Source organism: Bubalus kerabau, chromosome 19 (genome assembly GCF_029407905.1).
Source record: "Bubalus kerabau isolate K-KA32 ecotype Philippines breed swamp buffalo chromosome 19, PCC_UOA_SB_1v2, whole genome shotgun sequence".
NCBI classification, from domain to species: Eukaryota; Metazoa; Chordata; class Mammalia; order Artiodactyla; family Bovidae; genus Bubalus; species Bubalus kerabau.
The window spans coordinates 42819034-43957500 of NC_073642.1; the positions used below are offsets into that span (position 1 = coordinate 42819034).

Genomic DNA, 1138467 nt, shown 5'->3' on the forward strand with positions numbered 1-1138467 from the left:
TGGACTGCAGCCCACCAGGCTCCTCCATCCATGGGATTTTCCAGGCAAGAGTACTGGAGTGGGATGCCATCGTCTTCTCCGCTACCGGAGATAAGGAGCCATTAAATGGAGCTGTCAGGTCTGCTGGCATGCTAGCTCGCAGTCTTCTCTCCATTCTCCCACACTCAGTGTCCTGCTTCAGGGTGCATGTGCAGACAGCCCAACAAGCACCTCAACCTCAAAACCTTTCTCAGTTTTCACATTCTCTGCCCCCACTCCTCCGACTTTGTTCTCGTTCTGTCTGCTCTGCATCTGAAATCTGAAACTCCCCTAATGTGAGTTTAGTTGTTTACCATTCTTCCTGTTCCCACACTCTGTTACCTTTAGTGAACTTTGCAGGACTTCTAATGGTTTGATGTCCCTTCACCCAGTCCTTCCCCTCTCTCCAGATTTATCTTTTGTATTAGTCAGGGTTCCCCAGAAAAGCAGAAGTAATAGGATAGCAACCAATATATAGGATAATTGAATAGCAACATTCTCTCTCTTGATATGTAGAGAGAGGGGTTTTGAGGCATTGGCTCAAGTGATGGTGGAGCTTGGCAAGTGCAAAATCTGCAGGGTGGGCTAGTAGGCTGGAGACACATGGAAAACTGATGCTGCAGTTCAGAGGCTGTCTGTTGGCAGAATTCCTTCTTGCTTGGGGGAAGTCAGTCTTTTGTGCTATTAAGGCCTTCAGTTGATTGAATAAGGTCCACCCACCCACGTTATGGAGGGCAATCTGCTTTACTCAAAGTTTACTGATTTAAATGTTAGTCTCATCTGAAAACACCCTCACCAAAACATGCAGAATAATGTTTGACCAAATATTTGGGCATCAAGGCTCAGCCAAGGTGAAACAGAAACATCATCACATCTTCCTTTCTTCTCCAATCTAGACTCACACAGTAAACGGCTCATTTGCTTCTCCCTCACTCCCTTATTTTGTATAACCACTATATGCTACTTTGTTCTTGCCAGAGCTCTTATGACTTCTGCTGTTGGCTTTCTCTCCTCCTGAAACTGCTCAGCAACACTGTAGAAAACCACACACTCAAGTGTAAGACTGCTACAACAAACATGTGGTTTCCAGCTTTAATGGGGTCCTCGGGCTCCTGGGTGCTGCTTGTATGTCCCTGGTCAACACCCTTTCCATTCCCATCGAGGCTATTTCAGATGTCTGCAGTTCCGGGGGGTCTCTTACTCATTCTAGTCTCTCTTCCTCATTAGAGGAGCTTACCTGTTACAATGCAGTGGAATCGTGTTTTGAGCATGAACCACCTCAACTTGCTGCTCTGCTCCCTGTCTGAATCATTTGAACGATCTTGGCTTTCCCACATTAAGAGATTACTGAGAGCAGACAAAAAGCCTAGCAGGCATTCACACTTTGCCTTCAAAATTCATCCAGAGCAACTCTGTCTTTTCTCACTTTTGACTTTCCTGGCACCTTGATTCCTTGCCCCTACCTCCATTCTCTAACTCCCATTTTCCAGTTTGTCTCTTGGTTCTTGTTCAGTCGCTCAGTCGTGTCCAACTCTTTGCAACCCTATAGACTGCAGTATTCCAGGCTTCCCTGTCCTCTATCTGCCCAAGTTTACTCAAACTCATGTCCATTGAGTCAGTGATGCCATCCAACCATCTCATCCTCAGTCGTCCGTTTCTCCTGCCCTCAATCTTTCCCAGCATCAGGGTCTTTTCCAGTGAATCGTCTCTTTGCATCAGGTGGCCAAAGTATTGGAGCTTCAGCTTCAGCATCCATCCTTCCAATGAATATTCAGGGTTGATTTCCGTTAGGATTGACTTATTTGATTAACAAGTAGCTTAGTTTGAATTCAACTTGCCGGCTTTGACCTTCATGCTTCTCAAGGCCACATGCTCTGGGGACTGCTCTACTCAGGGAGGAGAGAAGTGGCAGTGGCGAGAGAGACCCACATTCAGTTCCTGTATCTGTGGCTCAGCCAGAAAACATGTTACTCGAAGCTGCAGAGTCCCTCCGGATTTTGATGGCTGCACATGCAACATGACACCCTGTAGTTCTCACTACGAGTCTCTCTGCAGCCAGCCAATGCTTGCTGCAGTTATCAATACCCAAGGGGACTTCCTGACATCTTCTGGTTTATCAGTATACCAAGAAGCTGTTGGAAAAAAAGCATTTCAGTAAGTTCTGGTCTTTATGGAGAGGACATCTAGTTTGGCTGCCCTTCAGACTCACATATCCCACCCATATAGGCCAGAAATAGCTCACTACCTTGGACTCTTTGAAGGACAGAGATCGTTGCCACCTCCTCCTGACTTCCCTTGCCTCCTCCATGGTGGTCCACTCCATTTTTCAACTTGCTTTGCCTGCTAAATATCCACCTCCTGCATCTGATCTAGTAACTCAGGGTGGTAAATCAAATGGAATTTAGAAATGGTAGGACATGGTGTCTGGATGTGGTTGGACAGATGGTACCAGTAGAAATGAGGAGCAGGGTGTTTTAGGAGGAGGATGATGACTGGCTTTGACCATGTTAAATTTCAGATGCCGATGGAACGTGTGATCATTGTGACATCTTGACAGGTTTTTATTAGGCCTTGATCATACAGCCTGACTTACACCCTTCCCTTGAGGCCATGTGAGTTCACATTTCATCTTATAGTTGCTAAAACAAAAGAAACAATACTGATCACCTAGTCCCCATCATTTAATCAAGGAGGGGTTTATTATGTGTAATTGAAAAGACCATGTTAAAACAGGAATTACATACACACAGCAGAGACAGGTCCCGGCTTGTGGCAGTGCCAGCCACCCCTCAGTCTCTGTCCTAGTCTCTCATCATCTTTGCCCAGCTGTTGGTGGTCTGAGCTTCATCCCTGAGGAAAAGATTCAGATGCTAGTGAGCCAGTAGTGAAGTACTGGAATGCATGTTTTTAAAAAAGTATTAATTGGAACATGATTGCCGTACAACGTTGTGTTAGTTTCTTCTGCACAGCAGTGTCAATCAGCTATATGTATATACATATCCCCTCCCTCACGAGCCTCCCTCCCATCCCCCTACCCCACCTGCCCGGAATATGCCTTTATAGTTACTGACCGTTCATTTTATTCTTTGGGTCAAGTGCAGAGTTTCTGCAGAACTATTAAGTAAGGTTTCTCAAAAGACCTCTGTTTCTTCATCAGTTAACCTGAGCAAGTAATAAAATTGCTCCTTCAGATGCTGGCCAGCAAAGTGGAGAACAGCAGTGGGGCAGCGCCTGATCCTGCAGGCATCTGGAAGGATCAGAATTGTCATCTGCTATTTGCAGTATTGGTTGGCATCAGAAACAGGCATGGAAGAAAACGTGCTGGTACGTCTCCCGAGTCTATCTCTAGACCGGGAAACTGGCTCATTTCCCATATAAAGGCCTCCTGTTGAAAGGCCACTTATGAATCCATGATGAAGTGCCGTGTGTGTGTGTGTGTGTGTGTGTGTGTGTGGACCTTGCAGACCTCTTTTACCGTTAGAATGATGGTGACAGGAAGGCAGCTCTGTGTCCAACCTGGAGCTCAGAAAGGTGGCTGGGCTTCAGATAGATTTGGGAGTCATTACACGCTGGTGGAGGTTGGAGCTTTTTTTTTTTTTTTTTCAGGTAACTTTTTTATTCTTCAACTCCCAAATTCCTTAATTTCAATATTAGAAATTTATATTCTCCTTAACTGTGCAGAGATTCAGTAGGCATGTGACACTTTAAAATAAGGAGTATTGAGGTATTTTTTCCATTATTACAGTTGTGAATAACCGCTGCTGTAAGGTATGTGTGTGTTAATCATTCGGTTGTGTCAGACTCTTTGCAGCCCCATGGACTGTAGCCCACCAAGCTCCTCTGTCCGTGGAATCCTGTAGGCAAGGATACTGGAGTGGGTTGCCATCATTCCCTTCTCCAGAGGATCTTCCCAACCTAGGGATCAAACCCAGATCTCTTGCATTGAGGAGGATTCTTTACCATCTGAGCTACTACAGAGCAATAGGGTATAAATAAGTATAAATAACCTTTTTAAGTGGAAAAATAAATGGATGGAACACTGAAATTTTTGGAGAAATTTTTAAAACTATTTGTTAATTTCAGAAAGATTAGCGAGGTTTCTGAATGTTTTACAACAAGGAAATCCTTGAAGAGTTTGTAGTCACCAAAAACAGAGTCAATAGAATACATAGAAAAATGGACAAGTCCATTGTCCTACATTTTAAGTACGAAAGTAGATCTAAAGGTGCAACCAAGGACAGAATTACAGAGAATGAACAAATGGATGGAGAAAGTATGAATCAGTATCACCTTAAGGGTAAGTTAAACTCTTTGGGGTGCTCCTTATCTTTCTCAGCCTACTTAGATATGAATGGATGATGATGCTTTAGTGCCCCAGACTCTTTCATTACTTCTAATCCCAAAGTAAAATATGATAGTTCCAATATGACTATTAATTCCTCAGTTAACTTGCATTATTTTGTCAAGTGCCACCAAGGAATTGCTGTCAGTCCCCCAGTTTTCTTTTTTCCTTTCCTCTGATGTACAGAGCTGCCCTAGGTAATATATGCTTCTCATCAGATTATACTGATCTGCAAAAGAACTGGTGTCCTGGGGCCAGGAGACCAGAATTTTCAAGGTTGGTGGCAGTGGATCTTACATTGGTAAAACCAAATGTGTTTTGCTGGAATATTGATAAAACCATTCATTTTTACTGGGGGCTATTCACATTGATAGATGGTCAAGTACAAGAAGCAAAATAAATATGGATGATCCTGGCATTACTGCCTCTGACACTTTTTTTTATTACTTTAATATTTTTCTATATAGTCTGTAGGTGTGGATAGATGCCAGGCTGACAATTTTCCTATGCCTCCCAGAATTACATTTATTAGTTTTATGTATTAATTCTTAAAGGAAAAGATATTTTTCGGTATGAAGATGTGGTGCTTCAACTTGATGATGTGACTGCTGCTTTCTATATACAGTAGTTTAGCATATGCAGATGATACCACTCTAGTGGCAGAAAGCAAAGAGGACCTAAAGAACTTCTTAATGAGAGTGAAAGAGGAAAGTGGAAAAGCTGGCTTAAAACTCAGCATTCGAAAAACTAAGATCATGGCATCCGGTCCCATTACTTCATGGCAAACAGAAGAGGAAAAAATGGAAACAGTGACAGATTTTATTTTCTTGGACTCCAAAATCACTGCAGACGGCAGCTGCAGCCACGGAATTAAAAGGCTCTTACTTCTTGGAAGGAAAGCCATGACAAATCTAGACAGCATATTAAAAAGCAGAGACATCACTTTGCCAACATAGGTCTGTATAATCAAAGGTATGGTTTTTCCAGTAGTCATGTATGGTTGTGAAAGTTGGACCATAAAGAAGATTGAGCCCTGAAGAACTGATGTTTTCAAATTGTGGTGCTGGAGAAAACTCTTGAGAATCCCTTGGACAGCAAGGGGATCAAACCAATCAATCTTAAAGGAAATCAACCCTGAATATTCACTGGAACGACTGATTCTGAAGCTGAAGCTCCAATAGTTTGGCCAACTAATGAGAACAGCTGACTCATTAGAAAAGACCCTGATGCTGGAAAAGATTGAGGGCAGGAGGCAACGGGGCAACAGAAGATGAGATGATTGTATGGCATCCCCGACTCAATGGACATGAGTTTGAGCAAACTCCAGAGATAGTGATAGGGCCTCCCTGGTGGCTCAGAGGATAAAGCTTCTGCCTGCAATGTCGGAGACCCAGGTTCGATCCCTGGGTTGGGAAAATCCCCTGGAGAAGGAAATGGCAACCCACTCCAGTATTCTTGCCTGGAGAATCCCATGGAGAGAGGAGCCTGGCAGGCTACAGTCCACGGGGTCGCAAAGAGTCAGACACGACTGAGCAACTTCACTCACTCACTCCAGAGATAGTGAAGGACAGAGAAGCCTAGTGTGCTGTAGTCCATAGGGTTGCAAAGAGTTGGACATGACTTAGAAACTGAAAAAGAAAGCAAAATATGCAGATAAATTGAAATTTGCAATTATTGAAATCTTCCTAAAACAAAATTTGTATAATTCTCTGCCTTAATAAACTATATTCAGTATAGCCCTTTTATCTTCTATATTTTATCTTGCTTCAGGACATAAAGGATCATTTATACTTCTATTATAGAGCTATACATATGTATATATACATACATGGAGGGAGAAAGTCATTTACGTCTCTATCTTCAGGTTCTAGCCCCAGAAATGCGTTTGAAACAGTAGCTAAAATCCTTTTTTGTCCAGTGTTTTCTTCTGGTTGTCTCTTAATCCAAGGGCTCACTGAGCACTGCCCCAAATTCAGTTTCACTGGGAATTTAGTTATTTGAGGTTTTAAAATTGATGTTGATCCTTTTTTTCCAATTTCAACTGGAAATCATACATTTTAATAAGATATGTTTATGTTGCTGACTAAGCCAAGCAAATAACTATCTCCTGAGTTCTACAAAGCAAGCATTTTTAAGCAAAATCCTAAATTAGATTATTTGAGATTGAATTTATCTGCCGGTTGAATGCTATGATCATCTCCATCTTTCTCCTAAGTCTTCATTCATTGTTCAGGCAATGATTATTTATTGAGTGTCTACAACCTGTCAGACAGCATGTGAGATGCTGGGGAACACATGGATAACCATCCACAATCTTGCTTTCAGTGTACTTATAATGCTAGTGGGATTTCAGGCAGGGATTCTCCTTCAGCATCATTAGCTGATAAAATCAAGACTGGGTTTCAAGTTCATTGTTCTCTCAGTCAATTAAAAAAAAGCAAAATTTTAGCAGCCTTCCTGAAAAATTCAAGCTCTCTGGCTGTGAAAGTTTGTAGGAGACTTTAACAATTGATGGTATGAGATGAGTAGTTTTCAAATTTTAGCATGCCTAGAATTATTGGTTCAGTTCAGTTCAGTTCAGTCGCTCAGTCATGTCTGACTCTTTGCAACCCCATGAACTGCAGCATGCCAGGCCTCCCTGTCCATCACCAACTTCCGGAGTCCACCCAAACCCATGTCCATTGAGTTGGTGGTGCTTGCTGGGCCCACCCCCAAGATTCTGATGCAGTAGGTCTGGAGTTGGAGGGAGTGGGTTGGTTTGCATTTCTAAGAAGTTCCCAGGTGATGCAGATGATGCTGGTTTGGGGGCTACACTTTGAGAACCACTGGTCTAAAGTATTTTCTTCCTTAACAGGCTGTCCTTCTGGTGATAATAATGACATTAATAGTAATAAACATAGAATAGCTCACACCTAGTGAGTTCTTGTCGATTATCAGGTATTCTGCCCTTTACATCTATCATTACATTCATTCCTCACACAACTTAATGAAATAGTTGTGATTACTATGCTCATTCTGTAGGTGAGGAAACAAACATTTGGAAAGGTTAATTAATTTGCCCAGAGTTAGTAAGTGACCAAGGCCAGGATCTGAACTTAGTCTCTCTGACACATATCTGTGCCCCAGCCACCACACTATTCTGCCTTCCTATGATGGCCAGCACACCTGGGCAGTGACAGTACAATCATGATCTCCTTGGGGGACACCAAAGAGATATCTGTTGGGCCTGTCTTCACATGTGCCTGCACCTAGGGGTGTTCCGAGTAGATAGCCCTGTGGCCATTAATCAGTTCAGTCAGTTCGGGATCTCAGTCGTGTCCGACTCTGCAACCCCACGGACTGCATGCAGCACGCCAGGCTTCCCTGTCCATCACCAGCTCCCAGAGCTTGCTCAAACTCCTGTCCATTGAGTCAGTGATGCCATTCAATCATCTCATCCTCTGTCGTCCCCTTCTCCTCCTGCCTTCAATCTTTCCCAGCATCAGGGTCTTTTCCTGATGTGAGTCAGTTCCAAAGTATTGGAGTTTCAGCTTCAGCATCAGTCCTTCCAATGATATTCAAGACTGATTTCATTCAGGATGGACTCGTTGGATCTCCTTGCAGTCCAAGGGACTCTCAAGAGTCTTCTCCAACACCATAGTTCAAAAGCATCAATTCTTCAGCGCTCAGCTTTCTTTATAGTTCAACTCTCACATTCATGGGAAAAAGCAGAACTTCCTTTAGTCATTTATTCTAGTGACTAAAAAGCTTTTTGCAATGGAAAATTTTCTTTTTAATTGGATGAAATGCCTCCATTTTACATATTTTAAAAGCCTTTAAATCACCAAGAATTAGATAACCATAGCACAGCACACCCAGTTGAATTGACCACAGCTCTAGATGGAACAAGATTTGACAGTGAGGGCTAGAACAAGGTTTGCTTTTTCCCAAAGGTCTGCAGGGGAATTCCTTCCACCTCCTAACCTGGCATCTGGCTCTTCTCCCGCCTACCAATTGTAGAGAGCCCTTTTAGGTGGACTATTATTATAATAATATGACTTTATTATTATAATAATATGACTTTATTATTATAGAACACAGATGCAGAAAACAACATAGAGCGATAGCATGATTTAATTATTCTGAGGTGAGCGTACTTTTCAAGTCAATAAATAGAACTTTGTCACCCACTATGATGGCTAATTGTATGTGTCAGCTTGACTGGGCAAAGGAATGTCCTTATGTTAATGCTGCCCTAATCTTCTAGGTTGTTCAAAAGTCATGCTCAGGAAAGGGTCCTAGGAATAGGATTTACATGACTGGTAAAGCATGCTGTATTTCTGAGTGTGTCTATGTGGATTCCTCTGAAAGAAATTAGTTTTTGAATCAGTAGACTGAGTGAAGAAGATTGCCCTTAGCTTATTTAAAAATTTTGATGTGTCTTTAAGTCTCTTTTAACTTAAAGATTCCCTTTCTTTTCCTTAAAATTTATGTAGAAGACTCCGGGCCATTTGACCTTTAGAGCTACCCCAAATCTGGCATCATCCCTTCCAGTCAGAGCCTGAACAGAACAGGAAGGCAGAGGGAGTCTGGCTTTGCTCTATGCTTAAGCTGAGACAACCATCTTCTCCTGCCCTTGAGTGCTGGCACTCCTGATTCTCAGGCTTTGGAACTCAGACCAGGACATATACCATTGGTCCCCTGATTCTCAGGCCTTCAGACTTGGGCTGGATCGCACCTCCCGCTTTGCTGTTCTCTAGCTTGCACGTGGTATATCGTGGTACTTCTCGGCCTCCACAATCACGTGAGTCCATTCCTGTAATAAATCTATATGTGTGTGTTTTTATGTATCTATAAATATCCTGTTAATTCTGTTTCTCTGAAGAACGCCAACTAATACACCCACTTGAAGTCCCACCTTCCCCACAAAAGTAACCATATCCTGACTTGACTGTAATCATTTAGCTGCATTTTTTTTATTGTTCTGTATATGTGCCTCCCTTAGCACTGTGGTTTAGTTCTTGCTCATTTAAAAAATTTGAGGTGTCTTTAAGTCTCTTTTAACTTACAGATTCCCTCTCTTTTCCTTAAAATCTATATAGAGGAGTCCAGGCCACTGGACCTTTAGCATTTCCCCGAATCTGGATTGTGCTGATTGCAGTCTCTTGGTGCAGTACAGCATGTTCCCCTGGCCTCTGCATTTCCTGAAAATTGGCAACTAGGTCCAGACACTGGATCAGACTCACTTTGGCAAAATTGTAGGTGGTATTTGGCAAGATCATAGGAGGTACGTGTTATCTGATTGTCTCTCTTTTAGTGATAGGAACAACTTTGATGCTTTAATGTGTACATCTTTTAACTCATTAGAGTTGCACAGTGATGCTATCTTAATTCTATCCTTTCTTTCTATGAGTTAGAATACATTTATAGAGAGATTCTTCATTACTATTGATTAATCAGTGGTATAGTTTACATAGGGAAAGAAGGATAAATGCTTGATTCTTGCCTTTTATTTACTAATTCTCATGAATTAGTACCCTGTCATACCTCAAAGGTGACCAGTTCCTTTTTTGAAAGATTATTTAAACATATTTAATAGGTTTAAAAACGTTGCATGTATTATCATTATTGAACTCAAATTATCACATCTATATAAAATTACCACATTGCACCTGAAATCTTCCATTATTCTAATGAGCCCCAGGTTCTTTTCAAGATAAATTAAATTTTAAAGCCATATCTAGTGCTGCTGGATCAGTCTGTTTCTAGGCCTTTTCAGTGGACACAGCTAGGAAAGATATGTATCTGTAGATACATGTATCAGATCAGATCAGAGTTCAGATCAGTCGCTCAGTTGTGTCCGACTCTTTGCGACCACATGAATTGCAGCACGCCAGGCCTCCCTGTCCATCACCAACTCCCGGAGTTCACTGAGACTCACGTCCATCGAGTCAGTGATGCCATCCAGCCATCTCATCCTCTGTCGTCCCCTTCTCCTCTTGCCCCCAATCCCTCCCAGCATCAGAGTCTTTTCCAATGAGTCAACTCTTCGCATGAGGTGGCCAAAGTACTGGAGTTTCAGCTTTAGCATCATTCCTTCCAAAGAAATCCCAGGGCTGATCTCCTGCAGAATGGACTGGTTGGATCTCCTTGCAGTCCAAGGGACTCTCAAGAGTCTTCTCCAACACCACAGTTCAAAATCATCAATTCTTCGGCGCTCAGCCTTCTTCACAGTCCAACTCTCACATCCATACATGACCACTGGAAAAACCACAGCCTTGACTAGACGAAACTTTGTTGGCAAAGGAATGTCTCTGCTTTTGAATATGCTATCTAGGTTGGTCATAACCTTCCTTCCAAGGAGTAAGCGTCTTTTAATTTCATGGCTGCAGTCACCATCTGCAGTGATTTTGGAGCCCCCAAAAATAAAGTCTGACACTGTTTCCACTGTTTCCCCATCTATTTCCCATGAAGTGGTGGGACCGGATGCCATGATCTTCGTTTTCTGAATGTTGAGCTTTAAGCCCACTCTTTCACTCTCCTCTTTCACTTTCATCAAGAGGCTTTTGAGTTCCTCTTCACTTTCTGCCATCAGGGTGGTGTCATCTGCATATCTGAGGTTATTGATATTTCTCCCGGCAATCTTGATTCCAGCTTGTGTTTCTTCCAGTCCAGCGTTTCTCATGATGTACTCTGCATATAAGTTAAATAAACAGGGTGACAATATACAGCCTTGACGTACTCCTTTTCCTATTTGGAACCAGTCTGTTGTTCCATGTCCAGTTCTAACTGTTGCTTCCTGACTTGCATACAAATTTCTCAAGAGGCAGGTCAGGTGGTCTGGTATTCCCATCTCTTTCAGAATTTTCCACAGTTTATTGTGATCCACACAGTCAAAGGCTTTGGCATAGTCAATAAAGCAGAAATAGATGTTTTTCTGGAACTCTCTTGCTTTTTCCATGATCCAGCTGATGTTGGCAATTTGATCTCTGGTTCCTCTGCCTTTTCTAAAACCAGCTTGAACATTAGGAAGTTCACGGTTCACATATTGCTGAAGCCTGGCTTGGAGAATTTTGAGCATTACTTTACTAGCATGTGAGATGAGTGCAATTGTGCGGTAGTTTGAACATTCTTTGGCATTGCCTTTCATTGGGATTGGAATGAAAACTGACCTTTTCCAGTCCTGTGGCCACTGCTGAGTTTTCCAAATTTGCTGGCATATTGAGTGCAGCACTTTCACAGCATCATCTTTCAGGATTTGAAATAGCTCAACTGGAATTCCATCACCTCCACAACTTGTTCGTAGTGATGCTTTCTGAGGCCCACTTGACTTCACATTCCAGGATGTCTGGCTCTACGTCAGTGATCACACCATTGTGATTATCTGGGTCATGAAGATCTTTTTTGTACAGTTCTTTTGTGTATTCTTGCCATCTCTTCTTAATATCTTCTGCTTCTGTTAAGTCCATACCATTTCTGTCCTTTATCGAGCCCATCTTTGCATGAAATGTTCCTTTGGTATCTCTGATTTTCTTGAAGAGATCTCTAGTGTTTCCCATTCTGTTGTTTTCCTCTATTTCTTTGCATTGATTGCTGAAGAAGGCTTTCTTATCTCTTCTTGCTATTCTTTGGAATCTGCATCCAGATGTTTATATCTTTCCTTTTCTCCTTTGCTTTTCGCTTCTCTTCTTTTCACAGCTATTTGTAAGGCCTCCCCAGACAGCCGTTTTGCTTTTTTGCATTTCTTTTCCATGGGGATGGTCTTGATCCCTGTCTCCTGTACAATGTCACGAACCTCAGTCCGTAGTTCATCAGTCACTCTATCAGATCTAGGCCCTTAAATCTATTTCTCACTTCCACTGTATAATCATAAGGGATTTGATTTAGGTCATACCTGAATGGTCTAGTGGTTTTCCCTACTTTCTTCCATTTAAGTCTGAATTTGGCAATAAGGAGTTCATGGTCTGAGCCACAGTCAGTTCCTGGTCTTGTTTTTGCTGACTATATAGAGCTTCTCTATCTTTGGCTGCAAAGAATATAATTAATCTGATTTCGGTGTTGACCATCTGGTGATGTCCATGTATGGAGTCTTCTCTTGTGTTGTTGGAAGAGGGTGTTTGTTATGACCAGTGCATTTTGTTGGCAAAACTCTATTAGTCTTTGCCCTGCTTCATTCCGTATTCCAAGGCCAAATTTGCCCGTTATTCCAGGTGTTTCTTGACTTCCTACTTTTGCATTCCGGTCCCCTATAATGAAAAGGACATCTTTTTGGGGTGTTAGTTCTAAAAGGTCTTGTAGGTCTTCATGGAACCGTTCAACTTCAGCTTCTTCAGCATTACTGGTTGGGGCATAGACTTGGATTACTGTGATATTGAACGGTTTACCTTGGAAACGAACAGAGATCATTCTGTTGTTTTTGAGATTGCATCCAAGTACTGCATTTCGGACTCTTTTGTTGACCATGATGGCCACTCCATTTCTTCTGAGGGATTCCTGCCCACAGTAGTAGATATAACGGTCATCTGAGTTAAATTCACCCATTCCAGTCCATTTCAGTTCGCTGATTCCTAGAATGTCGACGTTCACTCTTGCCATCTCTTGTTTGACCACTTCCAATTTGCCTTGATTCATGGACCTGACATTCCAGGTTCCTATGCAATATTGCTCTTTACAGCATCGGACCTTGCTTCTATCACCAGTCATATCCACAGCTGGGTAATCTTTTTGCTTTGGCTCCATCCCTTCATTCTTTCTGGAGTTATTTCTCCACTGATCTCCAGTAGCATATTGGGCACCTACTGACCTGGGGAGTTTCTCTTTCAGTATCCTATCATTTTGCCTTTTCATACTGTTCATGGCATTCACATCTGGTCTTTCCCCTATTTTTTACTAGTTGCACTTTGTCTACAGTGTTTCTTAGCCCTCCCATAGTCTCCATTCCACATGTGAAATATACCATGTGTAACGTCCACCATCAGTCCTTATGTCAATGTCACCCTAGCCATCTCGGTTGTCTGAAGCCCATTCTCAGGAAAGGGTCTTAGGAATGGTATTGCCTAAGTCCTTGCATGTTGCAGAGTTTGTCTGTGCCCTTTATACTTGAAAATAACTTCTTCTGGATATTACATCCTTGATTCATACTTTCTTTCTTCGACTATCTTAAATATGTTACCCCATTTCCTTCTAATAAAAAGCATTGCTGTGGGAAAAACCAAGTGGCAATTTCATTTTCTTTCTCTTATAATTCATCTGTTCTTTTTTCTGGGTCCCTTCCTGTCTCTTCCTTTCCTTTCCAGATATAGCCTCATATTGGTCATTTGGGGTTGATATTCTCAGGTACATACTGTGTTTGTTTTCAATATGTATTTCAAATATATGTGTATATGTATATCAGTTCAGTTCATTTCAGTCGCTCAGTAGTGCCCAACTCTTTGGGACCCCATGAATCGCAGCACGCCAGCCCTCCCTGTCCATCACCAACTCCCAGAGTTCACTCAGACTCACGTCCATTGAGTCAGTGATGCCATCCAGCCATCTCATCCTCTGTCGTCCCCCTTTCCTCCTGCCTCCAATCCCTCCCAGCATCAGGGTCTTTTCCATTGAGTCAACTCTTCACATGAGGTGGCCAAAGTACTGGAGTTTCAGCTTTAGCATCATTCCTTCCAAAGAACACCCAGAACTGATCTCCTTTAGAATGGACTGGTTGGATCTCCCTGCAGTCCAAGGGGCTCTCAAGAGTCTTCTCCAACAACACAGTTCTATATTTAAATTTTTATTTAATTTGTCTGTGCTGTGCAGCATGTGGGACTTTAGTTCCTTAAGTAGGAATCAAACCTGCACCTCCTGCATTGAAGCATGGAGTCTTAACACTGGACCTCCAGGGAAGTCACTATATTTTTCACTGTAGAAGATTTTTTCTTGAGTTACAGTTTTTAGTATTTGTTCTTTCACTTTGACTTTTCTGCAGGGACTCTTCCCTATACATTCAAGCTCCCTTGTGTATCTTTAATATTCCTAATTTTCTCTTGATCTCTTTTTAATTCTTTTCTTCATTTCTTTTTGGTTTTTAAAATGTTTCTCTTTTTCATATTTTATTTCTCTTGGGACATTATTGTGTATATTTACTCTATATTCCTTCTAGTTTACTTTTCATTTCTGAAATGATTTTCTTTTATTTCTAATTTGTATGAGTTCTGTCACCTCATTTCTGAGCTCTTCTAATTCTGATTGTTTTTTTCAAGTCTTCTATTGTTTCCTTAATGCCTTTGAACTCATTTTAAAGTAATTAGGTTACAGTTTTGTACTGTATCGTGTATTTCTGGCTTGCTTTCCTTGTCTATGGGATGCTTCTGAGTTCCCTATTTTCCTTTTTCTTATCGTTATCTGTATGGTATGTACCTTGATATTTTCCTATCACTCATTCTTAGTGAAATTAGTTTTTCTCAACTTTAGAATGAGGAGGGGGTTAAACAAAGTGTTTCTTCCTCACAAAGCACCTCTCTTGTTGATTTTGTGCCCACGTTCAAACATACAGTAGCCTGCTCGCTCAGCTTTCTCGGCTCTGTTTCCCGCCTGTCCTTTGGCCTGAGCTTCCTCTTTCCTTCCTCTCTGTTGTCCCTGTTCTGCTCATCTCTGACTGCACTCCCAGCAGCTCCTCCCTGGTGTGGGCCCCGTTCTAGGAGGGAGCCCCGATCCCACAGGGGCCCCTATGTCCTGCTCACCTCAGGCCCCTTGCACTCACTTTGTATTGGTGAGGGTAAAACCTCCTGGTTTTAGCTTCTGTCCTCAAATTGGCCTTCCCTATTTTCCAGTGAAAGCCATAGGCTGTGCTGTGGTTTTCCTGTTCCTGGGTCCATAAGTCAGAGCCCCGTGGCTTCCCTCTTCTTCCTCCTGCACAGATGGGCTACCATGCAGGTCTTGTGAGTGTTGGTTTGTCTCCACTCATTTATATTTTGGGGTGCATGGGGACACCTTGTTGTCCAGTTTTGTTTTAAATGTTGTCCATAGCTTTCTGCTTCTGCAGTTTTCCAGAATCCTGCTGTACAAAGGAGCTCTTGATCGACGTTTGCCCAGTTTCCTTCTCCTTGGGAGCAGGGAGAAGCATTTTAACCTCCCTGCTGAAGACATTGAAAAGTGCTTCTGATGGAGGACTCTCTCTTCTCCTCAGCCTGCTTAAGCCTTTTTTCCTCTCCCTAGGCAGATTTTAGCAGGATGGAAGGGAAAGCAGGTATGCATTAGAGCCTCGCAGTGTGGCAGAACCCTTGGAACGTTTCTCCTGTCTTGCTCTCCACGGGACCAAACTGAAAGGTGACTGAGCAAGCAGAATGTTTCAGAGATGAAAGTTGATTCTGTTCCAGATGAAGCTTGAGTGACTCATTCTTAATAGGCGAGACTCACTTAAAATACAGTTTTTCTAGGGCTGATACTATGCTTCCAGGCAGCACCAGACACCACTAGGGGAAACCAACACTGTGACCAGAGAAGCATTTTTAACGCTTGTATTCACATGGTGAAAATTGGAGAGGTTTACAATTTTAACCCTATTCTAAAGGCCAGTTTCCTGAGTATAAAATCGCAGCAACCCACCCAAGGTGGCTTTCCTCACTCTTGCTTCTGAAAGAAGGCAGTGGCATGGCTATGTCAGCTCTCCTTCCTCCCTGCCTGGCAGGTCATACGCCCTCCCTGGGTCAGTGAAGGACCGTCTACTCGCCAGGCTCTGCAGTTTTTCTGTGCAGGTGCTGGACATCCTTGGAAATCCAAGTGCTATCCTGCTTGGGGCCATTGCTGACAGCTGGGGCTCCTTGTGAGTTTCAGACCAGGCTGAGGCCCCCTGTGACTGGCATTTCTTTTATTAGCCAGGAGCCTACAAACAATCAGCCCTTCTACCACAAGCCAGCATTCGGTGTTTGGCTGGAAAGTGTCTCTTGGTGACCTTTATTTGCATTGGCCTGCAGATAATAAGTTTCCTTAGTGAGCAGGAGGTGGGAGGAGGTAAAGGGCATATGTGAAGCCTAAGTATTAGCTGTGAGGACTTAAGTATAGGATGTGCGGCCCGCGCTGGCAACCTCAGTTCCGCTGCCCTTTAGGAAGGGGACGGTGACTGTATCATTAGCCACCCTGGCCAAGCACCACCCCGGGGGTCCTTGTAAGTTGAAAGAATTTAGCGATTGTACAGCCAGTGTCCTTCAAAGGTCCCTAAAGCAGGAGACCACACCTGGTAACCATGAAAGAGATGAAGCTTTGCCATATTGTAGGCAGCCAGTTGGCAGCCCGCAGATGAATTTTGTTTGGACTTCAGAAAATTTTTTAAAAATTTTAAATTCCCTGTCATCATTGAAATATCAAGAGACTTCATGTTTTTTGTTTTGTTTTTTTTTTAAATATCAATCTCTGGCTTCTCTTAGAGAAACCATAGATGTGGCAACAATCAGCTGGCATTGAGTGGCAGCTGCCTCCTAACCTAGGGGCCTGTGAGTGTCCTGTTGCCATAGTCCCCCCTCTCCTGCCATTGTTTTTGCTCTTTCTTATGGATTATTCTCATCAGCATACAAACCTAATGTTATCTCTCTGTTAAAAGCACTCAACCTTTTCTTGACTCCACATCCCCTGCCAGTGCTCCTTCACATTTCTTTTCCCCTCTTTGTAGCAAAAACTCCTCAAAATGTGCTCACATTCACACTGTCCATCCGCCTGCTCCCAGCCTCTCTGACATGCTCCACGGTCAAGCCCTGGTCTCCCCGTCTCCACCACAACACAGCAGAGTCACCGAGGATGCTGTGTCGCAGGTTTCCTCCAAGTCAGCCCAAGAGCTGCCTGTGATGCTGGCCCTCGGTGCTTCTCACGCTCCATTGCTCAGTCTTTGCTCAGCTGCCCTCCAAGTTCTACAGCTCTTAAGCTTTCCTTTCTCTCAGGTCTCTGCTAGGAAAGACTTAGGTCTCTGCCGTTGATCCTCATCTCTCTCCATACCCACCTCATCATTGCCTTCAGTCTCATGGCTTTAAAAAGCATCTATGTGCTGGGTCCTCAGTGTGTGTATCCAGCTCAGGCCTGAACAGCAGTCATAAGTGCCCTGCCTCCCTGACTTCTCCTCTTGATGTCTCACATTGGCACATCCACACTAAGCTCTGGTCTTTCTTCCTTTGCCAGCTATCTTCCATGTATCTTGCCACATTCACTCTTCACCTTCCCCCACGCTCCTGCTCTCTGCCCTGCAAGAGTGACTTGGCATGGCTACTCCATTCTAGTTGGTTCTACCAAGGCAAGCACAGCAGGAGATCAAGGGAAAGAGTTGAGTGATGTCAAGGTGTTTATTCCTCAGGGTTCTTCCCTGTAGAGTCACCTAAGGCTGGCTGCATCCCTCTATCACAAGCAAGTCAGCACACTAATTCCAAGAGATACATGCACTGCGTATCATTGCATCATTATTTACAACCAAGATACAGAAGCAACCAAGATGCCCATAGACAGATGAATGGATAAAAAAGGTGTTATACATAAAATGGAATGCTACTCAGCCATAAAAAAATAATGAAATCTTGCTATTTGTGACAAGATGAATGGTCCTGGAGGTTATTATGCTTAGTGTAATAAGTCAGACAGAGAAAGACATGTGTTCACTGTATGTGGAATCTAAAAAACAAAACAAATGAAAAAAATATAACAAAACACAAACAGACTCACAGGTGAGTAGTAGTTAGCAGAGGAGAGGGTTGGAGGGAGGACAAAACAAGTGAAGGGATTAACAGATACAAACTACCAGTTACAAAATCATTGTCACAGAGCTGTAATGTACAACACAGGAAATACAGTTAGTATTTTATAATAACTTGGTATGGTGTGGAATCTACAAAAATACTGAATCAATGTTTATATTCCTGCAACTAATATAATATTCTATTATAATGTTGTACATTAACTATTTTGTTGTTTAGTCTCTCAGTTGCACCTAACTCTTTTGTGACTTTTTGGACTGTAGCCTGCCAGGCTCCTCTGTCCATGGGATTTCCCAGGCAAGAATACTGAAGTGGGTTGCCATTTCCTTCTCCAGAGGGTCTTCCCAACCCAGGGATCAAACCCGCATCTCCTGCTTGGCAAAGTGGATTCTTTACTGCTGAGCCACCAGGGAAGCCCAAGTTAACTATAATTCAATTTTTTTTAAAGTAAGTCAGCACAGACATTTCCGCGTGATTCTGTGCTTTTTGTGTCCGGTAACTAACCCCTTCAAGCCTAGGGCCGCTCACTGCCCTGCTGCTTACTAGACTTAGAGTGCCACCCAGTCACCTGTTTTCCCTACACCTTGCCCACACCTTTGTAAATAGTCCCTCCATTAAGCCATCCGTGAATTACCCTAATTTGAGTATGACATGTTTCCTGCTGGGATCTTGATTGTACCTCCTATTGTTGCCCTTTTTGTTTGAAGAGGCTGTTATTGAGAGTGACCATCCTTTGTGTGAAGACAGAAAGGCAGATCTGTGTCCATTGTTTTAATGTTATGCTTTGATATAGCCTGAGGGAAAAAGCAGAGCGACACTGTTATTCTAATAAATATCTGTAGCTAGACCTTCAGGATGGTAGGTAACAATTCAGAAGTAAATGCAAATAAGGTAAAGGCACATTGATCTCAGATGATGACTCTGCTGCGTACTCCAAGCCAGTTGCAGACTTACGTGGTCCCCTCCAGCTGCGGGAATAGAAAACTGTGATTCAAGGAAGCCTTCCAGGGAGGCTGCAACCTGCATTCCTACACATATCCAAGCATTTTGTCAAGATACCATGTTGTGTAGAAATACTGCATCTCCTTGACCTGAAGAATGGGCATTGATTTAGCTGCTGGAGACAGAGGTAGCTAGAATCATTATTGATTTATCTACAGACGCTGACCAAAGCCATTCAATAAACAGGAGTCCCATGCAAGGATTATGTTTCATTGGTACCATTGTTGACTCTTCTTGTCAGTGCCATCTGTATACTCAGCTAAAACCCAGTTAAGCAAGATCCTAGCTTGTTAACACTTCATGTTCTTTTTGCATCTGTTTACGTATAAAAGGAAGAACTTCAGTAGCTCATCTTCTGGTGATGCTTGGGACAACAGGAAAAGAGGAGACTTTCTCTGATGTGGAATTCTGAGGTGGGGCGTGGTCTTGTCTCTAATCTCACGTCCACCGTCTGTCCCTTTCCTCCTCACAGAACTCCTTTTGCTTCTAACTCACAGTGTAGATATCACCCTGTGGGCTTCCCTGGTGGCTCAGATGGTAAAGTGTCTACCTACAATGCGGGAGACCCGGGTTCAGTCCCTGGGTCGGGAAGATCTCCTGGAGAAGGCGATGGCACCCCACTCCAGTACTCTTGCCTGGAAAATCCCATGGACGGAGGAGCCTGGTAGGCTGCAGTCCATGGGGTTGCAAAGAGTCGGACACGACTGAGCAACTTCCCTTTCACTTTTCACTTTCATGCATTGGAGAAAGAAATGGCAACCCACTCCAGTATTGTTGCCTGGAGAATCCCAGGGATGGAGGAGCCTGGTAGCTACAGTCTGTGGGGTCACAAAGAGTTGGACACGACTGAGTGACCTCACTTTCACTTTGTGTTTTCTTTCTGCAAATAAAACAATTTAATAAATATATTAATGTGAGATATTCAGAGAAAAGATCTGTGAACTTTTCCAAGCACCTTTTTGTTTTTAAAACTATAGGAAAAAGATAATAAATAGCAAAGGTAAAACATAGTTCAAGATGAAATAAGTATCAGTTATTGTATCATTTGTGGGAACAAAAACTATTTTTAAGGGCCTGGGTAAAGGAAAGTGAGAGCAGAAAGGGCAAATAATCAGAAAGGCAAAGATATACATACAAAAGGTTGATTCTCCAATTATTTATTCTGGTGGAAACAACAAAAATGTGTTACAGTAAAGAATGTTTGAAGTGTGATATATCCATAATAGTTAAATAAGCTGTTACATGCCAATAAGCACCCATCAAATATCATCTTTTCAAAGTATATTTGAATACTAAGAAACTATTTAAGATGAAATGTTAGGTGAAAAAAGAAACTGTATGTTTAGTATTGTTCCTGATTGGATTATACGTGTGTGTATTTTACATGGGTATATATGGGATTCCCTGGTGGCTCAGTGGTAAAAAGTCTGCCTGCCAATTCAGGCAGTATTCTTGCCTGGGAAATCCCATGGTCAGAGGAGCCTGGTGGGCTATATATAGTTCATGGGGTCGCAAAAGAGTCAGACACAATTTCGCAACTAAATAACAAAAAAACCCAATATGTGTGTTGTGTGTGTAAATATATATATATATATACACACAACACACATTCCTATATTAATAGAAGGATTAGGGCATATGCCAAAATGCTTGCAATGGTTATCTCAGATGATAGGATTATAGATTATTAATATTTAGTTCTTTATAAGTTCTATATTTTATAGATTTTTTGCAATAAACATATAAACATGTTCATCATATAATTAGAAGTGGGAAAGTTACTCTTTAAAGGAGAGGATGTTGATTTCTAGAAAGGAATGGTGGAATTTCAGACAGCAAGGAATGGGCATTTTAGTGTGTGTGAGAGACTTCTGTTACATCACACTTAACAGACAACAGTAATTAACAACAAATTTCACAGAATAATAATGATGAGTTTTTATTGTGTATTTACCATTTTCCAAGCATTCTGCATTAGCATACTTTATATTCATTGCTTCTCTTTTAATCCTCTTAACAGCACTATGAAGGTAGGTACTAGAATTATCCTAAAGAGATACGTGAGGCTTAGCAAGGTTAAGTATATTGGTTAGAGTAAATCAAACTGCTGTAACATAAACCTGAAACCTCATTGGATTAACAAAAAGGAAATGGATCCTTTAATCATGTAAAGGCTATTTCTGGATCATGTAAAATCTCACTGTCAGCATCAGTTGAGGGTGGGCTGGTTTCCACTCCATCTGTGGCTCCCAAGCCTGCCCTGGAAATTCATATGAGGCCAGCAGCCAGGATGACTGAGGTCATGAAGGACTCTGCAGTTTCTGTGGGCCAGAATCTCCACCTACATTTCAGTGGCCAGAACTCAATCGTGTGGTCACCCCGTCCTGCAGGGGAGGCTAGGAAATTGAGTCTACCTATATTCCCAGGAGGAAAGGGACAGTTTTGTGGAGAATGGCTCACTAATTTCTGCCATGTTATGTGTATGACTGGAGATCTCATGCCAAGTAAGTGCCAGAGCAGGATTTGAATACAGTCAGTCTTATTCCAAAGCTGACATCTCAACCACAGAGCCAGACATTCACACTGCAGAGGACTTGAATTTTAAAAGCAGACTCCCCATAGGCATTGGCTTCATAGAGCAGTAGAATGAGATATTCAACTTTATTTTTTTACTTACTTTAGGAGATTTTATTCTGTTTTTTAAAAGTTAGACTCAAAATGAAAAGAGAGGTTGAGGTATAGCCAGTGCTAAATACCCAGGAGTGGGACAAACATTCAAAAATTGTAGATACAATGACCTGAGATATTTGAAAATATTTTCAATGGCACTAAGGTAGATTTTAAATGAGTGTAATGCAAGGAGAACAGATTGTTATAAACTGATGACAAAGGAAATGAAAATTTGCTTAATGCATATTCTATCAAGAACAGTCTTTATGTAAGAAAGAGCAGGACAAACATAATTAAGAGGGAATTGGGACTGATATACAAAACAGCAATGACCATGCAGTTTGTTCTATAAAATAAGTTCCAAGACATCTGTTTCATGGAGATGAACAAGGTGCAGACATTCGCCTTCCATTACTCCCAAGACCAACCAAAATGAAAGCATAGAAATACCAAAAGAATAAACCCACAGCAGGGAAGGGAATGGAACTGGGGTTCACAACAGAATGAGAAACTTGAACACATTTCTGGAAGGTTGAGAGTGAGCTGACGGATGAGAGGTAGGGAAAGATAACAGACAGCCTAGCACCAGTTGCAGGGGCCAAGGAAGCTGTGACCTAGCAGAGGAGGCCTTGCGTTGAGAGTCAACAGGGGCTTTGGAAGCAGCGGTGAGCAGCTGGGGGTTGGGGAAGAGGAGGTGGTCTATCAATTGAAGGCTTATTTTTTGAAGAATCTAGTCATGTAAAGTTAAAAATATACCTGACACAAGGTAAAATGTGGAAGGGAATAGGGAATTCAAGACAAGATATAAAGTTTTACGTAAAAAGAAACAGAAGTATGAATATTATTTAATGTTACAGTGATTATTGTTAAACTGAAAAAAATTTGAAACATTGAAAAGAGAGGCGAAAAATGGTTTAGTATAAAAATCCTTATCTTTGTATCATAGTAAAATTGTTTTAGTTGAGAAATTAAGAAATAGAAATAATTCTTAATTTTATCCAACATATTAACCAGAAGAGATAAGTAACTTCCAAAAGAAAAAATATTAAGAAAGTTTGCTCTTTGGGTAGTGCCACTGGAAGGCAGAGGAGGGGACAGTAGGTTTTGAGGTCTTCTGCATTATTTGACTTATTCACGTATTATCTTCATGGAAAGTAAAAATCAGTTCAACTTTCTAAATTCCCTTGCTTTCTCATACATAATACTTCCCCAGAGAGCCTATTAGAATGTGGATTTCTGCTCTGTTTCCAGATATTCTCATTTAACAGAGGGGTTCTGATACAGGAAGTCCATGAGTCGTAGATTAGGAGCTGTGGCTCTAGGCTGTAAGAAATTATGTCCAGTGTTTGTGCCAACATCACAGGTATGAGAGCTGAGCCAGCATTCTCTGCTCTCCCTTTCCCCACACATCTTATGAAATGTGGTGTTTACACCTAGCTGCTCACTTCCTGGAGATGAAAGTGTTTTCAGGGAGCGGTCTGCTAATCTGCGCCCACAGACGAGGCTGAGAAGATGGCACCACTTCCATGACTTCCCTTTGACCCATGCCAGTGCTAAGTCCATAAACACTTGCCTGTGCCCCCCAGAGAGTCATGCCACTGCACATGACCACAGAGACACGTTAGTCATTTACAATGAGAAGGTGACTGCCCCTCAGGCTAGATATCAAGACACTTCTCTTACGGAAAAACCATCTACAGAACTAGAGTAAATCTTGAAAGTGGCTTGGTAGATGCAGAATCAGAGTTTATGGGATAAGAATACAATTCTCATGGCTCATCCTCCTTCTCCACAGCATGGCCCACCTAGTAGACTGGTACTTCCCAACCCTAGCTGCACATTACATTCATGGCAGGAACTTTCCAGAAGCACCAACACAGGCTCCACCATAGATGAGTGAGTCAGAATCTCTGAAGGTGGGGCCCAGGCACTGATGCTTTTGTGAAGCTCCACAGGAGGCCGTAACTACTGCCAAGAGTTGAGAATCACGGGCACTAGAGTCGCAGAGCGTTCCTGCCAAGTTGCCTGAGAACTCCCTTCCCCTAGTCCACAGGGGAAACATGAATGTGTCCCAGGGAAACGCTTAGATGCCTGGAGCTCCACTTTGGTGTTTTCCCTTTAGTCCATGACTAGCACCTTAGTATAAAATGTCCAGAAACTCAATGCTGTCTGCAATGCAAGTAAAACCTTGCTTTATGCATATTAATTCATGTGATCATTGCAGCAACCCTCTAAGGTAGCTTCTGTTATCTGCATTTCACAGATGTGAAGTCTGAGAAAACAGAGGTGAAGTTACTTGCCTAAGGTTATAACATTGTTAGATGGGAGAGCTGGGATGTGAACCCTGGTGGCCTGGCCCACAGTCTAGATTCAGTGATTCTGTTATGTATGTGTGGGAAAACCAAAGCAATCGGAAAAGGCCTTCCACTTGCTTCCATGCCCACATTTGCCAGCCAACTGCATACGTGACTAGCAGCTCCATCTGTGCACTAGGTCCCATCATCTCCTGTTGCCAACTCAAGGACTTGGTTCCAGCACTTAAGCCGCTGTCTATTCATTATCAGTTATTTCCTCAGTTTGATCTTCCTCACTGGCTGTACACATATTAGCTGTTCCCATGTACTATTACATCTTTCATTGGAAAAAAATACCTTCCTTGGTCACATAGTTCCCTCCAGCTGCCACCCTATTTTTCTCCTCTCATTTATAGCACAGTCTTTCAGAAGGGTGATCTGTATTTGTCTTCACTTCCTCTGTTCTGCTCCAGTTAGACTTTAGGGCTTTCCCTAACCCCAACATACACACACACTCATAAGAATAGTGCTTATCTTGTGTTTTCTACACGGCCAACTCCGTTGCTCCATGCTGGGTCTCATCCTTCTCTGCTTATCAGCAGTATATGTCAGCATTAATAGCCTCACTTAGAAACTTTCAGGCCCCCACCTTGTCTCGGTTAGGTCTCCTCCACGTTACTGACCATCTACTCTTTTTCAGTCTCTTTTGCTGATTCTCCTCATCCCTTGTTTTCTAAAGCATTAATATGCCCCAGGCATGTGTGTGAGATTTCTCCTCTTCCTATAATCACTCCATAGGTAACTTTATTCAGTACATTGATGATCCTCAAATTTATATTCTTTTTTAAAAAAATTATTTATTTTAATTGGAAGATAATTTACAATATTGTGATGATTTTTGCCATACATCAACATGAATTGGTATAGGTATACATGTGTCCCCCTTCCTGCCCTCTCCCACCTCTCTCCCCACCCTATCCTTCCGGGTTGTCCCAGAGCACTGGCTCTGGGTACCCTGCTTCATGCATCAAACTTGCACTGCTCATCTGTTTTACATATGGTAATGTATATGTTTCAATGCTGTTCTCTTAAATCATCCCACCCTTGCCTTCTCCCACTGAGTCCAAAAGTCTGTTCTTTATATCTGGGTCTCCTTTGCTGACCTGCATTTAGGATCGTCAGTTCCATCTTTCTAAATTTCATATACATGTGTTAATATATAGCATTTGTCTTTCTCTTTCTGACTTACTTCACTCTGTATGATAGGCTCCAGATTCATCCACCTCATTAGAACTGACTCAAATGCATTCCTTTTTATAGCTGAGTTAATATTCCATTTTGTTTATGTACTACAACTTCTTCTGGAGAAGGGCATGGCAACCCACTCCAGTATTCTTGCCTGGAGAATCCCCATGGACAGAGGAGCCTGGTGGGCTACAGTCAATGGGGTCACAAAGAGTCAGACATGACTGAGTGACTAAGCACCACAACTTCCTAATCTTTTCATCTGCCGATGGACATCTAGGTTACTTCCATGTCCTAGCTATTGTAAATAGTGCTGCAATGAAGATTGGGGTACATGTGTCTCTTTCAGTTCTGGTTTCCTCAGGGTGTATGCCCAGCAGTGGGATTGCTGGGTTGTATGGCAGTTCTATTTCCAGTTTTTTAAGGAATCTCCATACTATTTTCCATAGCGGCTGTACCAGTTTGCATTCCCACCAACAGTGTAAGAGGGTTCCCTTTTCTCCACACTGTCTCCAGCATTTATTGCTTGTAGACTTTCAAATTTATATTTCTAAGCATCTTCATAACCATGGAGTATGGAAAAATTCTTAAACAGAACATAAAATGTGCCAGCCAAAACAGAAAAGTGGATAAGTCAAACTGTATTAAAATTTAGACTGTAAACCAAAAGACTATTCAGAGAGGGAAAAAGTAAGCTACAGAGTGGGAGATAGTTATAATGCATGTATCTGACAAAGGCCCTGTATCTATATTATGCAAATAACTACTACAAATAATAACAAAAAGGTAGACAAAGCAATAGAAAAATGAACAAAGGCTTGAGCAGCCAAGATGTCTCCCCTGAACTCCAGGCTTGAAAATACAACTGCATATTCATGATATCTGTTGACCGGGCATCTTAAATTTAACACATCCAAAACACTTCTGCTTCCTCCTCTCCCTCTCAACCGAGTAGTATGTGCATGCTCGGCTGTGTCCGACTCTTTGCGACCCCATGGACTATAACCCAGCAGGCTCCTCTGTCCATGGGATTTTCCAGGCAAGAATACTGGAGTGGGTTGCCATTTCCTCCTCCAGGGGATCTTCCCAGCCCAAGGATCAAAACTGCGTCTTCTGTAGCTCCTACCTTGCAGGTGGATTCTTTACCAATGAGCTACTGGGAAAACCCCAAAACCCTTGGAGTCATCCTCAATTATTCTCTCTTTTCCTTCCCATCTCCAATCTGTATTAGTTCTGTATTGCTTTGCAACAAGTTATACCTAATTTCTGCTTGCTGGGAAACTGGACACACCTTAGCTGGGTCTCCAGGATCAAAGTCTCTTATGAAGCTATAGTCATGGTGCTGGCCAGGACTGAAGTTATCTCAAGGCTTGACTATGGAAGACCACTTCCAAATTCACTCATCTGGCTGTTGGCAAGCCTCAGGTCCCCACTGGCTGTTAGCTAGAGATGACAGTTTCTTGACATATGGGCCTCTCCAAGGGAAGATTGCAACATAGTATCTGGTTTTCCCCACAGTTAGCCAGAGAAAGAGTGAGAGAGGGCAGCTAGACTGAAGTCACCTTTACTAAGCTAGTCTTGAAACTGACATACCATCACCTTTGCCATATTCTTTTCATTGAAAGTGAGTCACTAAGTCCAGCCCACACTCAAAGAGAAGGAGGGATCACTGGGGGCCATTATAGAGGCTGCCAACTACACAATCCAGTTCTCCCATTCTTTTACCAAACGTGCAGAATCCAAATATTTCTCACCACCTCCATTGCTAGCACCCTGGTCCGCCTGGCTTATTGTAGTAGCTTCTTATATGGTATCTTTCCTTTCTAAGGCCTGCTATGCACAAACTATTTGACACTCAGAAGTGAGAGTGACTCAGTACAGTCAGTAAAAGCAAGACCTGGAGCTGACTGTGACTCAGATCCTGAGCCTTCTTAAATGAACAATGTAAAGAAACCAAGGAAAACAATAGAATGGGGAAAAACTAGAAATCTCTTCAAGAAAATTGAAGATAGCAAGGGAACATTTCATGCAAGGATAGGCACAATAAAGGACAGAAACATTAAGGACCTAACAGAAGCAGAAAAGATTAAGAAGAGGTGGCAAGAATACACAGAACTATACAAGAAAGATCTTAAGGACCTGAATAACCATGATGGTGTAATCACTCACTTAGAGCCAGACACCATGGAGTGTGAAGTCAGGTGGGCCTTAGGAAGTATTACTACAAACAAAACTAGTGGAGATAACAGAATTCCAGCTAAGCTATTTAAAATCCTAAAAGACGACGCTTAAAAGTGCTGCACTCAATATGTCAGCAAATTTGGAACACTCAGTAGTGACCACAGGACTAGAAAAGGTCAACTTTCATTCCAATCCCAAAAAAGGACAATTCCAAGGAATGTTCAAACTACCATACAATTACAGTTATTTCACATGCTAGCAAGGTTATGCTCAAAATCCTTCAAGATAGGCTTCAGCAGTATGTGAACCAAGAACTTCCAGATGTACAAGCTGGGTTTCCAAGAGGCAGAGGAACCAGAGATCAAATTGCCAACATTAGTTGGATCATAGAGAAAGCAAGGGAATTCCAGAAAAAACATCCACTTCTGCTTCATTGACTATGCTGAAGCCTTTAACTGTGTGGATCACAACAAATTGTGGAAAATTCTTAAAGAGCTGGGAGTACCAGACCACCCTCTCTGTCTCCCGAGAAACCTGTATGTGGATCAAGAAGCAGCAGTTAGAACCATGAGTGGTTCAAAACTGGGAAAGGAATATGACAAGGCTGCATATTATCATTCTGCTTATTTAACTTCTATGCAGAGTACATCATAGGAAATGCCAGGCTGGATGAAAGACAAGCTGAAATCAAGATTGCCAGGAGAAATATCAACAACCTCAGATATGCAAATAATGCCACCCTAATGGCAGAAAGCAAATAGAAACTACTTTAGTTCTTTAGCCTCTTGAGGGTGAAAGAGGAGAGTGAAAAAGCTGGCTTAAAACTCAGTATTCTAAAAACTAAGATCATGGCATCCAGTCCCATCACTTCATGGCAAATAGAATGGGAAAAAGTGGAAGCAGTGAGAGATTTTATTTTCTTGGACTCCAAAGCACTGTGGACAGTGACTGCAGCCATGAAATTAAGACACTTGCTCCTTGGAAGGAAAGCTATGACAAACCTAGACAACATATTAAAAAAACAGAGACATCACTTTGCCGACAAAGGTCTGTGTAGTCAAAATTATGGTTTTTCCAGTAGTCAAGTACAGATGTGAGAGTTCGACCATAAAGAAGGCTGAGCACCGAAGAATTTATGCTTTCAAATTGTGGTGCTGGAGAAGACTCTTGAGAGCCCTTGGACTGCAGGGAGATCCAACCAGCCAATCCTGAAGGAAATCAGCCCTGAATACTCAAGGACAGATGCTGACGCTCCAATATTTTGGCCACGTGATGTGAAGAACCAATGCATTGGAAAAGACCCTGATGCTGGGAAAGATTGAAGACAACAGGAGAAGGGGGTGGATGAGGATGAGATGGTTGGATAGCCTTGCTGGCTCAATGGACATGAACTTAAGCAAACCCTGAAAGACAGTGGAGGACAGAGGAGCCTGGCATGCTACAATCCATGAGGTCGCTAAGAGTTGGACATGATTGAGTGACTGAACAACAACAGTGAGCGTGAGCCCTTGAAATATGAGTGAGATCATGTTAATCCTCTGCTTAAAAACAAAAAAACTCTGATGTTCTGTAAGCACTCTCTGTTCCTGCCCCAACCTTTTCTTCTACTATTCCCTGTTTTGTTCCCTCTGCTCCAGCCACTCAGGTCTCCTTCATGTTCCTTGAACGCATGTACCCCCTTAGATCCTTTGCATGTATGTATATTTCCAAGACTGTGTAAGGATGTCATCTTTCAGTGAGTCCTTCCCCAAATGCCCTGTATAAAATAGCAATACACATACATCTTCACTCCTTTACTGCCTGTACCCCTTAACCAACTTTTATTCTATTCCATAGCACTTACCATTAGCCTTGTTTTATTTCGTTATTTTCTGTCTCTCCAGTGAAACTTATTGGTGTACTAGGAACTCAAAAAATATTAAATACCTACATATTTAATCATACATGCCTACCTTTGGTCAGGTTATACCAAGTTCTTGCTCTTCCTATGGCTGTGAACAAGTTTGAACAATTTTGTGTGTGTGGCACCATTTGATCATTGACATCATTGGAGTTGTGTTGAATTCATCAATTAACTCTATTACAAGTGGAAGGGGTGAGTAGGGATGGGTAGGAGGGTAGGTGGAGAGATTGCCTGCTACAGTCTTAGCCGTCCACACTGCATCCCTGACCAGCCAACTGATTCTTCATCCTTCTATCAAAATCTTTCTCTCCTGAGCCTCATGGTACCTTCTTGCTGTCATTTCCAGATCCTGAGTCCATCCAAGATCTTAGCCCAGCATCTTCCAACCAGAACCATGGCTCTTGCTGTGCCTTTGAAATCCTAAACTCTGAAATACCAATGTTTGACCCCAACCTCTACCCTTTCAGTTTAGCCTCCTTCTATTTGTCCTGGAAACACATGGAGACCTCCACGCTATGCTCCTCCAATTTCAGCCAAACAACTGTCCCCTTTTGGCCTTATGTCTTCTATCTAGCCTGAACATTTGATTCATCACCATATTCTGTACAAAGAAGATGGGGTGTAGTGGTGGAAAGCACAGGCTCTGGAGATACAAATACAGGTTCAAAGCCTGGCTTCACCACTTGCTAAATCTTGTGATGTTGGGCAAATTAATTAGTATCTCTAAAACTTACTTTCCTTAAATGAGAATAATGGCTTCCTTATAGGGAGGTTGTGAGGATCATAAGAGTTTTAAAGAAATGCTTTGCTCACAGGACAATAAATGGAAACAGTGACTATAGATGGTCATTTTAAAATGAGTTAATATTTAGAGATCTTTAAAAGAGTGCCTGGTACACTGTAATTAACTAATGTTTGTTAAATAAATTAATATTAATTTATTTCTGTTTCTTTCCAATATCATTCCTTACCTTTTCCTCATGCTCAAAACCTAGTTTCTGTTGCTCCAGTGTGAGTCCTGTTCAGTCCCATCACACCTGGCAAACTGAAGGCAGAGGAGCGTCCTGGGCTCCAGCCTCAGCCGCAGCTCAGGGCAGCTCTTCAGTCCTTTTACTGTCCGTCAACAGCGCCCTCTCTCCTTTGCTTAGCAGTTACCTTGGCTCTTCTCACTCAGATCTAGGGCTCTCCCTCACCACGTGGTTATGCGTGCAATCCTGTTCACAAAATCCTCAGCTGTGGATCCCAGTGCTGCTGCTGTGACCCTGGACAGGTTACTTAAGCTCACCCGTGTTCAGTTGCTTCCTCTGGGAAGCACAGAGATTAATGTGCCTCTCACATGGGGTGGTTAAAAGGATTGTGTGAATTAACACATGTGAAACACTTAGAGCAGCGCTTGGCATATAGCAGCTTCACAGTAATTGTATGCTATTCTAAGTCATTCCAATCTTAAAAAGCACATGAAACTCTCGTATTTATGTCTTCCCCTAGCAACTGTCTATTTCTTTCTGCTCTCATATTGAAGTTTCTTGGAAAAAAAAAATAGCCTTTGATACTTTCTCCCTTGTTCTAGTGCTTGCTTCTCCCCCCCTATTAAAATGCATTGCCCCTCTCTCCCGTTAAAACACTTTTGCTTAGGCTTTCCAAAAGACTCTATGTGTGTCTGCACGTGCACAAGAGTGTGTATATGTGTGTGCGTGTGCATGTGTGTGTGTATGTGTGTGTGTGTGTGTATGCATGCGCTCTGGGACATCTGATACTGCACTACTCTCTTCTTCACGTCTCTCTCTTGGCCCTCCAAGACACCATTTTCTTTGTGTTCTCTTTTCTCTCTGGTCCCATCTGGTCCCATTTTCCATCTTACCTTATAAATGGTTGTCGTCCCTGGTTCTCTATCATCAGCCCTACCCCCTTTTCAGGTTATACATTCTCTTCAATCCTTCTACCCCAGTCTTTAGCATTCACTTACATGGAAGGACTCCCAAACTGAACTCTGAATTACAAACTCATCTATCCCAAGGCCTGCTTATAATTTTACTTAGTTGTCTATGGGCTTCTTCAGTGTATCATATCCAAACTTGAACTCTTCATCTTCCCCACCAAACACACTCCCCTCTCCTTATTCCTTATCCTAATAAATGGCAGCATCATCCACCCATTGGCAAAGCCAGAAAATGGAGTGTCACCCTCAACAACACCTTCCTAATCACATCCACCCTATAACCTAGATGATCTTACAGTCTTAGAAATTCTGCTTCCTATTCACTTCTAAAATCTGTCCCCACCATTGCGCTCCAACTGCCTCTTAGCTGTTCTCTCAATGTTCAATATTTCTTGCCAGGATGATTGCAGTTCCCTCCTGCTGAAGTCTCTCCACTTTCCTCTCTAGTTGTGCCAGTCTACACTTCACAATTCTGCAAGGATGTCTTTTTAACATTTAATTCTGCTTATATTATTCCTTTGCTTACAATTTCCAATAACTTCCCATGAATAAAACTCAGACTGCTTAGCCTCCCAAGAGGCTGTCATGAATGTGCCTCTGCCTGCCCTTCTGTCTTTACCTCCTAGCTTTCCCCTGTGTGAATCCTATGCGGTTCTCTGGACACATCATTCTCTCTCTTACTTACCTTCCCAGCTTTGCCTGGAATGTCTTTTCTGGTTCTCCATTTGACTAAATTATACTCAGCCTTTAAGAGTCATCCAAGCTTTATCTTCTCCTGGCAGCCTTCCCTGACCACCTCCAGCCTACCTTAATTTCTTTGATTCAATTAGGAATTAGTTGTAGCTAATGCGACCGAACTGAACTGAACTGAACAATCTATTCAGCTAGCTTTAAAAAAGAGAGAAAGGAGGAACAGGTGCTCATAAAGTTATCATAGGGTTGAAGGAGCAGGTTCTAAGCTGAGTTTCCAGGGGTGACTCTGAAATTATCACTGCAGAACTGACCAACCAAGGGTTCACTGCCTCTGCCAAGAGCCATGTCAGCTGGAGACTGGCACCCCCGGGAAGCTGGGGGCTGCCCCTTAAAAAAGCCTCCACACCCTTGTTTGTTAGGATAAATGATGCCAGCAGTCACAGGTAACCACTACATCATGGCATCTATACTTATGTTCCAAGTCTTTCAGTCTTTGCTTTTGGTTGGCAGATACTAAGTCCATGTGGGGAAACAGAGTTGCAAGGTAAAGTAGTCCTTAGCTTTCCATTCCCTGATGCACAGTAGGTGTGATGGAAGGAGAGTGGAATAGAGTAGAAGGGGCCAGCATGTGTGTCTGTCTCTCACCCCTTTATGCTCTCATACCCTCATGTACACTTTCTGTAGACTCACTTATCACTCATGCTCTGCTTAACTGCCTACCTGTCTGTCTCACCTGAATAGGCTTCCGTTTTCTTTTCTAAAAAAATTTTAATTAATTAATTTATTAATTGGCTGTTCTGGGTCTTCATTGCTGCACCCAGGCTTTCTCTAGTTGCGGCGAGTGGGGGCAACTCTAGTTGCAGTGTGTGGGCTTCTCTTGTGGAGCACAGCTCTCGGGCACACGGGCTTCCGTAGTTGGGGCACATAGGTTCAGTTGCTCCACAGCATGTGGGATCTTCCTGGACCAGGGATCGAACTGGTATCACTTGTGCTGCAAGGCAGATTCTTTTTTTTTTTTTTTTCCCCAAGGTGGATGCTTAACTACCGGACCACCAGGGAAGCCCCAGGCTGTCACTTTCTTGAAGGCAGAAACTATTTTGTTCATCTCTGAATTGTGCCCAGCACATAGTAGGTTCTCAATGAGTGCTTGTTAACTGAATTAATGAATAAGAAGTTTTAGCATTATCTTGGAATTCTCCTTTAATCAACCAGCCAACAACTTGTACCAATTTCGTCTCCAAAATGTCCTTCCAACAAGCGCTCATCTCACCACTGCAACAACCTCAGTATTAATTTCCACCACTTTGTTCCATTCTGTGGTGTAAACTCCTTATCACCACTGAACTTAACCTTTATGAAACACAGATCTTCTCATGTCACTCCCCAGTCTAAAAGCTTCCAATGGCTTTTCCTTTAGGAAAAGTACAGATTCCTCAGCTTAGCATTCAAAGCCTTCCTCCCTCTGTCCAGCCTGCTTTTTGACTTTGGTTCAGGACACTCCCTCACACACTCTCCGTGCTAATCACTCCCTCAGCGCAGCCAGAATGCCGAGCGAGCTTCCTTTGCTCAACTCTGTTCAGCCATCACTGTCTGGCTCAGATGCTACTTATTCTAGGGATGTTTCCCATTACTTGCTCTTTATACCTTCACCTTCCAGCACTCCACATCTGATCAGATTGCCTTCTTTTAAGTTCTAGAGCTGTGGTGTTTACACTGTGCTGCACAGGGCCCTGGGACTCTATGGGGTGGGGGTGTTTCTAGGGCCTCTGAAGGGAACAGAGGGAATCTGAGCCCCCATCTTACTCCACCCAGAGCAGCTCTGCTCAGTCAACCTATGTACTGTGTTCCGTATAGACTTTGTTGAAAAAAGGTTTACATTGTTATGGATAAAAACTTTAAAAGGCACTTTCTAAAGGACTTTATGGGTATAGCAGTCATCCTAATGAATTGTTTAATCACGTGTGCCTGGCACTGCATCTTGCTCGTTGAATCCTCTGTGTTCTTAGCCTGATAGAGGCAGCCAGTCGGACTAAAGGGATAAGGCCTAGAGAAGACATTATGGTGAACACAGACTCCATGCAGAGCTGGAAGGAAGACGAGGGCTAGTTTTACGCTACTTCCTCAGAAAAACAAAAAGGGAAAAACAAAGGGAGTATTAAACGGGTGGAAGTTTTAGATCGGTATGAGCAATTTGCCAGGGCTTCCTCAGTGGCGCTAGTGGTAAAGAACCCACCTGCCAATACAGGAAACAACAGAACCATGGGTTTGATTCCTGGGTTGGCAAGATCCCCTGGTGGGGGACATGGCAACCCACTCCAGGATTCTTGTCTGGAGAATCCCATGGACAGAGGAGCCTAGAGGACTAGAGTCTATACGGTCACACAGAGTCAGACACAACTGAAGTGATTTAGCACACATGCATAAGCCATTGCCCGTTTGACCTGAGCAGCCATGGGCCACCCTGCAAAAGCCCCTCTGCCAGGAGTGGCATAGAGGTGATCTCAGTGTGAGGCCAGCCACCCCACCAGAAGGCCTCCCAGGCCCCCTGGACTTCTGTGCCTCTACCCTCTTCTGTTTTGAGTTCCCACTGTGAATCCAGATGGTTCAGTGTCTGGATTTTTTGAGACTGTAACATCAGCAGTACTTTTTTTTTTTTTAGCTGTAAATGGATTGATTTGACACTTTTATATTATCAAATTGATTGCTGTCTGTTTCTGACTAAAGAAAGGCCCCCAAAAAGGCAGGCCCAGAACTGAAGTGGGGGAGTCGGTCGATGGGGGAGCCTACACTGTGGCTGAAGCCATGCTGTTGGCATCTTCTGATCACAGATTTGCTGGGGAAGCACATTTAGAGGGAAATTTATAGCCTCTGCTCCTTAGTAGTAAATGGGAATTTACTTGACTGAGGTAATGGATTGTGGGAGATTCTGTAATTGACTCTGTGGGTGGTCAGCAGCCTGTTTGTTAGCCACACTAGAAGTCAAGGATTTACTTTGCTGCCTACTTAACGTTATACTTCTATGGCAGTTTGATTGAGTTTCCCCACTTGGAGCTTGGGTAATGGTACATTTTATTCCCAGAACAACTAACTTTTTACTAGAAAATAAGATGGTTACTTATTATTTCCATGCCTTGAGATCTTTTGTGTGGTGTGTTTAGGAACATGTTGGGAAGCAAGATGAACAAAGACCCCAGGACTGCCTCTGTTCTCAGGGAATTTTAACACAGTATACTTAGAAATGTTGAATTTGTTTGCTTACTTAACTGGACCAAGTACCTGTCTTTTCTTGGAGTTTTTTATAAGATGGAAAAGTGCTAGATGTAGCTTGATAATTCTGTTTCATTAATATTATTCTAATTAATTCTTGAAGCCCTGGCTAATATCCTTGGGGAAGAATAGTTAGCACAATTAATTAATTGTGCTTCTTTTTACTTTTCTGTTTCCAGAGATGCTTGTTTAATTACAGCCTTATGGTGTAATATTTTTCTTTAAGAAGGAGAAACATTTGATTTCATAAATCTCATAAGGAAAAACTCAACAAATAAGCTTTGAAGAACACATCTTCATATCAAGACAGGATATCCTCCTTGATCAGTTATTCTTGTGAACAAGAGATTAAACAGAAGTAAAATTTGTAAATTATGTTATAGATATCAGCTGACATTGATATTAATATTAAACAAGGGCTGGCTTACAGCGCAGTACAATTTGTGATCATCACATTTCTTCTATAGCTTAATTGATCCTATATCCTTTAGCCTCTTGCACGTATATGCACACATTCCATACCTGCTTCCTGATTCTGTTGTCATTAGGTTACCTCCAGTGGATAATGGGACAAAGGAGAAATGACAGTATTTGAAATGCTAGCTGCTGGCATGCATGTTCTTTCATATCAAACCATTGTCCTATAGCTAAAGATTCCTTTGAAATTCTGGCAAATTCATAAGGTGTTCTGTTTTCTTAAACCTGATGCTACATTAGCTAGATAGTTTAGCTATTTGTTATTTTCAACATGGTAAATAAGAAGGGGATTTATATAATTGTCCATGACCGAAACTAACAGGATTAAAAATCCAGATAGTTAAGTGTTACAAGCATAGGGCCTATTTTTATGACTAATCACTTGAGATATGTAAATAGTGTCACCATAGAAGCAGTAGAAGGAAATATAAAAATATGTGATATAATTTTGTTTCGGAGGAGGAATAACCAATTATATTACATAGGATCTGCGCTATAAAAGAACCAAGAAATTTCTTGTGTATGGCTTAGGATCAAACAGTGCTTTACTTTATGGGCTGGGACATAAGAAACCAAAGTCCAGGATTAAAAGGACTGTCATAAGAGATGCAAAATGCTTAGCACAGACAATCTTTGATGCAAATGTCAGTTGTAAGAATCGCCTGGTAGTGCTGGCAGCCCTTGAAATTTGGTTCGTACGTCAAGCTTGTCAATACATTACCCATTCTGCCAGAGGCTTAAAATTGGTTCTTTTCTTGGTTCACTTGGGGTAGGGGGAGGAAATGCAAAATTTGTTGCTCATTCATTATACATACAAGGCAACATCTGTTCCCTGCTCCTTCTTCAACTGCATTTCTGCCTACAGAGTATATTAAATAACCATAGAAATGAACTTTGTGGTTAGAACTTGCTGGCCCAAAGGTGAAAATAGATAGGTAGGCATGTTACCCAACAAGTATTCAGCTGGAATGCACCAGCTGTTAAAACACTAAACCCTCCAGTATTGGTTGGTCAATAGCTACAGTCCTGACACCCCCTCCCACCAACTGCTTTCTGCCCTGGCTGCCACAACCCCTCCTCTGAAACTTTCTAGGCTTTTCCACAATCCAGCAACTAAAGGGATAATGCCTGGTTCAGCAGGACCCTGCTAGAGCACCATGTTAAATGTTTGAATAGTGTCTCTGCACATTACCTAACAATAACAAATATTACTTAACTCTTTGAAAAGCAGATTTTCAATACGAGACTAGAATGTTATCTCCCCCTGCCCATATTGAGTGGTATATCATTAGAGTCCATTGTCCAGTGAACAAGAAGAAGATGGCACACCAAATTAAAACAATTTGTTTAGAGTTTACTTATAAGGGAGTTATCTGCAGAGATGTGGGTGTGTGTTGGAGCAGGGCACAGAGGTCAAGCAGGAACCCAGGACTAAGAGCAGGAAAACTGCCCTCACCCTGGCCCCTGATGGATGGCAGAGGGGTGGCCGTAATATAGAGAAAGCAGTGACCGTAGGTCAAGGACACAGTAAACCTGAAAGGGGTCCTGAAGACATAACTTTTTTTCTTTTTAAAGGATTCTTAGTTTTGGCTTTTTTGTTTGTTTGTTTTTAATTTCTGGCCACACTAGGTCTTCGTTGCAGCACTCGGGCTTCCTCCAGTTTCCCCAAGCGGGGGCCACTCTAGTTACGGAGCACAGGCTTCTCATTGCGGTGCATGGCCTCTTGAGCGCGGGCTCAGTCCTCATGGCATGTAGAATCTTCCCGGACCAGGGGTCAAACCTGTGTCCCCTACATTGGCAGGAGGATTCTTAACCGCTGGACAACCAGGGAAGTTCCAAGACAGAAATTCTGATTTGCCAGTGACAGTTCGAACAGTGGCCCTACCTCCTGTGAGTTCCCCATTGGCAGAAGCTGACAGGAAGCCAGGAAGCACAAGAGCCTGTTGACATGGTCTACAGGCTGTACTTTCTGGAGCAGCACTCAAGAGAGGGTGGTGAATGGATGTGGAGGGACCAAGGGAAGACAACCCAGCCCACTGTCAATCACTGTTCTTCTGTGGAATTTTTCAAAATAGTTCCCATCCACAGAAAGTGCTCTTTACATGGAGAAGATGTGAAAGATTTAGCTTGTTTCTTTAAATTTATTATACCAGGAAATGTATCTCTTTTTGTTGTTTACTGACTTCACGCTCCAGTTATGCTTGGTGTCACACCAAAGCCACATCTCTCTGGTAGCTCTTTCACAATCAGGTTTATATAAAATTTTATATTAGAATGATAAAAAAGCAAATAGGTGTGCAGTTGTTCAGCAGAGATGCCTGAGAATAAAGGGACAGAAACTCTAACAGATGTAGTTGCTCCTGAGGGAGGGCCATGGAATTGTTTATTCTTGGTAAGATTCAGTTGAGTCCCTGTGACGTCTGCACATGTGCAAATGCAACTCTCTTAGCCGCTCTGTGAGGGAAGTCTGTCTTAGGTCACAGTTAATCTCTGACCAAACTAACTCATGTTCTTTCACCATGTAAAAACAGATGCATATTATTGTATTATCAGTTCAGTTCAGTCGCTCAGTCGTGTCCGACTCTTTGCAACCCCATGAATTACAGCACGCCAGGCCTTCCTGTCCATCACCAACTCCCAGAGTTCATTCAGACTCACGTCCATAGAGTTGGTGATGCCATCCAGCCATCTCGTCCTCTGTCGTCCCCTTCTCCTCCTGCCCCCAATCCCTCCCAGCATCAGAGTCTTTTCCAATGAGTCAACTCTTTGCATGAGGTGGCCAAAGTACTGGAGTTTCGGCTTTAGTATCATTCCTTCCAAAGAACACCCAGGACTGATCTTCAGAATGGACTGGTTGGATCTCCTTGCAGTCCAAGGGACTCTCAAGAGTCTTCTCCAACACCACAGTTCAAAAGCATCAATTCTTCGGCGCTCAGCTTTCTTCACAGTCCAACTCTCACATCCATACATGACCACTGGAAAAACCATAGCCTTGACTAGATGGGCCTTTGTTGGCAAAGTAATGTCTGCTTTTTAATATGCTATCTAGGTTGGTCATCAAAAGATAGATTATAGTACAAAGAGAGGCTGTACTTCTTTTTTTTTGGCTTTTGTTCCTTTCCAGTTTCACCTCCAAAATGTTAACTACACTGTGGTCTTGGTAAGAGTTGGATTTGCACTGCCTGAGGTCCAGGGTCTCAGTTATTGCCACATCTACCTGCTTGGTACTTGCAGACCTGAGGGAGCATTGAGGTGGTGGAGCACATGAATGATTAGCCAGTGGTGGCAGAAGTAGCTGTCAAAGGGTAAGATAGCCAAAATCCTACTGCCCTGATGGAGTAGTCAACCAGGAAGTGTTCCCACTGCCTCTTCTGTGTGGGACCCCTGGCCACACTGGGATGCCTGGACCAGTTACTCCCAGGAATAACATCCTGATCCCCACAATTGGTGACACAGAATAGCTGAGTTCTAGATTCCCAGTAGGGAAATTGCTTACCCTCTTGCATGATGGGGATCATGTATGACTTTAGGGGATGTTTGTGTAGACCGTTCAGCACCGTAGTGGTCTGCCCTGGCCGGAAGAACCACTTTTCTTCCAGTCAACATCCTAAACAGCCATTTCTGTTCCTTGTGGTTCTATTTCCAAAGCCATAAGGTAGAGCATCGGAGGTTGTTTATAGCTTAGTAACTAGCACGATGGCCATTCCCAGAGTAAAGCCCAGTGCATGACAAGAAAGAAGGCAGACATCCTAGAAGCTAAAGATTTCCTAAAACTTTAGCAGGTCATCAGTCACCTTTCAGTCTTATTTTCATAGTTACCAGTGAGTCCTATTTGCTGTCTTTGTGACTTAATTCACATTTTACCTTAATGTCTTAGGACTTTGCTTTTAATCTGACACCTTCCACCCCACGTCTATTATCCTGCATACCATGGGACCTGAGGGAGAATGTTGGAGTCAGAAGGTGGGCAGTGCTGTCTTGGGCCTTCAGCCTCATGCCCATCTTCTCAGGCATCTTAGATCATCTGAAGCAATCATGCTTCCTTTAGTCCCTTCACTAATGTCTCTGTAAGTACTTTGTTTAGGGCCTTTTGAGATTCCCTGGTGGCTCAGACAGTAAAGAATCTGCCTGCAATGCAGAAGATTGGGTTGGGAAGCTCCCCTAGAGAAGGGAATGGCCATCTACTCCAGAATCCTTGCCTGGAAATTCCATGGACAGAGGGGCCTGGCAGGCTACAGTCCGTGGGGTCACAAAGAGTTGGACACGACTAAGCAACTAACACTTTCACTTCACTTTCATACTCATTTATAGAATTGGAATCAGGAGTCCTGATCACATGGATTATGAGCATTGATTTTGTACTGCTGGCGTTTTTCTCCAATGGATTTCTGTGTGTCAGTCCTGCCTCACCCACTAGATGACAGTCTTCTCGAGGGCAGATCTGTGTGTCAGGTGCCCCTGGATTGGAGTCAACTGACTTAAGTGCAAATCCCAGCTCTGACACTTATTAAGTCATTGAAGCAAGTGACTTCATCTGTCCCAGCTTTAGCTGCCTCACCTTCAACATAGACGAGAGTATCTATTCTTACGGGCTTGTGATGGTGAAACAAAATGATACCATCACACAGACTCTGGTACTTGATAAATGTTTAATAACTTTTAATAACTTAGTTCATTTCTCCACCCTTTATTTCATAACCTCTTAGCATATCTCATTATGCTGGAATGCAGTAACATCAGTGACCTGACTTACCAAAATACAGAGATTGTGGAATCCTTTCAAGGAGAGAATCTGAAATATTTTTATACAATTCCCCTCCTCACCAGGCATCTAGAACATTGAGTATCCCAGTAACAATTAAAAATATATATAATGGCTGGAAGTTATTTCTAGAGAGGAAGGTCATCTTCAGTGTGTGTGGATGTGAGCAGCCGGATACAGTGTCAAGAACAATAGCTATTCATTGTTCAGTTTCAAAGCTGGCACTGGCAAGCTAGTATTCTAGTGTTATTCCCACACAAATAAATCTTGAGCAAAATTTCCATGACCCAATGGATTGGTATAAACAGCTCGTTGCAAGAGCTTTTTACCTGCATCCCATGTCACTCATTTACACACTCAATGCTTTTCAGGGAGTCTTGTAAGGGCAACTTATAAATCAATGGTTGGTTGTTTTTTTTTTTAAACAAATGTTCATCAACCCCTACCCTCAAGATTGTTTTGTTGCCAAGTACACATGGCAAACAATTCGGTTCCTTCCACCAGAGCTGTTGATGGGAGATTCAGTCATCAGATAACCCAGCTGAAGGAAAAGTCCTTTAAAGATTCTGGAGCGATAACAGGCTGGTGGAGCCCCGCGGGCGGCCAGAGGTCCTGACTCCTGGGCCAAAGAATAATGATAAGCTTTTTATTTTTAAGTATTGGTTAGTGTTTAATAGCACTTATTATTTGCAGTGACCTTTACAGCTATTGTTATTAGTTATTCCATCTGCAGCTCTGCGCTAAATGACAAAACTATTTTTACTCAAATCCACCAACCCCCTCTCTTCCCACTCCAGTCGCAAGGCGCAGGCAGTTCTCAGCACATTGTACAGACTTTCATTTAGGTATCAGCTCTGTTTCCTCAGGCGCAGCCATCTCAGTGGTAAAGAACATTTTAAAGTCAAAACAACATAAAATGCGGTGCATCTTAATGTACTCATGTAAGTTGGATCATGTCAGTGCTCTGCTTTCAGTCCCACCGCAGTTCCTCATCTCACCTAGAATTAAAGCCAAAGTCTTGACAATGGCCTGGAAGACCCGTCACCCCTGCCCTGCTCTTTGGGCCTCCCCTCTTCCCCTTTGCTGTCGCCCTAACCCTGCTCAGTCCCAAGGGGCCCTTTTGCTGTTCCTCCAACCAGGCAGGCTCTTTGCATTGGTTATATCCTCTGCTTCTAACGTTTCTCCTTCAGAGACCTACGTGACTGACTCTCTTACCTCCTTCAAGTTGTTGCTTAGATGTCAAAGAGGTCTTCCCTGCCAGCCTAATTTAAAACTACAACTGTGATCAAGTACTTAAAGCCTTCTAATATACTATATAATTTGCTCAGCTATAATGTTTACTGTTTATTTTCCCTCTCCCAACAAGACTGTAAAATCCACAAAGCAGGGACCTTTGACAGTTTAGTTCATTGCTATATACCAAGCACCTAGAACCATACCAAAGTCGTATAATAAATATATGTTGAATGAACAAATACCATGCCCCTGAAGGCTGTTGTAATGCAATTTGACCTACAGACTTAGAATGCATCTCAACATGTGGTTTATCTTTTTATTCCTTAGCAGTAGTTCCTATGCTTATTTTCCACTCATAACAAACAATTCATTTTGATAGCAGTTCTGTAGGGATAAATGAAACACACAGACCTTAAGGTTGAAAGGAAGTGTAAACTCACTGTTGTAGCCTAAGAAAGGACTTTATGAGTATTCTAGCCCAAACATGTGTCTGATCTAATGCCATCAGCTCTGGTGCCACTCTGTATGCACTCTCCTTCCATCTTTATAAAGATACAGTGGTTAAAAGTGGTTAAAAGGATAATCTCTGTGATTGGGGCTCTCTGTCATCTAACTCTTATTCCATCATTGTCTTCTGTGTGACTGTGAACAAGGTATTTTAGCCTCCCCCACCCTCAGTTTCCTCATCTGTAAATGGTGATAAAAAGTAATGTCCATCTTATGGGGTTTTGTGAGGATTAATGAGCTAAGGCATGTAAAGATTTTGGTGTATATTAAGCACTAAATAAATATTAGCTATTATTATTATTATTATTATTAGAAAGTCCTTAACATTGAGCTTAATCAAGTCTTGTTAAACAGATACAACTGAGTTAACCTATTTTGCTGCTGCTGCTGCTAAGTCGCTTCAGTCGTGTCCGACTCTGCGACCCCATGGACGGCAGCACACCAGGCTCCTCAGTCCCCGGGATTCTCCAGGAAAGAACACTGGAGTGGGTTGCCATTTCCTTCTCCAATGCATGAAAGTGAAAAGTGAAAGTGAAGCCGCTCAGTCATGTCCAACTCTTAGCAACCCCATGGACTGCAGCCTACCAGGCTCCTCCATCCATGGGATTTTCCAGGCAAGAGTACTGAAGTGGGGTGCCATTGCCTTCTCTGGACCACTTAATGACTCTTCCCTGAACCGGGAAAATCTGTGTCTACTTTGGCAGAAAAGTAACTGATGTTACCTAGCCAACAAATTTCAAGTTGCACCCTACCAAACCTAGACAGCATATTAAAAAGCAGAGACATTACTTCGCCAACAAAGATCTATCTAGTCAAAGCTATGGTTTTTCCAGTACTCATGTATGGATGTGAGAGTTGGACCATAAAGAAAGCTGAGTGCCAAAGAATTAATGCTTTTGAACTGTGGTGTTGGAAAAGACTCTTGAGAGTCCCTTGGATTGCAAGGAGATCCAGCCAATCAGTCCTAAAGGAAATCAACCCTAAATATCCATTGGAAGGACTGATGCTGAAGTTGAAACTCTAATACTTTGGCCACCTGATGCGAAGAACTGACTCATTGGAAAAGACCCTGATGCTGGGAAAGATTGATGGCAGGAGGAGAAGGGGACGACAGAGGATGAGATGGTTCGATGGCATCACTGACTTGATGGACATGAGTTTGAGTAAGCTCTGGGAGTTGATGATGGACAGGGAAGCCTGGCGTGCTGCAGTCCTTGGGGTCACAAAGAGCTGGACACGACTGAACGACTGAACTGAGCTGAACTGAAACACCCTGTTACGCTTATGTTCAGTGGCTCTGGTTCTACTTCTTAAAGTCAGTACAAGCCTCCCCATCCTTCTCTATCCACAGACTTTACCTCCTAGAAAGTAACTAGGATTCTTTACTTCTCCACTGGTTCCCCAACTCACAGGGTGATTTTAAGCATGCTTTCTTAACAATGCTAAAATAGTGTGCAAAGTGCTCTGATGTATTAAATAATTCAACCTCCAAACAGTCCCTTGAGATAGGTGTCATACCCCCTCTTTTGTAGATGAGGAAATTGAGACTTAGGAAGGCTGAGTAGCATGCCCAAGGTCACAGAGCTGCTTAGGATTTGAACCTAGGCTTTCTGACTCCAGAGTCCATAAGGATGCCAATGCTGTTTCCTTAACTCAATTTCATAGAACTGTCGTTCTACAAAACAAAGGTAATACTTATCTCAGATATCATGGTAACGATCAGATGTAATAAAGTGTGAAAAAATGTTTAGTGCAGTGGCTCCATTATTGCTCAAAAAATGTTCATTTGCCACCTTTTTCCTCTGGTCAAATTGAGCATCTCATACTGTAACTACTTCACTGTAACTACTTCAAGTGCCTGACACAGAGTGGGTCCTCAGGGGCATTCACTGCTCCTTATTACCATGTGTGTGGTTTGAAGCCCTCTCCCTATCCTGATGGTTCTCCTCCAGCTCATTTAGATCTTAGAATGTGGCGCCCAGAACATTCACCAGGTGGGCTTGGATAAAGCAGAGTGCAAGGGGCAGTCACCACCCACAGAGAGTGAGCTCCCAATCAGGCAGTCCCTAAATTATGTCCTGTTACCTGCCGTGATGACTTTTTTGGTTAGTCATTTACGCTGTCAACAGGTATTGAAATTGCTGTCAGTCAAATCCTCAAGGTCTCTTTGCTTAGGCAGTTACTGACCCACACCTCACGTGGCCTGTCCCTGAATAATTGATTTTTTCTTTTCCAAAAATGTCCTCTTTTTTTTTCTGATATTTTAAATACTACATGTTTGTTGGGAAAAATGCAGAAAATCACAAAGTAGAAAATTAAAATCACCATGAATAGCATGATCCAGAGATAACCACTCTTCTTTCCTGTATATACATCTTCCCAGCATATATGCATGTGTGTATTTCTTTTTTTTATAAAATTAGGGTCATACTATTCAAAATGTATTCTGAGTCTGCCGTTTCTCACCATTTCCTCCCAGCTTAAGCCATCATCATCTTTTTCTTAAAATACTGCAGAACTGTGAAATTACTATTGCCCAAAATATGTTTCCCTACTTCCTTTCTTACTCCCCTATAGCCTGTGCTCCAAAAAGTAGCCAGTGCGATCCTTTAAAATCTTAACTCTCTCCTGCTTACAATCTCCTGTGGATTCCCATGTCACAGAAAATAAAACCCTAGAGCTTCCCTGGCTGGAGGGATCCTGCCTGGCGAGGCCTCTCCAACCCCATTTCCGTCTCCTCTACACCTGGCACACAGCACTCCAGTCTTGTGTGCTTCCTTCAAATCCAGGCCCTTTCCTGCATTAGGGCCTCTGCTGTTCCCAGCACTGCGCAGCTCGACTCACTTCAGTCCCTGGTCATGACCATCCTTCAGAGACCATCTTCCCCAAAGAGCACCTCTGCCTCCATCACCACCTCTTTCTAACCCTGACCCATTTTCTTCATTGCTTTAATTCTTCTTCTGTAACATGATGTTAGTGGCTGTCAAATTCCATCATACATGTGTACTATCAACCCCATATTGTTAAACTTGTAGGCTGTTTCCCTTATTTGGCATTAGAATTTATTATAAGTATTTTATAGCTTTCCTTTTATAAGATTCCATAATTTCAGCCAGACAAGATGGTTTGGGCTCTCAATAACTTCTCTAATCAGGTACTTTTCTGAATGCTTTAATACACAGTGATGGAAACTACGTCATCTAGCGAGGTCGAAGCAATTATTCTTCCCATTTTCCAGAGGGAGGAAATGGAGTCAGAGTCTAAGGAACTCTGTCAACATCACACGGCTATCATGGGGTGGAGCTCGGATCCAGACACAGGCTCTCGGCTTCCTCAGCTGCTCTCTGAACCCCTCCTGCACCCCACCCACTGCCTCCTGATCTTTCTCCCAGCAGATGTCAGCATACCTCCTTCATTCTACAAGCCAGACCCCTGTCTGTATGTGTCCAGAGGCACTGGAAGCCAAGTAGTGTGCCATTAAAATCCCTTTACAGATGGATTCTAGCCTATTTTCTCTAGTCCTCTTTGGGGATTATAGTTGAGCTACGCTGAGTTCTCTTACTTGTACTATCAAGGAGTCTCTACTTTTCTTCCTGGTTCACAAAGAGATTGTGCAGCCTTGTTTGTTACCATTTCCAAACAAGGATGTCTGTGGAACAAACTAACATTTGAGGAACCCTCTGAGAGGGATGAAGTTGGTGTAAATTTTGCTAACAGTCTCTGCTACTAAAATTGAAGCATTTGCCCCCCTGCAAGTCTCTGGAAATTCTTCCATGCTTCATAAATGTATACGTTATCATAGTGCCATTTTTCATATATTGTAATGATGAATTCATGTTCTTTGAGGGTCCTGGGGCTGTTTGTCTTGCACCTCTGTTGCAGCGAGTATTTGGGAGCCCTTACAGATGCTGCCAAGATGGAATTCATCGGAGCCCGGAGACTTAAACGCAGCAGCAGGTGCCCTCCTCTTCTCCCCTCACTATCTCAGACTTTAATTTCCTCTCGGCCATGTTTTTGTTCTCCTTTCTGGCTCACAGATCATTCTTCTTGATAGGGAAGATGGAAACAAACTCGGAATTGAGTAAATTCTGTGTACACTATATCATGCCAAAGTTAACAGTGTCATCTGCCCCAAGCAGTAGGCCAACAACCTCTCTTGTTCTTTTTCTTGTTCTAAGTGTAACTGTTCTGTTTGCATGTATCCCAGGCCCCAGCCTTCCACTTCCCTGGCTTGATTCTTTCACTTTATGCCCTTCTTTTGTGTCTGCTCTTGGCTGCAGGTTCCTCCTTCCTGCCTTTGTGTCTTTGTAAATACAAACTCATTGGAGACATAGTGATTTCTTGGGATAACTCCCTTGCTCCTTCCTTTCTGGAATTAGGTATGAATAGATCATCAGAATTATATTATGTGGAATCTGCAGTCTTTCTAGAATCAAGCTCTATATGATTACAATCTCTGACCATGGGATCAAAGAGCACCTAGCCTAGCGCTTCACACTTCAGAAGCCTACAAGACTGGGAAGAGCAACAGTAACAGCCAGCCTTTGAGTGTTTACCATGATTCAGGAACTATGCTGTATGTACCTTATCTCATTTAATTCCCACAATCGACATACAAGGTAGGTCTTATTCTTCACAGTTATAGTGAGAAACCTGCGCTCTGGGGAGGTGACATTTGCACAGCTGTGAGGGCGGAGCTGCAGGCCTGACTCAGGTCTGTACAGCTTCCTGCGTGTGCACTTTAACCTCCACATTATGCTGCCCTCCGAGTTTAAGTCCATTGAACCACACCTTATTTTTGCTGGACTTATGTAGTTCCTCTTTCCTACAGTCTCAGGAACATTAGCTGCTCATGTTCCTTCTTTGCTCTTATAAATCATATGATGGCAAGTCCCCTTTGTCTCCAAGGGCCAGTCAGCTCCATCCTGCCATCCATCTAGTTCTACCCCACTGGCCAAAAATAGGTCCAAGCAGCAGCTCTCGTCACCGTAACCTTGTCTTTCTGTGACGTGAGATTGTCAGCAAAGCAAGGCTCAAGTGAGCTAAGCGCTCGACTTCTGGCAGAGTGGGGCTCCTCACAGACCTCTGGGTGGTTCTTCCATCACTCCTCAGCCTGGAGAGAGCAGGACTGACTAGGGAATGACAGGTGTGCCTGGCCAGGTGGGCCTAAGGGGAACCGACCCAGCATCTTGCCGCCTCCTCTTCATGCTCTGGGAATATTACATTGCTTTGATGGGTTTTCTTCAACTATGATTTACACGCTACCTACTCTGAAAAAAGAAAGTGAAGTGGTATACAATAAAACATGTCTGAAACAGGAGAGCTAAAACACATTTTTAAAAATAGAGGCAGTCAGAGAGAGGTCAGAAATCACTTGGTCTGAATCCCTGACAAGAAGTTTTATGGCACATGAATATATTTGATTAATTCCCATCACAACTGTCTGGGTGTCTGGAGGGGTGGGGTGAGAAAAGAACTCTGCAGATGGGGAAAGCTAGAACCTCAAAGGCCTGTTCTGTACACAGAGTTGAAATTGCACGGCGTTATGCCTAGTGACATCCATGGAAATACTAAGTAATACCACCTCGTCTGGGAAGCCTTGGGGGAAGGCAGCAGGGGAGCAATTGCCTGGGTTAATCCTAAATTTAGAGTAGCTGATCTGCCCAGGGGTCATAAGCAGGATAATTTATCATTGTCATCGACCGAGGACCACAATAAATTTGTCTTTAAATTTTAACACCTAATTCACACGTTATACAGATAGAACTCACAGTATCAATGTATCTCTCTGTTGTTATTTAAAGCACAGAATTGGTGTGAAACACGATGGAACCTTTTACAATTGCCACACTTCTTCAAGGGAAGCTTATGCTATGGCTTAACCACTGAACCAGGTTTCTAGTAAGGAATGGATGATAGAGGAATGAATGAATAAATGAATGAATGAGTGCCCACATGGTCCCACAACACCATGAATCAGTCTCATACCGGCTATGCCACAAAGAGTTCATTCTTTAAGGCTGGGTGTGTGTCCTGGCAGCGCTTCCCATCAGAACAGAGGCTGGCACTAGGAGAGTTTGTGAGGCAAACTGGTGGCCATCAGCACGACCCAGGACATCTCGGGGCAGGGCTTGGAGCACAAGTACCTTGCTACCCCATCCAGACACATACCTTCAACCACCTTGATAATTTTACTGTGACCAAGATTATTCTACAACCAGAGGAAAACACAGAGAAAGATCATTGGCAGAGGAGGGTAGGCTCCTGAATTTCTATGCTATTAGAGGTGAAATGGCACTCAAAGTGACCAAATCAACCTGAGGTCCCTGGTGGGTCTTTTCCTGATCGCCTACAATTCTTTGGGGGCATTTCTAAACTTTACCAAATGGAATCAGTATGCTAAGGCAACCTTTGCGGCCAAAGATGGAGAAGCTCTATACAGTCAGCATAAACAAGACTGGGAACTGACTGTGATTCAGATCATGAACTCCTTATTGCCAAGTTCAGACTTAAATTAAAGAAAGTAGAAAAAACCACTAGACCATTCAGGGAATATTTCATGCAAAGATGGTCTCAATAAAGGACAGAAATGGTATGGACCTAAAGAAGCAGAAGATATTAAGAAGAGGTGGCAAGAATACACAGAAGAACTGTACAAAAAAAGATCTTCATGATGTGGATAATCACGATGGTGTGATCACTCACCTAGAGCCAGATACCCTGGAATGTGAAGTCAAGTGGGCCTTAGGAAGCATCACTATGAACAAAGCTAGTGGAGGTGATGGAATTCCAGTTGAGCTATTTCAAATCCTAAAAGATGATGCTGTGAATAAATGATGCTCTACTGAGTGCAACAAATCTGGAAAACTCAGCAGTGGCCACAGGACTGGAAAAGGTCAGTTTTCATTCCAATCCCAAAGAAAGACAATGCCAAAGAATGCTCAAACTACCTCACAATTGCACTCATCTCAAATGGCAACCCACTCCAGTGTTCTTGCCTGGAGAATCCCAGGGACAGGGGAGCCTTCTGGGCTGCTGTCTTATGGGGTCGCACAGAGTCGGACACGACTGAAGCAACTTAGCAGCAGCAGCAGCCCCACATGCTAGTAAAGTAATGCTCAAAATTTTCCAAGCCAGGTTTCAACAATACATGAACCATGAACTTCCAGATGTTCAAGCTGGTTTTAGAAAAGGCAGAGGAACCAGAGATCAAATTGCCAACATCTGCTGGATCATCAAAAAAACAAGAGAGTTCCAGAAAAACATCTACTTCTGCTTTATTGACTATGCCAAAGCCTTTGACTGTGTGGATCACAATAAACTGTGGAAAATACTGAAAGAGATGGGAATACCAGACCACCTGACCTGCCTCTTGAGAAACGTATATGCAGGTCAGGAAGCAACAGTTAGAACTGAACATGGAACAACAGACTGGTTCCAAATAGGAAAAGGAGTCCGTCAAGGCTGTATATTGTCACCCTGCTTATTTAACTTATATGCAGAGTACATCATGAGAAACGCTGGGCTGGAGGAAGCACAAGCTGGAATCAAGATTGCCGGGAGAAATATCAATAACCTCAGATATGCAGATGACACCACCCTTTTGGCAGAAAGTGAAGAAGAACTAAAGAGCCTCTTGATGAAAGTGAAAGAGGAGAGTGAAAAAGTTGGCTTAAAGGTCAACATTCAGAAAACTAAGATCATGGCATCGGGTCCCATTACTTCATGGCAAATAGATGGAGAAACAGTGGAAACAGTGTCAGACTTTATTTTGGGGGGGCTTCAGAATCACTGCAGATGGTGACTGCAGTCATGATATGAAAAGACGTTTGTTCCTTGGAAGAAAAGTTATGACCAACCTAGAGAGCATATTAAAAAACAGAGACATTATTTTGCCAACAAAGGTCTGTCTAGTCAAGGCTATGGTTTTTCCAGTAGTCATGTATGGATGTGAGAGTTGGACTATAAAGAAAGCTGAGCGCCAAAGAGTTGATGCTTTTGAACTGTGGTGTTGGAGAAGACTCTTGAGCATCCCTGGGGCTGCAAGGAGATCTGACCAGTCCATCCTAAAGGAAATCAGTCCTGAATGTTGTTTAGAAGGACTGATGTTGAAGCTGAAACTCCAATCCTTTGGCCACCTGATGCGAAGAGCTGACACAATTGAAAAGACCCTGATGCTGGGAAAGATTGAAGGCGGGAGGAGAAGGGGACAACAGGGTGTGAGCTGGTTGGATGGCATCACCGACTCAGTGGACATGAGTTTGAGTAAATTTCGGGAGTTGCTGATGGACAGGGAGGCCTGGAGTGCTGCAGTCCATGGGGTCTCAAAGAGTCAGACACGCCTGAGCGACTGAACTAAACTGAACTGAAGACAACCTAGAAACTAAGTACTGGCCAGGTTTGGTTAAAAAGAAACAAAAACAGGCTGAACAAAGAAATATCAGGCAACAGATCTAACTAAAACTATTCTTTTAGTTCTTTCTGTTTCCCTAATGTAAAGGAACTAAGTACACAGTTATTTACAGGAGAGGCAGTAGTTATTTGTTGTAGGCAAATACTAATATTCCCTCGAGTATAGCAAGGGACAGGGGAAATGGTATTGATAAGTCTGGGTGTGGCTATTTCTTGTCAGCTTGATGGAATTTGGTGAGTAATAATTTTTAAAAACATCTTGTAAGGCTGGATGAAAATATATAATGTAAAAACCTTTCGAGTATTGCAGCAAAAACAATCTCCACAAGTAATTGTGTCAATTTATTTAATTTGCCTAGAGTTGGTTGCCTACCTAGTTGTTCATCCACTCATCCATCTATCCTTCCACCGTTCACTCTTTCAGCACTTACTGAGCAATGTGATGGATTGATTTGTGCCCTCCTAAATTTATTGGGGTTTTTCTGGTGGCTCAAACAGTAAAAGAATCTGCCTGCAATGCAGGAGACTCAGGTTCAATCCCTGGGTCAGGAAGATCCACTGGAGGAGGGAATGACTACCCACTCCAGTATTCTTACCTGGAGAATCCTATGGATAGAGTAGCCTGGTGGGCTGCAGTCCATAGAGTCGCAAAGAGTCAGGCAAGACTGAGCATCTGAGCACAGCAACCTTAAACTTATATGTTGAAGACCTAACTTCCAGTATCTCAGAATGTGACTGTATTTGGAGATATGGTCTTTAAGAGGTAATTAAGTTAAAACGAGATTATTATAGTGGACTCCAGTCCAATATGACCAGTGTCCTTTTAAAAAGAGGAAATTTGAACAGTGATGTATAAAGAGAAGATCATGTGAAAACACAAGGAGAAGATGTTCCTCTGCAGGCAAAAGGAAAGAGGCCTCAGGAGAAACCAGTTCTGCCAAAGACACCTTGATCTCAGGACTTCTGACCTCCAAAATTGAGGAAACACATCCCTGCTGTTCAAATCACGGATTTCAGTTGTTTAAGTACCAGTTTGCTGTACTCGGTGGTGGTGGTGATGGTGGCCCTAGCAAACCATAGGGCATAGTTTGGCCTTTCGTAGATAATAATACAAGCATCTGTAAAATACCAGGGCCCTGTGCCCAGTAGGAACAAGATGCGTTCTCTGCCTTCAAAGAGCTCCCAGCCTGCTAGGTGCAAAATTCTGCCAACTGTTGGGGAAGCTATAAGGTTACAGAAGTGAATCAAATACCTAGTTTTGTGAGATGTTAATATTCTATAAACCAAAGCTCTTGCCCCCATTGGTCTGATTATTGAGGTCATTAATGGCATATGCCCTCATTTTATTTTGAATTCTGACCAAAAAAATTTCAGGGTGAGGGGGTCATTTGGGAGTTAAGTGAGATTTTTATCACCCACAGTAGCTAAATACTTGCAGAAGCCTGGGAGGTTGTGTGATTTTTTTTTTGTTTCCCTAATTCATGTGAGATCATTTAGACATAAATGTCTTCAGAGCATTTTTGCTTCTTTAAACACATCAGAAAACTCATTTTCACGGCAAAATCATGTCTTCATAGCAGATCCATTTACTCCCAGCTCACACAGCTTTAGCTGATCTCCACAGTAAGCAGAGGGTACGGCAGTGACAGCTGGCACCCTGGTTCACTCAGATTCTGTTTGTGCAATCACTGTTTATATGGAGACTCTAGCTCAGGGAACAAATCGTGACTTGAACCAACATGGAGGTCATAGAGCAGGGCCCTGTGCCTTTTGAAATAGAACACAATCACACATGAACCAAACTGTAGAAACAGCATGAACCAAACTGTAGAAACATGGAGGTTTTACAGCTCTAAGGGCTTTGGATGCTGTTCAGTCTTTAAAAAAAAATAAATCCCTCGTTTTGTAGAGTTGGAGGGAGAAATACATGTTAAGTGACTTACCTATGGTGAAAAAAAAAAAAAAAAAACTGGCCAGTAGCAAAAATAGGAAGAAGACCCCTGTCTCTTGCTCTAAGCACAGGCGTCTTTTCTGCTACTGTAGGCTGCTGCTGCTAAGTCGCTTCAGTCGTGTCCGACTCTGTGCGACCCCATAGACGGCAGCCCATAGGCTCCGCCGTCCCTGGGATTCTCCAAGCAAGAACGCTGGAGTGGGTTGCCATTGCCTTCTCCAATGCGTGAAAGTTAAGGCTTGGGAAATTATGCTCCAGAGCGAATCCCCTCACAGACACTGTGTCTGCGCTTCAGGTGCACTGTCGCCAAACAGAAAGTGTTAGTTGCTCCGTGGTGTCCGACTCTTTGTGACCTGATGGACTGTAGCCCGCCAGGCTCCTCTGTCCATGGGATTCTCCAGGCAAGAACACTGGAGTGGGTAGTCATTCCCTTCTTCAGGGGATCTTCCTGACTAGGGATTGAACCCAGGTCTCCTGCATTGCCAGCAGATTTTTTTTTTTACCATCTGAGCCACCAAGTGCCAGAGAGGGCTATCTATTCCTTGGTTTTGATCTGAGCAGCTCGAGTCCTATTGGTTGGTGTGGGAAATGACGTCAGGCAAGGATCACCGTCTTTTCCATTCAAAAATAGAGCTGCTTATTAATGTAACAAGTGTGGAAGAAACGGAAGAAGAAACAAATGCTTATCAGGCACCAACTGTGTGGCCACACTTTACAGCAACACCGGAGTCAGGTATAGTTATTCACATACCAGTGGACAGGTTTGTCCTATTCCACAGCCTGTGATTCTCCCACTATTCTACATTGCTTTCCTCAGCATGATGAATAAATGTTATATTATAAGGCTGGGGCTTCCCTGGTGGCTTAGATGGTAAAGAATCTACCTGCAATGCAGGAGACCCAGGTTCAAGCCCTGGGTCAGGAAGATCCCCTGGAGAAGGGAATGGCTACTTATTCCAGTATTCTTGCCTGGAGATTTCCACGGACAGAGGATCCTGGTGGGCTATTGTCTTTGCGGTTGCAAAAAGTCAGACATGACTGAGCTATTAACACTTCTTCTTTTCATTATAAGGCTAAACTAAAGTATATTAAGATGTAAAGACACACAAACATAGAATAATATCTTAATTGCTAAACTTCAGCTTTTTTCAGTTAGTCACTCTGCAGCACTGCTTTCAACTCTAGGCTAAAATAGAACACTGCTGAAGCTCGTTTTGAAACTCCTTTGGCCAGATGTTTGCCTAGAGTTATATAACTTTGGGGCAGTTTTGCATCAAGAGCCATTTCAGGAAGCCTTCACTTAACCCTTGTAAGGGAGGAGATTCACGTCTCTCTGGGGCCTCTTCTCTTGCTTATCAGGTCTGGCTTCTTTCTCAGTTGAGATGCAAATCCCTTCTATGAACATGATTTCTTAACCCAAAAACGTTCTTGAGTACCATGTCCAGCTCCACAGTCAGAAATCTGAGTGCTTAGGTCTCCTGCATTTTATTTTATTTTTGCATAGACTGATGGGAGAAAGGCCACAGTGATATCTGGTGAGTGTGTCTGTCTGGCTCACTGAGATTCTATTTGTGTAGAGAATGCTATGGCACCCCACTCCAGTACTCTCGCCTGGAAAATCCCATGGATGGAGGAGCCTTGTAGGCTGCAGACCATGGGGTCGCTAACAGTCGGAAGCGACTGAGCAACTTCACTTTCACTTTTCACTTTCATGCATTGGAGAAGGAAATGGCAACCCACTCCAGTGTTCTTGCCTGGAGAATCCCAGGGACGGGGGAGCCTGGTGGGCTGCTGTGTATGGGGTCGCACAGAGTCGGACACGACTGAAGCAACTTAGCAGCAGCAGCAGCAGCAGAGAATTCTGACTTCTCAGGAACCATGTGGTGTCCCAGGCACCGTAATAAGTCTTCTCTATAGATGGTTTCCCTTAAGACTCAGATAACCTTATGTTGCACTGACCTATTTTGCAGAGGTGTAAACTCACTTAGGAAGATCAAACAACCCAGCCAGGTTCACACGGCCATCAAGAAGCAGAGCTGAGCTTCAGACCCAAGCTGGCTGAGCAAAACCCTGAACTTTCCAACCACTCACTGTGCCTGCTACGTCCTGACTCTCTTGTTTCTTTGTACATTTCTCTAGCCAGGAGATTTTCTCCACCTGACCGTTTATTTTCCATAATTCTTGCTCTTGTAACAGATAATTTTCAAGGTCCTTTTGAGTATTGAAATTCCATGACTGATTAAATTTTATAATTTATGCAGTTTGATTCATTTGCACTAACGCCTGAGTTCATTTATTGCATTAATTCCTTTGCTGAAGGTTCCAACAGCTTTTCAGTTTACTTAGGATCTCCTGATGCTGTAGATCTCATGCTGCTTTTCCCAGAATAACGTTTAAACCCTGAATTTTAAAAATGTAAGGTTTAAAAGCATATCTGAAAGGATTTTATCATGCACGTAACATATCAATTTTCCACATGGACCAAAATAGTCATTTTAAGCCCTGCTCTCTTGGTTGTCTTTCCCTAGTCTCACAGATGCAGTGCTAATTGCTTGCAGCTTTGTGCTGTCTTTAACATGAGGTAACAATTTGAACGTCTTGGGCTTGAGTGCTGCATTTGTTAGAACATGCCAGGCCTGGAATGGCTCCTCAGGATGCTGAATCTGCAGAGATCAACTTCCCTGAACGCTGAGAAGCTTCCTGGAGAACCTTCTGTTGCACTCCTCTTGGACAGCCTATGGTGTCACTGGTTCTGTAACCAGTGCCTCTCTTATTTGGACCTGGCACCATTGGGTGATGGCCCTTTTGACCAGCTTGGGATCTGAGTCCTTCTAGTGAAGCTGTGCTGGTAGAAGGATGCTTCTGGAAGGGGGCGTTTATTCACAGACCTACTGGCTTGACTTGCTCCAGTGTCTGAGTGGCTCTTTGTAGGCAAAGGCACACCCCACTTGAGACCCATCTAAAATATATTCTGACTGGATCAGGAAGGCAAGGAAGATGCAAAAGAAAGGAAGTGACAGGATTCTGTAATCACATCTGTAATTAGGGGGCTTTGGGGCATAACTGGGGCATAATTTGGGAGAATTTTTCTATGTTGTCTTGCTTGCATCTTATCTCTAGTTCCGGTCATTGGAATCAGAGAAGCCCAGGTTCCAACAAGTTCTTCTTTTGATGGCTGTGCGATAATGAGGACATCATTTGACTCCCAAACCTCAGTTTTCTCATCTGTTAATTGGGATGAGGGTCCCTCCCTCATGGGTGTGAGGTGAGGACAACAGGTGATGATGCTGCTGAAGCCCCAGGTACCCTGTGCTCGACTCTGCAGCCAGTGCACGGGCAGGAGCCACATGACACTGTTCTTACTCCCCTGCTTGCCCTGCTCTACACAGGACACATGCTAGAAAAATAAGGTTTATGCCAACTAGCATTTTAGGAGCACTTGTAGGTCTTCCCTGATGACTGAGACGGTAAAGAATCTGCCGGCAGTGCAGGAGACTTGGGTTCAATCCCTGGGTCGGGAAGATCCCCTGGAGAAGCGAATGGCTACCCACTCCAGTATTCCTGTCTGGAGTACCCATGGACAGAAGAGCTATAGGGCTACATCCATGGGGTCCCAAAGAGTCAGACTTGACTAAGCAACTTTCACTTTCCTACAGGTATGTGCTATGCAGTGCACATGTATTTGATAAGGTTTCATATTTTCAATATACTTGAGGAATTACAGAAAGTGACCTCAGAGCAGGCTGCTTTCAGTTCGGTTCAATTCAGTCACTCAGTCGTGTCCAACTCTTTGCAACCCCACGGACTGCAGCACACCAGGCTTCCCTGTCCATCACCCACTCCTGGAGCTTGCTCAAACTCGTGTCCATCGAGTCGGTGATGCCATCAAACCGTCTCATCCTCTGTTGTCCCCTTCTCCTCCCGCCTTCAATCTTTCCCAGCATCAGGGTCTTTTCCAATGAGTCAGTTCTTCTCATCAGGTGGCCAAAGTATTGGAGCTTCAGCATCAGTCCTTCCAATGGATATTCAGGATTGATTTCCTTTAGGATTGACTGGTTTGTTCTCCTTGCAGTCCAAGGGACTCTTTAAGAGTCTTCTCTAACACCACAGTTCAAAACCATCAATTCTTCGGCACTCAGCTTTCTTTATGATCCAGCTCTCACATCCATACATGACCACTGGAAAAACTGTAGCTGACTAGATGGACCTTTGTCAGCAAAGTAATGTCTCTGCTTTTTAATATGCTGTCTAGGTTAGTCATAGCTTTTCTTCCAAGGAATAAGCATCTTTTAATTTCATGGCTGCAGTCACCATTGGCAGTAATTTTGGAGCCCAAGAAAATTAAGTCTGTCAGTGTTTCCCCGTCTATTTGCCATGAAGTGATGGGACCAGATGCCATTATCTTTGTTTTTTGAATGTTGAGTTTTAAACCAACTTTTTCACTCTCCTATTTCACTTTCATCAAGAGGCTCCTAGTTCCTCTTCACTTTCTGCCATAAGGGTGGTGTCATCTGCATATCTGAGATTATTGATATTTCTCCCGGCAATCTTGATTCCAGCTTGTGCTTCATCCAGCTTGGCATTTTGCATGATGTATTCTGCATATAAGTTAAATAAGCAGGGTGACAGTGTACAGCCTTGATGTACTCCTTTCCTGATTTGGAACCAGTCTGTTGTTCCATGTCCAGTTCTAACTGTTGCTTCTTGACCTGCATACAGATTTCTCAGGAGGCAGGTCAGGTGGTCTTGTATTCCCATCTCTTGAAGAATTTTCCATAGTTTGTTGTGATCTACATAGGCTGCTTTAGACAGACAATAATAACTTTATGAATTAACTTATGCTTTTTACATATCATATTTTCACCAAATTAGACCTCCACCCCCCACACCTTACAGCTCCCTAGAGGAACAAAAGCAATAAGCAAAAACAGTGCTTGCCTCCTGGAGACTCACAGTCCCTTCTGGAGTTTTCTTCTAAAGAACACCCCACTGAATCCAGCCGTCAAGGGCTTACTGCTCTATCCTTGTGGTGAGGAGAAGTAGGCCCAGGTCCTAGGCTGGCTGAGACTTGAACGAGAATGTTGAAGAGTCAAGACTTGTCTGTTCTGGGACTTCCCTGGTGGTCCAGTGGCTAAGATGCTGCGCCTCTGCAGGGAACATGGGTTCCATCCCAGGTTGGGGAACCAAAACCCCACATGCTGCATGAGATGGCAAACTGTTTTAAAAAATTTTTTTAAAAGAGACATGTGTATGTTGGAGGCTTAGCAGAGGGCAAGGGACTGTCCTGCAGAGAGCTGGCTGAGGCCACCTGACCAAGGATGGTTCTTGCCTATCCCCACAGACCCACATGAAGCATTAGAACTGTAACCGGCACAAAGTGATATTTATTAACACCATTATTATCGCTGGTATCATTACCACAGCACTTGCTGGGAGACTCTCTGGGATTGGGCTTTGGTTGTCTTTCCAAAATGATCTTCTGTCATAACAGAATCTAGGGGTGGATTTTGAAACCAATAATTCCACAGTGAAGGAACAATTTGACAACCTTGGGATTGATTGTACAAATCATCTGAGGCCCTCTTCCTTATTCTCTCTGAATAGGCAGGACAAGCTGAGCCCTGGCTAGATTATCCCGATTTATCTGTACTATTGCTGTCTCCCGAGCCAGTGGGAAGCGATGAGTACCTCACTGTGCATTCACCCGATGGGCTGGTGGAAATGGGATGCAGTCAGACTGCTAAGTCCACACTGTCATGCAGTTAGGCCTCAGAAATCTGATTCCAAGAATGTATATCTTGCATCACAATCTGAATTTCCAGAGGAAAGTTTTGGACAAAATAACCCAGACCCAGGTCTGGGTAATTTAAAGCCTGGTGAAATGGGGCAGAAAGAGCCCAGAATACACAGGTCTGAATCTTGGCTGGAGAGATGTGGAAGATTTGAGGCGCCAGACGGTTGGCTTCTCTCCAAATGTTTACCACCCCAGTGCCATGAGGTAGTGGACGGCCCACGTGCTCATTCTCCTCCCTTCTCTCTCTCCCTTTCTCTCCCCTTCTTCTCGGATTTTCCATAGTCTGGAGAAATTCAGGAACCTGCTGACCAAGAGGGAGAGTGATGAGAAAAATGAAATGGCAGATTCAGACCAACCCTGCCCTGGCTGAGGACACCATGAAGTGTGAGTGCTGGCCCTGGACTTGGAACCCCAGCTCTCACCCACATCTGCCTGGGTGTGACCTTTGTCCCTGGAAGCCTTGGTTCTCTGGAGAGAGGATGACATGAGGCCTGGGGCCACATCTCCAGGAAATAGGAAGGCGGTGGTGGCTGCTGATGCAGAGTCCAGGAGAGCAAGGGCTGCTGTTTCTTCCTGCCCGGTGCCTCCCCGCCCCCGCCCCGCTCCACCCTGTGGCACCCAGGCTGCCTGTACTGCTTGAATGCCACAGACCTTGCTGGGGGCCTCCAAAGAGACCTCAGAGGTTTGCAGCTGGCAAGGCCTTTAGTTAGCATGTCTCTGAGTTCACCTCCCAAAGAAGAAAGCATATGCTGCTGCGGCCAGTGACACTCCTCACTGATGTGCCCGCTGCCCAGGCAGGAACTGTTCAGTCTGGCATTGCTTTCTCTTCTTCCTAAAGCCTAATATCACAAGGAGTCCTGAGCCCTGAACCCAGTCCAGCCTCTGGGACAGAAGAAGCTGTGCTTTTATAAACCCACACTACTGCAGGTGCTATACAGGCAAGTGTTTCTCCAATTCCTCCCCTTCCCCAGCAACTGTGTATCAAACCAGAGGACTGATCTCACTGGTAAAGGTGTTTTGCAACTGTCATTGCTCCACTTCAGCCTGTGGATGCGGGGGCACCAGAGGCCAGAAAGGTGGTGAGCTACAGCCATGGACACTGATCACATGTGTGTGTTAATCACTCAGTTGTGTCCGACTCTTAGCGATCCCATGGACTATAGCTCACCAGGCTCCTCTGTCCATGGAATTCTCCGGGTAAGAATACTGAAGTGGATTGCCACTCCCTTCTCCAGGGGATCTTCCCTTACCCAGGGATTGAACTCAGGTCTCCCACATTGCAGGCAGATTCTTTACCATCTGAGCCACCAGGGAAGAGGGGGATGGGAAAGTGCTGGCTGGCACTGCCTGGGCACACCCTCAGAACCCTGATTTCTCTCCTGTGTCCCCCAACCCACCTCAGCAGTCTGGTGCCAGGCTCTCCATTGCTGGCTGACCCCTATTGCCCAGCTGCCCCTGGCCACATTTATAAAGGACGTCTCTCCAGGGGTCCCCTCGGAGAGGGGGCACATAGCAAAGGGAGGCCTTTCATCCAGAATTCTCACACTCACCAAAGGCTTCAAATTTGGATTTTAAAACTTTTATCTTCAAAGATATGCTAATAGGGCTAAAAGAAGGAAGCAATCATCGGCTTTAAATTTCTGCCAGACTTTGGTACCATGCCTGTAAATTTCAAAAATAAATCCTTCTATTATATTGTGAATAGATGATCACACTGTTTTGTGTTTTAAATTTTACATGTGGCACAAGCCTTCATTTATTAAATTTTTAAAATATGTCACAATTTTTGAAACCCTATTTGGACATGCCTTTGTTTTCACATCACATCTACTTCTGCTTTATTGACTACGCCAAAGCCTTTGACTATGTGGATCACAACAAACTATGGAAAATTCTTCAAGGGATGGGAATACAAGACCACCTTACCTGCCTCCTGAGAAATCTGTATACAGGTCAAGAAGCAACAGTTAGAATCAGACATGGAACAACAGACTGGTTCCAAATTGGGAAAGAGTATGTCAAGGCTGTATATTATCACTCTGCTTATTTAACTTATATGCAGAGTACATCATGAGAAATGCTGGGCTGGATGAAGCACAAGCTGGAATGAAGATTGCCAGGAGAGATATCAATAATCTCAGATATGCAGATGACACCACCCTTATGGCAGAAAGTGGAGAGGAACTAGACTAAAGAGTTATGAAGACTCTTTAGAGCCTCTTGATGAGACTGAAGGAGGAGAAAAAGCTGGCTTAAAACTCAACATTCAAAAAACAAAGATTATAGTATCCGGTCCTATCACTTCTTAGCAAATAGATGGGGAAACATTGGAAACAGTGATAGACTTCATTTTCTTGGGCCCCAAAATCACCATAGGTGGTGACTGCAGCCATGATAAAAAGACGCCTGTTCCTTGGAAGAAAAGCTATGAGAAACGTAGACAGCATATTAAAAAGCAGAGGCATTACTTTGCCAACAAAGGTCCATTTAGTCAAAGCTATGGTTTTTCCAGTAGTCATGTATGGATGTGAGAGTTGGACCAAAAAGAAAGCTGAGTGTCAAAGACTTGATGCTTTGGAACTGTGGTTTTGGAGAAGACTCTTGAGAGTCCCTTGGGCTGCAAGGAGATCCAATCAGTCCATCCTAAAGGAAATCAGTCCTGGATACTCATTGGAAGGACTGATGCTGAAACTGAAACTCCAATACTTTGGCCACCTGATGAGAAGAACTGACTCATTTGAAAAGACCCTGATGCTGGGAAAGATTGAAGGTGGGAGGAGAAGGGGACGACAGAGGATGAGATGGTTGGATGGTGTCACTGACTCGGTGGACATGAGTTTGAGCAAGCTCCGGGAATTGGTGATGGACAGGGAAGCCTGGTGTGCTGTAGTCCATGGGGTCGCAAAGAGTAAGACATGACTGAGCGACTGAACTGAACTGAACTTGTTTTCACATGCCCAGAGCCTCAGAGGATGAAAGTGGCCCAGGCCTCTCTTGACCATCAGCTGCTTTCCTCTTGGTGGACGGTAGGAAAAGCTGTTCCCCTTCCACATTGCTATTTCAACCTTAGAAAATCTAAGGTGTATCTCCCCGTTTCGTTACCGCACTGACCTATGATGGAAGAGGCCTTCAAGGTTTAGGGATGCACAGTTCTGGATAGTGCCTGATCCCTTGCGTTTCTAACAAGTTCCCAGGTGAAGTGATGTTGGTGGTTCAAGGGCCACATTTTGAGAACCGCTGTCCCATGGACAGAGGAGCCTGGTAGGCTGCAGTCCATGGGGTCGCTAAGAGTCGGACACGACTGAGCGACTTCACTTTCACTTTTCACTTTCATGCATTGGAGGAGGAAATGGCAACCCACTCCAGTGTTCTTGCCTGGAGAATCCCAGGGACGGGGGAGCCTGGTGGGCTGCCGTCTGTGGGGTGGCACAGAGTCGGACACGACTGAAGTGACTTAGCAGTAGCAGCAGCAGTCCCAGGGAGATGGGCTGGGAGGGAAATGTGAGTGAATACTCAAAGATCTAGTTCTTTCTTTTTATAATTTTTTAATTGGAGGAAAATTACAATGTTGCATTGATTTCTGCCTTACAACAATGCGAATCAGCCCTAATTATACATATATCTCCTCCCTTTTGAGCTTCCCTGCCCTCTCCCCATCTGACCCCTCTAGGTCATCACAGAGCACCAGGCTGGGCTCCTGTGTTATATAGCAACTTGTTCCCTAATAGCTCAGTTAGTAAAGAATCCACCTGCAATGCAGGAGACCCCGGTTCAATTCCTGGGTCGAGAAGACTGACTGGAGAAGGGATAGGCTACCCACTCCAGTATTCTTGAGCTTCCTTTGTGACTCGGCTGGTAAAGAATCGGAGACCTGGGTTCGATCCCTGGGTTGGGAAGATCCCCTGGAGAAGAGAAAGGCTACCCACTCCAGTATTCTGGCCTAGAGAATTCCATGGACTGTATAGTTCATAAGGTCACAGAGAATCAGACACGACTGAGCAACTTTCACTTTCTTACCAGCTATCTGGTTTATACACAATAGTGTATATATGTCGATACTACTTTCTCCATTTGTCTAGTTCTTTCTTATTCTCAAACTTGGCTGTTGGCTTCAGAGGCGGGGAACCCTAAGCACCATAACTGCGGCTGCACAGAAAACCCAGGTGGGGTTGATCTGAGTCCGGAAAGCCAGAGTCTCAGGCATGGACCTACAGCAGAGGAGCTAGAGGTCTGATCAGCTATGTCCAATGAGAATATAATGCAAGCAACAAATGCAAATCATATATATTATTTCATGTTTTCTATATATATTAAAAATTAAAGATTAATTTTAACCATATATATATTTAACCTAATTATCCAAAATGTTATCTTTTTGATATGTCATCGACATAATTATTAATGAGACGTTTTACATACTTTTTTTCACACCAAGTCTTGGAACCTGTTCTGTGTTTTCCAGGAGCATGTGTGGACAGTACACGTCTACATTCACCAAGTACTGGGGTCACCTGCCTCTGAAGAAGAAGGCCTAAGGCACGGAGGTCAGCAGGCAGGTCCCTCCTTCCTGTCCTTCCTAGAGCCTCTAGAATCTGTTCTCCACATCTGAGAATCTTTCCTGTGTTCCTCGTCATCGCTGCTTCTGGAGAGCACGAGCAGGCAAGTGGGCCAGATCAGCTCTGCAGGGCTCGTTTCCTCGCATCTGTGTGTCTGAGGTCAGAATCCAGGAGAATCACGCCTCCTCGCCACTTTCCAGATTTAACCATTGACACGCATGAGCAGAGCCCCTGGGTGTTGATGGGGAGAAGGTGAAGCTTTGGTTGGGGAGAAATGGGTATCTGAAATTGATTGAGAAAGAGAGCAAAGGGAGAGCTGTGGTTGGCCTGAACAGTCTTGAGTGTCGTTCAAATGTTGCCAGCGGGTGTGAGCTGACACTTCTAGGAATTCCACTGGCCAAGGAGCCCAGAGCACTGTGGGTATTTTTTGTTTTGTTTTGTTTACAGCATTGAGTCCACGGCCATTGTGCTCTGCCCATGGCATGGTGCCTTTTCTCCAGTTGCAGTCATGAAACAGGCAGGTATTGAGTGCCCACTGCATGTGCCAGTATACCGGGGAGGCAGTTGATTATAATTATTTGGATCACGTGTTTTAGAGCCAGTCAGGCCTGAGTGCAGATCTCCACTTTTGCAGTGTGATCTTAGGAAGTGTTTTAATCTCTAAGCCATGGTTTCTTTATTTGCAAAATGGGGATAATAACACCTATACCACAGAAGTCCTGTGAGAATGAAGTGAGGTGATATATGTCACTTCTGACCTCAGAGCCTGGCTCACAGGCATTCAGTGAACGGCAGCAGCTGGGACCAGATGAGGTGAGCGAGGTGTACCATGTGGAACTCTCACCACCATCGCCATTGTTGCTCTTAAGTTATTATGCCATAGTAGGTGCCCTGGGAATTACCAAGCTGCATGAGGCACGATCCCTTCTCTCCAGGAGCAGGGAGTCCCTGAGGGGAGAGAAGATGTACACACAAGTGAGCCAGGGATGAGCTAGGTGTGATGATTGAGAGAGGAAGGAGAGATCGCTTCCATCCAGGGATTCAGAGACTGTGTACATGAGGAGTGGACGAGAGGGCTGCTGGCAGAGATTGAGGGGAAGGACAGTTTCTGGAGAGAAAGGCTTGATCAAGGCCACAGAGGTGAAGAACTGTGCTCAGGGAGAATTGAATGGCTGTGATCCTGGCACTTGGAGACAGCTCAGTGAGACTGGTGAGAGGCTGGTGGCAGCCCATTTGTACAGGTCTTACATACCAAGCAATGGCGTCCAGACTGTGTTTGGTAAAAAACAGAAAACCACAGACAGCATCCCAGGAGGGAATGACAAGAGTAATGATAAATACTTTTTTTTCCTTTTGAAACAGGGGAGTTTTGAGAGTCAGAATTTACTGACATTGCCTGGTCAAAACTGAACACAAATCTTCATGCCTTGAGATGCAGGTAACTTGTAAATCATCTGTTACCACCCCTTTGCAGTCCTACTCCCCCAAAGGAACCCTGTTACCAGTGGGGTAGGCAACCTCCCAGACGTTCCTCTGTACAAAGACACCACACAGAGAGGAAAGAGGCTTTAACCAAAACTGGAGCATACCAAACTCACTGTTCTGTCATTTACCTTTTTATTGTAACTGACTCCCCAGTCCCCCTCCTCCAGCCTTTAGTAACCACCACTCTACTTCCTATTTTTATGACCTTAACTAATCCAGGAACCTAGTATAGATGGGATCATTAGGCATTTGTCCTTTTGTGATTGGCTTATCTCATTTAGCATAATGTCTTCTAGGTTTAACTATGTTACAGAATGTCAGAATTTCCTTCCTTTTTAAGGCTGAATAATATCCCATTCTTATATATATTACTTTTTTTTTTTTTTTTGGCCCATCATCCCCTGATGAACACTTGCTTTCATCGTTTGACTCTTATTTGTTATGTACTTTAAACTTATATTGTGGGCATGTTTCCATGTGAGTTCCTATAGAACCAGCTCATTCTTCTTCATACTGCCTAATGTTCCATTGTATGGAAGTGACCAACTGAGAATCCCACAACCAGCTAGTGGTATGATGAGGATTTGAACCCAGTTCTTTCTGGCTCCAAAGGCTGAGTGCTTTTCTCTGCTCCAGGAGACGTGAGGGATGTGTACATTTTGAGCCACTATGTGGCCAGAATGGTGTTAGGCATGTATAAAATAATGGGATACAACTTGACTGGGTTCTGAAAGGATTTTGAAAAATTAAGTGATGGGAGTGTGTTGAGGCCAGATCTAGTCCTGATTTAGGAATCTTCCCACGACCCAGTGATGGCCAGTGACACTCAGATTGATTTTTCCATTGCTGAAAGGAAGTAGAAGTGATCAGAGAACATAAATAACCTAGTAAAGCCAGGCAAGACTATGTCTTCCCATGACACAGTTATGGCCAATTCTTGGTCAACACTGACCTGTGCCCCTCTCAGTATGGCTCTGCTGCTCCTGCTAAGTCACTTCAGTCGTGTCCGACTCTGTGCGACCCCATAGACGGCAGCCCACCAGGCTCCTCCGTCCCTGGGATTCTCCAGGCAAGAACACTGGAGTGGGTTGCCATTTTCTTCTCCATTGCATGAAAGTGAAAAGTGAAAGTGAAGTCACTCAGTCGTATCTGACCCTCAGCGACCCCATGGACTGCAGCCTACCAGGCTCTTCCATCCATGGGGTTTTCCAAGCAAGAGTACTGGAGTGGGGTGCCATTGCCTTCTCCACAGTATGGCTCTAGAACAGGAATAAACAGTAGCATCTTTAGGCCTTGTCGCTCATCTGGCCCAACCCTTTGTTTTAGGCGAGGAGGGAACTGGAGCCTGAGAGAAGGACCCCATTCTCTGCTGGCACCTCGAGGGTATGGCTGCTGGCTACTTAAGGTGTTAAGGTACTCCATATTGTTTCCCATCCCAGTTTTACTGACTCGTAGTCACTCTGTTGACGGTGGAAACTTGCGCATTATTTTTGTTCTTCATTTTTCCTGGACACATACATTCTTTTAGCCACCTGCCTGGCTTTATGAAAAGTTATTTATGGCCTCTGATTACCTCTACTTCCTTCTTTTTCTTCCAGCAATGGAAAATCAATCTGAGTGTCATTAAGAGGATATCCCCTGAAGATGGCTGGAAACGGTGGATTCGTCACCCAACTTTCTTCCCTTCACTGAGCAGTTGGAATTCCTTCCATGGGCCTGAGCCCCAGTGTTATCTCACTGTCTGAATCCAGGCAGGCCTTGCACTGACTTGCCAAGTTTCCATCCCTTTGTCTCACTGTCATTGGCTGATCTGATCTCTGCACTGATTAATTAGTTTCAAATCCCTTCCTATTGATCTAGTAAAATTGACTTCTTGAATTCGTGATGGGAAATTCTGAGAGTGTTTCATTTAGACTCTGAGGGGCATCTTTTTTTAATGTCCTGTCAGAGACTTCCCCTGGGATCGAGTCGTTGTCCACTGTGCAGTCTCCTGAACCACACAGGACAAATGCGGAACTGGCGGAGGACCTCTCCCTGCTGCTGAGTCCGGGTGCTTTTACAGCAAGCACTTCTGCCTATTCATGAGGCAGGTTTCTGTATCCTCTCACCAAAGGCACCTTGGACCACTGTCTTTCTACCTCTCGAGATTCTCTGAGCTGCTTCTAAGCATCACAACTTAGTCTTTCAGGGTGGGGTCTGCTTGCCATCCACCCATGTCATCTGGGGCCAGAACAGAGCCGCCTCCCCCGCCCCAGTGGTACGCTGCTTGATTTATACGTATCTTCTTTTTCTTTCTACTGGCTGTGATCCCCTCATCTCCCTGCAGGAAGGGTTGGAGTAAAAGTCCCAAAGTTAAATATTCTCTGTTCTGTCACAACGAGAAATGAGCAGAAACACATGGCCTTAAAGGTTAGGAGAGAATTCCGTTGAGAGCCAGTCCCATCCTGGATGCAGGACTGATTCATGGCACTCAGCAAGATGCCTTTCGGGGTGTGGTCACTCACTGGCTGGAATTAAATCCTAATACCTGCTTTCCCAGTCAGCAGCCACCACGATGCAGGGAGCTTGTTTATTTAATGTGATCACACCACTGTGTCCAGCTAATCTCCACTTGCCTATCTCCTCTAAGATTGCTTTCCCCAAAAAATGCATAAACACATTCTTTGAATCTTCTTAGAAGTCCCTTAAAGCCCCCTGCGAGGCCTGCCCCCACTGGGCAGTCAGTGGTGAGTCACCCCGAGGTGGGAGGGTTCTCATACATCTCCGTCAGGCACGGCAAGAGCAGCAGCCCAGCGAGGAATGAGCTTCCCCCTCCCAGCAGCCTCCCTGCAAGGCAGGGCCCTGGAGAGCCGCTGTGCAAGCTGCAGCATTTGGCTCATTCATTTGTCTTCATTAACGTTGCTTATAGCGAGCCCTTTGTCACATATATGATTATGGGAGATTCAATTCTCCTGAATGTGTAAACACAGAGCTCCAGTGTGAGGCTCCAAGCAGGCAGCAGCCTGAAGAGGAGCTTTTCTGCTGTTGGGGGGATGACATATACTTTCAGCCCATGGGGATGGGGCTGCACTGGGGGGACTGGGTCTTAAATGTTGGAGACTGGTTCTTGCTTCTCAGTCCTTGCCCCCGGGGCTGAGTCCTTGCCCACCAGTCACCTCACATGACTTCATGTCCTTGTCCGTTCCTCCCTCCCCTCAGCTCCACAGTCACCAAGTCCACTCATACTCAGCATTCCTGCCTTAACCTCGCTTAACTACATCCCTTCCTCATTCCTCCTCCAGGGCCCTGTCCTCATCTAAGGCCACCATCATCTCATGGCTGGATTCTTGGACAGCCTCTTCATCATACTCCCTACCTCCAATCTTGTCCCACTCTCCTCCATTCTCACCCTGCTGCTATCTTCATCTTTCTGAAATCCCTATCAGTCTGGGCCACCCTCCTTCTCTAGGAAAAGGCTGAACTGCTTCACTTGGTCTGCAAGGCTCTTCAGAACTAGGTCCCTGGAACTTCTAGGCTTTGGCCCCATCAGCATGATCATTTCCTTCCTGCATCCCCTTTTTGGGTTATACTTTGTCACAGCGTTCCAGGACAATTCTATCTTGTGCCTAATATCTTAGGGCTTTTAAAAAGATGGGCTTCCCTGATAATTCAGTTGGTAAAGAATCCACCTGCAATGCAGGAGACCTCAGTTCAATTACTAGGCCGGGAAGATCTGCTGGAGAAGGGATAGGCTACCCACTCCAGTATTCTAGGGCTTCCCTTATGGCTCAGCTGGTAAAGAATCCACCTGCCATGCAGAAGACCTGGATTTGATCCCTGGGTTGGGAAGATCCCCTGGAGAAGAGAAAGGCTACCCACTCTAGTATTCTGGCCTAGAGAAGTCCATGGACTGTATAGTCCATGGGGTGGCAAAGAGTCACACACAACTGAGCGACTTTCACTTTCACTGTCCTTAAAAAGCTAAAGCAATCTTTTAATTACTTAAAAATATATTTTTATTGAGGTATAATTGACATATAACATTATATTAATTTCAGATTGTGTGCAAGCTCAGTTGTTCAGTCATGTCCAACTCTTTGTGACCCCATGGACTGTAGTCTGCCAGGGATTATGCATGGGATTTCCCAGGCAAGAAGGGTTGCCATTTCCTTCTCCAATTTCAGGTGTACAAGCTAACAAATCAATATTTGTATACACTGTGCAATAATCACCACAGTGAGTCAGTTACCATCTGTCACCATACAAAGTTGCAAAACATTTTTTCTTGTGGTGAGAACTTTGAAGATTTACTCTTAGCAAGCTTCAAACATGCAATACAATATTATTGACTATAATCACCATTCTGTATATTACCTCACTATGAATTCCTTTTTTAGTTTCTAATTTGCTTACTCTGCTATTTCTCATATTAGCCCAGAACATGGGGAGCTGGACTAAATAAAATACCCATGTCACTGCTTTCCTTAGTATCATTCTTCTCCAGGGGCTGATGTTTCTATTCTGAGCTGTCATACTCAGGCCACTTCAGGTGCAAGAAGGAGAACAATCAAGTTACCAGAGGGAAAACGTGGGTATTTATTAAAGAATATGCATGAGGGAGGGCTTCTCTGGTGGCTCAGTGGTAAAGAATCTGCCTGCAATGCAGGAGCCACAGGAGACACAAATTCAGTCCCTGTGTTTGGAAGATCCCCTGGTGGAGGAAATGGCAACCCACTCCAGTATTCTTGCCTGGAGAGGATTCCCATGGACAGAGGAGCCTGATGGGCTGCAGCCCATGGGGTCACAACTGAATCAAGTTAGCAAGCATATACACGTGCTTGAGGGACCACAACAAAATCTGGCTCAGGAAGGGCAGAAACAAGACAGCCACTGGGCCCGGCCAGTCTCTCTTTCTCTCTGTGACTTTCTGTCTTTCAGTCTCCCTCATTTGCTTCTCTTCTCTCCATTCTCTTAACTCCTTCTTGGCCAGCTTCCCCTCTTCGTTGTTATTTTTCAGTTGCTCAGTCATGTCAGGCTCTTTGCAACCCCATGGACGGCAGCCCATCAAGCTTTCCTGTCCTTCACTATCTCCTGGAGTTTGCCCAAACTCATTCCTCTCCTTATTCATCTTATATACCACCCAGAATGGCAGCCATAGTCCAGGGCCTACATGGGCTTCCAACTTTAGCACCCACCACTCACTACAGCTTCCTGTCACTGGAGAGAGGTTGGGCGGGTGCTGAGTCCTCTCTCTGAAACTGGCTGCAGAAGTCCTGCATCCTGGTAAGTCTTGGGTCTGCTTGCCCTTCACTCAGAACTCTTTCCCACATTCTTCCCCATGGCTTTGATCCAAGAGGGGCAGGTTACAAGGGTATCCTGTTTTCTCTGTCAGAGGCTGGGAGCAGAAGCAGCTTATCAATGGGAGGTCATATTAACTTATTACATTAACTGTATTAGTAACAAAGTACCATAAGAAAGTAACAAAGGAGGCTGTATTAGTAACCAAGTACCACAAGCTAGGTGGCTTAAACAATAGAAATCTGTTGTCTCAGTATTGGAGGCTAGAAATCTGAGATCAGGGAGTTGGTTGTGTAGATTTCCTTCTGAGGGCCATGAGGCAAGGATGTGTTCCATGCCATTCTCCTAGTTTCTGGTAGCCTCGAGCATCCCTGGCTTGTATGTGACATTCTCCCTGTGTCTTTGCATCATCTGCCTTCTGTATGTGTCTGTCTCTGTATCTGTTTTCCCTTTTATAAGGACTCCAGTCATATTGGATTGGACCCCACTCTAATAACCTCGTCTTATTTTGATCTTTCTACAAAGACCCCATTTCCAAATAAGATCACGTTCACAGGTACTGGGGATTAGGACTTCACCATCTTTTGGGGTGTGCAGTTCGATCCATGACAGAGGCTAAGGACAGGGCTGAAGATATCTCTGCAGTTCCTCTCCTTAGCCCCCTTAGGAGCTTCATTGTGAGCCCACTTTGGCAGTCCTCCAGACATGACTAGACACTGGAGTAGAGAGAGACCATTAGGTGTAATTGAGGCCCCCACTGCAGACAGGAAAAACCTTGCAAACCTCAAATAAATACCTTCTACAGGTAAACAATGCCCCACTGCACCCTGTCCAGGAATGTAGCCTTGTGGCTTTGTAAGACCTGTAGGGAAAAGTTATTTATAACATGGATAGGTTGGTAGCTCTGATGACAACTATTAATGTGGTTAATAATAACTACACCAGTAATGCTAATACTGCAAAAGGGCAGTTTTCATTCCAATGCCAAAGAAAGGCAATGCCGAAGAGTGTTCAAACTACCACACAATTGCACTCATTTCACATGCTAGCAAAGTAAGGCTCAAAATTCTCCAAGCCAGGCTTCAACAGTACGTGAACTGTGAACTTCCAGATGTTCAAGCTGGATTTAGAAAAGGCAGAGGAATCAGAGATTAAATTGCCAACATCCATTGGATCATTAAAAAAGCAAGAGAGTTCCAGAAAAACATCTACTTCTGCTTTATTGACTACGCCAAAGCCTTTGACTGTGTGGATCACAGTAAACTGTGGGAAATTTTGAAAGAGATGGGAATACGAGACTACCTGACCTGCCTCCTGAGAAATCTGTATGCAGGTCAAGAAGCAACAGTTAAAACTGAACATGGAACAACAGACTGGTCCCAAATTGGAAAAGGAGTACGTCAAGACTGTATATTGTCACCATGCTTATTTAACTTATATGCAGGGTACATCATGCAAAATCCCAGACTGGATGAAGCACAAGCTGGAATCAAGATTGCCAGGAGAAATATCAATAACCTTAGATATGTAGATAACACCACCCTTATGGCAGAAACTGAAGAGGAACTAAAAAGCCTCTTGATGAAAGTGAAAGAGGAGAGTGAAAAAGTTGGCTTAAAGGTCAACATTCAGAAAACTAAGATCATGGCATCTGGTCCCATCACTTCATGGCAAATAGATGGGGAAACAGTGGAAACAGTGACAGCCTTTATTTTCTTGGGCTCCAAAATCACTACAGATGGTGACTGCAGCCATGAAATTAAAAGACACTTGCTCCTTTTAAGAAAAGCTATGACCAACTTAGATAGTCTATTAAAAAGCAGAGGGATTACTTTGCCAACAAGGGTCCATCTAGTCAAAGCTATGGTTTTCTAGTAGTCACGTATGGATGTGAGAGTTGGAGCATAAAGAAAGCTGAGTGCCAAAGAATTTATGCTTTTGAACTGTTTGGAGAAGACTCTTGAGAGTCCCTTGGACAGTAAGGAGATCCAACCAGTCCATCCTAAAGGAAATCAGTTCTGACTATTCATTGGAAGGACTGATGCTGAAGCTGAAACTGCAATACTTTGGCCACCTGATGTGAAGAACTGACTCATTTGAAAAGACCCTGATGCTGGGAAAGATTGAAGGCGGGAGGCGAAGGGGACAACAGAGGATGAGATGGTTGGATATTGTCAGTGACTTGATGGACATGAGTTTGAGCAAGCTCTGGGCATTGGGGATGGACAGGGAAGCCTGGTGTGCTGTAGTCCATGGGGCCACAAAGAGTCAGAGATGACTGAGCGACTGAACTGAATTGATACCACATGTGGTGCCTTAAAATTGTCTTCATATCCATTATTTTATTTGATCCTCATGACAACTATGAGAAGTAGGAAAAGATTTTATTTTGTTTCATTTTGTTTTACTTTTTTACTGAGGAATAATTGACATAGAGTAGTATATTAGTTTCAGGTGTACAACATGATTTGCTCTTTGTATATATTGCGAAATGATCACCATAATGGGTCAGTCTTATCACCATGCTGCTGTGCTGTGGCTAGTCACTCAGTCGTGTCTGACTCTTTGGGACCCCATGGACTGCAGCCCACCAGGCTCCTCTGTCCATGGGATTCTCCAGGCAAGAACACTGGAGTGGGTTGCCATGCCCTTCTCCAGGGGAATCTTCCCAACCCAGGGATTGAACCCAGGTCTTCCACATTGCAGGTGGATTCTTTACTGTCTGAGCCACCCGGGAAGCCCACTTATCACCATACTTAGTTACAAAACTTTTTTTCTTGTTTTGACAACCTGTAAGATCTATTCTCTTAGCAACTTTCAGATAGGCAATACAGTATTATTAACTATAGTCTCCATGCTGTACATCTCATCCCCATGAATTATTTATTATTTAACCATAAATTTGTACCTTTTGACTCCCTTCATGGATATTTCCCCAACACCCGCCCTGTGCCTCTGGCAACCATCCATCTATTCTCTGTATCTGTGAGCTTCTTTTTTTCTTGCAGAACATATGGTATTTATGTTTCTCTGAATTCTTTAACATAGCACACTGCCCCCAAAGTTCATCCATGTTGTTGCAAATGGCAAGATTTCGTTCTTTTTATGACTGAATAATATGCCATTGTGTGTGTATCACATTGTATCTATCCGCTCATCCATCACTGGACACTTAGGTTGTTCCCACATCCTGGCTATTGTAAACAATGCTTCATTGAACATGAGAGTGTGTGTAGCTTTTTGAGTCGATGTTTTCATTCTCTTCAGGTAAATACCCAGAAGTAGAATTGCTGGATCATATGGTGGTTCAATTTTTCATTTTTTGAGGAACCCCCATACTGTTTCCCATAGTGGCAGTGCCAGTTTACATTCCCACCACGAGTGCACAAGAGTTCCCTTTCCTCCACATCCTTGCCAGCGCTTGTTACCTCTTGTCTTTGTGGTGATAGCCATTCTGACAGGTGTGAGGTAATCGCTTGTCGTGGTTGTGATCAGCATTTTCTTGATGATCAGTGACAGTATCTTTTCTGTGTACCTGTGCAGATTTTTGTCATATTACTCCTTTGTTCCTCAGTTTCCTCATCTGGGAAATGAAGATAGAAGTAGCTGCTCAAAGGGTTGTTGTATGAGTTAAATACATTAATAAATTTTAGCTCTGATACCCTGTAAGCATGATGAAATGAATGCTGTTTTCATTCACTGTCATTTATATTACAGATAGAGAACAGAGACTGGGAGGTTAAGAGTCTCAGCCAAGACTCTCAAACCCACTGCCAAGCGGGGGCCCTCACAGTTCAGGGGCAAGAGGATCAAAGGGTGTCTCTGTAAATCCAGAGAGAAGATGACACTCCATCCCCATCACCTCTTCCTGTCATATCTTAGAGTTATTAATACTTTGCTCGAGGCTCATAATGTCTTTTCTTTAAACTGTGTTTTCATTTATTTCCTGTCAAAGCTGTTTTCTTGTTCCCCAAATTAAGAATATATAAAGAAAATATATTTTAGGATGAAATAACATGCAACTCTTTAGTTATGCCTGTTATCTCTGAAGGGGATGTAATACAGTTGTTTGCCAGAGAGAGAAAAGGAAAATCATACACCACATGTACACACACATATTAGAAGACATATGGGACCTGGAAGAGGGCACACAATTTTTCTTTCGTTTCAGTCTACAAACCATCTAGCCCATTCTGTCAAGCCCTTCTCTCTCATCTCCCTCCACATCTCTGATTCCCACCTGTTGGAGACTTGTTTGTTTTTTTTTTTTCTCTCTCTCCCCTCTCTGCATCCTCTTGGCTTCATTCTAGGATGTCATAGGTGGGGCTCCTCAGAGGCTGCTGCTAAGATAAGGGGTCATGTGAAAGTGACGTAATAGGAAGCATTTCCAGGAAAAACAGGAAGGGAGGTCTAGGAAAGCATCAGGCAAAGTCCCATGGAGTTGCTCTTGGAGACAGAGGAGTTCAGCCTTCAGAGTTGTCCTCATCAGGATGGGATGGACAAGGAGCTGGAGGAGTTCCCACCTGTGATCAAGGTCTGTCCTGCCCAACTCCCTCACCAGGACAGAAATGCCCCCGTCACTTCCAGCTGTCTGAGTGCAGGCCTGAGAAGTGGGAAGCAGGTGCTGGCTTTGAAAATGAAGGCACAGCTGGAGCTGGTGTGTATGAAGATAGTAGATCTGAGGAGAAAGACTCCATCCTGTAAGAGGCCACGTGAAGCCCTTGCTGAGCAGGGCTAAGGAGGCCTTAAATTCTTCTGAGTGGAAAGTCTGCAAAACAAACACACCTTTCTGTTGTTCGTGTGCATGGTCTCTGGACAAAGGTTTGACATGTCATGCTACTCAGGGTCTGTTTTTTCATTTGTTTTACTAAATTCAGAGAAGGGAAAGAAATGACATGGATGAAGTGCGGAGAAACCCTCACCAGTTCACAAACATATTTTAGTTTCATGTTATTGGTTTTTAAACAAAATTCAGAGACACCATGGGGTCTCGGTGGACCTTTGAAGGATTCTTGATTCAGTGTCAGGTGCCCCTATAATCTCAGGCTCATCCTACATCTTTATTTTTTACTTCGTCTGCCTTACTCTTCCCCTTTCTGTCCAAAATTGGCCTTGGTTTATTTCCTTCTCCTTTTTTCTCCTTTGAATGCTATGGCTTCAACAGTAAGGGGAAGATGCTGAGAAAGGTGGGTTGAATACCCAGTCTGGATCCTTTTGGAGATCAGTGCTCTATTTGAGGTGATAAGAGAGTTGGGGGCTAGCCCCCAGTGGCAGGAATGAAAGGGGCACAGGGAGGGATGGAGAGAGCATGCTTTCTGGACTCTACATGTCAGAAGGTGATTTCAGAAACAACATTCTTCCTAATGAGGGAAGATGGGTTTCTGGCCTGCAGGTGGAGGGGGCAGTGCTTGGTGGGGGCAGGGTGCTGGCAGCTTGCACCTGTGGCAGGGAACTGGGCCACTCACCTTCACTGTCTCTTGGCAGAAAGGCAAGGTGCTTCCTAATGGAGACTGATGAAGCCGGAATGCAGATAATGAACTGCAACAGGATTCCTCACTGAAATGAAAGTCAAGGCTGGCGATAATGAACACAGTTGTCTCTATTGAGCCCAGAAGCTCCACTCTATGTGGAACTTTGTGAAATGAGGTCTTCCTTGTAAAACAACAGATTGTGAGGAGTGGAATCTATGTTTAAATTGCTGTTAAACTGAGCTAAGCAAAGTGAAGAAATAGCCTTCCAACTTAGGAGATTAATCCTGCAAGCAAGGTGCTCAAAAATGTCCAAGAGGCTTGAAGTCCTTCTTGAATCTTCCGGCAACCTTTGAAAGGAAACTGTTGTAAAATTTCTCCTGCCAAGAAGGAGCTTAAGCATCTCAAGGGCAACCTGAAGCTATTGTCCAAGGTTGTTTCCCTGAACGGACAGTCTCAAGTCAGGAACTTGTGATATTGTGAGTGAATGAAAGAAGATAAGAATACTCAGGTTCAAGCATTTTGAAACTCTGGAGAAATGTTTCCCTGGGCTGGGGAGTATCACCAAAATATCCCAGAGTTTGGGACACAGTAAAGAAGGAACTGAAGGAATGTTTATTCCATAATAAGGTCGGATAATAAGTTTACTGATCCTGTACTCCCAGTATGAATCTCAACATCGATAGCTTTTCTGCTGTGCTGGATGAAAAGAGTGGGGTCTGGATCGAAGAGATGTGCTCTTTGAGGTAGGATACTTTATTGATTTTCAAACTGCTGGTTATCTGTATAGCATTTGATATTTGCGTTGTTGTTCACCAAAGTTTTAACTCATGTGCTCCATGATTGCCAATGGTATAGAGTCTGTACTTCAGGAAATTTTGTGTAGGTTGGATTTTTTAAATCAGCATAACTTTTATGATTGAAGGCAGTAATAACACCAGTCATCTATAAATCACTTCCACAGTTTACAGAGCATTTTAGTATTACAGGCTTAGTCACTCAGTGAGTGTCTCTTTGTGACCCCATGGACTGTAGCCTGCCAGGTTCCTCAGTCCATGAAATCTTCCAGGCAAGAATACTGGAGTGGGTTACCATGCCCTCCTCCAGGGGACCTTGCCAACCCAGGTACTGAACCCACGTCTCTTGTGTCTCTGGCATTGGCAGGTAGAGTCTTTACCACTGCGCTACCTGGTAAATTGCCACAACATCTTTTGAGGAAGTATTGTCATCTCCATTTTCCAGACACAGGAACTGGGACTCAAGAGGGTTCAGGGGCACACTCAACCTTCCACTGCTTCTTGGCTTGTGTTCATAAGTCAGTTCTCCCTACTGCAAATCATATTCTTTTTTAAAATTCAGCACTCACTAATTAAATCAATTCCCCTGTAGAATTAACCTGGCTTATTATGTCATGGTTATTAATTTTTCTTTTTAATGTGTATGGTGTCAACAAACATTTCTTTATATTTATCAAATTACTATAAAGTGGGATATACCTGCAGTGGGTCAACATTGAATGAGTGTCCACTAAGAAAGAAGGATTATTTTCCCCATGTTGTGGGTAAGGAAATGAAACAACAATAAGGTTAAGTGAATTTCCTAAAGTCTTGGTGAAATGGTAGTATCAGTGCTGAGTATTTTAAGCTTCCTGGTTAGCCCATAAAACACCCCTCTATTTTCTATTCTTGCTTTGATAGACCAGCTATTGGCAATACCCATAAGAACACTTCCAGTAGAAGCAAATTGTGTGACCTTACACAAGACCCAAGACAGATCCATAGGTCTGTGCTTTGAAGTGTGCATGGTTTGGCAGTACAGTTTTAAGAAAAAGAATACAAAATTAGTAAGAGGCTCTAAAGATTAAGCTTCATGAACTTCATAGTAAATCCACCTCTGCCAATAGCTGGCAGGAATGCTCCAGACTCTCACCGCACTTCAGGTCCCAGAGTTACACTGGATTTTTGCCTTCCTTCGTTAGTGAGCACGCAGCCTGGAAAGGTGAAGTAAAGCCCAAGTTGAGGACAAAGATATTGAGAGAAGCTGGGCATGTGAAAAGCATTCAGGTCTCCAAGGGCTTCCCAGGTGGCACTCGTGGTAAAGAACCCATCTGCTAATGCAGGAGATTTAAGAGACATAGGTTTGATCCCTGGATCAGAAAGATCCCCTGGAGAAAGAGACAGCAACCCACTCCAGTATTCTTGCCTGGAGAATCCCCATGGACAGAGGAGCCTGGCAGAATAAAGTCCATGGCGTCACACAGAGTTGGACACGACTGAAGTGACTTAGCACTGCAGCACAGGTCTCCAAGGCCAGATAAATTACTTTCCAGGGAACCAAAATAATTGCAGGTAGGATCGAGAAACAACTTTTTAATAGTTTCTGCACAAGTTATGAAGAAATGACTAGCCACAAGTCAGAGGGGCAAACTGGTACCCCAAATTTCAGAGGTGGACTCTGCAAACTACAGGCTGGTAATCTCAACGTTGGCCACCAGCAAATTTCTCGAATGGGTTATCTAACAAATAGTTTGTTAAAATATAGAAAGGGGAGACATGGTTACCAGGTTCTAAGATGGATTCAGTAAAAAGAAATAACAAATCAAGTTCATTTCCACTTTTTTTTTTAAGTGAAATGTTAAGCCTAAAGATCAGGGGAATATGTTTGGATTTCAGAAGGCTACTTGATGGGCTCTTTCATGAAACCTTTTCAAGCAAGTTGGAGAAATGTGGCTCGAACCATGGAATAGTTAAATAGTTTGGTTTGGTTGACTGATAGAGTGAGATGAATTAGTGCCGAAGTGAAAGAATTGTCCATTTCTTTTCAGCTCTTGTTCAGTAAGGATACAAAGATGAATAAGACAGGGCTCCTGCCTTCAAGACTTCAGCAGAGAAAAATGATATGTAAGGAACTAGCTATGATCATTCTGGAGAGGGCTGTACCAGGGTTACAGCCAGGAAATGGAATGACTGAGTAGAATCACTGGGGTGGGGTGTTGGGAAAGAGAACTTGATTGCATTTAGCAATGTCAGCTGATACAGAGGCCGTCTTACAAAGTAGTGAGGATTTCAACTAGAGAGGAGATAACTTGGGGAAGGACACTGAACCAAATAAGTTTCGGGTTCCCTTCAAAGGCTAAGGTTCCGAGTTTGTTCATGGTTAAATCACAACGGCTGGTTTCAACACAGCCAAGCTTGGCTACTGCTCTGAGCCTGCATCTTCACAGCCAGACCATGGGGCGGGGAAAGCAGAACTGCTGAGAAGGGTACCAGAGTCAGCCTGGAAACCACAACCACGCTAGGCGCACAAGACGGGGAAGGAACGCTTGTTAGCTTGTTCAAATTACTGGGAACCTCATGAATGAGAATGTCTTTGGCTATTTAAAAAAACCTACAAGCTAAAGGGTGAGGGAATTAAAGGAGCCTTGTGGTCTAGCAAATGAAAGCTGGCGATTTGGGTGTGAGACCCTCTACTCAGAGAGATTGAATTTATGTCTCAGGAGTGCTGAGAACCTCCACATTCTCCTCATTTCAAAGCTTTTTCATGTCATTAAAAAGACTGATTCTGCTTTTCTAGAGAATAATGTGGGTTGTTTATTAATGTTCATAGGAAATATTTCTACAATGCCACCTCAGGGTCTGAAACCAACCTGACTGGATGAGGCACATCTAAAGTCTAAAAATCCTAATAATGTCAGCCGTGTTTCCTGTGCAGAGCACACTTTAAAATGAAATATTAAGTCACTGAGTCATCTAAGTACCTGGAAACGATTCACATCAGGCTGGGAAGGATTTATTAGAAAAACACATCACAATTCCCCAGCACAAGAGCCCACCGCTCGCCGTACACAGCTGTCGGCAGCAAAGTTCTCTTAGGTTCTCTCGCAGGCAGGTGTCCTGCCCTATATCTAAATTCTGACCGGGAATCTCCTCCGTAACTCAAACTCACTGTAACAAGATAGCCACCCCGCCTCAAAATCCTTTATACTGTCTCTCCCGTGGGGCTCACCCTTTCTCAGATTGGCACCCGCCTCCGAGGACAAAAACTGGGCATGTGGTGTGAACGGAGCCCTTTTCACCAGGCGGCCCCTAATTACGCACGGCCTTTCTCCAGCGCGCTCAGCGGCAAAGACCAGCCAGACAATGAACCCATGTTCAAGGCTCCGGATAATGCCGGCCATTTAATGTGGTTGAATATCGCAGCCAGGGCCTTCCTGTTTCCAAACCAGTCAATAGAGGTGTGGGGCCCTGACTGTGTTTCCCAGCCTTTTGCCATCCCGTGGAAGACAAAGAGGAGTTTGATGTCTGTGCCCTGAATACTTAGCATGAGAGGCTGAGGTCCAGCCATCGCCCTGCAAGGTAGTAGAAGGCTGTGGTGCTTGGACAGACTGGGGAGAGTCCAGTTTTCTACGCAGCACTGCACGCTATGTTCACAGGTCCACAGAGAGAAGGGTCTCAGTGTGACTGGAAGGGTCTTCTGTCACAAAATAGTACCTATTTTCCCGCATAAGTACACAAACATCCTACTTGCTTTCTTTCAGGATCAAAACTACTAGTTGAATATAACCATCCATTTTCGTACCCTGGCACTCCGTGTTTTATTTGTCAAACCACTTGTGCTCTTTGAAAATTTAATGAAGCAATATTAAATAAATAATCCAGAAGTAGCATAATCAAATGCCAGTACATCCAGGCTGGGACCCTGTTCTGAGAAATTGGCAATGTGTAAATCTCACCTTTTCCTGTTCAAGGAACTACCCTGCTAGTCTGAACATGTGAAAATCTAGCTGGGATGGACCTTCACCCTTTGACTCTCAGCAATAGAAAGAGAATGCAGATCTGTACATAGCAGTCTCTTCATTTTATCCATAATAGCTTCACAGTCAGATTATTCCTACATTTTGGATGAAAAAGGAATGCTATGAATAGCAATAAACTGTGGGGAACCAGTGGGCTGGAGTATTATGTAAGAGAGAGGGATCCTTCCCTCTCCCATCCGCCTTCCTCCCCACCCTCCATTTGTAAGAAATACTATCCCAAACATCTCAGGCAGCTAAGAATGAAAAGCTACAGAGATGCTCCTCCCCAGACCATATCTGGCAAGCACACAGGAAATGTGTGTTCTTGGCTAAGAATATATAGATGGATGGATAGATCAATAGATACAGACAGATAATTATATTATCATTTAATCACTAGTGATGGCATAGAGGCTGTTCAAGTAAATAGAGAAAACCCATTTCTAGAAACAATCAGGCTACATTAAACCTTTCAGTTCTTTTAAAATTCTTCTTTCATTATTCTTTCATATTCTTCTCTCATTCTCCCTAGCACCCATAACCAGCTAACTCAAGGTCTTATTTTAAGAAACACCAACCCTGGGGAGCATTCCATGGTCTCCCGAGACTGGGTTGGTTGCCCTCATTCTGTACCCCTGTAGCATACTCTTTGTTCTCTATCAGAGCATCATCATGCCAGCCTGTGTGGTAACTGTGCATTTAACTATGCTTCCTTGTCGTCTATTAATTCCCCATCTTTCTTACCCTGTAGTCTCCAGTGATCATGACACTGCGGTCATGAAACATAGTAGGTATTCAGTAGGCATTTGTCAAATGAATGGCCTCACTATAATTCAAGGTCACCCTACTTTGTAGAGCCAGCCAGTTTGAATTGGGACCCTTTTATGTGTGAACACCATGCTCTGTCCTGGTTCTCCTGAGGTCATTGAAGGATATGAGCAGTGGCCCTGCTCCCAGATCCCTTGCAGACAAGCTAGACAAATGAGACAATCAGAAACTCATCAAGAGCCATGTCGAGCTGCTGATTTCAGCTGAAACTCCGAAGAATGAGAGAGCACGGAGGCCAAGGAAGTCCTGTAAGGCAAGGAGTGAAGGGGACTGCAGCTGGGCTGGAAGGAGGGGGAGAGTTTGATTAGGTGGGGAGGGTGAGGAGGGTGTGGAAAGGAGGAATAAGAGCTGCAGGTAGGGATGAGCCTGGCCTGAACAGGGAACAGGGAGGCAGCGGCTTAACTGGAGCAGAAAGTCCAGATTCTCCACGAGCTGGAGAAGCTAGAGCTGGGTTATGAGGATCTAGAAGGCTAGGGGGAGGGGTCTGGGCTCCAGACACTGCGTGATAGGATAACAGTGTAAAACTAGGAGTAAGGGAATTTCATGATTTAAAAAAAAAAAAAGTCATTAAAGAATAAAGTCCTAAAATAAGAAAGTCTTATGGTCATGGCAAGGAAGACCTGAGAGCTGGGTTGAGAAGGCTGCATTGTAGCCATTGCAGTTATCCAAGAATGAGATGACATGGCCTGGATTAAGGTGATACAGGAATGAAGAGGGGGAAAAGAACTGGGAAAACATTTTGGAGAAAGAAACAGCAGGCTGGCCTTAGCTGGAGACACTGATGCTTTTCAAAAGCCTGAGGTCTTATTTTTCTGAAGGTACAAGTGGGCCCCAGTGGCCAGGGACCAGATGGCCAGCGAGGAGGAAGGAGATGGCTTTGGAGTCTTCATGCTGTCCTGATGCCCCTTGTATAGATTGCAGGTCAACCTTCCCTTCCCCAGGGTGTCCCCCTGTGTAACTTTTGCTCACTCCTCCTGCCAAATTCTGCAGGGTAACCTCCTCCTGTTGGCACCATGGTTCTGTCTTCCAGGTGGTTCCAGGGCAGCTGCCTTGTGGGGCTTCATTCCCTCCCCAGTGAAGCACCCAGGCCGTGCTGGGGCCTCAGCTGAGGGCAGGACCATACCAGGGGTGGCTGGGAAAAAGTTTGGTTTTTAAACTATTCCAGCCTTTGACTGCCTTCTCGTAAGTCCCTAGGGTTCTGCATTCATACTTTCCTCTAATGGCTTTCATCATGGTCTTGACAGCCATCTTGTGAACATTTTACTTGAAAAGAAACGGTGCTGTGTTTCCAGAGTGTGCTCAGGAGGAACAGCCGGGAGCCTTGTACCCCCACTGCCGGCAACTCTCCTGGTCTGGAGAGAACTCAAGGCCTGGTGGCCATGATTTATCATTCTAGTGTCTTTCCCAGACAGCCTGCCTGCTCCCCTGGTTCAGCTTTTCATCATCGTTTCGGGGCTGTTTGCTCAGCCTTCACTACAGTTGTTTCAATTGTGTTTTGGACCTGACCTCCTGGCGAGCCGTGGGCTTGGCTGAGGGAGCTGGCAGAGGCTGAGCCCAGGGGAGGAGAGCGCCTGGGCTCCTGAGGGCAGGAGGAGGCTGAGACACAGGCGTGCATGTTCTGAGCCAAGAAGCGGATTCATTGAGCAGCCAGCTTCGGTGCCCTTGGGGAGCGTTCCCCAGTGACCGGGGTCCTGGCTGTGCCATGGCTTCCTGCTCTGTCTCTCCTTAATTCCCACCTCCCCTTCAGACTGTCATGCTCTGTCACCTCCCAAAAAAGGGTGATGAGAATTCTCTCCAAACGGTCCACGGTTTGAAATGAACTCAAACGCAGCCCTGAGGGCAGGGTGCAGCTGCGTGCTTTTGTTTAGGAACCAGGGCCCTGGGGGCCAGTCCACCCAGCCTTCTCCCTGACCCTAGCCTGCAGGCCAGTGAGACAGCAAGAGATGGAGAAGAGGAAGGGGCTTTGGCCTGGACGTCTGGACATCCAGGAGTCCAGAATTGTCTCTAAGCGACTTCTTCCATGTTGCCTACTTTATAAGAACAAAGCCACCAGCCTCTGTCTTGACCTAGGAGGGATGGATTTAGCTTTATTGATCATGTATTGTGTGTCAAGCTATTTATATACCCTGTGAATCCTCAGGACAGCCCTTAAGAAGTAAATGTTGTTGCTGTTCAGTCTCTAAGTTGTGTCTGACTCTGCAACCTCAAGGACTGCAGCACACCAGGCTGCCCTGTCCTTCACTGTCTCTTGGGGTTTGCTCAAATTCATGTCCATTGAGTCAGTGATGCTATCTAACCATTTCATCCTCTGCCTCCCCCTTCTCTTCCTGCCCTCAGTCTTTACCAGCATCAGGATCTTTTCAGATGGCCAAAGTATTGGAGTTTCAGCATCAGTCCTTCCAGTGAATATTGAGGGTTGATTTCCTTTAGGACTGAATTGTACCCTAAATTTACAGTTGTTCAGAGAGTGAAAGTAACCACCCAAGGCTGCACAGCTAGTAAGTGCTAAAGCTGAAATTGAAATCTTCCTAACTTTTCTTTTTCCACACTGCTTCTGAGAATGGGTGGGCCAGCCCATATACTGGCTCTTCTGATCTGTAGTCAAACATGTATATTAGAAAGATGTTACTGACATAAAGATATGTTTATTGAGTTCCTTCAGTGTAAAGCAGGAAAATACTTCTAGCTTCTCAGAGGAAAAGTGCCATAGAAAAACTCAAATTCAGTTCATAGCGGTTCCTGACCACTTCTCTTCAGGGCTGTTGTGATGAGGGCATCATGGTTTCCACTGTCAGCCCAGACAAGTCTTGAATAAGAAGAGCGTGAAGGCTGATCCCAGCTGTCTCCTGTGTGTCAGAGAACTCGTCATGCAGTCTGTCTGGGTTCCCGTTCCTCCACCTCAAAAAAGAAACTGAAATCCCATGCCCTTACAGAACTTGGCTGAAGATAGATGCAGACATTTCAGGCTTACAAAGGAGCTACTGACAAGCAAAAAGCTATACTCGGGTCATTTTGTGTTATCCCCTTCTGGGAAGACAAGAGAAGAGAAATTTTTCCTTTATCAGTTTCCCTTCACTTTTTTTTTTCATCTAACATTGTATTGATTTTTTAAAACGTTTGTTTATTTGGCAGCACTGGGTCTTAGCTGAGGCATGCAGGATCTAGTTCCCTGATCAGGGATCGAACCCCGGGACCCCTGAACTGGAAGGTTGGAGTCAGCCACTGGACCACCAGGGAAGTCCCTTCCCTTCACTTGTGAAACGAATCTGTCCTTCCTTGTCCTCCTGTCACCCCTAACATGGGGGCAGAAGCAGTTTGCTCCATCAAATTGTACACCACCAGCATTTTCTGCACAGGCAGCAGATTTTGGGGTTCAAGCAGCTTATAGCTCAAGCATGTCTTCCAGGCAGACTCAGTTATTCTGCACCTGGCCCTGGCACAGAATTAACGCTGTTTCCTTCCTCTTTCAGTGAACTGCCTGCTTTTCTGGACTCAGGCTTTGGGGTAACAGACTTTGCCAGGTGACCCGACTTGTTAGCTTAGCCCCTTGGGGCTCTTGGAAAACTAGGCCATTTTCTGTCTTTGTCTCAGATCTAGCCCCAGGGCGTTCCTTGAGTTAGGCTGAGACTTCTGCCTATGAAGCCCACAACCTCCGTAGAAGGCTTGAGCCAGACCACAGATCTCAGCCGTCTGTTGGGGCTCCTCCCAGTCCCCCTTCTTGTCTTCCTTAGATGACCTCACACTCTTTCACCACCCTGTCCTTCCTACACTCCAGCTCAGCCGTGACTAATGGCTTATATTAGGTCTATCAACACCAACCACCCAGTAATGACCGCATGAAATACAGTGTTGACAAGGATTCTGAAGTTAAGCCTCAGTTTGGTGGGAAAGAATAGCCTAAACTTGATTAGTGGTGTTTGTCATGGGCTTGGGAGGAAGGGGGTAGACACACATGTGTGGTACTCGCTGTCTCTGCACCAGCATTTTAAGAGCTTGTTTCCCTGGCCTTACATCAATTGTTTGGTTTTGTTTTTTAAATCTTCATTCAGCTCACATATTTTCCTCTTGGATGTGCAGTGTCATTTTTCCCCCTGATAAGAGTAGCACATTTAAAAGCACACATTTATATTTTATCATAATTGCCCTCCTCAATGCAGTGAGTCTTGGAGAAGGGGTACTCTTTTTGCCATTGAGTTCTGTGGAAAGTTCTGCTTCTTTGTATTTCCCTCCTATTTCCTTGAGAAGTTGGAAAAAAAAAAATGAAAGCATATATTTTATGGAGTCAGGTACTAGAAATTCACTTACTCACTAAATAGGTCTGTATTGAGTGGTTGTTATGTGCCAGAACTTCTAGGCACTGGGATACAAAAATGAAAATGACACCAACTGTCTGCGAGAAGCTCACATTCTTAGAAAAGCCACGTTAACAGTTGTCTGTAAACGTGACACAGAGCCTCGCCACCTCTTCTAAGGGAAGCCGCCATGATGTTCCCGGAACTGGAGCTTTGTCCTCACCAACTTTCATTTTCAAAATAGGCTAAGCTGTTGAAGGAAGAACTGACCACCTCCAGATTGTTATCTGCCAGTGAGTCTCAGTTCCCAGTGTCAGAGTTCCCATGGTACCTTTAAAATGCTCTCAGGCAAGAACTGCTGCTGCACTGGGCTAAGAAATCTGACTGAGAGTAGCAACAAGCTATTTGGCAATAGTCCTCAGAACTACCTTGTTCAGCCTGCACAGACTCCTGTGTTCAGGAGTTGGCTGCCCACCCTGGATCCTGAATCAGCTCTGCCTTGGGCTTCAGATCTTTGGGCTATCTCCACTTCTCCCAGCGTAATCTCAAACCCCGGGGCTTCAGATTCCAGGCTTCATCCTAAAGTAGGTCTTGGTGCTTCTGCATGTGAAGTCGCTTGGCTGACACCACTGCCCATCTTCAGTGCTGCCTTTTCAGACTAAGCCCAACCCCCCATCACTGACCTAGCATGCCCCATTTCCGCTAACAGTCATTGCACCAGAATGGGTGGCCTCCGTTGCTGCTAAATGGTGCTAGAGCATGGGGAAAGGCCTGTGTTAGTTTGGCGATGTCCAGGTATTTCACATTTGCTCTCATTGTGATTCTGGGCTGAATTTCAGTGCTCATCAGCATGTTTGGCAATCCAGAGACTCAGCCTTGGCCTGGAGAAGGCTAAAGCCATCTGTTCTTTTAAGTGATAGAAAGGATGAGGCTGGATTAGTTAGAACCAGGATAACACAGGGGATGCTTTCTGAAGAATGTGACCTGGGTGGACATTTTGCTTTGTGTGCTTAAGCAGAAATCCATAAAACTGTGGGATGCAATTGTCAGAAAACTGTTGTCACAGACAGAAACTGAGTCAGTAGTTGCCAGGGGGTGAGGGATAGAGGCTAGGGAAGAATGGTTAATGGATACAGAGTTTTGGAGAGAGGTAGTGAAAAATGTTCTCAAATTAGGTTGTGGTAATAGTTGTAGAACTCTGTGAATACACTAAAACTCATTGAGTTGTATACTTTAAAGCAGCAAGTTTCGTGGTTTGTGAAGTGTATCTCAATAAAACTGTTATTAAAAGAAATCTATGACCTATAGCTGGAGAAGGCAATGGCACCCCACTCCAGTACTCTTGCCTGGAAAACCTCATGGGTGGAGGAGCCCGGTAGGCTGCAGTCCATGGGGTTACAAAGGGTTGGACACGACTGAGCGAATTCACTTTCACTTTTCACTTTCATGCATTGGAGAAGGAAATGGCAACCCACTCCAGTGTTCTTGCCTGGAGAATCCCAGGGATGGAGGAACCTGGTGGGCTGCTGTCTATGGGGTCGCACAGAGTCGGACACAGCTGAAGTGACTTAGCAGCAGCAGCAGCATGACCTATAGCAAAAACAACAACAACTTGGTATACGCTTAACAAACACTTGTTTACTATCTACTATATGCATCAAGCTTTATCTGAAGCGTGAGAGGCATTTGCAAATGTGACAAACAAGGGGTTTGTAGCTATAAGCATCCCATAGGTGCAACTGGAACTCCTCCTTGCCCACATCCAGGACTCACCTGGATACTGTCGGCTTAGAGCCAGGTGTAAACACCCACCCAGCCATAGTGGCCACCTTTGAACTTTCTACCAAGGAAAGACTACTTGTCTTGGCAACCCTGAAGCCCTTTCATCTCCAGGGAGTGTTTCACTGATGAGCCAGCTTATCTCACTCGTTTGTTAGTAATCACAGGAACAGAACAGTTTGTAATGAATCTTTATCTTCCCCTATGCTTGTGAGAGTCATCCAGGCCTTTCTATCAGGCTCTATAATCAGGCTCCCCAGAGCTAATACAGGAAAGAGAATGCTAATACAAGACACCCTTCTAACTGGGTGCACCCCTGCAAGGTGGGGTTGCCTGGCAGCTTCCTTAGTAGGCCATCATACCCAATTTTCATCCTCAGTTGGAGAGGTTAAGTCCGTGGTGTGGCAGTCGTGCTCCTGGACACAGATGAGACCTGTAGCTCTACTTCCTCTCTGGGAGACTGTCTCTGCCTTGGCAGGAGTAGTATGTCATGTATGTGATATCATTCTCGGCCATGTACCCAAGCTCACCTCCATCTACGATCAAAATAAGCTTGGGAGCAGTCTTCCTATCCTTCCCAGCTTATATTTTCTAACTTCCAGGGGGGCCCAGCATTTGGCCCTCAACCTTACCTCCAAACCACAGCAGGGCCAGGCCTTGACTGTCTCCCACCATAAATACAACTCACCATCTGACACCCCCCTCTCTCCTGTGGAGCAAACCCAACTGTAATGAGATGAGAATCTCCATTTGTGCCGAATGAGTCCCCAGACAGGAGAGGAAAGGGACGACACTCATTCAGTATGGAGACAGGCAGGAGTTCACATCCTGGGAGCCACTGTCTGTGAGCTGAGCCTAGACTCCCGCTCTGAGGTACATGTGCTCATCCCTTGGGGAGGGAAAGCGGCGCAGACAAGCACAGCCCGAGTAGTGTATTTAGAAACTCTAGGAGCAGTGAAGAGGGGGCCTGTGAGAGAACAGAAGGACTCAGGGTGTCTAGAAACTAGACACTTCCAGTTTAGAGGCTGTCTAGGGAGTTGGGTGGGGCTTACAACTTCTGTAAGGACCTGGGCTACGCAGGGAAGCTTCCTTGGTAGAGGCAATAGAAACAGAACAATTCATTTTTACTCTTGATGAAGTGAAACCTCAGCTTAAAAAAATTCTGTTGCGACCAGAGCCCTTCTCAGAGATAAACACAGAAAAGCAATATTGGCTCTTGCCATCTCCCCTCAGAAATTGTGCCTTCAAAACATGCCAAGTCGCAGTTGGAAGGTCATGAACAGGTCCCGTCCAGCTGTCTCATAGGAGAAGAAAATAGGAGACCAGAAGGGGAAGAGTTTAAAATAACAAGGGGGCTCTTTAAATAGAGCTGTAAAACTGGGTGGCAAACCTAGTCCAAGGGTTAGAAACAAGCTTTTCCTCCCAAGTTTCTATGGCAACTAGATAAAATCTACAGCAAGAGTGTAGCTAATGAAATATTTCTTCTAGACCAACATGTAGTGATAACTAATGAAGGCCCACTTTGTGCAGGGATCCAACACAGGTTACATTTTTAGCTCCTTCTGTGTTTTTCCTACAAGAATTGGGCATGGAGTTTGGTGTGACGCCGTTTACTATACGTCCTGATCTTTCTTTTCATAGCACGGAGTCTAGAAAGCGGGGGCAGATTTGCTGGTATGGTTCCAAATCCCTTGGACTGGAGAGAAGCCTTCTCCCTTCCTCCTTCCCCACCCCCACCAACAGTTTTGGCTTCGTTCGACACACATTCCCAGTGTTAATTTGGACATTTAGCGTAAATGCTCGTGACTGACTAATTTTATCTGTACACAAAGAATAAACACAAGCTGGTGAGGTTAGCTGGGGGCTACTTGTATGTACATGACTAAGAAGCGAGGAGAATGCTTGGACTTGGAGGCCTTGAAATGCTATTTTAACCTGGTCACTTATAAGCAGTGGAGCTTTGGGCAAAGTATTTACCCTGTGTCTCAGTCTCCCCAAAAATGGACCTGAAGAAAGTGACCACCCAAAACCGGGTTTGAGCCTTAAAAGAGATTAAAATGTATAGATGTGCCTAGCTGCTGCTGCTGCTAAGTCACTTCAGTCGTGTCCGACTCTTAGCGACCCCATGGACTGCAGCCTACCAGGCTCCTCCGTCTACGGGATTTTCCAGGCAAGAGTACTGGAGTGGGGTGCCATTGCCTTCTCCTGTAGCAGTAACTGCTATAGAGTAGGTTTTCAATAAGAGCTTATTGAATCTAATTAAATTGCTTCGACTACAAATCACTTTCAGGTTCCAGAGGAGCTCCGCTCTTCTTACCAAGAAGAGTGAGTCCAAAGCCTTTCTATTAAGATGGCTTTTCAGAGAATAATTTTAAGATAAAAGATTATTCTAAACATGGAACACATAATTGGATAAAAATACAAGTGGCTAACACTACTGTCACTTGTTTTGTGTCAGGCATGGTTCAAAGCATCATATGTACATTTGCTTGTAATCGTCACAGAATTCTTACGTGGTGCATGCATGCTGAGTTGCTTCAGTCGTGTCTGACTCTTTGCAGGCCACCAGGCTCCTCTGCCCGTGGCAATTCTCCAGGCAAGAATACTAGAGTGGGTTGCCGTGCCCTCCTCTAGAGGATCTTCCCGACCCAGGGATTGAACCCAGGGCTCTTATGTCTCCTGCATTGGCAGATGGATTCTTTACCACTAGCGCCACTTGGGAAGCCCTCTTATGTGGTAGCCAATAGTATTATCTGCTTAATAGATGAGGCAATTGAGGCACAGAGAAGTTAAAATTCTAGATACAGTTCTGGATTAAGTTACCACCATTACCACCATCATGAGTCTGCCATTGTGCTAAACGTTTCATTACATCCTCATAACTTGATGTGAGGATGAGGACAATAAGCCTTGTTATAGTAAGTGATTAGCCCAAGATCACAAAGCTATTAAGAGTATGTGGTGTAATCAACATTCAACATAAGCAATCATGCCATCCGTAAATAAAGACAGCTTAATTTTTTTCTTTACACATCTTTATTCTTTCCATTTCTTTTTCTTGCTTTATCACACTGCTTATGCCATCTTTGTCCAATGATGACTAGAAATGGTAGAAGTGGAGGCTTTACCTTGTTTCCATCTTAGGGGGAAAGCAGCCAATACTTAACTGCTAAGTATCTTTACTGTAGGTTTTTATAGATGCTTTTTATCATACTCTGGAAAATTCCCTTCTAGTTCTCATATATTGAGAATTTTACCACAAATGAATGTGGAATTTTAAATGCTTTTACTACTCTTTTAAGATGGTGATATGGCTTTTCTCTTTTATTCTGTTAAAATGATGAATTTCTATGATTGATTTTCAAGTATTGTACTAACTTTCAATCTGGAATAAACCCCATGTGGTCATGATATATAATCCTTTTTATATTGCTGAACTTGATTTGCTAGCATTTTTATTACGAACTTTTGTGTCTATAATTTATGATCTATATTAGTCTGCAATTTTCTTTTCCTGTATGTTATTGTCAAGTATTGGTATCAAGATTCTTCTAGCCTCAAAGAAGAGTTGAAGACATATCTGTTAGGGTTCAACTGTATACATATACATGTGTATATATATATATATACACATACATATATACATATATGTATGTGTATATACATATCTATGTATGTGTGTATGTGAAGATAGAAAAAAAAGAAAGGAAGAAAGATGGCTATATTGCAAGTATTTGTAGGACAGGTCATCAAGGAGGACAGGTTGGAAACATTTGGGCAGGAGTTGAAGTTTCAGTAGAATTTTTTTTCTTCAGGGAAACCACAAGTTCTGCTCTTCAGGTCTTTTTATGTGATTGGATCAGGCCCACTCCTGTTGGTGAGGATAATCTCTTTAAAATCAGCTAATTGTGGATGTTAATCACATCTAGAAAATGCCTTCATAGCAACACCTAGACTAGTATTTGCATAACTGGGGACTATTGCCTAGTAAAGCTGGCATAAAACAGACCATCACAGCCTATCTTTTATCGATTTGACACTCATATACATTTTCTTAAACTATTCTTAACTTTCAAATAAAGGCAGCAACAAAGCCTATTAATAAAGCCCTACTTTTACTTAACATGGTGCAACTATCGTGTATACAATCAGAAATGCACTGACACCTTCCCCAAAAGAGGATGCAGAAGTCTTGGGTGAGGTTCACTCTTCTCCCTGATATCCTATAACTTAAATATTCTTATATAAAGTTAACTATTAATATATCTTATGTTAGATGATATGGGGATAAGAGAGGGAAAAAACAAACATATATATATATATATAAACTTGTTTAACAAAATAAGCAAGAAATACTCATAACAATTAAAGTCTTCATTTCTATAACATGGTCATATGGTCATAGCTGGTATTTATATCTACCTTCTTACACTACCATTTCCATATTCCTTTAGTTTGCAGCAGGAAGCTTAGCTGATTTTGGTTCTTTGCCTTGTAGTGTGATCCAAACTTTTATCCCTGAAGGGTCTGTCTGGACCATTAGCAGTCCTACTTGAATTGGGTTGTTCTCGTTTTCCAGTGCTGTCAGTCATATGGCGGTAGTACTAAGAGACACCCTAAGCGATTCCTACATTCCAGACATACTCTTCCATATATCCATTGTGTAGTACCAGCCCAGTTTCCCCTTAATAAGCAGGATCAATAAGTCTGGCCAGTAAAGTAACCCTCTTATTTGCCTGTTGACTCAGATGGCATAGTAACTTGGTGGCCCCTAGTAAGACCAGTGTGATATCTTCTGGAAGGGAAGGGTGATCAAGGTACTGTAGACTAAATTATGACACAGGACTGGAGAGTTACTCTATCCTTGAGGCAGACCAGTGAAGGTGTATTGCTGGCTTTGCCAGCTGAAAGCAAACTGCTTCTGGTGGTCTTTATTAATAGGCTTTGAGAAATGGGTATTTCCAGAGCAATAGCTACATATCAGGTGGCAGGGGAAATGTTATGTTTGCTCAAACAATGAAACTGCTTTCGAAACAGCAGCCGCATTTGAAGTCAGCATTTAGTTAAGTTTACGATAGTCAACTGTCATTCTCTAAGATCCATCGGCTTTCTGCACAGGCCAGACAGATAAGTTCAGTGTAGATGTGGTGGGAATCACCACCTCTGTATCTTTCAAGTCCTTGATGGTGGTAATACTCTTCCATAAGTGTTTAAGAGAATTTATTATAAAAACTGTCTGGGCCTGGGGTTTTCTTTGTGGGGAAGGTTTTAATTATGAGTTTAATTATTTTGATAGACATAGAGCTAGTCAGATTTTCTCCTCTTGTTTTTGTTTTGGCAGTTTGAGTTTTTCAAGGAATTTTTCCAGTACTTCTAAATTGTGAAATCTGTTAGCATGAATATTTCATAATATTGCCTTATTATCCTTTTAATGTCTGTAGGATGTCTATAGTAGCATCCTCTTTTTCATTCTTGGTGTGAGTAATTTGTACTGTCTCTTTTTTCTTGATCAATTAGGCTAGAGTATTATAAATGAAAATAGAGTATTTCTTTGATTATGCTTTTTTGTGTCTTTGTTTCAACTGGCTTTGGGGTTAATTTGCTCTTCTTTTTCTAGCTTTATAAGGTGAGAATGGGATCTTTGAATTCAGATCATTCTTCTTTTCTAGTATAAGCATTTAAAGCTATAAATTTCTTGGGACTTCCCTGGTAGTCCAGTCATTAAGATGCTGAGCTTCCACTACAAGGGCATGGGTTCAGTTCCTGTTTGGGGAACTCCTGCAGAGTACATGAGGTGTGGCCAAAAAAATAAAAAAACTTTCTGAGTTTCTAAGATATTCTTCCTTAAAAGAAAATAAATTTTTAAAAAAACTATAAATTTCCTTCCAAGCAGACTGCTTTAGCTGCATCACATGAGATTTGATATGTTGATATGATTATCACTTAGTTTGGAAATTTTCCAGTTCTCCTTGTGCTTTCTTCTACACATTGGTTATTTAGGCTATGTTGTTCCATCTAAAAATATTTGGATTTTTCCTGATATCCTTATTTTATAGATTTCTAATTTAAATGTACTATAGTCACAGATCATGTTGTATAATATTTCAACATGATGGACATATTTCATTATGTAAATATATTCCATAAAGAAACTGGATTCTTGGTTGTATGGTGTTTTCTAAATGGCAACTTGATCCAGTTGATAATTTTGTTTAAAATCTTCCTTGTCTACTCTGATTGTCTAATTGTTCTATCAGTTGCTGAGAGAAGGGTGTTAAAATCTCCAGCTATGATTTCTATTTCTCCCTTTAGTTCTGCCAGTTCTTTCTCACATATTTTGAAGCTCTGTAATTAGATAAGTATATGTTTTGAATTTTTATATCTTGCTGATTTCTCCTTAAGAAATATCATTTTTTATCTGTGATAATACTCTTTACTTTGTCTGATATTAATAAATCACAGCAGTTTTTTAGGTTTACTGTGTGCATATATTTTTATATCCTTTCACTTTAAGTTATCTTTGTATTTATATTTTAATTGGCTCTCTTTTAGACAGTATTTAGTTGGGTCTCACTCTTTAATCTCTCCTTTTTAAATGGAATATTTAGTCCATTTATAAGTAGGATGATTATTAGTTTTAAGTCTGTCATCTCTTTTTTTTTCTAGTTGCCGTATGTTTTTCTTCCTCCTTTCCTGATTTCTTTTGGGTTAATGGATTGCTTTTTAAAAATTTTATTTATTTTTAATTGGAGAATAGTTGCTTTATAATATCGTGTAGGTTTCTGCCATATATCAACATGAATCAGCCATAGGTATACGTATGCCCCCTCCCTTTTGAACCTCCCTCCCACCTCCCGCCCCTCTAGGTTGTCACAGAGCACCAGATTTGAGTCCCTTGTGTCATACAGCAAACTTGTGCTGGTTATCTAATTTTACATATGGTGATGTATATGTTTTAGTGCTACTGTCTCAATTCGTCCCACCATCTCCTTCCCCTCCTGTGGCCACAAGTCTGTTCTCTGTGTCTATATGGTCATTGCTGCCCTACAGATAGGTTCATCAGTACTATCTTTCTAGATTCCATATATGTGTTAATAAATGATATTTGTCTTTCTCTTCCTGACTTACTTTCCTCTGTATAGTAGGCTATAGGTTCATCCACCCCATTAGAACTGAGTCAAATGTGTTCCTTTTTATGGCTGACTAATATTCCATTGTGTATTTGTACCACAACTTCTTTATCCATTCATCTGTCAATGGACATCTAAGTTGCTTCCATGTCCTAGCTATTGTGAATAGTGCTGCAATGAACATTGGGGTACATGTGTCTTTTTCAATTATGGTTTCCTCAGTGTATATGCCAAGAAGTGGTGTTGCTGGGTTATACGGTAGTTTTTTAAGGAATTCCTAGTTTTTTAAGGAATCTCCATAGTTCTCCACAGTGGCTATATCAATTTGCATTCCCATCAACAATGCAAGAAGGTTCCCTTTTCTCCAAACCCTTTATAGTGTTTATTGTTTGTAGATTTCTTGATGATGGCCGTTCTAACCAGTGTGAGGTGATAGCTCATTGTAGTTTTGATTTGCATTTCTCTAATAATGAGCAATGTTGAGCATCTTTTTGTTTGTTTACTAGCCACTGTATGTCTTCTTTGGAGAAATGGCTGTTTAGATCTTCTGCCCACTTTTTGATTGGATTGTTTGCTTTTTTGGTATTGAGCTGAATGAACTTCTTGTATGTTTTGGAAATTAATCCTTTGTCAGTTGTTTCATTTGCTGTTATTTTCTACCATCCCGAGTGTTGTCTTTTCACCTTGTTTATAGTTTCCTTCACCGTGCAAAAGCTTTTCAGTTTAATTAGGTCCTATTTTTATTTTTATTTCCATTACTCTGCAAGGTGGGTCATTGAGGATCTTGCTGTGATTTATGTCAAAGAGTGTTCTGCCTATGTTTTCCTCTAAGAATATGATAGTTTCTGGTCTTCCCTTTAGGTCTTTAATCCATTTTGAGTTTATCTTTGTGTATGGTGTTAGGAAGTGCTCTAATTTCATTGTTTTAAACATAGCTGTCCAGTTTTACCAGAACCATTTACTAAAGAGACTATCTTTTCTCCACTGTATATTCTTGCCTCCTTTGTCAACGATAAGGTGCCCATAGGTACATAGGTTATCTTTAGGCTTTCTGTCTTGTTCCATTGGTCTGATTTCTGTTTTTGTGCCAGTACATACTGTCTTGAGGACTGTAGCTTTGTAGTATAGTCTGAAGTCAAGGAGTCTGATTCCTCCAGCTCCACTCTTCTCTCCCAAGAATGCTTTGCCTGTTGGGGGTCTTTTGTGTTTCCATACAAATTGTGAACTTTTTTGTTCTAGTTCTTTGAAAAATATTATTGGTAATTTGATAGGGATTGCATTGAATCTGTAGATTGCTTTGGGTAGTATAGTCATTTTCACAATATTGATTCTTCTAATCCAGAAGCATGATATATCTTTCCATCTGTTTATGTCATCTTTGATTTCTTTCATCACTGAATTATAGTTTTCTGCAAACAGGTTTTTTGTCTCTCTAGGTAGGTTTATTCCTAGGTATTTTATTCCTTCTGTTTCAGTGGTGAGTGGGATTGTTTCCTTAATTTCTCTTTCTGATTTTTCATTGTTAGTGTATAAGAATACAAGAGATTTCTGTGTATTAATTTTATGACTTTATTATATGCATTGATCAGCTCTAGAGAAGGCAGTGGCACCCCACTCCAGTACTCTTGCCTGGAAAATCCCATGGACAGAGGAGCCTGGTGGGCTGCAGTCCATGGGATCGCTAAAGAGTCAGACACGACTGAGTGACTTCACTTTCACTTTTCACTTTCATGCAATGGAGAAGGCAATGGCAACCCACTCCAGTGTTCTTGCCCGGGGAATCCCAGGGACGGGGGAGCCTGGTGGGCTGCCGTCTATGGGGTCGCACAGAGTCGGACACGACTGAAGCGACTTAGCAGCAGCAGTAGTGGCACCTTTAAGGTTTTCTATGTATAGTATCACGTAATCTGCAAACAGTGAGAGTTTTACTTCTTCTTTTCCAATCTGCATTCCTCTTACTTCTTTTTTCTTCTGATTTCTGTGGCTAGGACTTCCAAAACTGTTGAGTAATAGTGTTGAGGGTGGGCAGTCTTGCCTTATTCCTGATCTTAAAGGAAATGCTTTCACTTTTTCACCATTGAGAAAAATGTTTGCTGTGGGTTTGTCATATATGACTTTTATTATGTTGAAGTATTTCCTTCTATGCCTACTTTCTGGAGAGCTTTTATCATAAATGGATGTTAAATTTTGTCAAAAGTTTTCTCTGTATCTATTGAGATGATCATCTGATTTTTATCTTTCAGTTTGTTAATATGGTGTTTGACATTGATTGATTTTACATTGAAGAATCCCTGCATCTCTGGGATAAAGCCCACTTGATCATGATATATGATCCTTTTAATGTGTTGTTGGATTCTGTTTGCTAGAATTTTGTTGAGGATTTTTGTATCTGTGTTCATAAGTGATACTGGCCTGCAATTTTCTTTTTTGTGGCATCTTTGTCTGACTTTGGTATCAGGGTGATGGTGGCCTTGTAGAATGAGTTGGAGTTTTCTTTCCTCTGCAATTTTCTGTAAGAGTTTGTGCAGGAAAGGTGTTAGCTCTTCTCTAAATTTTTGGTAGAATTCTCCTGTCAAGCCATCTGGTCCTGGACTGTTGTTTGTTAGAAGATTTTTTTATTACAGTTTGATTTCCATGCTTGTAATTGATCTGTTCTTTTTTTCTGTTTCTTCCTGGTTCAGTTTTAGAAGGTTATACTTTTCTAAGAATTTGTCTGTTTCTTCCAGGTTGTCCATTTCATTGGCATATGGTTGCTTGTAGAAATCTCTTATGATCCGTTGTATTTCTGTGTTGTCATAACTTCTCCTTTTTCATTTCTAATTTTATTGATATGCGTCTTCTCTTTTTCTTGATGAGTCTGGCTAATGTTTGTTTATCTTCTCAAAGAACCAGTTAGTTTTACTGATCTTTGCTATTGTCTCTTTCATTTCTTTTTCAGTTATTTCTGCTCTGATTTTTATGATTTCTTTCCTTCTACTAACTTTGGGGGTTTTTTGTTTGTTTGTTTGTTTTTTGCTCTTCTTTTTCTAGTTGCTTTAGGTGTAAGGTTAGATTGTTTATTCAATGTTTTTCTTGATTCTTGAGGTAGGCTTGTATTGCTATAAACTTCCCTCTTAACACTGCCTTTACTGCATCCCATAGATTTTGAGTTGTTGTGTTTTCATTGTCATTTGTTTCTAGGTATATTTTGATTTCCTTTTTGATTTCTTCAGTGATCTGTTGGTTATTCAGAAGCATATTGTTTAGCCTCCATGTATTTGTGTTTTTTGTAGTTTTGTTTTGTTTTTTCCTGTACTTGATATCTAATCTTACAGTGTTGTTGTGGAAAAGATGCTTGAAGTGATTTCAGTTTTTTCAAATTTACCAAGGCTTGATTTGTGGTAGAAGATGTGATCTCTTTTGGAGAAAGTTCCACGTGCACTTGAGAAAAAAGTGAAATCCACTGCTTTTGGATGAAATGCCCTGTAGATATGGATTAAGTCCAACTGGTCCAGTGTATCATTTAAACTTTATGTTTCCTTATTAATTTTTTGCCTGGATGATCTGTCTGTTGGTGTGAGCAGGCAATTTAAAAAGTCTCCCACTATTATCATGTTACTATTGATTTGCCCTTTAATAGTTGTTAGCATTTGCCTTATGTATTGAGGTGCTCCTATGTTGGATGCATATATATTTATAATTATTGTATCTTCTTTTTGGATTGATCCCTTGACCATTATGTAGTGCCCTCCCTTGTCTCTTGTAGTGTTTGTCATTCAGTCATGTCTGACTCTTTGCAACCCCATGGACTGCAGCCCACCAGGTTCCTCTGTCCATGGGATTCTCCAGGCAAGAATACTGGAATGGGTTGCCATTTCCTCTTCCAGGGGATCTTCCTGACCCAGAGATTGAATCCAGGTCTTCTGTATTGCAGGCAGATTGTCCACACTCTGAACCACCAGGGAAGCCCTGTCTCTTGTAATGGTCTTTATTTTAAAGTTTATTTTATCTGACATGAGTATTGCTACTCCAAAAGTATTGCTTTCTTTTGATTTCTGTTTGCATGGAGTATCTTTTTTCTAGCCCCTCACTTTCAGTCTGTGTGTGTCCCTAGGTCTGAGGTGGGTCTCTTGAAGACAGCATATATAGGGGTCTGTCTCTCTTAATCAACTGCCGGCACTGGCGTGTGGGGAGAGAGAGGCACTACGGTGATGGCCCCACCCCCTGTGCATGACTCAGCAGCATCACCCTGTCTCCATTGCTGCCTGGCTTTCCTCCAAGGGCATTCCCTGCTATGATCTCCCCACTCGGTCCTCTCGGGCCATCTCCCCACAGTCAACAGCAGTCCTCACCCTGGGATTACTCTCCAATCCCTATGTCCCTGCTCCTAGCCACTACACTTACTAGAGGACCTGTGTCCCTGTTTGGGGTACATAGGGCTGTAGTACAGATTGTGTGGTTCTCACTCTATTCAGACCATCACAGGTCAGCTGCTTCACTCTCCAACAGCGTCAAATGCCTACCCTTTGTCCCAAACTATTGCTTTACTGTGGGGATCTCACCCCTGCTTCAGTTCCTCCACCCCCAGGTGCAGGTCCAGTTCCACTCACTCTCCTCTTTTTCCATTCCTTGCTTCAACCTAACGAGTTTTGCATGGATCTATATATTCCTTTCCAGTAGTCAGGGACTCCTGGCCACTCTCAGGTGGTGCTTTGTGAGATTCTCTTCATCTGAAGATGTGTTTCTGATGCATCCCTGGAGAGAGAAGTACTCCAGGTCCATCTACTCCTCTGCCATCTTGTTGTCACACTGGAATACTTTTTATTATGTTAAACCACATGATTGTCCCATAGATCACTCAAGTTGTTCATTTTTTTTTAACCTATCTCTTATCTCCAGAATGGATAATATCTATCTTTCTTCAACTTTAGTAATAATTTTCATTTTATACATTGTACTTTACAGGTTTAGAATTTCCATTTTATTCTTTTCTATAGTTTCCTTTTCTCTGCTGAGATTTCTCATCTCTGCACTCATTTTGACCATATTTTAAGTCCTTTAACATATGTGTAGCAGCTCTCTTTAAGTATTTGTTTAATAATTTCAACATCTGGAACGTCTTTTTTTTTTTTTTCCTTGTTTTTTATTTCTTTATATCATTTTGTCTTTTTATTTGTATGCTTGGTAAATTTTTGTTGTAGCCTGGACATTATGAATGATACATTATAGAGACTCTGGATTATGTGTTGAGTGTAAAGAGTGTTGAATTGTTCTTATGGCTGGTTAAGTCACTGGTGGATCCTTTTTGGCTCTATCAAACTCAGTTTTGTTTTGTTTTGTTTTGTTTTAGGGGAAGTCTGTTTTGGTTTTGAATTAGTCCTTAGTCTATGATATGGTCCTTACTCTTAAAGTTCTTACTTCTCAAGTCCTAAAACAGTCTTTCTGAGGTTTCAACTGAATTCTAGACTAGAACTCCAGTACCTGCCAGTGCTATACAACCTTTGGCGTTACCACTGGTATTGCCATGCAACTGTCAGCCCTACAGAAGTTGATCCCTGCTGAACCCAAGAGTCTCACCTGGTGATGTGCAGCCCTGTCTGTGCCAAGGATCCATGGTGAATCTCCACAGACTTTTGGGACCTCTTTTTGCATAGATTCTTCTCTAGCATCTGATCTACAAATTTTAACTGTTTCAGCAGCTAGGAACTATAATCTCTGACTTATCTTCTCACTCTACTTTGTCTCCATCTCCCTATATTATGGCAGAACTATGCCCAGAGCAGAAAACTGGGCTAATTGTGGGGTTAATGTCATGCTTCCCTTCTCTCATGAACTGCAGAGTTACAAATACCACAGTCCTATGCTGCCTGTTGTTCTTTGCCTAAAAACAGTTACCTCATGTATTTTGTTCATCATTAAAGTTTATTGCAGTAGGAAGACAAGCCAGGTATCAGTTACTCTGTCATTGTGGGACACTGAAGTCTCTGAGTACATCATCTTAAAACCATTTTGAAGAAACATAGACCACTTGTAAGTGATGTTTGCCAATGGGAAGATCACACTTCTATGAAGAAAAATATGGCTATCTTCTATGAAGAAAAATATGGCTATCTTCTATGAAGAAAAATATGGCTATCTTCTATGAAGAAAAGTATGGCTATCTTCTGTCTTTTTAAAATGAGTATTTAAAAGCTATTGCAATTGAAAATGTCATACCATTAATTCTCTTATCAAATGGCTAAGAGATATTTATATTTTTTACTTGCTATATACCAAAAGAGAATAAAGTTGGTTTGACCAAATTTTTTGATAACCCACATACAAGGCCCTGAGAGGTAGAAAGAAAAAAAAATTTTTTAAAAGAGCCCTAATGTCGAGAAACTTACTGTACTAGGAAAGACAAGTTAAATGTGAAGACAAGGCTGAACACAATGATATACTAACACTTGTCAGAACAAACAGGCTAGACAAGCCTGACTTCACTTCCCTTCTAGTTGCAGGAGCACCTCTGCATCATATGTGATCCCTCACCAGAACTCACGTCACAGGAGCTAGACCAGGATTGGGCACCTGACCCAAATGGTATCAGTCTAGAGATAGGGCTTTGCCGGTGATATTTCCCTCTAAGGATTTGAATTAAGAGACCCAGAGGCTGCAGTCAGATGGTGCTCTGTGAAGCTCTGTGAAATAAGGGTTATTTTCAGTCCATCCTGGCTGATCCTTACGTGTTTGTTTTGTGCCTCTAAGCTGTAGAATCATCTAGCATAGCACTAGCACTCAATGAGAGAACACTAGGTTTTAATCCCAGCTTAGCTAATTCCCTTGTGGCCTCCCAGCTCCTTGCCTTGCTCTCCTGTCCATAAACAGCACGTGCACTGAAGGCCTGGGTCCTTGTTTCTTATCAGAATATCATTCTAAGAATTAATGAGATCATGTCCATAAGAGGATTTAATATCTTTAGTGTGGTAAACTCTCACAGACTGCAAACCTACCCAGCAATCGTTGCCATAATTATTATAATAAGCAATAGAGAATCTTAACAGAAAAATGATTTTCTACATTTTTCTGTAGTTATGAGAAAGAGTGGGAAGTGAGTAGGAGGGGGTAGAGAAATAAAAGCTAACCTCACTTTGGCTTAGATGGCATCTGACTCTCCATTGGAGGTATAGACATAAGAAGAGTCTCAGAAGGACTAATTTCCTTATCCTTTACTCTGCCTCCCCACAGCCTTCTCACTGTCCTCTTTGAGAGAGCACCAGTGAAAACAGCTCTGTCCTTAACTAAAGCTTTCCTATTTGTTGGGATGAATGGTGACATTTGGTGTAATGGTAGTGCCGGTCAGGTTGAATAATTGCTTTGCTGTAAAGGCAGAGCTGTAAGAAACACAAGACAGGAACAGTATTAAATTTGCAATGGCCAACGAAATGAGGTTTCATTTTGCATGTTTTGGATGATTCGTGTTAATGTACAGGCAGCATTCTGACATGCATTGGCAGAAGTATCAGGCAAGCCTGCATGAGCGATAACGTTCCCCATGAAGGAAAAACTAGGGCCAGAAGGCAACCAACTATCATAAAAATAATTAATTGTTTTACTTTATAATGGCCTGGCAAGATTGCCATTAAAAAAAATGAATCATGCAAATGGGACCATGATGTCAGACAGGCTGTCCATTGAGACATAAGAGACTAGTTCCTGCTATAAATTATGATAATGAATTAGTTTTAAGCATATTTTATGAGATTAAGAAGTGCAATGTCAAATTATTTTTCTTCAACATCTCATTGCTTTGAATGCCTTTCAGAATACAGAGGGTAACACTTCCTTTCAAAAATTCCTTCCGAGTTTACTGGCTGTTGCTTCACCAATCAGGTCTTTCTCCTAGGATGGTTTTAGTGCATGATTTTCATGACTCAGCTTAAACTGAACAAGACCCCATTGTTGGCTTTCTTGTTTTTGCACAAGCATTATTGACAAGATCTGCATAACTCTTGGGAAAAGGTCTGTTGTCTAACCAAGCTACTATGGAAACCTGATCCAGGCCATTAGAAGCCTAATGCCTTTTCCTCTTGAATTTGTGAAGAATTTTGAGACTGGTCAAACTTCACTCAGAAAAGATTCATCAGGGCAGAGGGGTACAGCTTGTTCATTACACTTTGCTTTTCATCTTAAATCAGCTTTGCAAATAGACTCACTGGCCCAGAGTGAGGAGCAGGCAGCGCTGCCCAATGGGTAAAAAAGTGTGTAGCTTTCACTTACTTTACTCCTTACATTCTGCCTGGGCAGGAGCAGAGAGAAGCAAGGGCTTGGCTTTTTTTTTTTTTTTCCTTAAGGCACACCTATAAAATTGATAGGTGAAAAAAAAAAAATGTAGGTGCCTATTTTATAGCAATAAATAGTTGTATGTGTAAGAAAAAAAGTTAAAACTTTACATCTCCAGGTTCTAAAGAGGAACCCAGAAGTATAGTATATTGTGCTCTCTTAGGAGCACTTTCCTCTTCCCACCCCCTTTCTCTAGATAACAACCTGAAAAGTGAAAGAACACGCGGGAAGCCTACGCCAGGAGTGCCCCAGCTCTGGCTGGTCAAGGACTTCCCTCAATAAATTCTTCAGGCAGTTTTCCTTTCCCTGTTTATTGCTGAGTATCCTGAGGCATTAAAAGGGTGGAGGAAGGATTTACTTTCAGTATCTTTAGGTATAAATCTCATCTCTGTGAAACAAGCCTTGCAAAATTTATACTGTGGTTATTCGTCATTATTTATGATTCATATACACTTAAACTTTATGACGGTCCTGACCACAGTCATCTCTGCTGGAACATTGGCCAGAGGGAGAGGGCTGTGAGGATGTTTCCTGTGAACACTGGTAGGATTCCTTACGACGTGACAGCCGGGAACCAGATGTCTATAAGCAACAGTCTCCTTTTTGGGATGAGAGATGCTGGATGTGCCCGTGCTGTGCTGGGCAGGGCACAGAACAGGGTACAGTGTACAGAGGAGAAGGGAACCGTTTCATATTTTCCTTTCATCCTCCTCAGAGGTGTTGGTATAATCGCACCATTATCTGAGATAATTGGGATAACTCAATACACAGATTCTACCCCTAATTTTTGCCAAAGTTTAAGCTCTTTTTCCTGCCAGATCTTTTATACAGGCTAGAAATTCAGTGCTATTGAGGTTTGTGTCTTCCTCACCCTTTTGCTGAAGTTCTGCAGATCTTGCCAAAAATGCTGGTGCAAAAACAAAGCAAGGGAAAGGAAAAAAAACAGGAATTTGAATAGTCCAGTGCTGGATGATCTGCCTTCAGTAAGGTCATTCCTGACCCAGGGGGTACAGCTGGAGTTGGGGTGTAGTTTGGGCCTCCGCAGACTCCCCTGGGGAGAGTTTCTCTAGGTTTCCTTTATAGAATCTAAAATACTGGCACGGAGGCTTCCAGGGGGTGGTCAGCTTCCTGGCAGATCCAGTGAGAGGTAAATTCTGAGATGGGGGAAAGACTATTGGATTATAAAACACTAGATTAATTGGTTCAATCAACAAATTTTATTGAGAACCTACTATAGGCTGGCTACTGTTCCAGATCCTTGGGATGCTTTGCTGGACAAAGAACCCTCAGAATTCTGCCCTTGTGGAGCTTACATTCTAGTGGAAATAAAGCCAGTAAAAATAGATGGGCTCACTAAATCCTTAATGGTAAAGCTAAGGGGGATTGGGAATGCTGAAGGGTGCAGATCTGGTTTTAAACAGAATTAATTCATCAGAGTGGCCAGGATAGAGCTCACTGAGAAGTGACATTTGAGGAGATTTGAAGGCAGCAAAGGAGTACTCCATGGGGCTGTCAGAAGGAAGAGCATTCAGACAGAAGCGACAGATGGGAGGATGGCCCTCAGGCAGGAACCGGTTGGTGCCTTTGGGACAGCAAATGCCTTGCAACTGGAACAGAGTAGGCAAGAAGGGAGAAGAGGAGAGGCAGTCAAGAGCAATGTGTGGAACAGAGCAAGCCGTGATTTTTAAGCCATTGGAAGGACTTTAGCTTTTACTCTGCATGGGACAAGCAGCCTGGACAGTTTGAGCAGAGGAGTGACATAATCTGACCTTGTGCAAGGGTTACCCTCATTACTGTACTAAGAACAGGCTATAGGAGAACAAAGGAGGAAACAGACACTGTTGAAATCACCGAGGTGAGAGATGATGGGTGGCTCAGCCCAGAACTCTAGGAATGGCAGAGGAAAGAGAGAGAGAAAAGGGGAGGGTTCTGGATATATTTGCCTGTAAAGGTAAAGCCCAAAAGATCTCCTAATGGTAGAGAGTGAATGAGTGGCTTCTAATTCCAGGAATAAGTACTCTGATAAACCTGAGCAGAAGAGAAATCTCAGTGCCCAGTGAGAGCCCCCTGCCCAGGCTTGGTTGACCCCAGCAGCAGGGGCAGGAATAGCAACAGCTAGGTAGGAATAGCAACAGCTCAGTTGGTCTGGCTTTGCTCGGTCCTGACCCCTCTTGGACTTTTGGCTTGTCTTTTCCATTTCTTTCATTGGCTACTTGGCCCCAGACACCTCTGGGGTAATATGCCAAATTAATATTAAATGTCCACTCTGCTGTTTATTCATGCATTTATCCTGCAATACATATTTGTCACCTGTTCTGTGCCAATCACCATGCTGGATGCTGAGGATAAGAGACTTGCAGTCATCCCTTGGTTTACTCAGTGGAGCTGGGCTCTCTGCTCATCCACTTCCTCCAGAAGACCACTGGGGATAGGACTGTTTTTGTCTCTATTTTACAGATGAGGAAAGTGGAGCTTAAAAAGTTTAGGTAACTTTTTAAGGCCACAAAGCTAGTTAGTGGTGAGCTATGATTTGACATAGTTATGTCTGACTTAGATGGTTACTTTTAACTTCCATGTTCTAAAACAGAATTTGGAAAATTGATTCTGTAAAGGGCCAGAAAACAAATATTTTAGGCTTTGTGTCTTTGTCACAACTGCTCTGCCCTTGTAGTGGGAAAGCAGCCATAGGCAATATGTAAACAACTGAACATGGCTGTGTTCGATAAAGCTTTTACTCAGGGACACTGAAATCTGAATTTCATATTGTTTTCATATCATGAAATATTCTTCTTCTGTTGATGCTTTTCACCATTTAAAAATGTAAACCCCATCCTTAGTTCACAGGTTATTAAAAAAAAAAAAAAAGGCAGGCAGCAAGCCCCATGGGCCAGAGTTGTCAGCTCCTACTCTGAAAAATAAAGTCTCTTTCCTGATCATTTAAACTGGAGGATTTTTCACATGCAGTGTGTCCATTCAATTTTGATCCTCATAATTCTAAGGTTCAGAGCTGAAGAAACTGAGGGTGACTGCCCCTGGGTCCGCTGAATGCATTCGGTGGCTTCTGTAAGGGTCACCAGCCCGTTGCTTATGGCTGCCTGCTTTCTGTAGAACGCTGACGGCAGCAGTCTCCCTGGAACATCATCAGGGTCCATGCAGGCCTCAGTTTACTTAACTGAGGGTTCTCAATAGTAAAATCTTGAGACCAGAAAGTAACACAAATCCCGGGTTTGACAAGAGACTTAAAGAGTACGTAGGAGAGATTAATCACACACCTTTCAAGAGCTTAGCCTCTAGCATCTGGGCCAAACAAAATAATTGTGTCCTGCCAGTCCCTTATTGGAGAAGGAAATGGCAACCCACTCCAGCGTTCTTGCCTGGAGAATCCCAGGGACGGGGGAGCCTGGTGGGCTGCCATCTATGGGGTCGCACAGAGTCGGGCACGACTGAAGCGACTTAGCAGCAGCAGCAGCCAGTCCCTTTGCTGTAAATTTAGCTGTCTCAGAATGCTCCCTCTCCCCAAATCTCCTAACTCATGAGAAGAAGCCCCAGTAGATGTGGCATTTCTGGTCAACTGTGTCTATGAGAACATTCTCTGCCCAGGAATGATGTGGGACTGCCACACCTTCTGACCTTTTTAGATCTAGAATCTGCCATGATGCCCATGACCAAAAAAATGCTTGTATGACTTTTGATTCCACATGAACTGTAAAGTCTTTAAACTAACACATGTCATGATATTTAAGACATCTGGGGGACAAAAGCAACTGATTAAAAGTCTATAAGCAAACAAAAAAGGTGCAGTGAACTCCCTACTGCCTTTAAAGGGGAATGTAGGACATCAAGGGGCTTTCCTGGTGGCTCAGCAGTAAAGAACCCAACCTGTCAATGTAGGAAACGTAAGAGATGCAGGCTTGATCCCTGGGTTGGGAAGATCCCCTGGAGAAGGGAATGGCAACCCACTCCAGTACTCTTGCCTGGAAATCCCATGGACAGGGGACCTTGGTGGGCTATAGTCCATAGGGTCGCGAAGAGTCAGACACGACTGAGCAACTGAGTGCAGTGTGAGCACAGGAGATAAAAGAGAATTCTTGGAGGAGGAGGAGGAGGAGGATAGTATTTGGGAGATCAATATCCTGATCCTTCTAGAAGTTGCCCCTCGGGCGATTTCTACTGAATAGGGATCAGATCACCTGATACTGCTTCACATCATAGGTGAGTGGTTCCGGGGAGGACACTGGCTTAACCAGTTGAGAAGTCAGCAACTTAGGCACTGTTGACCTGGGTTGAAAAGGTGACCTGAGGTCATCAGACTCCTCCATGGAAAGATTGTGACTGAGAGAGCTGATGGAGTGGGGCAGTAAATGCACAGCCAGAGCTATCACGTGGGATGGTACCAGCTGAAGTGAGAAGGAAATCAGTAGTCTCCAGGGAAAGGAGAAGTGCCGTGCGGTCACGATGGAGTGCCGGAGTTAATCTTTTCAACCCTCCCACTGAGGTCCGGCCACTTTTTCCAATTCCGTCCTCCAGGACACCCATCCCAACCCCACCAAGGAACCTATCATCATTGCTATCCTTGGGTTTCTGGAAGATTCCTTCCTTTTAAGGCAAATCCCCTTTACTTGATATTGCTTGAGTGAGTATCCGTTCCTATCAACCTGAGGAATGATAATCAAAACACATGTTTATCCATTTGCTCACTCAATCAGTATTTATTTTTAAGCTCTGGGGATCCAGCAATGAACAAGGCAAAGCTGATGCTCCTATGGGCTTGTGTTCTAGTCAGGGGGAGTAGATAAAGAGGCTAAACAGATGAACAAGTGAATATATATTATATCAGATGCTGGTAAGTACAATGGAAGAATGTGGAGAAAAGGACAGAAGTCCTCACTGATAAGATGTCATTTGAGTAGAGACCTTAGGAGGTGGGAGAGCCGGTCACACAAATAAATGTGAGAAGCTGTCCAGGTCAGTAGGACAGTGAATGCAAAGGAGGTTTGTGTTCGGTGTGTCTGAGTCTCTGCCAGGGGACCAAGTGGCCGGGCTGAGTGAGGGTGAAGGCAGCAGATGCATCAGAAAGACCGCAAGAGTTTCTAACTATTATTATTTATTCAATAATCTTCAGAACTTTACTATGTGCCAGGTCTCTTAAAAGTTCTGGAATCAGGAGTTAGGATACAAATGTCTTCTGTCTTCAGAGGCTCCAAGTTTCACTCCGACCATCTGACACTAAAATAATCTGCAGCTTGTATTTTCCGTACTCAAAAATGAAACAAATATCATAAAGCAGTGAGTAGTCTGCTTACTTAGTGGGGCCAGTATATCACATGGAAAAAGATATGGAACGGCAGGACTGGAACAAGGCTTTAAGGGTTTATTCATCTCCTTCTAGCTTCTGCCTTCATAGTGGAAGGGTGCTTTCCGAGTTGCCCCAGAAATGTAGCTACCCTCTCCTGAGCTCTGAGGACTGTCTTTGGAAATGCCTTCTACAAACCCAACACTGAAGTCGTGCAATGCTGCATGAAGACATAAAAGCTTTCCCCACAATGTACTGCTACTACTAAAACTGTCACCGGGTGACCTGATTCCTTCATTCAAATGTTATTTTTAGTGAATGTCACATAAAGGAAGAGTATCATGATGAAGTCGAGAACAAATCCCCTGTGCATGCCCCTCTTTTCATCTGTGCCACCCATCAAGGACGAGAGTGACACCTGGCCAGCTTCTCTCTCTTTCAAGATGGGATCTAAGAAGATCCCAAAACAGTCATGCTTCAGCCGAAAGATGAGTCTGCCTTTGCTCTTCCAAAAAAAAATCAAAACTGTCTCCCATTTCAGTTCCTAAATGCATAATAACTCTACTAAGTAATAGACTTGAATGTAATTTATCATTCTCCCAGAGACAGAAATAACATTAATAACTATCATTTGGATACATCTGCTCCTCACATTGACAGTCAGTCTAAGAGATTGTTTATTTGTTTCTATGTCTTCTATGACTTGTGCTCCCTTAAAGAAAATGCATGAAAATGAAGTATTGCTAAATCTCCCATCGGGCTCTCATTATGGACAAATAGTTATTACTCTTGTCTCTGCTGTTCTGCTGGTGGTAGCTCTGTGTGTATGTGTGCATGTACGTATGTATTTTGTGTGCATTTGTGTGTCTTTGTGTTGGGGTATGTGCATGTGTGTGTGTGGATGTGTGATGGTGTATGTTGTAGAGTTTGGAGAATCTACATTAGAAATCTGCCTCTCTTTGTCCCAGTGAATTTCCATTTTCTATTCCCTTCTTCTTGTAAGCCAAGAAAGGCAAAAAAGAAAGTTTGTTCAATTGTCAGAAACACAGATTCTTGCCATCTGTTTAATAGGGTACAAAAAAAAAAGAAATTGCTCGAGATAACACTTAGGATTTGATGAGGGCAATTGGTTTCTTTGGATAAAGTGCAGTGCTAATGTGACCAGGGCACAGGGTCAGTCCCTTATGGGTCACCTCAAGTCACACACAGATGAGACCTGGCTTTACAGTCTGTGTTTCTAAAAGCTGAACCTCGACCAGCTGTCCTTTCGGCGTTCAATCTTGGCCGCAAATAGGAAATCACACGCAGTGAGTATGGTTCTGTGAAAATTACTACAGAGGAAACAGTTCAGAGATCTGGCCGTGCCAATGGGAAATACCATCTATATGACATAATGACTAAATGACAGAATCTTGCCAACACGGGGTGCTGTGTAAATATAAAGAACTCCACATCTGTACACTAATGTCTGTTTTTTCAGTATGATTAGTTTCTTTATGTACCCAGTAGAGCCAATGGTTAGGATCTTGAGCTCCAGAGAATATTTTCTCTTGCAGTTTTTAAAATTTAGTTTTTATTTTATATTGGAGTATAGTTGATTTACAATGTTGTGTTGGTTTCAGGTGTACAGTGGAATGATTCAGTTATCCATTTATCCATTCTTTTTCAGATTCTTTTCCCATATAGGTTAGTACAGAATATTGAGTCGAGTTCCCTGTGCTACACAGGAGGTCTTTGTTGATTATCTATTTTATACGTAGTAGTGTGTATATGCTAATCCCAAACTCCTAATTTTTCCCTCCCCGCAAGCTTTCCCCGCTGGTAACCATAAGTTTGTTTTTGAAGTCTGTGAGTAAGTTTCTGTTTTGTAAATAAGTTTATTTACACCATTTTTTAAAATTTCACATATAAGTGATATCTGTATACTTATCTTTGTCAGACTTCACTTAGTATGATAATCTCTAGGTCCATCCATGTTGCTGCACATGGCATTTTTAATTCAAAATCCCCCTTAGCTTCTTACTAGCTGTGTCATCTTCGACAAATTAATGAACCTTTCTAAGCCTCAATTTCCTATCTGTTAAATAGAGGCTTAATAGTACCCAACTCATGATTAAAAGGATTATATGAGATGATGCATGTAACGCGTTTGGCCTCCTTTCCCCCACAATCAGCATTCAGTAACATTTTGCTTTATTGTTCAGTCACTAAGTCCTGTCTGACTCTTTGCAACCCCATGGACTGCAACACGCTGGGCTTCCCTATCCTTCACTATCTCTCGGAGTTTATTCAAACTCATGTCCATTGAGTCAGTGATGTCATCCAACCATCTCACCTCTTTTGCCCTCTTGTCTTCCTGCCCTTAAACTTTCCCAGTATCAGGGTCTTTTCCAATGAGTTGGCTCTTCGCATAAGGTGGCCAAATTATTGGAGATTCAGCATCAGTTCTTCCAATGAATATTCAGGACTGATGTCCTTTAGGATTGACTGGTTTGATCTCCTTGCTGCCCGAGGGACTCTTGAGAGTCTTCTCCAACACCACAGTTCTAAAGCATCAATTCTTCAGCGCTCAGCCTTCTTTATGGTCCAACTCTCACATCCATACATGACTATTGGAAAAACCTTATCTTTAACTATATGGACCTTTGTCAGCAAAGTAATGACTCTGCTTTTTAATACACTGTCTGGGTTTGTGACAGTTTTACTTCCAAGGAGCAAACGTCTTTTTATTTCACGGCTGCAGTCACTGTCCACAGTGATTTTGGAGCCCAAGAAAATAAAATCTGCCACTGTTTCCATTTTTTTCCCCAACTGTTTGCTATGAAATGATGGGACCAGATGCCCTGATTTTAGTTTATTGAATGTTGAGTTTTAAGCCAGCTTTTTCGCTCTCCTCTTTCACTTTCATCAAGAAGCTTTTTAGTTCTTCTTTGCTTTCTGCCAGTCTAGTGTCATCTGCATATCTGATATTGTTGATATTCCTCCTGGCAATCTTGATTCCAGTTTGTGATTCACCCAGCCCAGTATTTTGCATGATGTACTCTGCATATAAGTTAAATAAGCAGAGTGACAACATACAGCTTCAGTAACTCTTATTGTTATTCAGTATTATTTGCTTCTACAGATAATAATAGTGCCTACTTCATCAAGCTGTTGCAAGCATTAAATGAGATAATCCAGATAAAGAGCTTAGCACAATGCTTAACTCATAGTAAGGACTCAATAAATTCTGGCCTCCCTAATGGTGATGATGATGACAATGACCAGAGAGGTGAAGTAGCTATCTCCAGTTTACACAGCTGGCTAGTGGGTGGGTGGGAAATAGAAAATGAGTGCAGTGTCACTTCTGTACTCTGCCTCTATATTAAAATATGAGCTAAGAACTGGTAATGAGATCTTTTCTTTCCAAGTTTTAATTTCTGTCTCTTCAGTAAGGTAAGGTAAGGTGAAGTTGCTCAGCCGTGTCCGACTCTTTGCGACCCCACACACTGTAGCTTAACCAGGCTCCTCCATCCATGGGATTTTCCAGGCAAGAGTACTGGAGTGGATTGCCATTTCCTTCTCCAGGGGATCTTCCCAACCCAGGGTTCGAACCCAGGTCTCCCGCATTGTAGGCAGACTCTTTATCGTCTGAGCCACCAGGGAAGTCCCAGTATACAATTTCTTAATATTTGAAAAGGTTGTTTCTCTTTACTTTGGGGAATCCATGTTTTCCTAGAACCACATTTCAAGCATAAGTCTATTTCTTGTCCCATCTTTTACATCATAAATTAACCACTTTTTCAATTTTCAAGAAATTTCAGTGGCCATTTTTTCGTAGAGAAAGAGAATCCCTTCTGGAGAGCAGTAGAGAACAACAAATGAGGCTAAGTGAGACGCAAAATGACAAATTCCTATGTATCATAGAAATCCAGAGGCAGTTACATATAGCAGACTTGCAGAGTATAAATGTGCCATGTGGAACCCTCAGATGCCAAGGGTCTACCCTCCTGGTTCGTTCCCCAGGATATTGTTCTAAGAAAACTCCTTGGAGGATTTGGAGAAAAGCCTAAAATAATTTCAAAGAACATTAACCTCAAACTGTCTCTTGGTATGCAAGTTTCCTGCAAGTTCAGAATTAATCACACTCATTTTTTAAAATTTAAATAAAGAGATATGATAAAGAACACCTACTATCATAGTCAGTAGTAGAGAAAGAGTTACTGTTTTAATCTCACTAATCCATCATGATGGTTGAGATGGTTGGAGATGGGGAAGGCACGTTTCTTCAGTGGCCTGAAAGATTTTTTTTTTCTTCAACAAATCTCATTTGAAATTTAAGATTGCATCATAATTTCTTATACTTAATTATTTATTATTAGTTTAAAGTGGAAGTGTAAAGGAAAGTGAAAGTCACTTAGTCGTGTCCAACTATTTGCAACCCCACGGACTATATAGTCCAGGGAATTCTCTAGGCCAGAATACTGGAATGGGTAGCCTTTCCCTTCTCCAGTGGATCTTCCCAACCCAGGGATCAAACCAGGGTCTCCTGCATTGTAGGCGGATTCTGTATCAGCTGAGCTACCAGGGAAGCCTATTCAGATTCACACCAATTAATTATTACTTCAGATTCAAGATTACAAGCATTTTTCAAATGCTGTTCTACCTATATACTAAGCTGAACCTTATAGGAAGGCAAGAATAGATTTCATGGGTGGTAATCCTCATGGGAATAAACGTATTTCTCATTTTGTTCTCAGCAGAAACTTTCTATTTCATGATAGTGAAAATGTTTTAAGGCATTATAAAAAATGGGAGAGGAGGATAATGGGAAGGATTGAATGCAAAAACAAGGACTTGAGTGGTATCAGATACAATGAAGTTCGTAGCCCAGTGGTCATGTCTTACCATGATTAGATGTCACGGGAGACCAAAATGAGTCCCATCCCCCTTGGGTGGGCTGCACCCCACACTAAGCAAGCTTGCCTGGGATTTGAGTAGAGGAGAAGCAACAACCCCTGCTGTTGATTCCCGCTTCCAGTGGAGTAGTTTCTAGGTCCTCTGAGCATCATTGTGGATATTCCTTACTCCTGTGGTACTTTCCTATACAGAAAATTCAGCACCTTTCACTGCTTAGCACAAAGCAAGTAAAACAACAAAAAGTCTTCACTTGAAACCTTTGTGTGTATAGCAGTTTTACATAAAATAAACATGGGGAGATGAGGGATTTTATAACTCTGAAGCATAGCTTAAATTTGAATTTAATACACTGCTGAACTTAAATATCTCTGAGCCTACCTCCTGAAATGTTCTGTTCTCTCTTTCCCTGTCTCTTCCCTCTTAAGAGGGAATTTCTTCCATTTTCTTATGTATAACCATTTAGCTTTTCCTTTGTTCTGGCCCTTCCAGATGCTGTATTTAGTCTGTCTAAATGGCCCATTAAAGTTTTTTATGCATTCATTTTTTCCAATAAATTTTTATCGCGCTCCTATTTTGTGCCCCTCACTGAGCTTGGCACTGGGTATTCAAAGAGGAGAAAGGAGATATAGTCCTTATCCTTATGGAACTTAGCAGTCAGTTCTCTTCACAAAAGGAATTCTGGTAGCAACAGTTCTGATAGCAATTCTTTTTAAATCTCACTACATGATAAATTGGCATCTGAACTTCCTAATTTATCATGGCATCCAATAGTCTGTCATCGTGATAATAATTTTCAAATGTGCTAAACCTTCATGGGACTATGGCACTGAGCTATTCATGTCCTAAAGTCAGTTGTTTTTCTTGAAAGTCAACAAAAGAAGGACCAGGTCCGGAGAGATGCTGAATCCAGGGGAGATTATGCCTGGACACAGTCATGGCTGACCTCAGAGCCATCATGAAAAAGAAGAGGAGAGAGAGCCGTGTCATCAGTGCCTGCCTTCTTTGGGGAAAAAAAAAAAAAAAAATACAAGGGAAGTACCCAGCATGTTCCTAGGAGTATGGATCAAAATAAACAGTGCATTGTGGACGCATGAAAACAGCATTCTTCCAACATGTTTAGGCCTCAAATTAGAGATCCCAGGGACAGACAAGAGTGGAACAAGTGTGAGGGCCAGGAGTTTGAATTAGCTCAAAGGGAGCTCTTTTTCTTTGCTCACAAGTGCCACGCAGGTGCGACTGAAAGCATTCAATGGGGGACAGCTAGAGACATGCAAAATCAGAGTCTAAGCCAGGAGACTCTGGTACTCAGGGCTGGAAAGGAGGGCAGCAGTCAATGGGCAAATTGTGCTGCCTTCTTATCAGGCCTCACAAGCTAAATAGTGCAAGACTTGTCCAATATGCAGATGGGGAAAGAGCAGATTCTTGTTTTCTACTAATGGCCTCGTAACTACCGTCCAGTGAGAAGCAGTCATAATGGGCAGACAGTGGGGATTTATTTACAGCAAGAGGGGTGGAATGGCTCATTTGGGCCCAGGCATCACGCAACAAGTCCACACAGCAGCGTGCCTGGGGCAGCCCTGTCCAACAGAAGCCAGCTGCAGGCCAGCCTCAGGACACTGGCGTGGTGGGTAGTTCTGTTAGATACAGCAGGATGGGTTTTTCAGATGTTTCTGCTCAGGGATCCCACCTGCCAGAGTGTGGACATGCAATCCCTGGAAGCCTGGGATTTAGTAGAACACTCATGGAAGTTGGAAGAGTTGGTTTCACTCTCCTCTTTTAGGTTAAAATATATATTTGAATATTATGCTATTCCTAATATGTTGCTTTTTAAACATAAAACTATTTAAATTACTAGTTTAGTTGCTTTACATGTCCCAACCCCCAAATCTTTCATGCAAAATTTGTATTCTAGGAAGATGGGTTTGTTAATCCCTGGGCTACCAGTGCCCAGCACATGGCTACATATTCCTTGGGAGGAGGAAGCTGAATATTCTGGTTTGAGAAACAAAGCATAGGGGAAATGAGTAGCATTGCTGCAGATGCTGGCAGAGGGGTGAACTGCTACATAAGTCATCATTCCGCTCTGCCACCACCGCCCCTGTTCCTCCTTCCCATCCCATGCCCTCATGTTGGTGTCATTTGAATGTCAGTTCCTGCCCATTCTCAGTTGTTTAAGTATGATAAACAACCCCACAGCCACCGCCTTGATAGACTGAAAAGCTATGAATTATTTAAACCCACTTGTCTCAGTCTTCCCAGGCAGAATCAACACAGCCTCTGTCCTCTCTGGATAGAACTATAAGAAATGATCTGAGACAGAGACAATCGAACATGTTTGGACATTAACTTCTTCCTTTTTTACCTGAAGTGGAAATAATGGGCATAAAAGAAGTTGTGCAGTTTCCATCTTTACTAAAACTGGATAGAAACTGAGATGGAAGTAAAGTCAAATCAGATCCCTTTTCAACTTCGTAATGCAGCTGCTTTGGCACAGGAAATCCACATTGAGAGCATTGAGAGATTCCAGTTCTACCTAAAAATCCAGGTCTCCAAAGTAGAACAGAAAGTGAAGATAGGTATGCAGGTCAAATTCTAGCCTGTTCCTAAATTAACCGAGATTCAGACACAAGATTTGGCCTAAACAGCCGATAGCAATTCAGACAGTGAGAGCTTGCCCCAAAACAAAATGTGAATACAGCTGCTTGAGACATACCAAGGCCAGAAGAGTAAGTAGCCAATTCCTTGAAAACCTTGGTTGCAGAAGAAAAGAATCATGACTGTGTTTCCCATTCCATTCCTCTTCGCCTCTCTAGTTGGAAATGTCACTTGATCCACCCAGCGAATTCTGGGAGGCATTCCACCAGGAGAGAGAGAGTACATTTTCATGTGGTAAACGTCCCCAGAAAGTCAGAATATCTGCTTAAGCTGACAAAAAAATGGTTGTTCTTTCACCTAGGGATTTGTTTGCAGCTGAGTGCTAGGCTCTTTTGCTTTTTTAAAAACGAAGCAAGAGATCTCATGGCTCAAGATGGGATGATTTCAGTTTGAAATGTGTCCCACCAAAGGGTGGGGCTAGCAGATGAGAATAGTGTCACAAACAGCTGGCTTGCCAAAATCCACAGAAAATGAGAACTGGGCAATCAAAAACTTGAAATCGCTTCTGAAATTCCAGCCTTCAAATCCAGAAGAGAAAGTTCATACCCTGTGTTTTGGAATTTGCCAGTGGGACACCGTATTGTCAGGAGTTGGGGAATAAAGGAAGCTCTAGCTCACGCAGCCTACTTGGGACAGCGTGGGTGGGGGACCTGGTAACACTTAACTCTGCAAAGGCAACTCCACCAACCTCACCCAAAATGGAGCTGGGCAGGTATCAACTTCCCTTTTTCCCTTTTAAAACCAAGGTTTTACTTTCAGAGAATTTCCAAGGTAACCAAAGAGATTCTATTCACCTGATTTGACATTATATCCAGGAAATCCCTGGGCTGAAAACCTTTGGCTACAGATCAAGATGGTGAGGGGTCCATTCTGAGAGCAGTGCTGTTCTATGTGTGCAAGAGGTGTGCCAGCTCAGCAGGCCAGTGATGCAAGACTAGTTATGGAGTCTTAAAAACCATTGGCAAATGCTGAATGATGTTGCTCATATGTGGAATCTTTTTTTAAAAAGATACAAGTGAACGTATACAAAACAGAAATAGACCTACAGACATAGAAAAAAAACTTAGGGTTCCCAAGGAGGGAAGGGGAGGGTGTTCTTTCCCCAGATTAGGAGTTTGGGATTAACATATACACATTGCACATGTGAAATAAATAACCAGCAAGGACAGGTGTGTAGCACTGGAAACTTTACTCAATATTTTGTAATAACTCATAAGGGAAAAGAATCCGAAAAAGAATATAAATATATATATATATATATGTATAATTGAATCACTTTGCTATACATCTGAAACTAATACAACATTGTAAATCAACTATGTGTGTGTGTTAGTTGCTCAGTGACTCTGCAACCCCATGGACCATAGCCCACCAGGCTCCTCTGTCCATGGAGTTCTCCAGGCAAGAACACTGGAGTGAATAGCCATTCCCTTCTCCAGGGGATCTTCCTGACCCAGGGAGCAAACCCAGGTCTCGCACATTACAGGCAGATTCTTTACCATTTGAGCCATTGAGCCAACAGGGAAGCCCCGTAAATCAACTGTACTTCAGTTAAAACAAACAAACCAAAAACAAAACCAACTCTGGCTGGACCAAGAAGAGAAGACTTGCCTGCTCTGTCCCTGTACACAGCACCAGCTCTCATCCTCTTGGACAGGGCTTGAGCAGCATTGTGAATGAAGAACTCCCACTGCCCTGGAGCCCCACTTCCAGAGGGAGTCACATGATGAACAGATTCCCACCAATTTGCTTATAATTCAGTGTGTGATTTGTTGTCTTCTCCCAGGAGACAAAGACAAGGAATCTCTAATGATAGAATCTCACAGATGCTCTTGAGTTGGGAGGGTGTGCTGGCTGGGTAGGTGGCCTTTTGCTCTCTCCTCAGTCCCCACCCCCTTCTCTGACCAGGAGAAGCTCAGCCCACACTCTCAGCTCCAACCTTCTGTTCTGACACAGGGCTGGCTGTCCACTTGCCTGACCCTAGGGGAAACCAGTCTTGCCTGCTGGGTGTCTGTCCCATATGATAGAAGAAGGAATGTAGTTTCTTTTCTGTAGCCATCTGCACATCCTGGGAGATTAGGAAGGCTTTGCAAAGGTAAACAGTTACATAAGGAAAGACAGACTTACTTTAGTCCTAGATCTTATTGAGTGGAGCCTGCAGGACCACGTGGGGTATTAAAAAATAATGTGGGGATTCGCACCGTCTCTTCCCTGTTTGTTCTTCTGAGTCATGCTCTAGTTTAAGCAGCAAGAGAAATGATGACCTTTTCTCTTCACTCTAACTTAAAGAGCAGCTGATGCCTAATGGAAAATTTTGAGAAAGTTGTCATTATGAACCAATTCAATGGCCAGAGCATTTCCTGCAAGGCTTTTTTTTTTTTTTTTTTTTGATAAAGAGAATTTCAGGATGAGATGCCTGGTATGGTGGGAAGATATATCAGGCTATTGAGGGAAGTGTTAGAACCACAGGGAGACCAACAACAAGTCCTCCTCTGTGGCTATGGCTTTCAGAAATTCTTTGGGATTTTTCTGGACTTTTATCTTGAAGACATGAAGGATACTTTGGACTGTGGGCAGGGAAAGAAAATTCAAGTGCAGACACTGGAGGTTTTTCCTGGCTGTACTGAAAACCTGCTGGGGAAAGGCACATTCCAGTTTCTTCCCTCACATGGAGGTGATAATTCATACTCTATATGAATTTCATAAAAATATTTGGAAGAGCATGTGGTTAATTAATCTTTGGGTGATAATCCAGGCTAAATACTAAGGAAATGTACAGATAATTCTCAATCTGAAATTGTTTTATTGTGATCCTTTTGCCTGTGGCAGGTTTGTGATGCTGTGCACGAGGATGTGTTAGGAAAAGTTAGCAGAAGTAGGTCTCATTATCTATTTAGTGATTGTTCAAAGCCTTCCTGGGTAGGAGAGGGTGGAGATGGCTAATGAATAATCTAAGAGTAAAGAGTATCACGGAGAAAGCAGTGGCAATCCGCTCCAGTACTCTTGCCTGGAAAATCCCATGGACAGAGAAGCCTGGTAGGCTGCAGTCCATGGGGTCGCTAAGAGTTGGATGCGACTGAGCGACTTCACTTTCACTTTCATGCATTGGAGAAGGAAATGGCAACCCACTTCCAGTGTTGTTGCCTGGAGAATCCCAGAGACAGGGGAGCCTGGTGGGCTGCAGTCTCTGGGGTCTCACAGAGTCGGACACAACTGAAGCGACTTAGCAGCAGCAGCAGCAGCAAAGAGTATCAAGGAACATACTGTACAGAACATAGGGGCTAATTAATCTCTGTTGATGCTGGATAGAGAGGAAAAAGGAAACTTGTATTAAAGCAAGAGAGATATAGATTAGACATAATGAAGAACTTGCTGCTAATGAGCATTTTAAGTTGCTGAGCAGGGCAAGTAAAACTATCATCTTGACCTTGGCCAGCACAGAAAGCAATGAGGGGAGTTCCTTGGTGGTCCAGTGGTTAGGACTCAGCGCTTTCACTGCCAAGGGCTGGGGTTCAGTCCCTGATTGGGGAACCAAGATTCCATAAGCCTCAAAGCACAGCCAAAAAAGAGAAAGGCAGTGAAGCAGGCTAGATTTCCTGCAAGGAAAGAGTTCCGGTCACCTAAACAAGTTAGGTCTGCTTTCTGGTATAGCAGGCTTCATTTCCCCACAAGCAGCACTCCAACCTGTGAGCTTGGCAATTTTTTAGGGTCTCTCAGTAGAAAGGTGCCTTTTGGAAACAAGAGCCTGTCTCATCACTGTGAAAGTGAACTTACAGTTTTAGGAAGATGATAGATTTCTTAACTGGGAGAGTCTTTTTCCACCCTCCCTCCCTCTCTTTCTTGCTATTTAAAACCTTTTTATTCAGTCTGTTATACCACCACAGACACAGATTCTTCCCCGGGGGCTATTTCTGCCTCCCACTTAGGGAAACTACCAGGTCGTAGCACTTGTTTTCCATTAACTCTCAGAAGCTTTTTTCCAATTTTCCAATAGCTCTCAGAAGCTGCTATTAGGCCATTAACTGCTTTACTCAATGCCGGCTCTCCTGTCTTCCTCCTCTTTCCTCCAGTCTGGCTACTTCACTGCTCTTCCATCCTCTCGCATTCTCCACTGCTCTCCCTGCTTCCCTACATCTTCCTTTTGTACCTTTCTCTTTTCTCCAGAGAGCTCCTCCCTCCTTCCTTCCTTCTCCTCTTTCTTTGGCTTTCTTCCTCTCCTTCTTTCCCCTTCTGAACCATGCTTGCTGTACGTTCCCCAGAGCCATGAATGGAAAAAATAGATTGCTTCTTGACTCTACAATAGGAAGCGTGGCTGAAAAGCCTGTGAAGTGCAGGAAAGCCACAACATGCATTCACATTTGTTTATTCATTCAACAGATATTTGTTGAGTAGCTACTATGGTGCCCTGTCCCTGAGATTAAAGCTCTTGTCAATCTTTAAACTGAGAGAGAGGTAGTCTTGCTCATCTGACACATAGGCTTAAATCAAAGATTAGAAGCTGGACTAAAAGACTTTGTGTTATTCTCCAGCTCTGTGTTCATAATCAGTGATTATTGCTACAGAAAAGTACAGCCAGAGCCTTTTACAAATGTTGCAAACATCCCAATGGCTATACTAGTTTGCCTTGGAATGTCACTAGGATTATGTGTCGTAATTAGTTTCCTTTTTCCCAGCCAAAGACGTCTTCAGCATGGCAGTATCTGGCCCTTTCAAATTCTTTGAGCACCCGGTTTCTAGACCATTGTAATCAATTGTTTCCTATGGGCAAACCCTTCTAGATAATGAGTTCATCCACCTATCAGGGGAAAATACAGCAGCACGATTAATATTTAGGGATGAAAATGGATTACTGTTTTCTGAGTAATGAGCCCTGAGTCATGGTTCAGAGCTGAATATACAGTGCAAGAACAAAATTTAATTCTTTTCATGAGAACCGACAGACTTTACTTCAAACCAACTACACTTCATTAAAAGTCTGGTAAGAGTCTGCAAAGCAGCCTAGAAATCTTGCAGCTGCGGGTTCTCGGAGAGAAGCAAAGAATCCTTATATTGTTCAAGTATGACACAATGAGTTTGCAATGGAGTCACCCCATCCCAGATATGTTCAGAGTTCAGAGTCAATGCATTAATTCTCCTCGCCTGCCACCCGGGTTCCCTTAATGGTGAAAGGGAGGCAGCATCAATTCTCTTACTTGCTTTAGACTGTGAGGGATTCAACAGCCAAGCTGGGGAGCAGGGGAGGTGCAGAAGCCCAAGAAGGATCAACTTCCTCTGAATCCGAGTCTGGTACCAGGAACAGTGGTTTGAGCCAGTCACATCCAGTCAAGATATGGAGGAAGGAAAAGTGAGTAGAGACTGGACAGGCTCCTACTGCATTAGTGAGCCTGCCTCTGGCCTAGGGCTTGGAGGGGTCTGAGGATCCTCAGAGAACGTCTCCTCCAGGAAGCCTTCTGTAATTCCTCAGGCTAAGTTAGGTGACTTCTCTGTGCTCCCCAGGTATTTTGTACATATTCCTTTATAGTTCTTACCATCTTCTACTGAAATTGTCTACTTGCTCATGGTGGTTGCACCCATGGACTTTGGGGAAAAGCTGTTTGGCTCTTTCATGAATAAGCTGTGTGATATTGGGCAAATCACTTAACCTCTCTGATGCCTGACTTCTACATGAATAAAGAAAGATTAGAGGTAGTAACAGGGACTTCCCCTGTGGCTCAGCAGGTAAAGAATCCACCTGGAATGCAGGAGATGTTGGAGCTGGGGGTTTGATCCCTGGAGAAGGAAATGGCAACCCACTCCAGTATTCTTGCCTGAAAAATTCCAGGGACAGAGGAGCCTGGCGGGCTACAGTCCATGGGGTTGAAAAGAGTTGGATGACTGAGCATGCAAGCACAGCACAGAGGTAATAACACTTCATAGGGTTGATGTAGTAAGTTAGGGAAGGACCTGGCGTATACTATCTATTATCACCATTATCATTATAATATAAACTTTCTCACTTTATGATAAGTTTCGTGTTCAGGGTTTCTATACTAAGAGCTTAGCACAGAGGACATTTCCAGTAAAAATCTGTTCAATGAATTTCATAGCAAACTACCATGAGAGGCTAGATGAACCTCTCATGGGATGACCTGGGTCAACGGTGACACCCAGGGGGTCACCTACTCTTCTACATCTTTGCAGTGGTCAATGAGAAGTGACAGGAATGGCCTTTGCAGTGAGGGTTAGGATAGGAAGGATTTCGTGCTGAGGAGGTAGTATGCTGTTAATAAATCCAGAGAATCTTGCACCAGATACAAACTCCCTGTAATACCTCAGGTGTGTCTATTTATTTATTTATTTTTAAGCTGTTTTCTTTAAATTGAAGTGTAATTGCTTTATAATGTTAGTTTCTGCTGTGCAACAAAGTAAATCAGCTATGCTGCTACTGCTAAGTAACTTCTGTTGTGTCTGATTCTGTGCGACCCCATAGACTGCAGCCCACCAGGCTCCCCCGTCCCTGGGATTCTCCAGGCAAGAACACTGGAGTGGGTTGCCATTTCCTTCTCCAATGCATGAAAGTGAAAAGTGAAAGTGAAGTCGCTCAGTCGTGTCTGACCTCAGCGACCCCATGGACTGCAGCCTACCAGGCTCCTCCATCCATGGGATTTTCCAGGCAAGAGTACTCCCTTCCCTTAGAAGAGGGTGACTGCTGGGGCATGTCTCCCAGGGAAAGCTCCCTGATGAAGAGCCCAGCTTTGCGTGTGTAGGAAATGGAGCTGTGAGTAACTCTGTCCCCCTCTGCACCTGCACCGCCTTTTAGGGGCCTCCAGCAGCAGTGGGAGGTCCCCTGGTCCCGTGTTGCCCACACTGTACCCGTGTGTGGCATGTACTCATACATGGTTTGCTCTTAGTGAGAATTATTAGAAACTGAGGGGCACTTCCAAGGGAGGAGTCCTCTGCACAAACAGTCAGATTTTCTTACATCTAGGATGTACAGGCATGGCCGTGTCTAAGGGGGACACATTGAATAACTTCTCCGGCTGTTTTGCAACCCTTTGAGTACAGGAAATAATCAGTGTGTGTGTAAGGGAGAGAAAGAGAAATAAACACACAGGGAGATAAGAGAGTACAAGGCAGAGAAGAGAAAATCATAGCATTTCTAACTAAATTGTTTCTCCCGTGTTTCCTCTCTTAAAGTTAGCATAGCCACTGAAATAAGGAGGTACTGCTGACTTTGAGATATTTCAGACAGCAGCGTTTCCACCAATTGATCAGAGATGTCATTAAGAAAGATAAGGACTAAAATCTGGGGGTGTAATTGCTACTTTCAGCAGCCTTTCTCCAAGAGTGGGACTGGCTCACCTCTGAAACAGGGAACTTCAAAATTGAAGGGGAAATGTTTGCATGCCATGGTCCCAAAAGTACAGCTGAGGAGAAGGCGTCATAACTGAGCAGGGACTAGAGGGAGCAAACGTCTAGTGTGAGTTAGGACATCTGAGTCCTAGTCCAGAATCTGCTCCAAACTAAGGCATGACCTTGGAGTTACCACATTTCCTCAGACTTCGGTTTTTACACCTGGTGGTTCTCCTCCGGCTCTAACATTCTGACTTCTTACAGCACAAGAGTGTGTACATAGGAAGTAGCAGACAAGACAGAGCTCTCCTCTTTATATATTCTTTCACATTGGGATTCTGATGCTACATTGATCCATGTTTATCGATGTCTAGACACATATTCAAATGGGTTATATATTGATTCTTTTTCAAAGTTTCTTAAAGTGAGAACTGCTCTATCATAAAAAAAAAAAATGTAGAGCTCACCAGCTCATGGCATTTATTTCAAGTAATTCTTTCTACATGTAATTCTTTCATCCAGTTATTTAATAAGCATTTTTAACACCAACTGTGTGCCTGATGCTGTCCAATGGAAGATGCCAACAAGATTCCTGCACTCAAGAAGCCACCACGAAATGACAGCCCAGTAAAACAGTAGCAGCATCTTGGAATATGCCTCAGGATCTGCCGTGCACACACATGAGTATTTCAGCTGAAAGCAGTTAGTCCAGGGTGTGCCTACCTGCAGCACAGTACTGCATCTGCCAGGTTTGAATTGACTGACTTGAATCGTGGCTGGCATACAATGCCACTTCCTTTGTCCAAGCAACAATGGAAACAGAAAGGGGAAGTTCCCACCCAAAGTCTGAGAAGACAGGGTCAGGAGTCCTGATCACTTCCCAGGGTACGCTGGGCTTTCCCTCATGTTGGGATCACCCATTGAGTTCCAGCTCCTGAGATGTGGTGATGACTGGGGTCCTGGCATGGAGGGTGTCCGCTGCACGTTTTCCTGGCAGCATTTCTCTGCTTCTCTGAGGCTATCATCAAGCCTCACTGTCTCTGTATATGGAAAAAGCTCTAAGATTTTAACTCAAGGGGTACCAAAACCAAGAAGGAAGTGACCATCAAAGGGAGTATAATGGGAGAGATGCTCTGTAGGTACCAGCTTTGTAAACATTTAAGAGGAGGCTTTGTTATGACTTCCGAATTATATTTTAAATCACTAACCTGATAGCGTGTGTGTGTATGAGAAATGTTTTCTCTGTTTTCCTTTCCTAAGCATTTGAGAACCCTTAAGGATGAAGAAGGCAATGGCACCCCACTCCAGTACTCTTGCCTGGAAAATCCCATGGACAGAGGAGCCTGGTAGGCTGCAGTCTGTGGGGTTGCTAGGAGTTGGACATGACTGAGCGACTTCACTCTCACTTTTCATTTTCATGCATTGGAGAAGGAAATGGCAACCCACTCCAGTGTTCTTGCCTGGAGAATCCCAGGGACGGGGGAGCCTGGTGGGCTGCCGTCTATGGGGCCGCACAGAGTCGGACACGACTGACGCGACTTAGCAGCAGCAGCAGCAGCAGCAGCAGCAGGGATGGGCCAGAGCTGAGAGTCAGATATGACTAGTGGGAGGACCTGGGCAAACAGCACCTCCCAGCCCTCAGTTGTCCTGGTTTACAAGAATCTTCAGGAACCTCCTAGACAAAGAATTTGAACTGAGTCCTCTAGCAAACTAGAGGAAAGGGATTTGGAAGAAAAAGATGTATCAAATACTAAATTGTAAGAGCTGTACAGTCCCTGGGAGAAAACTTATCCTTAGGGGAAAAAAATTCTGGGACAGCAAGCCGGACTTAGCAAAAGGATTTAAGGATCAAAAGGAGTCATGAGTCTCAGTTTAGCACAGAGTCTCTGTTATTTGAAGACACCCTGGTCCAATTATCTCAGTGTCGTACTCCAGCGCTGGAGAGAAGAATGAATAAAACTGGAAAAGCGGTGTCACCAAAGTGTAACACCACGGAGCCCAGACAACTCTGCTGCAGGATGAGGCATCTCTTGCCACAGGCCATGACACAGCAGGAATACCTTCTCCTTTCAGTGTGGCCAAGGCACTTGGCAAAGTTCTGCCTCCCGAGTAGAACAGCAGCATTGGCAGGGCCTGCAGGGGCAGTCTGGTTGCTGGCAAAGTTGGAACAGGATCATGGCGCTGAGCACAGGCCCGGATGGAGTCTCAGACACGTTTGACACATTCCTCGGATTCCCAAGAACACCTTCGGGGTAAGGGGTGGTGAAGAGAGAATAAGGCAGATGGAGTCCAAAGCCGGGAAACTCCATATTAACAATGAAATTGCTTAGTTAATTCCTATAGCCTGGAGACACAGTTCTTTGGAAATGTGCCTTGAGGAGTGCAAACATGTATGTTCTACTTCAGTTATTCTCAGCCTCATCTGCTTGTTCCAGCTGCTTCAGAAGTGGGCAGCTCCGCATGGACGTCAGTGGGCTTCATACAGGTGCTTCACACGGGGTTCTTAGACAGTGCCACCCGAGACTGCCTCAGGACCACGCTGCAAGCCCTTCACCTTCCTGGTGCTTCCCTACTGACACAGAGGCATGGGACCACCCCCACCTTCAGATGCCCAGGTGTGAGCACCAGCCTAGAAATGCAAGAGAGTTACTGGTCCCAGTTTAAACCTTTGACTAGAGGGAAATGGGAGTTCTCCACCAATCGTAGAGAAATTCTTCTTTTTCTCCCATCCCAGTACAGCACGCCATCTTTGAGATGCAGTTTATGCACTTTCTTGGAGGATGCTCCCATCAGATGGAGCAAGAAGGTCTGGAGAAGAGAACACAGTTTGGGCATAAAGTGTGCAGATGTTTGTGTTTCACATCAGTGATCACCAAAGAGCATCCAGCGCAGGGAGGATTTCAGCAACCAGTGGGACAGATGATTGATCCTGTGGGTACAAGCCAGTGTCTCTCCTCAGCTCCCCAGTGCTTGTCCTGTGATCCCATCAACAGTGTGGCCAAAGTAGTAAGGAGCCTATGCGTGGGTCCAAAGTATGGGCCCACCTTTGAGGGCCTACCTATGAACCTCCTTACCAAGGCTGCTCAAGGCTTCTTGGCAGAACCAGAGACCCGTGTTGATTCCTTGATATGACACCATTCTTCAGTGACGCATCTGGCTACTTCATAGCAGGGCTGTGATATTGGTCCCTTCTACCCTGATGGGCTGGAGAAGGCAATGGCACCCCACTCCAGTACTCTTGCCTGGAAAATCCCATGGACGGAGGAGCCTGGTAGGCTGCAGTCCATGGGGTTGCTAGGAGTCGGACACGACTGAGCGACTTCACTTTGACTTTTCACTTTCATGCATTGGAGAAGGAAATGGCAACCCACTCCAGTGTTCTTGCCTGGAGAATCCCAGGGACGGGGGAGCCTGGTGGGCTGCCATCTATGGGGTCGCACAGAGTTGGACACGACTGAAGTGACTTAGCAGCAGCAGCAGCAACCCTGATGGGCAGCCTTCATCTTTACTGGAGTTGATACCTACTCTGCATATGAGTTTGTTTTGCCTCCAAGTAATGCCTCCACCTATATAACCACCAAAGTTCTTTCAGAACACCTGGTATATTGATGTAGTCACCCTTACAATGATATGTAAGACCAAGAGACCCATTTTATAGTACTGGCAGAAGAGATGTGACAATAGGCACATAACTGCAGGATGTACCATGCACCTTGTCATCCAGAAGCAGCCAGTCTAATATCAATCAGTTCAGTTCAGTCCCTAAATCATGTTCAACTCTCTGTGACCCCATGGACCGCAGCACACCAAGCTTCCCTGTCCTTCACCATCTCCTGGAGTTCGCTCAAACTCATGTCCATTGAATCAGTGATGCCATCCAACCATCTCATCCTCTAATGTCCTCTTCTGCTCCTGCCTTCAATCTTTCCCAGCATCAGAGTCTTTTCCAATGAGTCGATTCTTTGCACCAGGTGGCCAAAGCATGTCAACAGAGTGGTGGAAGAGGCTACTAAAGACTCAACTAAGTTGTCACCTTGGGGAAACACCTTGCAGAGTTGGAGCAATCTTCTGTGGGCTTGCAATATATATGTTGGATGGTCAGCCAATGCGGGCTTCCCTGGTGGCTCAGTGGTAAAGAATCCACCTGCCAATGCAGGAGACACAGGTTCACTCCCTGGGTCAGGAAGATCCCTTTGAAAAGGAAATGCAACACACTCCAATATTCTTTCCTGGGAAATGCCATGGACAGAGGAGCCTGGCAGGCTACAGTCCATGGGGTCACAGAGAGTCAGACACGACTGGGTGACCAAACAACAACAATCAGCCAATATACGATGGTGGCTCAGACAGTAAAGCGTCTGCCTGCAATGCAGGAGACCCAGGTTCAATTCCTGGGTCGGGAAGATCCCCTAGAGAAGGATATGGTAATCCACTCCAGCACTCTTGCCTGGAAAATCCCATGGACAGAGAAGCCTGATAGGCTACAGTCCATGGGGTCACAAAGAGTCGGACATGACTGAGCGACTTCACTTCACTTCATGTTCCCACTAGTTAGAACACATGGGTCTGGGAAGGAGACATGGCCTGTCTTATCATCAGTTCCAGAAACCTTCTCAGGGAAGGTTTTACATTCCTACAAACAGAATTTTCCAAGTTTAGAGGCCCTGATATTCAGAGGTCCAAAGGTTTCCTTTGAACTGGAATTGTATCCACCTCCTGCTCATTTTGGGCTTCTTATACTGGAGGATCAGCAAGCAAAGAAAGAGGAGCTATGGTGGTTCTGCACAATGTGAGCAGGGAAGAGTACTTCTGAAATCTACAGGATTCACAAAGATGTATATATTTTGTTGCATCCAGGGAAAGTGGGTAATTATAGAAATCACAGCCCAAGGGCAAAGCAGTAAAGACCTCACATCCCTTGGGAGTGTAGATCTTGATTATACTACTAAGCTAGCACTGCAGATCAGTGGCAAAGTGCTGGCCAAGGTGATAGAAATCTGAAACAGGAGGTGGAAGAGGGGGAGGGTGAATGTCAATTAAAGCCTTAGAACCAGCTGGCACTACATCTTATTTCATTAACCCTCTTGCTCTGAAATTTTTTTGGAAACTTCAAACTGCCACCACCTTGAGGGAAATTCTGTGACTGATTAGACTTAGACCTCCCCTTCAGGGAAAAAGTAAGCACACCCTCCTCTTAGGAAAATCGAGATTCTAGAGTAAACCAAGTGAGCCAGATAACAGAGGGCACAGCAGGCTGATTGGTAGAGGGTGGGATGTATCAGCTGCTGCTTATCCACCACTTGAGATCTCCTTTTCCACTTGTCTCTTGCTCCAGCTGACCAGCAGCTTCACAAAGGCACAGCCTGACAGCTCTTTGCCTCACACCCATGCTGTGCACAACTTGCCTGTTACTCTGGGATTTCTTCTATTCCAAGACATTGACGTAGATATTCACAGCAACCCTCGCAGGTGTACACCTGGGTGTCCAGTGGGGGTTTACTCTATAGAGTGAAACTTGTGACCAGTGGGCTCTGGAAGCAGAGAATACATTCTTCCCCTGTCTTCCCCTACAGGGGCATTGCTGAGACATTGTTTACATGGCTCCATGGAAAATGGTCCTTTGATATCAGTCAGTCAGTTGTGCTCAGTGGTAGCCAGCACAATATACTTCCTTATCTGGTTTCTATCTCCTGCCTCTCTTCCCTTGTCCTTCACTCCTGATCCTTGGTGTACCCTTCCTAATAAAATAACAGTACCTGAACCCTTGCCTCGGGCTCTAGAAACCAGGCTAAGAAAGGGTACCTAATGATAGAAAAAGCAGATAAATATACAAAGATGAAATTATTCTCCTTCACAGAGGAAAGGTAAGTCAAAATTTCAACCTAATCGTAGATGAACAGTCTCTTGTACCAAGTGTCCTCAGTGGAGCTGATATTTGAGTTTGAGTCCTTGGTAGCAAGTAGCAAGAGCTATAGAAGGGACGTTTATAAGCCTTTTTAGATTGCCACAGGAGACTTCCATTGGAGTTTCAGAAATTTTTAGTTTCATGTTTTTATATAGAATTCAAGAACATCAAACATTTATACAGATTTGAGTTGGCCCAGGGTTACCTTGTAAGAGAGTGAAGTTGTTGTTACATCTTTATATCTGATCTGTAGATATATTTTCAGCATCTTGCACTCATCCTCTAAAATCTTCAGTACTTCTGTTTTCTTTTCTGTCTCCTTTATCTCAACATCTTTAGCTACATATTATTTGGAAGTGGACAGTTAAGGTTCGCAGTTAAGTGTTGATAACTAATAGAGTTTAATTTGGTACTCCTCCAAGGACCCCAGGAGGTTTTTATAGAATAACCCCTAAATTCAGAAGACCATGTTTCTAATTGTAGAACTTCTGGCATCTACAATTGGCTGGTAAAGACAGATTTGAGGTTTTGTTTTAAAAAAATAACATACACAATTTTTATTTTTCAGTATGTCTAGCAGTTAATCCTGGAGAAGGAAATGGCAACCCACTCCAGTGTTCTTGCCTGGAGAATCCCAGGGACAGCAGAGCCTGGTGGGCTGCCGTCTATTGGGTTGCACAGAGTCGGACACGACTGAAGCGACTTAGCAGCAGCAGTAGCAGCAGCAGCAGCACTTAATCCAAGCTATTTTCTTTCTGTGTCCTTTCAGATACTGATCTTTAACTATTAGAAGAAAGGGCAAGAAAATTTAAAAAGCAAAACAAAACCCTGACTCAGTTTACCATCATATTATTATAAACTGTTTAGTAATTAAGTTGAAAGTTAAAAAATTTTTACATGAGTATGCTTAATATTATACTTAAGCATTATTAATTAATTAATACTATACTTACATTATGATGTATCTACATATCCATCCCTCTATCCAACCCAGTAGTCCAGTTTGCTTTTTGATGCATTTCAAAATAAATTGCAGCCACTTTCCCCCCTAAATACTTCTCTGGCTTGATTTCCTTCTTAAATAGTCTGCATGTCAGGACAAAGCAAAGAATTCAGCAACTGCTGCTTAAATCTCATTCATTGCTTTGGGAATCCAGGCAAAGTGATATACATGGATGGAATGAATTCAGTTTCTCCTCCTATTGTCTCTCTAGCAAGGAGGTGACTAAAGCCGTGAATGTTCATTTCCTGGAAACTGAAGTCCTGACTTGTAAGAAAGAGCTACCTTTGTAGTAAGACAGAACCATCAAACAGTTCTTACATAGCCTCATGCCACAGTAAAACCAGCTCTCAACTGTTTACTTTAAAGACTCAAATCATTTTGCAGTGTCTTTGTGTTTATAGGTAAAAGTGTTTGAAGCTATAAATCAGACCTTGAACTAAGTACAAAGTTTGAGTCAGACCAACATAAGTTGTCTGATTGCATTCCTGACCCACACAGATGCCCTCTGTGGATAAAAGAAGTTGCCCCATCTCAGTCCTTTCTAAATTCATCATTTTCCTGACATGGCACCAGCCACTGGGCTGGCGGCTTCTCCACAAAGTGAGCCTTGACAGCTTCAGCCCCAGGGCTCTCCCTTGCCCACCTGGCACGGCTCTACTTATTACCACAGAGTTGAGCACTTAACTGTTTAACCATCTTATGTAGAATGATCGTGCCTTCCTTCCTGTGTCTAAGTTCTTGGAAATAAGAAACCTGTCTTCTGAATCTTCTACATACCTAGGGGGCTTGGCATAGTGCTAGGCACACACCTGAGACTACAGATCTTAAAACCTTCACTTGTGTGTGTATGTGTGTGTGCATATATGTTTTCTCATTTAAAGCTCATTGTGTAATAGACTGCTTGGCCTACTTGCTTTTAAAAACCTGATTCTGGGTACTTTTAAAGCGTTTCTTTGCGGATACGTGATCGTGGCAGTTAATATCAGCCAGAATACTTTTCAACAAGTCCTCAGGCAGTCGTCATGAGCAGGGACTTAGAGACAGGGTTTTTCTGTGTCGGAGCCAGAATTCAGAAATGCTCTGCTTTTCTTGGTTAAAAGAGACCCAGGGTTTTTCTTTTCAACACCCATTTGCACTGACCTCTTTTTCTGGCTTCTCAGTAAAAGGATTAAGGACTCAGGAAGCACTGGGGGAAAATGGCTTGTTTAGCTGGAGAAGGGACTTAGGCACGTCTGACAGTGTGGAGTGGAAAAGCCATGAAGCTTCCTCTTCGGGCAGCTCTACAAATCCAGGTCCCTGTCCAGCTCTTGGTCATCCCCCAGTGATGTGCATGGCAGTATCTGTTTGTGTGTGTGTGTGGGTGTGGGTGTGTGTGTTTAGTCACTCAGTCATGTGAAATTCTCCAGGCAAGAATACTGGAGTGGGTACGTTGCATGAAACTATTCCCTCAGGTCAGCACATCCTGGGAGTTAGCAGGATAGCACAGGGTGCTAAGCACTGGGGCTATTCATTAACCCACACCTAAACGACCATTTATGTTGTCTTCCAGAGGGTTCAGTCTCTTCTGAGAATGTAATCCAATGCAACGTGTTGATCCTTACTGGAACATCCTGTGGGTTTAGCTAAAACATAAATACCCTGATATGCTTAAAAAGTGAAAACAGATTCAAGCAATAGATGAATGTGCCTTTCTTCCTTCCAAATTTCCCCAGAGAAACTGCCTTCTCATTCTGACTTTTATGTGACAGAAAAATCACCTACAAATGCACTGGAAATATTGAAAATAATTTCACTGAGGCCTTGTAGTAGGTCACAGCAACTGGGTCTTATGGCTTGCTCCTAACCTGAGCTGGATTTAATTCCAGAACCCAGGTGGGCTATAAAGCAACACCCTCTTTTCATTATCCTTTTTTTTTTTTACTGTGATTTTACAGTAGTTTCAGCAATAAACAGGCTGAAATAAATCCTTGGAGGCTTATCATCAAAGTTGGATATAGAAAAAGAGATATAAGGCACCCAGCAAGAAACTGTCTAGACAAGAGTCCCAGAGCTTCTACTTTTGTATTTCTTCCTTCCTCTGTCATTCAACAACATCATTGTCTTCAGTGTTTTTCATAATGGTCTACCCTGGAGTGGTCTGGAAAGCAAAGAGTAGAGAATAAACTTTGCCAGAAGAAACATAACTGCACTGAGGGAGTGGAGGTAGGGCAGTTTTATAGTAATCTTGGCAAAAAAGCACCATGTGAAATTCAGAGGTCACTCAGTTCTGCTCTTCACATCATGCATGTAGTGGCCTTGGATTACCATCAGAGCCTAGAGATTGCAGAGACCCCCTATGCCACCTCAGACACAGCCTGTGCGTTGCCAGATTGGAACCCCTGCAACTTACTGGCTTCCCTGGTAGCTCAGCTGGTAAAGAATCCGCCTGTAATGCAGGAGACCCCGATTCGGTTCCTGGGTGGGGAAGATCTGCTCGAGAAGGGATAGGCTACCCTCTCTAGTATTCTTGGACTTCCCTGGTGGCTCAAATGGTAAAGTATCCACCTGCATTGTGGGAGACCTGGGTTTGACCCCTGGGTTGGAAAGATCCCCTGGAGAAGAGAACAGCTGCTTACTCCAGTATTCTGGCCTGGAGAATTCCACGGACTGTATATGACTTTATGCAGTGGCCAGCCCTGCAGGAACCAGAGGGGTCTGCCTATTTTATAGCTAGATCTTGCTCAGATGAAGGAGGGTGAAGGATTAATAACTCCCGCTCCCCATTAAACCCTAGTTCCCTCACAGGAGGCTGTTATCAAACCCACAGCCTATTTAAGAGAGTTCCCAGAGAGGATTAAAGGAAGTCAGCCTCAGACTGTTCGGAGGGAACATCCTAAAAGGTTTCCCCCAGAGGAGGAAACAATATGTGGTGAACAAAGCCAAAAGTACAGCTGGAGGCAGAGATGATAGGGATTAAACCCTGGATTAATATTGAGTGTTAGATGGAATTGTTCAGTAGATAGTAACAGAAAATCCACTATTAGAATGTCTATTGTTTACTTAAGAAAACCTTGAGTTAAGCAGTCCCAGGTTTGTGTCAGCATCTTCAGAACTCAAGGGTTCTCAGTCAAAAGTCTTTGCAATTTTCTTCCCCCATGATGACACAATGGTTGCCATAACTCCAGGCATTGTGACCTCACAGAGCCATTTTCAAAGGCAGCTAGCAGAAATGTTCTTTGTGTGTCCTCTATCTTTCATTAATTATAATCATAACTAACATTTTTGAACATTTGCTAATCTTTCAGGGACTATCCTAAGTACTTTACATGTGTTAACTCCTTTAATTCTACAGCAGATAGGAAAAATCAAAGCACAGAGAGTGCAGTTGCCTTGATCAGGGTCACACAGACAAGATGTTGTAAAGCTGGACTCAAGCTTTTGGCAGTTCAGCTCTAGAGCCCTTATAGTGTTAAACCACCTCTCCATTAGGGAAGAAGAGATTTGCCAGAAGACCCTTGGCAACTTCACCTTATGCTTCATTGTTTAGACCTGGGTCACATGACCACCCTGGCTGCAAAGGAGGCTGGGAATACAAATATCTGCCTATTTCAACCTATAGGAAGATGGAGGCTGTGATGGTCAGTTAAATAGCCAACCAAAAGGGTCTGCCATGGTTGTAAAAGAAACAATGGCTCTTGTCATAACTGAAAGGTCCTAGTGCTCTAAGGGTTTAGGTGAAAGTCTCAGGTCACAGGGCTATTTGGCTTACTGGGGAAGAAAAACAAGCTTCTGCTCAAGACCAGCCAGGAATAACAAAAATGCCAGCAGCCTGGTAGTCATATCTTTCAACCAGTCACTGGAGTGTCTGTGCATGAGCAGCTCTTATTAAATTATTCATCCTGATTTAATGGGGAGGAAATCAAATGCAACAGGTGTGGTTCTTCCTGCTTGTTGAATGGCTTTAAAACAAGCTTTCAGATACAGGTTGCCTTGGGGCAAAGCAGCAGGAGGACAAAGCAGCTGTATTTTAAGCTAATTACCAAAATGCTACACTAGTACCTATCAAAGACATTTGTTCCTGTGTCCGTGGTCATAGGATAAAAATATGGAAAGAAAAAGAGAATATTACATAAGCAATTTGCTTACATGTACTTCAAAAAAAGCCTCTTGAATACAGAATACGGTCACATCTCAAGTGCTATTGTACCTGCTTGTAAACTTGAGTAGAATCTCATTTTAATAAGCTTGACGAGACTTCCGAATTGCTACATTAGATCCAAATCTCATTAAACTTGAAGCCTATTGCTATAATATACTAAATATACTCTATTGTTTCCTGGGCTTAAAATTCACTTGCACAAAGCCAGCATTAGGTATGCATTTTCAAAGATGTCGGGGGGTAGGAAGAGATAGGCACTAAAGGACAAGCTTGCCTTGTGCCAACCCATCAGGGCCAGAGAAGGTAAATGATGCTACATCTTTGCACTGACTGTAACTGAACACAACACAATATCTTAATGAAATGCAACATGTTTTTCAAATCTTAGGTGGTTTTGTTTCATGGTTTTATAAATTATGTGGTTGTTTGGTTTTACCCCTATTTTTCTTTCTTTTTTTTGGTCATGAGCTCATTGTATTAGTACTAACAGCTAAAATAGGGTATAAAATGAGCAGGGTTTTGAATTGCCATTATCTATTCAGAAAATTGGAGAAGGCAATGGAACCCCACTCCAGTACTTTTGCCTGAAAATCCCATGGATGGAGGAGCCTGGTGGGCTACAGTCCATGGGGTCACTAAGAGTGGGACATGACTGAGCAACTTCACGTTCACTTTTCACTTTCATGCATTGGAGAAGGAAATGGCAACCCACTCCAGTGTTCTTGCCTGGAGAATCCCAGAGACGGGGGAGCCTGGTGGGCTGCCGTCTATGGGGTCGCACAGAATCGGACATGGCTGAAGCGACTTAGCAGCAGCAGCAGCAGCAGCAGCAGCGTTCAGAAAGTAATCAAAGGTTCACTAAAGACAATCTGTAACTGGAAAATGCTGAGCGCTCACAAAGCAAACCTACCCAGATCCACTCTTTTTCCTCCCTGACCCTACAGATAACCATCACCTCCACTGTCCCTCATCTCCCTAAGCCTCAGTTTTCTCATCTGCAAAATAGGGAACTGGATTCCATGATTTCTTGGGCTTTGAAGGCCTGAGACTCTGAAGTTCTGTGATTCTGTACACCCTAGGTCCATATTTAACAGAGACGCCAAATTCAATAAATATCGTTAAGCCACAACTGACATGCTTTTGCACATTCTGCTAAAAATATTTAACAGAGTGATAAGGGATATAGTCAACCATATTGTAATGATTTTGTATGGTGAGAGATGGTTACTGGACCTGTGGCAGTGATGATTTTGTAATGTATTTGATTGTCAGATCACAATGCTATACACCTGGAACTAACATAATGTTGTATATCAACTATACTTCAATAAAAAGAATATTTAATAATGCAAACAAAACTCTATATGAAAAGGAAATATCTTCATTCAGAAAGCAGATGATTAAGAGGGTAAATATTTCTAAATGCTTTGTTGCACTGGGATTTTTGTTCCCCAATACTATTTCCTGTGTGCACCCTGACAAATAATGTTAAGATGTAAAGCACTCTTAAGGGCATGGAAATAGCCTTGTTCAGTTGGATGTTAAAATGACATTCTACTTACATTATGCTTTATGAATGGAAGGTTAATGGAATTGTGCATGTTTCAGTTTTCACTCTGCAGGTTATTTTATAATAAGGATGAGACTGTCCTACCTTTAATCTGGTGTTTTATTAAATTAAATGCATTGCAAAGAAGGGCCATTTTATTCTGTTGTTCTATCTTATATTCACAAGCAAGAGGGCCTGCCAAATGCTTCTCTTGTTGATTCTTTTAGGAGTCTCCTATTTCCAGTGAATGTGATATAAGCCCATACTTAGTACATGGAAGAAAAATATTATTAATTTCTTTAAATCAAAGGTCTTTAAACAAAGGCAGGAACTTCCTTTTGGGTTTTTATGATTTGCTATTATCTCACCTAAAAAAACAAAGACTTAAGCATGTGAGTGGTTCTCAACTAAGGGCTTACCATATCCCTTAACTCAGTAGTTCTTACCCGGGGGGTTATTGGCATTGGTAGAATGATATTCAATATTTGGTTTGCATGACTGACCATGCATTGCAAAGTATTTGGCATTCCTGTCTCCCACCCACTAAACACCAGAAGCATGCTCTGACCATTGTGACAACCATACTTCCTCTATACACGTTACCAAATGCCAGCGCCTCTGAAAGAGTCCTCTGCAGAAAGGAGGTCTGGTCATAAGAGATTAGTTTTCAAAAACCCAAAGAGGGTCTGTGTCCACATGTGGAGAATGTGACATTTCATCGTTCCAGTCCTCATCTCCAGTGGATGTACCTTGGTGACTTCATTGCTCCCTGGATGATGACACATTAAGAGGAGAAACCATATACTTTCTCCTAGATCTTGAATAAGCAATCAAAGCTTGCAGCATGTAACTTTATAGAAAACATACACTTGTTTCTTTTTTGTACTTTATGAAATAGACTACATGTGTCCATGGTAAAATAACTCTTGAGAAGTAAAGATCTTGTGTAAGGAGAAACACAACAAGAGAATGAGTGGATTTTATTTCCTTGTTCCAGATTCTTCTGTGGTGCCAGGGTTTTGAATTCCAATGAAGTTCAACATTTTTGAGTGTTGGGTGCTAAATAAGACAGATGCTCTCTTGGGCCCGTGAAAGATGAATCAGACATGTTCTCCGCTTTTGAGGCTCACAGCTGTGCCTGGGAGGCTGACTGCTGGAAAACCAGAGTGTAAAGTAATAAATACCACCATGGAGGTATGTTTACATGCGATGGGAATCAGGGAAAGGGGTAGCTGATTTCACCCAGGCATCAGGGAGTGGTGGTGGTGGGAGGAGGCAGAGCTGGCAGATCCAGGGAAGGCTTCAAAGAAAAGGGATCAGATGAGTGGGCCTTAAAGAATAGTACATGGGCCTTTGCCAGGTGGTAATGGGATAGGGAAGATAATTCTAGTAGCAGCATATACATGGTCACAAAGGTGTGAAAAAGAATGGAGAAAATCCGGTGCAGTGAGGCATTAGTGGAAGGGCGCTGGAGCTGGTGGTAAAAGATAAGTCAGGGTAGCAGTGTTTAGAGGTCCTGATATACCAGGCTAAGAATTTGGAACTTAATTCATAGGTAGAAAGGAAGCAATTTGGATTTTAAGCAGGAAAGTAAAATAATCAGATTTACATAGGGACAGAACTCTGATGGCAATATAGAAGATGGATAAATGTAGACAATTTCAACCAGGGATACCAGGTAAGTGAATTAACTGAATATTTCACTTTTAAGCATTCCATCTTAAGACTTGAGAAACCAGGTTAATTCATAGCAAATTAAAGGCAGGAAATAAATTTGAACTAAAGAGCCTCTTGATAAAGGTGAAAGAGGAGAGTGAAAAAGCTGGTTTAATCTGGGCCCATCACTTCATGGCAAGTAGATGGGGGAAAATGAAGACAGTGGCAGATTTTATTTTCTCTGTCTTCAAAATCACTACAGACAGTGACTGCAGCCCCAAAATTAAAAGACGTTTGCTTCTTGGAAGAAAAGCTGTGACAAACCTAGACAGCGTATTGAAAATCAGAGACATCACTTTGTATAGTCTGTATAGTCAAAGCTATGGTTTTTCCATAGTCATGTACGGATGTGAGAGTTGAACCATAAAGAAGGCTGAGTGCCAAAGAACTGATACTTTTGAATTGTGGTGCTGGAGAATACTCTTGAGAGTCCCTTGGACAGCACGGAAATCAAACCAGTCAGTCTTAAAGGAAATCAACCCCGAATATTCATTGGAAGGTCTGATGCTGAAGCTGAAGCTCTAATACTTTGGCCACCTGATGTGAAGAGCCTACTCACTGGAAAAGACCCTGATGCTGGGAAAGATTGAGGGCAGGAGAAAGAGGCGACAGTGGATGAGATGGTTGAATGGCATCATCAACTCAGTGGACAAAAGTTTGAGCAAACTCCGGGAGGTAGTGAAGGACACAGAAGCCTGGCGTGCTGCAGTCCATGGGGTCACAAAGACTCAGACATGACTGAGTGAACAACAACATCTGAGGGGCAGAACTGGGATCTGGATTCAGGTCCTAGGCTCTAGAACTGGCATTCTTTTTTAAGATTTTTTTTTTTTTTTTTAATGTGGACCATTTTTAAAGTCTTATAGAGTTTGCTCCAGTATCACTTCTGTTTTATGTTTTGTTTTTTGGCCACAAGGTATGTGGGATCTTAGCTCCCCGACTAAGGATCAAACCTGTACCCCCTGCATTGGAAGGTGAAGTCTTAACCATTGAAATACCAGGGAAGTCCCTAGAACTGGCATTCTTGACAATTGTACCTTTGTAGCAGAGACGGTGGGCTGCTTTCCCCAGTTTATACTTCACCACTGCATTTACCAGCCTCCTTGTTCTAGGGGGAGCCACGTGACTAGTTCTTGCCAGTGGTATATAAACTTTGGTATTGAGTGTCAGCTGTGGGCAGAGAGCCTTCTCCATACTCTCGTCTTCTGCCAGCTGAATACAGATGATGAGAATGAGGCTCCAGGGAACAAGAAGACCACGGTGTGGAAGAGCCCATGTCCCTAAGGCATAACATGGAAGAAAACTGCTGAACCAAAACCCTTGTATCATTACATAAGCAGGAAATAAACTGAGATTTGGGGGGGTCTGTCCACAGTGTAAGACAGTGGTGCTGCCTCCCTTTCTTGCCTTAGGGTCAAGAGCAGAACAGTAAGCTTAAAGCTTGAACCTCTGGTGCCCTAGTAGGTTACCCAACATTGCTAAAGGATCGTGGTAATGACCTCAGATTGCATGGTTTTCCCCCACCAAGAGTGGCTCCCTCTTTTCATTCAGCATAAGAGAACAACCAGAAGGTGTTAAAAACACAGAGTATGTTTGTAAACACATTGTTCTCGTGTCTTCTCAAAATCCTTGAAAACTCAGGAAAAGGAAAACAACAGAGCTTTGAGCCTAGTAGCACCTCTCATCTGTGAGAGACCTCCATTCTAGTCCAACTTATATTTAGATGTCACTCCCTGTTTTACACCCCTGCCTGCTGGATCGTAGCCACCTTTGGTGTGAAACCTGGCACATGTTTAATGGGCTCACAAGAGACGATATAGCTGCTTCCAATAGTAAGCAAAAGAGTAACACACCTGGGGAAAGGCACGTGAGTGGAAAGCAGGAAAGCTAGCAATGTGGAGAGTTCACATACATTCCTACCCAGCTGTGAACTATGTCACTGCTGTGGGCGCCTGGGGTCCATCCCAGAGGGACCCTCAAGGGAGACATACAGACTGCACCTCAGCGTTATCTGCCTGGAAGTAGAAAGGGAAAGCATTTACCCATGAGAGACCATCCCCCATTGGTCAAAGGTTGCCCAGTGGGGTGTTAAGCCCTGAACCCCCCAGGTTGCACATTCCTAGGGGCCAATTCCAACAGGTACTCAACACTCAGATGTCAAAGAGGCCCCCCTTAGAGAAGAGAGGCTGTGAGGTGGAGCACCAGCGGTGTCTGATACATGCCTCAATGTTAGACAATGCAGGTGGGATTTGAATCCAATACCTTCTAATCCCAGAGAACAATGTCATGGCTCACACACTGGGGAGAGAACAACAGGCTTGGAACTTGGAATTTTTGCTTCTAGTTCTGGAATTGCTAGTTCTTTCTACTTGATTTAGGCAAATTCTTTAATAGCTGGATCTCAGTTGCCTTACCTCTAAATAGGGATACTGAACTAATTCCTTATTCCCCAAAGTGTGTTCAGTTTTACAATAGTGTTGCAAAATATTGATTAGCAGGTATAGTTGAGAAGAGGGAGTTTTATGGCTAAGTAATACTGGTAAATGCAGCAGTTATGCAGATTTCTTCACTGAAGAAATAAAAATTATGCAGATTTCTTCACTGAAGGATATCTCAGAGTCTTTTTTTATTCTTTTTTTTTTTTCATTTGTTTATTTGATTGCACTGAGTCTTAGTCACTACATCAAGTCGCAAGGTCTTGTTTATTTGTAGCATGTGCAATCTAGTTCCCTGACTGGAAATCGAACCCTGAGCTCCCCCATTGGGAGCACAGAGTCTTAGCCACTGGACCAGGAAGCCCCATATCTCAGAGTCTTTATAATATGTATTACGCAAACTACTTTATTCAAAAAACATTTCGAAGAACTAATTTGGTTGATATTTATTGAGCACTTACTATTTGCCAGGAATCATGTCAAGATCTTCTCTTACATTGTCTCAGTCATTCATTTCTTCAGAACAATATTTGTCAAGCTTCCTGCTATGTGACCACACTGTTCCTGGCACTGGAGATACCTCTGGGTACAAGATAAAGTCCCTAGTTTTTACCTGGGAGTGAGGTAAGGACGGACAAGAAATAGGTAAGCATGAACAAAGAAATTAGCATGCCTCATCTCACTGTATTCTCAATTACGGTGACAAGGACTATCTTTATCACGCCTATTTTATAAATACTGAGACTAAGGACTAGAGCGGGTAACATTTGAAATCACAGAGGTGGACGTGCTAGAACTAGGACTGTGTGTGCATTAAAGTCTAATTTTAAAATGTTGTTGGCATCAGGTGAACAGCATTGGGTTCATCAGTATCCTGGGTCCAGCACATACCTTGTCATCAATCCACATACAGCTCATGCCCATGGCTATTAAGGTGACCACCACTCTGCTCTGTTGTCTTGTCCACCATTCTGAAGGTCAGTGTTCTGCAAAACACCGGTTTGAGAAACAATGCAGATAGTCTAGGAGGAGGACCTCTGGCCATAATGAGACAAGCAGCAGCAAAAGATTTTGCTTATACGCAAGTGGAGATTTGGAACTCAAATGAATGAGAGGTGACAGTTTTGCAAAGTATTGCATAGTGTCTCATTAGTTATGCCTCTCAACAATTCTGAATAGAGTTAAACTATTTTTCTCTTCTTACTGTAACACACATTTTTTCTCTATAAAAAGTAAATGGTGGTGTGGAAGTTTTTGCACCTTTAATAATCTAAGGAGTGACTTGTCAGTGATAAGCTGATTTTTACAGCATATACTTTTCCTTGACACATTCCTTTGAAGAAAATTAAAAATCCAGGACCTGATTTTAATGATCCTTTGGTCTGTGATATTACTCTCAGAAAAAATAAAGTAGGGAAAAGAGAATTGTATTTTCTGTATATGACCTACTGAAATAATCAGGATTGTTGCATGTTAGTTATAATGAACTATCCTTTGAAGATATAGGCTATTTGTATATAGATAACACTTCCTTAAATGCTTTGCTATTTTTACCATTGAGAGACCCCTCATAAAGCTCAATCTAGATCTAATCTGACTTTAAAATTCCCAGATGAAAGGAGCTTGAAGGAGTTACAATTTGTAAAATCCCCACAGTTAATCACTCACATACACTATTGTGTTTAAATAATTATGTGACCACATTTGAAAAATGAAAAAAAAAAAGAAATACTGTTCTTTGTGGAGATTTGCATAAGTAAAGAGTCACAAATAATAACAACAACACAGGATAGTTTGAGGATGATGAGACCTCAGTCATTTGAGGCCTTTAGGACCACATCCCCCATTGAAACTGGAATCTCTAGCCATATAGTTCCCTCTGCTTCTGCTGGTTGACATGCAGCTGGGCCACGTTCTTCCAGTGTGCATTAGGGAAAAGAACAGGAACTGGAAAATGTATGAGAGAGTAAATGTAGTGCCATTCACCATAGACCATGTGGTTTTTTAAATATATATATATCATTTTGCTTAACAGGACTAAGGCAGAGATCACAGAGCTGACACAGTCAAGGTGAGTTGGAATGTGTTAGAGGCTGCTCCAGGAGAATGTCCAAGGCCTCAGCACTTTTATGACTTGCCACTAACCATAAGCCAAGCCTCAAAACCTCATTCTGTGCTTTTCTATGAGAAAATATGATCCACCGTGTCCAACCTTTTTAGAATAACCCAGGTTTCACAAAATGTGAAGTATAATTAAATAATATTTAACTAGATGGTCAAAGGAAGTGCATCCGCTATTCTAAACAGGTCGTGGCGGAAAACTAATTACAGATGACTGTGGAGAGAAAAGGGCACAGTGTGTAGATAGTGAGATGGAAAAACACATTACAAAGCAAAGGCCGTCTCACTTGATCTTTGAAATTATTGATTCAGGATTCCTGAGTCTTGGTTAAGAGGAAGTAAATGTTAAAGCTGTAACTCTCATCTTACACAGAGGAATGTAAGAACTCTCTACAAGAACTCTTTGGATACTCATGCAAAAGCAGAAAGAAGAGGACAACGCTTGCAAAGGAAATGTTTGCCTATCTTGCTAGAATAAAATCAGAAATAGAACCGCTTTCCAGAATGGCTGAGATAGCAAAGTTCTCTGCTTTAAAGGGGATTTAGTCCAAATAGTCCCCCTGTGCTTTGATCTTTTCTACATCATTGTTCCCAGGCTTAGACCTCCTGTGGGTCAGAAACCTACCTCTGGCCTGACACAGCCTACATTTTTATGAGGATAACACAAACAAAACACTACCTACTTGAAAAGTCCAAAAGAGGTGACTAAAGGAAATACACATGATAGGTATGGATGGCTAATTTTTTTCCCTTCAATAATTCATCAGACACATACTGAGCAATTTCTATGTCTCTACCAGATCTTGGAAACACCAGAGTGAATGACATCTTGTTTTTGGAGAGCTTTCTGTTTTTCCTTTTGTGTAATAAAAAGGATAGATAAGTCATAGGAAGCCACGCTGTGGTAGCTAACAGGGTAGATACATGGTCTGGGAGCACAGAGAAGAGATGTTTAAGAAAATCTTGGAAATCAGTGAAACCTACAAGTTGCCAAACAATAACCATGAAAAGGAGATTTGGAACACTGAATTTCCTTATGCATGATCTTTCCTTTATTCATGATCTCCTCTTGGTATCCAAGAACACAGAAGCTATCATTTTTTTTATTTTATTGTGATTGATTTGCAGTGTTGTGTTTAATTTCTACTGTATAGCACAGGGTCTCCATTATACGTACATATATTCTTTTCCATGATGGTTCATCACAGAATACTGAATATCGTTGTCTGTCTGTACTGTCATACCTTGTTTATCCATCCTATGGATACTAGTTTATATCTGCTAATCCCAACCTCCCAATCCTGCCCTTCTCTTCCCTGCCCCTGACAACCATGAGTCTGTTCTCTATATTTGTGAGCCTGTTTTTGTTTCATATTTTCACTTACGTCATATTCTAGATTCCACATATAAGTGATGTGATATGGTATTTGTCTTTTTTCTTTCTGACTTACTTCACTTAGTATGATAAGTTCTAGGTCCATCCATGTTGCTGCAAATGGCATTATTTCTTTCTTATGAAATAATGGCATTTTTCATTATTTCATATGGCTGTATATATGTACCACATCTTCTTTATTCATTCATCTATCAAGGGACATTCAGGTTGATATCATGTCTTGGCTGTTGTAAATAGCACTGCTTTGAACATAGGGGTGCATTTATCTTTTCAAATTATAGTCTTGTCTGGGTATATGTCCGGAAGTGGTTTGCTAGATAATATGGTAACTCTATTTTTAGTTTTTTGATGAACTTCCATACTGTTTTCCATAGTGACTGCACCAATTTACATTCCCACCAAGAGTGTAAGAGGGTTCAATTTTCTCCACAGCCTCTCCAGCATTTATTATTTGTAGGCCTTTTAATCATGGCCATTCTGACTGATGTGCGGTAGTATCTCATTGTTTTGATTTGCATTTTTCTATTAGTGATCATGAGCATGTTTTCATGTGCCTCTTGACCATCTGTATGACTTCTTTAGAGAAATATCTATTTAGGTTTTCTGCCATTTTTTGATTGGGTTGCTTGTTTTTTAATTATTGAATTGTAGGAGCTGTTTGTATATTTTGGAAAATAAGCCCTTGTCATTTGCATCATTTGCAAATGTTTTCTCCCAGTTCATAGGTTGTCTTTCCATTTTGTTTATAGTTTCCTTTGCTGTGAAAAAGCTTATAAGTTTGATTTGGTCCCATTTATTTTTGCTTTTATTTTATTGCCTTGGGAGATGAAACCCCTTTCAGAAGTCTACTCTATTTCTTTTCCCTGAATACTGTCACCCTATGCTGTGGTGAGTGGAAGAGCTCTGCCTCTGAGGACCTATTCACAGTCTGCTAATAGAATGAATGTTTGTGTTCCCTCAGAATTTATATGTTGAAGCTGTAGCCCATATTGTGATGGTCCTGGGAGATGGGATCTTTGGAAGGTGATTAAGATTAGATGAGGTCCTATGGATGGAGCCTTCATGAATGAGATTAATGTGCTTAGAAGAATCACAGGAGAGATTGCTTTGTCTGCTCTCTGCCATGCAGGATACCATGAGAAAGCAGCTATCTGCAACAAGGGGGAGAAACCTCACAAGAACCTGAGCATGCCTACACCCTGATCCTAGACTTGCAGTTTCCAGAGCAGTGAGAAGTAAATTTCTGTTGTGTATAAGCCCCCACCACTCTATGTTATTTTGTTATAGCAGTCTGAGCTGACTATGACACGGCCCCTTGCTTACCTTCACTTAGTCTTACGGGTCACATTGGTCTCATGCTGTCTGAATCCTTAACCAGACTTGGTACAAAGGCAGTGCTGGGCACAGGTCCAGTTGAAGAGCTTGGCCTTCATCATTGTCTTTTAACCAAAGCACAATGTCAGCTTTGTCTCTTTTATTATGCTGATAGCCTGCACTAATCAAATTTCACATTTCTGTCCTTCTATTCATTTTTTATAGCTATCATTCCTTTAATATTTTATTACCTACTTTTTTAGAGGAAATGGTTTTTTGTCCAATGTGGCGAGGGTATGGTAGAGAAGAAGATGATTGCAAAGGATTTATCTAAATAGGGATTCACATAAAATCAGTTACTATCAGTTCAGTAAAAAATCGTGTCTATTATGGGCCAAGTGTAGGCAACTTAAATTTGGGGTATGTAACTTGATGTACTGGAGAAGGCAATGGCAACCCACTCCAGTACTCTTGCCCGGAAAATCCCATGGACAGAGAAGCCTGGTAGGCTGCAGTCCGTGGGGTCACTAAGAGTCAGACATGACTTCACTTTCCTTTTTCACTTTCATGCATTGGAGAAGGAAATGGCAACCCACTTCAGTGTTCTTGCCTGGAGAACCCCAGGGACGGGGGAGCCTGGTGGGCTGCCGTCTCTGGGGTCGCACAGAGTCGAACACAACTGAAGCGACTTAGCAGCAGCAGCAGCAACTTGATCTACATGCAAATAAACAGGTAGATGGATGGATGGATAGATGGATGGAGGTGTCTGGAAGAATAGTCAAACAGATAAGGCAGGTGTCTCTGTCCTCCGTAACGTCACCAAAAGGAAAACAGTTCACATTCCTAGTGGGTTATATGCCATAACTACAGTTGCCATGTTGTCTAAACCAAGACTGCCAAGTACTGGCATCCTTGTGTAGATAAGCTGACAGAATATTTGAAACTGAGATTGCCGAAGAGCTAGACTTAAGTTCACTCTACCTGTAACACAAGACAAAAATAAAACATTAAAAGAAAAAATCAGTTCTGAACAGGAAAAGAGGGATGTTTACACGAAGGAGTTGATACGTGGGTTGGTTGTGAGGGGCAAGCAGGCTCATTCCATTAGGCAACCAGGAAGGGCAGAGCATCGAGGTGGAGAACACACTGTGTCAAGGGCACAGGGCTGGGTTAGCTGCTACCCAGCGGGCCAGGAGGATTGGGGTTCTACCCTGAGGTGCTGGGAGATGCTTGAGAGATGGACTAGGGTTGCTGGTGAAGAAGTTTTTTGCTCCATAAGAAATGAGGAGACGGAGATGAAGTGTTTCGTTTAAACCTGAAATGAGGAGGACCAGGGAGACTGACAACCCAGCTTGAGCTCCAGAAGGGCACAAACCATGTCTCCTAGTTCAACAGAATTCCACCAGTAAACATTAGAGCTTAAAAGAAGATTAGAAGAGCTCTACTTCCTAGTCTCCCAGTCCTCATCTCCAAATGGGAAAACCCAATGACTTAAATGACTCACTGCCTGCTCAAATGACTCAGTTATTACTTGATGATAAAATCAAATTTATGCTTTGCCACTTACTATCTCTGACTTCAGGCAAATTGCTTAACTTTCCTCACCCATAAATTCATGGTTGGTGTGATGATTCAGTGATAATATATGTAAAGTGCTTTGTAACATGCCTGATATGTAGGAAGAACATAAATTAACATAAATTAAACTAAACATAAATTTATGTTAAATTAACATAAATTTTATGATCAACAATAATAGTAACTATAATGTTATTGAAGTTCCTTGATTTTGTCCAATGCTATTTTATATATATCAGTAGGGTCCAATTCTGGCTGATCCTCTTAATCACCTGGGATGTTTTAGACAGTTACAAATTTCCTGGCCTACCCCAAGCCTACTGAATATGAATCTTGAGATGGTTAGGGAACCTGAGCTTTCAAAAATTTCTGCCAGTACGAACTAGGATTAGAAACAACTGTCCATATTTACTGCTGTTCAAACTTTATTTTTTTAGTCTTTGGTTAAGAAATAGGAATTAGGTATAGGATCAGGTGGTTGGGAAAAGGGTATTGCACATAATACTGTGTCCCCAGCAGGTTAGAAACACACAACTGTGCTCCCAAGAAAGGCGGGATTGGGCCACCAGATTGGAAATGGGATATTTCTCACTGGTGGAAATGATTAATTATGACCAGTTTTGCACATACATTTGCATGCCTCCTAATATCACATATGCAAACACAACTTTAATAGCATGACTTGTTTGCCAATGTTGAATGCTAACTGTAAATAATTTCTATTTTTTGTAGTGTTTAGGAAACTTCAATATGGTACTTGCTGGCAGGCAGTTGCTGTCTCCTGGATTTAGCAACATATTAAGTAATCACTACAGAAACATTTTTTCACTTACTGCTAACAAAAGAAGTCTAGACGACAATTTGTGGTTGTCTATGGAAACAGAAGATAGGTAAAGCAGAAATAATTTAAATTTAAGAAAACAAATTTAAATATGGCCTATAGTTTCCTTTTTTTCTTACTAAGATTTTACTAATACAGAAAAAAATAGGTGATTAGAAGTTTCACCCCTTCTTTTAGGATCCTAGTTAGCCTCTCTGATGTCATCAACAACCAACATAAGGTGGGCAATAGAATAAAGGAGAGAAAATAAGCAGGCACCCTGATAAGCCAGTAGCTGGAAATATTAATCCCTGAATAACTACCTGTTAATGTCCTCCTCTCCCTGCCTTTCTTCCACCCCACCTCACCCCTACCATCCCCCAACACCCAGTCCATTGTTCTTAGTCTATATAGGAATCAAATAAACTTTTGTTTGACCTGCAGATTCCTGGGACTCCACTTTCAGAGTTTTTGATACAGTATGTCTAGGGGGTGGGAAATCTGCAATAAGAACAGTACCCTCCCTCCCTAACCAACCAACCCTGTGGTTTTGATGTAGATGGTCATCAGGACATACTTTGATAAACACTGCCTTGGGTAATGTAGAGCCTTCAGATTCAGTGGTTTCTGGTCCAGTTGCATCAACATCACCTGAGTTCATCAGACATGCAGAATGTCTGGATCCAATCCAGGTCTGTTCCAACAGAATCTGTATTTTAACAAGATCCCGAGCGTGATTCCTAGGCATTCAGGTTTAAAAAGCTTTGGTATTTCACAGACCAAAGAGAATAAGTACCTTCTCCCCTTTTTGCATGTATGAACATATTTGGGTTTTTTGTTCTGTTTTTCTGACAGTCTTCCTCTCCTCAGTTACCTGGGATTGCTGAATTCCTAAGGTCGGTCCCCAGACCGCCTGAGTCAGAAACTCTGTGTCTTGGATTCTTTTTCTCTGCCTTTCTCCCTGTCTCTCTGTCTCTTCCTCTGTCTGTATCTCTTCATCACATTCTATGTCCTTCTGTCTCTGACCCTCCCCACCTTCCCATCTCAATCCCTTTAATGAAAAAAATTGAGCACACCTCCCAGGGGATTGTGGGAGGTGGAGGGGACTTCAATATGGGCAACAGTAAAGAGACTGCCAATAGGTTTTTGTTGGTACTGTTGATTACTTTTCTGACGTTGGAGAGCTGCATTTTATCCTGCTATCTCTGCTCCCCCCCCCCTTTTTTTGAATTTGCAAGTGTTTGCTATAGATTATTATCATGCTATTTCTCCATGAGACTTGAATACTAGTTTATCAAAATGTCAGCATAAAGACCAAAAGTCAAGCAAATTTGCTGCAATAAGAAGAGGCTGTAAATTTGCTGTCAGTTAAGAAATCCTCTCAATTCAAAGTGCAAATCTAACCAAAAGCAGTTTTTAATAATTGAGACTGAATAAGTATGAGGTTAACCCAGTGTACATGCACTTTGATCTTGTGCCTTGTTGAATTTCTCAATTTTAATAATAGGGGCTATTATTTATGCTGTAATTCTAGGAGCTATGCTATCAGAGAATGCCTAAAATATAAAATCAGGTTCCTTTTGCTAATTTCATTTGTTGAAACTCATATCTACTCCTCTTTTATTCTTTTTGAATGTTAATAATGATATATCCAGGAATAACTTTCTTCTTCAAGTCTTAATTACAGTTTGGGTGAAATACTGAACCATTTTAACATTGCAAATATTTGGCAAATAAGCCTGATAAGAGAAATTTTTATAAAGGTTTTCATTGTGTCTTGGATAAAAGCACAAAGAAATGAAACATGTGGAGAAAGACCTTTACCTCCTTGGAATTTTAAGTCTTTCTGCAATAAACACAACAGTGGAGTCATAGAAGACCAAAAAAAAAAAAAAAAGACTTCCTCAAATCTAATTATCAAAAAGCAATTCATCTTGCTTGAGTATTTCAATCAACACATCCCTGAAGCCACTTTCTCAATTTGCCCTCCTGTCTGATGTATGGAATTGTGTGTGTGTGTGTGTGTGTGTGTGTGTGTGTGTGTTATCATTTGGAGAAACCTCTTAGCATATGGTGGAAAAAAGGCTGTTTTGTTACTTTTATGTTTTATTTCTTAATGGCCTACTTTGCAGCAGCTTTAGTGGAATGGTTTAAGCTCAATCTGACTTTTTTGAGTCTTTTACTCTGTGACAGTGACTCAGCTGGGATAGAGCCAAGATGTTTACCTGATTGAGGCTGGGGGTGGGGGTGGGGGTGGGGGGTGCTGTGCCTCGGCCTCAGCTTTTCCTGCTTTTGCAGAGAGCTTACAAATTGTAGGCACTCAGAATAAGTGGCATCATTAGTGGGCGTAAAATACCCTAAGGGCATGGGAATGATTTGGAATTCTAGGATTCGGTAAAGACAGCGCATGCTAGGGGCTCAGGTGTCTGAGAGAACTAGTAGTACTGAAATGTGACCTTGGTTATATCAGTTGACCTTAATTCTTTACCTTTAAAATAAGGTGAATGTGGGCATTTTCTGTTTATTGAAATGCTGCTGGCTATCAGGGCAGTATTTGTCAAGCACAAGGAAATCTTTTCGCTTTAAGACAATTCTTTTAGGTAATGTTTTGCACAAGATTACTTAACATGGGCAGCTTCAATCTAAGATTCTGTGAAAATTGCATATGTCACAGAGGACATCAGCTCATAACTAGAGAGGTCATTGGCAAAATAGCTATTTCATTTCCCTGAATAGGGAGAGATGAGCTGGGCTCTTTGGAAATTTGGTGTTTTGAAATGAAAATTGAAATTGTATAAATAACTTAATCAACCAGTATTTTGTAGCCAAGGTCAAACAATCATGCCTACATTAGTATTCCCATCAAATGTGAATGGCCTTGGCAAATCAATAAAACATAAGTGCTCAACTGAATTTGTCCTGTGTAATCACTGTGTTAAGTACTGCTGGGTTTCCAGAACCTTAGCTATAGTCCTTGCCCTCCAGAGGTCTACATTCCAGACCTGTGCTATTTAACAGAACTTTCTATGATGATAGAAATACTCTTTATCTTATTGGATGGCCATTTTAATCAAAGACAAAATTAGTGTTCATAAAATCATTAGTGACTACCCATAAGGAGCTTAATAAATGTTGTCTTGGACCAAGGGTAATTTGAGCTAAGCCTTGTTAGCTAGGATAAGACAGAAGTGGAAAAGAGAAGAGAAGATGTTCTGGACAAAAAAGGTAGTAGACAGGAAGAGCTTGGTGCTATTGCTGAATAGTTATGTGATCACCTTGATGGGAGCTGAAGGAAGGTTCCTGCTAGAGCTGAAGAGGAAAGAAGACTGGCAGGGGTGGGAAGGAGGGCCCAGAGAGAACTCCTATTATATACTAAGTGCTTCACATGTATAATATAATTTAATCCTCACAACCAACTGAATAGTTGCTGTTATTATCTTTATGTATGCTCAGGGAGGAGAAGGCAATGGCAACCCACTCTGGTATTCTTGCCTGGAAAATCCCATGGATGGAGGAGCCTGGTAGGCTGCAGTCCATGGGGTCGCTAAGAGTCCGACACGACTGAGTGACTTCACTTTCACTTTTCACTTTCATGCCTTGGAGAAGGAAATGGCAACCCCCTCCAGTGTTCTTGCCTGGAGAATCCCGGGGGTGGGGGAGCCTGGTGGGCTGCCATCTATGGGGTCGCACAGAGTTGGACACGACTGAAGCGACTTAGCAGCAGCAGCATGCTCAGGGAAAAGATTCAGGGGAGTTAAATAATTTCCCCCAAGATCACCCGTTAGAGTAGTGAGCCAAGGTTTAGAACTCAGGCAGCTTTCCTCCAGATTCCATACTTTTTTAAAAAATAATCATTTTATTTATTTTTGACCGTGCTGAGTCTTCGTTGCTGTGCGGACTTTTTTCTAGTTGTGCTGAGTGGGGTTGCTGCTCTCTAGTTGCGATGCATAGGCTTCTCATTGCGGTGGCTTCTTTTCTTGCAGAGCAAGGCTCTATCTAAGGCATGCAGGCTTCCGTAGTCGCAGCACATGGCTTTGATAGTTGCGGCTCCCAGGCTCTAGAGCGCAGGCTCAGTAGTCGTGGGCTTAGTTGCTCTGCACCATGTAGGATCTTCCCAGATCATGGAAAACCCATGTATCTAGCATTGGCAGGCCAACTCTTCAACACTGAGCCACCAAGGAAACCCCAGATGTCATACTTTTTAATCACCTCACTCCACTGCAGTGGTTGAGAATTTGAGCTCTGGGATCATCACACTTCCATCTCTATTAGCTTGTGACAATAGGCATCCGTAAATTGAGGACAGAAAAAGCACATTATTTGAGGTTATTGTACTAGGATCACATAAGATATTTCATGTACAGCACCTAGTAGTTCCTGGCACATAATAAGGGTTCAATAAATCTTTGTCTAATCTCATGTTAGAAATAGAGGCAGCAAAGAAATTAGGGCTAGCTTGAGTAGGCATTAGGCAATCATTGCATCTTCTTAAACTGAGTTTTGATGTATTAAAACTATTCTAAAGGACAGAATGGAAGAAAGAAGGGAATACTGGGATGAAGAAAACCTCCAAGACACAGGCAACCTCACATTCAACAGATGAAAGAAATGTAATTTTATTTTCCCCTGGAAATAAAAGTAATATATATTGATTGGAGATAATTTAAAAATGTTAGAGGATAAGAAAGAAATTAAAATCACCCGTAATACATCAAAGAGATGATTGCCATCAGTATTTTGGCATATATCCTTCCAGGTTTTATGTGTATGCATTAATGCATTTTTAAAGTTTACCATATTCACCTCCAGTAAAATTCACATTTTTTGTGTACTGTGGAGTTTTGATAAGTGCACACTGTCCTGTTAGCACCAGCACAATCAAGTTACAAAACAGTTCTATCAACCTCAAAAAAAATTCCTTTCATTGCCCTTATAGTCAGCCTCTCCTCTTACTCTCATCTCCAGCCCCTGGTGACCACTGATCTGTTTTCTTTCTCTAATTTTGCCTTCTCTGGAATGTCATATAAGTAGACTTGTGCAAGATGTAATCTTTTGAGTCTGGCTTTTTTCTCTTAGTATAAGGCATTTGAGATTCATCCATGTTGTTATGTGTATGAACAGTTCATTTTTTTTTTTATGACTAAGATTTCACTGATAGATAGATGTACCACAACTTGTTTCCATTCACTCTAAGTACGTTTTGAGTTGTCTCCAGTTTTTGGCGATTTGAATAAAGCCACTGGGAAATAATTTTCATTTCTCTTTGGTGAATATCTAGGAATGGAATTGCTAGATTATTTGTTAGGTAAAGGTTTAACTTTATAAGAAAATACTGAACAATTTTCCAGGCTGACTATATAACATTTGCATTTCCAATAGCAACTCTAAAGGTTCCATCGCTCCACAGCCTAACAAGCACTTAGTATAATTATTTTTTAATGTCACCGTAACAGGTATATGGTGGTATATAATGGTGGTTTTAATTCACATTTAACTAATAACTAATGTTGTTTAGATGTATTTTTTTAATCTTCAAATAGAGAAAATTTATTTCTTCTTTTCTGAACAATGTGCCTGTTCCTCTTGCCTTATTGCACTGGCCAGCATCTTCAATGTGATGTTTAGTAGCCCTGGTGAGAGCAGACAGCCTTACTTTGCTCCTGTGCTAAGTATGATGTTAGCTGTAGGTTTTTTGTAGATGCCTTGAATTAGGCTGCACAACTTCCCTTCACTTCCTAACTTGTAAAGAGTATCATGAGTAAATATAGAATTCTTTCAAATGCTTTTGTGTGAATATTGAGATGGTCATGTGATTTTTCTTCTTTAGTCTATTGATATGGTGAATTACATTGATTGATTTTTTTAATGTTGAACCAGCCTTGCATTCCCACTTAGTCATGATATATTAATCTTTCTATATGCTGTTGTATTTTATTTGCTGGTATATGTGTTTGTGTATATGTGAGTCGAGAAGGTGACCTGGAGAAGGGAATGGCTACCCAGTCCAGTATTCTTGTCTGGAGAATCCCATGGACAGAGGAGCCTAGCGGGCTTCAGCCATGGGGTTACAAAGAGTCAGACAAGACTGAGTGACTTTAACACACACACACACACACACACATTTATTTAAAACAAAACCAGGATGGTACTGTATATACTGGCTTGTAATCTCTTTTTAAAAGCATACTTTCTTTAATCTACAAGAAATACATGTTTGCAAAAATACATTCTTTCTGGTTACTCTGGCAGGTTAATTTATCTTTCCTACATTTTCTCTTGGTAGAGGAGTTATGTGTATTTTGTTTTAGGTTTACTAAAATAAAAACTGGGCTGAGGAATTTCCAACCCACACAAATTAACTCTTCTAATTAGCTGATAAACTTTGAGAACTATCTGCATCTTTGATGAAATTTGAAGGGAAAACTGCTCTAAGTTTTCAAAGCCATTATGAATGCTGAGAGCAAAGGAATGATTGTTGATTCCTGAAACCCAGGTACTCGTCAGGAACCTGGGAAGTTGAAAATCTCTATCTTATGATAGTAACCTTAAACAACTTTAGCATACAACAGAGATCTCTGATGTTTGTAAAGAAAGTTCTCTTCCATTAAAAAATACTTGTGTAGATGGCTATAGCTGCAGATTTACGTGCTGCTGCTGCTGCTAAGTTGCTTCGGTCGTGTCTGACTCTGTGCGACCCCATAGACTGCAGCCCACCAGGCTCCCCCGTCCCTGGGATTCTCCAGGCAAGAACACTGGAGTGGGTTGCTATTTCCTTCTCCAATGCATGAAAGTGAAAAGTGAAAGGGAAGTTGCTCGGTCGAGTCCGACTCTTAGCGACCCTATGGACTGCAGCCCACCAGGCTCCTCCATCCATGGGATTTTCCAGGCAAGAGTACTGGAGTGGGGTGCCATTGCCTTCTCTGGCAGATTTGCATATACATATGCAAATACATAAAACACTGAAAAGAGAGCATCAACAACCTTTTGATAAATTATATTCTGAAGCATTTTTTTATTTTGAGATTTTCTTCCCCCCGGGATAAGTAAGTTTTTTCATTAAAAAAACAAAACAAAACAAAACAGAAATGTGAATGTTTTCAACTAGAAACATACATCCAAGACTGATACTCACTAAGTACCCACTTTAGGCTTATTTTTAGAATTCCAAGAATCTGCTTTTTTTCCCCAAGTTTTATTTTAGAAAAAGCAATCTAGCTACTCTTAAGATGCTCATAAAGAAAATGGAATTGCTGTATTTTATATGTGAGTCAGAGCTCAAGATAATGGTGAATCTTGCCGAAGGCTTCAGGGATACTAAGCATGAAGTTTGGGAGGAGTTAGGTTTTCATTGGTGTCCTTCTTTCCCAGGCTGGAGTTCAAATGAGTCTGAGTCTCTCAAAATGTTTGCACGAGAGGATGAACTTCAATGTTTGCATCATTTCCCCTGTTTTACACTCTCCTCGCATAGACCACAGCTGAGAGTTTTAGAGAAAAGGCGCTTTCGGCAAGTGCAAAGTGGTATTGTCATGTTGCTACTGGAGCTGTCTGTGAGAGCCAAGAAAATAGGACAGAATAAAAAGGAAGTAAAATAAGTCATAGTGAAACCCTCTCTCTCAGAGGAAGGAGAGCAAACATTGAAATATTGCTTTTTCCTGGCTGCTTATTAAAGGGGAAATTTGCCTACTGTGCTGGAAGAGTCTTTTATCCATCATTCAGTTGATGTGAAGCTTCCAACTTGAGGTTTGTTTTTGTATGCACAACCCATTCTATTTTTTAAGGTGAACTCTACTGACAGTGAGTATTGAACAGATTCAGCATTTCTCTGATTATAAAAGATGTTGATTTGTTTTCATCCTTCAATAATTTAAACTAGTCCAATTGTCTGAAACAGATCAATTTAAACTGTTGCAAAGTCCCTTCAAATTTCTGAAGTATATGAAGTCATTATTTATAGGAGAATGGAAGTCTTACTTTTAATATGGATCCATTTGTTTGATTTAAATGTTATTTGGTTATCTTGTAGAACTCACATAATTTTGTCATTTTCAGAAATGTTTAGGTACAGGGTATTATAAATCAATTAGCTAATATAAAAACCTGGAGTTTATAGATACAGAATTGTAGTGCCACATTATGCAATTAAATATCCCACATTCTGTTTTCATAAGTCCAAGGTCATTGGTCTAAATTACAATTATATAATGTCTGTTATGATTGTTGGTGAGTGGTAGAATTCGACTAATTATTGTCTAAACAGTGAAAGTTGGCTGGGACTCAAACTGCAACAAATGCTTTTTTATATGAGAAGAGTAAAGAAACTGAATGCTTTTTCCTTTTGTCATTTATTACGTTAGGCTGCAATTAATCATAATACTGTGCTGAGGGTGTGTAGAAAGCTGTCCTTATTTTCCAGGATCATCTTTCTTGAATGGGATGGAAGGTAACCCTCAGAGAAAAATACATGATCATGTTTAGAGAAACATCACATTGACTGGCTAATTGGAAGGACAGTGGAAAAATCCCACAGGAAATGGTCTGAAGCTTGTGACTTTTACAGTCAATGCTCTTCTTAGACAGAGCAAACATTCCATTTAATGGCATAAAAATCTGTTTAAATTGAAAGTACCATCTGCCCAACCTTCTTATCTGACCATGGGTTCAAAAATAACCAATGCCGGATAAGGAAATAAAATGTTTAAATAATAAAATGTCATGAAATACGGAATGAATTTGGATATAAAATAGTAAGAGTGTGATTACAAATTAGGAGACTGCCTTTTGAAAAGGCACTAGTACTTCAGGGAAACAATATATTTTAAATTTACTAAAACACCTTCTTATCCTTTCCAACCTTTTCTAGTTATTTCTTTGTTTTGACCAGAAACGTTGAATGAATTGATGAAGAGAATTTGGTCATTGTCACTTCATAAAGGCATGGAGATTTCTTTGAGTACAGATAACACAGAAACCACCGCCCCCCTGGCCCCCGCCCCCACCGCCCCGCCAAGTAAGAATAGAAGAGGTAGGGAAGAAAATAGTATACACTATTTAGCTGTGCACACAAACGTGTTAGGAACTGCACAGGCTTCTTGGAATTTCTTAGCTTCTCTCCTGGAGCTGAGGAGCCCCCTGGTCCCTAGAGGTGAGGTCCCTAGAGTTCTTATAAACTCTATAAAAGTCCATTGCTCACAAGGTTCTGGGGGGACATCCCAGGGGCCCAGAGTTGGCAACAAGTTTCTTCCATGAACCTCAAAGCAATGAGATTTTCTCAGTCAATTCCATCTGTCTTATGGTCACTTCCCTCAAATTTTACATAGTTACCCCTTTTTCCCCATCCTTTTGCAAAGAACTTTTTAACTTGGAATATGTTTACAGAGGCTGTATCCCTAAACATTGTATCCTTGGTGTCAGAAAATTCCTATTGAAAAAAATGCTAGATTAGATAGCTTCCATGCTAATCTGACATTCCAAAATTAATGGTATGGTTCTGAAGTACTGAATGATATAAATTGCCTTACATACAGCACAATGTAGCATAAATAAAAACACAAGTTCCTTATTTAACTCTCATTTGAACATTTTATGCTGCTCACCTTAAGGATTGTCTCCTTTCCTTGGCAACTAACAATAGGTAAGCAGAGACAGGCTGACCATTGTGGAGTTGGACTTCCTGGAAGCAAACGAGGCCTTCTGGAAGGCCATATAGCACATCTTTTAAACATGTCAGATATGGAACCCAGTTGCCTGGGTTAAATTCTCATCCTTCCATTACCAGCTCTGAATCCTTAAGCCAATGGTTTAACTTCCATAGATCTCAGTTTCCTCATTTGTAAAATGGAATATATAATTATATGTACCTCAGAGGATCACTGTGAGAATTAACCAAAATTGTTCATATCAAACACTTGATAAATTTTAGCTGCCATTATTATTAATTCATTTCATCTACCTTGATATTCCTCCATCTGGCATTTCAGACACAAGGATTATTCAGAATTACTATTGAGAATGATTTAGCCTACTCAAATTCTGAATGCCTAAACAACAATTCTAGAAAAAGTTATGTATCCTTTAGATATAATACAGACACATTACAACAAAGTCCTGCTCTCTGGCTTTCCCCTCAGCACTGATAGAGCATCCTTAGACCACAATTATACCCAAAGTTTTTTAAGTGGACACAAAACCTCTAAAAAATTAGGTAAATGCACAATTTGCCGGTCAAGTAGCATCCCAATGATTTTGAACATCATGATAACAGAAGTTTCTGATCCACTGGGACATACTCTTCTTATTTTTCTAAGTAGAGAGAGCTGTAGTTCCACCAGCCCCTTTTTGGCTCATAGAACTATTTCTTCAGTTTTGAAGATGCAGTACAATGTGAAGGGAGAAGATGCTTGAGCACCTATATAGCCTGCTGCCACCTGGTCTTTTATGGTTTGTCAGGGGTTTGGTTCAGGAGTTCATATTTTGGGTTATTGGTAGATTAGAGGTTATTGGCTAGAATTTTTTCTAAGCCATAAAAAATAGTTACTTTGGTTTTTTAGGGCATAGCATTCATGAATGTTATTAAAGATTAGTATGGAGTATAAAAATTTGTTTTTCTTAGAATTCTTGACCTAAAAAAGTAACCTTTTCATTTTAACTTGTGAGCTTACCTTGCAGTACAAATAAATAGACTGTAGCAATATTACATTGCTTAGCTGCAGCAGCAAACATTTTATCTTTCTTGGATGCTGCAAAATCATAAACTGAAGAAGTCAAAGTCAATTTATGAACTCTCTAAGATCTGGCTTACGAAATAGTTAGAAAATAGATTGAAAACATATATTTATCCTTATGATACATGCAAAATAATCTTAGTACACTTCCCTAAGTGCCTCTACTATGCTACACTGGCTATGTAAGATTATGAATGCATTGAGTTTACTTAATATGATGCTTTTGGGAATGTGTATAATTGAAAGCTTCAGAGATAAAACTAGCATCAATTGAGTTGAAAAGTTCCTTTTTAAATAAGAGCTATTAAATTATACTGCAAAATGCTGGAGAAAATATTGCACACTATCTAAATGTGAAATTAATGTCTCCCTCAACATTGCTGTAAGTAGTGCGTTTCAACTTAGTTCATAATTGAGTGAATTGTTTCTTTTGTTTCCGACGATTCAGATTTCCCAAGTAATAATACATGGTATTGTTTCTTCATTTCTTTCTGTAACCAAAGTTGCTGCTGGACTAGGCTGTTTGAACAAGAAAATTAGCGCCTTCAGTTCAGTTCAGTTCAGTGGCTCAGTCATGTCCAACTCTTTGTGACCCCATGAATCGCAGCACACCAGGCCTCCCTGTCCATCACTAACTCCTGGAGTTCACTCAAACTCACGTTCAGTTCAGTTCAGTTCAGTCGCTCAGTCGTGTCCGACTCTTTGCGACCCCATGAATCACAGCATGCCAGGCCTCCCTGTCCACCACCAACTCCCGGAGTTCACTCAGACTCACGTCCATCGAGTCAGTGATGCCATCCAGCCATGTCATCCTCTGTCGTCCCCTTCTCCTCCTGCCCCCAATCCCTCCCAGCATCAGAGTCTTTTCCAATGAGTCAACTCTTCGCATGAGGTGGCCAAAGTACTGGAGTTTCAGCTTCAGCATCATTCCTTCCAAAGAAATCCCAGGGCTGATCTCCTTCAGAATGGACTGGTTGCATCTCCTTGCAATCCAAGGGACTCTCAAGAGTCTTCTCCAACACCACAGTTCAAAAGCATTAATACTTCGGCGCTCAGCCTTCTTCACAGTCCAACTCTCACATCCATACATGACCACAGGAAAAACCATAGCCTTGACTAGACGAACCTTTGTTGGCAAAGTAATGTCTCTGCTTTTGAATATGCTATCTAGGTTGGTCATAACTTTCCTTCCAAGGAGTAAGCGTCTTTTAATTTCATGGCTGCAGTCACCATCTGCAGTGATTTTGGAGCCCAGAAAAATAAAGTCTGACACTGTTTCCACTGTTTCCCCATCTATTTCCCATGAAGTGATGGGACCAGATGCCATGATCTTCGTTTTCTGAATGTTGAGCTTTAAGCCAACTTTTTCACTCTCCACTTTCACTTTCATCAAGAGGCTTTTGGTTCCTCTTCACTTTCTGCCATAAGGGTGGTGTCATCTGCATATCTGAGGTTATCGATATTTCTCCCAGCAATCTTAAGGTGTTAATCAGTCACAGAGCTGAGAGGAATATTTCAAGGTAAATAAACACAATTTTCCGAAAGTGAGCAAGTTTGCTTCCTGATTTTCCTCAAACCATAGGTCTTTCACCATGGTCTTCCTTATCTTTTGTAACTTGTGGCTTCACTCATATAACTTATTTCACTTCTTAGGTTTATCTCCATGGACACTAACCATCCAATAAATCATACTTTGGGCATTTAAAAACAAGATATAAATCAGCAATTCTCAACCTGTGTTTTGAATATCCAAGGGTGTGTTAATGTAAATCAAGGGGTGTCTTTAGTTCTTTAAAAGCTAACTCAAAATTGCATTGGACTGCAAGTACTCTGCCTGGAAAATCCATGGACGGAGGAGCCTGGTCGGCTGCAGTCCATGGGGTTGCTGAGAGTCGGACACGATTGGGCGACTTCACTTTCACGTTTTACTTTCATGCATTGGAGAAGGAAATAGCAACCTACTCCAGTATTCTTGCCTGGAGAATCCCAGGGACAGGGAAGCCTTGTGGGCTGCCATCTATGGGGTCACATGGAGTCGGACACGACTGAAGCGACTTAGCAGCAGCAGCAGCAGCAAGATGCTACTGAAAACTAGAATGAATGATTTGCAACAACTTGCCTTTTAAGATTTAAAATACAGTTGCCCTCAAACAGCATGGGGATTTAAGGCCCCACTTTCTACTCAGTGGAAAATCCTCCAGTAACTTTAAAGTTGACCCTCTGTGTCTATGGATCTGTATCCACAGATTCAACTGAGGGTCATTTGGTATTATAGTATTTACTATTTTAAAAAATCCACATGTAAGTGGACCAGCACAGTTCTAACTTGTATCATTCAAGAGTCTACTGTATATATACAAAAAGGATTCTTAGGATGGCTATAACTACTTGATTGTGTGGGTGTGCTCAGGCGTGTCTGACTCTTTGCAACCCTTTGGACTGTAGCCTGCCAGGATCCTCTGCCCATGGGCTTTCTCAGGCAAGAATACTGGAAGGGGTTGCCATTTCTTCCTCCAGGGAATCTTCCCCACCCAGGAATCAAACCTGCATCTCCTTCATTGCAGGCAGATCCCTTACCTGCTGAGCCATCAGGAAATTGAAGAAATCAGTTGCTAAGCAAACAACTGAATGGTTTTAAAATGTAACTTGCACTTACTTCCAGTTTTGGATTCCCATTCCCTTTCCCCAGATCCATGATATTGAGAGGCACTGTGTTGATATTATAAAACTTATAGAGAAAGCAGACTCTGCTTATCAGATTTCACCATTGAAATGTTTAGGCTCTAGAGACCATTTTCATTTTAAAAATTGGCTTTCTTTAGCCAAATAAAATCATAGATGTGTGATTTTAGAAACTCTTCATTTGTAAAGAAGCAAAGGCCCCCAGCAATTCAAAGGAATTATTTGAGTTTACCCAACCATTTAGCAACAGAGTTCCACCAAGTACTTGGGTGCCTTCCCACCAGTATTGTATTTTTTCCCCAAAACACCAAACTATAATCTCATTGGCATGTATCCATCATACATTTTAGAACAAAATGAATGACAAAGCAAGGGAATAGGAAATTGAGAATTAGAAATTTCAGGTAGGGTCAATGACATTGTATCTTAAAGTATAATCTGATGATCACCTATATTAATTACTTGGATGTTTAAAATCTAGATTCCTGGACCTGGGGTCTAGATAGTAAACCCCAGACCTACTGAATTTCAGTCTTTCAGTGATAGAACCCAGTAATACTCAATTTAAACAAGCTCTGTAGGTGATTTTTCCATACCCGAATGATATTCTACATGTTTCACTAGAATGTTATTTAAAATGTTTTAAGCTATCAATATAATAGATTCCCATTTGAGAACTGTATCAAATATTGCAATAGATTCTGAGGGGTCATGGAGAGGAGACTTGGGGCGAAAGGGAAGGGCCTTGAGTTTAGGTTCCAGTCCAGGCTCTTCCACTTTGCTATGTCAGTCTGGGCAAGACACTTAACTCTCTGAGTCCCCAGTTTTTTCTTTTCTAAGATAAGAATACTGCCACCCTTGGAGGATTGCTAAGAGATAATGGATATAAAATACCTGGCAGGCACTGGGCCTGGCATAGTCGAGGCATGTAACTATTAATTACTGTCATTACCTAAGCTAGTATAACTATTATTTCCCATGCCTCTTCCTTTATCATGTAAAGTAGAAATACACTGAATTCTACATTGTTTCAGACCTAGCTACCATCCGTGGATTATTTCTGTCCTCCACTTCTCCTCCTATCATCTGTGGCTTCCTGCCTACCTCTTGGCCATTTCACTGTCTATTAGTTACCTCCACCAGGAGGAAGGGAAAATAAGAGATTCAATTCAAAACACCTATTTTCCTCATTTGTTGTTACTTTTACCAAAAAGTTTGGTTTGAGAGAAAGAGGCTGCATCGCTGGCCAAATAACATTTTTTGGTTTTTTGAGAATTGAGTTTCTCTATTTTGTAGATAATTTCTGTTCCTGCTCTTGAGATGGATAAGTGGTAGTCATCTACTTGACATGCTCTCATTTGAAAAGTTTAGTCAACATTGCATGATAAAGGGATATTTCTAAATGAATCATTTGAATCTTGTTTCTTTCCTTACATTTTAGGGAAACTGGGAAGATTTGGTTTAGTGAAACTCATTAAGATCCCACAGAGCAGGAACCCGAGTATGAAGTAGGTCAAATTCAATCTCCTGGTCATGCCCTTCAGGCACTGCTGATGCGAGCATCTAGCGTGGCACAAGTGGATTGTATGTGGATGGAATCCTAGATCGCAGAGCTGCTCAGTACAGCTCGTACCTGATGAGAAGGTGCTTGCACACAGTCCTGCAGCCCGGAGTCTAGTTTTCATGTAAAATGCCCTTGGTTCCTACAAATCTTCAAGTTTTTCCTCATGAAAAGCTCTTAGTGTTAGGTGTCTGCTGGTTGGAAAGGAGAGCCGCCTCTTAGCTACATGAACTGTGAGCTTCCAGAGGTGATAAAAACCAAAACATCAAAGGTGAGTGTAGCGGTGGGGGCGGGGGCGGTTGGTGAGGGGATTTTCTCTTAACCATGCTGATGTATAGTCAGTCTGGCAGGAGGGTAAGGGTGAGGCGTGGCTATCTGGAGGCCTGGTCTTTTCTCCTCCCTACTCTGTACCTATTGCCAGTCCTGTGTCCTGACAGGGTACCCGATCCTGGCCATAGATGAATGGATAATGTGGGTGAGAGGTGTGGCATGAGTGGTCCACTAGAATAGCATCTTCTTGAGGGTAGATATTTTGTGGGGGGTGGGGGAGGGGCTTGGGTTTTTTGAGGTGTTTTCCTTTCTCTTTTTGGGTGCACTGGCTCTTCACTGCTGTGTGTGGGCTTTCTCTAGATGCAGTGCCAAGGCTTCCCATTGCGGTGGCTTCTCTTGTTGCAGAGCGTGGACTCTAGGGCTCCCGGACTTCAGCAGTTGCAGTGTATTGACTCAGTAGTTGTGGTGTGTGGACTTAGTTGCTCCGTGGCATGTGGAGTCTTCCCAGACCAGGGGTGGAACCCCTGTTGCCTGCATTGGCAAGTGGATTCTTTACCACTTGACCACCAGGGAAGTCCCTTGTTTTTTGTTTTTAATTAGTTTCTTTTCAAATATTTTATTGGAACAGTGTTGTGCTAGTTTCAGATGTACAGCAAATTGACTCAGTTATACACATACATATATTCATTCTGTTTTAGATTCTTTTCTCGTATAGGTTATCACAGAATATTGAATAGAGTGTACCAGTAGTTCCATGTTAGTTATCTATCTTATATATAGTAGTGTGTGTGTGTTCATGCCAAGCTCCTGACTTATCCCTGAGGGTAGATATTTTTTTAATTTATTTTATTGCTTTTATTTTAAATTTATTTTATTGGTGTAGTTGATTTATAACATTGTGTTAATTTTTGCTGTACAGCAAAGTAGTTCAGTTGAGTTGGCCAAAAAGTTCATTTATAACATCTTACAGAAAATTTGAATGAGTTTTTGCCCAGCCAATGCATTCTTTTTCATATTCTTTTACATTTTGGTTTATCACAGGCTATTGAATATGGTCCCCTGTGCTATACAATAGGACTTTGTTGTTTATCTGTCTTATATAATAGTTTGCATCTGTTAATCCCTAACTCTCAGTCCACCGCTCCTGTACCCACTTTTCCTTCTGGCAGCCACAACTGTGTCCTCTATGTTTATGAGACTGTTGTATTTCGTAGATAAGCTTCTTTGTGTCATATTGTAGATTCCACGTATAAGTGATATGAAATAATATTTGTCTTTCTCTTTCTGACTTACTTCACTTAATATGTTCATCCCTAGTTCCATTCTTGTTGCTGCAAATGGCATTATTTCATTCTTTTTTATGAGTAAGTAGGTGGCTCAGTGGTAAAGAATCTAGCTGCCAATAGAGACACAGAAGACATGGGTTCAATCCCTGGGTTGGGAAGATCCTCTGAAGGAGGAAATGTCAACCTTCTCCAGTATTCTTGCCTGGGAAATCCCATGGACAGAGGAGCCAGAAGTATAGGGGAGCGGGGAATTGAAGAAGGAAATTATGAAATGATGATTGGCTTGTTTGAGTCAATCTCATAATCTAGAGTATCCTCAGAAAAAAAAGAGGATGCTTCTTTGGTCAAAGGCGTATGAGATTCATGCTATGCTAGACTCTCCAAAGTTTTAGGGTCTACCTCTGATACTATTAATGTTGATGATTGGTTGGATTGGAAAAATAGTAATGATAATAATAAAGAATAACAGCAATAGCAGCAACTAACGTTGATATACCACTTATACCATGTGGATTACCGTTCCCAATCCATTTGTAAACTTAATGAATGATAATAAAACTATAATGGCACTTTGCTATAGCAGTGTGAAAGCTTAGTTTAATATGGAATCAAGGCCATTTAGTCACAGGAATGCAACATTACAAAGAGGTCCTAAGGGTAGCAGCTAGCCTGGTTTCTCTAAAACGACACTGTGTATGTGTTTGTGTGTGTGTGTGCGCATATATATACATCTAAATACACAAAGCCTACTCAAAATTGTTTTAGTAATAACCTTGATTCTGGAAGTTAGGATGCTAGGCAAAGCTACATATGGATTTTACCTTAATACCATGTCCTTTTATTCAGAGCATGGTTTTCTGGGAAGTTTCCAAACCCACAAATGCAAATTATACATGCATCTCTAGAAATTTCCCTTTTAGGTGAATGGCAGTATGCCCACAAATGTGATGTAAAGAGCATACTTTTAAATGAAGCCCCTTACTAGGTCTTATTTTATAGATCTGCTCTGTGATCTTTATTTTGTCATCTTTGCTGCTTTAACACGTTGGCTCTCAAAGGTACTTTATTTAAATTCACTGAAGGCCAACTAGAATGAATGGAACCATTGAATAGATTGTAATGTCCTTGAGTGTGTCCTCTGTGAAAGGCCATAAGCTTTGAAGGAAGATAGGCTTGAGTGGTTTGAATTATAGCTCCACTAGTGGTCACCTGTATCATCTTAGATAACTTTCTTAATAATAGGAAATATCCACAAAATAGAAAAAGAAATAAGTTCCTAGGGTTATTATGAGGATCAAGTGAATAATACATGTAAAAATGCTTAACACAATAACATGGCATGTAAGGTGTGTACATGGGGGCTTCCCAGGTAGCTCAGCGCTAAAAAATCCTCCTGCCAATGCAGGAGACACAGGTTCAATTCCTGGATCAGAAAGATCCCTAGAGGAAGAAATGGCAACCCATTCCAGTATTCTTGCCTGAAAAAATCACATGGACAGAGGAGCCTGGCGGGCTATAGTCCATGGGTTCACAAAGAGTTGGACACAGCTGAACATACACACAAGCTGTACACATGCTTACTTCCCTTATTACCAGCTCTTTTTAACCCCTCTCAGCATGCTGCACAAGATAGGCCGCTTAGATACCTAGACATCCACAGAACTAGAGTAAATTAAGGAAAAAAATGAACAGTATTTCCTCTTGTGTGTTTCGCCTTTATGTTCACATAGAACACTTCACTTCTGACACTTCTGGTCACCAAATGCATGGAGTGTTTTTCCCCACAACAAGCAATTCTCTGTGACACCAGCTGTGCAACATGCAATTTAACTCAACTCTGGCACTATCTACTTGGAGACAGTATCAGATCCTGAAGGTTGAGGGTTCAGTCCCACAAGACAGCTCTCACCTCATTTCAGACGCCAATCACAAGTAGTTAGCTGGTCCTCAACTTCTGTCTGGCTCGGCTGTGAATCAGAGGTTCCCACCACCCCTATCTTGGGCTTGGTTAATTTGCTAGAGAGGCTCAAAGAACTCGGGAAAACACTTACCAGTTTATTAAAGGATACAGGTGAACAGCCAGATGAGGAGATACATAGGGGGAAGTCAGGGAGGGTCCCAAGTGCAGGAGCTTCTGTCCCTGTGGAGTTGGGGTGCATCACCCTCCCAGTGTGGATGCGTTCACTAACCCAGAAGCTCTCTGAATCCCATGCTATTGGGATTTTCTGGAAGCTTCCTCATGTACGCCTGATCGAGTTCTACTTACTCCATTTCTAGTCCCTCTCCCCTTTCTAGAGAAGTTGAGGTGGGGGCAGGGCTAAAATTTCTAGTCATGGTTTGGTCTTTCTGTTGACCGGCCTCCATCCAGGAGCCTACCCAGAGTCACCACACTAGATCAAAAGATGTTTCTAGTGTTCTTATCACTTAGAAATTCATAAAAGTTTTAGGAGCCCTGTGTCAGGGACTAGGAATGAAAACCAAACATGTATTCCTTATTATAAATCACATTATCACACAGAGCCTCAGGATAGCCCCTTCCTTCTCTCATAGACTGTTGCAGTTAAACTTAGACATAGTGCTTTCAGCCCACTCTCTTCATTGCCACAGGCATTATCTTACACACACATGCACACAACCTTTTATTCCATTTTCTTAATTTTCTGCTATTTTCAGGATAAAGCCTAAGTTCCTTGTTGAAACATGCAAACCTTCCTCATCTAGCTTTAGGCCTGTTGGCTCATTTCTTGAAGGCCCTGAACTGTTTCTTCAATCTTGCCCTGTTCTTTTACACCTCTGTCCCTTTATATACATGTGCGTGTATATACACTCACAATTAAAATTTTATTTTTTACTCAGCCTAAAATACCCGTCCACCCACTGTATATCTACTATCTCTTCTTTCAAGGTAAAGCTCAAATATTATCTCCTCTAAAAAGGCTCTCTGGACTGCCTGGAGCCAAGTTGGTCACTCCCTTTTATACCTTTCTGGCTCCCACAGTTCTTTGGTTGTCTTTACTTTAGCAGTGTCATATAGTAATTAAAATTCAAACACATTTAGCAATGCTACTTTCTGGTATGTGACTGTCATTAGCTTTGTTTTCATTTGCAAAATGGAGACAATATTACTACCTATCAGACAGAGTTATTCTAAGTATTAAATGAGATAACCCATCTAAAGCACATAATACGCTGCTTGTGTGTACATGCTAATTGTCTTCAGTCGTGTCCGGCTCTCTGCGAGACTGTGGACTGTAGCTTACCAGGCTCCTCTGTCCATGGGATTCTCCAGGCAAGAATACTGGAGTGGGTTGTCACATCCTTCTCCAGGGGATCCTCCTGACCCAGGGATTGAACCCACGTCTCTTATGTCTCCTGCATTGGCAGGTGCGTTCTTTACCACTGGCGCCACCTGGGAAGCCCAATACAGTGCCTAGAACATGGTATTTACAGGGCCTAAGCCCTGGGATTTCTTTGGAAGGAATGATGCTAAAGCTGAAACTCCAGTACTTTGGCCACCTCATGCAAAGAGTTGACTCATTGGAAAAGACTCTGATGCTGGGAGGGATTGGAGGCAGGAGGAGAAGGGGATGACAGAGGATGAGATGGCTGGATGGCATCACTGACTCAATGGACATGAGTCTGAGTGAACTCAGGGAGTTGGTGATGCACAGGGAGGCCTGGCGTGCTGCGATTCATGGGATCACAAAGAGTCGGACACAACTGAGCGACTGATCTGATCTGATCTGAACAAGAAGGCGATGGCACCCCACTCCAGTACTCTTGCCTGGAAAATCCTGAGGACGGAGGAGCCTGGTAGGCTGCAGTCCGTGGGGTCGCTAAGAGTCAGACACGACTGAGCAACTTCACTTTCACTTTTCACTTTTATGCATTGGAGAAGGAAATGGCAGCCCACTCCAGTGTTCTTGCCTGGAGAATCCCAGGGACGGGAAAGCCTGGTGGGCTGCTGTCTCTGGGGTCACACAGAGTCGGACACGACTGAAGCGACTTAGCAGGAGCAGCAGCAGCAACAAGATCCCTGTTAGACTGTGTATTATTTCATTTTTGTATCCCCAGTACCTAGCACAAAGTCTGGATCACATTAAGTATTTAATATATGTCGGAAGGAAAGGAGGAAGCAAACAAGCTACTTTTCATCTCTATTAACAAAGAGAACAGAAAGTGTTAAACTGAGGAAGGCTCATTAGTTGACCTTTCTTTCAACCTTCAGTTAATACTTGGATCTTCAGTTTTACCAGCTATAAAATGCCTGCTTCCTCCTCTCCTCCTAAAAGCTTAAGTTTTCTAGATATGTCTTGGTTATAGAAACTGGTCCAATATTGTCCTTCAAAAAGAGAAGAAAAATTAAGAATGCATTTAAACTGTGAAAATAAGGAAACTTGGTAAGATGGAGGTCAGATAAACCATTCAATGTTATTTCTAGAGTACTCTATTTTCTGTATATAGTATCAATACTTTTATTTTCAGAAGAACTCACTCTCCCAATTGTCAGATTTTTAAAAATTAATTGTTAATAGAATGATAATGTCATCTTATACTTAAAATTGAAACTCAGTTGTGTAAAACATTTGCCAAGTTTCACTGTTGAACCATAGCAGCCCATTTCTTTCTAACTAAAAGTGAGCTTTGGCAGTGGGTGGCAAGATTTTTGGTTTCTAGTTCAGGGGCATGTATTAACAAGTGAGTTAATGAAGCCAAGTTTATAATTTAGCATATTAACAGCACTGCTGTTGATCTCTTAGATGCTTTGAGATTTTTAACATTATTTCATTTTTCTGCAATTCAATTTCCTCATTTGCAAAAAGAAAGTCAAAATACCTGCAGGAAGGTAGGAAGGTTAAATATGAAGGTTAAAGGAATAATGTAGATAAAACATCTAACATGGTGCTTTGCACGTAGTAGATGCCCAATAAATGTTATTTTCTTTTTCATCAGGATTTTGTTACAGCATCATGTTTTGTTCAGTCTAACCTGCTTACCTCACTATACTGTAAACTCATTCATGGCAGAAATTATGTCATACTCATCTTTGGATTCCTAACACCTAGCGCACTGCTTAATACATAAGAGGTGTTGAATATGTAATTATGGAAGCCATGAAGAAAGGATGGGAGGAAAAAAAGAAGGAAGAAAGTTAGGAGAAGGTGAGGAATAAATAGAACTAAATACTAACTAGGTAGAGTTGAGTACCATGGAACAAAACCCCTATATAATTATTCAAGTTATTATTTTTTAAATATTTATATTTTATCATGTTAATTCTAATAAGTGTAAGAAATTACCAGCATTATAAAAATACTTGAATACAACTTTATACTTCTGAAATAAAAATAAATATATATCTCCTTTTGTTTTATGCCAATGTACATGAACAAGCATTACTGAATGACAATTGCTTGTCAAAAGTGTAACAAATGTGAGATGGGCTGTGGTTTTGATGGCATGTGTCACTTATGCCAGCAAAATAAGAAAAGTGTCACTACATTTCAGGGCTCTTATGTGGCACTTAGAAAACTCTACAGCCTGCTGTCTACTCATTCTGTGACCTAGTCAAGGTGATTTATCACAGGTGAAAAGCATATGTTTTGTGCCTTTATAGTGATGCGCTTGACACATTACAAAATGATACAATCTATATAGTATAAAGTTGCAGTGCATACTAATCAGAGATGTTATGCTTTGAGGTTACATAATTCACTGTTTGAAAATACCTTAACTGAAAATAAAACCCAAAAATCTGCTACTAAGATAGTTTTCAGTCTTCTCGAACAGACTTTGGTACGCCTTCTCTAGTGTGTGCTATGACCTCTAACTTTATTTTAGGTTTTGTGTTGCTGTTACTGTTCTTTACCCTTGTTGACAACTGATGCATACCATTTGCTTTTTACTTTTTAAGAGAGTTTTAATCATAAAATGTAAACAACATTAAAGTATAAGAAGTAACAAATTCCTCTTTATCGTAACCTTACCCTGCCTCCCTTGCAACCCATCCACTTTCTTCCACAGGTACACATCTTTCCTTACCATACATTAAATGTATAGATATATGTACGTATATGTACACATATATTTTTCACATAAATGGAATGTAGTTTTATGTATAGATACAGACATATATATATATAATTAAGTGACATGCTTTTTTCATTTAATATCTTAGAGATCTTTTCATGCTGCTACTGCTGCTAAGTCGCTTCAGTCGTATCTGACTCTGTGCAACCCCATAGACGGCAGCCCACCAGGCTCCCTTGTCCCTGGGATTCTCCAGGCAAGAACACTGGAGTGGGTTGCCATTTCCTTCTCCAATGCATTAAAGTGAGAAATAAAAGTGAAGTTGCTCAGTCGTGTCCGACTCAGCGATCCCATGGACTGCGGCCCACCAGGCTCCTCCGTCCATGGGATTTTCCAGGCAAGAGTGCTGGAGTGGGGTGCCATTGCCTTCTCCTCTTTTCATGCTAGTACATATAAATACATCTCATTCTAATGGTTGCATAGCATCCCATATCATGGTTCTAATGTAGTTGATTTATCTATCTTCTTTTAATCAAAATAGATTTGTTTTCCCTCTTTTACGATACAAATAGTACATCAGTTGACATTCTTGCCTATCTTTCCATGAGTCAGAGTCCTAGAAGAATTGCTGTGTTAAAAGGCACACCATTTTTTTGAGTGCCATGTAGAATAGTCTTTTGCAACATTTAGTAATCATTGCTATTTGGTTTTTCTTCCCTGTTTTATACAAGGTTATGAATCTACTCTGGTTTAACTAATCCTTCAGACACATTGAAATGTCAGTATAAAGAAGCTTCAGCTTCTTAACAGAAAGGGGAATGGAAAGATTGTGCCTCTTATGTTAATTTAATCGGGAAGCTTTAATGATGTCTCAATGTTTGGGTCTTCACCATAACAAAGTTTCTCTTAAAGTTGAGTTCAGTTTGTTTTATCTTATTGATTTATCTTATGCCACATCCAAGAGTAGTTTAATCACTTATATAGGTGTGTGCTTAGTCGCTCAGTTGTGATCCTTTGGACTGTAGCCCACCAGGCTCCTCTATCCATGGAATTTTTCAGGAAGAATACTGGAGTGGGTTGCAATTTTCCTCCTCCAACGTACTTTCCTGACCCAGGAATCAAACCCACATTTCCTATGTCTCCTGCATTGCAGGTGGATTCTTTGCAGGCTGGAAGTCCCTTAAAAAAAATTACTCCCCTCCCCACAGCATGGATTTGAAGCGGGGCACACAAATATGGAGTGAAACGATTCTCATTAGATTATACAATTGCAGTCCAGTTCTACTGAAGCCCTATAGAATTACTGCTGCTAAATTTAGTGTAAATTTTCTGTTTTTGTTTTAGTTTGGGACAGAACAAATGTTTTCATTATCTCTTTCATATTGTAGAAAGGGAAGAATCTAAGAACTCTGAAATTTTAAGTGTTGAAAATAAGAAACATAGGCTACAATTTTACAGGTCATGTTTTGAGCTATCTTTTTAAAAGGTCACAGAGATTTCTAAGAATGGGGATATATCACAGCCCCTCAAATGGAAAATTATGAATGATGCTCATAGAGGATTGAGGAATTAGGGCCATAGAGATTTGGGGAGATTATTTGATGATGGTGTTTGAGGACTGTTTAGTCATGCATCCTAGACTCTTTCCTACATTCTCCTGGTACCCTTCTCCATCTGTCCTGACTGCTATGGTCACATGTGGAATGATTTTCTTTATCATTTTATTGCTAAGTTTGTACCACAGCTTCAAAATCAAAAAATTGTAAACTGGAAAAGGAGTCCTTGGAGACCATGGACTTCTTTCTCTTGCCCTGAAGCAATAAAACTGAGCTGCATTCTAGGGTAATCACAGGTCACCTGTCTTTCCAAATGATTCCTACTGAATTTCACTTTTTTAGTTTTTTTAAAAACTAGTTTAGCTTTACTCTTGTTCACTGTTGCAGCTCCTCTTCCTGATTCAGACTCGGGTTGTTTATCATCTCCTTGGTGATGGAAGCCTTCTTTGGTACACCCTCCTTCCCAGTGGAGAGCATTCTTCTAACATACTTATCACTATAATCCAATATTGTTCTCCCATTTCTCTCCTGTTAAACAGTGAGAATAGATTTATCTTTATCTTCATGTCTCCAGCACCAAGCACAACATCCAGCACTTTGTATATGTTGGTTAAATGAATGGACAAATGAACAATTGACTGAATAAACCAGTTGGACAAACAGTCCTTAGATGTCATAAATATATTTCAATCTAGAGGAAGATATAGTCATTTTACTTAGATGCTTTAAAATGTTTTTTGTAGGGATGATAATCACTTACTTTGGAAAAAGACTAGTGCGTGATTTGTGTTTGTTTTCCTGGTAGCTCAGTTGGTAAAGAATCTGCCTGCAATGCAGGAGACCCTGGTTTGATTCCTGGGTTCAGAAGATCCACTGGAGAAAGGATAGGCTACCCATTCCAGCATTCTTGGGCTTCCCTTATGGCTCAGCTGGTAAAGAATCCGTTTGCAATGTGGGAAACCTGGGTTCAATCCTTGGGCTGGGAAGATCCCATGGAGAAGGGAAAGGGTACCCACTCCATTATTCTGACCTGGAGAATTCTGTGGACTGTATAATCCATGGGGTCACAAAGAGTCAGACTCGACTGAATGACTTTCAGTGTGCCTAAAGGCATCACAGGAGAAGGCAATGGCACCCCACTCCAGTACTCTTGCCTGGAAAATCCCATGGATGGAGGAGCCTGGTGGGCTGCAGTCCATGGGGTTGCTGGGAGTCGGACACGACTGAGCGACTCACTTTCACTTTTCACTTTCATGCATTGGAGAAGGAAATGGCAACCCACTCCAGTGTTCTTGCCTGGAGAATCCCAGGGACGGGGGAGCCTGGTGGGCTGCCGTCCATGGGGTCGCACAGAGTCGGACACGACTAAAGTGACTTAGCAGCAGCAGCAGCAGCAAAGGCATCACAATAGCTGTTGTTCATCCATCATTTGGTAATTTGCTGGATTCTTACTTAGCCCATGGAAAGGATTTGAGAGCTTTCTTGTAGAGACCTCTGATCATTTGGACTGGGCCAAACTGATCTAGAAAAGTTTAAAATTTTCAGGGGCATTTGCACCAAGAAACATTCCAAACCTTGTGTAGGATTGTGTTTAGATTGCCTTTTTAAAAATTTGTCAGATGAGGGCAAAAATGACAAGACCTGTATCAAAACAGAACACACTGTGAAAAACAGTGGCATTTGTGAAACATGGTAAAGAGTGTAGGCTTTTGAAAATGTGATTAAAGTGAAACAGGATTAGCAAAAATTTAGGGTTCAAGATTAGCATAGAAATTAATTTCTGAACAAGCAGGTTGTCTTGTTTCATTTAATTACTTCCTGTGTGATTATGTAAAGCTGAAATTAATTTCTGAACTGTGTTTTAGCCATGAAACTGTGCTGGCATTTCTCAATATTTTATTTGTGTCTGTGGCTAGATGCCTATTTTGTGTCCTCCCATCATGCAGTGGCTAGTCAAGGACCTAGTATATGTACTTGTGAGCTTCTGATCAGTTGCTTCTGATCCTATCTCATGCAGCACTTTGCAGTTTGTATCTGAACCATTCCATAATCAGTATATTTTTGAGGAAGATCTTTTTCTTGCCAAGCAACCTTGGAAAGCTTCATGAAGACGCTGCTGAGCAGCGTAGAATTTCCAAGTGCTTAATCAGGGTGCAGAGCTTGCTCGAGGTGGGAGAATTAGTTCCCATGAATACATCTATATGCATTCAGCAGAATTTCAGAACGGGGCTCACCCCTGATAGGAGCCTGCAGTGTGGCCCAGCCACCTACTTGATTCAGGGCTGAGAAGGATGAAAAGAAGAGTTGTGGTGACAAAAGTCTCAAAGCCTCACTCCCTAGCTCTATAGAAGTTTTCTGGGTTTAACATCCTTCTGTTTTAGGCTCTATTTTTCTCCTTTTCACTGCTAACTAAATCACTGAAACTTTATCATGCTTATCTTGACATGACTCCTTAGATTTTACTCAATATAATTTTTTATACCTGGGTGAAATGTAAGCATTCTAAATCATCTTCAAACTGGTATTGGTTTGTTCTGGACAGTAGTTCTGTTGCTCTAAATTAAAAGCTATTCTTCCCAGTACGTTAGGTATTCAGTTGCTCCGGAAACATTGGCTATCCCAAGTTATTGGAGTAGATATCTATTTATTTCTAGGCTCCCAGTATTTTAAAATATTTCCTATAATTAGGCTTTGAAATGATGGAACAGTTATGAATAAAAGTTATTCCTGTGACTATCTAAAATATCCACTAATAATTCAAAATGATTAAGAGGAATTTTGTGCTTGGCATTTAAATATCTATTATGTGTTTGTGTATAAAGTCATACTAATTTTGTATATATACTCACTTTAGGAAAAATATGGTCAGAAGAGTAAAGTAAATGCTAATGATAATGCTCAAATCATATTATTGAAGAAAAGTAAACATTATATAGATCTATAAACATTAAAATTAAAATGTGATTTGATATTTTAAAATTTAAAAGTATAATCATTTGCTGAAATTTACTAAGAACAGCACTTATTACTATTTCACTAATTCATTCACTCTCAAAATTTTCCTTAAATACTATTTACATTAACAATATTAACGTTAAATATTTTAAGGTATACTTTACTTCAACATTTAAAAAGCATACACAAATCCTGATACAGTAGCTTTACAGTCTTTGAATCAATTACAATCAAACAGTACAAACTAGAAAAAACTGAGTTAATAGTCATCAGCAATTAGGATAGTGATAATTTTGCAGAAGATAATCTCCTACAGTGATTATTTCAATAACTTACTCATTACTGTGAAAAGAGCATTAATAGATACTTTTAGCATTCTTTGCAGAACTTATCTTCTAATGTCAACTCTGTTTAAAACTATGTCACTGACTTACTGTGTAACTCTTTGGACAGACTTCAGTGTTTCCGTCTCTAATATATAGATAAATATGTTTAAACCTAATTTTTAAGATTGTTTGACTAAATGAAATATAAAAAATAAAGCAATGTCTGAGAAGTAGGCATGCTTTATATTTATAATGGGTTTACTAAACGTAAGTGTTTGAGAATATTGAGAAATTCTTGATAAGAACAACTGCCCTAGCATGAAAAGCCATATTAATATTGCCATATGTTGACATTTACAGCCACATATGACATTTAAATCCAGTTGCATATGGTTGCTAAATAAAGAATCTGATATAATCAAAGACGTTTTAAAGCTCAAAGGATTCTTAAAGAGCTGCTAGTCCAGCCTCCTTTTTTTATAGATTAGAAAGTTAGGTTCAGAAAGAAAAAGACATCTGGTCATGTTTTCAAGGAGTGACTACAGATCCAGATCTCCTTAGCTCCAGTTGTTATTTTCCTCTGAGGGCTGACTTCTCTTGGGCCCTTTGAATGTGCATACCAAACAGTGTCTGGAAACTTAATATACAGTGTCCCACAGGTACAATTTTTCAAATGTACATAAATGCCATGGGGATTAACAAGATACATTCATTTTTAAATAATAAGAAAATTCATGACAGCTTTTTGCTGTTGTCATTTTGTATTTGTCTCCCCAACAGATTCTTAAAACACAAACTATCACATGGAAGCCATTGAAAAATTTTGAAGTGACTATGAAAAGTTTCGGAGAAGGCAATGGCACCCCATTCCAGTACTCTTGCCTGGAAAATCCCATGGATGGAGGAGCCTGGTAGGCTGCAGTCCATGGGGTCGCTAAGAGTCGGATACAACTGAGCAACTTCACTTTCACTTTTCACTTTTATGTATTGGAGAAGGCAATGGCAACCCACTCCAGTGTTCTTGCCTGGAGAATCCCAGGGACGGGGGAGCCTGGTGGGCTGCCGTCTATGGGGTCGCACAGAGTCGGACACGACTGAAGTGACTTAGCAGCAGCATGAAAAATTTGGGAACCATGACATAGTGTCCTTTTTCCTACCTATTAAAATTTTGAAGGAAAGGATAATGATTTATTCATTTGTGATGATGACGATGATAATGATGATAATCTGGGAGAACAGAGGCCCAGATATACTGATGCAAAGATGAGTCTGAGACCCAGGGTTCAGCTACGGATGCTGATATTGGTATGTGGCCTGTGTCACTGGAGTGTTATTTACCATGCATTCATACCAAGTGAAAGGCAGCCTTCTTATTTTATAAGCATGTTAAGACACATAGAACATTTGATTTTAATGGTATTTTTCACTTTACCTGAGTAGCATCATAGGAACATCCACTTAGTCCTTTATCCTGACTTACCAGCAGCACTTCTGACTCTGGTTTTCAAATATCTCCAGTGAAAGAAAGTGAAAGTCGCTCCATCCTGTCCAACTCTTTGCAACCCCATGGACTGTAGTCCATGGAATTCTCCGGGCTAGAATACTGGAGTGGGTAGCCTTTTCCTTCTCCAGGGGGTCTTCCCAGTCCAGGGATTGAACCCAGGTCTCCGCGTTGCAGGCGGATTCTTGACCAGCTGAGCCACAAGGGAAGCCCAAGAATACTGGAATGGGTAGCCTATCCCTTCTCCAGCTGATCCTCCCGACCCAGGAATCCAACCAGGGTCTCCTGCACTGCAGGCAGATCAGAGAAGTCCGAAAAACCCTAAGGTGTCTAACACTGTCAGGTCTTCCTTCTTTTCAGTCTTATGGCTGTATAAGCTCATTTCCTTTTGTTTACTCACCACTGCATCATTTATATGCTTAAAAATAGTTTTCCTTTTCTCAAGCAAAAGAATCCAAGTTACTTAAAGCTCTTACAAAGCATATTTTCCATAAATTTTAGCACACTCAGAAGTACTTGTATTAAATTGTGCTCTGTTGAGTAGAAGAGTGAAGAGCACATCACTAAGAGTGAAACACTCTGTTGTGAGTCTGCACAAAGCCAGGCTTCAGGAAAACGTGCTGAGGCTTTCCCAGGAGAAATGGGGACCTGGAACGCAACCCCTATTACAATTCCACAAACCAACTGTGCATTCGGTTAGAACATTCTTGGAGTCTCCTCTGTCACATTCTCTGAGTCTCCTCTGTTACATTCTCTGGGTTCCATGTTTGTCCTGACTTATGCGCCTCATCCCCATTAAGTTGAATGAGTTTTACTCATTATCAACAGACCATCCCTTGTATATGGGGAGTGACCATATTCTATATTTCTCAGGAAACAAGATGCCACAGGAGTAATCTTACACGGGAAGATAACCACAGTCTTCCTTAAGGCCTCCTCTCCGTAGCATAATCTATTCCTGTTTCTCTTGGCATTTCAGTGCCCAGAGTCCGAGTAAACTTTTGCATGTAAAAGAAAAACTAAGATTTTTAGGCTACAATTTTGGCAATCCAGAAAAACCTAGATTTAGTATAAACAATTTGAGAAATAAACACACATTGCTAAAGATTTGTGACTATTATTTGTGTTGAATCAACTAAAACATACAAACTATATTTTTAATTTTTGGATTTTCAAAATTTATTTTAAAGTGTTAAGTGTTTAATTATGTTTATTATTTTTCTGTAGTACTACTATTACCACTACTTTGCTGCTACTGCTATTAATACTACCAAGAGGACTTGCTGAATAAGAATTCTGTTTTGCTTGTCTTAAAACACATCCCTTTATCACTTTTCTTGGAATGTCCTGCTAAAAGTTTAGTTACATTGAAGAAAATGGAAACAGTATACGAAGGAGGGATGGCTTTTACGAAATGGAATTTGTGGAATGCCCTCATTTTGGATGAGTTGCAGACTTCCAAATTCCACAGAAACCCAAATAAAAACTGTTATATGCCAGTTAAAACAAGACTTCATTTGGTCTTGGAATGGCCTCTTTGTCATTTAGTGGTATGGCACTAACCTAAAAATTGCAAAACACAAAACCATGAGATTACAACTTTGACAATAGAAGAGAAAAAAATGAGTAGAGTACCTCTAATGATAAGAATCTGAAAAATACCTTAATTACAAAAGTAATTTGAGCAAGTTAGTTGTTTAGTTAGACTAAGGAGAAATTATTGTCTATTCAAACTTGTCATTCTACAGAAAATTTTATCTGTCTATGCTTGGCATGTTTAAAAGGAGAAATTATAGATAATGAAACTATTAGAGAATAATAGAAATTGAAAGACTTATTTGCTCTTCACTAAAACATGTAATCTATGGACCTAGTTCTCAGTTAATATCCAATCCTAGAACATGAAAATGAGCTCACTGCAAGCAGAAATCATGCCTTTCACATTTGTATTTTTGATTTGAGCACAGTCTTTGGTACATAGTGGGTACAAAGTGATAGTTGTTGAATGAGAGAGTATATCAAAACAATATTCCGAAGAGATGGTCTACTTAAGTTTCAGAATTCTTGTTGATTGTATTCTATCTGCCAGACAGTATAATTTTAAGGAATGTTGTGAACAAGAAGATATGATTAGTATGTGCAGTGTTAAAAAAATCCTCTTTTTAAAAAGTCCAATAAAATATATGGACAAATAAAAAGTATATAAGATGAATATGCAAGAAAGTATATATGATAAATGTGTTTTTTAGAAAATTACCCAGAGATAGCCACTGTTAATATTTTTATCTATTTTCTGCCAGGCTATTTAAGTATTCACACGTTTGTTCATATGTTTGAACAAATTTGGAATCATACTGAATTTCTAAAATACATCAAACTCCGAGTATATCTCATATGTGAAATAATCCAGAGTAAACTTAAAATAATTACCCTATAACCAGCTTACACTCAATATATATCACTTTCAAACAATAAGCGTTCTCAACACGATTAAACTAAAAGCAAAAACCTAAATAAGATTTGGACCAATGTAACAGGACTAGGGAGACTAAGATTTCCAGTTGTCAGCATTCCTAGAGTGTCCCACTTTGTATGAAGACTTTCCATTTTCAAATGAGGACATTTCATTTTAGCAACTTAAAGAGTATTTATATGATGGTATTATCAATGCAGTGGACATGCACTTGGGCAAACTTTGGGAGATGATGAGGGACAGAGAGACATGGCGTGCTGCAGTCCATGGGGTCGCAAAGTGTCAGACATAACTGGGCAACTGAACAACAAGAGTATTTATTCTCAATGTTTTAGGAGAGTTTAATAGGCAAGCCGTCTTTGTAAGCTGCAGGTGTACAAAGTGGCATCTGATTTCTGAAGATATCTTGACAAACACCTATTATGGTGATGATTTAGCTAAAAATACTTATCGGAATGGTGGGCTGTGGTAGCCAATTACAACAAGTTAACTGATGAGATGTTTGGAGAGGGTGAAGAGTTTTACCCTCAGGTAAAGTCAAAGAATTGTCAGCAGCTTGTTCCAATACAAAGTGAACATACAGAATGCTGTCAAAGCCAGAGCTCTTTTATTAGAATTATTATGACACTTGGGATGCATACCACAGGAACACAAACCCACAGGCCACTCTGCAGATGTATACATAGTAAATCAGAAAACAGTATCCAAACTTCAGCAGCCTCTCTTTTTTTCTAATCCCTAAATCACTGTGGAACATGATTTCTTTGAGGCCAAGAAGCTGCCTTCCACTGCAAAACCCTAAAAGGCATGGCAGTATTTTGAGGTATCAAATGAAAAGATCACTTTGAAGTGCTCTAAAATTGTATTCCCTTGGCTTAAAAGAGTTAACTCACTTTCAAAAACTCTTACTAACTGAAAATGAATTAGGCACCAAGGAGAAGAAGGTTAGCTGTAGTAACTCACTTCTGATTGAAATCTCTCAAAAATTCTGTTCAAGGCTTGTGCTACTGAGATAGAGATCCCAATTGTCATGAATCAGGGAGCATGTGGCTCACTGTTTAACAGTCCTTCACTCAGATTTTCTGATAGAATGAGTGTACTGTTTCTACAACAAAATCAAATAGGATAACTGGTATGAAGCCATCCCATTTAAACAACGAGGAAAAGAAAAGAAAGTCTAAACAACAACTATGTATTGCCAGTTAAATAAACTGATTGTAAGAATACCCTGGAAGAGAAAATATTTTACTCAATATATTATCTTTTACAACATTATGCAAGTTGGAAAAAAATATCACAAACATGCAAGAAGTATTGGGAAATATGTAAATAAAGTCATTGTTGCATTAAGAAAAAGTCTTCAGGATTTTTGGAGAGCAAATTTCAATAGAAGAATTTAAGATCCAATGAGACCCAGAATTATAAGACTAACAACCCAATTTTAAAATAGGCAAAAGATTTTTATAGAAATCTTATCAGAGAAGAGATACCAATGGCTAAAAAGCACATAAATAGATGTTCAACATAATTTGTCATTAGGAAAATGTGAATTCAAGGTACTTATAAGATAGTACTTCTTACCCATTGAAACAGCTATAATAAAAAGATAGACAATAAGAAATATTGACTGGATTGTAGAGAAACTAAAACCCTCATACACTGCTGGTCAAAATATAAAATGATAGAATCACTTTGGAAAATATGTGGCATTTTCTTATAATATTAAAAATAAATTTACTATATGACCCATAATTTTCACCTGTAAGTATCTACCCAAGAGAAATGAAAACACATATACATGCAAACATGTTTGTATTCATAGCAGCATTATCCATGGTAGCTAAAAAATTGCAAACAATCAAATGTCAACTAACTGGTGAACAGATAAACAAAATGTGGTATATACATCCAATAGAATACTACTCAGCAATGGAAAGGAAGCAATTCCTGATGCATCTGAAAATATGAATGAACCTCAAAAATAGTGTAAGTCAAAGAAGCCAGACACATGAGACCACATATTGTATTATTCCATTTATATTAAATGTCCAGAATAGGCAAGTCCTTAGAGATGGAAAGAAGATTAGTTGTTGTGTGGGGTGATGGTAGAAATAGGACTGACCGTAAGTGGGCACAAGGGAGAAAAGACATGGGTGAGACCATGAGCACCTGAATACTATTAATAAATAGGATTGTGAAGACCCAGAATTGGCTACTGGATGCTGGGGGCTATATTGCTGATTGGGGGGTGGGGTGGGGGAAGAATAATGAATAAATTGTGGGAGTATAAAGGACTGTAAGCTTAGAAACTACAAAGCAATCTTTTGTCAAAGAATGTTCAGAGAAGCTGCCCTTATAACAGGGATATGACTGGCTTGTTCTAGGAATAGATTTTAGAGATGGGTTTTGGAGAAATGCAATTAATTTAGTTTCATCAGGATGAATTTTTTTTTTTTTTTTTCCTTTGTAGGGAGGGATGAGGTACAGGCCTCAGACAAAACTTACAGAGAAGCTAAGAGTAACAACTTTGTCCTGGGTGTGATGGTGAGTGTGGGTGGGTGTTAAATTAAGTGTGAAACAGGAAGGAGTGAAGCCTGGTCTGTGGGCTAACCTTGCAAAATAAATTCAAACTCCATAGTGTTAAAGTGGCAAAGGGACCATTTAGGGACACGGAAACTTCAGAGACATTCATTGACTTCTGAAGGTCACACAGTAAGCAGAACCTGAGATAACAAATTCAAGTCCCCTGATCCCCAGTTTGTTGGTCTTTCTACTACACCCCACTCCAGTACTCTTGCCTGGAAAAATCCCATGGACAGAGGAGCCTGGTAGGCTGCAGTCCATGGGGTCGCTAAGTCTAAGACTGAGCGACTTCACTTTCACTTTTCACTTTCATACATTGGAGAAGGAAATGGCAACCCACTCCAGTGTTCTTGCCTGGAGAATCCCAGGGAAGGTGGAGCCTGATGGTCTGTCATCTTTGGGGTTGCAGAGTCGGACACGACTGAAGCGACTTAGCAGCAGCAGCAGCAGCAGCTACTACACTAATTTGTGCTCCAGCATTCCTTTGTATTGTAGTAAGAGCATCTTCACCTTTCTTTAAATTGGTAATTGATTGTGCTGTGCTGACAATATAGCAAAGTAGGAGTTCTACAAGATAAATCTCTGACTTAGCTTTGGGGTGATAGGAAGTCAAAGGTAACCTGTGTGCGGTGCTGTGTGTGCTTAGTCGCTTAGCCATGTCTGACTCTTTGCGACCCCATGGACTGCAGCCCGCCAGGCTCCTCTGTCACCAGGGAGTCTTCACACAAGAATACCGGAATGGGTTGCCATGCCTTCCTCCAAGAGATCTTCCCAACCAAGGGATCAAGCCCAGGTCTCCTGCATTGCAGGTGAATTCTTTACTGACTGAGCCACCAGGGAAGTTAAGTATCAGCAAATCTACATGGGAAACCACCCAAATGGAACACATTTTATCATAAACCTTGTAGTACAAAGGGAAATACCAGAGCATGTGGAAAGATCAGCTCAGTTTTATCAATATTAAACTATCTATTGTCTATATCTGAAAGTTTTTGTGCAGAGTTTTAGTGTGGAAAAAGAGCTTAAATATAGAATCTGTGCCATGAAATCATCAATAGTAGAGGCAATGCTATTGGTAGATTTACATAATTTAAAATAAGTCATTTAAAACATATGTTCTTTGCTTGATTTGCTTTGGTCTGTAAGAACATTTAAAAAGTCATCAAAGGAAAAAAAAATCATCAAAGACAATACAATCTAGTGGTGGAAATAATAGGTTTGCCTAGACCATTTCATTCCATTACATCAGAGGCTCCTGCAGACAGACAGTACCCAAGGTGGCCTGTAAAATGCCCAAGAGAAAATTAAGAGAGAAGGACAAGAAGATGGAGAATCAAAAACTAAAAAAGAAGGAAGAAACAGCTAAAGTAGGAGTAAGGGGATAAACAGTGAAGAGAAGAAAAGGCAAGAATAAAAAAGGAAATTAGTAGATGTATATAGAGACAGTTCAATTGCTTCAAGGCAGTTTACCTTATTCTGCTTTTTACATGGCCTTTCTTTTTCAATTTTCAACCAGTATAATTCCAATTTTTATTGCAAAAAATTTAGGAAAAATTTTAATTGCAGAAAAAGCAAAAAGAATAAAGTAAACACTTGCTATAATATCACCATGTAGATGAAATCTCTTGTTCAGTCACTAAGTCATGTCTGGCTTGGACTGTAGCACACCAGGCTCCCCTTCACTATTTCCCGGAGTGTACTCAAACTAGTGTCCATTTAGCTGGTGATGCCATCCAACCATCTCACCCTCTCTTCCCTGCTTCTCCTCCTGCCCTCACTCTTTCCCAGCATCAGGGCCTTTTCCAGTGAGTCAGCTCTTCGCATCAGGTGGCCAAAATATTGGAGTTTCAGCTTCAGCATCAGCCTCAGTTCTTCCAATGAATGTTCAGGGTTAATTCCCTTTAGGATTGACTGGTTTGATCTCCTTGCTGTCCAAGGGACTCTTAAGAGTCTTCTGCAGCACCATAGTTCAAAAGCATCAATTCTTCAGTGCTCAGCTTTCCTTATGGTCCAACTTCCACATCTGTACATGACTACTGGAAAAACCATAGCTTTGACTATACAGACTTTTGTTGGCAGAGTGACATCTCTGCATTTTAATACAGTGTCTAGGTTTGTCATGGTTTTTCTTTCAAGAAGCAAGCATGTTTGAATTTCATTTCCGCAGTCACTGTGTGCAGTGATTTTGGAGCCCAAGAAAATAAAATCTGCAACTGTTTCCATTTTTTCCTCATCTATCTGCCATGAAGTGATGGGACCAGATCTTAGTTTTTTGAATGCTGAATTTTAAGCCAGATTTTTCACTCTCCTCTTTCACCTTCATCAAGTGGCTCTTTAGTTCCTCTTCACTTTCTCTCATTAGAGTGGTAACATCTGTATACCTGAGTTTGTCGATATTTCTCCTGGAAATTTCGATTAAATCTCTAGTAACATGTTAGTTAATAATATTGTCATCTTGTTTTCAAAACATTTTCTTTTTATAAAAATAGAATTGTACTTCCTTCATTGCTTTGTAGTCTAATTTTTTTCACAGAAAATATGAATATCTGTTTACCTCCATAAATATATACTTTTAAAATATTTTAAATTTATTTTTAATTTAATCTATTTTTAATTAAATCCATTTTATTTAATTTTAAAGAATCTGATTTATAGGACACAGAGCTTTTATGAACTTTTGTCATTTTTACTTTGTTATCATGTTTGTAAAATCTCAGAATTTTTAATGTAAATACTTTTGGGGGAAAGAATAGAAGAGTTGTTTAATGTCTACACCTAAGAGAACCAAAGCTAGAAATAAATGCAGTATATGCCAGAGCCCTGTGCTGGGCTGTGCTGAAGAGAGATGGGAAGCCTATTTGGGGAAAGATGAGTGTTATTATTCTTCACTATGTAATAGGTATGCTTGAAAGAACCAGTGCCTTCATGAGAAAAAAAATCACATTGTTATTTGTGGCGCTTTTTGAAGAAAATGCTGAAGCATGGATTGGCGAGACATTCATCATCTACTGCAATTTATAATAATAGGTGGAAATAACAAAGCCTTAATTGTGAAGGGATTAGACACCTTATTATTGATTTCAGAAACTGTTAGTTGCACCAGTTCTTTAGAATATTCCTTGACACTTTAGATCCATGGTTACTTGTCACTGGTAACTCACAATTACCTACCAGGGAGATGTAATATGGAGAAATATAGGTGGTACTTGGGGAAGGACATCTAACTCAACTTTCACAAGCTAATTCAGCAATTTGTCTAAATGATTTGTATTTTCCAAAGTGATTATCTCAGCTGGTATTTCAAAATAAATCCAAAGTCTTCTGTTAGTAATAAATCCATAGAAATCCATAAAACCTAGAGTGTTTCATATTATTATTACCAAATGTTTACTGAACTTTCTACTAATCAAATTCTAGTTATTGAACAGGGCCAAACATTCATCTGTGATGCCTACCTTGAGGGGCTTACAATCTAGAGAGTAGGAATATAGATATTCACAAAAATTATGTGTATAGTTAAATAGTCAAGCAATACAGGTTCCTGTTTCCCACTGTAATGATTTAAAATTACAGTGGTAACAATCTCAAAGAGAATTCTTAGGAACCTTTGCAGTTAGTTTTTAGCTTTATGGGGTTAAACTTATTGGGGTTGATTAAATTCAAGCTGTGATCTTTCATAAAAACTCAATGGAGGGTCCAGATGGCTCAACAATACCTCCTTTTGTGAGAGGAAATAACTTGAAGATTTTTGTCTAATTAAAGTATTTGTGCTGGTGGGACCTGAATGAATTGTTATTCCTTTAAAAAGAGTCTGCATTACAAATAACTATAAAATACTAATTATTCAAAAACATAATTTTAATTTTACTCTTTCAGTTATGTCCGAGGACCAGAGCGGCATGAATGTGACATTTTGAAGTTAGACTCTGATACCATCTTTGGGATTTCAGTCTGAAAATACACTTCTGAAAAATTAACAGAACAAGGTTTTGTGGGACAAAATGCCAATAAGGTCATTGCATTTCTGTCCTACTGTTCCAGTCCCATGCTCACAATTACCTGAACTCTTGTCAAAATATTTTCTACTGTAATAGCCAAAACATAATTAACACCTTTTCTTCATGCTGAAAATATCATTGGTAGCCATAAAACAAATTTGGAGAAAGCTTTTCAGCACCTTAACTCAGCAAATGGCTACTTTGGTTATACTGTGGTTATTGGTTATTGGTATTTGCCTGCTCATAGGAGTAACACCCCATAATACCCTGCTTTCTCTCCTCCCAATAGCTCTAACTATATGGGATATGGAGAAAGAGAAAGGTCAAGGGAGGAGGTAGGGGTTAGGTGGGGTGTGGAAACAAGTCGTGAAATTCTGTGGGAAATTAGACATGAAATAACCTTTCTGTGCTTTGGTTATTGTTATTTGCCTCTGTTATTCTCCAACTTTTTCATGTATTTTTCCTGTAATCAGGGTGATATTCTGAGATAGTCTGTTTTCCAAAAGCCTGTCTTAATGTCAGACAGGCAAAAAGTATGGGTTAATTTTGTCATGAATGGAAAGGCCCTTTATGGCTTTTCCTGTATTTTTGGTTCAGGCTACAAAAGCCAAAGTAGTTATAATCAGAGATTTCCAGCAGGGGGTGTACCCACTTCTATAGGGTAAGTTCTTTTGAAACCAAATCACATCAAACATCTGAATATTATATGTAGTGTTACTGCTGATATGTAAGAGCTGGAATGTTGATAACATTTTTTATGGCTATCATCTCTTTTGATCCTAAAAAGATTGTGCATATGAATACTTTGTTAGGATGTGTTAAAGAAATAGAAATTTGTGGAGGATATTTAAATTAAAAACCTAAAATGCCTGACTGAAATCTTAGTCTGCTAATTTTTTCAAAGTAAATGAGGAACAAAGCTTTGGGTGATTTTAATTATCCAGTGGAGAACAAGTGCTTAAATTTTTTCCTTTTTAGATAAGAAGAGTAGTTGATCCGAGAGGGATTGGTAATATTTACTCTATCTCTCCAGAGTGTTTCTGTGTGTATGTAAAATGATAAGTTGCTTATTTTCTCAAAGTTTTTTTTTGTTTTGGGTGGGGAGGGTTGGTATTTAAAGCTGTTTCCCTGAAGGCATGGTTCCTGATCAATTTTAAAATATGCCATATTATCCTTCAGTTTTATTTTCTGCTCTTTATAGCCTTTAATTGTATATATCTAAGCATTTTTAACCATAGAACTTTGACCCCCTTTTTCCATTTTCAGATTTTTTATTTGTGCAGAAAACTGTATGCTTTCTTTTTCGAGAGGAGCAGATACAAAAATTAAAATGATATAAAAATTTGTTACTTATTTGTACTGGTAAGCAGCTCACCAGTGTATTAGTATTAATAAGGAGCAAAGTTGTAAAGTTCAGACTCCTTAATTCAAGATGGATGATATAGGAGGACTAAAGAGTAAAAACAATGTCAGTTATGACAATTATCATTTGAAAACCATGGCTTCCCCCTCTCCCTGCCGTGCTTCATTTTCTTGTGTCTGTATTATAAAAAAAATAAATTTGAAAAGTCTTTTTTTGTCTCCAGTGTTATGTCCTGATTCTTCAGTACGATGTCCTGTTTTGAAGAAAACAGTAATATGTAAAGAATGTTAACACCTTTAAAAGCCCTGATTTGACTTTGGTTTGTACTGATACATGCCATGGTTATGAAATTTCTGATTATTTAGGAAATAATTTTTATATTAGGGTGGACACCCTATTATAGTACTTAATACTTCAACATCAAAATTATAGCTTTGAACTGGCCTCTTGTACTTTTAGGAACTTTTAATACAAAGGTCAAAAAATGCATTTAAATGCATGGACTTTCCAACCTGTACAAGTGATGTGTGTATTAAGGCATTAGTACCGCATTTTGATGGGTCCACTCTCCAAAATTTCCTCCTCTCCTCTTTTTCTTCCTTTTTTGTATATTTTCTTTCTTTGCAAGTTTTCTGTAGTGTCCTTTTTCCTTGCCTATTATAACTGAAAGAAATAAGTACCTATGTACCTCACTTAACCTATTTGGTACTATTCAGATGCAAGGGAGTGGCTGGAGGAAGTAATTTTAGTCATGCCTTTTTAAAATTAGGGAGCAAGAAACATAGAGAAATTAAACATCTATTCTGCTTTTGTCTATTAAGTTTACCTTAGAGAAATATGGAGTAGAAGAGCAGGGGTGTGGAAGAAAGGAACAGGACTTCTGCTGAAATTTTGTGGCAGATTTACTGACAAATATTTTCTAACAGATTTTTACCAAAAGGCAGTTTTGTTTTTCTTTACTGACAGACCCTAAACGTACTTCTGGTTGGAAGCAGCTGCATCATTATAACACTAAAAAGCAACCTTGGCTAACTAAAGTACCTTATGTAACATAAGAAATAAAGAATACTTTAAATTTAAAAGCCTTTTTTATATGTTTACTGATGATGAACCGTTTTCAATGCAGGAAATAAATCTACTCCCCAAAAGAAATTGGCCCCCAAGTTACTTCTTTCTTTTAAACGTAACAAATTGGGGTAGATTTATGTTTTTGCTCATTCATTCTTTCATCTGCCGGCAGCTATTTTAAGAACTATGTGTAAGACAGATTCTGATGACCTTGGGAAAGTCACAAGACCTCAGTTTCTTCAGTGATGAAAGAAAAGACATTTTTCCACCGCCCTTTAACCACGACTCAATGCCAATGCTCAGATGAGAAATACGCCAAAAGCCCAGGGTACCTCCAAACTTGTGAAATTTCTACGTCTCCAAAAATATTGACTATATTTGAGACAGTATAATAAAAGCCAGGTGACCGATGGTTCCTAAAGGTTTGCTCAGTAGTAGTGTGAGCAGGGGTCTTCTGGGCCACCTGAATTCAATCCGCCCCATGTCTTGGCATCTCGCTCCATTTCCTTAAGAATGGATTAAACCGAGGGCCTGCCTCCGTTCCGTCCCTGTGCGGTGTTGACGGAAAAACGGAATCTTCTTGCTCCCATGGAGTTTTGCTTTCTGGGTGAGTACGGCACCAGGTCCCGGGCGGGTGCCGTCTAGTTGGCCAGCGATCCCAGGCAGGAAACTGGCTGCACACGCGGGAGCATGTCCCTGAGAACGAGCTTGGTGCATATATTTTCCTCTCTTGAGTTCTTTAATACTCAGAAAGCTTAAGCTGATTTATCGAGAATCATTCAGTGCCCAAGCGATGTTTGTAACGGCTAACACAATATCAGGTCCCTTTGCAGTACTGTGGTTTGCTCTCAGTTACGGCCAGAAACCGGAACAGAAGGAACGGGAGAAAGCAGGGAAGGTCGGAGACGACAGTGCTCAGAGCTGCATGGTCGGCAGCTTCTAAAGCGTGGAGGATGGGACGGAGGAGGAGCAGAATACGGAGAAAGGGGGAAAGCAGAGGAAAAATATTCACGCCAATGGGTAAAAGGGAAAAGGTGAGAAGGAATGGAGTAGGAGAGGGAACCAATGGATGGGAGAGGCGGAGGAAGAAGGGGGAGGGGCAGAAGCCAATGGGGGAGCCGGGACGCGAGCGAGAACGCGGCCCCGCGCACTCGCTCCCTCCCTCCGGCTCAGGCGCTCGCGCCTTCCCAGGCTCCCGGGAGACGAGGGCAGGGGCGGGGCCCAGCCGGGCGCGCGGCGCGGGAGGCGTCGGGAGGTGAGGGCGGCGGGGGCGGGGGATTGTGGGGAGGGCGGTGCGGGTGCGCGCGCGCGCGCCCCGTCGAGGTTGCGCCGCCGCTCCGCCCCCGGCCGGGTGTGTGGCAGCGCGCGCGCGCGTGTGCGTTCCGGCGGTGCGCGCCGGGAGAGATGCTGAGGTAAAGTTCGGGAGAGAGGGAGAGATCCGTCAGCGCGAGGGAGCCCGAGTGGCCGCCATTACTGAACCCGGCGCGGCGGCGGGCGCCGGGGAAGGGGGGAGGGACGGGGCCGCCGCTGGTGGCGGGGAGGGAGGGAGGGTGGGTTACCCGGCCACGGGAGCCGTAGGGCTTGAGGTTTCGGGGCGTGTGTGTTGGGGCGGGCGGGGGGAGGTGGCTGAAGGGACGCGGCGCTCGGTGAGCACGCCAGGGAAGAGAGGCGAGCAGAGAGTGGAGGAGGAGGCGGCGGCGGCGGGAGCGCTCCCCAGGAATGTCGCTGCCGCCGCCACCACCGGGGCCGCTGCCGTTGAGGAGGAGACGGAGGAGACCGACGGTGTTAGGTAGGACCTTGCGACTCCCCGCTCCTCTGGGCCTACCCGTTCGCCCCCTCCCCGCCGGGGACCCTCCCGCCGCCCACTGCCCCGCTCGGTCGCCGCCGCCGGTTGTAACCAGTTCAAGGGGCTGGGGCCCCGCCGCCGCGGAGGGGAGCCCGGCGCCGCGCTCTGTCCTCGCAGGCCGGGGCGGGGAGCGGCTGCCGTGGGGGGGAGACGGGCGGCGTGAAGGGCAGAGAGGCCGGGGGAGGGGGCGCTTTCCCCACAGGTGATGGGGCAGGGGTCGGCGGAGGCCTGGTGGTGGCCGGAGTCCTCTCCAGCCCGCCGCCCTCACTTGCCCTCGTCTCGGGTGGTGCGTGGGGGAGGAAGGTGGCGGTGTCTATTAGCCGGGCGGCTGCTGTTAACGAGTTCCACCTGGAAGGGGAGAGGTGGGGTGGGCGCATATTCGCGGAGACACAGTCTTCACTGCAAACTTGAGCGCCTTTCTGGGGGATCGGCCCTTTCACTTTTTCCCCCTAGCTCCCTCCGGACCCTGGGTTCTGTTCACCAATTTCTTGTCTGCTCCTAAAGCTCGGGGTAGGATGTGAGAAGTTGTACTGCGCAACCAAAACACAAGAGTCCTAAGGGTTGGCTGCGGCTGGGTTGAGGCTTTGAAATTGAGTTTTCGCTAGAATAACCTCTAGATTTTCCCTCTGTTTCCACTAAAGAAAAGTATCGGGGTGGGGGTGGGGAACTGCGCGGGAGCGCGCGCGCACTTATCCACACATAAATACACTCACTCCCTCTCACCCTCCCTCTCCAGCGTTATTAGAAATGCAAGTGAGGTGGAGGCTCAGGGTGTAGCTGAGGCTGAAAGGTGCTCGGAAGTCTAGGCAAACTATCAGGACGTTTAGTAAAATTCCGAGAAAGTTGTAAGGAAGATGGTTATGCTTTTACAATATGATAGAAATCCAGTTTGGGCCCATGTTTAATATATGGAATTCGAATGTTTTAAGTATAGACCAAAAGAGGCATACAGATGGTGTGTACGTGCGTTTTTAAGTTTAAATTCCCATCGGTATTTGCTTTTGCATTTGTAATTGGTAGGAAACGACATCATTTTTTAAAAAGTGTTCAGGTATGAAACAGTGAAATGCGTCGCTATGTTTACTGATCTTTTCTTACGCAGTCTTCTACAGGTGTTGGGAGGGCGGGGTTTGCCGACTCCACTTAAATTCCAAAATCAGTATTCAATTTGAATATATTAATAAGTGTTTATCTCCATTGATGTTCTTATTCATTTCAGGGACTATTTCTCTAAATCTCCACTCAAGATGGTTCTTTTAACAAAAATTTGATCTGGATTCAACGCTTCAGAAAAGTATTTGGTTGAGTAAAATATGTTAATAAAATGTGTTTGGAAGTACTGTCAATTCCGGTTTATTCGACTTTAATGTGATGAAACTGTACTCTTATTTAGTATTCTTAAATAGACATACTGACCATACCGGTAACCTACTAGGCAGTTTTCAGATTAAGATTTCGCTTCCATTTTAAATTGCTTTTTCATTTTTGGCTCTTTCATCTATCTGTTCTTTGAAATTGACCCACGTTTCTTGTATATGGTCGATCAGAGGAAGACACTGGTAAATGCAGATTACCAAAAACTTGCATAGGCCTTGGAGCATGTGATTAAACATAAATGATTGAAAATCTGGGTATATCTGTGCATTTAACTTTCAAGAAATAGCACTACTGATCTAATTGACTTAAAGCAGAAATTAGAGCAGTTCAGGTGACTAGATAACAATCGATTTGGTTGTCATGTGTAGGCTACATTTTTTTTAACCCACTTCAGCATGTATTTTACCATTCTTTGTACATTAATTACAAGAGCATTGGGGAATGGGGTGTGTTACACTTGGATATCCAAGAAAGAATTGTCAGAGAATTCTGATATCTTCATCAGTTTTTTAGCACTCCTCTCCCACATTTAAATTACTTTAGCACTTTAGAAATTGTATTGCAAAAGTAATGTCTTAATTCTGTCACATGGTACTTATCCTAAATGTTTTGAAACCAGGACCCTACCCCTCTCTCTTTCTGTTTGAAAGGTTGATTTAATCTATACACTTAAACTCTTGGAGAAAATTATTTCGACCTTGAGAGTTAAGATTTTTTAAGGAATAAAATATTGTATTTGCATTCTTTTTTTGGAATTGATGTTGTGGTACAGCTTAGAATAATATTTTGTAACTTATACATTGAGGAAAAAGTTATTTTTCAAGAAGACTGTACTAAACTTTTACTTTTTCATCATTAATGGTACTTAACACAAGTGTTGCTTTTAGTATTCAGTTCTTAAACATGAAATGGCATAATTGGGATTTTCTTGGTAGCTGCAGAATGTTTTGTCACAACTTAAGTTTCCATAAATATTATTTTTGAAATTTATTTGGACTGATTTTTTCTTTGCATACTCAGAAAGTATGCAGATAATATAGTTGGCTCAAGAAGTGTTGTATAGTGTTCTGTTTTAGTAACATTTGTGTTCCTAAAGGATGTTTGTAAAATACATTTGGGGTACACCATGGGAGTTTGGTTTTGCAAAGAACTGTGAAGAAAGTTTGTAAAGTGTTCCATTATTTGGTGACTTGAGTAATCAAGCTCCTATTTGTTTAAGTGAAGGTTGTTGATAATTTTCTCAAACTAGGAAAACAAAGAAAAATATTAGTTCACTGCTTAGAATTTTAGGTATGAACTTTAATTGGTTTTCAAATTCTGTTCCTTGGATCCCTTACGGATTTTTGCTGGATGCCTTGAGACTTCCTCTGATATCTCACCCTTAGAAACCAGGGCAGCTTTTATTTTTGTCTATTAAAAGTATTCTTCCTAAATACAAGAATTCCTTTGAAAAAAAGAAATCATCTGTATTAAAATTTGTTTGAAAGTGTCCAGTTTGTATTCATTAATTAAGATTAATTTCATTCGGCACTTATGTGCCTGGCCTTAGGGGTACCAAGATAAGTTAGAAATATGTAGCTCAAGCTATAGTTGAAGCGGTAGTAACTTTAAAGTAATAAATATTGATGGTTACAAGTACTAAGAAATGTGGAAAAGAGAACCACTGTTTTCTATCAGGGCCTCTTTGGGAAACCTTTACAGAAGAAGCATTTGAATTTGAATGTTTTGACTGCAAGTAGAACCTTGAAAGTAAGACAAAAAAAAGTTTTTGTTTTGTTTTCTCTGTATTTTGGAGATTGTCCACAATTCCTTAGATTTGCAGTCAGATAAAATAGGTTGTTAATATTTGGTCATGTCTGTATTTTACTCCTTAGAACTAATGGGAAAAAGTTATGCATAATTGTAATTTTTGGGTTAACATAATGACTAGTATGGTTCCCTTTGGTTAGATTTTCAAGCTTTTCATCACGAAGTTTTCATTTTTCTAGCTTCATGTTAGACTTAGTCTATTTTATTATCCCTGACCAATATTTTATTGCGCACCTAGGCATTAGAGCAGAGAAGGCGATGGCACCCCACTCCAGTACTGTTGCCTGGAAAATCCCATGGACGGAGGAGCCTGGGAGGCTGCAGTCCATGGGGTCGCTAAGAGTCGGACACGACTGAGCGACTTCACTTTCCCTTTTTACTTTCATGCATTGGAGAAGGAAATGGCAGCCTACTCCAGTGTTCTTGCCTGGAGAATCCAAGGGACAGGGGAGCCTGGTGGGCTGCTGTCTATGGGGTCGCACAGAGTTGGACACGACTGAAGCGACTTAGCAGCAGCAGCAGGCATTAGAGTGAAACAAGGAAATGTTGCTCCCTTAAAAGAGCTTACAGCTTTGGTGTGAAGCTTTGGTGCTTGACGATTTAGGAATAAATGCCAGTTTAACACAGTAGAAGAGCCATATACAAAGTAGTAGATATTGATTTAAAAATTGGTGTAAAGAAATTTAAATAGATATCCTTTTGAAGTTGCAGGATTGGGATAAGTGAGAAAAAAAGACACTGTAGACCCAAAGCATAAGGAGGTGTGGATAAATTAACGGAGGGGGTGGGGGAGGAATATAAGGTAAAATACAAACTCAGTTTGTACATTGTAAGCCAAATTGAAGATTTGGGGGAAAATATTAACACAAGGTTAATAGAAGGAGTAATGGGGAAATAAATTATCTCTGCATTCCTGTCTTTGTTAACTATATTTGGCATTGTCAAACAGCCTTGGAAAACTGATTCTTTGCCTTCTAATAGGGTATACAGTTTGTTCATTTTCTTCCTATTCAGTATTGTGATCCAGCATTTTATATTTCTTTCTATACTTGCCTTTTTAGAACCAAAATAATATCTCTCTTCATTTTCTTCTTTATTTTTGTTTTGGTTGACTGTTAAAGGGAAGGAGAGACAAAGATCCAGATTTCTACTTAACTATCTAAGTTTATAACTCTTGGAATACTTGTTACAAAGGGTATCACATCAAATGGTCTCTTAAATTATTTTCTCAAGTTTGTGATCTTGAAGTTGATGTTACTAATCTTGACTTTACCTCATTTCATTTCTGTGTTTTCACTTGTCTTGGTAATACTGTCACCTGAAACTCAAGTGTTAGCACCATCTGTTGCTGAGACTGATTAGTTTTTCTTTAAGAAACTTGACTCATTTGTCTTTTATTTCTTTTATCTAGTAGCCAGTCACCAAAGTCTTTGTCTTGAATGGCTCTTTTCAGTTCTGTGATAGATCAGGTGCTTTCAAGCCTCTAGTGTTTGCCCGTCTCTTAGGCACTGTGCCCCTCCAAATCCAATTTTGTATTTCACTTCTAATTTAGAATGGTTTCTTATTGTTCACTACAAGGTCTAACTTCTATTTGCCCTTGAAGACCTTCCATAGACATATCTTCAGAAATAAGTAAGTTTCTACTTTCTAACATGGCAACTGTACTCAACCACTCCACAGTAATCACATACCGGAAAGGACTTTTTAAAATCCAAATCCAGTCTCTTTTTCGGAGTTTACTCAAATCCTTAAATCTATTGCAGGAGTCTGCAGATTATAGTCTGTGAGCACAATCCAGTCTGCTGCTTATTTGTTTAATGGCTTTTTACATTTTGAAATGGTTGGGGAAACAATTTTGAATAATATTTTGTAGTATGTGAAAATTACATGGAATTCTAATTTCATTGTCTATAATGATCATTTGTGTAAATATTGTCTGTGGCTTGTAGTATTTATTGTTTGACCTTTCACAGAAAAAGTTTCAAAGCCCAAATTACAAAGTATTCTAATTTGTACTGATCTTTCATTTCTTTGAGTTCTTATTACATTTATCAGTTTTATAGTGTATCACATTGCCTATGTCTTCTCATCTGTAGTACTTGTTAAAGAGTGGGCAGTGGTTTTCAGCCTTTTTTAAAAAAAAGCATACCTCCTTTTTAGTCTATACCCTTTTTTTGAGATTTTTATTTGACCACTTAATGTTCCCATAAGTAAGAAAATTGTAGTTTGTTTTCCCTCCTGTGTAGCATTACAATAATGAATTGCAAATTATGCCCTTCTCCCCATGTCTCCATTCTCCAAAGTGAGAAGAAAGAACTTGGACCCTGGAAGGGAGTATATTCATAGCTCCTTGGCTTAGTCAGACCACCCTCTCTGACCACCCTATCTAAACTTCTGCCATAAAGCTAAGCAAATAGTAGCTAAGCACAGTATATATTTAATGGGTTGTTTACACAGGTTGATGTACATGAGGTGACCCTTGATTCTTCTGTTTTCACCACAGAATAAAGAAATGGACTAGGAAGGGCTGAGAATAACTTTGATACCATGTCCTCAAAGACGACATGTTGTTAGAGGAAAGTGTGGATTAAAAATAGTATTGGCAGTAAATCTGGGAATAGTTTACACCATTATGTTCTGCAGTGAAACTTTTTCAAACAATAAATACTTGAAATATCAAAAGATAAAAATGGGTAAAAAGTAGAATTACCTTTGCTGAGTAGAGTTTGGAGAGATCCCAGACTGCCGCATACTGAGACCCTTCTGGAAGTACCCTTCAGGCTTAATGTTTATAAACTCATTATTTCTATTAATGAGCAGATTAAAGGTCTTGGGGGAAGAACTGGACTTTGTATATTAGAATATTCTGCAGTGCTATACCTTATGGATCCATAATAGTATGTGATTTTTGTTAATTGTGACTATGAATGTGACTTCAAGATTTTCCAGGATCTGAGTTTGAAGATTGATTCATTTAGTCATCAAATACTTGATCTCCCATGTATGTCAGGTGCTGATCTGAGTGCTGGGAATATGATTAAAAAATAAAAAATCATCCTAACGCTCTATCCTGGATCCTACCAAGATACGCTTTCATGAAGACTAATTTATGGGAATATGACTTGAGCATTCCTTTCAACCTTAAGGTTGTATGCTTATGTGGTACAAACCTTAAAGAAAATACGGAATATGATTGACTCTCCTATAGGCATTAACATTGTTTACTTAACTCTTTTATATGTTAAAATGGCTTTTTCATTTCTTCTTCTAATTTTTATAGCGTAAGTTTGTATTGAGATATACTTAAGTATATTATTAAGGCAATATTATGCCATATTCATCTTTTAATATACAGTTGATATTTTTACTCTCAAACTTTTCTAGGTAAGTTTATCTAAGATTGTGGAATATATGATCATCTTTGGGCTTGAATCTGTCTTCTGTCTTGAATATTTGTTTATTTAAGGGATGTTTTCTTTATTTGACCTAAAAAAGGTGGAGCAGGGCTTCCCTGTTGACTCAGTGGTAAAGAATCCTCCCTGGTCTGGGAAGATCCCACATGGTGCAGAGCAACTAAGCCCGTATGCCACTGCTATTAAACCTGTGTTCTAGAGCCCAGGAGCTGTAACTACTAAAACCCTGTGTGCCTTAGAGCCTGTGCTCTGCAATAAAAGAAGCCACTGTAACAGGAAGCCTGCACACAAAAATTGGAGGATTGCCCCCACTATCTGTGACTAGAGAAAAACCTGTGAAGCATTGAAGACTCAGCGCAGCCAAAAATAAATACATTTTTTTAATTAAAAAAAAAAGAATAATTACAAAGCTGCTTCTGTGTAATTAGATCTTTGAAGTGTACTTTTCTGTAGTAAATGATTGTGATTTTAAAAAATATTAAGTGTCAAAAATAAAAATTAGGTGATTATTCTGACTGAATACAGGCATACTTTGTTTTATTGTGCTTTGCAGATCCTGAGGGTTTGCACATTGATAGTTTTTGGCAGCCTTGTGTAGATCAAGTGTATAGATGCCATTTTTCCAACAGTGTTATTTTTTGATTAAGGTATGCACATATAGACATAATGGAAGCACAGTTAATAAAACTACAGTATAGTGTAAACTTTCATATGCATTGAGAAACCAAAAAATTTGTGTGACTCACTTTATTGTGTCTTCGCTTTTTTGTGGTGTCTGCAACCAAACATGCAATATCTCCAAGGTATACCTGTACATTATTATAGACCATAGTTAGTCTTTATTATGATAGCTTAATTTTTGACAAAAATTTTGGAACCTTGAATATATGTATATTTCCTCCATAAATAGCTTTATGATATCTTTTAGATTAATAAATGGCAACCCACTCCAGTGTTCTTGCCTGGAGAATCCCAGGGACAGCGGAGTCTGGTGGGCTGCCGTCTCTGGGGTCCACAGAGTCGGACACGACTGAGCGACCTAGCAGCAGCAGCAGCAGCACTTATTTAGTAAACCTAACATGCTTTACTTTTTACTTTTTTTAACCAGGGAATTAAGAACATTTGATTGTAGTATTTATTAGGCTTCATACATTTATTGAATACTACTATGTGGGAAGGACTATTTGGGGCTCTTGGAATATGATGATGGAATGAACAGATTTGTGCATTTGCACATCTTTTTAAACCTAGAATGGGGAGGGGAGAGGGGTAGAGTTAATGACAAATAATAAAGAAGTTGTAAAATAGGATAAGCAAAGGAGAATTTTGGAGATTGTTAGGGAAAGTAAGGGCAAAGGTAGGAACATGTTTAGCTTGTTCAGGATTCTTCACTGTGGCTGGAATAGAATGAGGAATGGGGAGAATAAAATGGGAATAGGTCAGAGAGTAAGATATGGTTAGAGAAGGTAGATCTTGTAATAAGCCATTGAAAAGACTTTGCTTTTACTTTTTTGGAGACACGGGAAAGTTTTAACCTCAAGAAAGGGACGGTCTTACGTATGTTTTAAAAGAAATAGTCTGGCTGCTCTGTGAACAGACTGAGGAAGAGGAGCAGGAGTGGAAGCAGAGAAATTAGTTGAGAAGCCTTTGGAGGAATGAAGAGCCAGAGATGAGAATGGAATGAGATCAGATTTATAGCAATAAAGGTAGTGAAAAGCAATGATTTCTGAATGTATTTTGAAGATGAGGCCAGCAGGAATTTTCCTGACAGCATATAGTAACTTGGAAGTGTAAAATATTTTTTAAAATATACTTTTTATTAATTCATGAGTGAAACGGTTTTATGAAAAGTTACAAAATTTAGTTTAAATCCAGAATTACTAAGACTCTTTCAGTTGACTAGATTCCTTATAGAACTTTAAAAAAATTTTTTTTTATTTTTGCAGAAGGCCACTTCATGTTATTAAAACTCCATTAAAAGGATCATGTTGTGTTTGAATGACTTAAAACATCTCAAAACTTAATTGTAGAGATAGCTTCATTTCAGCACAGTTGTCCAACTTAAAGATTATACTTTGTTGTTAATTTCTGTAGAGATACTTATTCTAAACATTTCCTTGAAAGTTTATAGGATAATCTTAAAAGCAGGAGGAGAAATTACATTGCAGGTTATTACAAGTAGCACTAATGCTTAAGAAGGGCTTCCCTCGTGGCTCAGTGGTAAAGAACCTGCCTGCCAGTGCTAGAGACATGGTTGAATCCCTGGGTCGGGAAGATCTGGAGAAGGAAGGAAATGGCAACCCACTCCAGTATTCTTGCTTGGGAAATCCTATGGACAGAGGAGCCTGGTGGGCTACAGTGCATGGGGTTGCAAAAGAGTTGGACACGACTTAGTAAACAACAGTGACAATGCTTAAGAAGGTAAAGATTGGTCATCAAGAGATTCAACCCTATAACTTTGAGTAGGTCATTATTGCTTTTTATCTTGGTTTCTTTTTTTTTTACAAAGATTAAGTTATGTCAAAAATAGAAAAGCTATGTCTAGATCGACATAGTCAAGTATTAGCCATTAAAAATACTTGAAAGGAGTTTTCAAATTGAATCTAACAGCCTGCCTATAGACATTGGCCATTAGCTTATTAGTGGGAAATTTTAAAAAGGCATTCTTTTTTTCTCAGTACAAAAGAAAAACTACCTTGGTTAGTTAATAGAGTGCAATTTTGACTTGAATAGTGAGGGCCAGTGGATTAATTACATAAACTATCCAAGTGTCTGAAGTAAATTTCCTTATAAACCTGTACAGAAAGTATAGCTCTTCCTTGTAGTTATACCATACTCACTCAAATGACAAAATCTTTTCGAGGACAAGATGACAATAGTTTTCTAGTCTAGGGTTTCTCAGACTTTTTTAAAATCTGAAAATACTTTTAAACTAAAGCTTCTGAGTTAAGTAAACCTGTAAATCAGATAAAGAAGGCACTGCTCTGGTAAAGAGTTGGAGAGAGCAACTATTTATTTGTCCAGCATTCTTTCCTACCTCTAGATAAATGAATTTTCTCACCAGATAATCACTATATGGTGACTCATGACAAAAACTCTGGATCTGACTTCAAAAGGCCAGCAGGTAGCCTGCCTGAGAACATTGTTAGTAGAAAGAACGTGGATGTTCTTCACTGTGTCTTAGTGGTAGTTTACTGTGAATTTGGTCTGTAAACCACACATGTCACACAAAGCTACCTTATTTTTAATTTGAACTTTAATATTTGTAAGTCAGAGACTGCCACTAATTAGGATGTGTCAGAGCCTTAGTACTGAAAATTTGTCAATACAGTAGAGTTTTATTTCTCTGTTAAATAAAAAGCCTTCTAGTTTTCAATGACTGATAAAAGGATGATGACTTCATGCTTCCATTCACCTTTTAAGGGCTTTTTCTTTCTGAAACTTTAAAAATTCATCTTGTGGTAGTGTTTTTATTTTGACTTTAATGCTGGATAACTTTAGATAGAAAAGTGTTTCAGTCTTCTGAGGTTTATGCGCTAGGAGAGCATGAATGATTTTTTTAATGTGTTTGGATAGGTATTTGTAAAAAATATTAACCAAGATGTAACCATTATGATAAGGATTAGATTTGTAGTTGAAAATTTTCCACAGTACTCAGGTCCATATAACATACTGTTACTTTTCTATTGAAAATTTTGTGTCTCTTAAACTGGAAAGCAGGGAACAGTCTTTAACTGCTTTGAATTGCTCTTAATTTTCGGAATAGATGTTTGTCCACCAGAGTTAATCAAGAGCTCTGCGTAGTTCTAGTGTTTGTAGAATTCAATATAAAAATTCCCCAAAGTAATCGCTGGTTATGTTTTCTTTTGGTACACATTTAGAAGGATATCGTCTGCAATTTTTTGCTTGTTTAGTAAGAAAGAAAGATAGACTTTGTATTCTGCTGTTTGAAGGGTTTTTTTTTTAATCATTTGTTACGGAATCACCATGCTATTTTCACGAACTAATTTCCCTTTTTATTGCTCTTTATAACTTTGTTATCCAGTTAGTTCACTGTTTTCTTTTCAGTAAATATCCATTAAGTGGCCCAATTGTTCTTTTCTGTAGTTTAAGTAAAGAATGTTAAACTTGATGCTCAGTGCACATCTTCAGTTTGATCACATTAAGATTTAAAAATTTTTTTACTTGATAAAAGAGAGTTAATAGGATTGAGTGGGACTGCCCTAATTTCTTACACTGCTAGTTATTGTATGTACTGCTCTCGGATAAATACTGGTAAATCACCAGCCTGAACACGTCATTTTTAAATAAATCTTCAACAGCTTCCTTGATTCCAGCAATCAAATCTTAAAAACAGAACTTAATATTTATTAAGCATTTTTTCTTTGCATTTAACATTAACAAAGAAAAACTTAGTTCTTAAATTTGTTTAGATAGGCAACTCTATTTTATACATGGGGGAATCGTGTCTCAAAAGATGTAGGGTTTTACTGTTGTTGTAAACTAATAAATGTTAGGAATTTAATTTGAAGTCATTTCCATTTACTCATGATTTTCTACTACTGATTTTGGTGCTTCAACATTATATTACAAAAGTGAACCTAATACTTTGCTTGAGTGTTTGGTGGCTGATACAGTTAAAATCAGTATTTCATTGAGGTTGCTAGGATAAACTTAGAGAATATAAGATTAAATCCTGATATTTTATTTTAAAATATTATTTTATTAGAAATATAGTCAAAATTTTAAATTGCAAGAATAATTTCTTTTTACCATTAGTATAGCAGATGTGGACTATAATCTTAATAGATATTTACTTGCAATTTTGAGGGTAGTGGAGAAACCACATATTTGGGGCAAATAGTGGTTATTTTCTGACCTTTTATTTTTTTTTCCCTCATGGTCTTTATGATCTTTTATTTTGTCTGGATTGAAGATATTTTTCATATATGTTGATGTACATGACTGGATATTTTCCTTGTGAAATTTGGTATGGTAGAAATTATGTATTGCTTTTAATTAAACCTCAAAAGAATGTGAAGAGTCTCCAAATAAAACCATTATAAGAGACAATTCATTGTTTCCACACAGATAAGCTGAATTAAATTACGTGCAAGTCTTAAGGGTTATTTGTTGTTGTTTTTATATCAAATAATTCTATTGTCTCAGATATATAATCTTAAAATTCTTGAGCTTTGTGCTACTCAAAATATGATCTGGGAGCTTTTTGTAAATACTCTGAGAGGAAATAAATGCAAGAATCAAGAACATTTAGAAACAGTTTGGCAGTAATTTTTTGTCTCTTGAATCTAATAAGAAATTGGGGCCTATATTTTTTAAAAGATTTCATTCAGATTAAAAATTTCATTGTGTTTTTAAAAATTGACTTGCGTATATGAAATAAAAATTGGTCCTTAGCTTGAGAAGTGTTGATCCAGTTAATCACTGTAACGATTTGTATTAACTGTTCATTTTTTCCATTTTCTTGTTTACGTATATGAATATATTTAATTGGTTTTGTATATAATATTTGATAGATTGCGTAAGACTTAAAAATTCTAAGATCTTGCTAAATTCACATGAAATTCCATTTTAGGGAATAAGGTTTGAGGAACCACGTAAGAGAAAGCAGATAGGTTTTTAAGTTGTGAGAGAGTTGTTAAGGCAACTAGTTTGTTTTAGTTATTATCAAACATAGCCTCCAGACAGAGAAGACAGGAAAATTGAGGGAAGGGAAGGACTAGAAACAAAATGCATATTTGGTTAATAGGGTTTTATTTTAAGTTTGTAAGATCACATTAAAATTTGTATTTAGTGTTTTTAGTTGTTAGATTTGCCTTAAATTTTGAGGTCATCTTGCACTTTTAACAGTAAATCATAAACTGTCTTTGGTGATTTCTTAAAATACTGTGACATTGTTAACTTGTCTGGTGCTTTATTATGAACATCTTTAATGTGTATATAGTTCAGCATGTATAATTCATGACTAAGATTTGTCCTTTTTCTCTTTCTAGGAAGATGATCCATATGATCTTGAAGACCTTTCTGCACAGAAATGAGGGAAATACAAAGAACCAAATGTAGTTCTGAAATGTGGGATCTGTACTTTGAGATGATTTTATTTTCAAAATGAGAAGTATATCTGGTTATCTTTATGAATGTAGAGACATGACAAGAGAGTTATGATGGCAAAAAACAAAGAGCCTCGCCCCCCATCCTATACCATCAGTGTAGTTGGACTCTCTGGGACTGAAAAAGACAAAGGTAACTGTGGAGTTGGAAAGTCTTGTTTGTGCAATAGATTTGTACGCTCAAAAGCTGATGAATATTATCCAGAACATACTTCTGTGCTTAGCACCATTGACTTCGGAGGACGAGTAGTAAACAATGATCATTTTTTGTACTGGGGTGACATAACGCAAAGTGGTGAAGATGGAGTAGAGTGCAAAATTCATGTCATCGAACAAACTGAGTTCATTGATGACCAGACTTTCTTGCCTCATCGGAGTACGAATTTGCAACCATATATAAAGCGTGCAGCTGCCTCTAAATTGCAGTCAGCAGAAAAACTAATGTATATTTGCACTGATCAACTAGGCTTGGAACAAGACTTCGAACAGAAGCAAATGCCTGAAGGGAAGCTCAATGTAGATGGATTTTTATTGTGCATTGACGTAAGTCAGGGATGCAATAGGAAGTTTGATGATCAACTTAAATTTGTGAATAACCTTTTTGTCCAGCTATCAAAATCAAAAAAACCTGTAATAATAGCAGCAACTAAATGTGATGAATGTGTGGATCATTATCTTAGAGAAGTTCAGGCATTTGCTTCAAACAAAAAGAACCTTCTTGTAGTGGAAACATCAGCACGATTTAACGTCAACATTGAGACATGTTTCACTGCACTGGTACAAATGTTGGATAAAACTCGTGGCAAGCCTAAAATTATTCCCTATCTGGATGCTTATAAAACACAGAGACAACTTGTTGTCACAGCAACAGATAAGTTCGAAAAACTTGTACAGACTGTGAGAGATTATCATGCAACTTGGAAAACTGTTAGTAACAAATTGAAAAATCATCCTGATTATGAAGAATACATCAACTTAGAGGGAACAAGAAAGGCTAGAAATACATTCTCAAAACACATAGAACAGCTTAAACAGGAACATATAAGAAAAAGGAGAGAAGAATATATAAATACTTTACCGAGAGCTTTTAACACTCTTTTGCCAAATCTGGAAGAGATTGAACATTTGAATTGGTCAGAAGCTTTGAAGTTAATGGAAAAGAGAGCAGATTTTCAGTTATGTTTTGTGGTGCTAGAAAAAACACCTTGGGATGAAACTGACCATATAGACAAAATCAACGATAGACGGATCCCATTTGACCTCCTGAGCACTTTAGAAGCTGAAAAAGTCTATCAGAACCATGTACAGCATCTAATATCAGAGAAGAGGAGGGTAGAAATGAAGGAAAAATTCAAGAAGACTTTGGAAAAAATTCAGTTTATTTCACCTGGGCAACCATGGGAGGAAGTTATGTGCTTTGTAATGGAGGATGAAGCCTTCAAATACATCACTGAGGCTGATAGCAAAGAGGTGTATGGTAGGCATCAGCGAGAAATAGTTGAAAAAGCCAAAGAAGAGTTTCAGGAAATGCTTTTTGAACATTCTGAACTTTTTTATGATTTAGATCTTAATGCAACACCTAGTTCAGATAAAATGAGTGAAATTCATACAGTTTTGAGTGAAGAACCTAGATACAAAGCTTTACAGAAACTTGCACCGGATAGGGAGTCTCTTCTACTTAAGCATATAGGATTTGTTTATCATCCCACTAAAGAAACATGTCTTAGTGGCCAAAACTGTACAGACATTAAAGTAGAGCAGTTACTTGCCAGTAGTCTTTTGCAGTTGGATCATGGTCGCTTACGGTTGTATCATGATAGCACCAATATAGATAAAGTTAACCTTTTCATTTTAGGGAAAGATGGCCTTGCCCAAGAACTAGCAAATGAGATAAGGACACAATCCACTGACGATGAGTATGCCTTAGATGGAAAAATTTATGAACTTGATCTTCGGCCTGTTGATGCCAAGTCGCCTTACTTTTTAAGTCAGTTGTGGACTGCTGCCTTTAAACCACATGGGTGCTTTTGTGTATTTAATTCCATTGAGTCACTGAATTTTATTGGGGAGTTTATTGGAAAAATAAGAACTGAAGCTTCTCAGATCAGAAAAGATAAGTATATGGCCAACCTTCCATTTACATTAATTCTGGCTAATCAGAGAGATTCTATTAGTAAGAATCTACCAATTCTCAGGCACCAAGGGCAACAGTTGGCAAACAAGTTACAATGTCCTTTTGTAGATGTACCTGGTGGTACATATCCTCGTAAATTTAATGAAACCCAAATAAAGCAAGCTCTAAGAGGAGTATTAGAATCTGTTAAACATAATTTAGATGTGGTGAGCCCAGTTCCCACCAATAAGGATGTATCAGAAGCTGACTTGAGAATTGTCATGTGTGCCATGTGTGGTGATCCATTTAGTGTGGATCTTATTCTTTCACCCTTCCTTGATTCTCATTCTTGTAGTGCTGCCCAAGCTGGACAGAATAATTCCCTAATGCTTGATAAAATCATTGGTGAAAAAAGGAGGCGAATACAGATCACAATATTATCATACCATTCCTCAATTGGAGTAAGGAAAGATGAACTGGTTCATGGTTATATACTAGTGTATTCTGCCAAACGGAAAGCATCAATGGGAATGCTTCGAGCATTTCTGTCAGAGGTTCAGGACACCATCCCTGTACAACTGGTTGCAGTTACTGACAGCCAAGCAGACTTTTTTGAAAATGAGGCCATCAAGGAGTTAATGACTGAAGGAGAACACATTGCAACTGAGATCTCTGCTAAATTTACAGCATTGTATTCTTTATCTCAGTATCATCGGCAAACTGAGGTCTTTACACTGTTTTTCAGTGATGTTCTAGAGAAAAAAAATATGATAGAAAATTCCTATTTATCTGATAGTACAAGGGAATCAACCCATCAGAGTGAAGATGTTTTCCTGCCATCTCCCAGAGACTGTTTTCCCTACAACAACTACCCTGATTCAGATGATGATACAGAAGCACCACCTCCTTATAGTCCAATTGGGGATGATGTACAGCTGCTTCCAACACCTAGTGACCGATCCAGATATAGATTAGATTTGGAAGGAAATGAATACCCTATTCACAGCACCCCGAATTGTCATGACCATGAACGCAACCATAAAGTGCCTCCACCTATTAAACCTAAACCAGTTGCACCGAAGACAAATGTGAAAAAACTGGATCCAAACCTTTTAAAAACAATTGAAGCTGGTATTGGTAAAAATCCAAGAAAACAGACTTCTCGGGTGCCTTTGGCACATCCCGAAGATATGGATCCTTCAGATAACTATTCAGAACCCATTGACACAATTTTCAAACAGAAGGGCTATTCTGATGAGATATACGTTGTCCCAGATGACAGTCAGAATCGTGTTATTAAAATTAGAAACTCATTTGTAAATAACACTCAAGGAGATGAAGAAAATGGATTTTCCGATAGAACCTCGAAAAGTCATGGAGAACGGAGGCCTTCAAAATACAAATATAAATCTAAAACCCTGTTTAGTAAAGCCAAGTCATACTACAGAAGAACACATTCAGATGCAAGTGATGATGAGGCTTTCACGACTTCTAAAACGAAAAGAAAAGGAAGACATCGTGGAAGTGAGGAAGATCCACTTCTTTCTCCTGTTGAAACTTGGAAAGGTGGTATTGATAATCCTGCAATCACTTCAGATCAAGAGTTAGATGATAAGAAAATGAAGAAGAAAACCCACAAAGTGAAAGAAGACAAAAAAGTAAGTTTAATTTATGGTTCATAATGTTTCTACAGATGTTTGTTTTGATTTTTAAAAAATTAGTTTTTTAAGATAATGGATTTGATGTCAGTGAGAAGTTACGCTGTCTGTCATTTAGTAAGTGTAATTGACAGCTCTTTTTAATTTTCTGAATATTTTGTGAGGATTGATTATTTTTTGTTACTTCATTTTATTTATTTTTTGTTACCTCATTTTATTTACTTGTGCTTTAACTTGTTCGTTTCGCAGAGTCAGACATGACTGGGCAACTAAACAGCAAAAAGTTTATTTGGGGTGGAAGTTTGTTGTATTCTTCAGCATAAAAGTTCTAGGTGAATAGGTAGATTCTGTCTACAGAAACTTAGATATAAAATGCTTTTGTTCATTTTCTCTGTTTGTAAGCATCCTATTTGTCTGTTTTTCCCTTTTGACTTCGCAGTTTTGCAGCTTGATTTGTTGACATATTAATTTGATATATTGGCATATTTGATACATTGTTTTTTTGCGGTTTGCTTTTTGCACTTCCCAGATACTGCATTTTTTACAAATTGAAGGTTTGTGACAACCCTGCAATGATCAAGGCTTCATAGCACCATTTTTACAGTAGCATTTTCTTACTTCTTGCTTTTGTGTTACATTTTGGTAATTCTCAAAATATTCTAAATGTTAAAATTATTATAATATTTGTTACAGGGGTCAGTGATTTTTGATGTTACTTTTGCAAAAAGATTACAACTCACTGAAGACTCAAATAATGATTAACACATTTTAGCTACATTTTTAAATTGATGTACATACATTGGTTTTTTTTAGGTATAATACTGTCGTACACTTAATAGATTGCCATATAGTGTACATGTAATTTTTACATGCACTGGGAAACCAGAGAATTTGTGTGATTCACTTTATTGTGATATTTGTTTTTAGGCAGTGGTCTGGAACTCAACTGTATTATCTCCAAGACATGCCTATATAACATTGCTTTAAATTTTAGATTCATTGTGTTACGATACTTGAACTTAAGAGAATTGGAAAACATGATATTTTGGAAGCTTTTAGATCTATAAGTGATTTTTTAATCCTTCAGTGTTTAACCTTAAACATAAATGTTACTTAAACGTTTGAACCTCTGTTCTTAAAAAGATAAACATAGCTTACAATGCAGCTTTATAAATATAGTTTTATGCTGCAGTTACACTTTAGGGCTTTGTATTATATATGTACAGTGAAGTGCCTTGGATGTCTCCAAGGCTATTTATATCATAGTTATCCGTGGTATTTTTCCTTTAAGCATTACAGAAAAGCTGGAGCATTTTAGTGCAGCTTTTGTTTGCCTGGAAATTATTTTCATTGTGTAAGCTGGACTTGAGTAAGTTGTCTTCTGTTTCAGTTTAGTGAGCATTCACTGAAAACCTGCTAAATGCTTAAGTCTGTACAAAAAGCTGTTGAAGGATATAAAAGAATTGAAGATGCACATCCCTAAAAAAGCTTAAATGTTAGTTTGAAAGACAGTACCCTGTTTTTGGAACAGAGGTAGAAAAGTAATACTAGAGCACTGTAGGGAAGCATGTGTAATAGTTAAGAGCACATGATCTAGAGCCAGACTGCTAGGATTTGAATCAGCTTACTAGCTGTGTAACTTCTGTATACTCCTTTCAAGGAAGGTGGAGATAAACATATTTCTCTATGAGAAATACGTTCATAGTTATTTTAAATAGTGCTTGCTGTTGATAAGTCACATTAGTCGTGTCCGACTCTGTGCGACCCCAGATACGGCAACCCACCAGGCTCCCCCGTCCCTGGGATTCTCCAGGCAAGAATACTGGAGTGGGTTGCCATGTCCTTCTCCAATGCGTGAAAGTGAAAAGTGAAAGGGAAGTCGCTTAGTTGTGTCCAAGTCTTCGCAACCCCATGGACTGCAGCCTACCAGGCTCCTCAGTCCATGGGATTTCCCAGGCAAGAGTACTGGAGTGGGGTGCCATCGCCTTCTCCGAAATAGTGCTTGGCATGTGGTAAATTGATAAAATTAAAAAGTATATACGTTATTTTGTGATAATACTGTCAAATACATATATTAAGTGAATATAAGATGAGAGATCACCGTAGAGGTATAGAGTTAGGTTCACAAAACTTCATGAAAAAGGTAAATCACCAGTTTTGAGTATTTTGATTGGTTTTTAGGAAGAACAAAAGATATTTTAAGAGGGGGAAGTCATTTGTACAGAGGTATAAGATTGTGTCTAGGCAAGTTAAGATACAATAGGAAACTGTCCCAGTTGAGGGTATTGTGCAATATCATTGCCTTTATAGGGAGGCCTGGCGTGCTGCAGTCCATGGGGTCACAAAGAGTTGGACACAACTGAGCAACTGAACTAAAACTTATAAGAGTCTGCTAAACTGAAGAGCTAGTTCAATTTCAAAAGCAGTTAGTTAAGCAGGGCGTAAGCAGTAAGAAAATTGTTTTGTACTTGAGATTCCAAATAGGGAGGAGATTGGCATCAGGTAGTCTAGATAGGAGGCCGATGTACGCATTCAGTTTTGAAGTGATGAGTACAGAGACCAAATGAGAAATCAACAAAACTAAAAGTTTTATTATATGAAAAGACTAGAAACATAGACCAAAATCTGGCAAAATCAGGTAAAAAGAGAAGGTGTAAACCCTGAGAATGAAAAGGGGAATATAATTACAAATAGATCAGATTAATAAGTGGAGAAACCAATGGCACCAAACTCCAGTACTCTTGCCTGGAAAATCCCATGGACGGAGGAACTTGGTGGGCTGCAGTCCATGGGGTTGCTAAGAGTTGGGCACGACTGAGTGACTTCACTTTCACTTTTCACTTTCCTGCATTGGAGAAGGAAATGGCAACCCACTCCAGTGTTGTTGCCTGGAGAATCCCAAGAACAGGGGGGCCTGGTGGGCTGCCATCTGTGGGGTTGCACAGAGCCGGACACGACTGAAGTGACGTAGCAGCAGCAGGTTAATAAGATAGTAGACAATACTGTCAACAGTTTAGATCAATAAATTTGAAAGTTAAGCAAAGTTGAAGTCCATGACAAGAAAGCTTAGAATAATCATGTAACTGTTAAATAAGTTATGAAGTAGTAGTTACATCTTAGCACAAAAATACCAGGCCCAGGTAATTCTACAGGAGACTTTTTAAGGAACAGGTCATTCCAATGTTCTACAAATCCAGAAAATCAGATCAGATCAGTCGCTCAGTCCTGTCCGACTCTTTGAGACCCCATGAATTGCAGCACGCCAGGCCTCCCTGTCCATCACCAACTCCCGGAGTTCACCCAGACTCACGTCCATCGAGTCAGTGATGCCATCCAGCCATCTCATCCTCTGTCGTCCCCTTCTCCCCCTGCCCCCAATCCCTCCCAGCATCAGAGTCTTTTCCAATGAGTCAACTCTTCGCATGAGGTGGCCAAAGTACTGGAGTTTCAGCTTTAGCATCATTCCTTCCAAAGAAATCCCAGGGCTGATCTCCTTCAGAATGGACTGGTTGGATCTCCTTGCAGTCCAAGGGACCCTCAAGAGTCTTCTCCAACACCACAGTTCAAAAGCATCAATTCTTCGGCGCTCAGCCTTCTTCACAGTCCAACTCTCACATCCATACATGACCACTGGAAAAACCATAGCCTTGACTAGACGGACCTTTGTTGGCAAAGTAATGTCTCTGTTTTTGAATATGCTATCTAGGTTGGTCATAGCTTTCCTTCCAAGGAGTAAGCATCTTTTAATTTCATGGCTGCAGTTACCATCTGCAGTGATTTTGGAGCCCCCCAAAATAAAGTCTGACACTGTTTCCACTGTTTCCCCATCTATTTCCCATGAAGTGGTGGGACCGGATGCCATGATCTTCGTTTTCTGAATGTTGAGCTTTAAGCCAACTTTTTCACTCTCCACTTTCACTTTCATCAAGAGGCTTTTGAGTTCCTCTTCACTTTCTGCCATAAGGGTGGTGTCATCTGCATATCTGAGGTTATTGATTTTTCTCCTGGCAATCTTGATTCCAGCTTGTGCTTCTTCCAGCCCAGCGTTTCTCATGATGTACTCTGCATATAAGTTAAATAAGCAGGGTGACAATATACAGCCTTGACGTACTCCTGTTCCTATTTGGAACCAGTCTGTTGTTCCATGTCCAGTTCTAACTGTTGCATCCTGACCTGCATACAAATTTCTCAAGAGGCAGATCAGGTCGTCTGGTATTTCCATCTCTTTCAGAATTTTCCACAGTTTATTGTGATCCACACAGTCAAAGGCTTTGGCATAGTCAATAAAGCAGAAATAGATGTTTTTCTGAAACTCTCTTGCTTTTTCTATGATCCAGCGGATGTTGGCAATGTGATCTCTGGTTCCTCTGCCTTTTCTAAAACCAGCTTGAACATCAGGAAGTTCACGGTTCACATATTGCTGAAGCCTGGCTTGGAGAATTTTGAGCATTACTTTACTAGCGTATGAGATGAGTGCAACTGGGTGGTAGTTTGAGCATTCTTTGGCATTGCCTTTCTTTGGGATTGGAATGAAAACTGACCTTTTCCAGTCCTGTGGCCACTGCTGAGTTTTCCAAATTTGCTGGCATATTGAGTGCAGCACTTTAGCAGCATCATCTTTCAGGATTTGGAATAGCTCAACTGGAATTCCATCACCTCCACTAGCTTTGTTCGTAATGATGCTTTCTAAGGCCCACTTGACTTCACATTCCAGGATGTCTGGCTCTAGGTCAGTGATCACACCATCGTGATTATCTGGGTTGTGAAAATCTTTTTTGTACAGTTCTTCTGTGTATTCTTGCCACCTCTTCTTAATATCTTCTGCTTCTGTTAGGTCCATACCATTTTTGTCCTTTATCGAGCCCATCTTTGCATGAAATGTTCCTTTGGTATCTCTGATTTTCTTGAAGAGATCCCTAGTCTTTCCCATTCTGTTGTTTTCCTCTATTTCTTTGCATTGATCGCTGAAGAAGGCTTTCTTATCTCTTCTTGCTATTCTTTGGAACTCTGCATTCAGATGTTTATATCTTTCCTTTTCTCCTTTGCTTTTCGCTTCTCTTCTTTTCACAGCTACTTGTAAGGCCTCCCCAGAAAGCCATTTTGCTTTTTTGCATTTCTTTTCCATGGGGATGGTCTTGATCTCTGTCTCCTGTACAGTGTCACGAACCTCTTTCCATAGTTCATCAGGCACTCTATCTATCAGATCTAGACCCTTAAATCTATTTCTCACTTCCACTGTATAATCATAAGGGATTTGATTTAGGTCATACCTGAATGGTCTAGTGGTTTCCCCTACTTTCTTCAATTTAAGTCTGAATTTGGCAATAAGGAGTTCATGGTCTGAGCCACAGTCAGCTCCTGGTCTTGTTTTTGCTGACTGTATAGAGCTTCTCCATCTTCGGCTGCAAAGAACATAATCAATCTGATTTCGGTGTTGACCATCTGGTGATGTCCATGTGTAGAGTCTTCTCTTGTGTTGTTGGAAGAGGGTGTTTGTTAATGACCAATGCATTTTCTTGGCAAAACTCTATTAGTCTTTGCCCTGCTTCTTTCTGTATTCCAAGGCCAAATTTGCCTGTTACTCCAGGTGTTTCTTGACTTCCTACTTTTGCATTCCAGTCCCCTATAATGAAAAGGACATCTTTTTGGGGTGTTCTAAAAGGTCTTGTAGGTCTCCATAGAACCATTCAACTTCAGCCTCTTCAGCATTACTGGTTGGGGCATAGACTTGGATTACTGTGATATTGAATGGTTTGCCTTGAAAACAAACAGAGATCATTCTGTCGTTTTTGAGATTGCATCCAGGTACTGCATTTTGGGCTCTTTTTTTGACCATGATGGCCACTTCATTTCTTCTGAGGGATTCCTGTCCGCAGTAGTAGATATAATGGTCATCTGAGTTAAATTCACCCATTCCAGTCCATTTCAATTCTCTGATTCCTAGAATGTCGACATTCACTCTTGCCATCTCTTGTTTAACCACTTCCAATTTGCCTTGATTCATGTACCTGACATTCCAGGTTCCTATGCAATATTGCTCTTTACAGCATCAGACTTTGCTTCTATCACCAGTCACATCCACAGCTGGGTATTGTTTTTGCTTTGGCTCCATCCCTTCATTCTTTCTGGACGAGATACCCCTCGTCCAAGGTAAGGAGCAATGGCTGCGCTTTGCTGGAGCAGCTGTGAAGAGATACTCCACTTCCAAGGTAAGAGAAACCCAAGTAAGATGGTAGGTGTTGCAAGAGGGCATCAGAGGGCAAACACACTGAAACCATACTCACAGGAAACTAATCAATCTAATCACACTAGGACCACAGCCTTGTCTAACTCAATGAAACTAAGCCATGCCCGTGGGGCAACCCAAGATGGGCAGGTCATGGTGGAAAGATCTGACAGAATGTGGTCCACTGGAGAAGGGAATGGCAAACCACTTCAGTATTCTTGCCTTGAGAACCCCATGAACAGTATGAAAATGCAAAATGACACGATACTGAAAGAGAAGCTCCCCAGGTCAGTAGGTGCCCAATATACTACTGCAGATCAGTGGAGAAATAACTCCAGAAAGAATGAAGGGATGGAGCCAAAGCAAAAACAATCCAGAAAATAGAGTAGGAGAATTCATTCAATTCATTCTCTGTGAAGTTACCTCTTCTTAGTCCCAGAGCACCATTTTACTTAATGAGTGCACATGCAAAAATTTTAAAGTGCAAGTCCACGGACTCTTAACTGCAACTTTGAAATCCATAACCTCTGAAAATCAAAAATTTTTGTAGAATTTGGCAGCATGATCTGATTTACCCTGTTCTTGGGAAAATCCTACTTGAACTGGTGTGTGAGACTACATATAATCATTGTTTGTCTTATTTTTAAAAATATCCATCGAGTTCACTGCAGATATATTCATGTATTTGAACACAGGGTACTGACCCACAATTGTTGGGGTTGTCAGATGTATTTAAACGCCAAATAAATAAATAAACAAACAATATATAGAAACTACTTGATAAAATTTAATTCATTAGCTTCTTACTAATTTAGTGGAAAGCTACTAAATTAAGAACAGATGAGAGCTTACTTGAGAACAGGTATCTATAAATACGCAAACAAGTGACTCACTTTAAATAATATCCTCATGAGGGAAATAAATTCCCTTTTCACCCAGAAACTAGATAGAATATTTATAATATCACCACTTCCAGTCAATATTATACAGAGATCCTAGTTAAAGCAAAAAGATAAGGAAAAAATAATAAAAGCATGAGTATTGGAAAGAAACAAAACTTTCATTAGTGGCTGATAATATGATTGGCCTATGTAAAAGCCAAATAGGATCTACAGATAAATTATAAATAAAAGAGCAAAGTTAGTTCCATATGTCATCAATAATCAAGTCAGTTGCATCTCTATACCTCAGCAATAAATAACTAGAAAAAGTAGTTAGAGAAGACACCATTTACAAAAGCATAGCAGATTATCTAGTGCCTGGGAGTAATTGTAACATAATGTGCAAACCTCTGTGTTGAAAAGCATAAAACATTATTTTAAGTCATTAAAGAGTATCTAAATAAATGGGGAGCTGTTGCCTTCCTGTCCATGAATGTGGCTTATCACAAAGAAATTATTGTTCTTCAGGCTGTACATCTCTAAATTGTGTTGTTTCACTCAAAGTGTCAAAGATTTTTCAAGAAATTTTACACAGATTCTAATACAAATATGGAAGAGTAGTAAATATAAATATCGAATAGCTAGGACACTTCTGAAGAAGAAAGGCAGAGGTGGAGTGGTGATGTATGTGCTTATTCTGTCAAATTGTGTAGAACTTTAGTATTTAACACAGTGTGGTATTGGCATAGAGACAGTCACATTGACCAGTAAAATAGAACAGAGAGCTCCCAAATATACAGGCCTCTAACTCAGAACTGTACTTCCAAGTCACCTAAGGCTGTTGAACACTTGAAATGTGGCTAATCTAAATTAGGATAAACTGGTCTACAGGGTAAGTAAAGGCTTCCCTGAGACTTGTCGTTTTTTAGATCTGATAGATGAATAGAACTTAACTAGGGGAGTGGTTAGGTGGATGGAAGAATATTTAATCCTAAATGAATATAATGTGCATGTTCTTAAAGGAGGTCACTGTGACTAGTCAATGATCTAAAACAATTGTTGACAAACTTTCTGTAAAGAGCTAAATAATAAATATATGAGGCTTTGAAGATGTAATACATCCTGTATCATAACTGCTCAGTTTTACTGTTGCAGTGCATAAGCAGCCATGGACAATATGTAAATGAATTGAGTATGGCTATTTTCAAAAAACAGGCAACAGGGTAAACTGGTCTGCTAGGCCATAGTTGGCTGATACCTGATCTATGGGAGAGAATAGTACAAAGAGAGATTTGAGAGTGGGGACTGGACTCAGACCTTTTTAGTACTGTTGGACTTTTTGTTATTGAGCCTAAGAGTAAATTGAAATGAACAGAGTTAGTGAATCTGGAATCACTTGGTTTCAGTGTTAGTATGGGTTGAGTGATATGGAAGACCACTAGGCATTTACAGTAGCCTAAGTGAATCGTGATGAACGATTTGAATAGTTGGAGTCTGGAAGGAGAATGGTGGCAATGGATAGAATGGGATGGATTTGGTGAATATATATTGCATATATGAGGGAAGGGTAAAGATGATGAATGAGAGAGGAAAGATACCGCCTTGGTTTCTAGCTTGTGCAGCTTAATCAGTGATGATGCTGTTCCTTACATGAAGTGAAGTCGCCCAGTCGTGTCTGACTGTAGCCTACCAGGCTTCTCTGTCCATGGGATTTTCCAGGCAATAGTACTGGAGTGGATTGCCATTTCCTTCTCCAGGGGATCTTCCTGACCCAGGGATCGAACCCAGGTCTCCCGCATTCTAGACAGATGCTTAACTGTCTGAGCCACCAGGGAAGTTCTTTACATAGAGCATTGGAAATTTGCCAGGTTTGGAATTGAGGGGTAGAAGTTAGAGTTCAGGTGGAGATGTCAAGTAGGTATTTAGATATGCAGATCTTCAGAGAAGAGGTGTGAATTGGAGATACATATTTAGGAGACAGTGAAGCAGAGATGGCAGTAGATGAAATGACATAGGGAGAGTGAATACAGTTGTCTAACTCAGCCTTGAAGAGCTACCAATGTTGAATGGCCAGGTAGCAGAGATGATCCTTAAAGGTAGGGAGAGTAAACAAAGATCACATACCCTTTCTTAGCTGATTGCCTCACCTGTAAATTAAGAATTACAATATTTTCCTTGGAATTGTGGTAGAAATTGGAACTATGTGTTTCAAATGCCTGACATGTAGCAGTGCTCAATAAATGCTATCATAATGTGCTTCATGCCTGAAATATCCCAGTATACTCCATCTGTATTTCAGAATAGTCCTCTATCCTATTTGCTGGATTACTTTCCTGACTCACTTTTAAATTAAATACTCCTAACTTTTGCACTTAGGTGATTTCTGATCCTAAGTTTATGCACTTCTTTTCTTTCTTTTATTTCTCTCTGAGAGAAAAGTTCATTCTCTTAACCTTTGTTCTTTGATTCCAACATGGGAGCTATAGTCTAGGAATATTTTCTTAGGTTCCTTGACATCTGGAAAATCATAACATTTGGGCATTAGCGGCATTTAAAAGAGGCTCAAAGACCTGATTCTCCTAATGTGGGCTTTAATTGTCATTTCTGCCAATCAGAGATGGCTTTATGCTTAACTATCTTTTGTTCTGTACCCCCAAAGGAGTTTAGTATTAGTTGTGGGAACAAGAGCTGTAAGATAGTCCTTGATTTGGAAAGATTTGTAAGGATTATTTTCTTAAATCATGGCCCATTATACATATATATTTCTATGTAAAGGGAATTTTCTAAAACAGTACCTACTTTATAAGTTATTTTGATTTTTTGGCCTATTATAGTGAAAAAATAGGTGCTGGTTTATGACCTATTAAATTGATTTTGTAACTTACAAGTGCTTGTAAAACAGTGCTTAAGAGAATGAACTAAATGAGAAATTTTGAGTTGTATTGATAAAATTGCCAGTTTTTAACACATGCATGCAATGAAGTGAGATGTACTTGTCTTTTCTTCAGTATCCATTTTGGTGCTATCCTCTTGATTCAGATAGTAAATAGTAGAATACTTGGTGAATTTTGTGGTGCATTAGAATAAGCTGGCGGAGAAGGCAGTGGCACCCCACTCCAGTACTTTTGCCTGGAAAACCGCGTGGACGGAGGAGCCTGGTAGGCTGCAGTCCATGGGGTCCCTAGAGTCTGACACGACTGAGCGACTTCACTTTCACTTTTCACTTTAATGCATTAGAGAAGGAAATGGCAACCCACTCCAGTGTTCTTGCCTGGAGAATCCCAGGGACGCGGGAGCCTGGTGGGCTTCCGTCTATGGGGTCGCATAGAGTTGGACACGACTGAAGCGATTTAGCAGCAGCAGAATAAGCTGGTATTCTAATGATTTTTCATTTTCAGCCTTTTTAAAAGTTGTTTTCCTGTTGTTTCCAGGTCGTGAATCTTTTCATCCACTTATTTTTATTAGCAACTACCAACTGGTATTTTACCCTCAGATGTTCCTTCCAATCCATATTATTATTTTTTTTTATTTTATTGCTCCCTTCTTACTAAAACCCCTCTATCAGTATCTTAGAAGATTCTGCTGCTTTAGCTGTTGTACTAGGGCTTAGAGCCTATTAAGGAAAGAATACCAAAGTAGGTATGTTCTCTTCAAAACAAATGGGAGGGATATCTATATATTGAATCAGAAGATGTTAATTTATTATTAGTAAGTAGTGAATTGATACCAAGCTATTACTATGGTAGATCCTTTAGAATAGTAAATCTTAAGTTTAGAATTATTAGACTTCTGACTTCTAGAACCTCAGTCTTTATTAAGTAAAATGCCCAGTTTGAAAATACTGTCAAGCCAAACAGTGGTAACAAGAACTTTCTCTTGATCTAGAAATTGTTCATCCCAGATACAAAAGTAATGAAATATGTGAAAATATGTCTGTGTTGAACTGCTGTTTGTCTATATCAGAATGTATAAGTTATAGGGTAAGTTGCATGTTGTTTTTTTTTAATGTATATCACTTTTTTAGTGTAACCTTCTGACGGTTACTTAAGTGACTGTTGGTGTTCACATCTGAGAGAAACTAGAGTCCTGAAAGAATTATATTTAAGGCTAATTAAAAATTGAATGCTTGAAAAACTTACTATAGAAAGAGGAGTTCTTAGAGGTCAGATACAGATAATGTAGTTTGTACCTGTTTAATGAACAGGGTCATTTAACCAGGTCTTAAACTGCTTGACAGTTTCAGATTTTCTATTTTTTATCTATTTTTTTTTTTTTTAATTTAAAGATTTCTGGGCAGTTGATATAGGGTGCCCATTGTATCTATTATTACCTTGCAGACACTTCCTTAATGGAGAGAATAAGGGTCACTTTTGTAAAGGAAGTGTGTTCAGAAGAATGAGAAAACTGCTTTCCCAGATTCCTCAGTCAGCGTCAGCATCTTTTCCAGTTTCATTGCTGTGAGTTGGGTCCTGTCTCCATTCCTAACCAATGAAGTCTGGCCAGGAGAGTAGAATTATGCTGCTGAATGTTGACCTGAGCCTTTAGAGCTCTGGGTGAGGTTGGCTTCCCCCAAATTAGGGTAATTTCTAAGGGATGAAAGCCAGTGTCTACTGCAGGCTGGATTTATATCTTGTTTATAGTTGATCTCCATGTCCTCGCACAATGTGTTGTACTATGATCAATTGAAGTCAGTATGAATATATGACTTTTTTTTGTAGTGGTAATAAAACAACCATTTATTTATATATATATATATTAATAATTGCATTTATTTGACTCAAGAAATTGTTTTTTTATCCAATAAGCATCTTACTGAATGCTTGCTATGACAGAGGAACTGTCCAAAGTTATGACTTGGTCGTGGGCTCTGCTCTCAGGAATTCAGTCTAGTAAATTTGGTTTTGTTGAATATTAAGCATTTTTTTATATTTTCATCAAGGTTAGTAAAACTTCTGGAATCTCTCATTTGGAAAGCATTTACTTAGGTGTCTTTAGTAACAGCTTCTATTGCTTTCATACTGGCTAATTGGCTAAATATGTTCTGCCTCTGATTGATTAGTTCTAAAGTGTTTCAGAAATTTCTCATGAAGTTAAAATTGGTTTCTTTAGTAGCATTTCTGGTGCTGGTGACATCAATTAATGGTATGACATAAGTGTGAATATATGAGTATTTCTGCCTGTATTTTACTGTTTGCTGTTTCTTTGGATTTGGTTTTTGCTGTGGGTTTGACCAAGATCTATTGCTCTTCAAATTCAGAATAAAATGTAATTCAGAATGGTTAGTGTTTAAAGTATATTTTGATTGACATGTTCTAATAAGACTTATTTTAAATGATTGTCAGTGGTATGCTTGTTTTTTACTAATTTAAGAGCAAATGTTAATGTCTTCAGTGTGTGTTTTTTCTTAGTTTTCATAGTAGTATGTTGAATGTTTAGCAAAACCTGGCATAGCACAAATTATTGAAGTTACTCTTAGTTCTATAGCATTATAATTTTTAGAATATGTTTAGTTAATGAAACTGGAGCCTATTATACGAAGTGAAGTCAAAAAGAATAACACTAATACAGTATATTAACATATATATGGAATTTAGAAAGATGATAATGATGACCCTATATGCAAGACAGCAAGAGAGACGTAGATGTAAAGAACAGACTTTTGAACTCTGTGAGAGAAGGTGAGGGTGGGATGATTTGAGAGAATAGCACTGAAACATGCATGTTACCATATGTGAAACAGATGACCAGTGCAAGTCCAATGCATGAAGCGGGGCACTCAAAGCCGGTGCTCTGGGACAACCCAGAGGGATGGGGTGGGGGGAGATTCAGGATGGGAGGACACATGTACACCCATGGCTTGATTAATGTTGATGTATGGTAAAAACCACCACCAAAATATAAACCAAAATATATATATATATATATCAAGGAGGCACTTAACTCCTGTAACACAAAATATGTGTTCTTACTATAATTTTATATCAGTGGGCAGTTGTTACTCTTCCAAGACTTATGAGTCTATAGGGTTATCAATTTTATGTGCTCCAAAATTTTATGTACTGCAAATTGTCCCGCTCAGCCCTAGAAGAGTTATTTCTACAGTAGGTATTGTTGTATAATTTTCAGCTCTTAACTTTTTCTTGTCATCATAGTCGGTGTGTTGAAAGAGCCGTCAATAGGACTTAATCTGTGACTATGTAAAGAGATGCCTCAGAGGAAGGACGACTGCTTTTTAAAAGTAGTAATTTCTGATGTTTGCAGTTCTTAGAACAAAATATCAAGGGTATGACAAAAGTCGTCTTGAGAAAGTAACTTTGTCCAAATAAAAGGTACATTTTGCATGTGCATGTGTAATTGTTTTGAGCTTTCTGGAAATTGTTCTTAGCCTTTGAGAATCTAAGGAAGGGTTTGGGAAAAAGGAAAAATGCACATTTGCAAAATTTTAGTGGCATTTTAAAGGTTTCTTATGTACTTACTAAAACTGTGGACTCTAGAACCTTTGTTGATGTAAGAGGAGAACACACTTGAATTTTTCTTCATTCTTTACTGATGCTCTCATTGTTGGATTGGCAAATCACTAGAGTACCAGAAAGAACCTAACAGATGACATGAAAAGCAAAGGGAGAAGTAGTGGTTTTAAGAATAAAATGCTGGGTATAATATAAAACTTATTTTCCTTTTAATACACTTGAAAATAAATATTTGGAAAGCTGGGAAGAAATCTACTCATCCTTTACTGGAATAGATTTTGCTAGGTCACCCTCCTGGTGGTGGTGTTCAGTCGCTCAGTTGTGTTCAGCTTCCTCATCCTTCACTGTCTCCTGGAGTTTGCTCAGATTCATGTCCATTGAGTCGATGATGTGACTCCAGATTTAATTATTTTTTGTAATAAAGTTGTTAATGGCATTTTAAAATGCCTGCCAGGTAGATAATATATGTGGAAATGCTTTATAGAAAGATGTCATCTTAGAGATTAATCAGTGTGAGAACCATTTTGTCTGATTAGTATATAAAGAACCCAGACCACGTTTTATTTGCCCTCAGTTTTCTCTTCCCTCTTTTCACATAGTGTTAGGTTAAAGGGTGTAAGAGAGTATTCACAATATCTCTCATTTGTAAAGCGTTTGGACGTCTCAGCACCTAACATTTCTCATAGAATTGGTTTTTTTCTAAAGTATTAAGTAGATCTTCACAGAATACTGGCTCCCATTAAAGACTTCTTTCTTATATTGGTGTGTTACGCTATGGGCTTCCCTAGTAGCTCAGGTGGTAAAGAATCCGCCTGCAACGTGGGTGACCCAGTTCGATTCCTGGGTCAGGAAGATCCCCTGGAGAAGGGATCGGCTCCCCACTCCAGTATTCTTGGGCTTCCCTGGTGGCTCAGCTGGTAAGAAATCCACCTGTAATGTGGGAGACCTGGATTTGATCCCTGGGTTAGGAAGATACTCTGGAGAAGGAAACAGCTACCCACCCACTCCAGTATTCTTGCCTGAAGGATCCCATGGACAAAGGAGCCTGGCAGGCTACAGTCTATGGGGTTGCAAAGAATTGGACACGACTGAGCAATTAAGCACACACACACATGCTATGGTGTAATATTCTTCCAGCATAATCACTTTATAGTAGTTTTACTGCTTTGTAGTTCAGTAAGTTTTATTTTTATTATTACATTGTAAGCTTTTTGAGGGCTGTTATGATTATCACTCATCTTTGTGTACCCTATAGTAGTGATTCTCAATCCTGAATTTAAAAAAAACTCAGACTTCTCGGGGTTATATTTATTGCCATCTCCCAAATTTGAATTCTCAGTCCTTGTTATTAGCTAGCACAATGGTTCTCAACCACGGTCAGTTTTGACCTGCAGTGAGCGTCTTGCAATGCCTGAAGACATTTTTGGCTGTCAGAACTAGGGTGGGGGTTTGCTACTGATAGCTGTTGGGTAAAGGCCAGGGATGCTGCTAAACACCCTGTAATTCAAAATGTCAATAATACTGAAGTTGAGAAACTCTGTCTAGCTGAATGGGTCTTTAAGGAAATTCCTGTGCGTTCTAGAAGTCAATCATACGAGGCATGTTTGTACCTGCTCATTAGGAGAGGCAGGTTTTTCCTCACAGGTCATAGATATTACTTCCCTATCCTCACCATGATTGGTTAAGAATGTTTTTTCATGAAGGAGGTACTCTGGGTCTAAACTACATGCTATTGCTATTTATTTTAGTTGGCTGATCTTTATTCTGCCATAAAACATGTTTCCATTTCATTGTCACAGTCTTAGTTGAGGTTATCATAACTTCCTACTTGGATTATTGCAGTGACCTTTTTAAGAAAAATTTAATTTGATTCATTGTAGATGGACATACCATTGTAAGAAATAATGCAGAAAGATTCCATGTACCCTTTGTCCAGTTTCCCATAAAGGTAATATCTTACAAAACTAGTACAATATCACAAACAGGATATTGACATTAACCCACGGGTCTTTCGAGTCTGCCAGGTTTGCTTGTACTCGTGTGTGTGTGTGTGTATTCTGTGAAGTTTTTCACGTGTGTAGCTTTGTGTGCCCTGTCCTGCAGAATACCTAGCATGATGTTATGTACATGGTAAATGCTCAGTTCTTACATTCTGTTGAAGATACATTACCTTATTCCAAATGAATTTGCATAGAGTTGGTTGTTAATTCTTCTTGTAGTTTTATGATAGGAATCATTATTTTGTATGAATCCTGATTTTATTAGGTTCAAATACTTAAGTTTAGGTACACATATATATTGACTCCCATAGGAAAAAAAAACTAGGTATAATAAACTATTTGCATAACTGGTAAATAAACCAGCAGTACTTTGTATGTTTATTAACAGAAACATTATATCGTGAATGCTTTCTCAGGCTCCTGTTTATCAATTTGTTTGCTTCTTTTAGTGTTGACTGAGCACCTGTGTGCCAGATACTGTGCCAAGGTGTAAGTAATAAAAAGGAAAGTTACCCTTTAATATGAAGGTAATAAAAAGGAAATACTCTAGGACAATTTCTAGAGTATTTTGGAAGTCCTACCAATAGGGCTTCTTATGCATTCACTGTAGAGAGTAAGGGAAAATCAAGGTTGATTATTAATTTATGGTATAAGCAATGGTATAAGCAACGGGTAGGTTTAGATTTGCTGGAATAGTGAAGAAGACTAAGCTAAGGGTGAAAACTTTCAGATCAGAGAGAATCAGGACATCTGTTTTGTGCCTTTTATATTATGTTAAAATATCTGTTTATTATTACATTGACATCCCAGTGTTGACATCCCAGTGGAAGTATAAAGGTTAGATGTATGAATCTGATACTCAGAGGAAAAGTTTTCAGGATAGAAGAACATTGAAAGCCATGAGTTTAGATAAATTCACATAAGGACAGAGAATGGGTGGAGAAGGGAGAACTTAGAACTGACACTGGGTAAACCAGAAAGAGTTATAGTAGATGAAACTGAAAAAGGAATTCTTGGTGAGAAAAGAGGAAGAACTAGTAAAGAGTCGTGACATGGGAGCCAAGAGAGCAAGTGTTTAAGAAGAAGTGATCAATCAAGAAAGTTGCTGAGAGCTCAAGAGGAGTGAAAAGTTTCTTTTTGATTTGATGGTGTAGAGGTGTCTGATTTTAACAAGCATTTCAGTGGGACGGGAGAGAAAGCCAGATGGAAGTAGGTTGAAGAGTGAATGGGATGTGGAAAAGTACAGAGATTGTAAATGTAGATGACATCTTCAAGAAGTTTTTCTATGAAGAGGAACAAGAATTGGGATAGTAGAGCTCAATATGGGATCAAAGGAGGGTTTTGTTTTTGTGTTTGTTTTTTAAAATGAGAGGATATTTGTATATTCATAAGAACGACCCAGGAGAGGGATAGATGGATGAAATGTGAATTGAGGACATTAGGAAGAGAGAGGGTAGGTAGTGCTTGTAGTTACATGAGTTTCTTTGATTGCACAACCTCTCAGTTTTTTAGCATGCTGTGATACGTTGAGAATCTGTGTGGGACAGAGTATGGTAAGAAAGAGGGAAAACTCAAAATTGGAAGCTACTGGGGAAAAATTTGATTTCCTATCTCTTTCCTTTTTGAAAACAGGATTACAATTTATGTATTGTAGACAGTTTTTTTCCATAGGCATAATTTTTAAGATCTTGATTTTTTTTTTCTGGTTACACAAGTAATCTTTATCTTCTCAGAAAGCATTTTCTTTACAAAAGGAACTGTACAATCTACAGTGAAAATTCTGTGTAACCTCACCCCAACCTTTTCTTTCTTTCCTTTTTTTACCATCCTCTAAACTTTTAGAGGATTGTTGTCAATACTTTAGTATTTGTTTTTTAATTTTTTCTATAATATTAACGTAAATGATTTACTTTGGAATGAGATTATACTGTTTATCTGGTTCCTAAACTTTAGCATATATTAGTATATATAAATCTGTTGAAATCAACCTTCTTAATTCATCTTTGTTATCCATAATTTTGGTATACTTGATCTGACAAGAACTAAAGGAGATCATTCAAAAATTTCTGTTTCCTTAGAGGTACATATTTCTGCTATAGTTTGTTGCTACTTGATGGGTTGAATTCTGGATAATTGTCATGTGAGTCTCTTTTGTATGGTTCAAAGCCTTTTGAAGACAGCAGCAGAGTTAACATTGCTCTTGTAAAAACAAAAATCATTCTTTTTTCCATCATTTTGTTTTCAACTTTTAGGAGTGTCTGTTAAAATGACATGTGGTTAGTCGCGTTTAGTTTTTTTTTTTTTTTTTTTTACCAAGTCTGAGAGTCTTTTATAACTTACCCGATCTTATTCCATTTAGATATTAAAAAAAATTTTTTTTTTAATCTTTGTTTTTGGCTGTGCTGGGTCTTCATTGCTGCGTGGGCTTTTCTCAGTTTGCAGGTGGTGGGGCTACTCTCTAGTTGCGGAGCTTGGGTTTCTCATTGCAGTTGTTTTTCTTGTTGCTGAGCTTGGGCTCTAGGGCACGAGGCCTTCAATAGTTGGCGGCAGTAGTTGTGGTTCCTGGGCTCTATAGAGAACAGACTCAGTAGTTGTGGCGCACGGGCTTAGTTGCTGCAAGTCATGTGGGATCTTCCCGGTCCAGGGATTGAACCTGTGTTTTCTGCACTGGCAGATGGATATTTTACCACTGAGTTACCAGGGAAACCCCCATTTACATTTATTTTTATGTTTCAGTCTGCTTTTTTCTTATTTTCTATTTTTATTTTTCATCAGCAAAAAAAAGAAGAGAAAGGAGCTATTTATTTGAGGCTTCTTTTTATCTTTAAGTTTATATTGAATCCCAACTTCAGTTTAACATCCTTAATCCTTCATTGTATATTGTGATACCCTGTTGCGTATTAACATAATTACTTTATCTTTTACTCCCCACCACCTTTTTTAGGATAGGTTGAAGCTTTTGGTTCTGGCCTACTAGTTGTTTAATTTTTACATTCTGTACATTGACTCACAAAATTACAGATAATATTCTGTTTAGTAGCTGTATCACTGTAACTCAGAATTAGTTTTGTGTTTAAGTATTTATTTTTATGTTTTTCAAAGCACACATTTTCCAGATGTAAGTTCTTTAATACTGATGATGTTTCATTGTGGTTTGATTGAAGTATAGTTGATTTTGAATGTTTTATTAGTTTCACATGTACAGCAAAGTGATTCAGATATTATATATGTGTGTGTGTATATATATTTTTCATATTCTTTTATCTTGTAGCTTATTACAAAGTACTGAGAATAGTTCCCTGTGCTATGCAGTAGGTCCCTGTTGGTTACCTACTTTATATATACTAATAAATATATATATATATATATAAATCCTAAACTCCTAATTTATTCCTGTGTCCCCTGTTCTCCACCCAATGATGTTTCATTATGTGATTAGGATTTGTAAGAAGGCAGTTTGAGAGTGCTGTCATTTAAATATTAATTATTACATATTTGAGAACTTTATAGTTCCTTTTAGAGTTGCTTATTACCCATATTTGGATGACACACTAAGTAAAGAATCCTTGACAAATCTTTTTCTCATGAACATTCCTATAGAAATGAGTTTTTGACTTTTTAGGTTTTCATGAGACCTTTGAGGCTAGCCTGATATTTTTTCACCATTGTTGGTCATTTGGTTTCTTCTACCTAAATGCTTTTTAAGATTTCTGAAGCTTTCCAATTCTGCAGCATATCTGTAACTTGATGGTTTATTCCTATTTTTTGTTTATCTTTCTTGGTGCATGATGAGATTATTCTGTTTGCAAGTTAAATTCATTATTTCAGAAGAGACCTTGACTTGTACCTTGACTTTGTACCTTTCTCTTCTTTATGAACAGTATTCCAGGTCATTAAAGTATATTAATGAACAAAGCAGATAAAAATCCCTGCCCTTGTGTGGAGCTTAAATTGTAGCAGGCATATGATGATGATGATACATGAGAAAATCATATAGTGTTGTGGATAGGAAAAGCAGTGTAAGAGGGATTGGAAGTTCTGGGCAGGAGACAGGCCATAGATTACAGTTTTTAATAGTCAGTGTAGGCCTCATTGAGAAGGTAGAGGAAACAGACGTAAAATTAGGAGCATATGTTGCATGCTGAAAAAGCAAGTAAGCCATGTAGTTGGAGGAAAGGATGTAAAATGAAGGAGAAGGTAGAGGAAATAAGGTCGGAATAAAAAGAGGCAGAGTTCAAGGCATGCAAGATTGTATGTGCCCTTAAAGGCCATCATTTGTGGAGTCATTATCCTGGTTGCTTTATTGAGAATGGTTTGTAGGGAATAATGGTAGAAGCAGGGAGGATTGATGAGGCAGTCAACACAATAAGATTGTTAAGATGTGAGTAATTGCTGTATCATACATTTGAAAGTAGGATGTGAGAAAACAAGAGGTATCAAAGATGACTCCCAAGATTTTAGTCTGGCAACTGAAAGGATGGAATTGTCAGCAACTGAGATGTATATAGAAGGCTAAAGATGGAGTGCATTTTAAGGAAATACATCATTAGGAGTTCAGTTTTGCACATGTTAGGAAATGTCTCAGACATGCAAGTGAAAATGTCGGGTAGAATGTTCCAAATGAGTCTAGAGATCAAGAGAAAGAGCTCAGCTAGAGGTATTGATTTGGGTTATCAGCATATGGGTGACATTACCAAGAGGGTGATTATAGATATTGAGGAAAAAAAGACAGGGACTGAGGCCTGGGGTGTTGCCAGTATTACAAGGTTGCCAAGAGGGACCAGGAAAGGAGACTAATAAGGGGAGGATAAGTGAGATAACAAAGGTAGTCTCCTGAAGTCTGTTCAACAGAATAACTGTTGAAAGGTTAAGAGGAGAGCTGAAAACTGACTATTGCAGAACAATCATTTATAATATTAATAAGAGCAGTAATTTAGTGAAGTGATGAAAGTGATTAACTTGAAGTGAAGTCAAAGTCGCTCAGGTGTGTCCGACTCTTTGCGTCCCCATGGACTGTAGCCTGCCAGAGTCCTCTGTCCATAGAATTCTCCAGGCCAGAATACTGAAGTGGGTAGCTGTTGCCTTCTCCAGGGGATCTTCTCAACCCAGGGTCCTCCCGCATTGCAGGCGGATTCTTTATCATCTGAGCAAAAGATTAATTTGAGTACATATAAAAGGGAATGGAAAGAGAGGGATTAGAGACAACTAGTATAGGTGATTTATGTGGAGTTTATTGTTGAGTTGCTCAGTCGTGTCTGACTCTTTGTAATCCCATGGACTGCAGCACACCAGGCTTCCCTGTCCTTCACCATCTCCCAAAGTTTGCTCAAACTCATGTGCGTTGAGTTGATGAGGCCATCCAACCATCTCATCCTCTGTTACCCCTTCTCCTTCTGCCCTCAGTCTCCTTCTGCCATCAGGGTCTTTTCCAATGAGTTTGTTCTATGAAAAGGAATTCTCATTCTGGAGCAGTTACTCACAGGGAGAGGAAGATTAAGACTTCTTTTTAAAATGGGAGCAAAAGTGGTTTTTGGTGTGTGTCAGAGAAATGATATAGAAAAGAGGACTCTGATGATCTTTTCCACTTTATTCTGATATTTTCAATCATTGAGTGTTTTACCAAAGAGAGTATTCATTTCTTTAATGGGTTTTTTCTTTACTTTCTTTACATCTTACCTCTGGTTGTCTCATTTCTTCTTTCATTTTTTATTTCAAGAATCCCTTCTTAAAGACAATAGAGAAGTCCAAAATTTCTTGTTTCCTAGATTTATTCTTTGAAAACTACCTCCACTGTTTCTTGCTACCAAAGTTTTCTTCAGTTGGTTGATTACCTGTGAATTGAGGTATTGTGTTTTTTTTCAGTGTTATTGATTATAGTATTTACTTCAGGATGTTGCTTAGTTTTTCTCCTTTGTTGTGTTGCTGATACTGCTGAAGGGAAGTTCTGTAAAGAGCTATTTATATACCTTTTTCTGTTTACTTATTCTAATGATAGTTTTTAATATCTGCTAGACAATTAGTAACATTGTTCATATTATTTGTGAAATGGAATGTTTGTTTTACTAGATATGCTTTTGCAGACATGAGATTTACCTGTGGCCAGAAAAAAAGACCATGGGTATTTGTATTTAAGCAGAAATTAAGATTTATATGTAATAATGAATCAGAAGTTGAATTATCATACATCAGATTTGTTTTCTTACTAACACAGTTATTTAATTGGGGGCTGCCACTTCTGACTAATGATTGGTCAAAAGCTATAGATATAAATGACCAAATAATCATATGCCCCATCTTTTTTCTTGCATTTCAGAAAACCTTGATGGCAATAAAAGTTGTCGTCATCTAGCCTTAGACAGTTTAATTTATGAAATAGATTTTATAGTATATAAATTATTTTAAATTGGTATAAATTTGAAGCTATAGATTAGCAACTCTTAACTAAGGGTTGTATATTAGAATTTTGTAGTTTTTCAAAATTCACATTTTTAAAGAACTCTCTGAAGTGATTTTTGTGCCTAAGAACTGTCACTTTATAGAGCTTCCCTGGTGGCTCAATGGTGAAGACTCTGCATGACAATGCAGGAGACATGGGTTCGATCCCTGGTTTAGAAATATTCCACACTCTGTGGAGCAACTAATCTTATGCACTACAACTACTGAAGCCTAGAGCTTCAGGACCTGGAGCCTGTACTCTGCAACAAGAGACGCCTCTGCCATGAGAATTCCTTGCACCACAACTGGAGAGTAGTCCCCGCTCGCAGCAACTAAAGAAAGAGCTCTCCGCAACTAGAGAAAAAGACCAAATGCAGCCTAAATAAATAAATAAAAGATCTATCACTTACAGAAAAAAGTTACAGACATTTTTCTTCATCATGAAAGCTAATATAGGAGTGTCTAATTCAAAACAGCTTTCCTACACAGAATTTTATTTTGTAGCAGTATAAATTAGTAGAAAAATTGGTGGTCTCGTAAGTTTTTTACGCATTTTTCCCCCACAGTGTGTGTGACCTGTAACTCGATTGTCAAGGCGGTTAAATGTTAGTAAATTATGCCTTTAGAGTTTGCCAGAAATTCCATGCTATAAGCCACCTAGCCTTTCATTCCCTCAGATTAGTGGTGTTGAACCTGCAGAATTGAGTAACTTGCCCTTGTACCTTTATGGACCTTGGGAGATATCCCCTCAGCATAACCCAGAGAAATCTAACCCCAATTTTAGTAAAGTGTTCAGAATTTAGATTGGTTCCTAAAGGGTGGTATGAAAAGCAAATTTCTTAAGAGTTGATTGGGGCAGTTAGGACTAGCTAGCTTACTTTTCTTACAACTTTTTCCTTTAGTTGACATTTCAGATTAAGATCTTTTATTTCTGTTGCTGCTACCAAAGGCTAGGCATTGCTGTTATCATTAATCTGCTTAAATGTAGTCTTTTTTCACCACTTGTATTATCATTCTAAACAAAACACCCATCATTGCCTTAGTTTTTACTTTTCTAATCAAATGGTGCTTCTAGTAGTTTGCAGACTAGAAAGCATCTTAATGCTCCACCTAAGAAAGATGACAACCCAGCCACTCTATCCCTACCTCAGCTCATTTCTGCTTTCTTGCACATTGTTTTGTTTTGGTGGTGGTGGTTAGTGGAAGGATCGTCTTAAGGGGTAGGAAGAATCCACTCTACTTGACTTGATGGGCTAGGTCTTGAGCCAGGTCAAGTACTCCAGTGCTTTGATGGTGACATTCCAAACACCTAGTTATACTGTGTGTAATCTGTATCACCAGAGTGATGGTATATGAAAATTTAAAAGTTGGATTTCACGAACTCTGGATGTTGCTAGGTAGAGCAGCCTCAAATTGAAATGAAAGAAAGGATTTAATTGACTGTTAGTGTTAGTTGCTCAGTTGTGTCTGACTCTTTGCAACCCCATGGACCTTAGTCCACCAGGCTCCTCTGTCCATGAAGACAAGAATACTGGAGTGGGTTGCTGTTTTTTCCTCCAAGGGATGTTCCCAACCCAGGGATCAAACCTGGATCTCCTGCATTGTAGTTGGATTCTTTACCGTCTGAGCCACCAGGGAAATTGCATAACTCGGAACTTGAAAGAATATTGAAAGGTCAGTCCATCCAAAGGAGAGATTCCGATGGGAAGAATCGGAAATTAAAATGAGGGCTGTTGCTTTAAGTGTTGAAACCTCAGCCTGTGCTGTGCTCCCTTTCTGCCCCTCCACACACACACACACATTATTCTGATTAGAAATAGCATGTTTTTATCTGATTTGTAAGTCAATTACGATACTCATGACAAATATAAATACACCCTACTTAAGGAAGACTGACTCAGAATCTCCTTAAGGGTTGAATTTCAGGCAGTATTTCCTTAGTTTTTGAAATGTTCATTCCCTGGTTAAGAAGCTATTTTCTCCCAATGCAAGATTGAAATTAAACTTTGAAAATCCTTATGTAACTTTTTACTATTGTGAAAATGTTTTGTTCATTGCTAATAAAAATTACCTTTTTGGGTGCCTAGTAAAATGTTTTTAATAGACTAAATTAACATCTCATTTCCCACTGGGATGTTACTTTCTTTTATAAAAAATATCTTAATGTTTAAGAAATATTCAATAGATACTATGGAAGAAAATGGGGAAATAAGACAAATGATGAAACTAGACACTCATGGAGTTGCATAGGTTCATTATATAATCAATAAATAAAGCTATGTTATGCTTACTAGTATAGCTATGCACAAAAATCTCACTTGGAACTTCCCAAAGACCAAATAACAAATGCAGCAATTAGCATACCACACTTGAACTGTGAATTGTGAGATGCTTACTCCTTGTTTCTCCTTTTCATTGGCATTGAAAAATGATCTTTTCTAATTTTCCTGCGTATCCAGTTTTCTGTTATTTTCCAAAGAGAACAGTTTCTTCTGTTCAGCCATTTTTTGTCTGTTCACTTTTGTCTCTTTCTCTTGGTCAAGTTGCTGTTTATAGCAGAATTTATTTATTGAATGCCATATTGATGGACATTTAGGTTGGATGTAACTTTTAGATATTTCTTTTGATACAAATTGTGTATTTATATTGCTTGATACTAATGTTATTTTAAAGGGAATTAATTAAAATAGTTTTAACTTAAATATTTTTTCTTATAGCAGAAAAAGAAAACTAAGAACTTCAATCCACCAACACGTAGAAATTGGGAAAGTAATTACTTTGGGATGCCCCTCCAGGATCTGGTTACAGCTGAGAAGCCTATACCACTGTTTGTTGAAAAATGTGTGGAATTTATTGAAGATACAGGTAGGATAGAAGTTATCATTGCAAGACGTTTGATTTAAAATTTATGCTACTGTTTAATCATAGGTATGATTTAAGGTAGTAGTTTGAATGTTTTCAAAATGTTTAAGACTGATACTATTTTTTAACTCATTTTACACATGAGTTTTTCCTTTTAAAATTCATAGCAATATTTATGAATGCACAGGAGGTAGCTTGTTTGTGATGTTATTATTTATTCAGGAGCACTAGCTTAATATGGTATATGTGGTTTGAGTTGTATTTGTAAGGCGTGTGTAGATATCCTCACTGTTTTAAAAACAAGCCTACACTTATCTGTTTCATCCAATGAATCTGTTGGACTAGTCACAGTTGAGGAATATAGGCAGAATATTGTTTATGTGCATTTAAAATGAATACAAGTTAACCATGAAACTGTAGTGATCTGAATAGACTACAAAATTTAATGGTTTGAAAACATGAGCTAATTTCATTATAGCTCTCTTTATTCTTAATGACCTCTTTTGATAAGCTTTTTTTTTTTTTTAATAAAAAAGTTAGGCAAATGTCTTATCTAGAAAGTTCATTTTTACTTCAGTGTAAATGGTGAAATTATATTAATTGATTTTTAAATGTTAAATTAACCTGAGATTCCTGGGATAAATACCACTTCGTCTATGTGTTATTGCTGGATCCAGTTTGCTAAAATGTTAAGGATTCTGCATTCTAAGAATTAACAATTTATAGTTTTCTAGCAGTGCCTAGAAAATCCCATGGACGGAGGAGCCTGGTAGGCTGCAGTCCATGGGGTCGCTGAGGGTCGGACACGACTGAGCGACTTCACTTTGACTTTTCACTTTCCTGCATTGGAGAAGGAAATGGCAGCCCACTCCAGTGTTCTTGCCTGGAGAATCCCAGGGACGAGGGAGCCTGGTGGGCTGCCGTCTATGGGGTCGCACAGAGTCGGACATAACTGAAGTGACGCAGCAGCAGCAGCAGTGCCTAATATCTGGTTTTGGTATCAGGGTAAAGCTGGCATCACAGACTGAGTCTGTTTTCTGGAAAAGATTGTATAGAATGGTAATAGTTCTTTATTAAATTTTGGTAGAATTCACCAGCGAAACTATCTGGACCTGGAATTTTGTGAGGAGGCTTTTAACTATAGATTAAATTTCTTTAATGGATATAGGACTGTACAGATTTTCAATTTATTCAGTAAGCATTGACTGTGTCTTTCAGGGGGTTTATCCTTTTCATTCAAGTTGCTATAAGGTGGTTTATAAAATTCCATATCATACTTTTGATGCCTCTTCTTTTGTTTTTGGTATTACTAATTTCTTTTTTCCTTCTTGTTAGAAGTTTGTCCATAAGCTTTTGATTTTATTGATTTTTTTTCTCTTTTGTCCATTTCTAAATTCAGTGAATTCTACTTCTTCTTTACTTCTTTTTGCTTTCATTTGATTTTTTTTATAGTTTCTTAAGGTATAAACCTAGATTAATGATTTTGTCCAGTCTTCTATACTGTTTAGCATTTAAAATTTTCCTGTAAATATTATGTTAGCTGTACATCAAGGTCTTAATGCTGTTTCCATTTTCATTCAGTTCAGGATACTTTGTAATTTCCCTTTTGACTTTTTAATTTAACACATTAATTTTTATTTCAAATGTTTTCCAGATAACTTTCTGTTATTCATTTATAGTTTAATTTTGTCGCAGTTGAAAACAGTTTGACTTCAGTGTAACTTTATTGAGACTTGTTATTTATAGCCCAGAATGTGGTCTGTTTTGAAGAATGTTCCTTGGGACCCTGAGCAAAATATTTATTAAGCTATTGGATGAAGGATTCATCCAATGTCAGGTCAAGTTCTTTGAGAATATTGGTCAAATCTTATCTGTCCTTACTGATTTTCTTGTTGACTTGTTTTTTTTAATTGAGTACTGTTAAAATCTTTAATCATGATTGATACTTGTCTGTTTCTCTTTTGAGTTGTGTTAGTTTTTGTGTCATGTGTTTTGAAATTTGTTTAGTTTCACATATATTTAGGATTATGTCTTTTTTTATGAAATAGTATCTTTATGATGCATTCTCCTTGTTTTGAAGCCTACTTAATCTAAAATTAATGTAGCAAACTGCATTTTCTTTCTTTTTTTCTATGAGGTATATGTTTTTTTAATCCTTTTTAATTGTATCTTCTTATTTAATGGAGTTTCTCATGGACTGAGTCTGACAATCCACTCTTCTAAGTGGAGTATTTATTAGATCATTGGCTTTTTATGTAATTATCAATCTAATTGGTTTTAAATCTTCTGTCTTGTTTTTATTTATTTTTTGTCTCATGTGAACATTATTCCTTTTCTGTTTTTGCTTTCTTTTGGATTAGCTGAAAACTTTTTACTCTTATTTTAACGCCAGCATCCAGTTACAATGTTTATCTGTTAGGGTTATTTTAAGTGGTACTCTCGAATTTTAAATATATATCTTTAATCACAATTCATCTTTAGACAACATTACACCAGCATAATGTGTAGCTTAAGAACCTTGGAACAGTACATTTAACCCTCCAATCCCTTTTTCTATTGTACACTTTAAATTTACAACATGTTTTAAGAATCATAGTATATGTTCATAATTTTTATTTTAAACAAGTAATTATCCTTATTTTTGAAAGGTTTTCTTAAGTTATAATCCTCTTAGAAAACAGCTTTATAAAATATAATTCACATACTCGACACTCTACCCATTTAAATTGTACAGTCCAGTGGTATATTTGTATGTTCACAGAGTTGTGCAAGCATCAGCACATTGAATTTTAGAACGTTTTCATCACTTCCAAAGTAAACCCCATCCATTAAGCAGTCAGTTCCCCATTCTCCATACTCATCATCCCTTAACTTTCTGACTCTATAGATTTACCTATTCTGGTCTTTTGTGACTGTCTTCTTTGCTTTAACATAGTGTTTTATAGCACCCATGTTAGCATCTCTCAGTACTTCATTTTTTAAAATAATTTTTATGTATTTTTGGCTGTGCGGGGTCTTTGTTGCTGTGCGCATTACTCTCTAGATGTAGGGCGTGGGCTTCTCATTGCAGTGGCTCGTCTTGTTGCCGAGCACTGGCTCTAGGGCACACAGGCTTTAGTAGTTGCAGACGTGGTCTTTGTAGTTGCAGCTCCCAGGCCCTAGAGCACAGGCTCAGTGGTTGTGGTGCGTGGGCTAACTCAGCAGCATGTGGAGTTTTCCCAGATCAATCCCTGAATTCATTTCTTCTGCATTGGCAGACAGACTCTACCACTGAGCCACCAGGGAATCCCCATGCATTTTTATTGTTGAATAATGTTCCATTGATGCGAATTTGTGTTGATTGCCACTTTTTGACAACTCTGAATATTGCTGCAGTGAACACTTATGTACCAGTTTTTTGTGTGGACACATTTTTCCCTCCTTTGAGTATACATACCTAGGAGCAGAATTTCAAGATCATAGGGTACGTATGTGTTAATCGCTCAGTCATGTCTCTCTGCGACCCTGTGGACTGTAGCCCACGAGGCTCCTCTATCCATGGAAGGAGTGAGTTGCCATTTCCTTCTCCAGGGCATCTTCCTGATCCAGGGATCTAACCCGGGTCTCCTGCATTGCAGGCACATTCTTTACCATTTGAGCCACTAAGGAAGCCCCTATGTTTAACCCTTTGAGGAATTTACCAGACTGTCATGCAAAAAGTGACTGCACCATTTACATTCCCACCAGTAATATTCAAGAGTCCTAGTTTCTCCATATCTTTGCTAACATGTATTTTCTGATTTTTTGATTATAGCCATATTAGTGGGTGTGAAAGTATCATGTGGTTTTGATTTGCATTTCCCTGATGACAAATGATGTTGAACATATTTTCAGTTGTTTATTGGCCATTTGTATATCTTTGGAAAGATATCTTTTCATATACTTTGCCATTTTTAAGTTCAGTTGTTTATCTTAGTGTTGAGTTGAAGAGTTCTTTATATACTCTAGATACAGTTCAGTTCAGTTCAGTTCAGTTGCTCAGTGGTGTCCAACTCTTTGCAACCCCATGAACTGCAGCATGTCAGGCTTCCCTGTCCATCACCAACTCCCGGAATTCACCCAAACCCATGTCCATTGAGTCAGTGATGCCATCCAACCATCTCATCCTCTGTTGTCCCCATCTCCTCCTGCCCTCAATCTTTCCCAGCATCAGGGTCTTTTCAAATGAGTCAGCTGTTCGCATCAGGTGGCCAAAGGATTGGAGTTTCAGCTTCAGCATCAGTCCTTTCAGTGAACACCAAGGACTGATCTCCTTTAGGATGGACTGGTTGGATCTCCTGGTAGTCTAAGGGACTCTCAAGAGTCTTCTCCAACACCACAGTTCAAAAGCATCAATTCTTCGGCACTCAGCTTTCTTTATAGTCCAACTCTAACATCCATACATGACCACTGGAAAAACCATAGCCTTGACTAGAGAGACCGTTGTTAGCAAAGTAATGTCTCTGCTTTTTAATATGCTGTCTAGATAACTTTCCTTCCAAGGAGTAAACATCTTTTAATTTCATGGCTGCAATCACCATCTGCAGTGAACAAGTTGCTTTCAAATACGATTTGCAGTTTTTTTCCCCACATTTCTTTTTGGTATCGTTTGAAGCACAAAAGTTGTAAATTTTGATGAAATCTAATTTTTTTTTTGTCACTGTGTGCATGATATCATATCTAAGAAAGCTTTGCCAAAGCCAAGATTACAAAAATGTATTCCTATATATTCTTCTAAGAGCTTTTTTGGTTTTACCTGTTACATTTAGGTCTGTGATTCATTTTGAGTTAATTTTTGTGTGTGGTACAAGGAGGCATCCCAGCTTGATTCATTTGCTTGTACATATCCATTGTCCAAGCACCATTTATTGAATTCCCAGCATTCTTTTTGAAAATCACTTGGCTGTAAATGTGAGTAGTTCTTCCACTTATATTCCATTGATCTATATGCCTATCCATTTTTGTCAGTACCAGTTTGTTTTCAATATTTTATCTGTGGGGTAGTTTTTGAAACCAGGAAGTTTAGTCCTCCAACTTTGTTCTTTTATTTCTAGGCTGTTAGATTTTTTTCTTTTCAGTTTTTTTAAAGATTGCTCCTTGTCTTCTGCATGATATTTACCAAAAAATCTGTTTTTCTTTCCAGTATTCCTCTGTATATGATGTGTTACCCTCTCTCCCTCAATTCCCAACTGCTTTTAAGATTATTCTGTTTTTTGCTGAATTTTTTTATTAGCATATTAGGGTTTTTTGTGTTTTTTTCTGGTGTGGGTGTGTATTCTTTGGGATTTTCTGTGTATATAAGGTCATATCCAATGTGAATAGGGATAGCTTTACTTCTTCTTTTGAAATTTGGTTGTCTTTTGTTTCTGTGTCTTGCTCTGGCTTGACCTTCCAGTGTAATATTGAATAGCTGTGGTGAAAGCAGGCATTGTTGGTATTCCTTACTTTAGAGGAAAGCTTTCTTTCACCATTATCATGTTAGCTCTGAATTTTTCATAAATATTCTTTATCGTGTTACAGAAGTTTCCTTCTGTATTAGTTTCCTGGAGTTGCCAGAATGAACTCCCACAAACTGGGTAGCTTAAAACAATAGAAATGTATTTGCTGACAGCCTAAAGGCTGGAAATCTGAGATCAAGATGTTAGTTGGGTCATGCTCCCTCAGAGACTCTGGATAGAATCCTTTCTTGGTTCTTTCTGGCTTCTGGTGGTGTCTGTCAATCCTTGATATTCCTTGGCTTACAAGTAATAATGTTACTCCATTCTGTCTTTGGAGATCTGGCTGTATCTGCCTTCTTAGAAAGATACTAGTTGTTGGGTTAAGGACTCACCCTCATCTTATATGACCTCATCTTATCCTAGCTGATTGTAGTGGTCTTGTTTGCAAGTAAGGTCCCTTTCTAAGGCATTGGGGGTTATGACGTCAACATATCTTTTGGGGAGACTAAGTCAATCCATAAAACATTTTATTCCTAGTTTGTAGAGTATTTTTTATTGTGAAAGGGTGTTTGATATTGTGAAATGATTTTTTTGTGTCAATTGATATAATCATGTGGGATTTTTTTCTTTCATTCTATTAATGTGAGTTGCATTATCTTTTTGTTATGTTGAACCACATTTGCATTCCTGTGATAAATCCCACTGCCTCATGGTATCTAATCTTTTTAATGCTGTTGCATTCAATTTGCTGTGTGGGTGCCCAGTTGCGTCTGACTCTTAGCCCACCAGGCTTCTCTGTCCAAGGAGTCTCCAGGCAAGAATACTGAAGCAGGTTGCCATTCCTTAATGTAGGGGATCTTCCCAACCCAGGGATCAAACTTGCATCTTTTGCATCTCCTGCATTTGCAGGCAGTTTCTTTACTACTGTGCCACCTGGAAAGCCCTTCAGTTTGCTAGTGTTCTGCAGAAGTTTTTTGCATCTGTATTCCTAAAGAATATTGGTATATAGCTTTCGTTTCTTTTGGAGTCTTTGGCTTTAGTATTGGGGTAATACTGACCTCATAGAATGAGCTAGGAAGTGTTTCTTCCTTTATCTTTTTATTCTTTAGAATATTTTAAAGCTAGTTTTCTCTGTTATTAAAGAGCTATCTTCAGGAACTTTTGAAGCATTTCTATGTTAGAGATTTTCTAAAATTTTTTCTAGATTTTAGTCTTCCAGTTTTATGTTTTGTTGCCAGTGTATCTCCTGCTGCTTATAATTTTATTTTGCATTTCCAGTTTACAACTTCTAATTTGTTGTGAGTCAGGAAAACATATGGCAGAGTTAGTCTAAGTTGTGTTTTTGGTTAGGTTGAATAGAATCTGTGGGTAAACAGGAGGTATTCCTCCTATAAAGAAAACAGTGTATTTTAGTGCAGGAGTTTGTAACATCTTTTTGGCTATTTATAATCCTTTTTATTTGCATTTTTTAAGTTATGATAGGTTAGGGGATGAGATGACCAAGTTCCAGATAAATGAGGAATTTCTCTCACTATCCTAAAATTTATATTTGCATGTAGATGTAGTTAATCTGAAATGCCCTCATTATTACAAATTACAAAGAAAAGATTACCTCTAAAGCTTAGAGGTTATTTTTCTGCTCACATTATGTTAGAAGCATGAGTGTCTCAGTGAGGTTCTTTAAATATTGGTCTGAAAATTATGTTGTTCCAACACACCAGTGATCAATGAAATAATTGAGGTGAAATGAGTATAAATGAATCTCTGTTTTATTGGTAAAATAAAGGTTACTATAACTTTGTTTTTCTTTATACTTCCTCATTCCCAGTTGCCTTTTTGAACTACTCATTTTCGTTGATCTAAATAAATAACACTTTTTCACTGAATGTCATTGCCTTTTATCGTCTGTGCTTCCTTGTCCTACCTATATATCAGTCCATTTTTATGTTCACTCCTTTGCATATCTCATCAAACCCCACCATGTTATTCTCTTGGCAAACCTCAACTTTGATTAAACTAACTCTCTGCCTACGCTGCAGTTGGACGAGAAAAGTAGATCATGGCTGTAGAAAAACATAAACCATGCATTTCACGTTAAATATGTGACCACAAATCTGAAGTAATCATCCAGTGTTTTCTTTATTTCTAAACATTTTGAAAATTTTTTGAACCTTCAGAAATGTAACAAGGATAATATTATGAAGCATCCACATAACTTTCATCTAGATATACCAATTTTGGGGGAGGAGGTTACCACATTTCTCCCCAACTTTTTTTTTTTTTTTGGCTAAACCATTGGAAAGTTACAGATACCATGTACTTCACTCTTGAATCTTTTAGCATGTATCTCCTAAGAACATTTTCTCCACATAACCACAATATAAATAACACCTTTGGGAAATAAAACATTGATAAAATCTTACTTTATAATATTTTGTTTATAAGCAGATTTCCATTATTATCCCAGTAATGCCCTCTTACAGCTTCTTTGTTCTTTCAGTTTAGGATCCAGTCAAGGATCGTGCATTTGCATTTATTGTTATGCATGAAATATGTCTCGTTATCTTTCCTTAATCTATAATAGTTCTCTAGCCTTACTTATATTTTCTTGACACATTTTTTGAAAATTCTTAAGTTTTTTTTCCCAGAATGTACCTAAATTTTGTCTGATTCCTAGTCAGATTCAACTTAAACACTTTTGGCTGGAATTCTACATAGGGCTGAGATATCTTTCTTTGATGCATCATACTAAGAAACATATAATGCTATTTCCTAAAGGACTTCTTAGGTTGCTTTTGAAATTCTAGACTTTTAATAACCTTAACAGTGTCAGATAATGCTTAAAGTTGTGATCATTGACATCTGACTTTAATGATTCAAGAGTGACTTGTTTATTCTAGATCTAGCCAAGAATTATAAATTAGCCCTTAAAGCGTTTCATTAGATAATTTTAGTATGCCTGTGTCTAGCAGAAATTCTTTAAGGATTTCTAGTATATTAATAAATTGCCTTTTGTGTTGTCTGGCTTTGAAACATATTTTTTATCTGTTAGCAAGAACATTTTCTTCTTGAAGTAGCTGGTCATTGGGGTACAGCTAATCCTTTCTTTTTGTTTTTTGAACACCACAGCCATTAGACCATAATCTCTAAGAGATTAGGGACCTGTAGCTCCTAAAACTGGGGGCACATATGATTAAATCTTTATTTAATAAATGTTTAAAAATGAACCCTAGTTTGTTTTAATAACCCTACATGTGTGTCCTTGTGCCAATAGTAACACAAGAGTGATATCTTTTTAAGTCTTTATTTTCCAAAATAGAATTAGCATTTATTATTTTTTCCTAAAACGAGTGCATGACCATTGCAAAAGATAGTGTGACTTTTTATAATTTAAATTTATATCAGTTCAGTTCAGTCGCTCAGTCACGTCCAACTCTTTGTGACCCCATGAACCGCAGCACACCAGGCCTCCCTGTCCATCACCAACTCCTGGAGTCCACTCAAGCCCATGTCCATCGAGTTGGTGATGCCATCCAACCATTAAATCCTCTGTCGTCCCCTACTCCTCTTGCCCTCAATCTTTCCCAACATCAGGGTCTTTTCAAATGAGTCAGCTCTTTTTATCAGGTGGCCAAAGGATTGGAGTTTTAACTTCATAATCAGTCCTTCCAGTGAACACCCGTACTGATCTCCTTTAGGATGGACCGGTTGGATCTCCTTGCAGTCCAAGGGACTCTCAAGAGTCTTTTCCAACACCACAGTTCAAAAGCATCAATTCTAATGCACTGACCTTTCTTTATAGTCCAACATCCATATATGACCACTGGAAAAACCATAGCCTTGACTAGATGGACCTTTGTTGGCAAAGTAATGTCTCTGCTTTTTTAATATGCTGTCTAGGTTGGTCATAACTTTCCTTCCAAGGAGTAAGCGTCTTTTAATTTCATGGTTGCAGTCACCATCTGCAGTGATTTTGGAGCCCAGAAAAATAAAGTCTGACACTGTTTCCACTGTTTGCCCATCTATTTGCCATGAAGTGTTGGGACCAGATGCCATGATCTTCGTTTTCTGAATGTTGAGCTTTAAGCCCACTTTTTCACTCTCCACTTGCACTTTCATTAACCGGCTCTTTAGTTCCTCTTCACTTTCTGCCATCAGGGTGGTGTCATCTGCATTTCTGAGGTTATTGATATTTCTCCCAGCAGTCTTGATTCCAGCTTGTGCTTCTTCCAGCCCAGCGTTTCCCCTGATGTACTCTGCATATAAGTTAAATAAGCAGGGTAACAATGTACAGCCTTGACGTACTCCTTTCCCGATTTGGAACCAGTCTGTTGTTCCATGTCCAGTTCTAACTGTTGCTTCCTGACCTGCATACGGGTTTTTCAAGAGGCAGGTCAGGTGGTCTGGTATGCCCATCTCTTTCAGAATTTTCCACAGTTTCTTGTGATCCACACAGTCAAAGGCTTTGGCATAGTCAATAAAGCAGAAATAGATGTTTTTCTGGAACTCTCTTGCTTTTCCCATGATCCAACGGATGTTGGCGATTTGACCTCTGGTTCCTCTGCCTTTTCTAAAACCAGCTTGAACATCAGGAAGTTCATGGTTCACGTATTGCTGAAGCCTGGCTTGGAGAATTTTGAGCATTACTTTACTAGCATGTGAGATGAGTGCAACTGTGCGGTAGTTGGAGCATTCTTTGGCATTGCCTTTCTTTGGGATTGGAATGAAAACTGACCTTTTCCAGTCCTGTGGCCACTGCTGAGTTTTCCAGATTTGCTGGCATATTGAGTGCAGCACTTTCACAGCATTGTCTTTTAGGATTTGAAACAGCTCAACTGGAATTCTGTAATCTCCACTAGCTTTGTTCATAGTGATGCTTTCTAAGGCCCACTTGACTTCACATTCCAGGTAATTTTTATTGTACTGAGCTGTTACAACATTAAAAATCCAGGCTTTACCTTGTGATAATAGTAGATGATGAAGGTGATACACAATGTGCAAAATGCTCTGGTTAATGCAGGAAAAGAAAGGCTGTTCTTAAGAGAAAGCTATGTCAAATACTTTGTTTTTATGTTAGATGGAAACATATGGAATTGTCATTTTTGTGATTGACAATCAGGTGATTACACCTGTAGCTCTTTTGTTTTTTAAATGGTGAAATTCCTGCAGGAAAATGAATGTCTGTAAGTCTGAAGAAACACGCTGGCCCTTCCTCTTTTTATCCCTATGGGGAAATAATTAGTAATGTATTCAGCTTTTACATTCAATATGGCAGTTATTCTTTTGTTTACATATTTGCTTATATTTTTATTTTCTAGGAAAAATGTCTAGAAATGAAATTATTATGCCAACCTCAGTGATAGAAAGCATGCAGAACGAGGAAATCACCTACCATGAAACAAATGGGGTGGCTTGTCAAAAATATTTTCTTTATGTATCAAATGAGACAAAGTAATGACCCTGGCTTGCCCAGTGTCTTACATTTAGCAAGTCAATTCACTTTTCAAAGCTTGTCTCCTTATCATTAACATAAGGCCTCTTGTCAGATATTTTGAAAATGAAATGAAAACAAATATGTAGTATTTACTTTATAAATTTTTAAGCATTTTATGTAAAGAAAGTAGCAAAATGAAAGGTTGAAATACTGTTGTTGCTTTTTCTCAGATATTAAAGATATAGTGGCTAGAAAGTAGTGGTGTCTTGTAATACAGTGAATTCCAGTTGCAGTAATATTCTGCTCCCCCCACCGCATATTTAAAATGTACTATTTTTGATTGACGGGGAAAAATACTGCCTTTAGCCTTTTTAATTACTGTAGTATTCTTGTCCCTGAAGTGTCACTTATCATTGCTAAAAGACTTACTTCATTGATTTTACTTCAATCCTCATGCATTTTGATATCTGTTTCTCTGTGTATCAGATCAGATCAGATCAGTCGCTCAGTTGTGTCCGACTCTTCGCGACCCCATGAATCGCAGCACGCCAGGCCTCCCTGTCCATCACCAACTCCCAGAGTTCACTCAGACCTCACGTCCATCGAGTCCGTGATGCCATCCAGCCATCTCATCCTCTGTCGTCCCCTTCTCCTCTTGCCCCCAATCCCTCCCAGCATCAGAGTCTTTTCCAGTGAGTTAACTCTTCGCATGAGGTGGCCAAAGTACTGGAGTTTCAGCTTTAGCATCATTCCTTCCAAAGAAATCCCAGGGCTGATCTCCATCAGAATGGACTGGTTGGATCTCCTTGCAGTCCAAGGAACTCTGAGGAGTCTTCTCCAACACCACAGTTCAAAAGCATCATTTCTTCGGCGCTCAGCCTTCTTCACAGTCCAACTCTCACATCCATACATGACCACAGGAAAAACCATAGCCTTGACTAGACGGACCTTTGCTGGCAAAGTAATGTCTCTGCTTTTGAATATGCTATCTAGTTGATCATAACTTTCCTTCCAAGGAGTAAGCGTCTTTTAATTTCATGGCTGCAGTCACCATCTGCAGTGATTTTGGAGCCCAGAAAAATAAAGTCTGACACTGTTTCCACTGTTTCCCCATCTATTTCCCATGACGTGATGGGACCAGATGCCATGATCTTCGTTTTCTGAATGTTGAGCTTTAAGCCCACTTTTTCACTCTCCTCTTTCACTTTCATCAAGAGGCTTTTGAGTTCCTCTTCACTTTCTGCCATCAGGGTGGTGTCATCTGCGTATCTGAGGTTATTGATATTTCTCCCGGCAATCTTGATTCCAGCTTTGCTTCTTCCAGCCCAGCATTTCTCATGATGTACTCTGCATATAAGTTAAATAAGCAGGGTGACAATATACAGCCTTCACGTACTCCTTTTCCTATTTGGAACCAGTCTGTTGTTCTATGTCCACTTCTAACTGTTGCTTCCTGACCTGCATACAGGTTTCTCAAGAGGCAGGTCAGGTGTCCTGGTATTCTCATCTCTTTCAGAATTTTCCACAGTTTCTTGTGATCCACACAGTCAAAGGCTTTGGCATAGTCAATAAAGCAGACATAGATGTTTTTCTGGAACTCTCTTGCTTTTCCCATGATCCAACGGATGTTGGCGATTTGACCTCTGGTTCCTCTGCCTTTTCTAAAACCAGCTTGAACGTCAGAAGTTTACAGTTCACGTATTGCTGAAGCCTGGCTTGGAGAATTTTGAGCATTACTTTACTAGCATGTGAGATGAGTGCAACTGTGCGGTAGTTGGAGCATTCTTTGGCATTGCCTTTCTTTGGGATTGGAATGAAAACTGACCTTTTCCAGTCCTGTGACCACTGCTGAGTTTTCCAAATTTGCTGGCATATTGAGTGCAGCACTTTCACAGCATCATCTTGTAAGGATTTGAAATAGCTCAACTGGAATTCCATCACCTCCACTAGCCTTGTTCGTCGTGATGCTTTCTAAGGCCCACTTGACTTTGCATTCCAGGATGTCTGGCTCTAGGTGAGTGATCACACCATCGTGATTATCTGGGTCGTGAAGATCTTTTTTGTACAGTTCTTCTGTGTATTCTTGCCACCTCTTCTTAATATCTTCTGCTTCTATTAGGTCCATACCATTTCTGTCCTTTATCGAGCTCATCTTTGCATGAAATGTTCCCCTGGTATCTCTAATTTTCTTGAAGAGATCTCTAGTCTTTCCCATTCTGTTGTTGTCCTCTGTTTCTTTGCATTGATTGCTATATGTTTATATCTGTAAAAAAATTTTTTTTAGATTTATAGCAGAATCAAGAGAGAGATTTCTCATTTACCCCCTCTCACACGTGAAACTCCCCAACCCCCATCACCAACATCACTCCCCAAAATGGTACATTTTTTGCCAAGGATAAACCTGTGCTGATACATGATAATCACCCAGAATTCATAGTGTACATTAGTATTTACTCTTGGTGTTGTATATTTTATTGGTTTGGACATATGTATAATGACATATCCATCACTACAGTAGCATAAAGAGTGTTTTTACTGCCCTAAAAATCTTTGGTGCTCTGCCTATTCATCTCTCTCTACCTCCCCCACCCCTGGCAACCATGTACCTGTTTATTGTTTTACCTTTTTATTTTACCTTTTCTAAAATGTATAGTTAGACAATAATCCAATATGTGCCCTTTTCAGATTGGCTTCTTTCACTTAGTAATACGCATTTAAGTTTTCTCTATGTCTTTTCATGGGTTAATAACACCATTCTTTGTTGAGATTTCATTGTCTGGATGTACCACCATTTAATTACCCATTTACCTTCTGAAGAACAGCCTGTATTCTTCCACATTTGGGCAGTTATGCTATAAACATAGCTATAGCTACAAAATAAATGCTGTAAACACCAGTGTGTAGATTTTTGTGTAGACATTTTTCATTTCCTATGAGTAAATTAACAAAGACCATTATTGCTGGATGGTATGGTAGGAGTGGGCTTGCTCTGTGGCTCAGCAGTAAAGAATCTACCTACAGTGCAGACGACAAGGCTTTCAATACCTGGGTTGGAAATATCCCCTGGAGGAGGAAATGGCCACCCACTCTGGTATTCCTGCCTAAAATATCCTATGGACAGAGGAGCCTGGTGGACTACAGCCCAACAGGTTGCAAAGCGTTGGACATAACTGAGTGACTGAGCACACATGATAAGAGTACCTTTAGGTTTCTTTGTTTGTTTTTTTGGCCTACCTTGAGGCTTGCAGGATTGTAGTTCCCCAAACCAGAGATTGAATCCAGGCTCCTGGCAGTGGAAGCTCAAAGAGTACATTTAGTTTTGTTAAAAAACTTACAGGCCGTCTTCCAGAGCATCTGTACCATTTTGCATTCCCAGCAGCAGTAAATGAAAATTTCTGTTCTCCACATCTTTGTCAGCAGCTGGTGTTGTCAATGTTCTGGATTTTGGCATTCTAATAGTGATGTCTCATTGTTTTAACTTGAAATTCTCTAGTAACATATGATATGAAGCTTCTTTTTATATTTATTTGCTATCTATATATCTTCTTTGATAAGGTATCTATTAAGGTCTTTGGCCCATTTTGCAGTGGAGTTGTTTTCCAGCAGCAGCAGTATATTTTGGATAGCAGTCCTTATCAGATAACATGTTTTGTTAATATTTTCTCCCAGTCTGTGACTTATCTTCTAATTCTCTTGATTTTGTCTTTCACAGAGCAATGACTTTTAATTTTAAGGAAGCCCACCTTATCAATATTTTTATCACTGCTTGTGTATTTGAGCTTATATCTAAAAAGGCATCACCATACCCAAGGTCATCTAGGTTTTTTTTAATTATGTTGTCTTCTAGGAATTTTATAGTTCTCCATTTTACATTTAAGTCAGTGATCTATAAACTCAACAATCAGTTTGTTGATAACCATAAAATAATTTCCTGGAAATTTGATTGGGTTGCTTTGAATCTATGGATCAAGCTGAGAAGAATTGACACCCAAATGGTATTTGTCTTCCTATCCAAGAACATGGTATATCTTTCCATTTACAGTTGATCTTTGAACAGCATGAGTTTGAACTGTGTGTGTCCACTTACACTTGGATATATTTCCGTAGTAAATAATATATTACTAAACACAATCCATGTTTGCTTGAATTTGTGAATGTGGAGCAACAGTGGATACAGAGGACCAGCTGTAAGTTATACATGGACTAGCTCCTGCATTGCTCAGGGGTCAGTTCTTTTTTGGTCCTTTGCTTTCACTCATCAGTTTTATAGTTTTTCTCATACAGATCTTGTATATATTTGTTAGATTTGTACTTAGGTATTTGTGCTTTTCATACTGTTTGTGTTCATGGGGTTCTTGGAGTGGTTTGCCATTACCTCCTCCAGCCAGGAGGCTTATCGCTCCTTTACAAATAGCTGAGGAAAGAAGACGAAAGCACTGGAGAAAAGGGAAGGATACACCCAACTGAATGCAGAGTTTCAGAGAATAGCAAGGATAGATAAGAATGCCTTCTTGAATGAACAATGCAAAGAAGACAATAGAATGGGAAGGACGAGATCTTTTCAAGAAAATTGTAGATATCAAGGAAACATTTCATACATAGATGGACATGATAAAGGACACAAACAATAAGGACCTAGCAGAGGCAGAAGAGATTAAGAACAGGTGGCAAGAACACACTGAAGAAATATACAAAAAATCTTAATGACCCAAATAACCACGATGGTATGGTCACTCACCTAGAGCCAGACATCCTGGAGTGTGAAGTGCAAGTGGGCTTTAGGAAGCATTACTACAAACAAAGCTAGTGGAGATGATAGAATTCCAGCTGAGCTATCTAAAATCCTAAAAAATGATGCTGTTAAAGTGCTACACTCAATATGTTAGCAAATTTGGAAAACTCAGGACTGGCACAAGACTAGAAAAGGTCAGTTTTCATTCCAATCCCAAAGAAGGATAGTGCGAAAAATTGTCAAGCTACCATACAGTTGCATGCATTTTGCGTGGTAGTATGGTTATGCTCAAAATCCTTCAAGCTAGGCTTCAAAAGTACATGAACCAAGAACTTGTGGATGTACCTGCTGGGTTTAGAAAAGGCAGAGGAACCAGAGATCAAATTGTCAACATCTGCTGGATCATAGAAAAAGCAAGGAAATTCCAGAAAAACATCTACATCTGCTTCATTATCTACGCTAAAGACTGTGTGGATCACAGTAAACTGAAAAATTCTTAAAGAAATGGGAATGCCAGACCACCTTACCTGTCTTCTGAGAAACCTGTATACAGGTCAAGAAGTAACAGTTAGAACTTTATGTGGAACAACTGACTGGTTCAAAATTGGGAAAGGAGTACAACAAGGCTGTATATTGTCACTCTGCTTATTTAACTGTATGCAGAGTACATCATGTGAAATGCTGGGATGAAGATTACCAGGAGAAATATCAGCAACCTCAAATATGCAGTCATTTTTCTAATGACAGAAAGTGAAGAGCAACTTCACTCTTGCTGAAGGTAAGAGAGAGAAAAAAAACTGGCTTAAAACTCAACATTCAAAAAACTAAAATCATGGTATCCAGTCCCATCACTTCATGGCAGATAGATGGGGGAAAAGTGAAAACACTAACTGATTCTGTTTTCTTGGACTCAAGAATCATCATGCACAGTGACTGCAGCCATGAAATTAGGACACTTGCTCCTTCCAAGGAAAGCTATGAAAAACCTAGACAGCATATTAAAAAGCAAAGACATTAATTTGCCAACAAAGGTCCATATAGTCAAAGCTGTGGTTTTTCCAGTAGTCATGTACAGATGGACCATAAAGAAGACTGAGCACTGAAAAATTAATGCTTTCGAATTGTGGTCCTGGAGAAAGTCCTTTGGACAGCATAGAGATCAAACCAGTCAATCCAAAAGGAAATCAACCCTGAATATTCACTGGAAAGACTGATGCTGAAGCCAAAGCTCCAGTACTTTGGCCAGTTCATGTGAAGAGCTGACTTACTGAAAAAGACTCTGATGCTAGGGAAAGACTGTGGACAGAAGAACAAGGGCAACAGAGTATGAGATGGTTGGATGGCATCGCGGACTCAATGGACATGAATTTGAGCAAACTCAGAGATAGTGAAAGACAGGGAAGCCTGGCATGCTGCAGTCCATGGGGTTCTTGGTTAACATGCTGTTTAAGCCTGGCTTGAAGGCTTTTGAGTTTTACCTTGCTAGTATGTGAAATGAGCACAGTTGTGCAATAGTTTGAGTATTCTTTGGGATTGGAATGAAAACTGACCTGTTCTAGTCCTGTGGCCATTGCTGAGTTTTCCAAATTTGCTGGCATATTCAGTACAGTGCTTTAATAGCATCATCTTTTAGAATTTGTATGTATTAATATTCTTCATTTTTTAAGTCACCATTCTCCTGGTTTTCTTTGGTTCTTTGTTCATGGCTTCCTATAAAGAAATAGAGGAAAACAACAGAATGGGAAATACTAGAGATCACTTCAAGAAAATTAGCGATACCAGGGGAACATTTCATGCAAAGATGGGCTCGATAAAGGACAGAAATGGTATGGACCTAACAGAAGCAGAAGATATTAAGAAGAGGTGGCAAGAATACACAGAAGAACTGTACAAAAAAGATCTTCACGACCCAGATAATCACGATGGTGTGATCACTCACCTAGAGCCAGACATCCTGGAATGCAAAGTCAAGTGGGCCTTAGAAAGCATCACGACGAACAAGGCTAGTGGAGGTGATGGAATTCCAGTTGAGCTATTTCAAATCCTTACAAGATGATGCTGTGAAAGTGCTGCACTCAATATGCCAGCAAATTTGGAAAACTCAGCAGTGGTCACAGGACTGGAAAAGGTCAGTTTTCATTCCAATCCCAAAGAAAGGCAATGCCAAAGAATGCTCCAACTACTGCACAGTTGAACTCGTCTCACATGCTACTAAAGTAACGCTCAAAATTCTCCAAGCCAGGCTTCAGCAATACGTGAACTGTAAACTTCTGACGTTCAAGCTGGTTTTAGAAAAGGCAGAGGAACCAGAGGTCAAATCGCCAACATCCGTTGGATCATGGGAAAAGCAAGAGAGTTCCAGAAAAACATCTATGTCTGCTTTATTGACTATGCCAAAGCCTTTGACTGTGTGGATCACAAGAAACTGTGGAAAATTCTGAAAGAGATGGGAATACCAGACCACCTGACCTGCCTCTTGAGAAATTTGTATGCAGGTCAGGAAGCAACAGTTAGAACTGGACATGGAACAACAGACTGGTTCCAAATAGGAAAAGGAGTATGTCAAGGCTGTATATTGTCACCCTGCTTATTTAACTTATATGCAGAGTACATCATGAGAAATGCTGGGCTGGAAGAAGCACAAGCTGGAATCAGGATTGCCAGGAGTAATATCAATAACCTCAGATACGCAGATGACACCACCCTGATGGCAGAAAGTGAAGAGGAACTCAAAAGCCTCTTGATGAAAGTGAAAGTGGAGAGTGAAAAAGTGGGCTTAAAGCTCAACATTCAGAAAACGAAGATCATGGCATCTGGTCCCATCACGTCATGGGAAATAGATGGGGAAACAGTGGAAACAGTGTCAGACTTTATTTTTCTGGGCTCCAAAATCACTGCAGATGGTGACTGCAGCCATGAAATTAAAAGACGCTTACTCCTTGGAAGGAAAGTTATGACCAACCTAGATAGCATATTCAAAAGCAGAGACATTACTTTGCCAGCAAAGGTCCGTCTAGTCAAGGCTATGGTTTTTCCTGTGGTCATGTATGGATGTGAGAGTTGGACTGTGAAGAAGGCTGAGCGCCGAAGAATTGATGTTTCTGAACTGTGGTGTTGGGGAAGACTCTTGAGAGTCCCTTGGACTGCAAGGAGATCCAACCAGTCCATTCTGAAGGAGATCAGCCCTGGGATTTCTTTGGAAGGAATGATGCTAAAGCTGAAACTCCAGGACTTTGACCAGCTCATGTGAAGAGTTGACTCATTGGAAAAGACTCTGATGCTGGGAGGGATTGGGGGCAGGAGGAGAAGGCGACGACAGAGGATGAGATGGCTGGATGGCATCACTGACTCGATGGACGTGAGTCTGAGTGAACTCCGGGAGTTGGTGATGGACAGGGAGGCCTGGCGTGCTGCGATTCATGGGGTCTCAAAGAGTCGGACATGACTGAGCGACTGAACTGAACTGATGATGCAGGAGACCCAGGTTTGATCCCTGGGTCAGGAAGATCCCCTGGGGAAGGAAATGGCAACCCATCCAGTACTCTTGCCTGGAAAATCCCATGGATGGAGGATCCTGGTAGGCTGCGGTCCATGGGGTCGCAAAAAGTCAGACCTGACTGATTGACTTCACTTTCACTTTAAGTTGCTTTTATTGGGGAACCAAGCTTCAAAATTTGTTTCTTCATCTCTTTTGCTGATTCCGCCTCCCATGGAAACTATATAATTCATGGATTATCTACACAGCTTACTTCTCGCTTACTGTTTGTTGTGTGTTTTGTGACTTTAGTGAAACTCTTTTATTTTATATCTATTAACTCAAATAGAACTTAGACACTTTTAGAACTTCAGATATAGTGAGTTCTGTGCAGTGTAAGGGTTTATCTTTCTAATGGAAGAAAAAAAGGTGATAGTACTTGGTTAAAACATATTTTAAGTTTAGTTTTGGAATATTGGTATAGATTTCTAATGCCTGTATTACTTGAAGGCCCAGGATGGATACTTTGGATGATTTAATTCACATCTAGATTAATAAGTTGCTATTGCTGCTGCTTTTTAAAAAAGAAAAAATACATCAGTTATCAGTGAAAGGAAGGCAAGGTTTTTAGCATGGATGATTACACATGTTTCCTTTTTCATGTAGCAAATAAATGCTTGTCACTATGTCAGGTTAGTCTATCATTTTTATTATGTTTATGGATTGGTGTTTTACTATACAAATAAACGTTTTCTTTTTCCATCAATTTGAGGTTTCTTTTCCTCATTATTGGATTCGAATTTTGCATTTTAGTTAGAAATACCACCAAAGTATTGTTGTATCTAAGTGCATCATATCTGTTGGTATTGTTGTTCAGTTGCTCAGTTGTATCCATCTCTTCGTGACCCAGTGAACTGTAGCATGCCAGGCTTACCTGTCCTTCATCATCCCTCTCAAGAGTTTGCTCAGACTCTTGTCCATTGCGTCCGTGATGCCATTCAACCATCTCATCCTCTGTCGTCCCCTTCTCCTCCTGCCTTCAATCTTTCCCAGCATCAGAGTCTTTTCCAGTGTCAGCTCTTTGCATCAGGTGGCCAAAGTATTAGAGCTGCAGCATCAGTCCTTCCAGTGAATATTCAGGGTTGATTTCCTTTAGATTTGCCTGATTTGATCTCCCTGCTGTCCAAGGGACTCTCAAGAGTCTTCCTCAGCACCACAGTTTGAAGAAATAAATTCTTCAGCAGTCAGCCTTTTTCACTGTCCAGCTCTTACATCCGTATATGACAACTGGAAAAACCACAACTTTGACTATATGGACTTTTGAGAGCAAAGTAATGCCTCTGCTTTTTAATATGCTGTCCAGGTTTGTCACTGCTTTTCTTCCAAGGAGCAAGCGTCTTTTAATTTCATGGCTGCAGTCACTGTCCACAGTGATTTTGGAGCCCACGAAAATAAAGTCTGTTACTGTTTCCACTTTTTCCCTGTCTATTTGCTATGAAGTGATGGTACTGGGTGCCATGATCTTCATGTTTTGAGTGTTGAGTTGTTGGGGTAGGATGTTATTTTGTCCCACAGTAAATGATAATTTTGGTTATTTGGTGGTGTCTGCTGTGCTTTATCCCCACTCCATTGTTCTTGCCTAGGGAATCCCAGGGACAGGGGAGCCTGTCACCCAGAGTTGGACATGACTGAAGCGACTTAGCAGCAGCAGCTGTGCTTTATTGAAGTTAAAACTTTGGATTTAATAACTTTGACCCATGAAACTTGTCAGTGGATTTTTGCTACCTTTTTTGCGTGTTTGTGTGTTTGTGCTCAATCGCTCAGTTGTGTCCAACTCTTTGCAGTCCTATGACTACAGCCTGCCAGGCTCCTCTGTCCATGGGATTTTCCGAGCAAAAATACTACTGGAGTGATCTGCCATTTCCTTCTCCAGGGGATCTTCCCTTACCTTTATTTTCAGGAATTTCTCAATGTTGACTTGTTTCCTGCAATGTGAGGTACATTTTTTTTCCCCTTTCACATCTTCGTATGTAAAGATATTTGTGAAATTTATAAAACAAAATATTAATAAAATAATTTAACCTGATGAAAATTAGAAGGGATTAATATATTGTCCCATACAAGCACCTTTGATATTGCTCTGGAAATAAGTTTGACAGAATCCACTATTCTGTTCTTTTTTTTCCTCCTTGTGATCAGAAGAGTACAATGCCTTATCAAATTGAGTCTCTTTTAGAAGTTTCCCATTGAACATAGGGATAGGTTTGGGGCTGATGATACAAATCTTGGTTCTTCGGTTGTCCCAAAAATCCCTGCAGCTCGTCTTTTGTGTGTGTGTGTGTCTAATTTCTTTATGTTCTTTAGACTGGATAATTTCTGTTGTTTGTCTTCAAGATCACTTGCTCATTTCTCTGTCATCATTTGTTGTTGATAGCATTCATTGAATTTGTTGTTTCTGTTCCTGTATTTCTGGTTCTAAAATTTCCATTTTGTTGTTCCTTATATTTCTGTTTCTTTGCTGAAACTTTCTGTTAGGAAGTTTGTTTCACGTGTGTTTATAATTGTTCACCAGAGTGTTTTATGATGCTTTGAAATCCTTATCAGATAGTTCCACAACTGACATCTTTGCATTGGTGTCGATTGTCTTTTCTCATTCAGGTTGAGATTTTCTTGATTCTTGAAATGATGAATGATTTTCATTTTATTATGTTTTTATTCTAGATTTTGAATAGTATGCTGTGAAACTTTGAGTCTTATTTAAATCTATTTTTAACAGGCCTCCTCTGACACTGTACTAGCCGAGGAGGAAGGCTGCCTCATTACTACAAAGTGAGGCTAGAAGATTGGACTCCCCACCCTGCTTGATCTCCACCAGCCTCTGTTGACCATTGTGGTGGAGAGGGGAGGGTACCTCTTACGTCAAGGTGGTAGTTAAAACTTCAGACTTCAGTCAGCCCTTGCTGACATCTTGAAAGGGGAAGGGACACCTTTGTTGCTGCTGGCTAAAGTAGAATTCTGCTTGGTTGCCATTGTTGTGAATGAGGAGGAGTAGGTTCCACGATGTTTGGCTGGAGTAGGGCAGTAATTAAAAAATGATTTTGCTTGCTAATCTACACCTTTCCCAATCCTTTCACCAGAGAGAGCAGGCTTTTCTTGTTGGTTTTCTGAGTGGTGGTTTATTGTTGTTTTTATTTTTTTGCCTGTGTTCATCAGTGTTTCTGGGTTGCAGGCTTCTCTGTTGCCTAGTCTAGGAAATATAAGGCAAAAAGTAAACCCAGAGAACTCAGTCATGTTGTTTTTCAGGTTCTTAGAGTTGCTGTTAATTCACCTTCTCTTCACCTTTCGGTGTCTTTTGGTTTTTTTCAATATATCACAGTCAGGAAATTAGATGTATTTAGTAAAAGAAATAGGAAGAATGTTTCTTCTCACTTTTTGCATGGAACTGAGTAGCCTAACTGGTGTAAAATTAAAATAGTCCATTGTGAACTTACTTTAAATGAAATGTTCAAAATTATTTTGTTCCTAAAAATATTTACCACCATATTTTGTAAGTCACTAAGTTGTACATAAGGTTAAGTATATTCTTTGTTGTACTTATATATGCATGTATAAAAGTCTCTTTCTTTATTTTAGGATTATGTACTGAAGGACTCTACCGTGTTAGTGGGAACAAAACTGATCAAGACAATATTCAAAAGCAGTTTGATCAAGGTAAAAAGATAATTATATAAGGCAAGATTATCATTTTGTTAGTTTCCTTATTGAAATTTCATATGAAAACCTCCTTAAGATTATGTATTATGGAAGAAAGTTTTGAAGTAGTATTAGGAGTATTTAATCAAACAGATACCAGAGTCAAGAAACAGGAGAGCTGTAAATCCATTAGCACAATTGGAAAAGCAGTAAATTGAGTTATGATGCATCATCATCTTTGTGTATGCAGATTTACCTTTAAGTGCAATTTGAAAGTGTTTTTTTTTTTTTCATGATACTGTGCCAACTGACTAATTAGGGATTTTTTAAAAAGCTGAATTTCCTACTCATATTAAATTAATTCTATATGAGATCAAAGATTTAAGTGAAAAAAATGAAAACTGTATGTACTAGGGAGAAAAATGAGTGAATATTTTTATAATCTTGCAGTAGGGAGAGGCCTAAACTTAACATGAAACCTAGTAAGCATGAACAAGATGATAAACTGGACTGCTTAAAAATGTAAAAACTTCTGTATGGAACAGTGGATAAAACAAAATCAGGAGAAAAACTGCAAATCTAGGGGGGCTATGGACTTTCTTTGCTAGATTAAGCAATTTATTTCAGAAGAACAACATACATATGAAAATATGCTTAGCCTCTGTCAGTTATAAATAAATAAAAATTAAAACAAAAAGATTGTATTTATTATGAGAATGGAAAAGATTATTGGTAGGGCATAGGCAAACAGGTATGTTGTATATTATTGGTTATGGGTGCTTTATATAGCTTTTGCTGGAGAAATTCCATTTGTAAATATTTGTTACAAGTCTTCGTGTAAGCCTACCAAGAAATTCATTGCAGCATTGTTTGTATTTTGTTTTAAAGGTGGGGAGTCCACTCATGTTTACAAGCAGAATACTAGATAACCATATAAAATAACAAAGATTATATATGTTGAAATGGTAAAATTGTTGAGTGTTGGAGAAGGGGGTGTGTATGCTTTGCTTTGAAAGAGTATTGTTAGTGTTTCACTTTTTAAAAGTATTTTGTTACAAAAACTGTTTAGACTTTATCAAATCCTTACAATTTTACTTCTAAGTAATAAAGGAAGAATAATCAGTACCAGGGTCTCTTGATTTAGACTTTCTGGTTTTGTTTTGTAGTTCTACCACTTACTGTGCTAAGTTGATTCAGTTGTGTCCAGCTATTCGCGACCCTATTGTCTGCAGCCCGCCAGGCTCCTCTGTCCATGAGATTTCCCAGGCAAGAATACTGGAGTGGGTTGCTGTGCCCTCCTTCAGATCTTTCCAACCCAAGGATCAAATCCACATCTCTTACATCTCCTGCATTGGCAGGCGGGTTCTTTACCACTAGAGCCACCTGGGAAGTCATTTACTGTCTTTGTGATCTCTGGAAGTTAATCTTTCTAAACAGCAACTTTTTAATCTGGAATTGGGCTTCCCTTGTGGCTCAGATGGTAAAGCGTCTGCCTATAATGCGGGAGACTAGGGTTCGATCCCTGGGTCGTGAAGTTCCCCTGGAGAAGGCAGTGGCACCCCACTCCAGTATTCTTGCCTGGAAAATCCCATGGACGGAGGAGCCCAGTAGGCTACAGTCCATGGGGTTGCGAAGAGTTGGACACGACTGAGCGACTTCACTTTGCTTCAGAATGGGAATGATAAAAATAACCGAAGAATAATGAGATAATGCATATGATGAATTTTCTGTGCCAGACACTGTGTTAAATGTTCACTGGGTAGCTTATATTTCAAGGAATGTAGCCTGCCTAAGGAAGTAAGCATTAGTAAATACAAGTTTTTAATCATAAAATCTTTATAGTTTTTTTAAATGAAATAAATCTAAATCTTCAGTAATAGAATATTATGTAAATTTTGTGTCTGGGAGAATGTTTTATAGTTGTTAAAATTGTTTATGTGTGGAACAAAATGTAAAGATTGGTGATTCTTGGTTAAGGGTATGTGTGAGTTCCTTATATTTTTATTATTATTGCAGAATTTCTACAAGCTTGAAATTGCAATGAAATGTTTCCTGCTCCCTTAAAAATTATTTAAAAGAAATTTTAATAACCTTGGATAATGCCTTAAAATTCAATATAAAATATATATGTGATTCATCTTTTTTTTTTTTTTTTTCAAATGAGCAGAAAAGGGATGAAAGGAAACATGCTAAAGTATAAACAGTGATTATCTCTTGATTATGGGGGTACTTTTTTCTTTATCATAAGTATTCATTGTATTTATAAAAGGAAAATAAGACTTTAAAATAGCAAATTAACCTTATAATACACCTTTACTGTGTTCTGTTCTTATTTATTTAAAGTCAGAACTTCACTGATAAGTGTTTAAAGTATTTTATATTAAAATTTTTAAAGTATAAGTTAAAAAGTTGAAGCTTGAATTTATATGTATGATTCCTATCTTTGTGTCTCTGTTTCCTTATGACGTCTTTTAAAAATAGCTTACATTAAACAAAATGTTTTAAGAGAAGAGAGATGTTAAATAATATTGCCTGTATACTAATAAGCCTAACAGGTTTTTTTATTGTAACAGAAAATGCTCCTTGCTTGGTTTTCTCTTTGATTATCTACAGTTTTATCAGGCAAACTTACATTAAAACAATGGGGGAGAGATGAATCTGCCTTTAAATAAAGGTGATCAATGAGAAGACTTAAATATCTTTGGATCTTCAAATACCCATTTAGCTTACTTCTCTTGTTATAAATTTAAATTTATTATAATTTTTAATTTCAATTTTTGTCTTGTAGATCATAATATCAGTCTAGTATCAATGGAAGTAACAGTAAATGCTGTAGCTGGAGCTCTTAAAGCTTTCTTTGCAGATCTACCAGATCCTTTAATTCCATATTCTCTTCATCCAGAGCTACTGGAAGCAGCAAGTAAGTATAAGCCTTTTTTTTTTTTTGAGTGGGATGATGATAGTGGGGTTTGTACATTGGTTGCTATGTGTTAAAAGAGGTCATTCAGTAGAATGTGTAGCAAATAAAAATTCAGCTTCTAGAGCTGTCTGTTAAAGTTCTTTCCCTTTAAATACTTTTAGCTAGCCTCCTAGATAACTAGGTGCTCCTAGAAGTTAGATCATAGTGCTAGAAGTTTGAGGTTTGTGTTTGAATCAAACTCAAAGGCATTGTAGGAAAAAGAAATTAATTCTTCAAATGAATGTATCTGTAACGTACTTCAGTAAAGTATGTTTTTTTTTTAAATACGTTTTAAGTCAAAGAAATTAACTTTGGCCTCATGTCTTAAGTCAGTTTTTGAGAGAGAGAGACAGGAAAATGAGGATCTATTCAGTATTGATTCTTACTTGGCATAATCATTCATCCAGATGTTTCCACTTAGCAGATACTCATTTGTTATCTGGAAAATGAGGGAAAAAAGGTCTATTTGACTGTCAGGTAACCTAGTGCTTGATCCTTACTGTGTTCTCAATATTTAGTTTCTAAATATTTCTCATCAGTGTGTCCTTCTGATTCCAAGTCTTCAGGCTCTTTAGAGTGAAGTTACTTTCTTACGATTTTGATTGTTAGAGTTCTCAGTTTATTTTCTTTTAATTAAAATCCACTTCAATATATTGGCACACGATCCAGTTGCCTTATACATAGTCGCATATATAAACTGGGAAAATGGTCCATTTGATAGCTTAGATTTTCTTACTTTTTGACTGTAAACAATAGCCTTAGAACTTTCCTAGTTAGGAAATTATTGAGGGCTGATTTAGAAGTAATATGTGGCAAATGAGAAATTTGTTAGTACTTGGTTTTGGGGCTTCCCTGGTGGCTCAGATGGTAAAGAATCTGCCTGCAATGTGGGAGATCTGGGTTTGATCCCTGGGTCAGGAAGATCGCCTAGAAAAGGGAATGGCTACCCACTCCAGTATTCCTGCCTGGACAATCCCATGGACAGAGGAGCCTGGTGGGCTGCAGTTCATGGGGTCGCAGAGTCAGACACAGCTGAGTGACTAATACACAGTAAGTGGTATTCATACTACCTGCCATGAGTTGCTATGCAGATTGGACCCCTCCAGAGGAACCCACTGTTATTTTGGAAGAAAGAAGTGAATGAAGAAGAGAAGCAGTAAGGGTGCTCTCTTCTCTCCTCCTATTTATTGCAGAACTGCCTTTCAGTTATCCTGTTTCATAATTTGCATAAGTTTGAAAAGTAACTGACCTCTGTAGTGATTGTGAAAAAAGATGTTTGATAAGCTAAGTGAATTATAAATAAGTATATGGTGATGCTTTAAATCAGGTGCTGGCAAACTGACCTGTGGGCCAAAAATGCAGCTTGCCATCAGTTTTCAGAAGGCTTCAAGCTAAGAATGTTTTTTTTACGTTTTTAAATGGTTGAAAATGTTAAAAGAAAAAATTATATGATATGTTAAAATTATATGAAATTCAGATTTTTTTTTTTAAGTTCTGTTGGAACAAAGCCACTCTTGTTGCATATTGTCTATGGCTGCTTTTGTACAACTGCAGAGTTGAATAGTTTCACCCACAAAGCCTAAAATATTTACTCTTTGTACCATGAATATTAAGAGCTTAACAGATTTATTAGTAATTAGTTGATTCTAAGTCAGTATCTAGTTAGATGTTGCTTTAAAAAATTACTAATACACGATTTTGCCATCCCCAAGTTACTCAGTTATTAGCTTTGTGAAGAGTCTTACTGTAATGAATGATAATCTATTTATTAGCAGATTCTTTACATTTTCCTTATTTTTGTTTACCTCTCCTAACATATTTCATATACATTCTTGATTGTTTTATACAGTAAGCATAGCAAGAAGCTTTATCAGTATTTTTTAATGTCTGTGTTTCATACAAATTCCTCACTACTTTTACAGAAATCCTGGATAAAGCAGAACGTCTTCATGCACTGAAAGAAATTGTTAAGAAATTTCATCCTGTTAACTATGATGTATTCAGATATATAATAACACATCTAAACAGGTATTTTTATTTTTTGTTTTTGCAAGTAAAATGCACTGCAGATTTCAACATGTAACTATAAATTGGATAATTTTAAGATAGAGACAAACTAAACATACAGTTCAATTTTGAATCTCTAGATCATTTTTTCCTGGATTTGTAAAATAGGTTTTTCATCAAGCTTTTTAAAGAAAGATATATGACCCTTTTAGTATACGTAATGATTTTATAAAAAGTAAGTGTGGTGAGTACTTTTTTTTTTGTCATTGCTATTCTATAACGGTTCTTTCCTATAGAATCTTAGAATTTTAGTTACAAAATGACATGTAGATAATTAACCAAATCAACCTGTTTGAAGTTGGAATAATTGAGATTTAAAGAGAGAAATCATATGCTCAAGTGGCACATCTTACGATTAGAATCCAAATTTTATTAAGTGGTTTGATTCCCTCTTCTTTTGTGCAATTTCTTTTGTATATCTTGCTTGTTTTGTTTAGATAGTCTTCATAGTGAAAGTCTATTAGAAACTTGAATTCATATTACCATCCTTCTTGACTGAAATGTATAACATTATCCAATATCAAAAACCTTAAATAATGTAGAGCTTCAAGTTCATGCTTTTCTCTATAAAGAAACTCTTGCCAATATCATTTGTTAAATGAAAGAAAATATTGATATTGTATAATGGGATAAACCTCAAGACTTTGGAGTTAAATAGATTTGGTTTTGAAATGTTTTTAGTTCTGTGGCCTTGAACAAATTTTTTAACCCTTCCTAAGTCTTGAAAATCACTGCAGATGGTGACTGCAGCCATGAAATTTAAAAGATGCTTACTCCTTGGAAGAAAAGTTATGACCAACCTAGATAGCATATTCAAAAGCAGAGACATAACTTTGCCAACAAAGGTCCATCTAGTCAAGGCTATGGTTTTTCCCACTGGTCATGTATGGATATGAGAATTGGACTGTGAAGAACGCTGAGCGCCGAAGAATTGATGCTTTTGAACTGTGGTGTTGGAGAAGACTCTTGAGAGTCCCTTGGACTGCAAGGAGATCCAACCAGTCCATTCTAAAGGAGATCAGCCCTGGGATTTCTTTGGAAGGAATGATGCTAAAGCTGAAACTCCAGTACTTTGGCCACCTCATGCGAAGAGTTGAAGTATTGGAAAAAATGCTAGGAGGGATTGGGGGCAGGAGGAGAAGGGGACGACAGAGAATGAGATGGCTGGATGGCATCACCAACTCGATGGACCTGAGTCTGAGTGAACTCCGGGAGTTGGTGATGGACAGGGAGGCCTGGCATGCTGCAATTCATGGGGTCACAAAGAGTCGGACACAACTGAGCGACTGAACTGAACTGAAGTCTTGATTTTCTTGACTGTATAAGAGTGAGAAGAATAACACCTCACAGAGTTGTTATTGAGACTGAGAGTCCACCTTTCACAATATTTTCTACTAACGTTGTAATGAACTCGTTTGGTTTTTTTAAGCTAATAACATCAGTGTCCAAAACAAGTACATTTCAGTCTGTAGCTCTTAAAAGAGAATATTAAAGTTTTGTTGTTTTCAGTGTAGCATAAAATTATAAACATTTCTAGTAACTTCTCTGAAATCTCCCTCTCTGAGAAAATACCAGCATATATAACATTGCAGTATAGGTAGTGGAATTTCCTCTTTTGAAAATGACCATACAGATGGTTCATGCTTTAACAGATGTGTACAGGGTACTAGAAGAGAGATTATCTCGTATGGAATGTTGGGATGGTATATGAACATATTATTTTATAGTTTGAAGTGCTGAAATAAGAATTAAACTTCATTAAAAAATAATATGGAAAAGGGACAAAGGGAAGAGCATGTTCAAAGAACCATGTGCTGGTCCACCATCAGTGTTACGTTAGACACCTAGTGTGTTTGACTCCAGTGATACAACAGTTAGTGACAACAGGCACGTTTGATACATTGAGGAATAGCAAAGAAGCATACGTTGCTTGAGCAGAGTGAAGCACAGGACAGTACTACTCAGAGTGTAACCTATGGACTAGCTTTAGTCCTCAAAATATTTTCACAAGGAGGTTGCTTTCATGTATATCACTAATTTCAATGTTGAGTTCAACTGACATTTGTAGAGGTTGGTGTAGGGAGTAAGTGTCAGTGAAAAAAAAACATTGCATGATTGTTTCTCTGAATGGTGTGGGGAGCCACTAGAAAGTAGAATAGAGAAATTGTATCATCAGACTTAAATTTTAAAAGAAATACTCAATTATTGACGATAATGGGTTTACTCTTTGTGCCATGTACTCTTACAAGTGCTATACAGATATCAGTAAATAAAATAATCACACGTTTCATGGAACTTACATTTTAGTATAAGAAATAAATGATAGATATATAATAGGTGGTTGACAGATTGCAAAAATTAATCCATAGAGTTGTTCTTTAAATATATTCTCTTTCACCTTCCATATTCAGTGAGTTACTGTGTCAAATTAGTTTTTTTTCTTAATTATTTTTCCTTTTCATTCCTCTGCCACTGCTTTAGTTTTAATTTCATCATTTCTCATTTAGGGAACTCGAGTTTTTCATTGAGCTCTCTCTGCCAGTTTTTCTTTCTCCTTTGATCACAATGCCAGAGTGATCGTTTTGAAAACTCTTTCTGTAAAGATCACTTATATCCTGAAGAAAAAAATCCAAACATTAACATTAAGTGGCCTAGTTCTAACTTATTCTGTTAAATTTCCTTTCTGTTTCCACCACGTTATTATTACAGTGCCACTGTATTAAACTGATAGCATTTAACAAAAAGTATCAATTTGTGCCTGGCTTCTTCTCACATCTTAACATGACTGCCTTAGTCTTTCTCAAAATTCAGTCCTGAAACCAGCAGCATCAGCAAAAACCTGGGCACTTGTTAGGAATGCAAATTAACAGACCCAACTCAAGACATAATTATCAATCTTGTGTTTTAACAGGCCCTCCAGAAGATTCTGATAGACACTGAGAACCACTGGGAAGTGGTGGTTTTTTTTTTTTAATGTTGATTTACAATGTTATGTCGGTTTCAGATGTTCAGCAAAGTGATTCAATTACATACTTTCTCAGATTCTTTTCCATTATATGTTATTATGGAATATCAAACATAGTCCCTGTACTATACAGTAGGGTCTTATCATTTTTTGTATTTTATATGTAGTAATGTGTATCTGTTAATTCCAAAGTCTTCATTTATTCCTCTCCTGCCCTTTCCCTTTTGGTAACCATAGGTTTTCTATGTCTGTGAATCTTGTTTCTGTTTTGAACAAATAAGTTCATTTGTATCATTTTATTTTTTAGATCCTACATATAAGTGATACTGTATGGTATTTTTCTCTTTCTGACTTAACTTTGCTTAGTATGTCTCTAGGTCCATTCATTAACTACAGATAGCATCATTTCATTCTTTTTTATTCCATTGTGTATATATATTTACCATATTTTTATCCTTTCATCTTTTGATAGACACTTAAGTTGCTTCCATGCCTTAGCTTTTGTAAATAATGCTGCTGTGAACACTGGGGTGGATATGTAATTTCAGTTTAGAGTTTTCATCTTTTCTGGATGTATGCCCAGGAGTGGGATTGCTGGATCATATGGCAACTCTAATATTTTAAAAAACCTCCATACTGTTCTCCATGGTAGCTGCACCAATTTACATTCGCACCAACAACAGTTTAGGAGGGTTCACTTTCTGCAACACCCTGTTCATCATTTATTATTTGTAGACTTTTTGATGATGGCCATTCTGAGTAGTGTGTGATGGTATCTCAGTATAGTTTTAATTTGCATTTCTCTAAAAATTAGTAATGTTGAGCATGTTTTCATGTGCCTATTGGTCATCTGTATGTCATTGGAGAAATGTCTATTTAGGTTTTCTGCTCATTTTTGATTGGGTTTGTGTTTTGTTTTGTTTTTTTTTTTTTGCTACTGAGTTGTATGAACTATTTGTGTATTTGAAATTAACTTCTTGTCAATCACACTGTTTGCAAATATTTTCTCCCATTCCATAGGTTGTCTTTTCATTTTGTTTATAGTTTCCTTTGCTATGCAAAAGCTTGTAAGCTTGATTAGATCCCATTTATTTTTGCTTTCATTTCTATTACCTTGGGCAGCTGACCTGAGAAAGTGTTGCTGTGATTTATGTCAGAGAATAAGGCTTCCCAGGTGGCTCAGTGGTAAAGAATCTGCCTGCCAATGCAAAAGACACAGGTTTGAACCCTGGGTCAGGAAGATCCCCTGGAAAAGGAAATGGCAACCCACACCAGTATTCTTGCCAGGGAAATCTCATGGGCAGAGGGGCCTGGTGGGCTACAGTCCATGGGGTCACAAAGAAGTCAGATAGAACTTAGCGACTAAACGACAATGTCAGAGAGTGTTTTGCCAATGTTCTCGTCTAGGAGTTTTATGGTGTCATGTCTTACATTTAAGTCCAATGCCGTTTTGACTTCTTTTTTTTTTTTTTTTTTGTATAATGTGAGAAAGTGTTCTAACCTCACTGATTTACATGTGGCTGTCCAGCTCTCCTACTTGCTGAAGACACTGTCTTTTCTCCATTGGGTATTCTCCTTTGTTGAAAATTAATTGTCCATAGATATGTGGGTTCATTTCTGGGCCCGCTGTTCTGTTCCATTGATCCATGTGTCTGTTTTTATGCCAATACCATGCTGTTTGATTACTTTAGCTTTCTAGTATTTGAGAACCACTGTTGTGACTGAAGTACTCTTCCTAGTATTTTACTAACACCCATTACCCTTTACTCAACTCAAACATTACCTCCCTTTTGTTTGTTTTGACTCAACAATTAGACTTGCCCAGGTTCATGTCTTTCAGATTTATAGGCATTTTCAGAATTTTTATTTGACTACCACATAGACATACCTGACTGGGCCCCACTATACAGTGTATTTTAAGAAAAGGTTGATTTTATTCTGATTATTCTAATTTAGTCTCTTAACAAAAGATAATGCCTTTTTTAACACAGAACACATGTTTTTAGGGCATTTATTTTACCTTGGATGAACAATTCCTATGTTTGGGGATGTGGGTCCTTTGGTTTAAGTTTTAAACTTTTTGATATGCATAGTTAAGTATAAAATTTTCCTGCTACTTTGCGTATTGAGCTATTTCTTTATGTGTGAAATGAGAGGGTTGGATAAAATATCTAAAACTTCCTCCCCATTTAATAATTTTGAGTTAAAATTCAAGATTTGCTTCTTCTTGATTTTTATGTATGGTGGTAGTAATGCTCACATATTTAAAAGACTGTAAGTGCAAATTAGTAATATATGGTCATTTGTAAATTATTTATTGTTAAATCATAAGAGTTTTAAGGTAGAATGTGCTTCTGTGAACTGTTGTCATTGAAATTTGTGATGATGTGCAAGGTAGTTGATGATTAAAAAGATTGTTTTTTTAGAATACTAGAAACTTTTTTTTGAAAGTTAAAAAGTCTCCTGATTGGAAGTAGAATAATTTTTCTGGAAGTAAAAACCATCTTTGATTCTCATAAGAAATGGATTTTACTGCTGTCTTCTGTTATTAGAATGTAGTTGAACATGGAATGCACAAGAAGAAAATGTTTCAAATTTGAAGTTAAGATTTAAAAAAAGAAAAAGTAAAGCCAAATCATCTGAAATAATTTCCAACTCATGAATTCTTTAATTGTAATGAATTTTGACTGGTTTCTAATTGTTCTTTTATATCATAATTTCAGGGTCAGTCAACATAATAAAGTCAACTTAATGACAGCAGACAACTTATCCATCTGTTTTTGGCCAACTTTGATGAGACCTGATTTTGAAAATCGAGAATTTCTGTCTACCACCAAGATCCATCAATCCGTTGTTGAAACATTCATTCAACAGTGTCAGTTTTTCTTTTACAATGGAGAAATTGTGGAAACTGCAAACACTGTGGCTCCAGCGCCGCCTTCAAACCCAGGACAGTTGGTAGAACCAATGGTACCACTTCAGTTACCACCACCATTGCAACCTCAGCTGATACAACCACAGTTACAGACGGATCCTCTTGGTATTATATAAGTAAGAAGGATTGCAGACAGCCTGAAATTGGACAGAAGAAAATCTAGACATGCATGTTTCAGGGTTCAGTAGTATACTTCATGTTTCTTACAGATAATTCACATTCAAAATGATGAGACATTTCCTCTTTGAACTGTATGGTATTCCTTACTCATTTACATTACAAAACTAAGACCATGTGATAAGCATGACTGAGAGGTTTAATTTTTATAAACAAAAATAGCTATAAAATACAAAGCTGCTGTTGCATGCAACCTTATTGCAATCAGTATATCATTCCTGTGGCATTTTCTGTCACATTATATTGTGAATAAAATTTTTCTATAGAAATTAAATGATTTAAAAACTCACGTATATGAAACATTTAATGCTTTCCAGCCTGCTTTATGGCTGGTTTTGTTATTTGATGTGTTAATTTGAGCAACTTAATTTACTTTTAGTAGTCTGTGTAGATAACTAAAAAGCCCAGTTAAGTATTTTATTATTTCAGGCTACTTATGCCATGCTTGGGATGTTGTTTGAAGGAAAGAAAAATACATTTAACATATTTCTGCACCTTCATCTTCTAAGTAAACCTGTGGATGATTTGATGGGGGTAAATGAAAATATTTCTTGTACACACATACCAAGGACATGCTTGTGGCTAAAGTGAGTTGATAATGTTGTGCAAAGGATAGTTGTCACCAACTCATTTCTTTATAGTCCATAATGAAACCAACATCTTGTATACTGTTAATTCTGTAAACAGATGCATGTTCAAAAGATCTATTATGGTCTTGTAATCTTAATCTAATATATTTTAGATATTTTAATTTTTTCCCTCTTGGGAAATACATTTAGTATAGTGTAGAAAATACTTCATGACATTTTCATATAAGGTTATATAACTTTTCATACATAAACATGAAATTTGTTGTAGAAAATTCTTTAAACCAAACATTTTAATCTAGGACTTCAATTTAATCTGTCCCTTGAATCTATTTTTATGTGGCCCTTAAAAAAACATATCCAAAAATCCATTGCTAATATAGCAATAAAAATACTTTGGGTACTGACAGCCTCTTTGGAGTATGTATATATAAAGTTGCAAACTTGTATTCATATTCTTTCTGTGATATGTTGTACTAAAATCCAAAGTGGCTTTTGCACCGTTTTGTAAAACAATTATTTTCCTTTGATGTTGGTACCAGATTTGCTGTAAATGACTGCTGCTTTGGAGGTTAAACATTTTGTTAGCAAAGTTACAACCAGAACACTAAATTACGGATAAAATTTTCAGAATTAAGTGGCATAGGTAAATTTTGATAGGATTTATTCAAAATTTGTTCATTATCAAACCATGCCCTTTTTTTTTCCCAGAAAGGAAAAAAAAATGTGGGTTTTTGTTGCTAGGTTATATTTTGTGTAGTAAAGAAAAATTTCTTCAGTCCATGTTGTAATCTTCATACTGCAATTTTAAGGTTGTCTAATGTATACTATAGTAAATAGATGATTTTGAGATTTGATGCTCCTAAGAGTTTGATTTGCTCCATTTTTTCCTAAAATAAATACTGTCTTTCCCAACTGTTATGTCCTAGGTATTGTACTTCTAATTTTGACTTCAGAATCAAGATGTTGACATGAACCAGGCTGCTGTGGAAGTACATGTATATTATAAATTATCTTATTTGTGTTATACTCTTACATGTTATTATCTTTTCTAAGAAAACAAAGTCCCTATTATTCCTATTGCAAAGCACACAGGAATTAAGAAAGTACAGTAATTTTTAAAAAGAAAAATCTGGTAAATGTAGTATTCTTGTTCTATATTACTTATGCCTATTGTCTATATAGCTTTAATTTATAGCTGTCAGTTTAACATCAGCATGTCTGGCAAAGAAAATTAAACTGTAAGAGTTTTATAAACTGTTTCTAGGTTGCTAAAGAATTTATTTTTCTACTATATATGGTATAGACAAAGCTCAAAACTATGTACAGGAAAAAAGCCTGACTATTTCTTTTGGATGTAGGCTGAAAAGAGAATTTTCAGAACTGTTCATGTCTTCAGTTCATTCGGTCATAACTTTGCTATTGTAATATGTGAATCCCAGTTTATTTAAGCTATTCTCTTTTATACTGTGTTAATTTAACTTTCATGTACATTTAGTGCAACTTTTGTTATTAAAACTAGCATTTACCATTTTCCACATTTACTACCTTACACCTTCCCCAAAATTTATCTCCACTTTTCTATGCATTCTATAATTGATTTGAAAAGTTTCATAGCGGATCATTTAAAATTCTGCTTTTGGTTCAGTTAACCAATAGGTTACAGTTAATTGATAATTAAAATACAGTTTAAAGCTCAGTCTGTTACACTGAATTGATTGCGTTTGTTTTTGCCAAGGGTTTAGATATGTTTTTTAATGTTAGATAAGTAATTCTACAAGCAAAATAATATAATGAAACTTTTTTCTGGTAAGTTACTGGAAGGTTTCACTGTTTTAGGGACCTGTCATATATGAAACTTCTTAAAGGATGAAAAGAATATTAGATAGTCTCGTAATTATGGGTAAATATTAAGGCATTATATTTTACAGTTTTAAATAAAATTCCATCTACACACATGTTGCCATCGTTTCATTTAAGCTTCAGTGCTTATTTCAATATTGTACTTAACACTATCTAGATTAGCAATATAAAGAAGCATAGTGGAACTGTCTAAATTTTCAGTCGATTTATGGGAAATCAAATTCTCTTCAACAGACACTTATTTAGGATATACAGTTAATTTTAGAACAAAATTCCAGGCAAAATATATTTTCATTTGAAATGGTATTTGTTAGTAGTGCTTTCTCCCTCTAATATTTACAATGTAAATAATGTAGGTACCAGCAATCTAACTTAGCCAAAAAGCAGCTTTTATTTTCCATACTGTATGTAAATAGTATAGACCTTTTTTTTTTTTTGAGGTACTGGAATTTAATTTCTTATATCTCTTGGATAGTAACAGAAGGGAACAGTTGGATTAAGAACTTAGGCCTTAGCTTACATGGTGATTTTTAGTTTTTTTATACGGTAATAATTGTGATGCTATTTGTCAATTGGATATAAATATATATATAATTTTAAAAAGTCAAAGTGCTTTGTTTCTTTGTTTATAATGTAATTTTTTGTGCTTCACCAACAGGATGCTGCAGTAAATTTAATATCAGTGAAGCTTCTGTGTAAAGAATGCTATGAATAAAACATTAAGAAGCTATGTGATTTTAAGTTATAGTTGCCTCTAATTTTACCATTTCATTGGTAAAAATCAACTTTTTTTTTTTTTTTTCATAAAATAGGAAAATATTTTTTAAATTATGTCAGTATGGTGACATAATTTACTTTGAGAATTGTGTTATTGAGCTTTTACTGTACCATGAGAGGAGATCCAAAATCTGTTATGTATGTATACCTACAGATGATAATTTTAAAATGTTTGGAAAAACAAGGTTGCACAGGTTTCTTAGCTATGGCTAGACATTATTTTGAGGTACTGGAAATATTGGAAGCCTATTCTAGTTTATAACAGAGGTGCTGACACTGAAGAATATAATATTTTTGTTTTCTTCATGGTTCATGAATATTACAGTCAAATTTATGGGACTATGTTACCAGATTCTACGGATCTGGTGAGGTCAGTGACCTGAATGATGACTGTGTATGTTTTATCTTAAGTTTAATCCTTTTAACTACCTTAATTCTTAGGCTGAACAATTTCTGATTTACTTCAAAACTTGGTATCACATTTTAAATCTTTTATTGTGTCTGAACTCTGGAAGTTCTCAGAAGCCTTTCAGTTTATCAAATGTCTGAAAATAAAGTTTTCTAAGATTGAGTAAGGGAAGGAACTACTCTTCAACACTGACTTCTTATGGTAGGGTCTGCGTGTAGTTGAGAAGACTCTTCAAGCATTAATAACGTCTGATATCCAATGTCCAGTCATTAGAAGTGATCCAAGTACCATGATCTCTTAAGGTAGTTAAAGTCTACTGACTAATGAACTTTGGGGATATTCACTACTTAGCTGATCTCATCATCATTCCTATGAGCATGATTCCATTTTTTCCCCCTTACGGTGTTCGTTTTCTCTCTGTGCTGTTGGGATCGAGGAATTGGTAAGGTTTTATCTCTGGTGCAGGGCTGGGTGGGAAAGATCCACAGTTCTCATGTTGTTTAAATCTTAAAGTGTTCGATATTAATCTTTTATAGAAATCTTTCAGGATCTTAGCTTGATGTATTAAATTTTAAATCTTGAAATTAATGCAGTGTTGGCAGTTCTGGTTTAGTTACTTTTACTCATCATTGGAAGAGTGCCAAAACCTGCAGTAGAATGGACTTCTGCTGTAAGTAGATGCCAGGGAATTTATAGTTTAGAACAACCTGATACTTGTTTATTCCCACAGTATAGATTTTCTGTTCAGCTTTATTTGCCTTATAAAATTTATTCTGAACTGTTTAATAATGGTTCTTGTTCTAATAGCTTGTCTGATACTTTCCCCTGGTATTAAAACGTATTTTTTCAAATTTCTTTCTATTTTGTATTAAATCTTAATCCCAGTATACATGATGTTGGATTAGGAGTTGACATATTTACTAATTGCTTAGTAATTCATCCAAATTAGTTATGTATCAGTACTCACCAGAGCTTCCCAGGTGGCTTAGCAGTAGAGAATCTACCTTCCAATGCAGGAGCCCCAGGAGACACGTGTTTGATCCCTCGATGGGGAAAATCCCCTGAAGGAGGAAATGGTAATCCACTCCAATATTCTTGCCAGGATAATCTCATGGACAGAGGAGTCTGGCAGGCTATACAGTCCATGGCGTCGGCAAAGAGTCGAACATGACTGAGCACCAGATCATTTTTTATGACCTTGAACTAAGTAGTCTGTCCTATTTAATATGTTTAAGTCCCTACCAGTTAATACGTGAACTGTGAACTTCCAGATGTTCAAGCTGGTTTTAGAAAAGGCAGAGTTACCAGAGATCAAATTGCCAACATCCGCTGGATCATTGAAAAAGCAAGAGAGTTCCAGAAAAACATCTATGTCTGCTTTATTGACTGCCAGAGCCTTTGAATGTGTGGTTCGCAATAAACTGTGGAAAATTCTGAAAGAGATGAGCATACCAGACCACCTGACCTGCCTCTTGAGAAACCTGTATGCAGGTCAGGAAGCAACTGTTAGAACTGGACATGGAACAGCCAACTGGTTCCAAATAAGAAAAGGAGTATGTCAAGGCTGTATATTGTCACCCTGCTTATTTAACTTATATGCAGAGTACATCATGAGAAGTGCTGGGCTGGAAGAAGCACAGGCTGGGATCAGGATTGCCGGGAGAAATATCAATAACCTCAGATATGCAGATGACACCACCCTTACGGCAGATAGTGAAGAACTAAAGAGTCTCTTGAAAGTGCAAGTGGAGAGTGAAAAAGTTGGCTTAAAGCTCAACATTCAGAAAACACTAAGATCATGGCATCTGGTCCCATCACTTCATGGCAAATAGATGGGGAAACAGTGGTTGATTTTATTTTGGGGAGCTCCAAAGTCACTGCTGATGGTGATTGCAGCCATGAAATTAAAAGATGCTTACTCCTTGGAAGGGAAGTTATGACCAACCTAGACAGCATATTCAAAAGCAGGGACATTACTTTGCCAACAAAGGTCCATCTAGTCAAGGCTATGGTTTTTCCAGTGGTCACGTATGGATGTGAGAGTTGGACTGTGAAGAAAGCTGAGCGCTGAAGAATTGATGCTTTTGAACTGTGGTGTTGGCGAAGACTCTTGAGAGTCCCTTGGACTGCAAGGAGATCCAACCAGTCCATTCTGTGGGAGAATAGTCCTGGGTGTTCATTGGAAGGACTGATATTGAAGTTGAAACTCCAGTCCTTTAGCCACCTGATGTGAAGAGCTGACTCATTTTTAAAGACCCTGATGCTGGGAAAGATTTGAGGGCAGGAGAAGGGGACGACAGAGGATGAGATGGTTGGATAGCATCACCGACTCAAGGAACATGAGTTTGGGTAGGCTCCGGGAGTTGGTGATGGACAGGGAGGCCTGGTGTGCTGCAGTTCATGGGGTTGCAAAGAGTCAGACATGACTGAGCGACTGAACTGAGCCACTTTTTAAACGGTCTTACCAGTTTTAAATTTCAAACTCTTAATTTCTCTTATCTCTAGATTCTTGGTATTTCATTTTATCCATATAAATATCTTTGTAGGTGTTTAATGAAGCCAGCTTATATTTAATAACTTAAATGATAAATAAAATTAGAAGCAGTGTTCTCTGTCCCTACTATGGTTAATTATTTGTATAAAGCAAATTATTTCAAATGTGTAGGTGAAAAGGGTTTTTTAAAACTAGCTATGTGAGAGAACACAGATACTCTAGATTTCTTGAAATTTTATTTCCAAATTTTTCATCTTTGTTGGCACTCAAAAGTACAGTTTTAGTTTATATAGAGAAACCATTATTAGCAATGTACTTTTAAAAAAAATACAAACTGTTTCATCCAATTTTTCTTTACAAAATAACTGTTGTAAGTTACAGTAAAATCCACTGAAGGGGTTCCCGGGTAGCTCAGTGGTAAAGAATCTGCCTGCCAATGCAAGAGACACAGGTTTAACCCCTGGTCCAGGAAGATCCCACATGCCATGGAGCAACTGAGCCGCTGCATCACAGGGGCTATGTTGAACCTGTGCTCTAGAGCCTGGGAACTGCAACTACCGAGCCCACACTTCTAGAGCCCATGATCTGCAACAAAAGAAGCCACGAGAAGGAGAGGCCCACACCACAACTAGGGAGTAACCCCCACTTGCTGCAACTAGAGAAAACCTGCACACACCAGCAAAGACGCAGCACAGCCAATAAGTAATTAAAAAAAATTTTTTTTTAATCCACTTTATGGTATAGATCAGGGTGAGCAAACTTGGATAAAGGACAGGCAACAGATGTCTTTAGACTTTGTAAGTCGTACAATCTCTGGCGCCATTCAACTCTGCTATGGCGCAAAAATAACCAGAACAATTCAGAATTAAATGAATGTGACTGCATTCTAATACAACTATGTTTATAAAGAGGCAGCAGACTGGATTTGGTTGACAGAGCTTAGACTGATCCTTGCCTTAGATGGTTAGTAAAATTAATCTTCCAAGTTTTATTCAAGTGGAATAATGTATGATAGAGTAACTCAGAATAATGTAGGTCAGAGTAAAATTTTACAAAGGATAATGACAGTTGCCTTCAATTCATACCATTTTTTTCCCCCCAAACTGAATCATCTCTTTTTTAGTTGTAAATGAGAACTCTGTGGAATAGTTTTTTTGAAAGATCACAGTAGATTAATAAAACATTGCATGTAGAAGTTAGGGACGATGATAGAATTTTATACAGCACAAGTGAATTGCTTTCACAGCTTTATTTCTGTTCTTAGTATTTTTTGAGGGTAGTTTAATCTGTAATCATGACCATACAGTGTTTTAATATGTTTTCATATAGGTTAGTGAAGTGATTAATATCTTAAAAGTGCTAACCAAAAATAAAATGTCCATAATGGATTAAGTGTGTGACCATTACTTAATGGGTGATCTCTTCAAACTAGATCTTCTGAAATCTTTTTGGTTGTTTTATATAAGTGCTATGTGAGGGTTATAATGACAAATCCTAATAGATTTGTTAAATTCAAACAAGTTCTTTCAGGTGAAACTAACCTTTCTCAAGTTTTAAGAATGTGCTGGCTTTCGAGTATTTTTCTATTTATAGCAGTGGTTTCCGTATATCAAAATCACTTTATCAGAGCTTTTTAAGAATCAAGCTATCCAAAAGCTATACAACTACACAATCTTTTGAGGTGCAGCAGTAAGAGATTTATTCCCTGTCATGTGCCTTTATACTCGATGTAGTGAGGACAAAATGGGAGTTTCCAAAGGAAAAATTTTATATGGTAGGAGTTGATTATATAGGAAAAACCTTGGCATTCAGATTTAAACTCATAACTTTATATCATGTAGGCTTGATATAAATCATATATAGGCTTGATATATGCGTATCATATAGGCTTGATACTGAGCAGTTTTACAATCACATTGTATTAAGCTAGTCAAAGCTAAGCTTTGCAATAGAGATCTGGGCATGTTAGGAGGGTTTTAATGCTATTTCCTAGAAAATTAAAGTGTTTACAATTCCTTCTCTCCCATTTTGTGAATAAAGGGTTCAATCAGAGAAAGGGAAAAACTGATAATAAAGGCAATAGGGCAAGGATTTTGGGGAAAAGGAGAGTAATTTGCATCAGTTCAGTCGCTCACTCGTGTCCAACTCTTTGCTATGCCATGGACTGCAGCCCACCAGGCTTCCCTGTCCATCAACAACTCCCTGATCTTACTCAAACTCATGTCCATCGCATTACTATCTAGGTTGGTCATAGCTTTTCTTCCAAGGAGCAAGCATCTTTTAATTTCATGGCTGCAGTCACCATCTGCAGTGATTTTGGAGCCCAAAAAAATAGTCTCACTGTTTGCATTGTTTCCCCATCTATCTGCCATGAAGTGATGGAATCAGATGCCATGATCTTAGTTTTCTGAATGTTGAGTTTTAAGCCAGCCTTTTCACTCTTTTTCACTTTCATCAAGAGACGCTTTAGTTCTTCACTTTTTGCCATAGGGTGGTGGTATCTGCATATCTGAGGTGGTTGATATTTCTCCCAGTCATCTTGATTCTAGCTTGTGCTTCTTCCAGCACTGCAGTTTGCATTACGTACTCTGCATATAAGTTAAGTAAGCAGGATGACCGTATACAGCCTTGACGTACTCCTTTCCCGATTTGGAACCAGTCTGTTGTTCCCTGTCCAGTTCTAACTGTTGCTTCTTGACCTGCATACAGATTTCTCAGGAGGCAGGTCGGATGGTCTGGTATTCCCATCTCGTGAAGAATTGTCCACAGTTTGTTGTGATCCACACAGTCAAAGGCTTTAGCATAGTCAATGAAGCAGAAGTAGCTGTTTTTCTGGAATTCTCTTGCTTTTTCAATGATCCAGCAGATGTTGGCAATTTGATCTCTGGTTCCTTTGCCTTTTCTAACCCCAACTTGAACATCTGGAAGTTTTGGTTCATGTACTGTTGAAACCTAGCTTGGAGAATTTTGAGCATTGCTTTGCTAACGTGAGATGAGTGCAATTGTGCATTAGTTTGAACATTCTTTGGCATTGGCCTTTCTTTGGGATTGGAATGAAAACTGACCTTTTCCAGTCCTGTGGCCACTGCTGAGTTTTCCAAATTTGCTGACATATTGAGTGCAACACTTTCACAGCAGCATCATTTAGGATTTGAAATAGCTCAGCTGGAATTCCATCACTTCTTAGACCCCAATATATTAATAAGTACATTGAATTTTAAAAATTGTTCTAAATATACGAGAATCAGACCAGATTTTAAAAATGACAAAGTCATAAACATTTATAAGGGTCCCACCAAAAGTCTTAAGGATCAGAAATATTAAGAAGAGAAAGTTGGTATTATAAACCACTGATACCTATTAAAATGAATTTGTAACTTAAAAGTACATAGTGTACCTAGACCTACATGGTTTTCTGATTAAGTTTACCAAATAATAACACAAATCTTACATAAAGTCTTTAGCAGAACTGAAAAAGAGGAACATTTGATGAGGTCAACAGAATCTTAATAAATTCAACAAGGACATAATTTTGGGGCAATCTCATGAATATAAATGAAAAAAACCTTTTCAGCATTTAGCCAAATATTAAGAGGAAGAAATAGAGTTGGCTCAACTTTTAAAAATCTTGACTAATTTGCATTTATGGAATAAGGAATATGTATGACTATCAAAAAGTAAAAAGACATTTTATAAAAGTATGCAAATACTAATAGCTGGTATTGTCATACTGTTATCAGACAGTATAAGGCAAAAAACATTACTAGAGAGATTATATTTAATAATGATAAAAACTTTACTCAACAAGATGAGAGAGCAATTCTAAATTTGTAGGAACCTAATAGCATAGTATTAAAGCAAAAAAGTTAGAAATAACAAAGAGAAAGGTTTACAATCCCAAGTACATTAGCACCTCTTCATTACTGAAGCAAATATCCATAAAGGTATCAAAAATTTGAACATGGCAAGCAAACATGACATAATGGACCTATATTAGTCACTGTACCCAATAACTCTAGATATTTACATGAAACATAAAATTGAACATATGCTGAACCAGAAAGGAAATCTCACATTTCAAAGGATTTAAGTCATAAAGTTTGTTCTCCAGTTATATTAGAATTAAGATAAAAATCATTAACAAGGTAAAATCCTGAAATGTTTGGATAGTAAACATATAAAAGTTCATGAGTGAAAAATAGAAATATTTTAACTAAAAGATACTGAAAATAGCATCAAATCATGTGGGATGTTAATTGTGGGAGATTGCTAGGGCCATGCTTAGGAGATTTATGGCTTTGAATGTGTAGCTGTCGATGCATATATTAGGAAACCTAGATTATCAGCAGGAAAAAAGTAAAAACGAAGTAGAAAATAGATGCACAGAGTAAAGTCACAACCCATCTTTTTTTTTTAATCTTTTCCCAAAATGAAGTAGTTAAAAAAATTTTTTTACTGAAGTATAATTGGGACTTCCCTAGTGGTCCAGTGGTTAAGAATCTGCCTTTCAATGCAGGGGACGTGGGTTCAGTCCCTGGTATGGGAACTAAGATCCCACATGCCTTAGGGCAACTAAGCCTATGAGCCACAATGGGCCTAGTACACCCAAAAAAAGTATAGTTGATGTACAGTGTGTTTCAGGTGTACAGCAAAGTGGTTCAGTTATTTGTGTGTCTGTGTGTATATATATATATTATATATATATATAATTTTTCAGATTATTTTCTCAGGTTATTGCTAAATATTGAGTATAGTTCCCTATGCTATACAGTAGATCCATCCATGTTGGTTATCTATTTTATATATAGTAGTGTGTATATATTCATCACAACTCATATCTTTGAAAAGACAGGCAGAATTACATATATTTTTAGGTATGTGATGGGAGAAGACAACATGTGACATTTATGGCTTCCCCAACAGGAGAATCACAACAGAGATTCTTTGGGCTTTGAAGCAATCCATGCCATCTGCAGTCAAGAATTACATACTTTTCAGAAAGTTCCTGGAATGCTTATGGGCCATGGACAAGACAGCAGGCATGATCATGGATTATCAATGACCATGTGGCCAGAACTATTAAAGATGATGTAGGTTCTGTCAAATCTATCAAGGCATCATCAGGTCAAATGGAGCCAGCAGCAATCTCTCATAAGTTAGAAGTGGTACATCTGTGAGTGGGCGTCCACAGGGCTGGAGGACCCAATCAAGTTGCATAAGCAAGTCATCCTGATTCCCATCTCATCAACTATTATTGCCCTAGTGCCTCTTTCTCAGTTCAAAACTATGTCCATATGGTAACCATGGAAGTGCACCACTGCTCAAATCTTTGCCTCTAGGATTCCAGTCAGCTGACAGTTCTCAGTTGCAACACTGTCAGAATCTACTGCAGCATTTAAACTCAAGATGTACTATCCATGGGCACCTATAGCCAATGACCAACTACTGGGTGGTGGTGAACAGATACTGGGATCTAGACCTTTCTGCATCCATCAAGACCAGCAGGAATGGACTTCTGAGAGGGGCACCAGTTTCACTAAAGAGTGTAATGGTGGCTCCTCTCATCTGCAGACTGGGGGTGTTGGTAGGAAAATGGTCACAGAATTGAGCTAATTAATAGAACAGGAATGACGGCATCCCAAAGTAGGTGGCACACTAAACTGCAAGAAATCACAAATAATGACCTGCAAGGTTGGAGGGAGTAGTCTCAGGCTTGACCAGGAAATTGTGGAAATGGCTAATAGAGCATGTCATCTGTAGGGGCAAATGAGATGGACATTCAGTGAGGATACTGTTTAACATCTAAGAACAAAAAAAACAAAAATTTTTCTAAACCAAGTATGGAGAAACAAGAGGCCAAAGGCAGCCACTCCAAAAAAAAAAAAAAAAAAAAAAAAGTGAAAATCCTTTACTTAGTTCCCTGACCTGTATTCACACCCAGAACCAACTGACTAAAAAGATGAACGGGTCTCCTGGGCGAAGAATCCTACAACTCAGCAAGTATATTTTCTGTCTTTTCCCAAAACGACTGATGCCATTACTTGGTGATGGTACACTGGAGAAAGAAGAACCTTGGATTTCAAAGAATTTTAGACACAGAGGCTGAGTTGATATTTGATGCCTAGAGATCCAAAGCATCATCCCCACCCATTTGTTAGAAATTCACTAGTCTGCCCTCTGAAGAAACCAGATGGATCCTGGAGGATGACTATAGGCTGTCATAAATTCAACCAAAAGGTGGTCCTAATAACAGATGGTAGTGTTAGGCATGATATCACTGATGTGCTTGGTTACTCAGTTGTTTCCGACTCTTTGTGACCCCATGGACTGCAGTCCACCAGGTTTCTCTGTCCATGGGGATTCCCCAGGCAAGAGTCCTGGAGTGGGTTGCCATGCCCTTCTCCAGGGGATCTTCCAACCCAGGAATCAAACCCAGGTCTCCCACATTGCAGGTGGATTCTTTACTATCTGAGCCATCAGGGAAGCCTGATATCACTAATCAGTTAAGTCACTCAGTCAGGTCCGACTCTTTGTGACCCCATGGACTGCAGCCCACCAGGCTTCCCTGTCCATCACCAACTCCCAGAGCTACTCAAACTCATGTCCATCGCATTGGTGATGCCATCCAACCATCTCATCCTCTGTCGTCGCCTTCTCGTCCTGCCTTCAATCTTTCCCAGCATCAGGGTCTTTTCCAATGAGTTGGTTCTTTATATCAGGTGGCCAGAGTACTGGAGTTTCAGCTTCAGCATCAGTCCTTCCAGTGAATATTCAGGACTGATTTCCTTTAAGATTGACTGGTTGGATCTCCTTGCAGTCCAAGGGACTCTCAAGAGTCTTCTCCAACACCACAGTTGAAAAGCATCAATTCTTTGGCGCTCGGTTTTCTTTACAGTCCAAATCTTACATCCATACATGACCACTGGAAAAAGCATAGCTTTGACTAGATGGACCTTTTGTTGGTAAAGTAATGTCTCTGGTTTTTAATATACTGTCTAGGTTGGTCATAGCTTTTCTTCCAAGGAGCAAGCATCTTTTAATTTCATGGCTGCAGTCACCATCTGCAGTGATTTTGGAGCCCACCAAAATAAAGTCTGTAACTGTTTCCATTGACTTTGCTAGCGTGTGAAATGAGTGCAATTGTGAGGTAGTTTGAGCATTCTTCGGCATTGCCTTTCTTTGGGATTGAAATGAAAACACCTTTTCCAGTTCTGTGTCCACTGCTGAGTTTTCCAGATTTGCTGGCATATTGAGTGCAGCACTTTCACAGCATCATCTTTTAGGATTTGAAATAGCTCAACTGGAATTCCATCACCTCCACTAGCTTTGTTCATAGTGATGCTTCTTAAATCATGTCAATTCTTTTAACATGTGTTACATTTTGAAGACCTGAAAGTGTCTGGGCATCCCATGATCCATTACATTGATGTCACACTGACTACGCAGGTGGAGTCCTTGATGAGACTGTGCACTCCAGAGGAGAGAGAGAAGCCTTTTTAAGATCAGGGAGCTTTCACTTCAGTGGAATTTTTAGGGTTCCCCTCAGAGTAAGAGAAATTTGCTGTTATATATCTTGCATCCCCCTACCACAAATAAGGAAGGACAGCACCTGGTAGGCCTCTTCAGGCTCTGAATGGAACCATTCTATGCCAGAGTTTTTCAACCTTGGCACTTCTGGCACTGTGGGCCAGATAATCTTTGTGGGGGGAGCTATGCTGTGCATTGTAGGATGTTTAGCAGTATCCCTAGCCTCTACCCAAGTTGATCTGAATAGCACTCCCCCTATTCTGGTCATGAAAAACTGGCTCCAAACTTGGCCAAATGTCCCCTGGGGAGCACAATCACCCCTGGTTTGGAACCTTTGTTATATGCCTAGGAATTCTGCTGCCCCATAAACCAAGTGACACGGAAAGCTGCCAGATTTCAAGGTGGTCCAGAATAGTAGAGAGTCCAGAAGAAGGTAAAGCTTTGGTACAAGCAAGTATACAATAGTATCCAGCAGACCTTCTGGTCTCAGAGGTGTCAATAGTGGAAATGTAGAGTTTGTTGAAAATCCCAAAGGGACAGACCCTTGGCGTTCTGGAACAAGATCATGCCATCTAGAATATGTTTTGAAACACAGCTCCTGACACATTCCTGGGCTCTGGTGGAGAAAGGAACACTTGACTGTGGACACCAAGTGCCCACGTTCTGTTGTAGGGAGGAAAGTGGGACAGTAGAGATACTGGATCATCACATGACAGAGGAAGAAGAAACCTTAAAGAACTTCAACATTTCTTCCCTGAGGAAGCTGAGTTCAGAGAGGTGACTGCTTTGCCTAAAATCATTAACAGGTTAGTGGCAACCAAGCTAGGTGTCTTCTACTCCAGGTTAGTGAGTATCTCACTTCATAAATTGAAAATGATTGCATTTCCCTGTGGAATATTGTTCCACAATTCTTGGGTTGTTTAATACTGTGGCTGTAGATTAAAGTGAATTTAGTGGACTGCTTTGATTTCTTTCTCTTACAGGATGCATTCTGAGTCCCCCAAAACTTACAAAACCAACTTGAACATTGGGAACAGCTTGGTATGTGTGTGATATGGGTGGGTTCTTGGGTTTTAGATCAACAAGAGGGAATCTCCTCCCCTACCCTTGCCCTATCATATGGTGGACAACAAACCTTTTGCCCAGGTTACATGGAGCAGCAGCTTTTGATTCTCATTTTGACCAAAACCCAGAATAAAAATTATTTTGACAGGATGATTCATTTGTGTATGTGCACACATATACACCTACACATAGAACATAGATATGAAAGTTTCCCAAACAGAACTTGCCCTTACCATATATTAATGCTTTCAAATATTTTCTGTATTTTTTTTAGTGTTGATCATAACCAATTAATTATAGCTGCAATCCTCTCTTGCAGGTGATTTCACTGCCCAGTAATAGGTTAGGTCCCAAAGTTAAAAAAACAAAACAACAGCAACAAAAAACCACATTGAATGTTGAGAGTTGTAGGCCTAGAAACTCTAGATTTTAAATATAACTTGATAAGAATAGGTACTCAAAGGTTAATTTGTCAAATATGAACTACTTATTGGAAGTCGTTTTTTTGGATGGAAATACATCTCCCACTGGGAGAACGTATCTCTTAAGGTATAAAGCAGGTCAGTCCACAAAAGTTTCTTTCCGTAAAACTTATACACAGGAGTAGGATATCAGCTGGGCAGCATCTTGGGATGGGTGGGCAGTCAGCCACTTCACTGATGCCCTTATGCCTCCTACAGCCATTTCAAAAACAGGACATTCTCTTTTATAATACTCACAGACCAAAAAAAAAAAAAAAAAAAAAAAATCTAACCAGCCACCTTGAACAGTGTGATAACCAAAAATGCAAAATTTCTTGAAATGCAATTTTTTTTGCCCAAACAATTGGATTATTAAATATGTGATGTTTATAACTTCCAAAGATTCTAGGAGAAGAATTTTCACTGTGTATGAGTTATACCCACTTAAAAACATGTTCTCTCTAACACTGAGTAGGAACCAGGGACAAGAACTACACAACAGAGCATCTACAGGCTCTACAATAAACATTTTATATTCAAACACGTTCTGTCCTGGGCTTAGTAATTCTATGAACAATACCATTTTATTTTTGCAGATGAGGAAACTGAGATGTAGATATTTTAAATGTAATTTTTTCAAGATTATACAAGCTTCATGGTGGATTTGTACCCTGATTGTTCTGACTTCAAAGTACATGTTCTTTTTTTTTTTTTTTTAAGGCATTTGAAAATTTTTACAATGAATATTTTGGTTTCACTGGGTCTTCATTGTGTGTGGGCTTTCTCTAGTTTCAAAGAGTGGGACTATTCTCTAGTTGAGGTGTGCAGACTTCTGTTGCGGTGGCTTCTCTTGTGGAGCACAGGCTCTATGTGCATGCGTTTCCGTAGTTGGAGCACGTGGCCTCAGCAGTTGCTGCTCTAGAGCTTGAGGTCAGTAGTTGTGGCTAATGGGCTTAGTTACTCCATGGCATGTGGAACTTTCCCAGACCAGGGATCAAACCCATGTCCCCTGCATTGGCAGACGGATTCTTATCCACTCTACTACCAGGGAAGTCTAAAACCCATGTTCTTGCACAGTCTTATCTGCTTCTTACTAATTTGATAGGTTGACTGGGAAGAAGTGGCTGTTCTTTGACAGATGGTCCTTTGAAGAATTCCATAGTGCTATGAATTCTTACTGCACCAGGAAGTGGCAAGGAAGCCTGCAAAGCTAAGGATGCGGCAGTTTTGATCAACTTGGAAAAAACTGCAAACTCAGTGCTGTGTTACTTGAAACTTGAATTCCTGAGATTGAGCATGGCAACATAAAGAAAACTAGGGACTTCCCCTGGTGGTCCAGCAGTTAGGACTCTTCGCTTTCATTGCTGTAGGCCTGGAAACTTTGATCCCTGGTCAGGGAACTAAGATCCTGCAAGCCACAGGACGTCACTAAATAAATAAATACAAATGAGGTCAGAATTCTGAAAAGATTTTTCAAAAAATAAAAAAAGAATGTAAAGAAAATTAGCAATGGTTTACAATAAAAAAACATAATTTCATACCTTGTATCATCTTTTTTTTTTTAAATATTTATTTTTATTTATTTGGCTGCATAGAGTCTTAGTTGTAGCATGTGGGAACTAGTTCCCTGACCAGGGATCAAACCCAGCCCCCCTGTATCTTGGGCACAGAGTTTTAGCCACTGGACCACCAGGGAATTCCCCTTGTATCATCTTCTATGGGGTCTTTGGGGTCGCAATGAGTTGGACATGACTGAGCTACTGAACTGACTGATTAATCATCTTCTATTGTTGATAGGGTAGTGATGTTTAGGTCTGTCCCACCCCACCCCCAAATGTAATTTGTCTTTTATTATACCATCAGAGGTTTAGCATGAGGTAAGAGAGTTCAGATAATCCTTCCTTTTCTGGTCAAGAAATATTCAAGCAATCATCTAAAAAATCACCCCTTTTTGGTGTGAGTCTGACATTTTTTAGTGAATTTGCAATTTAAACCATCCATAACCATATCAATCTGATATGAAGGAAGTATTTTTGCATGAAATTGTCTCATTCATCTAATCTTTCAAATCTATTGTCACAAGTTATGTTTACTTTATTACCTTTTTATTCCCTCTGTATCTGTAATATCCCTTCCTCTACATTTTAAACAATGCTTCTTTATACCTCTTCTCTTTTTGTATTGCTCAGTCTTGCCAAAGTTTGTTAATTTTGTTAGTTTTTTTCCCCCCCCAAAAAACAACTTTTTGACTTATTCAAAAATAGGGTCTTTGTTTTTATTTAATTAAATTCCTCTTTGTATCTTTATCAATTCCTTCTACTTTCTTTGGGTTTATTGAGTTATTTTTATAATTTCTCAGGTTGATTGCCTAGATCATTAATTTTTTTTTTCATTCCTTTAATGTGCATTTAAAGCTCTAGGTTTTCCTATACATAGTACATAAGCTATATTCTATAAATTTTGATACAGTATGTATTTTTATCATTGTTTATTCTGAAATATTTCCTAATTTATGTATTGTTAGAAGCATTTTTAATATTTTATATACAGAGTGTTTGTAGTTATTTTGTATAGTTTCTAATTTATTTGAATTTTTAGAGATCATAGTCTTTTTAAAATTTTTTTCTTATCTTGCTATAAAATATGAATTTTATTTCATCATAATCAAAGTCAACAAATTGCCTGTGATTTTTTTTCAACCAAGAGAAAAGATTGATGAAAAGCACCTTAGCTTGAGGGAAAGCTCAAAATTGGGATTCTAGCTGGTGCAACTCATACATGGAAGAATTGTAGGAATCATAGTCTTTCTGATAATACTTCTTTGAAATTACTTGAGATCTATTTTATGGAGAGTACGTCATCAGTTTTCTTTCCATAGGCACTATGTATACTGCTGCTACTGCTACTGCGAAGTCACTTCAGTTGTATCCGACTCTGTGCCACCTCATAGACGGCAGCCCATGAGGCTCCCCTGTGCCTGGGATTCTCCAGGCAAGAATACTGCAGTGGGTTGACATTTCCTTCTCCAGTACATGAAAATGAAAAGTGAAAGTGAAGACACTCAGTCATATCTGACTCTTAGCGACCCCATGGACTGCAGCCTACCAGACTCCTCCATCCATGAGATTTTCCAGGCAAGAGTACTGGAGCCTTCTCCGAGCTACTGTATAGCTAATATGTAACTCAGTCATCATAAAATCAAACCATATAGCCACAACGGAGATCCAAAACACTGCCAGCTCCCAGGAAACCCTTGAATGTTCCACACATCCCCACCTATAATAATTGCTTCCTTCTTTTCCTTTTCAAGGTAATTGTTGTTAGTCTTTTTTTTTTTTTTTTGTCATCCTAAGTTCAGTTCAGTTCAGTGGCTCAGTCATGTCCGACTCTTTGCAACCGCATGGACTGCAGCACATCATGCCTCCCTGTCCATCATCAAATCCCGGAGCCTACCAAACTCATTTCCATTGAGTCGGTGATGCCATCCAACCATTTCATCCTCTTCTCCTCCCTCCTTCCATCTTCCCCAGGGTCTTTTCAAGTGAATCAGTTCTTCACATCAGGTGGCCAAAGCTTTGGAGTTTCAGCTTCAGCATCAGTCCTTCCAATGAATATTCAGGGCTGATTTCCTTTAGGATGGACTGGTGGGATCTCCTTGCAGTCCAAGGGACTCTCAAGAGTCTTCTCCAACACCACAGTTCAAAACCAACAATTCTTTGGCACTCAGCTCTCTTTATAGTCCAACTGTCACATCCATACATGACCACTTGAAAAACAATAGCTTTGACTAGATGGACCTTTGTCGCCAAAGTAATGTCTCTGCTTTTCAATAAGCTATCTAGATTGGTCATAACTTTTCTTCCAAGGAGCAAGCGTCTTTTAATTTTATGGCTGCAATCACCATCTGCAGTGATTTTGGAGCCCCCCAAAATAAAGTCAGGAAGCAACACTTAGAACTGGACATGGAACAACAAACTGGTTCCAAATAGGAACAGGAGTACGTCAAGGCTGTATATTGTCACCCTGCTTATTTAACTTATATGCAGAGTACATCATGAGAAATGCTGGACTGGAAGAAGCACAAGCTGGAATCAAGATTGCCGGGAGAAATATCAATAACCTCAGATATGCAGATGACACCACCCTGATGGCAGAAAGTGAAGAGGAACTCAAAAGCCTCTTGATGAAAGTGAAAGTGGAGAGTGAAAAAGTTGGCTTAAAGCTCAACATTCAGAAAAGTAAGATCATGGCATCTAAATAGATGGGGAAACAGTGGAAACAGTGTCAGACTTTATTTTTCTGGGCTCCAAAATCACTACAGATGGTGACTGCAGCCATGAAATTAAAAGATGCTTACTCCTTGGAAGGAAAGTTATGACCAACCTATATAGCATATTCAACAGCAGAGACATTACTTTGCCAACAAAGGTCCGTCTAGGCAAGGCTATGGTTTTTCCTGTGGTCATGTATGGATGTGAGAGTTGGACTGTGAAGAAGGCTGAGCGCCGAAGAATTGATGCTTTTGAACTGTGGTGTTGGAGAAGACTCTTGAGAGTCCCTTGGACTGCAAGGAGATCCCACCAGTCCATTCTGAAGGAGATCAGCCCTGGGATTTCTTTGGAAGGAATGATGCTGAAGCTGAAACTCCAGTCCTTTGGCCACCTCATGTGAAGAGTTGACTCATTGGAAAAGACTCTGATGCTGGGAGGGATTGGGGGCAGGAGGAGAAGGGGGCGATAGAGGATGAGATGGCTGGATGGCATCACTGACTCTATGGACGTGAGTCTGAGTGAACTCCGGGAGTTGTTGATGGACAGGGAGGCCTGGCGTGCTGCGATTCATGGGGTCCTGAAGAGTTGGACATGACTGAGGGACTGAACTGAACTGAACTGAACTGAATTGATGGGATCGGATGCCATGATCTTAGTTTTCTGAGTTGAGTTTTAAGCCAACTTTTTCACTCTCCTCTTTCACTTTCATCAAGAAACTCTTTAGTTCCTCTTTGCTTTTGGCCATAAGGGTGGTATCATCTGAATATCTGAGGTTATTGATATTTCTCCCAGTAGTCTTGATTCCAGCTTGTGCTTCATCCAGTCCAGAATTTCTCATGATGTATTCTACACAGAAGTTAAATAAGCAGGATGACAATATACAGCCTTGACATAATCCTTTGTAAAGCTTTGTTCGTAGTGATGCTTCCTAAGGCCCACTTGACTTTGCATTTCAGGATGTCTGGCTCTAGACGAGTGTGAGTGATCTCATCATCGTGATTATCTGGATCATGAAGATCTTTTTTCTACAGTTCTTCTGTATATTCTTGCCACCTCTTCTTAATATCTTCTGCTTCTGTTAGGTCCATACCATTTCTGTCCTTTATTGAGCCCATCTTTGCATGAAATGTTCCCTTGGTATCTCTGATTTTCTTGAAGAGATCTCTAGTCTTTCCCATTCTATTGTTTTCTTCTCTTTCTTTGTATTGAGCAGTAAGGAAGGCTTTCTTATCTCTCCTTGCTCTTCTTTGGAACTCTGCATTCAAGTGGGTATATCTTTCCTTTTCTCCTTTGCCTTTTGCTTCTCTACTTTTCATAGCTGTTTGTAAGGCCTCCTCAGACAACCGTTTTGCCATTTTGCATTTCTTTTTCTTGGGGATGGTCTTGATCACTGCCTCCTGTACAATGTCATGAACCTCTGTTTATCATTCTTCAGGCACTCTGTCTACCAGATCTAATCCCTTGAATCTATTTGTCACTTCCACCGTATAGTCGTAAGGGATTTGATTTAGGTCATACCTGAATGGTCTAGTGGTTTTCCCTACTTTCTTCAATTATTAGTCTGAATTTGGCAATAAGGAGTTCATGATCTGAGCCACAGTCAGCTCCTGGTCTTGTTTTTGCTGACTATTGAGCTTCTCCATCTTTGGCTACAAAGAATATAATCAATCTGATTTCAGTATTGACCATCTGGTGATGTCCATGTGTAGAGTCTTCTCTTGTGTTGTTGGAAGAGGGTGTTTGCTATGACCAGTGCATTTTCTTGGCAAAACTCTGTTAGGCTTTGCCCTGCTTGATTCTGTATTGCAAGGCCAAATTTGCCTGTTACTCCAGGTGTTTCTTGACTTCCTACTTTTGCATTCCAGTCCCCTATAATGAAAAGGACATCTTTTTTGGGTGTTAGTTCTAGAAGGTCTTATAAGTCTCATAGACCAGTTGAACTTCAGCTTCTTCAGCATTACTGGTTGGGGCATAGACTTGGATTACCCTGTATTGAATGTTTGCCTTGGAAACGAACAGAGATCATTCTGTCGTTTTTGAGATTGTATCCAAGTACTGCATTTCGGACTCTTTTGTTGACTATGAGGGCTACTCCATTTCTTCTAAGGGATTCTTGCCCACAGTAGTAGATATATGATCATCTGAGTTAAATTCACCCATTCCAGTCCATTTTAGTTTACTGATTCCTAAAATGTCATCCTACAAGGGACGATTTCAGTTCTTCCATCAAGAATTGCAGTGAGAGCTGCTGCTGCTGCTACTAAGTCACTTCAGTCGTGTCCGACTCTGTGTGACCCCATAGACGGCAGCCCACCAGGCTCCCCCATCCCTGGGATTCTCCAGGCAAGAACACTGGAGTGGGTTGCCATTTCCTTCTCCAATGCATGAAAGTGAAAAGTGAAAGTGAAGTCGCTCAGTCGTCTCCGACCTCAGCGACCCCATGGACTGCAGCCTACCAGGCTCCTCCATCCATGGGATTTTCCAGGCAGGAGTACTGGAGTGGGGTGCCATTGCCTTCTCCAGAGTCCTAATCACTGGGTCACCACAAACTCCCCTTCACGCTAATGTTTTCATTTGTTTGCTTCAATTTGTTATTTTTATGATCAGAATTCTTACAGTATTTTGACTCAAAAGTCTTTGGAATGTCTGAGGGCTCAGAGAGAAGGGGATTGGGAAATTCCTTACTGGATTGTCATTGAGAACTCTCATCTCTCCTGAAAGGGAGACTTAGGCTCATGCTGTGCCTTGAATAGCAGTATCACCTGGCCACCTGCCCCAAGTCCAGTCTGCACAGTGCCGTGGGTGCTGCATTAGGCACTATGTACATTTACATCATTTCATCCTCAAAACAGACTTGTGAGATGAGAAAACAGGTTCTCTAAGGTCACAGAGCCAAAGGAAAAGATAAAGGAAAGAATAGTTGCACTTAATTCATAAATATTCAAGACCATTAATTTATTCACATTTTTCCCATAGTAAAATGTACAAGGCATGGCCCCACGTGACTGATTTGAATTTGCCTCTTTAAAGTATTTTTATAATTGCCATTTACTTTATATATGGAGAACTTGAAAAAAATAAATTTCCTTGGATTAAAGCATTTCGAATATATTTAGGGCTCACTAAAATTCTTATGACTTCTTAAAAATGTATCATGCATACATATAGTCAGCTGTACTGTAAATTGCAGCTAATAGATGTTCAGTTGGCAAAAGGTGGAATAGTTTGGCTGATTTACTCCTTGGGCTTCTCCTGTTTTACTGGAAAACTCATCTAAACATGCATGTCACAAACTACTTTCAAGACAAAAGCAAAGCCTCACATGAGTGGTGAAAACAGATAGCCCCATCTAACCTGGGAAGACTGTCTGCCTGAAGGGAAAGGCCATCAGTCTAAGTGAATGCTCCAAAAAGACACTTCTAAAAATAAAAGCAGCCTGTCTATAGCAAAAAGAAATATCATTAGACATTTTGACTGTGGTTTTATTTCATTAAACTGCTGAGTGTATGCTGAATTACAAGAAGAAAATTCAATATATAGTTTCCAAGTGCCTTCTCTGTTTAAGGCACTATGTGGTAGGCTCTAGAGGACACAAAAATGAATGATCTGCCATCCTCACTATTGAGGTTATAATCAAAGGAGGGGTAAACAGCAAGATAACATTTTATAAGCAATGTGTGATAAGACCTATGACAAAGAAACAGATGTGAAATGAACCAAATAGTTATTTGAGTACCTTTCATAGGTCAGGCATGTTTCATACAGCATCTTATCTTTCAATCTTACAGTACTGAGGTTGGTACTCTTCCCAGTTCAAGGAACTGTGGCAAAGCACAACCAAAAAACTAACCCAGGATCATACAGGCTGGGATTCAAAATCCAGATATGTCTCCCCAAAAGTTTGTATTCCTAACAACCCCATGGGTTAAGAGCCATGTGATAGATAGAAAAAAGGTCCTTGCTGACCTGCTGATCATGAGTCTCAGAATGATTAGAAAGGAGTCGGGAGAATGAACCATTTTAGGGTGACTTCAGCCACTATTATGGATGCCCTCCAAGGATGATTTGGCATTATTTTCTTAGCCTAGAGTGTAAAGTGGACTTCCCAGGTATCTCAAATGGTGAAGAATCTGCTTGCAATGTGGGAGAGCTGAGTTCGATCCGTTGGTTAGGAAGATGCTCTGGGGAAGGACAAGGCAACCCACTTCAGTATTCTTGCCTGGAGAATCACCATGGACAGAGAAGCTTTGTGGGCTACAGTCCATGGGGTTGCAAAGAGTCGAACAAGACTGTGCAACTAACTTCGCCTCTGCTGTCAGCCTCAAACTCTGTTTTTAAACGATAAAATGAATTGAGTTTTATTGTTCATGTGAGTACAAACACTGTGGATATATTTTCATGAAAAAAAAAGGAAAAAAACACTAGCATCATCATATAAATTGTAAGTGTCCATTTTCACTCTCATTACTATTGCTATTTATGTATGTGATCATTTAAATTCTTAATTATCTTTTTATTCAGGTAACTATGTAAACCCAGTTGTCCTTCTCTTCGATTGCTTGCCTTCACTTGAATACCTGCCCCATGGTTTCCTAAGACCTATCACCAATGTTGTTATCATTATTTTGCAAGGTGAATGAATATAAATGTAGATTTTCATCATATGTAGACTATGTTGACAATCAGCAAAGATTATTCTTCCATATGAATTGTGTAGCTGAGATGAAATGCTAGAAGATTAACCCAGAATGGACAATTCATCACTCTCTGGTTATTTTCAGTTCTACAAGTAAGCCACTGAGCAGGCCACACTGCCCTTTGGCACAGTGTCTGTTTCTAAGCAGGTGATATTAAAGATGCTTGTCTCTGAAAATCATTCAGGAATTATTTTCCCTGAAGTGCTAATAGAGCTTGCTAATTAAAAAAAAAATACACCATTTCTCAAAATGATATAAAGCATCATAGAAACAACAGGAAATTACTTCACCCACGTTTTGGCTTGCACAGACCTACTTGACTTTGGGAAAGCTGGTTGTATGACAAGGGTTGATCTGCCATAGTGAAGAGCACTACAGTTTTAGCTTTTCATCAGCGGCAAACAAAGCTAAAGGCACCAGTGGCTCAAATCTCTTTTCTGTTCCTCCACTGATGAGAATCAAAATAAACTTTAAGATATCAAAAGCAACAATACTATTGTTTGGTAACAGATTCTTAGACTGGTGAAATCCTGTGGCTCAACTGCATGATTCTAGAATAATTTCAATGAACTAGGTGCTATGACTTTAGACTCAGACTTTTATTATACCTTACGTGTTACATGAATGAAAGCTTGGTATGTATTAATAGTATGATTTTCTTGGGTCATTTTGAAGCCAATAGGTTTTGAAATCCCAGTCAGTAGTATTCCTTCTTGAATATTCAAGCCTTGAGAAGAAAGTGTGAGTTTCCAGGGAAACTGAAGGATGATAGTGGATCTGTTACAGTCCATGTGCTCTTAATTTATGTGTGATGATCTGATGAATTGTCAATCTGTCCTTTTAAAAAGACTGTGTGAGAAAATGTACATAAATGTGTACCAGTGAAACAGGTCTTCATGTTTTTGTGTTTTGAAAGTGTGTTTTCTTCATAGAGTGAGAACAAAAGTATATGAGAATTGATCTTTGAAATACAAGGGAGCTAAACATAATTTGATGTGCAAATATGTGAATCACACATTCTGCCTCAGAAATAAGTAAAATGTGGTCAAATATTTCATTTTATTCATTGCCTTTATCACCATCTGAAATTATCTCATTTATTTATTTGAATACTTTAAAAATCTCTCTCTTTCACACTCAGCTAAAACTCCATGGTCACTACTCTACCTCTGGTACCTGCTATAGAATAGGTATTTGATAACTACTTTTTTTTTTTTTAACTTATGTGTCTGCTGGGTATTCCTTGCTGTTTGTGGGCTTTCTCTAGTTGTGGTGATCGGGGTGCTACACTTCATTGCGGTGTGTAGACTTCTCACTGCAGTTGCTTCTCTTGCTGAGGAACACTGGCTCTAGGTGCGTGGGCTTCAGTATTTGGGGTACAGGGGCTCAGTAGTTGCCGCTCCTGGGTTTATAGTCCATGGGCTTAGTAGTTGTGGCTTAAGGGTTTAGTTGTCCAAGGCATGTGGAATCTTCCCGGACCAGGGATTGAACCTGTGTCCCCTGCATTGGCGGGCAGATTCCTATCCACTGGACCACCAGGGAAGTTCGAGAACTACTTACTAAATAAAGGAATTACTGTGTGTTGAGGGCTTCCCTAGTGTCTTAGATGGTAAAGAATCTGCCTGCAATGCGGGAGACCTTGGTTCAATCCCTGGGTTGGGAAGATACCTTGGAGGAGGGCATGGCAACATTCTCCAGTACTCTTGCCTGGAGAATCCACATGGACAGAGGAGCCTGGGGGGCTACTCTGTCCATGGGGTCGCAAAGAACTGGACATGACTAAGTGACTAAGCACACACACTGTGTGTTGAAAGATATTCAGTGCACTACTTTAGAAGTATATGTATCTATTTCTCAACTCAACTTGATGAAACCTCCACAAAGGCTATATCTACCAGCTTTAGTAAATGCCTCTTTACTAGATGGGATCAATATATGTTTAGTAAAGAGTATGGACAGAGTATAAAGTTTCAGGAACACTGGTTAAAAACAATGGTGGTTAAAAACCCATCAGCATTAGATTTTAGCAACAGCGAAGAGCTGATTCATTTGAAAAGACTCTGATGCTGGGAAAGATTGAGGGCAGGAGGAGAAGGGGACAACAGAGGATGAGATGGTTGGATGGCATCACCAACTCAATGGACATGGGTTTGGGTGAACTCCGGGAGTTGGTGATGGACAAGGAGGCCTGGCGTGCTGCGATTCATGGGGTCGCAAAGAGTCGGACACGACTGAGCGACGGAACTGAACTGAAGTATTGTTCTCAATGCTTTCTGCTTTTTTATTGCAGTATAATTGCTAATGGTGAGGTGCACACATCTCGAGTATAGTTGATATGTTTTGACAAATATATACACCCATATAACCCACTGACTGAGATAGATAGAAGTTTACATCATTCCATAAAGTTTCTCTGTACCATCTTTTAGTCCGTTCCCCATTCCCCATTCCCCATCAGCCTAAGCAATGGCTGTTCTGAGTTCTGTTCCTATTAGGTTAGCTTTGCTTCTTTTTAAACCTTATATGAAAGAAATCATACAAAGGTACTCTTTTATGTTTGGCTTCTTTTGTATAATACATCTGTAAAATTCATCCAGGTTGTTATGCATATCAGTGATGCAGTCCTTTTTATTGCTGAGTAGTATTCCACTGCATACTACAACTTATCCAGTTTCCTGTTGATGGAAACCATTTGGATTGTTTCCACTTTGGAACTATTATGAGTAAAGCAGTAATATTGCAAACCTTCCTATATGAATCTTTGTGTACATACATCTTAATTTCTCTGGGCAAATATGTGAAAGCTTGTGTAAATGTATGTGTAATTGTATGTTTATCTTTATAAAAAACTGCCAAACTGTTCTTTGAAGGTTGTATCATTTTATACTCCCACCAACAATGTATGAGAGTTCTTAGTTGATCCACATAATTGCCAATATTTGGTACTGTCAACCTTTTATATTTTACCCATTCTAATAGGTGTGGAATACTATTCATTGTATATTAACTAGCAATTCTCTAGTGATTAATGGTGTTGAACATCTTTTTATTTGCTTATTAGCGGTTTGAATATCTTTTTGTGAAGTATCCAAGTATCCCAAGTCTATGGGGTCTCAAAGAGTTGGACACGACTGAGCAACTGAACTGAACTGATATTCTATGTATTGATTGCCCAAGAATTTCAAAATAGTTCTTAAAGATTTTCCTGGTTAAAGCTGTATTAGGGTTTCTCTAATGTTAGATAAAATTATAGACTAAGAAGCAGCATTGATTTGGATTCTGAGGATCCTGAGTTTAAATGCTGGCTTTCCCCTAACCCAGTATTGTTACTCATATGAATTTATACAAGGCGCACAATTCCTGTTAGCATCAGTTTCCTCAGCTGTAGAATGGGATAATAATTGCAAATATTAAATGCAATCTTATATGCCTACCAAGTAGTTGGTGCTTAATAACTATTACCCTCTCCTTTTCTATTTCTAATTCTTGGGTTGTCCTCTTAAGAAAAGAACACATATAAAGATGCACAAACTCTAGAAAGTAGACTTTTCTATATCAACCTATAAAGTGTTTCTCAAACTGGGATATAGAATCTCTTGGAGTCTTAAAACAGGTTCTCAGGGGTCAGAGTTTTCTACTGGATTTTAAAGAGAAATTATTTATATTTGGATGATTATCCTAAAATATTAAAATAAGCAGAGTCTGAAACTTCTGAATAAGTTATCTTGAGTTTACAACTAAGCATTGTCATAAAATTTCAATGTAGATTTTCATTTACCTTTGAAATTTCAGCTTTGTGAACTAAGGAACCAGCAGTGTGTCAGTGCTGGTTGGTGGGCATGTCCTGCTATCTATAGTAAATGGTAGCAATGGCCAGTGTCTGCCGCTGTACTCGTATTCTGTGAAGGCAAAATTTCTATTTCCCTAGTAATAATGCTGCTGCTGCTGCTGCTAAGTTGCTTCAGTCGTGTCCGACTCTGTGCAACCCCACAGACGGCAGCCCACCAGGCTCCCCCGTCCCTGGGATTCTCCAGGCAAGAACACTGGAGTGGGTTGCCATCTCCTTCTCCAATACATGAAAATGAAAAGTGAAAGTGAAGTCGCTCAGTCATGTCCGACTCTTAGCGACCCCATGGACTGCAGCCTACCAGGCTCCTCCATCCATGGGATTTTCCAGGCCAGAGTACTGGAGTGGGGTGCCATTGCCTTCTCCGCCTAGTAATAATATACATATGAATAACATTTTCAATGCTTGTCTTTAGTTTCGTATTTTTTTAAAGAAATCAGTACTTTGGTTTCTCATCAAGAAAATGATATGCCACTGAGTACTGTACTATTTTGTAGGTGCTAATGAGAAATGAACAGAGATAAACTGAATAATATAAATGATGTATTTGCACCAAGAGAAATCCAAATGCTTTCAGGACAGTCTATACAAATAAAGATTAAATGGTAATTTGAATATTCTAAACTGAAAACAGAGTGGAAGCAATCATAATAAAGTCTGATTTATGATCAATTTTGAAATGATGTAAATGAGGCAGTTTCAGTATCTAATTGCCTCTGTGAAATTCAGCATTCTCAAGCCTCATTCATGGCAAACATGGTATGGAACCTGTTTGAAAAACCACCAGGCTTATGATGCCTGTGTCAGACTTGTTTCTCTGTAGAACCTGTCTGCCTTGTTTTGGGGGTGAGAGGGTAATTTTGATTATACAGCCTCTCTGTTAATCCTTTCCTCTCTTGCCAACAATTGTTGAAATATTGTCCAAATGGAGTCCCAAGAAGATGTAAACAAAACACTGTGAGAAACCTAGTTCCTTCTTAGCTTTCAATTGTCTGACTATAATCTTAGGGCTGAAATTGGAAAAAAAAAGTTAAAAAAATATTTAAGAGTTTAAAACCAACTCCATATAATCTTATCTTGTTCTAAATTTCAACAAAATTTGATTAGATATATATTTACTGCTGATTTCAATTATACTGTTACACCAACTCCATGTTGAAATAAATACTACAGCTTTATGGAGTCATCAATAAAGATTGCTTACTGCAGTGTTAACTAGGAGGCCTGATATTCTGAAACTACCCTATTTCATAGAGTCTCAGCGCCCATCTATTGTGTGCTGTGGTCTGATTTCAAAAATGCTAAAATATTTAAAAAAATATGTTCCAGTATCTATAATTTGGTAGTAAACCAAGGTTCAGTTTTTTAGAACATACTTATGTGAATTGAATTCTCTGCATGAGTCAAAACACAGAAACAAGTCTAGTACAGAACTAAATCTGAGGCTACATCTTTCCACTACCAAACCCATGAGTGTTTACTTAGTTTCAGCCATACACATTATCTACTGCAATAAATTAATGTTCATTTGAATTATATTGATTTGTAGTTGTGTATTTAATTTGTAAGTTTGCTTTGGTTTTAGACTATGTAGCAGCTACAAGAATGAGTTTATACCCAGTTTTATGTTTATACATATTTAAATAGCAATGTAATAGAAGTAATTACAGCAATATAGGGAGCCTAGAGAGAATTTATTTCTTTAAAGGGGGTCATGTGTAAATCACCTGTGAGAAATTCTGCTCTACTCCAAGTGTCATGACTCGAAAATCACACATTTTTGCTATTTCTATGCATATCTGATAATTTAAAGCCATTATAAAAATTTGATCTTTAGTCAACTTTCAAATTTTTTCTGTCTGTGGTAAAACATTTTTCCTCTTTTCAGAATATGAAGGGCTTAAACATGGTCACCTAGAAGTGTAGCCTGACCGAAGTTTACAACTTGTAGAGACATCAAGTTCATGTCATTAGAACTCTGACCATCCTTCCAACTATGAAGTGAAAGTGAAAGTCACTCAGTTCTGTCCCACTCTTTGTGATCCCATGGACTGTCCATGGAATTCTCCAGGCCAGAATGCTGGAGTAGGTAGCCTTTCCCTTCTCGAGGGGATTTTCCCAACCCAGGGATCGAACCCAAGCCTGCCGAGTTGCAGGCAGATTCTTTACTAGCTGAGCCACAGATTCCTCTTAACATGTATCCTTTAATAACTTGGCTGTACCGATGCTAAATGGAGTAAGAACATGAGGGGTTTGATATATTTCTTCAAATCATAAAACTGAACATCAATTTAATATTTCTTAATAGCTTTGAAGTCAGAAATGCTTATTTAAAAGACAGGCCATTAGAAAAAATGCATCGAAGCATATTTTATTTGTAATTGGACAATTCAACAGACTGTCATTTTTGCCTGATTTGGGGAGAAATAAGAACAATATATTTTATTACTTCTCAAAATCTGTGAACCAAGAGAATTATAACTATAAACACAGAGAAAGATAGGTTCAGCAATAATCCATGTAGGCTTTCTGTTCCTTTCTCTATTTTTGTCTCATCAGTACCAGAGACTCTTTCTTAGATGGGTTCACCCTATTTTCTTTTTGTACATCATAAAATTGGATACCAATTTTAAAACTCCTCAAAATTACTGATCTTTCACAGATTTTTACTTCAAAATACTATGTTGTGGAAAGGGTAGAACGACCAAAAGAAGCAAAATCCCACTTATTCTCTAATATGCCATATGCCTTGTTAAGGGTGCCATTTTAACACAACGCAGGAAAGCTTATGCCCTTCACTTTAATTCAGCATATGGAGGCTTTCACCTTTGGACCTCAGTTCACAACGTGTCAGGCTGCGACTTGAGCAGTAGCTAAAATCAGGATATTTAACACTAGCATTCTAGTATGTCTTGCAGGTAGGTCTGTCCGGCATGTTTGTATCATAATAGGGTTAGGTTTAGCGTGTGGGAAGTACGCGGAAGCACAAGAATGATTCTCTAGTTCAGCTCTAATACTTTAATTCTTCTAATCGATCTCTCAGGCCAAACAGCTGCGTTTCAGCGTGTCCTTCAGTGTTCCAGCGGGTTGGAGGCCAGGCTACAAGGTGGCCTCAGGGAAAGACACCTGTGAGGGGCGTGGCCATCCGTCCTGGCTGCCCCTCCCATCTTTCTGACTCCTGCGCAGAATGGATTCAGGCCGGATCCACCCGCGCTAACGCTAGACGAGCCGGGGGCATCCTAGAGTGTGGTGCTGACCGTCTTAATCTAAGTTGGTTTAGTTGTTGGGAGGAATCTCCCGGAGGGCTGGACGCTAGGCTTATATCAACAAAGGCTCTGGAACTGGCACAAGGCTACTATGTCACGGGTGAAATATTGGTGACACGTTCCACATTTTGCTGGGAGAACCCGAGCTCGATCCAAAATCCTAGTGACCCAGCATCCTACTGGCCCAGCAAAGCAACCGATTCGCAAATTCTTAGACTTGGGGGAGATGCCACTTGTTCCAGGCAGGCCCCCAGGGCTGCCTCAGTCGTCGCAGCTGGGCAGTAGGTCCGCATCGCAGCCGTCGCAGACCGCGCGGGTCCAACTTGCTAGCAGCTCCTCAAGCAAGCCTCGCTTGCCGCTCCCGGCATGCTCCGTGGGGCTGAGCGCCCCAGAGGACCCATCGTCCGACTTGGAGCCGGTGACAGGGCCCTTACCCAAGATCCTACGGGCACTCATTTGCATGTCCCAGCAAGAGGCGAACTCGACAAGTTTCGCGGTTTAGCAGTCAGAATACCAAACATGTGAGCCTTGTGCGTGGATCCGTGAGATCAAATTTCCCTAAAAGTTTCAGAATCATCGAAAAGATGCACGGTTCGGTCACCGTAAGTGTAAAATAGACGAGACCTTCCGGAGTTTATATAAGCCGTGGACGAAGAGTAAAGCGTGCTCGCTTCGGCAGCACATATACTAAAATTGGAACGATACAGAGAAGATTAGCATGGCCCCTGCGCAAGGATGACACGCAAATTCGTGAAGCGTTCCATATTTTGCGCCATTCGCCACCTCCAGACACTATTTGCCGGAGTAACACAAAGAACTGTGAAGTATTGAGAGGTAGTTTTGGAGGCATACGTCCGGTTTGCGCTTTCCGACGTGCATCCCCAAAGCCTGAGGACACCTGGAATTCTCTCTCACCGGATCCTCTGTCCTCCCAGCGTCGATTCTAGCTCGATGGCTGCCTGGCATCCCCCCGGCCAACCTGTCTCAATTCTATTACGTTACCTAGCTAATCTTGGTGTCTGCAGTCGAATGCTTGTTTTTATTGGTAAAAATACACTTTGGGTTTTGGGCGCTGAATTTTTATATTTCCCATCACAGAATCCACCCGGTTTAGGTAAAGCGGCAGTTTGAGTGTACCTTAGAAGTCAGATAAAAACAGGCATAGAAAACCCGTCTCAGAAAGACTTAGTAACCAGCTTGCTGCTTCTAGCCAGTTTTCAATTGATCCGGAAGCTCAAGGATCCACCAGCCAACATTGAGTTCACTCTTTGGTAACAGTCCTTGCTTTTGTGTAGCTCACAGTCTGAGAAAAGAGTACGAATTCCAGTCAAAAACGACCAAAGTCACAAAATAGGCCCGAGAAATGTGTACTACTGTTGCTAACTTCCTATAGCAAGGATTCATTAACGCAATAATTCATTTATTTAATAATTCAGAAATGATTTGGTAAGGATTCATTGAGCATTTCATGTTTCAGGCAGCCTTTAGTGAACTAAGATCTAGACCCACCTGCGCCTCTGCTTTGTGTTGTCTAGGGAGACAGATCAAAAGGCGATTTCAGAACTTTCAAGTTCTGTTAAGGAAATGCAAGATTTCTTATGTCCAAGATAACGTAGAAACGACACCAGTTCAGTCAGTCGCTCAGTCGTGTCCGACTCTTTGCGACCCCATGGGCTGCAGCACGCCAGGCCTCCCTGTGATCACCAACTCCCGGAGTTTACTCAAACTCATATTTGCACATAAATTTACAGATGTAACTCAGCTTCATTCTCATTTCATAGATTGCCTTGCACGAATATTTTTTACAATATATTTTATACTGAAAAATCACAAATTCAGCATTGCGTGCCAGACGTTGTGCTTCACCGAAGGCGTTTCCTTTGCGCTTGAGACAGTATCTGGACCGTGGGAAGAAGAGCAAAATATGGAACGCTTCACGAATTTGCGTGTCATCCTTGCGCAGGGGCCATGCTAATCTTCTCTGTATCTTTCCAATTTTAGTATATGTGCTGCCGAAGCGAGCACGTTTTACACGTGTCCCCCACAGCACATATAAGGCACGGATATCTTTCCTCCTTTATAGTTATGGTGACCAAACTGCGCCTCTTCCCAGCGAACGCGGAACATTTAGGGAAATTTGATTTTGTGCAGCCACTCACAAAGCTCGCACGTTTGGTGCTCTGACAACTAAACCAGTCTAGTTCACTTCTTGGTGGGACATGCAAATGAGCGCCCGGAGCATCTTGGGTAAGGGGTCTCGTCGAGGGACCCAGGGCCCCGGGTCCTCCTGCGGGAGTGCTCGGCCCGTGGAGCATGCTGGGAGCGGCGAGCTGCGCGCTGCAGGAGCCCGCGGGCCTGCGGGACACGCGCGCTCCGTGAGGCGGACGCTCTTCGGAGTGGGCCGCCCGCCTTCCTTTAGAGCTCGTAGTTTCCCAGTTAAACTTTCTTTGATGAGTACTTGGGGGAAAAAAAAGAAAAGTAATCACCCATTATCACACCTCGAAAAGTTAAGGTAATTCCTTAGTCTCACCTAATATTCACTCAACGTTCCAATTCCCTTGGTTGTTTAAAAGATGTCTTCCAAAGAAGGTTCTGTCCTCCCACGTTGTGTTTGGTTGCTGTGCTTCTTAGGTCTCATTAATTTCCTAACATCCCATCTCCACTCCCCCCTCCCCCACCGCCATTTCTCTTCATGATACTGATTTGTTGGGCGAACCGGATATTTACACCATGAAACGTAACATTTCTTTCATTTGGCTCGTTTATCACTGATGATGTCGTTTAACTTGTTTCTCCATGTTTTTTGAAAATTTATAGTTAGATATAAAGCTGTAATTAGATCCTGGTATAATTTACTAAGCTTTAAAGGCGCACTGGTAGCACGTATCCTTTCCTATCGCATCTGAACAAAAGGCAGGTAATGTCTGGCTGAATCAGTGGGTTCAGGTGAGGTCACCAGCCCGAACCCTCCATTATCAAGTTTCCCATACACCTTTCACTTAATAATTTTAGAATACAGTGATGAACGTTGCCCAGGTAGAGAGTCTGGCTGGCTGGCTGTCGGTTTGTTTTTAACCTTTGGCTCGTGCGCTATAAAGAATGTCAACCTAAGGCTCTCGGTACCCCAAGGAAGAAATTGAGAGAAAAAGACCAGGATGAGAAACGAAGGAAGAGTATCATTGTCTTTTGAGCCTCTGGATCATTCAGTCCTTTCCATAGTTTGGTTACAGGAGCTAGCAAATTGCCTTTGTTTCTTAAGCTAGATTGCAGTCCTGTTTCTGTCTCCTCGCTACTAAGAGGCTCTTCTGGAGCCATTCAGTGGGTCTGTAGGCCCCACCTCCCTCACGCAAATCTTCTCTCCTGTAGCTACAGTTTCTTGCGACCCACCCTCATTACTATTTGCATGCAGGCTGTTTCTTTTCTGGATATTTTCAGAATGTTGTTTTCTGTCAGGTTATACATTTGTTAAAGGCCTTATCCAGGAGAACAATTGTTAGAGGCGTTCAGTTAACGTCTTACATTTCCTTCCTCTCTTCTCTCCTTTCTATTACACAGTTGTCTTTCCCCCCCTCAAACTCTTGTGTTCCCCTAGTCTTCTCCACCTGTATCGTTTTTTCCTCATCTTGTCCCTCCTCCATCTACATGGAATACCTAACTGAGCATGCTTACCTTGCTGCTGCTGCTGCTAAGTCACTTCAGCTGTGTCCGACTCTGTGCGACCCCATAGACGGCAGCCCACCAGGCTCCCCCGTCCCTGGGATTCTCCAGGCAAGAACACTGGAGTGGGTTGCCATTTCCTTCTCCAATGCATGAAAGTGAAAAGTGAAAGTGAAGTCGCTCAGTCGTGTCCGACTCTTAGCGACCCCATGGACTGCAGCCCACCAGGCTCCTCCGTCCACGGGGTTTTCCAGGCAAGAGTACTGGAGTGGGGTGCCATCGCCTTCTCCTTATGCCTTTGTAATCACCCTCATGTTTTCACTACACATTTGCAACATTGAAACAAACACTATTGGCTTCTGCCAAACTAAAATATATTTAAGATCCCATGATTAGATTTAGACTAAAACAATTCTTGCTCTTACCACCAGTTAAATATGTGTAAGTCTCTAATCACTTTATTTGGGGGGGGGGTGTGCAGATAGTGTTCTTTAACACATTTTTTGGAAGTTATCTAGGAAACTTTTGAGGTAGGTTGCTTTTTAATGAGATAATCTTTTGTATCTTGGCACCCGCTCCAGTGTTCTTGCCTGGGAAATCTCACGGACAGAGGAGCATGGCAGGCTACAGTCCATGGGGTCACAACAGAGTGGGACACAACTTAGCGACTAAACAACAAGCATGAGAAGAAGAATGGAGTTTCAGTGGGCATTTTTAGCAAACTGACTTTAGGAAAGGTTGATTTAGAGGTTTTTTCTCAGCTTATTGACAAGAAAAAAAAGTTTTTATTTTTATATTCTGGAACATTAGACTGTGTTACAAATAGATGCTGTCAATTCTAACTATTTACATTACGGATGGAATAAAACAGTCATCTGTGTTTTCTTTGTGATATGTAAAACTGGTGCATCTTACAATCAGTGGCATTGTAGATCCAAAGAGATGAAAAGTCTTATTTTCGGAGAAGGAAGCTAAATGCGAGTTAAGTGTTGAATGATTTCCATGGGCAGTACTGGCACTGGTCCTACCTATCTTCTGAGACCAAATTCATTTCTTTTTCCACTGGACTGCTTGTAGTATTACTAGGTCATACTCGCCTGCAATGCAGGAGACCAGGTTTGTTCCCTGGGTGAGGAAGATCCCTGGAGAAGGGAATGCCTACCCATTCCAGTGTTCTTCCCTGGAGAATCCCATGGACAGAGGAGCCTAGCAGGCTACATTCCATGGGGTTGCAAAGAGTCGGACATGACTGAGTGACCAACACTTTCACTTCACTTTACTCTTTGCAATAGCTTAGAAAAGAATAAAAACTTCAAGACTTATTTTACAGCCATATTTCTGAGTTCTTCTCATCTTACTGCAACAACTGGATAACACACACTGATAAGTGGAAAATCTACCATATTCTTTTTCTTTTTACTCATATAAAGGGAGCATTCAGTGATATGACGCAATTGAAACGGACAAAACCTGCTAATCATTTCCTCTTTAGGAATTTTGCTCTAATTAAAAAGGAGCAGCTCAACTAAAATCCTCACATCCTCTTAAGCAGGGAATAAATGAACCACAACCTCAGTATCGGTGACCAGCTTTACCTGGTGTGAAAATGGTGAACTTCAGCTAAGGAACAGAGATTATAAACCTGGGCTGCAGTTTGTAGTCATCATGGGAGCTTTAAAAAATATCAGTGCCAGAGCCCTCCCCTGAAGGTTCTGATTTAATTGTTCTCCATTTCTCTGTCTCTCTCTACTAAAGAATCTCATTGGCACTCTCCTCCAGCCTCCTTCCTTTGCTAGTCTCTCTCTTTTATGGCTATTCCCCCTTCCCTCACGTACCTATAGACTCCTCAGAACACCTCCTAAATGCCCCACCTAGAAAGATCTCTAAAGATTTTTCAAAACTCACTAGGACTGGGTTTTATTTCTTCAGGGCTCTTCTGGCTAACCCCGTAAACTAAAATGTGGTAGAGCAGTGTTTCCCAAACTTGCCTAGTGATAGATTTCCAGAGGATTGGGCTGTGAGGATTTGACTGTACTAGTCAAAGGATGGTGATGTTGTTCAGTTACTAAGTTGTATCTCTTTGTGACCCCTTGGACTGCAATATACCAGGCTTCCCTGCCCTTCACTGTCTCCCAGAGTTTGCTGAAACTCATCTCCATTGAGTCGGTAATGCCATCCAACCATCTCATCTTCTGCCACCCGCTTCTCCTCCTGCCCTCAGTCTTTCCCAGCATCAGGGTCTTTTCCAATGAATCGGCTGTTCAAATCAGGTGGCGAAAGTATTGGAGCTTCAGCTTCGGCAGCAGTCCTTCCAATGAATATTCAGGATTGATTTCCTTTAGGATTTACTGGTTTGATCTCCTTGCTGTCCAAGGAACTCTTGAGAGCGTTTTCTAGCACTGCAGTTCGAAAGCATCAGTTCTTCGGCCCTCCGCCTTCTTTATGGTCCAACTTTCACATCTGTACGTGAGCAGTGGAAAAACCATAGCTTTGACTATATGCTGACATTTGTCGGCAAAGTAATGTCTCCGCTTTTTAGTATACAATCTAGGTATGTCATAGCTTTCCTTCCATGGAGCAAGTATCTTTCAATTCCGTGGCTGCAGTCACTGTCCGCAGTGCTTTTGGAGCCCAAGAAAATGAAATCTGTTACTGTTTCCACTTTTTCTCCTTCTGTTTGCTGTGAAGTGATGGGACCTGATGCCATGATCTTAGTTTTTTTAATGTTCAGTTTTAAGCCAGCTTTTTCCACTCTCCTCTTTTACCCTCCTCAAGAGGCTCTTTAGTTCCTCTTCACTTTCTGCTATGAGAGTGTTATCATCTGCATATCTGTTGTTGTTGATATTTCTCCTGGCAGTCTTGATTCCAATTTGTGATTCATCCAACCTGGCATTTTGCGTGATGTACTCTGCATACAAGTTATGCAAAAGATGATACCCAGATGATTTATATGTGTGTTTTTTGGGGAGAGTTGTGCTGGATCTTTGTTGCTGTGTGGGCTTTTCTCTAGTTTTGGTGAGCGGGGGTACTCTCAAGTTGCGGTACTTGGGCTTCTCATTGCTATGGCTTCTGTTATTGTGGGGCATGGGCTCTCAGGGGTGCGGGCTTCAGTAGTTGTGGCTCGTTGCCTTTAGAGCACAGGCTCAGTTGTTGTCGCGCCCTAGCTTCACTGCTCTGCAGGCATGTGGGAACATCCCAGACCAGGGATGGAACCCTGTGTCTCCTGCATTGGCAAGTGGATTCTTTACCACTGATCCACCAGGGAAGCCCTGTGTTTTAAAGGGTACTTTTAGTGAAATGAGAAAGTCACTGTGGTAAGGCTGGTGTGAGATATTTTTCTGCATGGAGCCCTTTCACAGCAACTAGTTGCTTTACTTTGTAGTAGCAGATAACCTCATATTCTCCCCCTCATATTACTGGGGAGCGGGGGAAGAGGGAAGGGGGGAAAAAGTGAAAGCCTGCACAAGAGACTTATCAGTGATGAGCTTCCTTAATTTCCAAAAAACTGGCTCAAAACTCACCATCAAAAAACTAGGATCATGGCATCCGGTCCCATCACTTCATGGCAAATAGATGGCGGCAAAGTGAAAACGGTGACACATTTTATTTTCTTGGGTTCCAAAATCACTGAGGATGGTGACTGCAGCACTGACATTTTTAAAAATTAGTCACTGAACGGCAATTACAGACTTACTTATATTCACACAATCCCTGTTTCTACTGTTTTCATGGGAGAAGTGTCTCTTGTGTGGGAAAAATGTGTGCCCAGGTGGATAACTGCATCATCTAGAATCTAGACAGTCCCCCAGGCTTATCTGATTAGAGTTATATGATTCCAAATCTCTGGAAACTGTCTTAAAACTGTTAATTGTAGAAAACTGATTGTTGTTGTTTAGTACCTAAGTCATGTCTGACTCTTTGCAGCCTCATGGACTGTAGCCTGTCAGGCTTCTCTGTCCATGGGATTTCCCAGGCAAGACTATAGGAGTGGGTTGCCATTTCCTTCTCTAAGATAGCTGATAGCAACACAAAATAATTCTTGTTTATAGACATGCAATATCTGTCCTGACTAGTAGAGATTTAGTTGACTTCTGCCTGCCACCGTGGAAGAAGCTTGTTTTGCTTCCATTTGCAGATTCATTTCAGCATTCCTTTACTTCATATAAATTTGTGATTTTTGATTTCTCGTTTGAGCTGTTGCAATATCTACCTTGTTTCTTCATTGATTAATACATTCAATAAAGTCTTTAACACATGTTCATTTTATATCTGTATGAGAGGCATGATTTTTACTTTTTTTTCAAATATACTTTAACATCTTGGAGATCTTCTACTGAGCTGCTCATTGGATTCACCTAACAAAACTAGGTGTAGTTTTCCCCAGAGAAATGCAACTCATGGATTGCTTAAAGCTTAGACACATCTTTTGTTTTTTAGCTCTCAAAATGACAGTAACTTTGCTTTGCTCTCTGTTATTGTAATTTTAATAATGTTCTCTATTAATTTTGTGGTTTGTACGTGTTCTGCTTGCAGCAGTATCATTGCCCTCTCTTAGTAGCAATGATTGGGAATTTGGTGTTATGTCTAACTATAACATGTGAATAGATCGATGATTTGTAGAGATCGGGTCTCTGTTGGATGAGAGACAACAGAGAAACTAGTTTGTTAGTCTTATTTGTTTGGTTATTCGTTTATTTGGGCTCAAAACAATTAAGAATATTGTATTTCACCAAGGAGAACAGCTCTTTGCTATCTGAGCCAGTAAATTTTTTGTACTTCTGAGTTTACTCTTGACTCATGACTGGAATTAACTCTGTGTTTGTGTGTCTGTAATTCAAAAAAGTCTTTACATTTCATTTTATGGATGTATAACGTTTTTTCCAAATCCAGATGGTGTTATTAGTTGATAAAAATTTCCTAAGTTAAAGAAGTCCCGTTCTGATTGGCTTTTGAGATAAATAGGTGCCTGTTTAAATATAATATTCCTATAATTCTCAGAAAATAAGGAATGGGATTTCTGGGATTTAAAATGTGCTAGATTTTAAAAAGTAAAGGAATCAGCTCATTTTAAGAATTTAAGTTTGTATAATTTAGGTAAATCCTTGAAAACTATTTTAATGGTAAGATCCTCGAGACAGTGTATTAGAATGGGCTTCAGAACATGAGTGAACAGACATTTCTGTAGTGGAAAAAAGGTCAGGCTCCTCTTCTGAGAGCAAAGGCAGAGGGAGCAAGGATGAGAGCAGATGCGGGTGAGCTTTCAGGGGTGTGTATGGAGTGGGAAGATACAGGGAGACTGCTTGATGGAATTCAAGTCTGAAGGACTCTCTATTTAAGTATGTAGGAGGTGAGGGAGCCTGCTGAGAATGAAGGGATAGCTCTGGGCAGAAGGCCTGGGGAGGGTAGCAAAAACTTAGGAAGTATTTCACAAAGTGGAGGAGTTATCCTACTGATGTACATGAAAAGATTTTCCTGGGTACTTAGGCAGAGTTGTTTTTAAAATTTTAGTAGTTACAAGTTTATTTTAATGCAAAGGTTTTTAAAAATTTTGACAGTTTTGTTTTTAAATGTGCATTTGGAGAAAACAATTAGCACATCAAACCTAATATTTTATGCATATTACCTATAAAGCAAAAGTACTATTTAAAAATTAAGTTGCTTTGAAGAAAGGGATTAAGTTACTATTAGCTCTGGTGCTACTTTGATATGGCAAAAATCCCAAAGGTAGTGCTCAAAAAATTTGGGAAACAATTTGGCTTAAATAAAATATCCAATAGGGCATTTGGGCTGGAGAAGGCGATGGCACCCCACTCCAGTGTTCTTGCCTGGAGAATCCCAGGGACAGGGGAGCCTGGTGGGCTGCCATCTATGGGGTCGCACAGAGTCGGACATGACTGAAGCGACTCAGCAGCAGCAGCAGCAGGGCATTTGGGAAAGGAGGAGCACTGTGAGTGAAAAGATTGGTGAGTGATGGTGAGACTCAGCCACCTGAAATCACAGCTTTTAGCAGTGGCTCAGACCATAATTCTTCACTGAGAAGCCCTCATGCTTTCATGGGGATGTTACCAGTAACTGCTGAAAAATAGAATTTGCCACAATCAAGATAAGCAACACAAACTGGCAAGTGAAACAGTCCTTTTCTTTTCTTTTTTTAAAAGAAACCAACATAAATTTATTATTTTACAATTCTTTAGACCGGATGTCTGATATGGATCTCACTGAGCGAAAAATCTGTTGGCAAGGCTGATTTCTTTTCTGGAAGTTCTACGGAAGAATCTGTTTCTTCATCTTTTCAGCTTCTAGAGGCCCCCTGTGTTTTTGACCCGTGGCCCCATCCATCTTCAAATCTGGCAATGCCATCTGAGTCCTCCCACTGCCATCTCTCTGACTCTCTCCTCCTACCTTCTTCTCCGAGCCTATTTTTGAATTCAGCAACTCCTCCCCCTCTTGTTGGGCTTCATGCCTCTGGGAGAGGAGAGGACAGCATATATAATTATAATAACTAATAAGTTGTAAAGGTATGAGCTCTGCTAAGGAAACAGGTGAGAGTTGCTAACCAGGAGAGAGAGAGAGAAGATAATTTTGAGGTGATATTCACCAGGTGGGCAGGGTTGATGAAAAACTGGAAAAGCTCAGAGGTATGGAAGGGCATGATGAGTAGAGGGTGTATGAGATGATCCAAAAGGCCTAACTCAGATGAACTCTTCCTGGTCTTGATGGCTGAATGTTCTTCTAGTCACTAGAGCAACGAATTTTTGCTCAAATTCTAAAACATCCCCTTTAAACAGTGATACCTTTCTAGAAGGGCTAAGGCAAGAAGCTGTTATCATTTCTTGGGTTTATTTTTAATTCAATCTTGATGACGAGTGTGGGTCCCGGGATAGAGAACAACATAAGAGCAGCCGAGTATCTGAAATCTGTGGTTGTCTGTGTGGAGTATTCAAGGGAATGTCCCAGAAAATCAGAGGCCACTGATGAATTAGGGAGGGAAAAGATCAGTTCCCCAAAGGGGCTCACTCAGTGAGGACCATTCATATATTCATTCATTAAATATCTAATGAATGATGTGTCTCACTAATATAGGAAATTCATTTAGTGGTCCACCTAATCCTTTAGTTTCTAGGTCTGATAAATTTCCAGACTCATCAGTAGAAGATGATGATGGTGATGTTTTTTGAATCTGTATGGCCTCCCCAGCCTTCAGCACTAGTGATAACTGGTCAGAGAACCATAACATTCATATCATCAAAAAATTAGCAGCTACAATGAAATGATTCCGAAATTATCCCATCCTCAGGAGCATTGGCTTCTCAAAGGAAAGTGTGAGACAATTGTCACTGGTGATGAAGAAGACATGGAAACAAATCAAGGGCAAGAGAAAAATTCCTCCAGTTTTATTGAATGGAGACCTCCTGAGACTACAACTGGAACCTGTGCTGTGGATTTCTCCACTTGCAGTTTTTCAGGAAGTAAGACCAAGACTGCAGTGTGTGTGTACATGCTAAGTTGCTTCAGTTGTGTCCAACTCTTTGACCCTGTTGACTGTAGTCTGACTGACAGGCTCCTGTTCCATGGGATTCTGCAGGCAAGAATACTGGAGTGGGTTGCCATGCCCTCTTCCAGGGGATCTTCCTGACCCAAGGATCAAACCCAAGTCTGTTACATCTCCTGCATTGGCAGGTGGGCTCTTTACCACTCGATCCACCTGGGAAGCCCAAAGGACTGGAGAGTGCCCACAGGTCTCAAATCACCCTTGAAAGGATAATTGAATCATGATGCAGCCTAAGGAACTGCTGAGCTATGAAGACCTTTTAATCCTGGTAGAATGAATACGGCAGGAGACTAGTTAAGAATGAAGAGTCTGCAACTCATCATAATACTGATTTGGGGATCTCCCAGTCAGCATCATTTCCCTGTAATTAGAAACAGCCAGGGGTGGATTCTTTATCACCGGTGGTCTTGCTTACTTAACAGATTCTCCAGTCTTCTTCCAAATAGCAACCCACTAAACCAGTTAAGGGGAAGGCAATGGCAACCCACTCCAGTACTCTTGCCTGGAAAATCCCATGGACGGAGGAGCCTGGGAGGCTGCAGTCTGTGGGGTCGCTAAGAGTCGGACACGACTGAGCGGCTTCACTTTCCCTTTTCACTTTCATGCACTGGAGAAGGAAATGGCAACCCATTCCAGTGTTCTTGCCTGGAGAATCCCAGGGACGGGGGAGCCTGGTGGGCTGCCATCTATGGGGTCACACAGAAGAGTCAGACATGACTGAAGCAACTTAGCAGGAGCGGCAGCAGCAAACCAGTTAAAGTCTCTTATGCAAACTGCAAAAAACCTTTTCAGAAGGGATAGATTATTTTAATAATTTGGTTTAATAAAACAGCTATATATTCTTTGATTTGTCAGCATTATATATAATGCAAGTATACATTTATAGTATATTTGGGTATGTTTTTTCTAAACTTACACAGGTTTACTGATCAAGTAAGCTAGCATTACTTCCATTTAATGCTTGCTTATGATAAATATAAATTTGTATTTGACCAAATCAATCCTTATTCTGCTGTACTTTATTTAATTAGTGTAATAATTATGCTCTGTGGTATGTCAGCTTGAAGATAAGTTTCCAAGATCTTGTTAAGTTACATCTTGGATTGACATTAGAACAAGTTAATTAATGGAAAGTCATTAAATACCTAGATCATTTGTAAATATGATGAAAAAATAAAGTATTAATTATTAAGCATATTTACATTTTTTATACTTTAGCTTATTTTTATATACTACAGAAAACCTATGTCATTGGTTCATGTTAGTGAACATCTTCGTTTCTACCATTTTAAGAAGTGGTATATGGAATATTAGTGACTGTAGAAAGTTATGTGAATCCATGAACTCTGCTAGTCTGATTAAATGCTGGGGTGTGACAATTCACATTTTCCATGTGAAATGTTTTCTATGCAAAATAAAAGTTATTTTGGTTAAAAGTTAAAATGATTATAAATGGTTGAGACTGCTCTGAGAAGCAGTAGTTTCAGAGACTGTAACCGTGTGTGTGCGCCTGTGTTTCTAGGAAAAGATGAATTTTGTCCTAGATCAAGTTTTTTGTAATATTATTTTGTTTTTCTTTTAATCTCTCTAGAGTCTGTAATGAGGTCTCCTCTTTTCTTCCTGATGTTGGTAATTTGTGTTTTCTCTCTTATTTTCTTGATTTGTCTGGCTAGACATTTATTGATTTTATTGTATTTTACCAAAAACTCCCACCAGTTTTGGTTTAAAATATTTTTATCTGTTTCTTGTTCTATATGTTGTTAATTTCTCCTCTTTATTTCCCTCCTTCTATTTATTTAGCTTTAATTTACTCCTCTTTCTCTTGTTTCTTTAGAGGAAATTTGGATTATTAGTTTTAGACCTTTCTTCTTTTCTAATAGGAGCATTTAAACTTGCCTCTAGACAGTTTTACCTGCTGTAGCTGTACCCTACACATTTTTTAAATTAAAAAACATGTATTTAAGTATAGTTGATTTACAATGTTGTGTTTCTGCTGTACAGCAAAATGACTGTTACACACATATATATTCTTTTTCATATTCTTTTCCATTATGGCTTATCACAGGATACTGAGTATAGTTTCTTGTGCTATACAGTAGAGTCTTATGTTTATCTATCCTATATATACTAGTTTGCTTCTGCTAATCCCAAACCCCCAATCCTTCCCTCCCCACCCAGCTACCTTTTGGCAACCATAAGTCTGTTCTCTGTGTCTGTGAGTTTCTTTATGTTTCATTGTTGTTGTTCAGTTGCCAAGTCATGTCCAACTCTGAGACCCCATGGGCTACAACACACCAGGCCTCCCCGCCCCTCACCATATCCTGGAGTTTGCCCAAGTTCATGTCCATTGAATAGGTGAAGCCATCCAACTATCTCATCCTCTGTTGCCCTCTTTTCCTCCTGCCCTCCCCCTTTCCCAGCATCAGGGCCTTTTCTAGTGAGTCAGCTGTTTGAATCAGGTGGCCAAAGTATTGGACCTTCAGCTTCAGCATCAGTCCTTTCAATGAGTATTCAGGGTTGATATCCTTTAGGATTAACTGGTTTGATCTCCTTACTGTCCAAGGGATTCTCAAGAGTCTTCTCCAGCACCACAATTTGAAAGCACCAATTCTTTGGCCCTCAGCCTTCTTTATGGTCCAACTCTCACATCTATACATGACCAATGGAAAGACCATAGCCTTGACTACATGGACCTTTGTTTGCAAAGTGATACCTTTGCTTTTTAATATACTGTCTAATTTTGTCATAGCTTTCCTTCCAAAAAGCAATCATCTTCTAATTTCATGACTGCAGTCACCATCTGCAGTGATTTTAGACCCCAAGAAGAGGAAATCTGTTACTGCTTCCACCTTTTCCCCTTCAATTTTCCATGAAGTTATGGGACTGGATGCCATGATCTTAGTTTTTTTGATATCGAGTTTTAAGTTGGCTTTTTCACTCTTCTCTTTCACCCTCATCAAGAGGTTTTTTAGTTCCTCTTTGCTTTCTGCCATTAAAGTGCTATCAACTGCATATCTGAGGTTGTTGATATTTTTCCCAGCAATCTTGATGCCAGCCTAAAACTTATCCAGCTGGGCATTTCACATGATGTGCTCTGCATATAAGTTAAGTAAACAAGTTTCATAGGTATGTTGATTTGTGTTGTATTTTAGATTCCACATGTCAGTGATATCACATGGTATTTGTCTTTCTCTTTCTGACTTACTTCACTTAGTCTGATAATCTCTAGGTCCATCCATGTTGCTGCAAATGGCATTGCTTCATCCTTTTTCATGACTGAGTAATATTCCAATGTATATATACACTAGCTGCTCTGTATCCATTCATCCATCAGTATAAATTTAGGTTGTTTCCATGTCTTGGCTATTGTAAATACTTTTGCTGTGAACATAGGGGTGTATTTATCTTTTCAAATTATAGTTTTTCTGGGTAAATTCCCAGGGGTGGAATTTTTAAAAAACTATTTATTTACTTGGCTGTGCTGGGTATTAGTTGTGGCATGCGGGATCTTTGATGTGCATTGCAGCATGTAGGATCTTTTAGTTGTGGCATGTGAACTCTTAGTCACAGCACGTGGGATCTAGTTTCCTGACCAGGGATTGAACCCAGGCCCCTGTGTTGAGAGCACCAAGTCTTAGCTGCTGAAAGTCTCCCAGGAGTGGGCCTGCTAGATCAGGGACTTCCCTGGTGGCTCAGACGGTAAAGAATCTGCATGCAATGCAGGAGACCTGGGTTTGATTCCTGAGTCAGGAAGATCCCCTGGAGAAGGGGTTGGCTACCCACTCCAGTATATTTGCCTGGAGAATTCCATGGAAAGAGGAGCCTGGTGGGTTGCAGTCCATAGACTGTAGCACAAAGAGTTGGGACACAACTGAGCAGCTAACACTTTTTTTCTTTTTTCATGGCAACTCTATTTTTAGTTTTCTGAGGAACCTCCATACTGTTTTCCATAATGCACCAATTTGCAATTCCACCAATAATGTAAAAGGGTTCTGTTTGCTCCACAATCCCTCCACAATTTATTTTTTGTAGACTTTTTAGTAATTACCATTCTGATTGGTGTGAGGTGATACCTCATTGTAGTTTTGATTTGCATTTTTCTCATAATTAACGATAATGAGTATCTTTTCATGTGCCTCTTGGCCATCTGTATGTCTTCTTTGGAGAAGTATCTGTTTAGGTCTTCTGCCCATTTTTTGATTGGGTTGTTTTTTGATGTTGTTGTTATCGAGTTGTATGAGCTGTTGTATATTTTTGAAATTAAGCCCTGTCAGTTGCATCATTTGCAAATATTTTCTTCCATTCTGTAGGTTGTCTTTTCATTTTGTTTATGATTTCCTTTGCTGTGCAAAAGTGTTTAAGTTTGATTAGGTCCTATTTGTTTGTTTTTGCTTTTTAATAATTTTATTTTTTTATAACACCAAAAACATTCTGTATTGGGGAATAGTCAATTAACAATGTTGTGATAGTTTAAGGTGAACAGGGAAGGGACTCATCCATACATATACATGTATCCATTCTCCACCAAACCCCACTCCCATCCAGGCTGGCACATAACATTGAGCAGAGTTCCATGTGCTATATAATAGGTTTCTCTTGGTTATCCATTTTAAATATGGAGTGTGTGCTTGACCTTCCCAAAGGCCTTAACTATCCCTTTCCCCTGGCAACCTTGAGTTTGTTTTTCTAAGTCTGTGAGCCTTTTTCTATTTTGTAAGTAAGTTTATTTGTATCATTTCTTTTTAGATTCCGCATATAAGGGATGTCATATGATATTTCTCCCTCTCTGTCCGACTTACTTCACTCAGTATGACACTCTCTAGATCCATCCATGTTTCTGCAGATGGCCTTATTTCATTCTTTTTAATGGCTGAGATATATATATATATATATATATATATATATATATATGGGCTTCTCTGGTGGCTCAGATGGTAGAGAATCTGTCTGCAATGTGGGAGACCTGGGTTCAATCCCCGAGTTAGGAAGATCCCCTGGAGAAGGGAATGGCTCCAGTAGAATTGCCTGGAGAATTCCATAGACATAGGAGCCTAGCAGGCTACAGTCCTTTTACCACATCTTTATCCATTCCAAGGAAAGTTATGACCAACCTAGATAGCATATTCAAAAGCAGAGACATTACTTTGCCAACAAAGGTTTGTCTAGTCAAGGCTATGGTTTTTCCTGTGGTCATGTATGGATGTAAGAGTTGGACTGTGAAGAAAGCTGAGCACCGAAGAATTGATGCTTTGGAACTGTGGTGTTGGAGAAGACTCTTGAGAGTCCCTTGGACTGCAAGGAGATGCAACCAGTCCATTCTGAAGGAGATTAGCCCTAGGATTTCTTTGGAAGGAATGATGCTAAAGCTGAAACTCCAGTACTTTGGCCACCTCATGCGAAGAGTTGACTCATTGGAAAAGACTCTGATGCTGGGAGGGATTGGGGGCAGGAGGAGAAGGGGATGACAGAGGATGAGATGGCTGGATGGCATCACTGACTCGATGGACGTGAGTCTGGGTGAACTCTGGGAGTTGGTGATGGACAGGGAGGCCTGGCGTGCTGTGATTCATGGGGTCGCAAAGAGTCGGACACGACTGAGCGACTGAACTGAACTGACTGACTGTTGATATACATTTAGTTTGCTTCCATGTCTTGGCTATTGTAAACAGTGCTGCAGTGAACACTGGAGCGTGTGTATCTTTTCTGGCCATGTTTTTTTGCTGGATATATGGCCAGGAGTGGGATTGCAGAGTCATATGGTAGCTCTATTTTTAGTTTTTTAAGAAACCTCCATACTGTTCTCTGTAGTGGTGTACCAATTTACATTCCCACCAACACTGCAGGAGGATTTCCTTCTCTCCACACTCTCTTCGGCATTTGTTGTTTGTGGATTTTTGGATGATAACCATTCTCACTGGTGTGAGATAATATCTCATTGAAGTTTTGATTTGCATTTATCTAATTACTAATGATTTTGAACATATTTTCATGTGCCTATTGACCATCTGTATGTTCTTTAGAGGAATGTCTGTTCAGGTCTTCTGCCCATTTTTTGAGTGAGTTGTTTTATTTTTACTTTTATTTCTTTTGCTTTGTGAGACTGACCTGAGAAAATATTGCTATGACTTATGTCAGAGAATATTTTACTTATGTTTTATTCTAGGAGCTTCATGGTATCATGTATTATATATAAGTCTTTAAGTCATTTTGAGTTCTTTTTTTGTATGATATGAGAGAATGATCTAAAAAGATCAGAGTCCAACACGACTGAGCAACTGAACTGAACTGAACTGAGAGAATGATCTAACTTTATTGATTAGCATGTGACTGTCCAACTTTTCCAACATCACTGGCTGAAGAGACTGTCTTTTCCCCCTTGTATATTCTTGCCTGTTTTGTTGTAGGTTAATTGCCCATAGATGTGTGGGTTTATTTCTGGGCTCTTTTGATTCTCTATTGATCTATAGGTCTGTTTTTGTGCCAGTTCCATGCTGTTTTGATTATTTTAGCTTTTTAATACCCTCTTAAGTCTAGGAGGTTATGTCTCCTGCTTTGTTCTTTTGCCTCAGGATTGCTTCAGCAACTCTGAGTCTTCCAAATAAATTTTAGGATTATTTGTTCTAGTTCTGTGAAAAATACCATGTGTAATTTGATAGGAATTATATTAAATCTGTAGATTGCTTTGGGTAGTATGGTCATTTTAACAATATTAATTCTTCCAATCCAAGACTATGTTTACCACACATATTTTAATGTGCTGTGTTTGTATTTTCATTTAGTTCAAAATGTTTACTATTTACCTTTTTTTCTTTGCTACATTAATCATTTAGATGTTTACTTTTAGTTTCCAAATATTTGGGGGATTTTCTAGATATCTTCGTGTTATTTTTTTAATTTAAAATTTAAGTTTTAAATATTGAAATCATGTGATTTCAATATTTTAAATTTATTGAGACTTGTTCTACAGCCCAGGATATGATATGCCTCATGATTGTTCCTTGTGGCCAGAAAAAGACTGTGTGATTGTTGCCTGGAATGTTCTATAAATGTTAATAGGTCAAGTTAGTTGATAATGTTGTTCAAACCATGTATATTCTTACTGATTTTGTGTACTTTTGCCATCAATTATTGAGTGATGGCTAGTGAAATCTCTAGCTATAATTATGGAGTTTTCTATTTGGTCTTTCAGTTTCAACACTTTCTGCTTCATACATTTTGAAGCAAATCATGTTTAGCTATATATGCATTTAGGATTGCTATGTCTTGAGGAATTGATTCTGTTATCATTATAAAATATTCCTGAACTAGCACATCTACTAAAATTAATCTTATGGATTTTTTGATGGTTTATAAAAACATTTAAAATGGAAACACAACTTTTATTTTGTGAAAGCCACATCCCCTTTATCCTACTTCCGTTTTTTCCCATGGCAACTGTTGCCCATCACACAATTTATTTGTTTTCTCTCTTCTTCTGCTAGAATAAAACTTACAAAGAGTAGGACTTCATTTGTTTTGTACACTGTTGTATCCCAACTACCTGTCACAAAGTCTGACCTCAGTAAATAACTTTCTGAATGAATTAATGCTAAAAACGCTGTAGCAGCTGTAAGAAGATAATATTTCCATGACTCTATCCCATTTACTCCATGATAAGATGGCCTCTGCTCACACAGGGGCTATTTCAGAAATAATTTCTATGCTTATGTGCACTCATGCTACCCCTCAGCACAGTTAGGGCCACAAAACTGTTGCTTTGGGTTCTCAGGGTCTCAGGGAGATGTTAGTGAGATGTTCTTTGTTTTATTTGTTCTTTGTAGCTCAGCTGCCTCTACTGTAGTTAAGATTTAGTCCTTAATCATTCCAGAATGGTGAGAATCCCTGGATTGTGGGGTGAGGAGGAGTTTGATTGTTATACCAAGACCCCAGCTGTATAAAGCATTTATATTTCACGTCTCCTTGGCCACACTGTGGTTTTACTTTCCCCGCTAACTCTTTTCCTTCTTGCAGGTGAAAGATTTTGTTTTCCCAGGAAATTTAGGCTTCAAGTTCACCAGAAAAACTGAGCCTGGCATCACTGAAATATTTGATGATGTAAACTGCAGATAAAACACTTACCAATCAAATGTTCCTTTCAGATTTACTTTTTAAAAATATTAATTACCTAATTTAAAAAATTATAATATTTATTTATTTATCTGTATCAAGTCTTAGTTGCGGCATGTTAATCTTTAGTTGTGGCATGTGGGATCTAGTTCCGCCACGAGGGATGGAACCTAGGCCCCCTGCATTGGGAGCACGGAGTCTTAGCCACTGGACCACTGGAGAAGTCCCTTAGATTTACATCTGAAAAGAAAAGAAACTCTTTTAAATTAATAATGTGTTTCATGTATCATGAAAAGATTCCGGAGCCTGATGGTCAGGGTTCAAATCCCAGCTCCATTCCTAAGACATAACCCTTCCTGTGAAAGGGGAAAATAATAATATCTGCTCTGCTTCCCTCTGAGGAAGACTCTGTGAGAAATGCATGGGAAAGGGCCCTGTGTGTTGCAAAGCTTTGCAGGTGTGTAAATTGTTGCTGTTACCCAGAGAAGCTTTTTCAACTTTAAGGTTTGCAGTGATTGAGTATTTTTGCTCATTAATTCCAGAAGAGCACTTGAGTATTTGGATCTGAGGCTTTCACTACATCCTAAACAGCACCTGCCTGCAACTCTTAAACTGAGAGGAATAGGACCTAGTATCCTGTGGCTGTTACCTTGGAAACTAGGACCATTTAAAAAACACTGGAAAGGAAATAATATAACTGGGAGGAATAGTACACTTGGGGCGAATCACCTTTTTTCTTCCAGAGCTTAAAATATTAGACACCTGTTTAAACATTTCCTAATCATTTGTTTTTTTTTAAACCCAAAAGTTATTGTTACATACTTAATGAAAATGAGAGACATTAGATCTTTTCTTACTTTGGACAAGTTAATACTTAAAAACTCTACTACTTGATCCACTTTGTACCTAATGTTAGCCTATTGGTTTTTCTTATTGTCCAGGATGCTATCAGCAGGTTCAAGCTATATTCTTGGTCAGTCACAGGAGTCCCGTTTTCTAGGACTTCAGAGGAAAAAAAAATCCAAGTACCCAGTCGATCTTTGTCCACATTTTCCCTCATCCTAGTGATAATGTATAATTCTGTCCTGCTAAGCTCACATACTCCTTTCTTTGTGTATCCTTCACTGGCTACTCTTTGTCTGTGACACATAACTGTTGAGACCCCACCTCTCCACCCTAAGTGTTAGTGCTTGGATCCCGCTCTCCTCTTCAGTAACTTTGGGTAAGCTCAGCCAGTTGGAGTTTGGGCTACAGAGTGCACACATCCATCTCTGGTGGGGGTCACTCCAGTGCACTTAGTACCTCCCTCCTCTAAACTGACTTAATCCAGATTCCTAGGATAGTGGTTCAGTGGGTCGAAAGTGAAAGTGAAGGTGAAGGTCATTCAGTCAGGTCTGACTCTTTGGGACCCCAGGGACTATCAGTTCAGTTCAGTTCAGTTCAGTCGCTCAGTCGTGTCCGACTCTTTGCGACCCCATGAATAGCAGCACGCCAGGCCTCCCTGTCCATCACCATCTCCCGGCGTTCACTCAAATTCGAGTCCATCTAGTCAGTGATGCCGTCCAGCCATCTCATCCTCTGTCGTCCGCTTTTCCTCCTGCCCCCAATCCCTCCCAGCATCAGAGTCTTTTCCATTGAGTCAACTCTTCACATGAGGTGGCCAAAGTACTGGAGTTTCAGCTTTAGCATCATTCCTTCCAAGGAACACCCAGGACTTATCTCCTTTAGGATGGACTGGTTGGACCTCCTTGCAGTCCAAGGGACTCTCAGGAGTCTTCGCCAACACCACAGTTCAAAAGCATCAATTCTTTGGCTCTCAGCTTTCTTCACAGTCCAACTCTTACATCCATACATGACCACTGGAAAAACCATAGCCTTGACTAGACGGACCTTTGTTGGCAAAGTAATGTCTCTGCTTTTCAATATGTTATCTAGGTTGGTCATAACTTTCCTTCCAAGGAGTAAGTGTCTTTTAAATTCATGGCTGCAGTCACCATCTGCAGTGATTTTGGAGCCCCCAAAAATAAAGTCTGACACTGTTTCCACTGTTTGCCCATCTATCTGCCATGAAGTGATGGGACCAGATGCCATGGTCTTCGTTTTCTGCATGTTGAGCTTTAAGCCAACTGTTTCACTCTCCTCTTTCACTTTCATCAAGAGGCTTTTTAGTTCTTCTTCACTTTCTGCCATAAGGGTGGTGTCATCGGAATATCTGAGGTTATTGATATTTCTCCCGGCAATCTTTATTCCAGCTTGTGCTTCTTCCAGAGTCTCTTCCAGAGTCCATGAAATTCTCCAGGCCAGAACATTGGAGTGGGTAGCCTTTCCTTCTCTAGGGGATCTTCCTGACCCAGAAATTGAACCCAGGTCTCCTGCATTGCAGGCGGATTCTTTACCAACTGAGCTATGAGGGAACCCCAGTGAGTCTGGAGAGGAGCCCTGAAAGTTGCATTTTAACAGGCACGGGGGTGGGATGTGGGGGTGCTGGGGGTGCTGGGGGTGAGTGGGTGGGGGGATTCTGATGCAGGGCTCTAAGGGCTACTGTTTGAGAATCACCATCACCATATTCACATGCTGGCCTGATTTTTATCCTTGATCTTTAATCTTAAATTTAAGGAGTCTGAAATTCACCTCCATGAATAGAAAGAGGTTTCTCTTTACTGTCATCATGCCTGGACCAGTTTTGTAAATGTAATCAATGTAGTCTTTGTTCTTCCATCTTCCCTTCTCTCCTGCTGCTGCTAAGTCGCTTCAGTCGTGTCCGACTCTGTGCGACCCCATAGACAGCAGCCCACCAGGCTCCCGTCCCTGGGATTCTCCAGGCAAGAACATTGGAGTGGGTTGCCATTTCCTTTTTCAATGCATGAAAGTGAAAAGTGAATGTGATGTCGCTCAGTCGTGTCCAACCCTCAGCGACCCCATGGACTGTAGATTACCAGGCTCCTCCGTCCACAGGATTTCCCAGGCAAGAGTACTGGAGTGGGGTTCCATTGCCTTCTCCACCCTTCTTTCCTACTCCCTCCTTTTTTTCTTTTTTTTTTTTTTTTTCTGTTTTCTCTCTCTCTTCCAGTTATTCCCAGTCTGGGTTGGCTCCTCTTCCCCAATCTTCATTCACAGTACATCTCATTTTTACGACTGCTCCTCTAAATCCCCTCCCTCATCAACTCACTCATGGACCATCCAGGTTTTCTAGCCTCTCTCTTTCTGCTCTAATCCTTCTTTGATGTTTTCACCACGTTATTCGCCTATTCAACAATACATAGTACTCTCTGTTTCCCATGTCAGAACTGAACTTCTCGCCATAGCATTTTATGTTTTCCTCATTACTACTAAATTATATATTTTTAATATATATTTATTATATATTTTTTCTGAACTAGTACCTCAGTCCATTATTTGGGCACAATTTCTTTATTCTTGCCTTTGAGTATAGAGTCTCAAAATATATTCACTGCAAACTTCTATGGACATACATTTTATTTGTTAGAGAGGAATTTTGTCATACTGACTGCATTATTATAAATTTCTTCTCATAGGTGAGAGCTAGAGAGGAAACCAAGTGGACTGGTGGAATGGATTAAATGAGAACGTTACATTCTTCTATTTTATTGCAGAGTTTAATTTCATTTTGGTGGTTTCCTTAGATTAAATGAATTTCTCTTGTGCGGTGAACTTTGAACTTTTAGGGGGAGTAGATTGCCTTTTAATAGGCTATCAGTAAAATTTTCCTAAAGCTGTTTGGCCAAGATTTTAGGTCAATATATTTGAACACTTTAAAAACTATTTTCTGTCTTGAGCACTTGTATATTTAGTTAAAATGAATCTACAAGACAAAGCTCTGACATGTTTTGAAAATTATAAACAAGTACTCAGAAAATCAGGAGAGTTAGCTGGTCACTATCAGAACAGATTTTTGTTTGTTTGTTCTTCTTATTCCAGTCCTTTGATGTCTCTGGTAGCCATGCAGAAGCTTATGTTGGAAATGGTTTAAGTACTTGATAAATCCAAAAATATTTCTTTTCAGGGTGCTTCTCATCAAGATTGACCACTGTCTATCATCTTGAGAAAAAAAGACTAAACGGTTCTCAACCTCTTTTTCCCACAGTATAACATCCTTGAGGGATCCCTCTCTGACAGTAACAGAGTTTACTATGTTAGTTTTCAGGGGATCTCTCCTTTCCTTCTCTCTGGGTAATGTACTATTTGAAAAAGTTCCTCAAATGGATTTGAAACCCCCACCCATTCTCCATTGGGAGTCACAGCTTTCAGATCTCCTAATTGCTCTTTCTTTAATATAACTAAAGTTTATTGGCTTGATTTATCTGTTACTGAAACATTTGTGGTGAAATTTGCCTCTGAATTTACAGTCCTGAAAAAATTTCATTGTAATTTTATCACTTTTGCCTTATATAATGAGGTGCTTACAAGTTCAAGATCATCTCATCTTCTTAGGGTATTTTTTTGGTGAAATGAAGTGACGTTGCTCAGTTGTGTCCGACTGTTTGCGATCCCATGGACTCTAGCCAACTGTGTTCCTCTGTCCAGTGCCGATGCACTACCTTTTATGTTGTCTGATATTAATACTGCTATGTATTTTTTCTTCTGGTTAATATTCGCTTGACATATCTTTATCCATTTCCTTGTTTTTAAACATTTGGTGAGATTCTAAAAAATTATGTTTTCTGGTAAATAGCATCATTTGAATCTTTAAAAACTGACTTGTTCTCATCTCATTTTTTAATAAGTGGGTTTAATCTAGAGGTCAGCACTCTTTGCCTATAGAGGACTGGATAGTAAATATTTCCTGGCTCTGTAGTACATATAGTCTCTGCTGTAGCTACTCAGAAATAGCCACTGACAATAAATAAATTGACTGACCTAAATCCAGGGGCCCTAGCTTCCAGGATGTAATGCATGGTGATCTGAGGTGAAGCTGATATAATAATAATAGAAATAAAGTGCACAATAGATGTCATGCATTTGAATCATCCTGAACCTCCCTGCCCTGGTCTGTGGAAAAATTATCTTCCATGAAGTCAGTCTCTGGTGCCAGAAAGGTTGGGGACCACTGCATAAATCAATATACAGGTCTAGATTTGGCCTGCCCCATATAGTTTGCCAACCCTTGAACTTAAGTTAATCCATTTACATTTTTGTGATTGATAATATGCCTACATTATTTTTTGCATTTTCTGTTTACCATCTGTATTACTTAGGGTAGTGCTAGCTGAGGTTAACAGATGAACCTGGAAACCTCAGTAGCTTAACCTAATAGAAGTCTGTATTTTGTTATGTAAAATCCAGTCAGTGGCATGGAGGGTATGGTCTGTCCCACACAGTCATTTAGAAACCCAGGTTGCTTCAATCTTGTGGCTCTGCCACTCCTAACATGTAAGTTTTAAGATCACCATGGAAAGGGAAAGACAGGGTGGACAAGGCATGCCTGCTTCTTAACCACATCAGCCTAAAAGTTATTTACATCACTACAGCTCACTCGATGAGAACTAGTCAGATGGTCCCACCTAGAAGCAAGAGGGACCTGGGAAATGTAGTTCTCGGCCTGCAGCCACTTCCTAGCATCAGTCCCTCACTGGGGGAGAGAATCACAGATCTTTGGCAGACATCTGGGTGCTTCTGCTGCAGCCACCCTTATCCTTTGCTGCTTTTTTTTTTCTGCTTTCTGTGCAATTGATTTTTTAAAAAATTTTCCTTTCTTCCCTTTGTTGTTTGTAATATATATGATGCATTACTCTTATTTTAATGGTTTTCCTTACAGTTTTAACATATATACTTGATTTTTAAAATTTTTATAAAGTCTGTGTTTATTCAGTATATCTCTTCTCTTTTGGATAAGAAAATAATTTCTTTGTTCCTCTCTTCCTGCTATACAGACTTTGCACATAGCTTTCTTCATATTGCTATCTAAGGTTTTATTTAAACTTAAAAAACCACACCAAAAATAGTTATTATTTTTATGGTTAAGGATTCAATATAGTATTATTATATATTTTTTAAATCAGTTTCTATATGAATTCTTCACTCTTTTATTTTTCAGTGAGTCTCTGGGTAGTAAGCTCCCCTAATCTATGATAACTGAATTGTCCAGTACATAAAGGTAAATAATTATATTCTCTCAGCGAGTGGAAGATATTACTCCCTTTTCTTTTGGCATTGATTGTTGCTGCTGATATACCTATTTTCAGTCCAACTGTCATTCCTTTATAGGAATTTGTCTTTTTTTCCTCTAGTAACTTTTACAATGTTCTGTAGTTTGATCACACAATATAGTTGTGCATTTATTTTCATCACCTTGCCTCTTGGAGTAAGTTTTCAAACTGTGGATTCATATTTCTTTGATTCTTGAAATTAACCCTTTGAATATTGCTTCTTTTCCATTAATTCTTGGATCTTGTGGAATTGGTTGATGTATATGCAGATGACACCACCCTTATGGCAGAAAGTGAAGAACTAAAGAGCCTCTTGATGAAGGTGAAAGAGGACAGTGAAAACATTGGCTTAAAGCTCAACGTTCAGAAAACTAAGATCATGGCATCTGGTCCCATCACTTCATGGCAAATAGATGGGGAAACAGTGGCTGACTTTATTTTGGGGGGCTCCAAAATCACTGCAGATGGTGATTGCAGCCATGAAATTAAAAGACGCTTACTCCTTGGAAGGAAAGTTATGACCAACCTAGATAGCATAATAAAAAGCAGAGACATTACTTTGTCAACAAAGGTCCATCTAGTCAAGGCTATGGTTTTTCCAGTGGTCATATATGGATGTGAGAGTTGGATTATAAAGAAAGCTGAGCACTAAGGAATGGATGCTTTTGAACTGTGGTATTGGAGAAGACTCTTGAGAGTCCCTTGGACTGCAAGGAGATCCAACCAGTCCATCCTAAAGGAGATCAGTCCTGGGTGTTCATTGGAAGGACTGATGTTGAAGCTGAAACTCCAATCCTTTGGCCACCTGGTGAAGAGGTGACTCATTATAAAAGACCTGATGCTGGGAAAGATTGAAGGCACTAGAAGAAGGGGACAACAGAGGATGAGATGGTTGGAAAGCATCACGGACTCAATGGATATGAGTTTGGGTAGACTCTGGGAGTTGGTGATGGACAGGGAGGCCTAGTGTGTTGTGATTCATGGGGTTGCAAAGAGTCGGACAAGACTGAGTGACTGAACTGAACTGAATTTTGGAGCTTCTCAATGTATTCTCCATGAATCTTAGCTAGCGCTCTTTCATACTTTTCCTCTCCTTCTTAGTGGTTTATTATCTGTGTAATTTTTCAGTTTTCTAATCCTCTTTTGCGAGTGTACAGACTAGAGGTGATCTCATCTAACTTTTTCAGTTTCTGTATTTTTCATTTATTATATTTTTTGTCTTCAGTTCAGTTCAGTCGCTCAGTCGTGTCCGACTTTTTGCGACCCTGTGAATTGCAGCATGCCAGACCTCCCTGTCCATCATCAACTCCTAGAGTTTACCCAAACTCATGTCCATTGAGTTGGTGATGCCATCCAGCCATCTCATCCTTTGTTATCCCCTTCTCCTCCTGCCCCCAATCCCTCCCAGCAACAGAGTCTTTTCCAATGAGTCAACTCTTCACATGAGGTGGCCAAAGTATTGGAGTTTCAGCTTCAGCATCAGTCCTTCCAATGAACACCCAGGACTGATCTCCTTTAGGATGGACTGGTTGGACCTCCTTGCAGTCCAAGGGACTCTCAGGAGTCTTTTCCAACACCACAGTTCAAAGGCATAAATTCTTTGGTGCTCAGTTTTCTTCACAGTCCAACTCTCACATCCTTACATGACCACTGGAAAAACCATAGCCTTGACTAGATGGACCTTGTTGGCAAAGTAATGTCTCTGATTTTCAATATGCTATCTGGGTTGGTCATAACTTTCCTTCCAAGGAGTAAGTGTCTTTTAAATTCATGGCTGCAGTCACCATCTGCAGTGATTTTGGAGCCCCAAAAAATAAAGTCTGACACTGTTTCCACTGTTTCCCCATCTATTTGCCATGAGGTGATGGGACTGGATGCCATGATCTTAGTTTTCTGAATGTTGAGCTTTAAGCAAACTTTTTCACTCTCCACTTTCACTTTCATCAAGAGGCTTTTTAGTTCCTCTTCACTTTCTGCCATAAAGGTAGTGTCATCTGCATATCTGAGGTTATTAATATTTCTCCCGGCAATCTTGATTCCAGCTTGTGCTTCCTCCATCCCAGCGTTTCTCATGATGTACTCTGCATATAAGTTAAATAAGCAAGGTGACAATATACAGCCTTGACATACTTCTTTCCCGATTTGGAGCCAGTCTGTTGTTCCATGTCCAGTTCTAACTGTTGCTTCCTGACCTACATACAGGTTTCTTAAGAGGCAGGTCAGGTGGTCTGGTATTCCCGTCTGTTTCCGAATTTTCCATAGTTTATTGTGATCCACACAGTCAAAGGCTTTGGCATAGTCAATAAAGCAGAAATAGATGTTTTTCTGGAACTCCCTTCCTTTTTCCATGATCCAGTGAATATTGGTGATTTGATCTCTGGTTTCTCTGCCTTTTCTAAAACCAGCTTGAACATCTGGAAGTTCACAGTTCACGTATTGCTGAAGCCTGGCTTGGAGAATTTTGAGCAGTACTTTACTAGCGTGTGAGATGAGTGCAATTGTGCAGTAGTTTGAGCATTCTTTGGCATTGCTTTTCTTTGGGATTGGAATGAAAATTGACCTTTTCCAGTCCTGTAGCCACTGCTGACTTTTCCAGATTTGCTGGCATATTGGGTGCAGCACTTTCACAGCATTATCTTTCAGGATTTGGAATAGCTCAACTGGAATTCCATCACCTCCACTAGCTTTGTTCATAGTGATGCTTTCTTTTTTTTTTTTTTTTCATAGTGATGCTTTCTAAGGCCCACTTGACTTCATATTCCAGGATGTCTGGCTCTAGGTGAGTGATCACACCATGATGATTATCTGGGTCATGAAGGTCTTTTTTGTACAGTTCTTCTGTGTATTCTTGCCACCTCTTCTTACTATCTTCTGCTTCTGTTAGGTCCATACCATTTCTGTCCTTTATTGAGCCCATCTTTGCATGAAATGTTCCGTTGGTATCTCTAATTTTCTTGACGAGATCTCTAGTCTTTCCCATTCTGTTGTTTTCCTCTATTTCTTTGCATTGATTGCTGAGGAAGGCTTTCTTATCTCTCCTTGCTAATCTTTGGAATTCTGCATTCAGATGCTTATATCTTTCATTTTTTTCCTTTGCTTTTCGCTTCTCTTCTTTTCACAGTTATTTGTAAGGTCTCCTCAGACAGCCATTTTGCTTGTTTGCATTTCTTTTCCGTGGGGATGGTCTTGATCCCTGTCTCTTGTACAGTGTCATGAACCTCCGTCCATAGTTCATCAGGCACTCTGTCTATCAGATCTATTCCCTTAAATCTATTTCTTACTTCCACTGTATAATCATAAGGGATTTGATTTAGGTCATACCTGAATGGTCTAGTGGTTTTCCCTACTTTCTTCAAGTTAAGTCTGAATTTGTTATTCCTTTATTTTTCTCTGAGGAGCCTGAAAACCCAGAAATGCTTTTTAGGTTAGTCTGTTATTTTCATTGTGTTTGTAATGTTAGCTGACTTTTGTTGGTTACCCTTTTTGCTTAAGAGTCTCACATTTTCTTCAACATTTCTGTCCCTGAGTGGTTGTCTCTACTCCAGCCTCCCAGGACCCTTTTTCAGAATGAGGTATTCTATGGTGGTGAGAGAGTGCTGCCCTGGCTGCTACTAAATAGGTTGCAGGCCCATTCCCTGCATTCATGCACAGCCTTGCTGAGGTTGGCTGCATGCCAGGACTGTTCTAGTTTCTTCCTGGCTCCCTAGGTTTGCAGCTTCACAGGAGGCTTACCCTCAGACAGCACCTGCAGTAGCTCTCTTGTCATGAGGGCAGGGGACACTGGTCCCGTCCTGATTTCCACCATGAAACTGGCTCAGAACACCTGTCATATGTGGAGCACCTCCAGTTGCCATAAATTCCCCCAGAGCTGCAAGTAGTCGATTCTAGGGAGATCATCATGCTGCTTTAGAGCCCACCTTTTTAATGTGTGTGTGTGTTAGTCTCTTAGTTGTGTCTGACTCTTTGAGACCCCATGAACTGTACCCTGCCAGGCTTCTCTGTCCATGGAATTCTCCAGGCAAGAATACTGGAGTGGATTGAGATTCCCTTCTCCAGGGGATCTTCCTGACCCAGGGATAGAACCCTGGTCTTCTGCATCTCAGGCAGATTCTTTACCGTTTGAACTACAGGGAAGTACTAACCTTTTTAATACCTTCTTTAAAGTTTATCTGTTATTTATGTTTGGAGTAGTGGTGAGGAGGTGTGGTCCAATTCTTTTTTTTAGGAACTAATCCACCCCGATTTGAGAGCTTTCTCCATTCCTTTTGATTTTCCATTGGTAATAATACTGCTTGGCCCATTTTTGTACCTCACATCACTGTTGAATCCCGACATGCACTCACAGCAAGCATGGATTGTTCTTGATAATCATTCTCAGAGACAGATGGTGGTGAGTGAGTCTGATGATAGGAGTGGGTTGGGTCTCAGTGGCTGTGTCAGAGTGAGGTTAGGACATGGCTGCCTTGACTGTAAGTTCTGGCAGGGCCACTGCGTTCCTGCCACCCTTGTTCCTCCTAACACCGCTGCCCTCAGCTAGCCTGGCACAGATCAATGCCCTAACACGCAGAAGGGTGTGAGAAGACTGACCCAGACATGACACTTGCCCTCTTTTCTGACACTCTGCCTTAACCCTAGTAGTTTCTAACCCTTGAGCTATGGAATGGGACGGCTTTGTGAGGCTCTGTGTTGTGCACTGTTCCTGAGCACAAATCATGCCCACGCTTCACCCAAGCTATGTAACCACAGAGCTGTATCTACTCAGAGTGAGGGAAGGTCTTCTCATTTACACAAAGAAGCAAGTTAGACTCTGATGGTCATACAAGGATGCATGTGTAATCTCTCTCTAGGTTTCTTGTCATCACCTCAGATAAGATGGTCAGGCTGTAAGGCTCCTTCTTTGTCCCCCTTATAGACAGAGTGTTGCTGAACCCTACCCTGTTGCTGCTTTCCTACTGGGGTATGGAGAAGGGATGGTTAGGGCCTGGCACCAGGTTGTCGTGGCACCTGACAGGCAGAAGAAACTCTGGAACCTGGACTTTTATTTCTTATTTCAGTGTAGAGCTGACAGGTGAGGTACCAGCTTCCTCTTTTATTTGGACTAGACCTACCTCATTTTCTCCAACTAGTGACACCCTCAAACTGCCAAGGGACCAGGGAAGTTCCTGACCTTTGTTTCCTCCAGGGGCCAGCTTTTGTGCACAGTTCCACTGAACCCCTGGGCCTGGATCTAATTCCTGTCACTCCCTGCACCCCGCCCTCCCCTGCCCAAGTTGTGCAGTAGTTTCTGGCCATAAAGCTATTAGAAATTGGCACCAGCAAAGGAATAAAAGGAGTTGCTGGAAACCCAGCCCTTGGTACAAGGGAAGTCACGGTAAACATCACTTTGCAGTGCTACTGAGATATTAGTATTAAGCAATGTCATGGTCTGACTCCTTTTCAAGGGACCCTTCTGTGCTAGTGCCTAAGATAGCACTGAAGCATGTGGTTTCCAGAATCGAAAGCATGCTTCCTTTCACATTTTTTTGTTTTGTTTTGTTTTTGCTTTTTTGTTTGCTTTTTTTGACTAGTCTTCAGCATTCTTGCTACTTTTTGCCAGAACTTGATAGAGAAGTCCTTCAGGGAGGTTTAGGAGATGACAGAAAGAAGAAGTTCATTTATAATAGGAAGAAGAGCAGTAATTTTAAAAAGCATAGAGGAAGCTAGAGAAGGAAAATCAAGGAAAAGATACTGGGAACAAGTCCAGTCCGAGAGACTCATGCTGTGGTTAGTAGATTTGAGTTGAGCATCTGTTTTCTAAGAATGCCTTGTGCCCGTCACTGTCCCTGAGCCCAGTTAGTAGGACAAGGAAACAGAATTCAGGGGCCATGAGATATCTGTCTCGCAGTTAGGGTGTGGGAACATGTGAGTCAGCCTAGCAAAGCTAATGCTTAGAAGTACGGAGGCTGTTGATTCACTTCTCTTCTAGGAGGCATTTTACTAGACTAGACAGAGTTTACCCTGTAGGGGTGGGAGAGTGCATTGCTGTTTGGAGCAGGACAGTTCTTCCTTGTGTCCCCTTGTGTGGGACACTATTTTCAGCTAGGCAATGAGAGCATTTGAAAGTCAATAGATGTCATCTATGATTGTTATGAAGAAAATGCCTACCATGGACCCTTAAATACAGCAAAGCAGTGGTAGGTACAATTCCTAAAGAATTAAGTAGGCATGAGTTCCTACATCATAGAACTTATCAAATTTTCTGTAAAATAGAATCTCAGGTGGTTGTTTCCACTCAGACCAGAGGAATCAAATGTAGAGATATGAATGCCACTGGTACCATGGGAGAGATATAGCAATTACACATAAGAATCCATCCAGGGAGTAGAGAATGTGTTCCTATGATGGCAGCATTTAGAGTGCAGGAAGGGGAAATTTTTAGGTAGATTATATACTGTAATGAGGTTGGAGCTTGCAACCCACCAGAAAAACCAGATTTCCATGAGTGTGGCCATTTGGGATGCTGAGAAGGCAGAGTCTGGGAGAACTTTCCCACATTATGTTCATAGTTTATTCCACTTCTGTTTCACTTTTTCTATCTACTTATATTAATACATTCTGTCCTACCCCTACCATTTTACCATGTAGTCACAGTAATTGTTCCTATCATCATCAAGAGAGCTTCGGCTGTGCTACCTTCTCTAAGGCATCTTTCTCACTCACTGGAAAAAAAAAAAAATAGAGTTCCTATAATGTGCTGGGGTTTGTGCAGTTCGCATGCATTATCTCATTTCATAGTCCCAGCAATTCCATAAAGTAGTTATAAAAGAAATTTCTGGAAATCTCCAAATGGAGTTTAAGATCCCTGGGTCTAACTATGTAAAGGGGTTTCCATCTTATAGGAACAGTGGGTATTGGTGAATTGTGACCACTGTTTGTTTTAACTTTTTATTTTGTATTGCAGTATAGACGATTAATAATGTTGTGATAGTTTCAGATGAACAGGGAAGGGACTCAGGCATACATAAACATGTATTCATTCTCTCCCAAACTCCCCTCCTATCCAGGCTGCCACATAATATTTATCAGAATTCCATGTACTACATGGTAGGTCCTTGTTGGTTATCTATTTTGGTTATCCATAGCAGTGTGTACATGTCCATCCCAAATGCCCTAACTGTCCCTTTATGACCACTATTTTTTAGGGAAAAATGAGAAACACATGCTTTGTTTAGGCTCCTTTTAGTAAAGAAACATGACTGGGAGTCACGTTTGAATCAATGAGTGTCAGTAGGAAGTCAGGGAATGTTGGTACCTTTCTAGGCAGGTGTAATGAAATAACGTGCCTTGCAAAAGGAGGAGCAGAGGTTGAGATTGCTGTAGCATTGAATCCACTGAACAACATACACTGACTTAGGACATACTCGGAAGAATGTGTGATTGATTTCTCAGTGATGGACCTGAGCTGGCCAATTTGAGCAAACTTGTTTATTCAAACTCTCTTTTTCAGCTAAAGACAGATGGACCGTTTGATCTGAGATGTTGCTCTGCTCAGGAAGCACTTAGCCAAGGCACAGCCAGGCATTGTGTGTAGAGTCAGTTCATTTAACGGAAGTCACCCTGATGAAGTTATATAATCCAGACCATCTGATTCAGGGAAAGACTGGGGCAGCAAAAGAGTGTAGAGATCCTAAAGCCTTCTGTTTAGGGGTGTCAGAAGACAACTAGTGGAATGTGGGAGATGGGATTGAACATTTGATGCACTTCATGTAGGGCTGATGGGAGAAAGAAATTCTCCCTGACGAGTTGATTAGTCATGGATTCATAGAGCTTGAGCGATGCCTGGAGATTAAGCAAATAAGGCCCTCATTGTGCAGAGAAATTGAGTCTATGCAACAAGGAATGAATAGAATGGGATTCCAATCCATATCTTCAGACTCTATAATTTATTTTTTTAAGGTTTATTTAAGGTTCTTGATTCAGTCTGATGTGGCCAAATGAGTCTCTTGCTTCTTTTTATGAAGACAGAGAATATAGATCTGCTATTATTTCCTTATTAGCAGTAATGCCAGAATCTCCTAAGAAGTTTACATACCAAATAATAAACTTCCACTCATGGTCTGAAAGAAAGATTGAAAAAATTACATAAAAGTACCAAAATCCAAAACTAATTAATGGATCCAGTTCTTACTAACATTCCTTTCCCCTCCTACTTCTCTTTATTTTTATGATGGTTCTGGGCTTCCTGGAGTGAATGATGATTTATCTTGAACAAATGGAATTTGTTCTTGAATCCTGCTGGTGTAAATGCTGAGGTAAATAAGTGGAAATAGAAGTCCCAGGAATGAATCAGACTACTTGCTTAAAAAGCAAGCATTTAATTCAGCCCTTTCTTTTTGGTAGATTAAAAAGAAGCCACAGGCTTGGAAGTCTATCTCCTTGTCCATATGTAGGCCCTAACTCAAGCTTTTTGTTTATTTATCCATTTGTAGAAATGTAGGGTTTTCTTCCTCCTTTGCTTTTTTCTTTCCTTGTTGTCATTATCATTCATTCTTGTGAGAGGTCTCTGAAAATTCAGAAAAAAAGAGACTTTGTCAGCACAAAAATATATTGAAGTCATGCTATGAAATATGGTGAATATTAGCAAAGAAAGATATGTTAGAAGTGGTGTTCCTCTGAGACACTGAAGGACTTAAAATAATCAGGACTCACAGGACACAGAGTCGCTGATTCACACTCTCCACCCCAAAGGTAGAGCCAGGACATATGCGAGAAAACAGGGATAGCAGATTTAAGGGCAACATGGGTGAAACGGTAAAACAGGAGACGAGAGAGAAGCAGGCCTCACCAAGTCCACCAAAGACAGGTCTGCAAGGACTGAGGAGTGACTTGGTTGAAAAAATAAAGGGCCCCGTGTGTATTTGTGATCATCTAATCCATGGAAAATATTCATTTTGGTGATAGACTATATACCCAAAGTAGAATATAATGCTGTCCAAACTGATACTCTTTCGTGAGTGAAAGGGGCCATTACTGATTATCGACATATGGCTGTAGACTGTACCTCTCCCCCTTCCAGATCTCATGGATGTAACTAAGAGATTAAACTTTCACTCAAAGCACAGTTATGAAGCCCTGATGTGCCGGGCATTGCACTCAGCACTGAGGGTACAAAGCTGAGCTGTTGTTTCTGCGGCAGATGAGTAGTTCTCTCTGTGGCTGAGACTTTGGTGACACTAAAGATCAAGGCAAAACCTTCACAGTCCAGTTAACCAATTATGCTTCTTAGCGGGGCTTGTGTATATGGCTCCCACCTGGTCTCCCCCGCACGGTGGTGGCTGCACACCCTGAAGCGTGATGAGTCAGAGTGGTGTGATTTTGTTCTGCCTCTGCCCTGCATATGCTGGTTTTAATCAAATGAACGCTTAATCCTGTAGCGAATCTTATTACGCCCTTTGCCCTTTCCCATTCCATCTGTTACATGTCTCATTTCTATCCTCCAAGTGGAATAAGCTGTGTTTTTTTCCTCAGACTTTTTTTCTTTCTGTGTTTGATGTCTTTCAGAAATAGGCCTGGAGCCAAGAATTACAATCAAGTTGAAGTGGGTCTGACTGAGGATTTTCAGTATCCTGCGTTACTTTCTCTAATGCTCTGTTTCTCTTATCAGCAAAACCTCCAGTTTTGATGACTTTTAATGCAGGGTACTGGGGAGCTCTGCAGTTGGCTTCACAGATCTTCCTGTTAGGACTGCAATTACTGTCTCCCCAGGGTGTAAAAGACCCTCGGGCACACAGGGATGGTGGCATCCACTTGAATCAGTAGGTCTGTGTCCCAGCCATGCTGCAGAGCCCAGATATCTGCTGGTGGATGGATCATAATCTTGTCTCAGTGGGCCTTTCTAATCCTTTTGATCTCTTTGGCTTTTTGCTATCTTACTTACCAAATCATTAATATACATCAAAACCAGCTCTACTTGAAAATAGACTCTAGGGCCTCTGTCCTAGAAATAGCAAAAGAGTATAGACAGATCTTCCTCAGGAGCATATTTCTGTTTATTGTAGTTTCTCTCCTTGGCAAGTATAATAAGATTTTACCCTGGAGGAATGAAAAATATTTAAAAGGTATTGATGGTATGGCAGGTTCCAAATTTGGTTCTCTTTCCACAAGCACAACCCCATACACCTGGGCTCTGTCTCTCAAATTATTTAGGTTCTGTCTGTGTGTTTCTCCCATTTTTAAGGTCCTGTGACCAACCTAGATAGCATATTGAAAAGCAGAGACATTACTTTGCCAACAAAGATCCGTCTAGTCAAGGCTATGGTTTTTCCTGTGGTCATGTATGGATGTGAGAGTTGGACTGTGAAGAAAGCTGAGCGCTGAAGAATTGATGCTTTTGAACTGTGGTGTTGGAGAAGACTCTTGAGAGTCCTTTGGACTGCAAGGAGATCCAACCAGTCCATTCTAAAGGAGATCAGCCCTGGGTGTTCTTTGGAGGGAATGATGCTAAAGCTGAACCTCCCGTACTTTGGCCACCTCATGTGAAGAGTTGACTCATTGGAAAAGACTCTGATGCTGGGAGGGATTGGGGGCAGGAGGAGAAGGGGATGACAGAGGATGAGATGGCTGGATGGCATCACTGACTCGATGGACGTGAGTCTGAGTGAACTCCGGGAGATGGTGATGGACAGGGAGGCCTGGCGTGCTGCGATTCATGGGGTCGCAAAGAGTCGGACACGACTGAGCGACTGAACTGAACTGAACTGAAGGGAGATTTCTTGTTTCTAATCTTTCAAGCCCTTCTTCATCCTAGTCTACCTTGTCCTAGTGCTAAATCCATTGTTTTCCATAGAGAAGGTAATTGATACATGTTTCCAAACTCAATACGTATTTTTGGCCTGTAAATCAGTAATCTCCTTATTTGATACTTCCTTTAGACTGAAAGACTTACTGATAGTTCTTAGAGAGAATACAGGAGTTAATGTCCTTAGAGTAACAAGGCCAGGCCAGAGATGTGGAAAACATGAGGGTCACTCCATGTACAGTCCTTTGAGGGAGATTTTTCTGCCCCAGATGTAGAATCTTCAGGCCTCTAGGAATGCAAATAAAACGTGAAATTGATGTGCATTCAGTCTTTTGACTCTCCTGCTTACAGCTGTGGCTGACATACACTGACAAACTTATTTTGCAATAGATGGAAGGAAAGGTGTTTTAGACCTAGGAATACAGCTAAACTAAGGCCCAGGACCTGCCTTAAAAGGAGCATCCAGAATCCTTGGTTGGATCCCAAACCAAATTAGGCTAGTATATGCCCCGCCTTGAACTAGGCAGAAATCAACCCCAGCCTTAAAATCAAAAGGAATGAGATGCAGGACAAATGGCCACTTGGGTCTCTACATTCTGTACCTGTTTTATTGTTTCAACTCAGATGTTGCATGCTCCCTCTCCTGTTTGACTCTTTCATGTTGCTTCTTTCTATTAATAGTCATTTGGCTTCTGGTCAGCCAACGATAATTATGATTCATTACCACCTCTGGGTTAAACTTGGTTGCCAGAAATTCTCTTTGTGTTGTATTTGAGAACAATCCAAATTTTCTGCCTTATTTGAGGGGAGTGGGTTGTGTGTCAGGATTGACCATTATGAATAAATAATGAAAGTTTAAGGCATTAGGAATCTTCACATGAGTTTCCAAGTAGAGAAGTATGGAAAATGTAGTAACGTTCTCTATTTTGAAAGTAGACCCCCTCTTGTTGAGAGCTGGGTGGTGAGAAACTCGAGATAGTATCTCCCATTTATGTAGTGATAGCCATGAATTTGGAAGGCAGAGAGGTGCCATTCCAGGCCAACCACATGTGGACATGTGGTGCATGCCATGCACAAATCCTGCCTCCAGACACTCAGGAGGAGGGGGTGACTTTTTGGTCATTTATCTGCCCAGAGGGGTGCCTTTTTTGGAAATTTTATTAATCCTGAGCCTTCTAGTCAGTCGTCTGCCTACCAAGAAGAAGGAAAACCATCACTAAGATTGCGTCTCTGTTATAAAATCACATTCAAACTCAGCAGAGACATAGACCATAGTCTGTTGATTCTAGATAGGTGTTCTTTGCCTTGTTCCATCATGTTGCTCTGTGTGTTCAGGAACAGTCCAGAAATGCTGTCTATTCTATTTCTTCAGGGTGCCTCTTCTTTCTACCCCTTTCCTGAGTCCCAGTATTTAAAACCTAAAACTCCAGTCCAGCCCTGACCAATGCAACACCACACATAATGCTGAGTTTCAGGCTCCTTGGAATTCCTGGGGAACAATGCCAATTAGAGTGTCATAAGCAACAGCTGAAAAAGTCAACAGAACTTAGAGCTTTCTAACTTAGGCATTAACAGCCAGTGCTGCTTCTTTGAAATGTACAGCTTGGGAGAGGGTATGTGGGCTCTGAATTGGTAGAGAAGGGGTGAAATATTCTGGTAAAAGTGAGTGTAGGCACAAACCAGTTGTGTCTGGAAAAGATAGTCCCTTAGCATGGCTTGAACTTAAATTTTAGGAAAAGAACTACATTTCAGGAACTTGAACTTTTAAACTCAGGGTGCAAAGACACTTTTAAACTCAAGTGAACTTGCATGAGATCTCAAGTTCCATAGGCATGGGTTATGTCTTACTTACTAAATGTCTTTGCAATTGCCAAGATAGTATTTTACCCTTCGTGGACAGTCAGTAAATATTTATTTAATTGGATTGAGTTTTCTGAGGACAAAGAGGAAATTGCTGGAAAGCCCTGATTTGGAGATTTTCCAGTCCCTATTCTCTGTACAATTCTGTGACGCTAGGAAGGTCAGGAAGTGAGAGAACAGCAGATCTGAAGGTCTGAAAGAGATTCTGTGGGGCTGAAACATGAAATGTGAAGGAACTCTGGTGAGAGATGAGGCTGGGGAACTATGTGGAGACGAAGTTCTACAGGATCTCTTCAGTTGGTTAAGGCACTTGGACTTCATCCTAAAAGCAGGATTTTTAGTCAAAGGTGTGGCATGCTTAGATAACAGGTTAGAAAGATCACTGTGTGCAACATAAAGAATGGATTAGAAGAGCTCAAGTAGGGACAGAAGAACCAATTGGGAGACTTATGTCAACTCTGGGAAATAATGATTTTTACCTGACCTAGGTTAGAGGTCATGAGAGTGGAGCAAAGTGGATGGATTCAAGAGAGGATCATGCGGTGCTTGACACTAATTGGATGTGAGGGACCTTGAGTGGGGAGGAACAAAGAGTGAAGGATAACTCCTAGGTCTCAGATATGGGCAATGATAGAAGATGGTACCATCAGCAAGAGAAAAGAGAAAGAGAAATGGGTGCGAAGAGGTGTGGAGAGAGATGATGACGAGTTGTTTTTCTACAGGTTGAGACTGAGGTGCTTGTGGGACATCACAGAGGGCTGGCAGTGTCACGGAATGGGTCTGAAGTTCTGAAGAGAGATACCAATTGAAGTGCAGGTTTGGGAATATGTGATGTCTCCATGGGAGTAGGAGAGCTTGTTCAGGGAGATACCAACATTTAGCTTGGCAGAGGGAGAGGGACACATGAAGCAACCTAACGGTGAGTGCTCAGAGAGGTAGGTCGCAAACACAGAGAGGTGTGCAGAGGGGAAAAGAGGATTTAAAGAAAGAGGGAATGGTCCAGCTTCCTTACCTTTAAGTCATCCAATCTCTAGGTTCCCAAATATTTCAAATTACTTTTGGCCAGTAAGCCCTAGATTAGAAAAAATGTGTATCCAGCCACTCCTGTGTGAATTGTTGTAGCCTAAGGTCATTGGTCTGTTTTATTTAACCATATCTAGGTTCTGCACCCTCTGAAGACTTTATCTAATGCTAAAGAGAGAAGAGAAGAAGTCCTTGTCATACTCTGTATGACCACACTAAAAGTTGCCAGCAGGGAAATTAACCTATAAGTACTCTGAACACATTAAAGTAAGTACATTAAAAAAAAAAATGTTATGTCTCTTGGCTATGGTCTAATGTGATGATGGGTAGAAATGGGACTGAAGAGTGACAGGAAATATTAATGGAATGTGACACACAGTCCTTTGGCCTTAGAAAGAGCAATGGGCTATTTCTGTTGCTAGAGGGAAAGTTTGATAAGTAATGATCTTGATATGCACTTTAAACATTCTGACAGTGACATAATGGGTGCTGTTTTTACTCTTTGGATGGCAGATTCTCCTTTACTGTACTCAGGTCCATTACATCAAGTCTGTTTCAGGGCTACCTGAGGGCAATGGAAGCATCACGACACCTGTGTTCCCATTCTAGACAGTGGGTGCTATAAAGGGCATGCTATAAGAGGCTGTAGGTGGGTGCTGTGACATAGGGCTTGCTTTCCCTGCAGAGGGAAGGGCGCCAATCCAAGGTCCCAAGAAGGCATGCTTTCCCAAAACATCCCACTCCTCAGGTTGCTGATGATTCACATGTAGCTGCCCTTCCACCTCCACTCGCTTCCTAACAACACAAAATTTAAGTCAAGCTTGAACCCTGCTAAGAAAACAGATTTGCTCTTTTTAGTCTTAGCAGCCCTCTCTTTTAAAAGGAGAGAGTATGTGGGAAGGCAAAGCCTTAGTTCCCTCCTCCCCAAGCTGTTGCAGGAATTTCAGACCTCTGCTTGCCAAATTGCTTTTATGGAGTTCGGATTTTTTTTTTAGTGGGGTGAGGGAATACCTTCAGTGACTCCTCCTCTCCCCTCTCTGAGCCACAGTTTTGTCTTCCCTACAAAGGGGCCTGGGTTAGAGGATCTTAGAGGGTCCCCAGGCCTAGCCTGTGTCCCCATCAGCTGCCCCCATCAGCAGAGAGCTTGTTGTCAGTGAGGCCCTCTACTGGCGAGCCAAACTGGCTGGAAAGGACTGTCTATATTTAGACAAAGCAAGTCACAGTATGCAGTTTGCAGAAAGGTTGCTGTTTGGAGTGAAAACACCACGGGAAGAGGCTTCTAAGTTGAAAATGCACTTACCCAGTGGGATGGGGGGAAGACAGGGAACCCCAGTTGCTCTAAGGGGTCTGGAAATCAGAATGGGTGGAGTTGGCCTGGACCTGCCAGGGCTGGTCTTGATTCCTTGGCCTCCTTGGTTTGGGTTTGTGTTCACTTGTGAAGAGGCCCTCTGCTGAGAGAAGGCGTGGGAGGTAGATGAACCTAGCTCTGTCCCTTGGTCGTTTTGCGATCATAAGTTGTCAGACTCTTGCACCTTATTATCTGTTAAACAAGGATGCTTTATAGGCCTGTATGAGGATTAAATGAGCTCACATGCATAGAACAGCAGGACAGAGTCTGGCATAGGGGGCAGACCTCTTTCCGTCCCCAGTCCTCCTCTTTTTGTACATTTGCTCGTATTATTCTCCCCTCCTTGACCATTCTTCCTGCCTCTCCAAAGTTATCTTACTTTTCAGTGCCCAGCAGGATCCTCCCACCTGCTCGAGTTCTCCTGCTGCCTCCAGCACACAGGACCTGACTTCACATTCTGGTAACTGCCTTCTTTCTTGACACTGTTTTGCTGATTTTGCCCATTTATTCTGCTGCTCTCTGAGGGAAGACATTTGTCAAATGAAAATTATCTTTCTGTAATATCTGGTAAGATGTTAGGGGCCTAAGCCATATTTGAATGAATGAATACAGAAAGATAAAGTTGCAGGGAGAATGAGGGGGTAATGTGTACTGTGGTTAAGGGTTGGTGCTGGAGCTAGCTTGCCTGGGTTTGAAACCTGGTGTTGCCAGTTATGAACTGGCAGTTAATGCAACTTTAGGAGTTGTTGCATCTCTCTGTCGGGCTTCCTTGGTGGCTCAGACGTTAAAGAAATCTGCTGGCAATGCAGGAGACCTGGGTTCCATCCCTGGATTGGGAAGATGTCTTGGAGAAGGAAATGGCAACCCACTCCAGTATTCTTGCCTGGAGAATTACATGGCCAGAGAAGCCTAGTGGGCTACACAGTCCATGGGATTGCAGAGAGTTGGACACGACTGAGCGACTAACACTCTGCATCTCTCTGTCAGTTTTCTTCCTCCATAAACGTAGTGACAAATATAGTATTTCCCTTCTAGGGTTGTTGTAAAGGTTAAGGTTAAATTTGGAGAGTACTTATGTCAGTGCCTGGCACATGGTACTATATAAGAACCCACCATTATTATTTTAAAGAACACGAGTTTAGGATTAGACAAATCTTAGCTCAAAGACTGCTCTACTGCTTATTAATTATCTGACCTTGGACAGAAGTTATCAATTTCTCTGTGCTCTGGTTTCCTTATCTGTAAAATAGGCATAATGCTGCTGCTGCTGCTGCTAAGTCGCTTCAGGGATAATATACCTGCCTAATAAATTGTTGTGAAGACAGTTAAGAACCTAGAACACAGTATATGCCCAAGAACTGGTGGCTTTTAGAAGCCTGCTTCAATCTTCTAGGAGCAAGAGTTTTAAGTGTTTGAATGAAGAATCATTGCAGTGGCCCAAGTCCCACTTAGGAAAGTGAAAACCCGGGGCTTGCCCTGACTGGGAAGGATTGAGAGAAAAGTCAAAAGCGAGGCTGTGAGTACCTTGTCGGAAGGAGTAGGGAAGGTACTCTGTGCTTGTTGATAAGCTGTCTCACCAAAATCCTGACCAAATTAGGTCATTAGAAATACATTTGGAAGGAGCTGGAGACTTTTGCCTGAGTGAAATTCTAACACAGGTCCATGCGTGTCACCTTGCTACATAGCTTTGATTATGTAAGGTGTTTCTAGTGCTTTGTCCTTATGTAGCCAGCTGTGTTACTGGCATTGTGATGCTGCAGGTGTGGGTGAGTGGAGATGCTCCATCCTCTGCCAGCCAAGTGGATCTGTGATTCTTGTTTTCTGAGAAAGTAATGTTTGCCAGTTCACAGCTCATGTAACTGAGGGGTACCACTTGGCCTCTTCTTCTGAAGCTAACTTGGGATTCTGAAAGTCCTAATTTCTAGGGTTTAGTTGATTCTCACTTCAAAGGTCTTCTTTGGTGCTGAATGATGGTTTAGGGCTTAAGGGGGTGTGTCTCTCCTTAGCTGCTGGCCAGCAGCACGAGGTTGACTGCTCTGTTTTTTCAGGGCGGAGGGAACTGAGTAGTTTCAGTCAGGGGCCCCACCAGATCCACTGGCCTTGAAGGGAGGCGTGGGAGAGGGAGACAAAGCACAGGGAGGCAGCGAGACCTCGCACTGCCTGCCGGCTTCTTCCCCACGCGACTTTGCTGTAATTGCCCTGGGACTAAGGGTTTGAACCTCTCCTCCAGCACCATCTGGATCTAAGTTTAGACATTTCGTGATTCAAGCTTCTCACATCCCTTTCTTCTCTACTGCTTCTTTGTTTGAATTTAATGCTAAATTCTGCAATGCAACAAATCCTTTGGTAAGGAGACAACATATTTCTACCTCAGAATTACAGATTTGCTGCATATTTGCTATATTATTTCACCATCTCATTAACCTCTTGTGGCTTCATTGTTAGCAGTGCCAACAATTGGTTTCAATTGTCAAGATAAAAGTGCCCAGTTCCTTTTGTTCATTACCTCAAAGTTCTTTATGATTGCCTGTTCCTGCACAGTCAGTCATATCTGATTCTTTGCAACCCCACAGACTATAGCCTGCCAGGCTCCTCTGTCCATGGGATTTCCCAGGCAAGAAAACTGGAGTGGGTTGCCATTTCCTCTTCCAGGGGATCTTTCCAACCCAGGGACTAAACCTGTGTCTCCTGCATCTCCTGCATTGGCAGGAGGATTTTTTATTTTTTACCACTGCACCACCTGATTACAGTCTTATTTTTACTCTATTCAGGTGGGAGAGCTCTCGGCTAAGTTCATTTTGCAGAATAAAAAAATCAGATATGGGAAAGTTCAAAGAAAGCAGTGAATTACACTCAGGTAGGTGGGCCTGGGTACCCCAGTTCAGTGGTACTCAGCCTGGCCATACACCTGAGGAGTTTGAAAAGGTCCTCGGCTCAGAACCCACCCTAAGCCAATTAAGAATGACAGTCCACTGAGGTGGGGGCAAGGATAGTTAATCTTTTCAGGTGGACCCAAGAAGTAACCAATGCTCAGTGCTGGGTTACTGAGAAAGCAAGACTTTATTTTCACTGTTTGGATTAGGTAATCACAGGAATGACTGTGAAACAAATTGAAAATGTAGCAGATAATGTTAAAACTTGATTTCTGCTATATCTTTTCAAACTAGTTAGCATTTTACACATAAAAGTTTGTAGTTAACTACAAGACTCTGTCTTTGGGTTTTTCATTTTAAAGGCTAAAACTTCAGGGTAGGGCCAGAAACACCCATTGTTTATCAGGACCTTGAATCATGAGTATATTGGTATTACCCACCCTTTCTGTCTTTTCCTTATGATTGTGTTAACCTAAGTGATTTCCAGTGAGATTAAGCAGAGTCCCTCCAGGGAGCTATTTAGTCACTTTTTCAGAGTGTACCTTTTTCAAACATATTCTACCCCACATCACATCTCCCAGCCTCCTCATTCTGGCCTGCTCTCTGCAGTAGTCAGCTTTTGGAAGTAATGGGAGTATACCTTTTGGGTATGTGAGGGTGGAAATTAAGTTAAGAGAACTTTCTTAGAAGTTTCCTTAATAGAGGAAACTCTATTAAGTATGGTATATTTATCCTTGTCTTTAGAGCTTTATGTGGCAATGTCAAGCTAGTTATTGCAGAAGACCTCGTACTGGAAATTCCTTGCATTTCATGTGAAAATATGATGTACCTGTAGTTGGGATAGTGTCCTCTGTAGGGCTGGGGTTCAGAGCAAAAGGAAACTGTTCTCTGTAAGATTTGCTCTAAAATGGCACCTCTGACTGACTGAGTCCCTCTTGAACCACTTTGGGATTCTTCAAGTTTCTAGCTTGGCTGGATTGCTTTTGGAGCCAAAGAGAGTTCTAATCATTAGCATTAGTGAGTTGTTGCTCATTAGCATTTGTGTGGAGTACCCAAATCACTACAACAAAGGGTGTGAAACCCTAGCTGCTGGTGGGGGGAGGGTGAGCGGGATTGTTTCTTCTTGGATTAATACCAGAGTTACTTCCCTTGGTGCAGATCTATTCTTCCCTGTGTGGGAATGTTTAATGTTCATACTGTTAGGTGAGAGCCTCATTCAGAGAACTTAAAAAAAAAATACACATTATCCTCAACTTATCTTAAAAAAATCTACAAACCCAATAAAAGAATACTTTCTTTGTACAGTGACTTGTTCAGAAATTTGAAAAGGACTTATGCTGTGTGAGAGAGCTTTTCCTGCAATGCAGGTCCACCAGTTATTCAAGCAAAGAGTTAATCGAGGCCAGGGAAGCTTCTCTGGCAGCCTGCAAGCTTTGTGTAATAGCCAGGCTGGGGGTTGAGAGAGGCTGATATTCATTTGTTTGTGTATGAAGCTTTCATTCCCAAAGTCTTAGACATCACATACCAGGAAAGATGATTGTGAAAAGCAGGGACAAGCTCAAGTGTTTACCGGCTGTTCTGGTTGCCTTTGATATATCTGATGCTGCCTGACAGTGTTTGCCGCTTGGTTGTCTAAACAGAATTGTCTTCTCCTGTGATGAGTGAGAATTAATTATTCCCATCCAGCCGTCATCAAAAATACTCTGATGTGAGCTTGTGTACCTAAATGAGTCTTACAGTAAAACCTTTAGTTTGGAGATCTCCAGTCCTCCCATTTAATTGTACTGTGTGTAAGCTTCACCTTGGAATTGTAGAGTTTGAGGAGGTGTAGCAGTCTTTGATTCTGAGAAACTGTGCGGTGAGTTTGTGCAGAGAGGCCCAGATAGGAATGTCTCCCAGGACCCTGAGAGCTTGGTCACTTCCTTTTCCTCCCTGACTCCAGCTTCCTTGGGTCTGGCTATAGCAACAGCACCCCCTAGTGTGTGACAGGGTGAGAATGGGCTCCTGTTGAATGAGGTGAGGCGCTTGGGCTTCAGTGAGTGAAGAGTGGGAGACAAGCATCTTGGCCTTTATTGAAAGGACAGGCTGAGCCTAAATCTGCAAAAGCAGCACAGCTTCTAAGTTTCAAGAGCTGAGAAAGGAAGATAGAGGCAGCAGGAGAATAGGGTTTTAGATTATTTTACAAGATGTGAAAGCTAAGGAGAGCCTCAGGAGAGAATCTGTAGGTTGCAGGGGAAAGGTGCTAATGGCCTATGAATAAGTTTTTTGTTCTTTGAAAGACTTTACACCTTGATCATGTGCATGGGGAGGGAGATGGATATGGTCTGGCCACAGAGACCTTTCATTGTTGACTGAGACTGAGCCTGCAAAGGGGCCAAAGCATTTTTCCAAACACTTCAAGCAGTGGTTTAAAGGCTGCTAAAATGTAGACGACTGATAGGTATTGCCTGACAGCAGAGTTCCGATCTAGACTTAAGTATAAAAGGAAGCAAGAGTGGGTAGAGATGGACTCTAGAGAGGACGGAAGAGGGATGCTCCCTTCCTTCATTTTGTTCATCACGCAAATATTTATTGTTGAGCTGGTATTCAGTGAGAATTCTGTTCTAAGTACTGGCAGTGAGTTCATACTAGGTGTGAATAAAAGGGAGTCCCTACCTTCACGGTGCTTGTATTCTTCATGGTTGCCTGAGGGTCCCATAGCTCCATCCTCCGTGCTTACATTTTTTAAGCATAGTCTGTTTACAGGCAGAATGTGATTTGAGGGCATGGAAAGTACCTACTGTTCAAGATCGTGTCTGCTCCAACTGGTCTTTCCTGAACTTTCCAAACCAAAACCCCTTCAACAAAGATCTGTTTTCTGAGAGAAGTAATAACGAAGTCAGATACTTTGGCCCCACACTTATTGTCTAGAGAAAATGAACAATCTGATAAGACCTGGAGGGATGGGGATAACTCTGGCACCAGCCAATTGTGGCCTGAGGGAGTTTATTTTTCAGAGCCAGGGTTTCCTCATCTTTGGAAACAGCGATATAAATTCCTCTGTCAGAGGCTTTCTGGCTCTAATATTCTCTTTTGCATGGCAGGCATCATCCTGGAAAGCACCGAGTGTGGTGTGTCCCTGGGAACACTGGGTACTTGTTTGGCAGTGGGGACAGGACCAGATAGACTCTGAAAAAAAAGGAGAGTGTGGAGAAGGAGCATGATTTGACAGTCAAATTTAGGCTATTTAAAATGTTTCTAGGGCATATATTCCTGGGACCATTTTCTGACTAGAAGTTGCCTAGAAGGGAGGGTGGTAGTATAGATATGTTTGTTGCAGATTTTTTTGGAAGCTCAATTACTGGCACTTTTGAGGATACTAATGAATTTTTTCAAAGATTCTCTACAAAACTCATGGTCATAGATCTGACCTCTGAGCTGCAGCTGCTGCTGTAAAGAGCTTTAGGATTTTCTTGTAGTGTGGAGTGCTTTCCCTTTAACTCTGCTGTTCAGGATAGAAATGGAGTACCACAGGCTGGTAGTCTTTGAATCCTAGAGAGCAAGTGACCTACTTACTTACTATTGTGTCTGAAATATTCAATTAGAGCATATTTTAGGAAATACTTTTCTTAGCTCGGAACATGATTTTGCTTTTGTGAAAACACACTCCAGTAGAGACACAAGATTCGTTTTCTTGGCTGTTCTGACCCACTGTGTCAGAAGTAACTTTGGATACTGTATGACTTCTCTCCTTGGAAAGAGGCAATGTAAAATCTGTCAGCTTCTTTAGTAAAGACAGTTCATAACTGTACTTTTATAGGCACATGTGATAAAAATTAATTAAACAGATTAACAAAAGCTTTTGGTTTAGAATTTTAAAAATACACGAATTATTTCCTAGGCTTTTCTAACATCTCAAAGCTGTTGATCCTGGTCTTTGCATTTTATGGGTCAAGCTTTCTTTACCTTGTGGCCTTTCCCTTTGCAGAGAGTTTCAGCCTTTCTGTGAAGTACAGTGTAAACAGGTTTCTGGATGAAGTGTGGGTAGGACTTTTTTCTTTGTGAAATTTCTTGACTTTTAAAGAAATCATACCCGGGACCAACCAAGAGGCACAAGCCTTGGGTGGCTTTGGAGTTTTCTATGTGTGTGTTCTGCCATCTGCTGGAAAAGGATGACCAAGCTGGGAAAGCTGACAGGCAGTGTGGAAGAGGGTGCGCACTCCTGCCCCCTCCATCCCTCTCCCAGGGCTGGGCAGAGGGTACAGCAGAGCTTGTGAGTTGCCAGGACGCACTTGGTTTTCTGTTGGATCCCCTTTACTCATACCTGGGATTGTCTCTCAGGGATCTCCCTACCAGTGTGCCGAGGTCAGGGCCAAGCCACTTTCGGAGCCTGCATCACCGGATCCTCTGGCCTCATTCTTTGGGTACACAGTATGTTCTGGGATTGCCTTGAAGTACTTTTCACTGGTTTAAATTGGAAACAAAACAGAACATTCAGTCTGAGTAGGGGGCAGGGTGTGATGTTAGTATAAGAGGGCCAGCTGATCTGTTCAGGAAAGGTCAACCCTTTTTTTCTGAGATCATAATCTCCCTCCTTTCTGGTATTAAAATGCCCTTTTACAAAATGACAGTAATAGATGAGAGTTATCATGTTAAGCATTTATTTGCAGGGCAAAAGTAAAAGTTAGCAACTTTGAGTCAGTTACCCTAATTCTTTAAAAACATTTTCTTATGTCTGTGAGATCCCAAAGTCTGGGTTTGCTACTCCCTGTGGTCTCACCTTTTCCTTCATGTGACAACTAGAGTAAAAAATAAAAAAGTAAGGTCAACAATCCTCAGCAGTAACTTCCATATTTTCCCTGGCAAATCCTCCATGGATTTTTCTGTGCTGTGACCCACATAGAGACACAAAAATAATAGCATGGTAGAATGAGGATAATGTCTCCTCACTAACTGGGTCACTGCTTTATAGATGGATTTTGGTCTATAGTAAATGCTTGGCCTTGTTTTGCACCCCTTTGGATCATTTTCTTCCTCTGGAGTTCTCCATGGGATGTGACCTTCCTGGCTGGATGTGTCTCTGAGACTCCCATGGGGAAAGACTTCGATTTTTGGCCGCCAAATCCTCAAGGCAACGGGGACAGGATGTGAAAGCCCAGCCTTCCTGTTTCTTTTTAAGATTTATCAGAGGCTTATAATCCTTTCAAAAGATTTTTAAATGGAAATATGAGATTTTGATATCTATTAGTTAAAAGATTCTAGTAACTGAAGTAATGAAACTGACCTTCTTCTTTATTAAGGGTTATACTTATAGAAACATAAGGTTTTCCCCCAGTATGTTTTAAAGCATTAATTCAAATAAAATTATAAAGATTAAAGAAAAATATATAAGTGGAGCTGCTCTAATTAAGGCACGTTTGGTATTTGGCTCTGTGGACCCTGAATTGAAAATTGCTAGTGTGTAAAAATTGAATATAAATTTATTTTTGAGGATTATTTAGCTAAGAGGGCAGATAGTTGAGATCTGAGTAGGTGGAGCCTGGGAAAGTAAGCTTGTACAGAAGCCAGAACACTTGGTGTCTTCATTGGAAATAGATGTTCCCAGAGAATAAACTTTTTTGTATATTTATCTGTTGATAACAACTGCTTTTGAATGAGTAAGGACTTTCAAAATTGCAGGGTATGAGTTTCCTATGGACACACACAGAGACTTGTGACCTAGAGGCCATGTGAAGAAGGTGAAACAATCCTCCCCAGTTACATTTTCCTGGGCCAGATTGTTGGAAACATGTCCAAGAAGTGATTTCATAAAACTTTTGAAAATTGGCTGAAAACCCTGGCAGATCTGTATCATCTAGTAAATATTTAGGACCTTGTGTATATTATTTTCAAGGAAAGGAAATAAACTATAGAAAAAAATTTCTTCAGCAAAAACAAAACACCACAGGACTGTTAGCTTTTAAATTAGAATTCTTTTTTTCCAAGGATGGGGGTAGGGGAGCAGGAAAGAGGTCTTATTTCTGAAAGAATTCAGCTCAGTTCAGTTTAGTCGCTCGGTCTTGTCTGACTCTTTGCGACCCTGCTGCGACCCATGAATTGCAGCACTCCAGGCCTCCCTGTCCATCACCAACTCCTGGAGTTTACTCAAACTCATGTCCATCAGGTCGGTGATGCCATCCAACCATCTTATCCTCTGTCGTCCCCTTCTTCTCCTTCCCCCAATCCCTCCCAGCATCAGAGTCTTTTCCAATGAGTCAACTCTTCTCATGAGGTGGCCAGAGTATTGGAGGTTCAGCTTCAGCATCATTCCTTCCAAAGAAATCCCAGGGCTGATCTCCTTGCAGTCCAAGGGACTCTCAAGAGTCTTTGCCAACACCACAGTTCAAAAGCATCAATTCTTTGGCGCTCAGCCTTCTTCACAGTCCAACTCTCACATCCATACATGACCACTGGAAAAACCATAGCCTTGACTAGACAGACCTTTGTTGGCAAAGTAATGTTTCTGCTTTTTAATATGCTATCTAGGTTGGTCATAACCTTCCTTCGAAGGAGTAAGCGTCTTTTAATTTCATGGCTGCAATCACCATCTGCAGTAATTTTGGAGCCCAAAAAATAGGTCAATTTAAATTCTCTTTTCATTGAAAGTGACTGGATCAAAGTTTACTGTGATTTGCTTGTTAACTTAGCAACATCTGGACATATGATATCTTCATTTTTTATCACCTGGTAGTTTTTGGTTTTTATTTTTATTTAAAATTTTTTTCCTTGCTTGAAAGAGCTTATGAGAATTCAACATTACCTGATCTCAAAATTTCAGTGTATATCTCAGAGGCAGTTGAAAATGTGAATTTGCCTGTCTAGTAGGAGAATTAGAAAGCAGAAAGGTAGAGTTCAGGAAGAATACTCCCAAAAGGGAGCAATCAAACGTCAAGGCCATGTTCGTTTCCTCAGGACATAGCCTTCTGTTAATGATACCATCTTATATGTCTTTCCCAGTGGGGTTCACATCTGTCATGTCATTTGTCTTTCACATGTCTGTTAAGGCAAACGGCTGTAACTATCATGCTGCTATTATACAATCTAGGAAACAGAGTCATAGATGAGGAGTTACTTTCCTGTTTCCCTTTCCTATCTCCCTTTCCCTCAATTCCTTGTTCTGTTGGTAATGAGGATAACACAGATGTCAATCACTTATATTATGCCAAGCACTTTACATGTATTTCCTATGTTGTAGGTGTATTTTTATTTTCCAGATGAAGAAATAGTGGTTTATAAGAGATTAAAAAAAAAAAACAAAAAAACAACTTCCAGAATTTATATAGCTAGCAAGTGGCAGAATGGGAAAATGACACAGAAACCATTACACCATACTGCCTTTCCAGTAAAGTGCTACAGGGAAAGCAGCTTTCACAGGCCAGTTGAACCCAGCTGTCTATTCCCGGGCTCCTAGCCTGGTTACCCTCTTTCATGTCCAGCATCCAGAAAATCAGGGAGTTGATTTAGACCTCCCAGGAAAGGGGTCTAGAGAGGCCACAGTGTCTAGCTCTCTAGCTGAGAGGTAGCTGTCACAGGTAAGCCTTCTCAAAGATGTCTTAAAACAGCGTGACAAAGGTGTAGTAAATGAGTATACACTCTATGTAATGGCGCATGAGACACCAGCTCAATCATTGCCCAAGGCCTAAGCAGGCAAGCAGAAGGCCTCAAACTGAACGTGCCTACCCAGTGGGTAGGCAGGCGTCATCCCATAGGTTTTATTCACATCCTGGACTCTTCCCTTTTCTGTTGACTTAGGCAGAGTCTCAACTTCTCCTTACAAAAGATCAAAACTAAGACTTCTTGGCTGCCCAAATCAGATCATCACTAAGGTTTGGCCATCTCTCAGAAAAGACAAGCTGGATTGGCCTGCACTTTCCTTCCTTGGCATTTCAGGATGTTCACACTCCACTGATGGACCTTAAAACCAGCAACTGTCTCCTTCAGACCATAAGAATGTCTTTGACTCAAAAACTGAATGTACTTGATGCCAAGTAAATAGCAACTCAGAGACCATCTAGACTCCCCAGCTTTTAATCTATTATCTTAAGAAACCTAACCCTTCTCTTTCAGACCCAGGCCTGTACAAATGAAATTCTATTGGGGTATAAAGTTTATTCTAAAACAATTTTTGGGACTACTGCTGTTTTTGAATCCTAATTGCCATCTTTGTTATGTTTGTGATGATGACATTTTTAAAAGGAATAATTTTGTAGAGTCTGTGTGTACATACTCTGGACCCTGCTTGTGCTGAATTCACTTTAAAGGAAGGTAACTCAAGTGCCTGACTGTACACAATGTGAAAAGAAGAACAGACATCTAAGCACTCCGTTTCTTCTTTCTTCCTGGGTTCTGTGAATGTGTGAGACTTTTCAATTTCTCCCATGCCTCAAAAATTCAGATATCTCAGCTACCTACCAAACAAAATATCACAAGTGCTTTAGTGATCAAAATATCACCCACCCTCAGAGGAGGGAGGGTGTGGTCAGAATGCTGCCTTCTTGCTCCTAACATAGCGTCTGCTCACTTTTTAATTCATTGCAGAAAAAAGACCTTTCATTTTAACCTCTGCATGTTAAGAACATGATTCCTAACGTTCCATTCATTACAGCAAAATCTCATTATTTTAAATATCTGATCTCAGATGTTCATTATATTGCTGTATTTCTTCTTTTGCTTTCATAGAGGGAGGTAGTGTCACTTATATTTGGCAGATGGGAAAGGGTCAAATAAGCTGAGACTCTTCAACTAACTCAGCCCTGACCCCAGCCAGCAGGTGGTTCTTTTGCTCTCTCAGTAAAACTAGGACTTCTGCAGGAAATAGCCCTTGAGGAAGGCAGGTTTAAGTAACTTAGCTGTTGGTAAGCAGCATGCATGTAAAGCAGAGGTTAATCTTTTCATGCTCTAAACATCTTATAAAATAGTAGTGGAACAAGATGTACAGGGCATCCCAAACATACAGTTTCTGCACTGCAAACTTTGTCCAGTTATCAGCTATGGAAGTGCAGGTGATCATGTCTTGCTTATATCTTAAATCTCAAACTGAAGAGAATGAGGGATTTCCTTTTATCAGGTTACATATGATATCAAAGAAAGCTGTGCACCTTGGCAAAGCACGTTATCTTTGGGGAACAGGACCTCTAACCCAGAACGATAGAGTTGGGAAACACACAGACCCCCAAGTGGGTCACTGAGAATGATGGTAAGTGGTACCACTCTTGCTTCCATCTCTTGGTTCACAGACTCGTGAATTCTTCCTGTTGGGACACAGTGCCATATAGATTCAATACTTACATGCCATCCTTGTAGGGAATTGCTTCTGAGCTGATATTTCAGCTACACCTTCAACTGGGCATTTCAGTGCTCTATTATGCCAGTGGCTTGGCTTCTCTGTGGTGTGGTGTGTGATATGGCCAATATATTCCACGGTCATGGGCCTGCTGCACATGTCTTTCATTATGCAGTAGGTTCCTGGCCAATTGCTATGTTTTGTGGCCTTCTATGTCTGTGGAATAGGCACACCATGATCCCTGTATACTGGTGCTGCTTGAGACTTGCAGATAGTAAAGGCAACCCCCTCCTCAGAATAGGTGTCTACTCCTCTAAGAATGAATCATTGGCCCTTGAAGGAGTGTAGTCAACTTGCTGCCAAGTGGTTAGTTGTTTTCCTCAAGGAATAGTGCTTAGGAGGATGTTCAGCTTTGATCTCTGAGGCTGGAAATCCAGAGATGGCGGTAGCTAGATTGGCCTTGGTAAGTGAGGATCACACTGTTGCACCCAAATGTATCCATCATCTCTGCCACTGTGGGATGTGCCCATCTTGTTAGTTCAGGGTGGCTGACTTGTGTCAGCTGGCTGAGTCATTTTGCCTATTTAATTGCTCAGTGCCTATTCTGTGGTGGCACTGATGGCATTGACATGATACAAAAACCTTCACTCTTCATTCTCTCAACTATATGTCCATTTACATGAATCTTTTTGACTCTGATCGTCTGGTATCTTTTCTTTTTAGGTTCCTTATCAGTTAGCTGACCTTCTAGCCTTGCCAGTCACTGCAGTAATTTTGTTCTCCTGGCTTCTGTGCTGCCACCTGGGCACAATTGCTTTGGGGCTTATCAACTCCATCACTATCAATAAGCCAAGCTTTGTGACTGCCTCTCTTACTATAGGCGCCAACTTACAGAGGAGAGCCACTACTGAAGTTCTTAGTGGTGCCAGTTCTCCCCTCACTAGAAATTCCTGATGGCCTTGGTAAATAAATGAAGTGTCCTGTTAGCTCTCCTAAGAAATATACTCCTCTGGTGGGTCTTTGGAATCACATAATGCACCCATTCTAGTGTACCTGCTTCCGCCAGCCTCTTTATCCCTTCTTTGGCTGTTTGCTGTGGCAACTCAAGAAGTTCCACTTTATTTAGTGTAGACCATAGTTGCAATATGTGAACCGTGAACTTCCTGATGTTCAAGCTGGTTTTAGAAAAGGCAGAGGAACCAGAGATCAAATTGCCAACATCCGCTGGATCATGGAAAAAGCAAGAGAGTTCCAGAAAAACATCTATTTCTGCTTTATTGACTATGCCAAAGCCTTTGACTGTGTGGATCACAATAAACTGTGGAAAATTCTGAAAGAGATGGGAATACCAGAACACCTGATCTGCCTCTTGAGAACTTTGTATGCAGGTCAGGAAGCAACAGTTAGAACTGGACATGGAACAACAGACTGGTTCCAAATAGGAAAAGGAGTTTGTCAAGGCTGTATATTGTCACCCTGCTTATTTAACTTATATGCAGAGTATATCATGAGAAACGCTGGACTGGAAGAAACACAAGATTGCTGGGAGAAATATCAATAACCTCAGATATGCAGATGACACCACCCTTATGGCAGAAAGTGAAGAGGAACTCAAAAGCCTCTTGATGAAAGTGAAAGTGGAGAGTGAAAAAGTTGGCTTAAAGCTCAACATTCAGAAAATGAAGATCATGGCATCCAGTCCCATCACTTCATGGGAAATAGATGGGGAAACAGTGGAAACAGTGTCAGACTTTATTTTTCTGGGCTCCAAAATCACTGCAGATGGTGACTGCAGCCATGAAATTAAAAGATGCTTACTCCTTGGAAGGAAAGTTATGACCAACCTAGATAGCATATTCAAAAGCAGAGACATTACTTTGCCAACAAAGGTTTGTCTAGTCAAGGCTATGGTTTTTCCTGTGGTCATGTATGGATGTGAGAGTTGGACTGTGAAGAAAGCTGAGCGCCGAAGAATTGATGCTTTTGAACTGTGGTGTTGGCGAAGACTCTTGAGAGTCCCTTGGACTGCAAGGAGATGCAACCAGTTCATTCTGAAGGAGATCAGCCCTGGGATTTCTTTGGAAGGAATGATGCTAAAGCTGAAACTCCAGTACTTTGGCCACCTCATGCGAAGAGTTGACTCGTTGGAAAAGAGTCTGATGCTGGGAGGGATTGGGGGCAAGAGGAGAAGGGGACGACAGAGGATGAGATGGCTGGATGGCATCACTGACTCAATGGACGTGAGTCTGAGTGAACTCCGGGAGTTGGTGATGGACAGGGAGGCCTGGTGTGCTGCGATTCATGGGGTCGCAAAGAGTCGGACACGACTGAGCGACTGATCTGATCTGATCTGATCTGATAGTTTTCTCTGGGCTTTGCAGGTGGCTCAGTGGTAAAGAATCTGCCTGCCAAGCAGGAGATGTGGGTTCGATCCCTGGGTCAGGAATATTCCCTGGAAAAGGAAATGACAACCCACTCCAGTACTCTTGCCTGGGAAATCCCATGGACAGAAGAGCCTGGCAGGCTGCAGTCCATAGGGTTACAAAGAGCTGGACATGACTTAGCAGCTAAACCACCATCACCATAGTTTTCTCTAGGTTTCTAAGAACCTCTGGACAGCAAGTTTGCTCCTTCCCTGGGGTCCTTGCCAGGATGTTAGATCCCATGTCCCAAGAGAATGCCCTAAGTCAATTTACTCTTGCTTGCTGTTGTTTAGTTGCCAAGTTGTGTCCGACTCTGTGACCTCATGGACTGCAGCATGCCAGGCTTTCCTGTCCTTCACCATCTCCTAGAGTTTGCCCAAGTTTATGTCCATTGAATTGGTGATGTCATCCAGCCATTCTTGCTTACACAGTCTTGTACTCCTCCTCCCTTGATTAAGCACTGTTAAAGTACAACCATAGTAGTCCTTCCCTGGACTGTCATGACATGCTAGTTCTTGAAGTTCTCTTTCCTCTTTTATCACCCTTAGCATGTTACCACAGATTATCTTGAGCTATCATTCGGGCAGTCAGGGGACAAGTGGACCACTCCTGAAGGCGGCATGTACTTCTTGTGGCGGAGAGGCCTTTGTAGTGTCTTCCTTTATGGGTATGTGCTAGCTTCTCGCCCGAAGTGATGGGTTCCCTTTGCAGACTTGCAGGGCTTAGGGGAGTATGTTGAGCCATACAATATTTGTTTTTCTCTTTCTGACTTACTTCATGCTGCATAGTAAGCTCTAGGTTCATCCACCTCATTAGAACTGACTCAAATACATTCCCTTTTATGGCTGAGTAATATTAAGGCAATGGCACCCCACTCCAGTACTCCTGCCTTGAAAATCCCATGGACGGAGGAGCCTAGTGGGCTGTCATCTGTGGGGTTGCACAGAGTTGGACACGACTGAAGCACCTTAGCAGCAGCAGCAGCAGTATTAAGTAGCACATGCAGCTCAATACCAGGAAAACAAACAGTCCAATCAAAAAGTAGGCAAAAGACCTATACAGACATTTCTCTAAATGTCTGAAGAAGACATTGTTATTGTTCAGTCACTAAGTTGTGTTCAGTTCTTTGTGACCCCATGAGCTGCATCATGCCAGGCTTCTTTGTCCTTCCCCATCTCCTGGAGTTTGCTCAAATTCGTGTCCATTTGAGTCGGTCATGCCATCTCATCCTCTGTTGCCTCCTTTTCCTCGTGCCCTCAATCTTTTCACATCAAGGTCTTTTCCAGTGAGTCAGCTCTTCACATCAGGTGGCCAAAGTACTGGATCTTTGGCTTCAGCATCAGTCTTTCCAGTGTAGAGTCAGAGTTGATTTCCTTTAGAATTGACTGGTTTGATCTCCTTGCTGTCCAGGGGACTCTCAAGAGTCTTCTCCAGCACCATAATTCGAAAGCATCAATTCTTTGGCATTCAGCCTTCTTTGTGGTCCAACTCTCACATTTGTACATGACTACTGGAAAAACCATAGCTTTAACAATAAGGACCTTTGTCAGCAAATCAGCAAAGTGATATCTCTGCTTTTTAATACACGGTCTGGATTTGTCATAGCTTTCCTTCCAAGGATCAAGTGTCTTTTAATTTCGTGGCTGCAGTCACCATCTGCAGTAATTTTGCAGCCCAGGAAAATAAAATGTTACTGTTTCCACTTTTCCTCCATCTGTTTGCCATGAAGTGATGGGACTAGATGTTATGATCTTAATTTTTTGAATGTTGAGTTTTAAGACAGCTTTTTCACTCTCCTCCTTCATCCTCCTCAAAAGGCTCGTTAGTTCCTCTTTGCTTTCTGCCATTAAAGTGGCATCATCTGCATATCTGAGACTGTTGATATTTCTCCCAGCAATCTTGATTCCAGCTTGTGAGTGTTCTGGCCCGGCATTTTGCATCATGTACTCTGCATATAAGTTAAATGAGCAGGGTGACAGTATACAGGCTTGATGCATAGTATACAGGCTCCTTTCCCAATTTTGAACCAGTCTATTGTTCCATGTCCAGTTCTAACTGGTGCTTCTTGTCCTGCATACAGATTTCTCAGGAGGCAGGTCAGGTGGTCTGGTATTCTCATCTCTTGAGGAATTTTCCATAGTTTGTTGTGATCCACATACAGATGGTTAATAAACACATGAAAAAGTACTCAACATCACTCATTATTAGAGAAATGCAAATCAAAACTACAACCTTACACCAATCAGAATGGTCATCATCAAAACAATCTACAAGCAATAAATGCTGGAGAGGGTGTAGAGAAAAGGAACCCTCTTGCATTGTTGGTGGGAACGTGAATTGATACAGCCTCTATGGAGAACAGTATGGAGATTCCTTAAAAAACTAGGAATAAAACTATTGTATGACCCAGCAATCCCATTATTGGGCGTATACCCTGAGGAAACTGTAATTGAAAAAGATACATGTACCCCAATGTTCATTGCAGCACTGTTTACAATAGCAAGGACGTGGAAGCAACCTAGATGTCCATCAGTAGATGAATGGATAAAGAAGTTGTGGTACTGTCAACTTAAAAAAATGCACAATGTGACACTTGCAAGTTAAGTTTTATTTGGGGCAATATGAGGACTGCAGCCCTGGAGATAGCTCTGAGAAACTGTTCCACAGAGGTAGGGGGAAAGGAGAGTGTATATGTGATTTTGGTGAAGTAGGGAGTTCATGCTATTAAGCACATATTTTCCAAAAAAATTTCTGCTTGTCTCATGAAACTTCTGCTAGTCATGAGAAACTGTCATCACCGTGAAGGATTTTAGTGCTTTTCTAGATATGAGGAGATACAAGAATTGGCCTAATGAAATCAGCTCCTGAAAATATTTAACTATCTGAAGACCTGCCCTGCCAGTTTCACCCTGAGTACAGAGTGCCTCATTTCTGTTCTCCATCCTGAACTCCTTCAGGGGCTGTTGAAGGTCAGCAGCTGCGGCAGCACATGATTTGATATAATCCTTGTAGAGGCAGATGGCAAGCACTCATGGCAAGTGCCAATTTGTGGTTGACAGTACATATATAAAATGGAATATTACTCACCCTCTTATCTTTCAAATGCCTGCATCTTCCCAGCATGGCAATTCCCCTTCACTGGCTGTGTTCCCACATCACTATCCGTAAAATCTTCAGCCACTGGCCGACCGCCTTGTGCCAGAGATTGTCCATGCCCCACAGACCCCTTGGGGTGTGCTCTTCTTTACCAGATGAAGGGTGGATGATTTAGTCCAAAGATCTCATCTTACTGCTTGCTTTCTCAGCCCGACTCCTACTACCGATTGTGTCAGTTCACGTTCTCTGGATGTTGACGCCAAGATGGAATTAGAAGTGTGAGGGACTTATGAGGGAGACACCTGTGAAGGATAGAGAGGAGTAAGAGCCAGAGTAGAGGGAGAGCCTTTGGATGGCATTGTGAATCTGAAACCTGTGAAGGAAGGGAGGGAAGAAAGGAGGAAAGGCGGGTAAGAACCTGAGACTCCGCACAGCTTTGAGCAAATCTTAGTGGGCAAATAGGGACCCAGAGCCAAGGTTGCCCTTAGAGGCATCCTGCCCAGGTTGGAACAGTCCTGCTCTAGTGCCCCTGCTGTGCACAGCTGCTGGTTGAGAGCAGTCCAGGGAGCCTGTGGCCTTGGCCTGAGTGTTGCCTCAAAGCCTAGAGGTGTGTCTGCTAGAGACGCAGCTCACTACACACCATGCACCTGATGGCTGTCACCCCCACTTCTCTGTCTGTGGTCTTCCTTATCTTCATGTCAGCATATCCCCTTCTCAGGTCAAAATCAAGGACTCATCCTTTATTCTTTTCTTTTTTTACATCCTCCACAATCTGTCAGGGTAATCTATGGTCAGACTTTCGTATCTTATCTAGAATGTGACCGCCTCTCATTGTCTTCCCTGCTCTCATTGATATAAAGAGACACAGGAAGAAGATAGCTATCCACAAGCCAAGGAGCGACTGAAGCTACCAGAAGCTAAGAGAGAGGCCTGAAGCACATCCTTGCCTAGACCCTTCAGAGGGACCATGGCCCTGCCCACACCTCAGTCCCAGACTTCTGGGCTCCAACACTATGAGACAGTGAATTTCTGTTAGTTAAACCACCCAGTTTGTGGTGCTTTGTTTGTGGCAGCCCTAGTGTACACATACAGGTATCATCTCTCTTTTGGATTACTGCAAGGGCCTCCCCATGAATCTGTTTCAGCCTCTTTCAACAGAGTAGTGAGAAGGGTCTTGCTTAATACGTCAGATGTCACTCCTCAGTTCAAAAATCATCCAGAGGATTTCTGTTTTCAAGTAAAAGCCAAAGTCTTTACCCGGGCCCACATTACATGTGCTTCCCCTTGTCCACTCTGCTCTAGGTGCCTACCGTTAGTCTTCAGACGGGCCAGGCTCTCTCCCACATGAAGGCTTTGCTAAAGCTCTTTCCGTAGACAGACCTCCCTCAGATCCCCAGGACTCATTCTCTCACTTATTTCAAGTCTGTGTTCAGTTGTCACCATCTTTGGGAAGCCAATCCTGACCCACCTTGCTTAAAATTCATGATAACTCCCTCTGCATGCTTGATTCTCTTTAACTGGCTCTATTTTGTTCTTCTATAGCACTTAACATCTAACATAAGATATTGATTATTTGAATTATTTATTACCTATCTCCTTCCATTAGAATGTAGGCTAGGGATAGGAATTTTTGTTTGTATCCCAAGCAGTATAACAGAGCCTGCTTTGTGGAAGATGCTTAATGTTTGCTGGATAAAGGAATGGGCTTTCCAGGATAGGAAACCGAATAAAATATTAAACCCTATAGCCTGGTAGCACAACACATCCCTCCACGATTTAGTATCTGGTTTGGATCTTGTGCCCAGAACTGACCAATCTTCATTCAAGATGCTATCAAATGCCTGTGTCAGGCGCAGGATCAAAAAGCTGTAATGTTCGGTCTCTGCCTTCAAGGACTCAGAGTCTAGTGGTTGGAAGCAGGCAAATGTGTGCCAAGATTATCTTATTGTCGTCTTTCTCATTTCTTTCTTTCTTTTTTTAATGTATAGTAGAAGTAAGGCAAGGTGCACTTGTGGGTGATGACAGCCAGATAGATTTATCTTGTTACATATAGTCCAAGCAGTCTTTCTTTGAGGGAGTATTAAATCTTATTTCAGGTATCACAGTAGCATCAAAATCTTCCCTCTCATACCCCATGTCTAACAAAACAGTATAGATTTCACTTAAAAAAGATGTCACTATCTGGAATATAATGATTAACCTATTTAAAAATGCAGAGACATTTCTATTAATGAAAAATTATGATCGTTATGCAAGTTTCTGACTAATCCTAATTACTTCCAGCCAGTTCCATGAAAACTTGTAAGTAAAAGTGCTTCTGGAAGCATTATGCAAAAAGAAGCCTTTAAACATGATTCATCTAAGTCTGGTGAATGCAATGAAAGAGAAAAATAAATTAATAATATGTTCATAATCTTAAGGTAAAAAATAGGTACTTGTAGTCCTATTCAAAAGTTTACTTCTCTGGGATGTCTTTTCACGATCTGTCAAATGATAAAATATTTCAAAAGCATATGTTTGATTTTTATTTATTTCCTTTTTTATTGAGGTATAGTTGATTTATAGTATTATGTTAGTTTCGTGTATATAAGTAGTGATTCAAAATTTTAAAGAACTTTTTAGAAGCAAAATTTTGTAGAAGCTTTATGTTTTAATTGAATTAATTTTCCTGAAAGAAAATTTTTAATAGTTCTTGTCTTTGATGTGGCTTAAAAATCTTGAGTGATGCCTCAAGTAAAAAGCAGTGTTTTTGTGTGCATGTCTGTTTTTCCATTCATCATTTCCTCATTCATTCAGTGTTTGTTGAGCGACTACTCATTTTTATAATCTAAACCAGTATATGATATTCTCTCAATTTTATGGAGATAAAAGTTTCAGATCTTTCCTGAACTGGGCAGAAATATAAAGAATTGTCTACTTTGTATTCATTGCAGTGACTTTAAAGGACATAGTTTCTATATTTTTGGCTTAAAAGTCTCAGTCTGTAAGAGGGAAAAAGCCTTGTGTATATTCAATACATAATTGAATGAGAAAAAGAATAAACAATGTCAAGAGTTCAGAGTTTAAGGAAAACACCTATTATTTCCACCTCTAAATGACAGTTATTATTTGCTTTAAAATATCAGTTTCTCTATTTGTATTCATTTCTATTTTTTCCCTAAAGAAGAATTGTTGCATTCTTCCTTAATTTGACATTTTCATTGATGATCCTTCGTTCTCTTCAAGATAATTTCTCAAAACATTTTCTTCATATGTATTTCCTTCTCTTATTTTGTGACATTTCCACATTTTTTTCCCTAACTTGATTTTAGAAAACTCTAGAAGCTCACCTAAAAATTCTTTGAGTAAATCAAGTTATTCTCAAATTATTCCCCTAGTCCCTTGCCTTTTTTTTTTTTCCCTTCTTTGGCCTTTTTCTTCAAAGATATCATCCTATTTTTACTTCTCTTTCTTCTGAAATATAGTTAATGTACTTCTTTTTTGAAATTTTCTGGGTCTCATTGATTTTCTGGATTCGTGAAGTCTTTCAATGGATTTCAGAGTTCTGTCCTGTTCATATTATGAATGTAAGAAAGATATTCTTACTTTCTTCTTTCATATTTCTGGCTGTTTCCTTTATTTCAGTTCCATCTGTTTTCCTTTCAGCTTTTTGTCTTCCTCCTGGATGACTCAACCCCTTCCTCTCTAAATTTCATTGTGATTCTAAGACAAAATGTCAGACTTTTCCTTTTATTCTAAGATGATGGTCCCAACATCTCTTCCTCTCTGTGCCTCTGGTAGGTTCATTTTCATAAATGCCATTTTCTAGTTTTCCTTTAAGGGTAAGTAAACAGTCACTTCTGTGATTTTCCATCTTTGTCTCCTCTTTTAGGGTCACCAGATGGCTTACTCCATATTCTCATGTTAGACTCACTTATTGAAGTACCATATTCAAAATTGTTAAAACTGAGTTGTCTTGACTTGTTTACTTTAGTTCCATTAATTTATCTGAATTAGAAAACTTACCTCCTTGTAGTTAAACTCAGTCTCTTAGGCTTCCCCAAATGTTTAATTAAATTATTTTTTCCAGGTCTTTTTCCAACCTTTTATAGCACATCAAGACATTACAGGGCAAACACAGCAGAGTCATGTGCTGATGTCTCTTCCATGAAGGGCTAGTCCAGTCTCAGATGCCTCAGTTTCAACTTTAATAAAAATTGTTCCAAAACGCAAACACTACTTTCCCATCCTCTGTCCTTCTTTCTTTTGGTTAAATTGAGGAGTTGTCTGCTCATCCTGATGCTGTTTGATTGAAAAACCAGCTCTTGGGAATAAAAGTTTTTATTCAACATAAACGTTTCAGTTCACTTCAGTTTAGTCTCTCAGTCATGTCCGACTCCTTGTGACCCCATGGACTGCAGCACACCAGGCTTCCCTGTCCATCACCAACTCCTGGAGCTTACTCAAACACATGTCCATCAAGTCCGTGATGCCACCCAACCATCTTATCCTCTGTCATCCCCTTCTCCTCCTGCCTTCAATCTTTCCCAGCATCAGGATCTTTTCCAATGCTTAGGTGTCAAATTATCTGTCAGAATATGACCAAAAAACATTGTTTCTTCTTCTCATGTTCTTCATCTTTTATTTCTTTATAATATTCATCCTTTAGTATGATTTTTAATTCCTAAAAACTGACTTGAGAATCCCTCACTAAAAAGCATTCATCTTATTATTTTTTGAAGTGTGAATCAACTTGTTCTCTTTTCAAAAGGATCTTTTCTCCTCACTTTGAGAGCTAAAGTTTCAAAAAAATTTTTTCTCTGCACACTAAAAAGTCATCTCTAGAAATGGAAATGGAAACCACAATGAGATGACACTTCAAACCCACTGGCATGGCCTCTGGTGGTGGGGGCTGTGGGTGACACAAGGATGGGTAATTGCTGCTTATGGGCGTTGGGGGTCTTTTGGGAATGATGAAATTGTTCTGAAACTGTGACGGTGGTTTTACATATCTGAATATATTAAAAACCATTGAATGCACATTTTAAATGAGTGTATTATATGGTACATGAGGGGCTTCCTAGGTGGCACAGTGGTAGAGAATCTACCTGCTAATGCAGGAGACATGGATTTGATCCCTGTGAAAAATATGCCAGTATTGTTGCCTGGGAAATTCCAGAGAAGCCTGGCAGGCTACAGTCCATGGGGTTGCAAAGAGTCGGACATAATTGAGCATGTGCATGTGCACACACACACACACACACACTCACACGTAGTATATGAATTATATCCCAGTAAAGTTACTAAAAGAAAAGAAGTTTAAGCAATTTAGTTTTCAGTAATCAGTATCACTTTCTCATGAAATACTTACAATGAAAAATGTTCTTACGTCTTTTCACCTTAATTTTTCTCTTTCTCTCAGAAGTTAGGCTCATTCCTCTGGTTAATAATTGCATCTGATCTGATAGAATCTGTCGGCATTTTTGCTTCTTCCCTTATTAGCTAGAATACTTCCAGTTCAAAGAAAATTTTACCCTTGACAGCCACTAGGGCTCCCTAATGAAAAGCAGGAAAGGTACTTGATTCCTTTTATTTGTCAGCTTTACAGATATGAAGCGGTTCCCTAGCATGCAAAGATGACCAGTGCTTTTTAGGATCATTATGAACTTAAGAATTTAAACGTGTGGTATATTCTAATGCGTTGCCAGTATTATCCTTACGAGTGCCTAAATTTTCCCATATTTGCCCAGCAGGAGCATTCAAGTTGAGTTGTGGATATTCTGGAGATAACTCCAGTAATGTTTGATGACTTCTTTATCTTTTAGTGTAACAAATTGCTCTTGGCTCATCTCTTATGTTTTCTGTTCCAGACATTAATCTACCATTTCTCCAAGAAGCCCTGAGGTATATTTTAGAGACCACTGCTGCTGCTGCTGCTGCTAAGTCACTTCAGTTGTGTCTGACTCTGTGTGACCCCATAGACGGCAGCCACCAGGCTCCCCCATCCCTGGGATTCTCCAGGCAAGAACACTGGAGTGGGTTGCCATTTCCTTCTCCAATGCAGGAAAGTGAAAAGTGAAAGTGAAGTCGCTCAGTCGTGTCCGACTCTTCGAGACCCCATGGACTGCAGCCTTCCAGGCTCTTCCATCCATGGGATTTTCCAGGCAAGAGTACTGGAGTGGGGTGCCATTGCCTACCTGGGTGCTATGGTTGGTAATTGCTTCTGGTTTGGCCATTATTTTTAGGTCTTTTCAGTAGACATATACAAGAAATACACCCCCCCCCCCACAACACACACACACAGTTGTAGCATGTGGGATCTGTTTTCCTGACTAGGTATCGAACCTAGGCCCCCTGCATTGAGAGTGCAGAGTCTTAGCCACTAGACCACCGGAAAAGTCCAAGAAATATTTTTAACATAAAATAAATTATGAATTCATGCTAATACTTCTAATTAAGAAAGCAGGATTTTTACTTAATTTCATTGATCCTAATCTGTGCCTTCCTTTTACATCAAAATCTCTGTTCTTAACACCAATATCATTACTCATTATACTTTTCCTACACTAAACACCTAATAGTCCAAGAGTTGCATTATTAATGCTACTCTAATATTATGATGAATTGAAAATGATTGAAATGTTTGAGAGTCTTTTTTGCAATGTTTTGCAAAAACATGAATGACGAGACACAGTACTGTGTTTCAAAGTCACTTGTGATTTATTTCTGATGGTTATACCACTAGACACACATTTAGGTTTTTTGTTTTTTTTTTTTGCTTTTTATTATTAAGGCTATTTTACACTTCCTTTTATTAAAGTATAATGTGTATACTGTAAAATTTGTCCCTTTTGATGTGTGGTTCTGTATGTTTTGACTAAAGCATAAAATCATGTACTCTGCCCTACAACCAAGACATAGAACAGTTCCATCATCGCCTGAATTGCCCCAAGCCCCTTTATGGTCAACTCCCACTCCCGTTCCCAGCAATTAGGAATCTGCTTTTTGTTCCTGTAGTTTTCCTTTTTTTCAGAATGTTGTATAAATGGAATCATATAGTATTGATACAAAGCTTTTTGAGTATGGACTCAGCATAAAAGTATTGCTTTTTAAAATTTAATTTTGTTTTGTAATGATATAAAGTATTTACGTGATTCCACAGTCAAATCAACAAAAGTATATGTAAAGAAATCTGTTTTTTTATCCTGTCCTCTTCACTTAAGCCTTTCCTCCCTCTATATATAGCCATTTTCTGTTTTGTGAGGTCTATTTGCATCTGTCTACCTATTTCATATTCCCCTCTACCTTCTCAGTTAACACAGTGTGCACACTTTGCTCAGGTGGGAAATTTTAGTTTAATTTCCAGGACTCATAATTAAAAAGGGCTTAAGGATAATAATATTTGACTAATTCATGGGGTCGCAAAGAGTCGGACATGACTGAGTGACTGAACTGAACTGAATATCTAGTTTTAAATTGGAATTATACATTTGGTAAAAAGTACTATATCACTGTTCTTTCTTTCTTCCCTCTCTTTCTTAGTCCCAAATATTACAAGTCACAGCTGGTGATGTGTCTGCCACTATGAACACGGAGGTTGATGTTTGTGCTGCAGTTTAGGGTTGGCTATGATTACCTGTGCCCTCAGTGTCAAAGTGGGCCTTGTGCAAGCTTATGCAGCAAAGAGCAATAGTTACTACTGAGTATCTACTTGTGCCAGGCATGTTCAAGATTGGGGGATAAGGCTGAAACAAGTCATTTTTTCCTGACCTTATGATCTTACAGTTCTCTGAAAAAGGAAGACAAAGTGTGAGGAATCTTTGCCCTGTGTAAGAGATGGGAGAAGCTGGGGCTTCCTATTTCTTGCTGTGGTGGCCAAAACTTGCTACAAGAGTAGCCAGACAAGGCAGCCACTTACCTTAAGGCCCTCTTTTGCCTTACCTCACTACCAGGCCTGATCTAGGGACTGAAATTTCCATATCTGCAAAACTCATACCATTATCTTCAGAAACTTTTGTTTAAATGTATAAGGAAGGGGCAGCATAGTGATATATTAGATCATTTTCCATTCTTTCCCACTGTTTTAATAGTTTTCTAGAAGATGGAAGGGCCCTGAGGAGTATTAATAAGAAGGGTATGGGGAAGACAGCCAGGGGTCAGATTGTAATGAAGCTTAGGTAGTTAATGTACAGAATGACAGATAAAATGATCTCGATAGATTGGGAAGATGGGCCCAGTATCAGCAGGATAAACTAATATATGGCTAAAAGTCAATTTTGAATTCTTTATCACAGAGCTAACCATGCACAAACCAGGAGCTAGAGAAGCTGAGGGAAGGTCCAGGGAAAAGCAGAGCCAGCTTCAGGCCCAGCTGCTGCCTCATGTGAACAAGTTGAGTGAGCAGATATAAGCAGCAACTGTGAGAGCTTTGGAATGGTTGCTGCATCATTTCAACCCAGGAGATCTCCCACAAGAATCATTCTTGTGTCTGATCCTCCTCAGAAATACACAGAAAAAGGAATCCTGGAAAATGTGGTTCATCTTACTTAAGTTGACACATTAAAGAAGTCACCACAGATATGTACTATTATGATTCTGTGATAACAAGTAATAGATTCAAATCAAGATTGCTACTGCTACTGCTAAGTCGCTTCAGTTGTGTCCGACTCTGTGCGACCCCATAGATGGCAGCCCACCAGGCTTCCCCGTCCCTGGGATTCTCCAGGCAAGAACACTGGAGTGGGTTGCCATTTCCTTCTCCAATGCATGAAAGTGGAAAGTGAAAGTGAAGTCGCTCGGCCGTGTCAGACTCTTAGCGACCCCATAGACTGCAGCCTACCAGGCTCCTCCACCCATGGGATTTTCCAGGCAAGAGTACTGGAGTGGGTTACCATATAACTTGCAAGATAACACAAATGACTCATGTAACCTTGAGCAAGAATGTAGCCAGGCCTCTGAAGGGCCTAGGATCAGATGTGTCTCGCCATAGGCCTATTTCCTCTGCCCCTTTGACCTTTTGCAAGTACAAGCTGGCCAGCCTACGGGTTCTAAGCTACATCATGGTAACTGGATGAGGCATCTCAAGAGGCTAGGCCAATGTGTCTCTGTCTTTTAATTCAGGTATTCATAAATGGACTCTGATTGGTCCAGCTTAGACTTCATGCCTATTCTCGGTTCAGTCAGGGTGACAAAGTCACTCTATAAAAAGTAGTTTCAAGACCAAGAACCCACTGCTGTGAGGGAAGCAGAGAGTTAAAGAGGGATCACTCACTGAGTTTCTAGAATTTAGTTATCAGCTAGATTTGTTCTAAAATTTGTTCCTGAGCAAGGTGTGATTCCACAGGTGACACCTCAAGCTCCCTGTAGTTTTGAGTAGCGCAGTGCATCTCTGTTTTCCCCCTTTCTCGTCTTTTCCCTTTGCCCCCAGAGCTCTGATACCCCAGTCCCTCCAGGCCTAGGAAAGCAATCACTCCCATTCTGACCCAGAATTGTATGCATTTTTAAAGAGAAATTGGAAAGGGTAATGTAGTATTTAACCGAAGGGAGTTAAGAGTAATGCCTGGACCCAAAACAGCAACAACAAAAACCCAGCCAGCTAACCAAGCTCCAAAACCCTTTTTTAGTAACTAACCACATATTTTGATTCTGAGTCAGACAAGCCTTGGATTTTGGATAAAGCCAAAGGGCAAAACAAGATGTGGGGACTGGGCCATCAAGAAATCAGCATTGTCATTTGGTTTAGTCCAGATGGCAGCCCTGAAAAGGGTCCTAACATTGAGGCAAATACAAAGATACTATTGAATGTCATCACCATCAAATACTACTTGTTAAGCAATTCATTGTTTCGTCTTTACTGGAGGGTTGCATGGAATGATAAATAGCTAGAAATTATATGACCACTGGTTGGAAACCACCTGAGGAGTAACAAAATAAATTCTGTTCCTCTCTGTGAATTATGGTAAGACTAGGATGAGAAAAACCAATTGCATTATCTGGACACTAATTCTTACTGATAATCCTTAGCCATAATTGTATGCCAGTGTTTTCAGGCCTGTTTCTACAGGCTAGATATGCCTATCAAAGCAATACTAACATGGACAAGCTGTGAAGTAGAAGGATTTTGCAGTCTGTGTCCTATGCCTCCACACTGAACTCACTCAGTCATTCAACAAATACTAAGTACCTTCTATGAGGTAAGCATTGTACTAGTCACTAAAACTCTCACTTAAAAATAAACCAATGAAACCTTAGATTTAGGTGGGATTTTAGAAGAGAATGAGACCCACTCTATCTGGGACTCTCTTCCGGTGACATCAAGTACTATACATTCAGAGGCAAGACCCTCCAGCAGTGATCATCTCTAAATGATAAAAAGCTTGTCCTTATATTGTGATGAAACTTGCTTCATCTGTTTCTACCCATGGGTTCTAATCTGCCTCTTGGGGAACGGTCTCATTCCCACTTACACATCCCAGCCTCATAAGGTTTGTAGACTTTCTTTAAGTCTCCTCTAAGGCAACATCCTCAGGCTTCTTTGCTGTTCCTATGATGTCACGTGAACACTCTAGTTGCAAGTGTCCGTCTTTGAACATGATGCTCAGAACAGGACACAGCAAGTCATAAGTGCAGCGCTTAGTAGAAGAGGTACCCTGGACTAGTAACACGCTCTGCATTTGCTTTAGTAATTACTTTGAACATACAGAGTTTAAAACTCCAGGGGGAAGCCAAAGCTCTCCTACTCTCTACTCCTGCCACTGGTTTCTTGAGTTCAGGTATATTAGCATTGTAGTCAGATAGGGCTATATTAATTTCTTACTGCTGCTTATTAGCAAATATTTGTTATCTTACAGTTCCTTGGGTCACATGTCCCACATTAGTCTTAGTTGGCTAAAATCAAGATGTAAGGCTTGATTTCATCAGGGCTTCTTCCCCAGATTCTGCCGGGACTTTCTCGGACTCTGGCCCCCTTCCTCCATCTTCAGAGTCAGTGGTGTTGCATGTCTGTGCCTTTATTCCGTAGTCACAACTCACTCCAGCTCTCTTCTTCTGCCTCCCCTTTTCATTTTTAAGAACTCTTGTGATTACTTTGGGCCCACCTGTATGAACCAGGATAATCTCTTTTGAGGATTAGCAATTTTAATTCTGTCTGCAACCTAAATTCCCCTTTGCCATGTAGCCTAGCATATTTATAGGTTCTGAGGATTAGGATATGGACACACTTGGAGGGCATTATTCTGCCTACCATAAGGGCTATAGCAGCTCTGGAAATCATGTCCCTGTAAAACAACATCCAAAGACTGTGAGAAGGGTCATCTCTATTGCATGTTCCCTTTTAAAAAGGAGGAGGAAGATTTCCTAAAACTTCTGTGCACCAAACAGATTTCCCTCTTCAGTTAACTGGCCAGAACTGTCACATGCCCTTTCCTAACCCAGTCATTGGGAAGGAAAAGAAATTCCATGATTGGCTTGCGCTACTCAAGATGCATCCCCTGGGGCCGAAGAGGGCCCAGCCTCCTAGGAGGGAGCAGGCCTCTGACACCTGAATCAGATTGGGTTTCTGCTAACAAGAAAGAGACGGAAAATGGCTTTTGGGTATTCTTTATCCTATAACGTCACCATGTAATGGCTTTTCATTGTAACCTAGTTACCTGAAGGGGAGAGAGAGAGAAAAGGATGTTTCAAAGTTAGTTCTGCGTTTTCCCTTCTGTGTTGAAGAGATCAAAAAGATTTAAGATATTCAGAGAAAAACAAGAAAAGTATCAATATATTAAGTATGTAGGTGTGTATCAGTGGACTGCAGTCCACCAGGGTCTTCTGTCCATGGGATTTTCCAGGCAAGAATACTAGAGTGGGTTGCCATTTCCTTCTCTAGGGCATCTTCCTGTCCCAGGAATTGAACCCATGTCTCCTGTCTTCTGCATTAGCAGGCAGTTTCTTTACCACTGAGCCACTTGGGAATGTGATATATATCTGTAGGTCCCTCAGTTATATAAGGTCTCATCCCTGTAACAAATCCCTTCATACGTGTATTTATATATAAATATACACACACAGACACACAGGGATTTACTGCAGGAGCGTGACTTTATGTAACTGTGGGAGCTGGTCAAGCAGTATGTGTAAGTCTGTCATCTTCCCATTTGATGTTGGAGCTTGTGGACACAGAACAGACAGGGAAGGGAAGATGACTGTAAAGTACCAAGTGCAGGAGAGCAAGAGCGAACTGGAACCATTAACACAAGTGGGATCCCGCAAGGATGGAATGAACCCGTTGGATTCTGAACACCTCTGATCTTTCTTTAACGTGATTGAATCTCACTTGCATTCCAGTATTTAGTCTACTCTGGATTTGTCCTACTCCTGGCTTTCCTTCCCTACGTTGAACTTTTTCCCATTTAGGAAAACTGGCACATTTATACGTTATTACAGGTAATGTGCATTGATTAGAGGCCTGTACTTTAAAAAAAATTATTTATTTTTTGACTGTGCTGAGTCTTTGTTGCTCTGAGGACTTTTCTCTAGTTTCGGTGAGTGTGGGCTACTCTCTAGGTGTGGTGCTCGGGCTTCTCACTGCGGTGGCTTCTCGTTTTGGAGCACGGGCTGCAGGGCATGCAGGCTTGAGTTGTTGTGGCTCCTGAGCTCTAGAGCAGGCTCAGTAGTTGTGGTGTACTGTTTTAATTGCTTCTCAGCGTGTGGCATCTTCTGGAATCAGGGATCGAACCTGTGTCTCCTGCATTGGGAGTAGAGGTTTGTATTTTAAGGGCTTTGTTTTCTGGCAGCAGAAAGGGGCAAAGGGGAAGGGTTACTTTAACAATAGGTGTTATGTCAGGTGGTTCCCTTTGTTTTACCTTTCCTTTGCTGTGCTTTTGAGTGATTTAAAAACAATCTGTCTGAGACATCTGTTTCTCTTCAAAAAAAGGAGCCATGCATTATCCTTTAACAATCCTGGTTATAGTCCATTTTTAGGTTTGGCATTGCTTTTTGGCCACTAGCTTGAAAGATTATAGTGAGGATTTCAAAACTCCTTCTCTCTAAATCCTCCCTTTTAATATATTTATTTATTTGGCCATGATGGGTCTTAGCTGTGACACACAAGCTCCAGAACTTGTGGGCTCAGTAGTTATGACACGTGGGCTTAGTTGCTCCAAGGCATGTGAGATTTTAGCTCCCCAACCAGGGATTGAACCCACGTCCCCTGCATTGTAAGGCAGATTCTTTAACACTGGACCACCAGGGAAATCCGTCAAAACTCTCCTGGTAGGTAAATGCCAATTTCACTATATAAGACTAACTGGCTTAACTAGGAGTGATGGTGTCATAAGATAACTGTTAGCAAAAAGTGTTAAATTATGTTTTCTAACTTAAATGTTCTCATTTGTTTCCTAAATCAGATCAGATCAGATCAGTCGCTCAGTCATGTCCGACTCTTTGAGACCCCATGAATCACAGCACGCCAGGCCTCCCTGTCCATCACCATCTCCCGGAGTTCACTCAGACTCACGTCCATCGAGTCAGTGATGCCATCCAGCCATCTCATCCTCTGCCATCCCCTTCTCCTCCTGTCCCCAATCCCTCCCAGCATCAGAGTCTTTTCCAATGAGTCAACTCTTTGCATGAGGTGGCCAAAGTACTGGAGTTTCAGCTTTAGCATCATTCCTTCCAAAGAAATCCCAGGGCTGATCTCCTTCAGAATGGACTGGTTGGATCTCCTTGCAGTCCAAGGGTACCATGCATATCTTAGGAATAATTTTGCATAAATCATTCATGTTTAAATTAAAGGGAAGATAATCAAACTTATTGACTCCTCAGGATTTGTCTGGTGGTTGCATGTGTTCTCATCTAATTCATACTACAGCTCTGTGGGGAGTACCTCCATGTGCAGTGAAGGAAACCATGCCTTAGAGTGGCCATTTATTTGTCTCAAATTTCTTGAATTGTAAATGGTGGAGCCAGGATTTGAACACAGTTTTATATAATTCCAAAGCCCATTTTTGTTGTTGATTAATTAAAAAAATTAATGCTGATCCTAGTAAGGTTAGGTTTCCTTAGTAAAGTTTGTAATTGATATACCATAAGAGAATACACTTGAACACACTGATTTAAAATGAAATAAAACAGCAGGATGTCTGTGTGTGTATATACAGACACATATCCTACACATGCTCATACACTCATACTAGTACACTTTCCTGTTAGGTAGAGGGATTATCTAATCTGACTCTACATTAAGAATAATAATTCTGCATTAAAAGGGCATGGTGATAAAATGGTACTTTTCTTTCTTTCTCTCTTTTTTTTTCTTTTCCTTTTTAAAAAGGAAATTACTTATAAGGTGTGTGTTTACATACATAAACTATTATCTTGGCATTTTATGCTAATATTGTCTGATGATGGCATTATTGCAGCAAACCATGATTATCAGCAATCTTAGGTAATTCTTATTTCAACTCCAGGGAGCTCTTAATCCTTTGTATCATATTTCGAATTTGAAAATGAAGAAAAGAACTGACTACCCAAATTGTGTCTTTCAAAACTAGCCTGTTCACTCTTGGAAGTTTCCTTTGCTTCTTCTCCTCTTTGATTTTTCCTTCTGTTGTCTTCAATTTACACAGGGCTTTAATATAGTCAGTAGTCAATTTTGAATCACACTTAAAAAAAATTTAGCTTGTAGATAGAAGAAATAAATGTTTAAGGCCACATGAATTCATATTGCTGTTTTTCAAACCTATCTATATTACTTTATTATGTTTTCCTCTTATTCAAACAAGCTATCACTACAAAGACTGAAACATGCTTGGATGAGAATGGATGTGGCCATTTCTTCTTCCATTTTGACGTTTGGCTCCAGTGACATCTAAAACTTCCATGCTGACCTCTGCTGGTCACACATGCCAATTTGGGACTGAATTCAGGCTAGTGTGTCTTGGGGAATGCGGTTCAACAGTGACCTAGGAAAGTGAGGATACAGACCTGCTTCATTGCTTATGGAGTGAGGGAAACTGGGGAGACAGAAACAGAGGGGTTTTACGTGAGGGAAAGAATTGTGACCCCAAGAAGCAGCAGTTTGAGGATAACTCGCTTGGTTTCTCTTTTCCATCTGTTACATGCGAGGACAGTGGCACTGTTGACACCCCTATCCAGTGCTCAGGGCGGGGACATCTAGCATCTGTATGAGTTTATTTGTCAGGCCAGGGACCTTCCTCACTTCCACCCCTTCATGCCTGAGGACTGTGGCACTGAATATTAGACTCTTTCCTTATAGACCCTGTTCCATTTCTGGTTTCCAAACTACTCAGGACTGACTTTCTTCTAGAAACATAAAGAGGTAAGATTTTTACTTTAAAAGAAGTTAGTATTGTACGACTGTGAATAATTTGCAGGATCAGATAATGAATGTAAAATTGTTCAAATGACTTGTCTGTTCATGGCTTTGTCTATTTTGAGTGACTTCTTTGCCAACTATTCTCAGAGCTGTACTCCTAGATTTGGAAAACAGTTAATTTATCCAGTAGAAACTTCTCTGGTGGCCATGTTTCATGGGTAAATCATTCAAACAATTCACCTTAAATTTGTTTTGGAAACTTATTTTATGATGAACAATAGTAACAAAAAGGCTACAACTTGGTAATGTCTATTAAAATCTATTAAGATAAAAAAATAGTGTAAGTTGGAATATCTAATAATCTGTATATCAGGAATTTATTCTAATAAAATACTGAAAAGTGATACTACTCAGTAAAAGATTGGCAAAATAAAAGCATAAACTTAAAATGGAACATTCTTCAGCTGTTAAAGCAAATGAGATAGATACAGCAGTTGGAAAAAGGCAAGAGGCATAGAGTGTATAATATGATCAAATTTTCATCTTAAATATCTATGTTTATGTGCAAGTAACACGGGTATCTTTGTCTATAAAAAAGCTAAATAAAACACTAGATTGTTATCCTTTGGGAAGGTAGGTTAATGGGACACATTTTCTTTTTTTGTTTTGTATTTCAAAACTGTCTTAATTTTTAATAATTATTGCATGTTCCTTTTGAAATAGAAAACATTCTTTAAAAATCCCCTATTTCTTTCCTCTTTGCCCCATCACAAGTCGGCAGACAAGTCAGGGGGAAGTATTGGGTCTGTGATCCTGAGGGATCTGGTGAATGAAGCCTTGGGCATCCCTACTCAGTATGATACTTTGTCTCAAAAGTCTTATCCAGACCGAACCATCAAGCCTAATTAAAAATGGAAAATTCATGGAAGGAGAGGCCTCCCTGCACACCCCAGGGGAGCTATTCTTTCCTGACTCCCTCTGGATCCTTCCAGTTCATTAGCTAAGAAGGAGTTAGAGGAGATGTCTCTGGCCGCAGCTGCTGTCTTCTCAAGTGTCGCTCTGATCTGGTCGGCAAAACCCCTGGTGGAAAGCAGCAGGCTCTGAGCAGTCTGCCAGCCCAGCCCGCTGGCTGCCTCGAAGCAGGCCTGCAGGCTAGGCGGCCCTCCCTCCTTCTCCCCACCCCCTCCCTCTTTAAGCCATTGTGGTGCAGATAATTGTTAGGAAATAGGAACTGAGGGGCTTTATTCTTCTGGACAAGTGTACCAGGAGTGAGGTGCGCTCACCGCAGTGACTTCTCTTGTTGCAGAGCATGGACTCGAGGTGCGCAGGCTTCTGTAGTGCTGCAAGGCTCTAGAGCGCAGGCTCAATTGTTGTGGCACATGGGCTTAGCTGCTTCTCGGACCGGGGATTGAACCCATATTTCCTGAATTGGCAAGTGGATTCTTCACCACTGAATCACCACACAAGACCCTATCCTAGTATATTTTTTGCTTTCATTATTTAATTAGAAATCTTGTATATCTTTTTCTTTAATTTTCTTTTTTGGCCTCACCGTGTGGCATGTGGGATTTTAGTTTCCTGACCATGTGTCAGACCTGCACCCCCTGCTATCCCTGCATTGGAAGTGCAGAGTCTTAACCACTGGACCACCAAGGAAGTTCCCAAAGCTTGCATGTCTTGATTACTTAGATAATTTTAGTGCTTTTCTTGTGTCACTGTAGAACAGAATATTTAAAAAACATATCTGTGTGTGTAGCTAATTCAAGTAGGGCAGTCTGTGTATTTAGGTAGAGGTGAATTATACTCAGAATTTTTGTTTTCTTTCAAGTCCAGAAATCTGCTGCTTATGGCAGTGTGAAAGTCGCTCAGTCATGTCTGACTCTTTGCGGCCCCATGGACTGTTGCCTACCAGGCTCCTCTGTCCGTGGAATTCTCCATGCAAGAATACTGGAGTGGGTAGCCATTTCCTTCTCCAGGGGATCTTCCCAACCCAGGATTTGAACCCAGGTCTCCTGCATTGCAGGCAGATCTGAGCCACCAGGGAACCCAGTGGAATTCACTAATGTATGTGTTCTTTCCTTCCTGGGCACAAAACTAGACCCCACTTCTCAACCTCTTGTGCAGCTAAGTGTAACCTTGCTAGAGTTTGGTCAGTGGAATATGAGTGAAAGTGATGTGTTCCTCCTCCAGGTCTGACCCATAAAAATCTCCTGTGGCCACGCCCCACTCTCTTCTCCATTTGACTACCACATGGAGAGATTGACAGACTAAAGGAGCTCAGAATTACAAGACGGAGGAACCTGAGACCTGATAACTTTGTGGAGCAGCATCCCTCTAATGACCTACATTGGCCTGTGATATGAACAAGAAGTAAACTTAATGTTCTAAGCCACTGAGAGCCTAATAGCAGTGTCTCTCCTAATACCTTATTTAAATGAGCTACTTTAAAATAAAGTTTGGAGGTAATTTCTGTCTCCTTTAACTCATTTTTGTGATAGGAAATACTACAGGAGTATCAATATTATACATTGTTAGGTCTTCATTTATAGAGAGAGCTAGTTTGTGGCATCAATAACTCTTTTAAAGCAGACTTTTTAAAATAGCAATATCCTATGAAATATTTATGGGCAAGCCCACGGAGACTGTTTACACTAGCATGCTGTTAGTTTCAAGGACCAAAAATTGACATTCCATGTAGCAAGACTGAGCACAAATTAAAGTGCTCACTTTCTTCAATTGCAGTGTACTGGCTGGAGGCAAGGGAGTGTGGTTATTAGGTCATTCTAAGATGCCTTCCAGATACAGTGTTCTTATCCTCTACATTTGCTAGTAACAGAAACTATCTTTTATTAAAAGGAAAAAAAAAAAAACCTTATTGAATAGATTTGCGTAGCTCACACAGTAAGAGAAAATAAGATCTCTCAAGTATAGAAGCCATGTTAGCTCCAGGGATCTTAGTTGGATTAGCTCATGGAAAGTCTCTTTGGGACCTCCATGTATCTTCCATCTTTAGTTCCCTCGCCCAGTATTCCATTTCCTGGGGGAGAGGGTCAGAGATAGATTGCTTACATGCCTACCTCTTGGCCAGGACAGGGTGTCGAGACTGAGAGATCCAGGAGTACCACAAGAAGGGTCAAAGGAGAGTGTACCTCAGGACTCTGAAATATCCCTTTAGAAACACAAAAGGTGGTAGTAGAAAATATGAAAACAGAATTAGATGGCTATCACTCTTTTTGTCTGACTGTGTCCTCTGAAGGGCCTGGATCCTCTTCCCAGTCTAATAAATATCTGAAAACATGATGCCAGATCAACACATAGAACTTCTACAACTAAGGGCATTATTTTTATAACTAAATGGTTGAATTACCAATCATTAGAATAGTAGTAGGCATTATCACCCCAAAGCCTAAAATATTGTACTTAATCGCTTATGATATGAGTGAGACTCCTATGATATATTATGAAGATGTGAGGTATAATCATAAGCAGGTAGCATGGTGTGTAATGGCAGTTTTTAATTCTGTGTTTAAATTAGCAACGGTAATAGGGTTAGCTGGGAAATATCTTCAGATTGACAGCAACTTTTAAAGCAATTACTTAATTTTAGTAAGAAGCAACATTTGGGCTCATTAACATCTGAGGTCAAAGGACAGTGAATAAATCATATGAAGCCTGGTTATTGATCCATAGAAGCACGGCTGTCTCCTTGTCTGGGTTACATGTGCTCTGTGAAATGCAGTTATATTCATTTTTAAAAATTCTAGTTTGAAATAAAGTTAGACTTACAGGAGAGTGGCAATGATAGTACAGAGAGTCACCATATACCCTTCACCTAGCTTCCTCTAATGTTAACATTTTATGTGTCTGTAGTTACAGTAATTGTTTGTGGTTAAGAATGAACACAGTCATTTAGACTTGAGAGAGACAGATTGATGCACTGAAAAGCATGGGATTTTGAATTCTAACAAACTTGAGTTCAGGTGCTATATCATACTTACTAGCTACTCAACAATGTCAGACAAGTTACTTGTCTGTAAAAATGGGGTACCTTCTTTCTTATGGGGTCCTGATGGATGTTAAACATTCCATAAAAATGGAGTTATCTTATAAAGTTTTGGTGCATGGTAGATACTTTATAAATGTTCATTTCTTCCTCTCTACTCCATCTCTCATCATACTTTTTATCTCTCTTCATACCTTCCTTCTCCTCTTTCTTTGTTTATATCACTGGATAATGTCAATTTTTTCCTGGCTTTTGTTTTCTGCTTCTGTGTCTTTCCCCAACCACACTGCCCTCCCAGTCCTCCAGTTCTGGCATTTTCTGGTGTGGGGGGAGGAGATGGCCTTCTTGACCTTAGTATCACTCAACCTCTTGCTGCTTTAGACTTAACATTCATCAAGCTGAGTTTGAAGTATAAAATGTTCTCATTCACTAACAAGGACATGAGAAATTATAAGGAAAAAAAAATGAAACCAACTATCAGTTGCAAAATGTATATGAATGTGTGTCTGTGTGTAGTGGGGTGTTGCAGGTGTGTAGGGGGCAATCAGACAACAATATAAACTCTGAAAAACAACTCAAATCCCCACGTACTTTAACACTAGAAGGGATTCCTAGTATGTGAGGTTCAACACTCTGGATCCATAGAATCAATTGTAGCCAGGTGGGACTCAGGTCCTTGGGCTAATCTACTCATGTCATTTACTCTGATGAATGTCCACAGGGAAGGGAAACAGTACAATACTGGCACGACTTCATCTCTCAACCAAAAACTGCTTAAAACCAGATGCTTGGTAGCCATATGACAGACGCTCCACCCAGAGGAGGGGCTCCCCTCAGGGATCCAGGAGAGGCATGGGTGATTATGCTGCACGCCTGCTTTTAAACCTAATGGGCAGGCTGGGAGGGAGAGATGGAGCCCTGAACATCTTGGAGGTGACACCCTGTAGCCGTAAGTGTTCCAAACAGGATTTAGTCTCAGCTCAGCAGCTGTCCCATGGCAGCAGCCTTTTTTGCCATATGGGGGAGCCATATTTGGCACAGAATTGGGATCCTCAGGCTAGTAGAAACCCCATTATCCATGTGAGAATGTGGGTCAGAGGCCTAATTTGCGAGTGAAGGGGAGAGAAGAGAATAGGTACTGTCTATTTTGTCTAATCTCTAGTTTACTCTTAAAAAAAATTGTTTTTTAATTCCAGGCCTGTTGTCTCGGTCTCCAACCCACAATAGGAGAGGGGAGCAAGTACTACTTTGTCACTATCAAGGACTATAATAAGGAAATAAAAACCAAAATAATAACTATGGTTGGGCTTGCAAGGAGTTTCACCAAAAGGAAATGGTTACCCATGGTTGGTTTGTTTGGAAGTCTAGCAGGGGTCAGTGGAAGGATCACAAAGTGAAAAACAGGACCATTCGGTAAAGAAAATGGAAGCCAGATGTGAGGCAAGAAGCGTTTCTGTAGCAGCCACTCCCTGGGATGTGTAATAGAGCAGGAAGCTTGGAGGCTGAGGTCTGGCAGCGTTCTTGCTTGTGGCGACTGTGGTGGGGACACAGGACCAGGGTGCCTTCTTTTCCTGAATGATGTGGAAGGGTGGCCAGAAGAAGGATGAGCAGGGGCTGAATTTAAGGATTGAATCATTAGCAAAAAACATATTGAATATTTAAGCTTTGCGGAGGTGGCAGAAATATAATCATTTTTGACGAAGAGCTCAGTGTTAGAAAATATATATAGTCTTTCAGAAGAAAAACACTAACATGTCATATCAGTACAACTATATGACCTAGTGGGAAAATGGTTGACAAGCAAGGAACCTGATTTAGCGTCTAGGTTTTTGCTGATGTGTGTCAGTTTCTTTATGTATCAGTGGAATGATAATAATGGTTAACACCTCATTACGGTTAGCCTTGTGCCAGGTATTGAGTTGGCCAAAAAGTTTGTTCAGGCTTTTCTGGTATGTAAAGACCCTCATGAACTTTTTGGCTAACCCAGTGCTTTCTATAGGGCTTCCCTGGTTGCTTGGTGGTAAAGAGCTACCAGGAAAGCTGCCAGCACAGAAATGCAAGTTCAATCCCTGGGTCAGGAAGATCCCCTAGAGAAGGAAATGGCAAGCCATTCCAGTGTTCTTGCCTGGGAAATGCCATGGACAGAAGAACCTGGCAGGCTATAGTCCATGGGGTTGCAAAAGAGTCAGATAGCATTTAGTGACTAAACAACAACAAATACTTTCTATACACATATAGAAACTGTTAACATCCTCTTCATTTTATCATGAGGGACCTGTGAGCTGAGTTAAATAACACAGCTAGTAATACAGAGCCACCATTGATCCTGTGTCTCCTGACTCCAGAGCTTATATATACAACTCACACATCATACTGTGCACTCTATTTACCCCACAGGGTTTGGCAGTGATATAATTAGATAAAGCAACAGAGTAGTTTTGAGATGGCCGATAGAATGGAAAGAGCCTGCACTTTGTAGCCTGGTAAAAGTGGATCTGAATCCTTTTATCGCCTTGTGACTAGCTGCAGATTACTTAATCTTACAATTTTTGGTCTGTTATATTTTAATTTGGAATGGTAACATAGTGATTTATGTAAAGTGTTTAATTTGTAGCCAAAACTCCAAGCATTGTTTGCTCCTACTTTTATATATTAGTCTTGAGGACCAGGAGCATGTGTATATTTTTACATCCTGCTGTAGGTATAGTAGGCTTCCCTGGTGGCTCAGACAGTAAAGAATTTGCCCGCAGTGTGGGAGACCTGGATTTGATCCTTGGGTTGGGAAGATCCTCTGGAGAAGGAAATGGCCACCCACTCCAGTATTCTTGCCTGGAGCATTCCATGGACAGAAGATCCTGGCAGGCTACAGTCCATGGGGTTACAAAGAGTTGGACATGACTGAGCAACTAACACTTTCACTTTAGTTGTAATGGGGCTGGGAACAAAGTTGTCACTCAGCTATCAGTAACAAAGGCCAACATTTATTCGGGCTTACTATGGGCTGGGTGCTGTTCTAGGTTCTTTCTATGTATTAACTCATGTTACCACCACAAGGTGAAGAAGTTATCCTTAGTGCCCCGATTTTGCAGATGAGGAAGTACCTTGTTCAGAATCACACAGTTTGTAAGTGACAGAGTCGGGATCTGAAACCAGGAGTCTGCTGTGCTATTAATCATAGATTCATAAGATCGTAGAGTTGGAGGAAGAGATAGAAGTTTTACAGTTCAACCTTGTGCCTTGCAGTGAGAATTGCTTGCTTGATATTTCTGAGAGATGCTTATTCAGTCTCTACTTGTTTATCTTCAGTAAGAAGGTGCTCCGTGGCCCAAGGAAGGAATCCTTTCAATTGTTGGGCACCTCTTCATGAGTGCTTTCTAATGTTAAACTGAAACCAGCTTTACCTTCTCTTTCTCTGTTGATCTTCTGGTTTTTGAGTACCAGAACAAGGTTAGCTCACTCTTCAACATGACACCTCTTTGCTGTTTGAAAACCACCATATCCTCTTTTCCATGCCAGTAACTTCAGTTTCCCTCGATGGTGACTCATGCTGGTTGCCCCTCTGTCTCTTTTTATGTGTGGTAGAATAAAACATGACAATTATTGCCCATCAATAGTATGTTAGTATTTTCTTAAGTAAAGATTACCCTAGTTTTTCACACAACCTTATCACACAATTTGCTCCTACTGGCTTTAGATAAATGTAACCTTCTGTTTATTAGTCTGTTCAGTCTGTCATAGCAAAATATCATAGATAAGGTGGCTTAAACAACAGAAATTTATTTTCCCATGATTCTGGGGGTTAGAAGTTCAAGATCAAGGTTCTGGCTGATTTGGTTTCTGGTGAGAACTCTTTTCCTGGCTTGTAGACTCATACCTTCTCACTGTGTCTTCACATGGCCTTTGCTTGCTGTTTGTGTATGTGGGAGAGAGAGAGAGCTCAGTGTCTCTACCTCTTTTAGAAGTCCCATTGGATTAGGACCTGCCTTTATGACCTCTTTTAACCTTAATTATCTCCACTTCAAATACAGTCATATTGGGAGAGGAGGAATTAGGGCTTCAACATACAGATTTTGGGGGACATGGTTCAGTCCATAGCATCCTATGACTGCAGGGTAGAGCTGTGTGCTGAAGACCTGTGACAGAGAACTGAAGGGAAGGGCTATGGCCACTTAATCTTGGGCTGCAGGGTAGTGTGGAAAGAGAACTACCCTTCTGTCTTCAGGGCTTGTGTTCTCTGTCTCTATAATTCCACTGAGCCACTGAGGTTTCCTTTTCTTGGTTTTGGGCAATTGTGACATGACAAAGTGGTAACAGAAAGGGAGACAGCTGAAATCTGTTATTGCATCAATAACTCTGAACTTCAAGCCCAGGGATTTCCCATATATCTCATATTGGGCATTTTGCCCTCCTGCCATAGGAAACAGATGCAGGGAGGGCAGGTTGTAGGACAGAGCCCTTAATCACAGGGCAAATGGAGCTCTCTCAGGACCATCCTTGCTGGCAGGATGACTGTGGAGCCCTGCCAGAGAAATCCAAACTGCCTTCCAGAGAGGCTTGAGGTGGGCAGATTGCTCCTGTGACCCGGCCTACTTCAGCCTATAAGACAGTGAGGACAGGGCAAGCAGGGCATATCCATTAGGATTCTTAAGTGTCTTACGTAAGAAGGGAATGTATCAGTTCACGTAAAGTACACAGGCAGGCTGAGCTTCCAGTGCGGTTTGGTCCAGTGCTCATGTATTATCACCATGTTCAGTCTCTAGGCTTGCTTCATTTGGGTGTCAGCTTTACTGGTTCACTTTGTGGTTTCATACACTCCCACTACCAATTCCAGAGAAAGACTAAGCGTACTTCCTTGGCTCTGACTGATTTCTGTGCCATTCTGGAAGTACTCAGTGTAGCCACAGGGATGGGATATGTTGGTTTTTTAAAGCCAATCAGGGACTCCCCTGTAGCTCCAGTTGAATTCAATTCCATGGAAGCCACATGACAGGAGAATGGTGGAGGGTGATTTCCCAAAGGAAATTTTGGATCTTCTCTCCGAAAGGAAAAGAGGCTTCAGAGGTAAAAACTTTGGATCTCTTGGAACTTTTGGAAATGGCTGTTGGGCAGAAACAACAGCTGTTTATTACAGAGCATTTCTGACATGGTCCCCAAAACAAATCTTCAGTCAGTTTTACTGGAATGTCCCTGAGAATTGTAATAAAGTGTCACTTTTTCTTCATACTCTTATGACAGCAACTTTATGTTTTTATATACTGGAGGATAGGGCTATAGTCCTCTCGGATTTCCTCCCATTTATTTCTGAGATTTTCCCCCACGGTACTGTCATTCGTGCCCATCCATCTAAAAACAAATACTTGTGGAGTGTCTGCAGTGTGCTAGGGTGTGCGAAATTCTGGGGATATTGTTGTCGTGAACAAGAGAGAGATGGTTGATGCCCAGTCTTTTCATCAAGCCTGGCCGTTGCCTTATGTGGTATAGGATCTCTAATCTCCCTCAGGCTGTGGCTGCCCCCACTACCACACTAGCCGTGCCCGATTCTTGCATACAAAGACCAGGATCTCCTCTTAATTCTGCATAGCATGGCAGAGACTACTGTATGCTCTCATATGGTAGGATGGCACTTGTTACAATTATCATGAACATATATATGTATATATTTAATATATTCCTGTCTAGACTGATCATAAAGGCAGTGTCTGTGTCTATCATATTTGTCATTGTTTTCCCTTGCCTCACACAGTTTACAAAGCATATTAGTCCTTTAAATAACTTGAGGGATCTGCTAGACTGTCAGGTTTGATAAAACTATTTAAGATGAAGGAATAACGAAACAAACAGAAACTTATACAGAAAGTATCCTGAAGCAGTTACTGTTAATGGGTATGTGTCTTGGTTGACTTGGGGGCTGCCATAGCAAGATACCATGTGTGTGTGCCCAGTTGCATCTGACTGCGACTCCACAGACTGTAGGCCGCTAGGCTCCTCTGTCCATGGGATTTTCCAGGCAAGAATACTGGAGCACATTGTCAGTTCCTTCTCCAGGGGATCTTCCTTCTCCAGGGATTGAATCCTTGTCTCCTATGCCTCTGCATTGGCAGGTGGATTCTTTACCACTGTGTTACCTGGGAAGCCCAGCAAGATACCATAGATTGGCTTAAACAACACAAATTTGTCTTCTCACAGCTCTAGAGGCTGGGAAGTGTGAGATCAAGGTGCTCAGCAATGCAGTTCCTGATGAGAGCTCTCTTCCTGACTTGGAGGTGGCTGTTTTTCTTGCTGTGTGCTCACATGGAAGAAAGAGAAAAATGTGTGCAACTGCACATGAAAGAGAGCGGGAAGGAAGGAGATGGAAGGAGTGAGGGAGAAGGGGGAGGAAGAGAGACAGTGGGAGAGAGAGGGAGATGGAGATGGGGAGAGGGCAGCGCACATGCGCTCTCTGGTTTTTCTTCTTGTTGGATTAGGGTCCCACCCATATGACTTCATTTAACTTAAATTACCTCCTTATGGGTTCTGTCTCCAAATATAGTCATGTTGAGGGTTAAGGCTTCAATGTATGAACTTTGAGGGGTACAACTCAGTTTATAGCAGTTTTGTTACCTTCAAAGTTTTACATAGCTCCAGGGTACCTTTCTAGTGCCCACCTGCCTGGTTTTCTGGATGCTTCTATGTGGCAGAAGCCAGTTGACCACACACTGGAGTGCTGTACTTATAAGAATCTAAGTATACCTCTCCCAAGAACCCAGAAAGAGAACAAGGTTCCTCCCCTCCCAGTCTAAGGGTGGCTTTCTCAGTCAAAGTCTCTATTTCATCCAAAGATTGGGACTATCCACTCCCTTTAGATGAACCTTATCCTCAATCCATAGCTCCCTTCTGAAAAAAAAAAAAAAAAGTCTCTAAAGACCACTCAAGCTCAACCTCAAGTGAAAATCTTCTCTACCAAAAATAGTACTTATATTTTAAATTTTAAGCAACTATATTTAGGTTATTTCACATTGTTCTTCAAGGAAAATTGGTAGATGTGACCAAGGTATATTCAGTTTTTTTTCTTCAAAACAAAGGTACTATTCTCTCTGAAGGGAAAGGGAATTCAAGTTCCTGTATCTGGGCAAATAGAATTGTTTTAATCACTTATATGGCAGCCCTCATCCACCACCCCCATCTCTTCAGATTTTACCCATCAAAGTTTGGAAAATCTTAGGAGTGGCCAGAACTCACATCATAGTACTTACATTGTCTGAGTCTGGTACTAAATCACATAGCACAATATTTTGTCTCCAAAGCTAGACCTCTGTACCTCTGAACCTTGATGGCTGGAATAAAGGAAAACTCCTATTCTAAAACTGCAAGAAAAATGTATGTAATGTATGTATGTATGTAATGCGTGGAAGCAGGAATAATATATGGAGCATTGTGTTTCTTTGTTCCAAAAGTCTTCTCGGTCAAGTAACTGTTATTAGAAGACCAACTCCTAGTTGCATGAAATCGCCTTGAATATTGGTAAAGTCAAACAAGTTGACACTGAACAATGAGGGGGTTAGAGACACTGACACGACACAGTCAGAAATCTACAGCTCAGTATCTACGGTTTCATATCAATGGATTTAATCAACTGTGGACATGCAGTACTAAACTATGTATTTAGTGAAGAAATTCTGTATAAGTGGGCCTGTGTAGTTCAAACCTATATTGTTCAAGGATCCATAATATTTCAGGCTGAGTGGGGTTTTCTTTAGTAACAGAAAATAATGTTTCTTGAAGGAAAGGACACATTTTTGAAAGTTTTTTCCCTCCTTCTACTGTTATTCTCATTGATTCATTGGTCTAGAATTTCTCTGAAGACTGTCTAACATAACTTGTAAGTGCTCTAAAGTTCATTGAAGAAACTACCTAGACCATTAACAGCTTAAAAACAAATAAGAATAAAATACATTTTCAAATGATTAAGTCTGGGTATTATCTTTTTGGTAATAATGTTAATAGTAAAGACAACATTTATATAGTGCTTTAGAGTTTACACAGAGAAGGCAATAGCACCCCACTCCAGTACTTTTGCCTAGAAAATCCCATGGACGGAGGAGCCTGGTGAGCTGCAGTCCATGTGGTCGCTAGAGTCGGACACAACTGAGCGACTTCCCTTTCACTTTTCACTTTCATGCATTGGAGAAGGAAATGGCAACCCACTCCAGTGTTCTTGCCTGGAGAATCCCAGGGACGGGGAAGCCTGGTGGGCTGCCATCTATGGGGTTGCACAGAGTGGGACATGACTGAAGCGACTTAGCAGTAGCAGTTAGAGTTTACAAAACATTTACTAGGTTACCATTAGGACTATTTAAAGGCTGAACACTCTGCTCAAGTCAAATTAGTAATTCTAAATCTCATCGTTCAAATAAATAGTGGGTATTTGTGGTGGTGGTAGGAGCATAGCTTCATAGCTTTGCTTAGTCCTACCCTGAGTGTTGCCTCTGCTTCTGCTAGGTCACTCCATTCTCTCTACCCCAAATATTTCTAGAGCTTCTGCTGCCTCTGGTACCAAAAAAGACTTGGGAATCTTTGCTACCAGTGAAGAAAGAACTGACTGTGAGATAACAGTGTTACTTGGCTGAACACAAAACTGCTAGTTCAGGTCTTTGTTCTGTATTCATCATGGCTCACCATCAACCACTTTGGTGGATATTTGCAAGTACACACCCATTTGATGACACCAGATTCTGTATTTTCCCATTATCTAACTGAGGCCCACTGTTGGCAAATACTGAACTTGGCAAATTAGTAATCTAGAGTCAGGAAATCCATTCCTGGGTGGGCCAAGGGAAATTTGAAGGTCTGTAAATCCTGGCTGACTTTGGGGATGTGGTGATAAGACAGAGATAGCAGATTTTAAACTGTGGACACTTTGCTGCAATACCATCCCCAGAATTACTGCCCATGTGCATCCTCTGCAGAGCAGGGGAGAACCCAAACTTTCTCTTCCTTGGGCTGTCTGCTCAAAGAGCTCTGAGCAAAATGTTTCTCCCCTTGGCATTCAGCCAAATGGATCCTTCTTTGTGAACTCTGATTTCCTATCATTGAGGAAAGAGGAAAGCTATGGAGAGCTCATTAGGCCTATACAGAAAAAGGCTCCTGACTTGCTTATTCCCAAAGAACAGATTGTTGTCCTTCATTCTCACGTGAATAAAAATACTATCCAATAGTGGTGAGAGTCTTCCTGATACATCGTGTTTTAATTCCTTTGAGTTTTCCATTAAGATATTTATTTCTTGGTGTGATATCATGTCGATGTGTTATGTACTGAGCCTATATACATGTATTTGGATATCTATAGTGTTAGTGTCTTCATATATATATATATTTGCTAACCAGAGATTATGTTTCCCCCTTTGGAATTGCTCTTATTGGAAGGATGTTTCTTTATATGTGGTTCGTGGTCAAGCTTTGCCACTTTTACCTCTTTGTAAGTGTTTTCTTTTAAAATATGTACCATGTACATATTATTAAATAGACTTAAACTTCCTCCCCCATGTTCTCCAAAGGAAGCCATGCATTAAAAACAAGTGTAAAAGAGGAAATTACAATGCGTCTATGCTTTGGGTTACTTTCTTAAGCAATAATTAACATTTTCACCAGAGAAAGGAAACCTTACTTGTGAGGATGGATGGGGGAATTCATCTGCTGTTTTAATTTATTTTCTTGGCTTCATGGTGGTTGCTGTCCCAAGCTCTTTGTCCTTTGACCCAAAGTAGCTGGGGACAGACTTGGGCCTCTCTTTCAGGTAGTTATCTGAGCCTTTCTGCTCATTCCCTGATACCTGAAAAATTAACTTTGAAACTGGAGGACTGGAGTCTTTTAAGATGTTGAAGTTTTGAGGGTCAGAGAAGAAAGTTCTAAGGAAGGCTTCAGTTTGAGAGCAGAAGGGCCTCAGATTGTTTTCTCCTTAAGTATTGAGTGAATTATGCTCACCACTGATCAGAATTCTGCCAGTTTCTTTCTTTAGCATTTTCCCCATTTAACAGTGGCATAGAGATGCTGCATCTGATAACAGATGACAATTTACAAGATTAGTATGATGCAGCCTGTATTTAACATCCATTAGCATTTGTGCTTCCTCAGCTTGCAAGGTTTGCTCAATTTCTTATTGACCCAGTGCCTATAAATCAGTGTTTATTTGCATGGGAGACTTTATCTTCTGGATATGAGGATAAAAGATCCACAGTAGAAGAAGGCATAGGCTAGGATAGCATTGCAATTACCACTATCATTATTACTCCTGGCTTTACTGTAATACTATTGCTCTGCTATTATTGTTGCTGCTTCCTGCTAAGAGTGGTCCTTAGCAGGACCACCATTTTGCGCCTACTAGTATTGTTTCTTCTGCTGCTGCTACTAGGCACTATTCACATATTCAGTTCTATGCTAAATGCTGTAGGGATTTCAAAGAATTCATTGTCAAAGCCTTCAAGATGTTTATAGTCTATGTAAGACTAACCTGAGAAATAATGGCTGGAAAACAAGCATAATAATTACCATTTATTTAGCATTAATATGTGCCAGGTGCTTTATATAATCAGCTAATTTAGTTATTTTGATTATTCTAAGAGATAGATCTTACTAGCAACTCTTTTTAACAGATGAGGGCATTATGTTTAGAGAGGGCAGGTTACTTGCCCAAGATCACGTAGCTAATGAATGGCAGACCTGGAATTTAAACCTAGGTCTGTTGGTCTCTAAAACCCTTGCCATTTTTACTGGCCTGGCCTGTAGGCTTTAAATACAGAAAGCACATTCCCTAATATTATCTCAGGGAATTTTACAATAGTCCTCAGAAATGGCAGGGCATACATCGTGACAAAAATGAAACAGAAAAGATAAATGACCCTTGGAGCTAGTTACCAGGACTGAGACTCAATGCTCCCAATTCCCAGCCCTGTCTTCTTCCCCCTGGAGCCACAGTGCGTTTTACTGAGTCTGAAAATTAGGCCAGGGGGACAAGGGTTCTAGCAATGATTGAGATTGTACTTCCTGTACCCTTGCCATCCATGTACTTTGTGCAACCACACCTTTTGATTGGCAACACCATCTTTTAAAAAAAAAATTAATAATTATTTAAATTCACTTTTGGCTATGCTTGGTCTTTGTTGCTGTGTGAGGACTTCCTCTAGTTGTAGAGAGCAGGGGCTGCTCTCTAGCTGCAGTGCTGGGCTTCCCACTGCAGGGCCCGCTCTTGCGTGCAGCATTGGCTGCAGGAGTGCGGGCTCAGTGGTTTTGGTGCATGGGCTCAGTTGCCCTGTAGCATGTCGGATCTTTCCAGACTAGGGACTGAACCCATGCCTGCTGCATTGGCAGGTGGATTCTTAACCACTGGACCTCCAGGGAAGCTTGGAAACATTATCTCTAAGCACCTTTGTTCCTTGCACAGCTTAGACACTGCAGCATCGAAATAGATGTCTGGGCTGCTGTTATTTTTCATTTCTTCCTGGTTCAGTGTTGGGAGATGGTATTTTTCTAAGAATTTGCCATTTCTTCTAAGATTGTCCAGTTTATTGGCATATATGTGCTTGTAGTAATTATGATCCTTTGTATTTCTGTGGTATCCATTGTAACTTCTGTTTTTTCCTTTTTCATTTTATTGTTTTTTAATTTTAATTTTTTCCCTTTTTAATTTTATCCCTTTTTTCTTGATGAGTCTGGCTAAAGGTTTTTCAATTTTGTTTATCTTTTTAAAGAACAAGGTTTTAGTTTCATGAATCCTTTCTTTTGTCTTTTTCATCTCTGTTTTGTTTATTTCTGCTCTGACCTTCATGATTTCTTTCCTTGTACTAACTTTGGGTTTTGTTTTTACTTCTTCCTCTGGTTGCTTTAGGTATAAGATTAGATTGTTTATTTGAAAGTTTTCTGTTTTCTGAGATAAGATTGTATTGCTAAAAATTTCCCTCTTAGAACTGCTTTTGCTGCATCCCGTAGGTTTTGAATTGTTGTGCTTTTGTTTTGTCTCTAGGTAATTTTTGATTTCCACTTTGATTTCTTCAGTAATCCATTGGTTATTTAGTAGCTTATTTTTTGACCTCCTCGGTGTTTTTTTTTTTTAGTTTTTTTTCTTGTGTTGTTGGTTATAATTTCGTAGTGTTGTGATAGAAAAAAGATACGTGATATAATTTCAATTTTCTTAAATTTGCTGAGACTTGCTTAGAATGCTCTATGAAGACCACTTAAGTCCATTTGGTTTAGTGTGTCCTTTAAGGCCGGTGTATCCTTGTTGATTTTCTGTCTGGTTGTCCGTCCATTGATGAAAATGGGGTGTTAAAGACTCCTGCGTAATAGTAACTCACTGTTCCTGTGTTGCTGTCCATTTCTCCTTTTATGGCTGTTAGTATTTGCCTTATATATTGAGGTGCTCCTATGTTGAGGGCATATATATTTACAATTGTTATATCTTTTTCTTGGGTTGATCTCTTGATCATTGTATAGTGTCCTTCATTGTCTCTTAACATAGTCTTTATTTTAAAGTCTTTTTTTGTCTGATATGAGTACTGTTACTCCAGCTTTCTTTTAATTTTCATTTGTGTGGAATACCTTTTTCATCCCTTCACTTTCATTCTATATTTGTCCCTAGATCTGAAGTAGGTTTCTTATAGACAACGTATGTATGGGCCTTGTTTTTGTATCTGTTCAGTCATCCTGTCTTTTGGTTGGGGCATTTAATTCATTTACATTTAAGGTAATTATCTATATGCATGCTCTTATTGCTATTTTGCTAGTTGTTTTGAATTTGTTTTTGTAGATCTTTTTTCTTAAATAATAAAATTAATATTTTGCCTTTTATGAAAATAGGGTTTTTGATCGATAATCAGTGACAAAATACATCAACAGGAAAATGGATAAATGAATTTCAGACTTTTCATGAAGTGAAATCGTTTACAGCAGCTAAACTGACTGTCTTAGAGCTATTTCTACCTACCTGGCTAGATATAAAAAATATAATGTTGAGGAAAAAAACCCCAATTTATGCAGATTGCTATGACATAAACTTTAAAACCAATGATATGATACTTCATAATGTATATGGGTGCATCAATATCTAGTAAACATGGAAACATGCATAGGAATAATAAAAAGTGAGTTTGTAATAAAAAGATGCCTGGGCTGGTAGATGAATTGTTTAGATCTGGATATTGCTTTGATCAACAAATATTTATTGAAAACTTAATATATGCCCACCAGATTGGTCAGATTGTACCAACAGAATTTTGTTAGGCAAGACTTTTACAGTTGGTAGCTTATAAAATGTAAGAAATCAGTTGGAAGCTCCTTAAGACACAGTCTCCTCTTCATGATCTCTACACGGCTAATTTATATTGTGGATTACCTGACTGTGCATGATTTCTTTTTTCCACTGCTGACTGAATTCTGAACTGCTGCTGGGGAACCAGTGTAGTCAAGGCAAGATGCCTGGAAAGGTCTGTTAATGAGGGAGGGTCTGTGTTCCAGAGGTAAACATTTTGAGGATTATATGTTGTGCCTTGGAAGGTAAGAGTATAGACTCTGTCTGAAATATACAAACAGCTCATGCAGCTCAATGAAAGAAAAACAAACAACCCAATCAAAAAATGGGTAGAAGACCTAAATAGTCATTTCTCTAAAGAATACATACATACGGCCAATAGGCACATGAAAAGATGCTCAACGTTGCTAATTATTGGAGAAATTCAAATAAGAACTACAGTGAGGTACCACTTTACACTGGTCAGAATGGCCACCACCAACAAGCCTAAAAATAAAAAATACTGGAGAGGGTGTGGATAAAAGGGATCCTACCTTGTTGATGGAAATGCAAATTGGTGTGGCCCCTATGGATAACAATATAGAGGTTCCTCAAAAAACAAAATAGAGTTGCTTTCTGATCCAGCAACCCTACTCTTGGGTGTATATCCAGAAAGAACTGTAATTTGAAGATACCTGCACCCCAGTGTTCAAAGCTGCTGCTGCTGCTGCTAAGTTGCTTCAGTCATGTCTGACTCTGTGCGACCCCATAGACGGCAGCCCACCAGGCTCCCCCGTCCCTGGGATTCTCCAGGCAAGAACACTGGAGTGGGTTGCCATTTCCTTCTCCAGTGCATGAAGTGAAAAGTGAAAGTGAAGTCGCTCAGTCGTGTCCGACTCTTAGCGACCCCATGGACTGCAGCCTACCAGGCTCTTCCATCCATGGGATTTTCCAGGCAAGTGTGCTGGAGTGGGGTGCTACTGCCTTCTCCAAGTGTTCAAAGCAGCACTATTTAAAAGAGCCAAGACATGGAAGCAACTTAAATGTCTATTGACAGATGAATGCATAAAGAAGATGTGATATATATACATAATGGAATACTGTTCAGCCATAAAAAGGAATGAAATAATGCCATCTGCAGCAGCATGGATAGACCTAAAGATTATCATACTAAGTGAAATCAGACAGAGACAAATACCTTATGATATCACTTATATGTGGAATCTAAAATGACACAAACGAACTTATTTATGAAATAGAAACTGACCCACAGACATAGAAAACAAACTTATGGTTACCAGAGGAGAAAGGGCTGGGAGGGGGATAAATTAGGAGTGTGGGATTAACAGATACACACCATATAAGTAAAATAAATAAACAATAAAGCTTTAATGTATAGCAAAGGGAACGGTATTCAACATCCTGTAATAAACCATAATGGAAAAGAATATGGAAAATAATACATATATATACACATATAACTGAATACTTTGTTGTCTACCAGACACTAACACAACATTATGATCAACTATACTTCAATTACAAAAGAAGAATGCAGGCTCTGTATCAGTCTACCCACCTGGATTCAAGTCTCTAGTATTCTGCCATTTATAGCAGCAAGATTTTGAGCAACTCTGGGTGCCTCTGTTTCTTATCTGCAAAATGACATTCAGTACCTTTCTCACAGGATTCTTTAATGGTTAAATGATTTAATACATACCCTAACTGTGCCTGTCACATAGTTAGCTAATATTATATTTATTATTATAATTTTTCTCTCATTTGTCCTTATTTCTTAAGTAACTCACATTGGACTAAAATATTTGAATCCTTTACTCTGTATACATTTTCTCTATATATGTCTCCTTAGTGATTTAAGCTGAGATTGTATATTTAAAAGATAGCTTTTACATTAAAAAATAAGAAAACTATACCAATTTAGAGATTAATAGAAGAGCACATTTCTAGTAAGTCCAGATAAGGGTGTATTATGAAACTTTGTTAGAAGGATAGCCTTTAGAATGTGCCTTTTCCTAGTTTAAATTCTAAGTGGCTCCGCATCCTCTTCACCCCCCAGACTGAGCCCTATTTAAGGCACATTCAAAATCCTTTCATTTTACTTCTCTCATCTTGCACACTCCCCCTCACCTTCTGTAAGTCAAGTGAACAAGGAGAGTGTGGATCAGTACAAACATGTCACCCTTAGTAGAAAAACTCAAAAGTTCCTGTTCTAGCTGCAGGAAGTGCAAAGTGATTCCTCATGTACATTAATTATATACTTAAACTTCACATAGTGCAACACAGTTGTTCTCAATTATTCATATATGAATTATTTAGTTCAGTGATTCTCAGTCCTGACTGATCATTAGAATAACCTGAGGGGCTTTGAAAATACATGTAACATCTCAAATATTATAGTAGATTTTTTTTCCCTCTTCATTTAACAGCCCACAGTGGGTATTTTGGTTGAAGAGCAGTTTTCTACTTTTATTTCAGGGTGGTGCATCCTGGGCTCATAGAGGTTCCTGTTCCTCAGTTTCTCTCCTGAGTATCATCATGTTCCTGTTCCTCAATTTCTCTCCTGGGTACCATCTGGTGTACCAGAACTTTCTTCCCTTCTTCATCAAAGTTTACCTCTTCTAACCTCCATTTCTCCATAGAAATGGAGTCTGGCTAATTTGATTAATTTGGGCTAATAGTAATATTTTTACCTTTTATACTATTTTATAGTTTGTTAGTATCAATGAAAATGTTAACTAACATCTACTGACTGTCCAGGTTTCATGCTGGACTCTTCAGTTCATACTAGAATATGGGCTCCCAAAAGACAGAGCTTCTGGTGTGCTTGTTGACTGATGCATGTGAAGCACCTAGAATGGTGCTCAATAAATATTTGTTGAAACAAACGAGTGGATAATCTTTATAATAACATTGAAAGGTGGAATTAGTATCCTCATTTCCCAAAAGACACATGTGAAGCTCAGATAAATGCTTTGCCCAATACAAACACCTAGGTGGGAGCAGAGCCTGGAAGAATTCAGGTTTCAAAGCCTACATTCCTTCACAGCTTCCTCATCCTCCTAGCCCCATCCCCTTCCCCTTGCTTCTCCCTTTCTACTTCCCCTCACTTCCCTCACTCTTTTGTCCCCATATTTTCATTCCTTTCTCCCTTTTCCCTCCTCATTCTCCTGTCCTTGTCCTGACCTCTCTCTCTCTCTCTCTTACTTTTCCTCTTTTTCTTCCTTCTCATTTCCCTTTACCTACTCCCTCCATTCCCTGGTTCTTACAGCACTTACAGATAGGGCATTTACTTCCTAAACTTCCATAGCACTGTCAGGCAGGCAGAGCAGTTACTCCTCACTTGACAGAAGAGGACTCGAAGAGAGGTTAATGCCCTGTTCAGTTTCCTATGGCTGTTAGTGGTGGGGCTTCAACCTATTTGTCTTCGCACTCATCTGCTTAGTGCCTGTCCCGGAGCACTCACTGCCTCGTGGGTATCAGTGGCTGTGGATAGCAGATGCTGACACTTCTCCTCCAGAACATTCATTAGCTTCCAGCTGAGTGGAGTGGATTCTGAGGTAATTTAGGAAGCGCAGCAGGTTTGTGAAGGAGAGCATGGGGCAGGTGGGACTTGGACTCTTCTCAGACCCCACCGTCTACATGATGGGATGGTTACTCATAATGCTGTTTCTTGTGAAGGAGACTCCAGAGCTGATTTCAAAGCCACCAATACATGGGAACACACACAACATCAGAAGCAGTGACTCCAAAGGGTGCCACTTTGGTGAAGAGGGGTTATTTCCTTATTTTAAATCATCTCTTGGAGTTCCAGATAGACAAATGGTGCTAACTCATTTTTTATCATGGGCCATCATCTTTTTATTCAGTCTAGTTTACCTCTTGCACTATTCATGATACTCTGTAGCACACCACTAACTTTTTAAAACCTGAATGGCACATTATTTAAGTGTTGATCAACTACAGCAGGTACTGTCTACACTTATGCCATACTTCTTGGGTGTTTTAAGACATTAAGCCAAGGTCCTGAAGTATCTTAATCTTATACCCATAATGAAACACCTGGTTAAATTCCACACAAGGTCTGGATGTCTTTTTTGTTGTTGTTGCTGTTGATTCTTTCTCTCTCGATCCCGCAGCTTTATGAAAGTATAACTGACAAATAAAATTGCAACATATTTAATGTGTATACTGTAATGATTTGCTGTGCATATACATTGTGAAATGATTGCCACAATCAAGTTAATTAACACATCTATCTCATGTGATTGCTGTTTGTTTGTTTTTTGGTTTCTTTGGTGAGAATGCATACATTCTACACTCTCAGCAGATTTCAAATATACAAAACAGAAGTATCAACTATAGTCACCACTCTGTTCATTACATCTTCAGAACTTATTCATCGGATAATTGAAAGTTTGTACCCTTTGACCAGCGTCTTCCTCAGGGCCCTGAAAACCACCATCCTATTCTGTTTCTATGAGTTTGACATTTTTTTCCCCAGATTCCACATGATATCTACAGTATCTGTCTCTTTTTCAGGATATTACACTTAGCATGATGCCCTCCAGACTTATCCATGTTGTTACAAATGGCAGGATTTCCTTTTTTTATATATTATATTTTTAATATATATTATATTTTATATATTTATATATTATACATATATATATACACATACACACACATATATATGTATAAAACTGGAGATATAAATCCCATATGAAATGTGGAATTTCATATATAGATATCTTCCACAGATAATATATGTCTTCCACATCTTCTTTATCCATTCATCTGTTCATGGGCACTTAGATTGTTTGTATATTTTGGCTGTTGTGAGTAATGTTGCAATGAAGATGGGAGGGAAAATATCTCTTCAAGATGATGATTTCATTTCCTTCAAATATATAATTAGAAGTAGGATTTATAGATCATATGGTAGTTCTATTTTTAATTTTTTGAAGAGACTCCATACTGTTTTCCATATTGCAATACCAGTTTACATTCCCACCAACAGTGTATAAGGACTCCCTTTTCTCCACATCCTGAACAATATTTGTTGTCTTTTTGATAATAGACATACTAGCAGGTATGGCTGTGGTTTTGATTTACATTTTCCTGATTAGTGATACTGAACATCTTATCATATACCTTTTGGCCATTTGTATGTCTTCTTTGGAAAAATGTCTATTTAGATCCTTTGCCCATTTTTAAATTGAATTATTTGATTTTTTTTTTTTTTTTTTTTTTGGCTTTGAGTTGTAAGAGTTCCTTTATAGTTTGGATATTAACCCTGTATTGGATGTATGGTTTGCAAGTACTTTCTTTCTTGATTCTTTCCTTTGCTATGCAGAAACTTTTTAGTTTAATGTGTCTCATTTATTTATTTTTGTTTTTGTTGTCTGTGCTTTTGCTGCTGTATCCAAAAAATTATTGCTAAGACTAATATCAAGGAGATTTTCCCCTAGATTTTCTTCTGAGAATCTTATGATTTCAGGTCTTTTCCTTAGGTTTTCAGTTCATTTTGAGTTTGTTTTTGTGTGTGATATAAGATAAGGGCTCAATTTCATTCTTCTACATATAATTACCCAGTTTTCCCAACCCCATTTATTGAAGAGGCCATCTTTTCCCATTTTGTGTTTTGGTGCCATTGTTGAAAGTTAGTCAACCATCTATGAATGGGTTTACTTCTGGGTTCTCTACTCTGCTCCATTGATCTGTGTGTTTATTTTTATGCTAGTACCAGATTGTTTTGCTCACTTATATAACCTTGTATGATAGTTTGAAATCACAAAGTGTGATGCTTCAGCTTTGCTCTTCATACACAAGGCTGCTTTACTTGTGGTCTTTTGTGACTCCATGCAAAATTTAGGATTGTTTTTTCTATTTCTATAAAAGGAGCACTGGCATTTTGATAGGCTGATAAACTGAATCTGAAAATTGTTTTCTGTAGTATGGACATTTTAACAGTATTGTTTATTCTAATCCACAAATATGGGCTGTCTTTTCATTGATGTGTGTCTTCTTTAATATTTTTCATTAGTGTTTTATAATTTTTAGTGTACTGATCTTGCACCTTCTTGGGTTAAATTACTACCAAGTATTATATTCTTTTTGATTCCATTGTAAATGGGGCTGTTTTCTTGCTTTATCTTTTGTTGTAAGTATATAGAAACACAGCTTAGTTTTGAGGAGCTACGGAGTCTTAATCTGTTTGGGCTGCTATAACAGGAATACCACAGACTGGGTAGTTTATAAAAGACAGACATTTATTTCTCACAGTTGTGGAGTCTGGAAAGTCCAAGATCAAGGGGCTGGAAGATTCTGTGTCTAGTGAGGACCCATTTTCTGGTTCACAGACAATGCCCCTTCACCTTGTCCTCACATTGTAAAAGGGGTCAAGAGAACTTTTGGGGGCCTCTTTTGTAAGGGCACTAATCCCATTTATGCACAATCCACCTTCATGACTAGGTCACCTTTCAAAAGTTCCATCTCCTAATACTGTTAACTTCGGGGTTAGGATTTCAGTGTATGTATTCTGGAAGGATACAAATATTTGGTCCATAGCACTGAGTAAGCACTGTAAACACAGAGATAGGTAAAGCAGTACTTTTATTATTTGATTTATTGTTTTGTTTGTTATCTTAATGCATTTATTATGGTATATGTTCTTTTTGTGACATGTATACTTATGAATATTTTAGGTTTACTTTTATGTTTGTGGCTTCTTGATGAAAGTGAAGTGGAGAGTGAAAAAGTGGGCTTAAAGCTCAACATTCAGAAAATGAAGATCATGGCATCCGGTCCCATCACTTCAGGGGAAATAGATGGAGAAACAGTGGAAACAGTGTCAGACTTTATTTTTCTGGGCTCCAAAATTACTGCAGATGGTGACTGCAGCCATGAAATTAAAAGATGCTTACTCCTTGGAAGGAAAGTTATGACTAACCTAGACAGCATATTCAAAAGCAGAGACATTACTTTGCCAACAAAGGTCCGTCTAGTCAAGGCTATGGTTTTTCCTGTGGTCATGTATGGATGTGAGAGTTGGACTGTGAAGAAGGCTGAGCACCGAAGAATTGATGCGTTTGAACTGTGGTGTTGGAGAAGACTCTTGAGAGTCCCTTGGACTGCAAGGAGATCCAACCAGTCCATTCTGAAGGAGATCAGCCCTGGGATTTCTTTGGAAGGAATGATGCTAAAGCTGAAACTCCAGTTCTTTGGCCACCTCATGCGAAGAGTTGACTCATTGGAAAAGACTCTGATGCTAGGAGGGATTGGGGGCAAGAGGAGAAGGGGACGACAGAGGATGAGACAGCTGTATGGCATCACTGACTCGATGGACGTGAGTTTGAGTGAACTCCGATAGATGGTGATGGACAGGGAGGCCTGGCATGCTGCAATTCATGGGGTTGCAAAGAGTTGGACACGGCTGAGCAACTGAACTGACCTGAACTGAATCCTTTTCAAAAGAATTCCATGAAGCAATAATATTTTGTGTTATAGTAAAATATTTTCACAGTAAATACATTGATGGAGTGTTTAGACCAGCAGTAAATTAGTACATTTAAAAGTAAAATGTTATCATTGTCTAGAGTAGGAGGGAAATATTGGTATTATATGCCAAAACTCATTCTCACCTATGTTTTTAAGTCTGTTTGTATATGTGTTTATATGCATATATGTTTATGTCTGACTGGTGGCTTGGGAGCATTTAGTTGTATGTCTTGAGCTGACCAGAATTAAGTCTCTGAGTTTGACAGACTCACGTAAAAAAGCATTTACTAGGCAAGGTACACAACAAGTGTTTGCTACATAGCCTACTCTGCTCTGGTAGATTTAGTCTTTGCCCTGAAGATGCTTGAGGTTGTTTCCATGACAGAGGTGCATCCAGTTAATGGAATATAAGGCAGGCCAGTGTAACAACTCATTAGAGGTGAAACAAAATGGATGCTTATGCTAGGTTGCAGCATTTCAACTCTCTCATTTGTTTCACGACACCCTAGCAAATGAAGATTACTTTACCAATGATGTGTGATTCTATTCTTTATATAGAGCTGATTATTGGATTATTCACTGAAAAATATGTTTGTACCCTGTAAAACAAAGCTCTTTTATCAGAGCTGCTTTTGACTTTGATTTAGTGAACTTTTACTGTATTATTTACTGGAATTTTACATATGAAGGTATGAAGTAATTTGTTTCTTCTCCATAGAAAAAATGAATCACTTTTTCTAACTAAAGTTATCTTGGGAAACCCTATCTTTCAAGAATGTATTTTGCTTTTGCTGGGAGAAGAATTTGTATAAATGAGGGTTAGTTATTTTATTCATAATTTTCTTTAGATAAGGGGAGGAATCTAGTCTAAAAGACTATGTGAGCTGAAAATGCTATGTTAATTAAAAGATTCAGTTGTAAATAACTTGAAACAGGTATCATGATCACTGTTCCTTCTGTTTCTGATGACAAATTGAAAATGTTTGTTTTCTGGATTGCTTTATCATTTTTGGTCAGATCTTCTTAGTAGCAAATTACTTTTTGTTATTTTGGCAGCAAAGGAAGGGGAAAAGATTTACACATATAAGCCTTAGTAAAATCTTATAACATTTCAAACTCTGGAGTGATAAGGAAAGCTATTAGGAAATTTTTCCTTGGTTGGAATGTAAACAATATTACTTTAACAAAAAATAAATAAATAATTAAGAAGGACTTATTAGGGGGTTACTTATGCCTAGGAGTGTGCTAAAGGTTATGAGGAAATCAAAAAGTCTCACAAGACATTGGTAATACCCTAAAGTGTTGTCTACTTGAGTAGATAAGATTAAGACCTATGAAAAAACTAAATATGAAAACAGGAAAGCCCCAGAAATACCAATGCAGAGTTTAAACAGCTCATAAACCCCTGCGTCATATGTTGGTCCTGACATGTATAGGTATTTACCGATGTAACACAGCACAGCTAGACTTCTGCCAGTTGGTTTTATGTCAGATGTTTATGTTTGGAGTTAAGTCTAGTGAAACAGAAAACCATATTAACTCGGAAGCTGGGCAAGAGAAGATCTTAAATTCAGAAGATGACAGGGAGATTTTTGAATAGGTTGGGGTCAGTTTCTTTGGCGAAAGTCACCCCAAGGTTTGCTTCAGGCTCCAAATCTAGGTGTTCATTCAGGAACTAATCCACCTTCCCTGGATTTTTGGATGCTTTTTGGCCTTTGCTGATGGGAATTTTGCCTGGGAAGGAACAGAGGAAGGGGCTTAAGCTGACTGGGGTATGTGATCACTGTCAAGTCCAGGAATGTCCAAGAGAAAAAATGGAGAATGCCTTGTACCTTCCTTTGAGGAGGTCTTGCCAGCTCTGGCCCTGGCCCTAGCCTTTTAAGGTGTGTCATTATTGAGTCTCATGAACCATTCCAGAGCCCAGGGCTTTTTTTCCCTTCTACATATGCTTCATGCTAATGGTGCCAATTTATGCCTTACACAGTTTCTTCAGTGATTGGATCGATTAAGGCTCTGTTTACTGTGACTGAAATCCCCAAATACACTTTCTGAAGCAGATTTGATGAAGCATTCATCCCTTCCCACCATACAAGTGACTTGCTTCTGGCAAAGCAAATTCATCCTGAGAAGCCATATTCAAGTCTGGAACACCTGATCCTACCCTTCTCTCTCCCTTCTATAGAACCATGGATTTCAGCTAGGGAAAGGCTCATAATGTTGTTATAGACCCATGACTTTCACTCTCCTCCCCAGCTAAGGGTTTCATCAGAGGTGCCTTCAGGGGTCAGATCATAGGCAGATGAGGTGAGGTGGGCTCGAGAAGAGCTTACCAACTTTGACTCTGGGCTTCTTCTCCCCTCTCAACCAGGGCAGCCCAGCTTTGGTCTATATCATTAGAAGAAAGGCTTCCACTACTAACAAAAACCTTAAAAACCATGGTTATTGCTAAATCCATCATCTCTGCAGATGAAAAACTTGAGGACCAGAGAGGTTAATTGACTGACCTGATGTTACACAGATGCTCACTGGAGGAACTGGCATTAACACTTGGGTTTCCTGAATCCCAGATCAGTGCTCTTTGTGCTAGAGTAGCTGCTTGTTTACTTCCCGTGGTGTGGCATGTGGTCTAAGATAAAGGGTGGGAGTCAGGCTTGGCCTATGACTGAGAGCATGGATGACTTGGGCAGGCAGCTTCACGTCTTGCTTTTGGCCTCCCAATTCCTCATTAAGTGAAGCAAGAATAGTCTTGGCTTTCCATCAGGGAGGAAATGCTCTGTGCATGGCTGATGGTGCACCCTGCTAGGATCTTGGCACCTTTCAGACATTTTATCAGCCCCCATTTACCAAGAAACTGCCTGAATTCCTTCTGCTGTTTCATCCCCCCATCCCCGATGCTGTTGGTTAACAATGGCATTTAAAATCTCAAGTGGGAGGGGACAATGTAATTGTCTCATTAGACTTGGGGTTTTAGAATGTGGTTCTTCCCCAGAGTTGTGCAGATAGAGTGGATATAGGTCAGCTTGATTCTCTCTCTATCCGTGGTCTGAGAATATTAAATATGCAAGAGATGGCTGCTTTTGCCCATATCTCCTTTCCCCCAGTTCACATCACATAATGTTTGTTTCTGCTCAGGACTGGAAAGAAATGATTGTTTTAGATTTGCTTTTCTTTTCCTAACTGGAGAAATAACCTTACTGTGTCTTATATAAAGGTGGCTTTTCATGCAGTTTCAGCTTTTGTCGGGGGAGGTGTATGAGTAATTTTCTCCTTTGTGTCTTATTGCCTCATAGAGAAGAAAACAGAACCCCAATGTTAGGAATGCAAACGATTTAAGAACTTTCTAGCAGGTTGCCATTTGTTCCAACTACCAGGTTTGGTCCCAGAAAAGACTCTTGCATTTGGCTCTGAGTGGTAGGAGATCTCTGCAGATCAAGGGAAGGGACCCCAGAAGTTGAAGGTGAAGTTGTGTGGCCCCTAGATTCTAAACCTCCTTCCATGTGCCTATCCAATGCTCAAGTGAGAGCTGGGGCTACTCTGTGTGAGAAGGTTCTGTGGGTTGTTGTTCATCAGTAGAAATGATTAGGACAGACTTCACTGGTAGGAGTTTGTCTGTGTTCTGTAGAACTAAAACCTATTTACTTCAGAATAACAGTCACTTTCTCAGCTGTTTATATTCCATTTATAATTCTTTTTCTGTTCCTTGCTTTTCTTCTGGTTTTTGACAAATGATAAAAATTCTTTTTAGTAACTTTTAAAAAAGGTAATTAATTGTAATGCTGTCCAGAGAGGAAAAAGTAATCGAATTGCCTAACAGAGAAACATTGTCCATTTGAGTTTTTAATTTGTTTAGCACTAAATCTCATTCTTCCCTCTCCCCTTCCTACATGTGTAACAAAAAAGTAGAAGATAATTTTTATTTTTTTCCAAAGTGACTTCAGGGAAATCCCTTTTAGACCTATGGATTTTTGTCCAATGAGGGATCCTCTTCCTTTGGTCTATATTTTGCATATCGTCTGTTTCTTACAGAGCTTCCGTATTGTCTCAGGCTCCACTGGAAATGCAGCAAGGATTCCTAGCACATCCCAGTTGCCATAGCAACAGCAGTCTTTCCCATAATGAGCTGCATCATCTGAACTGATGTCACAGCATCATGCAGCAGGTCAAACAAGGCATCTCCTAGTATTGCATCCTACAGATGTGCTGTAAACATCAAAAGAAGACGGTGGGAGCAGGAGATGGTGAGTGTTAAATGTCTAGGCCTTAATTGCTCGGCTGTTTTCTTGGTTAGCCGGTGTCTGCTGAGGCAGTGATGGGGGATGTTGTCTGCTTAAAATGGACTAGGGAAAGAAGAGCTGTTTTACCTAAATCTGTTTTCAGGCTGCTGGGTTAAGACAAAGCCCTGTAAGAGTCATAGAGAAATAAAAATATGTGGAATTATTCTTGTTTCATCTCTGCCTGTTATTTTTAGTGTTCTCATGGAATTTTTCATAAACATAAGATATTTTTCTATCGCAAAGCCCCAAATAGGCTCTAAATTGAGCAGTACACAGTATTTAAAGATTGTAAAGATATGTTTCTTTTTTGTGGGGAAAGCTCATTGGTCCCCTATTTGCTCTTGTGATTTATGAAATATTAAGTGGTTTACAGTATGAAATTCAGTATTTACCTCGTTTGGGTTTCAGTTTCTTCATGGCAAGAAATGAATGCTGAATAAGCATCTGACATAACCCTGATGTGAAAGGAGACCTCTTGCATGTTTAAGACAGAATTTATTAAAAATATAGAGACCTAAACAGAATGAAATTACTTAAGCCTTTTGATTTATGTTCTAGTCCTTCAGTCTATGGCCTTCATAGTTAGTTGAAAAACTGCCATGATATTTTTTCATCTCTCGCTAGTCTCCAAAATAGCTGGAGTTATTTGCAGGCTGACTTGTACCAAGTCTCCTCTGCGGCAGTTGCAGTGAAGGGTAACCCTGTGGAGAGCCTCTGGAAGTGGCAGTGGTGTTGCTTAACTTTAACCAGAATCTGGCAAGATGAATAAATAGCTGAACCCTCAGCGACTGTGGTGAAAACAGATCTCTGGGCTTGGTCATAACCTCAACTCAATTCTGAAACTCTACAATAAACACGTATGGTGCTTATTTAAACTCCTATCTCTGTCTTTAGGCCTCATCATCACCATTATTATTTTTTTTTTTTTTTAAATACACGACTTGGCATTGTCAGATAAGGAGCAGTGAGTTGCCTTTTGTTTTGGGAAATGGATTTCCCTGGTGCAGCTGATTGTTACTAAGGGAGAGAAAGGAGGAGGCACATGTCAGTGCAATTGATCAATATGTCCACTTGGAATCAGGGAGTGGTCTTTTGGCTCAATGCTGCCAAGCTGATAGTTCTTATTTGAAAAGTCTTACAGGAATGAATGGCAACCCTTGAGTTCCTCTTCTTTTAGGCTGTTTATTGAGCCTGAAAGAGATGTTTCACAGGGAGCAGGAAAAGAAATACCTCTTGCCAGCTTGGAGTGATTTTTTTTTTTTTTTTTTTTTTGCACAGAGTCAAGCATATTGGTCCCATTATTAGGCACTAGCTAGAATGAAAGACCTTGGGTTTTAATTAGTTTGTTTATATATATCACACACAGGCTGCTCTTGGTTCTTTTAAGTTTATGATATGCAGCTCTATGGGATGGGAGAGGTCAGCTCAGTCTGGCTTTATCGCAAGCATTTAGGACCATGGGTTGGTTGTTCATTGCCTGCTTTTTTGTGTTGTATAATGTGAGCAGAAAGCTCTCCTGGGACTTCTGGGTGTGAACACAGCTAAGTCAGAGGCTCTAGGGTGACAAGGAGGAGTGCTGGTTGGTGGGGGGCGGGGAGGGGAAGTGCATATCATGGCTGGATTATGTGGGTCTGGAGAAAATCACTCAGTGGCCATTGAAATTCATTTGAAGTGTTACTTTCAGGGAAAAGCAATGAAGAAAGACTTGTTTGATAACATAAATTGCTAGGAATAAAAGTAACCAAAGGCAGCATTTTAATGAGTTTCCTATTTGCTTAATGTTTGTTTCTTTTGTCTAACAGTGCTCTTAGATGCTTCATCATGGGTGATTTGTACAATTACTGGAAGTCGCAGAAGCCAGATTCCTTAAGGATAGTGTTAGAAACAGTGGAGTCATGCTTCGAGGGTGGGGAGTGCGCTGGTGGGTGTGGGCTGACGCAGTTATCTGGTGGAATATCCTTCTAGTTTAGAGGGCCTGTGATCTCTCCTCACCTCTGCACATATTTAAAATACAGTTGCAGCTCCCCAACTTGATGCTTTTGTGCTCTTTTTGCTCCAGGAGAACAAAGCCCTAATAATGGGAACTGTTATCCTGAGTGCTCGGTTTTTTTGCAGAGCCCGTGCTGCTCTCTGATTAGCTGTGTGTCTTAATTATTGGCTAAGGCTATTTCAGTTGTCTTAGTTTTAATATATCCCCAAGGGGTAGATGGGGTGTGTGTGTGTACCGGGGAAGGGAGAGATTGCTCTATGGCTGCATTTTGTGGCGTTTCATTGAAACTTTCTAGAATGTAGAGAATTTTCTTTCACAGTGATAAGAGAAAGATCATTATGATCATATTTATTGTGTGGCCGAGTTTAGACCATGGAAGCCTCATGAGAAACTAACCTTCTCTATGCTTTTGGTTATAGCTTTCTTCATTGAATTACAAAGTTACAAATAAGTTAACTCCTTGGATAATTAGGCCATGGTGGGGGGGATAAAAATAAAAATCATAATAACAACCAAGCTGTTATTTATTCAGTTTTTATTGTGTGGCACTGAACTAAACATTGAACATAACTTATTCGGCCTGTATAATGACATTATGAAATAGAGAGTAACAATCTCATTTTATAGGATTAGATATTTTTATTTACATTTTACAGAAACCAAGTCTTCACCAGGTTACCAAATTTGGCGAAGGTCATAGAGTTAATAAGTGACTGGGCCAGACTGTGATACCCACCTGCTTACCCAGTCATCTTAGTTTTTTGACATCTTAACGGTGTATACCATAAGAGCAGTCATCTTTACTCTATCATACTCACCCCACCCTTCTCATTCTGATTGGAAAATCAGATTTCACTCATAGAATCTCATTTAAAACACTAAGATCAGTTTTACTACAGGGATGAGCATGAATCTTCGTCAGATCCTACTCTGATCCTATAGATTAAAGCAATGCACAACGGATACTCAGACCTTTTGCCAGTACCCTTGCTCGACATACCTTTCTAGCAGGATCTGTGTATGGGAAATGCTACATGAATGAGTGTGGGCATGATGGAGCTGTACTGAAAGCAGGTCTTACATGAGTCAGTAATGATTCAAGTTTGTTGTACCTGTCTTATCAGCTGCATTATGTAGTGCTCTGCTAACTTTAAGGCATTTGACTTCCCTGCCAACACCAGACAAGGAATAGAGGAGTAAACTTCTCTTATAGCCAGGAAGGTGTACTTTGAATCCATCTCCTGGATTAAGAAGTTAAGAGAGTTATTTTGCTGAATATTATCAGTGGCTGAGTCTAAATGCTTCCTATTTCTGACAGAGTACAAGAATGACAGTCTTGTGCAACATCCTGGAAGCCTTGTGTTTGAGGAGAGCTGATACAGTCATCTCTGCATCATCTTGCCCATCCCCAGTTATCCACACCCAGTGTCATTATTGGGCTGTAAGGGCTGTTCTTTGTTTGACTGTGGGGCTAATGCACACACTGACAGCACATTGATATTGATTCTGGTCTGGTGAATACTTAGAAATATTATTCCTCGGAGCTCATTAGCTGTTTCTAGGTTCTGGGAAGAAGTTAATGTTTCTCCCATCCTGTCTCAAGGAGGCCCAAGCTCATGTCTCTGTGAGCGATGGGAATTAGAGGCTGACAGAAAGCAATAGAACTGCTGGGTACAGTGACTACAGGAGTTAGGTTCTATTTGGGGAATAGAAAAGCCAGTGGAATTTAGGGAAAAAATTCTGCCACATGTCTCTATTTAAAAAATCCTAGAATCAGGGACTGATAACTTGTTTTGATCCTATGTATTCAATTTAATTTAAGAACTTTTTATTGAGTATCTACTATGTGCCAGGCGATGTTGGAGAACATAGCAGTGGGACAAGATAGATGCAGATTTCTTCCCCACTACATTCTATCAGGAATGGGGATGGAGAGACCAAATAAAACAGGTAAATTTATAGTGGAATAATTTATTGTTTTGATACCGTAATACTATTTCTGTTTACTTATGTTTCAATGATACACCAATTATCTGTGCACACATACACATATGGCCTACACATGGAGGTAAAATTGCTGCACTGAAGAATAGCTTTGATTTTTTTCTTCTTGAGTTTGGATTAGACTCTTACTGGGTGTGACCATAGCCAATATGGCAATAAGCATTTTGTTGGTATTAAGCTGTTATGAAAAGTATAATTGTAATTGTTTTACATGTCTATCTCAATTGATGTAAACCTGATGTATGGAAATATGAAATGTATATGACAGATCAGTTTAAGGATGTTTTTTTATTTTAATGAAAGATAGTTCTCATCTTTAAAAACTCTCTAGTGAGCCCTCTAAATGGCCAGCATGCTGGTGGAGGTATGTGCCAGTCACCTCTAGCCACAAGCAACCTGTTCATTCACCTTAGTAAGCCTTACAAACATCACTTTAAATGGGAAGCATTTGTCTAAACAATCGTATTAACTAATGTACGCAAAACTTTGTATTTTTATAAATTTTCATGAAGTTTTTCATGTTCATGCATGTGTGAAGGATATCTAACTTGTGACTGTCACTTGGCGGATTAACTGTTCCTCTTTGATGGTGGTCCGACATACCCAGCTCTATAGATGGGCCATGAGTGGGAAAGCTTTTCCAGGGAGTATCACTTTTTATAGGACTTTGGCTATGGCAACAAACTTTTATGTGTTTTGGATTAGTAAGGCCTAAGATTTCTTATCCACAAGCACACACCTATCAACAGCTGAATCCCCCAGTTGGTTTTAAGACTTGGTGAGAACAAGGGATACTTGTTCCCCTTGTCAGCCACCAGCTATGTTTGTCTCAGTTCTTTCACTATAGGGCATACTCCAAACTCTTCCAGCCCTGTTACTTTGAGTCCCAAGGGGAAATAAGGAGAGAATGTAGAAGCTTTAGAACAGGTCTCACACTAGGTGATTCCTGAGTTTGTTTTATATAGCTGCAGGACAGGCTTCACAGGCAGGCAACCTGTGCTGCAACACAGGGCCCTGTGCTGAGAGAGGTCCACACTTGCTTTAATGCTCTACTGTTGCCAGCTTGAAATTCTCAACAATTTTGGGGGCAAGGGGTTCAGCATTTTTATTTTACACTGGACCTTGCAAATTACCTAGCCATCTGTATGGCGCCTTTGATATAAAAAACTGACGCACGGTTCTGGGTTTTGTCTAAGAATTAGATGATGTGACTCACTTGGCAAGAGTTGAGCACCTTAGATGCAGCAGTATCCTCCAATCCATCGTGGTCTCCCTCTGCTCCTGCGCATCTACCCCCACTGCTGCTGCCTGAGCCCTTTTAGTTTGAAACTTCTATTCTGGAATAATTCAAATAGCAGTTGTAGAGTTTGAAAAACAGAACAACCATTGTCAGACAACCCAGACTAAAGACACCATGCATGGTAATTTAGAAGCATCCATGATAATTCAGCACCATACACCTGTAATTCAGTGGCATTTCTTTTATAGGCAATAAGGGACATATTACATTATACCTGAAGATATTTCATAGGTCAGGCTTATTTGTCACGACTGCAGTTTTCAGGGGAGAAATCAAATGTTCTTTGCAAAGCAAGCTGATTAACCATCCTATTGGCTCATTGTTTGAATTAATTCTCCCACCCTTTGTCACTACTTGATTACTTTTTAGCACCTGCTTTGTTTAACTCTCATTTAAATTACACAACATTTTTATGCTGGTTGGGTATTTGTTTAGCACTATTTTATTTTTCTATTCTCTCTTTCTAGGAGGCTGGGTGCCTATAATTTGAGATTATATTACTGTAGGAAGAGTTCACTTTTTCTAATTAAAAAAGGGAATTACAGTCAATATTTATAATGAACTCTTTTTCAGCAAGGTAGTTCCAGCCATGCTAATGTTCGTAAGTCCAGATCTGCCATTCAGTTCAGTTCAGTTCATTTCAGTCGCTCAGTCATGTCCAATTCTTTGTGACCCCATGAATCACAGCACGCCAGGCCTCCCTGTCCATCACCAACTCCCAGAGTTCACTCAAACTCACATCCATAGAGTCGGTGATGCCATCCAGCCATCTCATCCTCTGTCGTCCCCTTCTCCTCCTGCCCCCAATCCCTCCCAGCATCAGAGTCTTTTCCAATGAGTCAACTCTTCGCATGAGGTGGCCAAAGTACTGGAGTTTCAGCTTTAGCATCATTCCTTCCAAAGAAATCCCAGGACTGATCTTTAGCATGGACTGGTTGGATCTCCTTGCAGTCCAAGGGACTCTCAAGAGTCTTCTCCAACACCACAGTTCAAAAGCATTAATTCTTTGGCACTCAGCTTTCTTCACAGTCCAACTCTCACATCCATACATGACCACAGGAAAAACCATAGCCTTGACTAGACGGACCTTTGTTGGCAAAGTAATGTCTCTGCTTTTGAATATGCTGTCTAGGTTGGTCATAACTTTCTTTCCAAGGAGTAAGCGTATTTTAATTTCATGACTGCAATCACCATCTGCAGTGATTTTGGAGCCCCCCAAAATAAAGTCTGACACTGTTTCTACTCTTTCCCCATCTATTTGCCATGAAGTGATGGGACCAGATGCCATTATCTTCGTTTTCTGAATGTTGAACTTTAAGCCAACTTTTTCACTCTCCTCTTTCACCTTCATCAAGAGGCTTTTTAGTTCCTCTTCACTTTCTGCCATAAGGGTGGTGTCATCTGCATATCTGAGGTTATTGATATTTCTCCTGGCAATCTTGATTCCAGCTTGTGCTTCTTCCAGCCCAGCATTTCTCATGATGTACTCTGCATATAAGTTAAATAAGTAGGGTGACAATATTCAGCCTTGACGTACTCCTTTTCCTATTTGGAACCAGTCTGTTGTTCCATGTCCAGTTCTAACTGTTGCTTCCTGACCTGCATATAGGTTTCTCAAGGGGCAGGTCAGGTGGTCTGGTATTCTCATCTCTTGAAGAATTTTCCACAGTGAGATGGTGACAGACTCTTGGACCTTAGAGTAGGTGACGCATTCTCTCCTGTCATGTCACAGTGAGAAGATGCTGTACTAATTTGCAGATGAACAGAGAAGCATTAGAGAACTGACATGAATGATGGTACTTGATGCACTGGAAAAAGTTAATTTTTGTGTGTGTGTGTGGCTGTATGACAGTAAACAAGGATCTGACAAATCCATAAGGGGCTTTTGTCATGTCGTAGAGATGGAATCTTCTCTAAGGATCAAGTTCCAAGGACTTACAGCCTAATTCCTACCCTATGTAACTATCCTAATGCCCACCATGTCCACCACTGTACAAGCTGTAGAGCCAGCTGCTTTAGATAATTTCATCAGCAGTCAACAATCAACAAGTATGTCAAATGTCTACCATGTGCAAGATCATGTGTTGAAGAAACACTTTCCAAATTAGGACAGCCAAAGGCAAGCACATGTATATTAGTTGGAGAGCTTGTCATAGGTTTAACACCATGCCGTCTGGGCTCTGCTTGTAGACATTCTGATTCGTTCTTCCCTTGCTCTAGAGATACTCTGAGATGGGGCTTCAGGTGTAGCTGGGGCTGCCATCTCATCTTCCATTCTTTTCATTCAATTCCTTGATTTAAATGTGTTTTCTTCTTTAAAAAAATCATACTCAGACTTTGTTTATTTTACTTTGGCGTATAGCCGATTAACAACGTTATAATAGTTTCAGGTAAACAGCAAAGGGACTCAGCCATATAAATGTGTCTTCCTAAACAACTCATTACTTTTTCTGGCCCACTCAAAGTCTGTTTGCCACATGCTCTCAGCTTTTTCAGTTCTTAGTGCTCATCCTTTGTTTATACCCCAGCAGTCTCCTATCACTGTTCCTGTGAGATAGCTATCAATCCACCATCATTCTCCCCACCAGCAGCCCCCTAGGCACCCAGCTTCCCTGCTTCTGTTTATTCCCATTATATTAGCATAAAAATAGCCCATCTAAAACCAAATGACATTTCAGCTCCCCTTGTGAAGCAGTCTGCTTACATTTAGCTTTAAATAGTTAATTGTGATATTCCATTATATTTAATTTGCTTTTGCTTTTGTGTGATTTAAAAGAGAATGTGTCTGGAATGCATATTAATCGCTCTTGCAGGCAGTCTATGTGGGGCATTAACTAGAAATTACCAAAAGAGCAAGGCCTTAGGTAGTAGAAGGTTATATGCAAAGTGAAAACAGGTGTATGAACATAGTTTAAAAATTGTGCATTTTCAATTTTTTTTGTTAGTCAGTCACTAAGTTGTGTCAGCCTCTTTGTGACCTATAGCTAACTAATAAAAATGGGGAGAGGGGATGGTGAAAGAGTAGCCATCACGGCAAGGTTCCATTGAGTCAGTGATGCCATCCAACCATCTCATCCTCTGTCATCCCCATCTCCTCCCGCCTTCAATCTTTCCCAGCATCAGGGTCTTTTCCAATGAGTCAGTTCTTCACATCAGGTGGCCAAAGTACTGGAGTTTCAGCTTTAGCATCAGTCCTCCTAATGAATATTCAGGACTGATTTCCTTTAAGATTGACTGGTTGGATCTCCTTGCAATCCAAGGGACTGTCAAGAGTCTTCTCCAACACCACAGTTCAAAAGCATCAATTCTGTGGCACTCAGCTTTCTTTATAGTCCAACTCTCACATCCATACCTGACTACTGGAAAAACCATAGCTTTGACTAGATGGACCTTTTTTTGGCAAAGTAATGTCTCTGCTTTTTAATATGCTGTCTAGATTGGGCATAGCTTTTCTTCCAAGGAGCAAGCATCTTTTAATTTCATGGCTTCAGTCCCCATTGCAGTGATTTTGGAGCCCCCCAAAATAAAGTCTCTTACTTTCCATTGTTTCCCCATCTATTCACCATGAAGTGATGGGACCAGATGCCATGATCTTAGTTTTCTGAAAGCTGAGTTTTAAGCTAACTTTTTCACTCTCCTCTTTCACTTTCATCAAGAGCCTCTTTAGTTCTTCTTCACTTTCTGCCATAAGGGTAGTATCATCTGCATATCTGAGGTTATTGATATTTCTCCCAGCAATCTTGATTCCAGCTTGTACTTCATCCAGCCCAGCATTTCTCATGATGTACTCTGCATGTAAGTTAAATAAGCAGGGTGACAATATACAGCTTTGATGTACTCCTTTCCCTATTTGGAACCATTCTGTTGTTCCATGTCCAGATCTAACTGTTGCTTTTTGACCTGCATACAGATTTCTCAGAAGACAGGTCAGGTGGTCTAGTATTCCCATCTCTTTCAGAATTTTCCACAGTTTGTTGTGATCCACACAGTCAAAGGCTTTGGCATAGTCAATAAAGCAGAAGTAGGTGTTTTACTGGATTTCTGTTGCTTTTTTGATGATCCAGTGGATGTTGGCAATTTGACCTCTGGTTCCTCTGCCTTTTCTAAATCCAGCTTGAACATCTGGAAGTTCATTGTTCAGGTACTTTTGAAGCCTGGCTTGGAGAATTTGGAGCATTACTTTGCTAGCATGTGAGGTGAGTGCAATTGTGTGGTAGTGAGAACATTCTTTGGCATTGCCTTTCTTTAGGATTGGAATGAAAACTGACCTTTTCCAGTCCTGTGGCCACTGCTGAGTTTTCCAAATTTGCTGGCATATTGAGTGCAGCACTTTGACAGCATCATCTTTCAGGATTTGAAATAGCTCAACTGGAATTTCATCACCTCCACTAGCTTTGTTCGTAGTGATGCTTCCTAAGGCCCGTTTGACTTCAGATTCCAGGATGTGTGGCTCTAGGTGAGTGATCACACCATCATGATTATCTGGGTCATGAAGATCTTTTTTCTATAGTTCTTCTGTGTATTCTCACCACCTCTTCTTCCTATCTTCTGCTTCTGTTAGGTCCATACCATTTCTGTCCTTTATTGTGCCCATCTTTACCTGAAATGTTCCCTCTGTCTATCAGATCTAATCCCTTGAATCCATTTCTCACTTCCACTGTATAATCATAAGGTATTTGATTTAGGTCCAGTGGTTTTCCCTATGTTCTTCAATTTTAGTCTGCTCAGAGAACTATAAGAATCAGATTAGTGAATTAAGATATTATGATTTTCACTGATATAGTATTAAATAATTTATAACATGATTTTTAAACATTTGAATTTTTACTAAACTGAAAATGAATGTGCTAAGAGGCAGAGGCATGGAAAAGGTAGCATAACCAGCTAAAGAAGAGACATATTTCACCATGTTATTTTTTACTTAGAGTGTTTTTCCTTTTGGTCTTTGCTCTGATTAATATTATTAAGTTTATTTGTTGTGAAGGTGAATATATTTTGTTTTAATTTTAAAAAGTACTCTTTAAGAAAATAACAAAAATCATGGTCTCTAGCATGATGTTTTTAGGTGTTTTCTGGTTCTTAGGTGCTAAATCTTAACATCATCCTTTTGTAAATACTGCATATGCCCAGATAGCCAACATAAAGTTGCAAACGAGTTCTGTCAGCCAGTTTGAGGAATCAAAAAAAAAAAAAAAAAAAAGCTTTTTTTCAAGAATACCCTACACCTTCAAATGGTGGTGGAAAAGCTACATTACCAAACTTAAAGTGAATTTTTGCCTAGCTTATACCAAATGAGAGTTTCCCATTCCAGATTTTGAAATCCTAAAATCTAACAACTTGTTCACATGTATGTAGACTGATATTCTCAGAAGATAAGTGGTTGGGAGGTAAGTAGGGGTGGGTGGTCATATGGGAGCAATAGCCGTGTTTCCCTTCTTGACTCACTCCATCTCCTGACACTCCTAAACCTAAACAGTAAACAAGAATAGAGCCTGGCATGGTGGGTTTTGGAGCCAGGCATATTTACCTTTGAATCTTAGTTCTAGCATAAGATGACAAGATCTGTGATTTTGAGTTTCTTGGAGTGTCATTTTCCCCATATATAAAATGAGGGGGTACCCAGTCCAGTCTTCTTGGCGGGAAAATCCCATGGACGGAGGCTGATTACAGTCCATAGGGTCGCAGAGTTGGACACGACTGAACACACACACATACATCCGTTTTACAGAATTATAAGTGTTTTTATGTAAAGTTACTAGCACAGAGCAGGCATTTGATAAATAAAAGTTATTATTATTTCACTACTCAGAAGTAGTGGGATAAGATTATTGCTCCTCCAAGAAAATATTTAATTTCTCAACTTCAATTATGAAACCAATGAAATAATTTTCAGAGCTTTTATTAATGGAAAGAAAAACCCTTTAATATATTTAAAATTTTTATACTGTGCTAGGCACATATATATTATCTCATGTAATTTCTTGTTCCTGCTTAATTTTTCTCCATGGCACTTATCACCGTTTGAAAACTATACATTTTACTATATTGTTTGTCTCCCCTTGGTACAAAGCTAGCTGCACAAGGGCAGAGATTTTTGTCCATTTAGTTCACTGATGTTTCCTTAGCTCCTAGAATAGTGGCTGGCATGTGGTGGGGTTCAGTACATTCTTGTTGCATGAATGAATGAATCCACATACCCTTTGAGAGAGGCAACTTGATTGTATTCAGTATGTAGAAAATGAATTCTCTATTGCAGTGATGCTTTTCAAGGTTCTGAACACCCTTGAGTGACTCTTGCTTTTCCAGATACCATGTCGAGAAGCCCTTGTGGCTGGTGGTTAGGTCATTATACACCATTCAGTTTCTAAATCCTTCCACTGAAAGCAGGGATATTGCCCAGACATCTTTGATGGGCTTCCCCTCTCTATGGGGTTTCTAAAAGAGAGCTAGAGTTTCCCAGGTCATTTGAAAGATATGTCGATTCTCCTACTGGTGGTTGTCTTCTTTCTCTTTAGCGAATTTGAGTCTCCTTCAGGAATGGTTCTTTATTCTCCGTTAAGTCATGAATCCTCAGTGGATTGAGTGATACATTAGTGAGTTTCAAAAGAATCTTCAAGGAAAGCACCAGATAGGGAGAATGATAAGCCATGGAATCAGCCCTTTCCCGTTGCTATAAAAATGCTCTAATGAGAAATAAAGCAAAGCACAGGCACATAACAATATATTTGCTTGGTCAGAAGATCATATTACCTCATGATGAAGGAAATAATTAAGACAGACAATTTCTGCTGTATATTTTAAATTAGAGGCAAGCTATCTTTTAACAGTGGATGTCTATAGCTGAATTTTTTACCAAAGACGTATTCTAAATGTCATACTTTTGAACTGAGTATTTGTTTCTCAACCAACAGGTGTAAGATTTTTTTCTTGAAATTCAAACCATTTTGACAGCATTCTATTTTTAGAATGCCTTCCTCTTTTAAAGGTCAAAACAATATCCAAAAGCAATTAGAAAAACATCTTGGGAGAAGGCAGTGTTCTTGTTATACCATAATATTGATGGGCTGAATAAGAAAATGTAATAATGTTAAGTTTATAGTTCATAGTGTTTTTATTTTATGGTTATGAGACATATTTAATATATTTACTTTTAGCAACCTCCTCATGCTCCAGGATAAAAATTATGCCCTAGGAATATTTCTTTCCATCTGCAATATATGCCATAGCCTCTTACAGTGTACGAGAACATCATTATGTTCAAATAGCATGTTATTCGGATCTATTTCAAAGAGCCCTGGACTGGAAGTCAGGAACCTGAATTTTAACTCCTGCTAATACAATCTCCCTGAACCGTAGTTTCCTCCACAGTAAAACAAAAGGGTTAAAGTAAATGATTTGTGTTTCCTTTAAGCTCTAATATTTTATGGCTCACTTACAGGGGTCTTCTTCTCTTTCAATTGTTCAGCCTTGTGATTGTTTCCAAAATGATGTTCCATAAACCATTTTAAATTTGCTTAATGCCCTGATACAGATGAAAACATATTTTAATTTATACACCATTTAAATTTCACACATGTTTGACTCATTAGCTTGTGTTTCACAATACTCTTGGTGGTTAACCTATAGTGAATACATAAGGTTTCACTTAAATTAACAAATTACTGTCTTTCACTACTCTCAAACTACCACACAATTGCGCTCATCTCACACGCTAGTAAAGTAATGCTTAAAATTTTCCAAGCCAGGCTTCAGCAATACGTGAACCATGAACTTCCAGATGTTCAAGCTGGTTTTAGAAAAGACAGAGAAACCAGAGATCAAAATGCCAACATCCAATGGATCATCGAAAAAGCAAGAGAGTTCCAGAAAAACAACTATTTCTGCTTTATTGACAGAGCAAAGCCTTTGACTATGTGGATCACAATAAACTGTGGAAAATTCTGAAAGAGGTGGGAATACCAGACCATCTGACCTGCCTCTTGACAAACCTGTATGCAGGTCAGGAAGCAACAGTTAGAACTGGACATGGAACAACAGACTGGTTCCAAATAGGAAAAGGAGTACGTCAAGGCTGTATACTGTCACCCTGCTTATTTAACTTATATGCAGAGTACATCATGAGAAACGCTGGGCTGGAGGAAGCACGAGCTGGAATCAAGATTGCCAGGAGAAATATCAATAACTTCAGATATGCAGATGACACCACCCTTATGGCAGAAAGTAAAGAAGAGCTAAAGAGCCTCTTGATGAAAGTGAAAGAGGAGAGTAAAAGTTGGCTTAAAGCTCAACATTCAGAAAACTAAGATCATGGCATCTGGTCCCATCACTTCATGGGAAATAGATGGGGAAACAGTGGAAACAGTGGCTGACTTTATTTTTCTGGGCTCCAAAATCACTGCAGATGGTGATTGCAGCCATGAAATTAAAAGACGCTTACTCCTTGGAAGGAAAGTTATGACCAACCTAGACAGCATATTGAAAAGCAGAGACATTACTTTGTCAACAAAGGTTCATCTAGTCAAGACTATGGTTTTTCCAGTGGTCATTGTATGGATGTGAAAATTGGACTATAAAGAAAACTGAGCGCCGAAGAATTGATGCTTTTGAACTGTGGTGTTGGAGAAGACTCTTGAGAGTCCCTTGGACTGCAAGGAGATCCAACCAGTCCATCCTAAAGGAGATCAGTCCTGGGTGTTCATTGGAAGGACTGATGTTGAAGCTGAAACTCCAATCCTTTAGCCACCTGATGCGAAGAGCTGACTCATTGGAAAAGACCCTGATGCTGGGAAAGATTGAGGGCAGGAGGAGAAGGGGACGACAGAGGATGAGATGGTTGGATGGCATCACCGACTCAGTGGACGTGGGTTTGGGTGGACTCTGGGAGTTGGTGATGGACAGGGAAGCCTGGTGTGGTGCAGTTCATGGGGTCACAAAGAGTCGGAAAACGACTGAGTGAGTGACTGAACTGAACTGAACTGTCTTTCACAACAAACTTAATTTTTTTTCCAGTTTTTATTGAGAAATAATTGATATACATCTCTGTATCAGCTTAAGGCATGGAACCTGATGGTTTGATTTGTATATACTGTGAAATAATTACCACACTAGATTCAGCTAACATCCATCTTCTCATATAGACACAATAAAAAGAAAGAAGAAAAGAATAAAGGGAAAAAATTTCTCCTTGTGATGAGAACTCTTACGATTTACTCTCTTAAGTTTTCTAAATACCATATAGCAGTGTTAGTTATAGATGTCATGTTACCTATGACATTCCTAGCACTTAATTTGTGTTATAACTGGACGTTTGTACCTTCCTCCAATTCTCTCTCCTCTTACCACCCCCCCGCCCCAACAAACTTTTAAACACTTCCCCTATCTTACAATCAAGTATTTTCTATGTATTCTTTCGTTTAGCCATAACATGCATTTTCTATTAATGAGCTGAGTGAATAGCTGGGTTCTCCTCTACCCTTCCTGTTGGGTGTGGAATTTCTTTAGAAACTCACATTGCTGCTCTAGACACCCCCCAAAATACCTGTAAGTGCTTTTAGAAAGTCATACTGTGTGGAATTCCCAGTTTTGTAGATAAAAAATGGCCAAATATCATCAGTTTCATGTGGTTCAACCTAATAATTTAGTAATTATCATAATAATGTCTTTACTATTTTTATAACACAGTGATGAAAGTCAGTCCTTAAATGAGTTAAAAAAGTAGTGCAAAGAGCACGCAGAGGCTTTAATGAAAGACTGATCTGGGATTGAATTCCTCTTTTCTGGAAGGGGAAAATGTGCCTTAGGCAAGTTGCTCAACTTTGCTGAACTTTGTTTTCATTTGTAAAGTGGAAATACTGTTGCCTGCCTCAAGGGCTTGCTGAGCACAATCCTTATGACTCTTAGAATGGTGCCTGATTTTATAGTCAAACTCTGTAACAGTCATGATGTTGTTTCAAATAACCATTCTTATACTCCCTCATTCATAAATATCTAAATGTTTAGCTAGAAGAACAAAGGGCCCTAAATAGATTAAATGAGAAATGGTTGCAAGGAGCAGATTCCTGGGAAGAGTCCTGTCTTCCAGGGCTGTGTAGATTTTTAATAAGATCTCCAAGGGACATTTTGGGGGAGAATAGAAGAATTGTCTTTCATGTCATCTTCATATACCTATTTCTGGAGCAATAATTCTATTATTCATCTGGCATCTGGAAATTTACTTCAACTATTTTCCCTTTTATATTTTGTTTTTGAAAGCAACAGTAACAAACCTCTCATGAAAATGGTTGACTTTTAAATTGAATTTATTTATAACAAATAGATTAAAAATTTTATTTGTAAAATTGCACCCAAAAAAAGTCATAGATGTTAAAGTTTCACAACAAGTATTCCATATGTTTTAATACCCACTAGATAAATGAGTTTAATGTTTTATGTAGCCTAAAATAACTCCTGTGAGACTGTCTCTTTCCGAGACCAGAAGGGACAAAATCTTTAACTCTCCTCCATTTCTCAGAATGATCCTGTGCTTGTTGATGGCTTCTCCTGTAACCCTGTGCTGATGACTCATGAATTCAGATTTTTACCCTCTGATTATTTATCCTGAGATACAGACTTAATATTTTTCCTACCTTCTGTCTGTATTCTCCAGAATCTTCCTTGAATACCTTTACCCTGCACATCTAAAATTATCTCAGCCTCTTCCCCATTCCAAACTTGCTCTTCTTTTTGAATTGTTTGTCTGGAATAAAGCCTTGTCTTCTGTTCCATCCCTCAGGGCAGAGACTAAGCGTCATCCTTAGTCTTCTGTTTTGCCTCTTCCCTCACCCAGGTACTGCTGAGTCACCAAGACTTGTAGAGTTTCTAACTCTCTAACTCTCTGGGATGGTGAAAATGAGCTTAGGGTCACATCACTCCATATAATTTTTTATTGTCTAGTAGATTTAGGTCATGCTTCCCTACCTCCGTGTGTCCTCTTACCTAAACTATAGACCTGATATTATTAGACTTTCTTTTCAAGGCCCTTCCATCCCCATAATCTTTCTAGCTGTACTCTGACCTTTTTCCAGCTCTGTTAAAGCCTGTGTCTAGGACTGCGTCAGGTGTTCAGTGTGGTTGGTGTGCTGTGGTGAAGACAGGGGGAAAATGCACAGTGTGAGCACTGATAGGGACTCCAACAAACAAGAGATGTGTTATCCTAGATGGAAAGAGTGTGTTATTATTATTTTTTTTTTTACTTTGAAATAAAAATTTATCTGATCAGAGAGTTTCAAAAGTTGATATATAAATTTACTACACCCTAACTCAAGAGGATTACACACTGCTGATTTCAGCACCAGAATGTATTTCCTTTTTGCAGGCATTATTCTCATTTGTCTTTTGAATTAATTCCAATGGACAGGAGCCAGTTTTAACTCTGTGGCCCATGACACTGGCATTGTTCACAGTAATGTTCACAAGAGAGCAAATCAGCAACCATTTTTTTCCCCTTAAAGGATTTAGATGACTGGCTCCCATGAGGAAGGTGGTGGTCTGTTGGTGAGCTGTGCTTCGTGTCAGTTAGATCTTTTGAGTTCAGATTACAGTCACATGCAATTATTAGCTCTGTGCCTAAGGAAAGTTGCCCTTCTGGGCTCTGCTTTTCTCCTTAGTACCTCACCTGTCAAGTATTCTGTAGTTTGGACACAATATATATATATAATACAGTACCTAGGGCTTCCCTCCTAGCTTAGTTGGTAAAGAATCTGACTGCAGTGCAGGAGACATGTGTTCCATTCCTGAGTCGAGAAGATCCCCTGGAGAAGGAAATGGCAACCCACTCCAGTGTTCTTGCCTGGAGACTCCCATGGACAGAGGAACCTGGTGGGCTACAGTCCATGGGGATGCAAGAGTCGGACACGACTAAGTGACTTGCACTACAGTACCTAGGATAAATTCTCAGGAGTAGTCAGTGGCTGCTGCTAAGTCGCTTCAGTCATGTCCGACTCTGTGAGACCCCATAGACAGCAGCCCACCAGGCTCCCCTGTCCCTGGGATTCTCCAGGCAAGAACACTGGAGTGGGTTGCCATTTCCTTCTACAATGCATGAAAGTGAAAAGTGAAAGGGAAGTTGCTCAGTCATGTCCGACTCTTAGTAACCCCATGGACTGCAGCCTACCAGGCTCCTCCACCCATGGGATTTTCCAGGCAAGAGTACTGGAGTGGGGTGCCATTGCCTTCTCTGTGGTCAGTGGAGGCTGGGGGTATTCATAGTGTAAAAGATTGACTAACTGGTGGCCAGCCTGGTGGCCTGACCTTGTTTTAGTAGGATTTCTATTCTAATCCCAGACCTGTGAGATCTCAGGGGTCAAAGGAGTCTTGCGTCAGCATCTTGTCCAACTTCAGCTTCTTCCCTAAATTGAGCAGGAATAACCACATTTTGTTGTTGTTGAGTCATTAAATCATGTGTGACTCTGACCCCATGGACTGTAGCATGCCAGGCTTCCCTGTCCTTCACCATCTCCCAGAGTTTGCTTAAATTCATGTCCATCGAGTTGGTCATGCCATCCAACCATCTCATCCTCTGTTATCCCCTTCTCCTCTCACCTTCAATCTTTCCTAGCATCAGGATCTTTTCCAGTGAGTTGACTCTTTGCATCAGGTGGCCAAAGTATTGGAGCTTCAGCTTCAGCATCAGTACTTCCAATGAATATTCAGGGTTGATGTCCTTTAGGATTGACTGGTTTGATCTCTTTGCTGTCCAAGGGACTCTCAAGAGTCTTCTCCATAATCATGATTCAAAATCATCAGTTCTTCAGTGCTGACCAATGTTTATACAGATCTCCCTTGACTTCATATGGGGTTATCCAACATCAGTTGAAAATATTGTGAATCAAAAATGTAATTAAAAAAATGTAATTAATACATATAATCTAATGAACATCATAACTTGGCCTAGTCTACCTTAATTTGCTCAGAACACTTACATTAGCCTACAGTTGGGAAAAATCTTATAATGCATTACCAACTTAATAATCAAGTGTTGAATAGCTCATGTAACTTACTTGAATGTTGTACTGAAGTGAAAAATGGAATGGTTGTCTGAGTACAGATGATTGTAATTTTATCCGTTATTTATCCTCTTGACAGTGTGGGTGATGAAACTCCCACTGCCCGGTATAAGAGAGAGTATGATACTATATATCACTAGCCCAAGAAAAGATCAAAATTAAAATTCACAGTATAGTTTCTACTGAATGCGAATGCTTTCGTACCATTATAAAGTTGAAAAATAGTAGTTGAATCATCATAAGCTGGGGATAGTCTGTATCAGTTCAGTCACTCAGTCATGTCTGACTCTTTGTGATCGAAAGGACTTCAGCACTCAACTTTATTTATAGTCCAACTCTTACATCCATACCTGACTACTGGAAAAACCATAGCTTTGACTAGATGGACCTTTGTTGGCAAAGTAATGTCTCTGCTTTTTAATATACTGTCTAGATTGGGCATAGCTTTTCTTCCAAGGAGCAAGCATCTTTTAATTTCATGGCTGCAGTCCCCATTGCAGTGATTTTGGAGCCCCCCAAAATAAAGTCTCTTACTTTCCATTGTTTACCCATCTATTCGCCATGAAGTGATGCAACCAGATGCCATGATCTTAGTTTTCTGAATGTTGAGTTTTAAGCCAACTTTTTCACTCTCCTCTTTCACTTTCATCAAGAGGCTCTTTAGTTCTTCTTTGCTTTCTGTCATAAAGGTGGTGCCATCTGTGTATCTGAGGTTATTAATATTTCTCCAAGCAATCTTGATTCCAGTTTGTGCTTCATCCACCCTGGCATTTCACATGATGTACTCTGCATGGAAGTTAAATAAGCAGGGTGACAACATACAGTCTTGATGTACTCCTTTCCCGATTTGGAACCATTCTGTTGTTCCATGTCCAGTTCTAACTGTTGCTTCTTGACCTGCATACAGATTTCTCAGAAGGCAGGTCAGGTGGTCTGGTATTCCCATCTCTTGAAGAATTTTCCACAGTTTGTTGTGATCCACACAGTCAAAGGCTTTGATGTAGTCAATAAAGCAGAAGTAGAGCTTTTTCTGGAACTCTCTTCCTTTTTCGATGATCCAATAGATGTTGACAATGTGATCTCTGGTTCCTCTGCCTTTTCTAAATCCAGCTTGAACATCTGGATGTTCATGGTTCAGGCACTACTGAGGCCTGGCTTGGAGAATTTTGAGCATTACTTTGCTAACGTGTGAGATGAGTGTGATTGTATGGTAGTTTGAGCATTCTGTGATTTGTATATAAAATTTTATTTTCCTTATGCTTCCTTTCTAATTTGGGGAAAACGTTTCCATAGAAAATTGTTTTAAGCCCAGTGAATAACATTTACTATTAAAGTCTCATAGTCTTGTCAAGGGAAATTCCACACTTTAACGTGCATTTATTTCTCTAATTCAGATTCAGTTCAACAATCTGTTGCACCTTCAGGTATTAAAATATTGTAAATAGTTGATTCCACTTCCCCCCCACTCCACCCACAGATATTAAATAAGTTGGAGACACAGAGGTTATGCATCTACTCTCAGTGGACAAGATTATCTGGAGAGATTTTCCCAGTACAGGTAGTCCTTTGCCTTGGAGATGATTATGTGATTTGGCAGTGAGGGGTAATATTCTTTACACTGTCAGATGTAGTGTAGGCTGGAGCCTCTCAGCTTGAGTTGTGTCCATCAGTGAGCTACAGACATGTCTGGGTATGTCCACTGAATGTCTGCCCTGTGTTGGTGATGAGTGGGTGGTCTGTTCCCTTCAAGGGACAGAGTGTATTGGCACCAGGGACAGAAGAGACTTCTGAAGAGAACTCATTCCAAGGGAAGTGAAGTCAGCCATGATAAACTCTAATTTCCAAAAGGTGAAGTGATTCTGAGCTCAGTTGGAAGTGAGACACAAGTTATCCTCTCTTGGTCGTTCCCTGAACTCATGGCTGAGACCTATAAAACTTAGGGAGAGGCAAGTGTACTGTGCATAAAAGCTATTCAGTTAAAGAATCTGTACCCGATTTGAGCACAAGACCACTGCTTTAGCAGCCTTGAAAATGAAAGTGTTCATAGCTCAGTCATGTCTGACTCTCTGTGACCCCATGGGACTGTAGCCTGCCAGGCTCTTCTGTCCATGGGATTTTCCAGGCAAGCATACTGGAGTGGGTTGCCATTTTTTTCTCCAGGGCATCTTTCCAACCCAGGGGTCAAACCACGTTTTCTGGCATTGCAGGCAGATTCTTCACCCTCTGAACCACCAGAGAAGCCTATTATTACAAGCTTTAGACAGTGTATTAAAGCGGAGAGAGAAAGGTATGTTTCCCTCTCTCTACAGGTGCTGTAACCAGAGGTTTCCAAATTCTTTTGATTGATAGTCTTATCTGTTAAAAAAAAATGTATACACCCTCACTTATATTAATATATATTTTATAAAATGCACACAAAAGTAAAAATAAAAAAGAATGAAACAAAAATTAAGCAGAAACAAATATTTCCTCACATTACCAAAGGTTTGCCTTATATCTCCCATGGGGTGAGCCCCAGCCTGCAGACCCCTGCCCAGAGAGCATCAGTGAGAGGGGCCTGCTGGTGCCTGGAAATAACAGGTCTTCCTGGTGAAGGTGCCCATGCTGTAACGAGTGTGCATACATATTTAGTGTTGAAACATCATGAAATTCTACCCTGGGCCCTCTTTTCAGGGAACTAGACTCTGGTGAGCCTGGTAAAAGAAAGAAACTGGCAAATGCAAGGCATTGCCAATAGTGTGACTACATTTGTATCCCCTAAGCTGGCAAACCCTGGGAAAGATTGGGTTGTGCAAATCAAAAACAGCTCTGAGACGTGTTTGTACTGGATTTTCAGAGTTTATAGTAGCTTTTTACAACAACAGAGTTATCCTCAAAAACTCTGTAGGATATAAAGAATGGAAATTGAGAATTTCCTTAACCCAGTTTGAGAATCACACCTAACTCTCAGGTTATTTTTAGAAATCGTAGTAGCTACCTGAGAAGTTTGAATTGATAATAATTAACTACTCTTCCACAGCCTTGTTAACGAGTTGTAATGAACAAAAGCCTTGAAACAGAATTACCACACATACAGGTACTTATTAGACAAACATTTGTTAGCAAAGTAGGCACAAGATATTTCATATCGTCTGCTTGATAGGTTTAATGATGTTCCAGCTCTGTTTCTTCTTAGGTGCTCCAACTGTACAATATTAAGTAAAAGCTTTATTTCGGGTAGAATTCTCTACCCTTTAGTAAGCATCACACAATCAAGTTCTTCTACACCAGTGGTTGAAGACAAGGACACATTAGGGCCTTATGTGAGGCCTCACGTATCTGAGCCTCAGATAACATCACTAAGGGGCACATTTGAGGGTCCTTATTCTTTCTTTCTGAAAGTGTTTCTACAGTATTTTAACTAGGTCACATGTCTTCAATACATTTAATCTTTCCAGGGAAAATCCGTTTCTAATTTTCATCTTTCTAAATGACAAAGCAATGATTATTTATGGAGGTAGGAGAGAGGTTACCCCCTTTTTGATATAATGCTTCTTGGCACATTAATCCACCCCCCCCCCTTTTCTGGACCATATTTATCAGATATAACTTTTGCTGACTATATCTATAATTAAGCTTAAATTAATTGTCATATATATCCACATATTATACTGAAGTACTTTAAATTACAGACTTTGTAACATTAGGTTACCATTTTACATTGAAACTTATAGTCTATCATTTGCTCAGAGTCTCTTTGCTCATGAGGGTAATTTAGAAACTGACTGCTGCTGCTAAGTCACTTCAGTCATGTCTGACTCTGTGCGACCCCATAGACAGCAGCCCACCAGGCTCCCCCATCCCTGGGATTCTCCAGGCAAGAACACTGGAGTGGGTTGCCATTTCCTTCTCCAATGCATGAAAGTGAAAAGTGAAAGTGAAGTCGCTCAGTCGTGTCTGACTCCTAGCGACCCCATGGACTACAGCCTACCAGGCTCTTCCATCCATGGGATTTTCCAGGCAAGAGTACTGGAGTGGGGTGCCATTGCCTTCTCCCTCAGAAACTGAACCCAGGTATAAATAATTCTCCACCCCGCACTTTCTTTGTAATACCAGTACATTTGACTGTATGCACTTCTAGTGCTGGCTGCTGGGATTGAAGCCATCTGCCACTTGGCCACTTTTCAGTCAAGTCTAAAGTTTAGTTAATAGTGATAGGCCAATGTTAAAGAGTGTTAGGCCCATTAATCTGGAAAGTTAGGTCCATGACACAAGGTAAATTGGAAGTGGTCAAAAAGGAGATGGCAAGAGTGAACACTGACATTTTAGGAATCAGTGAACTAAAATGGACAGGAATGGGCGAATTTAACTCAGATGACCATTATATTTACTACTGTGGGCAAGAATCCCTTAGATGAAATGGAGTAGCCCTCATAGTCAACAAAAGAGTCTGAAATGCAGTACTTGGATGCAATCTCAAAAGCAACAGAATGATCTCTGTTCATTTCCAAGGCAAACTATTCAAGATCACAGTAATCCAAGTCTATACCCTGACTAGTAATGCTGAAGAAGCTGAAGTTAAACGGTTCTATGAAGACCTAAAAGACCTTCTAGAACTAACACCCCAAAAGGTGTCCTTTTCATTCTGGGGCACTGGAATGCAAAAGTAGGAAGTCAGGAGATACCTGGAGTCACAGGCAAGTTTGGCCTTTCAGTACAAAATGAAGCAGGTCAAAGGCTAACAGAGTTTTGCCAAGAGAATGCACTGGTCACAGCAAACACCCTCTTCCAACAACACAAGAGAAGACATGGACATCGCCAGATGGTCAATACCAAAATCAGATTGATTATATCCTTTGCAGTCAAAGATAGAGAAACTCTATACAGTCACCAAACACAAGACCAGGAGCTGACTGTGGCTCAGATCATGAACTCCTTATTGCCAAATTCAGACTTAAATTGAAGAAAGTAGGGAAAACCACTAGACCATTCAGGTATGACCTAAATTAAATCCCTGGCAATTATATAATAGAAGTGACAAATAGATTCAAGGGATTAGATCTGATAGACAGTGCCTGAAGAGCTATGGATGGAGCTTCATGACATTGTACAGGAGGCAGTGATCAAGACCATCCCCAAGAAAAGAAAGGCAAAATGGTTGTCTGAGGAGGCCTTAACACATAGCTGAGAAAAGAAGAGAAGTGAAAGGCAAAGGAGAAAAGGAAAGATATACCAATTTGAATGCAGAGTTCCAAGAATAGCAAGGAGAGATAAGAAAGCTTTCCTCAGTGATCAGTGCAAAGAAATAGAGGAAAACAATAGAATGGGAAAGACTAGAGATCTCTTCAAGAAAATTAGGGATACCAAGGGAACATTTCATGCAAAGATGGGCACAATAAAAGACAGAAATGGTATGGACCTAACAGAAGCAGAAGATATTAAGAAGAGGTGGTAAGAATACACAGAAGAACTATACAAAAAAGATCTTCATGATCCAGATAATCGTGATGGTGTGATCATTGGATTAGAGCCAGACATCCTGGAATGCAAAGTCAAGTGGGCCACTGTGAACAAAGCTAGTGGAGGTGATGGAATTCCAGTTGAGCTATTTCAAATCCTGAAAGATGATGCTGTGAAAGTGCTACACTCAGTATGCCAGCAAATTTGTAAAACTCAGCATTGGTCACAGGACTGGAAAAGGTCAATTTTCATTCTAATCCCAAAGTAAGTCAATGCCAAAGAATGTTCAAACTACTGCACAATTGTGTTCATCTCACACACTAGCAAAGTAATGCTCAAAATTCTTCAAGCCAAGCTTCAATAGTATGTGAACCATGAACTTCAAGATGTTCAAGCTGGATTTAGAAAAGGCAGAGGAACCAGAGATCACATTGCCAACATCCATTGGATCATCGAAAAAGCAAGAGAGTTCCAAAAAAACATCTGCTTTATTGACTATGCCAAAGCCTTTGACTGTGTGGATCATAACAAACTGTGGAAAATTCTGAAAGAAATGAGAAGAAACCTGAGAAATCTGTATGTAGGTCAAGAAGCAACAGTTAGAACTGGACATAGAACAACAGACTGGTGCCATATTGGGAAAGGGGTACGTTAAGTCTGTATATTGTCATGCTGCTTATTTAGCTTCCATGCAGAGTACATCATGTGAAATCCTGGGGTGACTGAAGCACAAGCTGGAACCAGGATTGCTGGGAGAAATACCAATAACTTCAGATATGCAGATGACACCATTATGGCAGAAAGCAAAGAAGAACTAAAGAGCTTCTTGATGAAAGTAAAAGAGGAGAGTGAAAAAGTTGGCTTAAAACTCAACATTCAGAAAACTAAGATCATGGCATCTGGCCCCATCACTTCATGGCAAATAGATGGGGAAACAATGGAAACAGTGAGAGACTATTTTATTGGTCTCCAAAATCACTGCAGATGGTGACTGCAGCCATGAAATTAAAAGATGCTTGCTCCTTGGAAGAAACGTTATGACCAACCTGGACAGCATATTAAAAAGCAAAGACATTACTTTGTTAAAAAAAGGTCCATCTAATCAAAACTTTGGTTTTCCAGTCGTCATGTATAGATGTGAGAGTTGGACTATAAAGAAATCTGAGCACTGAAGGATTAATGCTTTTCAACTGTATTGTTGGAGAAAACTCTTGAGAGTCCCTTGGACTGCAAGGAGATCCAACCAGTCCATACTAAAGGAAATCAGTCCTGAATATTCATTGGAAGGACTGATGCTGAACCTGAAACTCTAATACTTTGGCCACCTGATGCAAAGAACTGACTCATTGGAAAATACCCTGATGCTGGGAAAAATTGAGGGCAGGAGGAGAAGGGGATGACAGAGGATGAGATAGTTGGATAGCATTACCAACTCAATGGACATGAGTTTGAGTAAGCTCCGGGAATTGGTGATGGACAGGGAGGCCTGGCCTGCTGCAGACCATGGAGTCGCAAAGAATTGGACACGACTGAACAACTGAACTGAACGGACCCACCCCTGGTCACCACTGAAAATACAGCCTGTGTAATCACTAATCCTTACTCGGTGGGCTTTTCAAGCTGGCCTAGTCATCTCCCCATCTCACTCACATCTGACAGCTTTTCTCTCTCTTCCACTGTCCCTGGGGAACCCCAGCTATCACTCCAGCTCCAAAGTAAACAAGCTCTCCGACATCCTGCACCTATTCTCAATATGTTCTGTTTACCTCCCAGTTTTATTGGGATCATGGCTCTCCTGTCATGCTGGTCCTCTTGGGAGGTTAAAAGCCAGAATATACCTTGAGTAAACTGCTATGCCTCACTGCATCCTAGTCCCCCACCCAAAATACATGTCAGAGAACAAACCTAGAGGGAAACAACACCAGAAACAAAGTATACCCAACTATTTAAAATCCAAAACTTCATTCTTTATTAGAAAATAAGCAAAGGTTCATTTTCATTCAGGGAACAAATAATTTGTTCATAAGTTGAGTATCCACTGCAGGATTTCCCTAAGAAGAGGAATTTCAAATTCTAGAGCAAGAGAGTGTAATAACTGGCAAAGATCAAATGCTGGCCACAATTTATGGTGCATAACCACAAACTGGAAATTTGTACTTGCAATCTGTCCCAGAGTTCTAGAACAGGAAGTTGGGAACTGGAAATGTACCCTCTGCAGAGCCACAGCTAATGCATGTGATGTTTCAGAACTCGTGAAGCTGCTATACTTTTCAAGCTAGGTAAGCAACAGCCGAAACACAATACTCTTCCGTGCTCTGATTCAATTCTGTTGGAGAAAATGCATGGTCTGAGAGTCATCTGCATATGCCCAAAGTTAGCTTCTTCTCCCCTTAAGTAAAGAGTAGCTGATACTTTTTGGTTTTCATTTGCAAATTTTTATCATCTTTTGAAAAATAAGTAATTGGCAGCAAAACTACATAAGAGGAGAGAATGCTAAATACAACCCAATAACTAAGACTGCCATGTATATCACAATGCAGGCTGTGCATTAAACAAGGGCACCCCTTCTAGTGGGACTCTTCACATCACAAATACCACAATTTGTATATTTACTAGTGTGCTTTTCCAGAAAATGGCAATAAAAGTGCCCTATTCTAATAAAGTCAGTATATGATGACAATTTCCTAAAAGTGGAAGTGTGTTTTGAAGAGAGAATATCTTTTTCCAAATTGCATAAAGGTGCCATATGGGCTGGCAGCAGCCATGATTTTACTTCATGCTGTAAGATTGCTCTCTAATCAGTAATTCTGTCTCTAAATTCTTAAACACCAGTCCATAGTGAGGACCCACAAATATTCTTGACTCTTTGGCAATTGCTCTAAGAGGTTTTACCTGCAGTAAATCTAACCTCGATTTAGATAAACATTTATAGATATGGTGAAAAGAAACAATTTCACACAAAATAATAATATATCCAGCTAAAAGAGTGCCTTAAAACAGATGTGGTTGGCTGAGTTTTTATATCAGAAACTCATACCAGCTTTTAAAATGCCTATAATTTCACTTCCCCTGCACTACCACTGTTCCTTGACCTAGTTTCTCCACTAGAGAGGTCCAATTATGTTACAAAGTGAGGCTAAAATTTTGTCCTAAATTTATAATGGGAAAGACTCATTAATTTGCTTTCCTTCCCTGAAACAAACTACTCCGTATGTGAATCACATAGTGTTATTTTTATTTTATTTTTGTTGTTTTTGTTTAGTCACTAAGTCATTTCTGACTCTTTTGTGACCCCATGGACTGTAGCTTGCTCCTCTGTCCTTGTGATTTCCCAGGCACAAGAATACTGGAGTGGGTTGCCATTTCCTTCTCCAGGGGATCTTCCTGACCCAAATATTGAACCTGTGTCTCCTGCATTAGCAGGTGGGTTCTTTACCATTGAGCCACCAGGGAAACCCTTTATTTTTTTAGTAACACTAAAAGTGTCAGTTGCTCAGTCGTGTCCAACTGTTTGTGACCCCATGGATTGTAGCCTGCCAGGCTCCTCTGTTCATGGGATTTTCCAAGCAAGAATACTAGAGTGGGTTGCTATTTCCTTCTCTGGGGGCTCTTCCCAATGACGGGGGGATTGAACCTGGGTCTCCAGCATTTCAGGCAGGCTCTTTACCATCTGAGCCACCAGGGAGGCTCCAGTAATACTAAATATGTCAACATATGTCCTCCTTTAGTCCTTGAACCTATCATATGTCCCCAGGAAAGTTTCTATTATTTTACTAGTTCATAATACATGATTCACAATTGTGTATTGGTATATTTCTCTTTTCCACTAAATTGTGAAGTTCTTGAGGAAAAGAGTCATATTCTATTCAATTATGTATTTCCAGATCCTAGTATTGTAGGAGCTCTTAGCTACTGTTCCTAACAAGTATTTGTTGACAGTAACTAAAGTAACTAAAGGAGCTGAGAGGCATTAACTACACATGAGGCATCAAAGATGCTTCCAAGAATCGGTATCAGTTAGGGTTATTCTACCATAAGCAATAGTGCCAACTATCTCATGTGAGCAAAAATAAATGCATTGTGAAGTGAAATAGGGTGTCCTCTGTTAAAACCATGGCAGTGAGCAAAGACAAGTGGGACAACAGTAAGAGATAAAGGCAGGATCAAGGGAGGGGTCTTTTGGATCTTGTTTACTTTAACCTGGAAGCTATTTGACCATATTTATAGACAGAGGAAGGGTTCAGAAAAACAAGAGAAATTTAAGATCTGGGGGATGGATTTTTTTCTGAAAAGAAGGTTCTATTGCCATTTACCACACCAGGCACTTTCTGTGCTAAACAGACTTCTCCTGCATTATCTTCTGATACTACCAAATGAACACTGTAATTATGCCCATTTCACAGAACGGGAAATGGAGTGTTGAAAAATTTTAAGTGAAATGTTCAAGGTCACACAGTTACAGTGGCAGAGCAGAGAATGGGTAGATTTCTTCCTGACTCCAAAATCCATGCTTTTAACAATATTTTGCCTCTTTCTATAAAAGCAGGGCTTCCCTGGTGGCTCAGATGGTAAAGTGTCCGCATGCAATGCAGGAGAGCCAGGTTTGATCCCTGGGTGGGAAGATCCTCTGGAGAAGAAGAAAGAAATGGCAACCCATTCCAGTACTCTTGCCTGGAAAATTCCATGGACAGAGGAACCTGGTAGGCTACAGTACATGGGGTCATAAAGAGTTGGCCACGACTGAGCAACTTCACTTCTGTAAAAGCAGGAAGAGAAAGTAGGTGAAGGAGATATACCAGCTTATAGATTTGTATTAAGGAGGCAGGACATGTGAGGGATTCCTATCATTAAGCTTCTCCTTTCTCTTTAGGATACAGCAGCCATTGGTGGAGAAATAGGAGGTTGGGAATGGCACAGTGAGGGTAACCAGTGAAGGACTGTACAGTGTAGGCTGGAAATGGGAGAGAAGTATGACAGGGAAAAAAGGCCTGAGGAGCATGCTGAAGACTCCCCTACACCACACACACACACACACACAGTTCCTCAAGTTTGCACAGGAGCCATTGCCTATGGCTGTGTAACTCTCTACAGTGTCTACAGCAGGGCTACCCAGTCGGGGTTGGAGGCAGCACAGCAAGATGCTAAGACAGAACCATGTTCAAGTTCCAGCTCTGGCTATGTTACAAAAAGGGGTGAAAATAAAGAAAATCTTACTCAAATCAGTAATTTCTCTGGCTCTGAGCTCAGATAATTAGAGATTATTATTCTTATCCTAAGGAGGCAGTAAAGTAATGCTTTAAAATTATATACACAAATATACCTGCACATATACAGAAATACATTCAATTTCTATCACTAACAACCTCAGTTAACATCCATCTACAATTATGACATAAATGTGGTCAACTAGCAACATCTTTCCTATTTCTATTTTATTAATTATTAATAACTTTATTTTCTTAGTCTTTGTTTCTTAAAAGTCCATGATTATCAAAGACTATTTTTAGAGCAGATCAGGTAATAATCTTGGGTACTATGACTAAAATTTAGAAAGGCCTAAGACATCTGTAAGAAGTACATCTAGAAGGCTTAAAAATTGGGTAAGATGTAGATGTGATAGCTAATGCCTCTCTGGAAGCAGTACTCTCTCAGGAATATTTAAAAGTCACCTGGAAAATCATTACATTCTGTCTTGAAACTAATTCCATGATTTTGTATTTAGTAGAGAAAAAATAAGTCATAGGACAGAATGAAAAGCAAGATTCCAGTTGTATATTTTTAAAGTATATACATAAAGATCAGAGAAAACATCTGGAAAAATTTATACCATATTGTTAAACTATATTTACCTCTGGGATTGCAGTGGGCTTGGAGTTTCTACTCAGAGAGGAGAGGAATTTTTTATTTTCTACAATACTCTGATTTGGGGGAAAAAAAAAAGCCTGTATTTTTTTAAGCTTTCAACTATTTATTCACCAGTTTATTCATTCATTTATCTATCTCAGTAAACTTTTTTTTTTGTTTTGGAATAATTTTAGATTTACTGAAAAGCTGCAAAGAGAAATCAGAGAGTTCCCTAACAACCACACACAGTTTTCTCCTTTGTTAACATCTCATATTACCAAGGTTCATACATAAAAACTATAAAGCTGATTTTGGTTTGTAACTATTAATGTAATAGTCTTGAGAAAGGCCAGCTGTTCTGTAAAATGTGCCTCAGTCAAGGTTGTCTGATGTTTCTCTCATGAGAATCCCCATGGACAGAGGAGCCTGGCAGGCTACAGTCCATGGGGTCACAAAGAGCTGGTGACCAAGCACATAACACACATGGGTTTTTGGAAAGACTGCCATGGAGATGAAGCACCCTTATCATCACACCAGAATCAGGGGTACATGATTTTGGCATAATATCACTGTTGAAGTTTACTTCATCACTTGCCTATGGTGGTGTTTGCCAGACGTTTCCCCTGTAAAGTTACTGTGTGTTTTTCTTTTTCTGTGCTCTGTTCCTTGGAAGTAAGCCACCAAATCTAGCCCACCCTAATTTGGCAGTGGTCAGGAGCTGGGGCGGGGGTGGGGAGCTGAGTAGGGAATGGAGGGGTGGGTTAAATTCTTACTCCTAGAGACAGCAGTACTACTATACATTATTTGGGAATTCTTGAGTAAGGAAACTTGGCTCTTTTCCCCTGTTCATTCATTTATTTATATTAACATGCACTATTGTATATTTGTTTTATACTTTGGAATTATAATACAATACTATATTATTTATTTATTTTATTGCTCAGAGTGTTCCAAATTCAGCTATTAACAGCTCTTTCAAGGAATTCCCTAGTGGTCCAGTAGCATGGACTTGGCACTTTTACTGCTGGGACTGGGTCAGAGAATAAGATTCTGCAAGTGTGGCTCAACTGAAAAAAAGAGAAGCTTTTCAGCTTGACTCCTATGTCCCTCTGACATGCCCCATCCTTTTGCTTTTGTTTTGTGAGCACCTCCTTACTTTCTCATACTACGTGATATTCATGCCCACCTGAAACTGTTCGTATCCTAGAAAGTTATTCCTTTTACTGAAGAAGGATGTTTAGAAACCAGGGTCAGGGCACGGAGTGTGTCCTTTCAACTACCTTTTATCAACAATAAATTGGCTGAAGATTTAATAAGTTAGCACTTATTTAATGTGAAATACTTCTTAACATACAGCCTGACACATGATTAGCACCCAGTAAACAGAAGAAAGTCATTGCTGTTGTTATTATTATTTTTATTACTATTATACACACTTTCAATAAATTTGAACTTCCAAATTCTAAACCAAAATTATATCGCATTAATCATTATATCAAGCCCCAATAGGCCTACAGATCTTTCTGTACTTCTGAGGCTCAGGACCATATAAGGCCAAGAAATAGACAGTCTTCCACCCCTGGCCCAGGACTATACAGTCTTTGGTCATAAGACATTTTTCCTTCCTTCCTTAGCATCTACACAGAGCCATAAAATCAAAAGACTACTGTAGGAAAAGATGTCCCTTGATTTTTAAGTTTAAATGAAATGTCTGAAGGGCGTTTTAAAAAGAATCACTCCCATATACAAGTCAAACCCACTTTGAATCTATAGAGTACAGTTCTGAATTCTTGCCACAAAAATTGTTGTTTAGAAATACTGCAATGTCACTGGAATGGAAATGGCTATTGTCCAACAGATTTGTAAAAATTCCTTTGAGTAGCTTCCATTGTGTCAACCACCAATGCCATGATTCTTACTGAGTAATAGGTACTAGAGGGTCCCTTTTATGAATTAGATAGTGAGAGTCCTAAGGGGATGACTTAAAGGGGACTTCTACCTTAAGTACTCTGGCCAGTTAAGAGTGGGGCTTGAGAATCAGAAGGGTGTCCTGAGAGACAGATCCTCAGAAGATCTTGGGGAGGACCCTAGACCAAAAGGCAGGCTCAGGACACAGGAACAGGAATGACTGAAAAATACAAGGTCACTTGCAACTTTCAGGGCATTATCTGGGCCCAGCAGAGTTGCTAGGTGGGAAGTACTGTGCTGTGGAATACTCACCCTGGTTATGATGTATCTGAAGGCCAAAGAGTCCAGGGGAAAAGTACTGCAGGAGGAATGCTAGGAAATGAAAGGAAGCAGAAATTCTCCAGTAATGACAGAACTCTTCGGAGTTTTTCAGCATCCACATTCTTCTTTCTAAACTTTTTGGGTTTCTATTAGCTTCTGGAAAACTGCTTTTGCTCTTGGTATCTCAGAAGGTATTAATTTAATTTTTTGTTTGTCTTGCTCTGACTTCGGCCTATATTCTTCTGAGCAAGGCTAACTGATCCCTACTATAAGGTGTGTATATGTGTGTGTGAGTGTGTGTGTGCACGTGCATTCAGTCATGTCCAGCTCTTTTGCAACCCCAGTAGCTCATCAGGCTCCACTATCCATGAAATTTTCCAAGTAAGAATACTGAAGCAGGTTGCCATTTACTGCTCCAGGGGTTTCCAATCCCAGCCTGGCGATGAACCTGCCTCTCTTGCGTCTCCTGCATTGGCAGGCAATTCTGTACCACTGTGCCACTTGGGAAGTCTGTAACCTCTAAAATCCCCTGGCTCCTGTCTAAAATGTTTCTGGTCCAGCCTACCTTTAATTCTTGCTTTTTCTGCCAGCATGATTCTATCCAGCTCTCTCCTCCAGGTCCTTGACTTGCCCAGTCCTTCATCTCTATCTCACTGTCCAGAGCAGTCTCTGCCCTTGGGTCATGGCCATCGGGTACCATGTGGCTTCATAAAAATGTCCTCCAGGCCCTGGAAAATGTATTCCAATATCTTTGAGGAAAAGAGTTACAAGAACCAGAGCAATTAAAGCCACATTTTGGGAATGGAAGCAAAACCTCATAATTCTGGTAAGGATTATCTTTCCTCTGCTCAGGAAGAAGTACAGGAGGAACCAGATCAGCAGAGGAGCCAATTCCTCACTCTTTAACATTCAGTTCATTTCAGTCACTCAGTCGTGTCCAACTCTTTGCAACTCCATGGACCGCAGCGTGCCAAGGAGCATGAACATCCCTGTCCATCGCCAGCTCCCAGAACTTTCTCAAACTCATGTCCATTGAATCAGTGATGCCATCTAACCATCTCATCCTCTGTCATCCCCTTCTTTTGCCTTCAATCTTTCCCAGCATCAGGTCTTTCCAGTGAGTCAGTTCTTTGCATCAAGTGGTCAAAGTATTAGAGTTTCAGCTTCAGGATCAGTCCTCCCAATGAATATTCAGGACTGATTTCCTTTAGGATGGACTGGTTGGCTCTCCTTGCAGTCCAAGGGACTCTCAAGAGTCTTCTCCAACACCACAGTTCAAAAGCATCAGTTTTTCAGCGCTCAGCTTTCTTTATAGTCAACTCTCACATCCAGTGACTAGTGGAAAAACCATAACTTTGACTAGACGGACCTTTGTTGGCAAAGTAATGTCTCTGCTTTTTAATATGCTGTCTAGGTTGGTCACAGCTTTTCTTCCAAGGAACAAGTGTCTTTTAATTTAATGGCTGCAGTCACCATCTGCAGTATTTTGGAGACCAAAAAAAAAAGGCTCTCACTGTTTCCCATCTAATTCGCCATGAAGTGATGGGACTAGCCATGATCTTACTGATGCCATGATCTTAGTTTTCTGAATGTTGAGTTTTAACTCCAGTTCTAACTGTTGCTTCTTGACTTGCATACATATTTCTCAGGAGGCAGGTCAGGTGGCCTGGTATTTCCAGCTCTGAAGAATTTTCCACAGTTTGTTGTGATCCACACAGTCAAAGCCTTTGGCATAGTCAATAAAGCAGAAGTAGATGTTTTTTTTGGAGCTCTCTTGCTTTTTCGATGATCCAAAGGGTATTGGCAATGTGATCTCTGGTTCCTCTGCCTTTTTTAAATCCATCTTGAATATTTGGAAGTTCACGGTTCACATACTGTTGAATCCTGGCTTGGAGAATTTTGTGCATTACTTTGCTAGCATGTGAGATGAGTGCAATTGTGCAGTAGTTTGAACATTCTTTGGCATTGCCTTTCTTTGGGATTGGAATGAAAACTGACCTTCTCCAGTCCTGTGACCAATGCTGAGTTTTCCAAATTTGCTGGCATATTGAGTGTAGCACTTTCACAGCATCATCTTTCAGGATTTGAAAGAGCTCAACTGGAATTCCATCACCTCCACTAGCTTTGTTCGTAGTGATACTTCCTAAGGCCCACTTGACTTTGCATTCCAGGATGTCTGGCTCTAGTCCAGTGATCACATCATCATGGTTATCTGGGTCATGAAGATCTTTTTTGTATAGTTCTTCTGTATATTCTTGCCACCTCTTCTTAATATCTTCTGCTTCTGTTAGGTCCATACCATTTCTGTCCTTTATTGTGCCTATCTTTGCATGAAATGTTCTCTTGGTATCTCTAATTTTCTTGAAGAGATCTCTAGTCTTTCCCATTGTATTGTTTTCCTCTATTTTTTTGCACTGATTACTGAGGAAGGCTTTCTTATCTCTCCTTGTTGTTCTTTGGGACTCTGCATTCAAATGGGTATATCTTTCCTTTTCTCCTTTGCCTTTTGCTTTTCTTCTTTTCATAGCTGTTTGTAAGGTCTCCTTAGACAACCATTTTGCCTTTCTTTTCTTGAGGATGGTCTTGATCACTGCCTCCTGTACAATGTCATGAAGCTCCATCCATAGCTCTTCAGGCACTGTCTATCAGATCTAATCCCTTGAATCTATTTGTCACTTCTACTATATAATCACCAGGGATTTGATTTAGGTCATACCTGAATGGTCTAGTGGTTTTCCCTACTTTCTTCAATTTAAGTCTGAATTTGGCAATAAGGAGTTCATGATCTGAGCCACAGTCAGCTCCTGGTCTTGGTGTTTGGTGACTGTATAGAGTTTCTCCATCTTTGACTGCAAAGGATATAATCAATCTGATTTTGGTATTGACCATCTGGTGATGTCTATGTATAGAGTCTTCTCTTGTGTTGTTGGAAGAGGGTGTTTGCTGTGACCAGTGTGTTTTCTTTGCAAAACTCTTGTTAGCCTTTGACCTACTTGTTTTGTATTGCAAGGCCAAATTTGCCTGTTACTCCAGGTATCTTTTGACTTCCTATTTTTGCACTCCTGTCCCCTACAATAAGAAGGACACCTTTTGGGGTTTTAGTTCTAGAAGGCCTTGTAGGTCTTCACAGAACCATTTGACTTCAGCTTCTTCAGCATTTCTGGTCGGGGCATAGACTTGGATTACTGTGATACTGAATGCGTTGCTTTGGAAATGAACAGAGATCATTCTGTTGTTTTTGAGATTGCATCCAAGTACTGCATTTCGGACTCTTTTGTTGACTATGAGGGCTACTCCATTTCATCTAAGGGATTCTTGCCTACAGTAGTAGATAATATGATCATCTGAGTTAAATTCACCCATTCCAGTCCATTTTAGTTCGCTGATTCCTAGAATGTTGACGTTCACTCTTGCCATCTCCTGTTTGACCACTTCCAATTTGCCTTGATTCATGGACCTAACATTCCAGGTTCTTGTGCAATATTGCTCTTTATAGCATCAGACTTTACTTCCATCACCAGTCACATCCACAACTGGGTGTTGTTTTTGCTTTGGCTCCATCTCTTCATTCTTTCTGGAGTTATTTCTCCACTGATGATCTGTAGCATATTGGGTACCTACCAACCTGGGGAGTTCATCTTTAGTGTCCTATCTTTTTGCCTTTTCATGCTGTTAATGGGGTTCTCAAGGCAAGAATACTGAAGTGGTTTGCCATTCCCTTCTCCAGTGGACAATGTTTTGTCAGAACTCTCCACCATGTCCTGTCCATCTTGGGTGGTCCTACACAGCATAGCTCATAGTTTCACTGAGTTAGACAAGGCTGTGGCCAGCGGTGGTAGAGATGAATTATCCTGGGACCGACTGGTTCCAGAGCTCTGCTTTAATGTTGCCTGCTGAGGCCCCAGGTGCCGAGGTCTAGAGAAACCGCAGCTGCAGGCCGGTCTCAAAGGGAGGTTGGCTCCAGGCCTGTCCCTGGACTGACAGAGTCTTCCTTACTACCAGTAGCTCAGCTTATACTCATTGGATTCTCAGTGCTGTGTAGGATTAAAAAGGCCTTTGCCTCCATAAAGCTTCAGAGAGGAGAGACACATAACTGTAAAATAAAGAAGAATGAACTGAATGCTGCAACAGAGTCTCTGAGCAAACAGAATCCTGAAGGAATGCAGTTGTTGTTTAGTCGCTCAGTCGTGTCTGACTCTTTGTGACCCCATGGACTGTAGCCTGCCAGGCTCCTCTGTCCATGGGATTCCCCAGGCAAGAATGCCATTTCCTTCTCCAGGGTGTCTTCCTGATTCAGGGATCGAACTCTCATCTCCTGCATGCAGCATGAGGAGCAATTTACTCTCCTGAAAGAAGCCTTTGAGAAGAAAGTTGTCTTTAAAAATGAACATCTTTCTGTTAGTTTCTGATTTTTCAAGGAAAACATGTTCATTTTAGAAAAGTGAAAATATACATACGTAAAAAAGCAAAAAAAAAAAAAAAGAAAAGGTGTACTTTAAAAAACATTTTATTTTGAAATAAATTTAGATTTACAAGAGTAGCAAGGATAGTATGAATGTCTCCATATATCCTTTACCCAGCTTCCTCTAATATTACCAGCTAACATCACCATGATATATTCATCAAGACCAAGAAATTAGCAACGATACACTACTAAAGACCAAACACTTATTTCCCCTCCAGATTTTCCTTTTTTTTTTTTTTTTTTCCCATCAAAGCCCCTTTTCTATTCTAGGATCCCATCCAGGATATCCCACAGTGCATTTAGTCATCACATCTCTTTAGTCTCCTCCAGTCTGTGACAGTCTCTCTGTCTTTGCTTGTCTTTTGTGATCTTGATACTTTTGAATACTAAGCATCAGGTATTTTCTAAAATGGCCCTCAATTTTAGTCTGGCTGGTGTTTTCACCTGAATCAACTAAGATTATGGATTTTGGGGAGAACACCACAGATGTGATGTGCCTTTCTCATCATGTAAATCAGAGGGCTCGTGCTGATTGCTGGTGATTTAACCTTGATCATGTGGTTAGTAACAGTAAAGTTACTGTTTTTCCCTTTCCATGCTCTATTCCTCAGAAGCAGATCTCTAAGTTCAGTGTCACTTAAGGTGAGGGGGCTTGAGCTTCATCTCCTGGAGGGAGGTCTGTCAAAGGATCTGTGTGCATATGTTAAAAGCAACACAGTCCTTAGTAAATTTGGGAGGTAGTACTTTGAGGCAGTGCTAATACCATCTTTCTCCTGAACATTTTCTCCACTGATTTTAGCATTCATCAATGAATCTTGCCTGTAGCAGTTATTACTGCGGTGTTATAGTGGTGGTTTTCTATTTCCCTCATTTCCCTACTTTTATTAATTCAAATTTTTGGTAAGGAATGTCACTCCCTTATTTCTTTATTCAGTCATTTATTGATATAAGTATATACCAATGGATATTTATTTTATACTTTAGGTTATAATTCAGTACTGTGGTTGTTTGTTACATTGCTCAAATTGTGTCACCTTTGGCCACTGATGTATTTTAGAGAGGCTGAGGAAGGTCATCGCAGGCTGAGAACAGTGTGAGCAATGATCTGGTAGGAAGAACACTGGTGGGATCAGGGAATCGGCGAGGTTGGGCTCTGCTATAAATGGCAGAGGATGAAGGGAATAGGGTGAGAAGCACCAGCCAGGAGGCCAGTGAGGCCAGCGCTGGAAAGAAGGCAGGAAACAGCCTAATTGGCAGCTGTTTCAAAGTCCAGTAACTAAGGAACCTCTGGACCTTTTAAAGGGACGCCATCTAGAGTTTTGTTTTGGATTCTGCTGGGTAAAGTGTGATGTGAGGGACTAATTAGAGTTTTCTTCATTGCTTCTGAAATCTTTCTCTTTCCCATAGGGGATATTTCCAGCTGCACTTGTAATATGGATTGGCTCCTCATTGATTTTTATTAAGCTTTACTATCAGGGGCTTCCCTGATAGCTCAGTTGGTAAAGAATCCACCTGCAATTCAGGAGACCCTGGTTTTATTCCTGGGTTGGGAAGATCCACTGGAGAAGGGATAGGCTACCCATTTGAATATTCTGGGCTTCCCTTGTGTCTCAGCTGGTAGAGAATCTGCCCACAAGGTGGGAGACCTGGGTTCAAACCCTGAGTTGGGAAGATTTCCTGGAGAAGGGAAAGGCTACCCACTCCGGTATTCTGGCCTGGAGAATTCCATGGACTCTATAGTCCATGAGGTTGCAAAAAGTCAGACATGACTGAGCAACTTTCACTTTCACTGTTTATATGGCTCAGAATCAACAGAGACCAGGACTCAAGCTACAGGGAAGATCATTTGATTTCTGCTTGTTCATGTATTATTCTTTAAGTTCTCTTTCCCACTTATTAGGCCCAGTGGGTGCTGCTGTGCCTCAGGGCTTAAAAAGTCCTGCTCTTCAGGCTTATCTTCAAATTTCAGGTTAGTAGTAGGCTTTGCTGCTGGCCAGCTGCAGGAACTTGGCCAAGTCTTTTCTCTCTGAGTTTACTTTTCTCCAGCATTGAAAAGGAAATAATTTGCTTATCTCACAGGTTTGTTGTGAGAGATAGGTAAGATACTTGATTAAAAAAACTCACCTAGCATCGTGCTTGCCCTATTGTACTCAATTCATGCTAAGAGATCAGACTAGAACTGAGAGGGTCCTTGAGGGATTATCTAGTCCATCCTCGGCCTGGAGGCCAATGAGTGCCCCTAGAGTTCTGGTTAAAGTTTCTTATTTTCTTTTCTAATATTTCTAAACATGTCGACTACACAGGCACCTTCAACAGTGTTGACAACATTTATTGAGAACCTCCTGCATGTTGTACAATATGGCTTGTGTACATTACAAAGATGAATTAGATGTGTCTAAGACACCAACAAATTATAGTATCGTAGTGTACACAGCTGTGTAGACAGTATTAAAATTCAGTACATTAAGTGCTATACTCCAGGTATGAGCCAAATAATATGTGGTTGCATCGTGAGAGAAAAAAATGGGTTCTGCCAGACTTGAGAAAATATTCAGAGCAAAGTTGATATTTGAGCTGGGCTTCTGTCCCAAACAGGAACTTGCCAGGGAAAGGTATGTGTGTGCATGTTTGTGTGTGTTGTGTATTTGGGGAAAGACAGGCGGTAGTGGTGTTCCAGGTAGGGTGACGAGCACATGCAGCGGCTGGGAGCAGGAACAAACATGGCGTGCACCAGCTTAATGTGACCTGCGTGAAAGGTGAGCAGATGGCTGGTTGGGGCAGGAAAGCACAGAGAGGTAAGAGAGAGGACTGGAGAGGCGAGTTGAAACCGAGCTAAGGAGTTAATGAGACTTTATCCTATTGAATAGAGAAGTTACACAATTAGACCCGTGCTTTAGAAAATTTGCAGCAACTTTAAGTGTCATTCAGTGGTGGGAGGACTAAAAGTGGTGAGCAGATTATTGTCATAGGTCAGGTTAAGAAAAGACCAGGGCTGGCATGAGGCGGGCGCTCAGGGATTGCAGAGCATTAAAGGGAAAGTCACTAATTGAGACGTATACACCTGGATTTCAATGGAGTAGGGAAAGAGAGAAAAGGATGAACCAAAGATGGTCCTATGGCTTGTAGGATGGCTGAATGGATGGAATATTATCCGAAGTATGGACTAGATAACACAGTTTTAATTTTTTACCGATAGCTGCCATGCTTTTCTGGGCAGTGGTGCTACTGAGAGAAAACATCCCTAGTCTCGAGTAATTTACTGTCTTAGTGAGTAGACAGAAGCACAAAAAATCACCAACCAATCAGCCCCTACCAGAAAAGGTTGATTATGTACTATGTGATGTGGGAACACAGGAAAACAAATATTTAAGTCTACCAAGGGGAACAGAGAAAGGTTTTACTGGGGAGGTGCCGATTCAGCTTCTACTAAAAAGGTGATTAGTTGGTTGTTAGGATAATAAGAGGACAGTGGCTAGTTCATGCGAGAACATTTGATAAGTCAAAAATAGAGAGGATTATAGAGGCAACAGCTGGCTTGCCCATTAGATTGTAAGTGGGGTGAGGGCAAGGGTCATTTTTGCTCAGCATCATGTCTCAAATCTGAATGGTAGGAGAGAGAATTAGGAACTGGAGTAAGGGTAGTAGCAGGAAGTCTCTTCACACTGGGGTGAGGTTGTAGAGATAATGAATCTGGATTGATTTTTGTGAAAAAAGCTGAAGAGGAAAAGGAAGGTGTGAGAAAGAAGGTGGCAAGTTTTGAGAGAAATAAACTGATGCAGAGAAATGAAATAGATTTGGACCAGTTCAGTCCTCTCTAGGATTCTTCTTGATATTGATAGAGAGAGGCGTTCCTTGTAAGCTCCACTTTCCCTCCTTTCCTCTCAGCACAACCAGAGCCCTTGGAAAATCTGTTTGGATTGTAGACTGTGGATGCTGCGTGGTGGGCATGGCAGAGTGGTGTACCCCATCTGTTGAAGGGCAGATGGTGGTGGGGAGTGGGATTATCTGATTAAGTATCTAACTAACTACTTATCTCTTTAGCTAAGGTAAATAGCCCTGATTTCTTTTGATCTTTCACACTAGTGGTATTTTCAATCTTTTAGTCTTTTGGACTATGACCCCTCCCCCCCCATTCCAATAGTTCCCTTTTCCTGTCTCACTCTCACCTCTCAGTGAAGTGTAGAAATTTCAAGGAAAAAGAAAGAAGAATTTTACTTCAAAGAAAAGGTGAAAAGGGGGCTTTTTGAATCATTTCCTTCAATTTATATTTCAGAGGTCCCAGTTGAGAAAACTACTTTTCTAGATGATAATCAGTGGCACAAATAACAAATTATGACAGCCACATTGGTCTCCCAGATTGTTTCACTTTTATTTGTTACTAGGTGGTAGATTTAGGTTGCCAGAGATGCTCGGACTCTGGAATAAATAGAATCAATGATAGAGTTATAAAGAATAATAGAACCAGGAAATGGCTTAGAAATCCTCTAGATTCTAGGACAAACTCCATACTTCACAGATGTAGACACAGAGTCCAAGCCATGCACTCATGTTATCACAGGAGCCCACTGCCCACCTGCACACAGCTGTACTGTAGACCACAGATGCAACACTACATTCCCATTCCCTGACTGTTGTCAGCTGCTCTGATTTCCGCCTTTATTGCAGAAGCTGCAGGGTGGTAGTACCTGTGCAAATGAGTCATCTCAGCACAGGACAGCTGCTTCTCTAATGATGGAGTCACAGAACAGTAGGGAGAGAGATTCTCTTGGTGGGAGTCTTCTGCAGCTCATTTCCACACTGCTCTTTGGTCCTGGGACCTAGTCTGTCCCTTTTGTGAAGCTCTCACACAGACATTGCCATCAAGAGGGTCTCATGTCTCACTAGGACTTACTGATGACCCCAGGACCCATTGAGCCTTCTTTTGAAACGCACTAGATAATGTGTACCTTGTGTGGTCAGTTACCCTCATGACTACTGATTCCAGACCTTTCCCTCCTCCTCTGAATAGCTTCCTTCAGCTGCCCTGGCCCTCTGGGACTCCACTCTCCTCTGTGATCTCCCATGGGAGCTATTCTTGGGACAGCCTGGTGGTCAGAAGGGCCTCTGGACCATCTGGTAATCCTCCCGGTCAGCCTTTCCTCTGTCTTCTCAGAATCACTATAGACTTTTGTCTCCTGCCCCCAACTTCACGAAGAAATGGTTGATCATAGGGTGGGAACTTCTCAGTTCCCACACCCAGCCTTGCTGACCATCATTTGCACTCACTGCTTTCCCTTTCCTCGGGGGAGATGTGTCCCTGCCCTGTCTGCAGTTATTCTCCCCCTCCCCCTCCCTAGGGCACTTGCTCACTAATCCCCCCCACTCTATTTCCTGTATCTTCAAATTTTTCTTTCTTTGTTGACTCTTTCCCTTAGGCTATAAGTACCCTCCAAGGTCTCTCCCATTAAAACAGACAGACATGAGCAAAACCATACTCATCAAACAACAGTCCATTGGTCCTTGCCTCCCCCGGCATCCTACCCTTCCTTGGTTGCCCCCACCTCTGCTCAGCCTTTATACCATCGCTCCCATCCTGCTGCTGCCCATTTGCAGTGGCCTCATGCTTGATTGCCAGACTTCATTATTTTATTTGCTAACAAATCTTTCTTCAGATGTCAGGGATCCTCAGGAGTTAATTCTTTGTGGGGCAGCCCCTTCTGGGGTCAGAGTCCTCTCTGGATGAGTTGTCAGACTATGGGTTGATAGTCTGTCTCTGACACCACCCAGTGGCCTGTTGTGACTATGGGTGGAGTAGGGGGGTGGCTGTGATCCTTGGCAGATACTCTCTGACTTTGGTCCAAGGTCTTTAGAAAACCACTGTGAGAGCAAGACAATCTGTCCTGAGAACTAGGCCCTTTAATTTTTAGAATGTTGACTTTAACTGGCATTGCATATTTTATCTCTTGCTGTGTTTCTTTTCTAACTAGAGAGTGATCTCTTTCTCCCTTTACATTTGGATTAGAAAATGCTGTGTGTGCGGGGAAGGGAATGGGGTGGGGAGTAGTGGTGACGAAACTGTAGCAAGCGTTTCTGTTTATGTTAGTCAAAATGTGAAATGTGAAAACTGAGGTGTTTAAATCTCTAATTTGTCCCCTAGGAGAAAGAAAGGCTTTTGCAAGGTCATAGCACAGCTCGGAGGAGGCTAGGGGAAAGAATTTGGATACACACCAGAGTGCTTTACAAACCACCCTGACCCCCCTGAGCTCTGGAATAGATCCTTGAAATGGGCCTGTGTGGTAGCTAAACATAGGGGTATTTGAAAATTCCCTGCAGTGGGCTGCTGCAACTCACACCATGAATAATTCAGTAGATCTTTTGGAAGTCCTCCTGGGAGCAGCGATCCCACTCCCCTGGGATAGGCTGTTTTGAATGAGAGAGGCTTAGCCACTTCAGATTTGCTGTTGGGAGTTTCTTTCCTGTCCCACCAAGTCCAGTCCTCCTAAGGTCGGAGATGCAGAAATGAGTCCTTCAAAACAGAGATCAGCGTCACTAGCGTGCACCTGGACTCTTACCTCAGAGCCTGATAAGACATGGATGTTTGCACTGGTAACTTGAAGGATGAGTTAAGGCTCTGAAGTGGTCGAAAGTGTTATGGTCATGGAATTAAGTGGTCTAAAACTCCATCTCTTTGCTTGTTTGTTTTTTAAATTATTAATTGCTCAGGAGCTAAGATTATGAACACAAGTGTTATTAGATATTATTAATTATGAAAAAAAGATCAGACCTTTTTTCTCTTTATCTTGAACTAAAGTGAACAGATTTTTCTTTTTCTTTGGATTTATTAAAAGTTGACTACTGAATCCATTATCCTCTTGTATATTTTTATTGTATTTTAAACAGGGATGGATTACCGTCAGTAATGTAATTTTCTCCTCAATGACTGCTCACCTCTAGTATCCTACTCCTTAAACTTTGCTTCTTATCCTACTTGACCAAGCCTATTTTTCTCCACAGGTGTGTAGAGTGGAGACAGGGATGAATTCCCAGCCAGCTCAGTGAGGTATGCATGAGAGTCTTGGGAACTTCCCTTCTCATCTGACCAACCTGCTTTAACCACCTTAATCTCTACTATGTTTTCTTTGCCACTTACGACTAAAAATATTCTAGTCCAGCCTCACTCCCCCACCAAGTCACCATTTGCCTTTAAGGAATGCCTCACAGACAACACATTTATATTTTGGTAGCTTTGACTGGTAAAAAAGCCCAAACCTGTTGTCCTCTAATTCCTTCCATTGACCCTAGAAGGGAAACAGACTTTTCCTTTCTTCTAGAAATATGAAGGCAGTTCTCGTTTCTTTGTTTCCTCCTTCCCCTTCTTTTCTAGGCTGAACTGTCTCAGTTTCTGTGTTGTAGTCTGTTAACCTCCCTGACTGCTTTCCTCTGAGCAGACAGGGCTATGTTTTTATTAACAAATGGTACACAGGACTGAACATCATCCACTGAAGAGTGAGGCAGGACTGTCATCCCATTTTATCTTTATACTATACCTTTAAGATCACATTGGCTTATTTTCATTAATTGAACAGTAATGTATTAGTTTCCTCCCATGTGGTAGACATGGTAGTAGATGCCTGGGTGCTGGGAATATGTATAAGTGCTATCAGGGACCAAACATATTAGAAAAGAAGGAGAGAGGGAGAGAGTAAGCAAAAATAGGTAACTAGAAAGCAAGTATGATGAGTACTAGCCTAGGAGTACAGAGTGCTGTGTGCTTAGGTAGTTGGGGGACATTTCCTAACTGGAGGGTTAGGAAAGGCCTCTGAAAGGAAGGACTTTAAAGCAGGACCATAAAGCAATTGGACAGGAGATTAGGTGCAAGAGAGAGGGAAGGAACGGAATGTGCCAGGCAGAACAAAGAACATATGCAAAGGCCTAGAGCCGAGAAGCAACTGAATGTAGCACAGTCTGTCTGAAGATTAGACTATAAAGAGAAGGCAGAGATGAAGTAGGAGATACAGGAAGTGTCCACACTGTGGGTTCCTTAAAATCTAATTATTCAACACATGTTTGAGCACTCTTCTGGGCCCTAGAGTCATGCCAGTTAAGAAAACAGACCAAGAAAAAAAATCCCTTCCCTCATAATACATAGAGTTTAGTGGAATTAAGTTAAAAAACCTTATCAAAGAACTTGGATTTTACTCTTAAGAGCAGGTGGAACCCACTGAAAGGGTAAAATGGAAGAGTAATGTGGTTAGAATTATGCTGTTTTAAAGTTAGGCATATGATTTCACCCACTGGGAGTACTTTTGACAATGAAAGTAATTATGAACAATTGTGATAGAACAATAGAACTTTGGCTGGTTCTAAAGATAGGCAAAGGCAAGAAAGATAGGCACCCTTTTAAAATATGGGCAAAAGACCGGAAAGAAGCAAGACTGAAGGCAGAGATTGGCCACTGCAGGGCCCAGGGGAAAGATAGCGAGGCCTGGTACCGAGACGTTCAGTGAGGTGGGAGGAAGTGGATGGATTTGAGAAGCACTTAGAGGGAGAGACCTGTTGTCCAAGGCAGGCAAAGGACAAGAAATGCAGAGTGGCACCAAAAGCCTTCTTCCAGACTGATTAGGACTCAGAAACCAGTAACCATTCGCCAAGTTCATTGGATTTGTTACTGGTTTCCTGCTTTCCTGTTACCTTCTCTACATCTTGACCGACTAAGTCAGAGTTCTTGATGGAACCTATACAGGTATGTATACCCATCTATTATGTTTTTCTGAATTGTTTGTCCAGTAAAACAAATGTTTAAAAACAAATAATTAAGGGATGATTAGCCTCATAAGTGGAGAAGGAAATGGCAACCCATTCCAGAATTGTTGCCTGGAAAATTCCATGGACGGAGGAGTCTGGTGGGCGGCTACAGTCCATGTGGTCGCAAAGAGTCGGACACGACTGAGCTTCTTTGCTTTTACTAGCCTCATAAGACTTGTTCATAATGGCCTCTTGATCCTGAGATTGCTGCTTCCTTTCAAGTGTTGGCTTGCAGTCAGTGTACCAAGTTAATCAGGGTTCTCCAAAGAAGTGCACGCGTGCACACACACACACACGTATGTATATATGTGTGTGTCCATATATATGTGGATATTTCTTATAGGAATTGGCTCACACAGTTACAGAAAGTGACAAGTCCCATGATCTGGTATGTCTATAAGCAAGAGAATTAGCAAAGCTGGTGGCGTGACTCAGTCCAGATCCCACGGCTTGAGAACTGGGCAGTCAGTGGTGTAAGTGGCCGTTTCTGTCCCAGTGTCCTAGAAACAGGAATGCTGACGTCTGAGAGCAGGAGAAGATGAATGTCCCAGCTCAGGCAGAAAGAGCAAATTCGTCTTTCCTCTACCTTTCTGTTCTATTCAGTCCCTCAACAGACTGGATGGTGTTCACCCATACTGGTAAGGACAATCTTTTTTACTCAGTCTACTGATTCAAATGCTAATATCTTCCAGACACACTGTCACAGATATACCTGGCAAGAATGTTTTACTAGTTATCTAAGCATTTCTTAGCCAGTCAAGTTGACACATAAGATTAACCACCACATGTACAATACACGTATAAGGTTCAATTCTTTTCCAGGAGAACAATCCATTTTAAGTGCTGAGTTGATCCTTTTAGTGGTTGACTTCTTCCAAATAGAAACAGCAGTTCTCTTAGTTGTTCTCAGTCTTTTTCTTTAAGTGTGTAAGTTCCCTTTAAATCATAACTCCCTAGAGCAGCGTAACATCAGGCCATTATATGACCATTATTTCTGAGCCACACTGTTTTGTTCCACTTTGGCCACAGAGTATGTGATGTATGGCATTTTCAGGACAGGGTCAGAAGTTCTGAAATACTGTTAACCATCAGGAGAGGACCTAGTAAAAGACTGAAGAACTGTGGACAAATCAGCACAAACCAGAAACTGCTGTTAGAGAAGCAGCTTGGTTCTTACCCTCAGAGGAGAAGCATCTCTTTCATGCAGAATGAGGGGACTTTCTTGGTCCCTGACCACCCTAACTTTGTGACTTATAAAGACAATACTATTGATCTGGGGGCGATGTTCTAGGTTCTTAGGAAGAATACTTATCAAAATTGTTGCTGAACATGCTAGATGTGCAGAATACTATTTAAATGCTTAATTATCAGAAGTGAACCCAAATAATGACTGAGTTTGATTCCCTGTGGACTAGAACTGCTGTTCCCAATGAATGACCATTAGTAGAGTTTTCCAGTGTCTCTAATTGCACAGTTCTGAGACTTAGCCATAAATAACTTACTGATTGATTGAGGAGGAAACCAGAGGCCCTATTAGTGCTGATGAAGTGCTAGGTGCCTGAAAAAAATCTTTTACTTTACTATTAAATGATGGGGGGAAAGGATAGTCTCTTAAAGCTAAAAGATATTACTCTTATAAAGGCTCTCAAAATGTAAACAAATGAGTAAGTGGTTAAAGATCTGTTTGGGATTTGCATTTTCTAGGTTCACTGGCATGCAGAGACTGGGGCAGGTTTTAGTACTGGGGGGACCTGCCTTATTCTTTGTATGTTCCATTCCATGATTGCATCTCCTTTCCTTGTGCAAGAGGAAGAAGAGTGACTCATGATGACTCCTGGTTTTAATTTCAGTGAATTCCTGAAGGTGCATACTGAGTCAACAAATCGTCTCATTTAGCTTCACTCTGGCTTATTTCTTTTGAGGGGAGATATTTGCTAGTTTAGATAGTAATTTGAGAAGTAGATTATATATTAAACTATGGCAAGAGAACTCCAGAAACATGAAAATTAACTAAGGCCTAGAAGTAAATGCTCATCTTGTTTTCTGTGACCTAAACGATGTCCCTAAGCTAGACACATGAGTCACAATCACTGCCTCTCCTTCCCTCCTGTCAACACAGTTTATGGAGCACTGACTTTATCCCTGGCACTGTCCTATGTCCTGGGGATATAGAATGCACCCTTCATCCCATGTTGTTTCCTCTCATCAAAGAGGAGGCCAACAAACAAATTGCCATACAGGAGGATGCATGTGGTCCTGAGGAGGCCGTGCTGAGAAAGTGGCTAACAAACAGGCTGGAAGTTGGGAGGCTTGTTATGCAATCAAAACTGTGAGCATTTTGTAAAAGCTGTTTGTTAAGTTAACATTTTTCTTTTGTTTTTGTTGGGTCCTTTGTGGATTTCTCTTGACTGTAGAGGAGTTATGAGTCACTGTTGAAGATTTTTGTGAAGAAATACATCATTTATTGCTAGGCAGAGGAGGAGGTATTTTAATTTAGTGGATCAGAAAGTGTTTGTAATGGGTACGAAGTACTGCTGCTGCTGCTGCTGCTGCTAAATCGATTCAGTCGTGTCTGACTCTGTGCGACCTCATAGGCGGCAGCCCACCAGGCTCCCCCGTCCCTGGGATTCTCCAGTCAAGAACACTAGAGTGGGTTGCCATTTCCTTCTCCAATGCATGAAAGTGAAAAATGAAAGTGAAGTTGCTCAGTCGTATCACATTCTTAGCGACCCCATGGATTGCAGCCTACCAGGCTCCTCCATCCATGGGATTTTCCAGGCAAGAGTACTGGAGTGGGGTGCCATTGCCTTCTCCGAGGAAGTACTAATCACCCAAAGCAAATGCCATCACAACGAACCTGGAAAGAGTCCCTTTTTTTCCAACTGGAGTAAAACTTCTTTATAATAAATGTATTTGTTAAAAATCACATTTTTGGTTTTTGGACACTGGAGACAAAGTATAGGGAATGGAGAGACTCAGCTTTTTGGAATCAAACATTTACTTGTTCAGTTGACAAGAATTCTCCTGAACAAGTGGAAGGAGCAGTTAGAAATGCCCCAAATAAGATTTTGTGTAGTTCACAGGCTGTTTCTTATGAGAATACAGAAAAGTGTTATTGCTGATTGTTGCCTGTTAAGTTTTAGGGGAAGATAAAGAACGTTAGGTGCAAGCTTTGGTAAAAATTCTGAGGGACTTCTCAGTGTTTCAGTGTCTGATGGTTCTATTTCTTTATAATGCAGAATTTAATTTTAAAACTTAAGAGATTTTTGTTAGCGCTTTTAGAAACAGACCAAACATCAGCTAGTCATAAGTGACCTTCTCCTCTCTTACATGTTGATGTAAAAGTCTTTATAGGAAGAAAAAACTCTTACTCCTTAATTATAGAAAATACACTTGAAATATGTGCAACCCATTTGGATTAAGATAGAACAGCTATGCAGCCTGGGATCACTATCCATGGTTAAAGATGAGGGGTGATGAAAACAACTGTTACATGGAACAGAGGACAGAGAGATTGCTTCTGAATGAGGTGAAAGGCTGAGAGAGCAACTTACAACTCTGTGTAAGAAATAACACACTTAATCTGGTGCACAATTTAACTCAGAGACCTGTTTTAATGGCCTAGAATGTGTCCACACTATTCTGAGCATTGTGTGTACAAGAATTGAGAGACATAGTTCATCAAGAAGCTCCTAGTAAGCGGTTCGATGGTTAAGACTCTGTACTTCCAATGCAGGGAGTATGGGTTTGATCCCTGGCTGGGGAACTAAGATCCCACCTGCCATCTGGTACAGCCGAAATAATTATTAGAAAAAGTTTTTAGTATAAGCAGGAAAAACTAACAGTAACTTATTGATACAGCAATAGTTAATTTTGTTCAGGAGGTCATCTAAGAGGGGATGCTACTGCTGAGAACAGTTAGACATTTGCTAGATAGAGAAATAATGGAAGAATCTTCTAGACAAAGAGGAAAGGCTGGTAAAACCTTGGCCATATAAGAGTCTACAAGGTATTAAGGCATTTGACTCATTTGGCTAGAGCATAGGGTCTGTACATGAGAGTTGAACTGTAAAGAAGGCAGAGCTCTGAAGAACTGATGCTTTTGAACTGTGGTGCTGGAGAAGACTTTTAAGAGTCCCTTGGACAGCAAGGATTTCAAACCAGTCAGTCTTAAAGGAAAGCAACACTAATTATTCATTGGAAGGACTGCTGCTGAAACTGAAACTCCAATCCTTTGGTCAGCTGATATGAAGAGCTGACTCACTGGAAAAGACCCTGATGCTGCGAATGACTGAGGGCAGGAGAAGGTGTGACAGAAGAGGAGATGATTGGATGGTATCACCAACTCAGTGGACATGAGTTTGAGCAAATTCCAGGAGATAGTGAAGAACAGGGAAGCCTGGCATGCTGCAGTCCTTGGGGTTGCAAAGAGTCGGAATTGACTTAGCCACTAAACAACAGAACAACAAAATAGGGTGTAAAATCAGGGGGAAGATTGGGAGCCAGACTGTGATGGGCCCACCTAAGATGTTTGGATGCATTCCTCTAGATGACAGGGAGCCAGCATGATCCTCCACCCACCAACATTTTATTATGAACAGTTTCAAAACATATAGCAAAGCTGAAAGAATTCTACGTGAACACTGTACAACTATCATTCAGTTTGTGTTTTACCATAAACATTTTATTATACTTGTTTAATCACCTGTCTATCCAACCATCCATCCCTTTGTAATCCATCAATCCATTTTATTTTTTTTGCCTTTCAAAACAAATCACAGATCTCAGAACATTACTCTTTAAATATTTCAACATGAGTATCATTAACTGGAATTTATTGTTTAAACCATTTAATGTAAAATTATAATCGTCATAGATTTTAAATGAGAATAAGATAATCAATTTTGTATTTATGAAATATAATGTGAAGAACCTATTGAAATAGGGAAACAAATTAGAAACTTGCTTCAAAAATCGAAGTGAGAGATGCTAAGAATGTGATTGAAGCCTGCAGTACGAATGGAGAAGTGAAGTGAAAGTCGCTCAATCGTGTCCAACCCTTTGTGACTCCATGGACTGTATAGTCCATGGAATTCTCCAGGCCAGAATATTGGAATGAGTTGCCTTTTTCTTCTCCAGAGGATCTTCCCAACCCAGGAATCGAACTGAGGTCTCCTGCATTGCAGGTGGATTCTTGACCAACTGAGCTCTCAGGGAAACCCCAGGAATGAAGAGCTACCAGTTAATTCAAGAACCATCTCAGAAGTGGAGTCAATGAATCAGTTGACAAGCTGACTGTAGGGAGGGGAGCAGTGGAAGACAAAGGCAGGATGGTGGGAGTATAAAAAGGGAAGGATGGATCCAAGGCTTTCTATTCTGGACAGCTGAATGTTTGATGATGTGATATGCAATAGAGAGGGGGAAAGAAGTTTGGAAGTAGAGCAAAAAATAAGTTGAGGCCATCTCTCAAAGAAAGCATTCAGAGTAAGCAGAGAATAGGGGCTAAGGGGACCACTCTGGGGAAAGCCAGTGTTTAAGGAATAAGAGGGAAATGCTGAACCAACATGGGAGGCAGAGAGGAATAGTCAAAAGGCTAGAAATTTAAAATGCTCAGCTGTTCAATTTTAAATGCTCCATGTCTTCTACACAGGCCCACATTCTTCCAGATCTTCCCTATCAAGCCTTTGATAGACAGACAGACAGACAGACAAAGGTTTATTATGTGTTTACTATGTTCTGAAGTTCATAAGTGGTTTGTAAGTCAGGGACTCTTTGAATCCTTGTAACAACCCTATTTTATAGATGAGGGGAAAAAGGGAACTTAGGGATAGAAATGTCAAGTAATTTACTGAACGTTTTGCAATTAGTAAGTGTCAGAGCCAGTTCTGAACTAAAGTTATTCAGATTTATCTTATTGTGATGGCCAAGGAAAGAGGGAGATTGCAGGAGAATGTACTCAGAGGGTCACAGTCCTCCATGATCTGAACCCTAACCTACATTTCCAACTCTGTCTTCTAATTACTCTTCACTTACTTGAGAATGACTGGTCAATTTGAAATGCTCCATGTCTTCTACACAAGCTCATACTTTCCCAGGGCTTCCTAAAGTGTTTTGTGGGCCACTAGTTCCATGAGATTGGAGAAGGCAATGGCACCCCCCTCCAGTACTCCTGCCTGGAAAATCCCATGGATGGAGGAGCCTGGAAGGCTGCAGTCCATGGGGTCACTGAGGGTTGGACACGACTGAGCGACTTCACTTTCACTTTTCACTTTCATGCATTGGAGAAGGAAATGGCAACCCACTCCAGTGTTCTTGCCTGGAGAATCCCAGGGACGGGGAAGCCTGGTGGGCTGCCGTCTATGGAGTCACACAGAGTCGGACACGACTGAAGCGACTTAGCAGCAGCAGTTCCATGAGATAGTCTGTGAAAAATAGTATCCTGTGGTCAAACAAGTTTGAGAAATGCTGCCAGCTCCATTCTCTTGGAAATTTGTGATGTATGTTAGTCCATCCAAGGGGTATTGGGAACTGCCACAGTAAAGAACCTACTCAAACTTTGTCTGTCAAATGTCTCCCAGATGTAGTTGAACTTATTTGACCTTGGGACCCATCCCTCTTTTACTTATAGAAAATCTGTAAACTCCCCTCATAACTAGAATTCTGCAACGCTCCTAGTGAACCTCGACTTGACTTTTCCTTAGGTGATTTTAAATGAGATACATGGCTTAGCTTTATCTGCCTCGCATTCTTCCTGGCCACGGGACACATTCTCTCCTGGACCGTCGTTATTTGTGCCTTGCCTTCTGCCCAGTGCCCGGGCTTACGTGGGAGCTAGCACACTCACTGTTTCATCTATTTGTGCGTAAGTAAAATGAATAGAACACGGAGGAAATGCGTGCTTTTTCTTTTGAAATGAAACTTTTCTCTTAAAAGGACTTTTCTGGTTCAGAATGTGGATGTAAATTTAGACTCAAACCAGGCTTTTCTTTGAGAATAAGAAGAGTGTATGTTTCCAGTTTTAATTTTCATTTGAACTGTTTGCTCTTGGGGTCAGTTGAGGAATAAACTTAGAAAAATAACATTTTGGTCACTTCTGTTCTAACTGTTTATCAGGATATACCATGAGGTCTTGGAAACATCACTTTCCTTGAGCAGTATCTGGTCTTGTCATATCATTTAAAGCCAGACTTGGATTTCTTCGCTAAATCAGTGCATACTTACACCTTGAACTTCCTTACCAGTTTGTTATAATTATTTCTCTTGCTTATTCTGACTTACGGTTGGTGGTAGTCCCACTGGTTTCATTATTTCATTTGTGAATCCTTATATGGAACTTAATCAAATGTGGGGTTGTGTCTGATCTTCCTCTCCTTTGAATTGTGTAACACATTCAGCTATGCCCTCCTCTGTTCTCCCCATGGATAGAGAGGAGAGCCTTCTCTGATTCCCTCTAACTCTCTTTCCTGCATCATACGGCTCATGACTCCCACGCGTGGTTGTCCTATAGAAGTGTGTGTGTCTATGAGAGAGAGAGAGAATGTGTGTGTACAGGGCAGGGGAGTCATGTGGAGGGAGGCAGGGCAGTCATGAACACAGGCAGTCTTGGGAGCATGGAGATCCCTAGGAAAGGCCTGAGCATTAGGGTAAAAATGACTGCTTTCCTCCTCCACATTAACCACACCTGCACGCAAGTTTTGTTTATTCCTTAGCTGGATGTCCTACTGCTGGATCAGGACACCAGTGAGTTTAGTGGGCTCTGTAGGAGTTTTATTAGCTCACATGCTTGTTTACAAGCCCCTGATTAATCATGATTATTGTTTTAGAATTAGTCGGAGGTTTTTTATGGAGAAGACAAGCCCTCCTTGAAATATATTTTTATTTTCAGAGTCTCTTTAATGCCACAAAGAGTTAAGTGTTTTGAATTTTGCTTATGTGAATGTGGTGATGGTACATTAATAATCATCCTTCAGAGAAACAGCAGGTCTGGTGGCCACTTACACAAAAGTTCAAAGTTTATTATAGTAAATGATTTGAAATTTAAGAGGAAGAGAGACCTGAGAATCAGATCTGGCTATGTATAATAGAAGAACATTGTGCTATCAAGAATAAGTCTCATCATTTTCCATAGTGACATTATGGTATGCAGTTAAAATGGCAATATTTTACACGGTGTGACAAAAGTGTATTGTCATGACCACCATATCATCAAGAGAGAAAATTAACATTTAGCTTCACTGTTAATAAATAATACTGAAATGTTTAGAGCAAGCATTAGAATTTTTTTAAGAATGAACAACTAGTATGATGTCATCAAAATGGAAAATGTTGCAAAGGGAAGAAAACCCTTTTGGCTGAATGCACAGCAGATACTGATGGTATTCATTAAGCATGAAACAATAAGAGGAACAAAATTTTCATCTCCGTGCCTTCCGCTATGAAATATCTTCTGTGTTTTCAGTGCTCCCTTTGAAGTCAGTATATGATCTTTGCTTTAATCCATTTTTAAAGCTTCCTTTGAAGTCAGTGGGAGCTCATGCCTGAAAGAGAGGAAAGTGTCTGAGGATTGGATGCCTGCTGGGGAAGAGGGACCAGCCTAATCATCACTGGAAAATAACATTTATTGATTGTCCTCATGTGCATGGTCCATTAGACTCCACCCTAAAGTGACTTTTTTAACTGGTTTGATTCATTTCTAGTATTACATAGAAGATGACCCAAACCAGTTACTTCTTTTTAGGGCAGAGGTTTTTATTTCAAATGATTGGAGAAAAATGAGTATTTTAAATTGAAATAATTATTTTGTCTTGACACTCTGACAAAACCCTGTTTCACCTAAGTGAATTTTCCAAATAGCTGAAACTAGTACTTGTCTAATAGAGTAATTCTTTCAAGGACAATGGAAGAATGTAGGATTATTTTCTCCTGTATGAAATTACTTCAGACTGCTTGGCTTTAAAAAAAATTCTCATTAAACACTTTGGAGCAAAGTAAAAGTAATTTATTTCTCATTCTTCCTGCCTCTTCCTTTACTACTGCCACTTGTCCTCTGTAATACAGGTTGTGTGTTATCTGTTTCTATTCTGCTTTCTTACTTTATACAGAGTTGCCTGAAGAAGGGGCCAGAGGTCTGAGGCATCTCTATACCTTTCCTACAGGGTGAAATACAAAGATGGTCTCTTATTTCATTTCCTTTTTCTCTCCCCTTGTCTTGTCCTGTTCTTCATTTTCTATCTCTGCTCTCCTTGGACCACCTAGTTCTTTTCCTTTTCGTTGTGGCCCACCCTCATGACGTCAGCCCCACCTGTGAACAGAGAGGGTCTCCATCGATATCTGCCCCCGTACTTTGGTTGCAGGCTCGAGCTCTGCATCTCTGGTTAGATCCTGACTTGGATTCCTCTTGGGGTCTCAAACTCAATACTTCAAAGCTGAGCTCAGCAACTCTTGTCAAGATCTTCATTTTTAAGTACTGCGAATAGTATCACCTTCCAGCTAGCGTCCGCCTAGCCTGAAAATCTGTGAATTGCCCTTGACAGTGATGTCTCCTTCCTATCACACCACCTCTAGTCATTCAGCAAATCCTGTCATGTCTACCTCGGAAACTCAGGATCTGCTCCTTCTCCCCTCCTCTCTGCCACTATCTCATCTAGTCCCTCATCCCACCTTGCCAGTGGCCACAAGTGCCTTCTCTCTGGTCACTTTCTCACACAAACTTGTCTGCACAAGGTTGCAACTTTCCTTCCTAAAATTTGATGCTGGCTATGTCATTCTCAAACTTAAGAGCACTCCCCACCTGTTTGCCTCAGCTGAGCATGTAAAGTCTTTTGTAATCTGACCTGACTCTCCAGCTTCTTTTCTATGTAGTAAGCCCATGGCTCCTGCCACTGAAAATGCTCCCTGATTCATTTGGCAAATGTCTGCATATCCTTCAAGACCAGTTGGAGTGTCTTTTCTCCGAAGCCTTCTCCAGTGTCTTCAGGCAGTCCTCTGCCCCCTTTTTGGGTTCCCACTCTCTTCTTTCAAGGAGACATTTCTGATGGTCTGTTTTTATGTGTCACCTATACCAGAATGAAAGCTCCTGGAGAGTGCAGTTTATAATTTGTTTCTCTCTCAATCCTCATCCCAGGGCCTACCTCAAATAAGATACAAACTAACAAATGTTTGTTGAGTGAAGATTTTGAGAAGTCTTTTTCACTTACATTTAGGCTTGAAGTTGTATTCTGTTATTGAAGATGCTGGTTCAGGCATTAAAATATTAAAACATTTTAACAGATTCTCCCTTCAAGAGGCATATGTTAGAAAATATTTAAGATTTTTGTCTCTTTGAAGAGAATACAATCCCTATACACTGAGGCTAGTCTAGCAGAAGGACAGAAAGTTCCATCCATAGGGATGTCCTTAAACCCTTGCATCATCTCCAGAATCATCTGCTGCTAGAGTCCTTGTCACATGAGGAAAGTAAGCCCCTGTCATTAAAACCACACTAATCAGGTACAGGGAACAGCTATCTGCTTCAGAGCTTTTACTCTCAAGATTTCTGAGAAGATTTCGGCTGAAAGCCTCTAATTAAAACTTTTTCTCGGTGTTTTCAGCAAGACCTATAAATCAAACATACAAATCCTCAAAGTCTTATTTTATTTTTTAAATCTTTATTGAATTTATTACAATATCACTTCTGTTTTATGTTTTGGTTTTTTGGTAGTACGGCTTGTAGGATCTTAGCTCCCCAACCAGGAATAGAACCCATAGCCCCCTGAGTTGGAAGGCAAAGTCTTAACCACTGGACCACCATGGAAGTCCCAAAGTCTTATTTTAAAAAATGATAACACAGTAGGAGAAACATCCAGCCAAAGTACATAATTTATGGTAAAAATGGGAAACCTTTTTTTTCCTTTTAAAGAAATATAGAAAATATCAATAAGATGCCCTTACATGGAGAAGCTTGGTTTTAATTTCAGTGAAGTTTCTGAGCAATGGTAGAGACAGAAAATTGTCTGTTTAACTAATTTCAAAGTTGAATGAGAGCATCTGACTATTAAATTCATAAAATAAAAGTCAGTTTCAGCTTCATTGTTTGGGCAATTATAGGACAGGGAGTAAAGTAAGTGTTATCTGGAGGCAGAGAAGTGTTTGGGGTGGGGAGTCAGAGGCAGAGCCCAGCTTGCCTTAAAGGAAAGGCTGGGAGGGCAGAGCGAGCCCACAAGAGGAGGTTGTTCCCATAGTTCCCCCCATAACCTCGTCTTCGAGGTCTCTGCTTTCATTGGCCCTGCTTCCTTTCTAACTTACCTTATCTGGCTGAAACCCTCTTCCAACGGCATGTCTACCCAAGACACTTCAGGTTCTTCTCTCTCTTTCTCATCAGTCTGCCTCCCTAGCCTCTGCCTCCAGACCTCAGCTGCTCAGGGTCCAGGGTCCCACTTGCTGTGGGATATCATCTCCTCCCTCTCTTTGCCTAGAAGGATGAAACTGCTACCTGCTTATCTGTAGCTCAGCAGTCCGAGCTTACTATTGGTGTGTGATTTAACCCTCTGAACCTCAGTATGCTCATCTGTGGAAAGATCGTTAGTAACACATGCCTCTCAAGATTGTGAATTGCCCAGCAGGTCCTCAACAAGCATTCATTTCCCTTCCCTTCTCTGCTTTTTGCTGCTGTTCCCACTGACTCACTTTCACCCTGCTGATACCAGTGCTCTTCCAGTCTTCTCAGCATCTGAGCCATCTGCTGGAAATTTCCCTGGAGAAGGAAATGGCAACCCACTCCAGTACTCTTGCCTGGAAAATCCCATGGACGGAGAAGCCTATTCCGCCTGGAGTCCATGCCTATGTCTGAGAGTAGGGTTTCAGAGGGAGGCTCTGTGATGTAGACCTGTCTGCAGCAGCTGCAGAATCAGACATTGCAGGTTCAGCTCCTTGTCCCACCATGTGCTCCTGTGTGAGCTTCAGGTAGGTTGCATATTCTCTTGATGGGCTAGTTTCCTCATTTATAATTTGGGAATAATAATTATTTGTGCTTCTAGGGTCATAGAAAAGATTAGATGAAAGTGTTGCATGTAATACCCAGCACATTGTAAGTGCTCAGTAAATGTTATAGGTAAGCTCAAATGAGAAAATTGACTGAGTACCTTGTGACCAGGGTTTCCCTGGTAGCTTAGTCGGTAAAGAATCTGCCTGGAGAAGGGAATAGCAACCCCCTCCAGGCCTGATGTCCTCAATACTCCAGCTTCATTATCTCATCTCAGAAGGAAAGCATGGCAGGATTCAAGTGCCAGTTACCAGGGCACATCCAGAGCAGGCCCTTGATAGATGCTTGCTGGGGTTCACTGTCTGTGGAGGAGGCGGGTGTCGGGGTGTGCACCAGCTTTGTTTTGCAGGGGAAGGAAGCTGTATCAGCAGGCAAGGATGCAGTGACTTGCATGTGGCCCCCTGAAATGGGGTAGCTGATGGCAGCAGGCAGAGGAGAGCGGGCCAGCGAAGGGTGCTGCTGCCACCGCCTGAACGCTTTTGGTATCCTACTGGCCTCACCCTCTTGCCGCCAGCTTGGGAGTTATCAGAACCCTGCAACCCCTGCTTAAAAAAAAAATAAATTGCCTTAGAAAGATCATGCACCATTCCGAGATAGAATTTTGAGATTCTACTCAGGAGGGCAGAGTTCAGGTTTTTTTTTTTTTTTCCCCCAGTGAAGAGTAGAGAGAGAAGCTGAAGATGAAACTACTTTCAAGGATGAGAAAACTATTTAGATGTATAAAACCAAAATTGTCCTAAAGCAACTTTAAAAAATCTGTTATTTCACTGTTTGTTAAAAATAATATTATGTCACATTCTGGCCACAGGAGAGCAGACCTCTGTGTTTGTGAGTGTGTGTGTGTGTGTGTGTGTGTACAAAAGCATACTATGTCATTTCCTATTCTAGTCTGAAAAAAGCAGATGAATTATCTTTCAAGGGCCTGTATTATTTTCTAAAATCACTATAGTATCTGAAACTTGTAATGTATCAGCTATTCTGAGGCTGAGACAGAATATCTGAATTTGGCCAGTTCCAGAGAATCCAGTATCCTTGCCTGGTGACAGTACAGTGGAGTTTCATATCATGGGACATTTAAAATATACAGACTCAACCAGTAACTTGTGGAAGGAGTTTAAATATTGTGACTCATCCTACATGCTGAATTACCCCAAAAGCCTAGGCTTGTCTGTGGAGCTCCCTTAGGATGAGAGACATGCTCTTGCTTTTCCTCAGTTGATCTCGGTTCCCCTGGGCACCCTAGGGTGGAGCATCTTCCTGAGCTGAGGGTAATTCTGGGTTTAAACATGGCTCCTAAGTGCAAGCCAACTTTTTCATCTCTTGCTTAACCCAAGAAAGAGTCAGTTGTTCCTACCCTTGAGAAAAGTATTATTGAGGGGCCAAATGTCAATCTCTAATATGGTGCTTTCTTAATGGATTTTTGAGGATGATTTTCAAAGTGAGCTTTCCTTGGATTTAAGCCCTGGTGAAACACAGCTCCTCATTCTGCCACCAGCTCCCCTTACCTGCCTTGCCACACTCCCTCCCCCAACTCATACTCTCTGCGTTGGCCATTGTGCATGTAAGTGACCAGGGATAGCCTGTAGAAAGGCTGGCTCCTGACCAGCAAGTGGCCACTGGTAACGTGATGTGCGTCTCTGGGATTAGGAGCGCCTGACCAGGAGTGGGCACACTGCACACTGGAGGCTTAGGGGAACGCTGTGAAGAAGCAAAACCCCGTACCTTGTGACACCGGCTCTAGCACACGAGGCATCTGGTCGTTGTGTCCCATCTTGCTAGATTAGTGTGAGGAGGGCTTTCTTTTCAGACTCGGTTAGTTCTCTTAGTACCAGGGCAATAGGTGGAGGATGAGATGGTTGGATGGCATCGCCGACTCAGTAGGCATGAGTTTGAGTAAACTCTGGGAGACGGTGAAGGACAGGGAAGCCTGGCATGCTGTAGTCCATGGGGTCACAAAGAGTTGGACACGACTGAGTGACTGAACAAGGTAGAATCTCTAGGGTACAGATTCTGTGTCTTGCATTGCCCTAATATGCTGAGTATTCAGGTTATTTTTAATACGACTAAATAAATTCTCGTGGGGGAGTTGGAGATAAAACCAGGGAAATTCTGAGGTGGTCATCTCACGTTTTGTTACTGTTGCTTAGTGATATGGGGAGGAAAGAAGCAAGGGACAGCTGAAATGGCTACCTGTGAGAAGCCAAGTGCATGCGCAGTCTCTCAGTTGTGTCTGACTCTTTGCGACTCTATGGACTGTAGCCCGCCCGGCTGTCCATGGGCATTCTCCAGGCAAGAATACTAGAGTGGGTGGCTATGCTCTCCTCCAGGGGGTCTTTCCAACCCAAGGATCCAACCCACATCGCCTGCGTCTCCTGCATTTGCAGGTGGATTCTTTACCACTGAGCCACCTGGGAAGAACAGTGTAAGCCATAGGGACATAGAATTTTGGTAATGGAGGAGGCCTCAACCCTACTTCCCGAGTTTTAGAGCGGTGAAACGATTTAAGGTCAGAATACCAGGCAGAGAGAGCTAGGACTAGAACTTCAAGTTTTCAGACCCCTAGCTCCTGTTCCTTATTACGTACAATGTCTCTGATGAACTGGTTTAATAGGAACTGGTTTGGCCTGTTTTGTGGTAATGCAGCCTCACCCTTTAATGAGCTCCCTGTAAGGGGGAGAACAAAGTCCACATTCTTCTTATTGTTTCGGTTGTAGGGGGCATGACTGTCACTGGCAAAGTGCCACGTGTGCCTAAACTCTGAAAACATTTTGTGCTTGTGTGTGCAGGGGATGGGGAGGAAGTAGAATGAGGTGGATTACTATGGGTGAAGGGGATGGGTGATGTTAACAATGAAAGCCACAAATGCAAAAATTGATTCCATTGAATGGTAATAGATGCTTAATGGAATTAATGGGGGTTTTATGCATATTTCCTGCTTTGATCTGTTTGGCATTAGGCAAATCTACAAGGAGTAAATTTGAAATGAGACATAGCTCCAGACTGCTTTCTTGGTACTTCACCTTTATAGAAGGAAACAAATTCTTTCCTTTTATCTTTTGATGACATTTGAGTGGAATGGTTTGAATGGAAATTTCATTTTACTAAGATGATGATGATTATCTTTTTTTTACTTGCTGTTGGTGGCCTCTGCTTTATAAGTGTAACATTTGCTACAGTGTGGCATGTGCCACACCCAACGGAAATAATCTTGTTTAGGTACCAGTGTGTAGAGGACTGGTTCCCTACCCCCTAGGTACAGGATCTATAGTTGTTCTCTGGGACCAACTCTTCACAGATATTTATCCTCTGTTCTCAGATTCTTTACTGCGAACTTGGTTGATGCAGCTAAAGTGTGAAGGACCCTAGATTGCTAACTGTTAATCTAAAGTGAATGGCAGATACCGTGCAGCATCATTCTCGTATCGATCTCCAGTACCTCCTGATTAGGAGGTTGGCAGAACTCCCCAGTTGAAGTATCTCTGCCCTTGTCTTACTCACATCTTCTTCTCTGATGATATCTTGCTCTCTGGTCTACAGCTTTTCCTTCTCTGCATTTCTTACATATTTCTATAGAAATATATGAAAATGCAGCATATTAAGTTTAGTTTCCTCGAAAGCATTTTCTTTGGAACCAGCTCCTCCCTGACCTTTTGGCAGTTGAGAGAGCAGCTGTGTGGTCCGCCTAGATTCCAGGTGTGGGGAAAGCAACTCTGCCATGGATTCCGACCCAAAGCCTCCACGGCTACACAGGACTCACCGCCTCTCTTGGCTGCAGCCAGCAAGTGTGCACATACTGCTGGTGGGAGTCACCTGATGGGGGTGGAGATTACTCTTAACCGTTTTCTGGATGAGCTAAATCAGCACAAATGAGTATTCATACATGAAAGATTTCATCATGAATCTTATGCCCAATATAGCTCAGCAAATTTACTAGCTTTCTAATTGTCAGCTGTGTTGCTCTGCTCATGCCATCTGTGAGTGCACAAAAGAGGAAGAGAGAAGGGAGGAGAGGAAAGAAGGAGAAGCATAGGGAGCGGACAGAATGAGGGCAAGAGGGTGAGCCAGAGAAAAGATTGAGAAAGAGAATATTTACTTGAAGGTTTCACCTTCTGCTGGATTACATTAATATATGATTTGGGAATTGGCTCCATATTTCACCAATGTCCCTGAAAAGGAAGATGATACATTTCAACTGCATTTTCAAAGACAGAAATATATATGCTAGACTTTCAGATACACAGGAAGAGTTCGGCTGTATTCCAGGATGTCATTAAAGAGCAGAATATATCTCTAAAATTCTAGCATCAGAGCTGGAAAAGATCTCAATTTAGCTTTTCATTTCCCAGAATCAGAAATTGAAATATAATGATGTTAAGTGACTTTGCCAGAGCTCACCAGCTGATCAGAGGCAGAGCAGGCACCAGACACAATTCTCCAGATTTGTACTCTGAGGGCTTTCTGCCGCACCCAGACATCATGCATGCCTCAAAGGCCAGAAAACTAAACATACTGGAGAAACTAGAGGGGAAAAAAAAGGATTGGTTGGAATTGAGTTGGAAGGGAAGATGGGAGAAGCTGACCTATTCTTCAGTAGAAAAAAGACTGAGGTCAAGATTTTGAGGGAGGGGCTCCCTCAGGCAGCCTGCAATGGAGCAGAGTAGAGTCTTAGTCTTAGCAGAGCAATCTGATGAGAAGAACCTCTTCTGCAGAGAATAGACTTTTGTGGTGACCTTGGGAGTGGTAAGTGTACATGGCTGATAATCCATCATATCCTGATTTATCTGGCTAATTGGAGAGAAAGAAACAAAAGATTGGAACAGACATGTCACAAAAGAAAATACAGTGATGGCAAATAAGCATATGAAAAGATGCCCAACTTCATGTGTAATCAAGAAACTGCAAATTAAAACAGTGGTAAGATACCACTACTTACCTGTTGCTGCTGCTGCTGCTGCTAAGTCGCTTCCATCGTGTCCGACTCTGTGCGACCCCATAGACTGCAGCCCACCAGGCTCCCCGTCCCTGGGATTCTCCAGGCAAGAACACTGGAGTAGGTTGCCATTTCCTTCTCCAATGCATGAAAGTGAAAAGTGAAAGTGAAGTCGCTCAGTCATGTCCGACCCTCAGCGACCCCATGGACTGCAGCCCTCCAGGCTCCTCCGTCCATAGGATTTTCCAGGCAAGAGTACTGGAGTGGGGTGCCATTGCCTTCTCTGACTTACCTGTTAGAATGGCCAAAATCCAGAATGCTGACATCACTAAATACTGATGAAGATACGGAGAAACTGGAACTCTGAGTTATTGCTGGTGGGAATGCAAAATGGTTTCCAACAGCCACGTTGGAAAACAGTTTGACAGTTTGTTAAAAAACTAAACTTATTCTTACCATATAATCTAGCAATTGGCTTCTTGATATTTACTCAAAAGCATCAACTATTTATAGCCACACAAAATCTAGCATGTGGATGTATATAGCAGCTTTATTAATAAGTGCCAAAACTTGGAAGCAACTTTGTAGATAAATGGATAAATAAACTGTGATATGTACAGACAGTGGATTATTCAGTACTAAATAGAAATGAGCTATCAAGTCATGTAAAAATATGAAGAACCTTAAATGCATATTACTAAGTGAAATAAGGCAATTCTAAAAGGCTACATACTATATGATTCTAAGTATATGACATTCTGGAAAAGACAAAATTAAAAGATCACTGGTTGCTAAGGGTTAGTGGGGACGGAGGTATGCATAGGTGGAGCACAGAGGATTTTTAGGACAGTGAAATTATACTGCATGATAGCGTGATGGTGGATACATGCCATTATCCACCGTTACACTACAACAACATGCCCTTATACATTTGTCAAGCTTGTAGAATGTGTATCACCAAGAGTAAAGCCTAATGGAAACTTTGGACTTAATGGTGATAAAGATGTGACACTAGCTTCATTGGTTTTAACATTTTAACAAATGTACCACATTTTAAAGTGTTAAAATGTTAACATTTTAACAAATGTACCACTCTGGTGCAAGATTGTGATAGTTGGGGAGATTGTATATGTGTTGGAAATCTCTACCTTTAACTCAATTTTGCTGTGAACCTAAAGCTGCTCTAAAATAAAGTCTATTAAAAATTCAATGTAACGCTGCATAAATTTCTAAGTATTATAAGGCTAAGTATAAGAGTCTTTGCCTTATTTCTCTAGAAAGCAGAGCCCCAAACAAGAACTTCAGTGCTTCATGTGAAGGTGTAAACACAGGTGATGAGGTGTAAAACGGTCTTATTAATGCATAAAATCTATTTTAATTTATGCCTAATAGAGTAGAAGGGAAATGAAGAAGGGAAGATACCAAGTTGCATGAGGCAAAGCAGCCACTTTACTGTTAAGTACAGGCTGGCACTTACCGGTGAGAAACAGGTCATTCAAGACTCCTCCAGAAGAGTTGCAAGAAAGACCTGACCTTACAGGTATTCTGCTGAATCTGAAATTGAAGGAGCAACCCAGTGCCACTAACCAAGAGAAAGAAAAAAGGAGGTGGTAAAGGAATTATGGAGACATTCAGGTTTTGAGTGTTTTTGCCAATGTATTAGGCAAAAAAGAATGAGGAATGAGGAAAATGTATGAAGAAATGGCATCAAAAAGTCAGAAAGGGCAGTAGGCAGCTGTTTCGAGGTTCTGGACCCATAATGGAGCAGGATATTAATGCTGGAGTTATTCCTAGATTTAAATCTGTCCTGCAGCAGTTGTGTCACAAAGCGGGAAAAATTAGATCACCTTCTAAGCATGTTTTCTTCACTTCTGAAGATGAAGTGAAATATCACTTAATATGGTAATTTTAAGAGATAAATATTTTAACTTAATGAAATTGCTTGGCACTTAGTATACATTGGGGTTTCCCTAGGGCTCCAAATTTGGCTCTAACAGTAAAGAATCTGCCTGCAGTGCAGAGACCTGGGTTTGATCTCTGGGTTGGAAAGATGTCCTGGAGAAGGGAATGGCTACCCACTCCAGTATTCTTGCCTGGAAAATCCCATGGACAGAGGACCCTAGCGGGCTACATTCTGTGGGGTTGCAAAGAGTTGGTTATGACTGAGCAACTTACACTTTCATTCAGTATACATTACTTTCCTCTGTTCCAGTTCTATTATATCATTTCACAAAAGTCTATCGTGCCAGTTTTCCCCCAGCATCTGCTTCTAGGGAGATTGGGACATTTGAGAAGGAAGAACTCAGTGTTGTTCCCTAACTTGGAGAAATGGCCCAATAAATTTGAATTCCCCATAGCTTCTTTTATTCTCAGCCTGGCTAATGCCAAGGGAAAGTCTGCTGATTTTGTCATTTCATTGGGAAAAAAAGACCAATAAGCCTTTTCTTGAAAAGTGAGTCATTCATTCAGATTACTTTCTTTAGGTTCAGTGTTAACAATCTCTAAAGAAAACGCCTTTTTTTTTTTTTCTTTTTGGTAGTTTTTTTTTTTTTTTGGAGGGGGGCTTATATGGTGGCTTAGATGGTAGAGTGTCTGCCTACAATGCAGGAGACCCGGGTTCAATCCCTGGGTTGGGAAGATCTCCTGGAGAAGGAAATGGCAACCCACTCCAGTATTCTTGCCTGGAGAATCCCATGGACGGAGGAGCCTGATAGGCTACAGTCCATGGGATCGCAAAGAGTCGGACACGACTGAGTGACTTCACTTCACTTATATTTAAAAGGTGACAATTAGCTTGTTTGTTAGCTTTCCTCTGATAGTAAAGCCATGAGTAACATCGCTAAATATGGTTGAAAGCTAGAACATTTGGTGCTTCACTGCCTTTGAAAAGTGCAACTGCAGTTTTTTCATCAATGAGGATAGTTTTCTTTAGTAGTCCAGCATGAGGCTTAGCATTGTCAAAGACAGCTAACTTTCTAGGTAGCCATTTCTAACTGCTGTAGAGTCTTATTAATGCATAAAATCTATTTTAATATATTCCTAATTAATACTTGAAATATAGTTTTTTATTTTCAATGGTTAATGACTTCCTTTCCTTATGCTTTTTCTTTTATTTGTTGCTCAGTAGTTTGACACTCATTTGGTTCTCAATTCTTTTCATTTTGGAGATGGAAGAATTTTCTACACAGGAAAACGGCATCATGGAGAATCCTAGAGCCTGCATTCTCAATAGAGGAACTATTATACCCCTGGCCTAGGAAGCGAAAATTGGTTTTTTCCCAGTTAAAAAAAAAAAAAAAATAATGGTAGAATCCTACTCTTTTGATATTTAAAGTATAGATATACATATAGTACATGTAGAGTGTATCTGTGGTAGTAAAATTTTATGAGTGGTGATTACAAAAATATGTCTAAAAGAGCACTTGAGAGGTGTTGATAAAGAAAAACAAGTTGAGAAACACTGATTTAGAGCCAGGAAAGGTGATTTTTAAGAGATAAAACTGTGATATGACCTGAGAGATCCGAATAACTGCCTCTGTTAACACTGCGTTATCCCTGTTAATAATCACCAGACCATGGAACAAGCTGACTATGTGAAAGTTTGGTTATTATTTACATCATCCCTTTTGCTCTCCAGCCTGTTAGTGTTTGTTTTGTTTTTGTTTTCTTCCTAGCCTGTTAGTTCTTGTAGTTATTATTCATTGTTTTCCAGTGATGATTAAATTATAGAAAAAGATCCCAATTGGGATCTGCTGAGTTGTTGGGTAGAGTTGGGAGTTTAGAATCATCTATTGTGTTACATTCCAACACAAATGAGTGCTTTTTCCTTTTAAATTTTCAAGCCTGTAATACTTCATTAATAAAAAAATAAATTAGAGCCCTTGGTAATCATCTGGTATGTCTCTAATCATTCTTTTGAACAGGACTCTCTTATTCTGAATTTCCAGGGCAATTTTTACAATCACTTCACTGTCATACGACCTGGCATTATAGCCTTTTCCTTAGTTCTATTTACTGTACTTCTTAGCTTCCTAGCTGCAGTGTCTTAGGTCCATAATAACTGGCATTTGGAAGGTGCTCAACAGATATTCAATAATATTTCATTAATTTACAAGATAATTTTAATGTAACACAAAAGGGGGATACTGGAAATGATGAAATAATTTAACACTTATATGGGATATTTTTCTAGGTGAGATGCTTTACCCTGGGTGAGTGAGGAGCTGGTTTTGTGCAGTAAAAGGAGGAATCCTGCCAGGTTTAGGTATGCTTATCTGTGCAACTGGTATTTTTAGAAACATTTTCCTCTAGGAAATATTAGTTAAAATATTCCAGAATTTGAACAAGTTGTCATATACTTTTCCTCTATCCTTCTGAAGAAAATTTCACCCCCAAAACAAAAGACTTAGACTATAATCTCTGTGAACTGATACAGAGTAGTTTCCTTGATGTTATAAGTGAAAAAAGTAAAGATAAATGATTATCTATAGTATGTGCCTTTCATGTAATAAAGACAGGCAAAAAAGAAAATATTCATTTGTGAAAAAAGAAATACAAGATGGATAAACCAGAAACAAATGAGACTGGTTATATAGAGAGAGTGGGAGGGGAAAAGTATGTGTGTGTTGTGGGGTACAGGGACAATGGAAATGGAATAAATGAAAGGGGGGGATGACTTCTCTGAATATACCTTTCTCTGTACTTCTGACTTTTAGAACCATGTTAATGTTCTGTTCACTCAGAAAGCCATCCAAGATGTGGGGAAACTCAGACTACAAATAATAACTAAGCTAATGATTGCACGTGAACAACATAACCACAGTGAATGGTCAGGAGAAGGAAAGAATTAATTTCAGCAACTCTGGGAAACTGGGTTTGACTATATATTGTCAGGCAACAAGACTAAAAGGGCTGCACACCGTGTTCTCCATTAACAGCTTGTTTCTTCACAGGAGTGTGGCTTAGCAATTTCAAGTCATCAATGGATGCTAAAACTAGTAGAAAAAGTATTTGCATGAATCAAAGTATCTCTCTATGATATACTTATTAATTTCAAAGAGAAAAATAGTAACTTTATAGTGGAGAAACCTGGCAGACACCCCTTAACCTAATGAACAAAATTAGTATCATCAATAAATATTGACATATTGACATCATGTGTCTCCTGTGCTCATACACTGAGAAAGGTACAATATCAAATCTGTGGTATTCTGGACAGAATTGAAAACTTGAATTTAATAATGAGCAAACATCAAACAAACCCAAATTGAGGTTTATTCTACAGAATAACAGGCCGATACTCTTCAAAACTGTCATGGTCATACAAGACTTGAGAGCTGCTCCAGGTTGAAGGAGACTATGGAGACATGACAAGTAAATGCACTGTATGATCTTAAACTGGACCTAGACTGGAAAAAGCACATCAGTGGAGCAAATGAAAAAATTTGAATCAGGTTTATAGATTGGATAATAAAATTTTATCAATGTTTATTTCTTATGTCGACAATCGTACTGTGGTTATATAAGATGTTAACATTTGGGGAAAAGAAGGGAAGAAGGAATTAACTGGACTTATTTGTCCTATTTTGCAACTAAAGCAAAGTGAAAAGTTAAAGTTAAATGTTTTAAATTCAAATTTAAGAAATTAAAGAAAAATTGTGGCAAGGAGATATTTAAGGACAAATATGGGGTCTAGTCCTCTTCTTGGCTATTACTATTTCTTGGTATGACTAATAATGATAAAAAGTAAGAAAGTGTTCTTTAAAAATAGGTACATTGATAAACACTTGAGATTTGTCATGTATTTAAAATTCTAACTGGCACAGTTGAATATATGAGTAAATAATAGGATGAAGTATGGAAATTAACTGGAAAGGAAATTTTTTAAAGAGAAAACAAATCATGTAGAAAACATCTACCTTCAACCAGGTTCCTCAGGTTTCAACTACTGCATATTTAAAATCAATAATAACCACCAAGCACTTTCTTCTACAGAGTCATGTTAAATGATAATATTTAACATAGGTGCATGAATTCTGCTTATTCAAGTATGAAACTCACAGTTGGTAGTATAACAGTCAGTAAAGTGATCTTCGAGCAGTAGGTGAAATTGAAAGCCATTTGACACTGGTATTTCAGAAGTGTTTCTGATACTCTTCTTCCAAGATGATTTTCTGCTATTACCATCTAGAAAGTTTACTGAGTGTTCACGATGTGTTGTATGCCACCCGCAAGGGATATACTCTTTGCTTGATTGAGGCAAATGTTCTAAACTTCCAAAGACTTAGGATTCCAAAGGAGTCTGGCAAATATGTTATAATATTAGGGAGATTAAGTTCCCAAACTGGGACCAATGGGGTGGTCTTACAGTTCTACAGGGTAAGATGAAGCATCAGACTCTAAGTCTCAAAAAGAATAAAATAACAAACTTTTGGGGACAGGAAACGTGGGGTCACTGGTGCATGAGAGCAAACAGACTAAACAGCAGTCAAGATGACCTGCTCTTGAAGAAGTCTATACTCACATCACCCAGCAGCTCTCTCTCCCTCTCTTCTCTACACCTGATGCAAACGCACACACACACAGATACCCCTGAACTCGGCTGCAGCATATTTCTTTGTTGCATGTGTCTGTTTTTGCTGGGGTGACCTTTGATTCTAGTCAACTGAAACATGTAGTTTTCTTAAGTTTACTTCCATTATTTAGTGGGAGAAGCAGTTCCTGTAAATATGGCTTTGTTTTTATATAAAAGTCACTGTATTTGTCATTCTTAGCAACTAAAGGAAAAGGAGGAAAAAGATGCTTATCTCTGAAAAATTGTGGGGCAGAACAGTTTTGTGCATGTGGAAAATCAGGTGTCTGCTTGATAGCATCATTTGTTATAGAGTGGACTTGTGCAAGTTAGGGCCACCTTAGTTTCGTTTCATTTCAAGGCCCCAGTTAGGGCCTTGATTACCACAAGTTAGGAGTTGACTTTAGGAATTAATTAATAACAGCATTAGCCTTAAGCCTCTGTCCTCACCTTTTCTAGCCAGGGCTCAGAACAGATCCTGTTCATACCTACTCTATACAATCATGGGAAATCCAGACACATACTCTGTCTCCATTAGGCTAAATATAACCCTATTCCCTTTTTTCCCCATCTCTGAAAGCACATGAGAAATAAAAGTAACACGTTTATAGTGATAACCTTGAACATGTTTTCATTTATTAAATGATGAATTATTTGCCTATGTTAGTATTTTATAATTAGTAGCAAGTTACTTTCAAAATATGTCAATACAATTGTGTCTGAACCCCTGCACTGAAGTAGAGTATTCTGCCCTGGGCGGATCTGCTGCTTTGTTATACAAATGAAATGCTACATTATCTATGTTGACTTGTAAGGATTGGCCAGAAACTTAACTTTCCCTCCTTGTTTATCTTTCAAAACCTTCCTGGAGTATCACCTCCATCCTTCATATCTCAGGTGGATTTCATTACTTTGGTGTATGGTATGTTTACAGTGTGAGCATGTGTCTGTTATTGCCCACTGCCCCCTGAATTGTGCTCTGCTGCTGCTGCTGCTGCTAAGTCGCTTCAGTCGTGTCCGACTACGTGCGACCCCATAGACGGCAGCCCACCAGGCTCCACCGTCCCTGGGATTCTCCAGGCAAGAACACCAGAGTGGGTTGCCATTTCCTTCTCCAATGCATGAAAGTGAAAAGTGAAAGTGAAGTCGCTCAGTCGTGTCTGACTCTTAGCGACCCCATGGACTGCAGCCTACCAGGCTCCTCAGTCCATGGGATTTTCCAGGCAAGAGTACTGCAGTGGGTTGCCATTGCCTTCTCCGATTGTGCTCTGCTAAGTGCTGCTAAGTCACTTCAGTTGTGTCCGACTCTGTGCGACCCCATAGACGGCAGCCCACTAGGCTTCTCTGTCCCTGGGATTCTCCAGGCAAGAATACTGGAGTGGGTTGCCATTTCCTTCTCCAATGCATGAAAGTGAATTGTGCTCACCTGTTCACATATCTGTCCTCCATTTCACTGTGGGTCCTAGAGATGAGGACCCACCCTCATTATATCCTCTTTGCTTAACATTACCTGGCCTAGAGTTACCAGAGTTTACTATTTCTTAGTAAGCTATAGAAATAGTTCCAGGATATACTATTTGTGAGTGAAATATGTCATTAATTATCTATAAGGAGTATTCATGTAACACTGGGGAAATGGCCAGAAGACTTGAGCTATTCCTTAGAAAATTGTATTGTCGGGGTGGGAGAAGTAGAATAATGGATAAGAAATAAAAAGGAAATAGTTTTTATTTTTCACTCTACTCCTGAGTTTTCCTGTGAGATTTGATAACTTTCCCTCCAGCCTAATTACTGTTCAATGCCGAGGGCTGGAGTTTGTGGTTTTGGCTTTCTAGACTCATGATATTTAGCTTTAATTGCCATGTCAAGAACCGATGATTTCCTTTACTGAGAGGATATTCTTAGTGAGTTGACACCTATCAGTCATTCCTCCTTTCTCCTCTCTAGCCGAAACCCTGATTTTCTTTTGACATCCACCCTCCACGTGGGGGTGGGGGGAACTAACTCCACCCACAGATGTGGTAATGGGCCTGACTGTTTATTCCCATCCTTTCTGCCAGTAACTGGTTCAGGAATGACTTCATATTGTAATTTGGATCCATGATAAAAGAGAGGAAAGTTATGGAGACTTCTGGGAAAGTTTTCCTTCACTCTTTTGGGAGTTGCCAGAAGTGAGCCCTCTCTCTTCCACTGGAGGCTTTTGTGTGCAGCTGTGAGATGGAACTGCCATGCCATCTCACTGACCACCTGGGAGGAGGGTGGGATTAATAGAATTCTGGGAAAACCCAAGTCAGGGCTGGTGAATTAGGTCAATGTGGGAACCTGCCCTATGCTAGTTTTCCAATTAGGTGAGCCAGTCAACATTCTCCGGAGAAGGCAATGGCACCCCACTCCAGTACTCTTGCCTGGCAAATCCCATGGGCAGAGGAGCCTGGTGGGCTGCAGTCCATGGGGTCGCTAAGAGTCGGACACGACTGAGCAACTTCACTTTCACTTTTCACTTTCATGCATTGGAGAAGGAAATGGCAACCCACTCCAGTGTTCTTGCCTGGAGAATCCCAGGGCCGGGGAAGCCTGGTGGGCAGAGTCGGACACGACTGAAGTGACTTAGCAGCAGCAGTAGCAGCAGCAGTCAACATTCTCATTGTTTAAGCTAGTTTGATAAGTGTCTGCTGTGACTTGCAGCCAAAAGGGTTATAACTTGTTAACAAAACAAAAATTCTCTAGTTTTGAAAAGGTGGAAAGTGGAAACAAAGCAAGACAGTTTGACAGGTGGCAGAGTTTTAAAAAATCAGTTCACTTAAACCAGTGCTTCTCAAACTTGAACGTACATTACAGTCACCTGAAGAACGTTAAATTACTGAGAATTGGTCCCAGAGCTTCTGATTCCTTAGCTCTGGGCAAAGACTGAGACTTTTCATTTCTAACAAGGTCCCCAGTGGTGTTGATGCTCCTGGTCCAGGGACCACCTTTGAGAATTACTGCCTTCGAGTTCCAAGTATTCTGCCTTTCTTGCCAGGATACCTACGAGTTGGGGTCAGGGCCATGGTGCCAAGAAATGAACTCTGGCTGTTTCTGGAGGAGCCACCAAGTGCCTCAAAGCAAGTAAACCCACATAATGGGCCAAAGTACAGTTTTGGTCATCTTTTTTTTTCACTTGTTTATTTCCTTTCAGTTTATTGAGATGTAATTGACATACAGCACCGTATAAGGTACAGCATAATGATTTGGCTTTTATACATCATGAAATGATGATCACAATAACTTTATTGAACATCCTTCATCTTGAATAGATACAAAATTAAAGAAGTAGAAAAATATATTTTTCCTTGTGATGAAATGATTGTCTTCTTAAATGAACCACCTTCTTCATGAGAAGAGGATTTGTAACTTAGATTTAACACACGGCTCTAAATAGGCTGTAGGTACTCAATAACCCTTAATTAACTTACTGGAAGGAAAGAGCTCTCTGCCAAGTGTTTGTGGTTGGATGTTTTAAGATAAGAGTAGGTACAGTACAGAGAAGGCTGAAACTAACACAGGCTGATGACTATGTAAATAAGAGTTCACTTAGTTGCTACAAAACTAGCAACTTGGGAAAGGTAGCATTGAGATCTCTTTGAAGCCTTAGGCTTCTAACCCGAAAACTAATCATCTGTCACTGTTCTACCTTTCACACTAACCCCACAATAAATCTCAGATGCCACTCTACTAGCTTGGCAGTGTTGCTTGTGCCTTCAATCACTTATCCCTTGTGTAGACACATCTATTCCAAGTTTATAATAAAGGAGACCTTTGTGTTACAGATAGATAAGGAACTCTGACTTTGTAAGAGAAGAGAATCTTCCTGCTCTTTATGTGGCTTGCATTCAGACAAATAACTGCTTTGTAAACAAGGAACATAATTGGTGTTTGTACAAGGGCCAGAAGTACTTCTCTGCTTTCTTTCCCAGCAGCAAACATAGGTCCCAAATACAGTGAGGCTCTGCCTGTCTCCGGTGATGGAAGGAAATCTGTGGTGGGCAGGCACGAGGCCTTCTCCCTGGTAGGAAGGGAGTCACTGCTTCCTCCAAGCCTCTATTTAAACCAGGAGTTCGTTCTCCCTGAGGCAGGGTCAGGCAAGGGCTTCTTGGCTTTAAGTTGCCTTTTGTGGTTCCTTTGGCCTCAGGTTTTGCCAAGTGATTCACGCATTCTGGAAATGCAGGGAGGAATGTGAAGGAGCGGCCTTTCTCTCAGCCAGGAATGGATTAAGACAGAAGCATCCAAGTTGATGAGCATAGTTTGATGCAATCCTGTGCTTTTCAGCCATCCACTTGTTATGTGCAGGCCTCTCCCATGGTTTCAGGCTTCTGCTAGGTCTAGCAGCAGAAGGGGCGTGACAGTCTCTGTGAATAAGTACATTTGTGATGGTTACTGAACGGCAGGCCTTCACAGACGCGTTTCTCCAACACTGGAATTGAATTTGTATTTGGTACAAATTAATGATATTCTGCAACTTGCATTTCCCCCTTTTTATATTTCTACAAGTTATTAGAAATAAATTTTAAGGGAAATGCTCCTTATCTAGAAAACCAGAACAAAAAGTTTTAAGTTTGATAAAGAAAACTCACTTTGCCGAAGAGAGGTTTGAGTTTAATATAGTACTTTCTGAAATGCTTGCCTTTGTTGTGAAATACCACGAATATAAATATTAAGCTGAAAGGTGAAGTTCTGCAGGGCAAGAGATTTCACAAAGCTTTTCATCAAACATGCCCTCTGTATTCTTAAAAACATCATCACCAGTCATTTAGCTGTTGTTCAACTTCTCACCATGTCATAGCAGGCGACAGGAACAAATCTCTCCATGTCATGGTAGGGGTAGGATTGGATAGAGTATAAAGCAGGGCATTTTGGTGATTCCTTGCTTAGATTCTCAAATTACAAAATGCTTTGTGGAGCAATGAGATTAACCTTATGCTTTTCTTGCCTCTCTGACAACTTCTGTTGCAACCCAGGATGATTTCTCAATGAGGTCATACATTTCTTGTTAAGAATGATGTGTGTGTTCAGTTGTATGACAGAGGTTGAAAATTTCCTTATTGCATATATTTTTCAAATCTGCTTTGCTATTTTATTTTTTTTATAGTATCGTGTTCCTTTCTCATATTTTTAATTCTTTCTTTTACTTTTAAAAATAATTTAAAACCTCCTGTTCAGATAATTCTATTATGTGAAGTTCATATTTGTTGTTTCTTTGAACCTTCAGCCGTGGTGGCATTTCCTTCAGGTTTTGTGATTTAGGATTGTGAGCTCTTGTCTGTGAGAACCCTGTGTGGCCTGAGATGAGAATGTGTCTTTACAAAGAGGCTTCCTGGTTTCGTTAGCCAGGACCTCAGGGGCAGTGACAATCTGGAAACCAATTTTTATGTTACTTTCTTTGGGGATTTATTGCCCTTGCTAGTAGTATAAATCCATATCTCAAACTCACCGTGAGGGCAAGCCTCTTGTTGCAAATTATCAGGGGAGATTTTTTTTCCCCTTAGAGTTCAGCCTGAGGGAGAGGAGTTTCCTTGTCCTCCATCTGTAGATCGATTTTTTGTTTTAGTCTACGTGTTCTCAGGGTGTAGCCCTTTTAGGGTCCTGGCTCAATGTAAGAATCTTAGTTCTCTCACCCCATCTTGTGGCCACCCCATGTATCATTAACATGCAAGCCCATTTCTTACTGAGAATGTCAGTGACCTCTGTCTAGAGTAATAGGAACTTGAGTACCTGTTTTTGAGATTTCTCTCGGTTTTGGGCCTTTGGGGGTTTCTTTCCATTCTTGAGAGAAAAAAAAATGTCTGTTGTATTTCTGGGCCATCTCTTTAGGCTTGGTTTACTCTGAACTCTAAGAGGCAGTTAAGAAGTATCCTCAGGGAAACCTCATAACCTGGCAATTTCTTAGAATTCCAGGACCCAAGGAAGACTATAGATTTGAGGATATTTCTCTGGTCAATCTTCATTTAAATATGAATATCAAGGAGTTCAGAGCCTCCCTAGAACATAAAGTCTAAGGCAACCTCCATCTTTCAGCTCTGGCATAATGAAATGAAAAGTGGGTTAGAGTCAGAAGGCCTAAGTTCAGATCTTGACTTTGCTCTATAAAACTGGATGTTTACTTAAATTGCTTGAACTTCCATTTCTTAAGCTGTAAAATGGAGACAGTAATACCTGACAGAGATACTGTATAGTGTTAAAGGGTATAGTGAAAGTAAAATAAAAAGTTGGAGTGGAGCAAGCGTTCAAAAATGGTAATTGAATAAACTCTTTGGTCATCTTAATGATTGGTCTGATCCCTTGACCATTGTCCTGGTCATTGTGGTTGGGAATCCAACACCCATTCTGCTGCTGCTGCTGCTGCTAAGTTGCTTCAGTCGTGTCCGACTCTGTGCGACCCCATAGACGGCAGCCCACCAGGCTCTCCCATCTCTGGGATTCTCCAAGCAAGAACACTGGAGTGGGTTGCCATTTCCTTCTCCAATGCATGAAAGTGAAAAGTGAAAGTGAAGTTGCTCAGTCGTGTCCGACTCTTTGCAACCCCATGGACTGCAGCCTATCAGGCTCTTCTGCCCATGGGATTTTCCAGGCAAGAGTACTGGAGTGGGGTGCCATTGCCTTCTCCAAAAACACAGATTGCTGTGCCTCAGTTCAGGAGACCCTGATTCAGTGAGTCTGGAGCTAGTCCTAATAGTTTACCTTGTTCCCAGGTACTGTTGATGGATCAGGGACTGCACTTTGACAACCGCTCACGTTCTTCCCCCTGGTGGTTGGTTTTGGAAGGGGCATATGATCTGAATCTGCTGGAAGAGATGCAAGGGAAAGTCTGCAGCAAGCTTCCGGGAAACATCCCCTCAATCCTGAGAGAAAAACAGGAAAGCCTAGATCTGTTTTTCCTCTAGCCACGCTGTCAGGACATGATCCCTAGAACTGCTATAGGCATGTTGCCTTCATCCTGAGGATGAAGCCAGTCTAGGATACAGAGCAGAGCCAAGTGAATCCCAGGGCAGCAGAGCTAGAATCCTGATAGTTTCTTCTTGGCTAGGTACTACTCTGCCTCTGTTATTTATCATGTGAGGTATTGTATAAATGGGGGTGGGTGGGGAACTTTAAAAAGTTTCTAAGTACACTTTGAGTCACGAGTTTCCTGGTTGTTTACCACCCCAAATATTCTAAGCGATGTAGCATGGTATTAGTTTGTTGGCTCTTATTCTCGCTACCCCCAGCTATAGAGTGTCAAAGTATGAGTTCATTTAAAGTTATGCTTTCATTTCTGTTTTTGACCTGCTTGCTTTCTATGATACTTTCTTCTCCACTGTACCTCTCCCTCCCACCCTCCAATTTTACCCAGTCCTCTGGGGATATACTGCAACACTGTCAAACTGTGAATCTCTTGAAAGGAGGCAACCGCTCCAAACTTGCATCTCCTTTCCCCATATGAGATGGCGGTATCCATTTCTGGTTGAATGTAGGATGACCATTTTACTGGATGTCTTCTTCCTTGAAGTCTATTTCTATACATTGCTTTTTTTTTTTTGCAACCCTAGCTAATTAGTAACTTAATCTCTTTTCAGACTTTTAATTCCATTTTCTAGAATTTCCCAATCAAGTCAACGTTGATTCTACCAGAATTTTAACTGTACCCTGTCCTTCTGTTGTGTGGAATTTTTGCTGGAAGGAATTGCAGCAAGAATCAAGGCTGTGTGATGTAAATACCTCAGTCCTGCACAGTCACTAGGGCTGCAAAGAAAAGGAAAAGAGAGCTCTCTAGGGAGCTGAGCCAGCTCAGCACCTCCACATGGAGTCTGAGAAAAGGAATGGTGATTTTTTTCTCCCCTTCTTTTTAATCCCAGTTTGGACAGCTTCTTTATTCAGAACATCAAGGACTGTTGGCAGTTGAGTGAAAAGAGTAGGGACTCATGGGATTGCTAATGAGATAGAAAGCCACCTCAGAATCAAAATAAATTTCTATTTGTTGGGCTCCTCCTCTGGCCATGGGGAGATGAGTGAAGAGCCGTAAGCCAATTTCTACTGACAGGTTTCCTTGTCCTGGTGAACAGTGTTATGCACCATCTATTAACAGTTGGCTTCTGAGAGGACAGGCCAAGGGCTGCCAGCTGCGTGCTGTCCTCCCAGCAGAGAGCTGGGAGGTGAGCACGTTGGCAGGAAGCACAGTGTATGGTTGGAAAATAAGATTCTTAACGATTGCAGGTAACACACAGTATTTTTCATAAAAGTAATTTTCTTAGCCTACAAATCCAGGCAAGTGTTAAAAGGAAGAATTCTATTATTTTCTGATATCAAATGCCATTTCTCGCTTTCTCTGCAATCCTAATCAGCTCTCTAGACCACATCATGTTCCAAGTCTTCTTTTAAAGCCTTGCCTGACAACTCAAGCTAAAATTAATATTTCTTTCTTTAGAGTCCCTAGAGAAGTAATGACCCTACTCTTTTATTGTCTTATTTTGCAAACTTGACCATCCAGCTTTTTGAAGGCGGGGACTATATTACACGTCTTTTCTGAGACTCTTCACACAAGATTCGGCACAGTGCTTTGATTGTAGAAGTCACCCAGTGAAAATATTGGTTTATCAGTTGATTCTTTTTTTTTTAATTTAATGAAGTATATACAGCATTGTAGACTTAGGATTCATTTAAGAAGAGAGTTTTCTCACATAAGGTCTGTGGATGGACATCTGGGCTTCTGCAAACTCCCTGAAATTGAATGCAAAGTACATTCTGGGGAAAGGGACCATAGCCATCAGCAGATTCACAAAGAGGTTCCTGATTCTCTCCTAAATGATGAGAATTTATTCATTTTCTTTTCTGCTGACAAAACTAGGTCCTAATGCCATGTCTCTGACTATGCCAGTAAGAGTTCTCTTGGGATGCCTCAGTTCCCATTTTTAGTTGTTGTTCCTAAAAGAGAAGCAGAAATTAAATGGAATTCACATGCTGTGATAAGATGATATCGTTTTTAATTGCACACCAGTAAAAGGATGGTTTTTCTAAGTTCCAGTAGAGATGGTATGTCTTGGTGGTTTGATATATGGGTGCTAAGCCAGATGACCCACTCTTGAATCCCAGCTGTGTCACTTACTAGCTGTGTGGCTTTGGAAAAATTACTTAAATTCTCTGAATCTCTTTTTCTTCATCTGAAAATTGGGAACAGCAATAGTGATCTAATTCCTAGGATTGTTCTGAAGATTAAATAAGTGAATGCAGGTAGAACATTTAAAACTGTGCCTTACAAAAGTGTGATGCATTAGCTTTTTTTTTTTTTTAAATTATTGCTATTATTGTTGTTGTTCGACTCTACTTCTCATTTTCATCAATGCAGAGTAGTTAAGGTAATTGTTTCTTCAGTGGCGTTTCCACCACCAGATTCTCTCCTGAGTAATTACATTAGAGTCATATCAGATTGATGAATTGCTTTGCAGAAATCATATAGTTTTGCTCTTTTCTAGATAGAAATCTGTTTCCTTGCTTGAATTTGCTTGGCACTCTGATGTCAAATCCTCACACTGTGAGAGTATTTAAGTCATTTTAAACACTATAAGGGCAGAGAATAGAGATTAATGTGCCTTTTCTCCCACACATTTTTTGGAAAATTATTAACAAAAGTGTTTATTCCAAGAAATACTTTTAGTAGAAAAATTTAGCTATGCTTTTAGTTGCTGTTAACTTGGAAATGGATGAAATGAAATGCAGAGGATGTGGACAGATTAAAGTCAGTACTGTCTGGAATTAATTCTTCCCATTGACCATAAGATTCAGTTCAGTTCAGTCCCTCAGTCATGTCCGATTCTTTGCGACCCCATGGACTGCAGTGCGCCAGGCTTCCCTGCCCATCACCAACTCCCAGAGCTTATTCAAACTCATGTCCATCAAGTCAGTGAGGCCGTCCAACCATCTCATCCTCTGTTGTCCCCTTCTCCTCCTACCTTCAATCTTTCCCAGCATCAGGGTCTTTTCTAGTGAGTCAGTTCTTCACATCAGGTGGCCAAAATATTGGAGTTTCAGCTGCAGCATCAGTCCTTCCAATGAATATTCAGGACTGATTTCCTTTAGGATAGACTGGTTGGATCTCCTTGAAGTCCAAGGGACTCTCAAGAGTCTTCTCCAACACCACAGTTCATAAGCATCCATTCTTCGGTGCTCAGATTTCTTTATAGTCCAACTCTCACATCCATACATGACCACTGGAAAAACCGTAACTTTGACTAGATGGAAAAGTTGTTGGCAAAGCAATGTCTCTGCTTTTTAATATGCTGTCTAGGTTGATCATAGCTTTTCTTCCAAGGAGTAAGCGTCTTTTAATTTCATGGCTGCAGTCACCATCTGCAGTGATTTTGGAGCCCAAAAAAATAAAGTCTGTCACTGTTCTGTTTCCCCATCTATTTGCCATGAAATGATGGGACCAAATGCGATAATCTTAGTTTTCTGAATGTCAAATTTTAAGCCCACTTTTTCACTTTCCTCTTTCACTTTCATCAAGAGGCTCTTTAGTTCTTCTTCACTTTCTGCCATAAGGGTGGTGTCATTGGAATATCTGAGGTTATTGATATTTCTCCCGGCAATCCTGATTCTAGCTTGTGCTTCATTCAGCCTAGCATTTCGCATGATGTACTCTGCATATAAATTAAATAAGCAGGGTGACAGTTGTACAGCCTTGATGTACTTCTTTCCCGATTTGGAACTGGTCTGTTGTTCCATGTCCAGTTCTAACTGTTGCTTCTTGACTTGCATACAGATTTCTCAGGAGACAGGTCAGGTGGTCTGGTATTCCCATCTCTTTAAGAATTTTCCACAGTGTGTTGTGATCCACACAGCCAAAGGCTTTGGTATAGTCAATAAAGCAGAAGTAGATGTTTTATTGGATTTCTCTTGCTTTTTTTATGATCCAGTGGATGTTGGCATTTTGACCTCTGGTTCCTCTGCCTTTTCTAAATCCAGCTTGAACATCTGGAAGTTCATAGTTCACATACTGTTGAAGCCTGGCGTGGAGAATTTTGAGCATTACTTTACTAGCATGTGAGATGAGTGCAATTGTGTAGTAGTTTGAACATTCTTTGGCATTGCCTTTCTTTGGGAAGATTAAGATTAGCCCTGTTAATAGGCTTTGATTAATCTCAGAATGTATAAGTTTAATTTTTAGACATGGTATGACTGGTGAACTCTTAGATCTTAATTTGGGGAGATGCAGAAAAGTGATAGTGATTTTTGTGGAGGGAGATGTTGTGCTAAATGAAGCAATTTGTCCAGTGTTACTTTTACAAGGTGACTAGCAAACTTTGGAGAAGGGAAGTGATGTATAGAGGCTCTGCTGCAGCAGTTCATCAACTAAGTGCACATCCACTTTCCCCTGAATATTGAAAGTGTAAATAAACAACTGATATCAACTACTCCATTCCCAGGATCCTAAGACCCTATGGAATTAGAATATACATATTTAAGGAGGAGAAACATTTCCGTTTGAGATCTAGGATAATGAAGAGTTGTGATGGAAATTGGATTTATAAGAAGTAAGAATATATATTAATTAGGGTCTTTGCGGAAAATAGTTGACTCCTACAAAGTGGGTAATTTTCAGAGAGTTTAAATAAAACTAAATGTATAAAGGTATAGACAGGATATCCAGAAATGACAGGGGATAGTGTGGTATCCTCAGGCTACTAAGGAATGAGGACAGTGCCTGTCCATCCCTGGGTCTGAATGAGCAGGTAATAATCACAATTGAGAGGAGACAGAGAGGGAGAGAATGGGTCGGATGGAGGAAGAATGACTTTGGCCAAAGTCAAAGGATGGCAGGAATACAAACTGGTATAGCCATTATGGAAAGCAGTATGGAGAGTCCTTAAAAAAAAAAACACACACACACCTAAAGAAATAACTACCATATGATTCAGCAACTCCACTTCTGATATATATCTGAAGGAAATGACATCAATGTAGTCATATCCCTATGTCACTGCATCCTTATTCACAGTAAGGAAGATATGGAAACAGCCTAGATGGCCATCTATGGGTAGATGGATAAAGAAATGTGGTATATTGGAATATTATACAATGGATTACTATTCAGCCATGAAAAAAGAAGGAAATCCTATCATTTGTGACAAACTGGATGATTCTAGAGGACATTATGCTAAGTGGGATAAACCAGACACTGAAAGACAAACAATGTTGTTTTTTTTTTTTAATATAAAATGCTTCACAAATTTGCATATCATCCTTATGCAGCGGCCATGCTAATCTTCTCTGTATCATTCCAATTTTAGTATATGTGCTGCCAAAGCGAGCACGACAAACATCATTTAATCTTACTTGTATATGGTATCTAAAATAAACTTACTCAGAAAAAGAGGGTAGAACTGTGGTCGTCAGGGGCAGGAGGGTAGGGGAAACGGGGAGATACTGGTCAAATAGTACTAAATTTCACTTATGCAAGATGAATAAGTTTTCAAGATCTGATGTTCAGCATGGTGACTGTAGTTAATAATACTGTATCATGTATTTGAGAGTTGCCAAGAGAATAGATCTTAAGTATTTTTACCATACACACACACAGAGTAAATACATGAGGTGATGCATAGGTAAATTCACTTGATTGGGGGAATCATTTCACAATGTATACATATTTCCAAAGATCATGTTGTGAACCTTAAGTTTTTTTTGGAAAAAATATTTATATGTTTTTTGGCTGTGATGGGTCTTTTTTGCTGCACACGAGCTTTCTTTAGCTTCAGTGAGCGGGGGCTACTCTTCATGTGGCATGTGGGCTTCTCGTTGCAATGCTTCTCTTGCGGGGAGCACAGGCTCTACGTGCACAGGCCTCAGTGGTTGCAGCACATGGGCTCAGTAGTTGTGGCTGTCAGGCTCTGCTGCTGCTACTGCTAAGTCGCTTCAGTCGTGTCCAACTCTGTACGACCCCATAGAGGGCAGCCCACCAGGCTCCCCCGTTCCGGGCAAGAACACTGGAGTGGGTTGCCATTTCCTTCTCCGATGCATGAAGTGAAAAGTGAAAGTGAAGTCGTTCAGTCGTGCCTGACTCTTAGCGACCCCATGGACTACAGCCCACCAGGCTCCTCCGTCTGTGGGATTCTCCAGGCAAGAGGACTGGAGTGGGGTGCCACTGTCAGGCTCTAGAGCACAGTAATTGTGGCACAGTAATCCCAGCTGCTCCTCGGCATGTGGGATCCTCCTGGACCAGAGATCAAACCAGTGTCCCCTGTACTGCAAGGTGGATTCTCAACCACTGGACCACCTGTGCACCTTAAATTTATACACTGTTTATTTGTCAATCATATTTCAATAAAGCTGGGGAGAAATGTCAAAGGATGTTGCCAGAGTTGGGCAAGTCTGCAAGGAAAGGAAGAGATAAATGCCCCGATCTCGCTCTTTTTCTTTCCTGATCCCCACCAGTGGTCCAGTAAGAACCCAGTTAGAAGCCAGAGAGCAGAGGAGACGCTTATGTGCTCCAAAGAGGTAATGGTATACCAGGCATTTTTGACACCCAGAACAGATAATTTTTAATACCCTTACCCTTGCTCATATAGGACAAAATTATTCTCAATAATAGCCATGTGAATAATCAATCATAATTATTGATTCACCCTTAAGTTTTATAATAAATATAGTTAACAAGTATTCATAAAAGTAATAATTTTAAAATTTAAATTCAGTAAAATATTTCATGTATTAACTTTGTATTTATCAAACAAAACAGTATAACTGCACTGTTTTACTGCTTTAAATTTTAAGCATGAGTTAAAAATTCCATGTGATCATACAGAATGGCAGAATTTATGTCGCTCAAGTTTTAATTTTTCCTCTTGACAATTGCTTTTTCTAGTTTGCTGTTTAAATGAGATATGTAGTACTCTGTGGGCTGGAGGCAAGAATTGCTCTTGTAATAGCACACACCACTGACTCTGGACCCCTAACATTTACTCTGGAAAAAAGTACCTCTTGCCAGGTCTCTGTGTGTCAGGGCTGGAAGCTGATTGGATTAACTTCTATGTAGAATACAATGTTTATTAAAGAAAGGTGGTGGGAGAGAGAATTTGAGGCCCACAAACCTATTATTAAAACTGTCGCAATTCTTGGTTTTAGATTTTTAGCCATGTGTTAATAAAATACTGATTGACTTTTGGTTGGTTTATTCTTATTGTCAAATTTTCCAATTTTCCACAAACAATTCATCTCCTTATTGCCTGCACCAGACTTCCCTGGTGGCTCAGGCAGTAAAGAATCTGCCTGCAACGTGGGAGACCTGGGTTCAATCTCTGGGTTGGGAAGATCCCCTGGAAAAGGGCATGAAAACCCACCCTAGTATTCTAGCCTGAGAATCCCCATGGACTGAAGAGCCTGGCACACCACAGTCCATGGGGTCTCAAAGAGCTGGACACGACTGAGCAACCAAGCACACGTTGCCTGCACCAGGGAGCAGGGCAGGAAGTCGATCCAGAGAGGCAGCAGAAAGGCATCTTGCTCAGAACATTAAGTTAAGAATCGAGAGCCTTCTGAGCCAGAAGTAGTGAACTCTTCCGTTCTTGCTAACTGTCTCCCATTGGTATTCTGCTCCTTGTGTGTCTACATGAGATTGTCATGCATGTTAGCCTCCTGTTACAGATTTTGTGAGAGCTGTGTATTTGAGGTGAGTGGCTGAGTGGAGTGAAGACAACAAAAATGGAGGAAAGACCCATGGTTCTGGATAACAAATGAAAACCGTAGAAACTCTTTTTGCTGAAAGACTGCTTCCTAGAGCTTTTGGGAAATGCTGTCCTGGGGCATAATCTCCTTCCCTGAGAGTCTCCATCTCAAGTGCCTCCCGTTTTCCTGCCTTCCTCTTCTTTCTGCCTCTGTAAGTTGCTATTTCCTTTTGCCTTCTTTCTTGGCTTTTTCTCCCCACTCTCTTCTTGGCTACCTCTGTTTCCTTCTTCTTTCTTCACGGGACCAGACATGAATCTACTCTGGGAACTTTTAGTAATCTATGGAAAGGTTGTTAAATGCTTCATGTCAAATGTTCAGTTGCTTAGTAACTCAAAGGACTCCTGCCAAGTTTATGTTCAGAGAATTAGACAAACCATGCAGCCCCCACTGTTTCCGGGCCTGGGCAGCATCAGTTTGCCAGCTCAGCTCTGTGTGAGGAGATAGCCACTCAGGCACCGAGGAGAGCCTCAGCCACCACAGAGCACAGAGCGTGGGAGCAGAAGCTGAGCCCCCCTGGCCAGACCTGGACAGGCACCTGGGAGGCTGACCCTCACAGAGGTGTGGGCACCATTGTAGAGCCACAAAACCTAAGTTATCACTGCATGTCAGTGAGGTGGTTTGAGATTGTCTCAGAGTTTCTCTACTTCTTCCTTCGTTCTTTTTTATGATCTCTCATTCGCATTTTGCTTCCAGGTAGTTTTCAGGAAGCCCATAGTTTGAGATTTAGAGACTTAATAAATGGTACCAGCTAACCTCAGAGCAATGGCAACTCCACAGAAACACAAAAACCAAACAAACAAACTCTCCTAGGATCCTGGGTTATGAGATACTCCTGGAGGAAGCGAGGCTTCCATAGTGGGGGTAGGATGAATCTGGGCAAAATATTTGGTTTAATGCCTATTAGGAGCTGAGGCAGAAAAACCTCAAGGTCCTGAAAAGAATTCCTTGCAGGACTGCAGAGGATACCTACTGTCAGAAAATGTGCAGAAAAGTGCCAAAAGAGTAGGCTTATTCTGGGTGGTGTCAGGTACCTCTAGTACCTGTGTAAATCACTGGCCTTGTAACTCCCCCAAACTGTAATACAGGAGAGGAGGAGGGCGAGGAAAAGCTTCTCAAAATAGAGGAGCTGCCACTGCATGAGTAAGAATTAGTATTTGGCACACCAGAGCTAGCAGTGGGGATTGGGTAGGGGAGCAGGATCTTCTCCAAGACTGGCTGGCTGGGAGCTGGGATTAATCAAGTGGAAATGAACAGGGAAGGAGGGGAAAAGAACAGAATTCTACTGCAGGGCACAATGAAAATTTTAATGAGTCTTCAGCTGTTACATTATCTTATAAAAGTAGTATCATTTGCAAATTTAGCTCTGAAATGATTGACTTGAATAGGGCTGGAGACTTAAAAATTAGTACAAAAAAGAAGTGGTCTCAGATTAGCAAAATTATTTATACTAAAAACTTTTCAGTGTTCAGAGTAAGACAGGATGGTTTTTGGTGATGGTTTTAACTGTTGGGAGCTCACTTGATTTTCACTTAAGTGGATGAGAAAACTCTAAAGATAAGAATGAGAACTTGGGCATCTGCTACATAGTTTTTCCTAAGAATACAGGTAAATTGAGTGTGACTTGATTTTAGCCTCTTTTCTTAATCAAAGATATTAATTACTCTCTGCTATAGTGTAAAGTATCTCCAAATGGGTGTATGTAGGTGAGGAAGATGACCTTTAGGCCTCTCCAATAGCCTCTGAGTAGAAATAAGCATCACTCCTTGATGAATGGATATTGGTGAAGGGTAGAGGCTCAGTTAAGTATCTGGAGAGAGGATGATGCTGGTGAAGGCTGCATGATTAGTTGATAAACGGATCTAAGATAAAGAGTCCATCCCTTTTGAAAATGCTAACTAGGTGACATTGGGTGTGTTTGAAAGGAGTTAGGGGTATGGAATCAGCGAACTGAAATGGACTGGAATGGGTGAATTTAACTCAGATGACCATTATATCTACTACCGCGGGCAGGAATCCCTCAGAAGAAATGGAGTGGCCATCATGGTCAACAAAAGAGTCCGAAATGCAGTACTTGGATGCAATCTCAAAAACGACAGAATGATCTCTGTTCGTTTTCAAGGCAAACCATTCAATATCACAGTAATCCAAGTCTATGCCCCAACCAGTAACGCTGATGAAGCTGAAGTTGAACGGTTCTATGAAGACCTACATGACCTTTTAGAACTAACACCCCAAAAAGATGTCCTTTTCATTATAGGGGACTGGAATGCAAAAGTAGGAAGTCAAGAAATACCTGGAGTAACAGGCAAATTTGGCCTTGGAATACGGAATGAAGCAGGGCAAAGACTAATAGAGTTTTGCCAACAAAATGCACTGGTCATAGCAAACACCCTCTTCCAACAACACAAGAGAAGACTCTATACATGGACATCACCAGATGGTCAACACCGAAATCAGACTGATTATATTATTTGCAGCCAAAGATGGAGAAGCTCTATACAGTCAGCAAAAACAAGACCAGGAGCTGACTGTGGCTCAGACCATGAACTCCTTATTGCCAAATTCAGACTTAAACTGAAGAAAGTAGGGAAAACCACTAGACCATTCAGGTATGGCCTAAATCAAATCCCTTATGATTATACAGTGGAAGTGAGAAATAGATTTAAGGGCCTAGATCTGATAGATAGAGTGCCTGATGAACTATAAAATGAGGTTCGTGACATTGTACAGGAGACAAGGATCAAGACCATCCCCATGGAAAAGAAATGCAAACAAGCAAAATGGCTGTCTGGGGAGGCCTTACAAATAGCTGTGAAAAGAAGAGAAGCGAAAAGCAAAGGAGAAAAGGAAAGATATAAACATCTGAATGCAGAGTTCCAAAGAATAGCAAGAAGAGATAAGAAAGCCTTCCTCAGCAATCAATGCAAAGAAATAGAGGAAAACAACAGAATGGGAAAGACTAGAGATCTCTTCAAGAAAATCAGAGATACCAAAGGAACATTTCATGCAAAGATGGGCTCAATAAAGGACAGAAATGGTATGGACCTAACAGAAGCAGAAGATATTAAGAAGAGATGGCAAGAATACACAGAAGAACTGTACAAAAAAGATCTTCAGGACCCAGATAATCACAATGGTGTGATCACTGCCCTAGAGCCAGACATCCTGGAATGTGAAGTCAAGTGGGCATTGGAAAGCATCACTACGAACAAAGCTAGTGGAGGTGATGGAATTCCAGTTGAGCTATTTCAAATCCTGAAAGATGATGCTGTTCAAGTGCTGCACTCAATATGCCAGCAAATTTGGAAAACTCAGCAGTGGCCACAGGACTGGAAAAGGTCAGTTTTCATTCCAATCCCAAAGAAAGGCAATGCCAAAGAATGCTCAAACTACCGCACAATTGCAATCATCTCACATGCTAGTAAAGTAATGCTCAAAATTTTCCAAGCCAGGCTTCAGCAATACATGAACCGTGAACTTCCTGATGTTCAAGCTGGTTTTAGAAAAGGCAGAGGAACCAGAGATCAAACTGCCAACATCTGCTGGATCATGGAAAAAGCAAGAGAGTTCCAGAAAAACATCTATTTCTGCTTTATTGACTATGCCAAAGCCTTTGACTGTGTGGATCACAATAAACTGTGGAAAATTCTGAAAGAGATGGGAATACCAGACCACCTGATCTGCCTCTTAAGAAATTTGTATGCAGGTCAGGAAGCAACAGTTAGAACTGGACATGGAACAACAGACTGGTTCCAAATAGGAAAAGGAGTATGTCAAGGCTGTATACTGTCACCCTGATTATTTAACTTATATGCAGAGTACATCATGAGAAACGCTGGACTGGAAGAAACACAAGCTGGAATCAAGATTGCTGGGAGAAATATCAATAACCCCAGATATGTAGATGACACCACCCTTATGGCAGAAAGTGAAGACAAACTAAAAAGCCTCTTGATGAAAGTGAAAGTGGAGAGTGAAAAAGTTGGCTTAAAGTTCAACATTCAGAAAATGAAGATCACGGCATCCGGTCCCATCACATCATGGGAAATAGATGGGAAACAGTGGAAACAGTGTCAGACTTTATTTTTCTGGGCTCCAAAATCACTGCAGATGGTGACTGCAGCCATGAAATTAAAAGACGCTTAATCCTTGGAAGGAAAGTTATGACCAACCTAGATAGCATATTCAAAAGCAGAGACATTACTTTGCCACAAAGGTCCATCTAGTCAAGGCTCTGGTTTTTCCAGTGGTCATGTATGGATGTGAGAGTTGGACTGTGAAGAAGGCTGAGCGCCGAAGAATTGATGCTTTTGAACTGTGGTGTTGGAGAAGACTCTTGAGAGTCCCTTGGACTGCAAGGAGATGCAACCAGTCCATTCTAAAGGAGATCAGCCCTGGGATTTCTTTGGAAGAAATGATGCTAAAGCTGAAACTCCAGTACTTTGGCCACCTCATGCGAAGAGTTGACTCATTGGAAAAGACTCTGATGCTGGGAGGGATTGGGGGCAAGAGGAGAAGGGGATGATAGAGGATGAGATGGCTGGATGGCATCACTGACTCGATGGACGTGAGTCTGAGTGAACTCCGGGAGTTGGTGATGGACAGGGAGGCCTGGCGTGGTGCGATTCATGGGGTCGCAAAGAGTCGGACATGACTGATCTCTCTTAGGAAGCTTTTTCTACTTCATTTCCTGACACCAGTGAGGCTTAGGAATATATGGGGGCTTAAAACTACACAGATGAGGAAAGAGCCCAGAACTTTTGAATGGAAACTGATGAATTAGAAAGAAAAATTCTGTTTTCTTTAAAGGTTAGACCAATGGGTAAAAGTTATAACAGCAGATTTGGATAGTTTTCTAGTTGATTCACAAGTGAACCATCTTAAAAACCATCTTTCTTTATCCTTAATCATGTACCAGGAATCTTGATGTATTGATCCCTTCCTGGGATAAGAGGTTAATAGATGGCTCCTGAGGTTCCTTTCTACTTTGAAATTGTATAGTTTTCATAATAGAGCTTTTCTTTCTTTTTTTTAAAGAAAATTTATTTTATTGAAATGTAGTTGATTTGCATGGTTGTGTTCATTATTTCTGCAGTACAGTGAAGTGGTTCAGTTATATATATATAGGCATAGTTGCTCAGTTGTGTCTGACTCTTTATGACCCCATGGACTGCAGCCACAGACTCCTCTGTCCATGGGGATTCTCCAGGCAAGAATACTGGAATTGATTGCCATGCCCTTCTCAAGGGGATCTTCCCAATCCAGGGATCAAACCCAGGTCTCTGCTTTGCAGGTAGATTCTTTACTGTCTGAGCCACCAGACGGTAAGAAAAATACTTTTAGAGTGTATACAGACACACACATATATACATACATTCTAAAAGTATTTTTCTTACATGCAAAGAGGCACTCTTTTAATTTGAAACTGACATTAAAAATACTTAACGAGGTGAAAGGTAATAAAATTCCACATTTCAAACTGACATTCGATGCACATCTCTTAAAGGCCAGAACCTCAGAGGTGTCCTCAGGAAAATCTGCTTGACTTTCTTACCTCTCTTGATTATATATGATGAGATTTTTAGATGATCATGATAATGATTGAGATAATAAATTGTTTCTTGATTGAGAAAGAATGTCTATTTTGAATTGTGTAAAGTAAGGCAAACTTCACTTCATTTCCAATGCGTAGATAATGTTAAATAGTTTTTTTTTCAATTTTTAAATTTTGGGAGGATGGATACTTTTAATTTTAGATGGTGTTTTTCAGAAATTTTTTTTTAAGTTTGGATCTTGTAAAGAACAAAATAATTTTAGTTGAGAAGAGCCAAACTACACTATGCTCCTAGATGGTTAATTAACTCAAACACAGATTATAGATTTATATATATTCACCCATACATAATTTTGAAATATTTTAGAAGCTGATGTGAAGCTCTGGGTATGTGGGAGGGGAATGTCAACTGTGAGTCTCAATATAAGGCAGCGGTTCTCTACCAGGAGTGATTGTAACCCTAGGAAACATTTGGCACTATCTAAAGACAAAGAAGACAAAGACAAAGAAAGGCTATGACAAAAAATGCTCAAACTACCACACAATTGCAATCATCTCGCACTCTAGTAAAGTAATGCTCAAAATTCTCCAAGCCAGGCTTCAGCAATATGTGAACCATGAACTTCCAGATGTTCAAGCTGGTTTTAGAAAAGGCAGACAACCAGAGATTAAATTGCCAACATCTGCTGGATCATGGAAAAAGCAAGAGCGTTCCAGAAAAACATCTATTTCTGCTCTATTGACTATGCCAAAGCCTTTGACTGTGTGGATCACAATAAACTGTGGAAAATTCTGAAAGAGATGGGAATACCAGACCACCTGACCTGCCTCTTGAGAAACCTATATGCAGGTCAGAAGGCAACAGTTAGAACTGGACATGGAACAACAGACTGGTTCCAAATAGGAAAAGGAGTACGTCAAGGCTGTATATTGTCACCCTGCTTATTTAACTTATATGCAGAGTACATCATGAGAAACGCTGGGCTGGAGGAAGCACAAACTGGAATCAAGATTGCCGGGAGAAATATCAATAACATCAGATATGCAGATAACACCACCCTTATGGCAGAAAGTGAAGAGGAACTCAAAAGCCTCTTGATGAAAGTGAAAGAGGAGAGTGAAAAAGTTGGCTTAAAGTTCAACATTCAGAAAATGAAGATCATGGCATCCGGTCCCATCACTTCATGGGAAATAGATGGGGAAACAGTGGAAACAGTGGCTGACTTTATTTTTCTGGGCTCCAAAATCACTGCAGATGGTGACTGCAGCCATGAAATTAAAGGACGCTTAATCCTTGGAAGGAAAGTTATGACCAACCTAGATAGCATATTCAAAAGCAGAGACATTACTTTGCCACAAAGGTCCATCTAGTCAAGGATATGGTTTTTCCAGTGGTCATGTATGGATGTGAGAGTTGGACTGTGAAGAAAGCTGAGCGCCGAAGAATTGATGCTTTTCAACTGTGATGTTGGTGAAGACTCTTGAGAGTCCCTTGGACTGCAAGGAGATCCATCCAGTCCATTCTGAAGGAGATCAGTCCCGGGTGTTCTTTGGAAGGAATGATGCTGAAGCTGAAACTCCAGTACTTTGGCCACCTCATGTGAAGAGTTAACTCATTGAAAAAGACTCTGATGCTGGGAGGAATTGGGGGCAGGAGGAGAAGGGGACGACAGAGGATGAGATGGCTGGATGGCATCACTGACTCGATGGACGTGAGTCTGAGTGAACTCCAGGAGTTGGTGATGGTCAGGGAGGCCAGGCGTGCTGCGATTCATGGGGTTGCAAAGTCGGACACAACTTAGCGACTGAACTGAACTGAACTGAACTGAAAGACATTTTGATTGTCGTCACTGGACAGGTGGGAGTGCCACTGGCATCGGGTGGTGAACGTGCTACAATGCACAAGTCAGCTCTTTATTATACAATATTGTGCTATGCTCAGTTGCTATGTCATGTCCTACTCTTTGCAACCCCCAAGGAGTGTGCAACCTGCTAGGCTCCTCTGATTATGGGGTTTTCCAGGCAAGAATACCAGATTGAGTTGCCATTTGCTTCTCCTGGGAATCTTCCCAACCCAGGGATTGAACCCATGTCTCCTGTGTCTCCTGCATTGGCAGGCAGATTCTTTACCACTGTACCACCTGGGAAGCCATAATAAAGGATTATCTGGCTCAAAATGTAAATAATAGCAAGGTAGAAGTATCCTGCTATAGAGTGATGTTTACTGATGAACTAACCTCCCTCAATAATATCTTTCAGTCTTTCCTTCAGATCTGATCAGATTCCAATCTCCTGACTAAAGTTAAGGTCATGCTGATAGCATTTTGAGATCTGAGTGGAATAGATGAGATATAAGTATTAAATAAGTGTATTATTTAATATAAGTATATTAAATATAAATATAAGCTTAAAATCCTTCAGTTTAGGGTATGGTACCCCTGCCAAAGGACAATTCTATGGCCCTGGGGCCATAGAATGTTCAAGCTACTGTACAGTTGCACTCATTGTGCATGCTAGCAAGGTAATGCTCAAAATCCTTCAAGCTAGACTGTAGTAGTATGTGAACCAAGAACTTCCAGATGTGTAAGATGGGTTTAGAAAAGGCAGAGGAACCAGAGATCAAATTGCAAACATCTGATGAATCATAGAGAAAGCAAGGGAATTCCAGAAGAAACATCTGCTTCAATTACCGTGCTAAAGCCTTTGACCGTGTGGATGGATCACAACAAATTGTGGAAAATTCTTAAAGAGATGGGAGTACCAGACCACTTTACCTGCCTCCTGAGAAACCTGTGTGCAGGTCAAGAAGCAGCAGTTAGAACCTTACATGAAACTGACTGGTTCAAAGTTGGGAAAGGTATACATCAAGGCTGTATATTGTCACCCTGTTTATTTCACTTCTGTGCAGAGTATATCATGTGAAACGTCGAGCTGGATGAATCACAGGTTGGAATCAAGATTACCGGGAGAAATGTCAACAACCTTAGATATGCAGATGATACCATTCCTATAGTAGAAAGTGACAGACCTTTAATTATTCTTTCTGTAAAGAGCCTCTTGATTACAGTGAAAGAGAAGAGTGAAAAAAGTTGGCTTAAAATTCCACCTTAAAAAACTAAGATCAAGATGTCTGGTCCCATCACTTCATGACGAATAGAAGGGGAAAAAAGCGGAAGTAGTGACAGATTTTATTTTCTTTGGGTCCAAAATCACTACAGAGAGTGACTACAGCCATAAAATCAAAAGATGCTTGTTCCTTGGAGGGAAAGCAATGACAAACTTGAGAATCCCTTGGACTGCAAGGAGATCAAACTAGTCAATCCTAAAAGAAATCGGTCCTGAATATTCATTGGAAGGACTGATGCTGAAGTTCCAATACTTTGGCCACCTGATGTGAAGAGCCAGCTCATTAAAAAAGACCCTGATGCTGGGAAAGATTGAGGACAAGAGGAGAAAGGGGTGACAGAAGATAAGATAGTTGGATGGTATCACCAACTCAATGGACATGAGTTTGAACCAACTCTGGGAGACAGTGAAGAACAGGGAGCCTGGTGTGCTGCAGTCCATGAGGTCACAAAGAGTTGGACACGACTGAGTGACTTACCAACAATAGACTCAGAAACTAGTTTAAAAGTACAGAGACTTGATGAGGTAGGAGATACTCTCATCTGTGCCCTGGAGATCCTTGAAGGGCCTTAGACGAGGTATTAGTCCCATGCCAGCCGCAATCCAAGAGCAAGCCTGTTGGCATAGGAACCAGGCAGGAGAAACTCTCATATGGATCCTAGGAGACCTTGAAAGGGCCTATACATGGCTTTAGCTTCCTCGCAGCCACAGTCTGCCAGTCTGCTGACAGTCCTGGGGCCCTAGGGTCCCAGCACAGGAGACACTCCCATGTGTGCCCTTGGAGATCCTGAAAGGACCCTTTACTCCAGTGCCTTTACAGTCTGCCAGCAGTTTTGCCGGCATGGAGATCAGGCAGCAGGCCCTGTTGTCCAAACTCTTGGAGATCCTGAAAGGGTCCTATACTTGGCTTTAGTACCTCTACTCACAGTCAGAGATCAGGCCAGCTTGCTCAGGGACCTGGTGGAAGACTTACCTATGTTTGCAGAGACAGGTCTGCCAAGTTCAGTTTTGGCTCTGGAAACTGAAACAGTCCTGGGGCTTGCTTTCAGCCCCTCTCAGCTGAGGTTCACGATAGGTCCTGCCCACATAGGGACCCATCCAATGACCAGGTGGCAATCTTCCTAGAGACCACACCTGCCACACACCTGTAATAGGTTCACTGTCTGAAGACCCCACTGTGGATTCAGAAGTGAACAGTTGTCTGAGCACTACTTACTCAATATACTTACTGAATAAGGTACTAGAGGCACCAGGCATTATCCACATCCACCTGAGACCCTGATAACAAGCCCGCTGACCATGGATCTCACTGCATACCCAGCAACAACCTCATAACCAGCTCTAGCCCAACATAACTGTGATTCTATAGGTTATTCCACCAACTGGAGGAATAGACAGGAGAAGATCTTTACTTACTGAAATCAAACTATAAAGACTGGAAGAGGTGCTTCCTCCTTCAAATGCACAAAAACCAAGGTAAAGTTGCATGGATCATGAAGTGTCAGGCAATATACGACACGACCAAAGAAAAATAGTAAAACTCCAACCACAAAGAAATGAAAATCTATAATTTGCCTGACAAATAAATAATCATCTTAAAGATTGCTTATCTCCACTTCATTTAGTTGTTTTTCTGAGGTTATGCCTCATTTCTTTGTTTGGAACATAGTTGTCCATCTCCTCATTTTGCCCAGTTCTCTGTGTTTATTTCAGTGTGTTGGGTAGCTTGGTTACGTTTCTCAATCTTGGAGAAGTGGCCTTATGGAGGGGATGTGCTTTGGGGCCCAGAAACCCTCCCCTCTGGTCACCAGAGCTGTACACTCTGGGGTTGCCATCAATGTGGGATGTGTTTCCCTTCTGTTGTGCTGGAGCTGATTACAGTGGGTGCTTTGGGAGGTCAGGCTGGTCCCTGGTCTTATTGGCGGCAGGGTCATGCCTCATGTGGTGGCTTCAGTGCAGCTGGAGGGTGGGGTAGGCTTCCTGTGCAGTGGGCTGTGTCGTCTGGTGAGGGGGGCATGGAGCTGCTGCTGGCCTGCTGATGAGTGGGGCTGGGTCCCCCTGTGGCTGGTCACGCAGCCCCGAGGGGATAGGACTTGGTGTGGACTTGCTGGAGGGTGGAGCTAGGGCCCCCTGAAGCCATGTTCATGGCCTGTGGGGGAGGCGGGGCTGGTGCTTACTCACTGGAGGGCAGAGTTGAGTCATATTTGACAAGGCAGTCAAGAATACCCAACTGGGAAAAAGTTTTTGTAGTATATGGAATAGGAGAAAATATTTGCACACCATATATTAGATAAGGAGTTAACATCTCAAATATATAAGAAACTTATACAGCTCAATAGCAACCCCCCTGAATAATCCCGTTTAAAAATGGGCAGAGAACGTGAGTAGATATTTTTCCAAAGAAGATACACAAATGGCCAACAGGTATAAGTTGCTCAATGTTAGTAATCATCAGGGAAATACAAATCAAGACCACGATGAGCTATCACCTCACACTTATTAGAGTAACTATTCTCAAAGAGACAAGTGACAGCAAATGCTGGTGAGAATGTGGAGAAAAGGCAACTGTTGTGCACTATTGATGGGAATGTAAATTGGTGTAGCTGCTGTGGAAAACAGTATGGAGGTTTCTCAAAAAACAGAACTACTGTGTGATCCAGCGATCCCAGTTCTGAGTATATATCCAGAGAAAATGAAATCACTGTCTTGAAGAGATATCTATCCCCAAGTTTATTGCAGCATTGGTCACAATATCTAAGACAGGGGAAAAATCTGTGTTCATCAAGAGATGAATGGATAAATATAGTGTGACATGAATGTGTGTGTGTGTGTGTGTGTGTAAATATATATATAATCCATAAGAGGAAGGAAACCCTACCGTTTGTGACAACATGGATTGACCTGAGAGCTAAGTGATAAAAGTCAGACAGAGAAAGGGAAATACTATATGGTTTTACTTGTATGTGGAATCTGAAATAAGCCAAGCTCATAGAAATGGAAAGTAGAATGTGGCTGTTAGAGGCACTATCTTCCAGGTATAAGATGATTAAGTTCTGGGAATCTAATGGACAGTATTGTGACTATATTTAATACTAATATATCTTAAGTGATCTCACCACACATACACAAAATTGTCATTATGTGAGTTGATGGGTGTATTAACTAACCTTATGTGGTTATCCTTCTGCAATATTTATATGTCAGATCATCACATACTCTTGTGTGCATGCTTGGTCACTCAATCGTGTCTGCCTCTTTGTGACCCATGGACTGTGACCCACCAGGCTCCTCTGTCCATGGAATTCTCCAGGCAAGAATACTGGAGAGGGTAGCCATTCTCTTCTCCAGGGGATCTTCCCAACCCAGGGATCAAACCCAGGTCTCCTGTATTGCAGGCAGATTCTTTACCATCTGAGCCACCAGGGAAGCCCTCACATACACTTAAGTGTATACAATTTTATATGTCAGTTGTATCTCAATAAAGCTGGTAAAAAATGGAAAAATAGTACAGACTTATTCTTTATGTTCAGAGCAGTTTTTCTCCAACCTTTTCTCTTTATAGTTCAGTTGAGAAGTAAGTCCACACAGAAACTGCTAGTTCTTCCTTTCCTGGGCCTGAAGCTCCTGGAAGGGGGAGGGTCAACAAGTGTTGCCTCACTTGTTTTTCACAGCACCAAGAGAGTGTCAAAGTGAGATGCCCATTAAATACCTTTTTTCCCTTAAACTATGGTATACATAAAACTGTCAGGCCAAAATATTCCTCTGCTTTCTTATAAATCTGTCTAAATCTGTTTTCTTCATGTTACTTTGCACATTATGATGGAAGCTGAGAAAAGCCATATTTTCTCAGATGTTTGTGTTTTTACATTATTTAAAAATGAAATAAAACTCCCACATTATAGAGACTAGTTTAATTAAAGGTCATTCCAAATACTCTTGTTCTAAAAGTTGTCAGCTGTATTGATGACATATTCTGGATTGTTCATTTTCAAACCTATGAAGTAACATTTCTTGTTGAAGAAATTCATTCAAAAGACATTGAGTATTCAAATCAATGACTCATAGGGAACTGTTAATGATGACAGGATCTGGGCAAAGGGCACAATGAACAGAAGCTGTGACAGGCATAATATGTCTGAGATTCATTTGTATTTAGCTGTAAATGACTAAGTAAGACCCAAAATAGCTGTGTCATGTGATGTATTATATGATCATGAAGTCTTAATTGAAAAATTATACAAAGATGATTTTCTGCTTGATGGAGAAGAAACAACTGTTTAGGAGTGTCCTATGAATTTTAACTGTTGCTAAGAAGGAAAGATAGGAAAAATTAAAATAAAGCGCTTAGTTAGCTTTAAAGCATCTGGATGACCCTTGAGTCTTGGATGACTGCCAGATTCTCATGTGCTTGATGATAAAGTCTTATCCAAGACTTACTAAGGAGAGCAAGAAGTGAAAGGTTTGGAAATGATGACCTCTCTGGGAACCTGCTGCTCTCTTCCCACAGCACAGCTAAACTTTGTTAGTGGTAAGTGATAAAATCTAAGGGCTGGAGGGTTTTTGCTTTCAACTTATTAGGCTTTAGCTCCCAAGCAGTTGGGAGAGAGTATAGGTTGATCTGTTATAATATTCAGCATTTTGTCCCTTGTACTCCCTGGGATTTAGAGGAGACAACCTACATTAAAAGATAAAATATTTTTTTTCTGTTTCCTGAAGGGAAGATCTGACAGAGCATCTGGTAGTATTCAATCTAAGTTTCTAGAGTCCTTAAAGGATCTGCCAGGTTCTTTTTAGAGGCTTTTAAGCCATTAGCTGTTACTCAGCACTTTCTATTATTGCTATTTATTTTCTTAAGCAAGAGAATGAATAATTCATTAAGAAAAAAGCTTAAGCTTGTCCATGCCCTATGCTTTTATTGCCTACCCATACATAGTACAAGCCCCTATTTATTTTTGTTCTATCTCTTTTTTACTAGAAATATATATTTTATTTTTCTTTGCAGGTCCATAATGTAGAACTTTTATTTATTCTAGAAATTATTTTTTAAAGCAACAGTTCATGTTGGAGCAAGTCATACTTTATCAGGGATACCAATCTTCAATTTAGATGACTGGATGGACAGAAATACTTAACAGTACTTAATAAACTTGATTCATTTTAAGCAAAACCATTGTAAAATATTTGAAAAAATTTTACCTTGCTGAAATTGTTTCTTTGAAAAGCAGATATAATACCAGACCTTTAATTATTCTTTCTGTATTAAAGAACATTCAGAGAGAGAATCTGTGATCACATCAGACCATTAAATATTAAGAGCTCTTACTGTCTCCATTAGTATTTTTAAATCTGACATTAGAATCTTCTAAAGAAAATCTTTTTTGCATGTCTGGGAAGTTAGGGTGAATAGGAAATAATAATGAATAGGAAAGAATGCTTTTGAAAATCTTGGTCTTTATGAGAGTTCATCACCTGTAAAATGCCTTCTGTTGATGAAAGAATAGTACTGTGGGGCAGTTGTTTGATGTGTTCTCAAGTTGCAGCATGAATGGTACTAACAAATGTAATATTAGTTGAAAGATCTGGCTTCAGTTCATGATTTTGTATTTTAGTCTGATTCAGTTGTTGTCAGAAATAATAGTTATTCACTCTAGAACATATCTATTCTTGGGACAAATAATGAAATAACCTTATCTTCAGCTTGGTCCCTTAATCTGTGGCTTTCATCATGAGATAAGGTTTAGTTATAGGAAGCACGTACTTAAAGGAATTATTTGAATGAAACAAATATAACCTTATTATTGAACTGAGTCACAATAAGCATTTTGTCTTTTAAAATAGGGTGTTTTAACAGGTGGGTAGGCACAAATTTAAACTTAGCATTGTAACTGAGTACCCTGTCCAGTGTTGTGGCATTCTCTACCCAGAACAAGCAAACAAAAGTAATCATTTTCATAGTCAAATAAGTCATATATTCCTATTCCTTATTTGGAAATTCTCAATGTACCTGAGTCGATTAAAACCCTGTCCTGCAATTAAGAAACACTTTTATTTTTTAATCTAGGTATTTTAAATTTGTATGCTTATACACAAATAGTTTAGAGTCAAGTAGCTTGGGGATTTTGGATAAACAGCAGCCTCTAGACTTTCTTTTCCATTTCCAATTCTTAGAGGCAACCATTTTCATCTGTCAGCTGATTCTTTGGTAAGTACCTTTGTCTTAGAACAATAGAATGGCATGACTACTTCCTGAGTATTTTTCTCTTACTTTTATCTATTGACTTCTCACTATGAAAGATAAGAATTTATTTAGCTTGTTTCCCCATTCCATCCCTCTCTTACTTTCTCTCACAAGGCCACACATGCCCATGGGTGCACACACACAATTCTTACCCCCAGTTCTTCATGCAAAAACATGTTGTGACTTGGATTACATCAACATTTAGTGTTATTATTAAGAATATGTAAATGCAATTTTTAGCTAAACCACATAGAATAATATAATTCCTATTCTATTTTATACACCTTTTAATTTTTTTCTAGAGTTTATTGTTATTATTTGCTTAGTTTTCTGTGTCTCTAATTGAACTGTCTCTAATTCAATCTCCAGTGCTCCGCTAGATCAACAAATCTCTTCTTATTGTATTCATTCACATCAGGGTTTCTTTCATTGTCATCTGTTTGGAGAAGTCTTTTTGAGAGCCTTCTGACCTGGTCCAGTCTGGATTGGATGCCTTCCTTGCCCTGGTATATGGCCGGCATCCTTAAATTTCTCCTTTTTACCACCCTGGGGTGATAGGTTTCCTTTTTGTTGCATCCTTTAACTTCCTCTTCCTTGGTTACCTCTTTGTTTTGGTGGAGTACCTACCAAAGAGACTGGTATCTCTTGAGAAAAGTGTGTGGGAGGTTTCTGTTCTTGTGAACTTAAATGTGAAGAGACTAGTCTCTTATCCTGTCCTCACATTTGATTTTTTTTTTAAATCAAACTGTTTTATTCTCGGTATCCCATTATATGCTAGAGTTCTTTTTTCTTCTTGAGGAAAATAATTGTCTTCTAGTCTCCAATGTTGCTATTATGGAAAAACACACTTCTGCCTGTCTCTTCCATTCTCAATAATCTTCTTCACTTTTGGCATTGCTGAGTGTGTGGTTTTTACCACACAAAACAACTCAGTGATATCAGCTGGGTGTCTTGTAATTTAACTTAGTGCTGGCACTGTCTGCCTGAAGTTAGTATCAGATTCCACATGTTAAGGGCTCAGCCCACAGGACTGTCCCCTTCTCACTACTCACTTCAGGTGCCAGTTCCAAATCCATATTGTCTTCCTGTGCATCTGACTGACTGGCTATAAGACAATCCCTTCCTCAGGTTAATTAGTTAGAACCACTCACAGAACTGAGGAAAACAGGTTACTTACTAGATTATCATTTTGTCACAAAGGTTATTGAAGAATACAAGTGAACAGCCAGATAAAGAGATACACAGGGCAAAGTCCAGAGGGTCCTGAGCACAGGAGCATCTGTCTCTGTGGAGTTTGGGATGTACCAGCCACCTAGCCTGTGGTTGCATTCTTGTTCACCAATCTGGTGGCTCTCCAAAACCTGTCCTTTTGGGTTTTTATGGGGCTTTATTGCACAGTCATGATTAATTAAATCATAGGCATTAGTGTTTGATTCAACCTCTAGCCCCTCTCTCCCCCTTAGAAGTTGGGAGGTGGGGCCAAAAGTTCCAGTGTCTTAATCTGGTTGGTTTCCCTGGCAATCAGCCCCCATCCTTTCTGAAAGTTACCTCATTAACGTAAACTCAGGTGTGGTTGAAAGGGACTTTTAAGAATAACAAGACACTCCTTTCACCATTATGGTTCTGGAGCTAGTTCAGGAAGAAGGACAAAAGAACAAATATTATAATGAAAGATGATCTCTTTGCTATTGTGTTTTGGACATTCCCAGAGTTTTAGGAACTCTATGCCAGAAATGGGGATAAAGACAAAATAGATATTCTTACCATAAATCACAATATCATAGTTACTATTGAGATCTAAATTAATCTAATTTATAATTCTTTGTATATGCCTCTACCTTTAACCCAAATTTTATTTTCCTAGTTTTCTGGATTTCAATAAAGTGTCCTATTGTGTGTCTATTTTCATACACTGAGTGGGTCTTCTTACTCATGTCCTTCATTTTCTTATAAGATTTTTATTAATGATATTTTCCTTTCTTTTTCATTTCACCTTCAGGGACTCCTATTCTTGGACCTCTTGGATTGGTCCCTGATTATCTTCCTCTCCTAATTTCTGTCTATTTATCTTTTGCTTTACTTTCTGTGAGATTTCCTCAACTTTATTTCCAGCCATTATATTAAAATTTCTCTTTCTGCTATCATGTTTTTATTTTTCCAAATTGTTCTTTTTTCTATATTTTCTTATTTTTATATATTCTATATTTTCTAATATTTTCTATATTTTCTTATTTTTTTAAAAATAAGATTCTGTTTTTGTTTCATGGATATAATATCTTATCTCTGATAATTTTTATTTTTCACCAAATCATCTTCTCCTTGCATAGTCTCTTTCCTCCAGGTTGAAGTTTTTTGTTTGTTTCCTTTGGGACTGTTATCCAAATTCGAGTTTTTCTTTAATTTCTGCTAGTCCTTAACTGCCTGATCATATTTAGGAGTAGGAGACTAGAAAGCTGATTGAATCTCAGAGTGTGTGGGTAGGCCTGACTGTCATTGTATGGTGATCTGGATGTGCCAGATTTTTGTATTGTGTCTTCTTGGACTGATCAGATCTACTTGCGGGGGTCAGGGAGGTGTCTGTAGTCTCCTAAATGGAGGATAAAGGCTTTGGAGAGTCAAGTTGCAGAGGAGGACTTGGGGTCTCAGCACTCCAAATGCCTGTTAACTTAATTCCCTTATTTTCAAGGTACTGCTATATTCAACTGCCCAGAGTCCCTAAGTCCAGAGATCCTTTGATTCTTTCTGAAGAATAAACATCTAGAACTGGAGTGAGTGCAACTACCCAGCAACACAGAGTAAGGAAAGACCTAAAATTCTAATGTCTCTAAACATTTTTCAATCAGAATTCATCTTCTCAACATATCATTGCTTCTTTACCCACAGTTAGGCAAAACTTGAGGTTAAGGGTAGAGTTCTTCAAGACTGTCTAGTTTGCCCAAGATTTCTGACATGAGCTGTGGGCTCTGGGGTCCCCAGGACTGTCCTCACTCAGACCAGATAATGATAAATTTGGAGATTCTCACAGACTCCTTTAGATTGTATAATTTGATAGATCAACTCACAGAACTCAGGAAAGCACTATACTTATGATTGTAGTTTTATTCTAGCAGAAGGGTGCAAATCAGAACCAGCCAAAGGAAGAAACATAGGGTGGAATCTGGGACTGGGAAATTTCCAAATACAAAGCGTCCATGTCCTTAGGGACGCATTACCTCTTGTGCTTGGTGTATAACCATACTCACAGAGTATCGCCGACTTGGGAAGTTTGCTTGAGCTTCAGTGTTGATAATTCTTGTTGGGGCTTCATTACTTAGGCATGAATCATTGCCCATATGGTTGCTCAAGGCCCCAACCCTCTAAGTGCATTAATGGTCTTTCTGTGTGGTTAGCTCCCATCATGCATCACCTTGTTAGTGTAGACTATCAGGTGTTGTCTGAGGGCCCACCATGAATAACAAAAATAATCCTATCACTCAGGGAATTCCAGAAGTTTAGAGGCTACCTCTCAGGAGTTGGAACAAAGGCCAGACTTTTCTTGGGTAAAGTTAATTTTTCACTAAATACTTTTCCATCCCCAATGCCAGAGGTATCTTGGCTCCACCAATTTCAGAATACTTAAAGAATTCGAAGGTAAAATCAGGTTGGTTCTTTACTCTCTGTGCCACTGGTTTAGGATTTTGTTTTCTTGGGTTGGCTGAGGCATTTATCATTTATTCATTTGATTTTCAGCTGCTAAAAATATTACTGTTTTTCCTCCCATTCTTGAGTGTTTATACTTAAATTTCAAACCAAAACCCCACTGCAGTAGTGTTAGTGAGGTTTCTGCTGCTGCTAAGTCACTTCATTTGTGTCCGACTCTGTGCGACCCCATAGACGGCAGCCCACCAGGCTCCCCCATCCCTGGGATTCTCCAGGCAAGAACACTGGAGTGGGTTGCCATTTCCTTCTCCAATGCATGAAAGTGAAAAGTGAAAGTGAAGTCACTCAGTCGTGTCCGACCCTCAGCGACCCCATGGACTGCAGCCTTCCAGGCTCCTCCATCCATGGGATCTTCCAGGCAGGAGTACTGGAGTGGGGTGCCATTGCCTTAGAAGGAGCCAAATTAGATACATATATTCAGTTGGCTGTTTCTTTGCAGAAATTGCCCAGCATTCTTTCAGTTTGTCAGTGACAACTTTTTGTAGAATTCATGCTAGTACCTGGTAAATAAACACTAAATTAGCCAACATTTCTATACTGCTTCATTAATAGAGATAACTGACTAATTTAGGCTTCAGAATCTTTAAAGACAACTTTTCTTTTAGGGTTCATTTCCTTTCTACTTTATATATTGAGGACACAAAAGATAAATAGCTTCTTATCACTTATTGATTGGGGATGAGAATATTGGGATAGAGGAGGAGATTTAACTTCAATATTATCTATTTTTATAATGTTTGAATTACTATCTGTTACTTTTTAATTAGTTAAAAAATTTTATAATAAGAAAAAAGTAAAACATTGCATGAAATGATCCCCCAAATTTTTCCACTTCAGATATATAATGCTAGGGTTAATAGAGAGCTAAAAATGGGGAACTCTTTTATATTTAATGGAGTAGGTAGAACAGAGCACAGAACTCCTTTAATCACTCTGATCTAAAAGTTAGACTTGTAGTCTTTCTGTCTCAATCAGTCTCTCTTTCTGATTTTTATGGGGTATAAAGAAATTTTTAATATTATATTTTATATCGATGAAGTTTGCATGAAAAAGATGTTCATTCCCTCATAATGCTTCTTTCTCATTTAATTTTCTTGGTAAATAAGAGTTTGTATATTGATTTTCCTGTCTCATTCTAGCACACAACTGTAATTCTATCTCTCTTCTTTTGTAATCTTTTCAGAGTTCCTGATCCCTGTGAGATTCATTCCAAACTCCATTGTACGGTGTTCAAAGTGTTCTTATAACACGGCTGGAGATTACCTTGTAGTCTTATCTGTTTCTGGTTCCCATTCCATCAAGCTCCCAATTCCTCTCAACACTGAATTATTTGCTGATTCTCCCCAATTCTTGATGTTGAGGTGTCTTTGTCCAAGTATTTCCCCTAGGGTGGAATTCTTTCCCCATCTCCCTTGTATTTTTGCCCATCTAAATCACACCCACTTTTACAAGCCTATCTCAAATGTTTCCCTCTTCAGGTTCTTCCTTATCTTTCCTCTATCCAGGACTAATGCCACCCCACAGGGTCCCCACAGGGCTTTGTTTGCCCACATTCTGCCTATGTTAAAGGTATTAGTAGATGAGTGTGTGTGCACGTGTGTGTGTGTGTCTAAGGGGAGAGTGGAGGGAGGGAAATTGTCTCCATTAATTATAATTTCCTTGAAAGTAAATCTGATGAGTTATATATACACATAGTGCTTTATATATAGTTGATTCTCAGTAATGTCAGTTGGTTTGATATAAATCTTGTTTCATTTTCTTTGTATTAACAGCATTGACAAAAGTAATGACTATATGAATTATGTATTAGTTTTACAAATCCAGTTCTCCCCAGGACAATTTCTTGAAAAACAGAAAGATGGCTGCCTAATGCTTAAAGGTGATTATTAGCACCTGGGGTGGGGGTAAGACATATGAATACTCTTTAGCATCCCTGAGTTCAGATCCACAAATTCATGACTGTGGGCACTATTCGCAGCTGATGAGTGTTCGTGCTCCTTACCCCACCCCAAGTGGAGTGAAGTAGCCAACCAAATCTCTGAGTGACAGGAACTGACCGCTGCAGTGATGGAAGGAACTCACGGGAGGTGTGATGACTAACTGAGTCAGTCTGGGTGTCTATGCCACAGGAAGAGGATCTAAACAATAGGAGGTGGGTGGGGGCAGGGCGGGAGGAAGGGTTAAGCAAGGAAGATGATTGATGATGTGTATTATGGCTGACACAAGACCCCATGCTCTGGGTGAGGGAGTTAGCAGTGATTGAGAAGTGACCCAGGAGAGGGCTCATGGTCTGTGTGATTAGTAGGTAGTAATCAGCCATTTGCTTGAGGGGACAGCCATACACAAAGGATATATCAAAGGGGAAAAGGATGCGGGAGAACATCAGTGATAACACCAAGAAGGTCTTTTAAATTATAGAAATCTGTCTGGGCCCCACTATTTACAGGCTGTATTCATCCCGCTCCCTACTCCTTAAGCCTGTGTACTTGAAGCTTGAGTTTCTTCTCACTGATATCCATTTTTAGGCTGCTCTGTTACGTAGGAGGATTAGAAAGTGAGCCTAATCTGAGGTTACCACACTGATCTCACTAAACAGCGTTACCCAGATGAGTGCTGGAGGGCTTGGGGCTGGGAGAAGAGGGCCAAGTAGAAGGAGGAGTGGGTAATGATGGAAACTTCCTGAGGAACATCTTACAAAAGGCACTCTTTTTCCCCCTAAAGTACAAATTTAACAATATTCTGTAGGAATTCTTTGGCTCTCCTCTTAAAGAACTTAAAGCCACTTAAAGTTTCCCAATCCTTGACCTCACAAGAGGCTGGGGAGGTAGACAGGCAGCAAGATTTAAAACTAGCTGATGAATTAGAGCCTCATTCATCTGGGTAGGCCGAGACATTTAATTAAACCATTTATTAAGCTTGTTTTGTGTTTTCTTTGCAGAGCCCAATTCCAGAGTCCTGGAAGCGGATATAGGGTGCACCTCTTGAGTTCATTTATTTTTCCATAATGCAGTCAAAGCATGAGAGCTAGCCATAGACAAAAACCAAAGCATTCTAGTGGAACTTTTTTTCCTCTTTGAAAATTCAGTGTCTCTACGAATAGGTTCTGTGAAGGGTAATTATGAGAATACGAAAGCAAAAAAATGAAGCAAAAGAAAAAAGGACACTTAGTGATGCCTAACTTAATTTTCTCTACCTCAGCTTTTGTAGCATGTCCTTTGTAGTGAGCAGATTTGTTAATTTGGCTAGACTTATGCTTTAGTCTCTCACTTGTTTTTGGGGGGAGTAAGCAGCATACAGGAAGATTGACAGTAAGTATTTAGGTTTGGGGTTGACTTACATGATGGTAAGACCACCTTTCAAACTATACACATGAAGATGCTCTTGTTTTGGGAAGAGCAGTTTCTTCCTAAGAAAAGAGAGAGGGCCTGAATGAATGCATTTAGCTCAAATTGACTTTGTCAACTGGTTATGTTGCTATAGTACTATTAATTTATTTGTACATTTAAAAATTTATCCTGCTTTAAACTGCTTGATTTGGGGGCATATGGTCTTGATTCTTCTGGACCATGCCTGGGTGTGGTCTGTCCACCCAAATACTCTTTTGCATAGTGATCCTTGTTTTGGCAACTACCTCCTTTATCTCAGCACCCTTATCGCTGCTTGGTCTCAAAAGGCCAGCCTATGACTGCACAGGACTGGAGCTTATACATTAGCTTCCAAATAGGGACAGTGCAGTAGCCCTCTCTCTGCTGGAGACTTAGGACACTAAGAGTGCTTGAAGCTGGTCCTCTACAGGCTCGCCAGTGTCCTGCTGGCATGAAGCAGCCCTGATAGGGACCTTTATCTTGTTTGGCTATAAGAAGAGAACCCGAGTGGGGAGAGGAGGAGGAGCCAGGCACTTAATCCTGAAGGACCTTTAGGGACAAAAGCATTTACAGTGAGTACAGCAGCAGATTTCTGGCTTTTCTGTTCTTTTATTTAACAGAGGAAATCACAAGAGATAGGAGAAAGACGTGGGCAGTTTTGATGCGTGTGTAGCTGCATTTTTTGCTCTATTTGCTTTCCTACTTTGGTCAAAGAACACACTCCTTATTTAAATGTCTTATTCACGTTGAATATATTCTGCTAACGTCAGGTTTCGACTGAAAACTTGTGGCCTGTCAGGGAGGTAGCAGCAGCAGTCCTTGTTAGTGAGCAATCCATGGCATGTTTCTTCAGTTTCTGTAGGATGAGAAATAGAGTGTGGTGAGAAAAACCTTCCCACAAAAAAATTTTTTTTAAGTTTTAAAATCCTTACTGCTTTTGCCTCTTGCACTTTAAATGTTGAATCTTCTTTGGATTTATGGAAAGGAAAGGATTTGATCTATGTTATTTTTAACAGCTGCTGGGATAAAGGTGGTATTATCTCTAATGCTGGAAAGGTGACCACAGATAAGCATTTGATGGGGGAGGGGAACAGGAGGTCATTGGGTTCCAAAAAGCTGGTTGATCACTCCTCTGGTACAGCTTCAGAGCCAGAGTTATAACTGCATAGGTATCCGTATGTGCTTGAATCAGTGCTTCATTTGCATCATCAGAAGTTGTGGTCTATTGGCTTCCCCCCGCCTCAAATTTATCTGTGACTGGAAAGGAATCTTATTGCATGAACCCCTGTAAAAGAAAAATACAAAACTTAGAATTTGAAAGAATGTATAGAGTTGTGCTGAATTTCCTACTATTTGTTTGCATTCAAATAGAATAATTAATTTGATGGCAAAGCAAGCTTGACTAGTTGAGATAAGGGCAGGAAAAATGCACATAAAAATTGTTATTGTAGATCTCTACAATATGAGGCAGTTTTCCTTTAAGTACTAATTTATCTTGGAAATCAGATGTAATTTTGTGAAAATCAGAAATAGAGGGTGGTTATCCATGGGTGGTACATTTAGTTGTGAACTACTGGAATTGAAAATTAAATGTTTATTGTAATTAGTTCCCATGAAAATGGGCAATTAATCAATTTTATGCCACTTCCTGGGCTTGCTCTGCTGATATGACACATACGGTATTCCTTCCCCAGGGGCAAAGCTGGTATGTGAGGGCAAGCAAATGGACAGAAGTTGAAATATACTTCAAGTAAAGTATTGCTTTGCTTTACTGGGTTATGGGAATTCTCTTTACAGTTTGATCAATTAAATATAGAAACATCCCATGCAGGTTGAAATTTTTTGAAAAGTGTTAGTGGTTCAAGTATGTCCGACTCTTTGCAACCCCATGGACAGTAGCCTGCCAGGCTTTACTGTTCATGAAATTCTCCAGGCAGGAATACTGGAGTGAGTAGCCATTTCCTTCTCCTAGGGATCTTCCTGACCCAGGGATCGAATCTGGGTCTCCTGCATTGCAGGCAGATTCTTGAACATCTGAGTCACAGGGTAGATACAGGAAAATTTTGCTTTTGCAGCTTGAATATAAGGTTTCTTTGCCCTTTACTTCTGTGTGATGCACATAAGGTGTTAATACATTGTTCTTTAATGTTTTTATTTGTTTTAATCTATTCTGTTTGTCCTTTACATATATAACTACATCTGTGTTATCAGTCTTAATATGCAAACTTCCAGAAGGAAGAATCTTCCATATTTATTCCTCTGGAAAGTCTTACTGACATATCTGGTGTAAATAATACACATTACCTGGTAGCTCAGATGGTAAAGAATCTGCCTGCAATACAGGAGACCTGGATTGGATCCTTGGGTTGGGAAGATTCCCCTGGAGAAGGGAATGGCACTCCCTTCTCCACTCCAGTATTTCCACTCCAGTATTCTTGCCTGGAAAATCACATGGACAGAAGAGCCAGGTAGGCTACAGTTCAAGGAGTTGCAAAGAGTCGGGCACAACTGAGTGACTGAACATAAGAAAGCTCACTCTTCTGGAGTTTTATCCCTCTCAGTGAAATTTTGATACCTTCTAATTGATTTTTCCTTAATTTCTCTCTGATTTTTCATTGTTAGTGTATATGAATACAAGGGATTTTGTGTATTACTTTTATATCCTGTGACTTAATTATATTCATTGATTAGCTCTAGTAATTTTCTAGTGGCATTTTTAAAGGCTTTTTATGTATAGTATTATGTCATCTGTAAACAGAGTTTTACTTCGTCTTTTATAAATCTGCATTCCTTTTATTTCTTTTTCTTCTCTGATTGCTGTGGCTAGGACTTCCAAAACTATGTTGAGTAATAGTAGTGAGAGTGGGTACCCTTGTCTTGTTCCTGATCTTAGAGGAAATGCTTTAAGTTTTTGGCATTGAGAATAATGTTTGCTGTGGGTTTGTCACATACAGCCTTTACTATGTTGAGGTAGTTTCTTCTGTGCCTACTTTCTGGGGAGTTTTGGGGGTTTTTTTAATCATAAATGGGTATTGAATTTTGTCAAAAGCTTTCTCTGCATGTATTGAGGTGATTATATGTTTTTATCTTTCAATTTGTTAAGATGGTGTATCACGTTGATTGATTTCTGTATATTGAAGAATCCTTGCATCCCTGGGATAAAGCCCACTTGATCACTATGTATGATCCTTTTAATGTGTGCTGGATTCTGTTTGCTAGAATTTTGTTGAAGAGTTTTGCATCTATGTTCATTAGTGATACTGGCCTGTTGTTTTCTTTATTTGTGGCATCTTTGTCTGGTTTTGGTATCAGGGTGATGGAGACCTTTTCTTCTTCTGCAATTTTCTGGAAGAGTTTGAGCAGGATTCTGTTAGTTTTTTAAAAACAGTCAAGTCTAGTATTATTGTTATTTTAAAGGCTGCATGTGAGAGTGGTTAAAAATATGGGGTGTGGATTTCTCCCTCTTGCAATCAGGTGTAGGGAAGCTGTTGAAGCCTAAAACCGTTCTCTAAGGCAGGTACCAATGTGATAAACTTACCTTATAACATAATATTTTGCTCTTTGCAAATAACTTTGTTTTCAAAAATTCATCTGTAAACCTCCTTATCATGTAATTTTAAAAATCAAGAAATTGGGAGAGGGAGTATGCTTTAGAAAGCTTCTGAAATAATATGTCATAAGAATAACTTATTCTTAAGGCTTTTGTCATTTCAATAAGTCTTTTTATTCCCTGTGCTCGTTCCTGTATGGAATGTTACATATTCCAAGTCAAACTGGGAACTTTTTTGTTTATTCCCCCTCCATGTTTATAGGTAAAATAATTTTGTTTTTGTTATTAAGTTAATCTTAAGCATATAAAGAAATATAGCTACTTTCTTATAATCACATTTCATATTTTAATCAGCTGCCTTTCATCTATGGGGAAATGAGGCTATAAACTGACTTGAATGTATAGAACTAGAAAAAGACTTAGAAAAGGACAAGGAACCCATTGCCCCGAGTAGAAGTTTTTCCTGAAACTAAAAATAATGCCTATTTAAAATGTTTAAAGTATAAGATCCTGAGCTGTTATTTTATGTCAAATTGGTTACAGAAGAAAGATAAATGATATAGTTAGATCATTAGTAAACTAATCAACTTTATCTTAAAAGAAACCATGCATTTCATTGGTCAGAACTTAGCCACATGACCACAGCAAGCTCCGATGGAGGCAGGGAATGTAGTTTTAAATTCTTGGCAAATGTATACACAACTGAAAACTAGGATTTTGTTATTAAGGAGTAAGAAGAGAATGGATGTTGGGGTAGGCAATACGGTACACTTTTGTGTTCCTGTTTTATGCTGAGAGTCTTGGTTCTAGTTGGTAGAAACTCAAAGCACCTCTTTCTGTTTTTGTTATGAGCTATGGTTTCTTAATTTAGAAAGCTGGCTTAATTTAGAAATCTTGTTTCTTCTGTGAAGTATCATTCCTTTATTTGGCAATCTTGTCTGACTTTTGCTCTCTTCTTTCCTCTTGCCTTTCAGCTGTTTTGGAAAGAAGTAAGGTTTAGACTTCTCCATGTTAACCATGAGCGTGACACTTTCCCCTCTGAGGTCACAGGACCTGGATCCCATGGCCACTGATGCTTCGCCCATGGCCATCAACTTGACGCCCACTGTGGAGCAGGGTGGAGGAGAAGAGGTGATGAGAGGCATGGATCCCGACCAGCAGTACGAAAAGCCTCCCCCATTGCATACAGGAGCCGACTGGAAGATTGTCCTCCACTTACCTGAGATTGAGACCTGGCTCCGGATGACCTCGGAGAGGGTCCGAGACCTAACTTATTCAGTCCAGCAGGACTCAGACAGCAAGCATGTGGATGTGCATCTAGTTCAACTAAAGGTAAGGAAGGTCTCTGGGCTCAGGTCCATTCCAGACAGAAGTCTGAAGGTGGCTGCGGTAACTAGAGCCTGAGTTCTGTAATTCTCAATGAGAAAGCATCCAAGAAGGAAATCAGAACAACAGGTTTGAAACTATTATTTTTGTAGCTAAACATGGGCAGATTTCTTTCCTGGTTTTACTTTGTGAACTGAGCACCTAAAATAAAACTGACCTCAGGGGATAATGCAGAGAAATGAGGAAAGCAGGGGGGCATTTTTGTGCGATGCCATAGAAATCAGTAGTAAAGAATAAAAATATTACAAAAGGTTTACTAAAGACTCTCATAGATTTAAAAAAAAAAGTCAAACTGAGTCATGATTGTGTATGTATGTGATTACTACCTCCTGTTGAAGTCGATGCTGCCTTTGTGGCAAACAATGGGTTCTGGCATGGTGGGGGAGGGCAGTGTTTTCCTTTTAGAATGAGTTCTTTCATCCAGGTACAATGCATCATGCAGAACAAAGGTGCTTTTATAACAACTCATCTAAAGTTCAAACATTAAAAGAATGTGTGTAACTTCTTGAGCCCTTCAGAAGCCTGACTGTTGATAATAATGAAATGGAGATGCTAGTAAAGAGTGCTATTAATAGAGATTTTGGCCTGGGGATCTCAAGATACAGGGAATCTTGCCCTCTCACGGCCACTTCTCTCTTCCAGGGTCCCAAGGGAAATACACACTCAGGTCAATGCTGGGCAAAAAAGCAAGGCAGATTTATAACCAATTAGGGCATTGGCCCAGAAAATCCCATGGATGGAGGAGCCTGGTAGGCTGCAGTCCATGGGGTCGCAAAGAGTCGGACACGACTGAGCGACTTCCCTTTCACTTTTCATTTTCCTGCATTGGAGAAGGAAATGGCAACCCACTCCAGTGTTCTTGCCTGGAGAATCCCATGGACGGAGAAGCCTGGTAGGCTGCAGTCCATGGGGTCACACAGAGTCGGACACGACTAAAGCGACTTAGCAGCAGCAGCAGCAGCAGCAGTAGCAGCAGCAGGGCATTGGCCCCAAACCCCAATGTAATTTTCTAGTCAGTTAGGTGAGATCCTAAGGAGAATTCCTCTGCCTGAACTGGTTCATATCAAATGATATACAACCAAAGACCAAACAGATTCTTGGATCTTAATGCTTAAGTGACTTATCAGATGCAGCCATCATCGTGAGGGGAAAGGACAGTTGAGGGAGCACAGGTGCCCCAAAGCCTGGAGCTGATCTAGCTCAGCCTCCTCAGGCTGGCTCAGCAAATCTGGGACCCAGCTACTCCAAAAGAGAGATTTTTCAAGAAAGGGAAGGGGAGGGGTTTTAGAGAGAAAAAAACAAAAAGGCCAGAATGCCAAGGTGTCTTGGCTTCTCCCAGGCTAAGCAGGTGGGGTGATCTTCTTTCTATAGGTTCTTAGGAAGGAGAAAGCACCAAAAGGGTATCAGAGGTGGCTGGGAACAAGCTTTACTGGAGTGCCAGCTGGCTGGTATCCCCCCTGTGGCAGCAGAGTGTGGTGTGTCCTGCTGCACGTCAGTTCCTGCTGCACAGTCCCTTTAATCAGAGGAGCAGCCCTCTAGCTAGAGAAGGAAATGGCAACCCACTCCTGTATTCTTGCCTAGAGAATCTCAAGGACAGAGGAGCCTGGCAGGCTACAGTCCATGGAGTCGCAAGAGTCGAACACAACTTAGTGCCTAAACCACCACCACCACCAGCCTTCTAGCTTCTCCAGATTGGAGATAGAAGGAAATCGGGGGCTCCTCAGCAATCCTACTCTCCTCTGTTCCTGCTAATGTTGCACTTCTTCTGTGACTCCCATGAGGAAATGCAGGATTGAGTTTGCAAGGAAAGTTAACTGTTGCTCTCTAAAATGAGATCTTCCCAACTCAGGTATCGAACCCAGGGCTCCCACATTGCAGGAGGATTCTTTGCTGTTTGAGCTGCCTGCTGCTGCTGCTAAATTATGTCAGTCGTGTCCGACTCTGTGTGACCCCATAGACAGAAGCCCACCAGGGAAGCCCAATTAAGCACAGAATCTTTCAGATTTACACAGAAAATGTGGTAAATGATAAATGAGAATGGGGGGATGGAAATCTCCTTAGAAGACTTCACTAAAAATGCTAATGGCATCTAAAAACAATGTGTCAACTAACAACATTTAATTGTACCAATAGTGCGTAGGTAAAAACTTAACTTTTCATTCCATATGGAACATGAAGTTTTGTATGTCAACCAGGATTTTGCTCAGTGTTGAGAAATCCCCTGTAGGGCAGTTTACCTTTTCTCATTGCAACTGCCTATTACCTTCTCACTCAAAAGGCATCTTCGTGCCTCCATCTAGCTCTGGCCCACTGTGTGGTCTGTCTGCCCTGCTGAGAATGGAGCCCTTGAGAGCAGGAAGTCAACACAGTGGTCACAGAGTAGTTAATAACATTTTAATGGGTAAAGTGAAATTGTCTTATGTTAACTTAATTCTAGGAGTTCTATTATTACTTTCTTTGATGCTTAGTTTATCGGGTGACTTAACCAACAGTCTCTGAATATTCTATAATAATAGAATTTTCTAATAATAAGTCTAATAATAGAGCCCTTCTGCCTTGAACCCAAAGTCAAAGAGCTCTGATGAGTGACCTATGGCCCTGTCGACACAAGGGTTTAGTTTTGGTCTCCTAATCTACTTATTTAAGTTTCCCCTCTGTGTAATATTTTTTTAATCAGCCAAATAAGCATTTAGATGCATTAAAAAATATTTTAAATACATGTCATTCTTCAGATTTCCACACTGGATTCCCAAGAAAAAAGGGCTCTGGGTCACAGAATTTTATATGTGGAATCACAGCAAGACATCCTGTAGAAGCAGCTCTTAATTTGCTGCTGCTGCTGCTGCTGCTGCTAAGTCGCTTCAGTCGTGTCCGACTCTGTGCGACCCCATAGACGGCAGCCCACCAGGCTCCCCCGTCCCTGGGATTCTCCAGGCAAGAACACTGGAGTGGGTTGCCATTTCCTTCTCCAATGCATGAAAGTGAAAAGTGAAAGGGAAGTTGCTCAGTCGTGTCCGACTCTTCGCAACCCCATGGACTTCAGCCTTCCAGGCTCCTCTGTCCATGGGAGTTTCCAGGCAAGAGTACTGGAGTGAGGTGCCATTGCCTTCTCCGAGCTCTTAAGTTAGGTGCACGCAAACCAGACAGGCAGGCCCAGCCCGGGGGCAAAGCCAGCCATCTGCTGTGGGGCATCCTAGGTTGTCTTTATGCCTTGGTGAATTATTCAGTTTATTTATTATACAGTGAAAAAAAAAACATCACAAGGATGGGAATACCATGGCTTTAAGGACCATCTTGCTGTTGTTCAGTTGCTAAGTCATGTCTGACTCTTTGCACCCATGGACTGCAGCATGCCAGCCTCCTCTGTCCTCCCAGAGTTTGCTCAAATTCATGTCCTTTGAGTCAGTGATACTGTCTAACCATCTCATCCTCTGCCATCCTCTTTTGTTTTGTTTTTAATCTTTCCCAGCAACAGGGTCTTTTCCCATGAGTTGTCTCTTCACATCAGGTGGCCAAAGTATTAGAGCTTCAGCATCAGTCCTTCCTATGAATATTCAGGGTTGATTTCCTTTAGGATTGAGTGATTTGATCTTCTTGCAGCCCAAGGGGCTCTCAAGAGTCTTCTCCATCACCACAATTCCAAAGCATCAATTCCTCAGTGCTCAGTCTTCTTTATGGTCCAGCCATCTAGGCACAGATAATTTCTCAATTTATATATATCCATCACAACATTTTCTAGGAGCCCCAACTTCCTAACAGACATCTTGTGTCTCTAGTGAGCATCTCAAACCGATATGCTCATTGAAAAGCCCTGAATGCCTCCGCAATGCTGTCTTCCCAATTTCAGTAAAAGGCACCACTTTTTTTGCCAAGCCAAAACATGACTCCACACCCCACATATATGTCTGTTAAAAGTTCTAGGGATCCATCTTCAAAATATGCCCTAGATCCATTCACTTCTCCCTACACTACTGCGGCCAGCCGGGTCAAGCCACACTGCTGCTTGCCTGGGCTACTTTTAGAGCCTCTTCTACTGTGTTGCAGTTTATTCTCTGCATAGCAGCCATGAGATCTTGTGAACATGTAAATCAGTCATGTGACTCCTTGCTCCCTGTTGGCTTGTAATAAAATCCAGTTCTCTTCCTGTGGCTCTGTCCTTGCCTGCTTCTCTATCCATGTCTCCTATTACTTTCCCCTTGTTTATAAAGCTCCAAGCGGATTGAAAGTTCCAAAGAAATGTTAGGCTGGTTCTTGCCTCATAGCTTTTCCTGTGTCCTCTGGCTAGAAACGCTCATCCTCTAGGTTGATCTCGTAGATTCTGGATCCTCATCAAACAGTGAGCCAGAGGCACGGTCCAGTTCTGACATCTGGAGGCACAAACCTGGGAGAGGGTTGAGCAGGGTTTGGGAGTGAGCTGGGACCCGTGCTATGATTGGTGAAAGGCAAGCACAGAAAAAGGAGTTACCCTTACCTAACTTGTCTACACACCTCAAACTCCCTTTCACACTGATTGTTCTAATCTTGTCGTCATGGTCTTCTCTACCATCCTGTTGGTATATAACTTAGATTAGCTGAGACATGCTTTCAGAAAATGTTCAGAGTGGGGTTCACCCTCCGATTTTATATTAAATGTCACTTTCTCTAAGAAGCTATTCCTGATCCCTATTCTTAAAACACTCATCTCCTCCCCCAGCAATTATCTAGTCCACTATTCAGCTTATTTTTGGTAATAGTTCTTATCATTAGCTTTAATTTCCTTATTTATTTGTTTGTATTAGTTCCAGGGACCTCAAATGTATAATTCTCCACTGTATCCCTGTTGCCTAGGGCAAGGACTGGGCATCTTTGGGTAGCTCGGTTCGTATATGTGGTTGGATCACTTCATTTCAGTTCAGTCGCTCAGTCGTATCCGACTCTTTGAGACTCCATGAATCACAGCACACAGGCCTCCCTGTCCATCACCAACTCCCAGAGTTCACTCAAACTCACGTCCATCGAGTCAGTGATGCCATCCAGCCATCTCATCCTCTGTCATCCCCTTCTCCTCCTGCCCCCAATCCCTCCCAGCATCAGAGTCTTTTCCAATGAGTCAACTCTTCGCATGAGGTGGCCAAAGTACTGGAGCTTCAGCTTTAGTATCATTCCTTCCAAAGAAATCCCAGGGCTGATCTCCTTCAGAATGGACTGGTTGGATCTCCTTGCAGTCCAAGGGACTCTCGAGTCTTCTCCAATACCACAGTTCAAATGCATCAATTCTTCAGCGCTCAGCCTTCTTCACAGTCCAACTCTCACATCCATACATGACCACAGGAAAAACCAGAGCCTTCATTAGATGGACCTTTGTTGGCAAAGGAATGTCTCTGCTTTTGAATATGCTATCTAGGTTGGTCATAACTTTCCTTCCAAGGAGTAAGCGTCTTTTAATTTCATGGCTGCAGTCACCATCTGCAGTGAATTTGGAGCCCAAAAAATAAAGTCTGACACTGTTTCCACTATTTCCCATCTATTTCCCATGATGTGATGGGACCCGATGCCATGATCTTCATTTTCTGAATGTTGAGCTTTAAGCCACCTTTTTCACTCTCCACTTTCACTTTCATTAAGAGGCTTTTGAGTTCCTCTTCACTTTCTGCCATAAGGGTGGTGTCATCTGCATATCTGAGGCTATTGATATTTCTCCCAGCAATCTTGATTCCAGCTTGTGTTTCTTCCAGTCCAGCATTTCTCATGGTGTACTCTGCATATAAGTTAAATAAGCAGGGTGACAATATACAGCCTTGACGTACTCCTTTTCCTATTTGGAACAAGTCTGTTGTTCCATGTCCAGTTCTAACTGTTGCTTCCTGACCTGCATGCAGATTTCTTAGGAGGCAGGTCAGGTGGTCTGGTATTCCCATCTCTTTCAGAATTTCCCACAGTTTATTGTGATCCACACAGTTAAAGGCTTTGGCATAGTCAATAAAGCAGAAATAGATGTTTTTCTGGAACTCGCTTGCTTTTTCCATGATCCAGCAGATGTTGGCAATTTGGTCTCTGGTTCCTCTGCCTTTTCTAAAACCAGCTTGAACATCATGAAGTTCACGGTTCACATATTGCTGAAGCCTGACTTGGAGAATTTTGAGCATTACTTTACTAGCGTGTGAGATGAGTGCAATTGTGCAGTTGAGCATTCTTTGGCATTGCCTTTCTTTGGGATTGGAATGAAAACTGACCTTTTCCAGTCCTGTGGCCACTGCTGAGTTTTCCAAATTTGCTGGCATATTGAGTGCAGCACTTTCACAGCATCATCTTTCAGGATTTGAAATAGCTCAACTGGAATGCCATCACCTCCGCTAGCTTTGTTCGTAGTGATGCTTTCTAAGACCCACTTGACTTCACATTCCAGGATGTCTGGCTCTAGGTGAGTGATCATACCATCGTGATTATCTGGGGCCTGAAGATCTTTTTTGTACAGTTCTTCTGTGTATTCTTGCCACCTCTTCTTAATATCTTCTGCTTCTGTTAGGTCCATACCATTTCTGTCCTTATCAAGCCCATCTTTGCATGAAATGTTCCTTTTGTATCTCTAATTTTCTTGAAGAGATCTCTGCTGCTGCTGCTGCTGCTAAATCGCTTCAGTCGTGTTCGACTCTGTGCGACCCCTTAGATGGCAGCCCACCAGGCTCCCCCGTCCCTGGGATTCTCTAGGCAAGAACACTGGAGTGGGTTGCCATTTCCTTCTCCAATGCATGAAAGTGAAGTCACTCAGTTGTATCTGACTCCTAGTGACCCCATGGACTGCAGCCTACCAGGCTCTTCCATCCATGGGATTTTCCAGGCAAGAGTACTGGAGTGGGGTGCCATTGCCTGGTCTTTCCCATTCTGTTGTTTTCCTCTATTTCTTTGCATTGATCGCTGAAGAAGGTTTTCTTATCTCTTCTTGGTATTCTTTGGAACTCTGCATTCAGATGCTTATATCTTTCCTTTTCTCCTTTGCTTTTCGCTTCTCTTCTTTTCACAGCTATTTGTAAGGCCTCCCCAGACAGCCATTTTGCTTTTTTGCATTTCTTTCCCATGGGGATGGTCTTGATCCCTGTCTCCTGTACTACTACTGTTAAGTCACTTTGGTCATGTCCGACTCTGTGCGACACCAGAGACGGCAGCCCACCAGGCTCCCTCGTCCCTGGGATTCTCCAGGCAAGAATACTGGGGTCTGTTGCCATTTCCTTCTCCAATGCATGAAAGTGAAAAGTGAAAGGGAAGTTGCTCAGTCGTGTCTGACTCTTCATGACCCCATGGACTGCAGCCTACCAGGCTCCTCCATCCATGGGATTTTCCAGGCAAGAGTACTGGAGTGGGATGCCATTGCGTTCTCCGATGCAATTGTCTCCTGTACAATAAGTCCAAATCTGTATGGTCAGTGCCTTCTCTCCCTGTAGGCAGGCTTGCTCTGGAATTAACAAGCAGGAAGCCTGCTTGGTGAGGACTGAATTAAGACAATGGCATTGGATGACTCAGGTCCAAATGCGTTTGGGACAGTACTCTCCCACGGGGGAGAGTCTGTGAGTCATTCAGGAATCTTGGAGATCTTGTCTGGGGAGTCTGCCTGGGAGAATCTATTCTTTCTATAGGTAGCTGTATTGGTCTTCCTCCCAACTGACTTTCAGTTTGACTCCTCCTTTAGTAAGGATTTCAGTCAATAAACTAGAGGGCCTGAACAATTCTTTTTCTTTAAAGGTAACTAAACTTCTCTTCTGGTCATTGTGTTGATCTGAAAGTTTATTAATCAGAGACTACTCTTACCAACCTATTTCCAAGTTCTTAGGGGAAGTTTTATTATAACCCTTCAGATCAGATCAGATCAGTCGCTCAGTCGTGTCCGATTCTTTGTGACCCCATTAATCGCAGCACGCCAGGCCTCCCTGTCCCTCACCAACTCCCGGAGTTTGCTCAGACTCACGTCCATCGAGTCAGTGATGCCATCCAGCCATCTCATCCTCTGTCATCCCCTTCTCCTCCTGCCCCCAATCCCTCCCAGCATCAGAGTCTTTTCCAATGAGTCAACTCTTCGCATGAGGTGGCCAAAGTACTGGAGTTTCAGCCTTAGGATGAACTAAAAACTACTATTTAAAGTCCCCAAAATGGGAGGGGGGTGGTGGTTATTGTTCTAGAGGGTGAATTAAAAATGTCTCACCTTAAGATTAAAATATGTAATCCACATATTTTGCTTCTTAGCTTCCAGATACAATACTTAAGGAAGAAATATGAGAGGCAAGCTGAGCCATTTTTAGAAACTCTCCCCCACCCCTCCATCCCACCCCCATTCCTTTGGATTCGGAGGCTGTTCTGTGCAGGAAAACCAGAACAAGAACCTTAAAAGGGTTTGACTCTAACTGCAATTTCTGCTCTGAATGAATATATTTGGGTGCTAAATAAGTGTAGATAACTTGCTTCCTGATTAACAGTCATCTTAGAATATTATTTATATTCCTGGAAGCATGATAGCAGGAAAGAGGCAAGCTTAGACTAAAAGATGTGGCTGGATGACAAGTGAAAGTCTTGAAGTGACTTTACTGGAATCAGCTCCATAAATAACATGCTTAAGATTCTCAAAGTTAGAACACTGAGTAGGTACTGTGTTTATAAGATGTTCTGACTGGGCTATATCCAGACTGAGATTGTGCCTGACATGTGGAATTAAATCTAGATACGCAGTGACTCCCATGGAGGGCCTGGAGGGCTTACTGGGGAAAAGGCTTGGATCCTCTCTACAGCTGGGATTCTCATATCAGATGTACCTGACGAACTGAAGACAATGGAAGTCCTGGGATGATGAACTCCTGGAAGGGGATTCACCTTCATTATGGGGCAAGGAATCTTCCCCAGAGCAGGGAGGGAGTATGGTTGTGGTCAAGTGTGTTCTCAGTTCTAGAACCCATCTTAAGCAGCTGCCACCTGGCAGCGTGGGTACCCAGGGAAGGGAAAGGGCTGTGGGTATAACTTGAAGGACCTGCCTCAGCTGTCTCTGTGCCTGGGTGCTTGGGCGTCTCTCCTCCCCTTGCTCCACAGGTATAGAGGGAAAGAACATTCTCTTTCGCTTACCACGGAAGCATAACAGGCTCTGCCTATGGTGGCAGAGGTTGTACTAAAGTGGCCATTGTGGAGTCTCCTGGCTGTAACAGTGAGCAACAGCCAGGGTGAATTCTTGGGTACATCCAAAACACACCACAGGCGTTTCATAAATTCTTTATAACAGGAACTCTGAGTGGAACTAAACTTCTGACATCATAGTTTAGGGCTTAGAGGATCTGATTTTAATAAACTGTCTGAAATATTCAATTAAAAGATTTTTAAGTAGTTTTCAGTTTGTAATATTTTGTTGTTCAGTCACCAAGTTGTGTCCAACTCTTTGCAACCCCATGGATTGTAGCACACAACGCTCCTCTTTCCTCCACTATCTCCTGCCACTTACTCGTTTCAGTTGTGTCTGACTCTGTGCACCCCCATGGACTGTAGCCTGTCAGGCTCCTCTGTCCATGGGGATTCTCCAGGCAAGAATACTGTACTGGATTGCCATACCATCTTCCAGGGGATCTTCCTGACTCAGGGATAGAACCCAGGTCTCCCACATTGCAAGCGGATTCTTTACCATCTGAGCCACCAGGGAAGCCCTGGAGTTTGCTTATATTCATGTCCATTAAGTCAGTGATGCTGTCAAACCATCTCATCCTCTGCCACCCCTTTCTCCTTTTGCCTTCAGTCTTTACCAGCATCAGGGTCTCTTTCAGTGAGTCAGCTCTTTGCAGTCAGGTGTCCAACAGATTGGAGTTTCAGCTTCAGCAACAGTCTTCCAATGAGTATTCAGGGTTGATTTCCTTTAGGATGGACTGGTTGGATCTCCTTGCAGTCCAAGAGACTCTCAAGAGTCTTCTCCAGGACCACAATATGAAAGCATCAAATCATCGGCACTCAGCCTTCTTTATGGTCCAGCTCTCACATCTGTACATGACTACTGGAAAAACTATAGCTTTGACTATACAGACCTTTGTCAGTGAAATGATGTCTCTTGCCTTCTAATACACTGTCTTGCTTTGTCATAGCTTTCCTTCCAAGCAGCAGTTGCCTTTTAATTTCATGGCTGCAGTCACCATACACAGTGATTTGGAGCCCAAGAAAATAAAATCTGTCAATGCTTCCACTTTTCCCCCTTCATTTTGCCATGAAATGATGGGAACAGATGCCACAATCTTATTTTTTGAATGTTGAGTTTTAAGCCAGCTTTTCAGTCTCCTCTTTCACCCTCATCAAGAGGCTCTTTAGTTCCTCTTCACCTTCCTCCATTAGAGTGGTGTCATTTGCATATCTGAGGTTGTTGATATTTCTCCTGGCAATCTTGATTCCAGCTTGTGATTCATCCAGCCCAGCATTTTGCATGATGGACTCTGCATAGAAATTAAATGAGCAGGGTGACAATATGCAGCCTTGATTTACTCCTTTCCCAGTTTTGAACCAGTTGGTTGTTGCATGTAAAGTTCTAACTGTTGCTTCTTGACCTAAATAGAAGTTTCTCTGGAGACAGGTAGGGTGGTCTGGTATTCTCATCTCTTTAGGAATTTTCCAGTTTGTTGTGATTACACAGTCAAAGGTTTTTCCATAGTTAATGAAGCATATGTAGATATTTTTCTGGAATTCTCTTGCCTTCTCCATGATCCAGCAGATGATAGCAATTTGATCTCTGGTTTTTCTAAACCCAGCTTGTACAGCTGGAAGTTCATTGTTCACATCTTGCTGAAGCCTAGCTTGAAGGATTTTGAGCATAACCTTATTAGCATGTGAAATGAGTGCAATTATACAGTAGTTGGGATATTCTTTGGCACTGCCCTTTTTTGAGATTGGAATGAAAACTGACATTTTTCAGTCTTGTGGCCACTGCTGAGTTTTCCAAATTTGCTGGCCTATTGAGTGCATCACTTTAACAGCATCATCTTTTAGCATTTTAAATAGCTCAGCTAGAATTCCATCACCTCCAATAGTTTTGTTCATTATAATGTTTCTTTAAGCCCACTTGACTTCACACTCCAGGATGTCTGGCTATAGATGAGTAACCACACCATCATGGTTATCTGGGTCATTAAGACCTCTTTTTTGCATAGTTCTTCTGTGTGTATTCTTGCCGTCTCTTCTTAATCTCTTCTTCTTCTGTTAGGTCCTTACCATTTCTGTCCTCTCTTTGGTCCATTCTTGTATGAAATGTTCCCTGGATATCTCCAGTTTTCTTGAAGAGATCTCTAGTCTTTCCCATTTTATTGGTTTCCTCTTATTTCTTTGCGTTGTTAACTTAAGAAGGCCTCCTTATTTCGCCTTGCTATTCTCTGGAGCTCTGCATTCATTTGGGTATATCTTTCCCTTTATCTTTTGCCTTTTGCTTCTTTTCTTTCCTCAGCTATTTGTAAAGTCTCCTCAGACAACCACTTTGCCTTCTTGCATTTCTTTTTCTTTGTAACATATCTTAAGTTAAATAAGTACTAGTTTAAGATCAAAGACCAAATGTCTTTGTTTTGGGGCAAAGACATTTGCCCCAGGAGTAAATATTTTCCCTTTCACTCTTTAGATGGCTGTTTTTCAAAAAGTATATCTCAGTGCATTAGTGGTTGTGAAATCAATTTAATGAACTAAAAAGCTGAAACTGAAGTAGAATTACATAAAGTAGGATAAATACTATTTTGTGAAACTTGGCTTTCATTTTATATATATATATATATACATATACATATACATACTTGGTCATGATGCATAATTTATGTCTTTCTCTGAGTCAATGCCAGAACAGTTTGATAGTTACTGCTTTTTTCCCTCATATCTTTGATATGTACTTTAATTGTGCAATCTATTATGCAAGTAAGGGTAACCTGGTACCAATTTTTGCAACTTAATTTTTTTTTTGGTATTTATATGGGATCAGATGACAACCCCAAAGCATATTCAAATCTCAGAAAATGAGAAAATGAAGCTGATTTCTATGTTTGTAGATATGAGGATGTTGAAGTTTTTTATTTTCCCAAAGCCCAGATTTGTTGCTTGAATCTTCTTTTGGCTAATGTGTCTTCCTCAGGGTGTATCTTCTCAGGAAATATGAATACTAGCTGTCAAGTGTCCTGGAAGTATGATTTCAGTAAAATGATTAACAGTGGAAAAGGTTTTCCTATTATTAATGCTTAGGTTATATAAGGACAGTTGGTATCACTGACCATGAAAAATGGATGAAGTAACAAGATTGATGCTTTTGAACTGTGGTGTTGGAGAAGACTCTTGAGAGTCCCTTGGACTGAAAGGAGATCCAATCAGTCCATCCTAAAGGAAATCGGTCCTGAATATTCATTGGAAGGACTGATGCTGAAGTTGAAACTCCAATACTTTTGCTACCTGATGCAAAGAACTGACTCATTTGAAAAAACCCTGATGCTGGGAAAGATTGAAGGTGAGAGGAGAAGGGAATGACAGAGGATGAGATGGTTGGATGGCATCACCGACTCAATGGACATGAGTTTGAGTAAGCTCTGGAAAGTGGTGATGGACAGGGAAGCCCGGCGTGCTGTAGTCCATGGGGTTGTAAAGGGTTGGACACGACTGAGTGACTGAACTGAACTGAACAAGAGTGTTTCATGTTCAAGAAGGCTAATTTTAGATATGTAATTATGTGAGAAAAAGTCTTAGTTGTTGAGTAATTACTTCCACCCCCTGCACACATACTCTAAGTGCTAAATAAATACTTTTTGACAGTTGTATGATTAATATTTTTCATGATGATTTTGGAAGATGATCTAAAAATCTCACATCAAGAACATATTTAATAATACATATGAATATTCTTGGTTAAGACTTGGGAAGTCTTGGGAAGGGTGACATGGAAAAAATAACTTTAGTTATTTGTGACACATGTTGTCAGAGATTTTGGCTATGTATGGACCCTAGCCACGTTTGCCTGCATGTTTAGAGTTGAGGATGGGAGGACTAATTATTGAGGTGGCCCACCAAGTTTACTAGATTGTCCAGCTGTGTAATTTTTAATTAGCAATAGTAGAATGGAAAATGATAATTATCACAGGCTTCCCAATTTGAAGGAAACCATAAAAACGGAGTTTAGGGAAAAGTAATAAATATCATTAAAGGATTTAGAAATGAGTCCAATGAGAAAAACCTAAAGAAACCAGTATTTTGATTAGAGAAGTGTTATTGGGATCTGTTGCTTAAAAAGTAGTTTTAAAATAATGTCAGCATGAACTATCACTGAGCAACAGTAGCCATTAGTTTTTATGATCTCAGGGAGTTAGATATTTCTAGGGGCAGCCCAGAAGTAGGATATGAGTTAATTCTTCCCTTTCCTGGAGAGTTTTTTGTTCAATAGCATTTACTGAATGCCTGATATGTTCCAGGAGTTTTTACTTACAGTATTTTATTCAATCCTTACCTTAATTCCCTAGCAGAGATGAAGAAATTAAGTCCCAGAAATGTTAGTAGGTGATTGACCTGGGAGTCAAACAAGCTTTCAGAGCCTCAAGTCTAATATCCTTTCTACTTTAGTGCAGTGTCCTCACACCCTTCTATAGGTGTGAGAACTTTTATTGGATATAAAGTATAAGATATTAGTTCTGGTTTTCTTGTACTAGATGGTTGAGATGAATGGATGTGAGGATGGGGGCTCATGTTTTTAATTAAGAAGAAGCTTAGTATTTTAAGCTTCTTCTTAATTTAAAATATTTTGTATTTTGATTCATCACAAGTAGGAATGTGAAGTTTTAGAAATGGGGACATAAATGAAATCCTGAAATTCCTTTGAGTAGGAGTGTTGTTCATAGATTATGAAATAGAGAGATGTTTTTCCTCTCCATTGTTTGTTGCTCCTTTGCCTACTCTCTTCATTTCAAAATTTGCATCTCAAAAGAGGGAAACGTGATCTAATTAAAGTGAACTGATACTAAGGTGTGAATTACTAGTATCCTAACATGGAAATGGGTGGAGCAAGAGATGAACACCTTTATCGAAAAATGTTAACAAATCAGTTGATTTCCAGGTTTGTCACGTGTAGAGAGAGTGTTTTTCATCCTTGCTTATGCAGTAGAGGGAGAAGGCAATGGCAACCCACTCCAGTACTCTTGCCTGGCAAATCCCATGGACGGAGGAGCCTGGCAGGCTGCAGTCCATGGGGTCACTAGGAGTCAGACACGACTGAGCGACTTCACTTTCACTTTTCACCTTTATGCATTGGAGAAGGAAATGGCAGCCCACTCCAGTGTTCTTGCTTGGAGAATCACAGGGACAGGGGAGCCTGGTGGGCTGCCGTCTCTGGGGTCGCACAGAGTCGGACACGACTGAAGCGACTTAGCAGTAGCAGTAGCAGTATGCAGTAGAATCTCCTAGGAAGCTTTAACAAGCCCATTTCCCAGGCCCTGTTGTAGACAGTGATATGAGAGTCTGAGTTTGGACCTAGGCATCAGAACTTTTAAAGTCTCCGCTAGTGGTTCCAGTGCACAGGCTAGAGCTGACCACCCTCAAAGGAGACACTTTTGAACAGAGGGCTTTTGGATATGTCTTGCTTGTTCCGTTTTTCCTTTCCTCCCAAATCGACAGCAAGGGATTTAAAATCACTTATTTAGGAGCAAAGACTCCTATGAAATTACTCTTTTGAACTTTTTCAGTTTGCCAAGTGACCTTCAGTTCAGTTCAGTCTCTCAGTCTTGTCCGACTCTTTTCGACCCCATGAATCGCAGCACGCCAGGCCTCCCTGTCCATCACCAACTCCCGGAGTTCACCCAAATTCATGTCCATTGAGTTGGTGATGCCATCCAGCCATCTCATCCTCTGTCATCCCCTTCTCCTCCTGCCCCCAGTCCCTCCCAGCATCAGAGTCTTTTCCAATGAGTCAACTCTTCGCATCAGGTGGCCAAAGTATTGGAGTTTCAGCTTCAGCATCAGTCCTTCCAAAGAACACCCAGGACCGATCTTTAGAATGGACTGGTTGAGAAACCTTATAAAAAAGTAAAAATTTTGGGAAGGAAGTAATAAGTCCATACCAGACACCAGCCCATATGTTTTAGATGTACTCTTTTACGTTACTTAGGACTTTCCTGGGGGTCCAGTGGTTAAGATTCCGTGCTTCCAATGCAGGGGCCACTGGTTCAATCCCTGGCTGGGGAACTAAGATCCTACATGCTATATGGTCAAAAAAATTTTTATTAAATGAATGAATGAATACACACCCATACTCATAATTGTAAGAAATGCCTCAAAATATTATGTTACAGTCCTAACAGTGTTTACCTACAAAAGAAAAACTGAATCCAGAAAAAGTAAATGTTTCTCTCTTAATTCTCACAACAACTTTTTGAGCTAGAAATTATTCTGTAGAGAAGTCCAGGCTCAGGACTGCCCACCTATAGTTGTTCAGGTTATATACAAATGGTACCTTTGGAGGTTGTGCAGTTTCCTGGTATAACTTTTTGTGCTGCCTTGTATAGGCCTGGGAGATAGCTTGTGCACAGGATGCTTTGAATATGAAAGATGGAAGGGCCTTTCCCCTGGAGTCGAGGAATGATGAGTGATGTATGTCACTGAACTTAGAGGAGACACATTTTGAAGGACCACAAATATTTTAAATCCCTCGGAGGAGTCTGGGCTTGATACGGTAGTTATACACACACCTACGAACAAAGAAATAACATGATTAAAAACCTGGGTCTTGGCATGAATCTGTGGGTGTGTGCATAGTAATCTGGGAAGGAGAGAGATGTGAAACAGTTTATGAGGATGTTCAGTAAATGACACAAAGTGGCTGGACTTGCGTGGTGGTAACAGGAAGCGAGAAACAGCCCATTAGACCAGGCCACTGCGGCAAGCCAGGAAGGTAGCTGGGGAGTCAGAGGCAACTGATTCTCTGTGGCTTTGTTTGCCCTCTTTGGGCGCAAATTAAACTGGTATAACTGTTATCACCTGCCATTAGGGCTCAGGGCTGTGTTTCCTTATACACATGTGAACAGAATAAAAAGGAATAGGGTAGAAATTTCTTCTGTGTTCATTTTAGCAGCATGGCTGTTACTAGAGGGCTTTTAGTGTAAGCTGCTTCTATTGTTATGAGATACTCAAACCACTATTTTTTTTCATTATTTGAATGAGGCAAATTTACCAAAATCATTGTTTAATAGACATGGAATATGTGAAATGAAGATGGAAAGTGATATGCTCTTCACCCGAGGAAGAGAGAGTGAGTATAAGGTCTACTGGAGAACTAAGTCATTAGGAGGGAGCTGGCCTGGGTGAAATTCCAAAGAAAGTTTTCAGTATGCATTGTAGTGTCCCTTCTTTCCAGAAACTTAAAGTCTATCAAAAGACCCTATAAAATCATTCAAACAACAGTGTTAAGAATGGCTGCAGCTCAAACCTTCGCTACTGCAAAGGGAGTTAATATTATCACATTGGCCAAACAAATCCACCTCTGTAGTTTGGGGAGTTAGGTGCTACTGACAAGATGGGGAGAGTCATCCACATGACACATGTAGGAGACTACCTCCTTTATGCACATATGTCCGCATCCTGGAAATAACACAGGTGAAATGTTGTTTTAAAAAATATTTCAACTGCAGTGTTTACCTCTCTTAGCCTCTGGCTGCCCTCCCAGTGAAAGTCGCTCAGTCATGTCCAACTCTTTGTGACCCCATGGGCTACACAGTCCATGGTATTCTCCAGGCCAGAATACTGGAGTGGGTAGTCTTTCCCTTCTCCAGAGGATCTTCCCAGCCCAGGTATGGAACCCAGGTCTCCCTCATTGCAGGCGGATTCTTTTACCAGCTGAGCCACAGGGGAGCCCAAGAATACTGGAGTTACGGGTAGCCTATCCCTTCTCCAGCGGATCTTCCCGACCTAGGAATCGAATTGGGGTCTCCTGCATTGCAAGCAGGTTCTTTACCAGCTGATCTTCCAGGGAAACCTAGGTAAAGTCCAAATGTCTGGGTGCAGCCTGCAAGTTCCTTCACAATCTGGACTCAGCTGATCTGTTGTTCACTTTCCTGCTCCTCTGAAAACTCAGGCCCTTTCAGAAATTCATGCCTTGAAACATGGTTTCTCTCTCCCTGGGAAATCACATTACTCCTTACCCTAAACTTCTCTTTCTAGAAAAATTGCTATACATTTCCCAAGTCACAGCTAAATTAAATGTCACCTACCTGGTGAAACAGTTTTGGAGTCCAGTCTGGTCAGTCCTTGTGTTGATTCTCCCCATATTTTCATATGGTATCTACTGTAGCATGGTGGTAGATGTAGCATCCAGTTTGGGTTATTACTATGAGGAATCCTGCTTTATTATATTCCATAATTTTGCATCTCTAATGATACATTTGTATGACTTTAGAATCAGAACAGAAGGGAACAGTCAGCATTTCTTTGATTATTTTGCTGATCGACTACAACCTGAGAAACTTAGACCTATGAATAATTAGCAGATCTTCCTCAGGGAAAGTTAGTTCACACCTATGCTAGAAACTCTGCATTGATTAACACAGTAGTTGGCATGCATATTTCCATTTTGTCTGACCTTTGCCAAGACATCCTGAGCACTTTACACCTTATGGTTATAACTGTGGGGGGTGGGTGGGTCCTCACCTCAAAACTCTGTTGCAGTTTTAAAAATAGTGTGTTAATGAACACTTAGGGGTAAATCATGGTGTTGGAGAAGACTCTTGAGAGTCCCTTGGACTGCAAGGAGATCCAACCAGTCTATTCTGAAGGAGATCAGCCCTGGGATTTCTTTGGAAGGAATGATGCTAAAGCTGAAACTCCAATACTTTGGCCACCTCATGCAAAGAGTTGACTCATTGGAAAAGACTCTGATGCTGGGAGGGATTAGGGGCAGGAGGAGAAGGGGACGACAGAGGATGAGATGGCTGGATGGCATCACTGACTCGATGGACGTGAGTCTGAGTGAACTCCGGGAGTTGGTGATGGACAGGGAGGCCTGGTGTGCTGTGATTCATGGGGTCGCAAAGAGTCGGACACGACTGAGCGACTGATCTGATCTGATCTGAATGAAAATTTGATGTTATTAAAGGGTAGTTGTTGTAAGGAGACATTCAAAGACAATGAGGTATTTTTAGCTTATTTATTTGAGTTCTGTACTATATTGTGTAGTAGATGAATGTAAGATTGTATACGTGGATACACAGATACATCATTATTGTGGCAGAAACTATTTATTAAATACCGGCATGGACTTGATGATTTTGCTGGGTTCTGTTGAAATGTGTTCACTCTAGTAGGTCTCGCTGGGGTGCATATAAGTTGGATTCTGGTCTTCTGTAATGAATAATGAGTTAGGTAAATCAAAGTGAACCTAAATTCTGCATGGGTTAGCACAGTAGTTGGCATTGTTTTGTGTGCATATAATTGCATGCTTTCCTCATTTATTTTTCTGCTTCGTATGTTCTTTTTTTGTATCTCTTAATTAGATAAAGTTGAGGTGTCCATATTTTTAAAAATATTTCTTTTTAAACTTTCATAAATTAAATTGCAGATATGTAAAACTATGTTAGAAAAAATGGTAAATTTTCTTCTCAGAGTTGGACTTCTGTTTTGTTATTGTTTGTTTTAGGTTTTAAAAATTCTTGGGCCTAGCTTTTCCTAAAGAGCTACAAGGAATCATATTTCTTGTCTGCCACAGGATCATAAATAAGAATAAATATTTTGTATCTGTTTAATGTGGTTACCCTAAAATTCCATACATCTTTTAAAATGCAGTTGCATAAATGTGTTGCAGGTTTCCAGAAGAAATGTATTAAAGCTTAAAGCACAAGGCTATAAAAGCTATAAAAGACTATGCATTTATTTATTATTTCTCATCAAACTTAGGTTCTTTTTTTAGATTCTTTTGTTTGTTTTATTTTGATTTTTATAACATAGTCAATGATAGGAAAAGAAATCTTATTTCAAACTGAAGCTATTTAAGAAGATGAATGTGTTTTCTTTATATCATGACCCCAGCTAGACATTGCAGCACAAATTCTACAGTCATAATTCTCATTCACAGCTAAAAGCCAGTGACCCAGAGCCTAGCACATATCTCCTCTTTCAGCTGTAAAGCCTTACTGGATGCACTCAACCCTCACTGCTTTCTTGAGCTGTGATTCAGCAACAGTGTTCACTGTGTTGCATTCTTATTTGCTAATTTTTTCTAATTTGAAAAAAATTATTATTTTCATATGTTCTCTATATTCTCAAACAAATTTAAAAGCTTTCCCCTCATATTTTATTTTATTTAAAAAATGTTTTTAACAGTAGATCCTTGTTGGTTATCTATTTTAAATATAGCAGTGTCTAATATCAATCTCAAATTCCCAATCTAATCTTCCCACTCAAACACTTTTTAAGGGAAAGTTTTCCCACTTTCTTTGGGTATAAAACTGTAACCATTTTTGGTCAGCTGATTGGCTGATTGAATTCTCACATTATCATTTTATTCTTTTTTAAAATTTATTTATTTTTATTATTTAACTGGTGGAAATTGCTTTACAGTGTTGTGTTGGTTTCTGCTGTACAACAACATGAATCAGTCATAATTATATATATATCTATCCCCTCCCTATTGAGCCTCCCTCCCCTCCCCTGACCCCAGCCCAGCACCAAGCTGTGCTCACTGTGTTAAAAAGTAACTTCCCACTATTTATTTTACACACGATGGTGTATATATGTCAGTGCTGCTTTCTCAGTTTGTCCCAACTTCACCTTCCCCTGCTGTGTCCACAAGTCCATTCTCTGCTAGGTTCATAAGTATCATTTTTGTGGATTCCAGGTATTATGTTAATATATGTTATTTGCTTTTCTCTTTCTGACTTACTTCACTCTGTACAAGAGGCTCTAGGTTCATCCACCTCACTATAAGTGACTCAAATCTGTTTCTTTTTATCGCTGAATAATATTTCATTGTATATATGTACCTCATCTTCTTTATCCATTCATCTGTCAATGGACATCTAAGTTGTGTCCATGTTGCTGCTGCTGCTAAATCACTTCAGTCATGTCTGACTCTGTGCGACCACATAGACGGCAGCCCACCAGGCTCCTCCGTCCCTGGGATTCTCCAGGCAAGAACACTGGAGTGGGTTGCCATTTCCTTCTCCAATGCATGAAAGTGAAAAGTGAAAGTGAAGTCGCTCAGTTGTGTCCGACTCTTCGCGACCCCATGGACTGCAGCCCACCAGGCTCCTCCATCCATGGGATTTTCCAGGCAAGAGTACTGGAGTGGCCATGTTACGGCTATTGTAAATATTGCTGCAATGAACATTAGGGTGCATGTATCTTTTAGAATTGTGGTTTTCTCAGGAAAAATGTCCAGTAGTGGGAGTGCTGGGTCATAGAAGAAGGAAATGGCAACCCACTCCAGTGTTCTTGCCTGGAGGATCCAAGGGACAGGGGAGCCTGGTGGGCTACCGTCTATGGGGTCACACAGAGTCGGATACAACTAAAGCGACTTAGCAGCAGCAGCAGCAGCAGAGTAGATTTATTCCTAGTTTTCAAAGGAATCTTCATACTGTTTTCCACAATAACTGTATCAGTTTACGTTCCCAACAGTGCAGGCAGGTTCTCTTTTTTCCATATCCTCTCCACAATTATTGTCTGTGTACTTTTTGATGATAGCCATTCTGAAAAGTGTGAGATGATAACCTCACTGTGGCTTTGATTTCCGTTTCTCCAATAATGAGCGATATTGAGCATCTTTTCATGTATTTATCAGCCATCTGTATGCCTTCTTTGGAGAAATGTCTGTTTAGATTTTCTGCCCAATTTTTTTATTGAATTGTTTGTTTCTCTGATACTGAGTTATATGAGCTGCTTATATATTTTGGAGATTAATCCTTTGTCAGTTGCTTCATTTGCAATTATTTTCTCCCATTCTGAGAGCTGTCTTTTCATCTTGTTTATGGTTTTCATTGCTATGCAAAAGTGTTTATTAGGTCCCATTTGTTTATTTTTATTTTCCTTAATTTAGGAAATGGGCCAGAGAGAATCTTGCTGTGATTTATGTCAAAGAGTGTACTGCCTATGTTTCCTCTAAGAATTGTGTAGTTTCTGTCCTTACATTTAAGTTTTTAACCCATTTTAAGTTTATTTTTGTGTATGGTGTTAGGGAGTGTTCTAGTTTCATTGTTTGCATGTAGCTGTCCAGTTTTCCCCTATTGAAGAGGCTGTCTTTTCTTCATTGTATATTCTTGCCTCCTTTGTGGAAGACAAGATGCCCACATGTGCTTGAATTTATCTCTGGGCTTTCTGTTTTGTTCCACTGGTCTATGTTTCTGTTTTTGTGCCAGTATGTACTGTCTTGATGACTATAACCTTGTAGTATAGTCTGAAGTCATGACAGTTGATTCCTCCAGCTCTGTTGTTCTTTCTCAGGATTGCTTTGGCTTTTTGGGGTGTTCTGTGTTTTCATACAAATTGTGAAGTTTTTTGTTCTAGTTCTGTGAAAAACACCATTGGTAATTTGATAGGATTGCATTGAATCTGTAGATTGCTTTGGATAGTATAGTCATTTTGACAATATCGATTCTTCTAATCCAAGAACATCACATTATCATTTAAAATTTTCCCTCTGCTCTGAGTGGCATTAGCATGCCAGGGAAAACATAACTTCTTGAGGATATTTCAATGAATTAGTAAAAAGTATTCATAAGCATTTTAAAATTAGTATAATTGTTCACAGAAGTTTTGGGGTTCCGCCTTGGCCAAAACAAGCAGAATTTTGTTGGAATTAACTCAGAGCAAAATTTGACTTTTTTCTTAATTAGAATGAGATAATGAGTAGCATTAATTAAGTTCCCTTGAAAGACAAGATATTCCAGTTAATCAGATCTAAAGTTTGGGGCAAATTAAATCTGTAAGTTCTATGCAAGTCCTTTACCAGTTAGTTCAGTTTTTCTAAATCTCTAGCATAACACATATTCATGTTTGAGAGGAAATAGAATTATGAACCAACTCCATCTTTGACTACTTGGCAGTTTAATATTCATTTACATCCATTCTCTGTGCAAGTGAGAGCTCGTATGGAAATGTACTCCTCATGACATTCTCTCTAACAGTTCCCAGTGGGAGTCTTGGTTTCAAAGGTTAAAACAGGTACAATGACATATTTAAATCCATCATAAATCTTCCCACGCACACAGCCTTTTCTGTAGTAAAGAGAGCAAAGGGGGAAGAACTAAAAATGAAATGCACTGACATCTTGATTAATGATGCCCAGGACCAAAGGTCCTTTTGCAAAGGAGGAAAAACATCTATAAATCTGATGAAGCTGAGTGGTTTTTTTGTAGCTGGTTAACAACAGTACCTCAGTGGCAGCTTCTCTTTGTTCTCGGCTGCCTGGAGTAGGACCAAAATTCAGTGTCCAAGTTCTGTTACTACTCTATGATGTAGTGACACCTCCCTTTTCTGGGTCTCATCTTCCTCATTTATAAAATGAGGGGTCAGTAGGCCTCCTTCCAGGTGTAACATTTTGCCGAGATAACTAGACATATCCTCAGCCAACTGTAAATTCTGCCAAATTTGTGGCTTTGATCCGCCGTTGCCTCTTTTTGCATCTGGATAAGAAAATTTCCTTTCTCTTAAAGTCCCTCTAGTCCTTTTCTCTGCTAGTAATAATACTACCCAGCTCCCCAGGGTTTATGTTTTACTTTCTTCAAAGTGATTTGTATGCATTATCTCTGTTAATCCTGACAATAATACTTGGACGTCTGCGGAGAGATCTGAGGTACAGAGAAGTTAGTTGACTTGTCCAAGTTCACGCAGCTAGAAAGCGGTAGAGCTAGGAATAAAAGCTAGGTCTTTCCAATTCTGAAGTCAATGTTAGCCTATTTTATATTAGTAATTTCTTTGAAAATGTGATGAAAGCTTTAAGTCATCTTTGCAAGGCATCACACACACATGCCCATAATTTGCATACTGTTTCAAGACAACCTCTGAAACCCATTCGTGGGGACTCTGCATTTATGGGTCGCAAAGAGTCGGACACAACTGACCAACTAATCTGATCTGATCTGATACTATATATAATGCTGCTTTTTCAGTTCACTTTTTCCTGATTTCAAAATGGGAAGATTTTGCAAGAGATATATTGAAAATGTATACTTGATTTCACAGTCTGATGTTTAGTGCAAAATAGTCATCTGGATCCTCCTTTGTATTAGGTTTTTTATATACATGAACATCAGGAGCTTTGGGGGGAGCTGCCCAATCCCAGGTATATGGTAAGACAGCAGATGAGATCCACCTTCTAAAATTAACTTCCCAGTCCATTCTTTAATGCCTGAATTCCCTCGGCCCTCTGCAAAGGCTTCCTTTTCTTAATTAGAGATAAAGCATTAAAAATAAATGTCACTGGCATAAGTAATGTAATGGCTTACATTTACATCAAGAATATATACGAGAGGCTTTCTTAGAAATGTTTTATTTATTTATTTATTTTAATGGAGGAGAGGGGTCTGGGCCCAGAAACAGTAGATAGAAGGAAAAGCCTTCCAAAAGAGGCCCTGTTGAAAACTGCCAGTTTTTACCTTGTCCTATGACTTTGGCTAATAACTGAATTCAAGCAGAAGAGACTAATTTCTAAACCTATTGTTCATAACTACTAAAACAGTTGAAGGTATTCTTAAAGCTTGTTTGAAGCGGTCTTCTAGAGTTTGTAGGGCATACTGGAATGTCTTGGTCTTTTTTTAAATTTTATTTTATTTTATGGTGGCTCCTTTAGTTTAAGCAGCATCAGAGATTTCAGAAGCATGTTGTGAGTAATGAAAGGTTGATGCCCCACTAGGATAAACCAGTTTTAATGTTGGAATGGGAGTTCTTCAAATTCTTCAGTTGTCTTCTCTGCCCTTGTGGCCCTCGCTCCACTTTCTGCTGTCCCAGGGCTGGCTGGACATGAGGCTGAGTGGGAAGTCCGCAGGATTTAGAGATGGCAGGCCTCATTCTTATCCTGTCTGTGCTACTCACTAGAAGTTGGATGCCAAGCAATCCAGTAATTTCTATGAGCTGTAATTTTCTTGGCTGTAAATGTTTCTCTCTAAAGGCTAAAGATCAAGTAAGATCATTCTTTAGAATAACTTAGAACTCTCTCAGATGCTGTGTAAATGTCCCTAGTTCTGATTATAATTTCCCAATCCAAACACTGCTTGCTGCTTTAGTGACTACGACAGGATGAGCTGGCCAAGTGTGTATATGTGCATGTGTGTGAGATTTGTGGCAACTGTATATACTGCCACTCATAATTCATTCTTCTATTGTTTGCTTTTTGTCATAAAATATAGCTTTTTTAAAAAAAAGATAAAGCATAGTTTTGTTCTTTTGCCTATTGAGGAAGAATGAAATCTTTGAGCATTGTTTTCAAGTTATAAGACTATTATTTTACATCCAAATATGTTGAAAAAGTATAAAGAAACGAGAAATTAGGAAATATAGCATTAAAAAAAAAACTTTAATTAGCAAGGCCTGCAAGGGGCAGGGCATATTTCATTTGACTTTCCTAGTTAACAGAGTAAAATAAAGAACAAGTATTGATACTAATTTTGTTTTTTTACTGTGTGTTTGTTATTAGTATTCTTTCTCCCCAAATTTCAAGTGTATAGTACTGAGCATACCTGAATCTTTCTCAGAATTAAGGATACAGAAGCTTTTGAGGTAACCATTGGAACATAATTTTCAAGAAATAATGCAGATTAAGACGTTGTATCTCCTTCATGAATCACAAGTCTTTTTGTGGAGAAGGGGCTTGGTAACTCAACTGAAGCTGTGAGCCATGCTGGTGCAGGGCCACCCAAGATAGATGGGTCATAGTCAAGAGTTCTGACAAAATGTGGTCCACCAGAGGAGGAAATGGCAACCCACTCCAGTATTCTTGCCTAGAGAAACCCATGGACAGTATGAAAAGGCAAAAAGATATCACACTGAAAGATGAGCCTCTCAGGTCTGTAGGTGTCCAGTATGCTACCGGAGAAGAGCCGAGGGCAGTTACTAACAGCTCCAGAAAGAATGAAGCGGCTGGGCCAGAGCAGAAATGACACTCAGTTGTGGATGTGTCTAGTGGTGAAACTAAAGTCCAGTGATGTAAAGAACAATATTATATAGGAACTTGGAATGTTCAGTTCATGAATCAAGGTAAATTGGATATGGTCAAGCAGGAAATGGCAAGAGTGGACATCAACATCTTAGGAATCAATGAATTAAAATGGACGGGAATGGGCAAATTTAATTCAGATGACCATTATATCTACTACTACTACATTATATATATCTACCCTTAGAAGAAATGCAGTAGCCTTCATAGGCAAAAGAGTCTGAAATGTAGTACTTGGGTGCAACCTCAAAAAACAAAAACAGAATGATCTCCATTTGTTTCAAAGGCAAACATTCAATATTACAATAATCCAAGTCTATGCCCCAACCACTAATGCTGAAGAAGCTGAAGTTGACCAGTTCTATGAAGACCTACAAGACCTTCTAGAACTAACACCAAAAAAGATGTCCGTTTCATCATAGGGGATTTAAATGCAAAAGTAGGAAGTCAAGAGATACCTGAAGTAAAAGGCAAGTTTGGCCTTGGAGTACAAAATTAAGCAGGCCAAAGGCTAACAGAGTTTTGTCAAGAGAACACATTGGTCATAACAGACACACTTTTCCAACAACCCAAGAGACAACTCTATACATGGACATCACCAGATGGCCAATACTGAAATCATACTGATTATTTCCTTTGCAGCCAAATATGGAGAAGTTCTATATACAGTCGGCAAAAACAAGACTTGGAGCTGACTGTGGCTCAGATCATGAGTTCCTTATTGCAAAATTCAGACTTAAATTGAAGAAAGTAGGGAAAACCACTAGGCCATTCAGGTATGACCTAAATTAAATCCCTTTTCATTATATAATGGTGGTGACGAATAGATTCAAGGGATTACATCTGGTAGATAGTGTGCCAGAAGAACTATGGATGGAGGTTTGTAATATTGTACAGAAGGCAGTGACCATCCCAAAGAAAAAGAAGTACAAGAAAGCAAAGTAGTTGTCTGAGGAGGCTTTACACATTGCTGAGGAAAGAAGAGAAGTGAAAGGCAAGGGAGAAAGAGATCCCAACTGAATGCAGAAATCCAGAGAATAAAAAGGAGAGATAAGAAGGCCTGCTTAAAGGAACAATGCAAAAAAATAGAGGAAGAGATGGGATCTCTTCAAGAAAATTGGAGCTATCAAGGGAACATTTCATGCAAGAATGGGCACAATAAAGGACAGAAATGGTAAGGACCTAACAAAAGCAGAAGAGGTTAAAAAGAGGTGGCAAGAATACACAGAAGAACTGTACAAAAAAGGTCTTAATGACTGGGATAACCACAATGGTGTAGTCATTCACTTAGAGCCAAACATCCTAGAGTGTGCAGTTAAGTGGGCCTTAGGAAGCATCACTAGGAACAAAGCTAGTGAAGGTGAAAGAATTCCAGCTGATCTATTTAAAATCCTAAAGATAATGTTAAAGTGCTGCATTCAATACATCAGCAGATTTGGAAAATTCAGCAGTGGCTACAGAACTGGGAAAGGTCAGTTTTCATTCCAATCCCAAAGGAGGGCAGTGCCAAAGAATGTTCAAAGTACAATACAATTACACTCATTTCTCATGCTAGCAAGGAAACTCAAACTCCTTCAAGTTAGGCTTTAGCAGTACATGAACTGATAACTGATATACAAGCTGGGTTTTTGAAGAGGCAGAGGAACCAGTCATCAAATTGCCAACATTTGTTAGATCGGGGAGAAAGCATGGGGAGTTCTAGGAAAATATCTACTTCTGCTTCACTAACTATGTTAAAACCTTTGACTGTGTGGATCACAACAAATGGTGGAAAATTCCTAAAGAAACGGGAGTATCAGATCACCTTACCTGTCTCCTGAGAAACTTATATGCAGGTCAAGAAGCAACAGTTAGAACCTTACATGGAACAACTGACTGGTTCAAAATTGGGAAAGAAGTATGACAAGGCTGTTTATTGTCACTCTGCTCATTTAACTTATATGCAGAGTACATCATTCAAAATGCTGGGCTGGATGAATCAGAAGCTGGAATCAAGATTGCTGTGAGAAATATCAACGACCTCAGATATGCAGATGATACCACTCTAATGGGAGAAAGTAAAGAGGAACTAAAGAGCCTCTTGATGAGGGTGAAAGAGGAGAGTGAAAAAGCTGGCTTGAAATTCAACATTTAAAAACTAAGATCATGCCATCTGGTCCCATCACTTTATGGCAAAATGAAGGGGGAAAAGTGGAAGCAGTAACAGATTTTATTTTTTTGGATTCCAAGTTTCCAAATCAATGCAGATTGTGACTGCAGCCATGAAGTTAAAAAGTGCCTGCTCTTTGAAATAAAAGCTATAAGAAACCTAGACCGCTTATTAAAACATAGAGATATCACTTTGCCAACAATGATCCATATTTTCAAAGCTATGATTTCCAGTAGTCATGTGTGGGGGAGAAGGCAATGGCAACCCACTCCAGTACCCTTGCCTGGCAAATCCCATGGACAGAAGAGCCTGGTAGGCTGCAGTCCATGGGGTCGCTAGGAGTCAGACACAACTGAATGACTTCACTTTCACTTTTCACTTTCATGCATTGGAGAAGGAAATGGCAACCCACTCCAGTATTCTTGCCTAGAGGACCCCAGGGACGGTGGAGCCTGGTGGGCCGCCATCTATGGGGTCACACAGAGTCGGACACGGCTGAAGTGACTTAGCAGCAGCAGCAGCAGCAGTCATGTATGGGTAGGAGAGTTGGACCATAAAGAATACTGAGTGGTGAAGAACAGATGCTTTCAAATTTTGGTGCTGGAGAAGACTCTTGAGAGTCCTTTGGATAGCAAGGAGATCAAAGCAGTCAATCCTAAACTAAATCAATCCTGAATATTCATTGGAAGGACCGTTGCTGAAGCTGAAGCTTTGATCACCTGATGGGAAGAGCTAACTCATTGGAAATGACCCTGAGCTTGAAAAGATTGAGGGAAGGAGAAGGGGGTGGTAGAGGATGATATAGTTATATAGCATCACTGAGGATATGAATTTGAGCAAACTCTAAGAGATAGTGGAGGACAGAGGAGCCTGGCGTGCTACAGTCCATGGGTCACAAAGAGTCAGACACAACTTAGTAACTGAACAACAACAAAGAGATGTATGCTGAACATTCCTGTCTTCTTTCAATATACTTTCGGGGTTAGCTTTTTTCCTTCAAAAGAGTGGACTAAGTGGAAGATTCAATATATTGACGAGCTTAGTTATAGTTTTATTGTTAATGATGCTAAAATTTGGGCCAATTTAACCCTTTAGAAGGCTTTTTAAAACGCTTAATATAGGGGGGAAAAGGCCTTCTACATGAATATGTTTATTATAGCTTATTTAGAACAGCAGAATTCTAAGAAAAACACAAATGGGGAAGTTGTTCATTATTATATTTTCTCTAGCTAATAACCTGGTAATGGAAAAAAATTAATTGACTGGAGGGAAAATGTTGCTTTAATTTGCAAATAGATTGGAATTTGGAAATCCATGTGAACAAACAAATATCCTTCTTGCTTCATGCAGGTCTAAAAGTCAAATTGCTTTTATCTAGTTTACATGATTCCCTAAGACTAAATTTTATACTGGCTGCCATTTGAAAAAGTAAGGTGTTTTGCTGCTTTATAAGTATACATTTTTATATAATCAAAATCTGTAAGTATAAAGATTGAGTTTCCTAATCACTATAAATCTATTCAATGAGTTGAATAATTTATCATCCTTTCAAAAATCTGGCCTTGCTTTCAATGCTCCAGCTTCTATTTTCTGGTCTCGTCCCTTTATCACTCTCTCTTTCAGGTGTATTCTGCAGAGCTCGCACAAAGGATATAGCTTTCTTGGCATAAAGCAATTTATTTGCTGGTATGTGAACCAGTGTCTAGGAAACTTGCCAAATTAGCACAATCATGTACAGGTATGGAAACCATGCATATATTAATAAAATGTGGAATGGGATCTCACTCTGCAGGAAGTGAGAACTTAGATAAAGCAGCTCCTTAGATAAACCTGTTGTGAACTAATTTATTCATATATCTTCTGGTTGTCTCCTAAGCACAGGTCAGTTGATTTATTGTTGCTGCTGATGTTTAAATGAAATGTTTTGTATTTTTTCTGATTATAAGGCAATAAAATAAATATCAGTGTCTGCTGTGCTGTCAGAAATCAATAGCCTCTAGCCAAATATGGATATTTAAGCTTGATTTAATAAACATTAAATAAAACTTTACAAATTCAGTTCCTTTGTGTAGTAAGCCATTGCCTGAATATGCCTTCATTTATTTGCATATTCTGCTAATGATGTACATATAGGTAACTTCTATTTTTTCCCTATTATAAAAACTTTGAGCATATATCTTTTTGTATGTGTGTAAAAAATATTTAAAATTGGTCCATATTGTAGAGCTGCCCTGCAGAGACTGCATCAATAAATATTCCCTTGGTTGATTGTGAGAGGGGCGTTCTGGGCAAGTCACTGAACCGCTCTTAAGTCTCATTAAGTTTTTCTATTCAAGATAGGATTAATAATATTTACCATTTACCTTACCAAATAATTAGAGATAAAATAATGTTCGTGATTAGTTTAAAGAAATAAAAGGAAAGTACTACTGTCATGAATGATATTCATATTATTAAAACACCTCTTAGTTGTAACGGTGGTAGTCAGATACCCTTTATCCTGTGCAGTCCAGTTTAAAACCTAAAGTAGGGACCTGTGTTGGTGATAGTGGTGGATAAAATATGATTTGGAAGACTTTATCATGGCAAAAGGAACTCTGGCTTCAGAAACAGTTTTTGTTGTTGTTGTTGTAGGCATAAATGCATAAATACAAAGGCAGATTTTCTATATAAGGACATTCTGAGCAGTGGGGATTTTTTCATTTTAACGTTACAATGTGATAAAACCTGAGTAATCATCCAATCCCACTCCTCATTCTACAGATGAGAAAGCAGAGGTCCACGGAAGTTAAGCGAGTTCTCAGATTCACACAGCTAACAAGGGGCAGAATGTAGGTGATGCTCTGCTCTCTGATGCTCCAGCCAGCATCCTTCCTCTACATCCCACCGCTCTAAATGACAAGTCAGGCAGTAGCAGGATTTACACTGTCTCTCAGATACAGTTTAAGGCAGTGTTGCAATCCAGTCTTATAGCTAGTATTTATCTAGAAGCTTTAAGTGCTTTGTATAGACTGACTGAGCTGTCTTAAAGTCAGACTACCACCTGCTTATTATTAGCTATTTCAAATTCCCGAAGTGATAACAGAATTTTTCAAAGTGACCCTTTAAGCCAAACTACAAATCAAATCTGTTTCTCACAAATGGCATCCAAGTTAGGCAACATTCCTTAGAAATGAAGGTTCTTAGAGTCTGGGGAAGCAATCAGTCTCTGTCTTTAGCTCATCTCTGAAACTTGAACTTAATTCTTTAATTTTCCCTATGACTTTACATAAGAAATGATAAGGACGGACAGCTTCAAATCAAGCATACGGTTTCCATCAGCCTGCGAAGCTAACCAGATGGTCATGGCTTTATTGCAGTTGGAATATGCCTTCAAAGTTGTTTTCTTGAGTGTTTAATGCCCAGTTGCCTTCTTTGGGATCTCTCTCTTCACTGGCATTTTTTGAATGCTAGCAAAACATAACTTAGAGAAATTAAGGTTGATGGCCTGCCTTCTATTTCATCTGGGTCTTCTAGGATATGTAAGAGATCTTAAATTTAGAAAGGGCAAATGCCCTCCCGTGAGTCATGTGTTGGATTTCAACTCACTGAGAATGCTTGTCCTTCTATAGAAACTAGAGTCTCAAGGTTTCTGGTTAGAGCACAACTGCTTATGTGGTCAGCTCTGACCCCTATATCATAGAGTTTTACACTCAGGGCCATATTTGATCTTGTACTTGCTGATATAAAGCAGTAGAAAATGAGATGCCACAATGTAGGGACCACTGGTTTGCTGGAGCAGACCAGTGGGAAAAGAAATTATAGTGAAACTTGACTGTTATATGAGATGAAAAGATGCAGGTAACACACATGTTTAGATGTTTAAGGAGTTTTTATTTCACATTTATTTTTTGATATATAATTTAAAAGGCATATAATCATAGATTTGGAATGGATGGAGTTATTTGCCTCAAATAAATGCTTTCTTATATCAAATTGTTTTCTTTCTTTTATTCATTTAAAAACGTGCTTGTATGTTTTTCTTGAACATACAGCTATCGGATGGTGTATTTTTCTTGAACATGTAGCAGCTGAATGATGTGACTTTGAGAATTATCCATTGGAAGAGGGTCTCAGTGTGTTTGCCAAGTTCTCATCAGATATGGTTTACTCAAAGTCCCAAGAAGTACTTGCTTGTAAATAAACTTCCTTTTCCTCCCCTTTTTATTGAAGTAAAATTGGTTCACTCCAAAATCTTCCTTTGTGATCCTGACACTGGGGAAAAAACAGTGGTGAGCCATATAGTCCCTGTCCCTTTGATCACCTTTAGAGTGACTGGTTTTTTTTTATCAGTGCTGTCCTGTTTTTATATTACATGACATTTGTAACTTGCCCCAATCCTACTTTGGAAGTACATGAAGTATAAATTCCAAACAAATGATTGAATTACTATTCATCTATCTGCCTTTATAAAATGGGTTGGTGGGGGAAAGTGGTTGGTCAAAGCAGGACAATCTGGATGTGGTCACACTGATGCAAGGAAGGGATAGAGGAAGGTATTTTGTTGTCTTTACCTCATCATTTTTTAAGGGCTGAATTTTTGTGGGAGGATTATTTTGTCTTGTTATATTTTTAAGTGGTAGATTAGCATATGTAGAAAAGGCAGAATACATGCATTTCAAAATTTTAAAGGGGTTAATGATTAACATTTTTTTCAATATGTGATAAATACATGAGGCTATTTGATTATAAAGCAGGTAAAATAATAGTGTTAAGGCCAATAGGATCCATAGAAATTGGTCTAGATATTATTAAAATGCCTTATATGAAAAGTAGCATTCATCATGGTTTCATTTTAATGATGAACAGTCTTTGAATGACAGTATTTAATTTAGCAAATATTTCAAAATGAAGAAAAAAGTAGAAATATTGTCTTCACAGAAATCTAGTTCAGTTTTGACTTTAGAAAGAACAGAAAGCAGAGATCAAAATGCTTTTTATGAAAACCAAAATACAGAGTCAAAAGCTATAATATTATATAAGCAAGTCACCAAATATAGCTATTTTCAGAAACAAGCTTTCAAGAGTTTTTTTGTTTCATAATCAAATAATAAAAATAAGTGACTGGTAGCAATCCTTATAAAATAAATTATGCTTTCAAATTGGAACAAAGAATTTTGATAAATGTGAAATCTAAATCAACCAAGATTACATGATTTAGTAATAGCCGTCAAATGGCTAGATCAAGATAGCTATTTTAAAATAGGCACCTTAAGGTGTCATGAGCAAAAAAAAAAAAAAAAAAAAAAATAGACAGGGCTGGTTGTAACCAGAATCTTGTCCATGGGCCTCAAATATATCTCCTAAATGGACTTGCTACTTGTTTAGCATTAATAATTATATGCATTTTAATTAAAAATATTTTCTTATGCAAGAGGAGGGAGTAATACATATTAGGAGAAATAATTTTGAAATGAAAAGTGATCAATGATATTTAACCAAAGATATCTAAATAAATGATAATCTTCAAAGTACTTTGGAAACTTCAAAGTCTAATAGATGTTATACATTTACCCATAATATAGTTTCAGAGACTGATTTTTTTTCTTTCTTTTTTTTTTTTTACTGCTTTCTCTGAAGTTCTATAAAGCCCATGAGGTAACTAATATCTCTTATCTCATATTAGTCAAGCAGCTCTGAGAAGCAGTTCTAATTGTCATTGAATAAATGGAAAAATTGAAAAATAAAAATTTCTAAATAATTTACCTTCTCTAATAGGTACAGTCTTTCAGCATGTGGGGTTTATGGTGAGAAAGAATTGGCTATAGTGAGACAGCTAACAGAGGTTGAGGAAGCACTGAATTTAATGTACAGAATAGGGCCTTATCATCTACTGAGTAGGGCTTGAGGAAATGTAATATAGAAGACGTAGGTTTTGATCAAGGTGGGGGGATGGGCCAGAAGCTTCCCTGACAACGAGCATTTTTAGTAATATCAGGGGAAGTCATGAGGATTCCAAACTTTATTTTATCTGCTTCACATTTTAGCCCTCAAATGGCCCAGGCATAGAGTGGAGGCAGCTCAAAATTAGAAGCTTGTCTGTATAGCAGATATGGTGAGAATACCCCTTCTCCCTCATACTCAGCACTAGGCCAGGGCAGGCAAAACCTAGAAATCCCAAGCTTCTTATTCATCTAGAATCAACTTCAGGACTTCAACACAGAGCTAGTTGAGAGTGAAACCAAACAGAAAGATATTTGTGGGCTGACGACACTGGAAATTCTTCCCTGTGTGCTGCTCTGGCTGACATCCTGATAAAGTTCAGGCCCTGGTGAAGCTGCACAGGCCGGGCCCCATCCCTGGACCACATGTGTTTTGTCTGTATCATAAACTTGATTTTCTGAATTGTTCCCGTTGACATTTTCATCTCTGTTCAGAGGCCGTAAACCATAATTATATAATAGGACCCAAGTTAGACAAAACAGAAAAATTTTAAAGTTCCCCTTATGTTCACTTTCCTGAAACCTTCCTTTTCCAACTTTATAAGGCTGACCTGGTCATCATTTTAGCAAATCACAATAATTGACTTTACAAGGTAGGGATTCCATCCATTTGCTACAGATAATTCCCCAGTGATCAAAGTCATATTTTGTTCAATCTGCCTCCTTGATAGCAAGTTAGTGTGAATGAAAACCCTTGGCAAATATATGTTAGCATATATAAAGAAGTTAACTTGTTCAAGATGGCAATTCTTTTACTACCCTAAAGCTGTATTAACAGTTAAAAATATATCAAGCTTGCTTTCATTTTCTTAAAGGATTCCAACGCAGCAAAAAATCCACTTAAAAAAGATAGTTTTTCAGATTAGTGAAAAATCACTGGACTATGAAGAGGAAGGAAAAAAAATCCTGTGGTCATCCAGGCTAAAGAATGAAGTCATTAATTAGGGAAGGAATGTGAGATTGTCACTAGATTTTTGTCAGATGATTATTTAATTTTATTTTCCTGTCAGAAAACAGTGGAGTAACATGTTTAGGATACTCTGGGAAAGAAAATGTGAGCTAAGGATTCAGTGAAACAGAGCGTTGATTATAAAGACCTCAGATTTGCAAGAAATCAGGGTATGTTGTTTCCTTAAGTTACTAAGAAATCTGATGGAGAATATGTGTTAGGTAGTCAGAATATCTGGACAAAGGTCCGTATAAGAACTGCTGGCAGTAATTTTTATTGGCTGATAAAAGTCACAAAAAGTAAGACAACCACATGCAATTCTTTACAAAACTGTGCAACACCATCCAAAAGTTAGTATTGCCAAAAGGAAAAAAAAAAGTAAAAAGAAACCTGAATGTGATCAAGATTTTAGACCTGACTATAAATTTCCAGGAAACATAGGAGAGCGTGGCATGTGTAATATATTGCAACCCTTGATGAAAGTGATAGAGGAGAGTGAAAAAGTTGAATTAAAGTTCAGCATTCAGAAAACTAAGATCATGGCATCTGGTCCCATCACTTCATGGGAAATAGATGGGGAAACAGTGGAAACAGACTTTATTTTTTGGGGCTCCAAAATCACTGCAGATGGTGATTGCAGCCATGAAATTAAAAGATACTTACTCCTGGGAAGGAAAGTTATGACCAACCTAGATAGCATATTCAAAAGCAGAGACATTACTTTGCCAACAAAGGTCTGTCTAGTCAAGGCTATGGTTTTTCCAGTAGTCATGTATGGATGTGAGAGTTGGACTGTGAAGAAGGCTGAACACTGAAGAATTGATGCTTTTGAACTGTGGTGTTGGAGAAGACTCTTGAGAGTCCCTTGGACTGCAAGGAGATCCAACCAGTCTATTCTGAAGGAGATCAGCCCTGGGATTTCTTTAGAAGGAATGATGCTGAAGCTGAAACTCCAGTACTTTGGCCACCTCATGCGAAGAGTTGACTCGTTGGAAAAGACTCTGATGCTGGGAGGGATTGGGTGCAGGAGGAGAAGGGGACAACAGGATGAGATGGCTGGATGGCATCACCGACTCGATGGACGTGAGTTTGAGTGAACTCCGGGAGCTGGTGATGCACAGGGAGGCCTGGCGTGCTGTGATTCATGGGCGAAAAGAGTCGGACACAACTGAGTGACTGAACTGAACTAATGGGGTTGCAATTAGCAAAGCCCAGACTATGAAGTGAAACTCTACAGGACAGACAACCTTACTTCTTCAACAGAATTTCCATGAAAGAGAGGGAGACACAGAGAAAAAACTGTAGATTAATGGATATTTAAGAGCCACATTAACCAATCTGTTGGAATTTGCTTGGATCCTGATTCAGAATTCAATGTATATAGCAAAAGATATATATATATATATACACACACACACACACACATATATATATATGACTATTGAGGAAATATGGACATTTTGTAATGTTTAGAAATTAATTTTTAGGAATGAAATAATGGTGTCACATTTCTGTTTAACAATAGGAGTCCTTGTCTTAAAGCAATGAGATAGGAACCCCAGCAATAACACTGAGAACCTAGGAAGATATGTGATTTTTCTATTCAGTCAGTAACATGAGAGGAACCCCGGTACCTTGAAAAAGTAGGCACCTCATTAATATTTACAGATGATGAATATTTACAGAAGGGGAAATGAAATGACATACTGAGAAGAGCAACCTCAGATATGCAGATGATACCATTCTAATGGCAGAAAATGAAGAGGAACTAAAGAACCTCTTGATGAAGGTGAAAGAGGAGAGTGAAAAAGCTGGCTTAAAACTCAACATTCAAAAAACTAAGATCATGGCATCCAGTCCCATCACTTCATGGCAAATAGATGAGGAAAAAGTGGAAACAGTGACAAATTTTATTTTCTTGGGCTCCAAAAATCACTGTGGATGGTGACTGTAGGCGTGAAATTAAAAGATGCTTGCTCCATGGAAGAAAAGCTATGACAAACATAGACAGCGTATTAAAAAGCAGAGACATCACTTTGCCCACAGAGGTCCATAGAGTCAAAGCTATGGTTTTTCCAGTAGTCAAATATGGATGTGAGAGTTGGACTATAAAGAAGGCTGAGCACCGAAGAATTGGTGTTTTAAAATTGCAGTGCTGGGACTCTTGAGAGTCCCTTGGACAGAGAGAGATCAAACCAGTCAATCCTTAAGGAAATCAACCCTGAATATTCATTGGAAGGACTGGTGCTGAAGCTGAAGCTCCAATACTTTGGCCAGCTGATGCAAAGTGCCAACTCATTGGAAAAGACCCTGATGCTGGGCAACATTGAAGACAGGAGGAAAAGGGGTCAACAGTGGATGAAATGTTTGGATGGCATCACTGACTCAATGGACATGAGTTTGAGCAAACTCCAGGAGATGGGGAAGGACAGGGAAGCCTGGCTTGCTGCAGTCCATGGGGTCAACAAAGAGTCGGACATGACTGAACGACTGAATAATGAACAACAACTCAGAAGAGCTAGTTTCATGACAGAAATATTCCTTGCTGCTGCTGCTGCTAAGTCACTTCAGTCGTGTCCGACTCTGTGCGACCCCACAGACAGCAGCCCACCAGGCTCCCCGGTCCCTGGGATTCTCCAGGCAAGAACACTGGAGTGGGTTGCCATTTCCTTCTCCAATGCATGAAAGTGAAAAGTGAAAGTGAAGTTGCTCAGTCAGATCCGACTCTTAGCGACCCCACGGACTGCAGCCTACCAGGCTCCTCTGTCCATGGGATTTTCCAGGCAAGAGTACTGGAGTGGTGCCTTTTGAGGGGTTAGACTCCATTTTCATTCCTGTCTGCCATGCTTTCTGTATCCAGGAAATGAATATATCAGAGCCTTTGTCAGACAATGTCTTGCACGTTCATGGACTGAAGGTCAGCCTACCTCATGAGTGTAGCACAGAAACACTAGATTGAGAGTTCCCTGAAGCTAGGGACTTGTGCTGGTTTAAGTTTATATCTCTGCGCTTAAGCACCCTGTAATTACAGGGTGCTGAAGGGTGTCATCTCTCTTGCTCAGATCAGAGTCTCTTCTGGGTCACATACCGGTGCTGCCACGACCAAAGGCAAAGCTGACGAACAGGACTTGTGTTTCTGGTGTGTTCTGTTGCCATCCCTCCTCCCATCTTGGTTGCTTTGTTTTCTCTTCATGGTACTCCACACCCTCATGTTGTTTTCCTCTGATCAAAGCCCCCCCACCGATGCACAACCACAACGACCTCCAGAGACTCGCTAATTGCCAAGTGTCCTGCTTTCTGATCAGGCCTTCCCTCTGCCCTAACAGTCCTAAACCATTTTCATCTGCATCTTTATTTCTATGATACTGATCTGAGATAGAGCAGTTGTTTAAAAGGACTTGTGATTAAGACGTGAATGATAGGTAGATTTAGTTCAAATTAGTCCACTCTGCTTAGTGGAATGTGGAAAACAGATTGTCCTAAACTCTGTGGTGCTGCTACGGGAAGAGGTATTAGTTAAGCATTCTAGTAGAAAATGTGCTGATCCTTCCTCTGCTTTGTCACTCCTTCCTGACTCATGGGGTTTACCGTGAGAACTGATGCAACACTAGGGAAGTGCTTTCCTGTACGAGAGCTCGTGCCACGAGACCTAGTGCCAGGAAATAATTTGTACGCATTGTTTGGTAAAGTTCATCAAACTTGCTTTGAAGCAGGCCTGTGAAACTAATACAGGAAATCAATAGAGGGTTTTGTATTGCTCTTAAAGGTCTCTAAGGGAAAACATTTTCACAACTTTGTATGCCAGTGTATCACAGACTTTGTGACCATTAAAATTCTCTCATGTAATTTAAGAACAATGAAAAAATATATGCCTACAAATGTTCACACATTTTAAATAACTGTTGGGTCTGTGACATATCAAAGTATCAGTAGCTTCCTATAGTGTTTCCAAGAAATAGAAAACTTCTGAAACATGGCCAGTAATCTGTGTAATAAACTGAAGATCAGTTTTGAACTTGATCTGTGAGAAAACAAGCAAGATATGATGATTAATTAAATCACTAAGAATTGAATCCTGGCAGGGGAAGGGAGTTGCTATCTGTTTATAGTTTACTTGTATTGTAGCACCACCTAGTGTTCACACAGATGCCAGTTATCTACAGTTTTTCTTGCCTCGCTGTTCAACAGAAACACATTCCTAAAGCATATACTCTCGGTCTGTCAGCCAAAGAAACACTGCTCAAACATGTCTGTAAGTTAGGAAATACAGATGACATTATATGTTTCTGAAACGAAGGATTATGCCTTCAGTTACCTCATTATCAGGATGGACATGTTCATTGACATGCATATGTGACATTTTAACTCTTTTAAGCTTAATATTTATCTTTTTACTTGCTGAGAAAATAGCCTGTAGATGTTGGGAAATTACTGATTTGCTTTAACCTCAGTTGCTCATTCAAGCGCAAAGCTTTAAATGGTGAAACGTCAATTCCTGCAAATATATTGATACCATATTAGGCCAGGAATAGTACTTATGCAGCACCACACCCTTCCTGTTACTCCTGACAGAATCTTCACTGCTAAAGAAACTACAGAACATCAGCTAGAGTGCTGGTGTTTAGAGCTTTGAGACCTAAAGTGTGGTCTGGACTGGAAGCTTAGGCCACACCTGGGAACCTCCGAGGCCTGCAGAGTCTCTCCTCCTGCCCAGACTTACTGAACCTGCAGCTTGATGAGATCCCAAGGTGACCTGTATGCACTTGAACAATGAAGAAGCACAGTCTGAGAGACATAACTCCTACCCATACTACCCCCCGCCGCGCTGTGAAAGATTGACCTTCAATCAAACCAGAACTAAGGACTTTTCATTGTTATTTTGGATTTATTATACAGTATTTTACTTTTGGATAAAACTACATTAATTTCTTCTGTTCTGACTCATGACTTATTCAGTATAAACTGTATCATTGATGTTTGTGGGACTCACATCGGCAACTGAACAAAGAAGGCACAGTTCTTTCCTACTGAATTCATCAGCTTCATCTCTCAAGAAACATAATTAGGGAGCCATTTAAAGCAACTGAGAGGAAAATTGCCAGCTCTGAAACTGTAGGGTATGCAGATGCCAACAAAATACCTAAGTTTGCTGTGATAGAGGGACTCATAGTTTGAACAGACAGTAGTAGGTGAGGCTTAAATAATTCCTAATTATTGAGGTAGAAAGAAACAGTTAGAGATTGCATTATTAAAGTTGAAAAGTTTAAAGGTTGAGTTTTTTTCTTAAGCCTTAATTTTATCTTATCTATCTCTTTATTAATATACCTAGTAAATATAGTGCAAAAATAAGATAACTTTTTTGGTTAATGTTCAGTTATCTCAAGTTTAACAAATTAACATCATTCACAAATTTGGTTAAGTTTCCTAAAGCATTTTAACCTATCTAATAATCTCAAACACCTTAGATGAATAATACCATAGACTTAGAAGCCTAACTAAACCAATCTTTCTTTGCACGTAGACAAGTTAAAAAATGTAATAAACCAAACTCATAACCATAATAAACTAGATTCTTTTATATTAAAAAAGTAATAAAAATTTAATAAAATCACAGTGTGAAACATTTCAAATTAAAACTTCAAAGAAATATTATATTTCAGACTCCTTAAAAGATTTTAAAACTTTTAATAATAAACACACGTTATCTCTATAATTACAAAACTTAGTACTAAATCTAGCACAAAGTACCATGCCTTATGTTATCATCTCTATACTTATTTCTACATTTCATATTTCCTAGTCACACAAATAAAGGAAGCAGAAGTTATTTGATCCATGAGCAGTTCTTTAGTCCAGTTACAGGCAGGTATAGTGAAGTAGCACATTGTATTCCAGAATGCAAACCTTGGGACTGTTTTTGGAACAGTCCGTATATTATGAACCCTCTCATACATAGTTTAAATGTTTAAATCTTTGCTGCCAGGGGTGCAATCCAAGTCTATGGCCATCAGCTTGGATTTAGTTTCACTACCCAGTGCCTCACCTTTTCCTGAGGTGTAGTCTACCTTTATTCAAGTTTTATTGTAAACTCTTTCAACATTCTTTCCCCCTGTTGGAGTAGATAGAATTGTGTACCCTCTACCAGGGCTGCAGCTAACATCTTCATTGCACAGTTAACTTTAACTGAAACCTGCACCCCCATCCAGGATAGAAACTGTCTTTATAGTTTCTTATCTGTTTCATCTACCTCCCCTTTACCATCATCTATTGATGTTGCCTCCTGACTGGAGTTTGGACAAGATTACGAACACTGCCTTGTGCCACTGCGTAAGCACGTGTATCATGCATTCTGAGCTATTGACATTTGTGCTGGCATGATTATTGTGAAGAAACCAAGAAAAACAGTCCTTGTGAGGTTTCTTTGAGACTTCAATATGTAGAAGCTAAGTGGCTTGTTCCTTCAAAGAAATCAGAGGTTTGAGAATGTATTGATAATTGTCCTTGTAGGTTGCGTTCTCAAGGAAGCACATTTTGAGGCTCTGAGATTTGTATGTTGCAGGCTTATTGGAATGAACCATCTGAGAGACGCGAGCGACATCATCCTAGCAGAGGGAGGAGTTGACCACTGTGCTGCAGTAAAGGCCTTAGTCATTCCTATGGGGAACTCCATAGAGTTGCGCCCACTCCTTCCTTGCCAGGCTTTCTACCTCCTCCCACTGAGCAGACATTGGATGTGGAGTGCTCCCAGGGAAGGATGTGACCTTGGGTGGGGCAGCTGAGGGCAAGCCCCAGAGAAGGTCTCAGATGGGAGCAGTAAGCAGCCAACACTCCTGGCAGCTGGGGGAATAAGTGCCTTAGGCAAAACAGTGGGGGACTATAAATGTTCTTATAGCTTTTCTGTATTGTTGTTATTGTTATTATTATTATTAAAGGGCTTGACCCAGAAAAGATCATGGTACTTAATTCTAAGAGCACCAATGTAACAGGAGACTGATCTCTGTAATGCGAATGAAAATACCTCTCTTTGCTGAGAGGCATTGTGCAGAACTCATGAAAACATGGCAGTGATGTTGGCAGGGAGATGGCAATGAAGTTCTCTGAACCAACTGTCTCCTGCAGCTGTGAAAAGACACAGCCTGGCTGCCAACTGTTGGGCTCATTGTGCTTTGGCTGCATTTAGTTCCCTCTTATGTCAACTTGCAATTCTGTGTTGAAGAAAATTGGTCTGGTCTGCCACCATCTCCATCTCTTAGCAACTGAGAGAGATTGAAACAACAGCTGGGTAATTTGATACTGGGAACTTAAAGGTTGTGAAATGGAATATAATGGCTTGTTTGTATTAAATGAAAAAAAGAGAGAAAATGATGTAACTCTAATGCTTAGAAATGTTTGGAATGCCACATGGGTTACAAAGAGAGAAAAATCTAGTTTAAACTGGTTGGACTCTTCCTCTCTCAGAATGATTAAAGTTGAGTCCAGAAGCGCTCTCAAACGCCCATATTGGCCTAAATATAAATTCCTGTGGAATGTTGGAATTGCAATGTGAAAAAAATTTCCGTGTTCTGTATTTATTTTCCGTAAGATTGACCTACTGCTTTCTTTATCACACATTTTAAAATATTCTTTTCAATAAAACATAGATGACAGTTTAGCTTTTGGTGGGCAGTGGGAGGGGGTCCAGAGGTGGAGACAGGAGATAGTGAGGGGTGGTCCTCAGAGGCAGTGATTCACTGGAAGCCTGTTTTATAGGCTGCTCACACCATCTCCAGGGCACGCACACCAAAGATGATAATGGAAGTGTGAGTCTGAAAACTAAGAAATGAAAAGCCAAGTGCAATTGTTGACAAAAGGTTGTTTTCCCTCTTCCCTGGGGCCAGTAAAGAGATCATCTGGCTTTCAAATTAAGAAAGCCAGAAAATACAGTGTTTGCTCTCAGAATAAGTCAAATGTCATACTTAATGAAAATTCCAAAGCAGAAAGAGAGAAAGCAAGGGAGTTGGGGAAGAAGAGACTGAAATGCCTAATTAATGGAGTGAGCTGCTTGCTGCTTAACCTGGAGGTTCATAATTCAAGCATTTTGCCATTGTTTAATAAACATGCCTGAACAAGGTTCATTGAAGGGGCATGGGTTATAGGGGAGGGGACTGAAAATCTAGTGCTTTACATGGTAGGAAAGTTATCATGTTTCTCAGGATAACTTGTTCACCTGCTGCATATGCAGCTTTCATCCCAGCGAAGGGGGCAGAAAGCCATTGTTTTCTTTGCTTGGCTAGTGGTTTACTTCCTTGTCACCTTCTCATACAATTGGGTCATAGGTCTGCTGCTGTTAGCAACACATTGTCTTTTCATCAATACTGAAAGAATTTAATTCCTTCCCTGTGAAGCGGTTCCAATTCCTCAGCAAGAGTTTGGCTTTGTGATACGACAACTTTGAAGAAATGAAGTAAAGATTCACTGGGAAACAGCCCTTCTTCTTATCCATCCACTTCCTTACCTCCCAGTTCTCCCAAGACCACATCCATCCAATTTACAACAAATGAAGTGGAGCCATATAAAATTGCTCTTTTTGTAAGTCAAAGGCAGTTTAAATGTAGGTAATTTCACATGGTTCAGCTTCTACTATACAAACGAGTTGTCTGGTTTAAAAAAAAAAAAGAAAGAGTGACTATGAATGTTATCCTTAGAATTCTTGGAAGAGAAAAAAAAAGACTTCAAGGTAAACAAATGGACAGATAAACTTATTTGCAACCAAACTAAATTCCAGATGGGGCTGGCTTTTAGTTCACAAACAGAAAAGAAATAGGGATTGCAGCTTGCAGGGAACTATTGCTTCTCCCTGAGGGAGATGAGGATTGACATTCTCTACATGGGGTATGTTTCCAGTCTACTTGATCTTTCATTTAGCTTAAAAATTCAGTTTGGTGTTTGCACTTCCCTCATTTTCCAAAATTTGTTCTGATTCCACATCTCTGTCAAACATTTCTGTATATTTATTCCTCTTTGATTTGAAAGATAGAAAGTATATTGATTTTTTTCAGGTGAAAACTAATTTTCCATTCATTTGGGAAGAACTTGTGCATCACTTCCACAGCTCTAGAGCATTTGTGCTCAATTTTGTATTTTTATTTGAGACACAGGAAGTGTATTTGTTTAAATTTTCTCTCTGAAAATAAACCCAGAGCTACAGCCTGATGAGCATTATACAAAGGAAAAGAAATCTCAGTGTAGTATTCTTTTATACTTTCTTTTAATGGTTCATAAATGTATAATAATCATAGTGAACTTTTATTCAGCACTGCTATAGGCATACTAAGGTACTGTGCATGTACTATCACATTTAATCCTCATCCTATGACTTGTATATCTAGTCCTGTCTTAATGAATGAGGGAACTGAGTCACAAAGCTTAAGCTTCTCTCCCAAGGAATCAAAGTTGTTAATAGCAATGCTAAGACTGACTTTCAGACTATCTCCAGACCTACTCTCTTAATTTCCTATACCATTCTGCTATCACACTGACTGTACCTGATTCAGATGCAAACCTCGCCACCACCGCCACCACCCCCCCTCACCAATTAATCATTTTCCTTGAATGTTTTTCATGTTGGTTTGTATTTTGAAGGTGCCATTTGGGCAAGGTGTCTTGAAGGAGTGATGGCGGGTACATATTGACTATTCTGTGAGGAGCAAAGCTTCAAAAGGAGCATGTTGATGAATCTCCTCGGTGTGGAGATCCAAGCAAAGCCAGCTTCTGTTTGCAGCACTAGCATACAGCCAGTTGCTCACCTTCATCCTTGCATCTTACTCTGTGAGCCAAGTCTGCAGCCAGAAATCATTTTCAGCTCTTTCAACTAGCCATAAAAATGTTTTAACACCATGTTAAACTATATAATATTGCAATTAAAACTTCTTATCCTCACCCATCAGAGGGCAGACAGAAGCAAGAACTACAATCCCATAGCCGCCAAAATGAAAACTACAATCACACAAAGCTAACCAAAATGATCACATGGATCACTGCCTTGTGTAACACAATGAAGCTGTGGGCATGCCATGCAGGGTCACCCAAGATGGAGGGGTAATGGTGGAGAGTTCTGACAAAATGTGGTCCACTGGAGGAGGGAGTGCAAACCACTACCGTATTATTGCCTCAAGAACCCCATGAACAGTATGAAAAGGCAAAAAGATATGACACTGGAAAATGAGCCCCTTAGGTAGGTAGGTGTCCACTATGCTACTGGAGAAGAGGGGAGAAATAGCTTCAAAAAGAAGGAAGAGGCCGGGCCAAAGTGAAAACCATGCTTAGCTGTGGATGCATCTGGTGGTGAAGGTAAAGTCTGATGCTGTCGAGAACAATATTGCATAGGAACCTGGAATGTTAGGGCCATGAATCAAGGTAAACTGGACGCAGTCAAGCAGGAGATGGCAAGAGTGAACATCGACATTTTAGGAATCAGTGAACTAAAATGGATGGAAATGGGCAAATTTAATTCAGATGACCATTATATCTACTACTGTGGGAAAGAATCTCTTAGAAGAAATGGAGTAGCCTGCATAGTCAACAAGAGTCCAAAATTCAGTACTTGGGTGCAGCCTCAAAAACAACAGAATGATCTCAGTTCATTTCCAAGGCAAACATTCAACATCACAGTAATCCAAGTCTGTGTCCCAGCTGCTGATGCCGAAGAAGCTGAATGAAGACCTACAAGAACTTCTAGAACTAACACACAAAAAAGATATCCTTTTCATTATAGGGGATTGGAATGCAAAAGTACTAAGTCAAGAGATACCTGAGGTAACAGTCAAGTTTGACCTTGGAGTACAAAATGAAGCAGGGCAAAAGCTAACAGAATTTGCCAAGAGAACACAGTGGTCATAAAACATCTTCCAACAACACAAGAGATGACTCTACACATGGACATCAGCAGATGGTCGATACCAAAATCAGATTGATTATATTTTTTTGCAGCTGAAGATGGAGCTCTATACAGTCAGCAAAAACAAGACCAGGAGCTGACTGTGGCTCAGGTCATCAGCTCCTTATTGTAAAATTTAGGCTTAAATTGAAGAAAGTAGGGAAAACCACCAGACCATTTAGATACGACCTAAATCAAATCCCTTATGATTTTATAGTGGAGGTGACAAATAGATTCAAAGTATTAGATCTGGTAGACAGAATGCCTAAAAATCTATGGCTGGAGGTTCATAACATTGTACAGTAGGCAGTGACCAAAACCATCCCCAAGAAAAAGAAATGCAAGAAGGCAAAGTGGTTGTCTGAGAAGGCCTTACAAATAGATGAGAAAAGAACAGAAGTGAAAGGCAAAGGAGAAAGAGAAAGATATAGAAAACTGAATATAGAGTTCCAGAGAATAGCATGGAGAGGTAAGAAAGCCTTCTTAAGTGAACAGTGCAAAGAAATAGAGGAAAACAACAGAAAAAAGGGAAAAAAATAGAATGGTAGAGACTAGAGATCAGTTCAAGAAAATTGGAGATGCTAAGGGAACATTTCATGCAAAGATGAGCATAATAAAGGACAGAAGCAGGAAGGACCTAACAGAAGTAGTAGAGATTAAGAAGAGGTGGCAAGAATACAAAAAAGGTCTTAATGACTTGGATAACCATGATGGTGTGGTTACTCACCTAGAGCCAGATATCCTGGAGTGTGAAGTCAAGTGGGTATCAGGAAGCATTACAACTAACAAAGTTAGTGGAGGTGATGGAATTCCAGCTGAGCTACTTAAAATCCTGAGATGATGCTGTTAAAGTGCTGCACTCAATATATCAGCAAATTTGGCATAAACAGTGACCACAGAACTGGAAAAGTTTCATTTTCATTCCAATACCAAAGAAAGGCAGTTCCAAAGAATGTTCAAACTACGGTATGATTGTGCTCATTTCACATGCTAGGAAGGTAATGCTTAAAATCCTTCAAGCTAGGTTTCAGTAATACACAAATCGAGAACTTCCAGATGTACAAGCTGGATTAGAAAAGGCAGAGGAACAAGAGACCAAATTGCCAACATCTTTTGGATAATAGAAAAAGCAAGAGAATTCCAGGAAGACATCTACTTCTGTTTCATTGACTATGCTAAAGCCTTTGATTATGTGGATCACAACAAACATGGAAAATTCTTAATGAGATGAGAATACCAGACCACTTTACCTGTTTTCTGAAAAACCTGTATGCAAATCAAGAAGCAACAATTAGACCTGGACATGGACCAATGGTCTGGTTCAAAATTGAGAAAGGAGTACGTCATCATGCTTATTTAACTTCTGTGCAGAGTACATCATGCAGAATGCTAGGCTGGATGAATCACAGGCTGGCATCAAGATTTCTGGGAGAAATATCAACAACTGCAGAAACGCAGATCATAACACTCTAATGGCAGAAAGTGAAGAGGAACTAAAGACCCTCTTTATGAGGATGAAAGAGAAGAGTGCAAAAGCTTTCTTAAAACTCAACTTTCAAAAAAACAAGATCATGACATGCAGTCCCATTACTTCATGGCAAATAAGTGGGGAAATAGTGGAAACAGTGACAGACTTTATTTTCTTGGTCTCCAAAATCACTGTGGACAGTGACTGCAGCCATGAAATTGAAAGATGATTGTTCCTTGGAAGAAAAGCTATGACAAACCTAGACAGCATATTAAAATCAGAGACATCACTTTGCCAGCAAAGGTCCGTCTAGTTAAAGCTATGATTTTTCCAGTAGTCATGTATGGATGTGAGAGTTGGACCATAAAGAAGGCTGAGCATAGAAGAATTGATGCCTTAGAACTGTAGTGCTGAAGAAGACTCTTGAGAGTTCCTTGGACAAAGTGAAAGTCGCTCTGTCATGTCCAACTCTTTGCAACCCCATGCACTATACAGCCTATGGAATTCTCCAGGCCAGAATACTTGAGTGGGTAGCCTTTCCCTTCTCCAGGGCATCTTCCAAACGCAGGTCTCCCTCATTGCAGGCGGGTTCTTTTCCAGCTGAGCCACAAAGGAAGCCCTACAGCAAGGAGATCAAATCAGTCAATCCTAAAGGAAATCAACCCTGAGTATTCAGTGTAAGGACTGGTGCTGAATCTGAAGCTCCAATATTTTAGTGACCTGATGGGAAGAGTTAACTCATTGGAAAAGACCTTGTTACTAGGAGAGATTGAAGGCAGGAGGAGAAGGGGAGGACAGAGGATGAGATGGTTGGATGGCATCATCAACTCAGTGGATATGAATTTGAACAAACTCCAGGAGATAGAGAAGGACAGGGAAGCCTGAAGTGCTGCATTCCATACGGTTGCCAAGTTTTTGACATGACTTAGTGACTGAACAACAACAGTTTTGTAATTATTATCTAGTTTGTGCCTTTAAATTGTGCTATTTCTATGCTGAAACAAAAGTTCAATATATTCTTAAACATACCTATATTTATATTCTGGCATCTTACAATGTATTTATCAATCCAACAAATACTTATTGAGAGCCTACCGTATGTCAGACATTCATCCTTGGCATAGCAATGACAAAACTGACAAAAATTCTGACCTCAAGCACTTAACATTCTTGCAGTGATTAGTTTTTTAAAGGGTTATCAACAGAAGGGGAGGGAAAGTGGGTGGGTCTATAGAAGCAGCTCCTTAGATTGGGTTGAGCGGCCTAGGGAAAAATCATGGGGCCTCCTTTTTTAAGAGCCCCAACGCCAACTCAGACTCTGTTCAGACTAGAGCAAACAGCAAAATGGGGGCTGGAAAAGGTTTCAGTTGAGCTTCCTTTGAGTAAATTACCTCAAAGATGCTTTGTATTAAGATACTTGAGTAGAAGTCTAAGTCTCCTACAGGATTTTAGCCTTCTTTCTCATACCTAGAATTGAATCTAGCTATATTTTAATTGTGTAGATGAAGATTAAAGCTATTAGATGTTGGACCCCAAATTGAGGATCATTCTGAATCACAGAGTTAAAAATAATAGAGAAAAAAATTCCTTAAGTAGAAGCAGATGAAAAAGGAAGTTGAGGGTCGGGTTCACAGTTCTCCCAAGGAGTGGCTTAGACTGGCTGGTTGAAGCTCAGCTCCAAGGCAACTTGGCTGCCATATGTGTGTCAAACTTACTTAGTGCCACAATTCAGACAAGTGTGTATCACAGACTTGCAAAAATGCCTTGTGGCAAATTTACCACTTTGGTTCCCAAACTCAATTTAGTCAGATCTTTTCAGTAACGAAGCATTTTTATTTATAGCAATCTTGCTACATATGAAAGACAATTTAGAGTGGTGGTTAAGGGAGTTGATTCCTGGTGCCCAACTGTCTGGGTACAAATTCCAGCCCCACCTCTTACACAGCTACAAAAGGAAGTTCACTGTGTCCCATTTTCCTTTTCTCTAAAAGGGTGATCATAATAATAGCATCTACTTCATAGGATTGTAATGAACATAAATTAAATAGTATCTGTGAAATGCTTAGAATGATGCCTGGCCATAATAAGTGCCATACAGATGTAGCTATTATGATGAGAGTCTTAGATTTGTCAGTCAATAGGCATTGCCTGGCTGGGGTTTAGCATCCACAGTGAATCTTTCGCATAGCTGGACAGGACAGATCTAGTGGGCATCCAGTCCTAAATGCCAGAAGGAAACTCTAAGAGCAAAAACATTTATTGAGCATTGCCATGTATGGAGTTTGGGGCTTTCATATTTAATGATTAAGAGCCGACATCAGTGAATGTTGATGCCAAGAAACATATCACACACATACACACGCACGCATGCACACATATGCACCTGAAAGCCAAGTTCCTCTGTGATTTTTATCAAATGTTACAAGAAGACATCACACTCAGATCTGTGAAACAAAGGGATAGATGTTAGGGAGCTGAGGGTCCTTCTGCTAAACAGATGACTACAGAGTTAAGTAAGTGAATTGTGAGGAGGAAAATTCCAGGCTGCAAATGGAGTCAAGATGTGAAGCAGCAGCAGTTAAGCTAATACCCCATGATGACGAGGATTAAAGATGAACCGAATATCCTCAGAGGGAAAGCCAAACGTGACAGAAGACACATCAGAGGAGACCTCTGCCATCAGAAAACGCAAAAATGTAGTTTGATATCTGAAAGAGATAATTAGCATGTGGAAACTAGATTTAGCCTGAAGTATATGTCTGCCCAAGGTGCAGGTCAGAAAAAGAAGGTTTATACCAGGGTAGTTTTATGGGGAGAAACCAGGACACACAAACTCCACTGTGATGACTATGTATGAAGAAAGCTAATTATGACTCCTTCAGATGGGCATGAAGAAAGCTGGTTATGACTCCTTCAGATGGGAGATGGCTACCCAAGTGGAGGAAGAGCGAATAGTTGGATTAAGATAGAGAATGAAAGAGTGGCATGAGCAAGGCTTCTTGGTGTAATGGAATTCATCATTCACCATGAACTCATGATTTCTGCTATGTCGTCTTTGGTTCAGAATACAATTAGTATCCAGGAGGGAGGAGCTAGTCTCAAGTTAAAGTGTTGAGGAAAATACAGTGGGAGGAAGGAGGAGATAGGGCTGCCCACTCCTATTTCTTAGAGAATTTGGCTTGTTAAAGGATCGCCAGGAACATGAAGAAAATACTTTCTGAGAAAGAAATGCCATTCAGTTTAGAAAGGAACATGTAGCTTATATCAGGGAAATAGCCCTTCCCACTTTGATTGATTTTTGGCATTGCATATGACTGCTTTTAAAAATCACTTCTATTATTTCCCCTTGACTATAACAATAGCACATATTCTTATATAAATGAGGAGAAAATAAAAATCCCCTGTGGCCCACTAGACATACCCACAATAATCATTCTTGATGTATTTCCCTTTACCGGTTTTTACTTACATGTGTACAAAAATTGGACTTTGACTCCGTCACAATTTTATATGTTGTTTTTTTTTATATGTTGTTTTTTTTTATATGTTGTTTTTTAACTTGAATATTATGTCCTGAACATTTTTTGTACCATATCGGCAGGCGGTCCCATATGTTTATGTTTTCTCACAACTCCTGCGCTCAGGGGTTTGTCGAGTCCTTTACCTTCTCCACGCTGGCACCGTGATTGTTTAGTCCTTGTGAGGCCAGTCTGGGATTTGCAGGGTGTCTTGAGCTGTGAGAGGAAAAAAAACAATCTTTTTGTAAATATGAGAGCATTGGACCTTGAAGTTGAGGGTTAGGTCTCTTAATATTCTTCCCTTGAAGAGCATGTTCTGACTAAATGTATATTCACATTTCAACAAATTCAAACAAATGATAGACAGCTGTTGGTTGAGAGAGAAATATTGGCTGCTGTGTCAGATATTTAAAAGAAAGAAGCAGCTGAATATAGCCCCAACTCAGAGAATGCTGGAGTCATATTTTAAGAGAGAAAAATTCACAACTGACCTGAATACGAAATTCTCCTGTGTGGGCTCTTGTATTAATGAATGATCTGTATTAAGCCCTGAAGGCTTGTAATTGAAATAATAACACAATATGAAGAATCCAAAGGGCTCTCTTCTTAAACATTTGTATTCCATTCAGGGTCAAGGTGCCCATCCATAGGAGGTCATGCCTTTTGATGTTGGGTTTCTTTCCATGATTTGTAGATATTTGTGTAAACTGACTCACATATCAGTCAGAAAGGAAGGAAGAAATGGTTTTGTGATTTATAAACCCATGTAGAGCCCAAATATTAAATAAATCTATTTTCATTTATTATTTGTTTGAATTTAGGTGTCACCATGGTAGGCATGGTTTGGTAGGTAAAGCAGTGTGAGACGTGCTCTTAGAAGCCAGAGTTCACTACACTTTTACTCAATCAGCCCGGGTTTGATTCTTTGTATTCCCCCTCAGCCCCTACCCCATATTCTCATGCCTGAAGAGTCCAGTGACCCAGGAAGGTATCTAGTTTGTTTCCTTGTTGCTTCAGCACACAGAAGATTAATTCATATTTACAAATTCATATATGGTAAAGATACTTTTCTGTGATTATGGTTTGTGTGTCTGCCCTCTGATGCCTCTCGCAACACCTACTGTCTTACTTGGGTTTCTCTTACCTTGGATGTGGGGTATCTCTTCACGGCTGCTCCAGCAAAGCACAGCCGCTGCTCCTTACCTTGGATGAGGGTTATCTCTTCACAGTCACCCCTCCTGACCTTGAACGTGGAGTAGCTCTTCTCGGCCCTCCTGTGCCCACGCAGCCACTGCTCCTTGGACTTGGAGTTGCTCCTCTTGGCTGCCGCCCCTGACCTCGGGCGTGGGGTAGCTCCTCTCAGCCACTCCTGCGCCGTCACAGCCTGGCACTCTAGGCCGCTGCCCCTGACCTCGGACATGGGGTAGCATCACTTCATGGGAAATAGATGGGGAAACAGTGGAAACAGTGTCAGACTTTATTTTGGGGGGCTCCAAAATCACTGCAGTTGTTGACTGCAGCCATGAAATTAAAAGACGCTTTCTCCTTGGAAGGAAAGTTATGACCAACCTAGATAGCATATTCAAAAGCAGAGACATTACTTTGCCAACAAAGGTCTGTCTAGTCAAGGCTATGGTTTTTCCTGTGGTCATGTATGGATGTGAGAGTTAGACTATGAAGAAAGCGGAGCGCTGAAGAATCGATGCTTTTGAACTGTGGTGTTGGAGAAGACTCTTGAGAGTCCCTTGGACTGCAAAGAGATCCAACCAGTCCATTCTGAAGGAGATCAGTCCTGGGTGTTCTTTGGAAGGACTGATGCTAAAGCTGAAACTCCAGTACTTTGGCCACCTCATGCGAAGAGTTGACTCATTGGAAAATACTCTGATGCTGGGAGGGATTGGGGGCAGGAGGAAAAGGGGATGACAGAGGATGAGATGGCTGGATGGCATCACCAACTCGATGGATGTGAGTTTAAGTGAGCTCCGGGAGTTGGTGATGGACAGGGAGGCCTGGCGTGCTGCGATTCATGGGGTCGCAAAGAGTCGGACATGACTGAGCGACTGAACTGAAACTGAAAGATACTTTTAAAATACGAAAAGAAAATTTTCCTGATATACAAAATTGTTGTGAAAAATCAAACAGATAAATGAAAATTCTCCTATTATATTTTTTGAGATAACCTCTGTGGACAACTTGGTATGTTTTTCTAGACTTTTAGTCCAAACTTAAATTCATATATATATAATTTTAAAAACGTACTGGCTACTGTTAGCTTACTTCACATAATATTTTAGGATCACTTTTTGTGTCACTATTATAAATATCTATTTTATTTGTTCTACTTTGTTTACTGATTGACTTGTGATTAGATAATGCATGCAAATTACAAAGTTGTAAACACTGATGCCTCCCTCCCACCCTTATTATCCAGCCTCACAGTTCTCTTCTTCAGAGGCAATCATTGCTATCACTTTAATATAGATTCTTCCAAAACAAATATAAGCTGCATTAGTCCCTTCAGCACACAAACAAGCAGTAACGTAGCCCAGCCTGAAAGAGGAAGAACTCTTCCTTAACTTGTACATTCCCTTTCAGCTACCACCTTGCTTCTCTGCTCCCCTTACAGCAGTAGTACTTGAAAGTAAAAGTGAAGTCGCTCAGTCGTGTCTGACTCTTTGCGACCCCATGGACTGTAGCCTACCAGGCTCCTCCATCCATGGGATCCTCCAGGCAAGAGTACTGGAGTGGGTTGCCATTTCCTTCTCCAGGGGATCTTCCCGACCCAGGGATCGAACCCGGGTTTCCCGCATTCCAGGCAGATGCTTTAACCTCTGAGCCGCCAAAGTTGTCTCCAATTACTGTTTCCAATTCCTCTTCTACCACCCTTTGATAAACTCACTACTACAGTGTCCATTTTCATGCTGTATTTAAGCAATATGGGGTTATAAAGGCCTGGCCTCGCATTACTTCGGACAATTTGAAGGGTATTTTCAGTTTCAGAGTTCCGTGTGGGGTGGACTGATGCATTAGTTGAGACTGCTTTACAACCCACCTTTCCCCAGTTCTGCCTGCTTTCTTCCCCTTCCTCAGGAGTTTGTCCTAAGAGCACGTGAGCATGCTAAGTTGCCTCAGTAGTGTCCAGCTCTTTGCGACCCCGTGGACTGTAGCCCACCAGGTTCCTCTGTCGATGGGCTTCTTCAGGCAAGAATACTGAAGTGGCTTGCCATGTCCTCCTCCAGGGGATCTTCCTGGCCCAGGGGTCGAACCCACATCTCTTATGTCTTCTGCATTGGCAGGTGGGTTCCTTACCACTAGCATCACCTGCCCTGAAAAGCTTCGAGGATGCTAATCTTCATGGTAGAGTCTGCTTCCCAGCACAGCATCCTGCAACACCCGTCCAGTGGTTTTCCATCTCAGAATAAGAGCCTGAAGTCCTCACAGTGGCAGTATGTGTCCCTCCTCCCACCCCCCAGCAACCTTCCTGGCTACATCTCCTACACTCTTCCCTTCGTTCTGTTCTCATTAGCTGTTCCCTAAATACACTAAGCATACTTAATACTCCTGAACCTCCACACTTGCTCTCTGACTTCCTGAGATATACTTCCCCCAGATGCCTTCCTGTCTCCCCCTCATTTCCTTGGTGTCTCTGTTCAAATATCACTTGATCAGAAATTCTTTCCTGACCACTCTATATAAAGCAGCATCCCCACTGCCAGCTTTATGCTGTTTATTCCCCCTGTTTTGTTTTTCTATTCCTCCAAAGCACTTATGCTATATGTTTTTTCTTATTGTCTGTCTTTTTCTGGTTTGTCCTCTAATATTTTCCAAGGGCCTAGAAAAGTGCTTGGCACAGAAAATATGTTCAAGTAATATTATGGATGTGTGAATAATTATTCATTTTATTTTTCATGCAAATGTTGCAACCTTTACATAATGTTTTGCACATATGAGAACAGCACATACCTTGGAGAACATTTCAAACCAAAATAACAACCTGCATAGTTTTGCACTGTATGTATAAATATAATTTATTCAGTCAGTCCACTATTAATGGATTTTTATGCTATTTCAAATACAGAAAGGAATAACTTCATAATGTTGTCTTCCATTATATGACTATATCTTCAGGAAAAGAATCTTTATAATTGCAATTTGCTGGTCAAAGGGTATATAATTAGTATTGATAGTTGTGATAGATATTACTAAATAATTTTCTGTAAATCTTATACAAGATTATATTCTCACCAGCAGGATGTGAGTGTGCCTCTTTCAACACATGTTAATTCTTTGACAGTGCTCATCTGATAAATGAAAATGGTATTTCAGTGTAGTTTTAACTTTCAATTCTTTGTGTGTGTGTATGTAATAAAGTTTTATTAAAGTATAAGAGATAGAGAAAGCTTCTGAAATAGACATCAGAAGAGGACAGAAAGAGTGCCCCCTTGCTAGTTTTTAGTAAGGAGTTATATACCTATTAGCAAGCTGCTAATTAGAGAAAGAAATGCCTCAAAACTGAGAGAGTTTCATCAGGCCCTTCACCCACAACATGCATTTTGAGATAGAATTGGCACAATTCTCTTATTATGTGTGAGGTTTAATATATTTTTATATATTTAAAACACAATCGTATTCCTTTTGTACTAATACCTCTTCTATAAACTGTGTTGGGTTGTCCCTATAATGAAACTTTTCTTAAACCAAAGATTCAAGTTTACCTTAGCATCCCAATATCATTTGTTGAATAAATGATCTTTTCCCCACTTGAACCAACTTCACCACATTTCTGTTTCTAGCTTTATATTTCCATTTATCTATTCATATATGAAGTACTACATCACTTCATATAATACAGTTTTATACTGTGTTTCGTTAGTTATCTGGCTGTTTTTGTTCGGTTGCTACGTTGTGTCTGACTCTTTGCAACCCCATGGATGACAGTGTGCCAGGCCTCTCTGTCCTTCACTATCTCCTGGAGTTTGCTCAAACTCATGTCCATTGAGTCAGTGATGCCATCTAACCATACATCTTCTACCACCTCTTTCTCCTCCTGCCCTCAGTCTTTCCCAGCATCAGGGTCTTTGCCAACAAGTCAGCTCTTTGTGTCAGGTGGCCAAAGTATTAGAGCTTCAGCTTTAGCATCAGTCCTTCCAATGAATATTCAGGGTTGATTTCTTTTAGGATTGACAGGTTTGATCTCCTTGCAGTCCAAGGGACTCTGAAGAGTCTTCTCCAGCACCACAGTTTGATAACATCAATTCTTTAGCACTCAGCCTTCTTTATGGCCCAACTCTAACATCTGTACAACCAACTACTAGAAAAGTCATAGCTTTGACTACATCGACCTTTGTTTGCAAAGTGATTTCTCTGTTTTTTAATAAGCATATTAAAAAGGGTTGTTCGGAGAAGGCAATGGCACCCCACTCCAGTACTCTTGCCTGGAAAATCCCATGGACGGAGGAGCCTGGTAGGCTGTAGTCCATGGGGTCACTAAGAGTCAGAGACGACTGAGCGACTTCACTTTCATGCACTGGAGAAGGAAATGGCAACCCACTCCAGTGTTCCTGCCTGGAGAATCCCAGGGACAGGGGAGCCCGGTGGGCTGCCGTCTATGGGGTCGCACAGAGGCGGACATGACTGAAGCGACTTAGCAGCAGCAGCAGCAAAAAGGTTTGTTTTAGCTTTTCTTCCAAGGAGCGACATCTTTTAATTTCATGGCTGCAGTCACCATCCACATTGATTTTGGAGTCCAAGAAGATAAAATCTGCCACTGTTTCTATTTTTTCCCCATCTATTTGCCATGAAGTGATAGGACTGGATGCTATGATGTTAGCTTTTTGAAAGTTGAGTTTTAAGCCAGCTTTTTCACTCTCCTCTTTCACTCTCGTCAGGAAGCTCGTTGGTTCCTCTTCACTTTCTGCCATTAGCGTGGTGTCATCTGCATATCTGAGGTTGTTGATATTTCTCCTGGCAATCTTGATTCCAGCATGAGATTCATCCAGCTTGGCATTTCTCATGATATACTCTGTATATAAGTTAAATAAGCTGGGTGAAAATATACAGCCTTGATGGACTCCTTGTCTCTACCTCAAACTAAAAGAAAAGTTCTGAAAAGAATGATATTTTCAAAAATTCCCTGCCTTTCTAGCATATTTTTCCAATTAAAATTGGCTTGTTTGGTACGAGATTTTCTGTTGTTTTTTTATTAGTCTTATATTGCTTTAGAAATGAGTTTTAGAAGAACTGGCGTCTTCATAATCTTGAATCTTCTTATGCAAGAACATGGTATGTTTCTTTAGCCATTCACGTCTTGCTATCAGTATATATTTCCTTTAAACAATTGCTCTCTCTCTCTCACACATATATATACACGCACACACACACACATATATATATATTTGATTTGAGAAACTTTAAAGCAAACATCTGACTTATTATTACCTAACTTAAAAGTAGAACTTTTTTAGGAACATAGAATCATCTCACATACTCCCTCTGATCTCAGCCCCTTTGTCCCTTCAGAAGTATCCAGCATTCTGACTTTATGATAGTCATTTTGTTGCTTTACAGTTTTGCTGACGGGTAAGCATTTCTAAATAACAGTTTAGTTTTGCCTGCCTTTGAGCTTAAAATAAATATAATCATGCTAGATACATTCTTTTGTATCTAACTTCCTTTGCCAAAAATATGTCTGTGTGATTTATCCATGACTGTTGCCTTTTTAGCAATTTTTTTTCTGAATAGAGATCTCCCTATTATTTTTCAGACTTTCATTTTTAAACATTAAATTCAAACATTCAAACAATATTGATTTCCTGGAATGAATCCAACTTTGTCATAATATATTCTTTTTTTACATTTTGCTGGATTCCTTTTGAGGACTGGCCTATTTCTGGCTTACCTGTATTCCTCTAGAGTGGTTCTTTAGAGGTTCTCCCTGAAAACCTGATTTTTTGTTTTGGTTTATTTTTATTTAAATTTTTTTTTAACCATGGCTCCTCCTCCTTGCTGCACTGTGAGCTCCAGTTTTTGTCCCTCCAGCACTGAAAACTGAAAACAGCCCAGCTTCTCAACCTCTTAGTTCTGCTTACAACTCTGCAAAGGCCTTAAAGGGGAAAATGGTGCCATATAGCCTCTCTCTCTGAATTTCTATTCTCTGTGAGATCTTAGGTTCTCAAGTCCCTGCTGCCTTGGGAATTCTCTTATGCCTTCAAACAGATACTTTTTTTGTTCAGCTTATCTAGTTATTCTCAGTGAGAAAGGTTGGTCTGCACAGGCTAGTCTGCCATAACCAGAACTAGAAATCAAGTAATGATAAAAATGGAAGTTTAAGATACTGTCAAAATATAATGGTTTATTATCAGGGAATGGTTTATGATTTGTAGTTATTTAATCAATAACTATGATTTATGTCCATGCCTCTGGGAACATCAAAGGTAGGACACGCTACCTCAGATACCAAGAAGGTCGTTTAGTGTTCTGTGGGATGTGAAGGTGATCTGGCTGTGTCATCTGTCACTCCAGGCTCATTCTGCTCCTCTCAAGGCTAGGCGACATCTCCTTTCTGCATAAACACTTTGCATGTATCTCATTAGATACCTGCTCCTGGGTTACTCAGTTATCCATGCCAGGAAACAAGGAGTTACCCTTGCTCAACATCTCTGCCTCAACACCTACCATGTCCAACTGGTTGCCAAATATTGTCCATTATATTTCCTTATTGTTTCCGTAATATGTTCACTCTTTTCCATCCCCTCTGCCTTTTTCATCCAATTATCCCAATTCTTTGTCTGAGTTACTGAAAAGACCTCTATTCCTACTCTCCAATTGAAACAAGGAATGCTCCTTCTAAAATACAGATCTGACCTAAGCTTTGCTGCAGTGCTTACAATCTAGTGATAGCTCTCTATAACCCATAAAATAAAATTATAACATTATGCCTATCCCCTCACACCCCTCCACCGCCCTGCAGCAAATAATGAAGGCAGGAGCTGTGTGCTGTGGGATTCTCATAGACCTCTGCCCTCAAATAAGGCCTGCCCCTTTCTAGCATATGACTGGAGCAAATGACAGCTTCTCTGGACCATGGTTATGGTAGTTCCTTCTCTACCATGAGAGGAAATTGAACCAGATTTCCAATTCCAGTGACTTTGTGATTCTGAATCATTGCTTTAAAGTGTGTTATGTGTGCCTTTAGAAATGAAGCTTATTTTTATAGCTACACCACAATCTAGGTTATAAATACTATGTAAAGAGTAATATCAAATACCCATCATGCAGTTCTTATGTAACAACAATTGATTTTATCTGCCTGGATTTGTGACTCAAATGGGAAACTAAATAATGAGTTAATTGAATTATTTTAATTGAAGTCCTCCACTGTGAAAGGCCCACAGAAGCCCCTTAGGATTAAGGTGTACTGCAAGCTGTTATCCTCGACATCCCTTCCTCTGGGCGGGCCTGCGGTGTGACAATGATCTTATCCTCTGTTTCCATCTCTTGCCTCTTTGCCTACTCCCACCCTTGTATGCTAGGCTCTTCTCAGACTCACATGCTTTCAGTTGCCTCAGCAGAAGTACCTCGTATCTCCTGCTTCCAGGTATTCTCATCAGATACTCTATCTCTTTGAATGCTTCCCCACAGAATCTGTGTCTGCCTCTCTCTTACTTGTTCTTTGGGACTCTGGTTTACCTCGCCTCTTTTTACTGGCTTCTCTGTCTTATTCTGACTAGGGTGCCCATTTTCATCTTCCTGTTCTCATGACACCCTCTGCAGACACCACCTCTGTCCAAACAGCATCGTGATTATTTACTTATCTATTCTTCTAAGTTCCTTGAGGATCGGGGCCATTTTGTTTTTAAAATTCTGAGGGCTGAGCACAGAACTTACTATATAATGGATATTGAAAAAATAATTTATATTTAAATGAATGAATATATTTCTCAGTGAGAGCCAGTAAAGAAATGCATTTCCCTTATCTGAATTTTAGAAGAATCTCTTTTATAGATTTGTCAGATGTCTCTATTGAATGATCTGTTAATCTGTCTATCTGTCTACTTCTGGTGTGTGCCAGAATGATAGAAAGTTATGTTTGGATGCTGCTTAAACTTGCTGAGAAGTATGTAAATTCTCAAATAACTATAGCTTTTATCCAGTGTTAATACTTGGTTCTGGTCAGAAAATCTTGTCTTGATTTTGTCATCTTTCTTATTTCGTGCTGGCAAGAGCTGACAGCTATTTAAATGAGGATTAAAAATAGGACTCTGTGAAGTGCATGTTCCTTTTTTTGCTGCCAGGATATAACTGACCACAGAACTGGGGTTATCTCTCTCTCTCTTAAAAAAAATTGCACAGGTTATGCTATCAAGTTCTAGATAAAAATTCATGATGAAAAAAAATAACTCTTAAGAGATATTCAGTGGTCCAAATACTTTTCATGAGTCCTAATAGAAAATATGCTTTTTTTCCCTCATTCTTGAAAGATATTCGAAGAATTTGAATATTAAAGTGTAGCCATTATAGCCTGTGATTCATCCATGCTATGAACTGGCTTTGACTGCTGCACTTCCCTTTCTTCATCATCATCATAAATGGAAGAACCTCAGATTGTGGGAAGTGGGACCTGGGGTGCTGGAGAAAAAAGGTAATTGCATTCAGAGAGGGAGCTGTGTGAAAAAGCCTTTGGCTTTGGGAAAGTAGATTCTTATTTATCACTGGTAGTAACTGACTAGAGCAGGCCTGGCTTAAGACTGGAATCCAGGAATGGGCTCTAAGAACACTTTTACTAATACTAAAGATTTGACATGTAGTTACTCATTTGTTTGCTCCTTCTTCAGTCATTCAGTTTTATAAGAGTCTGTGTGACATCTATCATGCCACCTCAGAGCTGCTGGTCACCCTAAACTAACAATATCTCAGAAGAGTAGGAATAGAGTGAATGGCTCGTTGAACCCAGAAGCAGGCCATGAATGCTTCAGTGATTCTAAGACACCCCATCCAATTCATTCATTCAGCAAACATTCACTGATATCTGTTAAGGGCCCAGTGCTGATTTAAGCCTGCTCTGTAAAGATTAATATGATACAGGAACTGCTGACTTGAGTTCCCTGTTTGGGGAACTAGGAAGGAGGTAACCAGACCATTGAAAAAGCACTGAGGAGGGGGCATTAAGCCAGCTTAGGGGAATCATGTGGCTTCCAGAGGAGATGACCATTGAGCTGACTTTTAAGAAGTTTGAGAGAGCAGTCGCCAAGGAAAGAGATGAGGCTTTTAGACTTAACCCATTTTGTTGCTGTCTCTTTAGGGAGCCCATGACTAACCATTCCTAACAGATTTATCAACCCTTTTATTTAACCTTCTCTTAGAATGAGGTTTGACTTGGCTTCCCAGGTGGCCCAGTGGTAAAGAATCTGCCTGCTAATGCAGGAGACACAAGAGATGCAGATTTGACTCCTGGGTTAGGAAGATCCCCTGGATGAGGAAATGGCAACACACTCCAGTATTCTTGCCTCAGAAATCACATGGAGGAGCCTGGCCAGCTACAGTCCGTGGGGTCATGAAAGAGTTGGATACAGCCGAGCATACAGAATGAGGTTTGACTAATTCTTTCTACAAGTAGTTCTCAGCAAATCTCCAGCTCAGGAAATTCTTCCTGTGTCTAATTTATATCCATGCCTTCCTGGGAATTCAAGTTCTCTCTTTGAGTTCTGACTTTTGTGGAAACCATGAGAAGGGTGTTGATGAGGAAGTTGAAACGTTTGTGAATTTATCTCATATTGCCTCTGGAAGACAAAATATTCAGTGCTGCATGGAGGAATTCACTGGTAAGGAGACAGCACACTTTCCTTCTACTGTTTTTCTGCTTTATATCTCCCATGAGATAGAGTCTGCAAAACGGTCGTATTAACCAGTAGGTGGAGTACTTTATTAGAAATAGTAGAACCTAGTAGCTATGTATTGTCAAGTATCTATGTATTAGTTTGTAGAGGGGAACCAACTTTAATAATTATGAAAAATTTTGAGAGTGTTTTATATTTATAGCTTTCTGAAAGAGAGCCTGGAAGGGAATTGGTAATCTTGATTAGATTTTGGGTAGTTTATTTTTGCTAGGACTTCTTATGAAATGACACACCATGTGACTAAATACTGCCAGACAAAACTTAAAGTTGTTTTGTATAGCTGTCCAATCCCTCTGTTCCTTGTGATGGGTCTAAGCTTTCTGTGGGTATTAAAAGATAGGTGAATAATTTCAGTGTTTCCCCCCAGCTAAAGTAAAAATCCATGTAGTGGGGTGTCGAGGAAGCACTGCACACAGATTATAAGCTTCTTGAATGAGCTTTCTATTGTAACTAAGCAACTGTCACATTAGACTCCCCCTCGCCATCAGCTTACATTCCCTGAGAACTTAGGTCAGTGCCTAAAATAACCCTGCTAATTGTGAGGGGCACATGTGGACTGAAATTCCAGTTAGCAGTCTGGGAGCTGAGGGACCGAGGATTTGAAAGTGTAGTATAGTTAACAGTTCACAACACGCCTCTAAGCAGTAGGCCCAAAAGCCTCTAAGTGTTCAGGTATGGAAAGAAAGTTACGTGTTGTGCTTTATCGTCTCAGTGTGTAAAGCTGGTTAGCCAGCGACAGCTGATTAAAGACCAGATCTACTTGAGTTACAAGATCTGGGCTTCCAGTGCCCTGCTTTGAACCTGTGGGCCAGTGATGGAGTAACTGACAGAAGCGGAAGGCTCGACCGAGGGACATGAAACTTCCGCAGCCTGGGTAGGACCCGCAGTACTTTGGTTCTCTTCTTGCAGCACAGTTCAGGTAGGCTGTTGTTTACATGGAATTCTCTATAAGTTGGACAGAGGTCATAAAACTGTTCAATTCCAGAGTTGGACAAGAGATCTCAAATGTCTCTTCTGCACACAGCGTGTCTGTATTGATGGGTACTTAATTTCACTCCCTTCCTTGATATTTTGCAAATCAAAGTCTTCATTTCCTCACTCAAGTGCATGAAAATTCTAGGACCTAACAGAGACTGATGGAGTTTAGACAAAATTCAGTTTGCCTGGCATATGATGAAATGCCTCTTTAAAATTTACCTTCCTCTTTCTTGTTTTATTTCCCTTATTCTAGATCCAAAAGACAGGGTTTTTTATTTGTGAGAAACAATGAGAGAAAATGTTGTTAGTAGTTTTAATATATTTTAAAACCCTTAAGAGGGTCTAGGTTTTTATCTGTAAGATGGAAATCAACACTTCTCTCATCCGAATAATCTCAGCTTTCTGTCTGTTCCCTGTATCAGTGCAGCTAATGTAAAATGCTGCAGCGTTTGCTCTTCTTACTCCAGTGTTGACCCACATTATAAAGTATCAAGTTTAATTTTGGCTTCCAAATATCTGGCATATAAAATAAGTATGAAAATGCTGGAAGGGACGCTTTGGAACTTCCGCCCGAGTGGGATAATCCAGAATTTATTCTGATTTATGCATATACCTCATATCATATGATAGACATATTTCTGAAACATATGTGCAAGTAGGGTTCTGTAATTGGAATAATTTAACACATACTTCAACAGCTGATCACTTTTAAGGAGGTTCTATATAAAATGAATAAGAAGTTATAATTTAAACTATGGTTAGGTGGTTCCATTTTGTGCATCAGAATCTTAAATTGAGATCACAAATGTTGCATAAACCTGGATAAATTTCTGAGAAGCAAAAACTGTGTTTTCAGTATCAAGGAACATTTAGGTATGTGTATATGATCACACAAAACCTTTTGGGTATCCCTTGAAGAATGTCTGTGTGGTTTTGGATTTGGGGGGTAACCTATTGGATATATTGTATATTAAATCATGACCTTGATGGGTAAAGATTTTCTAGAGATAAGGAGTGTAGTCTGAGACTTAAACTAAAAAATAATAGTTGAAAAAAGTATTATCCTGCTTTTTGTGCATTATGTCTATTTAATAACCTTGCAAAGCTGAAATCTTATTGCTCTTCTAACATTTGTATCTATTGCAGTCTCAGGAATTATTAGCTTGAACAATATGCATTTGCCAATATTTGATAACTTTGGGCCTGTAAAAATATCAGTTTTGTGTGGCTTATTCTAAGTGATTTTTGAACAGTAACTCATTTTAATGAAAGTTTAGCCTTAAATCCCCAACAATAATACCAAGAGTGAAATATTTTCCCAAAATATGAGAGCCATCTCATTAAAAGCATGATCATCAAGGTTACTTCTTATGAATACATTTAGTATGTATGTGCTATATCTTTTTTGAATTCTTAGTTCCTTTGTCTTTCTAAAAGGACTTACTGTTTCTGCTGAGTGCTGCCTGTGCTGTTTGTCAGACCTGGTGACTGAGAGCGAACATCCTCAATGGCGGAGAGTTGATATTTAGCAGTGTTTGGGATATCTTTGAAAAAATTCACACTTGGTAGTTAGTCAATGACCAAATGTGTATTATAGTTTTAGGGTTTCTCTACATGTACTATCTCAGTACTCTTCTTTTTCTGACTTCTATGATGCAATCTGAGATCATTGATTTGATACATTTCTTGTATAGATGTTTAATGCTATAAATTTTCTCCTCAGTACTACTTTAGCTGCAGCATAAGAATTTTTATAGGTTGTATATTTATTTTTATTAATTTAAAAATGCTTTCTAATTTACTTTCTGATTTCTTCTTTAACTCATCAATTATTTAGTAGTGTATTACTTATTTCCCAAATATTTGGGGGATTTTTCAGAGGTACTTTTGTTATTGTTTTTAAGTATTCTAATTTAATTTCATTGTAGCCAAAGAGCATAATTTTTATGACTTGAGTCTTTTAAATTTTATTGAGACTTGTTTTATAATTATGATCTATCTTGGTAAACATTCCACAGACACTTGGAAAGAATTGTATTCTACTCTTAGTTGAGAAAGATTTATAAAATCAGTTAGGTCAAGTTGGTTGCTAATGTTGTTTAAATCTTCTCTATGTATGTATCAGTATTGGTTTTTTGTCTATTTGTTCTATCAATTATTGAGAGAGGGATATTGAAATATCCAGTTGTAACTGTGAATTACTCCTTTCAGTTTTTGCTTTATGAATTTTGAAATGGTCTCGTTAGATCATTGACATTTAGGATCATTTTATCCCCTTGATGGACTTATCCCATTATCATTATGAAATGACTCTTTATCTTCAGTAATATTCTTTGCTCTGAAATTTACTTTTTCTGATATTAATATAGCGACCTTAGCTTTGTTTTTTAAATTTTATTTATTTATTTACTTTTAGTTGCTTTGGGTCTTTGTTGCTGCACGTGGGCTTTGCCTACCTGCAGAGAGTGAGGGCTTCACTTTAGTGGTGGCCCACAGGCTTCTCATTGCAGTGTCTTCCCTCGTGCAACCCGGGCTCTGGAGAGTGCGGGCTTCAGTAGTTGAGGCACATAGGCTTAATCTGCAGCAACGAACGTGTGCTGGAACCTGCACCGGCAGGTGGATTCTTAACCGTTGGACCACTAGGAAAGTACCCGCAGCTTTGTTTTAAAGACTGTTGTCTTTTAAGGAGTTTCTATCTAAGGGATTTATGAAAAAATAAACTGTATAACTGTTTCTTTATTAATATATTTATTTTATTAAGTATGAGTAGAATTCACTAAGAGCTTTCAGATGTCCTTCTACAGTTGCATTTTTTACAGTAGCAGTGTTTCTACTGCTATCCCTCCTCTATTGTTATAGGATTGTCATTTTATAGTAAGTAGCCTTCTTTCTATATGATGCATAATATTCATATTTTTAACATGTAGCATGAAATGAACACTGGCTAATCAGAACTGATGTCAGCTCTAAGCGACAGGTGTGGCCTTACTTATACGTGCTGCCTGAATATCAGTGCTGAATATATAACAACTAATAACCCCTTACTTAGGTGCCGGAACCATTTCCCCAGTCATACCAATAGTCTACATTTTATAGATACTTTTTGTTTTTTTAAAAAAGAATATTTGTTTGAATCCCTAGAGCTATTTAATAATCAAGTTAACATGTATATCAACATATTAAGGCCTGACTTCTTTATATAAGGAAAATTCCATAAAGGAACTTATTTTTAAACTTTTATCTTAGATTTTAGCTGATGTTTCAGGTAGCAAATATTTGTTTTTTAACTTACCAGTTATTTATTGACGTTCTCCCATATGTCAGCCTCATGTCCATTGAGTTGGTGATGCTATCCAACCATGGACATGCGTTTGAGTACACTCCAGAAGATAGTGAAGGACAGGGAAGCCTGGTGTGCTGTAGTCCATCGCATCACAGAGAGTTGGACATGACTGAGCAACTGAACAACAACCACATATGTCAGCCACTGTGAACTTGAGGATGAATGACACTCGGTGGTCCTTCCCCTTAAGAAGCTAGTGTAGTCAGGAAGAGAGACCTGTGGCAGGTTCTAGCACACCTAGACTGTGATGCAGCAGTGTGGGGGCAGGGGAGCGTCAGAATCTCTTAGGATAGAAGAGCTCAGAATAAATTAATTCACCTATTTCCAAAAAGATAATTATTTTATAATATGTATCCCATTTTCTTCTTCCAGAGATTTTTTTTTTAACCATTTACCTTATAATCAGTATATCTTCAATGATTACTTTTTTGTCTGTGTCTGGGTTTTTACTAATGCTCTTCCTTTGCTTAGCTGCCCTGGTAGCTCAGTTGGTAAAGAATCTGCCTAAAATGCAGAAGACCTGAGTTCATTACCTGGGTCAGGAAGATCCCCTGAAGAAGGGAAGGGCTACTCACTCCAAGATTCTTGCTTAGAGAATTCCATGGATAGAGGATCCTGGCAGGCTACAGTCCATGGGGCTGCAGAGTCAGACACAATTGAGTGGCTAACAGCAACATGGGCGATGCAGGAAGAAATCGGAGCTGCCGTTCAGCTCTGTCACAAGTTGGATGTTACCTAAAGGAAGTGACCATCACGGGAAACACCACAGACTAGCACTGTCACTCCACAGCTCCACTGGGAAAGGAAGGTGTCTTCAGAACCTGGGGATGAGCTATCATAGTGCACCAACAGGACTGAAATGAGAGCAACAAAATGAGTTGCTCTGTAGATCCTTTGTGTGTAGAGCCTTTTGCATACTGAGGATGGAGTTCAGAGAAAAGAAGCTTTTCTTTTCTCAGCTCAGGCCCCAGGTGGGATTTACAAGCATCTCTGTTTCTTTCCATACAGTGTATACAGCATCTGCCATTTGGCCATGGGAATAAATTAGCTTCAGTCACCATCTAGGCCAGGGTAGCCCCAAGACCCAGGGGTCAGAAGGTCAGGCTGCTTTGATTATATTACTGGCAAAGATGTTTAGAGGCTCTGAACTACCAAGTCAATAATAGTTGGTAGTTAAATAATTCTACATATCTTCCTCCCTTTTCTTTTTCTTGTTAAAACATTTTGGAAACTGTTAGGCAAACCCAGTTTGTAAATGAGGGAAATTTCTAAAGCTAGATGATGGGCACATGGGTGTTCATTTTATTATTATTCTTTATATGTAAATTATGTATTCTATTTTTGGAAACTCTCTCATGATAGAAAACACACAGGATAGGAAAAAATCTTTTAGACTTAATGTGATATGAAAACCCAAGACGAGAGAATATGCACTGTATGATTACATTTATATAGAAGTCAGAAACAGGAAAAACTAAACCATTTAGGTGCCCATACTAATTAGGTAAAATGATAAAAAAAAAAAAAAAGAAGCAAGAGGTGATTAACATAAAGTAATAGGCTTAATCACCTCTAGACAGGATATATGAGGAGCATCTTGGCTGTTAGCAATGTTCAGTTCTTTCAGCACAATGATAGTTACACAAGTATTCACTTCACAATTATTGGTTAAAATTTAAAATTTATAAAATTTTTATATATGCAAGCTGTATTTCACTATATGAAAGTTTAAAACACTTGAGAAAATATTAGTGCAACAAAAGGAGAGAGAGAGAGAGAGAGGGAGAAGGAATTTTCATTCTTATTCACTCATTTAGAGCTTTCATTCTGTATACAATTAAGAAGTTACCCCTTGCTTCAGCTTTTAGATGATGTTTGATTTTGATCTTACACATTCAGATCTGTCTACATTATAAAGTGACCTGTTCAGCAGATGAATGTGGTAGATAATGCAAAGCATTGATATTGATGCTTAGAATAAAATTAGACAACATTTTTGATACAGTAGTAGTAACATTAAATATATCACAGTTAACATAGTTCATGAAGTTTGAGATACTACTATGTGTTTATTATTATTTTTCATTATTTGGTATTATCACATATTTATTATCAAACTAAAATGCATTGAGTATTATGGATTTCAAATGTTTAATTTTTTTTAAGCATTAGTCACTCAAAAGAGACTAGATAAAACCTTTATTACATGGTTTTTAATTTGAAAAATCTTACAATTCCAGTTGAGTAGTCCTCATTGATATGAAATACCTATTATTAAAAGTAGAACTTATCGAAAGTTTACATGTACATGATAAAAGAATTAAATCTATTCAGTAAGAATTTGTATGAACTGAAGCAATATATCTATATATGAAACTGTTAGTTGCTCAGTCGTGTCTCACTCTTTGAGACTCCATGGACTGTAGCCCACCAGGTTCCTCTGTCCATGGAATTCTCCAGGCAAGAGAACTGGAGTGGGTAGTAGCCCTTCGCTTCTCCTGGGGAGCTTCCCGACTCAGAGATTGAACCCAGATCTCCTGCCTTACAGATGGATTCTTTACCCTCTGAGCCACAGGTCCACCCTATATCTGTATGAGGCTATTATCTATAAAAGGTTAACTGTAATTGACATGTCCAAAATACCTGAGGTTCTGATTTTGCTGCTCTCTCATACCTTTGTGTTTGGCCCACTTATAAAAAGATCTTTATGTTCAAGAAAAAAGAGACAAGAAGAAGAAGGAGAGAAAAAGTTACTAACATATTTTATCTGCTTGATCCATGGAATTATCAATGGGAAAAATAGACAGATTATTCTTAGCAATGATCTTGCTTACAAAAGACTTGAATGAGCTTTGTGGAGAAATAGTCACCCAGACCCATCCCAGGACCGAATCATTTGGCAGATTGCTACAGAACATTTACTTGTTAAGGTTTTTTGTTGTTATTATATGAAAATGAATTTTGCAGTATGTCTGAAGGAAAGGAGGAAAGTATCATACTCAGCCAGTTGTTATTTCCTGTACTTGCGGCAGTGGACATGCTGTGTGACACTGGGCATGCTTCCCTCAAGCCTCTGATAGGAAGGAGAGCATGCTCACCATCTGGGATGCCCAGGTGCTCTGCCCGTGGTTAAAGTCTCATTCCTGTAGCGTATCTACCTAGGATTGGTATGGTGGTGTCATTGTGGGGTGCCGGTACTAGTTAGAATGGTGAAGGTTTGGATGGGCAAAGAGAACTGAGGAGTTCTGTACTTTAGTGCTGATCACTACCTGTGTGGAAAAGTCTCTATATCCCCAGCTTTTATCATTTTCTCTACCTGTTTTGCCAGATGTTTCCAGAGTCTGAATGTATGATGGTCATAGCCACATCCTGTCTAAGATACTCTTTCCCCATCCCTTTTACCCTTGGTGCGACCACATCTCTTTTTCCTTTAGCTGAGCTGGAGCAGGTATGCACACAGGGGACACAGGGTAGACTCCCAAAGGAACAGGGTTGAGCCCTGCAGTTCCTCCTTGCAGAAGCGTTCTGGACTGGGGATAGCACAGCACTGTAGTGGAGCACTTCTGCTGTCTTGCAGTCATTCAGGGATCAAGGCTCCTTACATCTGGAGCAGCACTGTCCAAAATAAATAAATAATATGAGCCACAAATGTGGATCATGTATGTGATTTTAAATTTTCTAGTAGCCAGATCTTAGAAACGAGTAAAATAAATTTCATTTATTTATTTTAAATTTTATTTAATTTATCTTTACAATATTGTATTGGTTTTGCCATATATCAAAATGAATCTGCCCCAGGTATACATGTGTTCCCCATCCTGAAACCTCCTCCCTCCTCCCTCCCCATACCATCCCTCTGGGTCGTCCCAGTGCACCAGCCCCAAGCATCCAGTATTAGTTTATTTAACCCAGTTTGTCCAAAATATTATTTTAACATGTAATCATTATAAAATTATTAAAAGCTATTTAAACATTTTTATACTAAATCTTCAAAATCCAGCATGTGTTTTATACTTACAGTATATCTCAATTTGGAGTAGCCACATTTCAAGTGCTACCACATTGGACAGTGCAGTTCTAGAGACTGCCGTTCCCTGACTTCAGATTACCCCACTGGATCCTTTGAGTCTAGCCAGCAAACAAAGAAGAGAGAGTTTGGTAGAGTATCCCAAAGGAAGTTTTGGGGATTAGACCTGGCAGCAAAGTATTACTGCTACCTACATTCCATTGGTCAGTACTCAGTCATACAAACCCACTTAAGTCCCTGGGATACCTGGGAAATGTTCTTTAGCCCTGTGCCCAAGAGGAAGAGGAAATGGGTTTAAAGAGCATACAGCAGAGTCTCTATCACAGCAGATAGGCTGTTATTATCCACATTTTACAAATCAGGAAACTGATGCCCGGGTACATTACATGATGGGTTAGTTTATGAGAAAGTATAAGTAGAATGCTGGTCCCTAGAGTGATGTTTTTTCTCTTAGACTGCCCAATCCTTGTTTATTTATCCCTCAACCCCCTCTTTAATTTTGTCTGTGTAGATACAATTCTTGCAGAAAACCTCAGGTCTTCAATATTTTGTCTTCAAGGCTGCTCTATAACTTAATGACAGTATCCTATTACAGCTGTTTTGGAAAATGACAGGCAGCCCAAGTATAATGAAGCAAATATGCCTTATTACTGAATAATTCAACTAATAATACTATTCTGAACACTGCATTATCATCTTGAGTGGGCCTTTTCCTTTAGCATGCTGAAGTTCCTCGTTCAAAGCAAAGGGTTACTAAGGTCCTCATCAAGCTATTTCAATCAATGTATAAATTGCATTTTATGTTATAATGAGCAGCCTGTTCAATTGAAGTTTTCAGCTTTTTAGAAGTACTTAGAAGAATAGTAACAGAAATGCTGTTAGTGAAACTGTTGAGTTGAAGTGGTTGAATAAGCTGCTTTATTTCTTGGAAAAAGGATATTTTAGATGGAGAAATGAGATAATATTCCTCAAATCAGACTAGTTGTAAGGAGTGATGGCTCTCCATGGACTACTGATGATAGCACGAGTCCCTTCAGTTCAGTTCAGTTCAGTCGCTCAGTCGTGTACGACTCTGCAACCCCATGAATCGCAGCACGCCAGGCCTCCCTGTCCATCACCAACTCCCGGAGTTCACTGAAACTCACGTCCATCGAGTCGGTGATGCCATCCAGCCATCTCATCCTCTGTCGTCCTCTTCTCCTCCTGCCCTCAATCCCTCCCAGCATCAGAGTCTTTTCCAATGAGTCAACACTTCGCATAAGGTGGCCAAAGTACCGGAGTTTCAGCTTTAGCATCATTCCTTCCAATGAAATCCCAGGGCTGATCTCCTTCAGAATGGACTGGTTGGATCTCCTTGCAGTCCAAGGGACTCTCAAGAGTCTTCTCCAACACCACAGTTCAAAAGCATCAATTCTTCGGTGCTCAGTTTCCTTCACAGTCCAACTCTCACATCCATACATGACCACTGGAAAAACCATAGCCTTGACTAGATGGACCTTTGTTGGCAAAGTAATATCTCTGCTTTTGAATATGCTATCTAGGTTGTCATAACTTTTCTTCCAAGGAGTAAGCGTCTTTTAATTTCATGGCTGCAATCACCATCTGCAGTGATTTTGGAGCCCAAAAAAATAAAGTCTGACACTGTTTCCACTGTTTCCCCATCTATTTCCCATGAAGTGATGGGACCAGATGCCATGATCTTTGTTTTCTGAATGTTAAGCTTTAAGCCAACTTTTTCACTCTCCTCTTTCACTCTCAAGAGGCTTTTTAGTTCCTCTTCACTTTCTGCCATAAAGGTGGTGTCATCTGCATATCTGAGGTTATTGATATTTCTCCCGGCAGTCTTGATTCCAGCTTGTGCTTCTTCCAGCCCAGCATTTCTCATGATGTACTCTGCATATAAGTTAAATAAGCAGGGTGACAATATACAGCCTTGATGTACTCCTTTTCCTATTTGGAACCAGTCTGTTGTTCCATGTCCAGTTCTAACTGTTGCTTCCTGACCTGTTTATAGGTTTCTCAAGAGGCAGGTCAGGTGGTCTGGTATTCCTATCTCTTTCAGAATTTTCCACAATTTATTGTGATCCACACAGTCAAAGGCTTTGGCATAGTCAATAAAACAGAAATAGATGTTTTTCTGGAACTCTTGCTTTTTCCATGATCCAGTGGATGTTGGCAATTTGATCTCTGGTTCCTCTGCCTTTTCTAAAACCAGCTTGAACATCTGGAAGTTCACAGTTCACATATTGCTGAAACCTGGCTTGGAGAATTTTGAGCATGACTTTACTAGCGTGTGAGATGAGTGCAATGGTGCGGTAGTTTGAGCATTCTTTGGCTTTGCCTTTCTTTGGGATTGGAATGAAAACTGACCTTTTCCAGTCACTTTTATTGAAGATGATATGATTAAACCACTGACTGCCCTTTAGCTTTAAATTACCTATGGCAAACTAGTTTGGAGTTTTTGATGCTGTCTTAAATTTTTGAATATGAAATACATTCACAGATTTCAAAAATTTAAAAATATGAAATATATACTTTCCAAGGTCCCCCTTCTGTCATCCAGTAGAGGATGTCCAGCTTATTCCTCTCGTACCCTAACCAAGTTGTACTCATTCTTATCTATTTCTTACAGATCCTTCCAGACTTCATATTTGCATTTATAAGCAAATATATATTCATTCTTCTGTGTTACTCTATACACACTATTCTAAACCTTGCTTTTTAAACTTAATGGAGATCTTTCTATGCCAGAATTATAGAGAGCCTTTTTATCATCCTAATTCTTTTTTATAGCTGTGTAGTATTCTGTCATGTGAATGTACCTTAGTTTACTAGTCACCCATTACTGGACATTTAATCTGTTTCCAATATTTAGACATTGTAAACTTATTTTACATTAAATAGCTTGAACATGAGTAATTTCACAAAAAGTGTAAATATATTAGAGATGTAAATTCTCAGATGTATAATTCTAAGTCAGTGTGTATATGTATTTGGAATTTGACAGAAATAGCCAAATTGTTCTCTTCAGTTATCTCACTAATTTACCCTCCAACCAGAAATATATTAAAAGTGTCTGTTTCCTACACCTTTGCCAATAGCTTGAGTTATCAAATTTTTGGATTTTTGCCTTGTAGCTGATACTTTGGTATGGTTTAAATTTATATTTCTCATACTAGGAAGAAGGTTGAGCAGCTTTTCATATGTTTAACTATTACTTTTTCTATGAAGTAATACTTTTTCTATGAACGATATTAATTTTTTTGCCTATTTTTCAGTTGTGTTGTTCATCTTTTCTTCATTGATTTATTGGAGTTCTGTGTTGATTAGGGGTATAAACCATGTGATATGGACCACGGTATTTTTTTTTTGGGTTTCTCATTTGTCATTGACTATGCTTAATGTTGGAGAAGGAAATGGCAACCCACTCCAGTGTTCTTGCCTGGAGAATCCCATGGACAGAGAAGCCTGGTAGGCTGCAGTCCATGGGGTCGCACAGAGTCTGACACAACTGAAGCGACTTGGCAGGCATGCTTAATGTATGCTTTCTCACAATTTTGCAGAACTTTTCTTTCCTTTTTACATTGTATACAAGTTTGTCTTTCTTTTAATAGCTCTGGATTTTTTATCCAGAAGGCCTTACTCATTCCAAGATTATAAATAACTCAGCTATTTTTTCCTAGTAATTTTTATGTTTTCATTTTTTACATTTAAATCTTTGATACAATTGGAATTTATCCAGGTATATGGTAGATCCAACTTAATCTTTTAAGATATTTGTCTGGTTGTTGCTTTTTTCTTCACTGACTTGAGATGCCTCATTTATCACAAGCTCAAATACCCTTATGTATTTGGGTCTTCTTCTGGACTTGTTTTTTTCTATTTGTCTGTGATATATTACACAACTTTAATTACTGAGACATTATAATATATTTTGATATTTATTAAAGAGGGCTTCCCAGGTGGCACTAGTGATAAAGAACTGGCCTGCCAGTGCAGAAGGCATAAAAGAGGCACAGGTTTGATCTTTTGGTTGGAAAGATCTCCTGGAGGAGGGCATGGCAACCCACTCCAGTATTCTTGAAGGGAGAATCCCACAGACAGGGGGCCTGGTGCCTCCCCTGGATCCATAGGGTCGCAAAGAGTTAAACACAACTGAAGCGACTTAGCATGCACACCGTCATTGTGGTTTGTTTTTTTTTAAGGTTTTCTCTGGTTATTCTTGTTTATCCAGTTATGTTAGAATCAAACTGTCTGTTTCTAACCCCAACCTTCAACTCCTCCCCGCAGTGAAAAGGACTATCTGTTGATATTTGTTTGGGGACTTGCATCATGTTTATAAAATAACTTAGGGCTGCTATTTAATGTGGAAACTTCCTATCCAGCGACATAGTTTGTTGTTCTACTCATTCTTTTTTTTTTTTTTTTTTTTTAAAAACCTCATTAGTGTTTTAAAGCTTTTTTAAAAATTTAGGTCTTCTCCATTTTTCTTAAGTTCATTACAAGGCATTATCTTTGTTGTTGCTATATTGTTTTTTATTTATTTATTTTGGCTGCATTGAGTCTCTGTTGTGGTCCCTGGGCTCTGCATTTCGGTGCATGGGTTTCAGCTCTGCTCTCCCTCTGTGTCTTTATCATCTGGGACCAGGCTGAAGGAGCAGCTTTTTTGGGGTTATTCTGGTCTTCTGAAATCAGGAAGGAAATAGTGACAGGAGGGTTACTCTATGGTTTTTAAAATTTCAGCTACTTCATTTTGGCTCACTTTGCACTGGCCAAAACAAGTCATTTGGCCAAGTCTGTTATCAATGGGCTGAAGAAGTATAACCCTTTCATAAAGAAGAACACTGACTATTAGAAATCAGTAATACAATCTACTATGAAAGTGAAAAGTGGAAGTGTTAATTACTCAGTCATGTCCAACTCTGTGACCCCATGAACTATAGCACACCAGGCTCCTCTGTCTGTGGAATTTTCCATGTAAGAATACTGGAGGGGGTTGCCATCCCCTTCTCCAGGGGATCTTCCTGACACAGAGCTCAAACCTGGGTCTCCTGCATTTCAGGCAGATTCTTGAGCCACCAGGAAGCCCCATAATCTGCTCTATACTGTCTCATTTATTTTTCCAGATAAGCAACAAACTTTGAATAATATAATCATAACTCCCAGAGTCTACTAGCCCCCTAAATTTAATCTCTATAGACCTATAATTGTCATTGCTATATCAATTAACTCTTGCTGCATGAGAAGCCACTTCATAATTCAGTGCCATTTGGCATAAGCATTTGTCTAGTTCTTGTGCCTGCTGGTTTTCTGATGGTGGCTGACATGGACCTAGCTTAGCATGGGAGGTTCTGTCATCTTCCTCAGCCAGTGGGTTAGCCAAAGCAGGACGGAGATTACAGTGAAGCAACTGAGGGACTTTTCTCAGGCCCAAAATTTTAGAGGGTGACAAAAAACTCAGTAATCAAGATAAATAGTATTTTAATGCAATATTTTAAATAACCAAAATCAATGTAGACAAATCATGATGAAATAAATTTTAAATAAAGACATAACAGTGCCATGTCAAGCTATGTTGGAGCCTGAGGCAAAAAGAGAAATCAATAACATTGATTCTGTACTTAGGAACAATTATTGAAAAAGTGTATTTATTGAGTATTATGTATAAGGCATTCTGATACATGCATAATGTATATGCATGTTTTATTTATGAGGTATATATAAATATGAATGATTCCATTTAGTTGCTCACTCACAAGGAATTTATATCATTGTATAAATAAATGTACTCATTTTCAGAGTCATGGTCCAATAATATGCACAGTACTTTGAGAATCCATTTTTTGGAATCTTTTTTAGAGACGTCTACATACTTCTTTCAAAATCCTCAGTGGTGTCTAATTCTCATCCTTTTTATAGTAGATTTGATTTTTGAAAACAGACAAAAGTTATTTAGGGCCAAGCGTAGGGTGAGTAAGCCAGGTTATTAAGCTGGGTATTAATCATTCGTCAAAATAGAAATGAATGTGAAGATACAGCATTTATTTTACTGTGCAATTTGTGAACTTGTCTTGAAGGCAGTTCTTAATGTGGAATTCTAGAAATTTCTATTTTAATTGCACTGCTGAAAAAGCAATAACTTGGGGGGAAGACATTAGTTTTAGATGTGTGAAGCCTAGCTTTAATGTATTGGGTTGGCCAAAAAGACCATTCGGGTTTTTCTGTAATTACCAACCCAGGAGCTCTTCCTCCATGTGAACAACTTGAAGGAATGTCCTAAAGTCCTGAAAAATGGAAGGGAATATAGTTATTGGAAGCTTAATAGCACTATCCTGTGAACATTGAACTAGCTTGTTTTGTAGATAGAGTGTAAAGCAAAAGTCATAGATCTGTTTGTTCTGCCTTGGTGTAGAAACTGAAAAATTTAGACTGAACTGAAACATTTAAACTGAAAAAAAAAAATAGACTGCAAAGATTATGGTAAGTGCTCTACTATGAAGAGATCAGCTCTTGCCACATCCACATAATTTGCGCTCCCGCCCCTAGCCCTTCTAGAATTTCAGTCATGCCATGGCCATAAAATCTGGCCTTGATTTTGTGTGCATATGTAAGTATCTAGACATATGTAGACTTGTTAGCCAGTAGGTAGAGATGGTTCATTCGCTCATCAATAAATATGTGAATGGATCAATTATCTAGTCACTGATTCAGAAATACATAAACTGACATCTGATCCCAAACTTATATATCAATACAACAATAATAAATAGCAGTTTTATGGCAGATGTAATTGTCTTTTGTGTATATATACACACACATAAATATAGCTTTAATTCTTTTATATAAAGAAAGTTCCTTATCTCTTTTCCTCAGTGTGTGCATATATCATTATACACCACCCCCCAACATACATATGCTTCTTCAGTACAGTTCAGTTCAGTTCAGTCGCTCAGTCGTGTCCGACTCTTTGCGACCCCATGAATCACAGCACGCCAGGCCTCCCTGTCCATCACCAACTCCCAGAGTTCACTCAAACTCATGTCCATCGAGTCGGTGGTGCCATCCAGCCATCTCATCCTCTGTCATCCCCTTCTCCTCCTGCCCCCAATCCCTCCCAGCATCAGGGTCTTTTCCGATGAGTCAGCTCTTCGCATGAGGTGGCCAAAGTATTGGAGGTTCAGCTTTAGCATCATTCCCTCCAAAGAACACCCAGGGCTGATCTCCTTTAGAATGAACTGGTTGGATCTCGCTGCAGTCCAAGGGACTCTCAAGAGTCTTCTCCAACACCACAGTTCAAAAGCATCAATTCTTCAGCGCTCAGCCTTCTTCACAGTCCAACTTTCACATCCATACATGACCACTGGAAAAACCATAGCCTTGACTAGATGGATCTTTATTGGCAAAGTAATGTCTCTGCTTTTGAATATGCTATCTAGGTTGGTCATAACTTTTCTTCCAAGGAGTAAGTGTCTTTTAATTTCATGGCTGTAATCACCATCTGCAGTGATTTTGGAGCCCAGAAAAATAAAGTCTGACACTGTTTCCACTGTTTCGCCATCTATTTGCCATGAAGTGATGGGACCAGATGCCATGATCTTAGTTTTCTGTATGTTGAGCTTTAGGCCAACTTTTTCACTCTCCTCTTAGACCTTAAGAAAAAGAAAAAAAAAAAAAAAGTCTACACAGGGTGCCTAAAAAGCAGTACTTCCCCTGAGTTATGGTATAAGAATAGACAGTAGTGACTAGGTAAATTAAATATATTAGAGGATTTTTTTGTTGTTGTTCTTTAGCATAGTAGTAACTATAGTAAAAAGTTTTAACTATCTTATTTCCAGATTGGTCAGTATTATGTTTATCTATCCAATAATTGCTCAGGTTAAAGCATCTGCCTACAATGCAGGAGACCTGGGTTCGATCCCTGGGTTGGGATGATCCCCTGGAGAAGGAAATGGCAACCCACCCCAGTATTCTTGCCTGGAGAATCCCGTGGACGGAGGAGCCTGGTGGGCTACAGTCCATGGGGTCCCAAAGAGTCGGACACGACTGAGTGAGCAACTTAATAGTCAAAAGTATTAGTCAGTTAGGGGATAGCACCATAGCAAATTTCAATTTGGGTATTTGTAGAATTACTTATAGAAAAGTAGTCAGATTTGCTCCAAAATGTGTAGTCTAATGCTTTGCACAAGCCTCTACTGTGAATACTAAAATAAGTAAGGCACAATTCTTTCTCTCAAAGGTCTTATCATCCAGTGTATCAAAGTATAAAAAATAATCCTGCTTTGAAGCCGGCAGGCTTTTGCAGAAATTAGCAAACCAGAAACACTGGCCTCAAATTAAGTTCCACATTTAAAATAAGAAACAGTGAAAGGAAATATCAAGGCGTAATGCCTGAGCGCCTGTGCTTACTAAGTGGTATGTTCCAGCATCAGAATGTATTTGACTGGCTCCACACACTGGTGTTTTTTCCATTTCCACCATTCTTTTCCTTCTTACACATGCAGTAAGCTACTTCACTCAGCTATGAGATATTTACCATTGCAAGACGGTGTATAGTTTAGTGCTGGAATGAGTGGGACAGGCAAGTGCTAATGGAGATCGGAGGACAAAGAATTGAGTTTGGCCCGGGAAAGAATTGTAAAGTAGGCAGGGCTTGAACTAAACCTTGAAAAAGATTTGAAGCAGAACAGGAGGACAGTTTAGGCAATAGTAATGCTGTGAGCAAAAGACAAGAGCCAGAATGAGTCAGGCTTATTTCAGCAGCAGTTTGAAAACTCTCTCCTCTGAAATGAGGATCTGAGTAGGAGATGAAGCTGGCAAGGTAGACTGGGACACAGCTGGTGTGACCTCAAGGAACAAGCGGTGGCCTCCAAGCCAATGACCTGAGCTCTGTTACTGGCCAGCCACATGTCCTTGGTAAGTCATTGAATTTTCTAAGCTTCAGTTACCTCATGTGTGAAATGACAGTTTCAGACTGAAAAATCTCCAAGGTAGATTTCCATTTTTATAAGTATTTTGTGATTATTTTATAGTGGTCCTTAGTAAATTAGAATACAGACTTTAAAATTTATCCTTGCATTGCAGAGATTTTAAGGTTGTTCTGAGCAAGAGAATCACATAATGAAAGGGGAACTCATTGTGTAATTAAAGGGGCATTTAGTGGTATTTAATTCAGTAAAAGATGGTTGTCTCAGGAAAGATGGTTGGACATATTAGGGGAAGGAAACCAGCTCGGAGGCTATGTCAGGGGTTCAGACAGGAGCTGGGCCATTGAAATGGGAACTAAAGGAAGGGAACAGACAAGTATCATTGCTTATTCATTGTTTATTGATCTTGAAAAACTGTACTAGGTTCTGGAGATCCAGTGATAAGTAATACAGAAAAGATTTCTTATTCTCATGGAACTTAATATTCTAACAAAAGAAAAAATCAGCAGAATTTGGTGACTGACCAATAGGGTATTTGTGCCTTTAAGAAAATGACCCTCCGAGGCCAACATCCAGCTGCAAAGGATTGGTTGAAAAAATACTATATTTTCATAAAATGGAATACTATGCTGCCATAAAGAATTATGAAACACATTTATTGACATGAAAGAATATTCATCATATGCCATTGAGTGAAAAACAACACAAAAATACAACACAGTCTTGGAAGTTATGCACTACTTTGTATGAAGAGTAGGTTATTGGAGATTTATTTATTACCTTCATTCAGTGATTATTTATTTATCAAGAGCCTACTGTGTGTGAGGCATTCTTTTGGGCTCTAGGGATAAATGGTAAATGAGATAGACACGTCCCTGATTAATTTTTTGTCTTAGCTTTTCTAACATTTTTGCAGTGAACTGTCAATAATATTTTGTAAGGTTTTAAAAAATCCTCTCATGGGCCATTTGTGTGGCATACTGTGTGTTTCATGACTCCTCCTTGGCTGTATAAGTAAGTGCAAGTTGCGCTGTTATAAATGACACTGTCCTGGCCTGCGTTTAAGCGAGCTGTTTACATGAGAGGGAAGGTGGCTCCAGGACACCAGGCTCCTGCTTGGGGTGGATGATAGCGCTGACTGCTTATTGACAGCTGGAGTGGTTACCACTCTCAGACTCAGTCTGGCTCCAAGGCAACTAGAGTCCTGCTGATGAGACATGCAACTCTGCTGGCTTTTTATAGTCCATCTGAGGGCTGGTCATTCCAGCTTTGGTGTCGATTAACATTGGCTGTATGTTACTTGACACTCCTTTATTCTCATTGAGGTTGCCTCTCCCGGAAATCTCTGTCATTCCATAACCCCTGGCAGCTGACCTCCCACAGTCTGAAAAACAAAATGTGTTCTGGCTACATATAAAGGAAGTTTTAGGGTGAGTTCATGGGTCAGGACTTGGCTGTAACATCTTTGTGGGCAGAGCACTCATGGGGAATCTGGCACTGGCCATCTTGTAGGGTTCAGGGTCCTTACACAAAAGCCTTTGTGCTATTTCTCCCTCCTTTTCCCCAGCTTTTCTCCCATGACTACTACTAACCATGTCTTTCTGCTACGATACACTTAGTGCTTCCTATTTTTAAAAAACAGGATCTTTGTGTGTATGCTAAAGACCAAACAAGCAGGAAAAAAAACCCCACCAAATGATTATTTTTAAAAAGTATTCCATGTTCCTTATACTAAATTGTAATATATAAGCAAACATATGGCTACGAAGAAAAAATGACCTGAGGTTTGAACCCACAGTTCCCACGTCTTCTGCATTGCAGGCCAATTCTTTCCCCATTCAGCCACCTGGAAAGTCTAAAGAAAAAAGTGACCTGCAGTCCTGTCTCCCAGAGATATTTGGGTACTTATTTTACTTTTTCCTCATATACTTGTTTATGATAGCCTATTTATAGAGCTTAAGCTGTGGTCCATATTGTTTCCACCTAAGACTGACGTATAGAGAATGAATGCTATTATAATTAGGTGCTATTTTCAGCATCAAGATGGCCTCTTTGCTCTGATCATATGATGATGAAATGTTTGTCCATTTCAAGGAAGCGTGTGTTTATTTTCTAATGTCAACTCTGGCAAAAGGAAATCATGAGTCAGGCTGGCCGATCAAGTCCTCATTCTTTGCTGCTCTGTGATGAAACCCCAGAGGCATTTTGATATAGAGGGCTCCTCAGGGTCACTGATGATCTTAACCTTTGTACCAACCTGCAGGAGAAAGGAGGAGAAGAGTCTCTTGGGATGAAATCGCCCTACACATACCTTGTACCCTCTGCTTGGAGTGTGAGAACCTTCTTGATGTTTGTGTGAGCAAACCTGGAGCACAAATCCTCTATAGAGTATGAGTGGACAGGCACCATGAACGGGGTTTAATTACAGAATCTACTTTTCACTAGTACCAGGGATAAATTTTCCTCAGAAATTTCCTTGTTATCAATGTTCTCTCTCTGATTTCAATTCAGCTATTATCCAGGGTAGATAGGCCTCTCTGCACCTGACTCTCTTGATTGAAACCTTGCTTCTGATTTCTGCTCAAAGTCTGAGTTATTGCCAGAAAGATTTCATGGAATTCCAAAGAAGCAGGATCTTCTGTGTTTGAGTGTTCCAGGTCATTAGTTCACACCACTCACAGAAATCCTCTACTGCTCCCCTCTTGTGTTAGCTAGAGATAATTGCTTTCTGTCTCAGAGTTCCCACACCAGGTCTTTTTCTTCAGCCACCCACTTCTGGTCACACATTTTTTTCTCCCTCAATAGAGCTGAACTGAGTGCTTGAATGCAGCAACTGTGTCATTTTATGTGTCTTATTCATCTTCCTCCCTCCTGTCCTTTTTCAAACTTTAACAGTAAACTTTGCTATCTGTAAGCCACCTTCCATCTCTCCCCCTTTTTGGACCTAGGTAAGATCTGAATCATGGAGAAACAGTGTAAATTGCCTTATCCTTATAAATCTCTCGTATCACCTTTCCTTACTGTTATTTTCTGTATCTCCAAGTCATTTGCCCTTTGTATTGTATTTCTTTAATTTTATTACTCATCAGCATATTAAAAAGCAGAGACATTACTTTGTCAACAAAGGTCCGTCTAGTCAAGGCTATGGTTTTTCCAGTGGTCATGTATAGATATGAGGGTTGGACTATAAAGAAAGCTGAGTGCAGAAGAATTGATGCTTTTGAACTGTAATGTTGGAGAAGACTCTTGAGAGTCCCTTGGACTGCAAGGAGATCCAACCAGTCCATCCTAAAGAAGATCAGTCCTGGGTGTTCACTGGAAGGACTGATGTTGAAGCTGAAACTCCAATATTTGGCTACCCGATGTGAAGAGCTGAATCATTTGAAAAGACCCTGATGCCAGGAAAGATTGCAGGCAGGAGGAGAAGGGGATGACAGAGGATGAGAAGGTCGAATGGCATCACCAACTCAATGAACATGAGTTTGGGTAAACTCCGGGAGTTGGTGATGGACAGGGAGGCCTGGCGTGCTGCAGTTTGTGGGGTTACAAAGAGCCGGCCATGACTGAGTGACTGAACTGAACTGAACTCATCATTAATTTACTTGTACACATCTGAATTTTCACTTGACATTCACAAAATGGTTTCTGTCTGCAGTTAATTAAGGGTAGAGAAGTTTAAGACTTCGAATGCTGTTGGGAAGAGCTTATTAATCACGGAGTAAATGTGCAAAGGACTAACCTGAGGTTTGGTTGGTCATTGTGCTTGCTCAGAGCTCATTTATAGGTCCTGCTTTTCCTTTTGTGTGCTTTCTGCCTATTGTTTGATAGGAATAGGATTCTGTGTGTGTAATAAGAGAAAAGAAAGTTCTTCCTCACTAAGTTTATAGTCAATCTAAGTAAGCAATGAGGTTAAAATGATTTTATAGGTAAAATTAATCTGGAAGTTTGGGAAGTGAATTGAAATTGAATTTATTTCTCAGCTGGTTGCTGATTTAAAAAGTAAAGTACAATGTCCTTTGAGAAGCCTGAATCAGTGTTATATGACTATTTGAATGGCTCCTCCATCTTTCATCTTGGTGTGTCATTGGGACATTAATAATGGATGGTTGCTGTACTTGGTGGTCAGATATGTTATTCTGATCCATTTTTATTTCCCAAAGGGGCCTCTGGAAAAGGGCAATGAGGGTAGATTTAAAACCACATTATTGGAATTCAATAACTTTCGCCTTGCTTTGTATGTCTAGTGCTTGCTGAAGAGTAGTTCCAATACAGAGAGTCAGTCAAGCGGGGAGCAGGCAAAATACAAAAATGGATTTTCTTAACTAAGATATAGGCTGAATTCTATGTTCTCATTTTATGAAAACAGAGGCTCTGATGCTCAGCATTAGATTTTTCAGAAAATGTGCTAGATGTTTGCATTTTTCTCTTTGTGGTTCTGTGGATGGAAGGATGAGCATAGGGACAGAACAAACACACCAATACAAATTATTTGCATTGATGGAAGTAAACAGAAACTTATATAAATCAATTAGCAAAAATTTCGTATTTCAGTAATTCCTAAACAGTTGTGGAGAACTGATATTTCAGTTATGTAAAGTATACCCCCAAGGGAATACTGAGTTCCTTTTAGATGTCTTCACTTCCTTGGTGATTACCTAAAGACTATAGTATCTTGAAAGTGGAAGATTCTGAATCCTATAGTATTGAGGTCTCTCCTGGAGATGAACAGGTTTTACTTTGTTAAGTAATGGAATCTGTCCCCAGCAACATCCCTCCCTGGTGAGTTTATATAAAAATATGGAAGAGGGTTGATGATCTATGTAGTTGTGCTCTGGAACAATTCAATGAAATTAAAAGGGAGAGAGGGTGATTAATACACAAATTCTCACTCATTTCAGATGATTAATGTCTTTTTCTTACCTATATCTTTATATCAATTCTGCTAAACTTTAAAAAAGGCAATGAGAATAAAAACAGAGCTGAAAGTCTTAATAACTACTGATTCAGTTCAGTTCAATCACTCAGTTGTGTTCAACTCTTTGTGACCTCGTGGACTACAGCACACCAGGCCTCCCTGTCCATCACCAACTCCTGGAGCTAACTCAAACTCATGTCCATCGAGTCAATGATGCCATCCAACCATCTCATCCTCTGTCATCCCCTTCTCTTCCTGTTTTCAATCTTCCCAGCATCAAGGTCTTCTCTAGTAAGTCAGTTCTTCACATCAGGTGACCAAAGTTTTGGAGCTTCAACTTCAGCATCAGTCCTTCCAATGAATATTCAGGATATGAATATAATATGAGTATAATAACCGCTGATTAATGGCATGTTATTTATTTGTTAGTACTCAACTTGTAGCACCTGGCCACCTGACATAGAGTCCTCAGAGAATGATGATAGGCTATCTGTGAATGAGGTGACAGGTCTGTCCCTACATGGAAAGAATGCTGATGGTTTGGGGCGTCCTGTTGCTCTGACATTGATCTTCTTCAATCAGTGATATTGACTCTGTTTATATTATATTCTACATATCACTTACTCTGCATAACTGTTTATTCCTTGACTCGTTGCCATAGAAACTAACTTCTTGGTTGTTGGTAAACTTTTACTTTACTTTTTCACAGAAGAAATGTATATTTACTAGAGAAAATTTAATATATGCAGACAAAACATTAAAATCATTTATATTGCTGTCATCTAGAGAATATACTATGAACAAACAGCTTTGACATATTTTTCAGTTCTCTCCTTGAGAGTATATGTAACTATAATTTTTAATAGAACTCATATAATTTAGTTTGTCTCACTTAAAAATATTTCTTAACACCAAAATGCATATTTTACTATCTGTGTATTTTTTCATTGTATGGGATACCACATCACGTTAAACCAATCTCCTCTCTTTTGATTGTTAGATTTTTTTCACCATTATAAATAACTCTGTGGTAGCATTTCAGTAGGTAAATGCGTTACAGCCTTAGAAGAGGTTTCTAGAAATGAAATTATTGGGTTCTTGGGAGGCAATGATTTTTAGAAGTTTAATTGACAACATGCACTCCAATTTACATAAAAGGGTAGTATTGGCTTCAGAATATGGATTTTTTGTTATCTCAGTCACAGGTTGTGAACCATGGCCCCTAAAATTAGTTCTTCATGGGTCTCTAATACTATGAGATTTCATCTCCTGTTCCGGATGTGAGATCTAAAAACTTGTGTCTATAATGTTAGCTTCCAGCAGGCATGCTGTAGGTGTTTAAATACAAATCAACAGCCAAGCTTGTTGCTGTGGATATATTTATGTGGGGGAGGAAGACATAGAAACACATCCTTAGAAGCTGTGCCATGTTCTTAGTGATCTAAATATATAAAAAGCATCTAAGAAAGAGGTTGACCTTTCCAAGGTCACACTATGAGTCAGCAATGAAATCCCAAATAGAACTTTCTCCCAGTGTAAAGAGTGTTTATGAATAGATCAAAAGAAAGTATTTGTAGGTAAATTTATAAGACCATTTGTAACTTGAAGTGCTCCAAAATTTCAAGTTATTAGAAAATTCCCATCTCAGATAAAGAAATGTAAATTGCCAAAAAGTTTTGATAAATTTTTAGAAAATAAAATCTTAAGTGACTGGAATGAAGAGATAGTAGTGAGTGGTGTAGGCAGATGGGAATGAGCCTCAAGGGAATATGCATATGTCTGCAGGTGTGTGTGTGTGTGTGTGTGTGTGTGTTTGCAGGAGTTCAGGGGAATAGGAAGGTGGAAGAATAATGGCCTGAGTCTATCATGATGGGTAAATAAGGTTGTGGGAAATTGTGTTCTGGAACACAAAGAATGTAAGTACTCCAGTAGAGATATCTGTGTAGTGTCCGTGGCAGGCTACCCTTCAAGTTGCTGAAGGTTTTGTTTTTATGGTTGTATAGCAGCTGGCTTTGGAGAAGGTGATGGCACCCCACTCCAATACTCTTGCCTGGAAAATCCCATGGACAGAGGAGCCTGGTAGGCTACAGTCCATGGGGTTGTGAAGAGTCGGACACGACTGCGCAACTTCACTTTCACGCATTGGAGAAGGAAATGGCAACCCACTCCAGCGTTCTTGCCTGGAGAATCCCAGGGACGGGGAGCCTGGTGGGCTGCCGTCTATGGGGTCGCACAGAGTCGGACACGACTGAAGCGACTTAGCAGCAGTAGCAGCAGCAGCAGCTGGCTTGCATGTAGCTCCCATTTCTAGATTGATGATCTGTCTATGGCTCAGTGTTTATCGATGTGTGGTGCTTAGAACACAGTCATAATAGCCACTGCATGCTTCATAAAATGCAGATTCCTTGGTCCCATTTTTCTTCAAAAGGAGCGGCTTTGAAATCTGCATGATTAACAAGTGCACTAGAGTATAAAAGCTCTGGGAGTTGGTGATGGACAGGGAAGCCTAGCATGCTGCAGTCTGTGGGGTCGCAAAGAGTCGGACACAACTGAGCGACTGAACTGAATTGACTTCTCTGTCCATTTCTACCTTAAGTCAGTTCTGCAAAGATGTCCTGGGGAAAGCACAGACCTTCCGAGCCATTTCCAGATGAGCTGTTGAGTGCTGAGGCCACAGCTGTCATTCTCACTGGTGAATGAACTTTGATTTTGAACTATTATCTAAAACACTGAATGTGAAAGTGACTAAGCAATAGCTCAGTTAGAGAAAACAGGTTTTCCAGTGTGCAGTAGCAATTGCCAGTTTTCCTCTTGTCTTTTTGCTCAGGATTTTTCTCATCTCAAATAAATCAGGGCCTGGGATTAAGAATTTAAAGCAGCATCTTTGTCAGTGAACCCTCTGAGTCTTTTAAAATCACAATTTTTAACCAAAATGCTTTTTTTTTTGGTCACCTCTTCTATCAAAGCAAGAGAAAATTCAGTATCAGTTACACTTGCAGAGAGTACTAATTAGTGTGGATATACTTAGGGGAAGAAGCTAAACCAGTGCTTGCTTTTTAAGGATTTTACATTGATTTGTGAAATAGCAATATTTTATCCAATTGAATCCAATTCTGCAAACAACCTCTGAACAGTGCTCACTTGTATGGCCGTGTCCTAGCAGCGCAAAGATGAGTAGGACACATTTCCTGCTTCCAGAAAAGTACAGTACAGTGAGGGAGATGGACGAGTACCAGCTATTGATAACAGAAAAATCATTTCTACATTAATAATCTCATTTCAGTCCTCACACTGGCAGAATTTTAGTAATTAAAAGGATAACCACTGATAACAACCACAGAGCTCTTCAGACTTTGCAGAGAAGTACTATGGTGATTAGAGTCGCAGCATCCCTCCCACCGGTCTTCATCACTCACAGTCATTTTCAATGTGACAAAGAAACTAGGACCATTAGAAAAGTGGAGAGGAAGGAGAAAAGAGGAGGTAGTCTACTTTGGGAGAACTAAGAATACCTTGTCACAGGAACAGCTATCAATCTGTCTTTTCGAGAAAGTACTGTTTTGAAAGGCAACTGAAGATGACATTAATACTCTGCAATATTTTTTTTGCATAAACTTGCAAGTTCTAGTTCACATGGTTCACTTATAGAGTTTTTTAAACAAGTAACTGCTATTCCCTTGATCTACCTTTTAAAATACAAAGTACATGTATTAGGTAAGAATCTCTTCTCAGCTTTTCCTAATGAGCTTGCACACATATGGTGAGCATATGGGTAAAAGTCACTTTACTTTTACTCATTCATTTCTACAATTGCTAGTAGAGAAAATGAGCAGTCATGATGACATGGCTTTTTGCAGTAAGACTAAAATAGGTACACACAATACATCTTATATTTGCTTATCTCTTGCTTACTGCTTTTAGAAAATAAAAACTATTTTAAATGTAATGGTATGCTCTGAATAAGATGAGGGTTCAAGGTTTTTAAAATTCTGATAGGAAAAAAGATGGAAGAGGGTGTGGGGAGACATGTTCTTCCAAAGCAGGCTGTAATTCATGTTTGTTTTAGAAAAAACATCTGAATGTGTCCTGCAGTTATACAAATGTACCTCAAGAGTGTTTTGAGAGAAACGGTGAAATTATTTGAGGGGAAGAGAAAGAAACATGATTTGGGTAGTAGAAGAAGGCAGAAATGTTTGCTGATTACTCTTTGTCCCTATGGAGAAGCAGGCTGTAGTTACTGGGGGGTTTTGAAACAAAGAGAAGTGGGAGTGGCTGTATCAGTGGAACTTCGTGAAATGGGGTGCCAGTGTTGTGTTAGGACCTGGGCAGGGAAGTTGCTGGAAGGACAGGTTTCCCTTCTCATACTCATGGGATCCTTGAAGATGGGCAGTTTGGGACACTTTGGCAGAATGCTGATCTACAGATACTTTTAATTTCACAAGGAAACCATCACGACGTCTTGAGAATGGTTGGGAGTGAGCATGGTGGCCTCATGATGAAGCAGCAAATAGATCCCTCCCAGGGAGAGTTAGCCGGATTCTTGGCAATTATGCTTAGAGTTAGGAGAGTAGGCAGTCAGGGCACTTGCAGAAAAGGCATCCTCACTGCTATATCACACTGGTGGAAACTGGCGATACTGATTAAAAACATAACAGTTGTCTTAAAAGCCTTGTATCTGTATAGAAGACGTAAGATACAATCGGAAAATACATATACAACAGTCTTACCCCCAAAAGGCATCTCTCTCACATAAACATAAAATTAAAAGAAAAACACTGAGCCAACCAGATGGAGTTTATTTGTAAACAATCCCAGGTCATCAGTGTTTGTGTCAGCTACTAGGTAACCATAGGAGAGTCCTGTTTCAGTGACAGGCGGCAGCAGCTGTTGAGTGAAGTGGGCAGTTGATAAACATAATGTAGTCAATGCATTTTGTGCTGTGATTCTGAATGCCATAGGAGCTACTGTGCTGTATGTGAATTAAGTAAGAAAATATTTAACCTGATGTGTGGAAACAGGACCAGTTCACATTTCACGGTTACTAAGGAGGAGGGTATGGAAACCTAAGTTAACTGGCACCATGGATGCTTTAGTGCCTTTTCTGCGCAGTTTCCCCTGGATACTTGCCTGACATCCTGACCCATGACCTGGCTCTGACTACATTCCTGCATCCATTATGAAGGAGCCATGTGTGTGTAAAGAGAGTAGATGGCATGTGCTCTGGCATGTAGGTTTCATGGTACCCAGGTTATATATATATAATTTTTGTATAAGGGGATGGGCGTGGGAGGGTGTAGAAATGTCTGTTTAGCTGTTCTGAGCATTTGGCAGAAGGGTTTCCCCAACTTTTTTCTCTCCGAGGTATGTCATATATTTTGCATCTGTAGCATCATAATGGGGCCTAAGGGACCGACACTCACAAATTCTGAGTCATGGAGTCAAAAAGTGTGAGGAAGTTGAGAACACTATCAGCAGAGTAGTTGAAGTGATCACTGTAGAGGCTGTGCTAGGAGGCAGGAGGCATATGAGAAAAGGGGATGGAGGGAATGGTGGCTTGGATAGGGTGAAGAGCACCTGTAGTGGGAGAATGGGAGTAAAGAAGTCGGACAAAGAGGTTGGTGGCACAAGGGACTTCCTGATATTGTTCCCCAGGTGGAGAGATAGCAAGGTCCAGAGCGGAGCTATGGTGGAGAGTTGTCCCTGTGCAGTGGGCGCCAAGGTCTTAGGAGCTGTGGAGTAAAGGAAATTCAAGCCTAGAGTGTTGGTTTGTTCCTCAAGGTGAATGTTGACATTATCTAAGATAACAGTTATGCTCAGTATGGAAAAGAAAGAAAACTGTGAACCAGATGCATTCTTTAGTGCAGTGTAAAGAAAGAGAAGAATGCAGATAGCAGCAGTAAAAGAGGATGACAGGAAGGTTAGCAGATGGTAGGCACCTATGAAGAAAGAAGAGTGTTAATATGAGGGCAAAAGAGTAATGAGCAGAAAGTGGCAAAGCAGCACTGAGGCCTGCTCTTGCCCCATCAGGTCCCCCTCCCTCTCCTGTCCTACCCCCCTCTCAGTCCAGGCCTGGGAGAATGAGCAGCTCCCCTGGGAGAGTGATGGAGGAAGCAGGAGCCTTGGGCAAAGTCAAGTTTGGGTAAGACCAGGAGGTAGAGGTAGCATTTGTGAAGAAGTTAAGGCGTGTTTTTACAGTGGATTGTGGGGTATTACCCAGGAGAGTACAAGAATTTGGAAAAGGTCAGCAGTGGGAGGAAGGGCGTTTCCCAAGGCAACAGCACTGCACAGAAATGAGCATGTTGACAGGGCAAAGGATGCCGGGCATTTGCTCTGGGGAGGTGTTTGAGGATCAGAAATAAGAGCTGTGGGGGTAAATGGAGTGGATGCCCAGACAAGCATCAGCTAAGACCCCAAGCTACATGGAAAATCTGATGATAGTTACAGGCCGGCTGTTTTCCGCTGAAGGCCAGCAAAGGCTAGCTAATCTGGCTATGATCGCTTCTCATGTACATGTAATATGGTAGTATAATTTTTGCTTCAGGTCTCTCCTGGTCTGCATAAGACCATGGGCCCATATTCTTTTCTAAGGAGTTTACCTAATTAGAACTCCAATGCTTGTTCAAACTTTTTAATCTGTTTCAAGTTATTATCACCAGTTTATATCGCTATTACCAATTAAGTCTTAGATTTCAAGGCCTAATATTGAAGCATTTATTGAAATTGTACAATAATTATTGTTCAAAATTCAGCACAACTTTCCATCATCATTCAATAGTGGTTTTTTTTTTTTTTCGCTTATTAGTACACATTGTTAAATACAGGTACATTTTAGTTTTTATTTGACAACAAGTAACTGAATTATATGAAATTGGAAGGTTATATTTCCAGCACAGAATGACTGTTTTGATACTCAAGATAGGGCTTAGAATTCAAATGCTATCTTAAAATTTTAGCTTTAACAAAAATCATAAAAGCTCCATTTAAAAGAAATCACTGATACATAACTAAAAATGAGTAATTGAGCACTTTTCACTGACATTTGCATCATTTTGGTGCTTAATGGAGTCTGATTGTTTAAGTAAATATTACAGAGTTGCTACCTATTTCATGCTGCAGGCCTCTAACAGCACAATGAAAATGTGGAAACAAGTGACGTATCAGATAAAATATGCCTGCCTAATAGTATGTGGGGAGAACATTGAAACTTTAATATAGTAGTGTTTTTATTTTCAATGTCTGAGTCTTAAAAACAAAACCAAACTGAATCTGTTTTTACTCTTGGGATTTCTCTGGTATTCCTTCTTAAGAGTGATTTTGTTTGCAAAGTGTGGATATCCATTACAAATTTAACTGTAAGTTGTATCCCTGTGGGAATGTGACAGTCGTCCCTTACAGTGAAGACCCCATGGCTCACTGAGAAATGGCTGGGAGTTCTTTGAAGCCCATGTTCTAGCCCATTTTTCTTCATGCTAAGTGTCAGGAGAGTGAGTGAAAGTTGCTCAGTGTCTGACTGTATAGTCGTGTCATGACTATACAGTCCATGGAATTCTCCAGGCCAGAATACTGGAGTGGGTAGCCTGTCCCTTCTCCAGGGGATCTTCCCTACCCAGGGATTGCACCCAGGTTTCCCGCATTGCAGGTGGATTCTTTACCAGCTGAGCCACAAAGGAAGCCCAAGAATACTGTGGTGAATAGCCTATCCCTTCTCCAGCAGATCTTCCTGATCCAGGAATCAAACTGGGGTCTCCTGTGTTGCAGGCGGATTCTTTACCAACTGAATCAGGGAAGCCCTAGGTGTCAGGAGGATGCTTCTGTTCTGAGGTATTTTGTGTTTGGTGGAGCCCACCAGTAGCAAAGAGAAATCCTGTTGGATCCCTTACCTGAATCCCAAACTAACAGTAAATACAGAGAACAGAGGTTGGATTTGTGAGGTAACCTCTTACCTTGGCTGAACTTTCAGTGTGAGTATCTGAAAAAATAGTAGCTTATTTGTGTCTTGGAAATGATCAACTTATCTGCTTGCACTGAAGCCCCAGGGCCTGGGAATATGACCTGTGACTCTGTGCTTAGTCACTTCAGTTGTGTCCCAACTCTGTGCAACGCTATGGACTGTAGACCACCAGGCTCCTCAGTCCATGGGATTCTCCAGACCAAGAATACTGGAGTGGGTTGCCATGCCCTCCTCCAGAGGATCTTCCCAGCAGGGAAGGGATTGAACATGCGTCTCCTGCAGTGGCAGGCGGGTTCTTTACCATTAGCACCAGCTGGGAAGCCCCTGTGACTGTGTATCTGAATTGAAACAAAGGCCGCTATTCAGCATGTTCTCCCTTGACCTGTTGGCCCTGATCATTGGTGTCAAGTAAAGAAGTGACTTTTTTACTGTTCCCCTCCTCAGGGAAGATTCTCTGGAGGAGGGCATGGCAACCCACTCCAGTATTCTTGCCTGGAGAATCCCATGGACCGAGGAGCCTGATGGGTCCATAGGGTCACAGAGAGTCAGACATGACTAAGCGACTAAGCACAGCACAGCACCCCAGGTTAAGGCAAAAGAGTCATCATGTATTCGCTTTCTTTTATTGCAGGACATTTGTGAAGATATTTCTGATCATGTCGAGCAGATCCATGCCCTCCTTGAAACAGAGTTCTCCCTGAAGCTGCTGTCCTACTCCGTCAACGTGATCGTGGACATCCACGCCGTGCAGCTGCTCTGGCACCAACTCCGCGTCTCAGTGCTTGTTCTGCGGGAGCGCATTCTGCAGGGTCTGCAGGACGCCAATGGCAACTACACCAGACAGACGGACATTCTGCAGGCTTTCTCCGAAGAGACAAAGGAGGTGGGTGTTTTCCTGGAAGCCACATAATGCCTCATCAAGTGTGACTATTTGAGAATGTTTTCAGTTCAGAGGTGCGGGATAGGAATTATTTATAAATAAATAAGCAGGTCCTAAGCTGGGCTTTGAAACTAGGTATAGTGATGGGAGGCAATGGTGAATGAATGAATCTATCGACCAGAGGCTATGATGAATGAATGAAAATATGAACCAGAGTTAACTCACACCTGGTAGTTTGCATAGATATCACCTGTAGCTTTTGGTGCTAGCCTGACATCCTGTTCCTTGTTCAACTATTTTATAAATATTTATTGAGTGCTTACTGTGGGCCAGGCATTAGGTGCTAAGAATATAATCATGATCAAAGCATGATCTTTGTCTTTAAAGGGCTGAGATTAGTGGGGGATCGAGACAAGTGGACAGACATGAAGACCAGACTCTGGTCTGCATGATTTACATGCAGATACAATGGTCTACGTGAAGCCACTGGAGGTCAGAGAAGGGGCATCTAATTCAGGCAGGGAGGCTTTCCAGGAGACGCGAGTCTAACCTGAGACCTGAAGAAGAAGCAGGATTAGACTGATGAATGGAGGTAGAAACTGTTCTAGACAGAAGGAATGACATAAAGATTCAGAGGTAAGAGAGAGAAGGATAATATCAGAGAGCAAAAAGCTCAAAGGACCAGGAAGCTGCATTTGAACTAATATGTGAGCGAGGTCATATCATGAAGATGAAAAGCTATGTTAAAAAGTCATATTAAGAGAAGTGGACTTTATTTTGAGGATAACAGAAGAGTTTGTTCAGGGAATTGATATGATTCAGTTCATACTTTAGAAAAATCATTCTGGTTGCAGTGAGTCATATGGGCTTTAGAATTTTGCACAACCAGTATACTTAGATTTTTTTGTACTCATAGTAAGCACAGTTTGGAGAGTTTATTGTTATTAATCTTGATACGTAGTTTAAGAATGAACACTGTAAAGTAAAATCCAAGTAAACTCTCCTATTCTCAAATAAAAGCAACACACACACACAGAGGTATTGTGCTAGCTAAGTAGGGGCTATATATATGTGTGTGTGTGTATAGATAGATACCATGTATGGATACATATAGAGTGTGTGTGTGTATATATAGTCCCTTGGCTCTTGATACCCACTTTAGTGCTCTGCTGTTGATTTTGTGGAAAATATGTATTATACAAGTATAAAAGGCATTCATATAAATATATAAGACTAAAAGACCCTATAAAGAGTGCTCCATAGCTCATTAATTTATTTATGTGTTAGTGGCTCCAACATTATCAACAGCACAAAACAAATCTGGGCTTCTCATAAATGACTTATACTTGTTGATTATTGTTTTCTTAATGATGCTCTTGCTGTGGAAAATTCCCAGCAGGTCCTAGAAGTTTATGGGAATGAAAATCTACGGGGCTCACTTCTAACTTTAAGGCACAATCTGTTTTCATTTAGCTTTTCTGGATAACGTGGCAATGAAGGACATGATACAGTCTTTGGCAGGGTTCCTCTTAAAATTGTAGGATGAATATGTAGGTGTGTGTTAGTCCCCAGATGCCATCCCTCCCAATTGGGATCCCTAGAGGGTCCTCGATTGGAATTCTTGTGGTTATGGGAAACTACAAAGAACTCTAAACTAAGCAACTATGCGTGCATGTGTGCTGAGTCACTTTAGTCGTGTCTGACTCTTTGCAACCCTATGGACTGTAGCCTTCCAGGTTCCTCTACCCATAGGATTCTTCAGGCAAGAATATGGGAGTGCGTTGTCAAGCTCTCCTCCAGGGGATCTTCCCCACCCAGGGATCGAACCTGCATCTCTTACATCTCCTGCACGGGCAGGCCAGTACTTTACCACTAGCACCATCTGGGAAGCCCAAGAAATTATAATCCAATTAACAGAAAAGAATCCAAAACTAGTCAACTCTGCCCTAAATCTGTTGTTATGAGGCATTGTATGCTAATGAGGTGGAGATCAGATATGGGAAGGTTTTGTCTAAACTCTGAAGAGATCTTACTTTAGATATCTCTTGGTATCTCCAATCTATACATTCTTTTTTGCTTGTTTGTTCTTACCCCTGTATTCACCTCATTCTGTCCAACGTCCCATATTGATTAGTCATTAGACCTGCCCACTTTCTACCACTAGAGGGGACATTGGAAATAATTGAGTCAAACCAATTAATTTTACATACTTATTTATTCAAATTATTAAAGAAGTGCTATGACAAAGAAAGCTCAAAGTACTGCAGATTTGTACTCATTTCACATGCTAGCAAAGTAGTGCTCAAAATTTTCCAAGCTAGGATTCAACAGTGCATGAACCGAGAACTTCCAGATGTACAAGCTGGATTTAGAAAAGGCAGAGGACCAGAGATCAAATTGCCAATGTCCATTGGATCATAGAGAAAGCAAGAGAATTCCAGGAAAACATCTACTTCTGCTTCATTGACTACACTAAAGCCTTTGACTATGTGGATCACAACAAACTGTGGAAAATTCTTCAGGAGATGGGAGAACCAAACCATCTTTCCTGCCTCCTGCGAAACCTGTAGGCAGGTCAAGAAGCAGCAATTAAACCAGACATGGAACAACAGACTGGTTTCATATTGGGAAAGAAGTATGTCAAGGCTGTATATTGTCATGCTGCTTATTCTTATTTAGCTTATATGCAGAGAACATCATGCAAAATGCCAGGCTACATGAAGCACAAGCTGGAATCAAGATTGCCAGGAGAAATATCAGTCAACCTCAGATACGCAGATGACACCACCCTTATGGCAGAAAGCAGAGGAACTAAAGAACCTCTTGATGAAGGTAAAAGAGGAGAGTGAAAAAGCTGGTTTAAAACTCAACATTCAAAAACCTTAAGATCATGGCATCCAGTCCCATCGCTTCATGGCAAATAGATGGGGCAACAGTGGAAACAGTGATAGACTTTATTTTCTGGGGCTCCAAAATCACTGCAGATGGTGACTGAAGCCATGAAATTAAAAGATGCTTGCTCCTTGGAAGAAAATCTATGACCAACCTAGACAGCATATTAAAAAGCAGAGACATTACTTTGCTGACAAAGATCCGTCTAGTCAAAGCTACAGTTTTTCCAGTAATCATGTATGGATGTGAGAGTTGAACCATAAAGAAGGCTGAACACTGAAGAATTGATGCTTTTGAACTGTGGTGTTGGAGAAGACTCTTGAGAGTCCTTGAACTGCAAGGAAATCAAACCAGTGAATCCTAAAGGAAATCAATCCTGAATATTCATTGGAAGGACTGATGCTGAAGCTGAAGCTCCAGTACTTTGGCCACCTGATGCCAAGAGCCGACTCATTGGAAAAGATCCTGATGCTGAAAAGATTGAAGGTAGGAGGAGAAGGGGATGACAGAGGGTGAGATGGTTGGATGGCATCACTGACTCAATGGACATGAGTTTGAGGAAACTCCTGGAGATAGTGAAGGACCGGGAAGCCTGGCATGCTGCAGCCCATGGGTTCACAAAGAGTCATGACTGAGTGACTGAACAACAATAACAACAGTTTATTCATTCAATAAACATTTACTGATCAACTCTGTTTATAGCTGGGAATGTGAAAGTACTCTAGAGTTTATGGTTATTGTGTTTTGTGGAATATGTTCATCATGCTTTTATTTGAACTTGTTTTGTTCACCGAGTGGTAGCCCATGAAAGATGAAAAACCATTGAGACTGTAACTGGCCACTATTTTCACAGCTGTGTTGTGACTTTATATTAAGTAGTACCCATGGTCAAGAATACACAGAAGAACTGTATAAAAAAGATCTTCACGACCTAGATAATCACGATGGTGTGATCACTGACCTAGAGCCAGACATCCTGGAATGTGAAGTCAAGCGGGCCTCAGAAAGCATCACTATGAACAAAGCTAGTGGAGGTGATGGAATTCCAGTTGAGCTATTTCAAATCCTGGAAGATGATGCTGTGAAAGTGCTGCACTCAATATGCCAGCAAATTTGGAAAACTCAGCAGTGGCCACAGGACTGGAAAAAATCAGTTTTCATTCCAATCCCAAAGAAAGGCAATGCCAAAGAATGTTCAAACTACTGCACAATTGTACTCATCTCACACGCTAGTAAAGTAATGCTCAAAATTCTTCAAGCTAGGCTTCAGCAATACGTGAACTGTGAACTTCCAGATGTTCAAGCTGGTTTTAGAAAAGGCAGAGGAACCAGAGATCAAATTGCCAACATCTGCTGGATCATGGAAAAAGCAAGAGAGTTCCAGAAAAACATCTATTTCTTCTTTATTGACTATGCCAAAGCCTTTGACTGTGTGGATCACAATAAACTGTGGAAAATTCTGAAAGAAATGGGAATACCAGACTACCTGATCTGCCTCTTGAGAAATTTGTATGCAGGTCAGGAAGCAACAGTTAGAACTGGACATGGAACAACAGACTGGTTCCAAATAGGAAAAGGAGTACATCAAGGCTGTATATTGTCACCCTGCTTATTTAACTTATATGCAGAGTACATCATGAGAAATGCTGGACTGGAAGAAACACAAGCTGGAATCAAGATTGCCGGGAGAAATATCAATAACCTCAGATATGCAGATGACACCACCCTTATGGCAGAAAGTGAAGAGGAACTACAAAGCCTCTTGATGAAAGTGAAAGAGGAGAGTGAACAAGTTGGCTTAAAGCTCAACATTCAGAAAACGAAGATCATGGCATCCAGTCCCATCACTTCATGGGAAATAGCTGGGGAAACAGTGGAAACAGTGTCAGACTTTATTTTTGGGGCTCCAAAATCACTGCAGATGGTGACTGCAGCCCTGAAATTAAAAGACGCTTAATCCTTGGAAGGAAAGTTATGACCAACCTAGATAGCATATTCAAAAGCAGAGACATTACTTTGCCAACAAAGGTCCGTCTAGTCAAGGCTATGGTTTTTCCTGTGGTCATATATGGATGTGAGAGTTGGACTGTGAAGAAGGCTGAGTGCCGAAGAATTGATACTTTTGAACTGTGGTGTTGGAGAAGACTCTTGAGAGTCCCTTGGACTGCAAGGAGATCCAACCAGTTCATTCTGAAGGAGATCAGCCCTGGGATTTCTTTGGAAGGAATGATGCTAAAGCTGAAACTCCAGTACTTTGGCCACCTCATGCAAAGAGTTGACTCATTGGAAAAGACTCTGGTGCTGGGAGGGATTGGGGGCAAGAGGAGAAGGGGACGACAGAGGATGAGATGGCTGGATGGCATCACTGACTCAATGGACGTGAGTCTGGGTGAACTCTGGGAGTTGGTGATGGACAGGGAGGCCTGGCGTGCTGCGATTCATGGAGTCGCAAAGAGTCGGGACACGACTGAGCGACTGAACTGAACTGAACTGACTGGTGGTCCCCACACTATGAGCTCAACAACTATTTACAGATTCAGTTGGAAGCAGTTTAGTGCATTTTCATGTTTGGAGTCAGTTTTTAGCTTTGGTGTAGACATGCAAGAATATATTGAATGAAGGGGTAAAGGAACAGTGGGTTCAAAGCCACCTGCTTTGTGAACATTTCTCTATGAACTGAAGCACTGTCTCCGTTACCATCCTTTCTGAAACTATGGATTTTTGATCCTATTTTTTTGTCAGTTTTGTTTTTGCCAACACACTGAAACTGTGGAAAATAGGAAGAGAATTAGGATAAAATTCTCAGCTTTATTAGAATAAATTCAGCTGTGAAAGATTTGTAGAATGAATAGGGAAATGGCATTAAACATGCTGATAATCTAAAATAGTAGATGTATTCCAGTGAAGGTGAATTCATGTTTCTTTTCTAGAAATCAGTTGAGTTTCAGAGCCCATTATAGAATAGGTTTGAAAATTGAGAAAGTGGCAAGTTCTCTTTCTTTCTGTCCTTACAAAAACAAAATGAGTTTTATTCCTTTATTTAAATATGGAGTAGATCATATCTTGTAAACAAATTGGCAAACATGTTACTGAAACAAAGCCAGCTGAACAAACAAATGAAAAATACTTTAGGGTAAAGCTCAAAATTGTATAAAAATGTGTTATCCTGAAATTTTCTATGTTTCAGAAATTGTGATAATTTATGTTTATTGTTTCATTTAGTAAGAAAGGTAATGGATATTAAAAGTAGTTCCATTTTAATGTTACTCATCCATAGAAAAGAATGAAAGATTTCCATTTGTAGCAACATGGATGGACTTATAGAGTGCAATACTAAATGAATAAGTCAGAAAGAGAAAGACAAATATAAATTATATCACTTTTAAGTGGAATATAAAAAATAACATAAATGAATTTATTTATAAAACAGAAACAGATTCACAGATATAGAAACAAGTTTATGGTTACCAAAGGGAAAAGGAAGGGAAAAGGGATAAATGAAAAGTACGGGATTAATAGGTATACACAACTATATCTATAGAATAGATAAACAACAGGGGATTTACTATATAACACAGGGAACAATATTCAGTATCAGAATAACCTATAATGGAAAAGAATCTGAAAAAACATATATGTAACTGAATCACTTTGCTGTATACCTGAAAATAATGCAATATTGTAAATCAGTTGCTTCAGTTAAAAAATATACTTCAGTTATGCTTCCATTAAAAAAATAGTTTCATTTTTCCATTCAGTTCTCAAAAGTGAATTTAAGAGAGGTTAAATGATTGTTTAAGGACATAAACTTAGGAATAATTAAATAAAACAAGTAAAACCAGCTCTTAACTGATCTCTTCTGTGATAATAATACCTGATCTCTTCTGTGATAATAATAATTTCTTCCCTCCCTTCCTTTCTTTCTACCTCCCCTAAATATTTATTGACTTCCCTGGTGGCTCAGATGGTAAAGAATCTGCCTGCAATGCAGGAGACCCGAGTTCGATTCCTGGGTTGGGAAGATTCCACCAGAGAAGGGAATGGTAACCCACTCCAGTATTCTTACCTGGAGAATTCCATGGATAGAGGAGCCTGATTTCTTACTCTTTATAAGGCACTAGGTAGTCAAAGATGAATAACATATGTTATTAAATGTTAGGAATCACCATCACAATTTTGTTAGATTCTCAAACAGTTCTGGAAAGTAGGGAGAGTGAGTGCTGTTATCCTTATTTTACAGATGATATTGTAATCCATCTTACAAATAAGAAGACTGAAGTTAGGAGAGGTAGTCGCACAGGTAGTGATAACTGTTAATAGTATTAACACAATAGCAAACATTGATTAAGAACTTACCATATGCCAGACAGTGTGGTAAGCACTTTACCTGAATGATGCTCACCCTCACAGTGGGAACGCATTGGCCCTTGCAAGCACTCACACCATTGCACTTTGCGTGTTCTTCCACTAGCACTTAACCACAGGACAATTTATATCACAACAAAGTGTGATGTATATAAAATAAGTAATAAGGGTAAGGATTCATTGAGTACCTATCCATGTGCCAGACTTGTGTCTTACATAGTCTTTAAGGCTTGCAGCAGCCCTATGACATGGCTTATTGTTTCATTTTCACAGATGAGGGAAATGAAGCTTAGTGACATCAAGCTACTGGTTCATGGTCATATAAATAATTAATGCATAAGCTAGAATTTAACTCTGCTGCTGCTGCTGCTAAGTCACTTCAGTTGTGTCCGACTCTGTGTGACCCCATAGATGGCAGCCCACCAGGCTCCTCTGTCCCTGGGATTCTCCAGGAAAGAACACTGGAGTGGGTTGCCATTTCCTTCTCCAATGCATGTATGCACGCTAAATTGCTTCAGTCGTGTCCATTTAACTCTGAGGTTTGGGCATTTAATCACTGGAGTCAACTAAAACTACATAATCAGAGGAATAAACTTCATGAAGGCATAGCTAAGTGTTGTGGTTATCCTGGCGAGCAAGCCATTTTCTATGTGATTTATACCTTTGTGGTACTTACAAACCACTTGGATAAACAGATTAATCAAAGAATCACAATAGTATGTATTTAAAGATTGAGATAAATGTTTCAGGAAAAACAACATAGTTTTTTGAGAGATTATAAAAGATTCTGATTTATGTGGGACTTTAGAATCTTGAAGAAATAAAACTTGATCTGAGGTCTGAGGGGTGAGTAAGAGTTAACTAGTTAGGGGTGTTACAGGTGGAAAGCTTTATTGGCAGAGGAAATAGCATGTGCAAAGGTTCTGAGGCAGAAGAAACACAATATATTCAAAAAATGAAATGATGATGCTGTGGCTGAGTACAGCCTTGGACAGACAGGTGGCTTTAGAGAGGCCTCTTCATATCTGTCTTTGAAGGGTTGGAGTTTTAATCTAGCAGCAGGAAGCTAACAAAAGACTTTAAGCAACGAAGTAATAGCGTCAGACTTGCAATTTGTAAAGATTACTCTGGTGGCAATGTGGAAGGCGTACTGGAGGAGGGGATATATCCAGTTTAAAATAGCACCCAGTGAATCAGAAAATTTTGGCACAAAGGTCAGAGTGTGGACTCTGGGTCAGACAGCCTTCATTTAAGGCTTAGCTCAGCTTTAGTCACCAGGCCCTGTGCTAGTTATGCACCTTCTTTTGGCTCAGGCTCCACTGAAGGCAATGGCACCCCACTCCAGTACTCTTGCCTGGAAAATCCCATGGATGGAGGAGCCTGATGGGCTGCAGTCCATGGGGTCGCTAAGAGTCGGAAACAACTGAGCGACTTCCCTTTCACTTTTCACTTTCATGCACTGGAGAAGGAAATGGCAACCCACTCCAGTGTTCTTGCCTGGAGAATCCCAGGGACGGGGGAGCCTGGTGGGCTGCCATCTATGGGGTCGCACAGAGTCGGACACAACTGAAGTGACTTAGCAGCAGCAGCCACTTACATAAAACAGGGACAACAGTACAGACCCCAGGAGAAAATCGTTTTGAGGATTAAGTGGAAAAGTAATAGTAATAAAGAACCATCCCCATTTATAAGATGAGGAGATTTAGGCTTAAAAATAAAATGAGGCTTTTCATTATTATTATTTACCTGGATGTTGTGGAATAAGACTGACGGGAATAGGAGATAAAGGCAAGGTCTGAAGAGAGAGAACCTCCCCAGTCCAAACAAACAAATGAGCCAAAAAACCTGATATAAGGGCCTGGAGAGATCAGATCTTGGGATAACCCGACTGAAATAACAGAGTCGTGCTCATCCCATTCCTCCCTCAGGAGCACAGAGATTTCACTCTGCGGTTTTCTTTCTTCATCTCCTAAAGGGCTAGATTAGACCAGCTATTCCTTCAGCCTTGTAGGCATGTCAGATGCCAGGGGCCCTTCTGTCCCAAACAAATTGTCAATTAAAACTCTCCCCATTTGTTGTGTGATGTTAGAAACTGCATTAGTAATGAGATAAAAGCCTTAGTCACACAACCAATGATTAAATTAAAAACACTTATAATACTATTTTTTAGCATAAGGGAATTTCAAGTCAGCCTACTTTGAAGGAAGGTGGGCACTTGGTATCTAACATACACAGATGAAGTGGGCGTCAGGGTGGGAGAGTGTGGGAGAATACACACAGAGGAAGGGATGGGGGCTACAAAAATACACTTTTGAAGCACATTAATTTTTTCCAGGATTCTCGTGTTTACCTTCACACAGATGGGGACAGTAGAAGCTGGTCTTAAACTGTTTTTGTTATGTATGAAAATTCAGTATTTCATCTTCCTGTGATTTGTGAACATATTTTTAACACAGCAGACTTACATAATTAATTATTCTACTTTAAAATATTTACTGAGCATTTACTATGAGCTTACCACTGTAGCAGGTGATGGAGTAATAAGCTAAAGAGATGCACGTGGAGATTTTACACTCATATTAATTTGTTTTCAGAAATATTACTACTTAAGGCATCACTTAACAAATGCTTACTAAGTGAACAGTACACTATTGTAAAATAGAAAATCAGGGCAAGAATGGTTATTTTTGGATTGGCCTTGACCAAGGCTCTGTTCTCCAGATTGAAGAAAAATCCTTAAATATTTAAGAACAGGATACTATGTAAAGCAATATGGTAATTAATGAATGTGCCTTTCTGTACCTCAAACCAGAAGCAATTGAGATTGATGCATTTTGGGCCTGTATCGTGGCTTCTGCTGAGATCTCATGTGACCAGCAGATGAGTGTAATGTTACATTTGCTGAAACCATTTCTGTTGTCTGTTTCAGGGCCGGCTTGATGCTCTAACAGAAGTAGATGACTCTGGACAGTTAACAATCAAATGCTCTCAAAATTACTTGTCTCTGGATTGCGGTATTACTGCTTTCGAATTATCTGACTACAGCCCAAGTGAGGATTTGCTCGGTGGCCTGGGTGATATGACCTCTAGCCAGGTCAAAACCAAACCTTTCGACTCGTGGAACTACAGTGAGATGGAAAAGGAATTCCCCGAGCTTATCCGAAGCGTTGGGTTACTTTCCGTGGCTCCTGACTCCGTCCCTTCCAACTTCAGTGAAGCTGTGAGCGAGGAGGCGTCTCAAGTATCTCTTTCAGCAGTTGACAGAGGCAGAAGTGAGGAAAATAATGTGTGCACAGTGGAGGAGCAACCAGGCTTAATGCAGGGGCCATCATCTTCAGTGGAAGCTCCAACAAATGCTGTTCAACCCGCTTCAGAAGCTGTGAAGCAAGAATCTAATTCCTCTTCCCAACATGGGGCGAAGAATCCACAGCCACTTGCTTGTGAAAACACAACCCCCAAGCGATCCATCAGAGACTGCTTTAACTATAATGAGGACTCTCCCACACAGCCCACGTTGCCAAAAAGAGGGTTTTTCCTTAAAGACGAGACATTTAAGTTTAATCTGAAAGGCCCTAGTGGAAAGAAGCAGATGGTCGATCTGAAGCCTGAGATGAGTAGAAGCACCCCATCCCTGGTGGATCCTCCTGACAGGTCTAAGCTGTGCCTGGTGTTACAGTCTTCTTACCCCAACAGCCCCTCTGCCGCCAGCCAGTCATATGAGTGTTTGCACAAGATGGGGGATGGGAATCTTGAAAATACAGTTAGAAGTCACATTAAGGAGATCTCCTCCAGCCTGGGGAGGCTCAATGACTGCCATAAAGAGAAGCTTCGACTGAAAAAGCCCCACAAGACCGGAGAAGAGATGCCTCCATGCCAGACCCCTAAACAGGAACCCAGTTCAGACAAGCAAGCCAAAAACACTAAGAGCTCGACAGTGCTGAATGCAATTCCTTCTAGTCCTTCCAAGGCCAGACAGAGGCCAGAGACAGAGTCTGCCTCCACGTCCTCACTGGAGCCGTGTCACCAGAGCAGTGGGAAGGCCATATTGCCAGTGCAGTCAGAAACATCCAGTTCACCACCTTTTACTCAAAGCAGCGAGTCCTCTGCTAGCTCTGACAGCGTCACGTCTCTAGGACCCCTTCTTTCAGAGCACAAAGGCAAAAGCAGCTACTCCTCCTCCCCAAGTCACATCACCAGGAACGGTCAGGTTGTGGAGGCCTGGTATGGCTCTGATGAGTACCTGGCACTGCCCTCTCACCTCAAGCAGACAGAAGTATTAGCTCTGAAGTTGGAAAACCTAACAAAGCTGCTGCCTCAGAAACCCAGAGGAGAAACCATTCAGAATATTGATGACTGGGAACTGTCTGAAATGAACTCAGATTCTGAGATGTATCCAACATACCATGTCAAGAAGAAGCATACGAGGCTAGGCAGGGTGTCTCCAAGCTCTTCCAGTGACATAGCCTCTTCGCTCGGGGAGAGTGTGGAATCTGGCCCCTTGAGTGACCTTCTTTCCGACGAGGAACTGGGCATGCCTCTCTCTGGCATGAAAAAATATGCAGACGAGAAGTCAGAGAGAGTCTCATCCTCTGAGAAAAATGAGAGCCATTCTGCTGCAAAGTCTGCTTTAATTCAGAAACTGATGCAAGATATTCAACACCAGGACAACTATGAAGCCATATGGGAAAAAATAGAGGTGAGGATGGTCTTCTTAATCTAGATGATTTCTTAGCTGATTTTTGGAAGTATTGCTGGGAAAAGGTGAAATCCTCCCCTCCCTATTATAAAATGTCTTACTATTGTTGATAAACATAGTTGATTCCCCAAAGAAAGAAAAGAAAAAACATACAATGATCACTGCCTGATGACAGTGGGCCTCAGCCAGGAACTCTGCATGTCTGTGTGCCTGCTGGTGTAGAACTCTTGGTTGCTGTTGCTCAGACCTAACATTGCTCCTGGGCAGTGGTGGACCCGCTTGAGTGAAATACAAAACAAAGCACAACAGTAGCCATGCACACGTACCAATATTTCAGGAATATGTGAATGCAAAGTTCCAGTTACCCTCAGTGCTTTTCTGATTTGTTGGTTTTAACCCCAGAATAGCTTCCATATCTCCAATATTAACTTTTGTAGAAAAAGACCAGACAGTTCTAGTTTTTCAGGATTTTTTCTTTTCTTCAATCTTCCTCCTCTGGCTAATAACCATGCTCCCTGTATTCTGTACCGCCTATGGGCTCTGAGATGGGGAGGTGATATTTTGGGTAAATCTGTACTTTTAGAGCAAATTATTAGATGTAATGAAATCTTTAAGAAGAGAAATCAAAATTTTCAGAACTCAGCTCATTAATGTAAGCTGTGATATAAGACACTAGACAAAAGTATACTACATATGGATGGAATGACCTGGAGGAAGAAGATGGAAATATGTAAAACAAAGAGGGAAAAGTTAACAGCAATATATAATAATAGTTACATATATTAATAATTGTTTTTTACTAAGTATTTGTGTGTCCAATCTTCACAACAACCCTAATATTAACCCTATTTTATGTATGAGGAGACCGAGGCTGAGAGAGACCAGGCGGTCTGCTCTAGAACTCATATTATTAACTAAACACTCCCATGCCTTTCCACAAGAAAGTGACCAGTGTGTACCGCATGTAAATACTGTAGTAGTGAAGAGAAGAAATAATAGCAGCAGAGCTAAGATTTGCCTGGGAAGTCCTTGTGAAAGAATAAGCTTTTACTGGGGCTTTGAAGGATGTGCCAGGATTTAGACAGAGAGAACTAAGCTGAGCATTTCAGGCAGGAGCAAAAACCAAAACATGGAGGTGGGGATTGGGAATGAGCATGGTGCTGCGGCACAGAGAGTTTCTCAACCAGAAGGTCAGTGAGCGGGGAGCACTACATTTCCATACCTTTAATAGACCTGGTTGCTGCCAGGCCCTGATGGCCAGACCGAGGCAACTAGGATTTGTTCACCAGACATCTGTGGTAACTTCTCTGAAAGGGACTGAGAATAGTCACACAGCTCACGGTAACTCATCCTCCTTCTTGGGCTGTTATTTACACTGGTTCTGTGCTAAGGGTCTTACATGCCTTGTTCTACTAAGTCCTGGGAGGTAAGAACTTTTCAGATGAAGAGTGTGATTAGGAAACTGGCTCAGGGCCTCACAGCTAGTGTGTGCAGAGCCAGGAGTTGAACCCAGAGCCAGCACACTTGAAGCAGAATAGGCCGTGGCCTCCAATAGCCTTTCTGGAAGGCCTCATGGGCAGTGGCAGGAAAGATGGTCATGGCAGCCATGGTGGTGATGGATACGGAAATGCCTCTGGCAGCCAGTGTAAGGGGCTGTGGAAATGGGGGACGGGTGAATGGGGGGAGGGCTGTTGACGACGTGACCGGGATCCAGAAAACCAGTTCCAGACCTTGCCCAGTCATTAAAGACAAAGAGTGGCTCACAGCTAGTCATGCTCCATTCTGGACCTCGTTTCTTTTTTGTAGGTAGAGATGTTTTAAACAGATGATGGCATTATACCAACTTCCAAAGGAAGCATCTTTTATTCCATAATTCTACAAAGATGAAGCTAAGTTTTCAGCCTCTAGGTACTGGGGTAGTTGTAATAGAAGAAACAGCTTGAGATGGAGGTGAGGCAGGTAGTTTTTAAAAACATATGCACTGATGTTGAGTAGATGATGAAACTTTTAAGAGAGAGTGTAGGCCATGGGAAATATTGTCCTGGAGTTGGGCTATGAGGCAAAAAGCTAAAAGGAGATTAAGCCCCCTCCTCAGCCCAACCTCCTTTCAATACTTCAGGTGAGGGTGACTGTCAATCCCCAGGTCAGTTGACCTTGGGTATCACATTCTAGCTTTGATCTCTTCCATATGGTGACCCATATTTGACCAGAAAAATATAGTAAGTGTGCAGGCGTGCGTGCTCAGTTGTATGCAACTCTGCAACCACATGGACGCTAGCCCGCCAGGCTCCTCTGTGCATGGGATTCTCGAGGCAGGGATACTGGAATAGGTTGCCATTTCCTAGTCCAGGGGCTCTTCCCCACCAGGGATTGAACCCTTTTCTCATCTCCTGAGTCACCTGTGTTGGCAAGCAAAAAAAATTTTTTTTAACTACTAAGCCACTTAGGAAGGTAACACCTTCCTGGTATCAGGCACGTACTGGGCACTGTGCCTGCAGTCACGCCTTCATAAGATTCTCATAACAACCCGACCAGGTGGTTTTTTTTTTTTATTCTTAATCTTAAATTGACCACTTCTCCAGTGCACCCACTCTGGTCCTAGCTGCCGTCACCTCCTGCCTGGATTACTGCAGTAGCCTCCTTGCTGGTTTCTCTGCTTCCACCCTGCTTCCCCTAAGGTCTGTTCCCAACAGAGCAGCCAGAGTGATCCTTAAAAAATAAATCAGATTATGTCACCCCTCTGCTCAAAACCCCACAACAGCTCCTATGGCATTCAGGGGCCCTACATGGATTGCCACTCCCCTCCCCACCCCCACCCCCCGCAACTCCTCTCTGACTCATTTCCAGTTGCTCTTTCCTGTGCTCACTTCACTCCGTTCCCACTTTGGCCCCTTTGCTGTCCCTAGAATAAGCTAGGCACACTTCTGCCTTTCAGACCTTTGTCAGCTCCCTCTGGCTGTACCTTCTCTGTCAGTTTTTTAATTCCTCCTTCTCTTCTGAGTGATTGCTCAAATATTAGCTTCTTAGGGAAGCTTGGGTTTCCCAGGTGGTGCTAGTGGTAAAGAACCCACCTGTCAATGCAGGAGACATAAGAGATGCAGGTTTGATTTCTGGATCAGGAAGATCCCCTGGAGGAGGGCATGGCAACCCACTCCAGTATTCTTGCCTGGAGAATCCCCATGGGTGGAGCAGCCTGGTGGCCTACAGTCCATAGGGTCGCAAAGAGTTGAACACAACTAAACACGCAGACAGGGTAGCTTACCCTGATCACCTTTTATTTTATTTATTTATTTTTTTAAATTTTATTTTATTTTTAAACTTTACATAATTGTATTAGTTTTGCCAAATATCAAAATGAATCCACCACAGGTATACATGTGTTCCCCATCCTGAACCCTCCTCCCTCCTCCCTCCCCATACCCTCCCTCTGGGTCGTCCCAGTGCACCAGCCCCAAGCATCCAGCATTGTGCATCGAACCTGGACTGGCAACTTGTTTCATACATGATATTTTACATGTTTCAATGCCATTCTCCCAAATGGTGTATCCTGACCTCTATTCTTGTCTTCAGCTCTTACTTTATTTTGACATTTTATATAATTCTCTTATTTAGCATGTATATCATTGTTAATTTTTTGTCTCCCTCTGCTAGACTGGGAGCTCTGTGAGGGTAGAAATACTCATTAGTTTGCTAGTGAATCTCATGTACCTAGAACATTGCTACATAGTAGGTGCTCAGTGAAGACTGTTGAATGAAGAGTGAGTGAATCCCTGCTTTAGAGTGGAGGAAATGAGTTCACAGAGATTAAATTACTTCCCTTAACCTGCACAGCTAATATGTCATAGAGCCATGCTTCAAGCCACATCTGCTTTCTCTTCCCACTAAATAAAGTCTTGGGAAGAGAAGTATTCCCTGAGAGAATGAGGATAGATGGAGAAGAGAAAAGGATGTCTCAAGTTTTAGCCCAGTTATGAGGCAGGAATATGAAAGCGGCCCAGAGTGGGGTTGAGGAAGGAACCAAATTCTGTGGTACTAAGTAAATGAAGGGAGAAGAGATGTTTAGTAAGATGAATATCAGCTTTGTTCTTTGCAAAATGGAGTTCAAGAACAGTAAGGATGAAGGAGAAAAACCAACCTCTAGATTTGTTGTAAAGAGTCAGTGAGTCCCTTAGAGAAAAAGGGACTTCATGAAAGAGCAGAGGTAGAAGCTGGGTTATAGATGGTTAAGAAGTGAGAGAGAATCATTCCTAATGACTCCCGGGACCGAGTTCCGAAAGGCATATGAGAGAAAGTATGGTAGTGGAAAGCGAGATCAGATAAAAGTTTCTATTTAAAAAGTTAAAGCTTATTTGAAGGCAGGAATAAAAGAGTCAGCAGCAAGAGAGATGGAGGTGCTGGAAAGCATCTCAGTGTGGCATGTGGGACTCCATGGGAGGAACTGTGGCCTGGTCTAAAACTATGGGCTGCCATAGAGTCCCTGGGGACACCTGGGAGTCATGAGACATGTGAGAGTCTTAGATGCTTTATGTTCTTCACCTCTCACATGTATGTCTTTCTCTTATTAGGCTGGTTTTGTGAATGTGAAAGATTTGTTTTTAGTTTGAATTTTTAATTCATCAGAAAAATTAATTTCTTTGAATAGATTATATGTTTTCACATGGTTTAAAAACTTATGCTTAAGAAACAGCCTCACAGACATAGGAAAAAAAAAAACAATGTACGGTTACCAAAGGAGAAAAGGGTGGGAGTTTGGGATTAGCAGTTTGGGATTACACCACTATATATAAAGTAAATAAACAACAAGGTCCTACTGTATAGCATAGGGAACTATATTCGATATCCTGTAATAAACCATAATAGAAAAGAATATGAAAAGGAATGTGTTTATATATGTATGACTGAGTCACTTTGCTGTATACCAGAAGCTAACACACACTGCAAGTCAACTATACATCAATAAAAATAAATAAAACCATTAAAAACTTTAAAAAATATTCCATTAACTCTCTCTCCCATCCTTGTCACTCAATTTGAGTTCCCACCTCGCCAGTGATCATTGTTGTTTTCAGTTCTAATGTCCTTTAAGAAGTGCTTTATACATACACAAATGAATGCAAATATATTGGTTATGCAGTATTTTAAAACCTGGGAAATAAGTTGCAACCCATCCTTCTCCATTAACGAAAGCTCCTCAGTTAGCTCGGTGAGTTCTTAAGTGATGGTCCTTCTTCCAGTCTCTGTGCAGGTTGAGGGAATCTTCCTCAAACGTGGCTGATTTCCCCAGAACCTCTTGTGTGGATAAGGTAAACGAGCATCCCAGGTCTGAGTGCTTACCTCCTATGGGGCTTCTCAAGGCCTAAAATTAAAAGTGGAGAAATGAGTCAGTCCATTGAACTATACTTATTTGCTCTGATACATTCAAGAAATAAAAGCAATGAAGAGAAAGGGGACAAGGATACGTCTGCTGCTGCTAAGTCGCTTCAGTCATGTCTGACTCAGTGCAACCCCATAGACGGCAGCCCACTAGGCTCCTCTGTCCCTGGGCAAGCAAAATCCAACAGAATGATGAAAAATTAGCTTAGTCTGATGTCTGGACATATGTGGTTTAAGTGTTAAGGAATGGCAGCTATAGCTTATGGGCCAAAACTGGCCCAAGGCCTAATTTCTAAAATAATATTTTATTGGAACATAGCTGTGCTCATCATTTATGGCTACTTTCGTCCTGCAGTGACAAAATTGAGTGGTTGTGACAGAGACCAATGGCTTGCAAAGCCTAGAATGTTTACTGTATGATCCTTGATGGAAAACATTTGCTGACCTTTGCTTGAAAGTGAGGAAGAAGCTAGGCAAATAATGTCTACTGAGCATCCACTATATGCCACGTTCTGAGTAGATTCCTTCATTTAATTTATATAACATCCCCAGGGAAGAGCTGTTATTGGTCCTGTTTTTACAGATGACACATCTAAGGCTCCAATGCTAATGACTTGCCCAGGGTCACCCTGCTGCTAAGTATGGGAGCTGGGATTTCAGCTGAGATGCCAGAACTGATTTGCTTTCCTCCTAGAGATGTATTCAAATACCAAGGAACTTAGGCAGTAATCACATAGGCAGATCAAATCTATTTATAAAACCCACAGACCACTACTAGATTGGCAAATGAATAGTATGACTTCTTTCTCATAGCCATGGCTGGTAAGTAGCCACTAGTCCAATGTGGATGATTACTGATGCTAGTTGAGCAGTTGTGATTCTTAGGGAGCTGGAAAATTGCAGTGTGGTGTGATAACAGCAGGGCTTCCCTCGGGGCTCAGATGGTAAAGAATCCACCTGCAATGCCAGAGATCTGGGTTCAATCCCTGGACTGGGAAGATCCCCTGGAGAAGGAAATGGCAACCCACTCCAGTATTATTGCTGGGAACAATCCATGGACAGAGGACCTCCAGTCCATGGGGTCTCAAAGAGTCAGACACGACTGCTGCTGCTGCTGCTGCTAAGTCGCTTCAATCGTGTCCGACTCTGTGCTACCCCATAGTTGGCAGCCCACCAGGCTCCCCCATCCCTGGGCTTCTCCAGGCAAGAACACTGGAGTGAGTTACCATTTCCTTCTCCAATGCATAAAAGTGAAAAGTGAAAGTGAAGTCGCTCAGTCGTGTCCGACTCTTAGCGACCCCATGGATTGCAGCCCACTAGGCTCCTCCGTCCATGGGATTTTCCAGGCAAGAGTACTGGAGTGGGGTGCCATCGCCTTCTCCACAGACATGACTGAGCGACAAGTAAAGCATTTCGGGAGATCTGTCCTTTGGGATAAGTGCCAGGTTCCCTTCTCACATCACAGGCTTTCTGCTGACTCTAAATTCTCAGAACTCACCCTGGAAGACATGACTCCATTAGGTTGAATTTATTGGTACCAAGTTAATGGATGCATGACATAGCTGATTCCTTTTTCTCCCTGAGATATAAATGTCTTCAAATGCTCAACTGTAGAGTCTCAGCTATAGTTCAATGACTCAGCTGTTGTTAGCATTTTATCTCAGAGACATCTACAGTCCAATTTGAAAACTTTTTTGGGTATCAGCTAAGAATGTCTTTGCACATAAGTAATTTCAGATTGAGTGCAACAGATATTTGAGTGCTTGCTCTTTGTAACTAGGCTATATAGAATTGCAGTCTCGTCTGTGGTAGCAAAGGCGGTCACCTTTGCCGCCATCTAGAGATAGAGACGGGAATTGGTCAGTAATTACCGAGGAACGAATAATGGGAATACAGAAGAGCTGTGGTCCTGGGATTAATTTGTCACTGATTTCTGCATTTCTTTATCCCAGAGATAAAACGGTGCAGATAGGACCCTTCCTATTTTCCATCCTCGTTTTGACCGTATGTTGATACATCACTGATGCCACACTGATCGTGGCAGTGATTAAAGACATGTCACGCTGTCCTGTGTTCTCTTTTTCTTCTCCTTTTTTTTCCATTGTGGTAAAAGAGAAAAAAAACCTTGGAATTTGCCTTCCTAACCATTTTTAAGTGTACAGTTCAGTAGTGTTAAGTATCTTCTTATTGTTGTGAAACATATCTCCAGAACTTTTTCATCTTTCGTCTGAAACTATATCAATGATGCCCTTATCCCCTCTCCTTCAGCCATTGGGAACCACCATTCTACTTTGTTTCTGTGAATTTGACTCCTTTGTGTGTGTGCTCAGTCATGTCCAATTCTTTGTGACCCCAAGGACTATAGTCCACCAGGCTCCTCTGGCTCCTCTGCCCATGGAATTTTCCAAGCAAGAATACTGGAGCAGGTTGCCATTTCCTACTCCAGGGGTTCTTCCCTACCTAGAGATTGAACCTGTATCTCTTGAGTCTCCTGCGTTGGCAAGTGGATTCTTTACCACTGCACCAGCTGGGAAGCCTTTTAGATGCCTCATTTAAGTGGAATTATACAGTATTTGTCTTTTGGTGACTGGTTTATTTCACTTAGCATAAGGTCCTCAAGGTTCATCCATGTTGTAGCATATGGCAGTATTTCCTTCTTTTTAAACAGTGAATGATATTCCATTGTATATATATATACCACATTTTGTTTACCCATTCATCTGTGGAGGGATATTTGGCTTGCTTCCACTTCTTGGCTATTGTGAATAATGCTGCTATGAAGGTAGGCATGCAAATACCTCTTCAAGATCCTACTTTCAATTCCATGGATATATTCTTAGAAATTGGATTGGATTGCTGCTGGATCATATGGTAGTTGTGCTTATAATTTTTTGAGGAATCACCATACCATTTTCCATAGTGGTTGCTCTATTTTAAAATCCCAAGTGCATGAGTTTTGGTTTCTCCATATCTCCATAGCCTCACCAGCATTTGTTGTTTTCTTTTTTTTTTTTTTTAAATCATAGTAGCCATTCTAATGGGTGTGAGGTAATATCTCATTAGGATATTGATTTGCATTTCTCTGATGATAAGTGACGTGTTAAGCATTTGTTCATATGTTTGTTGGCCATTTGCACATCCTCTTTGGAGGAATGTCTATTGAGGTCCTTTGCCCATTTTTTAAATTGGGTTATTTGATTTTTTGTTGTTGAGTTGTAGGAGTTCTTTATATTCTGGATCTTATTATATTTTTGATTTTCTAACATTTTCTCCTGTTCCGTAGGTTGCCTTTTCACTGGGCCCTTTGATACTCAGAATGTCCCAAGTGTGCTGTGGCCCCATCTGTCTGTTTTTGCTTTTGTTGTCTGTGCTTTTGGTGTCACAGCCAAGAAATCTTTGCCAAGACCAATGTCATGAGGCTTTTATGTTTTCTTTTAGGCGTTTTATAGTTTAAGACGTAGGTTTAAGTCTTTGAATTATTTTTTTATCTTATCTTACTGTGATTACCTTTTATCTTAGGATGATTACCTTTTATGCTTTAAAGATCTCACCTCTCAACCTCTAGCTTTTTTGTGTGATAGGACAAAACTTCAAGAGCCAAGATTTGTCTTAAAAAATAAAAAACGACAACAAAAAAAACACTTGGGTGTTTTTAAAAAAACCCTGTCTGCTGTTCTTTACTTGATTTGAAACACAGCTGTATTGTTTTTATTTTAGGCTGCAGTCCATGGGGTCGAGAAGAGTGGGACACGACTGAGCGACTTCATTTTCACTTTTCACTTTCATGAATTGGAGAAGGAAATGGCAACCCACTCCAGTGTTCTTGCCTGGAGAATCCCAGGGATGGGGGAGCCTGGTGGGCTGCCGTCCATGGGGTCACACAGTTGGACACGACTGAAGCGACTTAGCAGCAGCAGCAGCAGAGTAATTTAGTAACTTTATCGAGATCTGCTATAAATTTAATTTTCACCTCCCTTTGATGTTTCTTTTGTACCAACCACATAGCGGTTTTCCTAAAGTTGGTGGAGTAGTCGTCTGCACTTCAGTGTTTATAATGATCTCTTAAGAGTATCCGATCAGATAGGAAGCATTTTGAGGTTACTGGATTCAACTCTTCTTCATTGGCATTTCATTTTGTACATGCCTTTCCCTTATGCTAACCTTTTGCCTCATAGTTGCTAGTCTCACCTTTCTCCTGTATCTGAATTATCTTCCTTTTTTCTTTTTCTTTACTATTTTTCTGGAATATATATTCTTTTGGAATATATTTTCTTCTGGAATATATTCACTCCCTGGCACCTATTTTCCTTATTAATTTCCTTCCCCAAGTGCATCTTCTGCTTTCTCCCTCTAATGTTGTCCTAGAGATTCTCATATCCTGAATATAAGAGGACTACAAGATGACTCTTCATCACCATTCAAGCTTGAACCCTTGATCTTCTCAGTGCATTTCTTATTCTTAGAGATGTGTATCCAGTGGGTTGACAAATTTGTTTAGAAGCAAGAGTAAGGAATTTAGCTTAAATATCAAGGAAAAAGCCACAATTTTAAAGACTTGGAAAGGCTTAGCTTTGTAGCTGAAATAGAAAGATTCAAGAGTGCTAAAAGACAACAAACTGAGCATGAATTGATAGTGCAGATTATTTTTCCACAAGAGGCATTAGTAACAGAATACTGGGCTCTGAATATTCTTCTGCATTTATGGTATGTAAAATCTCAAATTTTGATTTAAATTCTGGACCTGGAGTTTGAGAGAGCTATGACAACATAAGTATAGGCCCTGTTTATTAAATATGATAATATTTGATAAGTCTCATCAAGTAGAAAGTCAAACAATGGGAGAACAGAGAAAGGAAGATAACAAGCATCACAGAACATGGACTGCTTGAGCTGGGCCTTGAATGATGAGCCAAGTTTAGTAGAGATGAGAAGGCAGGATATTAGTGACAAAAGCTTTGGTATAAGCTAAGGTTGAGGGCAAGAATATTTAAGGTGTATTTGGGAAATAGTAAAGGGTGTAGGCTAAACTGCTGTAGACAAAGAGATTCTGAAATATAATAAGATGGAGGATTGTTGGTGTCTCACATAACAAGAGGTAGGCAATCAATCCAGGGAAGACAGAGGCCATCTAGGGACCCAGGTGCTCTCTCCCTGTTGCTCTTGTCCCAGGAGACTCCAATGCTGTGCCTGTGTTCCATCTCATCAGAAGGGGAGCATGGAGAGCACCCAACTTTACTCTCCAGACAGGACTTGGAAGTTGTACACATCACTTCTGTTCACATCCAGTTGGTCCAGACTTTGTCTTTATAGCCTCAGCTAACTGCAAAGGATTTGGGAATTTAGCCTCCAGGCTATGAACATTAGGAGAGAGATGTCTCTGAAACCAACTGTTGCTTAGAATAGAGTTACTTGAAGGGAAACAGTATGTAAAGTTAGAAAGAAAAGACCAAAATATATTGAACTTTGTATTCCAAGTGCTTGCCTAGCACAGACACAAAATAAATACCTGTCTAATGAATGCATGAAGACGCGAAGAAGTGGGTGAGGAAATGTATCATTCAGTTTGAACTTTTTCCTCTAGACTAGGAGATGCAAACTAAAATGACTCTTAAGAGTGGCAGACAGATAGTATAAATGAGTCACACAGGCGGGTGTAAGTAAGGAGTGAAGGAGACTGAATGGCTGAGGGGCCAGTGCCATGCCTAGTGGGAGGCAGCCATGAGATGGTTGCTCGGGGTTGTGGGCCCTGTGTGGCCAGACCTTGCAGTTTTTAAAAAGAAATAGGAAACCTGGATTTTAGATGACATCTCCCAATATTTTAAATCTTTAGTCTGAACAATTTAATAACAGGCCAAATAAGATATAGCCATCGGATGGGTTTGGCCTTCAAGTCAGTTCAGTTCAGTTCAGTCGCTCAGTTGTGTCCGACTGGTTGCAATCCCATGGACTGCAACACACCAGGCTTCACTGTCCGTCACCAACTCCCAGAGCTTGCTCAAACTCATGTCCATCGAATCGATGATGCTATCCAGCCATCTCATACTCTGTTGTCCCCTTATCATCCTGCTTTCAATCTTTCCCAGCATCTGGATCATTTCCAATGAGTCAGTTCTCATATCAGGTGGCCAAAGTATTGGAGTTTCAGCTGCAGCATCAGTCCTCCCAATGAATATTCAGGACTGATTCCCTTTAGGATCGACTTGTTTGATCTTGCGGTCCAAGGGACTGTCAAGAGTCTTCTCCAGCACCACAGTTCAAAAGCATCAATTCTTCAGTGCTCAGCTTTCTTTATAGTCCAACTCTCACATCCATACATGACTACTGGAAAAACCATAGCTTTTACTAGACGGATCTTTGTAGGCAAAGTAATGTCTCTGCTTTTTAATATGCTGTCTGGGTTGGTCACAGCTTTTCTTCCAAGAAGTGTCGTTTAACTTTATGGCTGTGTCACCATTTGCAGTGATTTTGGAGGCCCCCAAAATAAAATCTCTCACTGTTTCCATTGATTCCCCATCTATTTGCCATGAAGTGATGGGACCGGATGCCATGATCTTAGTGTTTTGAATGTTGTGTTTTAAGCCAGCTTTTTCACTCTCCTCTTTCACTTTCATCAAGAGGATCTTTAGTCCCTCTTTACTTTCTGCCATAAGGGTGGTGCCATCTGCGTATCTGAGGTTATTGATATTTCTCCCGGCAATCTTGATTCCAGCTTGTGTTTCATCCAGCCTGGCATTTCACATGACGTACTCTGCATATAAGTTAAATAAGCAGGGTGACAATATACAGCCTTGACGTACTCCTTTCCCAATTTGGAACCAGTCTGTTGTTCCATGTCTGGTTCCGACTCTTGCTTCTTGATCTGCCTATAAATTTCTCAGGAGGCAGGTCAGGTGGTCTGGTTCTCCCATGTCTTGAAGAATTTTCCACAGTGTGTTGTGATCCACACAGTCAAAGGCTTTGGCATAGTCAATAAAGCGGAAGTACATGTTTTTCTTGAACTCTATTGCTTTTTCTGTGATCCAATGGATGTTGGTAATTTGATCTCTGGTTCCTCTGCCTTTTCTAAATCCAGCTTGGCCTGCAAGTCCCATATTTGCAGTCTTTCTGATGAGAAATTACTCAAATGTTTGGCCCAGATAGTCTATAGTTTAAGGGGAACATGACCATGGTGTGCTGGATACACCTGTGGTGGTGTGGCTCTCGATTGTGGCTGCACATTATAATGACTGGGAGCTTTGAAAAGAAAATTCCAACTTCAGGCTCCACCCAAAGCTATTAAAGCAGATTCCCAAGGGATGGGTATTTTTTAGAGCTCCTTCATGCAGTTCTGGTGTTCAGTCAAGGTTGGGAGCTAATGCTCTAAGGCTAATTTTGAAGGTTGTTGCAACAACTTGCATATATGATAAAAGGGTCTGAACTACGGTTATGGAAGTCAGTTAAGGAAAATGAAGAGAGGTGGGTTATGCTATGAAGGGCAAATCAGTCTAGTTTTGTGGCTTTTAAAAAATGAGATAGTGGAGGAAGAAGGTCAAGAGTTGAGATTTCAAGCTAAGATTTGGGGGCTGAGAGATATAAGAACTTTAATAAATGGTTCCAAGGGACATATGAAATTAAGATCTACAATAGATGAATGGGGCAGAGGTAAATATTATCTTGTATGCAGATGCTGTGGCCAAATCCAAGTTGAGAATCTCAATTAATACAACATTAAAAAATAAATCTACACAGATGTTTTTATGGCTAATATTATATATATGTGTATATTTTATCTGTTGCAATGCCGGGGAAAAAACTGAATCAGCATTACTAATGGATTTGTTGGGACAGTATGTCAAGGTCATTGCTCAAGGTTTGTAGAGAACTGTAGGAATTCAAAGCAAATATCTTCCTGGTTAACTCAGTAGGAATGTTTCAGTCCTGTGTCAGTTTGGTTTCTGCAGAGCCTTAGCTGGAGCTCCAGGCTTTGTATGGTGATTTAGCACCACCATGAGGCTGCATCCAGTCACTGCACCTGATTTTGAGCTTCTGAAATGTATTATAAGGAAGGTGCAATTTTTTGTTTGCAGTTTTAAATATTAATATGAAAATAGTTCTTTGCTCTTTTCTTGGTATAAAAAAGCTATGATTAAATTGGTTTTGTTGTGTCAGGATGATAAAAGTTCCTAACCTCATTTGACAGCAAGTATTTCTATGATGATGAAAATCAAAAGAGGAATAAACTCAGTGTTGCAATTTTAATTCAATTACAATAATTATTAGGGCATTAGTGAACCTTCTTTATCCTTAAGCCTAAAGTAATTACTCTGTGTTAACAGTATGATGTTTTAGAAAGATAGTGATTAAAAAAAAACACAAAGCCTTGACATTTATTGCCCACTTGCCACGTCAGGCAAGATGCTAAGAGTTTCATTCATTTAACACATCATCACATTAATTCTCAAGAAAAAAATACCTCTGTGATAAATACACTCTTATTTTATCCCCATTTTACCAATGAGGGCAGAGATACATAGAGAAGTTAGTAATTTACTCAAGTGTACAGACTGAAAGGCAGGAACTTTGAGCTCAGTTCATAGCCCCCTATTGTTTAATTATGAAAACGTGAATACATCACTCAACGTTTACTGTTTAAATCTCTTAGTCTCTAAAATGGGATATTAATTATGTTTGTCACTGCACAGTTTGTTGTATGAAGTTACAAAGAGCACCAGCTCATGGTAAACTCCAACAGTACATGAATACTAGTCTTATCATGATTGTGACCTTTCCTGTGAATTCAAGGCATTAGCATCCACAATAATAGAAAGAATAATTTTAATTTTAGAATAAGAATATTAATTCTGCCCCTATGTAGCATTGTGACCTTATAAACTTTAGCCCTCAAGCCTCAGTTTCAAAAAATAAACATTAGTAGAGAAACTGAACGGGCTGACCTCTAAGATACCTCTCAGTTCTGAAATGTTATGAGATTAAGAGGCATAACTAAGAGATGCAGCCATTTCTCTGTAAAATACTCACTAGAATATATCACTTCAACATGGAATTTCTTTCTGTTCCGTGGAATCCTGGGTGAATTCTCTTTAGAAGACCCTAATGGTGAGTGAGTGTGGGCTGTGACATTAATGAGCCCGGTGGTATAAAACTATGCATGCTGCATTTCCAGCACTGAAAAGTGAGAAGAACCAGGCATCCTAGAGGAGTCTAGGGCCTGGCTAGAGCTTCTAAGACGCCCAGAGGCTAGGGACAATGTGACTGTAAACAAGTAAGAATTAGATATGAATTAGGCCAATGTATAGTAAGTAAGTTCAGCTAAATGAAGCAGATTGGAAACATTAATCTCGACATGTTGTGATGTCTTAAAATTAACTTTTAAAATTTTAATCAGTGTGGGGGCAGATGATTCCAACAGTGTGGGTTCTGTGTCAAGGTCACACATGATGTCATCATGTCAGGCTATTGGTCTCATCATATGAAGATGACTGGCCTGAGATTTTCATGGTGGATAAGCAACTTTACCCAGGAAAGGTGCTGCTTGTAAGTTCAGGCCCAGGTACTTTGCATTTTTCAGGTTGATGTGGTTCTGTGTATCTTGAGCCAGTGACTTGATCTCTCTTGCCCCAGTTTTTTTTTCCTTGCAAAATAAGTGAAAAATATATCTTCCACATACAATTTTTTTTTTAATGATTAAATGTGTTAAAATGTTTAAAGAGCTCAGAATAGTACCTGGCGTGTAGTAAGCATTTAATCAATGTTCGCTCCTGTGGTTGTCATTGTTACTATTACTATTATGAGAGGGGAGGGCTGAGGCCTCAGTAGCTGTTTGTATGCAGGTGGCTCTGGCCTTTTGGGATCAGATGCCACTACCCTATTTTCTCCTCCTACCTTCAGCCATCTTGGTCATTATGAAGCCTCAACCTCCTTCTCAAGACCCACCCACTGTGGTTAGGCCACCCCTCCTCCTTCCTGGGATCTGTGATAGTCACCCTAGATTCCTGCACCCCTCTTCTCGGTGAGACTCTGAGCCTCCTGCCTTGACAAATGATTCTTATGTTGCATTAGAGATGATTCTTCTCTAATTGGCCCAATAATTTTAGTTAATGCACTTCTCTGACACGTTAGGAAGTTTATGTAGAGGAATTTATGCTGTGAATATGTGTTCAGATAAATACAAACTTCTCATTTATAATATTGCCACACAGCATCCTTATAAATAATACGTACTTATTTATGTGTAATTTGTATTTATACATATTTATAATATGTATTTATAATTTTGTACTTATAAACAATAATTCCCACAGCACTCTTTAGCCAGGGGAAGATCATTTCGATTTATGGGAAGAAAAAGGAAGTATCTCCAGGAGGTTTACAATTGTCCATCAGAACCCTGAGTGCAAAAGATGGAAAAAGTAAGAAAGCATGTTGGAGAGAGAGTGCTAGGTTGGGATGGTTTGCTGGGAGAGGAGCCTTGAAGCTGAATCTTAAAGGATGGGTGTAGTGAGAGGAGTAGACGACGTTGGGAAGGTGTGCAGAAGTCACCAAAGGACAGTTTCCCGTTCAACTAGAAGAGAATGGGGAAATCATCTGAGCATCCCTGGCTTTGAAAGAGGCTCTGTGTGCAAGAACCAGAGATGGTAACAGTCAGAAAGGCATGAGAAGTTGTCCACCTCATTTCCCTCATTTTACAACTGGAACATGCCTCTCCCAGGAGTACTTCCTATTCTGTTCAGTTCAGTTCAGTCGCTCAGTCATGTCCGACTCTTTGCAACCCCATGGACTGCAGCACGCCAGGATTCCCTGTTCATCACCAACTCCCAGAGTTTACTTAGACTCACGTCCATTGAGTTGGTGATGCCATCCAACCATCTCATCCTCTGTCGTCCCCTTCTCCTCCCACCTTCAATCTTTCCCAGCATCAGGGTCTTTTCAAATGAGTCAGTTCTTCGCATCAGGTGGCCAAAGTATTGGAGTTTCAGCTTCAGCATCAGTCCTTCCAATGAATATTCAGGACTGAATTACTTTAGGATGGACTGGTTGGATCTCCTTGCAGTCCAAGGGACTCTCAAGAGTCTTCTTCAATGCCACAGTTCAAAAGCATCAATTCTTCTGCATTCAGCTTTCTTTATAGTACTACTCTCACATCCATACATGACTACTGGAAAAACCATAGCTTTGACTAGATGGGCCTTTGTTGGCAAAGTAATATCTCTGCTTTTTAAAATGCTGTCTAGGTTGGTCATAACTTTTATTCCAAGGAGCAAATGTCTTTTAATTTCATGACTGCAGTCACCATCTGCAGTGATTTTGGAGCCCCCCAAAATAAAGTCTGTCACTGTTTCCCCATCTATTTGCCATGAAGTGACAGGAGTAGATGCCATGATCTTAGTTTTCTGAATGTTGAGTTTTAAGCCAACTTTTTCACTCTCCTCTTTCACTTTCATCAAGAAGCTCTTTAGTTCTTCTTCACTTTCTGCCTTAAGTGTGATGTCATCTGCATATCTAAGGTTATTGATATTTCTCCAGGCAATCTTGATTCCAGCTTGTGCTTCATCCAGTCCAGCATTTCTCATGATATATTTTGCATAAAAGTTAAGTAAGTAGGGTGACAATATACAGCCTTGATGTACTCCTTTCCTGATTGGAACCAGTCGGTTGTTCGATGTCCAGTTCTAACTGTTGCTTCTTGACCTGCATACAGATTTCTCAGGAGGCAGGTGAGGTGGTCTGGTACTTCCTATTAGCACATCCTGTTTTCTTGCTAATACCGGATTTTGCTGCTGCTGCCGCCAAATCGCTTCAGTCGTGTCTGACTCTGCGTGACCCCATAGATGGCAGCCCACCAGGCTCCCCCGTCCCTGGGATTCTCCAGGCAAGAACACTGGAGTGCGTTGCCATTTCCTTCTCCAATGTGTGAAACTTAAAAGTGAAAGTGAAGTCGCTCAGTCATGTCCAACTCTTTGCGACCCCATGGACTGCAGCCTACCAGGCTCCTCTGCCCATGGGATTTTCCAGGCAAGAGTACTGGAGTGGTTTGCCATTGCCTTCTCTGCCAGATTTTGCTAGCTTGTCACAAAAGGGCAGTGAGTACTTTTTTTCCCCCACCAAGAACATGAGTATGTTTCGAGTGCCTCTCAGCTGTTGGCTGTTTATCTTTGTAGCCTTGATGGACTTTGAGGAAGATTTCCCTTCTCTGAATCTGGTATATTTTACAGTTGATTTGGGGACACAGCCAGTGTCAAGAACCACTGAGACAGACACATAATGAGGGTCTGGGGTGAATAAAATTAAGAGCATTGCACTGTGGGGCCTCAGTCTGTGGAAGACACCCAGTAGATATGCCCCTCCACACTGTTTCTGGGTTCTCATCCCTGCCCGTGGTCTCCAGCACCACCCATATGATGCTTTCTCTAACCTAGATCTTGTTCCTTTCTTCTCACATGCTATCAAAGACCATGTAAAATGACTTCTTCCTTCTGAATATCTTACTGCTTCTTTCAGAGAATAGTACCTTCAACCAAAATTGAAATCTAGAAGTCATATCAGATTGTAACAGATTTCCCCAATTTTTTTATCTATCAAATTCAACTGTTCCTGTCTGTGTTAACTTCTCTCTCTGCAATCCTGCATGTTCCCTCCATGCCCACTGCTTCTGCCTCAGTCTAGCCCTCACAGGAGTTAGGGTAGTAGCCTTTCAACTGGCTTTTCTGATCTCAGCCCAACACCGGCCAATTCACTCTCCACACTGCAGTCAGAGTGAGTCTTCTAAGATGCTGATCAGATTCTCTCTCTTCTGCTGCAGAACCGCAGTGACACCCTCATTGTTCTTAGGATCAAGCCCCAATTTGAGAGTGCAGTGTATATGCCCGGCTCCTGGCTTAGACTCTTCAACCTCACTTCTCAGTTTCCCTATTTGCCTCCAGAACATTAGCCATGCTCAGCGACTTAGATTTCTCATAATGAGTTGTTCTCTCTCTCTCTCTTTTTTTTTTAATTTTATTTTATTTTTAAACTTTACAAAATTGTATTAGTTTTGCCAAATATCAAAATGAATCTGCCACAGGTATACGTTTTGGACTTTTATCTGCCAAGAGTGTTCTTGGCTCCTCTCAGTGTCCTCTATTGGTTTTCATCTGGCCTAATGCCACTCAATCAGATAGCATACCCAATTAGCTAAGCCAACAGACTCTGGAATTCTACATTATTCTTTTAAACTCTAATTCTGTCTTTGTTTTAATTCTAGAAATTTTTTTACCCCATAAGACATTCATGAAAACTTAAAAATGGACAATATTAGAGCTCCGTACTTGAGGACACAGCCCCTGAGTTCTGCCTCAGCTGCCTACAGGTCTGTGACCAGTCAAGTAGCTGACCTTTCTGAGCCTCAGTTTCCTTACCTGTAAGACATTGAACTACCTGGGATCTGAGGGGCTTTTGAAGACTGGGTCTGTGCTTCTGACATGCATGGGAACTCTTGCTCTTTGCAAGCAGATGTATTTAGATAAAGCTATTTTCCATTTTCTTGGCTCCACTGATGGTACAGTGGCTGCGTTGTTCCATTTACCGACTCGCTGCTCTGAAGTTCTCTGGTAGAAAGTTGGCTGTTTTCTTGCTCATCCAGTGTGATAAACTCTCTACACTGAATTCCATTTTTTTCTAAAGCAATAACTTTGTTATTACTAAAGAACTGTATGTTCTTTAGAGAAAATTTAGGCTATTTAAACAATCACAGATAATCTTTTGAAAATTTTTAGCATCTAAAAGCACCCCCATCTAGCTCCATGCATTCTTGTTCCAGGTATTAGATTTACAAGGAGGTTTTACTATTCAGGAAAGTATTTCCATCTAAACATAGGATTATATCATTTCAGCTCTGTATTTCAGTGTCGAGGAAACTGTCCTTTTCATTAAACTGTATGGACACATGGGGAAATGTTTATTAAGTGATTGATTAGCTGCAACATGGTTGGGGAGACTTTGAGCTGCAGAAGAAGAGAGAAGGAATGACAAGGAAGAGGGAGGAGGAGACGAAGGAAGAGAGGAGCGAAAAAGGGAGAGAAAAATGAAGAACAAGAGAGGGGAGGGGCAAGGAGTAGAGGAAAGAGAAGGAAAAGGCGAAAGAGAAACAGTAGTCAACATTGTAAAGCAGCTATACTCCAATAAAAATGAACAAAAATACTTGCTAAGGAAAATATTCATCTAATCTCAATAAAATATTTTCTTTTTTTCCAAATAATGTTTATATATCTTCTATAGAAAGTTTGTATGGGAGCTCTTGTCTATACAACATGTCTATGTAATGCCTATATTTTTGTTATATATTTCCAAGTAATATTTATAAGATTCTATATAATAGTAAATGTTCATCTAATGTCAATAAAAAATTAGCCCTTTCTTAAAGAAAAAGGAGCAAAGGAGGACAGAAAATAGTGTAAAGAAGGGAGAATTATCTAAAACACAGGCGGTGGTGATGGGAACGTTGGCGTCTGTGGCACGGACAATGGTTCTCACAGAGGCTTGAGAAGTAAGAGCGGACGACAGTGAATGTTCTGTCCTTTGTTTTTCTCTCTGTGAACCCCACGAGGACAAGTCTGCTTACAAAGACTGTGGCTTAGTGGTTTAGAGCTTGGGCCCTGGAACAAAACTACTTAATAGCTATTTAATGGCTTTATGACCTTGAATAAATTACATAACTCCTCTATGCTTCAGCCTCTTCATCTGTACAATAGAGACATTTGCGAAGATTAAGTGACTACACAAGTTATCAGAAGAATAGTTGGTAGATAGTCAGCACCCAAATGTTAAGTACTGTTATTTATAACACTGGATATAAAAAGCCTACAAGTAAACCATTAAACAATCATAATCCTAAATTCTAAAGTGAGAGAAACTTGGGTCCTTGTTTGGGATTCAGAGGCAGATAAAGATGGCCTGATCTGCTGATCCAGTGCCTCTGGAACATTGGGGGTGCTGGAGACAATGTGTCACACAGAGTCAGTGAGCACAGCTCTGTGGGAGGGTCCCCAGCTTCACTCCTGACAGTTGTAAGCATTTGAGTTTGTGCGTCAGTGTTCTCTGTAAAATGGAGAGTGTGGGACCCTTACAGCATAGAGTAGTTGTAAGTATAATACATAAGTGCCTGGCACATAATAGGTACTCAGTTAATATTAACTTATTATGAGTTCCAGTTTATTCCTATCTCTTTTATTCATTCCCATCTTTATTAGACCTTGATGATATGCATTCCAAACTTGTTTTGCCCTTAACATTATTGACTATTTCTTTTTATAAATAAGTAGGGAGTAACTGACTGACTCCAGTATTCTTACTTGGAAAATCCCATGGACAGAAGAGCCTGGTGGGCTGCAGCCCATGGGGTCGCAGAATCAGACATGTCTTAGTAACTAAAGAACAGGGAGTAACTGAAGTCAAAGCCTTTGGATGCTGGAGGAACGCCTTTCCCATTATGAGAGTCAGGGATCTTTCTGGGCTCTTCTTTTCCCAGTTGAAACCACTGCCATTAGTATTTGAAGGAATTGGAGATTCAGCTCAGTTTATCATACTCACATGATACTGAGTTCAGAATAAGGCATCTCACCCGGCCAGTTTAAAATAATACCATTCTCTGCCCTTTTTATTCTCTTTCCAACTGACAGCCTTTATTCTGGGATAGTTATATTAGGAATATTTTCAAATTCTAAAGACATTTCATTCAACCTTTAGAAGAGAAGCTAAATATTTCATAAAACATTTCAGTATTTGAGTTTTCTTATAGCAACAGAGTTAAAACTGCCTTAAAGCATTTCATTTTCTCTTCAATCTTTCTTCTAAAAGCAAGTACCATATCCTCCCTTCTGTCAATTACTTGTACTGTGTTGGATTTGATAGGTAGGAATGTGGGTAAATGTGTAAGTTGGTAGAGTTCAAAGTATCACTTTTAATTCCCTTTCATTTGATCTTGAGCCTCTGTGTCTTGGTAGCACATTACATACACAGATATGTGGCTGGGAAAGGTGAATTGCATTTGAAAGCTATTGTGTAAAAAGCTAAATTAGTCATTTCATATAAGAGTTAGGTATACAAGCAAAAATGGAAGGTTAAATATATATGTTGGTAGTGTGTGTGCGAAGTTACTTCAGTCGTGTCTGACTCTTTGTGATCCTATGGACTGTAGCCTGTCAGGCTCTTCTGTCCATGGGATTCTCCAGGCAAGAATGCTGAAGTGGGTTGCCATGCCCTCCTCCAGGGGATCTTCCTGATCCAGGGGTCAAACCTGCATCTCTTATGTCTCCTGCATTGGCAGGTGGGTTCTTGACCACTGGTGCCACCTGGGAAGCCCATATCTTGGTGCTGTGCTTAGTCACTCAGTTGTGTCTGACTCTTTGCGACTCCATGGACTGTAGCCCTCCAGGCTTCTCTGTCCATGAGGATTCTCCAGGCAAGAATACTGGAGTGGGTTGCCATACCCCCCTCCAGGGGATCTTCCCAACCAGGGATCAAACTCAGGTCTCCCGCATTGTGGGCGGATTCTTTACAGTCTGAGCCCCAGGGAAGCCCAAGAATACTGGGTAGCCTATCCTTTCTCCAGGGAATCTTCCCTCCTGCATTGTAGGATTCTTTATCAGCTTGAGCTACCAGGGAAGTCCCATATGTTGGTAGATACACATATTAAATCTCAATGCATAATTTTGCTTATAAGTGGAGTTCTAATTTTACCAGCTGCCAGAACCTAAATAAAGCTTCCTTTTGGGTAAGATAAGAGGATTGCAATTACTCATTGGTACTCATTATTAATGTAAAGAAGACTGGCTCCAAAGCATTTGTCCTGGTTTGAAAAATGAAGCCAGATTATCCTTAAAGTGTGTGCTGTTTAAATAGAGAAGCATGATCCCTTCAGGACCTGCAGGTGGGATAAGAAGTAGGGAAATCTTTGCTCACCTGCAGATTCAGATGCTGCCCCCACCACATCACCTCATGCGATGACCTGAGACAAGTTACGACCCCCTCTGCATGCCCAGAGCAGTCAGTGCCATCTCTCATATTATGACTGTGGGGGGGCTTTTCTCTCCATCTTCCCTGTGACAGCCAGCAAGATGCTGTATGCTTAGTGAATAATCAAAATGTTTTGAGTGAATGACATAAAAGATCAAATTGGAACCTGTTCATTAGAAACGGTTTTTAAAAATTGTTTATCAAACCAGACTTTAAAATATATATTTCTCTTGAAATCTTCACATAAACCCCTAATGGATATCCCCATTCCTATCTTACCAATGAAGAAACTGAATTTCAGAGGCACCAAGTAGCTCGTTTAGTTTATACTGTTAGTAAGAGACGGATGGAGCCTGGAATCAAGTTCAGTTTTGTCTGGTTGTAACAGCTGTTCTCTTAATATTATCTGCACTGGTTCATGATAAGCATGTTCCCCCTCCCCCCGCCTTTTAATATACCTTCTCCTGTCATCATGATTAATCCTCATTTAAATGTTTTTCAAGTTCTAATTTCTGCCAGGGACTTAGGCAAATCATTAGATCAGCTGGCCTTTCATGATTTCACATGGTGCCAGCTGGGCTCTCTGGATTCAGGTGCTGAGTCCACCACCTTCTAGCCACATGGCATGGGGCATGTCTCCTTACTTCTCAGGGCCTCCGTCTTATTATTTGTAAAATGGGGGCAACAGTAGTACCCACCTCACAGGGTCTTTATGACCCTACTTGGTGCCTCTGAAATTCAGTTTCTGCATTGATAAGATAGGAATGGGGACATCCATTAGGGGTTTATGTGAAGATTTCAAGAGAAAATATATTTTGAAGTCTGGCTTGATGATCTATTGTATATTGCTTTTAAATGGTCCTGGCATGTTTGTTGTTGTTCAGAAGCCAAGCTGTGTCCAACCCTTCACAACCCCATGGACTGTAGCATGCCAGGCTTAGTGAGTGCTATATGAGGATTACTTATTGTTTCAGCTAGAATTGTTCAGATAAGGTCATTCATGGAATCCTTTAATCTTGGAACACTAAGAAAGGGGTAAATACTTTTGAATGGTTTAAAAAGTTTTAACAGCAGAAACTGACCTTTTCTAGTTTCAAAAATACACTGAAAATACTTCACTTTCTGATGCTCTTCAGCATGTCCCTCTCTGAAGATAGTTAACCTGATCTGGGCTAGGTCAGTCAACACACTTGATTTCTGTGTCCACCAAGAAATGAGCATCCTTCTCGGGATGAACACACATATATCCAAACAGTAAACACCAAGAGGACATTGGCAGCTCAGCTCACTGGTTAAACTACCTCCTGAGGACTAAGAGCTGTCTCCTCTCTGATTGAACCGAGTCAAACTCATCTGTAATTGAGGCACTGATAGGATGGGCTTGCTTAAGCATGTGCTGCCTTAAAATTTTGGTTTAAATTTTCTATAAAAATAAAATTTACAAGCAAATTATAAGCAAAAATAAAATAGCAAGCAAATTTTTACTTGCTAAAAAAAAAAAAAAGATTTTTTTAAAAGTCCCTGTTCTCATCAGAGATCCCATTTCAGAAAAATTAATAGAAAATACTGAATGTGAGGTGGGGGGGGGGGACTTTTTTGAGTTTTAATCTCAGTGCTAAGAATGTGAGAGTGGGAACAAGTGTTTCTTCTTCTTCATCTGGGTCTGGTAATATGTCTCTCGGAGCACTGTTTCTGAGGGTGCTGTGGTACCATGGGAGGAACAGACTCTGGAATGGGTTGTGGATTCAGAGTCCAGCTGTAAATTAGCTTCTTATGTCCTCTAGGCTAGGCACCCACCTTCTTTGACCCTCAGTTTCCTCATCTGTAAAATGACCATAATCAGCACCACTTCACAGATTTGTGTTGACAACCCAAGTATCTGCTTCCTATTTTATACCCATTTTCTCTTTTACTGAAATAGTTTTCAATTTCAATTTGTTCTAAAAATCATGTAATTCTATTAAAAAAAAAATTACCCCCAGACTTTTAACAACACAAGGCAGGGGGACCATGTCTTATTTTCTACTGTGTTGCTCTTTCCCGGTCCCGTGTCTGATGCAGGGAAAGCTCTGTTTCTGTCCTAGCCGCGCACAGCAGTCTCGTCAAAGGGCAACAGTAATCACCCCCACAGTTTCTAGTCAACCAGACTAGGTTTGTCACAGAAGAGAAATAGGAAAATAAAAGAAACAGTGAGTATTCTTTATAAAATTGGAATATAGTTGGTTTACCATATTGTGTTAGTTCTAGGTTTACAACAAAGTGATTCAGATATATATTTTTCCAGAATATTTTTCATTATAGGATATTATAGGATGTTGAATATAGTTCCTTGTGCTATACAGAAAATCCTTATTGTTTATCTCTCTTATATGTGGTAGCGTGCATTTGTTAATCCTGTACTCCTAATTTCTCCCTCCTTTCCCCACTTTATCCCCACCCCCTACTTTCCTCTTGGTGACTGTAAATTAGCTTCTTATGTCTGTGAACCTGTTTCTGTTTTGTAAATAGACTCATTTGTGTTATTTTTTAGATTTCACGTGTAGGTGATATTATATACTATTTTTTTGTCTGGTTTACCTCACTTACTATGATAAGCTCTAGGTTCATCCATGTTGCTGCAAATGACAATATGCCATACTTTTTGTGGCCAAGAGGTATTCCATTTTATATATATATAATAATATATATTATATATATATATAATATATATATATATATACACACACACACACACACACACACACACCACTTCTTTATTCATTCATCTATCAATGGGTACTTAGATTGCTTCCACATCTTGGCTATTGTAAATAGTGCTGCTATGAACACTGGGGTGCATGCATCTTTTCAAATTAGAGTTTTCTTTTTTCATGGGTATATGCCTGGGAGTGGGATTGCTGGATCATATGGTAGCTCTATTTTTAGCTTTTAAAGGGAACCTTGACACTGTTTTCCATAGTGGCTGTACCTGTTTACCCACCAACAGTGTAGGAGGATTAATAATGGGTATTTTTAACCTGTCATGAGTGTAGCTGTTTGCAAGACTCAACCTTTTATTTTCCTTGCAAATGTAATCTTCAAATGTATGTTAACTGAGGGCTTTAGCAAATTATTTTACACAAACTTGTAAGTGTACATTTTTATATACTTTCACTGTGCTTCTTAGCCTTTAAAAAAATTCATGCGTTAGAAAGTTTCATCTCATTAAGGAACTTTCAAAATGTAAGTAATTTGATTCCTCCAGCAGATGATTTGAAAGTGGGAAGTGTGCTGTTACTGGTGATAACAGGCTAATGGCTGTTCCATTTTCTCCCAAGTTGGATGACCAAGGTTTCTTCTGCAGGTGGAATCCTGGCTTGGCTTCAGTTATCAGACTCTCAGAACATGTATCAGATATGAATATAGCAAGGAATACACCCATAAGGAGACAGTTACGGGGGTGGCCCAGGAGGACTGGTGCCTGTGGACTGGGTTACCCTCAGTGTGCCCCTGGGGTGCTCGTCAGGGAGGCAGAGAAAGATAATGGAAGAAGGGCCAAAAAGGAACAATAAGGTAACTGGTGGTAGAAAATAACAAGAGAGATGGAATAGATGAGATACAGGAGTTTGAGGAAACCTAAAATGTGGCCTTTCAAAGGCTTGTAACTCAGTCTGTAGCAGTGAGGCGAATGTGTGTAAAATGTGCTTTTTGTGTAGTGCAGCATTGAATTGTATTATGAAGAAAATCTGATTTTTATAGTCGTCTTTGACTCTCCAGGTAAATAAGCGTAAACTCAGAGTATGAGAGAAACAGGCAGGTCAAATACTAAGAACAGAAACAAACTTAGGTACAGACAGAATTCTGATATAGGCAGAATAAGTTTCACAAAAAAGTTCAGGTACATGTCTCAACTCTATTGATGGTTTAACTTTTTCTACTGATTGAAATGACCAGAATTCAGTAAGCCAGTGCTTAGACATGCTTTATGTTCTGCCGATATTTTTACTTCACTGATATTTATCTTTTTGTTCCCAGTACTGTCCAGCAGTGTGCTTCACACAAAGCAGCTGCTTAATAAATATTTGTTAAAAGAATGAATAAGGGACTTCCCTGGTGGTCCAGTGCTTAAGAATCCTCCTGCCAGTGTAGGGGATACATGTTCAATCCCTAGTCCAGGAAGATCCCACATGCCGTGGAGCAACTAAGCCTGTGCTTCACAGCTGCTGAGCCCGCACTCTAGAGCCCATGCTCTGTAAGAAGAGAAGCCACTGCGGTGAGAAGTTCATGCCCTGCAACCAGAGAGTGGCCCCTCTGGCCACAACTAGAGAAAGCCTGTACAACAGCAGTGAAGACCCAGCACAGACAGAAATAAATACATAAAAGTTTAAAAAGAATGAATGAAAGACCAGTATCTATTTTACTAGGATTTGATTTATATTACAAAATAAGTAAAATTTTGCATTTTTTCCTCATTTTCTCATGTTGTTACTTATGTCGGCCTCATTTTCCTTCGTTCACACCACGAAGACTCTAGCAGAGCTTCTGAAGATGAACATCAAATATTCGTTTTTCTGCATCCAAATGTGAATTCTCCTGCACGTTGCATAGCTCAGTGTATAGAGTGGAGCCTCTTTGGTTTCTCTAAGAATATCCTCTAATGATACGAGAATAGATCTGTCTGTCCACTTCACAGAACACTGGTTGACACACCACACAGAAACAGGCTGAGAGAGGTGGGGAAATAGCAGGTGAAAAAAGTCTCAGAAATCAGGTGGACTTTAGTATCACTTGCCTTCATAAATTCTGTTTATATTCTTATATTCTGCATAAGTAGGAGGGAAGGTGGAAAGCTAAAATTTCCCCTGATAATGAGGAGTGCTTAGATTTTTATTGCAAGTTAACTCACCAGTTAAGTATTAAAATATTAATCAAAGATAATCAAAAGGTAACTCTGAAGAACAGGTTAAGCTCAATAGACAGTAAACGAGCATCCCAAGCCATCTCAGTGAGTTCAAATACAGAAGCCTGTCCTTCCTCCTTTCGACCTCCAGGTGGTGCTGTTTACCCAGCCATGGCAAGCCAGTGGCCAGCCCCATTTCCTTCCCTTAAGATTCAGAGCTGGGCTTTCATTTTTTTTCAAAATATTTTCCGTTTCCACAGATGTGTTCTTTTAAATGGCCAATAAATTTTTGTAACCACCATTTGAAAATTTGCAAGGTTATTGTGAATTGTGCTTCTTAGCCAAGAATTTTTTTTTTTTTTTTTTTCAGATGTCCAGAACACACCCAAAGTTAGGCGTTTACATTTGTTCCTTGGTCCTGTACCTTTTTTAGTTTCTTAGAACCCAGACTCAATCACAGACGTTTGAGCTGTCAGTAGAACTCATCCAAGTCCCTTTAAACACTTAGGTGATTTAAAAATGGATTTCTCCTTCAGTTAAGGCACCTCAACTCCTTGGGCTTCTAAGTAAAGAACACCATCTTTACTTTATCCCCCAAAGCCAGGTTCCTAGCAGACTTGACCTGACTTTTTAGTGAGGGGGGCTCTTGTCAGACACCCAGAAATGTTTTGATGATTTGAGGGTCACCTTTCCAATGACACCCTGCAGTCCAGTCTAAATTCCTCAAAAATAAAAGCAAAATCTTTCCTAGGGAAAAAACCATAGTGGTATCATGAACAGTTTCTTTCCATTTTAACAGAGTTCAGTGGGAATGGCAGGAATGGTGGGAATTTTGGTGTACATGTGGACATAGGATGGGACTGCCGTGGTATCAGTTTTACCATCGATGAGGTATGGAATTTTCAAGATTGGCTTTAAAAAATAACCTATTGACATGCTTTTCTTGTTCTTTTCCCCCCTTTTCTGTCACAAGGGGTTTGTAAACAAACTGGATGAATTTATTCAATGGTTAAACGAAGCCATGGAAACCACTGAAAACTGGACACCTCCTAAAGCAGAGACGGATAGCCTAAAACTGTACCTGGAGACGCACTTGGTAAGCAAGACTGCGTTGCTCTTAATGTTGGTTAGGGAAGAGTTTTAATGTGGTCCTTGTTTGTTTATGGAGAATGTCGATTTTACTTATCAGAAGTCATTATATGCTAATAAACCAAGTTTTAATGGGGTAAATTACAGATGCTGACAATTTACAGGCATTTCAAGTAATACTATGAAATCTGAATTCTCCATATTTCAAGCTATTTTTTAAAAACTTTTCCCAGAAAGGTAAGTAATTATTTTTAAAAATATCTTAGAAAATTTTACTAGACCCTTGCTCTCTAAAGTGATGACTGACGTTCTTCTTCTTCAAAAAAAAAAATGAATGAAAGGTCATTTTGATGACCATTCTAAGCTTTCTAGAATTCTTGTAAAATTAATGACCGTCTCATTATCAAGAGGGTCTACTTTATCTGTTCTACACTGGGTTATTTTAATAAAATATTTAAAATGATGATCTCCATCCTTTTTGCTGCTATGTGGGTTTTTCAGCACATAATTAATACAACTGTCATTACTTTTGTCCCTGTGCACAAGGAAAGCCATGGAGAGAAAGTAGAAAACACTTGGATGAATATGCTTCTGAATATGTTAGAAGCAAGAATTATAGACTGGGGGACATTTGATGAACCTCATGAGGTTTTTACTGAATGCTTCAAATGGCCGATATCAATTATGAAGGGGTGGAAACCAAGTAGTGGAGTGTGATAAAGCATGAAGAAAAAGCACGTTGTCAGAGGAAATGAAAATTCAAGCTTTCAGGATCTCATCTTTATTCCTTTCACCGATAGCATAAAATTGACAAAGGCAATGAACACGAATTCTTGGGTGCCCAGCTGTGGGGCTGATTCTCTGCCCCTCTCACACGCTCAGAATTTGGATTGAATACACATTGTGTGGGAGTCCTGCATGTATGTGAGTTCACAGGGTTCCGGAACCACTCCCTGTGATATTAAGTGCATGGAGGAGAGAGAGAAAGGAGAGAGAAGGGAAGAAGAGGGGAGAGAGAGCAGGGATGTTTTAGTTCTTCAGTGTTTGTGTCTTGCAGTGTGTTTTATATCATTGCAAGAAAAGCAGGAAGAACAGCCTCAAAATCCTGTTGCTACATGTAAATATCCTGTGGATGATTTTTTTAAAAACTCACAAAACTGTGTGGTAGAGGCTGAGTATATTGTTTCCATTTTTAGAGACCTGGGTTGATGTGTGAAAATGCCACTGACCCTAACTACCTCTCTCGTATGTGGGTTTTTAAATACTACCCTTAGTATTCAAATCCCTGGTGAGTAGAGCCTTGATTTTTTTTTAAGGAGGGCATTTCATAATAGCAAGATAAAGATATTCACTGCTTTATAATGTAAATTGTATTAATTAGGATGTCAACTTTTCACTGGCATTGTTCTGACAGAAATTCTAATCTGTGTTTAAACAGGAGTATATGAACTTTATTTCACATTAAATGTGCTGTCTTAATTTCTCTTGATTTAATATTTTATGGAAAACACCAATTTCGTTTTTGAGGTCCCAGAGGGCATGAGGACACAAAGGGCACTTTGACTCTAGGTTATTTATTGAAAGCCAGGCAAGGAAACTATGAACCAAGGTCTCTCCTCTCTTTGGGAGCTGAATGACCTGACCTCTTTTTAAGCTGTATGTACTCCTCTTCTCAAATCCATATTGCAGAATTATTCACTTAGCACCCCCGTGTTGGCCTCTGTCTCATTCTAGCCCAACACCATCCAGTAGAACTTTCTGTGATGATGGAATATTCTATATTGAATGTCCATTGTGGGAGCCACCTACCACACCTATCTACTGAGCGCTTGCAATGTGGCTAGAGTAACTGAGGAAATGAATTGTTAAATCTAATGAATTTACATTTGAATTTAAATTGCCACATGCGGCCTGTGTCCACTGGATTCTGGTCTTGTAAATTGCAGAGCTCTTTACAGACCATAATGAATTGCAGGTATCCAGTACCAGCTTCATAATGACATTCCCACCTAAAATATAGAAACTATTATTTTCTTTGCTACCTTAGGTCCACAGCAAACAGCTCTTCTTAAAATGTCTATCTATCTCTTAAAGAATAACCTTGTTTCCACCTGATGATCAACACTTTTTGGAATGAATTTTCTCCACTACCATGTCTGTGTTAGTTGCAAGAGATAACATAGGAACATCTTCATTACCTCTGCTTTGCAAATAGTGAGGGACTATAATCTCAGATTTGTTCACTGTTGTTAAATCACAATTTTAGAAACTGAAATTAGGAGTAATTTTGTTTTAACAGTTACTGAAGTCCTAGTGTGTATGGATTGCCATTAAGTGATGCTAAAAGACAGTTATTGGGACTGTTTTACTGCATGCTCTGTTTGTTAATCTAGATACAGCCTGTCATTTAAACATCTTTCATGCAAACTCTGCATTACTCTGTCTCTCTGAGCACAATGTCTATCTACGTAGCTCCTGAGCAATATTGTCATTTATATTTTTTATTGTATTTTTTTTACTATAGTGCTGAGTTAATATTGTTATTCTTCTCAAAAGTAGGTGAAAAAAAATCTACCTTTCCATAAAGAAAGTATACAACTAAGCCTAGAGATTTATATTTCTTAGTTCACCCTGTATAAGTCTTTGCTGCTTCTTAATGAGTGGGCAAGAAGTATTTTCAAGAGTATCTAGTATGTGGAGTTAGCTACATGATGAACATCTCTGTAGAGTCTATAATTTAATGTTAAACCAACGGATGTGAAAGCCTCCGGGTCCCATGTCTTCCCTGACTTAATAATGTGATAGAATAGTTGGCACCCTGCAAGGTTTATTATAAAGAAAAGCAAATAAACAATAACAAAAATTGTACATTTATGTTTTGATACTTATTTCAATTATTTTCCATGACAGTAACCAAGGGTTTTTACCAACACAAATCAATTAAAGCTTTACAATACCTTTATGGGAGATATGAAGGAGCTTTATTCTAACTGTAAGAAATACTGTGAAATTGCAATGATACATCAATGATTTTCCATGATAATTAATCATCTGCTTGCAACCTGGCTGCTCCTTCAAAAATACAATTCATGTCTTTTTAGAAAATGACATTTTCAGGAAAATGTCAGTCTGGAAAGGTATTTTGCAAATATTGAGCACATTGGATGACCCTCTTTAAACACTGCTTTTACAGTAGCACTGTATACATGTGTTCTTGATGGATTTGCTTCTTCTTCACCTCTGTCCACTGTTTTAAACAGCTTAATTGAGGTATAATTTTGACATGCTAAATTGCATGTATTCAAACATTTTTACAAGTTTGGATAAATTGACAAATGTATACACCCATAAAACTGTCACTATAATCAAGACAGGCAACATATCTATCACCCCCAAAGCTTCCTCCTGCTCCTTTGTAATTGCTCCCTCCCTGCCCTCTCAGACTTTTCTTCATCCCTAAGTAGTCATGAGCCTTTAGTTTAGTTTGTACTTTCTAGAATTTTGCATAAGTGCAATCAAGCTATATATTCTCTCTCTCTCTCTCTTTTTTTTTTTTTCTTTTTTGGTCTGGTTTCTTTCACCCAGCATCAGTCAGTTCAGTCGCTCAGTCATGTCCAACTCTTTGTCGACCCCACGAATCACAGCACGCCAGGCCTCCCTGTCCATCACCAACTCCCGGAGTTTACCCACTTATGCGCATCGAGTCGTTGATGCCATCCAGCCATCTCACCTCTGTCATCCCCCTCTCCTCCTGCCCCCAATCCCTCCCAGCATCAGGGTCTTTTCCAGTGAGTCAGCTCTCCGCATGAGGTGGCCAAAGTATTGGAGTTTCAGCTTCAGCATCAGTCCTTCCAATGAACACTCAGGACTGATCTCCTTTAGGATGGACTGGTTGGATCTCCTTGCAGTCCAAGGGACTCTCAAGAGTCTTTGCCAACACCACAGTTCAAAAGCATCAATTCTTTGGTGCTCAGCTTTCTTCACAGTCCAACTTTCACATCCATACATGACCACTGGAAAAACCATAGCCTTGACTAGATGGACCTTTGTTGGCAAAGTAATGTCTCTGCTTTTCAATATGCTATCTAGGTTGGTCATAACTTTCCTTCCAAGGAGTAAGCGTCTTTTAATTTCATGGCTGCAATCACCATCTGCAGTGATTTTGGAGCCCAAAAAATAAAGTCTGACACTGTTTCCACTGTTTCCCCATCTATTTGCCATGAAGTGATGGGACGAGATGGATGATCTTAGTTTTCTGAATGTTGAGCTTTAAGCCAACTTTTTCACTCTCCTCTTTCACTTTCATCAAGAGGCTTTTTAGTTCGTCTTCACTTTCTGCCATATGGGTGGTGTCATCTGAATATCTGAGGTTATTGATATTTCTCCTGGCAATCTTGATTCCAACTTGTGCTTCTTCCAGCCCAGCGTTTCTCATGATGTACTCTGCGTATAAGTTAAATAAGCAAGGTGACAATATACAGCCTTGACGTACTCCTTTTCCTATTTGGAACCAGTCTGTTGTTCCCTGTCCAGTTCTAACTGTTGCTTCCTGACCTACATATAGGTTTTTCAAGAGGCAGGTCAGGTGGTCTGGTATTCCCATCTCTTTCAGAATTTTTCAGTTTATTGTGATCCACACAGTCAAAGGCTTTGGCATAGTCAATAAAGCAGAAATAGATGTTTTGCTGGAACTCTCTTGCTTTTTCTATGATCCAGCGGATGTTAACAATTTGATCTCCGGTTCCTCTGCCTTTTCTAAAACCAGCTTGAACATCTGGAAGTTCATGGTTCATGAATTGCTGATGCCTGGCTTGGAGAATTTGGAGCACTACTTTACTAGCGTGTGAGATGAGTGCAATTGTGTGGTCATTTGAGCATTCTTTAGCATTGCCTTTCTTTGGGATTGGAATGAAAACTGATTTTTTCCAGTCCTGTGGCCACTGCTGAGTTTTCCAAATTTGCTGGCATATTGAGTACAGCACTTTCTCAGCATCATCTTTCAGGATTTGAAATAGCTCAACTGGAATTCCATCACCTGCACTAGCTTTGTTTGTAGTGATGCTTTCCAAGGCCCACTCGACTTCACATTCCAGGATGTCTGGCTCTAGGTGAGTGATCACACCATCGTGATTATCTTGGTCGTGAAGATCTTTTTTGTACAGTTCTTCTGTGTTTTCTTGCCATCTCTTCTTAATATTTTCTGCTTCTGTTAGGTCCATACCATTTCTGTCCTTTATCAAGCCCATCCTTGCATGAAATGTTCCCTTGGTATCTCTAATTTTCTTGAAGAGGTCACCCAGCATACTTAGTTTGATTTTGTATGTTTCAGTTGTTCTTTTTTATTGCTGAATAGTATTCCTTTGTGTAGATATAATACAATTTGTTTACCCATTCACCTGATGGTAGACACTTAGGTCATTTCCCTCACCACCATTTTTATTGTCTAAAGAAGCAAAAGTCACCCAAAACTACATTTAAGTAGAAGCATCATAAGTAGTTTTTCCCTTCAAAAGGATTTTTATTATCTTCAGTTAGACTGCTGAGAGGCAAAGCAGGAGAGCAGGATAGTAATTTTTTCAACAGAGATGACAGTCTATGTCCATTTGCTGAAAGACAACTTTCATTTCCTCAATAGTGTTTATCCATGCCTAATTCACCAAATGGCACCATATCATATGCAATCAATTGCAGGAAAACAAAGCAGAAATTGGTTTTTGTTTTTTAAACCTGTAGCCAGAGTATCCAGTAGGAGAAGGCAAAGTCAAACTGACACCAGACATCTGCATAGTAATTAGGAAAAGGAGCCAAGCCCAAAGGCCTGGCTTAAACTTGGGAGATAAATTTGCACAGGCAGCACCGTGTCAGGTTGGGCAAACATTAACCAACGACATAGAAAAAGTGTTGGAAAAACAACATTCTTAATTTAGTTTGATAAATGAGAAAACATGGGGGCGGGAAGATGATGATGATGAGTCCATATATATTAAGCACCTATGAGTGCCAGGCAGTTATTTACATATTAGGAATACATGATGAATGAGTTTCACATCTTTCTTCCAGGGATTTGTAATCTAAGGGAGATGACCATAGATTAAATGTAGTCATCTATAGACCCATAAATGATGAATGTAATATAATTTTGAGCAGTAAACTGCTTGTGAGATAAGCTAAGTACTGTTTAGAGCATAGTGTGAAGTTTTATTGCTCTTCCTCAGGGTAGGGAAGGCTCAGAGATGTAATTTGATGTAGACCTCATAGACCATATATGATTTCTTGGATAAAGAGGGGAGGTGAGGAGGTGGGAGGAAATTTTATGGGCAAGTAAGGGAGGTGGGGTGAGCTATTTGGTGTGGCTGAGGCTAGGTTTTGTCTTGCAGGTTAGGGCTGGATGGTAAAAGAGATTGAATGTCCTTTGAGTGGATTGAATTTTTCTCTGTGGGCAATGGGGATTCATAGAAGGTTTGATTTTATTTTAAAGCAGGAGAGTGACAAGGATCAACTGTAAATTCCATGGGGAAAGTCTCAGCTTGCCATGAATTAACTGGATAAGTCTATAGATTAAGTGAGAGAATAACAACAGGCATAGTGGAAAATGAATTTGAGTATAGCATTTGAGGGTCTTCCCTGGTAACTCAGACAGTAAAGAATCTGCCTGCAATGCAGGAGACCTGGGTTTGATCCCTGAGTCAGGAAGATCCCCTGGAAGAGGGAATGGCTACCCACTCCAGTATTCTTGCCTGGAGAATTCTGTGGACAGAGGAGCCTGGTGGGGTCGCAAAAAGTCGTACCATGACTGAGTGGCTAACACACACACACAGCATTTGAAGGATGTGCTGGTACTGGCACTCTGGTGTCAAATTTTGTAAATGTGGGGTTTTTTTTTTAGTAACTAATACTTGGATAGAACACAGAATTCTGAAGGTAAATAGAGGAAGGGAGTAAAAAGGCATGCCTCCCACCTATGTCCACCCCTGCGCCCCCCAGCCACCACCTTTACCAGTTCTCTTCCTGAGGTGACCATTGTTCCTTGTTTCTTTGTATTCTTTCAGAGTTATTCCTGGTATTTGAAAACAAATGCATATGTATAATTAACTTTGTTTTCTTAATTTATATTAGCAATAATTCAAAATCAGTAAATATATAACTACTGCATCCTTTCAGATGGCTGCACGGTGTTCCATTTAAGAATATGCCATTGTTTATTGATGAAAGCATAGGTTGCTTGCAGTCTTTTTCTATTATAAACAGCGCTTCAGTGAATATCCTTGGATACTCATTCTCTTGCATAGTATTGGCTTATCTTTAAAATAAATACCTTTCATGTGAAACTTCTGGGTCAAAGGTTATACATATTTAAATTTTTCATGTATTGTCAAATTGTCCTTGACAGAGATAGTGCCAGTTTATACTCAGCAATGCATGAGAAAGCCTATTTCTGCACATCTTTACTATTAGACCATGTTATCAGATCAGTTGATCTTTGTCCCTTTGATAAATGTCATCTCCTTGTATTTTAGTTTTTATTTCTTGTATTTAGGTGGTGTTGAGTACTGCTTTTTATTTTTAGAAGTCATTTGTATTTCTTTTCTGTGAACTGTATACTCATATTCTTAACGTACTTTTCTGCTGGGTCATTGGCCTTTTGCTTTGGAATTTATGGGAGCTTTGTGTATATTAAGGAAATGAGTCCCTTGTTTTTGACGTGAATAGAAAATGTTTTTAAAAGAAACTATTTTGGGGGTTCTGTTCTAAAAGAACATGGATATCTCAGCAGTTTGAGGAATCCACTGTTAGGCAGGCTTGAAGGCCAGACTGATAAGTATGTAAAAGGTCTCTAACCCTGGCAAAAGCGTGTTTGGTTTCCTGTACTGAAAAGGCCAGTATGTGCTAAAGACTTTGCTTCCTTAGTCATGGATGGAACAAGCCTAAAATTAGGGAGGCTGTTGTTGAGTGAGAGGGTTAAATGAGGTCTGAGCAATGACAGAAATGGAGAGGAAGTGGACAGAGTTAGGCAGGAGATGGATAAGAATAGAGGGGATAGATTAGAAAGGGGGTGATTTAGAAAGAGAGGTCAGCAGAAAAAGATCTCTTCACTTTTTGACGCTGTTGTCTGGTCAGAAGTCTCATTACCAACATCTGGTTTGTCTTCTGTAGTCTCCCCAGATGCTACCAATGCCCTTGGAATTAGCACAGGAAGGCCTGCTGCCCCACAGCAGACAGAAATCTGACCAAGACTTCAATGTATTGAAGGGTCTGGAAACTGGCTGAAAGCTTCTCTGTATCTGGGGTGGGATTGAAGCTCCAGGGTTATTCTAGGGGTTTGTGAAATCAGGGAATGTGAACATTACGAGAAGTATTCACATGGAAAAAAGGGGACATTACTAGAACTCAGAGATTACTGGGGGCATTTGCTTAAGGGGGAGGAAGCTCTCATTAATATAGCTGTTGTAATTATGGAACTCTAGTTACAGGAAAACATTAAGTTGTACTCACTGGAAAAGTTTAAACTGTATAAAGGCCATGAAATTCAAAGTAGAAAGCCTTACACTTTCTGGATAACCAACATAAAGTTTATTCTATATCTTTCTGGACCTTTTTACATAAAAGTGCATACATTGTAAAGATTTTTCACTCATTGTGCATACTGTTCAGTGATTGTTCTTGTATCTTAATATATCTCAGACATCCTTCTGTCAGAACATGAAAATCTACTACCCATTTTAGCTGCTCCTTAGTATTTGTGTGGATTTGCCGCACTTTTCTTAACCATTCCCATAATTATGGCTATTTAAGCTGCCTCTTTGTTGGTGCTTTGGCACATAATACTGCAATGAGCATTCACGTTGTTGTAACAACAGTTGAGCGTTTCCTCCTTGTCCGTGGTTGTCTGTCTACAGCAGAGTTGCTGTCTACCTGAGATGCCGCTATAGACAGACGGCAACAACAGCCGCAGTTCAGGGTTCCATGTAATGAGAGTCTACCATGTTTTCGGAAAAGCTTTTGCTCCAGTTCCTAAGAAGTGAATAGGGCCATGTTTGTGTGTGTGTAGCTCTGAATTTATGTTTGTAAGGGTAGTTTTTAAAGCCCACTTTCCAGGACCTTGTTCATTTTAGAAGTGGTCCCTGCAATTTGAAGTGTCTTCCTCAAGGGGGCACAAACGCACCAAAACCCTGCAGACAGTACTTTTGTATTGTGCAGAATGGTCTGAAAACTTTTCCTTATTCCTTACTGTGTCATTACCCTGCTGCTGCTGCTGCTGCTGCTAAGTCGCTTCAGTCGTGTCCGACTGTGCTACCCCAGAGACGGCAGCCCACCAGGCTCCCCCGTCCCTGGGATTCTCCAGGCAAGAACACTGGAGCGGGTTGCCATTTCCTTCTCCAATGCATGAAAGTGAAAAGTGAAAGTGAAGTTGCTCAGTCGTGCCCGACTCTTAGCGACCCCATGGACTGCAGCCTACCAGGCTCCTAAGAACTTACAAAAGCAGTTTGAATCAAACTAATAATGTGACTGGCTAACAAAATCTCAATACAGATGTTTTCATGCATTTAGCATTTATAGTTAGATCTTTATGTTATATCATTTTAAATTAAATCATATTTTTCATTTGTATCATAAGAAAAACATGATACTTCTCACAGAGTTTTTAGTCATGCCAGAAAATTTCCCAAAATACATTCAACTGTTTTTCTTTAGCTTGCCCTTCCACGTCCACCTGTGTTCCACTTTTCATTGTTTGAAGTTAAGGGATGACAGGCTTTCCATTTCACACTTCCTGGTGCCCACCCCTCCCTGCCTACCCTCCTCTGCTGAGATAGGCAGCTCTGGCCCCAAAAAGTTGAGCTTCACAAGACCAGCAGCTACCACATGCCCGTACGCTTCAGTTAATAAGAGACCGTCGACAGACTTCAAAAGCCTGAGCTGTGTGAGTTTGGCCGCCACCCCACTCAGCGTCACAGAGCAGGGCTGGTGGCCTTGTAGGAGCTTTGAAGTTCTATATGCTTGTCCCCCTTGATTCCTGTCAGTTTAAGGTTTAAGGTGAGTAGCTGAGAGTTTAGTAGGGAGCAGCATCACTTCTCTTTGAGGGATTTGAGGTACTCAACTTGCAGCCTTGAGTTCCTTCCTTTGGTAGCTTGTGGAAGAAAGATCCGTTGGGGATTTATAGCATGCAGGAATTTTGAGGTTGATGCGTGGGCACAGGAGGCTCATGTGAGAGTCCTGAACCACATCCTTTTGCTTATATAACTAATTCTGTGCATCTGGGAGACAAATAGTCTTGTCTTCCTTTTGAACTGTTCAAAGTACCTGGGGATGTACTTTTTGCCTGACTCAGTTTAAGGACTCTTGTTCCCATCATTTTGAAAATTGCTGTCACTTACACATTTTCCTGATTTATTACTTTATTCTTTTTCTTTCGGATGTGATGACTATTTTAAAACATGTAAAATATCATGTATGAAACGAGTTGCCAGTCCAGGTTCGATGCACGATACTGGATGCTTGGGGCTAGTGCACTGGGATGACCCAGAGGGATGGTATGGGGAGGGAGGAGGGAGGAGGGTTCAGGGTGGGGAACACATGTATACCTGTGGCAGATTCATTTTGATATTTGGCAAAACTAATACAATTATGTAAAGTTTAAAAATAAAATAAAATTAAAAAAAATAAAATAACACAACATCCAATCCTTAAAAAAAAAAAAATAAAATAGAATGACAGAGAATAACTGGATTTATTGAGCACTTGCTGTTTAGGGTTCAGTTCAGTTCAGTTCAGTCGCTCAGTCGTGTCCGACTCTTTGTGAGTCTGACTCTTTGCGACCCCGTGAATCGCAGCACGCCAGGCCTCCCTGTCCATCACCAACTCCCAGAGTTCACTCAAATTCACGTCCATCGAGTCGGTGATGCCATCCAGCCATCTCATCCTCTGTCGTCCCCTTCTCCTCCTGCCCCCAATGCCTCCCAGCATCAGAGCTGTTTAGGGTGGTGGTATGCTAAACGCTGAAAGAAAGTTTGCAGACTGCCTTGAAGTATGAGGGTTTCTGCACGGACTGAAGGACTCTGTGTGTGGAGGAGAGCCAGCGGGTGACCCAACTCACTTGAGCCAGGCTGCTGTCACCCCCATCTGTCTTCTTGTGTAGACCTGTGTGCAGATCTTACTTATCTACTGTGTCATATGGAATTTTGGAATCTTGAAACAATTCACCTGGCAACAATGATATTAGGATAAATTTTCAGGCCTAAAATAGATCTTTAGCCAGAAAAAAGCCTGTCATGTCTCCTGAAGGTGTTGTGAAGATCACATAAGCCTGTTGTTTGTGAAGTTGCTTTGTTCATTTCAAGAGATTCACGCACACCCGTCAGAGACCTGAGAACAGGTGTGAGTTGCTCAGGTGTCCCTAGAGAGGTTGAATTTCTCCCTAGCTTCCCTGCCTGAATGATTCGCCTCTGACTTGAGAGATGGCTTGTGTCTTTTTGGTGTCTCCTTTGACACCCTGCCCTGCACATGCTTAATGAGTACTAAACAAATCTGCCAGATGAATAAACGAACATTTGTAAAAGCAGTGTTACAACCATTACAGCAGCAAATTATAACTAAGATTATAAACCATGAGTGTCTGCAGGAATTTCCTGTACAATTTCCAAATCAAAATGGACCCTGGTTACAGACTTTCTGGGTATTGTCTGGTATATTTGTGACAAGAAAAATGCCTATAGAGAGAAACAGTAGGATATTTTTCTTCTGCTTTCAGGATGTAATTCATCCCCTCTGGCAGAAAACACAAGGAAAATAAAAATGTTAAGTCAGATATTAGAAAGTTAAAAAAAAATTCCACAGGTTAACATTACCATTTCAAAAGATGAAGACTCTATGACTAGACAGGATGTTAATGACTTGACATTACAAAATTTATTAAATTTATTTCTAAAGCAGTTTGGTTCCCCCTCTCAAATGCATGAAGCATGTGGGAGTTGGAATAGATCTGCCCCAGGCTGCCAAACAAATTTTTAATGGAACTAGAGTCCTTCAGGGATTGTCCTAAATCCACATAATATTCTTAGGTCTTGGTGTTTGCACTGGGACCTGTATATTAGCAGATGTACGTGTGAATAATATACTTATATCCATCCATCACCTTAGTGACTCCACATCTGTAGAGGCTGCTGCACATCAATTATTCCACCGCAGGGGGTAGAGAGATATTTGGGCTAGCATTGACCTCTTTTTTCAATTAGGGCCTCAGAAGCAGTGTGTTCTGGAAGTCAAATGGTCCCTTTAGACAGAACCTCTGTGAATCTGTTTGGCCTAATGTGGCCGTGCTAGGAAGTCAATATGATTACCTGTGCCAGGTGTGGAGGCAGCGTCCAGAAAAACATGAACATTTTGCCACTAAGAGGCACCATCAATATTCAGGATCTCTCCAACTTCTCTAATCCTTGCATTAGATATTAGCAAGTCTATCAAAAATGAATGCCAGCCTTAATATATACTTTATATACCTTCCACAGAAAAATGCAACTGTTTGAAAGAAGTTGTAATTTGTTTGAGGAGCTAAATTCACTTTCAAATGCTAGATGTTTTTATTATCTGAGATTTCAGGAGCAAAAAGTTTCTTCAGAAAGAACAGGATTTTTGTCTTTATATCTTAATGCCCTTAAAAAAAAAACCAGAGAACAAAGTTTTTATAATGCTTATTTCTTTGTTCATAAACTTAGAACATCTTTCTCAAGAGCACATAGTGCTTTTCATTTTATGAAGCTTCTGATATTATATGTGGTGGTGTGTTGCATGTTGTCATAACTAATAAATCAGTGACAAATGTAGCCACCTCATTTTGTTGGGGAGATATATAATTGTGGTGGTAGCTGACCATTTATTTAATTATGTGGTAAGTACCATATGATGAGAGGGTAAAGTTAAATTGATGATTTGGGCTATCTCAGCCAGGATACAGTTTACATGGCAATTACACCAGGATCATCTCAGTGTAATTGGCAAGTAATTTTGTAAGCGAAGGAACATGACAGCTCATTTACATGGTGTTCAATGAATAAAATTTGGGAACATTTATCAACCACTTCCAAGTGAAGTGATTGCACCAGTATTGCCCAAAATGCTGTCTAGGTGATTCGAAAGCATCGTGGAAGGTTTCTGGTATGAATCTGCATTCATTTGCTCCCTGAACATTTATTAGGTGTGTGCTGTGTGCCAGGCACTGTTCCAGGCAGTGAGAATACAGACACAAGTGAAAAGTTACATCCTCCTCTCACAGAACTCATGGTTGGGAAGCAGACCTGTTATCAGTAGTTACACAGCAGTGTAATAAGTGGAGGTCTGAGCTCTGAACAGGGACTGTGGGTGCTGAGGAGGGGAAGCCAGAAGGGTGGAAGATGGTCAGGATAAGCTTTCTAGAAAGGGTGACACCTGAGATGAATTATAAAGAATGAGCAGGACTGAGTTTGGGGAGGGGGAAAGGACCTTCCAGGCAGAGGTGCCTGCAAGAGAAGAATCTTAGATGAGCAAATGGCTGGTGTGAGCTGGAAATTTTAAGCAGTTCAGGCACATTTCAAGGCAGACCTCATGCCCAAGAAGCAGACTTGATGGAGATCTCACAGGCCAGACCTTATCCTACAACCTGGGGAAGCACTGGGAGATTTTAACAAGCATCTTTCTCAGAGTTGGACCACTCCATGTAATAAAATATTTGTATTTTGTTATTATAATATGCCAGGCTCTATTCTACAGATATCAAGGGATCTCATACTCACAAGAACCCCATAAGGCAGGCACTCACATGTCCTCATTTTACAGATGAAAAAACTGAGTCCATGAAGAGTGCCCACAGCCATGGAGGGGGTGATGGAGGAGCCAGGATTTTAACCCAGGCCTGTCCAGCTCCAAAGCCCATGCTTGTCCCCAACACCTGCACCGTGTCACAATCCCCTTGATATAATCGATTATAACTCCTTGTTTTTAAGTTGCACACTCCTCTACCTCCTATCTCTACTTCTAGGCTGTGAGCTCTGTGAGGTCAGGAACTATATTTATCTTGCTCACAGCCACATCCCTCAAGCTTAAGATGATGCCTGCACCTTCATAGGCACGCCACAAATAAAGAAAAAATGTAGTTTTTAGGGGGTCATGACTGGAGGCTGTTGAAGTCAGCCTGTCAAGGGATGACAATGTGGGCCTGAATTAGTCGATACAGAGTGGTGAGGATGGGAAATAAATTGGCAGAACTTGGTGATTGATTGGACATGTGGATTTTGTTGGCATATCCTCACAGTATTTCTGATCTCCAACTCCTACACTGGAGAGATGACTTGGCAAAACAATCTGAAGCGGAGGGAAGCTCATGCTGCTGTTCACACAGCTCTCACATTCCTGAGACGAAATGTTGTGGACTCAGGATGAGAAGTTAGAAGAAGGTTTCCTGGAGACAGTTAAAAATAGAATGAACACATCTGCCTGGAATGGTAGAGGCACAGAGCTGCCCTAGGGTAGATGAATGGTTAGATGGCCTTTGGGATTCTTCCCCCTTTGAAAATTTTCTAGTTTAGAATAAATAAAAATTCTCCTGAACCATCTGTCCTTAACTGTCTGGCTTAAAGATAGAATCAAAGTGTCCAAGAACCGGAAAATATTGAGTCCAAATGCCTGGATTGTAGATAAGGAAACAGAAGCCCAGAAGCGTTAGATGACTTGTCCAAGGGCACACACCGGAAGCAAAATGAAGACCCAGACCACTGGTCTCTCGGTCCCCCACTCCCTGGACTCTCAGTGAGCAGCATCTGTGTTCCATGCAGCCGGTAGCAGGCCTGTGCTGGGTACTAGCCCAGAGGCAGAGAGAACCTGGGGTCAGTGCTTGAGGAGTGCAGGCAGCTTCAACAGGAAGTGCCGCTTGTCACCTAAAACTGCCGTGAAGCACACCTACTGCTCAGAACATTTGGAAAACAGAGACAATGAGTTTGAAAGTCTATAATGGTTTTTCTTTAGCCCCACTCATTGCCAGACACTGCTTCAATGTTTTCCAGTCATTGCCACTAATTCTCACAACAACTTGAAGTTAGATAATATTACATTTTATGTTTCAGAAAGCTAAAGCCCCAAGAACTTGTTCCATGAGACCAGACTAAGTTCAGTCCAAGTCCTAACTGCACAGTCCCTGCTGTCTTCTTTTTCTACACACTGGGTCTGTCCATTGCATCATAGATACAATTTTGAACTTTCTTTTTTTTTTTTTTGAAAGGCAGCTGTACTCACCACTATACCACCAACACTGAACTTTCATTTTTTGACTTGTAATATGTTCTGGTTTTCATGTCAATTCATAGTCTTCATTTTAATGGCTGTGTAGTATCTTATCAAGTTTTTAGGAGGTTCCTAAATAAATATTTACTCATAAAAGTCTTTCAATTTTTGACACATATGGCATTTGGAAGGTATATACTATATTTTGAGGACCATATGACCATCCTCTATCAATGGCTTTGGGACAAGCAGGAGAGAAACTGCCAGGCTCTCCACAGTGGATCATGGCTTTCTTTCCCACCAAGAGCCCTTCGGGGGATGCAGGATGGTACTCGGCACAGCTCAGAATAGAGCCTGGGTAGAGATGGCCTGAGACAGGTAGCAGGTGACTTTTCAAGCCCCTGCTTCTCTGACTAAAAACACATTCTTCCTCCTGTCCTTGTGAAAAAGCAAGTTTTCATTTTCCTAGGGTAGTAAAAATCTTTTGTGTGAAGAAAAAGTGTCATCAGGTGTCTTATTCATCAGCATATATACCATCTCTTTAAAATGACAGTGGGAGTAAAAGTTCATCAGTTCAATATGTCTTTCACATTTGGAGACTCCTGACTAATAAAACTCTGGTATTTATCATCAGAACAGCCAAAGAACTAAATTCTGGCACATGCTATTCTCACGCACTGAGAAAAACTTAAAAAGACAGAAGATTGTCTCCATTCTTCCTTCTTCCATTCATTTAGAAGAAAAAGCATACTTTTTTTTTAATTAAAAAAAAATATAAGCATGCAGAAACATCTGGCCTCTATTACCATAGCAGCCTCCTAAATGGTCTCCTTGTCCGCCCTTTTAAAATCAACTCTACATAACAGCTAGAAAGATGTTTCTAGAACACAGAATTCTACCAGTCACTCTCTCATGTTGTCAACATCTTCTTCCACTTCTTCTGTGGCTCTTAGAGTTAAATATCATGTGTAGCCACAGCTCCCAGCTCCCCTTCTTCCATCTTGTCTTAGCCACACCAAGTGGCTTCTGCTTCTGCCTCCCAGCTTCCTGCTGCAAGACAGGGTGTCTCCAGCCCTACATGGAAATCCGGTCCTTTCTCCACGAGCTCTCCACTGAGCTCTGCAGAACCTGGTTCCCAGTTGAGCTCCCTCAGTACCTATCCAGCACTGTCATACGGAATATAGCCCACAGTCTTGTTTTTATTTGGCCAGCATGGTACTTTAAAAAAGCTAAATCTCATTGAGCATGGCATATCACTGTTCAGTTGAAGGCCCTGCCACTCTCTGTTACACATCAAGCCCTGATTACATATTTATTTTTTACTGGGTCATATACAACTATTTGCTTTTGATCTCTTTTACCCAACAGACTATATGTTGCATGTGTATTGTGTACTGTTAACTTTTGTATCTATAGGTCTGGTAGAGACTACTCAAAAAATAACTACTGAGTTAACATATGCTTTATTAAAAAGAAAACTAAAATTATGTCAAGAAAGATGCAGTAACTCTTTTTGTGAACTCTGGTCACAAACATAAAATTCATGGATCTCAATGGACCTGGCCCAACATTAACAATATTCCATGGGGATAGCGGAAAGTCTGTGTTCATGATATGATTCTGCTAAAACAGAAATTTTGGATCTTGAAGCCCCTGAATGTGCTTATGGTCTTTCCCACTATTTCGTATATCAGGAGATTTGTATCAATTCTTATCCCTCATGAATAACATTCTTCACATTTGTCATAGTTTTGTGTATCAAGGCATATATTTCCATGATTTCATTTCATATCCTTGTGACCTCCATATTTCCATCAAACTGAGATCTGCAGAAATTTGGATGGGATAGTATGGATAAAGATGTAGTACTTTATCTACTTGGTAAGCTGTGATCATGATCAAAGGGCAGTCATTGTGCCTTACCTGAACTTGGATCCTGACAAGGAGTAAGGCACTCATATATATATACAGCTGGTGAGGCTGGAGGTTGAACTAAGGGGAATACCCACTGGTCAACCTCTGATGTATCGTCTTTTTGATAATCTGGTCCTTTGTCTCAGCCACTGTATTTTTCATGTCCTTAGTATGCAGATCTGTGGTACCTGCCTATGGCCATGTTGTTGCCATACATTAAACTTCCAGAGAATGCCCTGCATTTTCAGGGAGTGCTATGGATGCTGCAGAGGGACCATATGTCATAAGGCATTGCTGCGGAAACATGTTAGTAGCACAGGAATGGAAATGTGTCCAAGTGTCAAGTGAAACAACAACAAAAAAGTCTTTTGCTTAAGCTTCCTTCTCTAGGGAAGAGGTGGGCACAGAACCAGGTGAGTTTATTACAGAATTCTTTAGCAGCCAGAAATTTCATTGACAATTTTGTTCATGTGCTGGCTTGTCTGCCTTCTTAGAGGCCCATTGTGCATTCCTCACTTGATGTTATTAATCGTTAATGGATACACCTGAAAATCAAGCAATATCATTTGGGTTGTAGATATATTAAGTGGTTCTTTTCTGTAGCATAAAGCTTGTCCCCTTATCTTTTTCTTAGTAATGAACACCACTTTTTTCAATGTCCTAATCAAATCCTTCCACATAATCTTGAGGCAGAACCATATCCAACTGCTTCTATTCTGTACTATTGGCCTCAATTATGTCAAATTATGCAATCTACTCACAGGTCCTAAGGTTCTCTTTTGTTGAGGCATAGGTCTGATGCATGCCTTCAGAAGCTCATGACTACCAGCATTCAACACTTATCTGTTTTAGGTAAACAGAATCAAAGAGAGCACTGGGCTAAATTACAGTTATAAGGAAATCATCTATATAATAGATTTCTTTCTAGATTTCTTCCTAAGTGTTGGCGCTCTTGGACTGATTGCAAGTATTTTTCTTTTCTATGTCTCTTCTCCCTGAAACACACAAATGCACCTCCATCTGCATGGCATTGCTTCAGAGTTGAGGCTCTCCACTGTTGTGGCAGAAAGTAAATAACACCCATGTTTTGGCTATAAAATCATAATAATTTAATTTTTAATAACTATTATATTGACCAGAAGCATCAGGCTTCTGATACATTGCCATACTTAATTTTGTTCAACCAAACACCTGTAGTTGAAAGAGGACAATACAAGAAATAGTGAACAACCCTCAGGGAAATCTAATGTTTCTTTATGCCATATGCTGCAGTTTTACTGTTCCTTATGCCTCTAGTAAGGTGAAATGATTCATCATTTTGGAGTCATTTTTTTTAAATCAAAATTCTTATCTTTATACTCCAAGTTCTGATTATGTCCCTACCTCCTTCATTTTCATCTTACTTTGATTGTTCTGCTTTTTCTTCTGAGCTTTAAAAGACCCCTTTTTTCCACTAAGAAAAAGACTCACCCTGAACCTCCAAGATGATTCAGGTTCCTTTTGATGTGCAGGGCCATGCCTTATACCCCTTAAATTGCTATTACCCTCTCCAGTGTGCAGAAGAGGCACAATATGGTTTCTGAATGAAAGAATGGGAAAAATTAATACCTGATTTAATAGCATATGATTGTTTAACCTCTTTCACCTGAATTATATTCCAGATGACACTGTATCATCTCAAACTTGTCAATTATTCTTAATACTAAATTCAGTGTAGTACATGGAGCCATTGCTGAACAAGTGTTTAGAGAGAGCAAAATATATCATGTATTTTGGAGTCCTATTATAGAGAAGCCAGAATTTGGCAGATAGTCTTTCAAAATCCATACTTTTCCAGATTAATCAAGTCAAGGGCTGTATTTTCACTCTGAAGACTAACCATTGATTCAACATATTGGTTACTATGATTGCTGTCCATCAGACCTCCTGTGTTTGGAACACCTTATAACATTCCAGAGATGGAAAAAAATCTTTGGAAAAACCATCCCTGTTTCTTGAAATATTAAAATGGAAACCTTCCCCTTCAGAGAGTCCTATTGATCCAGTTCAGCAGATATCCAATATTCCTGCAAACATTTATTGAACACCTTGTATGTGACATGAGGTGGAAATAAATGTGAAACTGGCAAGTCTTTTGACTGTAATAATTTGGTAACCAAATATATGAATAAAGCAGAATTCAGTATGATAAATTCTTCAATAGAAGCAGATATAAGGAACAGAGGAAGCCAAGAGAGGGGAGTAATTAATTCTATGAAAGACATTATGGAAAGCTTCCTGCAAGAAATTTCTATGAGTTGAAATTCACCCATAAGAACAATTTTTATCTTTTGGGTAACTATCATAAGTGAAAAATGCCCCTCATGTGCTTGATGTATTTATTTATAAAGCAATGTCACATGATAAGGAATAAGCTTGAAATTAAAACATTTGAAAAACATTTGACTCCTCCCTACAGCACCTAAATTCACCTCAGTATTCCATAGTTTGTGTGATATCTGAAAAACAGCTGAATCAAACCCCACTATATTAATGGATTTATATATGTGCACATAATTTATGTTGCCAATTTTTTATGGTTTCATAAATAGTGCTAGCACTACTGTTTCTAAAAAAGTGAAGAAAAGACCTCATATGTGCTGGAAGAATTTCAGTATATATTATAGAATACTGCTACTTTTGATATAGCCTACGGGATGTGACTTTTCATAAAAACCTAATGAATTTCGAGATATGTCAGCTGTTTCCAAACAGATGCACTCTGCTAATCTAATGGAAACATTTTGAGCCCAGATCCCAAATATCAATAGCTTTTAGTATTGCAAATTAGTTTGTCTATTGTATCTATTGGATAAATTGAACTGTGTGGCTCTTGATAAAAAGTAGCAAGTAATTTTATATGGATGTTGTCTGTTTAATGGCCTTGCCAGGGTTTGATGCTCATATTTTTCCTTGCAGAGTTTTAAGTTGAATGTAGACAGTCATTGTGCTCTCAAGGAAGCTGTGGAGGAGGAAGGACACCAACTTCTTGAGCTTATTGCGTCGCACAAAGCAGGTAAATCCTCCTGAAATATTGCAAGTCCTTATGTCTCCAGACTATTAAGAATGAAGAAGCATTGCTGTAAATTACTGCATATATTCACTTCCTTATGTATTATTAATATTTACATTATCAGATTGACCTTCAAGATTTATAAATGTTTCATATACTGCATACAATGCTGTGATACTTATAAGATGAAATACTGCCTCCAAATGGTCTGTTCATTTTATTTGGGGCTTGCTGCTCGCCCGAGTTTCAATTGAAATCACATTCCTGAAAACTTCACATTGACATGCTTTTTGATGTAGGTGCTCTGGAAATAACATTAAGATAATGAATGAGAATTGTGCATATAGTTTTAATGCATATGCATCCGGGTACTTGTAGGTATCATTACAGATATAAGGCAGGCAGTCTAGAGACACATGATTATTTCCCTGCCAGTTCACACACATGACCATTTTGCATGTTCTCTGCTGGTCATTGCATTAGCAGAGTTTTAGCCTTAGACCAGTTCTTACCCCAGTATTAGTGTATTTATGAGAAATGGATTGTAAATAAAAAATAGTTTTGTCATTTGGCTATACTTATCCTGGTAGTAAAAGACTGTAAGACAGGGTGAATTAGTTTGCCCCTTGTTTTGAGCTTACCACAGCCCAGTAAGAAAAGAGCAGCATCAATCTGATGTGCTAAGGCTAAAGACTGCTGTCTTAAATTTGGCCCATTTACTGTATTTCAAGTCGAATTACCTTTACTTATTTCCCTACATTTTCTGATCATTGTAAAGTCTCCACAAAAAGATATACACAGGGCCTTTTATTTGGAACGTGAAGCTAGAGTCTTAATAATTTTTATGTATTGTGGTTTTGGTTCTGTATACATTTTTGTAGTCCATGTGTTAAATCTAAGTCAATTCTAAACCATGCATCTATGGGATTTTCCCATTTTTGTGTCCTTATGCCTTCTGTCAAGTCAGAAACTCCCAGTCTCCGTTCTTAGAGGCAGGTGATGGTAATGGTTGCTTAAAATTATGTTTATTGTTGGAAATATCCATCTAATCTTAAATGAAAAACAATACTGGGTAAAAACACAGCCGAGTCGCTAACGTGTGCTTTCCCCCTCCTTTGGAGAAGGACTGAAGGACATGCTGCGGATGATTGCAAGTCAATGGAAGGAGCTGCAGAGGCAAATCAAACGGCAACACAGCTGGATTCTCCGGGCTCTGGATACCATCAAAGCCGAGATTCTGGCTACTGATGTGTCTGTGGAGGGCGAGGAAGGGACTGGAAGCCCCAAGGTAAGTGGCTTGAAGTTTGCCTTATTTCCTCTTATTTCTGTCTTCTTTTGAACTAGGCACCACTGAAGTTTTCTTTCTACCCCTAAGGCTTTTCGTTTCTACTGGGTAAACTTTCTCTCTCTCTCTCTATGTATAGGTATGTATAAACAAAATGAAATGGCTTAGTTTAAAACAATAAAAAAAGCCTCCTACAACTTTCAAGTTGTCCAGGAAGGGGTCTTTCTGTGAAAAGTGGCAGAGTAGGAGGGGGACAGTACTTTAAGGGTAGGAGAAAGGGGGACATAAAACATTTAGTAAACAAAACATAAAGCATCTTTAACATGAATAATCAGAATGGTTTTAAATTGTTTTGTTGCAACTATAAATCACTATAATCAGTGCAATCACTCAGCTCTGACATCCATTAGCCGCTTGGTTACAGCAAATTAACAAAGAAGAGAGAAAGTGATTCATTATCTCATTCCTGTTAATGACTATCAGATGCATTGCCTAATTAGGGGATGGTCATTGTAGTGGGAAGAAGGTCATATGCTTTGCTACAAATCTTTTTGCTCTGAGTGTAAGTTCTCCATAATGGTGCATGCACCAAATACAAGTACTTTAAAAATGAATATTGACATGTTTTGGTTATCTATTTTAGATTTACAAAATAATATGTAAAGCATATGAACTTGAATTTTAAATGAGGCACCCTTTTAATACAGTGTGCCAAGGTTCTAGAGGTATCTTTGGACTCATGATGTGGAAGATAATTTTATTAATTTGATATTTTCATTCAATCTCTCTTTTCTTTTGTATTTTTTCTTTTGTGAAAGTTAATGCAGAAAACAGGTCTCATAACAGACTCAGCATGGAAACATACTATAAAATGGGGGAAACAGATTTAAGAGTTCATGGCTTCTATTCCTGGCACGGACAAAGTAATTAAATCATCATCAAGTCACATTTATTCAGCCTCCATGTGGATTGTCATTGGGCTACATGTATACAGAGCAAGTTAAACAAACGCTCTGCCCTCTGAGCCTCACATTCTAAAGTTCAGGCAAGGAGAAACCCAACCTGTTCTGCAGTGGTGAGGCCATGCAGCTAGTTGAAAAACTCAGGTGGTTTGTAGCTTTGGAATCTTAAACAACAAACTTTACCTTATTTGTTGGAAACAGAGGACGGAATGAGCTCAGTTCCATTTAAAGAAGGCTCCATGGAGGAGGTCACATTTCAGGAAATACTTGAAGGAAGGAAGAGAGGTGGCTTGGCACATGAGCACATATTTTAGGAAGTGACGTGATGAAAGAATCAGAGCTGGAACTAATAACGGGGAACGGGGAGTGTCTTTGGCATACTTCTCAAGGCAGAAATGCTGTTCTTTCAAGGAGCAGACTATAGTGGAAATTGATTGGGCTGATGCTTTGGTTGGAGTAGGGGGCAGTGATGATGAGAAAGAACACGCCTGAAAATTCTGTTGTGTTTTATTGATTGAACAAAAATATACCGAGTGATTACTTTTTAAAAGCTACCCTGTATTGGACTCATTCTACATGCCAGCTACTGTGTTGTACATTACTTTTTGTGTACTCTCTCATTTAATTCTCACAACAAACTATATACACCTTAAGGCAGTACTATTATAATTCCCAGTGGAAAAAAATGGAGGCACAGAGAAGTTGAGTAACTGGCTTAAGGTCACATAGGTGTTAGGTAGCAGAGCTGGGATGTGAATCTAAGCCCTTTGGCCCCAGAGCCCATTTTCAACACCGCTTAGAGCACTGCCTGTTACTGGCACCGGTCAGGGTAGGACGCAGTGATGAACAATCAGCCTCGGTACTTGTCTCATGGAGCTTGTGGTGAAGTGGGGTGACAGACTTAAATCTCACAACCATGCTTTTATAAACCATGATGGACTGTGAAAGAAAAGCAAAGGGAGCAACCAGAGGCTGGCCTGGGAGAAGTGATTGAGATCCAAGTATGGGGGAGCACTTCCTTGAGGAAGTGACATTCTGTGAACAGGCTGTTGCAGCTAGTGGGGAGCGGGGAGTATGCAAGGGAAGCTGTGTGGCTGTGGGGGCGAAGGGGAGGGTTTGGGAGTGAGCAGGGAAAGGACATCATTGACTCATAGGATAAAGACCTGTCCTTGGCTTTGGTTTGGAGCATGGATGGGTAAGTGGGGTGAGTCGGGGTGGTGGATGAGCAGAGATGATGCAGTCACCTGCATTCATAAGGACCTGTGGTTCTATTCACCAGGGCAGGCTTGAATTGGACACTATTGCTCATTCTGTGGGAAACAGATGAGATAAAGAAGATAGCTAAACCCAATGAGGAGAAGGTATTATGAAATGGGAGGCAATGTTAACATTTCTCAAAAATAGGACCACCTTCCCCAGGCCCCACCTCAAATGAATCAGTCACCTGAGTAGGGCCCCAGAATCTGCATTCCACAGCTCCCAGAAAATCTCTTCCTACAGGGCTATATGATCTTCACATAATTGGGATCCTCAAAACAGTGTGAAAGGATATCTGTCTTCTTGTTACTTCCAATACCAAACCGTTGGTATCAGGTGGCTCAGATGGTAAAGAATCTATCTGTGATGCAAGAGACCTGGGTTCAATCCCTGGGTCACAAAACTCCGCTGGAGGAGGGCATGGCTACCCACTGCAGTATTCTTGCCTGGAAATTCCCCATGGACAGAGGAGCCTGGTGGGCTACAGTCCATAGTGTTGCAAAGAGTTGGACACGACTGAGCGACTAACACTTTCACACTTTCAAAATGTTCAAAAATAGGGGCTGTTTAATTAAACTATGCTGCATCTTATCCCAATGAAAGATTACATAACCATTTAAAACTAATGTTTTAGAAGAGAATTTTCAAACATTTGAAGAGGGCTATAATATGCAATTATATATTTTAAAATATTTTGAATTTTCTAAGTCTCTACAATGAGTAAGAATTATTTGAATCCAAAAAATAAATATATGTAAAATGCAGAATTAACAAGTGATCAAAAGGTGACATGACATTGATCTGAAGGGACTTGAGATGTGAATTTAAATATTAGGAGGAAAAATAAATGTATCTGACTCTTACTGATTTGGATGTCTCAGTTCAGTTCAGTTGCTCAGATGTGTCTGACTCTTTGCGACCCCCATGGACTATAGTACTCCAGGCCATCACCAACTCCCGGAGTTTACTCAAACTCATGTCCATTGAGCTGGTGATGCCACCCAACCATCTCATCCTCTGTCATCCCCTTCTCCTCCCACCTTCAATCTTTCCCAGCATCAGGGAGTTTTCAAATGAGTCAGTTCTTCATATCAGGTGGCCAAAGTTTTGGAGTTTCAGCTTCAACATCAGTCCTTCCAATGAATATTCAGGACTGATTTACTTTAGGATTGATTGGTTGGATCTCCTTGCAGTCCAAGGGGCTCTCAAGAGTCTTCTCCAACACCACAGTTCAAAAGCATCAGTCTTGGTGCTCAGCTTTCTTTATAGTCCAACTGTCATATCCATACATGACCACTGGAAAAACCATAGCTTTGACTAGATGGGCCTTTGTTGGCAAAGTAATGTCTTTGCTTTTTAATATGCTGTCTAGGTTGGTCATAATTTTTCTTTCAAGGAGTAAGCATCTTTTAATTTCATGGCTCCAGTCACCATCTGCAGTGATTTTGGAGCCCCCCAAAATAAAGTCTATCACTGTTTCCACTGTTTCCCCATCTATTTGCCACAAAGTGATGGGACCAGATGTCATGATCTTAGTTTTCTGAATGCTGAGTTTTAAGCCAACTTTTTCACTCTCCTCTTTCACTTTCATCAAGAGGCTCTTTAGTTCTTCACTTTCTGCCATAAGGGTGGTGTCATCTGCATATCTGAGGTTATTGATATTTCTCCCAGCAATCTTGATTCCAGCTTGTGCTTCTTCCAGCCCAGTGTTTCTCATGATGTACTCTGCATATAAGTTAAATAAGCAGGGTGACAATATACAGCCTTGACGTACTCCTTTCCCAATTTGGAACCAGTCTGTTGTTCCATGTCCAGTTCCAACACTTGCTTCTTGACCTGCATACAGATTTCTCAGGTGGCAGGTAAGGTGGTCTGGTATTCCCATCTCTTTCAGAATTTTCCACAGTTTGTTGTGATCCACACAATCAAAGGCTTTGGCATAGTCAATAAAGCAGAAGTAGATATTTTTCTTTTGCTTTTTCAATGATCGAATGGATGTTGGCAATTTGATCTCTGGTTCCTCTGCCTTTTCTAAATCCAGCTTGAACATCTGGAAGTTCACAGTTCACATAGTTGAAGCCCGGCTTGGAGAATTTTGAGCATTACTTTACTAGTGTGTGAGATGAATGCAATTGTGTGGTAGTTTGAGCATTCTTTGGCATTGTCTTTCTTTGGGATTGGAATGAAAATTGACTTTTTCCAGTCCTGTGGCCACTGTTGAGTTTTCCAAATTTGCTGGCATATTGAGTGTAGCACTTTCACAGCATCATCTTTTAGGATTTGAAATAGTTCAACTGGAATTCCATCACCTCCACTAGTTTTGTTTGTAGTGATGCTTCCGGAGACCCACTTGACTTTGCATTCCAGGATGTCTGGCTCTAGGTGAGTGATCACACCATCGTGATTATCTGGGTAATGAAGATCTTTTTTGTATAGTTCTGTGTATTCTTGCCACCTCTTCTTAATATCTTCTGCTTCTGTTAGGTCGATACCATTTCTGTCCTTTATTGAGCCCATATTTGCATGAAATGTTCCCTTGGTATCTCCAATTTTCATGAAGAAATCTCTAGACTTTCCCATTCTATTGTTTTCCTCTATTTCTTTGCACTGATCACTGAGGAAGCCTTTCTTATCTCTCCTTGCTATTCTTTGGAACTTTGCATTCAAATGGGTATATCTTTCCTTTTCTCCTTTGCCTTTTGCTTCTCTTCTTTTCACAACTATTTGTAAGGTCTCCTCAGACAGCCATTTTGCCTTTTTGCATTTCTTTTTCTTGGAGATGGTCTTGATCCCTGTCTCCTGTACAATGTCACGAACCTCCGTCTAAAGTTTTTCAGGCACTCTGTGTATCAGATCTAATCATTTGAATCTATTTGTCACTTCCACTGTATAATCGTAAGGGATTTGATTTAGGTCATACCTGAGTGGTCTAGTGGTTTTCCCTACTTTCTTCAATTTGTCTGAATTTGGCAATAAGGAGTTCATGATCTGAGCCACAGTCATCTCCTGGTCTTGTTTTTGTTGACTGTATAGAGCTTCTCCGTCTTTGGCTGCAAAGAATACAATCAATCTGATTACGGTGTTGACCATCTGGTGATGTCCATGTGCAGAGTCATCTCTTGTGTTGTTGGAAGAGGGTGTTTGCTATGACCAGTGTGTTCTCTTGGCAGAACTCTATTAGCCTTTGCTTTGCTTCATTTTGTACTCCAAGGCCAAATTTGCCCATTACTCCAGCTATTTCTTGACTTTCTACTTTTGCATTCCAGTCCCCTATATTGAGAAGGACATCTTTTTTGGGTATTAGTTCTAGAAGGTCTTGTAGGTCTTCACAGAACCATTCAACTTCAGCTTCTTCAGCATTACTGGTTGGGGCATAGACTTGGATTACTGTGGTACTGAATGCTTTGCCTTGGAAACAGAGATCATTCTGTCATTTTTGAGATTGCATCCAAGTATTGCATTTCAGACTCTTGTTGACTATGAGGGCTACTCCATTTCTTCTAAGGGATTCTTGCCTACAGTAGTAGATAATATGGTCATCTGAGTTAAATTCACCCATTCCAGTCCATTTTGGTTTGCTGATTCCTAATATGTCGGCTTTCACTCTTGAAATCTCCTGCTTTACCGCTTCCAATTTTCCTTGATTCATGGACCTAAATTCCAGGTTTCCATGCAGTATTGCTCTTTATAGCATCAGACTTTACTTCCATCACCAGTCACCCAAGTTTGGAACTTGGATGTCTCAGTTCCAAACAAAACAACAACAAAAGTCCTCTGTATTTGAATCATCTCCTAAGTGAAAATGTCTTTCTCAACTCACATCTGTTTACAAAGAATAACATAAGTGGTCTTTCCTGTTAATAGTATTTCTGTTCCCAAACATTCCTTGCCATTCTACGCGCACAGCGTGCATCTGAAATCAGCTACAGGAGAGGCTTCTGTGGGCATCTCAGGATGTGAGCCTGGGGGAGGCGTGAGAGTGAAGGCTTCAGCCTGGCAGAGCGGGCCACACCCAGGCCTTTGCCTCCCAGCCAGTTCTCTCTTCCTCAGTTTGGGTTGGATTTTCTCTAGACAAATGAACTCATCCATAGTCAAGGGTGAAGGTAAACTCGACTTAAAGAAAATCCATTTCTAAATTTAAACTTAGGAAACTGAGGCAAAACTAGAATGGTCATTCTTTCTGTTTGCTTAATGTTGCTGAACTGCCTTCCTCAGTACTGTGGGCAAGCACGAAGAATAATAGGAGAGGCGCAGACTCAGAAGTCACATTGTGTTCAACCTGATACTTACTAGTAATGTGTCCTTCAGAGAATGACTGAACTTCTCTGCCTCAGATCTCGCATTTGTACCATGGAGGCAGTGGTAACATCCACCTCAAGGGACCGTGATACAGATTTAAAGAGCTGGCATATCTGAAGTGCTTATAGCGCTGGGCCCATAGGAAGCCCGAGATGAGGGTAAATATGCCAGACTGCATAATCTAGTGGTGGAGACAACAAACAAATAATTGTAATAGAATCTAACAATTACTCTAGTAGAAAGTGAAAAAGTGAAAGTGTTAGTTGCTCAGTCGTGTCTGACTCTTTGCGACCCCATGGACTGTAGCCCACCAGGCTCCTCTGTTCATGGAATTCTCCAGGCAAGAATACTGGAGTGGGGGTACAAAGTTCTGGGAGTAAACAGAGGAGGAATTAACTAACCCCAAGTAGGGGTCTCAAGGAAAGACTTAGAGGGCAGCTGGTGTTTTAAACAGGGAAGGGTTTTTGCCCAAGTGAAATTGATGGGCAGAGAGAACAGCACATGCAGAGAGCTTGCAACCTTTTGGACGAGATTAGGCCAGCTTGCCACACCCAGGTTCATGTGACAAAAAATGACCCTTAGTGATCAGTGACTTGAGCAATAATTCCTCATATGTCTCTAATTGACACTATTCAAGTCAGAGTGAGGTCCCTATACAGAAAGTATCTAAAACGTCCTGTTTAAACAGAAACATATTGCACACATAGAACAAGCTTAAACCCTGGAGTTCTGCAAGACTAAAAGCTGAATTTCGCTCCCTGTCTATCAGGGAGCCCTCTTTCCGTGACATGACCTTGCACAGGTCATGTACAAATTGTCCCTTGAAATATATCTCCAAGCATAGCAGTTATGATCATCTATTTCATCTTAGACCTAAAAGAGGAACTAAAATTAAAACATAATAAAAAATAACTCTACAATTCATCTTAGGTTTACATCAGAAGCTATGGGAACTTGAGAAGCATAATAGAAAATCTAAGGAATATATCTAGGGGGTATTTTTCTTTTTACCTTGTTTGAGAGACTGTAGAAAAGGGCTTGGTCTTAGAAATCTTGTAAAGAAGGAGGATAGGAGGAAATTCAAAGACTCGGGGAAACTTCTCCCCCAGGACTCGGCAGCATACCTTATTTGTTGTATTTCATTTTTTAAAAAAAGTGTTTTCCCAGGACTGTGAGATCTTTTATACATGGAAATAGAGAACAAAATTCACCAATTCTAGAAATAGAGCTTTGGCACACACAATCCAAGAATTGAATGTATGCTTGTAATTATATATTTTATTTTAAGATAGATTGGTGAAAGTTTATCATTTTGAAGTAGGCTTTTTTAGTATGTTAAAATTCTGTATGGTGTATAGCTGGAGGGATTTCAAAACACAGTGACTGTCTAACTCCAAACAAAGGCTACATTCCTTCTTCTTCTTTTTTTTTTTTTTGACATCTCAAGGCAAAAAACAAAAATCGTGAAAGCAAAAAGGCATTCTTAAATTTTGCACATTGCCTCCTTTAAAACGTTCTTATCCCTGTTTTTATTTTTTACCTATAGAGCTTGCCATCATTACGGATGTCTTAGAATCAAGGCTGGGATTTCCCCGCCTGACATCTCAAACTTTGCATCTCTGAAAGCACACAGCAATGGTTCCTTTGTCCTCTTTAAAGAAACATATACATTCCCCAAACAGACTATTTGAAGATTTTAATGTAAATTCAGTAAACTTTATAGCAAATAGAAAGGGTGACCTCGCCTGGGTTCCAACCAAGATCTTCCCTTATTTAGTGAAAGGAGGCAGAGGGTTAGCTGCTTTGAACTCTAGGGTTGTGCTTATTTTATCTGGTTTCTTTTGAGGTTTGTAGATTGAAGTTGTCATCCCTTTGGAAATGGATATCAGACTGTGAAGGTCATCAATGTTATCTGTTCAACAATAGCACAAGAGCAAGCTTAAGGACATTTCTTAAATATGTTTGCTCAGCCCTACAAATGACAATTTCAGGTACTGGCTGAGAAAGTGGTGTCTGTGTGTACTCTGACTTGGGTATGTTGTTAACCACCTCGCCTTTTGTTAGATGTCAAGAGAGGGCAAGTCTAATAGTAACACATACTTTCTGTTTGTTTACCAGACACTCAAGTCTTTCCCTAGTATTTATGCTAATAACTATGAGTAACTTTCTTTAACTGAAGGAAGAGAAAGAGGCTGATTGGGGAAGGCCCTTTTTATGATCTTGTCTCTGTATTATATAGTACCTCTTGGGTAATAGTGCAGCTGGATATTATTATCCTGGAACGGAATTTAAACCAGATTCTTCTAAAGCATTGTCTCTGCATTCTTTTCTTTTCTGGCTCAAATGCTTATGGAGTTGCATGTTCTTTAATATAGAACTTCAGAAACAGCTTTAAGATATTGGATGGAAATTGCATTTATATGTGGTCAGTCACACTTGTATGTGGCACTGACGTATATAGAGAATTACTTGAGGTGATTTACTCTTTTCTTCTTTCAAAACAAGAGCACAGTTATATGTTGTCAGAGGAACCAGAAATGATATCATAAGATTGAACTAGTAGAAACAAAAACAACAGGCAAAGGCCTGGCCATTATTTACTGAGTGCTGACAGAGAGCTCTGCCCCATGCTGGGTTAGACATGAGGGAAGACATGCTTTCCTGCTCAGTGGTCTTATCATCTCATTGTAAGCACACACTGTAACATCTTGTCTAATGTAGATTGAGCTATCTTAGATCTAGAATAATAGATCACCTCAGATTTAGATCATCTTAATTAGGATGTTGGCAGACTGAAAGGGAACAGGGTTCTTGATGCAAGCAAATGAGTAGTAAATGTATTAGCAATTCCCCCTCTTCCTTACAGATTTCTTCCTAAAAGCCAGTATCCAGTTCCTTTCCCACTGAACGGTATAAACAGTCCTGAAATGTAGTACCTAGGGAGAGCTCTTTCTTCTACTGTGGATTCTTCAGTAGTCCTTTTTTTTTTGTTAACAGAAGGGCAACTTTGCTTCAAAAATGTTTTTGAAAGACAGAAACAAAAGTGAGTTATTTCTTTGAAGATCAGTTGTGGTTACTAAATTTGTGATGGAATCGAATAAAAGATAGTTCTAATCTCCTTGAAGCATTTAAATTTGCATATTATCAGATGTGTGGGTGGCCCAAGATGAGTTTTTTTTTTTTAAAGAAGTCTGCCATTCTAACTAGGTGACTGAAAAAAATGATGGAGATGATTTAATATATATTAGGTCAAAGGATAGCTAATGGTCAGCCCCATCATGGTCTATGTGATATAGAAAACCATACCTTATCTTGATTTTTTGCACTATACTTCCAGTGCTGGGTGATTTGGGGAGTGAAATTCTTTGGTGTCTCTAGTTAACACAGGGAAATGTCATTGACAAGAGTAGGTAGTCTATTTTTTTCCTTTTTAGGAAAAAATTCCCTAATCTCTGAATCTGTAACACCTAGAGTTGCAGAGATGCATGGTATTAGATACAAAGTTACATTCTATGGAAAGCAGCCCTCTTTTATAGGCAGAACTAACATTTCTTAACTCAGCCTGATCTATTTTGAAGATAATAAACACATTCAAGGTACTTTTTGATATACAATGGGGGTCAGCATTTTTTTTTAATCTAGAAGTATTTACCCAAAACAAAACAAAACCGAAGGCAAGATACAGAATTGCTTCTAAAAACCACTTTAAAACTAATAAGTAAATTATTTGAAAGTGTGAAACAATTACCTCAGTGTGTGATTTACACTTTGCCGCCCCCCGCCCCCACCCCAGAATGTGTTGTTTCTGGCAGGGGAGCATCTGAGCTGGGGAGAGCCCTGCTAAAGGGATTAGGTTGCTCTGGCTCTTGTGCTTATTGAGTCACCTAGGACTTCTTATAAAACAGCAGCGTTCAAATGTACACACACCTACGCTCAACACCCTGAGTACTCCAAATGCTCGTTTAACTGTTCTCACACCTGGAGTATCTCTTCCATCCAGTGAGGTCAGAAGGCACGGAGATGTCCACATACTGGTTTTTCCATTTCCTTGGAAGTCTGTTGGAATATAGCCATTTATATGGTTCTGATGCTAACAGAGACAGAGATTTTTTCAGTGTGCTAGAGTGCTCTTTGCTACCAGGCCCCACAGAACATCCCCAGTCTTACCTCCCACTGTGTCAAAATGAAGGTTAATGTTTCTCAGGGGACATTATCTCAATTGAGGTCTTGCTGGGCTACAGTCCAGGGACCCATCTCACTGCAGCTTCCAGGGCACTTTGCGCTAGGAGGGGGAGGTGGCTTCTTTGTACTTAATCTGGCCCGCAGAGGACCGCACTGGCTCCGTGCAGGGCTAAGCAGGGTCATGGATCTTGCTGTGTGAGAAAGGGAAGAGGAAAGAAGGAAGCCTAAAGCAGGAGGCTAAGACGAGAGAAGGAACAGAAAGATAAAAGAAGGAAGTATGCATCTGGGGAAGCTCATCTGCTAAGTCACTTCATGGACATTAATGCTCGCCTTTTACTCCCTCTGTCTTTTTCTTTCCTTTCTCTAGTCTGGAAGTCAAAGCCTGACAAACTGTCTTTATTTTTGACATCATGGATATTATCACATAAAGTATGCATGTGTGTGTGTGTAACATGCTGTATTAATGGGGTTAGCATAGTTAGCAGGCTTACTACGGTGTAGGTTTATGTCTGGATTATCTCATTCATTCTTTTTTTTGTAAATTTTTTTTTAATTTGGCTGTGATGGTCTTAGTTGCAGTGTGCAGGTTCTTAGCTGAAGCATGTGGGATCTAGTTCCCCAATCAGGGACTGAACCTGGGCCCTCTGCATCGGGAATGTGGATCTTAGCCCCTGGACTACCAGGGAAGTCCTTCATTCTTTCTTCCCAACAATATAGCAGTTGTAGCGTCTATTATCATTTTTACTTTACTGATAGAAAATGTAGGCTCCAAACTCATATTAGGTACTCAGGCTTATTCAAAGTCTTTTAAAATTCATGTGTGACAGCATAAAGACCAAATTCCTTACCCTGTCACTTGACTCCACCTGCTTAGTCAAGATTCATGTCACTGTTTCATTTTGTTAATGTTCTAATTAATTCACCATCTTCCAAATGTCTTTTCCCTTCTTTTCTCTTTGCTTTTGCCCAGGACTTTTCCTATTCTCTCTACTTACACTGCTCTTATCCATCCTTAAAATCAATAAGTATTGAATACGTAACTACATTATGATGTCATAGCTCTGGACCGGACACTATTCCCCTCCATGCTCACTTCCCAACAGTAGACACACACACACACATATCATTCTAAATTAAGGTAGACTGTGTGATGAATACTATAATGAGAGATAGGAACATAAGAAATAGAGAAATTGTGTGAAGGGGACATTATTTCAATTTCAGGGTGCCTGGGAAAGCTCTTTCCTCTAAGGGAATTTGTATTTTGTGGATATCTCTAATATTCTGACAAATTGTTAGTAAGAAAACATTAGAATGAGGGCATGCTAGGTAGAGGAAATACCATGATATGGAGAATATGGCGGACATCTAAAGAGTGGTGAACAGTGAATGGTTTGGCTCTTTTGAACACAGAGTATCCACATATTTATGAGAAGGGATGAAGACCTAAGAGAAAATAAAGCCTGAAAAGCTTTATTCCTCCTCCACTTTACCACCTGGTAACCTTAAGCTTATTTCCAACTTTTGTAGCTTTACTTCTATTTTATAAATAGATTCATTTGTACCACTCTTTAGATTCCATTTATAAGCAATATTATGTGATACTTGTCTTTCTCTGTCTGACATATTTCACTCAGTATGACAAGCTCTAGGTCCATCCATGTTGCTGCAAATGGCATTTTTTCTTTCTCTTTTATGACTGAGTAATATTCCAGTAATATTCCGTTACTCAGAAGGAGATCATGGCGACCCACTTCAGTATTCTTGCCTGGAGAATCCCATGGACAGAGGAGCTTGGTGGGCTACAGTCCGTAGGGTTGCAAGAGTCGGACACGTCTTAACAACTATATTCCATTATATATATGTACTGTATCTTTTTAATCCATGCCTCTGTTGATGGACACTTAGGTTGCTTCCTTGTCCTGGCTATTGTAAATAGTGCTACAGTGAACATTGGGGTGCATATATCTTTTCAAATTATGGTTTTCTCCAGGAGTATGCCTAGGAGTGGGATTGCTGGGTCACATGGTAGTTCTATTTTTAGTTTTTAAAGGAACCTCCATACTTTTCTCCATAGTGGCTGTACCAACTTACATTCCCACCAAGAGTATAGGAAAGGCCCCTTTTCTCCACACACTGTCCAGCATTTGTTGTTTGTAGATTTTTTAATGATGGCCAGATTTTTTTCAGACCAGTGTGAGATGATACCTTTTTGTAGCTTTAAATTGCATTTCTCTAATAATCAGTGATGTTGAGCATCTTTTCATGTGCTTTTTCGCCATTTGTATATCTTTGGAGAAATATCTATTTAGATCTCCTGCACATTAAAAACTTTTTTTTATATTGAGTTACATGAGAAGTTTGTATAGTTTGGAGATTAATCCCTTGTTGGTTACTTTGTTTGCGAATATTTATGGTTTCCTTTGCTCTGCAAAGACTTGTAAAGTTTAATTATGTCCCATTTGTTTAATTTTGTGTTTATTTTCATTACTCTAGGAGTTGGATCAAAAAAGATCTTGCTGTGATTTTTATCAAAAGTGTTCTGCTTATGTTTTCCCCCATGAATTTTATAGAATCTGGCCTTATGCTTAAGTCTTTATTCCACTTTATTTTTGTGTATAGTGTTAGGGAGTGTTCTAACTTCATTCTTTTACATATAGCACCACTTACTGAAGAGACTGTCTTTTCTCCATTGTGTATTCTTGCCTCCTTTGTCAAAGATAACGTACCCATATGTGCGTGAGTCTATCTCTGGACTTTCTATCTTGTTCCATTGATCTGTATTTCTGCTTTTGTTCCAGTACCATGCTTTTTTGTTGAGTGTAGCTTTGTAGTTTAAGTCTGAAGTCAGGGAGCCTGAGGCCTCCAGCTCCATTTTTCTTTCTCAAGATTGGTTTGGCTATTTTCAAGTTTTTTTCTAATTCTATGAAAAATGCCACTGGTAATTTTCTAGGGAAGTCTACATAGATTTATAGCTTTAGCCTTTGAAGTTTATATTGACAAGAAAAGCCTATTATGTAAGAATGGAGAAGTGTGATAGAACTTTGGGGGATGTCTAGGGTAACTGAGAGCAAAGATGTCATATTAATACTGGGGATTAAGTGAGAATCTGCATGCTCAATAGTGAAACTCCCAGCTCTTGCCTTCCAGAATACTGGTAACAGGGAATACTAGGGGTCTAGGTCAAAGGAACTTTTCATGGAGTAGGGCTGACCTTAGCACATTTATAGACTACAGAATAGAACTAGTTAAAAATGGATGGTTGAAGAAGATAGTTTCAGAAGGATAAGAAAGAAAATGAATTGGCATAATGATTCAGATGATGGAGAGGAAGTGAATCAGGTGGAGCTATGAACTGAGGGAAGGGAGGATATGTCTTATGAAATAGAAGAGAAAGAAAAAATATTGAGTGGTAAGCAATTGTAAAGAGAAAAGGAAACCAAAGAATTTAGAATGAAGGCAGATTCCATGTGATTAGTCAATAGGACAATTATTTGAATAGAGAGAGGGTTGAGAGTGAGGAGGAACTGGAGAACAAGAATGGGATTCAAATCCTTCCTTCACAGTAGAGATTTCCTGCAACCTTCCAGCCCTAAGTGATTGCTATTTCTTCTAAACTATATTGCGTTTACTATTTGTACCACACATTTGGTAACTAACCACACACAGCCTGTGACACTATTTCTATTGTTGTCTTGAGCTCTCGTTTATATATTTTGTTAGTTTATTTTTCAGGCAATATGTTCTCCATGACTGAAGACTCCTCAGTGCAGCAACTACATCCTAAACTTCTTTGTTTTGCTCACTTTAAACATTATTTGAACTAAAAATATATATATATATTTAAAAATTTAAATTGGTTGATATATAATATTATTATTAAAGATGGAACTCTATCTTCTCATCTTTTATGATATTCTTTTTCTCTTTACTGTGTAATGGCACAATCTTATCTTACCATTTGATCTTCCTTTCTGCAGTTCTCTCCCATTTCCTTTGCCTCTTGGCTTTTACTGTAAGTAAAACAATCTTTAAAAGAGCCATTTCACCTATTTCTCCCCAAATAACTAGTAATTTCTATAATAAAGAATAAAAAAGTGTGATTTTTAATGTTTTTTGTATTTCCTTGAGTCACTTAATTATTTTAATAGGTTGGGTTTTTTTTTGTTTTTTGTTTTTTTTTTTGGTGGTGGAGGTTGGTCTCTATTTGAACAGACTTTCTTAAAAAATACATTCTGAGTTGCTTTGAAAAAGACTAAAAACATCTAATGTGACTTATCAGCTGACCAGCACACTGGTTGATGAAATTTGTAGTCTTTGCTCTAAAGTTCTCTAACAAGACTAGGTGAGATTGAACTGAGAAGGTAAAGGTTTCTAAACTGACATAAATTCAAAGAGCAGAACTAGATCATGATACTGTTTGAATCTCTAACAAAGTCTAATCTTTGACATGTTATATTTGGTGCACCATAATCTGTATGCATACATATCCTTCTAGTAAATGATGAATGAGGTTTAGCTAACACAATGCACTTTATTATATTCTTTTATACCCTTCTAGACCTTTGTTGGAAATATAGGGTTGGGAGCTCTGCCCTGTAAAATGACCCAGATCCTTTCTCTGGAACAGAATCTATATATGCGTTTTTCCAAAACAGCTTGGTCACATTTGTTTCCCTACTGTCATTCATTTGGTGCTTCTTCTGGCAGCCATTAGAAAGATAGGGGGAAATACTAAATTTCACTGGATAGTTCCATCTGCATAAAACTACTAAAACCAATAATTTCATATGGGACTTTTTGGCCCATTTGTGAAACCAGATCTGAGACAAAGAAATAGCTCAGCATTGCCCTTCTTTGGGATTGGAATGAAAACTGACCTTTTCCAGTTCTGTGGCCACTGCTGAGTTTTCCAAATTTGCTGGCATATTGAGTACAGTGCTTTAACAGCATCATCTTTTAGGATTTGAAATACTGCAACCTGAATTCCATCACCTCCACTAGCTTTGTTCTTAGTGAGTGAGTGAGCGAGTGAAGTCGCTCAGTCATGTCCTACTCTTTGCGACCCCATGGACTGTATGTAGCCTACCAGGCTCCTCTGTCCATGGGATTTTCCAGGCAAGAATACTGCAGTGGATTGTCATTGTTCTTAGTAATGCTTCCTAAAGCCCACTTGACTTCACACTCTAGAATGTCTTGCTCTATGTGAGAGACCACGCCATCATGATTATCCAGGTCATTAAGACCTTTTTTGTATAGTTCTTCTGTGTATTCTTGCCACCTCTTCTTAATCTCTTCTGTTTCTGTTATATCTTTGCCATCTCTGTCCTTTATTGTGCCCATCTTTGCATGAAATGTTCCTTTGATATCTCTAATTTTCTTGAAAAGATCTCTACTCTTTCCCATTCTATTGTTTTCTTCCATTTCTTTGCATTGTTCACTTAAGAAGGCTTTCTTATCTCTCCTTGCTCTTTGGAACTCTGCATTCAGATGGATATATCGTTCCCTTTCTCCTTTGCCTTTTTCTTTTCTTCTTTTCTCAGCAATTTGTAAAGCCTCCTCAGACAACCATTTTGCTTTTTTGCATTTCTTTTCCTTAGGAATGGTTTTGATCACTGCCTCCTGTACAATGTTATGAACTTCCATCCATAGTTCTTCAGGAACTCTATCAGATCTAATCCCTTGAATCTATTTGTCACTTCCACTGTATAATCGTAAGGGGTTTGATTTAGGTCATGCCCGAATGGCCTAGTTGTTTTCTCTACTTTCTTCAATTTAAGTCTGAATTTGGCAATAAGGAGTTTATGATCTGAGCCACAGTCAGCTCCCAGTCTTGTTTTTGCTAACAGTATGGAACTCCATCTTTGACTGCAAATAATATAATCCATCTGATTTTGGTGTTGACCATCTGGTGATGTCCATGTGTAGAGTTATCTCTTGTGTTGTTGGAAGATTCATCTCTCGCATCATCTCTTGCATTGTTGTGTTTTCTATGACCAGTGTGTTTTCTTGGCAAAACTCTGTTAGTCTTTGACCTTAAATATCTTGATTCATAGACCTAACATTGCCCATTGCTATGCAATATTATTCTTTACAGCTTTGACCATTACTTTCACAATCAGACACATCCATAACTGAGCATTGTTTCTACTTTGGCCAAGCTGCTTCATTCTTTCTGGAGCTGTTTCTCCACTCTTCCCCAGTAGAATATTGGACATCTGCCAACCTGTTGGGCTCATTTTCCAGGGTCATGGGGGTTCTTGAGGCAAGAATACTGAAGTGGTTTCCTATCTAAAAGCAACAACTACATGATATAAACTCATGATTCTAATGCTGAGCGAGCTCAGTAGTATCAGTGATATTGACTCTTGTAGGATGATGCCAACCAGCTTAATGTGTTGGGATTTACCCCATTACCCAAGACTTCAGAGGTTTCAGAACTTGACCTCTTGTGTACTTAGCAAGTGTTTTATACTGAACCCCCTTTTTGATCACACATTGTTTCTCCTCTTCACAAACTCTTCTAAGAATTACATATTTATAAATTAGCAGCTTTCTGGACCTCACTACATGTCCTCATGAATGAAATTCTTGTGTCACAAGTTTTTATTCCAAGTAAATTAGATTAATATGACAACAGAAAACAAAATATATTTTTCAAATTGTCGTTGAATAGTGCTAATGTGGCATTTTAGAATGAAAGTAAATCATCTCATTTCCTAATAATTGAGAATTTTATAACTGTTACTGTTAATCAGTAATTGAAAAATTTCCCCCAATTTTGGGGGGTGAAGGCTAAGAATTATTAACTGTTCAGTATAGAACAAAGAGCACAGTGATGTGAACAAAGATATCAGTGGATAAAGGTAAATTTGATGTTCAGTTCAGTTCAGTCGCTCAGTCGTGTCCGACTCTTTGCGACCCCATGAATTGCAGCACGCAAGGCCTCCCTGTCCATCACCAACTCCCGAGGTTCACTCAGACTCACGTCCATCGAGTCAATGATGCCATCCAGCCATCTCATCCTCCGTCGTCCCCTTCTCCTGCCCGCAATCCCTCCCAGCATCAGAGTCTTTTCCAATGAGTCAACTCTTCGCGTGAGGTGGCCAAAGTACTGGAGTTTCAGCTTTAGCATCATTCCTTCCAAAGAAATCCCAGGGCTGATCTCCTTCAGAATGGACTGGTTGGATCTCCTTGCAGTCCAAGGGACTCTCAGGAGTCTTCTCCAACACCACAGTTCAAAAGCATCAATTCTTCGGCACTCAGCTTTCTTCACAGTCCAACTCTCACATCCATACATGACCACTGGTAAAACCATAGCCTTGACTAGATGGACCTTTGTTGGTAAAGTAATGTCTCTGCTTTTCAATATGTTATCTAGGTTGGTCATAACTTTTCTTCCAAGGAGTAAGCGTCTTTTAATTTCATGGCTGCAGTCACCATCTGCAGTGATTTTGGAGCCCCAAAAGATGTACTGAGTGTTTTTTCTTCCTTTGTAATTACTTCTGTGTTCTATCTAATTGTGAAGTTGTTTTCAGTTGTATTCCTGCTTCACACCTTTGACAAATAGCATCTTCTGTCATTATCTACAGATTCTTTTAGTCTTAGTTGTACAAAAAAAGCTTAATGAGTATTCTCTTTTGGCTAATACACAAAAGGGAAATCAGGTGAAAGAGTTTGAAGATAGAAATTCTTTCGAAATCTTGCATTTTAAGCAGTTGTTGTCTTACAACATCCTTTTTCAATGAATACTTTGAAATAGAAACTCCTGTTGTGTGTACTTTTCCTAGGCAATCAATAGTTCTCTCTCTTTCTTCCTATAAATGGTGAAATTGGATATTAGGAAGTGTGGGCACACGTCTCCTCCTAAAAGGGAAATGGTTTGGGGATATTGTGCTAATGGTATAATCATCAACAACAGCATCAAACAATGGTTATTAAGCTTCATTTGTAGGCATGTGGACTGCCTAACCAACAGCCATTTTTCTCATCTTGTTTCCTAACAGAATAACATATTTTGTCTACATACCCACCTTCTTCCATACTAGGTGGCCGAGGTGAAAAACTGACAGTGAAAGTGTTTGTCAGTCACATCCAGTTCTTTGCAACCCTATGGACTGTAGCCCACCAGGCTCCTCTGTCCATGGAATTCTCCAGGCAGGCATACTGGAGAGGGTTGCCATTTCCTTCTCCAGTGGACCCCATTTTCCAGCCCAGGCAATTAACCATGATGAGTCACCAGATAACCACAAGGGCCACCCTTGCCATGGTAATGATTGGTTCAGGCACTCAATTTATGCTCTTCTGACTGGTGATATATGAAGAGAAGTCTCTGCCTAGGTTTTCTTCCTTATGGAAAGAGACAAACGGGAGGAAAATATTCCCTTTAACAGTTCTGAATACTTTCAAAAGGACAAGATGCTGACCTGTATAGTTTTGTCACTGGGAATAGAGCTAGCTGAGGACAGACTTATATGCCAAGGATGACAGAGGGGAAAGATGGATTCCTTATATCATTGAACAGCTTCATTAACTAACCCAGGAACCATCCTACCTTCAGCATTTTTAATATTTCCCTCTTTGTCTGGCTTTCTTCTGTTAGTGGAGTTGGAATTTTCTCTTATTGGGAACACAAGCACCCTAGGCAACAAATTCGCTGTTTAAATGAATAATTATAGACTACTGTTTTGGAAATGGCAGCCCACTCCAGTGTTCTTGCCTGGAGAATCCCATGGACGGAGGAGCCTGATAGGCTACAGTCCATGGGGTCGCAAAGAGTCGGACACGACTGAGCAACTTCACTTCACTTCACTTCACTTCGCTGTTTTATTATACAGTTTGCATCTTTCTCTACCTTTTACTTCTCAAAATACTTTCTTTTTCTTCTTCCCTTTTACTACTTCTGATACTGTTAAAACTATCATCCTTTTTTTAACCTCTTACTTCTCAACTCTTTGCTCCGTGATAACTTTAGCAACAGTCACTCTATTGAAATAAGGCTCACTGGTGTTCACTCATGATTTTGGTTACCAAATATAACAGTCTCTGAGTCTCAGTTCCCTAATTTATAAATAGAGCATTTCATCTTAATTAGTGGGGTTTTTTTAATGGAAAAATTTTTAAACTAAATGTTATTCATAATCCCATACAAAACATAAAACCAAGTGAAATTTCCTGATTGACTCAGAACCTGGAGGCTCTGTCCCCTGCTTGCTACCAACTAGACCTTGTACAGCCCTCACTGTCCCCAACCTCTGCAGAGCTCACAGCTTCCAGCGGACGAAGTTCTGAAACTAGCCTCTCGATTTGAACTTCTTGTCAGTGCTGTGTTTCCATTTGCACCGTGACTCTCCTATCCAGGATGCTTCTGTGGTTTTCCGTTGCTGCCTGTAAAGTTCTATCCTTTTCAGCATTGTTCGTTGAACCCGTCTTCCTTTGCTCGAGTTACACAGGGCTACTTCTAGTCTCCACATCTGCTCAGTTTGTCCTTTTTTTCTGTGCTCTTCTCATTCTGCTTCTTATATCTTTCCCATCTCTACCTGTTCAATCCTTTCCACTCCCACCCAATACCTACTTAGTCAAATGACTCAATTTTCTGCATGTTCCCATAGCATTCATACCTCAGTTATAGTACATATCACATTCTTTGAGTTTTGTATTAAAGATGTTCCTCAGGCTGTTTGCTCTCTGAAGATGGGGAACTATTTCTCATTCATTGTTCCGTACACTGTGGTGCTCAGCCTATGTCTCTTAAAGATTACTCTTAAAAATGCTCTTAAAAATATTTGCAACAGAAATCAAAATCCTTCAATTACATGGTTATTCTTTAGATTATTTGTTAGTGCCTTAAACATTTGTACCAGTTGTGTAAACTGATCTATATTCTCTGAGATTATATAGATTAAATATAATTGATATGACAGAATCTAGGCCAGTTCTATAAAATTAAAGTGAAATATCTTTTTCATGCAAAATATTTTATAGTTGCATTTTATAATTTTTAAAAAAGGAAAAACAAAGCAACCTATGTCTGTGTTTGGAAATTTGCCTTTTCTTGACATTTTAAACAGTTATTTATGAGTTAGCTAGTTCAGTGACATCCTATACATACCAATTATATATTAATAAATATGGCAGCTATAATAATACTATATTATTTTCATTTAAATAATTTAAAAATATTTAATTTTCAATTAAATAATACTGTACAATTTTCATTTAAATAATTGTTATTTTGCTCCCAGGGAGGACAATGAAACATGTAATTTCAGTAAAGTATATCTCTTTATGTATTTATTTTTCTGTTTCTTATAATTTCTATAAGATCATTATTCCTTTCTAGAGTATGTTTAAGAATTCAATTAAGTTTAATTAATTAGAGTTACAAAAGTTGGTGAAGGAGAGAATGTACTATACTGTTAAGCTATTTAGCTTCTGTTACTTCATTTTAGCTATTTAGTGCTTCATAATTTTATTAATTAATGGCATCCGGTCCCATCACTTCATGGGAAATAGATGGGGAAACAGTGGAAACAGTGTCAGACTTTTATTTTTTGGGGCTCCAAAATAACTGCAGATGGTGACTGCAGCCATGAAATTAAAAGACACTTACTCCTTGAAAGGAAAGTTATGACCAGCCTACATAGCATATTGAAAAGCAGAGACATTACTTTGCCAACAAAGGTCTGTCTAGTCAAGACTATGGTTTTTCCTGTGGTCATGTATGGATGTGAGAGTTGGACTGTGAAGAAAGCTGACCGCCAAAGAATTTATGCTTTTGAACTGTGGTGTTGGAGAAGACTCTTGAGAGTCCCTTGGACTGCAAGGAGATCCAACCAGTCCATTCTAAAGGAGATCAGCCCTGAGTGTTCTTTGGAAGGAAAGATGCTAAAGTTGAAACTCCAATACTTTGGCCACCTCATGTGGAGAGTTGACTCATTGGAAAAGACTGTGATGCTGGGAGGGATTGGGGGCAGGAGGAGAAGGGGACAACAGAGGATGAGATGACTGGATGGCATCACCGACTCGATGGATGTAAGTTTGAGTGAACTCCGGGAGTTGGTGATGGACAGGGAGGCATCCATCCTGGTGTGCTGTGATTCATGGGGTCGCAAAGAGTCGGACATGACTGAGTGACTGAACTGAACTGAATTTTATTAACACCTTTAGTTTTGGATGAAGAAAACATATGATGATTTGGTAAAGTTTGTATTTCAAGAAAACTGTATTGAGAGTATATCCCATGATACGGTAGTAATAATATAATGATTAATACGCTTTGGAGGGAAAATGCCCAAATAAATTTAGTAGGTATTTTTTTCCTGAGACTAATGTTATCAATTATTTTCATAACCAGAGAAGAACTGACATTGAGACTAGAAATAATAACGGAGACAAATAGATATATTTCAGAATTAGAAATCTGAGGCTTAACATAAGTCCGTATATCCACACACCATAGACAAATGGGAGGTGCTGTCCCCAGGGATCATAAATCAGAGAATCCCTTCTCTGCATCTGTGTGATCATCTGCCAAGGAGGTGTAATAATGCTGCCTCCCTCCCTCACAGAGTTGTTGACGTGGGCAGATGATAGACATGGAAGTACTGTGAGAGTTGGATGGTTGACCAGTTCATACGTGGTAGCTAACAGCAGAGATATTTTGTACATTCCCAATCTCATAGTTTCAGCCAGGGTAAGAGTCTAATTCCCTTTTCTCTTGCAATGGTGGGTGTGTGGGGATGGGACCTCACTGGGTTACAATGAGGAGCCGTGAGTGGGACATGGAATGGAGGAGAGTCACCTCATTCAGGGAAGTCGAGCATGAGAACCAAAGACACAGTCTGAAGCAAGGACTGAATCCACAACTGGAGTCAGAAGTAATGGATGTGAAAAGGAAAAACAGTCATTTTAATCTGAAAATAGCCACTTTGAGGCGCTAATCCTCAGAGCCAGATGCTTCACAGTAGGGACCCTGGGTGGTACCAGAGGTAGGTAGTGGTGGTAGGACCTTAAGGTGCCATAAAAATCACTCCTAGCACAGCCATGCCTTCCACACACCATCCTGTGATTCCTGGAATTTCTCTTCGGTGCAAAAATACGGGCCCTATAGACCCCACAGACTCAATGTGTGATATCTTCATACTTTTTGAACTGTAGCATTGTACCCTTAGGTGACTAGATCCTGAGTTTAATGACTTAGGATCTGAACTCCTGAATTATGATTTTATGTTTGTTATTATTGGGAGTATGATATTTTTTCAAGGGTCTTTGAGGTTAAGATTTTATTAAGATTTATGTATTTAGACCTCTATAGTAAATTGTTTCTGTGACTTACATTCATTACTTACTCTTGGTAGGTCTAGTATTCATAGGGTAACATTTAAAACATACCAGTTGGCACTGAGCACTAATTTAGCTGCCCATCTCTTTTCCCTTCCCACATCCCCTGACTCTTTGCCCATTAATTCTGTAGGACTCAGTTTAAATCAGGAAAGGAAAATGGCTTACTTAAAAATGAGTGCAGTCAGGGAAAGGCTCTAGCTCTTATGGCCTTGCTCTTAGGAGCCTCAGTAAATTTCTCTCTGCAAAGTATTTGATTCTTATTGCTTTAACTACCAGCCTTGTCTCAGTGAGATTAGTCCCTGAAGATGAGAGAACTCTGACCACAGTTACAGACAGAGAAGACTTGAAAGAGGGTAAGATAAGGAAGCTTTTGTCACATAGCTTTACCTATTTCAGCATATATGGCCTGGTCTTTAAACTCCCAACTCATAAAACAGTATTTCCTGTCCTAGTAATTTCTGTATCTTGGTCTCCTAACAAGCAGGGAGCAGTAAGTGGGCCTCACTGTCTGTCTACATCTGACTGCCCTGACTGTGTTAATCAGCATCTGCTCTTAGAAGCATGGAAACCCTGGGGGATTAGTGCCTGGCAGAGTCAGTAAATTGGTTGGTTTGTGCAAACTTGGGAGAAGAGAGTAGAATGGCAAAATGACTTAACTGGCAACGTGCGAAGAAGTGGTGTTGAAAATGCCAAGGGACAAACTCCTACCTAGTGATAATGTCCCTTTTTTAAATTGAGGTGTAGTTGATATAAATAGTTGTATTGTGATTTTCAATAAAACTATGTTTAAGTACAAGCTCATTTTAGTTCTTTTCAGTGCTAGTAAGCAGCGGTTTCATCTAGTACAAATGAACAGCAAGTCTTTGGGTTTATGAGTCCAGGGGCCCATATAGTTGCAGAGAGCATTGGAAGATACTTCTGATAGGTGGTTCGGTTTAGGCCATAAATGGCAACAGAGCACAGGACTAACAGGACAGATGAAAATATGCTGTTCAATAAAAATAGGCTCCTTTTCGTAAAACACATGACATTCCTGCATCCTGCATCTGCCGTAATATAAGGACCCTATTAACAGAAAAGAAATGAAAAATGAGTCAGCATGCTTGTTGCCTAAACCCATCATAACATTTTAAATTGCTTAAAGTTGCTGTTCCTAAAAAATAAATTACAGTTAGCCCTTTTGGCTACTTGGCAAGATCTGTAATTCAGTAGGTTCAGGACTTAATTCTTAGGGAATTTTCTTTCACTTTTTCTATGTAAAAGAGTCACAGCATTTTATATATTACACAAAAATATGAGATGGGTAAGTCCAGAAAAAAACAAGCAGGGAAAAACAAGAGAACATACCTGTTTCTCAGTTTCATAAAACTGTAGTAGAGTACTAAGTAAGACAAACAACCTTATAATTAGAAAGAAAATTATGAGAAGTTATTTTTACTCTAAAAATCACATTAATGGCTTTGTCTGCAGCACCGTTATTACCAATTGCCATTAACTTGTTGGCACAAACAAGCTTAAAATTTATTTCACATTCTGTAGTCTAATAATTTTTTTTGAAAAAGTGTGGCATTCAAATGGTGTAATTAAAACAGAATAATAAACATATATTTATGAAGGGTTGTATATGTATTTGTTTTACATTGAACAGATAATTTCTAGTGATTTTGTGAGTCATACAGTGAATAATTAAAATAAATTTTAAATTCAAATATTACATTTCAATTTCCAATTTGGTGAACACAAGAAAATTATTATAAGTTTGTTTTCAATTCCTGCGAAGCATATTAAAATTAACTTTCCCTCCATTTAAGTAATGTATATAACTAAACTTCCTTCCTACTGTGAAACAGTTTCATTTATTGCTATTTGTAAACTGCCTAGGATAGATGCAGAGTGGATTGGGCTCGAAACTCCTTGAACAGTTTCTTTTGAAATAACACTACATACGTTAAGCTCAATTACACATCCAAACAGCCACAGCTCACTTTTGGTAATTTATTCATTGATTTAACATAGTACCCAGAAGAGCCATGCCTGCTGTCACTTTTGTAATATATTATGTTTTAAATATACTCATGCTCACCCATGCACACCATTAAGGTGTGCATAAACCTGTGTTTTTCTCTCTTGACAGCTATAAATGTTTGTTATTATTACACAAAACATATGTTCATGTTGTTTTTGTCTAAATTATTCTATCTGGGGCTATAAAGTTTTAATGTTATTAGTTGCCCTTAGAATTTTAATGTTTCACTGCTGTAACCTTCTTAGGATTTCTGTGCAATTAAATAGAAACTATTTCACTGCAGCCTGGAAGAACAATATATTTTACGAAAAAAAAAAATAACCCTTCTTGCTCCATTTTCTTTCAGTGTAGTAAAAATGTGTTCTTGATAGTTTTTCTCGTTGGTCTATGGATGCCTCCCATGTGGTCATACCCGAGCCCCCGCTTCATGCAGAATATAGATCATTACTCCTCTTGATCCTGGCATCTGCTGGAAAGACACAAGTTAAGGCCTATTTCAACCAAAGGGACGATATTTCACCAGCCCTTCAGGGGTCATTCCAGGTGTTATTTAGTGGGCCTGGCCCTACATGGTCCTGACTTTGGTCTAACATATAGAGACCAGTAGGGACGAAATGGAAAGTCCATTACAATACCAGCCATGCATGTGTTTAACTGGGATCAAGGAGTGTTTATTTACAAATCAGTGGACACACTCACATTTGGTTGAGCCACAGAGATGCTTTTCTGTTACGTCCCATCTCCTTTTTATATCCAGTTACTATCCTTGGCCTGGGCCTCCTTGTACAACCAAACTGATCTTGAAATCTAATTTCCCCCAGACTGAATCAGTGAATTGAAGGTAATTTGTATTTTACATATGAGTTTATAAGGATATCCTGACTTGCTTGCCTATAATTCTATAATGTTGGTGGTGCCCACCCTATACCCCAAGTCTCCCCATCCAGTACTGGAGATGAGTAATATCATTGGCTTTTAATGAACTCTCAGTCTCAATTTTACTTCTATGTACCAGTCACTCTACTTCCATTGTCATTGTCCTAAAATATACATGTTGGATCACATCAAACTTGAGCTCAAAAGCCTTGCCACATGTAAACCTGAACTCCTTAACAGGGTATTCAGAATTATCTGTGACCCAGCCCCAGATCCTCTGGAGGAGGCATGGCAATCCACTCCAGTATTCTTGCCTGGAGAATCCCCATGGACAGAGGAGCCTGGCGGGCTGCAGTCTATGGGGTCACAAAGAGTCGGACACGACTGACCAGCTAAGCACAGCGCACAGCACAGCACAGCCCCAAATCACTCTTCCAGGCTTATGGGCCCTTAGTTCTGTTGCTTTGGCCATACCTCAGTCCTGCTTTTCCAGCACCACACTGAACTATAGGTCCAAGGCTATTTTCTGAAGAGTGTTCTTCTTTGCTTTCCATTCATTCAAACTCTGTTTCTCCAAAGTTCAGCTCAAATACTGCTTCATCCATTAGGCTCTTCAGAGCTTGCCTTGTGGCTCAGGTAAAGAATCCACCTGCTGATGCAGGAGATGCAGGTTCAATCCTTGGGTCAGGAAGATTCCCTTGGAGAAGGAAATGGCAACCCACTCAAGTATTCTTGCCTGGGAAATCCCATGGACAAAGGAGCCTGGCAGGCTACATTCCATAGGGTTGCAAAAGAATCGGATACAACCTGGTGACTAAACAATTGTCCTGTCAAAATTAATCATATCAACTACATTCCTTCAACATGTTACTTCTGTGTGATTTCTCATATATTGCATTCTATCTTATTATTGTTCATTAGACTATAAACTCCTCAAGGGCAGAAACTATAGCTCTTTCATCTTTGTTTTCTTACCATCTTTGTTTTCTTGCACAGTATATAATAGGTAATGCTTTGTTGAATAGATGAACAATATTCCTTTTTTTCTTTTCCTTTTTTTTTTTATCTTGAACTAATTGGGAATCACTAAACTATTAGACTGATATAGCTGAAGTTTTATTCGATCTCCCTGCCTTTGTTCAGGTTTTATGGACATGAAAATAGACTATATATATATATATATATATATATATAGACAGAATTATACCAAAAAAGGAATTAAATATCTCTTCAGAGCAACACCATATGTTTGTAGAAAAATCCTTGTTAATAAATTCTTTTGCTTATATCTGAAAGTACCATCAGATACTTACTTCATCTTGTATCTGTCCTCTAAGGAATCAAAGATGGTCTGGCCTTTATTCTTTGAATAATCTCCTGCTATGGCAAAAATTTAATGTGAAGATCAGAGAAGCAAAATAAATGAACTTTGAACTAGGGGTATCTCATCAGCTCTGCTTAACCTCAATTTGAGGACCAATTTGACTTGTAATAAAATTAATTATTTAGTAATCAGTGTTTGATATTATTTTAGTTTTCTAGTTTGTGAGTTTGACTTGCCACAAAAATTGGATTTATTTTCTGCCAATTTGATCCATTCTTAACTAAGGTATAAAGTTTCAGAGCATTATAAGGAGCGTATTATTTTTCCTTAAAAAGTGCCCCCAAAATAACTTACATTATGAAATGAGAATTTCTCAGTCATCTTAGTTGCTGAACCTACTAGGACATTATTTTAACAAAAAATTGGGTTAGTGTCCCTTCCCTTTTCTTCTTTGGCACAACCCTGAGCTAATGGCAGTCTCTGGAAAAAGGAAACCAGGAAATAAAGTTCTTAAAGGATTTGTGGAAGTCTCTCTTGTTAAAATCACTCTTTTGGACTTTTCTTCTTTTTTGTCTCCCACATTTTCCAGTTTAACACCATTTGCAAAGCTCAGTTGGAAATAGACTTAGAAAGCCACATTTAACTCCTTTCGAAGCTTTCTTTCTTTTTTTCCCTTCTTTAGAGTGGTCTCAAATCGTAGAGATTAAGGTTCTTAACAGGCAGCAGTCACTGCTCACGAATAGTAGACTGCCTCTAATTTACACTGTTTTAATTACATTGAGGTTTTTACCAATTATATGGTGAACCTCTGCAGGGCAAAGGGAGGTGGACGGATTGGTGTGGAGCCTGAGCAGCTTTCTCTTGTAGAAGAAAAACTTGTAATGGAAAAACATGAAATTTGTTGAAGGATGGAGATAAGGGAATGGTAAGTCAAGGTGCTTGGTTACAGGATAATCTCCCAGAGAGTGCTCATTACCGCTAAATCATTGACTGTGTTACAGGAAGGTGTCTCACTGAGGAAGGGTCAAGGAGGTCAGTTATCTGGTGGTAATGACCATAGCGGTCACTAAGAGGGTATTAATGCCATTAAGAATAGAACTTTAACTTTTTATTGAAGTTTTTATTTAAATGATATTAACTTCAATTCAACTTTTAATTGAGGTGCAACCATCCAGATTCTACAGCCGGGCACCACAAAGTAATGAACATAAAATTACATGTTCTTCTGATGGGTTGATGGGTCTTTATTAGAGTTTCAAGGGCCTCCATAGAGCTGTTATTAGACGCAAACCTCTCTAAAGTCTTCTATTAGAATTAGGGCTGGCTGATTGATTCCAGGAAATAATTTCAACCTGGACCACTGAAAGGAAACAAAAAGAAGGAGGGAATAATAAAAGGAAGGAAGTTTTTTGTTTGTTTTTTTTTAAAGTGAAAGGATCTATTTATATGGCTGGGTTTTGGATGCATTTGCCAAGCCTTAATGTAACACAATACACATCTCCCTTCTCTTCTATCTTTCTTCTGTTTTTCCCTTTATCTCCAACTAAAGAGTAACACCCCCCAAAGGCGTTTTTTTTTCTTTCAAATTTTAAGAATAGCGTATTTCTCTTAAGAATTCCACACAGCTATGTGTTCTAACAGCATAGCAGTACCTGTGAAAAGTCAAAATAAAATAAAGAGTTTATTAAAATATTTAAGTTGAGCAAACAAAAGTGAGAATGAATGCCAGAACTTTACTATCCATGATTTATAAATAAGCTGTCTTCTAAATAAAAACTTTAACTACCTGCAGTTCAGGTCTCTTGGAGAAAAGGGAGGGATGTGCACTTTGGGGAGGAAATCTACTATTACTCCTTTTCTAGGAGCAAAAGAGAGAGATGGCAATTTCAAGGTTCATAATTTTACCCCTTTGAGCCAAGAGGGGAAGAGCTATGGGTAGTGAACAATCTCACAAACAAAGTCATCCATACCTAAAACCTTTTGTTTTGGTGTAATCATAAACTTCGTGAAGATTTGGTATTAAGTTGTTTGGCTGCCATTTTACAGCAAAGAAATTTGCTAAAGGAATTGATAACAGTCTTTTCTTCCTTGGGAAAGGATGTAAACTACTTTGCATTTTTGGTATAGAGCCAGTGTTTTGTCATTTAGACATGTCACATTACTATGAAAACATTGTTCATCGTAATACAGCATAACCATGTGATTTGCTGAAGTGCTAGTTTCTTGGGGAAAAAAAGAGAGAGAAAGAAATGGAAAAGGAAGGCATTTATATATTTATATTTATTACATTTATATATTTTATACTTATATGTAAAATGTGAAATTTTTCATTGTGAAAATCATATAGTGTATTTTTTGCCCAGGAGCCAGTAAGCTCTTAATCTAGTCCCGTGTCTCTGGATGCCTAGGTGTAAGTGGGCTTCTTTCGTAAGTAGCAGAAAACGACCTTAAGCTTTTTTTCTAATCAGAGAACATTCATGTAAGGTTACTACATGTTCCAGTGCAGATAGCTGCCTGTAAGCATTCATTTATCAGGAAGCTAGAAGTACTAGACCTCAGATTCTTAAGCACAACCAAACTTCAATGACTTGAAATTATGTCTTTTTAAAAGAATGGTAATACTCTGCCATATTACATTGACCAACCAAAGTATTAGTTTGGGACCTCTACATGACAGGAAAAAAAAAAACTGCTTCCCAATAGCTAGGTGATCATGACCATTTCATTATGATTCTCGGAAATTTATTACTCTAATATATCAATTTCTCTTCTCCTGTGTGTAAACCAAGGCTATTGTTTTCAACTGCCTCTTCCTGTTCGCATTAAATAAAGTTGTCAAAATTTAACAAGTTAATTTTAAAATAGAAGATCTCATCTCATTTTAAACTTGGGTTTTTAGAAGATCTTATTTAATAGGCCCATTTAATTTACTTCATGCCATCTTTAAACTGAAATTAGAAATAAGATTCCAGATGAGAATGTAAGCAAGCAGCTTTTTGTATTGTTCAACATTTAGGAAATGAAAGATTTTTTTCAACTATAAAAAGGATAGAATGGAAATTACCTCATGTTGCTGTTATGGAAAAGAAAGCAATATGATGCATTACTTATAGAATTTGATGAAAAACCTATAAATGGAGTGGAGTTGGGTATCAGCACTAGTTTTATTTTTCAAGACTTATTTGTAATAATTTAGTTCAGGGAAGAAAGCAAGATGGTTTTGGACCAGAAAAAAAATATTTTTATGAAAGTGAATGTCACCTGCTAGGACTTAGATGCAAGCATTAACCCCAACCAAAGTGAAATTATAACCTGATAATGTATACCTCCAATATTCTTTCAAATGTAAAAGGTAAGCCCTTCCATATAGAATGTATAAAGTTTGTGTAACAGTTTGTTGATTCAAAGGGGTTAGTTCTCTCAATGTTCTAGACAATTTATTCTTCCTTCTTTTATTAACAATAATGGATGTTCATTAAAGAAAACTGGAAACTACAGTAAACAATAAAAAAGAAATAAAGTCAACTACTTTATCATTGAATTGTAAGGATGGCTAAACATTTTAATGTATATTATTTCCTTCCAGTCTTTTTTCTATTTCCAAAAACTTTGGTGAATTTTAAAAAATTCACAGATTATGTAGAAATTTAAATTAGATCGAGATATTTTATACTTCATATTAAGAAACATGCTTTCCATGACTCACTTTCCACAAATGGCATTTCATTTGTTTGAGAGATTTGTTCTCATGTTTAAAACCTCACATTGTGCTTGAAATACCCCATCTGTTGTTTACCATGTTATTTTTAGAAAATTAATCTTTGAGCACCCTATGTATGTTGTTATGCAAATGAACTCATGATGTTAAAAGGACAGGTTTTATATTTACTAATTTCCCACTTTTCAGAATGCTTTCTTAGATAGTTTATGATTTCATGACTGGATTTCATGATTGAATAGTTTATGATTTTTTAAGATTAAGATTGGTTAGATTTTAAATAGGTTTTACAAATACAGCAAAACAGAGTTGGTAAGCACTATATATTACAGTTATGCAGTTGTACAAAACTAGGAGAAATACATTTATTGATCTCCTGAGAGCAGTAATTGCAGCATGAAGAGATGGGATTCTATTCTCATTCTTCCAGTGCATCAACGTTTGTAGCTATGATTAAGCCAGCATTCCAGCATTTCACCAATAAGTTGCAACTTGTAAGTCCATTTGAGCTACTGGTTGGAAAGTAGCCTTTTGAATACATCATAGCAGTTGCCACATAAACGAGATGTTTCAAATGATTTAAAAATTTACAGCAGCATTTTGATTGTCAATTTAGGTAAAGATCTTTAGAAAGCAAATACAATATACCCTAGATGTGGCTATGCTGCGAGTTGTCAATGTTCTTCTATAAACACGATTATATGTAGTAGATCATTATAATACAAAAGAAAGCTTCTTAGACCTTGATGAATTCTAATAACATTCTATGGTATTTAGGAAATGGCATTTTAGATAATTGGGAGTGAGACAACTTTCTCTTTCTAATGTTAGAATTTTCAGTATTATATTCATTCTCCCCTTCCCCCTGACCTGTGTGTCCAGAACTTAAAAACATTTGTTTAAGAAAAATGGGTGAGGATGGGAAGTGGGACATCTGTTTTGCTATGAACCATTGACTATACTTTTTTCTCCTTGCTCTGGTAAGCAATGACAAATAATTATTGACCATCTTATACAAAAAAAAAAAAGAATTTTTTATATGCCTTTAAGTAAAAGTTTAGGAGCTTTTGTTATGAAGGAGGGGCTTAACTGCTAGAATGATGAATCAATTTATTTATCCATTTACAAATATTTATTAAGTACTTCATAACCTACCATACATCCCAATATGTTGTCTTCCTTAGACTTTCAAGTTGTGTTTTCTGGAAAAACTTGGACTCTCCTTGAAAGATTTGGTAGGATTGCAAGAAAGGAAAAAGATCATTTTCTAATGGAATGTCAGGCAAAATTGATCTTTAATGGGAATGTTCTAGTATCGCCAAACTTTGTGCTCAGATGAAGTTGCGAATTTGCAGAGATATGCATCTCTGTTTAAGAATTCAAACAGGAAAGCTTGATGTGGAGCTGGGAAGGGGATCAAAGAATCAGGCTTTGGACCAGTTAAACAGTGACCTTTTGGAATGACCTTGGAAGCTGTAAATGATCAGTGGAGGACAAGAGACCTGAGTGATAAAACCGAACAGTGTGAAGCTAAGATTCAGACTTTAGTTTTATAGGTTAAAAAATTCTAAAGAAAGGCTTGGAAATGACTCACCCTAAGGATATCATGACATCATTTTTATTTATTTAATGATCTGCATATTTGTGAATGACTTGTTTAGCACAGTTAGATAAAAATTCAACTGAGTAAATGTCAAATTGATTAAATTAAATGATTCATTTAATAAATTGGGCAGCATCCTCTCTAGTAAATAGAAAGGAGTTCCACCAAGGTGTAGAAGAGGAAAGATCTTTAAAGGTAGAGAAGGGACAGAAAAAGGATATTTTAGCAAAGGTCCCAGGAAAGTTTGCCCTCCTAAGGGATACAGCAAGTTCTATGGGGTGGATTACCCCACTAGTGCTGACCAGATAATTCCAGCTTGACTAGTTAAAGGTTATAGTTCTGGGGGGAATTAAAACCAGTTAGGTTAGGTATTAAGTATTGGTTTGCTGATGTGGAGTTTAGCACAAACAACTCCATTTTAGGCCTGCTGTCTCCTTTTTAACAGCCCCCAGATATATTGAGGTCAGTTTGTTTTTAACTACCACTCTTTGTATCACATGTGTTTTGTATACAGTTAGAATATTTTATTGGTCAGCAGCCACAGAGAGTCAGTAGGTAAAATCATCTTAATTATAATACCATCTAGGATAGAAAATCAAGACAGTGTACACACATGTTAACTGGGTCCTTTCTCCATTTACTTTTCCAATTTAATTTGATTCTAATTGTAATGAAATGGAATAAAGGATTCATGTCCCCATCAATTCATATTAAACTGTCTTTGTTTCATTTCTTAGACTTTGACAGATTTTAGGCACAGGACAATAAAATTATAGAGCATAAGACTTTTACCAGAAAATATGGAAATAGAATAGCAATTGTTCTCCTTAGGATGGAGCCCTCTATCTGGGGAGAACAAGACATTTTACCCCCTTCTATGAAGTTTATCGTTTCAATCTGTTGCTGTAATTTACAGTGGCAGCATCTGTAAAGAGCACAGGCTTCCTCTGGTAGATTGCATTATTGTTCCCACTATTCACTCCCCCTTCCTATAAGAGGATTATACACCCCTGCTTCTACTGTGGGACTTGCAGGCCTCCTGTGGAGGGGGATGCAAACGTGCCCTGTTGACACCGAGCTGGAGCTTGGCTGTGTGACTTGCCTTTGACAACAGTAAGTGAGCAGATATTTTAAGACCCATTGCCTGTCTTTCTCGTCTCTCTGGCTCTTTTCCTTTGCCACAAGAATAGCAAGTCCAAATAGGCACTGCTCTTTCATCCTGGAGCCTGGATCCAGGAATGAAGACAGATGGAGAAAACTCACAACTCACTCACAGCCATCCGTAGCAGACATGTAGCGTAAGTGAGAAGTAAACATTTGGTTTTGTAAGCCCCTAACATTTGGTGGTTTAGTTCTAAATCACTTCTAAAGCAAAGTTTACCAAGTACAATTACCAAAGGACTATAAGAGACACGGGTTCAATCCCTGGGTTGGGAAGATCCTCTGGAGAAGGGCATGGCAACCCACTCCAGTATTCTCGCCTACAGAATCCCGTGGATGGAGGAGCCTGGCAGGCTACCGTCCACAGGGTTGCAAAGAGGTGGACGAGACTGATGTGACTGAGCACAGCCGAGTGTGTGCTTGACTCAGCAAACCAATCTGCATGTCTCTGCAACTCTGAGTCTTCCACCAACACTGCTCTCTTGCTTACAGACCTTCCCTGGCTCTTATTTCAAATTCAAACCTTTTCTATTTCTAAGGAATTCTACAATCTAATTCATACATCAAACACTTTCTGTTTTTACTCCACATAGCCTCCATCACTAGTTGGGTTCATTTTTTCATTGTCCTCCAAGCTCCACCTGTATGTTTAGAGCATTAGAGTTTGAGGCACCTGCCACTGACTAGCTGGGTGAATTTGAACAAGATACTCAGGCTACCTAAGTTTCAACTTCCTTATGTACAAAATGAGGATGATCAAAGAAAACAACTCACAGGACTGTAGAAATAGCTGATGTTAGGCATGTAAAGTGCTCGGTGTGATCTCTGTCTCACAGTAGATACTTAGTAAGTGTTGCTTGGTATTACATTGTTGCCTTCACCTGGAATTCTTCTCTTCCTTTTCATTTATCTCAATCACTTCTAACCAAGCTTCAAGTTTGAGTTCAAAGCCTACTTTTTCTATGACGTCTTCCCTGACAAATTTTTATGGTACTTTTACTTGCTCATTACTGCTTCTTCCTGGTTTTAAGCTTTTTGAAAATAGCAGTGAGTTAAACCTACCTCAAATCTTTCTATAGGCTGAGGACATTGTGGCTTTCAATTTAATTGATTGATAGTAATTATCTTGAGGTTATCCTTTTTGACATCTGATTACTTGGGTGGGGGATAGAGTCAGCGTAGCAGTGGCCATAGATTTAATGCAATACTACTTTCAGACCATTCTGAAAATGGTTAACATCTGGCATGTCATCCAGTTCTCTTCCTAAATACACCCAAACTTGAAAGAGTCAGGTAGCTATAACAATAGGGTTTGGTGTTGAGATAAAAACATGAATAACAAAACCTCTGAGACCCCTGGGCAAGGCTGCTTCCCTTCTGAACAGAAGAATTCAGAGAGAAAGGAAGTGAGGCCCAGGCATTCAGTTTAGTTTTCAATGTAGAGTTCTAGTGACCTTAGTACTACTGAGTTTAATCAGTGGAATTTTGAAAGGGAAGATCATTTCTAGTTCAATGAAGTGTATGTTCTGCCAAGGTTAAGTTGTCTTGTACAAATATTCTTTGGGACTTTTTGCTGAGTGCTTTATTAATTGTTTTCAGATTCAAAAATCAAGTTACAGCCTTTCCAGGAAACTCCAGAAGTCAATTTATTTTAGTGAGGGAATAGGTGCATGGAAAAGTAGCTTGCCAATTCTCATACATCTGTAAAGAACAAGGAATTATGGAACGCTTGCTGTATGAGTCATGATCAGAGTAAAAGCCTTTGCTTTAGGGCTTAACATATGTCTAAGTTATATACAGAAATAAGTAGCTGGGGCTCTGTGTTTGGATGTTTTATTGTCTACTTTAATTTGTATCATTCACTGCAGAAAAATCACAAAAAGCAAGCATATCCTCGATCCATCTCCAATTATTAAATTGAAAGTAATTTTAGAAAGTACTACCTTCAACTCTATTATTAATTTAGCTGTGGCTAAGTAGCTGTCTTGAAGCTGGGAGCTAGTGTTGTGGCTAGGCTGGATGAATGAATTAGAACAGACTGGGGTTGAGGGACACTGGTAGAAACAGACAGCAATTACATTCACCATACTGATACTTATGCTAGGGCAAAGAATGAATGTCAGCCTTTTTATGGGAAAATGATTTTGGTTCACTGTACATATTTTACTAAACACATAAAGAATGTTGAACATGGGTAATTAATTATTGAGTAACTTTTTTAAAGTATGGATACATACGTGAAGGTTGTAGGAATATACGTGTTAAGCCAGATAATGGTAGGAAAGGAGATTACTTCAAAAAACAGGGTGTTACAAAGCCATGTTTATCAGCTTTTGTGAAAACAATATGGTACTATTCAATTTATTCTTTGCTTAATGTCGGTTCTCAAGACACCTGAAATCTACTACTAAGCTTACTGATTTATATGCAAATAGTGGCCTTCTCCGTGGGGTCGCAAAGAGTTGGACATGACTGAGCGACTGAACTGACTGACTGGTTTTCTAGCTCAGTTATACACGTATGGACTAGTGTTTGTAGGGACTTTGCACTTATTTGGCAAAACTAATACAATTATGTAAAGTTTAAAAATAAAATAAAATTACTTAAAATAAAGGTGTCCCAGTAGTTGTTAGACATTTTAAACCAAAAATCTATATACCTTTAAAAATAACAGACTTTGAAATGTAGTAAATGGTACATGTGCTGAAATATCTACATACATATAACATAATTGCTGGTAATCAAATGACTTACCCATCAAGTAAATGATGCCTGTTTTACTATAAATTCATCGATGCTGTCTTCATTAGGAGTGTTAATTTATCAAAACATCATTTGTTGCACTTGGAGAATGATAAAAAAAATTTCCTTAGGTGTATGACAGATTTTGAAAAACCTCCTTTGATGTTTGAGTTCAGATCAGGACAGTTAAATTAGAGAGAAGAGATTGAGAAGTAAATATTTGAGTCCCTCTATATTGATAGGCACTGTGAGTGGCCCTGGTGGTTCAAAGTTGAGAAAATCACAGTCCTGGTCACCTTGTAGGTGATGATAGTTGAGTGCGAGGGATGGACATATAACTGTGTGGTGGGAGCAGGATGGTAAGTCCCAGTGGTGGGGAAGGGCACCTACACCAGGCATCACAAAGACTTGCTGGGTGGACTGTGCTGGAACTCAATTTTAACGAATGAATAAAAATTAATCTGTTGAAAGTGTACTTCCGGGAGTGAACACAGCATGACAGTGTTGGGGAACAATAAGTAATTCCACTTGAGTGTGGAAAGAGGGAGGGGCATGAGTAGAGCGCTAGGGAGGCCAGCAAGGAGCAGACTGTGAGCAGACCTGTGTGATGTGTGCCCACTGAGCTTTAGTCTGACCATTAAGGGGCAGCTATGGAGGTATTTAAGCAAGGAAATACATTGTTATATTTAAAATATTAATAGATAACCACAAACCTCCTGTATAGCATAGGAACTCTGCTCAACCCTTTATAATAACCTAAATGGGGAAAGGATTTGAAAAAGAATAGATACATGTATATGTATAACTTTGAATCACTTTGCTGTACACCTGAAATCAAAATAGCATTGCTAATCAACTATACTCCAATATAAAATAAAAATTTTTGAAAAAAGAAAAAAGCAAGGGGTGATGTAATCAGCTGTGAAATTTAGAGGAGTCTTTGACAGCAGTAGGGAGCATGGGTGAAAGACACAAAATGCAGCCAGGGTAAGTAGTCAGGTGGGGCACCTCGAAATGGGCTGAAACAAGGCAGTGTACATGGGAAAGGAGCGGAAAGAATGGGTCCAGAAGCTGTTATGGAAGTAGAAATAGTTGGCCTAGCCTGTCATCTCTAGTTACACTTTCCATCTCTGTAAAATGGGAATAATGATAATACTGTGTACTCTGTAGCATTCTTGAGAGGAGTAAAGAACTTAACATATACCCTGATACATAGCATAAGTTCAGTGCATTTTAGCTTATGACACCATAATTTGGTAACCAATGGGAGGGAAGGGAGAACATAAGCAGTTGCTGGCTTTTGAGGAGGCACTGTGAACAACAGTGTATTCTTTTTTTTTGTTTGTTTGTTTGTTTTTTTTAATTTTATTTTATTTTTAAACTTTACATAATTGTATTAGTTTTGCCAAACATCAAAATGAATCTGCCACAGGTATACATGTGTTCCCCATCCTGAACCCTCCTCCCACCTCCCTCCCCATACCATCCCTCTGGGTCGTCCCAGTGCACCAGCCCCAAGCATCCAGTATCGTGCATCGAACCTGGACTGGCAACTCGTTTCATACATGATATTTTACATGTTTCAATGCCATTCTCCCAAATCTTCCCACCCTCTCCCTCTCCCACAGAGTCCATAAGATTGTTCTATACATCAGTGTCTCTTTTGCTGTCTCGTACACAGGGTTATTGTTACCATCTTTCTAAATTCCATATATATGCGTTAGTATACTGTATTGGTGTTTTTCTTTCTGGCTTACTTCACTCTGTATAATAGGCTCCAGTTTCATCCACCTCATTAGAACTGATTCAAATGTATTCTTTTTAATGGCTGAGTAATACTCCATTGTGTATATGTACCACAGCTTTCTTATCCATTCGTCTGCTGATGGACATCTAGGTTGCTTCCATGTCCTGGCTATTATAAACAGTGCTGCGATGAACACTGGGGTACACGTGTCTCTATCCCTTCTGGTTTCCTTGGTGTGTATGCCCAGCAGTGGGATTGCTGGATCATAAGGCAGTTCTATTTCCAGTTTTTTAAGGAATCTCCACACTGTTCTCCATAGTGGCTGTACTAGTTTGCATTCCCACCAACAGTGTAAGAGGGTTCCCTTTTCTCCACACCCTCTCCAGCATTTATTGCTTGTAGACTTTTGGATCGCAGCCATTCTGACTGGTGTGAAATGGTACCTCATAGTGGTTTTGATTTGCATTTCTCTGATAATGAATGATGTTGAGCATCTTTTCATGTGTTTGTTAGCCATCTGTGTGTCTTCTTTGGAGAAATGTCTATTTAGTTCTTTGGCCCATTTTTTGATTGAGTCGTTTATTTTTCTGGTGTTGAGCTGTAGGAGTTGTTTGTATATTCTCGAGATTAGTTGTTTGTCAGTTGCTTCATTTGCCATTATCTTCTCCCATTCTGAAGGCTGTCTTTTCACCTTGCTAATAGTTACCTTTGATGGAACAACAGTGTATTCTGAGATAGATAGTTGTGGAGGAGGAACAGATTCTGAAGGACAGAAACCAGATTACACTGGATTCAAGAACAAATCCGAGGTGAAAATGTATTCTAATAAGATGTTGGGGCAGGTATTAAAAAAAAAAAAAAAAAAAACAAGATCATAGCCAAAGGGAGATGTTATATAAAGGTTTCTTTTGTTGTGTTATGTACATATGTAACATATGTACAAATATGTCCAGTTGAGTTGAGTCGGAAAACAGTGGCAAGGGGATGATTGGAATAATAAACCCTGAGATTATGTTGGAAAAAACCAGGAAGCTGAAAGAGAGCTGATATATGGTCAGGGATTAGAATTATTCAAGACATGTCTGGAAAGAGTAAATGCATTAACAGTTGAGGGTGAGTGGGGATGGGAAAGGAGAGAGAAAGCACTGGGAGAATCAGAGAGATTGTGGTCAGAGACTGGTGTACAGCAAAGTGATCAAAGTTATGGGTGTTTACATTCACATCCTAGATAATGGGAAGAATATGGTTATGGGAGTGGACTGCTGTTTATTACAATCAAAAAAGCCAAGGAACTAGCCTATGGAAAGAGTTACTTTTACATAAGTTGAAATTGACCAAAGCAGTTGGGGATGGTGGAGAGTTAGATCCTGAGCCTGGTGCCACAGTCCTCAACCATAGAGTGGGAAAAATCCAAGAGTAATGAGCCACACAGAGAGAGTCAGGATGAGTCCCAGGGATGTTTTTAAATTAGAATAAAGGAGCAGCAGTCTGGGAAGGGCTGTGGGGACGTGAAGACTGTCCTGTGCACGTCATGGTTAGTGGAAAGGGGAAACCGAGCAGCCCCTACTTCTGAGGAAAAGGCTGGTGAGAAAGTCAAGAGGAAAATGAGATGGGAGCAGAGCAGGGTAAGAGTAAATGAAAAGACAGCAAAGGATTTTCCCTTTTGAGTGAAGAATGGCAGGGATGAGAAGCGTGGCAGGATCCACTTGTCCCAGACTTCCGTCCTGACACAGGCAGCAGCGCTGGAGGCGGGCAGCTGCCCGTGGCCTAATAGACCGTGTGTTCATCTCTATGCCTCTGCTTTGTTTCCTTTTCTCTTCTGCATTCAGCATGTTGACTATTTAACCATGTATTAATGTTTTAGCCAGGTAATTGAGGGAGAGAGAGAGTGAGAAGGAATGAAAATCTAATCATAGATGATGGCATATTGTTATGAAACCTCAACTATTGCTGAGTTTGTGTGAAATAACTGCTGCTGCTGCTAAGTTGTGTCATTCGTGTCTGACTCTGTGCGACCCCATAGACAGCAGCCCACCAGGCTCCCCCGTCCCTGGGATTCTCCAGGCAAGAACACTGGAGTGGGTTGCCATTTCCTTCTCCAATGCGTGAAAGTGAAGTCGCTCAGTTGTGTCCGACTCTTCGCGACCCCATGGACTGCAGCCTAACAGGCTTCTCCACCCGTGGGATTTTCCAGGCAAGAGTACTGGAGTGGGGTGCCATTGCCTTCTCTGATAACTGCTGCAAATAGTTGATATTATCTAGTAACCTGATCCAAGCAAAATTATCAATGGAAAGGCCACTTTTTTTATCCATCTCCTCTTTTCCCTCTCTGTTTCCTCTTCTCTTTCTCTTCCTTTCTTTAGTTTTTTTCTCCCCACTTCTATTTAAAACATATGTATTATGTTTTAACTACCAAAGCACTGTGCATGGTGGTTGGTTGGGTAAAGTGTTGAAGGTGGTATACAATGAACAGAATTTGATTTCTACTCCTAAGGCTATTATAGGTAAGGAAAAAGACTGAATATACACAGTCATGACTATCATACCAGCAAAAATATGGACCAAAATGAGATAGTACATGATGTCTTATGGAAGTATAGAGAAAGGAGCAATAAAGAATATGAAATATTTATAAATTTACATGCCTCAGTGGGAATTTTGGCCCTGATATAGCAGTAACACTCTCTGAATTTCAAAGCCTAGATGGTTTCATATATGTATGATTTACTTTAATTCTTTGCCATCAGCATGAGTAACTGATGTACATGCAATATGTAATATTTAAATGCTATTTCTATTGAATGGTTCAAAATAAATTAATGTTATGATCCACTGATGCTTACCAGTAAGCCCTGAAGATGATTAAAGGAACTGTAAGTGATCCAGAAGTATCTAAGTTGTTTTTGCATGAGTGTACATGGTCTTATGACTTGTGGCTGATTATTTTTGTGTTCATAGAACAGAGATATTTACTGTTGGAGAAAAAGGTTTCAGCTATATATCAAATTTTTACAGAGAGGATGCTGCATCCATCTTCACTTATCTCAAGAGTAGAACCGATAATTAGTTGTGTCTATAAAACAACAATCATCCCAGTAAAAAGTGAAAATCATTCATTAATTTACTTGTCAGATGTTCATTGAGTGCCTTCCACGTGCTAGGAATCACACTAATAAGTTTTGGGGGAAATGCTAGTGAGCCTAACCAGATAGGATTTGTCCCCTCCTGAGGCTTGAAGAAGATGGGATGTAATCAAATATTTGCACAGATGAAGAAAAAATTGCATCTGTGAAAAAACGCTGCAGAGAAGTCCAGAGTATTAGGAGAAATTGCAGTTGGCTTGATCTAGTCAGGGAGGCTGGACAAGTGTTCACCAAGAAAGCAAAATGGAGTGGGGATCTAAATAATGATTCGATACTAAATAGGTAAACATGGGGAGGAATGAGAGACTGAAAATCTTTTCTTGCTGAGAGAGTAGTGGTGATTGTGCTGCATAGTGGCTGGAGAGAACAAGGAGGGCCATGGTGGCGGGGCGTGAGGGGTGTGGCTTTAGGAGGGAAGGAGCAGGGAGACTGCTCAGGGCCTTGTAGTTCTTTACTGTGAAGGCAAAATATACAGCAAGTAAATTTAATTTTATTCATATCATTTATAGGATTTATAGGATCATTTCCTTAATACAGGAAAGGCAAATGTCTTTTCTAAGAATAAAGTGGAGAAGACAATTGTCATGATAGAATATTTTAATGAAATGTAAAGACAGTAATAGTCTTTATTTTTTCTTTCCAGTAAAGACAAGATAGCATACATCTTCTTTACTCAAAATAAATATATAAATAAGAGAAAAAATAAGATCTCTAGCTCCTATCTTGTTTATCCTAATCAGGATTAGCTTTATCCTAATCAACAATCTTATATTCAACCTTAATGATATTTCATTAGCTCCTCAGAACCACCTTTCCTGTCTAGGTCTAATTATATCTAATGTAATGTATCTCAACTCACTATATTAAATCATTTTTAAAAAAACATTTAAAAAACATTTTAAAATCACTCCAGAGCTTTGATTTAGGCTTAGGGAGGAGTGAGCCCTCTTATTTATTTTTGGGGTCTATGATCTTCCAGTTTTCTCCTCAACATTTCTTCTTTATTATCCTCATATCTAATCTAGGGAGATAAAAAAAATAATTTTCTTTTGTAACAATGTATAAATGTCTGCATAAATAAAATGCAAATATAAACATCTTTTCTAATCAGTCCTTATAAATGAGTTATTCAGTATGCTTCACATTGTGAATGGAGGCCAACTCTCTCTTACCTGCGCTCATATTAGCCCTCACAGATAACCTCCGATTGATTCAGAGTCTTAAACACATCTAGTGGTATATTCTAATATCCTATCATTCCCCAAAGAGATCAGAGTTCTGAAACATGAATGCTAAGCTTCCAAGAATGTGGTTTAGAAACAACACAGAAATACTACCTCAGAGAATCTATGTAGTAATGTCATGGGACTCTTTGTTACAGACATATACAAACAAAAAAATGTTGAAACAAAAGTATGCACGTGAAAATGTAGAAACAACCTGAAATGTACAAACAAAAATCCAAAGAGGTGAAATAACAAGCAATCATTAGCTGCTGCCATTTTCCCTTCGTGACCTTTTGATGGCGTGTTGCCATAAACTATTGCCACTGATATTCTACCCGGAGACTCTTTTAAGACCCAGAGATTTCTTTTAAGGCATGTTGCAGATAACCGTTTTTAGTGAGGGTGCAGAAGAAATAAATCACTGCTCTTCTACTGCCTGGGAGGTTCTTTTGAATTTGTCCTTCACTAAGAATAATATTTTGAGACTAATAAAGAAAAATATGCCCATCTCCTCTCTGTGATGGTAATGAGTAATCAGGTGTGCATTCGATTAAGTCTGGCATGCTCCGTGTACAGAAGGGTAGATCTGAGTGCAAGAGAAGAATGCAAATTATATAAATGGAAGAAGTGGAAGGTACAATAATATACCCTACAATAAAGAAAATCTGAGCTCTAGGATGTTCAGGAAAAGAGAAAGAGAACTTCTGTCTTCTAGGTGAAAAACTAAAGGACTTATGTTAACTAAGCCTGTTGGACTTGAACTTTGGGGTTATTCTAAGATTAATGGACAAAAAATATGGCCTCCAGAGGACAAACCTCAAAGACTCCTGATGGAGACTGGTTAAATTCAGGGTGGTTCGTAAATTTCAGTCTGTAAGAAATAATGGAGAGCTACAATTAGAACTTGAATAAAGGGAAATTTATTTGAGGAGACTAAAAATGGTATAATCTATAGGTACATACTTGATAAAATTGTAAATAAGAGGTTGCAAGAGGTCCATTAAAGAAAGCAGGGAAAACTTGTGCTTTCAGGGCATTATATTTTAACCTGGCAAGAGAGAAAATAAAGCCAATGTTCTTAATACTGAAAATTGTTTTTGGAAATGTTCTTAGTAGTTGGAGATTTGAAGATGGCAAATCAGCAAATAAATGAAGGTATTTTTAAGGAGAAAGACTGTTAACATTATTTTTCCAGAAATGCAATATCATTTAGTGAAAGGAGCAGAAATGATTAATATAGTCTTTTTGTTCAGGGAAGCTATTCCACAAGATAAAAGGCTGGTAATCTAATAACTAGCATATCAGTATTATTTTATTTGCCTCTTCCTGTTTGCAAAATAACTTTGGTGCTATCTTGTTATTATTGTTATACTTGGCTAGTTATACATCTACGATAAGAGAACATAATTAATGTGAAAAATTATACTGAAATGGCTCTGTTTATTTTGTGTCACTTTAGCAATGCCCCTTCAGGAGAGCTATTCTTATTTTCCACTTGTATGCAATAATAGGCTTGCAGCCAGTGGCATTGTATTTACACAGTTTTTGTCAAAACAATTTTATCTCTAATAGATTTTTATCTGCATTGACTGAAAACTTCTGTTTCTGTTTAAAACTTTAATGTAATTTCTTGCATCTCTATTTCAGGCAATAGAAAAACTTTTGAACTTATATATACTTGGCAGCTATACATTTTTTCTTTCACAAAGTTGATTTATTTTTTTTAAATAGAGGGAAACTATCCTTTAAATATTAGGCATCTCATTTTTCAGTGGGCTTTGAGGAAAGCAGCAAATTTGAACATAGTCTATTCTATTCATTCACCATAGAAAGAAGCATTTAGGAAATACTCCAAATACTGTGACCTTCACATGATGAGATTTGGTTACACATATAAATGAATTCCCCACAAACATTAAATGAACCCCCAAGAAACCTTATTTGAGAATATGTAGAGATATATTTTCATTTTGATGCTCAAGGATTTACATGTGTGGCTCCCTATTAGCATTACTCAGGTAAATCCCATTAAAAATTTCATATGCCTCTGTGTGTATAAATTTATACATGAAGCGTAGTTAAAGTATATCAGTGTTAATTCTGTGCCATGGGAATACGATATGACAAGGAAATTGGCAATACAATTTAAGTTCACACAGCATTAGAATTTTTTCACTAAGATAAAGTTTTTATAACCGTGTGTGTGTGTGTGTGTGTGTTAGTTGCTCAGTCCTGTCTAACTCTTTGCAACCCTGAGGACTGTAGCCCACCAGATTCTACTATCCTTGGGATTTCTCAGACAAGAATACTGGAGTGGGTATTCTCTTCTCCAGGGGATCTTTCCAACCCAGGGAACAAACCCAGTCTCCTGCATTGCAGGCAGATTCTTTATGATCTGAGTCAACAGTGAAGCCCTTTTTATGACAATATAAAAGAGGGTAAGTTGAGACTTACTAGTACAACTAGAACCAATGTGTACATTTGAGTGTAACTCTTAAAAACATAGACTAAGGAAGATTAATGCTCTGGATATCTAGAAAAGAACTTTCTTACCAATGTCACCCTAATGAATGTTTCAAATATTCTAACTCTGAAGGGAGAAAGTAGGAACCAATGGTGAAACTCATCTACAAGGCTGGATATTATGTTTAAAAAGGTGTGTCCTGCTTGCCTCCCTCCTCTCTTTTCTTTTTCTTCAGTTTTTTTCTTTCTTCCTTTCACTTTTGATCTCCTGCATTTCTTCTTCCCCTCCTTCTTTTTTCTCCTCCAGATTTATGAGCATGAAAACGGTTTCCCCTTTTTTAAAAACATTTTTTGCTGTTGAAGAAATGTAACAACAGTGTTGTCTTTTGCCAATTGTGTGTCATCATGGGAAAATATAAAGGCAAGAGACACGTCCTTTAAGTAAATGGACATTGGAGGTAAAATAGACTTGGTGATTAGTCTTGATTTTCTGCCCAGACCAGAGTCATCTGAAGTAGAAATGAAAAAATGCATGTTTCCTCATCTTTTGTTAGGATTCACTATGTAGGCTTAAATATACTCATAAAGCTGAAACTCCAGTACTTTGGCCACCTCAGGTGAAGAGTTGACTCATTGGAAAAGACTCTGATGCTGGGAGAGATTGGGGGCAGGAGGAGAAGGGGACAGAGGATGAGATGGCTGGATGACATCACCAACTCGATGGACGTGAGTTGGACGTGAGTCTGAGTGAACTCCGGGAATTGGTGATGGACAGGGAGGCCTGGCGTGCTGTGATTCATGGGGTCGCAGAGAATCGGACACGACTGAGCGACTGAACTGAACTGAATGCTGACTTTGGTTATTTGCCTCTTTCCTCTGTTTCTCATAGATATATTCACCTCACATACTGAAATGTTAATGAGCCCTACATTAATAGATGCTCATATATGTACACATCTATGTGTGTGTGTGTGTGTGTGTATTAGTCACTCAGTTGTGTCTGACTCTTTGTGACCCCATAAACTGTAGCCCACCAGGCTTCTCTGTCCATGGAATTCTCCAGGCAAGAATACTGGAGTGGATTGCCATTCCCCTCTCCGTACACATCTATAGAAAGCACAAATTTTGACTTAACAAAAGCTACTCATTTGCAGACCCTTGAGGATGTGACGTTTGCTGAACAGACCATTTCCGACAGATCATTTGATGTTCAACGTCCAGTTTAGTTTGGTGATCTATTTGTCACAGAAGGAAACAAAGGGATTGTAAGTCCAACATCCATAGATCTTACTGTGAATGTAGTTAGGATTGTACTTCAGGAATTTGAAGAGGTGATATGGTGGTATGAGGGCTTCCCAAGAGGCGCTAATGGTAAAGAACCTGCCTGCCAATGCAGGAGACATAAGAGACATGGGTTCGATCCCCGGGTTGGGTAGATACCCTGGAGTAGGGCATGGCAACCCGCTCCAGTAGTCTTGCCTGGAAAATCCCATGGACAGAGGAGCCTGGCAGACCAGAGTCGGACATGGCTGAAGCAACTTAGCAAACATGCATGGTGGTATGAATGGGAAGTTACTGTCCTCCAAAGCCTGTCAAATAATGTCCAGAGAAATGGCTTTCTCTGTGAAGGTCATTTCTTCCTCCTATCAACTGCTTCCAAGCCAACATCACAGAGGAAAGCTGTCAGTAATTTCTAACCTGGCTGAGTTTTATCTGGTGACCTTGGAGCAAAGAAACTAGACATTCATTTGATCTCTCTGTAAATACTGCCCAAGGGGTTTTGTTTCCAGGATGTTCCCAAGAGTTCTACTGACCTAGGAAGTAAAAAGGGTTTTAAATACTCAAAATTTTTTCTACTTTTCTATAAAGTGACACAAAGTCTATATAACAAGGCCTTGGATTGCTTTTTAGTTCCCTGTTGTATTTAGTGAACCCAAGTTTTTTAATCCCACAGCTTCTCTCTGTCTCTGTTTCCTTTTCTCCATTCTTTCTACTCACCAACTCTCACATACTGAAACATTCATGTTTCCCTATATATAAATTATTATTATATAAATACATAAATTATTTTTAACCTTCTCACTTAATCTCTCCAATTTCTTCCACAAAGAGTACAGAAGTTCTTCATACGATAACCAAATAAAATTCCCTTTTGTTTTTGTCATGAGAGGCCTGCTTTAAAAAAAAACAAAGCTGTCGTGTCATAATGCTTCTGGTCTTTGACAGACTAACAGGTGTGTTTACTGTAATCAATGGATCATTCATGCACAAAAGTTACAAACCAGTCACCTCTCACTTACGGGCTTATTTCTGTGACAAACCTAAATCTTTTGTTATCATCTTTGCTGTAAACCATGCTTCAATACATTGCTTAGGACAGTGCTATTATTGAGCTAAAGACAAAGACTATCTTGTATTTGCTCGTGATCTAATCTCAAAAGGTTAAACTCTACTCAAATTCTGACTCTGTGCATAGAAAAATTAAGTAATTAAATAAAATCCCACTTATTTGTATGTTTAGTTTCAGAGAAAATTACTTTATTCTGAAAGGTGTACCCTTAAAAGAGCAAGGTAACACTGAGGAGTTCTTCAACCTTTAATAGTTTATTTAGATGCCATTTGGCTATCACGAGTGTTTGCTGCATTTCCTGTCCCATCATGGCAGATTGCTAATATATTTGTGGGTAAGAGGTTTTAACTGGTCTCCTCCTACCTTGTCTGCTTCTTGATGGCACTGTCTATGCGGGTGACAAAGTTCACTCCTGTGTTGATGAGCTCCCAAGCCTCAAACAGGGATATGTTGAATTCAAGTAAATCTGGCAAGAGATACAGGAGGACAGTAAGGGAAGCAGACTCTATTTGTATACAATTCTGGGGAACCTGGCAGGAGGATCAGAGCCTGGCAGGGAAAAGGAGTCTTCAAAAATATCACACAAGGCTGAATAGCACTTTTTAATGGGAAATTCTTGTTTTGACTCTAATTTTATGCTCAGATGCTTTTAATTTGATCCACATTTAATTTGCCATTCCTTGGAGAAGGCATTGATTATATAATACAAGAAGCTGTCTGCTCTATTACTAACGAAACAGGATTGGTTTTAGGGGCTACCACAGTGGCATTATATTTTAATGGTGCCCACTTGGAAACATTGATGTGCACTCCTTGGGAATCACTCTATCATCCCTAGACCACTCTTCTGGTTAAGATGGCTTGATAGTTTTGTTAAAGTCACAGTCCTAAAGGAAAATGGGTCAAGGTGTGTCTGAAAAAAGCCAAGTTTGGACATTTGAGTTATAAAGAATTGTAAAGGATCATAAAGAGCTAAAGACAGTTGTACATCTGAGAACACATATATTAGACATATTAATATATATTGGGATTTCCCCAAACCCAATCACTCTGACACTGTAATGTATCAATAATGATATCCAGGGCTCATATGACAGATTCCAGAGAGACTTCGATAGAGGTTCTGGGTTTAGGCTAAACAGCTGCACCGTAGCATTTATTTTAGTTAGAACCCTGAAGCTGCATACAAAATCTACTACAAGCATTATTTCAGAAAATTCAAGTCCTCTACTTTTAAAAAATTAGCCTGCCATTATTTCTAAACTTCTAATGGCTGAACCAGCAACAGTAAAGATGTCCAGGCTTCAATGAAATATATTTCATAAATTAGCTTATCATTGCACTGATTTAGCATGCCTAGCAGGTGAGAGACAAAAACATGTGTTATCTTCCCTAGGGAACCTTCAATGAATGTCATTCTGGCTTCATATGTCTTTCTTCTCTCCCCTTCTTGAACTGATATAAAATTCTAATGTGTGCCCTCTAGTTCCATCTTCATTGAAATCGAGCAAAACCGCTGAAGGTAAGATAGTGGCAATGGTGCATGAAAAAAGGAAAAAGGAATACAGTGATTCATAGCAAACTTGAAGAAAGTTGCAATTGTTAACAGCGCTACTTTTGTATGTAGACAGATTAAAATATGTCATATCAATGATAAAAATAAAGTTATTCATCTTGGCTAGTTCTTAAAGTTCATGGGAAAGGCCCTAAACTATATTGGCAACTTGAAAATATTTGTGTATGTATCTTGAGGGCATACCAAGTCACCCTCTCCCAAAACAATAGTCAAAGATGTAGGTATATGTGTTAGGATTATCAGTAGTCTTGACAAGTGGTTGTTGTGTAAATACCAGTAGTGGTAGGTGTATGGAAAACCCTGGTCCTATTATTATGAAAATGAAACATGTCATTTTCAAGTATAGTAACTCAAGCCACCTTCCCTTATCTTTCTGTCTTTGTTCTTCTATGCAAATTTGAACCACTGATATAGTTATCATTTTGCAAATGGTATTCATTAGTCTTCACATCCACAGATGCAGGGTTTTCAGAAATTCTAATGGCTGAACTAGCAACAGCAAAGATGCCCATGCTCCTTTTCCTTAGGCATCGATCATTCCCATTTGCTAAAAGAGAAAACTGAGGTATAAGACCAAATATATTTCCTTTTACTGGATAGAAAAATAGGCTCTTGGAATCCTGCTCACTTTCACTTTTTCTGGTCCTCTTTTTGCCAGTGAAAATGTATACCCTTTTCCTCTTCTCTTTTGCTTAGAAAGCCTGTTGTTTAGTCGCTAAGTCGTGCCCAATTCTTTGTGACTCCATGGACTGTAGCCCACAAGGCTCTGTCCATGGAGCCTGGATTCATCCCAGGCAAGAATACTGGAATGGGTTGACATTTCCTTCTCCAGGCATCAAGCCTGGGTCTCCTACTTAGTAGGAAGATTCTTTACCACTGAGCTACCTGGGAAGCCCATTTGGAAGCCTGAGCAGGCTTTAAATATCATCCTCAGTTTAAAAAATTTATTATTTTATTGAAATATAGGGTGCTATACAATATTATATAAGCTACAGGTGTACAATAGAGTGATTCACAATTTTTAAAGGTATATTTTATTTATAGTTTTTGTAACATATTGGCTATATTTCCTGTGTTGTACAATATATCCTTGTAGCTTATTTTGTGCAGAATATTATGTACCTCTTAATTCCCTACTCTGATATTACCCTTCTTTACTGGTAACCACTAGCTTGTTCCCTGTATCTGTGAATCTGTTTCTTTTTTTGGTTATATTCACTAGTTTATTATATTTGTTAGATTCTACATGTGACATCATACTATATTTATCTTTCTCTGTATGGCTTATTTCACTTAAATTAATGCCCTCCAGGTCAGTCCATGTTACTGCAAGTGGCAAGATTTCATTCTTTTCTTGGCTGAGTAGTATTCCATTGTGTATAAACCACATCTTCTTTATACATTTATCTATTGATGGACACTTAGATTTCTTCCATGTCTTGGCTATTGTAAATAATGCTGCAGTGAACGCTGTGGTGAATGTAAATTTCTGGGCCATATGGTAGTTCTATTTTTATGTTTTTCAGAAACTTTCTACTGTTTTCCACAGTGGCTGAACCAATTTACATTCCTACCAATAGTGAATGGGCGTTCCCTTTTTTCCAAATCCTCACCAACATTTGCTCTTTGTGTTCTTTTTTGATAGTAGCCATTCTGACAGGTGTGATATAATATCTCCATGTGGTTTTGATTTGCATTTGCCTGATAATTAGGGATGTTGAACATCTTTTGCTGTCCTTAACATAAAAAAGTGGCCATTTGCATTTCCTCTTTGGGAAAATGACTATTCAGTTCTTCTGCCCATTTTTTAAATTGGGTTGTTTGGTTTTTTGATGTTGAGTTGTTTGAGCTATTTATGTATGTTGAATATTAACCCCTTATCAGTCATATCATTTGTAAATATTTTCTCCCATTCAGTAGGTTGAATGAAGCTGTTTGGTAAAAGCTTTAGCCAAGATTTTATTCTGATAATAAGACTGAGTGAAGACATATCAATGATTTGTAACAATCTTTGAGAAAATCCACATTGTTTAAATTAGACTGCTAAAATCCAGTTAATAGATATTGGGATCATGATGTAATTAAGGGACATGAGTGCTAAAAGTTACTATTCTATTTCAAAATTCAAGCTCTGAACTTCATGTCAGTGGAGCGTTAGCCACCACCATCTACTCTGCCCAGCTGTATGAAATATGCCTTTTTATTCAGAGCACAATCATATTCAAAAACCCTTCTGGAATTAATTGAAGAATTTAAATAATTAGTTTATCAGTATGACTCTACTTGCTTTTCTCCATCAAAAGAGAAACTATGCAACTATGCCCTGGAAAGATGTACCTGGAAGCTACAAAATCAATAAAAAAGCACCCAAATTGTGAAATATGAAAGTGTACCAGAATGAGGATTCATCTAGAGTCTTGATATCACTATTTCCCCCTTTACTGTCTTTCCATTTAAAATAATGTTAAATGGCCACTTCAGTTCTTGAAACCCTATCAGTCATGAACATGAGAACTGCATGTGTTCTTATTTCTGTGACTTCAGCAAGCCAGCACTATGCATTAAGGCCCTAACTTTTTGTAGCTAGAGTAGAATTTAGGAGGAGTTGTTTAAAAAGCAAACATTTTAGAAAATATGTTGATTTGAGCTGATTTTGGTTGAAAACCTACAACAAAATATCTCAATCTTGAGTAGGATTTGATTTCCATTAGTTACTTCTTTGGTTGTGCTTTTCTCATGAACTACTACTCGCCAATGTAGAAATTAATTTTTTAGCATTGCTTCATAAATAATGTGATCATTTTTAGAATTGCCTTTTTGAGGAACACATAGGAAAACATTTCCTTTTGGTCATGTGCCTTAAAGCAAGAAGGATTGGGTCTTCCTTTCCTGTTTGTTACACTTCCCACTTTGTCATTATTAGGTCTGATGTTTAGCAGAAAAAGGTTTCCAGTTGCCTGGATGTGCTTTGACAGAACTGACAGCAGAAACTGTATCTTAACTTGAATCAGTGCTATAGAAAAGCACCCAGGCACGCTGAAGACAGCTTTTATGAGGTACATTTTGTCAGTGTAAACACTATGAAATCCAACACATTTGGAAGAGCATATTCTGTATTTGTTAGAATGAATGAATCACTAATGGATTAAAGAACACAGCCAAATAAACCTAGACTAGTCATAAGCATATGTGGCCTAATATTCAAATGTAGGAAATCCAATTAAGCTCCAGCTCTCCTTAGTTTTTCATTCATGAGGCAGTATCTCTACCAAAAAAGCAAATAACTAAAAAGTTTCTTTTACCAAAAAAAAAATAAATAAATAAAATAAAAAGCATTGCATTTTTAAAATATAAGTTTGAAGTTAGTCTTCCACAGATAGCCAATTTAATTATGCTAAAAATGACATTTTTAATTAAACACCAAGGTAAGCATAAATGGATTGCAAAATAATTAATCAAACATCAAAAAATTGAAACCTTTTTCTGCTTGAGCAGCAGAAATGAAAGAACCAGTCTTCGGGTCTCATAGAGATTCAATCTAATTTAATTCTCTGTCTTCTCTAAATAAACATTCCTAAAACCTTTTTTTCATCTGGGGGAATAAGGATGAGAGGGGTAATCAATATTTCTAGCATTTTAATTAAAACCGTTAGTGGAATAAATCCATTTAATTATCAGTTAATGAAATACAAGGTCATTTACCTGACAGGAACTTTGAGGGTGGATTACTAGCTGGAATAAAGCAGAAGAACCCAATGTCACAGCCATTTAACTTCTGTCAAATTTAAGGTTAAAATCCTTTTAGACTGTTTAACCTATTCTCTACTACTTTTCTATTATGTATGCCAATTGGCAGGAGAAATGCATGTTAAAACTTATTTCACATTTAATTGTGCTGCAAAGTTGTCATTAAATTTCTACAAATATCTTTATATTTCTAAGACATTAACTGAAGGGCTACAATACATTCCACTGTAATTTTACTTTTCTTTTGTTGCTTATCAATTCTAAAGTTAGAGACATTTTTTTTTCCTTGCTGCAAATCAGGCATTATTTATACTTTTTAATAAATATGAATCAATTATATATAACTTTTAGAAGTCTGAAAATTTAGGATGCAAATATAAAACAAATATGTAATAGTAAACAAATTACTTAAGTAGTTTATGATTAATTTTATACAGATCCTTTTTGAAGTAACCTGGATTTCATAAGAATGCTAGAAAAAAGTATTAATAAGAGCTGGCTGATCACTCAGCTCGGTTTGTAGAAAGGGTTGGTAAATGATTTTCAGCTGGTTTAACTAATGAAGAGAAGGTGGAAAGTATGTTGTAGAGAAAAATTCCTGGTCTTCGATGGAGACACCTAGTTTCTCTAAGCAGCACACAGTGCTCACATTTTACATAGATCACTTTTAAAAATAGGCCTCAAGAAGGGCTCTTGTTTCTTATTTTAACATAGATGTTGAACTAATTATCTAAGATTTGGGATTTTATTTTAATTTTATAGATCTGATTTTGTCTCATTGTCATAAATTTCAGTTAGAATTTAAAAAGATACCTCATTATTACTGTCTCATTCTTCTTTCCTCCAGTTAAAACCATGTGCAGTGCAAACAAATATAAGCAGTTGGTACATGCATGGTCAGTCACTTTAGTCGTGTCCAACTCTTTGTGACCCTATCAACGTAGCCCACCAGGCTCCTCTGCCCATGGGATTCTCCAGGCAAGAATGCTGGGGTGGGTTGCCCTGCCCTCCTCCAGGGGATCTTCCTGACCCAGCGATCAAACCCACGTCTGTCTGTGTCTCCTGCGTTGCAGGCAGATTGTTTCCCCACTGAGCCACCTGGGAAGCCCATAAGCGGTTTACTCTGCGGTGTTTCATCCTAAGACAGCCTAGATGTGTACTGTGCAAGAAGTCCCACGTAACTTAGAGTAATTTGCCTTTTAAGGACATATTGGTGATCTACTCCAACTTCCAAATGTTAAGTACAATTAATTTACAAAAACCCATGTCACCTAAAAAAGAAAAATAAATCAGTTACCAGCTCAAATGTGTTTTAATCAGACCACGGTTCCCCATGAAGTCGCAATAATAGTAAAAGCAGCATTATTAGCCCTGTTTTGTATTCACCTAGACTGTGCATTGATTTTTAATTCTTTGAGAAAATAACAAAAACTAATAGGAAAACTGGTGTAGGCTGGATAATTCTGAGAACTCTCTTTTTTCTATTTTCTACTCTTCAAATGTAACTTTTTTGACTTATAAAGAGGATTTAAATTTTTTTTTGTTCTAAACTATAAAACATATAAAGGAAAAAATTCTCCATGATATCTAATTATTTCAACTTTGATTGGTGGAATGTAGAAACAACTAGGGATGGCCCTGTGAGACACAGAGAAAAGTTTTAGAGGTTATTGGAGCTTGTATAGGTTATCTGATGCTTTTTATACTGAGCAGTCATAGGAATTTGCCTTGTAGCCCCTCTTCACCCTTTAACATGTTTTAATGGTTCCCACATTGGTACCCAGTGCCCACACTTATAACTATGCAGCCTTGTCCACTCCTCCACATTCTCAACCACTTTCTGTTCTTTAAGCAGGGTGCTCATGCCTATTGCATGTGTCATAGAAGCAGAGGATTATGGGTTTAACAGATTCATCACTCTTTCTAAGTTGTTTCAGTGACTCTTTGTCTTCATGGTGGTGAATTGGTATCGAATTTGTTGCAGCTAGTCTGGCCAATGTGGGATCAATTGCTGCCCCATGTGCTGTGGAAGATCTGCTTCCCATAGAGATTATTAACAAATCACTGTTTTTTGGTCCTCTTGGACTAAATTTTTTATTGACTGTTCTTTTTCCTCCCACTTTTTTATTGCCTTCAAAGTCCATTCTAGATCTCCTTTCCATGTACAGATTCCTTGGGGGGTCTTATCATTTAGGATGGTTTCAACTACTATCATAAGCAGTGGTGCTCAAACCTACATCTTCAGTTCAATCTTCTCCCACTTGGCATGCTACAGTTCTGTCTTTGGTGGCCTGTAGAAGGTTACTGGTTTTAGATCTGTTGATATCTGAATCTGTCCATAATAATATTAACTGTATATCTTTTTCCTTTTCTACTTTTCCTGCCATTACCGGCTAGGCTCCTCAGCAACAGACACCAGAAGCAATTTTCACTGTTGTTCTCTCCTTTATTTCCCAAACAAGGACCGTCAGCCACCAAATCCTGCTGAATCTTCCTTGACAAGCCCTTTGGAGTCATGCTTTTCTATTTCTCCAGCTGTCACTGTTGCATAGGCCTTAATGAATTTATGTCTAAATTAGTCCACCAGTCTTACCTGATTGTCTTCCCTATTTTAGAAACCCAGAAGATCATGGAGCTGGATTATTTTTAAGTATTCTTCACCCTTCTAATCCTTATAAGACCACAAAATATTTTCCTAAAAGGAAATTCCATGCATGGTCATCATTCCCAATTGGATTAAGTCCAGGGTATTTTGCCTTTTTTAAAAAGATACTTTCATCCACTACACCAAAATAAATTTTCATTTACAGTCAAGAAAACTACTCTGCATTCAAACTACAACTCTACCACTCTCTTCTGAGCTTGCTCACCTTTCTCCTGCCTTGATCTTTTCTCCCCATTCCTCTTTCTGAATGCAGGACTTTTAAACTTTTAAATCCATCATTGATTTATGCCTGTGCAACTTTGCGTACCTTGACATTTAAAGCACAGAAGAGTCACTCTATTAATTGGTACATGTTTGGCCTGAATTTAGGTATTCTACCATTGAAAGCATAGTTACCATGTTTGGCCATTTTTTTCCTCTTCTTTCTTTTGTTGATCTATAAATATTGCTTCTGTGTCAACCAATTTATTTATCTATATAATTGTAATGATAATATTTATCTTCAAGAATATAATGAAATTGTTGAGTATTCAGTAACAAATGTGTAGTTGTTCATTTGCTCTCTCTGGTCTCTGTGTTAACAAAACTAGAACAAATGAAAGGTTGCCTCATTTTTGTTGTTGTTTGTCTATGGCCATGAGTTGATATGTTCAACAGAAAAATGCAATCATTGATTTCGAAATTTCATGTTCATGCAAGTTGAGTGAGTGGGGATTTTCAGGTTTCTGACCGTTAAACCCTGTGCAGACTCACAGGAGCGAATTAAAAGGCCCGTGTCTTGGCCATTTGGGTTCTCCTGCCATGTGCACAAGTCTAATTGCAAACCATTGTACCTTAAACTCTACTAATTGCTCAAACTTAGTCATTATTTTAGACCATTATTAAAAATCAGATTTTGCCCTATAAAGTGCCATAATTTTTAGCAGCTATATATCTGCTGTGTAAGTTCCTCTTTTAAAAATGTCATGCTCAATTTAATACTGGTATGTCATTTGCAAGTGGCTAGGGGACTTTGTGAGGCCATTACAAACCCTAGTTTCACAGGAGCTAGACTCTGAAGCCTGCACCACTGACATCCCGGGTCTGTTTTGCTGACACTGTCCTACAGCATATTTTTCATACCCTAAGGGCTCCCCTAGGGGATGTTCTGTCATGGTATGAAATGGCTTTGACTAAAATGAGAATTTTCTCCTCTATGAGAAAGTGAATTAGAAAGAACCCAATCACAAATACAACAAACCAATTAAAACAAAGCACACAATTTTATGAACTTATTACTTAAGAGTGAGATATATCACACTATAGTATTTTTGGAAGATGCCTTGTACACAGTTGGAAATATTAAATATCTATTTTACACATTAAAAAAGGGTATAAGAAGATCAGATTCTAAGTACTTCTATAAATGAACAAAATAACATATGTTGGACTTACTTAAATTTTGGTTGTAAAATATTTTGATGATGAAATATTATACAAGCTGAAGAATTGAATTTAGAAAAATTCATCAATAGAAATGGGCTTCCCTGGTGGCTCAGAAGGTTAAAAATCTACCTGTAATGCAGGAGACCCAGGTTTGATCCCTGGATTGGGAAGATCCTCTGGAGAAGGAACTGGCAACCCACTCCAGAATTCTTGCCTAGACAATCCCATGGACATAGGAGCCTGGTGGGCTACAGTCCATGGGTCTCAGAGTCAAACACAACTGAACAACTAACACACACACATGCATCAATAGAAATACTGTATCAATGAGTAAAATTGATTATGGAAATAGAAATAACTATCAATAAAAGCATGAATATGCAGAAGATTAAGAAACAGTTGATTGTGGCACAGATTACTATCTCATCAGAAAGTGTTTTCTGTGATTAATTTGAATTATGATATAATGTTGATTTTTGTAATAAAATATTTTATAAATTGATAAGCATCAAAATCACTATGGTTTTATAGCAAAGCTTGGCTTCCCTGATAGCTCAGTTGGTAAAGAATCCCCCTGCAATGCAGGAGACCCAAGTTTGATTCCTGGGTCAGGAAGATCCCCTAAGAAGGGATAGGCTACCCACTCCAGTGTTCTTGGGTTTCCCTCATGGCTCAGCTGGTAAAGAATCCACCTGCAATGTGGGAGACCTGGGTTCAATCCCTGGGTTGGGAAGATCTCTTGGAGAAGGGAAAGGCTACCCACTCCAGTAATCTGGCCTAGAGAATTCCATAGACTGTATAATCCATGGGGCTGCAAAGAGTCAGACATGACTTTCACTTTCACTTTACAGTAAAACTTACTTTTAATGTTCAATTAAGAACATAATTCAAGTTTCAATGTATTTTCTGTATTGTAAAATATTCACCTATGATTCGTCTTGATTTTTGAGAGATCCCTAAAAATTCCTTAAAGGGACAAAGTATCCCACTGATTCTGCCATGTTTTGTCACAGAGTCACAAACTCTATCTGAGTGATGTTAGATTCATTCTCTTAGGAGAGAGAAAGGGGAGGAGAGGAGAGGAGGGAGAGTTAGAGAATTAGTGCTTATGAAGCTGAGTGACTCAGATTGGGACTTTAACCAGTCTTTTTTTTTTTTTTTTTTTTTTTTTCAATTTGTTTCTAATTGGTGGAAAATTTCTCAGTGTCTTAATTGAGAGCACACACCTGGTCTCAAGACTTAATGAAGTTCAGGTTCTTGATGTCTTATGGCAGAAAGAATTCAGTGAGAAACAAAGTGATCAGTAAGAAGTGGATTTATTTAGAGAGAACTTCACTCCCAAGAAGGTGGGCCATCTCAGAAGGCCCTGAAATATGAAGTGGTTAGTTTTTATGGACTCAGTAATGTCATAGGCTAATGAGTGGGAGGATTATTCCAACTATTTTGGAGAAGGGCCAGAGATTTCCAGGAACTGAGCCACCACCCATTCTCTGACTGACCATGGAACTGTCATGGTGCTGGTGGGTGTGTCACTTAGCATATGCTAATGTACTACAAGCATATAATGAGACCCAAGGTCCACTGGAAGTTAGATCTTCTGGCATCTTGGATCTAGTTGGTTCTAAACAGTTTTTGTTACGTCCTGTATGCAGATGACACCATCCTTATGGCAGAAAGGGAAGAGGAACTAAAAAGCCTCTTGATGAAAGTGAAAGAGGAGAGTGAAAAAGTTGGCTTAAAGCTCAACATGCAGAAAACTAAGATCATGGCATCTGGTCCCATCACTTCATGGGAAATAGATGGGGAAACAGTGGAAACAGTGTCAGACTTTATTTTGGGGGGCTCCAAAATCACCACGGATGGTGATTGTAGCTATGAAATTAAAAGATGCTTACTCCTTGGAAGGAAAGTTATGACCAACCTAGATAGCATATTCAAAAGCAGAGACATTACTTTGCCAACAAAGGTCCATCTAGTCAAGGCTATGGTTTTTCCAGTGGTCATGTATGGATGTGAGAGTTGGACTGTGAAGAAGGCTGAGTGCCGAAGAATGGATGCTTTTGAACTGTGGTGTTGGAGAAGACTCTTGAGAGTCCCTTGGACTGCAAGGAGATCCAACCAGTCCATTCTAAAGGAGATCTGTCCTGGGTGTTCTTTGGAAGGAATGATGCTAAAGCTGAAACTCCAGTACTTTGGCCACCTCATGGGAAGAGTTGACTCATTGGAAAAGACTGTGATGCTGGGAGGGATTGGGGGCAGGAGGAGAAGGGGACAACAGAGGATGAGATGACTGGATGGCATCACCGACTCTATGGCCAGGAGTTTGAGTGAGCTCCGGGAGTTGGTGATGGACAGGGAGGCCTGGCGTGCTGCAATTCATGGGGTCGCAAAGAGTCGGACACGACTGACTGACTGACTGAACTGAACTGAACTGATACTATGTCATTCTTTTAAAGGTTATAGCCTATTCCCTTCCCTCCTGTTTCAGTTATAATTGGGTGATCACTCTTTTCTCATCAGTTACTTTTTACCCTGGTGATACTATTCAATTCAATGGTAACCCTTATTCCTTCATATTTTTCATATCTGAGAGGAAAGGGAAAAGACAGTAGAGATGAAGAAAGACAAGGGAAAGGAAAAAAAAGTAAAACAGTCAGTAAAACTAAAAATTGTTTCCTAAAGTGTCTATCATTCAGAAATAATTAGAAGATAAAATACAAAAAGCCTGGTTGATGCTGCTATGTTAATTTATGCCATATGGATGGATGTCATAAATAATCACAGTTTATATTTTCACTGTCTTTCCAATTTGTCTTTCAATTTAGAAAATATTGGTATTTCTGGGTTACTTTTAAGAAATAGTAGAGTTGACACTTTGAGGATTAAATATAATTGTATATCTGTATACCTTGTACTCAGTAAGATGCTACAGATTGCAAATGAGGGGGAGCACAGTATGCCACCCCAAAGTCTGCTACTTTGGCATGTGGACGGTTTAAACAGAAGGCTATTAAGACCCAATATTCTCAGAAAAGAATTTTTACTTCTCCCTTCTCTGCCTGAAAGAATTTAGGAGACCAGTAATAGTTACCAGGGATAACTTTTTATATCAGAAAGACTGATGTGCATGACATGGTAAACATTTGTTGGCAAAACATCTAATCTCACTCTCCTTTGAATTTTATTCTCTTTTCAAGTCCTAAGTCCTTAACTCCCTTCTCCTTACCTCAAGATGGTACTTAAACCTCGATGCCTGACTGCCTTTGAGTCTCAGGGTTTCATGGGGATTCTATATTACATAATTAAATTTGTTTTCCTCCTATTAATCTGTCTTATGTCAATTTAATTATCAGGCCAACCAAAGGAAAGAAGGGAAAAATTTTCCTCCCCAGCGCAATGAAAACATCATTATTGCTCAGAGTTAGGGGTTGATGGTTGAGCACTTTTACATTTTTGGGTATTTTTCCTTAATAGTAATTATTATTCTGAAATTATTTTTTGGAAATTGAATATTCTAATAAAATTGAAGTCAATTCTAACTGTACCAGCCTATGATGCTGCTAATTTAACTTCTTTCACCTCAATACTTACCTAACATTCTATTACTCTTCTTCTACCTTGGTGACATCTGTGAACTGTGTGAATCTATATCTGGTTCTCGTATGATTCCAGGTGAAAATCTTAACTGTACCTCAAATTAAAGGATACATTCTATACAGTTTGAACAATTTATTATTGAATGTTTTAATAAATCTTTGTATTGTTTATTTGATTTTAAGGTATTCTTTCTTTTGCTAGATTTACTCAGATATAATTGACATACAAAATTATTTAAGTTTAAGGTATACAGCATAATGTTTTCATATATGTACATATTGCAAGATGATCACCACCATAGTATTAATTAGCATCCATCACCTTATGTGGTTATAAAGCTTTTTTCTTTGTGATAATAATGTTTAAGTTCTACACCTTTAGCAACCTTTAAAACATACAGTACAGTATTTTTAACTATAGCTGTCATGTTTTACATTGAATTTCTAGGAGTTAATCTTTTAAAATGTTGATATCAAGCTTTCAGGTAACTCTGATGTGTAAGGCAAGGTTCTGAATGCTTTAGGAGTTTCCTTGACTATTAGAAGCTCACTATTTAGTTAGGAAAATAAGATTAACACAAGATTTGGAATTGGGGAGATGTTGGTGTTGGCCCTTAAAGGACTTTTTGATTTTTTCTAAGTGAGTGAATATTAGAGAAAGTCTTTTCATGGAGGAGAAATGCTTGCAAAGACTTGGAAGTAGGAAGCTTCTGGTTAGAAGCCAATGATGAATAGACAAATGGCCTAGGGAAGAAGGTTGTGTAGAGGAGAATGGAAATAAGATTGAAAACAAGAGATTAGGGTTAGAATGGGGAAAACATTTTTTTAAATTTTTGCCAGAGTCCCTTGGACTGCAAAGAGATCAAAGGAGTCAATCCTAAAGGAAATAAATCCTGAATATTCACTGGAAGGACTAGGCTAAAGCTGAAGTGCCAATCCTTTGGCCACCTGATGTGAAGAACTGACTCATTGGAAAAGACCCTGATTCTGGGGAAAATTGCAGGCAGGAGAAGAAGGGGATGACAGAGAAAGAGATGATTGGATGGCATCAGCGACTCAACGGACATGAGTTTGAGCAAGTTCTGGGAGATGGTGAAGGACAGAGAAGCCTGGAGTACTTAAGTCCATGGGGTCTCAAAGAGTTGGACATGACTGAGCAACTGAACAACAATAACATTTTTGTCTTTCAGTTTTTGGAATGAAAACTGAAAGGTCAGTTTTCTCTCTAATCCCAAAGAAGGGCAATGCCAAAGAATGTTCAAACTACCGCACAATTGTACTCATTTCACATGCTAGAAGGTAATGCTCAGAATCCTTCAAGCTAGGCTTCAACAGTATGTAAACTAAGAACTTCCAGATGTACAAGCTGGATTTAAAAAAGGTAGAGGAACCAAGATCAAATTGCCAACATCCATTGGATCATAGAAAAAGAAAGAATTCCAGAAAAACGTCTACTTCTGCTTCATTGACTACGCTAAAGCCTTCGAATGTGTGGATCACAACAAATTGTGGAAAATTCTTCAAGAGAGGGGAATACCAGACCACATTACCTGCCTCCTGCAAAACCTGTATGTAGGTCAAGAAGCAACAGTTAAACAAACCATGGACTGTTTTAAAATTGGGAAAGGAGTACAAGGCTGTATATTGTCACCTTGCTTATTAACTTACATGCAGAGTACATCATGCGAAATGCTGGGCTGAATGACGAACAAGCTAGAATCAAGATTGCCAGGAGAAGTATCTATAACCTCAGATATGCAGATGAAACCACCCTAATGGCAGAAAACAAAGAGATAATAAGAGCCTCTTGATGAAGGTGAAAGCGGAAAGTAAAAAAGTTGGTGTAAAACTCAACATTCTAAAAACCAAGATCATGGTATCCAGTCCTATCACTTTATGGTAAATAGATGGGGAAATAGTGGAGACAGTGACAGACTTTCTTTTCTTGGGCTCCAAAATCACTGCAGATGGTGACTGCAGCCATGAAATTAAAAGATGCTTGCTCCTTCGAAGAAAAGCTATGGCCAACCTAGACAGCATGTTAAAAAAGAGAGACATTGCTGACAAAGGTCCATCTAGTCAAAGCTATGGTTTTTCCAGAAGTCAAGTATGGATTTGAGAGCTGGACAATAAAAAAGGCTGAGTGCCAAAGAATTGATGCCTTCTAACTGTGGTTGTAGAGAAGACTCTTAAAGAGTCCCTTGGACAGCAAGGAGATAAAACCAGTCAATCCTAAAGGAAATCAACCCTGAGTATTCATTGAAAGGACTGATGATGAAGCTGCAATACTTGGCCACCTGATGGGAAGAGCTGACTCATTGGAAAAGACCCTGATGGTGGGAAAGATTGAGGGCAGGAGAAGAAGGGACGACAGAGGATGAGATGGTTGGATAGCATCACTGACTCAGTGGACGTGGGCTTGAGCAAACTCTGGGTAATAGTGAAGGACAGGGAAGCCTGGCATGCTGCAGTCCAGTGAGTCACAAAGAGTTGCACAAGACTGAGCAACTGAACAAGAACAACAACAACCTTTTTGTGGAGAGTGAGTTGGACCATATTTCCCCAGATTTATGATGATCATGTCATGCAGAATATAATCAGAGATCTAAAGAAAGTCAATGTGTGTTTTAAATCTATCTCTTTTAAGATTAATCTATCTGTTTCAAGATAAACCTCTTTTTGTTACTTCCGTGAAATTCATCAGAAGTTGGTTGATATGAAACATGATAAAGATTCAGCCATCTTTTGGTGAATTGAACGTAACAAAAGTAGAGCTCTCTACTAGTGCAGCTAAGTTTGATTTTTTTTTTCCCCTAAAGAAATGTGTTTGGAATCTCTATACTTAAAATGTGTTTATGAAGCAATATCTATAGCAGAGATGATTATAAAAATATATTCAAAGTGAATATAAATATTTCTATTTTATGTGAATAGAAATAGAAATATTTCTATTTATATTCTGCCAATCAAATTTTAATTGTCAAAAGTGACTCTAATAAATCTTTCTCCCCTAAAAACTTTTTTCTTCCCCATTAATCTATATGGAAGTTATGCAACTGGGTATGGACTATTTTGCTTATTTTCAGGACCATCTTCTGTAATATGACAAGTTGGGTACTGTAGTTTCTCTCAGAGTTTCTCCAGATTTACACTGAGTAAGCATTGCTTAGATGTCTTGGTTAAACATGACCCACTCCCCAGAAACTAGGATTCATTTCCTCCTAACTGGGCCTGAGAATCTGCATTTTAGTGCATCCACAGGCTGATTTCACAATTGGTGGTTGCATTACTTCAGAGTGAAGAGAAAGAATCAATTTAGTGGAGAGTGAATTCTCACTATTAGGCCTTTGTCTTAATTTATATGCAGTTAAACAAATGGCTCATTGATGCAGTGGGTCCACTCTTGAATAACTGGAGGAATTCTCTACAAAAGTCTTCAGAACTTGAACCGGGAGGGGAACTTAAACTGGTGGACTTCTCTATGAAAGTCCTTGGATCTTAAATTAGTCACACACTTCTAAATCAGTGTTCTATGCTCTGTCTCTCCTGCTTGTATCGTTTGCATGAAAGCCCAAATGAATTTAATGGGCAAAGCATAGGTAATACTGATATATGGCCACCCTACATAAGGAAGTGGGCTTCCCTGGTGGCTCAGACAGTAAAGAAGCTGCCTGCAGTGCAGGAGGAACAGGTTCAATCCCTGAGTTGGGAAGATCCCCTGGAGAAGAGAATCACTAACCACTCCAGTATTCTTGCTCGGAGAATTCCATGGACAGAGAGCCTGGTGGGCTACAGTCCATAGGGTCTCAGAGAGTTGGACTCGACTGAGTGACTAAAACTTTCTTTCAAGCTTTATATAAGGAATTTGTCATAATAATATCTCCAGAATAGAGGAAGAATTTGATAAAGACTTTTCAACTTCATTTAAACAGAATTGAGAGGTGCCCTGGCACCTGTTTCCAGGGCACTGCCCTCGGCAGTGATCCAGGAAGGACGCCTGTCTCCTGCATGGTCTCCTGGTAGCCCAGGTCCTTTTTTGCCATAGGAGGGAGGGCCAAGGAATTCACTGTAACAGCTGGAAAACAGCTTTGTAAAACCTAGAAAACGTTCACTGCCCAGCTTGTCAGCTGAAAGGAGCTCGGAGAGTGAAGGGTGAAAATACGGGCTCCTGCTGACCCTGTGGCAGGCTGTGGTGAAGTGGTCAATGGTGGGAACAGACCCAGCCTTCCTTGAAGTCACTGGGAAGAAGCAGTATTAGTAACTGCTTAAGACAGCAAATGAGCCTACAAATCTAATATCACGCCCACTGCTCTTTTTCTTTCACTGTACCAACATTTACCCCAATGGCTGTGCTTTCTGACATTTTCAGTTTGGGATGTGAATATACGTTCAAGATGGACACTTTTTGTCATGGTCCCTTGGGTTTCTCTTTGTCTAAAATACTGCCTTACACATTGTAGGAGATCAGTGGGGACTTCGTTGTTTTAATTTTGTGCAATATTGTGAAATTTTTTTAAAATTTTTAATCAGGATATGTTTGCTTTTTCTATAAATGTGAGTTTTAAAAGTCTTGTTGTCTTTTACTGTAATTTTAGTACATCTTGGGACAAAAGAATACAATGGTATGCCACATGGATACCATTTATTCCATATAAAGATGAAGCTTTTTTCATAAAATAGGTAATATAGAATATTAATTGAACTTAAAAATTGGCACATCTTGATTGATCATAGTAAAGAAATAACATGAAAGTAAATTTTGTGTTTTATAAAAATAGGTAATTATTGGTGGCTCAGTACATGGTAGGTCTACAGTAAAGAACTATTCCAGTGCCTATGGATCTTTAAGATAAAACAAGGCAACATAGGTTGTTTTAAAAATGAAAGTTTTGCTAGTTTGGAACCTTAGGTACTAAATGACATTGAAACTACTATTTTCTTTGGTCCCTGGAAAGGATAAGAAGAGGTTAGGAGGTAGATAGTCACATTGTTAACTCTATTATAATCATTTGTTTATTTCTTATAAGGAAGATAACAGTCTATGGGGATTCATTTAAGTCAAAGTCTTCTGCCCTCCACTGAAAGATTATAATGTAATTCATATTTAAAATGTGAAAGCTCTTGGCTCTATATTTTGTAAAGAACATTCTTTTTTGTTTTGATAGAGTTATCATTCATATTGTATCTATCTCCCTGTTTAATATTTCAAATTTGGTGTGTAGTTCAAAAGTGATCGTTGTTTTGTGATTTACAACCTTGGAGAAAAATAACATAGTAGTCATAACTTTGTAGTTTTTGTGATGCATGAAGATCAGATTTTTTAATGTTGGTTAATGCTTTGCTAATTAAAGTGTGCATGTTAATTAAAGCAGAGGCTAATGTTAATTACCTATATTAATGGAATCTCATGTAGCACCTGCCTGAAGCAATGGGTTCAATTTTCAAAATATCTCAATTAAGGCTGAAACTTTTGATTTGCATCTAGTAGGGTTTCAATTAACTGCATTGAAAACTTAAATAACACTCTTAGGGGTGCAAAATATCAGTGATTATATGAAGTGCAGTAGAGTTTGTAGGTTCATTTCTAAAGGCTCCTTTCAGCCTAGCTGTATTTATTTCTTATCTGCTGGTCAAGATTCTGTTCATCCACTAGGACTCAGTGAAAATACCATTTCTTATATGTATTTTCAATGTATTATTAGCTCCTTTTTGTTGGTCTTACTTCTTTTATGCCACTCTGCCTTGCTTTATAATTACCTGTTACAATCTGTGTCTTTTGCTAACTAGAAGCTCCTTACAGGCCTTATCTCACTCCTTTAAAAGGCCCAGCACACGTTATTAGATGATAGGATGTTTTCTAAGTTGAAGACACTCTAAGTGTTTACAAAACAACTAAATACATTTATTGACTGAGGCAGAAATGAGTGAATGTTTAACTTTCAGTGCAAGACAACTGCACTGTTGCTACATTTATAACTGCTTCAAGTTAAGCATGAAGTTGCTATTTGGGATCTTATTGCTTTGTCAAATAAAAGATGGATGTTGTTAATTTCAGTTAAATACAAGCGGAAATGGGAAGACGCTGCTTGTTCAATGTAAAATAGTGTTATGAGATCAGAGGATTTCCCTGGTTGCTCAGCAGTAAAGAACCCGCCTGCTAATGCAGGAGACCTGGGTTTGATCCCTAGGTCGGGAAGATCCCTTGGAGAATAAAATGGCAACCCACTCCAGTATTCTTGCCTGGGAAATCCCATGGATAGTGGAGCCTGGTGGGCTACAGTCCATGGGATCACAAAAGAGTCTGACACGACTTAGCGCCTAAATAACAACAGTGAGATGAGAGAACTTGTGTCTATGCTGGCAGGGATGATGTGAACACTCTTTTTCAGTCTCAGGTTTATAATCTGACGATTTTGCATACAGATCTGGCTTGCGACCCCATAAGCACAAATACTTTTAGTAAACTATTTATTGAAGAGTGCCATAGTGGGCTTGCTTTATCTTGGAAGATAACATGTTATCATGTGGTGGGCCCAAATTTTAAATTAACTAATTCAAAGTATAGATAGATATTATCTATCTATAGATATGTGCCTGTAGACAGGTACATTGTAATTAGTATGCATGTCATTTTTCTGGAACTTGCTGTTGTGTTTGCTGGAGTCCCAATAACAACCATTCCCATTGGGTTTGGGAAAGCATTATGAGCTAATGGTGCTAACCTTTTTGACATCTAGTATAATTGTGGTTTCAGAAAAATAGTTTCCATTACTCTACATAATTGAAGGGAGCAATAATCTCAATAAATATACACAAATAGATCCCACACTGATTTACAGACTCCAGAAATAAGCACCAGTTACCACTGTTCCTTGGCAGACTTTGACTTTTAACTGACTGTGGATCTCAGAGGACCAGGATTTGTCTTCATTCAGCTGTAGAGAATATCAAATGAACACAAGATTTCCATGTGTGAAGTATTGATATAACCAGCAAGGTGACAAAAAGGCACATAACTCCTCACTGTCCTGCTGTGCTCGGCATACTGATTAAAAAATATTTTAAGATAAAAAGTAATAGTACTGTTTAGGCAAGATGTCAGTTGTCATCTAGGTGGCAGGACATATGACTGCTGGAAATGAGATGTGAATGTGCCCATCAATGAAGAGTGATATACAGGTGTAGAGGTGTAGAGGTGAAGTGATATGACACTATCACTTCATGTCATAATTGGCTCAATGTTGGCTGGTTAGTTATTAGGTAGAATAAATGCAACATTTATTTGGAGGAATGTGACAAACATGCAGATTAGACTTCCCAGGATGAGGCAATGGGCCAGGTCTTTACAAGTCTGAGAGCAAAGTCACCAAAGCATCCATTCTCCACTGGGGCACCATTAAGGTGGCAGATGGCAGAGCATTAGCAGAAAGACATTGGGAACAGCTGGAAAACATCTGGTAGGAAGTGACAACCTAAAGGGTGTACTGGGCTTTTCTTAATTGTGAGGCGATCGCTCAAAAAGCCTGGAAAGAAACATCAATGTTTTGGTGGTGGGAGGAAGGAGTTGGCTGGAACACTACATTCCAGCTCAGGGATTTGAGAGAATTCTGAAAATAAGTGATTTTAGGGTCTGGTGAAAAGATTACAGGGGGGAAAAAAAGTTATAGAAAATTAACTTGCTTTTTCTCAAGTGCTAAATAAGAACACACTTTTTAAAGGTGTCAGTAAGGCTTACATGGACCTGGAATCCACTTTAAGAAGATAGTTGATTCATCACCACCTTGTGAATAATATTTAAAACATACGATTTTGAGGGTATATGGAAAGGTTATGTGTTCGTAGAGAATATGGAAACACTAATTAAACTGGAGTGAGGAAGATGGACTACTTAATGACTCAAGTCACTATTCCTCTTTCTTAATTTACTATCTCATGATTTTTCTAGAACCTACATGAAATATAAAAAGGCTTTTGGGCTATTTCTGTCACTGTATTTCTTCTTTTTTTTCTTCACCCTAGCCTTTTGTCCTTGACTGTCTGTGTCTCAGTGCTTATTCTTCCACTTTCCCACAAGGATCACCTGACTTTTCATAATCTCTAGCTTTCAAGAGTCACCACAGAGAGTAATGTTTCATTTGGGGAATTTAGTATTTTCTAAAGAACAGACACAGTGAGGACCACATGCCCTAGGGGTCTGATAGGTAGAATTAGGAGAAGGCAAAGGCCACTGCTGCCAGCTATAAGACTGGGACAGATTGTCTCGCAGGTTACCAGGTGAGTCCTTAGTTGCTCTATGATGCTGGTATTGGAATGTGCAAGCCTTCATGTGTTGGGATGGAAACAAGAGTCTGAGTAGGTGCCAGGGGATCTGTGACCAGCCAGAAGCAAGAGATCAGAAGGGAATAGGAATAATGCCTCCATAAAGGAGTAACAGGGCGACAAGATAAATGTAGGAAAGTCAAGAGCTCAACATGCACTGTAACCTTGGCCCTAAATTTCTATGTTATCCCAGGACCCCTATGAATCCCACATATCAATACATCATAAGGATAACAGGTTGTTGCTGGTTGGGGATCAGTAATCAGAATTGGCAAGAAAAAGATCCCTGCAGTGAGGCCAGGTTGCTCACCACATGCAGGGTGTGTGAAGGGAAGGAGTGACAAGGTGGCTGAGTGGAGAGCTGTACTGGGTGGTGGTTGTGTGGACACTGCGATGGTGCATGACCACTAAGGCTGCATAATAGGTATCATTGCTGGAGGTGAAGGAGCCGAGTTTTGATTGAGTCCAGGAGCCACAGGACAAGGTACACTGAGCCTCGCAGAAAGTGACTGATGTGCATACCTTACCCAGGGATTTTGTGCCACTCCCCATCTGTTTTAGTTGCCTTTTCTGAGACTGGTTAGGGATTGAAAATCATGGTTGCAGAACTGCTGGCTTGAAAGGATACTTGGGATGGTTGTTTTTGGAGCCAGAACCCCTTGGCTCTTCCTCTTGTTAGGTTTTTGATTTTGGACAAATTTATTTGATCTCTGGTCTCTGCATCTGTTCAGTGGAGATAATAATACCTGATCTACCTGAGCATGGCACAAGATTGTTATAATTGTCAAATGAAGAAATGTATGTGTAATCTCATAACCATGAAAGTATAAATGTAATTTATTATCAGAGTATCAATATCCTATTAGCAAGTGATTCCTGATCGAGCACAACATTATTCTCAATGATTTGAGCAGTTGTCTAGGTACCCAGTGATTAGTGAACTGATATAGGTGAGAGATAGTAAATCCAGGTTTTTACCACATGTAATAAACCTGTTAATTTGTATACTGGCTCAAGTAACAGGACAAAATCAATACTTGTTTCATAGGAGAATAGATTATTTGGGATGGAACTATAAAAAAATGAATAATTATATACAATATAAAACTTTATATTTCTTTTAAAATATCCAATAAATAGTAGAAAATTTCATTATGGATATGGTATTCTGACTAAAAGTAAAATGTTTATCATTAGAAAAATAGTTCTCTCTTAGTGCTGGTTCTCAGACTTCAAAGTAGCATATTGAAGATGGCAGTGCATTTAATGCTAATATAAAATGATTTTGTTCTTCACTGTCATCTTTTTTTCCAACATGTTTCTATTTCAGAACCCTACAAAAATATTTGAAAACCATATATATAATGAGGTTGTTAATATTTTAAATCTATAAAGAACTTATATAACTCAATAGCGGAAAAAAAGAAAAGAAAAACCAACCAGAAATAACACAATTAAAAATCGGGCAAAGGACCTGACAGACACTTCCCCAAAGATGACATATGAAAGGCCAACAGGCACAAGAGAAGATGGTGAACGTCACTAGTCATTTACTAGAGAAATGCATATTAAAACCACAATGAGATATCACCTCATGCCTGTTAGAATGGCCATCATCAGAAAGACAAGATAACAAGTGCTGGTGTGGATGTAGAGAAAAGGGAACTCGTGTACTGTTGGTGAACTTGTAGATTGGTACAGCCACTAGGTAAAACAGTATGGAAGAGCCTCAAAAAATTAAATATAGAACTATCATATGATCTAGCAATTCCATTTCTGGGAATATGTCCAGAGGAAGTGAAAGCGTTAACTTGAAAAGGTATCTGCACCCCCATATTCATAGCAACACAATTTGCAATAGTCAAAACATGGAAACAACCTAAGCGTCCATTAACAGATGAATGAATAAAGAAGTTCTTCAAAGTAAAGTATTATTCAGCCATAAAAATGAGGAAATTCTATTACCTGTGACAAAATGGATAGACATTAAAGATGTTGTGCTAGGTGAAATATGTCAGAGAGAGAGACAAATACTATATGATCTTGCATGTGGAATCTAAAGAAAACAACTCAAAAAAATAATCAGACATGTGGTACCAGAGGCAGAGGGTGCGGGAGGGGGATTGGAGGAAGGTGGTAAAAAAAAGAAAAAGGTACAAATTTTCAGTTTTAAGATAAATAAGAACCAGGGCTGTAATGTACAACATGACGACTATGATTAATACTACCATGTGTTACATAGGAAAGGTGTTAAGAGAGTGATTCCTGAGAGTTCTCATCGCAAGGAAAATTTTTTCTTTTTTTCTTTCTTTCATTTTTCTTTCATTGTATATGAGATGATAGATGTTGACTGAAATTGAGATAACCGTTCCACAGAATGTATGTAAATCTAACCATCATGTTATACTCCTTAAACTTATACTGTAATGAAAGTCAATTATCTCTCAATAAAACTGGGGGAAAACTCCACTCAAACTGAAGTCCCAGAAGCCCTTAAATACCGATTTGAAGAAACAGGTGAATCATTATACAAAATGTTTTATGTTCTAGATTTGTCTGATTGCTTCCTCATGGTGTCTTGTGGCTTTTCCCTCTACTCCCTATTTGCTATAACCTGTAAATTTGGTCCAGAGGCTTCCTTGGATTCAAGTTAAATGTTTTTGGTATGCATACTTCATACGGCATCTCCTCAAGTTGTGTTGTCCGCTCTTTGTGATGCTAAATTGGTGGCAACCAAATATCTTCTTTGTAGAGATGAGATTTTCCTTATAGTTAGTAGTAATCTGTAGGACAGTGCCTTGACATCATGTGAATATTTAGTTCTCCTTCAAAGCTTTGTTTAATAGTTTTATTTATTTTTTAAAATTTTATTTTATTTAACTTTACAATATTGTATTGGTTTTGCCATATATCAAAATGAATCTGCCACAGGTATACATGTGTTCCATATCCTGAACCCTCCTGCCTCCTCCCTCCCCATACCATCCCTCTGGGTCGGCTCAGTGCACCAGCCCCAAGCACCCAGTATCGTGCATCGAACCTGGACTGGTGACTCGTTTCATATATGATATTCTACATATTTCTTAGAATCCACTGATGATTCTTGCTGGAATCAATGATTTCCTTGGGGATTGTGAAATGGTAGTTTTCTATTTCTTCCATATTTTTAACTGGCATTTTTTTTCCTATAGAGCTTCCTCATATCAACCTAAGATAAAAAACAATATCTCTTTTAAGAAGCAAGTGAAATGCCTAATTTTTTGTTTTTACTTACCAACTTTGGGGTACTAGTCATCTTAATTAGTGATACTTCTTGTCCTCTCTTTTGAGTATAATTACATGTTGATTGTTTTTTACTTACAACTCTTCTTTTTTGATGTTCAGATTGTCTAAAATTTGCCAAAAGGGAGCCTCCTCATGATGGCTTTTGTGTTGTTTGGATATTCCCATTAGTCAACAGATGCTTCTTTGCTTTCTGGTAGAAAAAAAAGTCCCAGGCTTACTTTATTCTTTTCCTGCCCCAAACTTTTAAATAATTTTTAAAATAATCAGCTCTTTTAATATAGAAACGTCACCAACCATCTCTTTGACTCATTCATTCATTTAGCAAGTATTTGTTGACTGTCTATTATATGTCAGGAAACTGCAATATCAAAATAAGTCTGGTTCATATCCTATTCTTGGAGAACTTAAAATCTGGTAGGATAGAGCAATCATGAATACCTGTAAGGTGGGAAGAGATGCATATTTTATAATATAGGTGTGAACTGTGAGTCCAGGAATTCAGGTGTGCTGAGTGGTTATTGAGCATGAAGGAATGTATGGGGTGTGGAGCTTCAGAAATGGAGAAGTGGTTGGGAAACAGATGGAAAGGCTATATACCTGGGAGGACATGGTTTAGTCTGAAGTGAATATCAGTGGTGTTTGCTATTTGTCAGAAAACGAAGTTAAAGAGGATTCAGGGGAAGGTGGACTGGGATCCAATCATGAGTGGTGTTTAAATATTGTGCTAAGACATTTGGATTTTATTCTAAAGAAAATGGCAACCACTGAAAGACCTTTGTTCATTGTTGTTATTATTTGATTTTTAAATCAGAACAGTGATGTAACTGAAGATATGCTACATTAATCCTCGTGTGTGTGCGTATGTGTGTGCATGTGTGTGTGTGTTAGTCATTTAGTTATGTCCAATTCTTTGTGACCCCATGGACTGTAGCTTGGCAGGCTCCTATTTCCATGGGATTCTTCAGGCAAGAATACTGGAGTGAGTTGCCATTTCCTTCTCCAGGGGATCTTCCCGACCCAGGATTGAACCCGGATCTCCTGCATTGCAGGCAGATTGTTTACTGTCTGAGCCTCCAGGGAAGCCCATTAATCCTCACAGATACGTCTCTTCATATGTGGGCCATCATAAGGGGAAATGCAACCACATTGCCAGTAGGTTATTTGTTGAACAAGTTGTCTAGTAGTGGGTATACTGACTCGAATGTGCGGGCTCTAGCTAATCCTGTGATTTGTGTCTTATGTGCAATAGCAGATCACCAAAATGTTTTAATGTTACTTCATGGTGAGGGTTGGCTCAATTGCTCATAACTATGAGAAGCTCTGGGCTTCTCCAGGGGCTCATTGGTAAAGAATCTGCCTGTCAATGCAGGGGACATGGATTTGATCCCTGTGTCAGAAGATCCCCTTGGAGAAGGAAATGGCAACCCACTCCAGTATTCTTGCCTGGGCAATGCCATGGACAGAGGAGCCTGGAGGGCTACAGTTCATGGGGTTGCAAAGAGTTGGACATGACCTAGCAACTCAGGATGCACCCATGCATGAGAAGCTCTTTGAAGCCCAGATAACTCCTTCTTTCTTGGTTCTTTCTCCAAAATTTGATAGAGTTATATTTATAGATATTAACTTGTATCAGATCAGATCAGCCGCTCAGTCGTGTCCGACTCTTTGAGACCCCATGAATCGCAGCACACCAGGCCTCCCTGTCCATCACCAACTCCCGGAGTTCACTCAGACTCATGTCCATCGAGTCAGTGATGCCATCCAGCCATCTCATCCTCTGTCGTCCCCTTCTCCTCCTGCCCCCAATCCCTCCCAGCATCAGAGTCTTTTCCAATGAATCAACTCTTCGCATGAGGTGGCCAAAGTACTGAGTTTCAGCTTTAGCATCATTCCTTCCAAAGAAATCCCAGGGCTGATCTCCTTCAGAATGGACTGGTTGGATCTCCTTGCAGTCCAAGGGACTCTCAAGAGTCTTCTCCAACAGCACAGTTCAAAAGCATCAATTCTTCGGCACTCAGCCTTCTTCACAGTCCAACTCTCACATCCATACATGACCACAGGAAAAACCATAGCCTTGACTAGACGAACCTTTGTTGACAAAGTAATGTCTCTGCTTTTGAATATGCTATCTAGGTTGGTCATAACTTTCCTTCCAAGGAGTAAGCGCCTTTTAATTTCATGGCTGCAGTCACCATCTGCAGTGATTTTGGAGCCCCCCAAAATAAAGTCTGACACTGTTTCCACTGTTTCCCCATCTATTTCCCATGAAGTGATGGGACCGGATGCCATGATCTTCGTTTTCTGCATGTTGAGCTTTAAGCCAACTTTTTCACTCTCCACTTTCACCTTCATCAAGAGGCTTTTTAGTTCCTCTTCACTTTCTGCCATAAGGGTGGTGTCATCTGCATATCTGAGGTTATTGATATTTCTCCCGGCAATCTTGATTCCAGCTTGTGCTTCTTCCAGTCCAGCATTTCTCATGATGTACTCTGCATATAAGTTAAATAAGCAGGGTGACAATATACAACCTTGACGAACTCCTTTTCCTATTTGGAACCAGTCTGTTGTTCCATGTCCAGTTCTAACTGTTGCTTCCTGACCTGCATACAGATTTCTCAAGAGGCAGGTCAGGTGGTCTGGTATTCCCCTCTCTTTCAGAATTTTCCACAGTTTATTGTGATCCACACAGTCAAAGGCTTTGGCATAGTCAATAAAGCAGAAATAGATGTTTTTCTGGAACTCTTTTGCTTTTTCCATGATCCAATGGATGTTGGCAATTTGATCTCTGGTTCCTCTGCCTTTTCTAAAACCAGCTTGAACATCAGGAAGTTCACGGTTCACATATTGCTGAAACCTGGCTTGGAGAATTTTGAGCATTACTTTACTAGCGTGTGAGATGAGTGCAATTGTGCAGTAGTTTGAGCATTCTTTGGCATTGCCTTTCTTTGGGATTGGAATGAAAACTGACCTTTTCCAGTCCTGTGGCCACTGCTGAGTTTTCCAAATTTGCTGGCATATTGAGTGCAGCACTTTCACAGCATCATGTTTCAGGATTTGGAATAGCTCAACTGGAATTCTATCACCTCCACTAGCTTTGTTTGTAGTAATGCTTTTTAAGGCCCACTTGACTTCACATTCCAGGATGTCTGGCTCTAGGTCAGTGATCACACCATTGTGATGATCTGGGTTGTGAAGATCTTTTTTGTACAGTTCTTCTGTGTATTCTTGCCACCTCTTCTTAATATCTTCTGCTTCTGTTAGGTCCATACCATTTCTGTCCTTTATCGAGCCCATCTTTGCATGAGATGTTCCTTTGGTATCTCTGATTTTCTTGAAGAGATCTCTAGTCTTTCCCAATCTGTTGTTTTCCTGTATTTCTTTGCATTGATCGCTGAAGAAGGCTTTCTTATCTCTTCTTGCTATTCTTTGGAACTCTGCATTCAGATGCTTATATCTTTCCTTTTCTCCTTTGCTTTATAGTCAACTTCAATTATGTAAGCTACAGCAATAAGTAAAATGACGTAACAACCAAAATGATGCTGAAAATTCAAACTGAAATGAGACTTCCTATGCTCTTACTTTGAGGCTACTTTTGTTTTTATATTTATTACAACTTGCATTATCTAGTTTCCCAGCTTAATTTAACATATCATGTAAAAGATGAAATGAACTAGATGCTGTCACATCAAGGACAGCAAGGAATAACTCTTCTAACCTGCATATGGCAGAAGGCATAAGCTGTTAAATCAGAAACAATAACTCCAAAATCACTGTGCTTAAGCTATTCTATGTGAAGAAAACAACTCCAACAGTACCTGCAGGTATAACCACATCATAATTGGTGTTTCTATCTCGACAGTCATACACAGAGCAGGTTCTGTTTAAGGATATGAAATATCTCAGACTTCCATTCTAAATGGAAAAAATGAAGCTCAAAGAAAAGTATTCTGGGACTTCAAGAGGTAAATTGCCCCATCCTTCTCCCCTTTGCTAATGAGATCAGTTTTGGGGTCTCTCTGAACTCATCTTAAGGAGGTTCCCATGTATCAATCATTTTTATTCTCTTTGGGTCCTTGTGATGTGAACTTTCGCACCCTGTGGTATGTTGTTCAACTGTACTTCCTGTCACTTTGAGACTCCTGCTTCTACCATGGCTTGGCATGAAACATATTTTCTCCATCTCTTAGCTCAACTAATTATTTTATCTCCAGGGTTAAAGCATCATACAGACCAGCTAAAATTAAGCATCAACACTTTAAATTAAAATGTATAACATAGAGGCTTAATTGCCACCAGGAGTTTTCTTGTTTGCAATTCTTAGACAATCTCAGTCTATGTTAAACTGAAGGAATCTCAGGAGACTTTGGTCAAAGCAGCCCTTTAAAGGGAATTGATCCTGTTTAATGCCACCATTTGTACCTTAGCGCTCCATTTGGCAGCCTGAAGTGTTTGTCACCACTGTCCAAGGATCTTCGCTTTAGGACATTGCCTCTCCTTCAGGCTTCCTTGAAGAATTGTTTGTGAGCCTTCACTCAACAACCCATTTATTCATTCATTCAATCAATGCACAATTTTCTGACATCGGTGATACAATTATGATACAACTAGGGGATACAACTAGAAAGATGAGGTCTCTGTCCTTATAGAGTTTACATATCAGTGAGATAAGAATCAGAAAAAGCAAGCATGCAAATAAGCAAAAAAAAAATCATTAAGTCCAATAACTATAATTTTAAGATGCAGTAAATATTAGGAATAAAATGAATAGGACCTGAGAAAGAAAATAATAGAGTATACCTATCTTTGGTGAGATGATCAGGGAAGGAAGTAATATTTAAACTGACTGCTGCAGGATATGAAGATGATAGTCATATGAAGAAGGAAGGAAAAATTCTGGGCAGAGGGGCCAGCATGGGAAGGAGCTAGGTTTGTTCAAGGAACTGAAAGAAGTCTGTAATACCTGGGGTGTGTGGGCAAGCGTGAGAGCAGCTTGGGAGGAGTGATAGACGGTGAAGGACAGCCACGGCAGACCCCTGAGCATTCCGGGACCCAAGGGGAGGTGCCTCTGCACCGCACTGGTTGAGGCCGAGGTCAGATCATTCCTTTAAATAGACTTGGAGCATAGTATCTAATATCTTTCAGTGTCATAGTTTTTTACCTTTTCGTACTCTTCATGGGGTTCTCAAGGCAAGAATGCTGAAGTGGCTTGCCAATCCCTTCTCCAGTGGACCACATTTCGTCAGAACTCTCCACCATGATCTGTCTGAGTTGGTGGCCCTACACAGCACTGTGCATAGTTTCATTGAGTTAAACAAGGCTGTGGTCCAAGTGATCAGTTTGGTTAGTTTTCTGTGATAGTGATTTTCATTCCGTCTGCCCTCTGATGGATGGGGATGAGAGGCTTGTGGAAGCTTCCTGATGGGAGGGATTAGCTGTGGGGAAAACAGGGTCTTGCTCTAGTAAGTCTTTAATCAAATTTTCTGCTGATGGGTGGGCTGTGTTCCTTCCCTGTAGTTTGGCCCGAGGCTGAACTATGGTAATGGTGGTAATGGTGGTAATGGCGACTTCCTTCAAAAGGACTTACACCAGCACGCCAGGGCTCCCAGGTCCACTGCAGCCAGAGCCCCTGTCTCCACAGCAGGCCACTGCTGACCCATGCCTCTGCAGGAGACATTCAAATCCTCAAAGGCAGGTATGACTCAGTCTCTTGTGGAGGTCACTGCTTTGTTACCTGGGTCCTGGTGCACACAAGGTTTTGTTTGTACCCCCCAAGCATCTTTGGAGGGTATGAGGTTTGATTCTAAATGCGATTGTGCCCCTCCTGCTGTCTTTTTGGGATTTTCCTTTGCCCTCGGATGCAGGTATCTTTTTTTGGTGGGATCTGACATTCTCCTGTCGATGGTTATTCAGCAGCTAGTTGAGATTTTGGTGTTCTCGCAGGAGAAGATGAGTGCGCCTCCTTCTGCTCTGCCATCTTGACTGCTGCTGCTGCTAAGTCGCTTCAGTCATGTCCAATTCTGTGCAACCCCATAGACGGCAGCCCTCCAGGCTCCCCCGTCCCTGGGATTCTCCAGGCAAGAACACTGGAGTGGGTTCCCATTTCCTTCTCCAATGCATGAAAGTGAAAAGTGAAAGTGATGTCGCTCAGCCCTGTCCGACTCTTTGCGACCCCATGGACTGCAGCTCACCAGGCTCCTCCGTCCATGGGATTTTCCAGGCAAGAGTACTGGAGTGGGGTGCCATTGCCTTCTCTGTCCATCTTGACTACAAGGGGGGAAATATATTAATAGAATAATGGAAATAAAAAATAATGGAACAGTATGTTGAAATTTGACTGGTTTGGACACAGCAATGTTAAATTCTTTTCATGAGTCTGTTGGCTTAACAGATAGCAATAGTTCATTTTTTTTCACTCTTGTTCAGTCACTCCGTTTTGTCTGATTGCGATCCCATGGACTGCAGCACACCAGGCTTCCCTGTCTTTCACTATCTCCCAGAATTTGCTCAGACTTATGTCCATTGAATCGATGACTGTGGTCCTAAAACAAAGATCAGAAAAAAGAGTTAAGAAAAGTGAGGAAGAAGAAGGCCATAATTTTGTTTAATTTATCCCTTACTTAGAATAAGAATATGCCTGATGGGTAGGAATCAAGCCTCCAAAGAGGAAAAAATGTGTATTTATAAATTTTTTTAGTCTCTTTCAGATAAAATAGCAATGAGCTAGTAAGCATTTTCAAGAACAACTGAACTACAAGCCCACCTTTATAAGCTCTAAGAAGCAGTGATGATCAGTCTTTATAGTAATCAAGATGATGTAAGTGGGTGGAAATTACTGTTATAATGTTTTGTGCAAATATGTGTGTGTGTGTGTGTGTGTGCGTGTGTGTGTACGTCTGTGTGTGAGTGGCTCTGTTGCAGATTTACCAGAAAATAACCCCAGTAGCTTTTTTTAAAACTCGGTAACTTGTATAAGGTGAAAGAGGAGAGTGAAAAAGCTGGTTTAAAACTCAACATTCAGAAAACTAAGATCATGGCATCTGGTCCCATCACTTCGTGGCAAATAAATGGGGAACAGTGAAAACAGTTTATTATCTTGAGCTCCAAAATCACTGTGGATAATGACTGTAGCCATGAATTTAAAAGACACTTGCTCCTTGGGAGACAGGTTATGACAAACCTAGACAGCATATTAAAAAACAGAGACATCACTTCTGCCGACAAAAATTCGTCTAGTCAAATCTATGGTTTTTCTAGTCATGTACGGATATGAGAGTTGGACCATAAAGAAGGCTGAGCCTGTTTGGGTTTCTATAACAGAATACCATAGACTGGGTGGTTTGTGAACTTCAGACATTTATTTCTCACAGTTTTGGAGGCTGGAAAGTCTGAGATCAAGGTGCTGGCAGATTCAGGGTCTGATGAGGGCCCTCTTCCTGCTTCACTGTGTCCTCACAGGTTAGAAGGGAGAAACAGCTCTCTGGGGTTTCTTTCTTAAGAACACTAATCCCATTCATTAGGGCTCCACCCTCATGACCCAATCACCTACCAAAGGCCCAACCTCCTAATACCATCACATTGAGGGTAGGTTTCAACGTATGAATTGGGGTGGGGCACACAAACATTTGTTCTTATTCAGTCACTCAGTCATGTCCCACTCTTGACCCCATTGACTGCAGTATGCCAGGCTTCCCTGTCCTTCACCATCTCCCGTAGCTTGCTCAAACTCATGTTGATTAAGTTGGTGATGCCATCCAATCATCTCGTCCTCTGTTGTTCCCTTCTCTTCCTGCCTTCAATCTTTCCCAGCATCAGTGTCTTTAAAATGAGTCAGCTCTTCACAACAGGTGGCTAAAGTATTGTAGCTTCAGCTTCAGCAATCAGTCCTGAATATTCAGGGTTGATTTCCTTCAGGATTGACTGGTTTGATCTCCTTGCAGTCCAAGAGACACTCAAAAGTCTTGTCCAACACCACAGTTCAAAAGTGTCACTTCTTTTTTGTTACAAACATTTAGTCTGTAACAGATGCGTTTTGAGTTTTAGTTTTGGTTCTAGACTTTCGTTTTTGAGCATGTTAACAACTGCAGCCTGTCAAAGAATTTTAAGTCAAGATTTTATTTAAGAGTGTTCTATTTGGGGTTTCAACTTAGCAATAGCAGCAGCAACAACCATTCTTTACACTCATCATACATACTTGCTTTTTCTCCTTGCTCTTCCACTTGCCCTTATTCTCCTCATCCTATCTTCCTCTTGTTGGGTGTCCTTTCCTCTTGACAAGATAAGCTAACTTCTGAGGCTCTGGGTCTTTTCTGGCTGTGCAAATTAGAGCCCCAAAGGAAATCCAGCTTCATGTGATCTCCTCCTGCCTGATATCCAGACCCTGTGAGCACAGCCAGGATGAGCCTTAGATAGAGATGAGGGAGGTAGACACTCAAGACTTAGAAGTCTTTGCAGACCCTCCTCACTGCTTCTGTGAAAAAAGGTTTCTATCCATTAGCCTTCCTTAAAATTATCTTATAGATGAACACATTTCAGTCTTTAATTGAAGAATATTGAATTCATGAACTTAGAGATGGGTCCCTTGTTAATGTTAATGCCTATAAATATTTGGTATGAATTAGTACATCAGATATCTTTCTGATTCAGCAGCTAACAGGAATAGAGATGGGGATAGCGTGGACAAAGGTAGTGAGAGTTTTGTATAGAGGCTTTTACATATGACTTTAAGATTTACTCCAATATTCTTAGGCAGCATTTTGGGTCCTTGCCTTTCTCAAAGTAAGCACCCTCTGCTTTCATTAGAATTTTCTAATTAAACACTTTTATCTGCCTTTACCTTTTTATATGACTCTGCTGCTGCTGCTGCTGCTGCTAAGTCGCTTCAGTCATGTCCGACTCTGTGCGACCCCATAGATGGCAGCCCACTAGGCTCCTCTGTCCCTGGGATTCTCCAGGCAAGAACACTGGAGTGGGTTGCCATTTCCTTCTCCAGTGCATGAAAGTGAAAAGTCAAAGTGAAGTCACTCAGTCGTGTCCGACTCTTCACGACCCAATGGACTGCAGCCTACTAGGCTCCTCCGCCCATGGGATTTTCCAGGCAAGAGTACTGGAGTTGGGTGCCATCGCCTTCTCCGTTTATATGACTCTAGTAAATTGATTAATAATCAATATATTGTAAAGCAAAATGTTTTCCCTAGGAAAGTATTTTTATATTTCCTGTAAATATTTTTATGTAAAATATCTGTTGTAAGTTTTTAAATGACTTCTGATTTTCTTTGTTTCTTCATCTTCAAATATTTCTCATTTATTAGTGAATCATATCTCAGTATAATCTAGATAAAATGTATTTTCTCTCCTTTTAAATACTTTTATATTCTCATCTGTTTTTATGGCATGTTACTGCATGTCTCCAGAGGCACACAGCATTTTTATTTTCAAGTAAATTTATATTAGTTACAGTCTCCAGCTGTTTTAGATATAGGATCATTTCCTGTCGGTACTGTTTCCAGGACAATTCTTTTTTTCCCTCACAAAAATGAAAAATGTAATTTAACAAAGACATCCTATAATTGCCTTCATATCTAGCAAGGTATCTAGCAATCTAAATACTTATTTTATTTAAAACATCTGTCTACATAATATCTAGTGATTGTCCAGGGCTATATCATTCTTGGGAAAAGCAGCTGCTGCCATTTTCATTTAATTTATAAGGAACCACCAAAAATGTCTCCTTAATATTGAATCTTCTGGCACTCTGTCATATGTAAGTTTTTTGTTTGTTTTTTTTTTAATGAGAATAGCTTACCTTTTTGGTATTTGCAATTAGCCTCTTTCAAATTAGGAAAGACCATTCTTTTAATAATCACTTGGGAAACCCTGCAAAAATAGTAAGCTTTTGTTATATGTATCAAGGTATCATAGTAAAAATGGTGGCATGCTACTCTACTCACAGCTAGACTTACCTTGGAAGTCACATTTTAATTATTAAGCTTTTTAGAGTTATTTGTCTGTAATGCATTTTCTTTTCATTTATAATGAAAGTGTAATTTTTTTTTAATTGTGAAGCCAATCTGTTGATTAGAGCAGTCAGTTGATATGTTCTTGTCATTCTTCAGAAAAATGCATGAAAAAGATGACAACATCTGTAAAAGCTCTTTGTCTTGGGGGTGATGCTGAATGCTGCTTATAGAGGAACCCATTTGTAGCTCTGTTTATAGTGCAAAATCCTTGGAGCCTAAGGTAAAATGTTTAACTTTTAATAGATTGTATCATTTGAGGCTCAACTGAATGCCAAAACCAACAGACACCCCGGCTTACAATAGTGTATCTAAATGAGAAAGTTTACTTTTTCCAGGGATGTAATCAAAATATTCCTCTTTGGAACACTAAGAGTATGAAAGGGAAATGATTATGGTTCCCTACTGACATACTGTTTGATTGACAGCAAAAACCAACACGCACACCACCTGAGACATCTTGTTCAGGAACTTTCTGGAGGGTAGTAAATTGGTGTTGGCACAAACACAGAAAAATAAAATGACTTGATTCAGCACTTTTCAATTCTAAATCCCTAAACACTAAAGAAAGAAGTAAATATTCATCAAATGATCAAAATTTATATTGATTTTTATTCTACATTAGCAGCTCAAAGTCAAGACTCTTGACAGGGTGGATGTCGGTTTGAATGATTCTCTTTGAAATGAGGATACAGGCACTGAGCTGAGTGCTACCGTGCATTCCTGAACCATAGGCCCTGATTATTAGTACCCTAGGAGGCTACATTTTTAAAAGAACATATAAAGGCACACTTGTTCAGTTCTGTTTTGATAGCTAAATTGTTATTATTAGTATGTAAAGTAATTCTTGTTGTTCCTGCTTCATTCCTTCCTTTCTATCACCATCTAAGGACAACTATTTTATAGAATTTCACAGGAACTGGAGTGTACATTGTAGTCATAGAGTTAATAGCAGCATTTGCCAACATAATTGTACTTGGGAAGGAACTGCCAGTCCTGCAGGGCAAGAGAAGCTAAGACTGTATCTTGACATTATACGTCTTTAATTTTTAGTTTCTGCCAGAAAGTACATAAGGACTTGTGGTAGTGGTATTTGGAAGTTGGGAATAAGAACATCGCCGAAGAATATAAAGCCAAGACTTGACACCTGTGTCATTGTGCAGAGATTTGCTAAGGAACAGTAATGGAGAAACATAGAAATTCTAATCATCCCCTCCAGTCCACACAGTGTAATCACGCTCCCTTCCCACCCTAGCTCGTGACATAAAATGCTGAATTTTTAATGACTTTAACTACTTCCATTACAAAGAAGAGGAGAGTAGTGGTGGATGAGGTGATCCACAAATGTGATTGTGTGATATATTTGTTCTTTATGTTTAAGTGGAGGTGTTATCATTGTTGTTTTTAAAATAGGCATCTCTTCTCTCATTAACATGGAGGAAGATGACGTTTTTCTTTACACACAAATGCAGAAGAAATAATGAAAATAGCATTCATGTTAATTTTTCTGCTTTGTTTAAATGCTTCCCATTTAACAAATACCATTAAGTATATAGCTTTAAAATTGGATTTCTTAAACATTACAGTGAATGGTTTTAATGGTTTACCACTAGCACCAAGTCAGTAGACAGAAAGATGACCTTTTAAATATATAAATACAATATTTTTACTTAAATCAGTTATCTTTTGCAGTTGTCTTGAGTTTATTATCCACAAATAAGTATAAATAAACCTTGGGAACATAAGTCTAGGTTTTCTGGCGCTGCCAGTATGGTCAGAGAAATTTTATAGCCTAATGTACAAAGATTAGTATATGTAATAATCTCATAGCTCAGTTGCTAAAGAATCCGCCTGCAATGCAGGGGACCCCAGTTAGATTCCAGTTAGTGTTGGGAAGATCTGCTGGAGAAGGGATAGGCTACCCACTGCAGTATTCTTGGGCTTCCTTTGTGGCTCAGCTGGTAAAGAATCCGCCTGCAATGTGGGAGACCTGGGTTCGAGCCCTGGGTCGGAAAGATCCCCTGGAGAAGGGAAAGGCTGGCTCCAGTATTCAGTCCATGGGATCACAAAGAGTTGGACATGACTGAGCGACTTTCACTCACGCACTTGCTGAGTATGATATTGAAATAGCTTTGAACATCTTCCTAAATTTTGAAATATATTTTATTTTTAATAAGAAATATTTAAATACTTTAAAAAGTTTTTTATCCATTGATAAAAAGAATATCCTAACCAACTCACTAATTGTTTCCTTGACAGTATTTTCAAAGTGTATTGGTCATATATCCTTGAACAAATATTTTAGCTCCTGTTATGTGATATAATTTTCTGTAATTCTAGGTTATAGGTTCCCTAAGAACAAGCACCATGTCTGACCCAGATTTGTATCTTATACAATGTCTTTAACATAAAGAGACTCTCAAAATATATTTGTCAAGTGAAGAAATGAAGACCTTTAATCAACTTTATTCTAAAGAGATGCATTGCTCCCTAGTCCATAGTCTCTGCTCCAACTCTTAGGAGAAAGAGACTTTGGTGCTCTACTCAATCCTATACACAGGACTCCTCCTTTGTATTGCCAAATAATATTTGTACTTAATTAGAATGTAGCTAATCATGAATGTGTGATAAATGTCTACCGAGAGTTCATTTTAGGATCTTGGGGAACAAAAAGCCCACTATAGAGGTGACAACTCTCAGTCCTGGAGTGAATATGAAGAATTCTGCCAAACGAAAGCATGGAGATTTCCAAATGGAGATTCTAGTCATTCCTGAAAGTCCTTGTCAGAGTCTATGAGGGTTTAGGGACCTGAAGGTGTTTCCAGAAGAGTGAAGTGACTTGGGCCAGTTGCAAGAGATAGATTCTATAGGGAGTTTAGAGGGGAGACATATTTGTATAGGGCATAAGGGAAAAAGGTCTCTTTGTGCTTAGAGACAGTGCATCAAAGGTAAAGAAAAAAGACTAGTAAAAGTAGGAAAATATTCCCAAATAACAAAATTATTGTCAGAAAATGTACAGTTCCCCTCCATTGTATTGATGGATCCCCATGGTCTTCCTGAGCTGGTATGGATTCTTCCAAATACAAACTGTGACATTGCTGATATCTCTTCCGAAAGCTCACATGACTCTGTTTTTTTATTTTAAATGGGAAATCAGGTTTTATTAAGCTACAACACATTCTTACCCAGAAGATTTCAAACTTCATTTTGAAATATATTGTGTAGCTTACTCCATTATGACAAAAGCTGAAATTTTCATTCTATAAGCATGAGACCATTGTGGTTAGCTTTTAATATAATATGTGACATATAAGATCACTCTATTAGCTGAATAAAATATTACCAAATGATGCAAAATAAAGAAGGTTTTCTTCTTCCTTTTCTCTAGATAAAAGTAAACTAGTTATATATTTCAATAATTTTTGGTCAAAGAAAAAAATAGTCTCCTTTTTAAGAGAGAATAAAGCCAACTATTTTCAAAATTAAACTGAGGCTACAACCTTAAAACTATCTGTCTTATTTCCTTGTACATTTTAAACCATTTAAAATTTTCAAACTGTAAAATGTATTCAGCTAATTTATATAGATTGCCGATCACATACCATGTGCTGTGCTGGGTGCTGGGGAGATGGCGATGAATACATAGATAAAAGCAATGAAGACATGGATAAAATATAGCAATGGCTACATAAATAAAAGCCCCTGTCCACTCGCAGCTTCCAGTCCACAATTAGAGATAGACAATATAAAATAAGTTACCTATTTTGGCTACACAAGGTAAATATATATGAAGGACAGTAAGGATTGCTGGGTGGAGGGGCGGGTGTAGCGGGTGGGGGGCGGGAGTCAGTTGAAGTATTAAGTAGAAGATCAAAAAAGACCTGAATAAGATGACATTTTAGCAAAGACTTAAGGGAGGTTAGGGACGGAGCTGTCATGCGAACAAGGTCCAAATGCCCCTAGAGCCCTGGAGCAAGCCCACTGGCCCTGCTGGAGCAGGTCAGGATAGGTTGAAGACTGAGGACTCAACTGTGGCATGTGGACAAAAGCCTAGTTGGAGTACATTCAAGAGAAAATAGGAGAGGAATTGGACATAGTGAGTATAGATAATGTGGATAAAAGTGATTTTGCTGTAATGAAGAACAGAGAAATGGGGCTTAAGCCAAGAATAGATTGGTATCAATTGATGTCAAGAGATTATTTTTCCTTTTTATTTATTTATTTTGTACGGTTGTGCTCAGTCTGTCATGTCGGACTCTTTACGACCCCATGGACTGTAGCCCACCAGGCTCCTCTGTCCCTGGAATTTCCCAGGAAAGATTACAGAGAGTCGGTTGTCATTTCCTCTGGGGGATATTCCAGACCCAGGGAACTTGTGTCTCTTTTTTCTCCTGCCTTGGCAGGCAGAATCCTTACCACTGCACCACCTGAGAAGCCCTTTATTTATTTTACCATGGGAGAAACACAGCATTTGGAGGGGTGGGGTGGGGAATGTGTTAATGAGAAGAATATAGTGGAGAGGAAAAAACTTGAAGAAGAGAAGGATGATTTGCTGCTGGGGCGATAATCTTTGCATAGATAAGAGGGGCTCTTTGTGTCTATGCAGGGGATTGGTTTGGGGTAGAAATATGGACATTTTCCACAGAAACAGGAGAGAAAGCAGAGGATGTGGAATCAGATGCAAGTGGCTGGGTAGATGTGGGAAGCTATGAAGTGAGCAAGCAGACCTACAATGGCATGGGTTAAGAAAGAGTAAAATTAATTTTCTAACATTCTCAGGATACCAACAGAGGGTCCTGGGATATGCAGTGACAATGAAATAATTGATATTTCTTAACTAAATCAGTGCTTTTTAGGGCAAGGACAAGGCATGTGTCTGATGTGATTATAAAAGTAAGTGTGGGTTTAATCCTTCAAGATTGTTAGAATGACTGAAATTTACCCCCTCACCACCAAATTTACAATGGGCTAAATAACTATTTTGTTGTTAGACACATTATCAGAAGGAAGTATGCTGTTGCTGCTGCTGCTGTTGTTCAGTCGCCAAATCCTGTCTGACTCTTTGCGACCCCATGGACTGCAGCATGCCAGGCCTCCCTGTCCCTCACCATCTCCCAGAGTTTGCCCAAGTTCATGTCCATTGACTTGGTGATGCCATCCAACCATCTCATCCTCTGTTGCCCTCTTATCCTTCTGCCTTCAATCTTTCCCAGCATGAGAGTCTTTTCCACTGAGTTGGTTCTTCACATCAGGTGGCCAAATATTACAGCTTCAGCATCAGTCCTTCCCATGAGTATTCAGGGTTGATTTCCTTATCTCCTTGCTGTCCAAGGGACTCTCAGGAGTCTTCTCCAGCACCACAATTCAAAAGCATCAATTCTTCGGCACTTAGCCTTCTTTATGGTCCAGCTCGCACATCCGTACATTACTAGAAAAACCATAGGCTTGTTTATATGGACCTTTGTTGGCAAGGTGATGTCTTTGCTTTTTAATACACTGTCTAGGTTTGTTATAGCTTTCCTGCAAGAAGTAATCATCTTCTAATTTCATGACTGCAGTCACCATCCACAGTGATTTTAGAGCCCCAGAAGAGGAAATCTGTCACTGTTTCCATTTTTTCCCATCTATTCACCATTAAGTGATGGGACCAGATGCCATGATCTTAGTTTTTTTAATATTGACTTTTAAGTCAGCTTTTTCACTCTCCTCTTTCACCCTCATCAAGAGGGAAGTATATGGCTGATTAATTATTTGGGCTCAGGAGAATATCACTGAATTTGAATCACCACATACCAAGCCAAATTTAAGTAGAATATTTTAGAACACTGTCTTGTGTTCTGACTAAATTATTAATTTGTAGTCTAAATTTGAAGACAAGTGTCTCTAATTATTTAGGCTATTCATGCTAAGTCACTTTAATCATGTCCAACTCTTCATGACCCCATGGACTGTAGCCACCAGGCTTCTCTGTCCATGGGTTCTTTAGGTAAGAATATTGGAGTGGGTTGCTATTTCCTTCTCCAGGGCATCTTCCCAACACTGTCTCAATGAAGACATTTAAAATTCCATATGAATAGAGGAAATTCTAAAGATTTAATTGAAGTATCTGTTGTAAATCAAGGGTCTTCCCTGGTGGCTCAATTGGTAAAGAATCTGCCTGCAATGCAGGCGACCTGAGTTTGATACCTGAGTCAGGAAGATCCCCTGGAGAAGGAAATGGCAACCCACTCCAGTACTCTTGCCTGGGAAATCCCATGGATAGAGGAGAATGGCGGGCTACAGTCCATGGGGTCGCAAAGAGTCGAACACGACTTAGCAGCTAAATCTGCCTACAATGTAAATTGTGCATGCTAAGTGGCTTCAGTTGTGTCCAACTCTTTGAAACCATATGGACTGTAGCCCCACCAGGCTCCTTTGTTCTTGGGATTCTCCAGGCAAGAATACTGGAGTGGGTTGCCATTTCCTTCTCCAGGGGATCTTCCTGACCCAAGGATTGAACCCAAGTCTTATGTCTCCTGTATTGGCAGGCAGGTTCTTTACCACTAGCACCACCTGGGAAATAAAAGGGGAAAACATACTAACAATGATAAGTAGCAAAGCAGTTGTATTAAACCTCTGATAAGAAGGCAGTGATTCTAACTTTTATTATGTGTATTAGTATACTTCAGTTCAGTTCAGTTCAGTTGCTCAGTTGTGTCTGACTCTTTGCGACTCCATGAACCACAGCACGCCAGGCCTCCCTGTCCATCACCAACTCCCGGAGTTTACCCAAACTCATGTCCATTGAGTCAGTGAAGCCATCCAACCATCTCATCCTCTGTTGTCCCCTTCTGCTCCTGCCATCAATCTTTCCCAACATCAAGGTCTTTTCCAATGAGTCAGCTCTTCGCATCAGGTGGCCAAAATATTGGAGTTTCAGCTTCAACATCAGTCCTTCCAATGAACACCCAGGACTGATTTCCTTTAGGATGGACTGGTTGAATCTTCTTGCAGTCCAAGGGACTCTCAGGAGTCTTCTCCAACACCACAGTTCAAAAGCATCAATTATTTGGTGCTCAGCTTTCTTTATAGTCCAACTCTCACATCCATACATGACTACTGGAAAAACCATAGCCTTGACTAGACAGACCTTTGTTGACAAAGTAATGTCTCTGCTTTTCAATATGCTGTCTAGGTTAGTCATAACTTTCCTTCCAAGGAGTAAACGTCTTTTAATTTCATGGCTGCAATCACCATCTGCAGTGATTTTGGAGCTCCCAAAAGTAAATTCAGCCACTGTTTCCACTGTTTCCCCATCTATTTCCCATGAAGTGATGGGACCGGATGCCATGATCTTAGTTAGTCTACTAAGGTGGCAATAAAAAATACACAGACTGGGTGGCTTAAACAATGGAAATTTATTTCTTACAGTTCTGGAGGCTGGAAGTCCCAGATCAAGTAGTTGACAGGTTTGGTTTCTAGGAGGCCTCTCCCCTTGCTTGTGGATGGCCTACTGCCTTGTCACTGCATCCTCACATGGCCTTTTCTCTGTGGGACCACTCTTCATCTTTTTATAAAGACATCAGTCCTGTTGGATTAGGGCCATACCCTTGTGATCTGTTTAACCTTAATTATCTTTTTAAAGACCCTGTCTCCAATTACAGTCACATTTAGGTTTAAGGCTTCAACATACAATTTGAAGAGGACACATTGTGTGAAATAAACCCATAACATTATGTTAAAAGTTTACTAGAGAAAAATGATTTAATAGAATCTCTTAGGTAGCCATTTTCTCTGTTGGATTGCTGGGCTTCTGTCCTCTTGGAAACTGTTGATTCTCTTCTCAATGCGATGTCAGGAGGTAGGAACTTTATGAGCGTATCTGGACTAACCCATCTCATGACAGAAGAAGGGAGATAGAAGTAGATTAAGCCTATCACAGAAACAGTGACATCTTGGCAGGTCATTGGATAGCTCAGATTCCCTGAGGTGACATTCTCCATAGACTATCCCCTTCTACTTTAGCCTCTTTGTCTAAATGCCCCCAAAGCTGTAGCCACCATTCTCTGAACATGCCACATCCTTTTGTAAGTCTGGGCCTCTGAACAAATGAAGAATTCTACCTGTAAAGATATTCATCTTTTTCTTTACCTGGCAAAGACATAGCCATACTCCCAGATCTGGCTCAGATGTTACCTCTACCTGGCTTTTACTGCCCATTCCTCACCTTCATGCAATGTTTTATTTCCCATCCTCCCCCATCATCATTTTACTCAGTGCACTTATCTCCTTTTGCCATGGCTCTTTGCTCCACTACACTGCAATCCCTTGAGAAAAGGGACAATGTTTTGTTCTTCTTTGTACCCATAGTTCTTGGTGTAGTTCCTGACACATGATAAAGGCTTAGTGACTATATGAGCAATAAATTATTTACTGAGCCCCTAACATGTTCAAGATACTGCCTAGGTGCTGGGAATACAGAATGGCCAAGCGACAGAGAAATACCATCCCTGTATGGAGCTTAAAGTCTGGAGACAGAGCTAGAGAAAATATAAGCCAGCAAGTCTAAGAATTCTGAATTGAGATATATCTGTAAAGGAAATTAACACTGTTCTGCAATGGAGAAAAATAGGGTGGATCTACTTTTGATAAGATGGACAGAGAAGCCTCCCTGAGAAGTAACATGTCAGCTGAGAGCTAAAGAATGAGAAGTCGTTAGCAAGAGAATGTTCTAGAGAAAGGGAACAGTATGTTCAAAGGTCCTTAGAGAGGAAAGAGCTATTTAAAGAACTGGAAGAAGGAAACTTAACAAGGGGCATAGTGATCAAGAAAGAGAGAAGTAGGGAATGAGGTGTAAAGTAGGCAGGAAGCAAATCTAATGAGCTATGTTCTAAGTTTGTGTTTTAGATCTAAATGCAGTATGAAACTAACTTATGTTTTGTAGAGACCACTCGGACACTGTAATGGAAGAGATGGGAGAGGCAGGAATGGGCAAGGGGAGATACACATTAGAAGATAATTGCTATACTACAGGGGAGAGTTGATAAAGGCTTGGACCAGGCTGGCAGCAATGCAGACTGGGAAGACAGACTGGAGAGACATTTTGAAAGAAGAATCAACAGAATTTAAGGAGTAACTGGTTGTAGGAAATGACGAGGAGTCATGGATGATTCTCAGGTTTCTGACCTAAGCAACAGATGGTGCCATTTATTTAAAGGGAGGATACTAAGAACAGAAAGTTTGGAGGCATGCATTAAGGATGAGAATGGAGAGTGTTTCTAACAGCTATGCCTAAAGTAAATTCAGTTAGCAGTGGTTGGTTGTATGGCACTCAGAGGAGAGAATAGGGAGCTGTTACTACATAGGTAGCATTGAAAGCCATGGAAAAGAGTTTAAATAAAGAGGTCCAGAATTAAGCTCTGAAACAAGAACCCGTGATCCCAGATGTGAATCAAAAAGATCAATGAACTATCTATAAAATGGATTTGCGGCTGGTGGAGAGGGAGGGAGAGTATTTGAGAATCCATCACTTTAGGTCAGCTGAGGTCTTATGCAGGCCTCAATTAGAATAAGACAGAGCTGATCCTTTTTCTCTTCTCATCATACACGATCTCCCATGGCATTCTCATTTCATCTCCTAGTGTCAGCCTTTGCCTCTGGGTTTATATTTCAGTCCTAATATTTCCACTTGCTTGCTGAACATTTCATTTGGGGAATCATACTAGTACCTCAAAGCAAAAGACTCCGTTTTAGCTCATTTGTTCCCTTTATCTATGCTGCTCATTTTATATTCCCATTGATGACACTGGCCAGGACGTGAGAGGTAGATCTGTCAGTGAGTCTGTTCCTTCTTGTTCCTTTTCATTTTTCTTAATGAATAAGTTATCAAATCTTGTTAATTACACATCAATAATATTATTTAATATACTATAGTCTGTGTTTCTATTTGTAAAATATAGTCACTTTTAAAGTATCTACAATTGTCATTGTTGTTATTCAGTCGCTCAGTCATGTCCAACTCTGTGACCTCATGGGCTGCAGCATGCCAGGCTTCCTTGTTCTTCACTATCTCCTGGAGTTGTTTCAAACTCATGTCCGTTGAATGGATAAGGCCATCCAGCCATCTCATTCTCTGTTGCCTCCTTCTCCTGCCCTCAATCCTTCCCAACATCAGGGTCTTTCCCAATGAGTTGGCTCTTCCCATCAGGTGGCCAAAGTATTCAAGCTTTAGCGTCAGTCCTTTCAATGAATATTCAGGGTTGATTTCCTTTAGGATTGTCTGGTTTTTTTCTCCTTGCTGTCCCAAGGACTCTCAAGAGTCTTCTCCAGCATCACAGTTTGAAAGCACCTTCTTTATGGTCCTAATCTCACATCCGTACATGACTACTGGAAAAACCATATCTCTGACTAGACGGACTTCTGTTGGCAATGTCTCTACTTTTGAACTACTACTACTTTAACTACTACTTTTTAGCTCTCTAGATTTGTCCTGACTTTTCTTCTAAGGAGTAAGCATCTTTTAATTTCATGGCTGCAGTCACCATCTGCAGTGATTTTGGAGCCCAAGAAAAGAAAGTCTGTCACTGTCTCCACTGTTTCCCCATCTATTTACCATAAAGGGATAGGACTGGATGCCATGATCTTAGTTTTTTGAATGTTGAGTTTTGTACCAGCTTTTTTACTCTCCTCTTTGACCTTCATCAAGAGGCTGTTTAGTTCCTCTTTGCTTTCTGCCATAAGAGTGGTGTCATCTGCATATCTGAGGTTATTGGCATTTCTCCCGGCAATCTGGATTCCAGCTTGTGCTTCATCCAGCCCAGCGTTTCACGTGATGTACTCTGCATATAAGTTAAATAAGCAGGGTGACAATATACAGCCTCGATGTACTCCTTTCCCAATGTTAAGCCAGTTCATTGTTTCATGTCTGGTTCTAACTATTGCTTCAAAAAATGAAATTATTTTAATCAAAGATTCAGTGTGACTATTTTTTTTAAGAACTATAATTTCTCCAAATCTTTCTTCTAAAAATTTATCTGTAGAGTAAAATATAGTATGAGAAAAAGTTAAGGCAGTTCGTAGATAGATTTAGACTGGCAAAGTCATTCAACCTTAGCTGAAGAAACAACTTTGGTTCTATTTTTATCATCACGTTTTGAAATGAATCACTGAAAGCAGAGATAGAAATATAGATGGATAGGAAAAGCTGGGCCATCTAATTCATCTCCTTTTTAGCACAGGGAAGTTTCCTATGTCAAATGCCTGTGAGATATTGTGCGATAAAAGTCTTAGATCACAGCATTTCAATCATTTTTGTAAGGTGACTAATTGTTTCTCCAGTTGCTCTCAGCATTGTTCTCTGAATTCCTTTCCAGGAATCCATGTCACACAAGAGGTGTTACCCTTGTGCACAGAAATGGCCAAGGATCTCAAAGGGCTGAGCTTCAATTATTTTTCCATGGTAGTGATGAGTCTATATGAAGTTGACCTCCTTCTTTACGTTGCTTTTTGTGACCAGTGGCACACATTTGTGAGATCTTTACCAAAAACAAGTAGTGGTCTAGTGTGCTACCTTAGGGTGGTTAAAAACTAACAGGGACCTCTAGGGATCAGACATGCCGCTTTGGCATCTAATGGTGCAGATTCATTATTTTAATGGGATTTCCAAAAGAATAATTTGTGTGGGATGTCTCCTCATTACCCCATAGTGTTGAGAAGGGGAGGGGTGGGGATAGCATTTGGAAAGACATTTGTTTTTAAGTTCTCTTTAAAAATTATTTTATCACTACTTTTTATTGAAGTATAGTTGATTTACACTGTTGTGCCAGTTTCTGCTGTACAGCAAAGTGACTCGGTTATTTACTTCTATGCATTCTTTTTTAATATTCTTTTCCATTATGGTTTATCACAGGATATTGAATACAGGTCTCTGTGCTAAACACTAAGACCTTGTTGTTTATCCATTTTACATGTAATATTTTGCGTCTACCAACCCCAAACTCCTAGTCCATCCCTCTCCTCCCCCCTCCTGGCCACCACAAGTCTGTTCTCTGTGTCTATGAATCTGTTTCTGTTTTGTAGAGAGGTTCATTTGTTCATATTTTAGTGATATCATATGGTATTTGTCTTTCACTTTATAACTTCACTTAGTATGATAATCTCTAGTTGTATTAAGTTCTTTGACTACTCTTCAGTATCTCTCAGTGATCTCATATTTAGTTGCTTGGGAATATTGTATACTTCATTAAAAGATATAGAACCAATACATTTCTGTTGTCTGATGTTTTTTTCTAATCATTGACTCCCTATATTCAGTTTCATTTTCTCCCCCCCAACCATTAAACAATATTCTTAGGTCTCTAGATATTTCTTCAAATTCTGTGATACCTGCAAACCTCTGAGTTGGCACTCTTCTATGTTGTCATTAATATGCTCCATGCCTTCTCTTTCTCCATATATTAATAAATAGGCTGACTAACACTAGATTTAGTATTTCCTTTGTGCTTTCCACCAGCCACACCCTTTCTTCCCATACTGAAAATACTCCATGTAACGTTATCCTTAGTTTACAGTGTTTGACGTAATTCTTAATCCTTATGCAAGTCAATTAGTTTGGACAAAAAAAGGTTCCATGAACCAATACATAGATTGTGGAAACTTCAGTTACATGAATATAGTGATTTTAGTATTTTTTAAGTTCTTCCTCAATATCTAGAGCATTCATAATTCGCTCCTGTGGAAAAGAACAAAATACAAATTCTAGAATGATTTGAGATCTTCCATTTCATAAGCTACCCGTTTCCTTTACAGAGTCCTGATTCGCCCTTTTAAGCAGCTGCTATTTTATGACTCTCTTTTTTTTCCCCCCCACGATTGCATCTATAAAACCAGAGAGTGTGCAAGAGGCCTCTGTTGGCCATGGACATGAAGAGTAGAGGGTCATCTCTGACTCTGCTTTTCCTACATGTTATGGAAATCTGGCAACTACCCAGCAACTGACCCAGACTTGGTCTTTCTGTAGGAGAATATATAATTAAATAATAAAGAAGTAGACATTTTAAGGCTGTTGAGAAATGTTAACGGGCGTGTGGGATTTAGTGAAGCACACAAAAAGACCTTAAGAGCTCCTTTGGTCCACAGCACACATGTACTCAGCACTGGCCTTTTTCCTTCACCACAGGCAAGCATGCCACTGAGAAGACTTCATTCCCCGTTTTATCTCGTGTTCTGGGGAACTCTAAAGCCACAGGGATCACAACAGCTGCAATAAATAAAGCATCTCTTCGATACATTTCCTTGCCAAATATTATTCAGCATTCTTTTGGCCTTGGTTTGATAGAAAACAGCATGGTGAACTTACTACCTCTCCTTTTACTACAGTGAGCCCCAAGTATCTATGAAAACTTTAACAATTCAAGCCTGCATGTAAGCAAAATCACGGTTCTTTCTATTTTAAAATTATTAAGACAAAATACAGAGAACCAAAAAAAAGTAATGTAGGAAGTCTTATCCCTATTGAAGAGGTATTGAATTAGTACTAGGCTTTTTTATTCTCCTCAGGTGAAGATAATGAGAAGCATCCAGAGTATGTGTCCATGCAAATGTATGGGTTGGAAGGGGACTCTTTAAAAAAAAAATAATGTTACATATGTGGCAGTACGAGGAAGAATATTATTAAGGAATCTCACAGAATTTTTATATAAAGTCTCATCATACAGTATTATGATCTCAGGGATATATTGTGATATTTACTGAGTCTTCTGAGAGTTCATTTATTCAGGTTATATTTTAAGGAGGAACTTATAAGATTCAGATCTAAAATATAATTCTGTAATATGCCCAGCTGATCCCATTAAATCCGAGCTGAAAAGGAGCGGTATAATGATGTGAACAATTCCCATTCTCTGTGTTGTTACACCTCACTTGAAATGCATTCCTTCCAGATTAAAACAGCCATTCCTCTTTGTTTCTCTCTCCAGGCTGAGGTTCAACTATGCTACCTGGAAGCACAAAGAGATGCTGTTGAGCAGATGTCCCTCAAGCTGTACAGCGAGCAGTATACCAGCAGCAGCAAACGGAAAGAAGAGTTTGCTGATATGTCAAAAGTTCATTCAGGAGGAGGCAATGGGTAGGGAACTATTCTTTTTGTTGTTTTATTCTCATTAATCTCTACTTTTTTCAATGATGTTCCACTGGTCGGTGTTAGGTGGGCATTTCCTCCCAAGCTAGCAAAAGAAGTGCAATAGACAAGGTATTTATATTCTTTTCCATTCATACCAGAATTGAAGACTATGGATTTTATCAGTCTGTCATCTCACCCAGGACTTCCTAACTTTGGTATTATTTGTTCGAAACAGTCCTGTGATTTTCTGAGCATTTCTGTCACTACATTGTGCCTATAATTTTCTCAGTGTATTTCCCTCTCTTTAAACCTCATAGTTTAAACTCTATCTAAGTAAATTTTAAACACCAGAACCTCACTGGAAACTGGTAGAACATAATTTTTTGAAAATATAGATATTTAATAATTGTTTAGGGACTATGGACTAACTGGTTAGCATCACGTGAAGTCAAGTGGAATGATGGACTGGTGCTTATTGTTTGTGTTACGTGAAACAACCCAGCAACTTCAATGACCCACCAACAGTTTCATTCAGCCTGAGATCTGTGGCTGTATTTATATTATACTAACTACCCATGCTACTGAATAGTTAAGTTATGCCTTCAAATATTTCCAAATTACTTCAAAATTATGCAAACATTCTCTGTGTGTGTGTATGTGTATATACATATATATATGTATATATAATACATATATATATATGTATATATAATACATATATGAGATTTATAAAATACTATTATTTAAAAAATTCTTTTCTGGTTCAGTTTTAATATTTAATAGGTGATTATTAAAGAGTAAAAGAGTACAATGAAATTTAATCATTTCATAATTTTAATGACTTGATAATAATTATACTCATTAAAATGGAAAAAGTAACCTATTTTGCTTTTATACTTGAGCCAGACAACAAGGGAGAGAAACTGTTCCCCCAAGTTCCATAACATGTTAACAGCATAGTATAAACCTACAGGGAGTAACTCTAGCCAAAATATTCCTTCAAAAGGCCAGAGAAAAGAAGTCTTTCCATGCACTTGCTTTCTTTTTTCTCTTACGTGCTTATAGTTCTGATATGACTTAAAATTCTCGTTCAGATTTTGAGGATAAATTACCAACACAGGTTACAAATTCTGTCTTGTGATATAACCCGAGGTCTAAGAATGCAAGAAAAGAATTCGAGTTGTAATTCTTTTTAGGAAATGGGCAAGGGCTTTTTAACTTTTAAAATTTACCTATCTATACAATTTGTTGCTCTTTTAAGATATTTTTTATATATAGACATGTGAGCATGTATTTGATTCATCTTCTATGATTCAGAAGACATTTATTCACAAGAGGAAAAGCATGACAGCAAATTAGAAAGAAAAGGTTAAATATTCGAGCGTGAACAATAAGCTGTTTTGAGGCCTTAACGTGCTTTAATTTCTCTAAATGCCTAAATAGTCCCTGGTGTACCCACCACCACAAACTTCAGGTCACATTTTCATGTTTTCTAAAAGCCCTAGGGATTGAGCGGGTACCACGTGCTTCTGACCTCAGATTCCAAGGGCCCAACCTGAGTATTTACTCTGGGCTCCGCAAATCATAAATCTGCCCTGGAAATGGCTTAGTTAACAGCAAGCATTGTTCTGTGAAGTGGGAGTAGGTGAACTTGCCTGATATTCTTTGTTTATGCTCCTTAGGGTGCTGAAGGCTGTGCATTGTGAGGAGATTTAAGAGTGTGCTGAAGAAAAGGCAGCTATTTAATACTAAGGACAAAAACCATATACTCCTTTCTGTTTTCTGTTTACATACAGAAAACCATTGTTTGAGAAATGTATGTGGGTGAGGTTATCTGGGGTGTCCTGCTCCTAAGACCCTTTGCTCCCACAGTTGAATCTGTAATTCTGAAACCTTAAGAACACAGCCTTCTAAAATTATCTGCTCCAATGATACATAAACTTCATTAACAGTTCCTTTTGTTACATAGAATGAGCATTGTTTCTGATAAGATATTGTGGGAATAATGTGGGCCTTCTAGGGTCTTCATTCCATATGCAGATAGATATCCAATCCACTGAAGAGAACATTAAGTTGGTGATGCAATCCGTATGTTTTTATTTCCTCCTCCAGCCTATGTCGATGCGAAGGAGAATATGTAGTTGAAAAACGTATAAAGTTACTCCAGGGAAGACTCAGCTGCTAGACTGAATGGAGATCTTAAATGTCTAAGATTTTTGTGTAACCAAAATATGGTTTAGAAATGAATTTATAACCTCTCTGGCTTGATGAAAAGGTGCATATCAAGGTGATTTAACACAGCTTGTGGACAACCATGAAATGTGTGTTTGACACTCATGAATATGTGTGGTGGGAAGATTTCTCTGATGGTATGTGAAGCTGTGTGAGCGGTAGGAACAGAGTGTGTCCCTCTGTGGGAGACACTGGGCACTGGTTCCTAAGTGGCAAAGTGGGGAACCATCGCTTCCTGGAGGGACCTACAGTGCTTGACTCACTGCTGCTGCTGCTGCTGCTGCTAAGTCGCTTCAGTCGTGTCCGACTCTGTGCAACCCCACAGACGGCAGCCCACCAGGCTCCCCCGTCCCTGGGATTCTCCAGGCAAGAACACTGGAGTGGGTTGCCATTTCCTCCTCCAATGCATGAAAGTGAAAAGTGAAAGTGAAGTCACCCAGTCGTGTCCGACTCTTAGCGACCCCATGGACTGCAGCCTACCAGCCTCCTCCATCCATGGGATTTTCCAGGCAAGAGTACTGGAGTGGGGTACCATTGCCTTCTCCTGCTTGAGTCACTGGTGATTCTCAAAGGGAGCAGGTTGGTGCTTTTGACTCCTGTTGATTTAAATGAAAGCTTGTAAATTATCTTGTTTCTTTCATCCAATAAATATTCACTGAAGGCATACTACGTGCATGGCACAATTTTCTGAGCAGATTTCATCAAGAACACTCTTTTGTAAATTTTGTGAAGTATAACCATCTGTCTTTCTGACACCTCTTTTTATTAAGGGATTGTCTGATTTCATTTTTATAATGAATTTCAAAATCTTGTTTATTTTAGTAAGTAGTATCCTACTTCCTGTCAAGACTTAGAGTAGATTACAAAGCATGTCTTTTGTTTAGCTTATAAATAATAGAACTGGGAGGCAAAAAGCCTGGGTGACTGGCTTGTCCAGGACCTCGCCTCAGAGCCCTGAGTCATGATGCAGTGAACAGTCCATGAAGCCACACTTTGCCCTCTCTCTGAAAATTTAGCTTAGACCCTTGATAAACTTTTTTACCCCTAAATCACATGTTATGCATGTTCCATACAGTATATGAAATTTGAATTATGGTATTGTCCTACTACAGAGAAACAGAAGAGTCTTAAGGCAATTTCATTTAAGCCACAAGAAGTTTGGACAAAAACACTGCAAAGCAGGCTTAAGTGAAAAATGAAATTCATTAATTTGACAAATATTATTAAATACCTCCTTTATGAAGTGCAGAGTTTAAAAGGCAAAAATGAAATGGTCCCTGCCCTTGAGAAGCCCACAGTTTATTTAGTAGGAGGAACCAGATCCATAAACAACATAGAATGAAGGGTCAAAGTGATGAGTTAGGAATCTGCTTGGAGTAGGGAGCAGGGCTCACGGAAGGTGGTGCTGAGCTCTGATGGTGGTGGGAAGAATTGGAGCAGATCAGGAATGATAGGGACGGGACTCTGGAGGTGATTTTTGGAAGAGGGCTAGGTCAGGGGAAGAATTTTCCAATTTAAGCTGAACAAACATGTATTGAGCACTTACAAAGACAGACAGACCGTAGTCCCTACCTTCATGAAATTTACAGTCTATCAAGAGAGCAGCATTAAACCAGTATTTCTCTGTATCACGAAGAAGGGGAGGCAGAGGGTTCCAAGGAAGCTTAGAGCAAACAACATGTGGACTCCATGAGGCAGGGCCATGTGTGTCACATTCACCACATTATGCGCTGCAGCCTGGAGTGTGCTAGGTGCCCAGTGAATGCTGGTGCATAAATGAAAAACTAAAACGAATCTAGGGCTCAGAGGGAACAAGGGTGTGAAATCATTATGCTGCTTGCTGTTCCATATGACTGGAGAGCAAGGTAGAAAGTCAGAGGGAGTAGTGCAAAATAAGGCTTAGGAAGAAAGTGAAGTTGAGATCCTGGAGTTAATCACTGAGTTCATGGTTCTTAACTAGGATGCATCAAGATTTCTTAGGGAACTTTTAAGTTGAAACTGCCTGCCCATCTCACCTCCCTCAAAATTCTGATTCAGGAGGCAGGAGTGGACCAAGATATATTATACTTGATGCCCACTGCCAGTTGAGATCATTGCTCCAGTGGTTTTCAAAGAATGATCTCTAGGCCAGCAGCATTAGTATCTCCTGGGAATCGGTTAGAAATTGCAAATTCTGGGTCCCACTCCAGATGTACTAAATTGGAGAATCTGAAGGTGGAGAACAGTAATAGATTAGAAATTAATGGGAGATGTGAGACTAGATTGGAGGCTAAAGCCAGGAAGAGTCGATAAGCCTTGGATGAGGCAAGTAAGAGAGAGGAAAAGGGCCATTCTAATGTGGGGAGAGAAAGAAAATAAGAAGACTTAGATTCAAATGATTTCTGTGTCATTGAGCATTTCATGGTTGTTGAGCAGGCTCTACTAGGCACTGGGGTTGTAGAGGCAGTGGGACACAAAGAGTGGCAGGGCATGTAAATCAGGAACGCCTGCTAGGAGAAGTATCACTGAGGCTGGCCCAGGGTCAGAGGTCACAGCCAGTGTTTCCTGCAGCAGAAGCAATGTGTACAGACAGCTGGAACCAGTCAGGGATTCCAGCAAGAATAGGTTGGCAATTTTAAAACAGTATTCTGGCAGCACTCTGGAGAATGGACTGGCATGGGCAAGACTAGACAGTGTTTGGTTAAGAAGCTATTCCAGTCATCCAAGTGAGAAATTATTTGGGCCTGAAGACAGCAGGAATGGAAACTGAAGGAAGGAAGTTGAAGACAGAATCTGGTCCCTGAGTGGATGAGGGACATTAAGGGAGGTGGGGTTTAAGACAGACCTCCGTATTTCAGGCTTTTGCACAAATGGACATGGTCTTCAGTGAAGGGGAGGAGCAGGGGGCCTGAGAGGAACCGACTGTTTGGGACAAAGTTCTTTTTTATGGTCTGTAGAACATCTAAGTAGAAATGCCCAGGAAGCAGATCTGAAGCTCAGGGATGTCTTGGGCTCCTCAACCATCAACAAGGACAGTATGGTGACTATGAGGTAGCGGGGGCTGAGGGAGGTGGGAGCTTACCTTGCGGTAGCGTGTCCCCACAAAACCTACCCCAGGTAGACATAGCAATCTCTTTAAGAATGCTCATTTTGAAAGATATGGCTAATAGGAACATTTTTATTTCAGCTAGAATCTTTCAGGCTGTATTATACAAATTTTTTAAAATAAAATGTGTGTGCCAAGTCACTTCAGTCATGTCTTGACTCTGTGCGACCCTATGGACTGCCAGGTTCTACTGCAGCCTGCCAGGCTCTACTGCACATGGGATTCTCCAGGCAAGAATAGTAGAGTGGGTTGTTGTGCCCTTCTCCAGGGGAACTTCCCACCGCAGGGGTCAAACTCACATCTCTTAAGTCTACCTGCATTGGCAGGTGAGTTCTTTACCACTGGTGCTCCCTGGGAAACCCAAAATAAAACCATAGCATTGAAAATTCCAATGTGATATCTTGATTAGCAGGAATTGAGAATTACTGTTGACTATTATTTTCTGTCTTCAAGCTGCTGGTGGAACCTTCTGATTCCAGATATTAGAATGTATTAGGTCTGCTCAGATTGCTTCCAACTACATAAAAAAATTTTTTTTAGGCGTGTATATTTTCTCTAGTCTAAATTCTTAAAGGAGGAGAGAGAGCATACAGGATTAAAAATTAAAGATCAGAATTCAAGTTGGTATATACTTTGGCCACCTGATGCGAAGAGCAGACTCATTGAAAAGACCCTGATGCTGGGAAAGACTGAAGGCAGGAGGAAAAGGGGACGAAAGAGGACAAGATGGTTGGCTGGCATCACTGATCCAGTGGATATGAGTTTGAGCAAACTCTGGTAGATGGTGAAGGACAGGGAAACCTGGCATGCTATAGTCCATGGGGTCACAAAGAGTTGGATGGACACAACTGAGCGACTAAACAACAACATCATGTAGGGATATGTGTGTGCGCATGTGTATGCGTGTGTGTGCACACATATTAAGGGTTACCATAAATAATAATATGGAGTAGAAGAGTAGGGAGATGTTTCCTGACTCTGCTTCCGGCACTCTGGAGGGAATTTCAAAGAGCCTTCTGTTCTTGTGTAAAGTTCTAGAAGATACTTCAGTCTCAGTCGTATGCCAGCCTCTGGCTGAGGGGGAATTTGGGCAATGTCCACAGATGATTATGTAGTCAAGGTTTGTTCTCTGTAAGAATGTAGAAGTATTCGCCCCACATCATGTAACATTTTCGAGTAAATTTTACTTTCAAATACGAGCAGTATACACAGGTTATTTCCAAGCACAACAGGTTGAACTAAATGAACTTTAACTAGACGAAAGGTTAAAAGTTTGGCAGTAAAAATAAATCCATTTTCCTTTAGGAAATGAAGTATTCCTAAATCATTGTGATAATGTACATACATACACACATATACATATATAACACTCCCAAAGAGGAATAGTGCTGACAGATGAAAGCAAATATATCACTATTTAAAACATTACTTGATTAAAGATCAGATAAGCAATAAGATATACTGAATGACTTCAAATACCTCAGAAGGGGTGTAATCACCTCTGGATTTCACTGCAATAGGATGATCTTTCTGTTTTTCTGTTGAGCCAAAGGCCAAAAATATCCTTGTGCAGCTGGGTGAACATTCATGCTCACTCATATTCTCTTTCTCTCAATGAGCATTTTGAATTTCTGCTCAATGGTTGTTTTTGGAACATTGTTGCGTATTAATAAAATGTTTTGTTTTGGGTACACACCAATCATTAACTGTGTGCTGATGCTGGGAACACTCTCCCAGATAAATCACTCGACAATCCAAGGCGACCGTATTTCCACCCTGCATTTCTACTTTCTTCCCCTGATTTTTACCCTGTCTCGAACTAATGAACAACTGATCAGTGTTCAGTTCAGGTTCTTTTTGCTCCTTCTGTTGTGTTCTGATGTTATCACATAGTAAGATCACAATGCATCCTGTAGCCAAAGGAGCAAAAAGTGCCTGACTACCTTCTGAAAAACTGATATTCTGTGCACTATGATTATTAAAATAAGTCTTCCCGGCTGTAAAAAGAATCTCACCAGTATAAATGTATTCATTTGGGATCATAATATCATATGCTTCTAATGTTCAAATGCATTAAACTAATTTTAGACCTAGACAGTCTTCCACTTCAGTAATCTAATGCCATCCATACCAAGAGCCAACAAAGGATGAACTAGAGAGGTAGTAGCATAATTACTGGGGAAGTATTATTTCAAAGTTAAGAGTAAAGTCAACTATTTATTTATTTATATAACTCCTTTCCATCTTAACAATGCTGAAACAATTTCTGTGCTGCTTTGGAAAGTTTATGGGGTCAATTGAAGAAGGAAAGAGGTATGAGAGAGTCTAAAACAAATCTAATCTACCTCATTTTAATGTGCAGAGCTTAACTCTTTTCTTTAAAATGTATTCCTTTATGCATTCCCACATCACTTTCACAAAGGATTAAAGTCAACTTACCAAAAATATTTACAATAAAATAGAATAAACATTTGACTGAAGTCAGTTAGGTAAAAGTAAAATGTGTACCAGAAAACAAAAAAGTGCATCTTCTGTGCATGTCCTCAAGAAGGGCAATGATTGGGCTCTAAGCTTTCCACATCCAAAGAAAAGAGTGAAATCTCATCCATCAGAAAATTCATAGTGTCCTAAGATTAAAAATAATATATATCCAGGGAAACACACTTAGTCCTGGGAGGGATTTCTCCTGTAGTTCTTTCAGGAGAAGACAGGCCTCTGTGATACTCCATCTCTTCCCTGGTGCCTCAGATGGTTAAGAACCTGCCTGCAACGCAGGAGGCCTGAGTTTGATCCCTGAGTTGGGAGGATCTCCTGGGGAAAGGAATGACAACCCACTCCAGTATTCTTGCCTGAGAAATCTCATGGACAGAGGAGCCTGGCGGGCTACAGTCCATGGAGTCACAAAGAGTCGGACATGACTGAGCAGCTAATACTTTCATAAGAGAAACCATATTCCCAAGGCAATTTTTTGATGTAGGCTGCAGAAGTGATGTCAAAGCACAGTTCAGTTAAGAGCCAATTTACAGGATAGATGAAGTCATACTGGGAGAGATCTCCATAGTAATTCTTCCACAAAGATTTTGTTAGAGATTGGGTGACAGAGAGTTATTCCTATGTTATTTACCTCCTGAGCTTCCCAGGTGGCGCATTGGTAAAGCATCCACCTGCCAATGCAGCAGACACATGAGACAGGAGACATAAGTTTGATCCCTGGGTTGGGAAGATCCCCTGGAGGAGGATGGCAACCCACTCCAGTATTCTTGCCTGGGAAATACCATGGACAGGGGAATCTGGCGGACTATAGTCTGTGGGGTCTCAAAGAGTCAGCCACGACTGGAGTGACTGAGCACACACATTTTTATCCCCTGCCCTAACCTTGAGGGTGAATATTCTGTGTGCTATGCTTAGTCACTCAATCATGTCTGACTCTTTGTGACTCCATGGACTATGGCCCACCAGGCTCCTCTGTCTGTGGGGATTCTCTGGACAATACTGGAGTGGTTTGCCATACCCTCCTCAAATACTCTCTATTGCTTGTTAAATCTTTGAAAACCAAGGAGGTATAGAATAGAGTAGACTTTTTACAAAAGGCTGAGCCGCCTAACCCTGAGCAGTGTGCCAGAAGCAAGTCTGGATCCAGACCCTCTAACTTGTGGGCAATGACTTAGGAAGGTTTATCTCTCTCTCTTTTTTAAACAACATTATCTCTTGCTTTGTCTCCAGATATATGGGTTCTCACATTTGTGTTAGAATCACTACCATTTCTAAATTCTTCAGAATGTTTTCAAGTTCTTTGGCTAGAACTTAGTCCAGTGTATTATCTGAAAATTTAGAGAGAGTTTTGACTTCCTGACAGCCTAACGGAATCTTCTAGATATATCCAGAAACTTACATTAATACTTCTAATTTTATGGCTAATCTTGGAGGTTAGAATTTTTTTGCTTTATGGATTGTATTTTAATAGCAAGAATTTATGAACAGTCCATGAGACCATGAGAAAGTGGGGCCTATCATTAACAAATCTGTAGGATTGATTTTATTTTTCTTAGACATTTTCACGTGTACATGGGTGTATATGAGAACTGAGAAAATTACTACTGAAAAGAACTCCATATTCCTTTTTATTTATTAATGGCAAAGGCAGGCTGCTTTTCTCATGAGGAAGTGGCTCATGAATTTTCATTCAAAATAGTAAATTAGTGTCCACACTTTAATATGTTTAGAGTGGAAAGGGATTCTACATGCAACTGTGCATATCAGATTTCATGTCTGGAAAGCTAAATTTTATTCTTTAATGATAATGTGATTGGACTAGGTGCCACTCTTTTATCTCCCTCCTGTGCTTACATGACACATGGCATAGAGGATGATGGGAAATTCTAATCAGTTATTAGTGTTTTCCTTTAATAATATGAAAGTGTATTTTTATGAGATTTTGCTACCATTACCTTTAGTGTCTTCTTTGAAAACCAGAGGCAAACTTCCTTGAGCAAATAATGTGAACAGTGAACACTTAGTGAATATTTGGGGAAAGAATCAATATGCTAAAGGAGCTAGGAAAATTGGATCACTTAACAGAAATTCCAACATAGACAAGCTGGTATCTCAGGAACTGATCTTGTGTTTTTGGTTATGTTGATGTGAAAGGAACTATTAAGTTTACAAAAGATGGATACTTATACGCTCTAAAATATGTATTACTCAGCCTTAGTAGAAAAGCTTCCAGGCCTTTTTAGTATTATCTTTTCTTCAACTATTGGTTGCTCTATTTTGATGATTTCTTCATTTGGTGTCTGATTTAATCAAAATTCCTTGGTAGACCAAGCTGGAACCTCATATATTCACACACACCTTCCATTGATTTCACTTGGGTGAAACTTTATCTTTTAAGCAAAGTTTAAGTTGAAATGTTGAGTTAATGATGCTCACTTTAAATACCAAAGGCTGAATGCATTTATGTATTCAAACACTTAGCTGGTCAAACATAAGTCCCACCAGGGTTTAGAGGAAGGATCATTTTTTAAACTGTGCCAGCCTCTCAAATAATATGTTGCTATCCAATCTGTAAAAATTGATACTAAACAGTCTTGTTAGTATTTTATTTCCATGGTGAAAAATCCTGGAATCTTTTTTTTTTTTTAAACCTGAAAAAGTTAAAGAAAATGATGGACAAGATATTGGGAAATACTTTTGGCAATTATCATAGTAGTTAGCCCAAATTTAGAAATAAAAAACACTAAAGAAAAAAATTGCATGTTTATTTTTTCCATAACTTGTCTCTGTCTTTATTAGAATTTCAGATGCTGAAATGAACACATAATTCTATATTTATCTAATAAAACCTGACTTTGATTTAGAAGACTTTTTCTCCTCATTACATGATTGTGCTTATAAAGCTCCAAAACTGGTAATATCATATCTGCAATAGAATGTCCAACTCTTTTACTGTGAAACCTTCAGGAATATGGCAATTAAAGGAAAAATATCCAAAAGAATATCACTTTGGTAATGTGTTTGATTTATAACACTGTCTTAGAATAGTGTACAAGTCTGCTTTGTAACATTTTCATAGAGTATAATGTATTCATAGAGTACTGAAAAGATATGCTTTGAGACCTTTTAACATCTAGGAGATTATATATTTGTATCAATCAGTTGACAGGAACCCAAGCAAATTTACAAAGAAAATTTTATAAGGAAAATCCTTTCAAAAGAGCAGTTCCTATACTCATAGCCTTTAAAAGGTTCTGAACTATTTGCCACAATTTCAATCATCTCTCTCTCTCTTTTAAAGAGAGGTCATTTGTCACGAGGACTTCAAGGAAAAGTACCTGGTTCTGAAATCAGCGGATGGAATCAGCATATTCTGCAAAGGGTTATAGAACTAACTAGTTCTGTGCTACCCTTGATAATTCACTCATCTATGATCTTTTCTGTTTTCCTGTGTAGTAGCTGGCATTTTCCTTAGAAGATGACTTTTATAAAATCACTAGTCTACAGAATACTTTTGCAGGCAATATAAACAGAAGAAAGTAAGCTACTTCCTTTACCTCAGAATTTTCCTGCTATAATGAGCATATTAAATTACAGTCATTTCAGAAGATTTTAAAAAAGCAGCAACAAAGAAATTCTATAATTTATTTCTGATTTGTTACGAAGTTATATGTTTGATTTCCCTTAAATTTGGAAAACTGTCAGGTTTTTCCTAAGCTGTGAATGAACACATGCCAGAGAATCTGAAATCAGGCACAAGTGCTTAAAATATGTTTTTGTCTTCAGAATTAAGGTTCCATCCCTGTGTTGGGAAGATCCCTGGAGAAGGGAATGGCAAACCACTCCAGTATTTTCACCTGGGAAATTCCATGGACAGAGGAGCATGGCGGACCATAGCCCACAGTGTTGCGAAGAGTCAGACACTCCTGAAGCAACTAACACTTTCACTTTTCAGTATTAGGACCTGATGAGAATTTGTCGTTTGAAAAACACTAGTGCTGATTCTACACTAATGAAACAAAATAAAGAACCAAAGCATTTACCATATCTAACAAACTCAAGCTTAAGTATTCTCAGCTAGGATGAAAACAGACTGGACTGGAGGAATTGTAAATATTTATGTTAGATTCATTCAGCACTTGCAGGTCTCCAGTGAAGATCATCTCAGAATGAGCCTGAGGTACCTTTAACTGGAAGAAATGGCTTTTGTTCTAAGTCCTTTGATAGGGAGAGTAACAGGAGGGAACAGCTCAATGGATGTAAAGACATGGTAAAGAGCTAGTAAAAAAAATTCCATGATTCTGAACATTTTATCATCCTGTATGTAGTTTTCATCTATTTAAAATCTATTCATAAATTTCCTTTAATTTTCACCATAGAAGCATGATGTGAAAGAAATGGAAAGGCAGCTCACATTAATTGAGAGCATACTGTATATAATCATTTCAAATAAGCAAATGTACCATTGGGTACTGAAGGCAAAATCTCACCTTCAGAATGAATGGGAAAGCCTGTCTGTATCACAATTGGTATTTGAGGATGAAATATTATCTTTATCATGTATTGCTCTTCTGAAGTCATTCTTGCCCTACTAAAAGTTCTTGGTTTCATTATCTATATTCATTCATCATCATTTATCAAGTACTATCCTGGTCATTATGCCAAAGCCTTTGACTGTGTAGATCACAACAAACTGGAAAATTCTTAAAGAGATGGGAATACCAGACCACCTTACCTGCCTCCTGAGAAATCTGTATGCAGGTCAAGAAGCAACAGTTAGAATTGGACATGGAACAGCAGACTGGTTCCAAATGGGGAAAGGAGTACATCGGGGCTGTATATTGTCACCCTGCTTATTTAACTTAGATGCAGAGTACATCATGCAAAATGCCGGACTGGATGAAGAACAAGCTGGAATCAAGATTGCTGGGAGAAATATCAGTGACCTCAGATATGCAGATGATACTCCCTTATGGCAGAAAGTGAAGAGGAACTGAAGAGCCTCTTGATAAAAGTGAAAGAGGAGAGTGAGAAAGCTGGCCTAAAACTCAGCATTCAAAAAACTAAGATCATGACATCCATTCCCATCACTTCATGGCAAAAAATGGGGAAACAATGGAAATAGTGATAGGCTTTATTTTCTTGGGCTCCAAAATCACTGCAGCTGGTGATTTCAGCCATGAAATTAAAAGATGCTCCTTGGAAGAAAAGCTATGACCAACATAGATAGCATATTTAAAAAGCAGAGACATTACTTTGTTGACAGAGGTCCAGAGAGTCAAAGCTATGGTTTTTCCAGTAGTCATGTATGGACGTGAGAGTTGGACTATAAAGAAAGCTGAGTGCTGAAGAATTGAAGCTTTTGAACTGTGGTGTTGGAGAAGACTCTTGGGAGTTCCTTGGACTGCAAGGAGATCCAACCAGTCCATCCTAAAGGAAATCAGTCCTGAATATTCATTGGAAGGACTGATGAAGGCAATGGCACCCCACTCCAGTACTCTTGCCTGGAAAATCCCATGGACGGAGGAGCCTGGTGGGCTGCAGTCCATGGGTCGCTAAGAGTCGGGCATGGCTGAGCGACTTCACTTTCACTTTTCACTTTCATGCATTGGAGAAGGAAATGGCAACCCACTCCAGTGTTCTTGCCTGGAGAATCCCAGGGACGGGGGAGCCTTGTGGGCTGCCATCTAAGAGGTCGCACAGAGTCAGACATGACTGAAGTGACTTAGCAGTAGCAGCAGATGTTGAAGCTGAAACTCCAATATTTTGGCCACTGACTCTTTGGAAAAGACCCTGATGCTGGGAAAAATTGAAGGCTGGAGGAGAAGGGGATGACAGAGGATGAGATGGTTGGATGGCATCACCAACTCAATGGACATGAGTTTGAGCAAGCTCTGGGAGTTAGTGGTAGACAGGGAAGTCTGGTGTGCTGCAGTCTGTGGGGTCGCAAAGAGTCAGACACAACTGAACTACTGAATTGAACTGATCCTGGGCATTAGGGATACAAAGATAAATTCACCCCTTGCCCTTGAATTGTTTAGTCATAGTCAAAGCTTCTTTTTTAAGCATACACATATGGAAAAGAAAACAGGTTTCCTTATTATCACTTGCTGATTGATAATTTATGAGACTTCCTAATTACATACATCATTGGTTTAACAACGGAAGAAACCTGGTTTTAAGATCAGAGTTCAGGCTCTTACACACAATACTTGTAGCCTTTTCTAACAAATTAACATTTTCTTTAGGGAACAACATCTTGGAATAAATGCTGTTTTTCAGATTTCCCATTCCTCTCCTTCTTTTGTGCAAAATGGCATCTGAGCAATATAAGGGGCTTATGTGATCTTGTGATTCTGGGGTACACTGAGGCCCTCTGGCTTAATGTGGCCCCTGGATGCAGGCTGCTTAGGTTCCACGAAATAGGTCTTGCCCTGCCGTTACCGTTACATTATGAGGTTGTACCTGACAGAGGCTTGTGGCTGTGTTGTTATCTCTTGGCTTGGTTCAGGAGGTATTTCCTGCTGACTAAGCTTCATCTCAGTCTTCACCGGCCCAGCCAGCTCTCGGAGGTCTGGCTTCAGAGGCCCCCCTGGCTCTCCTTAGAGGTCATTGTGTCTCTGTTGCCATGGTAATGCCTCCATCAAGTTCACCAGCTGAACTCCCAGAAACCTCATGGGAGGATGAGAGAACAGTCTCATCATGGGGAAAGAGAACAGAGTAGCAAAGGGAGTCCTGACCACAACTCTTTGCAGCATCCCTACCTCAGGTCATTGTGAGGGCATTGTTTAAGGCAATCTCCCAGACTATGTAGCAGGAAAAGCATCCTGGTGCTTGTGGCTTTCCCTTTAGGTCTTAAGCCAAGAGAGAGGGGGGCACACATCTGAGCATCTGCTCCTCTTGCCTTTATTTCATTCTTATTCTCCAAGTCCACTGAGATGGAAGCGGGGAGCCTTTTCCTTCCTTTATCTTTTGCTTTTAATATTCTCCTGGATATTCTTACCTATATGAGTATTAGGATTATACTCTCCTAATTTGGGGGATGGCATGTCACCTTTCCCCTGTCTTTGTGGTCAAAATGTGAGAGGGTACAAGGAGAGAGAAACAGTAAACATAATTCAGGAGATACTTCTAAGTGATTGTGCCTGCCGTGTGAGCAAATGCTTATTAGTCATTCCTTATCCATCACTCACAGAATGAATTTTATTTTATTTATTTTTTATTTTAAATTATTTATTTATTTATTTTTAAATATAAATTTATTTATTTTAATTGGAGGTTAATTACTTTACAATATTGTGTTGGTTTTGCCATACATCAACATAAATCTGCCACGGGTATACAGAATGAATTTTTAAAAAGCCTAATGGTTTATTGGTTCCTGTTGCAGTGGTTTTTGCTTGTTAGTATTTTGAAATGGGATACTATTTAAGATTTCATATATACTTGTAAGTCCTTACTACCCAAAAGCGTGATCTAGGAGCAGCAGGGTTGCCAGTTGCCAACACTTACTTCAAACAGTCTCAGACCCAACCCTACAAGTACTGAGTCAGTATCTGCATTTCAACAATATTCTCAGCTATGCCAGATCCACGGTAAAGTTTGAAAGCACACCTCTAGACCACCTTAGTCTTACTGAAGGTTTTGGTTACATCGATTACATGCATCATTGACATTCACTAAACATTTATTAATTCATTCTACGTGTTAGCCAGTGATAACAACCCTTGGCCTGGGTGCTTATGGTTCTAATCAAAAAACTTTAAAATTATGGAAAAGTAATTAAAATAGACGATTCTAGGTCTAGACTCCATCACCAGATACACCTTAATTTTTTGACAGATCTATTAAGATTAAATTGTTTAAGTTATGAAAAGCAGATGTTCACTTTTTTGGAAAGCAGTCATTTCAAGTGTAGAGACAGGGACAAGGCAGTAATAAGATGCCAGTTGATAAGTTCAGATTCATACCTGAGGCCGCTGCTTCATTAGTACTGATAGGGTTTTGCTCAGAGTTTGACAAAACTCGAAGATTTCTTTTAGCGGGATGATTTTGGGGAGAAGGACAAAGTCATAGTTTTTTTTTTCATTCTGCACTTTCATTTTCTGATCACAGTGTTTTAGAAGAATCTGAGCTTTACTTATTCACCAGGCTTTCAATAGAGAATCACATTAATCCTTTTAAGCTCCTTATTCTAATGATTTATTTTGTTGAAAACCATAGTGATCCTCCTTTGAATTTTAATGATTGCTGGCTATTCAGAGATTCATTGTTTTGACTTCCTGTCCTTACCTTTGTTTCCTACATGTCTGTGGGGAACACCTGTCTAATACTGGATCTGCCCCTGGTTCTCACTGGCTTACCAGAGTCACTCAAGCCTATCTCTGAGTGTTAACTGAAATGCTGGCCACTCATCCATGACAATAAATGTAGGATATACGTTTGCAGAGATAGGCAGATAGACAGCAGAGGGACAGATAAATGATTGAGTCATTTCCCAGTGAAAATAATATTTTGGATATGGTAGTATATAGTGATCATATAGAGAAATTAGCTGAATTAGTATTCTTAGTCATGAATATATTAGGATGCATGCAGTATCCATGGAAAATCTAGTCAAAGATAAAGAGGTTTGAATGTTGAGAGTGCTATTTGTACCGCAGATTCTGGACTGGGTAACCTTCCCAAGGCACTGACCCTCCATGTCTCAGTCTGTTAAATATGGCAATGCTCTTTTTCAAGGACATAGTTCATTTTGTTCAAATCATTTTGTTCAAATGTTGTTAATCCTCAGAAAGGGTGAGCGAATGGAAATAGCCATAATATGTCTCAGGTACAAGCATCAGAATTACATGTTATGTTTTCATAATCTAAGAAAATGGCTATGTCACAAGCTTGAGTTCCTATCTGGCCCACTGTGTAACCACACCGAGAATTTTTCCTTCTCTTTTTACAGGTATCACCCAGGAACATCATAAGTTTTCAAGAATATATTATTCTAATATGAGATTTTTAACAACTACACTGTATTTATGCATAATACATTTTGTGCCTTATCTTCAGGCTTCTGGACTTTGATTCAGAATATCAGGAGCTCTGGGATTGGCTGATTGACATGGAGTCCCTCGTGATGGACAGCCACGACCTGATGATGTCAGAGGAGCAGCAGCAGCATCTTTACAAGGTTAGAGCTACCCTTCTTGCCTTTACCTTGCTGGGGAAGATCTGATTAGCCTGACAAGTCTTTATCTCTCTCAGGATATCTTTTGCGTTCATTGTATGTATCATGGTGTCTATTAGAATTCCCTTCCCTGTCCCCAAACTCATTTCCATCCCCTGTGTGCTGACAGACTGCACCGACATCATAATTGCAAGAAAGTTCCCTTTATCACATTCTATTTGGTGTAATTCTATAGAAGGACAAAGATTTATCTTCAAGATGAATAACAATAAATGAAACTGCATTAATAAATAGACTGAAACAAAATGAAGGATAAATGGACTGGTAACATTTAACAAAATGTATTGTGATTGGAGCACTCAGGTGGATTCTGTCCACCCCTCAGATATTTCCAGAGATTAAAAAAAAAAAAAAATGCCTTCCAATTGGCTTGCTGCTTCCAGGGTACGGGGCTTGTCCAATTTAATGTTTATTAGTGTTACATAGCACAGACATTGTCATATTAAGTCAATGCATTGTGTGTGATTTAAGAAAACTGGCTTGAGACTCACATATTGATTGCAGGCAATCCATCTAATAACTATTTATATTGTTTTCCATGTCTGTTAATTCACCCTTAGCCTACTGTGTTTCACCGATTCTACTTAAATTGTCCTAGAAGTTTTTGCAAAACAGTCATGTGATTTGACTTGAAAAAATGGTTGCAATATTCACAGTGTCTGAAAAAGCAGTTGGGGAGGGTAGAGGGACTTTCCACTGAAATATCAGACTGCAGTAAATCTTCCTCATTTAGGCAATTTTTATTGGAGTAATTCTGACAGTTGTCATCCTTGAATTGCTTTGAGCATATGGCATATTTCAAAGAGCAGATTGTGAATCATAAAAAATAAAATTAATAACTAACCACAAAATCAGCAACAGTATAATGACAAGAAACAACTACCCTCTAGCTTTTTAAAATTTCTTATAGAATAAGAAGTACATTCAAGGTCAAATAGAAGTTGTCTTCTTTCTTTTCCAATTTTTTTTTATCATTTTAAGTTACCTTTCTATAATATATTATTTTAACTTTTACTTCCTCTAAAGAGACATATTTATTTTCAAGGGTGTGGTAGACTTTAATTTGTGTCCCCTGGGAATCATCTTAGTTAACGGAAGATATAAGCTCCCTAGGGACTCAGCGAACGGTGATATTTTACTCCCTAAAGAATTCTGCCCAACATTAATCAAGTTTGTTGACTGCTAGCTGTTTCCTGTATGGATAGCTGTCCACATTAGCCACAAAGCTACCATCATCTGGCAGCACATATTGTTAGAATAACAATTTCAACCTAATGTAACCAAAGTGAGATGATTTTGTATTTCATGCCAGGATCAAGACTTATGTATGAGAGATACCTGTAAATCTATATTAATTGTTTGTTAATATTTGCTTCATCCCGAAGACTTAAGCATTAGAAGTCTAGGTAAAAAAGAAAAAAATAATAATATGAAAGTTATCTAATCATAAGCCATTATCTCAGAGTTTACTGCATCCACGATGCTAAAGTTCTTTTTCTTGATGCATTTTGTATTTTGCACATAAACCACTATTTTTTTTTAGAAACAGTGCTCTTCTTTGTCAAAATCGCATTCATATAATTTACATCACAATTAATAGGAAATCACTGAACAAAAAGTGCAGTCTTCTTTTGCTTGTGGTTTCCTTGTTAAGTGCTCTGCCTGCGAATTTCCATTCTGGCATATTGAAGGCCATTATTCCTCCCACTCAGTACTTCTGGAGTATAGTACTTTTCCAAACATTTTTGTACTGGGGTTCTTCATTTGTGACTTGTGTCAGTATATCTAAGCTCACTAGATTCGCGCTAATTTTGCATTTGGCTTATAAACAAATTACAGATTAGGTTAGAAACCAAAGGCAATGCTACAGGTTTATGGAGTGTCTCTCTTTATATAAGCTCCCAAATTATTCCAGAAGTTTAGAAATCTCCAAAACAGTCTTGAGGGTATTGATGAAGGACTCATTTAGAACTTGGGGTGGCTGCTGAGTTAGAAAAACTGATGGCAGAAAATTAATTTCAGGCCTTTGCCAAGAATCCCCAGGGATTCTCAGGTTAGGTCAACATTTCCAGTGTCCCATTTCTCTTTCTAATCTGCTTTTCTAGGAATCAATTCAACTGATGCCTTGGGAAAGTGAGATTTGGAGCCAGTGGATCACAGAGACCCCTAAAGTACTAAAGCTTTTCAGTTGGTGCCCAGACCTTTCTAGGCTTTCGATACCATTTGAATCTACCTTATTCATCTTTAATCTTAAAATTTGTTGGCCCTAAAAATTACCAACGTGTCATCAGTCTTTTTCACCAGGGGCACCATCAACATCTGGGACAAAAAAATTCATTTTTAGGTCTGTTCCTTCCACTACAGGGTATTTGTGATTCGTGTTCCTCCAATCATCGTGGCAACTCGACAGGACACCTAACTCTTTTCACAGAATTTTCATCTATCTCAGCTTGTCTGTGTCATGTTCGTTTGATAAAATGCTTGTGTAACAATGAGAAAAATGCTTTCCACTGGTATTCTTTATGTTATTTAGCAAAGCATCTTACATAGTTGATACTGAACTAATCATTGTTGAGTTATAACATTAAAGATGACATTGAAGTTCACTATCCCTGCTATTAATGAAAAGAATGAGAGTGAACAGCTTTTAAGAGAGACTTCAGCTGAGTTATGGTAAATTCCCAGGAACTGTAGATCAGGACAGTTATTCCTGTTATCATAGAATTTGAAACTTTTGTCCTCCTCTCCCTGGTGAGGAGTAGGGCTCTCTCTATTTCATCATTCAGCTGATTTCCTGGCATGGAGAGGCATGCCCACACCCCAGTTCTGCATTGCTCAGTCCCTAGGTTGATCCCTGAAGTTCACCTTTGAAACTTTTACGTTAGAGGAATATAGTAAGATGGTAGTCAGAGAGTATGAAGTTGTTTTTTTGTTTTGTTTGTTTGTTTGTTTTTAATTAGCATTTTCAACTTTAGGTACTACCTTCCTGACTTTATTTTATATTCTTGTCTCTGCTAGAAAATCATGTGACTCCTAGATATGGAACTTCAGATAAAGACCAGACAATTCATTCAGCAGACTTCCTGAGTGGAGCACGTGTTGTAATATCTTGGTTACCCCAAAACACCAGAATGCTCAAGGAACTTTGAAGGGGAAAGAAATAGTTTTGAAAGGCAGAGAATACACTGATGCAACCTCACATAATTTAGATCCTTAATATTACAATGGGCTATAAAGTGGATTATCTGTTTAAAAAATTTCTTGTTATTTTCAGATTGTTAGAAATTTAAAATCATTTTCTTTCTGATTAGTTTTAAATTGCTGGGCCCTAAGAATGACCTGATTCTTATTAAAAAGCAACCACTCCCTTAAATATATTTTCTTCTTTGTTTGGAGATAGTGAGACATGCTGCCAATGTCTGTCCTTTCCCCTTCTTGGTCTGGCTCAGCATCAGCATGGGGATCTTCTGAAGCTGTTTTCTAATAAACATCGGCAGTATCATCAGCTTAGAAAACACAAAGGTAGTCTTTTCTCGTTTCTTTCTTCCTCAATCTGAGAATCACCTCCAAGGAGAATTTACTCCCACTCTCTCACTTTCTTTCTCTTCATTCCTCCTACCTTCCTAAGTAGGACAATTTAATTTGTCAAAAGTAACACCGTGATTTTGAAAGTTCAGCTCCTATTTGGACTAGCATTACGAAGCCAGAATTCATAATCACAGGGAGCTGTCACTCTGCTGGTCTGCATGTGCATTAACTATTAATGGAGAAATATTTAAAACCCACTTGCCAAGGAAAAGCTTTATTTTTCATTCCTACAGATCAAAGGTGGCATTATTCTTGGGCTCAGAGAAGCTCAGGACAGCTCCTCCCCCATCCTGTACATTTTATAAACTGAGTGGCCTGGAAGCGTCTCCATGATGGGAGAGTTGGAGCCAGCTGTGCCTGTTGCTGCTGTCCGCAGCAGAGGCAGCCGGTCCTGGAGGCCGTGAGGCTGTGCCCTGCCAGGGGCTTCATTCTAGGGCCCAGAGCACAGGTGACAGAGCCCCTAGTCATGCTGGATGTTTCAGAGATGAAGGGTTAATTCCAAGAGCCAAATTCAGGAGTTATGGGCTGGTGTTTAGTTATTGTTGAACAAGAGCTGCTTTCAGATAATATGAAAGTGTTAGTCGCTCAGTCATGTCCAACTCTCTGTGACCCCATGTCCTCTGTGAAAAAGGAAAATTCATTCATTCTATATAATACAGTGCTCACTAAACATAATTTTTATTTTGTTAGTGGTTTGAGGCTGTTTATAAGACTTTGTGGGCTTCCCATGTGGTTCAGTGGTGAAGAATCCACCTGCAGTGTTGGAGCCGCAGGAGACATGGTTTCAGTCCCCGGGTCAGGAAGATTCCCCTGAAGGAGGGCATTGCAATCCACTCCAGTATTCTTGCCTAGAGAGCCCATTGAAAGAGGAACCTGATGGGCTACAGTCCATAGGATTGCAAAGAGTCAGCCATAACTGAAGTGACTTAGCATAGCATAAGACTTCACAGGGAAATAATAAAAATATGTTTAATATATAAGTACAAATCAGAACTGGGAAAATATATGTAGGCTGGATTCTGTTTCTGTAAGAAGACTTAATATGTAGTCACATAGACTATAAAGTCCTATACAACTACTAAAGATCCTAAAAGTTTTTCTGGGTTTCCTGGTAGTGAAAGCAAAGAGGGAAATATGCTCAGATGATAAATTTACATTTTCCATGAAAAAAAAAACATTATATTTCCTTGGAGAAATTAAGTTTATTTTGATACTTAGAAGTGAAAATATCCTGTTAGGATTTTTTTTTAATATAAGGGATTAAAATGGTACAATAGAGAAATAGCTAACCACAATTATTTCTTACAGGTAGACATAATACTTCTGACAAGTGAGTTAGTTATGTTTACTCTGACTCTGTTGCCAGGTAATGCTTAGAGAGCTGAGCACAGCTCTCATCCATAAGTGGCTTTTTTCAATGATAGTTTGGCCAGATGGAATTAATGAAAGGACGTCAATATTATATACGGGAAAAGAAGAGGTTATTTGTAAAATGAGAAAGAAATGTAAACATTGAAGAGATAGAAAAACAGTTGAAATCAGTTAATACAAAGTTAACCAAAGGAAAAAAGGAATAGAGGAGTAAATTACAATCATGGGTAGACAAATGAATAGGTAAGAAAATGCTAAAAAATCAAATACAAACAGGCTTTTAAAACCAAAACACTGAAAAAAGAATTGTTTCAGGGGGAGAAAAAAAGCCGGACAAGAGAAAGGGGTAAATTTTAAAAGGAGAAAATGTTACTTTAGAGAATTTAGATGTGTATTATAAGACAACCAATGTGACTTTTAAAATAAACATGTATATGGAATGGGATAAGAAATTCTGGGGAATAAGAAATATAGTGTAAAAGAAGAAAAATGGGACATAGTTGACTTATTTTGTTTTTACAACTATTGATGCCAAAATGATGTTGTCATAGCTATGAACTGATCATAGAAAACAGATTAATCATGCTTGTCCTGTATTTTGTAAATTCAGCTCTCTACAATAGTTCTCTTTCATTTTGTTCTGGATTATATTGATTTGTATAACTTTAAATGTGGCTTGAGACCTTTATGCCTGAACTTGAGCTCTTAAATATGTAATGGTAGGCTGGTTCACAGTCCAGGTCACAGTAACTAGGCTTAAAATAGAAGAAAGTCCATTAACTTTTTTTTTTAACTTACGTGTTGGTGTACAGAATAGAAGTACACGTCAAAAAATTAAATTCTGTTAATTAGGCTTTATATTGGAATTTCAATATCCAAATTTTCTACCTTGATTGTTCAAAGGAAGCAAATTACTAGTTAGTGAAGCAGTCAAGGTAAAAATGTATCAGGTATATCAGGCACAAGAACCTAATGATGATTTTTTACCTCTTTCCCAGTAGATTAATTGTAGAGCTTAATTGTATGTTAGATTAAAACTCCATTAAGATAAGAAGAATATGCTTAAAATCATTATAATATTGCAAAAAACATTATCTAATCATTTTTAAAGCAATCAGAATGGAAAAACCTAGGCTGTCTGCACTGCTGTCTAGAAGTGAATTTGTTGTTCCATTTTTTTAAAGTTCAAAAAGTCCTTAGATTTGCTGTCATATTAATTTGGGCTTTGATGAATCAGTGTTTGCTTTGAATACTTGAATGAATATATATATATATATATATATATATATATATATATGTGTGTGTGTGTATGTATGTATATATATTTTTTTTCTTTTCTTTTTTGAGAGAGGGCAAAACTTATCCTGAAACTGTTAGAATAAAAAGTAGATGGATGTGGTTTCTGAACAATATATAAAACTCGATTTATGCTAGAGCTTATCATACCTATTTGCATTGCTTTTTTAAAAGGGGGGAAAAAAAGAAGGATGTTAAGAGAACAGTATGCCAAGAAATAGCTGGCTCTGTGTGCAGAGGGGCAAGGAAGGGAAGCCCCGCCAGCAGTTTTTGTCTCTGGCGGGTGAGCTACTCTCCGGAAGGTGCGTTGGCTCTCTGGGCAGCCTCAGCTGTATTGTACTGCTCCCTCTCTCCCTGGCCTGGCCTGCTCTGGCCTAGAGTGGATCAAACAAGCCGTGGGGAAAGTTCCCCTCATTTGCATCACTTCTAGACAGCCCTGTCGTACTCTTTGCTGACAGGAAATCACTGTCTTTGTCACCTTTTCTCAGGGCCCTCCTTTTGGCAGAGATGGGCCATGTGACCACGCTTAATCACAACAACAGGGCTGGCTCAGGACTCAATGACATGTTTTCCTCAGCACTTCAATAAATGGGGTAGAGGAGTCAGTAGGAAATGACTACATTAATTTCAGAGTGAAAAGATAATTAACACTTGAAGGACTCATGCTACAACCTATGAATTATTATTCAAATTGAAGTTAATTTATCAAAAACTTGTGAAAACTATCTTTCTTAATGTAACTGTTTTTTAAAAATATACCTTGAATAGTAAGATTTGGGCATGTTGGAGGGAGAGTGGGAAGAAGGAGGGGAGAGGGGGCTTTGGGTGGAGGGTGTCGAGTGTAGGGGGAGGAAGAGAGAGGGCAATCATAGCCAGCATTGGCTATGTTTGAAAAAGCAACTTAAATGGGCTAAAACTTCAACATTTGGGACTGAAGGCTGGAGCATGTAAAACGCTTACTTAGATGATATGAATAGGACACTGGCAAACAAAAGCAGCAGTGTGCTCCTAGAAAACTGTGCTTAAAGGAGTTTCCTTGGCAACAGAAATGCAGTTCCAAAAGTAGACAGAACTTTCCTCAGAAAACATACTATTAATAACAACCTTCCGGAACAACTTGGAACAATTTGACGACTTGGCAATAATAATGCCAAGTGTTCTGCAAATTAATCTAACACATAACAGTTATGTTTCCCTTGCCCATAATTTTGCTGGGCCTTACCTAGAACTCACTGCTTCTCAGTGGCACAATGTGAAAATTATTTTTAAATGTTGTCATGGAAAAAGAAAACAAAAAGAAATGCTAGTGACCAGCAGTGGCTAGTGATTGTGTTCAGCTTTTTGGAAACTACCAGAGAACTTGGTTTAATGAGATGAGTTTATTCCAATTAAAACTATTACTTTTAATATCCAACAATACTTGGATAAACAAATCTTGGTAAAGGGTTAACAGCGTGAGACTTGCTGTGATGTGAAGCACATCTCGAGGCCATTGGTTATATAAATGTAACACATTACCCAGTACTGCTGGGTGTTATTTTTAAAAGCATCATCATTTCTTGTCAGCCCAGGGAATAAACTAATCTTGGATCTACTTGGCCAATGGGAATCATTGGAATTCTCCTGAAGGCTATACATTGCCAGCCAAGAAAGGAAGAATGTTCCCCTACTCTAACCTTTCCTGAATCCTTGGCTCTAAAGGTTAAAAGTAATCAATATCTCATTGTGCTTCTTGGTTTCAGGGTAATAAGTAATAACCATCATGTTAAAATACAAATGATTACAGATAGCACTTAAATGAGTTGACCTGTTTGGGAGCTTTTTATTAATTGCAATCAGGATAATCATTAAAGTTTGCTAATAAAATTTTGGATTAAATTGCAAAAATTTCACCCTTTAACTTTTGAAAAATGACTTTTACTTAATTAGACATGAATCCCCACCTCTGTTAAGCTGCAAGATTTGGCTTTAACGCTACATGTTTGTAGATTTCTTCCTAGTTTTATAGAAATGAATAAGAGGAACATTTACATTCCTTATAAGAAAACGTGTTTGGTTTACTGTTGTCTTTGGCTCCTGAACTGTTCAATACTATATAAATATATGTTTCAAGTCAGTGAGTTAAGGGAAATGTCCCTCACCTACTTTTTAGTATTTCCTATTTTTAAATTGCTTATCTTTAGTGGTTCTATTCATATTTAGGCTAATCTGGTTTGACGCTAGGAAAAAAGTTGTATGTTGTGTGATTAAACTTTACAGACAACCGTGGTAAGAACTGGGGGTTATTTATTTTGCCCCTCCCAAACTGCCAAAATTAAAAGATAAAAACCAAATATTGTTTTTAATATTTTATGACATTGACATCTTTTTTTGGCATTCGCAAAAGGGTCTTAATATAAAAAGGATAAATGTTAGGTTAATGTTCCATATAATTACATGAAGAAGCTGTTGGTTATGGTAACCATAACTACAAGGAAGTATATGATATGTATGCTATTAAAGCCAAATATTTTATCTTTATTATCATTCTGAGTTTTACAGTTTGTTAGGATTTCATGCGTATATTCCTAAAGCTGGGAGATGAGGCTTCTTGTTGCTGTTGTTTAGTTGCCAAGTCATGTCTGACTTTTTACTACCCCGTGGACTGTATCCTGCCAGGCTCCTCTATTCATAGGATCTCCCAGGGGAGAATACTGGATGGGTAGCCATTCTCTTCTCCAGGGGATCTTCCCGACCCAGGGATCAAACCTGCATCTCTTGCATGCAGATAGATTCTTTACCACTGAGCCATGCTGGAAGGGTAGCTAAATAATGTTTTGGTTATTTCAAAAGAAGTTCTGGTAGCTGTCACAGTAGACTGGCGATTGCCAGCTGGGGATGGAGCAGGGGGCAGGCAAAGTTCAGCCACAGTGCTTTCACAAATACACTTGTTAACTTCTTTCCCTTTTTTTTTTTTTAATAAACCTCCTTCCTTCTTGTCCTTGTTTTACTACCATGTCTAACTTTAGAAAGAAGGAGATGTGTGGTTGTCCAAGAGACATAATTTTTTAGACTATTAGGTATTCCCCATCCCAACTATCTTATCTCCATTACTAAATATCCACACTGCCTTAAATCCCATCCTTGAGATTCATGTCTTTATGGTAAAGTCTTCCTAGGTGATGCTAGTGGTAAGGAACCTGCTTGCCAGTGCAGGAGATGGAAGAGACACAGGTTTGATCCCTGGGTGGGGAAGATCCCCTGGAGAAAGGAATGGCAACCCACTCCAGTGTTCTAAAAGGGCTTCCCAGGTGGCTCAGGTGATAAAGAATCTGCCTTTAATGCAGGAGACCTGGGTTCAACCCCTGGGTCAGGAAGATCACCTGAAGAAGGGCATGGCAACCCACTCCAGTATTCTTGCCTGAATCCCATGGACAGAGGAGCTGGGAGGGCTACAGTCCATGGGGTTGCAAAAAGTTATGACTGAGTGAAGACTTGACTCATAAAGACATGACTGAGTGAGTAACACTTTCACTTTCATAATTTTTAGAGTATTAGGTATTCCCAATCCAAACTATCTTATCTCCATTACTAAATATCCGCACTGCCTTAAAGCCTATCGTTAAGCCTCATTTCTTTATAATAAAAAAGAATGTACTCTAATGGCAACCCACTCCAGTGTTCTTGCCTGGAGAATCCCAGGATGGGGGAGCCTGGTGGGCTGCCGTCTATGGGGTCGCACAGAGTCGGACACGACTGAAGCAACTTAACAGCAGCAGCAGCAGTGTATGGAAAGGGGGAGAATACTATTGAATTCGATGCTAATTTTGTCATCTAGTTTAAATGGAAAGACACTGAGAAGGGAAAATAGAGTGGAGAGTGGGTAGAGAGAAGAAATCTGGAAAAGGAACCAAGGACAGATGCTATCTACTTCACCATTTGATAAGAAGGGAAGTGTGTGTGTGTGTGTGTGTGTGTGTGTGTGTGTGAGAGAGAGAGAGAGAGAGAGAGAGAGAGAGAGAGAGAGAGAGAGAGAGAGATAGGAGGTAGGAGTAGGATAGTGGGACAAAAAAAAAAAAAAACGAACATTGGTTGAATGTTACTATTAGACTGTGTCAGTGCCCTATGCACATTATTGTATTTAATACTAACGATGATCTTGAATTATTGTCCCCACTTCATGTACTCTGAGCTTGAAATACAGAGAGGTTAACTGGTTAGTCTAAAAGATAACAGAACTAGTTTCTTAGTCAGGATAGGCTAGGGTTTGCTGAGATAACAAACAGCCCCAAAATCTCAAAGGTTTAAACCTGCAAAGATTAATTTCTCATTATGTATTACATGTCCATCACAAGTGAGTTATGGGCTATTCTTGATATTGTTACTAACTCCAGGACTCAGACTAATGGACTAGTCACCCTCTTAAATATTCCCTCAATGTGGCAAAGAGGAAAGAGACTTCTGGAGGGTCTCATTCTGGGTATCAATCTTCTCCTTGAAAGAAACACATGTAACTTCCTCTCAAAATCATTGACTTGAAATTGCATGGCTCCACCTTATTCCAAACTGGATGGGGAAATTCACCCCTCTTTCCAGTGGTCATGTATGGATGTGAGAGTTGGACTGTGAAGAAAGCTGAGTGCCGAAGAATTGATGCTTTTGAACTGTGCTGTTGGAGAAGACTCTTGAGAGTCCCTTGGACTGCAGGGAGATCCAACCAGTCCATTCTGAAGGAGATCAGCCCTGGGATTTCTTTGGAAGGAATGATGCTAAAGCTGAAACTCCAGTACTTTGGACACTTCATGCGAAGAGTTGACTCATTGGAAAAGACTCTGATGCTGGGAGGAATTGGGGGTAGGAGGAGAAGGGGATGACAGAGGATGAGATGGCTGGATGGCATCACTGACTCGATGGATGTGAGTCTGAGTGAACTCCGGGAGTTGGTGATGGACAGGGAGGCCTGGCGTGCTGTGATTCATGGCGTTCAAAGAGTTGGACACGACTGAGCAACTAAACTGAACTGATATGCTGGAAGGAAGAAAACTAGAAATATTTGTTGAACTGAACCAGTAACTACCACAAGAAGTAAGTAAATAAGTCAGGGTTTGATCCCAATTTGGGTAGTTCTAATGCCCATAGTCTTTCTTTCATATACTGCTTGCCTGCCCACTGTTGCCCTATATCCTCTTCTCTACAACAGGTAAAATTCTTGCAAGAACATTATTTCCTCCCTCTCTATAAGCTTTTTGTGCTAAGATAGAAAGAAGAAAGTCCTCAATATGTAGATGGTATATCTGCAGAGAAAATGGGCTGGTTCTTTAGCCACTCATCAACCTTTCTTAAACACCTCAGCATCCTAGGGAGGGGTGCTATGCGGAGCCTCACAGAGGCCTCCTGTATTTTGTCAGTTTCAGGAAAGCTAAGGCTGAAAATAAATCATTGTGGGAGAGAGATTAAAGGTATCATGACCCTAGAAAGATTCAAGCTCAAGGATCCTATTATTGGAAAGGGAGTCATTGAAGAAGTATCCCCTTGGAGAGATGCTCTAGAGGCATATCATTTGCAGAAAAACTACCTTCCCATCCTGTCAAGGAAGCAAGTTCACTTCTCAGAAGCAAGGGCATTCTTAAGCATATTTTTAATAATGTGGGCATTTGTGAAGCTCATACATTCTTAAAATAGGCACTTCTGTGACACTCTGTCCCTAATGAGGCACACTGGACTAAGCCAAGAGGGAAGAGTGGTCTTCCTGCTGAATCTTGATTCGTTTACACATGAAACAACGAGCATACACACATTTTCTTATTCTAAAGCTAGGGAAGAGTCTTCCAGACTAAAATCCTTACTGCTTTTGGGGTTGACTTAAATTTTCCTTCCGAAATTTCTCAGGCCGCAGAGCTTCACCTTTCTCCAGAAGGATATCTATACACCCCTGAAACTCATCTGAATTTACTTCCTAAGTGGTTGATTCCATATGCTCATAGATATTTGTATAAAAAAGATTTGTGATATTCCCCTTGTCATCTCAACTTAGCCATTGAAAACTAGGAAATCTATGCAAGAGATACACACACACCGAGTTATGCATGCATGTTTATGTGTGTTTATGCAGATGCACACAGATACCAAGTATTAACTTGTTGAATTAAAATAATCTTTCTTCAGGATTGAGTCTAGATAAAGTCAGATTCCTTTGACCAGACATACTGGCTCTCCCAAGACATTATAATTGTGCATATATAAATAACTATACAAATCCTTTCATATATGCCAAGTTTCAGTCTGGAGCTCATTTCTATGTTATAAATCTTGGCATACTGAATTTTGCTACCTTCATTACAATGGAATTATCTCTTTCAATATTCACAGGTGCCTCCCTGTGAGAGGCCTCCTTGAGATTAATTTAGCCATGAGTACTTTTTATTAATTAAATAACATTTTAAATAATATGGTAGATTTAGACTTTGTGGACCAAATTTGAGAATGAATGATTTTAATTTTTATTAGATTTCACACTCCAAGGGCAAGATTCATGTCTGTGTTGTTTATTGATATATCTCCAATGCCTAGCACAGTACCTTGCACAGAATAGAAATTCAATAAATATATGGTGGGAAACATTTTAACAATAAGGCATTTAATAATCTATTAATTAGATTCTATTGATCAGAGCTATGCTATCAGCTCATTAATTTTTCAAGAAGACAATCCTATTTTCATGTTGTGCTAGTTGAGTCTAAAACTTTATGGCCTCCTTTTATATTATTGGAGAAGGAAATGGCAACCCACTCCAGTATTCTTGCCTGGAGAATCCCATGGACAGAGGAGCCCGGCGGGCTGCAGTCCATGGAGTCACAAAGAGTCTGGCACAACTGAGTGACTAACACTTTATGTTATATATTGAGGTGATACAAAATTTCATAATTTACATAATTTTCAATTCTGTAAGATATTACAGAAAAACCCGAATTCGTTTTTCTGGGCAACCCAATAGAAAAATAGAATTTTCTCTCCTTGAAAAACCAGTGTACATTAAGGATAGTTCTTAATACTCAGAGTACTCAGATTTGTCCAGCCTGATATCAGGGAGAAAAAGAGGGAGAGAGGGAAAGAAGGACAGTGACATCCATGTCTGAGACAAATGGTACAAAAATGTACAATAGATCACCCGAATTCTATGGCTAGTTTCCAACCCCTTGAACCATAGTATTCACTGATGTATTCTTGATTATGTAGACAATCTCAGTATAATTGTTCATATGTATGAGGATAACATGAGCCATACAAACGTGAAGCCCCAAAATAGAGCAGTAGGTGTAGGGGAACATAAACAGTCATTTGAAATGTGAAGTATATCGGCAGTTTGTTCTTATACTATCGTTAGCAGGAGAGTTTACTGACACTTTCATTGTATAAAATCTGGTTTGACTTCAGACAAGTGTGTGTCTAAAAATGTTATTAGGAAGGGGTGAGAAAAATAATAAGAGATTTGGACTTGGGCTAGCTCTTTAATCCAAGTCCATCATAATGAGGGTGAAGAAAGGAGAAAGACTAAAAGACTGATTCATCTTTTCAAAGCTGTAGCAAGCTAATTCAGAATAGGAAAATTTAAAAACTACTTTTCACTGCTATAATATCAAGAGAAAGCTGAAATGTAATTTTTAAACTTTCTCCCACTCTTGTATTTTTTTAAAAATTATATTCTTCATTAGTTTAAAAAAGAATTCTCATATACTGCCATTTATTCTTTTTATTTAGGTATTAATTGTAAGCTTTATGATTTTAAACAATAAAGCCAAGATTAAAAGATGTGCCATTTAAAATTAGATTTTGATAAAGATTTGTGATGAATTCACTTCCTGCCCCCATTTGTGTATACCTTGATATCCCGTTGAACTTTGTCCTTTCTCCTTAGCTTTCCTCAGCTGGGACATGGTAAGCTTTGAAAATATGCATGAAGAACACTTCTCTCTGTATGATTGTTCTTGCCTCGTCACTCTCTTCAGCCTGGTGATCCTAAAGAATCTCTAGTTTTCTTATAAGCCACAAAAATCTTCATGTTCATCAAAACTTAAATATAAATGAATTGCTAGAGTTGAGCTAATTGAATTCTTTCTCTGCAACAAGGGAGTATAGCACAAGACCTCAAATTTGGCCAGCGTTTTATAACCAGTGTTTCGATGATAGTTTAAGAGGCTCCATCCATCCAAGTTTGGGTTTGAAAAGGAAATAAAGTATGGAAACACTGTCAGAGCCTTTTATGTTTACAAAAAGATCCAAGGATACCATGAATAATGCCAGAAATTTCGTGTGACAGCCAGCTCTTGCAGGATTTTTGACCTCACCAAGTTCAGGAAATACAGTTACAGAAAGCTGGTTGAAGCTCAAAGATTTGTTTAAAAAATTAACTGAAGTGAATAATTGTGTTCCCTGTCCACACTGCTGCTCAGGCTTGTGCCCTCCTGGGTAGATGTCTCCCCAGAGCTAGGTAATATTTGACACTGGATAAATATTTTCTGAATTGAATCATCCGCTTAACGAGTGTTTTCTCCTGAATCTTCCAAAGTGAATCTTTGGGAGGTTTTGTACAGTCATTTACCCATGAGAAGTGAGAATTTTACCTGGAGTTTCAGGACTGCAAGTGACCTCAAAACGACCTTCATTTCGTTTCCTCTCTTTCAGAGATTGTTTTTTTATCCATTCCAGATAGGAGAGAATTTGTCCTCCATTACAGATCTTTCCAGAGGGAATTCACAACCTTCCATTAAAATGTTTGACAACTCTCCTTGCCCTGAAAGTCTTCTTGTATCTAGTGTAAATCCCTTCTGTGAGGATTTATTGTCCAATCGGCTGGAATCCCTGCTCTGTAATTAAATCTCTTCTGTTTTCTAATATAGTCACATATCTTTTCTCATCTTCTGCAGTTTTCTTTTTAAGTTAAAAAATCTTTTATTTCAGTTTGTCTATACTCCATCTAATTGAAACCACCTCCATCCTCTTTTGTAGGGGAAATTATGCTAATATGGAGAGACTGCTGGTAAATCTATGTATTTGAGGAACTTTAATGATGTCTGTGGATTTCAACATTGGGTTTTTCAACTCTGTCCTATTAATAGTTAATAAAATAGTTCATGGATGGTTTGGAAGTGGAATGTGGTCTGTCTGAGATGGTATAACTTATAGTGTTTACCTGGGAAAAAAAGAATTTAAAAAGAAAAAGAAAATTACATAAAAATAGACCAAAAAAAAAAAAATTCTCCTCCTATTTAGGGATAGAGCTGCTTCTTCTCCCAGTGGATGTGTAATGTATTATTTATATAAGAGCAAGCATCTTGTTTTTGGCTCACTTTCCATTTGGAACATATATGGTATGACAGTTTCCTTGGCTTATTGTTGTATATGTGGCTATCTATTTTTAATACATTGCTTTGTCTTTTTTTATGCTTGCTTGCATCTGTTGTTATGAAAACTGACATAAAGCTTTTAAACATAACAGAAGTGATGGAGAAAGAGATGGAAGAGACAAACAACATTTCAAGGAAACATGAGGTAGAGAAACAGGAGCAAAGTCACTATGGAGCGAAACCAGAAGCAGCCTCTAATGAATGGGAGGGAGGGTCAGAACAGGCATCAGCAATCATGGAGAAAAGGAGGCTACATAAAGGAGGAGGTTACATAAAGCGTTTCTAAGTTAGAGGGAGCAGAGTACATTTTACACCAAATTATTTAAACTTTTTAAGCTGCAGTTTTTAAACCTGTGAAATGGGAAGAACACCCACCTTGAAAGGTTGTCAGAATTCAATGATATATGTTAGGGGTTCAGCCTTGTGCTTATTTAGTAAATAGTATGGGCTCAATACATAGTACAGAGTCAAGGGCTGACAAACTATAGCCTGGAGGTCAAATCCAGACCATAGCCTGTTTTTTTAAAATAAAGCTTTATTGGAACACAGGCACATTCATTTATGAATTGTTTGTGGCTGTATTTATACAAAGATAGCAAGTTGAATAGTTTCAGCAGTGACCAAATGACCCATATGCCTTATCTGTTTACAGTTTACCCTTGAATGACATGGGTTTGAACTGCTTGGATTCACTTATGCATGGATTTTTTTCAATAAATAAGAACTACAACAAGTCCATGATCTACAGTTGATTGAGTTGCTGAATCTCAGACAGGGAGTGTCCACTGTAGTTACACTCAGAATTTTGACTGCGTGGGTGTCAGTGCCCGTAACTCTCAATTTGTTCGAGTCAGCAGTTCTCTCTGGCTCTTCACAGGCAAAGTTTGCCAGTCCCTAGTATAAATAATAACTATTACAGCAACATTTTTAGGAATACATGTTACTGTACAGATTTGAATGATTTTCCAATTCAGTTTTCTATCTGTTGTATTGCTCTAATACATGTTGACTATCATTATTTTGCCCAGGGTTCTAGATTTTCTTATGTAACAACCCAAAGTCTGCCTATTTTGCTTGCTTTTCAGTGTAGCATTAAGTGGTTAATTGGTTTATTTCACCACCAGGTGGCCTCCTATACTCTATTGTGCTTGTGGGACCCAAAGGAAGCTGAAAGTGTATCTAACACACTTCCTTCAACTTTGGCTGTTATTCAGCTTTTTTTTTTCTTTTTTTTCTGGTGGCTTGACTGCTCGCAAATCATTCTATGAACCCTATGTTTTGTATTTGGTCCTGAAAGAGAAATTTACATTGACCTTTTAAGAAAATTAATGATCAAGCAGAGTTAGAAATAATTAAAACAGTAAAAACAAAATAAAAATATTTAAATGCACACTCACACATACACACATACAGTGAAGTGGAGTTTTACAAAAACAAGTTTGGCCACTACTCTAAGAGCCTTACCGTGACTCAGCCCTGCTCTCGTGTGCATGCGATCAGGATTTACTGGTCTTGAAGCTTCCTCAGGAAAAGGAAAAGACCACTGTCACTCAGATCTCCATATAGTCAAGTCTTGAGCATGGGTGGGCTTCATCTCAGTGCCTCAGTTTCTTTGTTATTTTTATTCCCTAGACCCTCTTTTGAGTGTTCTTTGATCTAATTTTTAAGCTTCATATAAGACCAGTGTAAGGAAGAAACGATTTGAAAGCCCTGTGATAAAGCACGAGGAGGCTGGGTTCTCCTTAGGTGATGACATGGTTGCTTTCAGGTTTTCTTTTCCTCATCTTAAAGTGAGAGAGCTGGACTGGGTAGCTTCAAGGTCCATTCCAACTTCAATATTCTCTCTTTGGTGGAAAAACAAAGATTTTTCTAATTAGTAATTGATTTTGCCTACAAGCAATCTGGCAAAAATCAGGATTTTAGGAATGGTTTCCAAGCTAAGGAAACAATATATATTTGAATGAATATAATTGTTTTGCAAGCTATCATAACTGGTAGTTTTGAAATGCCACATTGTTTTCGGTTCATTTCAGGTAGTAGTCATAAATAGATATTTTATGAGCCTTCTTGGACTCTTTCCTTTTCATTTTACTTTTATTCAGTAGTAGATAACTTCTTGTTTATGAAGATTCATATAAAATCTATTTATTTATTTTTAAATTAATTTTATTGAAGTATAGTTGCTTTACAATATTGTGTTAGTGTCTGCTGTAAGCAAAGGGAATCAGTTATACATATACATATAACCACTCTTTTTTATATGGTTCTTGCCAGAGTCCTTTGGTAAATTATCATGGAAGTTCAGCTTTCTCTTTGACGTCTTATTTTCCAGATATTTTAATTTTCCTACCAGTTTCTTTGGGCAGAATTATCAAATCATCCCTGGACTTCTCAACAGCATCAAATAGATATATTTGTTTACATTTCCACTGAAAATGGGTCACTTCCCATCATGTGAATGACCTGTTCTTACCTTCTGCTTGTAGTATGGTATGCACACACCTGGTTTGTATTTTGTTTGTCACATTGGATGTCATTGCAAATACAGCTAAAGGCATTTAGCGGTCTATGAAGAAAGGACCGGAATGGTTTCCAAGGTATTTGAAAGAGCACAGGCTCATGTTTGAATTCAAAGTCAACCATGGGAGGCCTCATGACAGACGATCACTCTTAATTCCAAATTTGCTACTGGGGCTTCTCTGTAGCACTCTCTGGTTAAAGGCAGATTTGTATTTACTTTGGGGAAAAACTGATTTCAAGTTTTATCTACTTTACAAACTGCCCTACTAATATCAAGCCCTACTAATAATTTATGAAATTTGCATCAGTCTCTGTGTGCCTACACACAATGATATTTCACGTTAATTCTCTTTTCTCACGTATATTTTAAAAATTACATATGTTCATATGTTCTGAGAGAGATATATAGAGATATATATATATATATATATATATATATATATTAGGAATTAAGAGTTGGATAATTTTACCTTTAGTTTAAAAAGTGAGGAAGAATAAGGAATGATGCTGTCTGGTATTAGTGACTAAGAAGATGAGACAATAAGCTTTTTTTAAGTATTACTATATCTTGTGGAGAACAATAAAAAAGGAAGGTTGCCCTTTTCCATAGTAATTTATAATCCATTTAGAAAAGTAAAACCAAAAACCATAAAATTATAACAAAGATAGCACATTTGTGTAGTACAAAAAAAAGTGCTGGTCTTCTAAGAGGACGTTCTTGGAACATCTTTGTAAAATAAATGAGATTTGAACTGGACCTTGCTGTGTGTGTGTTAGTCGGTCAGTCATGTCCAACTGTTTGCAACCGCATGGACTGTAGCCTGCCAGGCTCCTCTGTCCCTGGGATTTTCCAGGCAAGAATACTGGAGTAGGTGGCTATTTCCTTCTCCAGAGGCTCTTCCTAACCCAGGGATTGAACCCAGCTCTCCCACACTTCAGGCAGACTCTTTACTATCTGAGCCACCAGGGACCTTGCTAGACAGAATTTTTATGTCGGATGGAGATAGGTGCATTGCAGAAGAATGCAGTATGAGAAGACCCCTCAGATACGGGAATTAGTTTGACATGCTCCTAGGCATTTACCAAAATCAGGAAGACACAATGGGGAAGAGTAACAAACCAATGGCAGAGCACAATAGCTTTCATCCATATGTTCAGTGGAAGTCAATAAAAAGCAAACGGTTTTTTTTTTTTTTCCTATTGAATACTGATTCCTAGGTTCAGTGTTTTATTTAGTAAAGGGGAGTTATACATAATTATAAAAACTAGGGTCATAAAAGAGATTAGAAAAGTTTATGCCAAAGGTCATATTTTCTTAGCATGCAACATTTGGGTCAAGTTGCAACAAACATTTGACTATAGTGCTTAGTATATAACAGTAATTGTCTAGGATGTTTGCATATATTAGCACATTCAATCCTCAGAGAACCTTATGAAAAAAGTATTAACACTATCCCCCAATGAGTAACTAAGGCATAGAGAATTGAACAGCTAGTAAGCAATGCAAACAAAGCTTAAACATGGGCAGTCTGATTCCAGGCATGTATTTTCTCTTCTTTTATTTTTTTTTATTGTGGCCTAACTCTTTGAAACTCATTGGTTCACAAATTAAAATGTTTGGTATGGGTCCTTTTCAGTTTCCATGTTTATAGAACTCAGTAATAAAATGGTTACAAGTGTGTATATTTTGAGAAGTAGTGTTACTGGGTAATATTAACGATATTCCCTCCTCCTTTCATTAAGGGTAGAGAAAAATAGTAACACTTTGTGGATATATTTTCTAAAAGATGGGAACTATCTTCATACATATATACATATATATAAAGAGAGAGAGAGTGTACCTTTTCAATGACTACCCTCTGATGTGACTTGTTTTAGTAATATTGACAGTAGTTACAATACCTTATTTCTAAGACATAATAAAAATGAATGAGGAATTTGTATTCTTACTTACAAACGGGAAACAGACAAAAAAAAATCTCATGGCAAAAGTCACATATATTAAAAGTAGAGACTTATTTTAAAAAAAGGATGCATTGTCCACAGAGATTTGAAATTTTATAGAAACATGACCCACTTACTTAAAATATATTTGTGGTGGATAAGTGGTGAGTATATTATTGTCCCTGTTTTTAAACAGCAGAGATTTTACATGGAAATATGAAATGGCATCTCTTGAACCAGGTAAAAAGAGAAGTAACAGTCTCAGGGAAGATGGTGCCCAGTGAAGGGGCTCCCTTTCGATGGTGCTTAGGGAGAATCCTCAAAATTACAAATTTTAGTAACTACCTTTTATTCTTGAAAAGTTAAATCCTTTTATTTTTTTTTTGGTGGCTGTAAGCTGTACTAAATGGCCACATCCTGGTACTCTTGCCTCTTTTTGTTCTCTTCTCCTCTTAGTGAATTTTTGCAGCCCTTGCACAATTTTTTAAGCCATCATTATCCTATTCTTTCATCTGATTATTTCCAGGAAGTCATTTACTGAAGATCTTCTCTCTAGCAGTGATTTCCTTCCTCTTCTGAAGTACTTTTATTTTACATAGTTTTTATGGTTTATTCTCTGTAGACTTGGAGAAGGAAATGGCAGCCCACTCCAGTATTCTTGCCTGGAGAATCCCAGGGATGGAGGGGCCTGGTGGGCTGCCATCTATGGGGTCACATGGAGTCAGACACGACTGAAGCGACTTAGCAGCAGCAGCAACAGCTCTGTAGACTAGTTATTGTTTCCCCCATCTTTTAAACCTTTGTAATTTTCCCTACTTACTCATTACTTTCTTTCCATCCATCTAAGCATTTCCTTTATTTTGGTCTCTAGATATTCTCTCCATCCTCTTCCTTACTTTTATCACTTATGCGATTGAGCACATACACAACACTCACACACAGTGTGTTTCTCTTTGATCCAGCTATTCTAGTGAACTTATTTGAAGGCTCATGGTAGAGTCCCTTACATAACTGGAAAAAACGCTTATAAAGCAGTTGTCATAACCAAAGTTTCCTCTTTATAGTCTTGTCCTAAGATATTGCTTAGGACATTAGTCTTGTCCTAATGTTTCTAAGTTGTGTCCAACTCTTATGACCCCATGGACTGTAGCCTGTCAGGCTCCTCTGTCCGTGGGATGCTCCCGCAAGAATACTGGAGTGGGTTGCCATTTCCTTCTCCAGGGGATCTTCCCAACCCAGGAATCGAACTTTGGTTTCCTGCATTGCAGGCAGATTCTTTACCAACTGAGCTATGAGGGAAACCAATAGTCTTAGTTTACACTAATGAATTTTAACCTGTGCCTGAGAACTTCTGGATCACAGATATGACTAATGGTGAAAACTCTCGGCCCTTTTAACCTCAACCTCATGCTCTTAAAGATGCATGAAGGTTTGGAAGATGAGCCTATACCAAAATGAATCTGGCTGTGGAAGCCATAGAGTGGGGTTCTTAACTGTGTTTTAACTACTCTAAACTCACTTTGAATGGCATTCTTGAGTTTATTTATATTATACTGTAATGTAATACTCAGGACCCACCAATTTCCTCAGACTTCTGCACTGATATCTAAAGATGCATTTTCAAGGAAACAGAATGGCCTAGCAAACTAAGATGAAAATTTTCTTTCTGAAAATTCTGTTTCTGGGTTTTAGCATGATCTTACTGACCTTGGGCATGTCACTTAACTTCTACGTATCAATTTTTAATCCGTAAGACAGAAGTGATGTGACTAACTTTCCCCTTGGGCTTGCCGTAGGAGAACAAAAAAAGAGAACAATCCATCGAAATGACAGTCAAGTTTTTTAAGGCTGAAGCAAGACACGGCACTTAAAGCTTAAAGCATAAAATCTTTAAAGTTTATTTTCTTAAAAACTGTCTCTGGTAAATATGAACATGTATCCCAAAGAAACAAAAAAAAGGTTAGAACAGGAAGATTTTTAATTCTGTTGCACACTAGTGTTGGAACTAGAAATTGGACCCAGCCTCTCGCATTCTGATCAAATATTATTGCTGTGAGAAAACACTGAACTCATAAAAGGTGTCCTTAAATATTTAAGGAGCTGCTGCCACCTTCCTCTTTTCTTTGATACATTTTATAGAAGCTTTTCTTACATTAACCGTTCCTGGCCATGGGAAACAGTTCACTTCATCCTCTCCAAAATTTGAGAATATTTCTGTATAGGATGCTTTAACCAAAGAAATGTGTTTGTTTTTTATTGAGCATAAAGTTTGAAGAGAAATAAGGCAATCACACGCTGCTTGTTGTGTACTGTATACTTATATCTGGCATATATTTCGACAGCTTGATACAGGCTCACCTGGTCATGTAGGAGAAACTCAAATGAATAAATATTTTCCCATCTTCTATATCTAAATAATAATGAATATTTTCCTATCTTCTATATCTAAGCCATAATAATAAGAGTTATAGTATATGAAGGGTCATAGTTATAGTAGATAAAGGGTCAACAAAACATGGTCCTTGACTTTATATATTCCATTGCAGGAACTTTTATTCTAGTTCTGATACAACATTCATCTTCATCTGATGTGAAGACACCTAGAGTACTCTCAGAAACTGGCCTAAGAGATCAAATATTTTATTATACACACATTCAGGCAGTCACCAAGAAAAATCCCATGGCATTAAGGGGCTATTACAATTATAGATATTGAAACCCTTTGAAAGATTAAAAACACTCTACCAAAGAAAAGTCATGACGTGAATACATAAAGTTAGGATGGCACTTCCGTTGTGTTTTTGGCACAGACAACCCTGGAAATGCTTTGATTGGCTCTGTCTTAACACCTGCATGGTGAGTTCTGTACATGCTTCTCAGTGCTGTCCTAGGGAATGCCTGTTTGCACTAAACTTGAAAAGATTGCTTTAGATGATGACAACATGGGGGACAGTGTTTTCAGCCTTCATTTAGGCCATTGATTTTCCCAGATTTCCAAAGTCACCATATTTGGCAGTAACATCGTTTTGATACATGCACTATGATGGCGACAGTGTCCCACTTCTCATTTTTCTTATCTTCCGCAAAGAGAAAGCAAGATATTCTTTTTGGAGAAACATTATCTGCAGAGTTAACCTAAGAAATATATAGTATCTTCCTTATGAAATTAATTTGGCATGATTTTGGAGGTGAGCAACATCTTGGCAACTGCTTTGGTTTAAGACTCGATGTGATTTGGGAAAAGCACGTTTCAGAATGTTTAATTCAGCGATACAAAAGGCACTAATGAAATATGCATGTATGAATTTTATATCATATTAGTTCCCTCTTTCTTGAAATCTGAATAAAAGCCAAACATCTGGATTACGTTTGAAAAGCCTGAATTTCCAATTTTCAGAGAGATTCAATCTATTTTGACATTGCACACTTAGCCTTAACATTTACAGTGTGCTATTAACATTACTTGCAATTGTAAAAAAAAAAAGTCCATATTTAAACAAACTTGGTCGCTCCTAATGCTAAAAATATATCTATATTTGAAATGACTGCTGCTGCACAACCGTACACATCCATGGTTTAGGCTTCGTCAGCATTTCTATTATGAATGCAGTGAACAGGCCTGTAATTCAGCTATAAAGATATGGCATAGCTTTGAGATATAAATTCTCCCATGATTGTATATTAAAACAACAAAAAGCAGTTCATGTATCACTTAGTTTGAAAAACTATTCATTGACTCAGGGCTTCCTGAAGGCCTCATATATTCAAGGTACTCCGTGGGCGACCAAAAAAGGCATGCCCTCGTCCTTTGAGAGTTTATTCTTCAAATTTATAAGACAAATGACAAGATTTCTATTTTTGTAGATATTTGGGTGTATTTTGGCTACTAAACTAAAGGCAGGTGAATATATGGTCATAATTTAGAGAGGTAAATATGGATGTTATTATTTTATCTCATTTCATTATCATAGTTTGTTTTTTAAGACAGAGCTGATCAGTTGAGGTTTAGGAGGTAAGGCAAGAAATTCTATGTCCACACAAGAGATGAAGAGAAATAGAAGAATGTGACATTGACGTTTGCATAATAGTAAACCTCAGTGCCTAAATTTTTACTGGACTTCTTGTCGCGTATATTAGGTGAATCATACTCTTTTGTGACATACAGAGAACAGCTTGAAGTCAAGGACTTCCCTCTTCTTATTTTGCTTTATTAAAAAACAAGTCTATTAAACTATATAGCAGTATCCAATTAAATAAAAACAGATGTATTTGAAAGCGTTTGTTTAGGTTGGGAGATGAGAAACAAAGGAAGTACTTTTAAATTGGAAACTTTTTTAAAGGAGAAAACTGAGTTTCATTACATTAATTGCTGCTTTTTGTGTCTTTTTTTTCCCATCTTACACTGCATACTCTAACAGATATTACATAATTGCATAACTATTCTTACTATGTGCTGACATGACATTACGACAGCCCTGATAGGGTATATCATAATGAAACCGTAATTAGAACAGTCATGATGTATTATGGCAATGATCCACATCATCACTGAAGTGCATTGGAATGCACGGAAAACCCATTGAGATGTGCAGATTTTCGACATAATACAGCACAACCATGAAGTTTCATAGCATGGAGGAGAAATTACCATTATGCCCATGCCGCTGGCAGCATGGGTTGTATGTAACACGTTTCTTAGATATCTGTTAGAGAAAGTTCTGATATATATCAATGGAAGGAAATTTTTGAGGGTGGCATTTGTGAAGTTTGTGTTTTAAAAAAAAATCTAGAGGAAGGACTTGTTGAAATACAGATCTAACTGCATAAATTGGATAGTAGAAGTTTCCTATTAAACTCAATATTCCTATAAAATATTTAGTTTAAAAAAAAAAGGATCCAAAAGGTTCCTTAAATTTCCTTAAATCCACCAAATATGCCTCTAAAGTAGGAAGACGGTTTGAAGATTTTTCAGCCAACTTTGCTTTTCTTTTTGTTCTCTATATTTGAGCTTAGATTAATAGCTTATGTTTTATGTAGTTGTATCTTTGCCCCACTGTTCTCCTGGGTTTCTCTGCATGAGGATCTTATATCTGAGTCTCTTTCCGGCAAGTGACAGCTTGCTCCTCAACTTGGTGTTTTTCAGTCTTGGCACTTCTTCTACACATAATAATGTGATTGTTATGGCTGATCTGGTAAATGTGGGCCCCAAAAGCTCAACTTTCTGAAATAGAGAGGAATTTTAGACTATCTTCTAGGCCAATCCACAACCAATGCTTCATTATCCAATAAAATATCCCAACCAGGTAGACTTCTGGTCTCTGCTTGAATAATTCTGGTGAGTGAGAACTCACTATCGCCCAAGCTTTAGTTCTTGTGCTTCAGTCTTTGATTCCAGGCCTGACCTCCGAGGTCAGATGAAACTAATGTTTTCTGTTTAGTACTCTTACTATTCCACACTTGCTAACATGTTCTTCCGTTTCTTCTGTCATCTTCAACTCTTATTTATCTCTCCGCTGAATATCTCCAGCTTCTTCAACAGCTTGCTCCCTGGAGGAGTGTTGCTTCTTTTCTGGAACTTCCTTAAGTGCTCTTCTTTAGATATTTAATACATTGCTTAGGTCCCTCTTGGAACATGGAACCAATGAGAAGAAGGACTGCAGGTTTGGGCCTAGTAAAACCACAGTTAAACGGATCTATCTGCTACCTTTTTTTTTTTTTTTTTTTGACCCTGTGTTTGTCTCAATCCAGTCTCAAATCATATTTCATTCTTTTTATATTCCTTCCACTCTGTCTGTTGATTCCTTGAACCTAAAGACAATTGAAGCCGAGTCACCTCCATTCTTTGCGCAGTTTCTATATTTTTATTTTTTTGGTGGGAGGAAGGGATGGTTATTAACTAATTCTGTCTGACTTAATACTTGTCCTATCTCCTTCTTAGATTTCATCTATGATGCCAGCATGTTATGTTCCCTTTGGGTCTAATATCTTATCTAAAAGAGACATTTAGAAGTACTTGCTTGCAAATTCAGATATCTCATCTAAAAGAGACATTTAGAAGTACTTGCTTGCAAATTCAGATCCAACTAGAGACATAGATTGGCCTGGACAATGTTAAAAAGTTTAATTCAACATATAAAAATGATAATTTTCATATAAAACTATATATTCTGTCTTCTCTTCAGATGAGTACCTAACCATACAGAAGCCATATTGAAGCTATATCTCACATAGGAACAGAATTGAGTAGAGAAACTTGTGCTCTTCTATCCTCCATAAAATCCACACCACTTCCTCTTGTTTCCCCTTGACTGGAACTGAATGTTAGTAATTATCACATTTATTCATTTTCTTTTAGTAGAGAAAATAGTTCTTCTTTTCTGTGACCCTAGCAATAGTTAGAGTATGAAAGATAGAAGATAACTTATCTATACTCACATTCTTTACATTAGAGCCAGGAAGTGGGGTGCTGGATCTGGTTAGTTCTGACTTGTGAGAGCTGATTGTTAAATATTAAGGAATCTTGCCAGCAGTAGCAACCATTGGTAGCTTGGAATCTACTATGATGCGAGTATTTACACCAGGGAAATCATTCCACTAGGAAGCCAGTTTACTACTACCTGTAGGTACTTGAGTTTATGATATCAGAGCTAAAATATTTATTATTCTTTATTGACCAATGAGATTAGTATAATTTGGCAATCTAATCAACATGCCATATGCAAATGTTATTATATATGTTCACTAATAAAAATATTGAATAAGACTAACCAAAAAATGACCCCATGGCATGACATATCCATTAAGTAGTGATCTTTACAAATAAATGTTCAACAGGTTCTTAGCAAAAGTCCTTGTACTTCTGTACTTCTAAATGATTGCATCCTCCTGCTCGCTTTATGCTTATAAAAATCTAATAGAAGCATATATACTTGATCCAGGAATTCACATCCTTGCTGTAGGGATTTAAGTCATTAGATTTGGGGTGTATGTTCTTAGCAATTTAATTATGTTTAAAATCGGGTTAGTAGTGTAGTAAATAACTGGTATTGCTACAAAATTACATTGAGAAGGTAATAGGATTGAATTTCTACACAAGTTGACACTCAATTAAAATTTCCATATATCCAATGAGTTAGCCAGTTCTTAGCTGAGGAGCTAGAAAAAATGCCTTCCTCCTTAAGCTGAACATTTCAAAACAGGCAAAATTTATAATAAAGTCAAAATCAAGACTCAGTGCATCAACTAATATTTGAGTTTGGCTTATCAAATACAGATTACAAACAAGGAAGAGACTAGAGAGCACTTACAATATTTCTTTCTTAAATTCTTCTATTTTTTATTGACACTGGGGGAAAAATAACACATTAAAACCTCCTTACTGAATTACTGTCCTAAACCAATAGATCCATGGGGCTTGTTCAGCTAAAAGCCACAACAGACTTTGTAATGCAATGATGTAATCTTGGCTTTGTGTCATTTATATTCAACCTAAAAAAAACAATTTTCCTGAATAGACAGGCTGACAACAATATTGTTCAGTGTGGGTTTTTATTTGGATTCTTTCCAAATGGTTCACATGCCTTCACCGTAGCACATCATGCCTGCTTACATCTTTTTTTTTTTTTTTTTGCCCGAATTCCAAAGTTTTCCCCTTTTACTAGCTCTCTATTTTTCTTTTAAAGTCTCAGTTATGTTTGTAAAACTAACCAGCTTCACCACAAAATTAGGATGTATCTTGCAGAGTGCATTCATTTTACTTTTTGCATATTTTTCCCGAGGTCATGTCAAGGTTAGTTTGAATTCCATCCTACATTAAGACTTCTTTCACAGCTATTTAGCTCGGCAGCCTACTCCCCGCTGGGGTCTGCCCCTTGGGCACGTCAAAGCTTCAGACCTGACAAATCACACACAGATGAAGCTGTACAGTTTTTTAAACAGTTTCATCAGTAACTTTTTTCCTTTTTCACTATCCTCCTTCATGTTAAGATTTTTTCCCCCTGAATTACCATTTCAGGAATGTTGATTTCTATTTGAGACAGTTTGTTTTTACATCAGACTTACAAACTAGCAATATCATTTATTTTATAGTAAATCAGACCAGAAGCCTTCTACTCACCAAGACGGCAGACTGAAAGACCTATAGACCATTCTTGACTAGTATAACTATAATTTCATTATTAAGATCTATTTGCAGCAGGAAGCTTGGTGTTGTGAAATGTGGCTGACATTTCACTGGGTCTACCAGAATCAGAAAAGACTGTCAACCATAAAAATGCATCCAGTTTATAACATATTACAGGTTGAGCCTGGAAATGTTTCTCAAATGGTTAGCAATATGCTCTTATCAGTATTTTAGCAAATTGTGACTAATGGTGCAACTCCATTTCCTGTTTAATTGATGAACTGAAAATGCTTGGTTGCTAATGAGTGTATTAGCAAACAATGTCCCCTTCACAGGCTTAAATAGATCAGGATTTCTTAAAAGCAGCCTACTGTCCTTATTTTCATATAAAGAAAAATATTGACTGCCACAAAATTGCTAGACCAACTGAAGAAATGGTGTAGTTATTGCTGTATCGTCATTTTGGCAATGTCCAACAACCAGATTATAGTTCTCTAGTTCTCACACTAGAAAATAGTTATTTTCTTTTGCAAATCACAGGCTTTTATTACATTTTTATTCAGGACAAACAATACCTGAAGATCTTAACTGCAGGCCAAGCAGAAAACTTAGAAGTGAGAGGGGGAAAATATGTATTTGAATGATTCTCCTCTCCTAAGTCCTGTTTTAAACTTAGCTCAGTATGAACATACGCATCGACGGGTTCTGGTTGAACCATAAAAGGTTGCTGGTTGAAGCTAATTAAAGACAGGTCTAAATAGAAAAAGAAAAGGAAGGGGATCAAAGGAATTACATTAGGTGTCAGGATGTTGTTTGGGGGCTTTTATTAATATTTAGAATTTTATAGTTGTAATCAGGGAAAAAGCTAAATTCTAAAAATCTCCATTTTGTGTCATAATTTCATATTTACGTTATTTTTGCAATAAGATACACGTCAGCAGGCAAACATCTTGAAGAAATCATTTTGGCATTGGCGCATTAACACATTATGGTGAAAAGAGAGGCTTGTGCTTTTCACGCAGTGCATTTCAGTCTTCAATTAATGTGAAAGCACTACAATGCCTATGCAACTTCTCTTGCCTAGTGGTGCACCATTTATCATTGCAGTTTTACATTGACCTTGACACCCACTTCATTAGAATAAAGATTGTCTACCATTTAGGTTACATTGTTCCTCTGCACAGAGACCCCATGCAAATTTCTGTTCAGATAGAAGAGCTGCGAGGCTGTCAGAGGTCATCTGCATTAAATGATTGCAGCTATTTTCCAACTGCTTCTTTTCATTCTACTCAATTCAGGCTAGGAGGATCAATCAAGTCCTCTGCCTGAAACAGTGGGACTGCTGGGAATATAACTGTTTTTGGTAGTAGTGGATATGCCCTAAACAGTATTAAATATTTAATATAAACTCATTAAAGGCCATGCAAAGGCTTCAGAAAGATATCAAGTTTATAGAAAAAGCTAAGGGGCTAGAGAACCTTTTAAGAAATAAATAGAAGAATAATAAATTTTATAATTTCAGAGTATGATTACAGTAGTTGTTAAACTTAGTAAACCTTTTTTGTGGAAGACTTTTTTCTCTCCTCCTTAGGGAAGGGACAAGAGAGACAGACTTGGTATTCTTATGCAGTATTTTACTTAAAATCGGTACTAAAAAGTTTTCAGTTATGGTGGTTTTATTTTTGTTCTCTAACAGGGAATTTTGCTCTTGACTATTTATTAGAAAAAGCTTAGGTATTTGTTATGTAAAAGGAATGATTGGAGAAATAAGTTGCCAGGTTTCCTACTTAAGTTTTCTGAGTGATATAATTGGAATTAAATTATTAATGGGAGATACTTTAAAAAAGATTGTTTTATGATCTTCTATTAGGGAATTTGCAATTCATTTTAATATTTGTACTTTGATTTATATTAAAGATAATGCAATCTATGTCCAATTAACAATACATGGCCAATGTAATGTGATTTCCAGATCATGCAAATGGAATAAGCTAGAAGAGGGGGGAAAACTCAATTCTTAACCTCAGATGTAATTTGCTGTGCGAGTTCTGGCAATTTTAAATGACATTGCACTTTTTAATTTTTCCAAAGGCTCAGCAGCAGATTTATCCCAATCAAGAAAGCCTATTATTAATTTACAAGGACAATTGTAGGAGTCTTTATAATTTCTCTGTGCAATTATTCGCCATAAATTGCTAATGGTAAAATACAAGGAGTTTGCAAGAAATAAAGACCATTATTTGTCTTGGGCTTGAACTCTCTTCTTCAGTTTTGAACATCTTTGCTAAGTGCTGGTGATAGTGGCTCCATGTGAAACATCACATGCGTCCTGAGATGCTGGATGCTGGTGTTCCGAAAAAGGGGGCAGCGCAAGCATTGCTGCAGAGGGGACACTGGCCTTTAGCAGATTCCTGCACTCGGCCTGTACAGCTGAGCTGTGGACCCTGGACTTTCATATAAAAAGACTCTTTGTTCACCACTGAATGGCATTAGGCATGGACTTGCTGAGGGGCCACCATGAAGCCTCGGATGAGGAGGGCAAACACTAGCCCGAAAACACAATATGGGAGTCATAGATGGACACATCCCTGCACTTTTGTGCAAAAAACATATTTTCATAAACAATTTTGCCTGTGGTTTGGTGTTTTGGTGTGTTCCTAGCATAAGCTTTCTTGTTGATAGACTATAGTATATTTTCTTTTCTCAGTGTATTTTCTTTGTCTGTCATGTCTTTATGGAAAAGGCATATATGCTGGATATACAGGTATTTACGGTATTACTTTGCACTGGGAAAGATAGTCATACTGTTATTCTAATAACTAGATCATTTTATCCTTGCTTTTACTCTTCCTCATATAAAATCACATGAAGCCTAGTTAAAATACAGTATAAGATGTAAATACGCAAACCCTGGAGACAGAATCTGACAGCCCTATTCTAATAATCAAGAAAATTCTTTGGTTTAATTCTTGTGTTTCTCATAGCCAAAACTTCACTCTCCGCTCAGCAATGTCTGGTCTCTTTTCAGCATAACCAACAGAAGCACCATACAAAAGTCTTACAATGGATGTCTTAATCTCTCTGTGTGCTTTTAGAGCATTATTTTGAATTCCATCATGCTGCCTTTTTTCTTTCCTCTTCTGAAGTTTTATTACAACAGCAGAATTCCCAGGGAGCTTTGAGGGCAAGGTTCACATAATACAGCCCTGAAGTTTTGCTTAGGTGGAATCCATCCCCCAGTCCTGGCCATCTTTTGATGATCTTTCTATTTCAAAAAGATTCACTGGGTAGAGTCTTGTAGCATTAGCTGTATGTAGTTTATTTTTTATTTTTTTATTTACTAGACAGTGAGCATCGACATCCCTTTCATGATGCTTTCTTTCTCTGACCTCACAGTGACAAGGCATCTTGTTCTTTAACATTGAGGGAGGCAGAAAAATGCTTGAGTTGCTCAATGTGTGCCTTCTATACCAGTTTCAAAATGGCTTATTCTTCTGGTTTCCATGGTGACAATTAACACTGTTTCAAGGCATTGTTCCAGTCTCCATTTGGGCAGAATTTTCGGTGTGATTTTTAACAAAAAAAAAAAAAGGGGGGGAAAAAAAAAGGTTTTAGGAGGGAAAAAAAGCCTTTAGCATAACTGTCAAAAAAGTTGTCTCAATCAAGTCTTCATGCATTTCTAATTATATTTACTTCAGAAATCCTGTTTTGGCTAACTTCATTTTATAATTCAATTTTAGTATTTGTGCTTTTAAAAAGTAAGCATTGAATAAGAATTTTCCAAAAACTTCTTTAATTCTTAGTTTTTAAAATAAGCTAGTGTTTGTGGTTATATTTAACTGCTTTGAAGTTTTCTTTATATATCTCTATACACACACAAGAGTGGCATTTAGGATAGGAGTGGCCTGTGTCTTTAATTTAGGTCATTCACAGATCTATTAGGAGGCTTCATTAGTCAAAATTGAATTGGCCAAGCAAATACACTTAATAATGTAAATATGCCCTTTCAATAGGGTATATTTTATTTTTGACTAGACAGAGAGGCCCACAGCAGGTGCTGTGGGGAAATTAAATACTGGATGCTTATTTACCTTAGCACTCAAGAAAAGCCATCTGACTTTAACTTTGTTAATCTCATTTCTGACTATTGGAAGAGTAGTCTGTATCATAACGTCCCTAGACCACAGGACACAATGGCGTAGCCTCTGCTCACTTACTGCTGTGGACGGAATGAATATGAAGATTAAATTATTTTCTCACCACAGACTAAAGTAGTCCTACTTGATAGAATGACCAAGAACTAGATAGAGCTGGCAGTTGATTGTCCCTGTCTAATGCTTCTGAGAAAGTTGAAGAGAGAAAAGCAAAAACATACTCACATCAACAAAAATATAACCCTCTGGCATGATGACATATACAGCTTGAGGCCTTAAATTGTATCAGATTCAACCTTCAGCGTGCTTCAAGAATTAAAATAAACATTTTCACCTTAAATTATGTGACATTCGGTTACCTCTCATGCACATACCAATACTTAACCTAACAATTAGCTGGATTCTCTTAGCGTTTATAGTTTGAAGGCATTGTCCATCAATCCTCTCTCTCATCAATCTGTTTATACAGTAGGTTACGTGGTGACAAAGAGAGCGTACATGAAGACAAAGTTTTGTTTTTTTTTTAATGTAGTAACTTTTTATAATAGCTGTTGCAGTGACTACCAGTGCTCGATTTCACAGAGAAAATTAATTTATTATATCTAAAAGTACATTAATTGCTTTTTATATATTTCTTATTACAAGACTGTGTTTTTTTGTGGGACACATCTAAGCTGTTGCCTTTCATGACTGATCTGCTGTGTAGTTGGCTGTTCAAAGTTGGGGTAAAGAGAGAGGGTGAGCATGTTACAAGTGAAAGTGATAACTGGTCGAGGCCTCTCCTGGGTAGCACAGGTGGAGAATTCCTTCTGTCAATTAATGCACATGGCATAAGTGAAAGATTTGAATAGGATTCTTCTGCTTGCTTGAAATTCTCGTTCCTCCAGTATGATGTCAAAGAAGTCTTACCAAATTAATTATGTAAACCTTTGTCAGCAATATCACCTTTAGTTGGGAATCTGATTGCATAAAGCAGATTGCCCTTTCCTCCCGTCATTGCTCTGATAAACAGTTAGGTTTCCAGAACACTTGTTGAGTGTTGAGTCCAGAGGACTCGAGCAGACAGTGTGTTTTATAACTGTTGGAGTAATGTGGTCATGGTAATTGCCTGCCATTAGAAAATGAATTCAGAACTCCCATGTTTCACAGGCCAAATTCTGAAAGAACTCTAAAGCAACCCTTGATTCTTTTCATTATACATATTCATGTAATTTTGGATACTCTGACTCCCTGATCAACATTCATTAATACTATCAAATGCTTTAAATCACCTCATTTAAAACATTTTGTTCTGTGATCCACAAATGACTAACATTTGGAGAAGTTTACATAATACAAATGATGTGCATGTTTAGTGTAAATGAAAGATTAAAATATGAAGCTAAAAGTAATCAAACATATGCAGGAAAATGCTGAGGGCCTATTAACTAAAACAAGGATTTTATACCTTCTTTTCCTTTAAGCTGCTTCTAATTGTATTTTAGTTGGGGATCTTATGAGATATCATGTTCTCAGGTGAATAAAGTCACCCAAGTGCTTGGGGATGTTTTGAACCTGCTGATTTCCTACCTTGCCCAGACAAAAGCTTTTCTTATTAGATCTGATAAGGTGCTCATTTGAGCTCAGTTAGGACAATGGACCTTGGTAACCTAACTTTCGTGCCTTGAAGAAAGAAGTTTAGGGATTGTCAGTACACATTTGGCAATGTCCCAAAGTGGTAACATAGGTTTAATACTTTAACCAGAACCTAGTTTTTTTTTTCTGTTCAGCAGTGTTTTTATGTGCACATTTAAAAAATACATCCACAGTCATTTATAGTTGTCCATAATATAGGACTTTCTAACTATGAAGATAGAGTTATTTGAAGAGAATCACCATAGTAACTGTCACATTAAATAGCACTTACATTATCGCTTGCAAAACATCTTTTAGGAGACACTCACTTGACAGTTTGTTAGAAAACCATGTATATCAGGGGATGAGAGTTATGTAATTGATTGTGATGTTTGGGGACATTTTATAGTAATCAATAAGGAAGCATAGATTTGGAACCATTCTTAAAGAGGTGTTTTTTTCCTCTCTCTATATATACCTCTTCTCCAAGCCTAGACAAGAATTTTTAAGTGAAAAAGAAATGAAAAAAAAATATTAGCTAAGAATTCAGAGGACTTATAGGATAAGGAAGAAATTACACAATTTTTAGAGATCAATTTATTTGTACCACTCTGAGACTGGTCCCTTAGAGGGCAGAAAAGAGCAATGGGCAATACTCCAGAGCAAATATTGACCAAGACTAATTGTAATATTAAATCCCCCTAGACCAGGTATTTTCATTTGGAATATTTCAAGATCAAGATCAAATATGTATACAAACTTTAGAAAGACATAAAGCTTATTCAACTAAATAGAATACCTTGGATGTTTGTGTGTGTGAAATATATATATATATATATATATATATATATATATATATAACCATTTTCAGCATTTTTCTCAACGACTCAAGGTTCTTAGTTTAGCCTCACCATAAATTTTATTGGAAACAAAAACTTTTAACACCCATGAGCCTCACTAACTCTGTGCTCAAAGATTTTCTAAGAACACCTCTTTCCCTAATGAAATCTTTTTTTTCTTCCCATTTTAGCGATACAGTGTGGAAATGTCCATCAGGGACCTGAAAAAGACGGAGCTGCTTAGTAAGGTTGAAGCTTTGAAGAAAGGTGGCGTTTTACTACCAAATGATCTCCTTGAAAAAGTGGATTCAATTAATGAAAAATGGGAACTGCTTGGGGTATTTGCATTTTTATTACTGTTTGTAGGTTATGTGTACATTTTTTTGTGTAGTGAAGTACTCTATCTGTCTGATTTCTAATTTGAGGCACAAATATCTCTCTCTTTCAATTCACTACCTACATTTCAAACAAGCTATTCATGCTATTATGGGGGAAAAACACTGCTTTTCCTCCTCTGTTGATTTTTTTTTTTTACTCTGAGCTTGTCTCCTTTCAGATTTTTAATAATTTTGGTTCTTTAATACATAAAAAAAGTAAGTAAAATATGCCATGTATTATGGGTAGGCACCAAGTCAACTATAATACAGTATATCTGATATACACTGACTGTCATGCTTGAATGAATGTTAATAGAATTTATTCCAAAGGTACATGTTAGAGACATCCACTGTTTAACTATTTACTGTGCCCTTCAGATGAAAAGTGGAGTTGTCCCTACAGCTTTCAAGTCACACTAAAGCCACCAAAACAAAGATGCAAATTTGACCCAAATCTGAATTGCAGAATTAAACTGGCCTCTGTTTTGTGCCTCAATTTCCAGCTCACTTTTAACAAAGGCCAAAAAAAAAAAGTTTCATGTAATTCATTTCACGCCATGATGGGCTGGGTCTCAGCCAAGCACTGAGATGCAAGAATCTGGCAAAAAGGCAATATAGAGATTCTGTTACCCAGAGACCAGGATGGCACTGTGCAGGGGACAGTTTTGTCCTTTTGTTGGAAGACAGCTGAGAGAGAGAGGTTAGACTCGATTTTTTCATCAACTTCTCTCTTAAATTGCCTTCACTTCAAATCAAGGGTAAGCTAAATTCGTCAATTACTTAAATGATTAATTCTAACAGCTAAGTATGGGTGGTGTCAGTTATGGAGCATGATTTTGCATGCCTTCCCTTTCCTGACTCTTTTTTTTAATTTTTAAAGGAATAATACTCCAAAAATATTTTGAATAAAAAGCTCTCCATGTACCTTGATGACTTGGAGGAATGTCATGTTCAGTTTATGCCATGCTTAATCTAGGTGCTTAAAAAACTGCAAGTAGAAATCCTTGCTCTCTCATCTAAATTCACCACACTCTGCACTTGTACAAAGTAACTTAAAACATTAAAAGTTTTTATTCTGACCTATTGTTACATTACTTTTCAATTATTATTAATGGCTTTCATTTTATTACATGGTGATTTAGATCTGAACCTACTAAATTCTATAGAATTCATTGATCCCATTCAGGAGAAATGTTGTTAGTGTCTGACATTTTAAAGACTGTTTACTAAATGATGAGAGCAGCAACTTTATTTGCTCAGTAGATAAAGTGATGGTTTGTCTGTGCTATATTTTCACATATCTGTTTCTAACTTGATAAATAATTAATAATAATCTTTTTGGAAAATTGTTTGAAGTATGTCATATATATAGCTCCCTAAACAAAAACTTTAAACCAAGATAATATTTTAAAAAGAACCAGAATGTTTCGCTATCCTTTATGAGCCAAATACCTTTAAAATGGTTGCCATTTTGACAGAAATATCGTTTGAATGCAATATGCTGAGTGTTTTTATGATTTCTGGGGAGAGAAGGGTGGAAGGAAAATTTTAACAAAACCTGTGCCACACTACCACCACCAGGCATACAGCTTTAATTGGCATGATTACATTTTAATTGGCATGAAAAAAAATTTAAAGACAAGGATTTTAACTTCTAACAATGGTAAAATAGAGGGATATGGTTTTTAATATTACTTTCATCTAAGGTGAACAGTGTGGAATGGAAATACATTAGAATGAAATGTCAGTGGTGCGTACAGTTTAATCTGTGAAATTTTGTCCCCTGTGCTGCATATTACTCTGTCTCAATTGCATATTAAACAACCCTATCAAGGCAGGCATTGGCATCTGCTGTGCTGACACAAATTGTGAATTAAATGAAATTGATGTCCTCTGTCGTATATTTATGAAGACGGACCATTCTCTGAAGTATTCTGTTTATGAAGAATTTATGATTGCAAACTGTTCCAGAACAAAAAAGTGGCAATAAATTCTTTTTTGTGACCCTACCCTCCAAGGGCATTGATTTCACCTCCTGCTGCTACTTTTGTTACAGCATAAAAACAATAGCTAAATCTGGATTCCACTGAGGGTCTTCAAATTATCAATATTTGCACCATGAAAATACAAGGGTGTTGCCAGGAAAGGCTATTTTTCTGTTACGATCTCCTAAAGATACTATTTACAGAACACTACACAGCAGATGAATGTTGGTTGACTTCATTTTATTTGTATTTTAAAGCTGATATTTGTAGGTTTAATTCATCCTTATAGATTAACTCTTTCTGATGCTCCAAACAGAGTGTTTTTTACCAAAAAAAAAAAAAAAAAAAAAAAAAAAAGAGGCAAAAAAGCCTTCTCTGACTATACTCCATGCCATAGTGGTTCATCTAAGCAGAGTTCTAGCATAGTGGATTGGGACTCATTTTAACACTTATTTTAGAAATTCTAGCATCCACAAATGTGAAGCGGGAAGAATTGAAAGGTTGAATGATTTCCAGGGCAGGTAAAATCCACAACTAGCACCAAGGAGGTTGCCCCTTCTTCACAGCCCTGAATCAGAAGGTTTGGGGAATTGTACTTCCCAAAACAACAAAAAAAGAAATTTCATTCTCTTTTGTGCAATCTTCTCTTGGCCTCTTTAACATATGGATTAAACTCAAACTTCTATCTCCTGAAATTTTTAGGCAGAGAATTTTTACTGTAAACTCCTGTCATGAGAATTCAAATGAATTTTTATCAGTGACCATGGTGAACTTTTGGGTCAGAGCTCCTTTCTGTTAGAGGAAATTATCACTGAATGAGGTCTTCTTAAGCCTCTAGTGGTAATCAGAACAACACCCATGGCTTGAGAATCAAGTTCTTAATGGAACAATGAGCTCATCAGAACTGAATCTCAGTCGTGACATGGCGGGTGCAGCAGACACCTTCCAGGTGGGCTCTTGTCACCAGCCAAACTGTGATATGTATTTGGTACCTATGCTAATCAGTGTTTTTTTTTTTTTTTTTTTTCTGTTGGTGTTTTTGTTTTTAATCTGCTGCATTAGAAAACCCTAGGAGAGAAGGTCCAGGACACAATGGCGGGCCACAGTGGGTCGAGTACACGTGACCTGCTCTCTCCTGAAAGCGGAAGCCTGGTAAGGCAGCTGGAGGTCAGGATCAAAGAACTGAAAGGGTGGCTGAGAGATACAGAGCTTTTCATCTTCAATTCCTGTCTGAGACAAGAAAAGGAAGGAACAATGAATGCTGAGAAACAACTGCAATACTTTAAGGTAATAAAAAAACAATCAAAGTTGATAAAAAGCTTTCTTTATGGTAGGGATGAAATATTTATCAAGTACATAAAGTATTATACCCATGTATCTATGTATCACTGTGCACTTAAATGTTTCCTTGAATTTATAGACACCCTCCACATTTCTTATATGCCAGCGTCTGTGTGTTTATAAAGATGAACATTAAGCATATCAAATACACATTGTGTAGGAGAAATCTCTGCTGCTTGTGGGTTTTGTGCAGTGCCTATTGAAGGAGGGCTTTGATAAATTAAAAGCAGACCAGCAGACACTCAAGACTACCAAGGACTTTGAAAGGCAGACCTACATGTTCTATAAATAATGTGGCTAAAAATACTTCTAGAAATTGATATAATAAAAGCACGTGATTTAATTGAAGAGTATTAATGCTAACAAAAGGAAATATAATTTTTACATATGAAAGAATTAGCTACTTACGGAAGGAAGAAATAAAATAAAAGAGGTTCCTACATTAGAGGCATTTTCCTCCATAGAAAAACATCAACCTTAGCAACACAGCCGTGTGCGTGTTTGTTGTATGTCCACAAAGAAGTGTTCCCCTTGTTTGTTCCTCTGCTTTACACAATATCTATTCAAAAGCAGCTTAAAATTCAAATGCTGGCTCTTACCGGCCACACTAGCCTGTACTACTTGAACCGTCCCGCAAATTCAGTGATTATTTGGGCTCTGGCCGGTGTCAGCCTAAGGCTTTTGGGTTGCAAACCTGAATTTGCTGGCTTGAGAGGTTTGAAAGAGGAGAAAGGGGGAAATCAAGAAGGAAAGAACTTCTTGAGACCAAGCAAGTGGTTCTTCTCAAAGCCTTCTAGGACCAGGTTTTCTTCATCTCATACCTTCTGCCCTACCCTCTTCGAGCAGTCTACATATCAAAGAATGTAGTCACATGTAGCTCACCTTCTCTTGCCAGACAGGCAGGCTCCCCTTTCTCACCTGCATAACCCAAGAGGAGGCCCCCGTCCAGGGTAAGGGCACTGTATTTCTCAGTAAACCATCTGTATCACACACCTACACATTGCTTTTTACTTGAATTCCTTGTCTGCCATTGAGTTGAAGTTAAAAGTCTCTTGCCAAGGCAAATGGGTTTCACTCTCTACCACCTAATATCTGAAAGATTTGTTATTTGACCTCTGCTTGTTTAACTCTAACCCCCCATTTCAGGGAGATGGAGTCTTCAGATATTTCCCTCTGTGTTATTTGAACTTTACAGGTACCTTGCAAAGCTTCCTGGTCACCAATAGGCTAGATGTTGTGTAACGTATTTTCTTTCTGTTATGCCTGTATTGTAGCTTTAGTGAACTGGTTAGTGGCCCCAGTTAGTTTTATGACCTTGGTCATATTTCTTGTATAATCCCTGGTGCCTCAGTTTCTTCATCTATGAAATGGTATGCTGGTAATATGTATCTCACACAGTTATGAGTTCATATGTGTAAATCATTCTTTCTACTTTTTGTAATGATGCATCCATAAAGGATGAAATTTCTTAGTATTATGAGACCAAAGATGTTACATAATAATTGGAAACAGTAACAGGAAGTTTGTTATTACAATTATTTATATAACTGCCTACCTACCCACTTGGCTCATACATAGGTAACTGAAAGCCAGTTTTTTCCACATCCACTATTATCATAAATGGAAGCATAAGCAGTTCTGCATTGATTCACTGATGCTGCCAAATGACGTTAGCTTTATGCTTTAGGTTTATACAGTGTCATCAATGTCATTTTCAGCTAGGTCCTAGTAACAAATTTAAAATAGATTAAGAGAGACAGAGATATGTCTCTCGGCTTCCAAATCATTAAACAGTTTCTAGGAGTTCCAGTCATTCGCTAACTAATACTTTCTGGCCACTAGGGAATATTCACTACACCTAATTCATTATTTACCATGTGTACTTTAGTGCCTGAAAATCATCATAGAAGTTTTCTTTTAGAAGTACCAATAGCACCCCACTCCAGTACTCTTGCCTGGAAAATCCCATGGACAGAGGAGTCTGGTAGGCTGCAGTCCATGGGGTCGCTAAGAGTCGGACACGACTGAGCGACTTCCCTTTCACTTTTCACTTTCATGCATTGGAGAAGGAAATGGCAACCCATTCCAGTGTTCTTGCCTGGAGAATCCCAGGGACGAGCGAGCCTGGTGGGCTGCTGTGTATGGGGTCACATAGAGTCGGACACGACTGAAGTGACTTAGCAGTAGCAGCAGAGATACTTTTTGCTGTTTTATTTTTTTCTTCAAAGATGATTTTTCTTTACAGCATTTTTATGTTTTCAGTATCACTATTCATTAAACTACTTTTATGCCCCCACTTTCACTTATTTGGCTATTTTTAAAAAAATAGTTATTATTACATTAGAGTTAATAATAATATAGTTATTAATAATAACTAAATAATAAATGAGAATAACAACACTTTACCATCTGAGCCACCAGGGAAGCCCAAACTAATAATACAGTTATTATTATTTTAAAAATAATAAATAATATTTCCTACTCCAAACAACAGATAGGATCTTGATGGTAATATATAGCTCATCTTGTGTTTTCCCCAGCCCTGTTCCATCCCCTGCTACCCTTACCTAAGATAGCATGATCCTGAATCCCACATTCTCTATTTACTTGCTTTCCTCTGGTAGGAAGGAATATTTTTAATTTTAGTTGCTTTTAACTTCATTAAAAGGTAATCATGCTGTATGTTATCTTTTAGGATTTCTCTTTCACTTAACATTATAATGCCAAGATTCATTCATCTCATGGAGTGTGGCTGTAATTCACTCACTTTGACAATGTGTGATATTCCATTGTATGTCCACGTATTTCACGTAATGCTACTAGCAACATATGAGGTTGGTATTAGGATCCCGACTTTGCAAATGTGGAAACAGGCACATGGAGGTTAAGTTTTGTGTGTCTAAGGCCACACTTGGTAGAATTTGGTTTTCAATCCAGAACTGTCTGACTCTTCTAGAGCCCATTCTTTGAACTTCTATGCAAAATTGGTATTTATCGGTATTTACTAAATGCCTTCCCATGCCAGGTGACTCAAAGGGAAGAGCAAGACTGAACTAAACATGATTGTTTCTTGGTGGTAGTTTTATTAGTCACAGTCTTCAGCAATTTGGCCAGAATAGCAAATGGCTGTAGCTATTAATGATCTAGAGAGGTGAAAATATTTGTGTTTTTGTTTTACATATTTGTATAATATCAGTGTCAATTTCTTTGCCATGTATCACTTTTATTTATTTATTTTTTAAAGTTTATTTTTTAACTTTACAATATTGTATTGGTTTTGCCATATATCAAAATGAATCCGCCACAGGTATACATGTGTTCCCCATCCTGAGCCCGCCTCCCTCCTCCCTCCCCATACCATCCCTCTGGGTTGTCCCAGTGCACCAGCCCCAAGCATCCAGTATCGTACATCAAACCTGGACTGGAGACTCGTTTCATATATGATATTACACATGTTTCAATGCCATTCTCCCAAAGCATCCCACCCTCTCCCTCTCCCACAGAGTCCTAAAGACTGTTCTATACATCAGTGTCTCTTTTGCTGTCTCGTATACAGGGTTATTGTTACCATCTTTCTGAATTCCATATGTATGCTGTAGTATACTGTATTGGTGTTTTTCTTTCTGGCTTATCATGTATCACTTTTAAAACTGAAGCTTTTAAAACTTTTTGAGATTATGGAGTCCTGATGATTTTCTTTTATTTATGACCTGGAACTCTAGTCTCTTCTAAAGTTTTGACCTTGAGGAATTTGGTCAGATAAGCTAAGTGCATCTAACATGATAGCACTTTAAAAAAAAATAAAGCATTATGCATATTTGTTGTAATAAATGTGTTTCCTAGCCACAATTATAAATATTTCTGAGCTGTTTGCTCTTTAGAGCTTAGTGTATAATTAGTTAAGTGTTATGTATATTACCACATTCATTGGAAGAATGAAACCAAATGTTCGTAATATAATAATATTGTAATATAATGTTTATAACCTGTCAAAGTCATAATTGGTAATAGGCATATGCAGAATAAGAACTTTTTACTTACCCCAAATCCAAAAAAAGCAGATAACCTCTGCCTTCCTAAGTGATAAAACCACTTAGATAAGAGAGTTATTAAAGAACCTTTGTATGTCAAAAACTCTTTGCCACGTTCCACCTCTTCTTGTGGGTTCCCAAATGTCTTCTGCTGTCATTGGTCACACAGAAGACAGGCTTTATCCACAGGGTTTAGCTTTATGATTCTCCGTTCTCTAAAGTCTCAGGCTTTTAACAGAATGAATTTCTTTATGTGACACCCAGAGTAATGATAGATAGGCCACAGTGCACTGCCCAGGAGAACAGGCAAGGAGGGTGCTGCATATAAAAATGAAAATCTGTCGCTTTGTAGACACAACCGTTTCCTTCTCAGAGCTTGGTCTGGGATGAGAGAAAGGATCAGGGTCTTACGTTTTCAGAAAAAGAAAAAAAAACAATTGTGGAATTTATTCTTTTCCTTTAAGGCAGTAATGTGATAAATGTGGGATTAGACGTGAGGCAAAATTCTACCTAAGAAAGAGTCAGAGCCCTGGATGGGAGAGACAGGAAGGTGTGAGCCCAGGGACAGAAAGGCAAAAACGGTTCAGGAATGAACACACTGTGACAACAAAATGCAGAGAGCACATCAGAGATTTAATGAGGCCAGCTGGCAAAGGGCCCCTTAGAGCTGCGTGTGTGCAGCTTCAATGCCATTGGCTGAAAAACATTGCTTTTTAACAGTGACCCTTCAGAGAGAGAGAAAAAAAAATAATTCCTTAATCATATGTTCCTTGTACCCCATAACGAAATTCATTATTCTAAAGACTCAAATTGGGAGAAATTATCCATTACCAGTTAAAGGAGGCTGCAGCACTGGACTGGGTCCAGAACCAGCCTAGGAAGGATAAGTTTAGACCAGCCAAGAGGCTCTGTCACTGACATGAATGAGTGGAATAGATATGGTAACCTTCTCAATGACCGATGTCCCAAATTTGGTTACTAATTTAAATTTGACCAAGCACTTTATGCATGTTATTATATTTAAACCTTACCCTAACAATATAAGTTGAAAATTGTGATCACCTTCTTATGTGTGTTTTTATTTATTTTTATGAGTGAAGAACTTGAAATACAGAAAGTTAATGTGAATTCAGACAGTAACCAGCAGTGAAGACAGAGAAAAAGCCATGGGCTTTAGGTTCAAATTTTAGTATTCTCCCGTTCTGTCATTTGCTGACCCTTAAATACACTGAAACCTTGTTTTACCATAAATTAAAGGTTAGCAAACCTTTTCTGTCAAAAAGCAGATAATACAGTCTCTGTCGCAGTTCAACTCTGCTGTGCTGTGCTAAGTCAGTTCAGTGTGTTAGATTCGTTGCGACCCTATGGACCATAGCTTTTCAGGGTCCTCTGTCCATGGGATTCTCTAGTCAAGAATACTGGAATGGGTTGCTATGCCCTCCTGCAGGGAATCTTCCCAACCCAAGGATCAAACCCAGGTCTCTTATGTCTCCTGCACTGGCAGGTGGGTTCTTTACCACTTATGCCACCAGGGAAGCCCATTCAATTCTGCTATTGTAGTGTAAAAGCAGCCGCAGACAATATGTAAATGAATATCATGGTGTGTTCAATAAAAGTAACTTACTAAACTGTTTACAAGAGCAGTTGGTGAGCTAGATTTGACCAGCAGACTTTAGTTTCCTGACCGTGTTCTAGATTAAAAAAATTACCAAAAACATGGTGATGGGTGCCATCTGCATGCTAGAACTGCAATAGGAGGAACAAAACATTCTTTTAATTAACTGTGACAATGACAACCAGTACTTACTGAGGGCTCATAGGAGGCAAGTCACAGTTCCTAATTTTTTCCATTCACTTATTTAACACTCATCATGGTCTTGAGACAGTTGGTTTATTATCCCCTATTTATGGATGAGAAAACTGAGGCAGGGAAAATTGAAGTTACTCAAGATCATACTGTTAGTCAAGGATAAAGCCAATAGGCCAATAGTCAGACCTAGAAAGTTTGTTCCTGAATCTGCCACTACTTTGTAGACTCATTAGTCCCTGGGTCAAAGAACTATTTCTGGAAGAGAAAAACACATTAATTCGTAGCTTACTCTGTTGTTCCTTCCATTTCTGATTGCGTGAATAGCCATCTATAGGATGTTGGGTTGTAACCCCATCAGGAGTTATAACCCCTGGCTATAACCTGAAATCAACCCCCATAAGCAGAGGGCAGGAAAAGAGAAGAAAGAAGCTGACCACTCCAGATTGGTAGTTGGCAATTTTAATAAGAAAGGAAACAGGAGGTTTGTCATGGGCAGCCATGAGACAAATAGATTTCCATACCTGCCAGAATCTTAAAGGTTTATATAGAGGCTTGACCTGAGTTCAGTCATATATGAAGCCCATTTAGTCTTGTCACCCACTCTTATCTCAAGGCCTTGTCCTTGGGACAGCTTCTAAGAGAGACAGGGGTGGAGAAGAGGAGTCTGGTTGCCTAGGTTCAGCTTGAAGGTCAAATTGATAGTTATGCGAGTGAGTCACTGTTTTAAATTTTGGAAGTTAGAATTTTTAGAGTAGGGTTTTTTACAGAATTTCAAATTAACTAGGAAGTTTGCAGCGTTACTAAGTAATTAGCTGAAAGGGAATATCACTGATGTACTTTTACAAAATAGATAAATAAAAGAGCTAAACACAGTTCACATGGTTTAAGAAGTATTTTCCCAAATCTCACTCTGTCATTTCCAGAAATAAAAATAGAACCAATCTAGCCAAGAGATTTAGAGGGAATTTCCCATGTCCACTATAATCAATCTCAAATGGCACCACAAATAATCACACTTCCTGTGTCCTTCAAAACTCTCAATATTAGGAGGTAAGGTTGAAGGACAGAAGAGAATATGCTGGAATTTTGAGATATGAGGAAGGAGGCCATGTGCCCTATAAGATCATCTCTGCTACTTTGTCTTAGAGCCATTCATTACAAACTTGGTAATGATGCTGTTGGCAAAGCTGCAAACAAAGAATTACAGTAATTCAATCTGGCTGTAACAAAAGCTTGTAAAATGCCTTCAAAATCAACAGACCTCAGACAGGATTTAATCCTTTCTATGTGTCTTAAATACTTTTTTATAAAGCTGTTATATTAACCATATATGTTCATAAAAAAATACTGAAATCAGCTTTTATCAGATATTTTTCCCCACTGTATATATAAAAAAAATCCATCATCTAACACTTCTTTGGAAGTAATTTTAAGTAATTGGATACAATCCAGAATTGCCTTGTAAAGAGAAAAATATTGGCTGGATTAAGGTTGAAGTTCAAAGATAGATTTAAATAAATGTTATTCACACTAACCATTGGGGTAGTGGGAAGACCCACAGGAAATTTTTACAGGCAATCCCAGTGTAAGCCTTCTAAAGTAAAGAAAATGGAGTAACTAAGGCCTAATTCATTCTGAGTACACCTTTTTCTAAAAGACACTGAATTATTCCTGAAGTGGGGCATTTTGCTTCTGAGTTAAAGATGCAGAGAGGTAGCTATGTACTCATTTCATATGTGTCATTTGTATTATTGCTCTGATATGACTCAGATGGTAAAGAGTCTGTCTGCATTGTGGGACACCTGGATTCGATCTCTGGGTTGGGAAGATTCCCTGGAGAAGGAAATGGCAACCTACTCCAGTATTCTTGACTGGGAAATCCCATGGACACAGGAATCTGGTGGGCTACAGTCGATAGAGTTGCAGAGTGGGACATAACTGAGTGACTAACACACACAAAGCCTGAGATGGTAATCTAGAAAGATGACAGATATGTCACCTGTCCTTACTTTATTGCTGCCTAGAAAACCACAAATAACTGTCTTTAGGCTCTGAAACCACAGTGATGAATATTTCTGTTCTTACTTGATTTCTTCAGTTCAGTTCAGTCTCTAAGTTGTGTCCAACTCTATGACCCACTGAACCACAGCACACCAGGGCTCCCTGTCCATCACCAATTTCCGGAGTCCACCCAAACCCATATCCATTGAGTCGGTGGTGCCATCCAACCATCTCATCCTCTGTCGTCCCCTTCTCCTCCTGCCCTCAATCTTTCCCAGCATCAGGATGTTTTCAAATGAGTCAGCTCTTTGCATCAGGTGGCCAAAGGATTGGAGTTTCAGCTTCAACATCAGTCCTTCCAATGAACACCCAGGACTGGGCTCCTTTAGGATGGACTGGTTGGATCTCCTTGCAGTCCAAGGGACTCTCAAGAGTCTTCTCCAACACCACAGTTCAAAAGCATCAATTCTTCGGCGCTCAGTTTTCTTTATAGTCCAACTCTCACATCCATACACCACTACTGGAAAAACCATAGCTTTGACTAGACAGACCTTTGTGGACAAAGTAATGTCTCTGCTTTTTAATATGCGGTCTGCTGCTGCTGCTGCTGCTGCTGCTAAGTCACTTCAGGCATGTCCGACTCTGTGCGACCCCATGGATAGCAGCTCACCAGGCTCCTCTGTCCCTGGGATTCTCCAGGCAAGAACACTGGAGTGGGTTGCCATTCCTGCTCCAATGCCTGAAAATAAGAAGTGAAAGGGAAGTCACTCAGTCGTGTCCGACTCTTCGCGACCCCGTGGACTGCAGCCTACCAGGCTCCTCCATCCATGGGATTTTCCAGGCAAGAGTACTGGAGTGTGTTGCCATTGCCTTCTCCAATATGTTGTCTAGGTTGGTTGTAACTCGCCTTCCAAGGAATAAACATCTTTTAATTCCATGGCTGCAGTCACCATCTGCAGTGATTTTGGAGCCCCCCAAAATAAAGTCAGCCACTGTTTCCACTGTTTCCGCATCTATTTGCCATGAAGTGATGGGACCAGATGCCATGATCTTAGTTTTCTCAATGTTGAGCTTTAAGCCAACTTTTTCACTCTCCTCTTTCATTTTCATCAAAAGGCTCTTTAGTTCTTCTTCACTTTCTGTCATAAGGGTGGTGTCATCTGCATATCTGAAGTTACTGATATTTCTCCCAGCAATCTTGATTCCAGCCTGTGCTTCCTCCAGCCCAGCATTTCTCATGATGTACTCTGCATCTAAGTTAAATAAGCAAGGTGACAATATACAGCCTTAACATTACTTAAATATTATTTTAATTGTTAATAAACTCAAATTAGGAAGAAACTGGGAGTACACAATTGTAGAATTGCCCTTCATGTAGATAAGATTGAAGCAGTGAATTTGATCCACTGCAGTGTAGAAGCCTAAATGTGTGGGTTCAAGATGCTTGAGTTTATCCTGTTTCTACCTATTTCTAATCCATGATTTTTCTTAAAGCCCCAGGATTCTTATCTATAAAATAGGCATAGTAATAACATCTAACCTCATAGAATGGCTATGAGTATTAAATGATATAATATATATGAAAGTTCTTTAAAATAGAGCCTGCCTGATGGGAACTCAATACATATTAGCTATCAACATTATAATTACTATAGCATAAACTTGTCCTTCTTAAAAGGCATTTATTTTAAAACAGTATATAATATCTACAGTAGATAACATAAGTGGTAAATAGTAAATGGAGACCTTTCCATGGGTTTCAATTACTTCAGAATGAGTTGTATGATCGTTAGGAACTGAATTATCTATTAGTTGCATAATTTACCTATTACTATGTAGGTAAGGAAGGTCACAAGAAAGTTGTTTTCCTTTCAAGACTAGGAAAAAAAAGGAGGTAGTCAGCAGACCTCCTAAGTTTGCGCTCTGACCTATGGACTGGACAGCTTTTCTAGGGTGCAGAAAACTCGATCCCAGATTATCAAACATGGGTCTCCACATTGGGCTAATTTACAGATTTTGTGCAAGGTAGTGATTCTTGGAGGGCATTTTCTTCTCTACTTTCTGTCTCCCTGACTCTTTTGTAAACACCCCTTTATAGCTTCATCATATTTCTCACAGATCATTGGTCTACAGGTATATACATACCCCCACATACACAATTAGATTTTCATTTAAGGAAACAAACAAAACTTCTTTTTTTTTCCCCAATGTTCATGTTGAATTGTCAACCATCTTTCTATAATTTTTCCATATCATTCTTTTATAATTTAATTAATCAATGGTATTCATTGAATATCCTCACTAGGTTCTGTTAGTTGGCAGTATTACGATCTAGGATTTTCAACTGTGTAATCTCAACAACTAATTTCTCTTCTCCTTGCCTAATATTCTTTATTTGTAAATTTGGGCTCTTGAATGAAAAAAAATTCTCTTCAGCTGTAGCATTCTGTGATTCTGCACTAGCCATCTTTTTTCCATCATTAAATTTATTCAATTGCAGGTGCCATTTAATTCCTCTAAACAATGTTTTGGCTTTGGCATAAAATTACTGGTATATAATTAACTTTATGTACCAGGATTCATGTTTGTGTCATTGGAAATGCCACCTTAGAAGGACAAAAGCATCTTTTGAACCCAAGTTGCAATGTTGTTACCTTTGTCACCATGGGCGTTGTCCCTTCATACCCATTTTCTTTCTAATATTATAGTGTCTTTATAATTTGAATAGAGATACTGCATAAAATGTAAAGGTAAACATCTTCCTAGTTATGAATTTAGTCAGGATGCTGGCACAGGTAACATGTTTTGTTGATTTAAAAGTAGAAAGAAATATATCAGTAAAGTACTGGTGCAGCTAGTATTATTAATATAACTATATTCTTTCTCATACTTTCAGTAATTTCTTTTGGCATTTGCATTTATTTTATAAGAATATGAAAAATATTTCAGAATTAATTCTTTACACAAATTTTTTTATTGTTCAACCTTCATTTTTTTATACCATAGTTTTTTATTGAAAAAAATTATTCTGAGTGCTGATTATTAGATTGTCTTCTAATAATTTTTATAGAAAAAGTGCATTCTTGGTATATTCCCCAAACCATTGCATGTCTGGAGATATATTTTTCTTGACCTCACATACAAACAATAGCTTGGCTGAATTAAAAATTTTGTTATGGGTTGTGTAATCTTTTGCCATCAAAACTGCTAATGATTCTTTTGGCATTTGTGGTGGTAAAGGTGAAGTCTAATTTTTGTGGCCACATAGTAACTTTGTTTTTCACTTGTATGTGATAAAGTGTTAATCTCTTCATTTCTTCTTCTGAGAGCTTGCTGAGTCCTACTTGATTTTGAAAAGTTAAATTCTGCTTTAGATCAGGAAAGTTTTCTTACTATTTGATTATCATTGTTTCTTTATATGTTTGGTAGTTTCCCTTGTGGCTCAGCTGGTAAAGAATCCGCCTGCAATGTGGGAGACCCAGGTTTGATCTCTGGATTGGAAAGATCCCTGGAGAAGGGAAAGGCTACCCACTCCAGTTTTCTGGCCTGGAGAATTCCATGGACTGTATAGTCCATGGGGTCGTAAAGAGTCAGACACTCGCTTTCACTTTGGTGGTTTAGTCGCTAAGTCGTGTCCAGCTCTTGGAGACCCCATAGGCTGTAGCCCACCAGGATCCTCTGTCCATGGGATATACCAAAGAAGAATACTGGAATGGGTTGCCATTTCCTTCTCCAGGGGATCTTCCTGACCCAGGGATTGAACCCAGGTCTCCTGCATCATAGGCAGATTCTTTACCAACTGGGCCACCAGGGAAGCTTTGTTTAGTTCCCTCCTTTTTGATGTCCTGTTCTGTATATACTGGTGAGCCTACATTGACACATCATTAACCTAGAGTCAAGAGTTTATGTTACAGTTACGCTGTACATTCTGTGGGTCTGGACAAATGTATAATGACATGTCCATCAACATCCTGAGTAATTTCTCTGCCTTAAAAATCCTCTGTATTCTGCCTATTCATTCCTCATCCCCCATTCCCCACCCCAACCTCAGGAAACCCTTGGTCTTTCCATTCCTCATACTTTTGCCTTTTCCAAAATATCGTATAGTTCTATCATAGTATGTAGCCCTTTCAGATTGGTGTCTATCACTTAATGATATACATTAAAAATTTCTCCATATCTTTTCATGGCTTAATAAGTCATTTATTTTTGGCACTGAATAAGATTCTATTGTCTGGAGGTACCACAGTTTATTAATTAATTCATCTACTAAAGTACATCTTGGTTGTTTCCAAATTTCTGTAATTATAAATAAAGCTGTTATAAACATCCATGTGCAGTTTATTGTGGGAATAAAACTTTTCAACTCCTTTGGGTAACTACCAAGGAGTGTGATTGCTGGATCATATGGTAAGAGTGTAATCATATGGTAATCATATGGTAATAAGTTTTGTAAGAAACTCCCAGAATGTCTCCCAAAGTGTTGGTACCATTTTGCACTCATACCAGCAATGAATGAGAGCTCTTGTTTCTCCATAACCTCATCAGCATTTGGTGTTGTGTGTTCCAAATTTGGGGTATTCTAATAGGTTTATGATGATATTTCATTGTTGTTTTAAGTTTATAAACTTGTTAAGAGTAGGAACTTTTAAAACATTTTTTATTGAAGTATAGCTGATTTACAATGCTCTTCTAGTTTCAGGTATACAACAAAGGGATTCAGTTGTAGGTAGATAATTTCTCTTATAGTTTATTATGAAATACTGAGTATCATTCCCTGGGCCATACAGTGAATTCTCATTGGTTATCTATTTTATATATAGTAGTCTGTATCTGTTAATCCCAAACTCCTAATTTATACCTCCCCCTTTGGTAGCTATAAGATTGTTTTCTGTCTGTGAGTCTATTTCTGTTTAGTAAATAAGCTCATTTTTATAGATTCTACATATAAGTGATATCATATGATATTTGTCTTTCTCTGTCTGGCTTTCTTCACTTAGTATGATAATTGCTAGGTCCATCCAGGAGTAGGAAGTATCTTGAAGTTTTTGTTTTTTTTGCATACCCTTCACAGTAACACAGACATTGCTTTAGGGTTGCTAGATACTAAAGAAGTACTTAGCAGATTGTAGAATTTCATCACAAGATGGTATTTGAGGTCATTTGGCTAGCTCAACCTCCTTTTTCCCAAGAGGAGAAAACCAAGTCTCTGATAAATTAAATCATTCACCCAAGACCACACAACCAGAGCCAGATGGCAGCCCTTATCTCCTAAATCCTAATCCAGGCCATAGTCCGATAATACCAAGTGGATGATTTTATGAGTCATCAATGATGCCTTTGTAATTTTCACATCTTAATTTTTCCTCTGTAAAATAGACAGAGTAAACCCATCTCATTCGACAAATAGAAATTAAAAATGATCATCACAACGAACATTGTGATTGGCAGGAAATGTAGAAACACTAATCCTATGAAGTACTGTTTTAAACAGTATTACAAATAAGTATGACAACAAACCAAGGCTCTTCTGGCATCGGAACTCAGAGACTAACCATCTTGACCTGCAACATCTTCTCCTTTCCAGGGGCTTTACTCTCAGGAGTTCAACTCAGTAAGGAGTTTGCTATCATTTTTTCCCTTGTGTTTGTGTTTCACCCCCATATGAGGAGCTTAAGGAGCCTTACACACATTAACTCATTAATCCTCCCCAAACCTCTCTAAGATAGAGTGGAGGCATAAATCATTATTCCTATCTGGCAAAAAGATGGCCTAACATCTCTTTTAACTTTCCTGACACTCCAAATTGTTGATTAAATATAATATTTTCTTCCCCAAGGATATTTTTCTCTCTTTTTAAGTTTAATGTCATCAAGGTAAGTAAAACCAAGTAGAGAGGGCTGATGTTAGAAGCTCATTTGAGAAGCACAGGATAATGCTGCTAAGTCACTTCAGTCGTGTCCGACTCTGTGCGACCCCATAGACGGCAGCCCACCAGGCTCCCCCGTCCCTGGGATTCTCCAGGCAAAGAGCACTGGAGTGGGTTGCCATTTCCTTCTCCAATGCATCAAAAGTGAAAAGTGAAAGTGAAGTCACTCAGTCGTGTCCGACTCTTAGCAACCCCATGGACTGCAGCCCACCAGGCTCCTCCATCCATGGGATTTTCCAGGCAAGAGTACTGGAGTGGGGTGCAATTGCCTTCTCCGGCACAGGATAATAGGAGGAGCTCCTATTGTCCTATGCTCTCCTCATTTTCTAAAAAAATGCCCCTCTTTGTTGCTGCTCAGTCATGACAGGAGAAATGTCCTCTAGAGTCTGGAGAGATGTTTGAAAACAAATTCACTTCTTTACCTATCAGCCAAGACTACCAGCAAGAGAACCAATGGATCCATTCAACTATGTCATCCTAACTGTCTATAATATAAACTCTGGTATAACAGACTTCACAGTTTTACAAAAGCAACACTGGAAGTTAAATTTACATCCTTGTGTACTTGGCTTAGGCATGTGGTTCTCACTATGAAAATATTTGGAGTTAGACTTTGAAGATGTTAGAACATGACCGAGACATGAGGAGAATCTTGAGACCAAGTAAGGATGATTTGTGCAAATGATTGTAACAACCCACTTGTCCAATTAAAGCCATTGCCCACAGTGCAGGCCAGTGAAGGGGAAAATGAGTAAGAATGATAACAGACTAAATGAAACTAATATTCTATCATCCCTAAAAGTTCATCAGCAAAGATGAGAGTCCTCTTGCAACTGAATTGAGATATTAAATGTTTTATTATTTTTTAAAGGACTACCATATGAAATTTTTCTTGTCTCAGAACAAAGTTATATAATAATCAGATACTAGAAGATGGTAAAAACTAAAGGATCATTGCATTTTAGAGATGGGGTATTGAGGGCACATAGGCTGCAGTCCATGGGGTTGCTAAGAGTCGGACACGACTGAGCGACTTCACTTTCACTTTTCACTTTCATGCATTGGAGGAGGAAATGGCAACCCACTCCAGTGTTCTTGCCTGGAGAATCCCAGGGACGGCGGGGCCTGGTGGGCTGCCATCTATGGGGTCGCACAGAGTCGGACACGACTGAAGCGACTTAGCAGCAGCAGCAGCAGCAAGGGTTCTATCATTTACTCAAGATCACATAAGTAGTTATTCTATGAGAAGACTGTAAGTTGTTTCTTTCCCCCCTCAATCCAAGTTGCCTCTCAAACCTTCCACGAAAACACATTTATGCTTAGATCACTTGTGTTCTACGTTGCTGACAGATGAAGGAGATTAATGAGAAAACTATCCCCCAGTGTATTTAATCTTGTTTGGGGGAGCAAGCAGGAGAAGGATGTGGTGTCTTTTCTCAGAAAAAGAAAACATATTCTTCTAAAAGGAAAATTAGCTTTGTTCAAGAAACTGCTCTCAAAAATTTCTCCTGGACCTCTGCTTTGTTTGAGCCATGGGAGTGTTTAAAGAATGAAGTTCTTATTACATTTCCTTCCCATAAGGTTGTAGAATATTGCTTTGAGCTAAGTAATCATTATAGCAATTTACCAGTTGGCTAATATTTAGTCAGCATCTCTCTACTACTTCATATAACAGTTGAAGAGTGTTTTGCCATTATATATTAGTTAAACTTCTAAACGACCCTGAGAGTGTGGTTAGTATTACTGCACATCTGGGAATACTGAAAGCCAGTGAAAAAGGAGTCGAGTTGCCCTGGGCTTCCTCCACAAACGCAAAGAAAAGAGCTAAGAAGCAAATTCCCAATGGTCCAAGCCCACAGGAAAGCGTCCTATTTATTTTAGGTGCTATGAAAATAAAATCAGAAATATGAAGTTTATAGAGCTGGCTATATCTCAGCCTCTTCCAGGTCAGGAAGGTATAAATGAAAAAACAGAAAGGTCTTTCTAATGTTGACTTTAGTCCCCAGTATCATTTTCCACTTTTTTAGTGGTGTTATTCCCCATAGCCTAACTTTCTTCCTGCACTCTTGTTGGGTCCCTCGAGTTCTTGAATTCATTTACTTCCCATCTGTAGGATTCTTGAATAGCAGTAATACTTCCCTGAAATACCAGTTCCTAGCTGTTATACTTCAAGTAACACTGAGCTTTGTGATGAGTTCCAGGAGTGGCTTCATAGGAAATACAAATAGGTTAGCCAGAGATAAGTCTGAAAAAAATAGGATTTGGTGGAGAAGATGGATGAGGAATAGTCAACTGTGTATGGGTAAGAACATTAGAAAAGTATCACACAGCAGAGTTGACTGATTTGTGAAATTAATTAGTCCAATGATCTGTCTTCTCTATGTTCCACATTATCCCTGGGAATTCCATATGTGTCATCTTTGCTCCTGTGTTCTCTGGCTTTCCTTCTGAATGGTACTTCATTCTCTAGGTGTGGTTTTTTATGATAATTCTTCTTTCACCTGAACTCACAGATGAGTTCAGATAGCTGGGATCCATAAATAACCCAGAGAAGAAAATCACCTTCTGTTCTGCAGAATTATTTTAAAATACTTCCCATGGAATCAGTAAGAGATAAAAAGCACAGTGGGCATTGTAAAACGATTTCAAAATATAATAATGTAAAAATAAATGGCAATTAATGCCTTATCTACTTATGAAAAGAGTGACTGTAGGATTTTCAGAAAAGGTATTTATAGTATAATGGCTAAGTTGCATTTATATCCAGCACCCCTTCCCTCTTATTGCTAAAAGTTACCTTTCTATAATTGCAAACTAGTTTAGCATCTTAACAATAATGGACATGTTTTTAGGAGATTATTGCCAAAAGTGCATTCTTTATTCCAGAGGGACTCTGTAATAGATACCAGCATTTTAGTAATGACACAAGCAATCACAGTTTTCTTTAGAGTAACTTAATCTTCATATTGTGCTATATGTCTGGAATTTTAATAGTATTGTTAATTTAGAAAAGTAAGTATACAATATATTACTAATTACATGTGAATATGAACTAAGCACATGACTACTGAGCTTGATTCTTAAAAACAAACATATTTAAAAGTACTTAACATAGTGTAGGGTAAGTCACAAAGAAATTAAAGAATGCCACACAGGGCTAGCAACAGCTTTCATGAAATAACACAGAGTCTTCTTTGTTAGAATGCTTACGAAGTTTGGTCCACAGTTAAAAAGTAGCTAAGAGGAATAGAAATACTCCTTTCCAAATAGAATTAATATTTTTTAAACAGATGAAGGTATAAACATTAAAACATAAATATGAGTATGTTAAAAGAATGGTTTTTCCTTCGATGACACCATTCATCAAAGGGTGTCTAAGAATTTTTAGTAGTAATAGTCATTGTGGCCCTTAATGATTCATCTTGATTGGTGAGGATTCTAGATTACAAGAACAAGGTCTTTTTCTAGGTCAAAGGTCAGGCTAATTAGGCCAAGGCGGTAAAGATGGCCTTTCACTTATCTGAAGCCTAGATGAACAGAGGAGAGATGGTTTTTCTTATAAATGAAAGTGTTCACTGAAAATACTTTGATTTTAAATGGCTAAAAGAAATCATTTAGCGTTAGAATCTAGACTTACACTGTCATGTACAATTTTAAAACTATATTGGCACACGTCCCAGACCCTCTTCAAGAAGCTGATAGAGAGCTGTGTGCTTGGTGAATCAATTCAGGGGGCTTTAATGCTATTTTTAAAATCTAGCTTTTACATTAAATAAACCAGTTTGTTATTTTGCAAGAAGTTATAATCTACTTAAAACTGTCATTCTCTGTTTCTGACTTGCAATTAGATGGTATTTCCAAAATGTCAGACCTAGATTCTGCTTCTACTGTCATCATAATAAAATGTGACAGCCAAGATATTATATCAATACCTTTCCCATAATTAGCAATAAGGACCCAGCCAAGGGTTAACTAGGAAAGTTTCACAAATGTTTTTCTACAAATGGTCCTGAAGGCAGTATTATGCTTTTAAAATCTGCTAATGTAGCAAAGACGCATGACAACCAGGAGACAAATCTATGAGTAAAACTGTTTGGAGAGAATAGTTCTGTAGTGTATGATGTATGGTATGTAAATGAGCTTATTAGGACTCTCATCTATTTTATTATTGGTGACCAATTTAATAGAGGCATTTAAAAAACAATATTTCTGCCTGACTCCTAGAAATGAAGAAGATACATTGATATAATTGAGAGCAAATGATTGCATGTCGTGCCATTTAATCATGTCATTTTTCAATTGCTATTTTTTGCACTTCACTGCATGCTTATAGAATATTTAGCTTCAATATAGATCAAGTCCCAGAGTTTGCAACTGAGCTGAGTTCCTGTGTTGGCTGATGTCTTTTAAGTTCGAAATCAGTTAAAATATGAAGATGTCTTTTGTCCATATTTTATTTAAATATTCAAGTCATCATTCATACCTCACTTGGGGTGTTTTAATTTTTTTTTTTTTTCTGTTTTGAAGAATTACTCCTTTACAATTCTAGGTTGGAAATTCTTATTTGCAGCATACATTATACAGTAGGTATAGTTAAGCACATAATTGTCTCAAGAATGGAGCTGTCAGGACCAAAATATCTCCGGACCCCTTGCTGGAAATTTTGCTAATCATTCGCTTAATGAATGTTTCTCACTTTTGTTAAATCTCTTCTTTATTATTTATATAATTTACATCTTTCTCAGAAAAGAGATTAGCTCCCACTGTCTGCTAAAATATGAGGTTCTTGAGGGCAGAATGTTTTGTTCACTGATGTGTCTCAACCACTGAGAACAGTGCCCATTATAATATGTGTTTATTAAATATTTGTTCAATGAATTAATTCGTATTTTTCCACCTCTGCTATCTTAACTTCCCTGGGCTTAAGAATTATGTAGTTTACTGATTCTTACTGTATTTGCAGGATTAGGAATGGGTATAAGATAAACCCCTGACAGGTATATGAACCAAGTTGTTGGTCCTATCATTGACAGTAAGTTTATGGCTGCAACCACTTCTAATTAGGACTCAGGGGCAGAGATGATCTGAAAATGTCAAAATTTTGCAAGCTTCTTCAGCTCTCTTATGAAAGGCAGTGTGACTTAGTTTCATGGATTGGCTCTTGATTTAGATTGCGTGGGTTAAAATCCTTTGCTACTTATTAACTGTCATCACTGGTCACATACTTAACCTCTTCGTGTCTCCATCATCTCATTTATAAAATAGGTAGATGACAGTAATGTATGTCTCAGACCCTCTTCAAAAGCCAGTATCATTCATGTGATCTCAGAGTGCTATTTTGAGAATTAAATGAGTTGATATATATGAAATACCTAAGAAAATGCATAGCATACAGAAATATACAAAAGATTTGCCATTAGTATTGGAGATTAGTGAAAAATAACTAAGAAAATACTGCTAAGAGGAGAACCCTAGCATTTATCTACTTTAGCTGGTAATGATCTTTCTCATCTTCAAAGCCAGTGCCCATAATTTTGTATGTATATCAACTCCATGTTACTTTTGGGTCACAGCCTCACTGTTCACGAGGTACATTTACCTCACTTACCTCATTTAAAAACCTACAATAACTTGATGGGTTAGGTCTTATCAAAAACCTTTGTGCTGCATTAATATCTCTTATTGTGAGTAGCCAAGAGTCTTCTCTTTACAGCCAGTTTACAAGCCCTTAAGATCAGGTACCACATCATATTATTGGCCTCTTATCCACCAGTACCAATCCTGTGATGAAAAGTATGGTGTTTGACAAATGACACCTAATAAATGTTTATTTCTACAAGAAGTATCATTCATGTGATCTTTCCCAACTTGCCTCCAAATGATGATTCCAAACCAACAAGCCAAAAGCATCTTTTGGAGAATCATAGAGGTACAATCATAGCCTCTCATTTTTCCCATCTGCTATACATTCATCTCACACGTTGGCTATAGGCATTAACATTATGGGATGCCTTGTACCTGCCAAACAGTCATCAAGGTTTTGATTACTATGTAAACTCTCTCAGAACAAAGCTTCTATTTAATTTAGCGCAATGCCAAACATGTTAGTCATTAGATGGTAAATTACTTGCTTGACAAAAATAACCAAAAGGTATAAAATCCCAAAATATAGTATTCAAACAATCAGCATTCTTAATTATATTAAAAATCTGGAGAGTATCAAGAAAATATGAATAATATAAAGTTATCACTGGCTGAAAAGATATATTCATTGATTGATTCATTAATTTTTTTAGCCATTAAATAACAATTAAAAAAGTAATTGATTTATTATTTCAATTAATAAAACTACACCAACATCACATTTGGCTCCATAATATGAGTAGTTTCAGCTATCAAAGAAACCATAGAACAGGTCAGGAGAGGAGAAAACCCCCAGATAAACCAAAACACTGCTTTGTATCACCATTAGTGGATTGAAAATCATATTGCAAGTTTATAAGTGTAAAACAAATACCTTCAATCTGTTGACAGCTCTCTTGTAACATGTCCAAGAAGATATGTTTAAAGGGTTGGTGAACTGTAAAGGAAAAAACAACTTAGGAATTTTGATTTTTGCTTATGGACTTCTCAACTTTTATAGCAAATCGACTTTTAAAGTAACATGAAGAAACTGAGTAGAAATGTAAAATAAGCAAATAAAGTAGGTCATTAGAGACTTAAAAGTATCACACCAAACTATATTCCAACAATCCGATTCTGAAGTGATACTAAGACAATGACCTCCATACTAACAAAGGTAGCTCTTTAGGAAAAAAAGGACTAAAGATTACCAAATAATAATGATAACTAAATATAAAGGCGTTTGGAATCTTTTTCTCTTAGACATGTTGATTATTCTCCTTCTTTATATTCTCTTTCCCACTTCTTCCCTCTCTACTTTTCTGAGAAGGCAATATGATTATGCTTAGGAACCAACATGATCTCATTGGATATCAAGGACAATGCTTCAAAACTGGCGTTAATGAAAAATCTTCCAAATTTTTCTTTTTGTAAATTAAAATGGTAAATTTTAGTTTAAGTATAGTTGATTTACAATATTGCATTAATCTGCTGTATAGCAAAGTGATTCAGTTATATATATGTGTGTGTGTGTATATATATATATATATATATATACACACACACACATCTTTTAAAAATATTATTTTCCATTATGGTTTAACATAGGATACTGAATATAGTTCTCTGTGCTATGTAGTATAACTTTGTTGTTTATCCATTCCATGTATAATAACTTAAATCTGCTAACCATAACCTCCCCCTCCATCCCTCCCCTACCCACTCCCCTTGGCAGCCACCATCTGTTCCCTATGTCTGTGAGTCTGTTTCATAGATAGGTTCATTTATGTCATATTTTAGATTCCACATATTGGTGAAATAAATATTTCACTTTTCTATAAGTGAATAGTATACTTACGTCACTTAGTATGATAATCTCTGGTTGCATCCATGTTACTGCAAAGGGCATTATTTCATTATTTTTTATGACTGAATGATATTCCACTGTAGATATGTACCACATCATTTTGTCCATTCATCTGTCAATGGACATTTAGATTGTTTCCATGTCTTGGCTATTATGAGCAGAACCTAGGGCTTCTCTGGTGGCTCAGTGGTAAAGAATCCACTTACAATGCAGGAGAACAGGAGATGTGAGTTCAATCCCTGGATCAGGAAGATCCCCTAGGGAAGGGAATGGCAACCCACTCCCATATTCTTGCCTGGAGAATCCCATCAACAGGAGACTGGAGAGCTACCCTCCATAGGATTGCAAAGAGTTGGACACGACTGAAGTTACTTAGCATGCATGCATGCATGAACCTAGGGATGCATGTACCCTTTTCAATTAGAGTTTGTCTGCATATATGCCCAGGAGTGGTATTTTTGGATCATATGTTAATTCTATTTTTAGTTTTTTGGTGAACCTCCACACTGTTTTCCACAGTTCCTGCACTAGTTTACATTCCCACCAACAATGTTGGAGGGTTCCCTTTTCTCCATATCTTCTCCAGAATTTATTTTTTTATATTGGATTATAGTTGATTAACAGTATTGTGTTAGTTCCAGGTGTACAGCAAAAAGACTTACAGACTTAGAAAACAAACTTACGGTTACTAGGAAAGAAGGGTGGGAGGAAGAGATAGCTAAGGAGTTTGGGACTGACATGTACACACTGTGATATTTAGAATGGATAACCAACATGGGCTTACTATATAACACAGGGAACTTTGCTCAATATTATGTAACAACCTAAATGGGAGAAAGTTTGGAAAATAATAGATACATGTGTATGTATAACAAAACCTTCCAGATTTTTCCATTCTTTACTTCCTTTTCCAGGGGCTCCATTCTCTCTTTTCTCCAACATGCCTGGTACTCTCAGTGTCCCAGACTACTTGCTACTGGACCTTCTGTCCTTGTAACCTCAGCTACCCGACTTGGACAATCTGGCTCACATTGTCTCCCTCATTTCATGGCTCCTCTGGTAGCAACCGGCACAAACTTCTTTTAGCACTTACCTCTCTGTATCATTCTTGGGACCATACTTATTTGTGTAGTCCATTTCCAGTAGACTTTCGGTTCTTGAGAGTGGGAACTTGCTCTTTTTTGATGCCTCCATGCCTGAAATAGTGCCTAGCAGATGCAAGGTACAGTAAACATTTTAGGAGGTCTGGAGGCAGGGATGAGTTCATCTTGTTTCTGAGACTTACTTAGATTGCTTAGCTTGGGTTTCTGTTTTAAAGTGCTTTTCTCTAAAAATGTAAGCCAAAAATAATTATAATAATCATTTTGTTCCTATGTAGTTATATTTAACATTTCTCTATACATCATTTATCATAGAAATAATGTGAACTCTACTGATTCTAAGAAACGTTGCCAGCAAATCACTGATTTTATTTAGTATATGTTTGTGATTATAAATAAATATGTATATTTTAATGGTTGACATGGAAACACATTTATGTGAAAGAATGTAATTTTATCAATTATATCTATTAGATGTAAAAAATTACTGAAAAATAAGTTTCCTTGTAAATTCTCAGTGTTACTCTCTCCTCTTTAAAGTAGTGTGCATACAGGATAAATTATTAATCTAGAATATACACTGAGTTCTTTGGATAGTTAAATTTTTAAATTTGCAGAATTATGGAGACATAAAAATCTGATATTGAGTGTCAACAATTTTTAAGAACACCTAACACATGGTTTAAAACCCATCAACTGACTGGGGTTCAGATGTGGAGTGAGGATCATCTGGATACTTAATACTGGATACATTCTAGATTCATATTAAAAGTTACGGCTAATCAGCTTTATGAAAATATCCCCTAGCCACCTCACATGTCCTGTTTCAGAACTTTGAAAACACCTGTGAGATGAATAAAGCCTGTTTGGGCTGCTTTGTAAATATCACCTAATGCGGCTGTGCTAACGCCACACATACCTTTACTGCCATCCCTGGCAAATTCCCATTCAGCTAAGAAACATCAGGACTCTTTTTTGGCTGTAGAAATGCAGTTATTATTTTAGGCAACTTAAAAGAGAATTTTGCAAGATCCAGTTTGGCAGCATGGAACATCTCTTGATTTTCTAGCCTCCAACCCCCGCTTTTTTAACAAATTAATGACAAGCACAAACAAAAAGTAAAATCTTCTCTATATATATTCATAAAACTCTTCTGAATCAATCCCAGTGGTTATATTATTATGTCATCTTGAAGCGTTGCACTTTGGGTGAAAAATTGACAGGTATTAAGTGGACTTAATAGTTTGACTTGCTCAACAGTTGTTCTAGAGCAAGAGAGTACATTGAAGGGTATGTGTGTGTGTGTGAGAGAGAGTGAAATAGAGGGAAAGAGAGAAAGCATGTAAAAGAGAAAGTCAGCAGAATTGGAGGAGGAGATGGAAACAATGCCTGTTGCTTTGGTAGACTCTTTAAGTTTTATCTTTGATTGTGTAGGAGTTTCCCTCCATTCAGCATTGAACTAATGAATAGTGTCAGTAAAGAAATTTGTCAGACCTGGTGGTTCTATCAGGAGTTATATAAGGAAAATAGTAATGAACCCTAGGAAAATAAATAAGGCTAAGTTCAAGAAACATAACTGAAAATGCTGTACTGGTATAAATTGGATAATAAAATTCCTGGTCATATTTTGCTATAAATAGAGGTGTGGGAATTTGTCATTCTCCTTATTTAAAATTCAGAAATATTAAAGGTACAGGGTTCTCTCATTACAGAAATAATAGAATTCCAGCTATTACTGAGTTAGGGTCGTTTAAATGGCTATAGCATGTATTATATCAATAAATGGAACATCTGTATGAAATGTCCACCTGCTGATCTACTACCACTCTGCACATTTCAGTGAACCGCACTTAATCATTTTAAGACTTCTTCTAATGAAGCCTTATCTAGATTAACATTTTAAGCACAAATACTTTCAGGCATTAAAACTCTAGCACTAAATTAAATTGCATTGTCTTGTTTACCCTTGTTGATTAATAAGCAATCTGTTAACTGTTAGAACAGTCCAATTGTAGCAGTAGAGGGAGATTAGTAATTCAGTGATGTTTGTGGATATAATCATTTCTCCTGAAGGCTTTGAATTAGAATATCACTTATACACTATCCGTAGGCAAAGAAAAGATACAATATTTTAAGACATGTTGGCCCACTATTTTGCTTGAATCATTCAGCTTAGGGTCACTGCAGCAATACAAATGCTTCTGGGGGCAAAATGTTATTTTGATGCATGCATATCCTTCTTAAATAGCGTGAATGTCTATTAAGAGAAACACAGCAACTAACAAATAATGCAATAATCATCCTGTATCCTAATTTCTGTTTTCAAAACATTATTGCTTTGTTAATCAAGTTTTGGAAGAGAAATGTTGCTTACCATATTTTTTCAAATAATAGCTGTTATATATCAGTTTTTTTGCAATCTTATTTAACTTATTTCCAGTTAGTAGAAAAGTAAACTTTTAGCTGCAGAGAATCTAGGAGAAAATTTGGAAATATCCCATTTATTTGGGAGGACTTTTCTGTCTTTTGTGTTTTCTATGACCTTGAAACAAAGCATGGCAATCTGTTGGGCATTCATATGACCTAAATGATTTATTTCATTAAGTTAATCACCTAGGTATCAAAGACGGACCCAACATTTTAGATGTAGAAATAAGTGTAAAAAGCGGGGGAGAGGAGGAGAAGAATGAGATGAAGCAAAAATCACTTGAGTAGAAGATATGCAATCCAAAAGTAACTCCAGAGGCCTTCTTGTCCCATTTATTCATGGTTGAGCATATCCCTACAATTTAAAATTATGATGGAAGAGGATGTTGTATGTTTAAGGGAACTCTGTCCTGTAAATGCTCATGGATTGGTCCCTCTTTGCATTGCAGTCCCTCTGTCGTGAAATCAAGCAGCGACGTCGCGGAGTGGCCTCCATCCTGCGTTTATGCCAACATCTTCTGGATGACCGGGAGACCTGCAACCTGAACGCAGACCACCAGCCCATGCAGCTGATCATTGTAAATCTTGAAAGAAGGTGGGAAGCCATTGTCATGCAAGCCGTCCAGTGGCAAACACGGCTGCAAAAGAAGATGGGAAAGGAATCTGTGAGTGATAGTTTCTTTTTTAAATCATGATACTCTCTCATTTTTCTCAGAAAAACATTCTTTCAGGACTTGGAAAATATGTTCCTCTTAACAGTGGTTTTGCTAACTAAAGGAATAGTTATCTCCAACCTCTAAAAGAAACTCCATTTATCATAACACAGAGATTCATTTGCCTACTAGTAAGATGAATTTTAGTCTCATTGTCTTTTAGAGAAATCATATGGAGACTTCACTTAACTTTACCAAACTAAGCCATTAATTCTTTCAATCATTCCTTCACCAACAACATTGCTAATTATACAATACACCATGAAGATTTTGCTAGGAGACGGCTTACCACTCTCAGAGCTTATAGAGTCGTGTGTATGCTCTACAGACAAGGCAATGAAGTAAAGTATGCCACTTGCCTTTTCTTTCCATGATAGTAATTCACACTGTCCATGTGTAAAACAGTCCCCATCGTTCCTTCTTAGAGCTCCTTCAAATAGAGATGCATTGCTGAGAACTAGTAAGTTTCCTCTGAGAGTTTTAATGCAGTGCTCAAGGTAGAGGTGTGGACTGCTTTTAAGAATTTTCCAAATTGACTGTAAACTCAGGCTATTGCTAGATGAAGGAAAAATATATAACTAGAGTTGTTTTATTATAATATAGAATACACACTTATCCAGAAAACTTTCATATCCTTAAGGGAAAGGATTTATAGATGATAAGATTGCATTCCCCAAAGGACCTTGAAGTTAGTGTCTGTTAGTTCAAGGCCTAATTCTCATGTTTGACTTACATAAGTGAAATACACACATACATACATATATAGATACAATGGAAATTTTTTCTTGTGTATTTATATCATCAGTTCTGTGTTTTCAGAGAGTCCAAGATTCAAAATTGAAAAATCAAATATTGCCACTGAATCAAATGTTGTCACTGAAAAATAGTCTTCTCCTATGAATTCTAATTTTAACAAAGCCTTAATATTTGCTATCTGATATGTTTGTCATTGGGAACTGGGAACAGGAGGGACAGTGAATCAGTAAGCCTTCTCACTCTTTTTGCAACTGTAGTTACGTTGAGTCTAGGGGATGATTGTATCATTAATAGTTCACTTCAATTGTTTTGTGCTGAAGTTGCTAAATTTCTTAAGACGTCCAAGTTGTTACCAGCAATCAGATTCTATATAATTGGATGTCTTTTCTTAAAATGACCTGTCTCTTGTGAAGCTATTTAGTTAGAGTTCTTTCTTTTCTTTCTTCCTTTTTTGTAAAAGAGGTTATTTTTTATCTATAGTTTTAAACATCTAAGCATAGTAGTGACCCTAATAAAGTTTACATAAAAAGCAATTGCCCCTGGAGAAGCTCTAACATTAGAAGCATTCAGGCTGCTTTGGAGGAGACAGAACTGTGTTTCTTTGGAGATTTACTTGAAATCATATGATCAGGGATGCAGGAGTGGACCTCTGCAGACTAGCTGTGGACATTTTTATCCTACTTCTGTGGTATAGGTAAGCTTCAGCTTTGAAATATTGGCTACTTCTTAGAGGCTCAAGCTACTACAGAGAGGTAGATAAACACTACAGGTGGACCAAATCTCCCCTTTTCTGTAGGTTGGATGCTGGACGTGTAGGTTTTCTGGAATCCTGAGGTAGCAAATAAGGTCCTCTGTGCTAAACAAGTTGACAGTCCTCAAGAAAGGGAGAGAAGAGTAGCAAGCGGCACTAATGTCAACAATGCAGTGAATACCATGTACCTCAAAATATTGGAGCTGTTTCTGACTTCTGATCTCTGTTGGTTGGGTAAAGAGTCCAGGTTGCTTTGTTGAGCAAACAAGTATTTCACCCATGCGGAGGCTGCCTTTGAAGAGACTCAGAAGCCTCTAAGTGATCTGTTTGCTTTTTCATCCTGTGTCCCTGCGCCTGTGCCATCCTCTTCTGTGCACAGGAGCATTCAATGCTGTATTTCCAGGATCTGGGACATACCCGCATATAGTAGATTTTAATAGAAATTTGCTAAATGAATGAACACACTCTTTTATTTCATAATTTTCTTTCATTCTGGCATTGGGTCTAGAGTTACTATATTAATTCTTAGTGTTCATATTCTCAAAAAAAATGGCTTTGAGTATGATGTTCCTATTTGAGTATTTCACTTTCATGAGATCACCAAGCAGATGGCTTTTAACCTTTGTTCTTGAAGGTAGGGTTAGTTTTTCCAGGTTCTAAGATATGATGTGAACTCCCCCATGGTATTCTCTTTTCTTCAAGTTATTTCTGAAGGAAATTCTCTATGAGGTATTGAATGAAGTCATTCTGTAAGGGCAGGCTAGCTTCTGGCACTTAGAATTAGAGGCTCTAACTCTGTCTCTGTATTGTAGAATTTTCTTAATCAGTCACTTTGGAAATAGCTTGTATAAGAGACGTCACCTAAGCGTCTGTCCAGTCCTCCTCATTTTTCATGTCACTTCTATTTGTGTGATGATTTAATTACTGTTGATCTTCTCCACTAGTCTGAAGGAAACAGCCACATTTCAGTTTCTCCTCACCTTTACATTCCTAAAAACCCCACATAGCGTGTAGGACTTAACAGGTACTCTGTAGTATTTGTTAAACAAATGAATTTTCTCTAAGTGATAATAATAATCAGTGTTAGAGATTCAAAAGTAAGCAAGACATCTTCCTTCTCCAGAAAATGTGTAGTTAATGCAAATATACAAAGAACAATAATGCTAGGTCTCTTGAGGTAATTACTGGCTTCAAGTTTAGAGTTAATACTGACAAAATATGGAAAATCTTTCCTTAATATTCAGAAAAATTCAGATAAAAGTAAAAATGTCAATTAAGTAAGCTTCTCTAATTCTCCTAACTAGGTAAATAATGAATCTCTCTCTCTTATGAACTGGAAGAAAGCAAGAGATCTTTTATTAAATTCTGGGAGTTTTACAAAACTCAAAAGCATCTTTCTCACTTATCATTGGGATTTGAAATTACATAATTATTTGACCAACTCTACTTTGTTCTTTCTACATTCAAGCTCTTTTTACAGACTTACTTTGGATTATTTTGTGTTACCTATAAAACTAATCTCCGTATATACTTTTTATAGTGTAATACTAATTTTCATTTAAATCATATGTTTTTATTTACCATCTCCTTCTTTTTTTCTTTATGAACTAAAGAAGCTTGAATTTTGTTGCTTTGACTTCTTTATATGATTAAGGCTTTACATTTTGGTCAACAGAACCATCTGCCTGTATTACCTTAGAGTATCCCATTTCCCAAAATATTGTTCTGAATTTGTGATGTATTTATTATAGAGGACTAAGATTTTCATTATTTGAACAGTTTGAATTTCACTTCCTACCACTGATACAAATTAAAATATATGAGACAATCCATGAAAACAGTTCAAATCCATATCAGTATAAATCCACTCAGAATAATCTATAATAATTTACAAATCCAGTCAGAATAATCTTTAGCAAGGGGAAGATAACTCCTTCAGTTCAGTCACTCAGTCATGTCTGACTCTTTGCAACCCCATGGACTACAGCATGCCAGGTTTCCCTGTACAACACCAACTCCCAGAGCTTACTCAGGTCCATCATGTCGGTGATGCCATCCAACCATCTCATCCTCAGTCTCCCCTTCTCCTCTGCCTTCAATCTTTTCCAGCATCAGGATCTTTTCTAATGAGTCAGTTCTTTGCATGAGGTGGCCAGAGTATTGGGGTTTTAGCTTCAGCATCAGTCCTTCCAATGAATATTCAGGACTGAGTTCCTTTAGGATGGACTGGTTAGATCTCCTTGCAGTCCAAGGAACTCTCAAGAGTCTTCTCCAACACCACAGTTCAAAAGCATCAGTTCTTCAGTGCTCAGCTTTCTTTATAGTCCAACTCTCACATCCATACATGACTACTGGAAAAACCATAGCTTTGACTAGAGGGACCTTTGTTGGCAAAGTAATGTCTCTGCTGTTTAGTATGCTGTCTAGGTTAGTCATAACTATTCTTCCAAGGAGCAAGTGTCTTTTAATTTCATGGCTGCAGTCACCATCTGCAGTGATTTGGGAGCCCCCCCCCAAATAAAATCTGTCACTGTTTCCATTGTTTTCCCATCTATTTGGCATGAAGTGATGCTGTAAGAGCAATATTGCATAGGAACCTGGAATGTTAGGTCCATGAATTGAGGCAAATTGGAAGTGGTCAAACAGGAGATGGCAAGAGTGAACATTGACATTTTAGGAATCAGCAAACTAAAATAGACTGGAATGGGTGAATTTAACTCAGATGACCATTATGTCTACTACTGTGAGCAAGAATCCCTTAGAAGAAATGGAGTAGCCATCATAGTCAACAAAAAATTCCAAAATGCAGTACTTGGATGCAATCTCAAAAACTACAGAATGATCTCTATTCATTTCCAAGGCAAACCATTCAGTATGACAGTAATCCAAGTCTGTGCCCTGACCAGACATGCTGAAGAAGCTGACATTGAATGGCTCTATGAAGACTACAAGACCTTCTAGAACCAATACCCAAAAAAGATGTCCTTTTCATTATAGGGGACTGGAATGCAAAAGTAGGAAGTCAAGAAATACCTGGAGTAATAGGCGAATTTGGCCTAAGAGTACAGAATGAAGCAGGGCAAAGGCTAATAGAGTTTGCCAAGAGAATGCACTGGTCATAGCAAACACCCTCTTCCAACAACACAAGAGAAGACTCTACACATGGACATCACCAGATGGTCAACACCAAAATCAGATTGATTAGATTCTTTGCAGCCAAAGATGGAGAAGCTCTATATAGTCAGTAAAAACAAGACTGGGAGCTGACTGTGGCTCAAATCATGGACTTATTGCCAAATTCAGATTTAAACTGAAGAAAGTAGGGAAAACCACTAGACCATTCAGGTATAACCTAAATCAAATCCCTTATGATTTTTTTTTTCCTTTAAAAAAATTTTTTTAATTTTTTATATTTTTTAAACTTATTTATTTTAATTGGAGGCTAATTACTTTACAATATTGTAGTGGTTTTTGCTATACATTGACATGAATCAGCCACGGGTGTACATGTGTTCCCCATCTTGAACCACCCCCCCCACCTCCCTCCCCATCCCATCATCCAGTGTACCAGGGTCATCCCAGTGTACCAGCCCTGAGTACCCCGTCTCATGCATTGAACCTGGACTGGCATATCCCTTATGATTATATGGTAATCCCTTATGATTATATGGAAATAGATGAAAGGGATTAGATCTGATAGACAGAATGCCTGAAGAACTATGGACAGAGGTTTGTGATACTGTACAGGAGGCAGGGATCAAGACCATCTCCAAGGAAAATAAATGCAAAAAGGCAAATGGCTGTCTGAGGAGGCCTTACAAATAGCTATGATAGAGGACAAGTGAAAGGCAAAGGAAAAAAGGAAAAATATAGCCATTTGAATGAGAGTTCCAAAGAATAGCAAGGAGAGAGATAAGAAAGCCTTCCTCAGTGATCAGTGCAAAGAAATAGAGGAAAACAATAGAATGGAAAAGTCTAGAGATCACTTCAAGAAAATTAGAGATACCAAGGGAACATTTCATGCAAAGATGGGCACAATAAAGGACAGAGTTTTTATGTACCTAACAGAAGCAGAAGATATTAAAAAGAGGTGGCAAGAATACACAGAAGAACTATACAGAAAGATCTTCGTGACCCAGATAATCACGATGGTGTGATCACCAACCTAGAGCCAAACATTCTGGAATGTGAAGTCAAGTGGGCCTTAGGAAGCTTCAGTACGAGCAAAGCTAGTGTAGGTGATGTAATTCCAGGTGAGTTATTTCAAATCCTTAAAGATAATGCTGTGAAAGTGCTGCACTCAATATGCCAGCAAATTTGGAAAACTCAGCAGTGGCCACAGGACTGGAAAAGGTCAATTTTCATTCCAATCCCAAAGAAAGGCAATGCCAAAGAATGCTCAAACTACTGCACAATTGCACTCAGCTCACACGCTAGCAATGTAATGCTCAAAATTCTCCAAGCCAGGCTTCAACAGTACATGAGCCGTGAACTTCAGATGTTTGAGCTGGATTTATAAAATGCAGAGGAACCAGAGATCAAATTGAAAATATCTGTTGGATCATCTAAAAAGCAAGAGTGTTCCAGAAAAATATCTATTTCTGCTTTATTGACTATGCCAAAGCCTTTGATTGTGTGGACCACAACAAATGTGGAAAATTCTTAAATTGATGGGAATACCAGACCACCTGACCTGCCTCTTGAGAAATCAATATGCAGGTTAGGAAGCAACAGTTAGAACTTGACATGGAACAATAGACTGGTTCCAAATAGGAAAGGAGTATGTCAAGGCTGTATATTGTCACCCTGCTTATTTAACTTATATGCAGAGTACATCATGAGAAATGTTGGGCTGGATGAAGCACAAGCTGTAGTCAAGATTGCCAGGAGAAATATCAATAACCTTTGATATGCAGATGACACCACCCTTATGGCAGAGAGTGAAGAAGAACTAAAGAACCTCTTGATGAAAGTGAAAGAGAAGAGTAAAAATGTTGGCTTAAAGCTCAACATTCAGAACACTAACATCATAGCATCTGGTCCCATCACTACATGGCAAATAGATGGGGAAACAATGGAAACAGTGACAGACTTTATTTTGGGGGGCTCCAAAATCACTGTAGATTGTGACTGCAGCCATGAAATTAAAAGACACTTGCTCCTTGGAAGAATAGTTATGACTAACCTAGACAGCATACTAAACAGCAGAGACATTTCTTTGCCAACAAAGCTCCCTCTAGTCAAAGCTATGGTTTTTCCAGTAGTGGTGTATGGATGTGAGAGTTGTACTATAAAGAAAGCTGAGCGCTAAAGAACTGATGCTTTTGAACTGTGGTGTTGGAGAAGACTCTTGAGAGTTCCTTGGACTCCAAGGAGATCCAACCATTCCATCCTAAAGGAAATCAGTCCTGAATATTCATTGGAAGGACTGATGTTGAAGCTGAAACTCCAGTACTTTGGCCACCTGATGCAAAGAACTGACTCATTGGAAAATACCCTGATTCTGGGAAAGATTGAAGGCAGGAGGAGAAGGGGAGACTGAGGATGAGATAGTTGGATGGCATCACCAGCTCAATGGACAGAAGTTTGAGTAAACTACAGGAGTTGGTGATGGACAGGAAGGCCTGGAATGCTGCAGTTTATGGGGCCACAAAGAGTTGGACATTACTAAGAAACTGAACTGAACTGATCAGACCGGATGCAATGATCTTAGTTTTCTGAATGTTGAGTTTTAGGCCAGCTTTTTCACTCTCCTCTTTCACTTTCATCAAGAGGCTCTTTAGTTCTTCTTTGCACTTTAGTTCTTCTAAAAGCATCTTTTAATTTTAATTCTGCCATAAGAGTGGTGTCATCTCCGTATCTGAGGTTATTGATATTTCTGCAGGCAATCTTGATTCCAGCTTGTGCTTCATTCTTGATAACTCCTTGATGGAAGCCATAGACTTCTTCCTCTAAAAAGAAGTAGGCAGTCTTCCACTTCCACCAGGATAGAGTAAAGGATCTGTACCTTTATACCTGAAATAATTTAAAAACTGGACAGAAACCACAATTTCAAGACCTTGAATACCAGGCAGTGAAGAGATGTGAAATGATTGAAGTGATACTATGGTTACTCAAATTTCTGCCTAGAGAGAATTTCCAGGTCTCTGTGTACAAAGAAGAAATCCTTGCGGAGCCTAGCATTCTCCCTGGATTGAGAAGACAGGTCTGGGAGTCCGATGAGGATAGGGCAGCTACAATTGCTACAGGCATATAACAGAGAGGAGAGAGCTGCGCAGAGAGATGGCTCTAGAGCTATCAGAGTGATCCTCTTAAGTCTTCAGAGAGGGAACCCCCTGAAAAAACTAGAGGGAACAATCCCTGAAGCTCACACACAGCTAGGAATACTTCCTTTTCCTATCAGTCACAGTAGAAACCCCTATCATTCACAGGGCCTGTGACAGAGTACTAAGAACAGTTTTACATTTGTAATGCAAATTAGACTACATGCTGTGTGTGTGTGTGTGTGTGTGTGTGTGTGTGTATGTGTATGCACATGCACACACTCAGTTTCTTCCTACTCTTTGCGACCCCATGGAGTGTAGCCTACTAGGCTCCTCTTTCCCCGTAAGAATACTGGAGTAGGATGCCATTTTCTCCAGGGGATCTTTCTGACCCAGTGATCAAGCCTGCGTCTTCTGCATTGGCAGGTGGGTTTTTTTTTTTATCACTGAGCCACTTGGGAAGTCTTGCCCAAAAAGCTTTAAAACAAAACCTGAAAAGATCAAACTCTTTAAAAGTAATTTAAATATATCTCAGTACAACACTCAAGAACGCTTATTGGCATCTGAGTATCCAGCATCCAGTAAGGTAGAATTTGCAGTATCTGCCATCCAGTGAAAAGCTACCAGCATACATGTTTATTCCTATGGCTATTTCATGTTGATGTATGGCAGAAATCAAACCAATATTGTAAAGCAATTATCCTTCAATTAAAAATAAATAAATTCTTTTTAAAAAGCTACCAGCATACAAAGAAAAAGTAAAATATATTTGATAATGAGGAGAAAAATTCAATCAATAGAAGCAGATACAGAAATGACAAATAATAGAGTTAATAAAGAACATTAAAAGTTATTCTACTTGCATTCCATATGTTCAAGGAACTAGAAAATATATTGAGCTTATTAACTAGAGGCATTGAAAATATCTGTCTAAAATCAAACTTCTACAGATGAAAACTATAGTAACTGAGATGAAAAATACATTGGATAGTATTAGCAACCAATTAGACATTGCACAAGCAACAATTTATAAATCGGAAAACATAACAATAGAAACTGTCAGAATTGAAACAGGAAAAAAGCCAAAAAGATAGCATAAGTGAGCTGTGAGATAACTTCAGGCAGGTTAGTATATATCTAATTGGTATCATTAAATTAAAAAAAATTGAAATCATTTCAAGCATCTTTTCTGATCACAATGTGGTATTATTAGATGTCAACTATAGGAAAAAATATTAAAAATACAAACATATGGAGGCTAAACAACACGCTTCTGAATAACCATCAAATCATGGAAGACATCAAAGGAAATCAAAATGTGCATAGAAACAAGTGAAAATGAAAACACGACAACCCAAAACCTATGGGATTCAGTAAAAGCAGTGCTAAGTGAAAGGTTCATAGCAATACAAGCTTACCTCAAGAAACAAGAGAAAAATCAAATAAATAACCCAACTTTGCACCTAAAGCAACTAGAAAAAGAAGAAATGAAGAACCCCAGGGTGAGTAGAAGGAAAAAAAATCATAAAAATTAGGGCAGAAATAAATGAAAAAGAAACAAAGGAGACTATAGCAAAAGTCAACAAAACTAAAAGCTGGTTCTTTGAGAAGATAAATAAAATAGACAAACCATTAGCCAGATTCATCAGGAAAAAAAGGGAGAAGAATCAAATCAACAAAATTAGAAAGGAAAATGAAGAAATCACAACAGAGAACACAGAAATACAAAGGATCATAAGAGACTACTATCAGCAACTACATGCCAATGAAATGGACAACTTGGAAAAAATGGACGGATTCTTAAAAAAGTATAACCTTCCCAAACTGAACCAGGATGCAATAGAAGATCTTAACAGACTCATCACAAGCATGGAAATCCAAACTGTAATAAAAAAAAAATCTTCCAGCAAACAAAAGCCCAGGACCAGATGGCTTCACAGGCAAATTCTACAAAAAATTTAGAGACGCACTAACACCTATCCTACTCAAACTCTTCCAGAAACTTGCAGAGGAAGGTAAACTCCCAAATTCATTCTATGAGACCACCATCACCCTAATACCAAAACCAGAAAAAAATGCCACCAAAAAAGAAAACAGACCAATGTCACTGATGAACATAGATGCAAAAATCCTCAACAAAATTCTAGCAAACAGAATCCAACAGCATATTAAAAAGATCATACATCATAACCAAGTGGGCTTTATCCCAGGGATGCAAGGATTCTTCAAATTTCACATATCAATCAATGTGATACACCACAGTAACAAATTGAAAGATAAAAACCATACGATTATCTCAATAGATGCAGAGAAAGACTTTGACAAAATTCAACACCCATTTATGATAAAAATTCTCCAGAAAGCAGGCATAGAAGAAACATACCTCAACATAATAAAAGCCATATATGATAAACCCACAACAAACATTATCCTTAATGGTGAAAAATTGAAAGCATTTCCCCTAAAGTCAGGAACAAGACAAGGGTGCCCACTCTGAACACCACTATTCAACATAGTTTTGGAAATTTTAGCCACAACACTCAGAGAAGAAAAAGAAATAAAAGGAATCCACATTGGAAAAGAAGAAGTAAAACTCTCACTGCTTGCAGATGACATGATCCTCTACATAGAAAACCCTAAAGACACCATCAGAAAATTGCTAGAGCTAATCAATGAATATAGTAAAGTTGCAGGATATAAAATTAATATACAGAAATCCCTTACATTCCTATACACTAACAATGAGAAAACAGAAAGAGAAATTAAGGAAACAATCCCACCCACCATTGTGACAAAAAAAAAATACTTAGGAATAAATCTACCTAAAGAAACAAAAGACCTATATATGAAAAACTATAAAACACTGATGAAAGAAATCAAAGATGACACAAATAGATGGAGAAATATACCATGTTCATGGATCAGAAGAATCAATATAGTAAAAATGAGTATACTACCCAAAGCAATCTATAGATTCAGTGGAATCCTTATCAGGTTACCAATGGTATTTTTCACAGAACTAGAACACATAATTTCACAATGTGTATGGAATTACAAAAAAAACCTTGAATAGCTAAAGGAGTCTTGAGAAAGAAGAAAGGAACTGGAAGAATCAACCTGCCTGACTTCAGACTATACTACAAAGCTGCAGTCATTAAGACAACATGGTACTGGAACAAAGACAGAAATAGAGATCAATGGAACAAAATAGAAGACCCAGAGATAAATCCACACACCTATGGACACCTTATCTTTGACAAAGGGGGAAAGAATATACAATGGAGAAAAGGCAATCTCTTTAACAAGTGGTGCTGGGGAAACTGGTCAACCACCTGTAGAAGAATGAAACTAGAACACTTTCTAACACCATACACAAACATAAACTCAAATTGGATTAAAGATCTAAGTTTAAGACCAGAAACTATAAAACTCCTAGAGGAAAACATAGGCAAAACACTCTCTGACATAAATCACAGCAGGATCTTCTATGACCCACCTCCCAGAATATTGGAAATAAAAGAAAAAATAAACAAACGGGACTTAATTAAACTTAAAGGCTTTTTAACAATGAAAGAAACTATAAGCAAGGTGAAAAGGCAGCCTTCAGAATGGGAGAAAATAATAGCAAATGAAGCAACTGACAAAGAATCTCAATAATATACAAGCAGCTCATGCAGCTCAATACCAGAAAAGTAAACAACCCAATCAAAACATTGGCCAAAGAACTAAACAGACATTTCTTCAAAGAAGACATACAGAGGGCTAACAAACACATGAAAAGATGCTCAACATCACTCATTATCAGAGAAATGCAAATCAAAACCACAAATAGGTATCATCTCACGCCAGTCAGAATGGCTGCTATCAAAAAGTCTACAAACAATAAATGCTGGAGAAGGTGTGGAGAAAAGGGAACCCACTTGCACTGTTGGTGGGAATGCAAACTAGTACAGCCACTATGGAGAACAGTGTGGAGATTCCTTAAAAAAACTGGAAATAGAACCACCACATGACCCAGCAATCCCACTGCTGGGCATACACACCAAGGAAAGCAGAATTGAAAGAGACATGTGTACCCCAATGTTCTTCACAGCACTGTTTACAATATCTAGGACATGGAAGTAACCTAGATGTCCATTGGCAGATGAATGGATAAGAAAGTGATGGTACATATAGACAATAGAATATTACCCAGCTATTAAAAAGAATCCACTTGAATCAGTTCTAATGAGGTGGATGAAACTGGAGCCTATTATACAGAGTGAAGTAAATCAGAAAGAAAGACACCAATATAGTATATTAACACATATATATGGAATTTAGAAAGATGGTAACAATGACCCTATATGCAAGACAGCAAAAGAGACACATATAAAAAGAACAGACTTCTGGACTCTGAGGGAGAAGGCAAGGGTGGGATGATTTGAGAGAATAGCACTGAAACATGTATATTACCATATGTGAAAAAGATGATCAGTCCAAGTTTGATGTATGAAACAGGGCACTCAAAGCTGGTGCACTTGGACAACCCAGAGGGATGGGATGGGGAGGGAGGTGGGAGGGGGTTCTGGATGGGGGACACATGTACATCCATGGCTGATTCATGTCAATGTAGGGCAAAAACCACCACAATATTGTATAGTAATTAGCCTCCAATTAAAATAAATTAATTTTTTTAAAAAACGGACAGAGGGGCAAACAATTTTTGAAGAAATAATGACCATAATTTTCCAAATTTGATGAAAACTATAAACCCACAGATCCAGAATGTCAACAAACTCTAAGCCCAGGAAACTTGAAAAAGACTACAACAATTAGAAGAAAAATATCTTCAAAGTATCTGGCATGGTGGGTAGGGAATACATTATATACAGAAGCATAAGAAGAAAGAGTTATTGCATACATTTTTCAGAAATAATTAAAGTCAGAAGACAGTGGAACAACATTTTTAAAGTATTGGAAGAAAATAACCCAGAATTTCACACAGAAAATGCTCTTTTAAAAGTAAGACAAAAATAGTTTTCAGCTATCAACACTTAAAAAAAAATCATCATCAAAAGACAATCAGCAGAACTGCCAGAAATGTTAAAGGAAATCCTTTCACGAAAAAAGAAAATGGTATCAGTAGAAGCCTGAGTCTGCAAAAAGAAATGAAAAGCACTGGCAACATTTACTGTGTGAGTTAATATGACATTTATTTCATCTTATTTAAATTTATTTAAATGATAATAGGTTGTTGAAAACAAGATAATAACAATGTATTAAGGGATTTATTAATATAAGACATGTAGAAGTAATATATATAACAAAAATATCACAAAGTCCAGGAAATGGAATTATACTTTTGTATGTATGGTTTGTATATCAAATGTAGTGGTATAGAATCACTTAAAGATAGATAAAATATATACTCTGACTCTTTAAAAACAGAAGGGGCTATAAGAAATAGGTCAACAAAGGAAAGGAAATCATTTTTAAAAATCTCACACAATGCAGAGAAAGAGGAAAACTGGGAGTGAAGAATAGATATAATCGATGAAAAATTGAACCAACTGCATCAATATTTCTGTTAAATATAAATGGATTAAAGACCTCAATTAAAAGGCAATAATTTCTAGTTTGCATAAAAAATCAAGACTGAACTATATGATTCCATTTTAAGTATAAAGAAAAATTAAAAGTAAAATGAAGAAAAAATATATATTAAGCTAATACAATTAAAAGAGAGTTGGAGTGTCTACATTAATATTAAAACAATTAGAGTTTGGAGCAAATAATATTACAAGGTATAAAGAAGGATATTTTCTTAATGATAAATATATTAATTAATCAAGAGAACATGTCATTCAGTACTAAATGTTTGTGCTCTATGAACAAAACTTACAAATTCATAAATCCAAACTGACACAGTTACAAGAAGATAAGAATATACAATTTGGGGCAGAGAGTCCAATACTTTTCTCAATAATTGTTAGCACAAGTAGACTGAAAATCAGTAAGAATATAAAAAACTTGAATCATACCATAAATCAATTTGACCCAATTGACATTTAAAACACTCCATCCAATAATAGGAGAATATACACTCTTTTCAAGTGTACCTAGGACATCTACCAAAATTGACTCTCTTCTGAGCTGTGGACAAGTCTCCGATTTTAAAAAATCCTTATTATATCCTATTCTTGGACTATAATGGAATTAGTTAGAAATAAATATTAGAAATATATTGGAGAAATCCTGAAATATTTGGAAACTAAATGCAAACTTATATATAATTCTTGGAACAAAGAAAAATGAAAAAGAGAATTAGAGATTATTTTGAACTGAATAAAAATAGAAAAAATTAAAATTTGTACCAACCAAAATTTGCCACCAAAATAATAACCTTAATTTTCACCTTATGCAACTAGAGAAGGGCAGATTAAACACAAAGTAGAAGAATGGAAGTAATAAAGTTTCAAGGAGAAATCACTGAAATTAAAAACAGAAAAAACAATAGAAAAAAGTTTATGAGAAAAAAATTTTTTTTATATCAGTGAAACTAATAAAGATCTAGAAGACTGAACAGGGACAGAGGAGAAAAAAATATCATTATCAGAAATAAGAGAAATCACTACAGATTCTACTAATGTTGAATGAATATAAAAGAGATGCTATGAATAATTTTCTAACATTAAATTCAATTATTTAGATAAAATATACAAATTCCTTAAAAGTTGTGGACTGTTGACATTTACTCAAAATGAAATACACAACCTGAATAGTTCCATATCTGCTACATGACCATTAGTTTAAAATCTCCTTATAAAGAGAATTCCAGGCCTTGATAGATTTATGGGTAAATTCTACCAAATAGAGAAGTAAGAAATTGTACTAATTTTGTGCAAAATCTTCCAGAAAATTGAAAAGGAAGAAATACTTCCCAACTCAGCATTAGTCAAAGATATTACAAGAAAACTACTGACCAATATCTCTCATGAATATTCAGTTCAGTTCAGTTCAATCGCTCAGTCGTGTCCGACTCTTTGTGACCCCATGAATCACAGCACGCCAGGCCTCCCTGTCCATCACCAACTCCCAGAGTTCACTCAGACTCACGTCCATTGAGTCAGTGATGCCATCCAGCCATCTCATCCTCTGTCGTCCCCTTCTCCTCTTGCCCCCAATCCCTCCCAGCATCAGAGTCTTTTCCAATGAGTCAACTCTTCGCATGAGGTGGCCAAAGTACTGGAGTTTCAGCTTTAGCATCATTCCTTCCAAAGAAATCCCAGGGCTGATCTCCTTCAGAATGGACTGGTTGGATCTCCTTGTGGTCCAAGGGACTCTCAAGAGTCTTCTCCAACACCACGGTCCAAGGGACTCTCAAGAGTCTTCTCCAACACCACAGTTCAAAAGCATCAGTTCTTTGGCGCTCAGCCTTCTTCACAGTCCAACTCTCACATCCATACATGACCACAGGAAAAACCATAGCCTTGACTAGACGGACCTTTGTTGGCAAAGTAATGTCTCTGCTTTTCAATATGCTATCTAGGTTGGTCATAATAGAAAATATATTAAAATTTTATAAAATTATCAACAATATATAAAGTAGATAACACATTATGACCATGTGAGTTATAGAAATGCACAAGTAGCTTAACATATGACAAATATCAATGTAATTCACCATAATCAAATAGAAAGGAAAACTATATCCCAGTGGGTGCAGAAAAAGCATTTGCCAAAATCCAACATTCTTCCTGATATAAGCTCAGAATCCTGAGACTAAAGTAGGAGCTTCCTTAGCCTAATAAAGGGCATATATAGTAATTTACAACTGACATCATACTTAATGGTAAAACACTGAATGCTTTTCTTCTAACATGGTAAGGATGTCCATTTTCACCCACTTCTGTTCACCATTGCAGTGGAAATTTTAGCAAGTGCAGTAAAGCAAGAAAAAGGAATTAAAGACATGCTGCTTAGAAATTAAGGAGCAAATGTATTCATAAATTCTATGGTCATCTATGTAGAAAATGCTATAGAATCCCCTGAAATATCTAGAACTAACAAAGAATATAAGAAGGCTGTAGGATACAAGATCAATATACTAATATAAGTTGTGTTTTTGTACTATTAATTAACAATCAAATTGAAATTGAAATCAATATCATTTACAATAGCAGCAAAAATATGAAAGGCTTAGGCATATATCTAACAAAAATATGGAAAACTGATACTCTGAAAACAAAATATTAAATGAGTGATTAAAACTATACTATACTCTATATGCTATAGGGTATTCATGGATCAGAAAGGCACAGTATTATTTCTTAATCTTTTAAAAAATTTTATTGGAGTATAGCTGATTTACAGTGCATATTAGTTAGATTCTTTTCTCCTATAGGTTATCGCACAATATTTAGTAGAGATCTGTGTGCTATACAGTAGGTCCTTTTTGTTTATCTGACTTTTATATAGTAGTTTGTGTATATTCATCCCAAGTTCCTAATTTATCCCTCTCCCAACATGTTTCCTCTCTGGTAAGCAGAAGTTTGTTTTTAATATCTGCAAGGCTATTTCTGTCTTATAAATAATTTCATTTGTATCATTTTTAATATTAGATTCCACATATGAAGATATCATATGATATTTGTCTTTGTATTAGTTCTCTTAATATGATGATCTCTAAGGCCTTCCATATTGCTGCAAATGGCATTATTTCATTCTTTTTATGGGTGAGTAATATTCCATTGTGTGTGTGTGTGTGTGTGTGTGTGTATACATATATATACCACTTCTTCTTTATCCGTTAATCTGTTGATGGACATTTAGGTTGCTTCCATGTTGGCTATGGTAAATAATGCTGTTTTGAACATTGGAGTGCATGTATCTTTTTGAATTACAGTTTCTTCGGGATATAATTTCTTGCCATTTTTTACCCCATAACTATTTTGGTTGGTTATCACATCATCCTGTATTATTGATTTTTAGTCTTATTTTTTCTTGTCATTAGGATCTGCCTATAGTTCTTTTTTTATTGAATATAAGAAGAATCATATAAACAAATGACAGCACAATAGTTTTTATTAATGTACTATTTTCTATTAGTTGATCAGTCTTAAGAATTTTTTGCATAATGTATTAAAGATATAAAGACTCAAGCTTGAATTTAATTAGAGAATTATATTTGGAAGAAAATCCAGTGCTTTTTTCCACTCTCATACATTGGCTCTTATATTTAAAAAAAAATAAGATGTGTTTTCATTGGAAGAAATAGAATTAAGTATTGGGATTATTTGGAAAAAATAAACCAAACAATGAGAAAAAACTGAATTAAAAAAAATAAAGGCTTGAGAAGGTAAAATATGATTTGAAAATTTTGAATAATAAAGTTCTGATTTTGGGTGTATATTATGAATGAAATGCTTTGGATAAAGTCCTCATATATCATCACTCAACATTTTTTACTCTAAAAGTACTTCTAAAAGTAACAGAATGAGTTTTATGCAAAATTCTTTTGAGTTTGCTGTTGAATCCAAAGAGAAGAATGAAGGGGAAAATGACCTGACATTTAATTTATGCATGAGGCTTAAATGGAAAAGTGTTTTCAAAGTGTTGCAAACATAAGGCTCTTCGGGTGTTAATTTGGACATAAAGCTTGGGATTCTGTCATAAATATACCTGTTCTGCCAGTTTTTAAACTATCTTGGTAAAGTCCCAGTACTCTTTCCCAAGTCAGTTTCTTCTATCATGTGCAGCATATGGATAGATACTGTACCTATTTCAAAATACTCAAAATAAATCAAGACATAAACTGATAACTAAAAGGACAGAAGATATTCCTTGGTTCTCAGAAATCTGAGAATGTGATTTTTTTTTTTAAAAGAAAACCTGGTGAAGATGCAAGTATCATTCTCAGTAAATGAAACTGGTTCGACAAAGTGTCAAATTGTATATATTGATGATGTTCCCAAATAATGTTCTAATTCACGCCTAGATTTTTGTGGAAAAATGTCCAGGAATCAATCATAATAACTGAGAACACCACTGGCATTGAATGAGTAAATGTGGGGTGACAACGGCAAAGCACAGAACAATCTATGGCTTGTCTCCCACAAGCATAGTGGTGTCCCGATAGGAAAGACTATATGCTATAACCATTTCAGGTGCTCTTACCATCCCATTCACACTGGGGACAGATCTCTGTAAAATACTATTGATATTATGTTTATATTTATGTCTGTAAAGTATTCAGTATGGCTCTGCTTTTTTGTTGTTGTTTAGTCGCTAAGTTGGAGAAGGCAATGGCACCCCACTCCAGTACTCTTGCCTGGAATATCCCATGGACGGGGGAGGCTGGTAGGCTGCAATCCATGGGGTCACTAAGAGTCAGACACGACTGAGCGACTTCACTTTCACTTTTCACTGTCATGCATTGGAGACGGAAATGGCAACCCACTCCAGTGTTCTTGCCTGGAGAATCCCAGGGACGGGGGAGCCTGCTGAGCTGTTGTCTGTGGGGTTGCACAGAGTCAGACACGACTGACGCAACACAGCAGCAGCAGTTGCTAAGTTGTGTCTGACTCTTTTGTGACCCCATGGACTGTAGCCCACCAGATTCCACTGTCCATGGGATTTCCCAGGCAAGAATACTGGAGTGGATTGCCATTTCCTTCTCCATGGGATCTTCCCAACCCAAGGATGGAAGCTGCGTCTCCTGTACTGCAGGCAGATTTTTTTTTCCCACTGAGCCCCTGGGGAAGTCCTATAGTTCTGCTTAGCCCTTTTCAAAGTGAAGTGAACCCAAACTTATATCTAAAGAGGGAGAAAACTTTTGTTTTTCTGTCTCAGTTTCCTCCCCTAACTCATCCTATAAGGTCTCTGAATGGTCCCATCACTATTTTCTTAGCCAGAAGAAGTAGTCATCAATAGCAAATAAATCATCTGTGCTTTCCAAACAAACATTTTAGAAAGAAATATAATCTGGATTCTTTTGAAATACCTTTATTTTAGCAAGGGTACCTTTCAGTCCTTAGTGAATTTAGAGTTTTAAGTTTTTGTTCTTCACAAAATATATTTTTCCTTTTGCCCTGTTGCTCCAGAGCTCTAGCATTGAAAAAACAGAACCTTGTGTTCAGAGAACCCTGCATATTTATTGGCCTTGAAAGTATGCAACACATCTAGCCACATAATTGAAAATAATAAGGCCACGATAAATGGGATGGCCCCAGGGTAAAACACCCAAGGGATTCAATTGGTGTCACTTTGCATCAATGTCCATGCATCATGGTAATTGAGGTAACATAACCAATTACCACATTTTAATTAGAGTTCTAAGAACTTGAGAAAATTTGCAGTGATGAGGCAGCTCACTTTAAAAAAGAGAAAAAGCAAAGAAAGATAGGAAGAATGAAAGAAAATGGGGGCAAATCCCACATATTTTGTTACCGAAGCTTGTTTCTTGGAAGCAGAGGTTACATAAAATGAAGTTTTGAGAGTCTTCTTTATATCTGAAGCGTTTTCTATCTCTCAGTCGTAGTATTTGGTGATGCATTTTGAGATACCAAGTGTTTTAAAATGCTGTCTTGTGACTAAACTGATAGCATTCTCACCCTATTATTACTGATGATTTTAGAAATTTATGCCCAAAGAAATTCTCTGGGATATGCCTTGGCTTATAATTTCATTTCCCACCTAATTGTTTCTCACCATCATAACTTGGGGATTCACTCTAAGTTTTAAGTCAGTATCTGAACACAGTGACATGTTATTAAATCATATATTTCTCTGGCTTTGGTTGCTAAACAAAAATTGGCCTAGATTCCACTCCCCCACCTGTACCCCCACTCAAAAAATTAAAAGCAGAAAGAATTGCTACATTTAGAAAATAATTTTGACTTGTGGCAATTATTTTTATAAGGGTAGAGTTTAAGTGAAAAACCTCCTGTAAAATTTTAGTGCTGCTACATAATCAAGTAATTATGTAATTACTTATACTTAATTACTTACAAGAGAGATGGTTGTTAAAAAATCTTATACATGTCAAAAACAGCTTTCTTCTTTTAGAGTGTTTCTAGCCAAGCTTCAAATACCAAAAGGTCTTTTAAAAATCACTTCCAATAGATTTATTTTTCTTCTACAAATCCCTCACCATTATTCTTCAGTGTATGAAACTGCATTATACACAGCTCAACATGCCCTCCCTCCTGTTTCCATTTATAATAGCCAAAGAAAGGAAGGAAGGGAAGAGGGATGAGGGAGGGTGGAAAGGCCAGGGAGAAAGGAAGAAAGAAGGAAAGAAATGATTTTAAATTGCAGTTATGGTCTTGACATTAAATATAAGATATATGTCCTTAATGTGAGGATGTCCAGTAGACAGAGTAAATTTTCAAGAAAAGTTGAAGAATTTTTGTTTCCTTGAGTATTTCATGCAAAGATGGGCTGGATAAAGGACAGAAATGGCATGGACCTAACAGAAGCAGAAGATATTAAGAAGAAGTGGCAAGAATACACAGAAGAACCATACAAAAAAGATCTTCACAACCAAGATAATCATGATGGTGTGATCACTCACCTAGAGCCAGACATCCTGGAATGTGAAGTCAAGTGGGCCTTAGAAAGCATGACTGTGAACAAAGCTAGTGGAGGTGATGGAATTCTAGTTGAGGTATTTCAAATCCTAAAAGATGATGCTGTGAAAGTGCTGCACTCAATATGCCAGCAAATTTGGAAAACTCAGCAGTGGCCACAGGACTGGAAAAGATCAGTTTTCATTCCAATCCCAAAGAAAGGTAATGCCAAAGAATGCTCAAACTACCACACAATTGCACTCATCTCACACACTAGTAAAGTAATGCTCCAAATTCTCCAAGCCAGGCTTCAGCAATATGTGAACTGTGAACTTCCAGATGTTCAAGCTGGTTTTCGAAAAGGCAGACGAACCAGAGATCAAATTTCCAACATCTGCTGGACCATGGAAAAAGGAAGAGAGTTCCAGAAGAACATCTATTTCTGCTTTATTGACTACCCCAAAGCCTTTGACTGTGTGGATCACAATAAACTGTGGAAAATTCTGAAAGAGATGGGAATACCAGACCACCTGACCTGCCTCTTGAGAAACCTATATGCAGATCAGGAAGCAACAGTTAGAACTGGACATGGAAAAACAGACTGGTTCCAAATAGGAAAAGGAATACATCAAGACTGTATATTGTCACCCTGCTTATTTAATTTATATTCAGAGTACATCATGAGAAATGCTGGGCTGGAAGAAGCACAAGCTGGAATCAAGATAGGTGGGAGAAATATCAATAACCTCAGATATGCAGATGACACCACCCTTATGGCAGAAAATGAAGAGGAACTCAAAAGCCTCTTGATGAAAGTGAAAGTGGAGAGTGAAAAAGTTGGCTTAAAGCTCAACATTCAGAAAACGAAGATCATGGCATCTGGTCCCATCACTTCATGGGAAATAGATGGGGAAACAGTGGAAACAGTGTCAGACTTTATTATTGGGGGCTCCAAAATCACTGCAGATGGTGACTGCAGCCCTGAAATTAAAAGACGCTTACTCCTTGGAAGGAAAGTTATGACCAACCTAGATAGCATATTGAAAAGCAGAGACATTACTTTGCCAACAAAGGTCCTTCTAGTCAAGGCTATGGTTTTTCCAGTGGTCATGTATGGATGTGAGAGTTGGACTGTGAAGAAGGCTGAGTGCTGAAGAATTGATGCTTTTGAACTGTGGTGTTGGAGAAGACTCTTGAGAGTCCCTTGGATTGCAAAGAGATCCAACCAGTCCATTCTAAAGGAGATCTGTCCTGAGTGTTCTTTGGAAGGAATGATGCTAAAGCTGAAACTCCAGTACTTTGGCCACCTCATGTGAAGAGTTGACTCATTGGAAAAGACTCTGATGCTGGGATGGATTGGGGGCAGGAGGAGAAGGGGATGACAGAGGATGAGATGGCTGGATGGCATCATCAACTCTATGGACATGAGTTTGAGTGAACTCCAGGAGTTGGTGATGGACAGGGAGGCCTGGCGTGCTGCAATTCATGGAGTCGCAAGGAGTCGGACACAACTGAGCGACTGAACTGAACTGAACTGAGCTGAGTATGATAATAACTAAGAGCTTGGGCAGACTTTGCTATTTAGTAGCTATATGATTGTGGCAAATTATTTACTTTTCTAATGCCTCACCTTCTTCATACCTGAGTTGGAGATAACAGTAATACCTACCTTGGGTTAGACGAGTTAAATGAATTAATAGGTTAAAGTTCTTTGAACAATTGCTTCCACAGGATCAGTATATGGTAGCTGCTATTATTGTTTATGTTATTGTAGGAATCAAGTCTTATCTTCGTAGTTGTCTAGAAATTAATACATTGCCTAGCACTGTTGTTGTTCAGCAGCTAAGTCGTTTCTGACTCTTTGTGACCTCATGGACTGCAGCACACCAGGCTTCCTTGCCCTTCATTGTCTCCCAGAGGTTGTTCAGTCTCATGTCCTTTGAGCCAGTGATGCCATCCAACTATCTCATCCTCTGTCACCCCCTTCTCTTCCTGTCCTTAATCTTTCCCAGCATCAGGTCTTTTCCAATGTGTTGGCTCTGCATCAGACGTACTAGGATGTTAATATATTTTTGCTTAATAAATACATGAACAAATAACAAAGAACTGAGTAGTTGAAGAAATCCTGAAAAAGTGATAGATTCCATGGTTGACATAACCACCCATCCTTATCTTTCTCCTCTCCACTCAGAATTGGCCAAAACTAAGCCAGTTACATTAAAATCCATACCCCTCTCAGCACTAGTTGCTTTAGTTGATTTTCTCTATTATTCTATTTTCAATTTTACTTATTTCTTTTCTCATTCTTATTATTTCTTTTCTCCATCTTGTTTTAGGTTTAAATTGCTCTTTTCTTCCTGTTTCCTAAAGTAGGAACATAGGTTACTAATTTTATATTTTTCTTCCTTTCTAATATAGGTATGTAAGACTACAAATTTCCCTCTAAACACTTTTTTTGCTGCATCTTAGAAATCTTGATAAATTGTATTTTCATTTTAATTTAATTTAAAATATTTTAAAATTTCTCTTGCTACTTCTTTAACCCATGTGTTATTTAGAAGTTTGGTGTTTAATCTCCAAATATTTGGGGTTTTTTCAGCTTTCTGTTATTGATTTCTAGTTTAATTCCATTGTGGTCTGAGAACATATATTGTGATTTCTATTCTTTTAAATTTGCTAAAGTGTGTTTTGTGGTTCAGAATGTGGTCTTTCTTGATGAATGTTCCATCTGAGTTTGAGAAGAATTTATATTTTGGTATTGTTGGATAAAATATCCTATAAATGCCAGTTAAGATACAGTTGATTGCTAGTGTTAAAGTCAGCTATTTCCTCACTAGTTTTCTGCCTGATTGATGTATCAGTTACTGAAAGAATGTGGATTAATCTACCAATTACTGAAAGAATTTAGATCAGAAGACTTCAGCTCTGGTTGAAATCTACCCATAATATCTGATTTTCTATTTTCCTTTGCAGTTCTATCAGTTTTTGCCTAAAGTATTTTGATATCCTCTTGTTAGGTGAATACAGTTTAGAATTATTGTCATCTTGAAGAATTGATCCCTATATTATTATGTAATAACCCTTTTTATCTCTGATAATTTTCCTTTTTTTTTGAGCATGCTGTGTCTGAAATTTATATAGTTAGTCCAACTTTCTTTTTGTTGTTGTTATTTGGAAGTCATTTCACTTAAAAAAATTTTATTTATAATTTTCTACTCCACTTTCCTTTTGATTAATGTTATCATGGTATATCTTTATCCATTCTTTTAATCTTTATGAGTCTGCATTTAAAGTAAAGTTCTGTGGACAACTTATAGCTGGATCTTACTCTTTTATCTATCCTGAAAACCTCTAGCTTTTAATTGCATGATTTAGATCATCCACATTTAAAGTGATTACTAATATAGTTGGATTAATATCGATCATGTTTGTAATTATTCCCTATTCATCACATTTGTTCTTTGTTTCTTTTCCCTCTTTTTTCTGCTTTCTTTTATTTTGATGGAGCATTTCATATGATTCCATTTTGTCTTCTCTTTTAGCATATCAATTATACTTCTTCCTAAAGAACTTTTAGTCACTGTCCTAGAGCTTACAGTATAAGCCTATCTTCAAATAACACTGTATTATTTCACGTGTATAGTGCAGATAACTTACAACAGAATATTTTTAATTCTTCCTTCCCATCCCTATGACATTACTGTGAATCATTTAGATCTGTTAAGAATAAAAATAAGTAAGATTTTATTTTACCTTCATCTATTCCTTCTCCAGTGCTTTTTCCTTTATACAGATCCAAGTTTCTTACCAATATAATTTTCCTTATTCCCAAAGAGCTCGTTTTAATGTTTCTTGCAAGGCAGGTCTGCTGAAAATGAGTCCCTCAGTTTTTGTCTAAGGAAATATTTACTTCTCCTTCACTTTTGAAGGAGAAATTTTTGGCTATAGAATTATATATTACTGATTTTTTTCTCTTGATAATTTGTGTATTTAGTTACTATTTCTTCCTGCCTGCATGGTTTCTGATAAGAAGTCTGCTGTCATTCTTGTCATTGTTCCTCTATTGGTGAGGTTTTCTTCCTGCTCTGACTTCTTTCAAGATTTTCTTTGTCTTTGGTCTTCTGGAGTTTGAATATGATATGCCTATGTGTGTGTGTGTGTGTGTGTGTGTGTGTATTTATTTCTTGTATCCTGCTTCCTGGCTCATTATTTTGGTGTCTCGTTAATTTTGGAATATTCTCATGCGTGTGTGCACAGTCACTTCAGTCATGTCTGACTCTTTGTGATACTATGAACTGTAGCTCGGCAGGCTCCCCTCTCTATGGGATTCTCCAGGCAAGAATACTAGAGTGGGTTGCCATTTCCTTCTCCAGGGGATTTTCCCAACCCAGGGATGGAACTGTGTCTCTTAAGTCTCCTGCATTGGCAAGCAGGTTCTTTACCACTAGCGCCACCTGGGAAGCCCCAGAGTATTCTCAGTTCAGTTCCGTCACTCAGTCGTGTCCGACTCTTTGTGACCTCATGGACTGCAGCACGCCAGACCTCCCTGTCCATCACCAACTTCCGGAGTTGACTCAAACTCATGTCCATTGGGTCGGTGATGCCATCCAACCATCTCATCCTCAGTCTCCCCTTCTCCTCCCACCTTCAATCTTTCCCAGCATCAATGTCTTTTCCAATGAGTCAGCTCTTCACATCAGGTGGCCAAAGTATTGGGGTTTCAGCTTCAATATCAGTCATTCCAATGAATATTCAGGACTGATTTTCTTTAGGATGGACTGGTTAGATCTTCTTGAGAGTCCAAGAGACTCTCAAGAGTTTTCTCCAACACCAGAGTTCAAAAGCATCAATTATTTGGCGCTCAGCTTTCTGTATAGTCAGCACTCACACCCACATGACTACTGGAAAAACCATAGTCTTGACTAGAGGGACCTTTGTTGACAAAGTAATGTCTCTGCTTTTTAATATGCTATCTAGTTTGATCATAATTGCCTTCCAAGGAGTAAATGTCTTTTTATTTCATGGCGGCAGTCACCATCTGCAGTGATTTTGGAGCCCCCCAAAATAAAATCTTCCACTGTTTTCCCATCTATTTGCCATGAAGTGCTTTAGTATGCTTATTTTTTTTCCTTCCTACATCAGTCTGCCATTAATTCGGTCTTCATTGACCTCTCTACCTCCCCATGTATTTATGTTTTTCTCAACTAAAGAAACCTCTAATTATATTTATCTCATGTATAGCTGCCCTCCCATGTCCCCTGAATCAGTTAGAGACGAGTTAAAATATTGAAACCTTTTCCCTCCTGGTGTGGAAAGGAAGGCAGGATGGGGCCTGGAAGGAAACCTTGCCATTTATTTGCCTTTTTCAGTGAGTGGTCTCTCGTTCCTTCTCAGTATGTAAGTTTATATCAGCATTTTCTATATGTCATATCTTGAAAAATATTGGGAAGCACTGGTCTAGGAATAATAGGTATTAAGCCTTAATACCAATCCGTTGATAATGAAGCAGTAGTCACATTTAAATTTTGGTTGAAGAGAAAACATTTAAGTGGAAATGCCACTAGCGTCAAATAATTTTCTTACCCTACTATAGAAAGATCAGATTTACTCTAGTTTTCTTTTTTATATATGGCTAATATTTTAGGTCCGTTGTTTCACTTGAATTATGCTTATGACTTTTTAACTTATAAAGGACTAAGTATGCTGACTATCAAAGAAAAGATTCTATGTTTAGTCATCCAAGGGGTTACAACTGAAATACCAATATTGAAAAGGCTACTTTTTGTAGAGAGGAGTATAGCAGTGCAAAATGATACAGGCAGGCCCATGGGCCTGAAGTCAGAATAACTAAAGTTATTTTTATATAGGTTAAATATTTTCTTATAACCATAATACTATCGGTGTATCACTGCTGATTATGAAAGTTTTGGATTCTGAATATTTAACCTATTTGCCAAGGTGGTTTGTTTTTGATTCCATTGGATCATGGTTTTGGAAGGAGCTGGGCCTATAGGCAGGTAATCACAACTGCTCCTTGAGTATCTGCTCTGTGCTCAGCACTGTTCTGAGATTTGTCTACACAGAAGTAGTTCAGGATATGGTCTTCAGTCTCAAGGAATTGGCAAGCTATATGAAGTGATATAGTAAGATAATATTGACATAGATGAGACAATAATTATTTCGAGCTGTGTTTGGGCTGAAAATGACAGTACCAATTAGAAAACTAAATACAAAGCTGCAAGTTTACTTGAGAGGTGAGTCTGTGCTCAGTTCACCTTTATTATCTGCTCAGTGATTGGGAACTATATGTAGGAAGTATGTAATGAACATTTGTTAAATAAATAAGCAAATGTTAATAGTAAATTGTGTGGTTCTGTCACTAGAATAAGAATTAAATGAAAAAAAAAGAATTGAGAGGGAAATCACTGAGGGCTCAGTATTCAGAGAAATCTTTATAGAGGAGTTTAATACTGAATTTTGAGATAGTTGGTAAGGGTACTAGAAACTGCATTCATTCATTCACTCATTCAAAAGAAAAGTTATTGAATGCCTACTATGAACACAGACATGGTGACGTAAGTGAGCGGCAAATATTCCTGAGGCATAGGGAAGATTGCCTTTGGGGAACATTAAATTTCAATCATTTTTATATGACCGAATGATTGAATGCCTTAAAAATCAGTCAAAATAATTTGAGGAGACAATAACCACTGAAAGTTGTATGTTTATTTGTTTTATTTTAGTGAGAGGAGTATTGCAATGAAGGGATTTATTTTAGGAAGCATGTTTCGAAAGTGGTGTGTAGGATTATCCTAAACATATTGTTGTTTCTTCTGTTTTTAGAAAAGCCTAGGGATAGATTTTTTGTAGACTTTCATGGCGGTCCATGAGAATGTTTAATTGCCCTTTTAAAAACAAATCCTTCTGGTATATCTTACCTACTTTTTCTTGTTGCAGTGTAATTCTGTTTTTTTTAGTTTGGAGTTGTGAAAATAGAGAACTTTTTCCTTGTTCTAGTCTTAGTAACTTCCAAAATACAATAGAAAATAAGCTCCAATATAGCCTTTTACTCACCTGGTAAAATAACTCCAACTCTCTTGACTGTTTTCAAATAATTTGTTTCTTTAATGTTGAAGAACTTTCCATGACTATTAAACTCTAATGATATCTAATAAGATTTTCTCACATGGCCCTGGTTTCTCCTTTTGCTTTAACGCTTAGACAAGAGTAGTAGTAGTTGTTGTTCAGTTGCTCAGTCTTGTCCATCTCTTTGCGATCCCGTGGACTGCAGCACACCACGCTTTCCTGTCCCCCACTGTCTCCTGGAATTTGCTCACACGCATGTCTGCTGAGTCTGTGATGCTATCTAACCACCTCATCCTCTGTGACCTCCTTCTCCTCTGCCCTCAATCTTTCCCAGCATCAGAGTCTTTTCTAATGAGTCGGCTCTGCGAATCAGATGGCCAAAGTTGGACCTTCAACAAGTCCTTCCAGTGAATATTAAGGGTAGATTTCCTTTAGGATTGATTGGTTTGATCTCCTTGCTGTCTAAGTGACTCTCAAGGGTCTTCTCCAACACCACAGTTCAAAAGTATCAGTTCTTTGGCACTCAGCTTTCTTTATAGTCCAACTCTCACATCCATACATGACTACTGGAAAAACCATAGCCTTGACTACATGGACCTTTGTTGGCAAAATAATGTCTCTGCTCTCTAGGTTGGTCATAACTATTAAACTAGGTTTAATATGCTGTCTAGGTTGGTCATGACTATTCTTCCTAGGAGTAAGCGTCTTTTTATTTCATGGTGGCAGTCACCATCTGCAGTGATTTTGGACCCCCCAAAATAAAGTCAGCCACTGTTTCCCCATCTGTTTGCCATGAAGTGATGGGACCGGATGCCATGATCTTAGTTTTCTGAATGTTGAGCTTTAAGCCAACTTTTTGACTCTCCTCTTTCACTTTCATCAAGAGGCTCTTTAGTTCTTCTTCACTTTCTGCATAAGGGTGGTGTCATCTGCATATCTGAGGTTATTGATATTTCTCCCAGCAATCTTGATTCCAGCTGGTGCTTCATCCTGCCCAGTGTTTCTCATGATGTACTCTGCATATAAGTTAAATAAGCAGGGTGACAATATACAGCCTTGACATACTCCTTTTCCTATTTGGAACCAGTCTGTTATTCCATGTCCAGTTCTAACTCTTGCTTCCTGACCTGCATACAGATTTCTCAAGAGGCAGGTCAGGTGGTCTGGTATTCCCATCTCTTCCAGAATTCTCCACAGTTTATTGTGATCCACACAAAGGCTTTGGCATAGTCAATAAACCAAAAATAGATATTTTTCTGGAACTCTCTTGCTTTTTTGATGATCCAGTGGATGTTGGCAGTTTGATCTCTAGTTCCTCTGCCTTTTCTAAAACCAGCTTGAACATCTGGAAGTTCATGGTTCACATATTATTGAAGCCTAGCTTGGAGAAGTTTGAGCATTACTTTGCTAGCATGTGAGATGAGTGCAATTGTGTGGTAGTTTGAGCATTCTTTGGCATTGCCTTTCTTTGGGATTGGAATGAAAACTGATCTTTTCCAGTCCTGTGGCCACTGCTGACTTTTCAAAAATTTGCTGGCATATTGAGTGTAGCACTTTCACAGCATCATCTTTCAGGATTTGAAATAGCCCAACTGGAATTCCATCACCTCCACTAGCTTTGTTCACAGTCATGCTTTCTAAGGCCCACTTGACTTCACATTCCAGGATGTCTGGCTCTAGGTGAGTGATCACACCATCATGATTATCTTGGTTGTGAAGATCTTTTTTGTACAGTTCTTCTGTGTATTCTTGCCACTTCTTCTTAATATCTTCTGCTTCTGTTAGGTCCATACCATTTCTGTCCTTTATCAAGCCCATGTTTGCATGAAATGTTCCATTGGTATCTCTAATTTTCTTGAAGAGATCTCTAGTCTTTCACATTCTATTGTCTTCCTCTATTTCTTTGCATTGATCACTGAGGAAGGCTGTCTTGTCTGTCCTTGCTATTCTTTGGAACTCTGCATTCAAATGGGAATATCTTTCCTTTTCTCCTTTGCTTTTCGCTTCTCTTCTTTTCACAGCTATTTGTAAGACCTCCTCAGACAGCCATTTTGCTGTTTTGCATTTCTTTTTCTTGGGGATGCTCTTGCTCCCTGTCTCCTGTACAATGTCATGAAAGCTCCTAGGATAATTCCATTTTAAAGCAGTTTTTGGCTGTAAGGTCAACCCTATCCAATGCAGGATAAAGAATTTTTAATTTGGTGTTAGCTCAAATATTTTACGTTTTTTTTATTTCTCACCCTGTCACTATCATCATTTGTCAAGTGTTACTTTCTTAGCTCTTTATATAGCTCTTGTCATCTCCAAGGACTAGAAAAAGACTTACAGTAATAAATATCCAGAGCCATGTCCCTTCTTCCTTGTACGCTTATACTTCTAGATATGGACGTGAAAGGTCAACTAACACGCAGGAATAAGGACAAGTTATCTGAGAACTTTAGGCAAGCTCTATCCACTGGATGGTGTTTCCTGATGGAGATTTAATGGGCCCAAATGGCCTTCTGGATATCTCTAACCAAGGATTCCATTCATGGAACTTAAACTGTCAAAGAGCACAGTGCTCAACTAAAATTGTCAAGGGCAGGAAAAAGTCTAAATAGGAATTCAGGTGTCTTTATATATTAAGGGTTGTTCTTATCAGATCACTAATTCTCCTCATCCAAGCTGATGCACATTAAAATTGGCTTAACTCACAAGACGAAAGGACAGAATATTAGGGGATCCAAAATAACCCACACCCTTTAGTTCTTTTCTTGTTTTACAGTCTGAAAGAACCCTCTTCAAATAAGGAAAGGAGTCCAATTTTCAAAAAGCGATTCCTCCATTTTTTTTTTTCTTTCTGAGTGGCACTCATACAGTAGCAGCAGTAAAATAAACAACGATGTGTTGGATTTTGTTTCTCTTTATCTATATGACATTTGTGTCATCACCGTAGCTCTAATCCATATTCAGGTCTTCATGTTTGGTGTGCAGTAATATGTAAATTATCTCGCCAGCTGCATGGAGCAGTGTTTGTTTATTCTATTTCTTTTGGCACTGCACAGAACTGAATTTCTGCCAAAATGGGGCTGCTTCAGGGAGCACTAATGCTCTGGGAGGAAGTTTTGAAAGGAAACGCACATCATAAGTCTTCACTCTGTGAAGCAGCAAAATCAAAACAAACTTTCTATTTACTAAAATATCAGTATTATGAATGTAAAATAATGTGTTTGTTAAAAATATAATGAGCATGCTGCCCATCTCCGGGATGCTTAGTATACGTGGGTTTTAGAAATGAGGACACAGCGCTGAGAAAGCTAGTGCATTTTTATTCTTGGTAAAAGAAGTAGGTGAAATGAAATAGACAGAGACAACATCTACGATTTTAAGGAGGAAAGAAATATTTTAACATGCATATTAATCTCTGGAAACACATGGCATTTACATGCATTTAAATGTGGACAGCTGTGGTGTTTAAGTGTTAAAAAATTTCATTAATGATGCATAGAGCTATCTACTTCTGTTGGCAGGCCTTTCAGTCTTCAATCTGACACTTCCTTTTTTATTCAGCAAGCTAATTTCCCCTCTTTTGTGAGGAGTAACTGTTTTCACACTACTGCTTACCCAGCAAGCCTCCTTATTGTTTCATGGTTAATTATCTTCTCCAGCTTCACCTTCCCAGCAAAGGAGGCAGGGCCCTGCCTCCCCAACACTAATGAAAGCTGGGTTTTACGGGTGCACTGTGTAAATAAACGCAAGGTCTGATCAGACAACATAATAAATGAGTTCCTAAAGTTTATGGAGTCGCAGCTCATCTAGTGGTTTTACTGAATAATGAGGGAAAATGATTAATTTCATGGGAGGAAGGACTTTAATTTTGGAAAAAATAAAAGAAAACCTTTGTTACCTGTAATATAGAACCTACCAGCCAGATAAACATAAGGGATCTCTGTGTATCTAACTGTTCCTCACTCTTCCTAATAACAGCGATGACATCTGCCAGGAGAAAGTCTTGCATAGACTAGGCCTTTGAAAAATATTTTTGAGGTGATGCTAGTAGTAAAGAACCTGCCTGCCAGTGCAGGAGGCCTAAGAAAAGCAGGTTCGATCTCTGGGTCAGGAATATCCCCTGGAGGAGGGCATGGCAACCCACTCCAGTATTCTTGCCTGAGAACCCCATGGACAGAGGAGCCTGGTGGGCTACAGTCCATGGGGTCACACAGAATCGAACATGAAGAAGCGACTTAGCACACAAACATGGAGGTCACCTGGCTTTATACTTCCCTGATTAGTTGTCATTTATTAAGAAAGAAAAAAAAGTAGCCAAGCTTTATGTAATTAAAGTATGCCTCACTCTGCACTGACTATAAGCAAAGCAGAGATAACTCGCAAATGCTACCATTGTTGCCTGCTTGGAGTAGCAAATTAGGCAGATCTGGCCTTGGTAATTAACTCCACTGGCCATAATGCATTGCCTCCCTGGACTATAAGCTCAGCATATCCTCTTAGTTGCCACTAGGGGCCCATATCTGAAGAGTTTAGGGTTTGAAATTATTTTTAGTTATTTCTTACATTGAAAAGGATTTTTTTTTTTTTTTTTTTTTAGTATATGTGCTGCCGAAGCGAGCACTGAAAAGGATTTTAAGAGATTAAGGTGACCCTTGGCTTAAAGTTCAACATTCAGAAAACTAAGATCATAGCATCTGGCCCATCACTTCATGAGAAATAGATGGGGAAACAGTGGAAACAGTGTCAGATTTTATTTTTTTGGGCTCCAAAATCACTGCAGATGGTGATTGCGCCATGAAATTAAAAGACGCTTACTCCTTGGAAGAAAAGTTATGACCAACCTAGATAGCATATTGAAAAGCAGAGATATTACTTTGCCAACAAAGGTCCGTCTAGTCAAGGCTATGGTTTTTCCAGTGGTCATGTATGGATGTGAGAGTTGGACTGTGAAGAAAGCTGAGCGCCGAAGAATTGATGCTTTTGAACTGTAGTGTTGGAGAAGACTCTTGAGAGTCCCTTGGACTGCAAGAAGATCCAACCAGTCCATCCTAAAGGAGATCAGTCCTGGGTGTTCATTGGAAGGACTGATGCTGAAGCTGAAACTCCAGTACTTTGGCCACCTCATGTAAAGAGTTAACTCATTTGAAAAGACCCTGATGCTGGGAGGAATTGGGGGCAGGAGGAGAAAGGAATGACAGAGGATGAGATGGCTGGATGGCATCACCGACTCGATGGACATGAGTTTGAGTGAACTCTGGGAGTTGGTGATGGACAGGGAGGCCTGGCATGCTATGATTCATGGGGTTGCAAGGAGTCAGACATGACTGAGCAACTGAACTGAACTGAACTGAAGCTTCTAATATTCTTTTTTTTTTTTTAATTTACAAAATGAATTCACATTTTGAGATCATTTTTCCTCTAAAATGAAATTTACATTTCTTTGATTTGGGAACCTTTGATTTGGGTTACAGTTTGAATTAAGGTCCTGACATTTAAAACTCTCAAGAGCTTCCTTCATGAGAACCCAGGACCAGAGCTTCTGTTCCAGTGAAGAGTGAATTTTTATATCTAATCAGATCTCAGAAGCCTTAGTATTTTTCCCTTGAGATCTCAAAAAAGAAAATAACCCAGGGATTCTACATTTTTAACATTTCTAAGTACTCTAGGAATCAGAAGTATAAAATCTCTTGGAAACTTACTTCAAAGACCTTTACTACCTTCTAGGAATATTCATCCTGAAATTTCAAGCAACTTTTCAAGCATCAAGCATAACTTCTATACTCTCCATTCTTTGTTTATGTAGAATAGTGTAGTTCTTGAACAGTGCAGTTCAAGGGAGATATTATAGCAATTGTGAGATTTCTCAGTTTTCCTTAAGTTTAAAAGAAGCTGTCTTTAGAGGAGACTACTAAAACAGAACTGTAAATTTAATCTGTGTGGATCACAATAAACTGTGAAAAATTCTGAAAGAGTTGGAAATACCAGACTACTTGACTTGCCTCTTGAGAAACCTATATGCAGGTCAGGAAGCAAGAGTTAGAACTGGATATGGAACAACAGACTGTTCCAAATAGGAAAAGGAGTATGTAAAGGCTGTATATTGTTACCTTGCTTATTTAACTTATATTCAGAGTACATCATGAGAAACACTAGGCTGGAAGAAGCACAAGCTGGACTCAAGATTGCCGGGAGAAATATCAATAATCTCAGATATGCAGATGACACCACCCTTATGGCAGAAAGTGAAGAAGAACTAAAGAGCCTCTTGATGAAAGTGAAAGAGGAGAGTCAAAAAGTTGGCTTAAAGCTCAACATTCAGAAAACGAAGATCATGGCATCTGGTCCCATCACTTCATGGGAAATAGATGGGGAAACAGTGGAAACAGTGTCAGACTTTATTTTTGGGGGCTCCAGAATCACTGCAGATGGTGATTGCAGCCATGAAATTAAGACGCTTACTCCTTAGAAGGAAAGTTATGACCAACCTAACAACATATTAAAAAGCAGAGACCTTTGTCAACAAAGGTCTGTCTGATCAAGGCTATGGTTTTTCCAGTGGTCATGTATGAATGTGAGAGTTGGACTATAAAGAAAGCTGAGTGCAGAAGAATTGATGCCTTTGAATTGCAGTGCTGGAGAAGACTCTCGAGAGTCCCTTCAAGGGATCCCTCCTGCAAGGAGATCCAACCAGTCCATCCTATAGGAGCTCCGTCCTGGGTGTTCATTGGAAGGACTGATGTTGAAGCTGAAAGTCCAATACTTTGGCCACCTGATGCGAAGAGCTGCCTCATTGGAAAAGACCCTAATGCTGGGAAAGGTTGAGGGCAGGAGGAGAAGGGGAGAACAGAGGATGAGATGGTTAGATGGCATCACCAACTCAATGGACATGAGTTTGGGTAAATTCTGGGAGTTGGTGATGGACAGGGAGGCCTGGCGTGCTGCAGTTCATGGGGTTGCAAAGAGTCAGACATGACTGAGCGACTGAACTGAACTGAAATCAAATCAAATCAGATTTAGAAAGAAAAATTAAGTCCTTTAAGAAAACAAATCATAACTGACCTTCCAGTTAATCATGTTAAACATTGGGCCAATCAGGTGATAAACTGAGAAATGCAAGAGATAAGTTTGGTTGACTTAAGATGGAAAAGAGATTAAATGTTATGTACCATTTTTAGTCATTTCAACATTGTTTTTTAGTTTTTTTTTCTCTGAATGGTGAGTTGTAGTCACAGTATTAGAATTCAGCAGAAACAAACAAAACAAGACAAGCAAACCATTAAAAATAGGTATAATGCAGTGTTTGTTCTTAATGTGGACCTTTTGAGAGTGAAAAGACACAACGTTCCCTCAACTAATATGTACTTCATAAAGGACGCAGATCCTGGATGTGAGTGAACTCCGTGAGCTGATATTTGACTTTTCAGGCAGGCTTCAGCATGTTAGCAAAGCTCACTTTGTACCTGAAGCTATCTCAGGTTGTGTTCGTAGAATTCAGTCTGAAAGTTGGAAACTCCTATGCTATGTCAGTAAACTTCATTTGTTTACAGAACTGTTCACCCCTGCTTTACCACAAATATGCTTTATAAGTTTTTTAAAATTGTAGGTTTTATTAATGGGAGATCCTTATTATAAAGGAAGGAACTAGACTGTACTTTTCACTAAGGTAAAGGAGAAGCAAAAATTACATCCCAGGGCCCAAAACTCAAATGTTATCTCAACTCTTGACAGTCGAAAGGCAAACACCAAGCAGGACAGTGACACAAGAATGGGGCCAGATGTTGTCATTAGGGGGAATTCTTTATGCAGCTTCACATGCGGGTTTGTTGTTGTCGTCCAAATAGGTTTACCATAAGCAGTAGGAGATAGGGCCTTCCCTGGTGGCTCAGTGGTAAAGAATCTGCCTGCCAATGCAGGAGACATGGGTTTGATCCCTGGGTCAGGAAGATCCCCTGGAGAAGAAAATGGCAACACCCTCCAATATTCTTTCCTGGGAAATCCCATGGACAGAGGAGCCTGGTGGGGTATAGTCCATGGGCTTGCAAAGAGTCAGACACGACTGAGTGACTAAACAACAGCAACAAAGCCGTAAATAAAATGTAGAAAATGCCACCATCTTGTGATTGGGTTTTTAAAACTTTATATTGAACTTGTTTTTTTTTTTTTTTTTTTGTACTTCATTTTATTGGTTTCAGTTCTACACAGTACTGAAGAGATCAGATAAAGATATTCCTTTTATTTAAAAAATCTCTTCCCAAGTTGTTCTTTAAATTAATTTTTAAGCAATCCTAATTGTAGACACATTCTTGAAACTCTGGGGAAAATTTTCTGGAAAACAGAATAGTGACTAAAAAGAGAAAAATTAACTAGTTTTCCTGTTCATTCTATTCTGAATATAATAAAAATTTCAATGTTTCTACATAAAGCAATATTTAAGATAAAACAATTAATTTTCCAGTAGAAGCAAGTTATTTTTCTAGCTACTTCTAATGAAACTTTCAGAGTTGCATGGGAAAGTAACTTTTTCCTACAGTAGATGCTTAATGAATAGTGATTTATATAGTAATTAATTTGTTTTAAAAAAATAACTTGATGCAAGGCATTTGTCGGTTGCTACCTAGCTTTAAAACACCAATGCTGAGGTTACTACACCTAAGAGTTATGTCAACATTTTGACAGTATCTAAGTTTCTTTAATTTACTGGCACAAATGTGTTGCTTCTTAGTCAAAATAGCACTGTAAGACTGAAATTATAGAAAGAAGTGCTTCTAGTTTGTGTATCCTTCTTTCTTCTATGGAATTGTTTCTTACAACCTCACAATCATTGGTTTATATAACCTCTAAGTTCTTGGCAACCTGTTCTTTACACACAAAATCTTATTTAAAAATTTTAAAGAGGGTTTTTGTTTATTTGTTTTAAATAGGCCCAAAGTCGGGATGGGCTACTAGAATCGAGGGAAGAGGTGTTAGAACAATTGAAGAGTTTCCTGTATGTTCCGTGGCCTCCATGGTTTCCCCATTTGTGCTCCCTTTCCAAGACTGGTGCTGAAAGACAAGGAAGGTGGTGAATAGCATCTGGTAGGACCAGGTTCCCAATCTCAATAGCAGTTTTACTGTGGAACCTAGATTTCTTCAGGTTACTATCAAGCGTATCCTGTGCTCCTTTCCTCTCCTACCAGCCTCCAGGATATTCCCTCTCAAAGGGCAAATGACTTTCTTCTCACTAATTCACTGGCTTTGCCTCTCTTCTTGTCCTCTCTGCTTCTGTAACACTCGTAACCACCCACTGCTTTCCAAGTCTTCTCTCAGGTCCCAGAGTTTTACACCAGTCCTACCTGGATTTTCCTGCTGTGTTCCTTTTTCAGGTTGCTCATCCTTCCTTTGAAGGTACCCACAAAGCTTGGTTCCCTTTGCCTTTGCCTGAATGCCTTTCTCCTCAGTGTGGCCTGTAAACCTTCAGAATCATAGACAGTCAGGCCTCACGTGGCTAAACCTAGGGCAGGGGCGACTGCAGGGTGAAAAGAAGCAAGCCAGAACTGTGGGGCACACTCATTTAGTTGGCTTGCATGAATTTTATGAGGAGGCTTAGCATCAAGGTAATCAAAGGAGGAGAAAATTGCAAGAAAAATGGAGTCAAATGCTGCAGAAGACTGAAGTAACATAAGGGCAAAGGAGGATCAGTTGGTCTGGGCTGTCAGAAGGTCCCTGGTGATCCTGTGGCAGACTCAGCAAATAAGGGCTCTTTTGATCACACTCTCTTCTCATGAGACTTTTGCATTGAATGAATGAAGTTGAACTAAAAGAAGTACTATGTGTGTGCTGAGTTACTTCAGTCATGTCAGACTCTTTGCAGGGCCCTCCAGGCTCCTCTGTCCATGGGATTCTCCAGGAGAGAATACTGCAGTGGGTGGCCATGCCCTCCTCCAGGGGATCCTGCTGACCCACAGATTGAACCTGCATCTCTTATGTCTCCTTCATTGGTGGGCAGGTTCTTTACCATGAATGCCACTTGGGAAGCCCGAAGTAATATCCACAGGATGCTTTTCTCTTCAACATTTCTAGGAGTGATGAACATGCATTCAGACCAAAGAAGCCTGGAATAAAAAATCATCTTTATTGATAATATATGTGCAGTGATGTACATGAGTTCAGAAACATCTGTTGTAATATTTTTGTAAGCAAGGCCCTCAACAAAGTGATGTTACTTTACGTTTGATGGTGTTACAGGTTCAGAAAACTCAGTAGGACTGAAGACTGCTGTTTGCTTGTTTTGTTTTTAAATTGAGGTGAAGTAAACATAACATAAAATTAATCATTTAAACACAGAAATTCAGTGGCATTTTTTTATTACATTCACAATGTTACATAACCATCACCTCTGTTTCCAAAACATTTTCATCACCCCAAAAGGAAAGCCTGCACCCATTAAGTAATTGCTCCCCCTTCCCCCCTCCCACAAGTCCCTGGCAACCACCAATTTTGATCCCGTCTCTATGGATTATCTAGTCTCTGGGTATTTTATGTAAATAAAATTATACAATATATGACTTTTTGTGCCTGGCTTCTTTCACCAAGCAAAATGTTTTTGAGGCTGCTAGCTCATAACTGAGAAGTAGCTCCAGTTAGAAAGTCAAACATTTCTCCACGTGGTTTTGTCATGGCAAAAAGTCCTAAAGACCTTTCCCAGAGTTCTTCAGCATTTCACGAGACCACAGACATGTCTTTTGTTTGCTCATTAAATAATTGTTTCGAGAACCTGCTTCTTACCAGGCACGGTTTTAGGTGCTAGGGCACTAATGGAGACAGCACAGAGCAGCTGCTGCCCTCGTGGAGCTTACAGCTAGGAAGAAAACCCTGATTCACAATGTCAAACTCTCTTTTGTCCCTGGTTCCTGTTGAAAAGTAAGGCAATTTACTTTAAATGTACTTTAAAACAACATCTCATGGATTTTTCATTTTCATCTAATTCAGAATATCTGTGTAGCCAAGACTGGGAAATATGTTCACGTCAGTACTCATTTTAGTGAGATTTGTGAGCTGACTTTGGGTTTTACTTGTCTGTTTTGAGTTTCTGATCAGCTTTGTTATTGAAAAAGAGCAACAGTTTTTGATCATTAGTGTGAGATAGACCTTCAAAGCATTTTCTGAGCTGAGACAAGTTACTTTAACATTATTGTCAATCTGATAGATAGTGAGCAGGATTTGATTGCTCTAATGTGTCAGTTGTGATAGAATTTCACAGACAATGGACCTGCCTTTTGAAAAAAAATAAAAGAGTATTTTCTGGAAATAGAAAGTCCTTGAGCTATAGGGCCTGCCGAGGGCTGGGCAGGCATCTTTTCTCATCTGGCTATTCCTGAGGAATATGCTCAGTGAGGACATGCAAAGACAACCCACCCCCCATTTCCAGTGCAATGGGAGTAAGTCAGGGACCTGACTGATGTTGATTTCATTGGATTCCATGCATGTGGTTGCGCTAAAGAATTTAGTCAACCAACCACCAGTCTTAATGCAAACCTTGATAGGGTTATTTAACACTCAACTACTCTGTCCTCCTCTATTTTCACAGTATTTGCTATAGCTGCTATCCTTGTATCCCTACTATGTGCCAGGCCCTCCCACTAGGACTTCACAGACTTCTTTTCATTTAAAGCTCCCAGCAGTCTCTAAGATAGACACAATGTGCTCTGATTATCTTGAACAGATAAACGGTGTAACTGAGTCACATGTGTTAAATAACTTGTCCAGGATCATACTACTAACCTGTAAAGGGGGGCAACCCAGGATTCATACCCAGATCTGTTTGCTCCATATCCCACAATGGTTGATAAACAGTGAACATTTTTGCTTCTTATCCTATTTTATTTTTCATCTTTATTTCTTCTTGCTAACTCTGAATCTGTTCTCTGCCCATCAAAAGGCAGAGTACTACAAGCTCTGAATTCTCATAAAAGCTGTCTGTTTGTTAAGGACTAGCTCTTTCTTATAGTTGTGGATGTTTTTGAAAAATTTCTACCTATCTAATTTAGGAAAATAATTATGCATCTAATGATCAGACACTTTGGTTTTTTTACATTTGGAGGAGGTGGTGCTAGGGAAAATATTGCATCAAAAAAGCAGAGTAAGCATATTAAGGGTAGAATTTCCCTTCTTTAAATTGATCCCCCCACCCTTATCCATATATCATTTTCTCCCTCCTATCCAAACTTCCCTGTATTCTGCTTTTTGCTCTAGGGTAAATATGCTTATCTTTATTCAGTTATGGTTCTCTATGTTTTTGATACTTTTATTTGTATGTTTTTGTTATATTCTACTTTCCCACAAATAAACCGCTCCTCCCAGGGCTTTGTAAGTGGTCTTGGTTAGTAAACTCTTGGATCTGCAATAAACAGGGGAACACAGATGGCAAGACCTCCTAATGATTTTGACTATTCTAAGCACAGAAATTTGACTGGAATATTCAGTTCATCCTAGTCTTTTTGATATACCTTAGTTTTTCAAAAGTTGCATCTCTTTAAAGGAAATTAAAGGAATCCAAAGGTAGTTATATCAGATCTCTGTTGGATTATTGTTTTATAGAATGTCAGATTCCTTCATCTCCACTCTTTTGCTGATAATGTGTTTCTCATCACTTATAAAAATCTACCATTTAACTTAAAACTTTAAGAAAATCCTAGAGATGAAGTCCTGGGATACCTGACTCAAAGACACGCAAGTGCAGAAGGAAGTTAATTTGGATAGGTATTACTTGCTGCAATTGGAATCTTGGTCATTGTCATCATCATCATAATTATTTTCCAGCCACTTTTAGTTTCTCTGTCTATATTCCACTAACATAAATAACCTGCCTCTAATAATAAAAACAAAACAAAGTAACACCAATTAATTCCACTTGGTCTTGAGCAGATCTGCAAAGGTGTGTGTGTGTGTGTATGCACACCTGTGTGTAACTATATACAGAGAGTCCTTGGTTTAGGCCAGAATTCTGCACCAGTGAAACAGGTTTATGAATGAAAAGCCTTTGCACAAATGGGTTTAATTCAGAATTATCTCTGAAAAGGCAGACTCTCTATTGGAACTTCATGTACTACTCACCATCCTCTTGGTTTCACAAATATTCTTAGGTTTTTTTTTCCTGAAACCATGTTTGATTTATCACTTTATCAAAGACAGGGAACATCTGAGATATTTTATAAAGCACCAGATAATTCCTCTAGAAAAACAAAACAACAAAAAATGCTTAACTAGCTTGAGGATTATTTGCTATATTGGGCTATCCTCAAAGAGAACATTTGACCAAATAATTTTCCAGCCAGTTATATCACTCTGTTCATTTGTCTTTTTTTTGAAGACAACTTTTTAGTTATATAAATGTTGTAAATGTCCTTCCTCTTGGAAACTTTCCCTACTTTTTTTTTTACCCTCAAGGTATATTTTATGTTTGAGGTTAAATCTTGAAGAAATGGAGATTTTACTGAAAATATTGACAGAATTTAATTCATAACAGAAAAGAGTGAACGAGGGCAGAGTGATCAGCTCTTCTTTAATATGTAAAATGTAAAGTCTAAAGTGAATGATTTTCTAATGGGTCTTGTCAGATATTCCCCGGAGTTGACTTAAAAACTTTTTTGAAATTACAATCAAGTTAAGAGATTTATAGGAAGAAAGAATTAGGAAAGGAAAAGGACAATATTATAGACAGAAGTTTAATCTTCTCCTATGGAAATCTTCCACTCCAACTACTTTACTGAGTGAAAGATTTGTTCTTGTAGATGCTGCCATGCGAGTTTTATACTTTTTGTGGGCTTGCATTTGTAAAGCCACAAAGGCAGCCTTCGGTCAGAAAACAACATGTCATAGAGGGCAAGTCCGAGTTACAGGCGTCCCTTGGGCTCAGCTCCTGGTGCCCATCCAGGTGCAGCCCGAGTGAGCCCCCGGGTTTGGGACCCTCACAGAAAATCTGTACCTCTAAATGTTAAAATCAACCTGAGAGTTACAGAGAGAACTCTTTTGAAAGACAAATTCAGTTATTTATTAGCATTCTCAGAGTCCAGTGTTGCCAAGATAGTATTTGAAATTAATGTACTATTTGATTCGACTGACTGACTATTTCTACAGCTAAGGATGTTAAAATTCAGTAGTCGTACTAACTGGTCATTAGTACTTCCTTTATCAGCAAGCAAAGAATAAACAGAAAGTCTAATAAAAATTCATCATGGTGAACGTACCCCATACCTAAGTCAGCATGATGATAGCTGGTGAACTATATTAAGGGCCGTAATGTTGGTAGGAAAGATTCTGTTCGAAAATTTAAGAATATCCCTCAATTAATGTTTACTTTGTATCTGGACTCTTTTAAACTTAAGTAGGCTATACAGATAATCTCTTACGTATCCAGTGCTAATGGGTATTTTGCGCTTAATGTGTTCTCGTGGTATCCTTCCACTAGTGGTTTCAGGAAGGACTGAGCGCTTCTTGGGAGAGCACTGTGAGTGTGCTGTGGTGAAGCCTTTTTCCCACTCCTGAGGAAGAAAAGCACCATGGCCTGCTTTTCAACCAGATTGTCAAAATAATTCTGAATTGTAATGCAGATATGCTGACCTGTTAATACAGTGAGACACCTCTCTCTATGTGCCACGTCATGAATCCCTTGTGATTTTAAGAGCAAATTGAAAGGAAAGATGAGGAGAGAATGAGGTAGGCCGGGAAAACCCTTTATGAATTAACTAAAGGCCACTCTCGAGCAATTCTCCACGCACTGACTATTCCAGCTGCTTTATATTGACTGCCTCCTCAGCCCTTCACGAGCATTAGCTCACTTAACCCTCAGAATAATCTCTGAAGATGGACAGTGCTGACCCCCTTGAAAAAGTGGTGTGAGGCGATGACTGCCCAGAAAGGTTAAGTGACTTGCCCAAGACCATGCCAAACCCATTCAGCTTCTGTGTCCCAGAATGTGTCATGCTCCACCGAAGAGGGTAAAAATCAAGAAATCCAAGGAAGAACAAGAACCCAACTGTGCAGGCAGAAAGCAGCCTAAGAGAATCTGGGCTGCTTCATTCATGGAATCAGGAAGTCCTCAGATAGTTGTTATTCTAGGGCTGGAGTTGGGCTGGAGGAGGGGTTTCTGCCTGGACTTTATAAAGGGACAGTATGAGAGAAGTGAACAAGGGATCAAGGATCAAAGTGGAATCTCTGTGGTAGAGACCAGGGAAGAGAGAGACCATGAGAACAGTGACTAATGACTCAGAAGCTACCCTGAAGTACTGGGGCCTGAGACTCAAGTCCAGGAAGATGCAGGTAAATAAACCAGTCAGATGGTGCTCCGCTTGGGTCTGATTGGGAACAGGGTCACATTCTGAAGAGGAGGAACCCTAAAGGGAAGGCAGTGGAAAAGATAGACCTATGAGAGCTTCTGGCCAGTGAATGGCTTTACAGATAGCTACAACTCTCTTCTCTTTTCCCAGAAGCGGCATCAAGTGGAGAACTCAGGAACCAGAAGCAAGAGGGGATTTCACCATATGTGGGTGCAGATAGTACTCCATTATGCACTCCAGAACTGTCATAATATTAGAGTGAATGTACCTTAAAAGATGTTACAGGCCAACCTCTTTTTACCTTTATTTACCTGACAGTTTTATCTTCACCCAATCCAAGGTTAAAAATGTAGAAGAAATCAATAAGAAATAGTTAATTCCATAAATTACATATTTGACTGTAATAATCTTACATTTTAATCTATGTTATTGCCCCCAGTGACAAATTACTATTGATAGAAAAGCCTCTTTCAATAATTTTGGATGTTATTCCAGAGAGGAATAGAGTTGATAATTATGCTATCTTTCAAATTCATGCTTGGGGCAAATTTCTTTCCTGACTATTCCAAGAGATTTTGAATGGATGAAATTTTCATGCTTGTGTTCCCTAATTCTTCTGCCTTTTTTTTTTTTTTTTCCTTTCTCCTACACAGGAGGCTTTGAATGTGATTGATCCTGGCTTGATGGACCTAAATGGGACGAGTGAGGATGCCTTAGAATGGGATGAAACTGACATAAGTAACAAGTTAATTAGTTTGAACGAAGAATCGAATGACCTCGATCAAGAATCCCAACCTGTCATGCCTTCCTTAAACCTTAAAGAGACAGGGAGTGAGAACCCGAGTTATGAAGAAGAGGCAGGTGGCCACGGGGCATCTCAGTATGCATCAAGTATCACTGCTCCATCCAGTCCACACGTTTACCAGGTCTACAGCCTCCACAATGTTGAACTCTATGAAGACAGCCACATCCCATTCCTGAAAAACAATCCAAAGTTCACTAGCATGACACAGCCGAGTGTTTTAACTAAGAGTCTCAGCAAAGACTCTTCCTTTTCATCTACCAAATCTTTGCCAGATCTTCTAGGGGGTTCCAATTTGGTGAAGCCCTGCCCATGCCATGGAGGAGACATGAGCCAAAATTCAGGTAGTGAGAGTGGAATTGTCAGTGAAGGAGACACCGAAACCACCACCAACTCTGAAATGTGCTTGCTCAATGCAGTGGATGGGTCCCCAAGTAACCCTGACACTGAACATCTGGACCCACAAATGGGAGATGCAGTTAACATGTTAAAGCAAAAGATTAAAGATGAGGAGGAACGAATTAAGCTCCCAAATAGCTCTCAGTTACCCATTTCACCAGTGGGTTGTGTAAATGGAAAAGTTGGAGATTTAAACAGTGTTACCAAACATACCCCTGATTGTTTGGGAGAAGAATTACAAGGAAAACATGATGTGTTTACATTTTATGATTACTCGTACCTCCAAGGCTCAAAACTCAAATTACCGATGATAATGAAACAGTCACAAAGTGAAAAAGCACATGTGGAGGATCCCCTGCTTCATGGTTTGTATTTTGATAAAAAATCCTGCAAATCTAAACATCAGGCTACAGAGTTACAACCAGATGCACCTCCCCATGAAAGGATTTTGGCAAGTGCACCCCATGAAATGGATCGCAGTTCATATAAAAGTGGTGATGTAGAGAAGACATTCACTGGCATGCAGAATGCCAGACAGCTCTCTCTTTTATCTCATAGTTCATCTATTGAGTCTCTTTCTCCAGGGGGTGATTTATTTGCATTGGGCATCTTTAAAAATGGCAGTGACAGCCTCCAGCGAAGCACTTCTTTAGAAAGTTGGTTGACATCTTATAAAAGCAATGAAGATCTTTTTAGCTGTCACAGCTCCGGGGACTTAAGTGTGAGCAGTGGCTCAGTTGGTGAACTGAGTAAAAGAACATTAGATCTCCTGAATCGTTTGGAGAATATCCAGAGCCCTTCAGAGCAGAAGATAAAGCGAAGTGTTTCCGATATCACTCTTCAAAGCTGTTCCCAAAAGATGTCTTTCCCTGGCCAACTGTCACTGGACATGGCATCTTCTATTAATGAAGACTCACCAGCATCTCTTACAGAACTAAGCAGCAGTGATGAGCTTTCTCTTTGCTCGGAGGATATTGTGTTACACAAGAACAAGATCCCAGAATCGAATGTGTCATTCAGGAAGCGCCTTCCTCGTTCGGTGGCCGATGAAAGTGATGTCAATGTCAGCATGATCGTGAATGTCTCTTGCACCTCTGCCTGCACCGATGATGAAGATGACAGTGACCTCCTCTCCAGCTCAACACTCACCTTAACAGAAGAAGAGCTGTGCGTCAAAGATGAGGATGATGACTCCAGTATTGCAACAGACGATGAAATTTATGAAGACTGCAACGTGATGTCCGGGCTGGACTACATAAAGAATGAGCTGCAGACCTGGATGAGACCCAAGCTTTCCTTGACAAGAGATAAGAGAAGGTGTAATCTCAGTGATGAAATCAAAGGCAGTAAGGATGTAAGTAGTAGTGAGATGACCAATTCCTCAGACACCCTCAACATTGAGACCCTTCTCAATGGCTCAATAAAACATCTCTCTGAAAATAATGGGAATAGTAAGAATTTACCCCACACCCGTGAGTTAGGGACAAAAGGTGAAAATAAGAAAAATATTTTCAAAGTTAATAAAGATCCATATGTGGCAGACATGGAAAATGGCAATATTGAAAGCATTCCAGAAAGTCAGAAGGACAAACTGAATGAGATTTCAAAGGAATCAGAAAGTCTTGGTTCAGCTGGGAAAAGGATTTCAGAGAGTGAGCATTGTAAGTGCAAACCAGTTATGGATGGCTCAGATGAATCAAATATTGCTGGGAAGGAGTCTGTTCCCCAAATGGCTAGACATGTCCCAAAGAAATGTCAAAACCACCACCATTTTGAAAATCAGAGTGCTGCTTCTACTCCCACTGAGAAATCTTGTCCAGAACTGCCTTCAGAAACCAGTGTTATCAATGGACAGGACTCCAATGTACTGAAATCGTCGTCTAATAATGCACCAAGTATGGCTGGAAAACCTGCTGGTTGCTGCCTAGCACGCGAACAAAATGAAACGGAGGAAAATGTTGCCTCCAGTGACAACGTTTCCTGTTGTGTCTGTGAACCAGACATTTTTCATCAAAAAGATGCCGAAGATTGCTCAGTACACGACTTTGTTAAGGAAATCATTGACATGGCTTCAACAGCCCTGAAATGTAAATCTCAACCTGAAAACGAGGTCACTGCTCCTACTTCATTAACTCAAATCAAGGAGAAGGTGTTGGAGCATTCTCATCGGCCCATCCAGCTAAGAAAAGGGGACTTTTATTCCTACTTATCTCTCTCCTCTCATGACAGTGATTGTGGGGAGGTCACCAATTACATTGAAGAGAAGAGCAGCACTCCATTGCCAACAGACATGACTGACTCTGGCTCAGAAGACAAGGAGGACACTGAATACTTCTTCGAGGCCTGTGTTGAGGAGGACCCTGCTGAAGACAAGCTCTGTTTCTCTGATGCTCCTCCAAATAAACCTGCGGATCCCACCGAGGCTGCAGTACCCCTGCTAGCAGGAGCAGGCTCTTCCAGGTTCAGCAATACTCCCCTCCTCACCAATAATGCAGACACAGTGGCCCTTTCAAGTCCTCCGAAAGGAGGTGATATAGGAAAGGAAGTGGATGGTTTACCCCAAGCTTCTAATGTCCATGGAGAAAGCGCAGAGGTAACTACTCCTTCAAGGCTGGGCAGTGAAAAGGAGAGTTCAGAAAACCCAGCTGAGTCTGCAAGGCCAGAAGAACACAGTGCTTCTTCAGCCCCATCTGGAGTTCCCAGACTCTCCTCGAAGGCAAAGCAGCCAAAGGACAAGGCCTCATGGCATCCCAGCCCCACAGCTTTAACCTGTGAAGAGAAGCTGCTAAACTTTCATGAAGAACGACATAGAAATATGCATAGGTAGAAGGTAACCCTCTCCAAGCATGAAAATCATCTCATTGAAAGGTACGTATAGTCCTCATGTTTTAATGTATATTGAATATATTGTCACATATATATTTAATACAGACATACTTAAAATATGAGTTTTAGTCAACAAAGCTATGATAGGAGAAAGGACTGGTCAGGATGGCTGGTCATGACAGATATTTATCTGAATAAGGCATTTAGACGGAAGAAATACTCCCAACCATGCAAGGAACTGTGAAGCAAAAGGGGGGAAAAACAGGCACCATTGACATTTTTAGTAACATTACCTTTATCACATCATTATGCCAAGAAGAATCAAAAATTTGAGGAAGTAGTCAAATACAGTAGAGCCTCAAATGCGTCCATTAAGGGAGGAAAAGGGGTTCTCCTCCAGATTGCAATTATACCCTCTGATCAGAATGCACACACAGGGCTGCCCGCTTCGGCTTCTGTGCTGGGCCTGCTCCCTTCAGTGCCGAGAGGTGATCAGTGATGAAGTTAAAGCTGCGCCTCCGGATCTGGGCCTTCCTTTTACGCTTCTGTCTAATGTAACTATCGTCACTTTTACTTCCCTGGTGGAAGGCTGTGCTGTCACAGGTCCTAATCACGACTGAGTCTGAGGATTCAAACAGGAGGGGAAAGTTGCTGTTAAAGAAGAGGCTTTTATTTATCCACACAGAGACTGAGAACAGGCTCCGAAAGCAAATGCGGAGAGAATACATGACAAGTTAATGGCGTTTTGATAAAAACAGAATTTTTGAATTTTGCCTGAAGGTGACAGGCTGATTTCCATCCTTGTTTTTTTTTTTTTTTTTTAAAGAAAGTCATTCTGCTCTTCGTGTTTAATAAGACAGCTACTGATTGATAATTCTGATAGGATGATACAATTCTAAAAGTGACACCAAAACTCTGTTATTTCCCATTTCTAAGCCTCAGTGATGAATATACTTTCTCAATCAAGTTTAAAAAAGAAAATGTGAGTTTTTGAATGTGAGAGTTGTATTTCACCAAAGTATGAGGTACTGACTGCCATCTCCACCCCCTACTCCAGAAGCTTAATGCAGTAACCTAAACTCGTGCTATAGGAAATGAATTACAGAAGCAATCTACCCTAATTTGTTAACTTATTCAAATAACAGTTATTATACTTAACTATGCTAAAGATTATCTTTTTTGTGGCAGATTGTTTATTTTTTGATGAGCCTAATTACTGATTTTCTAAAAGTAATTTACATTTATTACAAATACATCTTTTAAAATGTGACAGATAATGTTGTTCCCATAATGTATTATGAAAAAAGTTACTATTTAAAAACACATTATTTAATTTGAAAGATGAATGGCAAACATCATTATTTTTTTTCCTGCAACACCTGTGCCCTCAGCTCATTAAAATGTGTGATTCTGTGTAGAGCTGCTAGAAATGGGGAGTGAGGGGGGAATCTATACCATATATATACCCTAAAAATAAACTCAGTATGCAAAATTGTAGGAAAGCAGCCCTACTTACTAATATAGCACAACTAATTTTCTGTGTTTCAGACTCTATTTACAATTGGCTGCAAGGGAGAACAAAAGTAGGAGAGAGAGAAATGTATTTTCTGTGAAACATGTCCACCCTATAATCACATTCTCCATCAGTATGCAGTAAAACTGACCATTAAGGGAGAATAACTGCCATTCCATAAGCTGCTTCAAAACAAGTTCTATTAGAACCAATTGTACCGCCAGCTCTGCCAACCTCCACAGAAGGGCCGGTAGAGCCTGGCTGATTTTTGTTTTCTGAAAGGGGATCAAGGCTTGAAAGCAACACCACTCTGGGTGCAGACTTATGTGACGGTGACCCTCAGATCACCAGTCATGCCGAGATCTGGTCTTGAGAAGCTCTGGCACTGGAGAAACCTCTGGGGTGTACGCCTTCCTTTTTGATGCCCTGGGGATTTTTCCTCTCCCCTATACAGATATAGAATTGAAATGAAATGTAATGACTTGCAGCTCCATCTTTAGACTCGGGGAAGGGAATATGCTGATGGATCTGTGTAATCCCCACAATTTTACAGGCATGGACAGTGTAAAATTATCTGCCAGCCCGCCTGCCACTTAGCAATATTTTGTGGAGCCCCTGTGGTTCAATGCCTGGCCAATCACAGGCAATGGGAGAAGCAGCCAGATTTTATTTCTGCAGAACTCACATTGCCCCCAAGTGACTTGTAACCAGCCTAAGGCCATTTAGGTAGCCATGTTTATTCGGCCTATTCAGTGTTCTCAGTTTCATGTAGACAGAACATCTGGATACCTAAACTTTTCACCAGTCATTAATGCCGGGTACCTGGGTGTAAGTATTTACATATTGTTAAAATACTACCAACTAGGACAAGTTATTTAATCTCAAAATGTTGACACACCTTCTGTGTTGAATGTCAGGAATCCATAGTAAAATTATACGTAAATATGAGGATGAGGTTTCATGTCTATGAAAGCTTAATTGTTGTCATTGTTCTCCCTTCAAGATTCAGAAAAGCAAAAAGAAAAACTCCACTTTTTAAAGCCATTTGAAAGCTATCACTTGGGATGCCCTTTTTATCAGGAAAATAAAGTTTGCCAAATTTGGTTTTTTCCCACCAGAAATAAGTTCTCAGAGGATGAAATGATTGTAATGTCTTCTAGAAGAGCTGTAACTTAGAAGAGCAGTTATAGTCCTCAAGAGAAACAAACATTTCTTTTTTGCAAAATTTTTGGAACAAGTTTTTCATTTACTGTGTTCTAATTAAAAGCCCACTGGATCTGTTTGAGAAATTGTAACTTGCTCTAACACAGGACGCATTTGCACTGATTTCCAGGAGCACTGCTGTGCCGTTCACTATTTTCATTTCTGTATCATGTTTCTCCAAACATAGAGGGGTCAGTTATAGCAAATCACATCAAAGAAAGGTAACTGGATAGATCCAGATATTTCTGCCTAATTTGAAGGAAGCATATGTGTCTGGAGAGCCTCCTAGGACCTACCTAAGAGATGTACTTTGCACTAATCTTTTTGCCGTATTCTGACAGTTCTTTCTTCATAATCCTCATCATAAGCCTCTGACCTTTGGTGAATGATTCAGGCTGGGTAAATCCTGTGATACAAAAATTGAACTCATCACATGCAGCCAGTGTATACTGTTTTTTTTCCTTTGGTTTTTCTCTGATTTTCTGGAGTTTTTTAGTGTGGGAGGGTGCTATATTTACTTAAGATGTACATATTTCCTTCAGAATCTTTTTAGCTTTATTGCCTTTCCTACTTTATCAGTCTGCAAAGAGTTAGAGGGCCATAGATTTTGGATTTTAGGCAAGTACTTGTATTTGTGCATGCTCAAATATACATATGTACAGTAAACAGTGCTGCTACTCAGTTTTTATAAACTCAGAAAGCTCTGAAAGCAACAGTTCTCGTGTACACAACAAATTGTTATTGTGTTATTTGGAATGACATTAAGTGTTTGATATGACCCAAAGTTGACCAAGCAGTTTAGGAAACTACTCTTGGTGGTAGTGTATTAATTTTCCCTAAACAACATAGATGTGATCTTATTATATTTACCTTTAAATCACCCTAATAAATCAAAGTTCTGTTGGATGTGAGGTGCTTTTTCAAATTTCCTAGCACTTCAGAATAACGAACACTGCCACGCTAAATATCAAAGATTTTATTGGGCATCACCAATTTCACATGCATTCCCACACGCACGCATGCACACACTCACACATATACACACAGCCCAGATCTTTGTCTCAACCAGCTTATCCTGACCCTTTCCAAATGGGCCAGATTGAAAGTTTTGATTATCCAGAGGAATTTAAGTACTGTCATTTAGTTAGCCCATATTTGCCTCACCTAAGAATTCCCTACTCAGTAGCCGGATTTCAAATGAGTCATGTCCTCAGCATTTGAACAATGCACCATGCCTTTCTTGAGTTACTGCATTATTTTACTGTAACAAATTTCATCCCATCTGTTCCTGTCTTTCTCTCCCTGTTCTTGATAACTTGCCTTTACTCCCCAACATCATGTGGCTCCAGCCAAACCATATTTGCTCAAGTTTTTCTGGCTCTTGAACAGGTTGCAAGATTATAGAGGAAGAGAGCAAGACAGAAAGAATGAAAGTAGTTCTAGAAGGACCATAAAGCAACCTGACATCAGACTTGAGAACTCAGTTTAAACCCCTACAAGCAAAAGCCTGCTATATTTGAGAGCTAGTCAGAGCACCTACCACAATTGCATCCTGCATTGCCTAATTTTAATTGTTCCTCATACTCGACAGGTTGATTTTAGCCACTTAGAAATATGAAGAACCAATTGAGTTTGTAACAAATTTGTATCTGAGCCATCAGATGTACAGAAATAATTGAATCATTCTCATTTGCACAATGCTGTCAGTACTTTAAATGAAATGCATTCGTGTTTGAGCTAGAAGCCCCAGTTGTATCCTTTCATAGGCAAGGGCCTGAAGGATTTGGGTTTATCACATTTATGAATATTTCACCATTGTAAAATAATGGAATTGTTCAATCCCACCATCACAATTGTTCAGTCCCACCGTCACATGTATAGTGATTGAAGGAAGGGTTAAACCCAAGAGTCCAGACTCCCACTCTGTGAATCAAGTCAAACTTGACAATTATTTTTCTTTAAAACTATGTCTTTTTAAAAAACAAAGCAATCTATTTTGCACAATGATTCTGAAACATTTGAGCTGTTACAAGCACTCTATTTTATGTATCCTTTCATTTCAGAACATTAGCAAGCATTTCTAAAATGGTAGGCTTCATCAGTTCCTCAAAGGGGCTCAGTTGATACTTTGCTGTGTCACTTGGCATCAGCAGCCTCACATTTTCATACTGATTTGAAGCTATCTCAAGTATTCAAAACCGAGTTCACAAGCAAAGGGCTTCCCTGATAGCTCAGCTGGTAAAGAATCCACCTGCAATGAGGGAGACATGGGTTCTATCCCTGGGAAGATCCCCTGGAGAAGGGAAGGGCTATCCACTCCAGTATTCTGGCCTGGAAAATTCCATGGACTGTGTAGTCCATAGGGTTGCAAAGAGTTAGACATGACTGAGCAACTTTCACTCACAAGCAAGAGTAGATGAGATCCAGAGAAAAAGTCAAACTTGGTAATTGTTTTTCTTTAAAACTTTCTTTTTTAAAAACAAAGCAATCTATTTTGCACATTGATTCTGAAACATTTGGGCTATTACAACCTTTTTATTTTATGTATCCTTTTATTTCAGAACATTAGCAAGCATTTCTAAAATCGTGGCCTTCATCAGTTTTGCAAATGAAACAGACACTTCTGAAAGCTTTTCCTCTCACTTCTTTGTCTCTTGTAGGTAAGCCTGGCTGCAGCTCAAGGGTGGCCTCACCCCCCTCCCTGGGCTGGTCTCTGGCTCCATCGTGTCACTGCCGTTTGTTACATTGACCTCTCCCCAGATGAACCTTTCTTCTGAATGCGGTTGTCCACATGAGCCTTGTGATCTGGATGTGCACTGGTTCTCTTTAAGTGATTGTCTTTGAAGTTCAGCAAAGCTGCTTGTTCTCCCATGGATTCCTGTCCCAAGCTACCTCTACCGACCCCACCTCTCCAGCAAGACTTTTCAGTTTGCCTTCTCCCCTCCCCATCAACTCTTTAAAATTCTGCAGTTCACCAAATTGATGGTCCATTAAATTCACCTATCTGGAATGAACCCCCCCGCCCCCGACTCCCTGCCCTGCTGGTGGTACTTGACCAATCTCATGTTTCAGTTTTGATTCTTTTTAATAGTATGATGCCTATGTTTATGGAAAGAGATTTACCTGAAAGGCCAATATTTGATTTTATGGCAGCAAAGGGAAGAAACACTGGTCCTTCTTTCAAAGTTAAGCAACTTTTGAAAGCACCATTTTATTTATTTCCTTTTAAAAAGAATAATCTATGCAGCACTTCAGGAAACAACTATATGGTGTTGTATATTATAAACTGGTGACATTCTACTATTAAATTATGTACAACGTTTTCTTTTTTTATGCTTCTTGAGGTGGTAATGAGAAAAAAGTTTTTTAAAAAAGTGTGCCTTGCTGTATTTCTTATACCATTTATTAAAAAGCTGCTTTCATGGTAAAATTGTGTTGGTTTGAAAGGAGGAAATAGCAAGGTTAAGATGTGTGAATAATTTCTGTATATATGTATAACCAAGTACAAACATTGATGTATAATGACAGTACAAAATGCTTTCATGTTTGTGATGTCTAGTGATGTGGAAAATATAAGCCTTAAATCCATTAGATTGCATGGCAATTAAAATTGGCATAATAAACATAGTTTATTGGGGGAAAAGGAAAATTAGTGATCTCTTTTACCTGTGTTCTTTACCAAATTATTGCACCTGGTTCTGGAAAAATGTGACATGTAGCAGCTTCCAAAATATTCATATTGCATAAGAGATGAAGCTTTCACAATTTTAAAAATCTTTCTGATCACTATAAAGATCTTGGAACACAAATGATTAAATGCCAGTTCCCCTAAACCAATAAAAATTTATCTTAGATTTTTTAATTTATATTTATCATTGATGGTATATTTTGGGTTTCGGGATACCTAGTATATCTTATATTTATGTTATATAATTCTTTTGAATGGATTTGATAGAAAAAAATAGTAGAAAAGTATAAAAAAGTTGATTATTTTTTAATTTAAACTATAGATTTCAAGTGTATTTATTTTGTGTAAAAGAAGTTAGCTAAGAAATACTCCATTTGGTCTTTACTTGCTCTTGTTAAATGTATTTATGAATTTATATCCTAATGCCTACTAAAGTACCTGACACATAGTAGGTACTCAATAAAAATCTGCTGAGTTGAAGTATTGAATTAGGTAATACGGATGACATCTATCTATTCATTTTGAGAAAGCTACACTAAAACACATAAACAATTAGAAAAAAGATGTAATGCAATATAAAACCACACATAATGTGTAATCAATTTATATAAAAATTTAAAAAATAGTGTAGATTCATATAGTCACAGTAATGACAATCATTCATTCACCTGATAATTCATTAATATCTTTTATCTGCAAGGCACTAGTCTAGACGTTGGGATGCAATGATACCAAAAGTCCTGCTCTTGGGAGGCTTAGAGACAGAATGGACGAGGTGAACACAGAGAGACTGAGTAGTCATCCCGCAGCTGAGGAAAAGAGCAAAGTGGTGAAAGAGGCACAAAGAAGCAGCAACAAGGGACAAGAAGGAAGAAAAAGGTTAGAAGAGAGCAGGAAGTTAGACAGTAGGAGATAGTGAAGCTTAACTGCAGGGATAGGAAGAGAAAAGATAAACTGAGAGACTTAATGAAGAGTCTCTTCAAAAGTTAAGTTGGAGCTTTTGAATGTAATATGCTAAGTAGTAAGGAAAGTTAATAGCATCTTTGTTTTGCACCTGATTTTTTTTTATTAGTAGAACCTTATGAGTGCCACACCAAGAACATTTTTTAAATACTAGTCTATAATTCTGCCACTTAATAACTTTTCATCTTGTTGTGCCCCATCTTTACCATACATATTTCTAAATCAATGAATCATCCTAGGTTCTGTAATGGGTAGTAATTTGTTCAAAGGGGGTTTTGGGCAGACATCTAGCTGCAGGATGCACCTTGATTATAGGTGGGAGAGATTAGAGATAAATGCCTCATGGAGAGGCAGCTGTAGACTATAATAATCTAGGCTCCCAAGGATTCTAGAGTTCACAGGGAGAGCGGCCAGGCTGTAGAGAAGAAACAGATCCCGGAGCAGTCTGAATCTCTGTAGAGGTATGGTATTATTTTATATACTGAAACAACCTAAATTTTCCTTGGATGGTAATTAAGAATGCCAAGTCTAAGTCTATTGTAAAATATTTGAAGAACAAACTGGCTGAGCTGTTCTATTTACCAGTTATGTGCTCATTGAAGACTCTGAGGTATTGAAAATGTGTGTTTTTTAAGTATCTACTTAGTATTAACACTGAATTTGTAGCATGACTTTCAGGTTTATTGAAAATGCTTTTTCAAGTTGGAAGGAATGAAATATAGCCTCAGTCTTTTGCTCTGTACACAACCCTCCTAGGCACTCTTGAAAATGGTCACACCAACTCTGCCTATACGTTTTTGATGTGACCATTTCAGTGTGTTCATTATCTGTCAAGGCAAGTTGTCCCACCATTAGACACGTCTCTCTGTAAAAAAGGTGTTTCTTAGGTTGCTAAAATCTGCATCATTCCGGCTTCCCCTTGCCTTTAATTTGGTCACTGATCTGAGTTCTGTCCTGAGCAAGTGCTCAGAGTATTTCTGCCCCTTTCTCCTGGCAACCCTGAAGATAAAATTGAGACCAGTTACTCATCCTCTCCCAGCTGCTCTGATTTCTGTTGTTCACTTCCCTCTACCACCCTTCATATGTCATGATTTTCAGATCCATTTCAACCTGACAGAATGTTAAGAGGCAGTATCCTTGAAGCTGAGGAACTGTCTCCATCATCATACATGTAGAAAAAATATCTGAACATTTAAGTGGTAAGTTTTCTCTCAGAATATATCCAAGATATATGTTTATTCTATTATTGTAAATTTCAATAAAGAAATAAATAAGTAAATAAATAAGAATTCATTACTTCCTTCAGTGCCCCAGTCCAGTGCCGGAGTCATCTTGAATCTTTTCCTTACATCAAATCCAAACCTAACCTGTTTTCATACAGCAGAATCCCCCCACCTTCATTTACTCATTCAACAAACATTCATGGATTACTTGCAGCTGTGTGTTTGGCGTTTGAGATGCAAAGGCAACTAAAATGTGGTTTCTGCCCACAAAGTGCTTACAGTTGTTTTGTGAAAGTGCCTTTCATGTCCTTGAATAGGGTAATTTCTCTAGATTAAAAGAGAAATTTATTTTGTTTGTTTTATTTATTTTGTTTCCTATCTTGTGTCCCTACATTTCCAAAAATCCTATGAGCAAAGTAATGTGAAGAATTATCTGGATTTGACTACTAGAAGAAGTGGAGTTTTTTATTTGTAAGTTTTAATTATAGAAAAAAGTACATTTCAGATTTCTGGTCACTGAATAAACATACATCTTATGCAATAACAACAAAACAAAAAATCTAATTTCAGGGCTTTTGAGAAGCTGAGCTTAATAATTTTGTTGTGTTTTATTAGTCCAACTTTAGGTTTTACCAACACTGTAACTTTCCTGGGGAAAAATTTGATAAAAATATGAAAACACACTAAAATGATTCAGCTATTTCTTACAAGTCAAATTATTTTAATTTCTAAATAGAACTGATATTATTTTGTAATTCTAACAAATACTTTATTTTTCAAGCACTATATAAGTCTTATACTGCAAAATTTTCCAAGTTAAACTCACTAAATTTACAGCTGTCTCTTTTTTCTATGTATTCTTTTATTTCAATTTTTATTTTGAAATATTTCAGGGCTATACAAATGCTGAATGAGTAGTATAGTAATATTTGTATACTTATCACTCAGATTCATTTATTGTTAATATTTTATCACTTTTGTTTCATCTCTCTCTCTCCACACACACACACACACACACACACACACGCACTTTTGTGTGGTCAAACCATTTGAAATTAAATTGCACGTCTATAAATGCTTTGGCATTTATCACCAAAGATCAGGGCATTGTTCTCTAAGTTCACAATACCATCCTCACACCCAAGTAATGGATTAATAACATTGATGCAATAAAACCTGACAACACATATTCAAATTTCTCCAGATATCCCAGGAGTGTCCTTTTATGGTTGTTTTTGCTTTAATACAGGAACCAAAGATTACACATTGTTTTTAGTTTTCCTATCTTTTTAATCTTGAACAGTTTCCCTGCACTTTTATTCTTTCTTTCCCTGGTCTTTTATAACTGACATTTCTGAAGGGCCCTGTCCAGTTTTATAGAATGACCCACAGTCTGGATATGTTCGGTTTTCTCTTTATTCAACTCAGGGTAAGCATTTTAGTCAAAAATACTACATAGGTGATGTTCAATAGTGTTCAGTAGCTACTCTATAAGTGTGAAAGATTCACTGACATTCTTGATGTGTCTTGAAGTTCACTACTTACTCTTACAGCTCATGCTTCATCAGGATAAGGTATGGGTCAGCAAACTAGTTTCTGAGCTAAATCTAGCTCACTTCCTATTGGCCTATGAGCTAAGAATGGTTTTTACATTTTAAAGTGGTTGAAAAAAATAAAAAGAGTGCTTCATGACATGTGAAAATTATATGAAATTCAAATATTAGTGTCCATGAATAAAGTTTTATTGGAACACAGCCCCACACATTTGTTTACATATTGTCTATGGCTGCTTTTGCACGGTAGTTGTAGAGATAAGTAGTTGTGATGGAGACCATATGTCCTGCAAAGCCTAAAATATTTAGGTCCATTTCAGAGAAAGTGTTCCCATCCCTGGTCTATATTATTCTTAATTCTGACACCATTTTCTTAGAGGCAGGAAGGTTTTCATTTGCAAAATCAATGTATTAGCACCTACAGCAGTTTTTTGCTTTCTAGGTTTTATTGAGTTCTTAATTTCAGTTTCACGTGTCCTTAGTAAAATGAAGTGTGCTTTGTTTCATAAAGATTGTTCTACATCCACAGGTGGTTTAAGGATTTAAATTTAGTTCACTTATTACAGACTGTCTTTGATTGATTTAGAGGATTAGTCAATTATAGACTAAGTCATTAATTCAATCAAAACCATCAGAAAAATTGACACAACCTAAACTCACTTCAGTTTACCAATAAACTGGAATCGCTTTTCTAAATGTTTTTCTTTAAAGTAGTCCAAAGAAATTTAAAAACAATCCATTTCAGAATCAGGGTTTTCAAATTTATTTTTCAACCCCAAAAAGGTAAAACCATGATCAAGGATTATGTAAGATACACTTGCATTTCCTAAGGCCTAGTCATAAATAACCATGTGACTTTATCAAGGAGATCAGTACACACCACAGATTGTGCTGTGGTCATAGGTAGACAGTTTTTGAAAAGAAGCTGTTCAAAGGTTACAGACTTGCTACACTTTTTTCCTAATTCACTTTTGTCAGCCCTACCACCTCCCACTGCCATTATGCCTAGGGAGGGACCACATAAAGACAGCCGCCTTTTCGCCATTTTCTCTCTCAAAAGCAAACTCTTCTTTCCACATATCAACAGCCTCTTAATTTGAGAATTATGTATTTGCATTTCCAGTAAAATAACAAAATGACACATGCAAGGCAAGCCCACAATGTTAAGGTTTCTGCAGCAAAGACATTGTGGCCAGTGCTTTGAGACCACTCTGTTCCTTGACTAATAGGCTCTCACAAAGCATAAAATATGCAAGAATGGTTTGTACTGGGTTTTAAAGTAAGCTAGAAAATGCATAAAACAACTTTTCTCAGTCTGTTTTCTATTGCAACACACACAACTTGGAAGGTTGTGTGAGACACTTCCAACTTTTGCCAAAAATTGATAAGCAATTTCCAGTCAGGAAAGGCTCTGCCCACTTCTCTCCCACTCATGAAGGGGATCTTAATGTGGCAAAGTGCGATGGCATATCCATAGTGTACGGATAGCTTTTAAGACAATCTATTTCATACTTAAACAAAAAGCGATTTCCTAAACATTGGTACTTTATTATTTGTTACAAATCCCTTGTGATAGCTTAAGAATCACTGATATTGAGGCTTGCACTCTCTTGCTTGAAAGGAAGTGCCCCCATACCTGGGAAATGGCTTCCAAAGAACAAGAGACTCAACCAACACCCCTGTTCCACAGCCACAAAGAACTTGAGCTTTCTGGTGAGTACATTCTTAAAAACAAGTGAGTTTATGGGCAGCTAATGCAAAATGTGAGAAAACTTGGCCTCAGATTTACATTAGTGAAATGGCCCATTTTGATGATTTAACCCAAGCAACTTCACTCCTTATTAACTACAGAGGCATAACATACAGAACATTCAGATTTTCCAGATGTTCACAAAGTCTTTGGTGTCTCTATCATAGAGGCTGCCATGTTCATCAACCTTATAGACTGCAGCCTTGCTTTTTCTCCCTTCATCTATTTTATGTGCCAAATTTGGACTTGTATCACCAGATGTAAAATTTGCTGTTTTTCCACACCATCAAGACACATATTAATGGATTTTATTAACTTACTAAAAGTAATAACTAATTCACGAACCAAATGATTTTGTAAAAACTATACTAAAATTACTAAAACATTTATTTGTCCTTAACACTTAACCTTCGATTTAAAAAAAAAATCCCACCTCCCTATAAAAAATGGGCCATTACAGGCATGAAACAAATATTATTCAGCAACATTCATTCAAGGACTAAAATGATTTAAGGCATTAGCAACATAAAAATGCATAAGATCCTCTTTAAATCCCAGTATTCCCTAACCACTGGTTTATAAAAAATGCTCTAAGGTTTATAGAATTAGTCTGGTACTATTAGTTGATCAAGTTACTTACACTGTCAGCAATTCAAGACAAATAATTCCCTCTGTGTGTGTGTGTTTGCTTGCTTGCAAGCATGTTTCATTTAGTTTAAAGTGTCTTTTTATAGAGAAATTCACATTGCTGAATTTCATCTTGTCATTACAATGGTGTGAAAGTCAAATCAGTTTTCACATAGGTTCTCTCATGCCTGCCAATCTCAAATGACTGACGATGCTTACAGCAAGGTTTTGTAAAATGAAAGCTCCTTAATTTTTCAGGAAATAGTTCTTTTTTTACATATATACTACTTGCCCATTTTCTAAATATGTTTTTTAGTGTTCTAAGTTTAAGAGTATTCTCTTATACTAATGATGAAAATTATATGGAAAAATAGTTTATAGACAGTAAAACTGCTAACTATTTGAAGGTTAAGAGGTATTCTTCAACATGAGTAAAATCAGATCATATCAGTCACTCAGTTGTGTCCGACTCTTTGCTACCCCATGAATTGCAGCACGCCAGGCCTCCCTGTCCATCACCATCCACCGGAGTTTACTCAGACTCACATCCATCGAGTCAGTGATGCCATCCAGCCATCTCGTCCTCTGTCGTCCCCTTCTCCTCCTGCCCCCAATCCCTCCCAGCATCAGAGTCTTTTCCAGTGAGTCAACTCTTCACATGAGGTGGCCAAAGTACTGGAGTTTCAGTTTTAGCATCATTCCTTCCAAAGAAATCCCAGGGCTGATCTCCTTCAGAATGGACTGGTTGGATCTCCTTGCAGTCCAAGGGACTCTCAAGAGTCTTCTCCAACACTGCAGTTCAAAAGCATCAATTCTTTGGTGCTCAGCCTTCTTCACAGTCCAACTCTCACTTAATTGCTATATTTAAAAAATAAAAGATGACAGATTCTGATTCTGAATAACTGAACACCAGAATATTCCTCTTACCCTAAGAATTTGATTAAGTCATGTGTGATTTCCTGGCAACTTAAGTTTTTTTAAAGATTTTATTTATTTTCGGTTATGTCGGGCCTTCATTCCTGTGCGGGCTTTTCTCTAGTTGCGGTGAGCTGGGGCTACACCCTAGTTGTGGTGCAAAGGCTTCTCAATGTGGTGGTTTCTCTTCTTGCAGAGCTTGGGCCCTAGAGCACAGGCGCAATAATTATGGCGCAGAAGCTTCGTTGTTCCACAGCATGTGGGATCTTCCTGACCCAGGGTCGGACCTGTGTCTCCTGCATTGGCAGACAGATTCTTTAATTTACCCCTGAGCAACCAGGGAAGCCCTAAACATTTTAAAAATTTAATCTTTGATGATTCAGCATTATCATAATGATGACCAGTTATTATTTAGTAGGACAAATAAGTTATAGGAAATCAGGTTAAGACAGTAAACACACCCTGGATATTATTTTTTAAATCAATATAATTAATAAAAATAATATCTTTTGACTACCCACTATGTGCCACTCACTATGCTAATTTTATGCCCATTTTAAAAAAATGTATTGGAGTACAGTTGATTGACAGTGTTGTGTTAGTTTCAAGTGTACAGCAAAGTGAATCAGTTATACAAATAGCTACTCCCTTTTAAATTACTTTCCCATACAGGTCATTACAGAGTATATTGAATAGAGTTCCCTGTGCTATACAGTAGGTCCTTATGAGTTACATATTCTATATATAGTAGTGTGTTTATGTGAATCCCAATCTCCCAGTTTATCCCTCCCCTCCTTACCCCTGATAACCATAAGTTTGTTTTCTACATCTATAACTCTATTTCTCTATTGTAGATAAGTTCATTTGTACCCATTTTTTTAGATTCCACAGATAAGCTAGATCATATGCTATTTGTCTTGCTCTGTCTGAATTACTTCACTCAGTATGACAATCTCTAGGTCCATCCGTGTTGCTGCAGATGTCATTATGTCATCCTACTTTATGCATGCCCATTTTACAATAAGGCAACTGAGGACTGGAAAGGCAGGTGGGGGACTGCACCCTATAGGCCTGCAAGCCCTGTACTTAACCAGCTCAAGAGCAAAGAAAGAGCTCAGAGTCAGAGACAGAGATACCAGTGGTTTAATAGATGGGGGAGAAGGGATCTTCCGTTTCTAAAGCAAAATCCTGGAGCAACGCCCCACTGTGTGCGGCAGGTGGTGAACTGGACATGGAAGTTGTTTTTACCAACAGGAGAAGAGGAAGAGTAACAGCTATAGAGGGAATTGACATCAAGTTGGCTCATTGGTTGCCAGGGAAACCAGCAGAGGTGGGTACCCTTCACCACCCCTCTGATAAGCTATCATAGTGGAGATAATTCTGATCTGAAAATCAGAATAATCACTGGCTGGGACCATGGGCAAGTACACAGGCATTTACTGATTAGGCTCTATAATTTAAGAGGGAAGGTCGGTCAGGGGAGTAACATGTAGATGAGACAGGGACTGGTTGAGCAGGGGATATACAGAAAGCAAGAGAACAGCCATCTTGAGTGGCCTGCCCATATAGCAGGCTAGTTATTACTTGTCTCCTTTTCATAAAAGCAGAGTGTGGAGGGAAAAAGCTGTTTCAGAAACTCATTTCCATCTATATAAATAAGAATTTATTTTACAGAGTTCACTTAACATCTATATGTATGTTACTAAATTTCCTGTCTGTGTTACTTATTGAACATATAATTCATACCAAAGCTGGAGAAAGGACTTTCATTTTTAAAAGTATTTCTTATAAAAATTCTATATGAAGAAATGATAGCTAAATTAGCACTTGAAAAAGGCCAAAGAAAATTATATACTGTATATAATTATGCCTCATTATGACCTCTGCACATTTGCCAGAAAAGTTAGACATTAAAAACACACACAACAGGAACACCTTAAAGGTCAGAGCCTGATGAAAGAAAAATGCAATAGTTAATTATGAAGGATGAGATTAATGTTCTAGTAGGAACATACATTTTTGCTTGAGAATACTTAAAATATGCAATTTCCCTTTCATGTATTTTGTTTCATATCTGAAAGAGGTGGTGGAGAGGGAAAATTCAAAGTGTAAGTATAAATTAAATTTTAATTTAATGGAATGAAAATGTGGGCTTTTTATGTGACATTTCTTCACTTAGGTCTTTTTTCCCCTAAAGGTAATGTAATTTTAAGAGTAAATACTGAGGTCTCAGTTTGTAAAAAATTCATCTCAAAATTTCTCATTATCTTCAAAAGATATTTTCTAAGATAGCAGATTTCCTGGATATTTGCTGAGTTTCACGCTGACAACATACCTAACTATATGTATTTTAAATAATAACAAGTGAAAACTTTTTCAATGTTTTATTAGAAAATAACTTCAGATTTACAAAGTATTACAAAAATAAAAACAGTACACTTTAACTAGGTTTATCTATTGTCAATATCTCAGCCCATTTGCTTTGTCATTTTTGTATTTACCCAACCATATGATTTTATTCTGAATCCATTTGAAGATAAATTATATACATTGTGGCCTTTTATCCCTAAATATTTCATTATACATTTCTTCATAAGGATATAGGTGTGCTCTTTCATAAAACCATAGTGCAATTGTTGATAGATTTATGGATATAAATATAAAATATGCAAAATCTATTTATTTGATTTGCCTTGCATGTTCCAATTTTATAAATTTCCTTAATAATATCCTTTTCCCTCTTTGTACGTAATTTAAGTCTTGAATTTAGTTGTCATTCTCTTTAATCTCCTTCAACCTGGAAACATTTCCTCAGCCTTTCTTTGTCTTCTTATAACACTGGCAATTTTGAAGAATGATTCCCCCTTTGCAAAATAGATGATTCCTCACTTTGTGTTTGATCTCTCCTCATGATTAGATTGAAATCATGATTTCTCAACAGGAATCAACATAGATGGTTTTCTATCGTTCCTGGTGTGTCCTGTCTAGAGACACATAGTATTCATCTGTTTCTCTTTGGTGATGTTAATTTTGGACATTTTATGGAAAAACACTGTAAAACCATGTAAATATCCTGCCCCTCCTCAAAATTTTCCATTTATTTACCATCCATTGATAATACTTATCTCACCCAAATCTAAGATGGCTGCAAAATTATGATTTTCCAACTCTGCCACTCTCTTCACACTTAGCAGTGGCCCTTGATATTTCACTATAATAAAATCTCTCCCTTTCCCCCTATTTATATATTTATAAGTATGAATTCATGAATTTCTTTTTTCCCAATTATTTTATAATCCATCACTATACTCAAATTATTTTGGTGCTGAAATTGTCCCAAATTTGACCAGTGGGAGCCTTTCAATCTTGCTCTTTAGTTCTTATGACATCTTTAAACAATCTCTCACTTTCTGGTATAACAAGATGTTTCAACTTTACCTTGTACTTACCTGCCCCAATCCTTGAATCAGTCATTTCTTTGCAAAGCTTTGGTCCTTTGTAGGAGTTGGCATTGGAGACCAAGATCTGAGTGCTAGGTATGCTTAGGGCTACCGAGATGTTTTTGCTTTTCTGACCCTTCAGTCGGCAAATCTAGCAAATACACAAATATGTATACACATATATGTACATGTGTATGTGCAAAGGCATATGCATATGTGTAGATGTATATACATGCAGAGATGTATGCATGCACATGCAAACCCACAGATACACATACATAGACTGATCTTAGAAACCAGGAGTTCACATCAGTTCCTCCAGTTACAACCCATCCCACAGATTCTTTCTTGACTTTTCCCATTTCATATTCCCTTCTTCCATCGTGAGCTCCCTGGATACCAACATCAACACATTTACTCATTTGCTGAGTAACACAATACCATTAAAATGGTTTCAGAATTGCTTCGGTGGTTCAGAGGTTAAAGTGTCTGTCTGCAATGTGGGAGACCTGGGTTCGATCCCTGGGTCGGGAAGATCCCCTGGAGAAGGAAATGGCAACCCACTCCAGTATTCTTGCCTGGAAAATCCCATGGACGGAGGAGCCTGGTGGGCTACAGTCCACGGGGTCACAGAGAGTCGGACACGACTGAGAGACTTCACTTCACTTCTCTGTAATAAACCTGCAAAAAACAGTTCAGAATTCATTTGCAATCTCCCCATCTGCACATTCTCTTTCCCACACTCCCAACCCTGCCAGAGACTGAGGGTATGGTCAAACACTGTGTCCCAAAGCTCCTAAGTTATGTTGTTACTTAGTTATTGGCTCTTTTTTCTTCCCGCCTTCATCCCTCACTTCTTTTCCCTTCTTTCTTTATTTCTTCCCTTTTATTATGACTTTCATTTAAAACAAAATTAAGTTCATTTGTTTCCATTTCCTTTCAGTTTTTAGTTATTTTTTTCTTCCCTCCAGTTCTTATTAACTTTTTTATTTTTAGATATGTAGAATATTAACATGTTCTCCAAACTCAAAACTACCTAAAAAGGTATATTTAAAACATTGTCATTCCCTCACCTAGCTCATCAACCTCAGTTCCCATCAGCTCTTATAAGTCCAAAATTCTGTTGTCTTCTGGCTTATTTTTCTTCTGCTTCTTTCTGTAGTAATAAGCAGATATATGAATATATTTTTATTTTCCTTTCTTTCGAGCACAAAAGGTGGCATACTAAATGTGTCCTTTGCCTTTGATTTTTTTCATTTAATAATATCCTCTGGAAATCATCCCATATCAATTCTTGAGATCTGCCTCATTCTTTGTTGTAACTATATGGCACTCACAACTTTTCTGAAGCCCTTTTGTAAATATAACAGGAGATTTGGAGTCCATTTCATGCCCATATTATGTGAAAAGATTAATGACATTTATTTCAAGTAAGGTATTGGTATAAATAGCTGTATCTGCTCTGTTTTCTAAAAGCAGCTGTGTGTGTTTTCATGCTCCCTTTGATTTATCAATTATCTTTATCCTCCTCTCTCTTAGTTACACTCCATGCTGTCCTTACCCCCAACAACAAATGCTTTTTCTAGGCCTAGAAACATTCTTAAATATGTGCTGTCATCAAAAACTTCAGCATATAACTCCTAGCTGAAAGGGCCAGACAAGATGAAACCGTCCAGTATTCTGCTGGCCAAGTCAGGCCAGCACGCGTGGGAGTTTCTACCCATTATAAGCGTCACATTTCCCCAGTTTTTGAAAAGGCACCACAGAGTCTGGCAGTAACTTCATCCTCAAACCTTCTTCCTGATCCTGTGACCATCCTAGCTCTCCATCCTATACTATCCGAATTCTAGGTTTCTATCCCTCCCATTTGTTCCCTCCACTCTACTCAAATGGCTCAAGTACAATTCCTCAGGAAATTATAATCCTAGCAGACAGCAAAAGAGCATCTGGCACTCAAACCCTGTTTTGAAAACCATTTTTATTTTGACTTCTGAAGCCCACAATTCTCTTTTCTGCCTCCTACTTTTTGACATGTGTCTCCTCCCTCTCTTCACTGGAGGTGTTTCTCTAGATTTCTTTCTAAGCCTTCCTTGCATTTCACTCTATAGTTCCAGAGTTGTTATCTACTTCTATGATTTCAACTCACCTCTAGGTGTAACGTTCCAGCGTTTAATTACTAAGCTTGGCTTTTCTCAAGAATTCTAGATCTAGGCCCATTTATCCAACTGTCCTTTCACCTAGTAGTTTTCTTAGGACCTCATACTTTAAAACCCAAGCTTGTATTTTTTTTTTTTTACTTTTATATGATTGTCTATGTCACATAATGACATTAACATTTTTCCATTTGTTCAACATTCAAATTCTGGAATATCTCTGATGTCTCTCTCACCCCCAAAAATGTGACTAGAAAAGTCCTGTGTTCCCTCTTCCCCCCAGTTTGAAATCTCTAAATATTTACCATTCCTGCTGCTACCCTGGTGTCAATACTCCCCATGACTCACACATGGTATATAGTAAGAATTTTCCAGTTCCTTATTCATTCTTGGTTCAGGCCTAGGGTTTATCACTTTTCCTCACACATTTCATTCAACCAGGCATTTTGTGAACATCTAAATTTCTGACCTACTAGAGCTACCGACGGGCTTCCCAGGTGGCATAGTGGTAAGGATTCCACCTGCCAGCACAGGAGGCCCAAGAGATGCAGGTTCGATTCCTGGGTTGGGAGGATCCCCTGAAGGAGGAAATGGCAACTTGCTCTAGTATCCTTGCCTGGATAATCCCATGGACAGAGGAGCCTGCGGGGGGACTACAGTCCATGGATTCTCAAAGAATTAGACACAACTGAGCAACTGAGCACACTCATACACACAGCTGTAGACAATGCTTGGGAAATATAAGGTGTATCCTTCTTTTGAAGGAAGGGTAGTAACTTTGGAGTTCTCATCCTTAATCTGTAGAATACGCACTGGAGAAGCTTGTGAAAATGAAAATTCCCAGTCCCACCTTTGTTCTGATCCAGCAGACATGAGGTAAAGCCTAAGTGTCTGTCTAATCAGGCGATTCTTCTACAGGTATTACATTGACCACACTTTCTTAGTCATTGCTCCAAACAGTCGCTAACCAGTCTATGTTGAAGAGATGATGTTTTTCATATATATTTATACACTGCCTACTTTCTCAAGTGGTATGTGATATGAGGTACCTTACAATAAAAATCACAGTTGAGTAAGAAATTATTAATATAATAAAAGACATGAGCCAAGAAATAAAAACAGTGAGGGAATAATATTTGAAAATCCAAACAAGGGGAAAGCACTAAATCTAAGCATAAAACTTTACTCTGAGTTTGTCAGCAATTAAAGTAAAGAAGAAAACATGATCAATGAGAGTATTCTTTGTTTAACAAAAGGAAATAACTTTTTCCCTGTACCTGAGTTTTAGGAGGAATTTGCCCAATGAGTCTTTATTTGGGGACCATTGAATAACATAACAGATACTATGATTTAAGTCTGCTTTTAAAAAGGCTGCATAGAGCTACTTCTTTTTATAGTTTTCCAGAAGTTTTTCTTTTTTATTTATTTATTTATAATTGGAGTGTAATCGCTTTATGATATTGTATTGGTTTCTGCCATAAATCAACTTTAATCAACCCTAGGTATACCTTTCAGAGAAGGCGATGGCACCCCACTCCAGTACTCTTGCCTGGAAAATCCCTTGGACGGAGGAGCCTGGTGGGCTGCAGTCCATGGGGTCGCTAAGAGTCAGACACGACTGAGTGACTTCACTTTCACTTTTCACTTTCATGCATTGGAGAAGGAAATGGCAACCCACTCCAGTGTTCTTGCCTGGAGAATCCCAGGGACAGGGGAGCCTGGTGGGCTGCCGTCTACAGGGTCACACAGAGTCGGACACAACGGAAGCGACTTAGCAGCAGCAGGTATACCTATGTCTCCTCTCTCTTGGAACCCTCTGTCCTACCTCCCACCCCATCCCACTCCTCTAGGTTGTCACAGAGCACCAGATTTGAGCTCCCTGGATCATACAGCAAATTCCCACTGGTTATCTAATTTTGCACATGATAATGTGTATGTTTCAATGCTATTCTCTCAATTCATCCCACCCTCTCCTTCCCCCAGTGTCTGCATAGAACTACTTCTTATGATAAGTAAGGACACAGCATAGTTGTAGTTTGAAGAATCTTGAAAATGCCTGATCGGTGGTTCCCTTCAACAATTCCTTCTAAGCATCGATAGTCTCAGCCAGGCTTTTTGACAGAAGATGAGTAATAATGTAATTCAAATTTGAGATTGCTATCTAGATCTACTCACAGATAGTCCACATTTTTTAATATAAATTTATTTATTTTAATTGGAGGTTAATTACAATATTGTATTGGTTTTGCCATACATCAACATGAATCCACATTTCTGATTGAAAAAAAGATCAGATGTGTAGTGACAGATGCTGTTTCCCTGTGAAAATAAAAAAGACTTGTCTGATATGTTTATCTTAATGGAGAGTCACTTTATCTCTGTAAAACAGTAAGCCAGATGAGCACTTTTTAATAGATCAAGGACAGTTCTCACAAAGCAGCTCACTGTTTACACAGATTGATGAAAATGCTGGAATTTTGTATCACAAGGTACAAAGGAGAAGGTGTGTCTTAGAAGGTTTTGAAGATAAGAAGTACCAAAGATCTGTCTTGACCACAGAATATCCTTAACATGACTCATGTCAAATGTTTAAGACCAACAGAATGCCAAGAGTTAACCAGGTGAATCACAGATTTTACCCTAAGGAATTACAGATGGCATCAGTTGAACAGACTAGTTTAACATTATCCATTAAGATGTCAAAGTATGCCTGCCAAAATGGATCACTTTTGTTTTTAGGAGAATTAATACTTAGCATCTTTTCTTCTGACATAAGTTGGCCAATAGGCTGAATTGCTTGTCAAAAAGCCACTTTGTAACCATGTAGGAAAGTATGTCATCAACACATGAGAGGCACTTGTCCTGCTGTGGCTGGGACATCTAAACACAACCAATTTGTTCAGTTATAAAATTAAAAGGAGGGCACTTGGGATCCAGCCCTGTTTTATGCCATTTAGACTAGACATTTCATCTGTCAAAAAGAAGGCTCATCCTAGCCACGTTAATTTGTACCATACTGTCCAGCAGTAATGGCCCTGAGAGAGAATTATAAGCCTTGAGTCTATGTTGAGATCATACACTTAGGCCTCTTTATGGATGCGATGACCAATGATAAATCAATAAGTTCCATGAAAAGTCTTAAAATGCTTCTAACTGATTGAAAGACGGCATTTTACCTTCCGAATTATATGCTGATGCTGATTTCTCATCTCCGTCTCCGTTGTCCAAAGCTATTTTCCCAGTTTACCCTCGTGATGCTTCTTATACATTCTCTTATATGATAGTTATTTCAGTGTTTGTCTCATGATCCCAATTACCTTTCTGTTTTATTGCATCATTCAAAACTTTGAACAGTCATTCTATAAATTTATAAATGTTCTTTCTATGTGTCTGGTAAATAAAAGAATGAATGACTGGTGGGTGAATATTTCCTATTCTGATTATGATCAAATACAAATAAAACTGGAAACACAAAAGGAAGAGACAAAAAGTCAAAGAACATGATGAATGTGATCTGTGTCCTTTAGCTCAAGAGGTTGTCTTGGCTTTCTGTCAAGAAAATTTGGAATCATATCACTCCAGATTTTCAAGGTACAGATTGTTGGAAATGGATGGGCTCCATCAGCACTTGTCATGAAGTGACAGACCTTGTCACATTGGCCAAGTCATTGTAATGTTCCATTTGAATTCCTCTAATGTTCTTTTCCTAAGGAATATCCAAAGAACACCTAAGCAGTCTGAATAATGAATACTGTAAATTCCTTAATTTTCTCATTTCTGTCCTGGCTCCCATATGCGTATCACAAGGTTATATTTAGTCTCCAAAAGGTTTTCAGTAAATTGACAATATTTGTGTGTAGATGCCACCTCTTTTTCAGACCATTACACATTGAAGTCAGTGATTTCCTATGCTTTCACCCCATGGCACACATAAGAAGTGATGATATTCTTCTCTGGAGTATATAGAGGAGGCTGTTCATGGTAATGGGCCACTGTGGGGGCTGAGAGGCCCAACCTCAGATAACAGTGGCACCACATGGTGGTGATGGACAGACCGAGTTTGGAAAGCCCTTAGTCTTCCATGCGCAAAATCAAATCTTGGAGTAGTTTGTGGTTATCAGGTCTCACTTTTCATCCCTAGGAATTAGATTTGCTGCTGCTGCTGCTGCTAAGTGGCTTCACTCGTGTCCGACTCTGTGCGACCCCATAGACAGCAGCCCACCAGGCTCCCCCATCCCTGGGATTCTCCAGGCAAGAACACTGGAGTGGGTTGCCATTTCCTTCTCCAATGCATGAAAGTGAAAAGTGAAAGTGAAGTCACTTAGTCGTGTCCGACTCTTAGCGACCCCATGGACTGGAGCCTACCGGGCTTCTCCATCCATGGGATTTTCCAGGCAAGAGTACTGGAGTGGGGTGCCATTACCTTCTCCAAGGAATTAGATTTAGTTATTCTAAATATCCAAGATAGTGATAGTTTATCTCATGTTTGAAGACTTTTAGAGGTTGTCAAGAGACTGTCCTGTGGTGGAAACCTCCATCATTCATGGACAGAAGTCCTCACATTGTCCACTTTGCTGACGAGTATCTACAGTCAGTTCCTTGATCTTCTCATATATGAAAATAAAACTCTCATAAAAGCTAGTCTTCAAAACCTTGACTGAGTAATTTATCAGTCTCTTTTCAGGTAAATAAGGCCAATCCTTTCTATCTTTTGTCCCAGGGTCGGTTTCCTATTTCCTCAATATTTTATTTTATTCTTGGTTGTCTAAATTCACTGTGATTTCACCATATATTTTTAAAAATACAGAAATCAAAACTTTGCACGTTACTGTATAAAAATCTGACCATCAGAACATGTATACCTACGAGCTTACTCACCTCTTAATGTGGTCCACTGGCATTCTCAAGCATTATCCCAGTTTAAATGTAGTCAGTTGATACCATTTACACTTATCCTTGACAATAAGATGAGAGAATGTGTACAAGGGACTCAAATCATAAAACTATACAGATTCATATAATACATAGCTGTTACTGACTAAAGCACTGTAGTTAATAGTGCTTGAAAAAGTTAACTTATTTGGTTCTCATAACAACCTAATCAGTAGATATATTCATATTTCTGATTTATTGATGAAGAAACTAAGGCTCAGGAACATTAGGTGACTTGTCCAGGGTTGGTCTTGGATTCAAGCAGTTTATTTGTCTGATTACCACCACTTAGTATCTCTAGGAACAGTAGTTTAAAATTATAACAGTCAAACCAATTTGCCATATGTACAGAATTTTGATTCTTTTGTAGTTACCCTGATGCAGAAGCCAATCCACACTAAAAGGTGACTTCTACCTTCAGTTCAGTTCAGTCACTCAGTCGTGTCCGACTCTTTAAGACCCCATGAATCGCAGCACACCACGCCTCCCTGCCCATCACCAACTCCTGGAGTTCACTCAGACTCACGTCCATCGAGTCAGTGATGCCATCCAGCCATCTCATCCTCTGTCGTCCCCTTCTCCTCCTGCCCCCAATCCCTCCCAGTATCAGAGTCTTTTCCAATGAGTTAACTCTTCACATGAGGTGGCCAAAGTACTGGAGTTTCAGCTTAGCATCATTCTCTCTAAAGAAATCCCAGGGCTGATCTCCTTCAGAATGGACTGGTTGGATCTCCTTGCAGTCCAAGGGACTCACAAGAGTCTTCTCTAACACCACAATTCAAAAGCATCAATTCTTCAGCACTCAGCCTTCTTCACAGTCCAACTCTCACATCCATACATGACCACAGAAAAAACCATAGCCTTGACTAGATGGACCTTTGTTGGCAAAGTAATGTCTCTGCTTTTGAATATGTTATCTAGGTTGGTCATAACTTTTCTTCCAAGGAGTAAGTGTCTTTTAATTTCATGGCTGCAGTCGCCATCTGCAGTGATTTTGGAGCCCCCAAAAATAAAGTCTGACACTGTTTCCACTGTTTCCCATATAAGTGACATCAAAGAACATTTGTCTTTCTCTGACATTTTACTTCCTTTCTTTTCTATGGCTGAATACTCCTGAGTGTGTGTGCATCAGATTTTATTTATCCATTCATCTATAAATAGGCAGGTTGTTTCCACATCATGGCTATTGTAATGAACATGCGACATGTTCATATACAGTGGATGTGCAACAGATACCTTTCCAACTTAGTGTTTTCATTTTTCTTCAAATAAATATTAATACCATGAAGTTGAATTGCTGAATCATGTGGTAGTTCTACTTTTTTGAGGAACCTGGATACTATTTTCTATAGTGGCTGCATCAATTTACCTTCTCTACCAACAGTGCACAAGGGTTCTCTTTTCCTCACATTCTTCAGATCATTTCAGATCAGTCGCTCAGTCGTGTCTGACGCTTTGCGACCCCATGAATCGCAGCACGCCAGGCCTCCCTGTCCATCACCAACTCCCGGAGTTCACTGAGACTACCCTTAGCTATTTCCTATCTTTTTTTATTTAAATATTTTTACTGTGGTAAAAGTCACATAAAACAAGCTATTTTAACTATGTTTAACTGTACAGTTCAGTGGCAATAATTTCACTTTCCTAAGCGGAAGCTCTGTCCCTATTAAACACTAAGGAAGGCCCCATCTCCCCTCCACACATCCCCAAGAAACTACCAATGTATTTCTGAATTCTATGAATTAGACTCTTCTAGGTACCTCATATAAGTGGAATCAAACAGTATTTGCCAGCACCTAATGTATATTGGAATGTGTTTCTAAAGTTAACTGAATATATGATCTATAAACAGATCGTACCTTCTTTTTTTCTCCCAGTGCTATACAGTAGGTTCTTATTAGTTATCTATTTTACACATAGTAGTGAATGTATCCCAATTCCAATCTCCCAGTTCATCCCACCCTCTCTTTCCCACCTTGGTGTCCATATGCTTCTTCTCTATGTCTGTGTCTCTATTTCTGCTTTGCAAATAGGTGCATCTGAATTATTTTCCTAGATTCCACATATATTCTGTGGATATATACAATATTTGTTTCTCTTTTTCTGACTTACTTCATTCTGTGCGATAGTCTCTTGGTCCATCCATGCCTCTGCTGCTGCTGCTGCTGAAATCACTTCAGTCGTGTCCGACTCTGTGCGACCCCATAGACGGCAGCCCACCAGGCTCCCCCGTCCCTGGGATTCTCCAGGCAAGAACACTGGAGTGGGTTGCCATTTCCTTTTCCAATGCATGGAAGTGAAAAGTGAAAGTGAAGTTGTTCAGTCATGTCTGACTTAGCGACCCCATGGACTGCAGCCTACCAGGCTCCTCCATCCCTGGGATTTTCCAGGCAAGCGTACTGGAGTGGGGTGCCAATGCCTCTGCAGATGACCCAGTTTCATTCCTGAGTGGTGTTCCATTGTATATATGTACCACATCTTCATTCACTCCTCTGGACATTTAGGTTGCTTCCATGTCCTGGCTGTTGCCAATAGTGCTACAGTGAACATTGAGTTGTATGTATCTTTTGGAATTATGCTTTTGTCCAGGTATATGCCTAGGAGTGGGATTGCTGGGTGATATGGTAGTTCTATTCCTGGATTTTTTTTTTAAGAAACCTCCCTTCTGTTCTCTACAGTGACTGCATAAATTTATATTCCTGCCAAGAGTGTAAAAGGGATCCCTTTTTCTTCACACCCTCTCCAGCATTTATTGTTTGTAGATTTTTTTTTTATAATGGCCAACCATTCTGACCAGTGTGAGGTAATACCTCATTATAGTTTTGATTTGATAATAGACATTCTAAGGGATGTGAGGTAATAGATAATCATATTGCTTCAAGAAAAAAAATCTTACTAAGCAAATAGTTATATAGCATTCAGTATGTGCCCAAATACTCTCCTAGGTGCTTTACAAATATTACCATATAAATCTATGAAGTAGACACCACTTAAATATGGAGAAGCTGAGAAGAGAGAAGTTAAATAATTGCCCAAAGTCTCAGAAATAGTATGGAAGTAGAACTGGGATCTGAGTCCACATGTCCGACACCACGCACTCTACAGTGCTCTACTGCTTCCCAAGCAATGTGTTATTTATGCGATATATGATACGTGCTTTAATTCTATTACTGAATTTGAAACCATCAAGTGTGTATTTGTTGGTAGATATGTGTGGGCAGACAAATGAATACTGATAAACATTTTAAAAAATCTAAATGGAAAGGAAAACAAGCCCTCGTACCTGGAGATGGCTTGATTTTTGGTAACATCAATCAAGAAATCTATGGTTAAATACACATACAAACCTGAGGTTTCAAAGCTTCTGCTGCCATAATGTAAACAGAAAGTCATAGGAGTTCCTCCTCTAGTTTGGGATACCTGAGTATTTCAGTGGATCCCAAATTTGGAGTCTTGATTCCAACTCCAAGAAGCAGAGCCCACACAGGGCTTAGAGCCATGCAAATTATCCTGGACTCCCCTGTCCTCAAGACAAACTGGTGGGGAGGAGGCCTTGAAAATATTTCAACCTTAAACCAATATAAGCATCAAACCTGCCTCTTCTTTTATCATTGGAGAAGATATTATTCAGCTATGACATATCTGTCATTTTTAATGGCAATTGCATAAATACAATTATTTTCTATTATCAAATGTTGGTCATTACGTCTCTCATAAAAAGCCTGTCCAGTTTTAAAAAGGAATTTTATCACATGACATTCTCTACCTGGTCGATACTAAATAATATAATTTGGAAAATACTTGGGAGTTCCTTTATATCTAATTTCCCTCTAAGAGCCTTGGGCCATTTTGATCTTTGTTGAAATCAGCATGTATTTGAATTTGGAAAAAGAAAAGAAAGAATGGTCCAGCTTTTTAAAAAATTTTGTTTGTATTTGTCTGTACTAGGTCTTTGTTGCTGGGTACGGGCTTTCTCTAGTTGCGGTGAGAGGGCTTCTCATGGCAGTGGCTTCTCTTGTGTAGAAAGGGCTTTTGGCACCAGGGCTTTAATAGTTATGGCACATGGGATTAGTTGCTCCACGGCATGTGGAATCTTCCTGGACCAGGGATCAAACCTGTGTCCCCTGAATTACCAGGTGAATTCTTAACCACTGGACCACCAGGGAAGTCCCAAGAATGTTCCATCTTTCAGTTCTGTTTGATGTAAACAGTTGCACCTACAACAAGATACTAACAGTCAGGTACCAAGTGGAATTTTGAAAGATATTATATATAAATATAGGAATTGCCCAAGCAAGCACTAAAACCTATAGGCAACACTACTAAAAAAAAAAAAAAAGCATGTTTGATGTGCTTTAGACACTCACCAACCACAGAAGATGAAGAACTTTGGGCACTGGGGTCTCGGGGTGACAAAGCCCAGCTCTGTCACTCAACACCTGTATGTCTTTAGGCAAATTACTTACACTTTCAGAGTCTCAGATCCCTCAGTTGTATAATGAGGATGCAAATAATTGGCAAGGTTGTTTTGAATATGAGAAATAATGTATTAATTAGTCCGATTCCTGGTTCTTCGTGGGTATATATAAATGGTGGTTTTTATTACAAAGATCTACATTCTTATTTAAAATTTTGATGTAAGACTTTAACAAAGAGAAAAAGGAAATGCTTTTGGCATCATCATAATGGCAAAAAGAAGATAGTGGGTAGCCTATCCTTTCTCCAGTAGATCTTCCCAAAACAGGAATTGAACCAGGGTCTCCTGCATTGAGCTATCAGGGAAGCCCACTTATTCAAAAATTTGGTGGAAGACTTTAACAAAGAGAAAAAGGAAATGCTTTTGGCATCATCATAATGGCAAAAAGAATATTCTGGCTCCCTTTTGGGGCTCAAAAGCTGGATGCTCTGTTGTGAACTACCTATATTGGGTGACTAACACATACTAATCCAACATATTGCCTACAAAGATGTTGAGCCAAATGTTTACTTTATCACCCGAGCTTATTGTGAGGTGTGTATGTGTTCTAGTCTCTCAGTTGTGTCCAACTCTTTGCGACCCCATGGACTGTAGCCCACCAGGCTCCTCTATCCATGGGATTCTCCTGGCAAGAACACTGGAGAGGGTTGCCATGCCCTTCTCCAGGGAATTTTCCTGACCCAGGGATAGAACCCAGCATTGAAGGCAGATTCTTTACCTTTGAGCTACCTGCTGCTGCTGCTAAGCCACTTCAGTTGTGTCTGGGAAGCCCACAAAAGCACACAACTTCAGTTACTAACTAGGTTTCCATGCTGCAGACAAACTTATTTGAAGGAGGACAATTCTGCAGAGACTTAGATCTATGCAAAATGCCATAGCTGCATGTGTAGTCTACATACACTTTCCCAGATGTAGCAAACTGTGATAAATTATATCTCGACAAAGAAGCTACTCTTATTCACAGCAAGTTTGGAAACAATATTTCAGGAGTCTAACCCTTCTTTAATCATATACTTTGATGGAAGAATGTTCTTATGCACATCAGCTCAGCTCAATTCCTTCCAGAAGGACTGACATCTTAAACTGCACTAAACAATGAATCACCTTGTCAAATAAAGTGCAAAATGGAAAACCTGTTACCAAACTCATCTGATATAATGACATTTACAACAACATGTTTGAGGTGATAAACCGACAATAATAATTATATTTCCTTTAGACTTTGATTGTACTCTGAAAGTTGGATGCAATCATACTTTCTTCCTTCAAGAAAATTTTACACCCCGACATTTAATTTCTGAAACTTCAAACCTTCTATGAACATGCAAATCACAGTTGGCATTACAAGAAGCACTCTCGTCTCTCCTTCAGGAGCCTGGAATAATGATGGCGACGATGATGCAAACAATAGCTAAGTACAGGAGATTCTTCCTGTAATTCAAGGTTAATGGAAGCATTTCAGTTCAGTAATGACAAACAGAGCACTTTCCTCTCCCTAACAACCAGATTTTGCTGGTGGACTTTCTTGAGGAAAATAAAAGCGGAATCAAGGTCACGCAAAACACCAAGTTACAGCCGCATACATGGAGATTTGCACACAGTAGCTACTTAATTCGGAGAAGGCAATGGCACCCCACTCCAGTACTCTTGCCTGGAAAACCTCACGGACAGAGGAGCCTGGTAGGCTGCGGTCCATGGGGTCGCGAAGAGTCGGACATGACTGAAGCAACTTAGCAGCAGCAGCAGCAACTAGTTAATTGCAATTAAATGTAAAATCATTTCTGGAAATTTTTCATATATTCTGAACACTCAGAAGACTGGGTCACTCCTTTCAGGATGAGGTTTTAATTATCCTCACAGAGCAGGCCGCATCTGGGTTCACAGAGCCTGACAGACACTCCTGGCTCCCTCCACTGCTCTATAATCCTGCTTGGTGAACAGGCTCCTGCAAGGGCTCCTGGCCAAATACTTCTCCTCCCTCTGGGTTGGCCAAGCATTGGATCCTCTCCTACATTTCTAAATTCTCAGTGCAGTTGGGTTGGGTTCAGAGCCCCTGGGCTCATGCTCACTAGCAGACTCCATCTACTTTGCTGTTTGTGAATAGGTCTGCCCAAAAGTTCAGTAGGAAAAGTATAAGAACTTTTGACTGAAGCAAGATGTGATATACTGTTTGCAGATACCAATTATCCATGCTCCATCTGTCTCAGGAGTCCCTAGAGAATCAGGCGTGGGCTGTAATCTCTTCTCAGAATATTTAGGATTAGAAAATCTGAGACCCAACAGTTCAGAGATTAAGAGAAACAAACAAACAAAAATAAAACAATCACATCTAAAAAATGGGATTTTTATTAATATATCTAGACATAACAGTTTTATGTGCTTTATTGAACATATAAACTATATATTTTGTTTGTCTAGAAAGCTGTAATCTTACATAAGTGTTAACATATATATATATATATATGAATATGTTATATATATATTTTCCCTCTATGACCCCTCAGATTTTATATGGCCTCCCATGATAGAGGCAATAAAATCTAAGACTCCAGACCTAAATTATGAATGTATTTATTAAGTTGTTCTCAGTCATATCTGACTCTTCGCTATCCCATGGACTGCAGCAGGCCAGGCTTCTCTGTCTTTCACTGTCTCCCAGAGTTTGCTCAAACTCATGCCCATTGAGTCCACAGTGCCATCCAACCATCTCATCCTCTGTTGCCCTCTTCTCCTCCTGCCCTCAATCTTTCCCTGCACCAGGGTCTTTTCCAGTGAGTCAGCTCTTTGCATCAGGTGGCCAAAGTTCTGGAGCTTCACCTTTAGCATCAGTCCTTCAAATGAGTATTCAGGATTGATTTCCTTAATGATTGACTGGTTTGATCTCCTGGCTGCCCAAGGGACTCTCGAGAGTCTTCTTCAGCACCATGTTTCAGAAGCATCAATTCTTTGGTGCTCAGCCTTCTTTATGGTCCAACTCTCACATCTATATATGACTACTGGTAAAACCATAGCTTTGACTATATGGACACTTGTCAGCAAAGTGATGTCTCTGTTTTTTAATATGCTAAGTTTGTCATAGCTTTTCTTCTAAGGAGCAAGTGTCTAATTTCTTGGCTGCAGTCAGCATCCACAGTGATTTTGCAGCCCAAGGAAATAACCTCTATCGCCGTTTCCATTTTTTCCCCATCTATTTGCCATGAGGTGAAGTTTATTAAGTTACTTGTTTGAAATACTTTGCCTATAGCTGCATCAACTATTAGATCAAAAACTCCTTCTGGTCTGTACCTTATTCTAGTGCTAGCACCATGCTTTCTAAAATAGGAGCACCCAACAAGTTGGTTAATATTGAAATGAATATAGATATTTAAATAAAGGATACCCTGGATTTTTCTTAATACCCAAAAGCAGCCTGACACAGTCTTCCACAAAGCAGGGATTTCTAGGACAGCTGGACTCGTGCCAGACCCAACACATAATCATTTCACAGCTCATATTTGTGAAATGAATAAATGAGGAATGACAGGGAGATGTTTAATATATGGAATATGAGACAGTTTCACAATATAGAACTCAAGGGGAGATGATCCTATTGATAAATGAACGAATCGGGGTGCTCTGAGGATTTAGGCAGCAACAGTGAGAGCTGTGATCAGTCATGACAGGAACTTCATCTGCATCTCAAAGGCGTGCACCGTCTCTAATGCCTCGCGTGGTGTTCATTAAGAAACCCATTGCACAGATGAACATAAGCAACTTTCCTAGGGTCAAACAGCAATGATGGGACTGAAACAAGATTCGAAGGCAGGCCTGTCCCTTCTGAGGCCTGTTATTTTCCCAGTCCCCTGTGTTATCATGTGGTCACCTGAAGTCCACAGAACCAGCGAGAGTGGGGGCAGGGAGGGTGGGGAAAGAATATCAGGCTTACAGGCTTTCAGACTCATTACAGATGATGGAGATTTGATGGAGTGAGGTCAGTGAGGAGAGGGTACAATGATTTTGTTGATTCTAAAAGTGAAACTTTTCCACATAGGCATGCATATGACTCTAGCCATTTAAAAAAAAAAATTATTTTGACCCAAAGTGTAGAAGAACACTTGCTCATTCTTTGAAAACAATAAGAGATGATTGGTGGGCATATGCTGAAATGGTTATCTTCCCTCTGCTCAGCACATCATTATTTGTAAAATCATTGAGAGGGGAAAAATGACAGACTCCATATTGTGCAGGATATGGCCACTCAAATAGCTTTGTCCCTTTCTTAAGAAATCAGGCAGGAAAAGTGGCTAATTGGAGGGCCAGCAAACCCATGAAGCCACATAATGAATTCCAGGACGAGGACACATCAAAGCTCACAATTTAGTAAATGACTATAGCAGCGAAGAAATCGGGAGGTTATCTTCCCATGTGTAGTGTCCATGGGAGCAAGAGCTTCATGTAGCCTGCCAACATCACCCGTGTAAAGTCTGGGCTAATGTCTGTATTAATTTAACTTTTCACTGGAATTGCTGTTCAACTTTTTCCCTTTGAAATGAATCACTGCTTTACAAAATGAAAAATCTATAAAATGTAGCAAAGACTCTATGACAATTAGTGCCGTTATGCTCTTTTTTAATCCTCTTTTGGAAGCAGAATTTTTTCATGGTTCAGATACTGTTCCAATAATTAATTTGAAAATTTGCCGTATTTTTCTAAATTAGCGTTCTTCATTTTCCTCTGGGGAAGAAGGTGAGGTACGGCAAAGCTTTATAGCAACCTGGCTGAAACCCCAGTTCAAATGACAGCGATAGTAATCATACTTCCCTGGCTCTCTCCTCCCGCCAGTAAAGTTCACCACGCTGCCCCTCAGTGGCCTCTGCCTGCAGTGTTCAGCCACTGGGAAGCAATGGGAGCATCCGGTATCAGCAGTGGGCACAGATTTGGGAATATCATGTCCAGAATGCTTGTAGGTGCTTGCCAATTTCATAACTGCTAATCAAATCTATCAAAGTCCAGTTCAGTCACTCAGTCGTGTCTGACTCTTTGTGACCCCATGAATCACAGCACGCCAGGCCTCCCTGTCCATCACCAACTCCTGGAGTTCACTCAGACTCACGTCCATCGAGTCAGTGATGCCATCCAGCCATCTCATCCTCTGTCTTCCCCTTCTCCTCCTGCCCCCAACCCCTCCCAGCATCAGAGTCTTCCAATGAGTCCACTCTTCGCATGAGGTGGCCAAAGTACTGGAGTTTCCAGCTTTAGCATCATTCCTTCCAAAGAAATCCCAGGGCTGATCTCCTTCAGAATGGACTGGTTGGATCTCCCTGCAGTCCAAGGGACTCTCAAGAGTCTTCTCCAACACCACAGTTCAAAAGCATCCATCCTTCAGCACTCAGCTTTCGAAGTCCAAGCTTGAGTCAATTCACTAATTTAACAAACATCAATAAGGTACCTACTATGTGTTAGGCTGGATACTAAACACTGAAGATACAAAAATTTCTCAGTCCAGAACCCTGGAAATCAACCCTGCTTAATAATTTGTCCTCATCTGCTACCATTCAATCCTTTAGCTGGGGCTATTGATTCTGTATGCAAAAAAAAAAAAAAAAAATTACTTTCCACATTTCTTTTGCAATAGTCAAGTCACCATTATCTCTTGCCTATACTACTGTGTGTTATCCATCTGCCCATCCACTCAGCAAAGATTCACTGGACTCCTGCTATGTGCCAGGAATATTTCTGGGCCCAGGGAACACACTGTTGAACAAGATAGAATCAGTATTCCCATGGAGCAGCATTCAAAGAAGGGACAGAGGAAATTTTTATAAAGAAGGAAAAACCAGTTAATAATTAATATATAACTAATAATAAAATAGGGTTCTCTTTTGGAGGCAATGGTGGAGGCAATGGTGGTAAGCAGAGTTGTATTCAATTTTTGTTTGGGTCTTTATATTCAGACAAAATCTGCAATTTGTCTTTGACCTCAGCCTTTGGAAGGCAAAATACCTGAATGCCTAGTTCAAGGGCATTTTTGGCAGCTCTAAATGTGTCAGTAATTAATGATTAGGTAAACATGTGGGTTTCCAGCCTTACTAATGAAAGTAACATCAGAAATAAAAACAAAATACATCATTAAGATTCATTGTTAATATCTGAGTATTTATTTTTAACTGTAGATAAACATTATAGACATAATCAGAAATGAAAAATCTATCTTATGCTTCAGATTCTACAAAGACTTAGTTAAAATTAAAATTTGTGTTTATTATCACTATAACTGTAGAGTAATTGCTACGCTATGTGATGATCATGCAAGCTGTTAATGTTATTTAGGTAAAAATGCGGTTGTGAAGAACTTTTAACTAGTTAAATAAATAAGGAAATAGACTGACAGATGAACAAACAAAACTCTTTAAGATATATGTTTAACTTTTAGTTATCGGACTCCACTTAGGTTATAATTTTGAGAAAATATCCTCCTTGGGAATTCTTTGCATCTTGTTAAGATGAGTTAAAAGCAGAATGCCAAATATTATACCTCCAAATTTCCTAACGAGGTGAAACTTTTTAAAAAGCATGTTTTACAACACCCGTGATAAACCTCTGCATATGTTCGTACTGCAGACTACAAAGACCATGAAGACAAGAAGAGGCTGCCAGAGGAAAAGCAGAAAACCCCAAACCATTTGCTCCTCTACTGTTAGTCAGTAGTAGCATTATGGTGACTGCAAGAGCTGGTGAGTGGTTGACAGTGCTGAGAAACGTTTTCTGCACTTCAGCTGCAAGCTTTCGAAATCAGCTACTAAAGTCTTCCATGACTTACTTGTAGAAACAATTACATTTATTTACTCAAATATTAGGTTTATTCTTTTCATCATGCACCCTTTTTATAATGAGCTAAATATCGCATTGCAAATTTTGAATCAATTTGCATTGATTCAAAAAAAGTCTTAGTTATGCATCCAGCAAGAAGGGAGAAAGGCCTCTCTGAAAAGGTGACTATGCGCTGTGACCCAAAGAATAAGAACCAGCCAGTCTGTCAGTGATCTGGGTGAAGAGCATTCCGGGCAGAGAAAATAAATGGTGCAAAGACCCAGCGTGTCACATGGAGAGGAAGATAGAAGTGGCTGAAGAACTGGAGGCCACAGGGAAAGGAACACAGCTGAGGACTAAGGGGCAAGCAGAAGCCAGATGCTAGACATCTTCTTCCACTCTTGTCCCCTTCCTTACCATCCCACCTACCAAGTTCCATTCATTCCAGTCTCAGCTCCTGCAAGAATGGTCTTTTGGCCATGTAGATTTCTGCCATGGTTTTCCACAGCACATAGAATGTTGCCCAAACTCCCTGCCAAGCCCCCAACATCTGGCCGCTGGAGGCTTTTCTATGCAAACCTCAGGATTATCTCCCCTTTGCTCATTAGTCTTCAGCCTCTTCTCTGCTCATTCACCTACCAAACTATGTTAAATCAGGCCCGTCGCCCATACTATTCCCTTTACCAGTATGCCCTCTTCCTCGGCTCTTTGCATGGTCCTTCTCCTTTCTCAGGCCTTCTCTAACAGCAGCCATCAAGACTGGGTCTCCCTATCCCTCCATCCCATGCTAATATTTGTCATTACCTACTTTTCTTCTTGAATTTCTTATTTATTGACTCTCTTACCATGAGATTGAAACCTTCTTGAGGGTGGTGCCATGTTCATTTCCTTTGCTATTGTAGCATCAGCACCCAGCATGATGCCTGGCAATGGTAAGCCTTCAATAAATGCCCACTGAATAGACAAGAGAAAAATAAAAATAAAAACAACATTGATCCTTTAAGTTACAACACAGTAGGCAAATATAGCAACATGAAATAAATATCTCCCTCTACTAACTGTTCACTATATGCCATACATATAATATGAGCAAAAAATTTTTTTTCATTTATTTGTCACATCAAATTTATGAGCAGGACATAACTCTTCCTATGTAGTTTTTGAAATGAAGAAACTAGAAGCTCAGATAGAAAAAAAAGTACCTTGCCCAAAGTCATAGCTGGTAAGTTGTGGGACCAAAGACAGGTCATGGAAGGCCTTGAATTCCACTCTCAGAAAGAAGACTTTATTTCATTGCTGTCTGGGAGGCACTGAAGATGTTTTGAGCAAAGTAAAATAAATCTTAAAATATTTTATTAGTAGAAGTATTCATTCCCTGAATTATACTAGACCATTGTACTTTTTAAGCTATGAAGACTAAATGGGAGGAAATTCCATTTCCCTAACAGGCTTTGCCTGAGAACTCAATTTTTTATTCCATTCCTTCAGTTAAAGAGACCTGGAGTAACTTCTAGAATGTGAGATGCTCCTCTGAGACACAGATACCCACAAGGACAATTAAAAGGATAAAAATCTTAGACCAAATATGAAATAAAGTGAATAATTTTCTTCTGAGTTTTTATAATTATTTTTAGACATAAAATCATGTACTGTGCAAAAATTCATGAATTTGAACTTTTAAGAAAGAAAATAGCACAGTCATAATAAGCCCTGCCTATTTAAATGCATTATTATTTAAAGTTGGTATAACCAACATTTCATATGAAATATTTTCAGTGTGACTGGTTTTGATCAATTCTGTAAAGAAAAAAAAAAACACTGCAAAATATATTTTTCACCTTACTAGGTATATTCCCAGATCTTGAAGAAACAGATTTTGTACTTATGTTCTTCTTTCCTCACCACTATGAATAAAAGTCAGGAACAGAAAAAGTTATCCTTAGGAAGCACAATAATTTGCATAAAGACTACACATATAAACAAGCATTTTTCCACGACTTAAAAAGATAATAAGGGAGCATACAAGCACAGAAGAAATTAAATTTCAAGCTGTAATGGCTGATTTGAAAATTCTAAAGAGAAATACAATTCGCATATAGTTATGTGACTCTCCTTTCCCTTAAAAATCCATTTTGATTAGTTTCAGATGTCATTAAATAGTGTTCACAATTTGTATAATAAATGTATAATTCTTCAGCATGAAGCTATGTCATTATTTCTTTAACAAAGCTTCTTTTTTGTAACAAAACTTTTTTTCAAGTTTTTTTTTTGTTTTTTTTTTTTAAGTATTTCAGCTTCAGTAATATAAAAACAAAATCCCACTGGGATGAAAATCATTTTCAATAGTCAGCTTTATAAAGGTACAATATACCTACAATAAAATAGTCCAATTTAAGCTTAAATGTCAAGGAGTTTTGAAAGATGTATGTATGCAGCCATTATTATAATTAAGATATAGAATCTTACCAAAAATATGCTCTTTTGTGTCCCCTACTTCCTGGGCCTGGACAAACCTTGATCTGTCACTACAGACTAGTTTACCTATTCTAGAGTTTTGTATAAACAGAATCACACAGTAAGTACACTTTTGGATCTGTTTTTTTTCACTCAACATAAGGTTGTTGATATCTATCCAAGTTTCCTGTGTTACAGAAATTCTTGCTTTTTATTGCCGAGGAATAGTCTATTGTATGGATCTACCACAATTTGTTCCTTCTTCCTCCCACTGAGATATTTTGCTTGTTTTACATTTTGGCTATTTTGTAAAAAAAAAAAAAAAAAAACTGTTATGAGCATTTGTGTTCCAGTTTTCCTGTGAAGATGCTTCTATTTCTCTTGAGCAAATACCTAAGTGTGGGATTTCTGGATTACATGATATGTGAATACTTATATAAGAAATTTTAAAGTTGACTTTCAGTGCAAACTCTTTTTCCAAAGTGGTACTCCACTGAACATTCCCATCAAAGTGTAGCAGAATTTCACTAGATTCAAAGCCTTGTCAACACATGATATGGCCAATCTTTTAATACTAGCCATACTAATGTTTATGGAGTAGGATCTCCTTGTGGTTTTAGTTTGAATCTTTCTACTGACTCATCATGTTGAGCTTTCTCATGTGTTTATCTGCCATCTGTCTATCTTCTTTGGTGAAGTGTCTCTTCCAATCTTTTATCTAATTTTTAAATGGGTTCTTCACCATCTTCTCTCTCAGTTTTGAGATTTCTTTATAAATTCTGGATAAAAGCCCTTTTATCAGGTATTTAATGCAAATGTTTTCTTCCAGTTTGTGTTCTTGTATTTCTTAATTGTGTATTTTAAGTATCAAAAGTTTTTTAATTGCTGAAATTTAATTTATGATTTTTTTTATGAAGTGTGCTTTTCATGTCTTGGGAAATTTTCTCACAAACAGTATTTCAATGAACTTTGCTAATTTACTAAATGAAGATAAATAATATCTTGGTATCTTTCTGAAATTAAAATATACTTAAACTCAATTACTTCATAAGGCTGTTGTGGAGATGAAATGAGATTCAATTCAGTTCAGTTCAGTTCAGTCGCTCAGTCGTGTCCGACTCTTTGCGACCCCATGAATTGCAGCATGCCAGGCCTCCCTGTCCATCACCAACTCCCGGAGTTCACTCAGACTCACGTCCATCGAGTCAGTGATGCCATCCAGCCATCTCATCCTCTGTTATCCCCTTCTCCTCCTGCCCCCAATCCCTCCCAGCATCAGAGTCTTTTCCAATGAGTCAACTCTTCGCATGAGGTGGCCAAAGTACTGGAGTTTCATCTTTAGCATCATTCCTTCCAAAGAAATCCCAGGGCTGATCTCCTTCAAAATGGACTGGTTGGATCTCCTTGCAGTCCAAATATACTTAAACTCAATTACTTCATAAGGCTGTTGTGGAGATGAAATGAGATTCATGTAAAGCAATTAGTCTGGTGACTCAGCATTCTGTTGTTCATATTTGTTAGTTTTTATTATGATTATGTTTACCAGAAACTTGTATTTCTTCTCTTATAGATTCCTTTACACACAAAATTTTAGGACCTTTATCATCAGGGAAAAAACAGTTTTTTCCATTTTCATTGCCAAATTTTTTCCCACATAGTAGCTTTTTACTTTCTTAATTTTTCTCATTATATTTCTCCTTTAATTTTTCTCCCTACTGGTTTTTAGTTTTGAAAAGTTCTTCCTCATTCAGAATATGTTCTGGGTATATGAATGTAATATATGATACAACTGGCACCACAACCTGATGGAGAAAAGAAATCAATAAGATATTTAGGGACTACTTATAAGCTATTTTGGGCTTCTCAGGTGGTTCAGTGGGTAAAGAAGCTGCCAACAATGCAGGAGACATGGGTTCAATCCCTGGCTCGGGAATATCCCCTGGAGGAGGGCATGGCAACCCATTGCCGTATTCTTGCCTGGAGAATGCCAAGGACAGAGGAGCTTGGTGGGCTACAGTCCATAGGGTCACAAAGAGTCAGAAATGACTGAAGTGACTGAGCATGCATGCATGCATAAGCTATTTTAGAATTTAGAAGTTTACATCATATCATAATTCAAAATAAATTCTAGGTGAAACAAAGATCTAATTTTAACAATTTTTTTCATTACCTGTGGCAGATTCATTTTGATATTTGGCAAAACTAATACAATTATGTAAAGTTTAAAAACAAAATAAAATTTAAAAAAATTAATAAAAAAAAGTGAAATAAGCAGGAACATGGCATCCAGACAAGAAGCGAGCATGTATTTTTATTATATTTATATAAATTACAGATGATGCTTTTGAACTGTGGTGTTGGAGAAGACTCTTGAGAGTCCCTTGGACTGCAAGGAGATCCAACCAGTCCATTCTGAAGGAGATCAGCCCTGGGATTTCTTTGGAAGGTACAATGCTAAAGCTGAAACTCCAGTACTTTGGCCACCTCATGCGAAGAGTTGACTCACTGGAAAAGACTCTGATGCTGGGAGGGATTGGGGGCAAGATAGAAGGGGACAACAGAGGATGAGATGGCTGGATGGCATCACTGACTCAATGGACGTGAGTCTGAGTGAACTCCGGGAGTTGGTGATGGACAGGGAGGCCTGGCGTGCTGTGATTCATAGGGTCTCAAAGAGTCGGACACGACTGAGCGACTGAACTGAACTGAACAGAACAGATGCAAACTAATCTGTAGTGACATGCCCCTCCCCAAGTACAATCCAGAAATTCAGGGGAGTTTACACCTCGTGGAAAGAATTTTTGGCTAACAGGTGATGGAATCACTGGATAAATGCAACTCCTCTCTCCCTTGCCCCACTCCACTTGACCCTTGCCTCTGCTCCCCGGATCATACCTCACTTTATCACTGAGGTGTTGTTGATTTATAATATATTAGCTTCAGGCATACAACATAGTGATTCAAAATTTTTATAGATTATACTCCACTTAAAGTGATTATAAAATAGGAGCTAGATTCCCTGTGCTGTGCAACATATCCTTGTATTTTATTTATTTTATACATAGGAGTCTGTACCTTAGTCCTTATTCCTATCTTGCCCCTGCACACTTCCCGCTCCCCACTGGAAACTACTAGTTTGTTCTCTATATCTGCGAGTTTGTTTCAGTTTTGTTTTATCCATTTGTTTATTTTTAGTTTCCACATATCCTTGATAATATACAGTATTTGTCTTTATCTGTCTCTTATTTCACTAAGCATAATACCCGCCAGGCCCATCCATGTTATTGTAAATGGAAAAATTTCATTCTTTCCTATGACTGAGTAGTATTCCATTGTATATATAATGCATCTTTATCCATTCATTTACTGACAGACACTTAGATTGCTTCAATGTCTTGGATGTTGTGTGTAATGCTGCTGTGAACATTAGGGTGCCTGTATCTTTTGGAATTTAGGTTTTCATTTTCTTCAGATATATACCCAGAAGTAGAATTGCTGGGTCATCTTGTAGTTCTAGTTTTATATTTTTGAAGAACTCCATAGTGTTTTTCACAATGGCTGTACCAATTTACATTCCCACCAACTGTGTATGAGAGTTCCCTTTCTCTACATCCTTACCAACATTTTTTATTTGTGGTTTTTTGATGATAGCCATTCTGACAAGTGAGTTATGTTTTGAGTTGCATTTCTCTGACAATTTAGTGATTGTCAGAGCATCTTTTTCTTGTTCATGTTCATCTTGAGCATCTTTTCTTGCTCATGCCATCTGTATGTCTTCCATGGAAAGACATCTTTTCAGGTCTTCAGTCCGTTTTTTTTTTTTTTTTTTTTAATTTTTTTTTCAGTCCATTTTTAATTGAGTTTGGGTATTTTTAAATTGAATTTTGTAAGCTCTTTCTGTATTTTGGATACTAACCCCTTATCTGTTATATCATTTGCAAATATTTTCTCATATTCAATAGGTTGTCCTTTTTGCTGTCAATGGTTTCCTTTGGGGGTGCAAAAGATTTTAAGTTTAATTAGCTCTCCTTTGTTTTTGTTTCCATTGCCTTGGGAGAACTACCCAACACAAAATTTATACAATTTACGTCAAAGAGTGCTCTGCCTATGTTTTCTTCTAGGATTTTTATGTTTTCCAGGTTTACATTTAGGTCTTCAATCCATCTTGAGTTTGTGTTTGTATATAGTGTGAAGGAACATTCTAATCTCATTCCTTTCCATGTAGCTGTCCCAGCACGACTTTTTGAAGAGATTGCCTTTCCTCCATTGTACATTCTTGCCTCCTTTGTCATAAATTAGTTGACCATAAATGCATGCTTCTGCTTCCAAGCTCTCTATTCTGTTCTGTTGATCTTTGTGTCTGTTTTTGGTCCCAGTACAGTAGTTTTTTTGATTACTCTAGCTCTGTAGTATTGTCTGAAGTCAAAGAGTTTGATACCTCCAGCTCTGTTCTTTCTCAAGATTGTTTTGGCTATTCAAGGTCGTTTGTATTTCCAAACAAATTTTTAAATTATTAGTTCTGGTTTTGTGAAAAATGCCTTTGGTGTTTTGATAGGGATTGTATCGAATCTGTACATTGCTTTGGGCAGCATGCTCATTAAAACATGAATTCTTCTGATACAAGAGGTGGTATACTTTTCCATCTGTTTGTGTTGTCTTCAGTTTCTTTCATCAATGTCTTAGAGTTGTCTGAGTACAGATTTTACCTTCTTCAATTTATTCCTAGGTATGTTATTCTCCTTGCTGCAACTATAAGTGAGGTTGTTTCTTAATTTCTGTTTCTAATAGTTTGTTGTTAGCATGTAGAAATACAACAGATTTCTGTATATTAATTTTGTACCATCCATTCTTCTCCCAAATTCCTTGGTCATCTTTGTGGTCATTATCTTGAACTCTTTATCAGGTAGACTGCCTACCTCCTCTTCACTTAGTTCTTCAGAATTTTATTTTGATTCTTTGTTTCAAACGTATTCTTCTATCTCCTCATTTTTCCTAATTTGTTGTTTTTGTTTCTATGTGCCTGATAGATTATGTTCCCTGACCTTGAAGTTTTTCTTAGGTAGGAGACATCCTATGCATACTACCACCACCTCACTCCACTCTGGTCACCAGAGCTATATGCCACTTATGTGGGCTGCATAATGGGTCCTTTGTTATGGTGGGCTGACTTCGGTGGATGGTCTGGTAGGTGTGGCTGGCCTTTGGTCTTGGTCACCAGGTCCTGCCCTGTGTGGAGGTTTCTGGCTACTGGTTGGTGGGCCAGATCCTGTGTCCCGGGCTGATGCCAGCCTGATGGTGTTGACTGGGTCCTGCCACAGCAGGCTGCAGTGGTCCTGGGGCTAGTGCTTCCCTTTGGTAGTCTCAAGGCTAGAGCTGGTTTGCTGGTGGACAGTGATGGGACTCAGGGTCTCTTTCGGTAGAGCCCTGGGATTCCAGGGTCTTGTCCCACACACTGATGTTTGTGGCTAGTTCCAGGGTACTCTGGTGGACAGAGCCATGTCCAGTGGTGGCCCTGTAGGCTCAGGGGGTCTAAAGGCAGCCTGCCTGCTGGTGAGTGGAGCTCTGTTTCTGCCCATCTCAGTACTGGAGCCTAGAGACTGGTGGAATGGGTTGAGATTGGGTCTTAAGGCTAGTAAGGTAGAGGGAAGATTCCAAAATGGCAGCCGTTTCTGCGTTCGCGGATGAACTCCGGTTGCCTCCTTCTCTGGGTACCTGCCCAAGATCAGCAGGTGGGTCTGACCCAAGCTCCTTTCTAAGTACTGCTTCTTCTCTGGGTCCCAGGGCATGTGAAATTTGTGCTTTCTCTAAAAGTTGTTGTTCAGATGCTCAGTCGAGTTCAGCTCTTTGTGACCCCATGGACTGCAGCATGCCAGGCTTCCTGTCCTTCACCATCTTCTGGAGTTTGCTCAAACTCATGTTCATTGAGTTGGTGATACCATACAACCATCTTGTCCTCTGTCCTCCCCTTCTCCTCCCGTCTTCAATCTTTCCCAGCATCAGGGTCTTTTCTAACGAGCTGGCTCTTAGTATCAGGTGGCCAAAGTATCGGAGTTTTCACTAAGAGTGGAGGTTCTTACACAGGCCTCAGAAAAGTAAGCCCTGCTGGCCTTCAAAACCCAACATCCTGGGGGCTTGTCTTCCTAAGGCGCTTCTCTGGGCTTGGGAGCTCACTGTGGGGCTTAGACCCCTCCCTCCTTGGAGAGGACTTCCACAACTGTAATTATTCTCCTGTTTATTGGTCATCAATCTGGGGACATGTATGTTGATTATACCATCACTCTGACCCTCCTACACAGCTCATTTGGTTCCTTCTTTATCTCAGGAGTTGTAGATTTTTTCTAGTAGATTTCAGTCTTTCTCACCAATAGTTGCTCTGTAAATAGTTGTAATTTTGGTGGACCTCTACAAGGGGATGACCTCAAGGTCTGCCTTTTCGGCCATTTTTTCAAGAATCAGGATTGTACTTTTTAACAAAGGACTTGAGCATAGGCTTTCTGCCTGGGGCTGTACTTTCTGAAGTACCTGGTTAAGACACAATTACAAAGAGAATGTTTTCATATGTCATACTATTATTCTCCATACAAAGACATTCTTAAACTTCTCTGTTACTACTTGCAGACCTTAATACATTGCTGACCAGGGGATTTTTGCAGAAACTAACACCTGTGGCTGTCATATATCTCTGGTCACGAATGTGTTAGTAAGCTAGAAGATGACATAATCAACAGTCACTCCTCTCAGACTACTTGGATAACAGTGGGAACTATGTAGAAGGGTGTGTGAGAAAAAATATCAAGGTAAAATCTGATGCTGGCATAATTTTCCTTAGTTGGCATCACCTTGCAGGTGTAGCCAACACTATGTGAATATTTACTTTAATCTTTTCTTCTTATCTCATTTTCACAAAACAAACAAAAAATAAGCTAAAACTAAAAATGCTTTTGTCAAGACATAGCTGCATCTTCCTTAATGTTTTAGGATATCACAAAACCACAGATCCTCTGATCACTATATTTGGCTTCCTCTCTGTTGATGTCTAAAGGACATGGAAAACACTTGAGAATTAAAAATACTCAGCCAACTACATATGAGAAATGAGCCCAAATGCCAGTCTAGAAGCTCCAAACGTTATGATGTGATGTCACCAAGGTTATAGACAAAACATCTTCCCTAGAGTCAGCCAGACTAAAACTCTGGGGGGAGATTATAGTTCAGTGCCAGCACCCTCCAAATGTTGGAAGTTTATTCATGCTGTGACTGGAGTCACTCAAAATCTGTCTGTCATCCAAAATCTGTTTCACTGTCTTGCTGTTTCTTGAAATGCTCTGGAGTTGCTTCTTTAGTTTAATATAGATACGCCAGCAGACCTTGTTGAATTACAGGCTATATCTGGCACTGCTGAATCCTTAACCCAGGCCCACTTGGTGATCATATTATCATAGATTTGTTTACCAGTTTATGAAAGCACCTTCAAGAAATAGCACACGTGAAAAGAAATTTTTCTGGAAAACAGATTTGATAAAGATTCCAGAAAATCTGGAAACTGACTTGGCAATAAGTAGATTAGAATAGGCTAGATTGGTGGAACAAATAGACCCCCCCAAAGCTTAGCTGTATCAGAACAAAGATTGTTCCTTGGTTATGGAACAGTCCACATTGCTCAGTCTTCCAGGGTCCTGGCCTGACAGTGGCAATGCCATCTTTACCATGGGGCTTCAAAGGTCACCCTGAAGGTGGCATCCCAATCAACCAGGGAAGGAAATTAGCAGAGGGGAGCACACTTGGGAGAGTTCATGAGTCAGGTTTGAAGTTACAACTCTTCCCACCCCTACTGGCTAAAACCTAATCGCATGGCCCCACCTAACCTCGGGGAGGCTGGACACTATGGTTTAACCGATAACTCAGGATGTTGAGGAAAATAGGTTTTGGTGAACAGTTAGTAACTTACAAGGAGAAGGCCTGAGTGGGGCTTGGTTTCCAAGGTTAAGTGTTTTTGAGGCAACTGGAGTGACCTGGGGAAATCCCATGGAAAGTATAGAAGAGGAAGTTTAATTTTAGCTATCTATTGTTCTGAAATGAATTACTGCAACATGTAAAACCTTAAAATGACAGTCAAATTTGTTTACTGGTTCTGTGGATCAGGAATTCTGGTCTCACTTGGTGAGGCAGTTCTGGCTCATGGTTTCCACGAGGTTCATTCAGATATTGATTGAGAACAAGGACTTCTGCAGGCTCAGCTAGGATTGGAGGATCCACTTGGCATGGTTGCCAAGTTGGTGCTGGCTCTTTGTGGGAGGACTCAGTTCCTTCTTACAGGAGCCTCTCCATAGGACCCCTTGATTGCCTTCATGATATTGTCACTGCCTTCCTCCAGAAAGAATGAGCTAGAAGAACACTGGTGACCTAGCCTAGGAATTCACCTCTGCCACACTTATTTAACTTATATGGAGAGTACATCATGAGAAATGCTGGGCTGGAAGAAGCACAAGTTGGAATCAAGATTGCCAGGAGAAATATCAATAACCTCAGATATGCAGATGACACCAACGTTATGGCAGAAAGGGAAGAAGAACTAAAGAGCCTCTTGATGAAAGTGAAAGAGGAGAGTGAAAAAGTTGGCTTAAAGCTCAACATTTAGAAAACTAAGATCATGACATCTGGTCCTATCACTTCATGGCAAATAGATGGAGAAACAGTGGAAACAGTTGGCTGGATTTATTTTGGGGGACTCCAAAATCACTGCAGATGGTGATTGCAGCCATGAAATTAAAAGATGCTTACTCCTTGGAAGGAAAGATATGACCAACCTAGACAGCATATTAAAAAGCAGAGACCTTTGTCAACAAAGGTCCGTCTAGTCAAGGCTATGATTTTTCCAGTAGTCATGTATGGATGTGAGAGTTGGACTGTGAAGAAAGCTGAGTGCCGAAAAATTGATGCTTTTGAACTGTGGTGTTGGAGAAGACTCTTGAGAGTCCCTTGGACTGCAAGGAGATCCAACCAGTCCATCCTAAAGGAGATCAGTCCTGGGTGTTCATTGGAAGGACTGATGTTGAAGCCGAAACTCCAATCCTTTGGCCACCTGATGTGGAGAGCTGACTCATTGGAAAAGACCCTAATGCTAGGAAAGAGTGAGGGCAGGAGGAGAACGGGACGGCAGAGGATGAGATGGTTGGATTGCATCACTGACTCGATGGACATGAGTTTGTCCACTCCAGGAGTTGGTGATGGACAGGGAAGCCTGGTGTGCTTTGGTTCATGGGGTCGCAAAGAGTCAGACACGACTGAGCGACTGAACTGAACTGATGTTCTATTCGTTGCACAGATCACTCATGATTCAAAATGGGAGGATATGCATAAAGGCATAAATACTGAGAGGTAAAGATCACAGGGTATGATCTTGGAGGCTGGAAAAATCAACTTAAAATAATCCACAATCAACTATCCTATCCATTAAGTAGCACTTCATTGATGAACCATAACATTAGCTGCACACACTGAAAGCAGAGTCAGTCAGTCTGATTCATAGCCTCTACTTATAGCCACCTTCCTTGGGTATCAATCATTTGACACCTGAAACAAACCACCTAATGATCTTTGAGGTAAGCATCAGCAGATTTCTTTTGCTCTCTGTTTCAAGTTCGCATTGTCACCCTCCAGGGAATTTCTTCCACCATCACAGCTCTCCTACGTGTCCCTAACCACCTACCCAGAAACACACTTCTTAGATTTTAATCCAGAAGCCTCATATTTGTAATTCCCTACATTCTTCCTCATGTAATCCCCATACCTCATTAAGAACTTAAACTAGAGATCAAGCCTCATCTTCCTGTTTCCCCCCTGGAGTTTTTATTATGAACAATATGGACTTTCTAAGAGGAAAACTGATGCATGAGAAGCCTGGTTTACCCTGATTGTGATCAGGTGCTGGATTTCCTAACAATATGGCTATTGTTGTGTATCATGTTGGTTTTACCTCTTGCATGTAGAGTGGTTAACTAGAAATAAATAAGATCCAACATTGGCAGGATGCCCAGTGGCAGTAACTCTTAATCTAGTACCATATAGGATATATCCAGTCACAAGCAAGCCCAAAAAGAGTCTTCCAAGAACAAAAATAAACTTTATGCATCTGAACCTACTAATTTGTAGCTGATACCCTGACCTTTGTGAAATTTTGGATGCTTTGAATTTTTTTAAATCTCTGGACCTACATATGGAGAGTGCTTTAAAACCAGTGGTACCTGGATACATTAAAGAAGCAGAAAGAATTTTATCCTCTTTCCACCAATTGATCCACCTTAACAAGATACTGTCTACCAGAATTCAGTAAATTGAAGCTATGAAAGCATCAGATCAGATCAGATCAGTCACTCAGTCGTGTCCGACTCTTTGCGACCCCATGAATCGCAGCACGCCAGGCCTCCCTGTCCAACACCAACTCCCAGAGTTCACTGAGACTCACGTCCATCGAGTCAGTGATGCCATCCAGCCATCTCATCCTCTGTCATCCCCTTCTCCTCCTGCCCTCAATCCCTCCCAGCATCAGAGTCTTTTCCAATGAGTCAACTCTTCGCATGAGGTGGCCAAAGTACTGGAGTTTCAGCTTTAGCATCATTCCTTCAACTCCATGTAAACAAAAGAGTAATCCATAAACAAAGCATGGACAGTGGGAGAAAGTACTAGGACATCAAACCTGATAGGTTCAGTTGGCAAGCAGACCCCTTGAAGTCTTCAGAAGACTTCCTTTTCTGCTTCTTCCTGGACATGGATGTGGACATGACCATCTTTGAGTGTCATTGCCTGAGTCTTTTAGACATTTGGTGGTGCCAACTGATTATCATTGTCCTAATACCATTTTCACAATGGAAAATAGGCTCAGTGTTATTTATACTGCTTGGGTAGAAAAAGGGATGTTTCTTAAACTGTAAGTAATGACCATGCAATGTGACAGTGATGCATGCAGGAAGAGATGCTTCTCTCAGAGGGCTCTGCAGAAATGGAGACTGCCTAATGAGAAACTCAGATTGCCATTGGATTGCTGGTAAGAAGAAAAATATTTATCAAATCTGGATCAAAATGAAGTTGTTGCTTTTTCAAAGAAAACACTAAGTCAAAATACTTAGGTTTCCCTTTTGAATTTCAGATTATTTGCTAAGTATAGTATCTCAAGTGGAAAAGAGAATGACAACCCACTCCAGTACTCTCGCCTGGAGAATCCCATGGACTGAAGAGCCTCTCGGGCTACAGCCCATGGGTCACAGACTCGGACAGGACTGAGTGACTAACACACACACATAATGTCTCAAGTATACTCTTCCTTCAAGTGTAAAAATGATGTTTCCTGAGAGCTGCAGGGTCTTTTCTTTGGGGTTTACCTCCAGTGAGATTTACTTTTCTAGCCATTTCTAAATGAATAGAACTCATACTGAGATTTTTTTTTTAGGATTTCCTAGTGTTGTTCATATGTAAAGATAAGTAAATTTGACTTAAATGCTCTCTACAATGTATTTAGCAGATGGTAAAGGAAATCAAATTTTAAGATAGTAGTTTCCTTCTGAAACTAAAAATTAAGATTTACATTTCCTTGACAAACTGGACTATAGCAATGTTTAACTTTGTGCAATTTCTCTTGGAGTACATTTGGTGGAAAATGGCTGGGTAGACAATAGTAAATGTAAATTTGATACTCTATTTTGAAAGTTTTTTTTTTTTTTAACTCAAACATTTAGCCACCAATATTCTGTAAACTGGTTGTTTTGTTTTGTTTTTAAGCTTATTTGGAATAAGGTAAATCCTTATTCCAACGTTTTGAAATTTTGTAATAGGGCAACTGTAGGATGGCTCAGTGGTAAAGAATCTGCCTGCCAAGCAGGAGACTCAGGTTTGATCCCTGGATCGGGAAGATCCCCTGGAGAAGGAAGTGGCTACCCACTGCAGTATCCTTGCCTGAAGAATCCCATGGACAGAGGAGCCAGGCAGGTTACAGTTCATGGGGTCACAAAGAGTCGGACATGAGACTTAGTGACTAAGCAACAACAATTGCAGGATGTATAATTCCTTCTGGTTCTTGACTAGTAGGACAAAATAATGAGAGTAGCTTCCTTAATGTATTCAGGATAAAGTTCCAAAACAAAGAGTCACTAAATCTGTCAGAAACGATTTGCTCTCTTATCTCTATGGATGGAAAAAAATGCCTAAGTCAGACTGATGATGCCTAAATTACCGGTCCTTTTACAAACATGCCACCCCATCTCACAACTTTCTCAACGTTTCCTTTTCACTGGTAATGTTGCAGGAAGGGGGACCTCTTCCAGGGCCCGAAACTGGGCTCTTGGCTAACACTCAGAAATGAATTTTCGGAGGAGACACATGTGCTGACAAAGCAAGGGATTTTATTGGGAAAGGGCACCCGGGTGGAGAGCAATAGGATAAGGGAACCCAGGAGAACTGCTTTGCCAAGTGGCTCACAGTCTCGGGTTTTATGGTGATGGGATTAGTTTCCAGGTGTCTTTAGCCAATCATTCTGACTCAGAGTCCTTCCTGGTGGTGCACGCCTTGTTCAGCCAAGATGGATGCCAGAGAGGATTCTGGGAGGTGATCAGACATGTGGTGTCTCCTTTTGACCTTTCCCGAACTCTTCCGGTTGGTGGTGGCTTATTAGTTCCCTGTTCCTTGCCAGGACCTCCTGTCCTAAAACAACTCATGCAAATGGTTACTATGGTGCCTGCCCAGGGTGGGTGGTTTCAATCAGTGTGCTTCCCCTAACAGTAACTCTTCCCCGGCCTAGAATACAGAGGCTCTGTTGGTTTCCATGGTGAGCCACTTCTTGTCCTATCCAACTAGATGGTATCTCCCCTAAGTGGTCTCTACACCTGCACATCACTTAGCATATGTCTCCATGACAGTAATTATCTTCTGAGGTTTTGTTTGCATGATATTCACCACAAGACTGGAAGATCACTGAGGGCAGGAATCTTCAGCTGTGAACTTTGAGTGTCCAAGCTCAACTCAGCACAGCGAGTAGCGGGTGATCGATACAATTTGATGAAGAAATAAATAGATAAAATTCTATATTCTCCAAGTGTGCTTTGTTAGGTTACATCTGTTCAAGATAAAAGACCTTATTTTGGAATTTTGTCAGAGTTTCTTCATGTACTGCTTTTTAATTTTCTTGTTTTATTGAGATATTACTGACATACAGCACTCTATAAGTTTAAGGTGTGCCAAATAATAATTCGACTTGCATTCATCCTGAAATAATTGCCACAATAAATGAGTGAATGTGTGTGTGTCCATTCATGTCTGACTATTTGCAACTCTATAGACTAGCGCACCAGCTCCTCTGTCCATGAGTTTTTCCAGACAAGAATACTGGAGTGAGTTGCCATTTCCTTCTCCAGGGGATCTTCCTGACCCAGGGATGGAACCTTTGTCTCCTGCATCTCTTGCATTGCAGGCGGACTCTTTACTGCTTGAGACATTGGGGAAGCCCCAGTTACCACAATAAGTTTAGTGAGTATCCATCATCTCATATAGATACAAAATTAAAGAAACAGAAAAAAATTTCTTCCATATGATGAGAACTCTTATTAGGATTTAACCTCTTAATAATTTTCATATATAACATACAATAGTGTTAGTTATACACATAATGTTGTACATTATATTCCTAGTATTTATTTATCTTAATAACTTTTGACTACTTCATCCAATTCACTCTTCCCCTTCTCCTTGTCTCTGGTAGCCACAAATCTGATCTCTTTTCCATGAGTTTGTTTGTTTGGTTTTGAAGTATAATTGAGAGACAACATTATGTTATTTCCTGGGGCACAGCATAGTGATTTTGTATTTCTATACATTTCAAAATGATAACTGCAATAAGTCTAGTTGCCATATGTCAGCATACAAAGATATTATATAATTATATACTAAATTTCCCACACTGAACATTTCACCTGTGAGTCATTTATTTTGTTACTGCAGGTTTATAACTGGAAATCTCCCTCACCTACTTTTCTCCTCTCTGTCCTCCCCTCAGGCAACAACTTGTTTGTTTGTTCTTTGTATCTATAGCTGTTTTTTGTTATGTATGTCATTTGTTGTGTAGATTACACATGTAAGTGTATTTGAAGAAGCCATATGGTATTTGTCTTTCTCTTTCTGACTTCTTTCACTTAGCCTAATGCCCTCTAGGTTGATCCATGTTGTTGCAAATGGCAAGATTTTATTATTTTTATGACTGGATAGTGTTCCATTAGGTCATACCTGAATGGTCTAGTGGTTTTCCCTACTTTCTTCAATTTAAGTCTGAATTTGGCAATAAGGAGTTCATGATCTGAGCCACAGTCAGCTCCTGGTCTTGTTTTTGCTGACTGTATAGAGCTTCTCCATCTTTGGCTACAAAGAATATAATCAATCTGATTTTGGTATTGACCATCTGGTGATGTCCATGTGTAGAGTCTTCTGTTCTGTGGTTGGGAGACGGTGTTTGCTATGACCAGTGCATTTTCTTGGCAAAACTCTATTAGTCTTTGCCCTGCTTCATTCTGTATTCCAGGCCAAATTTGCCTGTTACTCCAGGTATTTCTTGACTTTTGCATTCCAGTCCCCTATAATGAAAAGGACATCTTTTTTGGGTGTTAGTTCTAAAAGGTCTTGTAGGTCTTCATAGAACTGTTCAACTTCAGCTTCTTCATTGTTACTGGTTGGGGCATAGACTTGGATTACTGTGATATTGAATGGTTTGCCTTGGAAATGAACAGAGATCATTCTGACATTTTTGAGATTGCATCCAGATACTGCATTTCGGACTCTTTTGTTGGCCATGATGGCTACTCCATTTCTTCTAAGGGATTCCTGCCCTCAGTAGTAGATATAATGGCATCTGAGTTAAATTCACCCATTCCAGTCCATTTTAGTTCGCTGATTCCTACAATGTCGACATTCACTCTTGCCATCTCTTGTTTGACCACTTCCAATTTGCCTTGATTCATGGACCTGACATTCCAGGTTCCTATGCAATATTGCTCTTTATAGCATTGGACCTTGCTTCTATCACCAGTCATATCCACAGCTGGGTATTCTTTTTGCTTTGACTCCATCCCTTCATTCTTTCTGGAGTTATTTCTCCACTGATCTCCAGTAGCATATTGGGCCCCTATTGACCTGGGGAGTTCCTCTTTCAGTATCCTATCATTTTGCCTTTTCATACTGTTCATGGGGTTCTCAAGGCAGGAATACTGAAGTGGTTTGCCATTCCCTTCTCCAGGGGACCACATTCTGTCAGACCTCTCCACCATGACCCGCCTGTCTTGGATGGCCCCACGGGCATGGCTTAGTTTTACTGAGTTAGACAAGGCTGTGGTCCTAGTGTGATTAGATTGACTAGTTTTCTGTGATTATGGTCTCATGTGTCTGCCCTCTGATGCCCTCTTGCAACACCTACCATCTTACTTGGGTTTCTCTTACCTTGGACGAGGGGTATCTCCTTACCGCCGCTCCTCCTGACCTTAAACGTGGAATAGCTCCTCTAGGCCGTCCTGCATCCATGCAGCCACCGCTCCTTGGATGTGGGGTTGTATGGGGATCAAGACCATCCTCATGGAAAAGAAATGCAAAGAAGCAAAATGGCTGCCTGAGGAGGCCTTACAGATAGCTGTGAAAAGAAGAGAAGTGAAAAGCAAAGGAGAAAAGGAAAGATAAAAGCATCTGAATGCAGAGTTCCAAAGAATAGCAAGAAGAGATAAGAAAGCCTTCCTCAGCGATCAATGCAAAGAAATAGAGGAAAACAATAGAATGGGAAAGACTAGAGATCTCTTCAAGAAAATTAGAGATACCAAGGGAACAGTTCATACAAAGATGGGCTTGATAAAGGACAGAAATTGTATGGACCTAACAGAAGCAATAGATATTAAGAAGAGGTGGCAGGAATACACAGAAGAACTGTACAAAAAAGATCTTCAAGACCAAGATAAACATGGTGGTGTGATCACTCACCTAGAGCCAGACATCCTGGAATGTGAAGTCAAGTGGGCCTTAGAAAGCATCACTACGAACAAAGCTAGTGGAGGTGATGGAATTCCAGTTGAGCTCTTTCAAATCCTGAAAGATGATGCTGTGAAAGTGCTGCACTCAATATGCCAGCAAATTTGGAAAACTCAGCAGTGGCCACAGGACTGGAAAAGGTCAGCTTTCATTCCAATCCCAAAGAAAGGCAATGCCAAAGAATGTTCAAACTACCACACAATTGCACTCATCTCACATGCTAGTAAAGTCATGCTCAAAATTCTCCAAGCCAGGCTTCAGCAATACATGAACTGTGAACTTCCTGATGTTCAAGCTGGTTTTAGGAAAGGCAGAGGAACCAGAGATCCAATTGCCAACATCTGCTGGATCATCAAAAAAGCAAGAGAGTTCCAGAAAAACTATTTCTGCTTTATTGACTATGCCAAAGCCTTTGACTGTGTGGATCACAATAAACTGTGGAAAATTCTGAGCGAGATGGGAATACCAGATCACCTGACCTGCCTCTTGAGAAACCTATATGCAGGTCAGGAAGCAACAGTTAGAACTGGACATGGAACAACAGACTGGTTCCAAATAGGAACAGGAGTACGTCAAGGCTGTATATTGTCACCCTGCGTATTTAACTTATATGCAGAGTACATCATGAGAAATGCTAGGCTGGAATCAAGATTGCTGGGAGAAATATCAATAACCTCAGATATGCAGATGACACCACCCTTATGGCAGAAAGTGAAGAGGAACTAAAAAGCCTCTTGATGAAGGTGAAAGTGGAGAGTGAAAAAGTTGGCTTAAAGCTCAACATTCAGAAAACAAAGATCATGGCATCTGGTCCCATCACTTCATGGGGATGGGGAAACAGTGGAAACAGTGTCAGACTTTAATTTTTTGGGCTCCAAAATCACTGCAGATGGTGACTGCAACCCTGAAATTAAAAGACGCTTACTCCTTGGAAGAAAAGTTATGACCAACCTAGATAGCGTATTGAAAAGCAGAGACATTACTTTGCCAACAAAGGTCCATCTAGTCAAGGCTATGGTTTTTCCAGTAGTCATGTATGGATGTGAGAGTTGGACTGTGAAGAAAGCTCAGCGCTGAAGAATTTATGCTTTTGCTGTGGTGTTGGAGAAGACTCTTGAGAGTCCCTTGGATTGCAAGGAGATCCAACCAGTCCGTTCTGAAGATCAGCCCTGGGATTTCTTTGGAAGGAATGATGCTAAAGCTGAAACTCCAGTACTTTGGCCACCTCATGTGATGAGTTGACTCATTGGAAAAGACTGATGCTGGGAGGGATTGGGGGCAGGAGGAGAAGGGGACGACAGAGGATGAGATGGCTGGATGGCATCACTGGCTCAATGGACATGAGTCTGAGTGAACTCCAGGAGTTGGTGATGGACAGGGAAGCCTGGCGTGCTGGGATTAGTGGGATCGCAAAGAATTAGACATGACTGAGCGACTGAACTGAACTGAAGTGTTCCATATATACATGCACCACACCTTTATCCATTCATGTGTTGATGGGCACTTAAGTTGCTTCCATATCTTGGCTACCATATCTTGGCAATGAACACAAAGATATATATATCTCTTCTAATTAACATTTTAACTTTCTTCATATAAATACTCTGGAGTGGAATCTCTGGATTATATGGGTATTCTATTTTTGGTTTTTTGAGGAAGCTCTGTAGAGTCTTCCACAGTAGCTGCACCAATTTATATTCCCACCTTTTCTCCACATCTCCAACATTTGTTATTTGTTGTCTTTTTGATGGTAGTCTTTCTGACAGGTGTGAGATATATCTCATTGTGGTTTTGATTTGCATTTCCTTGATGATTAGCAATGTTGAGCATCTTTTCATGTGCCTGTTGTCATCTGTATGTCTTCTTTTGAAAAATATCCATTCAAATTTTTGGCCCATTTTTAATTAGGTTGTTGTTTTTGATGTTGAATTGTAGAGCAAAGTGTATACAAAAACATAGAAGAAAAACATTAGTGACTTTGGCTTATGCAAAGATTTCTTAAATAAGACAAAAAAAAAAGTAGAAGTTATACTAGAAAACATTGATTAAATGAACAGCAAATTAAAAAACCTTTGTTCTTTGAAAGACAGTTAAGAAAATTAAAGATAAGTCACAGGCTAAAAAAATATTTGCAATACATATCTAATGCAAAACTTGTATTCAGAATATATAAAGAACTCTGATGACTAAGAAATTAAGAAAACCTAATTTTAAGAGGAGAGGGTTGTGATGGTGCAAAAGACTTAATGAGATACTTCAAAAGAGAAGATATACAGATACAAATAAACACATGCAAAGGTTTATCAGGCATCAGGAAAGTAGAAATTAAAACTATAAGATACCACTTCATAGTCACTATAATGATTAAAATTAAAAGATCTGACAATACCAAATACGGGCAAATGTGCAGAATAACTGGAACTCTCACATTTTGCTGGTGAAAATATATGTTCACAATTTCTTAAACCTACAGCCACCTCGTAGACCAGCATTTCCACCTCTAAGTATTTGGCCAAGATAAATGAAACATTTTCCACAAAATGACTTGTTTATAGCAGCTTTACTCGTGATAAACAAATCTAAAAACAACATAAATATTCAACAGGAAAATGGAAAGGCACATTGTCTAGTAATACAATAAAATAATTATATAAAAAATGAACTATTCACACACATAACATGATGATACTCAAAAACATGTTTAGTGAAATGTCAGATATAAAAGATAACACATTTTAGGATTCCATTTATGTGACCTTCAAGATTAACCAAAACTATTTTCCGGTAATAAATAACTAAAACAGCCATTGCCTCTGGTGGGTTGAAGATTGAGTAAGAGGGATATGGGACTTTTTGAAGATGATGAAAGTTTTCTTCTGATGGACATGGAGATATGCTGCCCCTTCAAGAAAGACCTTCTTGTCTCAGCGGCTGGGAGTGTTGTCAGTGAAGAGTGTTTAGCTGTCAGCCCTTTCTCAGATTGTTTCATCTATAGAGACCCACCTCAGGCAGGGTCATTCCCTTATGGGGATGATCCACAATCAATGACTAATCAAGATATAAGTTAAAGGTCTGGCCCTGTGGTCCAATATGAAGCAAGCCCTTTGGGCCACCCAGCTTCAGAGCTCCCCCTGGGGTGGGCTGAGACTGTTCTCCCTGCTTTGCAGCAGAAGTGTGGCATGGTTCCATTATTGGTGGAAAAGACTATTCTTTCCCCATTAAATTGTCTTGATACCTTTGTAAAAAATCAATTAAACATACACTGAACAGTTTATTTCCATATTCTCAATTCTATCCCATGGATCCTTATGGCAGTCATCCTACTGTTTTGATTATAGTAGTTTTGTAGTAAGGTTTGAAACCACTGTGAGACTTCCAATGTTTTTCTTCTTTTTCAAGACTGTTTTCAGTGATTAGTCTCTTGCATTTTATATGTTTTAATTGCTTTGTCAATTTCTCAGAAAGCAATGAAGGCATATGGGAACTTGATGGAGATTACAGTGACTCTGTAGATAAATTTTGGGAATAATGCTATCTTAAGAATCTTGTCTCTCAATCTGTGAACATGGATGTCTTTCTATTTATTTAGGTTTTTAATTTCTTTTAATTATTGCATAGTTTTCAATGTATACATCTTGCACTTTTTTGTTAAATTCTCTTCTAAATATTTTACTCTTCCTGATGATATTGTAAATTAAATAATTTTCTCAATTTAATTTTCAAATTTTTATTGCAAACATATAGAAATACTGATCTTTATATATTGATCCCATATTCCACAACCTTGTTGAATTCTTTTATTCTAATAGTTTTGTGCATGTGTAGATTCTTTAGGATTTTCTATATGCAAGTTCATGTCATCTCTGAATAGATTGTTTTATTTCTTCCTTTGTAATATGAATGATGTTCCTTCCTCCTTTCCTCTCCTTTCTTCCTTCTTCTGTTCCTCACTTCTTTTCTTTCTTTCTTGACTAAGTTTCCTGGCTAGAACATCTAGTAAAATGTTGAATAGAAGTGGCAAGAGAAGACATTCCTGTCTTGTTTCTTATTTTCAGAAAAAAACATTCAATCTTTCATCATTAAGTATGATGTTACCTGTGGATTTTTAATAGATGGCCCTTGTCAGGCTGGGGAAGTTTTCCCTCCTATTCTTGGTTTGTTGAATTTATTTTCATAAGAAAGAGTTGGATTTTGTCAAATGCCTATACTGAGTTTATTGAGATGATCTTATGCTTTTTGCCCATGATTCTGTTAATATGGTATATTTTATTGGTTGATTTTTATATGTTAAAACAACCCTGCATTTCTAGGATAAATCCCACTTGCCTATGGTGTATAATCCTTTTATACACTGCCAAATTCAGTTTGCTAGTATTTTGCTGAAAATTTTTGCACTTATATCCATAAAGAATATTGGTCTACAGTTTTCATTTCTTGTGATTTCTTTGCCTAGTTTTGGAATCAAGGCAATGCTTGTTTCATAGAATGAGATCTGAGTACTCAGTTTTTGGAAGAGTTTGTGGACAGTTGATCTTTTTTTCTGCTTGTTTGGTGGAATATTCAGTGTCACTATCTGAGCCTTCTCTGTGGGAAATTTTTATTATCATTATTACTAATTTAATGTCTACTTACTAGAGCTCTATTGAAATTTTCTGTTTCTTCTTGTCAGTTTTGGTAGTTTGCATTCTTTCTAAGAATTTGTTCATTCATCTAGATTATATCATTTGTTGACATGTATCATGTTACTTGGAGAAGGCAATGGCACCCCACTCCAGTACTCTTGCCTGGAAAATCCCATGGACGGAGGAGCATGGTAGGCTGCAGTCCATGGGGTCGCTAAGTCGGACATGACTGAGCAATTTCCCTTTCACTTTTCACTTTCATGCATTGGAGAAGGAAATGGCAACCCACTCCAGTGTTCTTGCCTGGAGAATCCCAGGGATGGGGGAGCCTGGTGGGCTACCGTCTATGGGGTCGCACAGAGTTGGACACGACTGATGCGACTTAGCAGCAGCAGCAGCAGCATCATGTAACTACCTATAATTCTTTTTATTTTTATAAGTTTGCTAGTGATATATCCTTTTTCATTCTTATACTTAGTCATTTGAGTCTTCTGTTTTTATTCTTGCCAAACCAAATATTAATTGAAAAAGCAGAGTGAATGATTTCTCAAATACTACGCATCAGTGTTACATTCTAAACCATAAAACTAAAAATTTTATTGATATTATTTACAGTAAGGTCTTAAAATCTTTGAGATACTGGTTTCCTCTGGGGAAAGATGGGGAGAGTAGGAGATTCAAATATATCTGTAGTTTAAATCTTTAAAAATATACTTTTAACATTTATTAAATAAAGGTGGTAGGTAAGATAAAATTACCTTATTCTATATGTCATTATGTAAAACTGGATCATGTTAAGTTCCTTGCTTAAAACTTCTCACTGGATATACTGAAATACATGCTGCTTGTGTGTGTATGTTAGTCACTCAGTCGTGTCTGACTCTTTGTGACCCCATGGACTGTAGCCCACCAGGCTCCTCCATCCATGGAATTCTCCAAGCAAGAACACTGGAGTGGGTTGCCATTTCCTTCTTCAACATGCTGCTTAGTACAATTCAAATTTTCTACCTCGGGTCCTCCCTGATCAAACTCTTATACCTCTAACACCCTGCCTTATGCTGTTCTCCTCTTTCCTTGTTAAAACACAGCCAGCCTGGGCTGTCCATACTTTTTCAGCTCAGGTTTCCTCGGCCTCCGTCATTTCTGCTCCTTTAACTTTCAGCTTAAATGTCACTTAGTGCAGCCATTTCTGCATATTCAGCATTCCCACACATTTCTTATCTTTTTGTTATATAATCATTTTCATTTCCCGTCTGCCTTCCTCACTGTGCTGTAAGCTCTAGCCAGAAGCTAGTTTGCACTTCTCTGTTCACAGCCTCTAGCATGATGACTTTTGTATACATGGGCTTGCTGGATATAGTCAGAGATTGTGAATCTGCAACCATAACTTTAGTATCTTAGATATGTCACATATCTCTATTTTCTCTAAACTCAACCTTAAGCCCTAACCTTGCAGGGATGATAGGAAATGCAGCATTAATCAACATTGATGGTTGGATGGGAGGAGAGGGTATGCTCACCAGAGTCCTCAGCTGTGGGACCCCCAAGTCACCACTAGTTACCCCACTACACACTCATGCATGGTCTTCTACATCCCCTGGCCCCAAACAATGCTCATCTTTGCAGACACCGCTATCTCTTCCCTTCTACTCTGCTGCTGCTAAGTTGCTTCAGTAGTGTCCAACTCTGTGCAACCCCATAGACAGCAGCCCACCAGGCTCCACCGTTGGGATTCTCCAGGCAAGAACACTGGAGTGGGTTGCCATTTCCTTCTCCAATGCATGAAAGTGAAAAGTGAAAGTGAAGTTACTCAGTCGTGTCCAACTCTTAGTGACCCCATGGACTGCAGCATACCAGGCTCCTCTGTCCATGGGATTTTCCAGGCAAGAGTACTGGATTTGGGTGCCATTGCCTTCTCCACCCTTCTACTCTAGGACACCTAAAATAATTTCTTCAATGATACGACATTTTTGCAAAAGAGCATTCACTTCAAATTCTTCCCTGAGGTTACCTAAAAAAGGGTTGATGGAGAAATAGAGGGGAAAATATAGATTAATACCTCAGTGAACTATTTTTCCACAGGGAAAAAGAAATGACTGACAATGAATGAGTGTAACATCATTGCTAAGGCTGTTTATTATTATTGCAGCCACTTGTTATCTCTACCACCATTATATTTACATATCTACTTCTCACACAATCTTTCATTACTTCCTATTACTCTTAGTGTAAAGATCAAAACCTTAGCAAGACATGCAAGATACGATGTGATCTAATCCCAAGCCTTTTCTCCAGTTTCACTCCTCTTAATTCTATGGCTGCTGCTGCTACTGCTAAGTCACTTCAGTTGTGTCCAACTCTGTGCAACCCCGTAGACGGCAGCCCACCAGGCTCCCCCATCCCTGGGATTCTCCAGGCAAGAATACTGGAGTGGGTTGCCATTTCCTTCTCCAATACATGAAAATGAAAAGTGAAAGTGAAGTGGCTCAGTCATGTCTGACCCTCAGCGACCCCATGGACTGCAGCCTTCCAGGCTCCTCCATCCATGGGTTTTTCCAGGCAAGAGTACTGGAGTGGGGTGCCATTGCCTTCTCTGTAACTCTATAGCAGTAGTTTGGAATTTGGGCTATGCATTAGAATCACCAGAGGGACTGTAGAAAACATATACCATAGGCTGCCCTCATCCCAGAATTCCTGTATCTAAGTCTGTGGTGGGGTCCAGGCCATCATATCTTTTAAAGCTCCCCTAGTCAAGGTTGGTAGTCAGAGCTGGGAACCATTCCTTCATTCTCTGGCTACAGGGGCCTTTTTTCTTACTTCAAAAAGTAAGATGATTCTTCCCAATTTTTCAAACTAGGTTGGCAAACTGGAATTCACTTCTAGCTTTATCCATCATGAATGACGGACCAGTATTCTTCATATTTTAGTCAAGCTATTTTCCTCAGGGAAGTCTTCCTGGAGCCACCACATGGGGTCAGGTCCCCTGTTCTATGCTCTCATTGCATCCAATGCATTTGCTTCAGACTGCTTATCATGGTTTGTGGACTTCCCTGGTGTCTCAGATGGTAACGCATCTGCTTACAATGCAGAAGACCCAGGTTTGATTCCTGGGTTGAGAACATCTCCTGGAGAAGGGACTTCTCCAGTATTTTTTCCTGGAGAATCCCATGGACAGGAGAGACCAGTGGGCTACAGCCCACAGGGTCGCAAAGAGCTGGACATGACTGAATGAGTAACACTTCATACAACTTCATCATGGTTTGTAATTATTCTTTCATGTGACTTTTAAAAAATTAATGTCTGTCTCCCATATTACACTGTAAGCCCTATGAGGGAAGAGAATGCTGTATAATTGCTGATAATTATATCCAGAGTTTAGGGCATTGTAGAGAAGTAAAAATTTGTAGAATGAGAAAGTGCAAATGAACAAATGAGTAATCGAATGAATATAGAAATCTGTGAACATTATACTAGGTGTAAATGATCAAGCATATAGTATACTCGATGGAGAAGGAAGTGGCAACCCACTCCAGTACTCTTGCCTGGAAAATCCCATGGATGGAGGAGCCTGGTAGGCTGCAGTCCATGGGGTCACTGGGGGTTGGACGCGACTGAGCAACTTCACTTTCACTTTTCACTTTCATGCATTGGAGAAGGAAATGGCAACCCACTCCAGTATTCTTGCCTGGAGAATCCCATGGACGGGGGAGCCTGGTGGGCTGCCGTCTGTGGGGTCACACAGAGTCGGACACAACTGAAGTGACTTAGCAGCAGCATAGTATACTCTCTCTTTTTTTATGAAATTTGGAATATCTTGAAAATACTTTAATAAACGATAAATTAATGTGCCTGGCTTTAAAATATTTTGTTTGTGATTTTTAACATCTACACCAAACAGCATTCATGAATAGTTACAGAATTAATGAGAAATATGTGATATTTTAGTAATTTTAATTTTCCAACTTGAATAAAGAAAATTTAGTCATGTGAGAAAACAAAGGGTATGTCACTGAATGAGGTAACAAATAACTTCCAAAGCCTTACAAACTACAATATTTGTACCTAGATGCAAAAGTCATCTCTACAATACCAAAAACATGTCAAAACAAAATTAGAGTATCCTCTCCAGGAATTTTTTAGGAGATAGAAACAGATTCTGGATTCTATAACACTGTTTTGATCATTTATTTACTAAAAAAAAAAAAAAAAAACTCAGTTCCGATGTACTGTGGTTTTTCAGTGAAGTCCTGCTTAGTTTGAAGCATTTCTTTTAGAATATTATAGACTTGTCCCCCAAAATTCTTGATTAAAAAAACTATAGAGTTTTACACCAATAACTTTTACTTTTCTCTTTAAATGTGTTAGTATTAAAGGACTTTAGTTTATCATTTAAATTCTAAGTATGAAAAATATTTAGTTCTATTTCTCAAAGTTGAAGAACTTTTACTTCTGTCTTTAAAATGTGTTCATATTAAAGGACTATAGTTTATCATTTAAATTCTAAGTATGAAAAATATTTAGTTCTATTTCTCAAAGTTGAAGAACTGCCTAGATGATAAAAAATTATAATTTATAAGCTTGACTCATTATTTACTTCTCAGAATGCTTTCTTGTCATTAGCCATCTAATTGCCTTCATATGTGACTTCTCTAATTGAAATGCCTATGGTGGTTATATTAGAATATATAAGATACTAATTTGGTTTCTTTTAAAGATTATGTCTGAGTATCTCAGCTCTCTATTGCACAGATACAAGTATTAATATATATGTCACTATTTCACATTTAAGGAAAAGTAATATTCACAAAGTCCTTAAGCAGCTGTTTCTAATGTTCTGCTCTGTGAGTTGTGTTGATTAGTGGCACGTGGTATGATGATTGCACCCAGTTCAGAAGGGAGCCAGTCAGAGGCACTCACTGAGCTCAGAACACTTGTCTCTATTGTGAATGTTCCTGTTAACATTTCGTAAACCCTTAGGACAGCTTTTCAGCCTTTAGGTGACCATTGAAATGGTCAACCTGCTTGCATTTGTAGAAGATGTTTTAAGCAATACTTATGAAGCAAACATCATTGAGCATCTATTGTATGCCGGACACCACGTAGAGGCCTGGAAAAGCAAAGGTAAATGCATTCAATGCTTTCAGCAAACAAACAAACAAAAAAAAGGTTATTTGCATCACTTAACTGTTGGGATTTTTGTTGCTAAAGAGTTTGTGTTTACCTAAATGACACTTTTTTAGTAGAAGGAAGACAATTACATTTGTTGGCCACCCACTCAGTGCCAGGTATTTCACACACATTAGCAAATTCAATTCTATGCCTCAAAACAAACCTCTGGGATTAGAGTTATTTTAGCTTTATTTTGCAGATGGGAAAACAGTGGCTTGGAAGGCTGGAATCACTTCCCCTTGAGTGAGTGACAGAACTTTACCATGTTAACCACGGCAGGAAAGCCTCTGGAAACTAAGAACTCAGTAGAAATGGGTGAAGTTGGGTCCACATTTCTCTTGCTGAAGGATTGCTCATTAGAAGAGCAAAACAAAATGTCACTAAGAATACTGGAGGGAGGGAGGTTGGAAGAGTGGCACAAAGGGGGAAATAGGTGCTTTTGCAAATGGCAGCAGGCTAAGTTTGAAAATGAGACTACCCTTTCCAGATGCTCCACATTACTAAATTGCTCTCCAACCTCCCCTCTGAGACGATGAGCTTTAACACAGCAGTTCTTTTGTATTACAAGCATGACACCCATTTTTCTGCTACTCGTACAGAGTCGCTTAACAATGAAGCGATGCAAATATTTGTCTCCAGGTGCTAGGCACACTGTATTTCAAGCTAAGATCCAAGAATAGTAGCTTACAAGCCACCTCTAATGGTACCGCGCGTCTTTGCCTCAATCTATATTCACATCAGTTCCATTTTCAAATGAGTCAAATGGGAAGCTGAAGTTAGCCAGTCAGAGCTTAACACCTCTGATTTATGGTCAGAAGTATCTTAATAGGATCATTCATTTTCCTTTGCTCGTTCAGAACATCTGATGTTACAAGTTTCTAGAAATGTTCGTGTATCCTCTGGTTCTGCAAAAATATAATCTTTATCTCCAAAAGTGACCTTCAAATGAGCAGGAAATGAAAGCCAGCCGTTCTCTCTCAGTCACCTTGCCTTGCTTTATTGATGTGTCATAATGGAAATCTTGAGAGCCAGAAATCTCAGAATTATTATGATATTTTAATCTTTTTAGGTTAAGTGTAAATTTGAAGGTGTAGGGCAAAAAGCATTAGTTTAGGCCTGGCTCTATGAAGTATCTCTTTCTTGCCCTTTTTCTCCTTGTTCAGTTGCTTTAGAGAGGATGTCTCTTCTGCAGATGGCAGTGTTTGGGCTTTTGTGAACCTGGTCTTCTACTTTTTATAACTTCATAAGTGACTTGATTTATGAAATTGGTTGGAACAACTCTGAACTGACCCTGAGGCCCTTGCCCCACCCTCCCCTGAATTGTCCCTGCCCCTCCTTACTCACCTGAGCTGCTCAGCTCTAGTTCTTTGTTTCCACTACATATTTTTAAAATACTCGTAAACAAACCTACCCCCAGTCTGGTACTAGTCTCCATTCACACAGAGAACCTATTTGAACACATGCTTTGTTTAGTGTGAGACCGTGCGTGTCAGGACACAGCATTCAGCTTTCTAAGTAGTACAGGCTTGTCAATGATCTTGCTCCAAAAAGCTAAAATCTTGCTGTTCTACTTCTTAAGCGTGAGCTCCTCATCCCAAACTGTCAGAGTTTGTACAACACATATCCCTAAAAGTGGTATTCTAGAATATTCTGTTGTTGGGATGAACTCTTAGTAATGGTACTTACCTAGGGTAATCATTTATTCTCCTGAAGCAGAAATAATCACTGACTACTTGATTCTAAATGCATCTAAAGGGCATTTAAAAAATTAGGGTGAATTAGTGAATTTCCAGGGCTGCTCTAGTCAGTATAAAATTAACACTTCTAACATGACAATTTCTGTTTTAGCTCTAAGATCATCCCCAAGCAATTGGTTTTAACTGTGCATCGAACTCATCTGGGATTACCAGATATTTTTAATGTATTCTCTCACCTCAAACCTACTTTAGAAAAAAAAAATTGTGTTGATATTATGTTAATTGCTGAATTAATAAATTCTCTTTGTAAAAAAAAATCAAATGTAGTAATGTACAAAATGAAAAGAAAAAGCTGTTTCTTGACAATCTCCATAGATAACCATTTTAGAGTTTAACATGCCTCCTTCCAAGTCTTCCACAGAAAAATAGATGTATAGATACGATATTCAAATATATTTAATAAATACATATCAAATGTATATTACTATCCTAATATTTGTAAAATGTCCTCAGTTTTATAGTTTTCAACCTTTTTCTGAAGGCTGCAGAGTGTGGCTATAACACCAGAAGGCCTGTCTTAAAAGTAGGGAGCTGACATCCCAGCTATATGATTGGCCCATATGGAATGGACTGTACCTTGGACACATTACATTTTAAGGCCTCAAGGAGATATTTTATGATCAGATTGAACAGACCACATACTCTTTCCTTTAGGGAGGCCATAAAATTCCCAGCTTATGGGAGCAGATCTTGTGCTCAAGTATGCAATTTTCTATTTTAAGCTTGATTTTTCTTTTATTAAGATCTGTCAATGGTACTTTGGTTAAGTTCCCTCCTGTGGCGAAATACTCTTTCCCTACATATTTGTTTTTCTAATCATGTGGTTTTTTAAGAAGATGGACTTCCCATCTAAGAGACTATAATAAGCATTCTTTTGTTGCTGAAAAGATCTAGCTGAGTTAATGAGATGGCTAACATAAAAAGATGAGGCCAAAATGTTTGTGAGAGCTCAAAAATAATCATAAAGCCAATGAGAAGTTTCTGCAGAGTAGAAAAAAATACCTTTTCTAACTGATAATGAACTGAAAGGAAAAGAGTCTGTTTCCGTCTTTTACCGACAAGCAAAGGAAGAATGTAGGGGAGGTGCCTCAATTATGCCTCAGTTACTAAGGCATAAAAATCAAGTCCAAGCAGAAGAGTAAATTCTGGACTTTCTTTTTCAGATAAATTTTACCAACTGAGAGACGAGTCATGAATGAAAGTATTTGAGTTTTATTTTCTCTCGGCAGTGTCCTTATATGAGATGTTTTGTCCCACAAAAGTAGGATTTCAAAATTTTCATTCCTCTTAGTGTATAGTTGTCCCATCCAGATGGCTCAGTCATCCCTTTTGCTGGTTAGAAACCTGCAGTGCAAGATAGCCATGTTACAGCTTTTTTACTGTCTCTTTTCTATTTAATTTCTATTGACTATAATCTTACAGCATCAGAATCAGCTGCTTGCCTTCTCATTGTTAATGTCTACTAGAATCGGTCAAGTTTCTCACTTTCCCATAAATAGGGACATAACAAGAATCTGGTCTAGTTTGGCTTTCTCTTTTCTTCTCTCTTCAAAATCACAGTCAATGGTCAGCAGTTTACTCTCACATAAATCTTGTTATTGTTTATACCAGCTCACCCTTTCTAATGTTATTAGAACCATGGTGGACAGAGACCCCAGAGATCTGCTTATCTTAATGCTCTAAAACTGCACCACTTTTATGACAATAGTAAAGCCTTGAGCTGTCACTTTACCCCCATGACTGTTACTCACCGTGATTACTGGCATTTCTTTCTTGCTCAGCCCTCCTGCTCCCATCCGCCATTTGGTTGCTTAGAGAAAAGTATTTGGAACAAATAAGGTAAAAGACTAATGATTAGCAATCCCCAGTTGAGCTGTATAAACTGTGGCTTCCTTGATAGAACTTATATCCTGTTTGATAATGTGCATGTCCCTTCCTGAGAACTCAGCCCATTTTGCTGGGATTGGGGGGAATGTTTAAGGGAGCTCTGAGAACAAGAGGGCTAAAGAAATGCATGGCCTTCTGCACACTAACAAGGAACCAGCCTTGTTCAGCCATGATCCTGCAGAGGCCAAGTGGCAGTTTGACCCAGCAGACCTGGATTCAAGGCTGAATTCAACTGCCCTTGGTTGCAAGGTTCAAGGAAGATATTAGGTTCTTTGCTGTTTAGTTCCCTCCCAGGAAACATCACATCTACCTCACAAAGCTGCTATGAGGATCAAATGAAATGATGTATGTGGATGGGTATCGTAAACTTGTGATCACACCATAAATATTCAAGGTATAAACTTGTTGATTAAGAGAAAGAAAGGTTTGATGTGCAAAAGAACAAAAATTCACCTGCTCAGGTGTTTAAAAATCACAATCAAATGGCCCATCAGTTTTTGAATTTAAAGACTGATATTTTAGAGTATATGTCTACAAAATTGAAACTTCAATTTTCTTTTTCTTTCTTTCTTTTTTTTTTGGTTTTCACAGTGTTGTAGAATCAGAAGGTATTGTTATCCTCATTTTACAAATGAGGACATTGGTACAGGAAAATTATGTCACTTGCCCCAGGCCCCTTATTACTTGGAATCAAAAGCTTTCTGATTTTGACAGCCTAGATATTTGTCTCACAGCCTCCAGAGAAAGGAGAGGATTTATGTGGGAAGTTCATCCTCAGAAAGGTTACATGTTCTCTAATGTGTGTTCATTTTACATGAACATTTGTTCCATCCCAGAACTGTACTAACTGTATATTACATTTTATTCTGCATTTTCCTATTAAAATAAATCTGTTTTTAAAAAACCTCATTGTAAAAATACATTGAGAAACAGGGTTTATAAATAGAGAAAATAGGGTAGAGAAACTTCTTAAGTGCCTGCATCAGCCATACATCTTTATGATGAAAGCTCCCTTTTTCCATTTTCTTCTCTACAAGTATAAAATGTGTAAGACAGAGTTTTAGAGGTTTATTTGAACATTGTGGGATAGTGAAGGTGGTGTTAGAATGATCCTTTCTGTTGAGTCATAGAAGAACAGAGAGTTAAAATCTACTGCCTTGCTTACCCAAAAGGATATTTTTTTAAATCTTCACATTTAAAAAGGCACTACTTAGAGCAATGCTTTGGCTCATTCTTTGACAAGTAAGCTTATGTATGAACAAAATAACAATGTGCAGAATGAATGAGATGAATACTCTATAGAGAGGATATGTCTGGGAATTTCTAGGCGTTTTGATCTCTGAACCTTTTGAGGAAATTACTTAGCCTAACTTCAGTTTCTCAAAAAATATGGCAAACAATTGACCTCAGAAGAATAATCCCAGAAGATCTCAGTTTACAAATGGGTTAGAAAATAACAGTTACTACACAAGTCATTTGTTTGAAATTTGAAATTTACTTCATTCCTGGCAATATTTCTTTGAAATACAATTTGGTTCCCCATCTAGTCTGGAAAAACTTCACCCATGTGAATCAGGAACCCTAGGTCATTGCCCGAACAACAGTCACTCTAACATCTCATGTATTTCCTTGTTCCAGTGGCATGAAGATCAGAGGAAACAGCTTCAGAGGACAGGGACTTCTTGCAGGAGCAGATGGATGGTGATGTTTGAGATCTAGAGACTTCTCTCTTATTATCTTTCTCAAACAAAGAATTCCTCTAAATAAGTTGCTTCCCAGATGTGACGGGGAATGAAGGGGCATTTCCTTAGGAACTATGGGTTTCCGTTGTGCTTCCTCTGAAACTTTTCTTGCATGTAGTTTTCTTTTTTTTTCCTTCTTTTTAAAAAAATTTATTGAAGTATGGTTGATTTTCAATATTGTGTTTAATTTCTGCTTTATAGCAAAGTGACTCAATTATACATGTATATATATTCTTTTATTTATTTAATTTATTTATTTGGCCACACTGGGTCTTAGTTGTGTCATGAGGGATCTTTTTTAGTTGCAGTACATGTACTATTGAAGGCAGGAGGAGAAGGGGAAGACAGAGGATGAGGTGGCTGGATGGCATCACCGACTCGATGGACATGAGTTTGAGTAAACTCCAGGAGCTGACGATGGACAGGGGTGCATGGCATGCTGCAGTCCATGGGTCACAAAGAGTTGGACATGACTGAGCAACTGAACTGAACTGTGTACTATCAGCTGTGACATGTGGGATCTAGTTCCCTGACCAGGGATTGAACCCAGGTCCCCTGTATTGGGAGCACATAGTCTTAGCCACTGGACCACCAGAGAAGTCCCTATATATTCTTTTTCATATTCTTTCCCATTATGATTTATTACAGGATATTGAATATAGTTCCCTGTGCTGTACAGTAGGACCTTGTTGTTGATCCATCCTGTATATAGTAATTTGCATCTGCTAACCCCAGACTCCCAGTCTGCATGTATATTTCTTAAGTCTAGAATTTATGACTCAAATAATCATTGTTGGGATGCCTAATTCCCTTGCACACAGGGCATGTGTGTGCAAATGAACGTGTTGAAAACTCATCTGCCCAAAATCTGTCATGACAATTTAGTCCCTCACAAAGTTATTATTTCCAAAATAGAATCAATGTCTTCAGGCTTTAAGATGGCCATTAAAAAGCTGGTTGTACGCTGTATAGTCAAAAAAAGTATCAAATTTGAATTGGGAAATAAACTTTCATCTTGCATTTTGGATAGAAAAATTATACCATTGAATATCTTCTACAAATTCTTTGTATTTAAAGAAAGGTAAACATATTCACAAGCTAACTTAGATGTTATGAAGATTTACTTTCAGCAGATGGTTCCTAAGAGAGGATAAATTAAAATTTACTGGTCTCCAAATGGATATGTAAAGTTAAACATTGGTTTCAGGTAACCTTTTAGTAAAAAACTAAAACTTTAAAGATTAGCTCAAATATCTGAGTGAAAATAAGGCCTTATATTCAACCCCAGCACTGTCTGTTGATCAAAGACCATGATATGATACCTAAACTAAAAAGGAAATTGATTCCTATGGCAATAGTAGAATGAATGATTCCTATTATGAGGTGATTATCCTATGCTTGACTTGTAATATGTGCCATTACATCCGTGTTATCTTTGCTCTTAGCCCGCCAGTATGTGCAAGCTGGGTTCTGCTCAGTCTCTGGGATGACTTCAGAGGAGGTGGGGGAGGTAGGGCACATGGCCACATATGAAATGTTCTTATCCCAACATTCGGATCTTTGTGTTTCAAAGTATTAACCAGATTACAGGTCATAATCTGTAAAAGCTCCCCTGCTAGTGCCCTGCTTGACTTCTTTCCAGATGAAATCGCTTCAAACAAATCCTGGATCACAAAGATACTCTGTTTTGTGTCTGGAGCCCAAGAAGGAAAAAAAAATTGCATATAGAAAGACAAGTATCCGCCAAGGGTAAAGAGCTAGATTGATGAGGTTCTGCGTTTATCACCTCTGGAAAAAAAATTGTTCCTGTAAAAGAAGCCAATTGCAACATTTAGGATGAAGTAATTCATCTAGTGATTCTTCTTCCATTTGAACTTTTCATTTCCTTGTGCTTTTTTATGGATGCCCAGTTTGAATGTGTCTAGATAAGGACATGACTTATTTATTGGCACTAAGAGCTTTTTATAAATTTAATGTAATTTATGGATTTTTAATAATCCCTCTAATAGTTTCTTTACATGAATTACCACTTTTTTTAAAAGCCAAATTTAATTTGCTTTATGACAGCAAATGAGTGAAAGAGAAAATTGGGGTTTAAATAAAAAGTTATCCCACTTGGCAGTCCAAACTCATCCTTTGACTCATAAAACACTACCAATAGGGATACCCTATTACTTTTAAGGAGTTTGTGAAATGGACAGAATTCAGTTGTGCCTGTTCATTCTCTCAGCATGCAGACAGGGTATTTAGGGGGAAACACTCCGAAAACAAAACCCAAAAAACCCCACTTCTCACAGGGAAGGTCTGAGAATAAAGCAGTTGTAATCAAGCTTGCTTGCTAAATGTTCTCATTTTTTCAGAAGCAATTTCTCCTATCTTTTACAAAGTCTTTCCTCCCCACAGGATAAATATTTAATTCAATAGATATTTACTAGTGTCCTTTAGTTTTTCACTTGTAAGCTGTTTAGAAATGTGTTGCTTGGACAAATAACCTGGTGACATCTTTAAATGGTTCCAATGGGACCAGCCTACAACAAAAGGCCGCTGGTCTCTAGACAAATGTCCCCTAGACTAGGAAGTGTCCTTTTCTGTCCCAGTACATCTCTTAGCTGCAGGCCACAGACGCCTACATGAGGATGCTTCTCTATGTGTTACTGCTCATCCATCACAGCCCTTCCTGGTCGCTACCTCTTTTGTTGGTGTGCTCCTATCAGTGAGATAATTCAGAAGCCCTTGTTCCTCCCATAGTCACCTTTAGGCAGAGCTTTGAGCCTCAGCTGGCTCTGATTCCTTGTGGCACTAAAGTCAGCCAGCACCATAAACACAGGTGAGTGAGGAGGCTGCCACTCTGATAAAATCAAAGATTCCCTCTCCTCCCTCATTGGATCTCCCTGGTCCTTCCCTTGGTAGGACCTGTCTGCATCTCCAGACCATGAACAGTTTCTCTGGACTTCAGTCCATGACTTCCTAGAACTGTTCTTGGGATTCTACTTCCTCTTCTCTAAGGAAATCTGTTCCATGTAAAGTTCACTTTTTAAAAAAATTATTTGTGTTTGGCTCCACTGGGTCTCAGTTGTGGTACATGGGATCTCCATCTCCATTGAAGGATGCTGGATCTTTCTGTTACAGCATGGGGTCTTTAGCCGTGGTATGCAAACTCTTACTTAGTGCATGTGGGTCCTAGTTCCCTGACCAGGGATTGATCTTGAGCCCCCTGCATTGGGAGCAGGGAGTCTTAGCCACTGAACCACTAGGGAAGTCCCCTAAAGTTTATTTTTCAATGCTAGTTTCACTGAGGCATAGTTTACATACAATTCATTCATTTAAAGTGTGCTATGTTGGGCTTAGTCGCTCAGTCATGGCCAACTCTTTGTGACCCCATGGACTATAGCCCGTCAGGCTTCTCTGTCTATGGGGATTCTCCAGACAAGAATATTGGAGTGGGTTGCCATGTCCTCCTCCAGGGGATCTTCCCAACCCAGGGATAAAACCCAGATCTCCCACATTGCAGGTGGATTCTTTACCATCTGAGCCACCAGGGAAGCCCTCTGAACCACCAAGGAACAGCTTGATAAATGTTGATATATATGCAGTCATGTAATCTCAAGCATCCCAGCTGGTGCTAGCAGTAAAGAACCTGCCTGCCAATGCTGGAGATGTAAGAGATACAGGTTCGATCCCTGGGTTGGGAAGATCCCCTGGAGGAGGGCACAAGAACCCACTCCAGTATTCTTGCCTGTAGAATCCTATGAGGATCCTGGTGGGCTACAGTCCATGCACGGGGTTGCAAAGACTGAAATGGACATGACTGAAGTGACTTAGCACATAGCACATGTAATCTCCACTAAGATGTAGAACAACTCCATCACCCTAAGAAGTTCTCTTGTGCCTCTTTGTAGGAGAGGCCTTCTTATGCCCAGGTCTTAGCAACCACAGGCTACTTTCTCTCATTGCAGTTTTGTCTTTTCTAGAAGTTTGTACAGGAATTATACAGTATGTACTCTATTGTGTTTGAAATTATTTCACTTAGCCTAATGTTTCTTAGATTGATCATTATAGTTAAATGTATTAACATATCTTTCCATTTTCTCACTAAGTATATACCACAATATATTTATCTATTGACCAGTCGAGAGATTCATTTTGATTTTGCACCACATCATCCATCTCTTTTGAAACTGATTTGGAGGTGAATTTCCTGAGTTTCAAACGTGTCTTAAACTTAACTATTAAGCATATATACATTTAAGAGTAATGGAAAAGACCCAAAGGAGCAGAGGGACCCTCACAAATGAGGAATATTTCATTGTACCAGTAGTCTCTGGAAAATGTAGTCGTCTCTGGGAATTCAATTGTGGGGGATTAATGCCATATTGGAAAGGTGAAACATTTTCAACATCTGAAAGAACAGAAACACTGGATAGTCATATCTCTGCTGTGGTCTGCCCTGCTTCCTTCATCTCTTTGAGTTAAAGTTACTTATTTCCCCTCCTAACTTAACTGTTTCTTCTAATGGCCACTTAGATTACAGATAAAATGTTATCAGTATGGACCGTCCACAGTTATTTAAACATGTAAGTCCCATTACAGTTCTCTCACATGTGCCCTTCAGTATTTATTTTCTATCCACATTAATGATGACATTTAAAAACTGATCAATTATTTGAAAAGAATTGCAGTTTGACTGAACTTACAAGTCAATTTGATAAAAAAAAAAGGTTGATCTGAGTTGATATAATCAAAAGCTATGACTTCAGTAGTGTCTTTCAAATTTTAATGTGCATAGAATCACCAGAGGTAACTTGACAAGGATGAAGTTCCTAAGCCTCACCTTTCTGGATTCTGATTAAGAAGCTTGGGGTTTACAGTTTAAGAATTTATGTTTTCTAAGCATTTCAGGTGATTCTGAAGCAAATGGTATGTAGATCTCCTTTGACAAGTGCTAGATGCCAAAGACTGATATAGAAGGCTGGTCAAACTGGTTATTTGGCAAACTACATGTATTAGTAAGGCCTCTTTCAGTTGCAAGTGACAGGAACCTAAGTCAAACTGGTTTAAACAAGGCAGATATATGTTGACTCATATAATTGGAAAGTATGGGAGTAGCACTGGTTTGAGCAAATATCTCTCTCTGCTGGCTTTCAAATGATGTCATCAGAATTTGATTTCACCCTTCATCTTTTGGATTTGTTTTCCTCTTGCCCCTTCCTTCAGAAAGACCCTTTGTGAAAGTTGGTGAGACGGCCGCCAGTAGTTCTGTGTGTATATGCTACCTCAGTAACTTCATTGGAGAGGTCAAAGGCCCATGACTGAGTCTTATTGGAGAGTTTTGTCACATCCCCATTCCCATAACATTCAGAATGTTCTAAAAATGGCCAGGCCAAATTCAGGTGCCTCCCTCCCTGCCCACGTGACTGTGTGTGTCTGTGTGTAAGCACATGATTGTGTGTTAGGGGATGGAGGGCATGGATCAGCTGCAGTTAAACCCCATGAATTAACTGTAGGGTAGGGGTGATTCCCTCCTTCCCCAACAACAACAACAAAAAGTATCTATTATAGAAAGCAGCTCAAGTCTGCTATATTACACATTTCATATAAATAGATGCTGTGTGTGTGTTAATCACTCAGTCATGTCTCACTCTATGCAACTCCGTGGACTGTAGACCACCAGGCTCCTCTGTCCATGGGATTTTTTTTTTCCCCCAGCTAAGAATACTGGAGTGGGTAGCGAACTCCTCCAGGGGATCTTCCTGACCTAGGGATTGAACCCAGGTCTCCTGCATTGCAGGTAGATTCTTTACCATCTGAGCCACCAGGGAAGCCCATAAATAGATGCTAATGAAACACTATATTTTCCTCTGACTAGCTGGACATATGGATGATCTTAGATTTAAGCTCCTAGTGACAGAGCACAAAGACTAACTTGTTTGATATGGGACTTAGTAAGCACATGCCAATACATGTATAACAGATACATTTTCATGTCTAATATCACCATTGCTATAACCAATTAGCTTTGGAAGAACTTGGGTGGCAGGTACCCAACAAAACTGTTTCTGTGGATTAGAGTCTCTTGGATGGTTCGGATTATATTTTTCAAAATGTGCTTTGAAATCTACCACTTAAACTACCATTACTAATTATGATGATGGGGTGATGAATTATGTTTAAGAAAAAGTCTGCTAAAGCTCTTCATCATTGAGAGGTGAGACGTAAGGTAGGAGGAATTAAAAAACAAGTAGCAAAAATAACTGCAGAACTTGAATAAAGAAGAGAAATTCTAAACACTGTGTATATGAATAAAGCCATGACTGTAAGAGTGAGATGATTCTCACGGTCAGAATTGTGGACAGGGAAGAGGAGGGGTATGGTCCCATTGGGTAACTGCACCTTGGCTCTGCATTAGAAACACCAGACCCAGAATAGCTATGGGCAAGAGACCTGCAAACGTAAAGCAGTTTTATCAGCAATGTTACACTGAAATAATTTCACAAAGGGTCATCTGTAAAGAAATTTAAGGCTAGACTGAGCAGTACACGAAAAGGAAAAAACAAAACAAAACAAAGTGACATAAAAGAGCAGCAGGAAATGGGGAGCCCATGACCTGAAAGGTCTCTTTTGATCTCACTTTTCTATGATTCCAAAACAAATGTGTCTCCTTTTTGAATCCTTTCTAAGCAACAACAATTCGAGGTTCAGTTGAATGTCAAACATGTCCACCACTCTCCCAGGCCTGCTTGATATGGGGCTGGTGAGTCCTTACGGCTTATGACTCAGCAGGCTTAGGAAGTAACAACAGATGTCTTTTCTCCATTTGTTATATAACTCATGACCGATGCCTCTTATAACCTAAAATTTTAACCCAGAATGTTTAAAAATGACAAACCTCAGCTTAGAATAGACAAAATGTCTGATTTATTGGTTCAAAAGTTCAAGAAATATGGCAATGTTTAGTGGCAATACAGCAAAAGAAAAAAAAAGCCCAAGAATCTAGCAGTCCATCAAAATTGTGTGTAATATTAAAAAATTATGTAATTATATATACATATATATTTTTTAACTTTCCCTGTTGGACACTACATGGTATTATTGTGTACAGAAATAGTTTGTTTTTGACATTTTCTCTTAGAGGAGTTGACCATGTATCCTACTTAAGAGAAAAGCCAGTGCAACGAAGCTGTAGTAAATTAGACACCACGGAAAAGACAAAAGACATGAATGTGAATTGAAGTGACTTAAAGGGCTGGGTATAGGATGACATCAGCATGTTGGCAAGAAATAGAGATACACAGCAAGGCTAGACTGTCTGATGTTCTATCCAGGGGGAAACAGATGAAGACGAAGGCAAACGCAGAGCTACAGCAATAAATACAGCTGTCTAAAACGTGCCCTTTGAGGTTATTAGTATATTTATTTTCTAGCAGAGAGGAAATTAGCATGTACGATTCATATTTCACCCCCCTCTTCTTTCTTTGCATGCTTCGTCTCTATCCACCCTGCTCTAGCTCTGATCGCCACCCATTCCAGGACGATCCTTTGGAAATTTGCGTCCTATAATAAACTCTTCCTGTGTCTTTCAGGAGTCCTTCTGCCTCCCCCAACTGAAGCTTGACTTTTACCTGACATGAAACTTTCCTCATTGCTCATTAATGGCTTCTGCTTATAGATGAGGGTGTTGGGCCGGTCTGCAACAAGGGCTTCTCTTCAGTGAGCACATTTTAAGAAGCAGCCCCAGGAAACAGCATGGGGAACTGGGATGAATGAACCCAGGAAGGAGAGAAAGTCAGTCCATAGAGGTGTTATCAGACTGGCCACCGCTGTGGACAAAAGGGGGACAATCTACCTGGGGTGCTCTGAGGAGCCTTCTAGAAGTCACCTCAGAATTATTTGCCCAATGGATGGAATAGGGAAGCATGTATCCACCAGCGAAGTGACAGTGAAAATCACTCAGTCATGTCCAATTCTGTGACCCCATGGACTGTAGCCTGACAGGCACCTCTGTCCAAGGGATTCTCTAGACAAGAATGTTGGAGTGGGTTGCCATTCCCTTCTCTAGGGGATCTTCCCAACCCAGGGGTTGACCCTGGGTCTCCTGCATTGCAGGCAGATTTTTTATCATCTGAGCCACCAGGAACTCTATCAGTGGGTATTAACTCCCTCCATTTTAGCTCGTACATGTGTGAAGGCCACATTTTATTGTTAGGACCTGGGATAGAAGGTGACAGTTGAGTATGTTCAAGAGCTGAGGTGCAGTCAGTTCCCCTCTGTGTGCAGTAAGCAGAGCCCAAAAGGGATGCAAAAAGAGACACATGAAGTTTTCTGTGCAAGAGGCAACCCATTCCCTAATTACTATGCATCTAGTTCATTATCCTCCTAACAGTACCTAGTCAGCAATCCATGACCTCTCCCCAAACCTCTTTCTCCCTCACCTCAGCTTCTGGAAACCTAGATGCTGTCCCAATCTCCTCAGGGATAGGGGCACTGAAGCCTCTACCAACCTCTACAACCCAAGTCTGTCACCATCTTCCTTGGTTGATGACCCAATACCTCCCTGGCCTTACAACCCTCATCTTCCAGCCTCACTCAACTCCAGTTGGCCCGGCACAGCCACATCTGTGGCTACACCATCACCCAGGCCTTCCACACTGGTACACCAACAGGGGTTTAAAAAATATATAAAATCTATTGAAGTCCTCATTCCTTTTGCTCTTCTCTTTGTCACCATGCCCTCAAATGCTTCCCTTCTTCCCAGACCATATCCAAGTGATGCTGGTTTTATTTGCTTCCTTATCCAGGCTGCACTTCGTGAAATGAACAATCCTGTCAATAAGACCTAAGGGGCCACCTTGCAATCCTGTACCTCTTTCACTTACTGTCTGCTTTCTTGGTTCTGCATCCTTGGTTCTTATCAAAGTTTGCTGGAGGAAATGCTCAGGGCCGTGATACCAAATTTAGTTACAAATTCATACAATTTCATTTCTAGTTAAATAGCCATTGTATTCTATTTATGTATTTTTGAATCTCTACACTGGTGCATTGCTTACATGATTTTCCCCGTTCCCCATGCATCCATCACTAACCTTAGGACCTTAAGCTGAGTAGATGCTCTTTCTTCTTACTTCAAGAAGGGGAAGAAAGAGACCTTATAACATAAGCCCCCACAACTTCTCTTATTTCCATCTTCAAATTGTACCCTAGTCCAACCTTTCTCTTTGCTTCTTTCTCTGAGGAAAAACTAGCCCACCTCCCTGTGGGGCTAATTCTACCCTGTAAGGTTGTGATATCAAAAGAAATGCAATAGGCTCTAATCCGAGTCCACTCAACTAATCCCATCAGCACACCAGCAGCCCAGAGTTATCCACATTTTAGATAACATTTCTCTTTATCACCATCCTACTATACCAATCCATGACCAAGAGGAATGCATTCATCTTTTGAAACAAATTGTGTTTTCCCTTCTGTCACCCCTTAGAAGAGTGCTTTTCACAGCCTGCCTGGATCAGAGTGTTAGTCTCCTAGCTGGTCTTCAGGACACTGTTACACTCATCACTTTGTCCCTTTCATCAGTTCCTAAAGGAGTGCTTGAGGTTTCAACCTTGGGGAGTGTTCAGGACCTCTGTAATCAAGCTTGTCGCATACCCGCACATGCCTCAATCATTTCCCTAATGGAGGAGGAGTCTGTTACTTAGAATACCCTCTCCCTTCCTTTGGACCGTCTGCGTCCTACTAGTTCCTTACAGATTACATCGGTGTGTGTTACCCTTTCCTTCCTCCAGATGCCTATTATATATGCGATCTGTAGTATATTTGGTTATTCGCTGTTCCTATTATTTTATTATTTTATTCTGTTCCAGACTTGTCTTTAATGAGGGCGTATACGCCTTAGGAGCAAGAACTTTATCTGATACATCTATTGTCCTGACAGTGTTGGCTACCCATTAAGCACTTATTACAAATACCCGTTGACTTCATTTCAATGAGTCAGAGCTTTCACTGGAACAAGGAACCTACACATGCGCACTTGAATCTCAAACAGTATAAACTAGCTCTTCAACATTCATAATCAGAATGAATTGGCATAATTAGGATCATCATCTTATTTTTCTCTGAACGTTGGTAGTGAATGACCTGGCTTCATGGGAATATTGGACCGTGGGAATCAGTCCTCAGTTTACAGTTCCAACTAAGCACATTGCCAATGTGTTGATCCAAAAGTATGTGGACGATGAAATATAAATGTAGCTTGTGTCTACACATCATAGACACTTCCATTAAAATATGAAAATAGAAAAATCTGGAAACATAAACATTTGACTGCTTTTTAAATGTTTTTGTGGAGAAGTTAACAGCAGTACTTTTGGAGTTTAATTGAAATATTTGTTTGGAATTTATACAAATGTCAGCTAAAACATAAGATTTTTAACTCCCAAGTTTTGTGTTCTTGAATGTTACAGAGTCATTACAATAAAAAATAATTTAAGCAAATGACACTGCAAGGCTCTCTTAAAAAGACATTTGATCAACATTGATCTAGCCTAGCTTCCAACCCCATGCAAGAATTTTCTGTAATATTCATGTCAGCTTACGCTTCACTGACACTGCCTGCTTGATAGCGAAGCTCAACAGTTCTATGAAAACCACTACATTTGGGGACAGATCTAATTTTTTCAGAATTTCTTCATCACTTTATAGAAGTCACACAAGTTCAGGTACCTAGAGGCCAGGCACATCCACAGCAGGCACGTGAGCAACAGGGGGTGGGCCGACTGCAGTGACTGGAAGGCCTGTCCTGCTCCTGCTGGCTGTTGCCAGATCTTCTTGTGACTCAAAAGATGCTGGCAATTCAGGTATTTACATGAAATCCTGTGGGTTTTCAACACTAGTAACTGATTTCAAATGTTAGATAAAATACTCTGGAGGGGGATGGTAAATTTTAAAAAAGGACCAGTTGTGGGTTAAACCAGGCTTGAAACCCTTCAGTTGTTTAACTCTTAAATTCTATCTTACATTTTCACCTCTGGAAAAAAAAAATGTATTAAATTTATACTTATTTACTTTAAAAAAAAGTCAGATATTTAAAAATATCTATTATTCTCCATACTTACCCCAGTCTTTTAAAAATTTCTTGAAGTCTCTTGAACCCAAAACACATTTAGGTTGAAAAATCAATTACATGTGTCTGTATTGAGAGAATCATGATTTAGAGGGTTCCTTAATGCAAAATACTGATTTCTATTACAATTATTTTCCTAAGTTTTGGTCCACTGGTAAATTTTCATTTGTAAACCAGGCCTAGGATCCTCTAGGCCTCCAAGCTTCAGGTCATAAACAAATTAGATAAGCAGAACTTCTTTGCCTTCGTTTAGAGCATTGAATAAAACCAAGCTGAGCTTTCCTAGCTCAAGATAAATGTCTTGTGATAGGCCATTAGTCCCACTGTGCTGACCGCCAACCAGCTGGCATGCATCACTCACTGATCTTTAAATCTCTGGGAAAAACAACCACCCTTTCAAGATGGCAAGATGGAGTTTATCAAATATTCTATTAAAATTTTAAAAATACATTGTGTACATTATTTTCCTTTTTTGCCAATTCAAATTCCACTTATAAAGGAGCCTAGCTCAGTACCATTGTGTCACACAACTCAGGGGATTCTGTTCATTTAAAAAAAAAGACACAAATGAGCTTATTTCTAAGACAGACTCCCAGACACAGAAAACAGATTTGTGGTTATCAAAGGGGAAAGGTGCTGGGGGAGGGATAGATTAGGTTGGTGTTAACACATACACACTGCTGAATGTAAAAGAGATAATCAATAAAGACCTACTGCATAGCTCAGGGAACTATACTCTGTTGGGAAGAGAATCTGAAAAAGAATAGATATATGTTTGCTGTGCTGTGCTTAGTTGCTCAGTCATGTCTGACTCTTTGTGACTCCGTGGACTACAGCCCACTGGGTTCCTCTGTCCATGGGGATTCTGCAGGCAAGAATACTGGAGTGGGTTGCCATGCTCTCCTCCAGGGCATCTTGTCAACCCAGGGATTGAACCCAGGTTTCCCACATTGCAGGAGGATTCTTTACTGTCTGAGCCACCAGGGAAGCCAGATATATGTTTACTTATAACTGAATCATTTTGCTGGACTGAAGATAACACAACACTGAAAATCAACTATACTCTGATATAAAATAAAAATGTAAAAAAAAAAAAAGGGCAACCCTAAGCATAGCTCAGAACACAATTGGGCTGGTGCCACCTAGAACTGTGCATCCACCATAACCCTCAGTGAGGTTAATTTGGTAATAAAAGCTAATAAAACCCTTAAGGCTTCTATGAATATATGCTAGCTTCTGGTGGTCATATTCATGGACCAGGGTGTAAAAAATAACAAAACAAGGATTACAAAATACCTGATTAACATTTGCTGGCGTCAGACACCAGACATCCTTCAGTAGACTTTCCTTTGATAAATATTTTGGTAACATTTGAACATACACAAGAAATGATAATTTGGTCATATAATCAATTTTTAATCTTAGTAAATGCTATATAATCCCAAAGAAAATCTAAATATCTCTGGCATTCCATATATATTATTCACTTATATTTATAAAACATATTTATTGTGGTCAAGATTTTATTGGAGCAGGGATTGATTTAAAGGGCCAGATAAATATTCTAGGCAGTGAAGGACACATATAGTCTCTGTCACATATTCTTTCTTTTTTTTTCCCCAGCAGTTACAAATGCTTTAATAGCTGGTAATTTAATAAACAGTAAGTATGGCCTCTCTGCTTTATTTTGATTTTTCCCCTTTTATTTTTGGTGCTATCTACATACATGCACGGGCGGCTGCGACCGGCGCACTTGGCGTGACTGAGAGGAGCTACCCCATGTCCGAGGTCAGGGGCAGAAGCCTGGAGGACCCCATGACCGAGCGGCGGCGGCCAAGAGGAGTTACCCCACGTCGGAGGTCAGGAGCAGCGGCCGAGAGTGCTAGGCTGCGACGGCGCAGGAACTGCCGAAAGGAGCTATCCCAGTCCGAGGTCAGAGGCGGCGGCCAGGAGGAGCAACCCCATGTCCAAGAAGTGGTGGCTGCGCGGGTGCAGGAGGGCCTAGAGGAGCTATTCCAAGTTCAAGGTCAGGAGGGGCGGAGGTGAGGAGATACCCCTCGTCCAATGCAAGGAGCAGCGGCTGCGCTTTGCTGGAGCAGCCGTGAAGAGATATCCCACGTCCGAGGTAAAAGAAACCCAAGTAAGACGGTAGGTGTTGCAAGAGAGCATCAGAGGGAAGACACACTGAAACCATACTCACAGAAAACTAGTCAATCTAATCACACTAGGACCACAGCCTTGTCTAACTCAATGAAATTAAGCCATGCCGTATGGGGCCACCCAAGACGGGTGGGTCATGGTGGAAAGGTCTGACAGAATGTTGTCCCCTGGAGAAGTGAATGGCAAACCACTTCAGTATTCTTGCCTTGAGAACCCCATGAACAGTATGAAAAGGCAAAATGATAGGATACTGAAAGAGGAACTCCCCAGGTCAGTAGCTGCCCAATATGCTACTGGAGATCAGTGGAGAAATAACTCCAGAAAGAATGAAGGGATGGAGCCAAAGCAAAAACAATACCCAGTTGTGGATGTGACTGGTGATAGAAGCAAGGTCCAATGCTATAAAGAGCAATATTGCATAGGAACCTGGAATGTCAGGTCCATGAATAAAGGCAAATTGGAAGTGGTCAAACAAGAGACAGCAAGAGTGAACGTTGACATTCTAGGAATCAGCGAACTAAAATGGACTGGAATGGGTGAATTTAACTCAGATGACCATTATATCTACTACTGCGGGCAGGAATTCTCAGAAGAATTGGAGTAGCCATCATGATCAACAAGAGTCCGAAATGCAGTACTTGTATGCAATCTCAAAAACGACAGAATGATCTCTGTTCGTTTCCAAGGCAAACCGTGCAATATCACAGTAATCCGAGTCTATACACCAACCAGTAACAATGAAGAAGCTGAAGTTGAACGGTTCTATGAAGACCTACAAGACCTTTTAGAACTAACACCCAAAAAAGATGTCCTTTTCATTATAGGGGACTGGAATGCAAAAGTAGGAAGTCAAGAAACACCTGGAGTAACAGGCAAATTTGGCCTTGGAATACAGAATGAAGCAGGGCAAAGACTAATAGAGTTTTGCCAAGAAAATGCACTGGTCATAGCAAACACCCTCTTCCAACAACACAAGAGAAGACTCTACACATGGATATCACCAGATGGTCAACACCGAAATCAGATTGATTATATTCTTTGTAGCCAAAGATGGAGAAGCTCTATACAGTCAGCAAAAACAAGACCAGGAGCTGACTGTGGCTCAGACCATGAACTCCTTATTGCCAAATTCAGACTGAAATTGAAGAAAGTAGGGAAAACCACTAGACCATTCAGGTATGACCTAAATCAAATCCCTTATGATAATACAGTGGAAGTGAGAAATAGATTAAAGGCCCTAGATCTGATAGATGGAGTGCCTGATGAACTATGAACTGAGGTTCGTGACATTGTACCAGAGACAGGGATCAAGACCATCCCCGTGGAAAAGAAATGCAAAAAAGTAAAATGGCTGTCTGGGGAGGGCTTACAAATAGCTGTGAAAAGAAGAGAAGCGAAAAGCAAAGGAGAAAAGGAAAGATATAAGCATCTGAATGCAGAGTTCCAAAGAATAGCAAGAAGAGATAAGAAAGCCTTCTTCAGCGATCAATGCAAAGAAATAGAGGAAAACAATAGAATGGGAAAGACTAGAGAGCTCTTCAAGAAAATTAGAGATACCAAGGGAACATTTAATGCAAAGATAGGCTCGATAAAGGACAGAAATGCTACGGACCTAACAGAAACAGAAGATATTAAGAAGAGGTGGCAAGAATACACAGAAGAACTGTACAAAAAAGATCTTTGTGACCCAGATAATCATGATGGTGTGATCACTCACCTAGAGCCAGATATCCTAGAATGTGAAGTCAAGTGGGCCTTAGAAAGCCTCACTATGAACAAAGCTAGTGGAGGTGATGGAATTCCAGTTGAGCTATTCCAAATCCTGAAACATGATGCTGTGAAAGTGCTGCATTCAATATGCCAGCAAATTTGGAAAACTCAGCAGTGGCCACAGGACTGGAAAAGGTCAGTTTTCATTCCAATCCCAAAGAAAGGCAATGCTGAAGAATGCTCAAACGACCGCACAATTGCACACATCTCACATGCTAGTAAAGTCATGCTCAAAATTCTCCAAGCCAGGCTTCAGCAATACATGAACCATGAACTTGCAGGTGTTCAAGCTGGTTTTATAAAAGGCAGAGGAACCAGAGATCAAATTGCCAACATCCGCTGGATCATCAAAAAAGCAACAGAATTCCAGAAAAACATCTATTTCTGTTTTATTGACTATGCCAAAGCCTTTGACTGTGTGGATCACAAGAAACTGTGGAAAATTCTGAAAGAGATGGGAATACCAGACCACCTGACCTGCCTCTTGAGAAATCTGTATGCAGGTCAGGAAGCAACAGTTAGAACTAGACATGGAACAACAGACTGGTTCCAAATAGGAAAAGGAGTTCATCAAGGCTGTATATTGTCACCCTGCTTATTTAACTTCTATGCAGAGTACATCATGAGAAACGCTGGGCTGGAAGAAGCACAAGCTGGAATCAAGATAGGTGGGAGAAATATCAATAACCTCAGATATGCATATGACACCGCCCTTATGGCAGAAAGTGAAGAGGAACTAAAAAGCCTCTTGATGAAAGTGAAAGTGGAGAGTGAAAAGTTGGCTTAAAGCTCAACATTCAGAAAACTAAGATCATGGCATCTGGTCCCATCACTTCATGGGAAATAGATGGGGAAACAGTGGAAACAGTGTCAGACTTTATTTTTGGGGGCTCCAAAATCACTGCAGATGATGATTGCAGCCCTGAAATTAAAAGACGCTTACTCCTTGGAAGGAAAGTTATGACCAACCTAGATAGCATATTGAAAAGCAGAGACATTACTTTGCCAACAAAGGTCCATCTAGTCAAGGCTATGGTTTTTCCAGTGGTCATGTATGGATGTGAGAGTTGGACTGTGAAGAAGGCTGAGTGCCGAGGAATTGATGCTTTTGAACTGTGGTGTTGGAGAAGATTCTTAGAGTCCCTTGGACTGCAAGGTGATCCAACCAGTCCATTCTGAAGGAGATCAGCGCTGGGATTTCTTTAGAAGGAATGATGCTAAAGCTGAAAGTCCAGTACTTTGGCCACCTCATGTGAAGAGTTGAGTTATTGGAAAAGACTCTGATGCTGGGAGGGATTGGGGGCAGGAGGAGAAGGGGACGACAGAGGATGAGATGGCCGGATGGCATCACCGACTCGATGGACGTGAGTCTGAGTGAACTCCGGGAGTTGGTGATGGACAAGGAGGCCTTGCGTGCTGCAATTCATGGGGTCACAAAGAGTCGGACACGACTGAGCGACTGATCTGAACTGAACTGAACATACATGAGCTTCCTGGGTGGCACAGTGGTAAAGAATCCACCTGTCAATGCAGGAGACTCAAGAGACGTGGGTCTGAACTGTGGGTCAGGAAGATCCCCTGGAGTAAGAAATAGCAACCTGCTGCAGTATTCTCGCCTGGGAAACCCCATGGACAGAGGAGCCTCGAGGGCCACAGTTCATGGTGTCACAAAGATTCAATCATGACCAAGCACATACCCATGTGCACATACACACACACACAACAACACATGCATACACTGCCCTAAGAAGTTTTAGCTATTTAGTAGTTATTACTTTTTTATTTGGCTACCTTGCATCATGCAGCATCTTCCAATAAGTCGTAGAGACTCTCTCCAACTGTGGCGTGTGGGCTCAGCAGTTGCGGCATACAGGCTTAGCTGTTCCTTTGCACTAGGGTCTTAGTTCCCCAACAGGGACTGAACCTGTGTCCTCTGCAATGCAAGGTGGATTCTTTACCACTGGGCCACCAGGGAAGTCCCTAGTTAATAGTTTTTCAATGCTCTCCATAACTTGGGTAAATGGGCTCTACTGTCGTCTCTGTGGTTTAGATTGGGAAACCAAAGCATAGCAGAGCTTAAGTAACTTGCTCAAGTTTTCAAGATGATTTTGCTCGTACAAAGAATTTCTTAAAATTGTATCTTACATACATTAATGGGTAGAAATAAGTACAAAATAGATACAGGGAATTGTGATTTATTTCTATATAAGGTAAAGTGGCCTCAGCCTTTTCCATTTTTTTTTTCTTTATACCACAGAGTGCAACTGCAGATGTGTGTGTTTCCACTATACTTTGGAATGATAAACTGATATGAAAATATTTTAAATAGCATGCCAAAAATGTCTTCCCTGTGTGCAAAGTGGACAAAGTCCAAATGTTAGTTTAAATTTCATATTATCTACCAATCTTCCCAGAAGAATCTGAAAGATGTTATTGTTTAAGTCACGTAGTTCTTCTGAATAATCTTTCCTTTGTAAACAGTTGGCAATCCAAACTCTGAATTTTTCCATTTAATGTTCAAAGGAAGCTCATTTTTAAGATCGTTTTTAATCAGCATATCTGTCACCTTCCTTTTTAACCTTTATTTTGCCATTACTTTCTGGACTGGTGGTTAGTGGACTTGCAGCTTAAACTGCTATTCAGCTTTTTCTTGAACACTGCAGTTTGCTATTCACTAAGACCTGCATTCCCTCCTTGTTTTTTCTAAAGCTGAAAATCAGTGGTCTTTTTTTCTCAAAGCTATAATTTTTTTTACATTAATCTTATTTCTTCTTTTAATTAGTGTTTTTCTTTTAATTGGACAATGGTAGGGGGCTGGTGATGGGTGTTATTTATTTTGAGAATCCTGCTTCAGTGAAGCTGTTGTGAAGTAAAGGCTTGAAATGAAATACGCCTTAAGGCCTCTGACTGGGGTGAGCAAAAATAAAGGCGAGAAGGAGGAGAGGGAGAGGAAGAGGCATGGGAGGGGGCGGGAGAGCATTGTAATGTCCTCATCAAATCAGAAATTAGAAGCCTGTCAGAAGCGGGCAACAAAAAGGTTTCTTCCAGTTTAACCACAAAGCCACGTCCAGGTCCACAAAGATCCAAGTGGCTAAAAGTTCCTTCCCCCCTCCCCTGCCAGCCCAGCTAAATAACAGAGTGTTTCTTTCAACACCTGTATGGTACGCATTTAAAAGGAAAGCCCATGGCTAAGATGAAGTGATCATATTGAAACCTCTTTCAGGTAAACAAGTCTTCACATTTCTTTTCCTGGTTTAACCTCTCAGTGGGCTACTAGCAGCCACCTCTGCCAGCATTAATTGTCCACTCTTCTTTTTTTAATACTGTAATTTTAAACATTGAAGTACAGTTGATTCCAGTGTTTCAAGTGTACAGCAAAGTGATTCAGCTATATATATATATATATATATATTCTTTTTAAGATTATTTTATAAGCTATTAAAATATATTGAATATAGTTCCCTGTGCTATACAGGAGATTCTGATTATCTATTTTATGTATAGTAGTTTATATCTGTTAATTCCAAACTCCTAATTTGATCCTCCCTCCCTTTCCCCTTTGGTACATTTGTTATCTGTCTGTGAGTCTGTTTCTATTTTGCCAATAAGTTTATTTGTATATTTTAGATTTCACCCATAAGTGATATCATATGATATTTCTGTTTCTCTATCTGACTTCTCTTAGTATGACAGTGTCTATGTCCATCCATGTTGTTGAAAATGGCATTATTCCATTATTTTTGATGACCAAGTAATATTCCATGGTGTATATATCACATCTTCTTTATCCCCTCGTCTGTTGATGGATGTTTAGGCTGCTTCCATGTCCTGGCTATTGCAAATAGTGCTGCTATGAACACTGGGGTGCATGTATCTTTTGAAATTAGAAATTTTGTCTCTTCTGGATATATGCCTATGGGTAGGATTGCTGGATGATCTTGAATGCAGTATTTACATTATCCCCTGTAAGAAACTTAAAATGATGGTCCCCTCACCTTGAGATGGTTTATAAATATAAGCAGTATAAAGAAAGAAATCATAGATTTAAAACCTAAATTCTTTTAAATTTTAGCTTGGACAAGAAAATGGGCTAGAAAATTAGAAGATTTAGGTGCTATTATATTCAATCCACAAAGTTTAATTTACTTAACATATTGTAAGTGTTCTTTCAAGCTTGACAAACAATAGTTCCAATCTTAGTTCTCTAATTTTACACAAACCACAGTTGAAAGAAAATACTAAGTATCTCAAAAATTTTCAATTAAAAAGCTTAATTTTTTTTGTATTATCACAAATATCCAGTACTTGAAACTGTCACAAATTTCTCATCGTTTTCCCCCTAGTTTCCATGGATTTAAACCTGTGATGCTATTAAGTTTTTTAATTATCTAGCCTCTAATATTGGTTTTCCTGCCATATTGTTTTAATTAATAAGACTATGTGTTATTTTTGTCATGGTTATCTAATCAATAGGACATACTTTTACCAGATTACAATAATTAGAAAGCATCATTTAGAGAGAATCAACATTAATGTTCTGTAGAGTACTACATCATGATGAAAATAGAATACAGCATAAAGGGGATCAGACCATGATATATTTTTATATGATGTTTTCAAATCAGCTCTTCTATGAAAATTATTTACTTGCTAATTCATTCAAGAACCTAGTTGCCTATGGTTTTTATAATTTTCTGTTCAGGGATGAATATTTCATGTCCTCTTAGCTGGTATTTATTCAGCATGTTTCACACGCAGGGCTCTGAGCAGAGCATTTTCAAATACTTCACTGGAAATACTGTATGGAGTTGGGCTCTTGTGCACTGGGAAACACTGCCAGTCACAGCCAGCGGGGAAAAACCCAGATGTTCCTCCACATCACAAGCCAACTATAGTAGAGAAAGCAGTGACCTAGTCAGAAAGACACGCTGCTATAGAGAGGTAGATGGATATTTAGAAGGTAAATAAATACACAGGTATAGCAAGAAATATTTACATATAGAGGATGCTAATAGTTGTTAGGTACTGAGAAGAGCTGTAAAACTTTTATTGAAGTAGAGTGTACATGCAAAGTTGACTCATTGGAAAAGACTCTGATGCTGGGAGGGATTGGGGGCAGGAGGAGAAGGGGACGACAGAGGATGAGATGGCCGGATGGCATCACCGACTCAATGGACATGAGTTTGAGTGAACTCCGGGAGTTGGTGATGGACAGGGAGACCTGGCGTGCTGCGATTCATGGAGTTGCAAAGAGTCGGACACGACTCAGCGACTGAACTGAACTGTACATGCAAAAACTGTAGGCATAGAACTCCTTCAAGTTTTGACAAACTATAGTTGTATAATCGGCACCCAGATCAAGGGACTGAACATTATCAGCATTCCTGAAACTATTCATCTTCTGCCTTGAGGGTAACCCCTTCCTATCTTCTAATAGCATGGAGTAATTTTGCCTGCTTTGGAACTTAATATAAATGGAAACACGATGTGCTGTTCTGTGGCTGACTTCTCTGGCTTAGTCTTTCATTGGTGAGATGTAGTCACATTGTATGTAGTTGTAGTTCTTTTATTCTCATTCTGTCTTTGTATATGCCTTGGTTTATTTATCCATTATGTTGTTGACAGGGTTTGGGGGAAATTTCTAGTTTAGGGCTCTATTTTGGAAAAACCTACAGTTCTCTTCCTCTGTGTTTCTTGTTTTTCTTTCACTTCTGACACGTCTGGTCACCAGATGTGTGGGATTTTTCCGCACATAGAGGAACTTCCTATGACACCAGCTGGATGCCCTACAACTCAATTCACTTCTGACACAAACTACTTGGAGATAGTGTGACATCCCACAGGTTAAGGACTCTGACCCATAATGCTGTCCCTCACTTCAGAAGCCAATCACAAGTACTAGGTCCCCAGGTTACCCATAGCTTTTGTCCAACTTGGCTACAAATTGGAGGTGCTCATCCCTTCTTTCCTCTGTGATTTGATTATTTGCTAGAATAGCTCAAAGAACTCAGGGAAACACTTTTTAGTTTATTAAAAGATACAGCAAAAGATATAGCTAAACAACCAAATGAAGAGGCGTATAAGCAAGATCTAGTACGGAGAAGGCAATGGCACCCCACTCCAGTATTCTTGCCTGGAAAATCCCATGGACGGAGGAGCCTGGTAGGCTGCAGTCCATGGGTCGCTAAGAGTCAGGCACGATTGAGCGACTTCACTTTCACTTTTCACTTTCATGCATTGGAGAAGGAAATGGCAACCCACTCCAGTGTTCTTGCCTGGAGAATCCCAGGGACCGGGGAGCCTGGTGGGCTGCCGTCTCTGGGGTCTCACAGAGTCGGAAACGACTGAAGTGACTTAGCATAGTACGTTCCCAAGCACAGGGGCTGCTGTCCCCAGGGAGTTGGGGTATGTCATTCCCCTTCTTGGTGGATGTGTTCACGCACCTAAAAGCTCTCCCAAATGCATACTATTGGGATTTTTATGGAGGATTCATCACACAATCATGATCAATTGTTAACTCCATTTCAAGGCCCTCTCCCCTCTACAGGGGGCTTCCCTTGTAGCTCAGTTGGTAAAGAATCTGCCTATCATACAGGAGACCTGGGTGCAATTCCTTGGTCCAGAAGATCCCCTAGAGAAGGAAATGGAAACCCACTCCGGTATTCTTGCCTGGAGAATCCTATGGACAGAGGAGCCTGGCGGGCTATAGTCCATGGGGTCGCAAGAGTCAGACAGGACTTAGCGACTAAACCACCACCTCCACCTCCCCTCTACAGAGAAGTGGAAGACAGGGCTGAAAAGTTCAAGTTTCTAATCATGGCTTGGTCTTTTGGTGACCAGGGCTTCCCAGGTGGCTCAGAGGTGAAGAATCCACCTGCCAAACAGGAGACGTTGCAGGTTTGGTCCGTAGGTTGGGAAGCTCTCGTGGAGATGGAAATGTCAACTCATCCAGTATTCTTGCCTGAAAAATCCCATGGACAGAGGAGACTGGCGGGCTACAGTCCATGGGGTTGCAAAAGAGTCAGACATGACTCAGCAACTAAACAACAACTTTCTGGTAAACAGCCCCCATCCAGAAGCCATCAAGGAGCCACCCAGAGGGGCCTCATTAAAACACAAGTGATAGTGCTCCTATCACTTGGGAAATTCCAGGGGCTTTAGGAGCTCTGTGCCGGGAATCAGGATCACAGACCAATAAATGTACATTCTGTTATCTCACAGGTTCATATGAATAGTGCTGCATGAACATGCTTGTGCCTGACTTTGGTTAATGTGTTCCTTGTGGAGGAGAGGCTTGGTCACAGGATATGCATGTTGTTTGGACAGTGCCAGTCTTCTCACATGATTGACAAGTCTACAGTCCCACTGGCAGCAATTGAGAGCTGTTCTACAGAGCTGCTCGGTCTTTTCTGTCCTTTACATTTTAATATTCCAGAAAATATGTAGTAACATCATGCTGTTTTAATTTATATTTTCCTGATAACCACTGTGATAAATGTAAAAGCCTATAGCCACAACAATCAAACCCTCATAACAATTTGTACTGATGAGGAAACTGGGTTTCAGTGAATTTGTGATTTCCTCAGGTTCACTCAGCTTGGATGTAAACCAAGATTAAAATGCCAGCTTTTGCTCATTAGTGAAGCACATAATAATAGCCTTTAGAGTCATAAGGGAGTTTTGAGATTATCCTGTCAAAAAGTTTTCACAGGTGAAGAAGCGGAGGTCCAGAGAGTTGGATGTTCAGAGTTCAGAGATTATATTACATTTGAGGGTTTTGTCTGGTGGTTCAGCTTACTACCTACCAGCTATGTGGTTCAGACAAGTCGTCAGCTTTCTCTAGGCATCTATGTATTTAAATTATTTTTATTGAAATATAGTTGATTTACAATGTTGCATTAGTTTCAGGCGGATGGCAAAGTCAATCAGTTATACATATGCATATATCCACTCTTTTTTAGATTCTTCTCCCATATAGGTCATTATAGAGTACTGAGTAGAGTCCTCTGTGCTATGAAGTAGGTCCTTATTAGTTACAATAGTGTGTATACGTCAATTCCAGTTTCCCAATTTATGCCCCCACCCCTGCACCCCCTATATACAATAGTGTATATACGTCAATTCCAGTTTCCCAATTTATACACATACTTCTCACCCTGGTAACCACAAGTTTGTTTTCTACATATGTGACTATTTCTGTTATTATAAATAAGTTCATTTGTACCATAATTTTTTAGATTCTACATCTAAGTGATTTATCTGTCTTTATTTGACTTACTTCACTCAATATAAACTCTAAGTCCATCCATGTTCCTACACATGGCATTATTTCATTCTTTTTATATAGTTGAGTAATATTCCATTGTAAATATGTACCAATTGTTCCTTCCATGTCTTGGCTATTGTAAATACTGCTACAATGAACATTGCATTTGCATGTATCCTTTCAAATCATCGTTTTCTCCAGATATATGCTCAGGTGTGGGATTGCTGGATGATATGGTAGTTCTATATATATTTAGTTTTTTAAGGAACCTCCATACTGTTCTCCATAATGGTTTTACCAATTTATATTCTCACCAACAGTGAAGGAGGGTGTCCTTCCTTCATACACTCGCCAGCATTTATTATTTGTAGGTTTTTTGAAGATGGCCATTCTGACTGGTGTGAGGTGATACCTCATGGTAGTTTTGATTTGCATTACCATAATTAGTACTGTTAAGCCTCTTTTCATGTGCTTTTGGTCATCAGTATGTCTTCTTTGAAGAATTGTCTGTTCAGATCTTTGGCCCATGTTTTGATTGTTTTTTTTTATTTTTCCTGAGCTGCATGAGCTATTTGTATATTTTGGAGCTTGATCCCTTGTCAGTTGCTTCATTTGCAAATGTTCTGTCTCGTTCAGAGGGTTATTTTTTCATTGTGTTTATGATTGCCTTTGCTGTGCTGTATTTCTGTTTTTCTGTCAGTAACAGTTTTGTTACTTTAACTTTGTAGTATAGTCTGATGTAGGGAGTCTGATTCCTCCAGCTCTGTTTTTCTTTCTCAAGATGGCTTTGGCTATTTAGAGTCTTTTGTGTCTCCATACAAATTGTAAAAAAAAAAGTTGTTCTAATTCTGTAAAAAAAAAAAAAAAGCCATTGGTAATTTGATAGGGGTTGCATTGAATCTGTAGATTGCTTTGGGTAGTATAGTCATTTTGATGGTATTGATTCTTCCAATCCAAGAACATGGTATGTCTCTCTATCTTTTTGTGTCATCTTTGATTTCTTTCATCAGCACCTTATTGTTTTCTGAGTATAGCTATTTTTCTTCCTTAGATAGGTTTATCCCTAGGTATTTTGTTCTTTTTGATGCTATGGTAAATGGGATTGTTTCCTTAATTTCTCTTTATGATTTTTTGTTGTCAGTGCACAGGGATATAAGAGAATTCTGCTAATTAATTTTGTATATTGCAGCTTTACCAAATTTACTGATAAGTTCTATCAGATTTCTGGCAATATCCTTAGGATTTTCTGTGTATAGTAGTTATCATGTCATCTGCAAGAGATGATAGTTTTACTTCTTCTATAATTTGGATTCACTTTATTTCTTTTTCTTCTCTGATTGCCATAACTAGAACTTTCAAATGATATTGGGTGAAAATGGCAAGAGTGGAAATCCCTGTTTCATTCTTGATCTTAGAGGAAATGCTTTTAGTTTTTCACTATTGAGAATAATGTCAGTTGTGAATTTGTCATATGTAGCCTTTGTTATGTTGATAGATTCCCTCTGTGCTAAGTTTCTGGAGAATTTTTAACATCAATGGATGTTGAATTTTGTTAAAACCTTTTCTACATCAATTGAGATGATCTTTTTTTTATTTTCGTCAGTTTGTTTATGGGGTGTATCACATTGATTTGTGGGTACTGAAGAATCTTTGCAAGCCTTGGATAAATCCCACTTGATTGTGGTTTATGATCTTTTTCATGTTTTGTTGGATTTTGTTTGATAATATTTTGTTGAGAATTTTTGCATCTATGTTCATCAGTGATCAATTCAGTTCAGTTGCTCAGTCGTGTCCAACTCTTTGCGAACCCATGAACTGTAGCACGCCAGGCCTCCCTGTCCATCACCAACTCCCAGAGTTCACTCAAACTCATGTCCATTGAGTCGGTGATGCCATCCGGCCATCTCATCCTCTGTCGTCCCCTTCTCCTCCTGCCCCCAATCCCTCCCAGCATCAGAGTCTTTTCCAATGAGTCAACTCTTCGCATGAGGTGGCCAAAGTACTGGAGTTTCAGCTTTAGCATCAGTCCTTCCAAAGAAATCCCAGGGCTGATCTCCTTCAGAATGGACTGGTTGGATCTCCTTGTAGTCCAAGGGACTCTCAAGAGTCTTCTCCAACACCACACTTCAAAAGCATCAATTCTTCGGCGCTCAGCCTTCTTCACAGTCCAACTCTCACATCCATACATGACCACTGGAAAAACCATAGCCTTGACTAGATGAACCTTTATTGGCAAAGTAAAGTCTCTGCTTTTGAATATGTTATCTAGGTTGGTCATAACTTTCCTTCCAAGGAGTAAGCGTCTTTTAATTTCATGGCTGCAGTCACCATCTGCAGTGATTTTGAAGCCCCCCAAAAATAAAATCTGACACTGTTTCCACTGTTTCCCCATCTATTTCCCATGAAGTGATGGGACCAGATGCCATGATCTTAGTTTTCTGAATGTTGAGCTTTAAGCCAACTTTTTAACTCTCCTCTTTCACTTTCATCAAGAGGCTTTTTAGTTCCTCTTCCCTTTCTGCCATAAGGATGGTGTCATCTGCATATCTGAGGTTATTAATATTTCTCCCAGAAATCTTGATTCCAACTTGTGCTTCTTCCAGCCCAGCGTTTCTCATGATGTACTCTGCATAGAAGTTAAATAAGCAGGGTGACAATATGCAGCCTTGACATACTCCTTTTCCTATTTGGAACCAGTCTGTTGTTCCCTGTCCAGTTCTAACTGTTGCTTCCTGACCTGCATATAGGTTTCTCAAGAGGCAGGTCAGGTGGTCTGGTATTCCCATCTCTTTCAGAATTTTCCACAGTTTTTGTGATCCACACGGTCAAAGGCTTTGGCATAGTCAATAAAGCAGAAGTAGATGTTTTTCTGGAACTCTCTTGCTTTTTCGATGATCCAGCAGATGTTGGGAATTTGATCTCTGGTTCCTCTGCCTTTTATAAAACCAGCTTGAACATGTGGAAGTTCACGGTTCACGTATTGCTGAAGCCTGGCTTGGAGAATTTTGAGCATTACTTTACTAGCGTGTGAGATAAGTGCAATTGTGCAGTAGTTTGAGCATTCTTTGGCATTGCCTTTCTTTGGGATTGGAATGAAAACTGACCTTTTCCAGTTCTGTGGCCACTGCTAAGTTTTCCAAATTTGCTGGCATGTTGAGTGCAGCACTTTCACAGCATCAGTTATATTGGCCTCTAATTTCGTTTTTTCATGTTATCTTTGTCTGATTGGTATGAGGGTGATGGCGGCCTCATAAAATGAGTTTGAAAGTATTCCTTCCTGCAAGTTTTTTGGAAGAATTTCAGAAGAATAGGTGTTAACTCTTCTGTAAATATCTGAAGAAGAGCCTTGCAGGGTAGAACATTCTAAGTTGTAGATTTCCCCTTTCATCACTTTTAATATATTGTGCCACTCTCTTCTGGCCTGCAAAGTTACTGCTAAAAAATCAGCTGATAACCTTATGAGGATTCCCTTATGTATTATTTGTTGTTTTTCCTTTGCTGATTTCAGTATCTTTCTTTGTATCTATTTGTTGTTGGTTTGATTAATATGTGTCTCAGTGTGTTTCTCCTTGAGTTTATCCTGTATGGGACTCTGCACTTCCTGTATTTGGGTGACTGTTTTCCCATGTTAGGGAAGTTTTCCACTTCAAATATTTTCTCAGGACCTTTCCCTTTCTCTTCTTCTTCTGGGACCTCTATAATGCAAATGTTGGTATGTTTAATGTTGTCCCAAAGGTCTCTGAGACTGTCCTCACTATTTTCCCCCCTCACATTTTTTTCTTTCTTTTTTCTTTATATTGTTTTGTCACAGTGATTTCCACCACTCTGACTTTCAATTCACTTCTTCTTTCTTTATGCCTCAGTTATTCTGCTATCGATTCCTTCTAGTGTACTTTTCATTTCAGTTATCATGTTGTTCATCTCTGTTGTTTAAATCTTCTCTCTTTATTAAATATTTCTGGTATCTTCTTGATCTATGCCTCCATTCTTTTTTCTGAGACTTTGGATTCTTCATTGTCATTACTCTGAATTCTTTTTCAGGTAGATTGCCTATCTTCTCTTCATTTAGTTGTTCTTTTGGGCTTTTTAAAATCTTGTTCCTTAGTCTGCAGCATATTTCTCTGTCATCTCATTTTGTCTAAATTTCTGTGTTGTGGTCTCCATTCTGCAGGATCATAGTTCCTCTTATTCTGGTGTCTGCCCCCTGGTGGGTGAGTTTGGACCAGGAGTTTGTGTAGACTTTCTGGTTGGAGGGATTGGTGCCTGCCTCTGGTGGACAGGACTGGGTCTTGTCCCTCTGATGGGCAAGGCTGTGTCACGAGGTGTGTTTTGAGGTGGCTGTGAGCTCTGTATGACTTTAGGCAGCCTGTCTTCAGATGGCTGGGGCTATGTTCCTAGCTTCTTGTTTCTTTAGCCTGAGACTTTCAGCACTGGAGCCTACAGGTTGTGAGGTAGGGCCGGGTATTGGTGCTGAAGTAGGGACTTCTGGGCAAGCTCATACCAATAAATATTCCCTTGGGTGTCCACTACTGGTGTCCTTGCCTCCACAGTGAGCTACAGTCAACCTTTGCCTCCTCAGGAGACCCTCCAAGACCGCTGGGGAGGTCTAGCCTAGTTTCCTATGGAGGTAATGCTTTTTGCTGGGATCCAGTGCACATGAGTACAAGAGACCTTGTATGCCCTCTTCAAGAGTTGAGTCTCTTTTTCTCTCAGTTACTTTCCTTTGGAGCTACTGCACTAGGCCCCTCTGGCCTTCCAGGTTCAATATTCTGGGGGTTCTTCCACCAATGCCCTACCCTCAGACTGTCTTGGAGGACTATTTCTATGTGGAAATGTCCCTGTGTAGCTTCCATGCATTTAACATTTTGGTGCCAGGGCTGTTTTTAGTATGGCTGTCTGCCACCTCTTTCCTCAGTGTATGTTGGCTGTTATCCCCCTGATAGGAGGTGTGACCGATGTTATGGCAACAAGAGCCTACACTTGATATTGAGCAGGATATCTGCTCTGTGGTTGTCACTTCCTTGTCAAAGTGGGGTCTGCTGTTGGAATAGAGGCCCCCAGATCTGTTTCTTAGCTATATTTCTGATCTGCGGTGTGAGGCAGGCAGGATTGGAGCTCTCCCACTGGGGGAGAAGCCACTGAGTGTTCCTCCCCGGAATTGTTCACCTACGGACATCCTCTGTTGTGTTCCCTTTCACCCACTGTGCAGGCTCACAAATTACACTGTTGTTGGCACTGCTCTCAGCCCCACTTTAAATGTGGGTATGCTGGAAATTGGCCTAGGTATCTTTCAGGCATTGTTTCCCCCAGGCCACCAGTGTAGATCTACTGCAGTCAGGCCCCAGGACTGAGTAATCATGGAACTGGACTGAATGTGGGCACTCTTGAATTGGCAGGAGGGTTCTTTACCACTGAGCCACCAGAGGAGCCCCGTTTCCTACCTTAGTTGAAATTAGTATCACTGACCTCCAGCTTTTACCTAAGCTACATTCCTGTCTCCTTTACTCCACTGCATTATCCCCAGTTCAAGTGCTCATCACCAGGCCACTTTCTTTTGGTACAGTTTTCTAAACTAGTCCTTAGCTCCAGTATCTCTTCCCACTAATCTACCCTCTGCAATCTTGTAGACTTTATCTTTTTTGTATTTGATATGTTCATGCCACAATCTTGCTAAAATAGAAGTCTCTTTGGTGACTGTGAAAAATGAGGTGAAATCTGAGTTCTGTGGCTTGGTCTTCAAGGTCTTTAACATCTGGCATCTGCCTACCTTCAGTTCAGTTCAGTTCAGTTCAGTCGCGTCCGACTCTTTGCAACCCCATGAATCACAGCATGCCAGGCCTCCTTGTCCATCACCAACTCCCGGAGTTCACTCAAACTCCCTTCCACTGAGTCGGTGATGCCATCCAGCCATCTCACCCTCTGTCATCCCCTTCTCCTCCTGCCCCCAATCTCTCCCAGCATCAGAGTCTTTTCCAATGAGTCAACTCTTCCCATGAGGTGACAAAGTACTGGAGTTTCAGCTTTAGCATCATTCCTTCCAAAGAAATCCCAGGGCTGATCTCCTTCAGAATGGACTGGTTGGATCTCCTTGTAGTCCAAGGGACTCTCAAGAGTCTTCTCCAACACCACGGTTCAAAAGTATCAATTCTTTGGCGCTCAGCCTTCTTCACAGTCCAACTCTCACATCCATACATGGATGTGAGAAAACCATAGCCTTGACTAGCTGGACCTTTGTTGGCAAAGTAATGTCTCTGCTTTTGAATATGCTATCTAGGTTGGTCATAACTTTCCTTCCAAGGAGTAAGTGTCTTTTAATTTCATGGCTGCAGTTACCATCTGCAGTGATTTTGGAGCCCAGAAAATAAAGTCTGACACTGTTTCCACCTTGCATGTTGTTGTTTAGTCACTAAGTCGTGTCTGACTCTTTGGCAACCTCATGGACTATAGCCTGCCCAGGCTTCTCTGTCCATGGGATTTCCCAAGCAAGAATATTGGACTGGGTTGCCATTTCCTTCTCCAGGGGATCTTCCTGACCCAGGGATCAAACCTGAATCTCCAGCATTGGCACACCTGAGTGTAGTTTCTTGTTGCTCATTTTGCTTTGTTGCTTCACTTCCGTGTCCCACTGCACACCGTCTGCTCTGTAACCACATTCCAGTCCCTGCATGAAACGTACATGCTGGCTTTCACCTACTAGAAAATGCTGACCCAGAATGACCTTTCTTCCTGCTCCTGTTAAATTCCTACTGCTTTCCTCATCTACTAAGCTTTTCATCTTACCTTTTATTTTCCTAGGCCACCTTCACCTTCTCACCCCTGCTTTTACCTCAATCCTCACACAGTTCTACTACAGCACTTCTCACATGGCACCCTAGTCTTGTTTATGCCTCTATCTTCCCTGCTTTTTAAAAAATCAATTCATTTATTTTAAGTTAAGGCTAATTACTTTACAGTATTGTAGTGGTTTTTGCCATACATTGACATGAATCAGCCATGGGTGTACATGTGTCCCCCATCCTGAAACCCCCTCCCATCTCCCGCCCCATCCCATCCCTCAGGGTCATCCCAGTGCACCAGCCCTGAGCGCCCTGTCTCATGCATCGAACCTGGACTGGCGATCTATTTCACATATGATAATATACATGTTTCAATGCTATTCTCTCAAATCATCCCACCCTCACCTTCTCCCACAGAGTCCAAAATCTGTTCTTTACATCTGTGTCTCTTGCTGTCTCGCATATAGGGTCATCATTACCATCTTTCTAAATTCCATACATATGCCTTAATATACTGTATTGGTGTTTTTCTTTCTGACTTACTTCACTCTGTATAATAAGTTCCAGTTTCATCCACCTCATTAGAACTGATTCAAATACATTCTTTTTAATAGCTGAGTAGTATTCCATTGTGCATATGTACCGCAGCTTTCTTACCTATTCGTCCGCCGGTGGACATCTAGGTTGCTTCCATGTTCTAGCTAGTATAAACAGTGAAGCTCCCCAAGCGCCAGTGTTGGGTTTATACATCTCCACATCTCCAGTGCTAAATGTACATGGGTGCTCAGCAAATATTACTTGAGTGTACAAATGACGTTATTGAATCTGAGGAGATAAAAAATCAGACTTTCCTTTGTTGCAAAATACCAAGATACAACTCTCCTCCTTTGTCATTAATATGCGAGTTTCACCCCTTTGCTCTTCTCATAATCAGCATTTTGTTAACTAGGATTTGCAAGGATACGTACGCTGAAAGTGCCTCTACTTGCAGTTATGACATCCTGAACCTGAAGATTTGCATGGGACTTCTTGAGGCTTTAAACTGAACAGTATAGATGAACTTTCTAAAATCAAATTTACTAAAAAAATAAGAGCCTAGAGAGTTGCCAGGTGGAGGGTATATAACAGAGTGCACGTTCTTCAGTGCCCTCTTCCGATGTAGTCTGCTCTTCTGTTTCCAGTTTACAGTGTGTAAATCTGATCTACTAAGCTGATTATGTGATGGTGAGCCTGGATTGAGCATAATGTTGCTTTTAGAGAAATTTGGAACATATTAAAAAAAACTGACATATGAAAGAAATCCAAATACATTTTAAAATTAAAATACTATAACACTAGGTAAAACAAACAACCTACAAATAAATCTCTAAAATAGAAAGCCCCAGATTGTTTATAAGCCCTTATCTAGAAAACAAAAGATTATAAAAGAATCAATTACTCATAAATGTAGAAATGCTTCACCTTTTCCTTAAGGTATTTTATGTGGACACAATCATCCCTCAAAAATTCAGCTTCTAATGTAACCTTTAAAACTTAAGAATGCTGATTTTTTAAAAAATGCTGCTATGAGAATACATTATCACAATGAGATAGGGGCACCATCAAGACAGAAGAGTCTCCCTGAACATCTTTACAATAATTAGGTAAATAACAATGCACTGAAAAAATTTCATTTGAATTTTCCAAGATGGTTTCTCCTCTCACAACATTCCAGATTTTTAACAAGTTCAAAACAAGTTTTTAAAGAAAGAGAAATGTGCTGGACAAAGAAAAGGTACATTTTCAGGCAAGTCACAAAAGGAAAAATTAATAAGGATTAGACATTTCTCACACTTTGCTCAAAAGTGCATACTTTGATATTGTTCTCACTTAAGTAATGCTAAATTACAGTATGGAGCCCACGTTACTAACCACTCTTCAATAGCCACATTATCCAGGATTACTGGCATTAAATACTAAATTAGCAGTAGCTGTTATTATTTATAAATTAGTTTTCTTCTCTTTCTGTGAGTTCTACAAATTATACTGTATAATCTCCTTTTTCTCAAAGGACATAGGGTGTCACAGTGAAAATAATTGTGGCCTAGAAATGGAAGCCTTAGAGTCAACCTGTGATTTGCCACCAAGTGGTTCCATGACCTTAGAAGAGTCATTCAAATTTTGCTGACTCTGTTTTAAAGGTGTTGGATTGGAACTGGACTTTGCGTGAGGTCGTTTCTAATTCTAACATTAAATGACCCTTCTTAGGCCCATACTAAAGAGGATTATGCCTTGAAACACAACACAGTTCTGTCCTTTCTCTACCATTTTTGTATTAAGTCTCTTCTAGTTGAAAGTGGAGAAGGCAATGGCACCCTACTCCAGTACTCTTGCCTGGAAAATCCCATGGACAGAGGAGCCTGGTAGGCTGCAATCCATGCTAAGGGTCGGACACGACTGAATGACTTCACTTTCACTTTTCACTTTCATGCATTGGAGAAGGAAATGGCAACCCACTCCAGTGTTCTTGCCTGGAGAATCCCAGGGACGGGGGAGCCTGGTGGGCTGCCGTCTATGGGGTTGCACTGAGTCGGACATGACTGAAGCGACTTAGCAGTAGCAGCAGCAGCAGTTGAAAGTGACTAAACCCATCTCAAACAGCCCCAAACCAAAGAAATACTTTATTGGCTCATAACTGAAAAGCCTAGGAGGGGATGTAGGTCTCAAAGTCTGGAGGGATCCAAGAGCTCCAAATGTGTCATCAAGATTCAGTTTCTCAAACTCTTTTTTTCTCCGCTCCACTTTCCTTTGCCTTGGCTCCCCTCTTAGGCAGGCCCTCTTCATGAGGTATTCTCTGGCAACTCTAAACTTAACCTCATCTTTAGAGTAAGCAACACCAGTGGGGAAAAAGCATGTTTCCAGCAAAGATCCTAAGTGGCCAAGTCTGAGTCACACCCTCTCTTGGAGATGATGGGGGTGGATGAAGCTGGGGATGGTGGGGCATTTCCACATCAACAGAAAGAGGTGGTTCCTCAGAGGAAAACTGTGGTAAGGTTTGCATAACAAGGAAAAAGGATACTGAACAGACAAGAGTAATATGTCCTTACCTGGAAGCCTTGCAATTTGGCTTACTTCTTTGTGATATGCATGGCTTTCCCCTTTTCTGTACCACCAGCCCCTCAGATGGCAAGAACCATATTTATTCACTCTGTATTTCCTGTCAAACCTACCACTGTTCTTTGAAATGAGAAAAGTTGTTAGTCGCTCATTCGTGTCCAACTCTTTGTGACCCCATGAACTGTAGCCTCTGTCCATTAAATTCTCCAGGCAGGAATACTGGAGTGGGTAGACATTCCATTCTCCATGGGATCTTCCTGACCCAGGAATTGAACCCAGGTCTCTCACATTGAAGGCAGATTCTTTACTGTCTAAGCCACCAGGGAAGCCCCCTGGTGTGTTTGTTAATAAAATAGCTGTGTCAGCTATGGAAGTAGGACACTCAGAGTGCAATGACCTGACCGCCAGCCTCCAGTGGCAAAGACTGGACGGTCCACCACAGCATCTGAGCCCAGGCCAGACTGTTCCTGGCTGACACTTTGTGATGACCAATCATTACTAATCATGACCAGTCATGGCAAGGTTCTACAGCCTGGCCATTTCTGCCCGATGCTATACTCCTCTATGGGTGATTTTTATTTGGAGCTTTCACCTGGGTTGGCCAAGGCTTTGTTAGGTCTGTCTGGTGGTCTGAGGTTCTCCCAGTTTGCTTCCTCCCACTTTCCTTTCGCACTTACAGATCCCCAGCTTGTCTAAAAGTTTTCCCTGTCTCATCTTGCTTCCTTCCCCTTTACCTTTCACAGGGGATACTTCTCCCAGTAGACCTTGTACATTTCTAACTCAGCCTCAGCATCTGTCTTCTCGGGGACCCAAATGGATGAAGAGATAGGCTTTGGGCCCGGATTATTCAGTACTCCTCTGGCAATGAGGACCCCCATCTTGGTGGTAAGCAGGGCACACATAGTCCCCTGTCAAAAGGTGGTGATTCCATTGCTAAAACCTTCACAGGTAATGACCTAGGACATTGCTGTTGTGCAGGGGGACACCCTGATTGCAAGTGTGACTCAAGATTTTGAAAAGTGCTGTACAGGAGATGGGTGGGGAATAATGCATGTAAGGATAATACATTTGGCTGCTGTTATTAGATTGAATCAAAACACTAGAGAAGAATAATGAAAAACTAATGGCCATTAACAAACCAAAAATTAGGTGAGAAGTCCTGGGGACCACTTGAACAGCCTCAAAGCAGTCTTGATCCTCCATAGGGGGAAGGCAGGAAAAGCCAATAACAAACCCCAGACTTAGAATCACCGAGCTTCAAATGATTGAAAGCTCACCAGAGTCAGACCTAAGAATCAGGTCTTTCAGTGGGAAAGTCAGGAAGTTTGACATATGGGATAAGGGAGACATTAGAGTAGACAACCCTATAGATTTTGATTCCCCAGATTCCTCTGAACCTTCTGAGCCTATGAGGTGGGCAGCTCATTCTAGGTGGGAAGATATTGCAGGGGCTTCTTCCCAGCACAGCAACTGGGGGCTTCTCCTCAATATCTGCCTCCACCACTTCTGGCTGCCATGTTGGTAAGTAGAATCAAGTCTCAATGAAACCCAGCGAGAGCTGTACTGAGCTTGAGAACAGAGAAATTAATCATATCCTAACTTAGCCAGCATATTCCGGCAGAAGCAAGGGAAGTACCCCTGGGATTAGATTTTGAGGATGCTTGAGAAAGTGGGCAAGAACATAATACCGGATGAAGGAGACTTTATTGACTTAGGGATATTCTCTTTGCAACATAGAATTTCACCTTGGCAAGGACCTCATTACATGATATGTAGCCTTTGATTTTGCAAGTGTGCTTGTTACTTTCTCTCCTAATCAAGAAGAGTGAACAGAAATAGTTCTCTTTGGTCCACGCGGTATAGATAACAGTATATAATCACAGTTTTGCTGCAGGGCTATGTAAACTGTCATATTGTGGTCCTAAGAGATCTGGACCATTCTATATCCTTCAGAAATATCACAACTGTTCATTGCATTGATGATATTATGTAAATCAGGCATGTTGAGTAAGAAGTGGCTAACGTACTGAAAGGCTTGTTAAGATACATGCCCTCCAGAGAACAGGAAATAAACCATATGGGGATCGAGGGGCCAGTCATATCAGTAGGGGGCTTCCCAGGTGGTGCTCGTGGTAAAGAACCTGTCTGCCAATGTGGGAGATATAAAAGATGTAGGTTCTATCCCTGGGTCAGGAAGATCCCCTGGAGGAGGAAATGGCAAGCCACTCCAGTATTCTTTCCTAGGGAATCCCATAGACAGAGGAGCCTGGTAGGCTACAGTCTATAGGGTCACAAAGAGTCTGAAGGGACTTCAGTTCAGTTCAGTTCAGTTCAGTCGCTCAGTCGTGTCCGACTCTCTGCGACCCCATGAATCACAGCATGCCAGGCCTCCCTGTCCATCACCAACTCCTGGAGTTCACTCAGACTCACGTCCATTGAGTCAGTGATGCCATCCAGCCATCTCATCCTCGGTCATCCCCTTCTCCTCCTGCCCGCAATCCCTCCCAGCATCAGAGTCTTTTCCAATGAGTCAACTCTTCGCATGAGGTGGCCAAAGTACTGGAGTTTCAGCTTTAGCATCATTCCTTCCAAAGAAATCCCAGGGCTGATCTCCTTCAGAATGCACTGGTTGGATCTCCTTGCAATGAACACATAGCAGTAGAATTTTGGGAACTTAGCAATCATAGAATCATAGACATGTGGGGATAGCCCATCCAAATTATTAAAAAACAAACAAACGGAAAACCAAATTGCTGCATCTTGTGAATCTTACAAGAAAGAAAGAAGCACAATGCCTGGTAAGTTTCTTTGGGTTCTGAAAGCAACACGTCCCACACTTAGGAATACTGCTTCAGCCCACATACCAGGGGCAGGGCTCTGTGGCAGGACCAGACTGCATGAACAAGCAGCCTTGCTGCTTGGACCAGATGATCAAGCATATTCTATGATTTCGAAGATGTCAGTGGCAGAAAAAGATACAGTGGAATTTATGGAATACCCCTGCTGGAGAATCTCAGTGCAGGCCCCCAGGTTTCCAAAAGTAGTCCAAGCTATCTGTGGCAGAGAAACACACACTTCTGAAAAACCATCAGGAGCAGTTGTGGTGATGACTGAGGGCGAGAAAAGCGGAGAGTGGGAAGAAGGGCAGGGAGGTACTGCAGCCTCAAGAAGGGCTGTAGTGCCTCTCAGAAAGAGAGACCCACCGGAGTCCTGGAGGGCTCCTCCTGAATGGAGACATGGGTCTGTATGGCACAGAGGTGGCCTGCAGGTACCACAGAAGTGTGCTGCTTGGATCTCCCTTCATGAAAGAACTTGCATTCAGTTGTGAGATGGCTGACAGCCTCCAGGGGCAGTGCTTCCACAGGATGTCACAACTCTTGAGCCAAGACCACACTCCTCCCTGGTGGTGGTGGAGGTGCACGCTCAGTTATGTCCAACTCTTTGCAGCCCTGTGGACTGTAACCCACCAGGCTCCTCTGTCCATGGAGTTTTCCAGGCAGGAATACTGGAGTGGGTTGCCATGCCCTCCTCCAGGGGATCTTCCTGACCCATGGATAGAACCTGTGTCTCCTGGGTCTCCTGCACTGAATTGCAGGCAGATTCTTTACCACTGGGCCACCTGGGAAGCCCACACTCCTCCCTAGTGGTCCTCAAACAGGGACTGAACACAACTGGGGCTGCCAGGGCCTGACCACTTCTGCCCACGGTGGAAGTCTTCTGACACAGGACCTCATGCTTCAGGGTTTCACAGTCTGACTCTCCCTGCACAGTTTTTCTTCTACCACTTTCTCTTCACAAATCTCAGGTGTATATCCTGGTCTGAAGACAACCAAATCCTGCTTCCCCTCTATCTTTCCTGGACAGTATTACCCATCCCCAGTCCACACACAGCCTAAAGCCTCTTGCACTCCTGTCTGCATCTTTGCATTAAATTCTTGGTCATCATAACTAAATAACTTGGTTCTGATTTGGCCTAAAGTCTACATTGCTCACCTGCTTCAGGAGCACTTGAACTTCAGTTTAATTCATGGGAACTGTTCACCAGGGTCCAGTTACACCAGAAATCTTGCTACAATCACTATTACTTTGGCTTCATTTCTCAAAACTATAGTGCAAGCCATAGCTTTGTGGTCATCAGACTGGGGTGATGATGGAAACTTCAGGAGGCCTTTCTTCATTACTTTTTACATTTGAATGAGAATTACTTTGAGTTCCTTGCTCCATTCCAGTTATATCCTGCAACGGGTCCCTGTCAAAGGAGTTTTTGATTAGATGTGAGGAGGACATCTGTGCCTCAGGAGGTTGTGTACACATGTGAGAAATATGAATACTTTGAATGCTAAGCATGGTTTTTCTATCCTTAGGTCATGCATTTCCCATACTCTTCTGGAGTTAAAATCTCTAAACATTATTTTGCATTATGTGTTTCTCTTTTCTACCTCAGCAGTACCTCTGTAAGAACTTTGAAGATATTTAATTTCACTGATATCTAAGGAAAACTAATTTTAAGAAGTATCTGGTTTCCTTTTTTCTCACCCTCTTATTTTTACGCCCACTATTTTAGTCTTTTCCAAAACTTTTATTAAGGTATCTTTGAGTTCAGAAGGCTGAGAGAATTTTTCTTTTAAAAAGGAAAGCTTGCCTATCAGCTGGTTTTATATTTTTCCCCAAGCACTCAACAGTCTAATCTTTTTCCCATTTAAAATGAGAGAGAGTTTAGCAAGAAATTGACTTGATGTTTGGACAGGAGCTTCGGGAAGCTCTAATCTCGGTGACAGCTTTAACAAACCAATCCCAGTCTCTGACCTCCTACATATTGAACAAGGCCTGGTCCTGCCAGCCCTCCAGGTAGGATAGAAAGCCTCTAAAGCATATTTGGGAGGGCCCTGTGTTCACTCTTTCTTTTGGTTTTCTCTTCTGAACTTTCAAATCTTGAGTCTTTGCAATATATTCCCCACTCCTTTAGAAGCAGAAGAACTTAGAAAGGGAATCAGACTTTGGTTGCCTTTGAAATATTTGCTCAAGTTTTACTATCTTCACAGCTCCCTAACTGGTGATCCTGGGAAACATTTGGAAATGCTGAGTCTTTAAAGGAGTGTTTCGTTTTCTATTTTCACATAAAGAAACTGATGACATAAGTTTGTTCTGCTAAGAAGAGAGGTTTTTGCTTCAGAAAAAAAAATAGTTTTATAACGATCTGTAATATGGTTATCAATAATTATCCTCAAACTTTTGGGTACATTATAATCACCTAGTGAGTGTAAGCTTCACTCTCAGAATTTTTAATATAATAGGTGAGAATCAAATATTTGCATTTATAACAAGTTCCCACAATGACGATGCTGGTCTTGGGACCATATATTAGGAGCATTGATCTATACCATTGCTATCATTACCTAATAGAAAAAAAAAATCCCTAACATTTCTATGAGCATTCCTAATTGAACTAGAGTGTTATGACCATTTTACATCATTACTTGAGTGAACTTAGAAGGGAAAGTAAAAAAACCCAAACAATCCTGATTTATTTTAGGACAATTAATTATTAAGATATAAACACTGTCAGTTATCTTCTCGGTCTGATTGGTGGTATTTCATTCCTTTGCTTCTTACAGGGAAAATATATAGAGACAATAATATATACTTGTAAAACAATAACTGGCAACTAAAAACTGGAAGCCATTTTAGTTGTCTTCATTTTTTTCTTTAGTTGTTCCAAGTGTTTATTAGAGTCTGTTGCAATTAATGAAGTTTTTCCATCTGTAAACATGGGGATAATACTATGTACTTTTCCGAGTGTCATCAGAGAGAGTGTGTAAAATGTCTAACATAGTGCCTGACTACTAGCAGATGACCAGGAAATATTCATTTTTCATTTTCATGTATTTACCCATTTTAGCACCACTAATTCTTTGTGGGTACTTTCAAATACATATGTTCTACCATGAAAAATCAGAGAAATAAGAGAGGAGAGGTAAAAATTATTTTAATGTGAGATAATTTTCCATTAGGGGCTTCCATGATCTCTCGGGGGTGAAGAATCTGCCTGCAATGCAGGAGACTCAGGTTCTGTCCCTGGGTCGGGACGATCCCCTGGAGTAGGAAATGGCAACCTACTCCAATATTCTTGCCTGAAAAATGCCATGGACAGAGGAGCCTGGCGGGCTACAGCTCAAAGGGTCGCAAAGAGTTGGACACGACTTAGCAACTAAACAACAATAATAATTAAAAAAAAATTCCATTAGATATTACAGAGACTTTTTTATTTTCAAAATAGGAATAACTCCTTCCATGCAGATTAGGAATGTTATTTTAGACTATTAATGAAATGCAAATTTTTTGATTCATACTGTTCCAAATCCATGTAACACCATCAATAATAGCTCCCACCTAGACGTGTGTTTGCATGTCAGGCACTAGGCTAAACACTTTATATTGCTTACTTTATTTAATTCTTATAACAACCTTGTAAATTGTCTTTTCTGACTTTACCAATGTTAGTTCATTGCTATCTCCTCTTACCTAAAGTGAAACCTCCACATGAGCAGCAGTGTTGTTTTAGGTCCTGCTATAGCCCTGCTGTTTAAAAGAATACTTGGCATATAACAGGTGTTCAAGGACTATTTGTTGAAACAAATTCATGCATCATTAAAAGGAAATGAATGAAAGCAACTCTTTCCTGAGATGTTGAGTAATTGGCCTGAAGTCCCTGGCCAGGTTAAAATCCAGGCACTGAGTTTCAAGTTTTCCCTCTCTGGACCCCTAACATACAATGCAGAACATGGAGTTTTCTAAACTATTATTAAAATATCCGAGTTTCTCTATAACTTTCAAATGGTAACAACAAAGTGTGTAATACTGAAATGTGCTTGGAATGAAACCTGGAGTTAAAGGTTTAAAAGGAGCTCAAGTTGAAGGTAAGAGAATCTTTGGCAGAAAATGATTGGAGGGAGCAAGTCATTTTATAGATATATCTTGTCTCTGTCCAGAACCAGGTTGTAAATGTTAAGACATCTGAGATGACCCACAGAAAGATGTCTCATTCTCAAACTGGTGAATCCCGGCAACCATTCTGTCAATGAAAGGGGTGGTTGAGATTTTCTAGAGTCCATGTTCTCGCTATAAACAACCTTGATCCTTGATACTCCTCCTTCATATTCTGAATATGGGCCAAAAGAACAATAGTTGACCACATTACTATGGAATAAATAATATCTGAACATTTGCCTGGGTTTAATTCTATGTCACCAATCAAATTTAAAGTACACCTCACCATACAAGATTCCTTATTACACTACAATTCAAAAAATGTTGTTGTCTTCTTTCTTTTTTAAAAAAAAAATGAAATGGGGGAGGAGGCAAGATGGCGGAGGAGTAGGACGGGGAGAACACTTTCTCCCCCACAAATTCATCAAAAGAGCATTTAAACGTCGAGTAAATTCCACAAAACAACTTCTGAATGCCGGCAGAGGACATCAGGCACCCAGAAAAGCAGCCCAACTCTTCGAAAGGAGAGAGAAGAAATACAGCTCCATCCACCAGAACATTGACACAAGCTTCCCTAACCAGGAAACCTTGACAAGCCACCTGTACAAACCCACACACAGCGAGGAAACACCACAATAAAGAGAACTCCACAAACTGCCAGAATACAGAAAGGACACCCCAAACTCAGCAATTTAAACAAGATGAAGAGACAGAGGAATAGCCAGCAGATAAAGGAACAGGATAAATGCCCACCAAACCAAACAAAAGAGGAAGAGATAGGGAATCTACCTGATAAAGAATTCCGAATAATGATAGTGAAATTGATCCAAAATCTTGAAATTAAAATGGAATCACAGATAAATAGCCTGGAGGCAAGGATTGAGAAGATGCAAGAAAGGTTTAACAAGGACTTAGAAGAAATAAAAAAGAGTCAATATATAATGAATAATGCAATAAGTGAAATTAAAAACACTCTGGAGGCAACAAATAGTAGAATAACAGAGGCAGAAGATAGGATTAGTGAATTAGAAGATAGAATGGTAGAAATAAATGAATCAGAGAGGACAAAAGAAAAACGAATTAAAAGAAATGAGGACAATCTCAGAGACCTCCAGGACAATATTAAACGCTACAACATTCGAATCATAGGGGTCCCAGAAGAAGAAGACAAAAAGAAAGACCATGAGAAAATACTTGAGGAGATAATAGTTGAAAACTTCCCTAAAATGGGGAAGGAAATAATCACCCAAGTCCAAGAAACCCAGAGAGTCCCAAACAGGATAAACCCAAGGCGAAACACCCCAAGACACATAGTAATCAAATTAACAAAGATCAAACACAAAGAACAAATATTAAAAGCAGCAAGGGAAAAACAACAAATAACACACAAGGGAATTCCCATAAGGATAACAGCTGATCTTTCAATAGAAACTCTTCAAGCCAGGAGGGAATGGCAAGACATACTTAAAATGATGAAAAAAAATAACCTACAGCCCAGATTATTGTACCCAGCAAGGATCTCATTCAAGTATGAAGGAGAAATCAAAAGCTTTTCAGACAAGCAAAAGCTGAGAGAATTCTGCACCACCAAACCAGCTCTCCAACAAATACTAAAGGATATTCTCTAGACAGGAAACACAAAAACGGTGTATAAATTCAAACCCAAAACAATAAAGTAAATGGCAACGGGATCATACTTATCAGTAATTACCTTAAACGTAAATGGGTTGAATGCCCCAACCAAAAGACAAAGACTGGCTGAATGGATACAAAAACAAGACCCCTACATATGTTGTCTACAAGAGACCCACCTCAAAACAGGGGATGCATACAGACTGAAAGTGAAGGGCTGGAAAAAGATTTTCCATGCAACTAGGGACCAAAAGAAAGCAGGAGTAGCAATACTCATATCAGATAAAATAGACTTTAAAACAAAGACTGTGAAAAGAGACAAAGATGGTCACTACATAATGATCAAAGGATCAATCCAAGAAGAAGATATAACAATTATAAATATATATGCACCCAACACGGGAGCACCGCAGTATGTAAGACAAATGCTAACAAGTATGAAAGAAGAAATTAACAATAACACAATAATAGTGGGAGACTTTAATACCCCACTCACACCTATGGATAGATCAACTAAACAGAAAATTAACAAGGAAACACAAACTTTAAACGATACAATAGACCAGTTAGACCTAATTGATATCTATAAGACATTTCATCCCAAAACAATGAATTTCACCTTCTTCTCAAGCGCACATGGAACCTTCTCCAGGATAGATCACATCCTGGGCCATAAAGCTAGCCTTGGTAAATTCAAAAAAATAGAAATCATTCCAAGCATCTTTTCTGACCACAATGCAGTAAGACTAGATCTCAATTACAGGAGAAAAACTATTAAAAAATCCAACATATGGAGGCTGAACAACACGCTGCTGAATAACCAACAAATCACAGAAGAAATCAAAAAAGAAATCAAAATTTGCATAGAAACGAATGAAAATGAAAACACAACAACCCAAAACCTGTGGGACACTGTAAAAGCAGTCCTAAGGGGAAAGTTCATAGCAATACAGGCACACCTCGAGAAACAAGAAAAAAGTCAAATAAATAACCTAACTCTACACCTAAAGCAACTAGAAAAGGAAGAAATGAAGAACCCCAGGGTTAGTAGAAGGAAAGAAATCTTAAAAATTAGAGCAGAAATAAATGCAAAAGAAACAAAAGAGACCACAGCAAAAATCAACAAAGCCAAAAGCTGGTTCTTTGAAAGGATAAATAAAATTGACAAACCATTAGCCAGACTCATCAAGAAACAAAGGGAGAAAAATCAAATCAATAAAATTAGAAATGAAAATGGAGAGATCACAACAGACAACACAGAAATACAAAGGATCATAAGAGACTACTATCAACAATTATATGCCAGTAAAATGGACAACGAGGAAGAAATGGACAAATTCTTAGAAAAGTACAACTTTCCAAAACTCGACCAGGAAGAAATAGAAAATCTTAACAGACCCATCACAAGCACGGAAATTGAAACTGTAATCAAAAATCTTCCAGCAAACAAAAGCCCAGGTCCAGATGGCTTCACAGCTGAATTCTACCAAAAATTTAGAGAAGAGCTAACACCTATCCTGCTCAAACTCTTCCAGAAAATTGCAGAGGATGGTAAACTTCCAAACTCATTCTATGAGGCCACCATCACCCTAATACCTAAACCTGACAAAGATGCCACAAAAAAAGAAAACTACAGGCCAATATCACTGATGAACATAGATGCAAAAATCCTTAACAAAATTCTAGCAATCAGAATCCAACAACACATTAAAAAGATCATACACCATGACCAAGTGGGCTTTATCCCAGGGATGCAAGGATTCTTCAATATCCGCAAATCAATCAATGTAATACACCACATTAACAAATTGAAAAATAAAAACCATATGATTATCTCAATAGATGCAGAGAAAGCCTTTGACAAAATTCAACATCCATTTATGATCAAAACTCTCCAGAAAGCAGGAATAGAAGGAACATACCTCAACATAATAAAAGCTATATATGACAAACCCACAGCAAACATTATCCTCAATGGTGAAAAATTGAAAGCATTTCCTCTAAAGTCAGGAACAAGACAAGGGTGCCCACTTTCACCATTACTATTCAACATAGTTTTGGAAGTTTTGGCCACAGCAATCAGAACAGAAAAAGAAATAAAAGGAATCCAAATTGGAAAAGAAGAAGTAAAGCTCTCACTGTTTGCAGATGACATAATCCTCTACATAGAAAACCCTAAAGACTCCACCAGAAAATTACTAGAACTAATCAATGATTATAGTAAAGTTGCAGGATATAAAATCAACACCCAGAAATCCCTTGCATTCCTATACACTAATAATGAGAAAACAGAAAGAGAAATTAAGGAAACAATTCCATTCACCATTGCAACGGAAAGAATAAAATACTTAGGAATATATCTACCTAAAGAAACTAAAGACCTATATATAGAAAACTATAAAACACTGATGAAAGAAATCAAAGAGGACACTAACAGATGGAGAAATATACCATGTTCATGGATTGGAAGAATCAATATCGTGAAAATGAGTATACTACCCAAAGCAATTTATAGATTCAATGCAATCCCTATCAAGCTACCAACAGCATTCTTCACAGAGCTAGAACAAATAATTTCACAATTTGTATGGAAATACAAAAAACCTCGAATAGCCAAAGTGATCTTGAGAAAGAAGAATGGAACTGGAGGAATCAACCTACCTGACTTCAGGCTCTACTACAAAGCCACAGTTATCAAGACAGTATGGTACTGGCACAAAGACAGAAATATAGATCAATGGAACAAAATAGAAAGCCCAGAGATAAATCCACGCACATATGGACACCTTATCTTTGACAAAGGAGGCAAGAATTTACAATGGATTAAAGACAATCTCTTTAACAAGTGGTGCTGGGAAATCTGGTCAACCACTTGTAAAAGAATGAAACTAGAACACTTTCTAACACCATACACAAAAATAAACTCAAAATGGATTAAAGATCTCAACGTAAGACCAGAAACTATAAAACTCCTAGAAGAGAACATAGGCAAAATACTCTCTGACATACATCACAGCAGGATCCTCTATGACCCACCTCCCAGAATATTGGAAATAAAAGCAAAAATGAACAAATGGGACCTAATTAACCTTAAAAGCTTCTGCACATCAAAGGAAACTATTGGCAAGGTGAAAAGACAGCCTTCAGAATGGGAGAAGATAATAGCAAATGAAGCAACTGACAAACAACTAATCTCGAGAATATACAAGCAACTCCTACAGCTCAACTCCAGAAAAATAAATGACCCAGTCAAAAAATGGGCCAAAGAACTAAATAGACATTTCTCCAAAGAAGACATACAGATGGCTAATAAACACATGAAAAGATGCTCAACATCACTCATTATTAGAGAAATGCAAATCAAAACCACTATGAGGTACCATTTCACACCAGTCAGAATGGCTGCGATCCAAAAGTCTACAAGTAATAAATGCTGGAGAGGGTGTGGAGAAAAGGGAACCCTTTTACACTGTTGGTGGGAATGCAAACTAGTACAGCCACTATGGAGAACAGTGTGGAGATTCCTTAAAAAACTGGAAATAGACCTGCCTTATGATCCAGCAATCCCACTGCTGGGCATACACACTGAGGAAACCAGAAGGGAAAGAGACACGTGTACCCCAATGTTCATCGCAGCACTGTTTATAATAGCCAGGACATGGAAGCAACCTAGATGTCCATCAGCAGATGAATGGATAAGAAAGCTGTGGTACATATACACAATGGAGTATTACTCAGCCATTAAAAAGAATACATTTGAATCAGTTCTAATGAGGTGGATGAAACTGGAGCCTATTATACAGAGTGAGGTAAGCCAGAAAGAAAAACACCAATACAGTATACTAACGCATATATATGGAATTTAGAAAGATGGTAACAATAACCCTGTGTACGAGACAGCAAAAGAGACACTGATGTATAGAACAGTCTTATGGACTCTGTGAGAGAGGGAGAGGGTGGGAAGATTTGGGAGAATGGCATTGAAACATGTAAAATATCATGTATGAAACGAGTTGCCAGTCCAGGTTCGATGCACGATACTGGATGCTTGGGGCTGGTGCACTGGGACGACCCAGAGGGATGGAATGGGGAGGGAGGAGGGAGGAGGGTTCAGGATGGGGAACACATGTATACCTGTGGCAGATTCTTTTTGATATTTGGCAAAACTAATACAGTTATGTAAAGTTTAAAAATAAAATAAAATTAAAAAAAATAAAATAAAATAAATGAAATGTAATCACATTTTACTAGTATATCCCAAACATTTACATGAGAGAGAAATAAACTATCTTACATCAGCAATTATTAACTTGGGTTTTTGTTAAGCAAAACTAAAGTGATTTCATATATAGTATATTTTCCTTCTGAAGTGTTCAATATTTCTTTTTTTCTAAAAAGTTAAAAATAAAAATCATAATAAACTGAGATCTTCAGCATCAAAGCAGTTTCCAAGTGGAAATACTCCATATCATTCTCCAAAATGAAACAAAATAAGATTGGCAGAACTTTGAAATTTTAACAGTTGGGTTTGCTATTCCCCCCCTCCCCGCCCATATATAAATAACCTACAATTCTCAATGAATCTTCTCAAGTTTATAGTTTCCTTTCATGGTAACCACACAAATCACTTTTTAAGAGGGATCATTTCTCAATCAAAATCAGTAAAGTTAGAAAAGAGTTATGTTGGTATCTTACCTTCATGCAAAGATACACAGATAACATTTCTCTGATACACATCCTTTCTTGATTCCTCTGAGACAAAAACACTGAAAAGCTGTCTCTGTAAATAAGTCAGCCAAGAAGCTGCTGCTTCTACAACTTCCATCAAATATGTATCTCAGAGTTGGGATATAATTCTTGAGCAAGATTATTTTAAAGTCCATAATAAATGATTAATTCTTCAGGAGTTTATCATCTCTTTGAGATATGCCTTGGATTATGAATACTAATAACAAGTAGTGATTTAACTTCAAAAGACTGTTACTCTCCTCCTTTTGGGCTGTGTCTTGAGCAGCTGTCCAGGGTACTTAAAATTAATTAGTGTAAATACTTAAATTACAGATCTTTCCCTTTTTCTTGTGCATTGTGGGTTTTGAGAAACTGGAGATGCTTTGCACAAATAACTCAGCTTGTTTTTCCATTTTGAACAAGATTTTAAAATCCTCCAGCCTGAGAATAATGATGAATGATATAGAAAATATTTGTAGTTGCCTGTGAAGCTGTGTTAGAAAGATTGTATAACACTTTAAAAATGGTGTTATGGTATTTTGCTTATGGTATAGAGATAATGTGGTTAAATATTATGTCTACATAATATATGAACTTAAAGGGCATTGATTCCAGTTCTTTACCTGAGTTTCTAGAAGGTGGTCACTTTGTTCTGCCAAGATATGTCCCAAGTGTGGGAGGCTCAGCACCTTCAGAGGTGGCCCTCTTCAGGTTCTGAACAATGTAAAACCTCTTTCTGCTATGGAACTTAATCTAGCTCTGAGTTTCATCTTTATATCTTTCTGAAGTATCAGTCTGATTTATGTATTCCCATCTTTTTTCTGGAGAACAGAGGGAAAATAAAGTTCCTGGCCCCAGATCATCAACATTAAGTATTGGAATACCTACTTCCTGGGTGACAATAAAAGAAGGCAAAACATATATATATGAGTTCCACATGAAGTTAAAATTGTAAGCACATTCTTAATAATCCATTCATGATTTGATAGTGAAGCAACACACAATTGCAAAGTGTGTTTTCACTCTTTTAAAAAAACATAGCAAAAAGAAAGTTTAAACCTTTCCTTATTGGTCATAATAATAACTTAAGACAGCAGTTCTCAAAGTGTGGGCTGAGGACCTTTTCAGGGTGTCCATGAAGTCAAAACTATTTTAATAGACTATAATAATGCTAACAACATAATGAATAGTTGCCTTTTTCATTGTGGATATGTCACTGTGGGTGCTGATGGTACAAAAGCAAAGGTGAGTAAAACTGCTTGGGCATCAACATGAATCAAGCGAGTAACACCAAACTGCACTAGGAGTCACTGTATTCTCCCCTGCCGCACATTCACAGTAAACAGCTGCCAGGTTCATTTGAGAATATCCTTGATGAAGCAGTAAGAATTACTAACTTTATTAAATCTGGACCCTTGAACATGTATCTTTAAATATGCTTTGTGATGAAATGGGAGGTGTTTATAAAGCCCTTTTGGTGCATATCTATAAGTATCTCAAAATATCCTTGTACTGCTGTTTTTGTTGCAAGCTGAACTAGCCACTTTTTTTTTTAAATGAAACACTATTTGAAAGAACAACTGACAAACTATAGCTATTTAGATGTGAGCATTTGATGGACATTTTCTTGAAAATGAATAAAATGTGCCTGTCCTTTGAAGATACAACTTTCAGTATTTGGCTACCAATAATAGTATTTGAGATTCCAAGTGAAAATTAGAATTTTAGGAAACTTGTATCTGCCATTGTGAGCTTGACAGCTTCCCAATAAGTAAAGGCTTTATATACTAATTCAAATCAGAATAGTAGAGATACTAGCACATGTGATTTTTATTGATATTGTGTAATGAAATCTGTTAACCTTTGGAAGATCTATGTTAATGTTTTAAAAATTATCACTGCATATGATACAGAGCCATGCATGAACAAAAATTCTACAGGTCAATGATTTCAATGATTAGAATGTGAAACATTTCTTAAGGTGACTTCAGATTCCATATTACAGCTAACTTTTAGAAATTATTACTTGTTGAGAGTTGGTATAACAGTAGAGAAGATATTCACAATTATATGTTAGGTTCTTAAAATTTGACTTACCTCTTTTCTAACTACATATCTATGTGAAGCTAGATTTTCTTTACCAAAACAACTTATTGTAACAGACTAAATGCAGAAAAAATATGGGGATCTGGTTGTCCTCTATTAAACCAGAGGTTAAAACAAAACAAATATAAAACAACATCACTCTTCTTTTTTTCTTTGTTTGGAAACAGTAGTTAATTTTTACAAGGAAAAGTGTTATGTTAACATGTAATGAGTATTATTTTTTAAATGAACTAATAAGAAAAATTTGCATATATGTGTTAATTTTGACTACATTAAATATTGATAGATGTGATATACATAATCCAAAGCTCTTTGAGTGGCCTCCAAATGTTTAGGAGTTAAAGGAGACTTGAGACAAAAATGTTTGTGAATCATCGTTCCAAGGAACACTCTGGTGAAAGATTATAGTTATCCTTACCCTTATTAACTTCAAAAGATTGGAAATAAAACTGACATATTTGTTTCCAATAATAACCAGTACAATAGCAAATCTGTAATCCACTATTTTATGTCTAAGCATATCTTTTAAAGAATCTTTATTTAATTTTCTTTAATCAAAAATTGTTTATAATATGAAAGTTGATAACAATTGTTGTTGAGAACCATACCAACTGGCTATATTTCTTATAACAAGAATGAAGGATAGGATACTGCACTGCATACTTTTTTTCAGTTTTCTTTAAAAACTGTTTTATTTTATACTGAAGAATAGTTGATTTACAATGTTATGGTAGTTTCAGGTATATGGCAAAGTGATTCAGTTATACATATACATATATCTATTCCTTTGCAGATTCTTTTCTTATATAAGTTATTACATAGTATTGAGTATAGTTTCCTGTGCTATACGGTGGATCTTGTTGATGATCTATCTTATATACAGTAGTGTATATATGTTAATCCCAACTCCTAATTTATCCCTCTCCCAACACCTTTCCCCTTTGGTAACTGTAAGTTGTTTTCTGTGTGTCTGTTTCTGTTTTATAAATAAGTTCATTCATATCATGTCTTTTAGATTCCACATATAAATGATATCATGTGGCATTTGTCTTTGTCTGGCTTACTTCACTTACTATGATAATCTCTAGGTCCTATACATTTTGCACATGATCGATGTCAGAGGTTATCTTCCCTTTGTGTAATGCTAAATTTTAGGACTCTAGGAAAAGTGCACTGGACTTTTGGAAATGCTTGCAGTATTTCTATCTGGTGTCTTTCTTGACTTTGATCAACAAAGTTAGTCACTTAGAATTGCAGGTGTCTTGTAGAAGAATTTAAAATAAATAGACTTATCAACATTCATAAACAGAGCATGAAAGTATTTCAATACTTACATGGGTAACTTTCAAGACCTTTCTTATCTCCAAAGAAGAGAACTTGGGAGAGATCTTAAGAGACTGTCCCCATGGTAATGACTACCTTTCATGGTGTAATGAACTGTACTAAGTGCTTCATGCACTTTATATTATTTAAACCCTACCACAATCCTTTGAGAACTACATATATTACAAAGAAAGGAACAGAGGCTTGGTGAAAATAAAGAAATTGCCTGAAGTCACCCAGCTTGCAAATGGTAGAACTGTAATCAAACCTGGAGTACAAGATATATATATATGTGTATGTGTATGTATGTGTGTGTGTATATATATATATGTATATATATATATATATATTTTTTTTTTTTTTTTTTTTTTTGGCTGCACCAGGTCTTAGGTGCAGTATGTGGAATCTTTAGTTATGGTACGCAGATTCCCAGTTGTGGCATGTAGGATCTAGTTCCCTGACTAAAGATCAAATCCAAGCCTCCTGCCTTGGGAGCATGGAGTCTTAGCCACTGGACCACCAGGGAAGTCCCCCGAAGTGCATGATTTTTACCCCCAGTTCCTGATTGCATTTTATTTCTTGGCTCATCTGGTTCAAGGCCCAATCTCCCATGCCATTTTTGTACATTTTATGTAAATCTGTTGTTGCCCTTAGGACACTTTATTTATTTATATATTTATATGTTTACTTCTGCTAATAAACTCTTAACCCCCTGAAGGAAGAAATGGTCCCTGAAACCCCACCATGCAAAGCAAATCCATTTTTGCTGGCCTGAATGAATACCAGGTTAAGTGGTAGAATCTAAGAGAGCTTAAAGAACTTGCCCTTCACTGTTTCATCACTGTGTAGCAAAGCTGGGATCTAAAGTTAGACCTCCCAACTTACCTCTATCTTAAACACTGCAGGCGAGGCCAGTGGTTCTAAAATATGATGTGGGGACCAATTGTATCACCTAGGAATTTGTTAGAAGTGCAAATTATTATTAATAATATTAGCCCCACCCCCAATCCTACTGAATATGAGCTTGTAAAGGTAAGGCCTAGAATTTTGTGCTTTAATAAGCCCTTCTTGCAGTTCTGATATATGCTCAAGTTTGAGAATCACTCCTCTAGGTGAAGAGACATAACAGTTTAATAAAAACAGAGTGGTTGACATAGCATTTGTCATTGTAGTCTTGTCTGACTCTTTGCAACCCCATGGACTGCAGCATGCCAGGCTTCCCTGTCCTTCACCATCTCCAGGAGCTTGCCAAATTCATGTCCATTGAGTTGGTGATGCCATCCAACCATCTCATCCTCAAGACATGATAATTTAATAGAAACAGAGTGGTTTACACAGCATGGAGTGTAATAAAACTGTTTGATTTGCTATGTGGTTAGGTTTATAAAATATCCCATCCTACTGAAAATTAAAAAGTCAAGTAAAAACTCATCTAGTATGGTTATTTTCATTAAAAAAAATCCAAAGCAATTAGTCACTCCTTGAATCAAGCATGCAATGAATTAATATTTTTGCAATTAATGAGAAAATTAAGTGAAGAAAAGAGTCTATTGGCTATTTGAGTATACCTACCTGGAGGAATCAAGCTGAAAAGAAATAAAATTTGCAGTTAGCACTAGGCATAATTTTCACTGGAACAGAAAGTAGCATGTTGCTATTGGACTTGAAGTACAAGTCCCAACTTACATCTTAGTGGGTCCTTCCAAGTTCTAATTATGTTGACAGTCATAGAAGAAGCAAACTGGAAGCAGCATTTGACACTCCTTTGTCATCCCAGGTAGATTTAAAATCAATCGTCTCCTAAAAATTAGAGATATTTCAGCTCCAAAATCAAATCCTGGATCATGAAAAAATAAGAGCAGCTTTTGAGATTGTTGTTTAAAGACAAATTAGTCTTTTAAATATGTTGAGACAATTTAGTTATTTTGCATGTAAGTCTAAGTTTAGCTTTAGTTAGATTCTATTGATTTGCACATGCTTTGGAATAATATTACCACAATGTGTGAATATTCTAACTTAAAAAAAAATGGATTTGAGACCCTTCCTCACTCACATTAAAAAAAAAAAATTCCTCTTCTACTGCCTGCTGCTGAATTTAGAAAACAACTAAAGGATTTTTTATTTTTCTCTTTTAACTAAACTACTTCTTTTTCTAGCTAATATTTATAAAGTCCTCTAAGAATTAGTTAAACATAATAGTTAGAAATAGTATTTGATATAGGCGGTAGTAATATTGAAAGGCCCAATCTCCCATGCCACTTTTGTACACTTTATGTAAATCTTCAGTGCTCTCCTTATAGAGGTTATCAATGGACATGCATATATGATAAATAATGATTTATTAGATATTCTCAATTCCTTAGTTTCTCCCCTGGAATATCAAGAAAGTCATTATTGTGAGGTTTATGTTATTTTTCTCTCCCCTGACATAGTTTTGCTTTTGACTGGATTAGGGGACATATTAATAGCATGGAAAATTTAGTATTAAGAGCTTGAATTCAATTTCGATTGAGGAGCAGAGATGGAAAATTTTTTAAATCAAATGTTTACCCCCTCTACATAAGATAAAATCTCCTTCCCATGAAATGGGGGGACCTTAATTTTAACCCATAGCTTTTCCTACAATTAAGCCTTATGTCTCAGATTGTTATAGACCATTTCACATTTTTTTTAAATGGGAAAACAAACAAACAAAAAAACCCTACTGAAGCATGATCCCTGCAATAAAACACTTAGCATTTCAGAGTAAAGCATTTCCTACCTTATTCATTACTTATGACATTTTCATTCTATTTATTTTTTTTTAATCTTATTCTGGTCTCTGTGTACTATTTTATTTCTCCTTAAACACCTGACTAGAGTAAAGCAAAAATTAGATACAATAAAGCTTTGTAGTTCTTCTCTCCTACCTGTCATTGGCAGCTTCTGACAGCCAATAATGAAAAGTCAAAGTCAAACCATTTAACTCTAAGTAAATGGAAATGAATTTCCAGAGAATAGATATTTTTATCATATGAGCAAAAGGCACAGTCGTACACTGACAACAAGGATAAAGATGTAAAAATGTAATTGTGGTAGCTGTGTGTATATCATATGTATGTATTCAGAGTTAAAACATCATAAACTCCTCTTCTATATCTCAACATAACCTGATATGTATATTTTAGGTGGGGGAAGGGGGATGTACAATGAGAAAGTATACAGTTTAATGTTAACTGGAGCCCTTTGGGTTGGAATAGTGCCAAAGCAACTTTCAAAATATTTCAAAACAGCTGCCAGCATGTAAAGATTTTAACTGAAAGAGTAGAGTAATGAAATCTGAATTACTAATGAGGGAATAAACATTTTGCTTAAGGTCCTTAATGAACATAAAGATAAGAAGATCCAGTAAGGAATTTGTCTCTCATGCATGCAAACCAAACTTCCAAATTTTTACATGTAAAGACAAAAACAGTGAAACAGACTTATCACATACATTCTAAAGTAACATACTGTGCAAGTCTTCTTTGCATAGTCTGTTTATTTCTATTTTAGAAAAGAAAGTTTCTGGAGGGCAGGAACCATATTAATTCTCTTAAATATGGATAGTTGAAAGCTTGGAACTTTGAAGTTGAATGTGCTCATTAAACTCTAATAGTATCAAGTATAATTGAAGTAGCTTCAGCATATCTCATTTCAAATGTCCACCAGCAAATCTCACATCTTCTTTTGAGGGAGACAGGTTTGCCCTTTGGGCTTCCAAGAAAAACTTGCCCTCCAAGAAAGAAGGGAAGCGGGACCACATATTTCCAGACCAACTAGTCTGTAAAATAAGTAGTCAATAAAATACAATCGCCAGTCTTTTCTATTCACAGAATCAAATATAAATTTAAAAAGAAGGATGATATGGTCTATAAATGCAACTCATTGACTGTGCAGAAAATATTTTAAAAGGGAAAATGTCTATTTTGGGCAAAGAGCATTTTACCGGTTTCTAGCACCTTGTAGCACATTTAAGGGCTGCCTGCTGATCCACCGGATCTAACCTGGAACACGGTATTACATACTGGAGTTAAACCATACATGGAAGCAGCTCTTACTGGCTGGGAACCACCTAGACGTCAGATGCCAGGCACAGGCACCACCCCCAATGGGCCAATAATTCAGACATGCTATTATATTGAAAGCCACTGTCTGCATATATGTGCCTTTTAAGCCTCATTGGTCAGCCCTTAACTGGACTTCATTTGGCCTACAGGACTGCTGGCCTTGACCTTATGCAGTCAGAGAAGGAGAACTTTTCTCAACGCCTAGAACATTCTTGACCTCGCTATAATTAGCGCAAACTCCCATTTCTTTCCATAGGAAAGCTTGCGCTGAGCCAAGGGGTGGTATTAGAGATCTCTTCCCACCCAGCCCTGAGGATGAGAGGTGGGGTGGGGAGAGCCCGGAAACCGGAGTCCACCCGCAAGGCCTGGCCCGGCCGCAGTGCTCCTGGTGGGAAGAGGCCCTCCCACGTCTGTGACCTGATCCCTCCCCGGTGGCTTTCCACCTACCCCTGTGCACCTGCCCTCTCAATAGAGCCCCGACTCGCGCCGGTTCAGTGACTTCGTGTTTGGCCACTGAACAAGTAACTGTTAATAGCTCTGAATGAAATGCCTTTAAACTAGGAAAAGGCCCCCTTCCTAGGAAGGAGGTAGACAGGACCTCGGTTAGATCTTCAACTAACTCGTCACGCCACAGATGCTCATTACGATTCTTTTTACGTGCAACATGTGGGGGACGAAGCAGTTTCATATCTCCTGGTATTATCTGCCGTCCAAAGCATTTTCTTTGAGAGGAAAATGGAAACGCAGCTGCGCCGTGGGCCCGGCCAGCCAGAGCTGGGGCTCCCTCCCTCTGTCTCCCTGCGGCTGCCGGGCTCGGGCTGCTCCTCCGGAAACGGACTCGGGTTAGGGGAGCAAAGAGGTTGCGCCGCCAGCGCGGGACGCTGCCCGGGCGCGGACCGGTCTTTGTGCCGCTGGGCTGTTTTCCCGGAGTCACGAGGATGGAAGGGGAGCCCAGGTCTGCGGCGAGGTCAGGCGTCTGGCCCCCAGACCTGGTGCGGGGACGCAGGGCCCGGCAGTCTCTACCACTCTCGTCCTTGGCAACTTCTGGCCAATCGGCCGATGCCCTCTGGGTCCCAGCGGCCGGCTGAGCCCCAGGCGCAAAGGGTTAAGCAGGTGCCTCGCCCGGCGAGGCGCTATTGGCCGAGGGTCGGGCGGCGCGGCCGCGGCTACCACGCTCCGCCGAGCCCAAGTTGTGTTCCCGCGGCGGGCGCGGCGGCCAGTCGTTCCCCCAGCTGCCAGGCCCGGGCCTTTACGCGCGGGGCGAAGAAGAGACGAGAGAATGAGATGGGGGAAACCAACAGCAATACCAGCAAAGCGTCCCGGGGGTAGGGGCGCGCCAGAGGAGGGGAGCCCACGCCCCGCGTTGCTCAGGGGCTGCACCCTCCGCCAGGCAACTCCGGTCCAGTTTCGCGATCCGGAAGGAAGAAGGAGGAAGTGGGGCTACGCGGGGGTCCCAGGCGGGGGGTGGGGATAGCCATTCACTCCTCACTGTCCCCACCCATTATACAGGCGAGAAGGAGTGCAAGTTGTCGTTAAAAAGGCGCACCCAAACCACGGCATCCCGCCTTACCCCCTAAAGAAACACTGATGTAACAATGTGAAGAAGTAACTGGAAGGCACGAGAAAATAAATGCACGTGTTTTCTCTTTTTGTTTCCCTGGTGGTTGGAATTTGCAGAGTTCGTCCCAGCTGTGGCTGCTAATTTATTCGTTTCATCGTTTGAAAGGGGCGTATAGAGACGGATCACCAGGGGCACAACCGGCTCCCTTTAGCTGGACCTACAGTCCCCACCTCACAAGTTTGTCCAAGACCAACATGCCCGCCCACCAGGAGCGAGGAGAGTCCCTTCTTATGAAGGGTTGAACAAACTCTCCGTTGCACAAAAGCGCCCCCCCCTCCTCCTTTGCACACCATCCCTCCTTGATAAGCATCAAGTTCTCCAGTAGTCCAACTTGCAGTTGGCAACCCTAGCGCTGCCTAGCGTACAGAAGACCGGTAGAGTGAGGGGTCCTGTCCGGGAGGGGAGAATCTGCGCCCCCATTCCTGCACACGCGGGCTGGAGTCCAGGTTACTGGAAGCCGCGGGAGGCGCGAGCCTGCCTGGATGGTGGTTATTTCTCTAGAGAAAAGAGGGGGAGAGCGCGCGCTCGTCTTACACTTTGGGTCGGAAGTGCGCGGTGTGTGTGTGTGTGTGCGTGTGTGTGTGTGTCTGTGTGTCTGTGTGTGTTGAGGGGGCGGGAAAGAAAGGCACCCTCCGCTCGCAGCCCGTCATTCCCTCGCACCGGCCAAGTCCTCTCCAAGCCTCCCGGTGCATCCTTCCTCCGCCACCCCCTCCCCTTTTTCCTTCAGCTGGGCTCGCGCGGCGCAGCCGGAGCAGCCAGTGAGAGCAACATCCTGGAAAGAGGGGGGAGCACCACCGCCCCCCAAAAGGGAAAAAAAGGCCCCACCCTGACACGTTTTGCTGTTTCCAAGTCCCTCGCACACCCCCACCCCGCACCTCCTCCTCGCGCTTGCGGCACCCCCCCCCCCCCCCAGCCCGCTGCGCGCACATCAAAGCGCCTCTCCGCCGCGCACAGTGGCCGCGGCTCACTAATGGGATTGCAGGCTGGTGCCTGGCTCCGCTGCTGCCGCCGCCGCTGCTCGCGCTGCTGCTGCTGCCGCCGCCCGAGCCTCAACCCGAGCCCCCGCCAGCCCGAGCCCAGAGCCGCCGCGCCCGGGGGCCGAAGCCGCGGCGATGATCCGAATATTTCCGGATTTCAGCGTGCAGGTGACGGCCGCGGCGGCCGGCGGAGCGGCCGCGGGGGTGCCGGCCGGCGCGGGCATGGGGAGGGCCGGCGCCGCGGCCAACGGCACCCCGCAGAACGTCCAGGGCATCACCTCCTACCAGCAGCGGTGAGTAGTCCCGCCTGGGCTGGGATAGTGTCCCCCGCTCCGGGGTGCTGGGGTGGGACTCACTTTGCCTCTTGTTTTAGGCGTTACAACACACATGCACATCGCCAGGGCTCACTTTGCTTGCCCCTCGTTCTATAGATAAGACAGAAAAAAATAATCATTCACAATTCAGACTGAAAGGCACTTAGTGTACCGGCGAAGTCGAATCACCCTGTGCGTTCTGCATGGCCCCAGATCCAGAGTCTCAGCCCCGCGTAGCCAAGGAGTTACAGCGAAGTCTGAGACACAGCACAAGGTGCTTTTGCAAAGTTTTGGGATCCTCGTCCCCTTCAGCGGAATTTTCTCAATGCCTCTGCCGGGTGCGGACCCGAGCTGACGGACAGCCAGGGGGGCAGTTGATCACCTGAGGCTGATTGATCATTTGTTTCCAAACAGAATGGGAACGGTTTTCAGGAGAAGCTGTAGACTTGCAATTCTACATAATAGTGTTATCTTGTCACCTGTTACTACAGGGAAATAGAGCAAGAAATCCGAGTCTCCTTGGCGCTGTTAAGTATTCATTTTAAACGTATTATAATGCAAATGATAAGATTCAGAGATACAAGTTAGGAAGCAAATTTTACAAAGTTAGGTTAGGTAGTAAGAAGGAAGTTTTCAAGTATTTCTTGTTTGCATTTCTTTCAAACATTTATAGATTAAAAAAAAAAATTATGGGTGTGACATTGAAATAGGAAACATCATTTGATTCAATTAGGAAAGAAAGGAGGAAAATATTACCACCAGCACCACCAACAGCCCTAGAACCCTCAAGTTTTTCCTTAAGGACAACTTGCGATGTTTCAAGATTTTATCAAAAATGTAATCCACAAAAATGCGCTGAGAAAAACTAACAATGTAGTATGAAAGGTAAGCTTCCCATTTGTGGGATTCAGTTTTATAAGAGATGGGAGGAAAAAAAAAGAACACATGAAAGTGTGAAATTAAATATTTGTGTTTCCCAGATTGCACACGATTAAACATCTGAGAGATTTGCCAATGGCATTTAACTTAAAATATACACAATGCATAATTCAAATAAGAGCTCCTGTTTTTACCTTGTATTTCAAACTTCATTGATTTGAGAACCTTTGATTTGAACCAACAGTGTTTAAACTGAAAAGGTTAAGATAATCTATCACTGCCATATTTTGTGCCTTCTAACCAATGGCTCAGCGACCAGAGCAGGTTTTGCATAACACACTGAATGTTTTCCAAGTTGATGCCCTGTATTGCATATATTCTGTAGAGGACTTCATTATATGCTCTGAGTATTGTCAGAGTTTTAAAAAGAGAGTCTTAAAAATAAGTCAAAAAGAGACTATTCCTTGTTAAAGAGATTTTAAAATTTATTTTAGTCTTGTTTTAGTTCAGTGATTACAAGAACCTTTAATACAAAAGATCTGGGAATTTTTCAAACATAAAGGACCAGGAAAGAATTAGATTTTCCTTCTCATGATTCAGGTATAGATTTTTTTTTGTCACTTATAAAACATTTAAATGACAATAGAATACATCGGTCACTTTAGGAAGTGCAGGCAGTAGTCACAATAGTGTGGTCTCTGAAGTAGGGAGTCAAGGGTCAGAAATGTCAGAAGGCCTTTGGACGATTTCAGGGAACTCTGGGGAACTTCAAGTAACCCTTAAGATATGAACTGGGCCTAAGAAGTGGTCATGAATTTCCAGCTTTTATGTTTATTCTCTGAGTGTTGGTGTGTTACCATGAAGATCTTCCCAGGGCTAATTGCCCTGCCAGTCAGGAGCACCCAAGGGTAATCCTCCATGGTCCCCTACTCTGACCCTGAAAGTGCTGCCATGCTTCCACCTTCATCTTTGAATTGGGGCCACTTTATCAAGTCTCTGAATCCCACTGCAGTTCTAAAGATTAAAGCTTTAAAAAGAATCAACTCTAAACTTTAGCCTGTGGGATGTCCTGTTCCCTTCTCTTTTTTTATGTTCTCTCATGTTGACAGAAGAGAAGGTGCTAGCTGTGAAAAATGTAGCTCTCCATTTCATTACTCAGATATGACAACACCTGTTACTACTTTTAATTTTAGTTAATTTGGGGACAGGGGGACGAGTCATGTGGGAGGGCTAGAAGGTTATTGGCATGGTTTTAGTCACAAGTCCCCTGTCCTCTGGAATTTTATTGGGAATGTGGGCCACCTACTTGTTAGGCAGTAGGGTCTGTGAAGGGCAGACTTTAGTTTCCACCTCAAGACCTGGATATGTCTGTTATATATAGTAAATGGTAACATCATTTTACCAAAAAAAAATGCATTAACTTCCTTCGGAGAGTTTGATGAGGAAGTGACAGGCATAAGGGGGTTTTCAAGCAAAGAGTCACCTGTTGGGAGAATACAAGCTTCTCTCATTTGTCATCTTTTGGTAGAAACGCCCTAAGCTGACTGTCTTGCAGCCAGAACTTCCAAGCAGGCAACTTTTCCCTCTGTCTTCCAGCCCATGTATATTTTGTACTTTACACTCTCCACTTCATTTTTCAATCACTCTCATCTTCTCCTACCTGTAGAGTGTACTCCAAAGAGAACTCAAACATCATCATGCAGATTAAACACGTCTGCCACGAAAAACACTTAGGTTTTCCAAGTTTCTGACTCTCAGCCCCACTATTCTGAAATGGTAGCACTGAATGGGACCTCTTTGAGAGTCTGTTTTTTCTTAAGTTTAAAGTAAAATGCAAAGCCTCTCCTAGAATTGATGTTTTCCGTCTGGCTCTCATTTATTCAGAGTAGAAATGCTTTGGGAGTCCTTTCTACTTTCCTGGGTGACACATGACTGATTCAAGTCTCTGCCTAAAAAGCTGCCCACATCGTGCAGAGCGGTTTAGTGGAGAAAAATCTCTGACCAAGGGCCACCTAGGCAATAGGATTCCAGCACTGGCCCTGCACCTAGTGGCCCTTTCTCTAGGCCTGTCTGAGCTGTAAAATAAGGAGGCGGCTGGGCTGGATCCCGGAGGGCCCGAAGTCCGATCTGGTCCCAAGTGCCCAGTCGGGAGAAGCGTTTTATCTAACTGCGTTTAAACTCCTGGGGATTCACTTGTGAACCCCGGGGTCTGCAGACTTGATACGTGCGTGAATAATGCAGATTGCTCCGGGCTTGGAAATGCTGCTGAGAGAGCCCGAGCCACAAGGTAGCCTGTGCCGCCGCTCCGCCCGCCCAGAGGGGCTCTCCGGGCCTCTCCGCCCGCGCACCCCACCCGCTTGTCCCCGAAGGCGCGCCCGGGACGCCGCGTTGCCTTGCCCGCTGCCGTGGGCCTCCCAGTTCCTCTCTCTCTTGTTTCTTTCCTCCTGGCCGCGATACTCCAGAGAAGGGAAGTGTTCGAAACTGCAACTGAGTGGCGTTGTTGCGCCGGCAGCCGAGCTTCCCAGTCCCCCAACGAGAGAGAGAGGAGAGAGAGAGACACGGAGAGAGGGAGAGAGAGAGAGCGCGCGAGAAGGGGTGGGGGTGTGTGTCTGCGTGCGAGAGAGCGCTCTGGAGCAAAGCAGCTGGAAAATGCCCAGAAATACTTTCACAGCGGTCAAGCTGGGAACCCCCCGCGCTTCCTCCCCCGCTCCCCGCCCCTCCCGGCCTAGGGCCCCCCACCGCCCCCCGCCGGGAGGGTGTGTGCCCCACCTGCCACCCGGCCGGCTCAGGGTGGCGGCGGCGGGGGTGACGGTGGGGGGTGTGGCGGCGCGCGAGGGCGAGAACCCTGAGGCGGCGGCGGCGGGGCCCTGGGCCGGGCTGCCCGCCGGGCCGCGCGGCCGCCTTCCCCCCCGTGCCCCCCCGCGCCGCCGCTTCCCCCCTCCTCCTCCTCCGCCGCCGCCGCCGCCGCCGCCGCCGGTCGCCTGTCTCCGCGCCGGGCATGTCTCGGGAGCCGGAGCGGCCCGGGCCGCGGGGGCTCTGCGACGCATGGACGGCGGCGGCGGCGCCCGGAGAGCAGGGGGAGGAGAAGGCGCAGGCGGCGGAGGAGGCGGCGACCTGCGGCGAGAGGCACCGGCGGCGCGAGGGGACGGCCGGCTGCCGGCGAGGCTCCGGCCCCTCTACTTTTCCGTAGCCTCCCCGCCTCAGCAGCACGGCCGCCGCCGCCGCCGCCGCCGCCACGGCCACGGCCACGGCCACGGCCGCCGCCCGCCCGGCCGCCGCTGAGCGCAGCGCACGCCCGCACTCACTCCCGCCACCCCACGCACACGCACACCCCCCGCCCTCCCCACGCCCCCCGCCCCGGGAGTGGGGAGAGAGGCAAAAAGTAAGAGAGGAAAAAAAATAGCAGGAAGATGGCGCCCACCAAGCCCAGCTTTCAGCAGGATCCTTCCAGGCGAGAACGGTAACACTTTTCTGTTTATTGAACCTGCCGCCGGGGCGGCCGCTCCCGCCGCCGCCGCCGCCGCCTCCGCCGAGGTGGCGGGCCCCGCTCCGCAGCCCGCTTCCTGGGCCGCGAGCCCGCGGGAACCCGGTCTGCGGGCAGGCGGCTCCGCGGTCCCCGCGCGCATTGTCCGCCCGCGGCGGCTGCGGCAGCGAGCGGGCTCTCCGGCGGCGGCGGCGGCGGCGGCGGCGCCAGGCTCTCCGAGCGGTCGCACCTCCTCGGCTCGGCGAATGGAGTGACTCGTTGACAGAAAAAAAAAAAAAGAAAAGAAAAAAAAGAAAAAGCAGAAAAAAGAAAGAAAAAAGAAAAAGAGAGAAACAAAAACGAAGGGGCTGCCGTGTGGCGGGGAGCAGCGGTGCGGGTGGGGGGGCCGGGGGATCCCCGGGGCCGCCGCAGGTCCCTTGGCAGCTGCTCTCTAGGAAGGAATGAGGCTGGGGAGGGGGAGGGCAGGCTGGCGAGCAGGGGAGGAGGAGGAGGAGGAGGAGGCCGGGGGCGGGGAGCGCGGAGCTCGCGCCAGGCCCGGACGGTGTCGCGGAGGGGCTTGTCTCCGCGCGGAGCCGCTAGGCCGGGCCGGGCGGAGAGAGGCGCGCGGCCGCCTCCCCGCCGCCCGGGCTGCCGCCCCCAGCCTCGTCAACTTGTGGGTCTCCTGCTTTTGCCCTCCTATTCACTCTCTTCTTCCACACACCCCCCACCCCCTCACCCCCGAGGAAAAAAAGAAGAAAACCCTTCAGTCCCAATGAGCCAGCCAACAGCGAGATCCAAAATGTGCCAACAGTTGGAACATCTCTGTCCCGTTAGTTACTGTTTGCAGATCTGTGTTTTAAAAAGTTCCAGGGGAGAATTGCATATCCAGGCAGGGAGCTCAGCCGAGCATGTCTGTTTGAAGTTAGTTACACCGAAGCCAAAAGGGAAAGGGAGTTTGTCTTCACAATTTCCTTAACTGTCCTACGTGAGTGGCATTGTTAGATTTCAGAGTAACTAAGCACCCCTCCGCCCCACGTGGTTTTTCCCTCCTGCTGTCCACCCAGCCTACTTTGTTTGGACTCCTATTTGCTATTAATTGGCAGCGTTAATGACATTAATTGCATATAGCATATTGGTTTGAGCAAAGTGAATCTCTCTGTGTGTCTCAGAAGAGGAAATGCTCAGTGGGAAGTATGAAATGTTACCCATTGATTCCTGAGGAAAACAAATGCGGTTAGATGTGTTCACCCCCCGCCCCCGGCCCCCAACCAGCGATGTTTACTTTCCTCACGGGCTTAAGTGAACTTGAAAAGATGAGGGAAGCCCATAGTAGCACGATTTAATTGTTTTGACATGGGCAGTTTTATTTTTGATACAACATAGCATTAACCTGTAGTTTCCATCGAGTTGTTAAGGAGATATTTAAACAAGCTATTCCCTTAGAAAGCTTCACTTACACTATTGCTTGTTTCCTTTATTCAGTAGGGACCGCAGAATTGTCAGGATTAAGGAAATAATTTCAAGTAGATACTTATATGACTCATTCTAAACTCTAGCTAATTTCTATATAAATCATGTACTTGGGAGTAAATCATACACAGCTCACCTTTTAAAGATGTTAAAGATGGTTAGCATTAACTACCTGACTACTCATAAAGCTAAAACGAACATTTAGTCTTAAGTGTTTTATGAGAATTCACATATTAAGTACTTTACTTTTGCAGGTAGAAAAATTGCTTTTCAGAGCATTTCTGCAAAGCTTTTAATAATTATTTCGAATTTAACATGGTGATGAATACTTTTCGAAGTCAAAAGTTTATAATTGATTTCCTCCCTTCTTTCCTTTTCTTTGCCTCCTTCTTCCCCAGTTCTCTGGTAGTAAATGTATTTACTGGGATGGCCCCAGTAATCTCTCCAGCAGAGGCCTATTTGTGTGCCATTTTGGGAATTTCTCTGAGATAGGAATCTTGAAGATAGAATTAATTTCTAGAGGAAACTTCATAGCCTGTGCATGAGCGCGTTCTTTATCACCTGTCTCCATTTGGCATTCGAAGAAGGTAAATCAAAGTACGCGATTTGTTATTCTGCTCCACTTGAGAGCTGAACTAAATAACACTTGGTCTGAAATTCTGATTGAAGTTGTAGGAGGATATACTGTATTTAATTTAATGCCCTTTAATAGCATCTTCTTGTTCAGCTCGGATGCTGTCATTTTAAAGGTTGGATCTGAGAAGGTTTAACCTGTAGGGAGAGGGAGGAGTACTAAGGAGGTAGGGGCAGAAGGAGATACAGAGGAAAGGAAGAAAGGAGTTATAAACTAATTGTTTCAAACAGTAATAACCACAAACTTGGCCCATTATCCAAACAGTTGTTTTGTGCCCCGAGGGTTCACTTTGTTATTAGGGTTTTAAATGCTCTTAACACTTTTAAGTGTAAACATTACACATGTTCCTTGATTTGGTTTTGTAATGAGAAATGGGAAATCAGAGGGTTGGTTCAGGAGTGGGTGTTTTTCATAGTTACTTGCTCAACTAAGTAGTCTTTGTGCCTGGAACTTGTTGGTTAGTAGTGTGATTTCTCTGTAACAGTTGAACAGAAATACGTTTACAAAAGATGGTTTTCTGTGGACATGCTTTAAGTGACCTCCTCCCATTTACTTAAAACATGGTTTCCAAATCATTGATTTCTTAAAGGCTTTTATGGACACTATCTCTATTGTTTTTCACATATACCAGTATCAAAACTCGTAGAGAAAAAAAAAAATATCTTTTGAATTGTCTTGTTGTTTAGTTATGACATATCTGACCTGAGTTTAATAATACAGTACAAAAGTCATTTCCTCCTAATAATGTTTACAGAGTAAATTTTGGGAAAAGAAGTTTTTTCTTGATAATGTCTTATGTTATTATTTAGTATTCCTTAAATTCCTCTGACTCATACACGCAGAAAGTGTCTCTTTGGAGCCTGAAAGAACAAGTTGAAAACCTTGTGTATTAAAACTCGTTTGATTAAAAACAAAACCAAACAACAACAAAAAAAACTCCAGTAGGCTGCAAATTATATAGTACTACCACAGAGTTTTTCCACTATGTGGATGTAAAACCAAGAAAATTAGAAGTGTCAAGCATGTGATACGCCCATGCTGGTTTGCAAAGCATATTCCAGTAGCACAGGGCTTTTGGTTTAAAAAGTAAAGGTGGTGGTGGAGACTTTTTTGGAGGCATTTCTTTCTACAATGTAAGCTTAAACACAGAGTGATAAATGATGATATGTGTTGTCTAACACTTGCTTATATATAAATAGCTCCACAAGATTGCTTAAATGATAATCGAAAATATGAAATAGGATGGCCTTCATATCACAAGGCCAAGGGTCTACAAATGGAAAAACTGAAATAATGAAATATTTCCAAGGCAACAGACTGTCAACAAGAACTGTAATGCATGGGCATATCACAGAACCACCGGAGAGGATATTAGATTGTATAGCTCAGGAGCCAGGAGTTATAAAGACCTTTATTATGTAGGACCCTCCCACATTACAGCATCCTTTCCTATTTCCAATTTCTGATTTATAAATTGAGAGACACATAGCTACTTCAAATCTGTAATATGCCTGTTACTAGATTTGATTTGTTATGAGCAAACTTGAATCCAACATTATTGGATGATTTTGGTTAAAAAAAAGTTACATGAGGTGTTTTTTTTTTTTTTTTTTTTTAAGCACCTAGTGGTATTATGAGTAAAGTTTTAGTCCCTGTGGTCTTTAAAAATATTCTTAAGAATACAACTTTTATATTTGACTGAAAGTTGTGGGAAATTAATATCTTGTTCAGCAATGAGTTGGTAAGAATTATATTGCAATTTAAATTTGATGTACAAATTGGAACAGCCTGGTATTTTTGGCAATATGAAGTTTGAATTTTCCCCCAAATTCTTCTACACAGTTGTTGCTCCTACCTGCAATAGATCTGTTTTATGGGAATGCCAGAATTTCCATAAACCTCTCAACTCTTTTGCTCCGGCCCAGATCTTAGTTTGGGATCTACTGGCATGTTAAAATTGCATCTGTCTGAAATGGGATCTGATGTCCAGGGTCCGCTGCTCTGTGGTGAGGTTTTCTATGACAGGGGGTTTCTATACTGTACATGCTTTTGTAAAGCAGTACTTTTTTTTTTTGAGGGGGGAAGATTTAGGCAGTGTAGCTTTTATTGAGTTATTTTTTAAGCTGTTGAGCTTTATATTTTGTAGGGTATTTGCAGGGGTTATGTCACAGAGATATCTAAATCACTTCTGATAATTTTTTTTCTAATAAATTTTCTTAAGTGCTTTACTATTAATAATGACCCTTAGATAGTCTATTTTTGTTTTCTTATTTTTCCTGCGATTCCAGTGATCCCCTTTCCTATGCAGAATGCCACTCACTAAATTTAAAGAAAATTAAACACACATGAGAGCAGAGCTGGCCCCTCCCCTGTTATGGTCACATGGCTACTTTTTCTGTATTATAGCATTCATCTCTTGAATTAATTTAAAAAAAAATTCTGCATGGCTCTTGGCTTAGAATTTAATTTCAAGTGTTTTATCAACATTTCCTAATTGCATACAACGGATAAGGCTGATACCTAGTGGAAGGATTAGGCTGTTAAAATTTTTAGTTGTTCACGTGATTAAATATTAATTTAAAAATTTAAATGCTTCCAAAGTTGTACACAATGGAATATGTAAAACTTTAAATATTGAAATCTGTGCTATGACTAGCTAAGAACTTCCCAAATTTATGGGAAAATTCAGTTATGTTTGTTTTGCATTTAATGATGTTAGTGTTTTTATAGTAAATAGTGCCTGTTTTCTTTCTTACTTCCCTCCTCCCCCCCACAATCAGGCAGTGTAATAAACCAACTGTAACTGAATAGTATTTTTACTGCACTGGGCCCCATTAGTGTCAATAGGATGTTTGCACTAATAAGTTCGATAGAACCTTACATAGAATAGTTTGCAGTGATATTAGTCAAAATGTAGTGCATAAGCAGGGCATGGCTTAGTGAGAGTAAAGTGACTGCTACTATAGCTGAAATTACTAGGGCACTGACAAGATTAAACAGCACTTGAAGTTGTCTGTATACATGTCAGAAGCATAATGTTTTGATGAATTAATTGGCATACTTGTGGTCTCGTGTACAAAATCGTGAGAGGCAAGGTGAAAATCACACATTGCCATTGTCCAAACTGCTCGTGGGCCTCGACTATAATTATTGATTGGTTTGTTCATTCAGCTTTATTTATTGAACCTCTGCAATGGACCGTCCTGACTTGTACCGGAGATAGTAGTGAATAATACACCCTGTAAGAGCAGTTGCTTTAGTTATAGACTTGTCCATATATTGGATATGTGGAATATTATCAAGGGCCAGAAAACACCCTTTTCTGGAAGAGTAGAAAGTAGAGAATTCATGGACCTGTAAAGAAGGCTCCTTATCTCCTTTGACTTCTGTTAGCTTAGTGTTCTGGGGAGACAGGTATTCTGCTTGTAAAATATTGTAACTAAGGACTGTAAAATAATTAGAGGTTCTTGGGGGAAAGAAAGAAAAGATGTTATATAATGTAAATGAACTAATAGCAAAAAAATTTAAAAGATCTTTGGGATTTTAAAATGAAAATGATCACATATGATAAAGATTTATTGGACATTAGTTGTTTCAAAGCCCTTTAAAACAAATATTAAATATTTCCTAGTAATTTTCTCATTGGCTTCCCCACTGCCTTACAAGGGAAGTGCTAATATCCCCATTTATGGATGAGAAAACAGAGGCATATTGTTCCCCAAGAAGGTGGTAGAGTAGAGATTGAAATCAGGTTTGTCTTTGTAGAAATGTAGTACCTTAACTGCAATGTGGAGGGGCCCTGCATTTTTCAAATTTTCTAGAGTCAGGGATTTCTGAGCCCATGCCAGAGAGCTCTTACGGCAGAAAGACTGCGTGTGCTGAGTAGTGAACTGGATCTCTGCTTCTGGGTCCTTCATCAGATGTTTGGAGAAGTTCAGAAATATGGTGTTTATAAAGTGAGAGGAAGAATCAATGAATTAGTCTCACTCTACCCATTAACATTCCGGTAGTTTTGTGGGCAAGCTCCACAGCTATTTGGGCTTCCCTTTTGGCTCAGCTAGTAAAGAGTCCGCCTGCCATGCAGGAGACCTGGGTTTGATCCCTGGGTTGGGAAGATCCCCTGTAGAAGGGAAAGGCTACCCACTCCAATATTCTGGCCTGGAGAATTCCATGGACTGTATAATCCATAGGATTGCAAAGAGTTGGACACGACTGAGCAACTTTCACTTCCTTCCTTCCTTTCTTCCACAGCTATCTATATTTCGGGGCAGACTTTTCAATGAATGATTTCTGAAGAATCAGTTTGCCATGTACATAGGCCTCTTTGGTCTTAGACTGTGAAGTATTCCTGGACCTTTTCCACTCCTGTTATTCTTGCCTCAGCGTGTGTCACAGTTTAAAGACTACAGCCGAGACTTTTATTTTGGGATAGTTTTGCCACTGAATGGGTAAAGCATAATACACTTTACTGCCTGTGTTTCTGTATATTCTTTAGAGATGTATAAGGGTTTGTGGAAGTTGGCCTGTTGCCAAATTACCTGGCATTAAAATAATGACAGCAAGCATTTATATAGTACTGTGTACCAGGTACTGTTCTAAGGGCTTTACATATATTAATTAACTCATTTAATTAAAAACATGTTAAAAATGGACCACAGTAAATACATAAGTGATAAGTTATCATTTAGCTCCCCCCACTCTCTTCCTGGATGTTCACACACTTGTGACATTCAAGAAAGGAAAAGTCTTGATAACATTTTAATTTCTCTAATGCAGGGTGGGGGGTGGGGAGGGAATCACAGGGGTTGGTCTGGTATGTAACATTTCTTTGATAAGAGCTATTCTTTGATAAAAGCTATACTTTTGGAAAGGGCTTCCCTAGTGGCTCAGTGGTAAAGAATCTGCCTGCCAATGCAGGAGACGCAGGTTCAATTCCTGGGTCAGGAATGTTCCCTGGAGAAGGAAATGGCAACACACTCCAGTATTCTTGCCTGAGAAATCCCATGGACAGAGGACCCTGGTGGGCTACAGGCCATGGGATCACAAAAGAATTGGACACAACTTAGTGACTGAAGATTATGAAACTTTGTAACATCTGACTTTAATCACTGCTCCTTGTAGAACATATGCTAGATTTGAGGTAGTAGACAAGCATACCACATTTATCTTCCTGTTTTTAGATGCAATACTGTCAACCAAATAGCTTCTTCAAAAAAAGAATAAAATGTAGGAATTTCAGGGCTTGAAAGGACTAGATAAGCAGTGCTTGAGTATTTGTGGTTGAAAGAGCTGAGTATTTTACTTGTGTAACTTAAACATTCACTTTCACGTTAAGAAAATTTCTTGTTTACGTAAAGGATAGGTTGACTTGTGAGATGTTGGCAAGGGCTCATTTAGAGAAATGTTTTGCTAAAATATTGAAGATCAAAAGCAACAGACAGTAGGAAGTATAAGTGAAAAATGGGCTGCAAAATTTAAAATAGCATTCAGGTCATCTTACAATAAATTATATCACCAACTCAATGAACATGAATTTGAGCAAACTCTTGGAGATAGTGAAGGACCAGAAAGCCTGGTGTGCTGTAGTCCATGGGATCACAGTCAGCTGCGACTTAGTGAATGAACAACAACATTATTTTATTATCATCAGTATGCCAATGCAGTATTAAAGGGCTCTGACTCTGGTACCGAGGTTGTCTATAACATTAAAACTTAAATATTTATCACATATTTTGGAAAGTAGTGCCACATAGCATTTTAAGAACACTTTATGGACCCACAGGTCATTTCAGTAATATCTTATTATCTGATAGACTGGGGCTTTTCTCATTTATAAGAGTAATACAAATAATTTTATTATAAAGAAAAGTTTAATGTTGGGTTAAGGGTCATCTTTAATGAATATAGCTGAAATCAATCCCCTCCAGCAACTGTGAATTTTCTTTTCTGCTATTGTAACACTGCAGAAAAGGGCACTAGTTCTAAAAACTTGGTGCAGAAGAAGCACTTTACTCAGAAAGACTGCAGTGTTTTGGTAGGAGCAAGTGGAATGATTGAAACTGTTTTCAGAACCCCTCTCTCTGGTCCTTGAAAATGGAGGCATCAGTGAATAAGGATATTTTGGTAGCTAATATGTATTGTACTAATTGAAATTAGTATAAATAATTACACAATACACAAATAATTACACGAATTATACAAGTAATTTCTCAAAATCTGTTTCTTAAAAACATATCCATTCTATTAATATATATGAATGGGATGACATTTATTTATTGTAGATTTCACTATGTTTGTATACATGATTTATATATATATATGTGTGTGTGTGTGTGTGTATATATATTCTTTACAATGTAACATATATGACATATAAACCAGTATGCGAAGTTTGTGTATATCTACCTAAAATGGGAAAATGTTACAAAGATATCTTAAACATATTATAAATGTCTTACTTTAGATCAAGTTAAATTTAAATATATGCAGAGGATTTGTGACTTTTTGTTTTCCTAATGCTTTAAGGAAAAGTAGGCTCATCATTTATTTTTTTTTGCACATTTTTATTGTTCTGTGTAAATGTAATTTGTTAATCCTGTGAAATTTGTCATAGATAAATTTGCTTGGATTATCTTGTCACCACCGTATCTGCATTCTTTTGTTCATTGCTTATTCATAATTTAACAGTCTGGCAGTGAGCCTTTTTGGGATGCTCACAAAAGATATATGACCTCTACCAGCTGCTACTATAACCTGCAGAATGCACAGCAAGACATTAGAAACGTGAGGATTCCTCTACTGATTAAAGTGCTCTTCATTTATACAGTCTGTTCATAAGAATCTCAGGAATCTCTTGCTACCAGCAGTTTTGATTTTTTTTCTTCCTAACAAAATTAGTTCTAACAATCGAATCTTCATTTGGTATGATTTTTTCCCATTATCCAAAGGAAGTTAATTCCTTAAGTACTGTTTCTTCTTTATAACGAAATACTTCAGTGTTGTATATTTGGGGGTATTAAAGGTATTCAGAAATGGTTTTATTGGACAAGAAAGAATGGAGTGGTGTAAATATCTCACATCCTAATCTTAGAAGAAATGGTTGGATTAATCCTACTTGAATCCAAGCACTTTATAGTTTCTACTGTAAATACCGCATATTATGTAGTATGTGGAAGATATTAAAAATAGAATGTAACTTGAAGTGTAACTGCATCTTTAGGTTTTCATTATTCTGAATTAGTTTAGCATATGAATTTGTTCTCATCCCCCTGCCCCCACCTCTCTCAAGAAATCAGCAGATCAGTTTATGAGTAATGGCTAGTTTTGCCTCTCTTCTGTGCAGGCATATGATTACGGTTCAAAATAATTCATTGCTAATCCATGCAGTATTGGTTCATCTCCATCACTCTGTTCTGTGATTAGAGCCTCAGGCCTGCTGCCTTGCTTTCCACCCTGATTTTCTTTAACTGCAACCCTTGTTTTAATATAGTTCTGTAGTCACTACTCTCCCATTCGCCCCTCTCCATTCCTCATATATATCGATTGCAGTAGATTAATATTTATTTGAAGCTATTTTTCAGACTTTGTGAAAAATGTATTCATTTCTCACTGTGAATCTTCATGTAAAGGGAGGAGGAGAGGGAAGATGTAGGATTCAGGTATGCAAGTCTTCTTATAGAATAAAGCTATTGCTTTTCCAGTCCTGATTCTTTGCTTTGGTCAATGTTGATCCTTTATATACAAAGCAGGAAGTTTCCTTTCCTTAAAAAAAAAATTAGGCAGATTAAGCCACAGTGTTGACAGTTTCTCTCTACTTTGTAACAGTTCTAAAATGGCTTTCTGTATTTTCAAAGTACAGGCTGCAGTCAGTACAATCACCACAGTATACATTGATCAGCTTGCATTGAATATTTTCAGACAGGGACACAAAGCTATCATTTTCGTTAACATCAGATTTTGCCAATTTTACCAGAAGGTCATCTAACAGATTTTTAAAAGACTTTGTTTCAGATCTCAGTAGTCCTGTGTTCCTTTTAATAATTACTTTCGTCTCATTGTAGCCGTGTGTTTGAAAGTGTAGGTCAATGAGGATGATTGCATTCAGAATTTCATGATCTGTGTAGTGGAACAAATTGAAAGCAAAGCCTGTATCAATCACTGTGAAGGGAGGGTTAATTGTTACCGCTTCTCAAGCCTCTGGACAGATAAACCAGTAATGAAATACTTATTGCTCTGATATGTGAATGCTAAAGGATGAAACAATGGAAACAGGAGCAGTCTTCAGAGATAACCAAAGAGGCAAAGAAAAACGAATAAACTGGATGAAGGTACAGAACTGTGTACTGCAGTAACTCTCTTAAAAGTAATATTGTTTTTAGCCTCCTACCCATCTTTTTTCTGACAGGTTAGGGCAGAATCATATATCAGGTTGCTAAAGCCAAAGAAGAATATAAATGGAAAACTCTGTTTAAAAAAAATATAATCCTGTGCTTTACATGAAGTCTGTATATTTTATTAAAGTAATAGGTGAATCACTATATAAGGTTTCTCTTTTAAAAAATTAGTGATGTTACATATATTAAATATTTTACATGAGTAAATGGTGTAAATTCTGAAATATTTTAAAGGATTGTTTTATCTTTAAAGGGATTTTAGAGTTATTAGCCCATTGTAGACCAAAATATTGAGGAAATAGTGAAATGCATAAGGAAATAGTAAAATGAGAATTAGTGTTACAAAAAAATCATAAGATAAAAATAAATACATTTAACCATTTCTTCTATATGAACTTAACATTTAAACATCTGGTAGTTACTTATATGTTGAAATGTATGCAAAAATATTTAGCCAAATTGAAGTCTTAGGCCCATGACAATCATCTCAACACAGTGGGTAGTTCTGAAAATTAATGAGAATGATAATACTGTAAAGACTGTTCCAGAGTTTGCCCAAATTCATTATCTAAGACTCTTGTTAAGAACATCTCAAAGAATTTTAACCAGGAAAATATATTAATGGTTCAAAAGCATTTCAAAACCTTGAATTATAAAAGTATAATGGAATTATATATGCAAGAGTTATAGTTAGCAACAGAGATAGCAGAAGGTATTATGAAGGCATATTATCCCATAACCTATACTGCTATAGGACATGGATTCATCCGTAGGGTTTAATCTCATACATTATTTTTGGTTTTTAGGACAAGAAATTGGGATCATTTAAAAAATAAAATAGAGGAATTCCTTGGTGGTCTAGTAGTTAGGACTCTCTGCTTTCACTGCCAATGGCCCAGGTTCAATCCCTGGTTGAGGAACTAAGATCCCACAAGCCACACAGCATGGCCACAAAAAAAAAAAAAAAAAGTAAAAATAAAAAGAGTTTCTTCCTACTAATACAGGGAAGCTTATAGGTATAATAAGTTAAGTATATCTTTTAGCAGTCACTTCTTATTTGATGCAAACAACTACTAACAAGATAGAAAATTCTTAACAAAAAAGAAAGAGCTGTGTCATACCTTTGTATATATCTTCAGAATGTTAAGACTTTCCAAAGGCCCTTTTCTGCGAGGTATTGATGTGGCTGCATAGCAGCTTAAACAAATGACTTGGGACATAACCCTTTTTATGACAGTAGCACCATCCTCTAGCCGATGTGATTTTGTGTATTGTAAAAGATAACTATGAAAGGAATTCTGTAACATCCCTAGATTAGGATATTTAAACTGCTATTCAGATATGCTAGGGTGCAAGTCAGTTAGAGTCCTGAAAGTCAAGCTGTACCAAGGAATGTCAGATTTTGTGTACAATAGAGGGCAGGCAAAAAGCAAGAAGTGTTCAATTCAGTTCAGTTCAATCACTCAGTCATGTCCGACTCTTTGTGACCCCATGGACTGCAGCATGGCAGGCTTCCCTGTCCATCACCAACTCCCAGAGCCTACTCAAACTCATGTCTATTGAGTCGGTGATGCCATCCAACCATCTCATCCTCTGTTGTCCCCTTCTCCTCCCGCCTTCAATCTTTCCCAGCATCAGGGTCTTTTCAAATGAGTCAGTTCTTCACATCAGGTGGCCAAAGTATTGGAGCTTCAGCTTTGGCATCAGTCCTTCCAATGAATATTCAGGACTGATTTCCTTTAGGGTCAACTGATTGGATCTCCTTGCAGTGTAAGGGACTCTCAAGAGTCTTCTCTAACACCACGGTTCAAAGCCATCAATTCTTCAGTGTTCAGCTTTCTTTATAGTCCAACTCTCACATCCACACATGACTACTGGAAAACCATAGCTTTGACTTGACGGACCTTTGTTGGCTAAGTAATGTCTCTGCTTTTTAATATGACAGGTTGGTCATAGCTTTTCTTCCAAAGAGTAAGCGTCTTTTAATTTCATGGCTGCAATCACCATCTGCAGTGATTTTTGAGCCCCCAAAATAAAGTCTCTCACTGTTTCCATTTTTTCCCCATCTATTTGCCCTGAAGTGATGGGACCAGATGCCATGATCTTAGTTTTCTGCATGTTGAGTTTTAAACCAACTTTTTCACTCTCCTCTTTCACATTCATCAAGAGGCTCTTTAGTTCTTCTTTACTTTCTGCCATACGGGTGGTGTCATCTACGTATCTGAGGTTATTGCTATTTCCCCCAGCAATGCTGATTCCAGCTTGTGCTTCATCCAGCCTGGCATTTCACATGATGTACTCTGCATGTAAGGTAAAGAATAATCAGGGTGACAGTATACAGCTTTAACATACTCCTTTCCCAATTTGGAACCAGTCTGTTGTTCCATGTCCAGTTCTAATTGTTGCTTCTTGACCTACATACAGATTTTTCAGGAGGCAAGTAAGGTGGTCTGGTATTCATATCTCTTTCAGAATTTTCCACAGTTTGTTGTGATCTACACAGTCAAAGGCTTTGGTGTAGTCAATAAAGCAGGAGTAGATGTTTTTCTGGAATTCTCTTGCTTTTTCAATGATCCAGTGGATGGTGGCAATTTGATCTCTAGTTCCTCTGCCTTTTCTAAATCCAGCTTGAACATCTGGGAGTTCATGGTTCATGTACTGTTGAAGCCTGGCTTGGAGAATATTGAGCATTACTTTGCTAGTGTGTGAGATGAGTGCAATTGTGTCATAGTTTGAACATTCTTTGGCATTGCCTTTCTTTGGGATTGGAATGAAAACTAACCTTTTCCAGTCCTGTGGCCACTGCTGAGTTTTCCAGATTTGCTGGCATATTGAGTGCAACACTTTCACAGCATCATCTTTTAGGATTTGCAATAACTCAACTAGAATTCCATCACCTCCTCTAGCTTTGTTTGTAGAGATGCTTCCTAAGGCCCACTTGATTTCACATTCCAGGATGTCTGGCTCTAGGTGAGGGATAATAAACATGTACTTAAGACAGGAGCCCATGGATATATCGAGATTGTCAGGGCAATACTTTATGAATTACTATTGGCTACTTGCTTGTTGAGTTCTAATAGAATAGCAGCTAATGGCGTAAGTCTTGGTCACTGGTATGTCTTTTGTTATCTTTGTAGGGATTTCTTTTTTACGTAGATCCTTTAATCATTTACAGCCTCAGTTTCTTCATTTGTATATTGAGTTGCTAACATTTCCTTCCTGCTATAAAATTATGTGACTACATGATTTGAATAACATGAATTTATGATACAAAATAATCAGTTGAAGTTATGTGAATTTTTATTCTGATGGTGTTAATATTTACATATATTCCTTATTTGTAAATCTATTAAATAAACTAAAGTTTTCAGATCAAATGTGATGCTTGTCAAGCAGGTTTCAATCAATAAAATATAGGATCAGATCAGATCAGATCAGTTGCTCAGTCATGTCCGACTCTTTGCGACCCCATGAATCATACCTAAGTATTTTTCTTCTATGGAAACATCTTTTAAAGGAAACGCTTATTGCGGGAATGTCCAGAGGGGCATTGCAGAGGAAGCAGTAGGCTGTATTAAGTTATATTTTAAAGTGACATATTATGCACATGACTCAGTGTAATGCTGAAGGAAAACTCTGGAAGTGTTCAGTGATAAACACATTTGTTGGTTAAATTCAATCAAGACAGTAGAACAACTCTGGAAATATTTCAAAACCAGATGATATACCACAAAGAAAGAAGTTAATATAATATTTGATGGACAGGCCAGTGCTTAGGGGAATAACTAATCCCTGAAAAAGTTGTGTGTTCCTAAAACATTTATAAAAGAATAAATTTCTGTAGTGAGGTAACAGCAACAATTATTTATTTATTTTTAACCTTGTTTTTCAAAGGATCTTCCTTCTAATTCTTCTTCTTTACTTGTAAAGTTAAACTGGTTCAGTGTTTTTAGGGTATACAGTAAATCCTAAAGGAAATCAACCTGAATATTCATTGAAAGGACTGCTTCTGAAGCTGAAACTCCAATATTTTGGACACTTGATGCTAAGAGCCAACTGATTGGAAAAGGCCCTGATGCTGGGAGAGATTGAGGGCAAAAAGGAAAAGAGGGTGGCAGAGGATGAGATGATTGGATGGCATCACCAACTCAGTTCAGTTCAGTTGCTCATTCTTGTCCGACTCTGTGCTACCCCATGGACTGCAGCACTTCAGGCTTCCCTGTCCATCACCAACTCTTGGAGCTTACTCAAACGCATGTCCGTTGAATCGGGGATGCCATCCAACCATCTCATCCTCTGTTGTCCCCTTCTCCTTCCACCTTCAATCTTTCCCAGCATCAGGGTCTTTTCAAATGAGTCAGTTCTTCACATAAGGTGGCCAAAGTTTTGGAGTTTCAGCTTCAGCATCAGTCCTTCCAGTGAATATTCAGGAATGATTTCCTTTAGGATGGACTGGTTGTATCTCCTTGCAGTCCAAGGGACTCTCAAGAGTCTTCTCTTAACACCACAGTTCAAAAGCACCAATTCTTTGGTGCTCAGCTTTCTTTATAGTCCAACTGTCACATTCATACATGACTACTGGAAAAACCATAGCTTTGACTAGATGGACCTTTGTCAGCAAAATAATGTCTCTACTTTTTAATATGCTGTTTAGGTTGGTCATAGCTTATCTTCCAAAGAGTAAGCATCTTTTAATTTCATGGCTGAAATCACCATCTGCAGTGATTTTGGAGCCCCCCAAAATAAAGTCTCTCACTGTTTCCATTTTCTCCCCATCTATTTGCCATGAAGTGATGGGACTGGATGCCTTGATCTTAGTTTTCTGCATGTTGAGTTTTAAACCAACTTTTTCACTCTTTCACTTTCATCAAGAGGCTCTTTAGTTCCTCTTCACATTCTACTATACGGGTGGTATCATCTGCACATAGGATTGAAATAGCTCAACTGGAATTCCATCACCTCCTCTAGCTTTGTTTGTAGTGATGCTTCCTAAGGCCCACTTGACTTCACATTCCAGGATGTCTGGCTCTAGGTCAGTGATCACACCGTCATGGTTATCTGGTCATGAAGATCTTTTTTGTATAGTTCTTCTGTGTATTCTTGCCATCTCTTCTTTATATCTTCTGTTTCTGTTAGGTCCATACCATTTCTGTCCTTTTTTGTGCCCATCTTTGCACAAAATGTTCCCTTGGTATCTCTAATTTTCTTGAAGAGATCTCTAGTCTTTCCCATTCTATTATTTTCCTCTGTTTATTTGCATTGATCACTGAGGAAGGCTTTCTTATCTCTCCTTTTTGTATCTCCAACTCAGTGGACATGAATTTCTTATCTCTCCTTGCTATTGCTATCACTAACTCAGTGGACGTGAATTTGAGCTAACTCCGGGAGATAGTGAAAGACAGGAAAGCCTGGCATGCTGCAGTCCATGGTACTGCAAAAAGTCGGACATGACTTAGTGACTGTATACACACACATACACACACATACACATACATACATACATACATACATAGGGTGTGTGTGCATGTTCAGTCTCTCGTTCCAACTCTGCAGCCCTGTGGACTGTAGCATGCCAGGGTCCTCTGTCCATGGAATTTTCCAGGCAAGTCATACTGTAGTGGGTTTCCATTTCCTTTTCTAGGGAATCTTCTTGACCCAGGGATCGAACTCATGTCTCCTGTATTGGCAGGTGGTTCTTTACCACTGTGCCACTTGGGAAACCTGTTCATAGGGTAGACAGATTTATTAATAAATATTTACGATTGGATAAGATTTCTTGCTCCTGATAGACTGACTTGAAAATTTTTTAAATTTAATATGTTACAAATATATATTTGTTTTGTTGTTGTTTTATTGTTTGGCCAGGCAGCATTTGGGATCTTAGTTTCCCAATGAGGGATCATTGGAAACATGGAGTCTTAATCCCTGGACCACCAGGGAAATCCCTGGATTAATGAGTTTTTAAATACATTTATCAGTCACTTATTTATTGTTTTCTTTGAACATTTCCAATTAATGTTATTAATAGATACCATAAGAAGATAACTTCTTAAAGATAATATAAATTAATATAGATTATCCAAACATGTATTCTATATATTATCTAGAGATTAAGAGTATTTTATCTCCTTAGGGTATTATGCTTGTCAGTGATAATTTAACACCACTGATCAAAATATTTTTCCTAAAAGCACTCTGTCCTTCAAGAGGTAATTTTCTATTTTTCTGCTATGTAAATACTTAAGAAAAAAGTATGGTATGGTGTAAACTGGACTTCTGTAACTCCAGTCTCTCCCTCTTTACTCATCAGAGACCTTTTCTCAAAGCTGATTTTAGCTAGGTATTGCTGCTGCTGCTAAGTCACTTCAGTCGTGTCTGATTCTGTGCGACCCCATAGACGGCAGCCCACCAGGCTCCCCCGTCCCTGGGATTCTCCAGGCAAGAACACTGGAGTGGGTTGCCATTTCCTTCTTCAATGCATGAAAGTGAAAAGTGAAAGTGAAGTCGCTCAGTCGTGTCTGACTCTTAGCGACCCCATGGACCGCAGCCTACTAGGCTCCTCCGTCCATGGGATTTTCCAGGCAAGAGTACTGGAGTGGGGTGCCATTGCCTTCTCCAGCTAGGTATTAGGAGATTCCTAATAGCTAGGTAAGGAAAACTGACTCATTGGAAAAGACTCTGATGCTGGGAAATACTGAAGGCAGGAGAAGAAGGGGACAGCAGAGGATGAGATGGTTGGATGGCATCACCAACTTGATGGACATGAGTTTGAGCAAGCTCCAGAAGTTGGTGATAAAGAAGTCTGGTATGCAGCAGTCCATGGGTTTGCAAAGAGTTGGACATGAATGAGCTGAACTGATGAGGAGACAATCTGATTGGAACAATTTATAGTTAGGAGTAAAGCTTATTTTCATTTTTTAAAAGGAAGCCATACTAATAAGCAAGTCTGTAATTGGTAGAACACAGAGAATCTTTTGTGTTCTTGCCTGTCTCTCCACACCACACATATTTACCCCTCTAAGAGTTATGTCGGTCAACACTTTGAAATATCTCTTCTGAAACTTTAACAGCATCTCATCATGACATTGTTTTAGAAATAATGTTAATTTTCTCACATTATTGAGTGTAAAAATGGAAATGTCATAAGCTGAGTTAAATGCACATGGTGTACACATTTTCCTTGCTAACCATCTTTTTTTCTTTTCTAGTTAAGTCTCTCACTATGGTATGAGCTAGTAAAAGAGAAGAGATTTAGAATTGGGTGGCAGGCTGTGACGCCAAGCTTGTAAGTGTCCACTTAGCGCTGAAATAGAATTTAAATGGGGAATTTATAGATGGCTATAGTGTTCTTTGTAGAAAGGAATCTGCAGCAGGTGTTTAGATTTGGGTTGAACCAAAGTATAACAGACTCAACAAGATCCATCCCATCCCCACTTCTTCTCAAGTTCATTTTACTAAGTCTTGCTCGAAGGGCAGATATTACTGTCTAGCTATATTTTGCTGTCATTCACTTGAAAGCAGATTTATTCTATACATGGTCACAAAAACTTTTGATAGACTCTGATTGAGTGTGACCTCTCCTAACTTAGGCAGGAATTTTTAACCCATGGTCCATCAGTGTTATACCAGTATGTGAATGGGCTTCAGGGGATCCAAGAATCTCCTGAAATGGCATATTCTTACATTTTCACCAGTTACTCAAGGGAGCATATTTATTCTGAAAATCTGTGTCAAGAATTTTGAAGAGTCTGATACTTTATCCTACGTGCAGGCTAGTAAGTTGGCCTGCTGCAGTTTAATGGATACTGGTAGAAGATGCAAGACCTTTGATTCAGAGATGAAGAAAGTTTAATACAGCATTAGCAATTGCCGGGGTATCAGCATGTAATTCTCTGAGCCCCAATTCCTATAGGATGATGCAAAGAGGACTAGATAATACCTGCACACACAATAGCTTGTGTTACAAGAACTCTGATCTTAGGGACTCTAAATCTTTTAGAGATGTGTTCTTTTTCCTCAGAGGGAGAAACACTAGCTCTATCTTCCAGGGCTGTTCTCTATACAAGCAAACTTCAGTGGACAGTTTGGAGCAAAGGATAGTTAGTACCTTGCCTGCAAGATGCTCAGAAACGCAAGAGATTCATGGAAACTTGTCTTTCAGTGATCTGAATCACTGTTATGGGGATTATTATAGATGAGAGGATCTAGAGCTGAAATAGTCCTATAGAGATTCTTGGAGCTTAATGAAAAATGAAGTCAGCTATTTGGACAGAAAGTGACCAAGGTTTCAAGTATGTAATCTTTCCAAAATTGTATATGATGCAGAATCTTAGTCTTAATCATGATTCAGTAGTGGACAGATCCTTATGATGTTAATGCTTTCACATTCTAATATATTACATCACGGCAGGTATCTGTCCTATTTTTAAGCTTTCTCTCTTCCTGATTTGTTCTATTTATCCATACATTTTAACTTCCCAAGAGTTCACTTTGTGCCTTTGCTTTATATTATTTAAGCTTTTCCCTCACTCAGTAAGATGTGTTTGGCAATATCTTCACTTTACAGGTAAGGTCACAGTTAGTAAGGATTTGAAACTAGACTCAAACCTGTTTGTGTTGAGTTAGTATAGAGTAGAAATGACATCCTGATACTAGCTTCCTTCTGTCTGTTTTAGATTTATTTTCTGTTTTCAATCTTTATTCTGGGGCTTTTCTATTAATGCTATTAATTCTATCCAATTAATGCTATAGGCCCCATCTTTTATATTGCCTTTAATACCTTCCATTGGCTTACAGGTATTGAGTCTTCTTGCATCCTCAAATTTTACTAAATCATAACCTTTCTTATCTTCTGATTTAATCATTAACTATCTCTATAAAGCTAATGATTACAATTGCAATATAAACAGATCATCAAAACTTGCTGATCACACCTAGCATTATGCTGAAGTATTACATTAAAGATTATTATGCAGAGATTATGATATTGTTTAGCAAGTTATGATATTGTTTAGCAAGTTACAGTCTACGGTTCTTTTTTCCACATAGTTTTTGTAACAATCACAAGTGAATAGATTTCCATTTTGTGAGTTATGGTGGCATGGCTTATAATGTATTCCTGTCTTTTGCATAGCATGGCACTTTTGAATATACCTTAATTTAATGATGTGTCACACTTGAAAGTCTTGGTTAAAATAACTTGTGCATGCATGTTCAGTTGCCAAGTCACATCCTGCTCTTTGCAACCCCATGGACTATAGCCTGCCAAGGTTCTCTGTTCGTGGGGTTTTCCAGACAATACTTGGAGTGGGTTGCCATTTCCTCCTCCAGGGAATCTTCCCAACCCAAGAATCAAATCTGTGTCTCCTGCATTGGCAGGTGAATTCTTTAACCACCTGCTGCTGCTGCTAAGTTGCTTCAGTCGTGTCCGACTCTGTGTGACCCCATAGACGGCAGCCCACCGGGCTCCCCCGTCCCTGGGATTCTCCAGGCAAGAACACTGGAGTGGGTTGCCATTTCCTTCTCCAATGCATGAAAGTGAAAAGTGAAAGTGAAGTTGCTCAGTCGTGTCCAACTCTTAGTGACCCCATGGACTGCAGCCTATCAGGCTCCTCTGTCCATGAGCTTTTCCAGGCAAGAGTACTGGAGTGGGGTGCCATTGCCTTCTCCGTCTTTAACCACCAGTAAGCCCCAAATAACCTGTGGTTTATAGTCAAGTCAGATCCAACTATAAATTTGGTGTTTGCCTCCTGTCAATGCCCAATCACTTGGCACGTTGTTTTCCCCTTTTCTAGTCTTTTAGCCCAATTTTTATCCCAATAGGATTTACCGATACCATTCTAATATAGTTTAATGCAAATTCATTATCAGAACATGGCCTGATAGCTAATACACTCAGACCCAAATATCCTCTGTTGGGTGCATTCCCTAATTATTTTCTGCATGGGGATGTTTATATAAATGACAAACAAATATCTGTAGATGGTGCTGAAATATCAAACTGGAAAGTGCTCTTGAGGTGACAGTGGAACATAGAAATTGTCTATCAACAGATGGGTGAACAGATCATAGTTCATTAGTAGAATCTATCATTAAAATTCTACGTGTCCATATCCAGGGTAGAGGACTGTTAACCAAAGTAATGGATGATAAAGAAATGTTATAGTTCTTCTGTGCTTGTTTTTCTAGAGATTGTGACCTCTTCGGAAGGGAAGAAATTAGTCTCCTTCATTTTGCATGCCCAATGGTGAAATGCATTCTTGGAACAGAGTTCCACTTGGAACACTGAATGAAGGGATGAATGAATTCCAATTCTAATTATACTTATTTCATATTTATGTTTCATTAAAGAAATCCCCCATATCTGTTAGAAACATACAACCACCCTTTGCATACCATAATCATGGCCATTGATCTAAAAAAAGAAATTTTTAGAGAAAATTAAGTATTTTATAAATTATTTTTTACAAATGCTTAGAAATTTCTAGTATATTCTGGGTTTCAGAGCTGAATTCTTTACATTATTAAGAGTATACCCTTGTAATTCTACAGAGTATAGTCTTAGATTCAAGATGTGTCAGGACTCTCTATTAAGCAAGGAACCAAGAAAATCAGTTGGAACCAAATATACCATTGATAGTGTCTTTACTTCCAAATGATAGCACCAAATGGATGAAATCTGGAACAGTGGAATATTTCCAATTAGAATCATATTAGACCTATTTTATAGTCAATTATAGTTCCATAAAATTTGAATTTCATTAATTCTGTATTTCACAAAATTGTACCTATAATAATTTAAGTTGATTAGGCCAAAATGTAAAAAAATTTAATCATGTAAAATAGAAGAGATTACAAAGAGGCTGACATTTTTCTAGGGATCTTTTCTCTAGAAGGACTGTTCATCCATCCCATGACCATGTGTACATAGTACCTGTAACAAAAATCTTTGCACAGAAAATCACGTGTAAGCATACAGTGAAAAACACTGTGGTTAATTTTGCTTTTTACCATGATTTATTAATAGTGGTGAAGATTATTATTTTTATACAAACCAGTAGAGGGATAAAATTTGATAAACTTGGTTGAACTTAATATATATAAAGAAACAAAATAATTAATGACTCTAGGGAAAGAATGAATCAGTAGTTCAAATATACTAATTCCTTTCTGTCTTTACTCTGAACATTGCTCACTTTCTCCAAAGTTTATTATCTACTGTCACTGAATTTTGTCTTCAGTGGTAGTCAGGCATGGTCAGATATATTGATATATCTCAAATAATTTTAGGAATAAAATTTAACTAGAAATTTATTAATGTATGGTAAAGAGGCACATTTAATTCCCTGAACCCAAAGTAACGTCTGACATATTGATATATATACCTAAATATCTCCACACACACATATTCACACAGACTACGTGGATGGAAACAGAACTCTCACCTATAACACAGTTAGAAATTCTACTGTGTTAATAATGAGAACTGTTTAATGGGCAGAAGCTTTCTATTTGCCCAAGGAGAGCACTGAACTCCAGAAATGAGTATAACTCTGCATGGCTATTTGGTCAGGTGTCCCAGCGTGATAATGACTTGATTTATTTTGTCCAGGTCTACTCTGGCTTCCCAACTCCAGGTGAAAATGTTCTTTTATATGTTCAATATCGATTTAGAGAGACTGTTCTCTTTCTGAAAAACACAGGCCATCTCTGGACTGTGCTTTTCTACCTGGAAAATTTGAGCAACTTCACATATGTTGTACAGTTTTAATAATAATACATTAATAGTTACTGTTTATTGCATTATTCATGTGTCAGACACAGTGACAAGCTCTTTAGCATGCTATCTTAACTTTTTCAGCATTTGAGTTTGCTAATTTGTAACTCATTTTTGCTATCTTAAAATGTTGCTCACTATAAGCATTTATTTTCTATTCCAGGTATCTATTTTACATGTGTGTCATCTCTTAGAAATTATGAAAGCTGCAAAATCTCACTTTTGTTTGACTGAGTCACTCTCTTACCCGTCTGTCTCTCAGTTTGGAGAATGTATACTTCTCGAATTTGGTGGCAAAATCAAAGTAAGCATTATAAACTTATGGAAGTTCTTATTTTCCTCTCAGTTTTAAAGTTTAGGACATTTGTAGCCTAAACGTAGAAGCTATCATTATCAAATCATTGCTGTTACACTCCCTGCTCCCCACCTTAACGCAGTACAGGAAAATTTCAGTGTGGCTTTTACACCTGGCTGCTGTTTCTATGCTCCTTTATCTCAGACTCACTCAGCATTTCTTTAAATATACTTCATCAATTCCCTCAAAGTTGGACCTTTCCATTTTCAAGTGCAACCTAAAGTTTTGTTTTTCTTTTAGAACAAAACCTGTGACCCCAATCTCTACTTTGATTTTTATTTCTTGTTATCCTTATAAATTCTTTAAAATGAAAGCCCTACTCTCCCCAAATAACCGAATGCTTCCAAAAGTTCTTTCTTTTTTTTTTTTAAATTTTATTTTATTTTAAAACTTTACATAATTGTATTAGTTTTGCCAAATATCAAAATGAATCCGCCACAGGTATACATGTGTTCCCCATTCTGAACCCTCCTCCCTCCTCCCTCCCCATACCATCCCTCTGGGTCGTCCCAGTGCACCAGCCCCAATCATCCAGTATCGTGCATCGAACCTGGACTGGCAACTCGTTTCATACATGATATTTTACATGTTTCAATGCCATTCTCCCAAATCTTCCCACCCTCTCCCTCTCCCACAGAGTCCATAAGACTGTTCTATACATCAGTGTCTCTTTTGCTGTCTCGTACACAGGGTTATTGTTACCATCTTTCTAAATTCCATATATATGCGTTAGTATACTGTATTGGTGTTTTTCTTTCTGGCTTACCTCACTCTGTATAATAGGCTCCAGTTTCATCCACCTCATTAGAACAGATTCAAATGTATTCTTTTTAATGGCTGAGTAATACTCCATTGTGTATATGTACCACAGCTTTCTTATCCATTCATCTGCTGATGGACATCTAGGTTGCTTCCATGTCCTGGCTATTATAAACAGTGCTGCGATGAACATTGGGGTACACGTGTCTCTTTCCCTTCTGGTTTCCTCAGTGTGTATGCCCAGCAGTGGGATTACTCGATCATAAGGCGGTTCTATTTCCAGTTTTTTAAGGAATCTCCACACTGTTCTCCATAGTGGCTGTACTAGTTTGCATTCCCACCAACAGTGTAAGAGGGTTCCCTTTTCTCCACACCCTCTCCAGCGTTTATTACTTGTAGACTTTTGGATCGCAGCCATTCTGACTGGTGTGAAATGGTACCTCATAGTGGTTTTGATTTGCATTTCTCTGATAATGAGTGATGTTGAGCATCTTTTCATGTGTTTCTTAGCCATCTGTATGTCTTCTTTGGAGAAATGTCTATTTAGTTCTTTGGCCCATTTTTTGATTGGGTCATTTATTTTTCTGGAGTTGAGCTGTAGGAGTTGCTTGTATATTCTGGAGATTGGTTGTTTGTCAGTTGCTTCATTTGCTATTATCTTCTCCCATTCTGAAGGCTGTCTTTTCACCTTGCCAATAGTTTTCTTTGATGTGCAGAAGCTTTTAAGGTTAATTAGGTCCCATTTGTTTATTTTTGGTTTTATTTCCAATATTCTGGGAGGTGGGTCATAGAGGATCCTGCTGTGATGTATGTCAGAGAGTATTTTGCCTATGTTCTCCTCTAGGAGTTTTATAGTTTCTGGTCTTACGTTGAGATCTTTAATCCATTTTGAGTTTATTTTTGTGTATGGTGTTAGAAAGTGTTCTAGTTTCATTCTTTTACAAGTGGTTGACCAGATTTCCCAGCACCACTTGTTAAAGAGATTGTCTTTAATCCATTGTAAATTCTTGCCTCCTTTGTCAAAGATAAGGTGTCCATATGTGTGTGGATTTATCTCTGGGCTTTCTCTTTTGTTCCATTGATCTATATTTCTGTCTTTGTGCCAGTACCATACTGTCTTGATAACTGTGGCTTTGTAGTAGAGCCTGAAGTCAGGTAGGTTGATTCCTCCAGTTCCATTCTTCTTTCTCAAGATCGCTTTGGCTATTCGAGGTTTTTTGTATTTCCATACAAATTGTGAAATTATTTGTTCTAGCTCTGTGAAGAATACTGTTGGTAGCTTGATAGGGATTGCATTGAATCTATAAATTGCTTTGGGTAGTATACTCATTTTCACTATATTGATTCTTCCGATCCATGAACATGGTATATTTCTCCATCTGTTAGTGTCCTCTTTGATTTCTTTCACTAGTGTTTTATAGTTTTCTATATATAGGTCTTTAGTTTCTTTAGGTAGATATATTCCTAAGTATTTTATTCTTTCCGTTGCAATGGTGAATGGAATTGTTTCCTTAATTTCTCTTTCTGTTTTCTCATTATTAGTGTATAGGAATGCAAGGGATTTCTGTGTGTTGATTTTATGTCCTGCAACTTTACTATAGTCATTGATTAGTTCTAGTAATTTTCTGGTGGTGTCTTTAGGGTTTTCTATGTAGAGGATCATGTCATCTGCAAATAGTGAGAGCTTTACTTCTTTTCCAATTTGGATTCCTTTTATTTCTTTTTCTGCTCTGATTGCTGTGGCCAAAACTTCCAAAACTATGTTGAATAGTAATGGTGAAAGTGGGCACCCTTGTCTTGTTCCTGACTTTAGAGGAAATGCTTTCAATTTTTCACCATTGAGGATAATGTTTGCTGTGGGTTTGTCATATATAGCTTTGATTATGTTGAGGTATGTTCCTTCTATTCCTGCTTTCTGGAGAGTTTTGATCATAAATGGATGTTGAATTTTGTCAAAGGCTTTCTCTGCATCTATTGAGGTAATCGTATGGTTTTTATTTTTCAATTTGTTCATGTGGTGTATTACATTGATTGATTTGCAGATATTGAAGAACAAAAGTTCTTTCTCACCCCATGATCTTACCATGACTTTCAATTTTTCCCAGCCAACTATAGTCCCCTTCCTTGTATAGCTCCACAGTGGAGCTGACCTACTACCAATAGACACTCTAAGTCTTTATCTCCATAATCTCTTGGCAGCATCAGATGCTTCTGATCACTCTATCCTTTTTTGTGACCCTCTGATCCCTTGACTTGCATGATGCCATGCATTTCTGGTATTCCTCCAGGTTCTCTGCTTGTTGTTCAGGGTTCTCGCCTTATTCTCTACTCCCTACAGGAGTCTACCATTCATTTCCATGGTTTATAAAAGCAAGTAAAGATGCTGACAACACCGCACTTGTTCCTTTTTGACCAGTGCCTCTCCTGAGCTCTAAACCCATATACACAGTTGTCTGTTGACCATAGGCATTCATATGTCCACTGGGCACTTTAAAATCAAGGGGACCCAAAATTTACTGTATAGTGTCTGCACACGGTATGTATCTTGTTCTGTCAAACTGTTGGCAAGTACACTTCTGTTTGCTTTGACCGTTGAAATCTGGGCTATTTTTCTTTTATCTCCTGGTTTCTGGACACACTACTTATTTTGATAGATTCTTTACATTGTTTATTTGCCTTGATGTTTTTGTTTGTAAACTTTTGCATTGTTTCATATTCCCCAGGAACCACAAATTCTTTATATTTAGTCTGACTTTTGATAGAAGATGCCTGGTGTTTAATAGGTGTGTATGGGTGTGTGTATTTGCACACCTTAAGAGTGAATCAAAGAAAGACTCCAAAGATGAGTATTGACCTTGAGTAAGTTTAGACAATTGAAATAAGCTAAACATTTGAAAGAACTGTGTTTACAATTATAGAAGTAAATACTTCACATACTATGATTCTAAAGTCATTTTGTCATTTTTAGACTTCTTTCTTTTGAGAAATCTGCAGTTTGCATGAATTGTGTTCAAGTCTCTGGCAAACACAGACTTAATTATGACTGTGATAGCAGAGGAGGGAGTCCGTTCAGCGGGAGCCTTGAGGATGAGCGAATGGTGCTCGGCTGGACACCACCACTTTGTGTTGAAACCCCTGAGTATCTTCAGGTTTACAGAGGTGAAGAGCTTATTCTCTGAGTCCATCAGGTAGTAAGTATGCATGTACTACTGTTATGTATAGTCCATCTCAGCTGAAGCTACTCCACAAAGGGGAGTATGCTGACTGAAGTCAGGTAGCTTATGAAAAGGATCGGTTCAGTTTAGTCGCTCAGTCGTGTCCGATTCTTTGCGACCCCATGAATTGCAGCACGCCAGGCCTCCCTGTCCATCACCAACTCCCGGAGTTCACTTAAACTCATGTGCAGCGAGTCAGTGATGCCATCCAGCCGTCTCATCCTCTGTCGTCCCCTTCTCCTCTTGTCCCCAATCCCTCCCAGCATCAGAGTGTTTTCCAGTGAGTCAACTGTGTGCATGAGGTGGCCAAAGTACTGGAGTTTCAGCCTCAGCATCATTCTTTCCAAAGAAATCCCAGGGCTGATTTCCTTCAGAATGGACTGGTTGGATCTCCTTGCAGTCCAAGGGACTCTCAAGAGTCTTCTCCAACATCACAGTTCAAAAGCATCAATTCTTCGGCACTCAGCTTTCTTCACAGTCCAACTCTCACATCCATACATGACTTCTGGAAAAACCATAGCCTTGACTAGACAGACCTTTGTTGGCAAAGTAATGTCTCTGCTTTTTAATGTGCTATCTAGGTTGGTCATAACTTTCCTTCCAAGGAGTAAGTGTCTTTTAATTTCATGGCTGCAGTCACCATCTACAGTGATTTTGGAGCCCCAGAAAATAAAGTCTGACACTGTTTCCCCATCTATTTCTCATGAAGTGATGGGACCAAATGCCATGATCTTCGTTTTCTGAATGTTGAGCTTTAAGCCAACTTTTTCACTCTCCTCTTTCACTTTCATCAAGAGGCTTTTTAGTTCCTCTTCACTTTCTGCCATAAGGATAGTGTCATCTGCATATCTGAGGCTATTGATATTTCTCCCAGCAATCTTGATTCTAGCTTGTGCTTCTTCCAGCCCAGCGTTTCTCATGATGTACTCTGCATAGAAGTTAAATAAGCAGGGTGACAATATACAACCTTGACGTACTCCTTTTCCTATTTGGAACCAGTCTGTTGTTCCATGTCCGGTTCTAACTGTTGCTTCCTGACCTGCATATAGGTTTCTCAAGAGGCAGGTCAGGTGGTCTGGTATTCTCATTTCTTTCAGAATTTTCCACAGTTTATTGTGATCCACACAGTCAAAGGCTTTGGAATAGTCAATAAAGCAGAAATCAGTGTTTTTCTGGAACTCTCTTGCTTTTTCGATGATCCAGTGGATGTTGGCAATTTGATCTCTGGTTCCTCTGCCTTTTCTGAAATCAGCTTGAACATCTGGAATTTCACGGTTCATGTACTGCTGAAGCCTAGCTTGCAGAATTTTGAGCATTACTTTACTAGCGTGTGAGATGAGTGCAATTGTGTGTTAGTTTGAACATTCTTTGGCATTGCCTTTCTTTGGGATTGGAATGAAAACTGACCTTTTCCAGTCCTGTGGCCACTGCTGAGTTTTCCAAATTTGCTGGTATATTGAGTGCAGCACTTTCATAGAATACCTCATGTCTAATGTTATATGTGATCCTTCATTTTCATTTTGTGTGATTTATGATTAATTGTTAATTAGGTAGAATCTGTAGCATTTCCTATCCTTCCAGATTTGTATCAGGGGGCTTTAGAAGAAAAGAGGATATTTGATTGTAAGATGGTAATCAAACACATGGAAGAACTTTAAAATGGAAATTATCCAGGAGGGTTTCCTTACTTTTTCTACTTTCTTTGTATATAAATCCACCCCCACCCCACCCCCGACTTAAATATTCTTTTTAAAAAAATTTACTTATTTGTTTTATTTGTGGCTGTGTTGGGTCTTCGTTGCTGTGTGTGGGCTTCCTCTGGTTGCAGCGAGCCAGGGCTATTTTCTAGTTGTGGTGCGTGGGCTTCTCCTTGGACTTCTCTGTTTGGAGCACAGGCTCTAGGTCTTGTGGCCTTCAGCAGTTGCAGCTCTGAGGCTCTGGAACACAGGCTCAGTAGTTGTGGCACAGGGGTTTCCTTGGCATGTGGGGTCTTCTCAGACCAGGGGTCGAACCCATGTCCTTCGCATTGCAAGGTGGATTCTTAACCACTGGACCACCAGGGAGGGCCCCTGACTTAAATATTCTTTATAGTCATTAACTAACTCATGTAAGGAGTTTGGGAGAGAAGCAGAAAAAAGAATGTTTATTACAGTAACCATGGAGAAGCCATGTCTTATTATATGGTTATATCCTTGAAGATGTCTTGGAACAGGACAAAAGTGAAAGTAAAATCCTGCGTTAATATAAAAAGAATCTGTTCAAATACACATGGAAACTAAAGAGACCTATCTCTTCCTGTGCCCCAGAGGTAGTTGGCTGAGAGAGCGTCTTAGACAAATCACCAAGAACATCACAGTGGAGTGTCAAATTACAGACATTTTGGGGGGGGTTAAGGGTGGGGGAAGCAGTTATTCTGTATACTATTACAGCTTTTATTAAATCAAAGATAATGAAAATGATTTTCCTCATTACTCCATCAGCTAGTCAAATGCTGTCATACATTTGCGTTTTTAAACATTATTTTTATCCTTTACTATAGAATATAATCTTTGCTTATCCATGAATTTTATTTATACAAATGTATACTTAATGTTTAGCGTAAAATGAGGAAAAAGCAGAGGACTTATGTAAAACTTAATAGTGACACTTTAAGAAATAGTAGGAGATGAAAGCCTGTAGTAAGACCGTTTCATTTAATCCTAAGAACACCGACAGCAGTATATTGTGTTTCCATTTGTTGTGTTTTCCTCAGCATATGTGTTTAAACATATTCACCAACCTCTGGAAGTATTTAGAGAAATGTTTTTGCTGCTTAATTCCCCACGTAAATGGCAATTTCATGGCAGTTCTTGAAATAAACATTTTTAAACTTGAAAATATTTTGTTGCTATTTCCATTACAGAAACAAATGTTTAAAACCCAAAGTAATATTTTACCAGTAATTTGAAACCTAATAACATTTCTCTGAAAAAATGTGAATTCCTGTCTGGTTGTAGTGATGCCATCTTATGTTGGTTTTGCTGTCTTTCATACAAAATCGGTATAACATGTTATGATAAATTGCTGTATATCTCAAATTGAAGATGCCCCTGGGTTAGTCATAGTGTGAGGATTGTCTGATACCCTGTATGGCCACACGCTCCATCTTCATCATCATCATCATCTTTGTGATGAAGGCAACTTGTGTTGAACTCTTTCTGGGTCTCAGGCCATGTGCTCAGAGCATTAAACATGTTATCTCATTTAATTTCCAGATAAACTCTCTGAGGAAGAGATCTAACAACCATTTTTTGGGTGCGAAGCTGTCTTCTCTGCTAATCAGCTGTGGTCTTATTTAAATTCTTTTAGAAAGCTATATTTTAGTGGTAAATAAAAAGTAAAAGAATGAGAGAGTAGTTCAGAAGTTCAAATACAGAACAGCATATGATATTCAATTGTCTAAGTTAAATACTCTTAAATAAATAATCAAACACAAATCTGAAACCCCTCACATAATTTTCATTTGCAATTATGGAGTCATAAAAAGCAATTAGAAAAAATGAAAGCTTTTTAAAAAAAAAAAACAAGTATTTTGGTACAGTGGCATGTTGTTTCTTGCTATTATTGAGAAACTGTGTGATTCTGTTTGAGTTTCGGGCCTTACTATATTAGGGGGAGGGAGAGGACAGGATGGTAATGAAATGTTTTGAAGACGGTCTTCCTACTGTAAATGCTGATATCCTGCAAAATGAGTTGGTTGATTAATATTGGTTTGAACTGAAAAATATGAAGACTGATGTTTATTATTGAAATTGTTAAAAATGAATTTCAAAACTAAAAACTATTAAACACTACTGATTTATTTCAAACTGCAAGTAATAGCATCAGCATAAAGTTAGAACTAGACAGATCATTTAATAAATGATTAATAAATGATGAAAAATGCTCTCTTAAGAGTTTATATTTCTAAATGTAACTGTTTTAAGTACAGGCATTAATAAGAGATAGATTACTAGCATTATATGAAATTTAAAAATATACTAAAGTTTAGGAATGTATACCACAATTTTAATCCACATTCCTTCTAATTCAAGATCTCTTTATCTCCTTCCCTTCTGAAAGGTATTTATTATTTCAATGGGTACTATCCAGTGACTTTTCTTATTGTTAGTGGTAATAGGTAATGATCCTGAAGAAACTCTGGATAGAATTTAATGATAAAAATGACACTTTCTGGGGCTAAGGAGGTTTCTTTTAAAACATAAGCAGTTCTGAATGCTTTTTTGTATTTTCTGTAATAAACACTATATTAGCTATCTTTTAGATTTTAAATACAGAGTAACATTCGATAAGAGCTTTGCCAAGTGAGGGAAGACAGCAGATAAGGACATTAAACCAAAACAATGAGCTGCTAAAAAAGATAATGGATTGGGCTGTTCCAAAGCAATTTGTGTGTTGTGGCGGGGGAGGTGGGCAGGTGACAGGCAGGAAAAAACTTTGAAAGTGTGTTCTTCAGCCTTTTGAGGAATGGTCCTCTTTTAGCTCAAAGTGCTGGCAACAGAAAGAGAGTGTGGAGTGGGTATGCTTGTATCCTTGACACTGAGGAGGGTGTACTGGCTCCCTGAGCACGCTTAAGGATATGATGGCCTGCAGCTTCTAGCCAGCCCATCTCCTTCCCAGGGAAGAACCATTTAAGAGACAGAAGCAGTCGTTAGTGTAGAATAGAGCTCCCCATTTTGATATTTAAATTAATTTTATATTTGAAATAAACATATTCAGTCTTTAGCTGGAATTTTGTATGTAATTCAGTGAGATAATTCATGGAAAATTCTTTATTAGTTATAAAGGTCTATATAAATACTAAGTAATAGTTGCAAGGCATACAAAATCCTGATGCTTAGTATTTAGAGCTTTTGTTACTGTCACAGAAAAAAGAAAAGTAGACTGGGGAGAAGCTGTGGTTTGGGGGAGTCTAAGATGCCATTACTTAATGGAAGATACTGTTTTCACTGTCTCTTCTTCCTCGTTATACCTGACAACTGTATTCAAATAATAATTATTCTGACTTCCCTAAAATTTGAGTTCCAAAGTGATCATACTTATAAAAATAATGCTGGACTATAACTACTAATCTCCAAAACAATATTGTCCCCATCTGGGACATTTTTTCAGCTCTTTGTTTTACTTTTTGCAACACTTAATATAACAAATACTCATTGTATGCCTTGCAACTGTGGAATAGGTGATATTTTTGCTGTTTTATAAATAAGGGTGCAGCAGTACAGAGGTTAAGTAAATTGCCCAAGGGCACACAGCTAGTAAATTTTATAGTCAGGATTCCTACCCAGGTCCCCTGAACTCCAGATCCCAGGTTCCTGTCTCATATACCAGATATTTTATAATAAATGGGCTGAGCTTCCTCCCATCATTATTTTCACCATTTAAATTAAAAAAAAATCCAGTTGTTAATATATACATCTGTTGTGATGTAAATAAAAGAGAAAGAAATATTTCAATGAAGACATTTAAAATTCCATATGCGTAGAGGAAATTCTAAGGATTTAGTTGAAGTATCTGTAATAAATCAAGGGTCTTCCCTGGTGGCTCAGTTGGTAAAGAATCTGCCTGCAATGCAGGAGACCTGAGTTTGATACCTGAGTCAGGAAGATCCCCTGGAGAAGGAAATGGCAACCCACTCCAGTATTCCTGCCTGGGAAATCCCATGGACAGAGGAGCCTGGTGGGCTACAGTCCATGGGGTCTCAAAGAATGGAACATGACTTAGCAACTAAATCTGCCTACATTATAAATCATGCATGCTAAGTCGCTTCAGTTGTGTCCAACTTAGCATGCATGATTTACAGTGTAGGTAGATTTAGTTGCTAAGTCGTGTTCGACCCGTTGAGACCCCATGGATTGTAGCCCACCAGGCTCCTCTGTCCATGGGATTTCCCAGGCAGGAATACTGGAGTGGGTTGCCATTTCCTTCTCCAGAGGATCTTCCCGGTCCAAGAATTGAACCTGAGTCTCTTATGTCTCCTGCATTGGCCGGTGGATTCTTCACCACTGGCACCACAGCCTGTTTATTCTGCCAGAGAAGAAGTTTGGACATTTAAAAAGGTATAATTAGAGAAGCATTAAGAAATGACAGTTGTGAAAATCTAACCAAACTATTTAAAAAATTATTAATATATATGCCATATATAATGTAAGTGTATATGAAATGTTTTGATTTGAATCATTGGTGTTAAATTCTTAAGATGATCTGGGTTGGAGTCTTATATATGTATTAAGCTATATTATGTCAATGAATTTACCAGGTTTATACTTGGAATGTAATTACAGATTACATGTTTCCTAAATCTAGTAATAAAGTATAAAAATGGTACATTTTCAAGTTTTAAATCACATTACTTTTCATACTTATATAACACAGTTTCTGAGGGATAGGAATCTTAAAATGTCTCCTGGGTGGTTCTGGCTCAGGGTCTTTCACGAGATTGCTGTCAAATGCTGCCTGGAGTCTTGCTTCCAAGGTGGCTCAGCTCATGTGGTTGTTGGCAAACCTCAGTTCTTTGCTGGATGTTGAATCTCATTTCCTTACCTCCTAGACTTTTCCTAAGCTGCCTCAGTGTCCTTAGAGTAGCAGCTGGTTTACGTCAGATTGAGTGATGAGAGGCAGAGAGAGGGTCTGAGGAGAGACCCTAAATGAAAGCTGCAGTCTTTTTGATCCTTATCTTGGAAATGTCATGTCATATTTCATTGGTCACAGGGACCAGCCATGCTACAGTGTGGATTGGAACTATGCAAAGTGAAATACAAGGAGGTGAGGGGTTATTGGGACCCATCCTGGAGGCTGGTTACCACAGAACTACTTCATTAGGGAAAAACTATGCCAATAATGTCCTAAAGTTTTTAAAAATTGAAGTATAGTTGATGTACAATATTATGTGTTACATGTATATGATATAATGATCACAGTTTTTACAGGTTATACTCCATTTATAGTTATAAAATATTGGCTATATTTCTTATGTTGTATAATCTATCTTTGTAGTTTATTTTGCATGTAATAGTTTGTGCCTTTGAATCTTCTACCCCTGTACTTCCCGTCCTACTTTTCTCTCCCTGCTAGTAACCACTAGTTTGTTCTCTTGAGTCTGTTGATTTTTTTAATTGTTGTTGTATTCACAAGTTTGTTGTATTTTTTATGTTCCACATATAAGTAATATCATACAGAATTACCCTAAAGGTTTTGAGAAGATATGGCCCACATTATGTCCCCAAAATTGCAGTTAAAAAAGTCTGAACCAAATGCTCTTCCTACTTTGCTGATTTTGTGGAGTTGAATGTGTAGGTTTTGATGGACTTTGTTATATCAGACAAATGGGAGAACTTTAGGTGCCGGATTTGAATGTCTGCTTTCCCATTTCCCACTGTGCTACTTCTGAATCTCATAAGATTAACATTAGCCTTGTAGACTTGCAGGTCCTAGCTGCAAAAATCTTACTCTGGTGATGACAAATAAATGGTAGATAGTGGAATTAGTAGATGTATGGACAAAAATGTTTATTTTTAGAAACATCTTTTAGAGAAAAGAGGCATTAGAAATTAATTTTTGTGCCCTGCCATAATTTAGAAAAGAATATCAGGTGGGATTCCCTCTTGTAACTAAATAAGTGAAAGAAATTCGTGTTACTAATAACTTAACATAATGAAACTAATTGAGAAGAGCAAAGAGACACAGGCATGTAGGCTGAATGAGACATGAAATTAGAACTGTTTTTTAAGGGCATTTGCAGTCGTGGGGACTAAAATTTTAAAACATGTTTAGATATCTGGCTAGTAATAAAAGTGATTTTATAAACCTGGGAAGGACATTTTAAAACGTAGGATAAAAGGAGTCAAGTCATTAGTGGCACAACAGCTGAACTTGATTTTGGTTCTCTACCATCAGTTTGTCCTAGGTTAGAAATAGATTAACATCTAAACATTCTCAGTTTTTGAGGAAAGGCAAGGTGTGGGTCCTCACAGTTTAGTTGCTGCCTTCGGCTGCTTCTCCTACTCTTAAGCTCTATGACTTCATTTATTTTCCAGCCCAGAGACCTAACCTAATATGTCCATCTTGATTCTTCTGCAGAGTTTCATTTTTTTCCCCTTACCTTTACAATAGGAATAGAACTTCTTTTTTACTTTTTATTTATATTGTTAATGAAAGTATGAATTCAGAGAAGTTCATACAACATTTATATACAGTTTAAAAATAATTATAAAAATACTTACCTTACTGTTTTCTTTTTCTGGGGCTGTTGACACAAAGCCCCACACACTGGGTGGCTTATTGTCTCACCTTTCTAGAGGACAGAAGACCAAGATCAAGGTGTAGGTAGAGTTGGTTCCTTCTAAGGATGGTGTGGGAGAATGTGTTTCCTGCTTCTCTGCTAGCTTCTGGTGGTTTTCTGGAAATCTTAGGCATTCCTTGGCTTGTTGGTGTATCACCCCCATCTCTGCCTTCATCTTCACATGGTGTTCTCCCAAATTTTTCCTTTTTGTAAGTACACTGATCATATTGAATTGAAGCCCATAACTACAGCTGTAAAGGCCCTGTTTTCAAATAAGTTCAGATTCTTAGGTACCGGAGTTAGGACTTGAACATGACACTTACCCAGGGAAGACAAATGTTATCACCATCTCAGAAATGACCACCTGGAGGTGTGCACTCCCCACTCCTTCCTGTGGCTGTTATGATCTAGACTTCTGTGAAAAAGATTTATTTATAGGCTTACCATTTGTGCAACATTTTTAACAAATATATATATATTGTTTAGACTTCTTTCATGAAATGGATAGGTTTTGAAAAGTAGGACTGTAAGTTATTTGCCAGGTATAATGTTATCTTTAATTCCTAAGGGCAATATTTATTATGTATTTAATAAATAATATTTATTTAAAATGCCTACTTTTATAGGTAAAAATAAATAACTTAAAAATAATACTTATATCAGCAGGAAAAATAGAAGTAATATCTGTTACTTCATTAAAATAAGCTCCATTTTGGATCACATTTTAATTTTTTATGTAGATTGCCTCATCAATTCAGGTGTCAGTTTTCCTGGAATGTATTCTGTCTCCCCAATTTGTTCCTTTGTAATGAAATTTATGATTGTGTTTTCCAAACTTATTATTACTAAAGACTCAGAGTATTGTGTTCATTCTAGACCAATTTAGAAATACTTTAATCTTGTATAAACACTTATTAAGATATATTCAGGTCTTGCCATTCTCTCTTAGCTATTGATAGAAGTCTACCAGTGGGACCCTTGGGGAGCCTGAGATATCCTGTATTGTAAACATTGCCAGGATAATACTAGTTAGAATCAAAGAAACTTGATGTTTTAGTTTCCTTGTCCAGCCTTACTTAAGAACAAATGTAAGACTTTCCTCAGATTAAAAAAAAACTACCGAAAATAGTTTATGTCCATTACTGCCTTTGACAGTTCCTAAAGATCAAGGTTACTCAGTCACACACACACTCACACGAACGCATGCATGCATGCACCTACAGCCTTTGCTCAAGTCTACAGTGGGAAAGAACAGTGAAATTCCTTGTAATCACGTTTTTGTTTTAATTAAAGTCTTCAACCCCTTAAGTACAGATGGTTGCCAAATTTTAAATGACCCATAATAAATCCAACAGGGTGCCCCTGTTCACCCATTGCTCTCTTCCTTATTAGAATCCCTGCTGTGTCTACTGTAGGAAAAGGGGTAAAAGCAGCTCTTTGCCACATTGTAGTTCCTTCGTATTTGTTGTTGAATGGTCTACATTTTTAGAAGGTTCCTTGTGAACAGTGAGTCCAGGGATGGGAAAGAGAAGCAACAGATGGATTAGGATAGAGAAGCCCTCCTCCAAAGTTGGCTCACTACAGATTTGTGTCAAGAAAGTCTCCCCTACATGGTGGAAATGTTCACCTCACATTGATGGGAGATGGGTTGGTGATGGAACAGAGTAGCACACTCTCCTTTTACAAGACAGATACTCTGGGAAGCACCCTTGCAAATTAGTGTGAATCACATTGACTTCATTCTTCTTCCTGAAGTAAAGAGAGGACTTAAGGTCTGAAAGGTAATGTTTTTAATGATGGTTAGGGACCCTTCTGTGATATAGGAAGGGGAGTGATTATTAATATTTGAAAGGCACTTTCAGCTTAGTTTGTAGGCAAGACAAGCCTCTTCAGGAAGGTAAGATCTTAATAACACATTCATTTATTTGGAGTTTTTGCCTTGAGCTAACTCCAAACCCAAACAAGGAGTAGGGTAGCATGGGGTTGATTTAATTTTTTTTTTAATTTCCTTCTTCACTGACTTAATGTTCATGTTGGAAGTATTTGGTCCATAATTATGCCACATTAAAGCTATACAAGCATCTGAGGCTGATCAAATACTTAACCATAATCTAAAAAGTGATTTGTTTGAGAAAGTAGTCTAGGTCTTCTATAAAAATGTACTTTTAGAATTTCACTTGTTTGTGGGTTTGAAATTGCTTATAAATGAAAATAAGTATATCTTGAATTTTGAATGCCATTTCTATAAGCAGGGATACCTAGATTAAGTAACTCTTTCAAGTGCTGACATCTGAAATAGACCATAGGGCATAATTTAAGTGAATATGTATTTTTCTACAATAAATTACTTTATTTGAAGTCACAAACTATATCAAATCGATTTCTGCTCCTTTGGCATGTAATATATTGCCTTGCACATAGATTAATAGATTAATGCTGAGGTATGAATGAGTAAATACAGATAGAGTAAGTAAATAGAATCTACACAGAAGTCATTTCCATAGGAGATTTGTGAGTTTGATTATTGTTGTCTAACTGACAAAGGAGATTATCATTCATTATCAATAAATTCATTCAATGAATATTAAGCTAAACACTTCTGATTGCTAGTCATCCTTCTAAGTGCTTTGTGGGGAGCCAAAATGAATGGAACAGGACCTCCACCCTCAAGAAATTTACCTCCAGTGAGAAAAAGTCATAATAATAATAATGTAAAAACATGCTGAGACTTTATACAGATAGAGTTCTTTACTAGTTCAGAAGAATAAGAAAAATTCTGATATTTGGTGATATTTGAATTAGATTTTACAAATATGGTAGGAAAATAAGGTATTTATCAGCAAGGGATATTTTCTACTGAAGTAAACAGAAGAATTGACTAATGATGGCTTAAAAAAGATTTTTTTTTTTAAGATAATGACATGTACAGAGGTAGATGACTCTTGGTGTTAGTTTAACAACTTTACAAAGGCAGAGCTGGTGTTTCCTTTGCTTCTCTTGGTTATTTTCCCTTGGATTAGAAGGTATCTACTCCAGCTCCACCAAGGCTGCTCTCAAGGCAAAAAGGGTGAGGGCTTACGGAGGGATAGCCACTTACATACTTTTTATCAGAAAGGCAAAGAAAGGCTTTTCCAGAGCTCCAAGCTTCCATCTCAAGTGATCAGATCAGTGCCACATGGCCACTCCTCCAGGGGATCTTCCCTGACCCGGGGGTCAACCCATGTCTCTTGTATCTCCTGCGTTGGCAGGCGGGTTCTTTACCACTAGTGCCACCTGGGAAGCCTTTTATTTATCACGGTATCGTCAAAATTATATCAGAAAGGTATTTTATAAAGTTAAAACCACCCCCTCCCCCAGCAAATGACACAAAAGAACAAACTAGTTTTTTTTTTTTAAATGTTACTGATGAGAATAACTATAGAAAGATGTTTGATCAATAAAGTGTCAGAATTCAGAATTTAGTAGGTAATAAATCATGATCTCTATATTTGTCTGTGGTTAGAGGATGATACAGGGCTTCCCTGGTAGCTCAGCTGATAAAGAATCCACCTGCAATGCTGTACACCATTGATTCCTGGGTTTGAAAGATCCCCTGGAGAAGGGATATGCCCCCTGCTCCAGTATTCATGGGCTTCCCTGGTGGCTCAGATGGTTAGAATCCACTTGCAATGCAGGAGACCTAGGTTTGATCACTGGGTTGGGATGATCCTTGGGAGAAGGGCATGGCAACACACTCTAGTATTCTTGCCTGGAGAATCTCCATGGACAAGGGAGCCTCTCAGGCTACAGTTCATGGGATCCCAAAGAGTGGGACATGACTGAGCAACTTAAGCGCAGAACACAGAGGATGATACTGGTAGAAAAGTTTTCCACTGTATCATACTAGCAAAATTTGCCATGAAAGTCTGTAAAAGAACTTGGAAAACTTTAAATAGATTGGGATGTTTGAATAAAGAATCTTTCGCCTCCAGACTGAGTTTTTAAATATCATCAGCCTAGAGAAGTTGTATCGACAGTTGGGTGATTCGTTGTCTTCTTTTGAGAAAATATGGTTGTTTTTTTCTTTCAGCTTCCAGTAGGGTCTTGTTTCCATTATTTTTTTCAAATGGTCCTGGTCACCTTTGTGGATGTTGACAACAAAGGAGATTTACAAAGAAGCATCTTTGCTGTCTTTAAATCACTGGACCAGTGTGTTGGAGCAAAAATATACACACACATTTCTTAGTATATTTGAATTATATCAGTTTTTATATTTTTAATCTTTAAATTTTGTAATTTTTTTAGTGGAGGAATGTGATATCCTTTGTAGGAAAGAAAGACTAAAATTTCAACAAATGGTGAAGGGTCAATACCAGCAAACAGCTCTGCAGTTTTGACGGTGTTTCTACCTCTTAAAAGTGATTTTCTTTTTAGAGATTTTTGTTGTTGTTGTTGCTGTTGCAGTGATTGTGGTGTGCTGATAGTTGTGTGTGTGTTTTGCTAAAGACACTCTAACCTTATACTTTTCCTTCTTCTGACTTCCTTGGGGACCAAAGAAGGAAGGAGCAAAGGCAACCAGCTCCTGGGGATTGATTCAAACATTAGTGTGCATAAAAATTCTTTAGGGAGCTTGTTAATCATGAAGGCTGATAGGCCTACTGTTTAAGTCAGGAGTGGAGACTGGGAATCTCCAGGTACTTCAGACAGTTTGGATGTAGGTGGCCCCTGGACTCCCCTTTAAGAAACATTCACGTAGACAGTAAGCGAGGTGGTAGGGACAGGTACAAAGATAGCTCTCATGGTAGATCTTTGTGTCTCACTTGCTCCTGATCTCTAAAATCAGGATCTCCAAATGGGTTGTGCTCACTCCAGCTAGTTTGCAGCAAGAACTGTTTTGGTTCAGGAAGAAACTTTGATTTATATTCATGTTAAACTTTACCTTTAAAATGTTATTTTGTGTTTGTGTTTTGCAATATGCATGTAATATTAGTACAGTTATACACATTTTTAAATGGCACGTGCATGGTAAAGGCCAACCTAGAAGGCGTTTTACTGATAGTGGGGCACAGTCAGAGAAGTTTGGAAATTGCTGCTTTAAATGATTTACCAGGCTCAAAATTCAAACCTCTTTCCTGCTCTTTTCCAGAGTTTATTGTTCCTTAATTGTTTTTCAGTTAGATACTGACATTAGTCAGTGCCCTTTTTATTAGTATATATGTATATATATACACAGAACATACTTGAATACTGAGAGGAAGAAAGGGCTTTGTAATTTATGTCAGGGAGAAATATCTGTGTACTAAGGTTAATCAACTGATCTGATACTTTTATTTAAACAACCCATACTGAAAAATCAGAAGAAAAGTAACAAGGTAGCTTCCTTGTTAGGTTATGTCTGCCTTGTCATCCATGTCAGGTTATGGCTACCACTTTAAGCATTTGTAGACCTGTCTAGTCCCAGCATGCTCAGAGACTCAAGAGGGCTTCCCAGGTAGCTCAGTGGTTAAGAATCCACCTGCCAGTGCAGGAGATGCAGGAGACACAGGCTCGATCCCTGGGTTGGGAAGATCCCCGACAGGCTACAGTCTAGGGGGTCGTAAAGAGCTGGACATGACTGAGCGACTGAGCATGCATGCAGAGACTCAAGAGTGGATGAGGGTAAATGTGGATTTTCTAAAGACATGACTCATTCTTTGTCTTTAAGCCTTGAGTTAGCTCCTCTGCTGTTCTCAGAGGACTCTTTTCTATCAAGTATATCTCTCCAAGGTTAAGAAAAAGTCCTTGTTTTCACAGCATAAAATTATTTTTTAAACATATTTTTAAAGTTACAATAGCTAAAAACACTGATTATCACCATAATTATATATATAGTCTATTAGGTAAATGTTTCATTTCCCTTGATGCCTTTGGAGCTGACGTCAAGATTTTGCCTCCCCATATTTTCTGTGTGTTAAAAAAGAATGTAGTCTTCAAAGATGGCCTTGATTTTCTAACTCAGGGTCTTCTAGTTAGTATTTCTAGACATAAGACCATGATTACTTTTTAATGTTTTTTTCTCTCTCTCACACACAGACACGTACACACTCTCTCACACATTCTCTCTCTCTCTCTCACACACACACACACACACACACGACAATCTATTTACTCAGCTGAATTGTTATTAAAGGAGAAAAAACACATTCACTTGCTGGCTTGGAAAACTTCAACAGTTTCTGTCAGTATTGTCATTATTTTAATAGTCACACAGCACAGGCAGAGTCTGGAGATCTAAAATCCATTTTGAGATCGCATTTAAAAAATTTATCTCTTCTTTTACTATTATTTTTTTCCTGGTATTTCTTGTAAGTAGTATTGTATGGATCTGGATATATTGGAAAGAAATAGAAAAGTGGAGTTATAATATTAATAAATATAGTGAACCATTAATAATATTTCTTGAGGCCTCCTATGCCAGGCATTGTGCTGGGTACTTTGTTACCTAATCTTTATAATAACCATTTGAGTTGGGTGCTATAGTTATCATCCCATTTACAGATGAGGAAATGGGAGTATGGGGAGGTGATAAGACTTGCTAAGGGTCACTCATCTAGTATGTTGAAGAAGAGGCTCTGTTCTTGAGCAGGATGCATATATTCTGCTTTGACTCTTGTAAGATTGAGAGTTAGGAGTTGAGGTGGGGATTGGACCACTTTGGGAAAAACAAACATGTCGTACCCTACCCCAAAGGAGAAACCCAGATACACAACTGGGGGCAGGGCCATGCCTTGTACAGTTCAAAACATGATTTCCCTTGTAAACGAAGTGAAAGATGCCTGCTGTACCTATGCAGAGTGGTGGTACGGCCAGGAGGTTCTGTCTCAAATACAGGAAATTGGAAGGGATAGTGGAGTTTGTGTATATAAATCTTAGCTGTGTCTAGATCTGGTCACTAGGATGCAGGGTAAAAGGAGGGTGCCCCAGACTCTCTTCATGGGGGAAACTGAGTCTCTGGCACTGGAAGGGCTCATTTGGTGTCTAGGTTAGAATTTTCAGCAATGTTCTATCTATTTTTTCACTTTTGAAAACTGTTTTTAACCCTTAGATCCAATATTGTTAATATTTCTGTATTTCACTTTACTATAAAGCAGAAATAACGATTATTTTGTATACTAGAGAAATGTTGGATGGATTAACGAGAAAAGGTCTATAAATGGTTGGTTATTATATTTTCCCCCAAAGTGTCAGGTAATGATGACATTCAGTTTTAGATTGATGTCTTCCTCAGTCTCTAAGGTGACGGCCTTCTAAGATTGGTCAGGCATGAGTTTTGTAAAGTTGAGAAGTCAAGAATCCTGTCTGTCCTCTGGTGCTTGAGTCCCCCATATCTGGAATATCATGAGAACTTAATAAGTAGTTGCTGAGGAATTTAAAATTGTTCAGGTATTCTGAGGCTCATTTTTTCCTTTTCTATAAAATGAAGATGATAGTGTGAATGTCATAGGGTCCTTAGAAGACTACATTGGATAACATCTTGAAGAGCTTAGGTTAATGCCCATCACATTGGAGGCACATAATGAATGTCTGCTATTAATATGTTATTATTCTGTTTATTGCTTCTAAATACCTGGAGCTGCCACTTAACACCTGTGTACCTTCCAACAAACTAGTTGGACTGAGTCCCAGTTTCTTATTCTGTAAGTTGGGGATGCTAATACTGCCCTAGAGCCAGACATCCTGGAATGTGAAGTCAAGTGGGCCTTAGAACGCATCACTACGAACAAAGCTAGTGGAGATGATGGAATTCCAGTTGAGCTATTTCAAATCCTGAAAGATGATGCTATGAAAGTGCTGCACTCAACATACCAGCAAATTTGGAAAACTCAGCAGAGGCCACAGGACTGGAAAAGGTCAGTTTTCATTCCAATCCCAAAGAAAGGCAATGCCAAAGAATATTCAAACTACCTCACAATTGCACTCATCTCACACGCTAGTAAAGTAATGCTTAAAGTTCTCCAAGCCAGGCTTCAGCAATATGTGAACCGTGAACTTCCTGATGTTCAAGCTGGTTTTAGAAAAGGCAGAGGAACCAGAGATCAAATTGCCAACATCCGCTGCATCATGGAAAGAGCAAGAGAGTTCCAGAAAAACATCTATTTCTGCTTTATTGACTATGCAAAAGCCTTTGACTGTGTGGATCACAATAAACTGTGGAAAATTCTTCAAGAGATGGGAATATCAGACCACCTGATCTGCCTCTTGAGAAATTTGTATGCAGGTCAGGAAGCAACAGATAGAACTGGACATGGAACAACAGACTGGTTCCAAATAGGAAAAGGAGTACGTCAAGGCTGTATATTGTCACCCTGCTTATTTAACTTATATGCAGAGTACATCATGAGAAATGCTGGACTGGAAGAAACACAAGCTGGAATCAAGATTGCCGGGAGAAATATCAATAACCTCAGATATGCAGATGACACCACCCTTATGGCAGAAAGTGAAGAGGAACTCAAAAGCCTCTGATGAAAGTGAAAGTGGAGAGTGAAAAAGTTGGCTTAAAGCTCAACATTCAGAAAACGAAGATCATGGCATCCGGTCCCATCACTTCATGGGAAATAGATGGGGAAACAGTGGAAGTGTCAGACTTTATTTTTCTGGGCTCCAAAATCACTACAGATGGTGACTGCAGCCATGAAATTAAAAGATGCTTACTCCTTGGAAGGAAAGTTACGACCAACCTAGATAGCATATTCAAAAGCAGAGACATTACTTTGCCAACAAAGGTTCGTCTAGTCAGGGCTATGGTTTTTCCAGTGGTCATGTATGGATGTGAGAGTTGGACTGTGAAGAAGGCTGAGCGCCAAAGAATTGATGCTTTTGAACTGTGGTGTTGGAGAAGACTCTTGAGAGTCCCTTGGACTGCAAGGAGATCCAACCAGTCCATTCTGAAGGAGATCAGCCCTGGGTGTTCTTTGGAAGGAATGATGCTGAAGCTGAAACTCCAGTACTTTTGCGACCACCTCATGCGAAGAGTTGACTCATTGGAAAAGACTCTGATGCTGGGAGGGATTGGGGGCAGGAGGAGAAGGGGACGACAGAGGATGAGATGGCTGGATGGCATCACTGACTCGATGGACGTGAGTCTGAGTGAACTCTGGGAGTTGGTGATGGACAGGGAGGCCTGGCATGCTGCTATTCATGGGGTCGCAAAGAGTCGGACATGACTGAGCGACTGAACTGAACTGAACTGAATGCCTATTTCACTGTTTGCTGTGAAGTTTTGTTAAGGTTCAGAACTAACAGATATTTAGTGCATATTATGTACATCACTGTATTAGACATGTTTTCTCACTTAATCCTTGCAAAAATTTCTTTCTAGGTACGGTTTTTTTCCTTTTTCTTTTTCATTTTACAACTTAGGACACTAGGGTTCAGAGAGTAAAAGCTTCAGCTGAAGGTCAGATGAGTAGTATGAAGCCAGTGTGTCTTGGATACCACTCTCCTCTACTTCACAATCTCCTGTCCTTCAAATCTGCACAGTATTTAAGGCCATTTAAAAAGATCACATATGTCTGTGGACCATTATTTGTGATGTCTCTTTCTTTGGGTCTGAGGGTTGCAGTGTATCAAGGTACCCTAGTATAATTTGCTCTATTTAGATATTTAAATTGGAGAAGGAAATGGCAACCCACTCCAGTAGTCTTGCCTGGAGAATCCCAGGGACGGGGGAGCCTGGTGGGCTGCTGTCTATGGGGTCGCACAGAGTTGGACACGACTGAAGCGACTTAGCAGCAGCAGCAACATAATTTAGTTCAAAGACACCCTAACATAATTTACTCCATTTCAGGTATTTATATATGATATTTGAGGGATCACATTTTCCCCCACTTTCTCATTAAATTTTTTTTTCACCGGCCTAAAAATAGTGGTTCCTGAATTTCTCAGGTCAAGAAAGAGTAAAACTATATAAGCAGAGTTCAGAACGAGGTCCTTTTTGTATTACATTGCCCAATTCATGGACTTTGAAGTGGTTATTAAGTGAAAGCTGCTACTAAACCAGGTGAGTTTAGTTTTAGAATCATACCAATTTACTTGTCAGAAACTTATTTTTTAAGAAAAGAAATGACATATTATTATGGCAGTTCGAAAGCAGCTAAACAGTGTTTCTGTGAGTGTTAAAATTTTGCCAGAGGATCATGGTTTTGAACATACCACATATCCAGAGACCTGGAAGCCAAGCCTAACTACTGTATCACTCCGTTTTTCCCTGGGGTGTCTTAATTAAAGACCAATTTGAGAAACAAGAAGAATCCATCCTAGTTTGAAATATTGTTTCTTTGACAGATCTTTTCTTATTGGAAGTCGTCCCAAAGTTGTTTGGAGTGTCAGGTTCAGAGTTAATTGGTTTTTCCCATCTAGTGAGAAGAGGTGGCTCTTTTATTTTGGTCTGTTTTTTCCATAGTTGTGAGCTTTGGAAAGGTTTGACTCAGAAACCATGAGATACTAACACAAGTTCTGTAGTTTTGAATTAGTACTGATTGACGGGTCTCTATTCAATGTAAACAGCTTGAAGGGAGAGTTGCAGTGACAGAAGAGAATTTGCATCTAAGAACACTCTCCCGTATGACATAATGAGTGTTTCACATTAATCAAAATCAAAAGGGGGATATTAATTTTTTGTAGTGAGCTGTAAATTAGAATACGTTGGAAATAATTAGATTGTATTTTTGTTTAGGTTTCTCTTCTTGAATGCTACCATTTCGAAAGAGCACAGTTCATGTGGAAGTCTGAATAAAATTCACAGAGTAGCATCAAGGACCTCTGAGCCCAGGAAACTGAGTTTGGCAGTGCTAATTTGTATTAAAGTTGTTGTTGCATGACAGCCGGAAAAAGATTTAATGCTTGCCACCTGAATCAAGGCACGGAACATTGGTTTCTATAACTGCCATGAATTTGAATCGAGGCCAGTATCTCTAAATTTGAAATAAACTGATACTCTGTCTTGAAGGAAGATACAGGCCACTTATGTTATGGAAGTTATTTAGAAAATTGTATTTCAGTTTAATTTTTTAGCCATATATATATCTGTAAACACACACGTATTTTTCAAATTGTTCAGCTCCTCAGCACTGTAGCCAGTGGTGGTTCTTGCTGTTAGAGGTTCACACAAGAGAACTAAGAAATGCCTGAAGCCATTTATTATCCACTTTCAGCCAGGAGTTAGCTGTGAGTTTGCACCAGGTTCCAGGTTTGGCGTCTCTCCTCTTACCACAGAGGAGCTGCTCACTTCATCAGAAAGTCATTATCCCTCTTGGATGTCACTATGGTTCAAAGTATTACAGTATTGCTTTAGGAATTTAGGTTTTAACCCAGCCACCCCTGCTGCGGTAAAACCTTACAGCCACCAGATGCAAAATCCATTCACATGCCTAGGACAATAAAAACGATGATGATGACAATAATTCATATTTTGCATTTGCAAAAACATCTTTCATCTGAAGAGCTTTTGTAAACAGAACAGGCATCTTGAGAATGCTTTATAGAAAGTGATCTCTGAGTCCAGAATGGAAATGAATCCACCTCTGTGGTGAAATGTGGCAGCCCTTTAATTATTTTTAATGGGGTACATATTAAGCACAGTTGTATCTCTGTGCAGTACATGTTTTGATGAGAAACTATATCAATTATATATTACATTAAAGTTTTCAGACATTTTTATTCTTACTGAAAAATAGCATGTTTTTTTTTTTTATTAGAAAAGTACTCAGAACATTGAATATTTAAAAATAAATCTAGTTGAGATTTTTTTCTCAAATCATAAAGATTTCCCATAAGGTATCACGGAAAGGTTTCTCAGGTGTGTTTAGAGCAGCACACACCTTTCCTCGCCATTTTCACTGGGGTGGTAGTAAGAGCTTCAGCAGCATGTTGTCTTGATGGGCACAACCAAAGCACACTTCGCTTTTAATTGCACAAGCACAGGTAATCCCAGACCAGTTTCTCTTCTGTTTTCACTTTCTTCCTAGCTGATCTCAGCCATTCCTAGGGTGTCAAGTAGCAGACTATGCCCATGGCCCATTGCACTCACCTCCATTTCTATATTATTTTCCTAACTTTCTCCTCTCTTGAGGTATCAGCTCAGCATCTCACATTCCAAAATAGGATACCCCTTAAAATGATGCCTCTGTTATGTACTCCTTAGATAATCAACATCTCACCTCAGACATTTACTTCTGTTGTATATGCTCAATACTTGGAAGTATTTAAGATAACCTCCTCCTTCTCAAATCCAATTAGTTCCTAAATTCTATACACTTACCTTCTGCATGGTCCCTTGCATCTGTCCACTACATTATATGCACTGGTCAATGGGCATTTTACTGCTAATGGTAGGATAAAGGGGGAAAAGGAAAGTGAAAGCAAAGTCACTCAATTTCCCACCTGCTAGTATTACTCAGATGGAGGCAGAGCTGAACTCTTGGCTAAAATAAAGCTTTGGGTAACTTGCAGCTTTCATTTATTGTTCCATAATGGCGGGAATAATTTAAAAGTTTGAGGCTGTACCAGAAATGATATGTGGTTTGGCTATTTGTAGTAGTTTGCAGAATAGTATGTAATTATAAGTTATCTTAAGTGAAGATTAGAGGACAATTGCATTTTTAGGTGTAATTAAAGATGAAAAACAAATTTCAACCTACAGAAACATAGATATTTGAATAGCATTTTGCTATTACACAAAGATATTGAAGAAGATTTTCATTGTCCTTAACTAGTGATTGTAATGAATATATTCTCTATGAAAGACAAAGACAAATTCCTCAAGTTCTGTCTTTGTTGGAATATTTTGTAGAGTTTACAAACTTGGAAAATTATTCTTTGTGAAATGTTTTACTTTTCTTTCTTTCTTTCTTTTTTAAGAAAAATCACTCAGTTGTGTCTGACTCTTTGCAACCCCATGGACTGTACAGTCCATGGAATTCTCCAGGCCAGAATACTGGAGTGGGTAGCTGTTCCCTTCTCCAGGGGATCTTCCCAACCCAGGGATCAAACCCAAGTCTCCCAGATTGGAGGTGGATTTTTTATACCAACTGAGCCATCAGGGAAGCCTGAGAATACTGGAGTGGGTAACCTATCCCTTCTCCAGGGAATCTTCCCCACCCAGGAATCGAACCTGGGTCTCTTCCATTGCAGGCGGATTCTTTACCAGCACTCCTTATTCCACAAAATACTGTGTGTGTATACACCTTGTATCAATGGAATGATTTATTCACATGACCTGTTTACATTCCCAATATTCAGGGGGTAGGTCACTCACATATTAAATCATTCATTTTTGAGATGAACATTTTATCTGGAATTGTACACTTTTTACTTAATTTAATTCTTTCAACAGTAATCTTGAATGGAAAAGTTCCCTTTATAAATGAAAAAGTAACATACACCAGTACTCATGCCAAAAGTTCTTGCCAGACACTATAAATTCAAGTCTTTGGCCAAAACTGTATGGTCCATTTTGGGTTTCCTTTTCCAATAATGGCTATAAATTAATGATATTGTGCTATATTTATGTAATTTATCAAAGCTTATTAGATAAGATAGAATTATTAAGTATAGTGCAGGAAAACTCATTCAGAAAAAGAAATGAATCCAATATGGTTTAAAATGCAGCCTGACTAGATTCAGTATATGTAACACATTCTATGTTGTCCTGTGTTCTGAAAATAAGCTGAGTATTGTTTAAATGTAAACCTGACCTGGATTGTAATGGCTCTTTCTCAGTTTTATTTGGGTTTAACCCCTGCTGTATTCTAGAATTTTATATAGAGTTAGAAGCCAAGTGAGGATTCTTCCTCATACAGCTCTTCAGAGGTCTTCCACTGAGTGGCTGATATCCTTATTAAATCTTGCCACTTTTTAGTGCTTATTTAAGGTGAAAATGCTCAAAAAGAGTTAAGTAAATATAAAAAAGGAAAGAGATGAAGGATAACAGAGCTTTGGTGCTCTTTTAACAACATTTTGTCTTCATCAGTCTTTGGATTTGTGGCATGTAAATTGAATGGCTACCTGAAGACTATGTTTCAGTTCTCTTTAATTGTGCTGTATTTGAATGGAAATGATTTTCAAGCAGTTTTTAAATTTTCTTCTAATATTTACAAAATTTATTCTACCAACATTATCAGCAAGTTTGGTAACAGTGAGATAACTGGAATACTGTTGTGTTTGCAAATATTTTTTAGAGATGGGAACTGCTTCAAAAAAAAAAAAAAACACAAAAAACACCAACAACAATGGGACCAAAATAATGTCTTTATTGTTCATTCTTAACAGACGCTCTATTTTCTTTTGTAGGGTGGAAATGGTTGACGTTAATTATCCTTAGTCACGTGAATATTCTGTGAATTTTTGCCGTGCCTTTTAAAAGAGTTTCTGAGGAATGGCCACCAAGTCTGTGGTCCCAATGTAGTCATTCCTGTGTTCTAAAAATGCAGTATCTGACTTAATTCTTAAGACTGATTGCATCAAGGGAGGTTTTCTGACTTGACATCTACCTTGCCAACCAATTAAGTCCTGGATGTAATTTGCATAAAGATGTAAAGAATTTGAGAGCCAAATTGTCTACTTTCTCATAAAGGGAGTCCTTTAAATTATGATAATAATTATTACTTGATATTTATGAGGGCTATCTGGGAATGACATGCCAGAATACTGTCTCAGCAAAATATGCTTATAGTCAGACTTAGATAAACAAGCAGATAATATATATTGATAAAGAAAATGGGGAACAAAGAAAGGAATCCTATAGATGGGCATGGGAGCAGTGGTTTTTATATATGCTAGTGTCTCCTTTTCACTTAGTTCAGAGAGGGCTTCAGTGATCTGTCTTGGAGGAGAGAAGTACAGCTACAGAGTCCAGAGGCTACTGAACATTTTAGAAAAGGCAGAAATCTACAGTACATAAGAAATATACGGATTACACAGGGAGGGAATCTTCAGTAATTAAAAGTCTACTGTGTTGATGTTAGGCTGTTCCTATACAAATTGGAACTTTCAGTATTTCAAGAATTAATATTGATGCTTTTTTTTTTTTTTTTTGTGAAGTGTTTCTCTAATGCCCAAAATGTTATGTTATGTTTAGTAAGAGAATTGAGTCTCTTTTGGAGTTCTTCTCCCTGTTGACTTTCTGGGGAAAATATCTTTTTTTCATGTATGTCAGCTAGGGATTATGTTTGAAGAACAAACAAGACACACACAAAAATCAGCTAATTCCTAAGAAAGGACACATCATGGAGAGGAAAAGAAGGCATAAGAAAAGCTCTTGGGTTTATAGGAGGGCAGACAGTTGACTTCTGTGAGCATTTCACAAGGATCTTTAGGATTCAGATTCTGACCATGGACGGCAACTGGATTCTCCATAATGCACAGAAATAGCTTAGAAGAAGCTATAAAGTTCTTTCACGTCATGGGTTGGTGAGCGAGGATGGATTTACACGATTGAGGATATAAATGGCTTTGAGGGAGTCGTTAGTCATAAGGTCCACAGTTCTTCGTCATTGACGTGGCTTTCCCTCGTCTTTCAGACAGACAGCGTAAGGCAGTGAGGACACGGAGCTGCCGCCAGTGTCGCAGGGGCTCTGGGGGCCACATGACCGCCCCTGTGAGGGCTCTGAGCTCCGTGCAGGAGGGCACTGCCTCCCGGGCAGTCTGTATGCCACTGTGGTTTTGGATAGTTGCAGCATTAAAAAAATTATGGCTGGAGCATTTGCTATCCTCTGCCCTTACTCATTTGTATGATTTAGAGAAGGGACTATGACCAACAAGTTTTTTTTCTTTTCCCCAATTATGAATATATATATACACACACACACACGCACACACATATATGTAACCTGTGTTTTGAGACTAAGATGGAAATGTTCTCATGCCATTTATTATGGTTCAGCCTTAAAAGACATTCTAATAAGGAGAGAGGAAAAAAGTGTATTTTCTTCAACTTAAAATATTTTAGATGGGCCACTGCCTTCCTAAGCATCGCGGATATTTGACCCACTCTGAGAAGATTTGGGAGCGGCAGATTTGGCCAAAGGGCAAAGTGTGGAGAGGAGAAAGGGAAGCCTCTGTGCGCCGTGGTTCATGTGTGTTGATGTCAGTGGGAAGGGTGAGGCTTTCGGTTCCATGACTGTATGTCAAGTATATTTTTAAAATGTGACCTAAACCTAAAGGCAATGTTTGCACCAAAGACTTTTCCATGAAAAAATTTTAAGTTATTTTTAATACCTTACTGGGCTTTTTAAATAGCAGCACAAGCTGTGAAAATTAGTTTTGAAGGTTGGTGGCAGTTTAAGAAAGTTAGTAACGTTGCCTAAGCTTCAGGCAGAGCAGTGCTCTAGCTTTGATGGAGCTGGGCTGTGGGAATGCAGGTTTTTTTTTGCTTAGGGTGGATATGATTTTACTTTATTTTTTTAAGGTGGAGAAATGAATGGGGCATGCATTCATGTTTTTCACCTAGGCCAAATGGAAGACTTTTGCAGTGATGTAACCCATTAGGTTGGAGAAGCTTTTCTGTGGCGCTGCCCCGCGGTGCCGAGAGTAAGTTATGAATGCTGCACTGTTTCAGTGCAGAGGGCCTTGCCGGGAAGAGAGCGGTGTGCCTGGGCCCCAGCTATTGAGAAGATGCCAGTCAGGGATGAAAACGTCTTTCATGAAACTATAGCTAACTTCCCTGTGACACATTACCATAAAGCAGAGAGTATTTTTAAAACCAATAGTGTGAAAATAAGCACAATACCTTATAAAAGTCAGAAGGCTTTATTTTAAAGTAGGCATGTTGAGTGACTAAAAATATACAGGTTTGTGTCAGAATTCTTTTCACTGAATTGGTCTGAGCAGTTTTCCTCCTCTCTCCCTCTCTCGTCCGCAGCTCTGATTTCTTTTGCCTTTTGGTTACAAGTACAAAAGATGTCTTCTGAGACAAATGCTGGTGTGTGACATCAGGACGATGGAATGCTCAGCCCAGTCCAGCATGTTTAAAAGCATCAGCTGCTTGAAAAAAAAAAGTTACATTTTTCAGGATGGATTCAAAAAAATTAAGATGATCCCTGAGAGGGGGGCGTTAGGTGTAGACTTTTATAGTAGTTCTTTGTTATTATTTCCAGTGATCAGAGACATACTAAAATTGGAATCAGATTTTGAATGTTAGTTGTATAGTGTTTTCCTCAAACAGTAGATGTTCTGTGGTCTTTATAGAACAAATGACAGTAACAGCAATAAGATAGCAAAGTTGTCAATTCTGTAAAAATTGTGCAGACTTAAAATTTACAACTTTAAGTACTGAATTTTTACATTGACTTTAAACTATACATTTTTACGAATTTATAAGACTAGTTACTAAATAATTGTATGTCAAAATAATTTTAATTTCTGACTTGACTCAGATTTTGGCACCAAAATTTTTTTTTAATTTATTTTTGCTTTTATTAGGTGTTACCATGACTTAATTTGGAGTGGTTTCATGAAATTTCTAATACTTGGGTAAACTGCATATTAATTAAGAACTAAAAATTTTGTCACAATTTAACATACAAAAGAATCATATTTCTTTTTTAAAAAACTATCAATATTTTTATAGATAAAGTTAATTAGTATTACTATTTTCCATTCTTAGTTTAATAGAAGAAAATGAAAGTTCTGGAAAAATTTTTAACAAGTACAGTTTCAATAAAATATATCAAAATGTAAGATATTCAAATCAGATTGGAGAAATCATTGATTTGGTGGTTTATTGCCTCTTTATTTAAGAATTATAAATCTCTAAACGTTGCAACCCTCTGTTAAATTATAGCTTAAGTTACTAATCTTGTTAAAAGGGTAAACTGAGTCACATTAAAACTTTTCAAGAGTTGGTTTGAGCATTAATCGATTTGAATCTGGTAGCCCCAAACTGAAGGTGGTTAGAAGGGCTCCACTGACAGGAGCTGAGAGCAATATTTTTGTAGATTAGACACTGAAACAAAGCAAAAAAATGATCTGATGGCTGTAGCTTAAGCTGGTGCCTTATTTGGGGAAGCCCAGTTGGCTGTTTGTGATTGGTTGTTTTTATGTTTCACTTTTGATTCTAGCGCATGACTGACTTAGGTTTTGCTTGCTTAGTAGCTACCAAAGCAGTAGAGCACCCTGGTCTAATGGCCTCCTTATTTAATTAAAACCGAGGAAGGAGATGATTGAGGCATGTAAGCTGAGTAGGAAGAGGGCAGTGAGTGTCCTGACTCTGGCCTTTGCAAAGTGTGTGAGCTTCCTGAGCAAGAAGAGAGATTGTAGGTGGAGAGAGTTTGCTCACTTAACTCGACCTTAAAGTCTCAGAGTTGACTGAGGCTGGCAAAAGGCAGCTTTTGTCTACTTTTTGTAAGCTCTTTCTGGAAATTGAACTTTTGGAAATGACAAAGTGATGGGTCTAGAGAGACCTTTCACTTGATACTTCCCTTCAAGTTATCTTGGCCATAGCTTCATGCTTGCCAATGGCTTTTCCTTGGGACCATCATTGCTGCCTTAATTTAGAGAATAGGGGGACGTTTATGCTTACAGAAGATAAAGCAAATAGCTTTGATATACTTCTGGATAAGTTTTCCAATTGAACGATGGGTTGAAGACCTTTATTCCTCAATAGTTGCTGGCTCTCTGACTTTCCTTCTTCTAATATATTTTTCTATGAATTAATTTCTCTACAATGAGTATGTGCTTGCATTTTTTTTGTAGGTACATTATAAAGCATTTGGGGATTTTACAATGTTTGTAACACTTGGAATACTTTAGGAATTACAGAAAAAAATTCTTAGTGGAACATTTGACATAGTTAATCTAGTGATAGCCGAAAAAAAAGATTCTTTTTATTCTATAAGACTGTGTTTTTCTACATGCTCATAGCAGACCTCTGTCAACAAAAAGACTCAATAGGACTGTTTTCTTTAATCTTTCATATTCTCAGTTAAAAAATTTAGAGGTAATTCCTTTGGCTTGTTGTCAGTAGTATAGAAGCAAACACATCCCACTTTGGCAGTGGTAGATATAGTAACGAATAGCAATCTGAGTACTCTATAAACATGTTCAGGATTCAGGCTTTTGACTAGTCTGTTATTGCATGGAAAGAATGAGAAAATCTTACATTTGTATAATGTCTTTCTTACTGGGACCCTGAAGGTTGAACTTTGTCTTTTACCACTAATGAGGTGTGAAGTGTTAGTCTCTCAGTCGTCCTTGACTGTTTGTGACCCCATGTACCATAACCTGCCAGGCTTCACTGTCCGTGGTATTTTCCAGGCAAGAATACTGGAGTGGGTAACTATTCCCTTCTTGAAGGAGTCTTCCCAACCTGGGGATTGAACCCCGGTCTCCTGCATTACAGGCAGATTCTTTACCATCTGAGCCACCAGGGAAGCCCAGGTGGTGCTTAGTGGTAAAGAACCCAACTGCCACTGCAGGAATCATAAGAGACACAAGTTCGATCCCTGGGTTGGGAAAATACTTGGGTTCTCCAAGTATTCTTGCTTGGAGAATCCCATGGGCAGAGGAGCCTGATGGGTTATAGTCCATGGAGTTGCAAAGAGTTAGACACGACTTAAGGGATTTAGCACATGCTAATGGGGTATGTCATCTTTGGGGGTGTCAGCAACCACAGCAGCACCACCAATAACTAACCTGTCTCTTTGGTTATCTTCATTGTTATACCACTGATGTCACTTGACTTATAATCTCTGAAACTTTTCTAGGGTTTACTTAATCTCTGAAACCTAATTTGTACCATTCAAGATCTTTCCATTTATATTTTTCTCGGGTTTATTTTTTCTATATATCCAATTGTGAAACCCATGACCCAACTCCTATAGAATTCTTTTGCATCATTCTATAATCATTCAGCATGTGTTTATTGATTATCTACTATATAACTATATAACTACTATATAACTATATTATCATCTATATAACTGCTACTGGGAAGGGTGCTAGAAATCACAGATGAACTACTCATGGCACTTGCCGTCTAGGATCTCCCAGTTTGATTGTGGGGAGGGGAAGGTGTGCAGACTGACAAATGTGCAAATAATAGTTTCAGCTAGCATGATGTATGCTGTGGAAGTGGGCAGGTACAGGATGTTGTGGTGCCATAGAATTGGGACAAAAGACCCATTTTAGAGGCTCAGGAATGACTGTCAGAAGCATAGGAGCCCTTTAAATCTTGGAGGATGAGAAAGAACTATGCAGATAGATAAAGTGGAAAAGGATGTTCTGTACACATAGGGAAATCTATATAGGCTGTTGTGATTGGACACAGTCATATGACAGGAAACAAGACTGGAAAGCTATAGTTTGGGAAATTATTAGAACTTGTATATTGTTCAGTGGGTTTTGAGCTTTTATGTTATACTTCCTGTCACAATGCCTGTGAATTGAATTAAACTGTAAGAGCTATGGAGGATTAGCTTGGGAGTGAGCTGGTTAGATTGGAATTTTAGAAGGCTAACTCTGGTGGTGACGTGGAAGAGAGAAGAGAGAGGTGAGATGAGAGGAAGGAGATGCCAGTGTGAGGTTTTGCTGTCTTCCAAGCAAGAGATATCACCCTGATCTAAGGCAGTATGAGTAAGGATGAGCTTGAAAAAATGTAGGAGGCAAGTTCTGCGGAAATTAATAATCAAATGGATGTGAGGGATAACGGAGAAAGAGTCATGAGGAGCAAAGATTTCTCACTCAGTGGATTGTGTTTTTATTCTCTGAAATAGGGAATGTAGGAAGAGGAGCAGATTTGTGCCAGGATATAGTGAGTCCAGTTTGGGATGTCTGAGGCTGAGAACTTCCATTAAAAAGTGAGATGGCAGAAATGCAAATATTTGCAGTCTAATCCAGAATTTTGAAAACAGTTGAATGTATTTGGTAAGTGTATGCTTGTTGAATGATTGAATGGATGTGTACATTAGCTGTCTATTCATTACATTTTAATTTTCTTCCAGTTTTATTGAGATATAATTGACATATCAGTTCAGTTCAGTTCAGTTCAGTTGCTCAGTCGTGTCTGACTCTTTGTGACCACATGAATCGCAGCACACCAGGCCTCCCTGTCCATCACCAACTCCTGGAGTTCACTCAGACTCATGTCCATCAAGTCAGTGATGCCATCCAGCCATCTCATCCTCTGTCGTCCCCTTCTCCTCCTGCCCCCAATCCCTCCCAGCATCAGAGTCTTTTCCAATGAGTCAACTCTTCGCATGAGGTGGCCAAAGTACTGGAGTTTCAGCTTTAGCATCATTCCTTCCAAAGAACACCCAGGGCTGATCTCCTTCAGAATGGACTGGTTGGATCTCCTTGCAGTCCAAGGGACTCGCAAGAGTCTCCTCCAACACCACAGTTCAAAAGCATCAATTCTTCGGTGCTCAGCCTTCTTCACAGTCCAATTCTCACATCCATACATGACCACAGGAAAAACCATAGCCTTGACTAGACGGACCTTTGTTGGCAAACTAATGTCTCTACTTTTCAATATAGCACTGTATAAATTTAAGGTGTATGGCATAATGTTTTGACATATATATATCATGAAATAATTATCACAATAAGTTTAGTGAACACCCATCATCTCCTTTAGGACTTCCCTGATATCTCAGTTGGTCAAGAATCCGCCTGCAATGCAGGAGAACCTGGTTTGATTCCTAGGTTGGGAAGATCCCCTGGAGAAGGGATAGACTACTCACTCCAGTATTCTTGGGCTTCCCTTGTGGCTCAGCTGGTAAAGAATCCACCTGCAATGTGGGAGACCAGGGTTTGATCCCTGGGTTGGGAAGATCCCCTGGAGAAGGGAAAGGCTACCGGCATCAGTATTCTTGCCTAGAGAATTCCATGGACTGTATAGTCCATGGAGTCCCAAAGAGTTGGACACAGCTGAACAACTTTCACTTCACATCATCTCATATACATTAAAAAAAATAGAAAAAATATTTCCCTTGTAAAGAAAACTGTTTGAACTTAGAATTCTCTTTACAACTTTCATGTATGATGTGCAGCAGTGTTAATTATACTTATTATATTGTATGTTACATCTCTAGTACTTAATCTTATAACTGGAAGTCTGTACCTTTCAACCATCTTCATCCAGTTTCCTCTCTCCTACCCCCCACTTCTGGTGACCACAAATTTGATCTCTTTTCTATGAGTTTTTTTGCTGGTTTTTGAAGTATAATTGACCTATAACACTATGTTAGTTCCTGTTACGCAACATAGTAATTTGATATTTCTGTACATTTCAAAATGATCAAGGGTAAGTCTAGCTACAGTCTTTTAGCATACAAATATATTTCATAGGTATTGACTATATTCCCTACACTGTACATTTCATACCTGTGACGTATTTTGCACCCAAAGTTTGTACTTGTAATCTCCCTTGCCTATTTCTTTTTTCCATCCACCCTCCTACCCTCTGACAACCACCTGTTAGTTCTCAGTATCTGTAACTCTGTTCTGTTTTGTCATGTTTAATCATTAGGATTATTACATTTTAAGGAACTATTATTGACTTGCTGTAATTATTTTAAAACCACACAATACAATAGGAAGAATTCTAGTAATTATGAAAGAATAAGTAGCAGAAACATTTATTTTTGTTGCATAAAAATTTCCAGATGGGTTAATGTGACTATACATAATCTTACAATTTATTAGTTTGAGTGCTGCCATTTCCCCCTTCCCTGATAGCTCATTTTTGGAATTTCTTAATAATGGAAGGCTCCTAGTGGGTAAATTCAGTAGATAGAGGAATAAACTGGAAGATAAATAACCAATGAAAACTTGAAAACTAAGAGTGAGTATAGTTTTAAAAAGCTAATGGAGGATTAACACATTTGGATTCAGGGTTTGTTCTTGATGAAATTGATTACTGTAGGCTTGTTGGGATCAGTGAGGTAAGTGCAGGATGATTTTAATGGCCCTATAGAGGTATATTTGTGATAAGGAAAGGTTTTCTTGATATTCCCTCTGGAAAACTAACCTGGGTTAATGGGCTGCAGTTCTAGAAGAAACAAGTCCCATGTAATCTGGACATGATGGGTAATATCCTCTTCTAAAGCTACCTTAGAAGTCTTCACTCTGAAGAATCAAGACTCTTAGATTGAGGAATACCTGGCCCTTTGGTTTCTAGCTTTCTGTCCATCTGCAATCGTTTCTCAAACACTTCTAGTAGCATCTTCCTGTGAGATTGTATAACGTACTGGCTTATATCCTTGTAAGCACAGCGGAGACTGAATGTAGGTAGAATTCTTCGCCACTGCCCCTCTGAAGCTATTAAAATAACACACATTATTCATTTAATGACTGCTGCTGCTGCTAATTTGCATCAGTCGTGTCCGACTCTGTGTGACCCCATAGACGGCAGCCCATCAGGCTCCCCCGTCCCTGGGATTCTCCAGGCAAGAACACTGGAGTGGGTTGCCACTTCCTTCTCTAATGCATGGAAGTGAAACATGAAAGTGAAGTCGCTCAGTCATGTCTGACTCTTCACGACCCCATGGACTGTAGCCTACCAGGCTCCTCCGTCCATTATATTTTCCAGGTAAGAGTACTAGATGACAAAAATTTCAATGCTATTTTCCATCTCTTAATTTGTATCATTCAGAGCATATCCCATGACTAATTCAAAACAATCTTATTGGATTATAATTGCTATCCCCTGTATTCAGCATTAAAGAATATCATTCAGAGTTGGTCACAAAATACTATCACATTCCTCTTTAGGCTCTCAGTAAGGAATTTATTGCCCTTCTAATTTGACTATGTCTTGCACAGAATATGCCACTCGGCTTAGCTAGCTTGGAAGTCTGGTGGCAGCACTCAGAGAGCAGATCCATCTCTCTCAGGTGGATTCACATTAACCACATCCATGAGGCCAATAAACCGGAACGCCAGATTATTCATTTACAGTGAGAAATACAATCACACAGATGGAATGCTTGTCTTAGCAAGACCCTAACATTCTTTTCCTGCATGGAAAGCAGACATTCAGAAGCCCCTAGTGAGCCTGGAATCAGAATAGGGGAGTAAGATGAATCACAGTAATAGTTCTGTGATACTTACTGACTGTTGCATGCATGCTGAGTTGGCCTCAGTCATAAATCTGGCTCTTTGTGACCCCATAAACTATAGCCCACTTGGCTTCTCTGTCCATGGGATTCTCCAGGCAAGAATACTGGAGTGGGTTGCCATGCCCTTCTCCAGGGATCTCCCTGACTGAGGGATCGAACCTATGTCTCTTATGTCTCCTGCGTTGGCAGGTGGGTTCTTTACCACTAGTGCCACATGGGAAGCCCGCTTACTGATGGTAGGTTAGTCAATAGTTCATTGAGGCTGCTTTTCCATATACAGTGCCTAGAAGGGGACATCTGGCATTTGTCTCCATGGCTGTCATTATCCACAGTACTCTCTGTGGGTAAGTCATCCCTTTCTCAGTGTCATGTTCTTTTTCTTAAGTCATCAAGTAATATTCACATCATGATGTGACAGAAATTCATTCTGTTGACTTTTTTGTTCTATGGTTTACTGTTATGGTAGAAATTTCATAGATCAGTTTATTTTCTGTATGGAGGATGCCACTGGTTAGGTACAAGTAGTATCTAGAACTGAGGTAGTGGGAGATGACCGGCAAAGGCCAACTCACTAGCTCCTTCTGGACTTGGAACCATGCCTGTCTGAGAGCCTGCCTTGAGGCTGTCAGCAGGTAAGTTGCTATAGTTATTGTTGTTCTAGGAGTAAGCAGGGAGCCAGGGAGCGCCATGAACTTGTATTCTGAGCCCAGTATTAAGGTGAATGCTATTTTATACCTTTACATGAAGGGAATAAACATTAATGAATTATCTTTATTAAAAATTATATGAAATATATATAGTATCATTAAATTCAGAATGAATGTGAAAGTGAAAGTCACTCAGTCGTGTCCAATTCTTTGTGACCCCAGGTATTCCCTAGGCCAGAATACTGGAGTGGGTAGCCTTTCCCTTCTCTAAGCCATCTTCCCAATCGAGGGATAGAAACCAGGTCTCCCGCATTGCAGGTGGATTCTTTACCAGCTGAGCCACAAGGGAACCCCGAATGAAAGGAATTAGTCATGAATGAGAGGAATTATTCAAAGATGACTCCAGAGTTTGCATAACGAGAAGAATAGTGCTATCAGTTAATCAAAAGAGGTAGACTGAGACATGGGATTAGTTTGGTAAAGAAACGGAATGATTCTCTTGGTGCTGTTCTGAGTATAAATTGTGTGAGAGGGCACGATTGCAGATATAGATTTGTGAGTGACCAATTTTGGAGCTTGGAGAGTAGGAAGAACAAAGGGACTTTAAAAAATAAACATTCATGAAGGTAGTTAAAGAAAAGGGTCAGGTAATGCAAGGAGGATAAGAAATTCTAAAAGGAAAATATAATCAAATACAATCAAATTCCTTGCTTTGTGTAGTATCAGGAGATCAAGGAGGTGAGAAATTGAAGAGAAAATCATAAGCAAATACACGAAAGTGAAAGAAGATTTTGGACCTAAAAATGGCCACTGAATTTGATAACAATATCATATATGACAAAACACCCATTTACTAGCCACTTTTTATTAGTTCAACTATGGGTTATTCTCCATTTGACAGGCAGACGCTGGACTTCACTGGCAGATTGTGGCCTTTATTTCCTTCTGTATTTTAATCATTCTCTCCAGTTAATTTTCCAAGAACTTGATGTAAATTTTGCATAAGGATGAAGTTAGTATTACAAAAAAAAAGGCATTAGAAAATTAAAATATTGTTACCTTTTTGAAGAGTGATGTATCTTCATGGCTTCATAGATAGAGTCAAATTTTGATTAATAAAATGGTGGCATGAGAATCTATCCAGTTTTTCTGTCATTATCAGATATGCTGTTTAATTAAACACTTTTGTTTATATACAAACAGGATCTTAGCTTATCACAGTCCAGAAGGAATATGAGAGGAGGATTTTTTGTCAAATTAATTACCTTCAGCCCCAGGGAGAGGGAACCAGAAAGTTTGTGAAGATATCCTTCTTTGAATTTTCCAAGTTAAAGTGGTGATAGAGAGGCTGGGTGCTCTCTGGGGGAGAGAGGATAAGGAGGTATGGATGATGGACTGGGATACCTCATTATTTTGTTTGAAATACATTATTATGGATATCACAGATATCCAAGTACTGGTATTTGTGCTTAAATGTAAATACTGGTGGAATGCTTTGGTATTTCACTCTTTTGTTACAACAGATACTTGTAGACTGACTCCCAAGATACTACATTAATATCCTGTTAACAAAGAGTTGTGGCTTCCCTCGTGGCTCACATGAGAAAGAATTTGCCTACAATACAGAAGACCCTGCCCTGGTTCAATCCCTGCATCAGGAAGTTCCCCTGGAGAAGGGAATGGCTACCCGACTCCTATATTCTTGCCTGAAGAATTCCATGGACAAAGGATCCTGGTGGGCTAGAGTCCATGGGTTGCAAAGAGTCCGACTGAGTGACTGACACTTTCATCCACACTAACAAAGAGTTAAGATTGGTTAATACTACTCATATCTCTCCCTCAGCAAAAGAAAAAAAAAAAAAATAGTACATCAAGCTACAATAACTAAATATACTAAGCTCTTCTGAGTTACAGATTAGAGCACAAAATTGTTTTCCATCTGGAAAAATTTAAATGAATAACAATGATTTACATAGAAAGAAACTAATCTTTGATGAAGTTTGCAAGGTAACTCTTTGTTATTGGGACCCTAAATTTAAAAATTTTTGATAGTCATTCTAACATTTATTTTTAAAAAATTATTTAAGGACTTTGAGTTCCTCAGATCAAGATTCACTACTTGAAACAATCATCATTTGACTAAAGAAGCAAGTAACCCTTGGGAAAATTTTATAGGAAAGAGAAATGACTGTTTTTATAGCAAACTGAAGCAGGGGGCAGCTCAGCACAGTAGAAGGAGTATAGGTTCAAACCCTGTTTCTGATACCAGCTGTGTGATTTGGCCAAAATTATTTAACCCTTCTAAGCCTCAGGTTATATTTGCAAGTTGGAAGTATTACCCATACAGAGCTTTGGTAGACAAAACCAATATGATGTATGTACAATGGCAGACACAGGAGCAGTCAGTATATGATGATTCAGAATAAGGGAATCCTGCAAGTACTAACTCATGGAAAAACCAGCATGACGTAAGAATCAGTCTTTCTGATGGAGATACCAACAAGGAACTTAAATTTTGGGGGTTTTTTTGGCTCTTGTACTCTAAGTTACAGTTCAATCTTCTTTCCTAACTCTGCTTCCTTTTCATACTCATGGTCTAAGTTCACCTTGTATTCAAATGTGACCGTTTTCTAAACTGTTTTTCTTGGCCATCATCTTAATCTCTCCTGGAGTTTCCATGTTTTGTGTATCTCCGTCAACTATCCTCTTTGTGTTAATCATTAACAAACTTACAGTAAAACTCAGTCTCATCCTGTGATCCAAATTCCTCATGCCATTAGATATTTTTGGTGAATACTCATTTTCTCTAAATCAGCCTTTCTAATGCTTTCCTTTTACTGAGGGCTGTTAATAGTTGGTTAACCACCTAGTTATTGGTTGAAGCATCTATCTAGTTACTCAGGCTAGAAACATAAGTCACAGTTGACCGTTCCTTACATGGTATTTCTGCCTTCTACAAGCACTGTGGTCCTAGCTCTGATGTTGGCATGTTTCACCTAGGTAACTGAACAGACTCTTAACGGCCTTTGTTCTTTCCTTGTCATAGCCACTGAAGAAAACACTTTGGCAGTTCATCATAAAGTTACCCCGCCATCCCACTGCTAAGTCTCTACTTAGTCATGTACACATGCGTGTACTTGGAATTGTTTGTGTACCTGTTTTCAAATTCCAAGTACACAAACAATTCCAAGTACACACATGTTCATAGCAGCACTATTTGCAGCAGCCAAAAGGTGGAAACACCCCACATGCCTATCAACACATAAATGGATAGGAAATTTTGATATACACATAATATGGAATATTATTTAGTCATTAAAAGGAATGAAGTAGGGATACATGTATCAACATGGATGAATGTCAGACATGTTGGACTAAGTGAAAAAAGCCAGATACAGACACACATATTTTATGATTCCACGCATATACAGGGTACACTCTAGAGACAGGACACAGATTGATGGTTGTCAGGACTTAGGGCAAGGAGCAACTGCTTAATGGGTACAGGTTTCTCTGTTGGAGTTATATAGATATTTTAAAAAGAGTAAAACTGGTGGTTATATACTCCATTTACTAAATGACATTGTTTACTTTAAAATGATTAATTTTATACTGTATACATTTCATTTCAACTTTAAGAAACCTAACAAACTATCGCTGTCTCCGTCTTGTGTACAGAATGAAGCTCTAGGTTCCCCAGCTTTCTTTATAAGACCCTAAACACCCTGGCTTTCTTTATAAGACCGTATACAACCTTTCTTTATATGACCCTTTACAAAAGTCTTGGAGAAGGAAATGGCAACCCACTCCAGTACTCTTGCCTGGAAAATCCCATGGATGGAGGAGCCTGGTAGGCTACAGTCCATGGGGTCGCGAAGAGTCAGACATGACTGAGCGACTTCACTTTCACTTTTCACTTGCATGCATCGGAGAAGGAAATGGCAACCCACTCCAGTGTTCTTGCCTGGAGAATCTCAGGGACTGGGGAGCCTGGTGGGCTGCTGTCTATGGAGTTGCACAGAGTCGGACATGACTGAAGTGACTTAGCAGCAGAAGCATACAAAAGTCAGTCCTGAATACTCTTTGGAAGAATTGATGCTGAAGCTGAAGCTCCAGTACTTTGACCACCTACTGTGAAGAACTGACTCATTGGAAAGACCCTGATGCTGGGAAAGATCGAAGGCAGGAGGAGAAGGAGACGACAGAGCATTAGATGGTTGGATGGCATCACCAACTCGATGGACATGAGTTTGAGCAAGCTCTGGGAGTTGGTAATGGACTGGGAAGCCTGACGTACTATGGTCCATGGGGTCACAAAGAGTTGGACATGACTGAGCAACTGAACTGAACTGATACAACCTGGCTATAACCTGAAATGTAGGTTATACACCTAAATTTCCTAATCCTATCCCATTACTCCTTCCTCCAAGTCTCTCTCCTTCCCATATAGGAAGAGTTTCTATTCTCTAAACACTTACTGTTTTTTCCCCATTCTCTACTTTAGCTTATGATATTCTATCTCCTTTCTTGGTAAAGCCCAGCTGTATCCTTTGAAGAAGAGCAGAAATTCCAGCTCCTCTACGAAATATCCCATGCTCGTGCCCTTACTCAGGAGATAGCTATTCTCCTTCCCCCCTTGCTCTCCCAGGTCCTGATCGCAGCCTGTGTCATGCTGCCTCGAGGGTAGCCATGCCCTTCTCTTTCCTCCTTTAGGCTGTGTGCTCCTTCAAGGCTGCCACTTCATACGATTCATGTTTGTGTTCACTGTGTCTCACACCGTGTGAGGAACGCAGTGGGTACTTGATGTTGGCTTTGAAGTTTCATTTTTAATGAGTAATTCTTGCTTCTTCAATTTCAATTATTGTTAACATTTTTTGTCCCTTGGTTTATAATAGGAGCACAGAGAGGAATTAGATGAGGATTATTTACATGTTTTATTTCTTGTCAAACAAAGTTGCATTTTGTAAATGATTAACCATCGTAAGTCTCCATCCTGGAGTGCTTTTATTTCCAGTAATTACAGGTGTACACACACACACATTTTAATATGTATTTTTACTTTATTTAAAAATGGCATTTCTTACCACTTTTTTGAGATGTAATTGACATACAACACTCTATAAGTTCAAAATGTACAGAATAGTGATTTCAGTTACATATGCCATGAAATGATTATCATCGTAAGTTCAGTGAACATCCATTATCTCATTTATATATAACATTAAGGGAATAGAAAAAAAAATCTTTGTAATGAGAACTCTTAGGTTTTACTCTTAACAACTATCATATACAATGTATAGCCATTATGTTAATTATATTAATCATATTGTATATACTCATTTACCTTATAACTGGAAGTCAGTACCTTTTGATTGTCTTCATCTGATGGCCCTTTACTTCATGTCTCACTTCATGGCCCACTTCTGGTGACCACAGATTTAATATCTTTTTCTATAGTTTGTTTTAAGTATAACTGACACACAACACTCTGTTCTGGGTATGTAACACAGTAGTTTGATATTTCTATGTATTTCAAAGTGATCACCGCAATAAGCCTGGTTACCATCTGTCAACATACAATGATATTACATAATTATTGATTATATTCCCCACACTGTACATGTTATACATGTAACTCATTTATTTTATAATTGGAAGTGTGTACATTTTAATCTCCCTCAACTATTATAGATATATTTTAAAAAGTATTTCCTTTGGTATTTTGGAACCAAACAGTTTTAAGTTTCTTACCTTGGTAAAGATTCTCCAAGAATTGCATGTCTGGGGAGAAAAATCTGTTAATGATGTATTTTCCTAGGCCCAGTTAGCTTCACTGTTACTTGGTTGCTTTTTTTCCCCCTTAAACTTGTTTAGGTTGGGTTTCTCTTGCTTGTAGTCAAAAAATAAATTAAAAAACCCTGAATAATGTAACTTGCCTGCATGCTCAGTTGCTCTGTTGTGTCCAACTCTTTGTGACCCAAAAATAGACTGTAGCCCACTAGGCTTCTCTGTCCATGGAATTTCCCAGACAAGAATACTGGAGTGGGTTGCTATTTCCTTCTGCAGGAGATCTTCCCGGCCTAGGGATTGAACCCATGTCTCCTGCATTGACAGTCATATTCTTTACCACTGAGCCACCAGGGAAGCCTATAATGTAACTTCGGTTCAGTTCAGTTCAGTTGCTCAGTTGTGTCCGACTCTTTGTGACCCCGTGGACTGCAGCACGCCAGGCCTCTCTGTCCATCACAAACTCCTGGAGTTTACCCAACTTAGTATGTTACAAATGCTACATTGGCCCTAGGGCTTTGAACAGACTCCGTCCTTGTCCTAAGGTGTTTGCAGTGGGTTTGAGTGAAGCAGATGGGAAAGCCTGCAGTTACTACCTAGTGTACAACTGATGTTTGTACAAAATAACCTAGTATCACAAAGGAGGGGCCCCCTCTCTTTTGGAGGAACAGAGGAGGTGGCATAGGTGCTGTGTTGCAGAGTTGAGTCTTAAAGAATGTGTCAGTGGCATCAGGGTCTAACGGGGCTAGAAAGTGTCAACCACCTCTAACTTAAAACATCTTTACTAGTTACTGAAGTCAGACATGTGTAAACTGATTTGGATCAGTTTGAACTTGTTTGCTACCGAATGTCTAGTAGTGACCTGTTTTAATGACTGTTGCCAAAATGTGATTTACTAGAGAACATTTCAGGCTCAGATGCCAGCTGAATGTGCCGTGTTGTCCAGCTTGTGTTCCTCCATGCTGCGTTATATTTGCTGAAATTAATTCTGTGGGCTAGCTTCTTCCCCAATGATGGTGGATCAACAAGGGTGCCACTGCAAGATGGCGTGTATTTATGTTATTGATGCAGATTTTGTGAGTTGTTAGGCATCTGGTGCAAGTACATGAGTAGAAGTTCGAACTTCAATTAGTTGAGTTTATGAAGCACTGACAGTATAAGGCAATATATGAGGCATGTAGGAAATTACAAAGGAAGCAGGAAATGCAATCTTTGTTCATATTGAGTTTATAATCTAATGGAACAGATATAAATGGAGATACATGATAACAGATAAAATAAACATAAAAACATAGTCGTAACCAGTTACAGATGGATAGAGATATTTGCTCAAGTGCTGTGGGGCTAGGGAAATGATTACAGTGACTGCTGTCTCCTGGGGTAAGTCAGGAATTGTTTTAGTATGGGATGTAAACTTAGGCAAAAAGATTAAGGACAGGAAGGACAGGGATTAGTTGGGGGAAATCATTCTAGGATGTATGAATGAAACTGAATAAAATGAATGAAAACAGAGGAAGTGGGCAGGTTCTTCGTAGATGGCAGTAAGGTTGGCTTGAACATCTGGGGTTTTATAGGATAGAGATTTATTTTGGAAAACCTTATAGTAGTTCAGTTCAGTAACTCAGTTGTGTCTGACTCTTTGTGACCCTATGGACTGCAGCATGCCAGGCTTCCCTGTCCATCACCAACTCCCAAGGCTTGTTCCAACTCATGTCCTTTGAGTCTGTGATGCCATCCAATATCTCATCCTCTGTTGTCCCCTTCTCCTCCTGCCTTCAATCTTTCCCAGTCAGGGTCTTTTCCAAGGAGTCAGTTCTTCACATCAGGTGGCCAAAGTATTGGAGTTTCAGCTTCAGAATCAGTCCTCCCAATGAATATTCAGGACTGATTTCCTTTAGGGGTGACTGGTTGGATCTCCTTGCATCCAAGCGACTCTCAAGAGTCTTCTGCAACACCACAGTTCAAAAGCATCAATTCTTCAGTGCTCAGCTTTCTGTATAATCTGACTCTCACATCCATAGATGACTAGAAAAACCATAGCTTTGACTAGATGGACCTTTGTTGGCCAAGTAATGTTTCTGCTTTTTAATATGCTGTTTAGGTTGGTCATAGTTTTTCTTCCAAGGAGTAAGCATCTTTTAATTTCATGGCTGCAGTCACCATCTTCAGTGATTTTCAAGCCCAAGAAAATAAAGTCTGTCACTGTTTCCATTGTTTCCCCATCTATTTGCCATGAAGTGATAGGACCAGATGCCATCATCTTCGTTTTTTGAATGTTGAGTTTTAAGCCCGCTTTTTCACTCTCCTCTTTCATCAAGAGACTCCTTAGTTCCTCTTCACTTTCTGCCATAAGGGTGGTATCATCTGCATATTTGAGGTTATTGATATTTCTCCCAGCTATCTTGATTCCAGTTTGTGTTTCAGGAGCCCAACATTTTGCATGATGTACTCTGCATAAAAGTTAAATAAGCAGGGTGACAATATACAGCCTTGATGTACTCCTTTCCCAATTTGGAACCAGTTTGTTGTTCCAGTTCAGTTCTAACTGTTGCTTCTTTGTTCCATGTCCAGTTCTAACTGTTGCTTCTTGACCTGCATATAGATTTCTTAGGAGGCAGGTCAGGTGGTCTGATATTCCCTTCTCTTTAAGAATTTTCTGCTATTATAACAAAGAATCCCAAATATCAGTGACTTAATACACTGAAAGCCTATTTCTTATATCAGATCCAATGGGAATATATGTATAAGCATCTCTATTCTGTGTAGTTATTCAGGGTTCCAGGCTCCTTCCAGCTAAAAATTTTAGATCCAAGGAGTCTTCTGGGTTTCGAGAGTATTTCATTCAGTTGGTGAAGGGGATGGGAAATGGAGGAGAGTCAGTGGGTAGTATATGTGGGCCCAGCTTGGCAGGAGCCCTGCATATACCCCACTGACCAGCACTCAGGCGTGTGGCCACAACTCTATGCAGCAGTCTGGGAAGGGTAATTTAGCTGGGTGCCCAGGAAGTAAAAGTCATGAGTTTGTGGAAATACTTAGTGGTCTCTATCATTTTTATGTTGGAATCCTCTGAATCTAGATCATATCCTTATTTTTCGCCTGAGGCTTATTTTGTTCTTTCCAGTTTGCCTGTTCAACTTAGATGACCTGATATCACCTCAGACTCACCATTCCTTCCTTTCCTAGCTTCATTATTCATTATTTTTAATCAACAGTTTCGTCATTCTTTTATTGCTTTCGTGTGATACCCCAGAGTCACTGTTAACCTTTCTCTCCTTTATGTATTTGACAATGTTCCTTCAGAATGCCTGCTCGATGTATTCCTTTTTCCATCTCCTGCACACTCTTGTCAGAGACCTCATGTCCTAACAATTGCGCTGGTATAATAATTTCCTACCTAGTGTTCCACTCTGGATATTACTACTAGATAAATAACCACCTTTGTGTTGTCATATCCTCCTTAGTAATCCCTTTGCCTTCCTTGTGTGTGAAGATGAATCCCACATTCCCAAGTTCTACCTAAAGAATCACTGTTGCACTGCCTCCACCTCCTTTCCAGCCTCATTTCTGACCAGTAAACACAAGAAGGCTGGGCGCATTAGTCTCTCATCAGGAACAGGCTAATTCTTACCCCGGACATAAGAGCTTCCCCCAGAGAACGAGCTCTTCTGCACCTCTTGGAGCAGGCCCCGGCTTATGTTACATATACTCATGAAGCCTTTCGCAAACACGCTGGTCCCTGGTGGTCTGACTTGTCTGTTCCACTCACTGCTGTGAATGTGGAGTCACATACAACCTCATCCTGTTATAAAAATGTTTCATGTGTGTGTCTTTTGTCTCTCCACATTGATTGTTCAGATTCATAAGGAGAGGAATAATGTCATATATTTTGTAATTTCCCACAGGGCCTAATATACAACTAGGCCCAAAGTGATTACTCAACAGCTACTTGCTGAATACAAGTGTTGAATGGAGATGAAGGCACTTAAGTGTGAAGATAATCATTTGGATGGGGGTTTTCATTTGATTCAAGAGGCATTTGGGAGCCAGTTTTGGCTTCATGAAACCAGGAATCAAAAGTTACTCAAAAAAGACGATTCTTAGGATTGTATGTAGGATCCTCTCAAGTTGAAAACAGATGAATGCAAAATGTTAGAGATGGAGTTAAAGAGCCTGCTTTGCTTATGTAAACAGCATAGGGGCCCCTGTTTCCTGTAGGATTGGAGAAGTTGTAAGTCTGAAGCCACAGAAGATTCCTGCTAGGCTTTCTAGTTTTGAAACATAAAAGTAAGTGATAGGACTTACTGAAACCCAGAGAGCAAAGAAGAGAGATGGCTCCCACAAAACCTGACTGTAACACAATACTGATGGCAACAAACTGGGCCTGAGTGCACGCGTCTCACATGCTAGGAAAGTCATGCTCAAAGCTCTCCAAGCCAGGCTTCAGCAATACGTGAACCGTGAACTTCCAGATGTTCAAGCTGGTTTTAGGAAAGGCAGAGGAACCAGAGACCAAATTGCCAGCATCCACTGGATCATCGAAAAAGCAAGAGAGTTCCAGGAAAACATCGATATCTGCTTTATTGACTATGCCAAAGCCTTTGACTGTGTGGATCACAATAAACTGTGGAAAATTCTGAAAGAAATGAGAATACCAGAGCACCTGACCTGCCTCTTGAGAAATTTGTATGCAGGTCAGGAAGTAACACTTAGAACTGGACATGGAACAACAGACTGGTTCCAAATAGGAAAAGGAGTACGTCAAGGCTGCATATTGTCACCCTGCTTATTTAACTTCTATGCAGAGTACATCATGAGAAACGCTGGGCTGGAAGAAGCACAAGCTGGAATCAAGATTGCCAGGAGAAATATCAATAACCTCAGATATGCATATGACACCACCCTTATGGCAGAAAGTGAAGAGGAACTCAAAAGCCTCTTGATGAAAGTGAAAGTGGAGAGTGAAAAAGTTGGCTTAAAGCTCAACATTCAGAAAACGAAGATCATGGCATCCGGTCCCATCACTTCATGGGAAATAGATGGGGAAACAGTGGAAACAGTGTCAGACTTTATTTTTGGGGACTCCAAAATCACTGCAGATGGTGACTGCAGTCATGAAATTAAAAGACGCTTACTCCTTGGAAGGAAAGTTATGACCAACCTAGATAGCATATTCAAAAGCAGAGACATTACTTTGCCAACAAAGGTCCAACTTGTCAAGGCTATGGTTTTTCCAGTAGTCATGTATGGATGTGAAGAAAGCTGAGCACCGAAGAATTGATGCTTTTAAACTGTGGTGTTGGAGAAGACTCTTGAGAGTCCCTTGGACTGCAAGGAGATCCAACCAGCCCATTCTGAAGGAGACCAGCCCTGGGATTTCTTTGGAAGGAATGATGCTAAAGCTGAAACTCCAGTACTTTGGCCACCTCATGCGAAGAGTTGACTCATTGGAAAAGACTCTGATGCTGGGAGGGATTGGGGGCAGGAGGAGAAGGGGACGACAGAGGATGAGATGGCTGGATGGCATCACTGACTGGTTGGACGTGAGTCTGAGTGAACTCTGGGAGTTGTTGAGGGACAGGGAGGCCTGGCGTGCTGCAATTCATGGGGTTGCAAACAGTCGGACACGACTGAGTGACTGAACTGAACTGAACTGAATGTGTTGATTTAATATGAATTCAGTTTCATTGTAAAAGACATTCTACAAACACTGGCAGGATCATATGTTTAAAAGAGCTCTGATTGAAGAGTTAGGAGACTGACCATCTAGTCCTGACTTTATTTTCACTAAGGTTTGTAATCTTGTGCAAGTCATTGAAGCTTTCTGTGTAATGTAGGTGGGTTATGCATTTCCATGGGATGGAGCCATTGAAAAAAGTTTCCATAGTCAATACATTTTGGAAATGGTATATATGTTTTTCCACATTTTTAGTGAACATTTCAAGCATACAGAACACTTAAAATACTTTTACAGTAGATATCTATACACCTATCACTTAGATGTGACAATGAACATTTTACTGTGCTTATTATATATCTGCCCATTATTTTATACATTCATTATTTTACTATTATTTTCATCTTCTTCTTCTTCTTCCTCTTCCTCTCCCTTCTCCTTGTCCTTCTCTTATTATTATTATTTATAATGATGGTCAAAAGAGAAAGCATATTGGTAATGGACTATAGTTACAGGTGAGTTTATTACTTGTAAAGAATTTGGATTGCTTATATCTGAATCCATGGAGTGATCTTTATATATTTTCTTATATCCTGCATCTAATCTATCTGCTTCATTCTTCATCTATTTTATACTCCACATTCTGTTCATTTCTTTGATTCTGTTTTGAAGGTTCATCCCCAGTGCATTTATTTCTTATCATCCTCACTCCTGCCCTGTGCTAAGCTACTGGGTTCTGCCACTGGCTACCTACCAATGGCTGCCTACCTACCTTTCCCCTATGGTCACTTTTGCTTATTCACAGTTTCTTCCTTGGAGAGAAGTCAGGATTAATCTTTCAAAATAAAAATCAGAATAAGGCACTCGTTTGTTCAAAATGTCGCAGTCACATTAGTGTGACCCAGTAGGCCCTGTATGATTTGCTGCCTGGCTTACAGTTTGATGATATTTCCTACCATCCTTTCTCTCACTTATTCGACTGTGTCCACAGGTTCCTGCTTCAGGGCCTTTGCCCTTGCCTGGAATCATCTTTACCTAGATAAGTTACGATTCCCATGCTAAACTCCTTCAGGTTCCTCTTCTAATCTCACCTTATCATGAGGACTTTTTTGATCACCCAATTCCAGTTGAGCTATTTCAAATCCTAAATGATGCTGTGAAAGTGCTGCACTCTATATGCTAGCAAATTTGGAAAATTCAGCAGTGGCCACAGGACTGGAAAAGGTCAGTTTGCTTTCCAGTCCCAAAGAAGGGCATGTCAAAGAATGTTCAAACTGCTGTGCAATTGCACTCATCTCACACACTAGCAAAGTAATACTCAAAATTCTCCAAGCCAGGCTTCAGCAATACGTGAACTGTGAACTTCCAGATGTTTAAGCTGGATTTAGAAAAGGGAGAGGAACCAGAGATCAAATTGCCAACATCTGCTGGATCATCAAAAAAGCAAGAGAGTTCCAGAAAAACATCTACTTCTGCTTTATTGACTGCGCCAAAGCCTTCAACAAACTGTGGAAAATTCTTAAAGATATAGTAATACCAGACTACCTTACCTGCCTCCTGAGAAATCTGTATGTAGGTCAAGAAGCAACAGTTAGAACTGGACATGGAACAACAGACTGGTTCCAAATTGGGAAAGGAGTACGTCAAGGCTGTATATTGTCACCCTGCTTATTTAACTTATATGCAGAGTACATCATGAGAAACGCTGGACTGGAAGAAACACAAGCTGGAATCAGGATTGCCGGGAGAAATATCAATAACCTCAGATATGCAGATGACACCACCCTTATGGCAGAAAGTGAAGAGAAACTAAGGAGCCTCTTGATGAAAGTAAAAGAGGAGAGTGAGAAAGCTGGCTTAAAACTCAACATTCAAAAAACAAAGATCATGGCATCTGGTCCCACCACTTCATGGCAAATAGATGGGGAAACAATGGAAACAGTTACAGACTTTATTTTCTTGGGCTTGAAAATCATGAAGATGGTGATGGCAGCCATGAAATTTAAAAGACACTTGCTTCTTGAAAGAAAAGCTATGACCAACTTAGACAGCATATTAAAAAGCAGAGACATTACTTAGCCAACAAAGGTCTGTCTAGTCAAAGCTATGGTTTTTCCAGTGGTCGTGTATGGATGTGAGAGCTGGACTATAAAGAAAGCTGAGCACTAAAGAATTGATGCTTTTGAACTGTGGTGTTGGAGAAGACCCTTGAGTGTCATTTGGATGCAAGGAGATCCAACCAGTCAATCCTAACGGAAATCAGTCCTGAATATTCATTGGGAGGGCTGATTCTGAAGCTGAAACGCCAATACTTTGGCCACTTGAAGAACTGACTCCTTGGAAAAGACCCTGATGCTAGGAAAGATTGAAGGTGGGAGGAGAAGGGGATGATAGAGGATGAGATGGTTGGACGGCATCACCGACTCGATGGACATGAGTTTGAGCAAGCTCCGGGCGTTGGTTATGGACAGGGAAGCCTGGTGTGCTGCAGTCCATGGGGGTGCAAAGAGTTGGACACGACTGAGTGACTAAACTGAACTGAACTGAATATATATGTTTGTGTGTATGGTAACCCACTCCAGTATTCATGCCTGGAAAATCCCATGGACCGAGGAGCCCGGTGGGCTACAATCCATGGGGTCGCAAAGAGTCGGACATGACTGAGCGACTTCTGTGTGTGTGTGTGTGTGTATATATTATGTATATACACTATATATTATATATATATTAATCTTTCACTAATTTTTCTTTTTATTTTCTTTATTGCATGTATATTTATTTGTTCAGTGTTCAGTTTTTTCTCTCTATAAGGACAGATATGATCACTATCTATTTCATGTGTATAGAGCAATAATTAAACAAATAACATAGAACAAAACAATATAGAACAAAAATTAACACATATATGTTCAATATGTAAATGAACTGAAGATAAATGACATAGACCTAGAGGATATAAAAAACAAATAATGCACACTGCACTGATGTGGTGACTTTCAAAATTGATATGGGTGAACATGCTGAGTTTATAACCTATACTGATGTTGTCTAAAATAGCAGAGTCCCCAGGTATGACATGAGAGTGAGTTTGTAAGATGCTTCTCGAAGTTGTCTCTGGATTTTTCCCATCTGCACTCCTCTGTGAGGTAGAAGATGGTGTGGGACAAGCTTTGATAAAATGTGATAGAAAATCATATGCTGATGAATGTTGTTATGAGTTGATGCTCTAGTCTAGGAATTGAGAAGCACAGTAAAAGGAAGATTAAAATCTGGGAGAAGACCCCCATTTTTTTTGACAATTTGACAACTGACAATTTGAGTTTTAGCTTCCTTAGTATGTTTTTGTTAAGCCAAGCCATTTTGCATTCAGGTATTGACTTTATTGAGCATAGATGCAAGAATTTCCCTGTATTGGCATGTATCATAGCAACTTGGGAATTCAAATAAAAATAATAATTTTATTCATAATATTTGTTTTATTTCTTGCTCAATTTAAGACATCACCATTTCTTTCCTTCCTTTTTTTTTTGTTTTGCTATAAATATATTTCAGTATTAGCCCTTTTAAATCCTTTTCACTTTTCAACCACATCCACAAAATAAATACTTATCAGTTACTAGGAAATTGGAATGTAAGCTCAATTATGTTAAAAACTAATGGGTAGCACTAACACGTAGTAACAGCTTCTTTTGCAGTATTTATTCTCTTGGTGATAAAAAAAATAAGCCCAACAGCCCATTGCTGCAGAAAGAATTTAGCTACAAGTTTATCAATTTGAGCAGGCCAACTGCACAACTAAATGCATGTGAAACTTAACAAATCCCTTGGGGAAGCTGACTGCAAGAATTTTCTAGTCTGTGTCGAGTTACTGAGGTGCGACATGGTGGATTGGACTTAATGCCTTAGGCAAGCACAATCAAATAAGAGACAGTTTAAGATTTTTCTGTGTCCATGAGGGATCCCTGGTAGGTGTCTAAATGAAGCTTTCAGAAAAGAATATAACACCATCATGAGCTTTCTTTCCTGAATATTTTGGTGGGTTATTTTCATTTAGAAGAAATCCAAGTAAGATTACACAGGGTAAGCTTTATAACAGTTGAAAAGATTTACGATTACAATTTATAGGGACATGGGAAAAAACAAAGCATTTCCCCTTAAATTTTAATTTTTAAGGAGAAAATTCAAGAATAGTATATGTAATTTACTGGAATTATTTTGGACTATGTTAAAGCTGACTATTCCACCAATCTCAGAATTTCAGAAGAGTTTAGTGTAAGAGAGTTAATGTAGTAAAATTGTTGAGTGAGTACAGTCTGGAGCCTGATTGATTACCTTGATTCAAATCCCAGTTATACCACCTGTTAATGTGTGACTTAGGGCTGATTCGTTAGCCTCAGTTCTTTAATCTATAAAATGGAAATAATATCATCATTCTTGTGGTTGTGTAAAGATTAATTGAATTAATAAAGTAATGCATTTAGACTGCAGCTTGACATATAGTGCTCTGTAAGTCTTAGCTGTACAACAATGACTATAATAAGTTTTTATTATTTTATAATTTGATCCCTTAGAACATCTAGTGCAGTTTCTCAGGAGTGTGAGTCATGTGGTATTGCATTCTTTTAGCTGCCCAGAACTCAGTGTATGACGATCTATTTGAGAGATAGGTTTGAGAGTTGGATCCCCAGCCCCTGAGAGTGTTGGAAGCCCTATCAAATAAGATTTTCCCACTTATAGGGGAAGCTCACTTTGAACTCATCTGTGTCAAAATAGAACCTTTAAATTTAGAGGAGATGATCAGCAGACTAGTGTTGAGAGGGAGTTGCTCTAGATTTAAAGACAGTGAACGTCTTCTCAAAATTGTTAAAGTGACTGTTCCTTGGACATTACTTGGCTGTTGGGTATTCAGGATTCATAGAGCTTTCCCCTGTTTTTTCAAATATCAGTTTCCATGATAGTCCTAAAGCTTTTTTACAGAAACTTCAGTTCTTTGGACAAGTCCTTTAAATTTTCTCCTGTGACCTTTCTCATGGTACTGACCTATGGCCCCAACAACAGTCTTCAGACAGGAACCCTGCCCCTGACATTTAACCCTCCAGTCTAGACAGCCAGCCTTGGAAGCACACAGTTCCCTTCCTGTGACCTGGTTGACTGGTGCAGGAAGCTATTGACATCGACCTTGGACTTCGCCCAACTCTATTGCTTATCACTTCTCTTACTTCCTCTTGCTCTCTGGATTTCAGGAGCCCTGCTTGTCTCTGACTCTGGACATTGCTTTTTCCCCTTTCTTTCTTCAGCACTTGCCAAATCAAGACTCTCAAAAAAGAGGTGAAGAGACCCTGGTGGAAGCAAAGATTAAGGGGGAAAGGCTGGGTCTAAGGAGGGCACCCACCTGTAATTTATGGTTAGGACTGGGACATTTTGAGGAGGGGAGTGGGGGCCATTAGTAATCACGTTAGGACAGCCTGACATAAACCTTGTTGTCCTGGGCAGACTTGGTCCTTGGCCCACCCTGGGTCTGAGGTTAGGGGAAAGCAATCATTTCCCCATCCTCTTTCCTTTCTTTCCACTCAACAGTAACAGCACCAACTCATCAGTGGATTGGTTATTTTTGTTGTCGTTAAGCAGTTGCTGTGAGGTAATGGAGGAGATGCAAGTGATGTGGGTTTGATCCCTGGGTCAAGAAGATTCCTTAGAGGATGAAATGGCAACCCATTCCAGTATTCTTGCCTGAAAATTCCCGTGGACAGAGGCTCCTGGTGGGCTCCAGTCCATGAGATTGCAAGGAGTTGGACACAACTGAGTGTATGCGCGTGCGCACACCCACACACCCACACCCCCTGCCACACACAGTTGCTGTGTGGAGAGGCAACTGTGGGTTACTGCAGTGCTCATTTAAGAGACTAAGCAATCATGTTAGTAAAGTGGTCTCTAAAAAGTCTGTCAAATGTCAGTCTACAAATGATTCAGAAGTAATTATCATTATTAATTTTCATCAAACACAACCAGAAGTCTTATTTCTCCATTTGGGAGAACAAAATGGGAATTCAGTCCTTTGGACAATTGTTTGGACCCTCCTTATAGACTCTATAAAGTTTCATGATGAGGAATGCTGATAAAGCCTTTAACATTTATAACACAGGACAAGGCTTGGGAACCATGGTTCCCTTTTTCTACAAATGTGGCACAACCTGGAAATTTGAGTTGAAAATAATTAAAACATTTATATTTCTAATATAAACAAATTTATCTGTGCAGGCTTTGGCTCTCCTAATGTTATTTAAGTGGTAGCTTCTACTAGTCATTAACTCTGTAAATACCAGTTCATTGTATAGAACATGAAAGTGTTAGTCACTCAGTTGTGTCTGACTCTTTGCGACATTATGGACTGTAGCCCACCAAGCTCCTCTGTCCATGGGATTTCCCAGGCAAGAATACGGCAGTGGGTTGCCATTTCCTGCTCCAGGAGGTCTTCCCAACTCAGGATTGAACCCGGGTCTCCCATATTGCAGGCAGATTCTTTACTGTCTGAGTCACCAGGGAACATATGGTAAATAAATTCAAATTATACCTTTAAAAAAAATCTGTTATTACCTATTTTCCAACTTTAACCTAAATTTTATAGTCAGTGACAACATAAAATAATAAGAGTATGTCAATGAACATTGTGATAATTTTGAGTAATAATATAAATACATGAAGCTCCTGTTAATAGTTCTTCCTTTTAAGTGTGAATAGTTGGTGCCAGATAATGTGAGAACTGGAACTGATCTTAGAAGTCACCTAGTGGTCACAACCATCCCAGATGCCAAAGAGTGCTATAGGCTTAAATCACTATGTGCCTCACTCTGTAGTCTTGTTCCTCATTTCAAATTTTAGTAAATAGTTATGAAGGGCCCGAAACAGTTATGACATTATATTATATATTTCAATTGTGGAATTCAAAAGTGGTATCATTGTGTTTGGTCAATATGGACTTTTTCAGTAGCAAGTGCCACTACAAATGTTTTCTACTTAAAGTATGAAGATGCTGACCTTTTAACTTGCACTTTGTAGGAATAGGAAAAAAAAAAAAAACTTGCCACAGAAAGACAATTTCATATTCTAGTAGTAGGGTTAGCAAAGTTTTTTGGTAAAGGGACAGAGAGTAAATATTTCTGGTTTTGTGGGCCATATAGTCTTTGTCAAAACTACTCAGCTCTGCTGTTAAGAGTACAAGAGAGGTTTTAGATAATGTATAAAGAATGATGGTGGCTGCGTTCCTTAAAGCTTTATTTACAAAACAGGCAGTGGATGGGTTAAAAACAGGCACTGTGGTAGCACTGGTGATAAAGAACCTGCCTGCCAGTGCTGGAGACCTAAAAGACACAGGTTCTACCCCTGGGTCGGGAAGATCCCCTGGAGGGGGCATGGCAACCCACTCCAGTATTCTTGCCTGGAGAATCCCATGGACAGAGGAGCCTGGCGGGCGACAGTCCACAGGGTTGCAAAGACTCGGACATGACTGAAGTAACTTAGCATGCACGTGTGTGGGCCCTGGTTTGCCAACTTCTCTTCTGTGAGGATAGGTCTCTAAATTTAATATTTGTTGTTGTTTATTTGCTCTGTCGTGTCCGACTCTTTGTGACTCTGCGTAGTGCAGCATCCCAGGCTTCCCTGTCCTGCACTATCTCCTGGAGTTTGCTCAAGCTCATGTCAATTGAGTTGATGATGCCATTCAACCATCTCATCCTCTGTTGGCCCCTTCTCCTCCTACCCTCAATCTTTCCCAGCATAAGGGTCTTTACCAAAGATGAAAGCTGTGAAATTTTAAACTTATTCTAGTTAAGTAATAAATGGAAAACTTTATGGTATTATTTATTGAGGGATTATATGTGATTAGAATGCATGCTTAATTAAAATGATTTCTAATAAGACAGCATAGAAAATAATAGAGGAGCTGGTAAGGGTGATCACTACGGCAGCATTTATAATAGCAATAAGGGGAAACAACCTAAATGTTCATTGATAAAGAACCAGTAGAACAAACTGTGGAAATCTGCACCAGTTAAAAAGAATGAACTACAAATATTTTTACTGACAAGGAAATTTCTCCCCAACACCATTACCTTGAGGGATAAAAAAGGGGGGTTACAGAATGATATATACAATATGACATCATTTATGTGAAGTGAGCAGGTCACAAAAGACTATTGCATATTTTCTGTGGATACAGATGTATGTTTGTAAATTTATGGAAAAAAGCTCTAGGGGAATGCATGCCACTGTGGAAACAACGATTAACTCTTCCTCCGGGAGGGACTGAGTTTAGGGGTGTTAGTCAAAGAAAATGTGAAGCCACACATTTTAAAAAGACATTTGAAAATGACACACAAAGCTGCTAGACATGTACGTTCTGAAACAGTATAAAGACTGAGAATGTGTAATTTTTGAGTTTAAAATTATAGCACATGAAATTTATAGTCTTTATAATTTTGAGGGTTCTATAGGAAATGAAAGTTAGGTAAGAATTCTACTTCCAATGAAAAGGGCACGTGATTTATTTATTGTGTAGGCCTTGGTCTACAGAAAATCTTTGAACATTATGAAATTTGAGAAACTCATATATATAACTCTGCAAAGGTAGTCGACTGGCTGCGGTGGCCAGCAATTTATGAGCTGTATGCGTGTATGGCCAGCCTGGCCGCTGGAGTTAACACCCGTGCTGCTGTCACACGCTGACAGGGAAGCTTATTTTGTAACATGATACCTTCTCAAGTGAAATCTGTGAGGATTTGATGCCATGTACCTCAACTTACACAGAACTGTTGTTTTAAAATGTGGCTGTTATAAACAAATATAGTATATGAGTCCAGATATAGAGTGGATGATGTAAAGCAAAAAGATGCTTATTTATGGTTGAGAAAAGGCTGTATTTTCACAGATATTTGTTGCAGACCTACTATAAACTCCTGTATGGAGGAGAAAATGGCAACCCACTCCAGTGTCTTACCTGAAAAATCCCATGGACAGAGTAGCCTGGCAGGCTACAGTCCAAAGGATTGCAGAGTAGTCAGACATGACTGAGTGACTAAGCCCAGCAGAGCATGGGAGAAGTATATAAAAATGTGAATAGTCTCCTTTATGAAAACTACCTCATTGAGAAATAAGAATAAATCAGATAACATCAAAAGATATCATATTTTATTCAATAAAATGCCATCTTGAGAATCCAGTAATATATATGGACGATGCGGGGACCAGCATGGGCTGGAACTGTTGAGAGTCAGCTTCTTAAGACAGTTGAATCTGGTTTTGGGTCTCAGTGTGAAGTATGGACAGATAGGGAGATGGAAAAGGAGAATTTAAGAAGGAGGGAGCCTGTGAGCAACAACAGGGAGGAAGTTTGGGTATCTCTTCTGAAGAGGAACCTGGCGTCCTATTGCTGATTGTGGGGGCACTCATGACCCCAGCGACCGCTGGAGATGGAAGCATCACTAGTAGCATTAATAGTAGCAGTAATAACACTGGGGTCACCTTTTTAGATGAAGTATAATTATATTACATTAGTTTCAGATGTACAATATAGTGATTCAATATTTTTATATATCATGACATGTTCGTCATGATAAGTCACTACGCAAAGTTATTACAGTATTATTGACTGTATTCCATGTATGTACATTATATCACTATGACTTATTTATTTTGTAACTAGAAATTTGTAGCTCTTAATCCCTTTGAGCTATTTCACCCATCCCCTCACCTTCCTCCCAGCTGGCGACCTCTCATTGGTTCTGGGACTGTAAGTCTGATTTCACTTATATATATGGAATCTAAAAATAAAACAAACAAATGTAACAAAATAGAGCCCCATATTTATTTTTTTGACCAAGAGTTTTATGCCAGATAAGGCACTAAGAGTTCATGTATCTTTTGCAATTTTCACTAAGCCTGGGGCCTTAGTACAGTGTTTTTCCCCAATATACAGGTGAGGAATCAAGGTTTTAAGAGGTAGTATAACTTCACAAAGAACATTTAGCTGGTGAATGCTGAAGCCAATATGTTTTTGGCTGCCTGACCTTGAAACCCTGGACCACCCAAGGCCAGGCTGACCCAGAGGACTATCATTCTACTGCTGTTTCTGACGCTAAGTACCCCCTGACTCATTTTCCTCCATTGTGAAATAAAGGCAGCGGACAACACAGCTTCTAAAATTCATTATGCTCATCCTGTGATTTAGATGCCTCATCAGAAAATGGGACTATAATTGTACTGTGCAGATAAAACAATGAGAGGATACATGGAACAGTGTCAGGCAAATACTGGACACTCAATAAAATTTTAGAATCCCATAAAGAAAATGTTGCTGTCATCATCTAATCATCAGTCAGTCTCGATGATTGCTTCAGCATTTGTTCTACTACATACATCCTAGACTGTGGATAAGGGTTAGCACAAACTTTCTATTTACCTTCAGGGTGACCAACTGCCTTAAAGGTGTGGGTCATAAACAGGAGAAAGAGCTTGTGAGAGACTCTTTGATTCATTGAAATCAAATCCATATTTGATTTGATTGAAATCTAAATTGAAATCTAAATCCATATATATTGTATTTGACTAATTGTCAATGGTTTTCTGGAGAAGGTGATGGCGCCCCACTCCAGTACTCTTGCCTGGAAAATCCCATGGACGGAGGAGCCTGGTAGGCTGCAGTCCATGGGGTCGCGAAGAGTCGGACATGACTGAGCAACTTCCCTTTCACTTTTCACTTTCATGCATTGGAGAAGGAAATGGCAACCCACTCCAGTGTTCTTGCCTGGAGAATCCAAGGGATGGGGGAGCCTGGTTGGCTGCTGTCTATGGGGTCGCACAGAGTCGGACATGACTGAAGCGACTTAGCAATGGTTTTCTAAAATTAATAACATCCATAAGGTTTTAGGCTTCCCTGATGGTTCAGTGGTAAAGAATCCACCTGCAGTGCAGGAGACTTGGATTTGATTCCTCAGTCAAGAAGATCCCCTGGAGAAGGAAATGGCAAGCTACTCCAGTACTTTTACCTGGGAAATCCCATGGACAGAGGACCCTGGTGAGCTGCAGTCCACGGGGTCGCAGAGTCTGGACATGACTGAGCAACTCAACAACAACAATAAGATTACAGGAGTCAAAGTGAGAAGGGCACAAGCCAGTTCTCCTTTAGACAAACTTCAAGCTAATTTAAACCCTAAATTTAAGGGTTTATGTTTGTCAATTATAAGAAAACTGAGTTCTGCTTTTCCTGTTTGTTCTTCTGGTAACCTTTTATCTTTGTATCCTACTTATGTATGGAAAATTGGAAAATTATTGAATGATAAATCACTTATGCTCTTCTTATTTTACCCTTTTGGGGTATCTTTTCTTCACTTTAATGTTGCATTTATTGCAGGCTGTGAGGGCTGAGGCAGACTGCCCAAGGTAGACTCTTAGTTGTGGCAGGGATGAATCAAGAATTCAGGTTTCTAGCTTAGAGAGGCCTGGGGTCATGTGCCTTTTTCTCAAATGTTTTTCTTTTCATTCTTTTTTCTTCTTCTCCCTTTTTGCCTTCAAGCAATAGGCTCATCTCTCCAAGTGAACTCTTACACGGACGCCCAGATGTGCAGCAGATAGGAATGGTTCTGCTCAGACTGAGTGGAGCTTGGTGCCCTGCCTGCCTTTATTCCCTTTTCCTTTCCATCCCATTGTTCTCCATCCACCGTCCAGGTTTTTGCACAGGACAACTGCATAGAACATTGCCCTGTCCTTTACAATTTCATGAGTTATATAGAGGCACTGTGAGTTTTAAGACCTAATATAGGTCTTAATGTTTTTATCTTCTCAGTAGTTAACTTCAGCAGGAGTAGAGCATGAAAGAGAATTGAGATCTCTTCTTGCATGAAATCAAGTCTTTAGTTGATATCCATTCTAGATAATTAATTTCTAATATTGCATCATTATTTCAATAAAGGCGTGCTGTATTGGTAGGTAGAAACTAAAGTTTAATGAACAACTCACTAGATACTAGGAACCATATTCTTTGACGACATTGTAAATCTCTTATAAGTGAGAGTTTCACTTTTCAGATTTAAACCCTGTACAATCTTCAAACTGAACTCTGTCACGAAAAATGATACATTCATCCTCAAAGTCATAGTTTTTGTTAACATGATTATGTATATACAGTGGCAAAGCATGACAGAACTCAGGGTCCAAATTTGTTGGTTAGTATTATAAGTGATGGTATCCATCTGTATGTTCTTGGAGAGAAAGAAAGCAGTCAGGATGAATGGATTTTCTTTTTTTCTCTGCTTGTTTATTAAAAAAAATTATTTTTTATTTTACTTTTTAGCACCAAAAACATCTTGTATTGGGGTATAGCCAGTTAACAGTGGTGATAATTTCAGGTGAATAGTGAAGGGACTCAGCCATCCATATACATGTATCCATTTTTTTCCCAAGCCCCTCTCCCATCCAGGCTGGCACATAATTTTGAACAGAGTTCCATGTGCTATACGATAGGTTTGGTTATCCATTTTGGTTGGTTATCCATTTTAAGTATAGCAGTGTGTACATGTCCTCCCCAAAGTACTTAACTATCCTGTCCCCCTGGCAACCATGAGTTCATTTTCTAAGTCTGTGTGTATCCTTCTCTTTTGTAAGTAAGTTCATTTGTATCATTTCTTTTTAGATTCCACATACAAAGGATGTCATACAATATTTCCCTTCTCTGTCTGACTTAACATCACTCAGTATGACACTCTATAGGTCTGTCTATGTTGCTGCAAATGGCCTTATTTCATTCTTTTTAATGGCTGAGTAATATTCCCATATATATATCAGAGATCAAATTGCCAACATCTGCTGGATCATGGAAAAAGCAAGAGAGTTCCAGAAAAACATCTATTTCTGCTTTATTGACTATGCCAAAGCCTTTGACTGTGTGGATCACAATAAACTGTGGAAAATTCTGAAAGAGATGGGAATACCAGACCTCCTGATCTGCCTCTTGAGAAATTTGTATGCAGGTCAGGAAGCAACAGTTAGAACCGGACATGGAACAACAGACTGGTTCCAAATAGGAAAAGGAGTACATCAAGGCTGTATATTGTCACTCTGTTTATTTAACTTATATGCAGAGTACATCATGAGAAACGCTGGACTGGAAGAAACACAAACTGGAATCAAGGTTGCCGGGAGAAATATCAATGACCTCAGATATGCAGATGGCACCACTCTTATGGCAGAAAGTGAAGAGGAACTAAAAAGCCTCTTGATGAAGGTGAAAGTGGAGAGTGAAAAAGTTGGCTTAAAGCTCAACATTCAGAAAACGAAGATCATGGCATCCAGTCCCATCACTTCATGGGAAATAGATGGGGAAACAGTGGAAACAGTGTCAGACTTTATTTTTCTGGGCTCCAAAATCACTGCAGGTGGTGACTGCAGTCATGAAATTAAAAGACGCTTACTCCTTGGAAGGAAAGTTATGACCAACCTAGATAGCATATTCAAAAGCAGAGACATTACTTTGCCAACAAAGGTCCGTCTAGTCAAGGCTATGGTTTTTCCTGTGGTCATGTATGGATGTGAGAGTTGGACTGTGAAGAAGGCTGAGTGCTGAAGAATTGATGCTTTTGAACTGTGGTGTTGGAGAAGACTCTTGAGAGTCCCTTGGACTGCAAGGAGATCCAACCAGTCCATTCTGAAGGAGATCAGCCCTGGGTGTTCTTTGGAAGGAATGATGCTAAAGCTGAAACCCTAGTACTTTGGCCACCTCATGCGAAGAGTTGACTCATTGGAAAAGACTCTGATGCTGGGAGGGATTGGGGGCAAGAGGAGAAGGGGAAGACAGAGGATGAGATGGCTGGATGACATCACTGACGCAATGGATGTGAGTCTAAGTGAACTCCGGGAGTTGTTGAGGGACAGGGAGGCCTGGCATGCTGCAATTCATGGGGTCGCAAAGAGTCGGACACGACTGAGTGACTGATGTGATCTGATCTGATCTGATATGTATACCACATCTTCTTTTTCCATTTCTCTGTTGATGGACATTTAGGTTGTTTCCATGTCTTGGCCATTGTAAACAGTGCTGCAATGAACATTGCATGTATCGTTTTGGGCCATGTTTTTCTCTGAATATATGCCCAGGAGTAGAATTGCAGGCTCATATGGTAGCTCTGTTTTTAGTTTTTCAAGGAACTTTCATACTGTCTTCCATGGTGGCTGTACCAATTTACATTCCCATCAACAGTGCAGGAGGGTTCCTTTCTCTCCACACCCTCTCCAGCTTTTGTTGTTTGTTGATTTTTTGATGATAGCCATAGGATGAATGGATTTTCTGAGTCAAAGTGTTCACTGCCCTTAAGGGGTGGTGAATTCCAGCTGTCTACTCCACTGTGTTTCTGTCCCCTGGCTTATAAGGTACGCTGATTAATGAGGAAGTCAGAAAAAGTATTATATTCTTTGGTCAGATCTCCATACCTAAAGACTATGTGTGGATTACATGAATTCCAGTTGAGCTATTTCAAATCCTAAAAGATGATGCTGTGAAAGTGCTACACTCAATATGCCATCAAGTTTGGAAAACTCAGCAGTGGCCACAGGACTGGAAAAAGTCAGTTTGCATTCCAATCCCAAAGAAAGGCAATGCCAAAGAATGTTCAAACTACCTCTCAATTGCACTCATCTCGCATGCTAGCAAAGTAATGTCAAGCCAGGTTTCAACAGTACATGAACCATGAACTTCCAGATGTTCAAGCTGGATTTAGAAAAGGCAGAGGAACCAGAGATCAAATTGCCAGCATCCGCTGGATCATAGAAAAAGCAAGAGAGTTCCAGAAAAACATCTACTTTATTGACTATGCCAAAGCCTTTGACTGTGTGGATCACAACCAACTCTGAAAAATTCTAAAAGAGATGGGAATATCAGACCACCTGGCCTGTCTCCTGAGAAATCTGTATGCAGGTCAAGAAGCAACTGTTAGAACTGGACATGGAACAACAGACTCATTACAAATCGAGAAAGGAGTATGTCAAGGCTGTATATTGTCACCCTGCCTATTTAACTCATATGCAGAGTACATCATGAGAAACGCTGTGCTGGATGAAGCACCAGCTGGAATCAGGATAGCCAGGAGAAATATCAATAACCTCAGATATGCAGATGACACCACCATTATGGCAGAAATTGAAGAAGAACTAAAGAGCCTCTTGATGAATGTGAAAGAGGAGAGTGAAAAAGTTGGCTTAAAACTCAACATTCAGAAAACTAAGATCATGGCATCCAGTCCCATCACTTTATGGCAAATAGGTGTGGAAACAATGGAAACAGTGACAGACTATTTTTTTGGGCTCGAAAATCACTGCAGATGGTGATTCCAGCCATGAAATTAAAAGACGATTGCTCCTTGGAAGAAAAGTTATGACCAACCTAGACAGCATTTTAAAAAGCAGAGACATTACTTAACCAACAAAGGTCTTTCTAGTCAAAGCTATTGTTTTTCTAGTAGTCATGTATGGATGTGAGAGTTGGACCATAAATAAAGCTGAGCACGAAAGAATTGATGCTTTTGAACTGTGGTATTGGAGAAGACTCTTGAGAGTCCCTTGGACAGTAAGGAGATCCAACCAGTCCATTCTAAAGGAAATCAGTCCTGACTATTCATTGGAAAGACTGACGCTGAAGCTGAAACTCCAATACTTTGGCCACCTGAGGTGAAGAATGGACTCATTTGAAAAGACCCTGATGCTGGGAAAGATTGAAGGTGGGAGGAGAAGGGGATGACAGAGGATGAGATGGTTGGATGGCATTACCGACTCAATGGACATGAGTTTGAGTAAACTCTGGGAGTTGGTGATGGACAGGGAGGCCTGGCATGCTGCAGTTCATGGGGTTGCAGAGTTGGACACGACTGAACAACTGAACTGAACTGAATGAAATTTTGTTTGCTGTTATAAATACTTGGATTTCTTTATCCCTCAAGGCTGCCATGTATAGTTCTCTAAATATTAAATGTTTATAGTATGTTTTCTATAAATGTTTTAAAATTAATCATCTTGGCATTCTTTGTAAAAATGTTTTAAATGGAAATCAGAGTCATGTGTTTTGGGTCTCTGAATTAGTTTAGATTTACGATTTTGAGTTTAAAAGGCAAATTTCATATTCTGGTAGTTTTATTGTCTTAATTTTTTTTTTATTATAAATGCACATGCTCATTGTATGCCATGCAATGCATAGATATATAAAGACAAAGTTACCTGTGATCCCACCTTAAAGGTAGAAACATTTGAAAGTTTTTGGTGATGGTCTTATAGGCTCTTTTCATATCTTACTTATATATTTTTAAACATTATATTTTATTGTCACATATTGGCCTTAATCTGCTTTTTAAATTATATGTTATAAAAATCTCTGCAAGATGATATAACTCTCTTGATAGTTACACAGTATTTAATTGCATAATATTTCATGTAAGCAATATCTTATTAATGTGTGTTTAAATTAATTTTAGTGTTTTGTTTTTATAAAAATCTGTGGCTGTCTTTTTGCATTTCTGTATTTGTTCATTTGCTAGATTTGCTTGGAATAAATTAAAAGAAATAGAATATGCATTTAAATTTTGATAAGTATTGTCAAACTGTCTTCCAGAATTTTTTCATTTTCATTTTATGTTAGTAATAACATGGAGATGTCACAAATAAGCCAAAATAAGAACTAAAATCACTTTCACTTTTCTATGTACAGTCAACTGATGGAAACATGAAAAATACAATTTGAAATATTCTGTTGAGAATCAGTAGAGTTGATCTTATGTTTACTTATTATAAGCCATTACTCAAATCATAACAGCAAATATTTAAAAAAATAACCCCCATAATTTTATGATAAACAAAGAGATAAAATGTAAATATACACCGTCATGGTGATTTTGGGGAGGATGTGAATATACATTTTGTGGCAGAGACATGGATAAGGGACAGAGAAAATTGTACTCCTTTTTTCCAGAATAGATTATTTGTGTAAGGACTATATTTCATAAACTCATGATTTTAGTGCTAAAAAATATAGAAATAATAGTTTTGGAGAAATATGTGTTTGTTTTTGTTCCTGTTTAAGTCAATATGTTTGTAGTTAATATCCTTAATTTAAAATAAACTACTCATGTACCAAAATAGTAACTAAAGGTTACATACTGTTGTTTTGAATTAATGTTAAAATGATGACCACATACTGATGAAAGTCATTATTAACGTAGACTCTGTAGTGATATATTATCTATCTTAAATGACCAAATGACATGAGTCAAAGCTTAGTGTATTAAGTAAAAAAATCTTATCTATTCATTTAGTAAGTAAACTTACTGGACCATAGAGAGGTTCACTTGTTTTAGATATCTGAATAATAAGCACTGGTTCTTAGAATATTTCTTGATCAGAGCAAAAGAATGAAGAAAGCATCAGAGGGCAATTATGAACCAACATCACGGTGTTGGTGAGTATAGGAACTTGATTCCATATTGAAAGAGAAAAGTCCTTTTGCCACCCCAGAGCTGAGCAGCAGATGGGAGCTGTTCCCCTGGAGGATGAGGCTGAGCCTTTTGAGGAAGCACTTATCTGCTCTCTGCTTGACAGTGAGCAGTGTTCACAGAGAAGTCTCACACAGGGAGTCCAGATGCTGCAGTAGTGTCTCTTGAGAAGTGGAAGGAAGCTGGATGTAGACCTGAAATGACTTAATGAGAAATATACCACATTCTTGGAGTGAGAATATTAGCACTGATGGCTGGTCTGTTTTTAAATCTCATTGAATCCAAGAGCTGATCAATGCATAATATATAAGGAGAGGGGGCATTGGAAGAGCCTGAGAAGGTATCTGTAAGAGTTATGAATATGAACTTACATGTGTGAGATAAGGCAGTGTCTTCATCTGTTTTCCCAAAGTTTTAGGACTGGGAAGAATGGGCTTGATAGGAGTCTTATTATTCGAGCCAAGAGGGCTTTCAATCAAAATTTGGAGCTGGTAAAGAGAAGAAAATGAAGCAAAATGAGTACAACATATATTTACCTTTAATATATAACTAATGAAGAAGCATAGTGAATGAAGACCCTAGAAGTTCTCTAGAAGCCATAGCAGGGCATAATAATGAGGATAGGGCCAATATGGCCAGATATGTGTGTGTTGGGTATGAAGTAGATTTAAGAAGAACATATGATTATGGCTTAAGGGGTCTAAGCAAGTCTTGACTCAAGTACTAAGGGGAAGAACTAGCAATGGAAGAACTGCAGTGGAAGCACTTTCCCCTGAAATAATAAACAGGTTAAAAGAATCATGCAGAGACTGGCATACATAGGTAATACATATCCTGCACACACATATTCACACACAAAGCATGTATATGCATACGTAGACACATATGTGTGTTATTCACACACTTATTCAGAAAGGAAATATACCAAAATTCTTAAAGAAATTACCTCCAAACTTTGAGTAATAATTTTGTACTTCTGCTTTTCTATATTTTCAAATGCTTCAGCAATAAGCATCTGTTACTTTGATAATGAAAATAGTATTTAAGTAATATTTTTGAATCCCAAAGTGCACATTTGAGTAGAAAGCATTTGGGCATGGATTAAATAGTTAGGAGTAGTTGTTGGCCGCCTTTTGAAATGGATGACAGGGATGATGCTTTAATTATTGAGATTGCAAAACTGTTAATGCAGTAGGCATGCTAAGTGTGGGGAGTTTCATTTCTCCAAGTAGTTTGCCAAGAGTCTGAAAAGTTTATGATGAACTAAAAAAATCCCTCAAGTAATTGAGAATGCAATGGAGCAACTGGATACTCTCAATAAGTCTAAATTAAGGGAGAATTCATTGGTCAAGTGACGACTGTACATAGAGCAGTAGCCTGAGACTTTAGGAAGCAGATTTCTAAAAATATAAAGTTTTTAATTTCTTAAATCCAGGGCCAATGGCCTTGTGATAATTGATCCATAGTAGATAATTTAAAAATATTATAAGTATGATTCAGTGACTTAAGACTTTAAAGGACTGCCTGGTATTTAGTAGACACAGTAATATTTATGTTATGAATGAATGAAGGAAGGAATGAATGAATGAGTATTGAGTAGAGATGAGTCATTGGAGGGGAGGCTCTAATAATAAAAATCTAACAATAACAGATGACTCCAATGGAGAAAAGAGTGATTTCTCCCAAAATATCACATGCAAGTTTTCTCGAGTTTTCTGTAGAACTATGAGAAACGACTTAAAGTTATGTTTGGAAACATAGAAGATGAGAAATAAGAGATCTAGTTTGTTGTTTAATTGCTATGCTCCCCATAGCAGCTTGTTTGCTCTCTTAATGTTTTAATGTTCTTTTGTGTTAACTTCAGTCGTGTCCAACTCTGTGTGACCCCATAGAGGGCAGCCCACCAGGCTCCCCCGTCCCTGGGATTCTCCAGGCAAGAACACTGGAGTGGGTTGCCATTTCCTTCTCCAATGCATGAAAGTGAAAAGTGAAAGTGAAGTCGCTCAGTTGTGTCCGACTCTTCACGACCCCATGGACTGCAGCCTACCAGGCTCCTCCGTCCATGGGATTTTCCAGGCAAGAGTACTGGAGTGGGGTGCCATCGCCTTAACCCTTTCTGTCACTGTGACTCTGCTTCCTGGTTTTTAAGCATGATGTGTCATTGTTCTCATCATAAATACTTCATTCTCATCAAAAATACTTGCACATTATAGGTGCTCCATAAATATTTGCCAACTTGCATTGTTTGAAACATAGTATAAAGTACAAAGATGGCTAAAAAGAAAGAAAATTACTAAATCTGATTTTACTTTTCTTTTCTCTGTAAAGGATTTATAATTTTTCAAATTGTAAAGGGCATCACAATCATAACTACAAGAACCTGAAAACTTAAATATGTGTAGAGAGTCTAAATGAGCTCCTGCTGCTGCTGCCAAGTCGCTTCAGTCGTGTCCGACTCTGTGCGACCCCATGGACTGCAGCCTACCAGGCTTCTCTGTCCATGGGATTCTCCAGGCAAGAACACTGGAGTGGGTTGCCATTTCCTTCTCCAATGCATGAAAGTGGAAAGTGAAAGTGAAGTCACTCAGTCGTGTCTGACTCTTAGTGACCCCATGGACTGCAGCCCACCAGGCTCCTCCATCCATGGGATTTTCCAGGCAAGAGTACTGGAGTGGGGTGCCATTGCCTTCTCCCAAATGAGCTCCTAGTTGCTCTCAATTGTGTGGATTCATCCACTGAATTAAAGAAATTTTCAGTTAGGACTGGGGAAATACTTTTGGAAATCTTTGGAAAAACCAGGAAAGAAGAGATATGAGCCTAAATCCTGATATTCTGAATAAAGTGAATGCCTAAATTTAGACTTGTCCTGGGATGGGAACTGTTAAATGGATGAACTGACAACAATTGGGTAAAAGCAGTAGTCGTTAGATAACAGTGAGGGTGCCAGGCTAACTTCATTTCCTTTTAAAATAATATGATTACTGAATCTGTAGATTAGGGAGACTCCCAAGAAGTAGCATGTGTCTTAGTTTGTGCGGGTCATTGAGAAATTGTCTTGGTATAGTTACGGACTTTCTGTGGATATATACAGTATGTGGTGAGAGATTCAGGATTTTTGAGTAAATGACCCAAAGTTAATCAAACTGGAGGCTGATCTCTAAAGAGACTTCTTTAATCTGATTCTGTTCAATCATTTTACCTTAAGCCCATTTATTACTGTTTTACAAGATAGGAGATTAAGAACAGTAGTCATTGACAGTGTGTTGATGAGGGTGGCCTGAACTCAAATCTTGGCTCTCTGACTATCTGGGTGACCTTGAACAAACTATGGAAACTTTCTGAGCCATAGTCTTTTCTTTGGTGAAATGGAAATAATGATGCGTACCTTAGTTGTGTGTAGTGCATATAGGGCCCTTAGCACTGTACCTGGCACTTGACAAATACTTCATAAATGGTAGCTAGTGCCTGTTTAGAATTTACTGTGCTAAGCATTTTGTACACAAGGAAAGTCAGGCTTAGAGAGATGAAGTAGCATCAAATAAGCAGGAGTGAATTTCATCTGAGTTAGTTATAGACTAAGAAAATGTTATGTAAGAGCAATAAATCAAAGTTCATAAAATTTGTGTTTTTGTTAAAAATCACTTGTGTAACATTGACCTATATGTTTTATTTGACTGTGAGATGAATATGATTTATTGTTATATCAGGGCTTAAAAATTAGGAGCAGGGAAAAATGGATCTAAAAGCACTTGGGTCATTTGACTGCATCTGGAAGAACCAGAGTTAGTAAATTTGGAAAGAAAAGAAGAAACTTCGATGGAAGCATGATGGTTGTCTTAAAATATTTAGAAGGGATTATTTGGAAGAGGGATCAGTTTATTCTGTGATACTCCAGAGTGGATTCCAGCGATACTTTTGGGGAAGCCAGGTTGACCTTTAGATATTTATTGACCTTTGGAACCATTCAGAAGTGGGATGGTCTGCCTTTTTTTTTTTTAATTTTATTTTATTTTTAAACCTGAAACACTGTATTAGTTTTGCCAAACATCAAAACGAATCCACCACAGGTTTTGAGATAGGAAACATCTTTTTCTCAAGTTGTGGCAAAGGAAGGATTCTCTGAGAGATACTGTGGAGGCAGGTTTCAAATTGGATGAGAGTAGATGACTTCTCTGAAAGTGTGTGTTAGTTGTTTAGTGGTGTTCAACTCTTTGTGACCCCATGGACTGTAGCACATCAGGCTCCTCTGTCCATGGAATTCTTCAGGCAAGAATACTGGAGTGGGTGGCCATTTCCTTCTCCAGGGAATCTTCCCAATCCAGGGATCAAGCCTGGGTCCCCTGCATTGCAGGCAGATTCTTTACTCTCTGAGCCACCAGGGAAGCTTCCAGATGACTTATTTATTATCTGCTGCTAAGTCACTTCAGTCGTGTCCAACTCTGCACGATCCCATAGGTGGCAGCCCACCAGGCTCCCCCGTCCCTGGGATTCTCCAGGCAAGAACACTGGAGTGGGTTGCCATTTCCTTCTCCAATGCATGAAAGTGAAAAGTGAAAGTGAAGTCGCTCAGTCGTGTCCGACTCTTAGTGACCCCATGAACTACAGCCCACCAGGCTCCTCCATCCATGGGATTTTCCAGGCAAGAGTACTGGAGTGGGGTGCCATTGCCTTCTCCGATCTATTATCTATTCTCTTCCAAATCTAAGAATTTATTGTTCTCTGAGAGATGGAATCTTTCAAAATAATGCATTTCCTGACAATGTATGTTACTGGTTTAAGGCAACTACTCTCTTTTAACTTTATGAATTGATTTTTGAGAACATAAGCAAGTTGTGAATATAAGAAATGTATTTTTCATTTTGGAAAATGATGACTATTTCAGTGTTATTGGGAAAACCATAATTTTAGTTAGTAAAATTCAGAGCACTGAATTCATTGCATTACAAGAAAGGCAATTTCCTCTTCACCATTAATTGTAAGACATTTCTTCTATTATTGAAGAGAAACCATCTGTGTTTGAAGAGCATTTATGTTGAACTAAGAAGGTCACATTTCTTGGATGTTTGTCTGTACATAAAGGTAGCTTGTAGAGAAATGGAAGAATACAAGAAGTGCCAACTTGTAAAAAATAACTTTCACATGCAAAGCCATTTGAGATGTATTAAATATACTCATAGACTTCATAAGGTTTTTCATTTCTGAACCTAGATTTTTCTTATTTAAAAAAAATCTCTTCAGATTACTGAGTGCAATAATATAGATTTATAACAGTTAGAATTTTACTGAATAAATATGAGTGTGATTTTAGTAGTGAAGTGTGTTTGATTCACACCCTCCCCTCCCCACCCAGGTGTCAGGCCAGCCCAAGCTGTTTAGCACAATGAAAGTTCTTGTTTGACCATAACTGCACATCTCACTCCACAGGCAATCAGCATTTTAATTAGTGATTCAAAGGAAAGTCATTGTCGTCTAGTTGCTTTATCATAATTGCCAAATAATTTTCCATTGAATAAATAAATAATGTAAAGGAGAAACCTCCCCTCATAATGCTGTCATTAAGGCTTCATTTTTTTTACCCCCTCATTTGTATTTGTATTAACACACAGCCCACTTGAAAGGGAGTAATTATAATGGCTTTCTGACGGTAGCCTGTGCTTTTTAAAAACTGGGGATGATTTCCTTTTCTATCACCACTTTGCACTGCATGGTTTATTTTAGGGTTTTAGATAAAGGAAGCTCATGGTGGCTGGTGTCTCTTCAAAGGTGTGTGAAAGTGAATGATTGATTTGCTGTGTGCATCATTGGAACTAGGTAACTTGCATTATGACTCTGATGTACTGTGTAATTGATGCAAGTCCTTTCATAGCATTCTGAGATTGAAATCAATATTCATTTGGAGTGCAACAACTGTAATAAACTACATTCCTTTTGTAAGCAGTGGTCTAAGGCTTTGTAAAGGATCAGTTAGAAGTGACAGATAAACATTTTGGTCGGGCTGGGGTCTTTTTGAATAGATATGAACAATGTCTTCAAAACAACCCTATTTAAAACAGCTGGCTTCATGAAATTAACTTTTTGATTTTGTTTAGAGAAACTCCTTTTGCTTTTCCTTTGCAAAGCTGGACCCAGTAGAAAGAAGGAATAATAATTCTTTTATAAATAAGTTGATTTTCATGAATATCACCATGGATGTTATTTATATACCTTGTCATATTTTTAAAATGTCTGTAGTGTTATCCCTTTCAAAATATTGGTGTTTGGCAATTGGATTTGCATTCTTTGTTAAAGATGGATATTCCTTAATAGTATCTAGTACATACTAAAACTTCAGATACCGAAGAGATGCATCCTGAATAAAGAAATCAATATCAATTAATTCTTACGATCAGATAGAATATTTATCATTTTAAGTATAGCCGTGTGAGAGAGTTAGCATCATTTGGAGGTCAAGAGTGCTGGTTCAGAGGTCAGATAGAAATCTGAGTTCAAATCCTGGCTCAAGCTGTATGACCTTGGGTTATTTTAAGTATAGTCATTAGCCCAGGTTTACTCATCTGCAAGATGCAAATGAAAACAGTAACTACCCCAGACTGGAATAATTAAATGAAATAGTCAGCATAAAAACCACTTAGCACATTTTTGGGCACATTCTAAGCACTTGAGAAATGTTAGTGAACTGTAAGGAGAAGGAATCATGCACCCCTCCCCCTCCTTTTTGGATCAGAGTTCCCTTTCTCTCCATCCCATTTTTACCACCTTGAAAGTGCCCCTCCTCAGCCTCTCACTGCCTGCACGAGAATCTCAGTGCCTGTTTTGCTTCCTGGCTATCCTGTTCCTGCTAGACCAATCCTTTTTAAATAGTGGTCTACCCAAAACAGTTCATAGTGATTACTTTTATTATAAGAGGTCCAACATTTTCCTATTCAACTCTATGCCATCTCAAATATGTGGCCCTGTGGGTTGCGTGATTATTGTGAATCATCGATGATGCTGTGAAAGTACATCACATAGGGCCTGTTGCTATATCATCATCATCGTTATTATCATCATCTAAGCCAAGCAAACCTTGCTGTAGTGCTTACTACTTTTAGGCAGCATTCTGAGTGCTCTCCCTGAATTAAGGACTGCCAATCTGGATGAGCACAAGTTGGAATCAAGATTGCCAGAAGTATATGCAGATGATACCACTCTTATGGCAGAAAGCAAAGAGGAATTAAGAGCCTCTTGATGAAGGTGAAAGAGGAAATTGAGAAAGCTGGCTTAAAACTCAACATTCAAAAAACAAAGATCATGGCATCCAGTCCCATCACTTCATGGCAAATAGATGGGGAAACAGTGCAAACAGTGACAGACTTTATTTTCTTGGGCTTGAAAATCATGAAGATGGTGACTGCAGCCATGAAATTGAAAGACACTTGCTCCTTGGAAGTAAAGCTATGACCAACCTAGACAGCATATTCAAAAGCAGAGACATTACTTTGCCGACAAAGGTCCATCTAGTTAAAGCTATGGTTTTTCCAGTAGTCATGTAGGGATGTGAGAGCTGGTCATAAAGAGGGTTGAACCCTGAAAAACTGATGCTTTTGAACTGTGGTATTGGAGAAGATTCTTGAGAGTCCCTTGAACTGCAAGGATATCCAACCAGTCAATCTTAAAGGAAATCAGTCCTGAATATTCATTGGAAGGACTGATGCTGAAGCTGAAGCTACAAAACTTTGGCCACCTGATGCGAAGAGCTGACTTAGTAGAAAGACCCTGATGCTGGGAAAGATTGAGGGCAGGAAGAGAAAAGGATGACAGAGGATAAGATGGTTGGATGGCATCATTGACTCAATGGACATGAGTTTGAGCAAGCTCTGGGAGATGGTGAAGGTAGGGAAGCCTGGCATAATGCAGTCCATGGGGTCATAAAGAGTTGGATATGACTGAGCGACTTAACAATAACAATCCCCGTTTTACAGAAGAGACAGTTGAGACAGAGGGTAATTGACACATAGCAATTGCTCAAAAAGTGGTGGTTATTTTTACTCTTATCCTCACCTGTATCCAAGTAGTTTTCTGGGTTTCTTCAAATAAGTGTCAGGAGTCACAAATGATGGCCCAACGGTCAAAACAAGCCTATGGACACAGGTACAAGATTTTAATAACCACAAATTTTCATATAAAAAGCCTATCACACATGTGCTCCCACCCTTTCACCCTTCTAATCTTCCAAAATCCTGCCTTTTTGTTTTTAAGCAAAGGTCAAATCTCTTACTAAAGTCATATCTAATTATTTTTACCCTAGTGTTATCTTTTCTTTCCGGAGCTCCTCCAGTATTTTAGTATTTACATACATTTAATATTAAATTCTGTAGTAAATATAAGAGAATATGTAATATCGTTGTGCTGTAGGCTATGTGATATGTTTTATTCACTTAGATTCTTGTGGCAAAGACAATATAACAATAGTAGTAGGAGTGTTATTACACAGTAATTGTTATGACTTGCAAAGAACATGTATTTTACACATGTAAAGACCATCTGTGAAACCACATATCAGGATAGTATCATCACCCCCAGTGTACTGATGGGACCACATGGAGCCTCACAGAGGTTGGGTAAGAAGTCCAAAGTCACAGAAGGCTGGACCGGACACTCAAACCGGGGGTCTTTCAGATCCCAAATCCCATAATTTTTCTACCTCATTCACCAGGCTGCCTCTTTTTTGTAGCCTCCTTCTCACTTACGAAATTTTAAAGCATGTTAGAGGAATCATGTCTTTGGCCTTTAATAGATACACTTACATTAGTTCACAAAATATAAGATATAAGCCTTCTAATATCCATAGGAAAATGTTGAAGATAGAGATAGAAGATTATGAGTCAATATAAAATAACTGGAAGTACTACTGGAGCATATGTTTTGAAGATGAAATGAAAGTGTATACAAACCACTTAAGTATCATCTAGTCAGGCATTTCTACTAATGTTGTTAGAAATTACACATTTTCAGAGAATTAAAAATACTACTTTTGTATAGAAAATCCTAGTCATCCTTTAATCAGTATATAACTTTAAACTTTTTAATGGTTCCTTCCCCCAATTCCTTATAAATTTTTAAAGGGATAAATATTTTACTATGTACTATTATTAATATATAGCAAAATATATGATCTTTATTTTCCAGATTTGTTCAGACTGTTTTGTTCTGTAGTTGGTTTGTAATGAGTTACTATATTTTAGTCAAAAGTCGGGGTAAGTGACTTTGCCTTTCTGAGTGCTGACAGAATCCATTGCTTTTAAGTTTTTAATCCAAGACTGTTAACAGTTTTGTAATGGTTTAGTCAAAAGTTGGGGTAAGTGACTTTGCCTTTCTGAGTGCTGACAGAATCCATTGCCTTTAAGTTTTTAATCCAAGACTGTTAACAGTTTTGTAAAAAGAAGCAAGTCTGTCTGAGAGCTGGCCTCAATGATGTCTGTACTCTTCCAGGTAGACGTAACAAAAATAGTGGCAAACACTCATTAACAAAGAAAAAAGAAATTACACTAAAACTCTTTTCAGCCCTGTCTTCTGGTTGTCACTGTCAAATATGTCCTCCAGTTAAGATCACATTTCACATCTCTGACACAGGCGGTTTGACAAGAAGCAATCTGAAGGCTTTCAGAAAGAAATCTGTCTGGGGTAGTTTCTATGTGATATAAATATTACAAGGTCAAATTCATTTTTTTCCAGTGAGACAAAATGTTAACCTTACACTTGGATTCAAAGCTGACCCATGACATCATTTTTGGAATGAATATTTCTTTTCATTGGAAGGTGTGACCTAATCTCCATATTTCTTCTATGTATCTTATTTCCTAATTTGACTTTGAGTCAGAATCACCTTTTTTCATACATGTGTTGATGCTTTCTGCTGCTGGAAATAGATGTGTAGGCTGTTAACAATTATTGTCATTCCTAATACATTCTAAAAATGCATTATAAAGGTGGATTGATTCTGTAGTTTTATAATAACCTGAGTGTGGCACTGGTAAGGTAGATGGGAAGATTATTCAGAATATATCCTTTTTACATTAGACATTTAAATCTGTTAGTAGTTTTGGAGTTTTATGAAAACATCTTTTCCTGGTCTTGATATAAATTATTGACAAATATGAGCTTTTGTCTTGAATACTATATTTTGTTTACTTATAATATTTACATTAAAGTTGAGAGGTTAGATTTGCTTGTTTATTGTGCATATATTTATGGACATATGTTAGCCTTGTCTTTATTTTCCTATAAGTCTCAGATAAACATATTTTCAGATCAATCAGCAAATATTTATTGAGCATTTACTATGTGTCAGACACTAAAGCAGGATAAAAGATGAATAAGATACTGGTTTTGTTCTTAGATATTCATAATATGGATAAATCACAGGGAAAACAGACATTTTCAAATGGTTTTAAAAGGAGAGTCACTTGATATGTCTTTTGGGCAAGATACATTGAAGTCCTTATACTTAAATGAGCATATGTTATTACTGACTCCCATATTGCAGAGCAAAGGTTTATAGGATAAGAATACATTTCATTCATTGAAAAATCTTGTTTTTAAGTAATGTGGGGCCGTAAGAAATACTTACCATATAATGTCATATGAATGAAGATGTTCCAAACAAAAAGAGACTCGCAAACTTAGAGAACTAACTTATGATTATGAGGGGAAGGGATATAGGGAGTTTGGGATGGACATGTACACACTACTGTATTTAAAATGGATAACCAACAAAGCTCTACTGTATAACACATGGAACTCTGCTCAGTGTTGTGTGGCAGCCTGGATAGGAAGGAAGTTTGGAGGAGAATCGATACATGTATATGTATGGCTGAGTCCGTTCACTGTTCACCTGAAACTCACAATATTGTTAATTGTTTACACCCCAATAGAAAAAAAGGTTTAAATTAAAAAATATTATTCACAGTTTTGATCTTAGTTCAAAATTGCATACACATATATTGATTCACACATAGAAATGTAGAAGTATACTAAACTGTTCACATGAACTAACTGAATATTGGAATTATGGATGATCTTAATCTGTGGTTTGAAACTCTTTATAATGAACATTTATCACATTTATTAACAATTTTCTATGTTAATGAAGCCTGTATACCAGCAATGGTCTGAATTTCCCTCTTTTTTGGTTCTTCTCTGCTCCCCTGTTGTTCTTGCTGGTTTTTCACATTTTTCTGAGGAGCTGGGAGGAATCGGTCTGATTTTACCTGTCCACATTTTAGCTCTTCCTCCCAGTGGATTTGTCACTCTTGTTACTGTTGCTTCTAGATCACTCTTCTACTTCACAATCTTCCTCTTAGCTGTAGTATACTGGTTCATCAGACAGCTAGTTTAAATATATTTTCAGTCTCCCTTAATCCTTTGTGATTGATTCTGTTAACATTTTATGTAAATGAAAAGAGATTTGGCTTCTTGAATCCAGAATTCAGAGTTCCTCATCCTTTCCCTGGGATTCTCTTCCTCTTTTTTCCTCTCTCTCTACTGCTGAAGCTGCTCCTCTCATTACAGAGTCTAGCAAGGCTTAATCCTTTGCAGCTAAATTCCAGGGACTCTTTTGGACCTGCCAGCTCCAGGGAAGGGGTGGTGTTAAATGTGATGTGCTTTATGCCCTTCCTTCCTGCGGTTAAGTGTATCATTTTCTCCAGTTGACCCAGTGAAGGAAGGTTAGCAAAACGCTTCTAATTCCTAGGTCAGAGCGTAGCCTCCAGGCTGGACCACCAACGTTGCCAGGGGATTGGGTCACTGCCAGACACTTGAAGATACGCACAAGGGCTCTATTTTTCTTGGGCTGAATTGAGTAGTCTTCCTGCTCCCTCCTCTTCTAGGAGTTTACATAGATGGAAAATAAGTTTTCTCTTTTGGCAAAATAGCAAGGCAGTTCAGAGAAAGACGTGTTTGGGCACGGAGTCAGGAGGAATAGGAATCATTGGAAAAGCTGGTAAAGCTGTAGTCTGTTCATTTTTTTCCTGTGATTTTCCAGGCTTTTTTTTTTTTAAGTGCCTCTTCATGTCACACTCCCCCTCTTCTCTGGAAATATGCATTGGGATATAATGAGTTTCAAAACTGTTTAATTTTTTTTAATTTAAGAAAGCTCTTAAACACTTAACACCTGGTTAACTACTTATTCAGATTAAGTTAAGTTGGTTGGTCTCGCTCTTTCTATCTCATTCTTTCTTTCTCTTTTTCTTTGTCTTTGATATTCTAGTAGCCCAGCTTCCACTTAATTTTGGCAGCTTGGAGATCCCATTTTATTTTATGATTGTTCATAGAAGAGAGGTAATATATATGCCCCCACCCTCTAAGCCATCCACATTTGTTTTCTGTATTATATGATTTAGTGCTTGGCTATAAATGACTCTATTACAGATTCCTTTCCCTTCTATGCTACCCTTTAATATGTGAATTTACAAGGGGCAGTAGATCTCCCAGAAGCAATATACATATTTTTAACAGTATGTGGGGAGGCTGAACCAACTTGTGCTGAGAGTAATGGACTAGATATGAAGGAAATAGGGATTGGCACAAGTAGCTGACCTCAGTTACAACCTTTTCCTGCACTTTCTATTCTATACCATATGGTAATAGGTCCAAAGTATAGTCAAATCTATTCAAGGAAAAAAATCACATATATGGCAGTGAGGTTTCAATCTAATATGACCTCAGCTATTTTGACCCAATGAATAGTTGCTCATAAAGTATCACTTGTTCTTTTACGAATTTAAGGAGTTTTTTGGGAGTAACCATCGGTGGCTCACATCTTGAACCATCACAGAGGTCACACTTCAGCATCTGTAGTTTTGCTCTCTGCTTTTTGAACATTTGTTTTTTTTTTTTTTTTTTTTTTTTTTACCTTCAGGGAGTAAAATACATTTATAAAACCTGAGCTTTACCTTTAATAATAATGTGTACTTTTGAAAAAAAAATTGAGATATTTTCTGCAGTTCCAACCTCAAATTTATTGACATTTTTACTTTGCCATTTCTTGTTTGTATTTTGTAATCTGACCCCAACTATTCCCTATTTTTTAAACTATGATAGATAGATAGATGGATTTTGATAATTTTGCCTTACAAAGATAAATCTTGAACAATGGTGAGAATGATAAAATGAAAAAGAACAAGTAGAATCCACCACAAAGTAAACACAAAAGGCAACTTGATAATGGGAGCTGCTACTTTTTTCTTCTTCTCATGTCGGGATCTCAATTTGAGATAATTTTTATCATTTAGGGTATTTTGGACTCTGTGGATTTTTTTTTTATATTGTTCCTATTACAGCCTGGTATCTATGGCAGTTAACATAGGCAGATAAATAATGAAAATTCTCTTTTTATATGTTCTCGCCTGGAATTAATGTGTGCAGGTACTAGGGGAACACCCAGGCAGGAATAAATGATTTTACCTGGGAAAATAGAAGGAGACTTCACAGGGGAGCTGATGGAGGACATATTTTGAAAAAATAAAGAGTTTGACTAGGTGGAAGTGGTCAGAAAATCATTTAGCTGAACAGTACGAACATGCAAAGGCAAATCTGAGGAAGGACCTGTAGTTATGGAGGAACAGGGAGCTGAATCATGGGGCTAGACAGAGTGTTTAGGATTGAAGGACCAGCTGTGGGTTTGGAAAGCAGCTCTTGAAAGACTGGTAAGCCAGGTGCTGTGACTAGAACTTTCTCTGATATGCAATGGGGAGCACTGCCTTTTTTAATGTTAGAGCAGTTTCTTAGAATAACATCAATTTTGATATTTAAAAACAAATTGAGAGATGAAGAGTCTTTTAAAGTGAAAGTGAAGGGTGACTTTGATGAAAGTAAAGGAGATCCTCTAGTATTGTGGAATAAACTTTGTTGCACAGGTTCCTGATTTTTGGGAGAGCTTTTGAATCTCCAAAAATGGATAATGATTTTTATCAACCAAGTATTTCCATTAATTATTCTCTTTTATTACAGAGACTTGTATTTAAGGATTTTAGGAATATATTACTCTCTATTTATCAGATTCTCTAGGCTGTGAGTTGGAAAGGTGGCATTTCTAGCCTTTTGCTCAGACTCTCTTAACTTTGTGATCTTGGGAGGAAGTGAGGACCACTGAGCCTCCTGATGAGATGCAGTTGGGTCATTTCTTTCCTGCATTGGAAAAGCCCAGTTCAGTTGTGAGTGTTCCTGACATAGTCTTGGTGTGAAAATATGGACAGTCAAAACCACAAAGAAAAGAGCTGAATGCTGCCCATTAAGAAACCATCCCAGATGATTAAATGCACCCAAACTCCCTACATCCTTTAAATATTTGCCCTCCAAATGGATTATGCCAATTTATACATGATGTATTTGTTAATATTGTCAGGATAATGGTGGTGGAATTACAACTTTGAGTAAGACTTTCTCAATTAAACCGGTGAGTCAAGTGGTCTTAATTGTCTCAGTGAGTTCTGCCTCCCTCTGGCAGTGCTTAATAAATGCAAATCTAAAATACTGGCATTGTAGCTTTAAAAATATGCATATTTTCTGGCTGTTGAGAAAAGTAAAAAGTAAACCTGAATGCTTGGATTTCAACCATTGAAGCAAAGACAGAAAGATGATTGAATTCAGTCTTAAATTTTATAGAACTAAATTTAATGGTGAGCACAATCACACTCTGTGGTGATTGTTTTCAGTGCTGCTTTATTAAGTTATGTAATGGCAGGAGTTCAAACTCAGTGATTGTCGAAATGGTAAATTTAAGGAGTATTTGAGATTGCCTGCCAATATGCAAGTGTAAGGGGTTTCAAAGTGCAGAAAATATTATTTCCACCTTCCCATTTCTGTAGCTTATAATTCTTATTCAAACAGTTTTTAGGGATTATATTTAATACACTGTCTTAAAAATGTTTAAAAATCTCATTTTATTCCCCAGAGATTTGTTTTTTGCTGTTGCGATTAGATGATGACAGCTAGCTGGCTTTTGAAATTGATCAGGAAGTATTCTGGCAGTCATTCAGTGTTGTAATAGCACTTTAATGGATATGAGCTATTCACCCAGATCAGACTCAATGTCAAAACAGGCGAAAATACAGCTGTCACTCTGGACAACAAGATACTCATATGCAAGCAGCTGCCTAATATACTATAGAAAGGCTGCCTTTTAGTAATATTTAAAAGGTGTGCCAGTGCAGTATATGAATATACTGTGAAGTTGGAGAGTGCCATTTAGACAAGAGAAGGATGAGGATATGCATATATTTTATCTGTACACTTACTCAAGTGCATCCTATGAAAATCATCTCTGTGAGTACTCTAGACAAGCAGGGGAGCCTTATAAAATTTTTTTCTTTTAATAGATCGTTTTGTCTATTAAATACATACACACACACACACACACACACACACACACACACACACACGTGCTTGCTGACTGATGCGTGATGTTAATGAGGTCAGTGTCCTTCATTCAGTCACCATATGAGGCTAGTTAACCCTGCTCTGGACTAAATTCAGATGCTGATCTATCTTCTCAGCCAGTCAACTTATACATACAGTACAGGCATTGATTTTAAGGAGAGCTGAAACTGAGGCCAGGACAATCAGAACAAACCCTGGTGAAAGTACTCACAGCAGCACAGCAGCAGGTCACTGTCATGTCCATCATCACCTGAAGGACAGTGCCTCACTATGATAGCACCTATAACGTGTGATGTTCTGTCACTAAACCTTTCAGAGCATCTTCATGGATATTGATTTATTTAATTCTTGAGTTATGTATGTGAAATACGTAGCAGAGGGCAGTTTATTTTCCAGTTTTATGAGTGAGGCAACTGAGAAGTGGAATGGCTAAGTGAATGCCAATGTCACACACCTAGTTATAAGTGGAAGTTTAGGTGTCAGACTCCAAGTTTAATTCCCTTTTTATGACACAATGACACCTTTCTACAGTCCTAGCTTTAAATCAACATGTGTTTTGTGAACATCTATTGCATGGCAAGTATTATTCTAGGTATTGTAGGTGAAACAAAGTGACTAGCATAAAGATCTTGATTTCACAGAGCTGAGAATGTAGAAGGAAAGTGCAGATAATTACTGCAATAAGTAGAACTTAACCAAGCCCGATGAATACCAGAGTAGAAAAGGAATCAGATGCTGTGGAAATACAGAAAGGGGCACATGTAAGGAAAGCCCATGTGACAGAGACTCATCTTCTTAGACAACTATGGGCATCCTTTGAAATAGACTGTGATAAAATCTATATTTTCCCAGGTGAGGAGTAAATGTGAGCAAAGACAACGGTGTATTTGGGTGAATAGTCACTGCTCTCATTGACCAGAATATGAGATAAGTTCTGGAGAATAATATATAATGTGACTGGGAAAAGATTGACTGAAACATTTGATTTAATTCTGCAGACAAAGAGTAACCATTGGAAGGTTTTGAGCAAGGCATTGACAGATAATAATCATGTTATAGGAAGGTTAATTTAGCAATAATGCACAGGAGGGGTTGAAATGGAGAGAATAAGTGCACAAGAAAACCAGTTAGAAGGTGCTTAAAACATTCAAGGCAAAAGGAAATGAAGGCCCCTGGTAGGTTGGCAGCCTGTCTGTGGGTTCCTGTATGGAACCTCTGAATGTATTAGGACACCATAGCATATGTGATCAATGCCCACAGCTTGACTTCTGTCTGGCAGCATCCTTGGTCTAGGGCTCTGTCTGGCTGCTGAAGCCCTTGCCAGGGAATTGACACAGTCCCCAGTGACTGATGGAGATAGTATATAAGCACACTAGTTTCTTTGCCCTTTGGATGGGATTCCTGAGATGCAGTTTACATTGACTCTCAGTTTCTTGGTGGGATTAAGCTCCAGTGGCTCATAGTGGTAGCATTGATTTCATATTTTTACTGACTGCTTCCTTTTCTCTGTTTCACTTCTCTAACACCCTGCCGGTATTTTCTTCACTCCAAAAAATTGTTTGCATTCGGACCTTTAGCTCATGGTCTGCTCTGGGGAGAGCCTAAATAAAGACAAAGTCAAGTTCCAATTTGATTTTGCGAGCTTATATTTTATCATATAATACGTGAGCTTTTCAGTCAGAAACTTTCACTGGCACCAAATTCAAACTTTGGTTCAGACTACAAGGTATAATTTGTTTAATTTGTGATCCAAAAATAGTTTCAGGGTATCTATAATTTTCTCATGACACTCAAGTTAGATATCAGATCAAATAGAAACTCTGAGCAAAGATTTGGCCCAATATCTTTGTGTATACAGATGAATGTAGGTGTGAAAATGTGTGAGTGGAAAATAGACGTAAAATTAAGTCTAGTCGTGGTATATTAATATCTTCATTTTATTTAAATACATAGAGCAATTTGCACATGCATATGTACTACATATTGTGTATATGTCCTCGTTAAAATCTGTGAACCAGTTAATGTCCATCGCCTATCAGATAGTATGTCATGGCCATGGTGTCACATCTATTTTCTGCCCAATGGTTCATTTGCTTAACTGATGATCACTCTCTCCCATTAAGAGCTATCATACATCATAGAATAATGATACCTTCCATATTTACAGTTCACGGCTATCCCAGTTACCTCCCAATCACATTCTAACACTGGCCAGATGTCAAGCCTTGCTTATGTTTACTTCTTTGTCCCCACAGTTGCTATATTGACATTCTTTTAATGTGTAAATAACATGTAATAAATTGTTAAAAACAAAATCGTCATTGTAGGTACATTAGTCCATTGGCCTTTAGCCTTTGAACTTTATGTTATACTTTACAACCACATTTATTTAATGATGTTTAGATACCTTACTTGAAAATGATGTATTTTACTATGTATTGAAGTAATGGTGATCCTATGAATCAGATAATCAGTCACTTTGAGGATAAATAAATAAAATACTTTTTAAACACTGTACTTTTTGTGCTAGGTTTTTGGAATTTTCTGTTTTGAATGAAGGGCTATTTCTTTTCTACTTTGAATGAAGGGTTCAGATCTATTTCTGATGTTTTCTTCACTTTAAAGATATCATAGAATTAGGCTATGAAAGTAGGCATTCTATGAAATCAAGGGTTGAATTTCAATAGTGTTTCTAAAGTAGTATCAATAGCTTGAAATTAAAAAATGTTTTATCTTAAAGCACTGCAAAACTGTTATATTACATTATAAATAAAACCTTGAGTCTTCTTTGCTTATTCTATTAAATATGATTAACTCATCTATACTTGGTGGTATACATGATATATTCTCAGCTGGAAGATGAAGCTAAAGATGACATTTTAATATATATAAAACTGTATAGTGGAGTTGTTAATATATAGCTGTTGCGATTCATTTTGATATTTGGCAAAACTAATACAATTATGTAAAGTTTAAAAATAAAATAAAATAAAAAAAATAAAATGTAACTGTATTTGCATGTATACATGCATTATGTAATTTTATATATATTCAATTTTTTAATAAAGTTAAAGGCAGTGTTGTGCATAGGTATGTATATTTTGAAAGAAAGGTTTTGACCATAAGTATTAAAGTAATTATCTTTAATTTGTTAATCCCAGGTAGTTCTTTCTGGGAGCAATTGCACGTGGGGTCCTTAGGAAGCATTTTACTCAATGACCTCATTTCATGAATGAGAAAACTAAGGTGAGAGGATAAAGACCTGAGTGAGGAGCCCGTAGAACTGTGTTAGGCTATTCCTTGGGACCTGTTTCTCCTTTTCTTCTGAATTAGCTCAACAATTCTGATCCATTGGAAAGGTTCTATTAAGACAAAGTTATTATTTTCTTTTGAGATCATCTGTCAGTTTATAAGAAGCCAGTTTAATAGACAAGTAAAAGAAAATTAGGCTCACTGTGTTTAACAAATGCCAGTCACATTGATCGGATGAATTTCTTTTACTTAATGACTGAAGTGATCAGTTATTTTGATATTTTGCAGACATCTAATGAAAGGGGATCATTTAAAAAGTTAGTCTATTTTCTGAGTGTGTTTAGTGAATTTTGCATATAAATTAAGCCTAGCAAACTATCTATTTAATACATACATACATAATATTCACTAAATGGGCAGGCAAAAATCAAGGGCCTTTTTGAGGACATTTTCTTAATTGGCAGTGATCTCTTTGACTTATTTTTTAATCAGTGTTACTGTTACTTGAAGGCAGATTTTTTGTCTGTTTTGATGGGGCTGGGACTTGTCTGGGGAGAATAGCAGCCTTATACCCTGAGATGGAGACATTTGCTGGTATTTTTTTTTTTTTGACATTTCAAGTATTTTCATGTTGTATTAGAGCTTAACCTCTACCGTGCATATGTCTGATCTCCCAACTAAACTGTAGATGCAGCCTTACACATCTTTAAATCCCCTGAAGTCCCAGCAGAGTGCCTCATAGTTGCTGCTCAATAAATATTTGTTGTTTATTTTGGAACTGCTTTTAATCTTTGTTGCCATTCAGTGCTTTGAAAATATATATAACAGACATTAGGCATAAACTTGAAATGCTTTTTAATCAGTTGGTGCAGCATTTTTCAATTACTTTGCAAAAGAGAGTGCCGAGGGATGTTTTAGAATCGTCTGGGCTGCCAATATGGCTTTAAGGATAAACAGACTCTTCACTGACATGAGCTTCTTTCTTTGCACTATTTGTGTGTTTGCCTCCTAACATCGTCCCTATACTCCTAGGCTTCAGGTATGGGAGACACTTTTGCATTTATGGAAGTTCCTCAGAGCTGTTTGGTCGCTTGCTAATATATATGTGGTTTTCATAAAATTGCCTATGGAGGCTAGTTTCTTGGTGTGAAGGAGGAATGGAGAATAGGATAACAAGAGCCAAAGCACTTTATGTTTTTCTAATTTTTTTCTTTAAAACATTTTATCTATGGCTTCATTGGGTCTTTGTCGCTGCGCTCAGACTTTCTCTAGCTGCGGAGGGCAGGGGCAACTCTCTAGTTGTGATGCATCATGGGCTTCTCATTGTGGTGGCTGCTCTTGGTGTAGAGCACAGGCTCTGGGACGCACGGGCTTCAGTTGCAGCACAGCGGCTCATTCGTTGTGGCTCACAGGCCCTAGAGCGTGCAGGCTCAGCAGTTGTGGCTTGTGGGCTCTAGAGCATGGGCTCAGTAGTTGTGGCACACGGGCCTAGTTGATCTGTGGCATGTGGATTCTTGCAGGACCAGAGATCGAACCTGTGTCCCCTGAATTGGCAGGCAGATTCTTTATCCACTGTGCCACCAGGGAAGTCCTCTTAATTTGTTTTGAATCTTCCCTGGAAGCCACTTGCTTTTTAATCTGTGAAGTTTGTGTACAACCTATAGCCCTTCAGTTGGCCTTTCCTGAGATTTGGGAAGAAGGATCCCTGTGCTATTCCACAGCCATATTTATCATATTTCCTGGAGTCTGCTTCTAAAGCAAAGATTGCTGGAAAGCAGAGCAGTCAGAATTCTGGGGATGAGGGTGAGGATGGAAGAGCGTAGGGTGCTGTCATTCTTAAGTTTCTAGCAATGGCGGCCGTAACGATAGGGAACCTGAGGACCACAAGTTCTGGGCCACTTCTATGAAGAGTGAGAGCTATATTATGAGTGTATATAGTAATGGTGATGGCTTAATGAGAACACGGTGCTCACAGAGAATTGTGATCATGGTGATGGAGGAAGTCCAAGGAGGAAGGACACTGTTGTTGCTTGGGATGTAATGGGGTTGATACTGCAAAGCCCTTTGCCCAAAGAGAGTCCGGGTACCTAAAGGAGTTAGGAGTTATATGGGAAAAAAAGCTTAGTGGGTATGTTTGTAAAATGACTATACTTTAATAAGGGGCTTTCCAGGTGGTGCTAGTGGAAAAGAACCTGCCTGCCAGTGCAGGAGATGTCAGAGATGCTGGTTTGATCCCTGGGTCAGAAAGATCCCTTGACGGAAGTCATGACAACCCACTCCAGTATTCTTACCTGGAAAATTCCAGGGATAGAGGAGCCTAGTGTGCTACAGTCTGTGGGGTCACAAAGAGTTGGACACGACTGAGCACGAACACATACATCTTATTGACTTGCTCTGTTTTAGATGAATAAGGGGCTATGTGCTCACGAATCTAGACATCTTATTCAGATCATCATCATTGTTATGTTGCAGAAAAGACAGAGCTATCTTTTGAACTGGTGATGCAGTTTGAAGTTGCACTTCTGACTAAGCGGCATCTTTTTAGCCTTGGTTTTTTGATTTGGAGATTGAACTGCTGCACTTTTGCTTAGAATGTACTTCAATATCATTTCTCTGGATTGAAAGTATATATGGGGTGGGGAGAATATCTCAACAGAAGCCAAGAATGATCGTCTCCAGAATGAATCTGAGAACGAGCTGCCTTAATTAGGTTTAAAAATGTTAGCATCAATAAAAAAAATGGTTAAAAAATGTAAGCAATATATTTGTGAGTTCAAGTACGTATTGGAGTACCATTGATTCTTTCTGAATTCATATTATATATTAAGTAAGATAGGTGGTTGGGACTTCGTCAAACTTCTCAAATTACTGTGCTAGCCAAAATATTTCTTGAAGCAACGATACCTATTATATGTATTCAAACTTCTCTAAAGATAAATTACCAATAACAAAAGACTCAATGAACTGCCTAGAGAATTTGGAGTGATGCCTTGAAACCAGTTGACAGAATGGTTCATGTGAAGCCACTGAAGGAATGGTGACATGTCAGCCAAATTCATAAACAGTTTAGCAGGAAGTTTCTATACTGCTCTCTACGTCAGTTGTTTCCTCTACTAAATTGACTATCTTCCTAGATAACTGATTGGACTGATTAGTCTTATAGCTTCCTATAGATATTTGGACTTTTTTGATACTTTGGATTCAATTTAAAGGCCATTTGGTCTAGAATAGTATCATGTCACTTGATTTCTGTCTAACTTTTCCTTACCTCTGTGTAGTTTCTTCTCACTTGTCAGTTTTCCTTGGGAGAAAAATATTTATTTCTCTCTCGTCTCTATTTTAATGTCTCTATATATCTGAGCTTTTTCTTTTTCTTTTGTCGGATAAAATGGAATTGTGCAAATTCCTTCTCAGTTGTTAAACTCCTTAGGAAAGGAGGCTTGGGGACAAACAAAATGATTTTAAAGAATCTATCAATATACGTGCCTTAATTGCCATATCTTTATTTCTATGGCACATGGCAAATTGATCTTCCTTACCTATAAAATAACATACAAGGCATGCAGGAAGAACGTGCAATGCAAAGGCCTGCACGGATGCCTGGGATCAGTCTAAGAAATAATGATTAGGTGGAGAAATGATATAAATAATTTAGAAGGATGTCTCTGTGCTCTTTCTAATATAATCTTGGTTCTCTGAAAAGAGAAAATATGTTTCTAAACAGGAAAAGCAAATACTACAAAACTAATATAAGTATTTATATTATGTATAACGAAATTTGTATTTTTAAAGGGGACAATGTTATTAACACTACAAATAAATTATTTCCCACCCTGGATGGGTGGCTTTTGGGATTAGCTGGACTAATGTGGAGAGTACATGAATGGAAAAGTCCATTTTCTCCAATGGGAAGACAGATAACCAGGCTGCCCTGTTTCCATTTGCTTATAATCATAAACATCCAGCAGCTATTTTATTTTCCAAAGCTCACCCAACTGATATAAATTTTGAAAGTAGGAAAATGCTGACAGTCATAGTCAAGGCAGAATACAAATTGTTATTGTAAATTAATGGTATTTATTGGAAATAAACAGGGTTTACCAGTTTTCTTAGGCCAGCTTGAAGCAGATAAAGTTTGGTATATGTAAATTGATTTCTAGATCTTATTCAGTATGAATGGCTTTTCAGAGTTGATGAAGAAGAAAAGTCCACGTACAATGTGGAAACACTAAATAACATTTTTTGATGCCATCAATATCCTGTGAATGACTTCAGAGATTTACCTTGAGGCCATGACCAAGACTTCTTTTTTGAGAGGTTTATTTCTATTAGTCGACTTCTTTCATTGAGCGATCTGTAGCATCATTCTGACAACATGAATGATGCTCATTGTGAGGTCATTCTGCAGAGCTCTTCACTTGTATACATGTTATGCTTTTACATTCATGTCTGCTTTTGTTGCATTTTAATAAGTGGAGGAAATGAACTTCCCACAACATAGGTACCTTTTTTTTTTAAGGTACATTCTTGCTACCATCGGAAGCCTAATTTTCATTATATTCACTCTGCTACAGAAATACTTAATGCCAGGAAGGAGATATTTACTGGAATCTACGAGTCCAGAATTCATCATGATTCCATGTGAAATCCACTGCCCTTTGCGCCCCACCCCCTCTCAGACGGGAATGAAATGTGCCTTAAACCGAAGTGAAATACATCACATGCAGCAACAGTGGGCCCTAGCTTTGCCTCTATTCCTGGTGTGAAATCGATACACTATCTTTCCTCCTGACCTGTTCCGTGACCTCCATTGCAGCTTTCATGCTGAACAGCAATTGCTTTGAACAGTCTGGGTCTGCCGCAGCTCACAAATGATTCTCAGCTTCTGTCTAAAACTGGTGCTGATAACAAAGGCTTGATTTTAAATAGTGCGGTTGTAGTCGTCTTCTAATTATGAATTACATGAAAGTGCAAGCTCCTCTATTATTAAACAGTTTCAATAGCAGGCACGGTACATGTGCAGGCTATACACAAGGGCCTGGGGCCCAGGAATCAGGCCTTTACATTTCTCTGGCTAAGTTTGGATTGATGGAGAAGGGCAAAGAGACACAAGGTCTATTTGCATGTTTCATTCATTTCCCTGGTAGAGTTCTGTTTGGTGATACATTATTTTTTTTTCTATATGAGGCTCTATTTTATACTTAAGGAAACATTTTTGAATATTACATTATAAGAAAGGGGTAATTGACAAATATCTATTTTTTTTATAAAAGTAGATTTTTCTAAAAAAACTCCAGGGTTAGGCTGTTTGGATTCTAACTTACTGGCAGGAGTGGCAGTCACTTGCAGTGATATTCGTCCTTTTGATCATCCTGTAACTGATCTGGGAGAAGTAGAAGAATCTTATGCCCTTTTAGCCACTTTCAGTAGTCTATTGAATGAAGGAATTTATTGTATCAAGGAAACAACAGTCATTTTTACTTGTACTAAGAAAATGAATGTGTAGTTAGCTGTGTTGCTTTACTTATTAGCTATTCCAGGCTAGAAATCAAAGAGATGCATGAAGTGCTGGGTAGGAGTGGAGTTTTTCCAAATAACTTGGTGTGAGATAAGGCTAGCAAGAGACTTTCGAAGAATTTTTTAAATAATCACATAGAAAATAAATAATTCTTACTTGTATTTGGTTAGTGCTATTGAAATGAAATTTGTTTAATAATGAAGGGCACATAATCTTCATGAAATATCCTGTATAATGGCAACTGCATAATCAATGGTAACGTAAGAGCACGCACACGCGCACGTGCACAGACACACACACACCTATGTATGAGGCATTAATCAATATATGATTTTGTTTATTACTTCACTTCACTAGTTGAGTGTAATCATGGAAAGAACATTGAGTCCTAAGATAGTGTTCTTAAAACACAATCTACCTTATATTCTAACTTGATTTTCTCACTTATAAAATATAGTTAGTGAATGAGATTAACTTTTTTTCCGTTGAAGATTTAGGTAATCCTAACACAATAACAACCCTTCATATTTTCCCTGAACTTACACTTTCCAGTGATTTTTCTCCCATGCATTTGACCTTCTCAAGCACCCTGTTAGGCAGCCAGAACTCACTACTGTCCCTGTCCCTCACTTCCTGTCTTGAACAGGAAACCAAGACACAAGATCGTATGAATTTTTCAAGGCTGCCATTCTAGTAGTAAGTGGCAGAACTTAAAGCAGAGCTGAATCAGCTGACTGCTAGTCCAGGGCTTACTGGGGATGGAAGAGAGAGGATGAGGATTCTTTTATTAATCATCAGAGCTTGAAAGGCAGAGACTTATATTATAGATTCTATATTTTTTTTGTTCAAATGAAGTAATTCCTTTAAAATTTAATACATATTAACAAGACAATCCCCAGTGGTTTGTTCTTTGTTCTATCCAAATATCTGATGATAATAATGTGCTGTCTTGGGACTAGCTCCAGGTCAGTTATTTACAAGACAAATTAGTCTATAAACACAGGAGGAAATATACTTCAGTGCGCTGGTACTGGGGCTTCCCAGGTGGCTCTAGTGGCAAAGAACCCATCTACCATTGTAGGAGACAAAAGAGATGCAGGTTCGATTCCTGAGTTGAAAAGATCCCCTGGAGGAGGAAATGGCAAGCCACTCCAGTATTCTTGCCTGGAGAATCCCAGGGACAGAGGAGCCTGGTGGGCAACAGTCCATAGGGCTGCAAAGAGTTGTACACGACTGAAGCAAGTTAGCATGCACACACACACTGGTACTGAACACAGGGAGATGTTTATGAATGCGTTTCATGCCTTGTGCATTTGTGCTCAGTTGTGTCCACCTCTTTGCACCCATAGGGACTGTAGCCCACCAGACTCCTCTGTCCATGGAATTTTCCAGGCAAGAATACTGGAGTGGCTTGCCATTTCCTACTCCAGGGGATCTTCCCTACCCAGGGATTGAACCCACATCTCCTGTGTCTTCTGCATTGGCAGGTGGATTCTTTACCGCTGTGCCACCTAGGAAGCCCATTTATGAATGCAGTGACATGCAGTTGAAGCATGACTAAGATTCTTCTAAAATTCTGGTTTTAGAAAAAACAAAAGTGGTTTTGTGATGATAATTTCTTTACAATGGGATATAACTTGAATCATTTGAATTAGCAAATTGAAAGTTCCCAAAAAACGGTTATGTTCTCTTTTCAAATATGTCGTATTTTCTCCTCATGAGCACATTAAAAAGTGCCTTTTAAAGTACAAATAAACATAGTGGGAAGCCTGAAGCTGTGTATCAGTCAAAAAGGAAATACCAAATATAGAACATGCATTATCATATATTTCCACATCTTTGAAATGAAAGGTTTGGATCCTGTGTCCTAGGAAACTTTTGAGTATGGGAACTTCCCATTATTCCTCCATGCAAGACAATTCCTATTGTACTGAGACTTCTCTGTGGTACCTGTGGTTCTATTGTGACTAGATGGACTGCCTAAGTAATTAGATACCACACATGGTGAGGAAAGGAGAGTGGCGATGAAATGGATGTTTGTATCTGGGTGTAGGATTTTCTTTTTAGAAGCACCTGTGCTGACGGTGCATGAATATGTTCCATGATGAGAAGGACAAATGTATTCAACAAAGACCTCCCCCCACACCAGGAATATAAGGAATTTTCAGGTTATTTTGTGCATCTTACTAATGTAAATCTATTCAAAGTGATGTAGGAAATCCCTGCCAAAATAAAACCATCATTTGCCAAAATATCGGTAGAATTTAGACATATTTCTTGTTCTCCACCCCATCCATTTTGATTATATGCATTATTATCTTTACTCTTCAACATGCCACTTCACTAAGCCATTATAAACCTTGTCTCAACATTAATATTATCCTTGATCACATGTTAGCATTTCAGTTTTAAAGTTCTCATTCGAAGGCCTGCTATCCCTATTAAGAGTTTTTCCATGAAAAGAATTAACCTTGGCTAAAATGCAGTGGTAATTCAGCTTAACCAAGTTAAGAAAAGGCTTTTATTCACAGTAGTTATTTTGAGACAGTTGAATGCAGAAGTGTGGGTTCTAGAGACAGAAAAACACAAACTTTTATACAGAGCCTTTTTTTTTTTTTTTTTCATTTAAAGAAGACAGTGCTAATAAATCTTGTTGAATCAAGACCTTGAAAGAAACGGAAAAATATGTACAGATCTCAAATATACCCATGAAAAATACTTTATATTACCTTGCTGCTGCTGCTTCATAATGTAGTTTTAGTTGAATGTAATCTCTTCCACTCAAATTTATTTTTGAGCTATTGCCACACTGAAAGTTGAAACCATTTTTGTCATTCAAAAGAAGTAGAAGATCAATACTGAAGCTCTCCTATTAGTTGGTACAATCTACTTTAGTGTTAAAAGATTTATGATAAGAACACATATCTAAATATATATTACATACCAGTGGTACAGTAAAACCTCAAAATAAAACTTTTTTCCAAGAGAAAGAGGTGGTCTATATATTATTCAAATGCTACACTAAACTGTAATTCAGTGATATTTTATTCCAATTAAATTCTCCTTAGTAGTAATCCTTTTTTTATGATAAGCAAAACTGAATAATACAGGGTATGTTCCCTCCAATGAATTGTTGTGTAACAAGACTTGATGGTAATTCTACCTTTTCCAAAATCTGATACCAGGCAATTTATCTTCTAAATAATACTCCTGAGTACCAACGCTGAAATGTTTTGGCTTCAACCCAAATCAAACTTGAGGAAGCAGATTCTCCAGAGTATTTCCCTAACTCTGTAAATTTAATTGTTATAATGAATAGAATACATGTGTCAAGATTACTTGTGATTTTACCTGTTTACTTCTCTTCCTCAGACAGAAAGAGCAACATGCCAAAGGCTGTTAACTCTTACTGGAGTTTGAAAAAAAAAGTGCTTAATACAGCATAATCATTAAATTTAAAATAATTTTAAAGATCCAATTCCAGTTAATCTCAGAACAGTTCAAATTTAAAGATCTATTGTTATGCCACAATAAAATAGACTAATGGAAATTTTAAAAGCTCCACAAATGTTTGTCTAAAAGGTACAAAATATTGAGATAAAAATATTTGCATATGCAAAGGGAATCTTCTAATACTTTACTTCATATTATTTAGTCACTTTGACTCATCTTCAAGTTCCTTTCTATCCCATGCCTGCAAACTTGATATATTTCTCTTTGACTATTGTATAATGTTTTCATCGGCAATGAAATCCAGTCTTATATTTGATTCAAACCAGTATTATTATCAATTGCATTCATGCTAGAAGTCAGACAGAGGTAAAGTTCATGTTACTTTTTTTTGCCACTTATTTCAGAAACTGGAAAGGTGATTGATTAGGGTGAAGGCTAAAGCTTTTATACCTCATTACCATGGATAATTATATTAATTTTAATAACAAACATAATCAATGTTAAATAAAGGTTCCTTTTGCTGTCATTGTTTAGTAACTAAATCGTGTTCCACTCTTTTGCAACCCATGGACTGTAGCTGGTCAGGCTCCTCTTTTCATGGGATTTCCTAGGGAAGAATACTGGAGTGAGTTACCATTTCCTTCTCCATGGGATCTTCCCGACTCAGGGATTGAACCCATGTCTCTTGCATTGGCAGGAGGATTTTTTTTTTTTACCACTGAGTTACCAGGGAAGCCAAATGTTGCCAATATAGAGTAATTTATCAAAGGATCTTTTTTTTTTTTTTTTTTTGGCCATTTCTTTCCTTTGTTTAGTTGTAGTTATTTTTAAATTGTCCTTAGTCATATATTTGAACCATGGTTTTTAGATAAGGCAACCATTACATTTTACTAATATTTCTATTAGAGAGAAAGGCCATGCCCTTGGAAGACTTGAACATTTCTTCTAATGCTTAGCAGCATGATTACCATTGAGTGTGAGCTGACAAATGTGTATATCAACAACTATTATTTACTTTCAATCGATCTAGGAATGTCTGTGTGGTTTCCAACTTGATTTATTCATTTAGGAATCATTAAGCTACAAACTTGTGCCAAACATTTTGCAAAACATAGTGGATGATAAATTATTGCCTCCAGATTTCTGAGTTACTTCTTTGGGGGAGGCAGAAGAGTAAGCAAGTCATCGAAACAAACTGTGACGGTAGCTGCAGTCGAGTTGAGAACAGAGGACTCTGGTGACCCGGAAGAGGGGTAAATATGCCACAGTTGTCTCAGAAGGACTCTACAGAAGAGCCGATTTTGAAGCATGAGGAGTGGGGAAAACTTGGACAGGTGTTACTAGGTAGGTAAAAGCTAGAAGGGTGTAATAGACTATAAAATACAGTAGCTGAAAGAATGTTAAGGTTTATTTCTCTTTTATTTAATAATTCAAGGTGAATGGCCCAGTTGAAGGAGTGACTCTGATCTGCAAGGTCATTCAGGGTTCCAGGGTCCTTCTCTGTTGTTGCTCTACCATCAGCCTTACTCTTGTCTGCATGGTCAAAGCTGGAGTTTTGTTACTTTGATATAGTTTGAGGGAAGAAAAAGGTATAGGAGAACGCATATCTGGTATCCTAAGGCCTGGCCTTGGAAGTGGTGCTCATCACTTCCTCTTCTGTTCTGCTGGTGAGAATATAGTCTTAGGACTACATCCAGCCACAAGGGAGGTTGAGTATCTAGCTACAGTGCTATTACCGTGACCTTACCACTGACAAGAGGCCAGGTCACCAAGGGCCCCATGTGTCATCCTGGACTAGGACAAAAACTTCATATCTTGCTTTTTCCCATGAGTCCTTATTTCTGAAATTGCTGGAGGAATCTTAGTATTTGGTAGCCCCCTATTCATCTCTGACATCTTAACCTCTAAGTAGTGACTTGCTATGAAGTGTTTTCCTTTATGTTCATCTCCAAGGCCTTTACATTTATGATTTTATTTTTGGTCACTGAGACAAACCGATTTAATTCATTTTGCAAGTGGCCTAAAGTCTAGATACTACCAGCCTCCTAACTATGCTGGTTAGCAAATATTCCTGCTAATGGTAGGATATATATCTCTACCCCAGGTTGTGTTCACGTCTTGTAGAGATAATTAATGATCCATTCTATTCTAAGGTCTTCATTTTTGATCTAGTCAAGATTGTTAAGCTTAGTTCAGCTGGGTAAGAGGGCTGCAGGGAAGGGTCCCATGAGCCCTTCTTTTCTGGGTGGATGAACTTTTTTCAGCTAAAAATATCTTGGAGTAAGGCTTAATTAACAAAGATCCTTGAATTAGGTCTTTAGACTGTGTAGAAAAAGATTAGAGTAGTTGTCTTATGAAGAAGAAACATTTATTTCTAGAAACTTTAGACTACACAAGAGAAAATCTGGGCTAAATTGGGGTGGATATTCATAGACTATAGATGTGTTTTAATCTTCTTGTGGGTCTTTCCTGAGATAATTTTAGGTATGGAGGATATAGAACTACTGTACTACATATATTCACCGGCCTCTTTGGCCTTACAACAGTTTCTAGAATTGAAATTCTAAAATGTAAAGCGTGTTCTCAATTAGAGTCCATATTTTAACAAAACAAAACAAAAGAATGAAAACTTCTGTAGAGGAGACATTGAAATCAGATGTGCTCTGCTTGCTGATGCTGCTCAAGTTAAAGTCATGAACCAGGTAAGTCTTGAAAGGATACATGGAAGTCAGTCAGCAAAGTAAGAGGCAAGATCATTGAGGAAGTGAAGGGGCACCTACAAAGGCGTGTATGCACATGTAGAATGTGGAAGTGGTATAGTCTAGTGATAAGCAGAGGATAAACACGAGGGGATGGTGTTGGGTGAAGCTGCAGAGGTAAGGCTGGGCTCAGGTCATCAGGAGCCTTGTATGCCAAGCTGTGATGCTGGACTCTTCAGGGCAGTGACCCAGTCAGACCTGCATTTAGAGAGCCTGTTTCTGTGTGGTGGATGGAGTGAAGGAAGGTGAGTCTAAGCCAGGAGAACTTGGAAGAGGATACTTATCCAAATGAGGTGACCTACCTGAGATAAGAATAGAGCACTGTGAGTGGAGAAGTGACTTTGCTGAGAAATGTAAGAGAAAACTGAGAAAGGGTTTAATGACTCCAAGGAAATGGAAAATGAGGGGAGAAAAGAATAAATGGCCAGTAAGTGGTACCTGGGAGACAGTGTGGAGCTGATCCCTGAGGTAATTCCAGCAGGGGATAAAAGAGCCAGTTAGGGAGGACAGGTGATGCGTTCTATTTTTAAAAAAGATAAATGGAAGCTCTGAGTAGAAATGTCCAACAGATAGATGAATATACAGACCTTGGGTTTGGGATTAACAGGTGAGCTGAAGGCCGAGAATTGGGATTCAGCATATAGGTAAAAGTGAAAGTGTTAGTTGTTCAGTCATGTCTGACTCTATCCAATCCCATGGACTATAGCCAGCCAGCTCCTCTGTCCATGGAATTCTCTAAGCAAGAATACTGGAAAATATTGAAGCCAAATAAATGGTTAAAAATAGCCTGAGAATAGGTATAGTGGTTATTAGTTAAAAACAATTCTTAAGTAATGGTTATATTGTCTTTCCATTGACACTTCAATAATTCCCCAAAGCTAAACAATTTCATTGACTAAAATATTTCTTTAAGCATGTGCAAGGTTAATCAGCAATGGTGAAGTTCCTTGGTAATCAATAAGAGAATTGAAATGTGACAGTCACTCCCTTGAAACCCATATCCCCACTGTGCATGTTACTGCCCTCTCCCACCCAAGCCAAGAGCTGTGAGGAAATCAGGTGGAAACCAGAGGCCATCATAACAGGGAACAGAATCTGGGTGAATCTTAACTAATGCAGTTGGAACTGTTTAACGATGTGCACCCATATCAAGGGAGTCTTGGATGCATGACTGTTCTCACAACAAGGTGAAAAGCAGAAGTTAAAATGTTGGTGGGTAAGAAGATAAGCCTCCAACTATTTTAAAACAGATCCTGAAGAATGCAGATAGGTTTGATAGAAGGTGATCAGGGCAAACAAACATGAATGCTGAGGTTTCTTAAGCATAGAAAAAAAATTTAAATGTTTGTTCAGGGCTTTTGGGCATTTTCATCAAAAGTAAAGAATATTGCTCTGGAATGCATAGAATATCTGAGTCCACATCCAGCTCTGTTACTCTGTTAATACTTCTCTCTGGCATGACCCTTTACTTTCTTGAGTCTCAGTTTCCTTGATGAAAATACAGGCTTGTGCTAGGTGTTTCTTCTAGGTGTGAAAGCTTGGGATTCACTGTATACGGTACTCTTTGTTAATAGAAAAAAAAAGGTTTATGAAATTGTAGTAATTTAGAGATGATTATTTGCACTGTCAATGGATTTTCCCTATTTATAACAGAATTTACTGATGGGATAGTCCTTTTAAGAAACTTGGCTGTTGTCTGGTGAAAGAAGTGTTGGGCATGGGGTCAGAAGATTTGCTCTGGGACAGGCTGTATTCGTTTATGAGTTGTATGACTTAAATGCTTAGGTTTCAGTTTCCTCACTTTAAAATTAAAATATTAATAAAAATGCCTGGCTATTGTTCAGATCATGTTGAAGGCTGTGAAAGTGGTGAAAGTGTTAGTCACTCAGTCATGTCTGATACTTTGTAACCCCATGGACTGTAGCCCACAGGGCTCCTCTCTCCATGGGATTCTCCAGGCAAGAAGACTGGAGCGGGTTGCCCTTTCCTTCTCCAGGAGATCTTCCTGATCCAGGGATGGAACCCGAGTCTCCTGCATTGTGCAGATTCTTTACCGTGTGAGGTTGAAGGCCGTAAGGCATTACATAAATGTAAGTTATTCTCAAAGATGATAGTCATCCTAACCTAATATGTATACACATAATTCTTTTAGTGTTGGAGCCCATTCTTAGAAATGAACTGCTAGTGGGATTAGCACTGTAGGGATCCACTGTGGATGGCATAGCCCCTCAGGACAAATGGCAAGTATTTTATGTTGGAAATTGCTCTTCCCTTCTCTTCACATCCCTCATGTCGGGCTATGCCTTCAGGCATAGCTTCTTTCCCTGACCATTGGTTCTGTAGTTGTTGGTCCAGCCTCCTGAGCTGCCTTGACCTTGCTTCGCCTATCCCTCTGTGCCTGCTGATCTCTACCTACCCTTTTACCACCATTAATGCAACCGTGCCTCAAGCTATGGAGAACTTGCATTTTAATGTCTTGTTTATTCATTTAGTTCCAGATATAGCACTGGCATAACTTTTTTCAGCAATTGTGGTTCAGACTATTTCCCAGATCTCAAAAATTATTGGAGAAAGGGAGGTCATAGCAGTAAATAGCCCACTATGCTGAGCTCTCTGAATGGGACTGAGAATGCTTTTGGCTAAGAAATTCTGCAGTGTGGCATTCTAACACTTACTAAATGAGAGTTCCAAGGATAGCCAGCACCCTTACTTACTTGCCAAGAGGGTTCATAGCACTCGAGCTTCTCTGGTGACTCAGATGGTAAAAAAATCTGCCTGCAATGCAGGAGACCTGGGATCAATCCCTGGGTCAGGAAGATCCCCTGGAGAAGGAAACGGCAACTCACTCCAGTACCTTGCCTGGAGAAATCCATGGACAGAGGAGCCTGGCAGGCTACAGTATATAGGGTCACAAAGAGTCAGACACAACCGAGTGACTAACACTTTCATTTTCACAGAGCACTCATTGTGAAGGAAGATAATATGTGTATACATGTTTGGGGAGTATGACTTTAGGTGGAGGGATTTCAGCTCCTTTTAAGGCACTGATTTATTTTCTTGGGCTCCAAAATCACTGCGGATGGTGATAGAAGCCATGAAATTAAAAGATGCTTGCTCCTTGGAAGAAGAGTTATGACACACCTAGACAGTATATTAAAAAGAGACATCACTTTGCTGACAAAGGTCCATAGAGTCAAAGCTATGGTTTTTCCAATAGTCATGTACAGATGAGAGAGTTGGACCATCAAGAAGTCTGAGTCCCGAAGAATTTATTCTTTTGAATTATGGTGCTAGAGAAGACTTGTGAGAGTCCCTTAGACAGCAAGGAAATCAAACCAGAAAACCCTAAAGGAAATCATCCCTGAATATTCATTGGAAGGACTGCTGCTGAAGCTCCAATACTTTGGCCACCTGATGGGAAGAGCTGACTCATTGGAAGAGACCCTGATGATGGGAAAGATTGAAGGCAGG

The 1138467-nt window shown here is 39.6% G+C and overlaps 3 protein-coding genes, 3 long non-coding RNA genes and 4 other non-coding genes across 21 annotated transcripts in view; 6 read left to right on the plus strand and 4 right to left on the minus strand.

Annotated features, from left to right (window-relative positions):
- The first annotated feature begins 64337 nt into the window (after positions 1–64337).
- On the plus strand, positions 64338–66489 carry LOC129634404 (uncharacterized). The gene is made up of 3 exons (XR_008705609.1): positions 64338–64378; positions 65752–65808; positions 66024–66489. It is a non-coding gene; the product is annotated as an uncharacterized LOC129634404 (long non-coding RNA).
- Positions 66490–75198: 8709 nt separating this feature from the next.
- On the plus strand, positions 75199–154648 carry LOC129634312 (uncharacterized). Of its 2 annotated transcripts, none has more exons than XR_008705551.1 (6): positions 75199–75916; positions 136067–136263; positions 139743–139844; positions 140068–140197; positions 141256–141291; positions 153818–154648. It is a non-coding gene; the product is annotated as an uncharacterized LOC129634312 (long non-coding RNA). The 2 variants fall into 2 exon arrangements; XR_008705550.1 differs by lacking the exon at positions 153818–154648 and adding an exon at positions 143867–144001.
- A 31919-nt stretch (positions 154649–186567) lies between these two features.
- Positions 186568–266691, plus strand: ARHGAP5 (Rho GTPase activating protein 5). 8 transcript variants are annotated; one of them, XM_055556431.1, is made up of 8 exons: positions 186568–187429; positions 187656–187856; positions 201282–205169; positions 229899–230046; positions 252774–252851; positions 255622–255753; positions 257715–257820; positions 263548–266691. In XM_055556431.1, exons 3-8 carry the CDS (start codon positions 201450–201452, stop codon positions 263873–263875), a joined length of 4512 nt encoding a protein of 1503 aa, XP_055412406.1. In that variant the 5' UTR covers positions 186568–187429; positions 187656–187856; positions 201282–201449; the 3' UTR covers positions 263876–266691. The 8 variants fall into 8 exon arrangements, with proteins under 8 accessions (XP_055412406.1, XP_055412407.1, XP_055412409.1 ...); XM_055556432.1 differs by lacking the exon at positions 187656–187856; XM_055556434.1 differs by lacking the exons at positions 186568–187429; positions 187656–187856 and adding an exon at positions 187949–188077.
- Positions 266692–295863: 29172 nt separating this feature from the next.
- On the plus strand, positions 295864–295970 carry LOC129634657 (U6 spliceosomal RNA). Its single transcript, XR_008705828.1, has one exon. It is a non-coding gene; the product is annotated as a U6 spliceosomal RNA (small nuclear RNA).
- A 1148-nt stretch (positions 295971–297118) lies between these two features.
- LOC129634660 (U6 spliceosomal RNA) lies at positions 297119–297225 on the minus strand. The gene has a single exon (XR_008705830.1). It is a non-coding gene; the product is annotated as a U6 spliceosomal RNA (small nuclear RNA).
- A 260-nt stretch (positions 297226–297485) lies between these two features.
- AKAP6 (A-kinase anchoring protein 6) lies at positions 297486–954849 on the plus strand. Of its 4 annotated transcripts, XM_055555601.1 has the most exons (21): positions 304212–304820; positions 306155–306326; positions 334480–334609; positions 336077–336150; positions 397490–397701; positions 507592–507949; positions 599771–600022; positions 610206–611972; positions 640187–640309; positions 660424–660520; positions 661642–661805; positions 757808–757956; positions 774824–774944; positions 810024–810170; positions 813257–813481; positions 838772–838987; positions 882398–885813; positions 891148–894337; positions 897536–897627; positions 920809–920921; positions 954572–954849. In XM_055555601.1, exons 6-17 carry the CDS (start codon positions 507626–507628, stop codon positions 885770–885772), a joined length of 6960 nt encoding a protein of 2319 aa, XP_055411576.1. In that variant the 5' UTR covers positions 304212–304820; positions 306155–306326; positions 334480–334609; positions 336077–336150; positions 397490–397701; positions 507592–507625; the 3' UTR covers positions 885773–885813; positions 891148–894337; positions 897536–897627; positions 920809–920921; positions 954572–954849. The 4 variants fall into 4 exon arrangements, with proteins under 4 accessions (XP_055411573.1, XP_055411574.1, XP_055411575.1 ...); XM_055555598.1 differs by lacking the exons at positions 304212–304820; positions 306155–306326; positions 920809–920921 and adding exons at positions 297486–297712; positions 900424–900536; XM_055555599.1 differs by lacking the exons at positions 304212–304820; positions 306155–306326; positions 920809–920921 and adding an exon at positions 297486–297712.
- TRNAE-CUC (transfer RNA glutamic acid (anticodon CUC)) lies at positions 359686–359759 on the minus strand. The gene has a single exon. It is a non-coding gene; the product is annotated as a tRNA-Glu (tRNA).
- On the minus strand, positions 478569–478675 carry LOC129634670 (U6 spliceosomal RNA). Its single transcript, XR_008705839.1, has one exon. It is a non-coding gene; the product is annotated as a U6 spliceosomal RNA (small nuclear RNA).
- Positions 705343–715496, minus strand: LOC129633716 (uncharacterized). Its single transcript, XR_008705243.1, has 3 exons — positions 715363–715496; positions 709590–709692; positions 705343–705461 (listed from the first exon to the last, which is right to left on the minus strand). It is a non-coding gene; the product is annotated as an uncharacterized LOC129633716 (long non-coding RNA).
- Positions 954850–1134966: 180117 nt separating the features above from the next.
- The window catches only part of NPAS3 (neuronal PAS domain protein 3), an 841230-nt gene continuing 837729 nt past the window's right edge, over positions 1134967–1138467 (plus strand). Inside the window, exon 1 of the mRNA XM_055555517.1 lies at positions 1134967–1135241. Coding sequence (XP_055411492.1) covers positions 1135090–1135241 — 152 coding nt within the window. The 5' untranslated portion in view covers positions 1134967–1135089. The remainder of the gene's footprint in view (positions 1135242–1138467) is intronic.

Bases quoted from the DNA above. Each gene is read 5' to 3' on its own strand.
- ARHGAP5 (XM_055556431.1), top strand. From the start codon at position 201,450: ATGATGGCAAAAAACAAAGAGCCTCGCCCCCCATCCTATACCATCAGT. The intron at 205,170-229,898 runs GTAAGTTTAATT...TTTTTCTTATAG, and splicing joins AAGTGAAAGAAGACAAAAAA to CAGAAAAAGAAAACTAAGAA. The intron at 252,852-255,621 runs GTAAAAAGATAA...TTTGTCTTGTAG, and splicing joins TCAAAAGCAGTTTGATCAAG to ATCATAATATCAGTCTAGTA.
- AKAP6 (XM_055555598.1), top strand. From the start codon at position 507,626: ATGTTAACCATGAGCGTGACACTTTCCCCTCTGAGGTCACAGGACCTG. The intron at 661,806-757,807 runs GTAAGTGGCTTG...TTCTCTCTCCAG, and splicing joins AAGGGACTGGAAGCCCCAAG to GCTGAGGTTCAACTATGCTA. The intron at 757,957-774,823 runs GTAGGGAACTAT...CCTTATCTTCAG, and splicing joins CATTCAGGAGGAGGCAATGG to GCTTCTGGACTTTGATTCAG.